At 38.7% G+C, this 1,153,433-nt stretch overlaps 4 protein-coding genes across 6 annotated transcripts; all 4 read right to left on the bottom strand.

Moving 5' to 3' along the window:
• Window positions 1-170,965: 170,965 nt before the first annotated feature.
• LOC145990455 (major facilitator superfamily domain-containing protein 6-like) lies at window positions 170,966-251,875 on the bottom strand. Its single transcript, XM_083126147.1, has 11 exons — window positions 251,644-251,875; window positions 229,071-229,177; window positions 221,939-222,162; window positions 221,570-221,675; window positions 220,947-221,137; window positions 219,362-219,498; window positions 214,897-215,003; window positions 204,355-204,600; window positions 201,144-201,296; window positions 188,248-188,423; window positions 170,966-170,980 (listed from the first exon to the last, which is right to left on the bottom strand). The coding sequence occupies exons 2-11, from the start codon at window positions 229,129-229,131 to the stop codon at window positions 170,966-170,968; spliced, it is 1,416 nt and encodes a 471-aa protein (XP_082982273.1). The 5' UTR covers window positions 229,132-229,177; window positions 251,644-251,875.
• Window positions 251,876-268,116: 16,241 nt separating this feature from the next.
• On the bottom strand, window positions 268,117-789,389 carry Pgant2 (polypeptide N-acetylgalactosaminyltransferase 2). The gene is made up of 12 exons (XM_083125241.1): window positions 789,218-789,389; window positions 488,264-488,499; window positions 379,585-379,683; window positions 317,262-317,329; window positions 313,830-313,895; window positions 307,920-308,041; window positions 304,047-304,222; window positions 300,246-300,349; window positions 292,041-292,260; window positions 285,898-286,108; window positions 280,831-280,947; window positions 268,117-277,246 (listed from the first exon to the last, which is right to left on the bottom strand). The coding sequence occupies exons 1-12, from the start codon at window positions 789,308-789,310 to the stop codon at window positions 277,091-277,093; spliced, it is 1,668 nt and encodes a 555-aa protein (XP_082981367.1). The 5' UTR covers window positions 789,311-789,389; the 3' UTR covers window positions 268,117-277,090.
• Window positions 789,390-841,546: 52,157 nt separating this feature from the next.
• LOC145989838 (zinc transporter 6-like) lies at window positions 841,547-914,077 on the bottom strand. Its single transcript, XM_083125240.1, has 10 exons — window positions 913,751-914,077; window positions 909,639-909,691; window positions 899,355-899,529; window positions 891,578-891,620; window positions 887,213-887,395; window positions 874,940-875,083; window positions 870,513-870,632; window positions 855,661-855,763; window positions 849,138-849,254; window positions 841,547-845,191 (listed from the first exon to the last, which is right to left on the bottom strand). The coding sequence occupies exons 1-10, from the start codon at window positions 913,818-913,820 to the stop codon at window positions 844,673-844,675; spliced, it is 1,527 nt and encodes a 508-aa protein (XP_082981366.1). The 5' UTR covers window positions 913,821-914,077; the 3' UTR covers window positions 841,547-844,672.
• Window positions 914,078-1,068,602: 154,525 nt separating this feature from the next.
• Window positions 1,068,603-1,097,065, bottom strand: LOC145990219 (uncharacterized). 3 transcript variants are annotated; one of them, XM_083125890.1, is made up of 3 exons: window positions 1,096,728-1,097,065; window positions 1,078,828-1,079,276; window positions 1,068,603-1,070,880 (listed from the first exon to the last, which is right to left on the bottom strand). In XM_083125890.1, exons 2-3 carry the CDS (start codon window positions 1,079,244-1,079,246, stop codon window positions 1,068,990-1,068,992), a joined length of 2,310 nt encoding a protein of 769 aa, XP_082982016.1. In that variant the 5' UTR covers window positions 1,079,247-1,079,276; window positions 1,096,728-1,097,065; the 3' UTR covers window positions 1,068,603-1,068,989. The 3 variants fall into 3 exon arrangements, with proteins under 3 accessions (XP_082982016.1, XP_082982017.1, XP_082982019.1); XM_083125891.1 differs by having other exon boundaries at window positions 1,096,823-1,097,065; XM_083125893.1 differs by lacking the exon at window positions 1,096,728-1,097,065 and adding an exon at window positions 1,096,236-1,096,484.
• Window positions 1,097,066-1,153,433: the final 56,368 nt, after the last annotated feature.

Here is a 1,153,433-nt window from a genome sequence, read left to right as displayed (position 1 = left end):
GTCGTCAAAAACAGACTGACGCACTGGCGTACCGAAGAATGAGGGGAAATGTGGGGCTTTTCCACGCAATAAATTAACGTAATACTTTTTTTTATTACAGTTTGCGGGGAAAAACGTCACAAACTCGCCCCTCTAGCACAAAAAGAATCTCCCATGCAAGGCACTGAATCAATCAATATAGTATAAGCACCCGTAGCACCATAATTATAATGAACCCGTAACAAATAAATAGATATAAAAATATGAGAGCATTTCATGACCCCTTATTTTTGTGTTAGAGAACTCAATAAACATTGAAATAGATAAGCCAAATACCACACAAAGTCATGTTGCAAATTAAACACCATGAAAAATATTTCGCCCAAGAAACCTGTTACCTTGTATAAGTCAATAGCCAATATCATAATAAATATACGTAAAACATCCCATAAAAATGGAAAAATAGCAAATAGGATTAATTAATAATTACAATTAATGTGATGTTAAAAAAATGGACATGAATGAAGCGATTGCAATCTGAAATGAAATGAACAAGAAAATATGAAAACACTTAACGATTATAAGATATGAAAAATACATAACATTACTTTCCAAAATTACCCGTATACGCCATATAAAGAGTCTATAATATTCCTTGGTTGGTGCGTATGAATTATATTGCACTGAATAATATGATAACATACTTGGTTGCGTTGCACTTAGTTTTTTATTTTGTGCGGGGGAGGGGACTAACAATTGAGAAAGGCACTCGGGATGTACACTAATATGTAGAAGGATTCCAGAGAACACGTAAGACCACTATTTTTATACTTAGAGGATAGGGTGGCCATTCCAGTAGATGCCTCATTCCAGAATTCCGAGATGGTACGTAAATTTTGTAGGTTTCCTCGTAAACCATGAAAAATAAAGAAAACGACAAATTAGAAGGAAAAATAGAAGAAAAAATAGGAAAGAAAGGAGGAAACATAAAAGGAAGGGAATAGAAAAGGAAATAAGAGCATCAATTACAATTTGTTTTGTTTAAACAGCCAAATATAGACATATCCTCAAGAATATACCCCAAGTGAGATCAAAGTTACCAAATGAATTCAAAATGAGTTATGCAAATTATAATCCATCTTGAAATAAGCATGTTTTAACAAATGGTTATAAGTTAAACAGTGTTCCAACAATAAACATAAGGGAACACATTTACATAATGAAAGACACACATTATCAAAAATCCATAATAAAACCCTTACTATACTAAGATACACATAACAGTATTAATACGGACCAACATTCTTATTGCTAAATGAACCTGTCACTGCTCATAACTCAAGGGACCCGAGGATTGTGGTTGTTCGAAGAGGGACGACGTCGGCAGTGCTGTGAGGAGTGTCCAGTTCGTCGGCAAAAATTGCAGTATAGCGCTGGAAAATGACGCTGTGGACGAGTATAAGTCTGTCCCCGTGTGGTGACATTAGGTGGTGGAAAGGGTACACATTGATTAACCTGGCCCAATTGTTGTTGAGTGTACGCTTTTTGCATTTCTAGCGGCGTAATAGATTGTGCCAATGCCACTAATTCATTCATAGACTGCGGACGAGTCTGGAATAAAAGGCAATTGGTGGAGGTGTTATTGAGATGTTGGAGAATAAAAGTTACCAAAACGGCAGGATCCCATCCCAATTCCAAAGCCTCTGCCGAATCTCTGACGTCCGACACGTAAGTATGGAGCGTCTCTGTTTCTTTTTGAGGGCGTGTAACATGTGTATTTACCAAAACGGTATATAAGGACATCGGAACGGAATGGCGCCAAATATAAACTTTCATGTCCTGCCAGGACATCATCGAAGCCATGGCGGTCATCCAAAGAGTTTGCAAAACTCCCGCGGTACGGCGAGTAGCATTTTGCAGGAGCCAATGTAAAGGATATTGGTGGGATATCACTAAACGTTGTAAGGCCAACATAAATGTAAACAAGGCGGTATGACGTTGGCCATCACATATGACAAGGGCATCAATATGGGTATTTAAATTCCTCAACAGTATCTTATTTGAAATAGAAGTATCACTGCTATGGTGAGAAGACATAACCGAAATCGGGGATGTCGGGACCGTTACCGTCGCGGCGGATGTGGCCGGCGAAGGTGATGAAAAGGTTAAGGAGGCCGTAGAAGTTGTAGCCACATTTTCTGGAATTAAGGTTGCCTGGGAGGTAGCATTAACTGGATGTGAAGAATGAGGACCAGTTAAAGACGGAGGTGGTGGTATAACAAATGGGGAGGACTGCTGCTGTATATGTACCAATTCTCCAACACTACTAAATTCAGGTGGAGCCATGATAACAAAAGGTCAGTAATGTGTGTGTGTGTGTAAGGGGGGGATCTGCTGTGGTGCTAACCAAATTGCCAAAATGAGGGGAAAAAAAATTTCCAAAATTAAGCCCGATAAATTCTTCCTTTTGCAAAAAATAAACAATAAGATAAGGTACTACCAAACGTCCGGGAAAGGGGAGAAAGAAAAAGGTTCTAATTGGGGGGGGGGAAATTTTTTATTAAAAAAAGAAATGAATCCAAGTTTTTCTTACTTTTCTTTCTTTTAAGACGTAACGCGGAGAAAAAAAAATGGAAGTATGTAGAACCAGATCTGCTACCAAAACTTTGTAACCTTTTTAGGTGGGTGCTCAATTAATTAGCAAAAAACTGTAAGAAGACGTGCAAAGAGGCCGTGAATGCGAATTATGCATACCCAACCTAATAGTTACAAAATGTTGTTGTTTGAGGTTAATGGAGCGTATTTTGTACGACCACCTCAGTCTCAAGCGAGAACCAAATTAAAGTAGTACAATGAGGCACGTTAAACAAACGACTTCTTCGTGCTGACGACAAAACTTGTCCCCCTTCCTCTTTCACTCTTAAGATCACCTGAACCTAAAATTAGAACGTAAATTTAGCCATGACTCCATATTCGAACAACCACGAGTTCATTTTTGTGCAATTTATAATCTAAGGTACAGTTCTTTTAGTATGGCAAACAAAGACGTACTACAAAATTAGTTTGCGACGCGAGGTCAATTTTTATTATATTAACCTCGCAACGGAGTATGGTTAATATTTCTTTTCATTCAAATAACAAATACATCCATGTAACTACAACAATTCTTTCTTAGATGAATTGGACAAATGTTCAAAAGTTGGATATTCACTCGTAACAATATAATAAATTAGTTGAACGAATAACACATGCATATAAACGTACAACGGGTACAAAATTACCGTTAAAAGTTACAACATCAATTCTTGGCTTGTAAGACCATAACTTTTCTTGGGAAAAATAACCCCCGATTCTTTTGATGCTCTTATTCTTTTCGTCGAAATACGTAAGGTGCTTACTCATTTACTCGAATGCCAACAAAAATAGCTTAATTGCATTTCCGTTTCTTTTTTTTTTTTTATTTAATCAAAGTCAGTGCTTGCCTTGCGAGAAAATGAATAGGACAAGATCATGTCATTACCAATTAGTACAACCACGACGACGCGATGCAAATAAGGGAGGAAACGACGATGAACTTCTCATTTGAGTTTTTTTTCTTTTCCGACATTTCGGCGAGATATCACAACTCGAGGTTAGTTGCCGAGTGACACGTTCATTTGTCGGAGAAAAAACACTTCACTGTTCACAGAGTTAATGCTTGCAAAAGTACATACCTCAAAACCAGACCAATGGGACTGCGTGGCTCATCGGAGACGGTTACTAGAGAACAGAACTGGACCTTCCAATAGTACTATCCACAATCATCCACGGTATCTTGTCCTGTCGTCTCTATGCTTCCTTCTCGTAATTGCCAAATTACGTCTTCTAAATTCGGGCTTCTATTTCCAACACGGGAGAAACGACGATCAAAACGGCCAATTGTCAAAACTGATCCACATGGTCGTATCCACTGCTTACTGTAATTTCTCCAAAAAAACCAACAGTAACATCCACGTATCGTTCGTAACTCAATTGCGAAAACAAGGGACAACTCCACGACGTGTTTGAATGAAAAAATGTGGTCCCCTTCTTCCGTAGATCATCGAAAGCCCAACTGAGGCATGTCTAGCGATACGAGTTGCACATCGCTCCCACCATTCGAGGTCGTGGCTTTCTGTCTTCCGTGCAACTGCTGAACACTGTTTTTCTCCTTTCGATCCAGGTCGCACAAAAGGAATTTGCACTGAGGGCCTCTAGCGGTCAATCGACCAACTAGTCGTCAAAAACAGACTGACGCACTGGCGTACCGAAGAATGAGGGGAAATGTGGGGCTTTTCCACGCAATAAATTAACGTAATACTTTTTTTTATTACAGTTTGCGGGGAAAAACGTCACTGGTTCTCAGCATAGCTTGGAAATCGATCTCAACCATGCATGTTAACCCGATGCAAAAATTCGCCTACTTGGCTTAATTGTCCGCCGCCTGCAAAACTTGACTTGGCCAACTGACGAAGAGAAATTATCTACTCCCCAGCTACTTAAGAATTCACAGGAACATTCCTTTAGGAACAATATTTTTCAGCCAATGAACTTCGAATACCAGGTTGACATACTCATCAGCTATGTCCATGTTTACATTTTTTCAACCCACTAAACGGCAAGAAAATCGATCGCACACTATTATCTAGCCCACCGCAAAATTTCGCCCACTTCATATTCTTATCCACAGATTGGAATACTTTACTTCTCTCTCGTACGAAGTCAAGGATTCTACTTCCTGAGCACCTTACAGCTAACATTAGCATTCCTCATGGAGCTACCACATTTACAAACATTATAAATAGATGTTTGATACTTTCAATATCCTTGTTTTCCTGATCTTATCCACTTATAGAATAGGTGGTCCAAAACTACTCATGTCAGGGTTATTAACAACATACACCATTGACCATGGTGCATTGATCACATATTTACATGTGACTTGTTATATCTTTAAGAATGATCTTTTGAAGAAACTTTTGTCATAATGCTGTTCACTCCACTTCCCTACTGTACAATTATATTTACTTTCTTGTTATGTTTGCATGAATATTCCCTCATACTCTATTACACAAATTGCACAATTAGGTGTCACGATTTCTAAAACTCCCAAGATTATGAGCTAAATCACACCTCCTCTCTTCACTACTTCTTTCTCTATACCAGCAACTTCCACCTCCTATTCACCTATCTGATTCGTACAATCTATAATCTATCCTTTATAAAGATTCTCTCTTTCCGCATCAAGCATCGTTGACAGCAAATCATACTTTTGTTCTACTCCCTCAGCCCTATTCATTCACTCGAATCTGCATTGAGAAACGCTGAATATAATATCTTCATTACACGCACGAAATTCCAAAATGTTTCCGTTGGTATCTCATTGAAGGACATGTAAATCTGATTTCAGCTCTTCTTTCATCCTCAAGCATGTTTTCTCAACACAATCTTCGAGGTCATTTTTTGCCTCACTACTTTCATCTTTGCATACTATAAGTTCCGCTTTGAGCAACTCTTTACTTTCAATAAGCTCCGATTCCAGCAGTTGATGGCTTTTCTCTTGAGAGACGCTAAGAGCCTGTAGCTCTTCTTTCAATTCAAGAAACACCGAATTTCAGATGCCACATTTCATTTCGACATTAGGTGTCGACTCTTTGTTACACTGTTATATGAAGATTAACAAAGTATCTAAAGTTACTCGTTCCTATTCTGAACCCATTTTGTATAACAACAGGGAGAAAAATGCAATTTTCTTTGTTAGTTTTTACAAGTGGCAGACTATGGATTCTCAAACCTGAGTGTCTTCTGTGTTTTACCATTGTACGCCAAAGTCGCCTACGTCCCCAAACCATCCAAGTAACAAAACCCCATCTCCATACTCATGATTTCTCCAAAAATTGATTATGTAACTCCCGTCCGGTAACGCACGAAACGCAATTTGTAGGGTCACAGATGTTCAGAATTAGAAAAAGGAAAAGATAATTACAAACATTTTACTCCCATCTCTTATCCAAGGACAGTATCGATAAATCTCTCCCTATATTTAGTTTGAACTTTTGTTATTCGTCCAATTTCTTCATGGGCAACCCACGCACTACTTCACCAATTTGAAGACAGAGAATATTTGATTGTGATTACTCTTATTTATATTTGGAACTTTTGCATGTCTATCAACACTCGCACAATCGATAATTAAAGGCACACATTTGTTATGCACAGTGAAATCTCCATCAAGAAGGAGAACGATTGTAATGAATGCACAAAAACAAATAACACTTGTTGTGACCTTTGTAAATTATAGGATAAATTTGAACAAATTCAAATTTTGGATATTATGTTCATTATATTAATAACTTTGTATGAAAAGTTGAATAGACCAGTTATCAATAGATATTAGGATGTTACTCAAAAGGTTTTAAGGTTTTATCTTTACGAACGTATTTTATGCTACGAACCTAATGATTCAGAATAAAAACGAACGTGCTTTGCTTTGAAATAACATTTTCCTCAGTAAGCTGAACATTACTTTCACATTCAACATACATATAGAAAATCAATCACCATGAATAAACTATCAAAATAAAAATAAAATTATACTCGTCTTAATACAGATATCTCAACCAACTCTTAACTTAACCTCTTAACCTAATTTAGATCTAACATAACTCCGGATCCGATAGGCATCCCATTTTAAAGAGTTGTACTGTCACTCAGCTCTAGTACATGTAAGACATACGTTTTTCGAAAAATAATAATAGACCCGATTTTGAGGACGTTGTTACCAACATATCTTTTCCACCATTGTCAGTTGTTCTTTACTTAAATATAGTCTTGTAATTTGTACAGAGACTGGCATACAATTATATAATATTCTATTTCCGAATGTTACGTAAATTATAATTTAATCTATTGATGAAAATAAACGACAAACGAGACCAACCAACCAACCAATGGCCCACCCACCCGCCACTCCAACCAACCAACCACTTGCCCACCCGCCCGCCATCACCATCCAACCAACCACTAACCCACCCACCCGCCACTCCAACCAACCAACACAGAGCCCTCCCACCTTCCGAACCCACCCACCAACCAACTGTACAACAACCCGACCACCAACCACAAACAACCAGCGTTCGCTTACTGGACGACTATTGAAATCACTAATATATAATGTAACTTACAGGTGATATTACGTCGGAAAACCACAGGCGCGGTGGTCCCCAAACCGATTAATTAACAAAACCGCAGCTCCATAACAATTGTGTCGCTTACAATATCTATGAATAAAAATGTAAACTCCTTAAACATTAACATGCGCATATGACAACATGTCATAATTGGGTACCCTGCAGGGGCTCAATTCAACATTAAGATCTGAAATAATATTGTATATCCGCACCATACATGACATTTAAGTTCATTTTGCATCACCTCAAATCACACAATTCATTTTTACACATAGTTCCGGTATTCACAAATATGAAGAGATATCTATCCTTACGAAATTATCAAACCATATTTACAAACATTGCATATATATATATATATATATATATATATATATATGATCACATACGAATGTTTAAATTTCAGAATCAAGTATGAATATATCCCTCCAAATCAAACTGAAGAATATTGCTCTTTGAAATGGTTCTCAGCATAGCTTGGAAATCGATCTCAACCATGCATGCTAACCCGATGCAAAAATTCGCCTACTTGGCTTAATTGTCCGCCGCCTGCGAAACTTGACTTGGCCAACTGACGAAGAGAAATTATCTACTCCCCAGCTACTTAAGAATTCACAGGAACATTCCTTTAGGAACAATATTTTTCAGCCAATGAACTTCGAATACCAGGTTGACATACTCATCAGCTATGTCCATATTTACATTTTTTCAACCCACTAAACGGCAAGAAAATCGATCGCACACTATTATCTAGCCCACCGCAAAATTTCGCCCACTTCATATTCTTATCCACAGATTGGAATACTTTACTTCTCTCTCGTACGAAGTCAAGGATTCTACTTCCTGAGCACCTTACAGCTAACATTAGCATTCCTCATGGAGCTACCACATTTACAAACATTATAAATAGATGTTTGATACTTTCAATATCCTTGTTTTCCTGATCTTATCCACTTATAGAATAGGTGGTCCAAAACTACTCATGTCAGGGTTATTAACAACATACACCATTGACCATGGTGCATTGATCACATATTTACATGTGACTTGTTATATCTTTAAGAATGATCTTTTGAAGAAACTGCCGTCATAATGCTGTTCACTCCACTTCCCTACTGTACAATTATATTTACTTTCTTGTTATCTTTGCATGAATATTCCCTCATACTCTATTACACAAATTGCACAATTAGGTGTCACGATTTCTAAAACTCCCAAGATTATGAGCTAAATCACACCTCCTCTCTTCACTACTTCTTTCTCTATACCAGCAACTTCCACCTCCTATTCACCTATCTGATTCGTACAATCTATAATCCATGCTTTATAAAGATTCTCTCTTTCCGCATCAAGCATCGTTGACAGCAAATCATACTTTTGTTCTACTCCCTCAGCCCTATTCATTCACTCGAATCTGCATTGAGAAACGCTGAATATAATATCTTCATTACACGCACGAAATTCCAAAATGTTTCCGTTGGTATCTCATTGAAGGACATGTAAATCAGATTTCAGCTCTTCTTTCATCCTCAAGCATGTTTTCTCAACACAATCTTCGAGGTCATTTTTTGCCTCACTACTTTCATCTTTGCATACTATAAGTTCCGCTTTGAGCAACTCTTTACTTTCAATAAGCTCCGATTCCAGCAGTTGATGGCTTTTCTCTTGAGAGACGCTAAGAGCCTGTAGCTCTTCTTTCAATTCGTAACAATCCCTAAGATTGTATGTTTATTTTATTAAGTCTCTCTGAACGCTTCATGTTGACCAGGGCATTCACTTGTTTTTCTCAGCTGTCTCAAGCCTCTTAGGCATGTTTACAATGCATTGTGTTGTGCCATGCAAACCTCCTGAGCATTCAGGAAACAGGTAACACTTCTGGGTTTGGTGTCAGCGGTTTGCATGGTAGCAATTATAATAAACACGATTCGGCGATTCGGCATCGAGGAAGAGCTCGATGGCCAGGGAATATAGAGGTGAGACAAGCTGGGAAGTGACTGGACTTTGGGAATTGAGTTGGTAGAGAGAGGAGGTCAGCAAGACAGGAGGTCGATAGTGGAAGCACGCTTTGGTCAACACTTAGAGAGAAGCTTACAGAGGACTTCGCTATTTTCGATTCAGCTAAAGACTTCAGTTAGACAGGTAATTATCCTACACCCAGCCATGATACAGGTTCAACGGTTCACAAAATCCAACGAGTTGCCATTGTCTTTTCAGTAGTTTAATTCCTTTGTGTTATTTGTACCTTTCGCATGCCAAGCAATAACTCGTCATGTCAATGACGAGTGGTCTCATCAAGAGGATGAATGATGAGTAGTTTACATCACCCCATCAGTTAACTGGTTCAGATCCCTTCATTCTAAAGAATGACACGAATTCAAGAAACACCGAATTTCAGATGCCACATTTCATTTCGACATTAGGTGTCGACTCTTTGTTGCACTGTTATATGAAGATTAACAAAGTATCTAAAGTTACTCGTTTCTATTCTGAACCCACTTTGTATAACAACAGGGAGAAAAATGCAATTTTCTTTGTTAGTTTTTACAAGTGGCAGACTATGGATTCTCAAACCTGAGTGTCTTCTGTGTTTTACCATTGTACGCCAAAGTCGCCTACGTCCCCAAACCATCCAAGTAACAAAACCCCATCTCCATACTCATGATTTCTCCAAAAATTGATTATGTAACTCCCGTCCGGTAACGCACGAAACGCAATTTGTAGGTTCACAGATGTGCAGAATTAGAAAAAGGAAAAGATAATTACAAACATTTTACTCCCATCTCTTATCCAAGGACAGTATCGATAAATCTCTCCCTATATTTAGTTTGAACTTTTGTTATTCGTCCAATTTCTTCATGGGCAACCCACGCACTACTTCACCAATTTGAAGACAGAGAATATTTGATTGTGATTACTCTTATTTATATTTGGAACTTTTGCATTTCTGTCAACACTCGCACAATTGATAATTAAACGCACACTTTTGTTATGCACAGGGAAATCTCCATCAAGAAGGAGAACGATTGTAAAGAATGCACAAAAACAAATAACACTGGTTGTGACCTTTGTAAATTATAGGATAAATTTGAACAAATTCAAATTTTGGATATTATGTTCATTATATTAATAACTTTGTATGAAAAGTTGAGTAGACCAGTTATCAATAGATATTAGGATGTTACTCAAAAGGTTTTAAGGTTTTATCTTTACGAACGTATTTTATGCTACGAACCTAATGATTCAGAATAAAAACGAACGTGTTTCGCTTTGAAATAACACTTTCCTCAGTAAGCTGAACATTACTTTCACACTCAACATACATATAGAAAATCAATCACCATGAATAAACTATCCTAATAAAAATAAAATTATACTCGTCTTAATACAGATATCTCAACCAACTCTTAAGTTAACCTCTTAACCTAATTTAGATCTAACATAACTGCGGATCCGATAGGCATCCCATTTTAAAGAGTTGTTCTGTCACTCAGCTCTAGTACATGTAAGACATACGTTTTTCGAAAAATAATAATAGACCCTATTTTGAGGACGTTGTTACCAACATATCTTTTCCACCATTGTCAGTTGTTCTTTACTTAAATATAGTCTTGTAATTTCTACAGAGACTGGCATACAATTATATAATATTCTATTTCCGATTGTTACGTAAATTATAATTTAATCTATTGATGAAAATAAACGACAAACGAGACCAACCAACCAACCAATGGCCCACCCACCCGCCACTCCATCCAACCAACCACTAACCCACCCACCCGCCACTCCAACCAACCAACACAGAGCCCTCCCACCTTCCGCACCCACCCACCAACCAACTGTACAACAACCCGACCACCAACCACAAACAACCAGCGTTCGCTTACTGGACGACTTTTCAAATCACTAATATATAATGTAACTTACAGGTGATATTACGTCGGAAAACCACAGGCGCTGTGGTCCCCAAACCGATTAATTAACAAAACCCCAGCTCCATAACAATTGTGTCGCTTACAATATCTATGAATAAAAATGTAAACTCCTTAAAGATTAACATGCGCATATGACAACATGTCATAATTGGGTACCCTGCAGGGGCTCAATTCAACATTAAGATCTGAAATAATATTGTATATCCGCACCATACATGACATTTAAGTTCATTTTGCATCACCTCAAATCACACAATTCATTTTTACACATAGTTCCGGTATTCACAAATATGAAGAGATATCTATCCTTACGAAATTATCAAACCATATTTACAAACATTGCATATATATATATATATATATATATATATATGATCACATACGAATATTTAAATATCAGAATCAAGTATGAATATATCCCTCCAAATCAAACTGAAGAATATTGCTCTTTGAAATGTTTCTCAGCATAGCTTGGAAATCGATCTCAAAGATGCATGATAACCCAATGCAAAAATTCGCGTACTTGGCTTAATTGTCCGCCGCCTGCAAAACTTGACTTGGCCAACTGACGAAGAGAAATTATCTACTCCCCAGCTACTTAAGAATTCACAGGAACATTCCTTTAGGAACAATATTTTTCAGCCAATGAACTTCGAATACCAGGTTGACATACTCATCAGCTATGTCCATGTTTACATTTTTTCAACCCACTAAACGGCAAGAAAATCGATCGCACACTATTATCTAGCCCACCGCAAAATTTCGCCCACTTCATATTCCTATCCACCGCTTGCAATACTTAAATTCACCCTCGTACGAAGTCAAGGAATCTACTTCCTGAGCACCTCACAGCTAACATTAGCATTCCTCATGGAGCCACCACATTTACAAACATTATAGATAGATGTTTGATACTTTCAATATCCTTGTTTTCCTGATCTTATCCACTTATAGAATAGGTGGTCCAAAATTACTCATGTCAGGGTTATTAACAATATACCCCATTGACCATCGTGCATTGATCACATATTTACATATGACTTGTTATATCTTTAAGAACGATCTTTTGAAGAAACTGTTGTCAAAATGATGTTCACTCCACTTCCCTACTGTACAATTATATTTACTTTCTTGTTATGTTTGCATGAATATTCCCTCATACTCTATTACACAAATGGCACAATTAGGTGTCACGATTTCTAAAACTCTCAAGATTATGAGCTAAATCACACCTTCTTTCCTCACTACTTCTTTCTCTATACCAGCAACTTCCACCTCCTATTCACCTATCTGATTCGCACAATCTATAATCCATCCTTTATAAAGATTCTCTCTTTCCGCATCAAGCATCGTTGACAGCAAATCATACTTTTGTTCTACTCCCTCAGCCCTATTCATTCACTCGAATCTGCATTGAGAAACGCTGAATATAATATCTTCATTACACGCACGCAATTCCAAAATGTTTCCGTTGGTATCTCATTGAAGGACATGTAAATCAGATTTCAGCTCTTCTTTCAGCCTCAAGCATGTTTTCTCAACACAATCTTCGAGGTCATTTTTGCCTCACTACTTTCATCTTTGCATACTATAAGTTCCGCTTTGAGCAACTCTTTACTTTCAATAAGCTCCGATTCCAGCAGTTGATTGCTTTTCTCTTGAGAGACGCTAAGAGCCTGTAGCTCTTCTTTCAATTCAAGAAACACCGAATTTCAGATGCCACATTTCATTTCGACATTAGGTGTCGACTCTTTGTTGCACTGTTATATGAAGGTTAACAAAGTATCTAAAGTTACTCGTCCCTATTCTGAACCCATTTTGTATAACAACAGGGAGAAAAATGCAATTTTCTTTGTTAGTTTTTACAAGTGGCAGACTATGGATTCTCAAACCTGAGTGTCTTCTGTATTTTACCATTGTACGCCAAAGTCGCCTACGTCCCCAAACCATCCAAGTAACAAAACCCCATCTCCATACTCATGATTTCTCCAAAAATTGATTATGTAACTCCCGTCCGGTAACGCACGAAACGAAATTTTTAGGTTCACAGATGTGCAGAATTAGAAAAAGGAAAAGATAATTACAAACATTTTACTCCCATCTCTTATCGAAGGACAGTATCGATAAATCTCTCCCTATATTTAGTTTGAACTTTTGTTATTCGTCCAATTTCTTCATGGGCAACCCACGCACTACTTCACCAATTTGAAGACAGAGAATATTTGATTGTGATTACTCTTATTTATATTTGGAACTTTTGCATTTCTATCAACACTCGCACAATCGATAATTAAACGCACACTTTTGTTATGCACAGGGAAATCTCCATCAAGAAGGAGAACGATTGTAATAAATGCACAAAAACAAATAACACTTGTTGTGACCTTTGTAAATTATAGGATAAATTTGAACAAATTCAAATTTTGGATATTATGTTCATTATATTAATAACTTTGTATGAAAAGTTGAATAGACCAGTTATCAATAGATATTAGGATGTTACTCAAAAGGTTTTAAGGTTTTATCTTTACGAACGTATTTTATGCTACGAACCTAATGATTCAGAATAAAAACGAACGTGTTTCGCTTTGAAATAACACTTTCCTCAGTAAGCTGAACATTACTTTCACACTCAACATACATATAGAAAATCAATCACCATGAATAAACTATCCTAATAAAAATAAAATTATACTCGTCTTAATACAGATATCTCAACCAACTCTTAACTTAACCTCTTAACCTAATTTAGATCTAACATAACTCCGGATCCGATAGGCATCCCATTTTAAAGAGTTGTACTGTCACTCAGCTCTAGTACATGTAAGACATACGTTTTTCGAAAAATAATAATAGACCCTATTTTGAGGACGTTGTTACCAACATATCATTTCCACCATTGTCAGTTGTTCTTTACTTAAATATAGTCTTGTAATTTCTACAGAGACTGGCATACAATTATATAATATTCTATTTCCGATTGTTACGTAAATTATAATTTAATCTATTGATGAAAATAAACGACAAACGAGACCAACCAACCAACCAATGGCCCACCCACCCGCCACTCCAACCAACCAACCACTTGCCCACCCGCCCGCCATCACCATCCAACCAACCACTAACCCACCCACCCGCCACTCCAACCAACCAACACAGAGCCCTCCCACCTTCCGCACCCACCCACCAACCAACTGTACAACAACCCGACCACCAACCACAAACAACCAGCGTTCGCTTACTGGACGACTTTTCAAATCACTAGTATATAATGTAACTTACAGGTGATATTACGTCGGAAAACCACAGGCGCGGTGGTCCCCAAACCGATTAATTAACAAAACCCCAGCTCCATAACAATTGTGTCGCTTACAATATCTATGAATAAAAATGTAAACTCCTTAAAGATTAACATGCGCATATGACAACATGTCATAATTGGGTACCCTGCAGGGGCTCAATTCAACATTAAGATCTGAAATAATATTGTATATCCGCACCATACATGACATTTAAGTTCATTTTGCATCACCTCAAATCACACAATTCATTTTTACACATAGTTCCGGTATTCACAAATATGAAGAGATATCTATCCTTACGAAATTATCAAACCATATTTACAAACATTGCATATATATATATATGATCACATACGAATATTTAAATATCAGAATCAAGTATGAATATATCCCTCCAAATCAAACTGAAGAATATTGCTCTTTGAAATGTTTCTCAGCATAGCTTGGAAATCGATCTCAAAGATGCATGATAACCCAATGCAAAAATTCTCGTACTTGGCTTAATTGTCCGCCGCCTGCAAAACTTGACTTGGCCAACTGACGAAGAGAAATTATCTACTCCCCAGCTACTTAAGAATTCACAGGAACATTCCTTTAGGAACAATATTTTTCAGCCAATGAACTTCGAATACCAGGTTGACATACTCATCAGCGATGTCCATGTTTACATTTTTTCAACCCACTAAACGGCAAGAAAATCGATCGCACACTATTATCTAGCCCACCGCAAAATTTCGCCCACTTCATATTCCTATCCACCGCTTGCAATACTTAAATTCACCCTCGTACGAAGTCAAGGAATCTACTTCCTGAGCACCTCACAGCTAACATTAGCATTCCTCATGGAGCAACCACATTTACAAACATTATAGATAGATGTTTGATACTTTCAATATCCTTGTTTTCCTGATCTTATCCACTTATAGAATAGGTGGTCCAAAATTACTCATGTCAGGGTTATTAACAATATACCCCATTGACCATCGTGCATTGATCACATATTTACATATGACTTGTTATATCTTTAAGAACGATGTTTTGAAGAAACTGTTGTCAAAATGATGTTCACTCCACTTCCCTACTGTACAATTATATTTACTTTCTTGTTATGTTTGCATGAATATTCCCTCATACTCTATTACACAAATTGCACAATTAGGTGTCACGATTTCTAAAACTCTCAAGATTATGAGCTAAATCACACCTTCTTTCCTCACTACTTCTTTCTCTATACCAGCAACTTCCACCTCCTATTCACCTATCTGATTCGCACAATCTATAATCCATCCTTTATAAAGATTCTCTCTTTCCGCATCAAGCATCGTTGACAGCAAATCATACTTTTGTTCTACTCCCTCAGCCCTATTCATTCACTCGAATCTGCATTGAGAAACGCTGAATATAATATCTTCATTACACGCACGAAATTCCAAAATGTTTCCGTTGGTATCTCATTGAAGGTCATGTAAATCAGATTTCAGCTCTTCTTTCAGCCTCAAGCATGTTTTGTCAACACAATCTTCGAGGTCATTTTTTGCCTCACTACTTTCATCTTTGCATACTATAAGTTCCGCTTTGAGCAACTCTTTACTTTCAATAAGCTCCGATTCCAGCAGTTGATTGCTTTTCTCTTGAGAGACGCTAAGAGCCTGTAGCTCTTCTTTCAATTCAAGAAACACCGAATTTCAGATGCCACATTTCATTTCGACATTAGGTGTCGACTCTTTGTTGCACTGTTATATGAAGGTTAACAAAGTATCTAAAGTTACTCGTTCCTATTCTGAACCCATTTTGTATAACAACAGGGAGAAAAATGCAATTTTCTTTGTTAGTTTTTACAAGTGGCAGACTATGGATTCTCAAACCTGAGTGTCTTCTGTGTTTTACCATTGTACGCCAAAGTCGCCTACGTCCCCAAACCATCCAAGTAACAAAACCCCATCTCCATACTCATGATTTCTCCAAAAATTGATTATGTAACTCCCGTCCGGTAACGCACGAAACGAAATTTTTAGGTTCACAGATGTGCAGAATTAGAAAAAGGAAAAGATAATTACAAACATTTTACTCCCATCTCTTATCGAAGGACAGTATCGATAAATCTCTCCCTATATTTAGTTTGAACTTTTGTTATTCGTCCAATTTCTTCATGGGCAACCCACGCACTACTTCACCAATTTGAAGACAGAGAATATTTGATTGTGATTACTCTTATTTATATTTGGAACTTTTGCATTTCTATCAACACTCGCACAATCGATAATTAAACGCACACTTTTGTTATGCACAGGGAAATCTCCATCAAGAAGGAGAACGATTGTAATAAATGCACAAAAACAAATAACACTTGTTGTGACCTTTGTAAATTATAGGATAAATTTGAACAAATTCAAATTTTGGATATTATGTTCATTATATTAATAACTTTGTATGAAAAGTTGAATAGACCAGTTATCAATAGATATTAGGATGTTACTCAAAAGGTTTTAAGGTTTTATCTTTACGAACGTATTTTATGCTACGAACCTAATGATTCAGAATAAAAACGAACGTGTTTCGCTTTGAAATAACACTTTCCTCAGTAAGCTGAACATTACTTTCACACTCAACATACATATAGAAAATCAATCACCATGAATAAACTATCCTAATAAAAATAAAATTATACTCGTCTTAATACAGATATCTCAACCAACTCTTAACTTAACCTCTTAACCTAATTTAGATCTAGCATAACTCCGGATCCGATAGGCATCCCATTTTAAAGAGTTGTACTGTCACTCAGCTCTAGTACATGTAAGACATACGTTTTTCGAAAAATAATAATAGACCCTATTTTGAGGACGTTGTTACCAACATATCTTTTCCACCATTGTCAGTTGTTCTTTACTTAAATATAGTCTTGTAATTTCTACAGAGACTGGCATACAATTATATAATATTCTATTTCCGATTGTTACGTAAATTATAATTTAATCTATTGATGAAAATAAACGACAAACGAGACCAACCAATGGCCCACCCACCCGCCACTCCATCCAACCAACCACTAACCCACCCACCCGCCACTCCAACCAACCAACACAGAGCCCTCCCACCTTCCGCACCCACCCACAAACCAACTGTACAACAACCCGACCACCAACCACAAACAACCAGCGTTCGCTTACTGGACGACTTTTCAAATCACTAATATATAATGTAACTTACAGGTGATATTACGTCGGAAAGCCACAGGCGCGGTGGTCCCCAAACCGATTAATTAACAAAACCCCAGCTCCATAACAATTGTGTCGCTTACAATATCTATGAATAAAAATGTAAACTCCTTAAACATTAACATGCGCATATGACAAGATGTCATAATTGGGTACCCTGCAGGGGCTCAATTCAACATTAAGATCTGAAATAATATTCTATATCCGCACCATACATGACATTTAAGTTCATTTTGCATCACCTCAAATCACACAATTCATTTTTACACATAGTTCCGGTATTCACAAATATGAAGAGATATCTATCCTTACGAAATTATCAAACCATATTTACAAACATTGCATATATATATATATATATATATATATATGATCACATACGAATATTTAAATATCAGAATCAAGTATGAATATATCCCTCCAAATCAAACTGAAGAATATTGCTCTTTGAAATGTTTCTCAGCATAGCTTGGAAATCGATCTCAAAGATGCATGATAACCCAATTCAAAAATTCGCCTACTTGGCTTAATTGTCCGCCGCCTGCAAAACTTGACTTGGCCAACTGACGAAGAGAAATTATCTACTCCCCAGCTACTTAAGAATTCACAGGAACATTCCTTTAGGAACAATATTTTTCAGCCAATGAACTTCGAATACCAGGTTGACATACTCATCAGCTATGTCCATGTTTACATTTTTTCAACCCACTAAACGGCAAGAAAATCGATCGCACACTATTATCTAGTCCACCGCAAAATTTCGCCCACTTCATATTCCTATCCACCGCTTGCAATACTTAAATTCACCCTCGTACGAAGTCAAGGAATCTACTTCCTGAGCACCTCACAGCTAACATTAGCATTCCTCATGGAGCCACCACATTTACAAACATTATAGATAGATGTTTGATACTTTCAATATCCTTGTTTTCCTGATCTTATCCACTTATAGAATAGGTGGTCCAAAATTACTCATGTCAGGGTTATTAACAATATACCCCATTGACCATCGTGCATTGATCACATATTTACATATGACTTGTTATATCTTTAAGAACGATCTTTTGAAGAAACTGTTGTCAAAATGATGTTCACTCCACTTCCCTACAGTAGTGCCAAATGGACAGTTGAACGCCCTCAAGTGAGGAGCTGAAGTGAGGAGCCCCTTATGGATTTCTGTCGTAAGGCATGATCTTTACTTGATGGTGCAGTGTTGCCAGCTTCTTACTCGAAAAAATCACCAAGGTTTTTGGTCTAACCTAACCTAAAGCAAGGAGCTGGCAACCTTTTTCTTGCAGTGTTGCCAGCTCCTCACTCGAAAAAATCACCAAGGTTTTTGGTCTAACCTAACCTAAAGCAAGGGGCTGGCAACTTTTTTCTTGCAGTGTTGCCAACACTACACCCAAAAGTAAAGCTTGGTGGGGCTTGCTTTAATGGTTTGCTCTTTTAAGGCATAAACCACCCCCCCTATTTTCGGACACAGTATTACCAACATCTTACTCGAAAAAAATCACCAAGGTTTTTGGTCTAACCTAACCTAAAGCAAGAAGCTGGCAACCTTGCTTGAGGTTTGCCTTACAGTGCATAAAGCAAGGTTGCCAACCTACTGGTACTTTTGCCATAGCTTTTTACAAAAAAAAAGAGAGGGGAGAGAGGGAGGGAAGAGTTAAACAGCCGACAGCCTACCTACAGCTTTTTTTTGTCTAACGTAACCTAAAGCAAGGGGCTGGCAACTTTGCTTGAGGTTTGCTTTACAGTGCATAAAGCAATTTTTGCCAACCTACATATACTAAACAAGGAGAGCCGGCACTGCCGTAAAAGAGAGAGAGAGATGGATGGATGGGAACACTACACGGGTTCAACGTCATCAAATAAAAATCGCCTTAATGATTTTTTTCTTGTAAGGCATGATCTCTATTTTCTCGCAGTGCTACCAACTCCTACCTACACCTTTTTTTTAGTTGGCAAGGGCTAGAGAGAGAGAAAAACTTATAGCTGGGAACAGTAATGAGCGAATGCGCCATATCGTAATTTTCCAACTCCGGCAATGTTTGTATATCGTGACTTTTGTAAACCTCTCTCGGGGGAACGATGTGCCACACACACACACGCACACACACACACGCACGCACGCGCGCGCGGGGGCCAAAATTTTTGTATTTACGGTTGGAAAAATGTTTTTCTATGACATGTTTTCGTTCGAGGCAAATTCGTAGGTAGATATTGTTAAATAAATATTAATATTGTAAATATATATATACTTATTGTATTTAGTTTTTCGGTATCGAAAAGCGACTGTCATATTGTATTTGAAAAAAATATTATGCTTTTGCCTGTGGATATCTAGAAAAACGACAATTTCGTTCCCTCTCTCTGTATATGCTATCAACGTTGACACAATGACACAAATTCAACAAATACGTAGTCAACCGTACATCTCTTTTTTTTCCTTACAATTTCGTTATCTGACTAGGACGGAAATGGGTTTTCCGGTGACAGGAAATACGTTGCTCCGTTTCTATACAAATAACCAGAAATCACCACATGCACTTCGCAACTATGCTTGGTGGCAGAGAAAAAATACAATTCCGGTTATTTATTTCATAGCCCTATGTAAATCCAATTTCAATGAGCATCTATTGAAGATAGATTCAAAACAGTATTCAGCCGGCGAAATGAAAACACGAAGTAGCGTCCGCTCTCGTGGGTGCAGAGGCGGGGTCAGGGGCTACGAAATAAATAACCGGAATTGTATTTTTTCTCTGCCACCAAGCATAGTTGCAAAATAATGTGGCTGAAATGTAGGGGGGAGAATGTTCTAGAGAATTTGGTTCTTGGATTTCTATTGGTCCACGTTGCGTTGGCTAACATATCATTTTTGACGTTATTAGAAAACCGTATAAAACTTAAAGCGCTGGTGTATAAAGTTCTGTTTTATTTTCAACGTTAGTGAAGAGCATTTCCGCAGAATTTCTAAAAGTAAGTAATTTTGTTTCTTAGCTCGCATGAGTTGGTTTTGATTTATAAGTATGGTTTTTGTGGAAGAAAATATACTCGCAAAACATGTAAAAAGAGAGAGAATATAGAAGGTGTTTCATGTCTCTCTCTGCTTTTATATATTTGAAGCATGCATCTTGGTAGCTGGAATATTTTTTTTCTTCCGTGTGCCGTTGTTGGTAGGTAGGAAATATGTGTGCGGGGCATATTTCAAAAAAATAAATGTGTTAAATTGTTAGAGGAAGACAGGAAAAATATAGGAGAGTTGCGTGTTTTTTGATATCTAGTGGAAGTACTGATTGATTGATTGAGTTGGCGTTTTTTTTTTAAGTCTATTTTATGCACAGTAAGGCTAATCTGGACTGGACCTACAGTTTCAAGAACCACTTATGTCCCCACCGGGTATCGAACCCTTGATTACAAGACAACGACGTTATCGCTACGTCATCGCAGAGGTTAGTGGAAGTACTGATTGATTTGATGTTTTAAGTCTATTTTATGCACAGTAAGGCTAATCTGGACTGGACCTACAGTTTCAAGAACCACTTATGCGGGTATCGAACCCTTGATTACAAGGCTATCGCTGTACTAATGCAGAGGCTAGTGGAAGTACTGATTGATTTGATGTTTTAAGTCCACTTTATGCACAGTAAGACTAATCGGGACTGGACCTACAGTTTCAAGAACCACTTATGCGGGTATCGAACCCTTGATTACAAGGCTATCGCTGTACTAACGCAGAGGCTAGTGGAAGTACTGATTGATTTGATGTTTTAAGTCTATTTTATGCACAGTAAAACTAATCGGGACTGGACCTACAGTTTCAAGAACCACTTGTGCGGGTATCGAACCCTTGAATACAAGCCTACCGCTGCGCCATCGCAAAGGCTAGTGGAAGTACATAGTTATTCGAATCTTATTTATTTAAAATATTTAGTTTTTTTTTATGCACGCTTATTGATTTTAAACCTAAAATTAAATAAAATCCGGCAATTATATCCAATTATACTTATGGCTACAACGAGCATTTGCAAAAAAAAATAGCTTGAGATTTTTTTACCACGTAAACAAAATGGCTGACATGCCAAATATGAACAGGCTATATAGATTTGAGAGAGAGATGGATAAAAAAAAAAGTTAATTAAAATTTAATTTCATGATTGCAACACGGAACTTAATGATTGATTTAGTTTATTTTATTTTACGTTTTGTACCTCTTGGCTAATTTGCGAAGATTGGGGGTGAGTGATGAAATGGACATTCACAAACAACCAAGCCCGACCAGGATTCGAACCCGGGACCCTTGGCGTCGCAGCGCGATGTGCTAACCACTCGGCCACAGGGTCGGGCAAGTGCTGGTATATACATAGATCAAAGTTACATGGTTCTAGGCCCCATAGGAGCCGAGAAAATCAATGTCTTGGAAAACGTCTTAAGACAAATATCTCAATCTTTAAGAAAGTCGACTTCCGGTATCTCAAGATGTTACTTCCGGTCTGTCAAGAAAATTTTCTTAAGACAAAAATCTTAAGACGTTTTCCAAGACATTGATTTTCTCGGCTCCTAATTGAGCTAGGATGATGATTTTAGGTTTGTTGGATAGGATTCGACGAGAACTATTCGACTGGCAAATAAAATCGATTCTACCCCCTCAAGTTTCGGAAATACAGACAATTTTTTATTTTTTTGAGAAACTTGATTTGCCGGCTTAGTTTTTCCTCTAATTCGAAAATTTTAATAGCATTCGATACAAAATTAGAAGTACTCTACAACTTATTGGAGGGGTGATGACTACTACCTGCTGTTTTCGAGTTATTTTGGATTAAAATTTCAAGATGTAATTTCTAAGATGTTTTGTAATTCATCAACTATGGGTTGTAGGAAAACGATTCTTGCTCTATCTGCTATCGCTCGACGAATACTATAAACATAAATAATGCTTATGGTTTTGATTTTTAAAATGGCGAGCGGAAAATAACTATGTTTTCTGAAATTATGATTTATACTTCATACGCCAAGAGGGTTGAGGGTTAGAAAAAAAAGATTGTTTGGTAGAATTATGCACACATAATATTTTTGTGTTTTCTATACACAAGCTTAATTATTTTTTTTCAATTATTTACAGGATTTATTTAGAAGCAAGAAGTAGCATAAATAACACACTCCCACCAAACCCAACACTATTGTGAATTATTGCACAGTATTTATTTTGTGGCACTCCACTATATATATATAATAACATACCCACAAATATTTTCAACAAGATGCAATCTGAGAAAAGTTGCCCTGTGTGCAAGATAACCATATCAAGCCAAAATTTTGCAAGACATCGTCGCACCTGCGCACCTGGTAAGCGTGTAACCGCTAAAAAATCATGTCCCAGGTGCGGTATACATATTACTATTAATAATTTAAAGAGGCATATAACATCATGCAAAGTTGTTGTTGGAGCACCTGTTCCACAACCGTCGACCAGCTCGACCAAGAGGAAAGCGGAAGCCGACTCGCCACCATCCGCCAAACGCGTCAAGCCTGTGGCGAAAGCGAACCAGACTGTTTTCGAGCAGTTGTTAGAGGACTTTGTCCTCACTTCGGAGGGCTCATGCGACGTGCGTAGCTTTTTGGAGAACGTGCAAGCCAAAATCATTTCCATCCTCGGCGATGCACTGGCTACGTACTCCACCAAATTCTACGCATCGCTACGTTGCCAGTACAAGAAACCGTCTGATGAAATTTACAGCTTCTGCCACAACACCAAGGCGAAGACGCTGCATCTGGCGGATGTCGACAACCTCGAGGTCATCTACAACCAGTTTGCCGAGGAGCTGGTGGCGAAACAAGAAGAACATGAAGCTAAAGGCTCGGGGGGTTCGCAAACCTCAAACTTTGTAAGTTCGTGCCTCTCTCCGCCTCCAGCTACGTCCCCTTACCACCTACTATTGCGGCAAAGAAGGCTGTCCTGAACATTCAGAACAGTGACGCCAAGTGCTTCGTATGGTGTGTTCTGGCAGCATTACACCCTGTCCACTGGAAAAACCATCCACACCGAGTTAACCACTACCTACCCTACGAGGCAGAGCTGGAAGTTGCGATGGCTGGGATTGACTACCCGGTGGCGCTTTCGGACATTCGAAAGTTTGAGGTTCGTGCGCGGTTGGCTATCAACGTTTACGGTCTCACTGACAAAAATGCGGTGTACCCTATTTGCGTGAGCGAGGTAGACAACAATGATGCTCGAGAAATCCATCTCCTACTTATCAAGGACGAGACCCATCACCACTACACCCTCATTCGCTCGCTCTCCCGGTTGGTGTCGAGCCAAAAAAGCAAGCATGATGGTAGCATAGAAGTTTGTCGAAGGTGCTTGTCAACTTTTGATAATCGAGAACAGCAGGATTATCAGCACATCAGAGGTCCCAACATCGCTGCAGAGAAGCTCGCTCGCCACAAGTTCTACTGTAGTAACAACGAGCCGGGTGTGGCAGTCTTGCCCAAACCTGGCACCGTGGAGCGTTTCCACATGCACGGTGCCATGGTGGAGCACCCCGCTATCATCATCGCGGATTTCGAGGCCTTCCTCAAACCCCTGTCCACTTGCGATCCTGACCCTGAAGTTTCTTCCACCACCCCTTACCAACTCCACGAGGCTTCGAGTTATGCATACGTTGTGGTGCGACGAGACCAGCACATCGCCCCCGAGCCCTACGTGTACCGTGGTCCCGACGCAGCCAAACACTTCCTCGAGAGGATGGTTGTCGAGGCCAATGAGATAGGGAAGGTACTGTTGGCCCCCAAGTCTATGCTCCCACTGTCCCCCGACGATCAACGTAGACACGACGAGGCTATTGCTTGCCCTGTCTGCGTCAAGGAGTACACCGCCAACAACCGTAAAGTCCAACACCACGATCACTTTAACGGTAGGTATGTTGGTCCTTGGTGCAACGGATGCAACCTCATGGCCCGGGACCCGCGATTTATCCCTGTGTTTTTTCACAATGGCTCGGGATACGACTTCCACCACCTCGTCAAGCATCTTGGGTACGACGACATGCGAATCAACGTCCTGGCGCAGAACGAGGAGCGTTACATTAGCTTGAGCAAGTGGGTGCGAATCTCAGGATCACACTCTACCGTCGAGCTTCGCTTCCTCGACTCCCTGAGGTTCCTCCCGGCCAGCCTCGATGCTCTCGCAGGGAAGCTTAGCGACGAGCAAATGCTCATTACCTCCGGAAACTTTCCGAACTTGGACGCCGGCCTCTTCAAGCGTAAGGGGGTCTATCCCTACGAATACATCACAGACCCTTCCAAGGTTGCAGAGACGTCGTTACCTCCCCAGGCGAAGTTCTACAGTCAGCTGCGAGGCTCGAACATCACCGACGAGGAATATCACCACGCCCAGTCCATGTGGCGCGAGCTGGGCTGTCGAACTCTCGGGGACTACCACGACGCCTACCTCAGACTTGATGTGACGCTCCTCGCCGACGTGTTCCAGACGTTCCGTGCGACCGCAATAAAGATCTACCAGCTGGACCCTGCCTACTTCTACAGTCTCCCCGGACTGGCGTGGTCAGCCATGTTTCTGGTGACGAAGATCGAGCTGGAGCTTCTTTCGGACGTGAACATGGTGCTGTTTGTGGAACGTGCCGTGCGGGGTGGAATGGTCCAGGTGTCGCAGCGACACTCGCGCGCCAACAATCACCACATGGCCACCGGCTACGAGCCCTCACAACCGTCCAGCTACATCATGTACACGGACGTCAATAACCTCTACGGGCACTCCATGATGCAGCCACTCCCCTTTAGAGGCTTCGAGTGGGCTGACCCCTCCAACTTTGACGTTGAAGGTTTCGACGATTCGGAACATGGGTTCTTCGCCGAGGTGGACCTTGAGTTCTCCGAGAAGCTGCAGGATTTGTTCAGCGATCTTCCCCCTGCACCCGAGTTCAAGTGTCCACCGGATTCCAACCAGAAGAAGCTCGTCATGGATTTCGAGCCCAAGAAGAATTACGTCCTACACTACCAGAATCTCCGGTGGTTGATGCAGCGAGGGGTCGCGGTCCACGCAGTTCACCGCATCCTCAAGTTCGAGCATTCTCCGTGGTTGCGTCCATATATTGAAGTCAACACGAAACACCGCACCGCAGCCACGTCCGAGCTTGATAAGGATTTCTTCAAGCTTATGAACAATGCGGTGTTCGGGAAAACCATGGAGAATGTACGGAATCGTGTAGATGTGAGGCTAATATCAAACAAAGCACAATGTCGCAGGCTCGTAGCAAACCCGTTATTCAAATCGAGGACCATTTATAACGAACAGCTTGCTCTGGTGCATATGAGGAAGAGCGAGGTGAAGCTCAACAAGCCAATTTATGTTGGCGCCTCAGTATTAGACCTGAGCAAGCTGCACATGTTTCAAATATATTATGGGAAACTACGCCAGCACTATAACGACAATATTAGCCTACTCTACACGGACACGGACAGCTTGGTGTACCACGTTCGCACGGACGATGCGTACGGGGATATAGCCACAGTTCCATCTTTGGTTAACCTCTTCGACACCTCAGGCTATCCCCAGCAAAACAAGTACGGTATCCTGCCCCGCAACAAGAAGGTGCCTGGCAAACTCAAAGACGAGAAGGACGGTGATGTAATTCTCGAGTTTGCAGCCCTTCGCGCCAAGGCCTATGCCATCAAAGCCGAGGGCAGCGTTACCAAGAAGGCCAAGGGTGTCGGCAGACAGGTGGTTCGGGAGCATCTCACATTCGAGGACTTTGTCGATTGCCTCAAGACCAGGTCGTCGGTTCTAAGAGTAGAACAGCGCATCCAGAGCGTCGACCATGTGTTGACCACAAACAAAGTTAGAAAAATTGCGCTGGATCCCGATGACGATAAGAGGTCCGTCCTCGAGTGTGGTATTCACACATTGCCGTGGGGGCACTATCGCTTAGCAGAAAGCAAAACCTGCAACATATGTCCATCTTCAACAGAAGATTCATAAAAACAAAACAAAACAAAAAAAAACACTTTGACTGTTATTACAAAAAAAAACTTTGACCGTATTCTTAAATAACCAGCATGCCTATGAATTTGTTCGGTTTCAAAAAACAGATCATTATGGAAACCATACCAGATCATGAAGTCTTACCTTCTGTGTTACCTAAACTCAAAGGTCTGTTGATCATTCACCTCAACAGCATTTGGACGAAATTGGATGACGATGTGGGCAAGATGTTTTATGTTTTTAATAACAATTTACATTTTTACGAAATTCCGATCGACGGGAAACTTCAAATCACCGTGAATCCGGAAAACGTAGGCGAAATCAAAATTTCTACCGGCAAGAACATTTTTCGAATCAAGCACGACAAGATGCTTTCTAACATTACGTACGATGTGTCTGCAGGAACTCCTCGGAGATTACGACAAACTTATTCCTCTCTTCGTAGAATTACGAATCGTCTATCCTATTATAAATAACCGTTAACCAAAAATGCCTAACGACATTTTCGGCAACACCAAGCGTGTAGACCATGCAGAAGAGATTCTCATGTTGGACATTCGAGTTAAGAAGTTGAGGACCGATTTGATCGCTTTGCAGGAAACCTTAAACAAAAGTTTAGAGTCGGAAATCGCTACGCTCCAAACGCAATGTCTCGACCCCATTCTGAAAATCGATTCCGAACTGAAGACGCTGATAAAAAATTATGTCGACGTACCTTCTTACGACAACGTTCAAAATATACAGTTGAGCGTGGATTCGCTTCAAAATGATTTGGCCAAATTACAGCAATTTCAATCGAAAAATGAAGATTTGGAAAAATTGAAACTCGAAATCGAAGAACGAACTTCCGCAATAGAAAAGAATTTCTCAGAACTTCAAACCGTCGTGAACGATATAGACGCAGAACGCTTGCATGTCGTCGTTTCCAAATTACAAGAAGAATTCACCAGCACGTTGGAAGAAATTAAATCCAAGTTGCAGACTTTGGAAGATACAATGACGAACCTACCATCGTCGGACGAACTGCAGGTTATCGGTAAAAGCATCGCGAACATAAAAATTCAATTGGAGGCCTATCAAGATTTCGAACATATTCAAACCACCATCGCCACGCTTCAGGCGTCCTTGGAATTGATCAACGAAGAAATTAAAAATATTCACGCTGAAGCGAGCGCGCTGACGAGCATTCAAGACACGTTGAGCACGGTTCAGCATAAAATCGAATATTTAGAAAATTTAAACGTCGAAACGAATCTTGCTCATTTTCATCACGTACTGGACAACATACAGGGTGACTTGGAATCGTTACGGACAAGCGTACCTTCGAGCGAAGATTTGGAAAAATTGAAAACGGCGGTGACGGCACTATCCGAATCGAGCGACATCAAAAGTTCATTGAGCGATCTCGAGAGTAGGGTGGCCAATCTCCCCACCTCCAAAGAATTGCACGCTTTGAAAAGAAACATATCTCGAATGCTGAAACGACTAGAAACGGAAACGGCGAACGTGGAACAGATTCGAGACGAAATTAGTTCGCTGGTGTCGACGCTGCCCACTTCGCAGAGCGTCGCCGACCTTCACACGCAGTTTACAGAGATGCGAAGCATCGTGAACGATCTTACCGAGAAGAGCTCGAAATTGAATCAAGTCGAGAACCTTCAGAACATCGTCGTCAACATCAGAGATCAAGTCGGAGTGCTGGAATCCACGCAGGAATCAACGCTGGCTTCTTTCGGCGCCAAGTTGCAAGAACTCAACGAAAACTACAAGCAGTTGAACGTGGAAGTGAAAATCAAACCGTCGTTTTCTGCCGTAACGGATACCATAGTCGAGCATTTGCTGCACATCGAAAATAAACTCGGACAAGTTCACAGTAATCTGCTCGGCGTCGACACTAAATTCGCTAAACTGCATTCTCTGCAAGCCATCGAAATCAACAGCGTACCCAATCAACAGAGAATCTCCACGTTCGTCGAAGGTAACAAACTGTACATGTTGCATCCTTATCATCCGTACTACAAGTTTCTCCTCGATGGCACGATTCAGATAAACGAATTTTCGTACTGGTCTCACGGTAGAAAAGCTAGCGTTCCCACCATGACTTTGATATCGAATCGTGGTGTCCAGAAAGCAGGAAACATTCCTCTGGCACGTTGGAACGAAACGCGCAACATATATGAAATACACGAAGACGAAGATCTTACCGTTTTCGACGTGAGTGCCGGCGATAAGCTGATCATTCAAAACACGAGCGAAATGCCACCCTCTTTGAATCCCATCACGCTTGTGCTTCTCTTGAAACGTAATCTCTAAAAAAATGTCTAGGAAAGCCATCGTCGAAGAATTGCATAAACCTGCACGCCGTAACTACGAACGTTTGGCTGTGGTAACCAAGGGCATCGACGACCTCTGGCAAAGTGACCTCGTGGAGATGAGTAGCGGTAATTTGAAAAACGTGCATAAATTGAACAAGGGCAACAAGTACCTTCTCACCGTCATAGACACGTTTTCGAAATTCGCATGGGCTCTACCTTTGAAGGCGAAAACGGGAACGTGCGTCACGGAAGCATTCAAATTAATTTTTCGCGAAAGCGGTGGCAGACGACCACGGTTTCTGCAAACGGACAACGGTAACGAATTTTACAACGCCGTATTCCAAAAATTTATTCAAAAACACAAGATTCGACATTATTCGAGCTTCAGTCACATCAAAGCCAGCATCGTGGAAAGATTCAATCGAACCTTGAAAACACACATGTGGAAACGATTCACGCTTCGGGGGAATTACAAATGGGTCGACATCCTGCCGGAACTCGTCGACACCTATAATGATACGGTACACAGAACGATAGGCATGAAGCCAGTTGACGTTACCAAGTCTGACGAGCAGCGTTTAATTTCTACCGTTTACTGTCCAAAGTACACACCCACGACAAAAAAAGCTAAATACAAAATTGGAGACCAGGTGAGGATCAGCAAATTCAAACGCACCTTCGAGAAGGGATTCACAAAAAATTGGAGCACGGAACTCTTTACGGTGGTTCGAGTTCTACCCGGAAACCGACACACGTATATAATAAAAGATAGTAGCGGCGAGATTTTGAAAGGAAGATTTTACGAAGAGGAAATCTCTAAAACAAAACACCCCGACACGTACCTCATCGAGAAAGTATTGCGTAGGAAAGGTGACAAACTGTTTGTCAAATGGCTGGGACTTCCAGAAAAGAGTTGGATCGACGCGAACGAAGTGATCTTGTGAGTACGTGGAACGTGGTGAAGCGTCTACCTGATCCGGAAAGTCAAACGAAGAAAAAGAACGGCAAGTTGCTTCCCGACAGCATCCGCTGTCTGATCGTAGGTCCTTCGGGGTGTGGGAAAACGACACTGCTCGTGGACAATTTTCTCCTCGCACCGAATTGGTTCGATTGGAAGAACAGGCACCTGTACGTGTTCTCGAAAAGTTTGGAGCAATCCAAATACCAGCAACTGATGAAACTGTACGATGGTCTGGACATTGCAACGTTCGCCTCGGAAATAAAACCACTCGACGATTGTCGTGAAAATTCAGTCGTTGTGTTCGACGACGCCATCCTGGAAAATCAAAATGAAATTCGCAACTTTTTCACGCAAGGTCGTCACAAAGGAATGGATTGTTTTTACCTAGCTCAAACGTTTTCCAAAATTCCAAAACAGTTAGTACGCGACAACGCTAATTTCATATGTTTGTTTCGTCAAGATCACACCAACCTCAAGCACGCGTGCGATGACTACGTAGGCGGAGACATGAACTACAATCAATTTTCGGAACGCTGCTGCTCTACTTGCTGGAACGGTGACAATTTTGGATTCGCGACGATCGACATGACGAGGAAACCCAACGACGGAAAATACAGAAACAAAATCAACGACTTTCTAAACGTTGCAACGTTGTGAGAAACGACGTGTATAAATAACGTCATGACGAAACGAAAAATCGAAGACGAAAATCTCAAGCTTCGCGATTACCTCGCGAAACGCTTCAAAGGTTGGAAATCCGAGAATCGCGGATTCTACGAAGAGAAGAAACGTCAGGATCAACCCGTGATCGATGCCATCAGCGGTCTAGGTAAAGAAATTAAAAGTGTCACGGAACAAAATAAAAATTTGATTAATGAACTTGTACCGCTCGCAGCTAAAAGTTACGCCGTACCCACGCCTATTTCGAGCATTCCTTCGACGCCGTTCGAACTGAAGGATGCACCGGCACGACGTCGAGCCATAGGTAGCACGTCGTCTTCGGATAAAATCGAGTTGGGACCTTTGGCACGAGACTACCTGAGCACGGGGAAATTCGACAAGGATGAAGTGTTCGGATTGTATCCCAGCATGGAAACCAGCGAAGGCGGCGGTGTGGTGTGGAAGATTGGGAAATCGAAGGTGACCTTCGAAGGCAACGACATTAAAGTCAATTTAGGCGACAAGGATAGTTGGAACAGGTATCCCGGTACGGTGGGACTGTGGGAACTCGTCGCCAAAAAGCAGCCGAAAGATTACACCGACGAAGATTACCAGAGTTACAAGGAAATTCTGATCATGACGGATGCCTTGTACCAGAACAACGACGCCTCGCAGAATAGGGTGAAATCGAGCAGCGGCGAGAAGTACAGGAATCTCATCAAACCGATTTGGAACCAGGTCAAAACAGGCAGCGGCGTCAAACGCTACAACACGTTACCCAAAGAATTCGTTTGGGTGGACGACGTGAGGAAGCTCGTGGACCGATTGTTGGTGATAGCCGGCGAAGAGAATGCAGGCAATCGTAATTTCTACAACGAGAAGGTTGGCATCGTGGACATGATCAGCACGAAACTTTCCAACTTCATCGTGAACGACGACAAGGGCATAGGTTACCTGATCAAAATCATCAACACGCTGCCTCCGAGATTCTGGAACGTGGCTGAAGGAAAGGGACTCGTGAACGACATCATCAACAAGTTACCTTTCGAGATGCATTTACCTGGCTACCAGTACTGCGGACCGGGTACCAAACTCGAGAAAAGATTGGAGAGAGGAGACAAGGGTGTGAATCCGTTGGATGCCGCATGCAAAGATCACGACATCGCCTACAACACCACGCAGACGGATCTGGATGCACGTCACGAAGCAGACAAAAAATTGGAACATGCAGCTTTCGAAAGGTTTGTGAGCAGAGACGCATCGTTGGGTGAACGGGTCGCCGCACTAGGCACCACCATCGCCATGAACACGAAACAAAAATTGGGGTGGGGTATATAAATAACATAGAGTAAAAAATAATAATAATAACAACATGTCTCGCATAACTGATTTGCCACACGAACTACTATCTAAAATATTCAAAAAGGTAGTTAACAGAGATGTTAATAAACTTGTGATCATAGCAAGAACAACGCCGGAATTTCGCATCCCTTGTGAAATGGTTCTCAAGGACCATCTTCGGGAGATCAGCGGCCTGAGGTGCGGTGATCTCAACATTCTGCTTTCGGCTGCAGGGGAAAAATTAAACGAAAGGTTAGATGAATTGCACGAGGCAAGGCAGGGAAGAAGACGGTACACAGTAGATTGGTGCAAGTCTAAGCAGGAGACGGAAGATATCATTACGCACATCATCGCGTTTTCCGAAGCACGGACTTTCTTCCTCTGTTAAAAAAAAATAATAATATATATACGTGTCAAAAAAAAAACTTGATATATAAATAAATAATCTTCGGTATATATAAATAACACACATCGTGAAAAAAACAATTAAATTTCTCTCTAACACTTTGAAATTTTTCTTTGATATGGCGACTGAAAAAATAAGTGATCTCCAAGCATTAAAACAAATGCTAAATTTGTCAGTCGAGTATGTAAAAATTCAGGAATTGGAAGTCGACAAACCTTACACGATAACTTCCGGTTCAATCGTTTCTACCCAGTATGGTCCCAAGGTACGCCTGTTGCTCAACGCACAATACAGTCTATTTTTACCAGATCGATACGCTAACATGTTATCTGACGAGAAGCTATCTATTTTAATCGAGAACAAAACTCGAATTGTGTACAAGGGGACAAAGGAACTTCTTGGCAAGAAAACGAAGCACGTAATAGAATTTGTGTAACGACTGCGAGGCCTTGAAAATATATAAATAACATACCGTAAAAAACTACACAAGAAAAAATCTCAGAATATATATATAAATAACATACCGTGAAAATAACACATAGAGCATCAACATGAAGCCCAAGGGTGTCGTGTACCAGATACCATACTCCAATCTTAAAAATCTAGGTGCCCTCGATGGGTTACTCACCAAGAAACAACGCGAGAAGAAACGTTCTTGCTTGTCGAAAGGACACGGAATGAAATTGCTGCTCAGTACACCTCAATTGAAAAGATTGCAGCGTTCGCGGAAACAGCAAAAGATCGGAGGTTTCATATTCAGCATCCCGGCCATCCTAGCAGCATTGGGGGCCGTTGGAAGTTTGGCCGGCGGAAGTGCCGCCATCGCGAAAACCGTCATCGACTCGAAGAAGAACAAGGCGGAGTTGGAAGAACAGAAACGTCACAACCTGGCCATGGAGAAGAAAGGGGGGAAGGGCGTGATGAGAAAGTTTAAAAAAAAGAAACAGAAGCACTCACCAACCGAGACATTGAATCTCTGATCGGACCGTTACAAATCAAACACTTCAGAGGAGTTTTCATGTCCGACTCGTTACCTTCAAGCGTCAAAAAAAGAGAATGCGGAGTAGTCAACTTGGACGGTCAAGAAAATCCAGGCACGCATTGGATATGTTACCACAAAAACGACAATGATAAAGCATTCGTTTTCGATTCTTTCGGAGGTGTTCCACCTACAAATTTAATTCATTATCTGAAAACGAACAAAACCTCTATATACTACAACGACGAACGCATTCAAAATTTCGGAGACGTGAACTGCGGTCATCTCTGCCTCTCCGTACTCGCGTTTCTCTCTAAAATAAATAACCCTACGATCGAGGATTTCCAGAAAGCATTGTGGAACCTCAAACAGCATCACTAGGATGGGCGTGTTCCATCTCACGAGCGAATCTTCAATCTTGAAACTCACGCTGCACGACGACATCGTCTATCCTAAATCCGTGGCTCTGCGTGCATTCTACAGCATGTACCTCATACCTAACGTCACGCAGCACAACAACAAAATTAGCGTCGGAAGCGAACACATCGTCGTCACGCCAGGACAATACAATCTTTCCACTTTGCAAGCTCAATTACCCAAAGGCACATACCTTTCTCAAAATTCGGTCACTCACAGAGTGGAAATCCTATCCGCGACGGAGACCGTGGACCTGGGCACCATGGGAGAACTTTTAGGTTTCGAGAACAACCACCCAAAACTCGAAGCTGGCATCAAGCACGTAGCAACCAACATTCCTAAATTCTTGGCCATAGAGACTCTGAACGTACACTGTAACGTGGCCGAAGGTATGATCACGAAATCTTCGGACGGATTGTTAGGAAGTCACAAGCAGACGGGAATCATAGCCACTTTCAAACCAAGTTCCGAGTTCATGGAACCGATCATCTACACGCCCTCTTCGCCGATCTATTTTCCAGTATGTCGCAACCGCATAGACGACATAGAGTTGGTGGTGACGAACGAGAAAGGAGACGTGGTGGATTTCGCAGGTGCCACTACGACGGCCATCGTGGAGATCAACGTATAATAAATAACCATACATGTAAAATGGAGCAAATCGAAAGTTACGAATTGCAATCTTTCCCTCCCAACCGTCGCACGTTCGCCAATCTCAACGAGGCGAACAGGGAGATCGAATACGACGTGGACGTAGGCGACGGGTTCATTCATCCTCACAGAGCGGACCTCTACCTTCAATTCGACGTGGTGAAGAAAGAAAGCGGAGACGCGTTTCCCGCAGCAGCAAACTTGATACTCGTGGACAACTTCGTGCCTCACCTGTTCTCGCAGGTGGAGGTGAGGAAACACAACACCGTCATCGACAGAATAGATTATCCAGGCATCACGTCGACGGCGGTGGGAACGTTGAAATTATCCAAAACGGATGCAGCGTACTACCAGGCCGGGGGATTCGAAGCCGGGACCAAAATATCGACGAGAAGTCACACGGTGCTCTTTCCCATGCGTCTGCTGCCTGGTTTCTTCTCGGACTACAAGGAGATCATGTGGAAGGGAGGACTGAGGATCACGTTTCGAAGAGCGGCCAACGACAACGACGTACTGATGCGATACGCTACTTTGGGTCCGGACGGCACCACGCCGATAGCCAACACTTTACCCGAAGCAGCCAAGTGCGTCATCCGGAGCATGGAATTGAGAATGCCGGTGGTGGAATACGAAACGAACTACGCCCTCAAGTACAAAGCGGAGATCTTGAAAAGTCCGCAGGTGCCGATTCACTTTCACGGTTACCAGTGCGTGCAGAAGATGGCGTCGGGAAGTCACATGGAATTCGACGTGACGACGCAGTTCAACAACATACAGTTCGACATGCCAGATTTCGTCGTAGTGCTTTTTCAGACCGGGAGGGACAAGAATCAGGAAAAAGATTCCAGCAAGTTCGACGACTGCAAGATCAAGAACGTTTATCTGAAGAATGGACGCAACGAAGTGTTCCCGCGCGAGAATTACAACCTCGACGTGACCAAAAACGATTACCTCAAACTTTACGAAGCGTTCTCGGCTTACAAACGCGTGACCGAGGGAAGCGTGGACATGTACTACACGCCCAGCGAGTTCAAAGCACGGAGACCCATGACCGTCATCAACACATCTAAGAGAAAGAAGGTTGTGGTCAACGATCGAACCAACATCAAGGTCGTCTGCGAGTTCCACGATGCCTTGCCCGAGGATACCCTATGCAGCGTCATCCTGATTGCAGAGAAGTCCTTCGCCTACGACGTGAAGAACGAGAGGGTCACAGAGCAGTTTTAACAGGCTTTTTTACATCTTTTCTTGCACAATAAGGAATTTTTTGTACTAGCACAATCAGTTACAATAGCACAATACAAATTTCACTAGTTCAGATCAGTTACAAATGTCAATTTCATTAGTTATCAGTTACAATATCTTTTTTTGCACTATAGCACGAGACAATCAGAAAATTTGCACAAAAAAATTTGTTGTTGTATTTTACACGTGAAAATTAACAATAAAATTTCTTTTTTTATCGTTTCAGATGCTGTCGAAACATCAAAAACACATACACACACACTAGAAAAAAAAAAGCATGCAACTTTATTTGTAACACACACATATTCTCCATCTTCATCAAGAAAATATTATAATAAACATAATTATTTTTATCTATATCTCACAATAAAACTCTATATCCAAAAATATCACAACATCAAATAACACTAGAGTCGTTAGTACACGTTGCATGCATTACGGAGGTCCTCTGTAGAGTTTCATGGAAGTTTGAGAAAAAAAATAAAACACGTGAAACTCTACAGAGGTGCGGTTGTAGATAACCGCAGCCGTTAGAAAACCTTTACTTCTTGGCTGGGCACCACGCACCCTGGCGAGGTTATAGGGGCCAGGCATCCTAAAAAAACAACAATTATTATTTTGTTTGTTTGTTTGTGTTACAATACATACGCGCGCGCGCGCGCGTGTGTGTGTGTGCGTGTGTGTGTGTGGCACATCGTTCCCCCGAGAGAGGTTTACAAAAGTCACGATATACAAACATTGCCAGAGTTGGAAAATTACGATATGGCGCATTCGCTCATTACTGTTCCCAGCTATAAGTTTTTCTCTCTCTCTAGCCCTTGCCAACTAAAAAAAAGGTGTAGGTAGGAGTTGGTAGCACTGCGAGAAAATAGAGATCATGCCTTACAACAAAAAAACCATTAAGGCGATTTTTATTTGATGACGTTGAACCCGTGTAGTGTTCCCATCCATCCTTCTCTCTCTCTTTTACGGCAGTGCCGGCTCTCCTTGTTTAGTATATGTAGGTTGGCAAAAATTGCTTTATGCACTGTAAAGCAAACCTCAAGCAAAGTTGCCAGCCCCTTGCTTTAGGTTAGGTTAGACAAAAAAAAGCTGTAGGTAGGCTGTCGGCTGTTTAACTCTTCCCTCCCTCTCTCCCCTCTCTTTTTTTTTGTAAAAGGCTATGGCAAAAGTACCAGTAGGTTGGCAACCTTGCTTTATGCACTGTAAGGCAAGCCTCAAGCAAGGTTGCCAGCTTCTTGCTTTAGGTTAGGTTAGACCAAAAACCTTGGTGATTTTTTTCGAGTAAGATGTTGGTAATACTGTGTCCGAAAATAGGGGGGGTTTATGCCTTACAAGAGCAAACCATTAAAGCAAGCCCCACCAAGCTTTACTTTTGGGTGTAGTGTTGGCAACACTGCAAGAAAAAAGTTGCCAGCCCCTTGCTTTAGGTTAGGTTAGACCAAAAACCTTGGTGATTTTTTCGAGTGAGGAGCTGGCAACACTGCAAGAAAAAAGGTTGCCAGCTCCTTGCTTTAGGTTAGGTTAGACCAAAAACCTTGGTGATTTTTTCGAGTAAGAAGCTGGCAACACTGCACCATCAAGTAAAAATCATGCCTTACGACAGAAATCCATAAGGGGCTCCTCACTTCAGCTCCTCACTTGAGGGCGTTCAACTGTCCATTTGGCCCTACTCCCTACTGTAAAATTATATTTACTTTCTTGTTATGTTTGCATGAATATTCCCTCATACTCTATTACACAAATGGCACAATTAGGTGTCACGATTTCTAAAACTCTCAAGATTATGAGCTAAATCACACCTTCTTTCCTCACTACTTCTTTCTCTATACCAGCAACTTCCACCTCCTATTCACCTATCTGATTCGCACAATCTATAATCCATCCTTTATAAAGATTCTCTCTTTCCGCATCAAGCATCGTTGACAGCAAATCATACTTTTGTTCTACTCCCTCAGCCCTATTCATTCACTCGAATCTGCATTGAGAAACGCTGAATATAATATCTTCATTACACGCACGAAATTCCAAAATGTTTCCGTTCGTATCTCATTGAAGGACATGTAAATCAGATTTCAGCTCTTCTTTCATCCTCAAGCATGTTTTCTCAACACAATCTTCGAGGTCATTTTTTGCCTCACTACTTTCATCTTTGCATACTATAAGTTCCGCTTTGAGCAACTCTTTACTTTCAATAAGCTCCGATTCCAGCAGTTGATTGCTTTTCTCTTGAGAGACGCTAAGAGCCTGTAGCTCTTCTTTCAATTCAAGAAACACCGAATTTCAGATGCCACATTTCATTTCGACATTAGGTGTCGACTCTTTGTTGCACTGTTATATGAAGGTTAACAAAGTATCTAAAGTTACTCGTTCCTATTCTGAACCCATTTTGTATAACAACAGGGAGAAAAATGCAATTTTCTTTGTTAGTTTTTACAAGTGGCAGACTATGGATTCTCAAACCTGAGTGTCTTCTGTGTTTTACCATTGTACGCCAAAGTCGCCTACGTCCCCAAACCATCCAAGTAACAAAACCCCATCTCCATACTCATGATTTCTCCAAAAATTGATTATGTAACTCCCGTCCGGTAACGCACGAAACGAAATTTTTAGGTTCACAGATGTGCAGAATTAGAAAAAGGAAAAGATAATTACAAACATTTTACTCCCATCTCTTATCGAAGGACAGTATCGATAAATCTCTCCCTATATTTAGTTTGAACTTTTGTTATTCGTCCAATTTCTTCATGGGCAACGCACGCACTACTTCACCAATTTGAAGACAGAGAATATTTGATTGTGATTACTCTTATTTATATTTGGAACTTTTGCATTTCTATCAACACTCGCACAATCGATAATTAAACGCACACTTTTGTTATGCACAGGGAAATCTCCATCAAGAAGGAGAACGATTGTAATGAATGCACAAAAACAAATAACACTTGTTGTGACCTTTGTAAATTATAGGATAAATTTGAACAAATTCAAATTTTGGATATTATGTTCATTATATTAATAACTTTGTATGAAAAGTTGAATAGACCAGTTATCAATAGATATTAGGATGTTACTCAAAAGGTTTTAAGGTTTTATCTTTACGAACGTATTTTATGCTACGAACCTAATGATTCAGAATAAAAACGAACGTGTTTCGCTTTGAAATAACACTTTCCTCAGTAAGCTGAACATTACTTTCACACTCAACATACATATAGAAAATCAATCACCATGAATAAACTATCAAAATAAAAATAAAATTATACTCGTCTTAATACAGATATCTCAACCAACTCTTAACTTAACCTCTTAACCTAATTTAGATCTAACATAACTCCAAATCCGATAGGCATCCCATTTTAAAGAGTTGTACTGTCACTCAGCTCTAGTACATGTAAGACATACGTTTTTCGAAAAATAATAATAGACCCTATTTTGAGGACGTTGTTACTAACATATCTTTTCCACCATTGTCAGTTGTTCTTTACTTAAATATAGTCTTGTAATTTCTACAGAGACTGGCATACAATTATATAATATTCAATTTCCGATTGTTACGTAAATTATAATTTAATCTATTGATGAAAATAAACGACAAACGAGACCAACCAACCAACCAATGGCCCACCCACCCGCCACTCCAACCAACCAACCACTTGCCCACCCGCCCGCCATCACCATCCAACCAACCACTAACCCACCCACCCGCCACTCCAACCAACCAACACAGAGCCCTCCCACCTTCCGCACCCACCCACCAACCAACTGTGCAACAACCCGACCACCAACCACAAACAACTAGCGTTCGCTTACTGGACGACTTTTCAAATCACTAATATATAATGTAACTTACAGGTGATATTACGTCGGAAAACCACAGGCGCGGTGGTCCCCAAACCGATTAATTAACAAAACCCCAGCTCCATAACAATTGTGTCGCTTACAATATCTATGAATAAAAATGTAAACTCCTTAAAGATTAACATGCTCATATGACAACATGTCATAATTGGGTACCCTGCAGGAGCTCAATTCAACATTAAGATCTGAAATAATATTGTATATCCGCACCATACATGACATTTAAGTTCATTTTGCATCACCTCAAATCACACAATTCATTTTTACACATAGTTCCGGTATTCACAAATATGAAGAGATATCTATCCTTACGAAATTATCAAACCATATTTACAAACATTGCATATATATATATATATATATATATATATATATATATATATATATATATATATATGATCACATACGAATATTTAAATATCAGAATCAAGTATGAATATATCCCTGCAAATCAAACTGAAGAATATTGCTCTTTGAAATGTTTCTCAGCATAGCTTGGAAATCGATCTCAAAGATGCATGATAACCCAATTCAAAAATTCGCCTACTTGGCTTAATTGTCAGCCGCCTGCAAAACTTGACTTGGCCAACTGACGAAGAGAAATTATCTACTCCCCAGCTACTTAAGAATTCACAGGAACATTCCTTTAGGAACAATATTTTTCAGCCAATGAACTTCGAATACCAGGTTGACATACTCATCAGCTATGTCCATGTTTACATTTTTTCAACCCACTAAACGGCAAGAAAATCGATCGCACACTATTATCTAGCCCACCGCAAAATTTCGCCCACTTCATATTCCTATCCACAGCTTGGAATTCTTTACTTCTCTCTCGTACGAAGTCAAGGATTCTACTTCCTGAGCACCTTACAGCTAACATTAACATTCCTCATGGAGCTACCACATTTACAAACATTATAAATAGATGTTTGATACTTTCAATATCCTTGTTTTCCTGATCTTATCCACTTATAGAATAGGTGGTCCAAAACTACTCATGTCAGGGTTATTAACAACATACACCATTGACCATGGTGCATTGATCACATATTTACATGTGACTTGTTATATCTTTAAGAATGATCTTTTGAAGAAACTGCCGTCATAATGCTGTTCACTCCACTTCCCTACTGTACAATTATATTTACTTTCTTGTTATGTTTGCATGAATATTCCCTTATACTCTATTACACAAATTGCACAATTAGGTGTCACGATTTCTAAAACTCCCAAGATTATGAGCTAAATCACACCTCCTCTCTTCACTACTTCTTTCTCTATACCAGCAACTTCCACCTCCTATTCACCTATCTGATTCGCACAATCTATAATCCATCCTTTATAAAGATTCCTTCTTTCCGCCTCAAGCATCGTTGACAGCAAATCATACTTTTGTTCTACTCCCTCAGCCCTATTCATTCACTCGAATCTGCATTGAGAAACGCTGAATATAATATCTTCATTACACGGACGAAATTCCAAAATGTTTCCGTTGGTATCTCATTGAAGGACATGTAAATCAGATTTCAGCTCTTCTTTCAGCCTCAAGCATGTTTTCTCAACACAATCTTCGAGGTCATTTTTTGCCTCACTACTTTCATCTTTGCATACTATAAGTTCCGCTTTGAGCAACTCTTTACTTTCAATAAGCTCCGATTCCAGCAGTTGATGGCTTTTCTCTTGAGAGACGCTACGAGCCTGTAGCTCTTCTTTCAATTCAAGAAACACCGAATTTCAGATGCCACATTTCATTTCGACATTAGGTGTCGACTCTTTGTTGCACTGTTATATGAAGATTAACAAAGTATCTAAAGTTACTCGTTCCTATTCTGAACCCATTTTGTATAACAACAGGGAGAAAAATGCAATTTTCTTTGTTAGTTTTTACAAGTGGCAGACTATGGATTCTCAAACCTGAGTGTCTTCTGTGTTTTACCATTGTACGCCAAAGTCGCCTACGTCCCCAAACCATCCAAGTAACAAAACCCCATCTCCATACTCATGATTTCTCCAAAAATTGATTATGTAACTCCCGTCCAGTAACGCACGAAACGCAATTTGTAGGGTCACAGATGTGCAGAATTTGAAAAAGGAAAAGATAATTACAAACATTTTACTCCCATCTCTTATCCAAGGACAGTATCGATAAATCTCTCCCTATATTTAGTTTGAACTTTTGTTATTCGTCCAATTTCTTCATGGGCAACGCACGCACTACTTCACCAATTTGAAGACAGAGAATATTTGATTGTGATTACTCTTATTTATATTTGGAACTTTTGCATTTCTATCAACACTCGCACAATCGATAATTAAACGCACACTTTTGTTATGCACAGGGAAATCTCCATCAAGAAGGAGAACGATTGTAATGAATGCACAAAAACAAATAACACTTGTTGTGACCTTTGTAAATTATAGGATAAATTTGAACAAATTCAAATTTTGGATATTATGTTCATTATATTAATAACTTTGTATGAAAAGTTGAATAGACCAGTTATCAATAGATATTAGGATGTTACTCAAAAGGTTTTAAGGTTTTATCTTTACGAACGTATTTTATGCTACGAACCTAATGATTCAGAATAAAAACGAACGTGTTACGCTTTGAAATAACACTTTCCTCAGTAAGCTGAACATTACTTTCACACTCAACATACATATAGAAAATCAATCACCATGAATAAAACTATCAAAATAAAAATAAAATTATACTCGTCTTAATACAGATATCTCAACCAACTCTTAACTTAACCTCTTAACCTAATTTAGATCTAACATAACTCCGGATCCGATAGGCATTCCATTTTAAAGAGTTGTACTGTCAATCAGCTCTAGTACATGTAAGACATACGTTTTTCGAAAAATAATAATAGACCCGATTTTGAGGACGTTGTTACCAACATATTCATCACCATCCAACCAACCACTAACCCACCCACCCGCCACTCCAACCAACCAACACAGAGCCCTCCCACCTTCCGCACCCACCCACCAGCCAACTGTACAAAAACCCGACCACCAACCACAAACAACCAACGTTCGCTTACTGGACGACTATTCAAATCACTAATATGTAATGTAACTTACAGGTGATATTACTTCGGAAAGCCACAGGCGCGGTGGTGCCCAAAAAGATTAATAAACAAAACCCGAGCTCCATAACAATTGTGTCGCTTACAATATCTATGAATAAAAATGTAAACTCCTTAAACATTAAAATGCGCATATGACAACATGTCATAATTGGGTACCCTGCAGGGGCTCAATTCAACATTAAGATCTGAAATAATGTTGTATATCCGCACCATACATGACATTTAAGTTCATTTTGCATCACCTCAAATCACACAATTCATTTTTACACATAGTTCCGGTATTCACAAATATGAAGAGATAATCCTTACGGAATTATCAAACCATATTTACAAACATTGCATATATATATATATATATATATATATATATATATGATCACATACGAATATTTAAATTTCAGAATCAAGTATGAATATATCCCTCCAAATCAAACTGAAGAATATTGCTCTTTGAAATGGTGTAACCTTTTTAGGTGGGTGCTCAATTAATTAGCAAAAAACTGTAAGAAGACGTGCAAAGAGTCCGTGAATGCGAATTATGCATACCCAACCTAATAGTTACAAAATGTTGTTGTTTGTGGTTAATGGAGCGTATTTTGTACGACCACCTCAGTCTCAAGCGAGAACCAAATTAAAGTAGTACAATGAGGCACGTTAAACAAACGACTTCTTCGTGCTGACGACAAAACTTGTCCCCCTTCCTCTTTCACTCTTAAGATCACCTGAACCTAAAATTAGAACGTAAATTTAGCCACGACTCCATATTCGAACAACCACGAGTTCATTTTTGTGCAATTTATAATCTAAGGTACAGTTCTTTTAGTATGGCAAACAAAGACGTACTACAAAATTAGTTTGCGAAGCGAGGTCAATTTTTATTATATTAACCTCGCAACGGAGTATGGTTAATATTTCTTTTCATTCAAATAACAAATACATCCATGTAACTACAACAATTCTTTCTTAGATGAATTGGACAAATGTTCAAAAGTTGGATATTCACTCATAACAATATAATAAATTAGTTGAACAAATAACACATGCATATAAACGTACAACGGGTACAAAAATACCGTTAAAAGTTACAACATCAATTTTTGGCTTGTAAGACCATAACTTTTCTTGGGAAAAATAACCCCCGATTCTTTTGATGCTCTTATTCTTTTCGTGGAAATACGTAAGGTGCTTACTCATTTACTCGAATGCCAACAAAAATAGCTTAATTGCATTTCCGTTTCTTTTTTTTTTTTTTATTTAATCAAAGTCAGTGCTTGCCTTGCGAGAAAATGAATAGGACAAGATCATGTCATTACCAATTAGTACAACCACGACGACGCGATGCAAATAAGGGAGGAAACGACGATGAACTTCTCATTTGAGTTTTTTTTCTTTTCTGACATTTCGGCGAGATATCACAACTCGAGGTTAGTTGCCGAGTGACACGTTCATTTGTCGGAGAAAAAACACTTCACTGTTCACAGAGTTAATGCTTGCAAAAGTACATACCTCAAAACCAGACCAATGGGACTGCGTGGCTCATCGGAGACGGTTACTAGAGAACAGAACTGGACCTTCCAATAGTACTATCCACAATCATCCACGGTATCTTGTCCTGTCGTCTCTATGCTTCCTTCTCGTAATTGCCAAATTACGTCTTCTAAATTCGGGCTTCTATTTCCAACACGGGAGAAACGACGATCAAAACGGCCAATTGTCAAAACTGATCCACATGGTCGTATCCACTGCTTACTGTAATTTCTCCAAAAAAAACAACAGTAACTTCCACGTATCGTTCGTAACTCAATTGCGAAAACAAGGGACAACTCCACGACGTGTTTGAATGAAAAAATGTGGTCCCCTTCTTCCGCAGATCATCGAAAGCCCAACTGAGGCATGTCTAGCGATACGAGTTGCACATCGCTCCCACCATTCGAGGTCGTGGCTTCCTGTCTTCCGTGCAACTGCTGAACACTGTTTTTTTCCTTTCGATCGAGGTCGCACAAAAGGAATTTGCACTGAGGGCCTCTAGCGGTCAATCGACCAACTAGTCGTCAAAAACAGACTGACGCACTGGCGTACCGAAGAATGAGGGGAAATGTGGGGCTTTTCCACGCAATAAATTAACGTAATACTTTTTTTTATTACAGTTTGCGGGGAAAAACGTCACAAACTCCCCCCTCTAGCACAAAAAGAATCTCCCATGCAAGGCACTGAATCAATCAATATAGTATAAGCACCCGTAGCACCATAATTATAATGAACCCGTAACAAATAAATAGATATAAATATATGAGAGCATTTCATGACCCCTTATTTTTGTTTTATAGAACTCAATAAACATTGAAATAGATAAGCCAAATACCACACAAAGTCATGTTGCAAATTAAACACCATGAAAAATATTTCGCCCAAGAAACCTGTTACCTTGTATAAGTCAATAGCCAATATCATAATAAATATACGTAAAACATCCCATAAAAATGGAAAAATAGCAAATAGGATTAATTAATAATTACAATTAATGTGATGTTAAAAAAATGGACATGAATGAAGCGATTGCAATCTGAAATGAAATGAACAAGAAAATATGAAAACACTTAACGATTATAAGATATGAAAAATACATAACATTACTTTCCAAAATTACCCGTATACGCCATATAAAGAGTCTATAATATTCCTTGGTTGGTGCGTATGAATTATATTGCACTGAATAATATGATAACATACTTGGTTGCGTTGCACTTAGTTTTTTATTTTGTGCGGGGGAGGGGACTAACAATTGAGAAAGGCACTCGGGATGTACACTAATATGTAGAAGGATTCCAGAGAACACGTAAGACCACTATTTTTATACTTAGAGGATAGGGTGGCCATTCCAGTAGATGCCTCATTCCAGAATTCCGAGATGGTACGTAAATTTTGTAGGTTTCCTCGTAAACCATGAAAAATAAAGAAAACGACAAATTAGAAGGAAAAATAGAAGAAAAAATAGGAAAGAAAGGAGGAAACATAAAAGGAAGGGAATAGAAAAGGAAATAAGAGCATCAATTACAATTTGTTTTGTTTAAACAGCCAAATATAGACATATCCTCAAGAATATACCCCAAGTGAGATCAAAGTTACCAAATGAATTCAAAATGAGTTATGCAAATTATAATCCATCTTGAAATAAGCATGTTTTAACAAATGGTTATAAGTTAAACAGTGTTCCAACAATAAACATAAGGGAACACATTTACATAATGAAAGACACACATTATCAAAAATCCATAATAAAACCCTTACTATACTAAGATACACATAACAGTATTAATACGGACCAACATTCTTATTGCTAAATGAACCTGTCACTGCTCATAACTCAAGGGACCCGAGGATTGTGGTTGTTCGAAGAGGGACGACGTCGGCAGTGCTGTGAGGAGTGTCCAGTTCGTCGGCAAAAATTGCAGTATAGCGCTGGAAAATGACGCTGTGGACGAGTATAAGTCTGTCCCCGTGTGGTGACATTAGGTGGTGGAAAGGGTACACATTGATTAACCTGGCCCAATTGTTGTTGAGTGTACGCTTTTTGCATTTCTAGCGGCGTAATAGATTGTGCCAATGCCACTAATTCATTCATAGACTGCGGACGAGTCTGGAATAAAAGGCAATTGGTGGAGGTGTTATTGAGATGTTGGAGAATAAAAGTTACCAAAACGGCAGGATCCCATCCCAATTCCAAAGCCTCTGCCGAATCTCTGACGTCCGACACGTAAGTATGGAGCGTCTCTGTTTCTTTTTGAGGGCGTGTAACATGTGTATTTACCAAAACGGTATATAAGGACATCGGAACGGAATGGCGCCAAATATAAACTTTCATGTCCTGCCAGGACATCATCGAAGCCATGGCGGTCATCCAAAGAGTTTGCAAAACTCCCGCGGTACGGCGAGTAGCATTTTGCAGGAGCCAATGTAAAGGATATTGGTGGGATATCACTAAACGTTGTAAGGCCAACATAAATGTAAACAAGGCGGTATGACGTTGGCCATCACATATGACAAGGGCATCAATATGGGTATTTAAATTCCTCAACAGTATCTTATTTGAAATAGAAGTATCACTACTATGGTGAGAAGACATAACCGAAATCGGGGATGTCGGGACCGTTACCGTCGCGGCGGATGTGGCCGGCGAAGGTGATGAAAAGGTTAAGGAGGCCGTAGAAGTTGTAGCCACATTTTCTGGAATTAAGGTTGCCTGGGAGGTAGCATTAACTGGATGTGAAGAATGAGGACCAGTTAAAGACGGAGGTGGTGGTATAACAAATGGGGAGGACTGCTGCTGTATATGTACCAATTCTCCAACACTACTAAATTCAGGTGGAGCCATGATAACAAAAGGTCAGTAATGTGTGTGTGTGTAAGGGGGGGGATCTGCTGTGGTGCTAACCAAATTGCCAAAATGAGGGGAAAAAAAATTTCCAAAATTAAGCCCGATAAATTCTTCCTTTTGCAAAAAATAAACAATAAGATAAGGTACTACCAAACGTCCGGGAAAGGGGAGAAAGAAAAAGGTTCTAATGGCGGGGGGGGAATTTTTTATTAAAAAAAGAAATGAATCCAAGTTTTTCTTACTTTTCTTTCTTTTAAGACGTAACGCGGAGAAAAAAAAATGGAAGTATGTAGAACCAGATCTGCTACCAAAACTTTGTAACCTTTTTAGGTGGGTGCTCAATTAATTAGCAAAAAACTGTAAGAAGACGTGCAAAGAGGCCGTGAATGCGAATTATGCATACCCAACCTAATAGTTACAAAATGTTGTTGTTTGAGGTTAATGGAGCGTATTTTGTACGACCACCTCAGTCTCAAGCGAGAACCAAATTAAAGTAGTACAATGAGGCACGTTAAACAAACGACTTCTTCGTGCTGACGACAAAACTTGTCCCCCTTCCTCTTTCACTCTTAAGATCACCTGAACCTAAAATTAGAACGTAAATTTAGCCATGACTCCATATTCGAACAACCACGAGTTCATTTTTGTGCAATTTATAATCTAAGGTACAGTTCTTTTAGTATGGCAAACAAAGACGTACTACAAAATTAGTTTGCGACGCGAGGTCAATTTTTATTATATTAACCTCGCAACGGAGTATGGTTAATATTTCTTTTCATTCAAATAACAAATACATCCATGTAACTACAACAATTCTTTCTTAGATGAATTGGACAAATGTTCAAAAGTTGGATATTCACTCGTAACAATATAATAATTTAGTTGAACGAATAACACATGCATATAAACGTACAACGGGTACAAAATTACCGTTAAAAGTTACAACATCAATTCTTGGCTTGTAAGACCATAACTTTTCTTGGGAAAAATAACCCCCGATTCTTTTGATGCTCTTATTCTTTTCGTCGAAATACGTAAGGTGCTTACTCATTTACTCGAATGCCAACAAAAATAGCTTAATTGCATTTCCGTTTCTTTTTTTTCTTTTATTTAATCAAAGTCAGTGCTTGCCTTGCGAGAAAATGAATAGGACAAGATCATTTCATTACCAATTAGTACAACCACGACGACGCGATGCAAATAAGGGAGGAAACGACGATGATCTTCTCATTTGAGTTTTTTTTCTTTTCCGACATTTCGGCGAGATATCACAACTCGAGGTTAGTTGCCGAGTGACACGTTCATTTGTCGGAGAAAAAACACTTCACTGTTCACAGAGTTAATGCTTGCAAAAGTACATACCTCAAAACCAGACCAATGGGACTGCGTGGCTCATCGGAGACGGTTACTAGAGAACAGAACTGGACCTTCCAATAGTACTATCCACAATCATCCACGGTATCTTGTCCTGTCGTCTCTATGCTTCCTTCTCGTAATTGCCAAATTACGTCTTCTAAATTCGGGCTTCTATTTCCAACACGGGAGAAACGACGATCAAAACGGCCAATTGTCAAAACTGATCCACATGGTCGTATCCACTGCTTACTGTAATTTCTCCAAAAAAACAACAGTAACTTCCACGTATCGTTCGTAACTCAATTGCGAAAACAAGGGACAACTCCACGACGTGTTTGGATGAAAAAATGTGGTCCCCTTCTTCCGTAGATCATCGAAAGCCCAACTGAGGCATGTCTAGCGATACGAGTTGCACATCGCTCCCACCATTCGAGGTCGTGGCTTCCTGTCTTCCGTGCAACTGCTGAACACTGTTTTTTTCCTTTCGATCCAGGTCGCACAAAAGGAATTTGCACTGAGGGCCTCTAGCGGTCAATCGACCAACTAGTCGTCAAAAACAGACTGACGCACTGGCGTACCGAAAAATGAGGGGAAATGTGGGGCTTTTCCACGCAATAAATTAACGTAATACTTTTTTTATTACAGTTTGCGGGGAAAAACGTCACAATGGTTCTCAGCATAGCTTGGAAATCGATCTCAACCATGCATGTTAACCCGATGCAAAAATTCGCCTACTTGGCTTAATTATCCGCCGCCTGCGAAACTAGACTTGGCCAACTGACGAAGAGAAATTATCTACTCCCCAGCTACTTAAGAATTCACAGGAACATTCCTTTAGGAACAATATTTTTCAGCCAATGAACTTCGAATACCAGGTTGACATACTCATCAGCTATGTCCATGTTTACATTTTTTCAACCCACTAAACGGCAAGAAAATCGATCGCACACTATTATCTAGCCCACCGCAAAATTTCGCCCACTTCATATTCTTATCCACAGATTGGAATACTTTACTTCTCTCTCGTACGAAGTCAAGGATTCTACTTCCTGAGCACCTTACAGCTAACATTAGCATTCCTCATGGAGCTACCACATTTACAAACATTATAAATAGATGTTTGATACTTTCAATATCCTTGTTTTCCTGATCTTATCCACTTATAGAATAGGTGGTCCAAAACTACTCATGTCAGGGTTATTAACAACATACACCATTGACCATTGTGCATTGATCACATATTTACATGTGACTTGTTATATCTTTAAGAATGATCTTTTGAAGAAACTGTTGTCATAATGCTGTTCACTCCACTTCCCTACTGTACAATTATATTTACTTTCTTGTTATGTTTGCATGAATATTCCCTCATACTCTATTACACAAATTGCACAATTAGGTGTCACGATTTCTAAAACTCCCAAGATTATGAGCTAAATCACACCTCCTCTCTTCACTACTTCTTTCTCTATACCAGCAACTTCCACCTCCTATTCACCTATCTGATTCGTACAATCTATAATCTATCCTTTATAAAGATTCTCTCTTTCCGCATCAAGCATCGTTGACAGCAAATCATACTTTTGTTCTACTCCCTCAGCCCTATTCATTCACTCGAATCTGCATTGAGAAACGCTGAATATAATATCTTCATTACACGCACGAAATTCCAAAATGTTTCCGTTGGTATCTCATTGAAGGACATGTAAATCAGATTTCAGCTCTTCTTTCATCCTCAAGCATGTTTTCTCAACACAATCTTCGGGGTCATTTTTTGCCTCACTACTTTCATCTTTGCATACTATAAGTTCCGCTTTGAGCAACTCTTTACTTTCAATAAGCTCCGATTCCAGCAGTTGATTGCTTTTCTCTTGAGAGACGCTAAGAGCCTGTAGCTCTTCTTTCAATTCAAGAAACACCGAATTTCAGATGCCACATTTCATTTCGACATTAGGTGTCGACTCTTTGTTGCACTGTTATATGAAGATTAACAAAGTATCTAAAGTTACTCGTTCCTATTCTGAACCCATTTTGTATAACAACAGGGGGAAAAATGCAATTTTCTTTGTTAGTTTTTACAAGTGGCAGACTATGGATTCTCAAACCTGAGGGTCTTCTGTGTTTTACCATTGTACGCCAAAGTCGCCTACGTCCCCAAACCATCCAAGTAACAAAACCCCATCTCCATACTCATGATTTCTCCAAAAGTTGATTATGTAACTCCCGTCCGGTAACGCACGAAACGCAATTTGTAGGGTCACAGATGTGCAGAATTAGAAAAAGGAAAAGATAATTACAAACATTTTACTCCCATCTCTTATCCAAGGACAGTATCGATAAATCTCTCCCTATATTTAGTTTGAACTTTTGTTATTCGTCCAATTTCTTCATGGGCAACCCACGCACTACTTCACCAATTTGAAGACAGAGAATATTTGATTGTGATTACTCTTATTTATATTTGGAACTTTTGCATTTCTATCAACACTCGCACAATCGATAATTAAACGCACACTTTTGTTATGCACAGGGAAATCTCCATCAAGAAGGAGAACGATTGTAATGAATGCACAAAAACAAATAACACTTGTTGTGACCTTTGTAAATTATAGGATAAATTTGAACAAATTCAAATTTTGGATATTATGTTCATTATATTAATAACTTTGTATGAAAAGTTGAATAGACCAGTTATCAATACATATTAGGATGTTACTCAAAAGGTTTTAAGGTTTTATCTTTACGAACGTATTTTATGCTACGAACCTAATGATTCAGAATAAAAACGAACGTGTTTCGCTTTGAAATAACACTTTCCTCAGTAAGCTGAACATTACTTTTACACTCAACATACATATAGAAAATCAATCACCATGAATAAACTATCAAAATAGAAATAAAATTATACTCGTCTTAATACAGATATCTCAACCAACTCTTAACTTAACCACTTAACCTAATTTAGATCTAACATAACTCCGGATCCGAAAGGCATCCCATTTTAAAGAGTTGTACTGTCACTCAGCTCTAGTACATGTAAGACATACGTTTTTCGAAAAATAATAATAGACCCGATTTTGAGGACGTTGTTACCAACATATCTTTTCCACCATTGTCAGTTGTTCTTTACTTAAATATAGTCTTGTAATTTGTATAGAGACTGGCATACAATTATATAATATTCTATTTCCGATTTTTACGTAAATTATAATTTAATCTATTGATGAAAATAAACGACAAACGAGACCAACCAACCAACCAATGGCCCACCCACCCGCCACTCCAACCAACCAACCACTTGCCCACCCGCCCGCCATCACCATCCAACCAACCACTAACTCACCCACCCGCCACTCCAACCAACCAACACAGAGCCCTCCCACCTTCCGCACCCACCCACCAACCAACTGTACAACAACCCGACCACCAACCACAAACAACCAGCGTTCGCTTACTGGACGACTTTTCAAATCACTAATATATAATGTAACTTACAGGTGATATTACGTCGGAAAACCACAGGCGCGGTGGTCCCCAAACCGATTAATTAACAAAACCCCAGCTCCATAACAATTGTGTCGCTTACAATATCTATGAATAGAAATGTAAACTCCTTAAACATTAACATGCGCATATGACAAGATGTCATAATTGGGTACCCTGCATGGGCTCAATTCAACATTAAGATCTGAAATAATATTGTATATCCGCACCATACATGACATTTAAGTTCATTTTGCATCACCTCAAATCACACAATTCATTTTTACACATAGTTCCGGTATTCACAAATATGAAGAGATATCTATCCTTACGAAATTATCAAACCATATTTACAAATATAGCATATATATATATATATATATATATATGATCACATACGAATATTTAAATATCAGAATCAAGTATGAATATATCCCTCCAAATCAAACTGAAGAATATTGCTCATTGAAATGGTTCTCAACATAGCTTGGAAATCGATCTCTACCATGCATGCTAACCCGATGCAAAAATTCGCCTACTTGGTTAATTGTCCGCCGCCTGCGAAACTTGACTTGGCCAACTGACGAAGAGAAATTATCTACTCCCCAGCTACTTAAGAATTCACAGGAACATTCCTTTAGGAACAATATTTTTCAGCCAATGAACTTCGAATACCAGGTTGACATACTCATCAGCTATGTCCATGTTTACATTTTTCAACCACTAAACGGCAAGAAAATCGATCGCACACTATTATCTAGCCCACCGCAAAATTTCGCCCACTTCATATTCTTATCCACAGCTTGGAATACTTTACTTCTCTCTCGTACGAAGTCAAGGATTCTACTTACTGAGCACCTTACAGCTAACATTAGCATTCCTCATGGAGCTACCACATTTACAAACATTATAAATAGATGTTTGATACTTTCAATATCCTTGTTTTCCTGATCTTATCCACTTATAGAATAGGTGGTCCAAAGCTACTCATGTCAGGGTTATTAACAACATACACCATTGACCATGGTGCATTGATCACATATTTACATGTGACTTGTTATATCTTTAAGAATGATCTTTTGAAGAAACTGCCGTCATAATGCTGTTCACTCCACTTCCCTACTGTACAATTATATTTACTTTCTTGTTATGTTTGCATGAATATTCCCTCATACTCTATTACACAAATTGCACAATTAGGTGTCACGATTTCTAAAACTCACAAGATTATGAGCTAAATCACACCTCCTCTCTTCACTACTTCTTTCTCTATACCAGCAACTTCCACCTCCTATTCACCTATCTGATTCGTACAATCTATAATCCATCCTTTATAAAGTTTCCCTCTTTCCGCATCAAGCATCGTTGACAGCAAATCACACTTTTGTTCTACTCCCTCAGCCCTATTCATTCACTCGAATCTGCATTGAGAAACGCTGAATATAATATCTTCATTACACGCACGAAATTCCAAAATGTTTCCGTTGGTATCTCATTGAAGGACATGTAAATGAGATTTCAGCTCGTCTTTCAGCCTCAAGCATGTTTTCTCAACACAATCTTCGAGGTCATTTTTTGCCTCACTACTTTCATCTTTGCATACTATAAGTTCCGCTTTGAGCAACTCTTTACTTTCAATAAGCTCCGATTCCAGCAGTTGATTGCTTTTCTCTTGAGAGACGCTAAGAGCCTGTAGCTCTTCTTTCAATTCAAGAAACACCGAATTTCAGATGCCACATTTCATTTCGACATTAGGTGTCGACTCTTTGTTGCACTGTTATATGAAGATTAACAAAGTATCTAAAGTTACTCGTTCCTATTCTGAACCCATATTGTATAACAACAGGGAGAAAAATGCAATTTTCTTTGTTAGTTTTACAAGTGGCAGACTATGGATTCTCAAACCTGAGGGTCTTCTGTGTTTTACCATTGTACGCCAAAGTCGCCTACGTCCCCAAACCATCCAAGTAACAAAACCCCATCTCCATACTCATGATTTCTCCAAAAATTGATTATGTAACTCCCGTCCGGTAACGCACGAAACGCAATTTGTAGGGTCACAGATGTGCAGAATTAGAAAAAGGAAAAGATAATTACAAATATTTTACTCCCATCTCTTATCCAAGGACAGTATCGATAAATCTCTCCCTATATTTAGTTTGAACTTTTGTTATTCGTCCAATTTCTTCATGGACAACCCACGCACTACTTCACCAATTTGAAGACAGAGAATATTTGATTGTGATTACTCTTATTTATATTTGGAACTTTTGCATTTCTATCAACACTCGCACAATCGATAATTAAACGCACACTTTTGTTATGCACAGGGAAATCTCCATCAAGAAGGAGAACGATTGTAATGAATACACAAAAACAAATAACACTGGTTGTGACCTTTGTAAATTATAGGATAAATTTGAACAAATTCAAATTTTGGATATTATGTTCATTATATTAATAACTTTGTATGAAAAGTTGAATAGACCAGTTATCAATAGATATTAGGATGTTACTCAAAAGGTTTTAAGGTTTTATCTTTACGAACGTATTTTATGCTACGAACCTAATGATTCAGAATAAAAACGAACGTGTTTCGCTTTGAAATAACACTTTCCTCAGTAAGCTGAACATTACTTTCACACTCAACATACATATAGAAAATCAATCACCATGAATAAACTATCAAAATAAAAATAAAATTATACTCGTCTTAATACAGATATCTCAACCAACTCTTAACTTAACCTCTTAACCTAATTTAGATCTAACATAACTGCGGATCCGATAGGCATCCCATTTTAAAAAGTTGTACTGTCACTCAACTATAGTACATGTAAGACATACGTTTTTCGAAAAATAATAATAGACCCGATTTTGAGGACGTTGTTACCAACATGTCTTTTCCACCATTGTCAGTTGTTCTTTACTTAAATATAGTCTTGTAATTTGTACAGAGACTGGCATACAATTATATAATATTCTATTTCCGATTGTTACGTAAATTATAATTTAATCTATTGATGAAAATAAACGACAAACGAGACCAACCAACCAACCAATGGCCCACCCACCCGCCACTCCAACCAACCAATTACTTGCCCACCCGCCCACCATCACCATCCAACCAACCACTAACCCACCCACCCGCCACTCCAACCAACCAACACAGAGCCATCCCACCTTCCGCACCCACCCACCAACCAACTGTAGAACAACCCGACCACCAACCACAAACAACCAGCGTTCGCTTACTGGACGACTTTTCAAATCACTAATATATAATGTAACTTACAGGTCATATTACGTCGGAAAACCACAGGCGCGGTGGTGCCCAAACCGATTAATGAACAAAACCCCAGCTCCATAACAATTGTGTCGCTTACAATATCTATGAATAAAAATGTAAACTCCTTAAACATTAACATGCGCATATGACAAGATGTCATAATTGGGTACCCTGCATGGGCTCAATTCAACATTAAGATCTGAAATAATATTGTATATCCGCACCATACATGACATTTAAGTTCATTTTGCATCACCTCAAATCACACAATTCATTTTTACACATAGTTCCGGTATTCACAAATATGAAGAGATATCTATCCTTACGAAATTATCAAACCATATTTACAAACATTGCATATATATATATATATATATGATCACATACGAATATTTAAAAATCAGAATCAAGTATGAATATATCCCTCCAAATCAAACTGTAGAATATTGCTCTTTGAAATGGTTCTCAGCATAGCTTGGAAATCGATCTGAAAGATGCATGATAACCCGATGCAAAAATTCGCCTACTTGGCTTAATTGTCCGCCGCCTGCAAAACTTGACTTGGCCAACTGACGAAGAGAAATTATCTACTCCCCAGCTACTTAAGAATTTACAGGAACATTCCTTTAGGAACAATATTTTTCAGCCAATGAACTTCGAATACCAGGTTGACATACTCATCAGCTATGTCCATGTTTACATTTTTTCAACCCACTAAACGGCAAGAAAATCGATCGCACACTATTATCTAGCCCACCGCAAAATTTCGCCCACTTCATATTCTTATCCACAGCTTGGAATACTTTACTTCTCTCTCGTACGAAGTCATGGATTCTACTTCCTGAGCACCTTACAGCTAACATTAGCATTCCTCATGGAGCTACCACATTTACAAACATTATAAATAGATGTTTGATACTTTCAATATCCTTGTTTTCCTGATCTTATCCACTTATAGAATAGGTGGTCCAAAACTACTCATGTCAGGGTTATTAACAACATACACCATTGACCATGGTGCATTGATCACATATTTACATGTGACTTGTTATATCTTTAAGAATGATCTTTTGAAGAAACTGCCGTCATAATGCTGTTCACTCCATTTCCCTAGTGTACAATTATATTTACTTTCTTGTTATGTTTGCATGAATATTCCCTCATACTCTATTACACAAATTGCACAATTAGGTGTCACGATTTCTAAAACTCCCAAGATTATGAGGTAAATCACACCTCCTCTCTTCACTACTTCTTTCTCTATACCAGCAACTTCCACCTCCTATTCACCTATCTGATTCGTACAATCTATAATCCATCCTTTATAAAGATTCTCTCTTTCCGCATCAAGCATCGTTGACAGCAAATCATACTTTTGTTCTACTCCCTCAGCCCTATTCATTCACTCGAATCTGCATTGAGAAACGCTGAATATAATATCTTCATTACACGCACGAAATTCCAAAATGTTTCCGTTGGTATCTCATTGAAGGACATGTAAATGAGATTTCACCTCGTCTTTCAGCCTCAAGCATGTTTTCTCAACACAATCTTCGAGGTCATTTTTTGCCTCACTACTTTCATCTTTGCATACTATAAGTTCCGCTTTGAGCAACTCTTTACTTTCAATAAGCTCCGATTCCAGCAGTTGATTGCTTTTCTCTTGAGAGACGCTAAGAGCCTGTAGCTCTTCTTTCAATTCAACAAACACCGAATTTCAGATGCCACATTTCATTTCGACATTAGGTGTCGACTCTTTGTTGCACTGTTATATGAAGATTAACAAAGTATCTAAAGTTACTCGTTCCTATTCTGAACCCATTTTGTATAACAACAGGGAGAAAAATGCAATTTTCTTTGTTAGTTTTTACAAGTGGCAGACTATGGATTCTCAAACCTGAGTGTCTTCTGTGTTTTACCATTGTACGCCAAAGTCGCCTACGTCCCCAAACCATCCAAGTAACAAAACCCCATCTCCATACTCATGATTTCTCCAAAAATTGATTATGTAACTCCCGTCCGGTAACGCACGAAACGCAATTTGTAGGTTCACAGATGTGCAGAATTAGAAAAAGGAAAAGATAATTACAAACATTTTACTCCCATCTCTTATCGAAGGACAGTATCGATAAATCTCTCCCTATATTTAGTTTGAACTTTTGTTATTCGTCCAATTTCTTCATGGGCAACCCACGCACTACTTCACCAATTTGAAGACAGAGAATATTTGATTGTGATTACTCTTATTTATATTTGGAACTTTTGCATTTCTATCAACACTCGCACAATCGATAATTAAACGCACACTTTTGTTATGCACAGGGAAATCTCCATCAAGAAGGAGAACGATTATAATGAATGCACAAAAACAAAAAACACTTGTTGTGACCTTTGTAAATTATAGGATAAATTTGAACAAATTCAAATTTTGGATATTATGTTCATTATATTAATAACTTTGTATGAAAAGTTGAAAGACCAGTTATCAATATATATTAGGATGCTACTCAAAAGGTTTTAAGGTTTTATCTTTACGAACGTATTTTATGCTACGAACCTAATGATTCAGAATAAAAACGAACGTGTTTCGCTTTGAAATAACACTTTCCTCAGTAAGCTGAACATTACTTTCACACTCAACATACATATAGAAAATCAATCACCATGAATAAACTATCAAAATAAAAATAAAATTATACTCGTCTTAATACAGATATCTCAACCAACTCTTAACTTAACCTCATAACCTAATTTACATCTAACATATCTCCGGATCCGATAGGCATCCCATTTTAAAGAGTTGTACTGTCACTCAGCTCTAGTACATGTAAGACATACGTTTTTCGAAAAATAATAATAGACCCGATTTTGAGGACGTTGTTACCAACATATCTTTTCCACCATTGTCAGTTGTTCTTTACTTAAATATAGTCTTGTAATTTGTACAGAGACTGGCATACAATTATATAATATTCTATTTCCGATTGTTACGTAAATTATAATTTAATCTATTGATGAAAATAAACGACAAACGAGACCAACCAACCAACCAATGGCCCACCCATCCGCCACTCCAACCAACCAACCACTTGCCCACCCGCCCGCCATCACCATCCAACCAACCACTAACCCACCCACCCGCCACCCCAACCAACCAACACAGAGCCCTCCCACCTTCCGCACCCACCCACCAACCAACTGTAGAACAACCCGACCACCAACCACAAACAACCAGCGTTCACTTACTGGACGACTTTTCAAATCACTAATATATAATGTAACTTACAGGTGATATTACGTCGGAAAACCACAGGCGCGGTGGTCCCCAAACCGATTAATTAACAAAACCCCAGCTCCATAACAATTGTGTCGCTTACAATATCTATGAATAAAAATGTAAACTCCTTAAACATTAACATGCGCATATGACAAGATGTCATAATTGGGTACCCTGCATGGGCTCAATTCAACATTAAGATCTGAAATAATATTCTATATCCGCACCATACATGACATTTAAGTTCATTTTGCATCACCTCAAATCACACAATTCATTTTTACACATAGTTCCGGTATTCACAAATATGAAGAGATATCTATCCTTACGAAATTATCAAACCATATTTACAAACATTGCATATATATATATATATATATATATATATATATATTTATATATACATATGATCACATACGAATATTTAAATATCAGAATCAAGTATGAATATATCCCTCCAAATCAAACTGAAGAATATTGCTCTTTGAAATGGTTCTCAGCATAGCTTGGAAATCGATCTGAAAGATGCATGATAACCCGATGCAAAAAGTCGCCTACTTGTCTTAATTGTCCGCCGCCTGCAAAACTTGACTTGGCCAACTGACGAAGAGAAATTATCTACTCCCCAGCTACTTAAGAATTCACAGGAACATTCCTTTAGGAACAATATTTTTCAGCCAATGAACTTCGAATACCAGGTTGACATACTCATCAGCTATGTCCATGTTTACATTTTTTCAACCCACTAAACGGCAAGAAAATCGATCGCACACTATTATCTAGCCCACCGCAAAATTTCGCCCACTTCATATTCTTATCCACAGCTTGGAATACTTTACTTCTCTCTCGTACGAAGTCAAGGATTCTACTTCCTCAGCACCTTACAGCTAACATTAGCATTCCTCATGGAGCTACCACATTTACAAACATTATAAATAGATGTTTGATACTTTCAATATCGTTGTTTTCCTGATCTTATCCACTTATAGAATAGGTGGTCCAAAACTACTCATGTCAGGGTTATAAACAACATACACCTTTGACCATGGTGCATTGATCACATATTTACATGTGACTTGTTATATCTTTAAGAATGATCTTTTGAAGAAACTGCCGTCATAATGCTGTTCACTCAATTTCCCTACTGTACAATTATATTTACTTTCTTGTTATGTTTGCATGAATATTCCCTCATACTCTATTACACAAATTGCACAATTGGGTGTCACGATTTCTAAAACTCCCAAGATTATGAGCTAAATCACACCTCCTCTCTTCACTACTTCTTTCTCTATACCAGCAACTTCCACCTCCTATTCACCTATCTGATTCGTACAATCTATAATCCATCCTTTATAAAGATTCCCTCTTTCCGCATCAAGCATCGTTGACAGCAAATCATACTTTTGTTCTACTCCCTCAGCCCTATTCATTCACTCGAATCTGCATTGAGAAACGCTGAATATAATATCTTCATTACACGCACGAAATTCCAAAATGTTTCCGTTGGTATCTCATTGAAGGACATGTAAATCATTTGATTTGATTTGATTTAGTTTATTTTACTTCGCGTTTTGTGCCTCTTGGCTAATTTGCGAAGATGGGGATGAGTGATGAAATGATGAAATTGATGAATGGACATTCACAAACAACCAAGCCCGACCGGGATTCGAACCCGGGGCCCTTGGCGTCGCAGCGCGATGTGCTAACCACTCGGCCACAGGGTCGGGCGACATGTAAATCAGATTTCAGCTCTTTTTTCAGCCTCAAGCATGTTTTCTCAACACAATCTTCGAGGTCATTTTCTGCCTCACTACTTTCATCTTTGCATACTATAAGTTCCGCTTTGAGCAACTCTTTACTTTCAATAAGCTCCGATTTCAGCAGTTGATTGCTTTTCTCTTGAGAGACGCTAAGAGCCTGTAGCTCTTCTTTCAATTCAAGAAACACCGAATTTCAGATGCCACATTTCATTTCGACATTAGGTGTCGACTCTTTGTTGGACTGTTATATGAAGATTAACAAAATATCTAAATTTACTCGTTCCTATTCTGAACCCATTTTGAATAACAACAGGGAGAAAAATGCAATTTTCTTTGTTAGTTTTTACAAGTGGCAGACTATGGATTCTCAAACCTGAGTGTCTTCTGTGTTTTACCATTGTACGCCAAAGTCGCCTACGTCCCCAAACCATCCAAGTAACAAAACCCCATCTCCATACTCATGATTTCTCGAAAAATTGATTATGTAACTCCCGTCCGGTAACGCACGAAACGCAATTTGTATGTTCACACATGTGCAGAATTAGAAAAAGGAAAAGATAATTACAAACATTTTACTCCCATCTCTTATCGAAGGACAGTATCGATAAATCTCTCCCTATAATTAGTTTGAACTTTTGTTATTCGTCCAATTTCTTCATGGGCAACCCACGCACTACTTCACCAATTTGAAGACAGAGAATATTTGATTGTGATTACTCTTATTTATATTTGGAACTTTTGCATTTCTATCAACACTCGCACAATCGATAATTAAACGCACACTTTTGTTATGCACAGGGAAATCTCCATCAAGAAAGAGAACGATTGTAATGAATGCACAAAAACAAAAAACACTTGTTGTGACCTTTGTAAATTATAGGATAAATTTGAACAAATTCAAATTTTGGATATTATGTTCATTATATTAATAACTTTGTATGAAAAGTTGAATAGACCAGTTATCAATAGATATTAGGATGTTACTCAAAAGGTTTTAAGGTTTTATCTTTACGAACGTATTTAATGCTACGAACCTAATGATTCAGAATAAAAACGAACGTGTTTCGCTTTGAAATAACACTTTCCTCAGTAAGCTGAACATTACTTTCACACTCAACATACATATAGAAAATCAATCACCATGAATAAACTATCCTAATAAAAATAAAATTATACTCGTCTTAATACAGATATCTCAACCAACTCTTAACTTAACCTCTTAACCTAATTTAGATCTAACATAACTCCGGATCCGATAGGCATCCCATTTTAAAGAGTTGTACTGTCACTCAGCTCTAGTACATGTAAGACATACGTTTTTCGAAAAATAATAATAGACCCGATTTTGAGGACGTTGTTAGCAACATATCTTTTCCACCATTGTCAGTTGTTCTTTACTTAAATATAGTCTTGTAATTTGCACAGAGACTGGCATACAATTATATAATATTCTATTTCCGATTGTTACGTAAATTATAATTTAATCTATTGATGAAAATAAACGACAAACGAGACCAACCAACCAACCAATGGCCCACCCACCCGCCACTCCAACCAACCAACCACTTGCCCACCCGCCCGCCATCACCATCCAACCAACCACTAACCCACCCACCCGCCATCACCATCCAACCAACCACTAACCCACCCACCCGCCACTCCAACCAACCAACACAGAGCCCTCCCACCTTCCGCACCCACCCACCAACCAACAGTAGAACAACCCGACCACCAACCACAAACAACCAGCGTTCGCTTACCGGACGACTTTTCAAATCAATAATATATAATGTAACTTACAGGTCATATTACGTCGGAAAACCACAGGCGCGGTGGTGCCCAAACCGATTAATGAACAAAACCCCAGCTCCATAACAATTGTGTCGCTTACAATATCTATGAATAAAAATGTAAACTCCTTAAACATTAACATGCGCATATGACAAGATGTCATAATTGGGTACACTGCATGGGCTCAATTCAACATTAAGATCTGAAATAATATTGTATATCCGCACCATGCATGACATTTAAGTTCATTTTGCATCACCTCAAATCACACAATTCATTTTTACACATAGTTCCGGTATTCACAAATATGAAGAGATATCTATCCTTACGAAATTATCAAACCATATTTACAAACATTGCATATATATATATATATATATATATATATATATATATATATATATGATCACATACGAATATTTAAATATCAGAATCAAGTATGAATATATCCCTCCAAATCAAACTGAAGAATATTGCTCTTTGAAATGGTTCTCAGCATAGCTTGGAAATCGATCTGAAAGATGCATGATAACCCGATGCAAAAATTCGCCTACTTGTCTTAATTGTCCGCCGCCTGCAAAACTTGACTTGGCCAACTGACGAAGAGAAATTATCTACTCTCCAGCTACTTAAGAATTCACAGGAACATTCCTTTAGGAACAATATTTTTCAGCCAATGAACTTCGAATACCAGGTTGACATACTCATCAGCTATGTCCATGTTTACATTTTTTCAACCCACTAAACGGCAAGAAAATCGATCGCACACTATTATCTAGCCCACCGCAAAATTTCGCCCACTTCATATTCTTATCCACAGCTTGGAATACTTTACTTCTCTCTCGTACGAAGTCAAGGATTCTACTTCCTGAGCACCTAACAGCTAACATTAGCATTCCTCATGGAGCTACCACATTTACAAACATTATAAATAGATGTTTGATACTTTCAATATCCTTGTTTTCCTGATCTTATCCACTTATAGAATAGGTGGTCCAAAACTACTCATGTCAGGGTTATTAACAACATACACCATTGACCATGGTGCATTGATCACATATTTACATGTGACTTGTTATATCTTTAAGAATGATCTTTTGAAGAAACTGCCGTCATAATGCTGTTCACTCCATTTCCCTACTGTACAATTATATTTACTTTCTTGTTATGTTTGCATGAATATTCCCTCATACTCTATTACACAAATTGCACAATTAGGTGTCACGATTTCTAAAACTCCCAAGATTATGAGCTAAATCACACCTCCTCTCTTCACTACTTCTTTCTCTATACCAGCAACTTTCACCTCCTATTCACCTATCTGATTCGTACAATCTATAATCCATCCTTTATAAAGATTCTCTCTTTCCGCATCAAGCATCGTTGACAGCAAATCATACTTTTGTTCTACTCCCTCAGCCCTATTCATTCACTCGAATCTGCATTGAGAAACGCTGAAAATAATATCTTCATTACACGCACGAAATTCCAAAATGTTTCCGTTGGTATCTCATTGAAGGACATGTAAATCAGATTTCAGCTCTTCTTTCAGCCTCAAGCATGTTTTCTCAACACAATCTTCGAGGTCATTTTTTGCCTCACTACTTTCATCTTTGCATACTATAAGTTCCGCTTTGAGCAACTCTTTACTTTCAATAAGCTCCGATTCCAGCAGTTGATGGCTTTTCTCTTGAGAGACGCTAAGAGCCTGTAGCTCTTCTTTCAATTCAAGAAACACCGTATTTCAGATGCCACATTTCATTTCGACATTAGGTGTCGACTCTTTGTTGCACTGTTATATGAAGATTAACAAAGTATCTAAAGTTACTCGTTCCTATTCTGAACCCATTTTGTATAACAACAGGGAGAAAAATGCAATTTTCTTTGTTAGTTTTTACAAGTGGCAGACTATGGATTCTCAAACCTGAGTGTCTTCTGTGTTTTACCATTGTACGCCAAAGTCGCCTACGTCCCCAAACCATCCAAGTAACAAAACCCCATCTCCATACTCATGATTTCTCGAAAAATTGATTATGTAACTCCCGTCCGGTAAGGCACGAAACGCAATTTGTAGGTTCACACATGTGCAGAATTAGAAAAAGGAAAAGATATTTACAAACATTTTACTCCCATCTCTTATCGAAGGACAGTATCGATAAATCTCTCCCTATATTTGTTTGAACTTTTGTTATTCGTCCAATTTCTTCATGGGCAACCCACGCACTACTTCACCAATTTGAAGACAGAGAATATTTGATTGTGATTACTCTTATTTATATTTGGAACTTTTGCATTTCTATCAACACTCGCACAATCGATAATTAAACGCACACTTTTGTTATGCACAGGGAAATCTCCATCAAGAAGGAGAACGATTGTAATGAATGCACAAAAACAAAAAACACTTGTTGTGACCTTTGTAAATTATAGGATAAATTTGAACAAATTCAAATTTTGGATATTATGTTCATTATATTAATAACTTTGTATGAAAAGTTGAATAGACCAGTTATCAATAGATATTAGGATGTTACTCAAAAGGTTTTAAGGTTTTATCTTTACGAACGTATTTAATGCTACGAACCTAATGATTCAGAATAAAAACGAACGTGTTTCGCTTTGAAATAACACTTTCCTCAGTAAGCTGAACATTACTTTCACACTCAACATACATATAGAAAATCAATCACCATGAATAAACTATCCTAATAAAAATAAAATTATACTCGTCTTAATACAGATATCTCAACCAACTCTTAACTTAACCTCTTAACCTAATTTAGATCTAACATAACTCCGGATCCGATAGGCATCCCATTTTAAAGAGTTGTACTGTCACTCAGCTCTAGTACATGTAAGACATACGTTTTTCGAAAAATAATAATAGACCCGATTTTGAGGACGTTGTTACCAACATATCTTTTCCACCATTGTCAGTTGTTCTTTACTTAAATATAGTCTTGTAATTTGCACAGAGACTGGCATACAATTATATAATATTCTATTTCCGATTGTTACGTAAATTATAATTTAATCTATTGATGAAAATAAACGACAAACGAGACCAACCAACCAACCAATGGCCCACCCACCCGCCACTCCAACCAACCAACCACTTGCCCACCCGCCCGCCATCACCATCCAACCAACCACTAACCCACCCACCCGCCATCACCATCCAACCAACCACTAACCCACCCACCCGCCACTCCAACCAACCAACACAGAGCCCTCCCACCTTCCGCACCCACCCACCAACCAACAGTAGAACAACCCGACCACCAACCACAAACAACCAGCGTTCGCTTACCGGACGACTTTTCAAATCAATAATATATAATGTAACTTACAGGTCATATTACGTCGGAAAACCACAGGCGCGGTGGTGCCCAAACCGATTAATGAACAAAACCCCAGCTCCATAACAATTGTGTCGCTTACAATATCTATGAATAAAAATGTAAACTCCTTAAACATTAACATGCGCATATGACAAGATGTCATAATTGGGTACCCTGCATGGGCTCAATTCAACATTAAGATCTGAAATAATATTGTATATCCGCACCATGCATGACATTTAAGTTCATTTTGCATCACCTCAAATCACACAATTCATTTTTACACATAGTTCCGGTATTCACAAATATGAAGAGATATCTATCCTTACGAAATTATCAAACCATATTTACAAACATTGCATATATATATATATATATATATATATATATATGATCACATACGAATATTTAAATATCAGAATCAAGTATGAATATATCCCTCCAAATCAAACTGAAGAATATTGCTCTTTGAAATGGTTCTCAGCATAGCTTGGAAATCGATCTGAAAGATGCATGATAACCCGATGCAAAAATTCGCCTACTTGTCTTAATTGTCCGCCGCCTGCAAAACTTGACATGGCCAACTGACGAAGAGAAATTATCTACTCCCCAGCTACTTAAGAATTCACAGGAACATTCCTTTAGGAACAATATTTTTCAGCCAATGAACTTCGAATACCAGGTTGACATACTCATCAGCTATGTCCATGTTTACATTTTTTCAACCCACTAAACGGCAAGAAAATCGATCGCACACTATTATCTAGCCCACCGCAAAATTTCGCCCACTTCATATTCTTATCCACAGCTTGGAATACTTTACTTCTCTCTCGTACGAAGTCAAGGATTCTACTTCCTGAGCACCTAACAGCTAACATTAGCATTCCTCATGGAGCTACCACATTTACAAACATTATAAATAGATGTTTGATACTTTCAATATCCTTGTTCTCCTGATCTTATCCACTTATAGAATAGGTGGTCCAAAACTACTCATGTCAGGGTTATTAACAACATACACCATTGACCATGGTTCATTGATCACATATTTACATGTGACTTGTTATATCTTTAAGAATGATCTTTTGAAGAAACTGCCGTCATAATGCTGTTCACTCCATTTCCCTACTGTACAATTATATTTACTTTCTTGTTATGTTTGCATGAATATTCCCTCATACTCTATTACACAAATTGCACAATTAGGTGTCACGATTTCTAAAACTCCCAAGATTATGAGCTAAATCACACCTCCTCTCTTCACTACTTCTTTCTCTATACCAGCAACTTCCACCTCCTATTTACCTATCTGATTCGTACAATCTATAATCCATCCTTTATAAAGATTCTCTCTTTCCGCATCAAGCATCGTTGACAGCAAATCATACTTTTGTTCTACTCCCTCAGCCCTATTCATTCACTCGAATCTGCATTGAGAAACGCTGAATATAATATCTTCATTACACGCACGAAATTCCAAAATGTTTCCGTTGGTATCTCATTGAAGGACATGTAAATCAGATTTCAGCTCTTCTTTCAGCCTCAAGCATGTTTTCTCAACACAATCTTCGAGGTCATTTTTTGCCTCACTACTTTCATCTTTGCATACTATAAGTTCCGCTTTGAGCAACTCTTTACTTTCAATAAGCTCCGATTCCAGCAGTTGATGGCTTTTCTCTTGAGAGACGCTAAGAGCCTGTAGCTCTTCTTTCAATTCAAGAAACACCGTATTTCAGATGCCACATTTCATTTCGACATTAGGTGTCGACTCTTTGTTGCACTGTTATATGAAGATTAACAAAGTATCTAAAGTTACTCGTTCCTATTCTGAACCCATTTTGTATAACAACAGGGAGAAAAATGCAATTTTCTTTGTTAGTTTTTACAAGTGGCAGACTATGGATTCTCAAACCTGAGTGTCTTCTGTGTTTTACCATTGTACGCCAAAGTCGCCTACGTCCCCAAACCATCCAAGTAACAAAACCCCATCTCCATACTCAACATTTCTCGAAAAATTGATTATGTAACTCCCGTCCGGTAACGCACGAAACGCAATTTGTAGGTTCACAGATGTGCAGAATTAGAAAAAGGAAAAGATAATTACAAACATTTTACTCCCATCTCTTATCGAAGGACAGTATCGATAAATCTCTCCCTATAATTAGTTTGAACTTTTGTTATTCGTCCAATTTCTTCATGGGCAACCCACGCACTACTTCACCAATTTGAAGACAGAGAATATTTGATTGTGATTACTCTTATTTATATTTGGAACTTTTGCATTTCTATCAACACTCGCACAATCGATAATTAAACGCACACTTTTGTTATGCACAGGGAAATCTCCATCAAGAAGGAGAACGATTGTAATGAATGCACAAAAACAAAAAACACTTGTTGTGACCTTTGTAAATTATAGGATAAATTTGAACAAATTCAAATTTTGGATATTATGTTCATTATATTAATAACTTTGTATGAAAAGTTGAATAGACCAGTTATCAATAGATATTAGGATGCTACTCCAAAGGTTTTAAGGTTTTATCTTTACGAACGTATTTTGTGCTACGAACCTAATGATTCAGAATAAAAACGAACGTGTTTCGCTTTGAAATAACACTTTCCTCAGTAAGCTGAACATTACTTTCACACTCAACATACATATAGAAAATCAATCACCATGAATAAACTATCCTAATAAAAATAAAATTATACTCGTCTTAATACAGATATCTCAACCAACTCTTAACTTAACCTCTTAACCTAATTTAGATCTAACATAACTCCGGATCCGATAGGCATCCCATTTTAAAGAGTTGTACTGTCACTCAGCTCTAGTACATGTAAGACATACGTTTTTCGAAAAATAATAATAGACCCGATTTTGAGGACGTTGTTACCAACATATCTTTTCCACCATTGTCAGTTGTTCTTTACTTAAATATAGTCTTGTAATTTGTACAGAGACTGGCATACAATTATATAATATTCTATTTCCGATTGTTACGTAAATTATAATTTAATCTATTGATGAAAATAAACGACAAACGAGACCAACCAACCAACCAATGGCCCACCCACCCGCCACTCCAACCAACCAACCACTTGCCCACCCGCCCGCCATCACCATCCAACCAACCACTAACCCACCCACCCGCCACTCCAACCAACCAACACAGAGCTCTCCCACCTTCCGCACCCACCCACCAACCAACTGTAGAACAACCCGACCACCAAACACAAACAACCAGCGTTCGCTTACTGGACGACTTTTCAAATCACTAATATATAATGTAACTTACAGGTGATATTACGTCGGAAAACCACAGGCGCGGTGGTCCCCAAACCGATTAATTAACAAAACCCCAGCTCCATAACAATTGTGTCGCTTACAATATCTATGAATAAAAATGTAAACTCCTTAAACATTAACATGCGCATATGACAAGATGTCATAATTGGGTACCCTGCAGGGGCTCAATTCAACATTAAGATCTGAAATAATATTCTATATCCGCACCATACATGACATTTAAGTTCATTTTGCATCACCTCAAATCACACAATTCATTTTTACACATAGTTCCGGTATTCACAAATATGAAGAGATATCTATCCTTACGAAATTATCAAACCATATTTACAAACATTGCATATATATATATATATGATCACATACGAATATTTAAATATCAGAATCAAGTATGAATATATCCCTCCAAATCAAACTGAAGAATATTGCTCTTTGAAATGGTTCTCAGCATAGCTTGGAAATCGATCTAAAAGATGCATGATAACCCGATGCAAAAATTCGCCTACTTGGCTTAATTGTCCGCCGCCTGCAAAACTTGACTTGGCCAACTGACGAAGAGAAATTATCTACTCCCCAGCTACTTAAGAATTCACAGGAGCATTCCTTTGGGAACAATATTTTTCAGCCAATGAACTTCGAATACCAGGTTGACATACTCATCAGCTATGTCCATGTTTACATTTTTCAACCCACTAAACGGCAAGAAAATCGATCGCACACTATTATCTAGCCCACCGCAAAATTTCGCCCACTTCATATTCTTATCCACAGCTTGGAATACTTTACTTCTCTCTCGTACGAAGTCAAGGATTCTACTTCCTCAGCACCTTACAGCTAACATTAGCATTCCTCATGGAGCTACCACATTTACAAACATTATAAATAGATGTTTGATACTTTCAATATCCTTGTTTTCCTGATCTTATCCACTTATAGAATAGGTGGTCCAAAACTACTCATGTCAGGGTTATTAACAACATACACCATTGACCATGGTGCATTGATCACATATTTACATGTGAATTGTTATATCTTTAAGAATGATCTTTTGAAGAAACTGCCGTCATAATGCTGTTCACTCCATTTCCCTACTGTACAATTATATTTACTTTCTTGTTATGTTTGCATGAATATTCCCTCATACTCTATTACACAAATTGCACAATTAGGTGTCACGATTTCTAAAACTCCCAAGATTATGAGCTAAATCACACCTCCTCTCTTCACTACTTCTTTCTCTATACCAGCAACTTCCACCTCCTATTCACCTATCTGATTCGTACAATCTATAATCCATCCTTTATAAAGATTCTCTCTTTCCGCTTCAAGCATCGTTGACAGCAAATCATACTTTTGTTCTACTCCCTCAGCCCTATTCATTCACTCGAATCTGCATTGAGAAACGCTGAATATAATATCTTCATTACACGCACGAAATTCCAAAATGTTTCCGTTGGTATCTCATTGAAGGACATGTAAATCAGATTTCAGCTCTTCTTTCATCCTCAAGCATGTTTTCTCAACACAATCTTCGAGGTCATTTTTTGCCTCACTACTTTCATCTTTGCATACTATAAGTTCCGCTTTGAGGAACTCTTTACTTTCAATAAGCTCTGATTCCAGCAGTTGATGGCTCTTCTCTTGAGAGACGCTAAGAGCCTGTAGCTCTTCTTTCAATTCAAGAAACACCGAATTTCAGATGCCACATTTCATTTCGACATTAGGTGTCGACTCTTTGTTGCACTGTTATATGAAGATTAACAAAGTATCTAAAGTTACTCGTTCCTATTCTGAACCCATTTTGTATAACAACAGGGAGAAAAATGCAATTTTCTTTGTTAGTTTTTACAAGTGGCAGACTATGGATTCTCAAACCTGAGTGTCTTCTGTGTTTTACCATTGTACGCCAAAGTCGCCTACGTCCCCAAACCATCCAAGTAACAAAACCCCATCTCCATACTCATGATTTCTCCAAAAATTGATTATGTAACTCCCGTCCGGTAACGCACGAAACGCAATTTGTAGGTTCACAGATGTCAAGAATTAGAAAAAGGAAAAGATAATTACAAACATTTTACTCCCATCTCTTATCCAAGGACAGTATCGATAAATCTCTCCCTATATTTAGTTTGAACTTTTGTTATTCGTCCAATGTCTTCATGGGCAACCCACGCACTGCTTCACCAATTTGAAGACAGAGAATATTTCATTGTGATTACTCTTATTTATATTTGGAACTTTTGCATTTCTATCAACACTCGCACAATCGATAATTAAACGCACACTTTTGTTATGCACAGGGAAATCTCCATCAAGAAGGAGAACGATTGTAATGAATGCACAAAAACAAATAACACTGGTTGTGACCTTTGTAAATTATAGGATAAATTTGAACAAATTCAAATTTTGGATATTATGTTCATTATATTAATAACATTGTATGAAAAGTTGAGTAGACCAGGTATCAATAGATATTATGATGTTACTCAAAAGGTTTTAAGGTTTTATCTTTACGAACGTATTTTATGCTACGAACCTAATGATTCAGAATAAAAACGAACGTGTTTCGCTTTGAAATAACACTTTCCTCAGTAAGCTGAACATTACTTTCACACTCAACATACATATAGAAAATCAATCACCATGAATAAACTATCAAAATAAAAATAAAATTATACTCGTCTTAATACAGATATCTCAACCAACTCTTAACTTAACCTCTTAACCTAATTTAGATCTAACATAACTCCGGATCCGATAGGCATCCCATTTTAAAGAGTTGTACTGTCACTCAGCTCTAGTACATGTAAGACATACGTTTTTCGAAAAATAATAATAGACCCGATTTTGAGGACGTTGTTACCAACATATCTTTTCCACCATTGTCAGTTGTTCTTTACTTAAATATATTCTTGTAATTTGTACAGAGACTGGCATACAATTATATAATATTCTATTTCCGATTGTTACGTAAATTATAATTTAATCTATTGATGAAAATAAACGACAAACGAGACCAACCAACCAACCAATGGCCCACCCACCCGCCACTCCAACCAACCAACCACTTGCCCACCCGCCCGCCATCACCATCCAACCAACCACTAACCCACCCACCCGCCACTCCAACCAACCAACACAGAGCCCTCCCACCTTCCGCACCCACCCACCAACCAAATGTAGAACAACCCGACCACCAACCACAAACAACCAGCGTTCGCTTACTGGACGACTTTTCAAATCACTAATATATAATGTAACTTACAGGTGATATTACGTCGGAAAACCACAGGCGCGGTGGTCCCCAAACCGATTAATTAACAAAACCCCAGCTCCATAACAATTGTGTCGCTTACAATATCTATGAATAAAAATGTAAACTCCTTAAACATTAACATGCGCATATGACAAGATGTCATAATTGGGTACCCTGCAGGGACTCAATTCAACATTAAGATCTGAAATAATATTCTATATCCGCACCATACATGACATTTAAGTTCATTTTGCATCACCTCAAATCACACAATTCATTTTTACACATAGTTCCGGTATTCACAAATATGAAGAGATATCTATCCTTACGAAATTATCAAACCATATTTACAAACATTGCATATATATATATATATATATATATATATATATATATATATGATCACATACGAATATTTAAATATCAGAATCAAGTATGAATATATCCCTCCAAATCAAACTGAAGAATATTGCTCTTTGAAATGGTTCTCAGCATAGCTTGGAAATCGATCTAAAAGATGCATGATAACCCGATGCAAAAATTCGCCTACTTGGCTTAATTGTCCGCCGCCTTCAAAACTTGACTTGGCCAACTGACGAAGAGAAATTATCTACTCCCCAGCTACTTAAGAATTCACAGGAGCATTCCTTTGGGAACAATATTTTTCAGCCAATGAACTTCGAATACCAGGTTGACATACTCATCAGCTATGTCCATGTTTACATTTTTCAACCCACTAAACGGCAAGAAAATCGATCGCACACTATTATCTAGCCCACCGCAAAATTTCGCCCACTTCATATTCTTATCCACAGCTTGGAATACTTTACTTCTCTCTCGTACGAAGTCAAGGATTCTACTTCCTCAGCACCTTACAGCTAACATTAGCATTCCTCATGGAGCTACCACATTTACAAACATTATAAATAGATGTTTGATACTTTCAATATCCTTGTTTTCCTGATCTTATCCACTTATAGAATAGGTGGTCCAAAACTACTCATGTCAGGGTTATTAACAACATACACCATTGACCATGGTGCATTGATCACATATTTACATGTGAATTGTTATATCTTTAAGAATGATCTTTTGAAGAAACTGCCGTCATAATGCTGTTCACTCCATTTCCCTACTGTACAATTATATTTACTTTCTTGTTATGTTTGCATGAATATTCCCTCATACTCTATTACACAAATTGCACAATTAGGTGTCACGATTTCTAAAACTCCCAAGATTATGAGCTAAATCACACCTCCTCTCTTCACTACTTCTTTCTCTATACCAGCAACTTCCACCTCCTATTCACCTATCTGATTCGTACAATCTATAATCCATCCTTTATAAAGATTCTCTCTTTCCGCTTCAAGCATCGTTGACAGCAAATCATACTTTTGTTCTACTCCCTCAGCCCTATTCATTCACTCGAATCTGCATTGAGAAACGCTGAATATAATATCTTCATTACACGCACGAAATTCCAAAATGTTTCCGTTGGTATCTCATTGAAGGACATGTAAATCAGATTTCAGCTCTTCTTTCATCCTCAAGCATGTTTTCTCAACACAATCTTCGAGGTCATTTTTTGCCTCACTACTTTCATCTTTGCATACTATAAGTTCCGCTTTGAGGAACTCTTTACTTTCAATAAGCTCTGATTCCAGCAGTTGATGGCTCTTCTCTTGAGAGACGCTAAGAGCCTGTAGCTCTTCTTTCAATTCAAGAAACACCGAATTTCAGATGCCACATTTCATTTCGACATTAGGTGTCGACTCTTTGTTGCACTGTTATATGAAGATTAACAAAGTATCTAAAGTTACTCGTTCCTATTCTGAACCCATTTTGTATAACAACAGGGAGAAAAATGCAATTTTCTTTGTTAGTTTTTACAAGTGGCAGACTATGGATTCTCAAACCTGAGTGTCTTCTGTGTTTTACCATTGTACGCCAAAGTCGCCTACGTCCCCAAACCATCCAAGTAACAAAACCCCATCTCCATACTCATGATTTCTCCAAAAATTGATTATGTAACTCCCGTCCGGTAACGCACGAAACGCAATTTGTAGGTTCACAGATGTCAAGAATTAGAAAAAGGAAAAGATAATTACAAACATTTTACTCCCATCTCTTATCCAAGGACAGTATCGATAAATCTCTCCCTATATTTAGTTTGAACTTTTGTTATTCGTCCAATGTCTTCATGGGCAACCCACGCACTGCTTCACCAATTTGAAGACAGAGAATATTTGATTGTGATTACTCTTATTTATATTTGGAACTTTTGCATTTCTATCAACACTCGCACAATCGATAATTAAACGCACACTTTTGTTATGCACAGGGAAATCTCCATCAAGAAGGAGAACGATTGTAATGAATGCACAAAAACAAATAACACTGGTTGTGACCTTTGTAAATTATAGGATAAATTTGAACAAATTCAAATTTTGGATATTATGTTCATTATATTAATAACATTGTATGAAAAGTTGAGTAGACCAGGTATCAATAGATATTATGATGTTACTCAAAAGGTTTTAAGGTTTTATCTTTACGAACGTATTTTATGCTACGAACCTAATGATTCAGAATAAAAACGAACGTGTTTCGCTTTGAAATAACACTTTCCTCAGTAAGCTGAACATTACTTTCACACTCAACATACATATAGAAAATCAATCACCATGAATAAACTATCCTAATAAAAATAAAATTATACTCGTCTTAATACAGATATCTCAACCAACTCTTAACTTAACCTCTTAACCTAATTTAGATCTAACATAACTCCGGATCCGATAGGCATCCCATTTTAAAGAGTTGTACTGTCACTCAGCTCTAGTACATGTAAGACATACGTTTTTCGAAAAATAATAATAGACCCGATTTTGAGGACGTTGTTACCAACATATCTTTTCCACCATTGTCAGTTGTTCTTTACTTAAATATAGTCTTGTAATTTGTACAGAGACTGGCATACAATTATATAATATTCTATTTCCGATTGTTACGTAAATTATAATTTAATCTATTGATGAAAATAAACGACAAACGAGACCAACCAACCAACCAATGGCCCACCCACCCGCCACTCCAACCAACCAACCACTTGCCCACCCGCCCGCCATCACCATCCAACCAACCACTAACCCACCCACCCGCCACTCCAACCAACCAACACAGAGCTCTCCCACCTTCCGCACCCACCCACCAACCAACTGTAGAACAACCCGACCACCAAACACAAACAACCAGCGTTCGCTTACTGGACGACTTTTCAAATCACTAATATATAATGTAACTTACAGGTGATATTACGTCGGAAAACCACAGGCGCGGTGGTCCCCAAACCGATTAATTAACAAAACCCCAGCTCCATAACAATTGTGTCGCTTACAATATCTATGAATAAAAATGTAAACTCCTTAAACATTAACATGCGCATATGACAAGATGTCATAATTGGGTACCCTGCAGGGGCTCAATTCAACATTAAGATCTGAAATAATATTCTATATCCGCACCATACATGACATTTAAGTTCATTTTGCATCACCTCAAATCACACAATTCATTTTTACACATAGTTCCGGTATTCACAAATATGAAGAGATATCTATCCTTACGAAATTATCAAACCATATTTACAAACATTGCATATATATATATATATATATATATATATATATATATATGATCACATACGAATATTTAAATATCAGAATCAAGTATGAATATATCCCTCCAAATCAAACTGAAGAATATTGCTCTTTGAAATGGTTCTCAGCATAGCTTGGAAATCGATCTAAAAGATGCATGATAACCCGATGCAAAAATTCGCCTACTTGGCTTAATTGTCCGCCGCCTGCAAAACTTGACTTGGCCAACTGACGAAGAGAAATTATCTACTCCCCAGCTACTTAAGAATTCACAGGAGCATTCCTTTGGGAACAATATTTTTCAGCCAATGAACTTCGAATACCAGGTTGACATACTCATCAGCTATGTCCATGTTTACATTTTTCAACCCACTAAACGGCAAGAAAATCGATCGCACACTATTATCTAGCCCACCGCAAAATTTCGCCCACTTCATATTCTTATCCACAGCTTGGAATACTTTACTTCTCTCTCGTACGAAGTCAAGGATTCTACTTCCTCAGCACCTTACAGCTAACATTAGCATTCCTCATGGAGCTACCACATTTACAAACATTATAAATAGATGTTTGATACTTTCAATATCCTTGTTTTCCTGATCTTATCCACTTATAGAATAGGTGGTCCAAAACTACTCATGTCAGGGTTATTAACAACATACACCATTGACCATGGTGCATTGATCACATATTTACATGTGAATTGTTATATCTTTAAGAATGATCTTTTGAAGAAACTGCCGTCATAATGCTGTTCACTCCATTTCCCTACTGTACAATTATATTTACTTTCTTGTTATGTTTGCATGAATATTCCCTCATACTCTATTACACAAATTGCACAATTAGGTGTCACGATTTCTAAAACTCCCAAGATTATGAGCTAAATCACACCTCCTCTCTTCACTACTTCTTTCTCTATACCAGCAACTTCCACCTCCTATTCACCTATCTGATTCGTACAATCTATAATCCATCCTTTATAAAGATTCTCTCTTTCCGCTTCAAGCATCGTTGACAGCAAATCATACTTTTGTTCTACTCCCTCAGCCCTATTCATTCACTCGAATCTGCATTGAGAAACGCTGAATATAATATCTTCATTACACGCACGAAATTCCAAAATGTTTCCGTTGGTATCTCATTGAAGGACATGTAAATCAGATTTCAGCTCTTCTTTCATCCTCAAGCATGTTTTCTCAACACAATCTTCGAGGTCATTTTTTGCCTCACTACTTTCATCTTTGCATACTATAAGTTCCGCTTTGAGGAACTCTTTACTTTCAATAAGCTCTGATTCCAGCAGTTGATGGCTCTTCTCTTGAGAGACGCTAAGAGCCTGTAGCTCTTCTTTCAATTCAAGAAACACCGAATTTCAGATGCCACATTTCATTTCGACATTAGGTGTCGACTCTTTGTTGCACTGTTATATGAAGATTAACAAAGTATCTAAAGTTACTCGTTCCTATTCTGAACCCATTTTGTATAACAACAGGGAGAAAAATGCAATTTTCTTTGTTAGTTTTTACAAGTGGCAGACTATGGATTCTCAAACCTGAGTGTCTTCTGTGTTTTACCATTGTACGCCAAAGTCGCCTACGTCCCCAAACCATCCAAGTAACAAAACCCCATCTCCATACTCATGATTTCTCCAAAAATTGATTATGTAACTCCCGTCCGGTAACGCACGAAACGCAATTTGTAGGTTCACAGATGTCAAGAATTAGAAAAAGGAAAAGATAATTACAAACATTTTACTCCCATCTCTTATCCAAGGACAGTATCGATAAATCTCTCCCTATATTTAGTTTGAACTTTTGTTATTCGTCCAATGTCTTCATGGGCAACCCACGCACTGCTTCACCAATTTGAAGACAGAGAATATTTCATTGTGATTACTCTTATTTATATTTGGAACTTTTGCATTTCTATCAACACTCGCACAATCGATAATTAAACGCACACTTTTGTTATGCACAGGGAAATCTCCATCAAGAAGGAGAACGATTGTAATGAATGCACAAAAACAAATAACACTGGTTGTGACCTTTGTAAATTATAGGATAAATTTGAACAAATTCAAATTTTGGATATTATGTTCATTATATTAATAACATTGTATGAAAAGTTGAGTAGACCAGGTATCAATAGATATTATGATGTTACTCAAAAGGTTTTAAGGTTTTATCTTTACGAACGTATTTTATGCTACGAACCTAATGATTCAGAATAAAAACGAACGTGTTTCGCTTTGAAATAACACTTTCCTCAGTAAGCTGAACATTACTTTCACACTCAACATACATATAGAAAATCAATCACCATGAATAAACTATCAAAATAAAAATAAAATTATACTCGTCTTAATACAGATATCTCAACCAACTCTTAACTTAACCTCTTAACCTAATTTAGATCTAACATAACTCCGGATCCGATAGGCATCCCATTTTAAAGAGTTGTACTGTCACTCAGCTCTAGTACATGTAAGACATACGTTTTTCGAAAAATAATAATAGACCCGATTTTGAGGACGTTGTTACCAACATATCTTTTCCACCATTGTCAGTTGTTCTTTACTTAAATATATTCTTGTAATTTGTACAGAGACTGGCATACAATTATATAATATTCTATTTCCGATTGTTACGTAAATTATAATTTAATCTATTGATGAAAATAAACGACAAACGAGACCAACCAACCAACCAATGGCCCACCCACCCGCCACTCCAACCAACCAACCACTTGCCCACCCGCCCGCCATCACCATCCAACCAACCACTAACCCACCCACCCGCCACTCCAACCAACCAACACAGAGCCCTCCCACCTTCCGCACCCACCCACCAACCAACTGTAGAACAACCCGACCACCAACCACAAACAACCAGCGTTCGCTTACTGGACGACTTTTCAAATCACTAATATATAATGTAACTTACAGGTGATATTACGTCGGAAAACCACAGGCGCGGTGGTCCCCAAACCGATTAATTAACAAAACCCCAGCTCCATAACAATTGTGTCGCTTACAATATCTATGAATAAAAATGTAAACTCCTTAAACATTAACATGCGCATATGACAAGATGTCATAATTGGGTACCCTGCAGGGGCTCAATTCAACATTAAGATCTGAAATAATATTCTATATCCGCACCATACATGACATTTAAGTTCATTTTGCATCACCTCAAATCACACAATTCATTTTTACACATAGTTCCGGTATTCACAAATATGAAGAGATATCTATCCTTACGAAATTATCAAACCATATTTACAAACATTGCATATATATATATATATATATATATATATATATATATATATATGATCACATACGAATATTTAAATATCAGAATCAAGTATGAATATATCCCTCCAAATCAAACTGAAGAATATTGCTCTTTGAAATGGTTCTCAGCATAGCTTGGAAATCGATCTAAAAGATGCATGATAACCCGATGCAAAAATTCGCCTACTTGGCTTAATTGTCCGCCGCCTGCAAAACTTGACTTGGCCAACTGACGAAGAGAAATTATCTACTCCCCAGCTACTTAAGAATTCACAGGAACATTCCTTTAGGAACAATATTTTTCAGCCAATGAACTTCGAATACCAGGTTGACATACTCATCAGCTATGTCCATGTTTACATTTTTCAACCCACTAAACGGCAAGAAAATCGATCGCACACTATTATCTAGCCCACCGCAAAATTTCGCCCACTTCATATTCTTATCCACAGCTTGGAATACTTTACTTCTCTCTCGTACGAAGTCAAGGATTCTACTTCCTGAGCACCTTACAGCTAACATTAGCATTCCTCATGGAGCTACCACATTTACAAACATTATAAATAGATGTTTGATACTTTCAATATCGTTGTTTTCCTGATCTTATCCACTTATAGAATAGGTGGTCCAAAACTACTCATGTCAGGGTTATTAACAACATACACCTTTGACCATGGTGCATTGATCACATATTTACATGTGACTTGTTATATCTTTAAGAATGATCTTTTGAAGAAACTGCCGTCATAATGCTGTTCACTCAATTTCCCTACTGTACAATTATATTTACTTTCTTGTTATGTTTGCATGAATATTCCCTCATACTCTATTACACAAATTGCACAATTGGGTGTCACGATTTCTAAAACTCCCAAGATTATGAGCTAAATCACACCTCCTCTCTTCACTACTTCTTTCTCTATACCAGCAACTTCCACCTCCTTTTCACCTATCTGATTCGTAGAATCTATAATCCATCCTTTATAAAGATTCCCTCTTTCCGCATCAAGCATCGTTGACAGCAAATCATACTTTTGTTCTACTCCCTCAGCCCTATTCATTCACTCGAATCTGCATTGAGAAACGCTGAATATAATATCTTCATTACACGCACGAAATTCCAAAATGTTTCCGCTGGTATCTCATTGAAGGACTTGTAAATCATTTGATTTGATTTGATTTAGTTTATTTTACTTCGCGTTTTGTGCCTCTTGGCTAATTTGCGAAGATGGGGATGAGTGATGAAATGATGAAATTGATCAATGGACATTCACAAACAACCAAGCCCGACCGGGATTCGAACCCGGGACCCTTGGCGTCCCAGCGCGATGTGCTAACCACTCGGCCACAGGGTCGGGCCACATGTAAATCAGATTTCAGCTCTTTTTTCAGCCTCAAGCATGTTTTCTCAACACAATCTTCGAGGTCATTTTCTGCCTCACTACTTTCATCTTTGCATACTATAAGTTCCGCTTTGAGCAACTCTTTACTTTCAATAAGCTCCGATTCCAGCAGTTGATTGCTTTTCTCTTGAGAGACGCTAAGAGCCTGTAGCTCTTCTTTCAATTCAAGAAACACCGAATTTCAGATGCCACATTTCATTTCGACATTAGGTGTCGACTCTTTGTTGCACTGTTATATGAAGATTAACAAAGTATCTAAAGTTACTCGTTCCTATTCTGAACCCATTTTGTATAACAACAGGGAGAAAAATGCAATTTTCTTTGTTAGTTTTTACAAGTGGCAGACTATGGATTCTCAAACCTGAGTGTCTTCTGTGTTTTACCATTGTACGCCAAAGTCGCCTACGTCCCCAAACCATCCAAGTAACAAAACCCCATCTCCATACTCATGATTTCTCGAAAAATTGATTATGTAACTCCCGTCCGGTAACGCACGAAACGCAATTTGTAGGTTCACACATGTGCAGAATTAGAAAAAGGAAAAGATAATTACAAACATTTTACTCCCATCTCTTATCGAAGGACAGTATCGATAAATCTCTCCCTATATTTAGTTTGAACTTTTGTTATTCGTCCAATTTCTTCATGGGCAACCCACGCACTACTTCACCAATTTGAAGACAGAGAATATTTGATTGTGATTACTCTTATTTATATTTGGAACTTTTGCATTTCTATCAACACTCGCACAATCGATAATTAAACGCACACTTTTGTTATGCACAGGGAAATCTCCATCAAGAAGGAGAACGATTGTAATGAATGCACAAAAACAAAAAACACTTGTTGTGACCTTTGTAAATTATAGGATAAATTTGAACAAATTCAAATTTTGGATATTATGTTCATTATATTAATAACTTTGTATGAAAAGTTGAATAGACCAGTTATCAATAGATATTAGGATGTTACTCAAAAGGTTTTAAGGTTTTATCTTTACGAACGTATTTAATGCTACGAACCTAATGATTCAGAATAAAAACGAACGTGTTTCGCTTTGAAATAACACTTTCCTCAGTAAGCTGAACATTACTTTCACACTCAACATACATATAGAAAATCAATCACCATGAATAAACTATCCTAATAAAAATAAAATTATACTCGTCTTAATACAGATATCTCAACCAACTCTTAACTTAACCTCTTAACCTAATTTAGATCTAACATAACTCCGGATCCGATAGGCATCCCATTTTAAAGAGTTGTACTGTCACTCAGCTCTAGTACATGTAAGACATACGTTTTTCGAAAAATAATAATAGACCCGATTTTGAGGACGTTGTTACCAACATATCTTTTACACCATTGTCAGTTGTTCTTTACTTAAATATAGTCTTGTAATTTGCACAGAGACTGGCATACAATTATATAATATTCTATTTCCGATTGTTACGTAAATTATAATTTAATCTATTGATGAAAATAAACGACAAACGAGACAAACCAACCAACCAATGGCCCACCCACCCGCCACTCCAACCAACCAACCACTTGCCCACCCGCCCGCCATCACCATCCAACCAACCACTAACCCACCCACCCGCCATCACCATCCAACCAACCACTAACCCACCCACCCGCCACTCCAACCAACCAACACAGAGCCCTCCCACCTTCCGCACCCACCCACCAACCAACTGTAGAACAACCCGACCACCAACCACAAACAACCAGCGTTCGCTTACCGGACGACTTTTCAAATCACTAATATATAATGTAACTTACAGGTGATATTACTTCGGAAAACCACAGGCGCGGTGGTGCCCAAACCGATTAATTAACAAAACCCCAGCTCCATAACAATTGTGTCGCTTACAATATCTATGAATAAAAATGTAAACTCCTTAAACATTAACATGCGCATATGACAAGATGTCATAATTGGGTACCCTGCATGGGCTCAATTCAACATTAAGATCTGAAATAATATTGTATATCCGCACCATACATGACATTTAAGTTCATTTTGCATCACCTCAAATCACACAATTCATTTTTACACATAGTTCCGGTATTCACAAATATGAAGAGATATCTATCCTTACGAAATTATCAAACCATATTTACAAACATTGCATATATATATATATATATATATATATATATATATATATATATATATATATATGATCACATACGAATATTTAAATATCAGAATCAAGTATGAATATATCCCTCCAATTCAAACTGAAGAATATTGCTCTTTGAAATGGTTCTCAGCATAGCTTGGATATCGATCTGAAAGATGCATGATAACCCGATGCAAAATTCGCCTACTTGTCTTAATTGTCCGCCGCCTGCAAAACTTGACTTGGCCAACTGACGAAGAGAAATTATCTACTCCCCAGCTACTTAAGAATTCACAGGAACATTCCTTTAGGAACAATATTTTTCAGCCAATGAACTTCGAATACCAGGTTAACATACTCATCAGCTATGTCCATGTTTACATTTTTTCAACCCACTAAACGGCAAGAAAATCGATCGCACACTATTATCTAGCCCACCGCAAAATTTCGCCCACTTCATATTCTTATCCACAGCTTGGAATACTTTACTTCTCTCTCGTACGAAGTCATGGATTCTACTTCCTGAGCACCTTACAGCTAACATTAGCATTCCTCATGGAGCTACCACATTTACAAACATTATAAATAGATGTTTGATACTTTCAATATCCTTGTTTTCCTGATCTTATCCACTTATTGAATAGGTGGTCCAAAACTACTCATGTCAGGGTTATTAACAACATACACCATTGACCATGGTGCATTGATCACATATTTACATGTGACTTGTTATATCTTTAAGAATGATCTTTTGAAGAAACTGCCGTCATAATGCTGTTCACTCCATTTCCCTACTGTACAATTATATTTACTTTCTTGTTATGTTTGCATGAATATTCCCTCATACTCTATTACACAAATTGCACAATTAGGTGTCACGATTTCTAAAACTCCCAAGATTATGAGCTAAATCACACCTCCTCTCTTCACTACTTCTTTCTCTATACCAGCAACTTCCACCTCCTATTCACCTATCTGATTCGCACAATCTATAATCCATCCTTTATAAAGATTCCCTCTTTCCGCATCAAGCATCGTTGACAGCAAATCATACTTTTGTTCTACTCCCTCAGCCCTATTCATTCACTCGAATCTGCATTGAGAAACGCTGAATATAATATCTTCATTACACGCACGCAATTCCAAAATGTTTCCGTTGGTATCTCATTGAAAGACATGTAAATCAGATTTCAGCTCTTCTTTCAGCCTCAAGCATGTTTTCTCAACACAATCTTCGAGGTCATTTTTTGCCTCACTACTTTCATCTTTGTATACTATAAGTTCCGCTTTGAGCAACTCTTTACTTTCAATAAGCTCCGATTTCAGCAGTTGATTGCTTTTCTCTTGAGAGACGCTAAGAGCCTGTAGCTCTTCTTTCAATTCAAGAAACACCGAATTTCAGATGCCACATTTCATTTCGACATTAGGTGTCGACTCTTTGTTGCACTGTTATATGAAGATTAACAAAGTATCTAAAATTACTCGTTCCTATTCTGAACCCATTTTGTATAACAACAGGGAGAAAAATGCAATTTTCTTTGTTAGTTTTTACAAGTGGCAGACTATGGATTCTCAAACCTGAGTGTCTTCTGTGTTTTACCATTGTACGCCAAAGTCGCCTACGTCCCCAAACCATCCAAGTAACAAAACTCCATCTCCATACTCATGATTTCTCCAAAAATTGATTATGTAACTACCGTCCGGTAACGCACGAAACGCAATTTTTTGGTTCATAGATGTGCAGAATTAGAAAAAGGAAAAGATAATTACAAACATTTTACTCCCATATCTTGTCCAAGGACAGTATCGATAAATCTCTCCCTATATTTAGTTTGAACTTTTGTTATTCGTCCAATTTCTTCATGGGCAACTCACGCACTACTTCACCAATTTGAAGACAGAGAATATTTGATTGTGATTACTCTTATTTATATTTGGAACTTTTGCATTTCTATCAACACTCGCACAATCGATAATTAAACGCACACTTTTGTTATGCACAGGGAAATCTCCATCAAGAAGGAGAACGATTGTAATGAATGCACAAAAACAAATAACACTTGTTGTGACCTTTGTAAATTATAGGATAAATTTGAACAAATTCAAATTTTGGATATTATGTTCATTATATTAATAACATTGTATGAAAAGTTGAATAGACCAGTTATCAATAGATATTAGGATGTTACTCAAAAGGTTTTAAGGTTTTATCTTTACGAACGTATTTTATGCTACGAACCTAATGATTCAGAATAAAAACGAACGTGTTTCGCTTTGAAATAACACTTTCCTCAGTAAGCTGAACATTACTTTCACACTCAACATACATATAGAAAATCAATCACCATGAATAAACTATCAAAATAAAAATAAAATTATACTCGTCTTAATACAGATATCTTAACCAACTCTTAACTTAACCTCTTAACCTAATTAAATCTAACATAACTCCGCATCCGATAGGCATCCCATTTTAAAGAGTTGTACTGTCACTCAGCTCTAGTACATGTAAGACATACGTTTTTCGAAAAATAATAATAGACCCGATTTTGAGGACGTTGTTACCAACATATTTTTTCCACCATTGTCAGTTGTTCTTTACTTAAATATAGTCTTGTAATTTGTACAGAGACTGGCATACAATTATATAATATTCTATTTCCGATTGTTACGTAAATTATAATTTAATCTATTGATGAAAATAAACGACAAACGAGACCAACCAACCAACCAATGGCCCACCCACCCGCCACTCCAACCAACCAACCACTTGCCCACCCGCCCGCCATCACCATCCAACCAACCACTAACCCACACACCCGCCATCACCATCCACCCAACCACTAACCCACCCACCCGCCACTCCAACCAACCAACACAGAGCCCTCCCACCTTCCGCACCCACCCACCAACCAACTGTAGAACAACTCGACCACCAACCACAAACAACCAGCGTTCGCTTACCGGACGACTTTTAAAATCACTAATATATAATGTAACTTACAGGTCATATTACGTCGGAAAACCACAAGCGCGGTGGTACCCAAACCGATTAATTAACAAAACCCCAGCTCCATAACAATTGTGTCGCTTACAATATCTATGAATAAAAATGTAAACTCCTTAAACATTAACATGCGCATATGACAAGATGTCATAATTGGGTACCCTGCATGGGCTCAATTCAACATTAAGATCTGAAATAATATTGTATATCCGCACCATACATGACATTTAAGTTCATTTTGCATCACCTCAAATCACACAATTCATTTTTACACATAGTTCCGGTATTCACAAATATGAAGAGATATCTATCCTTACGAAATTATCAAACCATATTTACAAACATTGCATATATATATATATATATATATATATATGATCACGTACGAATATTTAAATATCAGAATCAAGTATGAATATATCCCTCCAAATCAAACTGAAGAATATTGCTCTTTGAAATGGTTCTCAGCATAGCTTGGAAATCGATCTGAAAGATGCATGATAACCCGATGCAAAAATTCGCCTACTTGTCTTAATTGTCCGCCGCCTGCAAAACTTGACTTGGCCAACTGACGAAGAGAAATTATCTACTCCCCAGCTACTTAAGAATTCACAGGAACATTCCTTTAGGAACAATATTTTTCAGCCAATGAACTTCGAATACCAGGTTGACATACTCATCAGCTATGTCCATGTTTACATTTTTTCAACCCACTAAACGGCAAGAAAATCGATCGCACACTATTATCTAGCCCACCGCAAAATTTCGCCCACTTCATATTCTTATCCACAGCTTGGAATACTTTACTTCTCTCTCGTACGAAGTCATGGATTCTACTTCCTGAGCACCTTACAGCTAACATTAGCATTCCTCATGGAGCTACCACATTTACAAACATTATAAATAGATGTTTGATACTTTCAATATCCTTGTTTTCCTGATCTTATCCACTTATTGAATAGGTGGTCCAAAACTACTCATGTCAGGGTTATTAACAACATACACCATTGACCATGGTGCATTGATCACATATTTACATGTGACTTGTTATATCTTTAAGAATGATCTTTTGAAGAAACTGCCGTCATAATGCTGTTCACTCCATTTCCCTACTGTACAATTATATTTACTTTCTTGTTATGTTTGCATGAATATTCCCTCATACTCTATTACACAAATTGCACAATTAGGTGTCACGATTTCTAAAACTCCCAAGATTATGAGCTAAATCACACCTCCTCTCTTCACTACTTCTTTCCCTATACCAGCAACTTCCACCTCCTATTCACCTATCTGATTCGCACAATCTATAATCCATCCTTTATAAAGATTCCCTCTTTCCGCATCAAGCATCGTTGACAGCAAATCATACTTTTGTTCTACTCCCTCAGCCCTATTCATTCACTCGAATCTGCATTGAGAAACGCTGAATATAATATCTTCATTACACGCACGCAATTCCAAAATGTTTCCGTTGGTATCTCATTGAAAGACATGTAAATCAGATTTCAGCTCTTCTTTCAGCCTCAAGCATGTTTTCTCAACACAATCTTCGAGGTCATTTTTTGCCTCACTACTTTCATCTTTGTATACTATAAGTTCCGCTTTGAGCAACTCTTTACTTTCAATAAGCTCCGATTTCAGCAGTTGATTGTTTTTCTCTTGAGAGACGCTAAGAGCCTGTAGCTCTTCTTTCAATTCAAGAAACACCGAATTTCAGATGCCACATTTCATTTCGACATTAGGTGTCGACTCTTTGTTGCACTGTTATATGAAGATTAACAAAGTATCTAAAGTTACTCGTTCCTATTCTGAACCCATTTTGTATAACAACAGGGAGAAAAATGCAATTTTCTTTGTTAGTTTTTACAAGTGGCAGACTATGGATTCTCAAACCTGAGTGTCTTCTGTGTTTTACCATTGTACGCCAAAGTCGCCTACGTCCCCAAACCATCCAAATAACAAAACTCCATCTCCATACTCATGATTTCTCCAAAAATTGATTATGTAACTACCGTCCGGTAACGCACGAAACGCAATTTTTAGGTTCATAGATGTGCAGAATTAGAAAAAGGAAAAGATAATCACAAACATTTTACTCCCATATCTTGTCCAAGGACAGTATCGATAAATCTCTCCCTATATTTAGTTTGAACTTTTGTTATTCGTCCAATTTCTTCATGGGCAACTCACGCACTACTTCACCAATTTGAAGACAGAGAATATTTGATTGTGATTACTCTTATTTATATTTGGAACTTTTGCATTTCTATCAACACTCGCACAATCGATAATTAAACGCACACTTTTGTTATGCACAGGGAAATCTCCATCAAGAAGGAGAACGATTGTAATGAATGCACAAAAACAAATAACACTTGTTGTGACCTTTGTAAATTATAGGATAAATTTGAACAAATTCAAATTTTGGATATTATGTTCATTATATTAATAACATTGTATGAAAAGTTGAATAGACCAGTTATCAATAGATATTAGGATGTTACTCAAAAGGTTTTAAGGTTTTATCTTTACGAACGTATTTTATGCTACGAACCTAATGATTCAGAATAAAAACGAACGTGTTTCGCTTTGAAATAACACTTTCCTCAGTAAGCTGAACATTACTTTCACACTCAACATACATATAGAAAATCAATCACCATGAATAAACTATCAAAATAAAAATAAAATTATACTCGTCTTAATACAGATATCTTAACCAACTCTTAACTTAACCTCTTAACCTAATTTAGATCTAACATAACTCCGCATCCGATAGGCATCCCATTTTAAAGAGTTGTACTGTCACTCAGCTCTAGTACATGTAAGACATACGTTTTTCGAAAAATAATAATAGACCCGATTTTGAGGACGTTGTTACCAACATATTTTTTCCACCATTGTCAGTTGTTCTTTACTTAAATATAGTCTTGTAATTTGTACAGAGACTGGCATACAATTATATAATATTCTATTTCCGATTGTTACGTAAATTATAATTTAATCTATTGATGAAAATAAACGACAAACGAGACCAACCAACCAACCAATGGCCCACCCACCCGCCACTCCAACCAACCAACCACTTGCCCACCCGCCCGCCATCACCATCCAACCAACCACTAACCCACACACCCGCCATCACCATCCACCCAACCACTAACCCACCCACCCGCCACTCCAACCAACCAACACAGAGCCCTCCCACCTTCCGCACCCACCCACCAACCAACTGTAGAACAACTCGACCACCAACCACAAACAACCAGCGTTCGCTTACCGGACGACTTTTAAAATCACTAATATATAATGTAACTTACAGGTCATATTACGTCGGAAAACCACAGGCGCGGTGGTGCCCAAACCGATTAATTAACAAAACCCCAGCTCCATAACAATTGTGTCGCTTACAATATCTATGAATAAAAATGTAAACTCCTTAAACATTAACATGCGCATATGACAAGATGTCATAATTGGGTACCCTGCATGGGCTCAATTCAACATTAAGATCTGAAATAATATTGTATATCCGCACCATACATGACATTTAAGTTCATTTTGCATCACCTCAAATCACACAATTCATTTTTACACATAGTTCCGGTATTCACAAATATGAAGAGATATCTATCCTTACGAAATTATCAAACCATATTTACAAACATTGCATATATATATATATATATATATATATATGATCACATACGAATATTTAAATATCAGAATCAAGTATGAATATATCCCTCCAAATCAAACTGAAGAATATTGCTCTTTGAAATGGTTCTCAGCATAGCTTGGAAATCGATCTGAAAGATGCATGATAACCCGATGCAAAAATTCGCCTACTTGTCTTAATTGTCCGCCGCCTGCAAAACTTGACTTGGCCAACTGACGAAGAGAAATTATCTACTCCCCAGCTACTTAAGAATTCACAGGAACATTCCTTTAGGAACAATATTTTTCAGCCAATGAACTTCGAATACCAGGTTGACATACTCATCAGCTATGTCCATGTTTACATTTTTCAACCCACTAAACGGCAAGAAAATCGATCGCACACTATTATCTAGCCCACCGCAAAATTTCGCCCACTTCATATTCTTATCCACAGCTTGGAATACTTTACTTCTCTCTCGTACGAAGTCATGGATTCTACTTCCTGAGCACCTTACAGCTAACATTAGCATTCCTCATGGAGCTACCACATTTACAAACATTATAAATAGATGTTTGATACTTTCAATATCCTTGTTTTCCTGATCTTATCCACTTATTGAATAGGTGGTCCAAAACTACTCATGTCAGGGTTATTAACAACATACACCATTGACCATGGTGCATTGATCACATATTTACATGTGACTTGTTATATCTTTAAGAATGATCTTTTGAAGAAACTGCCGTCATAATGCTGTTCACTCCATTTCCCTACTGTACAATTATATTTACTTTCTTGTTATGTTTGCATGAATATTCCCTCATACTCTATTACACAAATTGCACAATTAGGTGTCACGATTTCTAAAACTCCCAAGATTATGAGCTAAATCACACCTCCTCTCTTCACTACTTCTTTCCCTATACCAGCAACTTCCACCTCCTATTCACCTATCTGATTCGCACAATCTATAATCCATCCTTTATAAAGATTCCCTCTTTCCGCATCAAGCATCGTTGACAGCAAATCATACTTTTGTTCTACTCCCTCAGCCCTATTCATTCACTCGAATATGCATTGAGAAACGCTGAATATAATATCTTCATTACACGCACGCAATTCCAAAATGTTTCCGTTGGTATCTCATTGAAAGACATGTAAATCAGATTTCAGCTCTTCTTTCAGCCTCAAGCATGTTTTCTCAACACAATCTTCGAGGTCATTTTTTGCCTCACTACTTTCATCTTTGTATACTATAAGTTCCGCTTTGAGCAACTCTTTACTTTCAATAAGCTCCGATTTCAGCAGTTGATTGCTTTTCTCTTGAGAGACGCTAAGAGCCTGTAGCTCTTCTTTCAATTCAAGAAACACCGAATTTCAGATGCCACAATTCATTTCCACATTAGGTGTCGACTCTTTGTTGCACTGTTATATGAAGATTAACAAAGTATCTAAAATTACTCGTTCCTATTCTGAACCCATTTTGTATAACAACAGGGAGAAAAATGTAATTTTCTTTGTTAGTTTTTACAAGTGGCAGACTATGGATTCTCAAACCTGAGTGTCTTCTGTGTTTTACCATTGTACGCCAAAGTCGCCTACGTCCCCAAACCATCCAAGTAACAAAACTCCATCTCCATACTCATGATTTCTCGAAAAATTGATTATGTAACTACCGTCCGGTAACGCACGAAACGCAATTTTTAGGTTCATAGATGTGCAGAATTAGAAAAAGGAAAAGATAATTACAAACATTTTACTCCCATCTCTTGTCCAAGGACAGTATCGATAAATCTCTCCCTATATTTAGTTTGAACTTTTGTTATTCGTCCAATTTCTTCATGGGCAACTCACGCACTACTTCACCAATTTGAAGACAGAGAATATTTGATTGTGATTACTCTTATTTATATTTGGAACTTTTGCATTTCTATCAACACTCGCACAATCGATAATTAAACGCACACTTTTGTTATGCACAGGGAAATCTCCATCAAGAAGGAGAACGATTGTAATGAATGCACAAAAAAAATAACACTTGTTGTGACCTTTGTAAATTATAGGATAAATTTGAACAAATTCAAATTTTGGATATTATGTTCATTATATTAATAACTTTGTATGAAAAGTTGAATAGACCAGTTATCAATAGATATTAGGATGTTACTCAAAAGGTTTTAAGGTTTTATCTTTACGAACGTATTTTATGCTACGAACCTAATGATTCAGAATAAAAACGAACGTGTTTCGCTTTGAAATAACACTTTCCTCAGTAAGCTGAACATTACTTTCACACTCAACATACATATAGAAAATCAATCACCATGAATAAACTATCAAAATAAAAATAAAATTATACTCGTCTTAATACAGATATCTTAACCAACTCTTAACTTAACCTCTTAACCTAATTTAGATCTAACATAACTCCGCATCCGATAGGCATCCCATTTTAAAGAGTTGTACTGTCACTCAGCTCTAGTACATGTAAGACATACGTTTTTCGAAAAATAATAATAGACCCGATTTTGAGGACGTTGTTACCAACATATCTTTTCCACCATTGTCAGTTGTTCTTTACTTAAATATAGTCTTGTAATTTGTACAGAGACTGGCATACAATTATATAATATTCTATTTCCGATTGTTACGTAAATTATAATTTAATCTATTGATGAAAATAAACGACAAACGAGACCAACCAACCAACCAATGGCCCACCCACCCGCCACTCCAACCAACCAACAACTTGCCCACCCGCCCACCATCACCATCCAAGCAACCACTAACCCACCCACCCGCCACTCCAACCAACCAACACAGAGCCCTCCCACCTTCCGCACCCACCCACCAACCAACTGTAGAACAACCCGACCACCAACCACAAACAACCAGCGTTCGCTTACCGGACGACTTTTCAAATCACTAATATATAATGTAACTTACAGGTCATATTACGTCGGAAAACCACAGGCGCGGTGTGCCCAAACCGATTAATTAACAAAACCCCAGCTCCATAACAATTGTGTCGCTTACAATATCTATGAATAAAAATGTAAACTCCTTAAACATGAACATGCGCATATGACAAGATGTCATAATTGGGTACCCTGCAGGGGCTCAATTCAACATTAAGATCTGAAATAATATTGTATATCCGCACCATACATGACATTTAAGTTCATTTTGCATCACCTCAAATCACACAATTCATTTTTACACATAGTTCCGGTATTCACAAATATGAAGAGATATCTATCCTTACGAAATTATCAAACCATATTTACAAACATTGCATATATATATATATATATATATATATATATATATATATATGATCACATACGAATATTTGAATATCAGAATCAAGTATGAATATATCCCTCCAAATCAAACTGAAGAATATTGCTCTTTGAAATGGTTCTCAGCATAGCTTGGAAATCGATCTGAAAGATGCATGATAACCCGATGCAAAAATTCGCCTACTTGGCTTAATTGTCCGCCGCCTGCAAAACTTGACTTGGCCAACTGACGAAGAGAAATTATCTACTCCCCAGCTACTTAAGAATTCACAGGAACATTCCTTTAGGAACAATATTTTTCAGCCAATGAACTTCGAATACCAGGTTGACATACTCATCAGCTATGTCCATGTTTACATTTTTTCAACCCACTAAACGGCAAGAAAATCGATCGCACACTATTATCTAGCCCACCGCAAAATTTCGCCCACTTCATATTCTTATCCACAGCTTGGAATACTTTACTTCTCTCTCGTACGAAGTTATGGATTCTACTTCCTGAGCACCTTACAGCTAACATTAGCATTCCTCATGGAGCTACCACATTTACAAACATTATAAATAGATGTTTGATACTTTCAATATCCTTGTTTTCCTGATCTTATCCACTTATAGAATAGGTGGTCCAAAACTACTCATGTCAGGGTTATTAACAACATACACCATTGACCATGGTGCATTGATCACATATTTACATGTGACTTGTTATATCTTTAAGAATGATCTTTTGAAGAAACTGCCGTCATAATGCTGTTCACTCAATTTCCCTACTATATTTACTTTCTTGTTATGTTTGCATGAATATTCCCTCATACTCTATTACACAAATTGCACAATTAGGTGTCACGATTTCTAAAACTCCCAAGATTATGAGCTAAATCACACCTCCTCTCTTCACTACTTCTTTCCCTATACCAGCAACTTCCACCTCCTATTCACCTATCTGATTCGCACAATCTATAATCCATCCTTTATAAAGATTCCCTCTTTCCGCATCAAGCATCGTTGACAGCAAATCATACTTTTGTTCTACTCCCTCAGCCCTATTCATTCACTCGAATCTGCATTGAGAAACGCTGAATATAATATCTTCATTACACGCACGCAATTCCAAAATGTTTCCGTTGGTATCTCATTGAAAGACATGTAAATCAGATTTCAGCTCTTCTTTCAGCCTCAAGCATGTTTTCTCAACACAATCTTCGAGGTCATTTTTTGCCTCACTACTTTCATCTTTGTATACTATAAGTTCCGCTTTGAGCAACTCTTTACTTTCAATAAGCTCCGATTTCAGCAGTTGATTGTTTTTCTCTTGAGAGACGCTAAGAGCCTGTAGCTCTTCTTTCAATTCAAGAAACACCGAATTTCAGATGCCACATTTCATTTCGACATTAGGTGTCGACTCTTTGTTGCACTGTTATATGAAGATTAACAAAGTATCTAAAGTTACTCGTTCCTATTCTGAACCCATTTTGTATAACAACAGGGAGAAAAATGCAATTTTCTTTGTTAGTTTTTACAAGTGGCAGACTATGGATTCTCAAACCTGAGTGTCTTCTGTGTTTTACCATTGTACGCCAAAGTCGCCTACGTCCCCAAACCATCCAAGTAACAAAACCCCATCTCCATACTCATGATTTCTCCAAAAATTGATTATGTAACTACCGTCCGGTAACGCACGAAACGCAATTTTTAGGTTCATAGATGTGCAGAATTAGAAAAAGGAAAAGATAATTACAAACATTTTACTCCCATCTCTTGTCCAAGGACAGTATCGATAAATCTCTCCCTATATTAATTTGAACTTTTGTTATTTGTCCAATTTCTTCATGGGCAACCCACGCACTGCTTCACCAATTTGAAGACAGAGAATATTTGATTGTGATTACTCTTATTTATATTTGGAACTTTTGCATTTCTATCAACACTCGCACAATCGATAATTAAACGCACACTTTTGTTATGCACAGGGAAATCTCCATCAAGAAGGAGAACGATTGTAATGAATGCACAAAAACAAATAACACTTGTTGTGACCTTTGTAATTTATAGGATAAATTTGAACAAATTCAAATTTTGGATATTATGTTCATTATATTAATAACTTTGTATGAAAAGTTGAATAGACCAGTTATCAATAGATATTAGGATGTTACTCAAAAGGTTTTAAGGTTTTATCTTTACGAACGTATTTTATGCTACGAACCTAATGATTCAGAATAAAAACGAACGTGTTTCGCTTTGAAATAACACTTTCCTCAGTAAGCTGAACATTACTTTCACACTCAACATACATATAGAAAATCAATCACCATGAATAAACTATCAAAATAAAAATAAAATTATACTCGTCTTAATACAGATATCTCAACCAACTCTTAACTTAACCTCTTAACCTAATTTAGATCTAACATAACTCCGGATCCGATAGGCATCCCATTTTAAAGAGTTGTACTGTCACTCAGCTCTAGTGCATGTAAGACATATGTTTTTCGAAAAATAATAATAGACCCGAATTTGAGGACGTTGTTACCGACATATCTTTTCCACCATTGTCAGTTGTTCTTTACTTAAATATAGTCTTGTAATTTGTACAGAGACTGGCATACAATTATATAATATTCTATTTCCGATTGTTACGTAAATTATAATTTAATCTATTGATGAAAATAAACGACAAACGAGACCAACCAACCAACCAATGGCCCACCCACCCGCCACTCCAACAAACCAACCACTTGCCCACCCGCCCACCATCATCATCCAACCAACCACTAACCCACCCACCCGCCACTCCAACCAACCAACACAGAGCCCTCCCACCTTCCGCACCCACCCACCAACCAACTGTAGAACAACCCGACCACCAACCACAAACAACCAGCGTTCGCTTACTGGACGACTTTTCAAATCACTAATATATAATCTAACTTACAGGTCATATTACGTCGGAAAACCACAGGCGCGGTGTGCCCAAACCGATTAATTAACAAAACCCCAGCTCCATAACAATTGTGTCGCTTACAATATCTATGAATAAAAATGTAAACTCCTTAAACATTAACATGCGCATATGACAAGATGTCATAATTGGGTACCCTGCATGGGCTCAATTCAACATTAAGATCTGAAATAATATTGTATATCCGCACCATACATGACATTTAAGTTCATTTTGCATCACCTCAAATCACACAATTCATTTTTACACATAGTTCCGGTATTCACAAATATGAAGAGATATCTATCCTTACGAAATTATCAAACCATATTTACAAACATTGCATATATATATATATATATATATATATATGATCACATACGAATATTTAAATATCAGAATCAAGTATGAATATATCCCTCCAAATCAAACTGAAGAATATTGCTCTTTGAAATGGTTCTCAGCATAGCTTGGAAATCGATCTGAAAGATGCATGATAACCCGATGCAAAAATTCGCCTACTTGTCTTAATTGTCCGCCGCCTGCAAAACTTGACTTGGCCAACTGACGAAGAGAAATTATCTACTCCCCAGCTACTTAAGAATTCACAGGAACATTCCTTTAGGAACAATATTTTTCAGCCAATGAACTTCGAATACCAGGTTGACATACTCATCAGCTATGTCCATGTTTACATTTTTTCAACCCACTAAACGGCAAGAAAATCGATCGCACACTATTATCTAGCCCACCGCAAAATTTCGCCCACTTCATATTCTTATCCACAGCTTGGAATACTTTACTTCTCTCTCGTACGAAGTTATGGATTCTACTTCCTGAGCACCTTACAGCTAACATTAGCATTCCTCATGGAGCTACCACATTTACAAACATTATAAATAGATGTTTGATACTTTCAATATCCTTGTTTTCCTGATCTTATCCACTTATAGAATAGGTGGTCCAAAACTACTCATGTCAGGGTTATTAACAACATACACCATTGACCATGGTGCATTGATCACATATTTACATGTGACTTGTTATATCTTTAAGAATGTTCTTTTGAAGAAACTGCCGTCATAAAGCTGTTCACTCCATTTCCCTACTGTACAATTATATTTACTTTCTTGTTATGTTTGCATGAATATTCCCTCATACTCTATTACACAAATTGCACAATTAGGTGTCACGATTTCTAAAACTCCCAAGATTATGAGCTAAATCACACCTCCTCTCTTCACTACTTCTTTCTCTATACCAGCAACTTCCACCTCCTATTCACCTATCTGATTCGTACAATCTATAATCCATCCTTTATAAAGATTCTCTCTTTCCGCATCAAGCATCGTTGACAGCAAATCATACTTTTGTTCTACTCCCTCAGCCCTATTCATTCACTCGAATCTGCATTGAGAAACGCTGAATATAATATCTTCATTACACGCACGAAATTCCAAAATGTTTCCGTTGGTATCTCATTGAAGGACATGTAAATCAGATTTCAGCTCTTCTTTCAGCCTCAAGCATGTTTTCTCAACACAATCTTCGAGGTCATTTTTTGCCTCACTACTTTCATCTTTTTATACTACACGTTCCGCTTTAAGCAACTCTTTACTTTCAATAAGCTCCGATTCCAGCAGTTGATTGTTTTTCTCTTGAGAGACGCTAAGAGCCTGTAGCTCTTCTTTCAATTCAAGAAACACCGAATTTCAGATGCCACATTTCATTTCGACATTAGGTGTCGACTCTTTGTTGCACTGTTATATGAAGATTAACAAAGTATCTAAAGTTACTCGTTCCTATTCTGAACCCATTTTGTATAACAACAGGGAGAAAAATGCAATTTTCTTTGTTAGTTTTTACAAGTGGCAGACTATGGATTCTCAAACCTGAGTGTCTTCTGTGTTTTACCATTGTACGCCAAAGTCGCCTACGTCCCCAAACCATCCAAGTAACAAAACCCCATCTCCATACTCATGATTTCTCGAAAAATTGATTATGTAACTCCCGTCCGGTAACGCACGAAACGCAATTTGTAGGTTCACAGATGTGCAGAATTAGAAAAAGGAAAAGATAATTACAAACATTTTACTCCCATCTCTTATCGAAGGACAGTATCGATAAATCTCTCCCTATAATTAGTTTGAACTTTTGTTATTCGTCCAATTTCTTCATGGGCAACCCACGCACTACTTCACCAATTTGAAGACAGAGAATATTTGATTGTGATTACTCTTATTTATATTTGGAAGTTTTGCATTTCTATCAACACTCGCACAATCGATAATTAAACGCACACTTTTGTTATGCACAGGGAAATCTCCATCAAGAAGGAGAACGATTGTAATGAATGCACAAAAACAAATAACACTTGTTGTGACCTTTGTAAATTATAGGATAAATTTGAACAAATTCAAATTTTGGATATTATGTTCATTATATTAATAACTTTGTATGAAAAGTTGAATAGACCAGTTATCAATAGATATTAGGATGTTACTCAAAAGGTTTTAAGGTTTTATCTTTACGAACGTATTTTATGCTACGAACCTAATGATTCAGAATAAAAACGAACGTGTTTCGCTTTGAAATAACACTTTCCTCAGTAAGCTGAACATTACTTTCACACTCAACATACATATAGAAAATCAATCACCATGAATAAACTATCCTAATAAAAATAAAATTATACTCGTCTTAATACAGATATCTCAACCAACTCTTAACTTAACCTCTTAACCTAATTTAGATCTAACATAACTCCGGATCCGATAGGCATCCCATTTTAAAGAGTTGTACTGTCACTCAGCTCTAATACATGTAAGACATACGTTTTTCGAAAAATAATAATAGACCCTATTTTGAGGACGTTGTTACCAACATATCTTTTCCACCATTGTCAGTTGTTCTTTACTTAAATATAGTCTTGTAATTTGTACAGAGACTGGCATACAATTATATAATATTCTATTTCCGATTGTTACGTAAATTATAATTTAATCTATTGATGAAAATAAACGACAAACGAGACCAACCAACCAACCAATGGCCCACCCACCCGCCACTCCAACCAACCAACCACTTGCCCACCCGCCCGCCATCACCATCCAACCAACCACTAACCCACCCACCCGCCACTCCAACCAACCAACACAGAGCCCTCCCACCTTCCGCACCCACCCACCAACCAACTGTAGAACAACCCGACCACCAACCACAAACAACCAGCGTTCGCTTACTGGACGACTTTTCAAATCACTAATATATAATGTAACTTACAGGTGATATTACGTCGGAAAACCACAGGCGCGGTGGTCCCCAAACCGATTAATTAACAAAACCCCAGCTCCATAACAATTGTGTCGCTTACAATATCTATGAATAAAAATGTAAACTCCTTAAACATTAACATGCGCATATGACAAGATGTCATAATTGGGTACCCTGCAGGGGCTCAATTCAACATTAAGATCTGAAATAATATTGTATATCCGCACCATACATGACATTTAAGTTCATTTTGCATCACCTCAAATCACACAATTCATTTTTACACATAGTTCCGGTATTCACAAATATGAAGAGATATCTATCCTTACGAAATTATCAAACCATATTTACAAACATTGCATATATATATATATATATATATATATATATATATATATATATATATATATGATCACATACGAATATTTAAATATCAGAATCAAGTATGAATATATCCCTCCAAATCAAACTGAAGAATATTGCTCTTTGAAATGGTTCTCAGCATAGCTTGGAAATCGATCTGAAAGATGCATGATAACCCGATGCAAAAATTCGCCTACTTGGCTTAATTGTCCGCCGCCTGCAAAACTTGACTTGGCCAACTGACGAAGAGAAATTATCTACTCCCCAGCTACTTAAGAATTCACAGGAACATTCCTTTAGGAACAATATTTTTCAGCCAATGAACTTCGAATACCAGGTTGACATACTCATCAGCTGTGTCCATGTTTACATTTTTCAACCCACTAAACGGCAAGAAAATCGATCGCACACTATTATCTAGCCCACCGCAAAATTTCGCCCACTTCATATTCTTATCCACAGCTTGGAATACTTTACTTCTCTCTCGTACGAAGTCAAGGATTCTACTTCCTGAGCACCTTACAGCTAACATTAGCATTCCTCATGGAGCTACCACATTTACAAACATTATAAATAGATGTTTGATACTTTCAATATCGTTGTTTTCCTGATCTTATCCACTTATAGAATAGGTGGTCCAAAACTACTCATGTCAGGGTTATTAACAACATACACCATTGACCATGGTGCATTGATCACATATTTACATGTGACTTGTTATATCTTTAAGAATGATCTTTTGAAGAAACTGCCGTCATAATGCTGTTCACTCCATTTCCCTACTGTACAATTATATTTACTTTCTTGTTATGTTTGCATGAATATTCCCTGATACTCTATTACACAAATTGCACAATTAGGTGTCACGATTTCTAAAACTCCCAAGATTATGAGCTAAATCACACCTCCTCTCTTCACTACTTCTTTCTCTATACCAGCAACTTCCACCTCCTATTCACCTATCTGATTCGTACAATCTATAATCCATCCTTTATAAAGATTCCCTCTTTCCGCATCAAGCATCGTTGACAGCAAATCATACTTTTGTTCTCCTCCCTCAGCCCTATTCATTCACTCGAATCTGCATTGAGAAACGCTGAATATAATATCTTCATTACACGCACGAAATTCCAAAATGTTTCCGTTGGTATCTCATTGAAGGACATGTAAATCATTTGATTTGATTTGATTTAGTTTATTTTACTTCGCGTTTTGTGCCTCTTGGCTAATTTGCGAAGATGGGGATGAGTGATGAAATGATGAAATTGATGAATGGACATTCACAAACAACCAAGCCCGACCGGGAATCGAACCCGGGACCCTTGGCGTCGCAGCGCGATGTGCTAACCACTCGGCCACAGGGTCGGGCGACATGTAAATCAGATTTCAGCTCTTTTTTCAGCCTCAAGCATGTTTTCTCAACACAATCTTCGAGGTCATTTTCTGCCTCACTACTTTCATCTTTGCATACTATAAGTTCCGCTTTGAGCAACTCTTTACTTTCAATAAGCTCCGATTTCAGCAGTTGATTGCTTTTCTCTTGAGAGACGCTAAGAGCCTGTAGCTCTTCTTTCAATTCAAGAAACACCGAATTTCAGATGCCACATTTCATTTCGACATTAGGTGTCGACTCTTTGTTGCACTGTTATATGAAGATTAACAAAGTATCTAAAGTTACTCGTTCCTATTCTGAACCCATTTTGTATAACAACAGGGAGAAAAATGCAATTTTCTTTGTTAGTTTTTACAAGTGGCAGACTATGGATTCTCAAACCTGAGTGTCTTCTGTGTTTTACCATTGTACGCCAAAGTCGCCTACGTCCCCAAACCACCCAAGTAACAAAACCCCATCTCCATACTCATGATTTCTCGAAAAATTGATTATGTAACTCCCGTCCGGTAACGCACGAAACGCAATTTGTAGGTTCACACATGTGCAGAATTAGAAAAAGGAAAAGATAATTACAAACATTTTACTCCCATCTCTTATCCAAGGACAGTATCGATAAATCTCTCCCTATATTTAGTTTGAACTTTTGTTATTCGTCCAATTTCTTCATGGGCAACCCACGCACTACTTCACCAATTTGAAGACAGAGAATGTTTGATTGTGATTACTGTTATTTATATTTGGAACTTTTGCATTTCTATCAACACTCGCACAATCGATAATTAAACGCACACTTTTGTTATGCACAGGGAAATCTCCATCAAGAAAGAGAACGATTGTAATGAATGCACAAAAACAAAAAACACTTGTTGTGACCTTTGTAAATTATAGGATAAATTTGAACAAATTCTAATTTTGGATATTATGTTCATTATATTAATAACTTTGTATGAAAAGTTGAATAGACCAGTTATCAATAGATATTAGGATGTTACTCAAAAGGTTTTAAGGTTTTATCTTTACGAACGTATTTTATGCTACGAACCTAATGATTCAGAATAAAAACGAACGTGTTTCGCTTTGAAATAACACTTTCCTCAGTAAGCTGAACATTACTTTCACACTCAACATACATATAGAAAATCAATCACCATGAATAAACTATCCTAATAAACATAAAATTATACTCGTCTTAATACAGATATCTCAACCAACTCTTAACTTAACCTCTTAACCTAATTTAGATCTAACATAACTCCGGATCCGATAGGCATCCCATTTTAAAGAGTTGTACTGTCACTCAGCTCTAGTACATGTAAGACATACGTTTTTCGAAAAATATTAATAGACCCGATTTTGAGGACGTTGTTACCAACATATCTTTTCCACCATTGTCAGTTGTTCTTTACTTAAATATAGTCTTGTAATTTGTACAGAGACTGGCATACAATTATATAATATTCTATTTCCGATTGTTACGTAAATTATAATTTAATCTATTGATGAAAATAAACGACAAACGAGACCAACCAACCAACCAATGGCCCACCCACCCGCCACTCCAACCAACCAACCACTTGCCCACCCGCCCGCCATCACCATCCAACCAACCACTAACCCACCCACCCGCCATCACCATCCAACCAACCACTAACCCACCCACCCGCCACTCCAACCAACCAACACAGAGCCCTCCCACCTTCCGCACCCACCCACCAACCAAATGTAGAACAACCCGACCACCAACCACAAACAACCAGCGTTCGCTTACTGGACGACTTTTCAAATCACTAATATATAATGTAACTTACAGGTGATATTAAGTCGGAAAACCACAGGCGCGGTGGTCCCCAAACCGATTAATTAACAAAACCCCAGCTCCATAACAATTGTGTCGCTTACAATATCTATGAATAAAAATGTAAACTCCTTAAACATTAACATGCGCATATGACAAGATGTCATAATTGGGTACCCTGCAGGGGCTCAATTCAACATTAAGATCTGAAATAATATTGTATATCCGCACCATACATGACATTTAAGTTCATTTTGCATCACCTCAAATCACACAATTCATTTTTACACATAGTTCCGGTATTCACAAATATGAAGAGATATCTATCCTTACGAAATTATCAAACCATATTTACAAACATTGCATATATATATATATATATATATATATATATATATATATATATGATCACATACGAATATTTAAATATCAGAATCAAGTATGAATATATCCCTCCAAATCAAACTGAAGAATATTGCTCTTTGAAATGTTTCTCAGCATAGCTTGGAAATCGATCTCAAAGATGCATGATAACCCGATGCAAAAATTCGCCTACTTGGCTTAATTGTCCGCCGCCTGCAAAACTTGACTTGGCCAACTGACGAAGAGAAATTATCTACTCCCCAGCTACTTAAGAATTCACAGGAACATTCCTTTAGGAACAATATTTTTCAGCCAATGAACTTCGAATACCAGGTTGACATACTCATCAGCTATGTCCATGTTTACATTTTTCAACCCACTAAACGGCAAGAAAATCGATCGCACACTATTATCTAGCCCACCGCAAAATTTCGCCCACTTCATATTCTTATCCACCGCTTGCAATACTTAACTTCACCCTCGTACGAAGTCAAGGAATCTACTTCCTGAGCACCTTACAGCTAACATTAGCATTCCTCATGGAGCCACCACATTTACAAACATTATAAATAGATGTTTGATACTTTCAATATCCTTGTTTTCCTGATCTTATCCACTTATAGAATAGGTGGTCCAAAATTACTCATGTCAGGGTTATTAACAATATACCCCATTGACCATCGTGCATTGATCACATATTTACATATGACTTGTTATATCTTTAAGAACGATCTTTTGAAGAAACTGTTGTCAAAATGCTGTTCACTCCACTTCGCTACTGTACAATTATATTTACTTTCTTGTTATGTTTGCATGAATATTCCCTCATACTCTATTACACAAATTGCACAATTAGGTGTCAAGATTTCTAAAACTCTCAAGATTATGAGCTAAATCACACCTTCTTTCCTCACTACTTCTTTCTCTATACCAGCAACTTCCACCTCCTATTCACCTATCTGATTCGCACAATCTATAATCCATCCTCTACAAAGATTCTCTCTTTCCGCGTCAAGCATCGTTGACAGCAAATCATACTTTTGTTCTACTCCCTCAGCCCTATTCATTCACTGGAATCTGCATTGAGAAACGCTGAATATAATATCTTCATTACACGCACGAAATTCCAAAATGTTTCCGTTGGTACCTCATTGAAGGACATGTAAATCAGATTTCAGCTCTTCTTTCAGCCTCAAGCATGTTTTCTCAACACAATCTTCGAGGTCATTTTTTGCCTCACTACTTTCATCTTTGCATACTATAAGTTCCGCTTTGAGCAACTCTTTACTTTCAATAATCTCCGATTCCAGCAGTTGATGGCTTTTCTCTTGAGAGACGCTAAGAGCCTGTAGCTCTTCTTTCAATTCAAGAAACACCGAATTTCAGATCCCACATTTCATTTCGACATTAGGTGTCGACTCTTTGTTGCACTGTTATATGAAGATTAACAAAGTATCTAAAGTTACTCGTTCCTATTCTGAACCCATTTTGTATAACAACAGGGAGAAAAATGCAATTTTCTTTGTTAGTTTTTACAAGTGGCAGACTATGGATTCTCAAACCTGAGTGTCTTCTGTGTTTTACCATTGTACGCCAAAGTCGCCTACGTCCCCAAACCATCCAAGTAACAAAACCCCATCTCCATACTCAACATTTCTCGAAAAATTGATTATGTAACTCCCGTCTGGTAACGCACGAAACGCAATTTGTAGGTTCACAGATGTGCAGAATTAGAAAAAGGAAAAGATAATTACAAACATTTTACTCCCATCTCTTATCGAAGGACAGTATCGATAAATCTCTCCCTATAATTAGTTTGAACTTTTGTTATTCGTCCAATTTCTTCATGGGCAACCCACGCACTACTTCACCAATTTGAAGACAGAGAATATTTGATTGTGATTACTCTTATTTATATTTGGAACTTTTGCATTTCTATCAACACTCGCACAATCGATAATTAAACGCACACTTTTGTTATGCACAGGGAAATCTCCATCAAGAAGGAGAACGATTGTAATGAATGCACAAAAACAAATAACACTTGTTGTGACCTTTGTAAATTATAGGATAAATTTGAACAAATTCAAATTTTGGATATTATGTTCATTATATTAATAACTTTGTATGAAAAGTTGAATAGACCAGTTATCAATAGATATTAGGATGTTACTCAAAAGGTTTTAAGGTTTTATCTTTACGAACGTATTTTATGCTACGAACCTAATGATTCAGAATAAAAACGAACGTGTTTCGCTTTGAAATAACACTTTCCTCAGTAAGCTGAACATTACTTTCACACTCAACATACATATAGAAAATCAATCACCATGAATAAACTATCAAAATAAAAATAAAATTATACTCGTCTTAATACAGATATTTCAACCAACTCTTAATTTAACCTCTTAACCTAATTTAGATCTAACATAACTCCGGATCCGATAGGCATTCCATTTTAAAGAGTTGTACTGTCACTCAGCTCTAGTACATGTAAGACATACGTTTTTCGAAAAATAATAATAGACCCGATTTTGAGGACGTTGTTACCAACATATTTTTTCCACCATTGTCAGTTGTTCTTTACTTAAATATAGTCTTGTAATTTGTACAGAGACTGGCATACAATTATATAATATTCTATTTCCGATTGTTACGTAAATTATAATTTAATCTATTGATGAAAATAAACGACAAACGTGACCAACCAACCAACCAATGGCCCACCCACCCGCCACTCCAACCAACCAACCACTTGCCCACCCGCCCGCCATCACCATCCAACCAACCACTAACCCACCCACCCGCCACTCCAACCAACCAACACAGAGCCCTCCCACCTTCCGCACCCACCCACCAACCAAATGTAGAACAACCCGACCACCAACCACAAACAACCAGCGTTCGCTTACTGGACGACTTTTCAAATCACTAATATATAATGTAACTTACAGGTGATATTACGTCGGAAAACCACAGGCGCGGTGGTCCCCAAACCGATTAATTAACAAAACCCCAGCTCCATAACAATTGTGTCGCTTACAATATCTATGAATAAAAATGTAAACTCCTTAAACATTAACATGCGCATATGACAAGATGTCATAATTGGGTTCCCTGCATGGGCTCAATTCAACATTAAGATCTGAAATAATATTGTATATCCGCACCATACATGACATTTAAGTTCATTTTGCATCACCTCAAATCACACAATTCATTTTTACACATAGTTCCGGTATTCACAAATATGAAGAGATATCTATCCTTACGAAATTATCAAACCATATTTACAAATATTGCATATATATATATATATATATATATATATATATATATATGATCACATACGAATATTTAAAAATCAGAATCAAGTATGAATATATCCCTCCAAATCAAACTGAAGAATATTGCTCTTTGAAATGGTTCTCAGCATAGCTTGGAAATCGATCTCAAATATGCATGATAACCCGATGCAAAAATTCGCCTACTTGGCTTAATTGTCCGCCGCCTGCAAAACTTGACTTGGCCAACTGACGAAGAGAAATTATCTACTCCCCAGCTACTTAAGAATTCACAGGAACATTCCTTTAGGAACAATATTTTTCAGCCAATGAACTTCGAATACCAGGTTGACATACTCATCAGCTATGTCCATGTTTACATTTTTCAACCCACTAAACGGCAAGAAAATCGATCGCACACTATTATCTAACCCACCGCAAAATTTCGCCCACTTCATATTCTTATCCACAGCTTGGAATACTTTACTTCTCTCTCGTACGAAGTCAAGGATTCTACTTCCTGAGCACCTTACAGCTAACATTAGCATTCCTCATGGAGCTACCACATTTACAAACATTATAAATAGATGTTTGATACTTTCAATATCCTTGTTTTCCTGATCTTATCCACTTATTGAATAGGTGGTCCAAAACTACTCATTTCAGGGTTATTAACAACATACACCATTGACCATGGTGCATTGATCACATATTTACATGTGACTTGTTATATCTTTAAGAATGATCTTTTGAAGAAACTGCCGTCATAATGCTGTTCACTCCATTTCCCTACTGTACAATTATATTTACTTTCTTGTTATGTTTGCATGAATATTCCCTCATACTCTATTACACAAATTGCACAATTAGGTGTCACGATTTCTAAAACTCCCAAGATTATGAGCTAAATCACACCTCCTCTCTTCACTTCTTCTTTCTCTATACCAGCAACTTCCACCTACTATTCACCTATCTGATTCGCACAATCTATAATCCATCCTTTATAAAGATTCCCTCTTTCCGCATCAAGCATCGTTGACAGCAAATCATACTTTTGTTCTATTCCCTCAGCCCTATTCATTCACTCGAATCTGCATTGAGAAACGCTGAATATAATATCTTCATTACACTCACGAAATTCCAAAATGTTTCCGTTGGTATCTCATTGAAGGACATGTAAATCATTTGATTTGATTTGATTTAGTTTATTTTACTTCGCGTTTTGTGCCTCTTGGCTAATTTGCGAAGATGGGGATGAGTGATGAAATGATGAAATTGATGAATGGACATTCACAAACAACCAAGCCCGACCGGGATTCGAACCCGGGATCCTTGGCGTCGCAGCGCGATGTGCTAACCACTCGGCCACAGGGTCGGGCGACATGTAAATCAGATTTCAGCTCTTTTTTCATCCTCAAGCATGTTTTCTCAACACAATCTTCGAGGTCATTTTCTGCCTCACTACTTTCATCTTTGCATACTATAAGTTCCGCTTTGAGCAACTCTTTACTTTCAATAAGCTCCGATTTCAGCAGTTGATTGCTTTTCTCTTGAGAGACGCTAAGAGCCTGTAGCTCTTCTTTCAATTCAAGAAACACCGAATTTCAGATGCCACATTTCATTTCGACATTAGGTGTCGACTCTTTGTTGCACTGTTATATGAAGATTAACAAAGTATCTCAAGTTACTCGTTCCTATTCTGAACCCATTTTGTATAACAACAGGGAGAAAAATGCAATTTTCTTTGTTAGTTTTTACAAGTGGCAGACTATGGATTCTCAAACCTGAGTGTCTTCTGTGTTTTACCATTGTACGCCAAAGTCGCCTACGTCCCCAAACCATCCAAGTAACAAAACCCCATCTCCATACTCAACATTTCTCGAAAAATTGATTATGTAACTCCCGTCCGGTAACGCACGAAACGCAATTTGTAGGTTCACACATGTGCAGAATTAGAAAAAGGAAAAGATAATTACAAACATTTTACTCCCATCTCTTATCCAAGGACAGTATCGATAAATCTCTCCCTATATTTAGTTTGAACTTTTGTTATTCGTCCAATTTCTTCATGGGCAACCCACGCACTACTTCACCAATTTGAAGACAGAGAATATTTGATTGTGATTACTCTTATTTATATTTGGAACTTTTGCATTTCTATCAACACTCGCACAATCGATAATTAAACGCACACTTTTGTTATGCACAGGGAAATCTCCATCAAGAAGGAGAACGATTGTAATGAATGCACAAAAACAAAAAACACTTGTTGTGACCTTTGTAAATTATAGGATAAATTTGAACAAATTCAAATTTTGGATATTATGTTCATTATATTAATAACTTTGTATGAAAAGTTGAATAGACCAGTTATCAATAGATATTAGGATGTTACTCAAAAGGTTTTAAGGTTTTATCTTTACGAACGTATTTAATGCTACGAACCTAATGATTCAGAATGAAAACGAACGTGTTTCGCTTTGAAATAACACTTTCCTCAGTAAGCTGAACATTACTTTCACACTCAACATACATATAGAAAATCAATCACCATGAATAAACTCTCCTAATAAAAATAAAATTATACTCGTCTTAATACAGATATCTCAACCAACTCTTAACTTAACCTCTTAACCTAATGTAGATCTAAAATAACTCCGGATCCGATAGGCATCCCATTTTAAAGAGTTGTACTGTCACTCAGCTCTAGTACATGTAAGACATACGTTTTTCGAAAAATAATAATAGACCCGATTTTGAGGACGTTGTTACCAACATATCTTTTCCACCATTGTCAGTTGTTCTTTACTTAAATATAGTCTTGTAATTTGCACAGAGACTGGCATACAATTATATAATATTCTATTTCCGATTGTTACGTAAATTATAATTTAATCTATTGATGAAAATAAACGACAAACGAGACCAACCAACCAACCAATGGCCCACCCACCCGCCACTCCAACCAACCAACCACTTGCCCACCCGCCCGCCATCACCATCCAACCAACCACTAACCCACCCACCCGCCATCACCATCCAACCAACCACTAACCCACCCACCCGCCACTCCAACCAACCAACACAGAGCCCTCCCACCTTCCGCACCCACCCACCAACCAACTGTAGAACAACCCGACCACCAACCACAAACAACCAGCGTTCGCTTACCGGACGACTTTTCAAATCACTAATATATAATGTAACTTACAGGTCATATTACGTCGGAAAACCACAGGCGCGGTGTGCCCAAACCGATTAATTAACAAAACCCCAGCTCCATAACAATTGTGTCGCTTACAATATCTATGAATAAAAATGTAAACTCCTTAAACATTAACATGCGCATATGACAAGATGTCATAATTGGGTACCCTGCATGGGCTCAATTCAACATTAAGATCTGAAATAATATTGTATATCCGCACCATACATGACATTTAAGTTCATTTTGCATCACCTCAAATCACACAATTCATTTTTACACATAGTTCCGGTATTTACAAATATGAAGAGATATCTATCCTTACGAAATTATCAAACCATATTTACAAACATTGCATATATATATATATATATATATATATATATATATATGATCACATACGAATATTTAAATATCAGAATCAAGTATGAATATATCCCTCCAAATCAAACTGAAGAATATTGCTCTTTGAAATGGTTCTCAGCATAGCTTGGAAATCGATCTCAAAGATGCATGATAACCCGATGCAAAAATTCGCCTACTTGTCTTAATTGTCCGCCGCCTGCAAAACTTGACTTGGCCAACTGACGAAGAGATATTATCTACTCCCCAGCTACTTAAGAATTCACAGGAACATTCCTTTAGGAACAATATTTTTCAGCCAATGAACTTCGAATACCAGGTTGACATACTCATCAGCTATATCCATGTTTACATTTTTTCAACCCACTAAACGGCAAGAAAATCGATCGCACACTATTATCTAGCCCACCGCAAAATTTCGCCCACTTCATATTCTTATCCACAGCTTGGAATACTTTATTTCTCTCTCGTACGAAGTCATGGATTCTACTTCCTGAGCACCTTACAGCTAACATTAGCATTCCTCATGGAGCTACCACATTTACAAACATTATAAATAGATGTTTGATACTTTCAATATCGTTGTTTTCCTGATCTTATCCACTTATAGAATAGGTGGTCCAAAACTACTCATGTCAGGGTTATTAACAACATACACCATTGACCATGGTGCATTGATCACATATTTACATGTGACTTGTTATATCTTTAAGAATGATCTTTTGAAGAAACTGCCGTCATAATGCTGTTCACTCCATTTCCCTACTGTACAATTATATTTACTTTCTTGTTATGTTTGCATGAATATTCCCTCATACTCTATTACACAAATTGCACAATTAGGTGTCACGATTTCTAAAACTCCCAAGATTATGAGCTAAATCACACCTCCTCTCTTCACTACTTCTTTCTCTATACCAGCAACTTCCACCTCCTATTCACCTATCTGATTCGCTCAATCTATAATCCATCCTTTATAAAGATTCTCTCTTTCCGCATCAAGCATCGTTGACAGCAAATCATACTTTTGTTCTACTCCCTCAGCCCTATTCATTCACTCGAATCTGCATTGAGAAACGCTGAATATAATATCTTCATTACACGCACGAAATTCCAAAATGTTTCCGTTGGTATCTCATTGAAGGACATGTAAATCAGATTTCAGCTCTTCTTTCAGCCTCAAGCATGTTTTCTCAACACAATCTTCGAGGTCATTTTTAGCCTCACTACTTTCATCTTTGCATACTATAAGTTCCGCTTTGAGCAACTATTTACTTTCAATAAGCTCCGATTCCAGCAGTTGATTGTTTTTCTCTTGAGAGACGCTAAGAGCCTGTAGCTCTTCTTTCAATTCAAGAAACACCGAATTTCAGATGCCACATTTCATTTCGACATTAGGTGTCGACTCCTTGTTTCACTGTTATATGAAGATTAACAAAGTATCTAAAGTTACTCGTTCCTATTCTGAACCCATTTTGTATAACAACAGGGAGAAAAATGCAATTTTCTTTGTTAGTTTTTTACAAGTGGCAGACTATGGATTCTCAAACCTGAGTGTCTTCTGTGTTTTACCATTGTACGCCAAAGTCGCCTACGTCCCCAAACCATCCAAGTAACAAAACCCCATCTCCATACTCAACATTTCTCGAAAAATTGATTATGTAACTCCCGTCCGGTAACGCACGAAACGCAATTTGTAGGTTCACAGATGTGCAGAATTAGAAAAAGGAAAAGATAATTACAAACATTTTACTCCCATCTCTTATCGAAGGACAGTATCGATAAATCTCTCCCTATAATTAGTTTGAACTTTTGTTATTCGTCCAATTTCTTCATGGGCAACCCACGCACTACTTCACCAATTTGAAGACAGATAATATTTGATTGTGATTACTCTTATTTATATTTGGAACTTTTGCATTTCTATCAACACTCGCACAATCGATAATTAAACGCACACTTTTGTTATACACAGGGAAATCTCCATCAAGAAGGAGAACGATTGTAATGAATGCACAAAAACAAATAACACTTGTTGTGACCTTTGTAGATTATAGGATAAATTTGAAAAAATTCAAATTTTGGATATTATGTTCATTATATTAATAACTTTGTATGAAAAGTTGAATAGACCAGTTATCAATAGATATTAGGATGTTACTCAAAAGCTTTTAAGGTTTTATCTTTACGAACGTATTTTATGCTACGAACCTAATGATTCAGAATAAAAACGAACGTGTTTCGCTTTGAAATAACACTTTCCTCAGTAAGCTGAACATTACTTTCACACTCAACATACATATAGAAAATCAATCACCATGAATAAACTATCAAAATAAAAATAAAATTATACTCGTCTTAATACAGATATCTCAACCAACTCTTAACTTAACCTCTTAACCTAATTTAGATCTAACATAACTCCGGATCCGATAGGCATCCCATTTTAAAGAGTTGTGCTGTGACTCAGCTCTAATACATGTAAGACATACGTTTTTCGAAAAATAATAATAGACCCTATTTTGAGGACGTTGTTACCAACATATCTTTTCCACCATTGTCAGTTGTTCTTTACTTAAATATAGTCTTGTAATTTGTACAGAGACTGGCATACAATTATATAATATTCTATTTCCGATTGTTACGTAAATTATAATTTAATCTATTGATGAAAATAAACGACAAACGAGACCAACCAACCAACCAATGGCCCACCCACCCGCCACTCCAACCAACCAACCACTTGCCCACCCGCCCGCCATCACCATCCAACCAACCACTAACCCACCCACCCGCCACTCCAACCAACCAACACAGAGCCCTCCCACCTTCCGCACCCACCCACCAACCAACTGTAGAACAACCCGACCACCAACCACAAACAACCAGCGTTCGCTTACTGGACGACTTTTCAAATCACTAATATATAATGTAACTTACAGGTGATATTACGTCGGAAAACCACAGGCGCGGTGGTCCCCAAACCGATTAATTAACAAAACCCCAGCTCCATAACAATTGTGTCGCTTACAATATCTATGAATAAAAATGTAAACTCCTTAAACATTAACATGCGCATATGACAAGATGTCATAATTGGGTACACTGCAGGGGCTCAATTCAACATTAAGATCTGAAATAATATTGTATATCCGCACCATACATGACATTTAATTTCATTTTGCATCACCTCAAATCACACAATTCATTTTTACACATAGTTCCGTTATTCACAAATATGAAGAGATATCTATCCTTACGAAATTATCAAACCATATTTACAAACATTGCATATATATATATATATATATATATATATATATGATCACATACGAATATTTAAATATCAGAATCAAGTATGAATATATCCCTCCAAATCAAACTGAAGAATATTGCTCTTTGAAATGGTTCTCAGCATAGCTTGGAAATCGATCTAAAAGATGCATGATAACCCGATGCAAAAATTCGCCTACTTGGCTTAATTGTCCGCCGCCTGCAAAACTTGACTTGGCCAACTGACGAAGAGAAATTATCTACTCCCCAGCTACTTAAGAATTCACAGGAACATTCCTTTAGGAACAATATTTTTCAGCCAATGAACTTCGAATACCAGGTTGACATACTCATCAGCTATGTCCATGTTTACATTTTTCAACCCACTAAACGGCAAGAAAATCGATCGCACACTATTATCTAGCCCACCGCAAAATTTCGCCCACTTCATATTCTTATCCACAGCTTGGAATACTTTACTTCTCTCTCGTACGAAGTCAAGGATTCTACTTCCTGAGCACCTTACAGCTAACATTAGCATTCCTCATGGAGCTACCACATTTACAAACATTATAAATAGATGTTTGATACTTTCAATATCGTTGTTTTCCTGATCTTATCCACTTATAGAATAGGTGGTCCAAAACTACTCATGTCAGGGTTATTAACAACATACACCATTGACCATGGTGCATTGATCACATATTTACATGTGACTTGTTATATCTTTAAGAATGATCTTTTGAAGAAACTGCCGTCATAATGCTGTTCACTCCATTTCCCTACTGTACAATTATATTTACTTTCTTGTTATGTTTGCATGAATATTCCCTCATACTCTATTACACAAATTGCACAATTAGGTGTCACGATTTCTAAAACTCCCAAGATTATGAGCTAAATCACACCTCCTCTCTTCACTACTTCTTTCTCTATACCAGCAACTTCCACCTCCTATTCACCTATCTGATTCGTAGAATCTATAATCCATCCTTTATAAAGATTCCCTCTTTCCGCATCAAGCATCGTTGACAGCAAATCATACATTTGTTCTACTCCCTCAGCCCTATTCATTCACTCGAATCTGCATTGAGAAACGCTGAATATAATATATTCATTACACGCACGAAATTCCAAAATGTTTCCGTTGGTATCTCATTGAAGGACATGTAAATCATTTGATTTGATTTGATTTAGTTTATTTTACTTCGCGTTTTGTGCCTCTTGGCTAATTTGCGATGATGGGGATGAGTGATGAAATGATGAAATTGATGAATGGACATTCACAAACAACCAAGCCCGACCGGGATTCGAACCCGGGACCCTTGGCGTCGCAGCGCGATGTGCTAACCACTCGGCCACAGGGTCGGGCGACATGTACATCAGATTTCAGCTCTTTTTTCAGCCTCAAGCATGTTTTCTCAACACAATCTTCGAGGTCATTTTCTGCCTCACTACTTTCATCTTTGCATACTATAAGTTCCGCTTTGAGCAACTCTTTACTTTCAATAAGCTCCGATTTTAGCAGTTGATTGCTTTTCTCTTGAGAGACGCTAAGAGCCTGTAGCTCTTCTTTCAATTCAAGAAACACCGAATTTCAGATGCCACATTTCATTTCGACATTAGGTGTCGACTCTTTGTTGCACTGTTATATGAAGATTAACAAAGTATCTAAAGTTACTCGTTCCTATTCTGAACCCATTTTGTATAACAACAGGGAGAAAAATGCAATTTTCTTTGTTAGTTTTTACAAGTGGCAGACTATGGATTCTCAAACCTGAGTGTCTTCTGTGTTTTACCATTGTACGCCAAAGTCGCCTACGTCCCCAAACCATCCAAGTAACAAAACTCCATCTCCATACTCATGATTTCTCGAAAAATTGATTATGTAACTCCCGTCCGGTAACGCACGAAACGCAATTTGTAGGTTCACACATGTGCAGAATTAGAAAAAGGAAAAGATAATTACAAACATTTTACTCCCATCTCTTATCCAAGGACAGTATCGATAAATCTCTCCCTATATTTAGTTTGAACTTTTGTTATTCGTCCAATTTCTTCATGGGCAACCCACGCACTACTTCACCAATTTGAAGACAGAGAATATTTGATTGTGATTACTCTTATTTATATTTGGAACTTTTGCATTTCTATCAACACTCGCACAATCGATAATTAAACGCACACTTTTGTTATGCACAGGGAAATCTCCATCAAGAAGGAGAACGATTGTAATGAATGCACAAAAACAAAAAACACTTGTTGTGACCTTTGTAAATTATAGGATAAATTTGAAAAAATTCAAATTTTGGATATTATGTTCATTATATTAATAACTTTGTATGAAAAGTTGAATAGACCAGTTATCAATAGATATTAGGATGTTACTCAAAAGGTTTTAAGGTTTTATCTTTACGAACGTATTTTATGCTACGAACCTAATGATTCAGAATAAAAACGAACGTGTTTCGCTTTGAAATAACACTTTCCTCAGTAAGCTGAACATTACTTTCACACTCAACATACATATAGAAAATTAATAACCATGAATAAACTATCCTAATAAACATAAAATTATACTCGTCTTAATACAGATATCTCAACCAACTCTTAACTTAACCTCTTAACCTAATTTAGATCTAACATAACTCCGGATCCGATAGGCATCCCATTTTAAAGAGTTGTACTGTCACTCAGCTCTAGTACATGTAAGACATACGTTTTTCGAAAAATATTAATAGACCCGATTTTGAGGACGTTGTTACCAACATATCTTTTCCACCATTGTCAGTTGTTCTTTACTTAAATATAGTCTTGTAATTTGTACAGAGACTGGCATACAATTATATAATATTCTATTTCCGATTGTTACGTAAATTATAATTTAATCTATTGATGAAAATAAACGACAAACGAGACCAACCAACCAACCAATGGCCCACCCACCCGCCACTCCAACCAACCAACCACTTGCCCACCCGCCCGCCATCACCATCCAACCAACCACTAACCCACCCACCCGCCATCACCATCCAACCAACCACTAACCCACCCACCCGCCACTCCAACCAACCAACACAGAGCCCTCCCACCTTCCGCACCCACCCACCAACCAACTGTAGAACAACCCGACCACCAACCACAAACAACCAGCGTTCGCTTACTGGACGACTTTTCAAATCACTAATATATAATGTAACTTACAGGTGATATTACGTCGGAAAACCACAGGCGCGGTGGTCCCCAAACCGATTAATTAACAAAACCCCAGCTCCATAACAATTGTGTCGCTTACAATATCTATGAATAAAAATGTAAACTCCTTAAACATTAACATGCGCATATGACAAGATGTCATAATTGGGTACCCTGCATGGGCTCAATTCAACATTAAGATCTGAAATAATATTGTATATCCGCACCATACATGACATTTAAGTTCATTTTGCATCACCTCAAATCACACAATTCATTTTTACACATAGTTCCGGTATTCACAAATATGAAGAGATATCTATCCTTACGAAATTATCAAACCATATTTACAAACATTTATATATATATATATATATATATATATATATATATATAGATATATGATCACATACGAATATTTAAATATCAGAATCAAGTATGAATATATCCCTCCAAATCAAACTGAAGAATATTGCTCTTTGAAATGGTTCTCAGCATAGCTTGGAAATCGATCTCAAAGATGCATGATAACCCGATGCAAAAATTCGCCTACTTGGCTTAATTGTCCGCCGCCTGCAAAACTTGACTTGGCCAACTGACGAAGAGAAATTATCTACTCCCCAGCTACTTAAGAATTCACAGGAACATTCCTTTAGGAACAATATTTTTCAGCCAATGAACTTCGAATACCAGGTTGACATACTCATCAGCTATGTCCATGTTTACATTTTTCAACCCACTAAACGGCATGAAAATCGATCGCACACTATTATCTAGCCCACCGCAAAATTTCGCCCACTTCATATTCTTATCCACCGCTTGCAATACTTAACTTCACCCTCGTACGAAGTCAAGGAATCTACTTCCTGAGCACCTTACAGCTAACATTAGCATTCCTCATGGAGCCACCACATTTACAAACATTATAAATAGATGTTTGATACTTTCAATATCCTTGTTTTCCTGATCTTATCCACTTATAGAATAGGTGGTCCAAAATTACTCATGTCAGGGTTATTAACAATATACCCCATTGACCATCGTGCATTGATCACATATTTACATATGACTTGTTATATCTTTAAGAACGATCTTTTGAAGAAACTGTTGTCAAAATGCTGTTCACTCCACTTCGCTACTGTACAATTATATTTACTTTCTTGTTATGTTTGCATGAATATTCCCTCATACTCTATTACACAAATTGCACAATTAGGTGTCAAGATTTCTAAAACTCTCAAGATTATGAGCTAAATCACACCTTCTTTCCTCACTACTTCTTTCTCTATACCAGCAACTTCCACCTCCTATTCACCTATCTGATTCGCACAATCTATAATCCATCCTCTACAAAGATTCTCTCTTTCCGCGTCAAGCATCGTTGACAGCAAATCATACTTTTGTTCTACTCCCTCAGCCCTATTCATTCACTCGAATCTGCATTGAGAAACGCTGAATATAATATCTTCATTACACGCACGAAATTCCAAAATGTTTCCGTTGGTATCTCATTGAAGGACATGTAAATCAGATTTCAGCTCTTCTTTCAGCCTCAAGCATGTTTTCTCAACACAATCTTCGAGGTCATTTTTTGCCTCACTACTTTCATCTTTGCATACTATAAGTTCCGCTTTGAGCAACTCTTTACTTTCAATAAGCTCCGATTCCAGCAGTTGATGGCTTTTCTCTTGAGAGACGCTAAGAGCCTGTAGCTCTTCTTTCAATTCAAGAAACACCGAATTTCAGATGCCACATTTCATTTCGACATTAGGTGTCGACTCTTTGTTGCACTGTTATATGAAGATTAACAAAGTATCTAAAGTTACTCGTTCCTATTCTGAACCCATTTTGTATAACAACAGGGAGAAAAATGCAATTTTCTTTGTTAGTTTTTACAAGTGGCAGACTATGGATTCTCAAACCTGAGTGTCTTCTGTGTTTTACCATTGTACGCCAAAGTCGCCTACGTCCCCAAACCATCCAAGTAACAAAACCCCATCTCCATACTCAACATTTCTCGAAAAATTGATTATGTAACTCCCGTCCGGTAACGCACGAAACGCAATTTGTAGGTTCACAGATGTGCAGAATTAGAAAAAGGAAAAGATAATTACAAACATTTTACTCCCATCTCTTATCGAAGGACAGTATCGATAAATCTCTCCCTATAATTAGTTTGAACTTTTGTTATTCGTCCAATTTCTTCATGGGCAACCCACGCACTACTTCACCAATTTGAAGACAGAGAATATTTGATTGTGATTACTCTTATTTATATTTGGAACTTTTGCATTTCTATCAACACTCGCACAATCGATAATTAAACGCACACTTTTGTTATGCAAAGGGAAATCTCCATCAAGAAGGAGAACGATTGTAATGAATGCACAAAAACAAATAACACTTGTTGTGACCTTTGTAAATTATAGGATAAATTTGAACAAATTCAAATTTTGGATATTATGTTCATTATATTAATAACTTTGTATGAAAAGTTGAATAGACCAGTTATCAATAGATATTAGGATGTTACTCAAAAGGTTTTAAGGTTTTATCTTTACGAACGTATTTTATGCTACGAACCTAATGATTCAGAATAAAAACGAACGTGTTTCGCTTTGAAATAACACTTTCCTCAGTAAGTTGAACATTACTTTCACACTCAACATACATATAGAAAATCAATCACCATGAATAAACTATCAAAATAAAAATAAAATTATACTCGTCTTAATACAGATATCTCAACCAACTCTTAACTTAACCTCTTAACCTAATTTAGATCTAACATAACTCCGGATCCGATAGGCATCCCATTTTAAAGAGTTGTACTGTCACTCAGCTCTAGTACATGTAAGACATACGTTTTTCGAAAAATATTAATAGACCCGATTTTGAGGACGTTGTTACCAACATATCTTTTCCACCATTGTCAGTTGTTCTTTACTTAAATATAGTCTTGTAATTTGTACAGAGACTGGCATACAATTATATAATATTCTATTTCCGATTGTTACGTAAATTATAATTTAATCTATTGATGAAAATAAACGACAAACGAGACCAACCAACCAACCAATGGCCCACCCACCCGCCACTCCAACCAACCAACCACTTGCCCCCCCGCCCGCTATCACCATCCAACCAACCACTAACCCACCCACCCGCCATCACCATCCAACCAACCACTAACCCACCCACCCGCCACTCCAACCAACCAACACAGAGCCCTCCCACCTTCCGCACCCACCCACCAACCAACTGTAGAACAACCCGACCACCAACCACAAACAACCAGCGTTCGCTTACTGGACGACTTTTCAAATCACTAATATATAATGTAACTTACAGGTGATATTACGTCGGAAAACCACAGGCGCGGTGGTCCCCAAACCGATTAATTAACAAAACCCCAGCTCCATAACAATTGTGTCGCTTACAATATCTATGAATAAAAATGTAAACTCCTTAAACATTAACATGCGCATATGACAAGATGTCATAATTGGGTACCCTGCATGGGCTCAATTCAACATTAAGATCTGAAATAATATTGTATATCCGCACCATACATGACATTTAAGTTCATTTTGCATCACCTCAAATCACACAATTCATTTTTACACATAGTTCCGGTATTCACAAATATGAAGAGATATCTATCCTTACGAAATTATCAAACCATATTTACAAACATTGCATATATATATATATATATATATATATATATATATATATATAGATATATGATCACATACGAATATTTAAATATCAGAATCAAGTATGAATATATCCCTCCAAATCAAACTGAAGAATATTGCTCTTTGAAATGGTTCTCAGCATAGTTTGGAAATCGATCTCAAAGATGCATGATAACCCGATGCAAAAATTCGCCTACTTGGCTTAATTGTCCGCCGCCTGCAAAACTTGACTTGGCCAACTGACGAAGAGAAATTATCTACTCCCCAGCTACTTAAGAATTCACAGGAACATTCCTTTAGGAACAATATTTTTCAGCCAATGAACTTCGAATACCAGGTTGACATACTCATCAGCGATGTCCATGTTTACATTTTTCAACCCACTAAACGGCAAGAAAATCGATCGCACACTATTATCTACCCCACCGCAAAATTTCGCCCACTTCATATTCTTATCCACCGCTTGCAATACTTAACTTCACCCTCGTACGAAGTCAAGGAATCTACTTCCTGAGCACCTTACAGCTAACATTAGCATTCCTCATGGAGCCACCACATTTACAAACATTATAAATAGATGTTTGATACTTTCAATATCCTTGTTTTCCTGATCTTATCCACTTATAGAATAGGTGGTCCAAAATTACTCATGTCAGGGTTATTAACAATATACCCCATTGACCATCGTGCATTGATCACATATTTACATATGACTTGTTATATCTTTAAGAACGATCTTTTGAAGAAACTGTTGTCAAAATGCTGTTCACTCCACTTCGCTACTGTACAATTATATTTACTTTCTTGTTATGTTTGCATGAATATTCCCTCATACTCTATTACACAAATTGCACAATTAGGTGTCAAGATTTCTAAAACTCTCAAGATTATGAGCTAAATCACACCTTCTTTCCTCACTACTTCTTTCTCTATACCAGCAACTTCCACCTCCTATTCACCTATCTGATTCGCACAATCTATAATCCATCCTCTACAAAGATTCTCTCTTTCCGCGTCAAGCATCGTTGACAGCAAATCATACTTTTGTTCTACTCCCTCAGCCCTATTCATTCACTGGAATCTGCATTGAGAAACGCTGAATATAATATCTTCATTACACGCACGAAATTCCAAAATGTTTCCGTTGGTATCTCATTGAAGGACATGTAAATCAGATTTCAGCTCTTCTTTCAGCCTCAAGCATGTTTTCTCAACACAATCTTCGAGGTCATTTTTTGCCTCACTACTTTCATCTTTGCATACTATAAGTTCCGCTTTGAGCAACTCTTTACTTTCAATAAGCTCCGATTCCAGCAGTTGATGGCTTTTCTCTTGAGAGACGCTAAGAGCCTGTAGCTCTTCTTTCAATTCAAGAAACACCGAATTTCAGATGCCACATTTCATTTCGACATTAGGTGTCGACTCTTTGTTGCACTGTTATATGAAGATTAACAAAGTATCTAAAGTTACTCGTTCCTATTCTGAACCCATTTTGTATAACAACAGGGAGAAAAATGCAATTTTCTTTGTTAGTTTTTACAAGTGGCAGACTATGGATTCTCAAACCTGAGTGTCTTCTTTGTTTTACCATTGTACGCCAAAGTCGCCTACGTCCCCAAACCATCCAAGTAACAAAACCCCATCTCCATACTCAACATTTCTCGAAAAATTGATTATGTAACTCCCGTCCGGTAACGCACGAAACGCAATTTGTAGGTTCACAGATGTGCAGAATTAGAAAAAGGAAAAGATAATTACAAACATTTTACTCCCATCTCTTATCGAAGGACAGTATCGATAAATCTCTCCCTATAATTAGTTTGAACTTTTGTTATTCGTCCAATTTCTTCATGGGCAACCCACGCACTACTTCACCAATTTGAAGACAGAGAATATTTGATTGTGATTACTCTTATTTATATTTGGAACTTTTGCATTTCTATCAACACTCGCACAATCGATAATTAAACGCACACTTTTGTTATGCACAGGGAAATCTCCATCAAGAAGGAGAACGATTGTAATGAATGCACAAAAACAAATAACACTTGTTGTGACCTTTGTAAATTATAGGATAAATTTGAACAAATTCAAATTTTGGATATTATGTTCATTATATTAATAACTTTGTATGAAAAGTTGAATAGACCAGTTATCAATAGATATTAGGATGTTACTCAAAAGGTTTTAAGGTTTTATCTTTACGAACGTATTTTATGCTACGAACCTAATGATTCAGAATAAAAACGAACGTGTTTCGCTTTGAAATAACACTTTCCTCAGTAAGTTGAACATTACTTTCACACTCAACATACATATAGAAAATCAATCACCATGAATAAACTATCAAAATAAAAATAAAATTATACTCGTCTTAATACAGATATCTCAACCAACTCTTAATTTAACCTCTTAACCTAATTTAGATCTAACATAACTCCGGATCCGATAGGCATCCCATTTTAAAGTGTTGTACTGTCACTCAGCTCTAGTACATGTAAGACATACGTTTTTCGAAAAATAATAATAGACCCGATTTTGAGGACGTTGTTACCGACATATCTTTTCCACCATTGTCAGTTGTTCTTTACTTAAATATAGTCTTGTAATTTGTACAGAGACTGGCATACAATTATATAATATTCTATTTCCGATTGTTACGTAAATTATAATTTAGTCTATTGATGAAAATAAACGACAAACGAGACCAACCAACCAACCAATGGCCCACCCACCCGCCACTCCAACCAACCAACCACTTGCCCACCCGCCCGCCATCACCATCCAACCAACCACTAACCCACCCACCCGCCACTCCAACCAACCAACACAGAGCCCTCCCACCTTTCGCACCCACCCACCAACCAACTGTAGAACAACCCGACCACCAACCACAAACAACCAGCGTTCGCTTACTGGACGACTTTTCAAATCACTAATATATAATGTAACTTACAGGTGATATTACGTCGGAAAACCACAGGCGCGGTGGTCCCCAAACCGATTAATTAACAAAACCCCAGCTCCATAACAATTGTGTCGCTTACAATATCTATGAATAAAAATGTAAACTCCTTAAACATTAACATGCGCATATGACAAGATGTCATAATTGGGTACCCTGCATGGGCTCAATTCAACATTAAGATCTGAAATAATATTGTATATCCGCACCATACATGACATTTAAGTTCATTTTGCATCACCTCAAATCACACAATTCATTTTTACACATAGTTCCGGTATTCACAAATATGAAGAGATATCTATCCTTACGAAATTATCAAACCATATTTACAAATATTGCATATATATATATATATATATATATAGATATATGATCACGTACGAATATTTAAATATCAGAATCAAGTATGAATATATCCCTCCAAATCAAACTGAAGAATATTGCTCTTTGAAATGGTTCTCAGCATAGCTTGGAAATCGATCTCAAAGATGCATGATAACCCGATGCAAAAATTCGCCTACCTGGCTTAATTGTCCGCCGCCTGCAAAACTTGACTTGGCCAACTGACGAAGAGAAATTATCTACTCCCCAGCTACTTAAGAATTCACAGGAACATTCCTTTAGGAACAATATTTTTCAGCCAATGAACTTCGAATACCAGGTTGACATACTCATCAGCTATGTCCATGTTTACATTTTTCAACCCACTAAATGGCAAGAAAATCGATCGCACACTATTATCTAGCCCACCGCAAAATTTCGCCCACTTCATATTCTTATCCACAGCTTGGAATACTTTACTTCTCTCTCTCGTACGAAGTCAAGGATTCTACTTCCTGATCACCTTACAGCTAACATTAGCATTCCTCATGGAGCTACCACATTTACAAACATTATAAATAGATGTTTGATACTTTCAATATCCTTGTTTTCCTGATCTTATCCACTTATAGAATAGGTGGTCCAAAACTACTCATGTCAGGGTTATTAACAACATACACCATTGACCATGGTGCATTGATCACATATTTACATGTGACTTGTTATATCTTTAAGAATGATCTTTTGAAGAAACTGCCGTCATAATGCTGTTCACTCAATTTCCCTACTATATTTACTTTCTTGTTATGTTTGCATGAATATTCCCTCATACTCTATTACACAAATTGCACAATTAGGTGTCACGATTTCTAAAACTCCCAAGATTATGAGCTAAATCACACCTCCTCTCTTCACTACTTCTTTCTCTATACCAGCAACTTCCACCTCCTATTCACCTATCTGATTCGTACAATCTATAATCCATCCTTTATAAAGATTCCCTCTTTCCGCATCAAGCATCGTTGACAGCAAATCATACTTTTGTTCTACTCCCTCAGCCCTATTCATTCACTCGAATCTGCATTGAGAAACGCTGAATATAATATCTTCATTACACGCACGAAATTCCAAAATGTTTCCGTTGGTAACTCATTGAAGGACATGTAAATCAGATTTCAGCTCTTTTTTCAGCCTCAAGCATGTTTTCTCAACACAATCTTCGAGGTCATTTTTTGCCTCACTACTTTCATCTTTTTATACTACACGTTCCGCTTTGAGCAACTCTTTACTTTCAATAAGCTCCGATTCCAGCAGTTGATTGTTTTTCTCTTGAGAGACGCTAAGAGCCTGTAGCTCTTCTTTCAATTCAAGAAACACCGAATTTCAGATGCCACATTTCATTTCGACATTAGGTGTCGACTCTTTGTTGCACTGTTATATGAAGATTAACAAAGTATCTAAAGTTACTCGTTCCTATTCTGAACCCATTTTGTATAACAACAGGGAGAAAAATGCAATTTTCTTTGTTAGTTTTTACAAGTGGCAGACTATGGATTCTCAAACCTGAGTGTCTTCAGTGTTTTACCATTGTACGCCAAAGTCGCCTACGTCCCCAAACCATCCAAGTAACAAAACCCCATCTCCATACTCATGATTTCTCGAAAAATTGATTATGTAACTCCCGTCCGGTAACGCACGAAACGCAATTTGTAGGTTCACACATGTGCAGAATTAGAAAAAGGAAAAGATAATTACAAACATTTTACTCCCATCTCTTATCGAAGGACAGTATCGATAAATCTCTCCCTATAATTAGTTTGAACTTTTGTTATTCGTCCAATTTCTTCATGGGCAACCCACGCACTACTTCACCAATTTGAAGACAGAGAATATTTGATTGTGATTACTCTTATTTATATTTGGAACTTTTGCATTTCTATCAACACTCGCACAATCGATAATTAAACGCACACTTTTGTTATGCACAGGGAAATCTCCATCAAGAAGGAGAACGATTGTAATGAATGCACAAAAACAAATAACACTTGTTGTGACCTTTGTAAATTATAGGATAAATTTGAACAAATTCAAATTTTGGATATTATGTTCATTATATTAATAACTTTGTATGAAAAGTTGAATAGACCAGTTATCAATAGATATTAGGATGTTACTCAAAAGGTTTTAAGGTTTTATCTTTACGAACGTATTTTATGCTACGAACCTAATGATTCAGAATAAAAACGAACGTGTTTCGCTTTGAAATAACACTTTCCTCAGTAAGCTGAACATTACTTTCACACTCAACATACATATAGAAAATCAATCACCATGAATAAACTATCCTAATAAACATAAAATTATACTCGTCTTAATACAGATATCTCAACCAACTCTTAACTTAACCTCTTAACCTAATTTAGATCTAACATAACTCCGGATCCGATAGGCATCCCATTTTAAAGAGTTGTACTGTCACTCAGCTCTAGTACATGTAAGACATACGTTTTTCGAAAAATATTAATAGACCCGATTTTGAGGACGTTGTTACCAACATATCTTTTCCACCATTGTCAGTTGTTCTTTACTTAAATATAGTCTTGTAATTTGTACAGAGACTGGCATACAATTATATAATATTCTATTTCCGATTGTTACGTAAATTATAATTTAATCTATTGATGAAAATAAACGACAAACGAGACCAACCAACCAACCAATGGCCCACCCACCCGCCACTCCAACTAACCAACCACTTGCCCACCCGCCCGCCATCACCATCCAACCAACCACTAACCCACCCACCCGCCATCACCATCCAACCAACCACTAACCCACCCACCCGCCACTCCAACCAACCAACACAGAGCCCTCCCACCTTCCGCACCCACCCACCAACCAACTGTAGAACAACCCGACCACCAACCACAAACAACCAGCGTTCGCTTACTGGACGACTTTTCAAATCACTAATATATAATGTAACTTACAGGTGATATTACGTCGGAAAACCACAGGCGCGGTGGTCCCCAAACCGATTAATTAACAAAACCCCAGCTCCATAACAATTGTGTCGCTTACAATATCTATGAATAAAAATGTAAACTCCTTAAACATTAACATGCGCATATGACAAGATGTCATAATTGGGTACCCTGCATGGGCTCAATTCAACATTAAGATCTGAAATAATATTGTATATCCGCACCATACATGACATTTAAGTTCATTTTGCATCACCTCAAATCACACAATTCATTTTTACACATAGTTCCGGTATTCACAAATATGAAGAGATATCTATCCTTACGAAATTATCAAACCATATTTACAAACATTGCATATATATATATATATATATATATATATATATATATAGATATATGATCACATACGAATATTTAAATATCAGAATCAAGTATGAATATATCCCTCCAAATCAAACTGAAGAATATTGCTCTTTGAAATGGTTCTCAGCATAGTTTGGAAATCGATCTCAAAGATGCATGATAACCCGATGCAAAAATTCGCCTACTTGGCTTAATTGTCCGCCGCCTGCAAAACTTGACTTGGCCAACTGACGAAGAGAAATTATCTACTCCCCAGCTACTTAAGAATTCACAGGAACATTCCTTTAGGAACAATATTTTTCAGCCAATGAACTTCGAATACCAGGTTGACATACTCATCAGCGATGTCCATGTTTACATTTTTCAACCCACTAAACGGCAAGAAAATCGATCGCACACTATTATCTACCCCACCGCAAAATTTCGCCCACTTCATATTCTTATCCACCGCTTGCAATACTTAACTTCACCCTCGTACGAAGTCAAGGAATCTACTTCCTGAGCACCTTACAGCTAACATTAGCATTCCTCATGGAGCCACCACATTTACAAACATTATAAATAGATGTTTGATACTTTCAATATCCTTGTTTTCCTGATCTTATCCACTTATAGAATAGGTGGTCCAAAATTACTCATGTCAGGGTTATTAACAATATACCCCATTGACCATCGTGCATTGATCACATATTTACATATGACTTGTTATATCTTTAAGAACGATCTTTTGAAGAAACTGTTGTCAAAATGCTGTTCACTCCACTTCGCTACTGTACAATTATATTTACTTTCTTGTTATGTTTGCATGAATATTCCCTCATACTCTATTACACAAATTGCACAATTAGGTGTCAAGATTTCTAAAACTCTCAAGATTATGAGCTAAATCACACCTTCTTTCCTCACTACTTCTTTCTCTATACCAGCAACTTCCACCTCCTATTCACCTATCTGATTCGCACAATCTATAATCCATCCTCTACAAAGATTCTCTCTTTCCGCGTCAAGCATCGTTGACAGCAAATCATACTTTTGTTCTACTCCCTCAGCCCTATTCATTCACTGGAATCTGCATTGAGAAACGCTGAATATAATATCTTCATTACACGCACGAAATTCCAAAATGTTTCCGTTGGTATCTCATTGAAGGACATGTAAATCAGATTTCAGCTCTTCTTTCAGCCTCAAGCATGTTTTCTCAACACAATCTTCGAGGTCATTTTTTGCCTCACTACTTTCATCTTTGCATACTATAAGTTCCGCTTTGAGCAACTCTTTACTTTCAATAAGCTCCGATTCCAGCAGTTGATGGCTTTTCTCTTGAGAGACGCTAAGAGCCTGTAGCTCTTCTTTCAATTCAAGAAACACCGAATTTCAGATGCCACATTTCATTTCGACATTAGGTGTCGACTCTTTGTTGCACTGTTATATGAAGATTAACAAAGTATCTAAAGTTACTCGTTCCTATTCTGAACCCATTTTGTATAACAACAGGGAGAAAAATGCAATTTTCTTTGTTAGTTTTTACAAGTGGCAGACTATGGATTCTCAAACCTGAGTGTCTTCTTTGTTTTACCATTGTACGCCAAAGTCGCCTACGTCCCCAAACCATCCAAGTAACAAAACCCCATCTCCATACTCAACATTTCTCGAAAAATTGATTATGTAACTCCCGTCCGGTAACGCACGAAACGCAATTTGTAGGTTCACAGATGTGCAGAATTAGAAAAAGGAAAAGATAATTACAAACATTTTACTCCCATCTCTTATCGAAGGACAGTATCGATAAATCTCTCCCTATAATTAGTTTGAACTTTTGTTATTCGTCCAATTTCTTCATGGGCAACCCACGCACTACTTCACCAATTTGAAGACAGAGAATATTTGATTGTGATTACTCTTATTTATATTTGGAACTTTTGCATTTCTATCAACACTCGCACAATCGATAATTAAACGCACACTTTTGTTATGCACAGGGAAATCTCCATCAAGAAGGAGAACGATTGTAATGAATGCACAAAAACAAATAACACTTGTTGTGACCTTTGTAAATTATAGGATAAATTTGAACAAATTCAAATTTTGGATATTATGTTCATTATATTAATAACTTTGTATGAAAAGTTGAATAGACCAGTTATCAATAGATATTAGGATGTTACTCAAAAGGTTTTAAGGTTTTATCTTTACGAACGTATTTTATGCTACGAACCTAATGATTCAGAATAAAAACGAACGTGTTTCGCTTTGAAATAACACTTTCCTCAGTAAGTTGAACATTACTTTCACACTCAACATACATATAGAAAATCAATCACCATGAATAAACTATCAAAATAAAAATAAAATTATACTCGTCTTAATACAGATATCTCAACCAACTCTTAATTTAACCTCTTAACCTAATTTAGATCTAACATAACTCCGGATCCGATAGGCATCCCATTTTAAAGTGTTGTACTGTCACTCAGCTCTAGTACATGTAAGACATACGTTTTTCGAAAAATAATAATAGACCCGATTTTGAGGACGTTGTTACCGACATATCTTTTCCACCATTGTCAGTTGTTCTTTACTTAAATATAGTCTTGTAATTTGTACAGAGACTGGCATACAATTATATAATATTCTATTTCCGATTGTTACGTAAATTATAATTTAGTCTATTGATGAAAATAAACGACAAACGAGACCAACCAACCAACCAATGGCCCACCCACCCGCCACTCCAACCAACCAACCACTTGCCCACCCGCCCGCCATCACCATCCAACCAACCACTAACCCACCCACCCGCCACTCCAACCAACAAACACAGAGCCCTCCCACCTTTCGCACCCACCCACCAACCAACTGTAGAACAACCCGACCACCAACCACAAACAACCAGCGTTCGCTTACTGGACGACTTTTCAAATCACTAATATATAATGTAACTTACAGGTGATATTACGTCGGAAAACCACAGGCGCGGTGGTCCCCAAACCGATTAATTAACAAAACCCCAGCTCCATAACAATTGTGTCGCTTACAATATCTATGAATAAAAATGTAAACTCCTTAAACATTAACATGCGCATATGACAAGATGTCATAATTGGGTACCCTGCATGGGCTCAATTCAACATTAAGATCTGAAATAATATTGTATATCCGCACCATACATGACATTTAAGTTCATTTTGCATCACCTCAAATCACACAATTCATTTTTACACATAGTTCCGGTATTCACAAATATGAAGAGATATCTATCCTTACGAAATTATCAAACCATATTTACAAATATTGCATATATATATATATATATATATAGATATATGATCACGTACGAATATTTAAATATCAGAATCAAGTATGAATATATCCCTCCAAATCAAACTGAAGAATATTGCTCTTTGAAATGGTTCTCAGCATAGCTTGGAAATCGATCTCAAAGATGCATGATAACCCGATGCAAAAATTCGCCTACCTGGCTTAATTGTCCGCCGCCTGCAAAACTTGACTTGGCCAACTGACGAAGAGAAATTATCTACTCCCCAGCTACTTAAGAATTCACAGGAACATTCCTTTAGGAACAATATTTTTCAGCCAATGAACTTCGAATACCAGGTTGACATACTCATCAGCTATGTCCATGTTTACATTTTTCAACCCACTAAATGGCAAGAAAATCGATCGCACACTATTATCTAGCCCACCGCAAAATTTCGCCCACTTCATATTCTTATCCACAGCTTGGAATACTTTACTTCTCTCTCTCGTACGAAGTCAAGGATTCTACTTCCTGATCACCTTACAGCTAACATTAGCATTCCTCATGGAGCTACCACATTTACAAACATTATAAATAGATGTTTGATACTTTCAATATCCTTGTTTTCCTGATCTTATCCACTTATAGAATAGGTGGTCCAAAACTACTCATGTCAGGGTTATTAACAACATACACCATTGACCATGGTGCATTGATCACATATTTACATGTGACTTGTTATATCTTTAAGAATGATCTTTTGAAGAAACTGCCGTCATAATGCTGTTCACTCAATTTCCCTACTATATTTACTTTCTTGTTATGTTTGCATGAATATTCCCTCATACTCTATTACACAAATTGCACAATTAGGTGTCACGATTTCTAAAACTCCCAAGATTATGAGCTAAATCACACCTCCTCTCTTCACTACTTCTTTCTCTATACCAGCAACTTCCACCTCCTATTCACCTATCTGATTCGTACAATCTATAATCCATCCTTTATAAAGATTCCCTCTTTCCGCATCAAGCATCGTTGACAGCAAATCATACTTTTGTTCTACTCCCTCAGCCCTATTCATTCACTCGAATCTGCATTGAGAAACGCTGAATATAATATCTTCATTACACGCACGAAATTCCAAAATGTTTCCGTTGGTAACTCATTGAAGGACATGTAAATCAGATTTCAGCTCTTTTTTCAGCCTCAAGCATGTTTTCTCAACACAATCTTCGAGGTCATTTTTTGCCTCACTACTTTCATCTTTTTATACTACACGTTCCGCTTTGAGCAACTCTTTACTTTCAATAAGCTCCGATTCCAGCAGTTGATTGTTTTTCTCTTGAGAGACGCTAAGAGCCTGTAGCTCTTCTTTCAATTCAAGAAACACCGAATTTCAGATGCCACATTTCATTTCGACATTAGGTGTCGACTCTTTGTTGCACTGTTATATGAAGATTAACAAAGTATCTAAAGTTACTCGTTCCTATTCTGAACCCATTTTGTATAACAACAGGGAGAAAAATGCAATTTTCTTTGTTAGTTTTTACAAGTGGCAGACTATGGATTCTCAAACCTGAGTGTCTTCAGTGTTTTACCATTGTACGCCAAAGTCGCCTACGTCCCCAAACCATCCAAGTAACAAAACCCCATCTCCATACTCATGATTTCTCGAAAAATTGATTATGTAACTCCCGTCCGGTAACGCACGAAACGCAATTTGTAGGTTCACACATGTGCAGAATTAGAAAAAGGAAAAGATAATTACAAACATTTTACTCCCATCTCTTATCGAAGGACAGTATCGATAAATCTCTCCCTATAATTAGTTTGAACTTTTGTTATTCGTCCAATTTCTTCATGGGCAACCCACGCACTACTTCACCAATTTGAAGACAGAGAATATTTGATTGTGATTACTCTTATTTATATTTGGAACTTTTGCATTTCTATCAACACTCGCACAATCGATAATTAAACGCACACTTTTGTTATGCACAGGGAAATCTCCATCAAGAAGGAGAACGATTGTAATGAATGCACAAAAACAAATAACACTTGTTGTGACCTTTGTAAATTATAGGATAAATTTGAACAAATTCAAATTTTGGATATTATGTTCATTATATTAATAACTTTGTATGAAAAGTTGAATAGACCAGTTATCAATAGATATTAGGATGTTACTCAAAAGGTTTTAAGGTTTTATCTTTACGAACGTATTTTATGCTACGAACCTAATGATTCAGAATAAAAACGAACGTGTTTCGCTTTGAAATAACACTTTCCTCAGTAAGCTGAACATTACTTTCACACTCAACATACATATAGAAAATCAATCACCATGAATAAACTATCCTAATAAACATAAAATTATACTCGTCTTAATACAGATATCTCAACCAACTCTTAACTTAACCTCTTAACCTAATTTAGATCTAACATAACTCCGGATCCGATAGGCATCCCATTTTAAAGAGTTGTACTGTCACTCAGCTCTAGTACATGTAAGACATACGTTTTTCGAAAAATAATAATAGACCCGATTTTGAGGACGTTGTTACCGACATATCTTTTCCACCATTGTCAGTTGTTCTTTACTTAAATATAGTCTTGTAATTTGTACAGAGACTGGCATACAATTATATAATATTCTATTTCCGATTGTTACGTAAATTATAATTTAATCTATTGATGAAAATAAACGACAAACGAGACCAACCAACCAACAAATGGCCCACCCACCCGCCACTCCAACCAACCAACCACTTGCCCACCCGCCCGCCATCACCATCCAACCAACCACTAACCCACCCACCCGCCACTCCAACCAACCAACACAGAGCCCTCCCACCTTCCGCACCCACCCACCAACCAACTGTAGAACAACCCGACCACCAACCACAAACAACCAGCGTTCGCTTACCGGACGACTTTTCAAATCACTAATATATAATGTAACTTACAGGTCATATTACGTCGGAAAACCACAGGCGCGGTGGTCCCCAAACCGATTAATTAACAAAACCCCAGCTCCATAACAATTGTGTCGCTTACAATATCTATGAATAAAAATGTAAACTCCTTAAACATTAACATGCGCATATGACAAGATGTCATAATTGGGTACCCTGCATGGGCTCAATTCAACATTAAGATCTGAAATAATATTGTATATCCGCACCATACATGACATTTAAGTTCATTTTGCATCACCTCAAATCACACAATTCATTTTTACACATAGTTCCGGTATTCACAAATATGAAGAGATATCTATCCTTACGAAATTATCAAACCATATTTACAAACATTGCATATATATATATATATATATGATCACATACGAATATTTAAATATCAGAATCAAGTATGAATATATCCCTCCAAATCAAACTGAAGAATATTGCTCTTTGAAATGGTTCTCAGCATAGCTTGGAAATCGATCTCAAAGATGCATGATAACCCGATGCAAAAGTTCGCCTACTTGGTTTAATTGTCCGCCGCCTGCAAAACTTGACTTGGCCAACTGACGAAGAGAAATTATCTACTCCCCAGCTACTTAAGAATTCACAGGAACATTCCTTTAGGAACAATATTTTTCAGCCAATGAACTTCGAATACCAGGTTGACATACTCATCAGCTATGTCCATGTTTACATTTTTCAACCCACTAAACGGCAAGAAAATCGATCGCACACTATTATCTAGCCCACCGCAAAATTTCGCCCACTTCATATTCTTATCCACAGCTTGGAATACTTTACTTCTCTCTCGTACGAAGTCAAGGATTCTACTTCCTGAGCACCTTACAGCTAACATTAGCATTCCTCATGGAGCTACCACATTTACAAACATTATAAATAGATGTTTGATACTTTCAATATCCTTGTTTTCCTGATCTTATCCACTTATAGAATAGGTGGTCCAAAACTACTCATGTCAGGGTTATTAACAACATACACCATTGACCATGGTGCATTGATCACATATTTACATGTGACTTGTTATATCTTTAAGAATGATCTTTTGAAGAAACTGCCGTCATAATGCTGTTCACTCAATTTCCCTACTGTACAATTATATTTACTTTCTTGTTATGTTTGCATGAATATTCCCTCATACTCTATTACACAAATTGCACAATTAGGTGTCACGATTTCTAAAACTCCCAAGATTATGAGCTAAATCACACCTCCTCTCTTCACTACTTCTTTCTCTATACCAGCAACTTCCACCTCCTATTCACCTATCTGATTCGTACAATCTATAATCCATCCTTTATAAAGATTCCCTCTTTCCGCATCAAGCATCGTTGACAGCAAATCATACTTTTGTTCTACTCCCTCAGCCCTATTCATTCACTCGAATCTGCATTGAGAAACGCTGAATATAATATCTTCATTACACGCACGAAATTCCAAAATGTTTCCGTTGGTATCTCATTGAAAGACATGTAAATCATTTGATTTGATTTGATTTAGTTTATTTTACTTCGCGTTTTGTGCCTCTTGGCTAATTTGCGAAGATGATGATGAGTGATGAAATGATGAAATTGATGAATGGACATTCACAAACAACCAAGCCCGACCGGGATTCGAACCCGGGACCCTTGGCGTCGCAGCGCGATGTGCTAACCACTCGGCCACAGGGTCGGGCGACATGTAAATCAGATTTCAGCTCTTTTTTCAGCCTCAAGCATGTTTTCTCAACACAATCTTCGAGGTCATTTTCTGCCTCACTACTTTCATCTTTGCATACTATAAGTTCCGCTTTGACCAACTCTTTACTTTCAATAAGCTCCGATTTCAGCAGTTGATTGCTTTTCTCTTGAGAGACGCTAAGAGCCTGTAGCTCTTCTTTCAATTCAAGAAACACCGAATTTCAGATGCCACATTTCATTTCGACATTAGGTGTCGACTCTTTGTTGCACTGTTATATGAAGATTAACAAAGTATCTAAAGTTACTCGTTCCTATTCTGAACCCATTTTGTATAACAACAGGGAGAAAAATGCAATTTTCTTTGTTACTTTTTACAAGTGGCAGTCTATGGATTCTCAAACCTGAGTGTCTTCAGTGTTTTACCATTGTACGCCAAAGTCGCCTACGTCCCCAAACCATCCAAGTAACAAAACCCCATCTCCATACTCATGATTTCTCGAAAAATTGATTATGTAACTCCCGTCCGGTAACACACGAAACGCAATTTGTAGGTTCACACATGTGCAGAATTAGAAAAAGGAAAAGATAATTACAAACATTTTACTCCCATCTCTTATCGAAGGACAGTATCGATAAATCTCTCCCTATATTTAGTTTGAACTTTTGTTATTCGTCCAATTTCTTAATGGGCAACCCACGCACTACTTCACCAATTTGAAGACAGAGAATATTTGATTGTGATTACTCTTATTTATATTTGGAACTTTTGCATTTCTATCAACACTCGCACAATCGATAATTAAACGCACACTTTTGTTATGCACAGGGAAATCTCCATCAAGAAGGAGAACGATTGTAATGAATGCACAAAAACAAAAAACACTTGTTGTGACCTTTGTAAATTATAGGATAAATTTGAACAAATTCAAATTTTGGATATTATGTTCATTATATTAATAACTTTGTATGAAAAGTTGAATAGACCAGTTATCAATAGATATTAGGATGTTACTCAAAAGGTTTTAAGGTTTTATCTTTACGAACGTATTTTATGCTACGAACCTAATGATTCAGAATAAAAACGAACGTGTTTCGCTTTGAAATAACACTTTCCTCAGTAAGCTGAACATTACTTTCACACTCAACATACATATAGAAAATCAATCACCATGAATAAACTATCCTAATAAACATAAAATTATACTCGTCTTAATACAGATATCTCAACCAACTCTTAACTTAACCTCTTAACCTAATTTAGATCTAACATAACACCGGATCCGATAGGCATCCCATTTTAAAGAGTTGTACTGTCACTCAGCTCTAGTACATGTAAGACATACGTTTTTCGAAAAATATTAATAGACCCGATTTTGAGGACGTTGTTACCAACATATCTTTTCCACCATTGTCAGTTGTTCTTTACTTAAATATAGTCTTGTAATTTGTACAGAGACTGGCATACAATTATATAATATTCTATTTCCGATTGTTACGTAAATTATAATTTAATCTATTGATGAAAATAAACGACAAACGAGACCAACCAACCAACCAATGGCCCACCCACCCGCCACTCCAACCAACCAACCACTTGCCCACCCGCCCGCCATCACCATCCAACCAACCACTAACCCACCCACCCGCCATCACCATCCAACCAACCACTAACCCACCCACCCGCCACTCCAACCAACCAACACAGAGCCCTCCCACCTTCCGCACCCACCCACCAACCAACTGTAGAACAACCCGACCACCAACCACAAACAACCAGCGTTCGCTTACTGGACGACTTTTCAAATCACTAATATATAATGTAACTTACAGGTGATATTACGTCGGAAAACCACAGGCGCGGTGGTCCCCAAACCGATTAATTAACAAAACCCCAGCTCCATAACAATTGTGTCGCTTACAATATCTATGAATAAAAATGTAAACTCCTTAAACATTAACATGCGCATATGACAAGATGTCATAATTGGGTACCCTGCAGGGGCTCAATTCAACATTAAGATCTGAAATAATATTGTATATCCGCACCATACATGACATTTAAGTTCATTTTGCATCACCTCAAATCACACAATTCATTTTTACACATAGTTCCGGTATTCACAAATATGAAGAGATATCTATCCTTACGAAATTATCAAACCATATTTACAAACATTGCATATATATATATATATATATATAGATATATGATCACATACGAATATTTAAATATCAGAATCAAGTATGAATATATCCCTCCAAATCAAACTGAAGAATATTGCTCTTTGAAATGGTTCTCAGCATAGCTTGGAAATCGATCTCAAAGATGCATGATAACCCGATGCAAAAATTCGCCTACTTGGCTTAATTGTCCGCCGCCTGCAAAACTTGACTTGGCCAACTGACGAAGAGAAATTATCTACTCCCCAGCTACTTAAGAATTCACAGGAACATTCCTTTAGGAACAATATTTTTCAGCCAATGAACTTCGAATACCAGGTTGACATACTCATCAGCTATGTCCATGTTTACATTTTTCAACCCACTAAACGGCAAGAAAATCGATCGCACACTATTATCTAGCCCATCGCAAAATTTCGCCCACTTCATATTCTTATCCACCGCTTGCAATACTTAACTTCACCCTCGTACGAAGTCAAGGAATCTACTTCCTGAGCACCTTACAGCTAACATTAGCATTCCTCATGGAGCCACCACATTTACAAACATTATAAATAGATGTTTGATACTTTCAATATCCTTGTTTTCCTGATCTTATCCACTTATAGAATAGGTGGTCCAAAATTACTCATGTCAGGGTTATTAACAATATACCCCATTGACCATCGTGCATTGATCACATATTTACATATGACTTGTTATATCTTTAAGAACGATCTTTTGAAGAAACTGTTGTCAAAATGCTGTTCACTCCACTTCCCTACTGTACAATTATATTTACTTTCTTGTTATGTTTGCATGAATATTCCCTCATACTCTATTACACAAATTGCACAATTAGGTGTCAAGATTTCTAAAACTCTCAAGATTATGAGCTAAATCACACCTTCTTTCCTCACTACTTCTTTCTCTATACCAGCAACTTCCACCTCCTATTCACCTATCTGATTCGCACAATCTATAATCCATCCTTTACAAAGATTCTCTCTTTCCGCGTCAAGCATCGTTGGCAGCAAATCATACTTTTGTTCTACTCCCTCAGCCCTATTCATTCACTGGAATCTGCATTGAGAAACGCTGAATATAATATCTTCATTACACGCACGAAATTCCAATATGTTTCCGTTGGTATCTCATTGAAGGACATGTAAATCAGATTTCAGCTCTTCTTTCAGCCTCAAGCATGTTTTCTCAACACAATCTTCGAGGTCATTTTTTGCCTCACTACTTTCATCTTTGCATACTATAAGTTCCGCTTTGAGCAACTCTTTACTTTCAATAAGCTCCGATTCCAGCAGTTGATTGCTTTTCTCTTGAGAGACGCTAAGAGCCTGTAGCTCTTCTTTCAATTCAAGAAACACCGAATTTCAGTTGCCACATTTCATTTCGACATTAGGTGTCGACTCTTTGTTGCACTGTTATATGAAGATTAACAAAGTATCTAAAGTTACTCGTTCCTATTCTGAACCCATTTTGTATAACAACAGGGAGAAAAATGCAATTTTCGTTGTTAGTTTTTACAAGTGGCAGACTATGGATTCTCAAACCTGAGTGTCTTCTGTGTTTTTCCATTGTACGCCAAAGTCGCCTACGTCCCCAAACCATCCAAGTAACAAAACCCCATCTCCATACTCAACATTTCTCGAAAAATTGATTATGTAACTCCCGTCCGGTAACGCACGAAACGCAATTTGTAGGTTCACAGATGTGCAGAATTAGAAAAAGGAAAAGATAATTACAAACATTTTACTCCCATCTCTTATCGAAGGACAGTATCGATAAATCTCTCCCTATAATTAGTTTGAACTTTTGTTATTCGTCCAATTTCTTCATGGGCAACTCACGCACTACTTCACCAATTTGAAGACAGAGAATATTTGATTGTGATTACTCTTATTTATATTTGGAACTTTTGCATTTCTATCAACACTCGCACAATCGATAATTAAACGCACACTTTTGTTATGCACAGGGAAATCTCCATCAAGAAGGAGAACGATTGTAATGAATGCACAAAAACAAATAACACTTGTTGTGACCTTTGTAAATTATAGGATAAATTTGAACAAATTCAAATTTTGGATATTATGTTCATTATATTAATAACTTTGTATGAAAAGTTGAATAGACCAGTTATCAATAGATATTAGGATGTTACTCAAAAGGTTTTAAGGTTTTATCTTTACGAACGTATTTTATGCTACGAACCTAATGATTCAGAATAAAAACGAACGTGTTTCGTTTTGAAATAACACTTTCCTCAGTAAGCTGAACATTACTTTCACACTCAACATACATATAGAAAATCAATCACCATGAATAAACTATCCTAATAAACATAAAATTATACTCGTCTTAATACAGATATCTCAACCAACTCTTAACTTAACCTCTTAACCTAATTTAGATCTAACATAACACCGGATCCGATAGGCATCCCATTTTAAAGAGTTGTACTGTCACTCAGCTCTAGTACATGTAAGACATACGTTTTTCGAAAAATATTAATAGACCCGATTTTGAGGACGTTGTTACCAACATATCTTTTCCACCATTGTCAGTTGTTCTTTACTTAAATATAGTCTTGTAATTTGTACAGAGACTGGCATACAATTATATAATATTCTATTTCCGATTGTTACGTAAATTATAATTTAATCTATTGATGAAAATAAACGACAAACGAGACCAACCAACCAACCAATGGCCCAACCACCCGCCACTCCAACCAACCAACCACTTGCCCACCCGCCCGCCATCACCATCCAACCAACCACTAACCCACCCACCCGCCATCACCATCCAACCAACCACTAACCCACCCACCCGCCACTCCAACCAACCAACACAGAGCCCTCCCACCTTCCGCACCCACCCACCAACCAACTGTAGAACAACCCGACCACCAACCACAAACAACCAGCGTTCGCTTACTGGACGACTTTTCAAATCACTAATATATAATGTAACTTACAGGTGATATTACGTCGGAAAACCACAGGCGCGGTGGTCCCCAAACCGATTAATTAACAAAACCCCAGCTCCATAACAATTGTGTCGCTTACAATATCTATGAATAAAAATGTAAACTCCTTAAACATTAACATGCGCATATGACAAGATGTCATAATTGGGTACCCTGCAGGGGCTCAATTCAACATTAAGATCTGAAATAATATTGTATATCCGCACCATACATGACATTTAAGTTCATTTTGCATCACCTCAAATCACACAATTCATTTTTACACATAGTTCCGGTATTCACAAATATGAAGAGATATCTATCCTTACGAAATTATCAAACCATATTTACAAACATTGCATATATATATATATATATATATATATATATATATATATATAGATAGATATATGATCACATACGAATATTTAAATATCAGAATCAAGTATGAATATATCCCTCCAAATCAAACTGAAGAATATTGCTCTTTGAAATGGTTCTCAGCATAGCTTGGAAATCGATCTCAAAGATGCATGATAACCCGATGCAAAAATTCGCCTACTTGGCTTAATTGTCCGCCGCCTGCAAAACTTGACTTGGCCAACTGACGAAGAGAAATTATCTACTCCCCAGCTACTTAAGAATTCACAGGAACATTCCTTTAGGAACAATATTTTTCAGCCAATGAACTTCGAATACCAGGTTGACATACTCATCAGCTATGTCCATGTTTACATTTTTCAACCCACTAAACGGCAAGAAAATCGATCGCACACTATTATCTAGCCCATCGCAAAATTTCGCCCACTTCATATTCTTATCCACCGCTTGCAATACTTAACTTCACCCTCGTACGAAGTCAAGGAATCTACTTCCTGAGCACCTTACAGCTAACATTAGCATTCCTCATGGAGCCACCACATTTACAAACATTATAAATAGATGTTTGATACTTTCAATATCGTTGTTTTCCTGATCTTATCCACTTATAGAATAGGTGGTCCAAAACTACTCATGACAGGGTTATTAACAACATACACCATTGACCATGGTGCATTGATCACATATTTACATGTGACTTGTTATATCTTTAAGAATGATCTTTTGAAGAAACTGCCGTCATAATGCTGTTCACTCCATTTCCCTACTGTACAATTATATTTACTTTCTTGTTATGTTTGCATGAATATTCCCTCATACTCTATTACACAAATTGCACAATTAGGTGTCACGATTTCTAAAACTCCCAAGATTATGAGCTAAATCACACCTCCTCTCTTCACTACTTCTTTCTCTATACCAGCAACTTCCACCTCCTATTCACCTATCTGATTCGTACAATCTATAATCCATCCTTTATAAAGATTCCCTCTTTCCGCATCAAGCATCGTTGACAGCAAATCATACTTTTGTTCTACTCCCTCAGCCCTATTCATTCACTCGAATCTGCATTGAGAAACGCTGAATATAATATCTTCATTACACGCACGAAATTCCAAAATGTTTCCGTTGGTATCTCATTGAAGGACATGTAAATCAGATTTCAGCTCTTCTTTCAGCCTCAAGCATGTTTTCTCAACACAATCTTCGAGGTCATTTTTTGCCTCACTACTTTCATCTTTTTATACTACACGTTCCGCTTTGAGCAACTCTTTACTTTCAATAAGCTCCGATTCCAGCAGTTGATTGTTTTTCTCTTGAGAGACGCTAAGAGCCTGTAGCTCTTCTTTCAATTCAAGAAACACCGAATTTCAGATGCCACATTTCATTTCCACATTAGGTGTCGACTCTTTGTTGCACTGTTATATGAAGATTAACAAAGTATCTAAAGTTACTCGTTCCTATTCTGAACCCATTTTGTATAACAACAGGGAGAAAAATGCAATTTTCTTTGTTAGTTTTTACAAGTGGCAGACTATGGATTCTCAAACCTGAGTGTCTTCTGTGTTTTACCATTGTACGCCAAAGTCGCCTACGTCCCCAAACCATCCAAGTAACAAAACCCCATCTCCATACTCATGATTTCTCGAAAAATTGATTATGTAACTCCCGTCCGGTAACGCACGAAACGCAATTTGTAGGTTCACAGATGTGCAGAATTAGAAAAAGGAAAAGATAATTACAAACATTTTACTCCCATCTCTTATCGAAGGACAGTATCGATAAATCTCTCCCTATATTTAGTTTGAACTTTTGTTATTCGTCCAATTTCTTCATGGGCAACCCACGCACTACTTCACCAATTTGAAGACAGAGAATATTTGATTGTGATTACTCTTATTTATATTTGGAACTTTTGCATTTCTATCAACACTCGCACAATCGATAATTAAACGCACACTTTTGTTATGCACAGGGAAATCTCCATCAAGAAGGAGAACGATTGTAATGAATGCACAAAAACAAATAACACTTGTTGTGACCTTTGTAAATTATAGGATAAATTTGAACAAATTCAAATTTTGGATATTATGTTCATTATATTAATAACTTTGTATGAAAAGTTGAATTGACCAGTTATCAATAGATATTAGGATGTTACTCAAAAGGTTTTAAGGTTTTATCTTTACGAACGTATTTTATGCTACGAACCTAATGATTCAGAATAAAAACGAACGTGTTTCGCTTTGAAATAACACTTTCCTCAGTAAGCTGAACATTACTTTCACACTCAACATACATATAGAAAATCAATCACCATGAATAAACTATCCTAATAAACATAAAATTATACTCGTCTTAATACAGATATCTCAACCAACTCTTAACTTAACCTCTTAACCTAATTTAGATCTAACATAACACCGGATCCGATATGCATCCCATTTTAAAGAGTTGTACTGTCACTCAGCTCTAGTACATGTAAGACATACGTTTTTCGAAAAATATTAATAGACCCGATTTTGAGGACGTTGTTACCAACATATCTTTTCCACCATTGTCAGTTGTTCTTTACTTAAATATAGTCTTGTAATTTGTACAGAGACTGGCATACAATTATATAATATTCTATTTCCGATTGTTACGTAAATTATAATTTAATCTATTGATGAAAATAAACGACAAACGAGACCAACCAACCAACCAATGGCCCACACACCCGCCACTCCAACCAACCAACCACTTGCCCACCCGCCCGCCATCACCATCCAACCAACCACTAACCCACACACCCGCCATCACTATCCAACCAACCACTAACCCACCCACCCACCACTCCAACCAACCAACACAGAGCCCTCCCACCTTCCGCACCCACCCACCAACCAACTGTAGAACAACCCGACCACCAACCACAAACAACCAGCGTTCGCTTACTGGACGACTTTTCAAATCACTAATATATAATGTAACTTACAGATGATATTACGTCGGAAAACCACAGGCGCGGTGGTCCCCAAACCGATTAATTAACAAAACCCCAGCTCCATAACAATTGTGTCGCTTACAATATCTATGAATAAAAATGTAAACTCCTTAAACATTAACATGCGCATATGACAAGATGTCATAATTGGGTACCCTGCAGGGGCTCAATTCAACATTAAGATCTGAAATAATATTGTATATCCGCACCATACATGACATTTAAGTTCATTTTGCATCACCTCAAATCACACAATTCATTTTTACACATAGTTCCGGTATTCACAAATATGAAGAGATATCTATCCTTACGAAATTATCAAACCATATTTACAAACATTGAATATATATATATATATATATATATATAGATATATGATCACATACGAATATTTAAATATCAGAATCAAGTATGAATATATCCCTCCAAATCAAACTGAAGAATATTGCTCTTTGAAATGGTTCTCAGCATAGCTTGGAAATCGATCTCAAAGATGCATGATAACCCGATGCAAAAATTCGCCTACTTGGCTTAATTGTCCGCCGCCTGCAAAACTTGACTTGGCCAACTGACGAAGAGAAATTATCTACTCCCCAGCTACTTAAGAATTCACAGGAACATTCCTTTAGGAACAATATTTTTCAGCCAATGAACTTCGAATACCAGGTTGACATACTCATCAGCTATGTCCATGTTTACATTTTTCAACCCACTAAACGGCAAGAAAATCGATCGCACACTATTATCTAGCCCACCGCAAAATTTCGCCCACTTCATATTCTTATCCACAGCTTGGAATACTTTACTTCTCTTTCGTACGAAGTCAAGGAATCTACTTCCTGAGCACCTTACAGCTAACATTAGCATTCCTCATGGAGCCACCACATTTACAAACATTATAAATAGATGTTTGATACTTTCAATATCGTTGTTTTCCTGATCTTATCCACTTATAGAATAGGTGGTCCAAAATTACTCATGTCAGGGTTATTAACAATATACCCCATTGACCATGGTGCATTGATCACATATTTACATATGACTTGTTATATCTTTAAGAACGATCTTTTGAAGAAACTGTTGTCAAAATGCTGTTCACTCCACTTCCCTACTGTACAATTATATTTACTTTCTTGTTATGTTTGCATGAATATTCCCTCATACTCTATTACACAAATTGCACAATTAGGTGTCAAGATTTCTAAAACTCTCAAGATTATGAGCTAAATCACACCTTCTTTCCTCACTACTTCTTTCTCTATACCAGCAACTTCCACCTCCTATTCACCTATCTGATTCGCACAATCTATAATCCATCCTTTACAAAGATTCTCTCTTTCCGCGTCAAGCATCGTTGGCAGCAAATCATACTTTTGTTCTACTCCCTCAACCCTATTCATTCACTGGAATCTGCATTGAGAAACGCTGAATATAATATCTTCATTACACGCACGAAATTCCAAAATGTTTCCGTTGGTATCTCATTGAAGGACATGTAAATCAGATTTCAGCTCTTCTTTCAGCCTCAAGCATGTTTTCTCAACACAATCTTCGAGGTCATTTTTTGCCTCACTACTTTCATCTTTTTATACTACACGTTCCGCTTTGAGCAACTCTTTACTTTCAATAAGCTCCGATTCCAGCAGTTGATTGTTTTTCTCTTGAGAGACGCTAAGAGCCTGTAGCTCTTCTTTCAATTCAAGAAACACCGAATTTCAGATGCCACATTTCATTTCCACATTAGGTGTCGACTCTTTGTTGCACTGTTATATGAAGATTAACAAAATATCTAAAGTTACTCGTTCCTATTCTGAACCCATTTTGTATAACTTATAGAATAGGTGGTCCAAAACTACTCATGTCAGGGTTATTAACAACATACACCTTTGACCATGGTGCATTGATCACATATTTACATGTGACTTGTTATATCTTTTAGAATGATCTTTTGAAGAAACTGCCGTCATAATGCTGTTCACTCAATTTCCCTACTGTACAATTATATTTACTTTCTTGTTATGTTTGCATGAATATTCCCTCATACTCTATTACACAAATTGCACAATTGGGTGTCACGATTTCTAAAACTCCCAAGATTATGAGCTAAATCACACCTCCTCTCTTCACTACTTCTTTCTCTATACCAGCAACTTCCACCTCCTATTCACCTATCTGATTCGTACAATCTATAATCCATCCTTTATAAAGATTCCCTCTTTCCGCATCAAGCATCGTTGACAGCAAATCATACTTTTGTTCTACTCCCTCAGCCCTATTCATTCACTCGAATCTGCATTGAGAAACGCTGAATATAATATCTTCATTACACGCACGAAATTCCAAAATGTTTCCGTTGGTATCTCATTGAAGGACATGTAAATCAGATTTCAGCTCTTCTTTCAGCCTCAAGCATGTTTTCTCAACACAATCTTCGAGGTCATTTTTTGCCTCACTACTTTCATCTTTGCATACTATAAGTTCCGCTTTGAGCAACTCTTTACTTTCAATAAGCTCCGATTCCAGCAGTTGATTGCTTTTCTTTTGAGAGACGCTAAGAGCCTGTAGCTCTTCTTTCAATTCAAGAAACACCGAATTTCAGATGCCACATTTCATTTCCACATTAGGTGTCGACTCTTTGTTGCACTGTTATATGAAGATTAACAAAGTATCTAAAGTTACTCGTTCCTATTCTGAACCCATTTTGTATAACAACAGGGAGAAAAATGCAATTTTCTTTGTTAGTTTTTACAAGTGGCAGACTATGGATTCTCAAACCTGAATGTCTTCTGTGTTTTACCATTGTACGCCAAAGTCGCCTACGTCCCCAAACCATCCAAGTAACAAAACCCCATCTCCATACTCATGATTTCTCGAAAAATTGATTATGTAACTCCCGTCCGGTAACGCACGAAACGCAATTTGTAGGTTCACAGATGTGCAGAATTAGAAAAAGGAAAAGATAATTACAAACATTTTACTCCCATCTCTTATCGAAGGACAGTATCGATAAATCTCTCCCTATATTTAGTTTGAACTTTTGTTATTCGTCCAATTTCTTCATGGGCAACCCACGCACTACTTCACCAATTTGAAGACAGAGAATATTTGATTGTGATTACTCTTATTTATATTTGGAAGTTTTGCATTTCTATCAACACTCGCACAATCGATAATTAAACACACACTTTTGTTATGCACAGGGAAATCTCCATCAAGAAGGAGAACGATTGTAATGAATGCACAAAAACAAAAAACACTTGTTGTGACCTTTCTAAATTATAGGATAAATTTGAACAAATTCAAATTTTGGATATTATGTTCATTATATTAATAACTTTGTATGAAAAGTTGAATAGACCAGTTATCAATAGATATTAGGATGTTACTCAAAAGGTTTTAAGGTTTTATCTTTACCAACGTATTTTATGCTACGAACCTAATGATTCAGAATAAAAACGAACGTGTTTCGCTTTGAAATAACACTTTCCTCAGTAAGCTGAACATTACTTTCACACTCAACATACATATAGAAAATCAATCACCATGAATAAACTATCCTAATAAAAATAAAATTATACTCGTCTTAATACAGATATCTCAACCAACTCTTAAGTTAACCTCTTAACCTAATTTAGATCTAACATAACTCCGGATCCGATAGGCATCCCATTTTAAAGAGTTGTACTGTCACTCAGCTCTAGTACATGTAAGACATACGTTTTTCGAAAAATAATAATAGACCCGATTTTGAGGACGTTGTTACCAACATATCTTTTCCACCATTGTCAGTTGTTCTTTACTTAAATATAGTCTTGTAATTTGTACAAAGACTGGCATACAATTATATAATATTCTATTTCCGATTGTTACGTAAATTATAATTTAATCTATTGATGAAAATAAACGACAAACGAGACCATCCAAACAACCACTAACCCACCCACCCGCCACTCCAACCAACCAACACAGAGCTCTCCCACCTTCCGCACCCACCCACCAACCAACTGTAGAACAACCCGACCACCAACCACAAACAACCAGCGTTCGCTTACTGGACGACTTTTCAAATCACTAATATATAATGTAACTTACAGGTGATATTACGTCGGAAAACCACAGGCGCGGTGGTCCCCAAACCGATTAATTAACAAAACCCCAGCTCCATAACAATTGTGTCGCTTACAATATCTATGAATAAAAATGTAAACTCCTTAAACATTAACATGCGCATATGACAAGATGTCATAATTGGGTACCCTGCAGGGGCTCAATTCAACATTAAGATCTGAAATAATATTGTATATCCGCACCATACATGACATTTAAGTTCATTTTGCATCACCTCAAATCACACAATTCATTTTTACACATAGTTCCGGTATTCACAAATATGAAGAGATATCTATCCTTACGAAATTATCAAACCATATTTACAAACATTGCATATATATATATATATATATATATATATATATGATCACATACGAATATTTAAATATCAGAATCAAGTATGAATATATCCCTCCAAATCAAACTAAATGATATTGCTCTTTGAAATGATCCTCAGCATAGCTTGGAAATCGATCTCAACCATGCATGCTAACCCGATGCAAAAATTCGCCTACTTGGCTTAATTGTCCGCCGCCTGCAAAACTTGACTTGGCCTACTGACGAAGAGAAATTATCTACTCCCCAGCTACTTAAGAATTCACAGGAACATTCCTTTAGGAACAATATTTTTCAGCCAATGAACTTCGAATACCAGGTTGACATACTCATCAGCTATGTCTATGTTTACATTTTTTCAACCCACTAAACGGCAAGAAAATCGATCGCACACTATTATCTAGCCCACCGCAAAATTTCGCCCACTTCATATTCTTATCCACAGCTTGCAATATTTTACTTCACCCTCGTACGAAGTCAAAGAATCTACTTCCTGATCACCTTACAGCTAACATTAGCATTCCTCATGGAGCCACCACATTTACAAACATTATAAATAGATGTTTGATACTTTCAATATCCTTATTTTCCTGATCTTATCCACTTATAGAATAGGTGGTCCAAAACTACTCATGTCACGGTTATTAACAACATACACCATTGACCATGGTGCATTGATCACATATTTACATGTGACTTGTTATATCTGTAAGAATGATCTTTTGAAGAAACTGTTGTCATAATGCTGTTCACTCCACTTCCCTTCTGTACAATTATATTTACTTTCTTGTTATGTTTGCATGAATATTCCCTCATACTCTATTACACAAATTGCACAATTAGGTGTCACGATTTCTAAAACTCCCAAGATTATGAGCTAAATCACACCTCCTCTCTTCACTACTTCTTTCTCTATACCAGCAACTTCTACCTCCTATTCACCTATCTGATTCGCTCAATCTATAATCCATCCTTTATAAAGATTCTCTCTTTCCGCATCAAGCATCATTGACAGCAAATCATACTTTTGTTCTACTCCCTCAGCCCTATTCATTCACTCGAATCTGCATTGAGAAACGCTGAATATAATATCTTCATTACACGCACGAAATTCCAAAATGTTTCCGTTGGTATCTCATTGAAAGACATGTAAATCAGATTTCAGCTCCTCTTTCAGCCTCAAGCATGTTTTCTCAACACAATCTTCGAGGTCATTTTTTGCCTCACTACTTTCATCTTTGCATACTATAAGTTCCGCTTTGAGCAACTCTTTACTTTCAATAAGTTCCGATTTCAGCAGTTGATTGCTTTTCTCTTGAGGGACGCTAAGAGCCTGTAGCTCTATTTTCAATTCAAGAAACACCGAATTTCAGATGCCACATTTCATTTCCACATTAGGTTTCGACTCTTTGTTGCACTGTTATATGAAGATTAACAAAGTATCTAAAGTTACTCGTTCCTATTCTGAACCCATTTTGTATAACAACAGGGAGAAAAATGCAATTTTCTTTGTTAGTTTTTACAAGTGGCAGACTATGGATTCTCAAACCTGAGTGTCTTCTGTGTTTTACCATTGTACGCCAAAGTCGCCTACGTCCCCAAACCATCCAAGTAACAAAACCCCATCTCCATACTCATGATTTTCAAATTGCAAGACTCGTAAAATTGCTCACACCAAAAATCGTATGATGTAGCCCTCCCCAAAATTTCGCCACTTCATATTCTTATCCGCCGCCTGCAATACTTTAATACTTTGCTTCACTTTCATACGAAGTCAAGGGATCTACTATCTGAACACCTTAGAGCTAGCATTAGCATTCCTCATGAAGCCACTCATTTAGAATCTTTATAAATAGATGTTTTATACTTTCGGCAAAGACTTTAAACAAAGAGCTGCCTACTCCAATCAACTCACTCTCACACCCTGGCCAATAGCGAGATCGCACCAACGGTTTTCCGAATCATTACAATGTTTAATTTCCACAGCCCATTCTTCATAAACATGTATACTAGGCCCAACAACAACCTGTGAACTGTGAATCGCCTCTCGACAACCTAACGTTTTGAAAACGCCTCTCTATCGAAGAAAATACAATACTTGAATCAATCCGTTCATGTGAATTATGTCAAATCTACCCTTTCAGTTAATACTCATGACCTCTCCAAACAAGTTCAACCTAAATTTGCCCAGTAGCGGCTTCTGCCTATTCGCACATTTGAACGTGCATACCCAAATAAATCTGCAATGCAATTAATTTTTTTATACTTATTCACTGGACATTATCTCCTTTAAAATATCAAACGTTCCGAATCCCAATCGCCCCATCAGGTTTGCATTATAAGCGCCTGCCGCTCAGATACGTTAGCTCGGAACACAAGTCGCCCTGTGCTCGTTTGCTGCTGTTTGCAGCACGTAAGAAAAGAGAAGAAATTCCCTCTTCTAAATCGCGGTATTATGGGCTTCACGCTAATGGCTTGCGTTGTGTTCACGAGACAGCAATGTTGTAATCCCGTTCCATTTGAAATCGTGTAGCGGAGTAGAGGCAGCCCACACATCGTCGTAAATCGAGGGCATTTTTTTGGAAAAGGTAATTTCTATGGTATCTTCGCCCACACTGTTCCGAGCATGATAGGGAAAACGTGCTTTAAACAATGTATTTCATTGTCTTTGCTTAGTGCAGCTTGGTCAAAATAAACTGCCCTTGTGGCGATGTAGTCGAATTATAATATCAACCCGCGCAGAGGAACTGTGGATCAGTCAGCTGTGCCTGTTCGTGCGTTGCAACATTGTTGCACTGCCAAAAGCTTTTCCTGTTTCAGTGGAACGTGTTTGCTTTCATAATGAAAGGAAAACTTACATAGCGAAAGCAGAGACGTAATATTTAGCATTGTTGAATTTTTGGAGGGAAGTTAGCTACAAAGCGTGTAGCGACTGCAGTAATAATACGGATACGGTGGAAGATAAAGGAAAAGTTTGAACTACGAAGAGGGCAATGTGAAGTGGACTGAGTGAGTACTGTTATTTCCCTTAATATGTGTTATTATCTTGATTTTGCTTGCTTCTGTCGGTTCTTAGAAGTAAACTACTGCTAGATAGATAACAACTGAATTTGTGCATGTGGTCGTTGGATCGACTACCTTGTTTGAAGGAGTGGCTGGAGATAAAATTTTCACCCATGCGAGGCGGAATTTTGGCGCCCACTACTTTCCACCTTCCTCCATTATAAATCATAACTATGTTATATATTTACGGTTGTAATGACGAAAAATAATAGCCTTACTTTAAAAATACAATGTTTGTGCGTGTGCCAAGCAGACTTCTTCATGCGTCAAAGTGTTCCGTAAAAATCGACAAAATATGTGGTAATTAGTGAGTGTTAGTGTAAGTGAGGATGCATGCGGTAGTGTAAGGTGTGCCTTAGGTCGCAGGACACCCCTACAATCTGTTCCGGTAAGTACTTTCTCAAACACTGCCAAAATAGTAATCGTGTGCACTCTCCATATATTTCTTATGGAGAATACTGTTGCCCGCAGATGAACGCAAAAGACACCCCCTGCAGCTCACCCAAGGAGTAGTTTGCTTTGCTCACCCCCAAACGCTCACGTAAGAAGGACCAATCTTGATCTGAAAATAAACTAAAACTGAATTCACCCTTAAGCAAAATAACTGTTGTGAAACAAACATCCCCATGCTATCCTTACGGAGCCACGTCAGTTAAGCGTAACGGATGTCAGTGGTATAAATAACAACCAGACACAGACAACCCGAACTGAGTTAGCTTTGTTAATAAACATAGTAGTTTTATGAGAAGCCTGATTGACATTCTGAGACCCCCAGAACCGAATTCAATACAGTAGTTCCAGTTTTATTTGACAAATACAACTGCCACGACACGGCGTAATTCTCGGCTAGAGGGGTCTGTGTATTGCCGGGGCGCGACGTCATTGTCACTCACTCAGCTGTTACAAAGGACATTCACATAGTGTGACGTCACTCGAGAGTATGAAGTCCATTCCAATACTATACAATACGCGTCAGTTCTCGTAGCACCGGGCAACCTGTGTTTGCGACCGTGCGATTGCAGTCAATGGCCACTCTCCGTCTATTAGCTTCTTTAATCCAGATTTCATCAGTGCGCACAACTTGGACTACTGTTGGTGTTCCTCATGGCTCCTACCGGTGGCGACACACCCAAAAACAAAAATTCTACCCCCAAGCAAAACACTCACTTTGGTTTCGGACAGGGAGGCCCTGTCCGTCATTCCCCCCCCCCCACCTTCACCTCTGACAAAAAGGAAGCCAGATTCGCCCCTACAACAGCCCCAGGACCACTGGAAAAAGTCATTCAACCCGTCACCTACAAACCCCTTCAGCCCCTCAGCCACCCCTTCCTCCCAGACACCAGGCACCAACGTTCAGACATGAAACTCCAATGTTACTGGCGTATCTTCAATAGACAGTGTTCCCGTTTCTCAGACTATCAAGCTAGAGATGCACAGAAAACTGGTATTAGAAATTACTACCCTCGTCGCTAAAGATAATAACATATCAGAAGAAAGAAAATCCATCCTCTTAGAACTGATGAGCAAATTAGAACAAGTACATGAAGAAACAGTGTTGGAGAACAAATCACTCAACGCCGTAAATAAAATCCTTCAAGAAAGAAATCACCATGTCCAATCTGCAACCCCTAGAGAAGACGTATTATACTCCCATTTTGTATCAACAAAAAAACCGACAAACAACAACAAATACAGAAAGCCACATCTACCGTAAAGCACACTGTCTTTATGTCAGACAAAGATAAGAAAATGAGTGCTAAGAAGATACAGGAAATTTTGACCACCACAGTAAATCCAGTGAGGGAAAATATCAAAATCAAAAGCATAAGAACCACAAATCAAATGGTGATAGTGGAAACAGCTTCCAGAGAAGGAGCCGAGAAATTAATTAATAATAAAGATCTTCCTAAACATAACATCAAAGTAGAAAACCCTCGAAAAAAGGATCCACTCCTGATCATATATGACGTTCCGGCCAATAAAGACCCAGAGGAATTTTACACAGAATTTTACAGCCTTAATCTCCAAGAATCAATTCCATATGAAGAATACACAAATGATTTCAATGTGAGATTTAAAACAGGACCCCGTAACAGCAACACAGTACATCTAGTTGTACAAACCACAAGTAAAATTAGAAAAATCCTTCTTCGCACAGAAAATGTATATTTACCGTTCCTATCTCTTTTCATCAAAGATTATATCGTGGTTGCACGTTGCCTGAAATGTGGAGATCTGGCCAACGTAGCAAAATACTGCAAAAACAAACCCTTGTGCACCCATTGTGGCAATGAGAATCATGAACGCCAAAACTGTGATAAAAAAACCCAACCGAAAACATGCATTCCATGTAAAAACAGGAACAAAACATGTAATAGTAAAGACAACAAAGACTGCCCAACTTACACCCTCATGTGGCAAAGACTAGTGGACAAGACAGACTATGGAGAACACCCCTAAAACAAAAAGGAAAAGAAATCCACCAAGTAGAAGAAAAAGAAACGCTAAAAGAGCGGCAGCATACCGACTAAAAAAAGCTATCGATTTAGTAAACTCTTCCACGCTAAACCCAGAAACTCCCCCCTTCATGTACCCATATAGCACATACTTCAATCCCCCAACCCTTCTCGACCTCTCTGCTGTACCGTCCAACCCATCGGAGAATATAAAATCCACTACAAACACCCATTCCATCCTCAACGACCCTTTTCCAACTCCTCCTGCCCCAATTGAGGTAATAAAACCCGCTCTGACACGAACACCTACATCTGACACATCATCTCACACACCTCTCACATTCAAGAAAATTGAACTCACTGCAGAAGACACACTTGACTTATATGACACCAATCTCGATACTGATTCGGAACCTCCATCACCCTCGCCAGAACATTCATCCCATCCCTCGGATCCGTACCTAATATATAGAAACTTCGAACACAACTTGAAACTTTCACGCCTAGAAGAGAGAGATATTCTCATTACTGCACTGAGACTACTAGTCAGGAAGAAGCATAGCAAGGGCAAAACTATTACCTTCCCCATACCAAAAGCAGTGGACAGGATAACGTTAAAAACTTACAACCTTCCTACCGACACAGAGGAGCTGCTCCGGCTAACCGAGACAGCTTTCGCGGAGAGTCCCTGGTACTTGACGATGTTTACGCGGACTTTGTAAGGGCACACGGGAGGATGGAGTTCATAGCAACAAACGAATGGCCCCGATGCCACCAATTAGTACGGCACTCATAGATAACGACAAGATACGCGTTGCACAGATCAACACCAGAAGAAGCAAGCTTGCAACACTTGAAACAATCAATTACTGCAAAGAGCAATACATTGACATAATTCTCATGCAAGAACCATACACATCCAAAAACAAAATTCCCTACATACCACTCAACGTTCACACAATTCAGGACCGCAATCAAACCATGGCAGCAATAATTAACCTAAACAGAAATCTAACAATCACCAAAATAGCACAATTTTGTGACACACACATAAATTGCGCTCAAATATCTTCCGAGCATGGTTCTTGGATCCTAATAAATAGTTATTTCCAATTCAGCCATGACATAGACCCATATCTGGAAAAAATCGATCTGATCTGCAATGCGTACAAAAACTACAAGATCATAATCACAGCTGACACGAACTCCTCCTCTCCGTGGTGGTACAGCCAAGAAACCGACACCAAGGGGGTAGCCATGGAGGAATTCATTTCTGAGCACAACCTACAAGTCGAAAATCAGCCAGATAATCCCCCCACCTACAGGGGAAGGGCGGGCGCCTCAAGCAACATTGATCTAACACTCACGAATGCAAGGGCCTTGGGCGATGTCCAAAACTGGAAAGTTATAGATCTCGCCACAACAAGAGATCACAACTTAATACTATTCGACTTAATCTACAGGCAACATCAGCTTGAACAGACAGACCAGGAGAACATATTGAACTGGAGAAAAATCGATCATCAAAAATTCCTAGAAAAACTCATTATCCCTGAACAATTGGACCAACAAAAATCACTCAACACGCTCGCAGAGGAACTCTCTGCAAACATCACACAAGCTATTGAAAATTCAACACCCAGAAATAACCAAAGGAAAATGAAGAGGAAGCCATGGCCAAAGAAACTAACCAACCTTAAGAAACAAATGCAAAAAGCGAGGAAACTATATCAAAAATCCATCATCGCACAATACAGAACTGCCAACCTCCAGATTTACCGTGCCAAAAAAAAGCAATACGAAACCGAGCTACTAAATTATAAGACACAACAATGGAATATCTTAATCGAAAAACGTCTGGAAATAAATAAATGGGGCACCCCGTATAAAATCGCTACCGGCAAAATAAAAAAACCGCAAACCATTTCCACCTTAATTAATGACGAGAACAACACGAATATGACAAAGGACTTGGAAGAAACCATCAACTTCTTAATGAAGAATCTCATACCAGATGACAAACCTGAAAATGACAGCGATGAAAATAAGGATACAAGAAAAATCTATCACCAGCCATATCCAGCATCACCAATATTACCTTTCACTACCCAGGAAGTAGAAAACGAAATAAGCAGCATGAAAATGAAGAAGTCCACGGGACCAGACGGAATTCCTGTGGAAATAATACAAGAAATCACCCCAGTACTTACGCCTTACATTACTCAACTATTTAATGAGTGCCTTATTCAGAAGATATTCCCAGAAACCTGGAAGGAAGCAAACTTAATAATCATCAAGAAACATCCAAATAAAGATGAAACCAGGGTCAATTCATACAGATCAATATGCCTTCTCAACATTTTGGGAAAACTCTTCGAGAAACTTATCCTAAAAAGACTCAAAGAATTTCGCCTGCTCAAACCCATATCAGGGATACAATTTGGGTTCACGAAAGGTAAATGCACTGACGATGCATTACGCCTGCTATCGTCTACAACACAAAACACTCCAAACAAGTACATGGTTGGAATTATGGTGGACATCGCCGGGGCATTTGACAACTTGTGGTGGCCCAGCCTTTTTCAAACACTTAAAAATATGAACTGCCCAGGTACACTCTTCCTACTTCTGAAAAGTTATTTCTCTAACAGAAAAGTTAGCATGAAATATCCGGATCTACAAATGAGTAAGATCACGTCAAAAGGTTGTCCTCAGGGTTCCATTCTGGGACCCGAGCTTTGGAATACTAACTTGGAGCCTGCGCTTATGAAACTACAAGACCATCCAGACATAGACCAGATCATAGCTTATGCGGATGACATTATCATGCTCACTTCCGGTAACTCAAGAAGGGAAATCGAAGATAAAGCATCTACTGCAATCAATATGCTATCCAATTGGTGTGATCATGCTAAACTCAAAATAGCTTCCGAAAAGACTCATTATATTATCCTTAAGGGGAAATTACAAAGAAACCCTCAAATCAAAATCAGAGAAAGAAACATAAAAAGAGTAAGAGAAGCTAAATACCTTGGTATAACTCTTCAAGAGAAGATGCTTTTTAACCGACACATAGCCCTGGCAACAGCCCAGGCCGAAACAACTAAAACAGTCTAGCCACATTGAGTTCCGCAAACTACAACCTTCCACTATCACACATAAAAACATATCTCATTACCATATATAATTCTATTATTTCCTATGGCTCACCCCTGTGGGCCATGGAAACCAGTAAACAGTACATTAAAAACAGATTGAGATCTTCACAACGCAAAGTGATACTTCGCCTCACGGGTGCATTCAGAACAACCTCAACCCTGGCTCTTCTCATGATTGCGGGCCTACAGCCTATTGAAATCGTTATTAAAACTAGAGCATCAAAATATTACTTTAGAAATGGACAAGAGAACGAAATCTATAAACTAATTGGAATACGCCCTGCCACGGTACCAGAAATTTACAACCACTTGTTTAGCGTCTGGCAACAGGAATGGACACAAGCTACGCAAGGAAGGAGACTTCATAGCTTCCTTCCAAACATAAAAGAACGACTTTCGATGGACCATTTCCATCCCACGAGAGGTCTCATACATTTCCTAATGGGACACGGTCCCTACGGTCAACACCTAAATAAGCACAACCTCAGACAGACTGATAAATGCCTGAAATGTAAAACCGAGACGGACACACCGGAACATAAAGCCTTCACACATCGAACAAACAAATCGAAGATTTAAGACAAAAGCTACCAAACTTCAACACGTACCAGTTAATAAGAAATCCCGAGTACTTTACGTTACTAAACGACTTAACAAACCTGGTGTCGAAAGAGGAACATTCCCTCTTCAAATCCGGCATCACTCACCTCCCCATTCAACCCCTACCTCCGGAATGTAATATACCCCCCAGAAGATCACAAAGAATCCACCTTCGACAAACTCAACAACAGGACATCCCTCCTTAGGACTAAGATCACCAAGAGGATAATGAAGCAGAACCTCCCACAGGAACATCAAGAAGGAGACACTAATACACAAGACAGTGATATGCCAAAACGAAGAAAAGGTTATGCCTCCCCGGAGAAAGGCAAAGGATAACACTGCAAGGACTCGACCCAGGAACCAACCGAATTTAACCCAGATTTTTCTTTTTCGTTTCTTTCTTAAATTGTAATCTTACACCCCCTTCTTTATTCTCGTTACTAAACACACTGCAAACTTCTCTCACTGATTCTTGACAATTCTCTATATTTCCACTACCGAACGTACTAAAGTACCCGATACTTCCCAGGAAATCCCTCCCTACTTCTTTCCTTCCTGATGATGTCCCGGGTACCAACTGTCGTACCGATGTTCATCCCAGTCCGACCAACTCTTGCTGGTCTCCCGCAAGTCTCCTTGCATCAGGTACCACTCGTTCTTACATATCTCTTCCTACTATTAATACGTACATCTCAAAGCCAATAATACTCTCACTATCTCAAACATAACATACTAGAACATAGACCCTGCTTAACATTCATAGAATCGTGTTTATGTCTATTCCTCATCTCATCCATCAACACTAATGCACACGACGCACAATAAAACTTATCCTAAGAAAACATTACCCACCCAATTACACACTTATGTAATTTCGTATCTGTGATCATATATAATATTAATGTTAAACACTAACACTTATTTACTTCCACTATTTCTAACCTTTATCTTAATCTTCTTACCTTGTAGAATGATGTGAAACCAACTTTGTTCAGGAAAACCGAACAGATTTGGTTCTTCACACTGGGACATTCTTGCCAATGTCACAGTGAATTATTGTAATTAAAAAAAATGGAAATCAAGGATGAATCAAAGAAAAGCGGGGGAATCCGTAAAAAATTCACGGAACTGACACCCTGGGTTAATTTTCAGGTACCAGGGCATAAGCACATACCTCCGAAAGTAGTTTGACTACTTTTATCCATATACATAAAATAATAATCGCTCTATGTATCCATATCTTGTATACTGTTTAGGAAAATAAAATTCTTTATTTAAAAATACTTTAATACTGTTCAAGAACACGTTTATTGTAGGTATATGTTTATTTAGTACCTACAGATCGGTATTTCTATGTTTATAGTCATTTTGTCAGGTTAATCGAATGTTGAATTATTTATACCCAATAACATCGCTCTTCTCGTGATCGACGGAAAGTTAACTGAAGTATTTCCCATTTATATATATTAATATTTTTGATATTTTTCATGAAAGAAAATTGTCCCGTAGCCTCATTTTCAGTAAAAGGTGGTCATAACTTGGGTTGCCAATACATTTAGCATCATAATGTACGCAAAAACGGGTGTGAGTATTTGAGAAGCATTCAATAACTCTTCTTCTGACAACGAGTCTGAAGTGTACACCCATAAAGTCAGACCACGAGCCACCACTGCCTTCACTTTGTTGCCATCACGAAGGAGACAATAAGCTCATTTTATTCCTTTCGAAATAGCAGGAATTGATGACCAATTTATTTCCTTAGTTAGATTTGTCAGCAGTTTCAATGTTACCCACAAATTTCTCTTAACATCTTCTAAAGAACTGAGCTCTATGATATCATTTGTGCCAATAATTATAATTACAATGTCAGACTATTTTGAACCTTTCATTCAGATTCTCGGAAGTCTGTTCATATACTGATAGGTCTATATTTCTATTGTCTTTTTCATCGAAAGTAACTGAGTAGTTGCCACATTCTTGCGCCAAACTAAACATTATGATGTTACCTATAAGTTGTTTGTGTTTCAACAACGTCTCGGTGATGCTCATATTACCCTGTCCCCTATTTCGAATTATTTTCAGTGCAACCCACAACACCCCCTACGACGTGAGTTGGATCTTCGTTTCCCGGCGACACTGCTTCTGGTCCCTTTAAGTTGGGTGAACGTCGCTCCGGCTTGAGACTCGAACGAAAATTTTTTCTTATCTAAAGAATTCAACACTACACTTCATTAGAGAACTTGTCGTTATGTGATACCCCATGAATGAAACCTTGAGCACCAGCTTCACATTAGTTCTGTACATTCGAAGGAACTTCCACCTTAAGAGAATGCCAATCAAGTTTCTGAGATAGAACTGCAAGGTTCCCAAGATTATGAGCTAAAACACACCTCCTATCTTCACTACTTCCTTTCTCTATACCCACAACTTCAACCTCCAATTCACCTATCTGATTCGCACAATCTATAATCCATCATTCCATTACTTTATAAAGATTCTCTTTTTCCGCATCAAGCATCGTTGACAGCAAATCATACTTTCGTTCTACTCCCTCAGCCCTATTCATTCACTCGAATCTGCATTGAGAAACGCTCAACTTAATATCTTCATTACACGCACGCAATTTTAAAATGTTCCTGTTGTTATCTCATTGAAAGACATGTAAATCAGATTTCAGCTCCTCTTTCAGCCTCAAGCATGTTTTCTCAACACAATCTTCGAGGTCATTTTTTGCCTCACTACTTTCATCTTTGTATACTATAAGTTCCGCTTTGAGCAACTCTTTACTTTCAATAAGCTCCGATTTCAGCAGTTGATTGCTTTTGTCTTGACAGACGCTAAGAGCTTGTAGCTCTTCCTTCAATTCAAGTAACATCGAAATTCACTTGCCATTACTTTCCTGTATCTCCGATTTGAGAATTTCCACATTTACTTTCGACTCTTCGTTGCTCTATTATATGAAACTAACAAAGTACCTAAAGTATCTGAACCCATTTTGTATAATAGCAGGGAGGTAAAAAAAAGGTAAAGTGCTCCCCTGTGCTTAGCACCACGCCATGAAGGCGTATAGAGGGTGTGGGGGTAACGCCCCACACTTTCTTGATCCGGTCGTGAGTGGGGGTGATGTGATCAGCATCACGCCCCTGACCGCCTTTACCCCCCAGGGTCTCCCCCAGGTACCCATGTTATTCGATGCTGGGTGGGCGCCGGGGCCGCTTCCAATGTTAGAAAAGTTCCCGGATTTTAACCGGCCGGGATCGAGCCCAGGACCTTTAGCATGGTAGTCAGACACATTACCGACTGAGCCACCACGGCCACACAATAGCATGGAGAGAATATGCAATTGTCTTTGTTAGTTTTTACAAGTGGCAGACTATGGATCCTCAAACCTGAGTGTCTTCTCTCTGTTACCACGGTACGCCACAGGCGTGGTGGTCCCCAAACCAACCAAGTTACAAAACCCCAGCTCCATACTCACGATTTTCAAATTGCCAAACTCGTAAAATTTCTCACACCGAAAATTGATTATGTTACTCCCATCCGGTAACACACGAAACGCAATTTGTATGTTCACAGATCTGCAGAATTAAAAAAAACAAAAGGAAAATTACAAACATTTTATTTCCTTCTCTTATCGAAACAGACGATCAATAAATCTCTCCCTATATTTATTTTGAACTATTGTTATTTGTCCTATTACTTCGTGGGCAACACTCGCACTACTTCACTTATTTGAAGCCAGAGAACATTAGATGTGTTTACTTTAATCTAAATTTGGCACTACTCGCACTCTCTCTCTCTCTCTCTCCATCTGACCATTTTCATTTCCTTATATTTTGTATTTTGTACATTGGCTAGACAGTTTTCATGTTCAAATTTATTTGGTATATCTAGGATTATTGGAAGATAAGCATCAACGTGGTAATAAAGTTTATTTGTCTCTTCCTTTTTTCTTTTTCGGCTATTATATATAGTAGTGGTAATGGCCAATGAAGGAGTCCCAGACTTCTTAGGCGTAACTTGGCGGGGGCACTTGCCCACCTAAAAATGTTTAAGGTTTAAAAGAATGAAAAAGGTAATGGAGCTTGTGTTAAGCTCCTGGGACAGGAGGAGCAGTTCATAAGTATTTTTTATGATTTCACAAAATTTCACAAAATTTATTTCCGTTTCAATTCGGAACAGTGTGGGCGAAGATACCATAGAAATTCCCTTTTCCAAACAAAATTCCCTTTTCCCTCGATTTACGACGATGTGTAGGTTGCCTCTACTCCGTTACACGATCTCAAATGGAATGGAATTGCAACACTGCTGTATCGGGAACACAACGCTAGCAGTGTGCGTGAAGCCCATAATAGTAGAAGAGTGAATTCATTCTATTTTCTTACGTGCTGCAAACAGCGGCAAACGAGCACAGGACGACTTGTGTTCCGAGCGAACGTATCTGAGCGGCAGGCGCTGGTAATGAGAACCCAATGGGGCGATTGGGCTTCGGAACGTTTGATATTGATATTGTTTGATAGTGTCCAGTGGATAAGTATTAAAAAAAATTAATTGCATTGCAGATTTATTTGGGTATGCACGTGCGAATGTGCGAATAGGCAGAAGCCGCTACTGGTTGAAGGTACACGATATCTTACCTCGAGCATTTGTTTTAATTCAATGATGTTGAAAGATTGTGTGTGTGTAACTTCATCAGATACATCAAGCGATGTATTTTCTATTTGTTAAATTTTTCACCCTTGAGGCCACATCTGTCTGTATTTGCCAAATAGAGCTTCCAGTTGTCTGACAGAGAAGTGTTGAAACTGAATGGCGAAGTGGGGGAAAAAGAAAATAAATTACCAATAATTTGTCGTTTTCCCCCCCAAATATCATTCCCCTCGAGGGATAAAATTTATCAAGCAAAGAGGGGGACACAAGTGTCCAGAGGAAGGAATTCCCCCTCATCCCCCTCATAAATACCACCCTGGTTACACTCATGATATTTAATATGAAACACGTATTTTCCATATTAAAAATACGCTACGGGCTATACTTTACTGTTAGCCTATACATAAATATTTTATCTCTAAGCCTAGATGCTAGGCTTCTTCTAGGCTCTAGAGTATACCACAATTTTCATTGGTTTATTCTTAACTACCTACCTACGAGATACACGTGGCTCCCCTGGATCGTTTGCCAACCAAGGAGCCAAGTGTGCAATTCCCCTCGTGCAATGCGACAGATATATATCTGCATTCTTCAAGGATACAAAAACCTTGGAATATGAATTATTCCTCATATAGTACTGTGGAGATGCCATCTATGCGTGCAAGTATATTTTCTCCAGAACAAAAATTGCAAATTAAATTGCAAGGATGCTAAATTTTTAACTACAGAATATTCTTAATTTTACGGTGACTTGTAACAGTTTCACTGGCCTGTGATGACTACATCTGTGGTCTTGATCAATCCTTGGAAAGTTACTACGTTCAGACCCAGGGATAAAGGCCGAATCACACGAAACTGGAAACCCAGTAGGAATACTCTAGTTGGCTCTCGACTGGCTACCCATCTGCTAGTTTTCACCTCACACGATACTTGTTACCGTACTTGTCGGTACACTTTTGTTCCCATAAGACATTGCGCAGAGCAGACAATCAAAGAAGATGGACCAGCGATTTGAAGAACGTTGTAGGAGAATTACTGTTGTTATTGAAAGTTAAAAAATAAAAGAATGGACTAGAACTTGGCTCGAATGAAAATATGGTAATCAATGCGTACTGAACAAGATATTTAATGAACTCGGGTATGCATATTCATTATTCATACATGAGATTCGCAGGATTCATTCATAAAGTTATTGTTAAATATATCAAACATTTAATACACTTGCAATAAGAGTTTTCATTATCGGCTAATCATATTTGTCAGATAGAAATCTCATCGCCTTGTATAAATACCTAAATATGAATGAACTGAACACGAATGCACATAATTTCTTTTATTGAGAAGGGAACAAGATCAATCAACACTCGGAAACCACAGACAAAAACTTTCCTTTGGCAAACTCACAGATTATCTTCACATGACCAAACTTCGCTCTGATTTGCTGTTTCACAGAATCCAGTCGAGGAAAGCAAATTGCACATGGACTATTCCTCAAAACCAGTCAAGCAGCCAGCCCGGCGGCCATGATTTCCAACCAGGTAGCCAGTTCAGCGTCAACTAGGTTATTCCTACTGAAAATCCAGTTCTGTTCAAGACCAAAGACTATTTACTGAAACACACATTCACATCCTCTGGATCTTTTGCCAGCCAAGGAAGCGCATGCGTTTGCTATCGTATTCACCGAATTAGATATATATCTGTATGAAAATGCCTCAAACCGATTGTTAGAAGCAAGAAATCTGCTTCATTAGAAAGTAAAAGTAGCACACACATCTACCACGCGATCATGTAGAGGATTTCAAAAATATTCGCAAAATTTTCAATTCTTCATCCTCCACATCAAATTTTAAGGTACCAGTCAGGAAAGCTGAAAATGTGCCCTTATATGCATTCATCTCTGTCTGGCCGTCAACTATGTACGAGATCTCAGAACATGGACGTCCAGGGGGCAAAGTGACAGAAAAGTGATTCAAAAATACAAAGCATCTTCATTAGAACAGGTCCATTGGGAATAGTTATTTCTGAAGAAATTGCGTATTTAAACAAATAGACTTGAAATATTTTCTTTGTTCCTACTATTAAAACAATGAAAACTATAATTGAATTGCGAAGCATTGTTAGGAAAATCATTCTACTACTTTCGGTACTCTTGACATCAAAAATAGGAAATTTTTGGAGTTGCCTATTTTCTACAATTTGAACACTAGAGAAATGTTTGCTACTACAAAACATAACGTCAGTGTGTCCTGTCATCCTAGACTGTCCAATTTTTTTATGACGATACTGAATTTTATACTACCTGCTTTACAAGTGGAAATACTTTACAGGGTTGTTAAAGGTCCAGGAATTTGAAATAAATTCAATTCCGGTCCAGGAGAGAAAATCAGTAAATGGGTTCTGGACGGTAAAGAACCTTTTTATCTGTATAGTATTTCATTTCGGTCCAGGAACCTTTTTTCCGGATCAATTTAAATACGGTCCAGGAACCTTTTCTCCGGATCAATTTAAATACTGTTCTGGAACATTTTTTCGGATCAATTTAAATACTTCCCAGGAACATTTTTTGCAGATAAGTTTAAATTGGGTCCAAGTTCCGTCCTGAAATGAAATAATACGAAATTTGTACCGAATTTAAATTGTGCGAGAAAATGTTTCCGGTCTTCTTACGGAAGCCAATAGAACCCATTAGAATTTATGGGTTCCTGGATCTTTTAGCAATCCCAGGGTTGTTAAAGATCCAGGAATTGTAAATAAATTCAATTCCCGTCTGGGAGAGAAAATCAGCAACTGTAAATAGGTTTTGGCCTCTAAAGAACCATTTTATGATTAAAGTATTTTAATTCGGTCCAGGAACCTTTTTTTCGGGATGAATTTAAATACGGTACAGGAACCTTTTTTTCGGATCAGTTTAAATACGGACCATTAAACTTTTTTCCGGATCAATTTAAATACGGTCCAGGAACCTTTTTATCCGGATCAATTTAAATACGAACCAGGAACCTATTTTCAATGAAACTATATGCAACTTGAACCAAATTTACATTGTGCTACAAAATAGGTTCCGGTCCTGTTGCTGAACCCATTAGAATTTAAGGGTTTTTGGACCTTTAACAACCCTGATATTTTATTTGGGCTTCAAATTTCTACCAAAGTGGCTTCATTTTTATGGCAGACTTTCTTGTCCTGCATGTCTATACTATCAAATTACTAAGGGCCTTTGGTTTAAATACTCTGTAAAACATGGATAAACATTGTGTTTATCATACCAAGCAATTCTGCGCTTAGTCAATCATGCTGCGATTAACACAGGAGGTGCAATCTCTCCCAACTTTCTCTGGAGCAAGCGAACGATAACCAGTCTTTGTGCAAGGGGTGACGCGAGACGGCTCCATCAATAAACACGCGAGAGGAAATGGGATTGCGTGGAGGGGGGAAAACTGCAATTACCAGCCCTTGGCAGCGTGTACTGCTTCGCTCTGCCCATTCGATTTCCCCCTCCCCTTCTATGCCGCTATGCACGGCCTTGCAACACAAGTTCCTGGGATAGAGTTTAGAAGGGCAATTTTCTAGAAAATTCTTTCAGTTTCCTCTCTACATGATCGCATGATTGTGTGCCCCAACCCCACCTGTGAAAGTAGTATGCACATGCTTCCCCTGGATCGTTAGCCAACCAAAGAAGCACTGCATACTTTATGTATATACACTCACTTGAACACACACTCACTCCCCCTGGATCATTAGCCAACCAAGGGAGCAAGTGTATAATTATCCTAGACTTGCCAAACTAGTATTTAATTTTGTAGAAAGTGGATAAAATTCGTGCAGCTCATTTTTGAGCAACCAGCTTGCACTTGTGGAGGCCAGCAAGTGCTCCTTGCAGTGCTAGATTGGAGCCTGCATGCTGCACCTCAAGGTCAGTAAACAGCAGAGCAAAAGTGATGGCGTCGCTTTTGATGAGAAGCAAAAAATACTACAGGGACATTTCCATTGGCATTTTTTAACACTTCTACCATGACCAAACTGCTGCTGTGTAAAGTGAAAAAAATATATCGCATTTCAGATACATGGCATATTTCATGGAATTTTCAAAGATAGCATTTTTTGTAGCAGATCCAATCAGAAATGAGCTCTAGATCAAGAGTGCAAATGTAATGGCGGCCACGTGAGAAGTAAACATTGTATCACTTCACATTTTTAAAGCACGATAACTATTTAACCAAGAGGAATAAGGTTTCCTATCAAATGGTTTTAGATACAAATCAATGGCGTTGCTTAAATACATGTTTTATCCCTGCTGGAGATGTCTACCGTTTACAGCAGACATATTCTACTTTTTTCAACTGTCTTCTACTGTAAACTATGAAATGTATTGAAACCCAATTGTACATGCTGTATGTTGAAGTACAATGTACAAACTGTACTTCAACAGCCATGGGTGCCCACAGGGGGTTTCATGATGCACCTGCGTCATGGGAATTTTAGGGGGAACAAAATTTTATACCAATTCTATATATCTTCACACAAAAATGGGGGGATCGTATCGTTTGATTGACTTGTTATTGAGTTTTAGTTTTGGTTATATGTGCTTTTCTACCTACCTGTGGGTGACACCGGCGATAGGGTTGAAATGAAACACCACCTTTTATGTCATTAGAATCGGTTTGGATGGCAGGGGTGTGGTATTCTCATTAATACAAGGTAAATCGAGCAGAGAAACTGTGCAGAATGGGGTTGACTAACAATGGCAGTGAGCCTAAAGTATCTAAAGTAAACATATTTTGCTTAAATATGTCTGTATTATACACAGGGGGGCAGGGGGTCATTGCCCCCCCCCCCCAACCTTTGACGGAGGTCACATTCTAGGGTAGCAATGGGGGACACACATTCATGGCCAAGGGCACCTGCAGGGGGGCACAGGGGAGCAATTACCCCTTTGATTTCAAACTTTATGCAAATAAAGTTTCTTTATGTAAAATTTTCTTGCTTGCTTGGCTCGCATTATCTGCTTTTCTCGTTTTCGTCAAGTTCAGAGCTGTAGCTCTGCCATGGGCACCGAATGATCTAGAAAATAGTTGTAAAAGAGAGAATGCCATGGCGTCCAGTGACATTATTTGCACCCTATTAAATCAATATTTTTTTTAATTGCAATAATTGGATCTAAAAATGTGCTTGCTTGCTTAGCTTGCATTATGCTTCTTTTCTGTAATGTAATGTATTTTAATAATATGTCTTGTGCATTTGTATTGAATAAGATTTGATTACGTACACAATTTAGTGTTAGTTTGTTGCATATGTATTTTCTTATTTTATGTCGCTCCATGTTGCATATGTGTAATCTTACTTGAAAGTTGGTTGGTTCGTTGATTTGTTGTTTTAAGTCCACTTTATGCACAGTAAGGCTAATTGGGACTGGACCTACAGTTTAAAGTGGGATCCGAACCACTTGTGCCTCCACTGGGTATCGAACCCGGGACCCCTTGATTACAAGGCGATGACGCTACCACTGCACCATCGGGGAGGCCCTTACTTGAAAGTTACACGTGTATCTTGGGAATGCATTTATCATTCATTTTCTGCCATTCAAAAATACAGTTTGTGTGCTTGATTTCCATTATTAGCTAATGTGAAATTGATGGTGTTGAAAAAATATTTCAAATCGTTTGTTCCAAACAAATGCTTTAGCACAGACTACCCCCTTTTCGAGTAATTTATGAGAATAATAGGTCTTTGATAGTAATAATAATAATAATGAAGCCATTATTAATGTTATTATTGTTGTTATTGGTTCGTTTATCCTGGTACTTGCCCCCCCCCCCCAGACAAGAATTCGTGGTTCTACCTCTGGTATTATATTTTACCACAAATTAGGTAAATGTAAAGTTCCCTGTGAATGTAGCACCATGTAATGGTCATCAATTGCTATGAAGACACATTTGAGTGATGTTCTTGTTCTCGGCAATTTTGGAGGTGATGTGATCAGCCCCATGCTCTGGCCACCTTTAACGCCCTAGTGTTACCCATTTATTTGAGGCTTGGTGAGCCCCGGAGCTGCTTCATGCAGGGACAAGGCCAGAAAAATTCCGACCTTAGATAACCTACCCACCCAAGGAATCGAACACAATTCTCCCACATGTCAGTCAGATGCCCAAACTGATTAGACCACCATGGCTCTTCGTTTAAACTATTATTTTTCTGTTCTTGCATGAATATAGGAAGAATAACATGCCAATTTATGACTAAAATAGTATGTTTTTCAATTTTCTATGTGTGTATTAAGCACGAATGAAGCCACAGACTTAAAAACGAAATCACTATATTTGAAATGATTTGTTGTGTGTGAAACAATTCCTAAGTAGCGAATTCCACATGCTTTACCAGGCAATTGCCCTTATTTTAGTTGTTTTACATGATTTTTCTATTGTATTTACATTGGTGAAGATAATAGTTTTGCATTGCTGCTAATATTACTCTTCTTATGTAGCAATAATATACTGTAAACAATGAAAAATGTTAGCTGTACAATTATGTTAGTTAAAACAGTAGCAGTACCATTCAGCTATTGAGAACATTAGGGGTTTCAAGACACCCATTGATCTACTGAAAACCATAGAAAATATTAAATATGTTTGAGCTACCAGAAAAGCATCAGCATTACAATTCAGCTACTGAAAACAGTAAACACAGTTGGACTACCAAAAACAGTAGAAATGTTAGCAGTACAGTTCATCAACTGAAAACAGTAGGTATTTCAAAACACCTATTGCTCTACTGAAAACACTAGACAAAATTTTCAGCAGGGTATAGCGTTTACTGTACACATATGAAAAAATAATTTAGATGTTTCAGTTGTAAACAACATTAACTCACTGTAGATGGTATAACTTGACATGACATTCATGCTGTTTATATTATACATTGTAATTGCAAAAGCTTACCGAAATTTTACATTAAGCTATATGATTTTTGGAAGCATTTACATAGCATTTATACTAGCAAAATGTAAAAGGAAATGAGTTCGTCTAAAGCAGGCATTACTTACAAATCAAATAGCCAGAGGTTTCCAACTGCATGAACATATCCTACCTAACCTCTCGCTCTTTTCTTTCCATGCCTCTTAAAATGCTACAGTGCCACTGCTCGTTCTGCAGTCTGCATGTGCATGCAAGAGCTCTCTTTCCTGGTGTAAATAATTCTGGCAATTTTGGCAAAGGAAAAAATCATCTAATAATTTTAAAAAAGTTAGTGAGTTGGAAATAATATGTTTCGAATGCCAAGGGTCCCAGGTTGAAATCCCAGCTTGGTCATGTGTGTTCTTTGAGATTGTCCTTTCATCATATCATCACTCATACTCATCTTTGCAATTAGTCAAAATGGCAGAAATGCAAAGTAAGATAAACCAAATCAACCAATGAATATATTTCGGTTTGGCAAGTCTATAAGTGAGTGTGTACATAAACTCATGTCTATATATATTCACTTCCTCTGGATCGTTAGCCAACCAAGGAAGGAAATATATGTAACACATATATGAAATATATACACTCACTTGTATATACACCCACTTCCCCTGGATCTTTAGCCAACCAAGGAAGGAAGTGCATATTCACATGAAGTGTATACATTGTATACATACACATATTTGTACATACACATAACACGTTTACTTCCCCTGGATCATTACCCAACCAAGGAAACACTTTTTTGTTAATATTTACAAATTTACAGAGTGCTGAATTCTGAACCTACATACTCCATGGGGCTTGGGGGGGCTCGAGCCCCACCAATGTTAATGATGTAGGGGCAGAGCCCCCAAAATAATTTTGCTTAAGAGGTTCTAATGTATTATTTTGCTTCTCTTGTAAAGTTTCTCTGAATTGTGCCACATGAACTTAACTTTAAATACACATTTGAAATGTTCTAGATCATCAAATTTGGCGGGCTGTGACCGCTAAACCATCAACTTTGGGGGGCTATGAACGGAGACAGAAAAACACATGTATATACTAAGTATATAATTATGAGTATTGTTAACATTTTTACTAAAAAGAGTTTCAAAATAACAAGGTGATATGACAATTATAACAGTATGTTGTTTAGTGAATTCTGAACAATTTGAGGTCGAAAACACGACTTTCAGGCAATATTGATATGTACGATATTTAGTTATCCTCGAAATCTCTTCCTCTAGTTCAAAGAATAAGTTAAGTACGCAAGGAAAGCTTATGAAAAGTCTGTATTGCGAAACCGGGAACGGCTATGATCAAAGGCATTATTGCTATAGCACGGCGTGCTATGTGTTTATTTATTATTGCAAAATTAAATTTAAAAAGTAAAATATTGTAGCAAGAACAAAAAAGTAAAACTATTTGCCTACGATTTGTGTTAGCATTTATGTAAATAATTAAATAAAACTGTTAAATATTTAAATATTCGCTATTTTTATGGGTACGTCAACACTAAGGTTCTTTGCACCCGTCACATGTACTTTCTTTACAAGTCTGTTGCGGACATTAAAACACACCCATGCCCTCGCCGGGACTCAAACCTGAGACCTCCGGATGAAAGCGATTTGAGCCGACCACCCAACACGCTCGGCTACCGAGGCCGGCATAAAACTGTTATGTTGGCCTTTTTATGTAAATACATAGCCTACTTTTAAATGAAAATGTTAATTGTTATCTAAAAAACAAATGAGCAGACACACGTTTTTCATGTTACATTTCATTTGCATGACGAATATAATAGCTGCTTAAGAACTGCTATACGAAGACATAATTTTTATTTTTAAAAAAGGGACGGAGTGGGTCATTCATTCATTTATTTCAGTGATCAGAGCCCCCCCCCCCAATAATTTTGACAAGTCGGTGCCCCTGGACATAGATACTTTTTACCCCAGTACTAACCTCAATGTTGGAGTTGTTATCAGCATGAAAATTGAAATTATGTCCTGGTAAAGTTTAAAACAAAATAGGAGTATGTTACAGTTATGGATTGCACTTGTTTTATTCATCATAGCTGAGTCTACAAGTCAGTGTTAATAGAGTAATGATTAATTCATTACAAGAAGAAGAAAGTACGAAAAACAAATTTGTCCTTTATTAAAGGTTGGTTGATTTGATTGATTGATTTGGTATTTTAAGTCCACTTTATGCACAGTAAGGCTAATCGGGATGGGACCTACAGTTTAAAGTGGGATCCGAACCACTATCCCAGATAACACGTAAGTTAACTGCAGTTAACTTATGTGCTCCACTGGGTATTGAACCTGAGACCCTTTGATTACAAGGTGATGACACTACCACTGTGTAATCGGGGAGCCCTTATTAAAGGTTGGAAACGATATGGTACTTAAATATTGGACGCTATATTTTGTACTGAGGAGATTTTTAAAGAAATGAAAATAAAAAAGAAAACATGTTCCACTTATTTTGGATGTCAGTATTCAAAACTACGTATATTTTGCCTGAACTATCGCTGTGCAATGTGTCAATATATTTCAACAGTTAGAGGGAGACTTTTTTTTTTTTTTTAGAAAAAGTTATTCTTTCATGAAAACGTAACCTTGTATCCCTCTTCCATGCCAGCAACTGATGGTTAGCAATGGTACAAATGGTTCACTCTTGAAAAAATAATTTGTAAAATGTAAGGAATGTAAAGGAATTCTTTAATTAAAAAATTTGCATCGTATATATTAGATAACAATATTCAATTTAATGTCTCAGAGATTAAGGACGGTAGAGTTGTGATTCATATCTCGTTTTATTCACCATACCTGAATTTCAAGATCATAGACTCATAAGTGCCTAATTAGAAGAAAATGTGAAGAAAGTACAGATTATTCTCGTAATGAAAAGAGTAATTGCTGTCATTTGCAAAGATGAACCTCTGAAATATTATCTGACCCACTGCATGTTCCCAAAGCCACTGACTGGCCCTATTTGGAATTGGAACAGCTTGACATTTAAGAATTAAATCTCCAAAAGAAAATTTATAATTTGCTACTTTTGAATATTTGTTGATTGCACAGAAACAGGACAGAAAAATTAAACCCGGACACAGGTAAATAAGTCATAATTCAGCACTCTGCAGGAAATAATGAACAACATATGCAATGATAAACATCAAACATATGCAAAAACTTATATACACAAACGTAAAAACTACAAAGTTTTAAAAACAACCATTAAAAATTATATATGAGGAAGAGTCAAATGAAAACCTTAAAAGTCTGACAAAAATTACAGGATGGCCTCTGAACAGCTCAAAATTACATAACGTATTTGACTGTTATTGACCAAAGGACCTCAAGATTGCAACACTGATCAAGTGAGTTTTACACCACCATTTTTGTTAATTTAAAGATGGCACCTCCTGCATAAACATGCTCCAGTGAAGAGCAGTGGTTTCTTGCCCTCAAGAAGCCCAGGGCCGGATTAAGGTGGGCGCTATTATGCTGCAGCATTAGGCCCATTTTATAAATAGCCCCAGCTGAAAACAGACTAGAATTTTCTGAAAAGCTGAACAGTTTTCTTTTGCTATATTAATCTGACAATAAATCTTAGAATGAAATTTGGAGGCCCGATTTCGGATGCCTAGACACAGCATTACTTATTATACAGTTACTATTATTCTTTGTGCTGTCACGTAACTATAACATCGTTGTGTTTATTGTTCACCAAAGATTTCAAGCATCAGGCCCAATTTAGTCTTAATCCGGCTCTGAAGAAGCCTAAAACTTATAGACATTGTACAGCAAATAAAAATTACCATGCAAGCAAGTTTACAAATAGAGAAGGAAGTTCGACAATGGCCTCAGATGGATGGAAAGACTTTCGCTGTGGCTCATAAGTTACTGCACATAGATTTCAAGTACTCTTCTTCTTAATATATAGGCACTAACTCAGACTTGAAAATATATTTGGATCAGCAATAGGTCTATGCTAAAATGCAGCAAACTTGTGCAATTTTACATCCAGAAATATACTGGATAAAAAACAAAAAAACATATTAAGGTTTTCGTTTGACTGTCCCTCGTACATTAAGCCTGAACTATTTGTCATTGTCATACAACATGCCATTGAATGATCCAAGTGATTTCTTTACAAACCTGATTTGTATGGGGGAAAATCTAACAGCGCCAATATTTTTGATTTGGAAGTCACGAAGCTTAAAAAGAATGTGATACAATGCGATTTGCACAAACTTACTAAAAGTGAAGGGTCCTCAGGTTTGATGTAATTCAGCCTAACTTCAGAAAGTCTACTTTCCAAAATCTGTTTGGCAAGGAATTTCCTATTTGTGTATGCTCCAGAGCCATAAAAAAGGGAAGGGGAATGGTTACACCATGGGTTGAGGCAAAGGGGACACTGAATTTGCAAAAATCAAAATTGGGAAAGAGATGAGGGAAATACTTAACACCCATGCCTTGCCTAGGATTTTAAGCCAAGACTCTAGTGCGATACACTAACCTTCAGATAGGGGAAGCTCAGGTATTTACAGAACGGTATTTGAGATTTCATGTCAACTTTATGCAAAGAAAGGCTAACTGGGCAGAATGAAGCTACAGTTTGAAGTGAGATCTGAACTACAATATGCTTTCACTGGGTATCGATACCAGGACCCATTGATTACAATGCAATGATGTTATCACTATGTCTTTGAGGAAGCTGGTTCCTTAAATTAAACAAAGTCGAGAAAGGTTTGCTTGGTCAGATTTCCAACTAGCCCCTCCCCCTGTCCTTCAACCTTAAAGGAAAATGTCATATCTGGATCGGTTGCTGTTTATACTTTAATATTTACAATGAATTTCAAGGTTTAGTTCTACCTTGAGATGTTTTCATTGCAGGCCTTCCAGAGTCATCATTCTCCTGGTAGCAGGACACATCAAGGAGTGTAGCATCATTGTGGCTCGAAGAAATGAACATGGCTCGAAGAAATGAACATGGCATTGGAGCTCATTGCAGTGGCTGAACTGTAATAATAAAAACCTTCATTGTGGCCTATCTGTAGTATGAGAAACCTTTGTATTGTTTCAGCAATACTGTGGTATATAGACATGCTAACTCTATTGTCATTTTGTGGTAGTGTTTGCAGTGTTCTGACAATTACTTTCTACAAGTAACTAAGTTACAGTTACTCATTTTAAAAGTTACTCAGTTACAGATCCTTCTACTCAGTGGCAGAATTGGGTTCCAAAACTGGAGGGACAAGGTGCCAAAACTGGGTGTAAATTAAAAGGTCAGTGCGAATGTGTGTGTGTGTGTGTAGGATTAGCTTAGTAAATGTGGATATTGCATTTAAATTAGTGGGGGTGTATGGTAAGGTAATGCCAAAAAGAATTATTAGGAGCCAGGAACACCATTAATAGGGACCAATGGATACTACCCTCCCCTAGAATGTCAACATGGCTATGGCATTTTTTCTGAATTTTACTAGAAATTTCACCTTGATGACAAATATTGCAAAATGATTCTTCAGTAAATTTTGTTTAGAGTTTGAAACACTCTTCTTGAATTTTCCATGGCAGGAACCCCAAGCAATACATTAGTTTCTACTTTTCACTTTCTTCTTGTCCAAAACAGTAACAGATGCATTGGCAGGAACTATCATTAATAGTTTTATTGCCTGCCCTATTCAGGAAAGTCAGAGACCTTTTGATTGATTGATTGATTTGGTGGTTTAAGTCTATTTTATGCACAGTAAAGCTAATTGGGACTGGACCTACAGTTTAAAGTGGGATCTGAACCACTATGTGTCTCCACCGGAGATTTTTCGAAAATGAATAGATAAGAATGAATAGTGGTAGATGATTGAAGAAGGAAGAAAAGAAGATAAAAATAAAATGAAGAAGGAAATTCAGGAAGGAAATAAAGACAAAAGGACTATGTTAAATAAAATTGAAGATGGAAAGGACAGGATGATGAAGAATATTGAAGAATGAATTATAAAGAAGATAGAAAGTGAAAACGTTGCCACGATAAAGGAAATTGAAAGGGGGAGAATAGAAGATGAGAATGAATTGCAGAAAATGATTGAAGAAGGAAGGAAATAAGATAAGAATGAATTGATGACAATAATCGAAAAAAGAAATAAATTAAACTAATGTTACTTTAAAAACATAGAAGTATGCAGAAATAATAAAAAGGAAATGATGATCAGAATGAAAGAAGACAGAGAAGCCCTGATAAAGAAGATAGGAGATGAAAAAACATGATAATAATGAATTGTTAGTGAAGAGAATAGAAGATGGCAGACAAGAGAGTAAAGAAGAATTGGAAGATATGTAAGATGATTTGTTTAAAAAGCTTATATTTCTCACATTGCATCTTACTCTGGGCACATCTATAGAATGTCAGACATTAATTATTAAGTAATTGTACTGGTCCATAGCAGTGGCCTCCCCGATGGTGCAGTGGTATCGTTGTCACCTTGCAATCAAGGGTTCGATACCCGGTGAAGGTACAAAGTGGTTCGGATCCCACTTTAAACTGTAGGTCCAGTTCCGATTAGCCTTACTGTGCATAAAGTGGACTTAAAACACCAAATCAATCAATTAATCATGGTCCATAGCAATGCGGTCTAAGCTTTGGGCTTCGAGATGGCTGCAGTTTCAAGTCTCCTGAGGGAAATTTAAAAACTATTCCTGAGGTTTAAGCCTGTCTATGGGACTGGTGGCCACCCACCAATATGAGGAAATTGGGGAGCTATGAACGAGTAGCATAACCAAGTCATAGTAAACCTACAACAATGACTGGGGGTTTGTTCACATGCTGACACACTGGTTGGATGGGAGAGAGGCAAGCAGTCAATAGGTAGGCACCGGCCCTCACAGTCTATTATACCATGGCCTATTATTCTTATTACCATATTAATTAATTGCTAACAAAAGATTATGGAAATCTTTAGAACAGTCTGTGCAGCTCCTAAGAAACAATATACCTCTGCAGAAGGAAATAAGAGGAAGATTCAGACTTTAAGAAACAGGAAATATTTCTGTTCCTCAGGTTCTTCTATGGAAGCCTTTGGCTGGAATGTCTACTGATCATACTGCAGCTTGGTCGACATGTGCAGCAATAAGTTTAATACTTTAATTATTAATCAGCTCCCATACAAAATTCAACAGCTAGTGTTAAAAAGGGACCATCATGATATTGACCAGCTGACCAACTTCTTAGGAAGGTTCAAAGCCTCAGAGCAGATAGAAGGGTGGAGAGATCACAGGCATAATGCAAAAAATAGAAGACCTAACCTTGGGTCTCTACTATCTCAACTATCTCTAGAAATCCTAAGGAATCCCACATGTAAGGGAGTGGAAATGAGAAGGATTATTCTTCTGGAGAAGGAAAGTGATTTTCCGGTGGAAGGTAAAAGAATAAAAATGACAAAGCAACAGGATTTTTTGGACTACTTTCATGAAAATAGTTGGAGAAAGAATCAAAGAAATCCAGCTTAAAAGGAATGTATGATACACATGCAAGCACTATGCCATAATCATTTAAAACCTGCAGCAACATCTCGGGAACTCAGCTGCAACAAAGATCTGGGTTTAGCCCAGCACCTGCTGTAAGAGGCACTCTCTTGTTTAAACTGAAAGGAACCAATGAAGAAGGAAGTGATGATAGTAAAGATCCATTAGTAGTAGTATTTTCAAATAAAGACACCACTCCTTTAAATTATTTTAAAATCAAAAATACGATAATTGAAGAAGATAGCGATAATGTTAATAAACCTGAAGTTTTAGTAGAAGTATTGCGAATCCAAATAAACTGCATTGTGAACATGGATAGTGAATGCACCCTTATGAATTATCATATTTGTCTTCAATTACAAGACAGGTTACCTGGTCTTAATTGCAGATGTAATTTTACATGATTTTTGTGGAAAAGAAAGATCCAAAATTGCTGGTTGTAGGTGGATACATTTTGAAATTGAAGGTTTTATATTTGAAAATCTATTATATGTGGTCAAGTATATAGAAACCAATCATTATTTGGCTATCTTTCCCTTTGAAAATACAAAGTCACTCTCGATGCAGTAGCAGGTGATTAATGGCGGTCACACTGTGCAGTAAAATTTCCTTCCTAACAATGAGGATAAATGAAGAGATAGGTGGGAGAAGACTGCCTTAATACAGTATACGAAAGTGGAGGAAGTATCAAATGCTGATGAGGGGACTACAACAGAATCAGAGATAAAGAAAAACAAAGCCTTTGCATCAGAGATTTTAGAAGTGGAAGGAGCAGCTATTTAATTTATTGCTGAACTGTAGAAGAATTTCGCCGACAAACCATTTACATCAATTCTTATTCTGTTTCATTGTCCAAGCAAAACAAGGCTACAAGTGGAAGAGGAAAAATGATTGGTTTCAAAGAAATTCATGCCAAATTTTACAAATAGACTTCGTTCGAGATGTAGGATATTGCAGAGGAAAGAAATGTTGGATCTATGGAGAACGAGAAAGAAGAAAAAAGGGAAAATATAGAAAATGGAAGAAGCAGCTTGAAAATTGTTTTATCAGCTAAGCTTATGTGAAATGTTTGTACCAAATGCACCTGAAGAATCTCTCCTTCCGTTATCTTGTGGACAAGAAGAATATATTCCACCATACGAAGAAATCATCAAAAATATTTAAGGGTTCTATAAAGGAAAAGTATAATGAAATTTTTGGAATGTCATTCAGAATGTTTAAACAATGTTCGGATTGTGTATCTGATCTTGATAAAACGTCAATTTCATTCCCTAAAGAGAAAGTAATTTAAGTTGAAAAAGGGTTAATATCAAGTGTAATTAACAGAAAAAAGGTCACGATATTCAGAACCAAAATCAAAAAATAGCAGTAACAATGTTTAGAAACTGCAAATGATAGTTGGTGTGAGCCAATAGTAATCAACAACAAAAAACAAGCATGCTTCATGTGGGAATGAACATTGTCAATCAACAAAACATATTTTCAAAGTGCATTAATGGCATGTAAAGAATTTAAGTACAATATTAAATGCTATCATATAAAAATCAGCACCTTTGTTTGCATGTGAATGAGCATACTTACATATATTGTGTGAAAAACCCATACTTACATGCATATGAACATCATCATAATATACAGAGTAAGTCAAAATGATGGACCCGATTACAAATTTATTCTGTTAAATCTAATAAACATATGTTATTGTGAGACATGCACTTCGAAAGGTTAACTTTCAACGTTTAGTTTCCATGCAGTGTTTCCACTTTCTACCGCTAGGAGTCAGCAGCTAGCAGCGAGCAGGAAAATGGCGTTAACTGGAGAACAGAGATCTTTCTGTGTGCTTGAAAAATAATGTGTACAAGTGTGTGATTAGTATGCAACAGCATTTCCGTACCAAATATCGAAGAGAACCACCTATGGGGAAGGCCGGCCATTCGTAAGTGGTATGAACATTTCAGAGATTCGGGCTGCATCTGTAAACGAAAATCGACTGGCCATCCGTTGACTGGGAAAGAGAGAGTGGAACAAGTGTGCATATATTTTGTGCAGAGTCCACATAAGTCCACCTACCAGGCAGCGAGAGAACTTCAACTCCCACAGAAAACTGTCTGGCGAGTTCTGCGGAGACATTTATAAATGAAACCCTACCGCTTGCAACTAGTTCAAGCCTTAATAGACACTGATTATGCTTTGCGCGCATCCTTCTGTGCTGATTTCCTCACATTAATGGAAATGGATGGGTTCTCAGAGAGGTTAATTTAAAGTGATGAAGCAACTTTTCACCTTGCAGGGAAAGTGAATAGACACAACGTAAGGATTCGGGGAACTGCTAACCCCCATGAATTTGTGGAACACGAATGCAATTCTCCCAAAGTAAATGCCTTTTGTGCCATTTCCAATGAAAAGATTTATGGGTCCTTTTTCTTCCATGAACATACTGTGACAGGAATTGTTTTGCTTGATATGCTGCAACTATGGCTCCTTCCACAGCTTGCAGAGGATAGTACAGATTTCATTCTTCAATGATAGGATGGTGCCGGTGCGCATTACCATGACAGCGTTCGGAACCATCTCAATGGGGCATTGAAACAACGTTGGATAGGCCGTGCATCTCTGGAGGATCGACCTCTCCTTCATTGGCCACCTCGTTCCCCCAACTTGACCCATGTGATTCCTTCATGTGGGGTTTTGTCAAGGATCATGTTTACGTAGCACCACTTCCAACAACATTGGATGACTTGCGTGCCCGCATCACAGCAGCCATTGCTAATATTGACCTCAACATGCTACACAAGATTTGGCAGGAGATGGACTATCGGCTTCATGTGTGCCGTGTTATGCGAGGTGCTCCCATAGAACACTTGTGATTTGTTTGAAAAAACTTTGACAATTTACCTTTCTTAGCACATGTCTCACAATAACATTTGTTTATTATACGAGGTGTGGCTAGAAAAAAACCGGACTGTTGCTACAAAATCTTTTATTGGTTATTTTGTACAATACAAACATTACTTCCTTCAAAGTACTCCCCTGAACTATCGATACACCGCTCCATACGAATCTTTCATTGCTGGAAGCAGTGCTGGAAATCCTTTTCTGAAACCATGTTCATGACCTCCGTCGCTTTTGTTTTCACAGATTCTACGGTCGTAAATCTGGTTCCTTTCAGTGCTGATTGGACCATTGGGAAGAAGAAAAGTCGCACGGAGCAAAATCCGGCCAATAGGATGGATGCTCTAACATTGGGATTCCATACTTGGCCAAAAAAGCCTTGACTGACAATGCCGTGTGGACAGGAGCATTGTCCTGATGAAGAATCCATGACTTGCTTTTCCACAAATCAGGTCGTCGTTGTCTTACTCGCTCATGGAGGCTCGTCAGCACCATAATGAAATAATGTTGGTTGACAGTTTAACCTTCTGGTACCTAATTCGAATCAATTCACTGACATTTGCAATGTTTGATTCCGTTTTTGACGTGCAAGGCTGTCCAGGATGCGAGTCGTCCGCTATCACTTCTCATCCCTCTTTAAACCTTTGAAACCACTCAAACAATTGAGAGCGTGATAAACACTCATCTCTGAATACTTCCTTCAATAAACCATAAGTTTCTGTGGCGGATTTTCCGAGTTTCATAAGAAACTTCACATTGATACGCTGTTCCACTTTCACACTTAACATTTTTCCGACGGAGCACAGATGTACGGTTCACTTCATCGACAAGCTACAGCGGAACTGAGCGCCGCGCACCCTGGGAAATCACACAGTCGATAGGCAGGATATCACGTTATACACTCATGCACCGCTTGACCTTGACGCGCTTGCAGTTTGTCGACAGCAACATCAATCCGGTTTTTTTTCTAGCCACACCTCGTATTTCACAGAATAAATGTCTGAAATCAGGTCCATCATTTTGACTTACCCTGTATACATGTACCTTTTCTAAAGGTACAAATTCAACACACTGAAGAATACTTTATATGTGTGTACATAAATATACATACTTACTTTGGATATGAAATTCAAAATAATATCACTCAATTTTTTTGTATGTATGCATATCCTTAATTGCTTATACATCCATAGAGGTTTACATCCATTTTTAGCATCAATTGATCTTACATCTTATATTTTTTGCAGCATGTTTTGTTAGCTCTTTTATTAATATTCATTGAGATTACATAGGGCACTTTCTGTTAAATAAGTCTTTATTAACCAAAGTTGCTTTGTAGGAGGGAAGGTTTCTCTTATGTAAGATGGAAGTCTGTTGAGTCCCGCACCATTGCAGTGCAGTCTAAGGTGTCATGCTTTGGGCTCCAGCTATGGGGTGGGATGTGAGCAGGTTCGAGTCTCCTGGGGAGAAGCATAACAACTTCTCTCCTGAGATTTTGACCAGTGTATGGGATCGGTGGCCACCAACCTTCATTGGGAAATTGGGGAGGTATGAATGAGTAGCATAACCCAGTCACAGAAACCTACGAATACTATAGGGGTTTGTCGTGTTGACCACACATCACCTCGTAGCTGATTGGATGATCTTCCATCTCGGCAGGTGGGAGGGAGGCTGGCAGTCGGTATGCGAAAATTATCTCTGCTACACTTTAGGAGTTGAAAGACATCAGAAATCACAAACACAAAAAAATATGAATAAAAATAAACAATTGAATACATAAGAGTTATCTACAACTTACAGTATGTAAGTTTCTATCTCCCCTTTCATGTTTGGATTAATTCATTGGAGCTAGGCGCTTCTTTCACAACAAACTGTTTTAAATAATGCTCTAACCAGCAGCTTAGATTGTATATGACAAATAGAGACATGATAGAGGCACTGCTAGCAGATTGTTTCCATATTTTCAACAACAATCAAGATACAACAATAAATTCAGAATTGTTACATTTAGCTTAACAGCTTTCAGTTATGGGGATGCAATATCTAGACTACTCTACAAAATAGATACCCTATAGAGAATGGCCAAAGTAGCAGATAAGTGACACAAAATAAAAATAAAATACAAATGCCATGATTACAAGCACAACTTTTCCTCACAGTTGCTTTAAGAGTATTACAGGCACTGAAATCCTTATATCCACAGTTATGTCAACAGTGTACACTTATAATCCTTATAAGCCACAGGTGTAAATTGCATATGAAATAAATTCAGATATTTCAAAGCAAAAAATATCAACAAGGGAAACAAACACATGGACATGCATGCCAAGCTCACCTGGGCAACAGAAACTCAGATCTATTCCCTCATGTAAAAATCCAAGTGATTCATCTGTGGGTCAATTGGTGGATTGAACAATTACAATAAACAAGTACACATTAGATAGCTAGCAGAACACATATGGGAAAAAAACATGTATTCTTTATTACATTTTATAATGGGTTGTCTTCATTTTTAATTTGGGTCTACACACTGGCCATGTTTGAAGAAATACACGCTTATCACCATAAAACAAGGATGATACGTGTAGAGAAAGAAATCCAAATGCAGAATGAATGGTCTATGCCTGCATCCACATGTGTGGCCATTTTGCACTCTTCTAAGTATATGGAGTAAACTCCACTTATCTAAAACCCTGACCTTAAAGTTTAAAAAATGGGTGAAAATGTGGCTAAAAGCATTTGCTAAAACACTGTCTTCATCTCTCAACATGGATAACAAATCATTGGGAATGTGAAAACTCTGCTTGAGAAAAATAAAATCGACACATTTAAGAAGAATATGCCAAACACTTAAAATAATATTACATACATGACACAGCAGAAAATTCGGCCATTGCAGCAAATGACCATGTGTAAGATGGCTGTGTCCATTTCAAAGTTAAGTTAAAATGACCTCCTCTCGACAGGTGGGACAGGAACAACATGCATCAATGAAGATGAATAATGGGCTGATTAAATTAGTGACAAACACAATAATACATCCACATCTGACCAGGTTTTAAGCCATCTGGTTTTGTAGGATGTTATGCTAAAACCCACAATGGAGGCTAGCTTCTTGACACTCTTCTTCGTTTGTTTCAAACCATGTGCTTTAAAAAGGCTAACTTGCACCTTAGATCTCAATGGAATGCCTCCAGAAAAAAAAAAAAGAATATGTGAGGATCTGGCTTTTGAGTTATATTTCTATTTCTTATTTGGATATTTTACATTTTTTTTTTTTTTTTGCTGGGGTAAATTCTCATGAATATTCTTGGTTCGATCTCTGTCTGGCCAATTTTTCAATTTTGTTGTTGAGATTGCATTGGGTAAGTGTGATGAAGGATATCTGGCATTTTAAATTGTGTTCGAATGAGTGAATAAATGTCGGGTGACATGACAGGCAACATATTATAACAAAGCTACAGGTTATGTGAATGTAAATGTAAGGTTATGGGAACTATTATGGTTTTCCTATTGCGGAGAGAAAGCCATACTACCTAGGTAGATTATATTTTACATATAAAGGGTGGGCCATCTGGTGGTTTCCTTTTAAAGTACATGTTATTTTGACACTGACAGCTCATTCGCGCTCAAAACCTTGGCAGAAACATGGTAGCATATCTCCACTGTACGAAATGAATCGTTTTACACTGGAACAACAGTGGGAAATATTGAAAACTTATTTCCAAAGTGAGTGCTGTGTTGACGAAACAGTGCGAATGTTGAAAAGAAATTTCGGACGAAATAATCCCCCAACCGCACCTGCTGTACGGAAGTTCATGAAGAAAGTTCGTTAAAGTGGCATGCTAAGTGATAACGTAAGGTATCCCTCATGTTCGTCCAGTGCACTCAGTCCAGAATATTGCTGCTGTTTTGCCGAAAGTGTGAGCCAAAACCCGAGAACATCAACTTGCCAAAAATCTCAGCAACTGAACATTAACTGCACTAGCATGAGGAGAATTCTGCATATAGACCTTGGATTATTTACTTACAAGGTGCAACTTACTGTGGAATTGAAGCAAAATGACCACCCGCTTTGTTATCGAGCAGGTCAAAAGTGACGTTGATTTTGCTCAAAAAATCATCTTTTCGGATGAGGCGCATTTCCATCTGGGTGGCTATGCCAAGAAGCAAAACTGCCGTATTCGGGGCTCAGAAAACCCACACGTCATTGTAGGGAGGCCACTGCATCCTGCACATGTGACTGTTTTGGTGTGGTTTGTAGAGTGGCAGCAATATCGGCCCATTTTTCTTTGAGTATGACGATGGCAACAATGTTACGATCAACGGCGAGCGCTACAGAGGCATGATAACAGATTTCTGTTTTCCAGCAATTGCTGATTAGATGTGGGCGAGCTTTGGTTCCAGCAGTATGTTGCTATATGCCACACAAGCCATCCAACAATTGCCCTTTTGTGCACTCAGTTCAACAAGCGTGTAATCAGCAATTTTGGTGATGTTGCCTTGCCTCCGCGAAGCTGCGATTTGATGCCGTTGGACTTTTTTTGTGGGGTGTCGTTGAGGATCGATGTTATGCTCACAATCCAGAAATGATTCAGGCACTTAAGCATAATATTGATTATGCTTTTCATGTAATAGAGCCACAAACCATCGATAATGTCCTGAAAAATTGGGTTTCCAGGATGGGCTACTGCCAAGTAAGCCGTGGCAGCCATTTGAATGAAATTATATTCCAAAACTAATCGGAAGGTGTACTCTTGTCAATAAAGCAACAAACTTTGAAAAATATTGCACAGTGTTTATTTTATATATTTTATATATATAACATACCCATCATCCATGGCAAGCCAGTTAGACTAATGTGCTGTGAAGGATGAGGTCCCAGGTTCAAAACTGATCAAGAATAGCTTCTTTTTATTGCTTCATTGCAATCTGTAGAATATTGTTTCAGAAGAGAAAGCTCATGTCAATAATTACATTTTGCTAAGATACTGAGGTATTGACAGTAGTAGAACAAGTAAGTTAAGAGCCATTATTTTGAAATTCCAACAATGTGAGATAGTTGTATTTTTTGATTGGGTTGATTTTTTTATATGTTGAAGTAGGTCATGAGAATTGAATATTGTGCAATTTTGAGACCTTGAAAAATTTTTCCCTCCCCTGTAGAAAATGTCAAATTTCAAGGTCACACCACCCCATTTTTCATGAAAAGTGAAACATGCTTAAGTTCATAGTGTATATACACTATCTGGCCATTCGTCACCGGACACCCCACCAAAGGCATGTGGAAGCATCATGGTGTGGTCATGCTTCTCCTGGTATGGTCTTGGTCCCCTTGTGTTAGTGCGTGGAAACATGAATGCAGATGCATACCTAACGATCCTGGACAATTCTGCGCTACCGACATTGTATGCACAATTCGGTAGTGGTCCTTATCTGTTTCAGCACGACAATGCCCCATGTCATACGGCAGGTGTGATCAACACGTGGTTCGAGGATATGGGTGTGCAAAAACTTGATTGGCCCGCCCAAAGTCCTGATCTCAACCTGAATGAGCATCTTTGGGACGAGTTGGAGCGCCGGTTGAGAGCCAGGCCACACCCCCCAAAAAACACTAAAGAGTTGTTCGCCGCTTTGCAAGAGGAATGGAGCAGGATTCCCGTCGAAACCTATCGCAATTTGGTGGACAGTCTTCCTCAGAGGGTTGTGGCTGTACTTGCTGCGAAAGGTGGCCCCACACTATACTGACGGACGCCTGAAACCGGATTAAAGTACTCGTTCCAGGTGTCCGGTGACGAATGGCCAGATAGTGTATGTACTAACACCAGGAAATAAAAAAACTTTGGGGCCTCGTCCCATTTTCGAGAAAATGTAAATTATCCGACTTCCTCCCCTATCAGAAAGTGGAACAGACCTTTCTTCTTCCTTTCTTTGTTCCAAATGGAACAGTCCATGTCTTGACAAGTTGTGGGACAGTTTTCATTTTCCTTTCTTTCATGGATAGCGTAGTGGACACCTTCTATTAAAGGTGTCCATGGTCCTGGTTTGATGCAAGGTTGAGGTACAAGTTATTCGGGTCCCACTTTGAAGTGCAGGTCCCAGTCCTGATTATCCTTTCTGTGCATATAGTGGGCTTAGAAACGATGCTGTGCCAACCTCTACATACGGTGGCGTACTAAGGACTTTCGAAAGGGAGGGGGGACTTATACATTTTTAGCAGTCAGCTAACTTTTTTCCATCTTTTCTTGCCTTTGACATTCTTCTTACTTGGCCAAAGAGGGGTTATGATCACCCCACTTTGGGCATGATTGTGATAAGAGTATATTTGTAAAATATTTTGTATTCTTTTACCAAAGAGAACATAACTTAGTTGTGAAAGTTTGTACTTGTAACACTATGCTGGTTGTGCGAGATTCCCAAAATAAACTAATTTCAGTTAAGGTAGGCCTAGGGGCGGACCTTTTGTGGTGGAGTGGTTACCACAGCATGCCACGATGCCAGGGGTCTCGGGTTTGAATCCCGGTCTGGGGACGATTGTTCTTTGTGAATGTCGCTTCAATAATTTCATATCATCATCACTCATTCTCATTGTCGCGATTAGCCAAAAGTGGTAGAAAAGCAATGTAAAATAACTTAATAGCAAGCAATCAATTTCAAATAGGCCTATAGGAAATAGCAGGCTTATGATATTTCCATCATATTTAATATTGTTATTGCAAATAACCAACGTGCTTTTGTTATCATCTTGGCAATTGTTTTAAAGCAATTTTAAAACATCAGACACAAATTTATATTTTCGGGAACTTCACCTTGCAAGCATAATGGGTTACTCCAAATGTGCTTGGTTTTCTTTGAATTGTGGTGCAGACAAGCCTTCAAAAGTGATCAGTTCTCCCGCCTGACAGAACTTGACGAGATTTACAATAAGCATTCCAAAAAAGCATGCAAAGTGAACATTGAAGCGGTGCTCTATGTGAAGGATGATGCAAGATGGAAAAAAGATGGCTGGCTGCTAAACAATGTATAGGTCCCCCCTCCCTTTCAAAAGTCCTTGTATATACAGGGTGTCTCATAAGTAATAGCACAAACTGACACAGGTGAAAGAACACGATAATAGAAGCAAAAAAGTCTCAGTAAACATGGGTCTGCAAACGAACCATTTTCAAGATAATTGTGAACGTGTGGTTACAGGCCGGCACTGACTTCATTGCTTGTAAATGTCGTCCCACTTGGTAAAATGCTAATAATGTGTGCGAATGTGTGCTTAGAAGCCATCACGGATTGCATTTTGTAAACACCGAGTGCTTTACTCCTTGTGCGTTCTGAGGTTTGCTTTTTGTTTACAAAACAGAACATTTACGAGAGGTGGCGTTGTAATCAAACAGGATGGATACAATCAGTATAGAGAATTGTACATGCTTGTGACCAATTCCAAAATTATCCGAGGGTGTTCAAAAAGAATTTGAAACTCAATGCAAAATCGCGTACAGTATTGCATCCAGATGGAAGGACGACACTTTGAACACCTCCTTTAACAGGTATGAGTGCACAGTAATTGTAACGTAGAACATACATACTAGTAAAGTAGTGCTGTATTCCTTGTTAAAGTAAGTAGAATGTTCAATAAAAGCAATGAGATCTCCTGATTTTCCATACTGTATTATTGGTAATTTACCAACTAGGATGACGTTTACAAACACTGAAGTCAGTGACGGCTTGTACCCACACATTCGCACACATTATTAGCATTTTACCAACTAGAAAGATGTTTACAAACAATGAAGTCACCTACACATTCGCGATTATCTCGAAAAGGGCTCCCTTGCAGACCCATGTTTACCTGAGACTTTTTTGCTTCTATTATTGTGTACTTTCACCTGTGTCAGATTGCGCTATTACTATTGAGACACCCTGTAGAGGTTGGTACAGCATCGTTTCTAAGCCCACTATATGCACAGAAAGGATAATTAGGACTGGGACCTGCACTTCAAAGTGGGACCCGAACAACTTGTACCTCAACCTTGCATCAAACCAGGACCATGGACACCTTTAATAGAAGGTGTCCACTACGCTATCCATGAAAGAAAGGAAAATGAGAAATGTCCCACAAACTTGTCAAGCCATGGACTGTTCCATTTGGAACAAAGAAAGGAAGGAGAAAGGTCTGTTCCACTTTCCGATATGGGAGGAAGTCTGATGACACAGTGCAACAAATTTGAACTTTGTGTCTTGCCGCGAGATGAAAGAAGGTGTTCTTTACTAAATCAAATATGCTGATTACAAAAATGAAATCAGAAATGTTCCATCACGTACCAATTTTTCTGGAAAAGATATGCCACATGTACCACTTAGCCCATATTTCATATAGTGAGCTATATATTGTAATTCATGAAAAACAAAGTAGCAACTTTCGCGAGTCTTTGAAACTACTTCATTACAGTACAGGAGGATCCTATAGCTGGATTAAATACCAGATCATGGAACAAAAATAATTGTTTGTATTACAAAACATAAAAGAAAGGTACAAGAAATCTGCAAAAAGCTTCAAATGTACCTACAAGTTAGAAACGTGTCCTGGAAACTTTCCGTTTGTGGGTGGATGGTGAAACTTCTTGTAGGAGTGTCTAGCAGTAATCTGCCAAATGGTTTGGTGACCACCTTCCCATATATCGTCATTCCATGTCAGCGATATCTTCGTGAAATCGCTCACCATGTTGGTCACTCATATCTCCAAGATTAGGCGGGAAAAATCCAAATGAGAATGCAGGAAATGTATTTTCAAAAACATGTTGCACCCCATAGCCTTGTAACAGTCCAGCATGTGTTCCGTCAGTTCCCTGTAATTGTCAGACCTGACGTTACCCAAGAAATTGTTGCATACATCTTTAAAGACAAGACAAGCTGCATTCTCAGTATCTGTCAGCAACTCTTCAAAGGTTATGTCTTTCATCAATCCAGGAATCTGAGGCCCATTGAAAATACCTTCTTTAATTTTTCAGTACTAGTCACAGGAAATTTGGATAGTAAAAATTGAAAACCCCTGCCAACTTTGGCCATTGCTTTCACAAAATTCTTCATGAAGCCCAATTTCAGATGGAGCGGTGGTTGCACCCCATAGCCTTGTAACAATCCAGCATGTGTTCCGTCAGTTCCCTGTAATTGTCAGACCTGACGTTACCCAACAAATTGTTGCATACATCTTTGAAGACAAGACAAGCTGCATTCTCAGTATCTGTCAGCAACTCTTCAAAGGTTATGTCTTTCATCAATCCAGGAATCTGAGGCCCATTGAAAATACCTTCTTTAATTTTTCAGTACTAGTCACAGGAAATTTGGACAGTAAAAATTGAAAACCCCTGCCAACTTTGGCCATTGCTTTCACAAAATTCTTCATGAAGCCCAATTTCAGATGGAGCGGTGGTAACAGCACACTGTGTTTGTCAACATGCGACACATTTTTTCACCCGGATTAAAGCTTTCAATAGCCACTGTTTAACTACATAATGGTCTTTCCTTGCCCTACTGTCCCAGTGACACAAAAAACAGCAATATTTTGTGTAACCAGTCTGCATTCCCAGCACAAGCCCCAGAACTTTCTGATCACCACAGATTTTCCATTTGTGGCTCGAATAGCCAATATACTTCAGAAGTAGTCTCATGTTCTCGTAGGTTTCTTTTAACTGAACGGAATGGGTCACTGGTATCGAAGATTTCTCGTTTCCGTTAAGCAAGAGAACAGCTTTGAGACTAGTTTTTGAGGAATCTATGAATAGGCTTTCATTTTTCCGGATTGTGAATCATTCCAAATTCTGTAAGCAGCCCATTTAAGTCATTACAATAACAGACTCTCTGCCATTGAGAAAAAAGTGGAATGACCAAGCTGTCGTTTACGGAATGATATACTAGTGTTTGGTTGTAGCAGGGTTTTTTTTTCTTGAAGACGAGACCCAAGTGATTTTGCTTCCCTTTTTGAAATATTTAGATCTCTTACAAGATCGTTCAATTCTACCTGTGACAATGGCTGTGGTTGGGGCTGTGATGTAGATGGTATGTAATCAAGATCTTCGTGATCACTACCATCGTCTGTTTCATATTCCGGTGTCCATTCCACTGGTGGTTTTGGAACTGGGAGAGAATCAGAATGCAGAACTGGGCGCATTGCAGATTCTAAATTGGGATATGAAATTGTGTGTTTTGATTTACTTGAGATTCCTGTTACTTTCGTTAAACAAAAGTAGCAATCCGTTATGTGGTCTCTAGGTTTCTTCCACAACTGTGGTACGGCAAATGGCATAGATGGGTGGTTTCGATGCAACCAACCTCTTAAATAGCGGGAGCAACGTGAGCAACAGTTCTGTGGTGCCCAACACTTACCCTCATCTACATTTAATTCAAAATACAACTCGTATGCCTTTTTGAGAGCGAGAAAATGGGATGTCTTTGGGACTTCGTCGTAAACTCACCACACACACAACAGAAAAGGTTTGGTGAATTAACACACATCCTAGACATCGCTGAACACAAGAAACACGCGAACACGCATAAACAGTATTCTTCACATTAGGGGATTTGCACAACACACACGGCAGGAACAGACACTGCTTGATCCCACTAGCAACTGACTGATGCAAATAACTGCAACTCCACTATACCTCAACCAAGTGGCTATCTATCCCTTCCCTCTCCACCCCTACTCCTATGCACTGTCGAGCCCTAGTAACAGACTGGGTTGATAAGCGCCGCGACAACAATAACATGCAGTCATGCGCTGATAAAATTGTGTTTCCAGAGAAATGTTTAGGTGATAGTGAAAAACGGTTTTCACTATCGTCATCAGGGCACTAAACTCCATAGGAATCACATGTTTTTGTTCTGCGGCAATTTTCATAGTCGCACAGTGTAATTTACATTGACATTTCTTAATATTTTAAAAATTATTTTCTCGAAAATGGGATGAGGCCCCAAATTTTTTTTCATTTCCTGGTGTTAGTACATGTGTTCACCTACAAGTTGGCATACATAGTGTATTTTTACCTTGATGTTGTTTTGAAATAGACTTAATTCTAAAGATGCAGATTTCACAATTTTTGAGTATTTGAAGAGTTATATCTGCTAACAGCATCAATATCCCAATAATGTGTTATATCAGTGATTAGTACTAGCACCACAGTACCAGTGAACAAAATTGACTGCCATTTCATTGATAGGGTTAAGAAAAGAAGAAGAAGAATTCATAACAGCACAAACAATTATGGCATAAATGTAAAGTAAAAAAGAGTAAAATGCGCCCCTGTGATTTGCACCATGCCATGAAGGCATGTAGAGGGTGTGGAGTTAGGACCCCACAATTTCTCTATCACGGCCAAAGGTAGGGGTGATGTGATCAGCATCACACCCCTGGCTGCCTTTACCCCCCAGAATTTCCTCCAGGTACCCACTTTATACAATGCTGGATGAGCGCCGGAGCCACTGGACCAGGTGAAAAAATTGCTGGTTCTCTACCGGGTCTCTCGCATGGTAGGCAGACGCCCTAATGACTGAACTACCATGGCTCATCATGGCATAAATGTAGAACCAATTTATATGTATACTCTGTTCCAGGAATCTGTGGAGCAAAGCCGTGCATGTTTGTAGAGAAATGGAAAACTGCAAATTGGTGGAGAGAAACAGTGCGTGCTTCACAAATGGCAGGTAGCTGCACTCACTCCCTCTCTTACAAGTTCGTTGGCTGAGCCCTCTTGAGTCAATACTCCTAAGACAGAATGTATAATTAATACCCCTTTCTGAATTGTTTGTTAAATATTTTTCTTTTTTATCTTGAATAAATAATTCTACATACCCAAAATTTAAATTATCAGTAAAGAATAAAATAAAACTAGAAAACTCAAACATATAACTTTATTTATAATATATAGACAATAAAATGCAATGAGTATGTAAAAATAGTTTTAAATATACTTCTGTCACAAAAAAAATAGATATTTCTGTCATCAATTTCTACAGAATATTTGTACTTGACAAATACATTATGACAAAATTTACACTTGCAGTAAATTTATTATCACTATTTACAAGGAATACATACCCAAAATTTTGAAGTTTCAGAAAACCTGGCATCTGCCACATATTGCAAATTCTTGCTGCAAAACTTTAACATATATAAACACAGCATATTAATTAAATATGTCAATAGAGCATCTGTACAGTTATTTCATTTGACTGTTATTAAAAACATCTGGATTCATTTTATATGAAGATTTCAAAAGTAAATCACTGTAGGATATAAAGTTTCATTACATAATACTGCAAAATCTTGCCTCAAAAATGTGAACATATAAGCACTGAAACATAATGTATTATGATAAAAATATTCTTATGAAATAAACAATTATATATTCAAATCAAATTTGAGAGATTATTGTAACTTGAATATTGAAAAGAATATGGGTATATTGTAATATATGTAGTATGCGATGGAATTTGGTACACTTAATGTATATGATCCAAAACAAAATATCTGTTTCATTGTAATCCACTGATGGTTCTAATGCCAAACACTCTGATTCAGTTTAACAGCACAGATTGCTTCAGAGCACATGGTACAGTGTTTGACTAATGCTTGCATTGATTATAATACTTCAAAAGTTAGCACATAGTTAGATAAATATTGTGTTCAAACATAACATCCGCTCGATTTCAGATTTTGTACTAAAAATATTGAAAATTACTTATAGTACATAACTGCACAATAATCGCCTTATAGCCCCTTCTAATATTCATTTTCTTTATGCCTAAAGAAGACTACATATTGTAACATGATTTTCAAAAGAATAAACATGTTTGCACATGTCAAACGAGATCCATACTCTGAAATAGAGTTTGTAATTTAATTCAAACTTATTGTTGCAAATATTTCCCAAGTAACCAAAAGTGGTTTGCCCAATGTTGAGCCAACTGTACAGAAAATGGTTGAATGTAAGAACATACTGCTGGACAACAATAATTTGGCCTTGGTTCCAACGTTGGCTCAACATGTGGTTTTTACTTTGGGTGAACATACTGAAAACTAAAGTATAGAAAGTATAGATAGATCTGTATTCTGATAGATATAATTATTGTGAGGCCAAACATAAACTCTAGTGCAAAGTATTTGTGCAAATTTAAAAAATACACAGCACTTTCTCACTCATTCAAGTTAACTTCAAGTGGTAGCACAAATAAAATTCCAGAGTTTACATTCCACCTTTCATGGAATTATTCTGCACATAACATTGTTTATTTTACATGTATAGATTTTGAACCACCTTCACAAGAATACCTGTAAGAATGTCCTTTTCTTTTCAGCTACAGCTAAACAGACAAACAATGAGAAATTCCCAGCATAGAGATATCTTTCATCCATGACAGCTGACAAAAGGACTTGTGAGTTACTACACGTTAAAAATAGCTTAACAAAATATTACGAGGGCCATCCGGAAAGTAGTACCCGTTCACGTCATGTGGAGCGCTAGTGATGCGAGTAGCCACTGGTCAAAGTCAAACGACTTCAATTGACTGTCTGCTCAGTATGTGCAAAGTTTCATAGCGCTGTCATTGTAGTTATTGTTTCTGTGAGTGTTTACAATGTTCAAAAGAATTGAATACGCTGCCACTTTTGAAGTTAGGGCTGTGATCAGATTTCTGAATGCCAGGAATGTGTGGCCACGTGATATTCACCGTCAATTAAAGGAGGTTTATGGATACAATGTTATTGATGAGTCGTCTGTTCAGCGCTGGTGTCAAAACTTTAACTCGGGGAAAGAGAAAGTCCATGATGATGAACGTCTGTCATTATGGACGAACAGGTGAGCGCAGTTGATGAATGATCAAGAATGATGGATGATTTTAAAAATGTTTAACCATCCACCCTACATCCCGGACCTGGCTCTTTCAGATTTTCATCTCTTCACAAAACTAAAGGACCTTTTGGGAGGAAAGACATTTCACAATGATGAGAAACTGAAAGAAGAGCGCTCCCGCCACCGGAGGAGTGAAGAAGTCAGGTTTTGTTGATGGGACGCACTTGCAGTAAATAAATATGGAGAAGCAAAAGCGCCACTCATACGATGCAGCATTTAACAGAAGTTATCGATGTTGCAAGGTAAAGTACCGTATATCGTATTTGTAAACAAATAAACATGTACACTATAGATGTTTAAATAAACAAAAAATTGTTAAAAACAGAAGTTACCAATGTTGCAAGGTAAAGTACCGTATAGGAATTTGTAAAGAAATAGACATGTACCCTATAAATGTTTAAATAAACACCGCAAAGGTTAAAATATGAATGTCTTTGTGCATATTCCTGCAACTTAAATTCGAAGATTTTTTTTTTCTGAAGAAATGAGGCGAAAATTCAGGTGCGCCTTAGATTTGATAGCGTCTTCAATTCGAAGAACTACAGTAATAATAATAAAACATTGATGCAAGTATGCAAGTAAAACAACAACAGAAGTCCAACAACTTCAATTTTCTGGTAATTTCTAAAATAGGAAAAATGATGGTTTACAAGCAGTAAACCAGTTAACATGGGACAATACACAATTGTCAGTCTGTTATCATGGAATAGAAGTCCCACTTTCTTTCACTCTGAATATATAACACACACTTGAACAATGTCCAGCCAATGTGACCAGGTTCTTGCATGGTGGGTAGGAAAGCAGATGAATCCTAGCATTTCTCCTGACAACCATGCCACTACTCTACCAACTTAGTTACTTCACTAATGCTGATTTTGCCCAGTTTTTTATTCTGCTGTGTGATAATTACAGAAAATCAGGCATAACCAGATTTGACTCTTTATTGAGCTTTAAAGTTTTTCATTGTCTTTATCGCTTTCATTATTATTCTAATGCAATCACCAGTTATAAGAAAATAAAAAAAAAATATCATGTTAATTGTGAAATATCAGTCTCATCCTGTATAAACTTGTGTTCGTGAAATTCGGGCCTCTCCCATGGCGCAGTGGTAGCGTCATTGCCTTGTAATCAAGGGGTCCCGGGTTCGATACCCGGTGGAGGCACAAGTGGTTCGGATCCCACTTTAAACTGTAGGTCCAGTCCCGATTAGCCTTACTGTGCATAAAGTGGACTTAAAACACCAACTCAAAACCAATTGTGTTCGTGAAGAATTTATGTATTCTCACTTCTAGAAGAATTGTGGTATATTATTCTCCTCAAAACTATATATCACTCTCAGAAAATTTAAAATAGAGATAAACCAGAAATACAGTATGTAACATTCTTATTCGTACACACGGATTTTCAAAGAAAATGCTTTAATATCTGAAAGGAACATAAAATCTTACCCAAATTCTGTATAACCAATGACAATAATAAATTAAATGAAACTAAAAGAGAAACATGCCATTTTTTGTACAACTTTTCTATTCGTACACTTAATAATATAAAAGAAAAAAGTATATTCAGAGCAAATTGACTGACAGTTCTAATACTTTGATGCTTATCCTTTGGCTTTAATTACTGCTTGACACCTGTTCTTCATAGAATTAACCAGTTTCCGACATGTTTCAGAGCTTATTTATTCCACTCGGCTTGCACAACAGTTTTCAACTCTTGTTTGGACTTGACGCCTGCTTTATGGACTCGCCTCTTCAAAATTGCCCATAAATGCTCAATGGGATTTAAGTCTGGACTTTGAGCTGGTGTTTGTAGTAGTTTGGGCACATTCCATATTAGCCAATTCATGTTAACTCGCACCTTATGCTTACTGTCATTGTCTTGTTGGATTCTGTAGATAGGCAGCATGTCCATTTTTTGGGAACTTTGCTTTACATTGTTCTTCAATATGTCCAAATAGACATCCATGATACCATCAATAAACTGGATGGTACCAACACCTTTGGACGACATACAGCCCCAAATCATTAATGACCCACCACCGTGTTTAACTGTTGGAACTATGTTAATGTGGTCATTGTCTTTATTTGATTTTCTCCAGACCCCCATTTATCCCATCTGGCCCGTATATATATTAATCTTGGACTCGTCTGACCAGATGACACTATCCCAAAATTCCTGGTCCTTGTGGATATGCTCTTTCGCGAATGAAAGTCTATTCCTGCAATACATGCAGCCTCTTTCGTGGTATTCTGCCATGATATCCATGCTTCCACAAGGCACGTCGGACAGTTTGATTGGACATCATCTTGCCAGAAACATTTTCTACTAACGGTCGTAACTGAGGAACACTTAGTCGGGGGTTTTCCCACACTCTTTTTTAAAAAAAGGGTTCATCACGTTTATTCAACTGTCTCTCTTTTGGTTTTCTCTGCACATTCTTTGTTGAACCTTCCTCTCAAAATTTGTTTACTATGTATTGAACTGTGGAGTGTGATTTATTGACTGTTTGTCCAATTTTCCTTAACGAATAACCTCTAAGGGCCAAATTTATAATAACATCCTTCAGATCGGAACTAAGTTCCTTCACCTTGCCCATTTTGAACACGCTGATAGATAGACGATAGGCATACAACAATACCTACACCAGCATTTTGCTTGACGGGGAGCGCGCCTGCATGTTCAAACTTGTTACGAAGTTGCAAACTACACGAAATCGCCTGAATAGAGGTGGTGCTGTATGTGAGGAAGATTGAAACTCTTGCCTGTACGAATAGCAGTGTTGCATGAAACAGCATGTTTTTCTCTTTTCACACAAATTATATGCTCTGTTTATACACTTTGAACATACATTTTTATTTACATTTGTTGGTGAAATCTTCATTAACATTAATTTCCAGGTACATATGAAAATGATTATATTAACTAGTAGATATGACATTTTTTCCTCGAAAATTCTATGTGTACGAATAACAATGTTACATACTGTATAATTAACACATTACTATATTTAACCCTCTGTCATCTGCACAAATGTCCCATGCATGGCACTCAGTGCGACCCTATGAAAACGAACATTATTTACATAGAATATTATCGATGCCAATCAATGATAAATTACACTAGCACTTACAGGAAATTAGGTTAAATATATATGAACGCAAATATGTTCATCTCGGAAATTTTTATTACCTATTAAAGGAAATAATTTTTAAAAAATGAGATAATTTCAATGATTCAACTCAACCCTCTCCCCTCCACTCCCTAAAATATCTTCTAAATAATGGTACCCAAAATAAAGCATGATAATTTATCTTTTTCTTCACCTCTTTGATATCACAATATTTAAATTTCTAAATTATCCATTTCTGGCCTTAAGATGGAATGGAAGTGTTACATATGCATCTAGCTGATTTCTGTTTTAGTGAAAACTGTATTGTACTTAAAGCCCACTCGTGTAATAGAAACATAGCTAGAACATCCATCATCTCTCATCAATGTACAATTGTACTCATTTTTTCCTGCGTGTCCATGGAGAATGTGTCATCGTATGTTTCAAGTTTTTGAAAGTCACCATGTGGACCTGAAGTTGAACAATTTTCAATCCACACTTTACATATATTTATTTCGCATCCCTGTTTATAGAGAAATGTGGTGAGATATACAGAGCATTCCCTGACATTCGCTACGAGACTCGGCAGCAAGCTTGTCTTTCCCGGTGAACGGGTCCACAACAGTCGCTAGAGTCAGCTATTAAAATTAGTTTTCATATTGTGTACTAACCTTGACTACAGAAGGTGTTGAAAATGATGTCCCTCTGCTGCAACACATTCCTGGCATCTCCAAAAGAAATTGGCATTTACACGTGCAAGTTTGTCTACTGTAATTCTCCCGATTTCTTGTACAATACTCTCTTTTAACTCATGGATGGTGTGTGAATTGTTTTTGTATACTTTATTTTTTAGATATCCCCATTTTTCTTTCCACTTTTATTCAGAACTGACCCTGTTACTCTAAACTTTTTTACGAGGTTTAATATAGTGGTCCTATGTGGAACGGGAACACCAGGAAATTTCATTGCAAAACGTCGTCGCACTTCTCCACAATTCCTCTTTCCGAAGTAACACTCAACAAGATAAATCCTTTGTTGTAATGTAAACTTTTGTGGTGTCATATTAAGCCACAATCTCCAACACACGGACACGACACAATTTCCTAGGGAGGATTATACTGGCATCAGTCTGCAATGTCAACAGAAAGGGAAAGAGAGCAAAGGCAGGGAGAGCAAAAAAAAAACAGACTGTAGCATGCGACTGTCATGAACCCCATTCACCGGGAAAGACAAGTGCTGACAGCGGGCTGCTTGCCACCGAGTCTCGTAGCGAATGTCAGGGAATGCTCTGTAGAATCATGATCAGAATAAGATTATGATAATTTGTTCGCCATGCTGCAACACAATCACATTTTATGTTTTAGAAACAAGAAAATTATTTCAGCACTAAGTGAATTCACCGTATACCGGGTGTTTCAGAAATAATTGAGGATTTACAAAAAAAATTTACGAGTAAAGTTTTGAATTTACGTTAATGAAACCAGTCCAGAACAAACAAGGAAAGAAAACAGTTTCCTTTTACACCTAAAAATGTTCAATGTGCACACTGTGGGTGACAGCACACACCCAGTGCCAGATCTATAACCTGCAAAATCCCTCAGTGCGGGGGGGAGACAAGTAAGCCTTTAGGGAACCTGCAGCCATTGACATAGTAGAGGGTTCGTATATGCATATGTAAAAAATAAATGTAGTTACTCAGGGGTGCAGAAACGAATACAACAGGAAAATGTAAAGTTAAAGTTTGCTATGCATATAGCACCGTGCCATGAAGGCACATTTAGGGTATGAGAGCCCTACATATTTTCGATGTCGGCCATCTTGGAGGTGATGTGATCAGGAACATGCTGCGACCACCTTTACCCCCGGGTACTATTTGATTTGAGGCTGAGTGGACCATAGAGCAGCTTTAAACTGCAACAAAGCCAGAAAAATTCCGACCTTAGATCACCCACCCCGGGTTCCCACATTGCAGTCAGACTACATTCAAATCAGGCTAGAATTTCACAAGAAATGCAGTGGTAGAGGTTTCTTCAACCTATCTTTAATCAGGAAAAAGTTAGGACTGCATTTTCTAGGTGTGAGAAAACAGTGTCATATATATATCACATCACCCTCTACATGTGTATGTGTGTGTGTGTGTGTGTGAGAGAGAGAGAGAGAGAGAGAGGGTAGGTAGAGGGGCCATTGGTAATATTTTGCAGGGGGGGGCAAGATTTGTAGATCCGGCACTGCACACACACCGATAATCTACTTTTTGTCACATGATAGACTACATCTTGTCACATTCACATCAACATGAGATTGTCGATAGTGTCTTATCACTGCAATGATATGCTCTCTTAGATCTAAGATATCACGTTTCATCGGTGGGATAAATACCCTCCCTGTCTTTGATGAAACCCCATGAAAAGAAGTTAAATAGTGTAAGTCCATTGATCTTGGGGACCAAAACACTGAACAAAACACTGTGAGTGATATGAGTGTCACCTAGTGCTGTGAGTGTCCCCTAGTGGAAGGAATGTGAACTCTCAGCTTAACAAAACATACACACACAAACTGTTTGTATTTCTCATTCATTCTGGACTGGTTTCATTAATGTAAGTTCAATACTTTACTTGCAATGAATTTTTGTAACCCCTCACCTGGTATAAGTGTGAAATTGTGTTAAACAGTTCTGAAATAATAATAAAAGGCTTACATACATAAAGCCATTTCCATTTATTTTTTCTTGGGCAAATTGAAAAAGGTCAGGTGGCACATGACACCAAGGCTGGATGTGAATAGGATTCCCTTGGGGAGGAAAATACATAATTAAATATTTTATGATAATTGCTTGAGAGTGATTGTGAATAACTTGGTGATAATTTTAACAGAGGTGTCGCCACCTGATGGGTGAGGGTGGGCTCAAGCCACCCATAAAATGGTACTAGCCCTTCATTCTGCACACTCAAATAAATGTGTTGGAAATTTTCAAATTGCAAAGAAAGGGGACAAGGGAATAATGTATAGAAAAGAGAAAGAATAAGAGGAAATGAATGGGAGTGGAACAAAGAGAATAACAGTGAGAAAAGAACTGGAGAGGATGTGAAAGGAAATGAGATAAAAAGAGATGGAGAGGAATATGGTGATGGAAAAGAAAGGGAAAAGAAGACAAGAAAATAGAGAGAGAGAGAAAGGCCTACCTGAAAATATTTTCTCCACCATTGAGCCAACTCAAATGAAATTTTCTAGCAATGCCACTGAACTACAAGCACTTCGCACCAAAATATATGAGGAGGATGGTAACTTGGTACAGATGGTACAAAACAGGAAAAATCAACGATGTGTTAATAGAGTCAACTCTGGATGTAGTTGTAGTAGACAGTCAGCTATAGTGAAACTAAATCACCACCCCTACCCCAAATGCATTTTAAATTGGAAGAAGGCAGACAGCATGGGACAAGGAGTGGGGTTGTGATGCATGGTGATGATGAAACACATGTTTGAGGTAAGATATACTGTGGCTGTCTACCCTGAGCTCGTCAGTTAAGTTTTGAAAAGTGAACATTAAGATGTTGAAGCATAAAGAGTTTTCTTTGGATGATAAGGTGAATATTACCAGTGACACTGATCATATTTTTCTAAAGCAGACATTGAAAGTATGGTTTACATAAATCAAGCACATACACATATTTGACTTTTTCAAGGTCCAGTAAACTACTAAGAAGTGATTTTATGTTTGATACTGTACCACATTTGCTATTATTTCATTGCAATATTCTGGGTCAATCATCAATACCTCGGTGGGGGCACACACAGTGGTTCGGATTCAACTTAAAGCTGCAAGCATCCATGGCAGAGTGGTTAGCACAGTACACTGCAATGCCAGGGGTCCAGAATTCAAATCCCAGCATGGATGTTCTTTGTGAGTGTCCCTTCATCAATTTCATCATATCATCGCTCATCCTCATCTTCATGATTAGCCAAATGTGGCAGAAAAGCTAAGTAAAATAAACTACATCAATCAAAATCACTTTAATAAACTGTATGGCAGTACCAATTAGCCTATCAATGCATAAAGTTAGCTTAAATCAAAAACTCTGTATCAATCAAACTACTTCTACCTTATGTGTTTCTATTTCCTCTGTCACTACTAACCTCAATTCAGATTAAGGCTGTCAGATATAACGAACCAACCAATTATCTGAATCAATAGCGGTCTGTTATAAGACAAGTTGACTGTTGATAAAATACATTCTTCTGATATAAAGCAAGAAGATAGCTTCTAAAGAGCAGACAGTACAGGGTATTTCACTCGCTCTCGGCCCCTGATTTTCACTTATAAAAATCAAACTATTGGTCATAAGGCAAATTGGAAATCCAACACACACACATATCCATCATTCTTTATGATACATTTTCAACATCAGATTGCGAGAATATCTTCCTCTTTTCCCAACCCTTTTCATGACTATCTGCTGTTTGTATTTTATATGGACTAAATTATAATGTAAACTACAGGGTGTTTCAAGACAGCATTTGGTGGGAAATTGATGCTGTGACTATCTTCTGTAACATGGAGAGGCATATGCAGGCTTCATTGATGCTAATGGCGACCACTTCCAACACTTGCTGTGACATTACCATGCTCCTCATACACTAAGGTATATCCATAGCAAATTTCATAACATTATGACAAATAGTTTGATATTTATAAGCTAAAATCAGGGGCTGAGAGCGAGTGAAACACCCTGTAATTTACATCATAATTTAGTCCATATAAAATATAAACAGCAGATAGTCATGTAAATGGTTGGGAAAAGGGGGAGATATTCCTGCAATCTGATGTTGAGAATATGTCATAAAGAATGATGGATATGTGTGTGTTGGATTTCCAATTTGCCTTATTCATTCATGATTATAGTCAAAATGTGACTAGCAACTTAAAAATTTCAGATATATATTACCAGTGCTAATATGTTTGTGTTGAAGTTGGGAAATATAAAAACAGTACTAATGAATTGATTTTTATTCATTTTCCCAGTAATTGTTTATTGTGGTTTTACTTTTAATTAATTATATCAGTTTTTCCCACCATGCAGTGTGGGAGAAAAATTGAAATGAGATATTTTGGTGGAATTATATTATATATTATATATTATATTATATATTATAGTTCTGTAAATGCACGGCCATGAAAACAGATGGCTGGGCAGAATTGCACTGGTGTCACATGTGAGAAAAGCAAAGCAAAAGAGGGAAACAAAAGTTGCTGGTCTCTATGCACTGTGAGGCAACAACAACCGGGCTGCATTGCCTTGTTCAAGCATCAGACTGAACTCTCTCCGGGCCACGTTTGTGACATCCCTGACCTTTCGATCAAGTACTATCTGTCAGTGTCACATGGATTACAAAGACCAACTCTACAACAAAGATCTTTCATTGTCTTAAACTTCCGAACACAAGGGATTGTGCTCCAACATGGCCACAGCTTGAACGTCTGCTACCTGCCTTACTTCATGGCCATGTGTTTAGTACAAAACATACCAAATAACTGGTACATTGATTTAATTAAATATTCGAAATAAATGTGATGAAATGAAAATTTTCGAAATAAACATGATGAAATGAACATTTTTGGAGCCTCATATCAAAAATGAAACGTAAAAGTATAAGCTTGTCCCATCCTTCAGTCTGTGATTTTAATTAATATTTCTGTTCCTTTGTCTTTGAAGTACATTATTATCATCTTTCTAATTCCATTAGAATGTGGTGTCCATTGTTCAAGGGTTAACCTAGTTTCCAATTAGCTACATTCAAATTATTATCACTATGATGTATATTTGAATTTCTAGTTAATTAAGGACTGCTAAGTTCAGGTAACTAGTAAGTACAAACCTGCTGGAATCATTGTCTTCTTGAAAAAACGTATGTACATGGCATGGTGTATCACAGCGCAAACAGCAGCTATTGCTCCAAACAACTGAAATGACAACTGATGACCAACATACTTGTAAGCTAAGCCACCTGTTAAACTTCCAATGGCATATCCTGCAAAAAAATTGCAGTAAGTTGCATTTTCAGAACTTATTTCATAGGGAAAATTATGGTACAAACATTTACCTTAAACATTCTGGTAACATTGCACATTACAGTTTCTAAGATACCTCTCTTGAATGGTAAGTGCATGGTAATAATAATAATAATAATAATACAGTTGAACCTGAGTTATATGCATGTCAGGTGAAGAGAAAATAATATGTATAACTGAGAATTACTTATAAAGCAGATTTAGATACCATGTCATATCATTATTAAAACACTGTAATTTTATCTATTTTGAGAAACAACATATATATGTTATACAGTTTATTTTTGTCATGAAGTGGTAAATTAACAAATCTAAAAGTTTGATTCTAAAGTTTTGTATTCCACTTCCTGCATAAATTTTACTTTCTGGTCAAGCATGTAAGTTTTTCTCTTTCTGTTCTCCATGGCCAACCAGTAGCAATTGAAACATTCACTGAAGGAACTGTTGTTCTGTTTTTATTATGGATCACGACAAAGGTCAGCTGTCAGCATCTTTTAAATGTGTGTACTTTCATATCGCGATTACATACAAAAGAAAATGCATCTCATGTTCTGAACAATGTTTCAAATGTTTCTCCTCTGATTTCATTCCACCTCTCCTTGCCTTCTCTGTGACACTACCGTGACACTCTCATCTGCAACTTCAGACTGACCACCGCCATGCCCGCCTATCCTGTTTTGTATTTGTTTTTGTAATGACAAGAAATGTATACTTCTGTGACATTGTTGTAGCTTGGTTACATGCAAATCAACTGTATTTTATGAAAATTAGTACATATAACACCGAATTATGTATAAATGCATTACGTACAAATAAGGATTAATTAACCTGTTTTCTTTTAATTTGAGTAAGTTAATTAAGTAATTAATTAAATTAATTAATTATATTTTGATGGGTCCTACAGTAATTTATGTATAAAACAGAAGTACGCAGAACTGAGTTATGCATAAAGCAGTCTCAACTGTAATAATAATAATAATAATAATAATAATAATAATATCAAGTCGAAACCCAAATAAGGCTTTCATTTGCTGTTATCACCTGAATCCATTAAAATTCTTTGCAATTTTCGATATTTCCACACTCATAAGATTGACTGAATCCAGTAATATATTGCAACCCTCTTCCTACTACCCAAAGTAAAAATTATAAATCACATACACACTGGATTAAATGTAAATCACATAGTATGCTTTCGAAGTATGATTCAAATTTAACAACAGGTGTAAACTGTTGCTGCTGGTAAGAAATTTCTACTTTGAATGATTAACACTGCACATTCACCTCTGGTATATCAAATAATGTACTTGTGTATGTGGCATATCTAAAGGGTAAAAATAAATTTCTGTAGATAAGAGAAATTTTGTCATGCTTTCTCATTGCTTTCTTTCAGCAATGCTACACTGAACTTTGCTCGATTGATTTGATTTGATTTAGTTTATTTTACTTCGCGTTTTGTGCCTCTTGGCTAATTTGCGAAGATGGGGATGAGTGATGAAATGATGAAATTGATCAATGGACATTCACAAACAACCAAGCCCGACCGGGATTCGAACCCGGGACCCTTGGCGTCACAGCGCGATGTGCTAACCACTCGGCCACAGGGTCGGGCGAACTTTGCTCGAGTAACACATGTTTGAAATTGCAACACCAATTCAAAATCCCGCCAAATGTGAGATGCATGCCATACAGTTTCTCAAAGCAAAAGATGAATGTCCAGAGGAAATTTACAGACAAATTGTTACTGTTTATGGGAACATTGCGAATGAACAAAATTCCACACAGTGGTGTCACACATTCTCAGGAGTCGGGACTGATGTCCACGACAAAGAAAGAGACAGCTGGCCAGTCATCTTTGTTTGATCTCTAACAACTTTCTTCTTAAAATTAAAGATGAAGTTTGTGCAAATTGATGTTTGACGATAAGAGAATTGCTTGACCTCATTCCCGAAGTGTCCAAGACCACCTTTTTATGAGGCTATGGCAATGATATTAGGATACAGAAAATTGTGTATGCACTGGGTGTCCAAAATATTAATGGATAAACACAAAATAGGTCACACGCCCAATTTCTCATGTGCAGAGGAGAACAGTTTTTTGGAATCCATTGTGACTGGCGATGAAATGTAAATTTACTGCCATGCACCTAAATTCAAGTAACAGTCACTTCAAACATACCATATGCATTCCCCCCCCCCCAAAAATCAAAACTTTGACTTAACCCCCACCAAAAAAAAATGACCACTTCTCTGGGACAGACACAGCATTCACCTGGTTAACTACATAACTACCACACAGCAAATAATGCTGCTGCCTATTGTCAGACATTGAATGGTGTCAAGTGGAAATTCAAAACAAAAGGAGAGAAATGTTGACATGTGGCATCTGCCTGCTTCACAACAATGCTTGCACTTCTAAAAAGATCAAGTGGGATGTTGTGGACCACCACAATATAATCTGGACATCGTGCGCAATAACTTTCACTTGTTTCTTCACCTATAGAAACATCCTGGTGGGAAACAGTCCGATGACAATGACAAGGTGAAAGAAATCATAACATGATTCAACAGGCAGGTAGCAGTATGACTCTGGGATACAAAACCTTGTTCCCAAACATTATAAATATTTGGATAATTAAATCCACATCCACTGTGAATTTTACCTATGGTACTATTAATGATAGGTTAATATTAATGTTATTATTGATTACAAATTCAGTGTGCAATGTACATTTTTTTCTTGTAATTAACTAACTTAGGTTCAGTTTAAGTATTACACTTTCATAATAAAATAAGATAAGATAAGATTTATTTCCATTGATTTGAAACATGTTCTAGATTGAATTGAAGTATTGTTTCACGTGAATGTAGTATCATACAAGGATTAGAAAATAAATTCACATTAGCCCTTCATTATATTAACTAAACTTAATCAATTTTTCCAGATCCTCTTTGTATCTACCTTGCTATTCAGCTTTGAATAAATAAATAAATAATAATAATAATAAAGATATCTTACCAAGCCCATCATCTACTCCTGCAACAAGTCCCTGCATCGTAGCCGAGGTTCCTGGTGGAGATACAGCACTTGCATAAGCCACAATGGTTGTGTAACACAGAGCATAAGTTGGTCCTTGCATGGACAGTTCAATAGGCAGCAGCCACCAAGGACTTGGAATCAATGAGATCAAAATCAAGTGAAGGGAGTAACTCAGGAAACATACTGTGAGAGAATGGCCATAGCCTATCTTCTTCAGGATCCTGCCTAGGTTTTAGCAGAGGAGAAAGTATGAACATGACATTAAAGGAAAAATATACTTTTCAAATTGTATACACATGTCAGTATAAGTAGCATTTCTGGTACACATTTTATTGTTTCTTCTTCACAATATTTCAAATGCATAAAGCAGCTATAATAATAATAATAATAACATATATTTATTCAGTGGGCAGGGTTCAAGATATATTGTTCTCCCATTTAACCTTGCCAGGATACAGATTACATATATCTACTGCAAATAGAGTATAAAAACTATTATGAAATATTTTTTTAAAAAAATCAAATAAAAATTAAAAGTCAAAAGAATATTCAGATAATCATCAAACTAAGGTGGAACCAAGAACTGTAAAAATATAAGCAAGAAATTATATATCTACTAGGGCTAAGCTGATACTGATGTACGGTACTTATATCGAGAAGTATAACTGAATTCTATTTACAAATACCAGCTGATAATTTTCCAGCATTTTGGTCTTTCCTGGAGCCTACAAAAATGGCACACAACACTTTTGTAGAGTCTGATTATCCTGGAAATTGTGCAAAATTGAAAGTGTTCATTTATTGTGCATCAGTATTGTGTGCAAATCAATTTTTGTGATTACATAAGAAGTATTTTGATCTTCTGATGTAATTCTTGAATATTTTGAAGCAAAACTCTGACAAATTGATGCTCGTTATTGGAATGCAATATTTACACATTACTAAAGCTGACTGCTCAGGAGAAGATCCCTGATGGAAGTGAAGAGATGTAGTGACAGACAAGATCCACTGTTAAGGTGGGGGTTGGGGGAGTACACCCTGAGTCACATACACATGCTGACCTTGCTCTAACAGGTGCAGCAATGCCAGTCCTTGCTGTATATTGTCTTTGGACTTCTTTGAAATAACGACAAGGGATTGAAAAATATTCTGGAAAATTTTAAAGAAACAAAATACAGCTACCTGCTATCACAGCTGCAGCACATATATATTCTTCATGCTCTATGTAATTGACACAAATCAACTCCCACACACTACCAAAAGGATGAGCAGAAACCACTAAAATCTGCAAATTGACTGGTCTTTCCCCTTACCCCTGCCCACATCTCGCCACATTTGGGCTGATAGCTGTATTAATCACTATTTGAACAACTTTTATTTATTACAATTTTCAAGCATTGGTATAAGTGAGAATCGTTAAGAGCATCGGCATGGGTATGGGCATCGGTTCAAGGTGGTATCAGATCAGCCCTAACATATGTGTGGTGTGTGGGGGAAAGGGGGGTGAAAGTGTAAGCATAGCTAAAATGAGGGGGGTGAAAGTGTAAGCATAGCTAACATAAGACATCAAAATTTTTTAAGAAGCAAGAATAGCATGGTAAATAACTGAATATAGTACACATGTAAGGAGTCAATAACTAGAATTTAGCAAAATCTCCAATGCTGATTCTTTGTGGGTTGTAATTTCATTCATGAATGCTTTTAGACATGTACTGCCTATGCTTTTGATTTGAAACATTGAAGTGCCGATTTATTAGTCATCGTTGTGTGCAGTTTATTTCAGGTTGAAATAGCATTTCCTGAAAATGATGGCTTAGGTGCTGACTTGAAAAATAATGTATCACCACATAAATAGAGATTATTGTCCATTGCTAAGCTAAACTGGGTCTTGCTAATTAAATAACAATTTAAGTTTAGAGAAATTAGTCACATTTCTTATGACCAATACAATAAAACCATTTAAAACAATGTTAAAACTTGCCACTCTTCATCAAGTAAATGAAAATGACAAAAGAAGCTCAAATAGTGAGACTTCACTGTACATACAAGTAAAGGTAGTAACCTGTGTTCTCCTTTCTTCAAATATGTTCTTTGCCTGAAAAAGCAAGTATGATATTCATGTGCCTTAATGAAAAAAGAAAGTAAAATGTGTGTATGTAACAGCATGTTTAATAAATGGAGGCATGCATATTTCGTTTTTGATAAAAATCTGAAATGTGAAATAACATGCTGTAATGTTCGTTTTTCATGTTTCTGAAAGATGTATGGTCATGTCAGCGCCAGGATTAATTATCTAGATCAGGCACAGATGAGATGTTTTGGTCACATGAAGAGTATGGATGCAGAAAGTCTGCCAGTAAAAGCTTACAATGGACAAGGAGTGGGAAAAAGGCCAAAGGGGAGACCCAAGATGTCGGTGGAAAGAGCAGATAGCGGAGAGTGTTAGGAGAAGAGGACAAAATTGGAACACTGTGGAAAGAGAGGAGTGATGGAAGACCAGGAAAAATGGAGAAGCTTGACTTCTATGCCAACCCAGCCAGAGGCAGGAAACAGCGAAGGATGATGATGATGATGATGATGTTGTAAAATGTGGGATTTTTCCACTTAGGGATATTTTGTACAACTGGAAATTCCCTACCATTTTAACTATGATATGTACAGGTGTTTGGAATATTCAGTTTCTTTGACATGACAACTACTGTGGAAATAACACTGCATATGCATAATACAAATAGGTTCATTCTTCTTGTTATAAACATTAAATGTTAAACAAATTCACTAACAAATATCATCAATCTCTTTCTTTAAGTTTTGGTTCAAGTCTCTACACACATGTTGTGTAACTTGCAGCCTCTAAACCTAAGAACACAAAATACCTTTTGTTACTTTATAAGTATAAAGTTACTTTACGTAAACACTCCAATAGCCATGAACAAAAACAAGAAAAGATAGAATTTCAAGAAATAAACAAGGAACGAACTTTCTTTTTCCAAAGTCTACATTTCCACTGTACATTGGAAACAAATATCTATGCAATGGCTTGTGCAAAACATTTTGTCTGAAAAGTTCATGACAAGTTCTGAGAAATTTTGTATCCATGCTATAAATATTTTTTTGTTTGACTCCACAGGCATTCAGAAGCATGGGAACAGATGGACGAAGCATTTTAGTAATTTACAATATATATGTTACTTATGTATAATGACTTGTCTCCACTGGTAAATGCACCTACAATTAAATTAATGTGAAATTCATCAGAAAATTCTCTCCTATGTTAAATAAATGGTTAATACGTTTAGTTTAACCCCATCATTTAATTTACACCCTTCAGTGTCGACACAATGAAGAAACCTTTATGACAATAACTAACAGAATTTTTTAACAAAGCAAATAAATTTCAAAACAAGGCAATGGAGAGCCCTATATGTTTTGGGGATCTGGTGTGACTGAAATAATTTGTGACACTGCACTAATGCTGAAATTTACTATAGGAATAGGTAAGAAACATGATCAAATTATTTGATATGAAATGCAAGAACTAGAAGAGAATGTGAAGAGAGCTGTGGAAGAAAATGGAAGAGTGAGATTGGAAAGAGTCAAAGTCCTACCACAGGGCAGGAAAGACTGGTGAACCATCTCGAGGGCTTTCATATCACAAGTTACAGGGTGTTCCAGTTAGCCCAGTTGCGATGAACAGTTACATGTCAAGGATCATGAAAAGAAATGAAGTGTGTGTGTGTACTTACTCATTACAGAAAATGTTGTAGCTTGCAGAATCATACACATATGGGTGTGCCTCAACATGTTCTGCTGCACCTTATTCAATATCACTCCAATATCACGGGTGGCACGTGTTTTCCCCCTACTTTCACATATACATTGCTTTTTCTGCAAGTCAGTACATTTTTGAAATGAGAATTTTGATACAAATAGGTCGTTTCTTACGCAATGTAAATTGTACAATTTCAATTTGTTTTGAAAAATTTTGTGAACAGTGGGTTTCTTTTTCAGTTCCTTCGTTATATGGTAAAATTTTTATTAATTTTTGGAATAATATTTTGGTGCATTTGCTTCAAGAGGCTAAGTTTGTTATTCTATGAGATACTTTGTCTGATTTGTTTTGTAATTTTTTCCTGTAATAGCTAATAAAAATATTTGAAATGAACATGTTTGCATTTGTACATATTTCACTTGATTTGCAGTAAGTGCATTTAACATCAATTTGTATTGAGGGTGCCCACGTGGGGCTGCACTGAGTGCTACTATAAGGACACGGATGACGGAGGGTTAATTTGGCCTTAGAAATGGTCAGGAGAATAGAAAAAACTAAGGTGTAAATACTTTAAGAATAATATTAAAAATACTTTTAGAAGTAAAAAAGGAGATAGATTTAGAAGTTACATGGAGAAAATCTATATTATATGCTTACAGGATGAAATAGGTAATAATCAAAATTTAATTACAGATTAAAAGTAATTTCAATTTCTAATTTCAAATGCTTAGGAGTAATACTAACAAATGGAAACAACATTAAAGAGGAAATTAAAGGCATCTGCAATTTGGGTAACATGTGTTAGAGGCCAACACACATAATTCTGCCGTGCAATGCGCGACACAACTCAAGAAGCAGTGTTGCTAATTGTGACTGTCTTCTACATTCACAAATTACTAATATTTACTTGATTTATATTGCATACAAGTTTATAAAATTAACAGGGAACTATTGAGATTAAGAACGCTGTATCAATGTCGATATTTGTTTCAAGTTGTTGATTTTGATTCGTTTTTGTTATATGTAAGAAGATTGACTTAAAAATGTCTTGTGTCAGAAATTAAAAATTAGTTTATATCAAATGTTATAAAGTGAAATAATATTTTGGAAATTGAGTTGTGTTGTTTAATTCTTGCAATGTAAGTATAATAACATTATGAAAACCAGTTGAGCACTGAGGGCTTGCAATTTAATTTTAAAATTGTGTTAGTCTGCTCATCCTTCGCGTACAATATATATTCAGTGTGAAGTATCGTTGCAAGAAATTGGTGGCCAGTGTGCGGGGATTTGGTTACACTGAAGAATTATAATTTGTAGACTTATTAGTGTTCCTTCCTTTGTGTACTTCATATTTTCATTCTGTTGTCGTGAATACAAAGTAGTGCAATGACAGCGAAGAATGTTCCTATCGTGCCATTACCTATGGGTACTTCAGATTTTAATGTTCAATTATTGGTCATGTTTCGGGAATTGAAGGAATCAAATGACAGCGTAAGACAAAAGTTGTCAGAACTTGAAAAATCTCAGAAAGAGCAGTTATCAGAGCTTGAAAAATCTCAGAAAGAGCAGTTGTCAGAGCTTGAAAAATCTCAGAAAGAGCAGTTTGCAGAACTTGAAGACAGAACGGTGAAGTGTATGGAAAATATGAACAACATTGTTAAGGAGTTGGGCAACTCACTCCGGATGGAGATTGGGCAGGTTGCTGAAGCTTGCAAAACAGCAAATGATCAAATAAAGGAACAAGTTAAAGTGTTGGATGAAAATTCCAACAGTTGAATATATCTGGTGAAGCGAATACCAACAGCATTCATAAGTTAGAAGATAGTGTTACAGGATTGGGTTTGCAGGTAAACGAGCAGTGGAATGTTATCAGCCAGATTAGGAAAAGTAAGAATGAAGGTTTAATTCAACGTGTTGAGATCTGTGAAGCACGATTAAGTGATGTAACAGCTAAACTGCTGATGACTAATACTTCAACAATCCATAAAGCTGCAGAGAACAATGGGAACATTACTGAAATTTCACGTAATCCAGAACATCCTGTATCTTTATCCTTGTCATCTTCCAGTGCTTCAGAAGATGAATCTTTTCCATTGCATATGTCAGGAAAATGCAAACCTACAGGAAATCCTAAATCTAATTTGTCAGCTCCTACTTCACCAGTTAATGTGCGAAATTCTCGATTAAAGAAGCCTCATAAAACTTCACATGTTAGTTATGTTGATCCAGCAAATAATGCTTCACAATCTAGCAATATAGACTCTGATATGTCTGAAGTATACAAAACTAGATATAATTTGCAAGCAACTTCTAGCAAACGATTTAAACCTAATTACAACACGAAGTACCATAAGCACGCTACTATCATTGATTCTGATATAAGTAAACCATCTACTTTTAAGGAACAACCACAAAAGTATCTACGGTTGAATGAGTTGAATATGTTGCCTAAATTTTCTGGAAATCCAGAGAAATCTAGCCCAAGGAAGTTTATTACAACCTTAACTTCACATTTGGATTTGCTTCAGATTCCAAACGTTCAGAGATTGGAATGTATTCGGAATTGTTTTCAAGGGCCAGCCGAGGGATGGTACAATACGCACGTGGATTCCTTTATGACATATAAACATTTTGTACATGAGTTTCTGAACCAGTACACTTCATACTCATTGACGCAGGCTCAGTTGTCAGAATTGAGGAACAGAAAGTATGATCAAAATAGCGTAGCGGCATGAGCATGGAGGCGTTTGCCACTCGTACTTATTCAACATATTATAATTTGGTAGAGCATCCTAAAGATGCAGAAGTCATAGACATTTTGATTAATCAGTTTCCATCGATTACGGCACAGGCGATATTAGGTGCTGGCTTAACGAAGGTTGACGACGTTATTAACTTACTGAAGAGACTGGATTTGATAAAGACCAGATCTGGTAAGAAGTGTGATTTACCTAGTGATTTTGAAGTGAGAACATCCAGGTTTACTAAGGATTCAAATGTGTCAGATTTCAGAGATAAACAAAAGTACAAAGTTCAGACAGTTAACACGCAACCAAGGAACAGCGAGCAAAATCCTAATCAAAGGAATAATAGACAGTTTTCTCGCAACAATAGAGATTCTAATTTTGGTTCTACATCTGGTGGTAGCTCATATAATAGAGGGCAAAATGTGAATGACAATTCTGATTGGCATCAGGACTTTACATTCAGAAGAAGGAATCAAAATAATTATGGCAATCAACAGTTCTTTAGAAGAAACTTAAATGCAAATGAAAGAAGTTATAACAATACCCAATTTTGACGAGACAGTGTGACACCACAGAATGATAGAAATTCGACGAGACAGTGCGACACCACAGAATGATAGACGTTCTAATACATAGCAAGGTTATCTACAAACGAGGTCCAATTCAGATCCTAATGTGGCCTGTTTTCCTAATTCACCGAACAATAGTACAATTTTCGACAATAATGTAAATTTATGTTCTAATTGTCGGCAGCCCTGTAATTGACCATTCGTTTCCCCTAACAGTAATGTCACTTTAAGTAATGGACTGAATGAAAATGCAGTGTCATTTGATCCAAGGGAGAGACAATTAAATCAAAGTATGTTGTCAGGAATGGAAGCATAATTAAAAACTGCTGTGAATCATCTCAATTACATTTATAAGTTACTATGTAATGTTTTATATATGGCATTATGCAAATTATGAATCTTTCCAGTTAAGTGTTAAGAAAATTTTGCCCTTGTACACAAAAGGTGATACATTACAGAATGTTTAATGTTTTAACTGTTACGAGGGAAAGAAATGATAGTTATTGACAGCATTTGAAATATAATTAATTGAAGTTAATAATGTTATTGTAGAAATGAAAGGTGAATTAATTTCACTGTGATCTGTAGAATGATATGTGGAAGTAAGTCATTATAGTTGTGAAATGTGCTACTTTGAGGAGAATGTTTATTAGTAAACTTATCGCATATTGTTGTATGTCTAAATATTCTGCAGGGATCAGGCATGGTTTAACCAAATCAAGGTTAATGAAAATATATATAGGGATCAAATAATGATAATTTGAGGCAAGTTGTTTATTGAATGTGTAATGTTTCAATAATGAATGTACTGAAGAGTTTTGTAATGACTCAGCATTTTGTATATTGTTTATATTAAGTAGTTTAGCCAACAAGAAGATTGGGTTGCGCAAGGCTACTACTAAGTATTGTTTCACGTATGTGTGAATTATATATGCCTCATAATTTGACACATAATTTTTATGTCTTGAGAAAACTCCTTGTGATCTACACATTTTAGATAACATACAGGGTGATCATAAAATGTTTGATCACTTGAGTAGTTTTCTATACAGAGTGGGGGGACTATGTGACTGTCTTCTACATTCACAAATAACTAATATTTACTTGATTTATATTGCATACAAGTTTATAAAATTAACAGGGAACTATTGAGAATAAGAACGCTGTATCAATGTCGATATTTGTTTCAAGTTGTTGATTTTGATTCGTTTTTGTTATATGTAAGAAGATTGACTTAAAAATGTCTTGTGTCAGAAATTAAAAATGAGTTTATATCAAATGTTATAAAGTGAAATAATATTTTGGAAGTTGAGTTGTGTTGTTTAATTCTTGCAATGTAAGTATAATAACATTTTGAAAACCAGTTGAGCACTGAGGGCTTGCAATTTAATTTTAAAATTGTGTTAGTCTGCTCATCCTTCACGTACAATATATATTCAGTGTGAAGTATCGTTGCATAATGGAGCAGATAGAAAAATCGCTGCAGTGCGCCAATGCACAGCTGTTACGCACAACAAGAAAATTAGAGAATTTACGTCTATCTAATGTTGAGTTTTAAACATCATGCATTATACCAGGACTAGGATTAATATGTACTAACAAGTGGCTTTGTATGTAGCTACATACATATGGACTAAAAATGCACAAAATATGGACTAACACATACGTAAAATTACCAAAAATGCTGCAAGGAAGACATCTTCATAGTGATTCCTTATTTGAGTGATTTCAAACAAAATAAACACTTTATGATTTTCCATTGCAATAATGCACTGGTGGCGTTCTAACTGTTCACTCCCAATACCAGTCTACACTGGTACGGAACTGCAACGACAGATAATATACAACCGACACTACCACTGCTTTGAGAACTAATAACGTGCGAACGTGTTAAACCGCGACAATTGGACCACAACACTCCTCAAGCAGTATTATTGCCTCTCTGTGATCAGCGACAGTCATTTGCCTTTGTTGTACATTTACAAATGATGCCGGCTTCCACACCAATAACAAGTACATATACTGCCCCTAGACGATAAGCTGTTTTTTTTTCGTTTTTTTTTTTTGCTATGAACTTGTCACCCATCAAAGCATGGCAATTTTATCACAGAAAACAATACATCGCATTAAGCAGCAAAAATGACAGCCTCCTCTATGCAATTTCTACAAGAACACGTGTCGGAGCCAAGAGTTGAAATGCTCATGAAGCCACATAATTTATTTCTTTTGAACAATTCCAAAATTATGAAATATGAACAATTTGTGAATTTCCCGAGCTTGGCTATGTAAGGTTTTTGATTTCAACATTGACAGAACTGGAGGCATTTTGGAATTTAACGTTCATTAACAAACACACACTTTCACATACACACACGAAATTAACGCACACAACGTCAAACCGGTCAAATACTTAGTATGAAATAAAAATATGGTGCTTCAAATCCAACAAAACTCACCGTCACTTTAACTGCCTTTCTCCTTCCGGGACAGAAATAGTGCTTCATTATTACAGTTACTAGCTAGCCAATGAACATGCACTGCATAAAAGAAGCAACCACTTCGTCATACTATATTGCCACATTATCGTCTCTGCAGAACAGTGTGAACTGTGAGCTGGAGCGATATTCAATTGTTTTCAATTATGTTTGTGCGACTGTGCCCAGGAATGGAATGACAATATGGCAACAATGGCGAAGGTTCGCGATCAGGGTAGAACACGTGATGCTGAGAGAGAGGGAGATGAAACGAAAATTGTTATGTGCGCAACGGCAAAGATATGTGTGATGCACTCTACTTCTCTATTCACAAACTTTTATCCTCTCATCTAATATCAGATAATCTAAAGAACATGCAAGAGAGGAATTATGCCAGTATTTTTGCATAGATGTGAAACGTGGTCCTTTACACTAAGAGAGGAATGTAAATTAAGAGTTATTGCAAATAAAATCTGAAAAAAAATATTGGGAACTAAAGGAGATGAAGCAAGGGTGTGGAGAAGGTTGTATAATACTGAAAAAGTTTACAGAGTTATTGGGAAATCTGAACGCAAGATATCTGTGTGAAGTTGGAATGCCAATATTAAAGATGGAAATCGGTAAGGATGGTCAAGATTAGATTGATTTTACCCTGGATAAGAACATATGGAAAATGATGTTCCAGTGGCAACAAACTTTTGGGCTTAGGAATGCCTTGAAGAGATTAACAAAACTATATATTTTGGCCACTTTTATAATCGTGAATATTTTTATGTCTTTATGGGTAAGAAAAGGTGTCGATTCTAGCTATGAGAACACCTCATTTCTCATATATTTTGACATATTTTAAGGTAGTGCACAAAATAAGATTTTCAATGTATACGCATATATATCTGTAGAGTATACTAAATAAGTGCATTATCTTAAAATAAAGAAAATTGTAGAAACATTAATTACACCAACCTGATAGAGAAAAGAAGATAATGTTTCTGCTGCTACAACCAAGCCTTCCAACAGTTTTATATATGTCATATGACCTGTTATATTTGCCAAGTCCTCTAAAAACCTGTGTAAAAATAGTGGAAAATAGTAGAAAATATAATGAATCGCAAGAAAATTAAGAAATTTAAAATATGTACACAAGCTACACATTAATGTCAGAAATATATGTGATAAAACAGGAAAGCTTGTACATATTAAATGTCCACACACATATAAATATTTATTCGAAAAAATCCTCCTTTGATGTTCGAGTATACCGCGTGAGGCACCTAAAAGTACCACCTGAAATAGCGAAGAATCTAGAAACAGTAGCGATGTGAGTTTTGCTGGAAACAATAATATCAAATGGGGCTCGTAAATCGGAGGTATGGGGTGGGTCGAAAAATATCGACAAATGGGGCATCTGGAGCAAAGTCATATTTTTTTTAAATGGAACGATATACAATAACATGCATAATATAAAAGAGCACACGCAGAGAAACACAACGCTGTTGGTCTCATGCATCTACTGCACATAGGAACGAAGATATGGCCATGTGATGGAGACAGAACGTGTTAAAGGAAGAAAAAGTACAGTAGACATCGTCAGCACCATGTATTTGACAGTGATACAGCATAACGAAAATGACCATGACAGTATGTGGAAGAACCACTGCGTAAGAAGCGAAAACCTGTCAAAGCGTGTGTTCAAAGTGGTGTTCGTCAGCTGCGATACAGGCAACGAGGCGCCAACACAAAGATCGTTGCACAGAATGTAGCATCTCGTAGGGAATGTCCCTACAGGCTGCAGTAATGCAGTGTTGCATATCCTCTGGAGTTGTTGGCACATCCCGGTAGACAATGTCCTTCAGCTTTCCCCACAGGAAAAAGTCTAACGGTGCCAAATCTGGGGAACGAGCTGGCCATTTGACAGGCCCTCCACGTCCAATCCAACGATTTGGAAATGTATTTTCCACACATGCTGTAGCGCTTCTTGCACTGCGAGCTGGGCACCCGTCATGTTGGTACCACATGTCCCTCTTTGTCTGAAGTGGTATGTCCTCCAATAGTACAGGCAGTTCATGTTGTAAAAACTGTATGTATCGGTCAGCATTCAGTGTCCCTTGTATAAAAAAAGGGCCAATGAGATGTTCATACCACACCACACGTTCACACTCCATGGGTGCTGGCGTTCCACTTAGCGAAGCCAATGTGGATTTGTCACCGACCAATAGTGCATGTTCCTTAGGTTGACATTTCCATGATTGGTAAAAGTTGCCTCGTCAGTGAAGAGGATACGTGACAAATCGGGTGTGTCGTGTCGTAACAACCATGTGCAAAACCGAACAAGGTCCACAAAATCATTCCCGTGAAGTTCCTGATGGAGGGAGATATGATATGGGTGAAACTTGTGTGTGTGCAGAATGCGCAATACACTTCGCTGACTCATCCCAGCATCCCTGGTAATTTCACGGGAGCTAACGTGCGAATTCACAGCAACAGCGGCGAGAACATTTGTTGCACCTGCCTCACCTGTAGTTGGCTTGTTCCGCACACGTGCTCGTGGTGTTACACTTCCGGTGTCTCTTAATTTAATAAATAACTTACCAAACAGACGTCGAGATGGCTGTCGTCTGTCCGGATATCTCTCTGCGTACACACGGTAGGCTTCTGAGGTATTCTTTCGGCATTCCCCATAAATCAGGATCATGTCCGCTTTTTCTGTTTGTGAACACCATAATCTTCACTCTTATCACTACGACTGCTTGCTATGAACTAACACGATCTCGTGGACGTGCTATCAAAACTTGCTCTGCGTAAAGGCAGTTCTGTCAGGCACCTGAGAAGTCTTACATGCCGTGGTACTGACGGTCAAGTGGGCCACTTGTTAATTTGTTTACATATTTTTACATGGCCATATCTTCGTTCCTATGTGCAGTAGATGCATGAGACCAACGGCATTGTGTTTCTCTGCGAGTGTTCTTTTATATTATGCATGTTATTGTATATCGTTCCATTTAAAAAAAATATGACTTTGCTCCAGATGCCCCACTTGTCGATACTTTTCGACCCACCTCATACCTCCGATTTACGAGCCTCATTTGATATTATTGTTTCCCGCAAACCTCACATCGCTACTGTTTCTGGTTTCTTCGCTATTTCAGGTGGTACTTTTAGGTGCCTCACGCGGTATACACACAATTTGCTCTGACACGACGTCTTTCACGTCTGATAACTTTTTAAGATAATTTGTTAACACTGACTACCAAGGTGTTCCATGGATTACATTGAACACAATTGCTGTGCATGTTGCATAGTATCTAAGGGGCTGTTGGCCACTATACCCCGAAAATGTTCACTGCGCTGTGCGAACATATGGTGGTGCGAGCGGCAATACTTCTTGCATTCGGCACCAGAGTGCAGCATATACAAGGCATGTCTAGGGGGACTTGAGACGGTCTGTGTTACATAGTTGCATAATGTAAAATTTAATTTTAATTATTTTTCTTGTTATCGTTATTAAGTGCATTGTGCGTCGGTGTGTAGCATTCAATTACTTGACCCACAGTGAGAATATTATTTTCTGTGTAATATCTAGAGCTCAATTATAGGCTTCAGCCGGTCATCCTTCAGGAGCGAGTTTGTGTGCAAATGTATCTATTGAAAATAAGACTACTTACTGATTTACCCGAATGAGTGGCTATAGAACACACACTAAAGATGAACTTTATTTAGCCACTTATTTGGGCAAATCAGTAAGTAGTCTTGTTTGGATTGTTATTCTTTTTTCATCGGACAGTTCTTGTAATTGATCAATTCACTCGAGTGCATTTGTTACCATTTGCACATGTACAAGTGACTCGCTTCCAAAAGACTGCTTCTGGAATGATTCGTTTCGTGCAATGCATAAGATCAAGGATGGTAAATATGTTTGATTGATTTGGTGTTTTAAGTCCACTTTATGCACAGTAAGACTAAACAGTTTTAAGTGGAATCCGAATCATTATGTGTCTCCCCCGGGTATTGAACCTGGGAATCCTTGATTAAAAGGCGACGACGGGTAAACATGTTAATGACAACAATGAACAGATGTTACTATACGCTTTAAATCAGTGGTTCCCAAAGTGTATGCCATGACACCCTGGGGCACCATGATTGACTTACAGGGGCACTGGTTGACTTACAGGGGCGCTGTAAAATGTTCCAATAATTTCACTGAATTGTTAGTCAGTACTATGAATGTTTCAAATATGTGCTTTTTTTGTACAATTTTACATATGAAATGTTTCTTAATTTGAAATATGTGTTTAATTTTTAACTTAACGCATGCAATCTTACAAGTAACTGAGCATTGCAAGTGTTAGATAGGGCTACATTCTGGGTGCCATGGAAAAATCTTGAAACACCAAATGTGCCGTGAAGCAAAGAAGTTTGGGAATGGGAACCCTTGCTTTAAATGGTCGAAAATCAATCTCTCTGAACCATGGCAAAATGATGCTAGGAGGAAAAATACGAAACACGAGGGAAGAAGGAATATGAGCAATGTCACATTGACTGACACTTCAATCATAAGCATCGCAACCGAGCTATTGTGAGCGGGGGAACATTCTGTATAATACCGAAATATCTTAATACAAAAAATACATTTTTTCTGGACTGGAAGCATCCTCCCCTCTCTCCTGCTAACGATGCAAGTGCTTTCAATGCTGAATGAATGTCATTGGTTAACATATGGTCGGTGTAATAGAAAGTAGATTGCGATTTTTGCGAAGTATGGTAGTCTTGCGTTGTACATACCTGAGATTATGTGTTATACTAATTAGTTTGCACTAGCCATTACTAATTGTGAATTATGTAATTAAAAGGGTGTTAACTGAATAAAAAAAAATCTTGTATTATTAATACTTCAAATATAGCTTGATTTTTGGGGGAAATTGTTGAAAATAAGTTGAACTGTTATTCTTACTTTTTCAATTGAAGATGAAGTTGAGGGCTCTGACCTACCCACCGACTGCCAGCCTCACTCCCATCTGATCCTACTCACTCTCTCACCCAAGGTGGGAGATTATCCAACCAGTTATGGGGTGATGTGTGGTCAGCAAGATGAACCCCCAGTCGTTGTTGTAACCCATGACTGGGTTACACCACTCATTCGTAGCCCCCCATTCCCTCAAGATGACCAGTGGCCACCGGTCCCATACACAGGCCAAAATCTTCCCCTGGGAGACTCAAACCTGCATGCATCCCATAGCTCGATAAAAATGCATTATTAGGTTCAAAACAATATCAAATACATTTATAATATGAAAGCCTATGCTGTACCTCAAAGGAATAAAATACACAAGTAGGGAAAAATTCACATTCTAATGATTAATGTTACTGCTTTGTAACCAAGAAGCCCCAGGATTGGATTCAATTTCATACGCTTATTCATATACTTACCAAAACATGTAATATATAAGAAATCCGTCCACTACACCAGCCAGTATTGCAAACATGAGGAATGCAGCAATGTGTGTATGTTTAATTAATGTTCCCACATCACGGATAATGTTCTCTGACTTAGGTAGTATTGGCAACTAGGAAAAAATATACAGATAATGACACTGTCCTTGAAAGCAATATTTAAATCTGTTTCAACTTATTTCATATAGTAATGTCTGTTACTCACTATTGATGTAGTGCAACATTAATTTTACATTCCCAGATTTTTACATTTTCCCACATTTTAAAGTATTACATCATGGTCCCCTAAAAAACCTAAATAATGAGCAATAATGAGTCAGCCGGAAAGGTGTCATGTCAGAATGTAATCAAATGTAGTTACAGGCAACTGGAACAAAGAACATTGAAACCATGAGGTAAGTTTCATTTATTGTCTTCCTAATGTAATATTTTTATTTCTTGAAAATTGTTTCATTGCAAGAAATAAACTTCAGTATATAATAGACCACATGCTTTAAGTATGGCGTGTGTCATAATGCATTAGATGTTTCAAATTATTTTCCATAAATGACAGCACCTGCTGGTAATGAAAAAATGGTGTTGTGGGTAAAAGTTGCAATATTACAGTGTGGCAAAAGTTCATGCGAAGAACTGTGCAAATTGTATTTGCATCTGTGCAAAATTTTTCAGATTCGGATTCAGATTCTGTGCCTGATTCATGAACTAGAGCATCAAAATCAGTCTTCCCTGCCAAAATCATCCCATTCCCCAAAAGAAAGATTTCTCAGAAGAAAAGGCCAAGCATTTGAAATCATAACCAGTTCACCTTTTAAGAATGTAATATTTCCCACACATTTCTACTTAATTTTAAATTAGTAACTTTTACAAATTATTTCAGTACAAATTTGAAACTGATTTTGCAGTCTAACATTCCTTCCTACATGTGAACTTTTATCAAAAGTACACTATCACCATTTATTAAAGAAATATATATTGCAACAAATGTATTAAAATTGTTAATCTGAGGCCCGAAGAAACTGAAAGTTGAATATTTGAGGTTTGATAGGTATAAATTTTAAGATCCTGAGTGCTTTGGTAGCTTAGATGTATGGAATCATAAGTGTGCACTCTTACCCCGCTATACTCTACTTGAGGCACATGCCTAGGTACAATGTCAATTTTGATTTTGATGATACAAGTACGTAATTATCCTCAAAATTGGATTAATCATCAAATCGCACTTTCTTTCAAGTGAAAAAGCATTTGGTTAGAGATACTGTGTAAATCTAGCTGAAGATAAATTTATTCCATGTGAAAATTAACTGTAGCAGTAAATCCATTTCATTAGTAGTTACTTGAACAAAGTAACCATCTCACAGAAAGTAATTAATACCTACAAGTAACTTGTTATTTATAAACACTAATAAAATTATTCATAAAAGCAATAAATGTAGCATAATGATGAGTTATCTGAACTCATGCTTTAAGAGTCAGTTTTGCCCTAATACCTTTCCTTTCAGGATCCTACAGATTCAGTGGGCACTGTAAATCTTCTCTCCGTCAATAGCAGTTCTCTTCTTACCTTCAACTTCACACAGCAAAGCAGGTCAAAGAATGTAAACACGGCAATGATTATGAAGGCAGGTGTGTAATCTTTGACAGCCATTCCATCAGACCACAAGTCCATGCCGAGACCTGCTAATGCTGCCGTCAATCCGAAACCAATTGTTCCCCATACACGTTGGTTTCCATACTTCATCTGTTGATGTTCACCTGTTAAGAAATAAGAGTTGATGCAGGACTCAAATTAAAATTTTAATTTGTATAAAAAGTAAGCTCAAATGTTATTAGGTAGGCCCAGCACCTAAAAACTATCATAATGTTGGAAAATAAATTTATGTTGTTCAATGTTTAGTAACACATTTTGTAAACTTATAATTTTTCTTTACAGTTATATATAATTTCGCTATTGATGCTACTGAAGCAAGATTTTGGCCTCCAATAACATATGGAACAGAATATATTATACCACTGAATTTTCATTTCTATTTTGTGTAGTATAAATATAGGTAAGAGAAAATGATAATCCACATTTGAGTCACTGGAGAATCAATGAGAAATATTCCAGCACTTACGAGTAAAACCAGAAGAAATGAACAAAGACGACCAATTAAAACAAGAAATGAATTTAAAATGCTCACTTACCTAGTACATCAAAGCATATTGCATCACTCATACTGTTGATAACATTGAATCCAATCGTTCCTATTGACATAAATATTACAAACAACCAGAAGTATGCCTTGCTATACTACACTCCTTGTAGTTCTGGTCACACATTGTCAGATTTACATCATACGGATAGAAGCAATATTTTCCACTATGGATAGACGATGTTGATCTCACATGAGAACTAAAGTTTGAATGGATAAGTTCACCATAATTCAGACACGTCCAGTTACAAGTAACAAAGCCTGAATCACATAACACCACATTACCACACAGAGCAACTTCCGTAGAATTATGTAAACCACAGTGCAAATCCACATCATAATTTTTTTAATTCCCTTTCACGAAAGGATCGAAGTACAATAACACATATGCTGTACACTGCACTCCGATTAACATCATAAATATAGCTTTTCGGTAATCTTGAAAGTAGTCCACTAATATCCCAAACAATGGTTTTGCTATTAGAAAAAGAATTGGTAGAACTGCAGTGACACTGCTCATCACAACTTCTGACACTCCAAGCTGCTTGCCAAATACATTGAGGAATGGAAGGATTGGACCAACAGCTGAAAGAGATAAAGAATTACAACCAAAAGAAAAAAAATACTCGCACAACATTATAATGAAAATCATTTTGTACAAAAGTAGAAATACACGCAACCCAAGAATGCCAGTTGTAATTTTATTTCAGAATTCTTCTTTTGTGTTTTGAATTTCTATCAATTCAACTTTTGGACTAATGCAAAAGATCTTTACAATACCCAATGAAACTAAAGAACTATGTATCTGCATTGGCTAATATAGGCATATTAGTTCACTAAAATTAATTACTTTAATTACCAATCAGATATATCTTCACGTAGCATGTAATTTAATGCAAAATTCTATGATTTTCTTCTTCTTTTTTTAATATGAAAGTATAATTCACATACTTGATTTTATAAAGTAAATGCTCAAATTCTAAAACAATACCTACTGCAGTCATCTGCTTACATGCATTAATTAATGAGGTAAAAAATATCACATTAATGCTTTTCAACCAACATTTGCAATTGTATATCAGATCGGTAGAACATCGGTTATCAGTATTGTTAAACAGTAGTGTATGCAGGATTTCATCAAAGGGGGGGGGGGGTATTTCTAAAGCTTTCTCCAAATTCATATTACCATTGTTTTATTATGCTTTAATTAAATAATAATAATAATAATAATTAATAATACTTATTATTTATTAATTAGTTGAATTACTACTAATAATACTAATACCACTACTACTATTAAGTAGTAGAGATCTACATAAATATAGTATTTATGAAAGCAATAGAACAAAATTTCTTTCTAAAGTGTAAATCACCAACCCTGAGACCTTCTGTAAACAAACCATCTCACCGATTTGATGGATCACTACGCGTCAGCTGATTCATGACCGCCGACTACCGCATAGAACTCGCCATGTTGAAAGTGGTACTACTTCCTTGCTGTTCACATAATCATTTTTAGAAAATAACCAATGTTATAAAATATTATTATGTACACAAATCTCTAAGCTCATTGAAAGTTACAATGCATATTCCTACAAATTGTTCACACTTATCTTGCCTTGTCATGTCACCAAGTTATTTTACAAAGTGCACTATATTTGGCAGAACAAAAATCGTTATTAGGATGCTTGTCAAAGTTTCCAACTGCAATAAATTTTCAAAACTTTCTTTGTCTTGTTTTGATCATCATCATCAATATATTTATTGGACTTAGAGCATTGCATATGGCTGTTTATGCCCATTATATATTTTATTTACATAAGATACAATTTACATAAAATCTACAAACAAATTTCAAATACACTCCTATCTATATCAAACCTTAGAAATATACAAGGTAACCAAAAAAGTTCTTCCCGTTTTTGATCATCAGAAACAAAAAGGTCTGCAAAGAATGTCACATACTGTTAGTCCTCAAAGTAATCCCCATCGGCATCCAGCACCTTTTGTCAACATGCCTCCAGCTGTGCAGTGCCCTGGCGATACATCTCAGGGTCTCGGAGGGAAAGAAGTTTGTGAATGCTTGCCGCAAGTCTGCCTCATTTGCGAAGGATTTCCCACGAAGGTGGTTGTCAAAGGAATGGAAGAGGTGATAATCTGCTGGATCAAGGTCTGGGAAGTACCGTGGATGGCACAGTGTCTCCCAGCCAAGCCACTGTATGGTATCCATGGTATCCGTGGCCACCCGCCACACATGCGGCTTGGCATTGTCATGAAGAAGCAGTACACACTTGCAATTAACCAATGCTGGCTCCTTATGCTTCAGTGCCTGTTGCGGACATTGCAACTGCTGTGAGTAGAGGTCCCAGTGATGGTTTGGCCCGTTGGTAGCAGCTCATAGTGCACCACTTGGTCACTAGTCCACCATACAGAGCATGATCTTGCATAGGTATGAAGGTGGTCTTGTGGCATGAGGCACAAAGTCCCATGAAGTGAAGTGAAGTGAAGTGTTCCCCTGTGCTTAGCACCATGCCATGAAGGCATATAGGGGGTGTGGGGGTAACGCCCCCCACACTTTCTTGATCCGGTCGGGAGTGGGGATGATGTGATCAGCACCACACCCCTGACTGCCTTTAACCCCCAGGGTTTCCCCCAGGTACCCATGTTATTCGACGCTGGGAGGGCGCCGGAGCCGCTTTCAATGTTAGAAAAGTTCCCGGATTTGAACCGGCCGGGGATCGAACCCGGGACCTTTAGCATGGTAGTCAGAACAAAGTCCCATGTTGACAACCAATGTCGGGCACACTTGGGAGTGTCATATAGAACCCACTTTTCGTAACTGGTGAGCACTCGACCAAATATGGGTGTGTTGCTGTGCCAAGAAAGCAACGAGAAACATGCTGTCACTCGTTGTTGCTTCTTGCCTTCTGACAGTATATGAGGTACTCTCTTGCTCAATTTGAACGTCTTTCCTATGTGATGCAGGTGCAGTGTGACTGTTTTATCGGAAACCTGGAAGTGGATGGCAAGCTCACCACACCTTAGGCTGCTGTCCTCCTATATGGCTGCCTTCAGGGCCTCGTTATCCAGGACCTTTGGTCGGCCACTGCTGGGTTCATCACAAAGTGACAGATCTCCCAACCTGAACTTCTGGAACCAATTCCTATTGGTGCGCTCATTCACAGCATTATCCTCAAAAGCTTGACATATTCGGAGACTTGATTCTGCACCAGACAAGCCCACCTTAAAGTCATAAAACAGACAACCCCAAACGAGCTGCTTCAACACTTCCATTTATCTTTGCCCCTGCTCAAGCTATGGCTGCTATGAGTGCATAATGTGTCTGTATTGGGCAAGACCAATGTCCACTACTCCCACCCTGACTACTTTTCCGGCACGTGGCACACACATTTTCCTATCAGTGATCAGTTCTTGCCATGTGATGTTAAAAACGGCAAGAACTTTTTTTGGTTACCTTGTACATTACCATGTTATATAATTTTGTCTAAAAAAATGCAAGTAAAATATATTCAATTCGCATGCAAGAAAGATGCCAAATGTATGGGAAATGATTACTGGTGGAAAGAGTTAACCATAAAGGTGAAGCAATAAGTACAAAAGAAAGAGCATTGGGTTTAAAGTGAGACGTCATTTGCGGCAGTGTATCCCATACTACAAATTGGCCATTGTTTTACCTTACGTAATGAATCCTGTAACATCGCTGGATTTTCGTGTGGATTATTTTACTTCTATGAGTTTGCAATGCTTTCTGCATGCACGTGGTTTTGTTTACAGAAGGTCTCAGGGTTGGTGATTTGAACTTTAGTCATTCGATTTTGAGAAATTCTAGGAGCATTTTTTGTTTCTTTATTACATAATAATTGTCTACTCAATGAGGTGAGACATTTTAAGTGTGAAGAAAATCCATAAAAACAAGAAAATATATTAAAATATATTGAAATAATCAAAGTCCAAGGAGCTGCGGTGGTCTGGTTGGTAGGGTGTCTGACAACCACGCAGGAGATCAGGTTTCAATTCTTGGAATTGGTTGGAATTTTTCAGCTCTTGTCCCCGCATAAATGTCCCCGATAATTCATATCTGGATTGTCTCGCTGTTCTTACCAACAAAACATTTTACGGTAGTTAAGCTAATTGTCGTTTGAATTCAGAAATTTAAATGTGCCAGTGTAAACAATGGGAAGGCGGACTGGTGGCTGTGTATTCTTGCCCGCCTAGCTTTTGTCAATACATTACCCACTTACAACGAACCAAGAACTTTCTTTAGTTAATGCTCATTGATCACACACACAAAAAATACATGTTCATTGAACATTCATGAAATACAAAACATCTTTTTTTTCTCTTTTAAATCATAGGTGCCCTAATATTATATTTTCAAGAATTCATGTTTATTTTCAAAGCATTCACTCTGAAAGACGAATGTGTTTGGAATGCTCTGTTTTTCTCCATGTTGCAATATTATTATTATTATCATCATCATCATCATCATTACCATCATCATCATCATCATCATCATCATCATTATTATTATTATTATTATTATTATTATTATTATTATTATTATTAGTAGTAGTAGTAGTAGTAGTAGTAGTAGTAGTAGTAGTAGTAGTAGTTTGTCGCAGATCTTTGACTGTGATAAATTGGCAATTTTTAATTTTCTCCACAGCATTTTTCATAATATTTCAAAAGCTCAGGGGGTGCTAAACCCAGTAACCCCACCCCCTTACGTACGCCACTGAATTTAAATGCCACTACTTTATTGGTTAGGTTAAATTTTCGTATTGGCCCATCCCTACTAAAAACTTAACTAAACTTTGAAGTGTAACAGCACATTGATGACCAATACCTATCAAGCAGATTTTCATTGGATGATGAGTGCACAGCATCATGGATACGAGACCAATATGTCTAGTCCCTCCAGAATTAATTTACCCCTCCCCCTCCTAGGCTTGCAACCCTCCCAGGATGACTGGGAGTCTACAGGAATTGAATTCACTCTCCTGGTCTCCTGGACAAATTCTGTTATCTCCCAGAATGATGAAGTTCAGTATTATTTAATTTTAATTTTCTTTTGATATGCATTTGCTAAGTCCCAGATTCAAAACCCAGTGTAAGGCTCAATATCAGAAAGCCTGGAGGTTGCAGTGAAAAAATTGCCTATTAAGGCTGAGAACAATGAATGAATAAAAAAAAATATACATATTATTTGTCAATTTTTCCTCATCTCCCACCAAAAAAATATCTGAGTGTTACTTTAAATCATTTTCTTTAAAAGTAGTCCATGTGTAAAATTCATCTTACATGTGTATGTTTGTTTAAGTGCAGCAACTATCATTGCTTGTGGCAAAGCAAATCTACCTTAAAAATTTTCTCTTTGTGAAGATAATTTATTACAAATCGTTATATTGAAAGAACGTTTGTGTATTAAAAACTGCGCACAAGGTTAAACAATAATTACACAAAATATAAAATCGTATCAAGTACACCACATATGCATGATGCGATAAACAACTTCATTTTCTTCCTATTGCAGAGAATGGGATAGATAAGAACCACCAGTCACATATCTGTTGCAAGACAATGCATTCACTGCTCACTGTTTAAGGTTTTGAATTATGAGGTGGGAAAAATTATAATGCAGTTATATTGAACACAACTGTTTCCAATATTAGCAAAAACACCAAGTACTTACAGGACAAATGCACTTTTTAGTAGGGCTGAGAAGATATCAGTTTGAACCAAAACTGATGCTGATGCCGATACTCTTACCAATTTCACCCAATACTGATACTGTTACTTGAAAATTGCAATAATTAAAATTTGTTCAAAATATTGATCAATATTGTAATAATTAAATGTCGACCAAAATATTGATTAACATATATGTGAAAGTATTCCACTCAAATTGTATGAATCAATTTACCAAGAGTTTTGCTTTAACATATTAATATTAAATAATTACACCACAATATTATATTCGATGTTATTTTATCAAAAAATTATTTTTTTCACTCAAAACTGGTGCAAGAGAAAAAGAAACTTTGAATTTTGCATAATTTTCAGGATGATTAGACCTGTGAAAGTGGAGTGCGGCATTATTGTGGATCCCATGAAAAACCAAAATGTCGGGAAAGTATCTGTCAATATCGGTAAATAAATTCCAATTGATATTTTCTGATACCGATACCACTGGTGTCAGCCGATACTGATACATTGGCATTGATATCGGCTCAGCTCTACTTTTTAGCCATTATCTTTCTTCCTGTCTAATAACAGTACAATGTTATTGACAATTTATGTGAATTAAAATGTTGAAGAGTTTTCTTAGCACAGATGACTAATGTGTCAGTTTAGATGAAATTCAGTGATGATTATTGATTATCTTGTACATTATTACAGTTGAATTCTGTATAATGAGTAGAGACTGGATTTCAAAGGGAATTCCTTTTTTAATTTTTCAACACGGATCATGGAATAAATAACAACAGTATTGATAATTATCTTCCACCAACAAGATTACATGGTTTTGACATCCCTTTTCTCCCATTTTCAGCCCACATTCCCTTTTTCCCCCTTTTTTAAAATAATTTCCTTTATGGTCCCTTTATTGACTAGTTTTTCAGCCTACATTCCTTTTCCCCCTTTTTAAGAAGCATCTTCCTTGGTTCCTTTATTGACGAGATATAAAATATTTTGTACACTGTATTTTCCCTGAACAAAATATTCAACAATTGTCTATTTGGTACAGTTTAAAGGAAGGAAAGAACATGAGCCTTAAAATACATTGTAAGCAGCATGCTTGTTGAATTGAAAGTGAACTTATCTGCTAGATTTAGACTTTATTATAAACTTTCTATTACAATAGTTTTAACTTTACTGTGTGACAGTGACGACAGTATTGAGTTTCAGTGAAATGGTGGCAGTAAGCTGTAGAACAAGGTAAGCTGTTTCAAGGAAGATTTCATCAAAATGGATGGTAAGATTATTCCCTGTACTTTACCTTCAAAAAATAAAATGAAAAAGGACCACAGTTTATTTTTGTACTCCACTAAAATATTATTTTAAATGAAAGCACAATATCTACCATTCATATGTAAAAGAGGATACATTATATTTCTTGCATTTTTTACTTTACTTCATATTAATTTAATGTATCCCGTATTTACATATCAATGGTATATATTGTGCTTTCATTTAAACTAATATTTTAGTTCAGTGCAAAAATTAACTATAGTCCTTTTTCATTCCCTTTTTTTTTGGTTCTTTTTAGAATACATTTTTTCCCCTTTAAAATCTGGTCTCTAATTATAACATTCTTCCATACATAGTGCTTTCAAATATAAGTTGTATACAGTTATGTCTATTTGCTTCATCAGTGATCATTACCCAGAAAAGAGGAAAGATACAAAAATTACTGCAATTGTTTCTTCTACTATCTTAATACATTATTATAGAAAAATAGCACTACTCACAGGCCATAAAACAGAAGAAGTGAGCCTTTACAGGCAATAGTCTTGTGTTGACTTTCTTCATCTTTCCTTCTTGCCAGTCAGTTGATTTTCAGGTAACAAGACACATTCTAGTAAGAAGCAATGGATACATTTACTATAGCATATTAAAATATAGCAAATTAGTCTATATTTATTTATCTTAAACTATACATTTCCTCTATACCTAAAAAAGTAAATAATCAGGGAAGAGGTTGTTCAAGTTATTACCCCTATCCCTTCCATTGGCACAGATTTTCTTTCAAAACAGTCAGATACCTGAAAATATTCATATACTTGGCACTAACTACTAAAAAAAAAGAAATGTATACCCCCTTTCCCTTAAAGTAATACACCTCATGAAATTTCTAGTCACATTACTTACTATAAATAACTCTGTGCTGCTTCATCCTTACTCATGTCACACCTGAGTTTTACCCAATAATGTATCTTGAATATGCGTTACACTTACCAAACCTACAACAGCTCTTTTCAATCTGCCTTGGTAAAATAGTTATCTTAATGTAAAAAGGAACACAATAGTGTCACACAAAAAAAAAAGTTCGAGAAAGAAACTCCACAGCAGAACAAAAACTTTCATGTGTGTGTTAAGGATTTCAAAATATTGAACTTATATACTTAAATCTTTTAATCTCATCTGCTATCTTTGTGATAACTGGAAAGTGTACTTCTTTTATGGTAACTACACTGGTCAAAAAAATTAGGGGAGCAAGCAAGAAATCCCAAAACCAAAGTTGGTAAGTCAAAAGTAGCAATGTATTTTGATTAGGTGAGTGTGTCCTCAACCAGTACAATACATGTCTATTGAGTCATTAGCACAACAGAGTTCTAGGGGTGATTTCTGCAAGGTACTGCACAAAATCAGGAGAACAGCACGGTGATAAGACAACAGAAATGGACAGATACGCAACAGATCCATACCTCTAATAAGGCGTGTGGTCGCCATGAACTGCTATGACAGCTGCACATCTGTTTTGCATGGAACCAATAAGGTTATCAACGACAGCCTGCGGGATATTCACCCATTCCTCCAGAAGGGCCATTTCCAACTGTTGCAGAGTTGTAGGCAGCGCTGGCCGAGCAGCAATGCGTCTTCCGAGTGTGTCCCACACATGTTCTATGGGATTCAAGTCTGGGGAGGATGCTGGCCATACCATTCGTTCGATACCCTCATCCCGTAGCATGGCATCAACCAGACGTGCTCAGTGAGGTCGGGCATTATCGTCCAAAAAATGAAACAATCACCGATATCTGCAGCCATTGGGACAAAATGAGGCCTGAGGATCTCATCCCGGTACCGTAAGGCTGTCAAAGTACCATTCCGGATAATGTGCAGGGGGGTACATCGACCAACACTGATCCCTGCCCATACCATTAAGCCACCGCCACCATACTGAGACACTTCGCGCACATGTGCGGGATAATTGCGAGTCCCATGTTCCCTCCAGATGAGAATGTGTCGATTATCTGACTGGAGACTGAAACGCGACTCATCCGAGAAGAGAACTGAACTCCACTCTCCATGTCCCCACTCACGATGTTCCACAGCCCACTGTCTGCGGGCCCTACGGTGTTGGTCATTCAGAGGGACACACACCATTGGTCTTCTTGCATAAATACCCCTTTCCCGCAGGCGATTTCGTACAGTTTGGCTCAAGACTCTTCGTCCTGTTTCCAAAACAAGGCCACGTTGCAAGTCAGTTGCAGTTTGCAGCCTATTCCTGCGAGCCGACAATGCTAAGTACCGGTCTTCCCTAACTGTTGTTGACCATGGGCGACCTTGCCCAGGCCACCTTCGTACTGTACCTGTCTGTTGAAATAGTGTCCACAACCTGGAAATGACACTGCGTGACACACCAAGGGCTGCAGCCACCTCACGTTGTGTTTGCCCTGCTTCCATCCTACCAATGGCTCTCCATGCGCTAGATTCCCCTAAATCGTGTTGTTCTGCCATCGTTCCTATTCAACACTACTCAACTGAATCCCACCTGCACTTACGGTCTGCCAGCACCACACAACCAGTGTTCCCAAGTGACCTCGTGATTGCTCCTCATATCACAAATTCTGCCACGTGCCTTATGGTGTCACTAGAGAGCTCTTCATGCTGATGATTCATCATAGATGAATTGCACTGGTTGAGGACACACTCACTTCATCAACATACATTGCTACTTTTGACTTTCCAACTTTGGTTTTGGGATTTCTTGATTGCTCCCCTAATTGTTTTGACCAGTGTATATGACAGTTTAGATAAGGAATCCCTTATCTGCCATTAACATTGATAAGAATGTAAATTTTTCATGGCCATGTTTGTTTTTATTAACTCCTTCCTGTAATGAACTCTTAATGCAACCGTAAAAAAAAAAACATATAACCATGAAAGAAACTCGAAACAAATTTACATCAGTTTGCCTTTGTCATGTATAGTGATGACACCAATACAAAATGAGTGGCAGGGCAGAGGGAGGTGGCAATATTTTCTGGGAGGCCAATCACATTTAACATAGCCCTAAAAACCATACAAAAACATGGAGCAGCATTTATTTATGTAGTTGTTCTTGCCTATGTGGGGACGGGGTAGACCATTTACTGAGGGAGGTATATGGTCATGTCCCCTTCTGACACTGGCATTGGTCATGCAATCTGACAGTCTTTTATTCCTCCCACAGGCATTTGTATGATAAGTAGCTGAGATAAATATCTATACAAATGTAAACAAATATTCTGGTATAGCCAAGAGCGTAAATTGACTGATGGATTGATTTGGTTTATTTTACTTTGCTTTTCTGCCACTTTTGGTAAAACGAGAAGATGGTGAGTGATGATATGAAGAGACTGATGAAGGGACACTCACAAAGATCACCCAAGCCCAGGCTTGGATTCGAATCTCAGACCTCTAGCTTTGTAGCATGCTGTGCTAACCAACCACCACAGAGGTCAGCAGTTGTCTGCATAAAGGTCAGGCACTCACTACCACAAGTTTGCAGCATAATGGATATTCATCCTGCCAAAACTTCCTTTCCCTGCTTCTGATATATTAATTGAAGGCAGAATTCCCTTTAAGTGCCACAAAACAAGCATTTCTAGGTGGTATTCTCAGCAGTTGGATGTGAGAGATCTTTGAAGGTCTGCTTAATGCTGATAATTGTGTCAGATACTGAAATGTTCATTGGTGGTAAAACATAGTTAAGATCTTTCCAAGGGATCGAGCACTATGTCATCAGGTTGACCACAGTGGAGTTCGTGCTGAGTTGCTTTTCTAAATGCCTCAAGGTGGGCTGAATGATGTAAGGTAAGATAATTTCTTGGTGTGTCTGTAGTTGATTGTTCATTTCTAGCTTCGTATGGTCTTTGGTAATAGTGTCTCCTCATTCAAAGTCTACTAACGATTAGGAGGATATTTCCAGTATGCTCCTATTGACAATGGCGTATGCAGAGTGGGGGCTGAAGGGGCTACAGTCCCCCAGAAAAATCTTAAAATGATCCCCGATAACCACTTTTGTGTTTGAATAAGTCGTTTTCAAATTGAAAGGGTGGTGCTGGACTTTCGTCTCACCCTGTAGTGCTGACATCTACTGCACTCATACATAAAATCTGAAAAGTCAAAAATAATGTTCTGAAGCCCCTCCCCCCCTCCTACTCCCTCTGTATTTTCTTCAATTCGAACACTGCTTTCACTCCAATCCTACTAACTTAGAAGAAAATTGAATCGCAATTCAGCATATTCGTGTCACAACTCTGTCTCACTTTTGCCGCATTTGCAACAATCCTAACATATTTTTCTTTTCATTCATCTTTGGAGAATCTCATTTTTCTGTTTACAATAAGGCTTTACACTTTTGATCAAAGCTTATCCTCAATCCTTCCTTTATTTGTTGAAGCCACCGCTACGTCATTTGAAATGCTAGTTTCTCGATCTTTGGGGCACTTTGTAGCTACGCAAATCTGTTAAACATTTTTCATTCGATATTCTTGTGTGATGAAAAGTGAAATATATTTTTTTCGTTTACCCTTTCATTTATTCTGGCACCTGCCCCCCACCTCCCAGGCCGTTAGCTATATGACAACACTCTTTCAAGCATCTTGCACCAACTTCACGTGCAGCTTAATTGTGAAGTCCTCTTTCATTAGTGGCGATACAGTCACCGTCAAAATCCACAGTCAGCATTCCCTGCCTGGAGGTTTCTCCAGCTCATAATTCCTGGCACTTTTGAGTCTTCCTCAACAAAGTCTATCCAAACCCTCTGTAATCTTCCAACATTCCTTCTACCATATATTGTTAATGTCAGCTTCTTGCATAATGAGCTCTCTAGTATTTCACAGATGTGTCCTAGGTATCTCAGTCTTAGCGAGCATGAGCGTAAGTTGGGGCCTGGTTTTGAGGGGGCAGAATCAGACTTAGGGCCTAATTTTGAGGGGGTAGAATCAGAGTTGGGGCCTAATTTTGAGGGAGCAGAATCAGACTTGGGGCCTAATTTTGAGGGGGTGGAATAAGACTTGCAACCTATTTTTGAGAAGGCAGAATCAGACTTAGGGCCTAATTTTGAGGGGGTAGAATCAGACTTGCAGCCTATTTTTGAGGAGGTAGAATCAGATTTAGGGCCTAATTTTGAAGGGGATCAGACTTGCGACCTATTTTTGAGGAGGTAGAATCAGACTTGGGGCCTAATTTTGAGGGGAAGTTACTCGAGAAATTTTCCATCTTATAAAAAATAGCGTCCAGGATTATTTACTAAATAACTGACGTTTGCGAAATCAGAAATATTGCTCTTTATTACTTTGCTCCTCAGGTCCCTTAATTTGTAAATTTCAATAAACCTGAAAGTTTTGGACGGTAAGTGCTCCGCCTGTGTTAGAGAGCCCTGAAAATCGGCACGAAGTGGGCGATTTTGTGCATCAGCTACAACTCAATCCCCTGTTAATTCAGAGCACTTGGCAATGCTGGAAAAGATGACTCAAGACGTCGCTCAACCATGTTGCAATCAGCTGCTGATCGTGGTTACGCAATACGTTGACACATGCGAACGAGACACGCTGGTGGATTTTGCTGAAGCCGTTGGAAAAAGAGAGCGCCCTGGCGTTGCCACATCTTGTTCGCCTGTTTACCGTGACGAAGACACAAGTTAACGAGGAAATTACCTTCAAGTGCATTCCTCTCGCTTTCCACTCAACAATGTTTCCCCACGCAGGAAGCTCAAGTAGGCTATAATGAATTCATAAACACACGCTTCAACATAATTATATGCACTTCGTAGGCTCAAACGATATTCGACAATCTTTCCAGAAAAGCTATTGAGTTATGGCAAAGGTTGTCGAAATGCCGCTTTATGCTCAGATGGGGTAATCGGGACTGGACTTATGGTAGCAAGGGACGTATTTAAAGGAGGATCCAGAGGGTCCATGCCCACTCCATCCAAAGACGTAAACTTACCAAGTACTAAAAATAAATATTCAAAACAGGGTTGTTAAAGTTCCAGGAAGCCATAAATTCTGATGGGTTCTATTGGGTTCCACTGCAGGACCGAAATCATTTTCCACGCACAATTTAAATTCGTTCCAAGTTGCGTATTGTGTCATTGAAAAAAGGTTCCAGGATCGTATTTTAATTGATACCGAAAAAAGGTTCCTGGACAGTATTTAAATGCTGAAAACAGGTTCCTGGACTGAATTTAAATTCATCCAGAAAAAAAATTCCTGGGCCACATTTAAATTGATCCGGAAAAAAGGTTCCTGATCCGATTTGAAATGCTTTACTGATAAAACGGTCCAGAATCCATTTACGCTTGCTGATTTTCTCTCCTGGACCGGATTTAACCTGATTCAAAATATACGTGTTTAGCATTTGTTGTATAATCGAGGTTATTTATTTCTGCCGACTTACGCGAAAAGGCAATTATTAGGTTGGGATTCAATATTTATGCACACTACTGTATCAATCCATAAGATTATATTTTGTTTAAAGCCTCTCTGATGCTTCATGTTGACCAGGGCATTCACTTGTTTATCTCAGTTGTCTCAACCTCTGTGGTATGTAAATAATGCACAGTGTTGTGCTTTGCAAACTTCCTGAGGTATTCAGGATATAGGAAGTTCCATCAGCCTATGGAGTCAGCTGTTTTCAATGGAGGCAGTAAAAATCACGATTCGGCATGGAGGGTGATATAGAGGTGAGACAGACTGAGAAGGGACTGACTTTTGATTTGGATTGAGGAGAGAGAGGAGCTGGGAGAAAGGAGTTGAGGGAAAGTGAGGCGAGGCCTGGTCAACCTGCAACGAAGCCTGGAGAGGACTTAGTTTATTTTATTCTTCGAAATTATCTTCATTCTTCAGATAGACAGGTAATTATCCTAACCCAGCCATGATTCAGGTTCAAAGGTTCATAAAACCCAATGAGTGACCATCATCTTTTCTAATTGTTAAGCTGTTTAGTTATAGTTGTGCCTTTCGCACTGCCAAGCGTTTAACTCGTCATGTTAATGACGAGTGCTCTCATCATCGAGGATGAAGGATGAATAAGTTACATTACCCATTGATTAATTGTGGAAGTAACTGATTCTGATACACATCATTCTGTGGAATGACACGCTACTACTTAGACTAATGTGTATAAAATATTACCACCAAGGATACTTTTCATTAACTAGAACTAACATCCTTTTTTGTTATTCAGTAAATATTCGATTTTTTAGTTTTCGACATCAATTCCTTCTGCTAGGAGCTAGGACAGTTGTTTTATGCATATTTTAGCGATCTTAACTGCACCTGTCCCTCTATCTCTGGAGTAAGCGAACGAAAACAAGTCGTGAGAGGACTCGACCAATGAACACGTGAGAGGGAATTGGATTGTGTGGAGGCGGGAAAGCGACTTCACTTACCAGCCTTCGCAGTGGCGTGTACTGCTTTGTATTGCCTTCTTGATTCCCCCATTCTCTGCCGCTATGCCCAGCAGCCTTGCTCCAGAGATGGATGGGACAAAGTGTACATGGAAGCTAGATAATGAATACTTGCTGTTAAACCTCTATCCTTATACTGCCTGTTACCTACTTATGTGATAATAACAATACTAATTAATTTACCTATTTTGATAATTATTACTATAAATGGACTGATTAATTAAAACATTGTTATATTATTATTATTGTTATTTGCGAGATACTTGATTTGGACCTCTCCCGAAATATATTTCTAGATACGTGCCTGGATGGTAGAAAGACAAGGTGGGTATGTGCAACGCGGTCCCGGAAACTCTCCTGACGCATGACATCAACTGAGTTGTAGAAACGAACTACAACACGACTCAGTTGAGTGGTGCCAACGGGCCCGTGGGCCCTGAGCCACCCAATAATTTACCTGTTATTTTATTTTATTTTAGAAATAAAGTTCCCGCGCTTAAGAAAACAAAATGTTTCATCATTACTAAAGAATTCTCACATAAAAATTGTTACATCTCCAGTATCCCATATCATTTACGCTACATCTTTACAGGGGTTTCTAATCAAGTGGTCAAAATTAAGGATTTAACTGACCAAAATAACAAAAATAAAAATAAAAAAAATGACCAAATACTCACCAATTACTGACCACTTTCTGACCTATTTATTTACATAATATTTCTAATAAATCGTAAGCCTAAAAGTTAAAGTGGGATTTCACAGCCAGCCATCACACATTCTTTTATTGATGATAAAACAATATTTTCATTACAGTACAAAATTATGTAAGGCAATTAATGAAATGCCAAACATATGTTGTCTTTAAGTTTGCCTTTGGTTTCTGCTGGAAAAGTATTATAAATAAACTCTTGTTTCTCTATAGTTTTCTGCACTTCATCGGAATGGATTCTTCTTTTCTTCTATTGTTTCCTCCATATAAAATAACATAGTAGGAAACGTGGCTCGAGGCAATAATATTAGAACTTTTCCGTAATTGAAAAAAGCTAAAACTCAAGAAATGCCTTCATCGCTGGTAGGAGCAATGGTACAAAATATGACTTACCTATAGTCGAATTGTTTAAAGAGAAAAAATCAGTGGAACATTTTTTTTTAAAAAAAAATCACAAATTGCATTCGCGCCAAGAGAAATTATCAAATTCACTGACCATTTTTAAAAATAATACTGACTTTACTGACTTTTTAATTTTTCAAAAATAGATTTATTGATATATTATGAAAGTTTACACTATTTGGAGCATTTCTGAAAAATCCTGAAGTTGACAGATGCCACCGTTCCCGAGATATATCAAATCAAAAATATCCAATATGGCGGACTCTTTTCAAGATGGCGGCCATCAACACGCAGATGGCGATTTGCTGCTCGACTGAACATGTCTTAAGTGGTATAACAATTGATTCTACCAAGTTTTATGCTTTTATCGAAAAGTCAATGATTTCGGACTTAACGGCCGGACTGTGATAAAGATACATTTTCTTGGTGCTGTCCTACATTTGGAGACACATTTTATGGTGCATCTTTCATTAAAATATATTAAAGCTGATATCGTTTTAAAGTTTCTAAATTAGGCTACAACTTTTATTCGAAACAAATTGTTGTCATTTAATTTGTTCAAAAGTTACAAGGCAAAAACGTCAGAAAGTACTAGAAAAATTCACTTTTTGAAGATTATTTTTTGAATTACAGCAAAACCAGAATGTTTTTTTTTGTAGCCCATCTAATGAGGATTAAGACTAAAAAAGATTACCTGCTTATGACCATTGGTTACGGAGATATAGGTCAATAACTGAGAGTCTATGAAATTGATGTTTGGAGAGGCGCTGGGAGGGAAGCACTGCAAGGAGGGGCGGGAACTTTCGGGATTTTGCACTACTAGTAGTGTTCTAACAACTGACCAAAATTCAGCTTTTACGGAATTATTCCCGACATTCGCCTTTTTTGTCCTTCAATGACTGGGCTACCAGTGACTTTCATTGTTTCTAACATTCTAAATATTTCAAAATTATTTTCTTCCGACGTCATATTTATTTTGCAAAAAAAATGAAACTCTTCGAAACATTTTACTTTATTTACTTATTATATTATTATCTTATAACATGAATATTTACATCACTAGTTTTGTCTCAAAAAAAGACAATGAATTATGACATTACAAATGGGGAAACTATTTTTAACCATTTTCCACCTGTCTCTTATTACTGAAATAGGCAACTAGAAACAATGCAACTTACAGCAGTTCCCACAAATAAAAATAACAAATACCTTTATTAAAACGAATCGAATGGAGATAAACTCGAAATCAAGAATTGATTTTAGGCAGTAAACACCCCCCCCCCCCACAGCAAAGAGAAGGTCAAACACAAAACAGCATCCATGAATAAATAATAATACATATTGTTGGGTTTTCAGGCGTTACATGATTGTACGCCTACATTAATACACATTGCAGGCTGCATAAGCTCGACAAGAGAAAGTTCACGTACATTGTGTGCAAGTAATATTTGCTCCCTACAAAATGTTCTTGGCCCATTCTCCCCCACCTATCCCCAACAGTCGCTCTCCATTGGAGTCGTCAGTGAATCCCTTAGCTTAAATTGCTATATGATTTTGCAACATATTTATCATGTTATGCACCAGTAACTTCAATTAATTCTTGTCTACACAAATTCAAACTCTTTTAATTCAAATGGCCAAGTATATAAGATTTGAAACAAGGTTTTGACGCTAGTCAGTTTGTTGCCCTCGGCCCTTTAGCTCCCCCTGCTATTCTTTGTGATTGCACTCTCATCAATTCGCATCTGATCATAACTCATGTTCATCGTCGCGATTAGTCAAAAGTGGCAGAAGAGCGACGTTAACATCAATATGATTGTCATCCACAGTGTTTCAACAGAGGCTAAAGTTCTCTATTATAAAGTACAAAAAAGTTGATCCATCACCATCAATCATAGACGTGACATTGAAGTAAAAGCCAAGTAATATAAATGGTCTGCTATCTGCAGCAAATTTATGATAAAAAGTTGCATTTGAAACAATACTCTTTCGCTCATTGAAGGATTTGGGGGATACGCGCCCTCCCCCCCCCCCCCCACTTCCCAAAGCCGCGACCAAGTATTATGAAAAGAGACGACATTGTTACATTGTTATATTCCAACGAACAAAAAGATGTTCGAGCAACAAAAAAATAAAATATACTTCCTGTACTGAAAAAGAATACAAAGAAAAAATTGCTCAAATAAACTAATAGTTACTGGATCTGTTTGAAATTGAAATATGCCATCACTGAAAATCGAATCCGAGACATCTATATTACAGACCGAGTGGCGGCGATTGGGTCCCAAAATCGGGTGGGGGGGGGGCAATGTGCCAAAACTGGGGTGGGGGGGGGCAAGTTGCCAAAACTGGAGAGGGGGCAAAGCCAGTACATTTCCCTTTGTAATTTAGATAAGATTTAGTATAGTGCGGGGGCAAAAGTGGCGAAAACTGGGGGACAACTGCCCCCACTAATCACCGCCACTTTGATAATATTAATTACAGGTTTTGTCCCCCCTTGCAGAAATTAATATCAATCGAGGTTCATAACTTTTCCCTGTATTTTCCAGTACGCTAGATTTCCACGCATAAAAAAAATAATGAGAATTCAAAACCATTTATGTGCAAGAAAAATCGAATAATTAAATTTAAAAATATTGTTACATTTTACCTACGCAAGGTAGAAACTTTTGGTACATCGCTAAAACATGGATGTCGGAATATACCTCGAACCTTATTTACTATAAATAGTGTAGTGTAGTGTATTATAGATAGTGTGCAGTGGCGGCGATTGGGTTCCAAAACTGGTGGGGGCAAGGAAAGTTTACTTTCCCTTGGTACATAAGGTTTAGCACAGTGCAGAAAGTGGGGGGCAACTGCCCCCTAATCGCCCCCACTGTGTACTGGTTACGTAAATCATTTTGCAAAATATTTTGTTTGGCATTCATTAAACAAATTGGAACCCCTTGAGTAATGAATGATTTCTTCGGTCAATGTTTGATATTAATTTTCAGAACTTTTTGTGCTCTTTCATTCCTTAAAAGTTCTTCCTTTACCTCCCCCACCCCCCTTCACCTCGGCACGCACCGCGGGATCAGCTGGGTCAGTATGATCACCACTTAGCAGGAGCCTGCAAAACCTTGTCTACTTTCCAAAACATCCGGGATCTTCTCTAACCGGTATCGATTCTTTACTCAACGCATGGCCATGAAATTAGGCGGGTGACAGAAGTTCGCGCTGTTGCCACGTCGCAACACAACCCTTTGTGTTCGGAGGTTTAAGTGCAGTCCGGCAAGTAGATATGGGACTCTATTTCTGGGGCCTGTAACGAACTATCAGTTCACACGATCAGCAGATTTGTATCGAATGGGACTCGAAAGTGCCCCGGAGAGAGGTCAGTCTGACGCTCGAACTAGGCAACGCAGCCTCACGTAAAGAAACTGAATTAGCAACGTCTCATTTACTCAAGGTAGACTTGACAACTACTGTCAGTCCCCTAAAATGGACGTTATTGATGGGAAAGCTTTGAGGGGAGGATTTACTGGGCTTAAAGGTGGACTTAGCATATGGTGCTCAGAGGGAAATTGATCTTTCGGGCCCTGTGGCCGAGTGGTTAGCACATCGTGCTGCGACGCCAAGGGTTCCGGGTTCGAATCCCGGTCGGGCTTGGTTGTTTGTGAATGTCCATTCATCAATTTCGTCATTTCATCACTCATCCCCATCTTCGCAAATTAGCCTAGAGGCACAAAACGCGAAGTAAAATAAACTAAATCAATCAATCAATCAATCAATCTTTCGGGACTTTCTTTGAAGTAAAGTGACGTTCGAATCAGGACTTCCACTTCATGCTATCCCACTGATAGCTTCGTGGTTGCTACTGTCATTTCCTTTCACTCTCAGATAAGACACTACAAAAGCGATAATGTGCTATGAAAACAATATCATGCCAGCAGAGGCACTGTCAGCAATATTCCCGTTTTCTTTCAGATAATGCATTTGTCACAGCACACACATGTGTTGCTTATTGTGTTTGATTTGTTTCCACAAAACAAAAAAATCATAACACTCCACAGGTTCTGTATCCGTATCTTATTACATTTTTTTCCACTTTTCAACAGAAAGAGTAAATATCAGTGGCAACCGTGAATCTATGTCACGTGGGTCGCATAGGCGCCGACATTAAGAGGGGGTGCACTTTCTGCCCTGTCCCCAAAATTCACGTTGAAAGACAGATATTATGTATGTATATTTACATACATAAAATGTCGTTTATGCCAATCTTGCATCCCCAAAATTTATTTTACGTTGCTGCCTCGTGCATACATATTGGATAGAAAATGCACTTTTTCGAGGATTCGTAAAATTGAAATTAGAAAAACAAAGCGTCAAAATTCTTTGTCAAAGTCAAAGTTTGTTTTACGTCGACTTTGATTTCAGATAGACTAATCAGCACTGGGCTTGCAATTTCAAGTGGGATCCAAACCACTGTGCAATGTGCCCTCTGATCCAACCCATTAACCATTCAAGAATGATGACATAATGTGTGATAAACCCCGACAATAGCGAATAAATATTTCTTGGTTTCGTCCATCATTCAAATGAATGATTTTGAATATACAACTTCAATAATGAGTTTTTACATGAAAAGAACACTGCTTCTTCGTTCAGGGTTAAAGAATGATTCTTTTACTTGGCTCATAGGGATGTTCCAAATTGATATGTGTAGCCGTCTGAATGAATCTTTGTATTTAATTAATGCCTCTTAGAAATGTTTTAAAGTAGTAAAAGTATTTAAAGCATACTTTTGTTCATTCACCATTGTGAATTTTCACACGAAATAAAACTAAAAATTGTAAAAATAAAGGAATATGTACAAAATGAACATTGAAAAAAGATGTCTTCACATGCTGAAGTAAATCGTGACCTGATTGATGCAGGAAAAAGAGATGCTCGATGTGGTTCAATAGAAATATACCTAAAGATTGAGAAAACAAACATGTTTATGTATCTTAAAACAGTTTCAGTTACTGACAATTGCCACACGAGCGAAGAAAAGTCAACCATTACCCAAAATGCTAGGTGAAAGAAGCCTAGTCATGAATCAAAGTTCTTTTGCATACGATATGGACGTAATGTGAAGAGTTTATTTTATTTATTTGTTTGGTTTTTCTAAATATTCATCCTGTATGGTTTTGTACTCCCACCTAGGGAAAACTGCACTTTGGCTATAAATAGATTTAGATATTGTAATACATACTTGTAGTCTCGTAAGTGTTAACTCGATCACAAGTCTTATGGCCATCCCACATGAGCGCTTCTTTGGAAAGTAAGAATGAGCTTATAACATATTGTTACCTGCTAATACACATATATATACGTATAATATACAAACATACATACATTGCATATATATAGTTAGAGAGAGAGAGTGCGCGACAGGTGTATAGAGAGCCCAAAGGAAGAAATACGTGTTTTTTTGTGTCGGCTAAAAAACAGTTTTAGGGGGAAACCCCCCTCAAATGTCAAGATGACGAATTGAAGTGGGAATCTGACCCCTGTGTCCACCTCCGATTTCCATGAAACTTGGCAGGTGTATAGAGGGGCTCAAAGAAGAAATACGTGTTTTTGTGTTTCATTTTTAAAAAAAAACTGTTTTAAGGGGCAAAACCCCCCACAAATGTCAAGATGAAGATAACTTGACGCGGGGATCTGACCCCTGTGTCCCACTCCGATTTCCATGAAACTTGGCAGGTGTATAGAGGGGCCCAAAGGAAGAAGTACGTGTTTTTTTCATGGAAATCGGAGGGGGACACACGGGTCAGATCCCCACTTCAATTTGTCCTCATCTTGACATTTGAGGTGGGTTTTGCCCCCTAAAACAGTTTTTTAGCTGAAACAAAAAAAACACGTATTTCTTCCTTTGGGCCCCTCTATACACCTGCCAAGTTTCATGGAAATCGGAAGGGACACAGGGGTCAGATCCTCATTTCAATTTGTCCTCATCTTGATATTTGAGGCGGGTTTTGCACCTAAAAGTTTTTTAGCTGAAACAAAAAAACACGTATTTCTTCCTTTGGGCCCCTCTATACACCTGCCAAGTTTCATGGAAATCGGAGTGGGACACAGGGGTCAGATCCCCGCGTCAAGTTATCTTCATCTTCACATTTGAAGGGAGTTTTGCCCACTAAAACAGATTTTTTTTAACTGAAACACAAAAACACGTATTTCTTCCTTTGAGCACCTCTATACACCTGCCAAGTTTCATGGAAATCGGAGGGGACACAGGGGTCAGATCCTCATTTCAATTTGTCCTCATCTTGATATTTCAGGCGGGGGGAAACCCCTAAAAGTTTTTTTAGCTGAAACAAAAAACCCGCATTTCTTCCTTTGGACCCCTCTATACACCTGTCAAGTTTCATGGAAATCGGAGGGGGACACAGGGGTTACATCCCCACTTCAATTTGTCCTCATCTTGACATTTGAGGCGGGTTTTGCCCCCTAAAACAGTTTTTTAGCTGAAACAAAAAAAAACATGCATTTCTTCCTTTGGGCCCCTCTATACACCTGCCAAGTTTCATGGAAATCGGAGGGGGACACTTAGATAACCTCCCTTGTCAGGGAATGCTCTGTAGTTTCTTGGGTCGTTTTCCACACTACGTTATTCAAGGCGCTGTATCGTGACCGTCAATTGCATTCGCCATTTCAGAACTGAGGAGGTGGTGACGCATTATAAACTACAGAGATTGTTCTACAATGGATTGCCCCATCGTAAGTGTTTGTTTAAACCGTGACTTTCTTGTTTCTTTAGACTGTTGCTTTGTGAGTAATATTTTGTGCAGAATCTGATTCATAGCATAATGAGTGAATGTGATGAAGGACCATGTGTATCTACACAACGTAGTAAAAAGAGAAAGAATTTTGTAAGGATAAAGGATGCTAACAAGAAACTTAGGGTCCAGACGCACGAGATCGGAGTTTCCTGTAATTGTAAACTGCAGTGTTTCAACATTGTTGATGTGAAACATAGAAATAAACTTATCAGTGACATTAATAATTTGCAGTGTTGGTAGAAACAAAGTTTCCATTTGAGTGGTTTAATTACATCACGTGATATCAAACAAAGGAGACCAAGAAAAGATGAAGATGCAAAACTACGAGATAAAAGTTTTATGTACAAGGTAAGACTTCTAGGTGAGACTAATGCAAGTGTAAAAGAAATACAAGAATATCAAAAAGCTTTCCGTTCACTCCACGGCATTTCTAAAAAAAGACTTGAAAATATACAAAGAGCCATAAAATGTAATAAAGATATAGGTAACAACATGCGAGGCAAGCATAGTAATAGGCACAATAAATTGTCCTCAGAAACTGAAAAGCTTGTTATGGATCACATATCATCATTTAAAGGCCGTGAAAGCCATTGCAGTAGAAAGAGAACAGAGAAGATATATTTACCAGAAGAGCTAAACTTTTCTAAAATATTTAATATGTACGCAGAAAAGAATCCTCACAACATGATGTCATATGAAACATACCGTACCATCTTTAATACCAAGTTTAGCATTGCCTTTGGTTATACAAGAAGCGATTTATGTAGTGCCTGTTATGAATTTTCTGCACACAAGAAATCACTCACTTCCCAATTAGTTTATGCAGACGAAGGGTTGAAGCATGACTTAGAGAAGAGAATCAAAGATATGGAAACTCAGCAACAGGTTCATATTAGGAAAGTAGAAACTTTCTATGAGCGCAAAAGACAGGCAATAATAAGAAGTAGGAAGCATCATAGGATGGAATCAATTTCCATGGATTTTCAAAAAAATCTCCCTTGTCCAACCATTTCTACAAACATGGTTTACTACAAACGACAATTAAGTGTTTTTTTTTCTTTCAGCATTCACCAATTGTCTGACAACAAGGCAATTTTCTACGTCTATCCTGAAACTATTGGCAGAAAAGGGCCAAATTAGGTAACATCATTCTAAGCTCAGACGTTCAACATTTACATATTTTCTGTGACTCTGCAGGAGGCCAAAATAAAAATTACACTGTTCTCCGATATTTACACTATGTTGTTCATGAGAAGAAACGTCTGCAGTCAGTTATTGTCACATTTCCAATACGAGGACATTCATACATGGAATGCGACAAGGATATGGGATTACTAAAAATAAAAACTGTAACTGAAGTTCCTAAGAACTGGGTTGCAGTGTTCCAAAGTGCACGAGTTAAACCATGATCATGTCCTACATGATTTTTTTCAAGTGTTGTTCCTAAAATACTTTGCTACACATCGGCTAACACACTCGTGCACAAAAATAATCTTACTTGTTTAACATAAAATGTCAGAGGTGATTTTGTAAATGCCATTGAAACGAATATGTATTCATTCGAATGTATTGGAAATGGAAAAACACATAAATGTGAGACATTCCATTCCAGGATGAAACCTTTAACACATTTAACAAGATAGAAATGTTATACAAAAATTATACAATTGTTCTACAGTTACAGTTTTAAAAATTAAAATAAAACATTATAATATATGCAGTGTTATATAATTACAAAGAGGAATTGTGGAGAAGTGTGACGACGTTTTGCAACGAAATTTCCTGGTGTTCCCGTTCCACATAGGACCACTATATTAAACCTCGTAAAAAAGTTTAGAGTAACAGGGTCAGTACTGAATAAAAGTGGAAAGAAAAATGGGGAAATATAAAAAATAAAGTATAAAGTATACAAAGACAATCCGCACACCATCCGTGAGTTAAATGAGAGTATTATACGAGAAATCGGGAGAATTACAGTAGACGAACTTGCACGTGTAAATGCCAATTTCCTTGGGAGATGCCAGGAATGTGTTGCAGCAGAGGGACATCATTTTCAACACCTTCTGTAGTCTAGGTTAGTACACAATATGAAAACTGTAATTTTAATAGCCGACTCTAGTGACTGTCGTGGACCCGTTCACCGGGAAAGACAAGAGCAGATGCCGAGTCTCGTAGCGAATGTCAGGGAATTCTCTGTAGTTCCCGAGACGGATGACAAGCTGCTTGCCGCCGAGTCTCATAGCGAATGTCAGGGAATGCTCTGTAGTTCCCGAGACGGATGACAACATAGATGGCAGTGCGATCAGTACGAGTGCTAATTTTCTTATGAAAGTAATGCGGCTTAGTTAGTTTTTGGAATATATTCCGTGGCGAAGCGTAGATTTCCTAGCAGGGTAGGCACAAAAGTGCGATAATTTCCATTAGTTGCTTAAAGATGTAAAAAGAAAGGGAGGGGGCTATGTCATGGAGAGTGGTTCAATGTCTCTCCAGACCGTTTCTTTACTTGCCCGTGGCGCGACGTTTTCAAAAGTGTTGTTACCGGCCATCAATACGATAATTATGTATTAGACGTTCTCCTCCCGCCCACCAGATGTCATCGATAGATTTTGTTCATTTCGTTTTTTTTATTTGTTTGTATTTTTTCAACACCTGATTTATGCACACACCTCCAGAAAGAACTACCAATCATGGGACATCGCGAAAATCCAACGAATAGTGCTCGAGCCCTGTTGTCAATTCTTCATCACTTTTTTCTAAATTTATTTTGCAATTGAGGTGAAAAGGGGTGGAACACCCCCCCCCCCCATAATTTTCGGGTCAGTCTGACGTTTGTGCCGTGAGCAGACGACAGAATTCCGTCTGTTGTCTAACTAAAGGAATGGTTGTAGTTAATTCCGGTCTTGGCTTTCTAGATAAATGAATTTCTGACACCTGTATGTGCAAGTAAACATAATTAAAGTTTTGAATATTTTCGTCTCATTTGTTCTGCTCTATGTTAATCGTGACGATGAGAATGTATGGAGAATGAATTAAAGATGATCAGGAAACATTGGCATGACCACAATTAGGTCACCTGGCTTCGTAACGTGTTAGGATGACCACCACGGGGCTTTAAAGAAAAAACATAAGTAAAGGTGACCTCTCTCATTCAGTGTGTATACTTCGCATCCTAGTTTGTTCTACCCCTTGTGTTAGTAGACATCTTTACGTGATAATAGAACATAGGATCCTTGTTTGGGACCCGGCAACACGACAGGTTACTATGTAACATATAAACAGGTTATAATAAATGTAGTTGCTTGAGAGAATAGAATCCCAATTTTTAGGCGCAATTCAGCTCTTTTCTGCCAATCCAATGTGACAACACTGGCCTGTTCCACCAAACCTGAAACAGACATGGCCCGCGCAATTACCCCATAACACAACACCCTTTGTCCTAAACCCAAAAAAAGTCTTCCCTTGCATTGTACTCTCATTGAACGCCCTCTTCTCTTGTTATCCCTTCAGGGTAAATGAAACTGCCTACCTCTTCGCTTGTGTCGGCTGCATAAAAGAAATGTCTGCTTGTAATATTTATTCAACGACAGTGTTAACGCATTAAATAACATTTCAACAACCTTGAATTTTTTAAAATATTTTGCTGTCACTTGCCACTGCTACTTGCAAAGGAAAATATAGTTGAAAACATTTTAGAAATGATTGTTATAAGAAGGAAACATGAAAGACCAAAAGTGGGTCCTACCTTACCGATGATTACATCTTCACTCAATTAAGAACTCGATTGTTCTTGCATTTCAGTCCGGCACTTCTTGCATAAATCTGATCGCTGCACAAGACACGAATCACAAACAAAGCTCTACCATCACGAAACTCGGGCTACGAGCCACGCTCCCTTTTAGCGTCCTGAGCAGGAGGCAAGTTTTCACAGAGAGGGAACGAGCGGGGAAATCCCCGTTCACGATAAAAGTAAATTATTCTATTTCCAGTGAAAGTAAAACTACTTTGTAAATATAAGGCGTAACTAGCAAATTAATTTACGTAATTTGGTATGAAGACTTACTTTACACATATAAGTTCTTTAGACTTTCTGTTTACGCTACGGTGTTGGGTGAATCGACAAGACCATCAGCACTCTGCCAAGAAAACGAAGTCAGAACTACACCTACTCCGTAATTTTCAATTTCACTTACACTTGTCGATGAAAGGAAGGAAAACCTAAGTTTCGTACAAAATATGGAGAATGTACAATGAAATAGAAATATCTCTGCACGAACACATGCTAATGTTTACAAAAAATGCCGGTACACCACAAATTTCCAACCCTGGCGGAAATGCAGTGTTGCTGATATTCTGTTCGTTCTAGTAGGTAACACCGCGAGGCCGGCCTCAGGAGCACGTTATAAGCATACGTACAGTACTCGTAAGATTAGGCTTCCCGCATATACGACCGTACGACAGAATGTCAAGAGAAGAGAACCCAGCAAATGTGCCTCACTCCGTGGGAAGTTCGTATACTGGACAGGGTTAGAATTTTTTTGTAATTATCATAAATGAAAATTCCAAACTTTTCCATTGCATTACATGTGTTTTGACGAAATAAGTAAATACACCTTTTCACATTAAAGCGACACGAGTCCTTCGGTCCAAGGCAACTTTCATACCGAAGCAACACATGTTGCTTGGAAACGAGCCAATCAAGGAGATTTTAGACCAAAGCAACACGCGACAAACGATAAGAGCAACATTTCACATCACAGCGGCATGACGGGAAGCACAGGCCATTGGTGAAATCCTCAAACGATAAGTGTCGCATGCCGCTTGTCGCTTTGGTGCGCAATCTCCCTAAAGCAAGACACTCATTGCATCGCGTAATGTGCGGTTTATCGTGTCGCATATCTGTTGTTCGCACAATAGCAGCGAACCCTTGCTAATAGACTGAAGGCACCATGTTGCTTGCCACTTATTTGGAAACTCCCCCTGTAGCGCATCCCTTCGATCTATCTGAGCACCCTTCCTTTAAGGAGCTTTCCAACCGAAGTGACAAGTAGCACATGAATACGCCATATGAACGTTTAGTTTGCTGTTTGGACCCTCATGTGCAGTGAATGCTATTTTACAGTCTGGAAGTGTGTGTCACTAGTGTGACAGTGTGAACATCCCGTGTCGCTTGTCCCATTGGTTTGAAAGTTTCCTTACACTCATGTCGATGGCACCTCTACACAGTTTCAGTTATAACTTCTCGCCAAGTTACATGGTGTGGTTTGTTATTATATTTTTACCACATCTGAAGTACCTAATTATATAATTATTTGGTACTTTTCAAAGCAGCCTTTCCCAGTGAAGGCCTGGAGCTGCAGCCCTCAAGTTTACCCTAAATTCTGATCTAATCTTGATCATACCCTGCATAATTTTGAGCCTCCTAAGTCTACTTGCTGCTTTTAATCATAGAAGTGTTAATTTGATCACAGTTTTTTTGTTACAATAGCTCAAGTAAATACTTTCACTTTCTAATGACAAAATTGGCTTTTTATGGGTTGATAATATCTAGCATTGATAATATTCACAAGTAAAATATACATGTTATGAACACCAGAATACACTTATTTATTCACATATCCTCAAGTACATGTACTTATTGAATTTGATTGGGTGGGCAGAGGAATTTTTGGGTGGGCGCTTGCCCACCCGTGCCCACCCCTGTCGCCGTCCCTGATTATCACATTCATAGAAATGCTTCATGTAAAAGAATCAGACGTTGCAGCGGAAACTCCATTTACTTCCATTATAAGCAAACGAATACCATGCAGGTGTACCGACACCAGCGCCTCTAGCGGTATCATATTCGAGTGGAACCAGCCAGAGATGCCAGAACAGTGCCGTTTTCCACACTACGTTATTCAAGGTGCTGTAGTCACGTGCACGTTTAATGTTGGCCGAGCGTCGGAAGAAAGCACAATTTAACAATGGAACGCAACATGCACAAAACAATGATATCCCTCACAAAACAAAACACAGCATGCAAAATTTCATACCAACAGTGTTGCGACATGCAGCGCGATTACAACAGCGGTGAAGTTACTTTCGTAAAATGACTTGCCTCCTTTTCTCCCTGTATTCAACTGACTTACCTTCTTCTTCTTCCCCTGTAGGCGAAATCTTTAATATTTAATTTCTCAGTGACTAACCTCCCTGTTGCTCTGACATGGCGTCCACATCAACTACATCATTCAAGCTACATGAATCTGCTGTTAACTCATTTTCGATTTCGACCATTTACTGACTTGCCTCCCTTTTCCCCTGTAGTCTTCAAATGTACATCTCAGTTCCACGTAGTACAGTCATCGGCAATAAAAATGGGACACCTAGTTCCTGGAATACTCTCTTCCCTGCAAGACGTTATGTGTGTTGCCTAACTCTATGGCGGAGGCAGAACTTGCCATTGAAAATTTGCTATTAAAATCCATTCGAATTGGCCTCTGGATTCAAAGCCTCTTTGTGGGGCCTGTGTTGTGGCCTGTCCATGTAGGTGTTGGTGTCGCTCCAACCTTTCAATGCTTGATCACCTGGTTCAGCTGAAAACGCATATTTAGAATGCTTTTGTCAACAAGGAACATTTAATTGCAGTCTTCTTCAGTAACATATTCTCAACTGCATAACTACTGAGAATTTGGAAAACATTGCAACAATTGTTGCAATCTTGTCCAGAGAATTTGAAACCCAAAAGCAGTACATTTTCTTTTACTTCCCTTTATCACGTTTGGCTAATCGCGAGAATGAGGATAAATGATGATATGATGAAATCGATGAAGGGACACTCACAAAGAATACCCATGCCCAGGCTGGGATTCAAACCCGGGACACCTGGCATCATACCCCACTGTTGTAAGTACTCCGCCACGGAAGATGGAAACAGTCACATTGCAACACACAGTTATATTATATATATTTGCTACATTAAAACAATGTATAGTATATAATTTTATGTTATAAGCATCGCTTTATTGCCACGGGGGTAATCGCGATGATGAGATATGATTGAATTGTTGTTTTAAGTCCACTTTATGCACAGATAGGCTAATCGGGACTGGACCTATGGTTTAAAGTGTGCACTGTGCCTTCACCGGGCTTTGAACCCTTGATTACAAGGCGACGACGTTACCTCTACGCCATCAGGGAGGCCTGTTGAATGATGATTAGATGAAATTGATGAAGGGACACTCACAAATAACACACACATCCAGGCTGGGACTCGAACCTCGAAACTTCGGTGCCAAGACCATACGTCGACCACTTAACGTCCTTGGCCACTGTAAACTTTTACGGGGCATGAAAAACATATTGTGGAATTACAGGACGTCGTGTAAAAATAGCATGTCTTGCAACGCTGATCATACTGAGTATATACATATAAAAACACTAGTATTTTTAAAAGTTTGCGAAGTAACCAACAGTATGACAAATTGACATTTTGCAGTATTTTTTACTTGTATTAAGAGTTTCAAAAAATTACAAATTGATCTGGATATTTCATGATCCCGTAACACCTGACACAGATTTCACTTGTTCCATGCATGCTTAACACGTTGCCATAATCAATCAATCATCTCGATTAATCAATGGTTTAAAGGATACGATAAATAACCGAAATACTGTACAGTACAGTAAACATGTAATCCTATGCAGATAAAGTGAAAACGTTTGATGAAGTGTGAATGTGAACTTACCTTCGGTAGCTCCGAACAACCCACAGGATCTCCTAAGCAGCAACCACGTGTGACATAACCAATGACAAAGGTTACATTCTCGGTTTCTTTCATGAAATGCTGTCGCGAAGTCTGTGAAGTGAAGAAAAACTTATATACGACAGTAACAGCTTTTGACGCTAGTTTAACGCACTCACGTTCACGCACGTGTTTTTCAAGAATAAAAAACCACTTTCTGTTCAACTGTCACCGATTCAGGGACGGCTCCCGAACCAAGTGAACACACAGCATCAGCTTAAGTGCCAGTGTTGCTAACTTACGACTAACAAAAGTTGCAGAATATCAGACACTTATTTCTTTCCATGCTCCCTGTTTGGATTATCTTCCCCAAGCTTTCTCCGGCTGATTCTTATGCATGGCATTTGCAGTGATGAGGATGGTGTACAGAAGCATAAGCGCACGGAAGGAGGGTTATGAGGACCTGACCCCCTTTTTAGATCTTTATATATCTTAAGAAAATAAAAAGACAAAGCATTATCCCTGATGTCATGAAGGCACAGAAAGAGGTGTAAAAATTAAGACTCCACACATTCACGATCTCGGCCATTGTAGAGGTGATATGATCAGCACCATGTTTTGGTGACCTTTGCTTCAAACATGTGTTCATTCATGAGATGCTGTCCAGTTATGGCGACATGGTGTGAAAAATTTCCCACCTTAAATCACCTGTTCCTGAAATCGAACCCTGGTCATCCCGTGCAACAGTTAGGCACCCTACCCACTTTTTAAAAAATAGTTATTATACTTTTCTTCAGTATTTTTCAATCATGTATGTGTCTCTTTTTCCAATTTCTCACATTTTTATTTAGTGTCGCAGAAAACTGTGATATTCACTACGCAACGGAGGTCGATGCAGAGTGGACGATGAATATGGGGCAACTTAATCATATCCTCCACTTCTTATGTATAATTACATTCAAAATGTTTGAATTGACACGAGTGATCCAAACATAGCTTACATGAATATGTGATTTTCAAAAATTACAACAAAATGTTCTTGTACTACGATTATAAGTTGGGAGGGACAGCCACTGCAGGAGTTAGGCAACACACATACTGCCTCGCAGGGAAACGAGTTTCAGGATCTAGGTGTCCCATTTTTATTGCCGGTGAGTGTACGTACATGTTACATTTTTTTTATTAAGATTGTTCGAGCACATGAATCTATTCACCTACTGATATCACATTGTGGAATATATTTCCTCTGGTTTAACCGTATGGTTAGATATATTCTCTCTCAAGATACTTTTCTTTATAGTTCAAATCAGATTATTAGTGCAGTCACTTTATTATTTTTTTCGAAATAAAGGAAATAATTCATAACAAGCAGAAATTTGGAATGTAACGTCTTTATAGCATTAATAACTACTTACCAAAAGTCCCCTGCGATCACCCGTACGCTAAGTCCACCATACAAGAAACACCTTGGTAAGGGGCACATAATCTGAAACATTTTAAACTTGCTTGCATTAAAGTGCATTCTCCATTACAGTTTTTGGTACATCCTTATGCAACTACAGAAGGTCGTTCGGGATCTCTGAGGACAATGTTGGAATTGTGATAAGTTCATGAAAACCCATGTCGCCACCTACGATCATGCTCAATTCGAAAACCAGCAGTCCGCGCTATAGGCCGACAACGTAATTTCCATTGCAACAGACTTTTCTGAGGAGTTATCATGTCCAACTTTTCCCACTCCTCCTGACAGGCTTTCCAAAGGCCATTGAGAGTGCGTGGACGTCTCTTTCCTAAGGCCCGTTTCAGGAGTCCATGTACAGAAGTCCATGGGTGACCCATCTGGCGCCTTCACCGGAATGTCGCTGTAAGGAATTGCACGGATGCCAGTTTCCACCTCCATTCGCTGTAAGAACAGACGAGTCGAACGGGAGGTATGGCTGGATGCTTTATCTGGGTGCACCCAGACCTGGTTTTTGGCCCCCCCATACAGTGTCAGGATATCTATGTTATAAATGGGTGTTAAAACCTCATCCTGATAGTACGTGGAGTTCACCTTCACATTATTAGCTACACAGCGAATTGCTAGCTTGCCATTATAGCAGTATCCAGCGATGATGATGAAATCCCGTGGAAAACATTCCTGGCATTCTCGATACAATGTTTGATAATTGATTTTGTCGCGAGGGCGTAAGTAAATCGCGCGGGGTTTGTGACAGTCACTAAGGTAGACATATGCTTCGTCTAATGTCACCACATTTTTCCATCTCTCTCCTGCAAGATAGGTCTCATAGAGCTTTCTAGCGTTTGTGCGACGTTCCGCAATGTGACGAGGCAACAGCTTGTGAACTCGCCGCTTATGCCGCATTTCTAGTTGCAGGTCCTTCTTGATTATGGTGTTCACTGTTGACACAGACATTCCCAACTTACGTGCGATACTCCTTTGGGGGGCAGGGTTACCACCTGACACAAGGGCCTTCACTTTTCTCACTATCTCCGGTGTACGACTCGTAGCTGCTCGTGGATTTGCCTGTTTCTTCCCCTGTGGAATTAGGCCCAGTCGGCCTTTACCTTTTTTGTTCAATACCGCACCAATCCCGTTCTTCGATATCACAAAACCACGCTTCTTGCACATTCCTTTGATTGCCGAATAGCTATATTTAGCATCGGAAAGGGCTGTTATGTAGCCCTCCCAGTATGGTTCAATTTCTTCGAAATCGTTGTAGGTAAATGGCACAACGCGTTCTCGGTACTGAAGTGACTCAGCATGCACCGTTTGGATGGACTGACGTTGATAACAGCGCCGCCAGCGGCTTTCAAAATCGTCACCAGAGATCCCGAACAACCTTCTGTAATGCAGTATATCGTTTGGTACAGGATTTCAATCTTGACTTCCTTTTTGATACAAACTCAGGGGTGGCGCCAGAAAATTTTGACCGGGTTGGCAGGATCCATATATTGAAAAATTAGGGTGGCAGATAAAAAGCATAGATGATTTTCACTAATACATTATCTCTCTCCCTCTACCCCCTTCTCCCCTATATTCATTTGTATTTCTTTCCCCATTTCCTTTTGCTGGTGTACATTTTCTTATATATCCTCTGCTTGTGTCTCCCCCCTTTCTCTATCTCTTTCTCACACACACATGCGTGTGCATATAATATTTTCATAAATTCTTCTAATGAAATTTCTCATCTGAATTCTCTCTAATCACTCCACACTACAAAAAGGTGGAGAAGGGACTCGATGCAGTCACCTATTGAAAAAACACTTGGCAGGTTTTGGTCCAGGCCCGTACCCAGGATTTTATTTCCAAGGGGAAACTAACCTCTTTTATTTGCAGGGACGGTGCTACAGGGAGGGCTAGGGGAGCCGAAGCCCCCAAAAGCTAGTCCCAACCACCCTTGTAACCCCCTAGATTTTTGTAAGATTGTATACGCATTTCGACCGAAAACTTAAAAAGTAGAAATTTATGTTTTTCATTCTAAAACTTCCATTGAGGCAAGTACAATGATCAACTGCATTTTCTAGTTCGGTTAGATCGCAAAGCAATTTTATTACGTGTTGTTCTAAAATGAAGAGGAGGGGGGCTAGCTGCATGTATATACCTGGATAACAATGGTCACTGATCATTTGATACTAAGTAATTGTCCAGCATGAGTCGCCAATCTTTCTACGAAATCTGCTGCCTGTCTGGTAGGTGGACGTATTCAGTGACTGTGAGATTGCTCTTTGATTGTTGGCATTACAGCTAAATGTGTACAATTATTAACCTCCATAAATCGTATCACTATACTTCGGAATAGGTCTAACAGGTGTGACAAATGAATTTGTATAAGTAAGACGACGTTCAAAATCTAAAGAAGCGTTTTTTTTTCTGTTTCCTTGTTCCTCAATTACCGACAATGACATGATGTTCTCTCATTGATTTCATTATTATATCTGGATCCCACTTTAAGCTGTAGGTCCAATCCCAACTAGCCTTAATGTGCATAAAGTAGACTTAAAACACCAATTCCTTGCAGGAAAAGCAGGACGGACGTGTTTTTCCTTAGCTCCACGTGCAGGGGTGAACAAAATGTGGTGAAGTGATTTTCTGAAGGGAGTGAACGTTGTGCTGCAGTGAACGTGATTTTTTTTGTTCATGCAAATCTTTGCAGGAGCAGCCATCGGTGTTTGAGTGTTTAAGTGTTTAAGTGTTTGTGCATTAATATTTTTCGCGCAACATGGGCATCACAAAAGGTGAATGGAACAGAATCGAGAGCACGATGGAAAGGGTTGTTGCCAAAGAACTGAACTCTCAACTGGGGGATCTGGACGAGAGGATAGCCCTGGCCTTTGTTAGCGACAAGGTTCAGTCGCTAATCAAGAGCTCCCTGACTCAAATGATAGCCGAGGCGGTGGAGGAAGCCATTTGTAAAACAACGGAGAAATACGATGCCGAAATCAAAGCTCTTAGGTCGACGGTGAGTACATTACAGTTGCATATAAACTCGATCGAACAATATGACAGAAGACTGAACCTCGTGATCCATGGCGTGGGTGAATCTGAGGGAGAGAACTGCGAGGTGAAGGTGCTGGACATCCTCCGGGACAAGGTGCAGGTTCCCGTCGATGCATCCCAGATCCAGAGATGCCACCGCCTGGGAGCGAAGCGGCACGACGGGAGGAGCAGGGTGCTGATCGTGCATTTCGTGTCCTACAGGACTCGTCGGTTGGTGCTTCAGAAGAAGAAGATCCTGAAGGATTCCGCACCCCACGTTTCCATCACGGAAAACCTCACCCGGCAAAACCTGCAGCTGTTTCACCAGGTAAGAAATAGTGGAACTTTTCAACGCGTGTGGACTTCGGATGGCAACATCCTGGCACTACACAACAACACCACAGTTAAAATAGACAGCCTGGATGACCTAAACAAGTATGGAAAATGACAAACTCTGCCCTCGGTTGGCACTCGTTGCATATATTAACCACCGTAATCATTCACTCACTTCAATCATGTGCTTCTGAATCTTATATTTTTTCGTTTTACCTTTCTTCTTTAAATAATTTAATTTTTGTCTCACATATATTATATTTTTTTTCAGTCATTTTATTAATAATGAGTTTCGTTGTTTCAAATGTAGGAAGGCAAGAGGTCAATGTGCAGTGTCAGTGCCAGATAGTTCGTTGGACACCCCTGAAAGATGTTCCCTGATATTTGCAAGAATGGTCACTCTCTCCCTTCCCCCCGAGGCCAAGGTCGAGACCACAATGCTGGGGCTGTAAATAGTTTTCCTCCCTCCCCGCCTGGCAATGAGCCGCCACCCCCCGTGACGTTACACAGGCTGAGCGTGGCAAACCGGAGATTCCTTGCAAACTTGTATCCGCACGTAGAAGACCTTGCTTTCCCCGAAAACGCACAAAATATCACGGTGGGCCACGTCAATATTAACCGCATAAAGAACAAAATAGATGAAATCGCAGCTTCCCATATAATAAACTTCACATGCGTTGCAATCACCGAGACTTGGCTCGATGATTCCATTCCAGACAAACACGTTGAAATTGAAGGGTTCAAAATGTACAGACTTGATCGAGACTATCCTAAGCAAGGGGGAGGTATTATTGTTTACGTAAAAACAGCTGTAATATCAGAACTTATATATTCTGTGTCAGATGTAGACATTGAAGGATTGTGGGTGTCTTTGAAACTCAAACAGAATGACAAACCTTTAATTCTAGGATGCGTATATAGACATCCCAAGGCCCCCGTCACTTGTAATGAAAAACTAGAAAATATTTTGCAGTCATTTCCGGCTTGCCACGCTTCGGTTCTCGTTGGGGATACAAATCATGACGTCATGAAACCAACTGCAGCGGACAATGCATTTTTCGATACGATGGAATCAGCGGGGTACAAGCAGCTCATTCGCCTGCCGACACGCGTCACCGACACGAGTGAGAGTCTCATAGATCACATTTTTACCAACAAGAAAGAATTGCATGATAAATCCGCCGTAGTAATGCATGATTTAAGCGATCATTTTCTGATATTCACCTCAATTAACCTAAGGTCACAAAGATCTCCAAGAATACTCGTAACTAACCGTTCTTTTAAAAATTTCCCTGAACAACAGTTCGTTGATCATTGTTCTTATCTACCCTTTCACAAAACAACAATGATGTCGGATATAAACGATAAGGTGACATATTTGCAGTCATTAATAACCGAAGCTCTGGATGTCTATGCGCCAATAAAAACGTTTCGTGTTAGGGGCAACAAGCGTCCCTGGATCACTGGCGGTCTTCTTAGATTGATATCTCTCAAGAACCGGATGTTTAAGCGCGCACGTAGTTCAAATAATAATAATAATTACACGTGGGAACAATATAAGTCCATAACGAACTATGTAACAAAAACAGTAAAAGATGCGAAAAGAAATTATATCCTTACGCAGATCTATTCCGATAAATATTCAGGCAATAACAAATTCAAGATTTTCAGGTTCTTAACTGGAAATGATAGCAAAAGCCAATCCATCGCATCTATTGAACATAACAATGAAACAATTACGGAAGATGCGAGGGTGTCGAACGTCCTCAATGACCACTTTGCTAACGTCGGTAAGTCAATATCCAACACATTCACTAACAATTTAAGGGCGAAGAAAAATGAAAGTAGCAAACAAAATGAAAAAGACGCTAAATATCAAGAAACCAGCTTCAGTTTTAAGCCCGTCTCAAGTGATGACGTTATGAAAATTCTTCAAAAACTTAACCTCAGAAAAGGTCCAGATTTCAATGAAATAAGTAATCGCATAATATATCTACTCGCCCCATGGATTGTCGAACCTCTCACAGATATAATTAATTCATCCTTAAAAAGCGGAATCTTTCCTAACACTTGGAAACACGCAAGGGTCACACCTATATTTAAAGGGGGGTCCCCGACGCAAGTTAATAATTATCGCCCCATATCAATTACTTCCTCATTAAGCAGGATTCTTGAAAAGGTAATAGACAAGCAATTAGAACAATACTTACATTCTAACAATCTACTGACAGATAGACAGTTTGCTTTTAGAAAAAATCGCTCGACAGAATTACTCGTGCACGAACTGATACATAACTGGAGAAATATATTAGATCGTAAAGGGAAGCAATACATTGGCATTATTTCTCTAGATATCAGTAAAGCATTCGACAGTGTTCAACCAAATTTATTAATACAGAAATTACATCAGCAATTTAATTTCTCTGCCCTTGCATGCAACTGGATCGAAAGTTATTTATGGAATAGGAGTATCGACACAAAAGTAGGCAACTCGATTTCAAACCGTGTAAATGTATCTTTCGGTGTACCACAGGGATCTATTCTAGGTCCTAAACTGTTTAACATGTTTGTGAATGACATCGCAGACAGGGAATTTGGGTTTGAATTATATTTGTACGCAGATGACTGCCTCCTGTACTGCGCGTCAAGCAAATTAGAAAAAGTAATTGCAAACATTGAGGAAAATATGCCCGAAGTTCTTGAGTGGTATCAATCTAACATGTTGAAAGTGAACGAGTCTAAGACGCAAGTATTAATACTATCCAGTGAAAATAATAACAATACGCTAATTGACAACATTAAAATAGGAAATTTCAATATAAAACCATGTGAATCTCTAAAATATCTCGGTATGCACCTAGATAAAAGTTTATCCTTTTCACAACATGTAAAAAGAATGTGTTCACGCGCAGCACCTAAAATCAAGCAGTTTCAATTTGTCTGCAAATATGTACACCTTGCCCACAAATTAGCATTCTACAAAGCATTTATTAGGCCGTTACTTGAATACTGTTCCTCTGTACTTTATGGGATTAATAGAAATCACACCACGAAACTAGAGAAAATGCAAATTTGGGCTATTCGTAGCATAAGAAATACAGCGCACACGACCTCACGTGCAAGCAGAGAAGAACTCCAATTACCCACGCTGGAATCCAGACGAAAATATGCATTTCTACTAAAAATTCACCAGGCAATTAACAAGCACCACCACTTATTAAAGGACAAAGTAATGATATCTAGTAATAGAAATTATCCCAATCTGCGATCCAACAACACCAACAGTATCCGAGTACCAAAATGTAACAAGGCAAGATACGGATCTAAATCCCTGTCATCACTGGCAAGTAAAGCATGGAATCAACTGCCTGTAAATTGCAGAAAGGAGAGAAATTTGGCCACATTTAAACAACAGATTAGGACATTAATTTATGAATACTGACACTGTGCCTATTCTACCTCATTTCTTCCTTCATAAAACGTAGCTGCAAAAAATGTTTATTTTAGTCTATTTCTTATATTTTTCAATTATATAAATTTATAATATTCCATTGTATGTATACTTATAAACAAATAGCATAACTGTATATTAATTCATGTAGGGCAAAAAGCTGTTTTTGTTGTTCGGAATCAATGTAAAAAAAAATGTAAGCTTAATTGTAACCCTACTTTAATAATAATAAATAATAATAATAATAATAATAACTCAATCAATCAATCATTATTATAGCTATCCTTATCGTTGATATTCGAGAGGGAGAAATACGATGTTAAAGAATCAAAGAGTACACAAACTCTAATTCTTAAATGCTAAGAATTGGAAATATTAAAATTGGGCTCCCAGCACCAATAGTCTAGCGATAAAACTGCTGCCTTCATATCAAGGGGTCGCGGGTTCGATCTCCGGTGGAGGTAATATTCCATTAAGTGGTTCGTATTCCGGTAGAAGCTGTAGCTCTCGTGCCGATTAGCCTCTGTGTATATAGTGAACCTTAATACAAATCCAATCAACTAATCATTGTAATAAGGTGTATGCTTGGGCAATTTTTGCTCTCACTCCTAGTCCTACATGTTAATTAATTATAATTTGTGAAGTTAGAAAATAATTTCTGCAGTGCCGTCATAGTGGCTAAACTTTATTGTGTGTAGGAGAAACACATCTAAAATTATTGATCCAATTCTGATCAATATTTATGCATAATATATTCTGAAATAAAATTATAATCTTCAGCAGTTATTTTCACTAATCAAAATGCCCAGTTCAAGAGTTACAAATACTTCATTGCTTCTACGTATATGTATTTGTCTCCTAGTAGAGGTAAATTTGTAGTGAAAATGAGCTTGTTCCTTGAGAGTGGCACCTCTAAAGTGGGCAGTATTTCTCGCATCGTCCCCACATTTAGCCCCAAGTTCTGAATTTCAGTCGTTGAACAAGGAAACATAATATATTTCATCATGGCAGAGAAAATGGTTTCATTAACACATTTTCTGTTCAAGGGTGGTATTGTTTATTTCATGCCTTCTTTAATAACTTAATGTCGCTTTTCTGAAGCACAAAAAGCTAAAATCTTTCGTGGATGCTTACGGCAGATCAAGTGTTACCTTCGTAATCGAATTGGTAACTAGAGGTTGAGTGCTCTGTCTATTCTGTCCTTTGAGATGGAGCTTGCAAATTTATTTGCATTTTAAACAAGGTTGTAGCTGCTCATAAAACATATGTATCTTATCGTAATTTCTTGCTATGGTTCATTCTCTCATTATAGCAAAAAAAAGAAAGTACTCACACTATTTACATAGACATAGTGTTACTTACAGTATTTATAGTATATCAAGCGAGTTGATTTTGAATGTAGTTTTATGGTATATTTTCTACTGTTCATGTGAATAGTGAATAGTGTGTATGACATTATTCAACTCAACGATGGCGTAGGAAAAGAAAACAACATTATTATTGCATTTTGTTTGACATAAAAAATCATGTCTAAAAGTACTTTTGTATATGATGGAAAAATATGCAACATCTCAGTGATTTATCTCTGGATTGGACTGTAAAATATGTCATTGATAATATTATACCGCAGTAATCTTATTAAGTAAATACATTTTACTTGGCATTAGGTAGCCCCCCGAGAATTTGACTCCGAAATCTGTAGCCCCCTCACTTATATCTTGTTAGCGGTGTCACTGTTTATTTGCCACCATTATTAACATCCTTTACAAAACGAAATATCTTGTTTCTTCTTTCGATACAAGACACAGTATGTGTACATTATATATGCATTTAAGGATGGCGACAGAAGGTATGTAAACACCAACAACAGTGAAGATTTGTTTTCTCCATAATTCAAATGAGTGACCTTGAATATCTAGTATAATATGGGTAGTTTTTAACTGGAAAGAGTGTTGGTTGCTGAATTATATTTTTACTTAGCTCACAGGAGTTTTCCAAATTGTTAAGTGCGTATGAATCTTTGCATTTAATTAATGCCTCGATGTGAAAGTTTTAAAACACACATGGAACGCACATTTTTTTCATTCTATATTAAAGATTCCCAGCATAAAAACGATAATTTTCACACAAGATATCACTGAAAAATGATAAAAATAAAGAAATATGCTCAAAATGAATATTGAAAAATCGATGCCATTACAGAAGCGACCACTTCCTGAAGTAAATCTTCATGTGGCCAAAAGGGGTCGTCGATAGGGTTCAATAGAAATATGTTTAGCGCTTGGGAAAACAGATACTTTTACATATTGTATTGTGGAAATTAATTTAGACCAAAAAATTCATCACATTTGATCATGATAGTTACGTAGCAATTCTTCTCTTGTTCATTGCGCTTTGAAACTACGATTGGAAAAAGTTTCATTTATTTACAATTATCACATCACCATAGGCGTCGACTTTAGGGAGAGAACACTTTCTGCCCTCCAAATTCCTCAAGAAGTAAACTATGTCCATTTTATATAAAAAAAATGTTCTTAATCTTTCGCCCTCCCCCCAAATGTTTATATGAAGTTGCCATTCTCTGATTATTATCATACTATCGAAGTAAAATACCCACTACCCAAAATACTAGGATAAGGAAGTCTCAAAGTTCTTTTTCATACCATTGCATTTATTTACGTGTTTGAAGATATTTGTTCCATTCTGTATGATTTTGTACTCTTTACCTCGGAAAACGCGCACTTTGGCTGTAGCCAGATATTGCACTACTTCTAGCCACAGAAGTATTAACTAGATCATGTTTCAAGTTTTAAATAACATATAAATTTGACAGGTATTATTCATGAACATATTTTCTAACGATTTTCATTTTCTTACTCAGTAATGTAAATCCAAAAACAGTGAATGAGCGACACTTCTTACAGGATAATGTGTGACTCTTTCTAGAGGGAACAATACTCATAAGAAAAATGTGCACGGAGTCAAGACAATAAATTACTTTTTCTTATTGAAACATTCATATTTGCCTAAACAATTATGTCTTGAATTTGTTTGGGTGGGCAATCGTGTGGGCAGAGGAATTTTTGGGTGGGTGCTTGCCTTGTTGGATTTCTATGTAGTAAGACCGTCTCACCTATTAACTCAAAAATGTACGTACAGTAGAATCTCTACTCCTAGTTCCACACCACACATCTAGGGAAGAATAGGGTTACCAGATGATAAATTTTAAAAAAGAGGACATGTTCATTAAAAAAGAGTACATAATTATATTGTCTACTTACAATTATTACAAGATAATATTACAGTAAATTTGAAAGAGATTTGTAAAGATAATGAAGATTACGTATATTGTGCTTGGCTAAGATAAGAAAAAATGGAAGGCTTGTGTTGCTGCAGTGATGAATATTTGGGTTCCTTAATGCCAATGAGTTAGCCAGATAAAAAAGAAACGTCAATGCATTTAGACTACACTGAAATAAACGTACCTTTATTAGCAACTGAAATAAATGTGCCTGGTGGACAGGTCTAAAATCGGGAAACAGTTTTGTAAGTCGTCACTAAAAACACATTTGCATTTCATTTAGTTCCAGAACCTAACTTGACTGAAGTTAAAGATGCTATTAAAAGGCTAAAGAATGACAAAGCAATTGGCATTGATTTAATACCAGCTGAGTTAATTAAATATCGTGGAAATTCATTAATATGTCAAATTCATAAATTAATTTGTTTAATATGGAATAAAGAAGAAATTCCTCAACAGTGGAAAGAATCCATAATTGTTCCTGTGTTTAAAAAAGGTGATAAAATGAACTGCAATAATTACCGTGGAATTTCCATACTCTCAACAACATATAAAATATTATCTAACATTCTCTTAACAAGACTAACCCCATATGCTAATGAAATTATAGGTGATTATCAATGTGGATCTAAACGTAACAGATCAACTACAGATCAATTTTTTCACATCAGACAGACACTTGAAAAAAAGTAGGAATATAATCAAAATGTCCATCAGCTATTCATTGATTTCAAAAAAGCATATGATTCGGTCAAAAGAGATAAATTATATAATATATTAGTAGAGTTTGGAATACCTAAGAAGCTTGTTAGTATGATAAAAATATGCACCAGTGAAACAGAAAGTAAAATTCGTGTGGGTATTAATATGTCTGACAAATTTACAATTCATGATGGGTTAAAACAAGGAGATGCATTATCTCCATTGCTCTTTAATTTTGCCTTAGAATATGCTGTTAGGAAGGTAAAAGAAACTAAAGAAGGACTAAAATTAAATGGTGTGACTCAGTTGTTAGCATATGCAGATGATGTAGACTTACTGTGGGGATGATGTGAATACAATTAAGAATAATGCTAAAATATTTTTCAAAACTGCTAAAGAGATAGGTTTGGAAGTTAACAAAGAGAAAACTAAATTTATGCTTATAGGCCAAAACCAAGTGTTAGGTAATAATCAAAATCTAATTATTGATAACAACTCGTTTGAACCAGTTTCCAAATTCAAATACTTAGGAGTAATATTAACAAATGAAAATTATATTAAAGAGGAAATAAAAAGTAGGCTTAATTCAGGAAATGCATGTTACTTCTCTCTTCAAAAACTTTTGTCTTCTCGTTTAATATCTAAGAAACTAAAAGTTAAAATATACAAAACAGTAATTTTGCCTGTAGTATTATATGGATGTGAAACTTGGTCCCTTACATTGAAAGAGGAACATAAATTGAGAGTATTTGAAAATAAGATCCTTAGGAAAATCTTTGGATCTAAAAGGGATGAGGAGACAGGTGAGTGGAGAAGGTTACATAATTTAGAACTACATAATTTGTATTCATATCCAGATATTATCAGAATAATTAAATCAAAAAGACTTAGGTGGGCAGGCCATGTGGCACGAATGGGAGAAGAAAGAGGAAGTTTACAGGATTCTTGTTGGGAAACCTGATGGTAAGAGACCTGTAGGAAGGCCAAGACGAAGATGGAGGGACAATGTTGAGATGGACCTAAGGGAAATCGGTAGGGATGGAAAAGAGTATATTGAACTTGCTCAAGATAGGGAGAGATGGAAGGCCTGTGTTGCTGCAGCCATGAACCTTCGGGTTTAAGAAGGCTAGAGAGTTAGTTGGTTAGTTAGTTAGTTAGCATTTCGGCATGGTTCGGTTCGCTGATTGACACTTCTCGACTACCATGTAACAACTAAGACTAGAACAGCCAAAAATTACTGTTTATTTCTGAATTCTGAAGTCATGAAACTCAAATCAAAGAAATCCGCGGAAGATGTCCCAAATGCTTTGAAATCAAAACCTCACGCGGCGCGGCGTCGACAACAGATTAGACACAAAAGTCCAACAATTTTTCTTTGTTGGAAGAAAAGTTTCTTATCTTGCAACTAAGAGTGTTGTATATTTGTAATTGTATATTATAAATAAAGAATGTAAAGAAAGGAAAAGTGGGGGAACCGATAAATTCATTGCAACTGACACAGTGGAGGATGGTAGCATCGCCGCCTTGTAATCAAGGGATCCCGGGATCGATACGCGGTGGAGGCTCACAGTGGTTCAGATCCCACTTTAAACTGTAGGTCCAGTCCCGATTAGCCTTACTGTGCATAAAGTGGACTTCAAACACAAACTCAATCAAACACAGTGGAGGCACCTTAACTTATGTAAGAAAGGTCCCTTAAACTCTTCCATAGATCTCTACAATAAACTACCACAAGATGTGAGGAAAGAACCAAAATTGATGATATTCAAGCACAAGATAAAATCAATGCTTCTGAAGCATGTTTTTTATTCTATAGCTGAATACATGGAAGCGACTTTTACATAAGACAAATGTACATAATGTAGTATAATCACATATTATTCTTGTAAAATTAAATGTCAAATGAAAGTGGATAATTAGTATCACCTAGAAGTAAGCTGCAATGTTCTATATCTTCTTGTTATATTTTTTTGTGATTTTGATATAATACCAGAGTAAGACCCAATTTTTTTTAAAATTTTTGGCTATATATTTTGTATTTGTAAAATCTATTAATGTAATATTGTATTGTAATGTAAGTATTGACATGTCCTATATTACCATGTACTGTAATTTGTACACACCGGTAGTCCTTGGACGCAAATAAACTAAACTAAAACTAAACTAAACTATCAGGTATTGCAAGAAATATTGGCGATTCGACCCCCGTGTGACAGGACGTGCACAGTTGTTTGTCGCCAAAATGGTGCCGCTTTGCACAGTGGTACAAAAAGTTACGATAGAAGGTGGAAAAACACCATGGAAGCAATTTTTAACAAAGCTTTTATGATAGTTTCCTGCAAACGTTGACAAACCTGTGGGAGAAATTTGTATTTACACCTGTTGATATATACATGTTATACAGAGTGCCCAGGAATAGCTTGTACCTGTTCCTGGAAATTTTTTCATTAGAAAAAAAAAGAAAAAAAATAATTATATTGCTTTGTGACAAGAGGTGCACAGCACACTCCATTGCTGCCAGAATGGTGGTGTTTTACTCGGTAACGCAAAATGTTCCTCTAGAAGAAATTTGTTATCGGTAATTGACTTTGTCACATCCCTAGCTGAAATATCCTCCTGTTGGTATTGATGGAACCATTGTAAACATTGATAATATTTCTAATAATAACATATGTGTAGTAGTGAGCCGTTGCAATCGCACACAATGACTGAGTGAAGACTATTTAATTTCATTCCATATCAACAGAATAGTTAAACTATCCAATTACATGCATCATTGCTTTTATCATGTTGTAGTCCAAGAAAAAAAACTATGGCCGAGTGAATATATGAAATGTTTTCAGATACCACTTTAAACTGTAGCAGTATTATCAGACTGATATAAACTTTTACTTTATTCTCTCTTTGTTGCTCTGTTACTATGTACTCTACAGGCTTTAAATTTGTGTATGAGTACAAAATATAACTTACAAAAATGCAATTTTTGTTTAATTGTCATGATCATGACAAAGTATTCAAAAATATCTAAAAAAAAATTTGTTCATTATATCTAATTTTTCTAAATATTCAATGAATGATATCATGTTCTACATTCCGTTCTTCATGATCAGATGCCGGATCCTGTGGCTGAGTGGTTAGCACATCGTGCTGCGACGCCAAGGGTCCCGGGGTTTGAATCCCGCTCGGGCTTGTTTGTGTGTGAATGTCCATTCATCACTTTCATCATTTCATCACGCATCCCCATCTTTGCAAATAAGCCAAGGGGCACAAAACGCGAAGTAAAATAAACTAAATCAAATCAAATTCATGATCAGATATGTCCTCCAGAGAATGCTTAATATCATCCTTGGAGAGTGTCTGCCGGAAACAACCTGGAACAACTTTTTCAGCCACTATGCCAAATGAGAAATGCACAGCACACATCCACAGTGAGTAATAGAGAAAGAACAAAGAAACAGCACTTGTGCTACCTTCAAGCAGGCAAGTTATGAACTGAAATATCAAACATTTGCACCAAAACATATGATGAAGGACATGGAAGCATGTACAAATTTCAATAAGCACTCATAAAACAAAGAACTAATACTGAGTCGATACCGATGTATCGGTTGGAATTCTTATGCTGATGTCTCTGTTGAAATTCTTATGCCAATGTATTGGTTGAAATTCTTATGCCGATGTATCGGTTGGAATTATTCTACAGATACCAGCTGATTTTTTTTCCAGCTTGTTGGTCTTTCACGGGGTCCGCAAAAACACAATGTGACATTTTCGCAGTCTAATTATGCTGGAGATTGAGCAAAATTCAAACATTCTTTTTATTTTGCATAATTTATTTTATTTTTTATTACATAACGTCTATTTTAATATTCTGATGTAATTCTTGAATATTCTAAACCAAATTTCTTGGTAAATGCATATAATTGGAGAAGAATATTCACACACCAATATTGGTCAATATTTTGAACAAATTTTAATTATTGTAATTTTCAAGTATTTGTATCAGTATCGGTAGGAATCTGTATTGGTGTCGGTTCAAAGTGGTATCGGCTCAGCCCTACAAAGAACATAATCTACGTTACATTCTGTGCCAAGAGAGTTAAAAAACCAGAATTAAATCTGTGGGGTGTGATTATTCTTACACAATACTGGAATATTTGACACTCTGGAGGTCAGATAAAATGAAGCAGCTGAAGTCATGTATAATTATTGATTTATTTATTCAGAATTTTTCAAATGCATCAACTGGTAGACATTTTACACGGAAATTTTTCAAGTTGCAACTAAAGAATGATATAAAAACAATAAAACATTTCCTTTTTTACAAATCAGCATGATCTATAAACCTCTTTAAGAAATGAAAATGTCTACGGAAGATTGTTCTTAATTATATTGATTAGAAAGCCAGCTTAATACAGTATGCTTGCATTTTTTAACACACCATTGCTGTAATTCACATTTTTAAATCTCATTTGTGACAAGTACTACAGAAGTTATTCGTAATTTGTCTTTTTATATCCACAATAATAACTGTTCAGTGGGCATTCAAACTATACTTTCACATATTCTAACACAGAATAATCATTTCCAGGTCGACAGTAACTATGTAACATTCCTGTACAACATTGTATTGGTCTGTGTTTTCAGGAGATCGAGTGTTGTTAGAGCTGGATTACACCCGTAACCTACGTTCGTGCCCACTGGCATTATTGCATTTCTATTTCTGTTGCAATCTTTTCTTTACATGTGCCTTGCTCTCAATATGCAAATTAAACTGATCTTTCAAAATATTCTCACAAAAAGCATATGTAAATTACAAGAAAAAAGAATAAATGCTTTTATCTTTTAATTCAATGCACATATCTTTATGCAAAAATAATTATAATTCTAATCCAGTCCACACATGCATCAATAAGAGTTAAAAAATTATGAGGTTGTGCTATGTCTTTTGAATTATTCATCAACATTGGTGATGGATGCTAGGTATAAATAAATTTTATTTAGTTTAAACTGTATCTCAGCTAATAACACTTTGAAGCAATTCTGATACCGTTAGGGATTTCTGTTGATAGCAAAGCCATGATTGAACATTTTAAATTTCTAATATCCTTCACAATTGTTAGAAGTGTTATATAACATGAGTATTAAATTGCAATTTTGGCATATCATTCCACCAGAATTGTGTTTCAAAGTGTCGGGTTAGCTGAATTGGCCTTATTTTTAATCATGCAGGATCCGGAAGGGAAATCTGACTGTTTTAGTTTGGCAACACTGCTGGTAGGTGGAGCCAGACTTCACGGGGGAAGTGGGATTTCGCTAGACATGTGATGCCATTTCAGACAGCATGGAGCAGTGGAATGCTGTACATCGTGCTTTTGTTATAGAAACATTTTTAAAAAATGGTGAATCTGTAGTTGGAACACAATGAGCGACTTTCTCTTGCCAGAACTTCGCAGATGACAAATCGACCCCACACAAATTTGGTTTCAACAAGATTGAGCGACTACAAATGTTTCCCAGGCACATCATCTCTCAACGAGGCAACATGCCATGGCCACCCTGCTCACCGAACCTATCGCCATGCGATTATTTTCTATGAGGTTACCTCAAAGGGAAACTTTTCATGAACAAACCACGCACTACATAAGAACTGAAAGCTGCAATTCCACAAGATTTAGTCCAACGTGCTGTGCAGAATGTCAATGACAGTTTGCAAGAGTGCATTCACAAGAATGGTTCTCATTTGCATGTAATTTTTAAAACGTATCTTTATCCAGTTTTTAGTTATGATTCATGAATGGCACTTCATTTGCTGTAAATAAAAAATAATAATTTGTTTTGTATCAAATTACAACCTTGTACTATGATTTCAAAAACCATCAGATTTTCCTGCCGGACTCTGTATCAATACGTCATTGTGCAGATGTAAGAAATTCATCCAGTAGTTTGGGACAATGGCAGCATTAATACACCAATTACATTATGGGTTCACCATATACCTTTATCAGATATTGCAAATTATCTTTGCAGCTGACTGTCTAATAAGTAACCTCTGAATTATTGTCAGTCTCTGAACTTCTTTATTACATAACTCTGTGATGTGTAGCCTAGGAACTAGAATGCTTGTGTGTTTCACGTAATGTGAAGGTAGTTGTTTGGTTAAGGTATACTTGACATAATAATTACAGAACAGGAAGAAGAAGATTTTCATATTCTTAAAATATTGTAATTTACAAAATTATGTAATGGCATTGTAGTAAAAGAAAGATCCCTGAACAGCCTAGTAGGTAGCTCTCTTACAGTGTCTTGAGTACAAATTCACTCGAATTTTCATTGTCTTTCAATAAATATTTCTCATTTACATTTTGCATAAAATATGTATACATATGAAGAGGTTTTCTTGGGCAATCAACCAGGTAATTTCTGGATAGGGTTCAGAGCTTTCGAGAGCTAACATCACTCTCATCTTCAGGGATTGAAGTGCAGATATATATCAGGGTAAGGTTATATGTATTTGGTGTGGAAGGGGTCTGGTACAGGTGGTGTGTCTAAGATGTCTGCGCTCCCAGTCGACTATCGCTAACCAGGTTGGGTCCAGTTCTAGAGTTTTCTAGGAAAACCTCAACAGGGACACATGACTAGAATTGGACTATGCCTGGTTAGTGTTAGTTGACTGGAAGCATGAATTTTGTAGAGATGCCACCTGTACCAGACCCCTCCCACACCAAATACATATAACTTTACCCTGATATATATCTGCACTTGAATCCCTGAAGATGAGAGTGATGTTAGCTCTCGAAAGCTCGGAACCCTATCCAGAAATTACCTGGTTGATTGCCCGAGAAAACCTCTTGATTATTTGCCACCAGGAAAGCTTCAAGAATTATTTAATGTATACATGTGGGTGTACCAAGAAGAGAAAGACTGTGGTGAACTTGGAAACTAGTAGACAGTCATTTGTTTACTCCTATCGAAGTCACCATACATGAAAATATTCCCCTTTGCTTGTTCCCCTAGTGTCTCTGTGTTGCCATATTTATAATGTTTTGTTGTAAAAAAAATTAACAATGTTAAACATTACATCTCTGCTTGCACTATGTACACTTCTCCCTTTCATGATGACAAAACACTTAGCACTGATGTGAAGAATGCCAGGATTACATGGCAAGTAGCTGATTGCATCACCACCTCCCTTTACTCACTTAGGGTAGGAAATTCAAATACGGTGCCTGACAGTTTTTCTCTTCTTGGCAGGGCAGTAACTAAAACTTCAACAGTGCAGAATCTCACATCTAATATGTAATGTGCACCTCTCGACTACAATGTGAGTCTGTGCAATAACAATAAAAACTCCTTTCATTTTATGGAATCAAATTCATAAATTAGTCTAGATCGCAAGGCTATCAGGAAGGCAGTCTGGCTTTACACTGCACCATGTTAAATGCTACATCATGGAAGTGGACCAAATCTGGTTCTAAGTGCAGACTTTTTGTTCAACATTGTTGAACCACAATGTGTATACATGCTATTTGATAAACCTTCATTTCAGCTTATGTTAACTTCTGTATTTCTTAACTGATAGTAACCAAACAGAATGGATATATTATACAGATCTTTGTGTGTTTTCTATAAATTGTGTGAATATTCTTCCAGTTTTCAGTAATCATGTTACAGGAAAATAGCACTTAGCTTGAGGAATTATGCCCATTATTATAATAGAAGAATTTGAAAATGAAATTTTCTAGTTTTTTTTTTTTTAGATATTGTTGTATCGTGACAACATTCTTGACATGTCGAAAAAATGAATGCTTTTACCATGAAGCAAGATCTCCAGAGGAACATGTGTGTCTAGTGTATCTCACAGGGTGCCTACTCACTGGGAATTCCTTGAATTCTGCTTTCACTTTTCTCCATAGACGTGAAAAATTGCAATTTTTATTAATCCAAATCCCATTGAATTTATTCATATTTATAAATGCCCTCAGGCAAGTTTATTTTTAATTTTTAACAAGAACTAAAAAAAAAAAGAAATATGCACGGAAAATAGAACAGAATTACATATCTCAATCCATTTACTTTGTTAGTGTCCTTTGCAGAACAATCTTTCTGCCAGACTGAAGATTATTGCAAGATATATTGAAGTTGATTAGGTAATTTGAGTTTGAAATTCTCATACAATACAATTTATTATTCGCAGTTTAGTACATATCCTGTAACATTTGTGGCTTGTGTTTGTAGATGTATTTCAAGTCTGAGTATGTGAAATAGCAAATGCAAATTCCTCACCTTAAATTATTTTAAATGTATATATACCATTTAATTGAATTGAATTAGAATAAGTTTGAATCGCATGGACTCTCTGTATTGTTAATATATTTGTGTGGGTATAGACAGGCGGTAATACGTAAGATTGAAATAGAGAAAACATCTTGTATAACCTTGCATTTTTGTAAAGCTCATCTTGAAAATCGGGAATTATACTTGAATTTTATCATGTGCCTAGAATAGCCACCCTGTCACAACACTGAGGTGTACCACAACAATATAACAAAAAGGGTTTGTAATTCTATTCTGAAACTTAACTCTATAATAATGATGATTGTGATAATGTCAACGTGTGTTGCAAACTTTGAGTAAAGTTTGTGACCATGATGCTGACATGGTAATCCTCAACGAGACATTACAGTTATTGCAAAATGGTGTCCTGCATTTGGCAATGGCATCTATGTATAGTCACATTATTTCCATAGAGGAGTGAAAGGAAGAGGTTTATGTATCGGAAGACCGTTATTCTTGTTGGAGCTTATTGCTTTTTAAAATTACCAATATTCAAGCAACATAAATAAGTAAAGACTATTTAAAGGGCAATGTGTTAGTTTTATTCACAAAGCATTCATTATTGTAAAAACATTTAGCATGATGAAAGCTTTTGTGGGTAAAACTGAAATATTGCTACTTTAACCTTTTTTGTTGTTGCTTTTTTTATTTGCATTGAATATTAGTAAGTATATTAATTAATTTAGCAATATATGCACGTTCTCTTGTACATTTGTCACAGTGCTCTCTGGCCTAGAAAAGTCTGGGAAATCAACTCATGAGTGAAAAAATCATGGAAAAGTCACAGAATTGTGAATAAACAAAGGAAAAGTGGAAAAGCCCGGGGAAAATTAAGCATTTTTTGTACTTGCCATTGTGGACATGTAAATAAATTTCCCATTTTGTCTGCTGGGATATATTCCATATTAAATATTTTTATAGTTTATTTTTGTTCATTTTCTTAACTGCTGAATAAATTTTCTTCATTTGAATAGCAAGAGCAGATTAACACTTAAAACTTTGTTATCAACATGTCAAAGCATGATAGAATGGTCTGAAAATTTGTTTTATAATTGTCTCAAAAACCTGTTTTGACAAAACGAGTGGAAACCCTATGTACAATATACATTCTCTATTAAAAAAAATTGGATAAGGAACACAGAAGTTACCAAAAGTCAAAATGTGTGAGAGAATTATTAAACACCCTGTATAACTTCTTTATGGTTCAGAGGCTTATACCCCTGGTTGCAATTTATCAAGGAGTTATATACAATTGGTCTCTCACAAACTTAAAACTGTTACATTTGTGGTGATTCAGGTTATGCTACATGCACAGGTTAGCTTATTGATGTAAATGAGTTAAATTACTATAGCAACTACATGGAAGACGAAAACAGCACAAATAGTTAATTATGTGTACATGCGCTTGGTTCATCTTAATACATACATATTTCATATGTTATCTCCAATTTTAGACGACCATCAAAAAACACAATAAAACTATTAAATAAAACAGCGTAACAAAATAGACTCACATAATTAATGTTGTGGTAGAGAGAGAGAGGAGGATATAACTGTCCACACAAATGCCATCAAAGTATTGATCATGATTAAAGACTGGATGTTAGGCAAAATGCCTATTCTTTCCTGTTAGAGATATGATTAAAATGAATATTGCGATGGCCAGGGGGGAGGGATTAGCTTCATTTAAAGGCAATTTAATTTTGCCTATTTCATACGATATTGCCTATCTTATTTCATAAATGCCAGATATTGCCTATTTCAGGCATTTTCTTTAAAATTGGGACAAGACTGAACTCTGTGCATACAATTTCCTGTTCCCAGGATTAGTTGCCGATGCTTCCAAGAAATTTAAAAATAACAGTTTACAGTAGAAAGCTGAATGGCCTGCTTACGGTCAAGCTCCACCCCGATTCATTTGAAGAATGTTGTCAAGGGGGTGATTGGCCTCTCCCCTTTGCACTTCCCTGGGCTGGCTATCTGAGTTGCATTCCACAGGTGCACATAGTCTGGAGAAAGCTCTTCAAAGGATCATAGTAGTTTTCTCTCTCGTGGTTTGTGGTGGAAATTTTGTGTGTATTTGTGCTTTTTACTCACAGAAATGTCCAAGGAAGCATCTTCTCTGAGAACCAAATAGAGCAACTATGTGAAAGAATTTAAATTATGTGAAAAGTCTGTGAATTGCACGAAAAAATATTACGTTATGCAACACTTAGAAACTGCTAAACACAAATCGGTTTCTATTGAGAAGCAAAAGTCATGCAAGGTAAAACCGTCAATAATTACATCATACGCTATTTCTCTTAGGCATTCTCAGTGTTCTGCAGATTTGTGTAAGGCATTCATAGAGGGAGACATTCCTTTGTGGAAATTGAAGAATGCCTCTTTAAGGAGATTCCTGTTGAAGTACACAGGTGAACATGTACCGAAGGAGTCAACACTGCATAAAAATTATGTCAAAGGATGTTACACGGGTGGTCATTGCAAGCATTAGGGAGGAAAACATTTGGGTGTCTATTGATGAAACAACCGATGCTATGGGAAGGTCTCTTGCTAATGTTGTAATTGGTACAATGGAACACAATGTAGAGCCCAAAATATTTCTTCTTGCACGTGAGCAACTGGAAAGAACTAATAGTACAGCAATTGCTCAGTTGTTCACTTCCTCACTAAATTTGCTTTGGCCAGATGGTGTTAAGCATGAAGATGTGCTTTTGTTTGTAACAGATGCAGCACCATATATGAAAAACCAGCAACAGCCCTTAAAGTTCTTTCCCCGCTATGCTGCACATGCTCTCCACCGAGTTGCAGAGGAAATTAGTGTTTCATTTCCCGAAGTTGACTTTAATTTTCAATGCTAAGAAAATATTCCTCAAAGCACCATCCCGGGTTCTTTTGTTTAAAGAAACAGCCCCTGAACTTGCTTTGCCTCCACAGTCAATACTAACTAGATGGGATACTTGGATATCTGCTGCAGTATATTATGCGACCAACTATCAGAAGGTGGCTGAAATTAATTCCCTATCTGAAGATGATGCAACATCAATTTGCATAACACAGCGTCTTTTGAACAATTCTGTTGTGCGAAACAACTTAGGATTCATCACAACCCATTATTCAAATTTGCCAGACACAAGAACATTACTGGAAGAGAGAAGTGAAACACTGATAAATTCTAATGGACCGTTTTCATTCTGCAGTTGATCAAATTTGTGCTGTACCAGATGCTAAAGGTCAGGCTGTTCATAAGAAATGTCAGCGAGTTATTGGAGCTAATAAGGACTTGGACAAATTAAGGGCAATACAACAAGTTCTGAAAGGTGAAAATATACAAACTGAGTTAGATCCACATGTTCTCGCATGCTTTAAGTATGATCCGGTAACATCTGTGGAAGTTGAAAGATCTTTTTCAGTTCTAAAAAATGTGTTGTCCGATCGCAGACATAACTTGGCGGTTGATTACCTGAAGAAATACCTTGTTGTGATGTGCAACCGCAATTAGTGCTTCTTATTCAGAGACTGCCAAACCGTACAGTACAAACTTGAAATGCATTTAAACAATTTCTTAGTTCGAACTGCTGTGTGGAATATATAGTGCAAATTTTTTAACTGAAATAACCCTGTGTGCAGTGATAAAGTGTATATTTAAATAATTTGCATACTGGTTGGAAGTAGCCAACAATTTCTTTTGTCAGACTATTGTGTGTAGCCATTATACAATGGAAAATTTTGGGCTGACGTGACTCCTGTTTGCAGTGATTTATTAAGTACAATATTAGACTGCTGTCTCTAATGATGAGCTACTGGTTTTTTTAAGCAACTATAAAGAATGTACAGGTATGTTTCTATATTTTTTAAACACCTATTTCTTTTTGTATGTCTATCTTCATTATTTTGGGTTAAATTTCATTGCCTATTTGTATTTTAATGCCTATTTTGAAAATTATAAGTGCTTATTTCCCTGCCTATTTTATATGTTTTTAGTGCCTAAACATCCGGTCTCTAATCATGATACTCCATTTGAAAACATGGAATTATACTAAACATTCGTCACAGCCTTGTGTGTATGAAGAAAACCCATTTGCAATATGAAGTCTGTAATCTCATTAAAATATTCACAAAAAAGAAAATTTACAAATCAAAAATGATGCTACAAGCTCCAAAAATCAGTTACAAAACTAAAATGTTTTAAAGCCATTAAGAAGTGATAGAACATGCCACGTAAAAAATGCTACACCTTATGACTTCTCGCACGATATCACTTAACGTACTGCAATTAGGAACAGCATCATCTATTTTTCATTTTCACTGCAGTGTATGTTATCTTACAACGTTGTATCGGTTTGTTAGAAATCAATCAATCGTTTCACTTGCACATCAAAGACAACATTCTGTGTGGTATAAACAAATGTTATAACTGGAATGTCTGTTGTTTCTAATGTGTATTTTGTGTTGCTACATTTTGCATTTAAAGAAAAAACTCCTTCCATACTTAAAAAAAAGCCACCAGAAGAATCCAGTCATTTTTTCTTCAGACATTATGCACTATATCACATATGAGATCATATGTTACACTCTTCACATGCATTCTACAAGTAGGTACAGGAACTATAAAAACATTTGGAAGCTCATATCATTAACTTCTCACACAATTCCCTTCCTGCTGCATCTGTTTAATCCACACAGAATTCTAGATCAGTTTTAGTTATAATACAATTATTTCACTAGTTCACCAGTGATTCACAACATACATCTTTAACGATGTAATCGTGACCACCCACTATGTCTTCTCCATGACCCGTTACTTGATCCAAGCAATTACAGTTGACTTATTGCCACTAAATTATCACAATCTGTTAAGAGAGAATTTCCACTTCTGAGTTACTGATGTCGAATCACACTTCTCTGCAGTCAATCCTTTTCTCTTTTCGTGTTTGGAGTCCACACACAAATCATGAGTTGAATGTTTTAACATACTGTTATTCTCTATGCGCTGCCATTTCTGTAAAAAAAAAAATATATATAATAAAAAAAATAAACAGAATTCTACTACAATCACTTTTACACCAATTACTACACAGTACACAGAACACACAGTACTTTATACTGAATCAATTAAGCTAGGTTTTTCTTCCACACTAATTCTTTACTCAAAATTCATTTTATAAGAGCCAGTCAGTGGAAAACAGGTCATCTCATATATATCTACATGTAGATTTCTTATTTTCCTGTAGTTTACGGTTATTACAAGCATAAGAAAACAGTTTTTCGTTGTGACGTTTCAGGAGAACACATGCTCCCTTCATCAGACATGTATTTTCATTTTGTCTAAAGATACAGTTACAACAATGGTTAGCAATTTTTTAAACAAAAAGAATCCCTTATATAATGGATGTTGTCAATATTACATTGTTGCAATGTAGCAACTTAACTGTGAAAAGAAGCAGTCTGTTTTATTTTTATTTCAGACAAAAAAAAATTGATCATTATTTTTTATTTAAAATTATGAATCCCAAATATCATCAGGTAATTCAAAGTCATCATTGTTTTCACAAAGTCTCTTTACGTTTTCTGTTACATTAAATTTTAAAGATGGTGGCTTACTCCATTTGTGAAGAAGAAAATTCCATACTGGATATGTGTCACCATTTACATTATTTAATTTATTCCAGCGTTCTTCTGCAATGAACGAAGCTTAATTACATATAATCTCCAATTGTTAATGAGATAGGTGCAGATATCATACTCTACATCAGATATGTAGATGATGTGCTAATTATTGCTAAAAATGAGAAAACCATCATGGACATATTTAAATTGTTAAATGAATCACATCGTCACATAAAATTCACTTGCGAACCCATGAATAACAATGTAATTTCTTTCCTTGATCTGCAAATTAAGACAACTGACACAACAATTCAAACATCAGTCCATAGGTAAAAATTAGCAGGGGAAAAATACATCCATGCCAATTCAGAACATTAACGTACAACAATGGATAATATATATTTTTTTTTCCTGAGAGCACAAAGACTGTGTTCTAATAACAAGTTTATCAAAAATGAAGAAGAAAGGCTTTTTAATATAGCAAAAGAAAATGGCTTTCACACTAACAGAATAAACCAAATCAAAAAATTAAGTCACAAGAAAACTAAAGGAAAAGAGAAACACAGACAAAGATCAAAAATCTGTTAAAAATAAATTTGTGTGCATTCCATTCCACAAGGGATTCTCACATAAAATTGACAATATTTTTAGAAGATTTAATTTCAAAATTGTTTTAGATCACCAAGAAGTTTGGAATGTACATTTAATGAATTCAAAATGAGAAACTCTCTACCAGATGTGGAAACCACAGGAATATATCATATAAGTTGTTCATGTTCAAAGGATTATGTAGGACAAACAGCAAGGAAAATGGCAATAAGATGGCATGAACACGATTTGGACATTATAAATCTAAACCCAAGAACAGGTTTGTCAGCTCACATCATCGAAGAAAAGCATTTGATTAAAAAGAGAAGGGTTTTGAAAAGATTGACGGGAAACATATAGTTGAATGTTTGTAAAGCTTCGTTCATTGCAGAAGAACACTGGAATAAATTAAATAATGAAAATGGTAACATAGATCCAGTATGGAGTTTTCTTTTTCACAAATGGAGTAAGCCACCATCTTTAAAATTTAATGTAACAGAAAACATCAAGAGACTTTGTGAAAACAATGATGACTTTGAATTACCTGATGATATTTTGGATTCATAATTTTAAATAAAAATGTGATCAAATTTTTTTTATCTGAAATAAAAATAAAACAGACTGCTTCTTTTCACAGTTAAGTTATATTGCAACAATGTAACATTACAACATCCATTATATAAGGGATTCTTTTTGTTTAAAAAATTGCTAACCATTGTTGTAACTGTATCTTTAGTCAAAATGAAAATAAATGTCTGATGAAGGGAGCGTGTGTTCTCCTGAAACATCACAATGAAAAACTGTTTTCTTATACTTGTAATAACTGTAAACTACAGGAAAGTAATTCTACAATGCAAGCAATGCGTACATAGAAGAAAAACTATGTAGATGTCGCGGCTTCACAAAACTCCTGCCACTGGAAGGGGGTTCCGTTGTAGCCTGGTAGATGGCAGTTGCGTTGCAGGCTTATGTCGTCCTGCATATCATGGAGGCCATCATGGAGAGCATTCATGCTCCACTGTACATCGTCGATCCTGTTGAATGATGTCATTCGCACATTGGATGAGGTCATCATCCTGGTGATGTTCTTCCTTCACAAAACCTCTGATTCCACTCCTTCACCCATGACAAAGATAAACACCACGTACTAGCACCTTCCGCCAACAGGAAACGCACGACTGCTCGCTTCTCTTCCTTACTGGCCTCCATGATATGCCGGACGTCAAGTCCCTGCACGTATGCACTTCACACAGCCCCACTCGCACTGCTTCACACAAGCCTGCAACATGACTGGCATCTACCAGGTAACAACGGAAACCCCATCCAGTGGCAGGAGTTTCATGGAGTTGCAGCATCTACATGTCGAGATACACGAAGTGACCTGTTCTCTGCTGACTGACCCTTATAGCTTAAAAATGATTACTTTAGAGATCATTTTTATTGATATAAGGAACATCATTTGTGGAGAAAAGCAATTATAACCTAAATAATAATCTTAATACTGAAAAATAATATTTTCAGGGTAAACTAAAATATTTAAGTATTAACAGAAAGGTTTATAATTTTTGGAATGAGCATTGGCCTCATTGGCATAAAATCCTGCTGGTCCACCTACCAGCCCACTGTGCCAATATGTAATTTTGTAAACCTATTAAGCAATACGAGGAAGGGAACCAATGAGCAATTTAAAGGTGTGCAACAATTGTTGATTCCACTATGTATGATTTTATTATTTGGCTTTGAACAAACTTTGCATATTATCAGAAATTGCAGCCACAATTCCAGCATTTAGTGTGCCTTGTCCCTTGAGATAGGAACTATTCTTGCCTGTTCCTCATCTCTGTAACTACCTCAGAAGCATCATCATTAATGAACATCTGAACAATTTTGCTTGATCATCCAAACAGGAGAAGTCTCCTGCACTAATAGTATAAGTTTTCAATAATTTTGAAATTCTGTATGTTAGTCTAAAAGTACTGTTTTAGTTTTTTTCTGTATGTCCCATTAATACGTTAATGTCAATTGGTTTATTATAATTTGTAATTATTACTACACCATGTGAAATTTAAACAAAACTAAAATTTAACACTTTGCAACATTTGAATTTGTACAATTTGTTTTTACTCCAATACTTAAACTTCTTATTGCTGGATATTTTCTTCACTCTCTGGCTTCTTTTAACTATTGTCGAAATAAATAAATCCTTGTTTTTATTACATAACAATAATGTGATTATCAAAATATATATATATATTTTTTAAAAGTAGCCATCCAAATCTTTAGCAGCCACCTAGTGGCCAGCACACCCTGGGGTTCATCAAGCCTCAAGTACCTATGGGCAACCCCTGGGTAACAGATTTATTTAACTAACATGCACCTGATTCTTACCTGATTTATTGAATTATTGCACAGCCGTAGTTTTAGGGATGAACCAGAAGCTGGTTTAATCACTGTGAGGCACATGTCATGATGTTTAATGAGTCCATCTTGGGTGAAGGCCCATTCCTGAAAGCACATAAAATGTAAATACTAGGATAGAAAAAAAAATCATATACAGTGTGTAAATAAATGACAGTCACTTCTTAGGGACTTACTGAAAAGGAAGCTCAACTACAACTAAACCCTATCTTGGAAAACAAACATTCTGGCAAAAATGAATATATATTATAATTATACAGGGTGGGCACTCTAGGACCATGATAAAATTCAAGTAAAATACCCAGTTTTAAAGGCGAACTTTCCAAAAATTCAAGGGTACATGCAGATGTTTTCTCTATTGGGTCAATCCATATGAAGTCATACAACCTGGTTGCTTGACCATTTTTAAAAGAATTTATTTTTTGTGTGGTGTGAGCCTTGCATGTTGACAGTTCAGAACCACTGTTATTTTATTTTTACTATCACCGATTTGAAGATGGCGGACATTTTTTTATCATGGCGCGCATCATTTTCTCCATTCGTAAGCATCAGCGCCAACTTTTCTTTCTCAGCTCTGGTAAGTCCTACGACAATGAGACAAAATCTGTGATGTTAAGCACATTATAGGCTACAATTATATTTCTGTGTAATTTTCTAAATATTATTCCTTCATAATAAATTTTAAGGTTAAAATTGTCTATTTTAATCGCTCAAAATGACATTTTCGGACATTTTGGGGGGGGGGAAGGCAGTTTGTTTGACACTTGAATTTTTTTGTGCAAGTACCTGTGTACCAATAGTGTGTGCCAAAATTATTTGAAGCTTGAGACTTTAATCCTTTATTTTCTACAGGGTCATAAACATGTACTTTTTGTTAAAAAAAATCCAAGTTCAGGATTAAATATCTCTGGTGGGCAGTTGTTTAAAAATCTGAAATTTGTACACAATACAGTACTCCATGATAAGTAACTTCAGTAAAAATTTTGAGTTTGAGATTTAATTGGTTTAAGAGATACAAAACTCGTGAAAAATTCAATATTTTGCATTAAATATGGCATGCCTAATTTCATTTCTTATTAACATTTTGTGTTAAAATTCTGCAAATTGTAATTTGGAATGTCAATCAACAACATTACAATCCTGAAATGGATCTACAATAAAGTATATATACGAGGGCGTGCGAGAAAATGACGCGCACCATGATAAAAAAATGTCCGCCATCTTGATAGTAAAAATAAAATAACAGTGGTTCTGAACTGTCAACATACGAGGCTCACACCACACAAAAAATAAACTCTTTTAAAAATGGTCAAGCAACCAGGTTGTATGACTTCATATGGATTGACCCTATTTCAACCTTGCGTATTACAACCTCCCCCACCCCCCAACATACACACACACAAAAATATTAACAATATAAAGGTTCCATGTGATTCCAATGTATCCAGAAAATCTAATTCAATTCAATTAAACTGTGTACATATTTAAAATATTTAATTTAAGGTGCGAGAGTTTAAATTTATCATTTACTCAAGACTCGAAATACATCTACAAACACAAGCCACAAATGTTACAAGATATACTAATCTACGAATTGTATAAGAATTTCAAACTCAATTTAACTAATCAACTTCAAGATATCTTATCTTGTAATAATCTTCCGTCTGTCTTTAGATTGTTCTGCAAAGGACACAAACAAAGTAAACGGATTGAGAGAATTCTGTTTTACTTTCCATGCAGCTTTCTCTTGCTTCCTCGATAAAAAGCTAAACTGAGAGAAACTTCCCTCAGGGCATTTTAAATATGTACAAATTCAATGGGATTTGGATTAATAAAAGTTGCAATATTTCACGTCTATGGAGAAAAATTCACGCAGAATTCACATATAATTCCCCGAGCCAATAATTCATGCAGAAATCAAGGAATTCCTGGTGAGTAGCCACTCTGTTACAGAAGGTTTAAGGTCTTCTGTCTGTACAATAAATAAGGATGGGAACAGAAATTTCTCAGAGAGTGAAGCTCCATTATTAAGGATTCCCTACATTTCATGGGAAATCCCACCTTCATCAGGCACTCTATGGCGAAACAGCCCTCTGACAGCCAGTGCCTGTCAAGCAACTTTTCATTCAGTGACACGTGGACAGTGCATCACGTTTCATCACCGCTGTTTTCTTGCATTTGAAACTTGAACCTGCTATTTCTTATTTTGAAGGAGCTCCCCCCTTCATGATGCTGGACAAACACCAACATTTTTGGGGCCCCATTGGGAATCGAACCTGGGACTTCTCTCACCAAAGGCAAGAGAGTTAACCATTTGGCTACGCAGAAGCCCACCAGGCATTCTTAATGACTAATGTTGTCACCTTGTCATCAATGGACCCCAGGTTCAATTCCTGATTAATGACTGTGGGGGTTACAAGGAAAAAACATGTTTTTGTTTGTACTGTAAACTATGCAAATTAAATAATTTGTCTGTAGGCAAGTACAACATGCTATATATTTACAAGTACAATAAATGTGAACAAAAAAATACATCAAATAATAGCATTTCAACATATATTTCATAAGTCAGAAATCACAGCGCAAATTTCTGATTTGCAATATTTTGTGTAAATATATTCTGAATACTTATATGTTGTACTAATCAATGCTTGAAGTGGAAAATAATTTTTATTTCAGCACCACATTTCAACCTGGTGGTGAAAATTTGAACTACTTTTTTTTCTCATTAGCATTCGCTTATCCATAGTCTCGATGCTTTGAATGGGCTCCAGAGGCCTCTGAGTAGAGCAACATTAATTGTGGCCTTCCAGTACATATTAAATATCGTAAATTTTCTTGCTATAGAAAACTCCTCATGCACTTTCCTTAAGACCCATGGATCTGTTTGCTGGACTACGTGCTGTTTCTACCAAAAGTGCACTGCATGATGACATCAAGATACAAGGGCATTCAAGTCAAACTGGGACTTTTAATTTTGCATGTATACCAATGTATGCTGGCATGGTGGTACTATATGCAGTACTAATGGAGTGTGTCCTATTAATGATAGGCAGTGCACATGTATCCCTGTGAACATTCAGTGTGTGGAATGTCTTATCCTGGATAATCGATGCATAACCTGTTGTGAAATTGCACAAGAGACGAATGTTTCTGTGGAAACTGTGAATGTGATCGATAATTCATGAACATTTTCATTTTCGAATAGTTGGCACACGCTGGATACCAAGACAGCTTTCAGCTTTTTACCAGCACACAATTGAAGTCTGCACTGAGTTGAAGGAGCATTTTAACAGGGAAGGCCAGGATTTTCTGGCTCACATCATTACATGTGATGAAACCTGGGTACATAATTTCACTCCGGAATCAAAACAAGCATCAAAGCAGTGGAAGCATATGGACTCACCACAGGCACGTATCTAGAAATATGTTTCAGGGTAGGGGGAGGGGTCCAAACCAAGTGTCTCAGGAATAATAATAATAATAGTAATAATAATATAATAATAATAATGTTTAATTTAAAAGAATTATATTAAATCAAATTACAAAACATAAATTAAAATTATATTATTATCACACGATTAGGTAAAAAGACTGTATAAGAATAGACATATAACAGCACATATTCATTACATAGCTTACCTGTAGTTATGATCGGAATAACTTACATAAAAGCAAGTGCCCTGGCAATGAAATTAATGTCAAATAAATAATTGAATATTTATCGAATAAGAAAAATGATGTTACATGTAGTTGGACAAAAGTAAGTTTCTGATTAAAATTTTATGCATATTATTTTGAGTAGTAGTGTACATAAATCTTCTTTGTAATGTAATTCAAAGCCTAACATAATCCTTGCCTTCTACAACACTCAGAGGAAATTAATAACCATCGATTATGCAACAAATGCTAATATTTTCATTACTTAATTTTAGTACTTGGTAAGCCTTTCGGGGAGTCCGGACCCCTGGACCCCCTAAATATATCCATCCTGTCCTTCAAAGCCGTATGATCCCAATATAATCCTTGTCTTCCAATAAGTTCAGAGGAAATTATACAACAAATGCTAAACGAGTATATTTCATTATTTAATTTTCATACTTAATAAGTCTATTGAAAGGGGGGGGGGTCCGGACCCCTGAAATACGTACTTCCTGTCCTTCAAAGCCATATGATCCCAATATAATCCTTGTCTTCCAATAAGTTCTGAGGAAATTATACAACAAATGCTAAACGAGTATGTTTTCATTATTTAATTTTCGTACTTAATAAGTCTATCGGGTGGGGGGAGGGACCCCGAAATACATCCTTCATGTCCTTCAAAGCCGTATGATCCCAATATAATCCTTGTCTTACAATAAGTTCAGAGGAATTTATATAACAACGACTAAACGAATAAATTTTTCATTATTTAATTTTAATTAGTACTTGATAAATCTATCGGGGGGGATGGGGGGAGGGGAGTCTGGACCCCTTCCCCTAAATACATCCTTGACTCACCACAATCAGAAAAATTTCCGAGTAATTGTGTCTGCAGGTAAAGTGATGGCAAGTTTTTTCTGGGATAAAAGTTATTCATGTGAATTTTCTATCGCCTATCTGATACCTACTGATTACTCAGAAACAACTACTAACACAAAGATGAAATTTGTTTTCTTAAAACCTATCAAGTTACAACAATATAATTATACTCATTGATCTGTTTGTTCAAATGCCATTGAACTGTCAGCTTGTGAGTAGTACCTATGGAGAATATCATAGTTACATAGTAAATGCAGTTATAAATTTATTTATGATAGTTATATTTTGCAGGCACAACTTATGTATGTCATAAATTCTTAACTTACTTGTACGAATAACCTGAACTCTTGTAAAAAGAAGCATTTGTACAAAAATGGTTAAAATTGAGTTCTTGTTTAAAGTAATAACAAGAATTTCATGCTAGTTGTAAAGAAAAAAATGATGAAATTTTAAACCACAAGTTCCACAAGCTTATGTTCATATCATAATTCACAATACTTTACATTAGACATTTACCTGATTTCCTCCACTATTGTGGCAAGTGTATAAACCTATTGTTCCATCTATGAGATGGCCCATTGTGTCCATACACATTACCCCTTGCTGTACAGAGCCAAATGCCACATCCATTGAATCTGGGATCCTCAGTTCCGGATACACATTTTCCAAGTACCATTTAAAGGGTTTGCACTTTAGCTTTTCCTTTAGTTCCATTCTGCTTTGAATACTGAAAAATAAAATACAAGGCACATTCAATAAATAACCAGAATGGTAGTATAAAAAATCTAAAATAAGACCGTGATTGTTATATGTCTGTTATTTTGTGAAGGCATCTGTAAGCTATTCATAGCTGGGGCTGGCACATCTGCCTCGTGCATAGCATGCTTTGAAACAGTTACACAAGATGGCGGCACCCTTACAGGAGTGCTCCAAACTGGAACAGCAAAGTGTCGTGAGATTTTTGTTGAGTGAAGGCATGAAACCGATAGAAATTCATCGCTGCATGACAGTTCAGTATGGAGACAACTGTATAAGTCGATCACAAGTGTACGAGTGGGCTGAGAAGACAACGATACAATAGTGACATCCTTCATTTCCCAGACCAAAGAAGGCACGTGCTCAACTGAGTGCCGGAATGGTCATGTTAACTTTGTTTTGGGACACAAAGTGGCCAATTCTTGAACATTACATGCCCAGAGCTCATAATGTAGACAGTACCACCTATTACAAACCAGCCATTCTTCAGAGACGACATGGTCTGGTATCCACTGGTGTGCTTTTGCTCCATGACAATACGAGACCACTCACTGCCAATGTCACATTGTCTACCATCCAGGACCTAAAGTTTCAGTGCTTACCCCACCCTCCATATTCACCCAATCTCGCACCTTCCGATTTCCACACCTTTGGCCCACTGAAAGTTGGACTAAGTGGATCGAGGTTCCAGAATGACGACGAAGTCAAGTCAGCGGTGTACGAGTGGTTACGCACGCATCAAAAAAGATTTTCCCCCCTGTGGAATCAGTGCCCTTATCAAGTGCTGGTGTAGGTGTATTGAACTAGGGGATACTACATTGAAATACCGTAGTTCTTTTGGTGCTTGTAACATATATTGTTTATATTTCCTGTTATATATTGAATGAGCCTTGTAAACTCATTAAAAATATATTATTGTGAACATGCATGAAAAGTTTAAGTATGTATGCAAGTTAAGATATGTTGTTAACAGAACCCACATATACAGAACCACTTAATGCATTTGCTGAAGGTGATGTATAAATGCATTGAACTTCCATATCCCTTCCAAATGCTTGCCCAGCCATGGCACTGTGCAACAGCCATTTCAGTTCTTCATGATACATTACAGAAAAGTTGTTGGAAGTAATGAAATAGCTTGTTTCTCTTTTATGCTTTTTTAAAATATTTTCTTGCATTGCTGACTGGAAGTACAATGTTGTTACCCATTTTGATACACACGTCTCATGTGGTGACTGCAAAAAATGTTTTTCCTGTTTTATAAATTTCAGTTCAGAATATTGCTTTCTTATGAATGTGTAGCATATGTTTTTGTAATTTTAATCACAACCAACAAAACAGAGGAAAGAAGCACAATCCTGTCAAAACATCAACATTGTTAGTAATATAAAAGCATCAGCATCAATATAACATTTGTGCATCAAGCAGAACAGGTTAACAAATATTTAGATGCTGGTGATACACATTTCCATCGATGTAAAATTTACATGAAAATTGTAGTTTTACAAAATACTTTATGTACAACAATATAGAGACAACCAGAAGTTTTTGAGGAGTAGCTAGATGCTGGAAAAGCATTTTGGATGCCATGTGGGCAGAAAATGGTCCAAAATAATTATACTGGCCTATTTCCTTCAAGAAAATTAGGTCCAAATGGGACAAGGGGGATCCTGACCTCCACACTACACCCTTCAGTGTGCATTGTACAACAATGTATTTCATCTTGCTATTACTAAGCAGAATCATGTAACAATATTAGCCAGCTTGGGATCAATATATATTTTTAGGTGGCAGAAAACATGTTAAGAACTTAATTTTCATCAATATAAATGTATATATTATAATAAAAATAATATATATTTATAATATTAGGCTCAGTCAATAAATAATGAGGCAGATGATATTTCACAGTACTTACGTAACGAACCTCAGAAGTATTGTCTGCCACTGTTTGGGCATTTATCCCATTGTGACACTAGTCGCAAAATTGCATGCTCGTAGAACTCCTTTGGCTGCTGTTGGAACTAATTGTACACGTACTCCTTGATGTCATAGCTCGATTTTTGAGCTCACCGAAGATGTGGAAGTCACACGGGGACAGATCTGGACTAAGGGGGAGGGGGGGACTCAGGACTTCCCACGACAGTCTGTCTTGATGAGCTCATCCACCTGCGCAACATGCTGATCTGTGACATGCTTTGGTGCTCCACTCCACGTGTCGTCCCCGAGCGACATGCGTCCTTCGCGAAAGCGTTTGTTCCACTCCTGCACTCTTGCCCGGAATATACAGTGACCCCATATATCCTTTCCATTCGTCGATGGATTTCACGACCCCCTACACCTTCCGCTGTCAATAAGTGCACAACACCCTGCTATTCCTCTTTCGATGCCTCCATTATGCATCACAGTCAAACACGGAATGACTGGACACAGCCGCTGCTCGGTTAGCAGCCTTTGCGCATACCTTGCCAGACACGTAACGCCATCTAGCGCGAGAATGCATGTGAATCAGTTTCATCACACCAGCACCTCCATTTCAGGCCCGTCAACCCATTTCTAACTATCAGTTTTGGTGTAATATCCTCTGCCTCATTATTTATTGACTGAGCCTCATATATATAAAAATTTAAATGAATGATAATTAGTTTGGAGAAACAAAACAATGTATAAATATTTGATCCTTTCATACTAACATACTTACAACACTAGAACAGTGGTTTCCAAACTGTGGTATGCATACTCCCAGGGGTACATGAATGACTTGAAGGGAGTATGTGATCAGCTTGGAAGGAGAAATGTCGAGAATACAAACACTCAACATTTCTTGCTGCAGGTGTGTAGAGTAGACTTCATTGTTCCAGACTTCTTAGCTTTAATGCTCAACAGGAAAATAAGGCTGATTTGTCACTGACAGTCTTCATTTCATATGTTTTGAAATAACATACCCGTTCAAAATCTCTACCCATTTCATTCTTCAACTAAAAAACCCACAAACATTTGTTAAGGGGAAGGGTGACAATTTTGCACCAGTTGTGTATTTATTTCAATATCGTCCAAATGGGCAATGCTACTGAGGAAAAAAGCTGGTGTTGAAAAGAGTTAGAATTTCTCCACATGTTGCAAGTGAAATTGTTTTTAAACGTTGATTATTAAGCTAGATACGATGTTTGAAAAACATGATGAATAAGAATTTTCAGAAATACATGTATTCCTTATGGGGAATCAACTTCAAGTTATGGCTAATCAAATGGAAGTTTTGACTTTTCTGCCTGTCAATTACTACTTCAGTCTGCCCCTTTTCCGTTGATATCTTTTTCTATATCATCAGAAGTTTGATATTCCCAAGAGAACAAATAAAATAATACTTCCATAAGCGCAATGCATTTCTCCTTGCCTTCTATGGCCATCCTGGCAGTGTTGCCAAACCAGATGAGCATAAAAGAGCTGAATTTCACCGTAAACGGAGCAAAAACTATCAAGGGGCTAGATTTATGAAACTGGATAAATGGCCTCCTAGGGTAAATTTAGGTGTCAAATGAGTGGGGGTGTGGGTGGGGAGGGGAGCGCTGTTAATACCGTCAGCTTTAGAGTGATGGTAATTTATTCTTAGTTTTCACCGTGTAGATCCGGTGGAATCACCCATCTCAATAATCCACCGATGGTCCTATGAAATCGAAAATAAGGTATTCCTGGATAACAATCTTACGCCCTCTTCACGTCAGCAAAGGCGCTATAAAGAAAAGTAGCTGGGGAGGTAAGAAGGAGTGAAGTGATGCAGCAAATATAACAATATCACGTGCAAAATGTATACTTATGCCAAAAGTTGTCTATGTAAGCTGGAGTCAGTGATGGCACCATAATGGCGCAGGATGATGTGCACCCCAGTTCACACCCAAACAAATGCACAAAAGGGCCAGACCTGGCTCAATAAGAGCTAAGTTGGCAACAGTGCCCCAGCCGCCACAGAGAGGATTACCACGTGGAAAATTCTTCCCTCATGCCCTTAAAGTGTAAAAACGTCACGGGTACGAGTGGAAACAGTACTGAGTAGATTAAATTTTGAGATGAATATCCACTTGAAACCTTCAAGTGCCCAACCAGACATCAAGAAACGGTGTCGGGCTATGCAGACACATCCTTCTCACTAGAAACTCTCAGGATTTACAACAAAACTCCAAAATTGTGCTCGACAGTTTGGTTACAAACTTATTTTTGTTCTTAATTTCTTTGAATAACTCCGGAAAAATAAAAAGTTTTTAAATATATTTCTTAGCATACATGTTTCACATTTTAAGTTTTGCAACTAAGCATAAAGATTGTAAATGTAGGAACACCCAATAAAATATTAAACATTGATTGTAATGTTTATTTGTTTCCCATCGTTGCACATCTTTCCGAATGCCATTTTGCTATATTGCAGATACACGTCTCCAACATATCAAAAACTCCCCACCAATCAGGCAGCCATAAAAATTCATGATATCTTAATCCAACATCAAGGTAGGAATATTATTTTTTTAGGGCTTGTAAGCATTAGAAAGAGAAGGGTTTATTATAACATTCATATGTCGGATATGAGCCGACTAGTTTAATTAGCTTATCTTTCTTATTTGTATTTTGGTGTATGATGTACTATGTGGTTTGACTCCCAAAACACCCATTCCCAGACTGTTGCTCAGAGACTGAATCACGAGTCAATCATTCAACATACTGAGCTGCTGGAAATTTCTATGGTTTACAGTAGACAAATCTACTGTTTTCAAATGTCTTCTACTGTGTACTATGATACTGAAATCCTATTGTAGATCTACGTACAGCTACTGCACTCTACAGTGGGCCACTGTACTGAAAAAAAATGTGAATAATAATGCATAAACTTGCTAGCATTTATATAAGCATTTATTGACTCCAAGAATAGACAAATTAATTCTTGACACCATATTTTCACTGATTTTGAAGCACATTGGAAAAACAGTACATGAACTGAATTTCTACTGTTTTTCTAATGAATACTACTGAAGTCAGATATAGCTTAATGAATAAATTACTACAACACTTTCTTAAGAAATAATTCAACCTTAAAGCAGCTAGTAGTTTGAATACATGATCATATCAGTTGATTTTTTTTTCAGCACGGAATTTCCATGGTTATTATTATATCTGTGTAATGCAGTTCCAGAAAGGAGCCTTCTTTTGATCAACGTAGTCAACAGTGTTTGCTTGTTTTGTTTTTTCAAGCACTGAGCATCAGGTCTTTGTTTAAACTAATCTTTTGCTGTTTATGTGTGAATATAGGAAGAACAATATATCCATTTATGTCCAAATTTGATTTTTTTGTTGTGTAAAAGTTGCAAATTGTTCATGCTTTATCATAAAAATATTTTAGTAGTTTTATATGATTTTCCATCCCATTTTTAGTTTTGTAGATAAGAAATTTTTCATTACTGATAATAGTACTGTTTTCATGTAGCAATATACTGAACACAATAAAAACGTTGGTTGTACAATTATGTTAATGAAAACTTAACTCAACACAATAAAAATGTCGGTTGTACAATTATGTTCATGAAAACATTAACAGTACTTAGCTACTTAAGACTGTTGGACCAAAAACAGTAGAAACCATTAACAGTACAGTTCAGCTACTGAAAACAGTAGACACAGTTAGGCTACTAAAACAGTAGAAAACATGAACAGTGGGTGTTTCAAAACACCTATAGATCTATTGAAAACAGTAGACAGAATTTTCAGCAGGGATGCTTTGATTGAGAATTGATCCATATAAATGTATACTTGCTGCTTCTAAAAGAATATATACATTTCTTGCAGTGCTCTGAGTACCATTGAATCAAGCTTTACCACAAGCAATTTAAACTCGAGAAACAAAACAGAATTAAACTTACTTTCCAAATGGAACATTCCTGGCAAGAGGAACTGCAGCATAATAGTATTGTTTGTAATCGTCCATCCACACTTCTGCCGCTCGACGAGTGTTGCGGGCAAACACATTACCGCTTCCTCCTGGAAACGAGTATGGATGCTGCTTTCTGAACACGTGGCCCACACGACTGCAAGGAATTATTTCGAGGCTTCCTCCACATTGCCACACTCTGAATGATATCTCTGAAAATGACAAGCATTTATTCTCAGTATAATATTTACAGCATACACAGTACAAATTCAATATATATATTAGCTAATATCTAGTGGTGAGCACGACTGAAATATTTACTCATTTTCTTTGTTTAATGGCCTCTAATATATAATGCTGATTGCTTTTATTAAGTTGATTGGAAAGGATGCTGCATAGAAAGAAACAGAATCCATCAATTAATTGGTAGTGTTGGCCAAACAGATACCATTTTTAAAAATTTATTTCTGCTGACACCAGAACCTCAATAATGTAGCAATTTGCCAGTTCTGCTTTATTCACAATGTCAAAAAAGGTTGTTATTTAATCGCAAATTCCTTTTTTGCCACATAATTCAGTAAAGAACAACAAATTTTGTATAATTTGAAGGTTATTTGGACTCCGCAGAAATGTCAATTTGCATTTTGCATACCCTACAGCACTGGTTTCCAAAGTGCGCACCGTGGCGCCCCGTGACTGGCTTACAGAGGCAGCACGAAATATATCAATATTTTCACTGAAACTCAATGAATGACATGATTGTTCCAAATATGTGCTTATTTAGTACTCTTTACATATAAAATGTTTCTGAATTTGAAGTATGTGTTTATTTTTTAAGTTAAGGCAAGCAACCTAACCACACTAAGTGAGCATTGCAAGTGTTAGATAGGCTAACATTCTGACTTGGGCACCGTGGAAAAATCTTTAAACACTAAGGGTGCCGTGAGACTAAAAAGTTTGGGAACCTTTGCCCTACGATATATCCAGACTTGAGAAAGTATCAAGAGGTAGTGATGATTAAATGCTACTGATGGAACAGTTGATAATTTCAGAGTCTACCAAATTGAAATGCATCAATTGATTTTGCTCAAAGGCAAATTTGGATCCATGATCCAAGCCATAGAACTGACATAAAAATTTAGCATCATATCTCTCAATCTGCAGCATTAATTTCACTTAAGTGGAATATCACACATTATCTCATATGTATTTAGCATCTACGTATAAAAATTGCATCTCAAAAGCTTTGTTCCATTACTGGGGACTGCCCCCTTTTGACCCCTCACCATAAATCACTCACTGTACTTTTAAAGTTTTTATTACAGAATTGTAGTCCTTCCTAATAATACTGAGGTTTAGTTGTATGAGTCCAAAAGGTAGGCTAAGCATAGTTTCATCTCTAAATTTATGACCGTTAGCTCAATCACAAAATCAGCAATTGTCCACTTTGATCTCTCGGCCTTCCTAAGCCACTTATTACATTTTAAAATCAAATCCTAAGAACATTTTGAATCACACATATATCTGCATTCTAAACGTTGAGAAGGTAAGGCCCTCACGGGCTGTTGCACTGTGGGTTATTATTAAACGTTGAGATTAGTGCATATCACATGGTCCCAGGCTTAGATTTCACCACAAGATTTTCCACGATAGTACAGGGTAATTCAAAATGAATGGTGCAACTTTACACAGTTATTATGACGTTACTATTTACGATAGAAAATCAGACAAGGCATAAAATATAAAGAAGGACTCTGGAAGTTTTACTCACGTGACTCACATTATAAAGATTCAACATGGGAACCACATGTAACGCGGAAAAGGTCCAAATGATAATCAAGTATGCTATGCACGAGACAGCAAGTCATTTTCAATGGGTTTGAAGGCACTAACATTTCACAGTTGTAACTTTGGCAAATCTTTTGGAAGGGTGAAACATAAGCATTACTACTGAACAGTGGCGTATGCAGGTTTTAACTAGTGGGTAATCTCCGACACTTGATTCATCCACCCACTCCTGAAGTATCCCTGCAAATTTATCTCAGCATCCATACAGGATTTGTATGTGTGGAAAATTTTACCTTATTGTTGCGACAACTGTCGATTAATTGTTCTGATTGCAGTTAATCTACATTTAGAATTTCAAATAAAACAAGAAAGTATAATAAACCTATAAAAAAAACAATCTGTAATATAGAATATGAAAAGAATGTGGTAGTGAAATAAAAACCCTCAATATTAATTGAAGTGTAAAATTCAAGTTACCCCAGTACCCTGTTTTGTACATTCCTGATTTTTGTTTTCATACACTGAAGTATAAGTTCAAGACCTGTGGTACAAGAGATGGTACTGACCTACATGCTTTAACGATTTGCAATTTCTCCGGAAAAGATCTCGATCCAAATATTTAACTTCAGTAAACACAGCACTAGCACGAATACTAAACCACTAACACCTAAACAAATAATACATTTTCGAATCGCCAATAGGAACAACAGCACAAAACCACCTACAACATGCATTCAATTCCCCCCTGCCAATAATCTATTTTGGTTGCTTCTTGCTTGACTCAAAATGAAATTCCCTATGGGTTCTGAAAAATTCCCTTTCCCAGCTTTAAATTCCCTACGATGCGCGAGGGTCTATAAGCTGGAATCATTGTGTTTGTTGTTTATATATTTTACATCCATACATCTTTCATCTTTGTGATCATTATAAATCTAAAGAGGGGGGGAAAAGCAACTTAAATGAACTAATATATATGTATGTATGTATGTATGTATGTATATATGTATGTATGTATGTATATATATATATATATATATATATAAATCAAATAAGGTAAAAGGAAACACTCACCGGACAGTAGGAAAATTCAAAATTTTCGCCAATTTACAGCATCATCGGTGTGAGAAGAAACAGAAGACGGAACCGGAAGTTGGGGTCCTGCAGAGTTGCCAGGTCCCCATTGAAGAAGAAGCGGTGCGTAGAACGAAAAAAACGCTGTTTCGTCACCAGGCTCGTCGTAAACTGTGAGTGTGTAGGATGAGTTGGGCGGGAGGGTGGGTGAGGGTTGGGCATTACTGGGTGGCCTTGTTCAGGCCAGGTGGAGAGGTTGCACTCATGGCCAATATATAGGCCCTCTCCCATCTTTTGCGAACAGAGGTGTTGGCTGGTTGGGGTAGGAGGTGGATGATCGCTACCCGGAAGCAGTCGTTGAAACTGATGTTGTGGTGGTTGGTGTGGATGGCGACAGTGAAGTCCAGGTTGTGGGTGGAGGAGCGGTGGTTATTGATGCGGAGGTTGAGGGCCGTTGATGTTTCCCCCAGGTAAAAATCACCACAGATGTTGCAGGTGAGGATGTAGATAAGGTTTGAGGCATGGCAGGTCCCTTTGGGATGGAGGGTAAATTTGCCAGTGGCCATGTGCACCTGGAGGGTGTGAGAAGTGATAAGGATGGGACAGGTCTTGCACCTGGGTCGGTTGCATTTATGGGCAGGGGGGTGTTGGATGTGTGGTGAAGGAGTGTTGTGGACCAGGATGTTTTGGAGGTTAGGGGGGCATTTGAAAACCACCCTGGGTTTGTCGGGAAATATGTTTTTGGTTTCGGGATCACTGTGGAGGATTGGGAGAAGAGAGTGCAGTGTGTGCCTGATTTTGTTGAGGTGGGGATGATATTGGGTGATGAGTGCAGGTGGGTTGGTGGCAGCAGGTTTCTTGGTGGTAGTGGTATGTGAGGCAGCTCGTGATATTTGCTTGGTGACCAGGATGGAGGGATATCCACGGTTAACCAGGGCCTGGTGTAGGCGGAGGTTATAATTCTGGCGGGAGGTGGGTGAAGTGTTCAGGTGCTGTCCCCTGAGGGCCAGAGAGAATGGAATTGCTTTTTTGGTGTGGAACGGGTGGGAGCTGGAGAAGTGTAGGTATTGCATGTGGTTGGTGGGTTTTATGTGGATGGAGGTAGTCAGGTGTCCTCCCTCGATGTGCACGTCCACATCCAGGAAGGTGATCTGGTGGGGGGAGTGTGTCCAGGTGAATTTTAGGGAACGGAAGTGGTTAAGTTGGTCCAGGAAGGCTGACAAGGATGGTTCTCCATGTGTCCAGAGCATGAAGATGTCATCGATGAAGCGGAGCCAGAGGAGGGGTTGGAGGGGTTGGGTAGCCAAAAACTCTTGCTCAAGTTGGCCCATGAAGAGGTTTGCATAGGATGGGGCCATTCTGCTACCCATGGCTGTACCTCGGATCTGTAGGAAATTTTGGTTTTCGAAGGTGAAGTTGTTACAAGTGAGGACAAGGTGGGCTAGGTGGGTCAGGAAGTTGGTGCTGGGGTTGTGAGGTTTGGGTCTGCTATTGAGATAGAATTCTATGGAGCGGAGGCCATGTACACCAACATACCTCACTCCCATGGCCTCCGCTCCATAGAATTCTATCTCAATAGCAGACCCAAACCTCACAACCCCAGCACCAACTTCCTGATCCACCTAGCCCACCTTGTCCTCACTTGTAACAACTTCACCTTCGAAAACCAAAATTTCCTACAGATCCGAGGTACAGCCATGGGTAGCAGAATGGCCCCATCCTATGCAAACCTCTTCATGGGCCAACTTGAGCAAGAGTTTTTGGCTACCCAACCCCTCCAACCCCTCCTCTGGCTCCGCTTCATCGATGACATCTTCATGCTCTGGACACATGGAGAACCATCCTTGTCAGCCTTCCTGGACCAACTTAACCACTTCCGTTCCCTAAAATTCACCTGGACACATTCCCCCCACCAGATCACCTTCCTGGATGTGGACGTGCACATCGAGGGAGGACACCTGACTACCTCCATCCACATAAAACCCACCAACCACATGCAATACCTACACTTCTCCAGCTCCCACCCGTTCCACACCAAAAAGGCAATTCCATTCTCTCTGGCCCTCAGGGGACAGCGCCTGAACACTTCACCCACCTCCCGCCAGAATTATAACCTCCGCCTACACCAGGCCCTGGTTAACCGTGGATATCCCTCCATCCTGGTCACCAAGCAAATATCACGAGCTGCCTCACATACCACTACCACCAAGAAACCTGCTGCCACCAACCCACCTGCACTCATCACCCAATATCATCCCCACCTCAACAAAATCAGGCACACACTGCACTCTCTTCTCCCAATCCTCCACAGTGATCCCGAAACCAAAAACATATTTCCCGACAAACCCAGGGTGGTTTTCAAACGCCCCCCTAACCTCCAAAACATCCTGGTCCACAACACTCCTTCACCACACATCCAACACCCCCCTGCCCATAAATGCAACCGACCCAGGTGCAAGACCTGTCCCATCCTTATCACTTCTCACACCCTCCAGGTGCACACGGCCACTGGCAAATTTACCCTCCATCCCAAAGGGACCTGCCATGCCTCAAACCTTATCTACATCCTCACCTGCAACATCTGTGGTGATTTTTACCTGGGGGAAACATCAATGGCCCTCAACCTCCGCATCAATAACCACCGCTCCTCCACCCACAACCTGGACTTCACTGTCGCCATCCACACCAACCACCACAACATCAGTTTCAACGACTGCTTCCGGGTAGCGATCATCCACCTCCTACCCCAACCAGCCAACACCTCTGTTCGCAAAAGATGGGAGAGGGCCTATATATTGGCCATGAGTGCAACCACTCCACCTGGCCTGAACAAGGCCACCCAGTAATGCCCAACCCTCACCCACCCTCCTGCCCAACTCATCCTACACACTCACAGTTTACGACGAGCCTGGTGACGAAACAGCGTTTTTTTCGTTCTACGCACCACTTCTTCTTCAATGGGGACCTGGCAACTCTGCAGGACCCCAACTTCCGGTTCAGTCTTCTGTTTCTTCTCACACCGATGATGCTGTAAATTGGCGAAAATTTTGAATTTTCCTACTGTCCGGTGAGTGTTTCCTTTTACCTTATTTGATTTTTACTTAGCCCTTTTGGCCCTCCTTGCTTTTATCCTATATTATATATATATATATATATATATAGACAGACACACACATATATATATATATAATTTATTTCTGATAGCTTTCCCTTTTTAAAAAATTATTCATTTCCATGGAAATACTCTGACTGGTTTTGAAGGCTACAAAACGAAAGTAATCGTGCATTTTAAAATAGCTATAAAAATGAAAAAAAGTAAGCATTTATATAGTTTAATTACTTCATTTATCGATTGATTAAATTGATATTTGACGTCGCTTCTCAGCCACTTTTGGGTAATCACGACGAGTGATGATATGAAATTGATGAAGGGACATTTACAAAGAACACCCTTGCTCAGGCCGGTATTCCAACCCTGGAGCTCTGGCATCGTAGGGAGCTGTGCTAACCACTCCGCCACAGAGGTCAGTGTAGTTTCTTGAATTTCTAGTTAAAATTTTAATTTATGTAATTACCTTCATATTCAAAATTTAAGCTTTTTTCCTTTGACAAATTCTGTTCAAATAGCAGAGATCAGGAAGCCAGAAGCAAAAGTAAAATGAGAATTAACATAGAATTCGTTCGCAAATGTTGTTCAGATTTCCCTGTTTCTCGTGCACATACACATGTATTTTCCCTACTTCCCTTTTCAGTATGTAATTTGTAAACCCAGAATTCCCATTCCTGAGAAATTTCCATCGTAAACAACACAGCTCTTACGATACAAAGGCATCGGGGAAGGGAAGAATGGCAGAAAAGGGTGCCAGCCAAGGAAATGGCAAAGGCTCTGGGGTGGAGAGTGTGACTGATGGACTCTCACCAGGAAGACGTTACCCTGGCCACAGAATCACCGTGCCTGAGAAGTAGTGTTTCCTTCCCCTCTCCCCTCCCTCCCATCAAGGGATTTAAAAGGAGGCGGTGGAATCTCACCCTGACCAGATTCCACCAGCTGGAGAAAGAAAGCCTCTTGGATATTCTGCGGAAAACGGTTGAAAACATTCACGTGCTGGAAGCAAAGAAATATGTGAGTCAAAGATTGGTTCGGAAGAATATTGCGAAAAAATAACAAACAACTTTTTTAAAATTATAGCCGGGTCATCTCCGATTACCTAGATGACTCAGAGTATATGCCGCTGCTACTGAAATGCATGTGGAAATGTCTTTGCATCATTGTGAGTGAATTCAGTTCTTGATAGCTCCAACACACAATACACCTTCTACTGGTCACTAGCCATTTTGCAACATTGGCGATCCTAGTGGAAGAGCGGCAAAGCAGCATAAGCCCACTTATTGAGAAGAAAACTTCCAGAGTTTTTTCTTCATATTGAGGCCTTGTCTGATTTTCTATTGCAAATAGTTACGTCATAATAACTGTGTAAAGTTGCACAATTCATTTTGAATTACCCTGTATATCAGGGTTCCCACTCATTTTCGTGAAACAAATTCCCCGACTTTCTCAGGTTTTACAGGCAGGTTTAAAATAAATGTTCAGACCATTTTGTGGTGTCTAGCATTCTAATAGGGCCTTCTCTATGGTGTAGTAGTAGTCACATTGTAATTTAGGGACCCCAGGTTCGGATCCTGCTTTGAACTTTAGGTCCAGTCCCGATTAGCCTATCTGAGCATAAAATGGGCTTAAAACAACAATTAAAAATAAAAGCATCCTAATAATCAAGTGTTAAACTTTACTTGATATCCAACAAAATAAAGCTTATTAAACACTGTTCAAAATAAATGAAGACAATAGTATAAAAACATTTGAATATAAAAAAAGAACACAAAAGGGGGTAGGGTTTGAAGGGAAAGTGAATGATACAGTCTACGAAGGTATCACAATATTTATTTTTTTATTGAGTGAAAAGTTCCGACACATTTTGTATGGGTAGTATTAAATAGGTGTTCCAGGTTTGATTCCCAGTTACAGCTGAGGAGTTCAGGTGTCATTTTAAATTGTAGATCCAATTTTGCTCAGCATGTGCTCTGCTAATGTGCATAAAATGGACTTCACATGTGTTGCAAAACATCCCTTTCACCATCAATTTGATAAGTGAGCTTTCCTACATTCAACAAAAGAGTAAAATGAAAATGACATAACTAATTTACAGACTGTTTACAGAAATATAGATTAAGAAATATTGGAAAATTGGTTTGATATACTAATTTATTTGTCTATGGAAATGCAGACAATCATAAAACAAAAACTTGGGAAAAAAAAGAAGAAACAGGAACAGTTTCTTACCCAAGTTTTCTCCACCCCACACATTCATCATCATGTCATATTTTCCGAGTTCTTCAAAATATGCTTTGTCTATGACAAACAATCCACCAGCTATCATTGGTGTCCTGGAAAACAAAACAATGCTTTATTGGTCAACTGGAAATATGCAATATCAATATCAAACTTTACAATGTTCTTCAGGCCTAGAAATATATGAGAGCTAGTCCATGAAGAAAGTCCGAAGACATGAGACAGGGTCCACGTAAACATGGTCCTTTTGAAATAGTCTCCATCCAAGTTGCACTTGGCCCAATGGGTCTGCCAAGGATGGTCTTTAGAACTGCCTCTGGGCTCTTCATGACAGCTTCAGTCGAGTCAAAATGTTTATCTCTTAGTTCCAATTTCAGGTGAGGGAACAAAAGGAAGTCACACAGAGCAGGTTCAGGTCTATATGGAGGGTGGGGTATTTGATATTTATCTGCCATGCCACATGCCATGAGACATGTGTAACATGTCTGCCAGGCTGTCAATAATTATCTGGCTATCTTCACAAACAATCATTACCTTGACCACGGCTGTAGGCTGAGTGCCTGGACATCCAACCTTTGAGTCAAAACACAGCCTTCCTTAGATTCTTTGAACATGCGGTTAATTGTGGAAGGGTATCTTTCCCGTAAGCCTAATGCAATCACTGGAAAGCTTGCATGGTGGATTTCTTCAGATGGACACAGAATTTCAAGGCTACATATTGCTCCTCCCCCACAGACTTCATAGTGAGCAATACTGCAGCCAGAAGGTAAACATTTTGTGCTAATTAGCCAATATTCTATTGTTGCCAGATTCATGCAGTGATCCACTTCAAATTTGCCTTGTTGATTTGTCCACACCCATATTAGTTACCTTACTCCTCACACTATTTAAGAGTAGTGAGTAGTGAATTCATTTTCATACTTTATTGACTGGCTCTTGTATAAAAATGGTTATCAAATGTTCACCAAATTGATTTTTGCACCTTAGTAGATTAATGATTTTAATAACATTAATGGTGAAGCTGTATTACAAACAGTCATGTTATGTGGAAGATATGAAGATCTACTAATCTGCTTTCATTTTCTGTTCCAGTCTTTTTCCAGGTAACGTGTGACTTCCACTACCTATGGAGGTTCAACTGAGTAAAGAATAATAACCTTCTTAAATTTAAGAGTGTATGTGTGCAGGAGGAATTAAATGCTCTGATTAGACTGAGATGAAAATAATTATTGTCTATCATACACATAGGTTGCAGAACCACCCACGTTGCTCACACAGTAACTCAGTAAATATTTTGAGAAAGAATAATAATAACTTATGGCTGTTTCCCATTATTTATGTTTAATCTTTATGAAATAAAACTTCAAGGATAACTACAAAGGTGAATATATTGAAGGAAGGGGAGGACTGGTATGGGTGTTAAAACCCTCTCCACATTTAAACTTGATTTGCCTGAAGAAAATAGGGTATTTTAAATATTTCACTCTATGTTGTACAAGGTGGTGCAGGGAAATGGGAAATTTTGAATCTAGGATTAGCAACACTGTAGCACAGACATTTGTTCCAGACCGATGCGACATCATTGAGAAGGCTTTGCATTTAGTAATGATGGTGCATTGGAGTGGTGCAGAACGTGCGTTCGCTGCGAAAGTGGTTTATAAGAATGGTGATAGTGTGATTGCAGCACAAAGGGTATTTCGGCAGCATTACCAGCTAGGACGTCATGGTCGTGTCCCATCGGCTCATGCAATTACAACCTGGGTGCGTAATTTCGAAGAAATCCTTGTCAGCTTCACGAGCATCCATTACATAGCACCAAGGTTACAGTATGGTGTGCAGTGTCATATCATGGTGGCATCAGCACTTATTTTCTTGAAAATGAGGAGGGCATTAAACGAGAAAGACATCGGCTTGGTATGTTGCTATGTTTGAAACATTCTTTGCACTGAAGTTGCACGATGCACATCTTGACATTGAAAACATGTGGTTTCAGCAGAACGGAGCCACATCACATACTGGTTGAGTCAATGGAGGCCATTCACAAATTGTTTGCAAGGTGGTTCATTTCATGTAATGGTGATATTCCATGGCCTCCGAGATCCCCTGATCTCAGTGTTTGCAATTTATTTTGCAAAATGTACAGTACACGTCCTGCAACCATCGCTGAAGTGAAACAGAAGATTGAAGAAGAAATCATTGGCATTCCTCGAGACATGATACACTGAGCATTCCAGAGTTTCCACAGCAGACTATCAGAATGTGTACTCCGAGATGGAACACATCTTTCCGATGTCTTCAAAAAGTAAAGTAAGTAAGTGCCATAGTTAATGACATTGTTAATGCATTTCAATCATACATACATACTCTGTACATGCATTTCTATGCATTAAATGTAATTTTTCCTGTTTAGTCGTGCATTTATATCAATTGAAATTTTCCCATTTGCCTGCACCACCCTGTATATGCCTGAAGAAACATGAATATGTTAGTAGTGGTTGATTACATCCCTCTACTCTCCTGCCCAAGTAATTTCCTTCAGTATTTTTCAGGAGTGAAAAAAAATGTGCATTTAATGTGGTGGTTGCAACGGGTGTGTTTAACAAGACAAAATACCCAGGGTTGCCAGGCATCTCAGATTTTAAGGGACAGTCACTTAAATATGTCCTGCATCCCGTGACAGCAATTATCCCATATTTTTCTCCACCGTATTCATGTTTCAGAATGCCTAGATAGTCAAAATTTTCTTTCACCAGTGGGGTGTATTGTGGGACAGATATTAATCCCCTACTGATTTGTGACTGCTCCCTCCTCTGCGCTCTTTCAAACTTTCTTCCCAGTGACAAAGAAGTGTATATTTTGCAAGCCATGGGTGGAGGAAGAAGATGTTCACCTGTAGTTGAAGGACAGTGGTAATGAATATAAAGCAGATTGCAAATACTACAACAAAGAATTTTCATAGCACATGGAATGCAGCATGTTTAAGGAAAACATTTTCAGCATCTATTAGTAGCTTCTCCATAAGAAATAACTCTTTTGAAGATAAAAGTTTATTGAGGCTACAAACTGCATTTTTACAATTTCATCCCTTATTTTCAACTTTGTGATTGTGAGTCTGTCCCTGAACTGTTTTTAAAATGTAGATTAAAACTACATATTTTCTTCCTGTTGCTATTTTCATGAAATATGGAATTCAATTATTTTTAGCCAATCAATTACATTATGACAGCATCAAAATGGTTCTGTAAAAGTCTCTGTGCCAATTGTGGTAAAGGTACCCCACCCCTGCACCCACGTGCATGTGAACACATGCCATGAAGGAATATGGAGTGATGTGGAGGTAGAACTCCACATATTCTTGATCTTGGCCATAGTTGAGATGATATGATCAGCATCACGCCCAACCACCTTTACCCCCCAGGTTTGCCCCCAGGTAAGTATTGATACAAGGCTGGGTGGGCCCCAGGGCCACACAGAAACAAGGGAAAATTCGTGTACAGATCACCTGCCCCTTAATTCAAACCAACCCGGATCTACCACATGGTAGCCAGATACTCCACCAACTGAGCTACTGCGGCCCATTGTAATTTTTACAATTTCAGTACTTATAATTTCCTAAAGTGTCTGGTACTTCTCTATGAACTGTAACTTTTCAAAATTTCGCTACCCTACTTCACAAAGTTCAATGACGATTTCACAGTCTGTAAAGGTGCCACTGTTTGAAAATAACCAACCTTTTGGTAATTGAAGTCAGGTAAAAACCTTCCAAAGCATCGGCCCTTCCTAGTTACAAACCTGATTGCCTGAGCTGGATCTTTCTGGCGCCTGTTCCTCTCTTCGTTGCTGAGGTACTCCCATTTGAAGACTAAATTCCAGTCAAAGCCACCTCTGAGGTCAGCTGAAGCACCGATATATTGAAAAGTATCCATGCTGATTACATCGATTATTGGGCATACTACTCTCGTCTTATCCTAAAAGAAATATTTTAATATTAATGTCTTATCCTAAAAGAATTTTTTTAATATTAATAAGAACATTTTGTGGAATGAAAGATAAATAAATGTAAATTTAAAATAAACCAGAAAATATGTTTTGTGTAATGGTGCATGACTAATTTAAACTGGAACTTCAAATGTTCAGTGTTTGTAATTTTCAGATGTGTTTGTCTAAATATTATATATTATATGTGTCCAGTGGCTTACGCAAGGGGGGGGTTATGGATTTAACCCCCCTTGAGCTTTAGAAATATTATGAAAAATGCTGTGAAGAAAATTAAAAATGGCCAATTTATCACAGTCAAAGATCTGTGAAAATACTACTACTACTACTACTACTAATAATAATAATAATAATAATTTGAATTGTTATTCCCATGCAGCATGGAGAAAAGCACAGCATTCCAAACACACACGTCTTTCAGAGTGATGCCTTGAAAATAAACATGTTGTTTTGTATCTCAGCTGCATCAATGTTCAATTAAACATGTATTTTATGTGTGTGAACAATGAGCTTTAACTAAAGAAAGTTCTTGGTTCGTTGTAAGCAGGTAATCTATATCTCCAGCTTGGTTGTCAGATGCCCTATCGACTAACAGACCACCGTGGCTCCTTGGATGAGTTCCATACTTTGATTATTTAAATTTATTTTAATGTATTTTCTTGTTTTTATGGATTTTCTTGTTTTTATGAATTTTCTTCAAACATAAAATGTCTCACCTCATTGACTAGACAATTATTTTGTATCAAAGAAACAAAAAAACGCTCCTACAATTTCTCAAAATCGAATAACTAGAAAGTTTTTTCGTTATATTCCTTTCGTAAATACTACATTTATGTAGATCTCTACTACTAAATAGTAGTAGTGGTATTAGTAGTATTATTAGTAGTAATTCAACGAATTAATAAATTATAAGTATTATTAATTAATTATGATTATTATTATTTAATTAAACTATAATAAAACAATGGTAATGTGAATTTGGATAAAGCTTTAGAAACAACCCCCTTACCTTGATGAAATCCTGCGTATGCTACTGTATGTGTGTCATTTCTTTCTTTCTTCATTGAAAATGCAGCCAGACCATGAAATGTAGAAACTTTTATTTCTTGCGGTAAATGTTCAATGTTTCGTTCCATTTATATATATATGTGTGTGTGTGTGTGTAAAACCAATATTCTAATATACATACGATATAAGTTGAAAATTCTATGAACTTCAGTGGCTGATTTACCTAATTAATTAATATATGTAAAGTAGTGACTGCAATGGGTTTTGTTGTGGAAAAAGAAACTACAAAATCTGAGTTTTCATAAAAAAAAATGTCAATAATTTTCACAGAGTTACAGTTTTTTTCTAGATCGATTAAATTTTTACCAATACAGTGCTGATTAATCTGTCCCATCCCTAATATTAATTTCCTTCAGTCTGGTGTTTCCTATTTCATTTCGTGTCTATACACACAAGAGGGAGACTTTTGGGGGTTCAGTTGGTGTAGTACTAAAATAAAATATAAAAATTAGCTTTCTTTGTTCACTTCTTATATATCACGATATTTCAACTGCAAAGCTCTCCATTTTTTGCCTACACATGGAGTGGAAGTGCTATGTGAACTAACAACATGATATATAACAGAGGTGTATTCTGAAAATTCCACAACAATTTTTATTTATTCCATATATTTATTTTATACCCCATCTAGATAATTATATATAATACAGGATGTCAACAAATGATTGAAGCGGTTTCATGAAGATGTTACTGTATGTATCATGAAGTAACTTTACAGTTTGGTAGAGAAACTGAACAAGTTTTGTGACACATTACAAGTTAAGGGGTTTTCTGTTCCCCATGGTATCATTGAGTATATTCGTGACTATCCAAAACTCAATTATATTGGTGCAATCTCAAAATTTAGAGTTTACTGTCCTTTCTTCTTCAGCAAACAACCTACAGAATACAGGTATCTTGACATGTTAGAAAACTGGCTCATGCCACAGTTGGAGACAGACAGTGAAAACATTATCTACCAGTTGGATGGTGCTCCACCCCACTTCCGTCACGATTTCGGTGAATTCTTAAACATCAGACTGTCAAACCAAACTGATGAATCAGTTGTTGTAAAAATGATGATCAACAACTGCTGTCATGGCCTCCATGCTTTCCTGACTCAACTTCATGTGACTTTCTTGTGTGAGATTATGAAGGATTTAGTGTTTGTACCTCCATTATGGAGTGATCTAACAGATCTGCAGGCTCTCATCATCAGTACTTTTGATCGAGTTGATAGGGACATGCTGCATCGTGTTTGGGAAGTACTTGATTATAAAGTTTATGTTTTCAGAATCATGAAGGGAGGGCATATCGAACACTTGTAATGTGTCACAAAACTTGTTGAGTATCTCTACAAAACTGTGAAGTTATTTCATGATACGCTCAATAATACACATGCAGTAACATCTTGAAACTGCTCCAATCATTTGTAGACACCCTGTATAAATAAAACACCAATGCAGACATGGAACTAAAACAAAAACAGAAATCCAACAACTTCAAATTTTCCAGCAATTTTTATGCACATGAAAAAAGTTAGTTTGCCGGCAGTAAACAACCACTGATATATAACAATTTATAGGCATTAACTGACATATGCACACAAATCTAATTTCTATCTCACAATTTCATGAGTTTTATTGGTAGAAGGGAATCACATCAACTTAAATTCAAAAAATGGAAAATAATAAAATATCTCAAAATTTGTTAATATCCCAAGTAACCACAACCGTTGGGCCAACGTCAGTTTTTACGTGGGAAAGGTTGGCTTTACATTGGTTGGCAAATTGATGTTGGGCCAACGGTGGTTGCCAACGCTTGCCCAACCATGGAAAAGTGAGTCAAAATCCGTTTTTAAAACAACTTTCCCATGCTAATACAACTTTCATGCTGTACATTCTAGTGTGAAATAAATGACATGCAACAGTGTTTCTTTTTGAATATTTCAGCCACAGCACATACTGGAAATATAATATATTTTTAATGAAAATAGAAGGTATTTTTAACTTGCAGTCATTCCCCAGTCCTCTATCAGCTGCCATGGATGAAAGATGTGTTGGGAATTTCTTATTGTTTGTCTCTTTAGCTGTAGTAGAACAAGAACAATCTTACAGGTATTATTGTGAAGGTGGTTAAACAATGTTATGTGCAGACTAAATTTGATGGAAGGTAACTAAGGAAACTCTAGAAATTTTTTGTGCTACTACTTAAATGTACAGTGCCTTGAAAACAATGATACCATGTGACTGAGAAAGTGCTGTGTATTTTATTTTTTTGCATAAATAATTTGTACTATTGTTTACATTTGGCCTCACAATAAATTATATATATATATCAGAACACAAACGTATCTATTCTTTAGTTTTCAGTATGTTGGTCCAATGCAAAACCATATGTTGGCCCAACGTTGGAACCACGGCCAAAATTACCATTGCCCATGTTCCACCAACAATTTTCAGTATGGTTGGCCCAACCACTTTTGGTTACTTGGGATGCAGGGAAGTAGAATGAATGGCTCCATTAGCTATTAGCTACTGCACAGCACTGTTAGCAGATCAAGTAGTTACCAATGTCTTTGTTCTGAACTTTCATTCTGCTGCTATCTACAAAGAACATTACCTCTGCTACTCTTTCCAGCAGTGGCTCCAACCAGTGGACATTGCATTCACAATGACTGTCCAGGAAAGTAAGGACTTTGGCTGATGCAGCATCAGCGCCTTTTACTCGAGATCTCATTAGGCCTGAAATCAAATATAATTAAGATGTTAATAATAGAAAAAATATCAGTTATATTTCAAAAGAGTATTATTTTTTTATGAACAACAGATACAATGTGCCACACTCGGTGGTGCAAACTAAAACATGGCTGAGCCAGAACAGTTCTTTTCTTTTAATTCTTTTTTATGTAACATTGCTCTAATAAAACTCTGTTTTTTTATATAAGGCATAACTTACACCACATGCCATCATTTCACTAAGTAATAAAGACCAGTTTTGGCATGTACTTACTTTGATCTCAAGCTTTCACCACATCATGTGGCTTCCTCAGGAGATAGGACAAGTAAGGTAAGTCTCTCTAAGTTTGCCACCTTAAGCAAATTTGTTTAAAAATCATGAAGAAATATTTTTTTCAAAATATAAAAAAGACTTTTGCAATATTAATTTTCAATAGAACAACATATAAATTTGTGAGAAGAAAAACGGTCCCCTTTCTCGAACAATGACCAAATGAAGGGGGGGGGGGGAGTTGCAACTGGCGAAGTTAAGACGCATGTGTTCCCTATCTTCGCCACTTGTGTACAAGCGGTAAACTCAATTGATATTTTAATAACAGTAGAGTCGATGTATTTATTTTCAACTTAACAAAGGCAATATTAATTATACAATATTCATGCATAAAACCAGTACAGATTGTAACTGAGAGAGTTAAACATTAAATTAAAAAGAAATTAAAAACAAGCACAATTTTAGTGCAAGACAATTTCACTTCACACTGGGAAGTATCAATTTTCGCACTCTGGACAAACGAAAATACATTTATAATTTTTCGTTAATCCTACACATTCTTCGTGAATGTAACAATGACATAAACTGCAGCATCTCATATCTAGGACACAATCTTCTTTGCAAAGGAAACAATAACAGCTGTCTGTAGATTTGCCTTCTCCAGGATTCTTTTTTGGATAAGGACGGGTTGTGTTTTTAGGTCTTACACATTTTGGGGATTGATGTGGCTGTTGGGTAACCAAGTGTGTTGGAACAGGAAGGACCAGGATCTGATGGACTGGAGAACAAACTTTTCTGAATTTGCACAGTGCAGCTGTTAATTGGTGGACGGTTCCTCTTCAGGAGTCTATTTTTGGGAGTCTATCTTACATGTTGTACACCCTTTAAGTTTTGGTGGCCCTCAACTTTGAAAATCTGCATGCAAAATAATGAATTCTTGTTTTTTTTAAAATAGAGCAAGTTTCACTGTCATAGCATCAGTTCTTAAGTTCGCCATGACGCATGATACAGTGGCAAACTTAAGAACACGTGCAGCTTTTATTAAGCACATCAGAAACTACAACATAACAATTATACATTTAATTAACAATACCCCTAGAAAGTACACAACATAGGCTTTGAAATGATATATTACACTCTCTAAATGCAATAGTTATTCTGTTGTATCAAACGGATACTTACGGAGTAAATGTTATATCAGCACTAACAGAATATGGCATCTATCTCCAAGTAAGCATACATTAACGGAAATCGACCTTGAGTGTTCAACATAGTTTCCAAGGCACCATGCACCTGGCAGAAGTAGCTTCTGCCATTTGTCAGCTAAATATAGAATCTGTCGGGTGGCGAACTTTGGGACAGTGGCGAACTTATGGCTACCTACCTTATAGTAAATATTTAAAACATGGGAAGGTAAGTTAAAGGTTAAAAATGGTAAAAAGATAAAAAGAGGATACAAGGAAAAGACAAAGCAGTACCCTGTCACTCCTTCCTACTCAGCCAGCCACAGTTGGAGTAGGAAGGAGTGACAGAGCACTGCTTTGTCTTTTACCTTTTATCGTCATTTTATCTTTTTTTAACCTTCAACTTACCTTCCCATGTCTTAAATACTTGTCCTATCTCCTGAGGAAGCCACATGATGAGGTGAAAGCTTGAGAATAAAGTAAGTACATGCCAAAACTGGTCTGTTTTTTTATGTTAGATGTCTTGAAGTGTTGTAATATAGAACAAACTCATCAAAAACTTTATTAGGAGCAAGGATCAATATCCACTCTTTTTGATAATTACGTGTCAGTGGTAAACACTTCATATTGCCTGGGGTATCATGCACTAACTATGTCTGGGCAGGTATCACCAAACTGTCAATCACAGGCTACAGGTAGCTTGCTGGGTCATTTCCTGTAGCTCGCAAGGGGTTGACTACAATACACTGTTGGGAGTTACCATCCCTTCACTTCGAGCAATGTGTACAATACACTGCACAGTTAAATACTGTATTTACTCATGTATAATGTGCACTTTTTTCTAAAACTTTTGCTCCCAAAAACTGTGGTGCGTATTATGCATGGAATTCGGACAGTCAACATGAAACCGTACAGGGTCGTTCCATGATTTTGGGACACTTGCATTGATTTTGCATGTTTACGGAACCCTATCAAGTAATACAACCTCTGACAATAAAGTTCGGTGAATGATCCTGAATATCGAAAGTAGACGAATTCTTAATGAAACCTACCTTTCTGTCCTTCGAAGTAGTCCCCTCCCATGGCTTTGCACCGTTGAGAACGGCTGTACATGTCCTGCAAACTTTTAGAAAAGTCTTCTTTCGGGATGGTGTTCAAGACCCTCGTCACGTTCAGTTAGATGTCTGGAATATCCCCAAATCTCTGACCTTTCAAAGGGATTTCGAGGTGTGGGAAGAGAAAGAAATCTGGAGGATTCAGATCCAAATTTCTTGCAATGCATTGCTACAGAGGATGAGAGCTGGTGTGTGAGGTACGACCCTGAAATGATACGCCAAAGAATGGAATGGCGTTCTCCAGCATCACCCAGTCGGAAGAAGGCCAAGGCGGAAAAATTGTTGTTCCCTCCGGCAGGAATTCCTTGTGGATCATGCCATCACTGTCAAATAAAGTGATAAGCATCGTCTTGATGCGTGATTTTTACGCCTTGACCTTCTTCCGACTGGGTGATGCAGGACAGTAAGGTAGGATTCATTAAGAATTCATCTACTTTAGATATTCAGGATCATTCACCGAACTTTATTGTCAGAGGTTGTATATCGTTGTAAAGCTTAAATCCTGCAGTTTCTGAATATGGCAACAGTATTCCATTCAAGATAACGACACTAATGTGAAATGCGGTTGAAATAAGTTCGTCACAAAATGAAGGAACGTTCAGATTTCTATGGTGCTTTGGATGAAAGAAAACAATAATTAAAATGTATTACTGGCCAAATAATAATATATATATGGAGTGTGTAAATTCCTTAATGGAAGAAATGTTGTGCTGCTAATTGCTAGTTTGAAGGTCCTGAATGTGCCTCATATAAATGTTACATTAGTCACAGAAAAGTATATATTTTGAAGTTCTTTTAGAAAAAAAAAGAATGAATGAGCAAAACTACATATAAAATTTGAAGGCAATTTCACACGATTTTTCACTTTGTAATGTAATGTTCTGCGACACCAAGAAAAGCAGTGCAACTCTGGCAGAATTCGAGCATGCACCTTCCGTCACATGGGATGCATGTCAGCAGTATTTGTTGGGTGAGAAATAATAGAAAATAACTTCCTGGGTACTGCAAATCCATAATGTAATTTTGATCTCCCTTTCTACTATTACAGAATAAATATGGTGGTTAAAGAGTGAAAGCTTTGGGATGCTAAACACAGCGGAGGGAGAAGGGAGAGGTGGCAAGGTGGCTTGGGTTGGAGACTCTGTATCGTTTACACAAGAGGATATTCTCCTCTTGGTCCACTCATTGAATAGGTATGATGTTATTCACTCTTAATCAGCATATCAAGAGCTTTGCGACCTACAACTAAGGAATCATTTCTTGAAACTGGATTGTACTGCACATTATATATGAGATATATTTTTTGTAACTTTTTATCCATCAAAAAACAGGGTGCGCATTATACACGCGTAAATACGCTAAATTGCAGCCTGCAGTCATGGATTTTTCTAATGAACTTTGTTAACCATATCCTCAAATTAAAATTCTCTCTGGTTACAGGATTACACAATCTTGCTGGGAATAACTGAAAAGCTGAACAAACACAATTGCCAACTGCATGGAAAGGTTAAGGACTTGATTTCCAACGTGCAGGCATTTTCAACTGATGTGAAATGCTTAATACTTTCCCTGTCAGAAAGACAATCTGGAGAAACAGTGGCCATACAGGCTTACCATACTAAACACCATGTTGCAAATTTTCAAGTGTGAGAGAGCAATTTCAGAAACTTTTTCAGAAAAATTGAGCTCTTGGTGCAGGCCATCGCATTGTCTTTTATGGGCACGTTGTGCAATATTTTGAAAACCTGCACTGGAAATGGAGCTCATATCTTTCCAAAGTGATTTGTTCCATCAATGGTGAGGTGTCTTTGCCAAACATAAGGGTGATTGAAAGGAAGTTCAGAAACAGACCGACAGATGACCATCTTGACAACTGCATTCGAATTAGTGTGACAACCTATTTGCCCAACCTGACAAAAATTGTAGATGAAAGTGAATGTCATCCTTCTCATTAATATGTTAGGAAGCAAGGTGACTGACTGATAATGAATAGATGGCCAATTTTCTGATTTTACTACGTTTGGTGCAAAAAGTATTTACATGTCTTCAACTCCCTTTACTAAATGACTCTCTCCATAGGTTATAGAGAAATTTGAAAAAAAAAAAAAAAATATTTTGATTGTACATCTCAAATTTTCATAAACCTAGAAATAATTATAAAAAATTCAATCCCTACTTGGTAGCTTACCAGGTATTTTCAAACGTATCTCAATGACTCAAGAGAGTTTGGAGACATCTGGTCTAGAGGGTTTGTGGTCAGCTGGTGAGTCAAGCAACCAATGCACTTACAATAGCTATTCCAATGAATAGTAGCAAATATTACATAAAAGTTGGTATATATGAATAAAAGAAAGGAGGACCAAAAGGGCTAAATAAAAAGCAAAGAAGGAGAAATGAAACACTCACCAGACAGTTCCATCTTTCTCCTAACTCTGAGGATGCAGCGATAGAGTCGGCAAAAATTCAATTTTTTTCACTGTTTGGTGAGTGTTTCCTTTCTACTTCTTTGCTTTATATATATATATATATATATATATATGTGTGTGGGGGGGGGGGGAGTGTGTAAAATTTTGGAGCCTGCACTACCCTACTCTAAAACTAAGTGTTCGCCACTGATACCTATTTATATTGAAGCATGTAATAACAACTTATCTTTAGTTTCTCAGCTTTATTCAAAGAAAAATCTGCATTTCAAAATTAAGATTTCTTGATAAAAGCAAATGGAAAACATTTTAAATTAATTTTTATTAATTTCACTTACTGATAAAAGTATCCAATATTTTTTTTTAAAAAAAATTGCCATTTTCATTCATGGCTAGTAAATTCAAAGCAAGGAATCCTGCCCCAAACTCTAGGGATGAAATAATAATTGAGTAACAATTGAAGGGCTCGGTTGTAAATCATGGTAAGTGACATTTTGGTCATTTCTGAATTCATTAAAAAAAAAAAAAAAGTTATTAGAAGCTATACTGTACGTAAATTGTTTTCATGTTGTGTTTGCCAATTTCACAAGGCTTCACTGAGCCCAATGCAAATTGTATGACATGCCATGGTGAGATGCAAGGTGTGGTGGTTATGCTCCAGTAGAACAGTATAGCAGGGTTGAAGGAAGGTTGAAGGATGTCACATTTTACTTTGTAACTCACTCAAAATTACCAAATGTCACTTACCATGTTTTACATCCGAACCCTTCAAATAGTCTATTTATATTTTTACATAATTACCTTCTCTCTTATCATTCCTGATGACTTTAACTTTTTGTATCTTGGCTAATTCCTGTCCATCAGAAGCTGAAAATGAATGGTGAAATAACTATTTACAGTAAATATTTAACAAGAAAGAATATCACATCCAAACAAAAAGTAACAGTTAAATAAAATATGTATATAGATAAAATAATTCTGAATAGGAGTTGACATGCGTTAAAGTTTAATTATAAAATGTGAAAAACTGTTACTTTTCTCCCAAGAAAGTACAGCTGTAACTCGTTTACTTTTAGAAGTGTTTGGAAAATTACTGTTAAGTAACAATTTATTATAATTTGTTCAAACCCAAAAATAAGCCAGTCAAGAATATGATAGGGGCAGATAACTTAAAGCATATTTAAAACAAATTAGTTAATTTTAGAGTTTGAAGTGGCATGGCGTTCTTGGTTGGGCTTTTATCAGCTTTTTTCCCCAAAGTGTTTCAAATTAATGAATATACATTACTTGGTTGCATTTTCCTTGTGCCATAGCTTTCATGTTATCTCTCTACTCTAAAGAGCCGCTCATATCTAAATTTAAAATATAATTTTCGACATGTAATTCATAGCTACACATAAGCAGTAGTTGCATAATGTTGGTTTTTTTGAATGGATGTTTTTTTTCTACGTGTTATCTTCATATTTCACTAGGCTTATAGCTAGAGTAGTTTTGTATATATTTAGTAAAGATAATCTAATAGTATAATATTTTCAATGTTTTAATTTGACACATGAACATGTCAGGAGCGGCTAGCTAGGCTATCTGCGAAGCCTGAAGCCTAGAGAGTAAGGCAAAGAATAACAAATTATTACAAATTGTGAATAAATTTACTCATTTCAATAAAATAATGTCGATTCTGAAGTTGGCAATCTGAATTCTTAGAAGTTGGCAATCTGAAATCTTAAGACTTTGGCAACCTGAATTATCTTCCTCCATAGACTAGAACCACATCATAGTGAGCTAGTCCAGGTTCTGGACCCATCATACACCACTGGAACATGCACACTAACCCCCCCTCCTAAAAATAGAAGATAAAGAAAAATATTGCTACATCTTTTAATACCTTATCAAATGTACGCTCAATGATACTGTTTTCACCTTGAACCATATACAAACATCGAAAATCTAGCATCAAACTCCTTTACATTTGTATTAAGTATAAAATATTTGTATTCTGGCTTTCAGACATATCATATAATTTGACTTAATGGCCGCTAAATCTGGTCATGGAGCAAGTCGTGATGTATTTTGGCTACCTAGTGTAGTGGTTCTCAGCTGTTGTGAGACCACAGCATGGTAAATTCATCTCATAAAGTGTGTGTCCTGCTCAAAACATTTACCCCTTTCTATTTTTTTAAACTTTATTCATTATTATGCACTCTTGAAATTAAATATTAATTAATAACTTTTGGTATATGTCTAGGCTTGTTGACAAATAAAATGGGTTTAAAATAGTTGGCAACCACTGGATCTAATGGACTCTTGCGGCCTGCTACAATTTATGCCAGGCAGTTGAGAAACACTGCTTTAGTGGATAGTGACCCTAAAACTGAGGATGAAACCACTGAAACTGAAATAGATTGGCCACAAATGGTACAAAAAAGGACATTTAAAAAAATCTGTCTTTCTCTCAGTAAAATTTTGTTTGCTAATTTGGGATTGGACCTACAGCTTTAAATGGAACCCGAGCCACTGTGCCTCCATTGGGAATTGAACATAAAACTTCTTGATTACAAGGTGACAACATCACCTTATGTCATCAGGGAGGCTCATTCTATTTTCTTTTTTTTTTCACCAGTACTCGCAATTATGATTTATGAGTAACTTTGGGCTCTAAATCTCCCTTGTAGTAGCATACTGAACGTAAGTATCAAATGGAGTGTATAAGCATGTAGTTCTGCATACGTATTATGAATAGCAAAGTTTTTGATTGTCCTGAAACATCTATTGTTTAATATTAACATTTGGTTAACTTTTTTTATGACATCAATGGTACGAACACGTGAAAGTTTGTTTTAAGTTCATTTTATACTCAATAGGCTAATCAGGACTGGGTCTACAGTTTTAAAATGGAAACCGAATCATTGGATTGGATTGATTTGGTGTTTTAAGTCCACTTGATGAACAGTAAGGCTAATCGGGACTGGACCTACAGTTTAAAGTAGGATCCGAACCACTATGTGCCTCCACCGGGTATCGAACCCGGGACCCCTTGATCACAAGGCAACGACGGGAAACCGAATCACTATGCAATATGATGATGATGACTATTTGTTGTTTGAAGTTCACTTTATGCACAGAAAGGCTAATTGGGACTGGACCTACAGTTTAAAGTGGGATCCGAACCAGTATGCCTCCGCCGGGTATCGAATCCGGCAACCCTTCATTACAAGGCGACGACGTTACCACTACGACGCCATCGTTGAGGCCCCCACTATGCAATATGTCTGCAGTGAGAATCAAAACTGGTACCCCTTGATTACAAGACCACACTGTTAGCGCTACTGTCATGTGAACATACACAATCTCACGTACGGCAAAAACAAATCAGTAACTTTTGATTGATTCACTGATTTGCTTTTATTTTACTTCGTTTTTTGTGCGACTTTTGGCTAATTTGCGAAGATGGAGATGAGTGATGATATGATGAAATTGATGAATGGACACTCACAAGCATCCATGCCCAGGCCGGGATTCGAAACCGGGCGTCGTAGCGCTGTGTGTTAAAGACTTCGCCACGGAGGCAAAAAAATTAGTAATTAGAAGAATGGCAAATGTGTGTCTTATCGCTGCTACATCATGCAAAATTATTTAGCTAGATCCAAAATATGTCATTATTACGAACCTCTGAACTCTTAAATGACACTGCAAGTGAAATACGTAAGGTAAAAGGTAAAGTTCCCCGTGCATAGCACCGTGCGATGAAGGCACATTTAGGAGATGTGGGGGTAGGGTCCCAAACATTCTCGATCTCTGCCATTTTGGAGGTGATGTGATCAACACCACGCTCCGTCCGCCTTCACCCACCAAGGTTGCTCCCAGGTACCCGTTGATTTGAGGCTGGGTGAGCCCCAGAGCCACTTAATGCGGAGACAAGGCCGGAAAACTTCCGCACCCAGGCTTCCCGCGTGGCAGTCAAGATTCCCCACCAACTAGACCACCGCGGATCTTCGTAAGTAAAATAGGTTAGCCGCAATATCGAAAAAAAAAAAAAATTCAAATAGCCGGTTTTATCGGGAAAAATATTCATTCAAAAAACATCCTTTTTTGCAATTCTAGTTAATATATTATTAAAGATGTCCATTAACAAATTATTGAAAATCTATTTTATGGATTATGTAGCAATTACAATAAAAAATAATTTACACTTTTCCTATTCAAATAATAACAACACAACTGCACACTACTTACGATCATCACTGAAATCATCTACTAGAATAATTTCCTTGATAAGATGTTCTGGACTTCGATTCAGTACACTGCAAATAAAACAAAAGAATTGGTTAGATATTATAGTATACTTATTGTTTCCAGCTAAAAATTAGCATATAAAAGAAAGATTATGTTAAATACAGGGTGACTATATTTCTGTGAGGCTCAACAAAACATCCAATCCAGGACGGATGCTTACCGAAAGGAACACTGGTAATTAGCAATTTATATGTTGTCTTTTTTACTCTTTCATTAAAACATATAACAATAAATGTTTTTTAAAACAAATACATTTTTATTGGACATGGAAAATAGTAACCTACATTTTTCGTTTCTTACTTTTTGCTACGTATTTTTTTTATGAAAAATAAACAATAATATTTAACATTGAAATGTAGAAAATCGTAAGAGAATTCTGTGAAACTGTATCGAAATATTTTCCTTTACTTCACTAGACAATTTCGACTTCTTGTTATCCCATCTACTCAGTATTTCTAGGCAATTTCTCTCATAGCATCAAGATTTTAAAAATATAGTATTTCTTTCGAGCATCAACCGTGGCAAGTGTATTTCCCAAAGTTTGGTTACCTCAAATTTTCCTTTCAAACGTAACTAATCATTTTTCTTATTTTACGTCACTTTTCTGCTTGTCTAGGCTAATCGCGACGATGGGGATGAGTGATGATTGGATAGGAGATAAGGGACACGCACAAAGGAACACAAATGTCAACGCCAGGATTCGAATCTGAGACCGTCAGTGGTGAAGTCGCTAGTTAAGCACATTACGCGCACCGCCACGCAGGTGTGTCGATCGCCTTCTCTCGAATGAGAATCCGGAATAGCACTCTCAGGCCAGGAAGCTGTCACAAGAGCTATAAAAAGTAAAGTAAAGTGCTCCCCTGTGCTTTGCACCACGCCATGAAGGCGTATAGGGGGTGTGGGGTTAGGGCCCCACACTTCCTTGATCTCGGCCGAGCTAGGAGTGATGGGATCAGCACCACGCCCCTGGCCGCCTTTACCCACCAGTTTCCTCCAGGTACCCACTTTATACGACGCTGGGTAAGTGCCGGAGCCGCTTGAACAGGTTGAAAAAGTCCCGGTTCTCCTCCGTCGGGGATCGAACCCGGGTCTCTCGCATGGCAGTCAGCTATAAAGACAATTATATTGGTGTGGTCACAATCACAACATTTTCGACTAGCCTAAGGATTCTATTATCAAATTATACCCCATGTAATGCCTTCAGACAGCTGAGCGTTTCGTTCCTTAAAACTCCAAAAAGTAGTCTACAGAGTTTTGAAAATATCAACATAAGTTGGGGAGCTTGAAACATGCGGAAAATAGGTCTTTCGTGCACTTCAAACGTCGTACAGTCACGCTCATAGATGTGTGGGCATAAATTAACCATCATTATTTGTAAACACTTCAATTTTACTTCATATAAGCTTATGTGTAGTGAATTTGCACTGGTTATGCTTGAGAGGGTAACTTTAAACTTGCTGAAGGTTTTGTTTCAATGATATTGCACATTCCCCATGCTCGGCCCGAAGAACGAAGGAACCATTATCTGACTTATCCGCCAAAAAGAAATATACAGGAATCTAGCACGAACTTCAGTGATTCCTGACTATGCACTTTGAACCTAACATCGTTTTTACAATAAAAACTAGAGCGTGCAGAAAGTTTGAAATGGCGCTTGTACATACAGGGTGGTCCAAACAAAACTATACCCAACGACGCGAAGAGTGTTAGTATGTTCGATCAAGTACATCTGTAACTTACACGTTAAAACTTGCGCAAATGCGGTCAAGAGTGCTACACGCTCCATTTCCCAGACCACATGTTGAAAGTGGCCTTGTCCGAATTGAGGCGCAACATGTCGGTTATTCTTAGAATGTTTTGGAATGTAGCTTGAAGCTACTGGTGTGTAATATCGCGACTGCAGCTGAGATTTTGAAACTCTTGACAAACTTTAAAGAATAAACCAAAACACGTAACTCAAGAAGTCTCTGACAACTACTACAAAAACATTCTGATGACTAAAAAACTAACTTATTACCACCTTTGTTTTGGGTATAATATTATTTGGATCACCCTGTACATACACTCGAACTGAGCAGCAATAGCGCAATGCTTGAGATTGACAGTACAGATCACGATTTGCTAAATAACTCGAGAAAGTTTTTTGGGGGGTGGGGATGGAGATGGGGGGGCGAGACGAACGTCACGATATAATATTTCAGATATTTCTCCACCTCGCCATATTGATTTTCATATTTTTAGATTTTTAGACGTTTGGAACCAATGAACCATGACAGTATTGTACTTCTAAATCAAGCATACTTCACGAAAATTACGAAGATTTCAGCTCATGATATACTGGTACAACTGAATAGTGGCATGTCCAGGGAGAGATTTATGGCGAGTCGCATAACCCCTTTACCTCACACATCGTAAAAATCCAGATGCGTGAATAGATGGGGAAATATAGCATTGTCAAACTACGGGGAATAGGTGATATCTCACCTTAAGAAATTCCCAGGCACGACATTGCAAAATAAGTTGTATAATGAAATAGGCGAGACGAAAAAAACTGCCTGACCCTAAAACGCTATTTTTATGACGTGAATCTTGCTCTATTCTTGGAACAATGTCTCCCTTCCCCGTACATAGAAGTGAAATCCCTGATAGAATCTTCGCTGTGAAACTGGAACACGCGAACCCCTCACTAATCACCTAATGACGGGATACGCTATTAGGCTATCAAAAGCATGTCCATCTCGCATTATCTCAAGAAAAGTAGTCATCAGTGAACACTTACAACCTTCAATGAGAAATTAATATCACGTTACAGTTCATGGAACAGATCTTAAAAACGATACTTTTGACAAGTAGATGACTTAAGTATGCTTCCCCTCAGGCGGTACCAACTACACTTCCTACTTGTACTTATTATTGGTCCATTTCACGTCATTTCAACCAAATTTCAATTAATTTGTCGCTTAATCATTATTAAAAATATTAAGAAATTCAACACTTATTTCTATATCCTCCAAGTGTTCAAAACCGACATTGTATATTTTTCAGGCTTGCGTTTGATATGGCGGCAATTTTCAGCAAAACTGTGATTTTACCATTTTTCAGACCTTTCTGAAAATCGCTGTAACTTCAGTTTTATAATTCCAAATGTATTGACTGAAAAATCTTTCTCTTTATTACTATTTATTGTTGTTATTACTATTGTTCTCAGATTAGTAGTTTCCGTGCTATCCTTTATTGAATCTGACAGATATCTTTTTCGTAACTTCTCATTTTTGGGGCACAAAGTAACCACGAAGGGGGCAAAATACCTTAACCATATTTCTTGTTTAGTGAGCGGTGCCAGGCAAGTCCGAAAAAACCGAATACAATGAAGGTTATAGAAATTGTGGGACACAGAAATGTAAATTAAATTAACGATTTTACCCAACTATGAGTATTCAATAAATATGCCACGTTCCTGCATCAAAATACAAGAAAAAGTGCACATTTCTGATATGTTGTAAGTACGTAGAGGCCGATTTTAAAGGGGGAAAATTTTCTCTAATAAAAAGGGGAAAATTCTTGCCAAAAAAGAAATGAAAAAGGACTATAGTTTATTTTTGCACCACTAAAAATATTATTTTCAAGCAAAGGACAATATATATCATTCATATATAAAAAGGGATACATTAAACTTCGTATGTAGTAAAGTAAAAAATGCAAGAAATTGAATGTATCCCTTTCTATATATGAATGGTTTATATTGTGCTTTCATTTAAGATAATATTTTTAGTGGAGTGCAAAAATGAACTATGGTCCTTCATCATTTCCTTTTTCTGAAGGTTCTACAGCGAATAATCTTACCATCCCTTTCGATGAAATCTTCCTTGCAACAGCTTACCGCATTCCATAGCTTGCTGCCACTTGTACCTGGTTTCGCCATTTCACTGACACTCAATATTGTCGTCGCTGTCACACAGTAAATTTAAAACTATTCTAAAAAAACTTCACAATAAGAGTCTAAATCTAGGATATAACTACACTTTCAACTGAACAAAGCGTTTGGTACTGCTTAAGCCCAGATCGCATTGTTACAACAATCGCTGCAACGTACTCCCAACACTCATGGAGGGAAGATAAGGTAGAAGGCGCTTGTTCTTTCTTTCCTCTAAGCTGCACAAAATATGCAATTGTTGAATGTTTTGTTTAGGGAAACAACAGTCGTAAAAAATATTTGATATCTTGCCAATAAAGGGAACAAGGAAGACGTTTTTTTAAAAAGGAAAAAAAGGGAATCTGGGCTGAAAAACTAGTCAGTAAAGGGACCAGGAGGGAAAATGTCTTTTAAAAAGGGAATATAGGGGGGGAAAGGGAAGTCAAAACAATGGAATCTTGTTGGTGGAAGATAACTATCAACACTGTTGTTATTTATTCCAGGATTCGTGATGTCGACAAGAGTGGCGGCTTAATACATTAACATACGGACTCAAAGTGGCATTTGCCATTTCCGACCGTTTAATTTGGAATATCGACTCTTCCTCTTTTCTCTTCCTTCCTCAATTCGTTTCTCTCTCCGAATCTTATCTTCTTTCTTTTTCTGTTCGTATTGTATGATATTTAGATTAACTAGATCAGGTTTGTGCATCTTGCTTGCACTTGTGAATGGCAGCGAGCGCTCCGTGCTGTGTGAACTTCCCGCCTGTACTCTGCACCTCGAGTCCAGAAAGCAGGAAGGGGGGAGGGGGTCGCTTCATTTGAGAAGAGAAAATTACTGCGCCTTCCTTTTCACGGAACTGTTTCTTTTGCCATCAGTACATTGCCACACTGCATTGTTACTCACAAATCAGATGACGAAAGCTTCCCCACTGCATGAGTGCGACCGACGAAGCCTCCTGCTTCACTCACTCCCTCCTTTCAATGCTTTTTACGTCACTGTACAGCTGACCGCTCTGTGGTCCATACATGCATAAGAGTTTGTTGAGTTTTGTTATAAGTCCACTTTATGCAAAGAAAGGTTAACCGGGACTGGATATACAGTTTAAAGTGCCTCCGCCGGTTATCGAAACTGTCCTCCACAATGGCCGAAAACGTGAATTATGGAGCTCCTACCTCCACACCTCCCCCATAAACCCCTAGGATGTAATGTTCAGGGAAATGTTTTTATAGGAAACTTAAAACCCGCCGAAATGAAGGCGTAAATACGCCACTGAATAGAATAAAAAGACGTTGCGCCATAATGAACTGATATGTATGGCAACCAGCTTTGGAGCAAACCGGGGGCCCACACCACGTGACAATTTGGAGCGTATCAAAAGGGCCAGACTGCATGACAGCACGCGCACATGCGCAGGTTTGGCTGGCCATTCTGCGAAACTATGTACACAGGCAATTTCTCTTGGATAATTCCAGCATTACTAACCTGTGAAAACAAAGCACCGGCAGTGTTCTGTGACTCCATTAGCAGTAGCAAGAAATTGGGCTCTTATTTATTAGCTATGAACGGGGACTAATGTCTACGAACGGTGTGTGTGTGTTATATTAGAACATACTAAAAGAATACTGGAAAACTAACGAAGCGCCATAGTCTAATTGAATATAGAACGCGTTAAGAAGTCGTGTGAAGTAAGAGCGGCTACAGACAACTTTTGCATCGTGGAATTATCAAGTCAATAGCGGATTTTCTCTGGGATAAAATCACTGGCGTACGCAGAGGGGAGCTGATGGGGCTACAAGCTTTTCCGAAATTTTGACAAAGTCAAAAGTTTGAAATGCAAGCAGTAAATAACTTGGTGAAAAACCAGTGGTAAATACAAATGCTCATTCAGTTGCGGGGAGGGGGGCACAAGGCTTTTCGCTTAAAACGCTCAATTTGGTGAGTTCAGTTGATTTTCAACAATCGCAGGTGGATTTCCCATGCCTCAAATTCGAACATTGCGTGTTTCCAGAAAGGTGAAATGTAGCCTCGTCCGTGAACCGTCCGTTTACCAAAAAACTTATCGCTCTCACTAATCAGTTCATAAATGTTCATGAAGAACAAATGTCGGAGATAGTTCGTCGTGGGTTTGAGAGCCTGAAGCGGGATTATGCGGTGCTGTTTGCAGTGAAGACGTCTCCTTAACAATACGCCACGCTGTTCTTTGTGGGATACCCAGTTGCCTTCAAGCTGTGGCAACGGAATCTTTCGGGCTCCGCATTTACCATTCTTGTAATTGTTACACGTTGTCCTCTGAAAGTGAGGGTCGGCCACTGCTTCACTTGGACAGTTTCCGAATGCATTGAAACGGCAATGTTAAGATTTTTTTAAAAAAAATAACACAGTATCAGTAATAAGTTCATAATGAATACATACTGATTTGGTTCATTTTACTTCGCTTTTCTGCGACTTTTGGCTAATCGCGAAGATGACGATGAGTAATGATATGATGAAATTGACGAAGACAGTAACGAAGTCCCTGCGTATGTTGGGATTCTAACCCGAGACCTCTGGAGTCGTAGCATGATGCAGTAACCACTCAGCCGCGGAGATCGGATACATAAGGTAACCAAATAAGATACAGGTTCCTAATACAGTAAAATCTCGTTAATCCGGACCCAGATAAGCCGGACTTCGATTAATCCGGACAGGGAAAAGGAAACAAAATATCAGAATGCAAGGTTTAAATGTGGCTAGAAGTCAACAAGAGAACTTCCCAAAGAAAAGACAGTCAACCACTGATGAAATTCTGTTTCCCGCAGACTTTGTACTCTACTGTATAGTGTATTTAGGCATATGCCCTTTAAATACACCATAATAAACATGTTTTGTTCCTATAAACGGAGTTTTAATGCACTTCCTACTGTTCTTTTAGGTTATTTCAGTTAATCCAGACTTTCGTTAAACCGGTCAAGTTATCCCCCCAATTAATCCGGATTAACGAGGTTTTACTGAAATAGACACGGGGCTAACATCTACAGTATAGTCTGCCATTATAGGTCTTTTATACTGTAAAGGCGGCCGGTCCTCATGCTGGAAAGGGAAGTGGGGAGCGGGGATTATGCCGCAGACCAACCAGACAACAGCGGTGGCGCCAAGAGTTACAACGTCGAGGGGAAGAACTAATATACGTGTACTTCGTTCTACAGGCTGCTGTGTTTCTTATCGTGCTGGATTGGTCGCCTCCCCGCCCCCCACTTCCCTCGTCAGCATATAGAGCGCCCGCCGTAAGATTGGAAAAGACCTAGAATCGACAACTACGGGGACTCAATACTTGTGCTTCGAAGCCGTTGTGGTCTTTGTTCGACGTCAGTTGAAAATGAACAACGAAGCTGAGAGCACGCCGAATTATTTTGTCACACTTTGAAATGTTGTAATGACTTTTAATGACTAAAAGAACATCACTGTAGGTAAGCTAACAAACGTATTATTAATAGTAATAAATTTATTATAAATAGTAACAAATTAATAACAAAAAATACGTATAATACCGTAAGATATACTAATGTCCAAAATTAAAGCAACAAAAGGAAATTCTTTCCCGTGTGTCCATTTGACCACATAATACGATCAGGTCATAGTAATATTTATGATGTCATAGACAACTGGTTTAAGATAGAAAATAAACTAACCTTAATGTGCCAGGACTCAGGGGTGCCCAACCCCCCGAAGGCCAATGGCGCATCCCCCCCCAAAATCATGTCATGCGTTTCCCCCCAAATCATATCATTCGCGCCCTTAAACCATATCGTAATCCCCACAAAATATTTAATTACGACAGCGTGTCTACCGAAAGTAACATTTTTCTTAGCTTTACTGAACATTATAATTGATCTGCCCCTCCTCCAAGGGTGCCATCACTCAAGACCACCCCTAAAATCGTTCATAATAATCGAGAATATCGCGTGGATCCCACTTTAAACTGTGGGTTCAGTCCCGATTAGCCTTAGAGTGCATGAAGTGGACTTAAAACACAAAATCAATAAATCAATCAGTACCCTTAACATTGAAGAATATTAATTTAATGGGGTGTCAATACTTTCTTAAGATCCCGACATATTTAGTCTTTTCCAGCTTTTCCTTTGGCACATTCGGGGTCGAAAACGTGTATGCCTTATCGCTAAATACAGTCTCCAAAATGTAATGCTCGAACTCTCTCTCCACTACAGAAATCCCTTGACAATCTAAGATTTAACACTTTATCAAGAGCTTTCTATCTCCCCCTTTAAATTCCATACGCAATCCTACCACCAAAATTTTCATGCCAATTTTAGACTTGCTGTTAATATTGAAGAGTAGATATTGCCTCTTCCAAAAAATTAATTCTCAGTCTCCACACCAGAATTTCCGCAACAGTCTAAGACAACAGGAATACACAAGAATTGGATATCCCCTTCAATTTAATGCTCAATCCCCCTCTAACTAAAGTACTCGCCATAATCTAAGACCTAGAGTTGGATACTGTCACCCCCCCCCCCCCGCCAAAGTTTAATTCAGAATCCCCCTCAGAACCCACGTGTCAATTAAGGCCTAATATATAGGAGTTCGATACCCCACCCCCTTTCGATAATGCCCTAAACACTTTCATTTCTTCATCTAATGGATTAAATATGATGTAAAATTTTTACATACAGGGTGTCGCAAAACTCTTTCAACAACGCTTGGGTGCTGGTAGATATCAGAAAAACAAGTAACTTTTCCCTATAAAGTTTACCTCGAAAGCGCTTAGTTTCTGCGCTATAAGCGCTTAAAGTCTACCCTGTACGTATGCAACCCAACACAGCAAACGCTTGCTCTCACATAACTAGCAGGGGCGCGTGGCAGGGTTGCCACTAGCGTTCCTCTTTAAGAGAGACGACTTAAAAACAACAACTTGGTAGTCTTCCCTGAGCAAAATCCAAAACATTAATGGTACTTGCGATGTTGTAAGAAGCATTGACAGTATTTATAAACTGACCAAGACAAATAATGGGCAGACTGAAATTCAAGATTACTCATTCTAAAATATCTCCATAATTGATTGATTGATTTGGTTTATTTTAATTCGCTTTTCTGCCACCTTTGGCTAATCGCGAAGATGAGGATGATATGATGAAATAACAAATGACACCAATGTCTAGACCAGGATTTAAACCCGAGACACCTGGCGCCGTAGCGAGCTATGCTAACCACATCACCACGGAGTGTTTCGTGTATCATGCAATATCAACAATTGCAAGGAACACGTGAGATAGAGGAAATCCACGAACGAACAAATGTAAGCATGATGTGTTTGCTGCTTCGTTTCGAACACGCAGACTGAAATGTAGAAATTTTCAGCGAAAAATGCAGGCTCGACCAGGACTCGAACCCGAGTTATTACAATTTATTTGAAAATTATTCCTATCTGTGCTAGCGTTATTGCTAATCGTGTTTGTCTCAAAAGGAAATAATTGCGAGGCTCTTTTAATTTAATGATTGATTGATTCATTGCTTGATTGATTTGCTTTATTTTACTTAGCTGTTTGTGCCACTTTTGGCTAATTTACGAAGATGGTGATGAGTGACGATGATATGAATAAATTGATGAATGGACACTCACAAACATACATGCCCAAGCCGGGATTCGAACCCAAGATCCCTAGCTTATTTTAGAAAACAGTGGCAACCTATAAATTTTACTGACAACTGATATGCATGTAAGAACAATTATGTGTTTTAAAAATTGGTATCAAGAAAATTCCAACGATTATTTGCAATAAAAGGAACATGCGAATTAACCCCCCCCCCTCTCGCTCTCGCTCTCTCTCTCTCTTTTTCTCTCCACTCAAACTGGTTAATCTTGAAAGCTCTATTAAATAAGTTGTAGGAAGAAATTAATATTTCATTGAAAGGAATTACATTGAGTTCGGTGCATACTTACTGCTTGTACTAGTTTGTTCTGCACTTCACGATATCGTTTGATATTGGTACATCAAGAGAAATCCTCGTGATTTACACTCTTCTCATGTGTGCGAATTAGTTTTCTCATTTTGTGTCTTTGCTTTGCATTCTTATCATGGAACGTGAAAAAAAATAATCAAAAGGAAACCATTGAGTACACGTCATAAATTGTACATATTTATCATTGATTGTAGTAAGTTGATATCAACATTGAAATGTAAGAGTAATATTTTCAGAAGGCACCAAAATGTCAACTTTTAGTTCACCCTGGAAATAACGTTTTGTAGCAAACGAGCGAGATTCTGACATCTAGATGAATTTCCGGAATAATTCTTGTGAATTTATATTATTCTCATTGTACGTAATTTTCCTGCACTTTCGGGCAAATAGTAAATACGAGGACAAAAGATCCGTTAACATTTTTGTCCCGGTCGGAACTCGTGTCCGGAACATTCGGTAGAGAGATCATGTGTTGATCACTAAATGTACTCAGTCACCGAAGTGGCTCAAGAATATTCATCTGCCCGAGATTTTTCTTTCTTTTCAGCCTGCTTTTTATAACGAACTCGATTGCAATAGCGCTAGTTCACAATTTTCTAATAAATAAATTGTAATAACATTACAGTCTGCTTGTTCGAAACGAGGCAGCAAACACATCATGCTTACATTTGTTCGTTCGTGGATTTCCTCTATCTCACGTGTTCCTTGCAATTGTTGATATTGCATGATACACGAAACACTCCGTGGTGATGTGGTTAGCATAGCTCGCTACGGCGCCAGGTGTCTCGGATTTAAATCCTGGTCTAGACATTGGTGTCATTTGTTATTTCATCATATCATCCTCATCTTCGCGATTAGCCAAAGGTGGCAGAAAAGCGAATTAAAATAAACCAAATCAATCAATCAATTATGGAGATATTTTAGAATGAGTAATCTTGAATTTCAGTCTGCCCATTATTTGTCTTGGTCAGTTTATAAATACTGTCAATGCTTCTTACAACATCGCAAGTACCATTAATGTTTTGGATTTTGCTCAGGGAAGACTACCAAGTTGTTGTTTTTAAGTCGTCTCTCTTAAAGAGGAACGCTAGTGGCAACCCTGCCACGCGCCCCTGCTAGTTATGTGAGAGCAAGCGTTTGCTGTGTTGGGTTGCATACGTACAGGGTAGACTTTAAGCGCTTATAGCGCAGAAACTAAGCGCTTTCGAGGTAAACTTTATAGGGAAAAGTTACTTGTTTTTCTGATATCTACCAGCACCCAAGCGTTGTTGAAAGAGTTTTGCGACACCCTGTATATTTTGGAAAAGATACAAATGTTGAATTTTATATTATTTGAAGGGAAAAATCCCCCCCCCCCAAATGTCAATGGCGCAACCTGCGTCATTAAGCCCCCCTGTGGACACCCCTGACAGGATTTATCAACAAAAAATCACAATAGCAACAGGTTAAACTTGGCAAATTTATCAACAAAAAAATCACACAAAGAAAGGATTTATGTTTGTTGCTTTAATTTTGGACACTAGTGTAGATTACTAATACAGAATATTAGAATTTTGACCTGGGGCATCCATTTTATTATTATTCATTGTGTTCCCTAATAAGAGATACCTAGGGTTCCTATTACGAGACAGTATCTCTTACTTAGCGATTTATTTTTGTATATATTTCAAACAAAAAACTTGGATAATAATTGCTAAAAATATTAAATTCAATTCAGTTTTCTATTAGTGCTACATTTCCAATGCAATTGTTAGTTACCTTCTGATGTAAAATGTAATTTAAACAATTATTCTAGACATGAAGAATGCGTCATTAACTTGGAATTAATTGATCCTATTGACTCGGAATATCGAGGAAATGCACTAGACTTTTTTTTTTCAGATGACACCAGGGTGAAAAAATGGGCATGATGTTCGAAACGTTGTCGTTAGGCACACGAAGACTGTGGCGCTGATGAATAACCTTTCATTTGCCCAACCTGCTCTGAACAGCGCAAATGTCAAATGAAGGGATCAACAAAATTCTGTATGTTAACATTAAAAGTTTTAGAAAAAAAAATTATTCCACACCTGGAAAATGTCAAGTAAACAATAATAATTTGCTATTGGTAGGAGTTAGGCCACTATTGGACTGACCTCTTCAGTTTTAAAAGGTTCCTAAATGTATTAAAGTGTATATAATATAACAGTGCTATGTGTTTCTTCAATTCTCAGCTCAGTAATTTCAGTTTCCTTGCTTTCTTAAGTAATTTTACGTAATAATAATTGTCTGAAAATGTTATTGTCACTTCTAAAAATAACAAAATGTTTTATGTATTCTGCCCATGCAGATTAAAAATATGCATTTCCACTTCCATTCCTAGGCAATTAACAAAAATTCTCTCTTATTTGGGTACTTTACTTTATATGGGTGTGTGTATCAGCACTGAGAATTTCATATTTGAATTTAAATATTTTATTTTGCATAAATACGGATAATAATTGCAGTTGTGTTCACAGTTAGCCGATAATACGAGGGTCATCCAGAAAAAAAGGAATGTTTTGGTGTAAAACAAACGACAAATGATGTGTGCAAACAATTTATGGTACAGAAACTACATACCTTACTCTACTTTTACACATATTCGCCATACCCATTCAAGCGTTTCAGCACTTACAACAAAGTTTGAACTTTGAAGTGCTTGGACGCTTGGCGAAGTGATTTACGCAGGCTTCTCTGAAATCCCGCTCGGATTTCTTCCACTTTCTCCTCCGAAACATGTCGACGAGAACCTCCAGATTGTTTATTAACACTTCCAGTAGCCAAACACTTCGCACACCATGCCTTAATGGTTTTCCCATCAGATGCTTCATCTGTATATTCTCTCCGGTAATTTCTTTGCACTGTGATGATTGACTTGGTCTCTCCATAACAGAATACAGATTGTGCGCTGCTGCGGAGTCGCCAATGTGCTTTATGCGATTGTGGCGCTGCATAGTGAGAGAACGGTGAACTTCGAGGTCATGCAATAAAATTGATTGGGTTTCTCTTTCGTCTAGTATCACTCGCCTTCAATTGTGTTTCATAACCTTTTAGCAATGATGAATTGAAATGTGGGAGGTTTGAACGGAACATGTTGTATTGTTGATGCAGTCATTGTACTCGGTTGCAGCCAATGTATTCAACCACGTAGTGACAGCGTCTTTGAGTTCATCAGTCGCGGCAAAGTGCTTTCCGGAATGAAGGAACATTCAGCTGTGGTACACAGCACGCTCCACCTACAGAAGCCTTAAAGACAAAGATCGATGAAGCAATCCAGGCTGTCCAGTGTTTCACATTAGACATTCTGCACGAATCTTTTCCTGCGATTTCACGATCTTATCTTTACGAAATCGTTACCTTCGGTACAAGAAAATCTCTGCCAGATGAGTCCCTCAACTGCTGACTAAGGAGCACACTGTTACACATGGTTGAATGCATTGGCGGCAAACGAGTACAACGACGGTATCAACGAACTGGTATCACGCTATGATAAGTGCTTGAATAGGTAAGGCGAATATGTGGAAAAGTAGAGTAAGGTATGTAGTTTATGTACCATTAATGCTTTTTCACACATGATTTCTTGTTTGTGTTTTATACCAAAAGGTTCCTTTTTTCTGGATGACCCTCGTAGTTTTAAAATGCTCACGGAAATTTTTACGGCATTTGAATGGTGTGGTAGAAAGATGCCGCAGAAACAGAATTTTAAGAACAAACTTAAAAACCATGCAGATCATTAAAGTAGTTCTACGCAAAATTACGAATAAACCTCCGCTTTCGATCAAGACCTGTTGTTGCTCTTGGCTGTGATTTTTCTTAATTATAAGATGAATACTTCCCTGCTGTGGAGCTATTGTATTCCTAATTAGCCAGACTGAAATGTCAGTGTAGGTGAAAAGACGAAATTTCATCAAGAGAGTCTTTTCCTACTGCCCCTTCCCTCGTCCCTCCAACGTCCTCCACAGGACTAAGAGTTCATCAGATCAACGGTCTGCAAAGACCTAACTTGGAGGTGATCAATACTCGAGAGAGGATGAATGGGCGAGCCAAGTTAAACTTCTTGTGTTGAAATTGCGTTAGTTAGAATCGGCGTGTTGATCATTTTACATCACTTTCTTTCAGCGCTTTATTACAGCTGTATGTTGGTCTAAAAGTTGCAACACGTTACAATTGGGAAACAAGTGCGGTATCATTATCTAGGGTTTTGCAATAAGAACGATATGATTTTACAATGAAAACTATTTCAGATACAACCCAAGTTTTTATATTATTTTGAAGCATAGTTTATTACATTATGTTTTGAATAACACATCATTTAAATGTCCACCTCGATTTCGTGCACACGAGTGAATTCGATGAACTCAATTTTCGATGACTTTGTGCAATAACTCGTGCCTAATGTCACGAATCAAGGGTTCGTGGTCTGTTTGCATAGACTATAGATTTCAAATAACCCCACAAAAAGCAATATAAACGAGTTAAATTACAACTTCTTGGAGGCGAACTAACAGTTGCATTTCTTGAAATTATCTTTTCACCAAACTTCTTGCAATACGTCGATAGTAGCATTAGCAGTGTGACATATGGCACCGTCTTGTTGGAACCACATTTCCTCCAAATCAGTTTCATCTAAATTTGGCCACAAAACATCTCTTAACATCAATCGGTACCGCTCACCAGTCACTGTAACTGCATCTCCTACCTCTTTTTGAAAAAAAAAAATGGTCCGATGATACCACCATGCCATAAACCGCACCATACAGTGACTTTTTGCGGATGCAAGGGCTTCTCGTGAATCTCTTGTGGATTGTTTTCACACCAAAAACGACAATTTTGTTTGTTAACATATCCACTTAATCAGAAATGAGCTTCATCTGAGAAAATAATTTTTTGCCCAAAATTATGATCCGTTTCAAGTTTCAAAAGAACGTCTATTTTCTTAAATTTTTGGGATAATAACCAAACGTTCTTGAAGCGTGTATTTAGCCATGATGAATTGTCACATTATACTAAACACAAATGACAACTAGTGAGAATTATAACATTTGAAGCATAGTTGCCAGTTCATTTCAAAATCATATCATTCTTATTGGAAAATCCTTCATAAGTAAAATTAATTTAATTCATTGGAAATTTTACCCTTATAACAACCAACGAACTACATAGTATAGGCTTAACTTTGCTATATTTATCTCCGTATTGTGCCGAAAATTCTTTGCTCAATTGGCACTATGAAAGTCAACACATGTCCGAAGATGGGGTTGTTAAAAAGCTCCTACATATTCCGAAATCACCTCAAATGCTGCATGTTGCAGGCACTAACGCAAGCCCTATTCACCATGGAAAACCACGTGGTCAAGCAACAGAATAACGACCACCATCCTTCCCCAGTGACGACGACGATCTGCATTTGATTTTGCCACTTATGCTGCAGTCATGAGCACCCACAGGAAATTCTCCGTGGAGAAGGGAAAAAGAGGGGGGGGGGTCGAAAAGTTGTACTGATTGATGAAATCAGGTTATTTTACGTCGCTTTTGGGTAATCGCGACAATGAGGAGATATGATGAAATTGATGAAAGGACGGCCACAGAGAACGCCCATACCCAGGTCGGGATTCGACACCGGGACTCCTGGCGTCGTCGTAGCGTGCTGTGCTAATCACTCTGCTACGGAGATTGACGAAAAATTGTCTTGAAGTGCGGTGTGTTGAAGTTTTGTGCATGCGTCATCAAGCGACAGAAACATTTTAGAACAGTGAAAAGAGAAGAACAAACGAAGCGACAGAGATTCATAGAAAGGAAGCGAATTAAAGAAGTCAGAGAAGAGAGGGAAGCGAGAAAAAAAGAGAGAGAGAGAAAAAGAGAGAGAGCATAATGAAGAGAAAACAGAGTAAATGAGATACTAAACTGAGTAAAGAAGAACAAAAGCTAAAAGGAGATATCAGAAAATGAGACAATAGGTCACAAATGAAAAGGAGAAGCAGACAATATTTCCTTATTTCAAGGGAATCAAATGACCCCGTTTCCTTTGACCCTCCCACCGGTGGGCTGCAGTTGGCATTATTGCGTTCAACGTCTGGCTGAATCCTTGATTAAAGGGCGACGAGAAGTCTGCGTCTATGTCGGGAAATTTCAATAATGCTCAGACTAAGCACTCCAACCTCATTAGCTTCTATTCCACTTCATTCTTCCGTCTGGCTGCTGGAATTTGTACCGAAAGTAGATTCGATGTCTTTAACGAACTCACTTGCCTTTCCTCTCACGTCTATGGCAGTACTTTGTTCATGTTCATCCAGGCTTCTCCACATCAGTACGGAGGGTGAAAAAAGGATACTGTATTAATATGGTCACTGTGTGAAGATTTGAAGTTCTGTTTGAAGCCTCTCGTACTTCACCTCTTCCGGCGGCATCTTCTAGAAGCTCGCTCTCTCTTGGTTGCTCATTTCAAAAACCACTCGCCCACGAAAATCACTTCAGGACAGGAAGAGTTCGTTCAACAGGCTGAGAGATCTGCTCGCGTGTACTGCGGAAGCCTCTTTGACTGGATGCTGAGGACGCTTCCTTCCTACTGCAATTACACTGATGAATCCTCTGTGGTGACTCTTGAAACGTAAAGGGCCACCCCGATGGCGTAATGGTAACGTCGTCGCCTTGTAATCAAGGGGTTCCGGGTTCGATAACCGGTGGAAGCACATAGTGGTTCGGATCCCTCTTTAAACTGCAGGTCCAGTCCCGATTAGCCTTCTGTGCATAAAATGGTATTCAAGCTCAAATCAAACCAAAAAACAAAATCTTGTGGTCACAAGTGGAGACGTATCAGCCATCTCACCCACGTCATAAATCCACGGTTGGTTCGGAAATTGCATTGAGTAACCGAAATTACATCAATAATTGAAACGATACTCGTTACTTTCTTACAGGTATTGCTGACTACTTTTCGTTACTTCAATTGCGTTACTTTGACGAGTTCAGAACTTCGGGATTCATTTGCAAGATCTCGAAATATGTTTTATTGCGGAAAAAGTATGCTCTTACATTTCTGAACGTTCGTAACAGGAAATTGTGACCTACAGTTTCTGTGACAATTATATTTTCCAAACGATTCATTTGCTTCTATTACATCCGAGATGCTGAAAGAGAAGATCCATAAAGTTTAACCAAACGAAAACATGAATTGTTTACATCAAGCTTAAATGCAATTTCGCCGAAATTAAAGTAAAGAATTAGAGGTTAATCGCGACGATGTCTTTCGATGACTTTTCACAGATGAAAGACAGAACAACACAGATTCGAACCCAGGACTCCTGGCTTCGAGGCATGTTACCTTAGTCAGTCGATGAGGTAATTTTAATATCTCATTTTCAAGTTTCATATTTAAGTTTCAATTACATCTGCAATATAAGCAGAAGGAACTTAGGACCTATTTATGTATACTAGAGTGTATTTGAGTTAATTCAGTGGCCCAATGCGTTAGGCAGTAGACTTACAATCTTACTAAACGTACGACCATGTAAATAGGCGGTTGGGCAGAATTGCGCTGGTGCCACATATGGAAAAAGCAAAGCGAGAGTTGGACAAAAGTCGCTGGTTCCAACGCACTGTGTGGCAACGTAAACCGGGCTGCGTTGCCTAGTTCGAGCGTCAGACAGACCTCTCTCCGGGGCACTTTTGTGTCATCCCAGACCTTTCGAGCAAATACTGTCAGTTTGTACCACATGGATTACAAGGACAACGAGATCTTTCATTCTCTTAATCCTCCGAACACACGGGATTGTGCTCCGACGTGGCAACAGCGCGAAATTCTGTCACCCGCCTAATTTCATGGCCGTGTGTTTAGGTTCTTGCTTCCAGTACTAGTCTGGACATGAGGTTCTTTGCGAGTGTTCGTTCATAAATTTCACCTGGTCATGATACTAAATTGTCATGATTATGAAACAGTGTCAGGGAAACTACGTTAAATAAAATAAATGAAAAGATCATCAGGTAAATGCCACCCACAATTTCGCCTCATACCTTTCTAGTTCAGAGTGATTTGCGGCCAAGGGGTGGGAGGTCAGTATTACTTACTTTTTAATTTACTTCATTCATCATCACTGTCGCGATTATCCTAAAGAGGCAGGGTTGCTAAAGGTCTAGGAATTTTAAATAAATTCAATTTCGGTCAGAGAAAATCACAACAAGCTTATATGGGTTCTGGACCGTAGTCAACCTTTTCATCTATAAAGTATTTCAATTCGGTCCAGGAACCTTTTTTAAAGATCGATTTAAGTACGGTCTAGGAACCTTTTTTCAGACTGAATTTAAATACGGTCCAGGAACCTTTTCTCCGGATGAATTTAAATCTGTCCAGGGAGCTTATTTCCGGATCAATTTAAATACGGTCCAGGAACCTATATTCAATTAAACAATTCGCAACTTGGACCGAATTTATATTGTGCGAGAAAAAAATACTCCGGTCCTGCAGCGGAACCCAATAGAAGTTATGGGTTCTTGGACCTTTAACAACCCTGTAAAGATCAGCGGGGTTCAACAACCAATACAGGTAAACGAAACACTACTCTCCCCTTATTTATAGTAAAAGTCTCTGCACACGCGCGCTGCGGGTCGCATAACCTCTGGCACTTTAGGGGCAAAGGGATGAAAGGTTGACTACCCTTCCCTACGGATTTCAGCAGTAAGTAACTCAATGGAAGACACTTTTCACCCACAATGCAACGCGTCCTCTCTCCTCCGAGTGAAATGTAGAGAGCTGGTTCGATCCAGCGGTTGCGTTTGTGCGGACGAGATAGCAAAACTTCGCCGTGGCTGCATTCCAACTGGCCTTTTTTTTACCCCCTCCCCTCCCCCCGCGGTGGGAGTCGGTCGTCCCAAGCAGACAATAAACGCAAAGCCCCCTCGCATCACCGTGCCCTCGCATGGGTCTCAGAGAAGAAATTTCAATACTGCTGCATCCTGCATGTTATGCAACCAACTCTACTTGAATGTGCAGCGGGTTGTCTAGGTCACACCGCAAGTGATGTTTTTTTGTCATTCCTATAGACAGAGAGTGCCTCAAGAGAGAGAAAGCGTCATTGCACTGCGTCGCTTCGTACACAGGTAAGATCATCGGAATAGTCTTTTAAAGTACAGCTCAAATGTGTCCCGACCGGAAATTCTTTCTAAGACCCTTCGTATTACAATCTTTCTAATATGTCAGCCTCTCTCCCACATAGAACAACTTGGAACCGAATTATTGCAGGCAAACGGGGCTCTGGCGCCAGGATCGACAGCCAGCACAATCTTCAACGGTGTTTCGTATTGGACCCGCCTGGTTCGCTGCACTTTTGACACTAGGTGTAGTGTAGGTGTATCCCGATGTCAGGCTGGTGCAAGGAAATGCTCACCCAAGCAGACGAGTAGCGGTGTTCAAGTTCAGAAGATCAACAAATGCCTGTTTGGTGCTTTAAATGTTCATTTCATTCGTTAGCATGCACCACACACCAAATGAACGAAGTAGACGAGTGGGTGCTGCACTGTGTAACCAACTAGACGCGAGAGTGCAAGAGAGAGTCAAAAAGTGCAGGGAACTAGACGAGGCTAGTCTGTGTTTCCGAAGTGTGCTCATTCCATACAACCACCATTCTACCTCATCGCCGAGTTTAGCCAAAAGCGTCAGAAAAGCGAAGTAAACTGAAACAAACCAATCAAATCTGCCCACGTTATAGTCGCTTTTAGACTTAGATTAATTGCAACAATGAAGCTACATTAATACCGCCGCCAGTAAACAAGAAATGTTCTTTTATCACAAATACTCATTTCAACCGCGGTGTATTAACAGAAGGTAATCGCAAGACTTTTCCTCGTATGAATACGTTACCCGTAAGCGGAACAATTCCGATTTACACGAACACTGAATCACTGCAACAGATCGCCTTCCTTCCTTTCGACTCGTAAAGCGTGGAATGCATTTCCTGAAAACTTTTTTTATGTTGGGTTGCAATCATGGATCTGGCAAACGGCTTTTGGAACGTTCGTAGCGCCGAAACGATGCAAAAACGACAAAAACGGTATTCACATAAGTCTCACATAAGTCTTTTGTTTTGATGTCCTCCACACATTACTGTGGTCCGCAGGAGCGATTTTATTGACATCCTGCGTGTGTGCATAAAATCGTGACGAGGCATGAAGGCGTGTTGCCAACTCTTGTAATGACACACACGAAGACATATGGTGGCCACAAACGCCTCTCCTCGCCTCGTCAACGATGGGAGAAAGATAAGGTTGGACTGCCTTTAAGTTTGTCCTGAAACTAGGAACTCTGGAACAAGGCCGCGCATACCGTCAGAGAAGGGGAGGAAATCGAGCGGGCAGAGCGAAGTAGTACACGCTGCACCAAAGGCTGGTAACTGCAGTCGCTTTCCTCTCCTTCACACAAACCTGTTCCCCTCTCACGTGTTCATTGGTGGAGCCGTCTCGCGTCACTACTTGCGCAGACTTGTTTTCGTTCGCCAGCTCCAAGATACATATGTGCGTCTTCCAACACACTATTTCAGTGTCTAAGTTTTTCTCAGAATTTCAGTTTTGGTCAAAGTATAAATCTTTCAATTTCCTCTAACCTTTTCCAGAAGACGTGGAAAAATTATAGTAGATTAAATGCTCCACTAACAGTATGTCCGATAAGTTTTGTACCTCTACTTGCAAGTATCATCTTGCGACTGTGTTGAAAATTGGCCAGTATTCTTTCATTTTCAACTTTACATTAGCTTTATTCTCACAGGACAATTTGTAGTGAACTGACTCAACCTGTTTATTACAAGCCCTAGGATGTTCATGGCTTTAGGTATTTAATATTAGTAGAAAGTCCAAGTATGCAGACATGGACTGAATCGCCATAATTAACTATTTATTGCTCATATTGTTATTGTCATGGTAACTTGTTGTTGATTTTGTAAGGATGTTATAATGTAAATAGATAAATACATCTGTTGTATTATCATATTTAGGGGTAATATGTACTATGTAATATGATCTAGGGGTACGGGGTCTTCTCGGACATTCTATACAGGAAGTTTCCATGACATTGAATCAAACTAGTAGGGTTGATGGGGACTGGCCGAAGTACCAATAAGAGACCAGGAACCCCGGACCGGAAATGCGTCATTAAAATGTTACAAGCCAATACTACGAGCTGCCTACGACAGTGGAATAAGACAACTGCGGCTTGTAGATTTAATACGGACATTACTACATTGCATCGTAGCACTCTTACGACGTAAACGTAACAGAAGGTGTTCAAAATGGCGACCCTCAGCATCGATGGAGGCAGGACAGCGTCGCAAGAAGCTTTGTCGGATCAGCATCACTGGAGCCGTTATGACGATATCCCAGGCAGCAAGGATTCTTGTCAGCAGGTCACTCTCCACCGGTGTCTCGTAGACAACACTTTTGACATGACCACTCTAGTCAGAGATCAGGCGAAAGAGCTGTCATAGGCAGCCCCAATTAGTCTTGGCTTTTTACCGATGCATTTTCGGACCGGGATTCCTAATCTCACGTTAGTGCTTGGGTCAGTTTCCATCAACCCTAAAAGTAAAGTAAAGTGCTCCCCTGTGCTTTGTACCCCGACATGAAGGCGTGGAGCACCTCGGCTCCATCAACCCTGCCAGTTTGATTCAAGGTAACGGAAACACCCTGTATAGTAGAGTACCAAATCCACAATGGAAAAATAATTCGTATGCGATTTTCTTATTTCTCCGACAGAATGCAAATTATCTCATTCTGAAAATGTAGGACGTAAGACTGTAATAGCAGCTATGTCTGGAAAATAGATGCCATCCGGTAATCCTAAGTGAATGTGCAACGAAGATTTCCCAGCATCAGCTGCGTCCTGAGTCGGCGAAGAAAAACCGCGGCTCCACCCGCTTCATTTTCCATCGATCGGTTGTTAAGAAACTGTCAACTTCCAAAAAAAGACGCTTGCTTGTTTCCGCGCCGGAGGGAAAAAAGAATTCGGAGAAATTCCTTCCGGATGCAGATGTGCTCGGCGGCGGTTGGCAATGAGCCGCGTCTAAGTAACAATTTTGGAGAAGGCCGTTCTCCGATATCGGCTGCCTGCGTCTTCCGCCTCTCCTGCTGCAAAGAACGATATCGTTCCCCGCCGTGATGGAATAGTTTGCCGGAGAAAGCATCCAAAGTACCGCAAGAAACAGCGGCGTATTCAAAGGATGGGATTTCGGGGCTCAGCTCCTCCTCCTGAAATGGCCAACCTCCCCATTTCTTTCCTTGAAATTTCTCATCCTGCACCCACAATGCAACTGAAGAGTGCGCGTACGGATGTTGAGAGAAATTTTCAAGAAAGGCTCGTACTGATCAAGAAATACTAATAATAATCAGGGGTAGACAAAACCAAAAATAATTCAGCCCCTTTTTCTCAGGAGACAGTTATTTTCTTTTTGCAAAGAAAGCCATGAATACAAATAAGATAAGCTATGGAATGTGATCTTAAAACATTTCATTTATTAAATTACAAAAGATTGATTAAAAGTAATTAATTCTTTGGCCTGAGGTGGCTTCCTAAAGAAGGAGGCTCTTGTAACAACGAATAACTATAAAATACATTCTAATATATTGCCGACTTTACCACATCGCAGCAGATTTTAAAATTCGGCTAACAACAGTGAGGAAAAATATAATTGTATGTTTATTATTCTGACTTAATGATGCACGTAACAGAAAACACACAAATATTTTAAAAAACGCGTACTGTACTGATATTTTTTTTTTAAAAAAAAGTAATTGAAATTTCCGAAAGAAAACTCGAAATATTTTTTTTCAACTGAATTTAAAAATTCTGGAGCCATGGTGACCAAGTATTTTTCCACTCCTGATAATAATAATATAATCAATAATGATTCTTAAAATATAATTATGATGTGAATATAATTAAGAATAATGCTAAAATATTTTTCAAAACTGCTAAAGAGATAGGTTTGGAAGTTAACAAAGAGAAAACTAAATATATGCTTACAGGCCAAAACCAAGTGTTAGGTAATAATCAAAATCTAATTATTGATAACAACTTGTTTGAACCAGTTTCCAAATTCAAATACTTAGGAGTAATATTAACAAATGAAAATTATATTAAAGAGGAAATAAAAAGTAGGCTTAATTCAGGAAATGCATGTTACTTCTCTCTTCATAAACTTTTGTCTTCTCGTTTAATATCTAAGAAACTAAAAGTTAAAATATACAAAACAGTAATTTTGCCTGTAGTATTATATGGATGTGAAACTTGGTCCCTTACATTGAAAGAGGAACATAAATTAAGAGTATTTGAAAATAAGATCCTTAGGAAAATCTTTGGACCTAAAAGGGATGAGGAGACAGGTGAGTGGAGAAGGTAACATAATTTAGAACTACATAATTTGTATTCATGTCCAGATATTATCAGAATAATTAAATCAAGAAGACTTAGGTGGGCAGGCCATGTGGCACGAATGGGAGAGGAAAGAGGAGTTTACAGGATTCTTGTTGGGAAACCTGATGGTAAGAGACCTGTAGGAAGGCCAAGACGAAGATGGAGGGACAAAGTTGAGATGGACCTAAGGAAAATCGGTAGGGATGGAAAAGAGTATATAGATCTTGCTCAAGATAGGGAAAGATGGAAGGCCTGTGTTGCTGCAGCCATGAACCTTCGGGTTTAAGAAGGCTAGGGAGTTAGTTAGTTAATGATTCTTAAAAACTTAACTCCGTGGACCTGCCAAAGAGCTTTTCACTGGATGACGCGTGGTAAGCGCGTCGAATCCCATCCCTGACTTCACGATGCAGGGTCAACTCCGAAATATTAAGATTTCCACCGGGGACCGAACCCGAAACCGCTGACAAAGACGAGAGAGTCTAACCCATTCAGCTAAGCGAGAACTCTTTCTTATAAACTAAGAATAGTAAACCTGTTATTGTTATTATGAACAATAGGCCTATCCTTGGGGAAATCCTTTCATTCAACCGGCCTTCGTGGCGGAGTGGTCAGGGCATCGCGCTAGGATTTGATTTGATTTGATTTTAAAATTTTGGGTGCGTCAGCACTAAGGCCATTTTGCACCCATCACACTATACGGGGTCCAGCCCCTTACCGTTTCACATAACAACTCTAACGTTGCTTAATTAAAATCATAAAATATTAAAATGTTCTGACTTTTGTTAAAAGCCGAGGCTGCAAAGAACACTCAGCACAAATAAGGACAAAACACAGGACAACACAAACAAAATTATACTGGGCATAGTGCCAGTCGCCAGAGCCTCGTTAGTCTCTTGTCCAGGGTGCACTACGTGGAAGTGAGGTTGACTTTTGGGCGCCTATGTGGAAGGTACCCCTTACACCCCGCATCGCGCTAGGAAGTCAGAGGTTAAAGGTTCGAACTCTGTCCAAGCAGGGTGTGTGTTCTTTGTATCGAAACATCTGATAAGCGAATACCTGAGACTACTGTGTTTGTATTTAGTTTTCTGAATTCAAACAGAAAAGCATAGTCATTCTCATATTTTATTGTAATTTTTACCTCAATCAAGTGATCATGAAAATATCATGGCATAGTTTCTCTGTAGGGAACATTATTCTGCAAACACATTTTGCTACAAAACCACCAAGTTTCAAGTTATAAACAAATGTGTTACTTTAATACGTAGGTGATTATTCTTTTCACTAAACAGATTTCGCATGGTTGAAAATATTAGAAATAACAAACCACTGGACATAACTTAACTTTCAACCTTGGATATTATTCTTTTTACAAATTAAGGTTATCCCCTTCAAAATAGTTCCCTTGGGCAGCTACACAGCGAGGGAGGCGTTGCTTCCTTTGTTCATAGGAGTGCTGGAAGGCTTCTGCTGGAATACCCTTCAGCTTGTCGGTTACGCTCTTCTGGATATTATCCAAAGTATCAAAATGGCGACCTTTCAAGTGGTTTTTGAGCCGGGGGAATAGAAAGAAGTCCCAGGGATTGAGATCAGGCGAATACGGGGCCTGAGGAACCATAGGAATGCTTTCTTCTGCCAAAGATACATTGATGGAGACTGCCGTGTGACATCGGGCATTGTCGTGGTGCAGCATTCAAGTGCTAACATTTGATGGACGGTAAACCGGTTCAATTTAACTCACTGCTGATCATTCTCAACGTCAATCGACGATCTGATCTAACAAGAGATCTCACTCTTTCCACATTGTCATCAGTTTTTTAGGTTGAAGGTCTTCCCGCACGAGGTTCGTCATCCACTTGCTCTCGGCCTTCTAAAAAGGACTTGTGCCCTGGATAGGGAATGCTCTCCATAAGCCCTTTGTAAGTTTTTATAAGTCACAGTAGCGGATTCGCCAATCTTTACACAAAATTTGATGGCAAAACGTTGCTCCAACTTTTTGCCAGTCCTTTTTCGTAACGCACCTCACAAACACACCTTTACTTCAGACACACTCAACAATCGCGTAGCAAACTGTAGCAAGTTCAACCATGTACTGAGTCAAGGGCAGGGGTTAACTTAACTGCCGTGTGAAGACGAAGGCAGCAGCGTCGTCGATTCGTGCACAGTGTTGCAAGTCTCATTACTTTTCAGCCACACTTTTTAAATAAGTTATGTACATATCTCGTACACACACACACACACAACCACACACACACACACACTCTCTCTCTCTCTCTCTCTCTCTATCTTATTTATATACACACACACATATATTATTCAAGTGACACGAACTTAAAAAGAGCAAGTTACATACAAATTCACTTCAAGCAAAATGTAAAACATAATGTGATGCGTTCAACAGGCCCTTTGCATTTCCAATCCACCGTGCTTATGAAATCTTTCACAATAATTAATCACTTTAAGAAGAAGAAAAAGTGGGGAAATTTCCCTTTCGGTAGGACCAGCCACCAGTGTCCCCCGCGAGAGGAGTCGGATGTATAATGAGGTTCCTGCGATCGCGTGCTCTGTTATCTCCAGGCGGAACCTTTCATGTTCCGTGGCGGGTAAACGCCGAGAGAATTACTGTTCTCCAAATTGCTGTTCCTTTTTCGGCGACAAGAACAATGGCCGAGGAACGAGCCGGTTGCATGTTCCTCCCACGACGTTCCGATCTCCTGTCGAATTTTTTTCAAGGACCACGAAAAAAATGGTTCTTATCGTCCTGAACAGCGGGGGCCTTTCCTCTTCCCCTCCTTAAGCCGGCTCGCGTGCTCCCAAGGATTCCGTAAAAGAGCAATTCGGTACAATCAAGATGTCCTTGAGAAGAAATGCCTGAAAGACCCGGTAGACCGGTAGTCTATATTTGCTCCATTTCCTTGTCTCTCACATGTTGCGCAATGTTTCTCAAAGTGCCGATGAATCTTCGAATTGTCTCTACACGCATATATAAAAATATCTTGACACATTTTTAAAAAAAAATATTAAATGAACATTAATCCCTCCTAATCTTTATAAAATGTTTCCTTTATCAAATGCGCGAAATAATGCTATTTATTGAATATTATAACAAACGTTAGTCATTTTTTGAAATCTTGTCTGATTTTCAGGCGAGATATAGTGCTATTTATTGAATATTATAATAAATGTTAGCGATTTTTTTAAAATGCTGTCTGATTTTCAGGCAAGATATAGTACTATTTATTGAATATTATAATAAACGTTAGCGATTTTTTTAAATGCTGTCTGATTTTCAGGCAAGATATAGTACTATTTATTGAATATTATAATAAACGTTAGCGATTTTTTTAAAAGCTGTCTGATTTTCAGGCAAGATATAGTACTATTTATTGAATATTATAATAAACGTTAGCGATTTTTTTAAATGCTGTCTGATTTTCAGATGAGATATAGTACTATTTATTGAATATTATAATAAACGTTAGCGATTTTTTTAAATGCTGTCTGATTTTCAGGCAAGATATAGTACTATTTATTGAATATTATAATAAACGTTAGCGATTTTTTTAAATGCTGTCTGATTTTCAGGTGAGATATAGTACTATTTATTGAATATTATAATAAACGTTAGCGATTTTTTTAAATGCTGTCTGATTTTCAGGCAAGATATAGTACTATTTATTGAATATTATAATAAACGTTAGCGATTTTTTTAAATGCTGTCTGATTTTCAGGCAAGATATAGTACTATTTATTGAATATTATAATAAACGTTAGCGATTTTTTTAAATGCTGTCTGATTTTCAGGCAAGATATAGTACTATTTATTGAATATTATAATAAACGTTAGCGATTTTTTTAAATGCTGTCTGATTTTCAGGTGAGATATAGTACTATTTATTGAATATTATAATAAACGTTAGCGATTTTTTTAAATGCTGTCTGATTTTCAGGCAAGATATAGTACTTACTATTTATTGAATATTATAATAAACGTTAGCGATTTTTTTAAATGCTGTCTGATTTTCAGGTGAGATATAGTACTATTTATTGAATACTAGCTGATTACCCGGCGTTGCCAGGAGTGTATTGGAGTTGAACGGCATTGGGAGTGTCAATATTCATCTTAGCAACCCCGACAACTATGGATTCCACAGTAATATCGGTCGTTTTCGATTATTTTTACATGTCACTTCCTTTCAACCCCCTACCCTGTATTTTTTTCCAGATTGTAAGTCATGTGTGTATCAAGTTTGGTTGAAATTGCTACAGGCGTTCGAGAGTTATAATAAACGTTAGTCATTTTTTAAAATGGGTCCGATTTTCAGATCGTTAGCAACATTAGCAGAAAAATATATGGAAAGCAAACGAACTATATGAACTAATGATGCAATGAAACACATAAATGCAAGAAAATGCATTAAATTTTGATTGAAGTACAAATATGTTTCTGGATTCATCTTATCACGTCATTTTCTCTGATGATACATATAAATATATCGGATCACACGATTCGATCGACCAAGAATCAAACGATTATATCAGCCGATCAATCTGAAGTGAGTGAAATACATTTGACGCATCGTATTTTCATATGTATGTTTCACAAGGACAAACAGGAATTAAGTTAATGGGAATGTAGACATTAGGATACCTGCGTTACCAAATGATTACAGCTCTCACTTTTGGTGTGAGCGATCCCGGGTTCGATTCTCGGTGTGATTGAAAAAAGTTCGTCGTTGACCCAGCATCGTGAGGATAATTGGGGAGCTCCTTGAAAAGAAGTATAAGCTCCGGTCTCCAAAGACAGAAACAGTGGCGATGGGACTCGATGCGCTGACCACCCGTCACCCAATGAAAGGGCGCTTGGTTGGTCTTGACTTTGAAAGGGCTGTTGCGTCACGCAGTCTAGTTTAGAGTGATAATAACAACGTATCTTTAGCTCCCCTCAAAAAGAAAACTGGACATACGACGATATGAGAACCAGAGGAACGCAACTCCAAAAATTCTGTTTTCGGTTTCGTTTAACGTATATCCTCTCAATGACTTTCGTTGTTGCCTTCTTGACACTGTAACTCGACTGCGTATTGGACACCCATGGTCAATTGCTGGAAGGGCTGGACCCTCTGATGTGCCGTGTTTGTGATGTTGTTTTGTATTCGGCATATTCTTGTTGAATGTGCCGGATTTGCTTTCCTCCGGCAGACTTTTAATCTTCCCAGCTGTTTTTCATCCCTGTTTTGTGATGACAACAGTGTTTTATCAAATGTTTTAGCTTTTTGAGAAGAGCTGGACTCTTTCTCTGTCTGTGAGGAAGCGTTTAGTATAATCTTACCTTGTAATGTGTTGTGTTTGTCTCGTGCGGGTTCCGTTACAACCTTGGACTCTTAAGTTTTCTCAAGGTTTTTTTTTTTTTTTACACCCCATGTTTTAAATTTGCCAGTAAGAATTCTAGATAAGGGGATATTTCCCCGCATACATTGAAGGGAGCAAAATAACCTAGTGTGCCGACGTACTCGAAAATTTTCAATCAATCAATCGTATGGCCCCTGAAGAGTCAGATTGACCGATCTCCACTTCTAATCCTTAGCAGCAAGGTTGAGTCAGGTATCTCAAGTTCACTGACTCTTTTTTTAAGAATACATTATTCCCACTCTCCTGTAAATTCGATAAATTGGAGTTACGTCCCTCTGGTTCTCACACGACATGTAGTTGTTCGAATCTAGGAGTCCTCGATTCGAATCCTGAGCAAGACACCGTTCTGTTTGTTCTTTTCATTCTCATTGTTGTGATCGTCGTCGCCTTGTAATCAAGGGGTCCCGGTTTCGATACCCGGTGGAGGCACATAGTAGTTCGGATCCCACTTTAAACTGTAGGTCCAGTCCCGATTAGCCTTACCGTGCACAAAGTGGACTTAAAACACCAAATCCAACAAATCAAAAGCAAATCATTGTTGTGATCACGGAAGAGGTAGAAAAGTGCGAAATAGCTATAATCATAACTGAGAATATACAATGCAGCAACTAAAAACAGATAGGAAGATTACTTTAAAAATATATGGTAGGGCCATGCAAGATACGTGCATTCACTATGAACGTTAAAAAGGTGATTTTGCGATAAAATGCGAAAGTTTGTGCAGAAAAGGGCCTTTCTCCTACAGGAAGCAAAATCAACTTTTATGACCCAGTGTTTTCTTACAGGACCAAGAGAAGATTGGAGAAGGGTTTCCATCCAAAGCAATGATTCTCGATAAGAGCGACTGTTCCGTGAAGCCGTAATCTGCATACGGCGGTTGGGAGTGAAATATGGAATAGCAACTTTGGGCTACGGCGCTTGATCAGCATTCAGCTAACGGCCCTCACTTCATTTATTGCCCCATGAATCGATCCCGCCAACACAGGCGGACGACCTCGACATTATGCTGGGGGGGGGGGGCCTCCGTGTTTCTTCCTCATGCATATCTCTTGCAGGGCGATCTTTCTATCTCTTATGCAAATTCTGTTTTCGCCGAAGAAGAGGCAGGAAAAAAGAAGGTCACCTGACGTGGGACCGTGGGGCCAATCTTTGTCGAAACCGTTTTTCTTTGTAGCAATAATTTTGAGATTATTTTATGGATTTTTATAGCTTTAGCGTATATACATGCATAGACGTTGGGAGAAGGGGTCAAACCGGTCCGGCGACCCCCCCTGGAAATCGATATCGTTTATTTCAAGTTAGACAAAAACATAAGAGCTTGCTATTTTTATTATCATTAAGAGAAATAACGTTTCTTTAGTATTCGAACAGAATAAACCAAAGTAAAAACTGCGTTAGAGTGAAAAAAAGCGTAAAATGCAAGAACCAGGTTATATTTTCATATTCTACCACGCCCGGCTTGGGCATGAGTGTTTGTGAGTGTCCATTCATCAATTTCATAATATCATCAATCATCCTCATCTTCGCAAATTAGTCAAAAGTGGCACAGAAAGCGAAGTAAAATAAACTAAATCAATCGATAATTTAATGTAAAGAATAAATGATTCCAGATTTTCAAAATTCCAAACATTGGAGTTTTTTGTCAGAGGTTACACAACGGAACAGACCTACATAAAAGTTACATATTTTCTTATTCCATTCTACGTTGATCTCTGGTAATCAAAATATTTTTCAAGTATGCCTTCGATTTTTTATCGTCGTGAGAACAAAAGAAGTGTTTTTTTTACAAACGTAAAAAAATGTTGATGTAACTTGTTCTTGCGTATGTCTATTGGTTATTTTTTTGATTGGAGTTCAAACTCGAGTATCCATAGGATTGGATTGGATTGATTTGGTGTTTTAAGTCCACTTTATGCACAGTAAGGCTATGACAGTCAGATTTACCGTCATTATTATTATCATTATTATTCATGTATGTAGCGGTAAAAAGACGTGTTGATTCAAAGTGTTAAGTGTTTTAATTTGTAAGATTACATATTTGATTTTTGCCAAGCCGACGGGAGGAACGAGACATTAGCTTGTGTTAAGGGTGAGCACCTGAAGGGTCACGCTATGCGTCCAAAGCTTAGGAAATTCGACCGTAATGACAAACATTTAAATATCTCGGTTTCCAACGGTCAGATTCATGTGAAACTTATACCAGCGCAGCGGCATGTGTGCAAGGACGGATATGTGGAGTTTCGTCACGATCAAGCGACAATTACGGACGCCAGATCAAATCGGTTCTAATTGATCAGTTTGTGGACAGCGATTGCAATTGAGCTATGGGCGACAGCCAGGCGGAAGCTTAATCCGCACAAGTCAACTTCGGACACGGTACGTCCTAGTTTGGAGACAATAGAGCAAAGTGGACTGACCCCTTCGGAAGCGTCACTCCAACGTGCGCATAGCGTCGTTTTTCAAAATCTAAATAAAACGAAGGACATGGTTTTTCGACACACAGTCTTACCGCGATCTTTGTAGGGAGAGCAGCTCCGTGCTACCTCTCCATATACAGTCTTACCGCGATCTTTGTAGGGAGAGCAGCTCCGTGCTACCTCTCCATATACAGTTTTGCCGCGATTCTTGGAACGAGAGCACTTTCGTGCTACCTTTCGTGTATAGTGGACTTTGTTGTGTTGTGCGAACACCAGTGTGTGTGATAGGCAGTAAGTCTACACGAGTGCGCCTACCTCAACCGCTGGAGGAAGTTGAAGCGAAACCGTGTTCCGTGATTGCCTTACGCCATTTATAATTTTTGAGAAACAAGGAACACCGGAAACTATGGCGGGCTAGAGGAAGAAAGGAGATGAGGGCGTTACGTCGATTCGCCCGACGTCAGAAGAAGCTACGCCGATAATGCCTATCCGCCGCCATGGAGAGAGAGAGAACGTCGAACGCCGCCCTATTGATACGCCGACGATGCTTACCATCCGCCACGTTGACGCTCCGACGACGCTTACCAGCCGCGACAGAGAGATGTAGAGAGAGATGTTGACGCTCCGACGACGCCGACGACGCCTACAACGACCGCTCAGATGCGACGTCCGAACCACGCCATACCACGGAGACCCACCGATCCCGAGAGGAAGAGGAGCCGGGGAACTAGGTGTTTGAATCCTTTTCGCATCTTCACCGTCGCGACCAAAGAAACCTTTCGCGTGGATACTATGTGTTTTCAATCGCCCATAACGACGCCAGGATGCACCTCGGAAGCTGAGAGTTGGTAAAGTATTCATCTGTGTGAACCTTAACACGTGACGGCCCGATTGATTTAGAGAACGCCCTTGAAATTCGTCGACATTTTGAAAACGCCCACTCAACTCGAACTTCATACCAAACTCCCGTCGCGCTTGTCATGTGTAATCTATCCGTCTCAGGTCAATTTTTCTTATTCCTTGTGATATTTTTTTTTTGATCTTAAATTCATTGTTGTTTGTGCTCCTTTGTATTTGTTTAAAGTGCGTACTATTAGAGTAAAACGCCGCCCACTTAATTGTTTAATCTACTGGAGGTTTGTTCATTTTTATGTGTCAATGCTAGCTATGTCCGGTCGCATATGTGATTATTTGTTAAAGTATTTGCCTGGTAATGTGAATTGCTCGTCGCGGCGAAGTGTTTAAGTCCCGCCTGCTAGAGAGTATATGTTTGCGTCACTCAACGGAGGTTATTTGTTATGTTTGGAACCACGTGAGGTCTTGTAAAAGGAAAACGTCCGCCCACGTGAATGTAATTGCCGTTGAGGCGCCTTTGTTTATACTGGTCAAGTAATGTATGGTCACCGCGCCGACTAGTTTCTTTTTTAAAAACAAAAGGTGAACTTAAGTAAGGGCTGGCTAGGATTTAAGTAGCACTGGAGCAAAATCACAAATGACCTGATTAGACAAAAAGTAAGATAAAAATTAATTGAGAATGCAATAATTAGGGCTTGTCGTCATAAAACCTGTACATGTCATGTATAATTTCTTGTGTCGATGACCCCATGAGGTTTGAATCTGAGAGAGAATGTGAGAGTGCAAGTGTGGGGACCTGTAATGATTCCATTTTTGTTGGTTATGAATAGAATATACTTTTTATTTTCATGTTAATTTTGGGCTATATCATTTTCGTATGTATGTCGCTACCCGTGATTTTCAGGTATGCAGCTAGCCGCTTCCCGGCTACAGGTAAAGAGGTGGTAATTTGAAAGTACATATGTCTTTGTTTTTATTCGATATGGCGTATCACTATGCACTGTTGGTCACCGGTTCCTACACACGAACTTAACCTGGACCGTAACGCTATTTCGCTTGTCCGAGGGAGATTTTGCCGCCTCTATTTAGGTAGTGGTAGCATTTGTTTTCCCGGGCAAGGGAGGGTGTTTCATTTCAATCACACATTTTTTGGCGCCGCGAACACAGGGACCGGTATATTTTAAATCGAAAGCACCCTCAGTGCAGGTGCATATGTCGTTTTTGTAAGGGCTACGTCAGGCGTATTTTGGTGTCATGTAACTGTGTTTCATTGTGAGATTTTATTGTGTTATTTTTGACGTGAGGTGGTAATTGAGATATTAGGCGTTTATTTTGTTAAGGTAGTAGGGCAGCTACTTAAGGCGTTAGGCATTTTAAAATTTTTGTTTGGCATATGGCATTAGGCGTTAAGTTGAGTTCTGGCAAAAGGGGAATCGACCGCCCTTATCTTTCTTCGTTTGTGATTTGTTTAAATATATATATTGGTATATATTGTGAGCGCTCACGTTTACGCTTGTCAGCGAGCATTGAAAGTCGACCGAGGGTTGAATTTTTGATTTCATGAGATTGCGCAACCGCCGCATCGAGAACTTGAACATGAGTGACGTAAGGGTGATTTGCGATGTCTGCAGCGAGGAGTTCCCAGAAAGCGAAAACGTCGGCACAGCTAGCCTCGTTTGCTCCCGGTGCGATGTCCCGTTAAGTCCGCTTGAAGAAACCAGTCTACCGAACAGCGGGGGGCAAGCCAAGGAGACCAGCGCGCAACAGGTTTCTCCGGGAGGTGCAGAACGGGTCGACGAAGCAGCTAGCCTCAGTGGTACCAGCTCCCAACAGATCATCGAGATGCTACTACGGATGGAAGCCAAGATGGAGGCCACGCGGAGCGGAATTGAAGCTAAGATGGAGGCCACGCGGAGCGGAATTGAAGCTAAGATGGAGGCCACGCGAAGCGGGATGGAAGCCACCCAAAGGAAGATAGAGGCCATCAGCACCCAGATGCAAGTGACGGAAGACCGCCTCCAGGAGACCATCCGTACTTCCGGTGAGGTGATAACGCAAGAACTCGTCGCGCGGGTACAGGAATGCGAATCCCGGGTCGAAGCCAAGATCGCCGACACCAACGCGCGGATCAACCGGCAAGAAAACCAGATGGCAACACTGTCTCAGAGCGTGCGCGACCAAGAGGAAGGCATGCAGCAGATGGCCCGACAATGCGTGCAGCTGGAAGCGACATGTGACCGTGGCATAGACGCCCTGGGGCGACAAGTGAGAGAAATTTCGGGTCGAGCCGAAGGAAACTCCGATCGAATTGAGGACCTCGAGAGGAAAGTGCGTCAACTGAGCGTGACTAGCAGCGGCACTTCACAATCGTCGCGGGAGCCCAGATTGACGTCACCACCGGCAGCCGACGTCGCCACTTGTTCGAACGGGGAAAGCGACCAGCGAGCTCCAGGAACGCCCCGCCCCCTTCGAAGAGAAGACGCTGCGTCACCACGGTTGAGTCCGCGCCGCGAGCAGGGGGAGGAAAATTTACACTTTGGCCCATCGTCCGCCAGGAGAGCTCTGTTTCCGCCCGAATACCGGAAGCACTTCAAAAAATTCTCGGGTGCTGACAGAATTCTTCCTTCCACGTATCTCGAGGAATTTAATTCTACCGCCCGTGAGTTAGGTCTGACAGACGAGGATAGGCTTCTGATTCTGAAAGGTTTAATGCAGGACCGGGCCAAGAACTGGATGGACAGGAACGAGGGGAACTTCAGTTCATATGAGGAGTTCAAGGAAGCGTTTCTCACTTATTTTCAACGTCCCCTGCAGGTCGAGAGGATGCTGATGCAGGTGCGAAACGAACGATACGACAGGGGCGGAGGACTCACGTATGCCCAGTACTTTTGGAAACGGTACAATGAGTTCAAGTCTCTGCAACCCCAAATGACTACGGCGGAGATAATAGCCGCTCTGGTGTACCATTTTCCGCACGAGATTCGTCGTCACCTCAATGGAGCATGCGTGTTTGACGCCGACGCGATGTCCCTCACACTGGAAAATCTGTTTCAGTGCGAGGAGGAGAGGCAGAGAACCAGGGGTGAGAAGTTTAACAAGCGGCGCCGACCGGAAGATGATTCGTCGCACCGGAATAAACACCCGCGCGTTCATCTGGTCCAGCAGGGATGGAGAGGACAGCACCACGCTCCAGGGGCTGAAAGGAACCGCCAGCGGCAAGATCCACCTTCACCGCAACGAAGACGCCCGTTCAGAGGCAGGAGACGGCGTGGAGGTCCGACTCGTGCGTCGCCAAGGAGAAACGACGGCTTTTTTCAGAACGGCCAAGTCCGAGATGGCTTTTATCAGCGCCACGCGGATAGCAGGTCGGTCAGCCCGGAGTCAGATCGGGGAGATGCAGGACGCCGTGGAGCAAGAATACCATGGAGCCCAGCGAGAGACCTGAACAGGCCAAATTCGAGACACGGTTCGCCCAGGTACGAGAGAGAGAGCGACGTAAGAATGCAAGCTGACACGTAAATGCTCACATCTTGTTCTTGTTTTGTATATATACTCTTCATATTATGATATATTCAGGGTGTTATTATATATGTTATGTACCTGGAAGGTCACAGTGTCCGTCCAGAGAGTAAATTTTTATATACAGGGTGTTCATGTATTTGCTTGTCAATTTTTATATACAGGGTGTTCATATATTTGTTTGCCAATTTTTATATACAGAGTGTTCAAGGATTTGTAACCAAAAAATTCTGTCCCTGTGTAGAGCGAATTTTTCACGCTTACGAAATCCTTGGAAGAAGGAGAGGGGCGAGGTTATGACAGTCAGATTTACCGTCATTATTATTATCATTATTATTCATGTATGTAGCGGTAAAAAGACGTGTTGATTCAAAGTGTTAAGTGTTTTAATTTGTAAGATTACATATTTGATTTTTGCCAAGCCGACGGGAGGAACGAGACATTAGCTTGTGTTAAGGGTGAGCACCTGAAGGGTCACGCTATGCGTCCAAAGCTTAGGAAATTCGACCGTAATGACAAACATTTAAATATCTCGGTTTCCAACGGTCAGATTCATGTGAAACTTATACCAGCGCAGCGGCATGTGTGCAAGGACGGATATGTGGAGTTTCGTCACGATCAAGCGACAATTACGGACGCCAGATCAAATCGGTTCTAATTGATCAGTTTGTGGACAGCGATTGCAATTGAGCTATGGGCGACAGCCAGGCGGAAGCTTAATCCGCACAAGTCAACTTCGGACACGGTACGTCCTAGTTTGGAGACAATAGAGCAAAGTGGACTGACCCCTTCGGAAGCGTCACTCCAACGTGCGCATAGCGTCGTTTTTCAAAATCTAAATAAAACGAAGGACATGGTTTTTCGACACACAGTCTTACCGCGATCTTTGTAGGGAGAGCAGCTCCGTGCTACCTCTCCATATACAGTCTTACCGCGATCTTTGTAGGGAGAGCAGCTCCGTGCTACCTCTCCATATACAGTTTTGCCGCGATTCTTGGAACGAGAGCACTTTCGTGCTACCTTTCGTGTATAGTGGACTTTGTTGTGTTGTGCGAACACCAGTGTGTGTGATAGGCAGTAAGTCTACACGAGTGCGCCTACCTCAACCGCTGGAGGAAGTTGAAGCGAAACCGTGTTCCGTGATTGCCTTACGCCATTTATAATTTTTGAGAAACAAGGAACACCGGAAACTATGGCGGGCTAGAGGAAGAAAGGAGATGAGGGCGTTACGTCGATTCGCCCGACGTCAGAAGAAGCTACGCCGATAATGCCTATCCGCCGCCATGGAGAGAGAGAGAACGTCGAACGCCGCCCTATTGATACGCCGACGATGCTTACCATCCGCCACGTTGACGCTCCGACGACGCTTACCAGCCGCGACAGAGAGATGTAGAGAGAGATGTTGACGCTCCGACGACGCCGACGACGCCTACAACGACCGCTCAGATGCGACGTCCGAACCACGCCATACCACGGAGACCCACCGATCCCGAGAGGAAGAGGAGCCGGGGAACTAGGTGTTTGAATCCTTTTCGCATCTTCACCGTCGCGACCAAAGAAACCTTTCGCGTGGATACTATGTGTTTTCAATCGCCCATAACGACGCCAGGATGCACCTCGGAAGCTGAGAGTTGGTAAAGTATTCATCTGTGTGAACCTTAACACGTGACGGCCCGATTGATTTAGAGAACGCCCTTGAAATTCGTCGACATTTTGAAAACGCCCACTCAACTCGAACTTCATACCAAACTCCCGTCGCGCTTGTCATGTGTAATCTATCCGTCTCAGGTCAATTTTTCTTATTCCTTGTGATATTTTTTTTTTGATCTTAAATTCATTGTTGTTTGTGCTCCTTTGTATTTGTTTAAAGTGCGTACTATTAGAGTAAAACGCCGCCCACTTAATTGTTTAATCTACTGGAGGTTTGTTCATTTTTATGTGTCAATGCTAGCTATGTCCGGTCGCATATGTGATTATTTGTTAAAGTATTTGCCTGGTAATGTGAATTGCTCGTCGCGGCGAAGTGTTTAAGTCCCGCCTGCTAGAGAGTATATGTTTGCGTCACTCAACGGAGGTTATTTGTTATGTTTGGAACCACGTGAGGTCTTGTAAAAGGAAAACGTCCGCCCACGTGAATGTAATTGCCGTTGAGGCGCCTTTGTTTATACTGGTCAAGTAATGTATGGTCACCGCGCCGACTAGTTTCTTTTTTAAAAACAAAAGGTGAACTTAAGTAAGGGCTGGCTAGGATTTAAGTAGCACTGGAGCAAAATCACAAATGACCTGATTAGACAAAAAGTAAGATAAAAATTAATTGAGAATGCAATAATTAGGGCTTGTCGTCATAAAACCTGTACATGTCATGTATAATTTCTTGTGTCGATGACCCCATGAGGTTTGAATCTGAGAGAGAATGTGAGAGTGCAAGTGTGGGGACCTGTAATGATTCCATTTTTGTTGGTTATGAATAGAATATACTTTTTATTTTCATGTTAATTTTGGGCTATATCATTTTCGTATGTATGTCGCTACCCGTGATTTTCAGGTATGCAGCTAGCCGCTTCCCGGCTACAGGTAAAGAGGTGGTAATTTGAAAGTACATATGTCTTTGTTTTTATTCGATATGGCGTATCACTATGCACTGTTGGTCACCGGTTCCTACACACGAACTTAACCTGGACCGTAACGCTATTTCGCTTGTCCGAGGGAGATTTTGCCGCCTCTATTTAGGTAGTGGTAGCATTTGTTTTCCCGGGCAAGGGAGGGTGTTTCATTTCAATCACACAAGGCTAATCGGGACTGGACCTACAGTTTAAAGTAGGATCCGAACCACTTGTGCCTCCACCGGGTATCCAACCCGGGACCCCTTGATTAGAGTATCCACAGGACTAATTTTAAATCCGATAGTGAAGTGATAAACGAAGTATTAGAAAGCGAAGATGTAGTCACACATACAAAGTCACAGAGAATAAGATGGACAGATCACGTGGAAATGGTGGAGGAGGAGAGGTCACCACTTTACGTGGAAGAGTGTATTCGGTTAGGAGAAAGGAAAGACTGAAACTGAGATGGTTAGACGAAGCGAGGAAGGATTTAGCAATCACGAGAATCAGAAGATGGCAGGAGAAGATAAACAAAGAAGAATGAAGGCTCTTTGAAGAAGAGGCCAAAACCCATACAACTACTGTTAAGCAAGCACCTACCTAAATGGCGTGGGGACTAAAGTAGTGATTAACACTATGAGAAATCTCATCAAGGCCTACGTAGTGACCAAAGTCGATCTTGGCACATAGTACTCTGATGCTTCACCATTCCACTGAAGAGCTTTAGTTTCAACATGCGCGATCGCTTAAACTAACTTGGAAAAAATGTTTCATAAATTGCAGCGATTTGGTCCCTTCTGCAGATTACACTTGGAAATACTCATCTAAATGCAATCTTGCGTCAGGAACAACAGGAGCGCATATGGCACGGCTGCAACAAGCTCTTGCAATTTTTCCACCACCGCAGAGATCGTGGATGCTAGAGATGCGCTGTATTCAAATATTGAGGTGCTGCCAACGCTCCGACGCTTTTCCGCCTCGTTCTTTCTGTTTGCATCCAAGTATCAAGAATGATATTGACAGGTGGTTGGGCTTCGGTCCCCGCCCATCGATTCCCTCCCGCGTCTAGTGTTGCCAGGCCTCTTGGATCACGTCGTTTTTCTTAACGTCTGCCATTTTTGTGTTCCTCTGTGGTAGGAAGAAATCTACAAAATAACGTTCTCTTGCTGGACGGTAGGCCACGCTCGGCAACGAATTCTCGGAAAATTTCTTCTGTTGCGGAAAAGACTGCTCGTACATACTGAAATAATCTGCTAAGTTTCACAGCATTCAGGAGATTTCAAGAACTTGTAATTGTTCCGTAAGGCAATGTACTCATTTTCCTCCTGCTATACGCCAATGACTCGTTGGCACCTCTATGTCCGTGACTGTGCAAAGTGCAGATTTGAAGTATAGTCTTGACGGAAGTGACGTCACCTAGTGCAGTTCGAAAGCGCCAAGTACAGAAACAATCGAGACCACAGCGCGGAGCGCGCATCGTTGCAGGCTTGAGCACGTGACTCGGTGCACTCGTTGTTCATTTGTTTGAAATCACGGAGGTAGAAAGCTAGCAAGTTGTTGGTTGAAGTACTTCTAATGTATGGAAATGTATGTATAAAAACATTTGAAAATGCTATGTAATTTCTATGGTGAAAAACAAGTGTTTAAAACGGGAAAAACAACGTGTCCTCAGTTTTATCTGGCGCTGCAGTCGAAGTGCAAATGGAAAAGAATGTCACTTCCACTCCAAGGCTTCAAGACTGAACTGGGATACCATTCTCGGAGGATGTTCGCATCAAGTACAGTCTTGCACCTTTCGGACATGGCTTCTGAAACATTTAGTTTGATTTTTCAATCTGAGGTTAAATGTGCTCAGTTGCGACAAATCCTTATCTGTGTACTTCGATATCACTCCCACAGGACCATCCCCTTTGCTGTTACAGAATGACTAGAGACCGGATTTTCATGCAAATGCATATTTTTTTATTGCAACCAAAAAGTATGCACACTTCGTTAAATGTTCGAATCAAGTCATTCCCCACCTTTTAGACATGAGTTTATGGTGCACATAAATCATATTTTTGTTGTTTTGTTAACGGGCATAATATTTGAAAGCTTTCCTTTTATACTGCATATTTTCCTCATAAAACTATTTTATTTTACATTTTCTAAATATTTGTGTGCAAATTTTAATCCTGGCGCCAACGGGCCATTTCAAAACTACCAACTCTAAACTAAATTCGGTTCCTCCTGGAAACGTTGGTGAAACAGTGAAGGAAAAAGTGCACAGCATACTTTAAAAAAAAAAAAAAAGGATATAAATAAATTTGTGACATTGAGGAAATTTTAGCTGGTAAACGCAGTGGACCCTTAGCGACAAAGTCCTTATCAGTGCAGCTTAATTGCTGCTTTTCAACATGCACCGGTAAGTTCCTGTGAGGTGGAAAGATGTTTCTCCCATTACAAGGACATCTTACAAGACAACAGAAGACGACCGACGCTGGAAAACCTAAATCATTTCCTAATTGTAAAGCGCAACAGAAAAGAATCCGAAGCCTTGGAAAATTGAATGTGAGCACCTCACATCCTTTTCCTAACGAGTAAAAGTACCTCTGCTGTATGTTTTGTAGTCTTTTTTTTTTTTTAGTCTTTTCATTAAAATTACATGTACGTAATGTAATTTGAACGTTTTATTTGTTAGTTAAAAAGTTGTGTGGAATCAGTTTTTACACCCTCAATGAAACTTTTGTGTGCATATTGTAATGCATATTTTGCAAGTTATTTTCTGCATAGATGCATGCATATTTTCACGTTTTCTAGTGCATAAAAATCCGGTCCCTAATAATGAACTAAACCAGGGGTGCTCCAAACTTCTAGGCCTTGCTAGAAGAAAAAAAAATTAAACAAAGAAAGCATTTCCTGGAAAAGATCGGAAACTGTCGGCAATTTTCCTCGGGGCGAGGCTTCAGCTGCCCCCTCCCTCTCACTTCCTGGGGAATGCCACTGCAGTGTTACCACAATCTGAGCGCATAATTTCCCTTTTTGCACTCAGTTTTTCCCTTCACTAAAAACATTAAAAAGTAATAGTAATAAATAGCGCATAATCTGTATACTATTTTTGAGTTTGGTGTCTGAAAATTTCCATGGAATTTGGTACTTTTCATCCGATTTCGTTTAAAATTTGGTTCGAATTTCCCTTCATAAAGGGAAATTTCCCTTCATGTGGCAGCACTGTGCCACTGCCCTCTCCACACGAGTGCCCTTACAAGAAATGGCACCATATGGACAAGGGACATGTGGTGACCACGCGCCTCTTCGTTTGTCCACTAATTTAAAGACAAACAAAAAGTAAATTAAATACGCAAGCACAGCTATAAAAGAGTAATTTTAGATATAGTAAACTAGTATTTTAGCCAAACAGAATGTAACACTGTCATCTGTCGGCAAGTAACAATTAGTAATCTAAGATTTGTGATTGACGTTTAGAGCATAAAAGTTCGATATCTGGCATAATTGTTGATAACAAAACACGCATATCATTTTCACTACTTACTGTGAATGTTATTGTTGTACACTAGGTGCATGGGCTTGGACCGAGTTAATGGCTAATAATAAGAATAAAATAATTAGTTATTTGCATCGTCCATTCAGCTAACTTTTCTGTAATGCTAATGAAATTACAGCGTTCTATTTGTGCTACCAGTCTAACCCTACTATGATCGTAGTTAGGAGACGGTGGCATGTTCTTGCACCACTACAATCTAATTGTAGCTCCTTGGAAGTCATTTCAGATTTTAGTTGCTTTGTAGGAAAAAGGTTTGGCAATCCTACCTTTAGGAACTTCCTCGCTAAGGCCCGCTTTAGACGGAAGCATTTCTTCTAGCATATTTGCTAGCATAAATGCTTCCGAAAATCTTAAGGAATGTTAAGGAAAATGCTTTCGTCTATATGGGCCCAAAACCCAGGTTTCTGAAACCTAGCGTCTTAGCAAATAAACCTGTTTTTACCGAGCGTGTACCAGCTAACAGAAAGTTTGCACTCGTAAGCCTCTCCTAATGATGCACCCACGCACGCACAATGTCACGACAGATTTTTACGGACCATAAAATGTGGCGCAGAAAAAAGTATGCTAATCCACAAGCATGTTAAGAATGAAAACATAAATGATCCATCGCCTTCACGGGCAATTTCACAGTGGAAACAAACATAATGGAGAAATTAGCGACAGATTCTCACTCTCGTCTTAACTGCATTGTTGTCTCCCAGGCGGCGCCGCGAACCGGTTGGCCGCCGCTGCGTACAATAGATTGGCTGCAACTTCCGAGATTGCGCGGCGCTGTCTTCGAGTGCACGAAGTTGCATAATGAACGTCTTTGTGGAGGTTTGTAGACTGGAACAAGACACGGAGTGGAAAAGGCGACGAGGGAATAAAGGCAAGACGGAAGCTGATAACGCCATGAAGTGTTGATAATTCCAATGGGAGCAAAGGAATGAATGCAGTGCTTCGGATCGTTATTTTATCTCTTTTCAAACAGCTGCAATGAACGGAATAATATCATCAAGTAAGACATATAACGTATCGCCTGATTCACTAAAGTGTGTTTCTTTTTTACTTTCACAACAATCAGTTTTATAGTCTAACGCCCGCTTTAGACGAAAGCATTTTCCTTAGCAGTTTTCTTATCATTTATGCCATGACCAAAAAGCTACCGTGGAAAGTGAGAAATGTTATGGCATTTCTCAAGAATAGAACCGGCTCTATTTCCATAGCATTTTTCGTAGCATAACCAATCAAAAGCGACCTCATGATCACGTAAATGTAATGGCGGTCGCGTGAGATGTAAACAACGTATCACTTCACACTTTTAAACGACGATAACTATTCAACCGAGAGGAATATCGCTTAGTATTAAATGGTTTTAAGTAGAGAAGAATGGCGCTGATGAAATACATACTTTACAACGTTTACTGTACACGTATGGAAGAATATTTTAGCTTTTTGAATTGTAAACATCTTGCACTCAGCATTGACAGTGTAACTCGACGTGCCTTTCGTGCTGCATGTATTGTACATTGTAATTGAAACAGCTAACCGAAATGTTCCATAAAATGCTTTCGTGTAAAGGTCTATCTGTTATTAGATTTTTGGAAGCATTTACGTAGCATTTATGCTAGCAAAAATGTTAAAGGAAATGCTTTCGTCTAAAGCCCGTTTAATGCATTTTTGTATATCGTTTGTAAAGGTAAAGCCAAAGTGCATCATATGATGCAAGTGAATATTTATTTTAAGTCGAGCAGTACTTTAATGCATCAACTGATTCGTTTTTTGATGCACCTTCCTACATCTCTCTCGATGATGCACTTAAACTGTATGCATTTTTTTGTTTCAACTAATGCATTTACTTTTCGTGTGAAGGCGGATCCATATTTTTTTCTTGGGAACGCATGTTATATTATTATGTATGCTATATTACATAAAGTGAGGAGAAACAAAAAAAAAAAATTGGGTGATCAGAAATGTAATATCGTCTATATCAAGTGTCTTCTAGGATTGTTAATTGTTGAAAGTCTTTTTATGTCTAGGTAAGAGAATATTGAAATCAGAACGAGGTCTGCAAACAGAGCAGGCGGTGGCGTGCGGGTGGAGAAAATTTGATTGAGTTTACAGCTTTTCTTTCTTTTAGTACAGTTTTCCTATGAACGTTGAGAATGAAAAAGGTATAGTAAGATTTTGTGGAGATCAAGGAAAGGAGTCGTATCTTTTCTTTAACGGCCATATCTTCCCATAAAACAATTTTGGTTTCAGAAGTGGAAGGCGATTCTCCGAGCGAGATGCAATTTGAAACTTTAATGATTCATTCGTTTTCAGATGGAAGGAAACCAGAGCAAGGGCCTTCTGGAAATCTAATCTGCAAAGGGTGGTCAGAAAAAAAAAAATAGGTTATTTGGAATCCAGCAAATGTCTTGCCGTGGAACCATTACTGTAATTAACAACTCAACTATTAGTACCTCGAAGTGAAAAATATCCTAGAAATGTGCTGATCAACAACAGCGAGTTTCGGGCATAATTCTACAATTGCTACCATCATGAAGAACGACGTATCGTATTTCAGAGCAGTTGCTGGTCCATGAGAGGATAATAAATAAAATATAAAAAAAACGAATGGCTTATCTTGGAACAATTGACTGTTACACATTTGGACTTATTTTATTTCTCGACGTAAACACTACCTACACTAATGCACTTATCCTAGGGTTTCGTTAGTGCTTGGTCACCAGCAGCTTAGAAGGATTTCTCAGTACGCCGGAGCCACGATCGGACTACTTACTTCACCTTTACGTCCCCGCTGAAATGCTTACCTTCAAGGAACTCCTTTAAGGATCCGAACAGATGAAAATCGCTTGGACCGTAACGGGTATGGCAGTAACTCCCAGCCGAGTACGTGTAGTGTGCAAATCGTGTGGCGGGCAGTATGGGAGCGTGCACTGTCTTGCAGAAACAGAACGCCTTTAGTGATTGAAACCAAGATCCTTTTTCTTGAGTGTTATGCACATCCTTAAGAACCTGTTTATGGTTACACCACTGGGCGACAGGCATTCCACTCGCAGAAAGTTCACGGGAACGACTGCTGTGGACTCCAAGCCACCTCGGCTAGAATCGTCTTGCACCGATGTACGGCCGTTCTTAAACCGTTTGCACCATTTGTCTGTTTTACTTCAGCTAAGAGTCCCAACATCGTACTGTGCTTGAAGTCTTCTGCGAATTTCACTCGCTTTTACGCCTTCATTCACAAGAAATTTCATCACAACACGTTTGTTCCATGTTTGCATTCAGAAGCTTGTCGGCCATCTTGTGTAACAAGTGGCTCACGTTGCCCGCGACGTTAGAGGGCAATATTAGACACTAGTCTCTTTTAGCAAAGTCTTTTGGACGTGTGAGTATTCCGTTATTCCCAAAAATCGAAAGCCCGGGTTTCACTTGAATGACCCTTGCAGTGTCTCCGTCGTAAAAACCTTCTGGTTGCGCCTAGGTACATGTATAGTATGGGGGAAATGGGAGGGGGTGAGCTTCTGAGAAGGCACCCAACAGTCAACCTCACATCCACCTACCACACCCCGGTAACTGCAATGTTACAGGTTAACGAGGCTCTTCGTCTGGACTTAAGGTCAGTATAGGTGTGTTTCACCTACGTCACAAATTGTTGCATTGTGAGTTCGAGCAGCCATGAGACCAGTTCTTGTTAGCATACAGAATTCAAGCCGGCGAGCAGAAGATCCTAACACAGACATTCGTGATTTAAAACAAACGCGCAGTTCGTGCGGACGTAACGAACGCCACGTGGTGGATATTTCCTTGCATGCGACAAATAAAATTGGCCGCAAACATGGCGGCTGTGCGCATCCTGATGTCACATGAAACCCACTGACCTGTGTTGTGTCCTTATATATGCTGAGTACCCTTTACAGTCTCAGCATTTTAGTAATCTAGGTAAGGATATTTTGGTCCTCAGTGACAGATATTGACTTTAGCTGTGGTAAGGGGTTTGTCCCCGCATAATTTGATGGACGCAAACAGCCTTAGTGCTGACGTACCCAAAATGTGTATTATGTATGTATGAATAGGGGATCACGTCACCATTCCTCTCCGACGGTACACTCACTCTACGAACCCCAGACGAAACGCCAACCTTTGCGGTGCATGCAGACGCGTTGGGAAAACCGTAGGAATAAGAACACATACGGAACAGGGACTCGCTAACAGTGTTTGCTGGAAAAGTAACCAAAGCCCTGCGGAAATCAACGGCCTCCGTACCCAAAGAGCATTCGAGAGTCTCCTCTTGATTAAGTCTTGCTTTCAAGAAGACGCATTCCAAGATCTCAATTTCCGGCTGGATCCCGACCCCTCCCCCTGCGATAAAAACAGCCCCTCGGCACGCAAAAAGGCCCCGCGACGGCCCCTCCGCTGAAATTCCGCCCGATGCTCTCTGTCCTGCGATGATGGATTAGCAAGTCACGTGATGGTTGTTTACTTGGCGCTGGGAATTTTGCCTGTGGATATCTGATGCCATTCTCCCATTATTTCCGAATAGTTTCGTGCACATCCACGAAGAAACCCCGATACACAAGCATTTACATGCATCGTGTTGGTAATCTTCTTTACGTATCATACAAATGAGGTTTTTATTCATGTTAGGCAAATTTGAACACACCTTAGGTCCAACTTTATGTTCACAGATAAAATGCAAATGGTAGGGAAAATGGATTCTTGGCTTCTGAACCAAAGCTCTTTGTCGCTTTGGTGTTCTTTTTCGGTCGTTGCTGAAAACATCAGAAGATGCTACCAAGATGAGCGCCCGCACAGAGCGCCGAGGAAGGTCACTCACTTCATACCCCCTTGGACAAAGAAAAAGAGCCCTGCCTTCCCTCTCCAGATATTATTAGAATAATTAAATCTTCTGTGAGTAGGCATGGGAGAGGACAGAAATTTGATTGATCTACAGGATCAGGAACCATAAGACTAATGTGTGTTTCAGGTCTGAGATGGTGCTGACCAAAGATGAACGTGTTGAAGTGGTACTGCTGGCTAGCAGTCGCAGTCCAGAAGATGTTGCTTCAAAATTCAAGCGTCTGCACAATGCCAGTATTCTTGAAGCGTTGGAGCAACTTCACGACTGCACTATGCGTGATTGGGTGCCTATCGGGGTGAAGACGATCGAATTCTGTAGCAACATCTCTTGCACTGCGACTGCTAGCAGTACCACTTCAACATGCTCGTCTTTGGTCAGCACCATCTCAGCAACTGCAACACACATTAGTCCTATGGTTCCTCACTTTTGACTCACCCTGTATATTAAAATTTTGAGAACGTCATCACGCAAGTGTGTTACACAATAAGGGAATAAGACCCTTAAAAGAGAGAGAGAGAGAGGACAGGACCTTAACAATAGAATGAAGTGACTGTTCTAAAACTTTTTAGCTGAATTTCTAAATGCTGGTTTACATTGGTCGAGTAAGCGGGAGAGTGACTGGGACGAGTTACTGGCCTGTCTGTTCGACTCGACCCTTCCATGGCGAGTAGCTGTTTACACAGTTTTTTTACTCGACTCCAGCAAAGTGCGATAGTAGCTGCAGCTGTTTGGTGTTCTTTTGACAGAATGAACCATCGACGTCATTGGCGATTTAAAAAAAAAAGTTCTGAAACGATTTACACACTTTTTTCACGAGAAATGAATACAATAATGCACGGAGACATGTCTAAAAAGAAAACAAATTTCCTTGATATTCTCGATCGTTTTGGTTATGTATAACGTAATTTTACCGTAGTATATTTTGTTTGTTCCTATAATCGACACAAATTCCATGGACATTGGATACTCACACAACACAGACTCTATACTGTCCTCAGAAAGCGTTTACATTGACAAGAGAGATCTGTCGAGTTTACGCGCGAGTGAAAAAATCGATGGGAGGGGAAGCAACTCGGTCGAATCGCTGTCCTCCGTGGACAGCCACTCGACTGTCCCGACTACTGGAGCGAATACTGGCTTCAGTACTCTCCCCAGTTGTTTACACGAGGAGAGTAGCTCGCTTGACCCTACTCACTCCAGCTACTCTCCCGTCTACTGGACCAATGTAAACCAGGCTTTAAACTTAAGACTCCTTACCAACAACTATAACCATACTATCTTCGTGGATAAAAGCTCCATGCTTAAGGGACACTCGGCACATGTAGGAACACCCATTTCTTTGTAAATGAAACAGTTCTCTAGAACCCACAATACTTGTATTGCATAGAAATTCAAGTATGCCATACATACATATCTTCTATATATATAAAAATGGATGTATGTGTGTGTGTGTGTGTGGGTGTGTATATTTGTTTGTTCCGGCATAACTCTCGAACGCCGGGGGCAATTTCAACCAAACTTGGTTCACGTATCACTTGCAATCTGAAAATAAATACTGTGGGGGTGAGACACCCCTGGCACCCTTAGAGGTGGGGTGGGGAAGGGGTGACATGTATAAATAATCGAGAACCAGAAATATTAAATTTCGCACAAACATACATCCGTGACTTTATGCAATCCGCACAACGATAGTTTTTCTCGGGTTGTCTCAGGCTGCGAATGGAATCCATTGTTTTCGTGACACTCCCAATGCGGTTCAACTTCAAAGTCATCACCTATCGGCATGGGAGTGAGAGGGGGTGAAAAATAAAATGCCACAATGACCTAGATTAGTGTCGAATCTATAGTTTTCGGAGTCGCTAAGCTAATTGGTGACACTATAGTTAGAATTCATTATTTTCCTGTCTAATACAAGATTGGGATAAATAAATACCCGGGCAACGCCGGTTAATCAACTAGTATGTATATAAATTAAAAATGAAACAGAAATGAAATCACAAGAAACTCATAGTCAAGTGTTGGCGTTCAAAGCTAAATTTTGATTTTCTTCTAAGATTCTTCTGAGAAATTTTCAACATATGGCAACTACACATATATTTACATAATCCTAAGGCAAAACACTATTGGAAGTTAAGATAATGACTCAAGATAGGAACAGATTTAGCAGATGACTGAAGGACCCCGACGCCTAACAGCACGAAAGGGAAGAAGAATGAAATGAATGAATATTTACATAATTAGAAGGTCTGACACAGATTATGTTCCGCTCGGTTATGCGTATTTTGACGTTGAAGTAAATGAACTCTACACTAGATATAAAAACCATTGTTCAAGTACCAGTAAGTGAAGTCAGTGGATGGATAATTGATCTTCGTGATATCAAGGAAAAAAAGCTTGTAGAACTGTATGTCTCAAACAAGGAAATATCATATTACGTATAAAGCGATCGCTACTATACAGGGTTAGCCTAAAAGAAATAGACACTTTCAAAGTTTTACAGAAAGAAGAGGTTTTATTAATAGGGCTGAAATACCTACATGGTTTGAAGAGCACGTCCTGAAGTATACATTGGTAAGTTACAAGTGTTCTACGTGTGACACTTTTGTAACACGACAGAGATCAATGCGATAGTCCAGTTCTCCCCAAACACGACTTTTCTCCTTGCACAGACAACCAGTTTCCTCAAATTTATTTTTCCAATCGTAGATGGATTGCCCTGTGGGTGGTTGTTTGCCATATCGCGTTCTAAAACGACGCAGTACAACCAATAACAGAATTTGTTTTTGCAAATTCAATCACGCAGAAAGCCTTATCTACCTGGCTAGGGGTCATATTGGTTGACTGACGTCAAGGGTCCTCATGTGATGCTGACGTCATGAAAATAAACAAAAAGTGGGAGTCGTAAACTTGAAGACTTTCTCTATACAACCGTACTAAATGCTTTCTGATGTAACAAACAAAATTTCAATTTACAAAGCGTTTAAACTGTCTATTTCTTTTAGGCTAACCCTGTACAATGGATATCAGGAAACAATAGATTAAGGCTGAATGTCAAAAGATAGCCTGTATGTACAGAAGAGAGCGTGCCTGGTTCCTACTTGGGGTTGGATACAATATAAACTTGAGGGCCTCGATGGTCGTGCCATTTGTGGTGCGGGGGTGCCGAGGAATCGTGATGACCGAAAAATTACCACCCGTTAAGCAACGAAAAGGGGGGGGGAGGTGCAAAGGATGTCATTGCCACGACAATGCTACCTGTAGCAACTGCGATCAGGCAGGGCTCAAGGGCAGAAGGCATGAATAACATGGACTCTCCTTTGCATACTATCTGGAAGTTGCGAAGGCGGGCACTGCAGGGTGTCAGCGAAAATTGCTCAGTGCCACAGCTACGAGGGCTGCTAGAAAAGTTTCTGCAAATCAATATGAAAACAGACGTGAAATTCTGGGAATGGCTTTATTGCTTTTCAAAGTATTCATCCTTAAGATCGATACACTTTTGCATACGCTCAAATCAATTTTGAAAGCATTTATTCCACTCTGAAGCTGATACCTCAGAAACCGCTGTTCGGAATGCATAAACAGCTGCCTCAGGCGACAGAAATCGCTCACCACGCATCTTATTTTTCATGTGTGGAAACAAAAAGAAGTCATTAGGTAATAAATCAGGTGAGTACGAAGTCATTCATTCGACATTTTTACTGGACAAAAAATCAAGAGTTTGGTGTGCTGAGTGGGAACTGGCATTGTCGTGGTGAAGAATAATCCGACGATTTGGGTTTGTTTGACACAATTCATTGATGACCTCTAGCAAACAAATGGGTTTGTTTTACGCAATTCATTGATGACCTCTGGCAAACAAATTGTTGTATACCACTCAGCACTTACAGTCCTTCGATCTCGTATAGGCAAAAAGGGGAAGGGAGCAGAGATGATGATTGTTAATAGCTCATCAGTCCGAAAGATACAAACAATTACAATTGTATTATTTTTTTATTCTTTGCTTTTATTATGCATTCTTCTCGTCAACTTACTTTTATTCATGTTTTGTCTTATCGTACACTTTGTAATCTAGCGTATGTACATTATAATATATATATATATATATATATATATATATATATATGGATGTGTGTGTGGGGGGGGTGGAGCGCCTGGAGCGATTTCAACCAAACTTGTTACACGTATCACTTGCAATCTCGAAAGAAATAATGTGGGGGTAAGACACCCCTGGCACCCATAGGGCTGGGGGTGGGAAGGGGGTGACATGTAAAAATAATCTAAAACGACCGATATTAGTGTGGAATCCATAGTTTTCGAGGCCGCTGAGATGAATACTGACACTCCCAATGCCGTTCAACTCCAAGTTCATTTTACACTATAGTTAGAATTCATTATTCCTGTCTAATAGAAGATTTGGATAAATAAATACCCGGGCAATGCCCACAGATTGCCCACAATTAAGCTTTGTATGATACGTACAACCTCTGGGCTTTTATCTGGAAGGAAATGAATATCACATACTGTACAAACACAGAAACATTTCTAAGTACATTCAGATGAAAATATGTTTCTAGGTATGAGAGGGAGGGACATGTGAAGTATTTCACTGACAGACAAGTCCACATAGGCAAAAACGGGGGAAGCGAAAAATCGGGCAAAACCAGGGCTGCTTCGGTTTCTTGAGCAATGTTAAGTGAACTGGGACTTTATGAGCAGCCTGTACTATAAAACTAATAATAAGAGGGGGAGACCCCCAAAATATGTCCTCCTCCACCCTCATACTTTCGGAGGTATGTGCTTATGCCCTGGTACCTGACAATTAACCCAGGGCGTTAGTTCCGCGACTTTTTTTTTAAGGGATTGCCCTGGTTTTCTTTGATTCATCCTTTATTTTCCTTCACTTTTGTGTACAGTAATTCACTGCGACATTGGCATGAACGTCCCAGTGTGAAGAAGCAAATTTCTTCGGTTTTCGTGAACAAAGTTGGTTTTATAGCATTCTACGAGGAGATAAGTAAGATTAAAATAAAGGTTAGTAATAATAGGAGGTAAATGTGTGTTAGTGGTTAACATTAATAATATTTATGAGTACAGATACAAAATTACATAAGTGGGTAATTGGTTGGGTAATGTTTTGTTATGATACGTTGTGTACATTAGTGTTTATGAATGAGATGAGGTATAGTCATTATCACTATTCTATGAATGTATGAATGTTAAGAAGGGTCTTTGTTAGAGTTCTGTACTTCGTACAGATTTTGGCATATTCTCATGTGCCCTGCAAAATCCGTGGCGTGACAACACGAATATTATACGTGAGGAACACTTTGTTCTTTACAAATGTACTGCAGTAATACCAAAGAAATTCCAAAATATTAGGGGGGAGGGGCAAATACGTCAGCATTTTCGTGACGAAGTTACCCCAGAAAATGTGGTTACTTCGTCATCTCTGTTTACGTTCCTATCAGGTTAAAATTACCCTCATGAAGAGGTGAGATCGTCACGCAAAATGGTATGAATTGCAAAATATATCCTCTTGTCAAAGTAGTGACGTTTATGGGTCTATTATTCTTATTTTAAATGGTCATGTAGGAGATAAATCAGAAGTAAATGAAGTACACACAGCAGAACCTTTAGTTCCAGAACCTAACTTGACTGAAGTTAAATATGCTATTAAAAGGCTAAAGAATAGCAAAGCACCTGGCATTGATTTAATACCAGCTGAGTTAATTAAATATGGTGGGAATTCGTTAATATGTCAAATTCATAAATTAATTTGTTTAATATGGAATAAAGAAGAATCCATAATTATTCCTGTTAAAAAAAATGTGATAAAATGAACTGCAATAATTACCATGGAATTCCTCTACTCTCAACAACGTATAAAATATTATCTAACATTATTTTAGCAAGACTAACCCCATATGCTAATGAAATTATAGGTGATTATCAATGTGGATCTAAACGTAACAGATCAAAATTTTCACATCAGACACACACGTGAGAAAAAGTGGGAATATAATCAAAATGTCCATCAGCTATTCATTGATTTTAAAAAAGCGTATGATTCAGTTAAAAGAGATAAATTATATAATATATTAGTAGAGTTTCGAATACCTAAGAAGCTTGTTAATATGATAAAAGTAAGCACCAGTGAAACAGAAAGTAATATTCGTGTGGGTATATTAATATGTCTGACAAATTTACAATTTATGATGGTTTAAAACAAGGAGATGCATTATCTCCATTGCTCTTTAATTTTGCCTTAGAATACGCTGTTAGGAAGTTAAAAGAAACTAACGAAGGACTAAAATGAAACGGTGTGACTCAGCTGTTAGCATATGCAGATGATGTAGACTTACTGGGGGATGATGTAAATACAATTAAGAATAATGCTAAAATATTTTTCAAAGCAGCTAAAGATATAGGTTTGGAAGTTAGCAAAGAGAAAACTAAATATATGATTACAGGCCGAAACCAAGAGTTAGGTAATAATCAAAATCTAATTATTGATAACAACTCGTTTGAACCAGTTTCCAAATTCAAGAACTTAGGAGTAATACTAACAGATGAAAATTATATTAAAGAGGAAATAAGCTTAATTCAGGAAATGCGTGTTACTTTTATAATCAAAAAACTTTTGTCTTCTCGTTTAATATCTAAGAAACTAAAGTTGAAAATGTACAAAACAGTAATTTTGCCTGAAATATTATATTGATGTGAAATTTGGTCCCTTACATTAAAAGAGGAACATAAATTGAGAGTATCTGAAAATAAGATCCTTAGGAAAATATTTGGGTCTGAAAGGGATGAGGAAACAGGTGAGTGGAGAAGGTTACATAATTTAGACGTACATAATTTAAATTCATGTCCAAATATTATTAGAATGATTAAATCAAGAAGACTTAAGTGGGCAGGCCATGTGGCACGAATGGGAGAGGAAAGAAGAGTTTACAGTATTCTTGTTGGGAGACCTGGTGGTAAGAGACCAGTAGAAAAACCAAGACGAAGATGGAAGGATAATGTTGAGATGGACCTAAAGAAAATTGGTAGGTATGGAATAAGAGTATATAGATGTTTCTCGGGATAGGGACATTTGGAAGGTTTGTTTTGCTGCAGCCATGAACCTTCGGGTTTAAGAAGGCTAGAGAGTTAGTTTGTTATTATTCTTATTTTATATTTTAATTTTTTATTGGTTTTTGAACATTGAAATCTTACAACGTGTTTGACAACAAAACAAGTTCAGCACATATATCATAAGCAGGGAGACAAATTTATGGTAAATAAAAACTGAGGAGAGCGGTAAATAAAATGTTAGATCAGCGGTATATACCAGCGGTGGAAAAAACCAGACTAATTTTATCGCTGCTACAGCTAGCAAGTTCAATGAAACTGGAAGTTGAGTAGATATTCGGGGGAAGAAAGGAATGCAGCTTGACAGGGAGCGAAGTTTTCGAACTGAGATTATGTCCATGGAAAATCCCAATTTGCAGCGTCTTCCTGATGTGATCGAAGATAAAACGTTCTTCAGCTGTAAGTGGTAGGAAACTTTAGGCAAACGTTTCGTTACAAATCGACCGTTTGCGCGCACAACCCTGATTGCCGGTTTTTGCGTGTTTTCTACTTAATTTGATGATATTTCACGGTTATTTCGCGAAAAAGCGTTCATTTCGTGGAAAAGCACACATTTCGCATTACTTCGCGAATAAAACTCATGCATATTTCATCATTGGGGGTGTAATTACGTCCAGAATATTCAAAATTGCATATTTTTTTTTCACATTTCGCGATTTCGCGCATCGCGAAAATTCAATGTCCCTAATCATAAGGAAACAAAGAGCAAGGTGTTTCGGTAAAAAAACACAGTCATCATCTTCACATGCCTCGCATCTATCTGTCTCATGACGAAGTTACCCTCAAAGACGAAGTTTGACGGTATGTAATGTTTTAGATAGTGAGGTATTATTAACTCTGACGTGTAAGTATTAATACCAATAATGGAATTAATACTATACTATAAAACACTCAGTATTCATGAGAAGTACACGATGTTACTAACACAATCGATGCATGGGGATCATATTTTAAATAGGTTACGCAGTCTCGATGGCCGAGCTTTTTGATTGATAAACTAACGATGGGTTCCAGGATGGAATCCTGGGCTGCGCATGGGTGTTCATTCTGCGAGTGTCCCTTATCAATTATATCTAATTTTCATTAATTCTCATCATGTTCATTAGCTAAAATTGGCAGAAAAATACAAACAAATTAGGTTCAATCTAATAGACAATACACACACATCAGAGGGCACATAACACACTCTCTTCAATTACTGGAAACAAAAACGTTCGCTGGTGGTTAAATATACATAAACTGGCGAGTTAATGAACTCGAAATGCTTTTACCTGGAATTGAAAATATGATATTCGTACCGTGGTATTCATTATTGCCAGTCATGTACATAATTATGTCCGCAATGTGATTAGACCGTGTGTATTTTGTTTCACGTTCAGCAGAGCAGACAACAGCATGTTCAGACGACATGACAGTTTGTGCACCGTGGTTCCCACGCATCATGCCATACGCTCAGGAAGGTCAGATTGGCATGATATGTTAAACCAGCATGCAAGATTGGCAAATGAGACGTGCCATTATGAAATGACCAAAATAATATTTCGTGTAAAGGATAAATAAATGTTTCAAATTGCAAGCACACGAGGACAAGATACAAAACACAATTGAATAATAATTTGTCCAGCACACACAGGAGATGTACAAGCAAAAGATGCAGCCGGGATCAGGATTTGAACCAAGGTATCTGGTATACCGTGCCATTGCTCTAAAAACAGAGATAACAAGCCAGCCCTGATTTTTTCCCGATTTTTACTGTTGCTGTTTTACTTGTGTGGATTTGTATCTGTCAGTACAGCGCCAGGGTGCGAAATCCTGGGGGGACAGGGGGGAATTCCAATCCAACAACCATCTTGTCCTAAAATTTCCTCCACACCAAACTTTTCCGGGGAGAGAGAGTTTTTGTTCTAACAACAAAGATAAACAATTATTCTTGAAGTTGCATAAACTTTACTGGAACATTATTGAAAACACACAAGAACAACGAACAACAAAAAGAGCATCATCTCTACGAACACAGAAATTAGTTCGGCTTGTCAATTCTTCTTCATTTCTCTTCACCTTTCGTCAGCTACCGCAAAGTATATAAATTTATAAATAAAAATGTAATAGCATTTAGATGTGAATTTTATATCGGAAACTATTATCTTCTTAATGTCTCTTAATTTTTGCCCCCCCCCCCCCCTTAGTCACTCAAAGTCACCGTTCAAAGCATTAGCAGAAAATTAAAATATTCAACTTGCAATAGAATTTTGAACGAACAGTGATTTCGCACCCTGGTACAACCGCACGGCGGGCGATAGTAGCAAGCGTTGACGGCATAGGTGTTTCAAATGCAACAGATTCCGCTGTAGTTTCACATTTTTTAAAGCCGATAACTGTTCAACCGAGAGGAATAAGGTTTCGTATTAAATGGTCTTAGGTACAAATCAATGACGCTGCTTAAATACATGCTTTATAGCATTTACTGTACACGTATGGAAGAATATTTTAGTTGTTTCAATTGTAAACATCGTGAACTCACCATAGATGGTGTAACTCGATGAGCGTTTCGTGCTGTATTACACATTGTAATCGCAAAAGGTTACCGAAATTTTACATGAAATGCTTCCGTGTAAAGTACTATCAAGATTTTTGGAAGAATTTACGTAGCATTCACGCTAGCAAAAATGTTACAGGAAATGCTTTCGTCTAAAGCGAGCCCAAGGAAAGTCTTAGTGCAAAAAGTGCGACATTTGCTGTGGTACGTTGTATCCACATTCGGACACTTAAGTCTGGTTCTTTCCCCTTCTTCTGTATGTTCAGAACCACTGTATGCTGCCAGTGGCGGCGATATGGGGGGACGAGGGGGGCGCCTGCCCCTCCTCCACGTTTTGCCACTTTTGCTCCCACACTATGCTAAACCTTATGTATCAATGGAAAGTAAACTGTTCTTGCCCCCCCCCCCCCCCAGTTTTGGCACATTGGCCCCTCAGTTTTGGAACCCAATCGTCGCCACTGTACGCTGCTGTGTAAAAAATAAACTCCTTGTCCCACGAGGATCACCCAACACTCACTTCAGATACTTTCACCCGTAATGGCATCGTTGTTCAATCACCGAGCTCAAACCAATGCACACATAATGCACATGACGTGTACGCCTACAATGCAGCCTGCACCTAACGGCGCTTCTGGCACTTTGCTACATATGTTGAAGTCGCCTCATGCGCGAAGAGACATGGAATTTACACACAAAGTACGTGAGTGAATGTGCTTCGCGGTTCGGAGCTCGGAAACATGGCCACTCGGCTCTTCTTTTCCACCAGCACAAACAAAAGACAATCTAAACACGGGAAGAATCATGGCGGAACAGTTTTCTTCACGCTTAATGGTTGGATGGGAACGACTGCGCGAAATCAAATACTCCAAGTGAGCAGCCAACACAAAAAGCTTCCTCTTTCCTGAAAATGCTATTCTACTTTCACTGGCAAAAGGATTGCACAAGTCATTCAAAACAAGTTTCCTTTCATTGACTATTTGTGCTGTTAATGACTCAAGATGACTTTCTTCAGATGGTCAAACTCCAAATCATCTAATAACAACGAGAGACTAGAAAGTGTTTGTGCAACATCAAGTTCCTCTTCAGTCTGCAAAAAAATAAGAGTTTCGAACGGTAACCACGTTTCACAAGTAACTGAAATTCTGTCACCTTTAACACCCTACGAGCTCGAGGGGCATTCCTCATGGTGTAATGGTAACGGTGCAGAAACATGATAACTTCAAACTGAAAGAGTGTTTTTTGTGTAGGCAACACTATTGTCAGAGAACATATGCCTCGTTTGTCCCCATAGAAAAAATCTTGTAACCGTCTTTGTTCCTTCAAGAAAATAATATCCCCGTCTAGTTTGCTGCACTTTTTGGTGTCAAGTAGTGTATTTTGTGTCTGCACCATTTTCACTACGTTCTCGAGCGGTGTAATTTGTGGTGCATGGTCAGTGGTGCGTGCTAACTAATCAAATGAACGTTTAAAGCAGCAGACAGGCATTTGTTGAATCTTCTGAACTTGAACACCGCTTTCGTCTACTTGGTTCAACGTCATTTCCATGCACCAGGCTGACACCGGGATACACCTGCATTACACCTAGTTTCAAAAAGTGCAGTGAACTAGACGGGGCTAATGTGAGACTTGGAAAACCTAACGTGCTACTTTCAGCCTGCATGGTATCTTATGAAAGCAAGGTCCGAACCACTCCAAAGGGCATCGGACATGGGACTCCTGGATTACAAGGCTACGATTACCTTCTAAAAATCAACATAAATTACTGTGGCTGAGAAAAAAATGATGTGTGTGAACATTAATTTTTCCAGGGGCCCCTGACTCCTTGCCCACTTCCGGACGTCCATGTGAGAGAAGTCTTTTATTTCACGAGTGGGTACAGTGTGAGGGATGATCAGAAACTACAGTCTCATTTTTGAGGAGGTCATTAATCCGTCAATTAATGGAAATGGAATGCAATAATGTGTTACATCGACGTGTATACATGGACATATATATAGCTCACGTAAAAGGGGGGGGGGGGGTTGAACTTTTGGTATCGTTCTACTGAATGATGGAATCGAAACCTACCACTCCCACAATAAATGAATGGGTGATGTAGCTTATTCATCATTCATCCTCATAAATGATGAGAGCACTTGTCATTAAGATGACAAGTCTAAATGCTTGGCTGCGAAAGGCAAATCTAAAATAGAATCTCTAAGCAACTAGAAAAGACAATGGTCACCGTCAGTCATTCGGTTTTATGAACCTTCAAACCTGAATCATGCATGTTGGTTGGATAAATACCTGTCTATCTGAAGAATGATAATGATGAATTTAAAAACGTAGAATACAATTTATCTAAACTCTCTTTGAACTTCGTTGCTTGTTGGCCAGCGACACTCTGACCTCTCCTGTCCTCTCTCAGCCTCTCCTCTCTTTCAAATCCAAATCAAAAGTCCGTTCTCTCCCAGCCTGTCTACCCTCTAAGAACCCAGGCCATGGAGCTCTTCCTCCATCCCGAATCGTGAGTTTTCTACCTGTTTATTGCAAACAGCTGGCCACCTATTTTCCTGATCAAACTAATGTTTCCTCAACACATCAGGAAGTTTTGCTTAACGCTTAACTGTGCAATATTGAAATACCACAGAAGGTAGACGACTGGTGTAAACAAGTAAATACCCTGGTCAATATGAAGCTTCCAGAGAAGGTTTAAATAAAATACAATCGATACGATATGATTAGGGTTGGTGTATTTCATAAGTGAAAATCCGGGACACTCCTGACCGGAAGCTTGTTGTGGAGCGAAGGGGGGGGGGGGAGTGCTGGACCGGACAAAGTTGCGTGTATGAGCATATTCATTATTATATTCTTTACACTTCTTTTTTTTTTTTAAAAAAAAAAAGAGAAATCCACTTCGAAGTATATCATTAATCTTGCAATTCCTTTTCGGTGCCCATCTCACAATGTCGAAACTTTATTTGAGGACTGCGGACTGAACAGTGCGGGCATCCAAGCACTGACTGTTTACAGTAAGCAGCTTACTATGCAATGGAAGAGATTTGCAACTGAAATTCAGTGCTGCTAGCGGCCGGCGGCGCTGTCGTGAAGTCAAATATCTTTGAAGCATTTTCTTGTAACTCAATAACTCTTGTATTATCGAGAGGGAGCGGTTCAATGTACAGTTAGATTGTTTAGTAAAATGAGCATTTTATTGATTGATTTTTGATTGACTTGGTGTTTTATGTCCACTTTATGCACAGTAAGGCTAATTGGGACTGGACCTACAGTTTAAAGTGGAATCCGAACCACTTGTGCCTCCACCGGGTATCGAACCCGGGACCCCTTGATTACAAGGAAGCGACGCTACCACTGCGCCATCGGGGTTAGGCCTAAATGAGCATTTTAATATTACGCATTTAAATTTAAATAAAGTTGAGGAAAGTATTGTTTTAATCATTTCTTCTTTGCCACCCGATTCCAGGACATTTGTGCATCACGAAGAAACTATTCGGGACACCAGGACAAATTATATCATTCCGGGATTGTCCCGGAAAATCCAAGACGTATAGCAGGCCTAAGTATGATGAGGCTATCAAAATCCAATCTATCAACCAGCCCATCCAACATTTTGACACACACTTCCAATGAATGAGGGATAGCCATTTCACATTTTTGGAATAAGTTGTAATTTTGCAATGTGTTGACTGTGTTCAGAGAAACGCGAATTCAATTCTACTATAGAATGGACAACGAAGGTTTACCTTGTAATATTCTCTTGTGCTCTCAGCTGGTGCATTGTTCCTTCAGATTTGACTGCTGAGTGTTCTAGGTCTCTTTGTTTCTTCATCATGGTCTCTAAGTTTCTCTGCTTTGGATTAAAGTTCTCAGAACTCTTAGTTTTTGTTATATATATATATATATATATATATATATATATATATATATATATATATATATAACTTTCACCTGTGTCAGTTTGCGTTATTACTTATGAGACACCTTGTATGTATGTGTGTGTGTATATATATATATATATATATATATTAGAATACTGACATCTTCACAGTACTGAACAGTCCACCTTTTGAGGTGCCCAACATAATCTTGCACTGCATGGAAACAATTTGGTTAGAACAAGTGGAGATGTTCAAACTCCCCATAGGCTACACAGTGAAGAAACTGAAGAGCTTGCTAAATATTTCTCTACATTTCCACAAGTTAGCTACTTAGTATTTATACTTTTCTGTTTATCTTGTGTCAAACAACTTGAGAATGTTACGGTGTTTCTCTGGTTTTCTTGCATTGCGTTTCTAAAAACCAAATTCCTTTAAGAAGACTCGAGGGAAAAAAATATATAACTGATTTGACAGTCCCAATGCAGTTTCTTATCTCAGACATTCCGAACCTATCAGACAATTTCCGTATCCCGTCCTATACATCTCGAATTTAGGAAGATAAGTCCGAAGAAATTTTTATGAACAAGCGGATGGAACAGGTAATCTGGTAATTTTACTGAACCATAATTTGGGGTTTGGACCCGTTAAACCCCCCCATTAAATACGCCCCTGTGTGTATTCACTGCTTATAAGCAATGACGAGCCCACGTTTTTCGGAGGGCGAAGGTTTCTTTTTTAAAAGTAAGTGCTTGTTACACTATTTTGTATTGTATCTAGCCAGACGCGTGTCCCAGAAAAAAAAACCTGATGAGTACTTCCATACACACGCGCTCATATCCACAAATTTACATCGCAGGATGCGCATTGCTTTAAGAATTGTGTCAGACAGACGAATGAAGGAAGACATTTTTTAATTATTTTATTTATTTATTTTTTTTTTTTTTACATAATTATTTATTAAACCTTCTAGTCTATTCTGTACGCATAATGGTATTTCTTTCCCCGCAAGCTGAACAGCTAAACAAGTACACGTGTATATCAAATGAGAAATTCAAACAATAAGGGAAAAAATGAAAACTGGAGTTCAGACTTACTCCATAGACGATCAGCGAATAGTTTTAAATGTGTGAAGATCTTTTGACAACCAGGTCCGAATCCAATTGGCTTTAAGAGTAGGAGCACTTTTCGAGTCATATTTGTATTATTTGAACTGGTTTAAGAAAGTTTTCAATATAACACATGTTCCTCATAAAATCCCATAATACATATGCAGGCAAAAAAGAGAACACTTTTGCTATGTAAATATTACTGGTAAGTGGACTGGACGATATATATTATACTTATATAGGGCTGCGGAAGGTTTACCTGGTACGGTTCCCGCCACTGTCAGGTCTGCTGTAATAGTCCTTCCAAAGAGCAAGTTAATACTTTCAAAACCCTTAGAGATTACATTATTTTCCTCTCGCCATCTGAAAAACAGTTTCCTACGTGCGGGTTGCTTTCTTCTTGCCTCCGTTATAAATGTGGCACACACAAGCACCCAATTCCCCTCGCAAAGGGAACGGCGAGCTCTGGTTGGAAGAGAACAAAGCACGTGCTGTCTCCAGGGCTCCTCTCAGTGGATGGAAGCACTCACGTGATAGCCACCAAGTTTTCTAGCAAACCTTCGAGTGGCGGGAACCGAACAATAAGAAACCTTCTCTGGCCTGTAGGAAAGATGAACCACAATACACCTACGGTCATGTCACTGTAAGTAAATGCTGAGTAGGGTGAAAAGAAACGACGCATATATATCACATATTACCACGCATATACGTAATTGCAGTCCACGGAGGTTCCTTAGCATGCTTTCACGTGTGTTGCAAAGTAGAAGTTGGTACGCCATGCTATTGTGCAGGTAATAAAGGTGACTGTGGGTATATTAATGGTGAAAAATATAGTTGGAATGAGAAGCTTTTTTTTCCTTCTAACCCCTGAAACTCTTCTTCCTACGTGCAAATTATCCCTCCATCTTGCCTGAGCCAAAGAAAGCGTGTCCATTACAGCCAGCAGAAGGTTCTGGTTGGAAAAACAAGATGGAAACCAGGCTCGGATCAGACATCGCGACAGCGACAAAACAAACCGGGTGGCAAAAACAGGAATCCGCGGCAGGAGACAAATTACGGTCTCGCTCCCGATGTAAGTAAGTCAGTTGTTCCAAAGATGGCAGGAAAAAAGAGCGGGAAATGAGCACCTACCTGACGACCGTGCGAAGGAGGGTGGATCTCGCTTCGTTGTGGAATGTGATGATGACGCTCGTTGCTGGAAGGTCCTGCCTCCATTCTTTCCTCCGACACCTGCGAGAAGAAAAGAAAATGCATACATTGTAAATACGCAAACTGTTTCTTTGCACGACAAAACACAGAACATTACAATATCACCATGCTTGTGAACTTCTAGGCAGGGGCGTGGCGAGATTTTTTTCGGTAGGGGCTAGCCGTTGATAAAAGACGAATGTGTTGGACATTTGGAAAAATAGTAATGAAATAATAACTTACAATGTACCTGTGGCTACGCTATTAATTGTAACTAATGCATTAAGAAAATTTACTTTTGAACCAGGGTGCGAAATCGTTGAAGACTAATAGCGGGAGGAAGATCTTAATTTATACACAAATATATATATAATCAACAGTTTTAAGTTTCATAATTCATTGCACAGAAACTGTAAGAAAAATGTTGCTTAACTATCAGTAGAATAGTTACTTTAATATAAAAAATGTAGTCTGCGTGTCCACCGGTGACATTGATTTTTTACAGTTTCTTAAAGTCATCACAAAGTCGATTCATATTGGTAATTGTAGGCCTGTACTGCGTGGTTGCATACTTTTTTCATGATTTCGTTCAGCTTTTCGATAGGCCGTAGCGTCGTAACGTCAAACAGTAAAACGTTATTTAAAAATAGTTCTTTGCCTTCATGATATCTAAACTCTATGATAATTTGTGCGCTGACACGCTCTTTCGTTTATACTATGCAAATATTTCGAAATTCGAGACGAAAACGAGACAAGCACTCAAAAACTTAGAGAGGACAGTCCTGACCAAGTCTGGTCTTATCTCGACTCGATACGAGTGGAAAACAGGCCTACCCATTGCCATTTAGTGTAGCATGGAAAGAACAAAGTAAGATACACGCAACTTAAGACCCTCTCACATTTCCGTCGTTTCTTTGGCCGAGGGCACGACGCAGTGCTGCACTCACGATGCCTGAACCGATGGACCCAGGTTTGAGTCCTGGCGGGACATGTTTTGTGTGTGTGTGTGTGTGTGTGTGTGTGTGTGTGTGTGTGTTTATCATCACGTCACGATTAGCCCATAAAGTGGCAGAAAAGCCATGCTAAATAAGAAATTACAATAAGACCTACATATAATACCGCTAATACCAAAATGCATATTCGGGATAAAATACAATTTATTTATGGATGTTGTCTTATATGAAGGCGGGCGTTACGAGTGGCGGAAGGTTCAACCGCCCCCCGCTTCTTCCCAACCTTCTGGCCTCGTCACTGCGTCGTACTAACGATGAAAATAGCTGCAGCACGCTTCCGTGTCTCACAGCTAATTATGTTATCAATGCAATTACCAACCCATCTGCATCGGAATGCACTCTGGTAAGTGCATTAATTAAAGGTTAACGGGGTTGCGTCGACAGAAACTGCAGCTACGACAGAAACTACGTTACAGCTGGGTGATCGCTTGCTGAGTCAGAATTTTTCTCACGTTGAAAAATTATTTATTCTCTCCAAATTCCATATTCCCTAGTTACTGACGAAGGACTTTCCCCGCACTGCATTTCACCAATGGCTGCCAGATATTGGTCAACTTATATCAGAGTAGTTGTGTCTAGGTGCTTTATGGAGTTATATGTGACTTTATAAATAACGGAATACAACAGGTATATCCATTTATTATTCGTTATAAAAATAAAAGAAGATAAAAACAACAAACAAAAATGATTTGGCACACACGGGAGATCTAATATGTAAAAATTCCAACGAAAAATGCATAACATACGTATAAATATTATTCTCAATAAAATGTTTTTTGGCTTAATTGTTTAGATAATTTAGATATTTAGATAAATAATAATAATAATTATCACTACTGTACTGCTAGTGCAGTAGATAACGTTTAGCATAGTGCGGTGGCAAAAGGTGGGGGTGCAACTGTCCCACCACACCCCTCCTCTCTAATCGCCGACACTGGCGGTAAGGCAATCCCCTATCACTGACTTTAGCAGAAATCAAACCCTTGTGAAGAATTTTATGGGGGGTGTTGGGCGTACGAGGATAAATCACAGCTCCTTATACGGACTGTTACTTAGAGGCGGCTCCCGCGATTGAAATATCTAGACCGCGGCTCATCCCCCCCTCCCCCTCCCCCCAGCGGGGCTTTGCAGAACGGCTTCCTCTGGCGACGGTAATTCTCTCACCTTGAGCGCGCATTCACCCTTTCATCCCTCTTCTGTTGACAAGGCTTATGGAGTGACTTGATTCGTGACGCGGCATAAGAGAATCTGTTTGCTCAGGCATTCAACCGGCGTCCTCCAAGGCCCGGATCGATGGACGCCACACAGGGGACTCGTCGCGGTGGCCGAACACTGATGTCGGGCGCAGACAGACCGTCGCTCCGGAGCAGGAGACGTGTGAGCGGATTAAATGCGCTGCTGGGCGTCAAATTGTAACCGAGAACCCAATCCGTCGGAGAAACTCCATTTGACACCAATCCGAGCACACCAGCTTCTCAGCCTCAAATTGATGATCGTTATGTTCCTCGGTTATAATTTCCATACGCACAATTACCAAAGCTACTGAAGGGAAGATTCCATTCACTTGTTGATTTTAAGACTTAGATGGGCAAGACATGTTGCATGAATGCGAGAGGAAAATAATTTACAGGATTCTTGTTGGGAAACCTGATGTTAAGAGACCTGTAGGAAGGCCAAGACGAGGAAGGATAACGTTGAGATGAACCCAAAGGAAATCGGTAAGGATGATAAAGATTGAATTGATCTTGCCCAGGAAAAGATAGATGGAAGGTGTGTGTTGCTACAGCCATAAACCATCGGGTTTTAAAATGCTAGAGAGTTGGTTAGTTTTTATTTATTTAATACTAGCTGATTACCCGGCGTTGCCCGGGTATTTATTTTTCCCAATCTTGTATTAGACAGGAAAATAATAAATTCTAACTATAGTGTAAAATGTAACTAATTTTAAATGTGATCGTGAATGTCACCAATTAGCTTAGCGACTCGAAAACTATGGATTCGACATTAATCTAGGTCATTTCTGGCATTTTTTTCACCCCCTCTCACCCCCATGCCGATAGGTGATAAACTTGGAGTTGAACCGCATTAGGAGTGTCACGAAAACTATGGATTCCATTCGCAACACAGCCTGAATGTTAGACAACCAGAGAAACACTATCGTTGTGCGGATTGCATAGAGTCACGGATGTCAGTCTGTGCGGAATTTAATTTGGGTGGTTCTCAATTATTTTTACATGTCCCCCTTCCCACCCCAACCCTAGGGGTGCCAGGGGTGTCTTATCCCTACAGTATTTATTTCCAGATTGCAAGTGATACGTGTACCAAGTTTGGTTGAAATTGGTCCAGGCGTTCGAGAATTATTCCGGAACAAACAAATATACACACCCACACACACATCCATTTTTATATAGTATATATAGGTAACTTACTTTCATAGTGCATGTAAAGTTATACACGAATACTAATAAAGCAGTATTGCAGTATGCACACATTTAATAAATATATCAGCCGGCCCCCGTGGCGGAGTGGTTAGCAAATCGCGCTACGCCACCAGCGGTCCCGGTTTCCAATCCCGGCTTGGGCATGGATGTTGGTGAGTGTCCATTCATCAATTTCATCATGCCATCACTCATCTCATCTTCGCAAATTAGCCAAAAAGTGGCACAAAAAGCGAAGTAAAATAAAGCAAATCGATCAATAAATAAATATAACAGTTATTCATTCACGTATCCAAAAGCATTATACATTTCCATATGGCATTTCAAACCTCGCTCCCACAATTAAGTCATGCGTATTTATACAAGTAAGTTAACCTGCGTTCATTTGCTACTGGGCTGTGTTCTAATATACGTACTCTGTACATCAGACGAATGAAAAAAGATCATATAAGACATTTCAAAATGTTGTGGTGCAATTTGGAATAACTTTAGACAAATATACAGAGTGGCTCAAAAAAACCTAACCGAACACACAATACAACGGTTCTACTTTCGGTTACCTTTTTTTCGGGCCACCTTGTACTTTCTCCAGTTATCTCTGGAGCAAGGAAACGAAAACAAGTCTCTGCGCAAGTAGTGACGCGAGACAGATCAATGAGCGCGTGAGAACGAACGGGATTTCGTGGAGAGAAAAAAGCGAATGCTGTTACCAGCCTTCCCAGCAGCGCGTACTGCTTCGCTCTACCCACTCGATGCTCCCCCTTCACTGGCGCTATGCGTGGCCTTACTCCACACATTACGGGGACCTTCATTCTTTAATATTTGCACATCTTAATTTGACATTCAATTTTTACAGGGATCACATACAACAATCTTATTAGACGAGACTTACAGTAAAATAATGAGAATTTCCAATGTATTATATTCCATATGGATGTGCCGTTCTCTGTATAAACTCGAATACGTTATACGAAGTGGTTTTTGTCAACATCGTTGTTCGAAACATTACTCGAGATTGAACGCAAGTGGGTAACGTGTACACTTCGTACACAATCTAACGTGAATAGAATGAAATTTAACAAATATTAACAAAATAATATGTTGTGAGACTAGTTGAAAGGCACATTTACACAATGTGGAATTATATCATTTGTGAACTCGCAGGAGTTTTACGTAAGCTGTGTCAGCAAAGAGAATAGTTAGGTGGGACTCATTAAAAATCGTGATTTTAGAATCTGAGAATTTCACTACGTAGTGAGTACAAGGAACAATGTATTTATTTGTTTGCTTTCAGCACACAAAATTTCTCCAATACTTACATATAAACAGAGGTATGAAAATATGAATAATTATAGACGAAATAATTATATCTAATTGTTTGTTTGAATTCTTGTTTTAAGTCCACTTCATGCACAGATAAGCGAATCGAGACTGAACCAACTACATTTAATTGTAGACTTGTTTGTTGTACACTCCTGTTCAGATAAAGTGGCACAAACTTCAATAACCTAACCTAATAAAATGTGCCACTTTAAGTGAACAGGAATGAACCTACGACAAACATCTAAAATACGACACCATAAGTAATTGTTATGTGCTCATTCTATATATTTAACAAACCATTATTTGTATGAATACTGTTGTATTCACATTACAAATGCTAGTTTTAATATTCATATATTGAATATTGTTGTGATCTTGAAAATCTGTTGTATGCAGTCTTCGAAATAGAAAACTTTTTCTTACGATTGAGTCATTCGTACTATTATTAAAATTTCAGTAGTTATCGATAAGTCGCTAGTGCGCTTCGAGCAATACAGCAGCAGCAGCAGCCATGTTGTTGGTAGAGCTTAAAGAGCGAAGCAAATCATTACAGTTCCCAGAGGTGCCGCAAACGGGCGTGGTAGGCTCTTTGGCTGCGACAGACAATTTATGGAAATGGAGCACGTCCTGGATGATGCAGTGGACGATGCACAATTCTGCAGAAGCTTCATCAATCACAGCCCAACGGTTTTCCCTCACGGAGCATTCATCATATTCAGTATCGTGCAGGAGCTTGGCTCTGCCGAGGAGCATCTGTCACCGAAGCCATTCAGCTCTAAGTATAGGCAAGGTCAGACATGCATCGAACTTATATTTGCCGAAGAATTTCTTTGGATTTGAGCCTTCAAAAACACGACACAAATAGAAAAACGTCGCTCCTCGCTCTTGCAAATTCACAGTAAAAAAAGTCACCTTTAAGCTGGTTTAATGACATTTTGCAGATGATACAATCAGTGTTATAGTCTGGATATAGTTTTGGAGATGACTCGCGCATCTCTCTCGTCCACCTTCTGCCAGCTAGGGACCTTCAGAATGCTTTTTGTTGTTCCATTCTTAACATGTGGCAAGCTGAGTGGGATGCGACAAGGGGGAACAAGCTTCGAGCTATCAAGCACGTCACTGGTGCTTGGCGTTCCTCGCGCCTAGAAGAAGTGATCTTAACGCGGCTCCGAATCGGACATAGCCGTCTAACGCATCGTCATTTGCTGCAAGGACTGTATCCTCCGTTGAGCCGTAGTTGTGACGTTTTAAGTGTTCGACACATTCTTCTTGATTGTGACAATTTTAATTACCCCAGAGAGGGTTTTTATCCATTCCAACGATTTGTCATCCATGTTGGATGACGATGTCAGTGTTTTAGCCAATGTTTTTAGATTTATGAGAAGAGCAGGTCTCTTCCACTGTTTTTCAGGTAGGTCTTAACTCTTCTTACTTTTTTTAAAGTGTTGTGTTTCTCCATGCATATCCTTTTATAACTTCCATTTTTTAACTTATTCAAGGATATCTTACCCCCTCTTTTATTTCAAGCTAAGGGTTTTAGATAAGGGGATCTATACTGAAGCCGCAGGCACGTATCTAGAAATATGTATCGGGGGGGGGGGGGTCTGAGGAATAATAATAATGTTTAAATTAAAATAATTATAAATCAAATTAATTAATATTATATTATTATTACACGATTAGGTAAAAAGACTGTAGCTATAAAACTAGAGATATAACAGCGCATATTCATTACGTAGCTTACCTTTAGTTAAGATCGGAATAATTTACATGAAAACAAGTGTTCTGGCAAAGAAATTAATGTCAAATAGATGAACAATTGAATATTTATCGAATAACAAAAATGATGTCCCATGTAGTTGGAGAAAAGTAAGTTTCTGATTAAATAAGTTCAGAGGAAATTAATAACCATCAATTATGCAACAAATGCTAATATTTTCATTACTTAATTTTAATACTTGGTAAGTCTTCCGAGGGGTCCGGACCTCTGAACCACTCCTAAATACGTCCTTCCTGTCCCTCAAAGCCCTATGATTCCAATATAATCCTTGTCTTCCAATACGTTCAGAAGAAATTATACAACAACGGCTAAACGAATATATTTTTCATTATTTAATTTTAGTACTTGATAAATCTTTCGGGGGGGTCCGGACTCCCTGGACCCACCCCCTAAATACGTCTGACTGAAGGGCGCAAAATGGCCTAAAGTGTCGACGCACCCTGCAGATTTAAATCACTCAATCAATCTCAACTGTACGCTGCTAGTCTATTAATTTTGTCTATCTTTTTTCAAGTTTTCACTTTCTCCCTTTCGTATATGTAACGAAATTGTTTCTTCCCAAAACATATGTTTTCATTAGGTTACCTTCATAAGTCTGTTTTGATTAATGGGAAACGAAGAGCTGTGTTCACACTCATACTTGATTCAAAATCTTCAAAAATGTAATAGAATGTCGTTAGCATTGTAGCAATGAAAAATAACGTGCTGAAAATATATTAAAGGCAGAACGCCAATGTCGCAACCTTAAGAAATTCGTTATTTTCTATAACTCTCTCAATTATTTACTCGTATTGTAATTCAATTCTGTTAACAACAGACTTACAGTCGAGATGGTGTGGCTTTCAACTAACAAGATCCAAATTTTGGTAAAACTGTATTCAGATTCAATCCTTGAAGCTTTCCTGGCGGAAAATAATGAAGTTGAAGAGATTCTTTGTGGACAAAATCCAGGTCAGTTTCGGATAAGCGTACGAGAATTAACGTCACTCTCATCTTCAGGGATTCTCTATCCAGATTATTTATCTGCACTTCAGAAATTTTGGATGTCGGATATTTATTCATCCGTTGTGCGGATATTCGAATAATCCGATACCAGATATTCGGCTATTTGATTTGATTAAATTTATTTCGCTTTTCTGCCACTTTTGGCTAATCGCGAAGGTAGAATATTTGGATATCCGGTGCTTTCATACAATATACCTGAAATTTTAATTTCATACTGCCATCGAGGTAGCATCTGAATGTGTTGCGCCGTTATTTTTGGAGGAAGTATACGACGTGATGGGTAGGTGCGTGGGTGGTGTGCTTTACCGATGGCAATTGGTGCTCGGAGCAGCCAATCGAATAAAATTATCCTATAAATCACTCCGCTGGTAATAGATTGGAGTTTTAGCGTACACCTGGTATATTTTAGTATTTGAAAGAAAATAATAATAAAAAAAGCGACAGAGTACGATTTGTCTCCTGAAAACACTTGGGACATTCGTTGAAATAAAAGCAATAGCTCCCCCACGCACCATCCACATTTAGTGTACTTTATAAATTTTAATTTGATTACTGCATCAAGAAAGTGCGTATTGTCTTTTATTGCTTAAAATTAATCACACCCAGCAAATACAGTCCGTACCACACGGAAATTTAATACAAGATCAACCCTACGAAGTCTCAAACCAGGGTTGTTTAAAGGTCCAGGTATTTTAAATAAATTCAATTCCGGTCCAGGAGAGAAAATGAGCAAGCGTAAGCGGGTTCTGGACCGTAAAGAACCTTTTTTCCGAACCAATTTAAATTCGGTCCGGGAACCTTTATTCCAGGTTCAATTTCAATACGGTCCAGGAACCTTTTTCCCGAATTAATTTAAATAGGGTCCAAGTTCCGTATTGAAATAAAACAATACGCAACTTGGATCGAATACGGAGCTGAGGATAAACAATTATCCATTGTGAGGGAGTTTTTGAACCTGGCCCACGAGAGAACAACAGCGTTATTATTTATTCCCTGTGCTACGCTTTCTACAACAGCAGCGTGACATTAGAATGTAAAACGTACTTGCGGACATTTTTAGAAGGCAATTTATAATCGGTCAACTGGCCCAGGAATTGTAAATAATTTCAATCCCGGACTGGGAGAGAAAATCAGCAAACGTAAATGAGTTCTAGACAGTGTATAACCTTTTCATATTTAAAGCATTTCAATTCGGTCAAGGAACCTTTTTCCGGATGAATTAAAATACTGTCCAGGAACCTTTTTTCAATGTAACAATACGCAACTTGGACCGAATTTAAATTGTGCGAGAAAAAAGGTTCCTGTCCTGCAGCGGAACCCAAGAGAACCTATTAGAATTTAAGGATTCCTGAACCTTTTTTTCAGGATCAATTTAAATACGGTCCAGGAACCTTTTTTCAATGAAACAATACGCAACTTGGACCGAATTTAAATTGTGAGAGAGAAAATGTTCCTGTCCTGCAGCGGAACCCAATAGAACCCATTAGAATTTAAGGATTCCTGAACCTTTTTTCCCGATCAATTTAAATACGGTCCAGGAACCTTTTTTCAATGAAACAATACGCAACTTGGACCGAATTTAAATTGTGCGAGAAAAAAGGTTCCTGTCCTGCAGCGGAACCCAATAGAACCCATTAGAATTTAAGGATTCCTGAACCTTTTTTTCAGGATCAATTTAAATACGGTCCAGGAACCTTTTTTCAATGAAACAATTCGCAACTTGGACCGAATTTAAATTGTGCGAGAAAAAAGGTTCCTGTCCTGCAGCGGAACCCAATAGAACCCATTAGAATTTAAGGATTCCTGAACCTTTTTTTCACGATCAATTTAAATACGGTCCAGGAACCTTTTTTCAATGAAACAATACGCAACTTGGACCGAATTTAAATTGTGCGAGAAAAAAGGTTCCTGTCCTGCAGCGGAACCCAATAGAACCCATTAGAATTTAAGGATTCCTGAACCTTTTTTCCCGATCAATTTAAATACGGTCCAGGAACCTTTTTTCAATGAAACAATACGCAACTTGGACCGAATTTAAATTGTGCGAGAAAAAAGGTTCCTGTCCTGCAGCGGAACCCAATAGAACCCATTAGAATTTAAGGATTCCTGAACCTTTTTTCCCGATCAATTTAAATACGGTCCAGGAACCTTTTTTCAATGAAACAATACGCAACTTGGACCGAATTTAAATTGTGCGAGAAAAAAGGTTCCTGTCCTGCAGCGGAACCCAATAGAACCCATTAGAATTTAAGGATTCCTGAACCTTTTTTCCCGATCAATTTAAATACGGTCCAGGAACCTTTTTTCAATGAAACAATACGCAACTTGGACCGAATTTAAATTGTGCGAGAAAAAAGGTTCCTGTCCTGCAGCGGAACCCAATAGAACCCATTAGAATTTAAGGATTCCTGAACCTTTTTTCCCGATCAATTTAAATACGGTCCAGGAACCTTTTTTCAATGAAACAATACGCAACTTGGACCGAATTTAAATTGTGCGAGAAAAAAGGTTCCTGTCCTGCAACGGAACCCAATAGAACCCATTAGAATTTAAGGATTCCTGAACCTTTTTTCCCGATCAATTTAAATACGGTCCAGGAACCTTTTTTCAATGAAACAATACGCAACTTGGACCGAATTTAAATTGTGAGAGAGAAAATGTTCCTGTCTTGCAGCGGAACCCAATAGAACCCATTAGAATTTAAGGATTCCTGAACCTTTTTTTCACGATCAATTTAAATACGGTCCAGGAACCTTTTTTCAATGAAACAATACGCAACTTGGACCGAATTTAAATTGTGCGAGAAAAAAGGTTCCTGTCCTGCAGCGGAACCCAAGAGAACCCAATAGAATTTAAGGATTCCTGAACCTTTTTTTCAGGATCAATTTAAATACGGTCCAGGAACCTTTTTTCAATGAAACAATACGCAACTTGGACCGAATTTAAATTGTGAGAGAGAAAATGTTCCTGTCCTGCAGCGGAACCCAATAGAACCCATTAGAATTTAAGGATTCCTGAACCTTTTTTTCACGATCAATTTAAATACGGTCCAGGAACCTTTTTTCAATGAAACAATACGCAACTTGGACCGAATTTAAATTGTGAGAGAAAAAATGTTCCTGTCCTGCAGCGGAACCCAATAGAACCCATTAGAATTTAAGGATTCCTGAACCTTTTTTCCCGATCAATTTAAATACGGTCCAGGAACCTTTTTTCAATGAAACAATACGCAACTTGGACCGAATTTAAATTGTGCGAGAAAAAAGGTTCCTGTCCTGCAGCGGAACCCAAGAGAACCCATTAGAATTTAAGGATTCCTGAACCTTTTTTTCAGGATCAATTTAAATACGGTCCAGGAACCTTTTTTCAATGAAACAATACGCAACTTGGACCGAATTTAAATTGTGAGAGAAAAAATGTTCCTGTCCTGCAGCGGAACCCAATAGAACCCATTAGAATTTAAGGATTCCTGAACCTTTTTTTCAGGATCAATTTAAATACGGTCCAGGAACCTTTTTTCAATGAAACAATACGCAACTTGGACCGAATTTAAATTGTGAGAGAGAAAATGTTCCTGTCCTGCAGCGGAACCCAATAGAACCCATTAAAATTTAAGGATTCCTGAACCTTTTTTTCACGATCAATTTAAATACGGTCCAGGAACCTTTTTTCAATGAAACAATACGCAACTTGGACCGAATTTAAATTGTGAGAGAAAAAATGTTCCTGTCCTGCAGCGGAACCCAATAGAACCCATTAGAATTTAAGGATTCCTGAACCTTTTTTCCCGATCAATTTAAATACGGTCCAGGAACCTTTTTTCAATGAAACAATACGCAACTTGGACCGAATTTAAATTGTGCGAGAAAAAAGGTTCCTGTCCTGCAGCGGAACCCAAGAGAACCCATTAGAATTTAAGGATTCCTGAACCTTTTTTTCAGGATCAATTTAAATACGGTCCAGGAACCTTTTTTCAATGAAACAATACGCAACTTGGACCGAATTTAAATTGTGAGAGAAAAAATGTTCCTGTCCTGCAGCGGAACCCAATAGAACCCATTAGAATTTAAGGATTCCTGAACCTTTTTTTCAGGATCAATTTAAATACGGTCCAGGAACCTTTTTTCAATGAAACAATACGCAACTTGGACCGAATTTAAATTGTGAGAGAGAAAATGTTCCTGTCCTGCAGCGGAACCCAATAGAACCCATTAGAATTTAAGGATTCCTGAACCTTTTTTTCACGATCAATTTAAATACGGTCCAGGAACCTTTTTTCAATGAAACAATACGCAACTTGGACCGAATTTAAATTGTGAGAGAAAAAAGGTTAATGTCCTGCAGCGGAACCCAATAGAACCCATTAGAATTTAAGGATTCCTGAACCTTTTTTCCCGATCAATTTAAATACGGTCCAGGAACCTTTTTGCAATGACACAATACGCAACTTGGACCGAATTTAAATTGTGCGAGAAAAAAGGTTCCTGTCCTGCAGCGGAACCCAATAGAACCCATTAGAATTTAAGGATTCCTGAACCTTTTTTCCCGATCAATTTAAATACGGTCCAGGAACCTTTTTTCACTGAAACAATACGCAACTTGGACCGAATTTAAATTGTGCGAGAAAAAAGGTTCCTGTCCTGCAGCGGAACCCAATAGAACCCATTAGAATTTAAGGATTCCTGAACCTTTTTTCCCGATCAATTTAAATACGGTCCAGGAACCTTTTTTCAATGAAACAATACGCAACTTGGACCGAATTTAAATTGTGAGAGAAAAAAGGTTCCTGTCCTGCAGCGGAACCCAATAGAACCCATTAGAATTTAAGGATTCCTGAACCTTTTTTCCCGATCAATTTAAATACGGTCCAGGAACCTTTTTTCAATGAAACAATACGCAACTTGGACCGAATTTAAATTGTGCGAGAAAAAAGGTTCCTGTCCTGCAGCGGAACCCAATAGAACCCATTAGAATTTAAGGATTCCTGAACCTTTTTTTCAGGATCAATTTAAATACGGTCCAGGAACCTTTTTTCAATGAAACAATACGCAACTTGGACCGAATTTAAATTGTGAGAGAGAAAATGTTCCTGTCCTGCAGCGGAACCCAATAGAACCCATTAGAATTTAAGGATTCCTGAACCTTTTTTCCCGATCAATTTAAATACGGTCCAGGAACCTTTTTTCAATGAAACAATACGCAACTTGGACCGAATTTAAATTGTGAGAGAAAAAAGGTTCCTGTCCTGCAGCGGAACCCAATAGAACCCATTAGAATTTAAGGATTCCTGAACCTTTTTTCCCGATCAATTTAAATACGGTCCAGGAACCTTTTTTCAATGAAACAATACGCAACTTGGACCGAATTTAAATTGTGAGAGAAAAAAGGTTCCTGTCCTGCAGCGGAACCCAATAGAACCCATTAGAATTTAAGGATTCCTGAACCTTTTTTCCCGATCAATTTAAATACGGTCCAGGAACCTTTTTTCAATGAAACAATACGCAACTTGGACCGAATTTAAATTGTGCGAGAAAAAAGGTTCCTGTCCTGCAGCGGAACCCAATAGAACCCATTAGAATTTAAGGATTCCTGAACCTTTTTTTCAGGATCAATTTAAATACGGTCCAGGAACCTTTTTTCAATGAAACAATACGCAACTTGGACCGAATTTAAATTGTGAGAGAGAAAATGTTCCTGTCCTGCAGCGGAACCCAATAGAACCCATTAGAATTTAAGGATTCCTGAACCTTTTTTCCCGATCAATTTAAATACGGTCCAGGAACCTTTTTTCAATGAAACAATACGCAACTTGGACCGAATTTAAATTGTGCGAGAAAAAAGGTTCCTGTCCTGCAGCGGAACCCAATAGAACCCATTAGAATTTAAGGATTCCTGAACCTTTTTTTCAGGATCAATTTAAATACGGTCCAGGAACCTTTTTTCAATGAAACAATACGCAACTTGGACCGAATTTAAATTGTGCGAGAAAAAAGGTTCCTGTCCTGCAGCGGAACCCAATAGAACCCATTAGAATTTAAGGATTCCTGAACCTTTTTTCCCGATCAATTTAAATACGGTCCAGGAACCTTTTTTCAATGAAACAATTCGCAACTTGGACCGAATTTAAATTGTGCGAGAAAAAAGGTTCCTGTCCTGCAGCGGAACCCAATAGAACCCATTAGAATTTAAGGATTCCTGAACCTTTTTTTCACGATCAATTTAAATACGGTCCAGGAACCTTTTTTCAATGAAACAATACGCAACTTGGATCGAATTTAAATTGTGCGAGAAAAAAGGTTCCTGTCCTGCAGCGGAACCCAATAGAACCCATTAGAATTTAAGGATTCCTGAACCTTTTTTCCCGATCAATTTAAATACGGTCCAGGAACCTTTTTTCAATGAAACAATTCGCAACTTGGACCGAATTTAAATTGTGCGAGAAAAAAGGTTCCTGTCCTGCAGCGGAACCCAATAGAACCCATTAGAATTTAAGGATTCCTGAACCTTTTTTTCACGATCAATTTAAATACGGTCCAGGAACCTTTTTTCAATGAAACAATACGCAACTTGGACCGAATTTAAATTGTGCGAGAAAAAAGGTTCCTGTCCTGCAGCGGAACCCAATAGAACCCATTAGAATTTAAGGATTCCTGAACCTTTTTTCCCGATCAATTTAAATACGGTCCAGGAACCTTTTTTCAATGAAACAATACGCAACTTGGACCGAATTTAAATTGTGAGAGAGAAAATGTTCCTGTCTTGCAGCGGAACCCAATAGAACCCATTAGAATTTAAGGATTCCTGAACCTTTTTTTCACGATCAATTTAAATACGGTCCAGGAACCTTTTTTCAATGAAACAATACGCAACTTGGACCGAATTTAAATTGTGCGAGAAAAAAGGTTCCTGTCCTGCAGCGGAACCCAAGAGAACCCAATAGAATTTAAGGATTCCTGAACCTTTTTTTCAGGATCAATTTAAATACGGTCCAGGAACCTTTTTTCAATGAAACAATACGCAACTTGGACCGAATTTAAATTGTGAGAGAGAAAATGTTCCTGTCCTGCAGCGGAACCCAATAGAACCCATTAGAATTTAAGGATTCCTGAACCTTTTTTTCACGATCAATTTAAATACGGTCCAGGAACCTTTTTTCAATGAAACAATACGCAACTTGGACCGAATTTAAATTGTGAGAGAAAAAATGTTCCTGTCCTGCAGCGGAACCCAATAGAACCCATTAGAATTTAAGGATTCCTGAACCTTTTTTCCCGATCAATTTAAATACGGTCCAGGAACCTTTTTTCAATGAAACAATACGCAACTTGGACCGAATTTAAATTGTGAGAGAAAAAAGGTTCCTGTCCTGCAGCGGAACCCAATAGAACCCATTAGAATTTAAGGATTCCTGAACCTTTTTTCCCGATCAATTTAAATACGGTCCAGGAACCTTTTTTCAATGAAACAATACGCAACTTGGACCGAATTTAAATTGTGCGAGAAAAAAGGTTCCTGTCCTGCAGCGGAACCCAATAGAACCCATTAGAATTTAAGGATTCCTGAACCTTTTTTTCAGGATCAATTTAAATACGGTCCAGGAACCTTTTTTCAATGAAACAATACGCAACTTGGACCGAATTTAAATTGTGAGAGAGAAAATGTTCCTGTCCTGCAGCGGAACCCAATAGAACCCATTAGAATTTAAGGATTCCTGAACCTTTTTTCCCGATCAATTTAAATACGGTCCAGGAACCTTTTTTCAATGAAACAATACGCAACTTGGACCGAATTTAAATTGTGAGAGAAAAAAGGTTCCTGTCCTGCAGCGGAACCCAATAGAACCCATTAGAATTTAAGGATTCCTGAACCTTTTTTCCCGATCAATTTTAATACGGTCCAGGAACCTTTTTTCAATGAAACAATACGCAACTTGGACCGAATTTAAATTGTGAGAGAAAAAAGGTTCCTGTCCTGCAGCGGAACCCAATAGAACCCATTAGAATTTAAGGATTCCTGAACCTTTTTTCCCGATCAATTTAAATACGGTCCAGGAACCTTTTTTCAATGAAACAATACGCAACTTGGACCGAATTTAAATTGTGCGAGAAAAAAGGTTCCTGTCCTGCAGCGGAACCCAATAGAACCCATTAGAATTTAAGGATTCCTGAACCTTTTTTTCAGGATCAATTTAAATACGGTCCAGGAACCTTTTTTCAATGAAACAATACGCAACTTGGACCGAATTTAAATTGTGAGAGAGAAAATGTTCCTGTCCTGCAGCGGAACCCAATAGAACCCATTAGAATTTAAGGATTCCTGAACCTTTTTTCCCGATCAATTTAAATACGGTCCAGGAACCTTTTTTCAATGAAACAATACGCAACTTGGACCGAATTTAAATTGTGCGAGAAAAAAGGTTCCTGTCCTGCAGCGGAACCCAATAGAACCCATTAGAATTTAAGGATTCCTGAACCTTTTTTTCAGGATCAATTTAAATACGGTCCAGGAAACTTTTTTCAATGAAACAATTCGCAACTTGGACCGAATTTAAATTGTGCGAGAAAAAAGGTTCCTGTCCTGCAGCGGAACCCAATAGAACCCATTAGAATTTAAGGATTCCTGAACCTTTTTTTCACGATCAATTTAAATACGGTCCAGGAACCTTTTTTCAATGAAACAATACGCAACTTGGACCGAATTTAAATTGTGCGAGAAAAAAGGTTCCTGTCCTGCAGCGGAACCCAATAGAACCCATTAGAATTTAAGGATTCCTGAACCTTTTTTCCCGATCAATTTAAATACGGTCCAGGAACCTTTTTTCAATGAAACAATACGCAACTTGGACCGAATTTAAATTGTGCGAGAAAAAAGGTTCCTGTCCTGCAGCGGAACCCAATAGAACCCATTAGAATTTAAGGATTCCTGAACCTTTTTTCCCGATCAATTTAAATACGGTCCAGGAACCTTTTTTCAATGAAACAATACGCAACTTGGACCGAATTTAAATTGTGCGAGAAAAAAGGTTCCTGTCCTGCAGCGGAACCCAATAGAACCCATTAGAATTTAAGGATTCCTGAACCTTTTTTCCCGATCAATTTAAATACGGTCCAGGAACCTTTTTTCAATGAAACAATACGCAACTTGGACCGAATTTAAATTGTGCGAGAAAAAAGGTTCCTGTCCTGCAGCGGAACCCAATAGAACCCATTAGAATTTAAGGATTCCTGAACCTTTTTTCCCGATCAATTTAAATACGGTCCAGGAACCTTTTTTCAATGAAACAATACGCAACTTGGACCGAATTTAAATTGTGCGAGAAAAAAGGTTCCTGTCCTGCAGCGGAACCCAATAGAACCCATTAGAATTTAAGGATTCCTGAACCTTTTTTCCCGATCAATTTAAATACCGTCCAGGAACCTTTTTTCAATGAAACAATACGCAACTTGGACCGAATTTAAATTGTGAGAGAGAAAATGTTCCTGTCTTGCAGCGGAACCCAATAGAACCCATTAGAATTTAAGGATTCCTGAACCTTTTTTTCACGATCAATTTAAATACGGTCCAGGAACCTTTTTTCAATGAAACAATACGCAACTTGGACCGAATTTAAATTGTGCGAGAAAAAAGGTTCCTGTCCTGCAGCGGAAACCAAGAGAACCCAATAGAATTTAAGGATTCCTGAACCTTTTTTTCAGGATCAATTTAAATACGGTCCAGGAACCTTTTTTCAATGAAACAATACGCAACTTGGACCGAATTTAAATTGTGAGAGAGAAAATGTTCCTGTCCTGCAGCGGAACCCAATAGAACCCATTAGAATTTAAGGATTCCTGAACCTTTTTTTCACGATCAATTTAAATACGGTCCAGGAACCTTTTTTCAATGAAACAATACGCAACTTGGACCGAATTTAAATTGTGAGAGAAAAAATGTTCCTGTCCTGCAGCGGAACCCAATAGAACCCATTAGAATTTAAGGATTCCTGAACCTTTTTTCCCGATCAATTTAAATACGGTCCAGGAACCTTTTTTCAATGAAACAATACGCAACTTGGACCGAATTTAAATTGTGCGAGAAAAAAGGTTCCTGTCCTGCAGCGGAACCCAATAGAACCCATTAGAATTTAAGGATTCCTGAACCTTTTTTCCCGATCAATTTAAATACCGTCCAGGAACCTTTTTTCAATGAAACAATACGCAACTTGGACCGAATTTAAATTGTGCGAGAAAAAAGGTTCCTGTCCTGCAGCGGAACCCAATAGAACCCATTAGAATTTAAGGATTCCTGAACCTTTTTTCCCGATCAATTTAAATACGGTCCAGGAACCTTTTTTCAATGAAACAATACGCAACTTGGACCGAATTTAAATTGTGCGAGAAAAAAGGTTCCTGTCCTGCAGCGGAACCCAATAGAACCCATCAGAATTTAAGGATTCCTGAACCTTTTTTCCCGATCAATTTAAATACGGTCCAGGAACCTTTTTTCAATGAAACAATACGCAACTTGGACCGAATTTAAATTGTGCGAGAAAAAAGGTTCCTGTCCTGCAGCGGAACCCAATAGAACCCATTAGAATTTAAGGATTCCTGAACCTTTTTTTCAGGATCAATTTAAATACGGTCCAGGAACCTTTTTTCAATGAAACAATACGCAACTTGGACCGAATTTAAATTGTGCGAGAAAAAAGGTTCCTGTCCTGCAGCGGAACCCAATAGAACCCATTAGAATTTAAGGATTCCTGAACCTTTTTTCCCGATCAATTTAAATACGGTCCAGGAACCTTTTTTCAATGAAACAATACGCAACTTGGACCGAATTTAAATTGTGCGAGAAAAAAGGTTCCTGTCCTGCAGCGGAACCCAATAGAACCCATTAGAATTTAAGGATTCCTGAACCTTTTTTCCCGATCAATTTAAATACGGTCCAGGAACCTTTTTTCAATGAAACAATACGCAACTTGGACCGAATTTAAATTGTGCGAGAAAAAAGGTTCCTGTCCTGCAGCGGAACCCAATAGAACCCATTAGAATTTAAGGATTCCTGAACCTTTTTTCCCGATCAATTTAAATACGGTCCAGGAACCTTTTTTCAATGAAACAATACGCAACTTGGACCGAATTTAAATTGTGCGAGAAAAAAGGTTCCTGTCCTGCAGCGGAACCCAATAGAACCCATTAGAATTTAAGGATTCCTGAACCTTTTTTTCAGGATCAATTTAAATACGGTCCAGGAACCTTTTTTCAATGAAACAATACGCAACTTGGACCGAATTTAAATTGTGCGAGAAAAAAGGTTCCTGTCCTGCAGCGGAACCCAATAGAACCCATTAGAATTTAAGGATTCCTGAACCTTTTTTCCCGATCAATTTAAATACGGTCCAGGAACCTTTTTTCAATGAAACAATTCGCAACTTGGACCGAATTTAAATTGTGCGAGAAAAAAGGTTCCTGTCCTGCAGCGGAACCCAATAGAACCCATTAGAATTTAAGGATTCCTGAACCTTTTTTTCACGATCAATTTAAATACGGTCCAGGAACCTTTTTTCAATGAAACAATACGCAACTTGGACCGAATTTAAATTGTGCGAGAAAAAAGGTTCCTGTCCTGCAGCGGAACCCAATAGAACCCATTAGAATTTAAGGATTCCTGAACCTTTTTTCCCGATCAATTTAAATACGGTCCAGGAACCTTTTTTCAATGAAACAATTCGCAACTTGGACCGAATTTAAATTGTGCGAGAAAAAAGGTTCCTGTCCTGCAGCGGAACCCAATAGAACCCATTAGAATTTAAGGATTCCTGAACCTTTTTTTCACGATCAATTTAAATACGGTCCAGGAACCTTTTTTCAATGAAACAATACGCAACTTGGACCGAATTTAAATTGTGCGAGAAAAAAGGTTCCTGTCCTGCAGCGGAACCCAATAGAACCCATTAGAATTTAAGGATTCCTGAACCTTTTTTCCCGATCAATTTAAATACGGTCCAGGAACCTTTTTTCAATGAAACAATACGCAACTTGGACCGAATTTAAATTGTGCGAGAAAAAAGGTTCCTGTCCTGCAGCGGAACCCAATAGAACCCATTAGAATTTAAGGATTCCTGAACCTTTTTTCCCGATCAATTTAAATACGGTCCAGGAACCTTTTTTCAATGAAACAATACGCAACTTGGACCGAATTTAAATTGTGCGAGAAAAAAGGTTCCTGTCCTGCAGCGGAACCCAATAGAACCCATTAGAATTTAAGGATTCCTGAACCTTTTTTCCCGATCAATTTAAATACGGTCCAGGAACCTTTTTTCAATGAAACAATACGCAACTTGGACCGAATTTAAATTGTGAGAGAGAAAATGTTCCTGTCTTGCAGCGGAACCCAATAGAACCCATTAGAATTTAAGGATTCCTGAACCTTTTTTTCACGATCAATTTAAATACGGTCCAGGAACCTTTTTTCAATGAAACAATACGCAACTTGGACCGAATTTAAATTGTGCGAGAAAAAAGGTTCCTGTCCTGCAGCGGAACCCAAGAGAACCCAATAGAATTTAAGGATTCCTGAACCTTTTTTTCAGGATCAATTTAAATACGGTCCAGGAACCTTTTTTCAATGAAACAATACGCAACTTGGACCGAATTTAAATTGTGAGAGAGAAAATGTTCCTGTCCTGCAGCGGAACCCAATAGAACCCATTAGAATTTAAGGATTCCTGAACCTTTTTTTCACGATCAATTTAAATACGGTCCAGGAACCTTTTTTCAATGAAACAATACGCAACTTGGACCGAATTTAAATTGTGAGAGAAAAAATGTTCCTGTCCTGCAGCGGAACCCAATAGAACCCATTAGAATTTAAGGATTCCTGAACCTTTTTTCCCGATCAATTTAAATACGGTCCAGGAACCTTTTTTCAATGAAACAATACGCAACTTGGACCGAATTTAAATTGTGAGAGAAAAAAGGTTCCTGTCCTGCAGCGGAACCCAATAGAACCCATTAGAATTTAAGGATTCCTGAACCTTTTTTCCCGATCAATTTAAATACGGTCCAGGAACCTTTTTTCAATGAAACAATACGCAACTTGGACCGAATTTAAATTGTGCGAGAAAAAAGGTTCCTGTCCTGCAGCGGAACCCAATAGAACCCATTAGAATTTAAGGATTCCTGAACCTTTTTTTCAGGATCAATTTAAATACGGTCCAGGAACCTTTTTTCAATGAAACAATACGCAACTTGGACCGAATTTAAATTGTGAGAGAGAAAATGTTCCTGTCCTGCAGCGGAACCCAATAGAACCCATTAGAATTTAAGGATTCCTGAACCTTTTTTCCCGATCAATTTAAATACGGTCCAGGAACCTTTTTTCAATGAAACAATACGCAACTTGGACCGAATTTAAATTGTGAGAGAAAAAAGGTTCCTGTCCTGCAGCGGAACCCAATAGAACCCATTAGAATTTAAGGATTCCTGAACCTTTTTTCCCGATCAATTTTAATACGGTCCAGGAACCTTTTTTCAATGAAACAATACGCAACTTGGACCGAATTTAAATTGTGAGAGAAAAAAGGTTCCTGTCCTGCAGCGGAACCCAATAGAACCCATTAGAATTTAAGGATTCCTGAACCTTTTTTCCCGATCAATTTAAATACGGTCCAGGAACCTTTTTTCAATGAAACAATACGCAACTTGGACCGAATTTAAATTGTGCGAGAAAAAAGGTTCCTGTCCTGCAGCGGAACCCAATAGAACCCATTAGAATTTAAGGATTCCTGAACCTTTTTTTCAGGATCAATTTAAATACGGTCCAGGAACCTTTTTTCAATGAAACAATACGCAACTTGGACCGAATTTAAATTGTGAGAGAGAAAATGTTCCTGTCCTGCAGCGGAACCCAATAGAACCCATTAGAATTTAAGGATTCCTGAACCTTTTTTCCCGATCAATTTAAATACGGTCCAGGAACCTTTTTTCAATGAAACAATACGCAACTTGGACCGAATTTAAATTGTGCGAGAAAAAAGGTTCCTGTCCTGCAGCGGAACCCAATAGAACCCATTAGAATTTAAGGATTCCTGAACCTTTTTTTCAGGATCAATTTAAATACGGTCCAGGAAACTTTTTTCAATGAAACAATTCGCAACTTGGACCGAATTTAAATTGTGCGAGAAAAAAGGTTCCTGTCCTGCAGCGGAACCCAATAGAACCCATTAGAATTTAAGGATTCCTGAACCTTTTTTTCACGATCAATTTAAATACGGTCCAGGAACCTTTTTTCAATGAAACAATACGCAACTTGGACCGAATTTAAATTGTGCGAGAAAAAAGGTTCCTGTCCTGCAGCGGAACCCAATAGAACCCATTAGAATTTAAGGATTCCTGAACCTTTTTTCCCGATCAATTTAAATACGGTCCAGGAACCTTTTTTCAATGAAACAATACGCAACTTGGACCGAATTTAAATTGTGCGAGAAAAAAGGTTCCTGTCCTGCAGCGGAACCCAATAGAACCCATTAGAATTTAAGGATTCCTGAACCTTTTTTCCCGATCAATTTAAATACGGTCCAGGAACCTTTTTTCAATGAAACAATACGCAACTTGGACCGAATTTAAATTGTGCGAGAAAAAAGGTTCCTGTCCTGCAGCGGAACCCAATAGAACCCATTAGAATTTAAGGATTCCTGAACCTTTTTTCCCGATCAATTTAAATACGGTCCAGGAACCTTTTTTCAATGAAACAATACGCAACTTGGACCGAATTTAAATTGTGCGAGAAAAAAGGTTCCTGTCCTGCAGCGGAACCCAATAGAACCCATTAGAATTTAAGGATTCCTGAACCTTTTTTCCCGATCAATTTAAATACGGTCCAGGAACCTTTTTTCAATGAAACAATACGCAACTTGGACCGAATTTAAATTGTGCGAGAAAAAAGGTTCCCGTCCTGCAGCGGAACCCAATAGAACCCATTAGAATTTAAGGATTCCTGAACCTTTTTTCCCGATCAATTTAAATACCGTCCAGGAACCTTTTTTCAATGAAACAATACGCAACTTGGACCGAATTTAAATTGTGAGAGAGAAAATGTTCCTGTCTTGCAGCGGAACCCAATAGAACCCATTAGAATTTAAGGATTCCTGAACCTTTTTTTCACGATCAATTTAAATACGGTCCAGGAACCTTTTTTCAATGAAACAATACGCAACTTGGACCGAATTTAAATTGTGCGAGAAAAAAGGTTCCTGTCCTGCAGCGGAAACCAAGAGAACCCAATAGAATTTAAGGATTCCTGAACCTTTTTTTCAGGATCAATTTAAATACGGTCCAGGAACCTTTTTTCAATGAAACAATACGCAACTTGGACCGAATTTAAATTGTGAGAGAGAAAATGTTCCTGTCCTGCAGCGGAACCCAATAGAACCCATTAGAATTTAAGGATTCCTGAACCTTTTTTTCACGATCAATTTAAATACGGTCCAGGAACCTTTTTTCAATGAAACAATACGCAACTTGGACCGAATTTAAATTGTGAGAGAAAAAATGTTCCTGTCCTGCAGCGGAACCCAATAGAACCCATTAGAATTTAAGGATTCCTGAACCTTTTTTCCCGATCAATTTAAATACGGTCCAGGAACCTTTTTTCAATGAAACAATACGCAACTTGGACCGAATTTAAATTGTGCGAGAAAAAAGGTTCCTGTCCTGCAGCGGAACCCAATAGAACCCATTAGAATTTAAGGATTCCTGAACCTTTTTTCCCGATCAATTTAAATACCGTCCAGGAACCTTTTTTCAATGAAACAATACGCAACTTGGACCGAATTTAAATTGTGCGAGAAAAAAGGTTCCTGTCCTGCAGCGGAACCCAATAGAACCCATTAGAATTTAAGGATTCCTGAACCTTTTTTCCCGATCAATTTAAATACGGTCCAGGAACCTTTTTTCAATGAAACAATACGCAACTTGGACCGAATTTAAATTGTGCGAGAAAAAAGGTTCCTGTCCTGCAGCGGAACCCAATAGAACCCATCAGAATTTAAGGATTCCTGAACCTTTTTTCCCGATCAATTTAAATACGGTCCAGGAACCTTTTTTCAATGAAACAATACGCAACTTGGACCGAATTTAAATTGTGCGAGAAAAAAGGTTCCTGTCCTGCAGCGGAACCCAATAGAACCCATTAGAATTTAAGGATTCCTGAACCTTTTTTTCAGGATCAATTTAAATACGGTCCAGGAACCTTTTTTCAATGAAACAATACGCAACTTGGACCGAATTTAAATTGTGCGAGAAAAAAGGTTCCTGTCCTGCAGCGGAACCCAATAGAACCCATTAGAATTTAAGGATTCCTGAACCTTTTTTCCCGATCAATTTAAATACGGTCCAGGAACCTTTTTTCAATGAAACAATACGCAACTTGGACCGAATTTAAATTGTGCGAGAAAAAAGGTTCCTGTCCTGCAGCGGAACCCAATAGAACCCATTAGAATTTAAGGATTCCTGAACCTTTTTTCCCGATCAATTTAAATACGGTCCAGGAACCTTTTTTCAATGAAACAATACGCAACTTGGACCGAATTTAAATTGTGCGAGAAAAAAGGTTCCTGTCCTGCAGCGGAACCCAATAGAACCCATTAGAATTTAAGGATTCCTGAACCTTTTTTCCCGATCAATTTAAATACGGTCCAGGAACCTTTTTTCAATGAAACAATACGCAACTTGGACCGAATTTAAATTGTGCGAGAAAAAAGGTTCCTGTCCTGCAGCGGAACCCAATAGAACCCATTAGAATTTAAGGATTCCTGAACCTTTTTTCCCGATCAATTTAAATACGGTCCAGGAACCTTTTTTCAATGAAACAATACGCAACTTGGACCGAATTTAAATTGTGCGAGAAAAAAGGTTCCTGTCCTGCAGCGGAACCCAATAGAACCCATTAGAATTTAAGGATTCCTGAACCTTTTTTCCCGATCAATTTAAATACGGTCCAGGAACCTTTTTTCAATGAAACAATACGCAACTTGGACCGAATTTAAATTGTGAGAGAGAAAATGTTCCTGTCCTGCAGCGGAACCCAATAGAACCCATTAGAATTTAAGGATTCCTGAACCTTTTTTTCACGATCAATTTAAATACGGTCCAGGAACCTTTTTTCAATGAAACAATACGCAACTTGGACCGAATTTAAATTGTGAGAGAAAAAATGTTCCTGTCCTGCAGCGGAACCCAATAGAACCCATTAGAATTTAAGGATTCCTGAACCTTTTTTCCCGATCAATTTAAATACGGTCCAGGAACCTTTTTTCAATGAAACAATACGCAACTTGGACCGAATTTAAATTGTGCGAGAAAAAAGGTTCCTGTCCTGCAGCGGAACCCAATAGAACCCATTAGAATTTAAGGATTCCTGAACCTTTTTTCCCGATCAATTTAAATACCGTCCAGGAACCTTTTTTCAATGAAACAATACGCAACTTGGACCGAATTTAAATTGTGCGAGAAAAAAGGTTCCTGTCCTGCAGCGGAACCCAATAGAACCCATTAGAATTTAAGGATTCCTGAACCTTTTTTCCCGATCAATTTAAATACGGTCCAGGAACCTTTTTTCAATGAAACAATACGCAACTTGGACCGAATTTAAATTGTGCGAGAAAAAAGGTTCCTGTCCTGCAGCGGAACCCAATAGAACCCATTAGAATTTAAGGATTCCTGAACCTTTTTTCCCGATCAATTTAAATACGGTCCAGGAACCTTTTTTCAATGAAACAATACGCAACTTGGACCGAATTTAAATTGTGCGAGAAAAAAGGTTCCTGTCCTGCAGCGGAACCCAATAGAACCCATTAGAATTTAAGGATTCCTGAACCTTTTTTCCCGATCAATTTAAATACGGTCCAGGAACCTTTTTTCAATGAAACAATACGCAACTTGGACCGAATTTAAATTGTGCGAGAAAAAAGGTTCCTGTCCTGCAGCGGAACCCAATAGAACCCATTAGAATTTAAGGATTCCTGAACCTTTTTTCCCGATCAATTTAAATACGGTCCAGGAACCTTTTTTCAATGAAACAATACGCAACTTGGACCGAATTTAAATTGTGCGAGAAAAAAGGTTCCTGTCCTGCAGCGGAACCCAATAGAACCCATTAGAATTTAAGGATTCCTGAACCTTTTTTCCCGATCAATTTAAATACGGTCCAGGAACCTTTTTTCAATGAAACAATACGCAACTTGGACCGAATTTAAATTGTGCGAGAAAAAAGGTTCCTGTCCTGCAGCGGAACCCAATAGAACCCATTAGAATTTAAGGATTCCTGAACCTTTTTTCCCGATCAATTTAAATACGGTCCAGGAACCTTTTTTCAATGAAACAATACGCAACTTGGACCGAATTTAAATTGTGCGAGAAAAAAGGTTCCTGTCCTGCAGCGGAACCCAATAGAACCCATTAGAATTTAAGGATTCCTGAACCTTTTTTCCCGATCAATTTAAATACGGTCCAGGAACCTTTTTTCAATGAAACAATACGCAACTTGGACCGAATTTAAATTGTGAGAGAGAAAATGTTCCTGTCCTGCAGCGGAACCCAATAGAACCCATTAGAATTTAAGGATTCCTGAACCTTTTTTTCACGATCAATTTAAATACGGTCCAGGAACCTTTTTTCAATGAAACAATACGCAACTTGGACCGAATTTAAATTGTGAGAGAAAAAATGTTCCTGTCCTGCAGCGGAACCCAATAGAACCCATTAGAATTTAAGGATTCCTGAACCTTTTTTCCCGATCAATTTAAATACGGTCCAGGAACCTTTTTTCAATGAAACAATACGCAACTTGGACCGAATTTAAATTGTGCGAGAAAAAAGGTTCCTGTCCTGCAGCGGAACCCAATAGAACCCATTAGAATTTAAGGATTCCTGAACCTTTTTTCCCGATCAATTTAAATACCGTCCAGGAACCTTTTTTCAATGAAACAATACGCAACTTGGACCGAATTTAAATTGTGCGAGAAAAAAGGTTCCTGTCCTGCAGCGGAACCCAATAGAACCCATTAGAATTTAAGGATTCCTGAACCTTTTTTCCCGATCAATTTAAATACGGTCCAGGAACCTTTTTTCAATGAAACAATACGCAACTTGGACCGAATTTAAATTGTGCGAGAAAAAAGGTTCCTGTCCTGCAGCGGAACCCAATAGAACCCATCAGAATTTAAGGATTCCTGAACCTTTTTTCCCGATCAATTTAAATACGGTCCAGGAACCTTTTTTCAATGAAACAATACGCAACTTGGACCGAATTTAAATTGTGCGAGAAAAAAGGTTCCTGTCCTGCAGCGGAACCCAATAGAACCCATTAGAATTTAAGGATTCCTGAACCTTTTTTCCCGATCAATTTAAATACGGTCCAGGAACCTTTTTTCAATGAAACAATACGCAACTTGGACCGAATTTAAATTGTGAGAGAGAAAATGTTCCTGTCCTGCAGCGGAACCCAATAGAACCCATTAGAATTTAAGGATTCCTGAACCTTTTTTTCACGATCAATTTAAATACGGTCCAGGAAACTTTTTTCAATGAAACAATACGCAACTTGGACCGAATTTAAATTGTGAGAGAAAAAATGTTCCTGTCCTGCAGCGGAACCCAATAGAACCCATTAGAATTTAAGGATTCCTGAACCTTTTTTCCCGATCAATTTAAATACGGTCCAGGAACCTTTTTTCAATGAAACAATACGCAACTTGGACCGAATTTAAATTGTGCGAGAAAAAAGGTTCCTGTCCTGCAGCGGAACCCAATAGAACCCATTAGAATTTAAGGATTCCTGAACCTTTTTTCCCGATCAATTTAAATACGGTCCAGGAACCTTTTTTCAATGAAACAATACGCAACTTGGACCGAATTTAAATTGTGCGAGAAAAAAGGTTCCTGTCCTGCAGCGGAACCCAATAGAACCCATTAGAATTTAAGGATTCCTGAACCTTTTTTCCCGATCAATTTAAATACGGTCCAGGAACCTTTTTTCAATGAAACAATACGCAACTTGGACCGAATTTAAATTGTGCGAGAAAAAAGGTTCCTGTCCTGCAGCGGAACCCAATAGAACCCATTAGAATTTAAGGATTCCTGAACCTTTTTTCCCGATCAATTTAAATACGGTCCAGGAACCTTTTTTCAATGAAACAATACGCAACTTGGACCGAATTTAAATTGTGCGAGAAAAAAGGTTCCTGTCCTGCAGCGGAACCCAATAGAACCCATTAGAATTTAAGGATTCCTGAACCTTTTTTCCCGATCAATTTAAATACGGTCCAGGAACCTTTTTTCAATGAAACAATACGCAACTTGGACCGAATTTAAATTGTGCGAGAAAAAAGGTTCCTGTCCTGCAGCGGAACCCAATAGAACCCATTAGAATTTAAGGATTCCTGAACCTTTTTTCCCGATCAATTTAAATACGGTCCAGGAACCTTTTTTCAATGAAACAATACGCAACTTGGACCGAATTTAAATTGTGCGAGAAAAAAGGTTCCTGTCCTGCAGCGGAACCCAATAGAACCCATTAGAATTTAAGGATTCCTGAACCTTTTTTCCCGATCAATTTAAATACGGTCCAGGAACCTTTTTTCAATGAAACAATACGCAACTTGGACCGAATTTAAATTGTGAGAGAGAAAATGTTCCTGTCTTGCAGCGGAACCCAATAGAACCCATTAGAATTTAAGGATTCCTGAACCTTTTTTTCACGATCAATTTAAATACGGTCCAGGAACCTTTTTTCAATGAAACAATACGCAACTTGGACCGAATTTAAATTGTGCGAGAAAAAAGGTTCCTGTCCTGCAGCGGAACCCAATAGAACCCATTAGAATTTAAGGATTCCTGAACCTTTTTTCCCGATCAATTTAAATACGGTCCAGGAACCTTTTTTCAATGAAACAATACGCAACTTGGACCGAATTTAAATTGTGCGAGAAAAAAGGTTCCTGTCCTGCAGCGGAACCCAATAGAACACATTAGAATTTAAGGATTCCTGAACCTTTTTTCCCGATCAATTTAAATACGGTCCAGGAACCTTTTTTCAATGAAACAATACGCAACTTGGACCGAATTTAAATTGTGCGAGAAAAAAGGTTCCTGTCCTGCAGCGGAACCCAATAGAACCCATTAGAATTTAAGGATTCCTGAACCTTTTTTCCCGATCAATTTAAATACGGTCCAACAATACGCAACTTGGACCGAATTTAAATTGTGCGAGAAAAAAGGTTCCTGTCCTGCAGCGGAACCCAATAGAACCCATTAGAATTCAAGGATTCCTGAACCTTTTTTCCCGATCAATTTAAATACGGTCCAACAATACGCAACTTGGACCGAATTTAAATTGTGCGAGAAAAAAGGTTCCTGTCCTGCAGCGGAACCCAATAGAACCCATTAGAATTCAAGGATTCCTGAACCTTTTTTCCCGATCAATTTAAATACGGTCCAGGAACCTTTTTTCAATGAAACAATACGCAACTTGGACCGAATTTAAATTGTGCGAGAAAAAAGGTTCCTGTCCTGCAGCGGAACCCAATAGAACCCATTAGAATTAAAGGATTCCTGAACCTTTTTTCCCGATCAATTTAAATACGGTCCAGGAACCTTTTTTCAATGAAACAATACGCAACTTGGACCGAATTTAAATTGTGCGAGAAAAAAGGTTCCTGTCCTGCAGCGGAACCCAATAGAACCCATTAGAATTTAAGGATTCCTGAACCTTTTTTCCCGATCAATTTAAATACGGTCCAGGAACCTTTTTTCAATGAAACAATACGCAACTTGGACCGAATTTAAATTGTGCGAGAAAAAAGGTTCCTGTCCTGCAGCGGAACCCAATAGAACCCATTAGAATTTAAAGATTCCTGAACCTTTTTTCCCGATCAATTTAAATACGGTCCAGGAACCTTTTTTCAATGAAACAATACGCAACTTGGACCGAATTTAAATTGTGCGAGAAAAAAGGTTCCTGTCCTGCAGCGGAACCCAATAGAACCCATTAGAATTTAAGGATTCCTGAACCTTTTTTCCCGATCAATTTAAATACGGTCCAGGAACCTTTTTTCAATGAAACAATACGCAACTTGGACCGAATTTAAATTGTGCGAGAAAAAAGGTTCCTGTCCTTCAGCGGAACCCAATAGAACCCATTAGAATTTAAGGATTCCTGAACCTTTTTTCCCGATCAATTTAAATACGGTCCAGGAACCTTTTCTCAATGAAACAATACGCAACTTGGACCGAATTTAAATTGTGCGAGAAAAAAGGTTCCTGTCCTGCAGCGGAACCCAATAGAACCCATTAGAATTTAAGGATTCCTGAACCTTTTTTCCCGATCAATTTAAATACGGTCCAGGAACCTTTTTTCAATGAAACAATACGCAACTTGGACCGAATTTAAATTGTGCGAGAAAAAAGGTTCCTGTCCTGCAGCGGAACCCAATAGAACCCATTAGAATTTAAGGATTCCTGAACCTTTTTTCCCGATCAATTTAAATACGGTCCAGGAACCTTTTTTCAATGAAACAATACGCAACTTGGACCGAATTTAAATTGTGCGAGAAAAAAGGTTTCTGTCCTGCAGCGGAACCCAATAGAACCCATTAGAATTTAAGGATTCCTGAACCTTTTTTCCCGATCAATTTAAATACGGTCCAGGAACCTTTTTTCAATGAAACAATACGCAACTTGGACCGAATTTAAATTGTGCGAGAAAAAAGGTTCCTGTCCTGCAGCGGAACCCAATAGAACCCATTAGAATTTAAGGATTCCTGAACCTTTTTTCCCGATCAATTTAAATACGGTCCAGGAACCTTTTTTCAATGAAACAATACGCAACTTGGACCGAATTTAAATTGTGCGAGAAAAAAGGTTCCTGTCCTGCAGCGGAACCCACTAGAACCCATTAGAATTTAAGGATTCCTGAACCTTTTTTCCCGATCAATTTAAATACGGTCCAGGAACCTTTTTTCAATGAAACAATACGCAACTTGGACCGAATTTAAATTGTGAGAGAGAAAATGTTCCTGTCTTGCAGCGGAACCCAATAGAACCCATTAGAATTTAAGGATTCCTGAACCTTTTTTTCACGATCAATTTAAATATGGTCCAGGAACCTTTTTTCAATGAAACAATACGCAACTTGGACCGAATTTAAATTGTGCGAGAAAAAATGTTCCTGTCCTGCAGCGGAACCCAAGAGAACCCAATAGAATTTAAGGATTCCTGAACCTTTTTTTCAGGATCAATTTAAATACGGTCCAGGAACCTTTTTTCAATGAAACAATACGCAACTTGGACCGAATTTAAATTGTGAGGGAGAAAATGTTCCTGTCCTGCAGCGGAACCCAATAGAACCCATTAGAATTTAAGGATTCCTGAACCTTTTTTTCACGATCAATTTAAATACGGTCCAGGAACCTCTTTTCAATGAAACAATACGCAACTTGGACCGAATTTAAATTGTGAGAGAGAAAATCTTCCTGTCCTGCAGCGGAACCCAATAGAACCCATTAGAATTTAAGGATTCCTGAACCTTTTTTCCCGATCAATTTAAATACGGTCCAGGAACCTTTTTTCAATGAAACAATACGCAACTTGGACCGAATTTAAATTGTGCGAGAAAAAAGGTTCCTGTCCTGCAGCGGAACCCAATAGAACCCATTAGAATTTAAGGATTCCTGAACCTTTTTTCCCGATCAATTTAAATACGGTCCAGGAACCTTTTTTCAATGAAACAATACGCAACTTGGACCGAATTTAAATTGTGAGAGAAAAAAGGTTCCTGTCCTGCAGCGGAACCCAATAGAACCCATTAGAATTTAAGAATTCCTGAACCTTTTTTCACGATCAATTTAAATACGGTCCAGGAACCTTTTTTCAATGAAACAATACGCAACTTGGACCGAATTTAAATTGTGCGAGAAAAAAGGTTCCTGTCCTTCAGCGGAACCCAATAGAACCCATTAGAATTTAAGGATTCCTGAACCTTTTTTCCCGATCAATTTAAATACGGTCCAGGAACCTTTTTTCAATGAAACAATACGCAACTTGGACCGAATTTAAATTGTGCGAGAAAAAAGGTTCCTGTCCTGCAGCGGAACCCAATAGAACCCATTAGAATTTAAGGATTCCTGAACCTTTTTTCCCGATCAATTTAAATACGGTCCAGGAACCTTTTTTCAATGAAACAATACGCAACTTGGACCGAATTTAAATTGTGCGAGAAAAAAGGTTCCTGTCCTGCAGCGGAACCCAATAGAACCCATTAGAATTTAAGGATTCCTGAACCTTTTTTCCCGATCAATTTAAATACGGTCCAGGAACCTTTTTTCAATGAAACAATACGCAACTTGGACCGAATTTAAATTGTGAGAGAGAAAATGTTCCTGTCTTGCAGCGGAACCCAATAGAACCCATTAGAATTTAAGGATTCCTGAACCTTTTTTTCACGATCAATTTAAATACGGTCCAGGAACCTTTTTTCAATGAAACAATACGCAACTTGGACCGAATTTAAATTGTGCGAGAAAAAAGGTTCCTGTCCTGCAGCGGAACCCAATAGAACCCATTAGAATTTAAGGATTCCTGAACCTTTTTTCCCGATCAATTTAAATACGGTCCAGGAAACTTTTTTCAATGAAACAATACGCAACTTGGACCGAATTTAAATTGTGCGAGAAAAAAGGTTCCTGTCCTGCAGCGGAACCCAATAGAACCCATTAGAATTTAAGGATTCCTGAACCTTTTTTCCCGATCAATTTAAATACGGTCCAGGAACCTTTTTTCAATGAAACAATACGCAACTTGGACCGAATTTAAATTGTGCGAGAAAAAAGGTTCCTGTCCTGCAGCGGAACCCAATAGAACCCATTAGAATTTAAGGATTCCTGAACCTTTTTTCCCGATCAATTTAAATACGGTCCAGGAACCTTTTTTCAATGAAACAATACGCAACTTGGACCGAATTTAAATTGTGCGAGAAAAAAGGTTCCTGTCCTGCAGCGGAACCCAATAGAACCCATTAGAATTTAAGGATTCCTGAACCTTTTTTCCCGATCAATTTAAATACGGTCCAGGAACCTTTTTTCAATGAAACAATACGCAACTTGGACCGAATTTAAATTGTGCGAGAAAAAAGGTTCCTGTCCTGCAGCGGAACCCAATAGAACCCATTAGAATTTAAGGATTCCTGAACCTTTTTTCCCGATCAATTTAAATACGGTCCAGGAACCTTTTTTCAATGAAACAATACGCAACTTGGACCGAATTTAAATTGTGCGAGAAAAAAGGTTCCTGTCCTGCAGCGGAACCCAATAGAACCCATTAGAATTTAAGGATTCCTGAACCTTTTTTCCCGATCAATTTAAATACGGTCCAGGAACCTTTTTTCAATGAAACAATACGCAACTTGGACCGAATTTAAATTGTGCGAGAAAAAAGGTTCCTGTCCTGCAGCGGAACCCAATAGAACCCATTAGAATTTAAGGATTCCTGAACCTTTTTTCCCGATCAATTTAAATACGGTCCAGGAACCTTTTTTCAATGAAACAATACGCAACTTGGACCGAATTTAAATTGTGCGAGAAAAAAGGTTCCTGTCCTGCAGCGGAACCCAATAGAACCCATTAGAATTTAAGGATTCCTGAACCTTTTTTCCCGATCAATTTAAATACGGTCCAGGAACCTTTTTTCAATGAAACAATACGCAACTTGGACCGAATTTAAATTGTGCGAGAAAAAAGGTTCCTGTCCTGCAGCGGAACCCAATAGAACCCATTAGAATTTAAGGATTCCTGAACCTTTTTTCCCGATCAATTTAAATACGGTCCAGGAACCTTTTTTCAATGAAACAATACGCAACTTGGACCGAATTTAAATTGTGCGAGAAAAAAGGTTCCTGTCCTGCAGCGGAACCCAATAGAACCCATTAGAATTTAAGGATTCCTGAACCTTTTTTCCCGATCAATTTAAATACGGTCCAGGAACCTTTTTTCAATGAAACAATACGCAACTTGGACCGAATTTAAATTGTGAGAGAGAAAATGTTCCTGTCTTGCAGCGGAACCCAATAGAACCCATTAGAATTTAAGGATTCCTGAACCTTTTTTCCCGATCAATTTAAATACGGTCCAGGAACCTTTTTTCAATGAAACAATACGCAACTTGGACCGAATTTAAATTGTGCGAGAAAAAAGGTTCCTGTCCTGCAGCGGAACCCAAGAGAACCCAATAGAATTTAAGGATTCCTGAACCTTTTTTTCAGGATCAATTTAAATACGGTCCAGGAACCTTTTTTCAATGAAACAATACGCAACTTGGACCGAATTTAAATTGTGAGAGAGAAAATGTTCCTGTCCTGCAGCGGAACCCAATAGAACCCATTAGAATTTAAGGATTCCTGAACCTTTTTATCACGATCAATTTAAATACGGTCCAGGAACCTTTTTTCAATGAAACAATACGCAACTTGTACCGAATTTAAATTGTGAGAGAAAAAATGTTCCTGTCCTGCAGCGGAACCCAATAGAACCCATTAGAATTTAAGGATTCCTGAACCTTTTTTCCCGATCAATTTAAATACGGTCCAGGAACCTTTTTTCAATGAAACAATACGCAACTTGGACCGAATTTAAATTGTGCGAGAAAAAAGGTTCCTGTCCTGCAGCGGAACCCAATAGAACCCATTAGAATTTAAGGATTCCTGAACCTTTTTTCCCGATCAATTTAAATACGGTCCAGGAACCTTTTTTCAATGAAACAATACGCAACTTGGACCGAATTTAAATTGTGCGAGAAAAAAGGTTCCTGTCCTGCAGCGGAACCCAATAGAACCCATTAGAATTTAAGGATTCCTGAACCTTTTTTCCCGATCAATTTAAATACGGTCCAGGAACCTTTTTTCAATGAAACAATACGCAACTTGGACCGAATTTAAATTGTGCGAGAAAAAAGGTTCCTGTCCTGCAGCGGAACCCAATAGAACCCATTAGAATTTAAGGATTCCTGAACCTTTTTTCCCGATCAATTTAAATACGGTCCAGGAACCTTTTTTCAATGAAACAATACGCAACTTGGACCGAATTTAAATTGTGCGAGAAAAAAGGTTCCTGTCCTGCAGCGGAACCCAATAGAACCCATTAGAATTTAAGGATTCCTGAACCTTTTTTCCCGATCAATTTAAATACGGTCCAGGAACCTTTTTTCAATGAAACAATACGCAACTTGGACCGAATTTAAATTGTGCGAGAAAAAAGGTTCCTGTCCTGCAGCGGAACCCAATAGAACCCATTAGAATTTAAGGATTCCTGAACCTTTTTTTCAGGATCAATTTAAATACGGTCCAGGAACCTTTTTTCAATGAAACAATACGCAACTTGGACCGAATTTAAATTGTGCGAGAAAAAAGGTTCCTGTCCTGCAGCGGAACCCAATAGAACCCATTAGAATTTAAGGATTCCTGAACCTTTTTTCCCGATCAATTTAAATACGGTCCAGGAACCTTTTTTCAACGAAACAATACGCAACTTGGACCGAATTTAAATTGTGCGAGAAAAAAGGTTCCTGTCCTGCAGTGGAACCCAATAGAACCCATTAGAATTTAAGGATTCCTGAACCTTTTTTCCCGATCAATTTAAATACGGTCCAGGAACCTTTTTTCAATGAAACAATACGCAACTTGGACCGAATTTAAATTGTGCGAGAAAAAAGGTTCCTGTCCTGCAGCGGAACCCAATAGAACCCATTAGAATTTAAGGATTCCTGAACCTTTTTTCCCGATCAATTTAAATACGGTCCAGGAACCTTTTTTCAATGAAACAATACGCAACTTGGACCGAATTTAAATTGTGCGAGAAAAAAGGTTCCTGTCCTGCAGCGGAACCCAATAGAACCCATTAGAATTTAAGGATTCCTGAACCTTTTTTCCCGATCAATTTAAATACGGTCCAGGAACCTTTTTTCAATGAAACAATACGCAACTTGGACCGAATTTAAATTGTGCGAGAAAAAAGGTTCCTGTCCTGCAGCGGAACCCAATAGAACCCATTAGAATTTAAGGATTCCTGAACCTTTTTTCCCGATCAATTTAAATACGGTCCAGGAACCTTTTTTCAATGAAACAATACGCAACTTGGACCGAATTTAAATTGTGCGAGAAAAAAGGTTCCTGTCCTGCAGCGGAACCCAATAGAACCCATTAGAATTTAAGGATTCCTGAACCTTTTTTCCCGATCAATTTAAATACGGTCCAGGAACCTTTTTTCAATGAAACAATACGCAACTTGGACCGAATTTAAATTGTGCGAGAAAAAAGGTTCCTGTCCTGCAGCGGAACCCAATAGAACCCATTAGAATTTAAGGATTCCTGAACCTTTTTTCCCGATCAATTTAAATACGGTCCAGGAACCTTTTTTCAATGAAACAATACGCAACTTGGACCGAATTTAAATTGTGCGAGAAAAAAGGTTCCTGTCCTGCAGCGGAACCCAATAGAACCCATTAGAATTTAAGGATTCCTGAACCTTTTTTCCCGATCAATTTAAATACGGTCCAGGAACCTTTTTTCAATGAAACAATACGCAACTTGGACCGAATTTAAATTGTGCGAGAAAAAAGGTTTCTGTCCTGCAGCGGAACCCAATAGAACCCATTAGAATTTAAGGATTCCTGAACCTTTTTTCCCGATCAATTTAAATACGGTCCAGGAACCTTTTTTCAATGAAACAATACGCAACTTGGACCGAATTTAAATTGTGCGAGAAAAAAGGTTCCTGTCCTGCAGCGGAACCCAATAGAACCCATTAGAATTTAAGGATTCCTGAACCTTTTTTCCCGATCAATTTAAATACGGTCCAGGAACCTTTTTTCAATGAAACAATACGCAACTTGGACCGAATTTAAATTGTGCGAGAAAAAAGGTTCCTGTCCTGCAGCGGAACCCACTAGAACCCATTAGAATTTAAGGATTCCTGAACCTTTTTTCCCGATCAATTTAAATACGGTCCAGGAACCTTTTTTCAATGAAACAATACGCAACTTGGACCGAATTTAAATTGTGAGAGAGAAAATGTTCCTGTCTTGCAGCGGAACCCAATAGAACCCATTAGAATTTAAGGATTCCTGAACCTTTTTTTCACGATCAATTTAAATACGGTCCAGGAACCTTTTTTCAATGAAACAATACGCAACTTGGACCGAATTTAAATTGTGCGAGAAAAAATGTTCCTGTCCTGCAGCGGAACCCAAGAGAACCCAATAGAATTTAAGGATTCCTGAACCTTTTTTTCAGGATCAATTTAAATACGGTCCAGGAACCTTTTTTCAATGAAACAATACGCAACTTGGACCGAATTTAAATTGTGAGAGAAAAAATGTTCCTGTCCTGCAGCGGAACCCAATAGAACCCATTAGAATTTAAGGATTCCTGAACCTTTTTTTCACGATCAATTTAAATACGGTCCAGGAACCTTTCTTCAATGAAACAATACGCAACTTGGACCGAATTTAAATTGTGAGAGAGAAAATGTTCCTGTCCTGCAGCGGAACCCAATAGAACCCATTAGAATTTAAGGATTCCTGAACCTTTTTTCCCGATCAATTTAAATACGGTCCAGGAACCTTTTTTCAATGAAACAATACGCAACTTGGACCGAATTTAAATTGTGCGAGAAAAAAGGTTCCTGTCCTGCAGCGGAACCCAATAGAACCCATTAGAATTTAAGGATTCCTGAACCTTTTTTCCCGATCAATTTAAATACGGTCCAGGAACCTTTTTTCAATGAAACAATACGCAACTTGGACCGAATTTAAATTGTGAGAGAGAAAAGGTTCCTGTCCTGCAGCGGAACCCAATAGAACCCATTAGAATTTAAGGATTCCTGAACCTTTTTTCCCGATCAATTTAAATACGGTCCAGGAACCTTTTTTCAATGAAACAATACGCAACTTGGACCGAATTTAAATTGTGAGAGAAAAAAGGTTCCTGTCCTGCAGCGGAACCCAATAGAACCCATTAGAATTTAAGGATTCCTGAACCTTTTTTCCCGATCAATTTAAATACGGTCCAGGAACCTTTTTTCAATGAAACAATACGCAACTTGGACCGAATTTAAATTGTGCGAGAAAAAAGGTTCCTGTCCTGCAGCGGAACCCAATAGAACCCATTAGAATTTAAGGATTCCTGAACCTTTTTTCCCGATCAATTTAAATACGGTCCAGGAACCTTTTTTCAATGAAACAATACGCAACTTGGACCGAATTTAAATTGTGCGAGAAAAAAGGTTCCTGTCCTGCAGCGGAACCCAATAGAACCCATTAGAATTTAAGGATTCCTGAACCTTTTTTCCCGATCAATTTAAATACGGTCCAGGAACCTTTTTTCAATGAAACAATACGCAACTTGGACCGAATTTAAATTGTGCGAGAAAAAAGGTTCCTGTCCTGCAGCGGAACCCAATAGAACCCATTAGAATTTAAGGATTCCTGAACCTTTTTTCCCGATCAATTTAAATACGGTCCAGGAACCTTTTTTCAATGAAACAATACGCAACTTGGACCGAATTTAAATTGTGCGAGAAAAAAGGTTCCTGTCCTGCAGCGGAACCCAATAGAACCCATTAGAATTTAAGGATTCCTGAACCTTTTTTCCCGATCAATTTAAATACGGTCCAGGAACCTTTTTTCAATGAAACAATACGCAACTTGGACCGAATTTAAATTGTGCGAGAAAAAAGGTTCCTGTCCTGCAGCGGAACCCAATAGAACCCATTAGAATTTAAGGATTCCTGAACCTTTTTTCCCGATCAATTTAAATACGGTCCAGGAACCTTTTTTCAATGAAACAATACGCAACTTGGACCGAATTTAAATTGTGCGAGAAAAAAGGTTCCTGTCCTGCAGCGGAACCCAATAGAACCCATTAGAATTTAAGGATTCCTGAACCTTTTTTCCCGATCAATTTAAATACGGTCCAGGAACCTTTTTTCAATGAAACAATACGCAACTTGGACCGAATTTAAATTGTGCGAGAAAAAAGGTTCCTGTCCTGCAGCGGAACCCAATAGAACCCATTAGAATTTAAGGATTCCTGAACCTTTTTTCCCGATCAATTTAAATACGGTCCAGGAACCTTTTTTCAATGAAACAATACGCAACTTGGACCGAATTTAAATTGTGAGAGAGAAAATGTTCCTGTCTTGCAGCGGAACCCAATAGAACCCATTAGAATTTAAGGATTCCTGAACCTTTTTTCCCGATCAATTTAAATACGGTCCAGGAACCTTTTTTCAATGAAACAATACGCAACTTGGACCGAATTTAAATTGTGCGAGAAAAAAGGTTCCTGTCCTGCAGCGGAACCCAAGAGAACCCAATAGAATTTAAGGATTCCTGAACCTTTTTTTCAGGATCAATTTAAATACGGTCCAGGAACCTTTTTTCAATGAAACAATACGCAACTTGGACCGAATTTAAATTGTGAGAGAGAAAATGTTCCTGTCCTGCAGCGGAACCCAATAGAACCCATTAGAATTTAAGGATTCCTGAACCTTTTTATCACGATCAATTTAAATACGGTCCAGGAACCTTTTTTCAATGAAACAATACGCAACTTGTACCGAATTTAAATTGTGAGAGAAAAAATGTTCCTGTCCTGCAGCGGAACCCAATAGAACCCATTAGAATTTAAGGATTCCTGAACCTTTTTTCCCGATCAATTTAAATACGGTCCAGGAACCTTTTTTCTATGAAACAATACGCAACTTGGACCGAATTTAAATTGTGCGAGAAAAAAGGTTCCTGTCCTGCAGCGGAACCCAATAGAACCCATTAGAATTTAAGGATTCCTGAACCTTTTTTCCCGATCAATTTAAATACGGTCCAGGAACCTTTTTTCAATGAAACAATACGCAACTTGGACCGAATTTAAATTGTGCGAGAAAAAAGGTTCCTGTCCTGCAGCGGAACCCAATAGAACCCATTAGAATTTAAGGATTCCTGAACCTTTTTTCCCGATCAATTTAAATACGGTCCAGGAACCTTTTTTCAATGAAACAATACGCAACTTGGACCGAATTTAAATTGTGCGAGAAAAAAGGTTCCTGTCCTGCAGCGGAACCCAATAGAACCCATTAGAATTTAAGGATTCCTGAACCTTTTTTCCCGATCAATTTAAATACGGTCCAGGAACCTTTTTTCAATGAAACAATACGCAACTTGGACCGAATTTAAATTGTGCGAGAAAAAAGGTTCCTGTCCTGCAGCGGAACCCAATAGAACCCATTAGAATTTATGGATTCCTGAACCTTTTTTCCCGATCAATTTAAATACGGTCCAGGAACCTTTTTTCAATGAAACAATACGCAACTTGGACCGAATTTAAATTGTGCGAGAAAAAAGGTTCCTGTCCTGCAGCGGAACCCAATAGAACCCATTAGAATTTAAGGATTCCTGAACCTTTTTTTCAGGATCAATTTAAATACGGTCCAGGAACCTTTTTTCAATGAAACAATACGCAACTTGGACCGAATTTAAATTGTGCGAGAAAAAAGGTTCCTGTCCTGCAGCGGAACCCAATAGAACCCATTAGAATTTAAGGATTCCTGAACCTTTTTTCCCGATCAATTTAAATACGGTCCAGGAACCTTTTTTCAATGAAACAATACGCAACTTGGACCGAATTTAAATTGTGCGAGAGAAAAGGTTCCTGTCCTGCAGCGGAACCCAATAGAACCCATTAGAATTTAAGGATTCCTGAACCTTTTTTCCCGATCAATTTAAATACGGTCCAGGAACCTTTTTTCAACGAAACAATACGCAACTTGGACCGAATTTAAATTGTGCGAGAAAAAAGGTTCCTGTCCTGCAGCGGAACCCAATAGAACCCATTAGAATTTAAGGATTCCTGAACCTTTTTTCCCGATCAATTTAAATACGGTCCAGGAACCTTTTTTCAATGAAACAATACGCAACTTGGACCGAATTTAAATTGTGCGAGAAAAAAGGTTCCTGTCCTGCAGCGGAACCCAATAGAACCCATTAGAATTTAAGGATTCCTGAACCTTTTTTCCCGATCAATTTAAATACGGTCCAGGAACCTTTTTTCAATGAAACAATACGCAACTTGGACCGAATTTAAATTGTGAGAAAGAAAATGTACCTGTCCTGCAGCGGAACCCAAGAGAACCCAATAGAATTTATGGGTTCCTGAACCTTTAACAACCCTGTCTCAAACAAAATTCAAATCTTAAAATTTACGCCAGTTAGAACATTACTATCTTGAAATGCTTGACCGAGTTCGCTCAAATGCAGTAATAGATCTACAGTCCTCTAAACTCCTAGGAGTAAGAACCCTCCGAGGGGCAATGACGTGTCACGCGGCTCTTTGTTGGGTGACTCGTGGTTAGTGCATCGTGTCCCATCGCCCCTATTTCCTGACCTTCGAGACAGGAGCCCGCTACAACAGCTTCCAAGTAGCTTCTCAATTGTCCTCATGATGCTGGGTCAACATATATTTTGGAGTTGCCACCGAGAATCGAACCTGGGACCGCTCACGCCAAAAGGCTACGCGGGAGGTATCTAAATTTACAGCACAGTGTCGCAAAATAAGTCATTGGCGAATTATTTCCCTTCAACCTTCTCTCCTAAACCACCATTTATATGTTAAATTTGCCTTACCCAATTGTAGCTCACATAATGGAATGTCCTAATATTCCTGAGATTCTCTTACACCTAATGTAGTCAGGGCAGAGTTTTGGAAATATCTAAAACAAATGAATGGAAAAAACGTCGGAAATATATATCTGTTCAGATTCCACGCTAAGGAAGAATGCAACAGTAGAATATTATCTGAAAGACCTGGAGCGACCGCCGTGGCAGAGTGGTTATCACAGTGCACTACGACGCCAGGGGTCTCTGGTACGAATCTCGGCCTGAGCATGGGTGCTCCTTTTAGAGTATGCCTGCATCACTTTCATCATATCATCACTCATCTTCCTCTTCGTAATTAGCCAAAAAGTGGGAGAAAAGCGAAGTAAAATAAACCAAATTAACAATCCCAAAGACTTGGATATGTAGTTCACGAACTCCCGATAGCCCCTAAGGTGGCTGAAATCATAGATCGCTCGTAACGATGCACACGTCACTACGAGCTTCAGGAATTCCCGCCTGGCCACCAAGTTTTATCTTTCTAGGCTTTGAAGTTTTTAGGAGTAACAGGACAGGATATTCCAGACCGGCATGAACACAACATGGCGCCGGCTCATGCAAACTCGCTCAACGAGACAAGTTAGCAGTCTGACGTCGTCATATTCAAAGAAAATTAAAATGTTCGTCCAAAGGGAAATCTGCTATCTTGAGTTCCGCTTCCAGCAGTGCGCCGTCCATCTTGTTCCGTTCCCCCGCCTGGAACGAGTAATTCCTTCCTGCGGAGGAAGCTGCAGCCGGAGTTTAACCAGAATTGCCTTCGGGCTCCTTCGCTCATCGTAAATGGAAACTGGAGAGCGGATTCCATTTCTGGAGTTCAACGGTGCGAGATGAACGGCGTCGAGATGAACAGAAGTTTCCACGCTCCATGTACATTATGCAACGTGCTCGGCTCCAGTGTATCTAGACCACTATCCACCTACGATTTCCTTTCAAATCATTAGCAATGCTAGCCTTTTCACTTTTTGAGAAAGCAGCCATTATCATATTCAACATCACACAATATGCTTGATTATGTAACGTTCCCTGACGCCACACACTCGAGTGGAGTTTGACACCCATGTTTCCTGTTCTCGATCATCAGTGGCGTGCCCAGGATTCTCGAAAAGGCGTTTATGGCTTATTGTTTAGTGGTCTGCTCTATATATTGCACTATTTTCCAGCATTTAAAGTTATTTCTTTTTGAGACATTGAGCCAAGGAGGAATTATAATACTCACCCCACCCGACACCCCACTGTCTATTATCATATTCCTTCATGGTTTAGAGTTCCTCTTTTCTCTTCCATGGTCATATTTTCCCTTATGCCTTCTCTCGTATTCTTTCTTCTTTGACAATAGAGACGAATGCGCGAACAAAAGAGAAAGTTAATGTTTTGTCCATGACTTTACAGCGCCCTATGAGAACAACTCTGATACAAATTGTGGCTAAGGGAAAAGGAGATGTATCAATACTAGGGATGGACGATATCGGAAATCTGATATCGCGATATGTCATCAAGAAAATATAGTCACAGACGATATGATACGATATTTCTTCCATATCGCGATATCGGCAATATATGGTCTCCACGATCGCCAAAATATCTTGACGATATACCGCCGACACGATATATATCGCCGATATATCGTCTAGTTAATATCGCCCAACACTAATCCATACTCTTGTGCCATGCCATACCAATTCGATACAAAAATGACAAATATTTTGTAAACAACCTGAATCATGTACACATCTCATAAGAAAAAAGCAAATCGCTGCATATGGCAATTACCGAATATCCGATCATACAAACGAGAAAATCGCAGCGGAATAAGTCGGCACACTTTGCTAAGTTCAGGTTTACACGTAACAAAATGTATACTTACATATGTAACTTTAAAAACACACATTTAAAACACATTCCCACGCATATTCTAAATATTTGATAGAACTGCAATATTTAACAAAAACACCGAATGGATATGACAAAGACGCGACAAAAATATTTTATATTTTACAAACATGAATGCATTTTGAAGAAATGACAACCACCTTGCTCATTTATGGAAAATGGAATAGTGGAACGTTAGATGATCTTTTTGTGACACAACGGTTGTCTAGCTGCTTAGGGTCTCATTACGTTTCTTCCTCAATCTTGCATTTTTACTTCTTATTGCAAATTTTGCTGATACTGCACTAGTTTCTACGTCATTCATTCACTTATTCAAGAGTCTCAAGCTCATCCGACACAAGTGATGCCAGAAATACAAGACTGAAATTAGGTAAACCTGGAAATATATATTTTTGTGGAAGCACTAAAATATATAGAACCGATTGAAAACCGTGAAAACATGTCAAATAAAATAATAAGTATGTTCTATTAGTGAAAGTAGTGGATATTTTAGACTTTTATAACAATACAAACGGTAGAGTATAATATGTATCTAATTACCATTTAAAAATCATGTATCTACTCACGGACACTTGTGGATTGGAATGATCCCATTGAAAGTAAATGGAGTTGTTACAACCCAGAAGTGTATGTGACTGTACAGTGTCTCTCAAAAGTTTTAGGACAACGACATTTTAAACTAGGCAACCCAATTTACACAAGGCCTTGGTGGGTTGCGTGTAGAGTTAAGCTCAATTTCAGGGTTGCCACATGCACAATAAATATTTATAAAATACGCGAAAGAAATAAAAAACAAGTATTAGTGTATAAAAGTATTAAAAATATCACTATTATATCGCAAGTGACAAAATTCTTTCTGAAAGAAAAATAATAGGTTTTCTAGTATTTCATCGCTGATGAGTCTACAGAAAGGAAAAGAGATGAGAGAAAACGAGAGGTGACAAAGGACAGGAGAAAGAGAAAGCGAAAGGAGAAGAGGAAAAGTAGAGGAGAGAAGAGAGAGAGAGGATAGACGAGGAGAGGAGATGTAGTGAGGAGAATGGAAAAAGATTCGAGGAGAGATGAGGAAAATGGAGTAAAGAAGAGAAAAGAGAAGGAAAACGAGATGAGAGAAGAGTGGAGAGTAGAGTAAAGGAGAGAAAAAGAGAAGAACGAAAAGAAGAGGAGAAGAGTGCAGTGGAGTCGGAAATCTAAGACAGAAAAGGAGATACGAGGAGTGGAGATGAGTGAGATGGAGATAATATGCGAGAAAAGTAGGGAAGGCGATATGAGATAAAAGCAGAGCAGAAGGAGGGGAGAGAAGAAGGAGGAGAGAAGAACAGAAGGGACTGCAGAGAAGAGGTAGTTGCAGAAAATATCGTCTCAGCGTCAAGAATTGATGCATTGGTCAAATTATCGGCATGAAACATTCAATAACATTTTGAAATGTATTGGAGTATTATTAAATCAGTGCGAAATGCCTTTTGGCTTAGTTCAGAGCAAGGTAAAAATCTTCCATGCAAGATCTTTGATTTGACCTGCGGTTATACCACTAAAAACATGAATGTAATTTTAATATTTATAAGAATTATCCAATTTTTGCCCACTTCTCGGTTCGTTGAAATGGAGATTTTGTAATTTAATATTTCCCGTCACCCCATCGTTAATTCCAAACTGAATCATTCCGTTTCACACGGGGTGAACAATGAACACAATGGGATAGGTCTAAAACTTACGAAAATTTTCTGCCACCGGAAGGGTTTGAACCTACGACCAACAGATTGACAGTCCTGAACGTTAAACACTATCCTACAAGCTTTCGCTCCTGACAGTAAGTAGAAGGAGCTGACCAATGTGAAATGTAGATGCAATTCTCCTCCTACATGTAATGTGAAAACAATACTTGTTTGTAACAAAGAAAACGAAGGTAGTACGACTCGGGGAAAACATTTAATGGAGAATTGCACATGATGAGAACTTTTCATTCGATATTTGCGGAGGTATCCTTGCATTGAACTCGAGTGGGAAAAGGGGTAAAATTAGAATGTCCTGAATTGCCACAAATATAAATAGTTATTTCATTAATATTTGTCAATGTCTTTGAAGCAGTACACAATTATCGTTAGAGTATCATAATTCACGATCTTATACATGAAAATATCCCTTTGAACGCGTGTCAATTCATTTTTTTTTTTTTTTTTATAAATTCCATTTGCAGAACAATGTAGCTACTATACACTGCTATTACAAATAATGTTACCATGCTCTTGTTTGTAATAAAAGGAGAATCTTCCGGTGGCAGAAAATTTTCGTAAGTTTTAGACCTATCCCATTGTGTTCATTGTTCACCCCGTGTGAAACGGAATGATTCAGTTTGGAATTAACGATGGGGTGACGGGAAATATTAAATTACAAAATCTCCATTTCAACGAACCGAGAAGTGGGAAAAAATTGGATAATTCTTATAAATATTAAAATTACATTCATGTTTTTAGTGGTATAATAGCAGGTAAAATCAAAGATCTTACATGGAAGATTTTTACCTTGCTCTGAACTAAGCCAAAAGGCATTTCGCACTGACTTAATAATACATTCTCCAATACATTTCAAAATGTTATTGAATGTTTCATGTCGATAATTTGACCAATGCAACAATTATTGATGCCGAGACGATATTTTCTGCACTACCTCTTCTCTTCAGTCCCTTCTGTTCTTCTCTTCTCCTTCTTCTCTCCCCTGCTTCTGCTCTGCTTTTATCTCATATCGCCTTCCCTACTTTTCTCGCATATTATCTCCATCCCACTCATCTCCACTCCTCGTATCATCTTCCTGTCTTAGATTTCCGACTCCACTGCACTCTTCTCCTCTTCTTTTCGTTCTTCTCTTTTTCTCTCCTTTACTCTACTCTCCACTCTTCTCTCATCTAGTTTTCCTTCTCTTTTCTCTTCTTTACTCCATTTTCCTCATCTCTCCTAGATGCCCGACCCTGTGGCCGAGTGGTTAGCACATCGCGCTGCGACGCCAAGGGTCCCGGGTTCGAATCCCGGTCGGGCTTGATTGTTTGTGAATGTCCATTCATCAATTTCATCATTCATCCCCATCTTCGCAAATTAGCCAAGAGGCACAAAACGCGAAGTAAAATAAACTAAATCAAATTAAAAAAAAATCAAGAAATCATCTCTCCTAGAATCTTTTTCCATTCTCCTCACTACATCTCCTCTCCTCGTCTATCCTCTCTCTCTCTTCTCTCCTCTACTTTTCCTCTTCTCCTTTCGCTTTCTCTTTCTCCTGTCCTTTGTCACCTCTCGTTTTCTCTCATCTCTTTTCCTTTCTGTAGACTCATCAGCGATGAAATACTAGAAAACCTATTATTTTTCTTTCAGAAAGAATTTTGTCACTTGCGATATAATAGTGATATTTTTAATACTTTTATACACTAATACTTGTTTTTTATTTGTTTCACGTATTTTATAAATATTTATTGTGCATGTGGCAACCCTGAAATTGAGCCTAACTCTACACGCAACCCACCAACGCCTTGTGTAAATTGGGTTGCCTAGTTTAAAATGTGGTTGTCCTAAAACTTTTGAGAGACACTGTACAATGAATGAGATGTGCCGTAAAAAACGCTCATGTGCTACTGCCGGCAGGAATGCATGTTCCCTCCAGGAAGTTATCACCTGCGACAATGAACGTAGTGACTGTTGCGACAAGAATGGTACATTTCACATTCTTTCCTCTCGTAGCGAGGAAGCCTACTGTCGGATTAAAAATTATAGGTACTCGAGTTTGGACTCCAATTAAAAATTAACCAGTAGACCTACATAAAAAAGAGTTACATCAAAATTTAGCTTATTCAATTATACGTTAATCTATGTTAACCATTTTTTTTCGAGTAGACCTTATATTTTTTATCGTCGTGAGAACAAAAAAGGGCCGTTTTTTATTAGTTTTGCAAACGATCACTCTCTTTGAAATTCTGTAAATCAAAAATGGTTTGTCCGATCGTTGTGAAATTTAAGTACACTGAAGGCAGAAAGGTTTCTAACACAATTCTTAATTTTCAAGTTTTCAAAATTTGTCAAAAAACAGTTTTCTTCAATTGTTCGAAACAACGTTTTCTTAGTATTGGGTAGCCCTATAAATACGTCTTGTTTTGAAGTTCTTGCATCTATTTTTAAAATCCATTGTCATTGTCATTTCACATTGCGAAACCGGTTTTATACAGATTTTTATTCAGCGGAGTAAACGTGTACGCGGAACGTGACAACACGGCACACAGCGATGCCCCTTTAACCGTGAAAACTACAGCCCCGCGCTGCGAGTCAACTTCTGAGATAGGTACATTGATCTTTTACGCTTAAAATTTATGACCGTGAATGTGGGTGTGCACATTTACGGAAAGGTCATGGAGGCTAACCCTCTCCCCACACGGATGAACAAGCATTACTTCTCATTTATTTTACTTCTAGATTTTCGCCTTCATTTATCGGTCTTAGAATATATTTCTTCTTGCTTTCTCTGGCGTTATATCCTTCTTACCACATTTTGCTCCTGTACTTTCTCTCTCAAAAGCTTACTTCAAGTCCATTTTATGCACAGATAGGCTAATCGAGACTGGACCTGGCCTACAGTTTAAAGTGGGATCCGAAATACAGTGAATGTGACTCCCAGTTATCGAACCTGAGACCCCTTTGATTACAAGACGACGACGTCCCCACTACGCCATCTTAGAAGCCCTCGGTATAACCTATACGTAAGTGTACAGTGGCGGCGATTAGGGGGGCGTGGGGGAACAGTTGCCCCCTCCCCACTTTTTGCCTTCGCACTATGCTAAACCTTATCTGCCAAGGGAAAATAAACTGTTCCTGCCCCACAGTTTTGGCATCTTGCCCCCCCCCCCCCCAGTTTTGGAATCCAATCGCCGCCACTGTATGTGTACACACATACATACATCTCACTTCAGAACATAATTTGTTCATTTTGACTAGTGGTCCCAGGTTAGAATCCTTTCCTCGGCATTGGTGTTTGCGCTTGTCCATTCATCAATTTCATCATGTCATCGTTCATCCCCATCTCCGCAAATTACGCAAAAAAAGTGACACAAAGGCGAAGTAAAATAAATCAAATCAATCAATTGACTAGTAGTGGCACCGTGTAAAATCACAGGGGGAGGGGATGAACAAAATTTCCCAGAATATTGTAGGCCTATATGATAATAATGATGCCGTTATAGCCAAAATGTCATTCTAACAACAGCGTTAGTCAAAGAGGGACTTCCTTCTTTAATGTGTTGTCCTGTACAGGTGTCTTTACAACTTGCATTTTTAACCTTTTTCAAGGGACTGACTTTTTACATCAATTTCTTAATTTTAAGGTAAAGGTTTTAGATAGGTGGATTTTCCCCCCGCATACACTGAAGGGTTCAAAATGGTAAAGATGTCGAATGAACCCTTCCTAATAGAAATATGTATCATCGTTGGAAAGGGTATGGATCAAGGATTCCAGAAATGTAGGATTTATGGTGAGGAAATAATTGGAAGTGGAAAAAAACGTAATATTAAAGGTCCAGGAATTTTAAATAAATTCAATTTTGGTCCAGGAGAGAAAATCAGTAAGCGTAAATGGGTTCTGGACCGTAAAGAACCTTTTTATCTGTAAAGTATTTCAATTCGGTCCAGGAACCTTTTTTCCGGATGAATTTAAATATAGTCCGGGAACCTTTTTTCGGAACCAATTTAAATTCTTTCGAGGGACCTTTATTTCAGGATCAATTTAAATACGGTCCAAGAACCTTTTTTCCGAATCAGTTTCAATAGGGTCCAAGTTCCGTATTGAAATGAAACAATACGCAACTTGGATCGAATACGGACCTGACGATAAACAATTATCCACTTGTGAGCATGAAAGACTGACTAATCCAGGTGAATCTCGAGAATCTAAGGTACAAGGTAGAAATGGGCGAAACGCAAACGCTGCAGTCACGTTACCACTCTCCATATAGTCCCATTCTCTCGCGCGCGTTCCTTCACTTGGTTGTAGCTGCACTGCCGTTCCCTGTTGTAATACCTGCTTCCAACACAGCAGCCTCACGTTACCTCATCAACGCTCCTATTGGCTGTGGTTCACGTTGCGCGATAAGGGAGACCTGTAAAGTCAAACTCGCCAAGAAATTCACGTTGCGCGATAAGGGAGACCTGTAAAGTCAAACTCGCCAAGAAACAAAAGAACACCAAAAGTATAATTACCAGACACACAACAGAAGCGACAATATTACAATAAAATAACGAGAACCCATATATTTCCATACAAATTGAAGAAAAACAACTTAAATGAATGAAAATAATTTGCAGTTATAAAGAAATAGAAACCTCACTATTCAAAAATAAAATGAAAATAATAAATACGGATTTGAATCCTAGTGGAAATTCCCATATATATCCACGTTGAAAACCAAAGTTCGACCTGGCAATATTGTGTGTTTACAACATGGATTTCGATAAAGGAAACCAGCTATGGCAAGCAATGTAGTAAAGTTTTTTATTATTTCATAGAACTAGAACTTCTAATTGAAAATGCACAGTGCAAATTCGAAGTGTGAATTACGTACTATTAGTGAACATTTTTTTTTTGCTTCCAAAAGGTAGAACACAAGGGTCGTTTGTGCAGTATAGCCTCCAAAATGGCGCACCTAAAAATTTACTCAATCTGAGGGAGACTGTGGCCCGTCCTGCCCCTCTTTAGTATTGCATATGACACCTAGGCTCAGCTTAGCTGACTTGGTTTAAGTTGCGTAAAGCAAGCAAAGGTTGACATGTACGTACAATGCATGAAGACCACCAAAAAGCAAACACGGTTATTGCACCATGGAGGAACGTGGATACGTGACATCGGCGAAAAGACCACAAACACGCTGAGCACGTGAGGCATGCATTGCAGTTGGGAAAAATCAGATCACACACAAGGCTTTGCTGAGTCAGGTGACTTGAAAGAAAACAGATGGGGAAAAAGAAACAAAAGACCAAAGCTTCGTTACCTTGGAAAGATTCCAAACAACCTGGAGCACCGAGCTTCTTACGAGGTGGGAAATTCTCGAATCACCAACTGCAGAAAGTAGGCACCGTGAGGACGGATTTGCGCGTTTTCGCATATTCTACCATGGCGAATTATTCTGAAAATTTGACCTGTTCAGGTGACAGGTTGAGTCACCTAAAATTACCACCGGAAATATTTTGTGAACAACAATAAGTATTGAGAAACTAATTTCGCAGATGTAAAGTTATGAGAGGGGCTCATGAAATTAGTGGACACAATACGTTCAACTACGTAAGGAAGTACGATTTTCAACCAAACTTACGTTTCTTTAAATGGAAATCCCATATTATTTCAATGCAATTGAAAGTAGGGGAAAATACATTAAGAATGGTGTTTGTTACTCTGTAATACGTCAATTAGTTCTCAAGTAATTGTAACGTGAAGTTGACGCTTGAAACAAACATCTCAGAAGTTGATACGTGTGTCGTAACAAACATATCGCCCTTTTGACGCCATTCGCTTGTCCTAACAAACATGTTTCCTCTATTGACGTCATTCGTGTGTCGTAAAACATGTTTCCCCCCTTTGACGTAATTCCTGTGTCGTATAAAACATGTTTCCCCTTTTGACTGTTCATTCGCCGAAGCCGCTTCCAACGTTAGAAAAGTTCCCGGATTTAAACCCGTGGACCCCTGTTACCTATATATTAAAACTATGTGCATAAAAATAGATTTAAAAAGTTGGTTTTGTGGTAAAGGAGGAGGTTACCTGGAGAATATATCACCGACTACCACACAAAACGCCTTAGCATGGTTCCCGCCATCACCATTTAACAAAAACAGCGCATGCGCTAGTGGTGGCGTCAGACTTTCTGATTGATTGATTGATTTGGTGTTTTAAGTCCACTTTATGCACAGTAAGGCTAATCGGGACTGGACCTACAGTTTAAAGTGGGATCCGAAACACTTGTGCCTCCACCAGGTATCAGACTTTCTGATATGGATGGGTGACTTGATAGCTGTCAGAGATTTTGGTGGGCTACACCTTCAAAGAGTTTTGAGTTTTTGTTTTAACTCCATTTAATGCACATAAGGATAATCGGGACTGGACTTCAAGTGTAAAATGGTACCCAAAACACTATGCACCTCCACCGGGAATCAAATCCAGGACTCCTTGATTCAAGGCGACGATGTTAACGTTACGGCACCGGAGAGGGCAGCATTCTCAAAGAAAAGTGTATTTTCATAATATTTTCAATTTCATTTTATTTTTATAGTGAAATTTGCATTTTGGCAGGGTGGGCCAACCCTTGGCTCCAACACTTGCATGCGCATAAGGGACGAAGGGTCCGGATAATGATGTATACTAACAAACAGTAAAATATGTAGAGTCACCGGCAATACCAATGGGACACCTAGATCTTGAAATACTCGCTTCCCTGCAACGTATCAAGTGTGTTGCCTAACTCTACGGCGGAGATAGAACTTGCCATTGAAAATTTGCTATTAGAATCCACTTATCGCCGTAGATTTAGGCATACATAACACCTTTGCAGTAAAGCGAGTATTTCGAGATATAAGTGTCCAATTTGTATTGCCGGTGACTGTACATATGTACGCTATGAATAAAAAATCCAAAAATATGTACGAAAGAATTGAAAAAGTAAGAAATATGTGACAACAAAAACGTCATATTACCATCGTCTTATCTTTTGTAAACAAATTCTGTAAACAAATTCCTCGTGTCAGACAAACCAACAGAAGCATATCTCAAATACTATATTCTATACGTGTATGTATATAAAAATGTATGTATGTTTGTTTGTTCTGGCATAACCCTCGAACACCTTGAGCGATTTCAACCAATCTTGGTACACGTATCACTTGCAATATGGAGAGAAATACTGTGGGGGTAAGACACCTCTGGCACCCCTAGGGGTTGGGGTGAGAAGGAGGTGACAAGTAAAAATAATCGAAAACGACCAATATTAGTGTTGAATCCATAGTTATCGGCGTCGCTAAGATGAATAGTGACACTACGAATGCCGTTGAACTCCAAGTTCATCACCTATCGGCATGGGGGGTAAATATATGTATTTTACAATGCACGTTCTTTAAGCTGCATTGGGCATAATTTGATCTGAAAATGTTAGCAGAAAAAACATTGAATTACACAATTATCCTGGCTCTACTGTTAACCTGGGGAGGGAACGAAATCGATGCATTATTTTATAGTCGCGCTGTACTTCAAATCCTTTCTTATATCATATTCCGCACCTACTTCTCAGGCTTGTCTAGATTTTTAAACTGTGACCGAGTTCATCTATTGAAAAACCAAAATTTTGTTCGTTTACAAATTAGAACCTTACAAGGACGAGTTGTGACGATATAGAAAGAGTAAAAAAACGCATGAACTTGCAGCCTGCCGAAATAAGCGAAGCTTCTTCAACAACTGATTTGCCTACGTTACATTAGGCGCGAATGCAAGGCACGTAATGTTGTTTATGGAAGTCCCCGAACACTTGGGGAAGCTGTTCCCGCGCACAATGCATACCAAGGAGGCCTTAAACTCCTTGAATTCACCCAATTCCGTCCAAGCACCATCAGAATCCAATTCAAAGTTCGTCCGCCACTCCTCTCGTGAGGAAGTTGGACGGAAACGACAAACAAGCGAGATTGTATTGACGGAATGACTACGTGTACTGGTGAAGCTAATAATTTTCTTTAGAGGACATATTGGAAATCCTAACTTAATCAATTCTCTGAATATTCAGTTCAAAAAATGCACTAAACCTTACACTGCAAAAAATTTCGTAACGTTACGGTGATGACACTGTAAAATCTGACCGTTCACTGTAAGTCCACATCGTAAATAAGAGAAACTTAAAAACACTAAATCCAAACTATTATTATTATTATTCCTCTCGCAGGTCTGGGTAACAAACACCCGTTATGCGCCTATAAAAATTGATCATTCCATCGGCCATATTGTCTTTCTAATTGATATTTTCTTTTGGCCTATACTTTAATAATTCTAGAGGCAAATGGCATCCTCAGAATAAATTCATTCCACTTTAACTGATATCTTTAAATTTCTTCCACCATTGTTTCGACCTTCCATTTATTTACGATTTCTAATTTTCTCTCGTAAGGTTATTCCACTTAAAAACCGCAAAAATCTCATTTGTGAACAATTTATTCTAGTTTTATCACGTTGACGAAGAGTCCAACATTCGCTACCATATAGAAGAGCCGGTTTTGAAATTATGTTATGGTATCTAATTTGAATTTGTTTCCTCGTTTGTTTTCCAAATTATATTTTCAAAATTCCACTTAATCTATTATATTTTATTAAATTTTTGTTCGAACTGTGAAAGACGGCTTCCCAAATATACAAAGTCTGTTACCTGTTTCATTATTATGTTTTATCACTATTTTCACACTCGGAAGTGTTTACCATTTATGGCCATTTACTTTGTTTTATCCTCTGAAATTTTCACGTTATAATTTGTAAGAAACGATTCAAGTTTGAAAACAGACCTTTGTACAGAGCATTCCCTGACATTCGCTACGAGACTCAGCAGCAAGCGGCCCGGCAGCAGCGCTTGTCTTTCCCGGTGAACGGGGTCCGCGACAGTCGGTAGAGTCGGCTATTAAAATTACAGTTTTCATATTGTGTACTAACCTTGACTACAGAAGGTGTTGAAAATGATGTCCCTCTGCAGCAACACATTCCTGGCATCTCCGAAGGAAATTGGCATTTAGACGTACAAGTTCGTCTACTGTAATTCTCCCGATTTCTCGTACAATACTCTATTTTAACTCACGGATGGTGTGCGGATTGTCTTTGTATACTTTATTTTTTTAGATTTCCCCATTTTTCATGGCACTTTTATTCAGAACTGACCCTGTTACTCTAAACGTTTTTACGAGGTTTAATATAGTGGTCCTATGTGGAACGGGAACACCAGGAAATTTCGTTGTAAAACGTCGTCGCAGTTCTCCACAATTCCTCTTTCCGAAGTAACACTCGACGAGATAAATACTTTGTTGTAATGTAAACTTTTGTGGCGCCATATTAAGCCGCAATCTTCAACACACGGACACGACACAACACAACTTCCGAGGGAGGATCATACTGGCGTCAGTCTGCAACGTCAACAGAAGGGGAAAGAGAGCGAAAGCAGGGAGAGCGAAAAAAAAAGCCTGTAGCGTGCGACTGTCGCGGACCCGTTCACTGGGAAAGACAAGCGCTGACGCCGGGCCGCTTGCCGCCGAGTCTCGTAGCGAATGTCAGGGAATGCTCTGTAGATCACCTTCACTTGCTGGAATCCAGATTCTAAATTACAAATACCGTACATGACGACAAATAATTTAAAATATATTGTGGAACTGTTGTAAAACGTTTATTGTTATCATGAGTGGTGCAGATTGATAGTGAAATGTAAAATAAGTACAAGTTTATTGTAGGATGCCGCATGCAAACAAATAAAAGGCGAAGAACGCTGAGGTGCAGCTTTTCTTGTGTTTACGGTGTCGTTTGTTGTCGATTCTGCAGTTAATGTTTGTTTTGTTTTTTTAACGGTGAAACCCATGAGCTACTGTAGTTGCAATTATGAGATCACGACGTCCTAGCTACTGGTGATTCCACTGTAAAATTGTGGTATATTCTTTACAGTTTAGATATTATCCAGCAACGAAAACTCTATTGGTAGTTGGAAACCCACAAGATTGATTTGTTTGGACAATTTCTAATATTTATGGCGATTTTAAGCAGTGTATTTCGATGAGAGAATAGTGTTTTTGTTTCAGAAACTACGCTGATCAAGTTCGACTGTGTTATCCCCATTACGAAAATATTTTACAGTGTAGAGTTATGTTCTAGGATTAAAAATAAAAAATATGTTAAGAGAAAAATGTAATTTCAATATTTTTAATCATTTAATTACGAATTTTCCCATTTGTTTTTCTAAAGACAAACAGCACAAAATTATTTACAACGCTGCATTCCTTATTTGGACAGAAAAAAATGAAGGTCCAGATCATACTTATTCAAGTTTTCATTGCAAATTTGCAGCTCAGCTGATGCCTTAGAAGTCTAATAATTTCGATCCAAGCTCTAAAATGGAAGTCTTGGTAGAGGTATGAAAATATATATACATTCACCTAAATAAATAAATAAATATATATATATATGTATGTACAGTCATGGAAAAAAGTTCTTCCCCATAAGGCTTTAATAGGAGCAAGTAATGCAGGAGGGTAGGCAACACATATTGCACCCTTCGATGATCGGGTGATTTTGCCTGTCTTAACACCGAGAAATGTGTTCCACGCGAAGGTCAACATGGCAGGAAAGCAAATAGGATCACGTGACTATTGGTTACGTGGAGTGTTGTGCTTCTCCACGTCCCCAGTTCTTGATCCACATTGCAGAAAAAGTAGAGCTGCATGCAATATATGAAAATAGGTTGTTTTCAACTACACTCTTAATTATGATTTTCCCAATTGTAAATCTATCAGACGTGTCTCCCTATTTAGTCGGGACAGTCTTTTACTTTGAATTCCTGTTTGTCATAGGCGTAACTTGACGGGAGCAGAAAGCGCATTTGTAACCCCCCCAAAAAATCAGGTTTCTTAAAGCTGCTAAAACAGGAATTAAATACTATGATTTGACGCGTCCAAGAAAAGTATTATATTGAAAGATTGTTCCCAAATACGTAGATAGCAATTTAATACTTTGAAAGTGTCTCAGATTTGTTTATTATGTCACATCTTAGTGTGGCACAGGTCTACTACAAAAGTGGAATTTCGTAACAGAAATATGAACCCACTCCTTTTATTTCGTAGCCGATTTCATCTTGAAACTGAAATTAAGAATATTAGTTAACAATGTCATTGGTAAACAATAAAAAAATGTGTTAGACCCAATTCTTTAATACCTTATCATAATCTTTATCGCAAGTTTAAATTTTGTTGTAAGTCCACTTTATGCAAAAAAAAAAAAAAAAAAAAAAAAGGTAAAGTTCTCACCTGTGCTTAGCGCTACGCCATGAAGTCGTATAGGGGGTGTGGGGGTAACGCCCCACACTTTCTTGATTCGTTCGTGAGTGGGGGTGATGTGATCAGCATCACGCCGCCCCACACTTTCTTGATTCGTTCGTGAGTGTGGGTGATGTGATCAGCATCACGCCCCTGACCGCCTTTACCCCCCAGGGTTTCCCCCAGGTACCCATGTCATTCGACGCTGGGTGGGCGCCGGGGTCGCTTCCAACGTTAGAAAAGTTCCCGGGCTTGAACCGGCCGGGGATCGAACCCGGGGCCTATAGCATGGTAGTCAGACGCGTTACCGACTGAGTCACCGGCACAGATAGACTAATCTGAAATGCATATAGTTTAAAGTGGGATCCGAACCACTATGTGCGATCACCTGGTATCGTACCCGAGACCCCTTGATTACAAGGCCTTACCACTACGCCATCAGTGAGGCGCACACAATCTTTGTATTTCGACCTTTTTAAACCTATATGTATCATATAAGAGGTTGTTTAACGTTGCTATGCCTCTATGGAATATATTTAGCCGGTATTCGAGCACATAGCGTCAGGTTTCATAGAATATAAGCTTCTCTTCCATGTTTATGGTTTCCTGTCTCCAGTAGAAAAACTGGCAGGTTCCCATTGCTTTTCTTTCAATAGTCTTCCAATGGTTGCATATCATATCACTCAAATTTGATTCATTCGTTGCGAACACAATCCCCGATGGCGGAGTGGGATCGTGGGCGCCTTGTAATTAAGGGATCCCGGGTTCGATACTCGGTGGAGGAACATAGTGGTTCGGATCCCCCTTTAAACTGTAGGTCCATTCACGATTAGCCTAACAGGACATAAAGTGGACTTAAGACACCAAATCAAGCAACCAACACAATCCCGTTATTGTCCAGATTATCGAATCCAGAACCTTCGTCGCGAATAACATAAGCAGGAAGACAACGTGAAATAACCGAACAGAAACAGAACCTAAAACCTACATCGGATAGATTGGATTAAGTCGACGATACAGCACGGGTTCTGAAATGAAAAAGAATACGAAAGTTGAAGGACCTCTATACGCACCCACTTTTCCTCCACTCAATGGGGAAGATATCCTTCTAGCTGAGAAGCCTTTACGTAGGAGTGCCCTGAGGGAACTTCAAGGCCACGACGATAAAGTGTTCTACGTGCAATGACGGGACCAAATCATACGTCAGATAGCTGTGTTCCTCCTTATTTCGTACGCCATTGATAACTGGAACACGTGACCTCGTCTTTGGTAGAGCAAAAGCCTGCTTGCTTGCCACCACCCTTTGGTTCAGTGACCTTCGCCCGTAGTCAGCAAAAGTGAATGACTCACCAGATACTTGTTGTCTGTGAGGCTACACAAGAATAGATATTTCGTTAGTGGCCGTAAGTATTGTTTCATCTGCAGTTATATCAGTTAACATTTCAATAGTTTCCTAATGGTTACGTTAGTGATACACATGTAAATTAGTTCTCGAGAGTGAACGTTTTATCTATTTGAACGGGGGATTTTTATACAGCCTGCATGTATTATTTTTTCCTGAAACAAGAAGAAATTCGAAGACGCAAAAAGAGTTGTATAAGAGTAGTTAACAAAAGGAAAAAAGAAGAAGAAAACGAAAATGTAAATGCTGAAATAAATTATGGTAGAGATCGAGTGAATAACATTTTGTCATGGGGCCTCCTCGATGGCGTAGTGATAACGTCGTCGCCTTGTAATCAGTGGATCCCGGGTTTGATACACGGTGGATGCACATAGTGGTTAGTATCCCACTTTAAACTGAAGGTCGAGTCCAGATTAGCATATCTGTGCACCAAACCAAAACTAAGAAAGAAATTGTCACAGTGTAAGAAAATTTCATGTTCAACCAGATACGAAACAAAAGGGAATAATATATTGCAGGTTGGAGTTCACATCTGTAGCATCTAACCAGCACAATTATGAATCGCAACATATCGTATCAGATCCATTTTTATTATACATGTATGATAATATAAGGGAAGTAGAGGAAAGAGAAAACCAAGCGAAACACGGACGCCTTCTCCAGAATTTCAAATCTCGTTACGTAAGGTTCTGGGTTGGAGTCCCGAACAGGCATGACTTTCTTGTTCTTGCCCTTTTATCTGCTTCATTTCATCATAATTCATCGTTATGGTTTACCTGCAGGGAAAGAATAATGACAATAATTGCCAATACAAAGCCAATGACAAACAGAACAACTCGATTACGGAGGTGCCAAGAAGAAACGAGACTTGACAGTTTCTCCGTCTCTCGGTTTGTCGAATTGAAAATTGCTCTCCCGTTCTCGGTCTCGATTAGTTAAATATAGAAATCGAAAATGTATGTGAATGAATATACATGTATTTTATATATTCCGGTTTTGTAGGAGATTTCGTGAGAGATGAAGTAAGTACTCTTCCATCGTATTTATTTTTATAATTTTTATTCCCTGTTCGATGATCGCGACGATAAGGACGAGTGACCATTACATGAAATTGATGACGAAATAGTCAAACACCCCCGACAAGGACGGTACTCAAACCCGGGAACTTTTGCGACGATATCGAATGTCAATCACTTAATGAGCTTGACCACCGAGCCTGCTTAATGTTGTTTCTGTCAGGTAATTCGTAATAACTATCATTTGCTTCATAATTTATCTTATTGTTGTGATTAACCTGAATTCAAAGAATTAGTTGAAAGGCAAAAATGCAAGATTGAATGTCTCTGATGTTACTTCGTGCCGAATAATATGACGTGGTATTATGATATGAATTTATTAATCATATAATATGCCTATTCATTCCATTGATTGATCCCAATTGAGCACACAAAATATGCTATAATGTCCACTCCATGGAGGAGTGGTTAGCACAGCGCGCTACGATGCCATGGGTCCCTGGTTAGAATCTCGACTTGGGCGTGGGTGTCCTTGGTAAGTGTCCCTTCATCAATTTTATCACAGCATCACTCATCTTCATCGTCGCTATTTGCCAAAAGTGAAAGAATAGCAAATCTAAATAACAAACATCCAATCAAATCGAACATCTCTACCGATTTAATTCTATACGGTACCGAATTCCCATTTTATTACTGCATCTTAAGTCATTTTACAGCATCTCAATTGTTTTCCGATTCGAAAACATTTGGAATGTTGTTTTGTGCAGTTGATTGTGCATTGTTTCGTTGTTTGGATTGTTTAATTAACGTCGCATTAATTAGTTCTAGACCAATCGTGACGGGAGAAGCAAGAGCACAAAGGAAGCGAAAAAGACAAGGAAGAGACCACGGCTTTCTTTAAAGATAGCATCCCGTGAATACAACTCAAGTGACTGCAGAATATTATGAATAAAATTTATTTCGCTTTTTCCTTCTATTTCTATTTCAGTTATTTTACTTCGCTTTTCTTCTACCACTCGCGTTACTCGTGTCGGTGAGGAAGAATTATAAACTCGTGAAATGGACGATGGTACAAAAAAATATATGCCTCTCTCACGGTTCGAAACTGTCAGTACAAAATATTGTCTTATTTTTAAAATTTACGGGCAAATATGGTTTGTCACGTAGCAATTTTCGCTTATCTCTTTCTCAAGGGGTTCCATTGCCTCTCTGATGTCGTAGTGGTAACGTCTTCGCCATGTAATGAAAGACTTCCGAATTCAATACCAAATAGAGAGGATTTGGTTCGGATCCCATTTTAATCTGTAGGTCCAGTGCATGAACTGGACTTAAACAATTAACGTGTGGCATGTGGTCTGTGATGAGAACCATCATTTCAGCGAACCTTCTTGACAATGACTCTAATATCACTTGAAAGAATAGTATTTCCTTACGAGTAGCTTCGTCAAGAAACAGTTCCTGAAATTTTCTTCTGGAGGCATCGTAGCACCCAGCTGTTTGTTGTGGCTGGGGCACGAGTCATGTGACTCATGCTATCAAAGCTCAATCCTTCCCGAGAACTCAGAATCACCAGGCAAACTTAAGCGAATATTTTGTTATTTGGGTTGCATAAACAACAGGCTTAAGACGTTACGAAATTCTACGTCCCGTGGCCCAGGTATTTTTTTCTAAGACTGTACACACACACACACACACAGAGACACACAGTGTGGTATTTGAAAAATATCCAAATGGAAATTCCGAAGACTACCTTTGAAACTCCAAGATATTGTAAATTGTACCTCCCACCAAAAGCAAAAAAAATTGGCTCCCTTGTCTCCCGCTAACCACCCTGTATGTGTGTACGTGCGTGTTCATATACATATATATTCATCTCTCTGTCTAGAAAGAGAGGGGGGAGAGGGCGAGAGAGGGGCGGGGAGACTGAACACTTCGAATGGCATGCAGGCCTGGAACTAACGCTATCGCGAGGAACGCCCCATGTATTACAATTTCAGTTGTAACTTTTAGGCCAAATGCTAAGTTGCATTTTTTAAATATTACTACCACATTTCAGAGAGAGACCCCTATGCAGATGGAGACTTGGGACTGTAGCCGCCACCCCAAGCCTAAATGTAAATCCGGTCTGGATTTAATGTTCGATGCATTTAACCTTGCATTTAACAACGAACCTCCTCCCCCATTTCCTTGTGGGCACGCAGGACTTAACTCGATTGTAAACCCGGTGGAGGCACACAGTGGTTCGGATCCCACTTTAAACTGTGAGTTCAGTCCCGATTAGTCTTACTGTGCATAAAGCGGACTTAAAACACCAACTCAATCAATCGATCAATATTGTTAAGTCCTCAAGTAGACTTAACGTTGCTAGTCAAGGGTCTTTTATTACAATTATGCAATACAATTTATTGCAATACTCGTTCTTTTATTAAAGTAATAACACTGAACAGAGTGGGTGATGGACTAAAATTTCATACTCAAAGTTTGCATTATAAATAATCTCTATTATTATTAATAACAATTCTTGTCATGTTGCCGGTCCCCGTGGCGGAATGGTTAGCACATCGCGCTACGACGCAAGGGGTCCCGGGTTCGAATCCTGGCCTGGGCATGGATGTTTGTGAGTGTCCATTCATCAATTTAATCATATCATCACTCATCCCCACCTTCGCAAATTATCCAAAAGTGGCACAAAAGGCGAAGTAAAATAAAGCAAATCAATCCAATCCAATCTTGTCGTGGTCTTTACCTCTAACAAGCTGTGGAACACATTTAATATTTAAATGTGTTTCTATAATAAATGGTACTCTCTTTCTCTCAACATTCTCAATTAGCATTTTGCTCGTAATATTTCAAAACGGTGTTGTGGACTCCCGGAATGGCATGGTGGTCCCCTAATGATCCGTGGACATCAAGCTAAGAACCACTTATGTAGGGCATTGAATCCATCATGACGGTGTAAGGTGTTTTCTTTCAGAAAGGACACTAAAAAAATGAACAGCTGCTCTCATTAATTCTTAAGAAAGAGCAATATACTGACGGAGAAAGTGAGAAACGTGCCATAAACCAACAGCGTTCACGACCGGAACAGCAGGAATCGAACTGCCCGCTGATGGCCCCGTTGGAATCGGAACACTTCCTGCTACCAATAAGAGTGAAAGAGAACGTAAACACTCGACTCCGAGTGAAAATATTTTCTAAATGTAACACAAACAGAGGCAACGGGAAGAAATCTTCGAGGAAAGTATTTGAAGCACATGTCCAACCTGATGAGAGGAAGGTTATGACGGAAGGAAGATGGGTATTGGTCAGCCAGTCACTGACCCCATTCAACAAGGCATCGGGGCAGTTTTTTTTTTTCGGAGCAAGAAAACTAACCTTCTCTCTCTTGAAATGCTAATGTAAACTGTAACTTTTAAGACAACATTGGATCTCTTTAATAGTCTTTCTTACAGCCATTTTTAGCCCGAGAACGACAACCAAATCATGGTTTGGCGAGTGGTGAAGAATTGCTATATGTTAAATAAATGTCAAAGTTATTTCTAGATATACCTATTTCTTTTAAACTAAAGTTATCTTTTAGATATTTGGCGATTACGGCAATATTTGTTTATAAGTAGTGATAGTATTTATATTTGAGAAATATTATCAACTTGAATATCCTTAAATTTATAAATATAAATTAAAATGTATTTGTTTAAGTGTTGTGAACACATTTACACCTTTATACAACACTGAGTGTTTAACATATATGCATAAAACTATTTTACATAAAATAGATACATAAAAGAGGGTTATAATAATATACATTCAATACATAAATCATAAATTATAAAAAAGAAGATATATAAAAGTTAAAACATAATTGTTCTTAAAATAGCCTACATTATTGTCGAATTTCATTTCCATACATTGGAACATTTACCTGTACTAACGATACCAATTTGTCCATCCAAGTGTTGGATTTCAAGACTGTAGTTGTAATTACATTTTCTGGTATTATAATGAGGCACTTTCACGCATAATTTTTCCAGATTTATTTTACTCTGTATTACGCCTGCTAAAATATTTTCTATAAACTGATGACAGAATATACACTGCTGGACAAAAAAAAACAAAAAAAACGGACACTTGCTTTTTTGTGATAACACATAAATTCTGATTCGAAGGCTAACTAAATTAGTGGAAATATATTCAACAGAAAACAAACTTGAAGGATGTTCTACATTAATAAGTTAAATTAGAACAAAAACGAAAATTACAGAAAACTACCAAACTGAGAGCGTAAGTCATAAGTAATTGCAATTCAGATGTTAAATATTAATGTGCCCGGTCTTTTTTGTCCAGCAGTATATTTCTTCTACATTCAAGGTTACATAATTTAAGTTTTTTTACTTAGATTACTGTATTCATAATAGACATTATACATTTCAAGTTATTATACAGAAATCTACAAAACGTACGTTGTTGAACATTTACAATTTGCGATGTATTACTTTTGAAATTTAATGGATGCCATATTAACAAGCATATTATAAGGACGGCCTATACATGATAGTATACATCAAGATGAAATGTCAAGATAAATGTTAAATGTCAAATCAATTCTCAGCAAGTACCTGCTGCCATCTTTGCTTCTTACCAAGTATAATGCAGTATTAACACTATGTCGGCCGGTAAGGTGGGCATGTGACAGAAAGTTTCCAGATCTGAGTCGCGACAAGGGCATAAGGGCCCTGTTTTCAATTTCATCTAATCATCACTCATCCTTATCGCCGTGATTGGCCAAAAGTGGCAGATAGCGACGTAAAATTACAAAAATACACATACAAATCATGCTTTGTAAATATGAATTTGCAGTGGTTTAGTCGGCAGGGTATCTGACTGCCTCACGGAGACCTAGGCTCGATTCACGGGATGGGTCATTTCAGGCGGGATGCATGGAGCTGCTCCGAGGTTCACTCAGCCTCTGATACCTGGTGCCTGGGAGGATATCAAATGCCTACCTATGTCGCAAACGACAACGAATGGAATAAAAGTCAGATCAGAACCTTTACATTGCTATCTGAATGTGGTTTATAGTTTACAATGCAGTCCTGTTGTCTCCCCATCAAACGTTCCGCAAATACATGAAAAAAGAAAATGCTATTGATTGAATGGTACATTTAATGCCCCTTTGTCTTCTCTTTACATTTATCACTTTCGATCTCCATAACACCTGCGGAGTCACCTCGTGTTTCTAATGTTTCTAGCTCAGCTGCAAATAGCAACTGCTTCCAGAGTCGTCAATGACAATTAGCTTTTCGTGTCAGGTGTTTTATGTACCAGCTTCACTGCAGATGGTTTGCGTCTTTGTCGCTCAGTACAAAGGAAAATACTCTGTTTTCAATGAGGATGCTAAGAGTGAAGACAAACGCATCTATATCGACATGAAGTCACGCTTCATTTTACCTTGTGAACGACATGACTGCTGTTAGGAATTTCACTGGCGGCAATTTACGTGTAGTACGTGCAATGGCACCTCACCACATATTAATGTCGAAAATATTTTAATTAAATTATCCTCATCAAGTACGTGATGTGAAGGAATTAGTTCATTTATTGTACTTCGCGTTTCTGCTACTTCTAGCTGATTGCGAAGATGAGGATGACTGACGATAAGATGACATAAACCCCGTACCAGCTAACTGTAGACCAGGCGAACGAGAACAAGTCTCCGCGCAAGTAGTGACACGAGACGGCTCCACCAATGAACAGTGAGAGAAACGGGAATGTGTAATGAGCGACGAGAGTTACACGATTTCCTCCTTCGCTATGCAGCGTTGCAAACATTTCAAAAGGACAATACCGAACGCACATGGCAAACGGACCGTATTTTTGTCTCCATGTTCGTACGATTGGTTTAAGAATATCTTAGGGAAATATTAGGGATAAAACTGCAAGAGCAAATTTTGACAAGCCGTGCATTTGGCGTACGGACTAAGGTACGGTTTGCAACGCTGAGCTTTCACCACTCGATTTTCCTCCTCGTCCTCTGCCGATATATGCGGCCCTGCTCTACAGTTAGCTGGGACAGGGTATAGATGAAGAGACAATCACAAACACAGAGGGACAACACAAAACACAAGGCCCACAGAGGATTACACTGGTCATGGGTACAGTCGCCAGAGCTTGCTTAGCCTGTACAATGTAGTCCAGGGTGTTCTACGTGGAAGTGAGGTTGACATTTGGGTGTCGTCAGAAATGGTCACCCCTAACACCCGTTTATTACGTACGTACCATAGGCTATTGCCAATAATGACTGGATATCCCTGAACTGTAAGGAGGGCCCATACATCATTAATATACGCCATGAGCCCCTACTATCGGATTATAAATTATAGATACTCGAGTTTAGACTGCAATTAGAAATTAACCAGTAGACCTACAAAAAAAACATCAAAATTTAGCTTATTGGATTCTGCGTTAATGTATGCCAACCAACATTTTTTTCGAGTATACTTTATATTTTTTGTCGTCGTGAGAACAAAAAAGGGGCCGGTTTTGGGGTTTTTGCAAACGATCGCTCTTGGAAATGCTATAAATCAAAAACGGTTCCGGGTTCGATTCCCGGTGGAGGCACATAGTGGTTCGGATGCCACTTTAAACTGTTGGTCCAGTCCGGATTAGCCTTACTGTACATAAAGTGGACTTAAAACACAATTCAAACCAATCCAAAAACGGGTTGTCCGATCGTGTGGAAATTTTAGTATGGTGCAGACAGAAATGTATTAAACACAACACTTAATTTTCAGATTTTTAAAATTTTTCAAAAAACCGTAATTCTCAATTTTGCTAAACAGCCTTTTCTTAGTATTGGGTAGACCTACAAATATAGGTTCTACCAATTTGAACGTCAGATCTTTAAAATTAGATAGAATGAAAACCACAAGTGATAATGACATTATATATATATATATATATATATATATATATATATATATATATATATATATATATCTTGAAGATCAAACAATGGCATTATGACTTGAACAATATATCGTTCAAATGTACTCCTCTGCTTCGGTGGGTGGAATGGATTCTGGATGTCCAATTTTCCAGCAATTTTCTGCACACATATTGAGCGGTATAGCCTCAATGGTTCGTTCGATGTTCCGTTTCAGGTCACGAACTGTGCGTGGCTTAGTCTCATAGATATTAGATTTGACATAACCCCATAGAAAATAATCCAGGAGGGATAGGTAACATGATCTTGGTGGCCAGTTCACATCACCCTTTCTGGACAGAACTCGTCCGGGGAACTTTTCCTGCAATAATTCCATTGTTTGGCGAGCTGTGTGGCAAGTTGCACCGCGCTGTTGGAAAAACACATTGTTGATGTCAAGATTTGCCAGTTTAAGCCACAAAAACTGCACCACCATACTCCTGTATCGATCCCCATTGACAGTCGCGTGATGCCAATGTTGTTGGCCTTCAAAAAAAATAAGGCCAGATCACGCCATTATTGGCCCAAAAACCACACCACACAGTCACTTTCTTAGGATGAAGGGGTACGTCCAGAATCACTTGCGGATTTTCATCTGCCCAAATTCTACACTTTTGTTTGTTCTGTCGGTCGATCATGTTGACCATAAATTCCTCTCAATGCATAAATTGTCTATCGAATTTGATATGATCTTCCAGAATCCTATCAAAGATTCGGTTATATTTAATATTATTCTTAATTATTTTGCTTTTTATATTCACTATAAACGTTACGAAAGTTAAGATATTTAATGGTTGACCTAATGACATAATTTTGTCATTCGAAAAGTTTCGTGTTTGTTATTTGCAAGCTTCATGAAAGCAAAATTTTTCATTGTTGACAATTAGTTAAAAATATGTTATTCTCAGTTTTAGAATTAAACTATTGTGAAAGCCATAAGAGCTAGATTTCAGTTGAAGTTGTTAGTAACATAAGCCTTATGGACATTGGAAAGCAGTTCTTTAAGAATGTGACAAGGTTTATGGTAGAGAATATTATAGAAACTTCAAGGGTCATAATTGTTGTTTTAGACATAGAAAAATGAACCTTATGGAACATACTGTTTAATCTTTAAAATATTGCCATTATACACAAATTAGTTCTACATATCTCAGCTGTATTTTTATCTTTTATGTCACGGGAGGCGTTCTGCTTGACATGTGGGGGTATAAATACAGCCTCGAAACCTAAATCTGGGGCATTTTCATCACCGACTCCGATGGGTTAACATCTTAAATACTCAGCTCCCTTTATGGGAGGGTTCAAGAACTCAGTCTTCGTTCTCAAATTAACTTAGAAACATAGTTATTCTGTAGTATGGGTAGGTTCGCCCTGTACACATGTTAACATGTCACCATACGAAAGTATAAGTTTATTTAAATTGTACTTTGAAGTTTTCTGATATTTTAAATTAAAACTTCTCATAATAATGTTAAATTTCGACACAAATCTGACGCATGGTTAGGTTCGCCCTGTGGACATGCTAATATGTCACCAAGCGTGAGAATAAGTTAATTTAAGATTTCTTTCAACTTTGTGATAATTCAGTTTGATTTCTTCGAAACTTATACGCAGTATACTCGTATTTTCCATTTTGCATAAAGCACTGGACTTAATGTTATTCTGCCGTATGAGTAAATTCGCCCTGTAGGCATGCTAACATGCCATCATACGGAAGAATATGTGTTCAGATTATTTCGTCTCCATGATTATTATTTATTTATCAGGTTATTCATTATTGATATCTGGCATCGTTAGGTTTCGCCCTGTGAACATGCTAACATGTTGCCATACCCGATATCAAGTCGATCTCTAATATTTTACGAATTATAGCAGTTTGTATTTCTTCACATACTTGAAGCCAGACCATAATGTACAATTTATATTAAATCGGAGTCAATACTCAAAACCTTCGACAGTCATGTCAAAGTTATACTTCATTATGTCCGGGAGCGTTCAGAAAGTTCCAAGCAAGCGCCTGGTCGTCTTTGTATGACACCTTGATCCACGTTCAGTAAATGTAATGTAAACTGCAAGAGTTGCATAGATTTGGTTATAAGAAGGAAATCTGTTCAGTACTATTTTTATGGAGATCTGTAACGAAGATGTACATTTATAAAAGTATCTTAAAAATAAACCATCTTCAGAAAAAGAATTGCCCGTAAAGAAGCTTACTGAAGTCGCAGACCTTTCTTCAGAATCAGATGTTGTTCATTTATCTAGTCTCCTTTCCCTACGTCAAAAATGATTTAGTATAGTTGAAGCCTCATACCTCCAGAGCCGTAGCTAGGGGGGGGGGGGGGGCAGCGGAGCTGTCGCCCCGGGCGCTGATGGAAGGGGGCGCCGAACGGCAAGAAGAAAAACATTGATAATTACTTGTAATAAAGGATGCCTGCGATCCCCTTGAAAGTATTGGCGCCCTGTTAAGACAATATCATTGCCAGTTTGCAAAGGTATTGATTTTTTTTTGCTCGCTGTGCTCGCATTACAAGCTTTTCTTTTAAACAAATAAAAGAAAATAAATAAATATCCAATTTATATACATATTATTTGTTTGTTAGTGAGGATGTGTTTTACAACTTCTTAGTAAATATTTCCAATAGTATACCTATGCAGCTGTAAAAATACTATTGGTGTAAACTGCAATCTGCATGTCATAACAAAAAATCATGTTCATATTAATGTGAAGAGTTAATCAGCAACTAGGTGGTCTTCAAAAGCAAACTGAGTACAATCTCTAAGTACTTTCTTGTGATCTTATTCTGCTGGGCTGATATCCTTCCAGTTATTAACGACGTTAACCTACGGCTACAAGAAAAGTCTGTTACAGTAGACTCAGGTGTTAGTCACTTACAGGGACTGCAAAGCTTTCTGTCTGCCAATCGGAAACAATTGTGACTAACGCTATTGAGAAAAGCAAACAGATCTGCGTCGATATAAACGTTGCAAGTAAAGAACAGCGTCCCAAAAAGAAAGCCAAGTTTCTCAATGAAGTTGCAGAAGATGAAAGTGTAGCCATAAATTAAGAACAAAAAATTAGGAAGAGCTTGTTTTGTCACAAATAAGCAATCGATTCAAGCTAATGAACTGAGTTTTGGAGTATTTTTCCGTAATTATTCCAAGCAATATGGCAGTTATGTCAGATGAAACGTTGAGAAAAAGAGTCTTTGATCTGGTTTTATTATACACCGAGGATATCAACGTAAGTGAGTTACTTCATAAACTGTTGTTCTTTAAACATCATGCGCAAGCATTTTTAGAAGACTTTCACTTGGAATGCTTGTCGGAATTGTCACCACTTGTTGCTCTCCCATTAATTTATAAAATATCATGTATTGAGTTGTACCCAAATTTTGTCACTGCATTGAAACTATTTTTAACTCTACCTTCGTCTGTTGCATCTTGTGAAAGGAGTTTTAGTAAGCTAAAGCTTATAAAGAATTACTTGCGTTCTTCCTTGAGTCAAGGAAAGCTGACTAAACTGGCTATTTTGTCTGTTGAGAAGTACAGAGATCAATCACTTGTGTTCGATGATGTTATTAATGACTTTGCTACTCGAAAGGCAAGAAAAGTAAAACTGTAGCTAGTATGTTCGCACAGGAGATTATTGTCAAATAATCATGTACTGATTGTAGTTCTTAATAAGTTTTTGTTTATATTGTTGTTGATTTCAGCTGATCACTATAACATTTTACAGTGTAAATAGGTTTTACTTTATAAACATTACATTAATACTGAATGATTTTAGTTAGTTTGTACAATGACTTTGCAAGGTATTTGAAAGGGTTTCATGTAAAAAACATTACATTACATTAATGATCTTCTTAGAGGTTTCTCTGCTGCCTAAGAAATATGCTATTCATATGGTAAGATATTTTTTTGTTGCATGGATTAGTTTCATTTCTACGATTTTTTATCATTGCACACCGAGAGGTGAATAATGATCCTTTATTCAGAAGAATATGTCTATACGTACAAACAACTCGATAGTTGTAATTGCTCAATTATTAGCAATTATTAGCATGAACGAACGACATTATTTAAGTAAGGCACAACAACAAATGCTTCTACCCCTCCCTTAAAAAAAACAATGGTAGAAGTTCAACAAGGTGAGTGTAGGAGGGCGCCCAAATTTATTCTCGCCCCGGGGTGCGGAAATCTCTAGCTACGGCTCTGCATACCTCATGCACTTCTCTTATTATACCCGTACCTGAGAGGGGTCAGAGCATCCCATTAGCCCACTGAGTTTAGCCGAGGTGAAGAAAAAGATGAAATTGAATATGAAAGGTGATCGAAGGAAATTGGAAGGTAAAAATGAGGATGGACGCTTTGTCTTTGTGAATTTGTTTATGGTATGGCTGCGATTGTATAAGTTTTCGAAGGCGATTTATGCTCGAGGACGCTGACAACACGAAGCTTAGTTCAGTATGAGAGCAGCCTAAAGTGTTGCGATGGATGTTTCCGCTCACTTTCTTCGTCTCCTTCGAAGTTTAGAGCTGGCGATCGAGCGCAGGTCTCTCCCCAGCCATGCAGCTAAGCTATGATGATTTTAAAAGGATGGTATTTGTTTTATTTTGATTTTGAGCGTTTTCCCTCATCAGCATCCCGCAAGTTTGTTATGTTTTCCTTCCTAATTTTGTGTAACGCTATGTGTCGCTCTTCCTAGTTATTCACCTGTTGATAAGAATGATAGAAAGTTGAAAGGACAAGGAAGGCACCTTTCAAACTGAACACGAATTTTGATAATAAATTCGAATAATTTATATGCGTTATTGCATTGTGTATCTCTCCATGATAACTTGCCACAGACTACTGCACACAGACGTCACAGTTCCATCTCGTCATTCCAGCCAGTGTTGCCACAACACTCTTTCAAAGTTCTGACGTTCAAATTCGTAGACCCTTACATGTTAGTCTTGCTTTGAAGCTCTTTGCATCTGTTTATGAAATCCATTATCATTGTCAATTCACATTGCGAAACCGATTTTATACATACTTTTATTCAGCGGAGTAAATCTGTACGTTGAACGTGGCAACACAATACACAGCGATATCCGTTGAAACGTGGAAACTGCGCGAGAGCACTGCGAGTGAATGTCTCCGTGTCGGAGTGATTGAAGGCTAGGACATCAGGGATCCTGGGGTCGAATCCCGACGTTGGCACGGATGCTCTTTGTGAGTGTCCAATCATGAATTTAATAATTTCATCACGCATATTCATTGTTGCAATTAGCCAAAATTGACAAAAAGGCGACGTTAAATAACAAAAATCAAATCAAGAAGAAGGCAGATTAAAGAGAAGTGTGTAAGTAATAAGTGTGTATTTCAGGAGGCACGTTAGCAGAATGACCTTTACTTTGCCAATGAGGGGGGTGGGGTGCATTTGACCATGTGGTCTTTTAGTTATAGCTGCAATAACCCCGCACGCATCCATGAATATCCTGCTTTTCGTTTCAGAAAATCTGGTCACCCTACCATGTAGCCTTCAAGAGGACGGTGAAGTGAAAGACTACAAAAGCGTTAAACGAAAGTCTGTGTGCATTTGATCTACGGAAAAGGGAAACAAAATAGTTTACTGGTATGCTATAACAATGTTTTGCAAAAGATTGTGATTGTAAATGACTCATACATGTAGTGTATTCAATTATTAATATCAGCTGTTTAGCGGATATTTAGGATTCCCCTATGAAAGTTCATATTTTATTCACTTTCTCATAATCATCATCTCAAAAGAATACGCACCAACAATAAAAAATGTAATATGTTGTAAACCACATTGTAGTGGTAGTGCAGTCAAGAAAGGCATGCCTGACTGTCTCAGCATCTTCTCAACAATGAGACGGAACTCCAGAAATTTCCTCATTGTTGACGAAAAAGGCTGAAGAAAATTCAATTTGGAATCCACAATTGGCTGGAACTTAACAATTGTTGAAGCCAGGACCTGATCTTCAAGTCAATTTCCAAACTGTCACTATACACATTCAAATGTTGTTTTCTCAGAAGTGGTGATTCAGCCAATCAGAACCGTATTTCCTCGAGTTGTGGACTTTCTCCGAGAGGTACGTTGAAGTCGTGTCCAGTGATACAAAAAGAAGAAAAAGTCACTTTCCCTGCAAACCGATGATCCAGTAAGTAACTAACACTCCTCCACACCAACGCAGATTCGAAGTAATCAAAATGGAAGAATGACACAGTCACCATACTTTCACTTTCCCCGAGAAATCTATTCCCAACCCACTGGTGAATTAACTAGGTGAGGTGTGTGGCGGCATGTAACGTTTATTGCATACCTTAAGAACCGTCCGATGGCGTAGTGGTAATGTCGTCGCCTTGTAATCAAGGGGTCCCGGGTTCGATACCCGGTGGAGGCACAGAGCACAGTGGTTCGGACCCCACTTCAACTGTAGGTCCTGTCCCGATTAGCCTATCTGTGTAAAAAATGAACTTAAACAACAATTCAATATTCAAGTTTCATATGCGTGATAATTCGTTTTTAATCTTTGGAAATAATGCAAAATAACGGGCGCCGTTGTAAATTTTACAACACCGACTTCTTTTGTTTTTAACAAACGCATTTGTTATCGTTTCAACGTGGCGCCCATGTCTATCCTTTTCTTTGACTTTTCTCCACCAATTCCATAAGTTCAAGCCAGGCCCGTACCCAGGATTTTTTTAGGGGGGGGAAGCCCGATACCTTGGTTATATATATAACTGTCATGAAATATATGTCAATTATTAAATAATATCATTTATTTATATTTATAAACTTATATAAACAAATTAATTTGCTACATTTATAAACTATCAAATTAATTCCTTTAAGGACAGGTTCAAAATGTCAAGAAATTGGAAGATAGGTGAAATGTTTTTAATAAGTGTTAGATATAATACAATTTTCATAATTTTATTGTGTTATGTTTTTATAATGGTGTAAATCTATTAATGGTCTCTCGAAAGGAAATATTTCCTTATCAGAGTTGTAGATAGAGAATTCAGCGCCCACGACGAGAATGATTTTCGCACCCCCTGCACCGAATTTGCACCCCACTACCTAGATGTAGCTGGCATACTTAGACATTGTAGGAATTTTATGTACTTGCTCTTTTCCGTTGAATCCGATGAAAAGAAAACTTAGCGTTCAAGAAATGTGGCTAATAAAAGGACAGTCGGTTGTGCATCCCACACCATCTTCATTAAAGCAGTGTGTGTTATTGTTCACATCTGCCAAATCGATTGCAAATTAAAGATAACTAGGTGGAGGGACAAAAAATGAGAAGCTTTAAGAAGACATTAGCTTCCTAATAAATTAACATGTAAGTGCTATGTTTTATTCTCGACAAAAGGAGGTGAGAAATAGAGGAAGAATGACAGGTCGGTCTAATTTCTATGTTCCTGGGACGTAGGGTGACAATGACAACCACAATGCAGCTAGCTACGGCTCCATTTCTTACTAGTCCAATTTGATATAATTTTAAAATCTCATCTATGACTGTAGAAGTACGTTTTTACCCCGTGCTGTTACCAGCCCTAAAAAGAGAGAGAGAGAGAGAGAACAAGAGATGTATGCAACATTCACACACGGGCTGACATCATTCTTTGTTATTCCTTCTTTGTATGTGTATATGATGTTATTCTTATTAAAGTATGTTTGAAGTCCAAACTAATTGCTTAGGCTATCTTTGTTGTTATAACACAAACTCTTACCCTAGGAAAATTTTAATGGGGGAAATTTTTTTAATGGAACAAGATTGTTGGTGGGAAGTTGGGAGATCCCCCTTCCGCCATGGGAATTCGTACCCTGAATGTAACCACCAACGCAATGGAATGAACGCTTTTCGCCACTTTTGCCCCCGCACTATACTAAATCTTATCTACAAAGGGAAATATACTGTCTTTGACCCCCCCCCCCCTAGTTTTGGCACCTTGCCCCCTCCCCGGTTTTGAAACCAAATAGCCGCCACTGTGTCTGAATGTTATTTATTTATTTATTTGTTTTATTTTACTTCGCTTCTTGTGCCACTTTTTGGCTAATTTGCGAAGATTGGGATGAGTGATGATATGGTGAAATTTATGAATGGACACTCACAAACATCCTTGCCCAGGCCAGGATTCGAACCCGGGACCCCTGGCGTCGTAGCGCGATGTGCTAACCACTCCGCCATGGGGGGCGGCTTGTCTGAATGTGAATTAACCGCAAAAAGAGGACATTTTCTCATCAAGACTGCAGCACGAAAATGTCAAAACAGGGAGTAAATATGGAACATTTAGTAGCTTCGCATAAATGGTTATAAAACTAAAATTTCTAAATATAGTAGACTGCATACTTCTGGAGTCTGCATCTCTCCAGAGAGAACCAATTAATTTATGCAAGAAGAAAATCTAAATTCTTGCAAAATCTTAAAAATTATCCATGTTATTTTTGTAGGCTTGCATTAATTTTTCCACGGCTCGGGGGGGGGGGGGGCATGGCCCCTTGTCCCCCCGGGTACGGGCCTGGTTCAAGCAACTCCCTAACGGTCTGTCAGTGGCAAATAAGGCTTCGAATAATGAGTGTCAGTGAATGTTGTACTTTTTACAAACGCCACTTGTGTAGTATTTTATTCTCGTTTTTCGTACTGTTTGTGAGTTATTTTGTTTTATTCAACATGTCACATAGATTAAATACAAGTGAAATGAAGCGATCACTTGAAGAATCTTCATTACTGATTTAAATGAAAGTGGCAGTGACCCGAGTGAAGAAAATATTGAGCAAATGACCATTCTGACGAGAATGAAATTGAAGGTGATTGTGAAAATTTAGACAATGGAAGTTTCAAGTTTTAAGAATGTGTTTATACAGAATTTGTGATTGTTAAAGAATTAGAAACTATTTGGTGCCCGACAGAATTTGGTCAGATTTCCAAGACAAGAATAAAAACATTCCTAAGAAGCAACAAGTCCAGAAACAAACCATCTGCTTACAGCGTGTTGATGGTAACCTAGAAGAATTCAATCATCTTTGCAACAGTTTTTACTTCTTATAATTTCATTGTTTGTGTAATTTTGCATTTGAATTTTATTTGTCTTCATGTAATTATAAAGTGGGAACCGAACCACTGTGCCTCCAAATTTATTAATATAATCTTACCCAGAAAAAATAAATAAATAACAATTAAAAATAAAATAAAATATAAATATGAAAACATAAAAAACATAGTCAAGAAGTTCAAAATAAATGAAGCTTGTGAAAGTAGCTAATTGTTATTTGTTGTAAAAAGTACAACACGCAATTGCTCACGAAAGTGAAATAAGCGCGCATCCCGAAAGGTTAAAAACAAAGACTTCGGAAACCCAAATATAAGCAAAAAATATTCCTCTGCATCTATTTTTTCAGAAGCGCAATGCGTAGATGAAATAAAACCAATTCAATTTCGTTTGCAACAGAGTTCTTCTTTTAGAAAAATAGCTACATATGCAAGTAAGTTGCTTTTAAAGAGTTTTCAAATACAAATGGAATACGGAAACAGATTTAATTATTCAAATCCATTATTTTCTTGCTTTTCCCATATTCTGAAACCATTTCTCGAGTAGCCACCGGCATCAAATGGGCATTTAAATATTTAATTCTTGGAAACACACAAAAAAATGACGTATGGTCGTGTTACTTTGATAGAATGGAGACAAATGGGTACAACGTGTGTATAACACGTGAAATTGACTATTTGCGTGAAATACGCTGACAGTCCAGCGGCCGTCATGTCGGCGATATACTAATTACTGGTTATAAAAAGAGAGAGAGAGAGAGAGAGAGAGAGGGAGACCTTTTTGCTCGGGAGCGTGATTCGATCAATACTCGTCCAACTTTTGAATGGGTCGGCTCCTCCATTAATTACAAGCAGAAACCTATGAAGTTAGGGCGCCTCGCTCTTCTCAGTTTAGACGCAACTGGTCGCGTGCTTGTTACTCGGATGGGAATTAAATTTGCACGTCAATTATGGAAGGCCTCTAACTTGGAGGAAGAAATTATTCGCGTCCATGGACAACGAGGGTAGCGACAGAAGCTCGCAAGCAATTTTCATGACCAAAATATCTTCCGGCATCTGGTTAACCGAAAGTTTGCACAGGGTGTCTATCAAAATAACAAATCCAAAATTCTCGATATTTTCATGACCTTTTCTTGACCTTTCCTTTTTCTTTACATTTTTCCTTTTTCTTGACATTTATCGCCCCCTACTTAGGTAAAGTTGGAAATTAAGAAAATATATCATTTTTATTCAATGAAAAACCCCTACCACAAGGCCTGTTAAGATGAAAGCTGAAACTGTACTTTAACAAGAGATTTAGATTTGCTTTAATTATAATTAATTATTTATTAATTATAATTAATAATTATTAACGCATGTAAAAATTAATGCTTCAGACTTCGTCCTGGATGGGGAATGGGCACACTTTTTTTTTTTTTTTTTTTTACACAACTTCAGCCATACAAGAAACAAAGTGAACAACTCTTAACCCCAACTCAATGCAATTTTATATTTCCAAATATTGAATTTTATCAAATCCCAGCACAGGTATATAACAATGAAATTCACTGTACTGTAAAAAAAATAGCAAAAATTCTTGAGCACAAGCATAATTTGTTTACTTTTTCTTGACTTTTTCTTGACATTCTTGACTGGTAGACACTCTGTTTCACTAAACATGGACAATAATTAAAACATCAACTAATCCGAAAGATAAGCAGTGTAAAACTTTCACTGCACTTGGACAATAAAGACAATGCCACTTAATCGAAAGATAAGAAGTCCAAAATTTTCACTACACACGGACAATAATTACAACACCCAGCTAACCGAAAGATAAGAAGTGCAAAACTTTCACTGTGCTTTGACAATAATTACTTAGCTGAAAGATAACAAGTGGAACACTTTTACTGTATTCGAACAGTAATTAGTTACAACGCCAGATGAACAGAAAGATCAAAAGTGCAAAACTTTCAGCGAACTTGAAGCACAATGACAAACAGACGTTTAACATAAAAGTAAAAAGTGCAAAACTTTCAGTAAGATGGATAATAATAACTTGCAACTTAGTTAACTGAAGTGCAAAACTTTTACTACATACTTTCTACACCGTTAGTAACAGAACGGTAAAAAATACAAAATTCGCAATATATGTTAGGGAAAAAATGATGCAACACCCGGTTAACTGAATGGTAAAAGGTGGAACTTTAACTTTCATAACGTTCCCCTGAACAAAACTAACCAGTCTCTGAACAGAAAATTCTGCATCTAGGGCCCAAGTGAGGTCTATACAGGGGAGAGACAATCCGAGTTATGGTAGGAACCACAAAAGAGGGCTAACCGAGGCATATTGGGGTCAGAGAATTGACTTAGATCATGTTTACTACTTGCCTAGTAACAATTTGTAGCTTTTAAAAAAAACTATTTCAAAACCTTAAGTTCAACTCAACTTTTTTATTAATTTGAGTGGAAGTTCAATACCTGTAACCAAGCGTATTGGTGAACGGAACAGCAAACGACAGCAATTACTAACTTACGATTAATTTTATTTCTTTTTATTTCATTTTACTACTTACTTCTTCATTGTTAGCACTATTTATATTATAATAGCTTTAATATCCGAGATGCGATCTTTTTGTATACCCTGTGCTTACTGGATGGGAAAAGGTTTTCAGCAGGTAGAAAATGCGTCAGACAGCCTGGCAGGGGTGCAGGAGCACAAACGTTGCAATCGCGGCAAAATTCCTCCCCTATAACTAGGTCTGCCAGTACATTTTCAATGGGAAACTTTGTACATGTGGCATCATTGTTCAGCTGATGAGCTCAAACCTTGCCATAGAGTTGCATAGAGAAGGTTTTCACGCCAGATCTTCACTCACCCTATGGTGGGGAAGAGACTCTGACCAAAACAGTTTTTTTTTGTTGTTGTTGTTTTTTTCAGTGTAGTGATGCCAAAGGTTAATTTCTTGAAACTTTTCCTGGATATCTAGTTGCAGAATTTATGCATTTTCTGACTGTCTAGCAGAATTACGAGAGAGAGAAAGAGACAGAGCGAGAGCGTAACTAATATTTCAGCAACTGGCGAATTCAGAACGATGAATTCGAACGATTGGACGCTCAGATTTAAATTTATGGTATGAAATCTTCAGTATCGATGTCAACGTCTGACGACTTAACACTATCTGCTATTCAAATGAAATGGCCGGATCTAAATATCAATGTACACGGATGAGAGCGATGTCTAGACGGCGTCTCACTCTGGCGACGCCACGGAGAGTCATGCATGTCAGGACATTGTCTTGGAGAAGTGTCCTGAGATGGTAATTTGCGTCAGGATCCCAAGCTCTTTCCTTTATTTCTGTTCCCGTTGTTTTACGTTGCTTTTCTACCTCTTAGGTTAATCTCGGCGATGAAGATGAATTATGGAGTGGGTGAAGATACAATATAATAATGCATCAGCCCCTTAACCAGAGTTCGAACCTAGGGAATCTGGATTCGTAGGGAGTGACCCTGGCCGCCAAGGAGGACTGTTGCATCCCAAGTTCCAAGCAATCCCTTGAACCAAGATGTTCAAGTATGAGGGGATAGCATCTAGGTAAAGGATACAATGCACAAACTTTGTATTTTATAACGCGATGCATTACTAACATATCCGTAAAGGCAGAAGAACTGATAAATGTGTACCGTAGTAACAACTGAATTTGGAATCAGCGTGGGTAGAAAGTACAAGTAAAGATGAAATACTGATTTAACATTGGTAGGAAATAAACATATTGAACGTTCTCTCTCTCTCTCTCTCTCTCTCTCTCTCCTTCTCTCTCTCTCTCTCTGATATAGCTTGTAGCTATATCTAAGATCATTGGCTAAACTCGATGACAAATGAAAGCAAACGCCTATTGCCTAGATGTGGCAGATATGGCGTTATGTATACAGGCTTCACGTTTATGGGAGATTGTCGTGTCCGATGCCGTCTTCATCTTTTTTGTGGATTGAAAATATGTTAATTTAATACTTATTTTAAACTTCCACTTACTTTTAGGTGGAAGTGAGAGTTTGCTAGTACAGAGCATCTTCAACAAATGTGCCGTACATTTCATACACGTATGAAATTGCTGTATGGAAAAAAAATCGTCGATACTCCTAAAATTCCCTGTAGCGGAATTGTGCATACCAAGATTTTTAAACCGGGTTTCAATTGCTGAAAAAATAATTTTTAATGCAATTATGACGAGGAAGATCGAGCGAAATAATTAATTATATTGTTGTATATTTTTTTTATGAAAAATTAGGCTAAGCTTCCCGGGAAGGGCCTATCAACATTCCTTCATCCATTTTTAGTTAAATTGTTCCATGTAAAGAACTCCAATAATTTTGTAAAATGAAAAAAAAAATAACGATTGCAAAATTGTAAAGTTTTGTATTACTTGCTTGTTACATTAGTTCATATTTCATGCCCAAAACCTAAAAAAAATTAATTAATGTTTTTTTTTTAAATTATTTTACGTAATAAATACAGAACATAATCCACCAGCTCCGGAAAGGTAATGGATGTCGAAATTCAGCTGTTTGCCGCCTTGTAATCAAGGTGTCCCGGGAGCGATACCCGGTGGAGGCACATGGTGGTTCGGATTCTACTTTAAACTGTAGGTCCAGTCCCGATTAGCCTTACTGTGCATAAAGTGGACTTAAAACATCAAACCAAACTCAGCTGTTTGCCAAAGTTAACTTTATACACATACCTTGACGGTTCTATAACTGTCAAATGCCAAATTTCATACTCGCTAGGGCGGGCGCTCGATGAATGGGGGGCGGCACCGTCCCCTCTGAGATATCTGGTAAAAGTTCATGTAATTCGAGTGGTGAAATTGTAGCGATAATTCACTACACGAAATATTGCTTTCTGCAATTTACAGGCTGTCAGTTACAGCAATGAACTGCCATGTCCAACAAAATAACGAGAGAATGTTTTCATAAGGGACATTAGAATCATGTTGACTGCCGTAACTAAGGGTGTGCGGGAGGGAAAAAAATTTGGTATTGGGAAGGAAATATTAATAATTCTGACGTTCGGGACTGAAAAAAAATCTCCATTTCCCAATCAGGTCGGGAATTTTTTACATTTCCCGCTGCGGAGAAAATTTCGAATTGTACACACTATTTCCCCTTCAAGTGATTGTTTTTGCACTTCTGAAATATAAACTGTCAATTTCAATAAATGTCATACCCTTGTAGTGCAGAAGATATCAAAAAGTAACCTCCTTTAAATAAGACTTTGGAATTTAAAAGCAGGTCGGGATTATGAAAAGTCGAGATTTAACCTTAATAATTTACACCCCGTCATTTTGAATTTTATATGTGTGTATATACACACACAGAATTATTCAGTACGGATAAACATGGATCAGATGTTTTTGATATCTGAGCACTGTGATTGATTGATTGGTTTGGTTGACTTTACTTCGCTTCTTCTGCCACTTTAGGCTAATCGCGAAGATGAGGATGAGTTATGATAAAATTGATGAAGGGACACTCACAAATAACACTCATGGCCAGGCCTGGATTCTAACCCGGGACACCTGGCTTCGTAGTGCGCTGTGCTAACCACTCAGCCACGGAAGACAGTTGTATATTGGGGAAAAAGTAACAAAAAAGACATAGAAGTGTTCATGAACAAAGTGAAAGATGTTTTTTGGAAAGGAAGGAAGGAAGGAGATCCAAGTTTGTTAATTCAATTTGAATTTTATGATTTGTAAAGTAATAATAATGATAATAATAATTTTTAAAAAGTTTCTATGACTCAAGGCCAAGATATGAAATCTTACTCTCCCGCCCATGAGAAAAAATTCTGCGTGCACCCTTGATACTGGCAAAGGCATATGAACTAGGATATTGTTGAATAAGCATTAGAATGACAAGAGGTTTAATCGCAGATTTTCAATATAAGAATAAAAGCGTGAGTATTTCAGGCAGAAGTGCTCTATCAGTTTGAAAGCACTACACCAGAGATACGAGACGAATGCGCTCCCACGGGGCAAGAGAAGAAATCCAGATCAGCGCAGCCGTATTTCAGAAACATCCACTTTTTATACGCCTTTTTCCACCTCCTTTCAAAAAAAAGTTTTGGCTTTGGTTCCGCGTCTTCGGAAACTTAAAGCCTCCTTGGAAAAGAGAAACGATGGGAGATGAAATCTCTCTCTTCCCCGTTGTCATGCAGAATTCATACGGAATCTATGAGCGTGGAAATATCGAGGAGATGCTTTGCTTTCCATTTCGCGAAACGGAATCTCTCGCTGAAGGAAAAGGTTCTTATCTATAATAAAAAGTACTTTCGAGGATATAAAGAATCTTCAACTTGTTCGTTTCAAGAAGGCTCATAGACTTTTCTTTTTCTTAAGGCTGAGATAGGAAAGGAGCGAGTGAGATAAGGTGAATCCCCCCTCCAAAAAAAAAAAAACACCGAGATAGTACAGTCGCATCTTTTGCGAAAGTAAGTTTAAGAAAGAGGAAGAACTTCGCAATGGTCTTCAACAATACTAAAAGTATCTGGCTGGTTAGAAGTTTCGAGAACTGCCATGCATTATTATATGATATCTCTGCTTACTTCACGTATTGCAAGATTCACGAATTGAGTTTACCTTCAGTGCAAGAGGGCTTCATCAATCATACACGAATAAATTTGGCGTCATTAGCGTCGCTTTCCTGCAACTTCTTGCCAATTGCGTTACACGCATAATTGAGGTAGATTCGAAATGATGGATTCTGCACACTGTGTTGAGCAGGTCCCAAGTTCAATACCGAGTGTTTCAACTGAACAAAAATTAGGTAAGTGGAAGTCAGATTTCTTTTTTTAGTGTTATCAACAGAGATAAGATTTTCGTAAGTGTTCATGTTTTCTTTTTTTGTAAATGTGATGGACTTTGTAATGATGAAATCAAGAAGACCTAGGTGGGCAGGCCATGTGGCACGAATGGGAAAGGAAAGAAGAGTTTGCAGGATTCTTGTTGGGAAACCTAATGGTAAGAGACCTGTAGGAAGCCAGGACGAAGATGGAGGGATAACGTTGAGATGGACCTATAGGAAATTGGTAGGGATGGAAAAGAGTATATCGATCTTGCTCAGGACAGGGACAGATGGAAGGCCGGTGTTGCTGCAGCCATGAACATTCGGGTTTAAGAAGGCTAGAGAGTTAGTTAGTTAGTTAGATGGACTTTGTTCCTGAATTATACAACAATTCGCGTTATGGAAAGGCTAATTAAATTAAGATGCATCGTTAAGCCATACCTATGTAATTCTTGAGACTGCTTACGTGGTAGAGCATATACCTTAACAATTTTTCGCTGATAGCGTATTTCCACCTTTTAAGAGAAGCCGCGGCGATTCAGTCGTTAAGGCGTCTGACCCGCGGGAGACCCGGTTCGATTGCCGGAACGGGTGAACTAAGGTCGGATCTTTTTCTGCCTTGTTCTGAATGTAACGGCTCTGGGGTTCAACCAGACTCAAATAAATGCGTACCTGGTGGCAACTCTGGTAGGGTAAAGATCGCCGTGGCGTACTGCTGATCACATTACCTCCAAAAATGGCAGAAATGTAGAGTGTGTGGGGGCTACTTCAACATCGCTCGTATGTGCTTTCATGGCACGGTGCTATAAACACGGGGAACGGCGAAAGATAAATGTATGCTACCGTAAACTTGCCGATAACCACCACATTCAAACACGAAGAAAATCTAGGGCAAGCTGGATGAAAGCGAGACTTTTTGAAATTCCTCAAAACTATGAAATTTCACGCGATTTGGGATATTTCTATAAAATCTTGGAGGGAGCATCGTATGAAACACAACATATCTCCAATCTCATGCTGATTTCTCATTTTTACCTTTCGTGGCGTTAGCACATCGCGCTACGACGCCAAGGGTCCCGGGTTCGAATCCCGGCCTGGGCGTGGATGTTTGTGAGTGTCCATTCATCAATTTCATCATGTCATCACTCGTCCCCATCTTCGCAAATTAGCCAAAAAGTGGCACAAAAAGCGAAGTAAAATAAAGCATATCAATCAAATCATTTTTGCCTTTGTGCAAAGGAATATCTCCTATCCTCTCCGCTCAGCCGTGTTGCCAAATCTAAGCCTGGGTAAAATGTGAAGGGAAGTAAAGGTAAAGGACACACAACTTAAATCCGGAATTTCCTGAATTTGCAAAAAAACAAGCACAAAAAATCCAGTTGGTGCAAGTGGCAGGACACGAAGACAGCACAGAGATGTAGCAGTAAAAGTGAAAGTGAAGTTACATTTGGAAACGTCTTGTAATCCGGCGGTAATAGAATGATAGGCAGGTGAGTAGAAGGGGGAGATCCTGGTTTCTTCTGGAAAACTCACGGTCTCCAAAACCTTCACTTGCCTGAACTGGTCTAACGCCGGCTTTGGACGAAAGCATTTTCCTTAGCATTTTCTTAACATTTACGCCATGACCAAAATGCTACCCTGTAAAGTGAACAATCTTATGCCATTTCAGATGCCGCGGCATGTTACATGGCATTTCTCAAGAATAGGATCGATCCTATTTCCGTAGCATTTTTCGTAGCATAACCAATCAGAAGCGATCTCTCGGTCACGTGTGCAGCTGTAATGGCGGTCGCGCGAGAAGTAAACAATGTATCACTTCACATTTTTAAAAGCCGGTAACTATTCAACTGAGAAGAATAAAGTTTCGTATAAACCGTTATTAGGTACAAAACAATGGCGCTGCTTAAATACATACTTTACAACGTTTACTGTACATGTATGAAAGAATATTTTAGTTTTTTCAAATGTAAACACCGTCCACTCAGCATATATGGTGTAACACGACGTGTCTTTCATGCTGTATATGTTATACATTGCAATCGCAATAGCTAGCCGAAAAATTACATGAAATGCTTGCGTGTAAAGTACTATCTGCTATGAGATTTTTGGAAGCATTTACATAGAATTTATGCTAGCAAAAATGTTAAATGCTTTCGTCTAAAGCCGGCTTAACACAGAACCATTGCCTAGGAAAAGAAAAGATGCAGAAAGTAATCGATCAGTAACAATATAGTAGTGAAATATGAATGAAAACTCAAAACACAAAATTGACGTCACAAGGGACGTACACATTTCCTGCACGAATTCATCTCTCTGAGCTGCCCCCCCCCCCCCCCCCCCCCCGATTGCTCAGTGCTAGCGTCGTCGCCTTGTAATAAAGGTGTCTGGAAAAATTTCATTTTTGGACTGGAAAACCTGGAAATGTCCTGGAAACTTCTTTTTAGCAAATTTCATTCTACACACACAAGAACACGTGAAAATTCGAAGAGTAATGTAAATTAAAATCGACATCAAATGTATTCGGTGCTACAATCACGTGCATCTAGCCTTCAGGCTAAGGTAACAGAGGTACATTATTGCACCATAACAGATCTCCACAATATAAAAACAACAGAAAAAAGTTCATAAACCATAAACAATTTTGCATTTTCTGGCGGATTTATAATGTCGTGGAAAATGCTGCTTCTTGCTTACATATATAAGTACACAGCATCTGGAGAAATTTTTGTTGCATATAGGAATTCCATAGGAAATGCCAACGAGACTAAGATATATAAAGTAATAGACGATAACCTAATCTTCACCAACCTTTTCGATAATTATGATTATATTGTCAATGTACTTTAGTTATCAATCAGATATCTTTCTAATATATAATATCATAAAAGTGAAAATTTATTACAGAAATTCGAAGGAACCATAATTTTGCACAAGACTGAGAATCATAAGAACGAAAGAAACAAGTTTCTAAGCTGAAGCTCTTTTTGGGAGTGGAATCACAAGAACCGAATCCAGAAGTGGAAGTGAACTGTTTGTTCATTTTGCAACTTTCTCTCTTGCAGACTCAAAAATGCACGTAAATTCCAGACGATCTGCAAAATTCCCCGACATTTCCCTGTTTTCCAGGTTTTCCAGACGCGTAGCAACCCTGATTTTGCATTTCAAGCTTCCTCGACAGCCAAGTTAATCCCCATCCTGGCTGAGAATATGAGTTCTTAATGGTGTTTAGTGTCTCCTTATAAATAAAAAAAAACATACCTAACAAAGCGAATTAGTCCTGCAATCTTGAATACAAGAGAAGGTTTGAAAGTGCAAGGAAGTTTGTGCTCGCAATGGTACTTTGTGGCCTAGCAAGGCTGTTGGCTGACTTCCAGCATTCCATCCAAGGTTCGATTTGATTCAATGCCTAAAAATGCAGTCTTGCCTTACAAATGCATTTGTTTACATAATTCTGGAACCGTTCCATCAAAAATAAACGGAAGGTGAAGCGGTACGAATGTTGGATGTAGCTTTGTTTTATTTCCATCTGCACATAAGAACAAGGTCAAGGAACAACCAGCCGACCTCCGTGGAGGAGTGGTTAGCACAGTGCGCTACGACGCCAGTGGTCCCGGATTCGAATCCCGGCCTGGACTTCAGTGTTCTTTGTTAGTGCCCTTTCATCAATTTCATCATATCATCACTTATCCTCATCTTCGCGATTAGCCAAGAGTGGCGGAAAAGCGAAGTAAAATAAACCAAATCAAATTAAAGTCAAGGAAGAACCAAAATGTCAAGAGCACCAGACTTGGCAAAGCTCAGTAAAACAATTTTTCAACATAACAGAGCTTACTTTATCTCGGTGAATAGCAGAAAACCATTTTAAATATATGTGAAAGGAATATATTTCATGAGATAATCTTTAAAAAAAAATTGGAACAGATTGAACATGTAACCGTCCTTTGAACTATTTTAATAATCGAGTCGAAAGATAGAATTATCCATAAAAAGACTTAGGTGGGAAGGCCATAAGGCACGAATGGGAGAGGAAAGATGAGTTTACAGGATTCTTGTTGTGAAACCTGATGGTAAGAGACCAGTAGGAATGCCAAAACGAAGATGGATAACGTTGAGATGGATCTAAAGGAAATTGGTAGGGATGGAAAAGAGTATATAGATCTTGCTCAGGATAGGAACAGAAGAAAGGCCTCTGTTGATGCAGCCATGAACCTTCGGGTTTAATAAGACTAGAGAGTTAGTTAATCCTCGTTTGAGCTATTTTAATAATCGAGTCGAAAGATAGAATTATCCACGAAAGTCAATCACGGCTGAAGAAAATTATTGTGTTGCAAAGCCTTTCCACAAAGGATAGGGCAGTGTCGGAAATATACTTTTCCATGTATTTCCAATGACGAAGTCCAGAGAGCAGAAGGGGGAATGCGCTTACTTACAGTCCAGGGGAAGTCGACAATCAATATCGAAGAGCTGTGTCGCATACGGACTACTACTCTCCTCCACATAGGCTAAAAGAAAAAGAACACGCTTGCTCTTGGAGAAAGCTTTTCGTTTGGAGCCTCTTGGCGCAAGTTTCCTGTGAAATGAAGGTCTTAACCCTAGAACACTACCGTGTTCCAATATTACAATGTAACTACCGCTACGTAAATTTTACGTACATGAAGGAATCTATTTTTAAAACAAACTCTACATCATGAAATCAAATTTCTATTCATTGTGAACATTATTTTGTTTATTTTTGCTTATATTGGAATTTTATTCTTCATTTTAAAATGTATAAACCTGGATCTATTAAACATAGAATATTTTAAGAGAAGGTCTTGCTTGACAAACCCATTTGTACATTAAGAATGAAAGCGAAAATTTCGAACAATGAAAAGCAAACAATAATAATATTCATAACGCTGTAAATAAGGAACAAATGTAATTTTTAAGTCTTGCAAGAAAATAGTGTATGCTTTTTAACTTTCGTTTTCAAAATCTAAGTATCCAAATCGAATTTACAAACGTCAAAATTACGTGAAATATATTTCTGGTTTTACATAGATACGTAAAATTGACGTACAGTGCACAACATAACAAAACAATTCAAGACGATGAGAGCTTGCACCCTCCTTATGTGTTGCCTTATGTCCGACAGACAACTTCAGGCACTGTTAGGCAGAAGGGTGAGTGGGTGCGAGGTGGGAGGTAGGGGAGGAATTTGAGCGCAAAGCATACGTAAATTTTACGTACGGTAGTGTTCCACAAATTGGCTTCCCACAGGAGCAGTACATAGTTGTCATCCTCCTTTTCTTGTAGTTGCAGAAACTGCAATACTTTCTGTTCCCTTGTGACGCGGCTGCTACTGTACTTGTCTCTTCCTTCCCCAGTACCTTCATAAAGCATGAACTGAATTCGTGAGAATAGTCTCTTTTCTGAGTTGCCCAGATTGTTGTAGAAGTTGTGAGTGTGAATAATGTATCCATTGATCGCTGCTATGTTGATCATATTATAGAAAAATGAGATATTATAGAAAAATTCACGCAAATCTTACATGAATACAAATGGCGTTATTACTACATGCACGTCAAAATTACGTGCAAGATTTTTCTTCTGTTACTATCGCTACGTATTTTTGACGTACAGAGTCCCACTTAACGCACAAACTAGACATTCACTGCTTCCGCCCTTCTTACGACAGTGCTGTCACGCACCTGACAGAATGATAGAGGAATACCATAGGCGGAGGGGTAGGTGGGTGCGATGTGGGAGGTAAGGGAGGGAAATGAGCGCGAAGCACACGTAAATTTTACGTACGGTAGTGTTCTAGGGTTAAGCAAATTCGATTTCAATTTTGCTTGAACAGTAGCAAGTATCAGCATATGCCACTTATGCAGTAGTAACATTAGAATTTTTATGGTCGCAGTCAGGGGTGCCCATCCCCCCTCCCAAGGGCGTGGACGCATCCCCCCAAACTCGCTCATCAACCCCCCCCCCCAAATTGTTCATCATTACCCCCGTATACACACACGAATATAGTTTGGATAATCACGCAGTTATTCATTTTTGTTTGAATGTGGATAATTTGATTTCATTTTTTTAAAAAATAAATTTTTAAGCTTTAGACAACAAAACCTGACAGTATTTTACAATTATCCAGCCAGTCGTAGCACAGGAACACATACCACCGAAAATAATCGTACCTGAAATCATCCAACACTAAAACTGAAAGAAAACAACAGGCATTGTTTACCACTGGCCGAACTGCCAACAATCGAAAGGCCTATGACATTCGAAACCTTTCGTTGTGGTTGAAATTAAAAGAGCAAAGAAAGAAAAAAGTACGGCTCACTTTCATGTTTGCTATAGAAAATAGTATTCTTGTGGAAGTTGTTATATCACGAAGTAGATGCTGAACATCTATAACCATAACTAAAAATCAATAACAAGACAATCAAACGAAACGATCCCCAATTTTTATATGAAGATATTTAGAATTTGTAGATAAACTATGAAATTTTAACCCCCCCCCCCAAAAAAAAAATCCCATAACGCGGGCGCGTCATGAGCCATCCCTGTGGGCGGGCACCGGTCGCAGTAGAGAAATGGTTTAGAGAAGCTGATCTAGCGAATAGAGACAATATTGAGACTAGGAAGAATCTCGTTCTCGTCTCAAGTTGAAAACGCGTCTCGTCCGTGGTATCAAAATATGTAAACAATATATACAATGTGTCACCTCCAAAACGTTCGAAGAGTATATAGGTAATTAAAACAAATTAATTTTCTTGATTAGTGATTTTTGTTCTTTTGATGGCGGCTCGTTTCGACGTTACAACCCTCGAAAAAATTACATACTGAATATATGGAACCAAGCAACACACAATTGCCACTAATGCACGTACATTGTAATTGCCATAAACAAATTATATTTCTATTTCTGTTATTTAGTGTCGTTTTTCTGTCAGTTTTGGCTAATCGTGACGATGACTGATAATCAGATGAAGCTGATGAAGATACGCTCACAAGGAACACCAATGTCCAGGCTGAGTTTCGAACCTGGATACTTTGGTGCCGAGGTCGAAAGTCGACCGACCACCAAGCCGGATCCACAGATTATATGCCACGGCTATCTATATATAGATAATGAGGTAGATAACTGCTTGGTACGTCCGAAAAAGTCGCATAGTAAATGTGGTTTAGGTAAATTTACACATATCATACCAAAGTCTGGAATAAGGCGGAGAGTCTTGGGCACTAAGTCTCGGTCTCGCGACGATTTTGCAGACGTTTGACTTTGTTCTCGATCTCCTTCGCGTCTCGATTTTCGACATGTCTTCTCGGTCTCGTCAGACATAGCATGCATCATGTTGCGGCTATGTTGAAAATTGGCCGGTATTACGTAATTTTCAACTTTACATTCGCCTTTTACTCACAGGAGAATTGTCAGCGAACTAACTCGACCTGTTGGCTACAAGCCCTAGGATGTCCATGACATTAGGTGTTTAACATTAGAAAGTTTAAGTATGCAGACATGGGCTCATTCGCCAAAATTCATTTTCTTCATATACGGTCATTGTAACTTCTTGCTCATTTTGTTTGCTCGCAAGTACAGTACGTTACACTGTAAACAGATAAATAAATATGTTATAATCAGGGCTCGGAAGTTGAAGACCTATAAATTGCCAAAAAAGGACCTATAAAAACACCTAAAAATATAAAAAAAGGACCTAAAAACGGAAAAAAGGACGTAAAAATGTGATCCAATTAATTAATAACTTCAGTTTTAATTACATATTTAATGAATAAAAAATAAAAAAGTCTGGTGGTATGGAACACACAGTGCGAAAAAATTATATGAATGAAATGCATCTTCTTCAAGACATTATATATATTTTTTACATTAACATAATTTGAAAAATCATATTTGCCTAACCACACTGGATTACAGAAATAGGACTTCGGATCCTATTTCAGTCGTCCAAAAATGTTTCGCTCTCGTTTCAGGGATGGTTCAAATATATTTCTTTACTACAGAAAGGACGTTTAAGAGGTGATGAATTGATGATGATTCGAATTGAGAATGGGCAGTAAAAACGTAGTCGAAAGAAGGTGAAGTTGCAAAAAAAAAGCCGTTAAGACCTAAAAAAATACTAAAACAAGACCAATAAGCCAAAAAAAACCGCCGAAAAAGACAAAAAAGGACAAATAAAGCCCACTTTTTTCTGGCCTACAATGACCCAAAATGAACATATATTATTTTGGGCCTCGTCTTAGGACACTAGGAAAAAAAAAGATTTTTCCTCAACTTCCGAGCTCTAGTAATAATAATCAAATATCATATACCTAGAGGTAATATGTACAGTAGGATCCGTAAGTATTGCTAGGCTAATTGTCCATGACTATATTCATTAACTTTTTCTTGTATCCTACGTGCTTTAAAACTGGATCTTTACGTATGCTGGTGCAGAGGTAATCAGCAGCTTGTGTGGATTTTTGTTGCAATTCTTGCATAAAGCAAAGAGAATAAACATGGTGATGGGCAATTTATTTGGTTATGCATCTCACTGTACTATGTACTAGAGGTACGGGAACTTCTCGGACACTCTGTAGAAAATTGATGCAACAAAGCAAGTAAACAAGAAAAAGAAAATGTACCAAGCTCAGTCTTCGTGACGTGGAACAGACGCCGACGGCAAAGACAAAACCCCGTAAACGAATTAAAGAAAAATCAACATAGATACCCGAGGCTATGCCTCTGCAGAATCAACTTGCACAAAGCCTATCAACTCCTAATGCCCTTCTTTGTTAAGGAACGCTCATTTACAATATCAAATTATTTGTTAGCCAGAGGAACGTCAGAGGCCCTCTCCGCCCATCTAATTCCGAACTGGGATTTCGTCCGTGCGTGCGGAAATGCAATTAGACTACAAAAGCGACCGAGTAGGATTCTCAAAGAGGAGGCAGACGAGGAATGTAAACAAAGATAGTCTGTGCACTTCCTTGACTTATTATCCACAGAGAGAAGGCGGCAATGTTCCTGTTATTATTTCCAATTACGCTGGGCTTGGCCCAAACGAAATGATATAATCTACTGTGGAGAGAGCGGGATGGTCCTGCACTCTAAGTACTTCTGAGGCACGAAAGGTAGGAGAACCTTGGAAATGTGGAGCGTTTCACTGCTTGCGTTAACGCCAAGAAGACCGGAAATACACTTTATTCCAAACAATAGGGATATCTTTATTAAAAAGTTTGCTTTAAAACACTGCACCAAACATGTTACGAATTCTCAAAAAGGTTACATTTCAATAAATACACTCCTACCCCTTGAGTTTTTGTGACGATGCCAGTGGCCAAGTCAGCAGGGTTGTTAAAGGGATTACGGCCCGTTTCGCCTTATTGCGTTTTCACCTCCCCCAATACAATTTCGCGTGATGTATGCGACACTAACTTTCTAAGGCGAAACGGGACATCCCATTTCGCCTTATCCTGTTTCGCCTTACACACAAAAAAATTTTCACCAAAGAATATTATCAACATGAAGGGTCATTATTATTAATGTATTATTAACCTAACTTAACCGAAATGGCAATGGAAGCCAAGGTAGGCAACATCACAAACTCTACGCTCCCATTATGAATTACCCTTCAAGTCTATAATATTCCCAGGTGGGAAATTTTTTGTGTGTAAGGCGAAACAGGATAAGGCGAAATGGGATGTCCCGTTTCGCCTTAGAAAGTTAGTGTCACATACATCACGCGAAATTGTATTGGGGGAGATGAAAACGCAATAAGGCGAAACGGGAGGACACGGTTAAAGGTCTAGGAATTTCAAATAAATTCAATTCCGGTCCAGGAGAGAAGGTGGGTTCTGGGCCGAAAAGAACCTTTTTATCAGTAAAGTATTTCCATTCGATCCAGGAACCTTTTTTCCAGTTCAATTTAAATACGGTCCAGTAACCATTTTTCAATGAAACAATACGCAACTGGAACCGAATTTAAATTGAGCGAGAAGAAAGATTCCAGTCCTGCAGCGGAGCCCAATACAACTCATTAGAATTTATGGCTTCCTGGAACTCGAACAACCCTACAAGTCAGTGCACCCGAATCTAACCCGTATAAGTGACGCAACAGCCCGTAAGGGCCAGGGCCTACCTACCGACCGTCGGCCTCACTCCCACCTGCCGAGAAGGGCGATCATCCAACCAGTTACGCGGTGGCGTGTGGTCAGTACGAGGAACCCCCAGTCGTTGTTGTAGGTTTCCGTGACCATACTCATTCGTAGCTCGTCAAATTTCCTCACGATGGTGGGTGGTCACCGGTTCCATACACAGGCCGAAATCTCAGGAGAAAAGTTGTTACGTTTCCCCCAGGAGACCTGAACCTGCGGGGGTCCCGTAGCCGGAGCCCAAAGCCACCAAAGCATGACGCCTTGCGCGACAGTGCACCCCGACTGCTTTCCATAAACAACTAAACCTTCTTAATTAAATCTTTAACGCAGGATGTAAAATAATATGTTACGTGATGTCCCTGACGCCGGATGTAACTATGTCACCTGGAAAGTATTCGACTTTTGGAACATGCTGTGGCTTAGACAATGTTCGGAGATACATTTTTAGCGCTACATGAGCCTTGAGGTATCTCATTACTAAACTTAATTTGATTCTGGCTATATTTGACGGGGAGGGGGTATTTTTAATTTCTCGCCGGAAACAGGCATAGCTTTTACATTAGAAACAATGTCTTTCTCCGAAAGTGTTAGCAGCAAATGTGCAATTCTTGTCACGAGAATAGAACGCATATCAGGCAATATGCAGGTATTGTTTTGAACCCTCACGTGGAAGCAGGACGACATAACACTTTCGTAAAAAAAAACAAAAAAAACTCGTCTTCCTCTTCTACTACTAATGACAATTGCCTTCTCGACCATAGGATCGATTCCCGGGACCGATTATCTCAGACACGATGTCCCTGCAGAAGCTGTTATGTAGCCTATCAATACGTAAAGGCTGCCTATAGTGGTCAGAGGTCAAGAATTCGCGTTCAATACTTAAGCTGGACACACGCAGGTGCGTGAATGTGCCATTGAAGCAGAAATATAGAATTTCTTTCTGAGAATTTTGTCAGAAAGGTTCCTGTGCCACGGGTGAGCACGTAAGCGTAGAAAAAGAATTTCTTTCGATATTGCAGTCGCAGTGCGACTGTGGCAGGCAGGACCGTACTGTGGAACCGAACGTGAAATAGTCATAATAAAAGAGGAAGGCACCGGACGACGGGAAAGAGTAATACAGAAAATTTGATTCCGAACTCCTTGGTTGCTATAGCAACATGAAGATTCCTACCCATCCCCTGACCCATTACATCTTTTTCCAATCGAAAGGGTTCTGGGTTTTTTCTCCTTCCGCCTGTTTCTTTTGTCACCTCTCCCTTGCCTTCCCGTTTTTTTGCCACTTCTCATGAACGAATACATTTCTCTCTGAAATTCAATTTTCTGCAAACTGCGAATCATGTTTTTTTGTCACCCCGCGAAGAGCGTGATTAAACGTCAGCTGTAAAAATACTGCTCGTACGTGATGAAGAATTTCTTGGAATTTACGCGACTGTGCATCAAGAGAGATTTGTCCGTCATAACACAGATTGGATTGGAACACATTATACTCGGTCAATAATGAAACTATGGTTTATCGGTTTGTGTGGAAATTTGAGACGTGAACTGGAAAATCTAGACGAGGCGAGATTCAGTGTCCGAGACTTTTGGTAAACTATTACTTATGCCAATTGAATAACGAAATTAAGTTTACTGTACTGTGGGATGCATAAATATTGCGAAGCAAATTTTCCATCACCATCTTTATTCTCTTTTATTTACGTAATGAGAGCTTTAAGAATTAAAGTAACACGCCAAGAAAGCTGCTGGCAACCTCTGAACAAGCATACGTAACATTCTATTCCGTAAAAACATGCAGAATGGAAGAGAAAATTTAATGAAAATGACAATGGACAATTTGTCAAGCAATACTTGTGTATCCACTGTACAAGTATTGTTCAGAAAATTGTCTAGGACTATTTTCATGGCACGAATGGGAGAGGAAAGAAGAGTTTACAAGATTCTTTTGGGGAAACCTGATGGTAAGAGACCTGTAGCAAGACCACGACGAAGATGGAGGGATAACGTTGAGATGGACCTGAAGGAAATCGGTAAGGATGGAAAAGATTGGATTGATTTTGCACAGGATAGGGACAAATGGGAGGCTTGTGTTGCTGCAGCTATAAACCTTCGGGTTTAAGAGGGCTAGAGTTAGTTTTCAATTCATTAATTTTTCTCTCACATCCGACGTGTTTCTAAGGAATGGATTTTAACGTATGCTGATGTAGAGATTGCCAGTAACTTGTCTAGCGTTTTGTTACATTTCGTGAAGCTCTAAATTCAATGCGTAAAACAAAGAGTATAAATAAGGTGATAGACAATTTGCTTGGTAATACTTATGCATCCCACTGAAACATACAAAGCGAAAATCTGCCTGATTATTTATATATAAATCGTACAATTTGCGTATCGCAATTGCAATTTTAGTGGTAGCAAAAGGGATTGTGTGCAGCGTGGTTGCATACATTCTGGATAAAGTATATACGGCGCTTTTGTGTCATTTCTGGCTGATCGTGAGGATGAGTGATGATTGGCTGAAATTGGTGAAGGGACATTCACAAAGAACACTCATTCCAGGCCGGTTGTCGAGATGAGAAGTTGAGTGTACGGCTCCACACTGCACATGCACCACTCCAAATGCATCAAATTTGAAATTGTCATGACAAATCTTCTAATTTGGAACATTTTAGTGCATCACACAGAACAGCGCCTGACAAAAGTGACCTCTGATGCATTTCTATATGTATTTATATGCATATTTATCCACTTGGATATGCTACTGGAGTCAACATGTTTGCATCAATTGACACGAAACGTTGTTACCAGTTGGGCAGAGGCCCACGTTCAGTCTCGTCTCCAGAGCGCCCTTTACACCGATATAAATAAATTGTAATTTAACGACGGCAATCCTCCATAAATACTGACTAGTGAGTACATTCAAAAGGTTTCAGGAATCGCATTATTATTGGAAGGAATGAGATATCACAACACTGCTTCGTTGAGTGGCGGAGTGCGATTATTTTCTTAACATCTCCGGCTGTTCTGCACTGGGAAGTTGAGAGCGAGTGACAACTCAAAAAGCCTAAATCACCTAATCCTAGCGAGGCGCTGACGTCATCTCCTCTCAGCACAAATCATGTTGCTGTTCCTCATGTTCTGCTTTAGTACTAGGCTCGCTAACTAAACTGGCGGAGTAAGCTGGAGAATTTACTACAATAATCTGACCCCGCCTGATAACATTGCTGCGCCTTTAATAAAGTCAATTTTATGCTCAGAAACTAATCGTAACCCGTGACCCCTTAGGTACCTCGTGGCTTGGCACGGCATAAACAGTTTCTAGTATATACGAGGGTTATTCAAATGAAAACCTTAAAAGTGCAATAAAAATTGTAGGACAGGTTGTATACAGCTGAAATTTACATGAGGTATCAACTGTTATTTACATAACCACCTCAAAGCTCCAACACTAATCAAGTGAGTCTCAAGACGCCATATTTGTCACTTTAAAGATGGCGCCTCCTCTACACACTTGCACCAGTGATGAGGGATAGTTTCTTACCCTTTGTCAGCCTAAAACTTACAGAAATGCAATATCATTCTGCATCCTTACCGCACCAACAAGTTCACTAATGGAGGAGAAAGTTCGACAAAAGCCTCACTTCGCAGGCAGATGGGCGGAAAGGCCTTCGCAGAGACCTGAATCAGGGAACAGCTATGAGTAAGAGAATGGGGGAAAGCGAAATATGTTGTGGGAAAAAATGAAAGAGTCGCGCTGGCATGGTTCAGATTAGGGGGATGGAAACAACTAAGAAAGAGAAACGAAGCAGGGGAAACGATATGTTCTTTGTGCGATGGGGAGGAGACGGACGAGCATATCCTACTGAACTGCCCTTCTATTGTACACGTGACCTAAGGGACAAATGGATGAAAAACTTAACAGGGAGGGAGGTGATAGAAGTGCTGGACGACAGAATAAAGATAAAGGAAGCGGGACAGCAAGTGGGGAAATACCTGGGAGAAGTAAGAGAACGGCGGGGGAAAGCTCTTAGAGAAGGCAGCGAAATGAGTGATCATGCTCCAGCCGAGCCATCTTTATAGAGTAGGTGTGTGTGAAGTAAAATTTATGCGTTTTTGATGAGAGTGCAGGAAAAGAGAAGTGGGGAGAGGAAGAAGGAAGAAAGACTGGAAGAAGAACTGTTGGGGGAGGGGAAGAATGTGTATATAGGGGACAAAGTAAGAGACAGCTTAAAAGAAAACTGAATGTAACAAAATATTGTAGAAAAAAAATCAAAACTATGTAGTGCGTACAGCCTATGGTTCGCACAAAAAGAAAATAAATAAATAAATTAAAAAAAAAAAAACAGGTTCATAAGTAACTGCACGAAGATCCCAAAGACTTATTCTTTTTAAGATATGCAAGCACTAACTCAAAGTTGAATATAAATCTACTAGATCAGCAATAGGTCTGTGCTAAAATATAGAAATCTACTAGATAAGAAACAAAAACGAATTAAAGTTTTCTTTTGAATCACCCTCGTATATCCGGGGACAATCAATGAACTCCGTCTGCAAAGGAGGAAATTATTGTAAAAAAACGTTCTATCTACAACACATATGTAAACGTTCTTGATGTTCACCCTTCCCTTCAGAAAATTTTCTGAGGGTCGTTGGAACTACAAAAAAAAAATGTTTGCCCTTTAGTGCCCTTAACTTCTCAAACACACAACGTACGCTCTACTCCCCCCCCCACCCAATCCCCAGCCTTTTTGGAAGAATTAGTAACTAAAACAGCAGGGGGAAGAGAAGGGGGCTGTTTTCGGAACCTCGCGCAGAGTCACGTAATTGTTTCGGAAGATCCAGCCTTTCTATGCAAAGCTCCGTTAAGCTCTTAAGCATGCGATTTAAATCAAGCCCCCGAAATCCCCTTTCGAAAGACGGATTGTTTCCTCCCCCCACAGGAATATATCCTCGTCAGCAGAACGGGAGGCAAGGTGCCACGTTACATCGATTAACGCAGGACTGCTCGAAGACAAGCTACTGGAAGCGACCGATAAAAAAGCTGGGTGGTCAACAACTTTTCCCAACAGTCCCAGCAAGTTTCCCCGCATCAAAAATAGTGCAACCCTAACTTTGAGCGCTCGTTACATGCAAATTGGGAGAGACCGGATTATCTGCATTACGATGCCTCTTCCCTTGAGATATATTTAAATGCTTTTAACTGCCAGCTTATTCCTTGTAGAACATTCTATAATTTATTTGATAGCTGAAGTCGAGGTAATTTTTTTCCGCCAGAATACTATACCACGTGACCGTACTTTGCAGCTTGTGACGGCCGCCATGCTAATCTGCGGTTTGAGATCAATAGAGATCTCACGATGCTATGTGCGAAGTGAAAAAGCGACATTTTAGGGGTATATAATCCTAGTTAGCAACACTTACAGTCCATAATTTTATCGGCAGATGATGTCAACATGAAAAATCGTTATTATACGCTGAAATTTATAGTAACTGCACACGTTAGCTTCGTTCTGAAAAGTCAGCGTATAGTAGGCTACAAACGTGCTACTTTTTTTAATTAATAATAAAGTATTTAGGCTATGTTATCGGTAATTTTCATATAGCATTATTTCAGTTTTGTTTTCTTCGTTTTTCAAACGGGCTTTTCGATATTTAATCAGGCCAAGATTTACTGGGAAGTAGGGGGCCTATGTGTGTAAGAGGGCCACCAATGGGAGGGAAACTGTTTTCCATAGGGCCACTTGAAAAAAAACCGAGATAATTGAAATGTGGTAAACACGTGAAAATATATAACCATCTGACATAATATGTGTAAAATTGATTGATTGATTTGCTTTATTTGGCTTCGCCTTATGTGCCACTTTTCGCTAATTTGCGAAGATGGGGATGAATGGACACTCACAAACATCCATGCCCAGGACAGGATTCGAACCCGAGACCCCTGGCGTCGTAGCGCGATGTGCTAACCACTCCGCCACGGGGCCCGGCCTGTTGTAAAAGTTATAACTGAAATTGTATATGGTGGGGGGGGGGCGGGGTCTGACCATTCTGTAAGGGTTGAATTTCCATGTCACGCCTCGCCACTGAACCCTTGGTAAACATCTGCAACTAGTCACTGTTGTGTTTGATCCCTCTTTTTCCCCATCCCTCCATAGCATCGCATAAAATTTACCAAACGTGAAAGAGGACCCCAACAATGATTTGACATGCCCTAACAATTCGACTCACCGTCGCCTTGACACAGCAGAAACACAACCAAGAGTTTCGTTCAACTGTTGCACCAAGAGTATAGGGTAAGCCATGTCACTCTGTGACTTCAGGGCTGATGCGAGCCAGACACACACACTTCAGCTCCTTTTTTTGGAAGGTGGCATTCATTTTTCTCCCATGCGGTTGTAAAAAGCGTATCAAGTTACGAAGGCAATTATTAATTTTCGGAAATACAAAAGATAATGAGAATGAACTCCACTGGGTAATAACTATCTTTTGTAAAAAGTCCAAATTAAATGGGTAATAGTTTAGGTTAGAACTGGCATATGTTATTACAAGAACATTAGCTCTCTGGAGAGATGAATTCCACTGCAGTCTTATTTTCGTCAAGCCACAGCAATGCTTTAGTTCTGAACTGCCACTTACAAAAATACAACGATTCTGGTAAACAATTTCTACCAGCTTCTCAAAATTTTGGAGTTCAGCACCAGAAAATATTCAAAAGATGAATATTCCATTTCTCGACAATCAAAAGGAAACTTGGATTAGTTGGAAATGATATTTTTTTTATAATTCAGTAAGTACAACTGTAATCATTAACATAATTGTTAAACAGCATTGATATAACCCACTGCAATTTTGCATTGTTCTTATACGTTATGAAGGAGCAGGGTCCCTTCATCTGTTTCATCTGGTCATAATTCATCATCGTCGCTCGCGATTAGTCTAAAAGGGGAAAAGCGACGTAAAATAAAAATAAAAACACACGGTCAGTATTTCTTATGAAAAACTTTGCATCAATATCGTATCACATCATCATATTGACTTATGAAGGGTATAGGAAACTGTGTGTTTCGTTCACATCAAACACTGCTTTACAGATATGATTTCTCATTGTTTCCGTTTGACCTATGTTCATAGTGGCAACGGTTCTTCATTAGTATGCAACGTTAACTGGAACATTAACAATTGTCTAGCGCTTCTACTCCTTGGGGTCTGTACCTAATCTAACACCACGTTTCGAGAGTGTCTTCTGCCGAGTGGTTAGCACATCGCGCTACGACACCAGGGGTCCGGGTTCGATTCCCGGCCTGGGCATGGAAGTTTGTGAGTGCCCATTCATGAATTTAATCATATCATCACTCATCCCCATCTTCGCAAATTAGCGAAAAGTGGCACAAAAAGCGAAGTAAAATAAAGCATACCAATCAATCAATCAATCAAAGCACTTCTCCTCTCGTGGTTTGCCTGTGGTGATCAAACCTACGATTGATTCATTGATTTGCTTTGTTTTACTTCGCTTTTCAGCCACTTTGGCTAGTCGCAAAGATGAGGATGAGTTGTGATATGATGAAATTTCATGAAGGGACACTCTCAAACGAAGAGCGTAGGCCTATACAACAAGAGACCTCAATCGGGCTCGAGAAGTATCGTACGTAAATGCCTGGTAGTTCGGCATTTACCCAACAGATGTCTTTCTTAGACAAAAGAAGCTTGCCGAGCAGGGCCTCAGAGACGGGCATCAATCTGCAATGCTAAAGAGGCTGGTCCTATGTTTTGGGGAAATGCACCTATCGAATGAGCTAGTTCGAAAAAAATATCCTGTAAATTTATTTATTTCAGAGCAAGAATCACGTAAATTTGTGCGTTCGTGTAAAATACTAAACTCAATTACATGTTAGTGAAGAAGTATTTGTGTTAACAAGTGCGAAGTACGAGAATTTGTGAACCCAGCTGATTGGTAATGTTGTATGTCGAACGTGGAACTGCTAATACTCCTTTATTTAAGACGAAAGAAAAATTGCGATTTGTATATATATACGCCAATCACAATCACATTTAAAAAGTTTGAGCCAATAAAAAACAGCCTCCCGTCCCGCGTACTGCTGGAAGTAGTTTGGCACTTGACCGAAGGTGGCAGGACTGCGCATGTGATACGCTTCGATGTATGGGGTTTTCGAAAATTGAGGTATCTTGCATCAAACCTACGACAGACATGCGATTTTACTACAAAACCAACTAATCCACACCGTATAAACTACTCACAACCTAACTGCAATGCATAACTACGCATCAAGCTAAGTACGTAAAGCTTGAAAGGTGCGTTCATTCTTCAAGTGCGTAACCATCTGTGGGAGCAACCAAAGCTGCAAAAGGCGTAAAATGCGGTGGAAGGCCGTTCTTCCTAATTGGAGAAGATTAACCGCGATGAACTTCCAAGAACTTTCGCTGGAAGAAAAGGAGACGCCGGCCTCGCAACTGGCCAAGCCGTGAGCACCGCCTCGCTTCCCACACTCGGAGGGAGTTAAGCGCGTAATCACCGTCATCAACATACTCCAGTGTATTCTGCACGGAGCTTTCTCCGTAATCGCTGGGCCTCCATGGGAAAACGCCGATACGCAAGCCCGCACGAACACTATACGGACGGCACAATTTGCGTGTGTGTGTGCCATTCGTACCATGCTCTCTTCAAACCCGGCTTCGCTCGCAAAATAACTCTTCGAGTCTCAATCGCTTTTAGCAAACAGATCTTGTCCTCCACTTAGCGCTGGAAAATCTATTTACTTTAATATGAAAATGTAAGGTTGAATTCTTCAAAAATGTTAATACATTGCTGACTTGTTTTATTTTGCTTTGCTTTTCTGCAAATCTTGGCTAATCGAGAATGAGGATGTAATGTTACAAGGAAATGGATAATCACAAACACACATGGAAATGACACAACACAATTTCCATATATTTGCGGAACTGAAGAAATGTTTGCCAGAACTATAGAGAGCTAACGATATCGTTAGGTTAAGGGTGGGCAACGAAAATTGGCTGGGTCAACTAAACCGAGTTCGTTTTTTTTTCGTCTATATAATCATATTTGAACATTATTTACAGTATTATTTAATGGGAATTAGTGTTAACTTTATATGATCGTAAATGAACAAAGAGCCTGATTGCGTTCACGCAGGTAACCCGCTCTACGAGTTATTGATAACTGTGAGAGACTTGCATTTGAAAATGGCGATACACATGTAAACGCACGGCCATGAAAACAGGCGGCTGGGCTGAATTGCGCTGGTGCCACATATGGGAAAAGCAAAACGAGAGCGGGACAAAAGTCGCTGCTTCCCGCGCACTGTGTGGCAACGTCAACCGGGCTGCGTTGCCTAGTTCGAGCGTCAGACCGACCTCTCTCCGGAGAACTTTTGTGTCATCCCTTGCATTTCGAGCAAATACTGTCAAATGGATTACAAAGATCAACTGTACAACGAGATCTTTCATTCCCTTAAAACACACGGGGTTGTGCTCCGACGTGGCAAGAGCGTGAACTTCCACCCGCCTAATGTCATGGCCGTGCGTTCAGTAATTAATTTTTAGCCGAGTTACTTTCTGAACTACTATAACGTAAGATTCGAAAGGCTGATTTGGGAATACAAAAGATAGCAACTCTGGTTTTAAACCATGCCTGACATTAAGAAATTTATCGAACACGCGCCAAGCGGCTGCTAGGTCCAAACGGGAACCCCCAAAACAGCGCTTCCTACGGACACCCGACACGTGCTGCTGACATTATGAACTTCCAACCCCCTTTCCGTTTGCTCGTAAGCCCCCCCGGAGGGCGGAGAAAATAATCCGGAGGCCCCGGGGTGGTTTAAAATGTGGGAGGAAGAGCTCGCGCGAGGGAGAAATTTTTTGATGGCCCTCCTCACCTCGGAGGAGCCACTTTAGCCGGATTTATGGCCGGAGCCAGCTTGCAACTGAGCCACCGAGGCATTAGGGCGCAGGTAAAACCGAGCACCTTTATGTCCCCAAGGCCTGCGACCCTTTTAACCGCGGCCTCCTTCCCTTCCGGCCCTCCGAGGCGAAAAATCCACGAAGAAAGACTCGTTCTCGCCAGGCTATATGTTGTTGCAAATTTACACAACAATTATCTACTTCATGCACAATAAATAACGGAGGCTTTCCCCAGAAGGATATCGATCGGGTGGTGTAATATACAAGAATCCAAAGACAAATTTCTTCTTTAAGGTCTTCAGTTGCGTTGGTTGTTCACATTGTATATTGTACAATACATTGTTTACCGAAAATATGTTTTCTGGATGATTAATTAAAAATTCAGCCAGGTACACGCGCGGATTAACTGGAAGGGCACTATTTATTTATTGTTTACATGACGAAGTTATGGCAGTGTAGCCTTTTCTTAACCAGGTTAACGAATACAAGCACAGATAAAGATATATAAGCAGATGTTCATCTAAGGCAGGAAAACCGGTGCACGGACCTCCCACTGGAAACGGCCCCTCGCAAGAAGTTTCGGAATAATACGTTGAGAGGCGCTGAGAGGCACCACTCGAAATCTTGATTCCACTTCTGTCACAAAAAGACAAGAGATGGCACTGCTAAATTTCAACAGCTGTCAAGCCTGACTACCGGAACCATTGCCCTGAAGCAATCTTTATCTGTGATACAACGTTATAGACACCCCCCCCCACACACACACACACACACGTGTATGTATATACAGTCACCGCCAATAAAAATGGGGCACCTAGATCCTGAAATAGTAAAGCTACCTTGAAAGGTGTTTTGTGTGTTGCCTAACTCTACGATGATAAGTGGATTTTAGTAGCAAATTTTCAATTGCAAATTTTACCACCGCCGTATAGTTAGCCAACACACATAGCGTCCTGCAGGAAAGCGAGTATTTCAAGATCTGTGTGTCCCATTTTTATTGTCTGTGTCTTTACACAGACTCCCCCCACACACATACATACCGTATCCCGCCGAAGGCGTGACTCGAACCCCGGACACCTGGCGTCGTAACTCAATAGGTTAATCACGTCGCCAAAAGGGTCCGGCCGAGATGCTGGAGGTAGCTTCTTAAAAGCAAACTACACCAGCAACCTTCAGTGAATCTGAAATATCCACTGAAACAAATCTACCGGAAATCGTATGGGAAATAAAGCGAACACATCTTTATGCTAAAAACACCGTTGGCGGCAGGAAGCAGCTCGGCAACGGTTCTAAGGATCAAAAGTTCGAATTCCACATAAATAGTTCGAGCGAACATTTCTCCCCGCAGTTGTTCTCAGAAATTTATAGCGTAGCCACAGAGTCGTTGACTCCGAATTCTCTGATTTGCAATTGATACGTAAAGATATACCGCGGAATTACGCTACGTAAAGAAGTTTATTTTCAGGACTGCGTCTTGTCTACAGAGTCAACGAGATCTTCAACTACAGGACATCAGAGGTAAACGAACATTCCTTTATCCCCTTTCTTACATTTACACAACCCTGCCAGAACATTCAATCGAAGTGTTAAAATCTAATGGTTAAGTGTTCTTATTTTACAGGGGCAATCAATCCCTTTTGCTTATTTGGGTATAGTGTATATTTAATTAGTTTGGAATACTAGATATATTTATGTAAAAGGTGTAACAAAAGAATTATAAAACCTTGTCGATAACATAGTGGTAGCATTGTCGCTTTGTAATCAAGGGGTCCCGGATCATATAGGCGATGGAGGTTCTTTGTGAATGTCCCTTCATCGATATCATCATATCATCACTCATCCTCATCGTCGTGATTAGCCAAAAGAGGAAGAAAAGCGACGCTAAATAACAAAAATCAAACAACTCGAGACGAGACAGAAAAACTGTCAAGTCTCTTACTCTGTTTCGTATGACCTGATAAGTACATAAAGTCATCAGCATTAATTTCAATAATCAAACCAATCCATTAATTAATTGACGCGTAACTATACGTTGTTCAACAAGGAAATAAAAATGTTGGTGAATTGAGTTGGCGTATTAAGTCCACTTTATGCACAGTAAGGCTAATCGGAACTGGAGCTACAGTTTAAAGTGGAATCCGAACCACTATGGGCCTCCTCCGGGTATCGAACCCGGGACCTTTTGATTACAAGGCGACGACGCTACTACCATTTGCGCCATCGGGGAGATGAAATGTTGGTCAGATAAATATGAAAATCGAGATATAGGTAGTCTGGCTCCCAAAGCAGGCACAGCCGTACATGAAGTTAAATCTCAGCGACAAGGATTAACTTTTCACCAATTTTAATGCTGGCTCGAGCAGATTTCAACATGTTGATATAACTTAAGAATGCATGGATACGATTATCGCATAAGAGTACTCTTTCAAATTTTCTACTTACCTACACTAAAAATGTAAAACGTGTGCATTTTATGTGTCTTTTTTTTTACTTTCGTTTCATATTTCTCCATTTCTATCTTTGAACGTGACGTATTACTTTCCCTTCGGTGATCAAAAGAAACTTGTTGAGTTTTCCTGTCCATGCATCCCGATGAACCTCGACTCCCATTAATTTCAGCTAAAACCTCTCTTTGAAGAAATTTGAACGAACTTATGCAAAGCTGAATTCATGAAAGTGTTCAGAAAGTTCGAGCTCTTGAAAGTGCACACGTCTCTTCCTTTTAACTCAGTGTACCGTGGCTGAATGGCAACAGTGACATAATGAAAAGTAGTATTACACAAAATTAAAATTATGAAAGAAAAATGATTTTCATTTCGGACGTCTTTCTGTCTTGAAGTAGAGGTTTGGAGGTTTAGTTTGGACTGTTACTTTGTTTCTTTGATTAGGTAGCCTACGGACTCTGAGAGAGCCTACTGCAGGCCTGGTCAACCAGCAGTATATGTGGAAAAGCGTTCTCCTATACACGTGCGTATTCAGGAAGACCACTCTAGGACCATGATAAAATTCAATTATAATTCCCGGCGAACTTTCCAAAAATTCAAGGGTACAAGCAGATGTTTTTTTACATTTCAACCCTCGCTTCTCACCCCCCACACACAAATAAACAGTAAAACCTCGTTAATCCGGACTAATGGGGAGGGGGTTAACGAAAGTCCGGATTAACTGAAATAACTTAAAAGAACAGTAGAAAGTGCATTAAAACTCAGTTTATAGCAACAAAACACGTTTATTATGGTGTATTTAAAGGGCATAGGCCGAAATACACTATACAGTACAGTAAAATGTAAAGCAATACGGCAATGCAGTACGTACATAAGCGATACCCATATTATGATGATGTGCCCGACGGACCTGGCTCTGCATCACTCGAAACTCTTGCTGTGGAAGTTGTTGACTTCTAGCCACATTTAAAACCTTGCATTCTGCTCCCCCCTTCGGATTAAGCGAAGTCCGGCTTATCGGGATCCGGATTAACGAGGTATTACTGTATTAACAATATGAAGGGTCTGTGTGATTCCAATGTATCCAAAACTTTTAATTTAATTCAATTAAACCGTATATGCATTTAAAATATTTCATTTGAGAAGTCATTTAACACACTCAGACTCGAAGTATTAGGCACATCCAGAAAGTAAGTTTCCCACTCGCCCACAGGTGGTAGGCCATGCGCATTGAAACCGGTTTTGCGCATGCGTGAGAGGCACATGCCCTGGCTAGTGAATGTCCTAGAAGACACCTCCCGAAGGTCCTCAGTAGCGTCGCGGCAGCGATGAAACATAGCGGCTCTCATTCCATCTCCAGCCGCGTGCGAGGTTCGTTCGGTGATCAAGTTCTTGTACGCACAAAACATAGAAATTCATCGCCAGCTGTGCCAGGTGTATGGGCCAGACGTCATGAGCAAGCAGATGGTGCGTCGTTGGTGCAGGACATTTCCTGAAGGCCGGCAAAATGTGCATGACGACGAGCGCAGTGGCCGGCCATCGGCCGTTATGGAAAAGCGGGAGATCCGATCAATTCGGAGCAACTAACGTTCTCGTTTATTTAAAGGCACCAGGACATAAACGCATTCCTTCGAATGTATGCGGGTTGAGGCGGGAGTACTTCAGGGGTCCCCCCACTTTAAAAAAATATAAAAAGATCTTGCTTTCTTTTACTTAAATGCTTGCCTTCCTTCCCCCCCCTAGAATTGATTTCCGTCTAAATTGGGGGGAGTCAATGTCCCCTTGCCACCCGCTGGTTGCGCCACTGTCCACAGATACGCTAACCACGGGGTATGGAATCCGGGACATTTTGATCACAATACAATGGCGTTACCGCTACCCCATCGCGGTGGCTCTTGACCCTGTCTGAGCGTGTATCGTATCAGAGCGCCAGAATTTGATAAGTGATAGGGCTGTGGTCTTTTGCCGAAACATATGGCCGGGGGTGGGGAGAAGTGGCGTCTGCGTCCTTTTAGGTATATACAGTGCCTTTCACGGTCGAGGTAGCCGTGGAGCGGCGGCTTGTGCGCCGAGAAGTAAGAGCGCAGATGCCGGCATTTAGACCCACAGCTGTACGCTGACCTTGGCACTGGACACGTCAGTCCTTCAGTATCCAGATACATTGTGTCCAGTTTGGACGGGTTTGTGAAGTGTTCATGTGTTAAAAAGTGTTTAAGATGGTTTGTTTTAGTTTACATATTACTGGTGCTTTTCTGCAGTCGAATAACGCCACGCTTTCGGTACAATTTAAAGCAACGAATTTTTATGTACGACACTTACGTCATTACGAATTCTTGAAGGGAAGTTAGAATGCGTTTTGCAGCAGAATTCCCAAATGTTCCTGTTTCACACAGAGACAGTGTTCGGATACGTGAGAACAAATTTAGGGAATCAGGGTCTGTTCTTGATAAGAAGCGAAAGGTGAAACGGCGCTTTGTGTAAGAAACATTCATTTTCATGACGTCACCAACCCGGACTGGTCAGAAATACACAGATAGTTAGGAAGAAAGACGTATTTGCTGCTGTCGTTGGTTCACAGAAAGTATGTTGTTCGAGGAGGTAATCGTATCTCTTTAAATTAATTATGTAACTTATTGTAGCTTAATCGTGGAAGAAATTAAAAACTGGCTTTATGTGGGCATCAATTTTTTCTCGTGGTTGAACAAAAGCAAGGTAATAATCGGTTCCAACATTCATTCCTTTATTTTGGACCTAACAGCTTTTATGCCGTATTCTGTAGGTACATATAAAATATACACAATAGGGCTTTAGTTATACGAAGCAACAATATATATGAATCCCATGCAACTTGTAAGATCTAACAATGCTGCTCGGTCAACAATTACCAAAGGTTTCTGTGGATAAAATCACAAATTTGACAGAGAAAACGGAAAGAGCGGTTAGGCAGGAAAAAAGTTAAATCAGAAAGAAAATGAAGGACAAGTCACAAGAAGTCACAAAGCGAGCAACTTCCAAGGCTCCTGCATTGCCCAGTGTTGAGGAAGAAGATGAGTTCGGTATCTACATTTCTTGTGAAGAATCTTCAGACTATGACGAATCCTCAAGCTAAGGCAACTACACTGATGATTCCATGTCGTCAGCGAGTGAGTCAGAACTTTCCGAATGTAGCTGTGCCACAGACTCAGACTGCCCACCTGTTCCAGCACGCGAGGCCAAGAAACGCCGAATCAAAGCAAGCAATGTCGTCGAGCAAGGCCCGAATGCAAAGATGTCCGAAATCGTCATCTCCACCGTGAAGTCCATGCAGAAGGCGAAGAAAGGTGTTTCGTTCAAGGCTGTAACAACTTCGATCGTTCAGACTCACTACAAGAACAAAGTAACGACTGAACTCCGTAGCCATATGAGGGAAGCTGTGAGAGCCGCCTTGGAGAACAACCAGTTGGTGCAAACCAGCGGAAAGGGCTGCAATGGCTCCTTCAAATTGGCACCAAAGGGAAAGTAAACGATCTGTCTGTTCACTGTCATAAGATCAGTGCCAAATCTTCAGAGTTGAATAATTTGTCATAATAAGTAATTTCATTTATTTATTTATTTTTTGACGAATATATACCACATACGCACAAAATAATTAGACTAATTGTTCAAAACTTGATATTCTTCCGATCAATGTATGTTCTCATATCTGTATATTGTGAATCATTCATTGTAATTCTTGATTTGTTTGCATCTTTGGTAATATTGTTCAAATATATATAAAACCATAACTTGTTGAGCACATTGATATAAATAAAATGTATTTACAGTAATAAGTATCTCATTGAATAGATCCATGTCAATAGAGCAAAATGCATGCACAGGCACGTATTCTGGGTTGTAACGGTTAATGGGCTTTCAATGGTGTCGTTACAACCGTGACTGTACGTGCAATATAGAATTAACATATTTCACGAACCAAAGACCATAGAACGAAAAAGATAGTTTAATTCTCGCTTAGCCTATAACTATGCATCAGAGCATCATGTGCGTATCTATTTCCAGCTAGAGCATAGGTCGCTTCCTCTGATTGGCTACTCATGTTTACCGCTACTCAGTGCATCCAATGACATTTAATTTGGAATTCTATAACTCGATCAACCTGTCTGGCCGAGGGAGACAATACACAAATTAAAGTAATTTGTCGACATCTTAGAGAAATTTAAGTATTATTTAAATATTCAAATATTTGGAGATCTTGCAAATGCAAGTTTAACGTGACATAAGTTATTTCAATTTTCCAGTGTGTCTATTAAAAGTAATAATTTCACTACATCTTAAAGTTTTCCTGAACTAGAAATTTTCATTTAAAAAAAAATCTATCCACTCTTAGGAATCTCTCAGAATTTTTTTGAAATCCAAATGTAGCTCCATGGCTCTGAGAGTTCGACGACCTCTGTCCTAACCCTTTACCAAATTTCTGTGAAATCCCAAACGAGATCGATCGACACAGGCACAGAATATCGAAAGACAGCGCGCAAAATCCGCCCAGAGACCCTCCGTCGTGCGAAATTACCATCCGCAAAATTGGCGCGGCAGGAGCCGGTGGTACTCACGTGGGATTCCGCGTGTCAGGGATGTCTCTGTTGCTGGCCATCTTGTCGCTTTCCGCTTGATTGAATTTGTTGCGGCGGTAGGGGTCCTCGCCCGAGAGCAGGCGGCCCCTCTCGATGTACGCCCGTTCGTCGAAGTAGTTCCACGTGAGCCTCGTGTCCATCGCCTGGGTGTCGCTCTGGTTCTCCTCCTTCGCTCCATCGTCCTTCAGTCGAAGGGCCTTGTTTGCCTCCGGGTTCTGGAAGAAACAACACGGAACAAGATCTCAATATTGTTATAGAATTCTCCTCACACAATTTACAATATTACAAGTAGTACACCATAAACGAGGAAAAATTGGAATATTCTCATAAAATTTTGTCCAATTTTTATTTTTTCTAAATATTACTAAAAGCAGGGTGGATAAAAATCAAGATTTATGAAATTATGTACATTATTATATAAATTATTTCTTTGAAGCGATTTAAATCAGTGACTTTTTAAAAAAACAACTGATTTCATGATTTAAATCAATTTACCTTGAAACTGATATTTTTTTCTTACCAAATGTACAGTAGCTATATCCATGGACGTCCGCAGGATTTTTTCCAGGGAGGGGAAAGGAAAGTATTTTTCATGGGGAGGGAGGCAAACAAGGCACATTTTCCCCAATAATAGTGTTCTTCCCTCAAAAAACATTCCTTAAATTTGAATTTATCATATTCATGCAATAATTAACACATATTATCGTGGCTGAAATTAAATTAAATGTGAAAAATATATATATATTGGTTGACTTTCATTTTCCAAAGAGGGCCATGGCCCCCTCCTTGACCCTCCCCTTCCGGACGCCCATGGATCTTGCTTAACTGGCAATTTTGCACTCGTCTCAGAGTAACATTGGCACCTCACATAAAAAAAAGCAGGCAGACAAAATTGTCATAACCTATAGTTATGTAAGAACCAAATTATTTAGTCTTCTTTAAAAAAAACGCACTATTTGTTGTTTGCTTGTCTTAAGTTCACTTTGAGATCAGGTAGGCTGATCGAAGCTGCAGCTATAGCTTAAAATGGGATCCGACACATTATGCAATGTGCTTCCACTGCAGATCGAACACGGGATCCTTTGATTCATAAGCACCGCTTTGTATAGTGTGGACCTCGTCGCGACCTTGTAACCAACAGGTTTTCGATTAAACCACACTGATTCGGATACCACATTAAACTGTAAGTATCGCGTTCCAAACCACGACGCTCCGAAACGCCGTAGGCAACATTTCGGATAGGGTACGTCCATGTAGCGCGCCGCGCCGAACCTCCCTGTGTTCGAAATCATAGCATTTGCCTTTTGTTGAATGCCGAAAACACACGAAGACATTCGGAATGACACGAAAGTGCATTCGATGGCGTAGCGAACGAAAAAAAATTCTTCTCTCGAAACTTCCGGACTTCTGGTATGGAAATTCCACAAGCAAGTTTAGGTGGGGCGTACTGTAATGCGACTTACACCGTTTCATTTCTCAAGAATCCGACATGTGGACCAGCGGTTCTCCAACTTTCTTCTCATTGTACCCTTTAGTCGTTAACTAAACGTCTAATATACCCCCACCATAGGTTTAGTGCGTTTTGGCGATTTTTTTTCGCTGCCTGATTTTTGATATGTTGGAGCAAAATGGCATTCGGTCTGTATGTAGAAAGATTATAAACAAATAAACATTAAAATCCTAAGTTTACTATTTTATTGGCTTTTCCTACGTTTGCAATCTTTACGATTACTTAAAAAAATGAAACATTGAAACACATGTATGCTAAGAAGTATATTAAAAACTTTTTTTGTCATGTATTTTTCCAGAGTTATTGAAAAAAAGTAAATAACAAAAATTAGTTTGTAAACAAAACAAGCACAATTTTGGAGATTTTATTGTAAATCGTCAGTTTCTAGTGAGAAGGATGTGGCTGCATAGTCTGACACAGTTTCTTGATGTCTGTTCTTGAAACTTTCAAGCTGAGATTCGGCAAAAATGTTGTCGTATGGGTATTCTCGACATTTCTCTTCCGAGCTGATCGCGTACCACCTTCAAGTCGTTCATGTGCCCCTGGGGTTACGCGTACCACAGTTTCAGAACCAATGATACGTTTTATATAAACCAGTGGTTTCCAACTTCAAAAGGTCCGAGGGCCAAAATTATATCCAGCAGTTGATTGGCAGGCCGCAATTATTTTTTTTGGGGGGGGGGGGATTAAAAATTACAAAAGTTGTAAGTACTGAGCTGAAAATGTACTTTCGCATGACCTAAATTTCTTAAATGAGGCAATAAAAACAATGGAATCACAAATCAAAATTGTATAATTACAATTTATTTCACAAAAACCCAATACTTATGGATGAATTGAAATAAATTAAAAACACACCAATACAAATAAGAATCCTTCGTAGTAAGTGTTCAATGTGAAAATTGAAGCCGATCTGCTTCTTTTATCAAAATTGGAATGCCCACTTCAATTTCTGTTATTTGAAAGGTGAAGCAGTGAAGAATCTGCCAGTCGGCTTCTGTAGCGGTTCTTGATGAACTTCATTGAAGAAAAAACACTTTCACACGTGTATGTGCTGCCGAACATCGATGTAATTCTTTGCCCAAAACTACGAAGGTTTGGAAAGCGTTCCTTTGAAAAACTCTGGCCCCTTTTCTTGCCTAGTTTGAAGGAACACATCGCCTTGCAAATACACAATTCAAGTTGGAGAGAAGCTTCTTGTTCTTCGATGTTAACGCCAAGAGGATTGCTGAATTGCTGGATGGTGCTCATTTCATATGGCTCATTTCGATTATTGCACAAACTTTAACGATCAGTCACAGTACAATCAGAGTTGGAACACTGGAAATATCTTCGTACTTCGTGCGTAGTAAAACAGACCTCTATAGTGCAGCGAAGAGGTGGGAAGTGGGAGAGTTCATTCCGCATAGCGAAGGGGTGGAATTCATGGTATGAAGAGAACGTTACGTCACTTTAGATTCTTCTGATGATCATTATTGACTGCAAAATCAATTCTACCTGTGATATTGTCTTCCTTCACAGACCTTCCGTTGCTTCAGTAAAAATAGAACGTATTTTAATAAACATACATAAAATTAATGTATTTAGCAAACTGGCTTTGCGGGCCGCAAGAAAAGGCATCGCGGGCCGCCAGTTGGAAACCCCTGATATAAACCATTGACTAGCCTCTTACATTAAAATTCTTTCAGATATTTGATATGAAATCAATAGATCGGAAACAAACAAAGGTCAAAAATGGTATTTACGCAGATGTGTAATGTCAACCTTGACAATTCCAGCCTCCTCCAAAACAAATTCCTGCGTACGTCAGTGCGTGGAGGGGGAATAGGAGCGGGTGTGTGACCAACTGCCGATTCTAAAGCAACATTTTTATTATTTAATAAGCGAACACGTATAAATGCGCTAAAATGCGAACAATAATTTCTTCATATAACGTCCTTCAAATAGGCGATTTATTTTAGGCGACTGTGAAAGTGTGGAAAGAACATAGGAGAATTACAATACACGACGGTTTGAATGGGAGAAGAACATGGTACGGGCAAGGGGAAGGAATAGAAAAAAAAGCATAAAGATAAGCGGAAGGTTGGTGAATACATGCCAAAGCTAATAAATAATGGGAGAATCTTAAAAAAAAATTGATCCATGCATCAAAGTTTCAATTATTAATATTCAAATCAGCACAAATCTCCAAGGGATATCCATAGGATATCCACAAATGTACAGATCAGATCAATGGACAGAAAACGTCCCGTCCCGTCCTGGATATCCATGAGATCTCCAGTGCTTGATATTCATGGAATATGCGGTGTATGTTCACGTGTTATTAAAAAATTGACATGCATGATTCGATATACGTGGAAAGGTTCATTCACAGTGTCCAGTCATTCACCATATGTCGGTACGCAAAATGCAGTATCAAATAACTCTCCTCGCTCCCAAACCATTTTGGACTTAGGACGTTAAAGTGCTTAAACGTCTTAGAGATGAATGAGCTCAAATTCTTATCAGGATATGCGTGTGAATGTATAACATCTTTAAATATGTAGATGTGTGTGCATGTGTTTGTGTGCGTACGTTCGTGTGTGTGTGTGTGTGTGTCTGTGCGAGATAGAGAAGTACTTGTTAGAGACGCATGAGATCTTTGATATGCGTAAATCTAGTTTAGAAATGTTCCTTTCGTATCCAAAATATGTGTGAAAAATATCAGGATAATGTCCAGATTAGGTCAAGTCTAGTCCAGAATATATTCATATGCACAATCAAAGAAAAACAACCAGATAACGTCCTGTTCACGTGAACAAAGTCGCACTGATGTCCGGAAAATATCCAAAAGTAGAATGTCCAAAATAAGTCCAAATATAATCCATGGAATGTCCAGAAAATGTACAAATATGATCCATAGAATGTCCAAAAATGATCAACAGAATCTCCAAAATGTATCCAAGAATGATCCACAGAATATCTAAAACGTATCCAAAATTGTGTCACAGAATGTACAAAACATGTGTGTGTCTAAAAAAATGTCTAAACAATATCATTTCTGGATATCCCATGGATGTCATCTGGACGGACATATGGATATTCAGGGGGTAACAAATGGATGTCTTCTGGAAATTCCTGGATATCCTATGGGTATGCAGAACTTCGACACGAATATCCAGTAGATATCCATAAGATGTTTTCTGGATATGTGTGTGGGATTATGGTGTAGCATTCGTAATGTATTGTAAACGTCTTATTAGAAAATACTATCCCTTTCCAAAAATCAAACAGCTAACTCAATTTTTGAACAAAGCTCTATTTGCAAATTTTCTTACAGTAACAACAAAGATATTTCTCGCCTTATTGCCCGGGTACGTTCTTCCGCATAAGGTGTCAAATGCAGTGCCGCATCCACAAGTTGCAAAAACCCGCAGTGCGAGGTGAGTGGGGCGGAGACAAGTGAGCCTTTAGGGAGCTCTCAGCCATTGACATGGTAGAGGGTTCCTATATGCATATGTAAGAAACAAACTTAGTTACTCAAGGGTACAGGAACGAATACAATATATACAGGTAGAAGAAAAGTTAAATTCCCTGTGCACATAGCACTGTGCCATGAAGGCACATTTAGGGAATGTAGGGGTAGTGCCCCACATATTGTCGATGTCGACCATCTTGGAGGTCATGTGGTCAGCACCAACCTGCAGCCGCCTTTACATCCCCCTCCGATACAATTTGATTTGAGGCTGGGTGAGCCTTAGAACCTCTTTATGCGGGAACAAAGCCGAGAAAATTCCGACCTTAGATCGCGCACCCTAGATTTCCCGCGTGGCAGTCGCACTAGAATCAAATCAGGCTAGAATTTCACGAGAAAAACAGGGGTGAAGATTTATTCGACCTATCTTTAATCAGGAAAACGTTATGACTGCATGATTGTAACAAATGTATCATTTTCCAGGTGTGAGGTAACAGTACTATATACTCGTATATCACATAACCCCTTTCCCATTTAAAAATTTTGAGTTGGATGTGTGTGTGTGTGTGGGAGTAGGTAGAGGGGGTATTTGGTAATATTTTGCCGGGGGGGGGGGGGCTTGTAGATCCGGCAGGTCAAATGACAATACTAGAGTTTCTATCAAGGTATTTGATATCAAAGTTGGGGATAGACGACCTCTGGCTTGACTTGTAGTTTATGGGACATGTAAGGCCCCTGCTTTACGAAATATCTGCAGTGACCTTACTGCGGTATTTCGCTCAAAGATCCTAGCCATTGCACCCAAGACGACGTCGTGTCATAAAGAGATTCTTGTTTACAGTCAACCGTTGTCAAATATTTACCAGCAAGGCAGGAGATTCCTTCCAGTAGACCCAAGACTTGGGCTGTGCACAAATTCCACAGTTCGCCAGCACGCAATGTCTCAACACCAGTCTCAAAACTAATGAATAAACAATATATTTCTCTCAGCTTGCATGATTCCTTTCTAAAAATAGCACGCATGATTTGAGTGCTAGTAGGTGTGTTGCTGTGATGTTTTCCTGAAGTTATGGTAGTAGAGGGTTGGAAAGCTCTGAGTTTCCCTAACAGCACGTCGCAGATAGATTTTTTTCTTCTCGGATGGAATGAAAATTCTGTAACTCTGCACTGTACAGCTATCACAAAACGATCATAGTAATTAGTAGAGACCGGATTTTATAGGGGAAAAATCCTCTGAAAAGAAATAAACGGAAAGTTATTGCCAGAAAAAGAGGGGGAAAAGAACTATATTTTTTTGCCCTCCACTAAAAATACTATACTTTAAATGAAAGCGCAATATATACCATTCACATATAAAAGGGATACATTAAATTTTGTATTAATGTATCCCTTTTTTATATGAATGGTATTGTGCTTTCATTTAAAATAGTATTTTTAGTGGAGTGCAAAAATAAACTATAGTCCTTTCTCATTTCCATTTTTTGAAAGTAAAGTACAGCGAATAATCTTGTCATCCGTTTCAATGAAATCTTCCTTGCAACAGCTTACCGCATTCCATAGCTTGCTGCCACTTGTACCTGGTTTCGCCATTTCACTGACGCTCAATAATGTCGTCTCTGTCACAAAGTAAAGTTAAAACTATTCTAAAAACTTCACAATAAAAGTCTAAATCTTTAACGGTGTATACCAAACAAACAAATTAAAAAAATCCTACAAAGAGTTATTTGAAAATAAAAGACCTGCCAAACGAAGTGTCACCTTGTTTATCATTTAGAATTTGTAAGTATCCCCGGGAATCCGCGGTAGTGTAGGATAACGCTAAGGGTTTGTAATCAAATGGCCCAGGGTTCGATGCATGGTGGTTTCATATCGATCGTTGGTTCGGGTGCCACTTTAAACAGTAGGACCAGTACAGATTGGCCTATCTGAGCATAAAGCAGACTTAAAACACACTTCTGAAAAAAGTAACAGGCGACTGTGTCTAATTTCCTTTTCCTTCTCTTCAGCACGACAACGATACTTTTAATATTCACGCCTCAGAAAAGTACATGTAATATTCTCAAAATTTTAAAAATTCCGTGTCCGTTTGAGAAGCATGAACTGCTTCGTGTTTCAATTATGAAAGAACAGAGTTAACTTTCATGTTAGGGAGCCAAAGAAAATAACACGCACAGCAGGCAAGGGCGTGCGAGGTGGAACGCTGCAACTATATTCTTCCTAAACCACTTGCTTTGATGTTAGGCAACTTTACCTGCAGAGGGACGTTGAAGAGTTCCATACCCGCTACGGATAGGAAGAGGACTTTTCCACCAGTCTCAAAAAAAAAAAAAAAAAAAAAAAAAAAAAAAAAAAAAAAAAAAAAAAAGCAAGCGTGGATTACTTTGAAAGGTAAGCAAACGGAATAACAAGCCGAAACGATATATGTAAAAGATAGATAAGTCCTGTTTTCTCTCGATAACCCAGAGATTTTAATACGTTCTCGTCACTCAAATTCCATGGTTCGAATTCCGGCCTGGTCTTGGATGTTCTGTGTGAGTGTCCCTTCGTCAGCTTCATCTAATCATCACACATCTTCATTGTCGCGATTAGCAAAAAATGTCGCAAAAGCGATGCTAAACAATAAAAATACTACATATGCATATCTATGATCAATATGATGATAAATATAAAACGGCTAAATATTTTTTAAAAAACTTAGCACGATGCTGATATACTTTTTTTTAGTTTTCTTTGGAGAAAAATAACAAAAAATAAAACATATACGATCATGGTCACGAGATTCGTTGGAAATTTAGGCACTATTTTTCGACTAATGCATAAGATTTAGATGCCAAAGTTGATAATTTAGTCGCCTAACTTCCATTCACGATACAAAAAAAACGGTCGTATATCGAAATTTGTGCATGACGGAAACGTACATTTCGACTATTTTTAGGGACAAATATGGAGGAAACTAAGCGACGCTTAGCCCTTTTTTGTACCGTATTAATTTACACAGATAATCACCATGAAGTTAGTGAAGTATAAATTTGATTAGCGAAAACTGAAAATATATGTAAAATAGTCCATAGTATATTGTACTATTATGACAATTTTCTACCATATTATAAGGATCGGAATTCTATAGTCGCCAAACTAGATAGATCCAGTGAGGTCACAAACTAAAAATTTGAGTTGCGACTTCCAACCGCTAAGTTCGAACAATGGTCACAAATTCAATTTATTTTTAAAACTAAAGAAGGAAGTACCAACAAGTTGCATCAGTATTGCACACTTTAGAATATAAGGAGATCTAAATTTTGTCGCCAATACGAAATATCACTTCACCAGAGGAAGAGGAAGTAGAGACTGAATGTAGGACTGGATAATACTTTTTGGTGTGATCTGAATGCCTTAAAAACTAGAGAACATTGTTTTTGTTATTGATTTGTTTTACTTTACTTCTCTTTTTGTGCCACTTTTGGCTAATTTGCGAAGATGGGGATGAGTGATGATATGATGAATAGACACTCACAGACATCCATGCCCAGGCCGGGAATCGAACCCGGACCCGTGGCGTAAAACCAGAGAATATTCTCATCACATCATGATATGCAGTAGGTGGATGGATACTGAAAATGAAACATAATTTTCTGACGCACCCTCGTATTTTCCTCATTCACGATTATCAAAGCTTTTTCTACATTTTAGTATATTTTTCCACATTCCTGGGTATCTATTTTAATCAATGAATACCAGGTTCGATTCCCGAAGGAGGAAACACTTTAAACTGTAGCTCCAGTCCCAATTAACCTATTTGAGCATACACACAGAAAACTAAATGCATCACATCGATTGATTTCCAAGAAAACAAATAAAATAATACTCCCATGCGCGCTATGCATTTCTCTTTGGCAATGTTGCCAAACCTGATGCGCATAAAAAAGCTAAATTTCAACTTATATGGAGTTAAAACTGAAGGAGCTCGATTTACGAAGGCTGAATAAAGTGCTTTCTAGGGTAATTTTAGGTGTCAGAGGTGTGGGGATGCTGCTGTTACCGCGAACTTTAAACTGATGACAATTTATTCTTAGTTTTCACCGACTAGATCCGGCGGCATCGCCCATATCAATAATCCGTGATGGTCATATGAAATCCAAAATTAAGTTTTCCCGGATAACAATATTAGGCTATCTTCACGTCATCCACGGCACTATAAAAAAGTAGCTGGGAGGTAAGAGGGGGTGGGGCGACGCAGCCAATATAACAATATCACGTCACATGCAAAATGTATACTCATGGCAAAAGTTAGTCTATGTGGGCTGGAGCCAGTGATAGCATCGTAGTGGAGCACGGGGGCGGGCGCCCCAGTTCACAGCCAAACGAGTGCACGAAATAGCCTGATCTGGCTTCAAAAGAGCCAAGTTGGCAACAGTGCAGCGGACGGAAGAGTGGGGAAGGACCTCGCGGAAACTGTTCCTCATACTCTTACTTTCATAACCTTTATACGCCGCTCAAATTTGTTCGGTGACACGCTGTAGGACTGTAGATTGTTTACGCTATTTATTTCGAAACTCGATATGGGGTGTAAGGAGTGGTCCGTTGCGTCGATACCCAAATTCCAAACTTCCATTCACGTAGTAAACCCTGGACTGTATTTTGCAGACTAGCGAGGCTCTGGCGTCTGGACCCACAGCCAGTATAATCCTCTGTGGGACTCGTGTTGTGTCGTCCGCATATATTTGTGATAGTCCCTTCATTCATCTCAAAACTATTCATCCTCATCTTCGCCATTAGCAAAAACTGGGAGCCAATCAATCAATCAATCTAGACTCGATGCGAACTGCACTTTGAGAGCGAGGCGAGAACTAGATATGCATTCAGATCTCGAGACGAGAACGAGCCAGGCATTTATACACTGTGAAAGTTAGGACGGTATATGTGCTGCTAATAGAGTGGAACCGAGACTGAGGCTTCTCTATCAAGTACGAGACAGGTGTTCGTGGATTGGGACGTGACCAAGAAACAAACATTTACATCTTGACACAAGACCGAGAATAAAGGGGGTGTGGGGTAAGGGCCCCACGCTTTCTTGGTCACAGTCGAAGGTGGATCAGGTAGGAAAAATCCCGGTTCTTCCCCGACGAGAATGGAACCCATGTGTCTAGCATGGTTGTCAGACGCCCTGACGACTTTTTTTTTCTTTCACAAAAAGGAATACCCCTACGCGGTAGTATCCCCCATTTTTTCAATGTTGTCTCAATGTTCACATTCATCAATTTTCTCTATAATCTTTGTATTCTCATTGGGACAAATACAAACATCTATGTCCGAACAGGTATTCGAACCCGCGACCCCTGGCATTGTAGCACACTGTGCTAACTAGGCCGACTAACGACTGAGCTACCGCGGCTCTAAAAGTGGCATAAACGGGAAGTAAATACGAAAAATCGATCAAGTCTCGTTTCGTCCTGATACCATCCCTAATGTCGACAAACGTTCAGAGCATACGTCTTTGCTGACTTGAACGAGAAAGCAAAGTAGTACGTCTGAGACGATTCTTATGGTCGCTGCACACGGTAGTAACCGAGAGCACGCTTCCTGACTCCGGTAGTCAGTCGCCGCTCCGGCGGGGGACATAACCGAGGTAATGGGTAAGAAATTAGGGAACGGCCCCCGCTGTTATGCAAGGGAGGCAAATTTATTCAAGACAATGACTCCGGATTTCATGCTCCAGAAGCGAATTTAATGCGATGCGGGTGGGGGGGGGGGGTCAGGGTCGGGCGAGAGGACAACGCCGCAATGGGCAACGCCCTCTAACGGTGCTGATTAAGTTGCCTGCATCTGGATGTAAATATTTGGTCTCCTCCAGTGACACTCTGGGCAGGGTCTGCACCTGCTCGCGTTTATTCTCTTAATTACACGGACATCTTTGGCATATTCGTTTTCCGAGGAAAGGAACGAAGTGAAATACTTCCCATTCCAGTTCACTTCTTCCTAAAATGGACTTGGTTTTGTCCTAGAAGATAGGAATGCATTCTAGTTTCGCTGGCTGCATAACAATAGAAACAGACAACACAATTTAATAATTTGAATGAGTTCTGGTTGAAAATCAGGTGCCTGCAGTCTCGTATCACTCCTTACTTTCGTTTTGAAGCCAGTGGGCGGAGCTTAAGTTTGTCTGCGTAAGATGGCCGCATCTACTTCAACCAATGACTTAACAGACAGAAGAACATCGCATCGGCTGCTGCAAGCTCAAGAAGGAGCATGGAAGTAGGCTCCAACTACAAACGCAAACTCGAGGTTTACTTTACACTTAAATACTACAAAACAAACTATAACTAGCTTTATTTGCTTATGGAATATTTTTCCTTCAGGTTTTCTGTCGCTTCCGTTAGTACAGCCGTGTGTTGAGCAGGCACCATTGCTTCCTAAATCTTATTCAAAAGTACACGAAATTAAATGCTTTCTTACGGCGTCTTCGAATCTTTTGGTCTTTCTTCTCCGGTTCTGTCACGTGACCCGACTTCAGGAAAATCGCGCTAGGCTAATTCTTCCCCTTCATACCTCCAATTTGAAAATGCTTATAAATGTAAGTTTCAGTACCCACATTCACTGCTACAAGGTATGCATATATGCTGTACATTTCAACACTGACAAGTGAAAATCCTATCCCCCCTTCTTTTACAGTTATTAGCACCTAAATTTGTGCTTGCGTTTGAGAATCCTCCTGGTGCCTTCCTGAACTAAGGATGCAAAACATATATGGGAGTCACAAGCAGATATTCAGTCTTCAATATTAAGGATTGAATTAAGGACCGTGTGAGAAACTGGCTTAAGCTTACCTACACATCTTTCCTATCTCCATGACTATTGTATTGGGTTTTAGTTTTGTTTAAGTTCATGCTATGCACAGATAGGCTAATCGGGACTGGATCTAAAGTTTAAAGTGGAACCCGAACAACTGCACACAGAACCCAAAGCATGTCAATTGATACATGTACGTATGTTGACTCCAATAACACACTAACGTGCATAAACTTCAAATGATGCACTTTTTGGTGTCTCAAAATACACACAGAAATGCATAAAAGGGTACTTACAGCTGATGTTCTGTGTGATGCATTAAAAATGCATCAATTGGGAAGATCAGACAAGATCATTTAAAAGATAACAAAATTTCACTTTTATCAATTGACACAGCTATAGCTAGTATGTATCTTTGAAATGATCTCGTCTGATCTTCCCCATTGATGCATTTTTAGTGCATCACATGGAAGGCCAGCTGATAAAAGTGCCCTTTTATGCATTTCTGTGTGTATTTTGAAACACCAAAAAGTGCATCATTTGCAGCTTATGCACGTTAATGTGTTATTGGAGTCAACATATTCCTATATATGTATTAATTGACACGCTTTGGGTTCTGTGTGCATTTGCATCGGTCGAGTATTGTACCCGGGACCCCTTGATTGCAAGGCCGACGACGTTGCAGTTGTGAAGTAAACCGGTACAAAAGCAGGAGTTCATGCTATATTCATGACAAGGCAGCGTAGTCTGTTTGTATCTTGTTGACCCTTGGACCCAACAACGGGGAGAGAGTTTCAATCACCCGAGCACTGACCTAGCTTCGCCAGCAAGCAGGCAGAAAGTTGGCAGCAGTCGAAGCCTTCTTTCATCCACGTCGGCTGACTCCTGCTGACCTTCTAGGTCACTCGGATGGACTTGTTTCTCTCCTAAGTGGGCTCGGAAGCTCCACATTCTTCCACCGAACAAAATAAACGAGTCCACTTTCTCTGCGGCCGAGCGCTTTTCCGCCGCGTGACAACAAACAAGACTCTTCAATGAGCTGGCAATCGGGTAACAAACATCAATTACTTAATGATTTCCTTTCAGTAACGACCATTTGCGTCAAGAAGGAAATGACTGGATAGAGTCCCTCTCTCTTAAGTAGCATTTACGTAGATCTATATACGCCAATTCACACATTTTGCAGTCAATGTCCATTCTATTTATTACTGATCTCAGTAGCAGTGAAGCATTATGGACCAAGACCAATGAATTTACTAGAGACTATCAAAAATTATCAAAAAAATTACCAAAATTTATTAAGAAATACCAAATATCAAGATGATAAATATAAGTAATTGAAATTTATTATTTGAATCCACATACATAAATATGTTAATACGTGGGAGGGTTATTTTTTTTAGAGAATCTCAAAAACAAGTTTTTCCCATTATTCCATCTTATGCACAATACAATTTCACACTAAAGCAGAGAAACTATTTATATTTTGATCATTATTTTTCGCTCACTAACTATAAAAATCATGGATGTGGCGTGTATGAAGTCGAAAAACAATAGATTTCTAATACAACAAATACGTATGTATCAGTGGCAAATGCTGAGCCTACGCCTGAACTAGCTCACTGACATCTGGTCCTAGCCTATGGAGCAAGGGAGAAGACTAGGCTCATTCTTACGGTCTTCAAGAAAGCCACGTTGCCATCCCAACGTTTGTCAGTTTGCAAACTTATAGAAATTCAGGTTGCCAACTCTTAAGAATTCAGGTTGCCAACTCCTAAGAATTCAGCTTGCCAACTCCTAAGAATTTAGGTTGCGAACATCAGAATCGCCATTATCTTCTTATTGAAAATTATGTAGGCCTATATTCAAATTTTCTAATAGATTTTTTTCAGAGTTTTTTTTTTTTTTAATTTCTAGGCTTCAGGCTTCGCAGATATTCTAGCTGGCCTCGAATATACGCTCCTGGTTTGTATGCAGGGTAGCTTCTATAAGACATTAAGTTTCATTCCAGATTTTCAAAGAATAAATTTCCACAGATTAAAGGTTATTATTATTTTTCTTTTTTAAAAAAATAATCGAATTAAACTTTCAATATTTCACCAATGCATTTCATGGGGCGTTCAATAAATTGTTAGTTGTATTCATTTGTTCGCAATAGCGAAACAGATAGGCTTAAAAAAATCAAGAACATTAAAATGTTTCAATAATCACAAAATGTAACATGGGCAACTTCCACAATATTTACCTAACCCGTTACTCTGTGACGTCCTCAGACATAGCAAGGGAATATCTACGTGATTACTTATACTGTAGACAAGTGGTAATATTTGCTCATAATAGTTATAAAATCAACCCTCTAGTGACAACTATAAGCTTTGATGGGTGGTTTCATTTTCATGTAGATTCCGGATAAAATTTCGTTTTCGAGGACTCGTAGTATCGAAACGAGCTGTCAAACAAAGTTTATTAAGAAAAGTTGATTGTCTAAATGGCCTCTATACATGGGCGTCCGGAAGGGGGGGCAAGGGGGGGCCGTGGCCCCCCCCCTGGAAAATGAAAGTCAACCAAAAATGATGTATTTCACGCATATAATTTCATTTTAGCCACAATAATATGTGTTAATTATTGCATGAACATCATAAATTCAAATTTAAGCAATGTTTTTTTTTTATAGAACAACATTTTTTGGAGAAAATGTGCCTTGTTTGGCCCCCCCTGGAAAAAATACCTTCCTTGCCCCTCCCTGGAAAAAATCCTGCGGACGTCCATGCCTCTATACGCTGTAAAAGTTCGCGCGTTGATAAGTTGCATATCTTATTTATACACTGAATGTAGCTAGTTGTTGCGTGAGAGGTAACGCATGACTACCGCCATCTTGCATCCCCTGCTTTACCATTCAGTTATTATAGAGACGTGGAAGAGGGCACAGCTCTCACTCACTGTCAAAGTGTATTACAAAAACAATAGTTACGGGTCCGCCCAGTCTTTTAGGTACGTCACACATCACATTACGAAGCATGGCCACAGGAATTTCAGCTACCTTTTCTCACATCATATCCTTACAATCAGTTTCCTCCAAGTTTTTAATCCATGTTTTGATGACATGGGCAGAAAACACAGGATGATGACGTGGAACATTAAAATATTTCCGAAATGCATGCTGAACCGCCACATACAGTCCCTATCACTGCTTTTGTAATACGATTTTACAGCAAATGTGTGCTGTGCGCGTTTCATGAATCCAACTGAATGATAAAGCAGGGCCTGTAAGGTAACGATAGTGACGTGTTAACTCTGACGCAACAACTAGCTATAACCAGTGTTGCCAAATTATTGCCGTACCCTTTATTCGAGAATCGAGACGAGAACGAGACGGGTGCTTATCAATCGAAACGAGACCGAGAAGCAGGCAAGCACTTACAATTCGAGGCGAGACCAAGACTGTTAGTTTAGATCAGGGTTTCTCAACCTGGGGGTCGCGAGAGGTTTTCATGTGGGTCGTGAATATAAATGTAATTAGGGTCTAGTAGCATGATTCAAAAATTATTTTGGATTTATTTTGATAGACATGGGTACCAGGGGGAAACCTTTGGGGGGGGGGGGGGTAAAGGCGGTCAGGGGCGTGATGCTGATCACATCAACCCCACTCACGACCGGATCAAGAAAGTGTGGGGCGTTACCCCCACACCCCCTATACGCCTTCATGGCGTGGTGCTAAGCACAGGTGAGTACTTTACTTTTTTTTTACATATTTTTATTTCTATACTTATGATTAAATTAAATATAGAAAAAAATATTAAACACTTTTTTAACAGATGTTCCAGAACTTCCAGGTCTTTGAAGGAACTTATCCATTTTAATTTTTCATTAATAGCACAGAATTCAAATCACGACGCTATAGTACACAATATCACAAGTCAACACTGCAACGCCCGTGTATTAGCTACGTTTGTGCACACAAAACTGGCAACGCAGACGGAAGAACTGACTGTACTCAATGATAGATGTCATTATATTTCAACTACAGTTGAAGAAACTTGCTTGAACAATAAAGAACCCGGAAAGGGAAGGGAAAAAGTCTGCAATTTCTAACAATGGTAAATCTTGACATTGTTTTGGAGAAGCGTTGAGGTTCCAGCAGCTATATATGTAAACAATTGACAATTGATTATTTTCTCGGCGGTACCAAGGTAACTACAAAGGCTAAGCACCAATTCGCAATAGTTGTCCTGTGTTTGTTAATAAATCGACAATGGAGAAATTATTTCGTGGACAATTGGAAAGGGATTGGTTTCGTTTGGGATCCTTCGTTGTTCCTCGCAGAGTTGCTTACACACATAAACGCTTATTACAAACCAGAAATTACTACATACGGGGGTCGCAGGCAAGAGGATGTGATAAAAGGGGGTCGTGATAGGAAATGGGTTGAGAACCACTGGTTTAGATTATAGGTGTTTATTTTGCATAATTTGGTAAGGTTTAGACCTTAAAAATCCTGGCCGTAATAAAAACACACAATTACGGACCCTACACACACCAAATCTCAGCTTGTGTGCATCTTCTTCGATGCCGCTATATACCGGAGCGTGTGTGGCGGGCTTAAGTGGAAAGCGCCAGATTATCTTTATAGTCTCGCCCGAGGCTGTTACCCGACGGGCATTTGCAACGTACATAATGTAATAGAGATGACGGACAGGGTTAATTTTAGGTAATTGAATTGGAAGTGGTCGGGAAAGTGGTGGAACAATGGCGTGAACAAGCGCCGCCCCGCACGCAGTCGCAGCTGCGGACGCTCGTTCACAAGGGACTCGAATGCTAATTCGCATCATGCGTACCCACGTCCGTCACGCACGGTCGCAATATCCCATGCGTAAAAGAGATGACCCCGGTACAACTTTATTAAGTGTTAGCTGGATCACGAACCCTTTTTGCAAAACTATTTTTAGTTCCGAACAATGGCACTGGAGCAGAGACGATGCAGCAACGTCATCACTGATAGGTCACAGATCGTAACGAGACATAAGCATCACAGTCGCCAATGTGTGTTGAACAGGTGAAAACTAACACTGTATAAGCAACATTCCGAGTAGATAAGTGTAATAATTGCAATATGACGCTATTGGGATGCTCATATCCTGTTACCTTACATGGCCTACCAATGATGACGTTGCGTGTAAAGAAAAAAGGGGTATCGTATCCCATTTCGCCTAACGGCTTATCAGCTCGTCAATCAGCTGCCTGCCATTTTAGACGAAGTGGGATATCCCGTTTTGCCTAAACTGGTTGGAAGGCAAATATTGCAAGTGAGGAAAATTTTTATGCTGATCGACGTAAACCCCAAACAATTAAGAACATGTGCCTGATTAGTCGGACTGACAACTTCAAGCAGCTTCATTGACGCTCCGCTCCATTTTCTGCTTGTTCTTGTTTTATCAGTTCAATAAAGCTGAATATGTTGAGATGATTACTTATATGTCGTGACATCTGTGGTCCTAACCTCACTATGTCATTTTTCTATTGGCTGGACCATATGTGCTAGCAGAGCTAAGGATGAATTAACACATCAAAATAGAGCACGTATCTCTCCATTGAGAGACAGTTACATTTCCTTCATTTCAAATGTAGCAACCCTTTCAACCAATTTAGGCGAAATGGGATTTGGCGAAAGCGATAAGGCGAAACGGGACTACATGATAAGGGACGATCCTTTCTCAAGACACCCAAATGTCAATCTCACTTCCACGTAGTAAATTTTGGACTGCATTTTGCAGATTAACGAGGCTGTAGCGTCTGAACCCATGGCCATTATAATCCTCCATGGGACTTGTGTTGCATGTTGTCCTGTCCATATGTATATGTGATCGTCCCTTAATCTATTTCATCTCATTACCATTCATCCTCATTTTCGTAATTGACAAAAGTGACAGACACGCGAATTAAAATAAATCAAATAATATAAAAGAACTGAGATGGGGAGGCCGCAGATTTCCCAAAAGGAATCGAGGTTGCATCCTCGAGTGAGCGGGACTATTGAAGTCAGTCATACTTATGAATAATAATCACTTGAATACTGTTGAATTTTTCCTCAGTAACTTCTAACAATACACAATAAAAGAAGGGATGAGAGCATCAAATTTAGCTAAACAAAATGAATTATGTTTATGGGAAAAGTGTTAAAAGAAGAGGAAAATAGACAGACTTTACAGGATGTAAAAGGAAAAAGTCGGTAAATAGGAACAAGAATAAATGAACAAGATAATGAGTATGGAAGAAGAGAGACACAATAAGAGAATGAGGAAGGAAGGTTAGAATGTAGATTAATAAGGGAAGAAAATAATAGATGAAGAGAAAATGAACGGGAGGAAAGAATAAAGAGAAAAATGGAAGAAAATGAACGGGAGAAACGAATAGAGAAGAATCTAAGAAAATAGACAATAAATGGAGAAAGTATAGAGTACATGATGAAAACAAGAAATAAGTTATACCTAATATTTGAGCAGAAATGAAATCTATACGATTCTTCCGCCGACATCGGTGGCGAAGTGGTTAGCACAGCGGGGTTCGAATCCCGGCCTGGGCATGTACTTCAAACTAAGGAACAATAATCTTTGATATTTTTAGACTTCTGAAATATTTTGGTTGTATGTTGTATGCTCCCACCAAGGGCTGGCCCTGGAAGAAGTTAAGATTTCTTTTACCAGCCTTTCCAAAAACCATGTGGCTATTAGAAATTTTGAAAAAAGAACATAGTTATAAAAGAGAATTAAGACTATTTTTAATGGATTGTATCATCCTTAAACTGTTTATTTGGAATAATTTAGTGACGGTTCCGAGAACAACTTAATATTACAAAAACTGGCTGTTTACCGTCGATAGCGTAGTGGTCAATGAAGCCGTCTTATCATCAAAGGGACAGGGTTTGATCCCTATGGAGAGGAGACAATTTCACCGCTTCGGAACTATATATACCGAGCTCCAAATAATATGTAATGTTGATTTCAATTGACAATATCTGTAAGTGACATTCTTGAAAATCCATGACAGTTTCGAAAAGTTTTTTCTAACGTCACTTCTTTATAAAATCAGATTAACCGCAACCCACTATTTTGTGGGTGGAGATTCGAATTTTATATAGCCTATATTCCTAAATAGCTATCACGTGCAAATTTCTCTATGCGGACGAAAGTTTATTAAACTACAAGGTTATTTACTACTGGAGTCTTCACTGTTGAAAAACCGGCAATGAAACAGGAGAGAAATGTCCCTGTCTATTAATTATTAATTATTAAAGTTGCAACATCAACGCAAAATATAACTGAACGGTCTGACATCTTTAATCACCCGAAAGCCTTAGGCAGCAATTTAAAACGATTGTACCACTATGGAATCTTATAACCTGCCACTCATGGAAGCATATACAATACCTGCAAGGTAAAAGGATATTCACATGCCTGCCAGTTACATTATATTCTCTTCCACATGTAATATCATGCAAAATGGAAACCAGACATTTTTTTTTAAATTTTAGTTCTTGCGTTTATGATTCGCAAAAATTACATAACAGTAGCCTAATTCCACTTCACATTTCTTGATTTTTAAGTAGTGTCGATAAGAAACTTCCTTAAGTTCAAACAGTATAGCTCTCATGAATTTCGAGCTTTGAAAATGCATTATTTTTATAAATGATTTGAACATTTAAATGCCTGTACACATAGCAAAATGTTTTCAAGGAACATGCTTTCAATGCCTGCAAACAAGAATTTGACTTCCCTTGCGCTCGCATCTGACATCTTGAAATCGGGGAGGGGAGGTTTTAGGTTCGAATCCTGGGCCAAGCATGACTGTGTTATTGTTGTTGTAGCGTTATCTACTTAATCTAATCATAATTCATTCTCAATATCGCGATTAACTCAATAAATAAAAATGCGACAAAAATGGAATAAAATGATAATTTTCCCTGGATGTCGACCAGGCTAAATAAATAGGCTTTTGAGAGCTAGCTCCATTCTTATCATCAGCCCCGAAAACTTGATAACATCCCCACAACGATATCTCGAGATAATCAACATCATTCAGCAGCATAAAACTTCAAATCGTATTTTACGTAATACTTTTCTTTGTACCGGATGTCCCCTACATTTTTTTTCTTTATTTTAATACGATAATCGAGAGTAATGCTACAGTATAAATTGGAATATTACAATACTTCTCACTGGCAAATTGTTTCACCTGCTGTTGAACCAGGGACCATTTAATTACAAGGTGTTATCTGTAGGGCGCCCGAAGGGAAGTCCAAAGTCACTTGATGGCCCTACAAGAAAAAAATACGGCTTACTTTTCCCAAGAAGAATCTGGCGCCTGGTCCCACAGCCATTATAATCCACTGTGGGGTTATGTGTTGTCCTTACGTGTGCTGAATACACCTTTTACAGCTTCAGCTTCTAGCAAAGATTTGGAGATTTTAAGAAAGTTTTATGGGTTTTAGTCTTGGTAGGGAGTTCATCTCCGATCGCCTATGTATGTATGTATGTATGAATGTGTGTGTGTGTGTGTGTGTGTGTGTGTGTGTGTGTGTGTATGTGTATATATATATATATATTTATATATATATATATATATATATATATATACATATATATAATATGTATGTATGTAGGAAAATAGATTGTAAAAATTGGTTTGTGGATTTAAGAACTTGCCCCCCCCCTCCGAAACAAGTTCCGACGTCCCTGCCTAGAATTAACACCTCTTGACAACGGGAGATCATATTTCATTTATTACATTTGATGGATCATTTACGTGATCCATACTATAATAATAATAACAACAATATGTTAATTAAAAAATTAAAAGATAAAGCACTCCCCTGTGCTTAGAATTACGCCATTAAGGCGTATAGGGTGTGTGGGGGTAACGCCCCACACTTTCTTGATCCGGTCGTGAGTGGGTGTGATGTCATCAGCATCACGCCCCTGACCGCCTTTAAAAATAGAAATAATTTTATAATTAGGCCTAACCGGTTTTTCACGGGTGGGGGGTAGGTTAAACTGACCCCCTTGGGATGTCCCGTTTTTGGGTCAAAATATCATGGTCACCCTATTTATTGGCGCCTCTTCTTCTTTACTTCTTTCGCTGTTGATGCAAACACGCACGGCTTCCAAAATGTAGTAGTCTAGAAATTTAGCCCATGACAATCATTGTCCAAATAACAAAGGCGGTGCTGGGGTAAAGGAAACTGACTGTAGTCTACTTGCATAAGAGCGTAAGGGTGTTCAAAAAGAGAGATTTCGCTGTTCAAGCTCTCTTAATCCTGTCGCCCACTATGAAGCCCCATGCTTGTTGGTAAATTGGAGCATTTGATTGTGCTTCTCTCTACAAGAAATGCTGAAATTATACACGAAGGCAGCCGAACAAATTCGGAAGCAGTGTGAAAGAGAGCACTCTTTAAGGAGTCCATGAATTCTCCAATGGGGTTAATAGGAACCGGACAACGAAAATCGCCCCCCCCCAAAAAAATATACCATAAAAATTTACATTGACACTAAATTATTTTCCCTGCTTACGTAATTTTCCTTTCTTCTCTTCTCTTTCATATTTAGGGAAGGCAATTTGGATACAGATTTAGATTCTTAGTTCACTGGCGTAAACAGATGGGCTGATGGAGCAACAGCCCCTCTAGAAATTTTGAGAAAAATCAAAATTTTCGAATGAAAGCAGCTAAAAACTCCGGGAAAAACCAAAGTGGTGACTGAAACCTCGCCCCAAAATGACCCCCCCATTACATTTTTTTTTTTTTGTCTGAACAACCTTGAAGACGAAAGGTTATATAAGTGGCAATTATGAAATATTTTGTAGGCACCACGGCCCCTAGAAAACAGCTATGTACTATCCACCTTTACAACTCCAGCCCCATCCGCAAAACAAAAAAATCTGCAGTGTCTTACATTGTTCCTATCCTCTGTGCAGATTTTCATTTCCCTGTTGTTTAACAACTATCTTGGTATTCTTCATTCTGGACCACAAGTGTTTTCTCTTTATTCCCTTCCAATATTTCCTCAAGTGTTACGTCATGTCATACATGTTTCTTTTTTTTTAGGGGCAATCGATTCTTACTATTGCTTCATGTGAGCCTTGGGTCATCTTTCTGTCCATTGATCTTCAACAATCTCAGGTATCGTCACATTTCGAAAGCTTCCAGCTTTTCCCTTTCACCTTCAACCACTGCCCTTGTTTGTTACAAACGTTCGCGTATCAGAACCCATCCGAAACGTGACGTCACAATTATGGTTGAACGTCCTGGAATGCCAACCAAGCGATGACCATCACAGCGTAAATGGGCGGGGGGAGGGGACGAACGTATTCACGCAACATTTCTTTGGACCGTGATTACGAATCTTGAAAAATTAGGCCTTTTAAACATTCCCAAAACTGAACTGTCTCTCTCGTAATCTATTGTTAAATTGGGTTATTTTAAGTCTCCTTCCTTCCATTTTCGTCAAATCGCGACGATGAGGATGAACAGTCATAAGATATTTGATAAGAGAACAATCACAAACATACATGGACAGGATGCAACCCAAACTTTTTAGAGGACTAGATTACCCGGCGTTGCCCGGGTATTTATTTATCCGAATCTTCTAATTTTAAATGTGATCGTGGATGTCACCAATTAGCTTAGCGACTCCTAAAACTATGGATTCGACATTAATCTAGGTCATTTGTGTCATTTTATTTTTCACCCCCTCACACCCCAATGCCGATATGTGATGAACTTGGAGTTGAACCGCATTTGGGAGTGTCACGAAAACTATCGATTCCATTCGCAACACAGCCTGAATGTTAGACAACCCGAGAAACACTATCGTTGTGCGGATTGCATAGAGTCACGGATGTCTGTACGTGCGGAATTTAATATCGGTGGTTCTCGATTATTTTTACATATCACCCCTTCCCACCTCACCCCTAGGGGTGTCTTACCCCAAAATATTATTTCCAGATTGCAAGTGATACGTGTACCAAGTTTGGTTGAAATCGCTCCAGGCATTCGAGAGTTATGCCGGAACAAACAAATATACACAACCACACACACACACACACATACAATCATTTTCATATATATAGAAGATAGAAGAAGATTGTACAGACTGTAAGTCCAGACGCCAAAGCCTTGTTAGTCTGTAAGAGTTAACATCAGGGAATGCTACGTAGAAATGAGGTTTTACACCTGACACTTCACTGCCTTACATTACGTACCTCTGGAAATCAAAATACTTTTCTAGAGTGAAGCATGGCGTTTTTACCAGTGGTGCCAGAAGCTGCGTTGCTACAGTGTTCTCTTTCTTGAAATTCCACACCCAATTGCTGAGAACATTAATCCTAGAAGAAGTATCCAAATGACAGCTGAGTACCGAGCTAAGCGGCAGAAAAGCGACGATAATGCATATGTATTATTCGTGTGTCTTCGTTTCCAAATGTTCATATTCCTTAGCAAGCATCGTGCTCATCGTTTAATGATTTCTGTTTTGTACCATCTATTCTACTTATGTCATGGCATACGTATTTGATAACATTCAACATCACCTGTGTACCACATCCACCATATATCTCAGACGAAGCCTCCTCTTGACTTTTTTCTGTTTCCTGCACCCAAGTCAAAGCTGCGGGGCCATCGTTTTGTGTTCCGTGTTCGATACCCGATGGAGGCACATAATGTTTCGGATTCCACTTTAAACTGTAGGTCCAGTTCCGATTAGCCTTGCTGTGCATAAGTGGACTTAAAACACCAAATCAATCAATCAATCAATCAAACCATCGTTTTCTGGACTCTCAAGCAGTGCTGAAGAAATGTGAGGCGATTCTCAAGGATCTCGCAAAGAATGGCTTACGTCAGGTGTTTGCGGATTAGCAAAAACGTTTGGACAAGTGCATTTAAGTCGGGGGAGGACTACTTTTAAAAAGATCATGTAGCCCTTCCACCAGTGTAACAAACATCGCTACAAAAAAATCAGTTTCACTCTTTGTTGATCAGCCCTCGTATAACCATATTAACATACACAACACACCCCTCCATCACTCCACACTGATATAAATGTGCTGGTGGCGTTTCTACTGTTGGGTTTTAAAAACGTATACAGTGGGATCCATGAGTATTACCGTGCAAATTGTACAACTTCTGCACCAGCACACATAAAAATTCATCGCTAAACAACACATAGGATGTGAGAGAAAAATTAATGAAAATAGTCATGGACAATTCGCACGGCAATACTCATGGATCCCACTGTACAATTCTACTTAAATTGTAGAAAACTCAAATTGCATATATTCAGATGTTCAATATTTATGTCTCGAAAAGGACAAACAAGAAAAAAATACCAAGTTTCTGTCTTACGATGGTATCACACAATGCGAGACAATATTGCACACATTATGTTTGCCAGAAATTGAACTTCAATGAGAAGCTGGTATCATAAATGACAACTTTATGTACCCGCGATTACTTTTATAAAATACGAATAACAACTTAATATTTTAAGGAAACTAAAATCGAAATGGACCAACAAAAGGATCAATTGTAATTGCTTCATAAATAATCTTGACATTTACAACTAGCAAACAGTATCCATAAAACTCGAAACCAAACTTAATGGCATCCCATTAAACTGAATGGTGTTTGGCGACCGCATCTACATCTCAAAATAACCACCAGCCCGATTAGAGAAATGGATATTTTCGGAATACTTCACGGAGGCATCATTGGGGGTATCGTCATTGTTCACAGGGTATTTTTTTTCCATTTTGTCCCTTTTTATTTAAGCACGACGATTAGGACATAAGGGTGCGCCTAGGCACCCCATAATGTGTACTCCAAAAATAAAAATAATGAATATAATAGCCATGTTTTTAAAAAGTAAGGAATTTCATTTGAAATACCTATGCCTATGCCTCTCTCTCTCTCTCTCTCTCTCTCTCTCTCTCTCTCTCTATCTCTCTCTCTCTCTCCAAACAACGTGATGTTGTTTCCTCTAACAATCAATAATCACGTAGCAAAGATGCTTTTCACTTTAAAATCGTCCAGAACTCTCTCACAAATCGGCCGGCACCTATCCCTCTCTCGAGCACAGGCTCTTTTTCTAACACAACCTTCTTCAACTCACAAACTTATTGGATTATTCACACGTACGCATAACAAGAAGAATGTTTACTTAGCTGTGCTAAACTGATAGCGAATACTCAGAGACTATGTTAGAATTTCAGCTTCATAGGACCTAATACAGATGTAGTTTCTGTGAAAAAGGAACATGAAATTGTAACAATTAGGCTAACATTGACCCGCTGGCAATCGAAATTCCAATATTTTGATTCATTTGGAATTTGGCCTACTGCGAGCCACCTGAGGTAGGAAAATATGCAAAGTTGCACGTTCATAATTTTTGTATTTCCGATATTACAGGGGTGCAAAATGTGCGATTTTGAACATTTTTTTCAACATCTTGTTAACTTTAAATTGCAATATTTCGGCAATCAGGATACCTACAGAAGTGATTCAGACGGCGTTGGACAGGTCTTGAAAGGCTCTTTCACACAACATATTGCATGCCTATATCTGGGTAAAAAAGAACAATTGAAAGTGGTGTAAAGAAAATTTTAGTGGCCATTTTATCAAAAACGGATCTTCTAATTTATTTAAAAAATTATGTCATATATACAATATTACTCAATAAGTTTACAAACTTTTAAAATGGGACGCCAGTCGGATCCGGAGTTATGATAGATTTAGTTAGGTTAGGGTAGGGTTGGATTTCATGTGTAAATAACACAATTGATATTTTTGCAATGGGTTTATAGAATTTTAAAAATACTATTATTGGAACAATGAATCTATTGTAGTAATATTATGTAATTAGAGCACTACAATTGGGCTCAGTCTGTTGAGCTCTATAAATAAATAAATAAATAATGCATGATCACTAGACCTCGGATTTTAGGTTTTAGCAATTTTTTCCTTTGCAGGTAAATAAGAAATAACAAGTTAAGTTTATGTTTCATAAAAAAACCTCAACAACTGATGAAGTTTTATGATGCCTAAAGTAACCTATTTTGCTTGATAGAACCTATTTTAGGTGTAATGAACCTAAATCAAACCTTTTTTTAGGTCTATTTCTTTGAGGATTATTTTTTTATTTCCCAGATGTATTTGCTCTGTTTGGTGATGAAAAATTTCTATGACTAACGTGTTAAACATATTCCCTGCCGATTTACTCCGTGTTGCCATTTATAAATATGTATAAATTCAATGGAATTAAGGACTAATAAAACTTGCAATTTTTCACATCTACGGAGAAACATTACTCATATTACCAAGAGCCAATAATTCACACATAATTCCCGGAATTCGCAGTGAGTAGCCACCCTGATATTGTGGAGCAAATTATACATACGTAATTCATTTTTCACATCAACATGTAACTTTCGCTAACAGCACAAGTATAGTATTCGAACGATTTGTGGATAATTTTGAAAATGAGGTATACAAATGAAAATTCGGTTGGAAAATTAATATTTGTTTGTTACGTATAGGCTACACCAATTAAAATTTCTTACAGTTCCTTTGAAATTTTGTTTTTAACGATTGTATCTAATCAGTTTTTTCAGGAATTTTGAACGATTCTAAGATTTTTGGAACCTACTTCAGGATATCTCGAGACTATATTTAAAGATTTTTTAGAACCTATTTTAAGATTTTTAGAACCTATTTTAGTAACCTAAAAGCACACTTTTCAAAACCTAAAAATCCGAGATCTACGAGTAATGACAACATAATAGTCAAATTCTTACAATTCAAAAGTAAAAGTCTAGCATAAATGAAAAACAATATTGTTTGAATTAACGTACATGAAGCTATGTTTACATTCCCAGTTCTTAGAAATACAGGGTGATTCAGAAGTCCGTTGCTATAGAAATTTCCGTTATTAGTGCACATAGGGAAAAATGGAAAGAGAGGGAAGTTGTTGGAAATACGTGAGTTTAAAATCTAAAGTGCTCGCACCGTTCAGGCTGTACACTGAAACGAGCCTCATTGATAACCGAAAATTTCACATGCTTGTCCCGGAATACTGTATGCCATCGCATATAAAAGGCCACAAACAACAAAACTAGAAGGCAGGGCAACAAATGTTGCCGAAACTACAACAAAAATGCAAAACCATCGTGATTACTCCTGTCCTGTCAGTTGGAAGTCCACTTCTGCCTACGTGCTCCTATACTAAGAATAACATGGGTCAATTCCTTTTTGGGGGGGGATTCGTATAAAACGTATCATGCATTACTCACTGCTTGGTGTTGTGTGGCCAATGTGGGGTGTTTAACGTCATTGGCATTTGACTTCGTACCACAATTAATCAAATGTTTTTAGGGCCTCCCCGATGGCGCAGTGGTAGCATCCTTGCCTTGTAATCAAGGGGTCCCGGGCTCGATACCCGGTGGAGGCACATAGTGGTTCGGATCCCACTTTAAACTGTAGGACCAGTCCCGATTAACCTTACTGTGCACAAAGTGGACTTAAACATCAACTCAATCCAATCCAAACTGAAATGCTTTTACAGCAATTACATTGCCCCATTTCATTTTCCATAAAATGATTTCTAAGTTAAAGTACAACAAATATTAAGATTGCTGCTTGCTACAGGAAAATAAAATTTAAAGCTCTACTAAAGTACAGTTACGGACACTTCTGGCTTCTAACGATACTATTGACTCTCGGACAGCAAGTCTCGTTCTCGTCTTATTCATCTGAAACTCTCGCCTTTTTGCTGAAATGGAGAAATTAGTTACGGTATCATAATCTCTAACGTGAAACAATAAAAGAGTATTCCGTTCTGCAGTCTTCTATTCCATCCCAAAGTGACAGCACCGAAGAAATGTTCTTGGAAGGAACCGAAATAGAACTGAAGCCGAAGATCGAAGCCTTCCTCACGTCCAGCTTCTCTCTTGATCTTCTGGAAGAACACTCGAGTTAGATCCTACGTGATTTCGCCCCAAAATTTTCTCCGACAACTTAGTTCTTTCAATTCTCTCCCCCACAGTCCGAAATCGTGACTTTGCTCCCTACTCTTCCCCAATTACAAGAATCCCACGTGACCTCTCCATGCACACAGTCAGTCACTTGGAATTTCTCAACTTTGTTACAAAAGGGAGACGTGGATAAGAGCTACAGAAATGTACTAAGATAAACCTTGCTTTTCATTGATTGGTTTCCTTAATTTTTCTTCGTTTTCTGTGCCACTTTTGGCTAATTTGCGAAGATGGAGATGAGTGATGAGATTATGAAATTGCGAATGGACACTCACAAACATCCATTATAATGACCTGGACATTACATTGTAATTCTTTGTTATTTAGTTGAAATGTGTTTGTTCGTTTTCTTTTAATGTGGCAACTATTTATAATGTCATAGACAACTAGTGTCAGATGGACAAATAGACTAAGCTTGATGTGCCATGACCTGACAACATTTAAAAAACTGATAGATTTATCAACAAGCAAAAAATACCATAGCAACGGGGGAATAGTGGTAAAAAATGTCGAGAATAATAGTAATATGTGGTTTAAAGTTTATACATTCCTGTTAAGAGATTTTATCTAAATATAAACCGTTTATAAAGGTGAAATAGCATGCCAAAGCCAGGATTCGAACCCGGGACCCCTGGCGCCATAGCGCGATGTGCTAACCACTCCACCATAGGGGTGGCAAGATAAACCTTGCAAAGATAAAAAAATCTTCAATTTTCCAGTCCGTTTCTATTTTTTACTTCTTAACCTGTAATAGAAGTGGCCTCCCACTAGTGACATGCAGGTAGGAAGTGTTTTAATGTGCTTTTATATATATACATATATATATTTTGTATTATCCCTCTCTATTTGGCTAATAGCAACACTGAGGATGAATAATGATTGTGTGATGATATTAATGAATGAATGCCTTTAGCCAAGACGGAACTGCGACTTTAGGTGGCAACATAGTCAGTCGCCCACTCAACTACTCGGCCGATTGATTGATTGAGTTGGTGTTTTAAGTCAACGTTATGCACAGTAAGGCTAATCGGGACTGGACCCACAGTTGTGGGATCAGAACCGCTATGTGCCTCCACCGGGTATCGAACCCGGGACCCCTTGATTACAGGACGACGACGCTACCACTGCGCCATCGGGGAGGCCCAACTACTCGGCCGAGAAAGACCCACTTGGGCATTACTTTGCAGCTTGAACAAACAGTTAAGTAACTAAAACACATTTACTTTTAACGGACTTGAAAGTTACTTTGACAGTACCCTTTCTACACATAAGCTACCCGAAACAAGACGCATGTGAGGTGAAAGGGGTGACCTTTTTTGAAAAGCACTCCGATGTTAATCTCTCTCTCTCTCTCTCCAACTTGTGCGTTCTGTTTTGCCTACGTGTGTTCGCGATTGTCCATTAATTCAACTCATCAAATGGCCATTCATCCTCATGGTCGCGATTAGCCAAACGTGGGAAAAAAGAGACGTTGAATAACTTAAATATACAAACAAAGAATAGGCATGAAATGCAAGATTTGTACATGTTATGCGGCAGTCAGTCAAATAAAAAGAATACAATCATATTTCCAAAAATGTCATTCTGTACTACTTCCTAGGGTGTCACTTGTCACCACATATTCGTCGACATCCGTGGCAGAGTGTTTATCACAGCGCGCTACAACGCCAGGGGTTGCGAGGTGGACTCCTGGCCTGGGCATGGATGTTGTTTGTGTGTCCTTTCATCAACTTCATCTTATCATCACTCATCCTCGTCTTCGCGATTAGCCAAAGTAGCAGAAAATATAAACAAAACCAATCGATCAATCATAACCAATTTGAAGAGTACGGAACCTTTCTCGCCCCCCACCTCCAAATGCAGTGTGTGTGTGTGTGTGTAAATGCATGTGTGCGTTTTATTTATAATATCAAATATTTTTACCACCTTATCCCAGCTTTCAAAGACGTAGATTGGTTCGACCTTTCCACTCGTCGCCGCTTCCACGCTCTTACAGCGCTCTACAAATAGTGCATTCAAGAGAACCCTCTTACCTACTTTCACGATTTCAACCCCAAAGCGCAGCACACACCTTTGCCACCCGTTCGGGGGGCAACTCTCTGCTGACCATCCCCTCCCACAAGACATTTTATGGAAATTCCTTCACGGTAACTGCTACCAGAGCGTGGAACGACCTCCCTAATGATATAAGAAACTCTTCTCTCGGCCAATTCAAATAAAAGTTAACAAATCATCTTCTCGAGTCAACTTACCAGTACTGAAAACAGAGAAGGACAATAAAATGAAATCTTTCTTGATGTAAATTTGTAGGACAAACACAGACTGATTTTTCTGTATTTTTGAGTATTTTTTGTTGTGTGTGTGTTCATGCTTTACGTGTATTTTTTACTTTTCTTGCAGCGTACATGTATTTTTTCTATTTCTTTTTTGTATTATTTTTTCTTTTCTTTTGTATTTTGATGTTTTTAGCCTTTCTGTATTTCGCAAACTGTTAGCTATTCAAATAATTTGTAAAATGTAAAGTAGAGATGGATAAGTGGAAGAAAAGGCTTGTGCCTTAACTTCGCCATCCAAAACAATAAATAAATAAATAAATACATACATACACAGCATGTAATATAAGTGACCGTGCTAGAACAACTCTGTTCACCCTTTCATTCAGCAAAAACATGTCGCTTAATCCTTTCGTGGAAGAAGAAAACTCTTGACATTTGACCTGAGCAAAATGGAACAAAGAGCATTGTCGGAGGAAAAGAAGGTTTATGCAGCGAAAGAAGAAACCCCTTTCGCTGCAACGACCGACTGCACGATGCTCCCAGCTGCAAGGTCACATTCACTCACGATCCGGAGGCTGGATGCACCGGCGACCGCCCTGCCCCGTCCGGCAAGAAATGGAAAATTATCTTGACATCGATTTCAAAATTTGCATCGAACCCGTCTGGTCAGTTTCAGCGGAGAAAGCTGCGCGAAACAGCTCAAAGGAGGGTCGTGAAAGCACTTATCCGTCTTGCGAGAAATCATCTTGGAGTTATCTCCCAGATCAACGGAAAGAAGTCCCTCGATGCCTTGGCAATTAGGAGTAAACGTTTCACCTCACGGGTCACACATTCTACACCACATTATTACAACCACGTTGTTTTTATAGGAAGGAAACTCTTGCAATAATAATACCTTAGTTTCAGTCAAACATTATAGCCACATGATTTTGTGGAGGATAACAAAACTTTCCAAATAACTCAAGACTTCGCTTCATGAAATGGGAAGTTCTCTTTTTAACGAGGAACTGAACAGTAAGTTGTTACAAAGTTGTCCCCTTCTCTCGCCTTATCAAATAATAGATCCTTCGGACTGAAAAACTTCCAAGGAAATTGATTAGTTCTTATTGAAGGGAAGATTTTTTTTTCTCTCTTCCACTTTTTGAACCATATTTCTTCCTTTCGTAGCAGAAATGACTCGGGCTACTAAGTTAGTGTTCATTTTTTACATTGTTATCTATTTTTGTCTGCCAACTGCATACCCGTTGCACTATTCTATGCCCGTTGTAAGAAGGCAGCTGTGCATGAATCTTGCGCGTAGAAATATAGGGCATGTGATAAAACCACATCACTCATACTCAGGGTGTCTTCAATTTCGTGAAAACAAAATTCCCTGACTTTTCAAGATTTTCCAAACCAAGAATCAAAATTTCACAGACTAAGTCATCAGGACGATTCATGAATTTGCATGTGTGTAAGAAGCAGGGTGGATAAAAATCATCATTTTTATTTTAAAAAAATATTTTCGTTGATTTTTTTATTTAAATCTGATTTTTTTTCACCATATACACAGATATATGTTCTTATAGAAAGGCTCTTTCTTGTAAAAGGCCCTGTAAAATATTTGAACAGTTTGATTAAAGCAAATATAAAATAGCTATACGTAAACATACATTTTTCTGTTTCTGATACTGTACCTACTATGGAAATATTGTTGAGTGTGTTAATGAAACTATAACAATTTCAGTAACTTTTCTTCCACTGAAAATAAAACATTCTGGATGTACTCCATAATTGTAACTTAAAACAATAACTTAAATAATTTTATACTCTTTGTGGCTGAATTTTGGAGACTTTTTTGATGATAGTTTCAAAAATACTAGCTACCATGTGTTTATTTACAGTTTAATGATAATGACACTATTTATGGTTTAACATGATTAGTATTTTGTATATTTTTCTACACAAAATGTTTGCTATTTTTGGCAATAAGAATTATTGAATTTTAAATCAAGAGAAATGTGTGTTTGCATTTCCTTTCGTATGAGATTCACACCGTCAGTAGGCCTACATATATTTTATTTCCTTTATTTTCATTTTAAAGCCGACCATTAAATGATTACGAGAGTAAAGTACTTTCACCAAAAGTGATTCTCATATCTATAAAATCCTTATGTATATTATTCTATAAATTATTTATTTAGAGTGATTTAAATCAGTCACTGCATTTTAGCTAAACACCACACGTAGAATCCCACGCATTCAAGTTAAGAGACTAAGAGAAACTGAACAGATATTGACTGTTGAATCAGGTGTGAACTAAAAGCGCACTTAATGACTAATGGTAAACAAAGAACACCCTTCCTTTTAAATCATAACAATTATAAGATAAATAATACATAATTATAGTAAAATGTTGTAACAACGGGTTTACACAAAGTGTCTGACACATTTCAATTATTAATAAATTTGAAACAAATGAAGATACAAATAAACTGGTGGAACACTTTTGCCTAAAAACAATGTCTGCAACATATCCGCAGAGGGGAAAAATCCAATGAGATTGTGCCGGGTAACCATCGGGACTAAGGAATCGGACCACCAATTCAAATCCATTTCTCCGGAAAGCGTTCGTTCAAAACACGACGAACAATGATGACGAACCTTATAAAGTGACGAACATTAACTGAAAGCCAGAAGAACGCGATAGCCACTGTGGATGTCGGCATGAGAAGAAATCTATTATCGTCTTGACATTCTCAGTGTGACAAAAGGAGCACATATATAGAAGTGTACTGATACAGGACATACATTATTTTCAGTTTATCTATCATTACTTGTATCTTTATTAGTTTCTAATTTATTAATAATTGAAATGTGTCAGACACTTTGTGAGCACCGTGCATATGTTGTAATACTAACATCAACCAAACACAACCCAAAAATTGCAACGAGATATTGGTAACTGCTAATAGTCACTTACTGTAGTATAGTAAATAGTACATAAATAGTTCAAAACATGACCTTTTCCCCCCTACATTATTTAATATTCAATTTTTACTGTAACTACTGGTAATACTAAGAATATCAAATTGAAGTATTGTTTGTCCATAACAAATTTAAAATGTCTCGCCTGTCTTTTTTCTCTTTGTTCAAAATCCAACTTTTAGTGCACTGTTACAAAAAAATGTTGATCTTTCCAGAAACACATTAAACTTCCCTGACATTTCCAAGACTTTTCCAGAAAAAGTAAATTTCTTGACTTTTGCAGAAAAAGTAAATTCCCCGACTTTTCCAGAAAAAGTAAATTCCTTGACTTTTCCAAAAAAAGTAAATTCCTCGACTTTTCCAAAAAAAGTAAATTCCTCGACTTTTCCAGGAAAAGTAAATTCCTTGACTTTTCCAGGAAAAGTAAATTCCTTGACTTTTCCAGGAAAAGTAAATTCCTTGACCTTTCCAAAAAAAGTAAATACCTTTACTTTTCAAGAAAAAGTAAATACCTTGACTTTTCAAGAAAAAGTAGATTCCTTGACTTTTCCAGAAAAAGTAGATTCCTTGACTTTTCCAAAAAAAAAAAGTAAATTCCTTGACTTTTCCAGAAAAAGTAAATTCCCGGCTTTTCCAGAAAAAGTAAATTCCCAAGGAAAGCGTACGAAATGAGAAGAAAAGGAAGAGCAGGAGAGAATGCATTATAAAAGGAGTGAAAAGATGACGAAAGAAGTGGGCAAATGTTAAGAAAGGTGATGGAGAGATAAAATGGAGCAGCTACACTTTGATGTCGATTTCACGAGAGAAAATGATGATAATGATATTCCACTTGTGCTATCTAATAAAAGGCAAACATGCTAAGGTTTTGCTGTAGCGTAAAGTACAACACAAGACAGAAACTTATGTTATTAGCCTCTTGTTGAGAAAGTTTCTCCGCATTCAACAATTACCCAGCCCTCTTTTATCCATGAACTACAGATTACTTTTTTTTTATTACAGGAAGTGTACCAAATGTTTGCCCCCCCCCCCATTTTGCTTTTGGCGAATATCAAGGAAACCATGGAGCCAAAATAGACGGTACTAAAGCCTGAAATAGTACGTTATGTACTTATTTAGTAAGTCTCCTGCTATAGCGAGAGAAAAATGGCTTCATTGTGAAAATCCTAATGCAATTTTTGAGATTACAAAAAGACGTTCCTACAGTGGGACCCCTTATATTTAGTACAATTAAAAGCAGCAACAGCATAAATTATAGTGATGTACATAAAAGGCTGTGGAATAAAATGAAACGATCTTCTGAAATGTTAGACAGTATTATAAGCTTTCTTTATGATCGTTTTCTTTCCCATAGAATCTATGGCCATCTTCTCTTGATTCCACGTTCTTAGTTTCTCTCCTGTTGTCATCATATATATTCTCTTGAAACCTGTACCAGAATTCCATGATTAGAATGTGGGCGAAACGCATTCCGTGCTTGTTGCACAACAACACAAGGGGCCCACTTTAGGACCACAAGGGGTTATTCTTTTCATGATAAATATTTCTCACGTATTCCCATCAATTGCATACAAAAATAGCTACTATACTTAGGATTAAGTATATAGAAGAGTTGACGCATTTGCCTCTCAATTGAACGTAGTAGTAATAAAATTTTCCACTTGGCCAAAATCACTCACGTGCTGATTGGAGAACAACAGACGCAGTGATCAACATGGGCGCAAGCACAGCATGCGGCAATAACGTAAACTACCAGCTCCATGTATTTCCGCCAGACTACAGCATCATCAAAAGCAGAATTGCAGGGGACCCTGCTTTAAGAACGGAGCCCGCATTTGGTACACTTTATCTATTATTATTTACATGAAGTAGGGTTACACTTATTTTTGCTAATTGTTTATAAATGTACATAATATAGAAAATTACAATTGTGTATAACTGCAAAACATAAGAGAGAAAAGTAAGTAAATAAAGTAAGTATAAACAGTTTTGTAAGTAGTACAGGGTAATTAAAAATGAATGGTGCAACTTTACACAGTTATTATGACGTTACTATTTATGATAGGAAATCAGACAAGGCATAAAATATAAAGAAGGACTCTGGAAGTTTTATTCCCACTTAGTGAGCTTATTCTGCTTAACCAATGCTCCACCAGGATCGCCAGTGTCGTAAAATGGCTAATTACCAGTAGAAGGCGTATTGTATGTTGGAGCTATCGAGAACTTATTATATCACAATTGTGCAAAAACATTTCCGCATGCGTTTCGGTAGTAATGCATATGTTTTCACTCTTCCGAAAGATTTGTCAAAGTTACAAATGCGAATTGTTAGTGTCTTCGAAACCGTTGACAACAACTTGCTGCCTCGTGCATAGCAAGTGCTTGATTATCGTTTGGACCTTTTCCGCGTTTCACGTGGTTCTTATGTTGAATCTTTATAATGTGAGTCATGTGAGTAAAGCTTCCAGTCCCCTTTATATTGATGCCTTGTCTGATTTTCTATCATAAATAGTAACGTCATAATAACTGTGTAAAGCCGGCCCCCCTGGCGGAATGGTTAGCACATCACGCTACGATTCCAGGGGTCCCGGGTTCGAATCCTGGCCTGGGCATGGATGTTTCTGTGTGTCCATTCATCAATTTCATCATATCATCACTCATCCCCATCTTCGCAAATTAGCCAAAAGTGGCACAAAGAGCGAAGTAAAATAAATCAAATCAAATAACTGTGTAAAGTTGCACCATTCATTTTGAATTACCCTGTATATGTGAAAGAGGTAATGAGGTAACTGAGGAGAAATGAAGTTTCGAATCTGAATCACTCCAGTAAAGTGAGATTCGAGTCGTGGATACACCGTCTCAATCTTCATTACCAGAATCTTGAAAGGGTCACGTCCGCTAGGTCGTCAACCGGAGACAAGCTCGGGTCCTCCCATATGCTCACGTCCTCGGCTGATCTCCCAACTGATAGCTCCCTTCAGAACGAAGACACCCGCGTGTGACGATGCTATCTTGCTTTCTCTGCCTTTCCCTGTTACTTGAGATGCAAAAATTCCCAACGAGATAATGATATACTTAATCGATTTCCCTCCAGCAGAAGAAAGTGCGGAATGCACCTCACTGCTGATGATAGATCACGAGGAGTACCCTATCGGGGAACGATCACTCGTACGAGACGGAATGGAAAGCAGTAGCCGAGGAACGAGGACGCACGGACCAGCAAAGTTCCGGAGACCGGTTGAGCTTCTTATGAGCTGAGACCGGATTTTAAAGGGAAGTCCTTTTTTATTTATCAACACGGATCATGGAATAAACAACAACAGTGTTGATAATTATCTTCCACCAACAAGATTACATTGTTTCGACTTCCCTTTTTTCTCTCTCTTTAAATACGTTTTCCTTTCCGGTTGGTCCCTTTATTGATTAGTTTTTCAGCCTATATTCTTTTTTAAAAAACATCTTCCTTGGTCCCTATCACTAGATTTTAGGGGGTCGTTACTTAAGGCTACGACAGCCTGAAGCAACTCGCTGGGCAAGCAAGCGGAACACAAAGGGTATTGGGTGACACCCCAGATAAATGATAAACCACTCACAACATTTAATATAAAACACTTCTACTGACTGGATAGGCATGGTGACATGACACGATATAGGAATATTCGTCCCTGTAGTTCTGTTGAAGTACTCTTCTCCGCTGGTCCTCGTTTCGATGTGGTCCTACCCAGAAATAAAACGTTCGAGGGAGCGCAACACCGTGCCCCTGGCACTAGCGTAGTCCCGGTATTCTAAACTAAAACTTTCGACGACAACTCCTTCCTTTTCTAACAACAACTACGGAGCTCTCTCGCAATACTGCATCGGAGGTAAAACTGAAAGCAACCGAGAGCGAGATATTCTCACGCGAACTATTTAACTGGAATTCGAACTTGCGATCGTTAAAACCGTTGACGAGACCGCGTCTCTCGCCAACGGTGATTTTTGTGGATAACGTTGATTTACTCTATTTCATATTCTTCCGGCCTAATGGCGTGTCAGCGGAGTTTTACAACTCCACTGAAGGTCGCTGGCGTGATTTGCTTTTAAGAAGCTCTTTTCCAGCGCTTCGGAGGGACCCCTTTTATGAAGTGATTAGCTTATCGATTTATGACGCCCGGGGTCTTCGGTTCGAGTCACGCCTTCGGCGTGATACGCTATATTGACAAGATTTCAAATATTTTTTACGACTGTATTTTCCCTTAAACAAAACATTCAACAATTGTCTATTTAGTGCAGCTTGGAGGAAAGAAAGATCAAGGGCTTTCTACCTTACCTTCCTCCATGAGTGTTTCGAGCATGTTACAGCGATTGTTGCAACAATGGGATTTGGGCTTAAGCAGTAACAAACGAATTAAATTTCTTTTATTATTTACTTTGCTTCATACAAAATTTAATATATGTGCACGTTGTATGCATAAATATGCCTTTGTTGAAAAAGAAATCATGAGTCAGCAAAGGAATATTTGTTCAGTATGAATAAAATGAATAATTACATTAATAGGCACCTATTATAGCACATATAATGAGTGATTATTTTTTATGTTGTAATCCAGTAAGAACTGGATGCTAAAATGTATCATAATTATTTGCTAATTAAATTGCCAGCATTAAATAATTTACTCAGGAAATGAGTTAGCATTATTGTGAAATCAAGAACAGAATCTAATTAATGAGAATGATAAAATTATGGGTCTAACCTACATCTAACAGACCGTTGCTCCCTTCTTGACAGTTGGCACCTATCAAGCCCACAATTGGTGCATGGTGTTGCTCGTACCGTCCCTGCCGCCGAGAAGAATTTATTCTAACTCAGCTGCGGATTGGACACAGCCGTCTAACCTATGGTCACTTGCTGCAAGGGCAATGTGCCGTGTCTGTTATGTAATTAAGTGTTCGGTATATTATTATTGAATGTGCCGATTTTACTTTCTCACACTTTTAATCTTCTCAACTGTTTACCATACCTTGTGGGAAATGACGGTGTTTTAAGAAGTGCTTTTAGCTTTTTGAGAAGAGCTAGTCTCTTCCATTGTCTCTGAGGAAGTATTTAGTGTATCCTTACCTCTTTAATGTGTTGTGTGTGTCCTGTGCAGCTTCCGTTACAACCTTGCACTTTTAACCTTCCCCTCAAGGGGCACTTTACACCCCTTTTTTAACTCTCAGGTAAGGATATTAGGTATGGGGATATTTAAGGGGGTAAAATGGCCGATGCATTCAAAAATTGTAAATCATGCATTCATTAATTCAAATAATAATACATTTAAATAACAAACAGTAACTTTAAGGAATAAGGCTCGCAAATTGATGAAAAATCATCTTCTTTATGAACCTTCAAAAAAATGCTATCTGTCCTTAGATAGAACCAAAAAACATTGTTCTTATTTGGCATTTCTCGGCTTTCGGTCATTTTCAGTATCTTTTGCGTTTCTGTAGCATTTTTCCTTATTTTTTTTTAGTTTTTTCCTCCCCTCTGTTTCTTGAATTTTAAAAGCATTTGCTAGCATAACTTTAATTTTTATTTAAATTATCCCTCATGGTCTTTTCAGCAAGTTCGCCATTAATCGAGAATATGGTTAATTGCTAAAACATAATATTATTTTTAACTGAAATGTTTGATCATGGATTATGTAATTAATTGTGGTCAATTTATTTTTCCTCCAGAATACCTCGTGGGATGCCTACTCTGAGGTTCCATTGTTGGCCCCTATTATCGCTTTAATCTGTGATTTTAAAGTAAAATTAGTCACAATGTAAAAAAAAAAAAAACCACGCAAAGTAGCTGTATTATCAGATGCTGACCGAGAACTGTATTGGCAAGTCAAACTCTGAAAGGCAGAAAAATCGTACGGTGTATTTTATGCAAGCCCTAAGTAAAACTAAAGAAAACCACATTAGCATTTAATGGCTCTTTTCCTTTTGTGCTGTAGTTTAAACCACCAAATAACGAATTTTATCGAAATATTCAACCACTCTCTTGTAATTTATATAAAAAAACAAGCTTTCATTTTTAAGAACGAAAATTATTTTTAGGCAAGGTGGATTGAGCTTAATCAAGTTTAAAATAAATAATTTATAGAATAATGTACATAAAGATTTTTTTTATATCAGAATCACTTTTGGTGACAGTACATTAAACTCGTAATCATTTAATATTGTTTATTAGGCTCTAAGAAAGGAAACAAAATATATGTACTGATGGGGTGAAGCTCATTCGAAAGGAAATGTAATATGTAAACTATAAACACATTTAAATATCTCGTGATTAAAAATTCAATGCTTTATAAAAAAAAAAAATAGGAAACATTTTGTGTAGACAAATTACAAAATAGTAATCATGTTAAACCGTAAAATGGTGTCATTATCATTAAACTGTAAATAAATATGGCAGCTGATATTTTGCAAACTATCATTAAAAAAAAAATTCAGCTGCAAGTATTTTAAAAAATATTTTAAGTTACAATATTATAGAGTACATCCAGAATGATTTATTTTCACTGGAAGAAAAGTTACTGAAATTATTATAGTTTCATTAATACACTCTACAAGCATTTCCATAGTAGTAGATACAGAAACAGAAAAATGTATACTTACATATATTATTTTTATTGGCTTTAATCAAAGTGTTCGAATATTTTCTAGGGCCGTTTACTAGAAAAAAGCATTCTATAAAAAACATATCTATATGTATGGTACCAAAAACCATACAAGCAATTTTAAGCGTCTTTTTTTAAAAAAAATCGATTTAAATAAAAAAAATCATCAAAATTTATTTTTTAAAATAAAAATCATGATTTTTATCCAGCCTGTTTTTAGTCCATATAATTTTAAGGTCTTTCTATAGGTCTTTTTAAAGTTTATTTTTAGGTCAGCCACTTCCCAGCCCTATTAATGAGAATGTTTATCTAATTTCCTTCTTGAACAGAATGGAGTTAGAGGCAGGTGTTATTTATTTCACTCAAGCCGCCTCACTCTTGAAAATCACTCCGATCTTGGAGTGATTCCAGTCCAGCCTTGCCCTGCCCAGAAGCGACTTCCACGTCAATCCCTGCTAAGCTCGTCTAGCTGTCGACAAGATAAAAACAACTGCAGCTCTATTTTTGTTTGGCACTTTCTCACGCAGTGGGTGAAGAGCGCTGTGCAAAAGAGAACTTCCGTCCTGTGATCCGATGCACCGGCGCTGCACTGGCCGCCGGCCAAGACCAAAAGTGCGCACGTGCGGCGAGAGACCACAGAGAATGTTCCTCGTTAAAGCTTTTTGCCAAAATATGGAAGGAACCAAAGATACTAAACTCATTTCCTACCGGCTTATCTGGTCTCCACTTGCCGCGACGCATCATCGACGGAGATAACGCCGATTTATGGCCTTCCGTGACAAGTGATTACCCCCCGAAAGTTATTTATTTTCGCGCTAATTTCCTGCGGTAGCCGGGGAAAAGCCACCGAGATGCTGGCATACATTGGACGCAAAACCACACTCGTCAGATTCGGATGAAATCTGAATGCAGGTTTAGGGTGTGATAGCCAAAGCTATAGTTCAGGCCAACCTTAAAGAAATTATGACCGTATCTTCCTCAACTACAGTGCAAGCGAAAAATTGCCAGACTTTCGATATACGATTCACAGAATATGTGGAATAGCTTCTTAAAAACGAAATGGTATGGGTACCACAATCTTGACATGGAGTGACCCTTCAATGATACCAATTTTTGTACGAACGCCCACGTGGTCAAGTGGTCTCTTCACACCTCATCAATAATGTGAGGAAGAGAAGTTTTCAAGCTTTTTAAGTTTGCCCGGAACTAATTAACTAACTATTTAGCCTTCTCAAACCCGAAGGTTTATGGCTGCAGAAGCAGAAGCCTTCCATCTGTGCCTACCCTGGGCAACATCAATCCAATATTTTCCATCCTTGCCGATTTCTTTTAGTTTCATCTCAAAGTTATCCTTCCATCTCCGACTTGGCTTTCCTACAGGTCTCTTACCATCAGGTTTCCCAACAAGAATCCTGTAAACCTTCCCATTCGTGACACATGTTCTGCCCACCTAAGTCTTCTTGATTTAATTATTCTAATAATATCTGGACAGGAATACAAATTACGTACTTTTAAATTATGTAACCTTCTCCACTCACCTGTCTCCCTTTTAGGCCCAAATGTTTTCCTAAGGATTTGATTTTCAAATATTCTTAATTTGTTCCTCTTTTAAATGTAAGGGATCAAGTTTCACATTCATATAATACTACAGGCAAAATTACTGCTTTGTATATTTTAACTTTTAGTTACTTAGATATTATACAAGAAGATAAAAGTTTATGAAGAGAAAAGTAACATATCATTTTCATTTGTTAGTATTACTCCTAAGTACTTGACTTTCGAAGCTGATTCAAACGAGTTGTTATCAATAACCTAACACTTGGTTTCAGCCTGTAAGCATATATTTAGTTTTCTCTTTGCTAACTTCAACCGCTTTGAACGTATACGTCGTAGAGTGCTACGATGCACTGCAGAAACCTCCATATTAAATTTACAAGCCGCATCTCTCAGTTGTCTTGTTCTACTGTCATAGGAAGTCCCAACTAGTATTGCATGGCCGAAACTTGGGACCTAATATTGAGGGGGCAGAATCAAACTGAGCTTCATTTTGAAGGGGCAGAATCAAACTTAGACCTACTTTTGAGGGGGCAGAATTAAACTGGGCCTAATTTTGAAGGGGTAGAATTAAACTTGGACCTAATTTTCAAGGGGTAGAATTAAACTTGGACCTAATTTTGAAGGGGTAGAATTAAACTTGGATCTAATTTTGAAGGGGTAGAATTAAACTTGGATCTAATTTTGAAGGGGTAGAATTAAACTGGGCCTAATTTTGAAGGGGTAGAATTAAACTTGGACCTAATTTAAAAGGGGTAGAATTAAACTTGGACCTAATTTTGAAGGGGTAGAATTAAACTTGGATCTAATTTTGAAGGGGTAAAATTAAACTGGGCCTAATTTTGAAGGGGTAGAATTAAACTTGGACCTAATTTTGAAGGGGTAGAATTAAACTTGGACCTAATTTTGAAGGGGTAGAATTAAAGTTGGGCCTAATTTTGAAGGGGTAGAATTAAACTTGGGCCTAATTTTGAAGGGGCAGAATTAAACTGGGCCTAATTTTGAAGGGGTAGAATTAAACTTTGACCTAATTTTGAGGCAATCAAACCTGGGCCTATCTTTGGGGGAAGAGACTCGAAAAGTTTTCCATCCCATAAAAATACCGTCCAGGATTATTTGCTAAATAACTGTGATGTTTGCGAAATCACAAATATTACTCTTTATTATTTTGCTCCTCAGGTCCCCTAACTTGAAAATTTTAATAAAACGAAAATTTTGGGGGGCAAGTGCGCCTTTTGCCTATGTAGTTTTGCCTTAGAACATTTTAACAAGGCGTTTTCGTATCGGGGTTCCTGATCTCATATTGGTGCTTGGGTCAGTCCATCCACCATGCCAGATTGATTCAAGGTCACGGAAACACCACGTATAAGCGTTTCCTACTCACATATCCAGCGCCGGAAATCGAACCCGGACCACTGAGACGTAAATTGTGTATCTTTCGTCCTCTCGTGAAAAATATAAATTAGTGTTCGGCGATATATCATCCATATATTGAAAAAAATATCGTCCAAGCGATATCACCTAGACGATATATCGTCAGAATATTTTTAGCGATACATATCTTGACGGCGATGTATCGTCACAATATTTGTCGATACATATCATGTCAGTGATGTATCGTCACGATATTTGGCGATATATATCGTAGAGACGATATATCGCCGATATCACGATACGGAAGAAATATCGTATCGTCTGTGACGATATATCGCGATATTAAATTTCCGATTTCGTCCATCCCTAATATAAATTACATGTGAAGTCTGCAAAATGGGTCGTCCCAGTGAACCATATGGCGTAATGAATCTCGTAGCGTAAAGTGGCAAGGTGCGACTCTCCAGAGCGTGCCAAACAGACGTCAATCGGAAACCATAACAAAATCCTAGAGTTTGAGCTACTCATTATCCGAACGCAGTCCCTGACCTGCATCGCTGAAAAAGCCCGACTTCTGTTGCCGGAGAAGAATACGTGTTTGCACGCCGAAGTGAAGCGCTTGTTGACAGCCACCTCCGTCCCATCCTTTCGAATCACGACCTTGAACCACGCGGCGCAACATTTCCACCGAAGTAGGTCGTTTCGGGGTTCACGAGTCGTGCGACGGATGCTCCACGAAGGTGAAAAAAAAACAAGCAAAACAAAGAAAGGAAGACGCTGCTTTGATATCCCAGCGCCACCTTTCCCCACAGGCGATAATTAAAAGAAGAAGCACGCTCTAGTTCCGTTTGAGCGTAGGGCTCGATGCCGGAGTCCTGTTTCTTGTTCGACTGAGCACCAGCAACCCTTGCTTCCGTTCTTTCATTTTATCAGGTTATCGCCTCGCCCTCCCCCTTTCTCCTGCGGTGACCCATCAATCGCCTGTAGCGAGGCTCGAAAAAATGTAGAAGGTTGGCCAGAAAGTTGGAAAACTAATAAACAATAGGTAATATTTACGAAATAAGATGGTTTTGGTTTGAGTTGGTGTTTTAAGTCCACTTTATGCACAGTAAGGCTAATCGGGACTGGACCTACAGTTTAAAGTGGGATCCACGAAATAAGATGGTCAGAATAGTTTTCAAAAAAAAACAAAATGGGGGTACACTTTTGGAGCGTGACTCACACTACCCTGCCCTGAGAAAGAGAGAAGGTGGAGCCCTCTGGTCCTCTTTAACGTTCATTCATTCATACTTTATTGGTTTTAGCTGTTATACCAGCTATACACCAAGTGTCCTAAAAATATGTCATGCATAACACTGTTACACAAATTACAAATTTTGAATATATACAGTTTTCTTATACATAATTTATCTACATCATTATCATACAAATTTAAAATTGATAATAAATACAATTGTTATATCTGGTGACTATATCAAGTTACACATTTTGAATATTTACAATTTTCATATGTCTATATTAATATCATGAAAAAATCTACAAATGATAAATACAATTGTTACCTCTGGTGACGATATTAAACAGGATAAAGAAGTTGGAAGAGGTATTCCTTTCTTTATTAGATTATTGAATAACATCTCCCTTTGAGTGGTATAAAGTGGACATTGAAATATAACATGATGAGCATCTTCCTGATCTAGATTGCACTTGCACATAGGTGAATTTACTAAATTAATTTTATATAAATGGTGATTTAAACGTATGTGACCTGATCTCAATCTTAGTATTAAAACTAAAAACTTTCTGGGTATATTAAATGTATAAAACCACGGAGTCTTATTGTTTAAATTTAGTACATTTTTATATGAATGACCCATATATGTAAATTTTTGTTTGACCCATATCTTCCAATCTTGTTGAATTTTGTTTTTAACTCTTGGTAACATATCTGTATATGATAATAATATATTCGTTCTGTGATCCATAATTCTTGCTTCTTTAGCATTTTTATCTGCCAGTTCATTATAATGAAACCCTGAATGTGCTGGTATATATACAAAATGAATTGTCCTTCCCTCTGTAGTTAACTTACCATACAATCTTATTATGTAAAGTACCAATGCTGATGCCTTATATAACTTTTTATATGAAGATTGCACACTGTACAAAACACTTTTAGCATCTGTTAATATTAATATCCTTTTATCTGGAATATTATTAATGTACATCAATGCACGATATATTCCATATGCTTCTGCCGAGAAAATAGAACACTCTCCAGGTAGTCTAAACTTTTTAATATTTCCATTTGAAGAGTCAATAAAAGCACATCCTACTTCTTCTTTATTTTTTGATGCATCTGTGTATATGAATCTATAATTCTCCCAATTTTGCAAATATAATTGAATATTTGCATAACTTGTTAATGAAACATTCCTTACCGGTATTTGATCATATGAAATTTCATAAATTGGATGTTTGCTATGCGTTATTATTGTAGAAAATAAATCTTGAAATTCTATTTTACATTGTAGGAAAGTTGAATATTGTCCCTTTATTTTGTTCTCTTGATATAAAATCCATTGGTCTTGCATAAGTTTATTTACTGGATGTTCTTGTGTTTCCCAGCACTTGAAAACGAATTTATTTGTAATCCATTTGCATCTATACTTAAAAGGTTTTTCTATGGATTCTAAATAAACTCCTACATTGGGAACTGAATTCATGAGACCCAATGATCTTCTCAAGACTATTCTTTCTAAACTATCTATCTTAGATAGAATTCTTTCTGTAGCATTTCCATATATGCTGCATCCGTATTCTAGCTTAGGCCTAAAAAAGTTTTTGTAAAATAAAAGCATTACTCTTGGGTGAGCACCCCAATTAGTATTTCCTAAAATTTTAAGCATGTTGAAATTTTTTTCACCTTTAGCTTGTAAATACCTTATATGATCCATCCACATTAATTTTCTATCAAAATTAATTCCTAAATATTTTATTTTATTTTGAAATGGAATACCAGCAATTTGTGTCAACGTATTTGGATATTTATGTTCACTTTTGTTATTAAAACATACAGCTCCTGACTTGTTCTGTGATATGATAAAGTTCATTCTCTCCAGCCAACATTTCACTTTATAAAAATTATTTTCTATTTTCTGAATACCTTCATATGGATTACAAAATGATCCTAATATACACAAGTCGTCTGCATACTGAATTATTTTTATTGTAGAATTATGAAATTGAAATATTCCTCTCATATATATATTAAATAATAATGGACTCAGTGGACTTCCCTGAGGTAATCCTTGTGAAGTGGTACGGGGCCCACTAAGTGTGTCCTGAAACCAAAATAATATTTTCCTATTTATCATCAAGTTCCATATTATCTTCATAATTATTTTCGGAGTATTTGTCTGATTTAACATATCAATTAATATATGAGAATCAACGCTATCATATGCACCTTGTATATCTATAAAGTGAGCAAATGTATATTGTTTCTTATACATTGCATTTTGAACATGCAATGTTAATGTTGATAATGCATCAATACAACCCTTGTTTAGCCTAAAACCGAACTGATAGGGATAAAAATATTGTTCTTTCTCAAAATACCACTCTAATCGTTTTAATAATAATCTTTCAAATATCTTCTCAATTGTAGGAGTCAACGTAATAGGTCGATATGATTCAGCTTCTTTCGGATCTTTAGTTGATTTAAGTATAGGTAGTATCAGATGTGTTTTCCAGTTTTGTGGCACATTTCCACTTCTCAGAATATTATTATAAATATTTACAAGTACTTTTAATGCATTGTCCGATTGATGTCCTATCATTTCATACGTTATTCCGTCGTATCCTGGAGCAGTTGATTTTATATTACTTAGAGTTTCTCTTAATTCTTGCAATGTTATTTTTGAATAAATGTCATCACTGGAACTTATATTATTTATAATCTCGGGTATTTTATTTCTTACATAACTAGGTGTAAACTTTTTTTCAAAATGTTCTTGCCAAATTGTTGTTATAGGTGAAACTCTAGTTTTATGTCCTTTTTTAAGAAAATTTATTTTTTTCCAAATTGTGTTTGTTTTAACAGATGGTGATAATGCTTCACAGAATTCTTCCCATGCTTGCCTTTTTGCTTTATTAAAGATACGTTTTGCTTTAGCAATTACTTGTTTTAAATTTATCCAATTATTTGGCAAAGGTTGTTCAGCAAATATTTCAGACAATTTTATTCTTTCTTCTTTTGCATCTTGACACTCATCATTCCACCAACTTATAGAAGGAAAGTTGTTTTTATTATTAATTTTCTTCCGTTTAGCTACAATATCCATTGAATATGTTATTAATTGTAAATAACGTTGACACGTTATGTTTTGTTCCTGTTTAATATCTTCCATTGAGATATAAGAGTCCAAAATTACAGAATATAATTCCCAATCGATGTTTTTAACCTGCCACCTTCTAATTGGTAATGAATATATTTTAGGTACTGAGTGTGCATCATTTAACAGTGTAATGAAAATTGGCAAATGATCACTACCCCTATTCACAAAATCTACTTCCCAAAACAATTTATTTATTATATTATTTGACACAATAGTTAAATCTATGGCTGTTGGTGATTTACCATTCCATGGATAATGAGTAGCTGACCCATCGTTCATGAAATGTAATGATCGATCACTAATCCAGTCCAAAATACTACATCCTAATGCATCTCTATAATTACAACCCCATGCTTCATGATGAGCATTCATATCACCTGTGATAATGACATTGTCGTGGACATAATATAATAATTCATTAAAGTGTGTTACTTTAATATGTTGAGATTTATAACTCGATGGAATATAAATTGAAACTATTGTACACTCTAATGTGTTCATCTTAATTTTCACTGCTATTAATTCTACATTAAATAATTTTATCAACCCTAATGATTCTGGTAATGTTACTCTCTTAAATTTTATACTTTCATGTATATATAAACCTACACCTCTTGTATCTTTAGTATGTAAATTAGATATTAACTCGTAATGAGGTATTTGATAATATTGATGCTGTCTACCACGAAATTCGGACAAACTCAATATACCTGGATGATGCTCATCTATAATTTGTAATACTTCTAATCTTCTAGCTGTAAATGAATTTATATTCCATTGCACTATAAAAGACATACCTATTGATCCTCTTCTACAAGTTTAACTTTCTGATAATATTGCAATTATCTTTCCTATAATTTGTTGCATTGAAATTAAAATCTTCTGTTTCTTCCTGGAATCATTTAAATCACGAACTGATTCAATCATGTCTGGTAAAAGGTCCAACAATGACTGATATATTTCCTTTTGTCTACAAGAAACTGATTTACGATCCGAATATCTTCTGCAATTTATATTGTCCATATCTTGTTCTTGCTTACTATAAGGGGATTCTCTCAAATATACTGGATATTTGTATTTTATTTGTTCTTTTTCTGTGTCTGATGAGGATGAAGAATCCACATTCACATCCTTTTTGTTTTCCCGTGGGAGTTGTACAATACGTCTTGTAGCCGTTTTCATAATCTTCTTTGGAGGTGATGTAACAACTTTGCTGTATTGTACTCTCATATTTTGACCACTATTCTCTTTTGATATTTTCTTTTGTTCCGCCATTTGAGTTACAAAACTCGCACAATAACTCTCTCTGCCCTCCTTGCAACTATCACTTGTTGGTGCATTCTTCTCATTCACATAACTCTTTTTGATGGGAGGGAATTCCAATCCGCTTCTTCGAACAGTTTCATGTTGAAATTGATCCCTAAATAATTTAATTTTTTGTTCACATGATATATTTTTTGAATTATTTCCCGTCACAATACCTTTTGCTTCATAGTATGAGATGTTTTTCTCGGCCATAATAATTTGAATTTGCTTTTCATCCTGATATTTTGAGCACATTTTGTTGCAAGCGTTATGATCTCCTTTGCAATTTATACATGTTTCACTCATTTCGCAGTTTCCTTCGTGATAATCTTGGTCACATTTAGAACACAATTTTTTACCCTTGCACTGTTGACCTGTGTGAGCAAATCTGAAACATCTATTACATTGCAACACTGGTTTCACACGTGGCACTACCTCAACTATTTGTTTGCCAACTGCTATGTATTGTGGTAAAACTGTCCCCTTAAAAGTTACACATAAGACTTGAGTAGGTTCAAGCTTAAATGACCCATCATTCCGCCATATTTTCTTCTTCATTATTTCCATCTTAGTCACTAGCACTGGGCTTTCTATACTGCTTTCCAAATACTGCATTTCAAATTCTGTGGGTATTCCAAACACAAGGCCTTCCTTCTCCACTAAAGATTTAGGAATTCTGGCATTTACTCCTAACTTGTCTAATAACACTTTATTTTTCACAAAGTTATTAGCTTCTTGTGACGTGTTGAATAATGCTCGAACTCTATTTCGTCCACTTTGATCTACATACTTTACTTTCACATTATTATCCATCAACATATATCCAACTTTAACTGGATGCAAATTTCCTAACTGTTGGTTTCTACTTTCTATTATCACTAAATAGGGTTCGTTGGCACCTATGTCATACTGGTATATTTTTTCTTCATGATTGGTAGTGTGTTCCATCCTATAACTTTTGTTACCCATTTCATTTTGTATTGTATTGTTCTTTCTTTTATTCGGCCCATTTACTTTGTGTGAAATGTCCATGACATCATTTACATCATTTTCTTCATGTTTTAAATCAGATGATATTATATCAATATTATCACTGGTTATAGTATTATTGCATATAGCACTATGTCCGTCCTCAACAATATTGCTTCCCTTTTGATCCATTATGATAAATAAACGAGACAGTTAAAGCACATCTCTAATACAATCCAAAGGGATATATTGAAAAGGTAAAGGTAAAGTGCTCCCCTGTGCATAGCACCACGCCATGAAGGCGTATAGGGGGTGTGGGGGTAACGCCCCACACTTTCTTGATCCGGTCGTGAGTGGGGGTGATGTGATTAGCATCACGCCCCTGACCGCCTTTACCCCCCAGGTACCCATGTTATTCGACGCTGGGTGGGCGCCGGGGCCGCTTCCAACCTTAGAAAAGTTCCCGGATTTGAACCGGCCGGGGATCGAACCCGGGACCTTGAGCATGGTAGTCAGACGCGTTACCGACTGAGCCACCGCGGCCATTAAAGGGATATTGAACGTCTTAAATTGTAATCGATTTGATTATTATCAATCAACTTTTGTCCTTTTCTATCACAATAGATAATAATCTAAACACTACTTAATCTTACTACACAAGTCCTTCAATTCCCTCTTTAACGGCCCTGTCAACACCAACACATCTTTCATAGCGTATTTCTGGTACGCCAAGAGATATGGATAACAGGCAAGTCAAAGAAAAACGTGGAGTAGACAGACATTGGCTGACAAAAATTATGTCATACATGCTGAGTGATTTGGAAGGGAGTTTTGAACTGTCATGGCATTTCCAACAGAGATTCCAGCATCAAATAGGAGCAATATTGTTGGCACAATCTTGATAAAGGTTCGATGATATTAATTTTACTAATATTGTTGGCACAATCTTGATAAAGGTTCGATGATATTAATTTTACTATGTGGAAGGAAAGGCGGAGTAAGGTAAAGGTGAAGTTCCCTGTTCATATAGCACCGTGAGGCTCATTTAGAGGATCTCGGACATTTTGGAGGTGATATGATCAGTACCACGCTCCGGCCGCGTATACCCCCCAGGATTGTCCCCAGGTACCCATTGATTTGTATTAGGTGATCCCCGGAGCCGCTTTATGCGCGGATAAGGCCGGAAGAATTCAGACCTTAGATCGCCCACCCAAGAATCGAGCCCGGATCTCCCGCGTGGCAGTCAGACGCCCTACTAGTGTTGCCCACGGGACGGGACAGGCTTTTAAAAATTCGAGACGAGACGAGATTGACCATGTGTCATGAGACAAACGAATATTTTCGAGACGAGACAGCATTTCCACGAGACGAGACAGGCCACAGGCCCTACCAACTTTCTTTACCACCGCAGGTCAGTAAAGGGCAAAGTATTGCAACAAAACGTACACATTCTGTTGTGAACTTTAACTGTTCTGATTGGTCTATCCTCTTACCAAGTGCTCAGCCCTGACGCTGGTTTGCTCAATCACCCCCCCCCCCCTCTTGAGAAATTTACAACCAGCACCCTCTGGATCGTTATTTCCCTGCTTATCTCTTTGTTTTCCGTGCGTTCCTTCATATTTACGCATATATGGCTTTCACAAGTCACATCCTTAGCCATATACTGATTTGCTTCATCCTCGGCATTCTAATGTGTTTTATTTTTTTACCTTTATTCTTAGTTTAATTTCTGTTTGCTTTCGTGGATCAGGATGTGGCCTATCATATTGCATTTTCTTTCAATGATTTCCACAATTTTATCTTGTTCTGCGCCTCTTTCATGTCGATTATCTTTATAATACATACACAAGACGTGCCACAGGACAACACCTCTAAAATTAAAAGGCATTGAATTTAATTTCCTTCTATTCCTGCTCTTTTACGTCGCTACCTCTTGAGTTAATTGTGACGATGAGGATGAAATGATGAAACACAATGATGCACCTGTTTCTTAATCAGGGTTCGAACCTTGGATCTCTGGCTTCGAAGACAACTCCGCCACTGAGATAGTCGTATCCTCAGTTTACTCCTGCACGACTTTATTTCCATTGTTGTTCACTGACACTCTTGGGTCCGTGCAACAGCTGGATCGTGAATTAGTTTGAACCACGACAGTCAATTAAGTATCGCAACAGCCATGTAAAAACATGAGTTGACAAGAGTACGAGCGTGTTAAACCGGTAAGGCTTTCTAGCAGCGTGTGCAGTTTCTTCGTACGAGGAAGTCGATTGAAATCATACCACGTACTTTATTCAAATAAAACAGCTTCCTGCTATCCTAACACGTTTCAAACACTCGTATGCTTATCTGAACTCGAACCGTTTCATTAGCTGCTCTGGTGAGCGAGAGGATGACTCTCCCCTTCTTCTCAAAAGATGGCAGCACATGAACACTCACTGGAATTGTGTAATTTTCTGTCCATCAAGCATGCAACATTTTCTCACATAGTCAATGAGTAACTGCGGAAAGTAATAAGAGCTCAGTAGCGTCGACAACACCTTAATCTGGGAGAGGGAGCGACAAGATTGACATGAACGTAATTTGATACATAGGGTGGTACAGAAGTAATGGGACAATAAAAACGTTTCATCTGCTTTTTGGTTGCTTATTACTTTTGCGCCCTCTAGAAGAATTTTGGGAGGCATGAAATTCCTTCCCCCAAATTCGGCGCCAATTGGCAGATTCACACTTACTTTGGAAACACAAATGTCCTTCGTTTTCCAAGTGCATTCATAAACAGAGCACTGTATAATGATTTGATAAATACTAATAAATGTCCTTAACTTCCCATGTTAAGAAAACGAATTAAGTTTATCAAACGTTGTTGAAAATCAATTACGAAGAATAAAATAATATTTTATGGTAGGGAAAAGTGAAATATATTTTCACATAAAAACTGCATTTTTTAACAAAATAATTTTGGTTACCCATTTTCTCAACCCTAAATAATAAATTTGGTAAGATTTACAAAATTTAGTAATTTTAGTAATTTTGACCAAATTTTTGGTAACATTAAACAAATGTGCACGATTACTAAAATATTGTTTTCTTGTGAACATTTACTTGTAAATAAATTTGTTGCCTATTTAAACAACATTTGGCTACCAGTAACAATTTTTGCGTTATTTAAAACAAAGTTTTCTTTTTCTGTGCACTTCCCAAACATGCCAAAAATAAAAAATACTGACTCCTCGAACTATCTGAACATTTTTTACAAATTCTCTGACTTTTAACTGCTAAGTTTATTATTATCACTTCTACAGATTTTCTAGGTCTCCGAGAGCCTTGTATTTGTCATATATGGGCACTAGATTGATGGTAGCAAGAGTATACGAGACCACGCAAAAGTCTTGTGTTCGTTATTTGTGTTCAGGTACGTCACTAAAAGGTGGATGAGGGTGGGCTCTGGCCCCGCCGAGAAATAGTCTTAGCCCGCTCTCCTGCACACACAATTAGGCTCCACGAGAAATTTTTAGATTCATAGAATCGCAGATGCACATAGGGATAGAGAGAAAGAATGACAGAAATAAATAGAGATGGAAAAGGAAGAAAGGGAGAGACGGCAGAAAGAAATAGAGAAAGAGAAGGCGGAAAGAAAGAGAAACACGAGAGAAGGAAAAGGAGGCACAAAGAAATAGACTGATTGAATAACTTCATTTACTTTTACTTCGGTTACTTTTAGCTAGTCATGAAGATGAATGGTGATAAGATGAGACTGATGAAATCATAATCGCACATGGACTGGACAACACACAGATTCCACTGACGATTATACTGAGTTCAGACGCCAGAGCCTCGCTAGTCTACAAATTGCAGTCTAATGTACCGCGGGGAAAGGTTGACATTTTAATGTCTTCATAACGAGTCACCGGAGAGAAGGAAGAGAAGGCAGAACGAAATAGAGAAAGCGGAGAGAAGGAAGAGAAGGCAGAACGAAATAGAGAAAGCGGAGAAGGAAGAGACGACAGAACGAAATAGAGAAAGCGGAGAGAAGGAAGAGAAGGCAGAACGAAATGAAAAAACGGAAGAGAAATGAGCAGACAAGGAAGAAGGGAAAAGAGGAATATAAGAATGACAGTGAAACAGAGAAAGAAATAGAAAAAGAAAGAGCTGGGGAAACCGAGGAAGAAGGCAAGAGAGAAAGAGATAAATGAAAAGACCAACAGAGTAGAGTTCACCCGAAATTCTCTCATCCACCTTTGAGACCATCAGAACAAAATTCTCTGTCCACGTCATTGCTTTCATTTTCAAATATTGAGAAAAATTGGACCATGAGATCAGTGTGACACAAGAGTGTCATACACACACGCGCGCGTATTTCTTTCTGGCATGTCAACTTCACTCTACAGAGAATAAAACTGTCGCCTTTTCCTTCTAAAAATAAAACACATAAACAAAAAGTAATTATCAAAAGAAAGGTACAAATAAAATCACGAGAATAATTGTAATTACCCACACAGTATTTGTTAAAAACTGATTCAGCAACGATTTTTTCTCCGAGCGAACAAATAAAATGATGTGTTATAACTATCAATATTCCACACAATTTTTATGCGAAAAAAAAAAAAAAGATTCAGCCGGCGTCCGTGACGGAGTGGTTAGCACAGCGCGATGCGACGCCAGGGGTCTTGGGTTCGTATCCAAGCATGGGCATGGTACAATCTTTATCTAATAAATTAATTACTGATTTTTACAATAAATACTTACATTCAGCTTTCCAAGTGTGTGTGTTTCCCTTCATCAATGTCATTGTATCATCACTAGATCTAGGATTTTAGGTTTTTACCTTATTTTTTTCCTTTACAGGTATGCAAGAAATAATAAGTTACGTCAGCGTTTCGTTAATAAACGCAACAACTGATGAAGTTTTATAGTGCCTAAAAACCTATTTTGCTTGTTAGAACCTATTTTAGGTCTATGCTCCTAAATAAAGCCTTTCTTTTAGGTTTTATATATTTTTAAAGGTTTTACAGGATCTGTATGTCCCACAGGAGGCATTTGCTTTGTTTGGTCACGAGAAAATTCAATGACGATCGTGTTTCAAACTTACTATCTGTCGATTTCCCTTCCTCCAAGTCCATGGTGATTTTTCAAAGCTCTCTAAACAAAGCGAAATGTCTGGTGCCACTGTTACCTGTACAGTGCAAAGTGCAAACTTCTGATCCGCGTGGTCTTGCTAACTTTCGCGTCACTTTGGTGCTTTATGGTATTCACCCCTTGCAAATTAACATTTCAGCATTGACGTTTGCACCACTGACTATGGTTTTGTTGAAAGATTATTTTCAGCATATAAGATGATCCTCACAGACAAAATTGCGGAGTTTGACTGTGGATAACATGGAAAAGGATTGTTGCCTAACTATAAGGCGAAGAGTGGATTTTAATAGCCATCGCCGTAGGGTTAGGCAACACACATAACGTTATGCAAGATAGTGCGTATTTCAGGATATAGGTATCCCATTTTCACAGTAATATTCACGAATTTTGAACTATTTTAAGATCTCTTGAATCTACTTCAGGATTATTCGAGCCTAACTTAAGATTTTTAGGACCTATTTTAGGTTTTTTAGAACCTATTTTAGGATTATTAAGACCAATTTTAGGATTTTTAGAGCCTATTTTAGGAACCTAAAAGCACACTCTTTAGGTCTAATCATCACTCATCATCATCTTCGCGGTTAGCCAAAAGTGGCAGAAAAGCGAAGTAAAATATATTAATCAATCAAAAAAACGATTCGTTCCTCCCTTCGCTAACCAGAGGGACGGAAACATCACATGAAATCGCTGATTAGTATCCTAAATGGCAGAAAGAACTTAACATTCGACACCTTAAGGAGCCATTGTTTGACTGACACTTTAACGAGAGAAAGAGGAGTACATATTGGAATTTTACGACACACTCTTGCTAACTGCCCACATCCAACGCTCCTATCCCCGCAGGCGGTTTGACCCGGGTGAAAGGAGTTGCATCAGACTTGACACATCGTTCACGGGAGCGGCAGTTTCTCCCGCGCATTCCAGGTCACCTCCAGGGCGCTGAAAGTGAATCCTGCGGCCTTGATATTACCATTTTTTGCCGTCCCACCAGATCAGTCGGTGGAGCGATCAAGCGAAAGGGGAGACAAGCAGTGTTGCTAACTTATGTTACTATTGCGTTCACTTTGACTTGGGGTTTGAGTTTTATGCCCACTATTTGCTAATCGTGACTGGACCTACAGTTTAAACTGCGATCGGAGCCACTATGTACCTACATCGGTTATCGAACCCAGAATTTCTTGATTGCAAGGTCACACACAGTACAAGTATTCCTACAGTCCAGTCAAGGAAGACACAACTAGCTGGAAAGGTCAGAGGAGAAGCAGGTAGAAGCACCACCAAAAATACCCCGTGATATTTCGTTTATATAGACTTGCTTGTTTTGATGATGAGTTTTCTCTGGATATCAGCTAGGTGATTTCCGGATAGGCTTCCGAGAGCTAACGTCACTCTCAACTTCAGGATTTAGAAATATGTTTCGGGGGAGGGGGGTCCGAACCAAGTGTCTCAATAATAATAATAATAATAATAATAATAATAATAATGTTTGAATTAAAATAATTGCATTAAATCAAATTAATACTAATTACAATATATTAATATTTATTATTAATACATGAATAGGTATAGAAATAAAGATATAACAGCGCACATTCATTATGTAGCTTACCTGTAGTTTCGCGGAATAATTTATGTAAAAACGAGTGCTCTGGCAATAAAATTAATGTCAAATACATGAAGAATTGAATATTTATTGAATAACAAAAACAATGTTAGATGCAGTTGGAGAAAAGTAAAGTTTCTGATTAATGTTTTATGAACATTATTATGAGTAGTAGTGTGTATAAATCTCTGTAGTGTCATTCAATATAATCCTTGACTTTCAATACGTTCAGAGGAAATTAAGAAGCATCGATTATACAACAAATGCTAAACGAGCATATTTTCATTATTTAATTTTAGTACTTGGTAAACTTTTCGGGGGGCTCCGGACCCCCTAAATACATCCTTGCTCGGAAGTCTATCCGGAAATCACCTGGCTGATATCCCGACAAAACTTCTTCATCATTCTCCGCCAGGAAAGCTTCAAGAGTTACTTGCTTGTTTTGGTTATTATTGCTCGCTGTGGTGTATTTGTCATTTATGATGAGACACTTACAATTCGTAACAAACCGTTTCGAAGAGGATCGAAGAAACCGGTGACGTTTTGATGCAAGTCTGATTGCTGCCATGATGTTGTCTGTAACAAAGAAGATTAGTCGTGAAGCAGATATTAGTGAATACTATCCAGATTAATGTTGTGTAAATTTGAGCTCATTATAATATTTGCTAAGGATATCAATTTAAATTGAATGATGCAAGTTCGAGTGAGAAGAATCATTCGGGGATACATCACCTGGGCCCAGGGTGATGTATCCCCTGTCTCACGGGGTGGCCTTCCTATTCCATCCTGAAAACCAGGACTTCCGGCCATGGATTCTGAAGTGTTTACGACATATTCGCTCTCGACCCTTACCACTAGCCTCACCATTTCACCCAGATCCCATAGTGGTGCACACAGATTCCACCACAACCTCGATGGCGGCAACAAATGAGGCAGAAGTGATTTTTCAGTTTTTGCAACTACCAGAACAGTACATTGTTTTTTATGAATTCCAGGAAGCTCTAGGAATCATCCTTGAGCAGTACATGTGCTCACAGACAAATTCTACACTCTACAGTTCTATATAATTTGTATCGTAAGGTGTGTCGTTACCTTGATTTAGTGCCTATGGCACATGTTGTATTTAACGTATGTAAATTTTCTGTATCTTTTGTATGTTCAGAGTTAAATAAAGTTTCTGGTTAACGAACAACTTAATCGACTAATGTGATATAATATATGAATGGCTTTTTGTTTTTTTCATTCTGAACTCTTTCAAAATTTGTAAACATATCTCTACTTATTTTGCCGACGATGTTAAGTTTGAAACTTCATTGTTGTTTCCACAGCAAACGATTTTCACGGAACCCCTTCCTTCCCAAAAATGCCATTGCTGCCACAGACCTCCAGATACCAGACCGGAAACGTGAGCCTTTTAACATGGGTCGACTTGAAGCCAAAAATTTCTAAGAGGGGGGGGGGGTACTATTACGGTGGCGAGCAGACCTTCATATTTCTATTTATAATAACTATTTAAACAAAATGAATCACTGCACAGCACAAGATTGCAATTTTTAAGTTTACTCAGAAGTATGTAACTCTACATATTACATTCCACAAGTGAATACCGCCATATTTCTACTCCCAGGACTATGCGCGGCTTCAAACAAAACCGCATCGTATCCAGTCTGTAATTAGACGTCTCTGATTGCTGCCGTCACCACGATTTTGACACTGAAGAAGTCCAGTTAGCGCATGCGCACTTCTGTCCATGGTTTCGTCTAAGGCAGCCGGACATTAAGTTGCCTTTTAATACAAATCAAGACAAGAGATTAAATCAAAACGGGAATAAGAATTCCAACTAGAGACGAGTTTACTCATGTCCAGTTAAATCTTATTCTCCATCTAAATTGTCGTTCTCCCCTGGAGTGAGTCTTTGTTTCGCGGCGAGCAAACCTCGTTCCCAACATCGGTAGGAAGAAACCCATTTGGCGATGAGAAAAAAAAAAGAGCACAGCTTGCAACACTTGCACGCTTTTCGTGGACGAGCAGAGAAAATAGAAAGTTTTCGCCACCTTATTTCGCAATTGTGTGAAGCGGTGGATGATATGATTTTTTTTCTTTATCACTTTCTGGCTGCTTCCCCGTCTTCTTGTGGAAGCCCCATTATACCCTGCTTCCTCTTCCAGACAATGTCGGAGCGTGAAATTCGCACGGGGCAGACTTTCACCGAGATCCTTCGCTTATTGTGTTCTTTACGGAAGAGCTCGCTTTTCACTTTCCGTGCTATTAAATCAGGAAATGCCTCCATCTGGGGTGGGAAGCGGCCGCCAAAGCGCGAAGAATTACGGCACGCTGCGAGTCGTATCGTAACGGAGGAATTTGCATCTTTCGACAACATTCGCCGCAGTTAATGAACAGGCAGAGGCCATTCTAATGGAGCCTTGTTACCGCACGTTGTTCCCAGCTCCATTTCCTTCCTAGCATTTATTTACTTCTAAGAGCATCAAAGAGGAATTACACAGTTTATGTCATTAATGCCGCATTGTAGTACGGTAAGCGGATGTAATACCAGAAATGTAGCAGGAAATCTTGGATTGTCAAGCCTCGTTTACACCGAATGTTACCAACAAAAGTTAATTTTTTGTTACCAACACGGTTAACAACAGATGTTGTCAACGAATGTTGGAAACCAGAACACTAGTTTGACTTAATTTTTGTTAATAACTTTTGTTAACATTTTGGCTGCATGACCTCAGTTGGCTGCAAGATGTCGGATGTGGAGGTAGTTGTACTCGCAGAGTCATTTTGGCGCAACAGAGAAGACCAAGATGATTCAGTGTGAGATCTTCACTGCGGGCAAGGGCTAATTGTAGCGGGAGTGACCTGTTGGTTTTTGTCTTTTAAATTGTGGATAAGTTTGATACCAAAGGACAGGTTTCTCGCGGAACACTTTAACTAAGTTCAGCACTTGATCCATTGACAATTCCATCTCACTCAAAAGATGTTCCATGATAAATAAATTACAAAACAAAACACACCTCGCACTCGCTGGCTGGCTGTCACTGGCGTGATGGTGGCGGGAGGAGAACCGGGGGAAATGTTGCTATTATCGAAAAGGCTTTGTCAACATGTGTTGGTAACAAATGTTGCAAACATTCTTTGATCTTTACCGGCTTCTTGTGGATAACAACATTTCTGTTGCAAACACGGGAAATCTGTTGCTAACATGAACATTCACAAACGTTTTTCGAAATGTTACCAACATTTGTAGGTAACATGTGTTACGCCGCTTTATGAACGGTGGCGTACTTAGACAAAGGGGGGCAGCCCCAGGAATGTCTTCGATTATACTTATTAAACTTACTACAGTACGTTCAAATTAACACAAGGCCGCACACTGACGAGTACGTAATTGTGCGCATATTTAGTTGTGATAGCCTGTATTCCTCCGTTGACAAAACGACGACGGATTATTTTACTGTAAAATATACTCTCATTCTGTTTCTACGACGGGTCTTGTATTAAATTGAACGCTCTGTACTCAATTAAAAGAGGAACATAATTTAAGAGTTCCTAAAAATAAAATCCTTAAGAGAAATATCTGGACACAAAAAGAAATGAAACTATTAACTGGAGAAGAATACATTAGATTGATTGATTTGTTGTTTTAAGTCCACTTTATGCACAGTAAGGCTACAGTTTAAAGTGGGATCCCAGCCACTTGTGCCTCCACCGGGTATCGAACCCTGGACCCCTTGATTACAAGGCAACGACGTTACCACTGCGCCATCGGGGAGGCCCCAAGAATACATTAGACGTGGTGAAATCGCTGTATTTGTGGAGGAGGGCTGTCGAATACACGTGTGGGCTGCTGAGCGAGCAGCGGTGCTGTAGTGTTCTAAGATGGGCGGCAAGGATGGACTAATCGAAGCAGCAGGTTTCCACCGTCAGGTTCGTGCAGTGTGGAACCTCTCATCATCAGATACGTGAGTAACAGTGCAATCACTGCAGTGTGGCAATCTAATAATGGCATTTCCGTGAAAAGGAGGGCGCTTCCTCAGCAGTATTTTTATATTCTCAAGATAAGCGCCTCCCCACTTTTGCTCTGATGCTTGCTGGCCTTGAGGTGCAGTCTGCAGATGGGAAGCTCGCACCACACGGAGCGCTACATGGCCTCTACTAGTGAAAGTAACCTATTTATATCATAATGTTATTTTGCTAGATATAAACTATAACAAGCGATCTTCTCCTTGAAACCAAGAACCAACAGACTCCTTTCTTGTCGTCTAAAATAAAGTGAACACCCCCACAGCACCCGCTAAACTAAGTGTCAAAAGTAATAATCTTCAATTAAGCTAGAGGGCGAGACAACAACAAATACCAAAGCAGTGCAAAAGTGCTAGGTATATCTTCAATCCAAGTCCCAGGAATTCCAGGTATTTAAGCAATTTCCGGTTAACAGACGCCCTGCATGTACGCCACTTGTCATTTCACCATCCTGGATCTGCGACTTGGCCACCGTCCAAAAGTAAAAGTCCACTTAAAATCTCAATTAGGTGCTAAAACAAACGATTCTCACACTAACACTTTCACATTAATTACCAGCATGAGAAGTTTTCGTCCGGCTAAAAAGATTTACACTTCTCCAAAGTACTCATCAACCTCACAACGTGTCTCCAGATTCTAATAACATGTTCTCATTGTTATGAGTTTCCTAATGCTGTGACCTAAATATACTGATACTGCTCCCCCCCCCAGAAAACACGCAATTCCACAAGCTTTCCAGTTGTAAACATAAAACAACGTTTTGGTATAAAAACCTTACCACATTACCAACCTTATCTTCAGGATTAGAGAGAAAAGAATGAAAAATGAGAGAGAGAGAGAAAAATTAAAGAAAGAAATATAGATTTAGTTTTCAACAACTTTGAAACAATCGCGACGATGAGGATGAGTGATGATATGATGAAATTGATGAAGGGAAAAACAGAAAGAAAACACAGGCCGGGATTCGAACCCAGGAAAGGAAGTGATAGAAAAATGAAAGAGATAAAGAAGAGATAGAAAAATGACAGAATTAGAGAAATAGGGACGAAAGAATAGATAGAAAAATTAGAACGAGCGAGAGAGAGAGACAGAGAGAAACAAAAAATATTACAGGCCATGACAGCCGGAGCAGAATCCATCCCAAAACATTTCGTCCGCACAAAAGAAATGTCTTGGCATCGCCACTGGGCCGAGAGACTGAACGAAACAAACAAAAGAGTATATATATATATATATATATATATATATATATATATATATATATATATATAATGGCAGTATTTAGAGAGGGGCTTTCTAGGGTTCAACCCGCCCCCCCCGAAACTTCTGACATGTTGGATTAATGGAAGTTCAGAAACCAAAATCTGTAACAAATTTTCAATTCTTTTTCGAAGCATCACAAAAATACATGGAGACAATGTTGAAATGATCGAGCTAGAATTTTCATACATTTGGAATTCTGAAACTTGAGTGAAACAGGATTTATTATCAGAATCGTAGCCCAACCGCGACCCCACCATGATCACTTCTGTTGTCATCTTTCCAGTGTTGCTCCCGCGTCACAAGGAATATAGACTGAAGATTCCCTTATGATTGTCCCAAAATTCCCTTTCCAGTTTTTAAATTCCCTGTCCGATAAAGTCAAAAATCCCCCTTGATAGGAGTTCAAACCTAGGATCTCCAGTTTTGTAGCGCATTTAGTTCGCGATTGAGGTTACAATCCATGCACCAGGCTAAGTTTTTAAAAAGAATAACTGGTTCCACACTTTTCAAAATTCCAAAAATTTAATTTTAAAGTCAAACAACAAAAGCTTTATGACTAAAATTTCCATCTAACTTTTAAAGCCTTCCTCTTGAAGGTATCTAAAGTTTAATGATGAAGTATAATAAGTTTGCATTTTAGTACACACTGTATGAAACGTAAAAAAAAAAAAAAAGAAACTTGTGCTGGATATTCACTCATCTGCTGGATTGAGTAAGCCCCCTCAAGGATATAACAAAGGTAAAGGTAAAGTGCTCCCCTGTGCTTAGCACCACGCCATGAAGGCGTATAGGGGGTGTGGGGGTAACGACCCACACTTTATTGATCCGGTCGTGAGTGGGGGTGATGTGATCAGCATCACGCCCCTGACCGCCTTTACCCCCCAGGGTTTCCCCCAGGTACCAATGTTATTCGACGCTGGGTGGGCGCCGGGGCCGCTTCCATCGTTAGAAAAGTTCCCGGATTTGAACCGGCCTATTATTATTATGTAATAAAATTCTTTTATTATTATGAAATTTTAATTATTATTGTACAATTATTGTTATTATTTCTATTATTCAAATTTCTGGCGACGCCCATGGGAACAATTATGGAATTTTTTTCCTGCCTACGGCCATGATATATATATAAGTGCAACAATTTAATTCGCACTCGCTACAAAGAGTAAAAGTTCACAATTCTTAATTATCCAAAACCAATAATAAATAAGCGTACATTATGTAATGAAGAAACAACCGGTTGCAAGTCATAAAGTAAATAGTTTATAGTACGTAAAATAATGAGTTTTCAGATGTTGTCTCTAATAAACATAGATAATAAATACCTTCATTTTCACTACGTGCCAAAAAGAGAAAAACAGAAAATGTTTAAAAAATAACCTTGCATTGGATTTGAACTTGCGATCTTATAAGCGAGTTCGCTCCTTACCATCTCGCCACATACGTGTATTCTATGTTGACATTCTGTCTTAAGAAGTAGTGATGAACATTGAAAAGACGGCTCGGTGAATCAGCTCTTTTCACACATTTCTATCTCCCTGGAAAATTGGTCAGCTTCAGCACAGCGCGCTACGATGCCAGGAGTAAGCCATGGATGTTTGGGTTTGTTCATAATGAAAACGTAGAGAATGAACAAGAATTGATGTGTCAAGATGAGGAAAAACTGTGGCTTAGCTGGATTCCTTTAATAATAATAATAATAAAAAGGTGTTCTCAATTTCCCATCTCGCCACTAAAGTTCCAGCCTAGGGATACGTTCTTGATGAGTATCCGTTCATCAATTTCATCATACCATTACTCATCCTCGTCGTCGCGATTAGCCAAAAGTGGCAGAAAAGCGAAGATAGATAACAAAAAAAAAAAAAGGAAAAGAAAATACGAACTTTGAAAACTTCACTAACGTAACTAAAGTGTTACAAAAGACTACGCGATCTACAACTCAAGCAGTGGCGTGCCCAAGGGGGGGTTGGTGGGGGTTATAACCCCCCCTTTGGCCTAGTATTCATAAAAAAAAGAACGTCAAATGTAGGAAAAGCTGGCAAAATAGGGATGACTACCAAAAATAATGTACATAACCCCTCCCTTTCGAAAATCCTGGGCACGCCACTGAACTCAAGCCTCGATTTTTGAGGCTATTGAAGGGCTCGGGTGAAAAACATGGTAAGTGACATTTTGCTCATTTCTGAGTTCATTAAGAAAAAACATGATCAGAAGCTATACTGTAGATAAAATGTTTTCGTGTTGTGTTTAACCATGCATAAGAGAGTTTGAAAACGAAGAACTGGAACAAGTTAAGAGTTTTAAATACCTCGGAATCACCATCAACAGCAATAGATGGAGAATTAAATACAAGAATACAAAACACAAATAATCTATATTTGCTATCAATCAGGGGTTTCTATGAAAGAAAGAAATAAGCCAGAAAACAAAAATGGCAATATATAAATCAACGTGTTTACCAACTATGCTATATGGAAGCGAATCGTGGGTATTGACAAGTAAGCAGATACAGACAGCGGAAATTAAATATTTAAGAAGAGTCGTTGAAAAAACAAGAGGAGATAGAATTAGGAATCAAACGATCAGGATAACGCTAAATTCAAAACCAGTGGAACAAAATGTCATCGAGGCACAACTGAGATGGTTTAGACATCTCTACTAGAATGAAGGATGGAAGAATACCAAAGGAAATATGGGAGGCAAAATCAAGAGGAATAGGAAAGAAGAGGCCTCAATGAAGACCACAACAAACATGGAACAAGAACATTGAGCACACCTTGACCAGAAGAGGCATTAAATGGGAAGAAGCAAGGAAGATAGCAGAGGATCGTAACCAATGGAGAGCTCTCTGCAAAACCTCGACACCTTTGGGTACAAGAGGATCCGAGTAAGTAAGTTGTGTTTAACAATTTCAGAAGGCTTCACTGAGTCCAATGCAAGTTGTATGACCTGGCAATTTCACTCGAAAATTGAAGGATGCAGCATTTTACTTTGTAACTCAAAAATTACCAAAATGTCACTTACCATGTTCTACACCCGAGCCATTCAATTATTCTCATCTATCTACTCCAGTGTGGCATAACGCATTGAAGCTTGGGCCGACCTCTGTGACGGAGTGGTTAGCACAGCGCGCTACGACGCCAGGGTGTTGTTTTGTGTGTCTTCAGTTCATTCTCATCTTCGCAATTAGTGGCATAAAAGCGAACCAAATCAATCATTCAAGCTGGAGGTCTCCCCGGTGACGTAGTGGTAGCGCCGTGATATTGTAATCAATTGGTCTTGGGTTCGGTACCCGGTGGAACACATAGACCACACTTTAAGTTGCAAGTCAGCCTGATTAGTCGATCTGGGCATAAAGTGCGTTTAAAACAACACCCTTCCCCCCCAAAAAAACTAATTCAAGCTGGAATTTCTATCAATTACCCCGAGTATATTTGAAATAAATGTGCGGGGCAAGCATGGTTACATTTTTAAAAAATATCCTGAGAGGATGACCTTTTTTTTTGTTCGTTAAATATCTGATATTCATTTTAAGTCAAATTATGACTATATCGTATATATGTATTAGAAGTAGTAGTAGTTTGAAGACTTGATTAAAAATCTATTTTTTCTCTTTCGATTACCTCTACCCTGTGCTCGAATTACTTTAGGATAATTTATTTATTTATTTATTGAAATTTCCAGTACAGCAGAAGCCATTATAAACCGGAAGGAAAAGGGCCTCCCCGATGGCGCAGTGGTAGCGTCGCCGCCTTGTACTTAAGGGGTCCCGGGTTCGATACCCGGTGGAGGCACAAGTGGTTCGGATCCCACTTTAAACTGTAGGTCTAGTCCCGATTAGCCTTACTGTGCATAAAGTGGACCTAAAACACCAACTCAACCAACCAAACCGGAAGGAAGCAACTGTAAAACAGTAGACTAGGGGGTTAAAAAACACAAAAAATAGGATTAAATAACATAAACCAGCCCAAAGGGTACCAAGGTAAACAGATCAGTTTCACAAAAGCATTACTTGTGTAAAATGTTTTCTATGCTGGTGATAAAAGACGAATATGAACTGAATATATCTGCTTGGTTTGAGATCATGTTGAATTGATTCGGTAGCCTATGGAATAATGAACGTTGTATGAGAGTCTGAGAGTTGCAGTGTGTTAAGTAAAAATACTCTCCAACACAAATGTTATGAGATCAACTTGTGATAATAATAGTAAGAATAACAATTAACACTAATAGCAATCATTGTCCTAATTTACGTGACGAAAATTTCTTTCTAAAAGATAACGCCATAGGTCCCTTGAGTCTATTAAAAGGAAGACTGATACTCCATCTTTAAGCTTGTGCAGTTAACTTTATTGCACCCAAGGGATTTAATGACGCGAAATGACATCATAATGAAATAACGCACTGGCGCCTTGACGGTAACTAGGTAAAAATTTGAGAAAGTGGTAGCGGTAAGCGAAAGCTTAGCCAAATAGTTAGCACCTTGGTGCAAGCTTATACACGTCAGTGAAAAATTCAATACAGTTAAATGCAGAAAAACACTGAAAACCATTATTCACATTAATATTTCAAATCCCTGACTATGGTCATGAATATGCAAGTGTGTGTGTTTGTGTGTCTTGTTGTATGCTTGTGAGTATAGGTTAGACTTTTATTCCCATATGCATTTTTTTTTCTTTTTTTTTGTAATTTTATATTTTCCTTTCATTGATTTCAATATTTAACTTTCTATGTATTGGTTTAATGCAGGGTTGTTAAAGGTCCAGGAACCCATAACGTCTAATGGGTTCCATTGTGTTCCGCTGCAGGACTGGAACCTTTTTTCTCGCACAATTTAAATCCGGTCAAAGTTGCGTTTTGTTTCATTTCAATACGGAACTTGGACCCTATTTAAACCGATCTGGAAAAAAGGTTCCTGGACTGTATTTAAATTGAGCTGGAAAACGGTTCCTGGACCGAATTGAAATACTTTACGGTCCAGAACCCATTTACGCTTGCTGAATTTTTCTCCTGGACCGGAATTGAATTTATTTAAAATGCCTGGACCTTTAACAGCCCTGGTTTAATGTTGTTCTCTAATTTTCATATGTTAAATTTCGCTGTAAACATAGTTAAGTGGTAGGAAAGGCTACAAAGCCTTAACTTCGCCATGATAAACAAGACGCAATAAATAAATAAAGATTAAGTGCGAACTGCCAGCATATGTGCTCCCAGCAAATTTCTAATTCCTATGCGTTAGTTCCAGACTTTCCACAGGTACCACAGATTTAGATACTGAAATAGTACATCAATCCAAATAATGAATAAATTGGTCTTTTCGGGGCAGGTTGCAGGTGTGATATGACCAGGGCGTTCGCAAGTGTAGGGTAAAGGGAAAGGGCCAACGGAATGTCGGTGGGAAACCGGGGATCGATCTGAGGTTTCTCTGGTGCCGGGAGTCCCCGCACAGACGATTTAATTGCAGGTCGAGGGCGGAATTTCTCAGACGTCGGAAAGCAAACAGAGATAAACCCTGGCCCTCATCGATGGGAAACGTCAAGGGCTCCCGGGTTCGATACCCAGTGGAGGCACATAGTGGTTCGGATCCATTTTAAACACTAGGTCCAGTCCCGATTAGCTGCATAACGAAACAACAAATCAATCAATCATTCCATCAACGATTGTTCTTGTAAAATCTACCAGTACAGAATGAATAGGTATAAGCAGCGTAGCCAACCGTTCGGTCCTAACGGTACACATTAGTGTTGATGGAATTTTTTGACATTTTCGGTTTTGAAGAAAACCGGTTTCTTCAAAACCGAAAACAGAAACTAACGATATTTTAAAACCGACACCAAAACCATTTTAGTAACTCAGTGGTACATCAATGACACGGAATGCCTGAGACCCGAGTTCGAGTCCTGGTCCTGGTCTACATAATACGAGACATCTCCTGTGCGTGCCAAATCTTAAGGAGAATTAGTGTACATGTCTGGGAGAAGGTCACTATATTTTAGCTAAACATTAAGCACGAATTCCAATTAATCAAGATATAGAATATTAACTCGCCATGTAAAGGCAATAACTGGATTTAAGATGATAGCAGAACTTATGGAGAGAGGAAACATATTTACGAAGTTATATTTCGAAACATTAAGCTTATCGCACTGTAAAACTCAACTTCTATGGCAATGTTTGGGCCAATCTTACCTGAAATTATTTTCACGTCATATGTAATGAGCAAATGTTATGAATTTTACAGTTTTTCAGACGAATATTTTTTCAGATATTTTTACAGACATTAAATGTAACCTAAAAACAAGCACAAACAAAAATGCGGTTTAAAGTATTTTCCCCCTCTTCGCTAGTCACTGGTGAGAAAGAAAATATTGTAGTAAAACGTCAAAGTTAAGGGTAATGTACAGTAATCTCCCCTCCGTATCATCTCCGCAATGTAAAAGTCGTTGAAGTATTGGTTTGACGTGAAGAGCAGGTAAAAAAAATGCCCACATAGCCTGACTTTTAACATCAAGGGACACGGTCCTTTCCTTACGCATCAAGGATGCGTACACGCATCAATCAATACACCTAACGTATCCGAAGTTTCCCCGTCGCCCTAGTCCTCAATGTGGGTCACGTCGCGGGTTTCCTTACGAAAGAAAAGGAGCAGGTGGCGCTGTGTCGTAACAGTTAAAAAATGTCTGGTGCGGTGTAGATATATCGCGTGAGGGTTAATTTTTCTCTCGTTCGTTCCCTCGCGTCGGTCGGTTAAGTCGAAACTGTCACAGAATACCAAATCGAGCTCCTCGGAGCCAGGAGGAGCCGTTTTAGTTCCGGAGGCAGGAGGATTGGAGCTGACTGGGACCAAATGGGAGAGGAAAGCAGCGGTGTCTTCCGTAGGGTTGTCTCTCCGGTGACCATATCGACTATTCCTTTCCATTTTCCATTTTTCTCATTCATCCTTCGTTTCTCCCTCTTTTTATCTTCCTATCTCTCTCTCTCTCTCTCTCACACACACACACAACCTTTCGTCTTTCGTTTATTTATCTCTTTCCCCGTTTGCATTCCCCTTCTCCTCTAATTCTCTCCTCATTCTTTCTCTTCATCTTTCTTCCTCGGTTTCTTTACATCTTTCTCCTCTGTTTTCTATCTTTTTTCTCCTGCTTTCTTTAATTCTTTCTCCTGTTTTCTTTCTTTCTCTTGTTTTCTGTTTCTCTTTATCCTCTGTTTTCTTTCAATTTTCTCCTCTGCTTCTTTCATTCCTTCTCTTGTTTTCTGTATTTTTTATCCTCTTTTCTTTCTTTCTTCCTCCTCTGTTTTCTTTCTTTTTCTTCTCTACTTTCTTTCATTCTTTCTCCTGTTTTCTGTCTTTCTTTCTCCTCTGTTTTCTTTCTTTCTTTTTCTCCTCTGCTTTCATTCTTTCTCCTGTTTTCTGTCTCTTTCTCCTCTGTCTCACTTTCTCCTCTCTTTCTCTCTCTCGCTCGATTTCTTCAACTGTTTCTTTCAATCTTTCTTCTTTATCGCTTTTCTATCTTTTCTGTTTCTCTCTCTCTCTCTCTCTCTCTCTCTCTCTCTCTCTCTCTCTCTCTCTCTCGCCCTTTGTTCCTCCGTTTTTCTTCTTTATCTGTGATGTCTTATTCTGTCTTTCTCATTCTTTCTCTTGTTTTCTATTTTTCTTTATGCTCTGTTTTCTTTCTATTTTCTCTGATTCTTTCATTCCTTCTCCTGTTTTCTGTCTTTTTCTCTTCTGTTTTCTTTCATTCTTTCTCCTGTTTTCTGTCTTTCTTTCTTCTGTTTTCTGTCTTTCTTTCTTCTCTGTTTTCTTTCTTTCTTTCACTTGTTTTCTTTCCTTTTCTCCTCTGCTTTCTTTCATTCTTTCTCCTGTTTTCTGTCTTTCCTTCTCCTCTGTCTCTCTTTCTTTCTCTTCTCCTTCTCTCTCGCTCGATTTCTTCAACTGTTTCTTTATTTTTTCTTCTCTATCGCTTTTCTATCTTTTCTGTTTCTCTCTCTCTCTCTCTCTCTCTCTCGCCCTTTGTGCCTCCGTTTCTCTTCTTTACCTGTGTTATCTTATTCTGTGTATTTCTATCTCTTATTTTTTCCTGCTTGTTTCATTCTTCGCTTGTATCCCTCTTTTCGAGGATGATACTTCCTCTATGGTTTCGAAAATTTATTTTTCGACTATTTGTGTGGATTATAACTATTTAATCATGAGCTAGAGCCCACCTTTGCCCATCGAATGGCGACACCCCTGAAGGGAAGAGCATTTTTTGTTGATAGAATGAAAGTCTTAAAATTTTAAGTTTAACGCCTTACTGAATCATTCAGAACTAGAATACAATTCTGATTTATGCAAACATAAAACATGAATGGTTTATACATAGACGGGAAGATGAAGAGGTTAGAGCATGAAAGGCTGGGAAGTTAATGAAAAGTTACCTTTATTTCCGAACAACAGTCGTATGTTTACTTCACTAACCCCTCATTTAAAATATTAAGGACGGGACAATCTTTTTGAATAGCCCCGGTGCATTCAATATGACAACTCCTAACAATCTTGTATAACGAGTTAAATCTGATGTGTTCAGAATAATTAAATCACGAAGACTAAGGTGGGTAGGCCAGGTAGCACGCATGGAGGGAATCGAAAAGTTTCCAAGATTCTTACTGGGAAACCTGATGGCAAGATATCTTAGGGAACGTCATATTAAGGATCGTCAAGAGTGGGCTGAGGTTGCCCAGGAGAGGAGTACATGGAAGTCTTACGTCGCTGAGGGAATAAAGCTTCGGTTCAGGTATGCCAGACAGTGAATGAGTTTTAGTTACGATGCATCGTACTTCATCGCGATGCACGCAGAAGAAACAGAGAAATTAAATTGAGCAAAATCCTAACTATTCCTTGCTGTAAGAAACAAATCAATAGAAACAAATACACGTGGGTTGTGAAAACTCCTATTGGTTATTCCGATCTTATATATATATATATATATAAATGGATGTATGTATGTGTGTGTGTGTGTGTGTGTGTTTGTTTGTTCCGGTATAACTCTCGAACGCCTGGAGCAATTTTAACCAAACTTGGTGCACGTATCACTTGCAATCTGGAAATAATAGTTTGGGGTAACACACCCCTGGCACCCATAGGGGTGAGGGGTGACATTTAAAATTAATCGAGAACCACAGATATTAAATTCCTGCCAAAGACATCAGTGACTGTATTCAATTTGCACAACGATAGTGTTTCTCTGGTTGTCTAACATTCAGGCTGTGTTGGGAATGGAATCCATAGTTTTCGTGACACTCCCAAATGCGGTTCAACACCAAGTTCATCACATATCGGCATGGGGGGTGAGAGGGGGTGAAAAATAAAATGCCACAAATTACCTAGATTAGTGTCGAATCCATAGTTTTCGGAGTAGCTAAGCTAACTGGTGCATTGAAGATCACATTTAAAATTAGTTACATTTTACACTATAGTTAGAATTCATTATTTTCCTATCTAATACAAGATTGCGATAAATAAATGGTAACACTTTACTATACAGGAGAAAGTACTTACGCAAATCATTTTCTGTAGCGTTGTTGATGTTCGGGAATGTAGTTTTGATCCATTTTAATGCGAATGCATGTGGTTTTCTGCGAAAATCTATTTCCGACGCGCGATTGCTGCTGCCGCCATTTGCTTTCTGCACGAGAGCACAATACGCGCTATTGCTGCTGCTACAACATGATGTGTCGAGGATGCGTCGTGAAGTTGTTGCCGGGTGTGGAAGATGCATTGGAATTTGTAATTCCGATGTTGTCCGTATATGCTAAATTGAACGAAAGGAGTGCTAATGGAACCTAACCTAACCTAGTAGGCATACCTCGTCCCCGTGATGGTTCGTGGGGCTATCGTATGTAAGAAATATACATTATTTTCGTTAGAAATCCATTATTTCACCTAAAGAAATGTTCTGCAAGGCAGAATAGTACGTTATCAATGTAAAAAATTGCGAAATAAATCATTGATAGGTGTCTCCGGTATAGTAAAGTAGTACCAAATAAATACTCGGGCAACGCCGGGTAATCAGCTAGTAGTAGATATGAAACGATTTTACTAGTATAAGGTGACAAGATCTTTAAAACAACAAATAAACGGGACATTTTTAATATTTTCCTGAATGAAGAACGGGACAAAACGGGACGGCAAAATGTGCACATTTTTACATAAAAACTTTCGTCATAAATACTTATGTTTGAAAACTAATTAAGGAAATAAATAAATAAATACAGTGTAACCAACTTATATAATATGATGATATGCACTGTACTCCAACCAAGCACTAGTTTAGAATTAGGAGTCACTCATTGATATTTCTTTTCAAATAACATTTTGTAAAAGGGGTCGGGTACCCTATTCTACACCCTCGAATTTTGAATTATTTTTTTTCATTATGAACATTATTTGATCCTATTTGTGAATAAAAAAATTGGAGCGCGGAAAGAAGTATTTACTACTGTACAGCCGTTTAAAGTTGAAATTTTGTCGTTTGAAATGGTTCGCAATTATTTCCAATTTCTAGATCGTGATACTAACACGACACCAAATTTTAACTATCGATCTCAACCTAACTGAACTAACCTATCCACGCGCCAATGGTTCGTGGGGCTAGCGTCAATGGTTCGTGGGGCTAGCGCCAATGGTTCGTGGGCCTAGCGTCAATGGTTCGTGGGCCTAGCGCCAATGGTTCGTGGGGATAGCGCCACTGGTTCGTGGGGCTAGCGTCAATGGTTCGTGGGGCTAGCGTCAATGGTTCGTGGGGCTAGCGCCAATGGTTCGTGAGGCTACCGCCAATGGTTCGTGAGGCTACCGCCAATGGTTCGTGGGCCTAGCGCCAATGGTTCGTGGGGCAGCAGGCCATCTCCCTGTAAGTCAATTACAATGTCCCGTATGCCTCGTCGAACAAAGTCCTCTATGTCCTTCATCCGTTGAACGTGTGTCAATCTCATATTTAGTCCTTTTGTCTTAATTCAATTTCACACAAATCAATTCCAATGTCTAAAGTCGCACAAAACAATTGCAATGTCTCAAATATCCAATCCGCCAATAAATTACATAAATAATATATTGAAATCGCAAATTATCCCATTGCACAAGTCATTCATAACAAGAAAAAATTGCAAATTATCCCATTGCACAAGTCAAAGATAAGAAGAAAAAGAAAATGTTCAGACGTGCGCCTGTGACATGAATCCAAGATGCAGAGGGGGCCACTCCGCGACTTGCACGTTATTGGCTAGAGCTTGTGACGTCACCAAGAGGACACGAGCGGAAGAAAGCTATGCGTAGAATGTAGAAGATGGCACATGAAACGCTGTGTTTTCATGCATCTTTTGATATTATACACCAAAGCTGTTAATTTAATTTCACAACAAGAGATCAAATACGCGATAGAAGAATACACTTATTCCGAAACAATGGTTTATTTTTCAGACATTATTTGCGTGATATCTTGTCCCTGTAGGCTGTAGTCCACTGCCGGCTTTTCTTTCCAGCTAACCTATTGCATTTATTTTAAATGTCTAATTCTAAGGAAAGTTCTTGTCCGGGCATATTCTGATATGATTTTTTTACTGAATGTCCTGCAATTTCCCTTTAATAATTTTACGCTACTTTTAAGATTCTCCAGTTGATCGCCACGATGAGGCTAAGTTTCTTTTCGTTATTTAGCGTCGAACAGGATGAGTGATGATTAGTTTAAATTGATGAAGGGACACTCGCAGCAGGCACGTATCCCAGGGGGTGCTTAGGGGGCTCGAGCCCCCCCGAAAGTTTGCGGTTTACAATAGATAAAATGAGGTATTTGGTTTCTTGTGGTGGGAAATAAAATAATGTGACGATAATTTAAGGAGAGAAATAATTATCGAGTCAAGCACGTACCCAAGGTGGGAATCAGGGGGCTCCAGCAACCCCTTCAGGAAATTACGCTACATAAAATTAGGTTCATGGCTTCTTGAATAATGTGATGATAATTTCAGAGAAATAATTATCGAGGTAAGACACAGAATGTTCTATAACCCTGTTATTGTTAATAGCGCGTATCCAAGGTGGGATCAGGGGGCTGGAGTCCCCCTTAATTTTTTTTCAGTTTACACTACATAAAATTAGATTTTTGTTTTCTTGAATAGTGTGCCGATAATATAAAGAGAGAAATACTTACCAAGGAAACACGGAGAATGTTCTGTAACCCTGTTGTTGATAATATTGCACTAAAACTTTTCTTGCGCTTTCGGTGTTGTCGCAGCACTATGTAAAGACTTGTCGTTGTCAGCATTTGGAAGCTGCAAACGTAGCGCCACACGTAGGGCTATTCATTGTAATTTTTTAATCTGTAGAAAGCGCGAGAGGGAACGTTCTTGAATAAGAGAAGGAGTCGAACTACTGGCAACATTAACGAATCGTTTTATCTGCAGAAAGTTCTAGAATATAATGAGGTTAAAATACGCGGCTTCAATTTCCAAGTTGATCTGTACAACAGAATCGGTTATTGAGAATTCAAAGGTAAGTGTGACAGTTCATACTGTCGATTAGTGATCAGTCAGTGTCCATTGGTGGCTTTATAAGATCTAGTGATTCGAAGATGAAAAGGACTAAATACCATAAAATAACGAAGTCTACTACTAGTTCCAGTTGGGGTCCAAAGCTGAAGACATTAACGACAGCGGAATTTCCGGAGCCTCAGTGTAGTGCTAGTTTGGGTCGAGGGCCGAAGGGATCAACAACAATCAACAACCAAAAATCTGTGTATTACTCTGTACTGTTTGTGATCCACATGGATTTGTGATCATACCTTCATCCATTTCATCTACTCACCATTTATTTTCATGTTTGCGATTAGCCAAGGGGTAAATTATACTTGAAATAAAACAAAAGCAATACAAATACAAAATAAAAATAATGGAACGATTATGCTGTTACGTTTTCCTGTATTTTAGGCACGTCGCATTTATCAGCCAACAGTCAGAAATTGCTTTTCGCTCGAATGATACTTCTAATAATCGGAGGTAAATGAAAGCTGAGAATTATAATTTGGACTCTTATCCACCTGGGTTGAGGATCTAAATTTTTAGATTTTATTTGTAACAATATTTACTACTGCGAGGAATTAAAAAGAAACTTACGGCTAATTTCGGAACTGGATTCCTATTCTGTAATAGTTACATTTGTTGTAAGAACATAATACGTACATTAATTTACTTTGTATAAATATTACATTATCCATCGCTTTTCCTAATTAAATCTCATACCATATCCAACACACACATAAAATGTGTTTTACTAATAATACAGTGCGCAATTAGAAAATAAGTCTTGTGAAGCAACACAAATATTGCTTCACCGATGGCCTAGTGGTAGCGCCGTCGCCTTGTAGTCAAGGGTCCCGGGTTCGATACCCGGTGTAGGCACATAGTGGATAGGATCCAACTTTAACCTGTAGGTCCAGTACCAATTAGCCTTTCTGTGCAAAAAGCGGACTTAAGACGCCAATTCAATCAAGCAACACAAATATGAAATATTAAATCTATTTCTTTTTATTTGGTTTATTTTTCTTCACTTTTCTGTCACTTTTGGATAATTGCGAAGATGGGGATGAGTCATGATGATGAAATTGATGAATGGACACTCAAAAACATCCATACCCAGGCCGGGATTCGAATCTGGGATCCTTGGCGTCGTAGCGGGATGTGCTAACCACTCTTCCACGGATGTCGGCTATTAGATCTACATGGAAAGAGTTTCTGCAGTATGTTTGAGTTGAGTCAAACAAATTTCATAATGTGTCAGTATTCTCGCGGCATGTATTCAAATATGTACTATACCGCGTTTGGTAGAACCTGTCCCGCTTCCCGCGCTAGGGAGCGCTCAACAGTTTCCGTGCTGGGGAAAGTCAAAGCCAGGCAGCCCATTAAAATACGCAACGTCGCAACAGCGTCTACGTAAACGCCTCTCTTCTGGCTTTCATTCGCTCCTCGCTGCCCAGCAGACGATTTTTTCCTCGTTTCTCATTGACACCGAAACTGTTGAGCGCTCCCTAGCGCGGGAAGCGGGACAGGTTCTACCAAACGCGGTATAATACAGAGCTAAGGCCTACCCACCGACTGCCGGCTTCACTTCCACCTACCGAGGCGGGAGATCATCGAACCTGTTACGAGATGGCGTGAGGTCAGCACGACGACCCCCAGTCATTTTTGTAAGTTTCCATGACCAGATTACGCTACTCATTCGTAGCTCTCCAATTTCCTCCCAATGGTGGGTGGCCACAGGTTCCATACACAGTCCTAAACCTCAGAAGGAAAATTGTTACGCTTCCCCTAGGAGACTCGAACCTGCGCGTTCCGTAGCCAGAGCCCAAAGCATGACGTCTTAGACCGAACGGCCACGGTGTGCGACTAAATATGCACTAAGTTTTAAAAGCAAAAGTACCTTCTGCGCGTTGTAACATGCCATGAATGAATATAGGGATTATGATTCACAATCCCGGCCATTTATGAAGGTGGTGTTAGCATCACGTTCCGGCCCCCAAAATACTATTTTTTAGACCCCTGGTGAACCTCAAAACAGTTCTCATGCAAGGACGTTGCTGAGAAAATCCCCCTCGAGACCAACCACCCTGGGAACAAAATCCTCGTCTTCAGCGTGACAGTCAGATTATTTACCGACTGATCCAACGAGGCTGTTTAAAGCACATATAAAATAAATTAAAGCCAGCAAAATAGTATTATATTTGTACGATATCTTTAAATTATATAATAGACGTGTATACAACACATTATATTGATAATACAAAAACTATTGATCAATTTTTCCTTGCTTTGATAAGTATGCTTTATATTGAATAGCTTTGGGCATTATTTACATGACAGCTCTTCTCATTGATTGACGAGAAGATTGAAAGGCTGTGCAGGGGAGAAACGTCTGTCCTGTAAGTCGTACATTATATTTTCAGCACAATTTCTCAACAAACGCACATAAAGTATAGTAACACAGTGCAATTGTTAATTAGTGTTGGCTACCTACGAGATGTTCAAAGTATTATTTTCGCGGGCGATGTTTCAACTTCAAAGCTAATAAATCTTATCTTGCACTCAATATTCAATGAAGCAATACTTAGAAACTGAGTTCAGATTGTGTAAAGGTTTTTGAAAATTGCAAACGTGATAATACGGTAGGCGAATGTGGAAGATAAGGCCGGAGGCGCAACCACACATTTTTATCTGGAGGGAGAAAGTACCAGGATAAACGTACCAATAATAATAATAGTAATAATAATAACATTAATAATGGCATTATTATTACTAGTGGTAGTAGTAGTACTATCAAAGACGTTATTATCCTCATAAATTACGCAAAAGGGAGGTAGATGTCTGTCCTAAAGCATTTATTTGGAACAAACTATTTGAAATATTTTTTTCAACACCAGAAATTGTACATTAGCTAATAATTGAAAACAAGCACACAAACTGTATTTTTGAATGGCAGAAAATGAATGTTAAATGAATGCCGAAGATATTTTTTTGTACATATAACATGTATAACTTTCATATGTTTTACACATATACAACATGGAGCGACATAAAATAAGAAAATACATACTTATGCAAGATGCTAACACTAAATTATGTACGTATTCAAAGTTTATTCATTACATATATACAAAACATATTATTTAAATACATCACATTACAGAAAACAATTATATTGCGAGCGAAGCGAGAAAGAAAATTTTTAGATCCAATTTTTGCAATTTAAAACAATATTGATTTAATCGGGAACAAATAATATCACATGGCGACAAGGCATTCTCTCTTTCAGAACTTTTTTTTTAATTTAGATTATTTGGCTCCCATGGCCGACTATCGCCGCCCCCTAGCTACGGCTCTGAACTTGACGAGACTGAGAAAAGCAGGCACTGCAAGCGAAGCGAGCAAGAAAATTTTACGAAATGTATTTTTATTTGTATAAAATTTGAAATAGAAGGGGGCAATTGCTCCTCTGTGCCCCCTGAAGGTGCCTTTGGCCATCAATGTTTGCCCCTCCTAGAATTGACTTCCGTCGAAGGTTGGGGGGCAATGCCCCTGCCCCCCCTTGTGGTTGCACCACTGAGTAAGTCCGAAATTTGGAGGAACAAATTGAATCAATCCTGCTGCAGCAACTTGTTTTTTGGGAAGCGATGATCACTTTATTCCAGGCGATTTCCTTCTATTATTCTTGCACGTGGCAAGAGCACAAACAGGGTGATTTGTTCCCATTCTACCGACATTCAAGAAAAGGTGTGTATAAGTAAATAATCGACCCATTTATCTCAAGCTTCCGTGTACGCTAACGAAGTAAGTTCCATTCTGTCCTCTTAATGACGTCATAGCGCGCAAAGAATCATGGGAAAAAATCTCGAAACCTCGGGAATGGCATACCTTATAAAGGTACCTTGTCCAAGATGCGTCATGATCAAATCCCTGCAAAACCGTTTCGACGTTACATAAGGAATCTAAATATTGAAAAACGTAAGTTTCCTAGCACGTAGATCTAAAAATATTACTTTCCGCGCTATTTAGAAACATCGTTTCTTATGAAGAACTAATTTTCGTAACGAGAATATTTGAAATGTGCGAAAAATCGAGGGTGTAGAAAAGGGTACCCGAGCCTGTAAAAGTTTACACACGTTTGATTGAAGGTCACCTTACTGATCAACAAAGCTTTCAAAGTTTGTACTTAAAGAGCGTTCTTGTGACTTGTCCACAAATCATTCATGTACGAAAACACTAGTTCAGCGGAGACATAAGAGGAAACTCGAATATTTTTAGACAATTGGGATATGCTGCACAATCGACCCTTAAGTTTTACCACTTTGGCGTAAAAATAAAATATGTTCACTCGTAATATTTAAATCGAGCTTCGATTTGGCACTGTGCATTCTTTAATTAGATGTTCCTGTTCTGTGAAATAATTCCAGCTTTCTTACATTACTTAACATACCTTCTTTCCTGTATCCACATTCATGTCGTAAACACACAGTATTGCCAAGTCAAACTTTGGTTTTTAACGTGGGTGTAGATGCTGATTTCCACTAGAATTCAACTTTCTTTATTTCGTGTTTTCATCCGTATTTATGGTTTTCATTTTATTTTTGGATATTGAAGTTTCTATTTTTTAACAGCTGTAAATTATTTTCGTTCTTTTAAATTGTTTTCCTTCAATTTGTTTGGGAAATATATGGTTTATGGTTATTTTATTGTTCAAGGTTGTCTGATCGTTGTGAGATAAGGGAGATCCTGTCTTCTTTATCGCACAACGTGAGGACAACCTTAGGTTGTGACGTTTCCCGAGGAATGCCTACGTCGTTAGGGTCCGTTAGGTTTGATTCTCTTAGCATAAATACATTGTAAATGTATTATATTTATGCTAGAATAACTAAACCCAAAAAACCCTTATATAAACAAATTATGCATTTAACTTACATCTTCACGCAAATTATGCTCATTATGTTTCATTTTTAATGGAGGTTCCTCAAACTAAGAAACTATGTTTTCTTCCACTTCCAATTGTTTGCTCACCATAAATCCTACATTTCTGGAATCCTTGATTCATATCCTTTCCAACGATGTATCATACATATTTGTATTAGGAAGGGTCGATTCGACATCCTTACTGAAAATTCGAATATGACATGTAGTTGACATTGAAATGTGAAATAATGCCACAGTTCATAACAATAGTAGAGAATAGTAGATTGTTGCAGTAATTATATGCCAATAAGTCAGCGTTCCGTTTTACGTTTTAAAAATCGAAACACTGACTTGCAAGGTCCCTCTAGAGCACTTCTTAAAATGTTATTTAACACGGCTATATCTTAATCTCAGGGGATAGGTTCTTTATTCGAGAATTCCAAATAAGAAATCGTTTTATAGCCAAGAGGATATAGTTAAATGCGGATCTATATTCTGGAAACTATACACAATACAGAGAAAATATATAGCGAAGATTGTATATAAATTGAAATATATATATATATATATATATATATATATATATATATATATATACTGATTCCAAATTTACGTTGGTTATATTCTTCTTATACATATATGAATAATTGAAAGGAAATCTTGTTCTTCTTTCTTCTCGTAATTTCTGGGAAAAGGCTACTTCTTCCTTGTTCTGGGAAAAGGCTACTTCTTCCTTGTTCTGGGAAAAGGCTACTTCTTTCTTGTTCTGGGAAAAGGCTACTTCTTTCTTGTTCTGGGAAAAGGCTACTTCTTTCTTGTTCTGGGAAAAGGCTACTTCTTCCTTGATCTGGGAAAAGGCTACTTCTTCCTTGATCTGGGAAAAGGCTACTTCTTCCTTGATCTGGGAAAAGGCTACTTCTTCCTTGATCTGGGAAAAGGCTACTTCTTCCTTGATCTGGGTAAAGGCTACTTCTTCCTTGATCTGGGTAAAGGCTACTTCTTCCTTGATCTGGGAAAAGTCTTCTTCTTCTTTTCTTCTTCCTATTTTTGAAAAAGACTACTTCTTCTTTTCTTCTTTCTATTTAGGAAAAGGCTTCTTCTTCTTTTCTTTCTTCTATTTTTGAAAAAAGACTTCATCTTCTTTTCTTCTTTCTATTTAGGAAAAGGCTTCTTCTTCTTTTCTTTCTTCTAATTTATTGTCTTTCCTTTTAAAGCATAATCTTATTTATTACATATATGCGCTCACTTTCCCCGTTTCTTTGTCAAACGATACAAGCTATACTTATAGAAAGAGTAGGGTCGACTAAACTGACAATAGCCTCCCCTCCAAAAGGGGAATAGCCCAGGATCGCTAACAGCAAGCGCTGCCTATGGGCCAGTGCGTCTAATAAGAAGCGCAACCGTAAGTGCTTCGGGCGTCTAATTGAACACAGCGCCACCGAGGGACGGAAAAATACAAAAGCTGACGATATTCTCCTCGTCAGAAGATCAAAATAGAGAGAGATACAATTTCTGAATTCATATGCTCACTTATTAACTTTCCTAATTGTTTCACATATGAGCATATTCTTAATTGTCTTAATTGGCTATATACAACATTTTATTCACTCCTTCTATAATTTTTATACTCTTTCTTTATATATATTTTGTATTTACTATAATATATATAATCGCTCTTCTCCGCTCCTAGTTTATACAATGAGCTCTGCTCTTTTTTATATAGCGTGCTGCCATCTATCGTCGCTCTCGGGAAACATTTCTTCCTTGCATTTTTCATTGTGTCGTCGGAACTGGCACGTGACAGACTTTAAAAAAATCTTATCCTAGTAGGACTATAATGCATCTGAAATAGCCATACTAATCAACGTGGTTACTACATTGAAATTTTGGTGGGACTTTATATTATGAGCTGTATAAGTAAGAGCAACATATTCATGCGCAAGGTAATACCAAAACTAACACATAGGAAGGAACTATTTTTCAAAAGTCACGTGGTTTCGTGTACAATAACTTCGCTTTTACAGCGAACGGAGAATAAGATGATATGTCAAATATCGATCCAAGTACGAACTCTCGAACGATCTTAACCAATGAAAGTAATGCATTCTGAATCCTGGAGTAAAGTCTTCCCTTCCATGCCCACTCAAGACCGGTCTGCTTAGCATTTACCCACCATTAATTCACTGACGCAGACTACTTCCATTACACCGGAATAACGGCTATTTCGCTTCCAGACAGTGTTGCCACATAAAGAGAAATTTACCTTTTTGAAAGGAAATTCGTACCGAATTTTTGGCAAAAAGGAAAAAGGGAAATTCGATGACAAATACCAAAATTTCAAGAAAGACATGAGACTCAATATTAGTTTAGATTATGTTAAGTTCCAGTTTCATATACAGTAAAACCTCGTTAATCTGGAGGCAGATAAGCCGCACTTCGCTTAATCCGGACAGGTAAAAGGAAAAAAAAGCAGAATGCAAGGTTTAAATGTGGCTAGAAGTCAACAAGAGAACTTCCCAAAGAAAAGGCAGTCAACCACTGATGAAATTCTGTTTCCCGCAGACTTTGTACTCTACTGTATAGTGTATGTAGGTATATGCCATTTAAATACACCATAATAAAAGTGTTTTGTTGCTATACACGGAGTTTTAATGCACTTTCTACTGTTCTTTTAGGTTAGTATTATAGTTAATCCGGACTTTCGTTAAAACGGTCAACTTATCCCCCATTAGTCCGGATTAACGAGGTTTTACTGTATACACTTTTCTTTGTTCTTTCATTATTTCTACTCCTTTTGAGTACAATTTATTTATTTATTTAGTTAGTTTATTTTACTTCGCGTTTTGTTCCTCTTGGCTAATTTTCGAAGATAGGGATGAGTGATGAAATGATGAAATTGATGAATGGACATTCACAAACAACAAAGCCCGAGCGGCATTCGAACCCGGGACCCTCGGCGTCGCAGCGCGATGTGCTAACCATTCGGCCACAGGGTCCTGCTCCTTTGAGTACAAGCCTATATATTTATTTTATATCGATTTTGGTTTTATTTCGTCACTTTTCCGCATCTTCGGATAACAGCAGCAATGAGGATGAACATTTAATGGATGCCTGGCCAGTGTTCAAACCTGGGACATCTTCCCAGCAAACGACGTATGTGATTAATTTGTTCAACATATTTCATTCATACGAATATGGACCAACGGGAATACTACTACTACTTATTATCATAATTGTTATTATTTGATTTCTTTAGGTGAAGGGAAACAATTATCCAAAAAGGGAAATTATGCCCTCAGTATATGGCAACACTGTTCCAGTTTTATGGTGGAAGGAGAACGGAACGGAAGTGGAGAGGAAGAAAGAGAAAAAGAAATCCGCAGAACAAAGCGAGCGCCCGTTACAACTCTTTAAGATCGTAAGGAACGAAACAAGCAGACACATCCGAGAATATATGCCCGAATGGTCTTTTAAGGAAATCCAACCGGAATGCTGACAAAATAAACACTGTTTCGTGGATTAATGTCCCAGACCCATGGAAGCTCAAACATCCTCTCAATGATTGGGAGGAGCGTGTCAGGAGGAAATAAATGAGCTGAACCATCAAAATACGTCCGTAGTTACAGATGCGGCGACGAGATCGAAGGGGCCATTTAAAAATCGAGACGAGAACGAGAGACTGCAAAAATACACTCCTTGACTACTAGACACGAGACCGAGTATTATGCAGATCATGTGAAATTGGCATATTATGGGATTCGAATCCCGGCTTGAACATGCGTGTTCTTTGTTAGTGTCCCATCAACGTTCCGATTAGCCAGAAGTGGCAAAATAGCAATGATAATTAACGAATACAAACATAATACAGTAAAACCTCGTTAATCCGGACTAATGGGGGAATAAGATGACCGGTTTAACTAAAGTCCCGATTAACTGAATTAACCTAAAAGAACAGTAGAAAGTGCGTTAAAACTCAGTTTATAGCAACAAAACACGTTTATTATGGTGTATTTAAAGGGCATAGGCATAAACACACTATACAGTAGAGTACAAAGTCTGCGGAAAACAGAATTTCATCATTGGTTGACTGCCTTTTCTTTGGGAAGTTCTCTTGTTGACTTCTAGCCACATTTAAAACTTTGCATTCTGCTTTTCTTTTTGCCTGTCCGGATTAACAAGGTTTTACTGTATATACGAATATATCTAGGTTGTTCGGGAAAAAACACAACTCAAAAAATGCATTTTTAGAGCAGACAACTATTTCTGTTTATTCCTTTAATAGCAAACATTGCAGACATTATACAGTGCGTTCGAAATGTCTCCGCACTCAAACTTTGAGAATTTTTTGCTTAAAATTAATTGAACTTTTCAACGTAATGAATACATACATTTGTTAACTATATCTTAAAATACACAAAACATTATTTGTTAACTAAATGTGAGTACTACTGGAATCTCTGAGGTCGGTAACACACTGACAAGACTGCAAACCACTTTCCGTGCGTTGAAATACACAAAAAGAATATTGAAACAATCATCTATTGCGGTTTTACTTGGTGCCGGATCATTGGGAAATACGCTTCTCCATTTTTCCACACATCTCTCACAATGACATACTCAAAAAATGCTTTCAACATAGCGATTCGCTGTGTGCGTGTAAAGCTTTAAGCCCAAGAAGATGCGGAGCAAGGCTTGTTTCCGGCGTATCAGTACGCAATAACCTTTAAGATAACCTGCAGATTTGTGGCATGGAAATTCCTTACTCGGTTTCGCGTGTTTCCCTGCAGTGGGCGTCACACCATTTGCTTTCAATAGAAGCAGACAGCAGAAGTTCTGTCTCAATAGGCGGCGTGCTTAAAAGGCATTGTTTACAAACTGTAAGTCTCACACCGAGGACTGTAACAGCGGCACTGCTCTAAAAATAAACTCGTTCTTCAAGGTCATACCAATCCCTACTGGCAGGCTTGCCAACTCATGCAGATGAATGTCTTCGTAGCTTCTTTCTAATGTGCGAGTGCGGGAACTTTTCGAAGGCACTGTACAATGCTGGATTACTACCATTTAGAACCATTACCCATGCACAATATGATATTATCCTTATGATATTTTATTTCATTAATTCAGTGTGACTTAAATGGAAGCAACAAAAATCGCAGTTTGTGATTGATGTGCCTTTTCCCAGACACCCTAGGTATATGAATCTTCAAAAATTTGTTCTGCAATGATCTGACATATTGACATTATTGAAGAAATGCATGTAACATACTGTTCCGCGACACTCCACCCTTACCGGGTCGCTTCCGGCAGGAAAAAATCCAAATAAACAACTAAATAGGCTCGTTAGTCCTGGGTTCCCATCCCGTTCCAGAGCGCTCGGAACCAAAGAATCAATCACAGGCAAGAACTTACTGAATTAATGTTGCAAGGTGATGGCTGAAACGTAACAGATCAACTACTGATCAAATTTTTCACATCAGACAGACACTTGAGAAAAAGTGGGAATATAATCAAAATGTCCATCAGCTATTCATTGATTTTAAAAAAGCATATGATTCAGTCAAAAGAGATAAACTATATAATATATTAGTAGAGTTTGGAATACCTAAGAAGCTTGTTAGCATGATAAAAGTATGCACCAGTGAAACAGAAAGTAAAATTCGTGTGGGTATTAATATGTCTGACAAATTTACAATTCATGATATGTTAAAACAAGGAGATGCATTATCTCCATTGCTCTTTAATTTTGCCTTAGAATATGCTGTTAGGAAGGTAAAAGAAACTAAAGAAGGACTAAAATTAAATGGTGTGACTCAGTTGTTAGCATATGCAGATGATGTAGACTTACTGGGGGATGATGTGAATACAATTAAGAATAATGCTAAAATATTTTTCAAAACTGCTAAAGAGGTTTGGAAGTTAACAAAGAGAAAACTAAATATATGCTTACAGGCCGAAACCAAGTGTTAGGTAATAATCAAAATCTAATTATTGATAACAACTCGTTTGAACCAGTTTCCAAATTCAAATACTTAGGAGTAATATTAACAAATGAAAATTATATTAAAGAGGAAATGAAAAGTAGGCTTAATTCAGGAAATGCATGTTACTTCTCTCTTCTCGTTTAATATCTAAGAAACTAAAAGTTAAAATATACAAAACAGTAATTTTGCCTATAGTGTTATATGGATGTGAAACTTGGTCCCTTACATTGAAAGAGGAACATAAATTGAGAGTATTTGAAAATAAGATCCTTAGGAAAATCTTTGGACCTAAAAGGGATGAGGAGACAGGTGAGTGGAGAAGGTTACATAATTTAGAACTACATAATTTGTATTCATGTCCAGATATTATTAGAATAATTAAATCAAGAAGACTTAGGTGGGCAGGCCATGTGGCACGAATGGGAGAGGAAAGAGGAGTTTACAGGATTCTTGTTGGGAAACCTGATGGTAAGAGACCTGTAGGAAGGCCAAGACGAAGATGGAGGGACAACGTTGAGATGGACCTAAGGGAAATCGGTAGGGATGGAAAAGAGTATATAGATCTTGCTCAAGATAGGGAAACATGGAAGGCCTGTGTTGCTGCAGCCATGAACCTTCGGGTTTAAGAAGGCTAGAGAGTTAGTTAGTTAGTTAGTTAGTTAGTTAGTTAGTTAGGTGATGGCTGAAAACTCACAGAAATGGGCTTTATACATTTACTTACAATTCAAGCAACAAGCTCGGATTCTTCCATTAGTTCGCTAATTTACATTATTTATATTTCTCTAATTTGAGCCCCACGGTGGAACAGCCTCGGGAATGCTTTTTCTAATGGGAGGCCGCTGAATACCGAAAGATCACTCTCTCTTCTGCTATCCGTTTCACACACATTGTCCGGTCCTCTGTCAGAGAGGCCATATTTATACTTCCTCCCTCGTCGCATGGGGGAGGGCTGAAAGTTCAAATCTTATTCGCTCCTTTAAACTACATTGAACCATGGAAAAAACCCAAGCATACAGAATTGTACCAAAAAAAAAAATGTTTGTAATGGTGTGACATATTGACATTATAACAAGCATACCTAACATTCTCACTGATATAAGATTAAAAGTTTTGTGTACATTACCACATCTTCCTACGCTAACGGGGGCGTTGGCAGCTTACCTTGAAATAAAACAAAAAAAAAATAATTTCCTTGTTAAAACAAGCAGCAATACATCTATCTATGTCTCCTTACATCAATCAAAATAATGCAAAATTTCGAATCAAATTAGGGCCACGCCCATGACGATCCATCAAACAGTCCGAAACCTCTCCCCCTGTATCGGGGGTGAGTGAATAATACATGGAGGACAACATTCACGCCGACAGAAATGGCAATTGTTATCAGTGCGTCCTCCTGGTAACCACGAAAACGAGTGGTTGTTACAGTTAATAAATAATGAGTCATAAATCATTTTTCATTGATTTCTTCTCTGAGGAGAAGGGGGGGGGCGATTTGGACCTGTGTGTACTTCCAGTGTAAGTACTATGTGCTAAGGTAACAACCAGTATGAAATATCGATCGATACCTGACATGCTGACAATTCTGGAACTGAAGACAAGGAATGATAAATAGCTTGGAACATGTACCTTGATCTTTTTAGAAAAGTCATCTACCAAATTGCAATATCATGCTATTTTCAATATTTGAAATAACAGTACATTAGGAGTTTGGTTATGAACTATTGAACGGGTTTTTACATTTCTGTGCTTCCTTAGCGCGGGCGGGAACTTCACTTCCTGTTTTCAATAGAATAACATGGAGTTCAAAGTGGTAAAGGCAGTGTGCAACAGTCTGTCCCCCCTCCGCGCAGAAACTACACACAGGGGCTACGCAGAGCCCTACACAAGGAGCTACACAGTACCTTACAAGCAGGGGGGAGGGCGGCAAGAGTCTACCCATAAATGCTAACTTCATTTCAGTCGGAGAACACAGATTCTGGATATCTCAGGGCTTGCTGGGTGTAACGTGAATAACAGTGAAGCTCGAAATGAAAAACATGAATATCCTTTTTGAGTGTGAGCAATGGTCATTTATATTTTACCGCAAAAAGTGAATACAAGGTATTTACAGAAATGTTGTGTTAAATGATAATCAGTTCGACCCCCGGGTAAAGCATTGACCCGTTAACAAACTTATTACATGACAAAATAATTTACCTTACATTTACTCTGGTGGTTGCATACAATTTTATCCCTGATAGATTAGAGTTAATTACAGTACCAGTTGGATCCAAATAGCCAAAGTTTATTTCAGTTAGGGACCTCCTGTTTTCATGCCACGTGACAATTTTATTCAACTTAGGCACCAATAATAATAATAAAATAATAATAATAATAATAATAATAATAATAATAATACAACCCTTAGCCCACATGGGAACAACACACTACTCTACTTTATCCCACTTGATACAAATACGCGAGTTCCGTAATGTACTAATAATTATCCGGGGCCACGTGACTAATTAACAAAAACCAATTAACAGTAAAAAGGGTCCCACGTGACCAAAAGAAACGCCCTCTATCAAAATTGCCAACTGAGGGGGGGGGGAGAAGAGAAATAGAAGTTAGAGAAACGGGATGCACAAGGTCCGCGGGTACCTCCATTTGGGCGTGAGCCAGGTGACAAGCGTCGGTACCTCCCAACGAATCAGGACGGACGGTGTGCGAGAACCTGGTCGGGGACTCGTCCGAGGTTTGAACCTGGAACCAGGATCTACGGGGAGAACCGGTCGGGGGCTGTCCAGGGCTTGCACCTAGGAACCGGTTCGTGAGGGACACATCCATTCCAGTTCCTTGGTCGGGGACCTTCCCGGGGTTTGCACCTGGGAACCAAAGTACTGTTGAAGAAGGGACACGGTCGGGGACTTGTCCGAGGTTTGAACCTGGAACCGGATCAGTAAGGGGGAAACATCAGTTAGGAAAGATCTGGCCGGGGACTTATCCTAGACCGAAGTCTTGGGGACCAGATCTTCCGATCCGTCAACTGAGCTCTCGGCCCGTCTGCGCTGCTTTTATAACGTTTGGGAGTGGCGCATGGGCGGCGAAAAACCCAACTATGAGTACGCGTTGCCAACTCACTTTAATCAGAGATACAAACCGTACGTTCAAAATTCCCTCTATCCTACTCGGTAAAAATCCCTAAACATAAAAATAACTAAAAGCACATTGCGTTGTACCGATTCTATACAGAAGAAATAGACAATTCTTTATCAGTTACAAACCAACAACAATGGGAAGAACACATTCTTTGACCGAAAGAGAGAGAACTTAAATCAATAGCGTCCTTCTTACAAAACTAACATGTGAGCCATCGACAGTGTGCCGGCAGAATGTTTCTAAATATATATACATCATTATACCAAACCATGCCACACTTTACCACACCACCATGTAACGGTGGGCACGTTACATATCCCCCTCTGTTTACGGAAATGTTTTGATGGCATAACATTTTCATAAGTTAGGCAGAAAAAGTTTTGAGCAGCAAACTTCAAATTGAAACCTTTTACCTTTCCATTTTCTTCACATAATGGGCACAGAATATAAATCACATGTGAACCAGTATGCATACCACCCTACATTAATCTTTTTTTTATTACATTAGCAAACCAGCTATTTGGATCTGCAATACCCTTCATATCTCCAGAGGAAGCTTTTCTAGCTTCGAGAGCTCCGCCGCTCTCCAGCACGCCCTTTCATTGGCCTATGTGCTTTATCAAAAGAGACTTTTTTTTTAGTACCCACAGATACAAAAAATCACGGCTCACTTCTGCCTTCATTAGAATCAACACATAAATGGCATACAAAATAATATCACAGGTAAAATTCACATCTGCACCTCGCAGGTGTTTACAATAACAACTTCTGTTGTTTCAGAAAGCGATATAAAGGGAAGGAGTGGGGCAACTTCAATTTGTGTTTTCCCAAAATCTTTCGCACATCGCGAAATTTGACTGGTTTCCCTATAAAAATGTCAATCAATATCTTTTCTACATTTTCAGTAGACAGTCGGCTGGACTTCACTGGTGGGGCATTAGTTGGCATCACTTCGGTGAAGGTTGTTACGGCAATTTCTTCGCTACACGATGGCGCAACCAATTCAGTCTCTAAGTAGTCGCTCTGGGAATTTTTCACTTCCGATGGCGCAACCAATTCAGTCTCTAAGTGGTCACTCTGGGAATTTTGCACTTCCGATGGCACAACCAAATCAGCCTCTAAGTAGTCACTCTGGGAATTTTGCACTTCCGATGGAGCAACCAAATCAGCCTCTAAGTGGTCACTCTGGGAATTTTGCACTTCAATATTATCCCAGGCATGATATGAATTTTCCAGAGTGGTTATGTCCCTTTGTAATTTCCGGTTCTGTGCTTCCAGCCTTCTAATTTTGGCGAGGAGTTCAAAGCGTTCACTGTCCCTCCAATCATCGTCCTTAGTCTGTTCTGGGGTGGGCTTCGGCTTAACGAATTGTTGCTTTGGCTGACTTTCCTTCTCTGATTCTTCAGGCTGTGGGGTTGAGTAGCTGTAGCAGCCTTATTCTGTTACACGGGGGAAGTCGGAAGTGAACTTGCCCTTCTTTTGCGTGCCTGGTCTGCAGGAGTTCCACTTGTAGGCGGGATATTAAGGCAAATATGGGGGCCGGTGGAAGTAGTCACCTTGGGAATTATCCTTTCTGGTTGCAAGAGGCCAGCGTCCAGAGCAGGCCTGGATGGAGAGTATGGCGTTTCACTGCATCCTTTCTCTAAGTTCCTAGCAATTTTCACCCGCAGCAAAGCCTTTCTGAACACGGAGGAAACTCCTTTCTTCTTTCCTTCTGCATTAACACTGGAAGGCGGGATCAACTTAGCCGTTTTGCCCTGGGTGTTCCTTCTTATAGCAGGCAGCAGCTTCCTAGGGAGGATTGGACACATCAAACTCCGCAATTTCAGGTTTTCAATCTCTGCTCTGGCCTTTAACCCTTTTACGTCTGGATAAGACTGCATTGTCGTAGAGCGGCTATTAACACGTCTTATCACGCTCAAGTTCCAGGTACACTGTTTCTAAGATAAGAGGACGTAGTTCATAAATCAAGTTCAACCCTAGCGCCACACATCGGAAATTTAAGGTACCAATACGTCAATTGTTTTGATTTTTTTTTTAAACTGTTTTCGCCAATTCGGTTTCACTTTTCCTGTCCGCCATTTCATAATTTTGGAAATTTCAACAACAATATTTTTAACTTTTAACATACAATCAAGCAACCTAAAAAGCACTGACAACAACCAAGCATTATCACTGTTTATTTATTATTTTTTTAACAATTGAACCTCAACAAAATGGGGAACTTATCAACATCCGAGCTTCACAACAATCTGGCCACGCTTCGTTAAACTTATGCCATAGTGCTCACACTACTTTTACAACAGGGATATCTCGGGCTCTGCCATTATTGGAACATTTCAATCAATCGGGCCTCGTTATATAAACAATCGAGCCCCGCGTTAAGGCGCCAAAACTTTATGCAACGTCCTACTACGCGTACACGCAATTACAACACTCTAAACACTTCAACTAGGAGGACGGTAAAAGTCTACCCATAAATGCTAACTTCATTCCAGTCGGAGAACACAGATTCTGGATATCTCAGGGCTTGCTGGGTGTAACGTGAATAACAGTGAAGCTCGAAATGAAAAACATGAATATCCTTTTTGAGTGTGAGCAATGGTCATTTATATTTTACCGCAAAAAGTGAATACAAGGTATTTACAGAAATGTTGTGTTAAATGATAATCAGTTCGACCCCCGGGTAAAGCATTGACCCGTTAACAAACTTATTACATGACAAAATAATTTACCTTACATTTACTCTGGTGGTTGCATACAATTTTATCCCTGATAGATTAGAGTTAATTACAGTACCAGTTGGATCCAAATAGCCAAAGTTTATTTCAGTTAGGGACCTCCTGTTTTCATGCCACGTGACAATTTTATTCAACTTAGGCACCAATAATAATAATAAAATAATAATAATAATAATAATACAACCCTTAGCCCACATGGGAACAACACACTACTCTACTTTATCCCACTTGATACAAATACGTGTGTCGCCCCTGTCAACACATGCTTTTTCAAGCAAAAGACTATTCAATCTGTATTATATTAATCTATGTTGGAATCTTTTCTTTAAGAATGTGTTATTGTTGATGTTACAATAGGTAATTAATTGTTTAACTTAAATCAGGAAAAAATGTTGAAACTATAGAAATATTAAACAACTATGTAATAACCATGGTAAATTGTAAACAACAATATGATATAAAAGAGCTAGACTTTTGTAAGCGTATGGGACATTCTCCTGGTTGCCGAAAGGTTGATGGTTCAGGGGACGTTGGGGAATATCTTGCTTCAATCTTCGGATTGGCTGGTGTACTTGTACTCCATTTTGGCGGATATTCTACAAACCCAACTCTGAATAAGGTGTTCTCCTGCATCATCAAAAGACCAGGGTTATAAACTTCGGTATAACTAATAGGTTTAGGCCTACAAGTTATACCGGGTGAATTGTCTGTTTGAAAAAGTGTTTGTATAACATGAGCAGTTTAAATAAATCTTCGAGTAAAAGGTCTTAATGATCTTTAATTTCAAACCTACATAGGTAATAATTAAAAATAAATCCTACACCACAGACCTCGCAAGGGCTTGGTCCTACTAACCCTTAGAAGCCTTTGAGAAGTCCGATACAAGGGTTATAACCAGACTAACATAAAGCCCTAAAGGCAGAAGGTGCGTGTCAGTGATTTTTGGCGACCGTGACCAGGACCATCGAAGCAACCACCTGTGGATCTTCGTGGCCCAGCAGAAGAAGAAGAAGCCTGTTCCAGAAACAGAAGAAGAAGCCTGTTCCAGAAACGGAAGCAGAAGCCTATTCCAGAAACAGAAGAAGCAAAGATGATAGGTTCCCAGAGACCTTTGACCAGGCAGCAAAAGGAGAGGCTCGTTTGCTGTACGAATGAAGAAAAGAAGGAGGAAACCTTGTTACCATGCTCCGGCTGCAACAGATACGTTCATGAAAGTTGCGCACATAAAACCCCAGGATCTGACGTAGCAGCGGAGGTAGACGTTAAATGTAGACAGTGTGTGGAAAAACAAGTTACGCCAACCCCAACAGATGATAGTTGGAGGGAAATGATGATCTCCTTTATGACTGATTTCAAGAAAGAGAAAGAAGCAGAAAAAGAGCAAAGATTAAAAGACAAGGAAGAAAATGACCAAAAGTTCGCACGTTTGGTTGAAACCTTGGGTGAAAGAGATGCTGAACAGAAAGCAGAAAGGGAAATGAGTGACCAAAAGTTCGCACGTTTGGTTGAAACCTTGGGTGAAAGAGATGCTGAACAGAAAGCAGAAAGGGAAATGAGTGACCAAAAGTTCGCACGTTTGGTTGAAACCTTGGGTGAAAGAGATGCTGAACAGAAAGCAGAAAGAGAAAGGGAACGAGAAATAAGTAAGAAAATGTTTGAAGATTTTAAATTAAATCTAGGAAAAGAAATATCCGAAGCGATAGCTGAAATCAGAAAAGAGAGAGACGAAAAATATGAAGAACTAGTGGAAAGAAGGAGAAAAGATCGGCAGATAGATGATGACCGTTTTAAACAGCTACAAGAAAGTCTGAACCAAGAAATAAAGAATCGAGAGGACAAGGATAATGAAAACTGCGGTTTACTAACCGAGCTGAAGGAAAGTCAGAGGGAAATATCCGTAAATTTGGAAAGTGAAATAAGAAAAACGAATGAGGTCCAAACACAACAAGTGGAAATTATAAAAACGATAAACTCAAAGTTGGAGACCTTACAGCTAGGCAAGGAGAATAGGAATGAAGAGATGGAAACTCTGCCAAAGAAGATATGTGTAAGAACCTCTTGCTCCTCTCATTCTTCCAGCTCCGAATCCCCCGAACATTCTGAACCATGCCAAAGAAAGAAACGAAAAAGGAGTGGCGGAACGAGACGAACTAGAGACTACGCTACGGAAAAAATGGTAGAAGATAATTCCTACTTAAACCATTCATCCAATCGAATTCTCCGAATGTCTGACGTTAATTCCCTCACAAAATTTAATGGAGAAATAAATTCAGTATCTGCTGAGAGGTGCCTGGAGGAGATAAATACTTATATGGATTTAATGAAAATGCCCATGATGTATCGACTAAAAGTCCTCCCTTCGCTAATGGTGGGTAAAGCCAAGGCTTGGTTTATGGCAAACGAAAAGAGATGGAAAACTTTTGAACATTTCCGCTCTGCATTTAGGAAGCAATACGCATCACCTGAAGCAAAACAAAGGGAAATGAATACCCTGAGGAATAAACATTATAGCAAAGGTGCAGGATTATCATTGGAGGAATATTGCTGGGAGGTATATGCAGCATACTGCAATCTGACGGAAACCATCAACCAATCAGAAGTGCTGAACTTAATCATTGGCCAGTTACCTTCACGAGTGCGACAACTGGTACTAACTCGAGATCCCGCCAACATAGACCAACTCACGAATTTCCTGGGAAAGTTCGAAGCGTCTGAACAAATGGAAAAATGGAAAGCCGATCACCAACGAACTGATGAACGGAGGAATCCTCAACCTCGAATCAGGAATCTAGAGCTATCCCGGAGGAATGTAGGAGAAGAAGATAAGAGACCCACACCCAGCAACCAAAGGTTTAATGAAAATCTAAGGTTCCAAAGGAAGGATGCCGATAGAAGGACATTCTGGAATAAGAACCAGAATCAAAGAAACTGGAACCAGTCTCGTAAGAAAGAATGTGGAATACAGACTGACGAAAGTCCACAAGACTGTGCTTTGAACCCTAGAGCACCTGTATGGGAAATTCGTTCCACTATTAAACCACCTTCTTGGGAAATTCCCTCTACCCATCGAGCAAATTTAAACCAGAGGTCGTTGTAGATGAAGCTCTCCCTTCTACAACGCGATACAATCTTGATGTTTGTGAGAGCGAAGAAGACCAACAATTTACTAATGAAAATTTAGATGTTTTATATCTAGAGCTAAATTCTTGTCCAAATACTAAAGAGGAGAAATTGTTTAATGTTTTCGAAGTAACTGGGAATTGCAGCAAAAAGCCAGAAATTCAAATAGAAGTTTTGGGATTAAAAATAAGATGTACTTTGGATACAGGAAGTGAATGCACAGTCATGAATTATAATGTTTGGGTAAAGCTCCGAGAAAGATTACCAGGCTTGAAACTGCAAAGATGTCCAGGAATAAGGTTAAAGGATTTTGTTGGACATGAGAGGTCCCGTATTGTAGGATGCCGAACCATTCTTTTTGAAATTGCAGGACACACGTTTGAAGATCAAGTCTACGTAATGAAGAATTTAGAGGCAGATTTGTTATTACATGACAAAATAATTTACCTTACATTTACTCTGGTGGTTGCATACAATTTTATCCCTGATAGATTAGAGTTAATTACAGTACCAGTTGGATCCAAATAGCCAAAGTTTATTTCAGTTAGGGACCTCCTGTTTTCATGCCACGTGACAATTTTATTCAACTTAGGCACCAATAATAATAATAAAATAATAATAATAATAATAATAATAATACAACCCTTAGCCCACATGGGAACAACACACTACTCTACTTTATCCCACTTGATACAAATACGTGTGTCGCCCCTGTCAACACATGCTTTTTCAAGCAAAAGACTATTCAATCTGTATTATATTAATCTATGTTGGAATCTTTTCTTTAAGAATGTGTTATTGTTGATGTTACAATAGGTAATTAATTGTTTAACTTAAATCAGGAAAAAATGTTGAAACTATAGAAATATTAAACAACTATGTAATAACCATGGTAAATTGTAAACAACAATATGATATAAAAGAGCTAGACTTTTGTAAGCGTATGGGACATTCTCCTGGTTGCCGAAAGGTTGATGGTTCAGGGGACGTTGGGGAATATCTTGCTTCAATCTTCGGATTGGCTGGTGTACTTGTACTCCATTTTGGCGGATATTCTACAAACCCAACTCTGAATAAGGTGTTCTCCTGCATCATCAAAAGACCAGGGTTATAAACTTCGGTATAACTAATAGGTTTAGGCCTACAAGTTATACCGGGTGAATTGTCTGTTTGAAAAAGTGTTTGTATAACATGAGCAGTTTAAATAAATCTTCGAGTAAAAGGTCTTAATGATCTTTAATTTCAAACCTACATAGGTAATAATTAAAAATAAATCCTACACCACAGACCTCGCAAGGGCTTGGTCCTACTAACCCTTAGAAGCCTTTGAGAAGTCCGATACAAGGGTTATAACCAGACTAACATAAAGCCCTAAAGGCAGAAGGTGCGTGTCATACGCGAGTTCCGTAATGTACTAATAATTATCCGGGGCCACGTGACTAATTAACAAAAACCAATTAACAGTAAAAAGGGTCCCACGTGACCAAAAGAAGCGCCCTCTATCAAAATCAACTGAGGGGGGGGGGGAGAAGAGAAATAGAAGTTAGAGAAACGGGATGCACAAGGTCCGCGGGTACCTCCATTTGGGCGTGAGCCAGGTGACAAGCGTCGGTACCTCCCAACGAATCAGGACGGACGGTGCGCGAGAACCTGGTCGGGGACTCGTCCGAGGTTTGAACCTGGAACCAGGATCTATGGGGAGAACCGGTCGGGGGCTGTCCAGGGCTTGCACCTAGGAACCGGTTCGTGAGGGACACATCCATTTCAGTTCCTTGGTCGGGGACCTTCCCGGGGTTTGCACCTGGGAACCAAAGTATTGTTGAAGAAGGGACACGGTCGGGGACTTGTCCGAGGTTTGAACCTGGAACCGGATCAGTAAGGGGGAAACATCAGTTAGGGAAGATCTGGCCGGGGACTTATCCTAGACCGAAGTCTTGGGGACCAGATCTTCCGATCCGTCAACTGAGCTCTCGGCCCGTCTGCGCTGCTTTTATAACGTTTGGGAGTGGCGCATGGGCGGCGAAAAACCCAACTATGAGTACGCGTTGCCAACTCACTTTAATCAGAGATACAAACCGTACGTTCAAAATTCCCTCTATCCTACTCGGTAAAAATCCCTAAACATAAAAATAACTAAAAGCACATTGCGTTGTACCGATTCTATACAGAAGAAATAGACATATAATTAAGCCTTGTTTCCATATTGAAACCAATAAGTTGCTGACCAAGGCAGTTTATTAAGGTAAAAACACTTAGCACGTAACGTTTCGACCCTGTATCAGGGTCTTCCTCAGACGAAGAACTAAACTAAAAATCTTTTTAGTTTAGTTCTTCGTCTGAGGAAGACCCTGATACAGGGTCGAAACGTTACGTGCTAAGTGTTTTTACCTTAATAAACTGCCTTGGTCAGCAACTTATTGGTTTCAAGAAATAGACAATTCTTTATCAGTTACAAACCAACAACAATGGGAAGAACACATTCTTTGACCGAAAGAGAGAGAACTTAAATCAATAGCGTCCTTCTTACAAAACTAACATGTGAGCCATCGACAGTGTGCCGGCTGAATGTTTCTAAATATATATACATTATACCAAACCATGCCACACTTTACCACACCACCATGTAACGGTGGGCACGTTACAAGTGTCTTAAGAAAAGGCGACAATCATTTGGCTACAAAATGAGGTTGGGAACTAATATTTTTTCTCTGGTATCTATACATAGTTTTCAGACAGATTCGATACGGAAAAATCGGTGAATTCAGGCAGTAAAGCGAAAAGACTGGACACAATCACGAGGGAATAGGCTCTATATTCGACACTACATCACTGGAGTAATTCAAATGAAAATATTTTACGTGTTTCGAAAATTATAATTGTTAATGCACATGTGTTGACTACATTTAAAATTTGGATCTGTTTATAATCATTCAGAATTTCTAAAGTTATGATTTTAAGTTAATTTAATGTCGTCAATGTAAACTTTTTTAGTAAAATTTTTAGTAACTTCTAAAGTCTTTTCTTGAACAACACTTGCAAAACTTAACATTAAAATACAATAACTGTGCATTTCAATATTGTAACTGTTGCGCTGGATATGCACTCTGCTTGTGTATCGAATAGCATTAATAAATAAATAATAATAAATTTCAAATAAAATTTGTTTATTTAATTAGTTTAGTAATTATTTATTGTATAACAACACTTATAACAGTTGTAATTATTATTATTATTATTACGATTCTACTTTTATTACTGGCCTTTACCCCCTACAAAAATTTCCGACTACGCTCTATCTAAGCCATATGATAAAATTAAAGGGGCTGTGTTTGACTACACAATGTCGAAAATTATACATTTTACTGTTGTAAAATTGAAGTATTTCAATATTTATAATTTATGTAAGCTTTATTTCAACCTGCAGAAGTCTTAACACGAAACTATTGGTAGAAGATCGACATTGTCTTGGAAAATATTAGTATTGTATCTATCTGCATCTAAAGCGTCCGGGAACTTCCCATTTTTTTCAGATACTTTTGTTTTTCTCTATCGCTTTCAAATTTCAAGCGGTCCAGTCTGTATGCGATCTCTTGTATCAAAAGAAGCTCGAAGGAAATCTGTCTCCCAAATGTTTACATTGGGAATTTGGTCAAACCGGAAGTTCATATTGTACCTGCGATAATCGAATTGACTGATCGATTATGTTTTTGTTTATCCAGGGATAATCCCCATATTTATACAGAATCGCATAGATGCCCCTGGCTGGCAACACTGCGGAGATATACATAGAATGACGAGAGAGGTGCAGCCTTGGGTAGAGAGAGAAAAAGGATTGACCTTGACCCACCGATTGTAGTTTAAATAGTATAGATGTCTAGCTGGCAACACTGCGAAGATACCGAAAGAAGGGAGAGCAGCAGCTCAGGGTGAGGAGTATATGCTTGACCTTGAACTGTTGATTCTGAAGTGATATAATATAGAAGCCTGACAAGCAACCCTGCGAAGAGAGAGAAACAGTCGAGGAAGGGTAGCAAATATTCTGTTGATTCTAGTTTAACAAAATAGTACAGATGACTGACTGACAACACTGCAAGAGGGGCAAAGAAGAGAAAAAGCTTGGTGGGTAACAAGGGCATAAGATTGAATTGTATATTTTGGTGTAACAGAGCATAATAGGGAAATTTTATCCAGGCACTGAAATTTCACGTCATATTATCTTGCATTATGCGAATTTGACATTTATTCATGCTATCAACCGGGTAGAGGGCAGCACCGAGACTTTACCTATCCTACCCTACCCTGACTTGTGTCAACGCCCTACCCAGCGCACGACGACCCCGCGCAACCTACGGGCCACATTTTAATCAACTCGGAATCCAATGCCAGAACAGCGAGCAGGACATTCGAAGACTATAAAAGCGGTCGTTACTTTCAGATTTTACGTTTCCAGTCTGAGTTTTAATTCCACCTATTCAGCACCGGGAGGACAATTTTGGTCTGGACGCAGTGTAATAAATGTCTTGGGCGAAACAATTTTGCACCTTTCTTAAAAACCCTCGAAAGGACAGGAAATTGCAAATCTGACAGAATGTGTACGACTGGCGTGATTAGGCGAAACAGAAAGTGAAAACAATGAAAACGGACCAAGGAGGAGTCGATGAATTATGTATGCGCCAGCAGTTCTGAAGGAAAACGAGCGTTAAACGAGGAACTTTCGTGTTATCCAAGCTCTAATGAGACGACACACGAACTGTGGAACTGCCTCTATCATTTTAAGTACAACTTCTTTTTCCTCCCTTTGTTTGTCCTCGCTCTGTGTTCTTTTCTTTCATTCGTATATCTTCATACTTAATCATTTCTAGCTCTCATCTATCTTTCTCTCCCCTCCGCTCCAATCTTTCCTTCTTTTGACTCATTCTAATCTTTCCATCCCTTTCGCTCATTTTCCTTTTTTTGGGCCACTCTCATCTTTACACTTTTAGGTTTTATCATATCATCTGCCTTTCTTCCTAGTTTGTTCTCATCTTGTCTTCTTTGTTCTCGTCATTCTTCTTCTCGCTAGATTTCATCTTTCCTTCAAATTCTACTTCCTCGTCATCATTGTTATTAGCCTCGAGAGGCAGAAAATTGACGAAAAAATATTTAATATACAGGGTGAGTCATAAATAAGGCTACACGTTTGAAGTAAATGTAGTGTGTTACTGTACAACGTAGAGGGAATTGTTGAATGGTATATTAAATTTGAAACATCATTGATTCATTTCAGATAAGTGTCACGCGCCCGAGCTTGCGTCATTAGCTAAGATGGCGTTCAACATGCAGCAGAGGTCCTGAATGTAGACCGTGTCTTCCCATTTTGCCGAATGGCCCAGAGACACATTATAGCTATCAGATTTCACACCTAAGTAAAATTTTCGGCAAAAGGGGAATTATCGTTTTGCCGAATTCCCTTTCGCCGAATATTTTGAATGAAGGATTTTCCCTCTACAGGGAAATTTCAGGTGTTTGAGGCCTAAGCGAACCTGTTTTAACTTTTGTAATCGTCATTTAAAGCCTCGGATTTTATCAGTGGTGTAGTGTCTTTGGTTTCTTATTGTTTTCCACAGGTATCATAGTTTCTATCAGGGGAGTACATATTTTATTTTCACCGTGTTTCATTGTGTTGTTCATAACGAGTTCACCCCCAAAATGTTTGGTCATATTTCAAATACTATGTTTTTGCTAAGGGATTGAAGTCTCTGTATTAAAAGAAGGGTGCGAATATCCTGAGAGCTGTAGCATCCATTGTAATGTTCCACAAAAACAAACAGTATCAACCATGTGCGTCCGCAGGATTTTACGCAAGTGGTAGGGGGCAAGAGTCGGGAGATTTGATATTTTTAAATCCAAGATACGCAGCCAATTACGTGCTTAGAAAATGTTTAATAATTGAAGAGGGGGTTATGGCCCCATTTTCTCCCCTTGTACGCTAATTTATGTTTCCCCATTTATTGAATGTTATCTTTAGTACATATTGACAATAAAGATTCAATTTATTGCAAACAGACAGTGCAATAATAGCAATTATTATATAACATTGAAAGTGGAATTTATTTCTATTTCTCTCTGGGGCATTTCGAGAAAGGGGATTAGGCGAAACGGGAGGAATCAATGGAGACACGAGACTGTGAAGTGATTAGGGTCCTTGTTTTGTATTGTGTGGTCTGTTTATTAGTCTGATAACTGTGAAGTGTTAGGATGCTTGTTACGAATTGTGTTTTTCTAGTGTATTCAACCGAAAAATGTGTGTTATGGCTCAGAAAATGTTTTCTACTGCACACGGTGTATTTATTTATGATTAATATGTGTTAACTCAATCGGCACGTGAAGTTCAAAGCGATTTGAAACAAGATTCCCGGCTGTAAAAGTTCAATGTCGACATCTACTCTCCGTATCTCTGGGGTAGATTAGAAAAGGCTGTAAATTATTCCAATCCGCACACCCTGGAAGAACTGAAACGTAACATCCGCCAAGAAACTACCAACAATAATCAACGGGAACTGCAGCGAGTTATGGCTAACTTCATCAAGAGGTGTCAAAAACGTGTGGACAACGAAGGCGGCCAGTTTCAGCACATTCTTTCATAAATAAATCACTCTTTAAACTAGTTACGGAAACTTGCGCGCTTGATTCACGGACAAGTGCCGACATACGCCTCGCTTGCCGATAGCACAAATACAGACGCGGCGGTCTACACTGCAATGGATCGCTCTGTGTGATCGAATATTTTATGCGACTTATTCAGATATACCGCGCTGATACCTACTATATTATTTGTAGATAGGATGAATGTGCTTTTTATCGTAATTGCAAAGTTAGTTCACGTAAAAGTGAATCTGTGCATTGGTGGTTGCTTACATTCAGGATAATATTCAGTTTTTTAGGGTTCAGAACGTCGACACTAGGCATCAAACAAAAAAGTATTTGAGAAAAGTTTCTTTCATTAATAATCTTTATACCCTGTGGAAGTTTGTACGGTAAAACAATGTATATGTTGCTTACACTACATTTCGAGATGAGACAGACTTTCCTTCCCTTCAAGAGAATCGATAACGAGTTGATGTTTATAATTCAGGATCAATCTCAGCAATGGCTGTAGTGGTAACAATGTATCATTATAATCAAGAGGTCCCGGATTCGATTCCAGGCAGAGGCACATCGCGCAGAGGTCCGGTCCCTGTTAGAATACTTCAGAATAAAACTGACTCTTAAAAAACAACATATTAATACATGCTTACAGCTGTTTCTAAAAGAACAGAGTTGTACTACAATCATGAAAGAACAGAAATACTGACAGAGTGAGTGAGAGAGAGAGAGAGAACAAAAAGACAGGGCAAAAACAGGGACGAGAAGGAAGAAAAGGAAACAGGGGAGAGAGGGGGTGACAAAGATAATAAAATATGTACGTTTTGAACTTTTATTGATAACACGAGAATTCGTCTCAGATATTGAGAAATATATCTGCGACAGATATTTACCAGATGCTGCAGCATTGTTTCTTCCTTCATTTCAACCGTCCTTTGTGAATCGTATTTACCATTCCCAGTGTAACCAACTCTACTCCCAGTGTAACCAACTCCACTCTCAAAGCGAGTAAATAAGAACGAAAGATCATTGTTTTGCTATGAAATCGAAACAATTCCAGTTCTATTTATTAGAAGTCGCCATACAAAAGGACTCGATCTATATCTACGATCAGATGCAGAAATAATTACTAGCTTTACGTTGAGAGAGAAAAGAAAAGTTTCATTTTCAATAAGCCGACGTCATCTGATTTCAATGGTGAGAAGGAAGATATCGAATTCCAATCGACTACGTCAGTTTGCTAGCAGCAATGCCAAATGAAGGGGAGGGGCTACCCCGACCTACTCGTTAATCCATCTTCTGGAATAGAATCCTCCCATAGGAGACCAAGGCTTTCAAGAGGAGCAATATCTATATTTAAGATGAAGATTAAATGGGAAGATATCTTTCCTTAATTATAACAGGAATCCTACAGGGTGATTCCTAAGGTAAATATGTATTTTTGTGAAACTGTAGATATAACTGCTTGACACGATTCATTTAGGTTCTTACCCGGGGGGGGGGGGGGGGCTTCAATGGCCACCACCTTTTGTTTTTCGATTTTTCAACTGAGAATATTTTTATTTAAAAAGTGAAAAAAAAAAAAGTTTTTTCCTAAGGTGTTCCTAATATTTTCTGTACTACTTTTGTTCATAAAATCATACAGGTAACTACATAGGGGACAAAATTCACATGGTTGGCCTATCAGATCCTCCCTTTGGAATGTGGTTCCGGCATGACACTCACAAGGGTAGCAGTGTACAATTGGTTTATAACGATGGATTTTTTTGTAATGATTATAATGACTAAATAACTGCGCGTATGTAAATATTATTTTTATTTATGCAACATTAATCGAGGTGTTTGATATCAGGTCTGAATTTTTCCGGCCTTGTCCCCGCATAAAGCAGCTCTGGAACTCACCCACCCTCAAATCAATGGATACCTGGAGTCAACCCTGTGGGGTAAAGGCGGCTGGAGCATGGTGCTGATCACATCACCTCCAAAGTGGACAAGATCGAGAATGTGTGGGAACTTTACATTTTATCTAAGATAATTGCGATGGCGGACAATTGCAATGAAGCCAAAATCACGGACAATTGGGATGATTTTGATGGTGAAGGTCATTTTACAAATGAATGGTAGGACAATTGCGACGATCAGGATGACTGATCCACAGGTGCACCATAATTGACAAGTCTTCAGTCCTACATTCCCCCCTTAAGTCTGAAATCACAGAAAGTTGAATCCAGGCGACTGCTAGCTAATCTGCCCTGCGGAATACAGGTTTTCTGTGCAGGTGTCACATATATCTGGCAGTGGAAGTTTGTTTGCTAAGGGGTGAAGCTTTCAAAAGCTGCAATTGCTGATCGACAATTGCTCTGGTGCACTTCCTTGGTAGTAATTCGGATAGCATACTTAATTATGGAAGTTATTCAAACGGAGAAAGGAAAACCTGACGAGCTGTACGATGGTCATTTTTATCGTCAAGTTGCTGCAAATAAAAAGAGTGGCGATGTTACGTGGCTGTGTCTGCAGGAGAAAGCTAAATATTCTAAGGAAAGGTTAGTGAGTAACAACAACCTAACCTTGCCAGTCTCAAGCCTGGAGAAAGTGTGAGAGGAATCACTGTTCTATTCGAAAATATCATCAATATTTCACATAATTCTCTTGTAAGAGGTATTGTATGGGGTATTAAGTTACCCTTCAATTTGATAGAAGACTTAAAATGTCATCGCAATTGTCCACTCGCCCTATCACTTCTGTGTTCATCGCAATTAATTGTCCGTCATCGCAATTGTCCGGCTACCCTTTACATTACCTTGATGCACCATTATTTTTGTCAGGTTTAGTGAATTATAATTTATGTGTGTGACATTCATGGAATAATTGGATCTTATTTTTTATTAATAATGGTAATTTTTGTAACTATTATAATTATTATATAACTGTAACTATGTAAACAAGAAAGAAGCAGTGATTCATTAACAAACTGGATCTTTGAATTTTAGTGATAAAAAATGTGTGGGGGTCGGGGCACGGATAATCTAGGGTTAATCAGCAAGAGCTGAAAAGGTACAGTGGTGCCAGACATTTCACAAACAATTTCGGCATGCAAAAGTCTAACCACATTCAACTCTCATTCCAAGAAAACGTTGCAACCTGGTTGCACAATCAACTTGTAAATCTTTCGTGGAACACACCATATGTTTTGCATACAATACACCAACAGTCGATTTAAATACAAAGACGTCGCCTACCCGGTTCTCGGAGAGTTTCAATAAAACATCTATTTCAAAGGACATGCCATAAAGTGGAAGTCTGGAGTGCAATGTGCCCAGCATGGTGGAATTCGACTTAAGAATTTGGGTTCTTGGGGATATGGTTGGTTTATACAATTAACGTCACTTGCTTGAACCGGTAGGTTAACGGTGACGTGAATGTGAGAGGGCAAAATGAGAAGAGAACTAGGAGGTGGATGGAATATCAGTGGCCTTCGCCGATGATGTGTTACGTTCCTTTCTTCAGCTGTTACCCTTTGCTCCTTTTGTCTGGAGCTAGGACTCCTCAGGCCTACACTGAAGCCATCTCTGGATCATGGAAACACTGACACAGATGTCTTGGTTTTACTGTTTATTGCAAGAGGTTATTACAGTTAATGGTTTTAGGGGAGAAGTAGGGAGTAAACCTCAAATTTGGTACCAAGTTCAAAAGGTACTGATTGTTTTATTTGTAGAATTTAGAAAGTCTGTCTAATACCTGTTCCACACAAGCGTCTCCTTCCTATTACACACAGGAAGGGTAAAACTCACTATCCCTGACTAACAGAAATCTGAGGCTTCTCTTCTTCTTCTTCTCTTTATTTTATGGCTCACACCGCGTTTGCAGTTTCTAGCCAAAGTTGCTGAGTTCAGGTTCTATTGTTAATATCTAAGTTCCAAACTGTTGTTGAATATCATTTACTTTCTTCGAAACACTAATGTCTTCCTGTTATTATGGTACAACAGTTTTGTGAGGTTATTAATTTAAATTGTAGGGTGAATCATCGTGGTTGTTTAAATAGTAAACCTATGTTTTCTAGCGAAACTATAAAGAATCCAAATAACTACAATGCGAGGTTCAGATATTAGTGTAGATAAGGATATCGGAAATGGTACCTGTGCATGTTGTAAGTTTTTATATAGAGAGTCTCGGTACTGTTGTCTTAAGGGACATTCAAAAAATAAATGATTAAGTATTTGATTAGCTTCTCCGCATTGGCAGGAAGTTGATGGCACAATCTTTAAACGAGCCAAATGTTGGTTTACTAATACATGACCTGTTCGCACTCTTAATATAAAAACAATCACTGCCCGAGGTAGATTCATGTTTTGGTACGTACCAAGGTCTATGATTTCTGACTTGAGCATGCCACTTATAGGATGTGGTATTTTGTAGCTCTATTTTGCACCACTCCTCCCACTGTTTTTGTAACTTATATTTTACTCTGGGTAAGAGATCTGTATAAGGTAGTCGAAAAGGTGTTACATAATCCTGGGTTCTCGATTTTTTTGCATTTGCATCTACTGTGTCATGATATTTATTTCGATTACTATGCGCACGGATGTAAGTGAAAACACTTTCTGTCCATTTTGTCGAAGATGTTTCAACGTGCATAAAATCAAATATTCAAATGTTGTTAACTTGTAAGCAGCACTGCTTGTTCTCGACAAAGCCTGCAAGACGCTCAATGCATCAGTGAGGATTAGGGAGTGATTACTTCTTCGTTCCACAACGTAGAGAAGCGCTTGATTTGGCATTACAATCAGCCGAAAATATTGGAGTATCTTGCGGTAATGTAAAGGTACCTTGTCTTGTGGTAATGTAATTTTTTTATAATCAGGCTTTTATACCTGAGGTTTTACAATCCAACCACCGTTGATTACATATTTTGCATATCATAATGAATTTACATTAATTTGAGTTCTTTATACATACGTTCATTACTCATTATACATTTTAAAAGTTGAGTTATTATACATTCATTTCTTTTATCTTGCTTCACTGAAAAAAGAAATTTTAATTTACAAATTACAGTTATCATTTGATTGCATCCGGTTACATTCAGGTTGATCGCTTCTTTTATCTAAGCGCTGCTTTGCGGAACAATAAATACGTAATATAATGATGTTACATTTCTCAACATCTTACTCAAAAACAAAGCCGTAACAGATATCATCCCAGCATTCATCTGGAGTGGCTGAAGGAAACAACGAAGAAATCGCAAATGAAATAGATTAAGAAGAGAAGAAAGGAATTTGCATCTTTTCCGCGCAATATTTGACAATGCAATCTCACAGAAAGCATAAATATAGATTAATAACGAGACGGTATACACACAAAAAACCGATTTCGTGTCGATTGACCAAAAATTTGCAGAATTTTTTTTATTCCAATGACAACTTTTAGTGCCTTAATTGCTAATGATGCATTTTTGGTTATTCAAAATACGCAGAGAAATGGACCGCAATCTTGAAATTTGTTGACCAATTTTGCTAGCATACAAAACTAGACGTATACTCCAAGGTATCTAAACTAAACTCCAGGCCAGCCAGGGTGGCTTATATTGTGTCATGCGTGATCAACGCATCGAGTCCCATCGCCGCTGTTCTTCTGGCTTTCGAGACTTCATCCGTTCAAGTAGCTTCCCAATATTGTCCTCACGAGGCTGGGTCAATGCCGAAATCTTTAGGTTTAGAATCACATCTCAAAAGCTTTAAATTTGTATCAGTTGTCTTTGTAACAATATCTGGGATCTGGCCTCATTTCCTTCTTAACATGTTTTTAGAAATGTTATCTCGTGCTTTTGTTCCAGTATGTCATAAGATTACTATGAGGTGAGTTCCCTGCACAATTTTGAACAAACGTTCACGTTAACTGGAGATCATCAAGACGAACAACGTTTTCTGGTAATTTTTATCGATGCTACGAACCCACGAAGGCAGTTATTTTTTTCTACACAGATGCACGAGTATGCTGTTGCCATTCACTGTTATGTGAGCTGCGATTCAAAAGTCTTTTGACATTTTCCTAATATCGCTAATGAATGGTTTTCAGGATGGGGTGAAAGAAACTGCTGTTTTCCAGCAAGATGGTGCACCACCCCATTTCACCAGATTCATTTGGAACTACCTCGCTGACACCTTCTCCGATACTAAGTGGTCGTGGCGGCTGCTTAATATGTGCTACCGTGCTATAGCACGTCACTCGATTTACTAAAATGAAAAGAAAAAGGGACAAATTTCGTAGATTTAAGAAGTTCAGTAAAACACTGAAGTGAAATTTGCAGCGCGCTAGGTTTTTTTCTGCACGCTGATAAGCTACAACAAATACCGGGCTATTAGCTTCATAGCACGTTTTCGCCACCTCGCAATGCGCCTGAATGCCCCTCGGTTCTTGCAGGGGAGGTAGCGTCTCAGCCAATCAGCTCGGGAAATCCGTCTGCTAGCGTGCTACACAGATCCAGTTGTCATCTCAGTATAAGAAGAAAGTTTGCGGATAGCTACAGATTTTGACACGATTATTTTTTTCGCGCAGTTCATTGTCAAGCAGTCATTGTGAAGGATCAGTTGTGCTTTGTTATTTCAACCAGTGGCGTACGGTAGGTTGGGGGCAGGGAGTTGATGGGGAATACATTCCATCTCCCAATTTTGAGTTTCGGATGAAAGCAGTAAAGAACTCGAAACACCCCTTAAAATGATCTCAGATTACGATTTTTGTCCTTGAATAGCTTTTAAAATGAAGATATAAAGCGGTGATTGCAAAATATTTTATAATTTATTTCGCCCCTACCTAGAAAGTATAGTTATGTGACACCGACTTTTACAATTACAGCCCACTCTAAAAAAAAAAATATCCTGCATACGCTAGCGGCTCCAAGTGGGTGCGTAGGCCTATGTGTGTGTGTGTGGTGGGGAGGTAATTGTAAGTGCAAGGAACAACATCTACCTGTAGCATGCATCTTTGAGAAGTCTAGAGCCGCCGCTGGGACCGGCCGTGACTCACCAACACTTTGCGCGGCTCGCTCTCCAGACATGAATTCTAGACTTTTTGTTTGTGGTTTCATTAAGTCTAGGGTGTACTAAATAAAGATAAACGCCATAGAGCAACTGACACAGCGAATAGCTGCAGCAACAGCGGAAATCACGCCACCCATGTTGGAGCATGTGTTCCAGTCTACGCAAGAGAGGTGGGCACTGTACCTAGACTTACAGACAAGGCCACCACATGAAATGTACTGAGTTTGTCTTCTATTCTAGAGTACTTTCAGTACTAATGTAAATTTTGTCAATAAAATACTTTTTGATGAAAATGTCAAGACACTACTGAATCACCCTGTATTTGGTTATTGATGGAGGAATCTGTATCCAGTGCTTAAGAGAAATCAAGTTGTCTCTTCAGTCAATCTACACGTTTTGACAGGTGGTAGAACAACTTTACATTCAGCTATTAGATGATGAAAAAATTGAATTTGAATCAGACAAGATAATCTTCTCAGTCCGGAGTCTTCGTAAATTATAATATTTTTCATTTCACTTGGGGAGAAAGTTTCGATGTTCCTAATCTCATGCGACCACATTCCAGAAGCAGTCATTAGTTTACCTAAGATCCACGTCGAACCCAGCCAGACGACCTTGATGTAGTTCTGCTTGCTTCACTCGTCCATAAAGAAATGAACCGTTAAATCAGTGTTGCCAACAGAGCAGGAATTTCTCCAAATGCAAGAAAATCTAACACTGTAGAAGGTCGCGGCGAGGGGGGGGGGGGTAGTGGCCCCTACTTTTTGCCACTTTTGACCCCGCACTATACCTTTTTAATGCTAAGCCTTGTCTACCAAGAGAAAGTAAACTTTCCTTCTCCCCATCCCCCCAATTCTGGAACCCATTGCCGCTACTGGAGATATCGATGACTGGAATAAAATTAAGAAAATTACCCGATACTTTAACCTTTACTGCAAATATTCTCATAACCCATAAAATAGAGTCTTCGAAGTTTACCGCCAAGCGTTAGCGTCGCCACTGGGCTATACACATCCTGGCCGTCTAGAGTGGAATCGCCGTACTAGCCGGTGTGCAATCACAGCGCAGAACGGTTATTTTGGCAAAATCCTGTTTTTCCTACTGGCTGCTTTGGGGGGGGGGGGTTAACGTTGTCAGTTCTCGCCCAAGCGGTGGGCGTAATTGGCTGTTTGACCGCGAGTTCCTTCGCAGCTAAATGCGGCAAAAGAGGGTCACTGCCATAAAGTGGTTCCCACACCGGATTTAAGAGCGGCGGGACTGTAAATAGAGAAATTGTATGAAACATTTGCAGCAGTGGCGTATGTTGGGTTCAAAGCCTGGGCTATCTCGCACAAATGGAGAAAAATGTGGTGGCGAGAATAGGTCGGCTCTTACTTGTTTTTTCGGATTTTGAAACAATGATAAATACTCGTAGTTCCATTTTCGACCATAAAATTACCTGTTTCCCAATCATTTACTCAACTATTGGAAAATACAGTCTCTTCCTATTCTATCTGGCAAGAAACCATTGTAACTGGACGCACTTAACCATTGGTGAAGGGGAGATGAGCATTTTTAGATGATTCTCCTTCTTTCCCTTACCTGTAATATTTTGGTTCAAAAATTCCCCGTTCCTGAGAAAATTCTATGCTGGCAACAACACTGGTATCAAAGACAAACGAAGGCTAACCCTCGGTCTAAATAGAACTTGCGGTTCTTGGCGACTTCTCGATGAAGCCTGGACGGGTTGCCAACTCCTAGCAAATCATGTTTCCAACTCCGAAAACAACAACGCCTTCTTATTGAAATGAACATATCATGCACATTTTCTTATCGATTTTTCTTGCATATTTCAGTATACAAGCTTCGAGCTTCGCAGATACCTAGCTAGCCTGGAATAGACGCTCCTGATTTGTAGTATGGCAACAATCAGTTAAATCAGAGAGAAAGAGAGAGAGGTGGGGATAGACAGAGGTAGAGGAACAAAGGAAGAAATAATGAAATAGAGAAATAGATATGAAAACAGAATAGATATCATAGAGAAGCACAGGAAGAAAGAAAGAGGGAGAAAGAGGAAAATAGAGAGAGAGAGAGAGAAGCGAATCTTAGCAGTACTAGAGGTTTTCGAACTTTTTCCTGTCGTAGTTCCCAGGCGCTGCCAAAATCCGCCTCCCTTCAGTATGTTTGTTCCGGTATAATTCTCGAACGCCTGGAGAAATTTCAACCAAACCTGGTACACATATGACTTACAATCTGGAAAGAAATAATGTGGGGGTAAGACACCCCCGGCACCCCTAGGGGTGTGGGTGCAGGGGGTGACATGTAAAAAATAATAAACGACCGATATTAGTGCAGAATCCATAGTTTTCGGGGTTGCTAAGATGAATAGTAACACACCGAATACCGTTAAACTTCAAATTCATCACCTATCGGCATGGGGGGTGAAAAATAAAATGTCAAAAATGACCCTACATTAGTGTCGAATCCATAGTTTTCGGAGTCGCTAAGCTAATTGATGACATTCACGATGACATTTGAGAAAAAGAGAGCGAGAGAGAGAGAGAGAGAGAGAGAGAGAGAGAGAGTTGCTTTCTCGATCACGATCAACAAGTCACAGGGGCAGTCTACTAAGTACGGCGGAGATGATTTAAGGTCGCCATGTTTCTCCCACGGACAACTTTAATAGAAGATTGGGATAAATAAATACCCGGGTAGTCAGCTAGTAGTAGATAAACTACTGACGTGACCATGAAAGATCAATACAAAATCTCTTCATTTGCTTATTTACATATACAAGTAATGAAATTATAATGTGTGTGCTTAATACAAGTGGTGTACAATTTTCTTAATGTTTATAAACGGATATCATTTCATCAGCAATACGATATTCATGAGATAAAAAGGATATTACAGACAGTAAGATCTGATTTTGTATTGTATCTGTCCCGAGTTGGCAACACTGCTGCGGTTGCGCTCTGATGTAAGCGGAACACCTTCCAGTTCCTTTCACTCGCTCATCATCGATGCTAATCGGGAGGCCGCTCAGTCGCGATGCTCTTTGGCATGTGGTACGCACGCACGTGAGAAGAATGGCCTGTCTCTAATTACTGCCAGTGTGTGTGGTGTGCTAGATTACAAGCACGGCCCCATTCGTTGTTTTTTGTATTCCATATCACGCTCGCCCCGCTACGTGTCTTACTTGCCGATGGTGTCCCCCTCGAGAGGGATTAATGGGCGGCCATTTTAAGCGGCGGCACGGATGGACTCGCAGGAATGCATCTGACACCAGACGTCCCGGTTTTCCATCCAGACAAATCATCGAGACTGTCTTTAACCTATTTTGCGTAGAAGTTGATTGAAATAAAATTTGTGGGTGCGTTAGCATTTAGGCTATTTGTACTAGTGTTGGGCTATATATCGTCCAGAATTGAAAATATATCGTCCAGGCGATATCCACTAGACGATATTTTAGCGATACATATCGTGTTGGCGAAATATCGTTACGATATTTGACGATATATATCGTGAACACGATATATCGCCGATATAACGATACGGAAAAATATCGTATTGTATCGTCTGTGACGATATTTTCTCGACGGTATTTCGCGATATTAAGTTTCCATCCCTACGGGGACCAGCCCCTTACCATAACAAAGAAAGCAGCACCTTTCTCTGCGGACTAAAAGCTTCTTGCCTAGTTAAAAGCTGACGATGTCGTGTCCATCTCACTCTGTTACATGTGATCCTATTCATTTCTTTCCAACTTCTCCCCTGTTGTCTTCCTTCCTCTTCAATAGCACGTCTCCATGGGCCTTCCCCTTTTTCTAGCACCTTGAGGTTTCCAATCAAGTCCTTGTTTCGATTGCATTGTCTGCTTGCCTAGTGTGTGTCCTATCCAGTTCCATTTTCATCTTTTAATTTGGTTTTTAATCGGGTCTTCTGATGCTCGTGTTCTTGATTTGCGATTACTTCTGGCCAATGTACATTTAATATTCTCCTGAGACATCTGCTGATGAAAACTTGTAATCTGTTTGTGACTTTCCAGGATTCTGCTCCATATAGGAACACTGATTTGACGTTGCTCCTAAAAGTCCTTCAATTTGTTTCTGTAGTTCTAGTTATATTCCTACCAGGCGCGGTTGGCTGTATAGCGCAAATGTGCAGTGAACCCCCAGTAATATACAAAATAAACAATAACTGAGAAGTTCATAAGCGTAGAGTGCCAAATTCTCTTAGTGAGAAGGAGAAACCGCGGGCCAGAGCCACTCAGCTCCCCTCTAGTTCCGTTTCGTGCAAAGCCTCCGCTGAACCTCCGCAAGCCAACCCCTACCATGCTAAAAGTTTAGGACGGCTAGCAGAAGCTCGACGCGTACATATGGCGAAAATACATGCAGTCTGAGACTGGAGGAAGGCCGTCTCGTCAAAACGGACATGCGCAGTTCCTAGGATCACCAGCGAGCTGGAGTGAATCACGCTCTTCTCTCTTCCAGTGTTGCACTATGTGTTTCAATTTGAATTCATTTGGCATTCTCTTTGTATTTTTATATTTTACAAGACTTATTAGATTAATGAAGAGGGTGTAATATAAATGTAGAGGTAACACCGAACGAAAGCTAGAAGTAAAGATGATGGGACAAATAAGATAAATATGATAGAAAACAACTTGCCTACACATTCAGAGTTTTCATCTTTAAGATGGAAACACTTCAGGTGGAAGGAGCCGAAAAGTCAAAAATAGCGCGAGGGTGAGGGGTTGCTTATCGGACAAGACTTAAACAACCTTTTGGTCTTCTTACGTCAGACTAAATGCTTTCGTTGACATGTTAGGCTTTTTAGGTTTAGTTGTCTTAGAATATATACACTCAATTTTCGGGGCTTACCGTGCTTGGCCAAAAATGTAATATTTTTCTATTTATTCAAGCCTAACCTAACAATGAAGGCATTTCGCACTTACGTCAGAAGACGACCAAAAAGTTGTTTGGGTTTCGTGCGATCAGTTATACTCTAGCGCGAGAGTGTTCGAAGGGACGCGCGCATTTAACTTTGTTACGTGTCATTGTCTCCATACGTGTTAGTTTGTTTTGAAGTGCATGGCTGGTGATTGAAATATATATGGCATAGTGATACGTTGAGTGAAGTGAGGTGGATTGTGTATTGGAAGGAGTGTAGTTGTTGCTGTGCGAGAAGTTAACATATTGCATAGAACAGAATCTAATCGCTTTGATTTAGCGATATACTTTCGAATAGTTATATAAGAATTATCTTGTAATCAAGGGGTCTTGGGTTCGATTACTGATACATACTCATTTTAGCAGGCAGAGATTTGTATTTTTTAACTGTAGGTTCAGGATCCAGTTCCAATAATATAGTCGATTTGCCAGTGGTGGGACCAGAAAAGAGTTGGCAAGAGTGGAAGAGGCAAAATTGAGGCGAGAATATTTTCTGAATTCTGAGATACCCCTAAATACAATACCATACGAAAATATTAAATTAAAATGATCGCCCCCTACACACACACACTCCTTGGTGCTGTCACTGTTATCTGAACATAAAGCAAATTAACTTTGCCAGTAATCTACCGGCCAAAATTTGATAATTTTCCCAGTACTATCTCTACGAACAAAAGCGTGTAGTGTCTCAAAAGGTTTAGATAAGTCCACTTTGCATAATTTTGGTGAACCCCCAGGAAAATTATGCACGAGCCGCGCCTGATTCCTACTCTTCTAAACTGGAGAAAGTTGCACAAAGGCCCCATTAGCTTTTTTGATGCATTGTTTTACATCATCTTCTGCCCCTCCATTTGTTGCAACTACACTTCCTAAGTAGGTAAAATTGTCAGTTTTCGTTTTCAAGTTGAATACGATCTTGAGTCCTTGCATTTAATCGCGTTGTTTTAGTCCTTGATTTATATAAAGTCAGTCCGAACTTATTAGCTTCTACAATCAGATCTTCCAATTTAGTTTTTGCATGTCCATAAGATTCTGGCAACAGACACTGAAATCGCACATATAATTACAAAACACAGGACAACATAGAGGATTATACTGACTGTATGTCCAGACGCCAGAGCCTCGTTGGTCTTCAAGAAGCAGTTCCCGGAGAGTACTACGTGGAAGTGAGATTTACTTTTGGTTGCCTTTTGTAAAGTTCACCCCCTTGTACCCTTTATACCCCGATAATAATAATAAAAAAGACGTTAGAAATTTAGAAAAACAAAAGTGAATCTATTATGTGTTATAAGTTTGAGTTTGGCTTTTAAGTCATCTTTATGCACAGTAAGGCTAATCGGGAATGGACTTACAGTTTAAAGTGGGATCGAAACTTCTTCTGTCTCCATCGGGTATCGGACTGTACGTATAACATATCATATATACATACAGGGTTGTTGCTAATTGTCCCACGTTGCCGAATAAAATTTGATCCGCAGTGTTCGACTTTTTGTAACGTCATGTAAGAAGAAGCATGGACAAAAATGAGCATCGCCATCAGAATTGCCAGTATCTTCATAGAAAATGATCAACAATGTTTCATGGATCAGCCACCAGCCACGTGGTTATACAGTAATATAAACAAAACGGAATAAAATCCTTCATCCATAGACTTTTGAAGGAAGGATACATAAAAAGCGGGAGCGGTTTGGATAAATTCGGGACAGCGGAACATTTTATCGAAAACTGAGACTGTCTAGGAAAACTCGGAAGGAATGGGAACCCTAGCGTAATGCAATCTTCTGTATTGAATCCTCTTATGACTTCCGCATCATCAAAATTATACTGTCCAATACGTTATAGATAAAGGGAGAGGGCAGTGGCGTGCTCAAGGTTTTCAAAAAGGGGGAGGGGGATTACGTATACTTCTTTTGGTAATCAGTCCTCATTTTGCCAACTTTTCCTACATTTGATGTTACTTTTTTTTAGGAATACGGGGCCAACTCTCCCTTGGGCACGTCACTGAGAGAACCACACGTTTCTTTTACACGGGCCTTCCAATTTATTGTCACGCCTCTGCAGAAAAAAGGCTGCAATGAACAGTTGAACTCTGGGAAACAAAAGAGAATTCTCCTATCCGCACCGATACAAATCTTGGGGAAATATTTTAAATTCCGGAAGGAACGAACATTACGTCTGCTTGATGTGGGGAAAACTCTTGCTTTTATCTCACGGAAACTGCTTCGAAGGCAGAGATACGCTGAGCACGATCTCCCATGTTGCTCGTTAAATGGTGAGGCTTCGGACAAGAATGGGAGAACGGAGTCAAATATGTCCTTCCTGATTGCATACGCGCAAACACAATGAGTCAAGGACATACATCTCTCATTAAGTGGAGATGAGATAACACAGTAGACGAAGCATGAAGCTAAATAACAAGAAGTGGTATTGTATAGGTATGTGCTAAGGGGGGGGGGGGGCGGACACCCCACCAGTTACAACACAATTTCTTGGCAATGCTCGAAATTGGTGGTCGCAAATAACAAAACCAATCGTGGTTTTTAGCTTGGAGTGTATGTCAATGTATTAGGTCGCGCCCCTTCTAGTCGTCTCAATTTCATCACTCTTCCTCATCTTCGCGATTAGCCAAAATTGGCAAAAAAGCGACACTAAATAACAAAAATCAAATCAAATTAAACTGTTCTTCTTTTGAAGAAAAATCTCCAACATTACATATTATCTACTCTCTTTACGAACAGATGCTCCATGCGTTCATTTCAAAGTTCAATAAAATAATCGATTTTCCTCATCTTTCAATATTTTAACCGTCCATATTAGAACTTGATGGTGTTTCTCCATAAAGGGAGAAAATGTATTTTGATATATATATATATATATATATATATATATATATATATGCTCTGCCGGCGGTTTTGAATTTTGAATAAACCAGACTGTGTTCCTTACATGCAACCATATATTCTGATGAAATGCAGTCTTGTATTGGATAATAATTTCCAAATAATTTCCGAGTGAATACAGCACCACTTCGTCTATGATCTCTTTCAAAGAAACATTAAGGAAAGAACAAAATTCATTAATATGCTTTTTTAGTTGTGTAAATGTAAAAGAATATCATAATTGATTTATCACATCCTCCCCAAAAAAACAATTTTTATAACACCCTCAGTGATTCCTACATACACCCTAAGCAGCCTACCATTTTACAGTAGAATTTTTATGCTCATCTTGCCCAAAATTAACTTTTCCAACTATTTAGAAGCATCATCACTTCCCAGAACGGAAATTCTGAATAAAACCATGCCCCATCCTACTTAGAAAGGGGCATTCTTTATTCAAAACTCTCGGTATCATTAGTGCTCTGATCTTGAAATATTAGGTTAGTCAAAAAGTAAATGCAATGTTTTTCTTTTCTTCCGTAGGTTGGCTGTACAGCTTTCTGCGCTCGTAAACCGATAGATAGTATCGTTGTCTTCGCCTGTGGCAGGGTACAGCGTCATCACTTCAGTTCGCTCTGCAGTGTTGCCAAGCAAACATGGCTGCGCCACTCTCCGTGTGAACCACAGAAGAACAGCGTTCTGTAATACGTTTTTTGTAGTCTGTAGGTGTACCAGGATCTGAAATCCATAGAAGACTTTCAGCATAATACGGTGACAATGTTTTACCGCTGCGAAGTGTTTACCAGTGGATTGAAATGTTCAAAAGCAGTTGAACAAGTTCGGAAAAAAAAAGTCAAGCATCAACATTCTGCAGGAAAGGTAATGCTCACACTTTTTTGGGACTCAGAAGGGGTAATTATGGAACATTTTGTGAAAAGGGAGACAACAATAAACAGTGAACGATACAGTGATATGCTTTCGAACAAGTTGAAGCTTGCAATCCGAAGCAAACGATGAGGTCGATTGTCGGAAGGCATTCTTTTGTTGCATGACAACGCGCGTCCCCATACCGCCGCCAACACCGCTCAAACTCTGCAGAATCTGCGCTTCGAGGTGTTAGAGCATCCTGCATATAGTCCCGATCTCGCCCCGTCGGATTACCATCTGTTCGGTCCACTTAAAGATGCTTTAAGAGGCCGTCGATTCGACACAGATCAACAGGTGAAGGACGCGGTGCATACGTGGCTTACTGCTCAACCGAAAACCTTTTTTTCTCAGGGTATTGGAAAGCTTGTGGAACGTTGGACCAAGTGAAGTGCAGGGGGACTATGTTGGAAAATGATATCATTGTAAGTTTTCTATTGTTGCTGTGAAAAATAAAAAAAATGATTGCATTTACTTTTTGACTGACCTAATATTACCTAAACCAAATTTATTTAACTGCGCGACTTCTTTCGATATAGCTGATTATTTATCGGTAAGTCACATATTTAGTTTGATTATAGTAATTACACAATCAATCCATCAATGGCAACCGTGAACCTGTGCAGCGTATTTGCATGCTTTCAGGAAAAATTCTGTTTTTAACAATTGTGAAAAAATATTAAAATCAATATTGACTAACGGTGGGACAGTTAACAATCAGGAAAGATATCTGTGTGATTTTAATGTTCTTATAGTTACTGTGAATAATAAGATATGAAAGTGAAAGGGGATTTACGTGTTCATTTCTACTTAATGTAACTGACAATGGTCGTCGTAGGTTCTATCTTTATCACCGGCGAAAAGAAATGTTTAATCTGAGAACTATGAAGTGCACTTTCGAAACGTGTGTTATAATACAGGACCAACTCTTATTAAATGAAAGGGAGTATAGATTGCAGCAATTGGTCAAGGTAGTGATATGATCCATATTTTTATGTGAAGTCGCAAGTTTGAAATATGTCACTAATATATTTATTTTGAGCAAAGAAAGCGTAATTTCCATGTTATTATATGTAATATTGCACCTTGTTTGTAATGTATATCTTTTGTCTAATATTTATTGTATTTTATGCTCTATTATGAGTAGTTCAATGTATCTTTAGATTTGCGAGAGTGCACTATGTGAATTTGTATTTCTAAACATGTATAGATGTCAGTTTTGTTGATAGCATCCTTTTGTAGATAGTGAGTGAGTGAGTGATTCATCTGTACTTGAATCTGTGGTCTCGAAAATAGTATAAAAGTGAGGATATCGCATTAAGAAATAACACACATTCGCCACAGATCGTCGGATTTTTAACTTAAAAAGAACTCCTCGGTGTTGTGCATACATCTTGGAATGGTAGTTCGGGGCGCAAGCTAAGTTTATGTGACCATAGGAATGCCGATGGCCATGAATTGATGCTATGCACAATACTGCAACCATTCTACGTTAAAGAATAAAGCTAGCCTAATGATTAATTTGGAATAAAAGGCTAAGAGCAAACATTGGCTCAGTTATTATTGCATATCACTTGGTGTGGTAGTTCGGGGCGCAAGCTAAGCCTATGTGCCATAGGCATGCCAATAGCCACGCATTGAGTTTATGCGTTTTGGTTGAGTCAAGTGATCGTCAAAGCGAAATCCTCACCTTCGTACTAAGCCTATTTGCATTATAATCGCAATATATAAAGAATAAATCCTTTCGTTTTGTCTACTGCAATAATGGGGTTTTATTCCTCTGTGCTATGAAGAATTGTCTATGCCTAACACTATCCCTGTATCTGAGAGGAGTCTGTGTACTTCGCCCAGTCTCATCGTTCACCGCCGAGTATTACTGAGTTATTAATAATAAGAATAATACAACGACATAATACCAAATCTAATAATAATACGTTTAATAATAAAACATTAGAACGTATCAGTAGTACAGTAAATCTCAGCCTAGGGGGAAACTTTTTGGAGCATGTCATGACAACGTCCATCCTGGTGACCGCCATCTTGGATCCAACTTCATTTCTTTAAATGGGAAGGGGGGCATGTGGGGTATCGTTTTGGGCTAGAATTTCACCAGGAATCAAGTGGTGAAGTCGAAATGATAGCACATCCCACTGAACAAAAACTTCAATTCGTACCCTGGAACACCCTGACAAGGGGCGTGTTTCATCACTCTCGTCTTAATATAATTCAACTACCAAGAAAGGTGCATTGTTGTGAATTGCCAAACGTTGCACAATTTGTAAAAGGCTTTTTTATTCTACGGTGCCCTTATATCTTCAGGAAATTTGCTCTTTTCATGGTACACTACTGTTCACATAAAGTGACAAATTTTTACAAGATTGGATAGTTAAGTTAAAGTATGTGACACTTTATCTGAACAGGAGTGTACGTTCCAATAACTTCAAATGCCGAATATTGATAAACGCATGAAGTTATCATTGTATAGAAATATAGCGTTTTCCACCAACCCATACTGTAGGAAGCAATGTTCTAAACTAAACATGCTCACTATGAAAAACACTAGTGAAAAATTGCGTATAAGTGAAATGTTTACGAGCAAGTAACGCGAAAATAGTTATGATATAGAGGTAAAAGTGTTCGATATCGATTTCCGACGCAGCTAGAATATCGATATTATCGTTATTAGTAGATGTCAATAATATGGATTGAGACATAGGTTGACCTTGTGTATTTCTAAATTTTTTGACACAGTTGAAGATCGTACGTCACATACTGCAGTGTTGGGAGTGTAGAAATCTCAGAGAAAAATCAATTTGTGCATTTGAGACGTTGTGACCTACTTGGCTCTTTTCCAGACACCACGTGTTCGATTCCCAGGAACTACCATTGAGTTCGGGCTTCTCTTCTAATCTGGACATCACGTTATTCCTGAGATGTGTACCGATGTAATCATGTACAACAAACATTAATTATAAAAGAAGAATATTAGCCGTTATAGTACAGTACAATGTACCAGTATGTTCTGTATTATTATTATATTAATTAAGGATTCGCGGTCGCGTTCGTGCAGTGGGAAATCTCTCGTCATTCAAATCGTGAGTTATAGTGCACTGTGGCATCGTAATCGTGGCATAAGGAACAGGAGGTGTTCTGTGAAAAGAAGGCCGCCTTTCCTCTCAAGGCAAGCGGCTCCCCATTCCTGCTCTGCTGCTCAGTGCCCTTGAGATGTATTGTGCAGACGGGAAGCACGCGCCACACGGAGGGCTCATTGGACTCTGTAAACGAGTAGGTTAAGCCTGTACTATACGCCTCCTCACATATAATGCCTGAATCACATTAGGCTAGGTTTCCTTCTGGATTTTCCAGTTGCACTAGTACTAAGTCACGTGAAGTTGGCACAACCACATAATCAAAACCAAAGAACAAGTACGCCAATATTTAGTGCATAATTTGTGCTAGTTTGTGCACGCTATCTCTGAATTTGTGCACGCATGGTTTAGCAGGAATTTGTAATTCAAAATGGATGGACCAACTTTACACTAGCCCAACCACTTGCTCGAAACGGATCAAAACCAGTGACAATATTTAGTGCATAATTTGTGCTAATTTGTGCACGCTCCTATAAGGAATTAGATAGTTATCTCAAATGCCCAACCACTTGATCAAAACTAGTGCCAATATTTAGTGCATCGTAATTTGTGCACGCTATCCCGGAATTTTTATTATCGGCTGCTGTTTCTTTCATCGAGCAGCGAACAAAAACAAAACAGCCAGCACTTGGAAACCACAGACACAAGACTTTCCCTTGCCCAACTCACAGATTATCTTCACATTGTCAAATTTTCGCTCTGATTGGCTGTTCCACAGAATCTAGCAGAGAAAGCCAATTGCAATTAGAACACGGTCTAGTCATCAAAACCAGTGAAACAGCCACCATTTCCAGCCAGGTAGCCAGTCCAGTGCCAATTAGGGCATTGCTGCTGGAATCCAGTTCCGTGTGATTCGGCCTTAAGACAATATTGCCAAGTCTCGTCGCGTCTAGATAACAATCTGAGGATAAAATGGGAACTGCTAAAAATAAAAATAAAAGTATGAAAACGCCAATCCTCGGAACTCGCTCAGCGGTCTCTCAATCAACAGAACTTGATGAACTCCAGACACAAGAAAATGGTTAATATTTTCATCTTGTAGTGAAGGGGACGTGAGTTCGATTCCCGGTTGCTACACATTTCAGGGGTTAGGATCTATATTTCCTGTAAACAATGTTCCAACCAGTTCACTGAGTAGGAAACTTTGGGAGTGGGAGACTGCAGCAAGAACAGTGGCTTATAATGGAAGTGACGACTACAATCCTAGTAAAATAGGACGTATCAGACACACAGATATCCCTTTCTACTTATCCGCAATCCCTAATACACAATTAATAGCATCAAAAACACAGCAATGCGATGTACCAGCTTGTAGGACCAGGTATCAAAGAGCGATTCTCGGAAAACTAATCAAAAATCAATATATGCTGTGTCGACACATTAAAGCAGCATTACGCCTGCTTCACAAATACTCAAATCCAGCAGACACTCCCATTTTCCGATGTAACGACCAGTGTTAAGCTCTGCATGTCCGACCGCAAATGAAATTCAAGACTTCGTACAGCTGAGGACATTACCAAAACAAACTGATATTAGCGCCGCCAAGTTCCTCTGCTTAACCCAGGGGCTTCAACTTCCGGCCCTCCCACCAGAATGGCTCGGGAAAACAGGTTCTCCGTCCACCGGCCCAATTAGCAATATTAATTTCTTAAAAGGTTCTCTTTTATGGACACTTCAGTGACCTCATCTGTAATGCGATTGCCTGCACCAGCTTGGCAACACACACAGAGTTTCAGGTAGGAGTGCAGCATTGGAAACGAGTCTCTGAGAGCTTGTATCAAGTTACTTATCTAAGTATAGAACACATCAGAACGCTACCGGTTGATGAAGAGAGGGGATTGGAGGTAACGTTCCGCTCAAGCACTGTCCAAAAGGTACTCTTGTTCTTATTGAACCAAGAGTTTTACCGTACCCAGACCCGATCTTTTGGTTATCGCTGTCGCATATAACAGATTCGATTCTTGGGGGGGGGGGGGGGGGGGCAAAATATCGGTGTTGATCCAGCATCGTGAGGACTAGCGGGACTTGAAAGCAATAGTAGCAGACTCCCATGTGGAAAGCTAGAAGACAGCTGCGATGGGACTCAATTGAGAGTTCTTATACAGGGTGAGTCAAAAGTCAGGAATCATAGGACTATTTACTATTGAATGAACAGAAAACAAATTACGTGCTATTTCACACTAAACAAAACAATAAAATTAAAGATGTAGTAAAGAATAGCCAGCCATCTTCCAGTAATATTAGCTAGCGAAACAAAATTTTCAGGAGTAACTATATATGAAAATCTAAATTGGTCAAACCATGTAAAATACTCGTTAAAAAAACTAAATTACAAAATATTTGCACCGAGGATATTAATACAAATTCACTAATTCAGGTATATTATGCAATTTTTCATTCACTAATAAATTATGCAATAGAATTCTGGGGGAACTCACTGACAAGTTTAGAAGCATTTAGAAAACAAAAGCAAGCCATTATTATTATAGCAGGTATAAAGACTAGGGAATAGTACAAAACGTTGTTTAAGAAATTGAAAATATTAACCCTCCGTTCACTGTACATATATGAAATGGCATTATATGCGAGGAAAAAATATTACGCTACGAAGTTCAATAGAACATACATATAACACCCGAAACAAACAGCTTCTAAAGCCATACTTCACCAGGCTAACATTAGTTCAAGAAGGACCCGAACAAATGGCAATTAAAATATTCAACCATTTACCAAATGATATAAAAGCAGAAAGTATGACAAGTTTCAAAAACAAATTTAAAAAACTATTAGTTATTAAGGGATATTATAGCATTAGTGAATATCTAGATTGTAAATTATAGAAATTTTGCAATTAAATTTTTTATATGAACTGTACTGAACCCTCCAAATACTAATGTATATGGTTTATATGGAGTAATAAATTCAAATTAATCGTATACGTCAGTGGATGGATGATCAGTTTTCAGGGAGGTTGATAGGTCGGCGAGACCCCGTTGAGTGGCCCACGAGGTAACCTGACATTACACCAACGGATTACTACCTATGGGGCCACCTGAAGGCAATGGTTTATTCCACCCAAATTCGCAACCTACAAGGGAGGATAATGCGAATATTGCCTGCCACAATCCTCAGTTTTTCGGAAGAACTGGGAGCGTCGTCTGAGCATGTGCTTTGCTGAAGAGGGTCAACAAATTGGGCATATCATATAGACAATATAAGCTGAAGTGAATAACACTATGGTTCCTGACTTTTGACTCATCCTGTATTTCCGCCAGAAAGATAATACGGAGATGAAGAAGCACATTCGGTCGTTCAACTTCAAGTTCTGCATATTGAACAAGTTTCAGGCAAAGAAAGGAGTAAAATGAAAAAAAAATGGTTATAATTTAAATGTTGTCGATGCTCGAAATTATTGACGTTTCACGCTTGTGTGACATCAGAAGGGCCAGCCAGGGAAGGCTCAAGATAATATTTTCACCCGGGCGAGCTTGATTTTTGCCCCCACACCCTGTTTTCCACCCTTCCCTTCCCCATCTTTCTACGCTATTACTTTCCACCGGACCCCAATACAAAAACATGACTATGTTGTACATTTACGGTTTTAATTAGGAAATATAATAGCTTTAATTTTAAAATACTTGATGTGTATCTGTTAACCAACTGTTTTCCTGTAGGTATGTTTTCATTTAATACCTACATAAAGACATCAAAATAACAGTAATCTCAACTTAAATTGCTACATGATTTCGCAATCTGTTTACATGTTATGCTGCAGTAACTTCAATTAATTCTTAAAAGAAAAAACCGTGCAGCCGGTGGAGGCACATAGTGGTTCGGATCGCACGTCCAATTCCGATTAGCCTTATGTGAATAAAGTGGACGTAAAAATGCACAAGAAACGTATTTGTTTGAATTAACAAAACACGTTTGGTTAGGTTTTTGGAACGAATAATAAAAAAAAAATAGCACCCTTTAATGAATTTGGTAATTTTGATTTTTCTTTTGTATCTTAAAAAAATAGCACGATTACTAAGATAACTTTTTTCCAATGAACAATAATTAGTTTGTAGTCTATTTAAATAAATGTTTGGTTACCAGACACTTTTTTTTTATTTTTATATCAAACCACCTTTTCTTCTCTGTAAATTTAAAGAAACAAACAAATAGCCACGCTTATGTAATCAGAAATAAGATTTTGGTACTAATGAAGGGGGACTGTCTGGTTTGGCCGTCTTAGGGCAAATGCCCCCGATCGCCCGGCCCATGAGCCGCCCTTAGGCTCATCTTCCCTTCTCGCAAACAAAAACTGGCCATTAAACTAACATTTAACCCCAAATATGTATTCCGCATGCAATTAAGTTAATATGATAATGAAGGAGATTGGGCAAATTTGTAGATCGTAGGGATATATCTTCTCCACACAGTATACTGACCTCATCGTGCAGACCAACACCATAGTATACCGCTGGCGAAGAAAGGAAACTATTTTGCCTCTGCAGGGTTCGTCTTCCAATTTGAAAACGGGAGATGGTGAATGAACAGCAGGGAAAGACGTGAGCATCAACGTGCGGGTCGGGAGCCAACCTTGAAGCTTTCGACAGAAAGCGTGCTGAACTGTCGAGCCGTCGACGGTAACGCAGTCGGGCTTCGAACCAGGGACGGCGCCATCAGCCACCAAGCGGTGATTTGGTCAGGCAAGCGTGGAAAGAGCTCACGGTCTGTGTTCCTCATTGTTTCTCACCATCGACACTCACAACCGCATTCTTGCAATCCTACGTCCCTTGCAGACTCCAACGATCACCAGTTCAAAGATGGAGCCTACACCCTCCCCTGCCCACAGATTATGCTATTGCTTCCCCATACTCAAAGTTTAAGTCCACTTTATGCACAGATAGGCTAATTGGGACTGCATCTACAGTATAGTGAGAAATGAACCACTATATGCCTCCGGCAAAGATCGAACTCGGGTCCCATTAATTACAAAGCGTAATCTGGGAGACTCACTCTGTGTATCAATATTGTTTCCCTATGGACCATATTAGTGTGACATCACGCTGCAAGGTTGGGTCCAAACAAATTTCTCACGTGGTTTTATCCTATGAGATAGCATTGGGTTTTCCATTGCAAGGGGTAACTTTAAGAATTCTGACAGCAGTTATTAAACAAAATTGCAATGTATATCGTATCAATGTGCAGATGACATTTCAGGGAGAATACGTAGATATATTACACATACCTTACAGGGAAGAATGTAAGGAATAAATGGAGTAGCAAATCGAGGAAAGCAAATGCTTCTGGCGGCGTCCAATCCGAAACCGCAGCCAATAGGCGGCGGCGCTACAGTCACGTGAGGCTGCTAGACTCCCATCGCCCAACACGGCAGCTCCGTTGCAGAATACATTCTGAACTGGAATCGCTCGGTTTTCTTTAAAAATGCATGATTTTCTTACTCGTTTCTTTACCTTATGCTCTGTCAGGTATGTATAATATATCGACTTATCTTCGAAATCTCATTTCTACATGGATGTACGATACACATCACTAGGGCTCGAATAGTTATGCACTAAAAAATTCACAATATGCATGCAAATATGCACTACAGAGTGTAAAATATGCACTTAAATATGCACTTCAAAAACCCGTTTAATTTATAAAAGCTGTACATTACAAACTATGAAAGATTACATGCCAGACAATGAATATGCATTATTCTGAATGCTCATTCGCTTCACATTCAATTAATATGATTTTGCGTTAAACGAAACACAATTCATTACAGATCAACATCATGATTGCATTTGATAACAACATGATGTCTCAAATTTTCGAACTTGAAACTACTCCTGTTTTCAGCTAGAATAGCCTCATATTCAGAAAACACACGTTCCACTTCGCGAGACACAAGTGGACTGTATTTTAGGGCAACAAAGTCAGACACATCAAGTTCCAGATCATCCACACGTTGTCCATTTGTATGCAGAATTTTGCAAACTTTCACCATTGTTGCATACCCACTGTTCTTTTTCAATACTGCATCCAATTTCTGTACATACACAGGATCTTCAACCTGGGCGAGGGCCTCTTTAACGTCTTCTATAATTTTGATGCTTGTTTGAAGTTGTTGTTGTTGTTGAAAGAAGAAAGACAAAGAAAAGATAAAGAAAAGAGAAGCGAGGAGAAGAAAAGCAAATACAGTATAGGCTCGGTGTTGGTTGTGGGTACAAAAATATGCACATCAACGTATTTTCATACAAATATGCATTTTTACCTAAAAATCCTTAAATATGCATTTGCATATGCAATATGCAAAATGCATAATTATCCGAGCCCTACACATCACAATTTTCTTTCGTAACTTCTGCCTCAATCCTAGCCCTTGCGATGGAAAATACAATGCTGTAGAATACGACGAAGCCACATGTCAACTCAGGCCCGTAACCAGGATTTTTTACGGAGGAGGGGGTAGATCCGAATATGTGGAACAGAAGAGATCAGAAATTATATGAGGTTGATTGAATAAGGTTATTTGCGTTGCTCTTCTGGCAAGTTTGTCTAATTTCGACGATCAGGATGACAGATAATATCATGAAATTGTTGAAAGACCACACTCGCAAAGAACACCTATGCGCAGGCTGCGATTCGAACCCGGAATCTATGGCGTCATAGCGCGCAGTACTAACCACTCTGCCACAGTGGTCGGCGAAATGCTGTTTGAGTATTAGACGTGGCCACAATGCTATGGTAGAGTTACCGCTAGAACTAAATGCACAATTGTAAAGTCGCAACGTTTTGGTCGAAACTCACCGACATCCCCCGTTCAAAACAATCAGCCGCACACTCACTTACAGACAAAGGTGTTACGATGTGCAGGTTAGTTCTTATTCTTTACATTCAATTCTCCAAAATATTCGAATTATTCTGTGTTCCGCTAATTACATGTTTTAAATTTCCCTTTCCTTTAATTTTCTTATAGCAGCACCATTTATTTATTTATTTATTAAACACTACAGACAAATGCCCAGTTACAGTGCTTTGAGGTTAAATTCTGAGTTAAGTTCACATACATGTTGACAAAAAAGTAATTAAGAATTGGGAATAGACAAGAAAAACAATAAGAGAAGAAACAGAATAATCGTTACAAAACAACAATATATAATACAGAGCATTCCCTGACATTCGCTACGAGACTCGGCGGCAAGCGGCCCGGCATCAGCGCTTGTCTTTCCCGGTGAACGGTGAAAAGTCGCACGCTACAGTCTGTTTTTTTCGCTCTGCCTGCATTCGTTCTCTTTCCCATTCTGTTGACGTTGCAGACTGACGCCAGTATAATCCTCCCTCAGAAGTTGTGTTGTGTCGTGTCCGTGTGTTGAAGATTGAAGATTGTGGCTTAATATGGGACCACAAAAGTTTACATTACAACAAACGATTTATCTTGTCAAGTGTTACTTCGGAAAGAGGAATTGTGGAGAAGTGCGACGACGTTTTGCAACGAAATTTCCTGGCGTTCCCGTTCCACATAGGACCACTATAATAAACCTCGTAAAAAAGTTTACAGTAACAGGGTCAGTTCTGAATAAAAGTTCAAAGAAAAACCCACGTGTACTTACTGAGGAAAAGCTCGATGAGATAGGACAAAACTTAGAACAGTCTCCTCGGAAATCTATCCGCCGCCTCTCACAAGAAACGGGTGTTTCAAAAACCACAGCATTTAGAGCCGCTAAAATTCTTAATCGGGAGAATTACAGTAGACGAACTTGCTAGTGTAAATGCCAATTTCCTTCAGAGACGGCAGGAATGTGTTGCAGCAGAGGGACACCTTCTGTAGTCAAGGTTAGTACACAATATGAAAACTGTAATTTTCATAGCCGACTCTAGCGACTGTCGCGGACCCTGTTCACCGGGAAAGACAAGCGCTGATGCCGGGCCGCTTGCCGCCGAGTCTCGTAGCGAATGTCAGGGAATGCTTTGTACAAGGGTGGTATATCATAAAGTACAACATATTTGGTTACAATGCTATTGTACAGGATTGACATAATATGTTTGCTTTCAGGTCTAAATAGTTCAAGGTCAGGGTCATTATTAGAGACTATATTGTACTCGTACAACACGCACATCCTCCTAATGGGATCCGTTTCGGCCATCCTGGTTCTACCGCGTGAAATTTGGAAGAGGTCATTTCTGGGTCTTAATTTTGAGTATGGAACATAAAAGTTTATTTTTGCGAGAAGTGCGGAGGAGTCTGTTTTTCCATTGTCAAGTTTGGAAAGGAAGGTTAACTGGTGCATCTGTCTTCTTTTTTAAAGGGACGGAACACTCAGCATGTTCCGTAAGATGTCCCTCGAAGTGAATTTTGGATAAATGCCATCTAATTTATATACTAAATACCTTAAGAATTTATTTTGGAGTTTCTCTAATTTTCCCTATTTTCTTTTTAAATAACGGGTCCCAAACAACTGAGGCATATTCAAATTTTGATCTGACAAATGTGTAGTAAAGTAGCAAAAAGGTTTCTTTTTCCTTAAACTGGCTACCCATTCTCATCACAAATCCTGGGTTCCTATGTGCTTCACTGAGGATGCGCGTAGTGTGTGTCTGGAAATTTAAAGCTTTGTCAAATGTGGCTCCAAGGTCAGTTACAGTATTCTCTCTTAGGATTTCTATGTCGGAAATGTTATACGAGTATTGGATGGGATGCTTGTTACGTGTGAATGATGCTACTTTTCATTCCTTGAGATTGAGATTAACCTTGTTGTTCTTGTACCAATCAAGTACTTCGTTAAGTTTGTCTTGTAATTTCGTGCAGTGCTACCTCCATTTGTGCAAAGGTATATAAATATTAATTTTAAACCTCAGCTAGGATATCTACAGGGCAGGGTTCTTTGTAGACAACGAAACCAGACAGGATGCCTTCCAATGGAGACGTTTAAACGAATATATTATTTAGACACAGGATACATGGAATAAGAATATTTACATGATAAGCTACGTTCTTCTGTATTTCTTGTTTACAATCAAGTTTTATCTTTATATGTCTTTTATTATTTCTTTTCTTGATTTTTATATCCTTCTATCTGTGCTTCCTTCTTAATGGACGATCTGGATCTGGACTTCCTTCTTAATGGACGATCTGGATCTGGACTTCCTTCTTAATGGACGATCTGGATCTGGACTTCCTTCTTAATGGACGATCTGGATCTGGACTTCCTTCTTAATGGACGATCTGGATCTGGACTTCCTTCTTAATGGACGATCTGGATCTGGACTTCCTTCTTAATGGACGATCTGGATCTGGACTTCCTTCTTAATGGACGATCTGGATCTGAACTTCCTTCTTACCGGACGATCTGGATCTGGACTTCCTTCTTACCGGACGATCTGGATCTGGACTTCCTTCTTACCGGACGATCTGGATCTGGACTTCCTTCTTACCGGACGATCTGGATCTGGACTTCCTTCTATTTCCGGTTTTCTACAATTTAGGAATTCCTTTATCCTTTTTCCACATTTTCTCTTAAGCTTTGGGAATTATACTAATCTCCTCCCTTGCGGCTGAGATTGAAACGCGCCAACACTAAACAGGTACAACCTAGTGTGTACTTGGTGCCAAACGACTGACACCACGCGCATCCAAGTAGGTGCCACGGCTGAAACGCGCAACCAAAAGTGCTGTGGGGCGTCGACTGGAACGCGCCGCCAATGGGGTAAACAAAATTTCCACTATTGGAATGGTAAATCAAATCAAACAGATTCAAGATCTGTTCAAAGACACAAATTTGTAGCAGTGCTTTGACTTCTTTAGTTTTCTGACCAATTTTCATATGATCACTAGTTTGATTTATCGAGTATATACATTAATTTATTTCTTTTATATTTCTACTTTGTCTTGTTATAATAGATTCTATTGTTTTTCATCTTTCCAATTTGTTTTGTTCTTAGTTATAAAGTTATTCACATATATTGTGCTAATTCTTAATCTTGTATGCCTGGTGCTGCCATCTCTATTCCTCTTTAGCAAACTATTTACATTACTGGGTCCTATTGGGTACGTAACAGAAGTCGTGATCGCTTTTAATTGTTTGAAAATTTTGACATCGTCAGCAAAGATTAACTTTTCGGAGGTTTTTTTAGTGATTAATGAAAATCAAGTTCAGCAGGGGCCCTAGGTTCGAACCTTGTGGGATACCAGAGCTGGCTATGCAATATGAGTAGTTTTATAAGTGATATCAGCACAGCAATATCCTGACTTTTACTAAACGTCAAAGAAGCGTCAGATAATAACTTATTTCTAGTAGCCTCGGAACGAATTCCCACTATCAACTGTTCAACTAAGGCTATTTCTAAATATTGCTCGTACGTACATTTTAGAGCCTGTTGTTTAAGTCTAACCATGAAACCTGTAACTGATTCACCAATCTCTTGCACACATTGCCTAAACTTAAATCTCTCAACATACTTATTCGTCTTAGGCTTAAAATGAGACAATAGCTTATCTTTCAGCACTGAATAAGGCTGTAACTGAACTTGCTCAGGAGCCAGCAGATTTTTCAATACTTTAAACGTGGTAGCTCCAATCACCGAAATCAATAACGGCCCTTTGTGCTCCTCAGGCAACTTTTGAACAACACATAGTTGTTCAAATCGAAGCAAATAATCGTCGATCTCTTCAGTTTCAGACCGAAACTCAACAAATGTTATAGGATTCGACATAATGACAATTAATATAAATTTTTACTCACATGAATATCAACAACCTTTGTAACATATGGTGTAAAGGGAAATTATGTCATTCCGAATTATACCCTTACTTAAAGTAATGCAATCCTGCAAATTAGTAAGTGTACACGAATTCGCCTAAAACCACATCATGGCCAATCTTACACAGTATTCCATCCTAAACGACTGCGCCATAAGTGATATCATCTCGCTCCCCGTTGCTTAGACTTACTTCATGATAAATGAAAGTCATTAAGAACAACACCGAACGATGATAACACCTGTTTATTTGTGAAAAACTAGCACATAATATATCACAATAAAAACGTATTCATGTATAGATTTACTCCATGTTCGTACCTCCATATATCACCAATCGTGTCCATGGTAACCCACACAGATTATAAACTTGGTTACCTTCTTTATAATTTATATCTATCAATAAGTTGCGGGGAGAGGCAAATATAGGCTAGTTTCTGAATTAAAGTATCGTGGTGTACCGTGTCGAAGGCCTTTGAGATCTCCGTGTATATTACATCGACTTGTTCTTTATCGTCAATAGTTGACACAACGTAATTTGTTAATTCTACAAGATTAGTCACAGTTGAACGGTTTTGTACAAATCCATGCTGGTGTGGAGAAAGGATAGGTTTGACATGCGAGTAAATGTGATTATAAATTATTTGCTCAAAGAGTTTAGCTGGAGCTGACAGTTTCGCGATTGGTTTGTAGCTACTTATGTCTGTCTTATCAGCTGCTTTGAGGATTGGACAAATCTCCGTCGTTTTCCAACTTGTGGGGAATTTTTCTGTTTTCAAGATTAAATTGAAGAGGGTGTGGAGAGGGAAAATGAGCACCTCTGAGCAAGCTTTAATAACGTGGGGGGGGGGGGTGAGGTCCGGTCCAGTTGCTCTTTTCGGTTTGAGTTTTTTGATGGCTTGTTTGATTTCTTTTAGGGAGATTTCCGGGATGCTTAAGAGACTAAGTTGGGATTAAAAAATTATGATAATTCTGTTTAGAAAATAATATATTTATAAATTAAATGGTACGTATTAGCAATTATTATTAAACAACATGTCTAAATGTGAGTTAAAAAAAAAGACATTTTCGCATGACGAGTGAAATTCGAAAAAAAATGTCGGGACAGGGATTAAAAGGTATGGACTGTCCCGACCAAATCAGTAAATCAGTCTGGTAGTCTCACATAAATGGTTATAAAACTAAAACTACCCAATATTGCAAACTGCAGACTTCTGAAGCATGCCTCTCTACACAACGAACACATTCATGCAAGGACAAAGTTGAAAAATCGTCGAAAAATCGTCGGTTATTTTCGTAACTTTTTGTAGGTTCACATTTAAATATTTCATAGTTCGAGGGGGGCCATGGCACCCTTGGTCCCTCCCCTGGGTACGGGCTTGTGTCAATTTCGTTTCGACTCAATCGTGCTCAGTTGTCTGCTGTTGACGACACCACTAACATGGTCCATTTCGCAAAACTCTGCTTCTCCCAAACAAATCGAAGAGTGCGAACTGGAAACTGCTTCAAGTTTAGTTATGGAGGTTGTTTATTATATCTTGTAGAGATATATATCTTTAAATATATCTTACAACTGAAAATAATATGAGTAGAAGCAATGCCCATTTGCTCTGAAGACTGTGTGAAAAGAACAGAGAAGGAACGTCAGACGTGTGCATGGATCGAGAAGTGTTTGTTTCCCAGCCTCCATCCGTCAGCTCAAATAGACAGCCTCCCCCTCTTCTAGTCCCAACACAGCACTCCGCCAGTTTCCTCCGGCCTCCGGGAATCGAAATTCGTCTGCTTCAAAGGAAGTGGAGGAAGGAGGAGTATCTGGATGGTTTTCTTTTGAGATCTTCGGTTGCCGACTTCGCACGAGAGAGAACCTCCAACCTCAAGCAAAGAATCCACTCCAACCTACAAAGATCCCAGGATTTAAAACAAGCATTCGCTCATGTGCGCCTGACCAATATATTGCGATACATTTTTTGTGTGTTTTCCCATGCAGTAAAAATTAAGCAAATATGATATTTTGCTATACGTGCAAAAAATCACGAAACGGGTCAGTGTGAAAAAAGATTTCTAATTCAGTAAAGTACACCATACTGATTCTGTGGCCGCGGTGGCTCAGTCGGTAACGCTTCCGACTACCATGCTAAAGGTCCCGGGTTCGAATCCGGGGACTTTTCTAACGTTGGAAGCGGCCCCGGCGCCCATCCAGCGTCGAATCACATGGGTACCTGGGGGAAACCCTGGGGGGTAAAGGCGGTTAGGGGCGTGATGCTGATCACATCACCCCCACTCACGACCGGATCAAGAAAGTGTGGGGCGTTACCCCCACATCCCCTATACGCCTTCACGGCGTTGTGCTAAGCACAGGGGAGCACTTTACCTTTATACTGATTCTAAACCATTACAGGAAAATATGTAATCCAAATATAAATAAGGATGTAATTTCTTAAGAGAAAAGATTCATGATCTAACAAATTACTTTAACTTGCTCAGATTTACAATGTGTGATGTGCTACAGTGTTCAGACGCGCTTTACAAGGATATGCTACGTTCATTGGTCGAACCCTCTCGAGTCACTACTTACGCAGAAACGTGTTTTCCCGGACAGAGTGTACATAACTATTTAACATAAATATTTAGCATTATACAAAACCTTCAAATTTACACATATTCACAGTGTAACTGAATTTACGGTAAGTTTTGTACCTTCGAATGTGATCTGGAGGATACGCACTCTGTTTTTTGATTTAATAAATCGTCAAATGCAAATATCAAATGCATTTTTGATTTCGACCTGAAAAACTCATAGCTAAACAAAGAGTCGAACCTATTTTCTTCCAGTCAGTCACCGAAGCCCGTAGATCGCAGTGGCCGACGCAGAATAAGAAATAAAAGCCACCGAGAGAACAAAAAAAGAAGCATCGCTCGCCAGAGAAGTGAATACTGATGCCAAGTCCGCTGTGCTGGACATTTTGCCAAGCGTCACGTGCCCATCCTCCCCCTCCGCACAGGGACATCTCGTAGCAACACGGAAGCGTCCTGAATTATGCCGTTTGCATTCACAGTCCAAGGAGCAGAAAAGCACGTGCAATGATTCCCCGCGACTTGGTGCTCTCCCCTCGGGATGTGGCACGACCTGTGACTGCTCAAGTCCCCGCACGAACGCCGGAGCATGCAACTGTCGCAGCCAAAAACTACGGACGATACAGTTGCAGTCCTTACGTTGCATACTTATCCATCAACGATTTTCAGTTCTCCATTAGTGTTGATATATCGCAATATTCAAAAAAATATCGTCCAGGCGAAATCAACTAGACGATATATCGTCACGATATTTTGACGATACAGTATATCGTGTTTATCGTCACGATATTTTGGCGATATTATATCGTGTCAGAGATATATCGTCACGTTATAATGGCGATATATATCGTGGAGACGATACATCGCCGATATCACGATACGGAAAAATATCGTATCTTCTGTGACGATATACCGCGATATAAAATTTCGGATATCGTCCATCCCTAGTCTCCGTCTTTCTACTCCTACCAACTAGCCAGGATTAACCATCTAGGGGTGCGAAATGGAATTTAGGGGGTGCGATAATGAAAATAAAGGAACAATGAAACATGCATGTTTGCTTTAGCCACTACATCAAATATTAATCAACATTTATTAGGCCTCTGTGAAAATATGCCAATGTCTTGAATCATTTTTGCTTACTTGCTTTGACTGCTACATGTTCGTTCTTCATACAATACTTCAATACTCAATATTATACGCTCATGACGACATAGTTTTCATCGTAAGTCATAAGGCGAATGACACTGCAAAGCATGAAAAAGTAATTAGGTTGAATTAACAAAACACGTTTCGTTAAGCTAATTATTTGGTAACTGTAAACAATAAACATTGTACTATTTACTAAAGTCGGTAATTTTGAACAATTTCTTTGATAACTATAAACACATGTGCTCAATTACTAAAGGGCATGTATTACTGGTGAATAATCATTTGATTGTTGCTTCTTTAAACAAGTGTTTGGTTGCCAGAAAACTACTTTTGGTTATTACAAACTTTTTCCTCCGTGAGGAATTAACAGTATTTTCGGCTGAAAATTGTTTTTGAAAAGGGGGTGCTGAAGGGGGTGTTCAAGCACCCCTTCATACTCCCCTTCTACCATTCCTTCAAAAAAGTCCCAGTCCTTTTGGCGGAGTGGATAGCGTACCGCGCTGCAAAGCCAGAGGTCCCGGATTAGAGCCTTAGGTATGTCATGGGTGTAGGAAAGCCTACAACCAACAACGAAGATAATAGAAAACGAATTGTCCAATATATGTTTTCCATAATCTGGTGATCATTAATTTATGTATTCATTTTACCAAATGACCAGTAACAGCAGGAAAATAACAACAACAATAAACAAATCAATAGCGTACAGGATGGCTGGCACAGAAAAAAATACACATTCATTGTTAACAATTTTCTGAAACTGTGCTCTGGTAAGAATATGTCAACATTTGGAGGCAGGTTATTACATGAGCGAGAAAGCCTGTACATTTCATTTTTCATGAATTCAAATAAAAACGAGAATAAGCATGGAAAAAGTTCTGCTTTGCATCTAAAGAATTACATTCTTTAAAACAACACAGCATAATGAACCAGGAGTTCCCATCCCCCCCTCCCCGCCAAGACCGTGGACGCATCTCTCCAAAGTCGTTCATCAAATTTTCCCCCAAAATAATTGTTCATCACAGCCCCACCACACACACACACACACACACACAAATATAGTTTGGATAAAAACACAGTAATTGATTTTTGTTTGAATGTCAATCATTTGATTTTATAAAATTAAATTTTTGAAATTCCTAAGTTTTACACCACAGGCGGCTACTTGAAATAAATTTTGGGGGGGAAGGTTGGCATGAAAAATATTTTATATGTAAATATACATAATATCTGTCACTCTCGGTGAATTTTGGGGGGCAGAAAGTGCCTTGCCAACCCCTTACAAATCGTGCCTGAAATCATCCAACACTAAAACTGAAGTCCGCATGTCGGAAGTTCCTAGGCGATTCGAAACTACCATAAAGAAAACTTCAGAATTGTTTACCGCTGACCGAGATGCAAACATCGAAACAATCCTCCCCCCCAAAAAAATATACATTACGCAAGCGCGCCATGAATCCCCTCCCCCCATCCCTGTGGGCACCCTTGTATTGAACAGAATAGAATGAAGTATCGAAGGACATTTTGCCTACTATTGCAGACTTCCGTGGCGAAGTGATTAGCACAGAGCGCTACGGTCCCGGGTTCGAATCCCGACCTGGGCATGGGTGTTCTTTGTTAGTGTCCCTTTGTCAATCTCACCATATCATCGCTCATCCTCATGTTCGCGATTACTTAAAAGTGGAAAAAGAGCGAAGTAAAATAAACCAAATCAGCCAATCAGCTTTGCCTACCATTATCTTTGTCGTTGGATGTTCGGACACAGTCTCGTCTCGAAATTCTAAACGTGTGGATACGAGACCGAGAACAAGACAGGACTCTGTAAAATTGAATGGGACCGAGACTCTCGGTCTCGTTCGGATCTTTGCTGAGACATTTGAAAAATATTACCTAAACAGATTTTCATTACTATGCGATTTCTTTAGATATACCCAATTATTATACGAGAGGTACAAAGTAATTAGTGCCAATTTTGAACTTAAGCTGCGTGGTAACATATATTCTGAAAAAAAATATTATTTTTAGAGAGTTCGTAGTGTCGAAACGAGGTGTTGAGCAAAATAACTGGTAAGAATTTATTTTTTTTTGTTAACCTTAATGCTCTCAATATTGTGTGAATAGGCCATATGATATCACAAAGCAGTAGAAAATAGAGAAAAAAGCACAAGCCTTTAAGCTTAATATAGCTGTATCTATTATTCCGCAATTACTGCAGGCAAACGCTCAAGGGACAGGACCATCATCACTGGGCTACTTTGTGACAATAATAATTATCATTACTAGGTTAGGAATAATTATAACAATAATATCCTCCCTTTAATTGAACTAAAAACGTGTCATCTTGCTAGGAAGTTGTCATGCATCTCCCAAAATACAATAATACGTAACAACAACACTATCACAAATTACAGTAAATAACCCTCCAAAAAACACTTGTTTTAGTAACCAATTTTTAGAAAAGCTGGCAAATTACAGACAAAGATCAAAAACTGATAATACTGATCATTTTTCCACCTTTGAATCTTTCTGGGAAAGGCCGCTGTCGATATTACAGTGAAACCTGGATTTTACGTCATTCAGGAACAAAGTTGAAAACCTTAAAAAGCAGGGTAAACGTAAAATGCGGGAAAATTCTTATATCTTGCTCTATTGAGACCATGAAAATTAAATGTACAATACATGAAAATGTAAAATCAGTGAACGTAAAATCGGGGCTGCACTGTACCTAATTAGCACATTTCCACAGCGCATTTTTTGAAATTTTCCCTATTTTCGGTGATCGTTGAAGTAATGATAATATTTCCTTGCCATGTAGATGAAAATATAACGTCCGTATTTGAGTAACAACCAAGTTGATTTCATGTGGTGACGGTATTATTATTGATTGGTTGATTTTATGTTTTAAGTCCACTTTATGCACAGTAAGGCTAATCGGGACCGGACCTACAGTTTAAATTGGGATCCTAACCATTATGTGCCTCAACTAGGTTTCGAACCCGGGACCCCTAGATTACAAGGCGATGACGGTACCACTGCCCAACGGGGAGACCCGCAGTATTATTATTGTTAGTAGTAGTATTTCGGGTGTTCATAGCTATACAGATCAAATAAATAGGCTCAAATGGCTTTAGATCCTCGCCTGTACTTCCATTTTCGTTTATGCATTGAATACCTTTCAGTTCCATTTTCAACCCCGATTTTCGCAGCCAACACTGAAATCCCACGTGGACCTGTCTTGTCCAAAGAAGATCCCCGGCCATCCCAGTGCCGAGAGGAAACTATAAACGAAGAGCGACCAGGATCCACTCCTCAGCACCAACTCTGGTGACAGGAAGTCACTTGCCCGAATCAGAAGCCTTGACACGGAGGCGTGGCGGTGACATTTGACCTTTATCCTAGCGAAATGTTCCGTCGCCTGTCGTAGAGGAGGAGCTACATACTTGTCATCCAACTCAACATTCTTAAAAGGGCAGAAGAAACTTCTGATAAAGTCCAACACGTCGAGGGTAAATTGAAGCAATGTTGCCAGTCATTTCTTTTCACGACCGTCCCTAAGGTAGAAGTAAATTTGCCCAAGTGTCGACAAAACGCCCAACGCCACAGAATCTCTAACACACTGACTATTTATTCCGAGAAAAAAGAATGCCAATTTACAAATATGAAGATGACCCTCTTCCGCAACTTGCAATGTGGCTGTAAAATCTTTTTGTGGTAAATCACAAAGCGGATAAAATTTCTTTGGGGAATACCTGTGGGAATTCATAAGAAATCCTAATTCCTACACAACTGCACAAAATAACGTCACACAACATGGCGGACTTCCACGTAGATATCTCGAGTTGTTTGATTGATTCGATTGATTGAGTTGGTGTTTTATAAGTCCACTTTATGCACAGAAAGGCTAATCGGAACTGGACCTACAGTTTAAAGTGGGATCCAAACCACTATGTGCCTCCAACGGGTATGGAACCCGGGACCCCTTGATTGCAAGGCGCCATTGGGGAGACCAAATCTAGTGTTGTGTAAATATAAATGCTTACTAATAGTGTAATGATGAATTTCACAAGAGCTTGCACATGACCTACAGACAGGGTATGCCTTTTTTTATTTTCAAATTATCATTTTTCTTAAGCATGTACCTTAATTCGTCATTACCTAATGTCTATTTTTCAAAGCAAGTCTCACACGGTACTTCTGAATTCAAGATCCAGCTTCTTTTTACCAGAATCGTGTGACAGCTTTCCTGTTTTGAAATGAGGGATGGCATTTTTTTCAACACGTGGGTGACAGGGGAAAATGCTTTTTACTGGTTGAAGAATCTGTTAATAAAAATGTTTTTTTACATAAATAGTCCACGTGCCTCAATTTCCTACGATCATATTAATGGCATATTCTCACAGTCGCATGTAAACATTTTGAACTGAACATATAGAGGAAATGAAGGTTATCCCGAACACAGAGGTAATGGCGAACACCAGGTTTTCTGCTTTCCTTCCTCGATTCGAGTGTTCCAATTGGTTCTGCCACCTAGCGACTCTCACGGATAATGCGTTAAACTCCAAGCGTCGTCATTATTATGTTACAGGGTGGATAAAAATCTTTATTTAAAAAATCATTTTTGAAGATTTTTTTATTTATATCGATTTTTTTAAAAAAAAGAAAACGCTTAAAATTGCTTGTATGGTTTTTGGCACCATACACAGTATATGCTTTTGTTTTTTTATAGAGAGGCTTTTTCTGGTAAACGGCCTTGTAAAATACTTGAACAGTTTGATTAAACAAATAAAAAAATACATGTAAATATACATTTTTCTGTTTCATACTGTATACATGAACCTATTATGGAAATGTTTGTTGAGTGTGTTAATGAAACTATATTAATTTCAGTAACTTTTCTTCCAGTGAAAATAAAACATTCTGGATGTAGCCTACTACATAATCGTAATTTTAAATATTTTTATGGTCTTTGTAGCTTAATTTTGGCATATTTTTAATGATAGTTTGCATAATATCAGCTGCAATGTTTATTTACAGTTTATTGATAATGACACTATTTACGGTTAAACATGATTAATATTTTAAAACCATTAAGCCTTGTTTCCATGATATGAAAAACTCAATATGCTGACCAAGGCAGAAATTTATTTTATTATAAAACATAAACTAAACGTAACGTTTCAACCTTCTATCAAGGGCTTCTTCAGACTCTGCACCAAGTAAAAAAAAACCCTTGGTGCACAGTCTGAAGAAGAGCTTGCTAGAAGGTTGAAACGTTACGTTTATTTTATGTTTTATAATAAAATAAATTTCTGCCTTGGTCAGCATATTGAGTTTTTCATATTAATATATTGTATATTATGCAACAGAAAATGTTTACTTTTGCCTATAAAAATTATTGAATTTCAAATCAAAAGAAATTTAAATGTCTTTATAGTTCATATATTAAGTTTCATTTCGTATGAGCTTCTCGCCATCAGTACATATATTTTTCCCCCTTTCCTTTCTTTCTTAGAGGCTAATAAACGGTAGCCGGACAATTGCGATGAATACAGTTCATCACAGTTAGAAGTGCAAGTGTGGGTGGACAATTGCGATGACATTTTAAGTCTACTATCAAATTGAAGGGTGATTTAAGACTCCGTAAAATACCTCTTACAAATGAATTATGTGAAATATTGATATTTCCAAATAGAACACTGTTTCCTCTCATACTTTCTCCAAGCTTGAAACTGGTAAGGTAGCTTGCAAACGTACTTGCATTAGCTTACAACCACATCATACCAGATATATGACAGAACTACGTGTATTTTTGGATGCGGTCTTCCAAGCCACCTATTTATTTTGATATTTCAACCTTCTACAGCATTATTAGTTCTGTGGCGCCTTTTGGTTAGTATAGGTTAGGCTAGGTCCTGATCGTCGAAATTGTCCTGTACCATTAATTGGTAAAATAACCTTAACCGTCTAAATCATTGCAATTGTCCGTGATTTTGCCTTCATCGCAATTGTCCGCCATTGCAATTGTCATAGGTTCCTAATAAACACCATTAGATGATTACGAGATTAATGCATTTTCACCAAAAATGATTCTGACATCTTCTATTTACATTATTCTATAAATTATTTCTTTAAAGTAAATCAATCCACTTTGTTCCGTGAGATATCGAAGCCAGAGAAGAAAAATTATATTCTTCAACTTTGCCTTTAATTTATATATTGTACTTGCTTCGAGATAAGTTGAGAATGTTATTTTTTTATATCGTTTACTCTTGTAGATTGTAGGTCATTTTCACACACACTAGAAAGCTCCTGTATTAAATACAGCACGTGTGGTGATTATGAAAACAACAGGGCGCAGAAAGGGGCTAATGGCGAACAGGTGAATCCTTCCGCAGTGGTGTGCGGTGCGTGGAGAGAATTTGGAAGATACAAAGAATTGAAATATGAATGCTCCAAAAAATGTATGAACAGGATCCTTAAAGACTGTAGTTTATGAGAAAGAAAATCAAAATAGATTTGTGTGGCTTCTGCTCAGAATATTGAAAAGAGAACACTTCACTACTTTGTGGCCTGAGAAATTGAATGTGTAACTCTTCATCTTCACTGATGTATCCACCACTCCATAATTTCCTCAAGATGGCCCTAATTTTTTTCACAAATGCTCAAGTTATGACCCGTTTGGCTGTGGGTAAATTCTGGATAAACTCGTGTACTGAGAAAACGGCCCAGTCTGAGTGACAAGTAAGCGACAAGCGATACGTCGTGCGTCGCTTGTCACTTCACTCTCTTAGAAAATAATCATAGTTCGAAAGGACCAGATCTTGCACCAAAGATCCAAGTTGGCACCAGTGCATCCACATGAGGATAGCCACACTGCCTCAATGTCCGCAAGCAGAAAGGAAAAGTGATACAATACTCGTCTCAAGTAAACCTCTCAACCCTGCGGCGGAAAATCTTGCTCCACTTAAGCGGGGGCACGTTACCAAATTAATTGGATGCCTTGAGCAAACCCACCAAGCAACAAACACCGAAACCTTGCGCTGGTTGGTGAAGACATGGCTATCAGATGGGGCATCACCAGATGGAAACCTCACATTGATTCCTTCCTTGTAATGACCAATTAACGCCCTCTTTACGCAATACGGAACGAGTTTATGGAGCAATCTTCGTCGACAACATCTTAGCATTATGACGATCCCATTAAGCGCCAGATGCATTGCATCGCAAGATGTATTACCACATCCTCCCATAACTCTTGATTAACTGAATCGAAGTTTCCACGCTGCTGCTTTATGCCTTAGGCTACACACTCCATAAAAGAGAAGACGCAAAGTAGAATTTAAGCTATCTAAAAATCGAAGGGTCGCAAACAAGGTATCTCAATCTTTCGAAAAGTGAGATTTTGTGAGGACAAAGGGTACAGATGGAATTGATTCTGTCCCCATTTTTCCCTACTAGGAATGGTATTGAGACGAGACGAGACTTTTACAGTCTCCGACTCGAGTTTTAAATATCTGTCTCGTTTGCGATCTCGTCTGGATTCTTTCTCCTTCTCGTATCGGTTTCGAAGGGCAAATCTTTGTCTCATCTGGGGGCTCAAAAACATATATATATATCAGCAATATACAGGGTGAGCATAAAGTCTTTCCCTGATTACAAAATTTTATTGCTAAAGACCTATGCTAGATACAGATATGCAGTTTGTTGGAAATGGTAGCTTAACTAATAATGTTTTGTTATCAGTACACTTCAGTACACTTCGACATGTGCTCCCTTTGTTGCCCTTAGAACGTCTAGGCGATACTCAATTTCTCTCCATGTCTTTGCCAACATATCTTCCGTCACCGTCTCTATAGCATCCCGTATTCGTGTCTGAAGAGTTTGCATATCAGGAACTGGTGAACTAAACACTGTGTCCTTAACGTAACCCCATAAAAAAGTCAAGAGGGGTTATGTCCGGCGAACGCGGTGGCCATGATATGGGAATCAGAATAAGAATCAAACAAAACAAAGAAATGGAAAATAACTTGATGTAACTTATTGCCATAGGTTGTATTTGCCTATCTACCGTGGAAGTTGAGATATAAATATTCATGATCAGGGAAAGACTTTATGCTCATCCTGTATATATCGTGTCGGCGCACAAGCTTTCACAGCATATGAAGGCAACCAAGACACACAACGTTTCCTAATAAAGTTTTTATGTTTGTTTCGAATCTACCGAGTCCTAGAAAAAAATAATTTTATACTGACTGAATGTATGCAACAACGAGGTTCATTGTTGCCACTATGACTTTAAATAATCAGAAATGTCTGAAGAAGACACATGGCAAAGTAAATTTGGTGTGCCAGGTTTCAAACATTAAGTCACTGAAATACGTTTAACCCTCCGGCGAGCGCACTATTATTTATAACACGAGCAGGCGGGCGGGAGACTTTGTCACCTCAGCCGTTTTTCGTTTAAAAAATTTGCTTGTTTTACATTTATAGTTGAATAACTTTATTTAGACATGTTCTTACATTGTTTATTTGTATTCTTGAATGTACAAATATTTATTTATTTGTATATTTATTTTCGCCGACACAATGAAAAGTTGTTGTTCTCACATAATATAGCCTATATGTATCTTTGAGTTTATACATATTTATGATATTTATTTATTTTCGCATGTAAAATAATAAGATTATTGCAAACTTTATTTGTGTCTTTGAGTTTACAAATGTATATAAATGTGTATTTTTTATTTATTTTCACGTATACAATAAGAAGTTGTTGTATATCCCATAAATGGCGTGATGAATCGATATAAATATTAAATAACAATCAAACTTTGTTGCTATAATAGTGATCGGAGATAAAACTAATAATACAAGATACAAATGCAAGCATAAATAATAATAATAATAATTACAATTTTAGTTACACAAGAAGCCGCGCAGGGTGACTCAGTCACCCCAAGAATGCAAAGATATGGAAAAACGCCTCTGGTATGTAGAGAAAGGTAGACAGAAGAACGGCGCCTTGCTCCGTCGGTAGCAGAAACTCCAATTGAAGAATACAAGAGCGGATGGCAGGGTGACGCCCGTCATGTCTCGACACGGCAAAAAAATGTGGTTGTGAGGTGACAAAGTCCCCCAGCGCGCCCGCCGGAGGGTTAATAATTCCCATAAATTTGTTATAACTCTGGAAGGTTAAAATTTTAGTAAATCAGTTTATCCTATGTAACTTTCCACATTAAAAATCTTATTTAACACTTTCTCATGGAAACCTTTATTTTTTGAATGAACTGGTAGACTGTGAAAACATAGGTTCTTGCCTGGTTTATGCATTTTACACTCTAGCTCTGGAACTAACTCATCACATACATTCTGCAATCAGTTGAACGATACCAATCTCGGGCGGGTCGACCGATTGGATTCGATTATGTGTTGCGAGGAATATCTCGATACACGTGTACTGTCTTGTGGAGTGAAATATCAATAGGTTGTGAAATACAGTATATACGAAACTACATGAAGATATATAATTTTCCGTCAAGTCTACAAACAACAAGTTTTGAATATGCAATGTTCTGATTAGTAGTACTTCATGCAACATCTCACGGTTACACAGCACAGGTAACTCCCACTTGCTTATTGCTATCCCCTTTTCTGTCTCTCGCATTGGCGTTCTCTCATGTCTCTCTCCCTTTCCCCTTCTTTGAAATAATTTATATTTTACGATTACCTGAAAATATGTAGTGTCGCATGAGCTTATACCATTAAAATTGCACAAAATGCATGATTTAAATTGACATTTTCGTTATCGGAAGGTTTTAGCAGCTTGTAGAAGGGCAAATTTTTGGCCGTACATGAGAAAATTTATTAGAAGTTGCTAAAGGATTGCTTAGAATGTGCACGAACCAAAATTGTTGGCCGGCTGTTTCGGAAAGGAGATTATCACGCCGTTTCGATTTCCTCTCTATTGATATAATCCACAAATTACCAAAATCACGAACATATGAATATCTTCTCACAATTGTAGACGTTATGTTCGTTACGATTTATCTATTCTTTATGAAAAGCGACAACCAGAGAAATTATCAATCGTTTGGAAGAACAATATTTTAAACATTAGATGTTAAGTTAGTAATATTTCCTTCACATGCTTCCACGCGCTCGTTATTTTGTTGTTCACAACGTCTTCAAGTCTTTGAACTTACCGAGACAACCCTGATACATTGCTTTATTCAGTTATCTGATTATTCAGTCCAGCAAGTTTAGCAAGTCCAACAAGTAGAGTTGACTTCCTCGATTATCTCTGTTATCCCTTGCACTTCCATTTCCATTTCTGAATATATACAACTTCCGAGCACAACTCCCATGATTTTAACCTACGCTAGTAAATATGTTACGTGCGCCTATGCTATTGGTCGATAAATTAAAGCACGAGTTAAAGGAAGACGAAGGATGTTGTCGATACGATATATCGTCCCCGCCTCGGTCTCGATAAATGGCTTATACAGGGCGACACTGCACAAACGTACCCAGCGTACAGAGGCACAAATAAAACAACCAAGTTTCCTTCATAATCCTTAAATTTTATCCCGAATATATTGGCAGCCACGAGGAAAAAGCTATGGACGACTAAAGATAATGGCTCTGCAATCACTGTAATCAAAATGCTTGACACTAACTCTCATGTCGATTGTAAAGAGGTCTCGTCCCCTACAAGTCTCCAAGAGCCTGGTCTTGTTCTCGTCTCGATTTTTACATGACCATACTCCTTTGCATTACGAGAAAGCTCTTTACAGGTGATCTAGCAGAAACCGTAAAAATCACTAGCCAAGAAGTAACATACAACTAAATAAAGGGTCCATTCTCACACTGCTTGTTAAAAAGACAGCGTATGATTGCAATCACTGAAAGTATTTACATTACAACGTGGGAATAAATAAGGAGTAATGCTCAAGGAAAACTGAAAGTACGGTAAAGGTTTACAATCCTAATGAAAGACAATTTTCTCTTTAGCATCAGTACCAAACGAAACATTAGTTTAATATGTTGTTCATATCGTCTTTATACAGACACATCCGACAAGTTTATCCACGGCGGAATGAGAAAAAGAACCAAAGTCCCACCTTGATGTATGATGGTGTAAACATTTTAATTACACGAAATTATACTTATATGCGTCTTCACGTGCAGCCGCTGAAAAGTGATGGGATCTCCACTGTTCTGAATACATCGTGAGAAATCTTTGTACAGAAAGCGAACCCACTGAAGGAACAATGCTCATGGCACAACACGATAAGTCGTGTGCTACTTTGAATGTTTTATTTGTTATTCCGTGAGAAACAGGATCCAAGTACCATTATTACAGCATGGAAATTAAATGCTATAAAGGTAAGGGAGCACGGACAAAAGGAAAAAAAAATAACGTGTCTTCACCTGCATTATAAAACTTTCGTTTGGAACTAACTAACTATATTAACCCTAGCTTACCCGAGGGGGCTGACAGGCTCACCAGTTCTCTTTCTTCCATTTTCCAAATGATATTTTTTTAAAAAAAAATTGAAAATAAATTACATTGTTCCCTAGGATGTTCCCAATATTTATGTACTACTTTTGTTCATAAAAATATAACAGTAATGCAAATAGAGAGTAAAATGCACTATGGGTGGGTCTATTAGGCGCCATCTTTGAATGTGTGTTATTCGAGACACCCATGTCAGTGAGAGTGCCAATTGGTTGGTAATTATGGTAATTTTGGCAATTATTATAGTTAATGAACAACTACACCTCTATAGCTAAACAAAAAAAAATAATGAAAAATGATTATGTTCTTTGTGAGTTTTAGTGAATGGTAAAATATATGTGACACTCATGCAATAATTGGTTATCATTTCTTACTAATGATAATAATTTTTATAATCAACAAAAGAAGTTACGGTTAATACCAATATTTCAATATCACTCGTTGCAACTAGTTTTGAATCCTGCACCTTCAAACTTTACAACACAGTAGTAGTAGTAAAATGACGTAAAATATAGTTTACTATTGCACTAATAGAGAGATATTTTTCGGAACATCTTCCGATGACCGCATGAGTCTTGCTAGCGAGCTTACCAACAGCTTAGATCGTGTGTAAGAAGGGTAGTGATTCGTCCTGGGTTGAGATGACGTGAGCGGTTCATTTGTTGACTGGACGCTTCGGGAGCTGTGACTCGCTTCGAAGCTCCAATGCAAAACAGACAGGGATCTTAGGAAAGTAATCTTACTCTACTCATTGTAATAAAGCGACCCGAGTTCGATTTTCGCTGGAGATAGACATGTCAAGTACAATTCATTTTAATGAAGCCTCTGACTATTCCCTTCATCCTATTTAGAAGGCATCCGATTGAATGCTGTTTTAAATAACAGGAATCAGATGAACGTACAATGTACTGTTACTGTACGCGGACGACCTGGTGGTAATTTCTAGCACAATAAAAGGGTTACAGGAAGGTTTAGATGGGCTGCATATGTACTGCGGGAAATGGGCTCTCCGTGTTAATATTAATAAAACTAAAGTTATGGTGTTTAAAAATGGGTATGTATCTTGTAGGGACGAACAATGGGAATATTGACTGACTGATTGATTTGATGTTTTAAGTCCACTTTATGCACAGTAAGGCTAATCGGGACGAACAACAATGCGACAAAACTAGAGGGTAAAACAGTACGATTAGTTGGGTATGGTAATGGCAATGTCGGGTAAGTGGACAAGACAGGCACAAAGAGTAAAGAAAGAGCTATGTACGCGTTGGATAAAACGAAAAAATTAAAGTACTACCAACCAGAACACTGGAGGGAGTATACGAGGCTACAGTCAAGGCCACATTATTCTATGGTCTCGAACTGTGGGTCTGGGAGGGGGGCAACAGAAATTGTAAACTGCGTACAATTAAACAAGTTTTAGGGATGGGAAGGGGTACGGCAACGGGTGCAGTCCACTAGCGCACAAAAATGTGAAAGTGTGCACTCGTGATATATGAGAGGTGCCACCAGCGCACAACATCCAATGCTGCGTTGCCACATCTATGATTGTGTAATGGCTGGCCTGTGTAGAGGATAATTCAATTGCATTAAAATCCAAATATCAAGAAGTATTACACATATATACGTACTACCAATTATATCTTCCTCTTTAGTGATCAACTCTGAGGTTAGGTTAGGTTAGGTTAGCTTCGACTATGTCTCTGGGGTCTGCTGGTGTCTCCCTCACATAATATATGATACATAATATGTCAACTTATAAGGACCCAGCCGGAGTTGTGTCCCTTGAAAGGCAAAAACAGTTGACACAACGTGGCAACATCGGCATTGAAATTGGGCGCTCGTGATATTCATTTTTAACCACGAGCGCACGCAGACTTTTGTTTGTGCGCTCCCGGCCTACGGCCACGGCAACGTGCGGGGGTCTTACAGAAATGGGGAAAGTATAGGGAGGAAGAAGATGAAAAAATGAGAGGCTTCAAATATTGGCAGGACTACTAAATATGGGAGATGGGAATTTCAAAAAACTTGCGTTTCAAGCGCAGAACCATGACCCAAAGAAACACCAATGGGTAACAATGATAAAGAAGGAACTATCAACGTCTAATTCGTGTATAACCTCTGTTCCACGCAGTGCATCTTAGAACTACATGATTGCTGTCTCACACGGCTTCGCGTCTGGACTTGGAGCCTTTATTATTTATAATCCTTAAACTATAATCTTCTTTGCTGTGTTCTACTTCCTGTCAATGTCTGTTTGAGATTCTCCCTTAGTCCATTTCATGTTTTCACCGTCCAGTCTTATTGTCGCGATTAGCCTAGGTGGCGGAAAAATCGGATTAACATCAAGCAAACCAAACATTCACACACATGTATATACATAACGACAGGTGCCCTGGGTTCGAATCCCGGCTTAGGCATGTGCGTTCTTTGTGATTGTCCGTTCATCAATTTCATCATATCATCGCTCATCATCGTCGTCGCGATTAGCCCAAAGTGGCTAATATAAAGGAATTGAAGACTAAAATTGGTAAACGCTGTAAGTGCCACAATAATTCAAACACCGTTTTCCACGTCAAACTGTGAAATGTGCCGGGCTTTATAATGTGGTAAACGTGAAATGTGGCTGGTAGCCCTCTAAGTAGTTCAAAGGGCGTGTAAAGAGGTCACTAGTGTGCACGTTCTTACGGGCTGATGTGCGGAACGATGCGATTTCCCAACACTTTCGCTTTTGGCACTTACAACGTTTACCACTTTTGTTCATAGAAACTTTAGACATCAGATTCTGGCACTGCAGAATGAATTCGGTAGTATTTAGTACTCTACTGCTAATGTCACTAAGACAGCATGAAGTATCACTATAATAAAGTAAACAGATTAAAAATTGCTCTTACTTAAAAATCGGTAAATTTTTATACATACATTTTTTTACATGCCCTAAGAGGTAACCTTGGACCTGGCAAATATATCGGGTTGTACTTATTTCCCCTTTGATTTTATCAATTTACGAAGTTCCTTTTAAAACTAACTAACTCTCTGGTCTTCTTAAACCCGAAGGTTCATGGTTGCAGCAACACAGGCATTCCATCTGTCCCTATCCTGAGGAAGATATATATACTCTTTTCCATCCCTACCAATTTCCTTTAGGTCCATCTCAAAATTATCCCTCCATCTTCGTCTTGGTCTTCCTACTGGTCTCTTACCATCAGGTTTCCGAACAAGAATCCTGTAAACTCTTCTTTCCTCTCCCATTCGTGCCACATGGCCTGCCTACCTAAGTCTTCTTGATTTAATCATTCTAATAATATCTGGACATGAATATAAATTAGGTACTTCTAAATTATGTAACCTTCTCCACTCACCTGTCTCCTCATCATTTTTAGGTCCAAAGATTTTCCTAAGGATCCTATTTTCAAATACTCTTAATTTATGTTCCTCTTTCAATGTAAGGGACCAAGTTTCATAAACAAAAGTTTATGAAGAGAAAAGTAACATGCATTTCCTGAATTAAGCCCGATTTTTATTTCCTTTTTAATATCATTTTCATTTGTTAGCTTTACTCCTAAGTACTTGAATTTGGAAACTGGTTCAAACGAGTTGTTATCAATAATTAGATTTTGATTATTACCTAACACTTGGTTTCGGCCTGTAAGCATATATTTAGTTTTCTCTTTGCTAACTTCCAAACCTATCTCTTTAGCTGCTTTGAAAATTTTAGCATTATTCTTAATTGTATTTACATCATCTCCCAGTAAGTCTACATCATCTGCATATGCTAACAGCTGAGTCACACCGTTTAATTTTAGCCCTTCGTTAGTTTCTTTTACCTTCTGAACAGCGTATTCTAAGGCCAAATTAAAGAGCAATGGTATTGTAATTATATTTTTGTTTTGTATATGGTATATTTCTCTAATATCAGCCTAGGTGTGGGGTCCTAGACTCATGCTTTGTAAATTCAAAGGGTCTAGGGTTCGGCTATTGGTCAGGGCTAGAGAGTTGGGCGATGTATCGTCCAGGCGATATCAACTAGACGATATATCGTCACGATATTTTGGCGATATATCGTCACAATATTTTAGCGATATATTGTCACGATATTTGACGATATTTCGCCGATATCACAATACGAAAAAAAATATTGTATCGTATTGTCTGTGACGATATTTTCTTGACGGTATATCGCAATATCAATTTTCCAATATCGTCCATCCCTAATCATGGCATGTGAGTTCTTCGGTCATTATTCCATGTAATTATTATTCATTCTCATTGCCTTGATTGATCTAAGGGGTAGATAGGCGACGTGAAATAAGAAACATTTAATGTAAATTATACTTTTTATTCGAGCAATGTTTTAATCAAACAGAACTGCTGCACCAACGTGCAATATGTAACTCACATCTGCACTGAAAGATACCTTTATACCTTAATTAACATTGTGCAGTTTGTATATATTCATGACGCTTATCACACACGAAGGAATGTTTACTAGATCGTTAAAATGCATTTGTTATGTAGGAAGAATTTCAAGGTCACAAAAGATAGATAATAAGGAAGGATTTAAGTTTTAATTACTGTATCTGATTGAATCTTGCATGCTGAGTTAGAATTCCGACCGACCGGAACGCATATTTCTGCAGGAACACTAATGCATGAACAGCACGTGCATGCGGAGTTCAAGATTGTTAAGGGCCCTCGTTCTACCACGCAACACAAAATGTCTCGCATACTTGCCACACGAATTTATGAAGAGTTTTATTGAACCATGAAGGCGATATTGATTCTACAACGTTGCACAAATGTATGGAATTGCAGCGATCATTAGTAGTATCAACATTCTGATTATTTCCAGGATATTCAGCTGTAAATGTACACTCACGGATATTTATATGTTGTAACGACAGCAATAGATTTGTTACAATTCAGAAACGTCTGCGATTGTACAATTGATATATATTCTTTGCTATTCTGCCACTTCTGGCTAATTGCGAACATGAGGACGTGTGATATGTCGAAATTGCTGAAGAACACCCATGCTCAAGCCGGGATTCGAACCCGGGACGCCTAGCGTAGTAGTGCGCTGTTATATCCACTCCGCCACGGAGGTTGGCGCGACAGTACTTTCAAATCTCACGGGCCTCTCCCATATCTATGTATATAAAGTTAACTTTAAAAACTTATTTAAAAAACAAAACTTCACAAACTGGTCGAGTATTTGTATCTTGAATTTATCTTATTTCACATCGTTATTCTACCGCATTAAGTTATTTGACGATGAAGGTGAATGGTGATGAGATGAACCTGATGAAAAGACAAAACAAAGGATTACCTAGACAGGGTCAGAACGTAGAATCTTCAGTGGCGAATTTTTGAGCCGAAAACGCAAACTCGGTGGGCCACCGAGACATGTACAGTAACAGTGATAATACAGTGTCATCAATATTAATAAATTCTTCCATATTTTTATATAAATATGCATTCAAGCAAGAAATAAAAAATAAAAATCATGCCCTTTCACAGAAGAAATGTAGAATCTCAAATGTTTCTTCAGAATTTTCTGTGTCCGTGTATCTTTCGTGATAAACACACACAAAAGAAAATCCTTCTGCGTTCAGCTTGAATTTCGAACAGTTCTCGGACACGTTGTAAATGATGGGATATGAACAATACGATTGTGAATTGTAATAGTTAAAAAACATGATTTTGATACAATATAACGCCAGTTAAACTCCTATGTCTAACTTTATAAGCTTTTAAACAACATAAATGTAAAGCAATTAAATTATTAAATAGGGGAAACGGAGGAATTCCCGAACACAGAGGTAATGGCAATCGCCAGGTTTTTGCTAGGTTTTGTAGCCACCTACCGCCTGCCACGGACAATGCGTTAAGCTCCTAGCGTTGTCAATATTCTGTGAGACATCGAACCCAGCGGAAAAAGATTGTTTTCTTCAACTTTACTTGTAATTTATGTGCCTATTTACTCGTACTTCGATATAATTGATTGATTTGCTTTATTTTACTTCGCTTTTGTGCCACTTTTTGGGTAATTTGCGAAAATGGGGATGAGTGATGATATGATGAAATTGATGGAATGGATACGGGAGCCGGCGTACTTCGAGACATGCGGAGAACGTATATTATTTTTTATCGTTTACTCTTGTAGATTCTTCATTTAGTTCGACAATTTTCAAACACACTAGAATGCTCCTATATTAAATACAGCACGTGTAGTGATAATGAAGACAAGAAGGCGCAGAAAGGAAAAATGGCGCTATTTTGTGGCCTTCAATGTGATATATACTTTGGTAAAAATGTACTTAAAAACAGGGACTATATTCCTTATGGTTAACTTCATTTTTCTTTATAGTAACAACTATTTTCATGAGGGGACATGGGGAACACTATGGTCGACATTATCCCCAAATTGTATATAGTGATGCTTCACGATATTGTTACTCCGAGCCTCCGCATACATAAATGCAGGCCTGCTAGCACTCACCCTTTTGGGAGAGATTCTTAAATCCGTCAATGACCTCGACACACTTGCTCTTGGTTATTTAGGTAAACTCGTAAAAGTTGCGGACTCCCTTGAGGAAACAGATGTAAAATGCGTAACTCATAAATTAAGAAGAAGTAAGCAGAGTTGTAGGATACACGCACCATGTAACAATGCCTTGTATCTCGGCGAGGTCTTGCGTGGATTGTACAATAGAACGTTGGAATCGTCTTCCCTGCTCTTTCTTCCCACCGAAAACAAGTGAATTTGTAGCCCTTTCGTAACAGAATTAATTCTCGCCTCTGAAGCACAAAGGCAAACAAACTTGGGAATCGTCCCATAAACCCAGACTGCATTTCCTCACGGGAACAAACCATGGGAACAACTCCTGAGGAATCACAACTTTCACCGTTGCAAATTCTAGCAAATCACGGGTTTTTTTGTCCTTTATAAATACTTTCACCTTCGTGCAGTCCTCTTTCTTGCATTTTCCGTTTCTCGCAAGCTTTCTTAAACACTGCAGAGGCGTCCACATTCCCATCCTGCAACAGGACAACCTGCAATTAATGTAAAGAAAGAAACAAAAGACGTGAGCTCAAATAACATGTAAACTAGCTTTCTCCGCTGACCACGACATCGAAACCGCACCCGTGATTAGCCAACCGCTGCCAAAAGCAATTAATTAATGAACAATGCCCAAATGTCTTGAGCTAAATACCACAAAGTGCATGTTATACCAACTGTGAGAGATGTGCTAAGTGCACATCCCAATTTCTTATTGCGGTACGACTTTTTACATTCGACCAAGTATATTGTTTCCCAATTGACATAACCATTAAGAAAGAGAAATAAAAATTCACGACCAACGTAGCTAAAAGCACCCGTTCCTTATCATTCAGTACAATAATTGCATTGACATTTTTTTTAAAGCGTAATGACAATATTGTTCTATTCGTTGTATGATTAATTTTCAATTGAATTTTCTGAATTTGACTGTATTGTTGAGTGACATTCGGCTCTATTTGTAATATCAAAACTAACACCTATAAATATAAAATTAATACAAGTGATAATCAAAATTCTAGTTGTAAGTATAAATAATGAAAGAAATGCTAGAAAGAAGTCACATTATGGATATCTAACTGTAACTTCAATAATTATAATTATTTTCTGTTCTGTGTTATTAATGTGATCTAACGTTTTAAGTGCATCTCGCTGTCTGTATGTTCGTAAATGCATACAATTTATAGTTTATGAATTAATTTATCAATTATATATAATTGTTTGTACATGCTTGAGTGGAAAGAAAAGACACTGCCTCACCTTAGGGAACTAAATATTAACTCTGATATTATCATTATACATGACAAAATGAAAATTACAAATCTGCATGTAAGATGTTATATTATGAAGTGAACTATTCAAACTTACCATTGAAATCAGTGACACATCTTATCTAAAAAATGATGATAAAATTATGACATTAGTTTTATTATTACTGTAATATAAATTACTTTTCATACTTTTATTGTTGAGAAAGATATATTTACTATTTCATCTCCAAAACGTACACATTTAAATAATTCAAAAGTTAACAAAAAATAGAGTAGAGCACTGTTTTTTTTACAAAGGTCACATTGTAATTAATTACGAAATAACAACTAACGAATTTCGGGGAATAATATCATGTTAATGAAACACTGACTGTTTCAAGAGTTGAGCAGCAACACAAATTTTGATGGCTTATAACATTAAAACTTTAAGATATGTATATATACACACCAGGTTTTCTGCATTATAAAGCCTCATCCATTGAGATACTTTTCAATGTTTAACATTATCAGTTTACTCTTTACATACAATTATATAAATTAATAAAATGGCGGAAGTCACAGTTAAAGTTTGTTGACTGAGTAAAATATGTAAGAAATTATCGACAGATCATAATTAGACGTCTGATGACTGATGCCATGTTAATCTGTCATTTGCGACCAATATTGGTCATGTGCAGCATTTATGGATTTGGGACTGGCGATTATACGTGTTAAGTGGAAAGTGCTATTTTAGAGGCATATCACCGTAGCTAGCAACACTAGCAGGTGGAAATTTTATCAACAGACACAACCATCATGTACCTAAATATTGGACCTACATCCTTATGAAAATTCATACTACGTGCGTACTTCCTACAGGCACAGGTTGAACCTAGCCCTTCAATAAAGAAAATTTGAATCTGTGTGTGCAAACTTAAAAGGTGATACAAAAAACAAAAAGTGATTTATTATCTGGTAAATAGAATCAATCCTTTTCCTCTCAGCCTGTTACCATATATGGCGCGACCACAGAGGGGCAGGGGAGCATTGCTCACCCCAACTTTGGACGGCAAAGAGTTCTGGGGGGGGGCAAACATTCACAGCCAAGTGTACCTGCAGGGGGCAATTACCGCCCACAACTTCAAACTTTATGCAAATAATGAAACTTGTCGTAAAATTTTCTTGTTCGCTTCACTCGCAATGCCTCCTGCTTTTCATAGTCTTATCAAGTTCAGAACCGTAGCTAGGGGGCGGCGGGAGTCGACCCTGGGCACCAAACGATCTAAATGAAAATAAGTTGTAAAATTGATTGATTAATTTACGCACAGAAAGGCTAATCGGTACTGGATCTACAGTTTAAAGTGGGATCCGAACCACTGTGTCATTTTCCCCTACCGGGTATCGAACTCGGGACACCTTGATCACAAGGCGACGATGTTACCACTACACCATCGGGGAGGCACAAAAGTTGTAAAAGAGAGAATGCATTGGCGTCCCGTGAAATTATTTGCACCCTATTAAATCTACAATCATTTCAGCCTGCAAAAAATGGGATCCAAAAATTTTCTTGCTCGCATCACTCGCAATATATCATTATTCTCTGTAATGCATTGTAAATTACCAGAGAAAGAAATAAGACTTGTTTTAATTGATTTTGTTTTAAATGAATTAATAATTGTTTTGAAGAAAGGGAGCGTTCGCATTTGAGAGACAATTTATGTAATTTTTGCTGTTGGTTTATTGTGAAATGGATGAATTGGTTGTGTTACGTACTTAAATAATATACGTATGTTGTATATAATATGTATTAAAGAAACTTTGAATACGTACACAATTTAGTTTCCACGTCGCTCCATGTTGCATATGTGTGAAACATATATCGTGCATGAAAGTTATACACGTTAATGTAAAAAATAATATTATTTGGAATGTATTTATCAAGCATTTTCTGTCTTTCAAAAATAGTTTGTGTGCGTGTTTTCCATTATTAATGTGAAATTGAACGTGTTGAAAACATAATTCAAATCATTTGTTCGAACACAAATGCTATGCCACCAACTTCTACCCCATTTTTGCATAATTTACGAGGGTAATAACGTCTTTGATACTAATACTACTGCCACTACTACTACTACTACTACTAATAATAATAATAATGTTGGTCCTGGGTTCGAATCTTGGCTTGGGTATGGGTGTTTGTGAGTATCCATTCATCAATTTCATCATGTCATCACTCGTCCCCATCTTCGCACATTAGCCAAAAGTGGCACAAAAGCGAAGTAAAATATAGAAAATCAATAATTACAATAACAAGAATAATGTTATAATAATTACATTATTATTATTATTAACATTATTGTTATTAAAATTATTATAATTTATTATTATTATTGGTACGTTTATCCTGGTACTTGCCCCCATACAAAAAAAAAATGTTGTTGCGCTTCTGTGTGTGCGTGTGTGTGTGTGTGTGTGTGTGTGTATATAGGGTAGGAATAAGCATTTACTGTTAATGCTCCCTTTGGGACCGACACACGCTGCTAATCCAAGCGATTATTATAAGCTGCTTGCCACAAAACTAGGGAGTTTTGGAACGATGTTGCCGAGAGGGGTTGCAGACGAGACTGACATCATCTCAGGAACAAGCGGCAGCTGTCATGCGGATGATACGCTACTCTGCTCTGTCGCCAACGTTTCTGCACTCGCGGCAGTTCGTTGTGGAATAGTAATGCTAGTTTCTAAAGAAAGGGAGCCAAGTAATTCTTATAAATTTTGTCTTTTATGTTTCCTTTTAAATCATTGTTCACAACATTTTCGTATATATATGTATACACATACACACACACACACCCACACACAGGGTGTCGCCGTACAACACCCACAAATTTTCACAGCGTGTAGATAACATCAAGAGGAAGAACTTTTTTTTATTACATGTTTGCTTGCTAAGGTCCCGTTTCGACTCTACGAGTCCCCACAAAAGAAGGCATTTCATCCTGTATGTATAGGCTACAGCCATGTTTCAAAGAGCCATTTTGTGCCTCCCCCAAGGCGCAGTGGTAGCGTCATTGCCTTGTAATCAAGGGGTCCCGGGTTCGATACCCGATGGAGGCACAAGTGGTTCGGATCCCACTTTAAACTGTAGGTCCAGTCCCGATTAGCCATACTGTGCATAAAGTGGACTTAAAACACCAACTCAAACCAAACCAAAGTGTCATGGTTGCCACTGTCAGTGACTATTTTCTGCCGAAAAGCGATAACATTTTTAACTTGTTATGGATAAACTGTGTCAATAATCAAGACAAAGGCCTGGCTTCTGAAATGTAAAGACTTCTAGACAACACGTGTGAGGACGTTTTAATGTAAAAGCATATGCAACGTATTACATAGATGGTGATACAAGAAAGATGTAAGGAAGGAGGGATGGGGGAGACGCAGCGACTTCACTCAGCCTGTTCTGGTGGCACGACACTGCTTCCACAGCTTGTTATCGCTTTTAGTGTGTTGTTTGACAGAAAAAGCAGATGCTGTGGCAACCTTGTATCTGTGACGCATGGCTGCATGCATACAGGATACAACATGTCCGTTTTTCCAGGCCTCGTAGTGTCGAAAAAGAGACCGCCGGTTCCCGTGGCGGAGTGGTTAGCACATCACTCATCCCCATCTTCGCAATTATCGGAAAGTGGCAAAAAAGCGACTTTACCTAATTCAATCAATCCAATAGCTTTTCGGAACTTCTCCTTGTTCCACATTTTCGGATCTGGCCCCCCTCCTCAAAAAATCTTGAGTATGAGCCTGTTGTAAAGAGACGCCCTGTACAGTTCACAGGCGTGTCCAACATGTAGAACGTGCACTGGAAATGTGGTTCGTGTTGGGCAATAACGTTTAACTAATAGGTCTGAAACGCCCCTTTATCAAGTTTACTAAAATTGTTCTTGTAGTAAGTAATAGCTTGCTATGATGATACAGAATCACAATGTATAAATTACGAAATTGTTTTAGAATTATGAATAACTGTAATGCTTAATTTGTGAATATTTATAGGTTTTGTATCATCTAATTTATACAACTTAACAGCTCAATTGTCGGCTATATCCCTTAAATAAAATAAAATAAACTTTCCTTCTTATTTTCAGCTAACTCTTACGTCACCAGTGCCGCTGTTGGTAAAGAAAACTATTATTAACATCACTTTCTCAATATTGTGTAGTCTCTCTCTCTCTAGCAGATTCTTACACGATGATATCCAATATCGAGAGGAGAGCGAAATGGGAACGTACATGTCGAGTTTCGGGACCATCTCTGTAGTGAGCCACAATGATGAGAGGAAAGGACCGCATGCAGTTGGCGGTTCACGATTACACCCGAAACTATCAAAACGTGCGCACAAGACTAAATCTTAGCACAGAGGTGTCAAGGATCTTCTATCAATCTGATCGAAAAAGATAACCCGAGAGAAATTCTCTTTCTCTTTTTCTTCGCCTGCAGACGAATATCTTTGGAACTTCCAGGAAACATTGGCAGGCTCAGATCGCCAATCGGGAGATGATCTCAAGGAAATAAGCTTAGAATTAGGTTAATTCACTTAAAAGTTTGAACAGCGGAGCAAAATTACTGCGGGTCTCTCCCATTAATCATTCCCAGCGGGGAGGGCTCATTTGCTTTCAGGAGACGCTAATTGGAGGAGGTCCTTGAACGAATCGGATTAAAGACATGAAGCCATCGGTAGTTAATCCAGTCTTGTTTCAGTCCTCTCGTCCGTGCGTTCCTTAAGGAAAGTTCGGCAGCGCCTGCCACTCCAAATATTAAAATTTCTTAAGGTTTTCAGTTTGAATGGAAACTGATTAGGTTGAATATTAATTGGACATTATCCGTTGCTTGTTTTTTTCAAGGTTTCCACTTACTTTGGGAAGAAAAATTCCCCGACTTTTACAGGCAATTTTAAAATAAATCTCCAGGCCATATCGTGTTGCTTTAGCATGCTAATAGTAAAGTTTCGTGTGTTAAACTACTACTGCTATTAAAGAGATCCAAAGTTATTCAACATTGTTCCAAATCAATTACCAAAAAAATATATTTTTATATAAATTATCTTCCATTAAGAGGTTTTTACTTTCTAGCAAAGGATTGGAATTTATTTTCATTCCCAAATCAAGTACTTAACAACTTTTGATTACCCAAGACTTTTGCAGGTCAGAGGTAACTCTGGCTTTTCCTATACTTAGGCGACGTCAGGAGGGGTGCGAAAACCCCACTGTTTTAGGCTCCGCACCACTTTCGCAATCCCCCAAATTAGTAACATTGCCAGTGGTAGCAGTAATAGTAGTAATGGTAATTTACGAATACAAGCGTGATAAAGTGATGCGCGTCGATTTTTGGCAAGTATCTATAGTCACTCGGGGGAATATGCCCATCGGGGTTAAATGCCCACCCCCTCGTATCTCGCGGAATGTTAATGTTATGGCAATTCTCCGACTCTTGTTTGAAAGCGCCCTCCGTAGTGAGACGAGGCAGCAGGTTTGGAGCTTGTGAGAAGAATCTGAAGCCATCCAGGATTAATTTCATGAGGTAAGAAGACAATTTTTGAGGTAATAATTTTTTGGACGTTGCTCTATTAACAGTGTGCAATAATATTCCCAAGAGAGAAATAAACTGAATTATGTTTGGTGTAAAGATCAAATCAGGGAAACACACCTGCAGAGTGAAACTGCCGCATGGTGCTCAGAGTTGCCAACCCAGTGATTCAATTTTCTGCTTGTAGCTGTGGGGTGATATGCCCACAGAAATTAAGTACAATATGCCCATGGGCATTATTATGAAAAGAAAGGACCACAATGTGACTGGATCCAGTGTATTCGTTTTAGTATGTGGATGTATGAAATATGTATCAAATTCACGTCCATGTGTCCAAAGTGCAATACAATTTCTAACAAATGTAAAAGTAAAAGAGGCTATGGTAAATTCAAAATAGGCTAGATGTTGTTAGAAACGTTATGTTTGTCTGTACAAATGATGTTCTGTTTACGAAACAAACGTTAATAATCTTCCAGTTAATGTTGTGTATTATTTTCCTTTAAATATGCCATGCCACGTATTACAAGAATTGTTTCTTGTATTGGGCATTTTACTCCTAATGGGTGGGCATTTTACCCTGGACACGGGATGATTTGCCCAAATTGACGTTCATCTGTTTATTTTTCTATGGTTCATTTGCTATAAGACTTACAGTAATACAACTTACAGGTAACAATAACAAAACATGTAGCTTTCATTTGCCATCCTTTTCATTGCGACACTACTTCATTTAGCGCAGCTATAAACCGCCAAAAAAAAAAAAAAAAAGTTGGGCGTATTCCCCCGAGTGACTCTACATGTTCCAACTGTATGTCTAGTCCCTATGTAATATAACTACGGTTCCTTAACTTATACTGTGTAGGTGTGGTGTATCTTCGCAGTAAGCACATAAAAACAATAAAGACTTAAATATAGCGTGCGTCAATAAGTGAAAAAGTGATAACTGAGGCCCCATTAGCATGAATAGTTCGTAACATTCATCCATAGTTTACATCTCGGCAGATGTGTTATATCTACGATGGAAGCCAGTTTCTCTAATGTCGCTCCAGGCGGTGAACAGCGCATACTACGTGCCTGCAAGAGACTTCTTGAGTTTATCTTTACAGCCGTATCGATTGTGGACATTTCGATTCCATTAAACGTGAGTGATATACAGAGTGGGGCAGAAAAACCTGTTGATTTTTAAAATGATATAATACAGTAAGTAAAAGAGTTCGTCTTTATTCATGTGCTAGCCTTACAGCCGTATGTATGCCATTATTATTGGGAAAAATATGATTTACACCAACTAAAGTGCGGAATATAACATTTTGCAAATGGCGCGCATTTTAGTCCACACACTGCTGGAGTCCATCGCTGAAACTTCTCTTTTCTGGGGGGAAAAAAAACCTGCCAATTGTTGATTTGTTTTTGCATCGCGTCGCGTGGTCCGGTCGTGGTAGGGGAGGTGGTGGGGATTCCACTCAATCACTACATTTCACTCACCATGGAGTCGTGGAACGCAACACGCCGCGCTATCGTTGTTGAAATGCCATTTGCAAGATGTTACCTTCCGCACTTAACGTTGGTGTGAAGTAATTTTTTTTTCTTTATCAATAATAATGGCATACATATACTATAAGGCTAGCACATGAATAAATCCTAACTTTTTCATTTCTTGTGTTATATCATTTTAAAAATCGTCAGGTCTTTTTGCCCACCCTGTAGGCTTCAAATACGAAACATCATTATGATAACCCTATAAAAGTTTGCTAAAAGAGTAAAAATACACTGAAATGCTTAAAGTGTATAAGTGTTCATAAATGAGACGGGGCATTCTTATTCAGAATTCCGCCCTTTGGTTATAAGCAAAATAGGCAGGCTACTTTATTGTATGAATGTTGCTCTGGAACTAAGGACGAAATAATAGAATGGCTACTACACCTTTAACATCTGTTGGAATAATATTACACCACGCTTCCTTACCTGCAAAGAAAAATTATATAATTAATTCCAGATAAAGTTAATTGTTGTTATAAACATAATTTCACAGCATTGTATACTGAATCAATGTAAACTATAGTAGCTATAAACAGATTATATATATATATATATATATATATATATATATATTACAGGCCGTGTGGACCAGGCCTACCTACCGACTGCCGGTATAATTCCCACATTCCTCAGCAGAGGTGGGAGATCATCCAACCGGATATGGGGTGACGTGTGGTCAGCATGACGAACCCCAGTCGTTGTAGGTTTTCTATGACTGGCTTACGCTACATATTCGTAGCTCCCCAATTTCCTCACGAATGGTGGGAGGCCACCGGTCCCATACACAGGCCGTAATCTCAGAAAAAGTTGTTACGCTTCCCCCAGGAGACTCGTACCTGTGCACGTCTTGTTGCCGTGTCCCGTGTCTACGATATGACAGTAGTAATTTTGGATATTTGGAAAATGAATGGCATTTGCAAGCACAAAGGAAACATTTGTCCTAAACTGTACACAGGTATTGTTCGGCAATTTGTCCGGGACCACTTTCATTAATTTTCCTCTTACACCCTACGTGTTTTTTTAAGGAATGGGTTTTTACGCTTGCTGTTGCAGAACTTGCCAACAGCTTATTTTGCATTTTATTTCAATTCTTGAAGCTCTCATGGGTAAAGCAAAGAGAATAAACATGGTGATGTTCACTTGTCTTGGTAATACTTATGCATTCCACTGTACAGTGGAATCCATGAGTATTACCGTGCAAATTGTCCATCACCATGTTCGTGCATTTTATTTGACCCACTAAGAGCTTCAAGAATTAAAAGAAAACTCAAAACAAGCTGTTGACAACATCTTCACCAGCATACATAAAAATGTCTCGCTTAAAAAACTCACAGGATGTAAGAGAAAAATTAATACATAGGATGAAAGAGAAAAATTAATGAAAATAGTCATGGACAATTTTGAACGGTAATACTCATGGATCCCACTGTACACAGAACGAACCGTGCCATTCCTCTCTCTCTCGAGATCTTACTGCAGTTGTCGGCCTCGTTTAATCTGAAATTATCTGAAAAGAAGGCTGAAAGTGCTGATCGCAGATGCAATTAACTTAAGCTCTGTTGGATCCGTTCCATGCTACGGATGAAGAAAGCGTTAATTTCTCTGGATCATATTTCTGGATTCTTCCGACGCTATGCCAACGGCGTGTCAGGGTTAAGTATGGTGGAAGACAATTTGACTATGCCAAGTAATCCAATCTTCTGAGCCACTTTCTAAATAAGAGATACTAATAACCAATCTCAAAATATGTGTCCGTCCATCTGAGTCAACAGTCCTTATCCTAGGATACAAAAAAAGCTCTCGCACTGACGTACGTGCGACGTACTGCATGATGATAACTTTAACAAAGATGCGTACTCAGTGTGAATGGTCAAATGAATCTGTACATGGTTTAAAATTATTTAGTACAACACAACAGCTGTAGGAATTGTTAGGTTGACTACTTTCCTAAATGGAGGATTGATTGATTGATTTGCTTTATTTTACTTCGCTTTTTTTGTGCCACTTTTGGCTAATTGCGGAGATGCAGATGAGTGATGATACCATGAATCGACACTCACAAACATCCGTGCCCAGGTGGGGATTCGAACGCGGGACCCCTGGCGTCGTAGCGCGATGTACTAACCACTCCGCCACGGGGGCCGGCTCCTGAATGGAGGATGTGATGGAATAAAAGTAGGCACCTGGTATCATGGGGCTAAGTTTGGTATGGACCATTTTATTCTGTGCCTGCCGTTTCATGTGTCTCATGATTAGGCTTCGGATAGTTATGCATTTTGCATATAGCATATGCAAATGCATATTTTCAGTTTCTTCAGGATATATTGCATATTTTACTGATTTTTCTTACAAATGCATATTCTGCTGTTTCTGTCTGAAAATTTGTAGTTTCCTTTCCTTTGGAGCAATTCAGAAACATGATTCAGTATGCGTTCGCGAAGAATTCTGGCTACAAGCTCCTAAAGGACATTTGCTCTATTCATGAAGGGAAACAAAATGCGGACGGTATTCCAAGTGAACTGCACGTTTCCGATTTGTTGAAATTACAACATGCGCCTCTTGTTGCTTGTGATGTATGATTGAGGCGTATGGAACAAAACGAGTATGTCCAACTAGCCACAAATAGCAAATATATTATGCATTGTATTATCTGAAGAAAATGTGAATTTATGAGGAAGGCAAGGTAAAGTTCCCCGTGCATATAACACCGTGCCATGAAGGCCCATTTAGGGGATGTGGGGGTAGGGCGCCACACATTCTCGATTTCGGTCATTGTGGATGTGATGTAATCAGCACCACGCTCCGGCAGCATTTATCCTCTAAGGTTGCCTCCAGGTACCCATTGATTTGAGGCTGGGTGAGCTCCAGATTCGCTTTATGCGGGGACAAGGTTGGACAAATTCCGACCTTAGATCATCCATTGAATTTATGAGGAGAAGGGAAAAAGTAAAAAGAAAACAGTGGATTTAAAGCTGAAAAGTTTATTTTATAACAATGTTGCATTTGAAATAGTTTATACAATACCTGGGGCATGTTCGAGCATTTTTAAACTATGTAATATCTTTCAATTTATCCTTTATGTTACCTCGCTTGCGGTACAACTGTGTTTGTACTACTCCTGAAAATAATGCGGCAAAAAGAGTCGCGTAGGAGGTTGATGTGGTCTTCGTTATTGTTCAATATCATTTATTCTTGATTATGTGAAATGAGGAGAAAATATTCGACTTCATACTCAGTTTTACAAAAGTTCTGGGTTCGTTACTGATGAAGATACCATCCACAATCTCAATATACTTGGGTCGTTCAAAAATTATTGGCAATAGAATATTTTTTTTTCACACCAACTATTTTAAACAAAGTGAATACACGTTACACTAAAGGTATTCCCCGCCAATGTCTATGCAGTTTTGTCATCGTTTCCATGGTTTTCGCACTGCCGCATTTAACCATTCTTTTGGGAAATCGCAGCACCATTCCTGGATAGCCGACCGAAGCTTGTCGTTGTAAGTGAACACTGTTCACCGCCTCTTTCATTGGACCGAACATAGCATTGTCGCGAGGTGCAAGATCTGGCAAATATGGAGCATGAAGCAGCATGGTGTACCCTTGAGAATCCAGGGTGGCAATGACGTGCTCACGCATGAAGTCCGACATCCAGCAAAACAGAGTTCTGCGACTCGGTGCTGTGTTCCCACACACCGCTGTTAACCTAGTGTTGATGTTCGAAGCGAACCAGTCACTCCTTCCCTCAAAAGAAACACTGCCCATCGCTGCTCATGATTACCTGCTTCCATGTTTTGTCGGTTTGTCCACAAACGCACCGGCACAGCTGCACGAATGACGCAGCACTGTTCTTCCTGTGTGATGCAGCAACGTCAACTGGTGTCACTGTAGCCCACCTTCATGCACGTATTTCAAACTGCTACGTTTCCGAAGCTGTGGGGAAGTGCCAATTTTTGAACGACCTAATTATAACCACAATTTTGCCATATAATCCACGGTGCCACCATGCCTACGAAGACGAAAATTTTACATGATTATTTTATTTGAGACCCCTGTATTAACGACGGAAGCCCCCAGTAACAGAAGAAGAGAAATACTTTAAGTCCCGGAGTACAGCAAAATGGCACTTGCAAGAAACTGGAGAAGCAATCACTGATTCGTTTGTTGCATGTTAAAGGCTTCGATGGGTGCATCCCACGTCCTCCTTACTATCCGCACTTAAGCCACTAGTGCCTCTTCAGACCTCAAACCTGATGAAGTAGTTCAAGAGGTGATACACTCCTCGCTCAAACAGCAACCAAATAGATTTTTTTCTCGAAGGGCATCGACTAACTTGTATCTCATTGGCAGAAATGCATAATAAACATGGGGATTGCACGGAAAAATACATATGAACTGTGATGAACGCTATTGCAAACTTCAGGTAATATATTGAACATGTTTCGATCTTCTAATATATTTGGTACACCCTTGTGTATATTTTAGACTTTTTTTTAGAAGAAATATGGTATCGCCAATGGTTCTTGTACTTTAGGGGCAGAAACAAATATCGTATGTGTTTGAATCTCATTATGATCGTCGTTTCTAGTGAGAGCATCTTCATTAATACTGATCCCATGAAGCATGTTACGCCTTGCTTAATTTGGTTACAGTAGTATAAGCCAAAGACACATTAAACTCGTTTCTTTTCAAATAAAAATCATTGCTACTTACCTCATATGCATAGCGGAAGATTTTTCAAGCTGGGGATAACTTTTTTCCCATGAAAAACACGTTATTTTTAACATTATGATTCTTTATTTGTCGTTCCTAATTCGGCGGCCAAATCTTGACTCACGTTGTCTGTCGTCAGCTGATATGCAGTATTGTCAGCTGATGTGCAGTGTTTCCAAACCTATGAACCTATAAATGCCGCACAAGCTATTCACAAAATGTTTTGAATCGAATATTGTTCCACAAAAAGCTATTCACAAAATGTTTTGAATCGAAACTTGTTCCACAAACCATTCACGTAAAGTTAGGTTAGGTTATTTAGAAAAATAAATTCGTATCAATCCCTAAGATTGTATGTTTATTTTATTAAGTCTCTCTGAACGCTTCATGTTGACCAGGGCATTCACTTGTTTTTCTCAGCTGTCTCAAGCCTCTTAGGCATGTTTACAATGCATTGTGTTGTGCCATGCAAACCTCCTGAGCATTCAGGAACAGGTAACACTTCTGGTTATGGTGTCAGCGGTTTGCATGGTAGCAATTATAATAAACACGATTCGGCGATTCGGCATCGAGGAAGAGCTCGATGGCCAGGGAATATAGAGGTGAGACAAGCTGGGAAGTGACTGGACTTTGGGAATTGAGTTGGTAGAGAGAGGAGGTCAGCAAGACAGGAGGTCGATAGTGGAAGCTCGCTTTGGTCAACACTTAGAGAGAAGCTCACAGAGGACTTCGCTATTTTCGATTCAGCTCAGAGACTTCAGTTAGACAGGTAATTATCCTACACCCAGCCATGATACAGGTTCAACGGTTCACAAAATCCAACGAGTTGCCATTGTTTTTTCAGTAGTTTAATTCCTTTGTGTTATTTGTACCTTTCGCATGCCAAGCAATAACTCGTCATGTCAATGACGAGTGGTCTCATCAAGAGGATGAATGATGAGTAGTTTACATCACCCCATCAGTAAACTGGTTCAGATCCCTTCATTCTATAGAATGACACGAATTTCACCAAACAAAAAAATTAACTTTCACAACACTTAAATGTATTGCATGCTACCGGCTTGCTTAAAAAATTCATGGACTCTTCTCTCCAGTGGGAAATTTTTCTTGAAGAGGTACACCGATAAGTAACCCGTGAAGTGATGTTTCTTGCGACCAAACATTGGGATGGAATGACGGACATTACGACAAGCTCTCTCGATGTTTTGAGAATGAACTTCTACATTGGCGCCTCTCATTCTTTGCAGGTTTTCATGATGGATATGTCCACTTGCAGGTGTGTCGATGCACTCCACACTGTGGTTAACTCTGAGGTGCGTGTACCCTAGTCCCTGCAAATTTATATATGCTTTCCAGCAATCTGAAATAATAATTTTTCCAGGAAGGATGAATTGCCGTATTACTTGCAGGAGAGTTTGTTCGTTGCGGTTTTCTACAGGAACCATGTTCTCTCTTTCAATTCCTCCAAACACCCACTGACCCCCAACTGGACGTGCCCTTCTATTCAAACATTTTTTTGTCTTTCCGAACTTTGCTTCATCAACTTCTACAACCACTCCCGGACCTCCAATTGGTCTCGAATTCGCAATCACCCAGTCTTCACACACTTGTCTGCAGTGGTTTGACCAATCCACAATTGTTACTGAACAGATGTTCAGTTCGATTTACAAAATTTCACGATATTCGGAACACTCAATTTACTTTGTCCTATAAATGTACCCTTCCTTGCAGAGATTTTGAATCCACATGGAAATCTTTTATACATTAATTTACCACGCTCCTGCACTCTTTTCGAACATATATACAGCCATTTCCCATCCCGTGCAATGTGCAGCTTACACATACTAGAACATTTCGGACATTCCATTTCTTCTTTCACGATTCCATGTTCAATAAGAAAATCTCTAGGATCTTCAATATCCGGGAACATTTTAACAACGCAACCTTGACACGTCATCTTGTCAAACTACCACGTGGTTGCTACACTGAGAGGGGGTTACATAACCGAACGCACGGAACATTTGATTCACGTAGTCGACGGTAATGGCGGCACGAGCCATCGTACAACGGAGATGTATGAATGACGAAAAATACCTTACTTACAGGCCAAATACGTTGCAGGATTCGAAAAAACAATTTCCCCGGCTTCAGAAAGTCCTCAAGAACGCAATTCCGTAAGTACTTTCTCGTCTTTTCTCCTGTAAATTTGAAGAAATCCGTCTCAGACTTATACAATCGTTACCCTTAATTTGATAAATTTGTTAAATCATTTATAAAGAAAGAAAGAGAAAATGTATAAGGTGCAAAGTTAAAAGTTGAAAACTAAAGGATGTTATGGCAAAAAGAGTGAAGTTGATTGTTCCGATAAACTAAATATTATGACGTAATCGAATTTTAAAATATTAAAATTCAAAATATGTTGATGTCTGTACTAACTTTTATGTTAAGAAACTAATGGCGGAAGTTTTTAATTTTATACTTATCGATGTACAAGTATTTGTTAACCGAAAAAGATGTATCTGATACGGTCCAGGTATTAAGCATATGGCTACAAGGTATGGTCTTCACGGCCAGAAGAAGATAAATCATAAGCAGATGTATTCTGTGTAATTCTTGCTATATCATGGGTTCAATGTATTTGAATCTTTCGAACATAACGTCCAGTTTATATTAAATATGTTAATTGTTCACCGTCTGGATTTTATCTTGTGCAACGTATATTAATCCACATTACCATGTCCTTCACTCCGAACCTATCAATTTGGCGCTGTGGAATCTCCGTTCAAGCCGAGGAAGTCAGCAAAGTTTCGGAACGACTATTCGTCGAAATATGGTACTTTCGCCATCAACTCAGCAGTTTGGGTTCAATCACCTAAGCACGGTACTCCAAATTACATCCCAGGAGTTGTCATTCGTCGAATTGGGGATAGCATCCTCTACGAGATAATGTTGGAAGATGGAATCAAACGAGTGGTACATCCCAGGTGGTTGAAGAGACGTGTTTCACGCGACACTACAGATGGCGACGACTTCAAATAGAAATTCAACAAACCCCGGTGGAACAGTACCAGAACCTACCCCAGGTAGAGCCGGATACCCAAAGCGGTCTACAGACTATCGCCTGCTCTTCTACCACCTTCAGTGAGACGGAGCGGAGATACTCCCAGGTAGAGAGAGAAGCTCTAGCCATAGTTCACGGTATCAAGCGATTTCACAAATTTTTACTCGGATCCAAGTTCGAGATTGTTACAGACGCACGTGCTGTAAAGTTTATATTTTCTCCGGATCGAGCCATTTCAAAACATTCATCCAATAGATTGATGAGATGGGCTCTACTTTTATCTTCATACCAATATAATATAATTCATTCCAGCAAGGTAGAAGTAGCTGACATGCTAAGCAGGTTGCCTACGCAAACACGTGACACAATACCAGCTGGGGAAGAAGAACTTCATGCATATTTCGGGTCCATTGAAGACGCTGTAGCTCCTCTTTCTCGAGACTCAATACAGAACGCCACTTCAGAAGACCGACCCACTGCTCTCATTAGTTGTGTCCTGTGTAGTAAATGGTTGGCCAGATCAACTCGACACGTCTACTGAACGGAAGAAGCTCGCACCTTTCTTCGAAAGAAGAGCTCACCTTACGTACGAGCAGGGAACGCTCATGTGGTCGGGTAGACTTATCATTCCCACAGTTAAACGGAATGAAGGTCTTAGAGCTTTACACGATGGACACATAGGTTCAACTCGTATGAAAGAGTTATGTCTATCCAGATTTTGGTGGCCAGGCATGTCAGCAGAGATTACGGATTTTGTAGCGAGCTGCAATACATGCCGAGCTAATTCTCCTAAGGTCCGCAACGGACCCGATTCTTCATGGCCTCTCGCTTCGTACGTGAACGAGAGATGGCATATAGACCATTTTTTCTTTGCAGGGCGTAAGTTCCTACTGATAGTAGACGCCTACAGCAAGTGGATAGAAGTATGGCCTGTACACACATTGGACACAAAGGAAACGATCCGCTGGCTTATGCAATCTTGCGCCACGCTAGGGATACCAAATACTATCGTATCCGACAACGGCCCAACATTCACTTCTCTCGAATTTCTTAACTTCTGCCTTAAAAATGGCATCAAACATGTTACTTCACCGCCTTATCACAGCCCTAGCAACGGCTTAGCCGAACGATACGTTCGTACTGTCAAAACCGCTCTTGTCAAGCTTATAACTGACAAACCCAATCTGAGCACGCTTGAACTTGATATGGGGATCGCCAACCTTCTTTTCATCCTTCGGAACACGCGACTGGGTGGAAAAGGAAGCCTACCAGCACTTTCGGTCTTGAAACACCAACCCAGATTTTGGTGGGAACCAAACAAAGTGCCTCTGTCGAGTGAATCTCCGTTCAAGCCGAGGAAGTCAGCAAAGTTTCGGAACGACTATTCGTCGAAATATGGTACTTTCGCCATCAACTCAGCAGTTTGGGTTCAATCACCTAAGCACGGTACTCCAAATTACATCCCAGGAGTTGTCATTCGTCGAATTGGGGATAGCATCCTCTACGAGATAATGTTGGAAGATGGAATCAAACGAGTGGTACATCCCAGGTGGTTGAAGAGACGTGTTTCACGCGACACTACAGATGGCGACGACTTCAAATAGAAATTCAACAAACCCCGGTGGAACAGTACCAGAACCTACCCCAGGTAGAGCCGGATACCCAGGACCAGGTCCTAGCACACCTCACTCGTCTCCGAGAAGGTATACCAGGATTCGCCGCCCGCCAGATCGATACGGTCATCAGCATACCTGATTTTTTTTTTATGGGACACCTGGAGGGATGATACGGTCCAGGTATTAAGCATATGGCTACAAGGTATGGTCTTCACGGCCAGAAGAAGATAAATCATAAGCAGATGTATTCTGTGTAATGCTTGCTATATCATGGGTCCAATGTATTTGAATGTTTCGGACATAACGTCCAGTTTCTATTAAATATGTTAATTGTTAACCGTCTGGTTTTTATCTTGTGCAACGTATATTAATCCACATTACCATGTCCTTCACTCCGAACCTATCAGTATCAGAACCTTTTGGATTATTTTATCAAATCCAACTTATGTAAAAACTGCACATTTTAATGTAATTTAAGAAATATTTTGTCATCGTAACTTGCTAGTCAGGGGTTCGAGAGTACAGAAATCGGGTATAAATACGCCGACATTTCATTGCAAAAGGAGCTGTTTCTTGGTATCCGCACCTGCGTGGGTCTGTTATCAAACCTAGTGTTGAGTCGCTCACACCCCGCAAATTTTGCTATACTGAGTAAAGTCCTTAAGAACGATTTCAGTCGGATATTTAAGAAGTTATCGCGTTTCTAAATCTAAAATGACCCGGTTTCTCAGTTTCGCGCTCCTAGTTTTCCCAATGTACACAAATTGACTTACCTTAATAAAACGAGATAAAACTTATATCCTGTGGTTCGAGTTTTTCTTCTGCTCACCTGAGATGGTTCCAGTGCGGGCCTTTGGAGTTCTCATGATGCTGACTACAGGAGCTGAGGATAATTGACTTTGTTCCTGCGACTGCGTGTGTCTGTTTACAGATACAGTGTCAAGTCTCTCACACCCCGCAGTTGTGGGAACGTAACACGCATGATTTCACTGGATGGATACGTTAATGCCTAGGATTCGCAGGTATGAGCCAGAATAAATGTTTCACGAACCATCTCTCCATTCGCAGAAAATTGATGTGGTCAGCGATGTCACGGTAAAGGATTTTCACGTCTTTGTTTCATGAAACGGTTTACAGTGAACGATACATTGCTAAGGTGGAACAATTTGTGACAACGTTTTCGGTAAAGACTTCAATGGGGCAGTTTCAACAAGACTATGCACCAGCCCATGTTGCCAGGCTGGTAATGGATTGCCTTGAAAGCGTGTCTCCAGAGCGACTAACATGTGTCTTGATAGATCCCTACACTTCTTCCTTTAGGGAGATCTCAAGAAAGTCGCAAATTACAATCCTCCGCAACAGCAGCTGCAAGTTGTAAGGAACAAATTATCAACTTTAATATTACAGAGGTTGCTTGCAAGCAACATTCGTCGTGAACATTTGTACGAAATGCATAATGGTGGATATTTTCAGCGCTTGTTATAAAACCTGTTTATTTCTCCACAGATTTCTATACTTTTGGAACACACTGTAGGATATTGAATAGTTCACTCTGTACTGCTGATTGAATCCATACACTGATCCGCCTTCGTGGACGAGAATCATAAGTGTTTACCCATCATATCGCCATGAAGGTTTCAGGTTTGAGTCTCGGGCTGGGCATGAATGTTACATTAATCACTATTTAATGCAAAAGTAGCGGAGAAGTGACATAAAATAAGAAAGAAACTAAACAAAACCGATACAACCGGGGAGTGGAGAAGGTTACACAATACTGAACTGCATAATCTGATTCATCACCTGATATTATCAGAATAATCAAATCAAGAAGGATTCGGTGTGCAGGTCACGTAGCACGAATGCAAAAGATAGAAATGTTTCCAAGATTATTGACGGGAAACTGATGGTAGGACCAACACGAAGATGGAATGACAATATTAAAATAAACCTGAAGGAAATTGGTAAGGTAGGTTGAGAATGGGTTTATCTCGCTCAAGATAGGGATAGGTGGAAAAGTAAACCTTCGAATTACGGAATTCCATGAAGTTACTTTAAGGTTCCATTGGGTATGGTTTCGGCCTAACTTTTACTCTGGGGCGTTCTATCGAGTTCGATGGTCTGGAGATGTGGTGGACACGTTGTATCAGCAAAAATAGTGTGCTGGGGAGAATGTGACGTGCAAAATGTAGCTATAGAAATGGTCCGACAAAATGGAAAACTCTTTATTGGAGAGGATTAATTACATTTTCGACAATTTTTGTTATTTGTGCGCAATAATTTTAGTTATTGCATCCCCTGTAATTTTAAGCATTGGTTTCCTGGCTTCCGATTGTGGTAGTTGTTGACTGGTGTGTGTCTAATTTCTAATAGTTTACGCCCGAAAATCAAGTCAATAAATTTTTTATTGCCCACTACTGTTACCCAAACAACGCAACAAGTCAAGTTTAAAAGTGTACGGACTATTCTTCTGGCAGCGTTATGTCTGGTCACTTCTTGGATGGGTGACCTCACGTGTACAGATTTAAACATAACAATTGTTGATCACTAAGACTTAAAAACAAAACACTCGCCATGTTCAAAGTAATAAATCAGGCCTATTTGCAATTATTAGTTGATCTCAAAGCAACAAGTGTCAACATAAATTAAACGTGTAGTGTTTTCAAGATTCATATGCCCAAGTACCAAGACAGCAGTGCGAAAGTGAGTGCCAAGACAATAACAAGAAATAAAACCAAAAACATGAAAATAAGGCAAAACTAACTAGAAGAAAGGGCAACGAAGTTGTGGAAACTTCGATTTACTGATAAACCGACAAGATAATGGTCACTGGTACCTTCTGGCTAAATCGGCGGTCGGTAAAACACAGCCCTGCACGCCAGAGTAGCGCGCCGTCAGTGTGACCGCCTACATTTATTTACATGTTTCTTCTGCGGTTTTCGGTCGTGTACGTCACTGTAAAATTTCTCCCAAAATCGGATCCAATGTCATCATGCCCTTTAGCAACTCGTCCAAAGTAATCTAGAGTCATCCAACAATACTCATAACATCGATGGCGACCAGAGACAATTGTTACAAACGCCAAGAGAGACAACGGCCTGCAAATGGACATAAAAGAAGGATCCCATTATCCATGCGGTTGATTAATGGTCTGACAATGAGAGTCAATTGATGACCACTTTGTGGTACAGGTGTTATGCGGTTCGAACAGTCTACAAGTTAATTAGCGACGAATGTTTCCGACTTCCTAACCTGACACTCCATGCTATGATGTGGATTAATGGTTCTGTCGCGAGATGCGCTTCTATCGGTGACCGTCGAACGCGATGGGATTGAACGTGCAGATTGGCAAATTGGGCTGTCAGCAATTTGCAAGTGCACGAAAGCTGCACGTATCGCATGTATGTCTCATCACATCATGCAGTAATCTGCGATTTGAGTGCGTGTATTGCGATTAACACCTGAGCTTGTGTTTGAAGCGTGTTATTGAAATTACTGCAGAAGCATCTGAAACGTGGAGTTTCAAAAAGGACGTTGCAAATACCTAGGACAGAAAGAATGAGGAAGTAAGATATAATGAAAGTTTTAACAAAAGCTCATGAACTGTAAGAGGAATGCGTAATATGTCCATTAAAATTACAGTTGATCTTACATTTGTTATGAGATAGACTGTCCACATATCCTATTACAGAGAACAACAAAATTTGTATTCATTTCGTTTTACATACAATTTAAAAACTCACAGGTAACTCTACAAAACTGATTTTTCTTTAGTTTTGGTAACAAAATATATATATCCTGCTGATATTTACAAATGTTTACCTCATAATTTGGCATTGTAAGTTCATATTTTAGCATGGAAGTGCATATTTTCGTGCAGTTTATTTGTGCATTTTGGCATTAAATTTCAATGTAGGTTTTTAAATATACATTTTATCGTTGTAAGATTATGAAAGTCCATATTTTAGTACTTTAAAGTTATATTTTAGTATCTTAAGTTCATATTTTAGCATTTTTTTTTAACTTTAAGGGTGTATTTTAGTTTAAGGGTGTATTTTAGTATCTTAAGTTTATATTTTAGCATTTTTTGGTACTTCAAGGGTGAATTTTAGTATCTTAAGTTCATATTTTAGCATTTTTCGGAACTTTAAGGGTGTATTTTATTATCTTAAGTTCATATTTTAGCATTTTTTGGAACTTTAAGGGCGTATTTTAGTAGATACCTTAAGTTCATATTTTAGCATTTGAATGCATATGCTATCTCTTTAAGTGAACATTATAGCCCTTTAATGTGTACGTACGAGTTTACTCTCTACTTACTTGTAACTTCCAAGGGCTAACCTGTGAATTCCGGCGTCGATGTTCCGTTATCAGCCCAGTCCAAAAGCCGGAATATGGCCTGACGTCGGGAGAGTACATTCTGCGGCACACATTAACAATTCAAGCGGCAAACCGAAGCGAGAGATAACACGTGTTATCAGCTATGGATGGACCCCACGCATTTACAGCTCAATACAATCCATTGCCCCGCGAGAAGACATGCACATTAGCTCGCGTGATCTTACACCCTCGATTAGATCGATGCGCACGCACATATCCTGACGGTTTGCTGTGTCGATTAAAAAAAGTACCTTTTATCGTGCGCAACCACAGAGAGAAATGCAATTCCAGACATTTTAGAGACTACTTTCAATTTAAAACACACTATCGCATTAGCAATTCACACTAGTGACGTAATTCAGTATATAACCCCTTGTTACAACAGTGCACAATCGGAGGCTAAGAGCAGGTAAATTTGTATTTTTCTTACGTAGCGTCCCATTTCTCATACTTCTGACTAAACACAACGATGTGGATTAGTGAAGATTGGATGAACTGATAGGGACATTCTCAAAGAACACAGATGTACAGTGGGATCCATCAGTATTACCGTGCAAATTCTCCATCACCATGTTCGTGCACTTTATTTGACCCAATAAGAGCTTCAAGAATTAAAAGAAAACTCAAAACAAGCTGTTGACAACTTCTGCACCAGCATACATAAAAATCCATCTCTTAAAAACACACAGGATGTAAGAGAAAAATTAATGAAAACAGTCATGGACAATTTGCCGAGCAATACTATTGACCCAACTGTACAGACCAGGACTCGAACCAGGACCGGCCCTAGGTGGGTGCGGGGACTGGGACATACCACATACAACAACATTTTTGTTCCTTAATCTGAAGTACAGGTGTCCTATATAATCACAATGCAAGCATTATTATAATTAATAAACAATTAATTTATATTTGGAATAATGACGTAAGACCAACGAGCAGAACATGTTTAAGGTTAAAACCAAGAATTATGGAAGGGGTAATAAAAGTTTCTAAATTAGTGTTTATTTTCATTTCTGATGTGCCACTGGTGTTACTCGTATATTTAATTACAGAACAGGATATGTTCAATATGAAATTATTATTTTACCTATGAAAGCGGAAATTTTTAATCATATCCAATAACGTAATTTATCACAATTCTATTCTGCTTACTTTTCACTGAATTATGACAAAACTTTCACAAAATAATATTTAGATTTCATAATTTCATTCTACAATTAAACGAATAGTGTTTATGAATATTTTCTTGAAATATTTGAAAACGATTTTTACGTAGAATTTTGTTTAGAGTAGTTTTTCGGTAATTTTGGATATTTTTAAGTTAGTATGTCAAAACAATCAAAGAAGCCAGATAAAATCAAATTAGTTCCTTAATTGCAAGCACCTGCGTCAAACAAAACTCGTAATAAACCCCACACAAACATTTTTATCTGGCGCTGGGGCCTAGAGCGAGTACCCGAGCTGCCCCCGACTCGAACCATGGAACTTCGGTGACGCGCTCGGTCAAAGAGTAGGATGCTTTATCACGGATAGTTTAGATTATCCACGGATAGTTTTGTTCTCTTTCTTCTACATTCTGTTTTTGTAATTATGTTGATTCTGCAGCTGAACTTGTCGTCTACTTGTTGCACTTATTATTTCAGTTCTTGGAGATCATGCTGGTGGAAAACTGAGTGAACAAATACAGTAACGGACTCTTTCCCGTCAACCACGGGCGACCGCAGGGAGGGGCAGGGGGGGGGGCATTTGCACCCCCTGAGATTTCTGGAAACGGTTAATGTAATTCGAATGGTGGAATTGTATACATATTTTATAACGAAAAGTAGATATATTTGTTTTCTGTGACTTATAGGCCGTAAGTTACAGCAACTATTATTATTATTATTAGTTATAATCAGTTATGATTTTATAATTTTGTATAACCAATCTTGACATAGTGATGTACCTGGTTGTTTAATCGTGATTATCACTTAAGTAAATATTATTATTATTAGAACAATACACAGTTAATTGCACAATGTTATATAACAATGAACAATTATTAGTATCAGAGATATAATAGATCTCGTTTGAAACTGTAACTTGAAGTGTTAATATGTTGCTCTCACTATGTCATTCTACAGCTTATGTATTTTATCCGTGCAACTTTGTACTTTTTACTTGACTTAATGTTGTATTACGTTTCATACTGTGCTCAACACTTAAAACAAACTATTATTATTATTATTATTATTTGAAATGGGGTTACATTTAAGCTTAGTCTATTTTACACTGATTATCTAACTAAAACAGCTATTTGTCCTACATGAATTAATATGCAAATTGTATATAGATATACAGGATATGGAAATTTTCAAATGTATGTAATTTTTTAAAAAAACATAACTAGTAGTAGTAGTAGTAATAATAGTAATGTAATAATAATAATGATAACAAAATAAAAATAGCAGTAATAATAGTAATAGTAATAATAATAATAAAAGTTTCTGTGACTGCTCCCTGAGAAAATATCCTGCGGGTGCTCTTGCCGTCAACCGTACTTTGCTATAATGTGCTTCGATAATATAGAGATGGTTATATTTTCGGGGCTTCTTTTATTTAACGCCGATATCCAGCATTGAATCCAAGCATCTATTGAACGGAGCTGATATATGTTTTTATTTCATTAGATCTGCTCCCACTGTTATGGAAATTGTTGGTAAGCAAGTGATTATGCCTACTGCGTGGTTCTGATGTGCGCCTGATCTATCACCCTGATCTCACAGCCTGTTTGCCCACTGTCTTTTGTGCTTCACCGCACTTCGTCTTACATTGATCGCGTAAGTCTTCGTATTCACGATTGCCTTAGTGAGTATAGTGCTTGAAGATGGAAAATTGGTTCTTCCCTTAGTGTGACAGCGTTGTATATTATTCTAGTAAGAACGTCCGAGTTAATAGCATCTGTCACGAAAATTTCTCTCTGATGAGATTAGAAATTCATGCGAGATTGGATTTAATCCCAAGCAGGGTTGTTAAAATTGCAGGAATTGTAAATAAATTCAATTTCAGTCCGGGAGAGAAAATCAACAAGCGTAAATGGGTTCTGAACTGTAAAGAACTTCTTTATTTTTTAAATATTTAAATTCCGTGCCGGAACCTTTTTTCCGGATCAATTTAAATACGGTCCAATTCGGTATTCAAATGAAACAATACGCAACTTGGACCGAATTTAAATTTTTGCGAACCCAATAGAATCCATCAGAATTTACGGGTTCATGGACTTTTAACAATCCCATGGCTGTTAAAGGTTCAGGAATTATAAATAAATTCAATTCCGGTCGGGGAGAGAATATCAGCAAACGTAAATGGGTTCTGGACCGTAAAGAACCTCTTTATCTGTAGAGTATTTCAATAACCTATTTTCGAGATCAATTTAAATACGGTCCAAGTTCGGTATTGAAATTAAACAATACCCACATCGGACCGAATTTAAATTGTGCGAAAAGAACGTTTTTGGTCCTGTTACAGAACCCAATAGAACATATTAGAATTTATAAGTACCACAACCTTTAGCAACCCTGAATCCAAGAAATTTACAAGTATATTATGTAATTTTACACCAGTAAATGAAAACTTTATCAGTGAGTGATATAAAATATGAAGCACGCAATTGATAAGATAACAAGTTTATTGCGAGTATAATGTAAAATGTGAACTGCCAGACACTTTTTAACTGCTCTGTGCTGCCCAGTACATCATACAAATGGAAATAATGCAGTCAACAATTCTCTCATTATATGGTATGCACGCATTTAAAAGCAGCAAACCGATAAGAACTTTTGACAGGTTACTTTCCGGGAAATTACATGACGAATTGCTCACATGCACACTAGTGCAATATTGAAAAATGTAGATATTGTTAATTTATGGCACGCTGAGCTTTAATTATGTGCCATATATTATGACGATACACAGATTTGCAAGAAATGGAAGCGATAAAAGTTATTGATAATTCACTTTATATATAATCACAAGCTCTTATACAAAGCACTTTTCTCGACCAAGCATTGATTAGATCGAAAAGAGAGAGATAAGAAACGCTTAAAACTTTTTAATACATGCTATCTTTGTTCCATATAATCACGATATCAATCCATATTTTCAGATCATTAAAAACTGCTAATTGAAGGTTTCTCACACCATATCAAACATAGCTATGCAGTTGAGTTGGATATGTGTGCGAGTCTTTGATGAGAAAAAAAATGACAATTGACAAAAAGTAATAGAGTGGAGTTCTCAAAATCGGATCACTTTCAAATGAAACACACATAAAATCGAAAGCAGTCATTTTTTCCGACACGAACTGAACAGCATCCGACAGGTACATCATTGCTACATATGTTCCCGAAACGCTGTTTTTTACATTTGCATATTAATAAAGTGACATATCGAAAACTAAAGGAACTACAAAATATATATATTTTTTTGTAAAAATGTCCTGCAAACCGGCTCACGTGTCCTTGAAAGCGGATCATAGTGTAGTAGCTGAAATATAACTGCAGTGACAAACATATTTGTCCAAAATTTCACTAACGCTTTTCACTACACAAAAGACCTTGCACTACTGAATGCACTATTCACTACACAAAACACTTTTCCCTATACAACACACTTCCCACAAATGAATGTATGTTTACCTTTTGCTCCAACACATTGTTCATGGTACCACGCTGAGCACCGCAAGAAAGAAATCCAATTGCCGATAAAACTGTAATTTAAATCTGAGTATAACCGCTCACAAAATCCACACTTGTCGTTACCTTGACTTTGCTCTAACGATTCGTCATCAGAACTGGTGGAGATATCAGTTGAAGAAATGCCGTCTCTCTTTTTCTATATAATGTGATGTTCTGTCGCTGCTTAGATTTTAGCAGAACTTCTAGACTTTTAGATGCTGTTGCAAGGTCTCGTAATTTTCTCACATTATTGGACAATGTGACATGGGCGTCTTTCTTCTCTTGTTGTTTTCTCTTTCGTGCTGGTGTTGGTGCTTTTTTGGTGAGGGTACGATGGTTATATATATATATATATGTATATATATATATAATGTGTGGGGGGTAGTGTTGCCCACGAGACGAGACACGAGACGGGACGAGACGGCTCCTGAAAAGTCTCGTCTCGTCTCGAAAGTCTCGAAAAAATATAAACAAAATAACTATTCAATTGCAAATATTTATTTATTCGGAATAAAGCATTCTCTTTAGAAACCCAAAACAGCTTCCATTACAGGAATAGAGATCTGTATGATTCCCCCTCGAAAAATCCTAATTCGTCACACGTTGTCCGTAACGAATTTGCCCAGACTTTAGCCTCGTGTCCCTGTATCTTCCTACTGAAATTTCCTCAGAATACCTTAAATCTGCCAACTATCTGCTACCCCAAGAGCTCTCTTCCATTCATCCTTGCGCAAAACGATCCGGAGGTAGTCACTGCCATTGTTTTCTACGGACCTGTTCCAGCCATACTGGCAACAATCGTCATAAAATTTCTCGCCCATACAGACCCTTCTTTCATTTGCGACCCTCTTCTCAAAATCCACAGCAGCCTCGAGTGCTGTTTCCAAACTTCAAAGATGTCGCACTAAAAACCTAGTTAAAGGTCAAGTTCCAAGTGCATATAACACAGTGCCATGAAGGCACATTTACGGGATGTAGGGGAAAGGTCATTTTGGAGGCGAAGTGATCAGCATCTCACTCCGGCCGCTTTTGCCCTCCAGGATTGCCCACATGCACCCATTGTTATGAGGCTGTTGAGCTCCGGAGCTACTTTATGCGGGGACAATGCGGAATAATTCCGACCTTTATTCACCCACTCCGGGATTCGAACCCGGGTCTCCCGCCTGGCAGTCAGAAGCCCTAACAACTACACCACCGAGGCTCTAAAAAGCTAGTGCAATTACGAGGTTTGGGGCAAAAGTCATTGCAACTATTTTTTTTCTTGCAGATACCAGCCCGGTTGGAAAATGCGACATATACAGATGAAAGGACGATTGGGGAACTACATGTGGGGACAGTTAAAACACGCGAACATTTTGCCTCACATATTTATTACGATAGTGTACAGGACAATACTGGTTTGATCGTGCAAGACAATTACATACCTGTTCTACAGTTGACAGAACAGAACTGGGGCTAAAGGCCCTCAAAGTAGTCACCTGCCATGTGCACCACACGCTGCCAACGATGTGGGAGACTCTGAATACCATCTGCGTCACCATTGGCCGCACCATGAGAATCGGGTATCTGTTGTTGGACAGCATTGGCAATGTCGTCTCGTGTCGCAAACCGCCTTCCACGTAGTGGTTCCTTAACCTTCGGTATGAGATGAAAGTCACAGGGCGAAATGTCAGGAGAGTATGGCGGGTGCTCCAATTCTTCCCATCCCCAGCGGTGCAGTTGCCGCCGTACACACTCTGCTTTATGTGGTCTAGCGTTGTCGTGCAGGATGATTGCACTGTCCAGAAGGTCCGGACGTGTGTCCCGAACGCCACGTCGTACCTGTCGCACGAGGAAGTTTCTGTAGTACTCTACTGTCACTGTTCTGCCATGTGGAACGAAGTGGCACACAATGACTCCTCTGACATCATACGCGACGATCACCAGGATTCTGACGGAACTTCTTCGGCCTTGGTGATCCGGCATGTCGCCACTCCGCGGACCGACGTTTGAGTTCCGGTTCGTATGACCTGGCCCAAAATTCATCGATGGCGATTATTCGTGACAGGAAGTGGTCGCCGTCCTGTTGCAAGCGTGCTAGGTGGTCGGAGCATGTTGCATATCGCATCCACCTTTGAATTTCCGTCAGTGCATGTGGTACCCACCGCGATGCGATTTTGCGCAGTTGCAGCTCTGTCCACAATATCCTATGGATGGTGCGTTTCTCGTAGCCACTTGCCCTCTCTAACTCCAGTAGCGTCCATCGTCTGTCTTCCTGCAGGAGCTGCTCGATGACGGCACGTGACACGTCAGTCCGCACACTGACAGGTCGTCCCGAGCGTTGCTGATCACCGCAACTTTCGTTCCCACCATGTTACTGTCCGGTATGGGAGAGCATTATCCCCAACGGCGTCCACCAATTCACTGTGACAATCTCTCGCATTTAACCCTCGGCGAACGGCTAGTTTGATGTACGAGCGCTGCTCAACACGGGTTACGTCCATCTCGCACGACGCTCGCCACACAACTGATTTCACTGCGCTCTCTGTGCAACTTCCTGAAATCACAGAGCCATCTGTTGTTGTGCATACGCACTATGCCTGCATGGCTTCCACGCGACACATAGCACTTTGTGCTGCGCTCACATATCTGCAAGAAAAAAAACAGTTGCAATGACTTTTGCCCCAACCCTCGTAGATACTCTGCTTTGACGTAACGAACATAAAATTGCCTGAAGTCATAGGAGTAATAAGCGACATGCGACAGCAACAAGTGTCGCTTGGAAATGAACCCACAGTAATAAATGCAACCTTCCGAATGGAAGCGACTAGACCGGCAAGCGGCACGTGTTGCTTTGTCGCTTGCGTGTCGTTCGGACTGGACCGTTTTTTAATAGCTTGCATTGTGTCGCCTCTGTCTGTTGGTAGTGAATTCACAGTGAAAGCTTGCTTATAGACTAAGAGAGATTTCCCATCGAAGCGACATGCGACCCGTAACACGTGTCGCTTCAGGATTTCACCAATCGAACGCAGGTTTGTGCTGCCTGCCATGCTCCTACGCCGTGAAACGTTGCTGTTGATTGGCTTGTTCCAAACAACATGTGTCGCTTGTCGCTCCGGTCTGAAATCTCCCTAAAGGAGCGTGTCGCTTGTTGCTTTAGTGTGAAAACCCTGTGTCGCCTGTCGCTTCAACCTGAAAGCTATCTTGTGGAAATTTTAGACCGAAGTGACAAGCGACACGTATAAATCACACCCAAGCGACAAGCGACACAATCCTCTTCAGTCTGAAGGAAAACATTCACCCCGCATCCGGGAACAAAGGACAGAGGCTACAAGAGACACGTGCAGCTTTTCGTGTGTCTTCTGTTCGAAAGGTTGCATTTACTACTGCAAGTTCGCTTCCAAGCGACTCGTGTCGCTTGTCGACTGTAACTTTGGTGTGAAGAAATCTTGCTCACAGCAAAACTCTTCGAACCGAAGCTGCATGTCTCGCTTGTCGCTTGCTTGTTGTTCTGCTTTGGCCGTTTTCTGGATACCGTATAGACAGTATAGTCGCGAGGGTTGTTATCCGCGCATGCGCGATGACTACTTGCTTATAAACTGAAGTGTCCCTGTCGTTCGTTCCTTCAGTGTGATACTTCCGTGTCGCTTGTCACATTCAAGTCACAGGAGAGAAGCGACAAGCAACATGTTTCGCTTGGATACGAACCCTCAGTAAACGTAACCTTCCGAACAGAAGCACCACGTGTCTCTTGTCGCTTGCGTGTCGCTCAAATTGGGTCGTTTTCTTAATATCAAGCGTAGAATCGCCTCGATCTGTTGGTACTGCCAGTGCGGTTAATACTTTTATCATAGACCGAATGGAAGGGTAGCTATCCTGTCGCTTGTAACTTCAGTGTAAACTTCCGTGTGGCTTGTCGCCTGTCGCGTGTTCCTTGTCTGAAAGCTCCCTGTGTACGATGGATAAAGAGTGGATGGGAGCTAGAAAAGCAAGGCAGATTCTATACATTATCTAGCTATTGATAATCAACAAACTTTATTTGATATACTCATGTTCTTATGATTAAGGAATCATATTTATTCTCACTATAGCTACAGTGAACAAAGTGATTACAGGTTTAACCAATTTTCGAGAATAATATTTGTGATGTCTCCCAGTTATAACTTTTGTTGGCATAATATCCTGGATTACTTTCACGAGACGAGACGAGACAAAACGAGACAGAACCCTTCGAGACGAGACGGGACAAACGAATATTTTCGAGACGAGACGAGACAGCATTTTCACGAGACGAGACAGACCAAAGTCTCGTCTCGTCTCGTGGGAAACACTAGTGGGGGGTGTTTGGGTTTTTGTGTGTGTGTTATATATCCATGTTTTCCTGTTTTCTAACATCTAATCATACATTCTGTTTACATATTGTGCTATTTTGTGGTGATCCGATTTGCACTAATTTTTACGATCCGATTTAAAGGATTAATATACGAACTGCGAAGTACCGCCTACACGAGCAACAGCAACAATGACCATGAAAAAGTCAATGACATCGTATTTGTGTAGTATTCCTCCTATTTATAACACACAAACATCAACACCTATTACAACAATTCTGACCTTATGAGCTTAACCAAGTACTGAAGAAATATTTCACAGCAGTAAACACACACAATGGCTCACGCCAACGGTATGTTTCGAATCGCTTTGTCACAATGAATACAGAGTGAACACTGTACCCGTCCGCTACTGTCTGCACGAGGCATGAGGTCACTCAGTTAGAATAGTAAAATACATCACCACACCATATGTTCAGCGCTGGAGACAGTAAACCTTAGGGCGATTTGGTTTGCAGGCCGATCCGATTTTGAGGACTCCACTCTATGTGTGAAAATATACAAAACGAGTGATGGGGGAAGCTACTGATTAGGAGCTTTCCTTTTTTTTTTTTTAGAAAAAAATTGTTGGCGCTCTCGCCTTTGGTGCGAGCGCTCCCGGGGTCGATTACCGGTGGCAGCCCCCAAAATGTCGACGTTGATCCAGCGTCATGAGGACAATTGGGAAGCTATTACTTGAAAAGAAGAAATAGCGGACTGCGGTCTCGAAAACCAGAAAACAGCGGCGATGGGACTATCAATGAACAAGCTGTTCTGGCAGGCCCCTGCCCTTAAAGGGCTATTGCACCATGCAGTCCAGTTTTAGGAGTTAGGAGATAGTATAGGACGGTTGTTGTGTAGTGACCTACATCGAGAAAAGAAAGATTGAAAAATGTTAAATTTGGACAGTACCAGGCATACCGTGGTACAAAATTCCATTCTATATTACACCACAGAAAGTCGTATATAAATATAATATAATATAATCTGTTTATTGAAATCCAAATTTTTAAAAGCTTGCGAGTAAAAATGGAAAGTATTAACTTCTATGTAAGTCATTCCAAAAGATTAAGCTACTCCAGGGTTCTAGAAAACACTAAGCAGGGTATTGTTGTAGCTATTCTGTCGATGAACGATAAGTACTGATGGGACACGAGTTCTTGGAATCTATCGTAAACATCAATCGGACGACCTAGTTTTACCAAGATTGAAATCAAAAGACAAGGTGGGAGCCTTCAGCTATATACTTTTCCGAGGTTGCCAACAATAGGAGCACTTGCTCCTAACGACCGGCGTTGGAAAAGACGCGCGCTCGGATAAGGGCAAACAAAGAGAAGGCAATTAAGAAAATGAAAAAAGGACGAAGGCGAGAAGGAAGGGTTCCCTAGATTGAACAAGCAGCTAATGATGGCCTCCTGCAATCACGACGTTCTGAGTGAAAATCGCACAACAAATGAGCATCTGCAGTGAATGAGAATGAGCAGGGGACGGGAGAAGTGCTGGTGAAGAAGGAAAGGGGGAAAGGAGAGCTTGACCAAAAGGTAACTGCGCTAGTCTCAGCGTGGCGCCTGCCAACGAAAACAAAGACGACGCCCACAGTGTCGGTTACCAGCCTCGCATTTTGCAGCACGACGATGCGCGTTCGCACTCAGTTCTAGGACGCAATACTTCCTTACTCAAGACATTCTGAAAGCATGGACATTTCGATGAAATTCAAAACCATGTAACGAGGAGCGTATATGCCATGTAGGGATGGTATCGAGAGGAGTCGAGACTTGGCAGGAGCTCGGTCTCGTCTCCAATTGTAAATGTATATATCGTTATCGGTCTCGTCTCGTCTCGATTTATAAATACAGTATTTTTCTCGTCTCAGTCTTGAAGGGCACGTTTCGACACGAGACGGCTCATGAGAAGCCTCTTCTCGTCTCGAAAGTCTCGTAAAAATTCAAACAAAATATGTCTCGAAAGTCTCGTAAAAATTCAAACAAAATATTTAATCAGTTACAAATACTTCCACTTGGGAAAAAAATAGTTTCCTTGGAAAACCCGACCAGCGTTTATTATAGACGTCTAAAGAAGGGTATCCTGCAAAGAGTAGTGAAAAAATGCATATCTTATTTTTAATGTTCTTTCCAAACCCAGCGTTACTTCCATATTTCTATTTATTCAAATTCCAGATACAAGTGCAATGCTAAAATACCGATTCATATAACTCCGTTTGTGCAAAATATTGGGATAGAGAATTGTCTTCGGAAAGTTCTTTAAATGGGCAGTACAAAAAAAAATTGTAAACTGTACGAAGAAAAATTGCGGGCTTGCTAATAATATTTTTTTTATTTGTTTATCCTCTTAACGTACTTATAGAAACACTTTATAAGATTTAAGAGATGTTTAACAATAGCAAGAACAAGAAATATTTTCATTTATGTAATGAGCTAAGTATTGAAGTTTTGGACAGGTTTTCGAGTTCGCTCTACACACATTTACAAAAACTAATAAACAAACATTTTTTTACAAAAAATCTCTTTTGTTACTCCCCAGCATCAAGCAAATTTAAAGAAACACTCCATTCTTCACAATGCCCAGAAGTTCGATACGGAAAGAAATTAGGTTCAAGGGTAAACATTTCAAAACTACAAAGAATTCGAGCAGTAATGAAAAATAGCACGCGGTCTGAAATCTCCCTTAACGGCGCATTCATACCGAAGCACGGAAGTTGCCGTCAATAAGCATGCACTCACCGCGTATGCGCAAACAACAGACCGATGCAACACGGCAATCAGAAAAAGGGCTCAGTCTGAGTGAGAGGTGTAGCTTGATTTTTGCATTCTATAAGAAAGCATTCACCACACATGCGCGAACAACAGACCGAGCGACACCGAAGCGACACGTGCAGCTTGTCATGTCGACTCGCTTCAAAAAACAGCGTTTATTTGTGAAGGTTGGTTTCCAAGAGACACGAGTTGTTCTTCAGATAGGCTAATCGGAATTGGGCCTACAGTTTAAAGTAAAAAACCGAACCACTATGTGCGAGACGGGGTTTGAACCAGGAACCTCTTGGTTACAAGTCAACGACGTTACCACTGCACCATCATGAACACAATTTACTGTTTGACACAATTCCCATTAGTTACCTCTATCTATATTATACAGAATTATTATTGTAATATTTCTCCCCTGCTGTAATAAATAAAACAAAAGATGCACTTTTTTATACAACGCAATATTGAAGATAATTAAATTTTCGCCGAGGAATTCGAGAAATGCGCGTGGAATGAAATATTCTTATCGATTATCATTATATCGACTGAATGAACTCCGCATATTTCCAATTCAGCAATTCATCCCCCCCCCCCCAATCCGACAAGAGCAAAAGGTCGGCGTTCATCCCCACAATTCCCTTGATTAAAAGGACATTTCTGCGCCTAGAATTCCGCTCTCGTGTTAATTTTGTCAGTGGCTGGAAATGGAGTCACTTCCATTTGTTACGCTCCAGATTTGTTTCCAGTCACATGAAACGATTTGTTCAGATTCCGTCTGAGTGTCAAGCTCTATGTCTGAATCATTTTCCATAAATATTATCGTCAAGGTTTGACTAGAAAGGCAGAAATGCGACGTAAAATAAGGAGCATAGTATTAAAATGCGTTAAAATAATAAAATAAATAAAATATATAATATATAGTAATAATATAATATATAATTATGTATAAAAAATATAATATACAATAATAGCATGCATCTTATGCTTGTAATGCAATGCGTAGCTTGCTGCCCGACGTGTGCGTTCTGAGGTAATCTATTTTATCTCGAAAGCTACATATTTTACGCTTTTCGGTATACTCTTTAAAATGCACATATTTAGCTCAAGCAATTACTCAAATTAAGCCTTAACCCTTAACTAGTAATATGGTTAATGCGGGTTCTGGCAAACCCTAATAAAATATATTTTTCTCCACGTGAAGTCATGAATTACCATTTTTAGGTAGTATCATCAAACTGTTTGGTGACACGTAAAGATGAAAATATTTTACTTAAACAAAGATATGTAACTTCATTTTTAATAAAGTCACATTTTTTACAATATGCAGCATTTTGGAAATGATTAAAATTTTTGAAAATATATCCTACCTGTTATATACACAAATTGAAAAACCAATGTTAAGTTGTTTTTATTAACTTAAAAGCTTGTTTTTTTTCCATAAATATTAAATAAATTCGAAATTTCCCCCGAATCTAAAATCACAAAATATTCGCACATATATTCAGGGGTAGAAAAATAAAGGGGGTCCAGTCGAGATGGCGCCAGAAAATTCTCTACTGGCGTCTGAATTTTCAAATTCAGTTCTAAAAATTACATATTTCTTTAATATTTCGAGTTCGCTTATGGATATTTCCATTACTTTCTCTTTTAAATAACGAGTACAGTATGTGTTTTTTAAATGTTTGTGTCTTTTCTGTATCACGTGTATCATTAAATCAGAATAATAAAAATGCCATTGCTGTACAATACCTACGTAAGGCCGAAATTGGAATAGGCGTCTATCGTCTGGTCCCCACAAAACCTAAATGAAACAACAGAATTGAGAATGTACAAAACAAGTTCCTTCGATTCCTAAAACTGGAAAAAGACGGCGTTTACCCCAAATTTACTCCTTATGACACCCTAAAAAAACGATTTCCACGTACAATCCCTATATGATAGAAGAAATATATATCAGTTGCTATTCTTACATAAACTACTGAACAACTCATTAGACTCCTCTCAGCTGCGCTCAGAAATTCCTTCTTATACCGTGCGTTCATTTCGATCTTCAGCCGAGAGATCGGGAGAAGCGTGGCGGGCGGCGCTGACGGAGATGCCGACATTTGCGGCCTGTAATGCCCGCTTATTTTTATGAACACATGCAGACATTTATATAAATATTGCAAAACGAGCACTAAACTGTGTTATAAGAGTACGGTTTTAATTTTAGTAGCTTAGTGGCTGTAAGTGCTGATGATTTTGACACGCCCATCTCCTGTTAAACACGGCGTAGAGGTTTGTTTGGAGAACGTTCTAACGCTGCACCAATTTCATCGAGTTTTGCTTCGGTTAGAATCCGTCGTTTTTGCTTAGGTATTTTAAAATTTAACGATCCAGTTTCTCTTAATTTAAGGACAAGATGTCTAACCGTATCTCTATGTGGAGGTGAAACGCCTGGGAATTTCTGTACAAATTGCCTACACACGTCTCGACACGAGTCTGTTTTCACGTAAGTGTCATACATAAAAATTCTTTGTTCTTACGTGAACCTTGCGGCTGGCATTCCAATCGTCTCTCTGACACAACATACATACACACTGCAATAACACAAACAAGTAACGGCAAGTAACCAAGAATAACACACTTGCGCACAGTACAAAATTAACACGCTCTTGGTTTACATCTGCTCGCCACTATATTCACAGCTCTGTCTTAATCTAATCGCGAAGGAACAAAGAACTCGAGCTCGGAGATTTCGGATTGCAAGGAAGCTCACGAAAACCATTGACGTTTAACGGTTTCGTCTGCAGCGTAATCTTGATACAGTGTTGCACATTCGAAATCTCCAAACGATCCCCATCGACACAAAACTCTTTCAAGGATATAAACTTAAGGAGGACGTTACTGGTCAAAACTATGATTAAAATGTTTTATTATCTGTGGCTCCTAACATCGTTTCTAAAGCGTATTTATTTGTGTATATAAGGGCAGAACTTGGATGAATTACAGAATAACTTTTGCGTGTTATAACACAGGTTAGTACTAGTCTTTTGCAATATTTATATAAATGTCTGCGTATGTCCATTAAAATAAGCGGGCATTACAGGCCGCAAAGCTCGACATCTCCGTCAGCGCCGCCCGCCACGTTTCTCGCGATCTCTCGGCTGCAGATCGAAATGAACGCACTGTATATACCATATAGTAAGGTATGACCGTGGAGAGAGCTGTTTCAACGTACCGAGAGCTCTAACAAAGTCAGCCAGTGCGGCACCCACTCGGAAAATGTGCAGGTTGTACACCCAACGGCGAAAGAAACAGTAGGCGAATTGTCCACCACCATTTTAATTCGGTCTGAATTACACGATATGATGACAATGAATTGAAATAATACCTTCAATAAGCAAAGAACAATGCCTGCTTGGAACCAACAGAGTTTCATCCCATTAAAACAACACAGGGTGTAGAATAAAGAAGTAATGAAAATAGCGGTGGACAATTTGCCTACCATTATCTTTGACGTTGACTGTACAACGAAATTGCAAAATCATATGATAAGGTGGACGGACATCTTCCAAAGCTTACCAAAGTCAAAAGGGAAATCAAAGCTTACTTTCAAAACAAGATTAGACGTTATTTAGCAGTTCAGTCATTTTCTATGTACATACTTGGTTTGTTCAGGTGTAAGAATTAATGTTAAGGACCAGCTTTTTTGCTATTTACTATCACTATTTCTATACCTCATCATTTATATGTAATGTGTGGCTCATACGTTTTTCTTTGGTTATTTTGTTTTTCTCTGTTTCCATTCTTGTCATATCATGTGTAAGATTTAACCTCACTTGTCAGGTTGCAATATTATCTTTAATTTTATTTAATTTTGTAAGTATCTGTATCTAACTTAAAGTAATTGCCTTACTAAATATGAATTTTAATGCTTATTGAGTTTAGAGAAAAAAGAAGTGAATATCTTTATATAGAACACAATTTTAGAAAAAAAAATGTGTTCTATATAATATGGGAGAGTGAGAAAAATTATAGAGGGGGAAATTTTCGTGACATTGTTTCTAATTATAATCTAATTGAATATAATTCATCTTATGTAGTAAGATGCACCTCTCTCTTTAATTTAAATTAAAGTTTTATTCTGGCTTAAATCTCCTTAATTAAATTTCACATATGTATTTATGAAATAGAGGTCAAATATTCCGCTAATTTCTGGGGGTTTAGTGGTTGAGGGTTAGTTTGATGGTTCGCAGTGCATAAATTTGTTTAGTTTAATATAATATAGATTCCAGGATTGCTAATATTTATTTTTCGTATTACTTTTTATATTAATTTTTATATTACTTTAACACATATTATCATATTATTGTACCTTATCGATTCTATTGATTGCATACTCTGTGTAACAAACAATGTAATACTCGTAATACAATACACTGTAAATGGACATTTGCCTGTAGTGTCATGTCTTTAAATAAAGAAATAAAGAAATTTTTGCAAAGTCTGCAGCGATATGGTAGAGTCGTCCACATATTAGAATAAGGTAAAAGGTAAAGATACCCTGTGTATGTGCACACATGGCACGAAGGCATATGGAGGTGATGTCAAGGTACAGCTCCACATATTCTTGATCTCGACCACAATTGGGATGATGTGATCAGGATAACGCCCGGCCGCCTATAACCCCCAGGTATCCAATTATACGAGGCTGGGTGGGTCTCAGAGCCGGGCAGAAACAGGGAAATGACTGCAAAATTTCCTAGTTCAGATCACCTTCCCCGGGATTCGAACCCGGGAATATACTGAACAATTATTCATGTTGTTACCAGTTGACTTTTCTATAGGAAGGCCACTCCGGAGCAAGAATGAATTGCTATTAATCCAATTTTACATTAAATAAATTAAATGTTGAAGGTAACATTTCAATATCCGTTTATCTTGGATTCATGGCTTTCTTAGACCGAATCTACAAAAAAAAAAAATGCTGTCCTCTGAGAAACATGAGCTGGCGCCTGAATTATCTTATAGGTTTTGCCAACCACTGATTTTCTTTGTACTAAATACTATTATATATTGAGAAATAATCTGGAAATCTGGAGCTGCATTTTTAAAATTGTCATTAGGTATACACAAGAAGTAACAATAAAAATATAATTCTTGAAAAAAAAACTATTAAAAGAAATACGATAAGGCAATTACTTTAGCTGACACCACCTCATAGAACAATAATAATCGCATAAACATGGAGTTTAGGCTAAATGCATAGGACCAAAAGTCATTTAAAAAAAGGAAAATAATATAAATTAATATTTTTCCAGTATTCCAATAATTCTGGGATCCATACTCTCTATACTTGGCCCAGTAAATTTGAATTTGCTGCTAATTCCTGAACGCAACTGGCAATGTTATGAGTCCACTTAGAACAGAATACATATATGAAGCAACTGTCATAGGTTAGACGGAAAGAAGAGCGCCGTGGCAGTTTGTATAACAAAATGGCCAATCAATGAAATTTCACTGAGGTCTGTCAGACGCCACATTACCTTGTGAGGGTCAACATGAGTAAAGCCATGCGCTAAGGCATTCATTTTGGGCAGGCCGCGAGCGAGTAATGAATGCTATTTGCAGACCTCTATTACTTTCTGGGCATCCCCAAGAAGCTTAGAAGCGACATTGAGCATAAGGAGGGAGTTAGCTATAGGTGCTGGACTGAGATGACGTCAGCGACTCATTTTGTTGGCTTCGGAAGTTAAGACTGCTATTGCTCTCTCCACGAAAACAGACCAGCCAAGGTCGGAGCTTCCCCTTGCCTCCTCCACACCCGTGGCCCTCCAGGGTTGCCACACTTCTTCTAATCTGCTCAGTCGACACTTCGCGCGTTGTACAGTCAAGGACACTGCCGGCTTGTAACGATTCCATTGAAAGTCAATGTATTCATTATAAGCCGGCAGTGTCAGTGACTGTACGTATGCGGTTGAGTTCGTCGGTTGAAATTGTTGCATATTGGCAACAATGAAGGTGAGCGACGTGACCTTGACTGGACTGTTTTCATGGCTTTAGCTTTACCAACCTGCAAATACAGAACAGTCAGAGATATTACGGAAATAATCGCTCTAAAAGCAAATCTGACGTCGTTACGGTGGGAAAACCGCGAAAGGTAAAATAAAAGCAAAAACAATCCACAACATTAAAACAAGCTGTATAGGCTGGGGGACCCAAGTACCGGAATAAGCTCAAAAAGAGAAACTGTGGACAAATTAAGCGACGAACCAAATTCTAGCACCGGAATAAGAGTGAAAGTAATAACCACGAAATAAATTACCGTATTTCCCGGCGTATATGCATTTTTGAGGAAAAAAATTATCATTGAAATTATAATTAATTTACAGTATTTCAAATATACAGTAATATGCTACTTTCAACAAATAACTTACCTAATCTAACTAGGAAAGAATACATTTTAATCTTCTTCGTCACACACCGCACGAAATGAAGAAGGTAACTCAGAACAGAGAACATTTCTAGAAATGAAGGTAATCGAAAACTGAGTATTGACGCATAACACGCACCCTGCTTTTCAGGCTTATTTTTAAAGGAAAAAATTAGTCTTATAGGCCGGCAAATACGATAAGTGCGATAGGATTGATTGGTTGATTGATTGATTCGCTTTATTTTACTTCGCTTTTTGTGCCACTTTTGGCTAATTTGCAAAGATGGGGATGAGTGATGATATGATGAAATTGATGAATGAACACTCACAAACATCCATGGCCAGGCCGGGATTCGAACGTGGGATCCTTGGCGTCGTAACGCGATGTGCTAACCACTCCGCCACTGAAGTGAGATATAGGAACGATCGGGAAAAAAAAGTCGTGAAGGGAATTAACAACGAAATTGGAATAACAGCTAACAAAACAACTGCGAACGATATTAAACGCGAAACCAAAAGGTTAGTTATGCTGTTGTCGCCTTGTAATCAAGGGATCTCGGGTTCGATCACCATTGTACAGTGGTACGGATTCCGCTTTAAACTATAGGTCCATTAGCCTATCTGAGCATAAAGTGGACGTAAAGCAAATTTTGAAACAAACATCTTTGCGAAGTCAAAATTCAGTACTGGGTAAAGCACGAAAGGATCTAATCTCTCTTTCCAGTTGTTCCATCCTGAAGCTTCGTTGCCTTTGTGTTATTGGAGTAGGGACGGTGCTGCATAATGTACCAATACTTACACATGCATAATACATGTTTCTGGGTTATGGAGGGAAAAGCGTCCCTCCCCTCCCCGCCCCACTAACAGCGTCTGTGGCCCACTTTTTTACTGGATCAGGTGGGAAGACGTGAAAATGTAATCACATACAAATTCTCGCATGTCTTCCTGTTACACTCAGGCTGTGGTCACGCTGGATCTAATTTCGACCGAACTTTTACACTGACATACACAGCAGTACCAGCGATCATACTGGCATGCATGGTCGGTTTCATCGAATTGACTCAGATCATTTTGAATCTATACTAATTTCATCATTCTATCGTATTACGTATATGTATAAGTTTACTGGTACGTTCCGGAACTAGGAAAAATATGGCTTCTTGTACTTTTTCACATTGAAAAGCTAGCGAGTCTAACTATTCAACAAATGCGCCTGCGTAGATTTGCAGGAAATTGCTTGAGCTCTGTATTCTGTTCTACTCCCAGGCAACAGATACGAGGTGATTCTTACTTCACTAGTAAGTAGTTCCAATAGGAAAACTTGGAGTATACTAATTCACTTTTTACTACTACAGAAGCTACACGAAAAAGAAGAGACTTCAACGTGCAATGAAATTTCGGAAAAGAATATCGCGCAATAAAGATTTCTTGTTCAACGATTTAAAAATATCCACATAGAAAAAGTTAATACCCAGTGTTACTTTTATGTCTCTATCGCCTTTTGTACAAAAGTTACGTACGTTCAAAATCTCTGTTTTGTGACTTTTCGGACACCCTGTATATGTTTGTGTGTCGGGGGGGGGGGGGGGTGACTAATAAACCGTAGGCTTAAAAATCTCCATAAATAATGTTTTACATTAACAACATACTCCCTAATCAAGATACTTACCAATTCAAGTTTTCCATTCATATTCTGTTTATGAAAAACTATCGTTCCGACGACATTAATTTTCTCTCAAGGCACCGAGGGAAGAGGTGTGAAAGGAGAGTCGATTAATAGAAAGGGGGCCATGACAAGGTTCATTCATCGAATCAGACAAACAACAAAAGTCTAAAGTGTACTGAATAGATGTGTCAGGTCTGACGGACGGTATTAATCGATATACGACAGGAACCGCATTTCGAAATCACAAGCAGAGAGTAAGCAGGGTTGACCTTACCTAATAAAAGGCGAACGATCCAAATCGAGAAAGAACCAACATACCTGCAGAGAAAGAAAAAATGTTATAATTCGACAATACAGAATGATTATATCAATAAAATAAAAAAAAATATTCAAAATCTTAATAAGAGAGTGAAGGAAATGAAGAACTATAAAAGTCCTACAACAGTCCTAAAACATTTATAGGGCACTGTATACATAAAAAAAAATTATATAATGAAGTACATGTTATGTGAGAACTGCGGAGGTCCACTCGCAACGGCATGTGACTGCCCCGCAGGAAACCCAGGTTCGATTCCCGGGGTGAGTGCTTTCAGGTGGGAAATTCTCAGTAATGCCCCTGCATGAATCGGTTCTGGGGTTCGCACAGCCTCTTATGAATGGGACAACCCTGGAGTAAAGTCGGCCATAGCGTTGTGCTGATTATTATCCCCACTAATGAACGAGATGGTGGATGTGAGGGACCCCATCTCCACTCTCCCCCCCCCCCCAAATATGCCTTCACGGCACGTTACAATGCTCGGGGGGGAAGCTTTGCCCTTTTTAGTGGATGTTAATTACAGAACGTAATGAAGGCTGCAACAGTGATCTAGTGAGCTTCAAAACGCCACATTGTCATTTGAAAGATGGAGGCTTCTCTACAAACTTGCGACTTGCACCAGTATAGAGCAGTGGTTCCTTGCTCTATGGAAGCATGAAAACTACGTTCGGCAAAGTTTATCAATGATGAACGACGTCACGTGGCGGCCAGGTAGGTGCAGTGGTAAGATTTCGTAGTGACGTGAATAGAATGTCGTCCTAATTGCGAACAGTCCTATTTGCGAACACTTCCTGCCTCAACAGGAATAACTTGGAAGGGTTGTGTCCGAATTGCGAACACATTTTTCTGCCTTGGCACCTACAATTTCTCACACTTTCTGCCTTTTTAACGATTTTTTGAAAAGTGATTCAGTTCCACACTTGAGATTGGTCAATGCCTTGTGGGTCACAGTTGGAACGTAGAAAATTCGACATGATTAAAGTCGTGGTTGAAGTATATATATTTTTCTGCCTGAGCCTTTAACCTTTTATAAGGTTTCCCACTCTCTGTTGATTCTCTGACTCCATCTCTCCATTGCATTATCTTTCCGGTGCCTCCTGTTGAAGCACTTCCACATCTCTTTTGGTACTAAGGGGTTTTCAAGAAATAAATACACGAATGAAAGTCTGATTCGACAAGCTGAAAGGGTGAAATGACCTTTGAGGGATTTACAAAATAGAAGTCAATCGGGTTGGCTATTGTTGTTAGTCAAACCGGCGGTTTCTCTAGTTGACTACCCTTATTGGTTTCGCAATTAGGACATGGAATTATTTCTAACTTTTACGTGTTCGCAAATAAGACCGTTTAGGAGTTGCTCGCAATTAGGACACAACCGCGTACAGTCCGTCTGTCTTAGTCTCAACTATAGACCCAAGTGCGCATGCGTTGACTGGATGGGTCCAGTGGCAAAAAGGGATGGAGCGGGTAATGGAAACGGATTCCGTGCAAATCGCCTGCTGCTGAAATACGTAACATTGAAGATGCACACAAAGTAACGTCGGCGGCAAAATACGTTAAGGGTGGTGTTAAAAGTTGTAACAGCCAACACAAACGCAACGAAGTGAGCGACAAATAACAACACAACCGAACGGAAACAAACGAAATGTACTGATCTGAAACCTACAGTGTTGTTTCGTGCATGTTTCTAACTACGTCCTCTTTCACATACATTCTTCCTCACCTGCTAGTCTCGCCTTCCGGGGTCGGACAGTAGGCGACTGCATGTGCATATCGATAATTATTTCTCCGAGGTAACCAGGCACTTTCTTAGCAGAAGGAAATATGTATGGACATACAACGAGTCAACTCAAAACAACCACTCTTTCAAAACGTAATCTGCAAGTGATCAATATGATGGGATGGGAACCTTTCTGGTTTGGATGCGTGACAACGATGCGAATATCAAAGTTTGTGTTTTACTTGAAGATGTGGCCCGCGCAACTGACGCTGGAACACGGCAAACTTGCGCAGAGCTACACACACACGTAAATCACCTAAATAAGAAACAAATTGAGGTTTTAATTTGAATCGTCCGCGTATTTTTAAAAATGGTTTTAAAAAGTGAAACCCACAGCAGGCTTTGGAAACCGAAACTGGCCAAAGCGATAACACAGAGGCTGCGCTACTGAAGCGATCAGCGCAGAACACCTTTTTCGATTTTGCCACACTATTCAGCACCGGAGCATAAAAAAAAGCAAAACCCTGGAGATAAGTTGGCAAGAATCCAGGCATGTCGCCTTTTGTAGTATTCTTCAGATCGTGCTTCTATGCGATATTCAAACGCGGAGAGAAAACACGACCCATCCACTGTCATCTTTCGTGGACTCCAATGATTCACGCATGTTTACGCCGATCTCATAGAAGCAGGATCGGCCGGACGCACGTGCAAGAATGGAGCGCTTTACGGGGGTCAGCTGACCAGCAGAAAGGAAAAGCACTGCAAGTAAAAGATAGGGAGGCAGAGTTGCCAGCCATCAAGAAATTTCACTACATATAAAAGGTACAATCAAGTTCAAAGATACATGGATGTCAGTGATTTAAGGGGTGATTACTATGTTTCCCATAAGAAATACATACAAATACACACACACACACACACACACACACACACATGGTTAATACACCTTCTAAACTTGGATATCCTCATCGTTTCGATTAGCCAAAATGGCAGAAAACCGACGCTAAATAACAAAAATCAAATCATAGGTTACATACAAATTATAATCGAAGAAATTTAAGGAAGAAAAGGTTAATTCAGTTGAAATAGTAAAGACTTTCTATATTGTTTAATCAAAAGTTGTAGTAATTTTGAGGGGGCAGAATCAAACTGGGCCTAATTTTAAGGGGGCAGAATCAAACTGGGCTTAATTTTGAGGGTGCAGAATCAGTCTTTGGGCATAATTTTGATGGGGCAGAATCAAACTGGGCCTAATTTTGAGGGGGTAGAATCAAACGGCCTAATATTGAGGGGGCAGAATTACAAGTGTCCTAATTTTGAGGGGGTAGAATTAAACTTGGGCCTAATTTTGAGGGGACAGAATCAAACTGGGCCTAATTTTTAGACAGAATCAGACTTGGGGGCTAATTTTGAGGGGATAGAATCAACTTGGGGGTTAAGTTTGGGGAAGAGATTCGAAAAGTTTTCCACCCGATGAAAACAGCATCATCCAGGTTAATTTGCTAAATAACTGTGATGTTTGCGAAATCACAAATATTGCTCTTTATTACTTTGCTCCTCAGGCCCCCTAACTTGTAAATTTTAATAAACCTGAAAATGTTGGGAGGGGAAAGCGCCCCCCTTGCTTCCCTCAAGTTACGCCTTTGTATACGAAAATGGTTATTGATTGATTGATTTATTCTACTTCGCGTTTTGTGCATCTTGGCTAATTTGCGAAGATGGCGATGAGTGATGAAATGATGAAATTGACGAATGGACATTCACAAACAACCAAACCCGAGCGGGATTCGAACCCGGGACCCTTGTGCTAACCGCAGCGCGATGTGCTTGCTAACCACTCGGCCACAGGATCCGGCTGCGAAAATGGTTAAAATGTGTTTAATCATGCAGAAAGAGCAATACCCTAAGGAAGCACCTTTATTTAATTACTTTTCATAACACGAATTGATATAAGGGGTCTCCTCGATATTGTAATGTAACGTGATCGTCTTGTAATCAAGGGGTCCCAGGTTCGATACAGGTGGAGGCGCAAGTGGTTCAGATTCCACTTTAAACTGTAGGTCCAGTCCCAATTAGACTTCCTGTACATAAAGTGGACTTAAAACCCAAGGACACTCCAGCCTCCGTTAGAGAGCCTACATTCAATCATTCATACCTCCCTTGCTATTAGAACCATCTAGGGCTAGATCTCACCATTCTCTCGATTTCCATTAATAAGTTGTTCGTTGACAATGGAAGATTGTCTAAAAATATCAAGCTTGTATTTGTCGTACATATATGGTTGCACAGAATCCTTAATGTTATTGAGTACAAAATTCACTGAAAACTAAAATGTTGGTGATTATTTTACACCTTTTTATACAAGTTAATGCATTTCTAAAAGATATATGAAAAGAACAATGTATATTTGATTTAGTAACAAAGCTTCACAGTTTAAATGCAACTGCAATATACAATTTCTTTATGCATATGTTCTGACGCAGAGAACGTTTCAGTAACCCATTCGGCTCAATTTTTCCTTAGAGAAGGGGTTATTTTACTCAAGGCGCGTTACTGATGAAATTCCACGGCCCTGTTGCTATGTCCTAGGCTAGACATTGAAAATGGGCCTCAGCGGAACGTACAGTCTCCACGAGAAGTGGCATTGCGACTTTTCAGGTTGGCAAAACTGAAAGAAGGTAAGAAAAAACAAGTCAGCGTCCAGTCATTTCTTTTTTTGTATATGTATGTGTGTGATCTTAATAGCACCTAATAACAACTTTCACCTCAGTCTGACGGCGCCAATAACAGGGTGCTCCTCCGCGTGGCCTCATCATGCTCAGCTTTCTTCCCATCCGTCCTCATAATGCCCATTTCACCCTTCCATCTCCCCCCGACGGAAAACAAGACGCGGCGGTGAAATCAGCATCCATTGAAAGACATGAAAAGTGTCCTCTCTCGTCCGTTTCCCCTTCCAAACCAAGAAAACTCGGCCGTTGCTGACCGGCGGCATCCCATTAATCTTTTCTCTGCAACGATCTCGCCGCCCAGAAAAATCTGCAGTCTTCCATATTGGCTCGGAGGGGAGAAATTTATAACGATCGCATCCCTTCACTGGGGAGACGGGAAAATAGGAAACAGTACTGTCTGGTTGAGAACAGTTATCCATTACTGGAAGATTAATCTCTAATTCCTAAGTGTCTCTGGTCTGGCGCCACTGGAGGGAAGTATAGATTTGTGTTCCCAAAAGAAATTTGGAACCAATGTCTTGATTGTAAGTTTACGTTGAGCTGGGCAGAAGCAAAATTTATATTCCATAATATTACCCTGCCTTTCAAAACCACGCCATGTCCAGTTCAATATTTCCTAGCCGGCCCCCGTGGCGGAATGGTTAGCACATCGCGTTACGACGCCAGGGGTGCCAGGTTCGATCCCGGCTTGGGTATGGATGTTTGTGAGTGTCCATTCATCAATTTCATCATATCGACACTCATCCCCATTTTCGCAAATTAGCCAAAGTGGCACAAAAAGCGAAGTAAAATAAAACAAATCAATCAATCAATATTTCCTACCTTAGTTCTAACATCCTTTTTGTTGTTGTCAAATATATATGTACGTATAACTATTTTGAAACTTAAACATTTAATCAATAAATGGCGTTTATTTTCCTGATTGAAGTTCGAAGAACACGGATAAACGACCAATCAAAATACATTTTAAGTCAATTTTATGCTCAGATAGACCAATCGAGACTGGACCAACAGTTTAAAGTGGAGTCCGAACCATTGTAAAATGTACCTCCATCAGTGTTCGAACCGTTGATTAGAAGGCGGCAGCGTTATCTACATTATGAACAATTGATTGATTGATTGATTTCTTGTTTTAAGTTCACTTTATGCATAGGAAGGCTAATCGGAACTGGACTTACAGTTTAAAGTGGGATCCGAACCACTGTGCCATGTGCCTCCACCGGGTATCGAACCCAGAACACCTTGATTACAAGGCGACGACGTTACCACTACTCCATCCGGGAGGCCCTCTACATTATGAACGACTAACGTAAAATATTTTAGAGGGACGCCCATTCTACAACGTTCAGGTTTGGAAAATTACTCGAGGGATACTGAACAAATATGACTACCGAACACCGCTGTATAATGCACTGTAATAATATTAATAATAATAATAATAATAATGCTGATGATGCTGCAGTAATTATATTGGTGTTTACAGTGAGGGAATAATTGTAAGACATATGACGAAACAAAGTACAGTGTTGGGCACGAAAAATCCGCCTCGTCTCACTTGTTCTGAAACTAAACTTTCTCCCAAAATTAATGTACTTGAGAAAGAAAAAGAGGTGCAGCTACGGAGGGAGGGGAAGATGGGGAGAGGGGTGGAATGGCCGAATGTAGAATTAATAGTTTGAGACCAAATGAGTTAGGCGGGCGAGTTATTCGTGCCCAACCGTGTAGAATCATTACCAATATTTATTTGTTCTTTCTACAGGTTATCATGGGCGTCCGGATGGGGGGTAAGGGGGGGCGTGCCCCCTCTGGAAAATGAAAGTCAACCAAAAATTATATATTTCTCACATATAATTTCATTTCAGCCACAATAATATGTGTCAATTATTGCATGAATATGATAAATTCAAATTTAAGCAATTATTTTGAGGGAACAACACTATTATTGGGGAAAATGTGCCTTGTTTGCTACCCCTGGAAAAAAATATCTTCCTTGCCCCTCCCTGGAAAAATCCTGCGGACGTCCATGCAGGTTATAGGTATTTTTGTTATTTAGAGTCGCTTTTCGGCTACTTTTGGTTAATCGCGAGGATGATGATGAGTGAAAATTAGATGAAATTGATGGCACTGTGAATGTCGATGCTCAGGGCGGGAGTCGAACACGAGATCCTGCGGTGCCAGAAGTCCCAGTCTCGAATCCCGGCCTGGGCATCGATGTGTGTGAGTGTCCATTCATCAATTTCATCATGTCATCACTAGACCTCGGATTTTTAGGTTCTAGAAAGTGTGCTTTTAGGTTCCTAAAATAGGCTCTAAAAATCCTAAAATAGGTTCTAGAAATCTTAAAATAGTTCAAAATTCCTGAAAAATGCTGATTAGGTATAGTCACCGGCAATGAAATCGGGACATCTATATCCTGAAATACGCACTATCTTGTATAACGTTATGTGTGTTGCCTAACGCTACGGCGATGGCAGAACTTACCATTGGAAATTTCGTATTAAAATCCACTCTTCGCCGCATAGTTAGGCAACAATCTCTTTTCATGTTATCCACAGTCAAATTCAGCAATTTTGTCTGTGAGGATCATCTTATATGACGAAAACAATATTTGAACAAAAACATAGTCAGTGGTGCAAACTTCAATGCAGAAATGTTAGTTTGCAAGGCATGAATGCCACAAAGCACCGAAGTGACTCGTGAGGAAGACCACACAGATCACAAGTTTGCACTTTGGACTGTACAGGTAACAGTGACACCAGACATTTTGCTTTGTTAAGAGCTTTGAAGGGAAATCAACAGAGAGTATGTTTCACAACAGGTTCGTTCTTGAACTTTTTCGTGACCAAACAAAGCAAATGCCTCTATGTGAAATAAAAATCCTGTAAAACCTTTAAAAAAATATAAAAACCTTACAAAAGGCTTGATTTAGGCGCATAAAAACAAAAAATGGTTCTAACAAGCAAAATAGATTTTTAGGCACTATAAAACTTCATCAGTTGTTGCGTTTTTTTAACGAAAAGCTGACATAATTTATTATTTCTTACATACCTGTAAAGGAAAAAAAATAGGTTAAAAACGTAAAATCCGAGGTCTGGTCATCACGCATCCCCATTTTCGCAAATTAGCAAACAGTGGCACAAAAAGCGAAGTAAAATAAAGCAAATCAATCAATCAAGAACACGAGATCGAACGACCACTTAACGCGTTCGGCACTTAAGAAGGCAGACCGCAGATATAATTGTAGTAGCTGTAGTTGCTATCTTACATGGCTTTTCTACCTCTGTGGGTTAATCGTGACCGCGGACCGGGAAACAGTGTTTTATATGTGCAGCGTCAATCCTAGCTCCGTTATCACCTAATCCAGTGCCTTATCGCATAACGCCCAAGCCTAGACTGGGAGTATAAAAAAAAATCCCATCGCGACGCTTGAACAAAATCCACACGTCCCTCGCCGCAATTACAATTGTCCATCATGGGGAAACGCGGCACGTCAAAGGATTCAACTTGGATTTAGTCCGGGAACACGAAAAAGACCTTTCGCCGAGTGACAAACGCCGTTCGGATTCATCTCCATCAGAGGGAAACCCTCCGATTGGACAAACCGAAACCCGCAATGCAATTTTGTGGCCTCCCGCAGGATTGGTTCAATTATTGATCTCCAACAGGTCCGCGCGCCAACATCTATCGCTTTCACGCTTTTAATTCACCTCCCCCCGCCGCAGGTTCATGTATTTGGAATAACAAACCAAGAAGGATTCCGAGAGGGGGGAAAAACAATCCTTGCCCCCGATCGAAATTCAATATGCGTCCGCCAGTCGATCCGCAAGTTTCGTTCAGGCGATGGGGTTGACGGAAAATAAAACGAGCAGGACGTGATAGAAACCCGCTTTGAAATGCTTCGCCAAAAGGATTAGAATTATCTGATTGAACAATGTAGCTGTTTAATAATCTCCTTTTAGCATGTTCGCACAGCAATCAGATTAAACTTCACCATTACCTTCTGCCTTTCCACTAATCAGCAAGAATAAACTCAATTTGATTGCACGCACACTCACGTACGTGCGATTTCCGAAACGGTTAATATTTTTGAGAGTTTAAAACCAAAGACATTGACTAACGAATTTATTAACCCTGTGTCGAACATTGGACACACACATATTATTGAGTGCTTCCAAAGTTCGACGAACGTGTCGAATACTGGAAACGCTAAATAAAACTACATAGTTCACATTACAGATGACCAGCATATAAGGAGTGAAAATGAGTCAGGTATAAAATTCATCTTCCTACGACACTCGGATCCAGTGTTCGACCACCCCCAGTCGATTACTTGTGCATTCTCTGTCGAAGATTGGTGAATGCGTTTAGATGTTGTTGCTGTTGTCTCGGCGTAATAAAGGCTAGCACTTAAAACTAAGAGATTTTTTTATTTGATTTTCTTTATTTTACTTAGCCTTTTGTGCCACTTTTGGCTAATTTGCGAAGATGGGGATGAGTGATGATATGATGAAATTGATGAATGGACGCTCACAAACATCCATGCTCAGGCCAGGATTCGAACCCGGGACCTAAAACTAAGAGATGTCGACCACTGTTTTCGAGTTTTGGTGTATTGTTCACGAAGTGATGGACAGCGGGATTATAGTTAACCGTCTGAAAAGTAACTACACGTCAAAAACTGAGTTTACAGAAAATGAAAATCATCTCTTTCGTAAATTTTAAGGACATCAGGAAGGCATTGTGAAAGTTAAATAAATTATGAAACAAGGGAAGAAAATTGTGTATAATTTTGAAAACACTATCCCAGTCAAGGAGTTTTAATTTTACTTAGAATTTTATGTATATGTTAAACTTGTTTTTTTGTAATTTTAGGAGTTTCGTCTTAGAAAATGTCATTTCTGGTATACAAGAACCTCAAAAGCTCAAAACATTAACGTGTGTTTCTGTTTGAAGCAATATTTTATATATTCATGCTTGTATTATTTTTCAAGAAAGTAGAAATGGTGTTCATTACTAGGATATGGTATGTCCATTACTAGAGCAGTCCATTTGTGGTGTCGAATACTGGTGCATTTTCTGCACATTAGAAACACAAAAGTTATGACCACAATTTGCAATGAAACAAGAAATAAATTATTTGAAATGTTAAAATAAGGTTTGATTTCTATTATATAATTTGATAATTAAGTAAGGTAATTTAAACATCCAACGTACAAAATAAAAACAGTGATTTTCGTCACTTAGCGGTCGAACACTGGTGCATTTACCTTAGATATGCTTCGTACAATTTGATTTTGTACGAGTTTTCATGTAATACGAAAAACTACTCAATTAATTTGAGACAACTTCCACTGCTTCACGTTATTTTTCTTTCACAAATTTGTTACGCAACAGTCCACCCTTACCAGGGTCGCTTCTGGCAGGTAAAACCCAAATAAAAAAACTAAATAGGCTCGTTAGTCCTGGGTTCCCATCCCGTTCCTCACCAGAGCGCTCGGAACCAAATAATCAATTCACAGGCAAGAACTTACTGAATTAATGTTGCAGGGTGATTGCTGAAAACTCGCAGAAATGTGATTTATCCATTTATTTACAATTCAACAAACGAGGCTCGGATTCTTCCATTAGTTCGATAATTTACATTATTTACATTTCTCTAATTTGAGCCCCACGGCGGAACCGCCTTGGGATGCTTTTCTGATGGGAGGCCGCTGAAGACCGAAAGATCACTCACCATTCTGCTATCCGTTTCGCACACACTGTCCTGTCCTCTGTCAGAGAGGGCATATTCCTCCCTCGTCGCATGGGGGAGGGCTGAAATTTCAAATCTTATTGGCTCTTTTAAACTACACTGAACCATGGTGGAAGAAACCCAAGCATACAGAATTATACACAAACACAAAAAAGAAACAAAACGAATACTGTTTGTAACAAATTTTATTAATTTATCATTCATCGTGATTACCAGAAATTGAAGAAGAACGTGTAAATTAAATCAAAGACAAAAATACACCCTAGTTGTTTCTTATGCAGAATGAATGGAATGTCTGTACTGATATGCCTTCTTAGTCATATTATTCATAGATTTCAAGTGAGTAATCGCGATTACATAATAGATGCCGCTTATGAATCTGCAACCACTTAACTGGATTCCAATTCCTATTTCATTACAAATTCTAAATTAACAGTTGGGCTGAAAAGTTCGTAGGCTGACTCATAGATGGCGTTACTAGAATTAAATCCATGTGATTTTTACTTAGTACTAACCTTCAAAAGATACGTGTATAAATTTCACAGCTGCCGGATAATTAGTTCGTGAGATATAGCATTGTGAGTGAAGCAGCTTTTGTTATTGTGAAAAAATGGATAAAAAAGAATTTCGTGTGTTAATAAAGCATTGCTTTTTGGCGAAAAAAAATACTGTTGAAGCCAAGGCTTGGCTTGATAAACATTATTCGGACTCTGCACCAGGAAAATCAACCATTGAGAAGTGGTTTGCTAAATTTAAACGAGGCGAAATGAGCATCGAAGACGATGCACGCAGTGGACGCCCCAAAGAGGCTGTTACCGACGAAAACATCAAAAAAGTCCACAAAATAATTTTAAATGATCGTAGAGTGAAGTTGATCGAGATAGCTGAGATTATCACATAGCGTTGTTGGAGCGTTTAAAGGATGAAATCACGAAAAAACGGCCCCATTTGAAGAAGAAAAAAGTGCTGTTTCATCAAGACAATGCACCGTGTCACAAATCAATGAAAACGATGGCAAAATTATATGAATTAGACTACGAATTGCTTCCCCATCCACCATATTCTCCAGATCTGGCCCCCAGTGACTTTTTCCTGTTTGCAGACCTTAAAAGAATGCTCGCTGGAAAGAAATTTAGCACTGATGAAGAGGTAATCGCCGAAACTGAGGCCTATTTTGAGGCTAAAGAGAAATCGTACTATAAAAATGGCATCGAAATATTGTATGACCGCTATAATCGTTGTATCGCCCTCAAAGGCAACTATATTGAATAATAAAATCGAATTTTGTCAAAAAAATATTTTTTACTATGTTAGCCTACGAACTTTTCAGCCCAACTGTTAGCATATCACATAGTTTTCCTACTCGTAATGTGCGCCACTTTGGTACATTTTGCGGATTGATACGTTACTTGGTTGTTTTAATTAACGTTACATTAATCAACATCAGGTTAATCGCAGCAGGGAAAGTGGAGGGAAAATGACAATGAAGCAAAACGAGGAGCCCTTGGTTCTCGATCAAAGAAATCCTCCTCCCTGTATGCAACTGAGTCGCTGGGTAAAATCACAGAAAATTTCATTTATTTTCTTCTTAATTTTGCTTATTTTATATTGTTTTTCTATAACTTGTGTCAACTGGGGCGATGAGGATGATTGATGTAGTTACGAAATGGATGATAGGGCATGATGATCCATTTCTTACACAAAATTCTAAGTTGGAAGTTCTGGGTTTGACAGCATGTGTGTGGCCGGTGGTGATGACTCGATGAAAACCATTTCAGTGAACTTTCTTGACAATGACTATAATATCAGTCAAGAGAACATTTCCTTACGAGTACCTCTTGTTAAGAAACCAATTCCTGAAACTTTTTCTGGAGGCCCCGTAGCTGCTTGTGGCTGCTATCAATATTCAGTCGTTTCCAAAAATCCAGATTCACCAGGCAAACCTAAGCGACAATTTTGTTATTTGAGTTGCATAGACAACAGACTTTAAGACGTTACGAAATCGTAGGTCACGTGGCCCACAAACTTCTTTCTCTGACTGTACGTAGATACGTTTTTCGACCACAACATTCAAGAGACCTCCACCTCCTGTACGTGCAAATGCCTGAAACATTCACTTAGATTTATCAAATGCAAAACAAAGTCCACTTCCCACAGAAAATGATGTTGTGGCCTTTAAAAATGTGCTAATCTCAAGATGAACAAAGGGGGGCAAAACAGTTACGAAAATTTTCAGCTTTTGCCCTTGCTTGAACCATCTCCAGTGCATTTCAAAATTTACGCGAGGCCACACAACTGTACGTCGCTGTTTTTTTTTCCTCGAGTCATTGTTGCGATACGACCTTGAACAGGAGAGGCAATTTGCGACACTCTTTTTACCTCCAAGGGATCGCAAGTGACCAGCAAACAGCATTTATCTTCTTTGTGGGTCTTTCAAGGAATGCGTTTCTTGGGAAATCGGGACAAGAACCCTAAACGGTGCCGGACAGGAGGGTACTTAGATGTGAAAAACACTATACTTTCTTCAAGTGCTAAAAATATTCAAAGCAGGTCGTCAACATTTAAAAATATTTAGTAATTTGTTATTCACTTTTCTTGTACATGTTTATATATTTAACATAACTTTGTGCCACCAAAGGCAAGGTCTTCGCACCCTTACTCATATCACCTTTCATTGTCAATAAGATTTTATTGATTTATTTGCACACGGGTATTTCATTTTTATTTTCCATGATAAATTATCTCGCTGTTGTAATTTGATATTCCTCTTTCCTATTTCATCTTTATCCTATTTCCATCTTTCTATATTTCCATTTCTTCTTTCTCTTATTCTTGTAACATCTACTATTAAGGTTTCCTTTTTAGAGGTCAATTCGGTACAGCGTATGAATGCCATGCGGAAGATCCGGGTTCGATTCCTGATGTACGAGATCTGATGGGATTTCTTTACATGTCCTTGCAGAAAGCGGCTCTGGGGCTCACCCTGTCTTTAATCAATGGTTACTTGTGGTGAACCCTGAGGAGTAAAGGGACCGGAGCGTGGTGCTCATTACATTACCTCCACTACGGCAGAGATAGATCGAGGATGTTTTCTTTCGATAAAGAAACCGGCCTTTATAAAAATACTGAAAATTGCTTTTTGCCATTTCCAATAATGGCAATTTTTTTCCATTTGTAATATTGGCAAAAATAACTACTTCCTGGCCTACAGCAAACAAAACTAGATAACTAATTTAAAATGCTTTTTCAGCTAAATTACACATTTTTATTCTATGGTATTTATGTTCATGTAAAGTAGGACTGTCCATCCACTCAGAAAATGTTACCATTTCCATCAACCTTGCTACTCATCTTTTTGAAATCTTCACAACATACAATATAAAAAAAATTGAAAACTCTTCTATCCACATCATCTCAACTATGCAAAAATATCATGAAGGTTCATAGTAGAGCTCCATACATTTTCGATCTCTACCATACTGCAGGCGACGCGATCCCTTTAGCACTCCTCCCCCCTCAGGTACCCATTGGAGACTGGGCGAACCCCAGAGTAGCTTTATGAAGGGACAATATATATGAACATCCCGGTGGAGGCACATCACCCACTTTAAACTGTAGGTCCAGTCCCGATTAGCCTTACTGTGCATACAGTGAACTTAAAACACCAAATCAATCAATCAATATTTATGAACAATTCCCACCTGGAAATGGAAACTGCGATTAAAAACGTAATTATTCTGTCAGTAGCATACGATTTTTCGCGACACCTACTTCTATGTTTGCGTTTCACTTGCAGCCGTTACCCTTATTTTGCCAGTTAGCGCATGCGCACTTGCGTCAATGGTCGCGACTGAAGCGAAAGGCCTATATATACTATATACATTGTGAAAGTTTGTCAGTGGAGTAAAGGCACACCAGGCTGTCATTCCTGGGAAATAAAAATCTTGTTTTCTCTACGTAGTAAAGGAAACGAAAAAGCCAGTAGACAATTTGCCAACTAATACTTTTCGCGACGGCACTGAACTATGAACCCTCGGTTGCGATTAGCCGACCCGTGCACAAAGTAAACCTACTGTCAAATTTCATCCACGTGTATTGAACCCTCTACCAAGATGCAATCCCTTCTCTGCACATTAATGTTTTTGAGTTTCACTTGTTTGTGTTTGACGAGGTCCGCACAAGGATCGAGCTCTCACATCGCTTTCCATTCTCGAGTTGACCAGTCACGCAAGGAATACGAGTGTCGGAAAACGAGGGCCCTGTCTCCCTTTCAATTGTTCTTTGGTTGCAACAAGGCGAACGAGAAAGCCAGACCCCTTTTTTATTATTTATTACAAAATCGAGACTCATCTTTCACTTTCTTCGCGGATCATGCAAAAAAGAGCACCTCACGATAATCTACCACCCATTCTTTTTTACCCTAATGGTGGCGTTGGATGCGGGCTGGACATGATTTCTGCATCGGTAACTCGATTCCATTGTTCATGATGATGGAGCCGTGAAGAACTCGTATGCTGAATGCGAAATGGCCAGCACAGGCATAGGAGGTCGAAACTGTACCTGGTTCGCCCTCCGAATATCCATCATTCGAATCTCAAATCCTAGATTAATCATCCAAATCTCAAACCCTAGATTAACCATCCGAATCTCCAACCCTAGATTAACCATCCGAATCTCCAACCCTAGATTAATCATCCGAATTTCCAACCCTAGATTAACCATCTGAATCTCCAACCTTATATTAACCATCTGAATCTCCAACCCTAGATTAATCATCCGAATTTCCAACCCTAGATTAACCATCTGAATCTCCAACCTTATATTAACCATCTGAATCTCCAACCCTAGATTAACCATCTGAATCTCCAACCCTAGATTAACCATCTGAATCTCCAACCCTAGATTAACCATCTGAATCTCCAACCCTAGATTAACCATCTGAATCTCCAATCCTAGTTTAGTCATCCGAATGTCCAACCCTAGATTAACCATCGGAATCTTCAACCCTAGATTAAACATCCGAAGAGGCGGCAGACACGGCGAGAGGAAAAGAATACAACCTCTAAGGGCCTCAAATACTTAGGAGTAATATTAACAAATGAAAATTATATTAAAGAGGAAATAAAAAGTAGGCTTAATTCAGGAAATGCATGTTACTTCTCTCTTCATAAACTTTTGTCTTCTCGTTTAATATCTAAGAAACTAAAAGTTAAAATATACAAAACAGTAATTTTGCCTGTAGTATTATATGGGTGTGAAACTTGGTCCCTTACATTGAAAGAGGAACATAAATTGAGAGTATTTGAAAATAAGATCCTTAGGAAAATATTTGGACCTAAAAGGGATGAGGAGACAGGTGAGTGGAGAAGGTTACATAATTCAGAACTACATAATTTGTATTCATGTCCAGATATTATTAGAATAATTAAATCAAGAAGACTTAGGTGGGCAGGCCATGTGGCACGAATGGGAGAGGAAAGAGGAGTTTACAGGATTCTTGTTGGGAAACCAGATGGTAAGACCTGTAGGAAGGCCAAGACGAAGATGGAGGGACAACGTTGAGATGGACCTAAAGGAAATCGGTAGGGATGGAAAAGAGTATATAGAACTTGCTCAAGATAGGAACAGATGGAAGGCCTGTGTTGCTGCAGCCATGAACCTTCGGGTTTAAGAAGGCTAGAGAGTTAGTTAGTTAGTTTAGGGCCTCGTGCAACAGCACGGTCAGTCATCATGTATATTTAGCAACAGCCCGCCACTGTTTCAGGATAAACAATCTGGCCTAATAAGGTGATATAAACGATCTCGTGATCTTAATGTATGTTTAACAACTTTAAGTTTATAGTTCCCGGAGAAATTAAAGCTACCACTTGTTAAAACACATTTTGTGTGTCCACTGGGGTGACAAGGACAGCATTTCTGGCAAATTCCTTGCTTGCACTTTTGTCAATGAAAACTAACAAACTTTACTGCACTACGGAAAGCGATTTACCATGTGAAGAGCGGAAAACATGAAAAAATATTGGCGCATCAAATGACAGCGTCTCGTTCGGTATTCCAAATGACCTGGCGATACTAATTGGAATATTTTCTTTTTCTTCCGAGTTTCAATTTGGAGCTTCACATGATCCAACGAACGCGACATGCAGACTCCGGTGCTTTCAACGCTTCAGCCCGCTCACAAGAACTTCAAAGGCAATAGGAAACAGGATAGATATCCGGTTGCGACATAAGGCATTGTTTGTTTACGCACCCTAGTAACCACCATGTTTCCAATGGAGGTGTACACACACTTATACCACGAACATTAATCTCAAGTTGAATCTCCACTGTAAAAAGTTGACTGCTTTGATTGATTTTGCTTTATTCTTCTTCGCTTTTTGTGCCACCTTTGGCTAATTTGTAAAGATGGCGATGAGTGGTCATGTGATGAAATTGATGAATGGATATTAACAAGAAACACCAATGCCCAGGCTAGGATTCGAACCAGAGACCCATGGCGTCGTAGCGCGATGTGCTAACCACTCCGCCACGGGGGGCGGCTAAAAGTTGACTGAAGAAATGACGTCTACAGCTGTAATTAACATGATTTTCATAGAATCAGTTTTATAAAAACATATTTAGTGTACACACCTGCAATTTGGCGACTTCCGTGGTTAACACAACGCGCAACGGCGCCAGGGGTCCCGAGTTCGAATCCCGGCCTGAGCAAGGTGTTCCTTGTTAGTGTCTCTTCATGTCACTCATTATCATCTTCGCGATTAGCCAAATGTGTCAGAAAAGCGAAATAAAATAAACGAAATCAATAAATCAAGCATAAAAAAGTGTCTAGCACTTCATTTTGGCTACTTAAACCACCTTCTGGAAACAACGATTTCTGGTGTTATCGCGATTGCGATTTATCAACTGCAAGAACGAAGTGAATGAATGTATGAGAAATACAATAGAGTTATGAGAAATAGTTTTTATCTCATGCGTTGGTTCTGATGTCGTTTTGACCATGAATATGTTGGTCGAAGCTGTACAGCTCATAATATAGATTCAACGAATGAGCTACGTTGATTAGTAGAGCTTTATCATGTGTACTATAGCCTATTTCTACGCGCAAGATTCCTGCGAAGCTACCGTTAGAATAACTAATGGGATTTTTTTAAACCACACGTATTTACGAGTATTTACATTGACTTCGTTCTTACAGCGGACAGAGAATAAATAGAAGCCATCGATGTTCGTGGTTCAAGAAATGCAATATTCTTACATTTGCACAATGTCTTACATTTGCAAAATGTTCTTTGTGCTCTCAGTGAAAGAGAACATGGGCTTGCACAATAAAAAGCCGGCATTTCACATCAACACCTGACATCTTCCAAGATCCTCCCTTTCTTTCCGCAAATAACTATCTAACTAACTCTCTAGCCTTCTTAAACCCGAAGGTTCATGGCTGCAGCAACACAGGCCTTCCATCTGTCCCTATCTTGAGCAAGATCTATATACTCTTTTACATCCCTACCGATTTCCCTTAGGTCCATCTCGACGTTGTCCCTCCATCTTCGTCTTGGCCTTCCTACAGGTCTCTTACCATCAGGTTTCCCAACAAGAATCCTGTAAACTCCTCTTTCCTCTCCCATTCGTGCCACATGGCCTGCCCACCTAAGTCTTCTTGATTTAATTATTCTAATAATGTCTGGACATGAATACAAATTATGTAGTTCTAAATTATGTAACCTTCTCCACTCACCTGTCTCCTCATCCCTTTTAGGTCCAAATATTTTCCTAAGGATCCTATTTTCAAATACTCTGAATTTATGTTCCTCTTTCAATGTAAGGGACCAAGTTTCACACCCATATAATACTACAGGCAAAATTACGGTTTTGTATATTTTAACTTTTAGTTTCTTAGATATTAAACGAGAAGACAAAAGTTTATGAAGAGAGAAGTAACATGCATTTCCTGAATTAAGCCTACTTTTTATTTCCTCTTTAATATAATTTTCATTTGTTAATATTACTCCTAAGTATTTGAATTTGGAAACTGGTTCAAACGAGTTGTTATCAATAATTAAATTTTGATTATTACCTAACACTTGTTTTCGGCCTGTAAGCATATATTTAGTTTTCTCTTTGTTAACTTCCAAACCTATCTCTTTAGCAGTTTTGAAAAATATTTCAGCATTATTCTTAATTGTATTCACATCATCCCCCAGTAAGTCTACATCATCTGCATATGCTAACAACTGAGTCACACCACTTAATTTTGTCCTTCTTTAGTTTCGTTTACCTTCCTAACAGCATATTCTAAGGCAAAATTAAAGAGCAATGGAGATAATGCATCTCCTTGTTTTAACCCATCATGAATTGTAAATTTGTCAGACATATTAATACCCACACGAATTTTACTTTCTGTTTCACTGGTGCATATTTTTATCATACTAACAAGCTTCTTAGGTATTCCAAACTCTACTAATATATTATATAATTTATCTTTCCGCAAATAACATTATGTAATGTGGGACTGATGACTTGAAGCAGTGATAGGAAGTATGGAAACATTACAAAAATATGAAGAGTATAAGTAAAAAGAAGGTAGGACAGGAATGTCGCCAAAGTGTAGGTTAGGGTGGATACAAGCCTACAGAAATAAGGAAAAAGTCAGTCCAGCCGCTTGAATTTGGTCTATTCGTGGTCAATCGCCAGTAAACATATTGAATAGAACAACCACACACACAGAAAAAAAATGATAAAGGGAATGACCAACAACAAAAGAGAGAAAGGAAGGAAGACAGAAAAGGCCAGAGAAAGAAAGGAGAGAAAGATAAATGCAGAAAGAAATAGAGAAAAGGTAAGATATTGAAGGAACAAAACAAAGAATGAACAATAAAATTGAGAGAGAACGAGAAGCCAGAGAAAGAGAAAACGAACGAAACATAGAAACATAAAGAAACGAAAAAAGAACGCGGAAGAGAGACAGAAATAAAAGGAAAGGAAGAAAATGAAATAAATGAGAAAGAGAAAGAAAAGAAGGAAAGAAAGGTAATAAATACTGAGAAAGGTAAAGAAAAGAAGGAAAGAAAGAAAATGAATAGTGAGAAATGAAAAGAAAAAGGAAAGAGAGGGAAATAAATAGTGGGTAAATTTCTCGTATCGGACAAACGGATTTCTTCAAATTTACAGGAGAAAGTACTTACCGAATGCAGTTTCTTTATACTTGTGGAAGTTCGGGTAAGTGTTTTCACGCATCGTTCATTGAATTTTGCCGGTTAATCATCTTTTTTCGATATAAATGTGTGACCGTTGCACGAGAGCTCTTGCATCCATTTACTTCCAGGTGGATGTAGCCTGTGCGTGATGACGTAATCCGGGCCAGTGTTTCCAAACATGCGTTTATGTAACTGGTCACACGTTTAAATTTGAACGTGATCAACGTGTTGAAAATTGCTCATTATTTACCGGTGAGGAGGAAAGTCGGGAATGTAGTTTTGATCCATTTTAATGCGAATGCATGTTGTTTTCTAATAAAATCTATTTCCGACGAGCTATTGCTGCTGCTAGAAGCCGATGTTGTCCGAATGTCGGAAACGTGTTCGGGAATGAAGTTTTGATCCATTTTAATGCGAATGCATGTTGTTTTCTACAAAAATCTATTTCCAAGGAGCTATTGCAGCTGCCGCTATTTGCTTTCTGCACGGGAGCACAATACACGCTATTGCTACTGCTAGAAGCCAATCTTGTCCGTATATGCTAAATTGAACGAAAGAAGTGCTAATGGAACCTAACCTAACAGGCCTAACCTAACCTAGTAGGCATACCTCGTCCCCGTGATGGTCCGTGGGGCTATCGTGAATTTTTGGGCTAACGTCAATGGTTTTTGGTGCTACCCGTGGATGGTTTCTGGGAAATAAGGATCAACAGTAATTACTCGTTAATGTAAGAAATATACATTATTTTGTATATGCTAAATTGAACGAAAGAAGTGCTAATGGAACCTAACCTAACCTAGTAGGCATAATTTTTGGGGCAAAAGTTTACGATAGCCCCACGGACCATCACGGGGACGAGGTATGCCTACTAGGTTAGGTTAGGCCTGTTAGGTTAGGTTCCATTAGCACTTCTTTCGTTCAATTTAGCATATACGGACAAGATTGGCTTCTAGCAGTAGCAATAGCGTGTATTGTGCTCCCGTGCAGAAAGCAAATAGCGGCAGCTGCAATAGCTCCTTGGAAATAGATTTTTTGTAGAAAACAACATGCATTCGCATTAAAATGGATCAAAACTTCATTCCGGAACACGTTTCCGACATTCGGACAACATCGGCTTCTAGCAGCATCAATAGAGTGTATTGTGCTCTCCTGCAGAAAGCAAATGGCGGCAGCAGCAATAGCTCGTCGGAAATAGATTTTAGTAGAAAACAACATGCATTCGCATTAAAATGGATCAAAACTACATTCCCGAACACGTTTCCGACTTTCCTCCTCACCGGTAAATAATGAGCAATTGTGCCGATCTTGCACTTTCTACGCTAGGTGGGGTGGAAACATTGCATATTGACTACGGTGGTGAAACTGTGACGGCCATTTCCCGTGTTACGGAAGGGAAGAAGCAAGCAAGAAAAATTACTCGATATGTCGCAAATAGAGCTATTTTCGGTGAAATAAGCGAAATGTCACCTTCAGCAATGTTCGTTAATGCAGAATACGTAAGTACGAATATCGAAATAAAGAAAATTAGGAAATTTAAGCTGTTTGTCCGATACGAGAAATTTACCTAAATAGTGAGAAAGAAAGAAAATGAAAGAAATCTTGAGAAAGGGAAAGAAAGAAAAGGAAATAAATAGTGAGAAAGAGAAAGAAAATACGGAAAAAGAAAAAGAAAATAAATAGTGAGAATGGTAAAGAAAAGAAGAAAAGAAAGAAAATAAATAGTGAGAAAGAAAAAGAAGGAAAGGGAGGGAAATAAATAGTGAGAAAAAGAAAAGGAAAGAAATATTGAGAAAGAAAGAAAAGAAGGGAAGAAAGAAAATAGTGAGAAAGGGAATGAAAAGAAGGAAAGAAAAAAATAAATAGTGAGAAAGAGAAAGATAAGAAGGAAAGAAAGAAAATAAATAGTGAGAAAGAAGAAAAGGAAAAAATAATGAGAAAGAAAAGAAGGAAAGAGAGAAAATAGTGAGAAAGAAGAAAAGGAAAAATAATGAGAAAGAAAAAGAAAAGAAGGGAAGAAAGAAAATAAAAGTGAGAAAGAGAAAGAAAAGAAGGGAAGAAAGAAAATAAAAGTGAGAAAGAGAAAGAAAAGAAAGAAAATAAATAGTGAGAAAGAGAAAGAAATAATGAGAAAGGAAAGAAAGATAAGGAAATAAATAATGAGAAAGGAAAGAAAGATAAGGAAATAATGAGAAAGGAAAGAAAGATAAGGAAATAGTGGGAAAGAGAAAGAAAGAAAAGGAAAGAAACTGTGAGAAAGAGAAAGAAAGAAAGAATCCCACTGCCATCGATGGACAGGCCACCTGAAAATACCCGGTCCAGCATTGAGCTCAAAACAAATAAACACATCTTCCACGTGACGACGCCACCAAGGTGTGAGAAACATCACTGCTTATGCAGAGTTGCATACCATTGTCTAAAGATAAATAAGCTGAAAGAAAGGCATTTTACATTGCTCGCTACGTTCACCGTGCAGGAAATTACAGCTACCTTGACACTGAAAAAGGAGATATTGGCTGTATTGCATAGTTTTGCTTAGCGAATAGCACTGTTAAGGGTGACAGCTACGCATTCAATTCAACATTTTTCCAGCATAGTAATGTCAGGAATGTGTCGTAACGTAGCGTGCGGTTGCAGCCACCCTGTGACGTTTAAGTCCGGTCCACCAATTTTCACCTACACCAACTGTAGCTTCTGACGTACTGGGTGCTATTTCGCGGAGATCGTACGAGCAAGCTTTGCCCACTAGAGACAGCCATAATATGTAATTTGTTGCCAGTTCAAGAGAGCACATGGGTCCATACTGACACCATAAATCTGAAGTCAGTGCAATTGCCCACGTCCAATTAAAAGAAACGCGGGATAACAGGCATGAATGGCGCATGCAGAGCGGACAATAGCCGCTTCACAACGGAAAGCGGAAATTCCGAATTACAAAGCTCCGATGCACACGCGCTGAGGTGTAACCCGCACGTCAACACATGCTGTCCGTACTCCACACGGGTCGTTTATCTGCAACGCTTTCATTCAGGCTACTGCTAAACGTCCCATCCGTCCGGAAGGCACAGGATGCGAGCGATAATGACGTCATCGAATCCGAAGAAACGGTGATCAGGAAGATGGTGTCACAATAGTGTGCTGTGACAAAAACAAAAGAGCATAAACATTTCTTGCGACATGCTTTTATACGCTCTGTATGTTACTATTTGTGTCAAAGTGTTGCCAACAGTAGGTAATTTCATGTCCACACGGACCAACGGACCGCACCATGTACAGTTGGATCCATGAGTATAACAGTGCAAATTGTCCATGACTATTTTCATTAATTTTTATCTTACATCCCATGTGTTTATACGCGGCGGATTTTTATGTATGCTGATGCAGGAGTTGTCAATAGCTTGTTTTAAGTTTTCTTTTAATTTTTGAAGCTCTTATTGGGTAAAATAAAATGCACGAACATGGTGATGGATAATTTGCACGGTAATATTCATGGATCGCACTGTACAGTCCTGAAGAAAATTTTAGATACATCAAAGAGAATTAGCAATCTTGTACCAATATTGAACTATAATGAGAAAATTCCGATTCCTCTACTATAAGGATATAAGGATCAAAATCCAACCAACGTCAATTTTTTTTTGGTAAAGAAGTTCTCTAAACACAAAAAACAACCAAAAAATAACTGAATAGTTATGCACACAAATGCAAGAAAACAGGAAATAAACCAAAGCAGAAGAAAATCATACTCTGCAAACTGTTTTGTGTGTGTGTGTGTGTGTGTGTGTGTGTGTATAAACACATATTATGAACTGAAGGCATAAACACACATATACCCCGGGTTCAAGTCATGGTCGACCCTCTATTTTCCCCTTAACGTTCTAAGATTGTTCTCGCATTTCTCAAATTTTTTAACCAAAAATATCCATTATTATTATTATATTTCTAATACTCGTATTGCATTCAGAGCCGCGGTGGTCCCGGCTGTAGGGCGTCTGAGTGCCAGCCGGAACACCCAGGTTAGGGTTACCAGACGTCCGGTTTTTCCCGGACATGTCCTACATTTTAGCCTTATGTCCGGTGTCCGGGAGGAATTTGAAAAATATGGTAAATGTCCTACATTTTGAGCGTCATATTATAAATTAGGAAAATACGTGTTTCAGTTGAACAAAGATTGATTGATTGATTGAATTGTTGCTTTAAGTCCATTTTATGCACAGAAAGGCTAATCGGGACTTGACCTACAGATTAAGGTGGGATCCGAACCACTATAGTATGTGCCTCCACCGGGTATCGAACCCAGGATCCCTTGACTACAAGGCGACGACGTTACCACTACGCCATCGGGGAGGCTCAGTTGAACAAAGAAAATCATTCAAGTTATAATATGGACTGCACTACCAAACTCAATAGTCCTGCTATAACAAAAACGGAAGCAATTTATGAATATTTTTTGGGGGGCAGATTCTGATGAAGTCACTGTTCGGTGCATGAGCGAAATTTCTTGCCTTGGGGTTTATACTGATGGAACAAGGTGTTTCTTATTCAATATTTTGATTGTAAAGCAGGGGTATAGAGAACAAAGTTATTGAACTAAAAACTTCTTGAACCATTTCAAGTTACGGTAATTGCTGAGTCACGATGCAAATGTTGAGAGAGCCCAACGGATTCATAAGAGAAATATTTTTTCATTAAAATCTGCAAAACCTTTGATACTGGTTTAATATATTTTGAAAGAGTTTGACTGTTCATCAGTTTCTCAGAAATATATTTTGAGAAATCTGAAAGTTTGAGAAAAATTGGTTCCTCTAAGAAGTACCAGTTAAAACGTAGTAAGAAGTGTGTTGTTTAGTTTTGATTACAAGTTTGGAAATTTTGCATTTAAGAATTCATTAAGAAATCAAATAAAAAAAAACAACCTGAAAGTGCCAATTTTAAATTACTTTCTAACTTGTTCTAGAAATGTATATTATTTGTTGCGAGTGTTTTGTGTCCGACAATTTGACTTAAAGTCCTACATTTTGGGACATTGTGTCCTACATTTCCCTTAGGCTATAGCGATCTGGTAACCCTAACCCAGGTTCGAGTCCCAGGGTGCGAAATATCAGGTGGGAAAGTTTGCAGCGGCTTTGGGGTTCACTCAGCCTTCATAAACGGGTACAGGTTCAACGAACATAGTGATACGGTGTGTTTTACACACATGTATATTGGTACGCTTATTATTTTTCACTCCTTATAGACACGGTTAGGAGCTATTTCATCTTCATTAATAAGAATGAATGTTATATTAAGGAAGGTATAGAAATTATAGCTTTATTGCAATCCAATCATGTAAGTCAAAATATATATTTTGCTAATATTCTGCATAAAAAAACAACTGCCAAAGTACTGAGACGGGTGTACCTAGGTACAACCTTGGGGAGTAAAGGTGGTGGGGGTGTGATGCTGACCTGTCTATATGATAACAAGGGACGTTGCAATCATGCAAAGGGTAGCTTTTAGGAATGGACGATATCGGAAATTTGATATCGCGATATATCGTCACAGACGATACGATATTTCTTTCGTATCGTGATATCGACGATATATCGTCTCCAAGATATATATCGCCAAATATCGTGACGATATATCGCCGACACGATATATATCGCCAAATATCGTGACGATATATCGTCTCGACGATATTTTTTTCAATATCGCGATATATCGTCTGGACGATATGTCACCCAACACTAGTAGCTTTACATTTCTAATGCTCTAGAGAGGGGTTTACCAGCACTTCAAATTTAATAATTAATTTTAAAAACATAACTTGATTGAAACGTTGCCTTCTCACAAGAGTCAGGGGTCCCGGGTTCCAATCCCGGCCTGGGCATGGGTGTTCTTTGTGTGACACTTCATCAATTTCATCCTATCATCACTCATCCTCATCTTCGCGATTAGCCAAAATTGGCATAAAAGTGAAGTAAAATTTTGAAAAAGAATCAATCAATTCTCTCGACAAGATTAATCCCTAGACTCCGTGGTTTTCTGTTTATTTACCCGACAGAACGCTTAATCAACACGAGACTGTCCAGCGACAATGACTACGCATTGAAGGAATGTGAAAATTCTAGGCCACAGACATTTTCCAGCATGAAATAAGCAAACTATTACACCGCTTTAAAAAGCCTCATACGAAGCGCATTTTGAAGCGAAAAAGTTCCTGCGTGAAACTTAAATTATACGCTGCATCGATCGAAAGTATCAAACTTTCAAAACAATTTCCACGTTTTTGAGCGATTATGAAATCCTTTTGCACAAAAACACGCTACACGGTGGCAAAGATCACGTCCGAAGCCAATTACATAACCAATGTTAAAATTCTTTACTAAAAATTACATAAGGTCTGCTCCAATCAATTGAAGAAGCCGCCTTACAAGAATTCCGATAATCCTACACCTTTCTCAAAGTACAATGGACAGAAAAACAGCTTAGTGTCACCGGTGTCCCCAGGGAAGATCAAGGGGGTCATTGACGCCCCCGGAATATGGAACAATATTTACTTCTTTCTCATTTTGCAATTAGGTGATAATATCGAGAGGGCCTTGAAAAACTGGATAGAGCTCTGTAGAATTGAGAGGGCTCCGAGATCCAGTGAAGACTTTAGTTTCAGATTTGTTATGTATCGTCGCTTTTCTGCCACTGTTGGAGAATAGCAAACATGAGGATGACTGATGATATAATGAAATTCATGAAGGAACACTCACATACAACATCCTAGCCCAGCCCGTGACCCCATCCCCGGGAAACTAATAATAATTTCAGTAACTTTTCTTCCAGTGAAAATATAACATAAGATGTACTATATAATTTTAACTTAAAATATAAACTTCAATATTTTTATAGTCTTTGTACCTGAATTTTGGAGATTTTTTTTAATGGTAGTTTGAAAAAATATCAGCTGCCTTGTTTATTTACAGTTTAATAATATTGACACTATTTATGATTTAACATGATTAGTATTTGAATATTTTTTACACAAAATGTTGGTTATTCTTGCCCATAAAATTGAATTTTAAGTCAAGAGAAATCCTGTGTTTACATTTCCTTTCGTATGAGCTTCACACCATGTATGAATAAATATATTTTCTTTTCTTTAGTTTCCTATCTTAGAACCTAATAATCACGATTAAATGATTACGAGATTAATGTACTTTCACCAAAAGTGTTTCTGATATCTACAAAATCCTTATGTACATTATTCTATAAATTATTTATTTAGAGTGATTTAAATCAATCCACCCTGCTAGTAACCCATTATTCGTCCAGCAACGAGACCCAGCGTAAAATCGAGAGAAATCTATACCGATTCGACGGATGTGTGTTTACATGCTACGACTTGTCTTCACTTTTGTTTGAAAACAAAGCTTCGAGAACTGAATTGTATTTAGTTAATTTTCAACGCTATTCCACATTATATGATCTCCTGTGACGAAAAGAAAGTGCAAGAAATGTCACGCAATTAAGTTTGAAGTCAGTTGCAGCTGCGTTAGCAAACGACTTCGCCCACTTTAGTTGGTTCGGATCCCACTCGAAACCGGAAGAGACCCCATTACTCTATCTGTGCACAAAGTGGACTCGAACGCTTTCGACAAAGAAGTTCCTTTTGTCCTCCATATTTTCGGATCAACATGTGGCATTTGAGAACATTACACATGACTATTGGTGATCAAAGTTACGACAATGCCTACCTGATGTAGGGTACTGGACAATGAGGTGTTCTCGTAATCGGGGTGTCCTGGGTTCAATTCCCGGTGGGAGTGATTCCATGTCTGCCAAAAAAGGTTAAAGTACGTTAAACATTACACAGAAGTGTGAAAATACGAGAAAAACTGGAAAGGAAATTTGTTTTCACGAAATGAATGGGAACCCGATAGGTAACATGTGCCTTGCAAAATTAAAGGCGGGTCACTTGAACCCATCCGCACTCTCCTTGACTTCTCTTATTTATTTGAAAGTATCTTCTGCCTCCTATTTCCTCTTTTTATACATCTTTCTACGATTCCGCCGTTTCATCTATTTCAGTATCTCACTTCAATTTTGTCTATTTTTTTATCTGTCTGTCTGTCTCTCACGCACAATATAAGGTAAACTGACATAATATCGGATACCATCATTTCTCGGCTCGTGGGTGCTGCCATCTGCAACAATCCACTGAACTACGTTCGTCGATTGCCGCCAATACTTCATTGTGAGTGGGAACGATGTTGATCACGCTGCGCGTGCACGATCAACGAAAACAGAAATTTTTAGTTTCTGAGTTTTTGGAAGCATTTCACCATCATAGGTTTTCACATTGAAGGTAAGGAGAAACTAAAGCTTACTTATATTTCATAGAAAGATAGAATAATATAGTATGTTGATATGCTAGTCGTGTTCCGGTAAATGTCTTTGTTTGATATTAACATTATGTTTCCCACGAGGCAGCGTTCGGCATAATATCGGATAGGGAGGCCTGCCAAATATCATATATCCGATAATATGCAGATTTCACAACGGGTTCTTTATTGTTCTGTTACAGATGTCGAAGAGAAAGCAATGGAACAAGGAGACGATGCTGAAGGCAGTGGAAGCTGTCAAAAATCATGAAATGGGTTTCCTGAAGGCTTCAAAAGCATTCAATGTACCGCGTTCGACACTTGAAAATTATGTTAATCATCCAACAAAAAAGTCTGTGGACCTTGTAGCAGTTCCTTTAGGAAGGAAACCAACTCTCGGCACAGACCTAGAAAATGAGCTAGGGAAGTATTGTGAAGAACTGGATAGACAGTTTTATGGATTAACGCTGCGAGATACTCTGACACTAGTTTGACACTGATGACGATGACAGCGCCGATGATTGTGACTGCATCTACTGTGGCAACGCTTAAAAGCATGAGAGCAGGGGTAAGGATTGGATTCGTTGCACCCGTTGCCTTCAGTTGGAACATGAATTATGTGCTGATAGTGACAACTGGAAGACATATATACTAGGGACGTTCAATATATAAGTTTCCCTGTGCTATAAAATATTGTATAAAGCAATGCCATTATAAAGAAGCACATGGTTGACAAGCGCCATCCTTCGTCTACAAGGAACAACAATCGATTCGTTATCAGACGTGAAGGCGCATGCGCTCAAGGGCGAAAAGTAAATGCTTGTTCGGAAAACGCGGGCTCGCGTCGTAAGGAGTTCAGAAGCATGGATTCTAAGGGCGTTCTGCTTATGGACCTTTTGGAACGAGGAAGAACAATTAACGCTGACTGTTATTGTCAAACATTGGATAAACTGAAAGACGCAATTCGACATAAGCGACCAGATCTCCTGTCAGCTGGTGTCATTCTTCTTGACGATAACGCTCGCCCCCACTCAGCAGTGCAAACACAACACAAAATTGAAGAATTGGGGGTGGGAACGGCTGCCCCAGCCTCCATACAGCCCCGATTTAACGCAGAGTGATTTCCATATTTTTCCGGTGTCAAAGTCTGAATTGGAAGGTTACAGTTTCGAAACAGATGAAGAAGTGAAGCGGAATGTGAGAATAGTGCTCAATAGCCAGAGCACTGATTTTCTTGCAAAGGGTATGGACAAATTGGTGCAACGGTGGGTCAAATGCCTGAATCTCTATGGGGATTATGTGGAGAAGTGAGGAAGGATCCTCCTACACATGTATGTATAGTTTTCTAAGGTATCTTAGAAATATATTTTTTTACAGCATACGGAAACTTATATATTGAACGACCCACGTATGTGATTTGTGTAAAGCATAGCAAGTCATTCAATTCTCTTTTGTACTAATCATACTTTTGTGATCCATGTTATATTTGAGCATTTGCATACTTCCAGTAAAATAAACAATACGTTCCTTCTATCATGAGATGTATTTTATTTAAGATATAATGTTAATATGTATATTATATAATGTTAAATTCCTATCCGATATTAGGTATACCCACTATCCGATATTCGGACGGCTTTTTTCGATTCCTCAAATTTGCATTGTTTTTTTTTATTTTGTACTGTACAACAAATAATTTAACAATAAGGGAGATAAACACATCACAAGACAAAAAGTAAGGTACCAATAGTTCATATTACCAAAAATTATGCATTTCTGATAAATTTTAGTGGGTTAATTATGGTGATTTCAAAAAGTATCCGATATTATGTCGGTTTACCCTATACGTACACTCAAAATCGAATGAAACGCCCCCCCTTACGGTTATGCAACCCGGAATTTTATATCATCTAGTTTCGCCAGGAATATCAGCTCGCGAGAAGAGTAGTGTTTCCAACTCTTGAATCTAGCCACAGATTCACGCGACCAGGTGGAGATCTTGCTTTCCTCTTGATTTGATTTTAACGGACAAGAAGTTTATTTTGAGAATGTCTCTGGTAATAATAACAAGTGTTATTAACATTTATGCTTGAGTTTTTTATTATTCTTTTACCACTTCCGAACGAATATGTGAAGATTTTTTTTTTCATTTTGCAATAACGCTTTCGGCATTTTTCCTTCAGAGTTATTCTTTTTGTTTTTAAAATTTTGGCGACATCTGATTTGGAAAAAGTTCCACGAAGTTTGTTTTAAGTGTAAATGCATCTGGACATACAGTGTAGAGTGGGATTCGAACAACAAATATGAGCTTCCGTCGCGAAACGAACCAGCGCTCCTTTCATTATGTTTTCTTTCCACGTTTATTAAAATTTGCTTCCTTCAGCCTACTTCCGATTGTCGTATATTTCAATTCGTATTCCCGTTTTTTTTTTCATTTGCATTTTTCGAGCAGTGATAACTTTCTCTCTTAATCTGGTTATTCGAATACTTTTATACTTAATTTTTTTTTCCTTTTCTCGATTTTCCCTTCGCACTCATTACAGATTTTGGTATCGCGCTTTTCCATATTTTCAGTAATTTAATTCTTTGACTATTTTTAATTTGCCCTTAGTCCGAATCAAGAAAATATGTTGGGAAATGTTTCCCGTGTAAATCTTATTGTATGGTGGTGTAAAATTGATGCCAGCTTTGTCTTGCGATAAGGGTTTTGAAAGTGCAAGGGTCTCATTTATTAACCATGGTGGGAAGGGGAGGGGGCGGAGGGGTGCCAGAAACCTTCCAGTCGGAATATGCCTGAAACGAAAAGTATAGATAGACCAAAACGAAAAAAATCCTTGGGACGAAAAGTACCCGCGCAGATCTCCCTTCTTCCCTTCAGTTCGGGCCATAAGGAAGCATGGTCCACTCTCCCCCGCCCCTCCTCGCGGGAGTACGGTGCACAGGAGTCGTGGGTCTGCGCAGGTTGTTTTGCTTGTGGTTCCACTCTTCCATCAGCAGGTGCGTGCTGAGTAGGCTATGCTATCTGCGAGTGAGGGGGAGGGGGTGACGAGCAACACTGCCACAGCGAGTCGCTGTAAATGATTTCATTGTCTGTGCTGGGTGAAACCGGTTCTTGGTGCTCCTACACTTTTCCGATACATTTCTGCCAGCCTTTCTAGCGAAGCGAGGTCATATGTTCCAGATTCGAACTCTGGTCAGGCATGAATGTATCACTGAGTTTGTCCCGTCACAATTTTATAAATTGATAATTCATCCGTATTATCGCGATTAACTCAAGAGGCAGAAGAGTGATGTAAAATAACCGAAATAGAAATTGATGCATTTGTGCCTGGTGCTAGTGTAACGACGAAGTTAACTCTTTATAAATGATGCAATAGGTAGCCCTTGCGCTCAAATACACTTATACCTTGCCACAAAAAAAAAATCTAACTTATCGCTGATCTCTTACTACATTTGGAATACAGCCAAGAGCAATGAAAAGCAATGCAATTACATTGTGAATGTTTCACATCCAATAGTCTTTCTTTTTCTCGTAGCGGGGGCGGGGGTTCATTCATTACAAATATCTAGGAATGGATTTAGCAGCAATCCGTGATATATTTAAATATCATAACATGCTGCGTAGCCAGGGTTCTTGGGTCCTAGCCTCTGATAATGAGTTTTTCTTTTTCGTTGTTTCTTCAATCTTCATCAATTTCCCTGAAGCATCATTCATCCTCTGTCGCCATTGGCTATATGTAAAAATTGACATAAAATTAGTAAATTTTGAAAAGAAAACACAAGGATCTGCTTTTCTCATAGCTCGCCAAACATGCACATTTCTGTATTTTATGCTTTCAGCGCTATCATTATTCTTGGCAGGCAATGGAATTGAAGCAACTCTCACAACTAACGTAAACTACATATCACTCAGGCATGACAATTCTCGCGGGCAAAGTGGATTTCTTTGGCACATGGTAGCGCAATATCTATCTTCTGGCCTAGATTTAAATCCGTACTTTTTATTCCAGTTGAGTGATTGACTCACAATTTTGCCATTGAAGGTTTGGGTTGTATTTGGGTTATACGTATTGTGTTTTTGGTGCGCTAGGAAAAAGCAATCCCAAAGGTTCGCACTGAACAGAAAATTGTGTGCTTTTCCTCTCTCTCTCTCTCTCTCTCTTCCAACTCCGTCCCTCTCTCTCACCCCAAGTCCCCACTATTTAGGTAAACTGTTGTTAGAAACATATTTTCCGAAGAATATCCACATTGAAAATAATATTCCCCAATTGTTTTGATAGGGCATTTCTATTGCTCCGAACGAATTATCTCCGTAAGAGGACTAGGGCCTCCCCTATGGCGCAATCGTAGAGTCGTCACCTTTAATCAAGGGGTCCCGGGTTCGATACCCGGTGGAGGAACATAGTGGTTCGGAACCCACTATAAACTGTAGGTCCAGTCCCAATTAGCCTTTCTGTGCATAAAGTGGACTTAAAAAAACAACAATTCAATTCAATTGAATTATCTTATCAATATTTTTAAATCTGCATGCACCTGCTTAATTTAATAGATTATACATTTATATTCATTGCGGGCAGAAATGTGCGGGAAAACTTCACGGTTGCCTTTTGCCACCACGCTTTGGCTTTAATTCGAGCCCCGGTGGGTGCTTCGTTTGAGATCTTGCAGCAGTTTTACTCGTATCTATGCCTTGAGCATGCCACTTGCAACGGAACCTATAAAATGAAACTTTCTGCACCGGAATGGGCGTGAAACTCTACATGCACCAATGATAAGGTGTTTTCAAGAGGCATGTGCCACGTGCAGCATGTCCCTTCGGTCCGAATGTTCCTTTACGATATCATTTCATCATGCCTTACTTTCGGAATTTACAAGAGAGAAGATAGTCAGCATGTTCTTGTGCGGCGGATCTGCTGCACTACATGCTACGACCCTTGGTGTGGACGATTCATGCGTCAGGCGTTGGATTCGGTGTTACGAGGAAGAAGGTGACCAAGGAATGAAGTGAAGACCCAACAAAGGCCGGCCGTGGAAGGCAACCAGGGAAGAAGATGCAGGCATCATTGAGATGAGCGAGGGCAATCCCTTCATGGCTACAACGAAGATTCGCCAAGAGTTGAAACTGGAGTGCCATGCTGCAACAGTTTGGCACCGTCGAGCGGCAAAGAATGAAGCAATGACGCATTTCCATCACGAAGCACGGATCAGTTTTCTTTACAATATTTACCAGCTCATCAAGAATTTTGGCAGAACGTAATTTTGAGCGACAAAAAAGTATTTTCGTCTGACGAAAATGGTCAGGTTTATGTTTGGAAGCGCAACAACACTCGCTACGGCCCCGAGAACATTTCTACCCATTCTAGGAGTGGCAGGATATCCGTGCCGGTGTGGGGATGGATCAGTTCGTCTGGAGTAGGTGGATTGGTGGAAGTGTCCTCGAGAATGAATTCGCAGGAATACATCGCAGTGCTGGAAAACCACACGCTTCCCAGCGTGCGAGAGAGACACCTTGAAGATGAGATTTCGCACGTGACTTTCGATCAAGACAACAGGAGCGTCCATACATCGAAAGCGAACACCACCTGGTTTAATCAGCACCCAGGAATTTCAAGAGTAGATTGGCCAGCGAAGTCTCCCAATCGAAAACATTTTCACGTGTTTGATGTTTGGGAGAGTTTAAGGAGAAGACCAAACATCTGCTCGTGGAATCCTTGCCTCGTCGACTAGATGCAGTGCTTGAATCCAACGGCGGGTGGACACAGTATTGAAACCCCGCACGGTTTAACCGATGTTCTTTGCTACATCCCAGAACAAAACTAATTACACACATCTCCATATGCAACTTATGTTTCGAATTCTTTTTTATTGATACCTTGGTGCTCATGGTTACTTTTTCACACACCTGCACCATTATATTATATTCTATAATATTAATATTCACATTATTGACAGATATGATTCACATAAAATTCAAATGCGCAGCACACATGCACCCATCCCTAACACTTAACTATTAGTTACATTACACCTATCACGTTGTCACAGTTCTAAATCAGTGGTGCCCAGGGGGAGGGGCATTATGGCACAGACTGTGATGGAAATTTGACTGAGTAAACAGGGAACAAGTTTAATTACGTTATCAATTAGCCATTGCTGTTATACAAATAGTAATTTGTAGATTGTCAGGGGAATTGTTACGGGTAATAAGTAATATTGGTGGGGGGGGGGCGATATCCAACTCTTACATATTAGGCCTTAGATTGATATGGACATTATGGTGGGTGATTAATGAAGTTAGTGGGATTTTCAGGTAGCTGGATTGATAATTATTTTGGGGGCAGGGAATCCCAACTCTTGTGTATTACTATTACGTCTTAGATTGCTTTTTTGGAGGGAGCAATATCAACAGGAAGTCTAAAATTGGCTTGGAAATTTGGTTGGGAAGATTGAGTATTAAATTTGAGGTGGAGGAGAGGTGAATAAAGTTTTGATAAAGTGTTATGTCTTAGATTGTGAAGGGACTCGAACCCGGAACATTCGGTGTCTGGATCGTTAGTCCATCACTAACTCTCTTTGGTGGCCAAGCGCGTTAAATAGTCCACTTCCGATACCACGAAATTTCCGGGTTCGAGTCACGGCTTCAGTATTGGTATCATGGTGTCAATTTAATCTAATCGTCACTCATCCTCATTAGCCGAAAGTGGCAGAAGAGCGACTTAAAATAACAAGAGGTACAAAAACAACTTTAACCCTCTAGTAATTTCTGATCAATAGATGCGTATTAGCTTTGATTGTTGACTCTTTAATGATAAGCTTACGATTATTATTGTTAATATGGATTGCCATCCATCAACAGAAGGACGGACCAATCGATCATTTAATTCATGACGTTTTTTTGGTATTTGTTGTCCCTTCGGATCAGCTTCGAAACCTAAGGAAATGATTAGATGTCTGTCTGAAGTTAGTGACAATGGTTCTTTAATTTTCCGTCGCTCTTTCAGCCGGCGCGGGAACCACCTTTATGGCAGTGATCCTCTGTTGCCGCGTTTACCTACGAAGGAACTCGTGGCCAAACAACGAATTAGGTCTACCGCTTGGGCAAGAAGCGGCAACTTCACAAAGCCCTCTTCTCCGAAGCAGCCAGCCGGGAAACAGAATTTTGTCAAAATAACCCTTCTGCTCTGTGAATGAACACCGGTTCTAACAGCGTTTCTATACTTAATTGGACATTATCCATTGTTTTTCTTTTTGATTGACTATATATTCTATCTATATATTTCGAGACATATCAAGAGATCACCTCTTCTCTCATCTTCAGGCGATCAATTTTTGCTATGTCTGTAGTGTGATTGGAACAATGACAGTCCGTGATTTTTTCCAAATCCGGTCCGCTAAGCAACCAGTCTTAGATGCCCATTCGAAATCGACAGCTATAGAGCAAAATATGTTTGAAGTGAAGAGTCTTATTGAATGAAACATAGCTCGACTCACCCTCACATTTGAATTTTTTTAGATAACTTGCTTGCACTTATTATAGAAAGCACCACGAGACTGAAAATTCACACTATTTGTCATGGCAAATAGACCTTATTCCAGCTTCGCTGAAAGTTCGATGTAGTTGTCAGTCATTAAGTTCAACGCTCTCTGCGCGTGTGTTGTGATGGGTTACCGTGTTCCAATTTTGTTTTAATTCCATTTCATGCTCAAAAAGGCTATCCGAAGTGGGACCTACAGTTGAAAGTGGGATCCGAACCACTAGGCAGTTGTGTCTCCACCAGGAATCGAACCTGGGACTCCGTGATTATAGGGGGTTAACTCGTTCATGGCTTTACAGTTTCGTGAATTCAAGGAAGCCAAGGTGAGAAAAATGTGAAGAACTATCTTCTACACGGAGCTAACTGTGTGTATGTATGTAAAACTTTCTAGCACATCCATTTTCCTACCTTCATTTTATCATCATTACGCTGAATTTTGCACCAGTGATTTTTCACTACGTTCTAGGTCACGTCACTTTGAGTCGTAAAGTATTGTCTGTAATTCAGTTTTAGTATAGTTTGTAGCCTCTCACCCAAAAATTTTTAAGGTGGGAGAAGGGAGGGGGAAAATAGTGCGAGTTCAATTGAGAATACGAAAATAGAGCGGAATGATTATATTGCTACAATATCTTCAGGAAAGTAAAGCGTAAAATTGAATTCTGCCTCTGAGTGAGTCCATGATATTGTTTATGCTTGAAGGTAATATATTAAACATGACTATCAGCATAACCGGACGCATATAATGAGATGATTTATTAGTGTTACCAGACTAAAGGTGTGGAGTGCGGCCTGTTGCCTCGTTCATTACGGAATTCCACATGTAAAAATTGATCAGCTCTTATTGCTAGTAACCATTATAGGCTTAGACCAAATTCTGGCGTTTATATTTCAATTCACTTCCTCAACAAATCCTTTCTCGATTGACTAGATTTTAAGCGGAGCGTCATTCAGTTGTTTGTGAGTGTTCTTTTTGCAGAAGCAACAGCAGCTCGCTCGCACCCACAGTGCCCCGCCCACTCGACGAGACGCGTGGTCTGTGCAGTGCAGAACAATGACAGTGTTGCCTCTCTATTCGATCTTTGTATTCTCTTTTGCCTGCCACTACACACACATTTCAGACAATTCTTCCCATACAACAAATGGAAAAGCAATCAGGCAACTGTTAAATGGCTCTTTTCTAGATTTTCTATTAACACTTTCCACGGCCAAGATATGTTAACTTGGTTCTGTTTCGTATTCCCACAATTTAGCTTCGTGCAGTAGGGCTTTATATTGCAAGCTAAAAAAAACAACGTAGGCAGGTATTTTAACATTTTAATTTTCATCCGTTTCATGATTGTGTGAAAGAATATGGTGGAAAAATACACTACTTGAGACAATATCACTAATAATAATTGGCCGCCGCTGTGCCCGAGCGTGGTAAGCCGTCGGTTTTTGATCTCGCTGCCGAAATTCCCGGGTTCGAGTCCCGGCCTGGGTATGATTGTTTATGAGTGTTCCTTCATGAATTTTATCATACACTAATCCTCATCGTTGCGACTAGCCAAAAGTAAAGTAAAAAAAGAGAAATATATTAGTAATAATAAAAATATGAATCTAGCTCCCCATGGTTCCTTTATGACTGTCCTTTTATCAATTCCATCGAGTCATCATTCATCCTCATTGTTGCGATTAGCCAATAAATGGTAGAGAAGCTGCGAAAAATAAGATGTAAAATAATAACAGAATTTTCTCCACAGAAGGAAAAATAAATGCTCCAGAAAACATGCAATACAGTAAAAGAGTGTCCTGTAATGTGAGTCTGTAAACCAAATGTAAATCACGAATGAAGAAGTTACGTGAAGGTTTCGTCTTCTACGAAGCAATACAGGCTTGGATGGCGTAGTGGTAGCGTCGTCGCCTTGTAATCAAGGGGTCCCGGTGGAGGCACAAAGTGGTTCGGATCCCACTTTAAACTGTAGGTCCAGTCCCGATTAGTCATACTGTTCATAATGGACTTAAAAACACCAAATCAACAGCCAACCAACCAATACGGGGTTGGAAACACTACGGTTATAGGTTTGGAAACACTGCTCCTCTCGGGAACTACTCTACCAGGCGAAACTAGACGATATAAAATACCGGGTTGCATAACCGTAAGGGAGGCATTTCTTTCGAATTCCTCTGTACATGCCAGGAAGGCATAGAGGGGGACGTGCAATTCCTCTCTCTCTCATTCTCTTTGTGTTTCTCAACCGGGCGGCCGCAGCCCGCTTCCAGGCCTCGACATCAATTATACCTGGCAGCGAGAAGTTTTGAAATTTGTGACTTTAGTTTGCTTAGCAACCATCAATGGTTATATTTATCAACAAGACTGGACATAATTGAATTATTACTCTTCATGATTACACTATAATTTATTTAGTTATTTCATTTCAAGGATGAAATTAATTAATGTATATTTTTTAAAAAATAATAGGTAGGTATTTACGAGTAAAATTGTTGGGATCGGAACATCGACATTTAAAAACAAAGAATTACCGGTCCGCGGTGTCAGTGCTATAGGTATCTCTTCTTTCATGTCTGCCCTTAACTTTTCATTATTTTGATGACACTTACACTTAAGGTCGCGCTTAAGGAAATAACATCGATCCGTTAGAAATTATTTGACTGAGATTGTCGTATGTGTCATTTCCCATAGATTTTTTTTACTCCTGGATGGATGCTATACGTCACCAATGGCTGGTGCAAGGTCGCATCTAATTTTCGCCCAAGACTTGACCCACTTTTATGTTCGGACGCGTGAAGTTATGCACAAGGTAGTATAGTACACCTAATACCTCATAAATATGCAACACCCGGAGTATTTCGTATGATGAGGCTCCCTTCTCGTAGGGAAGCAGCCCTTTGTGACGTTAATTGCCAACACGTCGAAAAAAGATATTAAAAAGGCTTCATTATCCTTTTGATGCAATGTTAATCATCCCACAAAAGCTTTATTACGATATTTGTGAGGTTAGAAAAGAGTTTCTCTTTTGCACAAAAGTGTCTCGTTAACAAAAAAAAAAAGGGAACTGCTATGCATTTTACAAATTAATGGAAAAGGGGGTTTATTTAACTTTTATACTCTTCGAATATTTCATCCTTAGAATTCACTTCCTTTTCTCCAAGTTGACATGTATGTTTTACCTAGATATAACTTATTTCCACAACTCTCGCTATACCCTTATTTAATCAAACTCTAGCTGTGATGGTCTAGTCGGTAGGAGGCGTCTGACTGCCACGCGGGAGCTCCGGGTTCGATTTCCGGGGTGGTGATCGAAGGTCGGAATCTTTTCTGCCTTGTCCCTGCATAAAGAGGCTCCGGGACTCACTCAGTCTCAAATCAATGGGTACCTGGGGGCAACCCTTGTGGGTAAAGGCGACCGGAGCGTGGTGCTGATCACATCACCTCCAAAATGGCGAGATCGATAATGTGTGGGGCCATACTCCCACATCCCCTAAATGTGCCTTCATGGCATGGTGTTATATGCACGGGGAACGTTACCTTACCTAGCTATACCAACAATAAAAATTGTAATTAGTTACAAGAAGCTATTGATATATGCATGGGTCTAACTTGGAACCTAATTCTATCCCATAAAAATATCATTCAGGACTAATTTGCTAAATAACATGCACATTACTCATTACTGTTCTTCTCAGGAACGAGGAAGTTAACAAAAGTACCATTCATCTATAAATTACAAGAAACGTGGAAGTCTTATTGGGGCAAGTGTCCCCCTTGAAACCGTCAAGTTACGCCTATGGTTATAGGAACGTTACGTGTTTAAGAATAGTGAAATAACCCAAAGGTCTTAAGAACTTCACGAAATAGTATTTAATCCATTTAGGCCTTCACTATCAGAATACTTACCACAAAGCATGACAATTAATGATAGATGTTTCAAGTTCTTCCAAGTTTCATGAAATTGTGTTTAATCCAACTCGGCTACTCGATTAGGCGATCGTTAATTCAATTTTTCGAACGTGTTAACGCAACTCAGGCACGAAATCTAATTACAAATCGTCCTTTCGTGCTGCTTATTCGCTCGAATCAGTTGTGTTTTTTCATTTATTTTGTTCGCGTTAAACTCTACTAGCCAAGTTGGAGATAACCACCATTTCTTAAACAAAAGTGTGATCGTGTGTGAAGTATACATATCTCGAACTACTTTAGATGCTATGATAAAATATGAGAATTTATGGCCTAATACTGGCTTCGTATGAAATAATTTATCTAGAGTTGCCGTGTGTATTTTTACGTGCAAGTGAAACGATACTTAGCGTTTCTCAAACACTGACGGAGCTGATAAAAATAAACTGAAAATCAGGAAAACAAAATTTTTATCTCAATATGCACTCCTCCTGTCCCCGCGCTATCTCTTCCTGCGAGACGACAACCTCAAAATGTGATATCTTTACATAAGTATGTTGGGAACTTGAGATTGATTGATATAAGCAGGGTTGTTAAAGGGTCCACAAACCAAGAAATTCTAATGGGTTCTATTGGGTTCCGCACGTTGAATACGGAACTTGGACCGGATTTAAATTGATCCGTAAAAAAACGTTCCTCAACCGTATTTAATGGATCCAGAAAAAAGGTTCCTGAACCGTATTTAAATTCATTCGGGATAAAAAGTTCCTGGACCGCATTCAAACTGATTCGGAAAAAAATCCTGGACCGAATTGAAATACATTACAGATAAAAAGTTTCTTTACACACATAAATGGGAGTGAAGGGCGATAAATGGCTATATAGGTATACATTTACATATTATACAGAATCACATATTGGTTTACTTATATCCAAATTGAGAACCAAGTTTTTCACTAATATTCCAGAAGGAAAAATTACTAAAGACTGGGTGAGAAGTACGATAATAAAATAAATACAAGTGGAAAGCACTCCTGGGAAAAGAATGGCACTTCGGCTTCAGTAACGTAATGGGAATTATCTTAAACTATTTACAGAAACTACTGCCTCTAAGGTTTCTGAACACCCCGCCCCCACCTTCCCATGTTCAGTACCTTAAGCTTTCTTGCCCAATGTCCTAATATCTTTGAAATTATGGCAATATAAGCGTTTAGCCTCCGTGAGAGAGTGGTTGGTGTCATGCTCTAAAAAGCTAGAAGTCACAGGTTCGAACTACGGGTAAGGGGTTCATAAAGATAAAAAGAGTGAAAGAGAAAGAAAGCGACACACAACAAAAAAGAAAAGAAGAAAGAGAGAGGATAGAAAAACATATTTAAGTAGAAAGAAAAAAGAAAAGAAAGATAGAGGGAGGGGAAAGAGAGAATGTAGAGAGAGAGAGCAAAGCAAAATAGAAAAAAACAATAGAAAAAGTTAGGAAGACAGAAAAGAAGAATGAGGAGAGGGGAAAGAAAGAAGATTGGTAGACTGGTTTGGTGTTTTAATTCAATTTTATGCTCATATAGGCTAATCGGGACGGTACCTACAGTTTAAAGTTGGATCCACTATGTGCCTCCACCGGGTATCGAACCCGGAACCCCTTGATTAGAAGGCGACGACGCTACCACTGTGCTTTCGGGGAGCCCACGAAAGAAAAGAAGAGAGAAAGAAAGAGGACAGGGAAAGAGAAGAGGAAATAAAAAAGAAAGAGGGGGAAAGAAAAAGAAAGAGGAGAAAGAAAAAGAAAGAGGGGAAAAGAAAATGGAGGAGGGGGAAAGAAAAAGAAAGAGGGGAAAGAGAAAATGAAAGAGCAGAGAGCGAAAGGAAAAGAGATATATTGTAAAAAGAAAAAGGAAAAAGACGAAAATTAAGAGGGTGAAAGAAACAAAGAAAGAGAGAGAGAAAGAAAAATATAACGTGGAGAAAAGTATACGACTAATGTTCTACCAATGATGGAGATATTTATATATTTTGGTGCAATAAGTAGGATCAATTGGCATGGAATGCTAATTACTTCACACCGAAGTTCATTGCACGCTATGAGAGTGTAGAGAAAATGCCTCAAGTACTTTCAGTAAAGGCATATTTTAGAGATCGACGCTACTCCCCCTTCCCCCAAATAAACCGGAAACCAGTCACTTGCAGGCTGCATGGCCCACTTTATGTCGCCGGACAGGTTTCTTTACACCTCTGAACAAGCGTAGCAAACGACGGGTAAATTACTGGATTCAAAATGAAGGGCAAAAAATACCTGATTTCCCAGCACTGCTCACAAAAGAGGACACGACAAGGCGTTAGATTCATAATTTCACTGGTCATCTGCCTCGACTCGCTTACCTGCAAAACAGAAAAGGAAAAGTGAAACTGGTAAGAAGAAATAACACGAAAGTGAATTGCCTCTCAATTATTTTTTTTAATGAAATCTTGCTATATCATACATTCTGAAAATAACCGAATTAGGCGAAATAATTTCCATTAATATTTTTGCTAGTATAAATGCTACGCAAATGTTTCCAAAAATTTTATAACATATAGTACTTTACTCGAAAGCATTTCATGTAACATTTCGGTAAACTTTTGCGATTACAATGTAGAGCACGAAACGCACATCGAGTTACACCATCTATGGTGAGTTCACGGTGTTTACAATTGAAACAACTAAAATATTCTTCCATACGTTTACAGTAAACGCTATAAAACACGCATTTAAGCAGCGTCATTGCATTGTATCTAAAACCGTTCAATACGAAACCTTATTCCTCTTGGTTGAATTGTTATCGTGTTTTAAAATTGTGAAGTGATACATTGTTTACATCTCACGCGACCAGCATTACATCTGCACTCGTGACCTAGAGGCCGTTTCTGATTGGTTATGCTACGAAAAATGCCACGGAAATATGATCAATCCTATCCTTGAGGAATGCCATGTAATATGCCATGGCATCTGAAATGCATTTTGGTCATGGCGTAAATGTTAAGAAAATGCTTGCGTCTAAAGCGGGCGTTAGACGCTTGGTACATCATTTCACATCAAATCGGTAAGCGACACGGACCATTCACTCTAACGCAAAATATTCACAGCGCATGCGCGAGCAACGGACCGAGGCGACACGATGCACGGTATTAAGAAAACGGCCAGTCCGAGCGACACGCAAGCGATAAGCGATACGTACATGAAGCTTGTCGCGTGTCGCTTCGGTCTGAACTCCCTAATATATTTGAAAACTTAATTTGTAAGATAAGTCATATATTCTGTTTATAGTAGTGATTATGTTGTGGGGATTGACAGCATGTGCAGAGTGGTTGCATAAATATTCATTACAAAACTTGCGTTCGAGGGTTCGTCAAATATACCGTACTCCATAAACTGGGATAGTTTGTACGGTGACATTTTGTATATGTCGTTTATATGTACTACAGTCTATCCCAGGGATTTGTGGAGCAACGCAACGGTACAGACGGAAAATATGCAAAGTATTACGCTCTGCTGCAAACGGCTGGTAGCTGCATCCGCGTTGCCCCCTCCATACAATCATCTCCCTCTCACGTGTTCACTGGTCGAGACCACTCGAGTCGCTACTAGCGCTGAGGAACTGTCTTCGTTCGCTTGTTCCCACACTCCTGGGACAGACTATTTCGAGACTCGATTCGAGTGTTTAAGTCGAGACGTGACAGTGAACGAGACGAACTCGAGAAGAGACAAGACACTGCTGTCTCCAGTTGAAAATGACTGCCTCGCAGGCACGTTACTAGAAATATATTTCGTGGGGGGGGGGGGTCCGAACTAAGAATCTCAGAAATAATAATACGTATAAATACGTAATGTATAAATTAAATTATTATTAAATTATTACTTAAAATATGCAAACTAATGAATACTGTATTATTATTGTATAAATAGGAAAAAGGACGGTATACGAATAGAGATGTAACAGCATGAGTTCATTATCTAGCTTATACGTGTAGTTAAGATCGCCAAACTTTGTAAAACAAAACCTGCCCCGGCAAGAAAATTAATGTCAAATAGATAAAGAATTGAATAAAAAAGTGTATTAAGTGTTGTGCGATGGAAACACATATGTTAACAAGATTAACTGCATTTATTACACAAACTCACAAACAAAGTAATACTTTACATTATAACGAAACTACGTTCACCATTCCCGGTTCTGTTTGCACAGACTCTTGTCTAGCAACAGTAGCTTGCTTCTTCTTCCTCTAGGAGGCAGCACTACATTCCTCCCAGAGTTACAAAAAAAAAATAATTAACAAGGGTACCCGTATCTGTCAGGGGGTACCTTAATCCTGGTGGATCTTCTAGGCACATGAGGAGTGGATGTTGGTCGTGAAGCAGCGTCTGCGTCTTGGGGTTGATGGTCATCAACGTCTGGTTGAGGTGGGGTAATTTTGGAATCTGAATCTGAATTTCGATTCTCCGCCGCGCCTTCTGGTCCGGGTGGACTATCATCATCCCAGGATTCTGGATTGTTTTGTTGTCTGTGTGTCCTGTGACGAATCCAACGTGAATGTACCACTCTTTGAGATCCATCTGTAAAGCGCACTTTGTAAAGGTGAGTGTCACCCAACCTTTCTACAATATCTGCCTCGTTGAAGTTAGGTGACAAGTGCTTCGGTGATTGAACCCATACGGTTTCGGTAGGTGAAAATGTCCTGTATGGTTTGCTGTCGTTGCTCCTAGGTTTCAAGAAAGGAGGAGCTTCTGTCCTCTCGGCATCTCGGTTATGATCAACACGTATACAGTTCCACCATGTTCTTGGACTGAAGGTGAGGACTGAGGCTGCAGGAAGACTACGTTCCTCTCCCAACCGGGAATTCCTCAAAAACAGCAGGTACTCCGCTAACTTTGCATCGAACTGTAAAGAAGTCAGATGTGGATGTTCATGCAACACCTTCAACATGCCAGTCTTCACCGTGCGTACGTACCTCTCTGCAAGCCCGTTGCTAGGACTGTGGTACGGCGGTATTGTGATGTGTTCGATTCCGAACTGCTGGCAAAAGGAACGGAACTTTAGGCTGATAAATGCCGGACCATTATCCGAAACTATTGTTTGTGGAATTCCGAGAGTCGAGCATGACTGAAGAATCCAGCGTATGGTCTCCGGTGTATCTAAGGAAGATACTGGCCAGACATCTACCCAGCGACTATAAGCATCCACAAGTAATAGGAACTTTCTCCCAGCCAAGAAGAAATGGTCTACGTGGAGTCTTTGTCCTACAAATCTAGCTTCCGGCCACCTATTATCTGGACCTTTCTTGATCCTGGAACGTGTGGATTGGCATGTTTCACAAGTCTGGATACAATGTTGTATATCCCTTGTCATCTTGGGCCACCATGCTTGTGATCGTAAGGTCTCCATCATTGTCCTTTCCCCAGGGTGGTTCAAATGGAAGAGTTCCACAACCTTCGAACGAAGCGATTGTGGGATGACTAACCTCCCCATCCACCACAGACATCCTGCCTCTAGCGAGAGAAGGTTTCGCCTTTCGTAGTAAGGGTAAATATTGGAATCCTTTATCCGTTGATTAAACCTTTTCGGCCAACCCCTTTCTACATATATTGCAACTTCGGTTATCACTGGATCAGCATTGGTGTGATCAGCGATCATCTGTAGAGAAATTGGCGCTCTGGTGCCTGTCATGCTGTAACACAATGTAGCTTCCTCATCTACTGGGTCTTCTGTGGGACAAGGTAACCTGCTGAGCATGTCCGCCACAGGTACACGTGATGATGTCACTACGTCGTAGTTGAATCCGGATAGAAAGAGAGACCAACGCAATAGTCTGTTCGAAGCGTGCTTGGAGATTGACTTTCCTGGTGAAAATATGAACTTAATGGCCTTAGCATCAGAGATTATTTCGAAATGAAGTCCTCTTAGGAATTTTTCAAATTTCCTCACGCCGAATACTACACTTAATGCTTCTCTTTCTACCTGTGCAAATCTTTTCTCCACATCACTAAGTGTAGAAGATGCACATGCCACCGTAGCGAGCTCGCCTTCTACACGATGGCATAATCGGGCGCCGCAACCGTATGGAGATCCATCGCATATCAGCACAATAGGTTTATTTGGATCGAATGGTATTGTGGGTTGCGCTTCCCGTAGTTCCTTTAGAATATTCCTAAATTCTTTGGATGTTTCAGTAGTCCATTTCCACGAAACATCTTTCTTCAAGAGAGAGCGAGATTGTGTATAAATCTTCGATGGAAGTTTAACATGCCGATAAAGGACCTACCGACTGCGCCATAATGTTGTGCGATGGAAACACATATGTTAACAAGATTAACTGCATTTATTACACAAACTCACAAACAAAGTAATACTTTACATTATAACGAAACTACGTTCACCATTCCCGGTTCTGTTTGCACAGACTCTTGTCTAGCAACAGTAGCTTGCTTCTTCTTCCTCTAGGAGGCAGCACTACATTAAGTCCTATTGATCAAGTAAAAATCTTGATTAATATTTTATGCATATTATCATACGTAGTAGTGTGCATAAATCTTCTTCGTAAGAGTAATTCAAAGCTGTATGATCCCGATATAATCCTTGCCTTCCAATAATTGATTGAGTTGGTGTTTTAAGTCCACTTTATGCACAGTAAGGCTAATCGGGAATGGACCTACAGTTTAAAGTGGGCTCCGAACCACTATTTGCCTCCACCGGGAATGTAACTCGTGACCCCTTGATTACAAAGCGACGACGCTACCTTGGCTTCTAAGTTCGCCGGAAATAACTATCGATAATATAACAAATGCTAAACAAGTGTACTTTCATTATTTAATTTTGGTGTCTGGTAAGGGGGGAAGTGTCCGGACCCCTGGACCCTCCCCTACCCCCTAAATACGCCCTTGCTGCCTCTTTCTCTGTCTTGTTTTGGAACATGCAAATAAGTGATCAAGACCCAACGTCTGTCCATACTGACTACAATAACTAGTTTAAACTTTGCGCATTGCATCGCTGTTAGCGCCTGCCCTTTCATTTGTCCCTCAAAGCCCTACGACGATCACCGGGGAGCCCTATACTAAGCAAATGGGCTCATCTGAAATATGACCGGAGCCCAGAGCCAGCAGACCAGCTAGCCGTTTGATTAACCAGTTAAAAATTAACGAGGGTTATCTCTCGACCTCTCTGTCCATTATTTTGTGCAAATGCAATTTTCCGGCGACACAGTTGACTAACCTTTTTGTCCCTCACGCCACGACTAAAAGCCCACACACACAATACTGCACACGGTGTTGGCCATTTGCCTGCAGAGTGATGTGATTAAAGAGGAAGCCAGTTAAGGAACTCTAGCTACTCACTTGGAAGTCTCTTCCAGATAGCCTAATTGGTAACGAGGTCTCATTAAAATTGGGGACGGTAAGAAACGAGATCGAGACGATCTTGTAAAATTCGAGACGAGAACGAGATATACCATTCGAGACGACGACTTACGTAGAACCTCTGTACAATCGAGACTTGGTGTCCGAGATTTTGATATATTGAAACTTTTAAGTATATCATAATTTACTCTATTCAGACATACCATTATTTATAGATAAGTAATATATATTGATTACAGTTAATACATAGCATTAGCGTTAGTTGTAAGTCTGCACTTCGTGGTTCTTAGGTCGTGTCCGAAAGGTGAAAGACCGTACTTGAACCGAGCATCCTCCGATTATGGTCTTGGAGTGCGGTCTTCAAGTCGTGGACTGGAAGTGAAAGTCTTTCGAATTGCACTTCGACTGCAGCGTCAAATACGATCAGTAGATAAAACTGAGTACTCGTTGTTTTCCCCGGATTTTGAACGCTTGTTTTTCACCATAGAAATCACATAGCATTTTCAAATGTTCGTACACATACTTCCACACATTAGAAGAACTTTAACCAACAACTTCTGGCCCATAACGTATATTTAGCCTGTGTTGCTGGCTTTCTACCTCCATGATTTTAAACAAATGAACAACGAGTGAGGAAATCACGTAACCTAGTCAGCATTCATCTGTACTGCGAGCTGCGCACTTGCGTACTTGTTCTTGGCGCTTTCGAACTGTAGGCTACTAGGTGACGTCACTTTCGTCAAGACCATACTTCAAGTCTGCACTTACATGGGAGGTTATCTAAGCGTCCCCCTCCGATTTCCATGAAACTTGGAAGGTGTATAGAAGCGCCCAAAGGAAGAAATACGTGTTTTTTTTGTTTCGGCTAAAAAACTGTTTCAGGGGGCAAAACCTCCCCTCTAATGTCAAGATGAGGACAAATTGAAATGGGGATCTGACCCCTGTGTCTTATAGAATTCTATAACATATTTTTTTAGAAATTAATATGAAAATTCAGGAGCTCTGTATTTCTCTACCCCTGCTCCGGACTCCTCACATAGAAATTCCACAAGCCTCTTTCGCGTGTTTCGGTGAGGCGCACCATAGTGGGCGTTGCGCCATTTGATTTCATAAGAAGCAGACAACGGAAATTTTCTTTTCGGCTGTGCGTCACGGTTCTCTATACTAGGCACCAGTACGGCAGCAATCGAGAATGTGTGGGCGTCTGCACTCTCATCCGCTACATGCTTTCATGGCACGGCGTAATACACAGGGGAGAACTTTACATGTCACTTTTATGTGTGCATTATACAGGGTGTCCCAGTTAAAATTGGCCCGGCTTCGACCAACAGTTAACATGCCAAGGATCAAGAAAAGAAATGAAGTTGTGTACTGATGGCCTTGGAGTACCTACCACGGTTCACGTTACAATGGACTATTCCATTTTACTGGTGGGGCCTCCCCGATTGCAGCGGGAGCGTCGTTGCCTTGTAATCAAGGGGTATCAGGTTGGATACCTGGTGGAGGCGCATAGTGGATCGATCCCACTTTAAACTGTAGGCCAAATCCCAATTAGCCTTACTGTGCATAAAGTGGACTTAACTCAAACAAACAAACTTCATTTTACTAGTGCAATGTAGCCGTCATTTGCCTCATAGGCAAATGTCTTTGATCCGGGCTAATTTTAACTACGACACCCTGTATTTGTTTTATTTGAAATCACGTTTTTGGCCAATTTGGGCTAATCACGACAATGAGAAAGCCTGATGATTGAGTGTAATTGATGAATGGACAATCACAAGGGCAAACCTCACTGCCTCTGGGTGCAGGTACGAGAGCCTCGTGTGCCTCCAAGAAAACAATTTTAATTTCCAGGGTGTATCATGTGAAACACAGGTTGACGTTTGAGCACCTTCCCATAGGGTTACCTTCTACACTCCAATATAAATTATGCATGCCGCGTGCAGAGCTCATAGAATTTTCATCCTTGGAGAAACAAGCCGTGAGTGTCTTTACAATATTAATGGGATACATGGTGTACGACCTGCAGCCCGTTCAATAAATCCAGGAACAAAGGGACGATAGGAATCGATGCACTGACCTCTGTGTCAAGAAAGGAGAGAAAACATTGTCGGGGGTTAGTTCTACGCAGGGTTGTTAAAGGTCCAGGAATTTTAAATACATTCAATTCCGGTCCAGGAGAGAAAATCAGCAAGCGTAAATGGGTTCTGGACCGTAAAGAACCTTTTTATCTGTAAAGTATTTCAATTCGGTGCAGGAACATTTTCCCGGATGCATTTAAATACGGTCCAGGAACATTTTTTACGGATCGGTTTAAAAAGGGTCTAAGTTCCATATTGAAATGATAAAAATGCGCAACTTGGACCGGATTTAAATTGTGCGAGAAAAAAGGTTCCGGATCCCATTAGAATTTATGGGTTCCTGGACTTTTAACAATTCTGGATCTACGAAGCTGTTACGTCAGATTTTTTTAATTACACTGTCTTTCAAATTGCATTCGAGTTAAAAGTTTAAAATTCTCCATTTTCTTACTCCATATGCTTCAGAAGTCTACAACGGCCGACGTTTATTTTCTTCTATTCTCTCTCAGCTGTAAGAACGAAGTCGGTATAAACATATTCACGTGGGTTGTGAGCATTCCTATTGGTTATTCAAGTGTGCAGGAATCTTGCGCGTACGAGTATAGTGCATGTGATAAAGCCATACCACTCAACATAAAGATAAAAAAAAGTGCTCCCCTGTGCTTAGCACCAGGCCATGAAGCTTATAGAATTTTCCATTACATTTTTTTTAAATAACGAGTACAGTATGTGTTTTTTAATTGTGAGTTTTCTGTATCACGTGTATCATTAAGTCAGAATAATAAACATTCCATTATAAATTTTTGGGAGTGTTGCTACCCGAATTTTAAAATATTCGGCGATATGACAGAGTCGGCCATATTATATTAGAATGTGTAATATAGTTAGTTATTCATGCTGTTTCCGGTAGAACCTGAAGGCCACTCCGGAGCAAGAATTAATTACTTTTCCAGGTCATAGGATGTTACCAAATTATCCTTAAGTTGTAAATTTTAACAAACCTTAAAATTTGGAGGGGCAAGCCTCCCCCCTTTCTCCCGGCAAGTTACGCCTATGAATGACGCAGTCACTTTAATTGCGTGTGCGATGTCAAGAACACCGAGAGCAATCGAAAACAATGTTGCCCCGTCTGGAAATAGCACTACTAAAGCTTAACGAAGAGGAGAAAACATCTGTGGCGCTGTTATCGAATTTTCAACTGCAAGCGAACAGAGGAAAAGTGGGCGATGCAATCAGATGTTTACTATGTGATCCTGGCCTTGAGTTACCTTTAGTCAGTGCCAAGTGTTTGTCTCATCATGAGGGGGAAAACCGTCCCCAGCGAAAGCACAGGCATAATATTTAACGTTGTTGAAGATTTTGACAACGAGGCAAGGGAGGAAAGTTATATATGTGGCAACACGGGCTCAAGCGAAGGGGAAGCAAGAGGGAAAACAACAAATGCCTGTCCATTTTAGTTGGCGACTTTCCAGGGGTGGTTGTCATCTTGGTTGAGTTGTACTTCTTCATATGTGCAAACTCGAGCGCAATCGACAGAACGAGATACGGTGAAAAGGTGAAGTAGTGTTTGGGTTTTCATTCGTTCGAACTAGGGATGGCCAAACGGATCCGGATCCGAAAAATCCGGATCCGTTTGGATCCGGATCCGGATCTCCTTGGATCCGGATCCGAGAAATCCGGATCCGAGAAATCCGGATCTGGATCCGGATCCGAGAGCTCCGGATCCGCGGATCCGGATCCGGGTCTGAAAGTTTCGGATCTGGATCCGGATCCGAGAGTTCCGGATCCGCGGATCCTGATCCGGGTCTGAAAGTTTGGGATCTGGATCCGGATCCGAAAATCCGGATCCGGATCCAAGAGTTTCGTATCTCAATCCCATTATAATATTACCACACCTTAGTCCTACAAGAATTTTTTTCAAGTGTTGTTCCTAAAATACTTTGCTACGCATCGGCTAACACACTCGTGCACAAATGTCCGAAGTGATTTTGTAAATGCCATTGAAACGAATATGTATTCATTCGAATGTATTGGAAATGAAAACACACATAAATGTGAGACATTCCATTCCAGGATGAAACCTTTAACACATATAACAAGATAGAAATGTTATAGAAAAATTATACAATTGTTCTACAGTTACAGTTTTACAAATTAAAATAAAACATTATAATATATGTAGTGTTAAATAATTACAAAGTGTAAGACTAACAAGGGAGGTTATCTAAAGGTCCCCCTCCGATTTCCATGAAACTTGGCAGTATAGTGGGGCCCAAAGGAAGAATTACGTGTTTTTTTGTTTCAGCTAAAAAACGGTTTTAGGGGGCAAAACCCCCTCAAATGTCAAGATGAGGACAAATTGAAGTGAGGATCTGACCCCTGTGTCTTTCCGATTTCCATGAAACTTGGCAGGTGTATAGTGGGGCCCAATGGAAGAAATACGTGTTTTTTTGTTTCAGATAAAAAAACGGTTTTAGGGGGCAAAACCCCCTCAAATGTCAAGATGAGGACAAATTGAAGTGAGGATCTGACCCTGTGTCCCCCTCCGATTTCCATGATACTTGGCAGGTGTGTGTATAAACGGGCCCAAATGAAGAAATACGTGTTTTTTTTTGTTTCAGCTAAAAAACGGTTTTAGGGGGCAAAACCCCCTCAAATGTCAAGATGAGGACAAATTGAAGTGAGGATCTGACCCCTGTGTCTTTCCGATTTCCATGAAACTTGGCAGGTGTATACTGTATAGTGGGGCCCAATGGAAGAAATACGTGTTTTTTTGTTTCAGATAAAAAACGGTTTTAGGGGGCAAAACCCCCTCAAATGTCAAGATGAGGACAAATTGAAGTGAGGATCTGACCCCTGTGTCTTTCCGATTTCCATGAAACTTGGCAGGTGTATAGTGGGGCCCAATGGAAGAAATACGTGTTTTTTTGTTTCAGATAAAAAAAAACGGTTTTAGGGGGCAAAACCCCCTCAAATGTCAAGATGAGGACAAATTGAAGTGAGGATCTGACCCTGTGTCCCCCTCCGATTTCCATGATACTTGGCAGGTGTGTGTATAAACGGGCCCAAATGAAGAAATACGTGTTTTTTTTTGTTTCAGCTAAAAAACGGTTTTAGGGGGCAAAACCCCCTCAAATGTCAAGATGAGGACAAATTGAAGTGAGGATCTGACACCTGTGTCTTTCCGATTTCCATGAAACTTGGCAGGTGTATACTGTATAGTGGGGCCCAATGGAAGAAATACGTGTTTTTTTGTTTCAGATAAAAAACGGTTTTAGGGGGCAAAACCCCCTCAAATGTCAAGATGAGGACAAATTGAAGTGAGGATCTGACCCCTGTGTCCCTCCCATTTCCATAAAACTTGGCAGGTGTATAGTGGGGCCCAATGGAAGAAATAAGTGCTTTTTTTGTTTCAGCTAAAAAACGGTTTTAGGGGGCACAACCCCCTCAAATGTCAAGATGAGGACAAATTGAAGTGAGGATCGGACCCCTGTGTCCCCCTCCGATTTCCATGATACTTGGTAGGTGTGTGTATAAAGGCCCAAATGAAGAAATACGTGTTTTTTTTGTTTCGGCTAAAAAACGATTTTAGGGGGCAACCCCCCTCAAATGTCAATATGAGGACAAATTTAAGTGGGCATTTGATTTGTGTGTCCCCCTCCGATTTCCATGAAACTTGGCAGGTGTATAGTGGGGCCCAAAGGAAGAAATACATGTTTTTTTTTTTGTTTCAGCTAAAAAACGGTTTTACAGGGCGAAACCCACTGAATTGTCAAGATGAGGACAAATTGAAGTGGGGATCTGACCCCTGTGTCCCCCTCAGATTTCCATGAAACTTGGCAGAAGAAATACGTGTTTTTTTGTTTCGGAAAAAAATTTGTTCTAGAGGGCAACCTCCTCTCAAATGTCAAGATGAGGACAAATTGAAGTGGGGATCTGACCCCTGAGTTCCCCTCCGATTTCCATTAAACGTGGCAGGTGTATAGAGGGGCCCGAAGGAAGAATTACGTGTTTTTTTGTTTGAGCTAAAAACTGTTTCAGGGGGCAAAATCCCCTCAAATGTCAAGATGAGGACAAATTGAAGTAAGGATCTGACCCCTGTGTTCCCCTCCGATTTTCATGAAACTTCGCAGGTGTATAGAGGGGCCCAAAGGAAGAAATACGTGTTTTTTTTGTTTCGGCTAAAATACTGTTTTAGGGGGCAAAACCCGCCTCAAATGTCAAGATTAGGACAAATTGCCGTGGGAATCATCTGACCCCTGTGTCCCCCTCCGATTCCCATGAAATTTGACAGGTGTATAGAGAGGCCGTATGCCCCCTGTTTCTTCCTATGCCATATTTACGTGGTTTCGGGGACTTCAATTTCTCCTCATCTTGACATTTGAGGGGGGGGGGGCTCTATACACCTGCCAAGTTTCATGGAAATCGGAGGGGGAGACTTAGACCTCCCTAGTAAGTAAGTGTATTAATTAATTACAAAACGCGCACGCGAGCACACACACTATATATATATATATGTGTGTGTATGTATATTATATATATATGTATATTAGCAGGTAACAATATGTTATAAGCACATTCTTACTTTCCAAAGAAGCGCATGTGGGATGGCAAAACGGATCCGGATCCGAAAATTCCGGATCCGGATCCAAAAGTACCGGATCCGGATCCGAAAGTACCTGATCCGGATCTGAAAGTACCGGATCCGAAAGTTTTGGATCCGGATCCGAAAATTCTGAATCCGGATCCGAAAGTTCTGAATCCGGATCCGAAAGTTCTGAATCCGGATCCGAAAGTTCTGGATCCGGATCCGAATCTGAAAATTCCGGATCCGCGGATCCGGATCCGAAAGTTCTGGATCCGGATCCGGATCTGAAAATTCCGGATCCGCGGATCCGGATCCGAAAAATTTTAGGATCCGGATCCTAAGGATCCGGAACCAACCGGATCCGGATTTCGGATCCGCCAGGATCCGGATCTGGCCACCCCTAGTTCGAACTCCACGCTAAAGAAATATGTGGCCAAAGGTTACAATGCCAGATAAATCAATACAACTATCTCGTCCTATCCAATTGCTATGGTTGCTATCATTAAACTGCTCTCGACTCACATTAATTAACATTAAGTCCATCGTAAAAACAATACAGTTTCCATTGCTTGCCTTATTATATAAAGGCAGTGGCGGCGAATAGGTTCCAAAACCGAGGGTGGGGGGGCAAGGTGCCAATACTGGGGGCAAATAAAGTGTATTTCCCTTTGTAGATAAGGTTTAGCATAGTGCGGGGGCAAAAGTGGCTAAAAGTGGGGAAGAGGCCCTCGCCCCCCCCCCCGCCAAATCCCCGCCACTGTATAAAGGTTACATGAAATCCCATTGACATTTTTGAACACTCCAATATGACCCAATACGTAATAATTATAGTTACCCGAGATAAAATGTTACTGTATATTCGGAAATTTGTTTGCTTCAAGGTCGGCATCGTGTATTCTCTCAAGCCATCGCTAGCACATTCGTGTCAACAATTGAGTTCTCCTACATCCAGTTCTTATTATGGTTGGTTATACATAAGAACCGTACATGTAATTTCAGAGAAATAACAATGGGGAGCTTCTATTTGTTGACCAACTGACAATTTTACAATGAACCATTGCGTTTAAATCACCAACGCTCTAAAATTAGGTCGCGTTTGTTTACCTAAAAGGCTCGCAATCATGGCGACTCCAGCCCATAATATACATTTCGATGACATCAATGTAGGCGGATTCTATCCGAAAAACGCGTGCAATGTCCCACATGGCGTTTCGGATCGTCAAAGTAGGTGACAAGCGCTGATGTGGTCACCACCATGCTCTGGCATATTTTACATACCAGCTGCCCACCACTGATTAGCACCTGGGTAAGCCCCACAGTTACTTAATAAACTTGAATTTAAATTTTGATACCTGGAGGGTTTAGTACAATTGAGACAAAAACTATAATTACAATTTTTTTATAATTTACAATTTAAGTGTTCACTAACGCTATAATGTTCTTCATCTAATAATAGTTTTATTTTTTCAATTTGTTTATCAACCTTGTCTGCTTTTTTATCATTTGGTAGGTTATTGAATATTTTCATTGCCATCTGTTCGGGCCCTTCTTGAACTAATGTTTGTCTGGTGAAGTATGGCTTTAGAAGCTGCTTATTACTGGTGTTATATGTGTGTTCTATTGAGCTTCGTGACGTAATATTATCTCGCATATAACGGCATTTCATATATGTACAGTGAAGGAAGAGTTAATATCTTGAATTTTTTAAAAAACGTTTTGCACGATTCCCTAGTATTTATTCCTGCTAAAATCCTACCAGTCAAGGAAGCCATGAAAGTTAAGAAAAAGTAAAGACATCAACAAGTAGATCAAGAACTCAATAAAAAGTCATGAACTTATACGTGTGCTCCAGAATTATTGCTATCACCATGACTGATTGATTGATTTAGTTTATTTTATTTCACTTTTCTGGCCCTTTTGGCTAATTGCGAAGATAAGGATGAATGGTGGTAAAATAAGGTGGATGAAGGGACAATCACAAATATATAAGGAGGACAACACAAGACCCACACAATAGCCCCGTCTAGTTGGCTGCACTTTTGGCTCGATTTGACTCTCTCTGCACCGAAGCGTCTAGTTGATTGCACGGTGCAACACCGAGTCGTCTAGTTCGTTCATTTCGAGTCAAGTAGTGTATTTGGTGTCTGCACTACCTTTCGGACCGGTGTATGTTTGGTATATAGTCACGTGGTGCGTGCTAACTAATCAAATGACCGTTTAAAGCAGCAGACAGGCATTTGTTGAATGTTCTGAACTTGAACACCGCTTTCCGTCTAGTTGGTTGAACGTAATTTCCTTGCACCACTCTGACACTGAATACACCTGCACTGCACCGAGTGTCACAAAGTGCAGCCAACTAGACGGGCCTAATATTATACTGACAAGAGTCCAAATGCCATAGCCTTGCTAGTAGCTTCAGTTTTCACCTTAACTGGCTTTCTGGTGGGGCTTTTTCAAGAAATAAATTTGTATTTTCTTAATTGGTAATTTCCAACTTTACTTTAGTAAGGTCGAATAAATAAAGGTTAAGAAAAACTAAAAAAGGTCAAGAAAAAGCCATGAAATAGTCAAGAATTTTGGATTTGTTATTTTGGTAGACACCGTGTAATCAAAATGCTTCTAAACTTGCCGGTGACTTCCCCCAAAATTCTATTGCATAATTTATCAGCAGGGAATGGTGAAATCGGTTGTATTTTGTATTATCTTTGCACATCATGGCATGTAGACTCGAAAATTCAGTTTTCATTCTGCATATTGTGCATATATTGGATTTTGGCTCATATTTTACATATTTTAATTATTTTCACATATAGTATATTATTTCCATAACATTTCTCAACATATACTCCATACTCGCGCAATAACTACATGTCCCCATGTGACCGAAAGAGTTGGGTGAATTTCTTGCGAATAACTGACACATCCGAAATACACTCCATTACTTCTTGCAATATTGAACGCAGTTTTGTCGATATAAATCCATTTTTTTGAGAGACAACAGAAGGAAATTCAAGTTTGAACACTTAGAACAAAATTGTTTTTTCATTGTTTTGGAAACAGAAAATTAAAACACACTTTGTGTTGATTTACAATTAATGTCAATGTAAGCGTACTGTATTTTATGTAACTCGTGTAGTAAAAAAAAAAAAAGGTAAAGTGCTCCCCTGTGCATAGCACCACGCCATGAAGGCGTATAGGGGGTGTGGGGGTAACGCCCCACACTTTCTTGATCCGGTCGTGAGTGGGGGTGATGTGATCAGCATCACGCCCCTGACCGCCTTTACCCCCCAGGGTTTCCCCCAGGTACCCATGTTATTCGACGCTGGGTATCTTATATTATTAAAAATGTAATTTTTTACAATTTTAAGACCATATTTAACCCCATATTTTGGTAAAAATAACAAAATATGTATTTACATATTTAGCATATTTTTGCTACATATAAATCTATTCTGTGTTTGTCATCCACCTGGAAATCGAACCCGGGTCTCCCTACCGACTAATCCACATACTGCTAGTTGTGCATTATTTGAAATTATGACTCGTTCATTCATTGAAAACAAGAAGCAAGGTTGAAATTTGTACCGACCGTCAAATGGTCACCTCGCATGCTCCCCGGCCATTTCCCCCGCTCCGGTTTCACTTAATCGGCCGTTCGTGAGAAGGTTCGCACGGAACAAGATAAGGTAATGACAGGCTATTTTCATCCATGCGGAATTTCCTCCTTTGCTTATTTCTTTATTTTCTCAAAAACGCGTTTCTCCTCACACGAGCAAAAACTAGAGCCGCAACTGAAATCGACATCCGCCTTATCCAACTCTCAACTTACTCTTGAAGTACAGGGGCTTGGGAAGATGAAAAATGTGTAGCCTACATTGGAGACACATACTATGTTGCACCTCTAACCTCTCTAGGTGCAACGGATGGCCGGAAGGGGTAAAACAGCCAATACTAAAATATTAACTACCTGAACGTATTTCCTATAGACTACGAAATTTATAAACTTTTTTCCTAATTTGACGTGATCGATGAAAATTCACGGGTGGCCGGTTCGCACCTCTCCCACAAACAGTTATTTGGCCTAGAGCAGGGATCGCAATATCGAGACTAAAGTTTTGAAATTTCCCCGAAATTTTTGTTTTCAACGAATCTTCTTGCAAAGAGGATAACCATGCGTCCCGTTTTGAACGGGACAGTCCCGTTTAGGAGACATGTGCCAGTCGTCCCGTCCATATTTTAAAAATTCTCAATATGTCCCGTTTTATTAAAGTTAGCTCGAAAATTAGATCTAATTTTGAGACATTTTATGCTAAAATAAAGTCGATGGCATTATTTTAACTAGTGTCATGGGAACACTGTTTTAAGTTATTCATAGAAATTTGTTATTATTCTTTTATATGTAACGAGTGCACTCACAGTCCCCGAAATGACGTGTCAATCATACCCCGGCACGGGGCCAAACGTCGTTATGTGTACGGGAGACCGGTCGTGACTCACGGTCCAGTTATCAAGTTCGGTACTGAGACGGTCGTTTATTGTCATACTATTGCGAGGCGGAGATTAATACCTTGAAAAGTTACACTGTTTTGTTTACCTTTGATATGTAGATTCGAACAATCATAAAACACTAATAGCATAATATCTGGTACCTGAAAAACGTCAAATAACAACACTGACGAACGGTAAAAAGTGAATATATATATTGTAACAACAAAAAAATATTGCAATCAACAACTGTTTACAAAGCCTCCTCACTCTCACAACATTCACTCTATCTCTCTTTCACACACATGAGGTATTTTTACATGTGAAGTATGGATACAAGTCATGGATCTCATTAACATATCATTCCTTTTAATTTTAAACCTTAATGTGAATTTAGGGCATTTGTCTGCCAGCTCCTGTGCTCTTTTAAATGAACTTAAGTGCCAGCCCTCGGAAAGCGGTTAACTAAGACAATTGGGTCGGCGTGGTTAAATCTTTCGTTCGAATGAACGTATGCATCGAGTCGTATTATACAAGTTTCTCGGACGGGGGTATTACACATAAGCCTCTCTCGTCCAATGAGAACAACTACACAATTACATAGGGATGCAAAAACTTAATTGGCTCCAGCTGCCGGAATACACTAATCAATCGTCGGCGCGAGCAAAAATTACATTAAAAACCACTATGCAACAAATAATACTACTTCATGCGCACGACCTTGCAATAAAAACAACTACGCTTTCCACAATTAAAAAGGACTCATCAGTCAAGTATTGACAAATTAAATGGCGCGACGGGGCGGTCGGTTACACAAAAAATGGAGCACACTTTGACAATTTACACTAAATATTAAAGAAATGAAATGGAGCTTCTAGCCCTGAATGCAGACAATTAAATTAGCACATCTGAACATGAAATAACCCTTTTTTACAACAATACCAAAAATTGTCAGAGACGGAAGTTAGGTTCGGGGTTTCCTGAGTAACTTTGCGAATAAGTGAGACTTCGGCGTTAACTGTACGGTGTTGATACTAACGACGCACGTTTACATGTACATGAGACCCTCTGAAGTATACTGTACCAGACTCTGCTACATGGCGTGGTCCTTCATCTCTCCTGGACGCGGGACTTGCACACGGTTCCTTTGTGGCGAAATTGTCCTCCGAGGTCGATCGCGACGAAGAATAATTGCGACGATATGGTGTACTTGCACCTCCTCAGAACCTCGGGCGTTCCTCTTGTCACTAGCGTCGGGTGTACGTGGTCACGCGCCGGTTCGGAATATCTCTAGTGTCGGGCATCAATTGGACGTCGATCTGCAATCATCTCTCTCTGGTGCCGGGCTTCGTTTGGGCGTCGTTCTGGTATCATCCTTCCCTCTCTTTCTCTGGTAACTAGCTTCGGTTGGAACGTCGATCTGGAAACGTCCTTCGGGCTTTGGTTGGGACGTCGATCTGAAATCATCTCTCTCTGGAAACGTCCTTCGGGCTTTGGTTGGGACGTCGATCTGAAAGCGTCCTTCGGGCTTTGGGCAGTGTTTGGTTTCGGCGTCGTCTGACTGGCTTCGGCGTCGTTGCAGGCGTCAGGGAAGCGACGGCCTCCCTTCTCTATCTTCTTTAGCCCTCCATCCTTACGTAGCCCACGCTTGGCAAAAACAAATCACCGCGTAATCTTCACCAAAATAAGGCGCACACTGGTAACTCTCTATCTGCAAGTTGCTCACAGTACGTAAGGAAACAAAGTTCACGGACACAAAGCAATGATCACGCGAGAGTGTAGCGCGGAGATGCTCTCTCTATGAAATCCGGGCAAAAACTGTGTCTGGAATCATAGTACTGCCTATATATAAGAGATTCGAATTCTTCCGTTGAACAGGACGCTCTAGTGGCTTGGCTTCTCTTTCAGAGGGGATGCGAATGACCTGTGTCCATTGTCTTGAAACGCGGTCAAGTGCGCGTCGTCGATCCTTGCAGGCTTGAGCTCCAGCTGATCTCTCTGGTCATCCGTGAACATGGGTTAGAACGCCCGCTGCGACTCGAGCCCGGTAGCGGCGAAAATAATCTTTCCTTATCTCCGCGTTGGTGCAAATATGTCATGTTCTAAGCGGCGGCTGTCACTCAAGAAAGACCCGTCCCCAGTTTCCGACGTCTGGCTCGGATACGAGTTTATTCACAAAATAAGATCAAACCTCACACTTTCATGTTTGTGCATAAAATGAATCAATAAACAAAAAATAATTTATATCGAACTGCGTTTCACATGTCACTAGATACCGTGATATATATACCTATTTAACGTCCCTTTTGTGCCACTTTCGGCTACTTGCGCATGACAATCCAAATGCTACAATTTCGTCGCGAAGATTCAAACAGGCAGCAGTTTACTGTTAAGTTAGCCCGCGTCGCGGTTTTTCAATTACTGTATTTCTAGAGCAGTGAATAAGTATGTTACAATACGGGCATGCATGATGAATTTAAATTCTGCGTATCGTCACAAACTCAAAAGAAAATTCCTAATGAAGTGGTGAATCCTAACATATTTTCTAGTTTAACTAATAATAATAATAAAAATAGTTTATGATTGCCGATTTTTCAGGAGGGGGTAAACTGACTTCCTTGTCCCGTTTTGGGGTCAAATATTATGGTCACTCTATTCATGTGGCAACATTGCCTATATACAATTGGCAAAACAACATCGATTACGAGCTACATTGGCCCCGTCTAGTTCGATGCATTTTTTGACACTAGGTGCAGTGCAGATGTATCCCAGTGTCAGGCTGGTGCAAGGAAATTACGTTCAACCAAGTAGACGAATAGCGGCAGAAAAGCAACGCTAAATACAGTTCTCCGAGCGGGGATAACGCACAGAGTAAAATATATATATATATATATATATATATATATATATATATATATATATATATATATATAAAGCTTGAATTATGTGCTTACATGTTACAATATTTAACTAGGACAACAAATAGCGAAACTGACTTTATAAAGCAATTCATATTTGCCCTTGCACATAAAATGAATAAAGAAAGATTTAGTATATGAATTTATAACGAAGATTAGAATACTTTGATCTTGTCTATTGTTGGACAAATATTGATATTAAGAAGAAATATATATAATATGCGCTTAAACAACAACATTTGTGTTAAAGTTAGAAATAATCCTAGCCATCTTGGATTTAATGAAAACGTTGCATATACTAATTAGGATCAATTAATGTTGCAAAAATACGCGAATAGTACGATAATAACATAAGATAAAACAAATATATACTTGAATTATGAAAACAATTAAATATAAATAATTTAATCCAAGTTCTTAACTTGAAAGTATACGAATAAGATAAATTCAAATACATATATGCCTAACATGGTGGTCGTTACAAACACCCTGCACTCAGCATAGATGGTGTAACTCGACCTGTCTTTCGTGCTGTATATGTTATACATTGTAATCGCAAAAGCTTACCGAAATTTTACATGAAATGCTTCCGTGCAAATAACTATCTGCTATAAGATTTTTGGAAACATTTACGTAGCATTTACACTAGGAAAAATGTTAAAGGAAATGCTTTCGTCTAATGTGTTGGAATGTGCACAAATGCAAAATAAAATAAATGTTTTCCCCCTAACTGAAAGGGAAAATATTGTGTCTCGACGGAAAATACTTCGACCTTGATCTAAGCCACGTATAACTGTTTCATTATAAAACCAAAAGCGCGCGCGCACACACACACACACACACATATATACACAAATTCAGAGAGGAGAAAGTCTCGCCGTCTAAAAACGGGCCTTGCTCTTTGGCGAGCTCAGTTCTGTGTGAAAACAGCGTGAAACGAACACGGGACGAACGGAGTGCAGAACTTCCCAATTCCTTCCCTCCCGCGCTTTATGGCCCCATCAGGAGGCGAAACCGCCGCCCGACGGGCTATCACTATCACATTTACGACCGTTCGGAGGTCGGATCATTACCAGCTCCACATTTCCTCAATCCTTTCTGGGAACAGAACGAACAAAAGATTCCCCTTAAATACCTCCCAGCGCAGGCAGTAATGGAGGCGATTGGTCGGAAAGAAAAGCACGGAAAATCACTTTCCAATAATGCATCCGTTTTTAAGATATTTTTTTTCAATATTCTCAACGGGTAGATAGGAACTAGATCCAACAGAAAAATACCTTCACATTTAATGTTAATTTAATGTGTTAACACGTAGGACGAGATCAAGATAATTTCGTGGCATATAGCCCAAGAAAATTAATACTTTTGACCGAAAGAAAAATGAAATTTGTTGTAAAGGTCCAGAGATGGATCTCGTATCATTAAAGTTCCAGAATATCACACTGATTGCATCCGCTATACTGGAAAATAGCCATCAGGGGCAAATCTGTGCATCCGTGAAACAAAAGGGAGAAAAATTACAAAGAAGTAAAGCTTCGTATAGAAATGTCTAGAAACACATGAGGGATAACATTAGGGGCTTTCAGACCGAGGAGACAAGCGACACAACCACAAACTGCACACACGCTGGGATATACACATATATTTACCCCTCCGTTATGTAGGGAAATATTCAATGGTCAGACGGACCTAACAGACCGAGGCGACACGAGGCACGCTATTGAGAAAAAGGTTCAGTTTGTGCGACACGTGACAATAAAATCTTCTAACAAACTTTCCTTAAGTTAACAATTTTAAAACAACTACAATTACTATCACTTTCAACTCACAGTTATTCTCAAAAATGTTACAAAAAGAGAGCTTTTTTTTCTACAACAAAACTACTACTTATTTGAAAACTTAACGTTATCGTTTTATTATAAAGGTTTACACCAATTGGAGCATATCTGTAGGTTGATACGTGACACCGTTCACCGTTCCCTATTATATAAACATGGCGGCCGTCAGCACGCAGATAGCTACAGGCTCTTCGACTGAAATTTGCTTAAATTATATAATAATTAATTCTATCAAGTTCCTTGCTTTCATCAAAAAGCGTGACCATGTTTCAGTTAGGACTATAGAAAGGTTGCAAATATTTTTGTACGTTCGTTTCCAAGTGTCGCTTGTCACTTTTATGTGAAACCTTTCTAAGAGTCCCCGAAACTACCGCTGGAGATTTGTACACCATCTTGGAAAATGGCCGCCATTTTTTTTCTTCGATCGAAATCTTTACAAACCTATCGTAATGGCAGAAATAAGAATAACGTACTAAAAGACCCAGGAAATTCCATTGAAGATTCGTCCTCCTTTTCACATAAATGTCGCCTGTGCAAACAATCTGCCACAAATTTCACTGACAACAAAAAATAATTCCAAACGATACTCTCGGTCTTTGCTTGTTCTCCAGATCGAAGATAGACATTAAAATATTTAAACCATATTCACTGAAACTATCATTTCCCAGGTATAGGCTATAATACCTAATAAAATCTAGTCTGTAGTGCTGCCTCCTAGAAGAAGAAGAAGAAGCAGCAAGCTACTGTTGCCGTGCAAGAGTCTGTGCATACAGAACGTAGTTTCGTTATAATGTAAAGTGTTACGTTGTTTTGTGAGATCCTTAATAAATTCAGTTAATCTTGTTAATATATTGGGTTGGTGCGAATGAAATGTCCGGCCCAGGTGCGTCATTGCCAAAGGCCAAAAACATCAAAACTACAATACCTGGTTAATCAAAATAGTCACCGTCTGCAGCCACACACTTTTGTCATCGCTCAGCCAACAATTGGATTCCATGGCGAAATAAGCCTGGAGTCTGCGACGCAAAGATCTCCTCAACGGCATGTTGCACCGCCCGATCATTAGCGAAGGTCTTCCCTGTCAGGAAGTGATCGAGATGCCGGAAGTGATGGTAGTCAATGGAAGAGAGATCGGGAGAATATGCTGGATGAGGAAGGGTTTCATATTGCAACTCATGGAGAGCCTGCACCGTCCTTTGTGCGACATGTGGGCGAGCATTGTCGTACAACACGAGGACACCATGTCTGTGAACCATTGCTGGATGCTTGTGGAGAAGCTTGTGGTGCATTTCATGGAGTTGAGCACTGTAACAATTTGCATTGATGGTTTCACCTCGCCTGAGAAAGACATGATGGATCAAACCCACCATAGGCCACCATACCAGCAACAACACCTTCCGTGGGTGGAGAGGTGGTTTCGGAAACCGCCCTGGACGTTAATCACGGTCCAACCATTGTCCTGATCGTTTATGATTGTCATAGCAGATCCATTTTTCATCTGAAGTGACAATCCGATGCAGGAAACCATCCCAGTTATTCCTTACACTCAGAGAACTGCACATCTCCAGACGGCGAGTCTTGTTGACCGGTGTCAAATCATGTGGTACCCATGCGTCCAACTTTTTCACTTTACTGATCGCACGGAGCCGCCAAACGACAGTGGTATGGTGTATGCCTAACTCGTCTGCAATGGCACGAACACTTTTCTGAGGGTCCGCTTCCACGGGGTTCCTGAGGAGCTCATCCGAACATGATGTTTGTCGATGGCCACTGGGTTCATTTTGCAATGTTGTGTCACCGGAACGAAATTTGACAAACCAGCGGCGAATAGTGCGTTCATTTACCATTCCTGGCCCAAATGCATTGTTAGTGTTTTTGGCGGCTTGCTGAGCAGAATGTCCCAGTTTGAATTCGTAAAGACAAATCACTTGCAATTGGGTGTTCTCCATGGTGCACTTTCAGACGACCCTGTTCAGCAACACACTACCTCCTGACTGTCTAGGTGCTCCAGCCTGTTTGCTGGACGTATACAGAGTTTATGACATTAGACCTGTGACCTCAGTCAATCCCTGTGCTGTGCTGTTGAGGTGAGTTTCCCACCAGACGTCAAAGCGGACATTTCATTCGCACCAACCCAATATGTGTTTTCCATCGCACAACAGTATCATTAATTGGTCCATGCCAAACGCTACATTAGCGTTATACTGCATGTATAAGTACGACCCATGTTGAATTACACTAAGATTAACTGGATCACAACTGAACATTGTTCAACGAGCCCCTTTTCGTTTCCCCACACACAACACTTTATTGCATAGAAAGTGATATTATTTCCTGGTGGCACAATCTTGAGAAAAATTAACAATTTTTTTGTGAAAAATATTAAGAAATATTTATTTAAGAACTTAGGAAAACGAGACACACCTCCGTAGAATATCGGTCTCGTTCGAGAATTTAATATAATACTGAAAAATTTACTTACCCTATACCAAATTTAATTGCGACTTCTTAAAAAGATACCAAGCGGATGGCTATATGATTATTTATAGATCGGTCATGCATTTTGTTAATAGTAAGTACACCCGCAGCGGAAAATATGAACGTGGTGCGTTGATTGCAAATACGTCAAACAGAAAAACGATATCAGGAAAAGTTGTTTACCTCTATACGCTGTGAAAGGCCACACATTTATACTTGCACTATATATTTCGAGACTCGAGACCGTGAATTACTCTTGGAGACCGAGACGAGAACGATGTTTATAAATAGACAAGAGACCGAGATAGGGATTTGCGACCCGAAACGAGACAGAGTCACTGCCAAATTTCGTCTCGTCTCGATAACTACCTCATTTTTATTAAGGCTGTCTCTCCGTAAATGTGCTTTCCCGACAATTATTTTAGAGCCTTGTGATTACCTTTACTATACATCAACCCAACATATTATTTAAACGCTACAGAACCTTTATGCAAAGCAGGATGTAATTTGTCTTCTATTCTTGAGAAAATGTATATGTATTAAAACTAAATATTCTTTACAATGTAGTCACAAAGGAATCCACAATGGTACGGTGTTTGAATCCAGAAAAAGTTGTGCACAAGCATCTTTGTTGCCTCACACCATCAGTGAATCCATACTCATCGTCGCTAGTAGCTTACAGCAATAGAAAAGCGACACAAAAAAAGTACAATATGAGAAGAAACCCCAATATATTGTAACCATGTTATAAGTAAGTGCTAGTCAGGGTTGGCAAGGTAATTTACTCGTTACGTTTTTCTCGTAAATTACGTGTAATTTACTAGTAATTTACTTCGCGTAGAAAACCAGTTTTTTACGCAGATGTAAAAAACTTAATTTTCTTTTGTAAATTAGTAATATACTTTAATTATATTACATTTTAAACTTTAATTTTCGTACATATTTCAAAACAAAATCATTATTTTTTGAAGATGGTTTATGCAGCCATCTCACAACCTCACCCTCGCTAACAGATTTTTAAAAATTAAGAAACCTGTTGATATATACGTCTTGCACATAACATAACGATTAACATCAATTTATTTGGATTGTATTTTAAAGTTTCAGTAACAGCTTCAAATTTCTTTACCATGCGTATTGTACACTTGCATAGGTTTATTATGATGTGAATGTGAATATGATAGTTTGTAAAATTCCAATATAAGAGAATTTACAAATTCGGAAGGAATTTTTTAAAGCCTTTTTTTCTTGTTTTCTGCCACTGCCATACATAACAATAACCATCCCAAACAAACATGTTCTCTTTTTATTTTTAGTTTCTATTCTAGTATTTTACGTTTTTTACGCGTAATTTACGTGTCATGTAGCAAAACCTTTTTACACGTAATTGCACAACCCTGGTAGTACGTACACGATAAATTTCCTCCACACAGGCCAGTTACTGCATGGAAAACTCCATGAATGAATCGCCAGATTGAAAGGAACACAATCACAAGATAGAAAGCAGGAGTTGGGTTGATCGATTCAAAAATTAATACAACCCTAAATTCTAGCCCCCTCCTTTTCTTCTCCGTATAATCCAGCCTTTATTCACATATTACATTCTCTAGGCCCTCCTTCTTACATGTACTGCCAGATTCAGATTTTTCACATACCCACTTTCTCAAACAGAGTTTGTTGCAAATTTTAGTGTTTTTCTCCCCCGCTGGAAACATTCCTGGCGTCGTTAAAGTTCTTGGCAGAGAGAGAGAGAGAGAGGAAGATAGGATCCACCCAGCATCCCTCCCCCCGCCACTCTGCAAACCAGCAACATCTGTGCCACCCGCAAACGAAGTTCCATGTCTTTCTATGAAGGGGGGTTTAGGACAAGACAAATTATACCAGCAAATATTTTCCCCCAAGAAAGTTTGCCCTGACTTACTGCCGCTTGTTGTGCGTGGCGTGGGGGGAGGGAGTGATCTGTTTAAATTAATCTCTCGGAAGGAAAGAAAACGATAGCAATTAACTACACCGCATATCGGGTAAGTAGTAAAATTTGCCCACATTTCAAGGATAATGCGTTGTAGGAAAAACATGTTTGTGCTTCATACAGTAAATCGAGTAAAGCTTCTACAGGGTCTTCACAAAAAAGATGCAACAGTTTTGAATGAGTACAATTTTTAACAATTACTCATACAGGAGAGTACAAAAAATGCAAACACAACAAAAGATCACTTCGATTTCTTGGATAAACGTTAGCACGATATAGAGCAACCACAAACAACACAACTTTCGGTAAGAACCCTTCGCGTATCTTCCCCTCCATCCGTTCAATTCGCGGCATAAGGAAGCCTGCTCCACTCTTGCACAGGTTCTTTTGCTTGTGGTTCCTCTCAGTAGCGTACGCAGGATTTCATCAAGGGGGGTGTTATTTAGAAAACTTTCTACAAATACACATTGCCATTGTTTTATTATACTTTAATTAATAATAATAAATTAATTAATAATTATTATAATTAATTAATTTAATTACTACTAGCAATTACTACTAATGCAACTGCTATTTATGAAAGAAATACAACAAAATTACATTTCTTTTGTTTCTTTGTTACAAAATAATTGTCTAGTCAACGGTTGTATATGATAAGTGAGACATTTTAAGTGTGAAGAAAATCCATAAAAACAAGCAAATATATTAAATTTATTGAAATAATCGAAATATGAAACTCATTCAAGGAGCCGCGCTGGTCTAGTCTGACAACTTCGTGGGATATCCGGGTTCGATTCCCGGAATTGGTTGGAATTTATCCAGCCTTGTCTCCGCACCCAGCCTCATAGCAATGGATACCTGAGAGCAACCCTGGGGGATGAAGGTTACCGGAGCATGGTGCTGATCACATCAAATGCAAAATAGTTCGAGATCGAGAATCTTCGGGGCCCACCACATGCATGGACGTCCGCAGGATTTTTTCCAGGGAGGGGCAAGGAAGGTATTTTTTTCCAGGGGGGGCAAACGAAGGGAAATTTTCCCCAAAAATAGTGTTGTTCCCTAAAAAACATTGCTTTAATTTGAATTTATGGTGTTAATGCAATAATTAACACATATTATTGTGACTAAAATGAAATTTTATGTGTGAAATACATATTTTTTGGTTGACTTTCATTTTCCAGGGGGGGGCCACGGCCCCCCTTGCCCCCCCTTCCGGACGCCCATGACCACATGGCACGGTGCTATATGCACGGGGGAATTTACATCACCTTTACCTATGTAACTCGCCCAGGATGATGATGATGATGAAGCGCGAGAATACATGTTGCCAAATTCCACTGAGTCTATGTTTTCCTTGAAAAGTAAGTTTATAGACATTCCAACACATTTATCACTTCTAGGTGATTCACAAAGCACTTCTTCAACATTATTTAATGATGTGGATGTAGACTCAGCATCACTTGAGAGTTCACAAGGGGATGTGAAATGAAGAACGTTTGCAATAAGGTCGGCACACTGCGAAGAAGCAAGGAATTTTCACAATTCTCGCGAGAGTCACTGCGCGACTTTTGGCAAAAAAAATTGCAAAATTGAACTTTGCGGCCGCTTAGATTGTGTTTGGAATGTTGTGTTTTTCTTCATGCTGCATGGGAATAATAATTCAAATTATTATTATTATTATTATTATTATTATTACTGTCGCAGATCTTTGACTGTGATAAATTAGCCATTTTTATTTTCTTCTACAGCATTTTCCATAATATTTCAAAAGCTCAAGGGGGGGGTTTAAACCCGGTAACCCCCCCCTTGCGTACGCCACTGGTTCCTCTATAGAGTAATATCGAATAGGGTGGAGCGGTCAGTACAATACGCTACGACGTGAAGGGATCCAGGTTCGAATCTCGGCCTGGGCATGGCGTTCTTTATGAGTGTCCCTTCATGAATCTCATCATATATACTCATATTCGCAATTAACCATAAGTGGCAGAGAAACGAAGGAAAATAAACTATATCAATCAATCAATATCGAATATGTGCCCACCAGTGACGTATGCTGGGTTAAGAACCTGGGCTATCGCACCATATCATAGTGCTCGAATGGACAAAAAATTGCTGGTGGAGGTGTTATTGTTTTTTAAACTCATTTGGGGTGGTGGGTTGAAGTGATGTGACTCTGATTAAAAATATATACCTCATAAATAAAACATGGAAATGTACACTGTCAGTAAGGAAAGGATTTCAAGAATTTCATTCTTATTTGCATACATAAGAGGCCCATATTGTGAAATATTATGTAGACCTATATACGAGAATAAAAATAAAATTTCAACCTACTTATTTTCATGATTTTAAGTTTGGGTACTCCTTGTTGGCGCAGTGGTTACGTAGTTTCCTTTAAACTAAGCGGTCCCGGGTTCGATAGATGGTGGTGGTAATTTTTAGATGCACTCATAAACCATTCCCGCTCAGCCCTCAATTTTCTACTCCCCACTGTATCTCTAGTTGTCTGAAGGTCAACGACCTCTTTTTCAACTCCTCTGCAAGCGTTCAATGATGTTCTTGTCCCTACATGTGACATACTTCCCCCTTGCTGCGATAATTTGGCTTCAAAATTCCCCATTCCTGGAAAAAATTGGTTTGCAACATTGACCCAGACTGTTGAGGAAGTTGGGAGGGTTTTTCCCCCGCCATATGCAACCCTTTTCTCTCTCCTGTAACGTTTGGCTCCACAAATTCCCCGATCCTTGGGAAATTACATGCTGGGAAAAATTGGTTTGCAACATTGATCGGGGTCCTGTCAAGCTTAACCACGGTGACCCCCGTGGAGTTGCCCGCCGGCGATGGGCCAGCCGTCTCGCGAATTCAAAGAAAGCAGGCAATGTTTCCAACTCCTCTAAGAAAACAGGTTCAATTTCTTATTGAAATGAACAATTTTATGTACATTTTGTGATAAATATTTTTTGTGCATTTTATTCACCGAGTCTTGGCTTCGGAGATAGCCTAGATAGTCCCGAATATACGCCTCTGGTGCCCACGACAAGTTTTTAGATTTGAATAGACATGGCCTGTCTATTCATCCGGCAGGTTTGAGCCAATAGCACCTCAAGCAGCAAACAGTAGAGTAGGAGTGGGGAACCACCCTCCTTTTCATGGTACCACTTTCTGGTCCTTCTGCCGCTCAGCACTGTCACTCATTATATAGATGACGAGAGGTTTCCCACTGCACAAACGCGACGACGAAGCCCCTTGCGTCCTCAATCCCTCCTTTCCGCCCTCTGTTACAACGCTACAGCACTGCTCCTCATTCTGCAATACAGACGTGCATACGAGAGCAATCTTTCACAAATACGGTGGGTTCACCAGGACTCTTTTGAGCAGACCTAGTGCAGGAGATTAATATTTGAAGGGCTCAGGTGTAAAACATGTTAAGTGACATTGTGGTCATTTCTGAGATTATTATGAAAAAAAAAGGTTATTAGAAGATACTGTAGATAAATTGTTTTCCTGTTGTGCTCACCAATTTCAGAAGGCTTCACTGAGTCTAATGCAAATTGTATGACATGGCAATTTCACTCGAAAATTGAAGGATGGCACATTTTATTTGGTAACTCAAAAACTATAAAAATGTCACCATGTTTTACACCAGAGCCCTTCATTATATATATATTAAGAAACCATAATCTTGTTTATTATTTTTGAAACATGAAGGGAAATACGCATCTAATCTTCTCATTGGTGCGAATGACTGAAGTACACAGAGTAGGGGGGCTGATGGGGCTACAGCCCCCTCCGAAATTTTGAAAAATCAACATTTTCAAATAAAAGCAGCGAAGTAGTAGGGATAAACCAGAGTGCTAAATGCATACCTCTCTTAAAATGACCCACGATTTCCATTTCTGAGAGTGGAAAGTTAAAAGAATACAAAATATCACACTGTGTATGCCACCTCCCCTAAAAAGCATCTATGTACTATCCACCTGTACAATTCCAGCACTCCCGAAAAAAAAAATCCTGGGTACGTCAGTGGTGCGAACATAACGCCCACTGGAAAAAGTTTAGAATATCTCACTAAGAATAATTCATAAATGTTCATATGAGGTAAATTCCCCGAGTCTTCGCAAGCTATAACTATAAAGTGCCAACAATACACTTATGAATTCATTATAATTTCTTTGCAATTCTTTTTCAGACACTGCATAACAAACTCTCCCTCTCCACGGTAAATTACAATTTAGAAATAACACACACTCGAACCACTAGATCATGTGCACAAAAACGATTTACATGTCCCCAAACCCAACAACAGCTGGTAGGCAAAAGAACATTTGGTTATCTGTCTGCTAGAAAATAGAATCACCTTCCTGGTAATATTAAAACATGTTCTAACAAGTCCAGATTTTTTTCCATCTTCTGTAAGCTCGCATCCTCCAGTACTGATCAGTTCTATTTTCATCTTTCTTGGATTTTCCAATTTTTATTAACGTTTGCTTGTTTGCTTTACTGCCTTTACTCAGACTTCGTCAATTCCTATTCGTTCTCGGTATAGTATTTCCATTGGGCACCTGTATGTGGAATATTAGTACAAAAAATTCATAATTGAATATTACTTGTTACCTTCTGTAGTTAATAATGTAATCAGCATTATTGTAGTCACCCTTAGAATATTTAAGCAATTTGTTTACCATTGCCATCTCACAGTATGTCTAACGTCGGGTGTCAAATCGATACTGTTCCTTTGGCGAAATATGAACACGGAACTATGGCTTTAAATGGTTAATCCCACTGCAACTAATAAATTAATAATAAAACGATAAATGTTTAGTTACTCCTTACCTGAAAAAAGTAACCATGTTACATTTACTCATTTCACAAAGTAACTAGTCAGAAATATCATTACCCGAAAGGATTGATTTATTGATTGATTGATTGATTTAGTTTATTTTACTTCGCGTTTTCGGCCTCTTGGCGAAGTTGCGAAGATTGGGATAAGTGATGAAATGGATGAATGGACATTCACAAACAACCACGCCCGAGTGGGATTCGAACCCGGGAACCTTGGCGTCGCAGCGCGATGTGCTAACCACTCGGCCACAGGGTCCGGCATTACCCGAAAAGAGTAACGGTTGCGTGTAACTGCATTACAAGTAACTTGACTTCCCAAAGTCTGGTTTACACAACAGTATATCTGTGTGTGCCAAGGCCAGAGTAATGTTTCAAGCTGTTATCCCATATCTCTGGACACGTCATTCCTCTCTGTGATTATAAATTTTTGGTCCTTGATGGGATGCTATATATAGGCCGATATAATTTGTATAATATCGTGACATTTCAAAAGAAGCTACTTGAATTCCACCACTGGACATTTTTTAAGTACCACACTGGCCACATTCTTGGGTTTAATGTATCGTTTCACCGAAATTAGTGAGATCTCAGCTCTCACCTTATACTTCAAGTCATTCATTTCCCCAATAATAGAATATGCTCCCCCGTCTGGTCCATGGCATGTCCCACGCAGCTCTCTATAATCGACTCAGCCTTCCACTTTTTCCTAGCTATAGTTCGCTATAGGGTTCCCTCATTACTAAATTTGTCAACACGGCATATCCTACCCTATCTACTCCTGCGGACTTCCCATCAGCGCCGTTTGCAGAATGACTTCAACTATCTTTACAAAATTGTCAATGTAAAAATTAGGTGCAACACACTCCTTCAGGAATTCCACTTTCGAGCGCCTATGCGCACAACACGTAACACAAACTTATTTTACACAGAAAAACCTAGACTGGAAATTCAAAAAAGATCTCTCTCCGACAGACTTTCCACGCAATATAATGACCTCCCATCAAGTGTTGACATATTCAATACAGAGTACGCTTTTCGGTCTTTCATCAGAAAAATATGTATGTAAGTAATATAATGTATAACAGCGCCATCTTGACTTACTTTTGTTAATATTTTTGTGTTATTTTGTGATTTTTAATCTCATTGTTGACAATATCAGCGTAAAATGGCCATTTTTGTTGCATCTGTAATTATCTCAATAAATAAATATGTTACAGTAACACAAACTTCAAATAAATGTTAGGCGATGAGATTGACAAAAACAATATTTTACATGTAAATATAATATCTGTTCCCTTCAGGAAAGGGTAGGGGTGGGTGACAGAGTATCTTTCCGCCACAAAGTTTTCACCTATGATAGATAATATACGTGTGGTGTATGAATGTGCATGCGTGTGAACCTGGAGAGTGTATGATTCGGTAAAATGCTTTTAGCGTATAATTGATACGCGTATTAATGCATGCGTTAATCAAGTTCTTTTTGCGATACTGAATTCGTGGATCGTTTCGCTTCTGCTCGCTTCTTCTATGTTGAGAAAATTGGTTCTAAATTTTAACAGAGCGTGTCAAAATCGACAGCAGCAAGTTTACATAATTTTCTCATGTCGTGCTTGTCCTAATGCTTATCAACATTTAATCGTCGGTGTGTCACACGAATGTATGCAATTTCTACTTTCCAATCACGTCCGTTAAATTTGGACGCACGGAAAGATACAATCGCGAAATATGTACAGTGGAAAAGTACTTAATAACCAATAACTCTTGTCCATTTTTGTTATTAATACGTTGCCAAGTAAACTAAGAGTGCATTTTTTATCACCACTTGTAAGTTTAGACCCACCCGTTACTTACATGTGATTGTTATTTGGGACAAACTTTTTTTTTCAACGAACCACTTATTTGTTAGCTATCAGAAAATGCTGAAATAAGTTCCATACAATGAGCAGTTTTTTCTCAATTCATCTTTTTATGTGGAAAATTGTCATTTTTTAAAAAAAACAATAGAAATTCGATTATCTCGAAAACTACTAATTTTCGGACGGGGTATCATATGGTCAAATTTATTGCAAATTGTCTCTACTTTAACCCTTTTCTGGGAATACATCTAATTACCAGTCACCCTGTATATATATATATATATATATATGAATTGTCATTACTCTATGTATAAACACCGACTGTAGTTGGAACCAGAGCTCTGTTATAGGTGGATAAAAATAAATAAATAAATAAACCCTTAACAGGAAGTATGATTTTTTATTACATAATTGGAAGTATGTGTCTGACAGACACGGAACGCCAAAACTTTTGTTTCCTTGCAAAGTATTATAGATTTATTCTTATAATCCAATATTATAAAATTTATTTCAAAATACATACACAACGCAAGTGCTACGTAAGAAAAAATAACTATTATTGAGAAAAACTTTTCTTTTTTTATGAAAATGCAACTTTGTTGGTCTCCTTCCGTGTTTCTCTTGTTTCAGAGTCGTCAAATCAGAGGCAGAGTAACAAAATTTAGAAACGCTTCACTGACATAGCTGATCTAAATATGGGTCTACCCATAGAATCAGTAGAAAATAGGGAAACCATATCCTCATGTCCAGACTTACAAATTGATGTAAGCATAAAAAGAGCTAAAAGTGCCTTTATTTCACACTTATGAGTTGGTCTGTAATTGCTCTTTTGATGCTCTTTGACTTTAATTCTTGTTTTCTCTAATTTTACATTTGTCCACAACAGAATATGATCAATAATGTCGTCATCAAAAAATAGAGACCAAATATCTTCCATTTGAGGATTTTCACCTAAATTTCTAACAATCTTTGTCAAGCTTGGAATTCCTCGTATTATATTTTGACGAGGAACACGTCTAGTCTTTGTTGGTTCTTTAGATTCCCAAGAATATCCGTCCTTACCTTGAAAGAAAGCTCGAACGTCATTCTCTTTATTTGTCCTGCAACTTACAGACGAAATATTAGCTTCGATATTACGACAATCTTCATCATCAGTGGAAGAACCATATGTCACAAGAATGAACATGGAGTCCACATCGGAATCATCATCAGAAAATAGATCTTCCATCTCCTCTTCTAGCCCGTCTTCTTCTTCCACTTCTTCCCACATTTTTGAAACCTTGGCGCAAAAATTGGGTTCACCCACTTTCGCTACATCGCTTAGTTTCCTTTTCCTAGATGTAGAAGGTCCTTCCTCCATTATAACTAAGTTCTAATCATCAACATCAATAATACTCGTGTGCAAGAAAACTCCACTACTGGAAGTATGTGTCCAAGGGACACGCAAAAAAACTTACGTTATTGGAAGTATGTGCCTCTCAGACACGGTAGGTTACAAAAAAGCTCTTATCAGCTAACACACAAGCGCGACCGACAACAATGAATAACACCACCAAACTAAGAAAAAAAAATTATGAAGGTATTGAGGAGCTCGCTTCACAGAAACTTACAGGGATGCCAGCACAACGAGAAAAAAAAACATGCGTGTCTGTCAGACACATACTTCCAGTAAAGGGTAAATGTCAACGTAACCTTAACGAATATGAATATAGTACAGTGTCCAAGTGGATGTAAACTTGACGAACATGAAGATATAGTGTCCACGAATATCAACGTAACCTTGACGATTTGTAGTTACGTAAATCAGAAAGTAAGGATAAGGCTCAAGACATGTTAACCTGACAAAATGAAGACAACTGGGATACAACGCATTGCAAACGAAGTGACAAGCTCTCGGGATTGGGGGGGGGGGGGGGGGGGCAACAACAGCAGTATGGTGAGTCAGGAGCACCGTCTGGACAAAATCCTATGTCCACAAAGTTTAAAGTGCATTATTTTCGGGTTATAAAACTTCAAAATGACTGCTACAAACCACATTTCTTCCAACAGATATCAATGAGATAAAGGCACAAGATACAGTGTAAAGAAGGCCATTATCGACAAAAACAATGGAATGTATAATACCGTAAGTGTTCATTCATATCGTACGGCGACAACGAGACGATTAAATGTATTGCTTCTATAATAAAGCTTTATCTCTGAAGATTAATAAAAAAAAATCGAATTGCCACTAGTTATTCGATCTATTGTTAGTAATGGACAATTGTCGATGATGACATACGCTATTACGTAGCAGCGTGGTTCTGTCAACGAGAAAGAAAAAAATTGCATATACATACGATGGTTACTCTATATAGTTTGCCACATATGACGGCCGTAGCCGCGTACGTAGAAGGACAAACCCTGAGAGAGGAACACCAACGACGTAGGCACACCTTTGCTAGGAGGAGCTTTAATACTATACCTGCCGCAAAATTAGTTTGGTATTGAGAGCTGAAGGAACAAGCGTGACGGTGTTGCCATATCATGCGGTACAGTACGCAATGCAGCCGTCTGACGCTGTGTCGAGGAAAACGTGTTATGAAAAGGAACAACAATGATGAAATGTGTTATTGTTTTTCGAGGAAAATGGAATAACAATGATGACAACAATGATGAATGTGTTATTGTTTTTTCTGTTCATTTCCATCTCCCTTACAACATGAACGAATTAATGAAACGAGAATTGTTTACAGGTTACCTTTTCAATCCATTCTGTATATACACTTTCAATAATCATTTCTTTCCGAAGTCGCCGTTAAAGTCTGCCCGTCTTTCAATTATACCGCAACTGAAGTGCACAAAGTCCAGTTGGTGGGGCGTCTGACTTTCACGCGTGAGACCCACGGTGGTTTGTGGAACTTTTTCAAATATCCCGAGCGGCTCCGGGGTCGACTCAGCCCAAGTGAGTACCTGGGGCAAACCTGTGGTAAAGGCGGTTGGTGAACCACATCACCTCCATAATATGGCCTAGGTCGAGAATGTGTGGAGATTTACCTCCACATCCCCATATGCCTCCATACTTTACTTTATTTTGCGTCCATTATTTTATTTTTTTTGTATGAGAATCCAAGATATTTTATGACTATCCTTAAAGATGTTTCCCCACCTTGAAAAAATGCCGAATCTTTCAACGAAACGCGCAGTTTCCCAACAGTGGGATGATCTTTCCTCCTATAATAAGAGTAAATATGGCGACGAATACCACCTTGCTGAAAGGTATCTAAATTTGTCACGCGTTTACTGATATTCCTCTTCTTTCCTGGGGTTTCCAATTTTGAAGCCTCGCATTAATGTATTTATTCATTTCTACCACATTATATTTTTCTTTCCCTGTGGTAACAATAGTGTTCTTAGACACGCCGAAAGCAGCAGCAGTCCTGTCCAGAACTTTGTTTACAGAAATGATTCGACCCCCATTGTTTTTCTCTTGCTCAAATTATTTGCGCTCAGAACAAACCATCTCTCGCGTTTGGCCTTTGAGAAGAATTCCTTTTTCTTTTAGTGCATGGCCTCTTTGGTACAAAAAATAACACACTAAACACGCTATATACAACAAAGAATACTCTAAATTACATAAACACTAAACAAACGGACTGGTTAAAATATCACAGTAACGCAACGCAACAAACAATCAACACGTCCTCTCCCAAAAACATGAAATCTGATCGCAGGAAGAATCGCCCGATAAGCGGCAACACCGAGAAAAACGTTTTCTGTTGCTAGGTAACCAGGGCCTGGGTGAAGCACTGGGAAGATTTTGATTGGCTCGCATGCCAGCAACCCACCCTCTCGCAGTGACGTAGACCCGATTTCAACACGTGGTTCACAAGTGTCACTACCAAACTAATTTTGCGGCAGGTATAGCGACGAATTGGCTGTCGCAGTCACACGACTCTCCACCATGTACCGCGTATACGAGTTCATCGGCCATCAAATATGGCTATGTGTATAGTGAAGGCCAAAATGTCAATAATTTTGAGAATAGAAAAGTACTTCGGAAATTTGTTCCTATTAGTTTAAAAAAAAATAATGAAAATCCAAAACGATGGGAAACTGCTAGTTCCATTTCAAAATTATACCATTAGAAAAAAAAATGGGATGTGGCCTAAAGGCGTAAGAATTCATTAATTCTGATTCCCCTTCGCTATGACATAGACACAAATAGCAAAATTACATAGTAATGCTTTGCATACTGTAAAACGACGTTAACTGGAGAAATGACGGTCTCAGATCATCAATTTCTGCAGATATCCAAGTACCACGAAAAATGACCAGGACTGTTGTTGCAAGGACAACTGTATTCTGAGGAAAATGCGACATGGTAGAGGGGGACATGTCCAGTAAGCAAGCCAACGGTAACCAAGTGGTGGAAAAACAAATAACGCATGCAATAAGAACAAGTGGAAGCTGGGGAAGGAGAGAACACTTGCACGTTCAGTTTCATGACAGGAAGCAATGTCACAGATGCGATCAAATGTCATGTTGGGTTGGGTTGCAAGCTTACAGGCGGAAAACGGCCTCTTTTGAACGTTCGTAGCGCCGAAACGATGCACCAACGAACAAAATTGGTACCAAGACCGGTTATTCGTTTTGATATCCTCTATATGTTTCCGTTGTCCGCGGGTGTCATTAAAATGACACCCTGTATAGGCACGTATCTAGAAATATACTTCGGAGGGAGGGGGGAGTTTGAACCAAGTGTCTCATAATAATAATAATAATGTTTAAATTTAAATAATTATAATTAATTAAAATAGTATGAGGAAAGTGATACAACAGCACGTATCCATTATCCAACTTAACGTGTAGTCAAGGCTGGCAAAATTTGTAAAACAAGAAGATAAATAAAGACAACGTGGCAAGAAAATTAATGCCAAATAGATAGATAATTGATTATTTATTGAATATCAAAAAAGAATGTTTGATCCAGTTGACGAAAAGTTAAGTTCCTGGTAATATTTTATGCACAGTGGGATATATATATATATATATATATATATATATATATATATATATATATATATAATTAAAGCTTACATAAATCATCTTTGATATTGTGATTCAAAGTCGTACAGCACAGATAGGTAACGACATGAATGCGCATGCCCTCACGAATGAAACGATTGTGTCACGTTTTTGAAAATTAGCAGATAGACTGATAAACGTTAAGGGTAGAATAAGTAAATCTTACGTTAGCTTCTAACAGCGTACTTTAAATGGAGGCGTCCGAACCAACCGACGGGGTGCTGAGGGGGTGCAAAATGAAATTTAGTGGGTGCGATGTTGAAAAACAAAGGAACAATGAAACATGCACGTTTGCTTTAGCCACTACGTCAAATATCAATCACTATTTAGTAGGCTTCTATGAAAATATGCCAATGGCTTCATTCATTTTTGCTTATTTGCATTGACTGCAACATGTTCGTTCTTCATACAATACTTCAATACTCAATATTATAAGCTCATGGCATGGTTTTCGTAACTCATAATGTAAATGACTCTGCAACACAGAAAAAAGTAATTTGGTTGAATTAACATAATACGTCTCGTTAAACTATTTGGTAAACATAGCACTGTTTACTAAAGTTGGTAATTTTGAACAGTTTATTTTGTAACTATAAACACATGCTCTCGATTACTAAAGAGCATTTAGTATTGTGAATAATCATTTGATTGTTGCTTCTTTAAACAAGTGTTTGGTTGCCAGAAAACTACTTTTGGTTATTCAAAAAAAAATTATCTGTGAAGAATTAACAGTATTTTCCGTTGAACATTAGTTTTGAAAAGGGGGTGCGGAAGAAAAATAGGGCGTGCACAAGCACCTCACACCCACCGGCGACGCGCATGGTCCGAAAACAGAACTCATAGTTTTACAGTTCTCCCATAAAATCGTTATTCCAAAGGTGCTGCACATGTCCCTCACTAATTGCAAGCCAAATATGAACAATAATAATGCCTTTTCAATCCAAAAATGGGTTATTCAGGGAAAAATTAGCCAGGCCCCGTAGCGGAGTGGTTGGCACATCGCGCTACGACGCCGGGTTCGAATCCCGGCCTGGGCATGGATGTTTGTGAGTGTTCATTAATGTCGTCATATCATCCATCATCCCCACCTTCGAAAATTAGCCAAAAGTGGAACAAAAAGCGAAGTAAAATAAAGCAAATAAATCAAATCAAGACCAATCAGGGAAAAATGACTGTGATTTGAGCCATTCATTAATTTCTAGAATTTCCTGTATGGAATAAATTAGCAATGAATAGTATCTTTATATAGTAATAACCGAGGTTTTACAACCTGTGATCACTAAATACGGTGAAAGATTGACTGATTGATTTCATGATTTATTTGCAGGAAAGGCGGTACATGTATGCAGGAATACAGCTTATTGTCCTTCAAAATAATCGCCTCCAATGGTAATGCACTTCTGAGAACACGTGTAGAGGTCTCGCATACCTTGGGCGAAGGCAGCCTGTGTGATGCGGTTGAGTTCAGCGTTCACATGGCATTGGATTTGATTTTATTGATGATGTCGGCAATGTCCGAAAACCGTTGTCCTTTTAAGTGTTTCTTCAAGCGAGGGAAAAGGAAATAATCGGCAGGGGCCAGATCTGGTGAATAAGGGGAGTGATGGAGTACAACAACCCCCTTACATGCCACGGTTGCACGGTTATGGCAGTATGGGGGCGTGCATTATTGTGCAGCAGATACCAGTTTGATGCATGATTTCACGTTCGTACGATGCACCATTTCACCCATAAAAGCGTCGCTGCACTGCACCTTACTTCCACAACGCGTACACACAAACTGCACGTCTGGACAACCACACGGCTTGGCGAACGATGACTGACAGACCTAGGGGTTCACTGACCTGACCGTCAACCAGTAGTACCAAATACACCGCACGCCAACAATTCATTAACCGTATTTATTGATCAAAGGTTGTATAAACCAGAAAACCCTGTGTTCATATCTCTCTCATAGTTTTCACGTTAGACGCACTCATGGGTGCGCGACGTTTTAAACATACTGTAGCACTAGCTGCAAAACATTTCAAAGCATGACCAAGTCGCACGCAGCACCATTCTGTCACGAAATTCAGTGCGGTGAAGCGGACAGCCGCGTGCTTCAATGCTCTGATTATCTATCTTATCCTGCGCATACAATGTGTGTAGAAGTGTGTGTGTGTGTGTGTGTGCGTGCGTTTGTCGATATTTTCGCACATGTACTGTAGTGACGCAACATTATTTTAGGGCTTTGCAGCCGGAGAAGGTGTGTAAACATGCGTAACACATGTTGCTGGAGGTGGGATTACCAGCAAAATAAAAATTGGATGTCATCTGCATTAAAGGCCTCTGTTTAATCAGATAAGCATATCAAAAGCCTGTTAATTCAACCATGTTATTCATTATACTTAATGTTAGCGAATTCCGATAGGATAATATAGTGTATAATTGTGTCGGTGCATTTTGTCTCGATTTTTTAAATTCCCTTACAAAATCTTTCAACGGTTGTATAACTTTGGACTCAGAACGAATAATATTGGAAATTTGATAGCACGATATAGACAGTAAGATATAATTTGGTACATGAATATCAACTCTTTCTCTCTGAGCCTAGATGGTCCAGTCGGTACGCGTCCGACTGCCACGCGGAAAACCTGCTTTCAATTCCCAATGTGGATGGTCTCTGGTTCTGGAACTGATGGAGCTACACCCCATCCAGAAATTTTGAGAAAATCAAAATTGTCAAATGAAAGCAGTAAAGAAGGAAAACACAAAGTGGTGAATTCACTCCTCTTCAAAATAACCCCTTATTTGCAATGTTTGCCCTTGAACAACTTTTAAAACGACAGTTCCAGCCATATCCTTAAAAAAATCCTGCGTATGCCAGTGGTCTCTAGTGGGAATTCCCCCCCCCCCCCATTGCCTTTATGAAAATGCAGTCCTGGATTCTTACAGCTGCTAATCAACCTGGGAGCCACCCTGGGGGATAAAGGGGCTAGAAGATCGAGAATGTGTGGGACCTTCGTCCGTCCAATGCACATGTGATCGTTTCAATATAGCCTACATCTATGCTACGGCATGGTTTAGGCACGACGTTAGAGATGAATGATGAACTGATTAAACGGATGATACCTTTCCCGGGGTTCAAACCTGGTACCTCTGGCTTTGTGTTGCGCTCACCACTTCATCTTTCTCTTTTTACAATTAGTAACAATTAAATTGAGTTGGGGTTTTAACTGCACTTTATGCACAGAGAAGATAATCGGGACTGGACCTACAGTTTAAGTGGGTTCCGAACCACTATGTGCCTCCACTGGGTATCAAACCCGGGACCCCTTGATTACAGGGCGACGACGGGGAGACCTTGTAACAATTAGAATTACAATTATAGACAGTAGCAATACGCAAAAACAAATATTTCCAAAGGTCTTAGAGGTTATATTATTTTCCTCTCAGTATATGAAATATCTATTTCCCATGTTTCTGTTTCCTTCCTCTTCCTTCGGCTGTGAATGTTACAATCGGAGTTAAAATAAATCACATACCGTGTCCATAGCACCTCGTACTGGATGGAATGAATCACTTGTCAGTGGCCAAAGTCTGCCCGCAGACGACGGGACACTTTGTGACGGCCAACTCCAACTGAAGGCAATAATAGGTGGAAATAATCTTCAGTTCCGCGAAGTTCGCCACTGTATAGGGTTCATACAATATTTACATAAATATAAATGCACGTTATAAAGTTCAATATTTGTAGTTCACGTTGACAGTAACTATGACGTCACCCGGGTTATAAGATATTCAATTTTAGGACAAAACTTTTTGATCTTGACCCCCTCCCAGGAAATTTCTGTAGGCAGTAGAAAACAATATGTAAATAAATGCAGCTAGTTCCTTTACTTCTTTTATTTGATAAAGCACTGAAAAATCCCGCAAGCTTTTGTGTAATTGCCAAGGACACTCCTAATTTGTGCGATTGTACCATCACTTCCATACGTCATGTCAATATAGTTGTTACAGAAATAGTCAAATTATGAAAAATGATTAGTTGTTAAAAAATGTTTTAAAGCAACTGAACTACCCGTTACATGATATCCTCTGCAAGAATTGCCGAATATTTATAAGGATAAAATGACAATGAACGCACACCGTTATGCACGATGTAGAAATACGTAACGTTAAATACTCTGAAACAACAAGTAATTAAGGTTTATCTGCTCTCGCTGACTGAAAAACGGAGCAGGTTTTTGCTGTTGTGTCTCGGCATGTGCACTTACATAAGATAGACTTTCTTATGTAATACGCACACTCTGATGATGGCAATGTTCAACATCTTGCTGATTGTGCAGGATATCTAACCGCTTCGAAAGCTAATGCGGGGAAAAGGAAACAAACAACGTATCGTGTTGTGCGATGGAACCAAGTATCACGGATTACTTGTTGACATATCTTGTCCTTTGTTCGTTTCTTTTATTGTGTCTGTAAAGCGATGTTTTGATACGGTTTATTGCCCGATAGCACCATTACAAAAATAAATCCAGCTTTCATTGTCGCCAGATTTGCTGATTCTACAGAATCTCTACCAGCGGCAAAGCGGGGTTTTACTCCCTACTCCCGCAAATAGGACTCTTGGTGAAAAAAAATCCTGGAACATACGTAGTGAGTGACGAATCAAAGCAGTGGGGATAGACAAGTTTAAATCATACTTTACACGACAGCACTTTATGTAACATTCCGATTATAATTTGCGATTGGGAACCGTGAAGAGAACATTAAAAAATGTATAGAACATGAAGCGACGCTAAATTCTAAAATCAAATCAAATAACCGAGTTACGCGGTTATAATTTAATAACCATTGTGCGAATTAAGCTTTTTGCTTTGGGGCTAATGCCTACCCAGTGGCACATTTGTGAATTAATTTCGGGAGGTAGGTTTTTACATGCATGCAAATTTGTATATGTTACCAGTCGGCTCTCAGTAAGTTAGAACATTGCTCCTAACCTAGGTCATTAAAACTTATGATAACATTTAAACGTCATTTAGTTTACAAACGCTTAGTATAATTCCATTCTAAGAAAACTCATACACAAAAAGAACTATCGAACTAAAAACCCCGAAAACTTGACTAAATTTATATTGTGAAGTTCAAACTTAAATGTCTATTTACCCTACCTACAAGTTTCTTGGGAACACTATAATACATGTAAAATATCAGTACTATGCATTGAAAATTTAAGTGGGAATGAGATGGACTGTTGTCTCGGCTCGGCGAGGTTGGTCAGTTGCAGAATGGTGTCTTAGCCTTTTCGGCAGGGAAATCTTTTGATGACTGATACCATCAATGGACAGGAATGATTTTTCAAATGTATTTGTTTTATGATTTCAATTCAATTTTATTTAAGATGGATAAAAACATCCCTGGCAGTGATAAAAATATTTATCCTTGCCTGGGATATATTTTGTGGGGGGAAAATCCCCGGCATACCCCCGTTATGCTAACCACTCCGCCAGGGGGTCGGCTTTTTAAAAATGTGAAGTGATACATTGTTTATATTGCACTCGACCGCCATTACATCTGCACTTGTGACTTAGAGTTCGCTTCTGACTGGGTATGCTACGGGAGATGCTAAGAAAATTAGGAACGTTTCTATTTGTGAAATAAGCCATGGCAACAAAATGCAACAAAATTTCTTCACTTAACCTGGGGGAAACCCTGGTGGGTAAAGGCGGTCAGGGGCGTGATGCTGATCACATCACCCCCACTCACGACCGGATCAAGAAAGTGTGGGGCGTTACCCCCACACCCCCTATACGCCTTCATGACGTGGTGCTATGCACAGGGGAACACTTTATCTTTACCTTTTTTAACACGGTAGAAGTCGATCGTAGCAGAATTGCCAAGGAAAATGCTGTCGTCTAAAGCGGATGTAATAAGCAGAAAATTTAAAAATCACTATTATAAAGCTCACATTTCCAGATCGTTAATAAAAGCCATCATGATTTTTTACTATTACAATAATATGAGTATTGTAATGAATAGTATAATTGAAACAAGAGAGACCACTGATAATAAATTTGAAATGAGGTCTATCTCATTCTCATCCATTAAAAAAAAAAAAAACGCTACCTTTGTTTTGGTTCCATTCCTAATTTAATGAACTTTAGGACTTCAAATATTAAGTTAAGTCCTGAGGGTCCAAAAAACAACAATATTTAAAGGGATTATGGTAACTGCAAGCTGAACCACTGATCTAGAACCAAACAGTAACAATGGTTCTCCCTTGAGCAAGTGACGCTACGTGATAGGCTCACTAGCAAGGCATAATCAAATATCCAAGAACATCACTTATGGAGCAAGAATTAAAGCGATATTTCAACGTCCGAATTAGACAATGTTAAAAATCAGGCCAAGCTCTAACCAGCAGCTCTAAATCAAGGAAAGTGAACTACACGAAGCATACTCACGGCTCAATTATTGTAAAATGTCTCCATTTCCATTCAGTTTCCCGGGCAAATTATCAATATCTTTGCGAACAGGCTGTGTTCCAACGAGGAACACAGCAGAGGCAAAAATAAATAACGAGGGTAAGGAAGTACTCGACAATGAACTCTAGGAAACACAACGGCTTAGGCTCGAAGTACAGACGCAACGAAGTTCCCAGCCATGACAACACGTCTACGGCAAATTTTAATTCACATTTCCACAGAACAGACATAGCTACTCTGAAATTGTACCAACTCTTTCTAGATTTTGGTGTTTAAAAAAGGAGTAGGCCATATAGGCCGAACAATGATTGAACTTGAAGACTTTATAATGCATTGTCTTCAGTCTTAACTCCATTCTATTTCTAATTACGGTTAGGCTACAAATGCGAATTATTTTGGATAGCAAGTTTGGTAATTTTATTTTTAAAGAAACAAGCAAAAACAGTTTTGTTTTAAACAGTGTTTTAATTAACAAAAAACACGTTTTAAACAAATAAAACGTTTATAACATAATGCCAAGAGGACTTATTTTTGAAGAATAATAATTAATAATGAATCTGTTAATCATCCAAGGAAACACTTATAAAGTAAACAATCGACTAATGATAACATTTTAAATACATATTTACGTTGCTCTTAAATCTGGCATGAGGGCTGTTCGAGAAGGTTGAACCTACTCTATTCACGTTGTAGTACTTTGTTTTCCGAACTACGACATTTTATTGCGAATGGAACAAAATATTGACATTTTATCGTGAATGCAAAAAATTATTACATTAACAACTATGTGCAGTATGTTTAGTGCGTGCGAAACAATGGTGTTTCATCCATATACTATTCAATTTTAAAAATGTTTTAAACATTTCCCAACGTACTAATTAAGCAAGGACGTATTTAGGAGAGGGGTCCAGGGGGTCCGGACCCCCCGCAAGACTTATCAAGTACTAAAATTAAATAATGAAAAATATATTCGTTTAGTCTTTGTTGAAATATTTCCTCTGAACTTATTGGAAGGCAAAGATTATATTGGGATCATACTGCGTTGAAGGACACGAAGGCCGTATTTAGGGAGTACGGACCCCCCTCCCCATGCACACACACACCCGAAAGACTTATTACGTACGAATATTAAATGTAAATATACTAGTTTAGCATTTGTTGTATAATTTCCTCTCAACAAGACAAGGATTATATTGGGATCATACGGCTTTGAAGGACAGGAAGGACGTATTTAGGGGGGTCCAGGGGTCCGGACCCCTTACCAAGTACTAAAATTAGTGAAAATATTAGCATTTGTTGCATAATCGATGGTTATTAATTTCCTCTGAACTTTTTAAAAGGCAAGGATTATATTGGGATCATAGGACTTTGAATGACATTACAAAAAAGATTTACGTACTCTACTACTAAAAATAATATGCATAAAATATTAATCATAAACTTAGTTTTCCCCAACTACATGTAACATCATTTTGGTTATTAAATAAATATTCAATTATTAATCTATTTGACATTAATTTCGTTGCCAGGGCACTTGTTTTTATGTAAATTATTCTGATCTTAATACAGGTAACCTACGTAATCAATATGTGCTGTTACATCTCTATTCTTATACAGTCTTTTTACCTATTGGTGTAATAATAATATAATATAAATTTATGTATTGTAATTAGTATTAATTTGATTTAATAAAATTACTTTAATTTAAACATTATTATTATAACTGAGACACTTGGTTCGCCCCCACCGCGAAACATATTTCTAGATACGTGCCTGTAATTAAGATATATGATTCTTTGTAAACTGAATATATAAATTTTCAGCCGCTGAACAGATTTCTGTGCAAAGTAAACAAAATTACACGGATTGAAGAATGAAACGAAAAAGTTACAAAACATGCAAATCACCACAGACTATCAAATATTAAGTATCAACATTTGTTTTAAAAAGTATGTATAAAACATTGTGTTTTAAATATGTGTAAAAAAAAACACGGTCGTGTCTTTTAAACATGTCAACCCTGCTGGATACCTCGATAATGTGTCTTCTCAAAAGGAACTAATACTGTACACTTGCTATAACGCTGATTGCACACAGGAGGTCGATAAGGCGCACTTAAAAGCCGATGTTTCTTCGTAGAGGTCTGACGGCGGCGTGGGGTTAGCGAACACATTTAGGGAAAATTGGGAGACACGTGAGGTTAGCGAAAATGTAGATATATCTGTCTTCGTCGTCCTTGAAACACCAACAGAGTTGTGTAGGTTAGATTATGTCACGTTTATATCATGTATACATGTTCGTCACTGCCCAGGTACCTGTCCTGTCTGTCCTAAATGTGTTCTCTAACCTCACGAGAAAGGTCGTGCTGGATAATCATGTGTGATCAGCCCCGACAACCTCTACGATGAGTTGAATTTCTCAAGTGAAACTGTAAGACACAGACCTAGTTCTTACAATAAGAAAAGAAGCAAAAAATCTTTATTAGATTTAAAGCTTCATTTTCTTTAAGCTGTTATTTCTTTCCAGCGTCACAAATGGGAACAATCCTCAAAAAAATCCGTACGGTCAGGTTAAGAGGTTAAGATCCATGCGTGAAGACGAAGATGTGAAATCCACCACTGCCTGACAGAACCCAGGGACCAAGTACTCCTCTTCGGAAACAAGGTGGATGTTTTCGGAAATGTAGCCACAGATGTTGTCGATAGCATATCGACCATTCCATGGTTGTGGTGTGCATCGTTAAATACAAACGCCAGAACGGTCACACATACAGAGACCTCAAAAATGACATCCTTGGCCATCCTCACAGATAGTTTACAAAGTCGCCGTTTTCATGAAGTGTCTTTGATAACATAATACTACAAGACTCTCGCTGCACTGACTGACTTTTCACCACTGTTGAACTTTTACTCTTATATTTCGGAGACTAGTCCTGTCTCCGCCTACGAATTCGATGTTAATCATCTGCAGGGGTAAAGAAATACAGGGCGCCTAAAAATGTTCACCTGGTGCCTGATTTTTTTAATTGAGTTCTAAATTTCAATATGTATATTTATTTCGAGTTCGCTTACCGAAATTTCCATTATCCTATTTTGTTAAAATTAGGAGTAAAGAATTGTTTTTTTTTTGTTTTTTTTAATGTTTGTGTGTTAACTTTATCACGTGTAGCATTAAATCGGAATAATAAACATGTCATTATAAATTTTGCATTGGTGCAAGCCGAATTTTAAATAAATGGCCGTGGATGAAATAAGTGTAGTTAAGAAACCTAAAACATTATTAAAATAGAATAAAAACCTGCCCAAGTACCGAAAAAAAGACCCATAATACTCAAAAGGGCAAAAAACTGAGACCTAAGAAAGTATTTTCTGGTTCTAACTGAAGAGAAACTGAATACTGTTAATGTTTGGTATTGTGTGTATGAAGGATGGCCACTATAGGATCATGATAAAATTCAAGTATAATTCCCATTCTCGTTTCTTTTTCTTTCTAGCGGTGTTGGAGAAATGGCTGCACTGCCAACCGATCGTAGCTGGTGTGTGATTGAATATGCATGCACGAACAGACAGTGTTGTTGCTGTTCGATGGGCATTTACACGGCAATTTGGACGTCGTGCCTCCCCACCCACATGGGTCGTCATCAATCCGTAGGTGGTTCGAACAATTTCGCGATAGAGGATGCATCTGTCATCAAGGAAAAGGACGCGCAGGGAGGCCAAGTGTAAGTGAAGAGACCGTCGACAGAGTGCATGAAAGTTTCACACGGAGCCCTCAGAAATCAGTGCGGAGAGCCAGTCAGCAGTTGCAGATACCAACATCAACAGAGAGGAAGATTCTACGGAAGCGATTGAAGTTGTTCCCGTACAAATTGCAACTGGTACAAAAACTGCAGCCTGATGATCCAGTAAAGAGGCTTGCGTTTTGTGAGAATTTGATGGCCAAGATCGAAGAGGATGAGGGTTTGTTGGAACGAATCATCATGAGTGATGAAGCGACATTTAATTTATCCGGAAAAGTCAATAGGCACAATGTCCGGATATGGGGATCCGAGAATCCCCGCACTGTGATTGAGGTAGAACGTGACAGCCCAAAAGTAAACGTGTTTTGTGCAGTTTCTAAGAGACGTGTGTTTGGCCTTTTTTTTTTTTTTTTTTTTTTGGCCGAGAACACTATCACGGGAAACGTGTACCTGGACATGTTGGAAAGTTGGTTAATGCCACAGCTCACGGAAGAGGAGGAACAGGGTTCATTTCCCTCCACATTGGCATACGGATGTCCGGGGGTACCTAAATCGACACCTGCAAGGTAGATGGATTGGTCGTGCAACGGCTGTAGACGACGCATTCTGCATATGGCCACCACGTTCACCGGACCTTACAGTGTGTGATTTCCTCCTGTGGGATTTCGTCAAAGACAATTTACATCCCTCCACTTCCAGCGCATTAACAGAGCCATCGAGAATGTCACACCAGACATGCTTGAGAGGGTTTGGCAAGAATGAGATCACCGCCTGGACGTCTGCCGTATTACACGTGAGGCTCACATCGAGTGGATCTAAAGTCAGTAAAAAAAAAAAAAAAAACTTCCCTCTTTCAAATGACACTAAGATAATGTATTTATCTTCAGTATTAGTGAAAACACAGCCTTATGAAATCATCCAATAATTTGTAACCACGCGGTATTGTTCCTGAAAGGACACTAACAAAGTAAATGGGTTGCGAGAATTCTGTCTTATTTTCCACGCAGCTTTCTTTACCTTCCTCGATAAAAGCTACACTGTGAAAAAATTGCCTCAATGGGATATTTGTATCAATAAAAGTTGCAATATCTCGCGTCTACGGAGAAAAATTCACGCATAACTCCCGGTTAGTAGCTGTACCTTGTTATGATTCGGAAAAAAAAATATACATGACTTTTCAGTACTTTCCGCTTCCTGGTAATCAGATAAAATAGAGCAAGTTGTAAGCTACTTAGAAAGTGAAGAAGCGACGCGACTGTACCTGTACAAATAGTACGGGGTTGCCAGTTCGATTTCGTTACTACTATTTATAGATTGATTGATTTGTTAAGATTATGGACACGTCAGCACATCGGTTATTTGCGCCATTCGCTAAATGCGGACAGCCTTGATAAGAAAAATATATTGTCATAACATTCACTCAATTATATTTTCTGAAACTAATAGATATAAAGGGTGTTCCGTATAGGACGCCGAATTTGAATCGAGTGCTATTGTTTTGTTTCGAAGTTGGCAGCTCTGTTTTTACCAATGTTGGCATCTGTTGTCATGCCGATTAATGTAGCCTCAATTGTTTTGACTCGTTTGTTGTGGTTTCCTTCCGAAAATCCTCGAATAATCCATCCATCCGCTGAAAACGACTGTGTGGTGTGGGTTTTGTCAGGTGGAGTGTGATCTTACACCCTGTGATTTCTTCTTATGGGGGTTTGTGAAATCACAGGTGTACGCCAAACCACGAACCCTTCTGGAAGGAAATTATACGGGCGATTGGAGGCATCAGGACAGACATCTGCGAGAGAGTTATCAATAGTTTTGTGAAGCGTATAAATGCATACAGTCTCAGTAGGGGTGGACATATGCCTGACAATGTCTGTCATACGTAAATGGGAGATGTTACTGCTTACATATATGTGAAATATAACTATTTTCATGATATTTTCCCTATTTTTATTCAATTTTCTAATTCGGCGTTCTATACGGAACACCCTGTATCAAATGTAAGGACTAAAACCTTTGATAAAAACTGAGGGTGGAATGGAGCTGACCAATCGAATGTAGGCTTGTGGAGCGTGTAGTGGTGGTATGGTGTAAATCCCTATTATTGATTGGCTGTTTCCCAAGTGACACTATCTTTCAAAGGATCACTCAGCACACACAAGGACGTGAAACAGACAACACACGACTGCACAGGGGATTACACTGTCTGTAGGCCCAGGCGACATAGCCTCGTTGGCCTGCAAGAATGCAGTTACTTGGGTGTACCAGAGGCGCAACCACGAATTTTTGTCTGGGGGCAAGTACCAGGAGGATAAACGTGCCAATAATAATAATAATAATAATTATTATTATTATTATTATTGTCATTTTTCCTCGTACTTTTTCAACACGTTCAATTTCACATTAGCTAATAATGGAAAATAAGCATACAAACTGTATTTTTGAAAGACAAAAATGACGAATATAATTATAGTAGAATATATATTTTACACATTTGCAACATGGTGCGACGTAAAATAAGAAAATACACATGCAACATGTTAACACTAAATTATTACTATTCAAACTTACATATACATATTATTTAAATATTATTACATAATCAATTCAACCACCTCATAACAAACCAACAGCAAAAATGATAGAAATTGTGTCTCACATGTGTGTGTGCTCCTTTTCATCAAAACAATTGTTCATTCATTTAAAACAAACCTGTTTAGCAGCAACAGTCTGAAATACATATTTGGTCTTACTTCTCTCTCTTGTAATCTACAATGCATTACAGGAAAGAATAAAACTGTGAGCGAAGCGAGCAAAAATATTTTTAGATCTATTTTTTGCAAACTGAAAAAAATATTGATTTAATAAGGCGCAAATAATTTCAAGGAGCGTAATGGCATTCTCTCTTTTACAACTTTTTTCATTTAGATCATTCGGTGCCCAGGTTCGACTCCTGCCGCCCTATAGCTACGGCTCTGAACTTGATGAGACTATAGAAAAGTAGGTATTGCGAGCGAAGCGAGCAAGACAATTTTACGAAACGTATTTTTACTTGCATAAAATTTCAAATCGAGGGGTACTAATTGCTCTTCTGTGCCCCCCCCCTCCCCTCTGCAGGTGCTCTTGGCCGTCTGGAAGAAAAATGCAAGAAATATATGAAAACTAATTCCATCTTGAGTATCATTTTTACTCTTACATTCTGCTAGCCTTGCTTTTCTTTACTTCAATGTTTGCACCCTTGCCCCCCTAGAATTGGTTTCCGTCCAAGGTTGGGGGGGGGGGCAATGCCCCCTGTGGTTGCGCCACTGGGGTATACTACATGAAAGACGTTCAACTGAGGGACAATTGTAAGTTCATTTTCAAGTCTTGGAAGAACATAATGAAATTGAAATAAAGGAAATCCAATCATACGCGACACAGTGGGCCAACTTTCGCATACAACTGAACAGTACTGTCGGGAGTGGCCTTCAGTGTCTGCTAAAAATCAGCAGACAATAGTGTTCAAGGTCGTTCACTTCTGACTCTGATCTCATTTGCGATAAATCCTGACCTAGTAACACCCTACGTAGACCACACCCTCCCAAAATGATCTGTTATACAATTCATAATTTTGCCTCACATGGAGTGAACTTCCAATTCATTTTATGTTCATACGCGTTGAGTGTTCGACTCACTATACTGCTCCCGAGGATTTTGTTTCTACTACCAGCACGGACACGGGCGTTCCAGGCAATCACTTTCGTACAATGGTCTCACACAGGCGAAATTACACACCAAACATATTTTTTTTTTTAAAAAAAATGGTCAGGAAAACATTTAGGTCGAAATCATAATTGGGCCAATTCGTATTGTTGCCAACAGGGCTACTATGAGCTTTCTGTATCTGGTATTGAATGAAGCCGGGGGAAAATATTGGCATTCACAATCTCATATTGATTGATTGCATTAGCTATTACGTAGCTTTCTGAAGTTTTTGGCTAATCGCGACGATGAGGATGAATGATGAGGCAATCACAAACATATGGACGAAACAACACGAGCCCCACAGAGGATTACCCTTGCTGCAGGTTCAGACGCCAGAGCCTAGTTAGTCTGCAAAAAGCAATCCACAGAGTGTACTTCGTGGAAGGTTGACATTTGAGTGTCTTCCCTTTCATGGAAACTGGATTAGGGAAAATTATCCACTCCTCACTAAACGTTTGGAATATTATGTTAGACACAACAAGTTTGGATTATTATTAATAGGGAAATGATTTAAAGGTGCAAAATTATGATCGGGAAAGGGGAAAAAAGGTTCTGAAAATGTTTTCAAAAAGGTGCAAAAAAAAGGCTGATAAAATGCCTTTATTCAATGCTCTCTTTTTCTGAGCATTCTTTATATAATGCGCGCGGACCGCATAGAGAACTGTGGTTCTGCCCAATAGGTTTTGTTGAAGTTTGTGTTTTCTCGCGGGTTTTACTACATTATCTTGGGAACTATTGGGGCTGCAGTACCATTTCATAGCTCTCGTTCTGCTCTTCAAAATGAGACTATATGTATGTAGCTGTTCACGAAGAGTGAAAGTTATTTATTTTTCTGTCCAATTTTTTTTTAACAAAACGTGAAAGAAAAGGAAGGAAAATAGTGCTGAAGCATCAAAGAGGGAGTAAAAAGAGGATAAATGTGCTAATCTCATGAAAAGGTGCAACAAGGTGCGTTCATTTTACTTGATTTCATGTCCTAAATTACATATCTCAAATGATCGGTATGAAAACAGCTATATTTTTGGAAAGATGCTGCACCTTAAAATCCGGTCCCTAATTACTATATTAGGCAAAATGTGATAGACTCGATGACATATGCCGGCGAAAAGTCGAGAACGTCTACCAGACAGATACCATGTGTTGTTGCATTCCAAGGCCGTGTCTATCACATATTGTCTAACATAACAATATTCCAAACTTTTTGTGAGGAGTGTAGAATAAAAACAACATCTTAGTTTTATACATTTTTGTCTAAAGTAACCATCTATATCTGCAGCGGCTAATGAGAAATGGGTAAACAATTAAAACTGGTTGCCATGTTTGTAGCACAGCTTCGAATTTAAAGTATATATGAATGGCTTATTGCAGAAAGGGACCTGAGTTACTTTTGCACAATTCTGAGAAAAACAAGAAAAATCGCCGTTGTTGGCTCAAATTTTCAGCATAATGAATAGTTAATATTGCAACCCTCAATGCGTCCCCCTGCAGTATGCTGCTAGAGACAGTGGAGATGAAAAGGTTGCGACTCCGGTACCTTTCTGCTATAAAAGTGGAAACTTTGAGAAATAAGACGAGAAATGTCCTACAAACGCCCCCGTTTGTCGTTGCCACATAAGCTAGGTTAGGTTATGTTATATATGAAAAAGAAAATTATTGATTCATCAATAAATGACAGTGTACTGCACTTTCTGGACTTTATTGTCGGTCTTTGAAGTACAATAATGTACGAGCTCATACATGCATGTGTTATTCTACATCTGAGTCTGTTTCATTGCCGTGTGTAGTGGGCCACTGAAGAATATTCATAAAATCCTTTGACGTCGTCTGGTACATACGACAAGACAGTTCGTATGTCCTTCAATTTAGTAAGCTTGATCGGCATACGTGCAACTGGGAACGTACGTGGCGTAGGAATTACAATTCTTGCACCTTTGGACAGATAGGTGTAAGACGTCAAACCTTTGATGAATTCGGAAACCTTGACAGTACCCTTATTTTCAACACAGTATTCAAAGTAATGATACTTGGAAATCTGAAAATACTGCCTATTCTTGTAGGAACACATGGTAGTTTTCACAGATGCCACATTTTTTTTCTAGACATGAGGCCACCACGTTGCGAAATCAATAATGTTACTGGTGTCAATAAGTTTGACAGTATTTTTACCGCCCCGAGCTGCATTACAGATTAGCGTACATAGTTCGTACAACGTATAAATACGGCTAAGTTTATTGCAGAAAAGGACCCGAGTCAGTAACTCAGGTACCTTTCTGCATTACAGTACACTTTTCACTGTGCATTTTCTTGGCTATAGCCTCATGTGACTGACGTCCTTTCTGCACTAAAAGATGTGTCTGTAACTAGGAAAATCAAGAATACCATTAACTCCGATACCTCAAAAATGTGACTCGGCTCTCTTTCTGCAATAAGCCATTCATATATACTCTGGAGGGGAGTGATTTTTGTGTGTGTATATATCTTCCTGTTTTGTACCTTACTTCATTTGTATTTGGTACAGAGTCTGAAGAAGACCATGCTAGAAGGTTGAAACGTAACGTTTAGTTTTATGTTTTAAAATAAAATAAATTCTGCCTTGGTCAGCATATTGAGTTTTTGACCCACCATCTTGCATAACGTTGTGTGTGTTGCCTAACCCTACGGCGATTGCAGAACTTACCATTGGAAATTTGCTATTGAAATCCACTCTTAGCCGTATAGTTAGGCACCAATCTGTTTTCATGTTATCCACAGTCGTCAAACTCCGCAATTTTGTCTGTGAGTATCATCTTATACGCAGAAAATAATCTTTCAACAAAAACATAGTCAGTGGTGCAAACTTCAATGCTGAAATGTTTAGTTTGCAAGCCGTGAATGCCACAAAGCACCGAAGTGACGCGAAAGTGAGCAAGACCACATAGATCAGACCACTTTGAATTATACAGGGTGTTTCTAAAGGTCGTTTACAACGCTTGGGAGGTGATTCCTCACACGAAAACAAGCAAAAAGTCTAAGTTCCATTTTTACGACTGAGGCTTCGTTTCCGAGATAGGAGCCTCGCAAAAGGTGACAAAGTGAACGTCACACCTAACTGGGACGAATACTATCACAGATAGAGAGGCGGTTCCAAGGGAATCATAAAGGAATCGTATGTGCTCAGTCCGGAAGTCACTATGAAAAGTTCACTGCACGCATGCGCAATGGAGTCCTCAAAGGAATTGGGGATTTCCAGCAACAACAATGCATGGAAAAGGTATGTAACGCAGCAAGAAGGACCGTGACAATGAGAAATGCTTTCAAGACAACACATCCCGACCTCAAACATCAAAACATGACCACCGAACACAAAATCCGAAAAGTTGAGCACGGTTGCATACCCCAGTTACACGCGAGGAATGAACGAATCATGTCATGTGGCATACGAGAGACAGGAGGAGGGAAAGAAAAACACAATATCAGATGATTGCGACAACGTGTATTTTTACACGCGACAACTACGTAATATCCCCCCCCACACACACACACAACAAACAACAAATGCTACAATATCTTACGCACAGACAGTCCGTGTCACTGTACACCAACTGAAGATGTCACTTTCACCACACAAAGGGGGTGGGGAGCAATACCAAAAGTGTTCGCACGCGATCATTGTGACGTAAAAGAGACCAGTTTTGGAAGCGCTGCACAGGCAAGTCTGGCTCTCGTAGTCTACGTTTGATCTTCATGACTGCTGTTCCCGCGAGAGGAGCTCGAAGGGTTGGTTCTCTCCGGCAGTCGTCCCAATCGTGTTGCAGGTGCTGGGATATGATCAGCAGTTCGCTCTAGGTTGTCATACGCATTGAAGAGTACTAGTATGTTGCATTGAAAGAAGTTGACGTGGTGGAGTGGGCAAGTCAAGTATCGCAACAATTGGTCTGTGGTGTTCGTACGGTGATACGGCCAATTTGTGCAGTGTGCCAGTGTTAAACAAAAACAATACTTTGCAGTTCCAGCTCCCTATTACACAGATGGCTGCGTATACGACCCAGCAGCTAGCAGACATGCATCTCATGTATGGGGAGGCACGTGGTAATAGCCGTGAGGCAAGGCGTCTTTATGGAGAACGCTTTCCACATAGACGTTTACCGTCTCACACCTTCTTTCAGGTAGTGGACAGTCGACTGCGTGAAACAGGGTCAGTGTTACCACCGCGACAAGAAGTTGGAAGACCCCGAAGTGTACGCACACATCAGTTTGCAGAAGATGTGTTAACAGCGGTCGCAGAACATCCTGGCACCAGTACGCGAGTGCTCGCTCGGGCACGAAACACGTCTCATGTGAATGTTTGGCGAGTGTTGTCAGATGAAGGAATGCACCCTTTTAAACTGCAGAAAGTACAAGAACTGTTACCTCGTGACTTTCGCCCTCGTATGGAGTTTTGCCAATGGTTGTTGCATCAGCTGGACACAAACCCTCACTTCGGGGCAAACGTATTGTGGACAGATGAAGCCATTTTCACCAGGATGGATGTCTTCAATAGTAGAAACAGTCATGTATGGGACTTTGACAACCCACATGCACTTTTTGTGGCCCATCACCAGCACAGGTTTTCAGTGAATGCGTGGTGCGGGATAGTACATGATCATTTAATTGGACCATACATTCTTCCTGTTCGCCTGAATGGTCGCACGTATCATGCATTTCTTAGTGAGGTTCTGCCTGAACTGTTCGAGACCGTACCTTTGGCACTGCGGCAAGAAATGTGGTACCAACACGATGGTGCACCAGCTCATTTCGATCGTAATGTACGACATTTCCTGCATGACGTGTTTCGCAATAGGTTCATTGGTAGGGATGAGCCTGTGCCTTGGCCACCGAGGTCGCCAGATCTCAACCCTCTCGATTTTTTCTTCTGGGGAGAAATGAAAACCCTCGTATACGACACACCTGTCACATCAGCTGAGGACCTCGTTGCTCGCATCAACGTCGCCGCCGCGACGGTAGCGGATACACCTGGCTTGTTTGCTCGTACTCGACAATCCTTGATTCGTCGCTGTCATCTCTGCGTAGAAGTAAACGGCAGACATTTTGAAAACCGTCTGTGATTATTGCCCTCGGCAAATACCAGTGAGAACACTTTTGGTATTGCTCCCCACCCCCTTTGTGTGGTGAAAGTGACATCTTCAGTTGGTGTACAGTGACACGGACTGTCTGTGCGTAAGATATTGTAGCATTTGTTGTTTGTTGTGTGTGTGTGGGGGGGGGGGATATTACGTAGTTGTCGCGTGTAAAAATACACGTTGTCGCAATCATCTGATATTGTGTTTTTCTTTCCCTCCTCCTGTCTCTCGTATGCCACATGACATGATTCGTTCATTCCTCGCGTGTAACTGGGGTATGCAACCGTGCTCAACTTTTCGGATTTTGTGTTCGGTGGTCATGTTTTGATGTTTGAGGTCGGGATGTGTTGTCTTGAAAGCATTTCTCATTGTCACGGTCCTTCTTGCTGCGTTACATACCTTTTCCATGCATTGTTGTTGCTGGAAATCCCCAATTCCTTTGAGGACTCCATTGCGCATGCGTGCAGTGAACTTTTCATAGTGACTTCCGGACTGAGCACATACGATTCCTTTATGATTCCCTTGGAACCGCCTCTCTATCTGTGATAGTATTCGTCCCAGTTAGGTGTGACGTTCACTTTGTCACCTTTTGCGAGGCTCCTATCTCGGAAACGAAGCCTCAGTCGTAAAAATGGAACTTAGACTTTTTGCTTGTTTTCGTGTGAGGAATCACCTCCCAAGCGTTGTAAACGACCTTTAGAAACACCCTGTATATTTAACAGTGGTACCAGATATTTTGCTTTGTTTCGAGCTTTCGGCATTCAGCGTCTCTCAGTGAAGAGAGTCTCACTGTGGATTCGATCAAATTTTACCCTGACTGTACAGTGGATTTTTCCATTTTGTTTGTTTTTGTAATCAGTTCTGTTCTGGGTCTGGCAAAGTATCGGCCTTTACTATGCAGCTATAGTTGTTTCGGTGCCTAATTTATTGGGTCATTTCACCTGCTTCCCTCCCGAAAACAAACGTCACGTCACGCCACGCCACGCCTTCGGAGAACACGCGGTTGTCTCTCGTCGAGAGTTGGATGGCGTCCAACTTGCATCTGACGCGTCATTAATGATATATAGTGCGGGACAAACGGCGAGAAATGTGGTTCCTGGTAAATACTTGTCTGTTTCTCCGGTAGAGGGCAAGAAGGGAGTTGCGGCTGAGATTTCCGAGTTGTCGCATTTGTGTGTGGTTTAGGGGTTACAGCAGCACGGTACAGGGTTGAAATTAAAGGGGGGGTAGGTAATTTCCCCTCATTAGATCCTGGTATGGTTTCTGCCAGGATGATTTATTATCTAGTTACAGTATAGTAATATATAATATGTTAAGGGCATGCGAGACATGCATGTGTGTCACATGACTCTCCGATTCAGTGTTGCCAACTTAACTCTCTTGGAGCCAGATCTGGCTCTTTCGTGCACTCGTTTCCCTGTGAACTAGGGCGCCAGCCCCGTGCCCCACTATGATACCATACCATCACTGGTTCCGGCCCACATAGACCAACTTTTGCCATGATTATACATTTTGTACGTGACGTGATATTGTTATATTGACTTCGTTGCCCCATCCCCTCTTATATTCCCAGTAACTTTTATTTTTATAGCGCCGTGTTGACGTGAAATTGGAATAATATTGTTATTAGGGAATCCCTTATTCGTACGACCATGAGATGGTGAAAACTGAGAATAAATTGTCATCAATTTAGAGTTAACGGTAATAGCAGCGCCCCACCCCTTTGACAACTAACATTACTCTAGGAAGCACTTCGTAAATCTAGCTCCTTGAAAGTCAGTTTTAACTCAATTTAAGGTGAAATTTAGCTCTTTTATGCACACCAGGTTTGGCAACACTGCCAGGAGGGCATATGGAAGTATTTTTTGATTTGTTATCTTGGGAATATCAAACTTCTGATGAAATAGAAAATAATAGCAACGGGAAGAGGGCCAGCAGAAAAGTCGAAACTCCCATTTGATTAGCTGTGACTTGATGTTGAAGTTCATACCCCATAAGGAATACATGGGATTCCGAAAATTCTTATTGGTCATATTTTTTACAGGTCGTATCTAGCTTAATAATCAACTTTGAAAAACGCTTCGACCTGCCACATGTGAAGAAATTCATACTCTCTTGTATCCCCACGTTTCTCTTCAGTAGCATTGCCATTCCGACGATATTCAAATAAATGCACACATCGTGAGTAACTGTATCGCCTCGCCTTAATACAACATAATGAATTTGTAACACAATATTTCCATCAGATTTTCAAATGTCAAAAAGGTCGGTATTGCTGCTCCAACCATTTTTCGTCGTTTTCTTCTTCCAAGAGAACCAAACCCAACTAGCCTAAACTAGCCACCATGGGTGTTCAAGTTAAGTGCGATAAGTGCGACAGACCCCTACAGCCAGTGGTAATGCTTGTAGCAGGAATCACTACTATGTCAAGATATCCTTATGTGGTGTATCCAGTAGGACGGTCTCATAAATGATATAACGATAATAACAAATTTTAGTTTATGCACAGATAGGCTAATCGGGACTGGGCGTACAGTTTAAATTGATATCCAAGCCACTACGTGCTTCCACTGGGTATCGAAGCCGGTACTACTTGATTACAAGGCGATGGCGATAGCACTACGCCATCGGGGAGGTCCATGACAATAACAACGATAAAAAAAATATTGCCAATAAAAATAAAAGTTTACAATAATTATTATTATTTCTACTGTTCAATTGCTCTGTGGCCGAACACGTTAAGCGGTCGACTTTCGGCTTGCCATCAAAGTCCTAGGGTTCGAACACTGGACTGGGCATGGATGTTATTTGTGAGTATATCCCCTCATCAAAATCATATAATCATCACTAGGGCTCGGAAGTTGAAGACCTATAAATTGCCAAAAAAGGACCTATAAAAAGACCTAAAAACGGAAGAAAGACGTATAAATGTGATCCAAATTAATTAATAACTTCAGTTTTAATTACATATTTAATGAATTAAAAAAATACAAAATTCTGGTGGTATGGAACACACAGTGCGAAAAAACTGAAAGCTTCAAAACAAGAGAAAGTTGGCACTTACAGCGCGACTTTCCAGACAAGTTACGTTTAAATGACCTTGTACCGTACCTGCTTCAGTCGTCCAAAAATTATTTTCTCTCGTTTCAGGGATGGTTCAAATATATATATATTTTTTATATCTTTACTACAGAAAGGATGTTTAAGAGGTGATGAACTGATGATGATTCGAATTGAGAATAGGCAATAAAAACGTAGTCTAAAGAAGATGAAGTTACAAAAAAAAAGCCGTTAAGACCTTAAAAAAGGCCAAAAAAGGACCCAAAAGCCAAAAACGCCGAAAAAGGCAAAAAAGGACAAATAAAGCCCACCTTTTTCTGGCCTACAATGACCCAAAATGAACATATATTATGTTGGGCCTCGTCTTGGGAACTAGGAAAAAAAAAGAATTTTTGCTCAACTTGCGAGCCCTAATCATCACTAATCCAAATAGTGATTAACCAGGAACGGAAGAAAAGTGGCGCTAAATAACAAAATACTATTCAATTTTATTTCGAAGACCTGACGGCCCCTACAAAAAATTCTAGCGACCCCTATGAATGCAACATCCTGATCGAGAATCGAACCCAGGACAATTGGAAGTGGTATCTTGATGGAGACCACTTCGTGCATTCGGCTACCAATGCGGCGCCTTTCTTATACGTTGTTACGATTGCCGCAAAGAGATGCCTCGAGATGTGGTTGTTTTTTACTAAGTACATTAGTGGAAATGAGTGCAAGGAATGAAAGTGCTGCCGAGTGTTTGAAAGTGCATTTTTAAGAGGAAAAAAGTCAACGACGACTTGTCAGCCAACTCAAGTAGAAAGAGCATTAACTGTTAATGTAGCCACACGGAAAAGCAATATTGAGGCCCAGGCCAATCGCGGGTTGATCTAAACTACTGCAACGTGCATAACTTGCACTTGCAACAGGGTGCGAAATCCTGGGGATATGGAGGGATTTCCCCTACACCAACAATCTTGGCCTCAAAAATCACCCCCACCAAAAAATTCCGGGGGGGAGAGTTTTTGTTACAACAAACAAAAGATAACCAATTACTTTTAATTTCAAATACACTGTACTAAGAATAATATCGAAAACACCCAAATTAGTGTAGTTGTGAGTGTTCAATGCTTTTTCACTCTCAAGAGATCATTAACAAATCTACATCAATATGCACAATAAAAGTAAAACAAGAATGCCAAACAATAACAACTATGACACCTGATTGATTTATATTAACATAAAGCAAAAAACTAAATAAAAACTTGCACATAACAAAACATTCAACTATTTCATAATTTATTAACATCTTTAACCAGTTAGTAAAGGACGTAGTTCGCTACTTTATAATATCTGATATATATATAATAGTAACAAATTTATTTATTTTTGTGTAATTAGTAATAATAACAATAATATAGTTTTAATTTAGTATTTATTTGTACTTGTAATAACATCATAAATATGTATATCGTATATGGGGAAGGGGAGGGGGTTTGTAGATTAATATATTTCTCCCCCCCACCAATCTAAAATGATTTCGCACCCTGGCTTGCAATATACAACGTTACAACCACTATGCTATATGGCAGATTATAAAATACAATCGAACTAAAACTATTCCAGATCGATTCTAAAAAAAAGAAAGAAAAAGGAATGTAACAAAACCACGTGACTTCTGAGAAATAGTTGCTGTCCTGTTAGTGATGGTATTATTTTCCACAGTGGCAGCGATTGGGATCCATAACTTTGGGGGGGGGGGGTAAGGACAGATTACTTTCCCTTGGCAGATCAGATTTAGCATAGTGCGGGAGCAAAAGCGGGGGGGGCAACTCTAGCTATATTTTTATTATTATTTTCCATATGACTATATATTGGTCGTAGCTGTACACTCGCCTCACTAAGTACTGCAGCAATTCGCTTTATTATACATTCGTGTCCAAGATGCAGTTCGACCAGCAATGCACAAAAATGCTGTATAAAGACGTGATTTTCGGCGCCACTAAGTGAGGCAAGTGTACAGCTTATGACATAAGGTTCCACAACTTCAATATAGCGAGGGGGGGCTCAACCCTTATCAGCAGACGCCATTTAAAGGCGAAAAAGTGTGGGGGTAGAAGATGAATGTTTGATTGAGTTGGTGTTTTACTTCCACTTTATGCACAGTAAGGCTAATCGGCACTAGACCTGGAGTTATTTTGAGCGTTCTCTCATCATTTGCATCTTTATCGTTGCGAGTAGCCTAAATAGAAAAAAAAGAGGCGTTAACAAGGAATATATGCTGTCCTCCATGCTGGAGTGCCAGTGTACCTTGATGACAAGCCAGACATCCCAGGTTCAAATTCAAATTCTTTATTTGCGTGGGCGACCCCTCTTTTTTTTATTCATCATCCATTCATTAGTTCATGATTCGTACTCATCGTCGCTATTAACGCAACCTGTAGAAAAGCGAAGTAAATAGCCAAAATAATAAAAGAGTGATGAAAAATACCTAATAGTCAGATACTAAGATTACAGACATGAATCAGGGCCTCCCCGATGGCGCAGTGGTAGCGTCGTCGCCTTGTAATCAAGGGGTCCCGGGTTCGATACCCGGTGGAGGCACAAGTGGTTCGGATCCCACTTTAAACTGTAGGTCCAGTCCCGATTAGCCTTACTGTGCATAAAGTGGACACTAAATCAATCAATCAATACAGACATGAATCAGTATTCTGTATGAAACGTCATTCATAAAAGAAAATCAAAAGTTCATACCTTTTTCTTACCGAACTTACGTCTCCTCGGCATTATTGACACAAGCTATTCCAACCTAACCTAACAAATGAAATTAACAAAATATAATCTAGTGTAGCAGAGAGCAGGTTGCCCCATCTTTCCACCAGACATGAAATATGGGCTGTTAAAGGAGTTGTTGTCTGAAACAGCGATTTATTCACACACATCCAACACTCCCCCTTATTTAAAAAAAACAACTAATTTATGGTAATTTACTCTCAATTTACCTTTACAGCCCCAGATAGAAAATTCTGGATATATCTGTTATCAAAATTCGGTCATAACAGCACACTCCGCTTTTGACCCAACTTTCCTTTTCAAAAAACCTCGAATGCAGAAAAACATGGCAAAATATACCGCTCATTGCTAAGAAAAAGGCAGGCCCCCCTTCACCTACTCACTGCCACATTAGTACTTGCACGAAAATCCTGGTGTTGTAACGTGGTCGCCTTGTAATCAAGTGGTCCCGGATTCGATACGCGGTGGAGGCAATAGCCTTTCTGTGCATAAAGTGAACCTCTAAACAAACTAAATTCCTGGCCTTGCCACTGGACATAATTACACATGACCCACAATTATGGCTAGAATTGGCCGTCGGGGAGAGGGAGGAGGTAGGGATCACGGGGTAGCAGGAACAGTATGTTTAAACTACGACAATTTTTCAAAAGTCCACAACCGAAACTAAAAGCGACTGCGTCTGTGCGTATATAAAGACACGCGCAACCCCTCCCTCCTCCTCGTACACATATTTACTTTTATAACATCGTCCAGCAACTCTTCGAACACCACATTTATGAATTTGAAATTAAAATTTTGGGTGCGTAAGCACTAAGGCTAACTTGCACCCGTCACACTATGCGGGGTCCAGCCTCTTATCATAACAAAAATAAAATCGTGTCTGAAAAATAAAAACCTTGGTTAAAAGCTGAGGCTGTAAAGAGGCACTCAGAACAGATAGCGACAAAACACAGGACAACACAGAATTATACTGGCCATAGTGCCAGTCGCCAGAGCCTCGTTCGTCAGATGCAGTCCAGGGTGTACTATGTGGAAGTGAGGTTGACTTTTGGGCGCCTTATCAAAAGTCTCCCCTTACCCCCCTCCCCACATTTATGACTATACAAATATGCATAGACTAGTAAAGCAATTAAGACTAAAAGTTAAATTAGTTAATGGACAAAACTGATTTCAATATATATATATATTAAGGAAGACGATTCTGGAAAAGGGGCGTTAACCCTTCCCTCCCCATTAATCGCTCTTGATTTAAATGCCACATTCCCATAATTCACTGTTCTGTATCAGTGGATTAAAAAGTTCAGTTCTTGAAAAGAAAAATTTAATACTATAAAAAGGGATATTTGGGGTTTCGTTCGTCTTCGGGGCTAGGAGGCCGAGCCCTCCGGCCCCTGCCTTCAGTGGATCCGAAGGGAGGTTGGTGGCGGCCATACCCCCCCCCCCCCACTCACCCCCTCTCTTTGGCCAAATATTCCTAAAATAAAAAGAACATGAAAGGCGAGAAAAGATGGCAAAATTAGGGCCGAGTGCTAAAAAAAAAAGTATACGTAAACCCCTTTCTTTCATAAATCCTGGGAACGCCACTGTCCATAGGCGCAGACTTGGGGGGGGGGGGGCAAGGCACTTTCTTCCCTCTCCCAAAATTCACGTAGAAGGACACACTTTATGTGTATTTACATATATAAAGTATTGTTTATGCTGATCTTGCCCCCCACCCCCAATGTATCTTAAGTTGACGCTTCTGCCACTGTCTGCCATACTGCGAGCCTAATATTCTAGAGTAGTAGACCTATGTGAAATTCCATGCACCCAATGAGTACTTCATGAATTTACAATGCTGTATATCACTTTAGAAATAATTAGGTGGAAACATCACCGTACATTTGACTATAAATTCACGGGTTAAATTGTATGAACTAATTTTTCTCCCCCATTACACAGTTCGTAAGATAGATCAAGTCAAACCTTAGGAAAACAGACAAATTTTATTTTCTGACGTACGAAACCAGTAGTTACAGATTTACCAGATTTGAGATGCATTTGTATTTTTTTGTTATTTCATGTAGCTTTCTGCAGCTTTTGGACCACGAGGATGAGAATGATGAAATGGCACAAAGAACGTCCATGACCTAGCTAGGATTCGAACCCAGGAACTTGAGGGGGGGGGGGGCGATCGAAAGTCGACAACCGAACTAGCTCTGGTCCCGATTGCACACTGTTGAGATTAAACATTTCGTGACTATTATTTAGTTCTTATCACCGCGGGTAATCTAGTTTAAAAAGTGACGTACGATTGTTCTACATAATTCACCAACGTGCCCCAGTCAACGAAATTCTTTAATCATTATTCCACAAATAACTGTTTTATTTGAGTAAAATTTTCAAATCAAAATACTGGTACAGTCGAATGATATTCCTCTGTTTACATAAATCAATTTGTTATTAATTAAAACGAACGAGAAGTTAAAGCTATGGCACACTGTCTGTATCGGTCGAAACATGACAAGTTTTTGACAGTTCATGCATACAGAAACTTTAATTCTAAGATTTATAAAATCAATTTTAAAAAATTAGTGATTACCACTATAGTTCCTTCATCCTTTACCAGTGGTCACACATTCCATGAAAACTGTAGGTCTATCTTCATGATTAGGACGTTGTGTCAAATAATAATTTATTAATTGGACACACATATTTGCAAACTTATCTTACACGTCGTAGAACAACTAAATTGTCTTGTTTTTCACAAAGTAATAATTAATAATATATGAATTAATTATATACGTTTGACGTTGGGTCAGGGGGGGGGGGGTGAACGGGAGACATCCCTGTACTTCTGTCACATGTGTGAACCATAAGTAAACCTAAAATTGGTTCACATTCACCTGTAACACTGCACCACACCCGTTAAATGAAGAACACATAAATAGACCTTTCTACACACATAATTTCTTCCCAAGACCACCATTCTAGTTGACGAAATCGAGAGTGGTCAGTGTCAGAACCTTGAAGCAACAAACACACATGCTACGACCCTGAACTACGGCGTGCAACTCACCTGCACTGCAATGCAAAAACACTTCATGAACAGCAACACATACATGTGATCGTGCACTCTATCTTATCCTTTCGCTTTCAATCCTTACCTTGCTGTTTTCCCTCGACACCTGCAGGTAGTACACAATAGCGAACATCCACGCCATGGAAAACAGTAACAGTAGTTTAACATTGCGTCTCATTTTTAACAATACAGCTACAAGCACAAACTATGTTTTCCGAGACACACACAACATTCACGCTGTCGCCTGCACGAGAGCAAACCGAATACTGACTTGAAACTTGAGTTGTTTCACAAAGCTACCGCCAGAGAGGGGCACCGTGCAAGGACGAAACAAATGTAATCTAGGTCGCGCGTGGAACAGCTGTGAGTGGCTTTCTGCCGCTCGCTTACAAGGGGAAGTAAACAGGCTATTTTTCATCGCCGTTTTACCTTGTTATCAGATTACAGGTGGATATTGGTACTTGTATTTTACAAGCGACAACGATTTGCACACAATTGATAAAAAGTATGACAATAATTCCATCATTATTTCCACGTTGAGAAAATATTAATTTATTTTTTTCAAAATGACGTAAGAAGGGAGCGTGATGTACAGTTTGGTTGGTATGTGAATCATGAGTCAGATGTGATTAGAAAGGAAATTCATAGTAACGATCAGTCAGAGTGTAGTCTTAAATTAATAGTACAGGGGCATTTTGCAAACCGTAGAACAGTGGTAGGGAAAACTAATAGTAAACATAGGCATAACTTGGCGGGGGCAAGGGGGCGGACTTACCACACTAAATTTTTTAGATTTATGGAAATTTACACGATAATGGTACTTTCGTTGAAGTCCTGGAGCCTCAGGAGCAAAGTAGCAAGTAATTTGTATGAACTTGTAAATGTAACAGTTACTTATCAAATTAGTCCTGCATGATAATTTTGTGGGTTGGAAAACTTTTTTAAGTCTCCCACCCCCACCAAGTTAAGCTTCGAGTTCGATTCCCCCTCCCCCCAAGTTAAGTTCTAACATTGTAGAATAATGTTTTAAAAATTTTATGACTAGGACACGCTGGTGAATTGTGTATGGCAATTTTATGTCAAACTACTTTACCATTTATTGGTAGCGTCGTCGCCTTGTAATCAAGGAGTTCCGGGTTCGATACCCGGTACGGTACATAGTGGTTCGGATCTCACTTTAAACTGTAGGTCCAGTCCCGATTAGTCTTACTGTGCATAAAGTGGACTTAGAACACCAACTCGAAGCAAACCAAACCTTTTGCACATTTGTAGAAAAATTAACGAAATTTAACATTATTTACTATTTCATTACCTAGTACTTTCAAATGCATTCCAGCATTATAGTTTGTTCATTACCATGAAGGTAGAACTACCCAATAATATTATATTCTATTAAAATTATGGTTCTCATTCTAAAGAAGATGTGTTATTTTATAAATTATAATTTATAATAGTGTATTTATTTCTTTTATAAAAGAGGCACTCGATATCAACACAATTCCACCAGTGATCACCTGTTTCCCAAAGATAATGCCTTTGATGAGTTTCGTCATGGATAAAAGCGTGAATATTGTTAGCCCCGCTTGGAGGACTTTCTTTTTATTTTTGTTATTTAGTGTCGCTTATCTGCCAATTTTGGCTAATAGTGACGATAAAGATGGGTAGTGATATGATGACCAGACATTCACAAAGAACACCCGTGCTCAGACTGGGATTTAAATCCGCGACCCAGGCAGGCTTTGTGATACGCAAAATACTTATATTCAGACACAAAACTGGAAACCATTCTCGACGTTGTTACTTTCATTCTGGACAAGAGGTGTCACTTCTCCTCCGAATTTATTTAATTTACCCGTGACTGTGCCCTCTGCAAAACTTAAGTAAATGAAATATCATTATCTGCGGAAGAGTACTTCTCAGCAAAGATCAAGAAACATACCAATTATGAACACTGAGTGCATGCAAACGGAACAGCTAAAGGTTGAACATTTTGTGAAGCAGTTTGCTATGCCAATGCACGCAAGCGAAATTTTAGTTTTCGCAAATAATTATTTTGTACTGATTTGGCTATTGTTACATTACTTATTGAATCATGCTCGTTCCATATGTGTTAAATGTACAGAGGGATGCACAAGTATTGATCGGCAATTGTCCATAACTATTTAAATTATTTTTTCTTGCATCTTACTTGTCTTCAAGGAAGACATTTTTAAGTATACTGATGCAGGGGTTGTTACAGTGGAGTGCCCAAGGGGTTTTGAGAGTTATACCCCTCCCCCCCAAAAAAAACCTTTTGAAAATCCTGGTCATGCCTCTTTGCTGTCATCAGCTTGTTTGGCGTTTTGTTTCAATTCGTGAAACTCTCATTGACTAAAATAAAGAGCATGAGCATGGGGACACACAATTACTTGTTTTGATGTAAAATGTAGTAACCTTCTTCAATAAACATCAACCACTCCATGTGAATTTTTACAATTATGGTTTCAATACAAAACGGCAAAGGGATGCTTGCAATGTTTTTAAAGTCCTTCTTGATGTCTAGAAAGAAGACTAAAACGCTGAAAATTTTACAAAATGCATTTTCATTTGCATAAAATTTGAAATCGACGGGGCAATTTCGCCTCAGTGCCCTTGGCTGTCAATGTTTGCCCCGCTTGCCCTTCCTAGAATTGATTTCCGTCCGAGGTTGGGAGGGGGCAATGCCTTTCTTGCCCCCCCCCCCCCTGTAGTTGCGTCACTGACTGTCTGTAGAATATGTGCCATCTGTTACGCATATGAAGTCCTTGAACTTAAGTGCTGGCGAAGTAATAAGAGCACCTTGGAAACATGGGCGTCGCCAGAAATTTTCCTAGGGAGGGTCGAGTCGAAGATGTCGAGGACACTTGCTCCCCTCAAAAATATTGTGATACAGACCAGTGGCATATGCAGAAGTTTGTCAAGGAGGGGTTCATTTTTATAATTATTGCATTATCGGTATTTTGAATTGTTATTATATTATTATTATTATTATTACTATGACTACTACTACTAGTAGTAGCAGTTTTAGTTCAGTTTATTTTAGCATCCCATAAGTTTATTATATGAATAATATAGTACTTCTTACAACCAAGATTACATAATAGTTACTTCTAACGTTAGTAGAAGTAGCAGCAGCAGCAGCAAACGCAGTGGTATAAGAAGCTTCGGAACGTGTGAAAGTTACAAATTAACAGAGTTTCAGTGTTGCAAATTATGAAAGTTTCGTACCAAATTCGATATCTCAAGACCATTTTTAAACAATGACGCAAAATGAGGTGAAATAAAGTGCTTCGTCTATGAATTGCCATAAATTGAAAAAAAGGAGATTTAGAGTTAGCAACAACTGCCAACAAAAGGCGACGACGTTGCTGCTGCAAAGCTGAAACAGCTGCAGACATTCCCAGTGTGGCGGCTCCTTTGTGACTATGTCAACACTTGAAAGCTTGACAATCTGCACATTATCTTTGTAATGATAATCATGCTAATAGCTTTAATTATACAGTTGATGAGACACGTTGCACATTAGGCAAAACTCAGAAAAATTAGTCTATTTAGCCAAATACAATTTTAATGGAATTAAGCACTTAACAAATAAAGAGGAAAGAAAGTTCCTTCCCTCAGAAAAAAAGGGGAAAATTTTCATCTTCAAGCGAAGAAAACAAGTAACTGCATACTTTAACCGTTTACGCCGAATTCTTTCTCTTTCCGCTACAGCATTTCTCTTTTATTCTCTGCTGTGTGTTGAAAAGCTAAAGGTAGTGGGGTAGTATAGTCGTCTCAAGTGTCTGCCAAAAAAACAATTATCTCGTTGTTACACATCAAAGGAGTTAGGCTTTGTTTAGATACAAATATAACCAATTAATATTCTATATAAAAATGGATGTGTGTGTGTATATGTGTATGTGTGTGTTCGTTTGTTCAGCAATAACTCTCGAACGCCTGGAGCGATTTCAACCAAACTTGGAACACGTATGACTTACAATCTGGAAAGAAATACTGTGGGAGTAAGATACCCCTAGCACTCCTAGGGGTGGGGGTAGGAGGGGTGACATGTAAAAATAATCGAAAACGACCGATATTAGTGTGGAATCCATAGTTTTCAGGGTCGCTAATGTGAATAGTGACACTTTCAATGCCATTCACCTCTAAGTTCATCACTTATCGGGATGGAGGGTGAGAGGGGGTGAAAAATAAAATGTCAAAAATGACCTAGATTAGTGTCGAATCCATAGTTTTCGGCGTCTCTAAGCTAATTGTTGACATTCACGATGACCAAACTTGGTACACATATAACTTACAATCTGGAAAGAAATACTGTGAGGATAAGACACCCCTGGCACTCTTAGGGGTGGGAGGGGGTGACACGTAAAATAATCGAAAACGACCGATATTAGTTTGTGTGGAATCCATAGTTTTCGGGGCCGCTGAGATGAATAGTGACACTCCCAATTAGTGTTGCCCACGGTACGAGACGGGACAGGCTTTTAAAAATTCGAGACGAGACGAGATTGACCATGTGCCCCGAGACAATATAATATTTTCGAGACGAGACAGCATTTCCACGAGACTTCCACGAGACGAGACAGGCCAAAGTCTCGTCTCGTGGGTAACACTACTCCCAATGCCGTTCAACTCCAAGTTCATTTTACACTATAGTTAAAATTCATTATTTTCCTGTCTAATAGACAATCAGCTAGTATTAAATAAATCAAATTTATAAACTAAGTATTTAATAGCTATGTATAAATTTCGGCGAAAATGCAGGATCCACCAAGACTAGAATCTGGGCCTCTGGCAAACCGAACCATTGCTCTAACAACTTTTTTTTAAAAAAGGAAACCCCTTTCCCCACATCAACCTCATATCGTTTAAACTCAATTTTATATTTTTTTCATTCATGACTGAGAAACACAAACCAGGATTCTATTACTGTTCCTACTCATTGCTAGGGTTCAGATTTTGAGTTAAAATATTCTTTCTGCATGCAATATGAGATCGCAACCGATTAAAAAATACTGAGTATAGTAACTAGGGTATGGCTACAGATTGTTTTTCATTTAAAGATGCATATTTTTTAAAGAAAATACATGTAAACACATATTTATAAATATTTGCTTAGTGTATACTACTACGTACAAAAAGTACCCTGAATTTGTGAATAAAACACAAAATACGTGGTTAATTATCAACACTTATTTTGTCGCCTTCAAAATAGGCCCCATCAGATGCAACACACATATGCCAACGCTTAACCCAGTCTTCAAAACACTTTTCAAACGCAGAACACGGTATCGCCCTGAGTTCCTTCTGAAAATTTTCCTTTAATGGATTCAATTGATTCAGAATGCCTTCCCCGAAGTGGTAACTTCAGTCGCGGAAAGAGAGAAAAATCACAAGGGGCCATATCTGGAGAATATGTGGCTTGGGCGAGGACATGTGTTGAGTTTTTGGTCAAAAACTCGCGAACAAGAGTCGACGTGTGCGACGACGCATTATCGTGGTGCAAAATCCAAGAATTGTTTTTCCATAACTCTGGTCTTTTCCGGCGAACATTCTCACGCAGACGCCTCATAACGGTCACATAAAACTCTTTATTCGCAGCTTGTTCCGCTGGAAGGAATTCTGAGTGCACAACACCACGATAATCAAAGAAAACAATGAGCATGACCTTAATTTTTGAGCAACTTTGGCGTGATTTTCTGGGTTTTGGTTAATTTTCGAAGCGCCATTCCGAAGATTGTTGACCTGTTTGCATGCCATACTCATACACCCATGTCTCCATGTTCCCGGAAGGGAAATGCAGAATAAGCAATGAAAGTAGTTTCCAAGTCCTTCAAATGCAGAGGATTTTTTGGGGCCACTTTTTAATCGTTAGACCGTATAATCCCATAGTAGTGACTGGACATGAAATGTTCAAAAAAAATCTTAGATTGCCGAGACACAAAACAAAATTTCTCAGAAACTTACATATAGGATAGTACTACAGAATAGGTTCAAAATTTAATTTTGAACAAGGAACAATGACTCATAATTCAACTCTATCTGCAATAATTCAGAATGTGCCTTTTCAAAAGTCGATTACTTTAACCAACTCTAAAGAGTTTAAAAGTGAAAGAAGTTTCATAAACTGTTGAAGGGGAATTTGTTTTGATGTAAACCAAGCCAGGCCTGTAAAGTTCGTCAAAATGAAAGTCAACAGTTGTGCCATTTGATGTGGTATAAATGTTCAATATGGCAGATTATGATTACTAGCCATTCAGTATATCGCGTTGGCGTAATAAACACAGCTACAAGTTCTGTCTAACTTTGACCACATTTGACACAATTAGAAAAACTAGGCTCTGTCCGGGGCCTCCGAGATACTTATACTTATGTACGGGCCTCACACCAGCTTTCGTGACGTCACAGGATTAGTAAAGTATAGTCCATTTACAACATTTAACAAAGTGCATTGTAAGAGTATAATATTTAGTTTTCTGAGTGAATAGTCCTCTCTTATTTGTTCAGAACGTTGCTTTCACGAGGAGAACGTTTTAAATGTTATATGACATTGGAAAATACGTAAATAATATTGATAAAAGTAAAATCCAATCTTTACCGTTCTGCATAGAGTATCTTTATTTTTCAAATTACCAATGGAAAAAAGGCGATATAGATAAAATTCTAAAAGTCTACAACTTGTCTACATTTCCAAATACCTTAAATGCTGGTAACACAAGTACACGTTTTTATATAATTAGTTCGTTAACTATTACATCGCAATAATCAAAAAGATCTTCCTGTCTTTGACATAAATAATCGACAAAGCGAAAATATAAGATCCATTACCGAGTACAAAGGTACAAAATTATCCACAATGTATTTGTGAAATATGCTAATAAAATTGAACAAAGACGTACAATTATTTTGCTTTGCTTTACTTTACTTGGCTTCTTGTGCCACTTTTGGCTAATTTGCGAAGATAGGGATAAGTGGTGATATGATGAAATTGATGAATAGACATCACAAACGTCAATGCCCAAGCCAGGACTCGAACCCGGGACCCCTGGTGTTGCAGCACGATGTGCTAACCACTCTTTTTTTTATATATAAAAGGAAATACCCCCTACACGGAGGTATTCCCCACCATTCACTCTTTTACTCACTTTTTTACACTTTTCAATTCTTGCATTTTTCTTTGTTTCTTATCAACTGGACGAATACAAATACCCATGCCTTACCCGGGACTCGGACCCAGAACCCCTGGCGTTGTAGCGCGCTCTGCTAACCACTTCGCCACGGAGGTCGATATGTCCACTCCGCAACGGGGCCGTCCGTAAAATTCTATTGATGTACATTGTATTTCATTCACGTCATGTATATCAAGCACACAATTCTTGTAAACTGGAACATAGCATGAAGAAATAAGTGAATATCCTTTACTGTGACTGGAAAGAAAATGTGTTAAAGACGTGACTCTTGCACTTTAAACTGCACAATTTCAGACAGCGTATGAGCAATAAAATGGACATATAAATAACAATCAACATTTTTATCGTGTTAAATAAAGTAATATAATATGTAGTTACAAAGTCGGCATTCATGTAATTAATATTACCATTCAGCTATGTTCACAAATTCCTAAATGTCGTACACATCGCACTGATTGAACACAGACTTTATTTTACTAACATCTAATTAAATGTTGTACTACATACAAACGCATAAATTTACTTGTAACTGATCAGGAGACAACTATGTTTAGTTTGCGATAACAATTATTGTTCTTACTCTAAAATGAATAGATTTACAGGAACTCTTTATCGTACAAATCGCTCATTCAAATACATGTATTTCGCCAAAACACACGACTAATCTTTTGACGTCATCAGTCCTTTGACATCATCAGGTTGCGGCCCGTATACGGAGTATACACGAAGTATACGGATCTCGGAGGCCCCGCTCTGTCCCGCGAATATCTGCAGCGAGCGATCGAGAAACGAGAGGGCTCGACCAATGAACGCATGAGAGGGAAAAGCGGGGCATGGAAAGGGAAACGCGACTACAGCTACCAGCAGTTACTGTCTGGCTGCCTTAGCCGAGACTACAGCGCCTTGAATAACGTACTGTGGAAAACGCGCACGGTTCTGCGCTCTCTGGCTGATTCCACTCGAAAATGATCCGCTAGAGGCGCTGGTGTTGAACCCGGTGCTTGGTATTCGACTGCTTACTCGTATAATGGAAGTAAATGGAGTTTTCACTGCAACGTCTGATTCTTTTACATGAAGCATTTCTATGAATGTGATAATTGCTATGATATTTGGTACAGTGGTCGCGAAGATATTAACGAACATTCTAGACAGTCGACCACGTCCTGTTATCGTCATACTTTCGTTAATAATACGGGAGAAAAAATACGCGTGGAATGCTCTTGCCAACTAAATTTTTGTGTATGAATTAGGTTCATTATTATTATCATCATCATCGTTTCTTTTAAAGATATACAAACAGAAGCATTTGTATTTTTGATATTTTCTGTCTCTTTTCTTCCGCTTTAAACTAATCGCGGCGATGATGATAATGATGATTGTATGAAACGACAAGGGGAACCCCACAAAACTTTCTTAGTGCCATCGACATGAGTGTAAGGTAACTTTCAAACCAATGGGACAAGCGACACGGGATGTTCACACTGTCACACTAGTGACACACACTTCTAGACTGTAAAATAGCATTCATTGCACATGAGGGTCCATGAGTATTCACTAATAATAGTGTTATTGTATATAGTATTATAAATATAAATGTAGTAACTGAATGGTTTGAAACATTTTCGAGTATAACGAGGGCTTTTTGTATAGTGATAACAGGGGACCAAAACGTCCCAATTTTCTTCATTTCACTTCGAAACGGTTTCTTGTGAATTCTAAGAGCCATCTCAAAACACAAACCCAACACAGCAAGCGGTAATAAACACAAGCAAAATACCACACGGTAGTTTGGCTAGTGCTTGCTTCTCCCTGCTTCCCCTCTCGTGTTTGAAATCGTCCTTTCGAGGAAGTTTCGTCTTCCTTGGCAGGACTGTAGCGCACAGCGTCGCTCCACCCACTCGCTTTCTCCCCTTCTTTACCTTTATGCGGGGCCTTGCTCCACAGATTCCTGTAACAGAGGATATATTGACTGCCAATCGCAGATTTACGTGGTAGGCACACGCCTTTTTAAGATTGTGAGGAATATTAGGTTAGACCGGAACTATACATCATAAAAGTAACAATCGTGTTAAACCCTAACGGGGTCCTTGGGGGATCGAAGTTAGGCTATGCCAGAGTAGCGTAATCGGGTACGTTCAAAATAATACTTGGTACGAGGCCTATTATTTTTATTAATTTAACTACAATGGTAAACCTATTTTGATGATGTTTTTTGTTGATTTTATACTATTGCAAATCTGTGATTTTTCATGTCATATTTCGTACGAGTGTTATAATTTCTTACGAGTTAAAGTACGTAACACCCACGCATACCTACGCATACCCACACCTACACCCACGCACACCTACACCTACACCTACACCCACGTACACCTATACCCACCCACGCACACCCACGCCCACCCACGTTATGCAACAAGTTATTACGCAATATTTACGAAACAAGTTATTACGCAGACCCGTATCTAGCGTGTTGTTGGTTATGACGTAATGGGTGTCTTCTGATTGACTTACTGTTTCGGATGTTTTCATCCGCGCTTAGGTTACTTAAAGGGTTTTCGCATTACAGATCAGTCAGTATGGTGAGAGTGTTTTGAAGAGTACGGATGTGTTGTTGCAGTGTTAAAAGTTAAGCATTTAATTTATTTTAAAGCTACATACTATTTTATTATTTTTAAGTTTAAAAAAAGTGTATCAAGTGATTTTTTTTTCATAGTAATTTCGATCAGATTGAGTTTTGGTGTATTTATTATTTTTTTATACTAAGTACAAATATATATTTTATATATAATAAAAAAAGCTAATATAAAATAAAACGTCATGAATATTTTTGGGTTTAACCCTTAGTACGCCGCGCGGTCTGACGAAAGTAAGCCCAGTGTCGCCGAGGCTTTGAGCGGGAAATTTGAATTCGTATACATAATGGAGAAAAATCGTAATAACTCTGGCACTATGGGACCAATCTACTTCGGATAACTTTTGTTTTGCAGGTAATACATTGGTGCATGCAACCATGTAAAATTTGGATGCCCCAACCGCGGGGGGGTTACGGGCGGGGGCTGCATCCCCCGAATTTCAATGAAAAAAGCATGAAAATGTGGAGTTTGCCCCCTCTTCTCCAGCTACTTTGGGGAGAAAACCGGAACTTTTGCTTTGTTTTTAAGAATGGACCTTCCGCAACAGAATGAAACTTGATTCATGTTCGTAGGTGCAATACAATTTGAATAATAAGGCAAAACGTAAAACTCTAGCGAATTTTAGCCAATTTGCATATTATTCATAAAATTGTTATAACTGACACTATGGGACCAATCTACTTCGGATAACTTTTCTTTTGCAGGTAATATATTGGTGCATGCAACCATGTAAAATTTGGATGCCCCAACCGCGGGGGGTTACGGGCGGGGGCTGCATCCCTCGAATTTCAATGAAAAAAGCATGAAAATGTGGAGTTTGCCCCCTCTTCTCCAGCTACTTTGGGGAGAAAGTCGGAACTTTTGCTTTTTTTTTTAAGAATGGACCTTCCGCAACAGAATGAAACTTGATTCATGTTCGTAGGTGCAATACAATTTGAATAATAAGGCAAAACGTAAAACTCTAGCGAATTTTAGCCAATTTGCATATTATTCATAAAATTGTTATAACTGACACTATGGGACCAATCTACTTCGGATAACTTTTCTTTTGCAGGTAATATATTGGTGCATGCAACCATGTAAAATTTGGATGCCCCAACCACGGGGGGTTACGGGCGGGGGCTGCATCCCTCGAATTTCAATGAAAAAAGCATGAAAATGTGGAGTTTGCCCCCTCTTCTCCAGCTACTTTGGAGAGAAAACCGGAACTTTTGCTTTTTTTTAAAGAATGGACCTTCCGCAACAGAATGAAACTTGATTCATGTTCGTGGATGCAATACAATTTGAATAATAAAGCTAAACGTAAAACTCTAGCGAATTTTAGCCAATTTGCATATTATTCATAAAATTGTTATAACTGACACTATGGGACCAATCTACTTCGGATAACTTTTGTTATTGGAATTTTCGTAAACACGATTGTAAAACATGTTCCCGAACGAACTGTCAGTGTTTCAACCTCAATATACAAATATAAGTGTGGCAAACCCTCGATAATTGTACCTAAAGCTGTTTGTAACATATGTGTTACAGAGGCTACAAGGGACATACTTTTTTGGTAACATAGTTATGTGTTACGGGGGCGGACTAAGGGTTAAAAAGCAACAACATAATCAGCCTGTAGAGAGAATTCCAGTAAACATGGATATATTTAGAGAAATTTATGATCAATTGAAAGGGTTACTTCTTGTTCACTTGAACAGTATTTGGTCTCATGTTGACGAGGATACTGGAAAGCACTTATTTGTATTTAATAATAACTTATCATCATATAAGTTACCTGTTAGTGGGAAAATTCAAATAAACGTTTGTCCACCGAATGCGGCAGCTTTGCACATAGGTCGAAATTTGTATAGAATTAAACATAATACATTACTTCCTGATACGTCTTATGATGTGGAAGCTGGTGAATTTTTGTACGCTGAGATAATTGGAGAGTATGATAAATTGATTCCTCTGTTTATCGAAATAAGAATAATCTATCCTCTTATTAATATATAAAATACCTAAAAACAAAAAAAACCATTGATATATTTGGTAATAGAAGGCCACAGGAGATTCCAGATAATTCCAGCGAGATTGCTAGTTTAGATGTACGTGTAAAGAAACTGAAATCAGATTTACTCATATTACAGAATTCGCTAAATCTAAATATTCAAGCAGAGATTACAAATCTTCAAACTCAACTGATTGATCCTATAGTAAAAATTGATGGAGAACTCAAATCTTTGCTCGAGAAATATACTAATTTAGCTTTAATAGATAATATTCAGAACTTAGAAGAGAATATTGCCAACTTGAAATAAGAACTTGATAAATTTAGACAAATCCAGAGAACGAATACCGAACAGCTGAAACAGCAATTAAATGACCAGGCAAATAGTATTCGTACCGAACTGCAAACCATCATCCAGAATATCAAACCTCAAGAAGTATATGAGCAGGAAAATGCTAGTATTGCTAAATTGCAAGAACAGTTTCAATCTTTCGAAGTTCCTACATTGCAAAGTATCAAATCTGAATTACAGACAGATGAACTGCATACAGCTATAACAGACGTTCAACCGAAACTGCAGACATTGGAAGATTTTATCAATAATTTACCTTCATCTTCTGAATTAAATGCTATTGCTCGGAGCATTGCCGGCATGAAATTACAGTTGGAGACTTATGAAGATTTTGGGAAGATACAAGGTACCATAGCTCACATAGAAGATACTATGGCAACTATGAGAAATGAGCTAACAAGTGTACAGGAAACTCTGGAATCGAAACTGCCTGGCATTACTGATATTCTAGCTATAGTTCAACAGCAAGTTACTAAGCTTGAAAGCTTGAATACTGAATCAGAATTATCGCATTTCCATCATCTTGTTGACGACATTCAGAGTAAATTAGAGACACTGCAACAGTCTACACCTACGCAGGATGACATAACGCAACTGCAAGAAATTTTGAAAAATGCAGCTGATGCAACAGAACTCGATGCTATAAAATTAACTCTCACCAAACTTCAGAATACTGTAGCTGCTTTGCCTACTTCTCAGGAAATCAGAACTATGAGGAGAGCAGTACATCGAATTTTAAAATCTGAGGATATCAAAAACATTCAAGCAGAAATTGCGCAAATCAGAGAAACTGTTGCTAGTCTCCCCAACAATCAAATAATTAACGAACTACATGCATTATTTACAGAAATCAGAAGTCAAGTACACGATCTTGCTACCCAGAGTTCTAAATTGAAACTTGTGGAAAATTTACAGGAGATTATTTCTAATATTACGTTACAAATTTCTACTCTTGAAGCAAGTCAAGAATCTGCTTTATCAGGTTTTGCTACTCAACTTCACGATCTCAAAGAGGAATATAAACAACTGTATGTTGATGTAAAAATCAAAGCTAGCTACGATGAGTTGGTTCGTACTATCAACGAACACTTGGAACCGGTATTAAGCAGACTAGATGACGTAGATACTCGTCAATTTTATTCTATGGAAATTGTTAGGTTACAAAGTGTTCCAAATGCTCGAGGCACTTTACGTACGCCAATGCTGGCAATGTTTACAAATTATATCCGTACACTCAGGTACATGAATTATGGTAGTTTACGATTTCTGAAGTTTAGTTTTCTAAAACATGGAAAACATATTGAAGTTTCTCAGTTTACTATAGTTTACTATAGGTTTGTGTAATTCATGAACTATATCTTGTCTTGACATCGAGTTCGAAGTGAGAATATCGCATAAAATGGATTGTCCTCAGGGTATAACCGCTTTATGTCAAATACTGGCTTGTCACCAATTTCAATATCAAAAACTGATAATTGTTCGTCGTCATGTACTTTATATTTATTGGTAGACTCATCCCAGTATGCAATAGGTATTTGAACTGCCTTGTGTATACCATCTTTTCGCACTATAGTAAACTGAGGAACTTCAATATGTTTTCCATGTGTTAGAAAACTAAACTTCAGAAATGGGTGTAGGTGTACGTGAGTGTAAGCGTTACGTACTTTAACTCGAAAGAAATTATGACACTCGTACGAAGTATGAGGTGAAAAAAACACAGATTTGCAATAGTATAAAATCAACAAAAACATCATCAAAATAGGTTTTCCATTGTGCTAAAATTAATAAAAATAATAGGCCTCGTACCAAGTATTATTTTGAACGTACCCGATTACACTACTTGCCAGCCTATAGCCACTCGCTTGCGAGATGCACTTTTATATATATAGCGGTAACACCCCTGAGGAAGGAAGATAACACGTACAACATTTACGCTTTAAAACACTTTCCATTCGATATTAACACTTCGGTTGACTGGTCAGGCAGGTCATGAGAACAATAGAAAGGGAATAAAGGAAAGTTCCTTTACCTCTGGTGTCTTGTAGAAATACGTCTGGCTGATCTAGTAGACAAGGCACGCTTCTCAAATGAAACTGCTTTCGGGAGAGCAACTCCCGTGGTAAATCCGTAATTAAATCAGAATATACTTTTATGGAAACTCCTGTACACTCGATAGCTTTCTGACCACGACTGGACAATCTGGTCTCGCGATCTATTTAAGGGGGATTCAAATTTCCGATCGTCAAGGCTGTTGGCGAGTCCGCGTCCTACTTAACGGTGCTTTTTGCATAAAGCTGAGTTTACTTATTATCGTATGGTTTCTGGCTGATTCCCGGGTCAGCGGAGTTTTTAGATCCGCTGAAGGTCGCCGGTGTTCTATGCTTGTAAGAAGCTACTTCCAGCGCTTCAGCCGCACCACTTGGCGAAGTGATTAGACTATTGTGCTATGACGCCAGGGGTGCCAGGTTTGAATCACGCCTTCGGCGTGATGCACAATAGGCAAAAATAAAATTGTCCGAGTGTGGTTATATACCCTTTATACAGATGACAGGTGAGCAAGAACCAGGTAACCGCTCACGAAGCTCTCTCCCGGCGATCGAGCATGCAACTCCTGATTATAATACAAGGTGGTTATAATTATAACCACCTTGTATAACTATTTTTTTTTTTTTGCATAATTCGCGAGCGCATTGCTTCATTATCATATCTACGAAGTTTAAGACTGCTACTCTCATTACAGCCCGTGCTGTACCACTCTGAACACCGTCACTTTAATTATAACCACCTGGTACAAGCAGATCATCGGTGGCCGATTACCATACCTGTTCTTACAATCAATGACATATAAAAGTAAGTCCTTGTATATTACAGGCATAGGCGCCGATTACTCTTCATTTCGGGGCGAAGAAAAAAAACTTGTCTAAGCAATATTGGAACAATTTCCTGTAGTATAACCTGGGTTATCACACACATTCATGTGTAATGTTGTTAGTACGTTGTATTATTCATATTATTGTTATAATTGCATTTGATAATGGTATTCGTGATTTTACAATGCTTTTCTACCTCTTTATATTAATCATCAGAGTCAGTTTAAAATGTGTGCGCCCTTAGGCCACACACACTATTTTCTGTAAGTTGTTTATTTATTATGGATATGTTAGTAATATAAATACACAATTATTGTCAAATGTACATGGATAAATTGACATTTGGGTGTTTACGGGAAACTCACCCCACTACATTATACACATAAATCAACAATGGACATTGTTCTTTTTCAACAATAAAAACCCTTCTCTTGTTACTATGACGAATTTGGAGTCAAATAAAAATTCTAGTGATTTTCAATGTATTTACGAATCGATAATTTATAGTGAACCGATAAAAAGATCAAATTCCATGGCCACAGTAAGTAATAGATTGTTTATAGCTTCACGTTTAAAAGTATCTACTGTTACCCTGCCCCCGTGTCAGGGCAACAGTGTTTTTTTTCTTATTGTAATATTTATTAATATGTTAATTAATTAGGTAATTACGTGTATAAACATATATATGTGTGTGATTAGTGTAAATCAATTTATTATGTAATTTTAGGTTCATATTATTCCATGTATAAATACCATGTAGCTCTCTGTTCTTGCTTCGTGTTTCGAACGTTCAAAAGAAAGGCGGGCAGTTTAGCTGTTAAAGATTAAAAATTTTGAAAGAAGGGCGGTTGGCAACAGACGCCAACCAAACGTATATAAACTCCCAGATGAGAGTAGGGGAGGTCGGCTGTTGGAACTGAGACTTGGAAGGGAGAGGCTGTTTTTGCTTCGGTTAGCTAGGACCAGAGGACAGATCTCCCGAAACGGATGCTGTAAGAGATTGGATTGCCGGGCAAGCTAGTGCCTTGGTGTCCAGTTTACAGGTAAAAAGGTAATTGTACTGGATGTTATTTTGAAGTAATTACGGTGCGCCGGGAAGCCTAGTGCCTTGTCACCGTGGAGGTTGAGAAATGTACACGTCGGGCGACCTAGCGCCTGTTAAGACGTTTCTTGGAGTAACGCGAGTCTACCTTGTGACAAGCGTACTTCAGATGTAATTCATGAAATGTAAAGCATCCAGGTACAAACAATAGAGATTCCGACATCAAAATTAGAGTTTTGGCCCGATAAATAATTAGAGAAATGAACGTTCGGATACGACTTGTATATACATCAAATTTTACGTTAATTAAACTTATAGAAAATACCAAAATTTTCCGTTTTTAATTTCACACATGCTGGACAAGGTAATTTATCCCCCTGATCATAAAGGTTTCGCAAAGGTTATCCGTTGTCTCTTGTAGTTAATTATATAATTATGTTGACTTGTAGCAACCCACGTGCATTGTCGTACAAAGAAAGATACCCCTAGACAAATCTGAGCCGGGTACGAAGTGCACCGAACCTTGAGTGCGGAGGTAAAGTGTGGGGGGGCAGGATAGTAACATATTTATTTGGGGGCTCGTCCGGGATTGAACTTACATATTTGGTGGCCAGTCGTGGGATTTTGAACGAGATTTTTGAATTGAAAGTTAAGGAGAGAAACGGACGAGGATCGAACCGATGATCTTGCGAAACAGAAAAGGGGAAGTTACAAGAATGTCGCTTGGTAACTCGAGCAGGTCCAGCCCGACCGCGACAGAACTTTCTGTTGTTGAGGAACAGAGGTGCGTTCCAAGAGTGACAATGGAGGAAATTCGTTTGCCGCTTCCGACATTTGAGGGAAATGTAGGGAAGGAAGATGCTTTTTCGTATCTGGATAGGATTCAAGATTACGCGAGAACGCTGAAAATTGCTGAAGATGATCTTCTGAAGCAGTTTATTCCTCTTTCGTTGCGAAATGAAGCGAGGGAGTGGTTTTTGTTCACGGAACCGTTCGGTGATTTTTCACAATTCAGGCATAAATTCTTGCAGGCTTTTCATGGATTGGATTATCAGAGAGAAGCAGAGTTGTTTTTGTCTGAAAGGTTTCAACTTGCTAACGAGGGATTGGCGGAATACGTTCGCAAAGTTGACAGGCATTTTAGTAGGATAAGGAATTCGGCTTCTGCGCAGGAGAGAATTGACTTTGTGAAGTCGCACTGCAATCCGGTATTTAGGGATTATTTGTACAACAAGGCATTCACTTCTATGAGAGAAATGAGCGAGTACGCCTTGGAATTACAAACGGAGTTTTTGGAAAGGCAGAGATTCAAATCTTTCGTTTCGGAAGACGAAATTCGCAGCTTGTCGATAAGAAAGTCATTTAACCAGGAATGCGAAGAGGAGAGGGGGAGAAAGAAATCTGATATTTTCTTGGACCCTGTGAGCATTGGTTTTGACCGCCCGAAAGTCGAGCGCTTGAGGGCTGAACATGTGGTTTCACGCCCTCCACCCTCGCGGCTTGCGGTGAGGGATGAAAACAAACAGAACCGCTTTTCGAAGGAAAATTGCCAGAGAAATAAATTATGCTACACTTGTGGACAGAAAGGTTGCAGAGCTTCAAATCACCTTAGGGAAAACAAGATTAATGAACGTGTGAAGGAAGTAGTAACAAAAAACTCGTAGAGTCGCCACGAATTTGTCAAGTTTGTGGCGTGGAAACAGCAAATTTTACAAAGGAGGAAAATTTTTCACCTCACAATGTAAATGTAAAAGACGTAAGGGAACCTATCGTTTTATACAACGTGGCTAATGTGGAAGTACACGCATGTATTGATACGGCGTCGTCCAATAACTTTGTGTCTTTGGAGGTCTTCGAGAAGATGAAGGCAAATGGAGTAAAATTGAAGGGTTGCAAAACAAAAGTAATACTTGCGGAAGGAAATGTGGAATCTCTAGGGAGTGCTTACGTGAATATTAAGTTTCACGGACACATGGCTCGGGATCAGATATTTGTGTTATCTAATGCTAATCATGAAATGTTAATGGGAAGGACATTAATGGCTAAGCTGGGACTTATACCCATGATTCATCGTAACGGGTGGGCAATTGAGCCTGATCTTTCGAAAATCGTGCCTTTTGATTCGCCGCCGACACGTGACAGCGTTGATGCTGTTGGTTCTAGGGGACTGGGTTCGACCACGGATGGAGTCGAAGGAGTCCGAGAGAACGTTTCTGCTTGCGGAGCGGAGACACGTAGCAGCGACATCAAAGAGGAGGGGGTTGACGAAGAGAGAAGGATTGCCATGCTTATGGAGGGTACCGATATCTCAGAGGAAAACAAGCCGAAATTGATTGCCATACTGAGACGGCATATTGATGTTTTTCAAGATAAACCGGGATTAGCAAAGGATTACGAGGTTCGTTTGGATGTGAATAACGAGAAGCCGTTCCGAGCGAAACCTAGGCCACTTTCTGAACAAAAGAAGAAATTAATGAATCAGGCTGTTGAGCAGATGCTCGAAGACGGGATCATTGAAAGGGGTGATACAGATTACCTTTCACCGCCTATCCTTCATGTGAAGAGAGATAACACATGTAAAGTGATCATCGACAGCAAAGGCTTGAATAAGAGATTGGAGGCTAGACGTAGAGAAATACCTGATATTAGGTCGACAATATGTAAGCTTTCTGGGGGAACTATATTTACAGTTCTTGATATTCCGTTTGCATTTGCAAATATGCAGATTTCTGAAGATACAAGAAAATATGCAGGTTTCTTGACAGAAATGGGAACGTTTAGATACAAAAGGTTATTTTATGGCTGTCGTAGTGGACCTTTTCACCTTGCGGAACTGATGCAGAAGACGCTAGGAGAGCATTATCAAACTGATGCAATATGTTATTATGATGACGTAGTGATTGCAAACGCTACCGAGGAAGAACAACTAAGAGTGTTGGATTCTGTCCTGGGAAAAATGAAAGACAAAGGACTGACGATTAGTTATCGAAAGTCACGTCTCTTCAGAAAGAAAATTGATTTTCTTGGGTTTACAATTTCAGAAAATACCATATCTTGTACGGAAAGTAAGAGGAAACAAGCAGAGCAATTGCAGCGCCCGAGAAATATCAAGCAGGTTAGGAGACTAGTAGGTTTCTTAAATTTTCTGTCAGATTTCATAAAGGACCAAGCAAAGATATCCAAACCGATCACAGACTTGTTACAAGGAAATAGGAAATTTTCTTGGGGAAAAGAACAAGAAGGGAGTTTACAGAAGTTGAAGGATGCAATTGTAAATAGTCCTGATCTCAAGATTCCTGACGTTTCGAAACCGTTTCACTTGTTTGTAGACTGCTCTGACATAGCGCTTGGCTATATCGTCGCTCAGGAGGACGATAATACCAGAAAATTGCAGACTGTTGCATTTGGGAGTAAGAAGCTGTCTGAAACTCAGCGTTCTTATTCTGTCACAGCGAAAGAGTTATTTGCGTTGACCATGGGTCTGGAGAAATTTGAATATTACTTTCTGCAAGCACCGGAAGTGATAGCTTACACTGACCATTCTGCGCTCGTGGACATCTTGAAATCTTCTCAGATTCCGAGCCACATAAACAGAATGATAAACAGGGTGACAAGGTTTCCAGTTACCGTGAAATACATTGCCGGTAGAAATAACACAGCGGTTGACTACTTGTCGAGGATCGAAGCGGGATTCTCTGAGAGGGAGAATTACATTGGATCTTCGGATGCAGAAGAGAATTATCCGATAGAGGACATCAAGCCTGAAGGATATTTCAGATTAGAGATGCCTGATGGGACGATAATGGAACACCACGAGATTCCTAAAGTCGAAGGCAAAGTGTGTCAGAAATTCGACCGGAAGCAGAAAAGGAAAACGGAAGCGATGTTTACAGATGCAGCTGGCAACACTGTCAATGGAAGACAGACGGACGGACAGAACGAAACTTCGCCGCCCGTAGATCTTAATGATAAAGATATGTGGAAAGGAGAACAACAGAGTGATCCTTCCTTGTCGAAATTAATTGGATGTTTGAATGGAGAAGAAGTTGAAATAAAGGATGCTCGAGAGAAGAGAAAATTTGACTTTTATCTGAAACATTCCTGTCTCGACGATGATGGACTGCTTTACCGTTTTGTTGACGAAAACACTGGACTTTATCCACCGTTTAGCTCCAGATTGAAGCTGTGGGTACCAGAGAAGTTAAAGAATGAAGTACTTAAATCTTCGCATGATGATTTATTATCTGCGCACTTAGGACATGGAAAGACATTGTTTAAGGTCCTAGAGAATTATACTTGGGACGGAGTAGTCAAAGATGTCAGTAACTATTGCAAAAGTTGTATCACTTGTCTTCAGTATAATCCTGACAACAGCAGAAAGATGGGATTTATGAACTCGAGGAAATCTACTGCGCCTGGATACAAAGTGTTTCTGGACATTTTTGGACCACTGCCTACAAGTACGAAGGGGAGATACAAGTACTGTTTAGTTATTCAAGATGAGTTCTCAAGGCACATTAGTTTGACACCGCTTAGAACTACAACGGCGAGGACGATCTCGCAAGCATTCTTGAAGTACTGTTTTCAATCAGGTTTCCCGAAATACGTTGTCAGTGACAACCAGAGTGTATTTCGAAGCAAACTGTATTCACAGGCGTTGCGTTCTGTAAATTGCAAGCCGGTCTATATTACGCCATATAGACCGAAGGGAAACAAATCAGAAGCAGCTATTAAGATAATAAAGCAAGCACTAGGGAAGTTCTGCAAGGAACACTCGTCGTGGGCTGAAAACTTGGACGCGATAAGTTTTGCCATTAATAATGCAACGAATTCGATGACTGGATTGAAGCCGTCATTCTTGTTCTTTGGACGTGATTTGTACACACCGCATGACACTCGGAAAATGGAGCTTCAGAGGGAAGATGGAACCCGGGAGGACGTCACGGCGGAGAGACAGATGGATTACGTCATACAGTTACAGGAAAGAATGGGCGCGGCTTTCGAATTTGCAAGAGAAAGAGAAGAAAAGACGGGGCAAAAGGCGTCAAGGGCCTACAATAGGGGCAGAAGAAGGGTTAATCTTCGTGTCGGAGATCGAGTACTGGTTCAGGAGCATAGGATTTCGTCTGCTTTTAATAAGCAAACTGCGTGCTTTTTCCCGAAATTCAAAGGGATCTACAGAATTCTGAATTTCACTACTCCAAATAATGTTGTTTTGGAAAAGGAAGGTGAGGGGAAGAGAGTTCTGGCTAACGTTGACCAGCTGAAGGTCATTCCGAGAAGAAATTTGAGAAGTGTGAAGGAAAGCACTCGTCCCTAAATTCTACCCTGAGAATCCATCTCAAGGAGGGGGTAGAAGGGCTGTGAAAAATGATGGAAAGTAAGCCGAGTGACCGACCTCTTGTTTGTACAGTAGTAATTAAGTTCCTGATTTATTGTCGCTACACATTTGAGTTCTGGTAAATTTATTTCTTGTGAATGTAAGATCTAATTACGGACTGTTGGATTTTATGTTATGTAAACCTTTTTCCGATAAAAGTAGATGAATATTCTGCACACGAGGACATGAGATTTTCATTGCTAAGAGAATGCTGAAGGATGGCAGTTCGATGCCCGGAAAAGGAAGGGAAAGTTTCCTTATAGATGAAAAATGGAAAAGCCATTTTAAAGTCGGGTAGTGTGATCGAACGATAGAACCTTGGAAAGCATTTGAAGCTGAAATTCGGCAGGAGTCGAACCGAGTACCGCAGATGTCCCAGACGCAAGGACTAGGGGACTAAGGAGCCAGGGGTTCTTCGGATGGACCGAGGAGAGGCTGAGTCGACCCTAGAGCGGGAGCCGGACATGTTCGATGGAAGGTGGAGGAGCTGAGTCCGTCTGCACCAAGGAGCAGTCCTGATGACCAGATGACCGAGATGTCCAGGTTTTCCAGGATTCCCGGAGGAAGAATCCGTGTGGAAATAGGATACTTAGTGCAGTGAAATCGAGACTCTTCTTTTCAGAGAGACGGTTGTGATGTGTAGTGAAAATGACGTTTCAGTGAACTTTTCTTTTTTTTCAGATACAGTGCTTAACTTTTCTCAGTGACTTTAAGACAATTCACACAGACTGAAATTTAAATTTCAGATTGAATTGTAACGCTGGGGAGGGGGAATCTGTTACCCTGCCCCCGTGTCAGGGCAACAGTGTTTTTTTTCTTATTGTAATATTTATTAATATGTTAATTAATTAGGTAATTACGTGTATAAACATATATATGTGTGTGATTAGTGTAAATCAATTTATTATGTAATTTTAGGTTCATATTATTCCATGTATAAATACCATGTAGCTCTCTGTTCTTGCTTCGTGTTTCGAACGTTCAAAAGAAAGGCGGGCAGTTTAGCTGTTAAAGATTAAAAATTTTGAAAGAAGGGCGGTTGGCAACAGACGCCAACCAAACGTATATAAACTCCCAGATGAGAGTAGGGGAGGTCGGCTGTTGGAACTGAGACTTGGAAGGGAGAGGCTGTTTTTGCTTCGGTTAGCTAGGACCGGAGGACAGATCTCCCGAAACGGATGCTGTAAGAGATTGGATTGCCGGGCAAGCTAGTGCCTTGGTGTCCAGTTTACAGGTAAAAAGGTAATTGTACTGGATGTTATTTTGAAGTAATTACGGTGCGCCGGGCAGCCTAGTGCCTTGTCACCGTGGAGGTTGAGAAATGTACACGTCGGGCGACCTAGCGCCTGTTAAGACGTTTCTTGGAGTAACGCGAGTCTACCTTGTGACAAGCGTACTTCAGATGTAATTCATGAAATGTAAAGCATCCAGGTACAAACAATAGAGATTCCGACATCAAAATTAGAGTTTTGGCCCGATAAATAATTAGAGAAATGAACGTTCGGATACGACTTGTATATACATCAAATTTTACGTTAATTAAACTTATAGAAAATACCAAAATTTTCCGTTTTTAATTTCACACATGCTGGACAAGGTAATTTATCCCCCTGATCATAAAGGTTTCGCAAAGGTTATCCGTTGTCTCTTGTAGTTAATTATATAATTATGTTGACTTGTAGCAACCCACGTGCATTGTCGTACAAAGAAAGATACCCCTAGACAAATCTGAGCCGGGTACGAAGTGCACCGAACCTCGAGTGCGGAGGTAAAGTGTGGGGGGGCAGGATAGTAACACTACTTTCGATTAGTCTTTATACGTACAATAATAACTGCATCCTCTGAGAGATTGCTTGAATATATCTTTTACATTTTATCCCGATCATGGTTTATTACACACATTTAAATAAAATTAAATTACAATTTACATTCCAAAAAATTGAAATATAATCTTCTGTTCATTAATATGAAAATGCATTGTTTGATATAGTGACACTTCATGAAACATATATCTTTGAGAATTCGGTGAAACAAAACCTAATTTGTTGAGTCTCGTTAAGGAATTTTTAATTATAAGACATTTTCGAATAATTGGCGCCAGGAGGTAGATGCAAGGAAAGATAAGCTTTTGTCGCAGAAGAAGCTTTAGGGTTACCCTAAAAAAAAGGAGGAAAAAAAGTGTTTTTTCCTTCTATCCAGTTGGAAACATATATTATGTGATGACAACTACGTGGGTGGAGTATTTATTTCGATATTGCAATATATGCACCCTTTATCTGAATTGAGAATACTTGGGATAGAAACTCACTAATAAGCAGAGATTTCCGTGAAGTTAGAGACAAGTTAATGACATTGTACAATATAGTTTGGCTTCGGCCTCTTCCTAAATCATCAGCCTGGGTGACTCACTTTGACTTTGGCCTCCGAGGGCATTAGCTTCTGAGATTAGATTGGCTTACGCCTCCCAAAATACAAGCCTCTGAGATCCTGTTTGGCTTTGGCCTCCATCAGCACCAGCCTCCGACATCCAATTTACCTTTTGGCCTCCCACAGCATCAGTCTTTCTGATCGACTTTCACTTTGGCCTCAGACATTATCATCAGCCTCCTGTGATCCAGTTTCGCTATAGTTTCCGAGAGATCCAATTTAGCTTTAATCTCAGATATCATCGGTTTCCCTGATCGAGTTTGACTTTGGTCTCCAAGAACTTCAGCCTCCGATATCGAGTTAAGATTTGACATCCGACAGCATCAGGTTCTTTGTTCCAGTTTGGCTTTGGTCTCTGAAAGCATCAGACCTCGGGTCAGTTTTTCTTTTGTCTCCGAAAGACTAACGCCTGAGATTAAGTTTGACTTTGATCTCCGGCGGTATCATTGATTGATTTGGCTTGCTTTACTTCACACATCCGCCACTTTTGGCTAATCGCGAAGATTGGGATGAGTGATGATATGATGAAATTGATGTGAATGGACACTCCGGCAGTATAAGCTTCCAAGAATTTGTTTCACTTTGGCCTCAAAGAGTATGAACGATTGTAATCAAATTTGGCTTTGGGCTTCAAGATGATGAGCCTCCGTGATCTATTTTGGCTTGAGCCTTCCGCAGCATCATCCTCCGAGATTCAATTTGGCGTTGGCCTCCGAGAGCAGTAACCTCTTTGCTCCAGTTTAGTTTTGATGTCCCACACCATCATCGTTTATTATCGAGCGTGGTATTGACATCCGAGAACATCAGCTTCTGTGATCCAGTATAGCTTTGGCTTCCGGCAACGTCAGCATTCCTGATACAATATACGTAGTTTGGATTTGTGTTCTTGAGAGCAGTTAGAGTCAGTTAGGCTTTGGTTTCAGAGAGCCAGTTCGCCATTGGCCTTCGGTAGCGTTAGTTTTACTTTTACGTCGGTCGCTCAGTTTATCTTTGGCCTCCGACATTCAGTTTGGCTTTGGCTTCCGAGAATATAAGACTCGGAAATAAATTTTGGGTTTGAACTCCGACAGCATAAGCCTCCCTGATCAAATTTTGGAGTGTTCTCCGAGATCAGCAGGTACCGTGACACAGTTCGGCTCTGATCTTCGAGCGCATCAGTCATTAAGGTCTGTTTGGATTTGGTCTCTCACAGCATCTCCTTCGTGGTCTCTGATTTCCGAGCGCAGCAGTCTCCGAGATCCAGCTTATATTTATTGTACGACAGCATCAGCTTTCTAGAGCCAGTTTGACTTCAGCCTTTGAGATCATTAAGCTTCGAGAGTTAGTTCGCCTTTTGCGTAGGTATTCAGTTTAATTTTGGACTCCGAAAGTACCGGCCTCCAGGAATCAGCTTTGCTTTGGCCTCCAAGATCCACCTTGCCTTTGGCCTCGGAGAACATCAGTCTCTGAGATACAGTTTGACTCTGACCTCTTGCAGCATAAGCCATAAGCCTCCCTCATCCAGTTTGGCTTTGGTCTCCCGAATCATCATCCTCAGAGACAGAGTTTGGTTTTGTCTTTCCACAGCATTAGCCTCCATAATACAGTTTGGTTTTTGTTTCCGCGAGTAAGTATCTGAGATTCAGCTTAGATATGCCCTTGGACAGTATTGCCTTTTTTCTCTCTGACCATCAGCCCCCCTGAAAGTCAGTTTCACTTTCTTCTCCGAGAGCACAAGACTCCCTGATTCAGTTCGGTATCAGTTCAAGACCATCATTCTTCTTGGTGTAGTTTCATGTTGGTCTCCTACTAATCATCCTCCGAGATGAAGTTTCACTCTCGCCTCTGAGAACATCAGCCTCAGTGATCTAGTTTGGCTTTTTCCTCCGAGATATTCAGCCATCAAGATCCACGTTTGCTTCGACCTTCCACATTATCTGCCTTAATGATCCAGCTCGGTTCTTGGTTTGGAGAGTAAAAGCCTTTAAGATGCAGTTTGACATTGGCCTTAGGCAGCACTATTATCTGAGACCTAGTTGACTCTCTCTTCTGAAAATATCAGCCTCCTTGATCTAGTGTTGCCTATGAGATGAAGTTTGGCAATTGAGCTTCGGCAGTCCTGGTCTCCAGCCTCTAAATAGCATCAGCCTGCGTGATCCAGATTTGTGTGGCCTCCGAGAACATCAGCATCACAGATGAAGTTCAGGTGAACTTCGACAGCATTCGCCTTCCTGATGCAGTTTAGTTTTGGTCTCGGAGATTATCAACCTACGCAATCCGCTTTGGGTCTGGTATCCGAAGCACAGACTTCCAGTTTGGCTATTTTCTTCGAGAGCATAAAGCTCTTCGACTCACTTTGGTTGATTTATTGATTTGGTGTTTTAAGTCCACTTTATGCACAGTAAGGATAATCGGGTACAGACATACGGTTTAAAGTGGGATAAGAACCACTATGTGCCTACACCGTGAATCGAAATCGGTACATCTTTATTACAGGGCAACGACGCAACCGGGGAGGACACTCACTTTGGCTTTGGCCTCAGACAGCATCAGCCAAAATTAATTTTTTTTCCTTGGTCTCCAGCAGACTCGGGCTTCGAAATCTAGTTTGATTGATTGATTTGGTATATTTTACTTCGCTTTTTGTCGCTTTTGTCTAATCGGGAAGGGATCCACTTTGACGTCGTCCTAGAGTACCAGTCTCTGAGATCAAGTTATGTTTTGGACTTTGATCGTACCAGCCTCTGAGATCTGGTTTGCTCTTGGTCTCCAAGAGTACCCTTCTCACAGATCTAACTAGTTTGGTTTATGCCTCCGAGAATATCAAACCCCGACACTTTGGTATTCGATAGCATGCGTGATTGAAATCCAGTTTGAGTGATCCGAGAATATCAGCCAATGAGATGCAGTTTGGTTTTGTTCTCCGACAGTACCAGCCTCTGAGTTCCAGTCTCTCTTTGGTCTCCGACAGTACCAGTCTCTGAGATCCAGTTCGAATTGCCTTTCAAGGGTACCAACGTCTGAGATCCAGTTTGCTTTTGTCTTCGGAGATTACCAGTTTCTGATATCCAGCTTGTTTTTGGCCTCGAAGAGTACCAGCCTCTATGATAAAGTTTGGCTTTGTCCTCCGTGAGTTAAAGCCTCTGAGTCGCAGCTTGACATTGGTATCCGACAGCGCTAGTTTCTGAGATCCATTTTGACACTCGCCTCTGAGAACATCAGCTTCAATGATCCAGTTTGGGTTTGACCTCCGATAACATCAGTCAGCCTCAAGTGGTCCTGTTTTTATTAGCTTCAGGCGGCACTAGTCTCCAAGATTCAATTTGATTCTTTCCTGTGGGAGCATCAGCCTCTGTGATCCAGTTTGGGTTTGGTCTCCGACAGCATTACATAAGTAGTCTAGTTTCGTTTGGCCTCAGTCAGCACTAGTTTCCAAGATCCAGTTTGACTCTTGCCTCTGAGAGCATCAGTTTACATGATCGAGTTTGGCCTCCGATAGCATCAGACTCAAGTGGTCCAGTTTTCTTTGGCCTCAGGCAGCACTAGTCTCCGAGATTCAATTTGATTCTCGCCTGTGGGAGCATCAGCCTCTGTGATCCAGTTTCGCTTTGACCTTCGAGAGTACAAGCCACTGAGATCCAGTTTGGCATTGGCGTACGGCATCACTAGTCCTCGATATTCAGTTTGACTCTCGTTACTGAGAGCATCAGCTTTCGATAGCTTCAGTCTAAAGTGGTCCGTTTTTGTTTGGCCTCAGTTAGCACTAGTCTCCGAGATCCAGTTTGACTTTGGTCTCTCAGAACATCAGCCTTTGTGATCCAGTTTCGCTTTGGCCTCTGAGAGTACAAGCCACTGAGATCCAGTTTGGCATTGGCGTACGGCATCACTAGTCCTCGAAATCCAGTTTGACTCTCGTTACTGAGAGCTCCAGCTTCTATGATCCAGTTTGGATTTGCCCTTCGATAGCATCAGCCTAAGTGGTCCAGTTTTGTTTGGCTTCAGTCAGCACTAGTTTCCGAGATCCAGTTTCATTTTCGCCTCTAAGAGCATCAGCTTCCATGATCCAGTTTGGTTTTGGCCTTCGATAGCTTCAGTTGTTACGGGCTGCTAATTTAATAACTAACTAATTAACTCAATTAACTCAACTGAACTGAGCTTAGCAACGCAACAACGAAGAATCGCTCGCCTCACCTGCTGGGCGAATTAAACATTACATGAATTATAATACGGTCAGGATAAGTGCCTAACAGTCGGAGTTACCAAGAATAAACCTACGAGGATTTGATTTTAAATACCTGAAATGACGTTACATAATACTACGGTGTTTCTGAATATACATATATATTAAAGCACAGATAAATACACATTACATCTTGCCCTCTTTCACTCGATCTCACATTCATTATCTCATTCTATGGCATATTGCGACAATATGACAAATACAAAGGTTAGATTATTTACTACTTTGACCATACTCTTGCTATGTCTTGGCTACATTGCCTTTTACAATTTATCGTTTAGGATTTTAAGTATAAAGTGAATAATTGTTCCTTGTGCGAACCCCTTCTATCCTTTCTGAAGGTATAAATATATTCAATGAACTATTGTTTGCAGTTAACATAAACTCTCATCTTTAAATTGTTTACTCCGCCGGAATACCGATGCCTAGGGATGCCATAGCACTGATTTAAGTTATGCAATGATTTGATTCACGCAGATACGCGGTAGATAGTCGTCATCTTTCTCACACACGCACATGGCTGGATCTTACCTTCGCTGCATTCCCTCTGACCTGGGTTGGGCGGAAGTGGTCCTACAGTTCTGGAAGACATCTGCACTCCAGTGTTGCACTTCACGGTTATCCTGGTTGGCGAAAGTGGATCAGTCGGCAGCTCCATCTGGCATCATCGGATCCTGGCTTCACTCGTTCACTTCGCAGGGACGTCCAGGACGGTACACGCCCACTGTCGACTCCATACGACACCTTGCGCAATAATAGGTCAGTTCTTCGCGGTTACTCGTAGGTACAGATACGTGACTTGGGCGATGAGACGAACATACGCGATTAGCCATTCGCGGTTTCACATGGATATCAAATGTTATTAACTTTTACTACTTAGGACGTTGTTTCGGACGATTGACACAGGTGGACGTGTCTGGCGTTATTCTCACATAACCACACGTATGTGCACGGATGCGTTGACGGCGAGGGGGAGAAGGACCCCCTGGTTCTATTCTGCTCTACTCCATGGCTCTGAAACACTCACTCGAGGAAAACAAATCCAGACCACGAGTCTGATTGCGGCTCGCAGCTTGGTCGGAGCGCAGCTCACACTCCGGTGGCGATTCTAGGCAAAACTGTGGCAAAACTGTGTCTCGCTATTCCAAATCATCCCTTTTATTCCAGATTTGAACGTAGTGACGCGCTACCCTCTATGATCAGGTGCTTGTTTATTGTTTCTGGTGCTTTGACCGTTGTCCTCCTATCCTGGTCAATGCTCACTCCGGTCCTTAACCCCTGGTAGCAGCCCCTCGCGCAGAGATTAGGCTAACTCTTCCTCCATTGTATTCGACACGTTCGAGGCCAACTCAGTAGGGTTCCGTCTTCTATTCAATCCAGCGATGAATCTTTAATAATTCATAACTCCCGTAGTTCTGTTCTGATTAGGCTCAAATCTTGGAATCAGTACTTTCATGATGTGGTCTTCCGCTGGTTAAAATCTCATCCAATTCGGTCCATTGGTTTAGAAGTTGCATTTTTCTTGATATTCCCATAAGAATGCATGTAAATCCGAATTCGGGTGAAAAACGGTGGTTGAGCAAGCTAGTGCTGGCTAAGACAGTTCGCTAGACACCTGTATTCGCGACGGATATTAATATTACCAATTGCAATTAATTCCTACTAACGGGCAATTAGATTAATTACTTGTCACTCAATATTTGACCGTTATACAGTCTAAAGTGGTCCGTTTTTGTTTGGCCTCAGGCAGCACTAGTCTCCGAGATCCAATTTGATTTTCGCCTCTGAGAGCGTCAGTCTCAGTGATCCAGTTTTGCTTTGGCCTCCGAGAGTACAAGCCACAGAGATCCAGTTTGGCATTGGCGTACAGCATCACTAGTCGTCGATATCCAGTTTGACTCTCGTTACTGAGAGCATTAGCATCCATGATCCAGTTTAGTTTTGGCCTCCAATAGCATCAGCCTAAATGGTCCAGTTTTGTTTGGCCTCAGTCAGCACTAGTCGTCGATATCCAGTTTGACACTCGTTCTTGAGAGCATCAGCTTCCATGATCATGTTTGGATTTGTCCTCCGACAGAAGCAGCCTCCGTGATCGAGTTTTGTTTGGCTTCTGGGAACATCGGCCTGTAAGATCGAATTTTGACTTTTCTGGCCACAGCATCAGCCTTCGTGATCCTGTTTGTCTTTGATCTCCTAAATACATCAGCCTCCGAGATTCATTTTGGCTTTGGCCTCCTAGAGTATAAATTTCTGAAATACAGTTTGGTTTTGGTCTCCTAGAGTGCCAGCCTCTTAGATCTAGTTTTGACTATGACCTCCGGCACCATATGACTTTGACCTCCAGCGCCATAAGCCTGCGAGATCCAGTTTGACTTTGGCCTCCGGTACCATCACCCTTTGAATCCAGGTTGGCTTTGGCTTTCGGTAGCATCAACCTCCGACATCTAGTTTTATTTCGCCTCTTGCAGCGTCAAGCTCCGAGATCCATTTTCTTTAGCCTCCGGCAGCATTTACCACCGAGATGAAGTTCGACTTTGGACTCCGAGATGACTTGTCTCTGATGCCTACTTTGGTTTGGGCCAGTACCAGCATCTTAGATGCAATTTAACTTTGGCTCCGCCAACATGAACCTTCGACAACTAATTTGACTTGGCCTGACATACAGCTTGGTGGGTTTTACTCCGAGAGTATCAGCTTCTGAGATACATTTTCTTTGACCTTCATCAGGATCGACCACCGAGATCGCGTTAGATATTAGTCTTCGAGAATAAAAGTCTCTGAGATCTACTTTGGTTATGGCCTCCTTGATTACTAGCCTCTTAGATACATTTTGCTTTGGCCTCCGGCAGCATGCGCCTCCGAGATCGAGCTTGTCCTTAGCCTTTCAGAGTACTGCCTCTTTGATCCAGTTTGGCTTTGGCTTCTGAGAGTGCCAGTCTCTGATTTCTATTTTGATTTTTGGTGTCCGAGAGCATCAGCATGTACCACCGAGACCCAGACTTTGGCTTCCGAGAGTACCAGTCTGAGATTCCGTTTGGCTTTTGCTTCCGGCGACAGCATGAGCTTCGATTATGAAATTTGACTTTGACTTCCGAGGGAATCAACCTCTATGTATTTTCATTTTGTCCTCCGAGGACCTCAACTTCCTGAGCTCCAATTGGTCTTCGTCGTCCGACGACATCTACTTCCGATTTCCTGTTGGGCATCCATCGGCTTCAAACTTCAAGATGAAGTAACTCTTAGACCTCCGACAGTAACATCCTCCGAGCTCCAGACGGGTCTCCTGTGGCATCACTAGCGGACCCCACTTGAGCCTCTCATGACGCAAGTTAAGTTGGAACTCAGCCTCCCATGTTTCTCTGAGATTCAGATCTCCCCGGATGAAAACCTTGCTCAAGAGGGTTGTGAGTGAAAAATCTGGGCCTTTTCCGGGAATATTATTTTTCAAACTGTTGCTGTACCATAAGTAATTAATCTGGATTTGCAACATTCCAGCTTAAGAAAATGTTTGAATGAGAACGAAACAGATAAATATTAAAAATGTAAATAAAAGAGTTTAAAGTTAATAAAACTCCAAAACACAAAGAGCTCGTTTCATAGCAAAGGCCTTCCAACTCGTTTGTCATTGGTTTACCAGTACTCAGCATATTCCAATTACGATTACATATCTGCTTTTCTTGACATAATCTACATGTATGTATTTCCAATACTTTCCCATTTGTCTACATAATTCAATATTGACATTTTTCTCGCTTCCGCCTAGATCGAATTGGGGATCGACTGAACTATCGGGAGAGTATTGTAAACATTTGGTTACATCAAAAGTTTTGTAAAAAGACAGATTGATTGATTGATTGATTTAGTTTATTTTACTTCGCGTTTTGTGCCTCTCGGCTAATTTGCGAAGATGGGGATGAGTGATGAATATATGAAAGTGATGAATGGACATTCACAAACAACCAAGCCCGACCGGGATTCGAACCCGGGACCCTTGGCGTCGCAGCGCGATGTGCTAACCACTCGGCCACAGGGCTGGGCGTAAAAAGACAGGTTTGGCAAAAAGTGGGCGGATGTTTTCTGGGTAACAAGTACACATTTTCACATATTTACGTTCTTTTTTCTTGTAGGAAATAGAGGCCAAAAGGGGATTATAACCTCTACCAATCATTCTCTGTTGACGCCAGTAAATATGATGATATAGAAAATGCCTTGGTTGAGACAATTAGGAACTCCATCAAATTCAAGCTACTTTAAATATATTATCGTATGTTTTGTAATTGTTTCTGCTAATTCCTTCAATGTACTATTGTTTATAAATAAATATATTAATAAATGATATTCAGCTACATGCCACTGTTTCCCTCTTCTTCCGACACCTATCACATGGAAAACAAAACCTAACTTACAAATGTAGTTTTACTTACAATTACAAAACTTGAATGTAATGACGAAAGGAGTTTGCCTTTACTACTTTTATTTTTCCCGAGATCTTTACTGTTTTCATTTGAAAATATTGATTTTATCAACATTTCTGGAAAGGCTGTAGCCCCATCAGCTCCCCAAGCGTACGCCAGTTATGTGAATTAGTTGTAGAATTAGTGACATAGAGCTGCATTTAGCCATTTCCATGCTCAGCATTAAGGAGTAATAAATAATAATTGTTGTTGTTGTTGTTGTTGTTGTTGTTACTATAGTACAACAAAGTTGAAAACATGGAGTAACTATTGTACAGCAGACAAAATTAATGCCGGACGGTAGTGAAAATGAGCATTTGCTTCACATAAAGAGGGTCGAAAATTCGAAAGCATTACAGTTGAAAACCTTAGCAGAGCAGGACAATGCTCTCACCTTCGGGCACTGTCAACACAATTTCTTCCACGTGGATTCTCACAAGAGATGAACCGTGCAGCACAGCCACTTTCATATCTCCTTTCTTTCAGAAAGACTGAAAAAATATCCCTTCACTGCCTTTCGCCTATTACCGGCTTCTGGTTTGAATCCTCACGAGTGGGGTGGAAGGTTAATTAGACAAATCCCGCAGGGGAACTTTCTTGCATAGTGACACAGGTGTGCATGATTATACTGCACCTTATCGCCAAGATCTGTAACAGTTTCCTGGAGAATCGCAGTGTTTTGCTTCCACTTCACTATTTCTTGCTTTGAGCACTTAGTGACGCCTATTGTTTCCTCTCAATTTACATCCACACAATTTCTATGCGTTGATTTCTTATGAATAGTATATTGCATAGAAACCGTGTTTGCGAACAATGATAGGGATTTTAAATTACAATTATTGTTACCTGTACACACATACAAGAAAGGTATGTATCAGGTGAGTCAATAGGAGATAGAGAACGGATATTGGATGATAAGATAAAGCATTACATTAATATACAAGGGTGAGTCAAATGAAAAACCTTTAATTGTTTTTGTTTTTTAACTATTAGGTTCCTGAAAGTAGGGTTGCACAAGTTTGCAGCATTCTTGCAGAGACCCCATTGCTCATCCACATATATTTTCAAGTCTGAGATAGTACCTCTATACCTCAAGAAGAAGAATATTTGGAATCTACGAGAATCGTATGTGCAGTCACTTATGAGCCGCGGCAGGGCTCCCCTAAGGCCGTGGACGCATCCCTCCCAAAGTCGTTCATCAAAATCCCCTCAAAAAGAATTGTTCATCATACCCCGCCCCCCAATACACACACGAATATAGTTTGGATAAACACACAGTTATTGATTTTTGTTTGAATGTGGATAATTTGATTTTTTTTAGGTAAAAATAAATTTTTGAAATATGTAAGCTTTAAACAACGAAAACTAACAGTATTTTACAATTATCCAGTCAATCATAGCAGAGGAACCCATACAACCGAAAATAATCGTGCCTGAAATCATACAACACTAAAACTGAAAGAAAACACCAGGTATTGTTTACCACTGGCCGAGATGCCAACAATCGAAAAGCGCATGACATTGGAAACCTTTCATTGCAGTTGAAATTAAAAGACTAAAGAAAGAAAAAGTAAGGCTCACTTTCATGTTTGCTACAGGAAATACCATTCTTGTGGAAGTTGTTAAATCATGAAGTAGATGCTGAACATTTAATAACCATAACTAAAAATCAATGACAAGTCAATCAAACGAAACAATCCCCCCATTTTTGTGTGAAGATATGTAGAATTGGAAGGTAAACTATGAAATAAGGACTAAAAGTGGTAAACGTTGTAAGTGCCAAAAGCGAAAGTGTTGGGAAATCGCATCGTTACGCACATCAGCCAGTAAGAACGTGCACACTAGTGACCTCTTTACATGCCCTTTGAGATACTTAGAGGGCTGCCAGGCACATTTCACGTTTACCACATTATAAAGCATGGCACATTTCACACTTTAACGTGGAAAACGGTGTTTGAATTATTGTGGCACTTACAGCGTTTATCAATTTTAGTCTTCAAATCTTGTTCCCCCAAAATTCCCATGACCCCTGAGCCACGGCAAAGGTCTTTCCACCCATCTGCGTGCGGACTGGTGCCATTGGCGAACTTGCTTCTCTATTTGTAAACTTGCTGGCGTGGTAAGCATGCATAGAGACATTGAATTATCATTTGCCGTAGAATATCTATACGTTTTAGGTTTCCAGAGGGCAAGAAACTACTGCTCTTCGCTGGTGCATGTGTGTGCCGAAGGCGCCATCTTTAAAATGACGAAATGGTGTTGTGAAGCTCACTTGATCAGTGTTGCAGCCTTGAGGTAGTTTTGTAAATAACAATCGATACAGTCTGTCCTGTAATTTTTGTCGGCCTTTTAAGGTTTTCACTTGACTCAAAAAAAGCACACGTGATTCTACAACATGGACTTTTCCGTTGAAGTAGAGGTTTTGCTGCCGCCTTTTAATGATGTATCCTGGGTTCGATTCCAGGAGGAGGTACACTGTGGAGTTGTTCTGACTCCATTATACTCATTTAGTCTATCTGATCACAATATTGAGTCCAAACCAACTTTGAGAAATATACACATGGTTTTACGACTGTGAAAAGATAAATTTACAACACAGCTTACTTTTTTATATTTCGGTTACTTTACGTCCCTGTACTACTCTAGGTTAATCGCCACGTCGAAGGTGAATGATGAACTGATGATGAGAGAAACACAATTATAGACCAATGCCTTGCGCAGAGTTCGAACATGGGACCTCTGAATTCGTAGCGCTTATGCAGATTTCTCCATCACGGGGACTGACCAATTTACTAGACAATGGATTTAATAGTCACTCCAAACTGCCCAAACAAGTAGGCAAATGGCGCTAAAGTATGGGTAATATCAGCATTTAACAGGGACGTCGTTAGGGGGGGGGCACGCGGGGGTACTGGATCCGGCAAACGTCCACGTGGCCCAGGGAGACTGTTCTGTATTTGCTGGAAATTTTACTTTGATGACAAATATTGCAAAATAATTCTTCAGTATAATTTGCTTGCAGTTTGAAACACTTCTTCAATTTTCAGTAGCATGAAGCCAAGCAAGACATTTCTTTCTTATTTCCCTGTTTCTTGCTTGTTGAACACAAACAGATGTATTGGGAGGTGATGCAGTTAATGGTTTTGTGGTCCGCCCCGGTCAGGGAAGTCTGAGACCTATAGAAAATGCACTTTTCCTCCCTGCTGCACACCAGATCCAGGATCCCCCCCTAAAATCCGCACTTTCTCTTCATCTGGCCCTGCACTGGCTCCATGGGCGCCGAAAGGACGACACAAACGGGAAGATTTAGCTACGGGTGGCTAGAACTTTCTGCGTTAATTATTTTATGGTTCAGAAAAGATATCCCCATGCGTTTCAAATTACAAGAACAGAATTCTATTGTTTGTCCCTTTTTCGGCGCGGGAATGAATGACATAGCGGTTCTTCTCACATGCACTCAACCCTTCTGCTAATGACCTGCCCTGCAAGGAGGGAAAGGCCACTTTCTGAAAATTCGGAGAAACATCGAAGCGGTCGGTTCATCTGTTGAATTGGTGGACAGTTGATATCTGTCAGTTAGTTTGAAGTAGGATTTGTTGTCCGAGCAGTGGTACACTTCTGTAAACGCGAGAAGTTAGCATCACGAAGTGTTTGTGATCTCGTTTTCTTACATCGCGAGTAAAATGTCGAATGAGAAGCTGCCAGATTGTCTTCCTCTGGAAACAATGGATCAGGATCGACTGATCGATCAGTCACATATGAAATAAACAGAATTGAACTCATTACTTGTTCTGTCACTTTCCATAATCATTGCCCAACTATTTCATGTGGTAGATTGCAATCTGTGAGCGTTGAACATACTATTGGATTAAAGATCTTAACAGCTTTGATTACTGAATAAATCTTGGTTTCATTTCGAAATTTGATCTTAGTGACATTTTCCTTGCTGAATGTATGAGCCAACCATTATCGTACACTGATCAACGTAGAGAATGCTAATACAGGTGTTCTTGCATCGTATTTCGTAAAAACCCTAACCCCAATTATTCGGCAGCCATTTATTCTACAACAACAAAATATATCGAACTCAGATATACCAAAGCTATAAAGTTTAATGTTTGACGGTGAAAGTTCACTGCGTAGAGTCAGAATCTCAAACATTAATATGAATAAATAAATAAAAGGATAATTGCCGTCTCGACACATTTTGAATCTCGGTCATTGTGGTCAGAGGCGCAACCACGAATTTTTGTCTTGGGGAGGCAAGCACCAGGATAAAGGTAAAATAATAATAATAATAATAATAATAATAATAATAATAATAATGTTAATAATAATAATGTTATTATTAAAACATCATTATTATTATTGATTTGCTTTATTTTATTTCGCTTCTTGTGCCACTTTTGGCTAATTTGCGAAGATGGGGATGAGTGATGATATGATGAAATTGATGAATGGACACTCACAAACATACATACCCAAGTCGGAATTAGAACCAGGGACCAACATTATCATTCTTAGTAGTAGTAGTAGTAGTAGCGGTAGTAGTAGTAGTATCAAAAGGGGGTAACATTTGTGTTCGAACAAACGATTTGAATTATTTTTTCAACACGTTTAATTTGACATTAATAGTGGAAAACAAGCACATAAACTATATTTCAAAGACAGAAAATGCTTGATAAATGCATTCCAAATATATATTTTTTTTACATTCACATGTATAACTTTCATGCACGATATATGTCTCACACATATGCAACATGAAGCAACGTGGACTCTAAATTTTGTACGTATTCAAAGTTTCTTTAATACATACCAGAGCATTCCCTGACATTCGTTACGAGACTCTGCGGCAAGCGTCCCGGCGTCAGGGCTTGTCTTTCCGCGACAGTCGCTAGAGTCGGCTATTAAAATTACAGTTTTCATATTGTGTACTAACCTTGACTACAGAAGGTGTTGAAAATGATGTCCCTCTGCTGCAACACATTCCTGGCATCTCCGAAGGAAATTGGCATTTACACGTGCAAGTTCGTCTACTGTAATTCTCCCGATTTCTCGTACAATACTCTCTTTTAACTCACGGATGGTGTGCGGATTGTCTTTGTATACTTTACTTTTTAATTTTTTTAATTCAATTTCTTATTTTTAGATTTAAGAATTTTAGCGGCTCTAAATGCCGTGATTTTTGAAACACCCATTTCTTGTGAGAGGCAGCGGGTAGATTTCTGAGGAGACTGTTCTAACCTTTGTCCTATCTCATCGAGTTTTTCCTCAGTAAGTACACGTGGGTTTTTCTTTCCACTTTTATTCAGAACTGACCCTGTTACTCTAAACTTTTTTACGAGGTTTAATAATGTGGTCCTATGTGGAACGGGAACACCAGGAAATTTCGCTGTAAAACGTCGTCGCACTTCTCCACAATTTCTCTTTCCGAAGTAACACTCGACAAAATAAATCCTTTGTTGTAATGTAAACTTTTGTGGTGCCATATTAAGCCACAATCTTCAACACACGGACACGACACAACACAACTTCCGAGGGAGAATTATGCTGGCGTCAGTCTGCAACGTCAACAGAAAGGGAAAGAGAGCGAAGGCAGGTAGAGCGAAAAAAACAGACTCTAGCGTGCGACTGTCGCGGACCCGTTCACCGGGTAAGACAAGCGCTGACGCCGAGCCGCTTGCTGCCGAGTCTCGTAGCGAATGTCAGATAATGCTCTGTATATACAACATATATTGTTTAAATACATTACACATCCAATTCATCCATCTCACAATAAACCAACAGCAAAAATTACATAAATTGTCTCTCAAATGTGCACGCTCCCTTTCATCCAAACAATTGTTCATGCATTTAAAACAAAATCAATTAAGACAAGTCTTATTTCTCTTCCTGAAAATTTACAATGCATTACACAGAGAACAATGAAATATTGCGAGCGAAGTAAGCAAGAAAATTTTTGGATCCAATTTTTTTGCAGACTAATATATATTGATTTAATAGGGCGCAAATAATTTCACGGGACGCCAATGCATTCTCTCTTTTACAACTTTTGTACCTCCTTGATGGTGTAGTGGTAACATCGTCACATTGTGATCAAGTTGTCCCAGATTCGATACCCGGTGGAGGCACATGGCACAGTAGTTCGGATCCCACTTTAAACTGTAGGTCCAGTTCCGATTAACCTTTCTGTGCGTAAAGTGGACTTAAAACCAAAAATAAATAAATCAATCTTACAACTTATTTTCATTTAGATCGTTCGGCGCCCAGGGCCGACTCCCGCCGCCCCCTAGCTGCGTTTATGAACTTAATAAGACTAAGAAAAGGAGGCTTTGCGAACGAAGCAAGCAAGAAAATTTTACGAAAAGTATTTTTATTTGCATAAAATTTGAAGTTCTGGGCGGTAATTGCCCCCTACAGGTACACTTGGACGTCAATGTTTGCCGCCCCTAGAACTCATTTCAGTCCAAGGTTGGGGGGGGGATGCCCCCTGTGGTTACGTCACTGAGTGTGCGATCAGCATCACGCTTCGGCAGCCTTTACCCTTCAGGGTTACCTCCAGGTACCCAGGTAATGAGTGAATCCCAGAACCGCCTTATGAGGCTCGTATTAAGGGGAGGGTCCATGAGAGCCATTCCCCCCCACCCCCAATGGAGCTGTGAAATATTATAACATGACCCTATAAAATCCTACGAAAAGAACGATTTTTCAGATTTTGCAAGAATTTCGATTTCGTGCTTACATAAAGGAATGAATTTGCTGCGGAGAGAGGCAGGCTCCAGAAGTCTGCAGTCTGTAATATTGAGTAATTTTAGTTGTATAACCATTAATGCAAGGCTACCAGACGTCCAGATTTAGTCGGGACAGTCCATTCTCTTTAATCCCAGTCCCGTCTTTTTCGATCTGCAGTCGTGTTTCGAAAGTGTCTCTCTTTTTGTTGTTAATTCACATTTATATATTTATTTTAATAATCATTGCAAATACGTAACATTTAATTTATAGTTATCCTAATAGTTAACACGCTAACCCAATTCAATATTCACAGTTTAATTTTGCTCAACAGATGGGGCTCGTTAGTTTCTCTTGTATTACGCACAGGGCCGTATCAAGGTTTGTGGAGGCCCCTGGGCAAAATGTTTTGTGCCCCCCCATTTATTTCTTATTTTTTACTAGGAGCTTTATTAGCTCAATATGGTAACCAACAATTTTCAGCAGTTGAAATGGTAAACCTGATTTTAGAATCAGTAGTCATTCACAATCGAACTTATCGCAGATAGGTTTGCAGGGAGAATAGCGCAGTAAAATAAAGTTACAGGACGAAAATTGTAGCGCTATAGCAGCAGTAAAATTCTGCATCTAAATGTCTACAGTATATTATGAAGAGTGAACACCGTAACTACAATATATAGTAAATGTTAAGGGGGTTCAGACGGAAACAGAGAACTGAGCAGTAGATGTACTTACGTACATAATTTATTATAAATGATATTATTTACAAATAAGAGTAAATATGTCACTACATATGCACGGTCCATCTACTGGACAATTACCGACAGGTTCATTGTGGAAATTGTAGTAACTACACTTTCTTCAAGAAAATTCCCAAAGGCTTAACACTTATAGTAGACACACTTTTCTTGCCCTTTTCGCCGAAAATTCATCTACTATATCATCGAAGTCCAATTCACGAAGACGATCATGTTCAATGCTTAATAAACAAAGACTGGATAAGCGATCCTGTCCCATGGCAGCACGAAGCCTGTTTTTAACTAATTTCATTTATGAGAAAGCGCTAGACTCTCCATAACTTTTTTCCCTAGGAAAACTCACAGTTCTAATACGATGTTATTAACGAAAGAAAGTTATGTACTTCGTAGGATTATTATTATCTTAATCGTATCTGAGAATTAATTGATTGAATAAGTGTGCCTTATTTCCACACCACAGCTAAATCAATGCATGGCATAAAGTATACTGAGCTTCAGATATCTACAAACAGATCGACTGAGATATGTGAAACAATTTGATCAAGAAGAGTGTAAACATACGACAACATTGAAGTTTTTTTGATGTTTAAAATAAAACTTCTGTAATATTTCACAAGCATAGCCAGCTGGTTAAAATATATTTTTGGTGGAGGCCCTTCACAGCTTCCTTATGGTGGGGGCCCCTGGCCAATTGCCCCAGTTGCCCATAGGTTAATCCGACCCTGATTACGCGTATAATGTATTTTGGGCGCGTTTGATAAGATTTTAGTTCATTACAGCATATCTTCGTTGGGAGAAATGTGCATGACGTTTTCTATGTGTTGTTTTAGAAATGTTAAAATGACATTTGAAATGTTCTTGATTCACAAGATTCTCTCTTGGTTTAAAAGGAAGGTACAATATTAAAATTTGCAGTATTAAAAATGTACATGCATATGGTTCATTTTAATTTTCATTATTTTTTGTAGGGAGCAACTCGTGGTTTTCTTTATAACCGCAGCTCTCAAAAACGCAATATTACCAATAGCAAAACAGATGAGCTACATAAATCGTCTGCAAAAGAAGACGTGTATGTTGTTATTTTTCTTGGATGGGGTGAGCGTGGTTGTAAAGCCTATCGAGTCGAACTTTTACCTCCTAAAGTTGTTGGATGTCGTGATGATACAGGGAAACCTAGGGATGCTTTGGTAGACAAGCGGTGGCTCCACTCAGGAGCGGCTCAAGAGAGAATTTTCATTCGCGCAAAGTGGATTTTTGGTGCCCTCTTCCCACCCTGTCCCCCTCCTCATGTTTCTACCCTCGTCCCCTTACTTTCTTCCTTTCTCCAATAAAAAACACGTCAACGTTAGATATTTACTGTTCTAATGACGAAAAATGATAGCCTTATTTTGAAGTTACTGTTAAAGAATAAGTTTATTGTAGGTATGTGTTTATTTAATACCTACATAATTACATCAAAATACAGTAGTCGTAATATCTACATGATTTTGCAATATACGTACATACTACGTTATGCAGCAGTAACTTTAATTAATTATTGTACAGAAAAATCCAACTCTTTTGAAAACAAGTAGCCACAAATAAGGCACTGACGCTACTCAAGGGGGTCGTCCCGGTTTGGTATCAGGGTCGCTTGGTCCTTGATCCGTCCCTGTTAGTGCTGCGGTCACGAGAAAGGTAACGTTGATTGTCCTAAAGTAGCAAAAAGTTATCAAGGAAAGTTATTTGTCTTGATGTCTTCTACACGCTGCCAAATTTCGTTGGTGGTTCACGCAGTGCCGGATCAACAAGCCCGGGGGGGGGGGGGGGCGGAGGCAAGCAAGCCTTTAGGGGGCCCTCAGCCATTGTCATAGTAGAGGGTTCGTATATGCGTATGTAAAAAATAAACTTAGTTACTCAGCAGTACAGAAACGAATACAATATACAGGGTGGCTCAATAAGTCACTTAACACCCTCAGTACAAGGCCACTGCGGCATGGAATTTGAAATTGGCGATGACCAATCGTTATCTGGCCAAGGGGAAACCACATTGACGCCACCCACACGGTCGGCGGCCATCTTGATGTCCGCCATCTTGAATTCAACTTCAGAATTTTAAATGGGAAGGGGGTCGTGCGACATATCAAAATGGGCTGGAATTTCACGAGAAATGCAACGGTGAAGGTTTTTTCGACGTATCTTTAACCAGTAAAAAGTTATGACTGAATTCTTGTACCAATTTGCTCCTTTTCGAGGTGTTAGAAAAATGCCTTAAAATTTGTTTAGCGCTTCGGTAATGCATCGAGATCAAAGTGACGTCTATGGAGAGACGCTCGCATGCCATTGCACATTATTTTAATCGGATACATCCACGAAGAGCTGCGCATTATGAATGGTTGTCGCGAACAATTTACAGTGTGACGCTTCCATTGAATTAAAAGTCCTTCACAGTGACAAGGCTAATGTTTATGTTCATAAGGAAGTTCATAAACTGAATATTCGATGATTTTTATCTGATAACTAACTTTGGACAAAAACTGGTTCATAACGTTCCCATAAGTGTTCTGGTGTTCCTCACTATTGAAAAACAAATCTGTAAAAAGTACCTTCTTCCATAAGCAAGGATGAAGAAACCTGTTTATTTAACAAATCCAAGTAGCCCTAAGCATTTAAGGTTCCGTTGATGGAAAATTGACTAATCAATCGTGTTCCACACAGCACGCCACACCATTAACTTACCAACACTAACCATTCAGCTTTGATCTGTCGAAAATGGGTTATCAGATAAAAATCATCGAATATTCTGTTTATGAACTTCCTTATGAACATAAACATTAGCCTTGTCACTGTGAAGGACATTTAATTCAATGGAAGCGTCACACTGTAAATTGTTCGCGACAACCATTCATAATGCACAGCTCTTCGTGGATGTATCAGATTAAAATAATGTGCAATGGCATGCGAACGTCTCTCCATAGACGTCACTTTGATCTCGATGCATTACCGAAGCGCTAAACAAATTTTAAGGCATTTTTCTAACACCTCGAAAAGGAGCAAATTGGTACAAGAATTCAGTCATAACTTTTTACTGGTTAAAGATACGTCGAAAAAACCTTCACCGTTGTATTTCTCGTGAAATTCCAGCCCATTTTGATATGTCGCACGACCCCCTTCCCATTTATAATTCTGAAGTTGAATTCAAGATGGCGGACATCAAGATGGCCGCCGACCGTGTGGGTGGCGTCAATGTGGTTTCCCATTGGCCAGATAACGATTGGTCATCGCCAATTTCAAATTCCATGCCGCAGTGGCCTTGTACTGAGGGTGTTAAGTGACTTATTGAGCCACCCTGTATACAGGTAAAGTTCCCTGTGCATATAGCACCGTACCATGAAGGCACATTTAGGGTATGTGGGCCCCACATATTTTCAAGGTCGGCCATCTTGGAGGTGATGTCATCAGCACCACGCTGCGACCGCCTTTACCGCCCCCCGCCCTAGAGCATCTTTATACGAGGACAAAGCCGGAAAAAATCCGACCTTAGATCATTCACCCCGGGTTTCCCGCATGGCAGTCAGACTAGAATCAAATCAGGCTAGAATTTCAGGAGAAGTGCAGGGGTGAAGGTTTCTTCAACCTGTCTTTAATCAGGAAAAAGTTACGACTGCATGGTTGTAACAATGTATCATTTTTCAGGTGTGAGAAAATAGTGTCATATGTATCACATCACCCTCTTCTCATATAAAAATTTTGAGTTGCATTCAACATGGCAGCCACGAATATGACGAACGTTCGCTTGGAACACTCCAATGTAGTTCCCCCTAAACCTAACCTGTTTATATCATGACCAATTGTACCCAGCCTAAAGAACGAATCACACGGAACTGGATTACAGTAGGAACGCCCTAGTTGGCACTGGACTGGCTCCCCATCTGCTAGTTTTCGCCTCACACGATACTTGTTACCGTACTTGTTGGTATACTTTTGTTCCCATAAGACATTGCGCAGAGCAGACAAGATAAAAAGATGGACGAGTGATTTGAAGAACGTTATAGGAGAATTAAAAAATTAGAAAAGAAAATTATGGACTAGAAATTGGCTGGACAGAAAATATGGTAATCAATGCGTAATGAACAAGCTTTTTAATGAACTCGGGTATGCATATTCATGCACGAGATTCGTAGGTTTCATTCATAAAAATATATTTTGTTCAACTAAATATATCAAATAATTAATGCACTTGTAATTATAATGATTTTCATTATCGGCTAACCTTATTTGTCACGAAAAAATCTCATCGTCTTGCATAAATACCTAATATTAATGAACTGAACACGAATGGACATCTTTTATTGAAGATGAACAAAAACAATCAACACTCGGAAACCACAGACAAAAACGTCCCTTGCGCAAACTCGCACATTATCTTCACATGTTAAAACTTAGCTCTGATTGGCTGTTCCACAGATACAGTCAAGAAAAGCCAGTTGCAATTAGAACATAGCCTATTCCTCAAAACCAGTCAAGCAGCCAGCTCGGCGGCCATGATTTCCACCCAGGTAGCCAGTTCAGCACCAACTAGGGCATTCCTACTGGAAATCCAGTTCCGCGTGATTTGGCTTTAAGTCCTTAGCTTTTATAGCGGGAGTTTAGGTACTTTTGAATCACCCTGTAGGCCCATGTATGTAATTTTGTCAACATTTAAACACACACATACATATATATATATATATATATATATATATATATATATATATATATATATATATATATGTGTGTGTGTGTGTGTGTGTGTGTGTGTGTGTGTGTGTGTGTGTGTATGTGTGTGTGTGTGTGTGTGTGTGTGTATATATATATAATATAAAAGGAAGGAGGGCCACAAGGGCTAAATAAAAAGTGAAAGAGAAGAGAGGAAACACTCACCGGACAAAGAAAAAATTCAAATTTTCGTGGTGGTATGTCAAATCTTCAGGAGTAGAGACACGTTGTAGAACTAAGTGACTAGAGGGAAGAGTAAGCATGACCTGCAGTGTTGCCAGGTCACGAAGGGAAAAAAAAGTGTTGACAGTACCACAATATATATATAGCTGGTTCTTTCGCCTGGCTTGTCGAAAACTGTGAGTGGTGGGGGGGGGGGAAAGGTGGTGGTGAGGGTGAGGGTAGGGGATGAGGGGCATTACTGGGTGGCCTTGTTCAGGCCTGGAGGTGTGGTTGCATTCATGGTCGATATGTAGGCCCTCTCCCATCTTCTACGTATTGAGGTGTTGGTGGATTGGGGCAAGGAGTGGACGATCGCTACCTGGAAGCAGTCATTAAAAGGAATATTGTGGTGATTGGTGTGAATGGCAACAGTTAAAGTCCAGGTTTTGGGTAAAGGAGCGGTGGTTGTTGATGCAGAGGTTCAGGGCTGTGGATGTTTCCCCAAACGCCCTCCCAATCTCCAAAACATCCTGGTCCACCACAATCCACATACTCACAATCAACTCGCACCTGCCCACAAATGCAACCGCCCAAGGTGCAAAACCTGCCCCATATTTGTCACTTCCCGCACCCTCCAGATCCACACTGCCACCGGCAAATTCACCCTCTACCCCAAAGGAACCTGCAACAGCTCTAACCTAATTTATATCCTCACGTGCAACATCTGTGGGAGCTTCTACCAATCCCAGCTTAATCACGCCCAGGAACTGTCCTTATCCATCCAATCTCTCACAAAAATCCTTCTGTTGACCCCAGGTGAATGCTACCAAAAAATTGAATCTTTCTGGCATGCAGCCCATTCTATCTCAAACGACCTTAGCAACAAACACCTACACAAACTGTCCAACCTCTGCCGCCAGGCTTTTCAGGCTGGCTGCACTCTCCTCCTTCCACTCTCACCACAATGCACTCCCAAATCCTCATGCCCTCTACTGCCTGACCCTCCCTTGCCACTACCCCCTCCTCCAGCACCACTAATAGAACCGCACAAACACCAAAGCTGCACCCACAATTCTCGCACCTTGGTAAACAACCAGTCCACGGACAAACCCACCCCCACCAGACCTATGGTCACCAACGACCCTAACCTACCCAAACACAACCAAAGTGTACTAAATTTGTCCAATCACAATCTCACCCCTACCGAAATTGATATTCTATCCAAAGGCCTCACCTTCTCCCCCACAACTCCCCACAACCAATTCCGTCTCCTCTTCGATATCCACACCTTTGCCAGACACCTCAGATGGCAACACTTCTGGGCAAAAAACCCTTCCCCCCAGACCACAGCCAGTGAAACCCACTCAAGCCTCCTCCAATTTTGCCCACCATCCTCCCAAGACCCACCCCCCTGCCCACCAACCACCCCCTGGAAAGATACATCACTGCCATAATCTCCACTATCACTGACAGCTCATTTCTTGACAACCTCCACAACAAACCCAACTTGAATCCCTCTCAAGATAAAGCCCTTCAAGATCTCCACCAGAACCACCACATCAAAATCCTCCCAGCTGACAAGGGATCCACCACGGTGATCTTGAACTCTCAAGATTACCTGGCGGAAGCCACTCGCCAGCTGGCCGACTCCTCCACCTACAAAACCACCACGGTCGACCTTTCAGCCACACACCTCAACAGAATCCAGGACTTTATCCACATCCGAGGTCCCCCAGAGGGCCTGACATCCTCCACCATATCCATGCTCATCCCAGACAACCCCCACACCCCCACTTTTTACCTGCTGCCCAAGATCCATAAACCTGGCAACCCTGGCAGACCCATCGTGTCCAGTTACAATTCACCTTCTGAAAGAATCTGCCTTTGTCGACTCCCACCTCCAGCCTCTTGTTAAAGCTCTGCCCTCCTACCTCCAGGACACCAGCCATTTCCTTCAGAAAATTAACACTCTCCCACCATTACCTGCCAACACTATCCTTGCCACCATCGATGTTACTTCTCTCTACATGAACATACCTCACTCCCATGGCCTCTGCTCCATAGAATTCTTCCTCAACAACAGACCAAAACCCCACAACCCCAGCACTAATTTCCTGACCCATCTAGCTCACCTTGTCCTCATGTGCAACAACTTCACCTTCGAGGACAAGCACTATCTCCAAATCCAGGGAACAGCCATGGGTACCAGAATGGCCCCATCCTATGCCAACCTGTTCATGGGCAAAGTTGAAAAAGAGTTCCTGGAGACCCAATCTCTCAAACCTCTCCTCTGGCTCCATTTCACCGATGACATCTTCATGCTTTGGACGCATGGAGAACCTTCCCTGACCACCTTCCTAGACAAACTTAACCACTTCAGCTCCATCAATTTCACCTGGACTCACTCCACCAACCAAATCACCTTCCTGGATGTGGACGTGCACATGAAGGAAGGACATTTGGAAACCTCCATCCACATCAAACCTACCAACCATATGCAATACCTACACTTCTCCAGCTCCCATCCGTTCCACACCAAGAAAGCCATCCCATTCTCCCTGGCCCTCAGAGGTCAACGCCTCAACACCACAGCCACCTGCCGACAGAACTATAACCTCCGCTTACACCAAGCCTTGACCAACCGTGGATATCCTTCCACCCTGGTCACCAAACATCCCAAGCTGCTTCATACACTCCCACCAAGAAACCTGACACCAATCCCCCTGCACTTGTCACCTAATATCACCCCCACCTCAACAAAATCACACACACTCTACGTTCCCATCCTGCACAGTGATCCTGACACCAGAAATATCTTCCCTGACAAGCCCAGAGTTGTCTTCAAACGCCCTCCCAATCTCCAAAACATCCTGGTCCACCACAATCCACCTACTCACAATCAACTCACACCTGCCCACAAATGCAACCGCCCAAGGTGCAAAACCTGCCCCATATTTGTCACTTCCCGCACCCTCCAGATCCACACTGCCACTGGCAAATTCACTCTCTACCCCAAAGGAACCTGCAACAGCTCTAACCTAATTTATATCCTCACGTGCAACATCTGTGGGAGCTTCTATGTGGGGGAAACATCCACAGCCCTGAACCTCCGCATCAACAACCACCGCTCCTCTACCCAAAACCTGGACTTTGCTGTTGCCATTCACACCAATCACCACAATATTCCTTTTAATGACTGTTTCCAGGTAGCGATCGTCCACTCCTTGCCCCAATCCACCAACACCTCAATACGTAGAAGATGGGAGAGGGCCTACATATCGACCATGAATGCAACCACACCTCCAGGCCTGAATAAGGCCACCCAGTAACGCCCCTCATCCCCTATCCTCACCATCATCTTTTCCCAACCAACCCCCGCCCCCACTCACAGTTTTTGACAAGCCAGGCGAAAGAACCATCTATCTATCTATCTATCTATCTCTCTCTCTCTCTCTCTCTCTCTCTATATATATATATATATATATATATATATATATATATCCCGCAAGACATCCATGGAATAACCCCTGGATATCCAGTAGACATCTATGGAATGTCCCTGGATATTAATATGTCCCTTCAGAGGATATCCAGGATGGATGTCTCCTGGATCAATTTTTTAGACATAGTGTTCATGTTTTCTGATTATTTCCTAGATATCCAATGGACGTTTGCTAGACATCGTATGGGTGTTTTCTGACAACTGATAAACATTTTGGTTGAAGTCAGAAGTAGCATCCCAGAAGTTAAGAGCCAAGCAGTAACTTTCCTACCTTGACTGTTCACTGGGGAAGGTACAGCAAGGCTGCTGTCTGAATACAGCTAACACCTTAGTTTACCCAGACCTCATCCTAATCAAGCAATTGCTTCGCAGGGGCACCAAGTAGCTACCACAGGGTAGCCACTCTAGGACCATGATAAAATTCAAGTATACGAGGGTCACTATTTATATTTTGAGCCTTGGCAACACTGATTGAAGTTAGGCGTGATTTGACGTTTGCACGGAATCGTCTGGCATTATTGACCATAACGTACTTCAAATGTTTTGTCAATAGCTTCATTTGTGTTGTTTATGTTGCCTTGGAGATTGCGCGACAACAATAAAATTGAATTAACTCGTGAACATTTTTGTGCGATGATTTTTTACGATTTTCGACGTGGATTATCAACACAAGAGTGCATCGATCAACTTACTTCCACATTTGGCGATGAAGCCCCATCCTTTGCCACTGTGAAACGCTGGTATAACGAATTTAATTGTGGCCGCCATTCGCTCACCGACGAGATTCGCGAAGGTCATCCAAAATCAGTTCTTGTTCAAGAAAACATTGATGCTGTGCAAAACCTAATACTGCAAGATCGTCATGTGACATACTGTGAGATTGAGGCAACCATAGGCATTAGTTCCACCAGCATATATAAAATATTACATGATCATTTAGCTGTGAGAAAGGTATGTTCTCGTTGGATCCCACACAATTTGACAAAAACTCAAAAAGACACTCGCGTCAATTGGTGCAAACAAATGCTCAATAAATACAATCGTGGTGCTTCAAAAGACGTATATAAGATTGTAATAGGTGACGAATCATGGATATATGCATATGAGCCGGAACGTAAACAGCAGTCGACTGTATGGGTGTTTCAAGATGAACCCAATCCAACAAAAGTTGTTCGCGCTCGAAGCACATCCAAACAAATGGTCGCCTGTTTTTTCGGGAAAACTGGTCAAGTGGCAACTGTGCCTTTAGAGAAACGTAGAACGGTCAACTCTGAATGGTACACAACAATTTGTTTGCCAGAGGTCTTCGGTCAAATACGGAAAACAAACAAACGCCGTCTGATCATTCTTCATCAAGACAATGCCAGCTGTCACACATCTCGTCCATCAACCGACTTTATGAACAGTCAAAAAATCGAATTCATGGGTCATCCGCCATACAGTCTTGATTTGGCACCCAATGACTTCTTCTTGTTCCTGAATGTCAAGAATAAATTGCGCGGACAACGATTTTCGTCGTCGGAAGATGCCGTTGATACGTTCAAAAACCATATTATGGAGGTGTCTCTAGAAGATTGGAAAAACTGCTTTGACAAATGGTTCGAACGAATGCACAAGTGTATTGACCATAAAGGAGAATACTTCGAAAAACAATAAAGCAGTTTTCAATGCCAAATTCCTGTTTTTTCATTGTTAGGCTCAAAATATAAATAGTGACCCTCGTAATTCCTGGTTTTCCAGGTGAATATTCCAAAAATTCAAGGATACAAGTAGATGTTTTTCCATTTCAACTTTACGATATTACCGCCTCTCAACACACACACACACACACAACAAATATATTAACAATATAAAGGATGTGTGTGATAATGCACCCAAAAAATTTAGTTCTATTCAATTAAACTGTATATATATAATTTAAGGCGAGGAGTTCACATTTGCCAATTCACATACTAAGAGTCGAAATACATCTACAAACACAAGTCACAAATGTTATGGGATATATAGTAATCTACGAAAAATTGTTAATTGTGTAAGAACTTCAAATTCAAATTTACCTAATAAAATCCAAATTATCTTATCTTACAATAATCTACCATCTGTCAGATATGTTGTTTTGCAAAGGATACTTACAAAGTATATGGATTGAGAGAATTCTGTCTTATTTTCTATGCAGCTTTCATTTTCTTCTTCGATAATAATAGTATAAGCTGGACTTGTTTCAGGACATTTATAAATATGTATACAGGGTGCTCGGAAATCACCCTTATAACTCCTAGGGCTAGTAGAGGGAACTGAGTAGACACTATTGGAATAGGAACCCATGTCCGGAAACATACAGTTTCCGTGCTACAACCATAACAGTGTGTCGGATGTGGCTGTGTTGGTATGCAACCGGGTAGGCAGTACATGACATCAGAAGATCACCTGATGACCTAAAGTGTAATCATTTATTACAACCATGTCAAATGAGGTGTTACGTAAGGTACAGAAGTGAATGACGTGTGACTCAGTCCATAATACAAACAAATTTATTTGGTAACAATGCCAAGGGAACAAAAAAGAAACATAGTATTCATTGATCACAATAACACCTGTGTCGACAGTGGAACGCAACAATTTGTTTCTGTTTTCTGCACGGATATGTCGCATACGGCACTGCTCAACTACTTCAGTGGCTCGATGTGACGACCACCAACGTTGTTGCACATTGTACCGACGAATCATATTCTGGTGCACTCACTCAATCACACCTGGTGTCCAGTCAATCTCTTGTGCAGCGACCATAACTCGGGCCAGCAGTTCGTCCTCTGTCTCTACAGAAGTCTCGTACACCATACTCTTCACAAAACCCCACAAGACATAGTCCAATGGCATTAAATCTGGCGATCGTGGGGGGCACGCGGTTCGACCACCTCGGCCTATCCATCTTTGCCCGAGGGCCTCCCTGATGGTGCAGTGGTAGCGTCGTCGCCTTGCAATCAAGGGGTTCCGGGTTCAATACCCGGTGGAGGCACAAGTGGTTCGGATCCCACTTTAAACTGTAGGCCCAGTCCCGATTAGCATTACTGTGCATAAAGTGGACTTAAAACACCAAATCAACTCAACTCAACCATCTTTGCTCGAATCTTCGGTTAAGATGTCTCCGAACGTCACATGTAAAGTGAGGCGGTGCGACATCGTGCTGAAACCACAGTTCCTGATGGACGTTCAATGTCACAGCATCCAAGAACAGGGCCAATACTTCCTGTAGGAAGATCAAGTATGTGGCACCCGTTAGCCTGGCTGGAAGAAGGTACGGCCCGATCAGATGACCGTTCAGAATACCTGCCCACACACTGATAGGAAACCACCAGGGCAGGACGTATGAGACAGGCATCATTAACCTCGTGTAGAGCTGGGAAGGGATTATGTTGAGAAGTAGTGTATGATCTATCCTTTCACACAGTCCGTTTGTATTTGTCTAATAAATACCTACTGAAATTTGTAAGCGTTGTATTATTTTTTTCCGATCATTCCTAGTACCATCCATGAAGAAGCACATGGTGTTAATAGAGGTTTGGGATTGGTTACAAGATGATACTCTAAATAAAAGTTGGTTCCTTTACCCCTCCCCCTTTCCAGCACCTCACTGCAAGGAAAGAAATAGATGGTCCCTGCACTCCCAAATCCTCCAAACCTGGAGTGGAATGATGTCATACAGTAGATAATTACAGCATATGTGCTAATAGCTTCTTAAATCTGATGTAAAAAAGCTAGTGTTTTGTGCCTATGGCTGGTTAAGTTAGAACACACAGGTTAACTCTTCCCATGCACCTACTCATAGCATGTAGCAGCACAAGGCATAGCATGCATGTAGTCTGTGCCGAAGTGTAGCCGGTACTTAAGAAAAACAGCAAATTAATATCACAATTTTTTAATATATTTGATTCTGTACATATCAGAAAAATGAAGTATCACACATTATTGTTAAATAGTATAGTAACAAGAAGATATTATCAAGTATATAAAAATACAATGCATTTTTCACTAACTTCCTAGAAAAATTACTGAAAATGTTTCCACATATAAACATTAGTTGAATCACACACTCTCAGAAAAAATAATTACAAATCACCCTTTAAGAATAATAAAAATAACCCAATATTGTTATGCTTTCGCAATGCAAATTACTTTGAAGCATTATACATAGGCAAAGATAAAGATAACATGAAAGATGAGATTACCATTGAAATAAATATTCTTTGAAAATTTTCATTTACAAAGGTTCAGACAGAAGGTCAGTTTACTGGCAGGAGTGGATGAAGTGCTGAGTCCCTGTGCATCTTTTCCAAGTGGGGATTTGATAAGAAAGAATTCAAGACTTAAGGCTCGGCTGGACCTTTGGCAGCCGTAAGGGGGAACTTTTTCAAATTTTCCTCTTCATTTTAAAATTTGTTGTGATATTTCAAAAGTTTTGCAATTACGTAAGTCTATTAAACTATTGATAATATCTAGATAACAGCGGAAAAAAAACTACACGAAAATTCACGTCAATGCTTTAGAAGGAATTCTAAGCATATGTAAAAAGTAAAAGTAAAGTGCTCCCCTGTGCTTTTGCACCACACCATTAAGGCGTATAGGGGTGCAGAGTTAGGGCCCCTCAGCTCCTGGCTGCCTTAACCCCCCAGTGTTTCCTCCAGGCACCCACTTTACACGATGCTCGGAGGACGTCGGAGCTGCTTGAATAGGTGGTAAAAATTCTGGTTCTCCCCCACCGGGGATCGAACCTGGGTCTCTCACATGGAAGTCAGATGTGTAAGCGTGTGTAATTTTTCATATTTTGGAACATCAAAGAGGTTTTTTGAATGGATAGGGAAGTTTGAAAAAAATCGCCCTTTCGGCTGCCAAAGGTGCAGCACAGCCTTAAGATGACTTGAAAATAGCATACATACATACATAAGACTGAATGTTTATACTTTAAAACCTTGTGCCTTTTTCATAGGGCTGATCCGATACCGATGTATCGGTATTGGGAAGTATTGGTTGGAATTTATTTACTGATACCTGCCGATACTTTCCTGGCATTTTGGTTTTCTCGAGCCCCGCAAAGATGCCATCTGATACTTTGGCGGAGTCCAATTTTCCTAGAAATTATGCAAAATTCGAAGTTTCTCTTAATCTACACCTGTTTTATGTTAAAAACTTAATTTTGTGATAACATAATATGTAGTTTAATATTCTGAGGTAGTTCTAGAATATATCAAAGCAAAAAATCTTGATTAATCGATGCATATAATTGGAGTGGAATAGTTTACAAAGAAGTATTTATCAATATTTTAAACAAAAAATCTTGATTAATCGATGCATATAATTGGAGTGGAATAGTTTACAAAGAAGTATTTATCAATATTTTAAAACAACTTTTAATTATTACAATTTTCAAGTATATGTATCGATATTAGTGAAAGTATCGGTAACAATTGAAAGTGGTATCAGCTCAGCAATACTTTTTTGTGTATACATTTGTATTTTTATGTATTTCTGATTAAGGAACATGCGTGTGTACCACATGTATTTTTATGCACTGCACATCAAATAATATTCATTTGGGGGTATGAATCTTACTTTTTCAATGTTTGAAATCAAACCTTCATTCAGTTATTTACAAGTAAATGACAAAAAAGGAACAACCATTAATTTTCACCAAGTGGCTTTTGGTTTAATCTTCTCAAAATAACAATAGTAAACAATAGTTTCTAATATATCACTAATTAGTAACTCTGTACTTTTTATGCATCTTTCAAATATTTTTGACTTCAGATAATAACTTCAATTTATTTGTATTTTTTGTAGTGTCAATTTTCTGCCTCTTTTGCTTATCACAATGATGATAAGTTAAAGTTCCCCGTGCATATAATACCGTGCCATGAAGGCATACTTAAGAGATGTGGGAGTAGGGGCCCACACATACTTGATCTCGGCTATTTTGGTGGCAATGTGATCAGCACCATGCTCCAACCACCTTTATTCCCCAGGGTTACCACCAGATACCCATTGATTTGAGGCTGGATGAGGATGAGTAATGATTTGATGATGGAACACTCAACTCATGCCCATGCCATGATTTGAACCTTGGAACTTCAGATCACCACTTTACATGCTCTGCCACTGAGCCAGCCTAAACAATGGAACACAGATAGCTTTACAAAAATTCAACAAAAACTTTAGTACAATTCCAAAAAGCATTACATTCTTTGCAAGCTATCAGTCTTAAAGAACTGATACAACTTCAATGCAGTGATAACAGTTACAGAATTTTTACATGGTGCCAGAAAAAAAAAAATGTTGAGTTAATGTTAAATTTGCTCAAAGCGATGTGTACCTTTATCTAACAGAATACAATGACGCTCATGCTCACTTGGGTAGATAAGCATATGTGTGTTTCTTATGTATAGTTCTTGTTTGTTAGAAGATACACTGTAAATGCAACAGCAGCAGCAAGATACTGAACATTCTTTTTTCATGCTGTTGCAACAATTCACAGTTATCTGCCGAATATACACTGTTCCATTTTGGCTTGTTTTAAATAGCTGTAAACACAGTTTTAAAAAAATGTTTCCCAGAATGCATGGATACATTCACACTGCATATTAGAGGTGATCATTGCTACAGTTGGTTGCTATGAGATCAATAGGCAAACTGTCAAATGCAACGTAAAAAGAAGCTTCCTGCAATTTAAAACTGACTAGCATAGGAATTAATATTTGGTGTGACTTACAACTATCATATCTCTTGTGGATCAAATCAGGAATTTTTTTCTTAGAAGGGAAATACCTTATTACTTTGGCACAATAATATTTTTTCTTGACCACTACAATATCCTAAAAAAAATCTGATCAAGTCTAACGCTCAAACTCTTACCTGTATCAATTAAACCAAAAGCCTTTTGGCATTTTCACAATTCTAACAATAACAAGAGCTAAATTGCTTGATATAAAAATCATTTTTCATCATGCACTCTCAGCATTTTTCACTAGTTCATTTTTATGTATAAAAAATTTACACTTATACAACTAACTTATGTCATCGAGGTTGATAAGCAAATTTTTCTGCATCTAAAGTCCGTACACCAGATATCAGCAAATTATTAGTCTGTGCTGGTGACGGAAGAGAAAAATTTGGTAGGAACGGATTTCGTCTTCCAGGGGAACCTGGTGTACCAACTTGATTTACGAGTGGTGCCGACCTGTATCCTTGTTTAACACCACCATAAAAACCACCGTTGTACAAAGATGGTGATGCACTTTCTGCCGTGAGACCTGCTTGCATGGAATTGGGTGAATATGGATAACTAACATTAGGACTCATGCCGCTTGCATAATTCACTTGTGTGCTTCCTGCTGTACCATGGGAACTATGGGGAGACATGTTGAAAAGGAATGATGTATCGTTTGGAATCTGTAGTGAGGTGCTCCTCGACCAGTTGTCTTTGAACACTTGCACCGAAAGCACTGATACAAGGTTTGACAAACGATCCACTATGTGAGCAAGGACCAGCTGTTCGTTAGCATCGCGACGAACTCTTACATGCAAGGATCCTGCCTGTAAAAAATTCAAAGAATTAGCCAACTTCCACATTTCATTTAGAATACATCATTACGTGAATGTTTACTGCAATACATTAGTACCATTACAGTTGTTGTCCACAACACTATTGTTGCAAACCATAAATACCAAACACGCACACAATGAGTGAGACTAAGCTTGGAATCTACAATGGGAAGGGGAAGAAAAAAGAAAACTATGTACATTTAATAAAGTTTTGTTTGTGAAATAATTTTTGGTTAATATAATATTACCAAGCTGAAAAAAAAATTTGATCTTAATGATGAGAGGTACACAGTATCCTTACAAAATACTATGAATTTATGGTAATAACTTAATGGTGGTAATGCAGACATTTACAAGAATCTTCATGGAAATGATCAACTTTTCCTAAAGCCTGTTGGGTACTCCCTCTTAACAGTTTCTGCATACGATTGAAGCTGCTTCTTAATATGGTTGTAAAATAATTTATGCATACATAGGAGTGAAATGCCTGTATACGTAACCTTTACTGTCCAATTTGTCTCTCTTGTATATACAACGTATGATGAAAATGAGAAAAAAGTAAACATATTCATTAAGTCAACAAAAATATACAGTGACCAGAACATATATGTATTTATACATCTGATGTTGCCTGCAAGCAACATGCTTCCAGCTGCTACATGAGCAGTGTTCTAGCAAAATAATAACCAAATGAAGGCATGTATATATTTAAACATTTAATATTATAAACATATAATTTGAATGCCGTCATTTTGTAAAGTAAATGTCTAAATACCAGCGGCGGCACCAAGATTATTCATCTAGGGGTGCTGAGGGGGTGCGGAAAGAAATTTATGGGGTGCAATTCTAAAAATAAGGAAAACATGAAACACGCATGCAATCTTTCAAAACTGAGGAGCAAGGTGACAAACTTGGGGAAGCGGGGGGGGGGGGGGGCAAGGACAGTTTACTTCCCCTTGGTAGATAAGGTTTAGCATAGTACGGGGGCAAAAATAACAAAAAGCGTTGCCCTTGCAACTGCATCTCTAATCGCTGCGACTGATTAACATAAATTACTGACAAATTAAAATGTATGTGTGAAATATATGACTTTAGATTGACATTCATTTTCCAGGAATGCTGCCCCCTTTCCCTTGCCCTCCCCTGGACATCCATGATGATATGTATTAAGTCTTCTACTCCAAGAAAGTGGTCATACAGTGTGAACATTCAGATACACGTTGCAGTCTTATTGAACTATGTAGTGAAATACAAAATAAAATCATCCTGACTTGCCCTTAAAAACACAATTTTTGAACATTTTCAATGTAACCAATGGAGGTACAAAATACATAGTACATTGTACCTTCCATCTGCCACAAGACAAAACGCGAAGAGCACAGCAGATGTGTCATCTTTAAAATTCCTTCTGCCGCACTATCCCCAAATTTCTTCATGAACATTGGGCCTCTTCATAACAGTTTTTGAAAAAGCTTGAAATGGTGCGTTTACTAGACATGTTACGTGGAACAAATACATAGAACATATTAAGAAGAAAACTACCCTTCATATTACAACTCGCATTAAATAATTTCCTGAGCACGACCTGGTGATACCTTAAAAGCAGCTGAAATTTTTGCTCCAGTGTAAGGAAGAACAAGAAGGCAGAAAATAAACCGTTCATCAACAATGCAAAAAAGGAAAAAGCAGAACTCACATTAAGCTATAGGCAATTATCAAAAACCACGAACTGACCACTTGAAGTAACAAAAGAATAAAAAATTCATAACAACAATGCTGACGAAAAAAAAAAAAAAGTCCGCTGATCTTTACAGAGGCTGCCACCCATACAGAAAAGTATCGGCATCTCTTTCACTGCTTGCCTGCTGCATACAATAATAATGGTCTTACTTCAGTACCTATCATTCGGCACTCAATATGGCAACATGACATAATATTACATATTAATGTTAGTGTTTTCAGTTGAACGTAGGGGTGCAGAAGGTGGTAAGGAAGAAAATTAAGGGGTGCACAAGCACCCCCTCATGGGCCCCCTGGCGCTGTACCTGCTAAATACAGTTTCTTTTCCAAAGCAAAACCCACTACAGTTATCTAGTATTATATATTAATTAACAAGATTAATTAACAATCTGCATTCTGTATGGAAAATTTATAACTTTATATTGAGTTCATAGAATATTAGTCACCAGTATCAGTGTTTTTTTATATTGATACTTAATTGGTATTCATCAATATTTCATATCAGTTCAATCCTAGCTTTTTTTATATTTTCATAAACTAAAAAGTTATATTTTTTAGATTATATTCTTATGCTACATCAATCAAGATCCTGAAGTATCTTGAATAAAAAAAACCATGAAAATCCTTCAACAATGTGTAAAATTGATATTTGAAGGGTGTGACTGTCTTCTACATTCATAAATAACAATATATACTTTATTTCTATTGTACACAAGCTTATAAAATTAACAGAGACCATTTGAGATTAAGAATGCTGTATCAATGACGATGTACTTTTAAGTTGTGGATTTCAATTCATCTTTTGTTATGTGAGAAGATTGATTTAAAACGTTTTGTGCCAAAAAGTTGCAAATTAATTTATATCAAATGATTTAAGATGAAATAATATTTAAGAAGTTTAATTGTGCTCTTTTAATTCATGCAATATAAGTAATGTAACATTACAAAAACCCAGTTGAGCACTGAGGACTTGCAATTTTAATTTTAAATTGCATAATAGTCTGCTCATCCTCCTCGTACTGTATGAACCATTATATTCAGTGTAAAGTATAGTTGCAAGGGATCAGGGTAAAACATGTAAGTGGCATTTTGGTCATTACTGAGGTTATTAAGTAGAAAGGTTATTAGAAGCTACACTGAAGATAAATTGTTTTTTCTGTTGTGTTTACCAATTTCAGAAGGGATTAACCTTTACTCGTATTTTGGTCGATATATCGACCATGCAGCTGATTACAAAATTCCTGTTTTTTAATTATCTTGATATTTTTCTTTTAGGTCGGAAAACACTTAGTGGGATAAACGAAGCTTTGGCATGTAATGTGAATGCACCCCTTCCCTCCCCCCCGACTCCAAACTTACGTATGGAAGCTGGCGGTAATTTTAAATTCATACACTTATTTGACAAAAAATGTTATAACTCGTAGACTATTTGACCAATCTACCTCGGATAACTTTTGTTTTGTAGCTAAAACATCAGGGCATGCAACCGTGCAGAAATCAAAACACCAAAGCCAATAAGAGGGGTTGGGTGGGCCACGGCACCCAACTTTCAATGAAAAAATCATAAAAATGGTGAGTTTGCCACCTGTTCCCATGCTATTTTGGGAACGGGAAGCAAATTTAACCTTATTTTCAAAGAATAGTCCTTTCTCAACTGAATCAAAGTCATTTCATGTTCCTGGGTGCATTACATTATCAAATATGTGAAACAAACTCGCCACTTTGATGATTTTTTTTATTGAAAGTTGGGGACCGCGGCCCACCCAACCCCTCTTATTGGCTTTGGCGTTTTGATTTCTGCACGGTTGCATGCCCTGATGTTTTAGCTGCAAAGCAAAAGTTATCCGAAGTAGATTGGTCAAATAGTCTACGAGTTATAACATTTTTTGTCAAATAAGTGTATGAATATAAAATTCGCGCCAAAGGCCTCAGCGAAACCGGGGTATCTTTTTGACAACCCCCTCTGTAGAGTAAAAGTTAATGAGTCCAATGCAAATTACATGACATTGTCATTGCACACGAAAGTGGACACTTGACATGCTTTACTTTGTAACTCAATAATGACCAAAAAGTTACTATATTTTACTCCCCGAGCCCTTTCTTTTATCTCTAATCCTCAAAACTGTACCCAAAACTCATCAAGTCTGAAGGTTGTAATGCACTATCAATGGACAAGAAATATGTAATAAAAATTTACCAGTCTGCCAAATGAAAGGGTCCAAAAATGTTCATTCTTGAATTCCAAAACACCATCAATGGTTAATGTTTCTCTTAAACACTTATCAAGCTGTCCTACGACATGGGCTGGTGTTGTCTGTGAATATGAAGATATAAAGTGATATTTCAAAAGACATTTTATCAAACAAAATTCTATACAAGTCATTTTATCAAAAAAACAAATTCTATACAAGTATCAATAATGCAGTATTACCACTACCAACATTTTTTTACTACAAACTAATGTTTTATTGATTTACTTAAAATCTCCATATTTCAAGTTTGTTGATAAAGAAGATTAAGATTGCTTGAGGCTGAAAAAAAATAATTCTAACGTTATTTTCTGCAATCATTCTACACAATAGCACAACTGGTCATGATAAAAAAAAATATTTAGACTTTTCCCTTTTAGAACAAGTTTCTTAATGATAAGATATACACAAATAATAAAGGGGTCATCCAGGAAATAAGTTCTGCTTGCCAATTAAAAAATCACAAAATGTATGGAACAAAAACCTTTATTGCACACTGATGTAAATACCTTGGATTAATTATCAACATAGTTGCAAGCACTGTTCAAACACTTATCATAACGAGACACCGTGTTATGTATCCTTGGATCGTAGAACGATGCTGCCTGTGATGATAAGCAAGTGGCAACGGTGTGTTGGACCGCATCATCATCAAAGCTCTGTCGACCAAGGAAAGAGTTCAGGAGCAGAAAGAGATGAAAAGCAGATGGAGCGAGGTCTGGAATATAGGGGGGATGATGAAATTGTTGCCTGCCAAAAGTTGTAAGGAGGTGTGTTGCAACCAACGTACAAGAATGAGCATTCTCATGATTGAAAGCAACACCTTAGTGCAACATACTGCATCCCTTGTTTTGGATTTTGTAATGCTATCTCCTCAGCATTTTAGTAATAGTTGATGGTGTCCCTGTGCAGCAAAAAGTCCACAAGCAAAACATCTTGTCTGTCCCAAAACACTGTGCACAGGATCTTCCGAGTGGACCACTCCTGTTTGACTTTGGTCTTTCGTGGCGCTGGCATGTCACTCCAACTCCATGGACTGTTGTTGTTTCAAGGGTCTTATGCAACACTCGTGTCTTGTCCCCAGTCACGATACGACTCAAACAGTCATCACCCTCTTCACAGTACTGTGTCCAAAACTGTAATGAACTGCCCAATGCTTCATTTTGCGGTCTTCTGCAAGCAAGTGTGGTAGTCAGCAGACACATAATTTACAGAACTTCAGTTTGTCAGACACATTTTCATGAAGCAGTGACTGGGAAAAATGTGTGGAAATACAATGAAAGTGCCAACAGGGTGAATCATCTGTTCTCTGTAATTTTCTCTTCCACTGCACAGACAAAGTTGTCAGCCACCACAGATGGTCGCCTACTGCGTTCTCAGCTGCTGGCACATTCTGCATATTCAAATATTGGATCCCATACTGCACTTCACACATGGTGGGTGTCTCGATATTACATGATCCTTTTTTCTATTAGTTTTTATGCATGTTAAATATGATGTTTTTTTTATACCAATATATTTTTTTATATCCCTTTCTTTATCCAGTTTTAAAGTTAACGTACTAGTGGCTTGGCCTACGTGACTGGAAGCAGGGTTGAGGAAGGCAGTTCCTCCATGTCATTAAGGGTAGAAATTTCCAGTTTACTGGTCATTCTTCGGAGGGCCTATATAAAGGATCCGACGGTATAGCTGGGATCGGCATTCTAACATTTCTTGGACAAGAGGGGATATAGAGTAGCTGTGGCTAGCTTCATGGCTAGCTACCAATCATGCATAAGCAGTCCACGTAATTATTTTTGAATCGTTTGGCAACAAGCCAATGATGTTCAGTTCCTAGAGAATATAGATATTTTCGTTTAGTGGCTGTGGCTAGCAGCCGATAATGTATTGAGAGTTCACGTATTTATTCTGAATCGTTTGGTAACAAGCCAACGTTCAGTTACTGGAATATATCATTATTGTTTTAAAAGAAACTTGTTTTCGAGCCACTGAAAGAAACCACTTCTTTTTTACCTCGGATAGAGTATTTAATTAATTGGATCATGTCATTTTTTTAATGTGGGGGTTATTTTCTATATATATTAAACCCACGAAATAAATAAGTTTTTTATATATATTTTTAAACTGAACGTCTGGGTATCATTGAGATAAAGGAACTGAGTTTTTCTCCTAATATCCATGGTAATGAATATGGTAGTTATTCTATGCCTTTAATTCGATCGAACCGATTTGTTAGTTTTGATTGTGTATGCAAATTATTTGCCTGGGAAGTAACGAAAATACGTAACAGGCCGAGCCAAGGCAGGTTACTCTCGCCAGAGCAAGCAAGGCAGAACACAATTTTCATGAACATTATCACAACCCACTGTGAAGCATCAGCACTACTATCTTTGCTCCAACTAATGCCTGTTCCTGCTCACCTTCACAATCGCAGTGCTGCTGCAGCAGAAATTGCAAATGAAACTTAATTTCTGCATGTACTACAGGGGTTATATACTAAAAATCTGAGTATCAAATAAATCACCATGTCTATACTAAAAACAGAGACTGCAAAAAAGAACATTCAACATAAATAAAGACTTTGCACTGGGTACTTCCTTTGTCTATATGGATATTTTTTAAATATTAAAAACGAAAATCATGCTGTAACATGAATGTTCAGTATGCGTAAAAAGTTACAAACTGCAAAAAAAAAAGTTTTTATATGAATAGGGTTACCAGATCACTATAAGGAAAATGTAGGACATTAAGTTAAAATGTAGAGTTAAAATGTAGGACACAAAAGATTTGCAATAAATAATACATATTTCTATAGAACATGTCAGAAAATTAAAATTGACACTTTTCAGTTTTTTTAAAAAATATTTCTTAAATTCTTAAATGCAAAATTTCCGAACTTGTAATCATAGTAAACAATGAACCTCTTACTACATGTTTTAACAGGTATTTCTCAGAGGAGCCAATTTTTCTCAAAATATCGGGTTTAGTCAAAATATATTGATGACTTTTTACAGACTTTATGAAAAAATTATTTCTCTCCTGCATTATGACCTGTAATGGCACGCAAATATTCAGCAACTAGCATAATTTTAAAAGGTTCCAGAAGTTTCATCTTACGTAGTTTTTAGTTCAATAAACAAGCCTACCAAAATAACAAATTCAAAATTCTTGACTTTTCCAGGTTTTTCTCCTTGACCTTTTTTTCCATTGTTCTTACCTTTATTTATTCGACCTTTTCTTAGGTTAACTTGGAAATTAGCAATAACGAAAATAAATATCTATTTAATGAAAAACCCATACCAAAAGGCCAGTTAAGATGAAAACTGAGGCTGTATTTAACAAGAGAATTAGACTTGCTTTATCTATTAATGCATCCTGGCAGACTAGTGCGGATCTGGCATCTGGAATCAAAACCAGATGTGGGACTTATGTCGTCGTTCCTATATGTTTGTGATTGTTCCTTCATCTATCTTATCTTACCACCACTCATCCTCATCTTTGCGATTAGCCAAAGGGGCAGAAAAGTGAAGTAAAATAAACTAAATCAACCAATCAGTCATTGTGATAGCAAAAATTCTTGACCTTAAGGATAATTTCTTGACATTTTATTGACTTCTTGCCCTACTTGTTGATTTATTTACTTTTCTTTGCTTTTGTAGACATCCTAAATAGCTTTGTTGTCTATACCCCCTGCTTTACAATCAAAATATTGAATAAGAATGGAAAACGTCTTATTACATCAGTATAAACCCCAAAGTGAGAAATTCCACCCAGTAACATCATCAGAATATGGCCCCAAAACTTTGTTCATTAATGGCCTCCATTTTTTCCACTTGTCCTCTAGCAGGACAAACTTTCATTTTCTTGTTTGGCAATGACTGAATGAAAATAAATTTCACTTGGAGCACAGTCCATAGACCTGTAACATGATTTCTCTTTGTTCAACTGAAACAAGAATTTTCCTAATTATTATGTGACGCTCAAAATTTACGACATGTGTACGGATGATCTGTGTGGCTTTTTATCGAATCGATAAAATAATGTTTTTTTCTTTCTTTTCAAAATTACAAGGTGTACTGGCAACATTGGTTGTGTAAGAGGGCAAGTACCAGGTCCGTGCAACATCTGACTACGTTATTTAATCAATACCCAATGTAGGGCCTCCCCGATGGCACAGTGGTAGTGTAATCAAGGGGTCCCGGGTTTGATATCATAGTGGTTCAGATCCCACTTTAAACTGTAGGGCCAGTCCAAATTAGTCATACTGTGTACAAAGTGGACTTAAAAACACCAAATCAACCAACCACATCAACCAATACCCAATGTTTCTTTCTTATTTGTACAAAAAAAATACTCTTTAGTAACTTTTCCCCATACTGAACATCCATATTTCTTGTTTAATATTAAAAAAAAAAATATCCACATAGACAAAGGAAATACTCAGTCCAAGGTTCATGTTTCTATCGCTTGTACAAAAGTTATGTACATTAATAATTTCGGTTGCATGACTTTTTGGACACACTGCAGGATAACAGAAAACGTTAACCTGCAATCACTAGGGCTAGGATTTTCATGACTTAGCATATTTTTTTGGATAAGGGTGGTGTGGTCCCTAAAAATGTAGAAATTCATATTATGAAGAAACTAATTAAATTAAGGTGCTTTTTACGGGCATATTTTGCCATTTCTGTGTGATAGAGCATATTTTGATAGATTTTCGGTCATATTCAACATATTTTTGCATTTTCAAGAAATATACAGTCATTTTCTTACTCCCATTTTTACTAGTTTTTTTTTGTGCTGTAACAAAATCTTTTTCATTTTTATTTGAAAATTTAGAGAAAGTATTCATTGTGCATTGCAGCTCAGGACCCATAAAGTGAACTAAAAATAGTACGTACGTGAAAATATCTCAGCATTTAGATATTGATACTATTATATGGATGTGAAACTTGGTCCCTTACATTGAAAGAAGAACATAAATTGAGAGTATTGGAAAATAAGATCCTTAGGAAAATATTTGGACCTAAAAGGGATGAGCAGACAGGTGAGTAGAGAAAGTTACATAATTTAGAACTGCATAATTTGTATTCATGTCCAGACATTCTTAGAATGATTAAATCAAGAAGACTTAGGTGGGCAGGCCATGTGGCACGAATGGGAGAGGAAAGAAGAGTTTACATGATTCTTGTTGGGAAACCTGATGGTAAGAGACCAGTAGGAAGACCAAGACGAAGATGGAGGGATAATGTTGAGATGAACCTAAAGGAAATTGGTAGGGATGGAAAAGAGTATATAGATCTTGCTCAGGATAGGGACAGATGGAAGGCCTGTGTTGCTGCAGCCATGAACCTTCGGGTTTAAGAAGGCTAGAGACTTAGTTAATTAGATATTGATGTTTAAAACAGTCCAGTTGAAAGGGCATATTTTTCAAATTATAGGGCTTATTTTTCAAATTATAGGGCTTATTCTTCAAATTATAGTGCACATTTTGTAAAATTTTAGGTCATAAGAGCATATTTAATTTGGCATATTTTGGTGATTTTTAAGTCATAAAAATCCTAGCCCTAGTGATCAGCATTTGAATGATGCAACCATTGAGGCAAGTGTGCCTGTACTGTAAACCTGTAAACATCAGTCTGCAACTGTTTGTGAGATAATTGGGAATGTTAGAATATACTGTTAGGATACTCCACTAATTTGGTTTATGCATGATGGTGCACCACCATATTTTGCTATAACTGTGCAATGGCATTTAGCTCGAAGATATGATCAATAATGGATCTTGGCCTTCCAGATCACCTAACTTGCACATTTTCTTTTTTATATTTGGTTCTTCACTACCTAGGTAGTACTAGTGGTATTACTACAGGACCTAGTGTACAAGTGTGCAAGGAATATAACACATGGTTTGAGTGGCAGACTCATGTTTACAGAGACTTTCTTTGCTTCTAGTGCATACTTTTTACCCTCACAATTATGACCATCACTGTGTGGAAGGGGAACAGGGGGAGTGAGGGTGCACTGAGGTCTAGTAGTTAGCAGAGCTTCTCCTTTCCATTCAGGAGACCTGAGTTTCATTCCCAGAGCAGTCACTGCATGGAGGGACAACTAAAGCATGGTACTGATCACACCACCTCCACAAATAGTCAAGATCGTCTCCACATCCCTCTCCTCTGTATGAATTCACCCCATGTTGCAATGTGCAGATAGTAACTTTTTGTTTAATTTAAATAAATACCTTACGAGCTCCACCGACAACCACTGGGCATGCCACTGCCCACATACCTGCAAGAACTGAAAGAATTTCGATGACCTGTGTAGATGACTATTATAATATATCTATATCAAAATTATTACACTCCTATTATCTGAAGCTAGACTTGGTTTTCAGTTAACTGTAGATCATAAACTCTCTCTATCTACTATACCACCCCCGAGTTATGTAAAAAGCATTAATTATGTACTTACCTGTAACAGTACCTTTCCACTATATATACACATTGGAAGCATTGTTGCACAGATCATTAAGGCTATGGAAATTGCAGTTAAAGTGTCAATTACATAGTAATTCCTGTAAAGAAAAGTATTTACAATAAAGAACAAAAAATAGCACTGCATAGCACTCTAAAATTAATCATGGAAGTTGAAAAACATGAACAAACAAAAACAAAGATGACTGCTTAATTAATAAAATAGATTTTTCAATACTAATGAAGTCTTATGCCATTACTTGAACTCAGAATAACCATTTCATCAGTTATTCAAGTTATATAATAGTGAAAAAGCATCAGTATTGGGATATTGCTATCATTTCAGTTTAATTTTCACGAGAACTTACGTAACTCACCATCTTTCTTTCAGGATGCAGTCGCTTAGGTTGGGTTTTGAATTATTACAGACTGAATACATCCTAAAAAGTCACAATGCTATAGAAAGTTCACAACTCGATTAACAGAAAAATAATGGACTAACAAGAGATCAAACATGGGTCCACCCTAGGGTGACCATAATGACCATAATGTTGTGACCCAAGGAAGTCAGTTTATCCCATACTGAAAAATCGGCAATCATAAAACTATTATTATTATTTGTTTCAGTATGGATCACATAAATGGTGCAGTAGAAACAACAAATAATATTTGATCTCCCATTATCTAAAGGATAATTGAAAGCTCAGTATGACTTACATAGTGTCTAGCCTTTCTCCTGATCAGCCATTGATGTTAGGCCTACAATGCTGAAGTTGAAGAATACCAGAATTGTTCATAACCTCCCCCCCAACCCCACCAACTCTCTGTAAAGACAGAGTTCACTGTTGAGACATGTAAGCAAGATTTGTCATCTGTACGCATATTGTTCAGGGGCATGTACTATGGGGCAAAAGGTTTAACGTGGCACGGTTCCCGCCAAAACCTTCTCTGGCATCTGCAGGACATTGTTGTCACTGATTTCGGGGGAAAGCGAGCAAACATGGCAACAAGCCTGCCTGGCTGCTAGCAGTCATTTGGGGTTTCCAGCACAGATGTCTCCACAACCAAAACATTTAAAGTCCTTGACAATGTGGCAACAAAGGACATGCAAAGGAAGTGGCAACCCCTGATAGGCACAGGACAAAGCACGTGTTGTCTCCAAGGCTTCAGCCAATGGTTAAAAACATTGCCCGGGAAAGTTGGCTAGCAGAAGAAAATTTACGGTTTGGTGCAAACTGTGCCAGGTTAAACCTTCTGCCCTATAGGTAAATGTAACACCATTTCCACCACTTTCACAAAGACGTCATACTTTTTGTGGTCCATTTCAAGTTACTAAAAAATCTGTACCCATTTATCTGACAAATAAACCTTACTTTCTTTCCAGTATTTTTGAAGTTGTGTTATGATTGTGCTTGTAAATTGCCACTTCTTAACTAGAAAATATATTAGAAGTTAGCATTCACTAATTTATTAGGAATTGTCTTGTGTTTGTCCGAGATGCAGGAATTTAAATTCTTGGTGCAGGCTTGCATTGAAACTAAATGCTTATTTACTGGTCTAGAAATAACAAATCCACACAAAACAATATAAATCATGATGCAAGCTAACCTAAATAGTAAATTCCTGTCAGCTCGAATCTACTCGACGACAATTTAGCACTTTTGATTGTTTAGCACAATTAGCCAAAAGTGGCAGAAAAACGACGCTAAATAACAAACTTCTATGAAGTTGAAGCAGTGATGTCATGACACTAGTTATTCCATCGACTTTTTTTTTTTTAGTATAAAATGCTTCAAATTTAGTTTTCAAGCTAACTTCTAGACTTTCATAAAATGGGGATTTCTTAAAAATATGTCTAAATGGGACTGTCCTGGTCAAAACGTATGGTCACCCTAGTCCAACCTAACTTACCTACAAAGGCTGGTTTATCACAACTTCCACAATTTAGACATTTCTCTTAGTAAATGGGAGTGGATAGTCCAGTCGGAAGGGTGCAACATTTGTTATGTTTATCCCAAGAATGCTGAATATTCCGGTTGTAAAATAATAATACAAGTTCAACTTCTGGTTAATCTACAATTTTCAAGGATTTTTATGCTCATTACTTCAACTCTCTTGTGCACCAAATGTTATAGTTTTAGGAACACAACAAGCAGAGGCAGCGCTAGGGGGTGCTTGCGCACTGCCTATTTTTCTTCTGCACCCCCTTTCAAAACTAATTTTCAACCGAAAATACTGGTAACACAGTTAAGCCTTGCTTCCATGTTAATAAAACATTAAAATACTGACCAAGGCAGAATTTATTGTATAGAAAATATATACACTAAAAAGGTAACGTTTCCACCCTCTAACAGGGTCTTCTTCAGACGAATATTCATGCTAGAATGATGATAATTACAAAACACCATCTATATATACACACACTCCCAGACAGGGTCAATACACAAAACAACATGAAGGCACCAGCCCTTATCTTAGAACATTTCCTGTCAGGAATTCCTGAGTGTGGAATCTTCTGACAGGTAATTGACACTCCTGACAGGTGATTGACAGGTACCTGGTGAGAGTCTGTGCCTTATCAATTCCTTCATGTTCTAAGATAAGGACCGGTACCTTCATGTTGTTGTGTGTATTGACCCTGTCTGGGAGTGTGTATATATATATAGATGATGTATTGTAATTTTCATCATTCTAGCGTGAATATTCGTCTGAAGAAGACCCAGTTAGAGGGTGGAAACGTTACCTTTTTAGTGTATATATTTTCTATACAATAAATTCTGCCTTGGTCAGTATCTTAATGTTTTATTAACATGGAAGCAAGGTTTAACAGTGTTACCATTGGACATTTTCCGAGGCTGATAAGGAAAATCAAAGACTGGAAGGACTTGAAGAGGAAGGAAGTACACAAGCAGGAACAAGAACGATTTTTGAGAGAATGTTTGGAGAAGGGAACAACACCAAGAGGATTGAAGATAAATAAGAAGGGAGTAAATTGCCACACCAGGAGATGGAATAGACTAGTGCAGAAAATGGAAAAGGAACTGATATGGAATGAAATAAGAGCGAGAAGAAGGAGATACAAAGATTAAAGGAGGACCTGACAAGAATAGAGGAAACCATAGAAGATGGGATGTCCATATTTACCAGGGAATATACGTTCCAAGAAATGAGAAGTAGGTAGGGAAAGTTTAGAGAGAAGATAAGGATGAAGATGAAGAAGAAAGGAAAGAGACTAGGATGGAGTGAGGAAAGAAGAGAATGGGAAGAGGAGGAGGACAGAAGAAGAGTGCTGGTAATCGGGAAGATGGAAATTTCGGAAGAAGAGGAAGCCTTTTTGAAACTAGGTCGAGGTTTCAAAGTGAAGGAGAGAAAGGTGGACTATGAAGAAGTTATATATGACATCGAGGAAGCAGTGCTCCAGATAAAAGAAGAGGCAGAAGGGACAAGATTAGAAGGAAGACAGCAGCTATATTGAAGAAAGAAATGGAAAAGTAGAGAATATTAGATAATTTATGTCAGAAAGAAAGAGAAGGCATGAAGAAAATCAAGGCAAGAAATGACATTGTAGTGGAGCAGGCAGATACGGGAGGAGCCATGGTAGTTATGGAAAAATAATGGTACAAGATGAAGTATGAAAATCTAAAAGAGGACAGCTATGAGGAGATTCGTGGATCAGAAGAAGAACAAAATATTAGAGAGATCATAAAAGACTGTGGGAGGAGAGGATTTAGTGCATAAAGGAGGCAGGAAGATTACCAAGTTTGAAAGGCTTTCCCAAGATAAACAAAGAGAAGATAAAATTGAGACCAGTAATGGATTGCAGGAACAATGTTTTGGAACCCTTGGAGAAGAAGTTAAAGAAGATAATTGGAGTGTTAGTGAAAGAGCAAGAAAGCAGAGCAGTTAGGAACAGTGAGCAGGTGGTGGAACTTATAAAAGAACTGGAGGTGAGTGGGGACAAGACGACAATGTTTTGCTTAGATGTAAAATGCATGTTCCCGAGCATCAAGAGGGGACACATAGTGGAAATTGTTAGGAAGAGGATGGGACAAGAAATAATAGGAGAACGTGTTGTGAAAGCTCTGCAAACTGTTTGGGATATTGGTTACTGCAAAGTGGGGGATAGAATACTGAAAATGAGTGAAGGCCTAAATATAGGCTCTTGTTAGCAGAATTGGAAATGAACGAGTGGGAAAAGAAGGTGATCGAAAAAGGAGGGGACAAAATAATTCTGTTCTGCAGATATGTGGACGATTGTTTCGGCATATGGAGGGGAACAAGGAGGCAACAGGACATATTTGTCAAAGAAATAGAAGATGAAGAAGCACGGGGGATATTACTGGAGCTTGAAATAGAATAGGAAAAGATGATAATTTTCCTAGATATAATGATGAAAAGGGAGAGAGGAAAGAAGATTGAGACTACTTGGCATCAGAAAAGAAAAAGTGTGCAGCTGGAGTCTTCTGTCACAAAAGAAGTGATGAGAGTGAAGGGACAAAAATAAATATTGTAAAGAATATGAAAGACAGAATCAGGAAAATATGCATGAAATAAGAAGGAAAAGAGAGCAAAATAGAGAGCATATGGGAGCAGCTAGAACAGAATGGTTGCAAAAAGGAAGACAGACTTGACGTAAACAGAAGTAGAAGGAAGAAAGAAGATAAAGAAACAGGAGAGGGGGAAGAGAAGGAAAAAGAGAGGTGGGTTGGTATAAGGAGTATGGGGAAAGCCACAGAGACAATAGGCAAAGTGCTTAGAAAAGCAGGCATAAAAACATACAGAAAAGGAGGCCGCAGCATTTTAAGGATTACGAACAAGAAGAAGGAAGAAAACAGAGAGGAGGGGATTATATATGAGGTTCAGTGCAAGGAATGTGATAGTGTGTACATAGGGGAAACAAGAAAGAGACTGAAACAAGGTTATGGCAACATAAGGATGACGTAAGATTAAAGAGGGAGAAAAATGCTATATTCAAGCGCACAAAAGAAACAGGACATGACATAGAATGGGAAAAGGCTAGGAGGATAGGGAGGGAGAAGAGAGGAAAAGAAAGTGGAAAGAGGCAAAGGAAATAGAGAAAATAGGAGAAGAAATAATGAACTGGAATGGGGGACTGTAAAATCAACAAGGAATGGGAGGAGTGTTAGAAAGAGTGGAAAGGATGAGAGAAAGAAAGGAGGAAAGAAGAAGGAAGAATAAAGAAGAAAGAAGAGAGTAGGGAAGGAGTACAGGAGATAAGGAATCTGTCTAGGTCCATTAGTGAAGGAATTTATAAGGCAGCACAGACTCTCACCAAGTACCTGTCAATCACCTGTCAGGAGTGTCAATTACCTGTCAGGAGATTCAACACTCAGGAATTCCTGACAGGAAATGTTCTAAGATAAGGGCTGGTGCCTTCATGTTGTTTTGTGTATTGACCCTGTCTGGGAGTGTGTATATATAGATGATGTTTTGTAATTATCATCATTGTAGTGTGAATAAGACCCTGTTAGAGGGTGGAAACGTTACCTTTTTAGTGCTTATGTTTTCTATACAATAAATTCTGCCTTGGTCAGTATTTTAATGTTTTACGAAAATACTGTTAATTCTTCACAGAGGAAAGAGTTTGGAATAACCAAAAGTAGTTTTCTGGCGACCAAACACTTGTTTAAAGAAGCAACAATCAAATGTTTATTTGCCAGTAATAAATGCTCTTAAGCAATCGAGCACATGTGCTTACAGTTACTAAAGAAATTGTTCAAAATGACCAACTTTAGTAAACAGAGATATGTTTATTGTTTACAGTTACCAAATAGCTTAACCAAACATGCTTTGTTAATTCAACCAAATTACTTTTTTCTGTGTTGGAGAATCATTTACATTATGAGTTACGAAAACCATGTCATGAGCTTATAATATTGAGTATTGAAGAACGTGTATTGTATGAAGAACATGTTGCAGTCAAAGCAAGTAAGCAAAAATGAATCAAGCTATTGGCATATTTTCATAGAAGCCTACTAAATGTTGATTGGTATTTGATGTAGTGGCTAAAGCAAACATGTATGTTTCATTTTTCCTTTATTTTCACCATAGCACGCCCTAAATTTCATTTTGCACCCCCAGATGGTTAATTCTGGCACCACTGTTGACAACAAGTACCTACATGCAGAATTTCACTGACAATTACATGAATATTTTAAAAGAGTAATTAACAGACAATTGCTCCCAGGAAGTATTGTGTGCGAGTTTCTTGTAGTGTAGCAGCACCCCACCAGATGTCTCTGTCTTAGAATTTCGACATCTTTCCCTCAATGATGGAATGCATCCCTAATGTAACTTATCTTGTGGTTATAACAGAGAGAGATGGAAATTCTGAACTTCTTAAAGATAAAACATACAAATGCTAAATTGGTGTCATTTCTAAACAAAACATGGAAAGCATCTTTCCACGAGTTTGAATTGCAAAAAGTACATATTAGAATGCAAGTTAATGTCACTGGAGTCATTGCAGAATGTGCAAATAGGAGCCAATCAGATAATGTATATTGGGCTCTAACTGGGAATAGTTTTGTGCTTTAACACAGATGGAATCAGTGCAAATATGATACATTTGGATATTGTAGGTAAAACAAAATTGAGTAGTCTTACTCCTTCTACTGTTCTTGGTAAAGAACAACTCCACACCCCCTATATGCCTTCATGGCATGGTGCAAAGCACAGGGGAGCACTTTAACTTTTACTGATTTTGGTGCAATTTCGATGTGAGTCTCAATTTTTTTTTTAATTGGGCTGATTTATTTATTTATTTTATTTAATAGAAGATTCCAAATACAGCGTTAGTCATTTTACATTGGAACGATTGGAACAGAAAAATTACATGTGGTTAAGAGACTTACATACTTTTAGCTAACTTACTTCTAAAATGGTCCAGATTTTCAAAAATGTCTATTTCGCTTCCTAGATTATTGTATTCACTGGGCAGTCTATGGAACAGGGAGCGCTGGATGAGGCACAATCTCGGCTTCTGAGAAGCAAAAAGTAGAGTGCTTCTTGTTGAGCGGGCAGGCACACGAAAGTGAATTTCCTGAAGAAGGCGGTCACTTCTGATGTTGCCATTCACTATTTTGTGTAGAAATATATGGTCAGCCAGTCTCTTGAGGAGTTTGGATATTTACCATTTGCAGGAGGATGGACTTTTGCAAGTGTTTTGTGGACGGAATTCGGTGTCGAACAATGGCCAGGAAGAAATTTAGGACGGAATTTAGTCTATCTGAATTTGAGGGGCATGCCATAGACCAGATCGGAGAACAGTATTCAATTTTAGGTGACACAAAAGATTTGTAAAAGGTGCTGAGGGCAGTCAAGTTGTTTATTTCCGTGAAACGATAGAGAAGACCCAGCATACACATTGAACCCCTTGTGAGTGTAGAGATGTGCTCAGAAAAGGAAAGTTTCTTGTCAAAAATGACGCCCAGGTCCTTTTGTGCGGCAACTCTTTGAACACAATTATTTTTTATGAAATATTTAGTATTAAATGTGTTTTTCTTCAAGGAGAAGGTCATGATGGTACATTTTTGAGGGTTGAGTTTTAAGTTCCATAATTCACACCACTTTATTAGAGAATCTAAATTCTTTTGCAGAAGTGTCATGTCACTGAAATTGGAGATTTTACTATATATTTTGCAATCGTCAGCGAACAAGAGAAGGTTTTTGCATGAATGGGAAAGATATTCTGGAAGATCATCAAGGTACAGGATGAAGAGAAGAGGTCCAAGAACACTGCCTTGAGGTACACCAGAAGATACAGCTTGATAAGAAGAAGACATTCCGGAAACAACTTTTTGTTGTCTGTTTTGGAGGTAGTGCTTGAGCAGAGAGAGAAAGTTTCCATGAATATTGAAATGGTGGGATAATTTATGAAGCAGGAAATTGTGGTTTATAGAGTCAAAAGCTTTCGAAAAATCCAGATATATTACATCCAGTTGAGAGTTTTCAGGTATAGAGTTGATAGCGTCAGATAATAAACTGCTTAAGTTGGTTAAGCAGGAGCTGCCTGGTAAGAAGCCGTGCTGTGCTGTATTTATATATGGAGAGGTAAATTTGTAGAGTCAGTCCTTTATTATCTTTTCACAGGCGATAGAAAGTGGTGAAAGAAGGGAAATAGGCCTATAAGAAGAAACGGCACACTTGTCTCCAGATTTATATAATGGCACCACGTTAGCATTTGTCCATGAATCTGGAAATGTACCCTCATTGAAGCATCTGTTTAATAAAATAGAGAAGGGAATAGCGAGAGAAGAAGCAGCGTTTTTTAGGAAAATAGAAGGGATTTCATCAGGACCATTGGCGCGATTTTGAGGCATTGAAGATAGGATGTGTTGCACTTCTTCTGGAGACGTGGAGAGAGACGTTAGAGAGTGACAGCAACCTGGACGGAAATTAGGAAGGGATGAAGTCGGTGAATTCGAGGTTGTATTTATGGAGAAAAAAAGAGTTAAAAAGATTAGCTTTGTCAGGGCCCTCTGCGCATACTGAGTCATGTTTTACTTTCAAAGGTATTCAGGAATTTTGCCTCCTTGAGTTGATTAGTGACCAAAAACGTTTGGGATTTGATTTGATATTGTTCGTGATAGCACCGATGTGTTCCCTGTATTTGGTCTTCTGCAATTGTTTAGAGTGACGTCGTAAGTCGGTGAAAGTTTTCCGTGTGTATTCATTAGGAAAATATTTCCAGAGATCCCAGGCCTTTTTTCGGTTTCCAAGGGCAACTAAGAGCTCAGAGTCGAACCAGGAAGGGTATTTCCTTGATTTAGTTCTTTTGAGTGGCACGTAATCCTTCATCACTGCATGAATCACATCAGTCAGCACGTCACACGCTTCATCGACACTTCCACTCTCCAGGATTGTCCAGGGAATGGAGTCCAGCGCCGAACGGATGTCACCCCAGGGTGCTTTGCTCCAAACAAGGTATTGACGTCGAGGGGTGGGAGGTCGTTGACTCTTCAGGTGGTCCGGGAGCCAGAATACAGCGTCCAGCGATTCGTGGTCCGAAGGGATGAGGTTTCTCGAAGGGGTGATGTGCGCTGAAGGGAGTGTGATGAGAGAATGTAGTCCAGGTTATTGTCTTTTCGTGTATTGAACATATTGTGCTGTTGAAGTCTGAGGCCATGTATGAAGTGATCCATGAAGTACGTGTCGTTCTTGTCTTTTGTAAAGCCATGCGTGGGGTCTATCCATGAAACTGAGAGATTGAAGTCTCCGAAAAGAATTACGTCGCCCATAGAGGATGCCGACAGCACAGAATCGTAGCAAGCCTCCAGAACTGCTACGGGGCAAGTTTTGTGTGGCCTGTAAAAACAACCGATGAAAAGTTTGTTTTTCTTGCCAAGAAGCACCTCAACCCACAGAATTTCACAGTCACGATCCAGGTCACTTCGCAACACACTATTCCATTTGTTATTTATGCAAAGCATCACTCCCCCACCCCTTGAGCCTCGGTCTTTCCTGTACATATTGAAATGTTTTGAAAAAGGCAGTTCGGAATCCAGTACATTGTCATTGATCCACGTTTCGGTTATTGCAATACAGTCCTGCTCCATAAATTCTCCCAGTTCCGAAGTGCAGTCAGAAAGTTTATTTTTTATGCTCTGGGCATTATGATAGTATGCACTGAATTTGTTTTCCATTGGCCTCGGGCCTGGATTTAACTTAATGTCTCCACACAGCAGCACAAGGAAAAGAAAGTTCAAGAGCCGGTGAGGCGGGGGCTTACCTTGGCCGCTGTCTGTTGCACGTGTCTCACTCGGCGAAGCAGAGAAAAGCGTCGGGAGGACGCCTGCCGCTGGAACAATAAAACACCTCTCACTGCATTTCCACTCACTCGGGTTAATGTTTTTTTCCGTTGGCACTGTTCAATAGCAATACCTTAACACCCGTGCAAAGTACCACAATAGAGAAATAAACTGAGAACACATACAATTTCTTTCCATGTGCAGTAGGGCTAAATAGTTATACATTTTGCATATGCAAATGTATGTATGAATCATATATGTAAACTTCTTCCATATTTCAGAGCCAATAACTATACTAAAATTACACTTTACATCTATGTACTGTCTTCTTAACAAAAGAACTTCCTATTTCCCTTCCGCCAACTTCCATGGTGGAGTGGTTAGCACAGCATGCTGCAACACCAGGGTACGAGGTTCGATTCTAGATCCCTTAGAAAAAAAACAGCTGCTATGCAATAGTGAAAATGTATGAGATTCTACATAGCAATGGCCCGACCCTGTGGCCGAGTGGTTAGCACATCGCGCTGCGACGCCAAGGGTCCCGGGTTCGAATCCCGGTCGGGCTTGGTTGTTTGTGAATGTCCATTCATCAATTTCATAATTTCATCACTCATCCCCATCTTCGCAAATTAGCCAAGAGGCACAAAACACGAAGTAAAATAAAGTAAATCAAATAAAAAAAAAAAAAACCTACATAGCAATGGACAGTTTATAGATGATCTTGAACTTGACGTGCAGATACTGTTGCCTTAATACATTACCCAATTGTATCTTGTGAAGTAGAACTATTTCTTTTTTAGTATAATTTTTTTTTCTTCCAAAAACAAGGATTTTCAAGATTGAAAATTTGAGATATACTGTAAGAGTAAACATGATCTGAAAGTAATGAGATTTTTCTGTCAAAATTTATAAAACAATATTTTAAGGTAAACAAGACTGTGGAAGAATTCAGAAATGCCACTTTTACACTTATTACATGCTAAATTGTATGATCTGGGGAAAGAACTCTGCTTACATGTAGGTTTTCTTAGGTACTGAAAGAAAACATTTTTTTAAAAAGTGAAGTGTTTTTCTGAAGTCCACATTTTAATTATTTTAAGTGCATAACTATCTGGGCCCTAGTAATTAACAATATTAAAATAATAGTATTAAGCACATTTTCCCCTGACATGGAAAACCACTGTAATGTCAATTCTTTTATTAAATGGGAAATCATCGATACCCGGAGGAGGCACATGGCACAGTGGTTCGGATCCCACTTTAAACTGTAAGTCCAGTCCCAATTAGCCTTACTGTGCATAAAATGGACTTCAAACACCAACTCAATCAATAAAAAAATGGGAAATCAGAGCAATGTCAATTCTTTTATTTACAGATGAACAAGGACAATTATCTTGTAAATTGAATACACTACAGTCCCATTTAACCGAATCCCGATTAAACAAATCACTAAAAAAAGCAGTTACTCGTGCGCGACCGTGTTTTACGCAGGAGCACCGACGAAGCACTTTTGCCTTTGTTTTGGTCTAACAGTTATTTATTAAAGAGAAAGTTCATTGTTATGATGCCTTGGCTGTACTCACCCACTCCCCCATCCCCATTTATTTTTAGCATGCGTACTAGGACAAGAGACGCCTCCTCATAGATAATTCCCAAACCTACCCAAGGGCAGAGGAGTTGAAAAGCGGTGACATACGAGTGCATTTTTTACCTCGAAACGTCACAGCCCTCATACAGCCGATGGATCAAGGGACAACTGAAACTTTGAAGAGGCGCTACAGGAGGAAACTCCTTGGTAAAATCTTCGACAACGATGAAGAGCCTAAGGACATCATATCCATATTGAAACAAGTGACAATCGAGCTGCTAAGAAGTAAAGTAAAAGTAAAGTGTTCCCCTGTGCATAGCACCACGCCATGAAGGCGTATAGGGGGTGTGGGGGTAACGCCCCACACTTTCTTGATCCGGTCGTGAGTGGGGGTGATGTGATCAGCATCACGCCCCTGACCGCCTTTACCCCCCAGGGTTTCCCCCAGGTACCCATGTTATTCGACGCTGGGTAGGCGCCGGGGCCGCTTACACCGTTAGAAAAGTTCCCGGATTTGAACCGGCCGGGGATCGAACCCGGGACCTTTAGCATGGTAGTCAGACGCGTTACCGACTGAGCCACCGCGGCCACGTTAAGAAGCGTTAATCTAATCTTAAGCAAAAGAAAATATCATTTCTTTTCATAAGCTGAATTAAACTTTATTGTTTTAGTCGTACAGCTTTTTGTACCAGAGCCTTAACCCTAGAACACTACCATACGTACACAGTTTTGCAAAATTCGACATATTTGCCAAAGAAATACAATATGAAGAAAGAGGGATATTACTGGAACTCGAAATAGAAGAAGACGACAAGATAAGCGACCTAGATATATTGATGAAAAGGAAGAGAGGACAAGAAATTGAAACCGCTTGGCATCAGAAGAAGTGTGCAGCAGGGGTATTCTGCCACAAAAGAAGTGATATAAGTGAGGTGACAAAAATAAATTTTTATAAAGAAAATGGAGGACAGAATCAAGAAAATATGCACAAACGAATGTGAAAAAGAAGGCAAAATAAATAGCCTATGGAAACAGCTGGAAAAGAATGGCTATGAGAAGGAGGATAGACTGGACATAAACAGAAGAAGGAAGAAAAGTGGCAGGGGAGAATTGGAAGAGAAAGAAAAAGAGGAAGAAAAAGAAAAAGAGAGGAGGTTTGGAATAAGGAGTATGGGGAAGACCACAGAAAAGATATGCAAAGTGCTTAGAAAGCAGGCATTAAAACTTACAGGAAGGGAGGGAGAAACATCTTAAGAATAGCGAAGAATGCAAAGAAGAAGAAAAAGGAAAACAGAGAAGAGGAAGGAATTATCTACGAAGTGAAATGTAAAGAATGTCAGAGTGTGTACATAGGAGAAACGAAAGAGAGGGTGAAAGACAGGTTGAAACAACATAGGAATGATGTATGACTTAAGAGAGAGAGAAACAGGACATGACATAGAGTGGGATGAGGCGAAGCAGATAGGAAGGGAGAAGAGAATACTAGTGAGAAAATGGAAGGAGGCCATGGAAATAGAGAAGAAAGGGGAAGAAGACACAATGAACTGAAATGGGGGACTGAAGATAAACAAAGAATGGAAGAAGGTGTTTAGAAAGAGTGGGAAGGACAAGAGAGAAAGAGGAGAGAAGAAGGAAGAAGAATGAAGAAAAAAGAGCATGAGATAAAGAGTCCAACCACATTCTAGATGGAAGAAAATATGTTTAGCCTTTTAGGTGAAAGTACAGTTGTCAAGGGAAAGCCACCTGCTAGAATGTTCCAGAACAACTTTCTAATAATCTGGAGGGGAGTAATGTTTGTGTATATATATCGTCCTGTTATGTACCTTGTTACATTTGTACTTGGTGCAGAGTCTGAAGAAGACCTTGCTAGAAGGTTGAAACATTACGTTTAGTTTATGTTTTATAATAAAATAAATTTCTGCCTTGGTCAGCATATTGAGTTTATTGTAAAATTTACGTATGCTTCGCGTTTAATTCCCTCCCCTGCCTCCAACATCGCACCCACCTACCCCTCTGCCTATGGTAAGGAGGGCGGAAGCAGTGAACGTCTTTAGTTTGTACGTTATGTGGGACTCTGTACATCAATAATATGTAGCGATAGTAACAGAAGAAAAATCTTGCACGTAATTTTGATGTGCATGTAGTAATAACGTCATTTGTATTCACGTAAGATTTGCGTGAATTTTTCTATATCATCTCATTTTTCTATAATATGATCAACATCGCAGCAATCAATGGATACATTATTCACACTCACAACTTCTACAACAATCTGGGCAACTCAGAAAAGAGACCATTCTCACGAATTCAGTTCATGCTTCACCTACATGAGAACTTGACCAAGATCTGGCAGGAGCAAAGGATAATAAATCCGGGACTGTCACAGGAGTTAAGAAAGTCAATTTTGAAGGTACTGGGGAAGGAAGAGACAAGTACAGTAGCAGCCGCATCACAAGGGAACAGAAAGTATTGCAGTTTCTGCAACTACAAGAAAAGGAGGATGACAACTATGTACTGCTCCTGTGGGAAGCCAATTTGTGGAACACTACCGTACGTAAAATTTGCGTATGCTTTGCGCTCAAATCTCTCCCCTACCTGCCACCTCGTACCCACTCACACCTCTGCCTAGCAGTGCCTCAAGTTGTCTGTTGGACATAAGGCAGCACTGTGGTAAGGAGGGTGCAAGCGCTGATCATCTTGATTTGGTTTGTTATGTTGTGCACTGTACGTCAATTTTACGTAGCTGTGTAAAACGAGAAATATCTTTCACGTAATTTTGACACTTGTAAATTAGATTTGGATACTTAGATTTTGAAAACGAAAGTTTAGAAGCATGCACTATTTTCTTGTAAGACTTTAAAATTACATTTGTTCCCTATTTACAGCGTTATGAATATTATTATTGTTTGCTTTTCATTGTTCAAACTTCTCGCCTTCATTCTTAATGTACGAACGTGCTTTTCAAGCAAGACCTTCTCTTAAAATATTCTATGTTTAATAAAACCATGTTTATACATTTTAAAATGAAGAATAAAATTCCAATATAAGGAAAAATAAAGAAAATAATGTTCATAATTAAGAGAAATTTTTCATGATGTAGAGGTTGTTTTAAAAATAGATTCCTTCATGTATGTAAAATTTACGTAGCGGTAGTTACACTAATATTGGAAAAGCTTTTTGTTTATGCCTACACGCTGAAATACATATGCACTGTACATCAAAATACTGTACGTACTGTATATCAAAAAAACCTTTATTCCGGTTTAACCGAATTTTCGTTCAACCCAAGCACCATCAGTCCAATCAAATTTGGTTAAACGGGACTGTAGTGTATTCAAACACAACATGACATCTTAACCATGTTTGTGTCATGAATATAAATTATGTATCTTGGTACTTTCTTTTGCAACTACAAGGAGATGCTGTACACAAACATATTGGTGTTTCTGTTGGTGAAAAACAAAATTTACAAATACAATATCAGTTACTTACTTCATATCTATTAGAAGATTAGTTATAAAAAGAGCAAGAGCTCCTGCACATGCTATAAGTAACATTGGATTTACTCTTGGTAGAAGTAGTCTACTTAGTGGGGGAATAACCGAACACAAGCTGAAATAAAGAGAGAACAAAAAATTAGTATTTGGCATGATGTCTTTTAGCATGTAAATAAAAAATGTTATGCTGATTTTTATTCTAGTATTTTTACACACACACATTTATTAAATTTTCATTCACAGCTTTCTGTGTACCATCTAATACAATATTTTTCTTCTATTAACCCTTAGATATAAGGCCAATTTCTCTCATTTTGCCTTAATGCCGGGAGCATTTTAAAGTGGGAAATTTGAAATTTGTCAACATTTTAATAATATTTTTTATCTTGGAAACTACGAATGCTAGAGTTACAAATGATACCTCGTTTTGTTCAGTTAAGATTAGGCTATAACCCTATTAACCAAAAACCCTAATTTTCCTTTACCAAATAGAAAAAAGTAAAATAATTTTTATTTTTTATGAAATCTCAATTTTCTTGACGTGAGGGTTCAAAACTGTGCCTTGAGTATTACCCGATATGTGTTTCATTCTTGTGGCAAGAATTGCACACTTGCTGCTGATACTTTCGGAGAAAAAAAAATCTAATGTAAATGTCATGTTTCTATTTTGGCAGGAAATTGACCCCATCTCCCTCCAAATATAGTCAGAATGTAATTGCTAATGACATATGTTATGTCACATATCATGTGATGCTCAAAACATGTATCTCCAAATTATCTGATGCATAGGGTGCTCCCAAGGCCACACAACACTTCTTGGGGGTAAATTGTTGATGTATAAAATAAAGACAAAAATAAATATTTCTGTACATATAAGGAAAGCTATAAATTGTAAGTGTGTGATTTTTAATTTAGCATCAAGTATGCGAGTGTGTGTGTGCATGCCACACATTTTGTTGTATTAGTCAGAGGTTCTAAAAAATGTGTAACTAAGGTTCCTCTGTGTGTGGTGGGAGAGGATTTTTACAATATGAGTCATGAAAAAGGAGCCTGCAACTTGCAAAAAGCCTGGAAGAGCACTGGACTGAACTCGTGAAGAATTTCCAGACAAACAGATTTTCAGCACAGATTTGTGGCCTCCACATTCTCTGAGCATGTTTATACATGACTAGGGCTCGGAAAAAGAAAAGAAGGAAAAAAAAAAAAAAACCTCAAAATAATTTTTGCTCCTAAAATGAAAGCTTGATTTTCATAGATTACAAGAGAGTAGTTTAATGCTTAGATAAAACCCATTGTTTGGTGGTTTTAACTACCGAATAACAATAAATAGCCCGTGGTGCAACTGCCCTCGATGGCGAAAGCCTACTTCTCGACTATGGACCTCACTCCCACATGCCTCAGCAGAGTTGGGTGATGATCCAACCAGTACGGGGTGGCATGTGGTCAGCACGACGAAACCCTCAGTCATTGTTGTAGGTTTCCGTGACCAGCTTAAACTACCGAAGCAAAGGAAAAAAGCAATTAAGTGCTAATGTAATTCTCTTTATTTTTACTTTCAAGTTTCTGTATAAGTCATTCTCCTTTGTTCAGAGAGGGCCTAGAACGATACAGTAGTCTGTCAACATCTGAAAATACAGTTGTGTTGTGTTTCATATAAATCAGATTATTTTCTTAATATTGTGACTAAAACCACAGATTAAAGCGATTATAGTGGCTAGGGAAGTAGGCTTCACACAAAGCATTTAAAATTTAGCTGGAGGAAAATAAATGCACAACAATTTAATTATTTAGTCCCTTGCCAAACATTTCAGTTAAAAATAATATAGAGATTTCCCATTGACCATATTTTCAATTAATGGCAAACTGGCTAAAAGATTATGTCAGGAAATTTAAATATATAGCAAATGCATTTGAAATTTACGAAACAACAGAGGAGAAGAAAAATAAACATGAAAAATGTAGAAAAATGCAATAAAAACTGCAAAAAATACTGAAAAAAGAACAATAAAAACAGTGTTTTCAGGTTCTATCTCAAGGGAAACGGACTGATATCAGGTTTAGCATTTATTTCAAGGCTCACAAAAAAAAAAAAAGATGATTTGTCATCAACTTCTGAGCCCTTTGGGGTTACCTAAAGAGGAAAATTTATGAGATGAACCTGTGCTCTCTCCAGGAGTTATATTCATAATTCTATTGTAAGTATTGAGGATCCAGAATTGTAGAGATTTTAGTAAATCATGTTGGCATGGATTCAGAAGCATTTTAAGGCCCAAGGAAGCCATTCACAATCTCTCCTTTAACCCGTTCCCTGCAACAACGTTGAAGGGAAGTGCATCCAGAAAGAAATAGATCCAAACAGCAAATTCGTTTCACATATAACTATATAAAAACTTGCTGCAAAATGAAGCTAAGTAAAACAACCTATATATATAGACTCTGCCGCAAATAAACATTCCATATTAGGTAAGGTAAAAGGTAAAGTTCTCTCTGGATACAGCACCATGCCATGAGGCACACTTAGGAAATAGGAGATGTGGGGGTAGGTTCCCACACCATATTCTCGATCTCGGCCAATTTGGAGGTGATGTGATCAGCACCATACTCTGGCCACCTTTACCCTCCAGGGTTGCCCACAGGTACCTTTTTTTGAGACATGATGAGCCCCAGAGCCACTTTACACAGGGACAAGGTCAGAAAAGTTCCGACTTTAGAACACGCACCCCAGGAATCGAACCTGAGCCTCCTGCATGGCAGTCAGACACCTTACCTACTATACCACCATGGCTCTAATTCCATATTGCAAAAAAATATTTTTTTAGGAACTGACAAAACATCAACAATGGAATATTTGATGGCCGATAGCTCACATAGACTAATAATAGCAAAAGAAGTGGTGTCAATAAAAATGACTTTCAGCAATACAAGAACAGTTAACTTTTTAAATACCGTCTATATATAGACACTCCGCAAAAAAGGGTCAACTTTATGGAGTCTATATATAGCTCCACCGCAGTTAATGGCACATAATGCATTGAAACACATTTCTCTCTTCCTTGCTGTACATTTTCTAAAATACACATGTGTGTATTTTCACAACTCTCACTGCAGAACAATCATGAATAGGCTGAAACAAATCACCAAGATAAAGCATTTACCTTAATTCAGTATTGAACATTATTTACACGGTTTAAAAATTTTGTGAAAGCACCTTTCTGAACATTTACAAACACAACTTTTTGTTATATTTTTAGCCATTTAGAATCCTGATTCAAATTTACATTGGAAGCAAGCCCCCTGTGTGGAGGCATGTGTTGCACGCACCAACCGTGACCCTGACCACTATCCTCACCTAACCACAATCCCTCTGTTCCCACCTCAGGTGTGAAGGGGTGAAGGGTTGGTTCTAGAAAAAGTGGTTTTTATTGTGCTTGAAATTAAGACATTGTCGTTATCCCTGATTATGGGCCCTGGGTTCAGTAAAACACAGGCCATGCCATTTTCCCCAACACCACTTTCACCAATTTTGCCATGGTCCCCTAAGGTTGAAAATTGTAGATCTCCTGCAGTGTTACAACACAAAGCATTTTGTCACTTTGAGTGAATGCTCTGGATTATTCTGATTTCTGGTGGTAGAAAGAAATAATGACTAGGTTAGAGAAGAAATGACACACTTCTTCCACTTTTGTGCCAGCTAATGATATTTTCATCAATACTCATATGAAATAATAAATGAATCGCACTGTTAAAATGTTGATAATGTAGGTGGCAACACTGTCATATTGTCTGCAAGGCATCTGGTTTAAGCTGCAAATAGAAATTCTCTTCTGCCAATGGGGAAATTAAAAGGCTTTTCATGTTAGGGGGAATAAAAAACGTGGTTGATAATAAGAAGACGTGAGTCACTAAATTATTTCCACAAAAATTACTTGTAAATGTTCGATTAATTTCGGTGGCCTCTGCCATCATCCACTTGGGAACTCGATACTTCACTGTCAGGTTGACTTTCGGTTCCTGTTGTTTCCTCGCTTACTGCTAGGAGTGCTGGTGTAGCCAGTTCATCAGCTACGTATGATAGGTTTAAGTTGTTGCAATAGCAGGAGCCAAACATGATGTGCCTGACCACTGCCGATATTCAGATTGTGTGGAAAGTACATAATTGTGTGTCTCTTTGATTTTTCGCGAAAATAATTTAGCAACTCACTTACATCTTCTTATAAAAGGCTATGTTGAGAAGAATTAAAGACATCTTCTTGCTTATGTGTATGTAATACAACATTTCTGATTTGAAGAGCTACGTATCTTAATCATTGTAGATATGAGTTTTTTATGATGTGTATGTAAACACAGACAACTGGGAACAATTTTAAATTTTACCACGTTCAGTAAATTCAATAATTTGTAAATGAAAGAAGATAAACATACCTTTGACTAATATCTGACATATGCTCCTGCAACCAACTTGAAGATGAAGCTGCTGTCACATGATCAAGGGCAGTGTTGCAGCTTCCGTATATTACTACTAAGTGGCTGAAGAATGCAACTAGTGTTCCGAGTAGAAGACGGCCACTGCAAACATTTTTAAAAAATACAAACTGAAGCAAAAACATTCAATCTAACCATGCTACTGTGGTGTTAATATATAATCCTATGGAGGGATTTAAATTCCCACAACCTTTATTCACGTTAATAAAAACATGGAAACCATAAATATATTCATGCTATTCAAAAACTCATTCCTTCCCTTTTTCTTTCTTATTACTGATCTTCTTCCTATCTCTTCCCCATTTACATCTATGTCTTCTTATTCAGTTATCTCTAGCATTCTTTTTCCCCTTGTGTTATTCCCCCCTCCTTCAAAAACCTTTCTCTCATTCTGTTCTCTTCCAAACTGCATTCTCTCTATTTCTCTATCTTTTCCTCTAATATCCCTATTTCTATCATAAGTATGTTTCTCTTCCTTCCTTTTTTCACCCAGTCTCCCTGTCTTCCTACTACTCCATACATACTTTTTCTTCCTCCGTATCATGACGATTTTTAGTTTCAACAATAGCTGTATTTTATTAAGTTAATGAAGCAGTTTTAAGTATTTCATATTTTTGTTATGTTGCTTCTCAGCCATGATTGGCTAATTGCAATGATTAGGAGAGTAATTATTAGGTGAAATTAATATAGGGACACTCACAAAGAATATGTATGCCCAAAGTGGAGCTTGAACCAAAGAATTTTTGTGGCCAGATAACTTAAAACTCTCAGCAATCAAGTTGGCTGAAACTGTTTTATTACTGTAAAAAACATGGAACAAATGATTTACTTTTGAAAAAGAGTTTGAAAATTACTAGTATACAAGAAACCTTTTATGCCATGTGCAGCAATATATTAAAATCACTGCTACATACATACGATATCACAAAATAAATGTAAATTTTACTTAAGTTTGTGTGTAGAGTTTGCATCAAGAGAGCAAAAATACAGTTCAAATTGGACTTCAACATACAAAATGAAATACCAAAGGGGTTACGGATTCGATACCCGGTGGAGACACATTGCACAGTGGTTCAGATCCCACTTAAAACTGTCCAGTCGCGATTAGCCTTGATGTGCAAAAAGTGAACTTAAAACCCAACTGAAACAAAGTTCTGAGCTTTTTAGCTTTTTTTACCCTAATGTATGGAATATTTGCATTGTGTACATACGAGGTGTGGCTAGGAAAAAAAATGGATTGATGTTGCTGTCGACAAACGGCAAGCGCATCAAGGTCAAGTGGTGCACGAGTGTATAACGTGATATCCTGCCTATCGACTATGTGATTGCCCAGGCTACGCAGCGCTCAGTTCCACTGTAGCTTGTGGATGAAGTGAACCGTACATCCGTGCTCCTTCGGAAAAATGTTAAGTGTGAAAGTTGAACAGCATATCCAGGGTGGCTACAAACAAGCAGAAATGAAATTCCCTGAATTTTCCAGGTTTTCCAGGACAAAATTTACATTTTTCCCTGACAATTACAAACTAATCTAAATCGATGTTTTTGCAAATGGAAATAATAAACTCATACAGATCCAGGTATGGTTTTGTTAAGTACCAATATTATCTTCTATGAAATTGATCTAATTTCTCTATTCTCTATGATTTGAATTCAAACTGCAAAATAGTGAATTTTACAATTCACAAGCTAGGGAATGATTATGGAATTTTGTCATACGCAGTAACTTTAAAATAAAATACTTGATTATTTTTAAAGTTACGACTAAATGAGATAAGAGTGAAGAGTGATTGATTAAGAAATACAATTTGTAATATATCAGTCTCCTTATACATTCTCGGCATTATATGTTGATATTTCCACTGAGGTTTGGAACCCTCTGCTTGCAAGAAACATGAGTGCGGACTCATTTTTCAATGCATAAAGCTACTTCTCTCTTCTCTGTAAAGCAAACAACTTAACTCTTCCATATAAGTGAAACAATTGAATCGAACAAAATAAAGTGTCATATTTCCTTACATTATCAATGGGATTTCTGCTTTAGTACAGTATATCCAAGTGAAGTACTGTGAAACTGACAACATGCAGTTATACCATTAATACTGACCAATAGGGCATGTAGGTATTAGAAATTGAACGCAAGGAATTTATAGAATTGCATTGTACAGTGTGGCCAGAAAGTCCCTTTACACACGAACTAAATGTGTGTAACAATGTAAGATGGTAAGATATTTAAGATTTTTACCTCCCATCCTGATCATTGATATGGCAACAGTGCTCTTCACGTGAATTGCCACGTGACTGCCCGCAGAGGGAGAATAAAATCTGTGCGTTGGCCAGTTCATTGTCGCGTCTTTCCGTGTTTGGTGAACAACAATGGCAGATACCAGTGACTCCACTTTGGAGGAGTGCACATAAGGATGTTTTGGACAACTAACTGTAAATATTATTAATGTAGGGATGAAATAAGTGGAGGTGTAAAGGGACTTTCTGGCCACCCTGTATAAGTACCTGATTTAGATAACCACACATTAAAACAGGAAAACACTAATAATAAAAGCTTCTGAAAGTTCATATACGAAGGGCATCCTGAAAAAAGCTCCAATGGTGCCTATACGCAGCACTAGTGGTCGGAGAGCAACACACACACACATGCAGGCAGGAAGAAGTGGCATGTAGCTGTACAGTTGCAATGCAGCCGTTTTAGGACAGTTCTAGGTTAAAGATTCCAGCTCTCTTACAGTCTCCCAGCGACTGTGATGTAGCCTTCATTGCACGCTCAGAATTTGGCACTGAGCCACCAGCAATCGTGTGAGGTGTGCAGACCGTACGTCGTGTGAGAGTAAGGTCAGACGATGGTGCAGACAATTCACGGAAGGCCAATCGAATGTGCACAATCCCATACACCTGAGTACAGACGGGTCCTTTGCATCACTTCGGGTGAGATATCTTGGACCACTCCCTGTACAGCCCTGGCCTTGAATGTACCGACTTTCATCTCTTTGTTTAACTGAAGAGGTTTCTGGCAGGGCAAGGATTTGACAGCTACACTGCGGTAGAGATAGTTCCAGTCTTTGCTGTCAGACACATATACCATGGGCATACAAAATTTAGTGCCATGCTACGACAAATGTCAGAACAACGGTGGTGATTAAGCTGAAAATTAGGTTAGAACTCACTGTTACTAATGCAATAAATTACAACTGATATTCTTGTTTTATTTATGCCTAATCGGTAGGGACCTTGATATTTTGTTATTCTTTTTAAATTGGTGTATTTTCTTTTTTTTAATTTTTTTAATAGGGGTGTTATTGTCCCCAAAATTCACATTTTCATTTTAACGCATTTTCTGGCAAATATCTGAAATTATACCTTCATGGTGTTTTTAAACTACTGTTTCAAATTGTAAGTCACATGGCTTACGCCTCTTCGTGCGAGTTTGATATCTTGAAAGTTATTTCGGGAAAGTTATTTTCCATACCGCTTTTTTTAATTTTAAGGTAAGGAATTTAGATAATGGAATTTTCCCTGTATATACTGACGGGTGCATAATGACCATAAGTGGCGACGCACCCAAAAAATTTAAATCAATCAATCTCACGTGACAGATACCGATATATTATGGAACCAAAAATTGGCATTATCTTTTTTTGACTTGTTAGTGTTACGTTTCCCAAAATTCGCATTTTTGTTTTAGAACATTTATCTGTCAAATATACCGAAAGGTCACATGGTCTACGTATTTTCGTGAGAGTTTGATATGTTGGAACAGATTTTTGAGGAAGTAAAAGTAAAGTGCTCCCCTGCACTTTTCCATGAAGGTGTATAGTAGGGGTGTGGAGTTAGGGTCCCACACTTTCTTGATCACGGCTGAAGGTAGGGGCGATGTAATCAGCACTACGCTCCTGGCTACCTTTATCCCTCAAAGTTTCCTCAAGGTACCAGCTTCATGTGATGCTGCGTGGGCACCGGAGCAGTTTGAATAGGTGGAAAACATCCCGGTTCTCTACCGCAGGGGATCGAGCCCGGGTCTCTCGCATAGTAGTCACACGCCCTAACGACTGAGCTCCATTATTACTCGCTCGACAAATGCCGATGGTGCGCACTTAGCTTGGTAATTCAAAACATATCTCGTGCGACAAATACGAAGATGTGGCTCCCGTGTGACTGTAGATACGCACTCGATCTCCTGTTAGAAACCTGCCACTTTGCTCTGTGATGCAAATGGTTTTGATGGAAGTTGAAAAAATCGTGGGAAATACATGATTTAATGCGGCTGTCGGAATTATTCCATGTACGTATAAATCTATAGTTAACTCTTGAGTAAAATGTTGGAAAACTTGCATGTTCTAAGTACACAAACATGGCCTAGAAAATACAAGAATGTTGGATTTCATGGAATTTTTCGTTGTTTTAGAACATTTCTTTAAGAAAAATCGCTAATAACGCCAACAATTCGCATTTTATGCCAAATTCGCATTATTTCTATATTTCGAACGGGCGAAAAATGTGTCCAGACATCAATGCACATTCCTAAACCCCTTCCTCGGTTCGGCGTTCAAAATTGTACACGGTTGCATGCTCTGATGTTCTAGCTGCAAAACAAAAGTTATCCGAAATACAAGGGTCGTTCAAGGTTGACCGGGACTTTTATTTCTGCAGAGGAAATAGGTAGCAGAAGAAACACCAAACTATGTTAGTTTTTCAAAGTATTCTCCGTGCGCGCCGAGGCACCGTTGCCATCGTTCTGGCAGCTCCCGAATTCCTTTGGCGTAGAAAGAACTTGGTTGATGTCCTAGCCACTGGAGGACATCGCTCCGCAGTGCTTCGTCTGTCGTGAATTTCTTCCCTCCCAGATGGTCTTTAAGGGGTGCAAACAAATGATAATTACTGGGGGCTAAATTCGGACTGTAGGGGGATGGGGCAGAACTTCCCAGCGCATGTCGGCCAGAGTTGTTGTTGTCACATTGGCCGTGTGAGGGCGGGCATTGTCATGGAAAAGAATGACATTTCCAGACAACATCCCAGGTCTTTTCTTGCGAATGGACTTTTGTACAGCACCACTCAACAATGTGGAGTAATACTGGGCATTAATCGTGCTCCCTTTGTCCAGAAAATCCACATGGATAATGCCCTTCGTGTCCCAGAAGACACTTGCCATGATCTTTCCAGCGGACGGCTGCGTTTTGCTTTTCTTGGGGGGGCGGGGAACCTTTATGCCGCCACTCCATGCTGCGTCTTTTGGTCTCTGGGGTTGAATTGTGCAACCATGTTTCATCACACGTGATGATGGATTGCAACAATTCATCACCTTCTGCTCGAAACCGATTCAGAAGCTGTTCACAGACCGTCCTGCGTGTCCACTTCTGATCGAATGTCAGCTGGCGGGGAACCCACCTTGCACAGATTTTGCGGAAGCGTAAGTGGTCGTGAATGATTGTCTCAACATGCTCGACACTGATATTCACCTCGGCAGCAATATCCCGCACTGTTACTCGCCGGTTCTCAAGAATCATTTGCTCAACACGTGCGATATTCACTGGTGTGACTGCAGTCGGGCGAATGTGTCCATGCGCTTCATTTGTCACCAGCTCCCGTCCTTCGCGAAACTGCTCACACCATTCGTACACTCTTGTCCGCGACATCGTTTGTTCACCATACTGTGCTTGCAATCGTCTGAAAATCTCAGCTGGTTTCACTTTCTCCTTCACGAGAAATTTGATTACACACCTCTGCTCCACAGCCACAGACACACTGCTCTCCGCCATGTTTGCTGCAACTGCTGCGCATGCACGAAATACGTCATGCCGGGCGCTAGTTACTCGCGAAGGAATACATTACGTCACCCGCACGTTTCATCATGATCCGGCTATTCATCGATTTTTTACGTACGAAAATCCCGGTGAACCTTGAACGACCCTTGTAGATTGCTCACATAGCGCCCGAGTTAAAACAATTTTCCTCCAAAGAGTGTTTGAATTTAAAATTCCCGCCGAGAAGCGCTAGCGAGAAAAATTTCTCTCTCTCTCTCTCTCTCCTGCCATCACTAGTTTCTGGCGCCGTGGTTGTGTTGCGCATAAAAGGGGCCTAAAACTTGAGGCCGAAACTTACGAACAAGATTTTCTGTTCCCCTGCAGAGTTCCATAACGATATCTTTAAATAAATAAATAAAAAGTCAATGAAGACGAAATTTCCTGACATTTCCCTGACTTTTTTTGACACCTCAAATTCCCTGACTTTTCCCGGTTTTCCAGGTCTGTCGCCACCCTGATATCAATTTAAAGTTTCTTATGAAACTCGGAAAATCCTCCACAGAAACTTATGGTTTGTTGAAGGAAGTGTACGGAGATGAGTGTTTATCATGCACACAAGTGTTTGAGTGGCTTCAAAGGTTTAAAGAGGGACGAGAAGTGATCGCGGATGACTTGCGTCCTGGATGGCCTTGCATTGCATTGCAATTTAAAATAACAAAGGCTAGTTATTACTAATTTTATATATATATATATATATACAGGAATAGGATCAGAAAAGGTGCCAGAAGGGTGGATAAATAGAAATGATGAAGGAGACAGTAAACACTTACCACACAAAGAGAAATAATTCTATATTTTGCGATCTGAGTCGCATTTTCAAGGTAGAAGAGAGAAAGATTGGTGTCACCTGGAGTAGAGGCACAGAATACTGACCGTAGCATCTCTATGATCAGTGTTGCCCGAAACAGTTGATAGATAACAAAAAGTACTTTAACCAGTGTTTACTGTAAGGTGGGTGGGTAGTTTCGGGGACGAGAGGAAAGGGTTACTGGTTGAGTCCGGGGGGTATAGTTGTATGCATGCCTGCTATATGCCCTTTCCCATCACCTGTGGAAAGATGTCAGAGCGGGGGGGGGGGGGGGGGGGTAAAAGATGGATGATGACAACACGGAAGCAGTTATTGAAGGTTGTGTTATGGCTGTTGGTGTGGATGGCAACTGTGAAATCGAAGTTTTGGGTGGAGGAATGGTGATTATTGATCCTTAGGTTCAAGGGGGTGGAGGTTTCGCCTAAGTAGAAGTTGCCGCAGATTTGGCAGATGAGGGTGTAAATTATGTTGGATGAGTGGCAGGTGCCCTTAGGTTGGATAAGTGGCAGGTGCCCTTAGTGTGAAGGGTGAACTCACCTGCCGCTGTGGGGATCAGGAGGGTGGGGGAGGTGATAAGTATGGGGCAGGTCTTGCATCTGGGTTTGTTGCACCTGTGAGCTGGGGGAAGTGGTGTGGAAGGGGTGGGAGTGTTTCAGACCAAGATGTTTTGGAGGTTGGGGGGGGGGCGATGGAAGACGACCCTTGGTTTATCCCGAAAGATGTCCCTGGTGTTAGGATCACTGTGCAGGATGGGGAGGAAGGAGTGGAGGGTATGTCTGATTTTCGTAATGTGGGGGTGGTATTGGGTGATCAGATACACACACACACACACACACACACACACACACACGCACACACACACACATACGTACATAATGTATGAGTATAATTATCATCATTACATTTTATAGATATGTACGTATTTCTGACAAGCTGCACTGAATAAATTAACCTACGAAACGATGCTCTGTTGCAACGCTGCATCTCAGCTTTACAGTATTTTTTAGATCAGTGACAATCGATCAGACGTTTCAAATATGAGAGAAATATTATGAGAAGCTAAGAGCGTGGCGATCGTCTCCTGCCCCCCATGTTGAAAAATGAGATCATGCCCCTTCAACTTTCTTTAAAACTAAAGGATCACTCTCTCCAAACTAACATTAAAGCATCCGTGGATACAAGACTAATTGGCGATTTACCAGCTCCGGACACAACATCTGAAAGTAACAGTAACACTGCAATGTAAAACCTACCTCGCCTCTTTTATGTACTTTAACAAAGGGAATAATAAATGAAATGTTAGGAGAGAATGAAAGCTTACCAGTCTCTTGCTTCTATATCAGGCAATTGACTTTGGTACAGTGATATTCTGAGGTTACTTTACTTTAGACATATATGCTTTTGGCAAATGATTTCTAAAAAAAAAAAAAAGAATGCATAGTTCTATAACTTGGCGTGGAAGGAAATCCAAACCCATCACTACAATTTCCAGAACGTAAGTGCAATCAACTGTTGTTCAAAGAAAATTATTCCCTTGCCATGTTCCCTGTGTCGAAACATGCCTGTTGAAACCCAGTTATACAGGTCAGGACAAACAGAAGTCTAAAGTTGAAAAGGAAAAGAAGAATTAGCCCAGGTATTTGAATTTCCAGGAATATGCTATGTACTATGTGTGAGACACGTCCACCACTCACATGGCCGATTACCATTTTGACTGCAGGGGATCATAAAGAGAGAGATGTCCACAATACACCAGGTGCCTCGTTGGCTGCAGGGACCTCATTGGGATTATTGTTACAAGAGGCCACAGTAAGAGGCCACATCTGTAGGATCAAAGCCTGGTAGACTTCAAAGGAACTGTAAAATGACAATTATAACTTCTTTTTTGTAGCTGATCAGTGGTGATTTATTCATTCTTAGATTTGGACTTTTAACCACTGCGTTATTTTTAAAATTACCAACGTTAGCCTGTTCACCAACGTACCAATAAATGAAACATTGTAAATCATACAGGGGAAACTCCTAGAACATGACACCACACTAGGAAATCTAAAACCCAAACAAATAATAAAAATGCTCAACCTCTGCCTGACCCCACATACTTCCAAATAGACGACATATTCTACAAACAGAAAGAAGGCATGGCCATGGGATCCCTCCCCTCTACCTCCAATAGTCAGCAATATCTATATGGAACATTTCGAAGAAATAGCTTTAAGAACACACCACCTCAAACCATCCACCTGGTTCAGGTACGTGGACGACACTTTTGTAGTCTGGCCACATGGGGAACACACGTTGCCCATCTCCCAGCAACACCTAAACAGCAAGACCCACAATCCAATTCACCATGGAAGTGAAAAAAAAAAAACCATACCCTTCCTAGATGTACTAGTTACAAGGCAAGACCACACCCTTTCCACAAAAGTGTACAGAAAACCTACCCATACAGGACATTATCTTAAACTTCCTCTCCAACTACCCCAAGTCCATAAAAACCGGTATAGTAAAAACACTTGAACACCGAGCAAAAACCATATGTAAAACCGAACAGGACCTTACCAATGGAAGGAAATCACTCTACAAAGATCTACCAATACCTATCCACACAAAATAATAAACCCCATAATATGGACAGAAGAAACCCACTTCCAAAAGAAAAACCACTGGCCACGATCCACACACCATACATAAAAGGCATATCCGAAAGAATCCAAAAAAAAACAAAAAACAAAGAAATACATCAGAACTACATTTCACTCCAGGAACATACTTCGATCCAACCTGGTCCACACTACACCACACACACCCAATATAAAAACAAAAAACGTAATCTACAGCATCCCATGTGATTGCAGGAGAGAATACACTGGGGAAACATGCAGAACACTTTAAGCGAGGGTGGGGAACACCAGTGGCAGCACCAGGATTAATCATCTAGGGGTGCTGAGGGGGTGCGATGCTGAAAATAAGGAAAACATGAAAGAAGTATGCAACCTTTCAAAACTGGGGGAACAAGGTGCCAAACAGGGGGGGGGGGGGAGGGCAAGGACAGTTTACTTCCCCTTGGTAGATAAGGTTTAGCATAGTGTCGGGCCAAAAATAGCAAAAAGCGGGGGTTAACTGCACCCTAATCACCACCACTAATTAACATAAATTACTGACTGAAATGAAATTTTGTGAAATATAATAACTTTAGATTGACATTCATTTTCCAGGGAGGCTGTGCCCCCCTTGCCCACCCCCTGACGTCCATGATGATATGTATTAAGTCTTAATACTCCAAGAAAGTGGTTGTACAGTGTAAATATTCAGATACACATTGCAGTCTTATTGAACTATAGAGTGGAAGTTATCCTTGTCTTTAAAAACACAATTTTTGAACCTTTTCAATGTAACCCATGAAGGTACAAAATATATAGACACTTCAGGACAAAATGGAAAGTGCACAGCAATTTCATCTTCGTTAATATCCCTTCTACCGCACTATCCCCAACAACGAACTGTAAAATTTCTTCGTGAACATTGGGCCTCTTCCTAACGGGTTTTGAAAAAGCCTGAAATGGTACGGAACAAATACACAGAATGTATTAACAAGAAAACTACCCCTCACGTTAAAACTCACAATAAATAACTTCCCGAGAACGACTTGTTGATACCTTGAAAGCAGCTAAAATTCGTGCTCCAGTGTGAGGAAGAACAAGTAGGTGGAAAATAAACCGTTTATCAAAAAAGGAGTTGAGTTGAGTTGGTGTTTTAAGTCCACTTTATGTACAGTAAGACTAATCGGGACTGGATCCGAACCACTTCTGCCTCCACCGGGTATGGAACCTGGGACCCCTTGATTACAAGGTGACGATGTTACCACTGCGCCATCGGGGAGGCCCGAAAAGAAAAAGGAATTACTAAGATTAAGCTGTAGGCTGTTGCATACAATAATAACGGTCTTGCTGCAGTACTTAACATTCGGCGCTCAATATGACAATATGACATAATATGACACTCTAAGGGTTAGTGTTTTCAGTTGAACGTAGGGGATGCGGAAGAAAATTAAGGGGTTCACAAGCACCCCCTCGTGCCCCCCTGACGCTGCCTCTGGGGGAACACAAAACAAACCTCAGGCTGGGATACTTTGAAAGATCCAAACTAGCGGCCCACGCCTGGGAAAACAGCCACAGAATGCAATGGGACAAAACACATATACTAAACAGGGAAGAAAAATAGCTACAACAGAAAATTCAAGGAAACGTCACATATGACTGCAACAACAGAACCGATAAGCCATACCAGCCTGGAGATCAGACCAATATGGACACCATTAGTCAGAAACTTTTTCAAAAAACAATAGATGGCAGCACTACACCAAATGCATCCACATGTCATACATTTATCCACAGAACGCAACATAGACACTAAAAAATAGTGCACAAAAATCATAAACAACAACGGGACCAGAGTACACAATTCGGACATTATCTCTCCATACACCTAAGATCTCACGCACAGTCTCTATAGAATATTCATATAAATTGCACACCAACTCCCCTCCCGTTTACCTCCTTTACCAGTGCGTAGTTAGAGATCGGTTAGTTCATTGAACTCTCCAGCCTAATTATTGCCTATTTTTGTGGGAGCAGGAAAAAGTTTATTATTCATTTTGCCTTGACTCGTCTCACTCAACAGGTCGGTAGGTGCCGTGGCTTGCCGCGAGTTGATAGCTTCCTGGAGATGAGGCCTTGCTCGAAAATGTTTATTATTATCCTTTACCTCCTTCAAAGATACATCTCCAACCCTGCTTTGGCCAGTCAGCATACAAACGAGGATCAGTGTAGCACACACACTGGGAGAACTGTATGTTCCCAATCATTCAGGGTCTGACAGTTGCAGGTAAGCAGCACTGAAGGAGCATTATAATTTTGGGGGTTGATTTCCAACGGTATCAACCTTTGGCAAGGTGAAACCTGGGCCACCGCAAATTAATCCTACCTGGCAACCTATATAGAAAAACAGTCTTGAAGTGACCACCAGACGAAGTAGAGCCTGGGCCACTCATAACTCTCCCTGGCAACTTGGTGTACAAGAGGTCCTTGTAACCGACAGACAAGGTGGAGCCTTGGCCACCGAGAATAATCCTACAAGGCAACAATTTATTATCCATATAGACACCATCCTCAAGCACATCATGTGTCCAGAGATTGCAATATGATTAAGTAGATAACTCGCTACCCTGAAGACAGAGTCAGAATCAGCCTCCGAAACGTTGGTAATTTTAAAAATAACACAGTGGTTAAAAGTCCAAATCTAAGAATGGACAATTATAACCATCATAATAATTATTATTGTCATTATCATTTCTACTAATTAAGTTTTATGAATGGTCTGCCACCTCTACAAATATTTTTGATTACACCTCAGCTGATAAGGGATGAGCCCCTCATTCCGAAATAAAATCCTGGCTACGGGCCTGATCTTAGTTCAAAGTGGTTTTGACTCAGGCCTAAATAGTACCATTAGACAATAAAAATGACACACTAAAATTAGAAAGAGATAACACAGCTGAGAGAATGATGTAAGTGCAATTTTAAAATTACTTACGTATGGATATCTGGTTGGTCGATAAGTCTTTCTATACTCTCCTTTATAATAAAAAATGCACCCAACTGGGCTAATATCGTACTAGCAAAAACTGCAACAACTTCAAATCTTTCATATCCCAATGTAAAAGAGGTTGTGGGCTTTTGCTTAACTATCCACGTTGATAATAAACATGTTAAAAGACTGAAAAGAAGAAAATAAAATTCAATCAATACATATATACTGGAACCTATGAGAGTCATCCAGTACAAAAAGGAATGTTTTGGTGTAAAACAAACGACAAATGATGTGTGCAAAAAAATTATGGTACAAAAATTGTCCAGTCATAGATCTAACTTGGACAAATTCACTTTTTGTCTCCAGATGGGGGAGGTTCAAAACGTCAAAAAGCGGTGTTGTCAAATGCCTGATTTTTGCTCAGCCATAAATGACACCTTCTGCTGTCAACATGCACCCTTTGCTCCCAGTTTAGGGGGAGAGAGAGAATTGGAGACCCATTTGTTTGTCTACCCAGTGGTGACCATTAAGCTTAGCCGCACGTTGGCATTGCTGAGGATGCCTTTGCCACCTGTTGTGCTGTCACACATGAGTTTGGCATAGCAGAATACCTTGAGAATTTTCCCTCCCCATGGCAACTAAACCAAGGACCAAGCCAATTGGTTCAAGGGTTCATGTGACCCTACCTGCCTTTGGATGGAAAAAACAAAAATAGAATTTCAAGTAGGTTCTTTGGCCACTCGTGGAATACACACCTTACTCTACTTTTCCATATATTCGCCTTACCCATTCAAGCACATATCATACCATGATAGCAGTTTGTTGATACAGTCAGAAAATTTTTTGCAGACATCTTTTGTCGTTTGTGTTTTACACCAAAACATTTTCTTCTTCAATTTTTTTTATGACTATCGTAATTTTAAAAAGTAAGTGACACAATTATGTTTGATATTCCTGTACAAATAAATGTATGTACACATAAATGTATATTTATAATACATATGCTCCAATGTATTTATTAACGTAATGCTTATATTAATCTATGAGCACTCTGATGCTATTTTTATTCAGTACAGGAAGAAAACTTACATCCAAAAATATCTTACCTAACTGATACAAAGTTGGTTAGGATCAGAGTAACCTTGACTACAAAAATTTGGTGGAAAATTTAGGAGCACATAAAACGTGGTTTGAAAACTAGATGTTGATACCATCTGTTGTATAATATAGAGCAAGGACGCACTGTTAAGAAATGTTTATCTATGCCATTCTTCTTTGTGGATGAGAGGGATGGATGCTAATGTAAATGTGGCTGAATTCAATAGGAAACATCCAAGGGAAGAGAATTCAAGGGAACTAGTTGAATTGTTTAAGCAAGTGTGCTGTGAACGTGTGGAGCCAATTTTGCAAAGGAAATGTGTTGTTTATCAGTTCTCCCATTAGTTTCAGACTTTATGGTCACCTTGTAGTGTCTCACTAAACCTAGGGACATGACGTGATCCAGAGATAACTTACAAGTTACAAAATTATTTAGAGCAGTATGGAATTCCAAATTTCATGCTGAAAACAGCTTTGGGCATTGAGGCTAATACCATGGAAAACAGGTGGGTGTCTATGGGTTTTAAAAACACACATATGTAAAAGTCATGGATTTCCAGGGGTCTTCAATCCATGGCCTACAGAGCCCTTTGCCATGGCCCATGCCCATTTGAAAAATTAAGCACTTAACATAAAAACCAGATTAAGTAAATGGTAGATGACAGCATCTTACAGTTCTCAATACCATAGTGTAACTTCATTGCCCACGAGCATCATTGAAATTGTTAATGTGGCCCGCACTGTCTTACGAGTTGGAGACCCCTGCCTTAAATCATAGCTACTTTTCTGTATAGTCACCATTGCCACTTGTCAGACTGGGAAGCAAGCTTTGTATACCCTTATTGTACAAATTGGTTGTATGATTCTTTGTTGCAAGTACTGGATTCCGTTCATCTCGTTTCATTAATCATACACAGATACACAGTGGTCAAGTTCAAGATGCCATTATAGTGTATATAAAACGTCGATTGCCGCCCTCTGTGGCAGTGGTCAGCAAAATGCGTTACAAAATCAAGAGAGATGCCAGGTTCGAACACTGGTCAGGCATGGGTGTATCATTGTGGTTGTCTTATTTCATCAATTCATCCTTCAGCCTCATCATCGTGAATAACCCAAGAGATAGAAAAGCAACATAAAATAAGAGAAATAGTACAAGGTCGATTGTGTGATGGTGCTCCGTGTGTGGCTCTTAGCCATGAGGATGATAAAAGAATGTTGATATGGAGTGACAGTTCACAATTTCTGTTACCTCCTTACAGTTTCCCAGAACTTGATGGACTTTATTGGATAACCATATTCGGCAGCACATAAGATGCACTTTTTACCTTTAAAAATAGGTCTGAAAAACAGGGTGCATCTCATGTGTCAATACTCAGTTTTTGAATACCTTCATATCTGGAAATTTTCTCTGTTTTGAGTTGGACAATTTCTTTCTTGCTTCCTTGAGGCGTGTGAGAGCATTCCAGTCACATAGAGTTCATACAGATGGATGCACATGCACTGCAAATGACGATCACAGCTGTGTTGTTGTATGACTCGGATCCTGATTTAGAAGAGGTTTCAAGGGACTCTTCATCTAGCTCTGGAGATGAATGACTGGGTTTTGACGAAGAAGATTAAAATATATTCTATCCTAGGTAGATTACATAAGTTATTTGTTGAAAATTGACCTACATATTATTTTATATTTGAAATACTGTAAAATTATAATATTCAGTGATAAAGCTTTTTTCTCAAAAATGTGCACAAAAAGTGCAAAAATGTATATGCTGGCAAATACGGTTATTGCCACCAATAGGTTGCAGTATAGGTGCTGTGTAACTGTGCAAGGAAAGGTGTGTGAAGATTGGTAGCTCCTCATGCGTTCATTATATGTCATTGGAATACAAACATAAAATTGACCCATATTGATAACAGATAAAGTCTACAGGTATACACAACACTCTTCATGGCGAACCTGAACTAACCCATTCCTGTATGTGATGATTTTTACCTTAGAAAAATAAAATGTATTTTTCAAAAACAGGAATTTGTATTCAAGAGAACAATTTTTTCTTTTCAGAAATATTGGTCAACTAATTTATCCCATCCCAGCTATAAAGATTTTACAATACACAAATAATCATGAAACCAAACTAGAGAAGCATGATAAATTTGTCTACACTAACAAGAAAAAATACACTAAAGAAATTAGTAATGTTTTTTTTTTACATTTACATGGAAGCTTTTGCAAGGTTCTCATCTATTAGTACTACCCTCTCCCTTAAATATTGTAAAAATCAAACCCTTCTCGTACTGGATTTGCATTATCCTTCAAGAAAACAAATACATGCTCAAAACATTGATATGTCAGGATTTTTTCTAGGATGGGTCAAGCAAGAGAATTTGGAGTAAACAAGGCATATTTTAAACTATAAAAATATTGCCCCTTCAAGGAACACTCATTCAGTTTGCAGTTATCATGTTCATGCAATGTGCTCCTAACAAATAACATAAATTTCTGTGACAAACTAAATTATACTTGTGAAATTTATAATTTTAGGTTGACATTCATTTTCCAGGGAGGAGTGGCTCTCCCTTGTCCCCCTTCTTCCGGATGTCCATGTCTTTAAATTATAAGTAGAAGCATGGGTTTAATTTTTAAAATTATATTTTATCATTTTCCAGATAATTTAGCATTGTAATAAATTTGAAATATATTACTGTGTAAATACTTTCATAAAAAAAAAGGTAAAGTGCTCCCCTGTGCTTAGCACCATGCCATGAAGGCATATAGGGGGTGTGGTTTTAACGCCCCAAACTTTCTTGATCCGGTCATGAGTGGGGGTGATGTGATCAGCATCACACCCCTGACAACCTTTACCCCCCAGGGTTTCCCCCAGGTACCCATGTCATTCGATGCTCGGTGGGTGCCGGGGCCGCTTCCAACATTAGAAAAGTTCCCGGATTTGAACCGGCCACGGATTGAACCTGGGACCTTTGGCATGGCAGTCAGACACGTTACCGACTGAGCCACTTTCATACAAGAGTAAAATATACGTTTAGAATATTTTTCTTAGCATCTCAGGTGGACAAAAAGAGGGATCAGTAAAATGTACCTAAAATTATGGGAGGGGATTGTTTTAAAGTGTAATGATTTGCTGAAATTCATTGTAGAACAAAGAAATAAAAACATCAATAGAAGCTAAATTATTTTTTAAAAAGCTGAAAATTATACCTCTAATGTAAAAGGATATTTATGAAAAATCTTTTAAATGATCCGAGGCTTACCTTAATAAATTAAACCACATTGTATACATGTAGGCCCGTAGTGCTGAAAGAAAGTAAATTTACTGTAATTCTATATTTTATGTTACTTCATTTTGCTAAAACTATGCACATTATATTTAGAGTACAGAATTTTAGTTCTATGTATACATAATAAAAGAAAGAGGTAAGAAAACAGGCAATCATTACCAGTTTGAAGTATATGTACCCTGACAGTGTATTGAGGGTAAAAAGAGGTATACTGTAAATTATGAGAGGTATATTAACTATGTTTATGCTGATTTAATTGTTCATTACATTGAAATTTAATGTGTAAAAAATTTCCAAAATAAAATAGTAGCTCCTCTTCTGACATTGAATATTCATTACAGCTGCTATTGCATCGGTACCAAATTGATTGACTAATATGGGAGCAACATCACTGAGAAGGAGATGGCACAGCTTGGGATGGGACTTCATGTAGTGGTAGGGTAGCCTATAGGCATTGATATGCCAACGTACTAGTGTGCACTAGCCAGCCATTTAAGAGAAAAAGCATTCAAAGTTTCGAAATTAGGTGAAGATATTGTCCGACTGCAAAGTGGCTCAGTAGCCAGATGGTAGCATACCAGTTTCACATGCCGAAGATTTTTGGTTTGAATGGCCTTATTTTTTTAACACATTGGGGTCTCACGACGGGCATAGCCCGCAGTGCACTTCAAGTCAATGTGGACGAACAACAGGCTCAGCCCGTCCCGCAGTATGCAATTGCTTTGCTGATTGAACTATGGGCTATATTCGTACTTCGTCTCATGTGTGTGTTCATTCAAGTCTCTTTGTTGAAATTCCGACCGCTAGGTGACTCATGTGCTATTTTTATCTTGCACCTGCAACTGTTTGTTGTCAGGTTGATGTACGTTGCATTGTTTAGAATGGCCTCGTTAGATCCAGACCGCATAGCGGAAATTCTGCACGAGGATTCCGCCTCAGAGTTTGAAGTTAGCGACGATTTTGATGATGCAGATAAATTTAAAGATTTGGAAGGTAGGTTACATTCATAATAATTAATTGTTGACAATATAAACAGTGTTGCAAACAGTGTTGTTAATTTTTTTGGGTCTATTCATCTTGCCTCTTTCTTGATTCTCCTATGTACATGCACTGATGTATTTTTAGTTTTTCCATTTATTATTTTGTATAGTGTATGTCAAATGAAAATTTATTTTATTTATTTAAAAATATTCAAAAATGTCTGAAAATGAAAAGAAAATTTAACAAATTTTTGTTAATTGAAAAGAGGAAGTTTTGTAGATTTAAGAAATGTGTGGTAAAAAAAACACAAATTAAAAATATTTTTTCTATGATTTTTTGAAAAACTACCAAAAACCGCAGACCAGAGGTAAAAATGCTGTATTATGAGGCCAGACCCGAATGTGTTAACTTGGGCTAATATTTATTGCAAAAATGTATCTTTATTTCCTGAAATTGTAAAGAAATATTTTGTTTTAGATTATTTTATGATAATTATCACTCTGGATCGTGTACAAAAAATGTAAATAAAGCATTTGTTTGTGAATAGCATTCTTGTGTTTTGTTTCTTGAACATTTTCTCAAAACGTACTTTTCACTATTCATGATATTTTGTAGAAAATGACACTTGGATAATTTAACATGCAGATGTTTGTAAAATGATTAAAAAGGAGTATCCCCCCCCCCCAATTAAACTTTTATTTCATATTTATTTCAATAAGTTATTACATCAAATGTAATAAACAGTTGCTCGAGGTAATGAAAAAGCACAGGCAACTGAACGGGAATCGAACCAGGAACCTTTGGCACTTGAAACTGATATGCACAACCTGGTCACTTAGCAGTCGGACAATACATTCGAATCTTTGAAGTCAGTGGCAGCTTGTGATTGGTGGTTGCAGTCAGTGGCATGCTCAGGATTTTCGAAGGTGGAGGGAGGATGTTACGTATGCTTATGTATTAGTCAGCCCATATTTTGCCATCATTTCTACATGGGGCATGATTTGGCGAAATATGTTGAGTCAAAAGACGAAGCTGTTGCTGGTTAGTATTTTTATATGGTATCGGTGTTCCTAATTTCCTCCCCTTTCAAAACAGCCTCCAGGCACTCTATTATTTCCTTCCTCTATTGTTGACGCTTCTTGAGTGAAAGTTCCACCTTGTGGGGACAGATCGAGGCAAACGCTTTTTCACAATTTCATCCAGCATTGGTTCGCTGTGGATTGTTTAAAAAAAATTTACATATTCCTTTGCAAAAAATATGCGAGCATTTCTATTGCTGGATGCATTCATCGTTATCAATTTCAGCTGATGTACACGACAACAGGGGTGGCTGCTCCTCAGGTGGCAAAGCGTCATCTCAACTCCCTCCTCAGCCAAATTTCCAATACGTATTTTGAAGTGCATTTGAATTATTTAGTTATTTATTTTTAGATTTTTGGTTTTTTATTAATATTAAACATTTTCATCATATTCGGTCGATCCTCTGCAGATAAACACAAACTTAATTTCATGAATAATAAAAATCTTATATGGATATAATATATAAATTACACCTAAAATTACAGTATGGGATTTTTCCATGGACACTATGTACGCCCCTTTTTAATACCATAATTACTCATGTATAATGTCCACTTTTTTCCAAAATTTTTGCCCCCAAAAACTGTGGTGCGTATTATGCACGGAATAATTCAGACAGCCAACATGAAATCGTACACGGTCGTTCTATGATTTTGGGGCACTTGCATTGATTTTTCATGTTTACGGAACCCTATCATGTTATATATCATTGTAAAGCTTGAAACCTGCAGTTTCTGAATATGGAAACAGTATTCCATACAAGATAACGACACTAATGTGAAATTCGGTTGAAATAAGTTCATCAAAAAAATGAAGAAACTTTCTGAACTTTATGCTACTTTGGATGAAAGAAAACATAAGGAGAAAGATAATAAAAATTAAAATGTATTACTAACCAAATAATGACATACATGGAGTGTGTAAATTCCTTAATGGAAGAAATCTTGTGCTGCTAACTGCTATTTGGAAGGTCCTGAATGTGCCTCGTATAAATGTTACATTAGTCACAGAAAGAAAAAGTATATATTTTGAAAGAGAAGGAATGAGCAGTTGAATAGGTATGACGTCATTCACTCTTGTTCACCATAGCAACAGCTTTACAACCTACAACTAAGAAAGCCATTTCTTGAAACTGTATTGTACTGAGCATTATATACGAGATATATTTCTTTGTCACTTTTACCCATCAAAAACCAGGGTGCACATTATACACGCCTGCACACTATACACAAGTAAATATGGTAATACCCATCAATACAATAAAACAGTGTCTCATCAAGGCTTTTGCCCCCCCCCCCCCAAATATGAGAGGGTCTGTGCATGAGTAATGTATTTCCTTTAAAAAATAGTTTAAAAATGATAGAAATATTTCTAAGATTGAGAAACGATTGTTCGTTTGCACACAAACACGAAATACAAACTACAACGTTCGGCAAAGAAACCAAAGCTATCAGAAAACATCGAACCATACTCCAATATATTAAATTTATTTATTTATTTTTCTGACAGCAGTTGAAAGGTTAATAGTGTACGTACATCACGCTACGAATTTATATATTCTGGGGCTCAAGCTCGATAATACTGCGATGATGAAGTCAAATGATGAACAGATGAAATGGATGCCTTCACCAGCATTCAAACCTAGGATCTCCGGTTTCCCAGCGGTTTACGCTATCTAGTGATATACTTATTATTTATACATATAGCCTACGCATGGATGCCACAGGATTTTTCCAGGGAGGGATGAGCAAGGTAATTTTTTCCAGGAAGACAAAGGAGGCATAAATAATTATCATAAATTACTGTGACTGAAATGAAATAATGTGTGAAATATCCAATTTTTAGGTGGACATTCATTTTACAGAAGAGGCTCGGGACCCCCATTGCACCCACCTTCCGTACGTCCCTGCAAATATGTACCGAATCGTTAAGTGCAAATGCATGGCCCGTCCAGAAGATAAAAATACGGTTCCTGTGCTATGCGTGTTTGGTTGCGTCAAGCTGAGGAGTTGCCAACACTGGTAGGTGGTGGCATTCTGCTTGCAACCTCCTGGCTCCCATACACAGAGATAGGGGAGAGGCAGGTATAGTGCTCAAAATGCGTGTAAGAGGATAGGGAGGCCTCCAATGCCCTCTTGAAGTGGCAGAAGCAGAGTACACCACTTAGCTGAAAGACTGAGATTTCCATTCCGCGCAAAGGCAAACAACAGAAAATGCCCGGGAAGAAGTTTGCTTTAAGATTGAATTGTATAACTGTTATTCACTACCAAGTAAGTTTAATAATTACACTGTCCAACAATGGTTTTGTTAAAAGTAAAATTTCAACGGTTCTTTATGTTTTGCCACCTGCTGATTCCGAAAATGAAGTCAGAAATGGTCAATCACCCACCATTTTTTTGTAACAATAAAAATGTAATTCTGCATTATTATTGCAGCATGCAGTCCATAATAAGCTGATTGGTAGGTAATATTTTTTTTATGTCTTTGCTCCAACAATACACTAGTAACTTTAGGCCATTGATGTCTGCATGAATGACAACAATTAAACTTGTTAAACAATCCAACGCTTTTGAGTGGTTGGCTGAAAGGATCTCGTCATATGCCTTTTGGAGTTCCTATGATATTGAGGGAACCTAAGGATCATATAACAGACTGCTATTTTTTCTTGACAAATACATCTAGTATAAATTTCAAATCAAGGCATACAGTGAAATATCCATCACTAGAATCAGCAACTTGACCGCTGCCTCATGGACCTGGAGTTCCCATACCTGCTCCACCAGATGACATAAGTGTAATGGAAGAAAGTGAAAGTGTTCCTAACAAATTTAGTGAATTGCATAATGATCCTGATTTTGTGGGGAGTGTTTCAACAGCTGAACCTCACTTAATAACTCAAGAGGATCTTAACGATTTAGTTCGAGATCTAGAGTTAAGTAAGGGTAAAGCAGAACTGCTTACATAGCGATTAAAAGGATGGCATTTGTTGAAGAGTGACACTCGAGTTACTTTTTTGCGGCAACGCCAAAAATACTTTGTAGATATGTATGCTGAAGATAAGGACCTTGTTTTCTGTTGTAACATCGATGGTCTATTAGTGTCACTAGGTGTTGCCCATAAAAGTGAAGAATGGCGTTTGTTTTTAGACTCTTCGAAAACAAGTTTCAAAGGAGTGCTACTGCACAATGGAAATAAATATCCAAGCATTCCCGTAGCATATTCCTGGGGCATGAAGGAACGTTACGAAAACATGCAACTATTATTAACAAATATCCAGTACTGTAAATACTCTTGGCAGATAGGTGGAGATTTATAAGTTATTGCTTTCCTCTTAGGATTGCAACTAGGTTACACCAAATTTTGCTGTTTCCTGTGTAAATGGGACAGCAGAGATAGAAAAAATCATTATGTTAAAAGGAACTGCCCGAAGAGAGAGTCACTCATCGCAGGACAGGAGAATTTTGATCATCCACCACTTGTAAGTTCAGACAAAATCTTACTGACTCCTCTCCACATAAAGCTTGGTCTGATGAAGAATTTTGTAAAAGGAATGGACCGTGAGGGTAGTGGATTTATGTTCCTCAAAGAGAAGTTTCCGCGAATTACTGAGGCGAAACTAAAAGAGGGAATATTTGTTGGCCCTCAAATCAAGAGACTAATGAAAGACAATGATTTTGAAAAGAGCCTAAATGAGCTGGAATTGGCTGCTTGGCAATCTTTCAAGGAAGTTTGCATAAATTTCCTCGGAAACTTAAGGAAACTTGTCACTAATTTGATTCAGAACTATCATGCTCTGGGGTGTAATATGTCTCTGAAGATACACTTTTTAGACTCCCACCTCGATTTCTTCCCACAAAACGTTGGGAAAATGAGCGATGAACATGGAGAACATTTCCACCAGGAAATTGGTGAAATGGGAAGGCGCTACCAGGGAAAATGGACTCCAAATATGTTGGCAGATTATTGCTGGACACTAAAAAGAGATGTTCCTCAAGCAAAGTAAAGCCGAAAATCAAGTTCGAAGACATTCTAGATATGCCATTTTAAATAATATTGCATCGTATCACTATGAGGCTATATGAGATTTGTATGTACCTGATATTTTGTATGTACCCTGTTACTCAAACTTCATGGGTGATGGAAAAATTCTGTAATTAGATTTGAAATCAGCACATCAAATTCAATTAGAATCACCCCCAACTTTTATTTTAACAGACAAGAACTTCAATTTTGTTAGACAGTGTTATCTTTGTAAGTCCAAAAATATATGGTGGTTGCGCAACTTTGCCATCTAAGCAGCAGCCGCCCCTGTTTGAAGTGCTTTTTCCCAGAGATGGCTGGCTAGTGCATGCTAGTATCTTGTCATATCAATACATGTACGGTACCCTACCATTATGTGAAGCCCTGTCCCAAACTCAATTTCCCCAAGCCGTGCCTTCTCCTTGTGAGACTGCTTGCACACGTCACCTAGTAAGCAGTGTGGAAGAACCAGAACAATTTGACTCCAAAAAATGCAACATTCAGTTTTATTAAGATATCTACTCACTTTGAAGAGCTCTATTTTGAGTATGATCGACGTATCTCCATCTCATCTTAGCACAAAAAATTGCACATAGCCTAATAAATTTTCCGTAATGGATGAAGAACAAATTACACAAAGCAACATTGGGATAAAGGAGAATAGACAGAAAACTCTTACTCAAACAGTATAATACTGTTTTAAAACTAGCCCCTTCAACTAATAAACACACGATTTTCTTACTTTACAAATATTTTCTTTTAGTTTGGATTTCAACTCCATGAGATTGTCTATAAACTATGGCTCACAATGCAACCAAATAACTAATAAATAGGGAGTGGATTTTGAGGTAAAAACATGTTTTTTCTGTTCTTTGGAAGTCAAGCAAACTCGGTGGGAGAGTCAACCAGATGGTTGCAATGTAGTGTGCGAAGTCTTAATTCACATAAAAATGCGTAATTTTACCTTTAGAACATAAAACACATATTTATAGGGAAAGGACATAAAATGTACATACAGTATTTACTCATGTATAATGTGCACTTTTTTCCAAAATTTTTGCTCCCAAAAATGTGGTGCGTATTATGAATGGAATAATTCGGACTGGCAACATGAAACCGTACACGGCATTCCATGATTTTGTGACACTTGCATTGACTTTTCATGTTTACGCTACCCTATCATGTTATATATCATTGTAAAGCTTAGTTTTGTGATAACATGGCAGTAGTTCAGTGTCTAAATCGTCCCATTTTCCATGTATGTTGCTCATATTGTATACAAACATTTTAAATTTTCATGTACCTTTGAATGTTCTAAAATAATACAGAATATGCGGCTAGTCGCCTCCATCTGATTCTGATTCCACTTACATCTAGACTAGCCTTCAGGTTAAGGTAACAGAGGTACATTAATTCACCAAAACACATATCCATGATCTAAGAACAACAGAAAACATTCATAAACAACATAATCATCTTCATAAACCATAAAAAAAATTTAGCTTTCTAGCGGATTTACTATATTTCCTTCTATAATAATCAACATAATACTGGAATGTACATTTACAGTCCTAAAAACACTTACAATAAAAAGTACTTATAATTAAATTAATTTTTATTCCTAAAAAAATAGACAATTTATAATTGTGATCTATTGAGAGTAACTTACCCATGCTCTGAGTGCTGGCACAACAAGACAGTACAAAAAAGCATGATAGTACATTAAATGCAATTAGGAAACACACTCTTCTAGCTCGTCTCTCTGATAGTAGACATTTTACTTCATTAATAAATGTGGATGTTCTGAATTTACAGGAACCTCCAGAAGCAGGTGCAAACCATACCTGTAAAACAATAGGAATTGTAGCTTTCCTGGTGACGTGATTCGAACAGGTGTTCTCAGGTTACCAACGAGGTTAAATTGGAGTTAGCTTCTAACGTTTCGAGCAGTTACATTGCTCTCATCATCAGGGAATATATTCATGTATGCGCTCAAAACAATGGAAGCTAACTCCTATTTAACCTGGTTGGTAACCCGAGAACACCTGTTTGGACTATAAAACAATGTTTAAAAATATTAATTCAAGAAAGTACAACTTTGCACTGCAAGGTATCAGAAAGTTAAACATAGTCTGAATACTGAAACTTGTGAATCTCAATACAAAGTAAGATAATTTGCAAATTCAATCACTGATAAGTTTTTAGAACTACCTTGCAAGCAGCAAAATTAGATTAATGTGTATCATTTACATCAAATTATTTCTAAAAATTCTCATGTTATCTAATATGGCCATAAAGGTATTTTAATAGACCATATTCAATTCATCATTTCACACTTGAAATTTGGTTCTGTAATATGTACTGGTGTTCATCAAATTTTAAAATATAAGGTAGGCTTTCATTTTCTTGTTATAGTTTCTACATTCATAAAAAAAACTTTCAGATGTAATGAAGTTATTCTTTCCTTTAGATAGGCAGAAGGGGGAATAAATAAAAATTTGTCGTGTTAAACTTAAAATGATTGACTGGCATGTTTTATTTTACTTTGCTTTTCTGTAGGGTGACCATACGTCCCATTTTGACTGGGACAGTCCCATTTGGGAAATGTGTCCAATCCATATTTTTAAAATCGTCAATATCTCCCGTTTTATGAGAATCTAGAAGTTAGCTCGAAAATTAGATATAAATTTCATGAAAAAAAAGGTCTATGGCATTTTTTAAACAAGTGTCATGGAAACACTGTTTGAAGTTATTGATAGAAATCGTTATTGTTTATTTGTTTGTTATTTTTTAAATTTAGCATCGCTTTTCTGCCACTTTTGGCTAATTGCGTATAACAATCCAAATGCTACAATATCATTGAGAAGATTCGAGCAGGCAGCAGTTAACTGTTTAAACTAGAAGCTGACAATCCATTGTTGAAAATCTTAGAAGCTGACGAGGGATATTGCGAGTTGAAAAAACTCTGTGAAGTCCTTCTAACAATTCCCGTAACGACAGCTATCTTTCAGTGCTATGAATAGGATACTAACTAGAACAAGAAGTAGAATGCTACCAGGAATAATAAGCATTGAGGGACCTAAGATTCCAACTCATGATTTTCTGGAGAAAGCAGTAGATTTAGATGCCACGAAGAAATCTCGCAGGCACAATTGTGGAATTTGTTCTGGATGATAAAATGTAAAAGTAGGTGATGTTTTGTAATTTACTATTTACTATTGTAATGCTAATTGCACAAGATAATTTTTCTAAATGATAGACAACAGACTAATAAAAGGAAAAAAGAGACAAATAAAAAGAAAGATCTATGTCTTTTCACATTGAATTACTAAGTATACTTAGGTCACCGCATCCTACTTTATTTTTGTTACTGTACGTCATTTCCCACCTGTAACGCTCAGCACCAAGTTCATTGACGAATCACGAACGACCACTGACTGATAATTCTCAATGTTAAATGCACATATGTTGTATTTTGCAGATGAGATTCACAACACCCTCCCGGTTTTCTGGAATGCCCCCCCCCCCCCCCCGAGCAAATTTTCTGAAACACTGCTTTGTTGTACATTTACAAATGATGCCAGCTTTCGCAACAATAACAAGAATAAGAAGTTCATATATTGCCACGAGACAATAAGCCGCATGGCTTATTCCTTTGTTATAAACTTGTCACCCATCAAAGCATGCCAATTTTAACAAAGAAAGCAATATGCATTGCATTAGTAGCAAAAATAACAGCTTCTGTCATACAATTTGTACAAGAACACGTGCTGGAGCCGGAGTTTTGAAATTCTTAAGCATCCACATAATTATTTCGTTTAAGCAATTCTAAAGTGATGAAATATGAACAATAGTAGTGGAGGCATTATTTATTATTATTATTATTTATTATTATTATTAGGGTTACAATTAAGCTTACATTTTTTTTTACATTGAATCCGAACTACAAAAACAGCTTTTTGCCCTACATGAATTAATATACAGTTATGCTATTTGTTTATAAGTATACATAAAATGGAATAATATAAATTTATATAATTGAAAATATAAGAAATAGACTAAAATAAACATTTTTTGCAGCTACGTTTTATGAAGGAGGAAATGAGGTAGAATAGGCACAGTGTCAGTATTCATAGAGTAATGTCCTAATCTGTTGTTTATTTGGCCAAATTTCTCTCCTTTCTGCAATTTACAGGTAGTTGATTCCATGCTTTACTTGCCAGAGATGACAGGGATTTTGATCCGTATCTTGCCTTGTTACATTTTGGTACTCGGATACTGTTGGTGTTGTTGGATCGCAGATTGGGATAATGTATATTACTAGACATCATTACTTTGTCCTTTAATAAGTGGTGGTGCTTGTTAATTGCCTGGTGAATTTTTAGTAGAAATGCATATTTTCATCTGGATTCCAGCATGGGTAATTGGAGTACTTCTCTGCTTGCACGTGAGGTCGTGTGCGCTGTATTTCTTATGCTACAAATAGCCCAAATTTGCATTTTCTCTAGTTTTGTGGTGTTATTTCTATTAATCCCATAAAGTACAGAGGAACAGTATTCAAGTAACGGCCTAATAAATGCTTTGTAGAATGCTAATTTGTGGGCAAGGTGTACATATTTGCAGACAAATTGAAACTGCTTGATTCTAGGTGCTGCGCGTGAACACATTCTTTTTACATGTTGTGAAAAGGATAAACTTTTATATAGGTGCATACCGAGATATTTTAGAGATTCACATGGTTTTGTATTGAAATTTCCTATTTTAATGTTGTCAATTAGCGTATTGTTATTATTTTCACTGGATAGTATTAATACTTGCGTCTTAGACTCGTTCACTTTCAACATGTTAGACTGATACCACTCAAGAACTTCGGGCATTTTTCCTCAATATTTGCAATTACTTTTTCTAATTTGCTTGACGTGCAGTACAGGAGACAGTCATCTGCGTACAAATATAATTCAAACAAAAATTACCTGTCTGCGATGTCATTCACAAACATGTTAAACAGTTTAGGACCTAGAATAGATACCTGTGGTACACCGAAAGATACATTTAAACTGTTTGAAATCGAGTTGCCTACTTTTGTGTCAATACTCCTATTCCATAAATAACTTTCGATCCAGTTGCATGCAAGGGCAGAGAAATTAAATTGCTGATGTAATTTCTGTATTAATAAATTTGGTTGAACACTGTCGAACGCTTTACTGATGTCTAGAGAAATAATGCCAATGTATTGTTTTCCTTTACGATCTAATATATTTCTCCAGTTATGTATCAGTTCATGCATGAGTAATTCTGTCGAGCGATTTTTTCTAAAAGCAAACTGTCTATCTGTCAGTAGATTGTTAGAATGTAAGTATTGTTCTAATTGCTTGCCTATTACCTTTTCAAGAATCCTGCTTAATGAGGAAGTTATTGATATGGGGTGATAATTATTTACTTGCGTCGGGGACCCCCCTTTAAATATACGTGTGACCCTTGCGTGTTTCCAAGTGTTAGGAAAGATTCCACTTTTTAAGGATGAATTAATTATATCTGTGAGAGGTTCGACAATCCATGGGGCGAGTAGATATATTATGCAATTACTTATTTCATTGAAATCTGGACCTTTTCTGAGGTTAAGTTTTTGAAGAATTTTCATAACGTCATCACTTGAGATGGGCTTAAAACTGAAGCTGGTTTCTTGATATTTAGCGTCTTTTTCATTTTGTATGTTACTTTCATTTTTCTTCGCCCTTAAATTGTTAGTGAATGTGTTGGATATTGACGAGCCGACGTTAGCAAAGTGGTCATTGAGGACGTTCGACACCCTCGCATCTTCCGTAATTGTTTCATTGTTATGTTCAATAGATGCGATGGATTGGCTTTTGCTATCATTTCCAGTTATGAACCTGAAAATCTAGAATTTGTTATTGCCTGAATATTTATCGGAATAGATCTGCGTAAGGACATAATTTCTTTTTGCATCTTTAACTGTTTTTGTTACGTAGTTCCTTAAGGTCTTGTATTGTTCCCACGTGTAATTATTATTATTTGGACTACATGCACTCTTGAACATCCGGTTCTTGAGTGATATCAATCTAAGAAGACCGCCAGTGATCCAGGGACGCTTGTTGCCCCTAACACGAAACGTTTTTATTGGCGCATAGACATCCAGAGCTTCAGTTATTAATGACTGCAAATATGTCACCTTATCGTTTATATCCGGCATCATTGTTGTTTTGTGAAAGGGTAGATAAGAACAATTATCAACGAACTGTTGTTCAGGGAATTTTTTAAAAGAACGCTTAGTTACGAGTATTCTTGGAGATCTTTGTGGCCTTAGGTTAATTGAGGTATATATCAGAAAATGATCGCTTAAATCATGCATTACTACGGCGGATTTATCATGCAATTCTTTCTTGTTGGTAAAAATGTGGTCTATGAGACTTTCACTCGTGTCGGTGATGCGTGTCGGCAGGCGAACGAGCTGCTTGTACCCCCCTGATTCCATCGTATCGAAAAATGCATTGTCCGCTGCAGTTGGTTTCATGACGTCATGATTTGTATCCCCGACGAGAACCGAAGCGTGGCAAGCTGGAAATGACTGCAAAATATTTTCTAGTTTTTCATTCTGTTTGAGTTTTAAAGACACCCACAATCCTTCAATATCTACATCTGACACAGAATATATAAGTTCCGATATTACAGCTGTTTTTATGTAAACAATAATACCTCCCCTTTGCTTAGGAATAGTCTCGATCAAGTCTGTACATTTTGAACCCTTCAATTTCAACATGTCTGTCTGGAATGGAATCATCGAGCCAAGTCTCGGTGATTGAAACACATGTGAAGTTTATTATAAGTGAAGCTGCGATTTCATCTATTTTGTTCTTTATGCGGTTAATATTGACGTGGCCCACCGTGATATTTTCTGCGTTTTCGGGGAAAGCAAGGTCTTCTACGTGCGGATACAAGTTTGCAAGGAATCTCCGGTTTGCCACGCTCAGCCTGTGTAACGTCATGGGGGGGGGTGGCGGCTCATTGCCAAACGGAGAGGGAGGAAAACTATTTACAACCCCAGCATTGTGGTCTCCGCCTTGGCCTCGGGGGGAAGGAAGAGAGTGGCCATTCTTGCAAATATCAGGGAACAACTTTCAGGGGTGTCCAACGAACTATCAGGAACTGACACTGCACATTGACCTCTTGCCTTCCTACATTTGAAACAACGAAACTCATTATTAATAAAATGACTGAAAAAAATTAATATATGTGAGATAAAATTAAATTATTTAAAGAAGAAAGGTAAAACTAAAAAATATAAGATTCAGAAGCACATGATTGAAGTGAGTGAATGATTACGGTGGTTAATATATGCAATGAGTGCCAACCGAGGGCAGAGTTTGTCATTTTCATTACTTGTTTAGGTCATCCAGGCTCTCTACTTTAACTGTGGCATTGTTGTGAAGTGCCAGGATGTTGCCATCGGAAGTCCACACGCGTTGAAAAGTTCCTCTATTTCTTACCTGGTGAAACAGCTGCAGGTTTTGCAGGGTGAGGTTTTCCATGATGGAAACGTGGGGGGCGGAATCCTTCAGAATCTTCTACTTCTGAAGCACCAACCGACGAGTCCTGTAGGATACGAAATGCACGATAAGCGCCCTACTCCTCCCATCGCGTCGCTCCCAGGCGGTGACACCTCTGGATCTGGGATGCATCGACGGGAACCTGCACCTTGTCCCGGAGGATGTCCAGCACCTTCTCCTCGCACTTCTCCCCCTCAGATTCTCCCACGCCATGGATCACGAGGTTCAGTCTTCTGTCATATTGTTCGATAGAGTTTATATGCAACTGTAATGTACTCACCGTCGACCTAAGAGCCTTGATTTCGGCATCATATTTCTCCGTTGTTTTACAAACGGCTTCCTCCACCGCCTCGGCTATCATTTGTCAGGGAGCTCTTGATTAGCGACTGAACCTTGTCGCTAACAAAGGCCAGGGCTATTCTCTCGTCCAGATCCCCCAGTTGAGAGTTCAGTTCTTTTGCAACAACCCTTTCCATCGTGCTCTCGATTCTGTTCCATTCACATTTTGTGATGCCCATGTTGCAAGAAAAATATTAATGCACAAACACTTAAACACTCAAACACCGATGGCTGCTCCTGCAAAGATTTGCATGCACAAAAAAAATCACGTTCACTGCAGCACAACGTTCACTCCCTTCAGAAAATCACTCCACCACATTTTGTTCACCCCTGCACGCGGAGCTAAGGAAAAACACGTCCGTCCTCTACGAACTCTGTGCATTAAAATTTAATGTTCACTAACCAAACACATACACTTTCACATACACACAAGCAATAAATGCACACAACGTGAAACTAGTCAAATACTTAAAATAAAAATATGGTGCTTCCAATCCAACAAAACTCACCGCCACTTTGCCTTTCTTCTTCTGTGATATAATTAGTGCTTCATTAATACAGTTAGCAACACTAGTTACTAGCTAGCCAATGAACGTGCACTGCATAAAAGAAACAACCACTACGACATGCTATATTGCCACATTACAGTCCCAGTTGAACGCTGTGAACCACTATTCAATTGTCTTCAATGATGTTTGCGCGAGTGTGTCCAGTAATGGAATGACAATTGGCAACAATGGCAAAGGTTGGCGAGCAGGGTAGAACACGTGATGCTGAGAAAGAGGGAGATTCTTCGATTGCCGAATTTTCAGGAGGGGTTAAACTGACTGCATTGAGACCCATTTTTGGGTCAAAATATTATGGTCACCCTACTTTTCTGCTACGTTTGGCTAATTGTGAAGATGAGGGAGCCTGTTGGTTAAGGCTGGGGGAGGGGGAGGGTGACTAAACCCAACAAAGTAGTATGCACAAATATTATGGATGGTTTTCTTATAATTTTCTTTACACATCTTAATAAACAGAAATTCACTTCCTATCTCACAATGTCAGGAAAACTGCAGACTGAACAGATAAGTACCCAAACACTGACAGCTCCCAGTAAACAGTTTACTACGCAATGAAAAAGAAAACTAACATTGAGCTTTGCAAACAGAAGTAGCAATATTACTAATTGTTTACAATGCAATTCAGCAGCATCCTCATGAATGTCAAAAGACCTCTGCACCACTTTCTTGTAGCTCGATAACTCATGTAATAGGAGTGCTGGTAACGGTTTCGATTGTGTTATGCTCTTTTTCAAAATCTCGTAGCAGAAACACTACCTATCGTAGGACATTGGCAATCATTGTCACATGAAATTTGAACCTTTCTTTAAGTATTTAGCAGTGCTTCGATTTCGTAAAAGTATTTGTTAGTGTTGAAAAAAATACTTTAAAAATACCTTACACAACAATGTCTCCTCCCGATATGCAGGGCATTCTCCGTTCATGGAAGCAAAAGGAAGCATCGTGAAGTACTGTTGAGGTAATTTAAAACGTTACGGAAGCTAATTAGCACAGTTATCTCCTGAAGGAAGCACAAATTATGTGAAAAATAAGAGGTTAAAAGTACCTTGCCAAAAACTCACCATTTTGCAAACTTCATGCATGACACTAGCTGTTCCTCTCTCCCTGGATGTTCGCAGGAGGTCCGAAGGGGTTTCGTGTTTGAGAGAAGCAGTAGCGACATCTAGTAGTAATTAGGGGTGTGCGGGATGGGAAATTTTTAAAATCCCGACAATCGGAACGGTAAAAATTCGCAAATTCCCGACAAAGCTAGGAAATTTTCGAGACGGGAAACATTGAAAATTTCTCAGCAGCCACCCCTACCCGTACCGATGGATATATAACAGTCATTTTTTCAGGGCTAAACAAAAAAAAACATAAAAATTGACCCAATTGCGCACCGATTCCGGGCTCCACCCCTGGGGTAATTGACCTACCGCCCCTACCACTACCGTGGCCCCGCCTCCGATCTGCTCCGCTCCGGCTACCTGCCTTTTTCTATAGATTCCCTATTCGGGCTTCCTGAATAGCAGTTTCGCAGCACTCATCGTTCGTGAAACTATACATCAGACTAAACACAGTTATTAGATCACATTTTCGAGCCATGTTCCCTTGGCCCTGGAAAAATATCTGTAGCCCCACCTGGATGTTTCCTTTGGCATACAAAGGAATCCTCGATTCGATATGGGATTGTATAACTTCATCGGTGTTTTGTGGTGTGGACAAGAATGACATTTGTGCAGGAAACCATTGTCGACACACCACTGAAAAGCTGTAGAGTTGTTTGAAATAATTTCGTGAAGCCTGTAGCGGTTCCATGTATCTAACATTTTCCCTGCCGGACGAAAGTACACATTCAAACACTGCACGTAAACGATTAGAATCAGTGAACCGATGCCGAAAACCCCTTCGTACATCTCGGAAGCGAAAGTTCGTCCGAAAGACGATAGTAAACAAATGGCTGTTGTCAATGGTAGGATAACATAGGAGTATATGGAAGTGGAAAACCTGTGTCAACAAAACACCCAGTAAGTTATCGCTAAAACTCGGCAGTATGTTTTAACAGAAGTAAATTGAAATCGAACCATGTAAAAATTGCATTCGTAGCATGATGAAATCGTAATAAAACGAAAGGAACTTGGTCCAGAGTGCTTCCATGTAGTTAAACTGCTTTGTAAAAATGAGCATTTGAAAATTAGGTTCACACATTTAAATAGAAGTAATGTTTATTATGGCCTCCCCAATGGCACAGTGGTAGCATCATTGCCTTGTCATCAAGGGGTTCGGGCTTCGATACCCGGTGGAGGCACATAGTGGTTCAGATCCCACTTTAAAATGTAGGTCTAGTCCCGATTAGCCTTACTGTGCATAAAGTGGATTTAAAACACCAAATCAACCAACCAACCAAGTAATGTTTATTGAATTATAGGCTTAATCATTTCTGCTCTCCTACCCGATTCAGAGACATTAATGTATCCCGAAGAAACATTTAGTGACACCGGGACAAATGGTACCATTCTGAGATTATCCCGGAAATTTCAGGACGTATAGCAACCCTAATGAAGAAGCAATCACAAACACATGTGGGCAACTATAACACAACTCCCCCTGTCTGCAGGTTGAGAGAGTCTCATTAGTCTGCACGAATGCAGAATGTTTGACGATTGGGTGTCTTCCAAAATGGTTGCCCTTACAACCCACTGTACACTTGAGTCTGCAACATGCCACTTTAGACTGTTAGAAATTAGATAAATGTAAGCATATTAAGGCTCGGCTGGATCTTTGGTATGCGAATGGGCGAATTTTTTCAAATTTTCCTCTCCATTCGAAAAACCTCTTGGATATTTCAAAATAGCAAAAATTACATACGCTTAGAATTCCTTCTAAAATATTGACGTGAATTTTCGTGTAGTTTTGTTTCACTGTTGTCTCGTTATTATCAATAGTTTCATGATTATGTAAGTCTATTGAACTATTCATAATATCTGGACAACAGTAAAAGAAAACTACCCGAAAATTCACGTCAATGCTCTACAAGGAATTCTAAGCGTATGCAATTTCTCCTATTTTAAAATATCCAAGAGGTTTTTCAAATGGAGAGAAAAATTTGAAAAAAAATCGTACATTCGAATGCCAAAGGTCCAGCCGAGCCTTAAGGAGGATAATTGTAATGCTAAAACTAACAAACCTGAGTTTTCTTACTTACTCACATAAGCATATAGTGGACTAAAACCATCAGAACTTGGGCTAGAACAAAAATATAGCTCTCATTGCTTTCATCACTAGTACACTCCTTAATCTGAATTCCATCGCATGTACAAAGTATAACGTACCTGGCTTAATGCAGTCATGGCCAAGAAATGTTCCAATTTTTTAAATACTGAATGGTCTTTAATTTTTTAATGTTACTGAACTGAGAAGCAATTACAATACAGAGATAAGACCAATAAGCACCACCTGCTATGAAATGTAATACTAAAAATGAACGAGGAAAAAAATTCTCACCTGCTTATGTGAACTACTGGCTGCTGGTGATACACTACCAGTGTTCCAAGAACCTTAAAAAAAACAAAAAAACAATATGATCTTTACTCAATTGTTTGCTCAAAAAAAATTCAATTTTAAAACTTAAACCCTGTCAATACTCTCACTTACCATTGCCATTATATAATTCTCCATAGTTAACAAAATACGGATTTTACAATATATTATCATCATACTGAAGTTAGTTTTGGTTGCACAAGCCACCATTTAGACTAACTTTTATGCTCATGTACAGTAATATTGGAGAAATGTGATCCTGTAAACTACGAAACAGAAGTACCATGACCACACATTCCCAGCTATTAAAACTTTGGTAAATGTCTGTTATATTGGAGACACATTTCTTCATTTTTACAGAAGAAACTACTTACGGAAATGAGTTTCTGTAGAATTTTGAAAATTCATGGAGATATTTTCTCACCGTAGAATGCTGTACAACAAGAAATAAGCACTTTTGATATAATAAACTTGCATTTTGTGCAAAGCGACAACATTAGATGCAGATGGCACGAGCATCGAAAGTTACACGGTCTCGCCAGTGTTTCCAAACATGCCATTTTAAGAGAATTTTCTTTTAACTATGCTTACCTAACCTAACCCAACCTTGCCGGAAATAGTCCGTGGAGCTATCGTGAATGGTTTTTGGGGCATGGCACCTTCAACCATGTTCCGCAATACACAATTGGTAAGTACGAACCATCCGAAACACAAAATATCCGATTTTAATGTGTCTCCGATATAACAGACATTTACCAAAACTTTTTATTCTTCATGTTAAAAGACATGTGGTAAGTGAATACATAAAAGGAAGAAGGGCCTCCCCGATGTCGCAGTGGTAGCGTCGTCGCCTTGTAACGAAGTGGTCCCGGGTTCGATACCCGGTGGAGGCACAAGTGGTTCGGATCCCACTTAAAACTGTAGGTCCAGTCCCGATTAGCCTTACTCTGCATAAAGTGGACTTCAAACACCAACTCAACTTAACATAAAAGGAAGACAATTGTAAATACTCATCAACCTAACCCACTCACAAAAATATAAAAGGGTGGAACAATTTTTTTCAGATGCAAAAGTGCTAAGAACACCTAACTTGAATCTAACTGGATTAACCTACTTACGGAAACATAAGGGAGTGGGAATATATAGTCACACTTAAAATACATGTAATTTAAGTTATATTTAAATTCCACAAAACATTGCAGATAGCAGCATTATTCTCTATCCTAGGTTACAGTCAACAAATGGTGGCATTCTGTAAACATGTATATGGAAGCATAGGAAAAATATTATTTTATACAAAAGACAAAATTAAGTATTCAGTACATTTTTCCCAGATGAGCACATAGGCATGTTATGAATTCATATTATGTAGAAAAGATGTGTGACTAATGAAAATTTCATTATCCAGGAAATGAAGATTGGGTAACAGTTTTAGGTAACACTTCACTATACCGGACACGGATTTCTTCAAATTTACAGGAGAAAGTACTTACGCAAATCATTTTCTGTAGCGTTGTTGATGTTCGGGAATGTAGTTTTGATCCATTTTAATGCGAATGCATGTGGTTTTCTACGAAAATCTATTTCCGACGGGCTATTGCTGCTGCCACCATTTGCTTTCTGCACGAAAGCACAATATGCTCTCGTATTGTCCGTATATGCTAAATTGAACGAAAGGAGTGCTAATGGAACCTAACCTAACCTAGTAGCCATACCTCGTCCTCGTGATGGTTCGTGGGGCTATCGTGAATTTCTGGGCTAGCGTCAATGGTTTTTGGGGCTACCCGTGGATGGTTTGTTGGAAATAAGGAACAACAGTAAGTACTCGTTAATGTAAGAAATAGATATTATTTTCGTTAGAAATTCATTATTTCACCTAAAGAAATGTTCCCAAATGCAGAATAGTACGTTAGCAATGTAAAATATTGCGAAATAAATCATTGATAGGTGTCTCCGGTATAGTAAAGTAGTACCCAGTTTTATGCATCGGAGACACATTTCTTCAGTTTTACTAACAAAAGCATTTACAGAAACTCGTTTCTGCAGACTACGAAATGCTGCAGAAACTGAAAACTTCACCGTAGAATGCTGCAGAACAAGAAATAATCACTTTTGATGTAATGATCTTGCCTGTAAAGCGACAACATTATGCTGTTGTTTCCATCATGTACCTGCAGATGGTGCGAGCGTCGAAAGTCACGTGGTCTCACCAGTGGAAGAAGGGTTTCCAAATGTGCCCCTTTTTTTACGAGGAAATTTCTACTATGTTAACCTAACCTAACCTGCCTAGCTGTATATGTTTCATGACTTGAAAGTAAATTTCAAAAACCCAATAACTCATGGAACATAGCCATTTTCTTGCATAATAGAGTTGGAAACACTGATATTCGAAAACAAAAGAAGCGATATCATTCGCAAAGCAAGCAATATCGCACCGTGACGTGCGATCGGTAACACTTAGAAAAATGGCTTATTTTAGTAGCAAAAGTGTTTGTTTTCGTGTAAAAAGCATAACGGCACCTTGAACTATGTTCTGCAATACACAATTGGTAAGTACGAACCATGCAAAACACAAAATATCCGATTTTAATGCATCTCCGATCCATGAAACTGGTAATGAAAATTGATATTTTTCATTTAAAACAAAATGCATGTAAAACTTGTCTCCAATATCTAACTACATTGCCTATCGAATCACACCACACACAGTGCTGTTATTTCATTATTTTTTTAAAAAAATTGGACATTGATGGTGTATTGAAGTACCCATTACAAATTCAACAGGAATAATGCTTACGTACTGTGTTTACACACAGAATATACTGTACCTAAATTTCCTGCTCATTATTTAATCCATTTAGTGATTTTTTTTTTTAGTCATTTTGCTGTTACTTTATTGCAGTGATTTATCAACACAACCTCGACACCCTCTCAAATCTTACCAAAACATCCACCCGAAGTTTTTCACGAAAATCCCATTCATTTTAACTCTAAACATATTTTGGTAAATGTCTGTTATATCGGAGACACTTTCCTTCAAATTTACAGGAGAAACTACTTACGGAAATGAGTTTCTGTTGCATTTATCAAACTTCGTGGAGATATTTTGTCATTGTGGAATGCTGCACAACAGAAAATAAGCACTTTTGATGTATAAAAGTAGCCTTTTGTGCGAAGCGACAACATTATGCCGTTGTTTCCATTATGAACCAGCAGATGGCGCGAGTGTTGAAAGTCGCGCGGTCTCGCGAGAGGAAGAAGTGTTTCCAAACGTGCCTTTTTTTACCAGAATTTTTTTTTTATTTCTTTTAACTATGCTTACCTAACCCAACCTTGCCGAAAATGGTTCGTGGGGCTAACCTGAATGGTTTTTGGGGCTATCCGTCAATGGTTTTTGGCGTTATCGTGAATGGTTTTTGGGGCTATCGGGAACGGTTTTTGGAGCTATCCGTCAATGGTTTGTGATGACATAATGAACACGAAAGTAGGTATTTTTCAGTTAAGAAGGTTGCAACACTGCATGCCCACTCCAAATCGACAAAACACAAGCACGACGCGTGATGATCCACAGCTGTGCGCGAAATATTCTATGCTCCGCAACGGAAGAAAGGTCCCAAAAGAATTACTCGTAATGTGAAAAATCGAAGTTATTTTCATGTAAAAAGCATAATGGCACCTTCAACTATGTTTCGCAATACACAATTGGTAAGTACGAACCATTTAAAACTGAAAATATCCGATAGAAATGTGTCTCCGATATAACAGACATTTACCCATATTTTTAAATAACACTCTCGCATATGCTAAACTATTGCTTCTTACACACAGAAACATCATATACTGTTATTTGGATCAGATGTTTGATACTTCACATAGTATATCAAAGATAACTTGAAAATAAACATATTGTAACGTGTGTTAATTTATTGTTAAAAGAACTATTTATGAATTAACAACTTCCCTCATTTCCTAGCTTCACTAATGTAAATATCGTGTTATTAACTTATTTCTTTATTTTTATTTAGCTTCACTAATGTAAATAATGTGTTATCATCAAATTTTGAATCGTAACATACCTATCAAAACTTTGTGACCATTTTGAGACACTGGATCAACACAAATGTTCTGAGAACTCGAAGTTATCATTATTATTCCAGTCTTAGTAAAGAGAACATAAACAACACTTTCATTTAAAAATCATTGCTAATACAAATTACTTCTGCATTCTGCAGACGTCAACTTTCTTGACCAATCCGGCATGTTGGACAAAAGCATACCGAAATACACCCGACATAATAGCCAGGCCATAAAACTAAATTCGGTATATTGATGGTTGTGGAATTTTTCTCACACGCTTGCTCCAGATTTTCCCATTCCCGCTATTCTTGTAAGATTGTCACAACAGATAAAAGAACAGCAGAACCGGCAAGGCTGCAGCAAAAATATTTTTAAGGAAGGGTACCATGGACGTCGGGAGAGGGATGTCGAACCCATCTGTCCACCGACTCCACCCAGACATTTCCACTTTGACATGAAAAACGTTTAAAATCCATTCATTTTACGGATAGTGACACAAACATGAGATGTGCAAAATACATCGGCGGTATTTGTTTCGGTTCTCGAGAAATACGCCTTCAAACACCGCTGAAATTCACCTCCTACGTCACTGATTTGAAAACGTCCTCTGCGCAGACTAGGGGTTCTCTGACGTCATCACTTAGATATGCGTGCAGGCAGTGCTTCTGCTCGTCCCGCGCCATCCGCGAATTTTTTTTCCAGTCAACTTGTAAATGCGGGTTCATTTCTTGCTCTCTGATTGGCTGTTGGAAAGTTACGGTGCTCTGATTGTGACAATATCTTATTTCCTATTTTCAGCGCAAATTTGCTGCTTTCTAATCTAATCTAACCTAACCTAACCTAACGTATAGCGCAAATAAGATATTCTCACAATCAGGGCACCGTAACTTTCCAACAGCCAATCAGAGAACAAGAAATGAACCCGTATTCACAAGTTGACTGGAAAAAGAAAAAGCGCGCCCCCGTCAACTTAGCATGAGCCGTGAAAGCGAAAGCAAAGTCACTTCTTACTGTGTAAAACAAGTATCTTATAACTTCCAGTGCAAAAATGTGTGCTCCGTTTCTTGGAGATTAATTATGACCTAAAAGTATAGCAGTATTTACTATAATTCACCAACTCGGTACAGGGTTTTCTCATTAGGCTGAAAAAGCAAAACTTGTAACAGTCAATGGCTGAACACGTGAACAGCTTTGTTCATTGCGAATACATAGGTTGGTTCTGACTGGCAAGAACATATTGTTATAGGAATGCCTTTTCTGGAATTACAATTATTTTCGTCATAATATTTTCTTCGCAAATTTTAAAATAACAATACGTTTAGAACACGTCAATTTCTGCAATATAAGAGGTGATACGGTTTAAAAAGGTACGGGAAGTTTTTAAATTTCCTGTAATAAACGACAGTTTTATTCAATTATTAATATATATATTGCAAAATTTGTATTTATCCTACGTCGCTTTTCCGTCAAATTGTTTAACCGCAACGATGACAACTCATGGTTAATTTAGTATGTGTCTTCTCTAATAACATATTTATTCCCACTTTTGGATAATCGCAACAATGAAGATTAATGACTACAAGCAGTATTCGAAGTAGCGGTTCAGGAGACCCCTCCCCCCACACACACTACCACCAACAACAACCAGTACAATCTAAGTATCACTCAACCTGTCCACGATACGAGATGAAACTTTTGGTCTGTCCCGTCTCATTTCGAAAGCATTCGCTTGTGCAGTCTCCTTTTCTGAGATGAGACGGAAAATGTCTCGTCTCGTGAGCAACACTAACATTAACAATAGAAGCATCCCTTAGCTGTCCCCAAAGTCTCGAGCAAACATCCCCTCATCTTACAAATTCCAGTTCAATGAAATGTCACTCACAAGGAAACACTCATGCCCAGGTCGAGAGTCAAACCTGGAACACGCGACGTCCTCAGAGAAATCATGAATTTTGTGTATAATAATTACAACGCCAGTTCATTCGTGGTAATTCTGAATCTACGGTTTGATTTGCATATATAAGCAGAATAATATCCAGTTTTCGAGGAGTCAAGCAAACAAACAAACAAAAAAAAATCATTAAGAAAAGTTTTTTTTTTTTTGTATTTATAATCTGTATGCACTGTGAAAGTTTGTACGATAAGCCTTTGCATACGTTGTTAATTTTATATTTTTCGAGACTTGAGACGAGAACGAGAATTGCCCTCCGAAACCGAGACGGATGTTATAAATCGAGACGAGACTGTCAATGAGACATTTACAAATAAACACGAGACAAACATTTAGAACTCTCAACGAGATCGAGACCAATGCTGCCATGTCTCGTCTCGATAGGGTCCTTAGTGGTGAGGTTGTGAACCAACCAATTAATGCGTTCGGGGTAAAGAGATGAGGCGGCTTTTTTCGCAGTACAAAATTCAAAATATATTGAACCATTTCAGTATGGGATATAATGTTATACACATGGGCGCATATATAGTTCACGTAAGAGGGGGTTTGAACTTTTGGTATGATTAGGGTTGCTTTATTTCGTAAGTGAAAATCCAGGACACTACTGGCCGGAAGCTTGTTGGGAAGCAGGGGGTGCTGGACCCGACAAAATTGTGTGTATGTAGTCACGATATTTAGTATTGATACTTTTCTGTTCATCTTGTGTCACTACGTTCTTAAGAACAAAATTTCTTTATTATGACTCGAGGGGGGAAAATTACTGATTTGACAGTCTCAATGCAGTTTCTTTTCGAAGAAATTCCGAAACTATCAGGAAATTGCAGACGTTGGTCTGCAGTTCCATCTGGTGTGTGGAATTACGAAATTTCCTTCCCATCCGTATCCCGTCCTATATGTCTCTAATTCAAGAGAATGAAATAAGTCCGAAGAATTTTTTTATGAACAAGCGGATAGAACAGGTAAACTTGTAATTTTACTGAACCAAAAAAAGATGGGGGATGGACCAGTTGAATCCCCCTTAAATACGCCCATGGTTATACACATTATTTCCTTGTAATAATTATGCATAAACTAAGTATAGATATGTACTGTGCAACTAATGTAATCTTCTCAGTGTATTTTCTCTTATCTGCACAAAAATATTTGATCATAATTTGCGCAACAGAAATGGAACACAAACTGAAATGGCTTTATGGAAAAGAAAGTTAAATAGGCTTTATAAATAAAGTGAAGAATGTGAAAATTCTTATTTTGCACTACATAGGTTACGGTAAATATCGATAAATATAAGTTTAAAAAATATTTTTGAATGTCTGGTCAGCAACCAATTTTATAAGCAATATTTTTCGCATGACCTGACAACACACACACAGCTGAACCCTTTTATTTATCTTGCACCTGAGCAGCACGGATATTTCATAGAAGAATGATCATTACAAAGCATAGCTTTCCTTTATCCTATCGCTTCTTCCATTATTTAAATCGGTACAGATTTGTAAAACTGCTGCACGTGTTCGCTCACCGTGGGCTACCCATCTGGTAAACTGTACGCTCGAAGCAGACGACAAACGAGCTCTCTCTCTGAGTAGTGACGTATTAACATGGCGGCGGCGTGTTTTCAGCGCAACGCTAGCCTCGCAACTTTGGAAGTCTCGTTTTTGCGTTAAACTGAACGCAGAGAAACGCGAGAACTTGCAGGGGTAATTTTTCCAGGGTGTAGTTTTTAAAATTGTTGTAAAAAAGTTGTGTGGAAACGTGGTGTAAAAACTGTAAAATAATATGGCGCCAAAAATCCATCTCGCGTGGGCGAATTTTTTATCTTCATTCGTTCCTGTGAAAAGCAATGGGATTTAGTGTTTGCGAAAACAGCATTGTGAAGCTATACACCCTCGTGCAAATTAATTGAAACAAAGCATGTTTTCTACATTACTCATAATGGTGTACTCAAAACAAACACGAAAAGTCAGTTAGATCATTTGTTTTGTTGACTGATGCAATCATTACGTTAGGTTACTGTAGTGCATCATATTTGAGAATTCTGTCCGATCGCCGTAGTGTTCATTGACTGATGCAATAATGACGTAAGCAGCTGCAGTATCGCATCAGATTTTAGAAACCTTACCAGATGTGATTCGACCGCAGGTCCAGATGGATGTGATACCTAGAAAACGCACGAAGATAGTAAATTTGCACAAAAATACAGGTAAAACGTATAGAGAGATCGTGTCAGTGGTTGGTGTGAGTTTGGCAACTGTCAGTCGTGTCACCAAGTTGCAGGAGGAAACTGGATCGGTTTCTCCTAACCCCACAGCGCGACAGCCCTTGAAAGCCTTGGCTTACCTACCGACTGCTGGTCTCCCTCCCACACTGTTCCTCCGTCACCTGTTATAGCGTGGAGATCTTGGACCAGTATTGGGGTGACGGGTGGTCAGCCCGACGAACCGCCAGCCGTTGTAGGTCTTATCGACCGGGTTACCGTTCACTCATTCGGAGCTCCCCAATTTCCTCACGATGGTGGGTTGCCACCGGCCCTATACGTAGGCCGAATAAATTGCGACCAGAGCCGGATTCGAACCTACGCCGTCCCGCAGCGAAACGTAAGGGAAAGTGTTGGCGTAAGAAGAAAACAACTCTTAGAGATGATGTTTACTTGCTTCGACAAAGCAAAAAGGATCCCCGCAAAACGAGTGACGCACTGAAAACTGATTTGCAGGAGAAAGGAATCAAAATTAGTTCCTCTACAGTTCGCAGGTGCCTTATTGGGGTCGGACGAAATGCCAGAAGACCTGTCAAGAAACAGCTTTTAACGACAACAATGAAACGAAATCGGTATAAATGGGCAAAAAAAGTATAAGGAATGGACGAAAGACCAGTGGCAAGAAGTCCTATTCACCGACGAAAGCCATTTCTTTGGACAGGGTCAGCAAAGTCAGCATGTTCGAAGGTAACAGGGAGAGAAGCTTCGTGATTGCCACATCGATCAGTCTGTCAAGCACCCAGAAAATACGATGTTTTGGGGATTTTTCAGTTATTATGGTGTCGGAAGCCTGCATCCAATAGAAGGAATGATGCGCTCGCACCAATATATTGAGGTTCTACGAAAGTGTGCTATTCCAGAGCTGAAAACTAGGTATCCTGACGGTACTGGGATATTGTTACAGCAGGACCTAGCCCCCTGTCACACATTAAAAGTGGTGAACAAATTCATGACAGAGCAGCAAATACAGGTACTTGATTGGCCAGGGAATTCTCCGGACGTAAATCCCATTGAGAATTTGTGGGCTATATGCAAAAGTCGCCTCCGTGCTGTACACTGTACGACTATGGAGAAGCTCATTTAGGAGCTCATTCAAGTGTGGTACAGGGATCCAAAAATCAACAGTGACTGTTCGAAACTAGTAGACTCCATGCCAAACCGTGTTCAAATGCTGCTTAAAAATAGAGGAAGTCATATCCGTTACTAATGTACGTGTAGGTGAGTTTTGTACATGTATATGTGAATCTTATACAATAAATTACATGAGATAGACACGCCAGAACATAGGGTATTCTTCTGTCCTACGTCCGCCGAGAGAATCGTGCAGGCTAGGCGAGCTCTGCCGGGCACCGACACTTTCCGATTGCTGCGAGGTCAGCATAAACAAAAGTTAAACGAACTCGCCGACTTGGTTTCCGAAGCGGAACTAGAACGATACAGACGGGAGCCGAGGATACAAGAGATGCCGCCACACCTCCACCTCAAGTACCCATACCCAGAAGATCGACAAGACGTAAGAGCCAGATCTTTCCCGGGAGCCATCTCCAACCTCGCAAGAACAAGGATCGGAAGAGGAGGAAGAAGTACCCGAGGGAGCATCGAGACCACAGAACTGCCTGGTGTCGACTGGGAGACGGAAGTCGACCGCCCGACGGAGGATACTTCAACCACGCATGCCAGGAGAGGCGCACGAAGATTATGTAAACAGGATTCAACCCAGGCAAAATTAATAAATACACCAACCAAACTTAATACAACAAATACGTGACGATTCGCGTCTCCTGGGACTTAATATATAAAACAGGCATAATTAATAACTATAAAATACCTACAAAATTCTCACTTCTAAAGTAGGCAGTTTCTTGCTAAACTCTTGAAAAATCAGAAATTGTAAATGAAGAAATATCGAACTGACAGTATACACTGTCAGACTAGTACCGCTGGATACCAGTGGCTCCCCAGGAGGCCTGAATGAGATCGGGTTATGACATTTTTAAATAAAAACACGAAACTAGAACAAATTAAATCTACGAATTTGGGTTAAATAAATAAAACCAAAATCATTATAATTCTTGTTGCATTTAACACTTTCATTCTCATTTTCAATTCAAGTCTCACTTTCAATTTAATTTTCATTCTAATCCTAATCATGATAATGTCAATCGACTTAGTTCTATTTCCACCTTATTGGATTCCATTAATATTATTAGTAACAATTAGGTAGGTAGGGTAGATATATTTTATATCAAACAGCCAAAAATGAAGTTAATTCCACAATTATATTAATTCTATAAGTTTACATTGTATGTTAACATGTATGTATCTATCATATTATACTGGGTGAGTCTGTTAAAAGAGGCCCCGTGGAAAATGTTCTCCTTGCATGTAGGCAACCCTGGTACACCTAAGAGAAGTGCGGGATAGAGAACAGTCCAGGATATCGGTGCCAAACAGTTTAGACAACTTGACATAAACGTAAATGAATGAAACATCTCTTCTGTAAATACAGTACAGTGTGACAACAACCTACCTAGAGGAGGTGCTGGAAATGTCCTCCGTTGATCTTGAGGCACGTGTGCAGACGATACCACATGTTCTAAAAAGCACGGGCGAGGACATCCTGCTGGATGGCCTGGATAGCTGTGATAATGTTGTTCTGGAGTTCTTCGAGTGTGTGAGGATTGTTGCTATACACCTGTTCCTTTAGAGCTCCCCACAAGAAGAAATCACAGGGTGATAAATCTGGAGAACGAGGTGACCAAGGTTGGTTCGTGCCACGGCAGATGACGCAATGAGGCGGGAACACTGACTCAATGCGCGTGATCGTTGCACATGCTGTATGCGCCGTGGATCCATCCTGCTGAAAGTAAGCGTTCCTTCGCTCATCCTCAGTCAGTTGTTCAACAAACACGTTGAATATGTTACTGATGTAATGAGCCTAGTTCACAGTCTCATGGATGTCTCAGATGATGCGCGTGACGACACGGTACACCGGACACCGAGTTTCTGGGCGTGCAGTGGAACCTCCATGAATACGTGTGGATTGTCACCTGACCAGTGTCGCGTGTTCTGGAAGTGTATGTAGCCTGACAGATGGAACCATGCTTCATCAGAAATGAACAAGTAACCATCCTGCAGCACTTCCAGACCAATATTGGACAGAAACCACTCACAAAACTGCACGCGAGATACCTTGTACACATCCCGCACCTGATGCATCACGGTAAATTTGAATGCGTGCAAGTTCAAGTTCTGCTTCTGGATCCGCATAGCGGTTGACTGGGACACCTGCAACTGTTGTGCGAAACGCCGAGATTATTTTCGTGGACTGTGTATCGTTAGCTGCGCTGCGTCGCCCACCTTTGCCTCAGTACGAACAGTCTTTGGACGCACTTTTGGCCTATTCAGCACAGATCCCGTTTCCCGCCATTTTGCAATCAGTTTTTGCATTAGTGATTTGGTTGGGGCCTTCGCTGGAACTCCATTCACCGCGAACTCCGTCGTAAACAAATCTACACACTGTTTCCAAGAACCGAGGCGTGCATACGTCTCGACAACAAAGATACGCTGCTGCACCGTTAACACCATGCTGACCCACCGAACCACACTCACAACTTTCCTCGCCGCTCAACTGCACTCAACTGACCTGCACGCTGCCTGCCTCAAGGACACTTTCTTTTCAGTCCCCCTCTATGTGATTTCGAAACTGCTTGGCACCGATATCCTGGACTGTTCTCTACCTCGCTCTTCTTTTCGTTGTACCAGGGTTGCCTACATACAAGGAGCACATTTTCCACGGGGCCTCCTTTAACAGTCTCACCCAGTATATGTATCCTTACATTTGTGTTCTTGTATATCCACAAAACTCATCTCCATGTAAATAAAATAAATAAACAAACACGCAATACTAGAAATATGACCTACTCTGGAAACCAGAGTGGATCAAACACCCTTTTGTAAAGTGTCAACCCATCAAATCTCTATTCACACAACCCAACTAATAAAACAATTACCTCATCACCGGACCTAGTACCTATATATTCATTCACAACATATTTACAACTGTTCTGGATCCCTGAATGGTTTATTTCACTGACTTACTCGCAACCCTCAAGGAATAAAATATAGAAACATAACATAAAATAACTTACATAAAAAAATTAACAAAATTCCAAACTATCCATATGCTAACAAAGACGACTTGTTCTGGGTACCAAAATAAGTCTTAATATTAATACACATTTAACTATTATAACATAAAACATATCGTAACCAAATTATGTGTGTAACATTGTTTTATTTCTTTTCTTTTCTATTGTAGTATATATGTAATTGCATATTATAAATAAAGAATTTAAAGAAAGGAAAAGCGGGGGAACCGATAAATTCAGAGCAAAAGACGTCCTGGTTTATTTAACAGCACCACGGCATAAGCGTATACCCTCGAATGTATGCGGGTGGAGGCGGGCCTACTTCGGAGGTTTCCCCCCTTATCAATTCTTTATTATTCAGATATATTCATATATTATTCTAAAGACCATGTATATTGGAAATAAAGTATTGTATTAATATGTTCTGATGGCGTACATGGTGAATGATTAACCTCTCTTCGACTCATGTTCTGATGGCGTACACGGTGAATGAGTAAACCTCTCTTCGACTGACATGTTCTGAAGGCGTGCACGGTGAATGAATAAACCTATATTCGCCTGGCGTGTTCTGATGGCGCACACGGTGAATGTGTAAAACCTCTGTCTGCCTTGGATGTTCTGATGGCGTAAACGGTGAGTGAGTAAACCTATGTTCGACTGACATGTTCTGATGGCGCACACGGTGAATGAGTAAACCTCTCTTCGACTGACATGTTCTGAAGGCGTACACGGTGAATGAGTAAACCTATCTTCGACTGACATGTTCTGATGGCGCACACGGTGAATGTGTAAAACCTCTGTCTCCCTTGGATGTTCTGATGGCGTAAACGGTGAGTGAGTAAACCTATGTTCGACTGACAAGTTCTGATGGCGCACACGGTGAATGAGTAAACCTCTCTTCGACTGACATGTTCTGATGGCGCATATGGTGAATGAGTAAACCTATCTTTGAATGACATGTTCTGATGGCGTACACGGTGAATGAGTAAACCTATGTTCGACTGACATGTTCTGATGGCGCACACGGTGAATGAGTAAACCTATGTTCGACTGACATGTTCTGATGGCGTACACGGTGAATGAGTAAACCTATCTTCGACTGACATGTTCTGATGGCGCACACGGTGAATGAGTAAACCTATGTTCGACTAACATGTTCTGATGACGTACACGGTGAATGAGTAAACCTATCTTCGAATGACATGTTCTGATGGCGCACACGGTGAATATGTAAACCTATCTTCGACTGACATGTTCTGAAGGCGTACACGGTGAATGAGTAAACCTATCTTCGACTGACATGTTCTCATGGCGGACACGGTGAATGTGTAAAACCTCTGTCTGCCTTGGATGTTCTGATGGCGTAAACGGTGAGTGAGTAAACCTATGTTCGATGACATGTTCTGATGGCGCACACGGTGAATGAGTAAACCTCTCTTCGACTGACATGTTCTGATGGCGCACACGGTGAATGAGTAAACCTATGTTCGACTGACATGTTCTGATGGCGCTCACGGTTAATGTGTAAACCTATGATCGACTGACATGTTCTGAAGGCGTACACGGTGAATGAGTAAACCTATCTTCGACTGACATGTTCTGATGGCGCACACGGTGAATGTGTAAAACCTCTGTCTGCCTTGCATGTTCTGATGGCGTAAACGGTGAGTGAGTAAACCTATGTTCGACTGACATGTTCTGATGGCGCACACGGTGAATGAGTAAACATCTCTTCGACTGACATGTTCTGATGGCGCACACGGTGAATGAGTAAACCTATCTTCGAATGACATGTTCTGATGGCGTAAACGGTGAATGAGTAAACCTATGTTCGACTGACATGTTCTGATGGCGCACACGGTGAATGAGTAAACCTATGTTCGACTGACATGTTCTGATGGCGCACAAGGTGAATGTGTAAAACCTCTGTCTGCCTTGGATGTTCTGATGGCGTAAACGGTGAGTGAGTAAACCTATGTTCGACTGACATGTTCTGAAGGCGTACACGGTGAATGAGTAAACCTATGTTCGACTGACATGTTCTGAAGGCGTACACGTTGAATGTGTAAACCTATGTTCGACTGACATGTTCTGATGGCGTACACGGAGAATGAGTAAACCTCTCTTCGACTGACATGTTCTGATGGCGCACACGGTGAATGAGTAAACCTATCTTCGACTGACATGTTTTGAAGGCGCTCACGGTGAATGAGTAAACCTTAGTTCGACTGACATGTTCTGATGGCGCACACGGTGAATGAGTAAACCTCTCTTCGAATGACATGTTCTGATGGCGTACACGGTGAATGAGTAAACCTATGTTCGACTGACATGTTCTGATGGCGCACACGGTGAATGAGTAAACCTATGTTCGACTGACATGTTCTGATGGCGCACAAGGTGAATGTGTAAAACCTCTGTCTGCCTTGGATGTTCTGATGGCGTAAACGGTGAGTGAGTAAACCTATGTTCGACTGACATGTTCTGAAGGCGTACACGGTGAATGAGTAAACCTATGTTCGACTGACATGTTCTGAAGGCGTACACGTTGAATGTGTAAACCTATGTTCGACTGACATGTTCTGATGGCGTACACGGTGAATGAGTAAACCTCTCTTCGACTGACATGTTCTGATGGCGCACACGGTGAATGAGTAAACCTATCTTCGACTGACATGTTTTGAAGGCGCTCACGGTGAATGAGTAAACCTTAGTTCGACTGACATGTTCTGATGGCGTACACGGTGAATGAGTAAACCTCTCTTCGAATGACATGTTCTGATGGCGTACACGGTGAATGAGTAAACCTATATTCGCCTGACGTGTTCTGATGGCGCACACGGTGAATGTGTAAAACCTCTGTCTGCCTTGGCTGTTCTGATGGCGTAAACGGTGAGTGAGTAAACCTATGTTCGACTGACATGTTCTGATGGCGCACACGGTGAATGAGTAAACCTATGTTCGACTGACATGTTCTGATGGCGCACATGGTGAATGTGTAAAACCTCTATCTGCCTTGGCTGTTCCGATGGCGTAAACGGTGAGTGAGTAAACAAATCTTCGACTGACATGTTCTGATGGCGCACACGGTGAATGAGTAAACATATATTCGCCTGGCGTGTTCTGATGGCGCACACGGTGAATGTGTAAAACCTCTGTCTGCCTTGGCTGTTCTGATGGCGTAAACGGTGAGTGAGTAAACCTATGTTCGACTGACATGTTCTGATGGCGCACACGGTGAATGAGTAAACCTATCTTCGACTGACATGTTGTGATGGCGTACACGGTGAATGAGAAAACCTATGTACGACTGACATGTTCTGATGGTGTACACGGTGAATGAGTAAACCTATCTTCGACTCATGTTCTGATGGCGTGCACGGTGAATGAGTAAAATTCGACTGACATGTTCTGATGGCGTACACGGTGAATGAGTAAACCTATCTTCGACTGACATGTTCTGATGGCGTACACGGTGAATGAGTAAACCTATCTTCGACTGACATGTTCTGATGGCGTACACGGTGAATGAGAAAACCTATTTTCTACTGACATGTTATGATGGCGCACACGGTGAATGAGTAAACCTATGTTCGACTGACATGTTCTGATGGCGTACACGGTGAATGAGTAAACATATGTTCGCCTGGCATGTTCTGATTGCGCACACGGTGAATGTGTAAAACCTCTGTCTGCCTTGGATGTTCTGATGGCGTAAACGGTGAGTGAGTAAACCTATGTTCGACTGACATGTTCTGATGGCGGACACGGTGAATGAGTAAATCTATCTTCGACTGACACATTCTGATGGCGTACACGGTGAATGAGAAAACCAATGCTCGACTGACATTTTCTGATGGCGCACACGGTGAATGATGATCCTATCTTCGACTGACATGTTCTGATGGCGTACACGGTGAATGAGTAAACCTATATTCGCCTGGCGTGTTCTGATGGCGCACACGGTGAATGTGTAAAACCTCTGTCTGCCTTGGATGTTCTGATGGCGTAAACGGTGAGTGAGTAAACCTTAGTTCGACTGACATGTTCTGATGGCGCACACGGTGAATGAATAAACCTATCTTCGATTGACATGTTGTGATGGCGTACACGGTGAATGAGAAAACCTATGTTCGACTGACATGTTCTGATGGCGCACACGGTGAATGAGTAAACCTATCTTCGACTGACATGTTCTGATGGCGTAAACGGTGAATGAGTAAACCTATATTCGCCTGGCGTGTTCTGATGGCGCACACGGTGAATGTGTAAAACCTCTGTCTGCCTTGGATGTTCTGATGGCTTAAACGGTGAATGAGTAAACCGATGTTCGACTGACATGTTCTGATGGCGCACACGGTGAATGAGTAAACCTATCTTCGAATGACATGTTGTGATGGCGTAAACGGTGAATGAGAAAACCTATGTTCGACTAACATGTTCTGATGGTGCCCACGGTAAATAAGTAAACCTCTCTTCGATTGACATGTTCTGATGGCGTAAACGGTGAGTGAGTAAACCTATGTTCGACTGACATGTTCTGATGGTGCACACGGTGAATGAGTAAACCTATCTTCGATTGACATGTTGTGATGGCGTACACGGTGAATGAGAAAACCTATGTTCTGATGGCGCACACGGTGAATGAGTAAACCTATCTTCGACTGACATGTTCTGATGGCGTACACGGTGAATGAGTAAACCTATATTCGCCTGGCGTGTTCTGTTGGCGCACACGGTGAATGTGTAAAACCTCTGTCTGCCTTGGATGTTCTGATGGCGTAAACGGTGAATGAGTAAACCTATGTTCGACTGACATGTTCTGATGGCGCACACGGTGAATGAGTAAACCTATCTTCGACTGACATGTTGTGATGGCGTACACGGTGAATGAATACACATCTATCCAACTGACATGTTCTTATGGCGTACACGGTGAATGAGTAAAGCTGTCTTCGACTGACATGTTCTGATGGCGTAAACGGTGAATGAGAAAAACTATGTTCGACTGACATGTTCTGATGGCGTACACGGTGAATGAGTAAACCTAGGTTGGCCTGGCATGTTCTGATTGTGCACACGGTGAATGAGTAAACCTCTCTTCGACTGACATGCTCTGATAGCGTACACGGTGAATGAGTAAACATATGTTCGCCTGGCATGTTCTGATTGCGCACACGGTGAATGTGTAAAACCTCTGTTTGCCTTGGATGTTCTGATAGCGTAAACGGTGAGTGTGTAAACGTATGTTCGACTGACATGTTCTGAAGGCGCACACGGTGAATGAGTAAACCTCTCTTCGATTGACATGTTCTCTTGGCGTAAACGGTGAACGAGTAAACCTCTTTTTGCGTTGCATGTTCTGATGGCGCACACGGTGAATGGGTAAACCTGTATTCGACTGACATATTCTGATGGCGTACACGGGGAATCAATAAACATCTCTCCAACTGACATGTTCTTATGGCGCACACGGTGAATTAGTAAACCTGCTTCGACTGACATGTTCTGATGGCGCACACGGTGAATGAGTAAACCTCTCTTTGATTGACATGTTCTATTGGCGTAAACGGTGAACGAATAAACCTGCCTTCGACTGACATGTTCTGATGGCTTACATGGTTCATGAGTAAACCTATGTTCACCTGGCATGTTCTTATAGCGCACACAGTGAATAAGTAAACCTTTGTTCGCCTTGGATGTTCTGATGGCGCATACGTTGAATGAGTAAACCTGTCTTCGACTGACATGTTCTGATGGCGTAAACGGTGAATGAGAAAACCTATGTTCGACTGACATGTTCTGATGGCGTACACGGTGAATGAGTAAACCTAGGTTGGCCTGGTATGTTCTGATTGCGCACACGGTGAATGAGTAAACCTCTCTTCGACTGACATGTTCTGATGGCGTACACGGTGAATGAGTATACCTATGTTCGCCTGGCATGCTCTGATGGCGTAAACGGTGACCTATGTTCGACTGACATGTTCTGATGGCAGTAGAACACCACCGCGTTCAGCGGGTTTTGTACCCTGGGGGCATATTTGTTTTGCGTGTTTTTGGTGACGTAATTGGGGGGAATTTCCGTGTTTCCGGTGACGTTAATTAGTTGAAATTCTCGGAATTTTGTGTGAGTATGGTTTCTTGGGTGAGGGATGCGAAAAACGTGTTTAATGTGTAAAACGTTGTTCTTTTTTTAATTTTTAGTAGTTCCTGAAAACCGTGAGAGTTTTGTCGGTCGTTAATTGAAAAGAAGATGACGGTCGAAAAGCTAAGGGAAATGTTATGAAATTCTCGGAACCGTTGAGCGGTATGTTTGAAATGGGTAGAGGTTAAATTGCTTAAATATGCTTAACGGAAAACGTGACATAGAAAGAAGAAGGTATAAAAAGAAGGGATACAAGATAATATTAACATGTGAGGATGGATGTGCTTTAACCATTTTATATTTAGACTATTATCTATATCGTCCTCCTCTTTGTGCACAAAAGCTAAGCGGGACTTTTAAACAAATTGAATTAACTATCCAAAAAATGGGCGGGGTTTATTTTGTGTGGAGGATTTTGAGTGGGATTCCAACCTGGAACCCTTTGAATACACAACAACATTGTCAGCCATCTTGTTTTGCTTTTTAAATATCTGTTTGTGCATAAATGCTAATCGGGACCGATAACACACTTCTTTTTTTAAAAAAAAAAAAGAGAAAATAATTATTAGGCAATTTGATAACATTGGGAATGAAACCTGGGATCTCTTGATTTCAGCATTAACTTTTACACCCTATTTCCTCTTTGTTCACAAAAAATAATCGGTACTTTTAAACAAATAGAATTAAGTATCCAATTTTGCCAACATTGGGGATCAAACCCGGAACCATTTGATTAAGAACTTCAGCTTTAACAATTTTATATTTAAACTATTTTCTACATCGCCCCGTCGTCACTGCACACAAAACACAGCCGCTATAATGTTTTATAAAGATACTATTTTCCCACAGATGGACTAATCGGGACCTATGTTTGGGGGACCAATAGCAATTGTTTCCATTTGAGGGGTAAGGATGCGGAAAACATGTTTAATGCGTAAAACGTTGTTCTTTTTTCTCATTTTTAGTAGTTCCTGGAAACCGTGAGAGTTTTGTCGCTCGTTAATTGAAAAGAAACGAACCTGGAACCTTTTGAATACACAACAACATTTTCAGCCATCTTGTTTTGCTTTTTGAATATCTGTATGTGCATAAAAGCTAATCGAGAACGATAACACACTTCTTTTTTTTATGACATGGGGACCGGCATCTTGACTGCCATGTTGGTTTTTGTTATTTTGACTATAGACCCCCTTCCATATACTCTGTGGAAAGGTCTTGACGTACAGATTCCGAATCTACAATTGCCTTCACCCTAGTTCAATTAGGGCCGGCTGGACAGCTCTTTAAAATTTTCCGAACAGGTTTTTCACGTTTTCAAATTTACCTACAACAACTAGCTGACAATAAACATCACCCACGATTACTATGTAATATTATACAATTAATTGTCGTCTCAGGTCGTCATGACAATGTTGTTGTTTTTAATTTTGGCCGTAGACCCCCCTTTCATATATTCTATTGAAAGGTCTTGTTATGTAGATTCCGAATATTAGAATTAAATATCCAATTTTGCAAATATAGGGAATCGAACCCGGAACAGTTTGATTAAAAACATCAGCATTAACCATTTTCTATTCAAACTATTATCTATATTGTCCTTCTCTCTGTGTACAAAAGCTAATCGTGACTCTTAAACAGATGGAATTAAATATCCAATTTTGACAACCTCGGGAATCGAAACTGGAACCATTTAATTAAAAACATCAGCTTTAACCATTTTATATTTAAACTATTATCTATATTCCACACAACCGCGCCGCCGCCTCCACCACTACACATAAGACACAGCCGTCATAATGTTTTATAAAGATACCATTTTTCCACAGATGGACTAATCGCAGGGTGGCTACAAACAAGCAGAAATGAAATTCCCTGACTTTTCCAGGTTCTCCAGGACAAAATTTACATTTTTCCCTGACAATTACAAACTAAAATAAATCGATGTTTTTGCAAATGAAATAATAAACTCATACAGATCCAGGCATGGATTTGTTAAGTACCAATATTATCTTCTATGAAATTGACTTAATTTCTCTATTCTCTAAGATTTTAATTCGAACAGCAAAATAGTGAATTTGGAAAATTAGCTACAATTCACAAGCTAGGGAAGGATTACGGAATTTTATCATACTCAATACGTTTAAAATAAAATAGTTGATCATTTTTAAAGTTACGACTAAATTAGATAAGAGTGAAGAGTGATTAAGAAATACAATTTGTAATTTTCAGCCTGCTTATACATTCTCGGTATTATATGTTGATATTTCCACTGAGATTTGGAACCCTCTGCTTGCAACAACCATAAGTGCGGACTCATTTCTCGATGCGTAAAGCAACTTCTCTCTTCTGTGTAAAGCAAACAACTTAACTCTTGCATATAACTGAAAGAATTGAATTGTACAAAAGAAAGTGTCATACTTCCTTACATTATCAATGGGATTTCTTCTTCAGTACCGTATATCCAAGTGAAGTACTGTGTAACTGACAACATGCAGTTATACCATTATTGCTGATGAAAAGGGTTTGTAGGTATCAGAAATTTAACGCAAGGAATTGATAGAATTGCATTGTATAGGTACTTGATTTAGCTAACCACACATTAAAACAGGAACACTCTGTTAATAACAGCTTCTGAAAGTTCATATACGAGGAGCGTCCTGAAAAAAAGCTCCAATGGTGCCTATACGCAGCACTAGTGGTCGGAGAGCGACACACACATGCAGGCAGGAAGAAGTGGCATGTAGCAGTAATCTGGTACAGTTGCAATGCAGCCGTTTTAGGACAGTTCTAGGTTAAAGATTGCAGCTCTCATACAGTTTCCCACCGACTGTGATGTAGCCTACGTGTAGTAATCAGATTTTTGCACGCTCAGAATTTTTCACAGAGCCACCAGCAACGTGTGAGGTGTGCAGACCGGACGTCGTGATTGATAGTATGGTCAGACGATGGTACAGACAATTCACAGAAGGCCAGTCGAATGTGCACAATCTCATACAGCTGAGCCCTTTGCATCACTTCATGTGAGAGATATTGGACCACTCCCTGTACAGCCATCGCCTTGCATGCAGGCCCGTAGCCATGAGCCCCCCCTGGCACCGCCTTGAGCCCCCTTGATATTAGACAAAACTATTTCTGTAATTTCTTTGCAGTGAAGAGTAAAAAATGTAGACAGCAGATATTTTGCTCAAAACTTTCGTGAAGTATAAATTCACAGAACATGAACAACAGCTAATACATTTGGTTTCATCTTATTTATAAGAAGAAGTATAAGTAGCGGCAAGTATTTAGAAGATTGTTTTCTCTAGACTCTAAAAGGTTCTTTGACAGGGCAGCTTCTTTATCTGTACGTTCGCTGCCACCCCTGTTTCGACTTCCCGTTTAGACAGAAATCTGTGACTTTGATGTCATAATGCAAATTCCCTCCTTATCTGCGTCAAAGGTCAACAGCTCCCAAGTTTTGGAAACGAAGGGGAGTTTCATTGCTTCCGCCTGGTGTGGAATGTGTTGTAGGCAATACGATTGAATATTGTGCATTTTTCTTGTGTGATATAAATATCTGTATCATCAAAAGTAGTATGGGGTGTGTAGTGAGGGATGATGTCAGTGGCAGTCAACACTTAAAAAAAAAAACATGTCTTAAAAGATATAGAAAAATGTAGTATTTGTATGATATTTCCAAAATTCATATAACTTAATGACCCCCATACACATAATTTACCTTCATTTAATAATGTTAAACTTTTGAAAATTGAACTTGGTTTACAAAGCCCCCCCCTGATAAGCCGTGAGCCCTCTTTCCCTGGAGATCGAGTTCTAGCTACGGGCCTGCTTGCATGTACCGACTTTCAACTCTTTGTTCAACTGAAGAGGTTTCTGACAGGACAAGGATTTGACAGCTACACTGCGGTAGAGATAGTTCCAGTCTTTGCTGTCAGACACATATGCCATAGGAATACAAAATTTAATGTCATGCTACGAGAAATGCCAGAACAACGGTAGTGATTATGCCGAAAATTAGGATAGGACTCACTGTTGCTAATGCAATAAATTACAACTGATATTCTTGTTTCATTTGTGCCTAATCGGTAGAGACCTTATTTTTTTGTTATTTTTTTCAAATTGGTGTATTTTTTATTTTTTACTATTGGATTTCATGGAATTTTTCATTGTTTTAGGACATTTTTTAAAAAAAATCGCTAAAAACGCCAACAATTCGTATTTTATGCCAAATTCGGATTATTTCGATATTTCGAACGGGCGTAAGATGTGTCCAGACATCACTGCACATTCATGAACACAACTTCGCAGCAATTACCATTTTCACGGTTTTCGCGTTTGTTAGCGCTACGACGCAAGCAGTGGCGTAGCGTTATAGTACGCCCGGCGTTCCCCGATTTAAAATTGCGTAAATGCTGTAAATATAAAGTAAAACTTGACTAATTTCATATATGTTTGACCTTCATGGCATTAAAATAGCTATTTTTCGCGATCCGCTTGCAACTCTCCACTAACAACACTCGTTCTAGCATTTTTTTCAATGCCTTCCCTGGCCGGACGACGGGCAGGTTCGGCGTAAAGTACTCTATATTTCTTGCTGCCTTTCTGGAGGAAAAGCTTGGATCTCTACAGCACGGGCGCAAATGCTCTTTCGTACGCCAGCGTACGGAGCAGAGGGCTACGTGATTCGTTCATGTGACCCTTCCTGCCTTCTGAAGCAGACGACAGCAATAGAATTTCTACCCGGTTCTTCGCGCTCATGCCACTCGTGCTATGTGATGCTACAATACGCAATATTGACTGACGTAACTTTACCAAACTCAAATATACCACTTCTTAATGGACACTGCATTGTATAATTTATCGCACGAACAGCGATGTGCATTAAAAACTAAAAGATCAACACAGTTTTTGTCAAGTAAGTTGGTGAAGTCCTCGTGGTAGACATTCAGCCTGTGGCTTCTCTACCACTAAACCCGCAAAACTATTATTTTTTTAACATTATTATTTTTTCGTTATTATCTAACAGCTTTATATTGTGTCAATGGAAATGTTTAGCATTCAACTGAAAACTCTTAACATCGAATGTTCTCTGGAGAAAATTATTTTAAAATGTTTATCAGCATTCTCAAGATGTAATAAACAGTGGTCTGAATTACTAATCGGCACTGTTACGTCAGTAGAGTATACGATAGTTGGATCATCAGCTCACCTCCGTGTCAGAGTGTTTTTCACAGCGTGCCAAGACGACGGAGGCCCCTGATTCGAATCCCGGCGTGAGCACGGGTGTTCTTTGTGAGTGTCCCTTCATCAATATCATTACTCATATTCATATTCGCGATTAACCAAAAGTGGTAGAAAAGCGAAGTAAAATAAACCAAATCAATCAGTAGTTGGATCATCCACAACAATGACGTCTACTGTTGTGCAGAGCCGCTTGTGATTCAGGTAGGTTTTATAATGATTTGCGTCATGCCGAAAGGTATAAAAAAACAGAGTTCAAAACATTTGTGGTATAGTGAGGCATCTAATTTTCTAGCTAAAACATGCATCGATGATGTTTTATTGATAACCCAGCTGACTTCAGGCAAATAAACAATGCCTGTGGCGACTAATACCATAAGTAAATTATTAAGCAAAAAAGGGCCGACCCTTCCTTCGGACTTGGCGTTTCCACCCCTTAAATGTCCATGCTACTCCACTGGACGCAAGGGTCCCTGATTTCAATCCTGGCCTGGGCATGGATATTTGTGAGTGTCCATTAGTCAATATCATCACATTATCACTCATCCCCGTCTTCACAAATTAGCCAAAAGTGGCACAAAAGCGAAGAAAAATAAAAGCAAAACAAACAATCGATGTTTAAGGAGACGAAGAGGAGGATGATGAAATTCGCCACGGAGGCCGGCTGTTAGATTCGTGGAAAAATCAAATTGATACACACACTCATACTCACACATAAGTATTTAACTTCCCAACCTGCTAATAGTTTTGAAATAGAGAATAAACTGCTCATATAAATGTCATCTCCTCTCTAAAACGTATTCGGCGAATCGAATAGCGGTATTTTAAAGGTAAGTCGTGTTGTGCATCATCAGATCCTACGTTGAAAACATGACGGGTAAGCATTGTGCCTTTGCAGAAGTGATTCACGGCATGATTATCGAGACACGGTTTCTTGATGTCTGGTTGAGCACTTGAAACTTTCAAGTTATCGGCTTCAAATTTGGCAAAAATGTTGTCGTGTGGGTATACTCGACATTTCCCCTCCGAGCTGATCGCGTACCCCCTTTATGTCGTTCATATACCCCTGGGACTGGGGATACGCTTACCACAGTTTGAGAACCACTGTTCTGAAGCATTCGTGTAAATTTTCATGTTGCTTTCTTTCGCTGTTGTCCAGGTATTCGCAATAGTTTAATAGGCTTACGTGGACAGGACACTAAAGCGAAAGAAAATCCATCAACATTCACGTGAATGCTCTGCAAGAAATCCTAAGCAGATGCAATTTTTCAGAATTTGGAATATCTAGAAAGGGGAGGAAATTTCGAAAACGGCTTCGCTGGCCTCGGGTCAAGGTCCAAAGCGGCCTTAACTAGAGGCTGGGTTAGCCGCAGAGCCGCTATATACGGTACAAGGACATCGTCAGAGAAATTCCCCCTAGAAATTACCCACTCCGATAATCGAACTCGGGTCTCCAACGTGGCGATCATTCTTTTCGTAGAATATTTAACTTTAAAATTATGATTAATAACGCCTCTTGGTGCTGAAACAAGAGGACGTATTTCCAAATCATTTAATAATTTTTGCTATGAATTGAATAGTTTATTGAAATAGTTCTTATGCACTGATGCACATGATGTATTTGTTTCAGTTCATAATTCGTTGAAGAATTAACGAAAATCAGTTCTGTCTTTGTCAGCACATCTCCAAGGGTATAAAATAAACCACCGCGGTCAACGAAAGCATTGAGTTGTCTGGATTCGAGTCCCGGTCAGGTCATAAGTATTTTCTCTCAATTGTTCTTTGATGATGACGACGATGATGATAATATAATAATAATAATAATTTCTGATCTTACAGTGTCCCCTGTACTTGCTCCCTCTGATTATCATGTTTAGAACCCCTTAAAATGCTTTGACAAGGTCAAAGAAGCTGTACAAATTGGATTAAGACACAACCAAAAACATTTTTTCCCCTGATGAAATAAAGAAGTTGGCGCAACGACGTAAGTGGTGAATTCATAAGAACGGTGCTGTAGTAAACAAAACTAAAAAAAACATGTTACTTTTGAAAACACCATTGTATTATACATTATAACCTCGATCAACCCCCCCTTGGGCACGCCACTGACTATACATATCCTGTATCAAGACGCAGGAACTTTAAATCCTTTTTGCAATTCCGTAAAGAAACTGCGTGTTTATTTTGCCCTACAAATAACGGAACACATACAAAACAATGCAACTTTTTAGCACGAAATGTGTCTCAAATTTAGACTTGGTTGGTTGGTTGATTTAGTGTTTTAAGTCCACTTTATGCACAGTAAGGCTAATCGGGACTGGACCTACAGTTTTTAAAGTGGAATCCGAACCACTATGTGACTCCACCGGGTATCGAACACGGGACCCCGTGATTACAAGGCGACGATGCTACCACTGCGCCATCGGGGAGGCCTAGACTTGGTTTTCAAGATAAATCATAGACTTTTATAAAACGGGACTTCTTAATCTTTTTTAAACGTAAACTAATTTATCAGTTCTATTATATGGAATTTTAAAGATATTTGTGTTTGCATACTTTGCGGAAAGGTTTAAAAATGTAACATACGTAAAAATGCTTAGTAAGAATTCATGTAAACAATAAGGCCATTTTCATAGTTTTTGTCAACAGCTCAGATGATATAAAAAGGACTTCATATGCTATTCAGATAAACATTTCACATATGCTTTCTTTCTCTGGGGTTATAGTTCAGTGATAGGGTAACTTCCAAAGGCTAGATCAGCTGTCAAAAGACATTGACCTAAGATACTTCCTTATTGCTTTCTGAGCAACGAAGTTGTTATGAGCTTGCATATCCACCTAATCAGGAAGGTCTAATTATCTGAATTGTACCAAGGAAGACGATAAGAAATACAGAAGTTAGTATTTTAATTAAAAATCTATTTTTTCAGATAAGTTACAATTAATTAAAACTCCACGCCAGACCGGCAGAGGGCAGGGTTACTTGCTACACTAGCCACTGAAGAGTCAGAGTTTAGCCCTAACCTAAGACATACCAAGAGGCCCGAGGAGCGTGACAACTTTAGACTGCATCTAAAAAAAATATCGATTAACAACAACGAAAAGTACATGCCCTAGTGAACAACACAGTCTCATCAAATTATTATAATAATGCCGCACCCTTTTAACTAGTTCAATATTATGATCACACCCTTTTAATTAGTTTATATAACGACTACAAGCTTTTAAAATTTAGATCAATACTGTGACTACACCCTTCTAATTAAATTGATATTACGTAATACCAGGTTGGATAGGACTGGAAAAGTACAACCTACAGAGCACAGAAAGAGGAACCGCCAGCAAAAACACAACACGGTTTATCAGAAAGGTTTTCACCATCTGATGATCATAATTCAACATCCTTCCAGGGATTGGTAAGTCTGTGGGTACCATGGCGATAAAACCCCACCGATTTGAGCACTGCTCGCACTCGGTAAACATTACCGAAGGCCAGAGGCGCCTTCTTGGCGCATGCGTCAATTGTGGGAAAATAATTGTTACTTTCTTTCACTTCAGATCCAAGAAATGTAATATAAGCTTAGTTGAGCGCTCTCGTGTAAAATAAATACTTCTCCTATACGAAGAAATTAGAATGTAGAAATGCTCATTAATGTCGTCGCAGAGCAAGCTGCCCCTTTCCCACAATGTGGAGTCCAATAGTGTGACGTTACAGCAGACGACGCGCTGAGACTGAGTCTAAACAAAAAAAAAAAAAAAACAGGTGCTTTTCTTCCTATCCAATTCAATGCTATTTTCCTTTGGAAGGGGTGGCTTTAATTATTGTGACAGCAGTTACGAAACAAAATTGTGATGTGCATCGTACACCATGATATACAGGGTGGTGCAAAATTCCGTTTACAACGCGGAGGAGGTGAATCGCCAAGTGAAATGAAGACGAAAATGTAAATGGAATTTTGTCGAATGACGCACCGTGTCAGAGCTAGAGGATGCCGAAATCGTGTGAAAATGGACTTCACACCTCCATATGCCGACAAATAATACTCATAAAGAAGATGCGGCACGATATCCCCAAAGAAAACACACCTGGGCTAGCGAATGATGCACAAATCGCGTGTCGAAAATGAATTCGGCAGGGATTCCCCACAAGAAGTGAGGGGTTCTAGGGAATATGTCCGACATGGAAGGCAGGTATCGAATTGGGGTACAAAGGGAAATGACGAAGGTCACAGCACATGAAGAACATTTCGCCAGGAAGTGTCCGAACAGCAGGCTGCATAAGGGGATTCCCCATAGAAGAGGGGACACAGACAACATGTGCAAGAGGTGTATGATGACACACACGTACACAAGTAGTATTCTTTATTGGCTGTGGAAATGACATACGATACATATCACAGACGTTGTTAAAAATGTCCGCCAACCACATCTACACACAGACGGCATCGGTGTAGCAGGGACGCTCTGGTATGCTCAAATTTGGGCATGTCAGTGATCATCCCAGCAGCGACGGTAACTCGAGCAACGAGGTCCTCCACACTTTTCACCTGGGTTTTATAGACCAGCCTCTTCATTTCGCCCCACAAGAAGAAATCTAGCATTGTGAGGTCGGGTGACCGAGGTGGACACAGAACAGGTCCACGAATACCAATCCATCTATCACCGTATGTATTGTTGAGTACAGCTCTGGCTCGGCGGTCAAAATGTGCAGGGGCACCGTTGTTTTGATTTCATACATCTTGCCTAATTGCAATGGGTGCATTTTCCAACAGTTCAGATAGAACTTCCCGGAGGAACACACAATAGTTCCCACCGGACAAAGTATTGGGCAACACGTACGGACCTATCAGGTTGTCCCCGACAATGCCACACCACACATTCACTGAGAACCGTCGCTGAAAATTACGCTCAATGATTGCATGCGGGTTTTGCACATCCCACACGTGACTATTATGGGTATTGAAGACGCCTTCTCTGGTGAATAGTGCCTCGTCGGTCCACAACACTGCATTTGGAAGATTGGGGTTTGCAAGGGTTTGTTGCAAATACCAATGACAAAAATCAAGTCGCAGGGGAAAGTCCGTCGGCTGCAGGTGTTGCAGCCTTTGCACTTTATATGGGTGCATACCTTCATCGTGCAGCACGCGTAACACATTGGTATGGTGCGTGTGTCGCACATGGGTAATGGCACGGGTGCTGGTGCCTGGCGTCTCCCGTATCCTGTCCAACATTCCTCCTCAAATTGGACACTGCGCACACTGCGCGGTCTGCCACGATCCCACACCCTATAGGTCGTACAGATTCAGTTTCACGTAAACGAGCATCCACCTGTTGAAACAGGACATGTGATGGTAGGCGCCGATTTGGAAATCGTTCGCGATACACACGCCTTGCCTGATGGCTGTTTTGGTGTGTCTCACCGTAAACGAGATGCATATCGGCAAGCTTGTTGGTGGTGTATGTCGTTATTGTCAGGCTCACAAAGGAGCACACGAATACGTACGAAACTAACTTGTGATGTACCGTTCACGACTACAGCACTGAACACTCCACACAGGTGTCCACCTCGTACAGACAACACACATGGTACGCACTACGTACTTCCTAACGGTCACTTTAGCAATGTGCTCAATTTCACCACACGCCTCAGGATGAACACCTTGCGACAACACGCGTCACTGACAGGCAGATCGCTAGTCGCGTACACCAACGCGTTGTTTGTACGTACGTATACCAGCGATAGCGGGCCGTGACAGGTAGCATCCCGCTGAGCGTTTCTAGCGGAGCTTTATGTACTATTACGTCTTCCGTCGTAGTATTTGGAGCCGATATCAGTACGTGCTGGTCGTTCTCACGTGTACGTACGTATTTCGTTTCTACGTACAGCCTTGGATACTACTTGTGTACGTGTGTGTCATCATAGTACACATCTTGCACATGTTGTCTGTGTCCCCTCTTCTATAGGGCAGCCCCTTATGCAGCCTGCTGTTCGGACACTTTCTGGCGAAATGTTCTTCATGTGCTGTGATCTTCGTCATTTCCCTTTGTACCCCAATTCGATACCTGCCTTCCATGTCGGACATATTCCCTAGAATCCCTCACTTCTTGTGGGGAATCCCTGCCGAATTCATTTTCGACACGCGATTTGTGCATCATTCGCTAGCCCAGGTGTGTTTTCCTTGGGGATATCGTGCCGCATCTTCTTTATGAGTATTATTTGTCGGCATATGGAGGTGTGAAGTCCATTTTCACACTATTTCGGCATCCTCTAGCTCTGACACGGTGCGTCATTCGACAAAATTCCATTTACATTTTCGTCTTCATTTCACTTGGCGATTCACCTCCTCCGCGTTGTAAACGGAATTTTGCACCACCCTGTATATAAGGTAGATAACTAACTCCGCCTCTCCGTAACGGTCGTGTGTGAAGCCACTCATGCGCGCAGCGATGTACAGTCACGGACACTTCTGGGTTGTAACGACCCTATTGAAGAAGCACTGAAGCAAGCCATCCATTTCAGACCACCAAGCGCCTTGTGACTAGACAACCCAACCAGCATTGAAATTCTGCGGCTTGTTTACCAGTCACGGGTATACATCTCTGTAAATTGAGTAGTGATGCCAAAGAGAAATACGAGATGAAGATTGTCGATCGTAATGTCTCGTGTTCTCGACATGGAATAATACTCAGTCCACGTTACGTTCCATTATTTAATGTTGTTTGGGAACGAACCTGACGGACGGGGTTTATATTTTCACTGCTTGGATTACAGTAAATTCAATATTTTACAATTATATTAATGCTTTGAACGAAAATAATACCCAGAAAAACATCGAACACACGTGCACACCACTCTTCTCGCACACATGCACGTGAAAACAAACACACAAAGCTAAGTTTTAACTTCCAAGTGAACGTCCAAATAACAGTAAATGGAGAAGCACGATGTGCGAAACATGGGATTTTTTCACAGAAAGAATGCGTCTATTTTTGACATACGTGGTTTCTATTAATAGGCAATGAAACAATTATTGAGGGAAATTAAGATGCATTTTCGTCTTCAGGTGTTGAGGAAGGAAACAGACTGACTGGAAAAAAATAGTGGTGTTATTGATAGTGTGTTGATTAGCGTACAGAGCTTTCATCAGTGATATCTAGGTTCGATCCCCACCGAGGACAATTTTCTTATTCTTTTCTATTAGTGAAGAAGTGTGTAATATTGTTTTCTAGGCATTTTGACGAAAGGATACACATCAAATTTGTTAGTTTAATCTGTATTTTCATTCTTCTAATAAGTTCTCTATCACAAGGGGATATAGAGATTCTCTATCTAGGCGATGGATATATTTTCAATGGTTCCGTAGCTACGATTCTCCAGTCCCTTCCACCCATTTGTCTTATTTATTTACTTTATTCATATCAACTCACGAAATACCATGAATCTAACGAAAACACACAGATATAGTTAGAACAAGAAACACACCTCTCGTCGAAGGTTCCAGACTCGAGTTGTCGCTTTCTTGCGAGGGTGATTATTCCTGTGTGTTTGTTTATTATCTTTGTCTAAAAAATATTCCTCATTATTGCCGTGATTAACCTAGGGCGAGATCAAAGCGACTGAAATAACAAAAGTACAGAAAATGCAAGACACACCTACCTAGGCATGTTATACCTTGGGAATTAGCAATCTGAAAATTAACTGGTTTCAGTCGACTACTAGCGAAAGAGCTTCGTGTTGTCTCGTTTGGAGTGTTGGTTATCGTGTCGGACAAGCATGCGGGCAACTCGAGTTCGAGTCCAGTGTAAGGTAAGTTTTTTTTTCTTTTTGTATAATTTCATCCAACATTATTATACACTAAAGTGTACGAAGGTGTTTTACGTGATTTATAAGCTGGAACAAAACATGCCACGGTTTACAACAGACAGAAAAACGGGGGATACTATTATTTTTGAAAATAGTCTTTCAGTTAGTGTAATGTGCCTGATATTGAATGCCCTATTTTTGACCGTGAACGTGTTTTGTTTCTTCAATTAAAACTTTTAGATTACAATGTAGTAAATAACACCAACCTGTTTCCATCTCCTTTGTTTATTTATAGTTATAAATAAAATCCCCATTGGAGCATAGAAAAACCTTTCACTGTTCATTAGTCAGTCTCTGCAGTTTTCAATGCAACATTCAGGCTCTCTGATTGTGCATCGTACGTTTCACATCAGGTATCTACATAATTTAATATATTCATAAGTTGTTTTAAGCGAAATTCTCCATTTTTATTATTTCCATATATGATATCAATAGCACATTGCAAACGGTTATTAATGGTTTCAATGTCATTTGCTGGGGAAAACAAGTTTCGTATTACTTTAGATTCGAACATGCGAACGCAAGTATCAAAGTATTGCTTTAGACAGCACTCATGATTTTGAAACGTGGAAAGGTAAACATTTTACGGGGAACGTGAAAGTTGGTGTGTGTTGACAGAATGTACGTAGCTACTGCCATATTAGCACTGACAACTAGGAAGCGTTCTCAATGATCACGTTGCTGCATTTTTTCGCTAATAAATAACTGCGTTTTTTCAACACATACACAAATACATCGTCGCTTCGGAACATCAAATATTCATCTTTGCTGCTTTCAAATTACTAACATACGAAGTGGCATGCAATTCAAAAGGCTTTGCAGAAAAACCTAAGTTTTATAAATAAGGTTGGATGAAATTATACAAAAAGAAAAAAACTTACCTTACACTGGGCTCGAACTCGGGTTGCCCGCATGCTAGTCCGACACGATAACCAACACTCCAAACGAGACAACACGAAGCTCTTTTGCAAGTAGTCGACTGAAACCAGTTAATTTTCAGATTGCTAATTCCCAAGGTGTAACATGCCTAGGTGGATGTGTCTTGCATTTTCTGTACTTTTGTTATTTCAGTCGCTTTGGTCTCGCCCTAGGTTAATCACGGCAATAATGAGGAATATTTTTTAGACAAAGATGATAAACAAACACACAGGAATAATCACCCTCGCAAGAAAGCGACAACTCGAGTCTGGAACCTTCGACGCGAGGTGTGTTTCTTGTTCTAACTATATCTGTGTGTTTTCGTTAGATTCGTGGTATTTCGTCAAAATGCCTAGAAAACAATATTACATACTTCTTCACTAATAGAAAAGAATAAGAAAATTGTCCTCGGTGGGGATCGAACCTAGATATCACTGATGAAAGCTCTGTACGCTAACCAACACATTATCAATAACACCACTATTTTTTTCCAGTCAGTCTGTTTCCTTCCTCAACACCTGAAGACGAAAATGCATCTTAATTTCTCTCAATAATTGTTTCATTGCCTATTAATAGAAACCACGTATGTCAAAAATAGACGCATTCTTTCTGTGAAAAAATCCCATGTTTCGCACATCGTGCTTCTCCATTTAATGTTATTTGGACATTCACTTGGAAGTTAAAACTTAGCTTTGTGTGTTTGTTTTCACGTGCATGTGTGCGAGAAGAGTGGTGTGCACGTGTGTTCGATGTTTTTCTGGGTATTATTTTCGTTCAAAGCATTAATATAATTGTAAAATATTGAATTTACTGTAATCCAAGCAGTGAAAATATAAACCCCGTCCGTCAGGTTCGTTCCCAAACAACATTAAATAATGGAACGTAACGTGGACTGAGTATTATTCCATGTCGAGAACACGAGACATTACGATCGACAATCTTCATCTCGTATTTCTCTTTGGCATCACTACTCAATTTACAGAGATGTATACCCGTGAGTGGTAAACAAGCCGCAGAATTTCAATGCTGGTTGGGTTGTCTAGTCACAAGGCGCTTGGTGGTCAGAAATGGATGGCTTGCTTCAGTGCTTCTTCAATAAGGTCGTTACAACCCAGAAGTGTCCGTGACTGTACGTCAGGAAGAGCTGAACACTCCATTAGTAGCTATGTTTACGAATGTTAATTTCGATGGTTTTTTTACATGTTTTGTGTTTAGAAGAATGTTGTAACGATGGAGAATGAATTTGTAACAGATTGTGAGTTACTTCTATGCAATAAAATTCATTCACTGCTATTAAATTAATGGAAAGTCAGACAAAAATAATTCGTGTACCATGTAAAGTGTTGTTTTTTTTTACAGAAAGATTATAATTAATAGGCTAAACGAACCACTGCCTTAATGCAACATAAACAAGGACGTATTCAAGGTCGTCCAGTGGGTCCGGACCCTCAAAAGACTTAGCAAGTACTAAAAATAGTGAAAATGTGCTTGTTTACCACTTGTTTATTTATTTCCACCGAACTTACTGGAAGGCAAGGTTTATATTGCGATCATACGACTTTGTATGGCAGTGCCAAAGAAGATTTATGCACACTACTATTTATAATAATGTGCATAAGATATTATTCACGAATTTTACTTTTCGTTAAGTGAATCTACCATAGTTTTTTGCTTTTCAATGAACATTCCTTTCCGTATCCTTTTAAAAAATATTCCATTCTTTAATTCTTTGTTCCTTGCCAGAAAAGTTGTTTTAACATAAATTTCGTCGATCTTAACTATGCGCAAGCTAGATAATGAATACAACGTGTTATATTCCTATTCTTAAATCTGTTATTTTTATCCATGTAATAGCAACAATACAATATGTAACGATTTGTTGCAAGTAAAATTAGCAAAAATCTTACAACTTCCAACTTCGTTGAAAAAATAAATGCTCCGCTCAAAATTACGCGATGTACAATCGCTCATGATTTAATTCTCATGAGTTACGACAGATGGCTCCTATAATCACTCTCCAGTTATCGAATCGTAAAAAACCACGCCCCCTAAATCAACGGAAGGCAAGAGCGATAGACATGTGCAGCTAGAGGCAAACAGTCGTGTATTGCGTTTGGTTCCGTCGACTACCTTTTTTGATATGCTGCAGAATGCATCATCGGTAACGACACTTTGAACTTTGACGTTCTGTACCATGTTACTTATAACACGCGATGAATTGCAAGTGCTTCTTTAAATACATTTCCGGAACATTTGTTGTAAAGGTGCTAAGCACTATTTCTTAAATTACGTTACGCGTTGGAATATGGACACGCGGATTGCGAAAAAGGTCATTTTGACAGTCTGCAATTATGAGTAATTTTTGGCAATGGAAAATGTATTACGTCGGAATCCAAGCAAGGCGTACGCTGGTCAACGAGGATTTGACGATCAAAAAGTGAAGGAAGTTGTGCACCCCCTTTTTCCAGGACTACGAGAGTGGCAACATCCAAAATCAAGGTAGGAAACAGTGGATTTGTTATATTAGTGGTGAATAGAAGTGCGACAGACAAAAAAAGCACGAGTTTAATATTTTAGCCCGATACGTGTGAGTTTCTTACGAAGTGCGCCATATTACAGAAATAAACCTTCCTTGTGCAAAAAAGGTAAAAGTTCACGTAATTGAGAACTGAATACGGTTTGTCGTAAAATAAACTATTTACTTCGATACTGCGTCATCTGACCCTCAGTTTAAATAGATAAAATAAAATTGCAAAATATGCGGATGCAAAATTGGGTAGCATATTAGCTATTCTGCAATGTGCTTACATCAACATTTATATTAACGAGAACAATGGTTGGCATTTTTTTGTAAGACACGTCGCAAAAGCATACATCAGATAATCGCGACGAAGTTTCGCTAACGTAACTTCCCCTCACATTTCTCCCTTTTGGTCGTTTAGACTTGGTTAAAACTTTGTTTGTAATTGAATGAGGCAATGAAACACGTAATTTGGGAATGAGCATCTAAGTGGGTGGAACTTTTCTTATATGTACCAATAAGATTTTTTGTAATTTCTTGAAGACGTTTGTCTTTTCAAAAAAAAAAAAGGTGGTTCTTCCACATTTTTATGAACCTGTGATCACGAACAATCGGTGGTTGCTTATTATTGAAGGTGTAAGAAGCGTTCTTTGATTAAGGTAATGTAAAATGAAAGACACTTAAAACTTGGACATAAACGCAAGTTAAAAATAAATTGTACACTTTTGACTTAGTTGATGCGTTGACCTTTTTGAATTTGTTGTTGAGTTCATTGATTATTACTGGAAAAATTACGCTTAAAACCGTTGTAAATTGTTAGAATATCAAAAGGAGTTACACTACTGTTATTAAATTGTTAAATTGAATCTTTGAGTTTTTGTTGATACAATTTACTCTAACTACCTTCCTGATTCGTCGTATGCTCATACTTACTAGTATGCAAGAGTGTGTGTGATATAGTAGTTAGTGATTGGTGGATTTGTAGAAAGTTGTGTAGTAATAGTTTAGTGACAATTTATTTTGCAGGGATTGCGCAACGCATTTTTGAAAACTTTATTGGGAATACGTTCTCCTCCCTTTGGATACTTTGTATAAATAATTGTTTGTGGATATCCTTGTAAAGACTGTTACACCCCCCTTTATAATCACTACCCCCCATTTAGATTTTGTGACGTATGCCGAGGTGCACATAATTTAGATCCAGGACTCTAGGGAATTGTTTGTAACAAAAGGGGCCCAGTTTACCCAAAAGATAAAAGCACCCGGCAACTTAAACGTTACAAAATTTCTGGCAGTAGAGCTTTGGTTGGAAAATTTTTTTCGGGACAGACATAAAATTTTTTTTTTGGAAAGTTGTCCGATATTCATTTTTTTTTAAAAATCAATCCTAAACGATAAAGTTTTGGGGATTTTGTAATTGATTTCATACCTTTGAAATTTTGTAACGTATTATTAATTGCCCTTTTTCCTTATTATTTTCATTTGGCTAAATCTCAAAATTATAGTACCCCTTTAGAGTTCCTCTTTGACTTTTAACATGTCTCTTCCAGCCAATCTACAACAAGTTAATTATCTTCCCTCCACGCATTATGTTACCACTCCTCCTACTCCATTTATTAATCCACCTCCCATTCATAATTTTAATGAATTGGTATTACCTCCAAATGAAACTTTTCTTACCAACCAGATTCGTTATAATACTGCAATGGATTTATTACAGCATTTACCTTTCACGGATGGCTCCAATCCTGAATTACTTTTTCAGTTTATGCTTATTATCCATAGAACTCTTAACTTACAGCTTCTGGATATTGAATCCTTACTCTTTATTGCTTTTGCTAAAACTTTGGGCCCATTTAAGGAAATTTGGTATGAGGCCTTATTGGAAAAATTTCCATGGCCTATGTTTCTTCGGATTGTTTGGCATAGATTGGTTCCTCCTTCTTCTGTAAGAGTCTTAATTGACAAATATCTGTTACGATGTCAACACCCAAAAGAATTTCTTTCTTCTTATCTGCGTAACGTTTACGAAGCCTTTCATATTTTACCGATTGATTGGTCGGAGGACAACTTATTATATTCTATTACGATAGGTTTACAATCATCGACTCGTCTCCATTTGGTCGGGTATCAACGTCCCAGATCGGTTCAGGAGTTTATGCAGATGGCGAGAGAAATTTGGTCGATGGAACTACGTGCCCATAGTGACTTCCATCCCACAGTAGCAATGACAGGTATTACAAAGAATGAAGAAACATCCCAATCTACTTACCAGTCAAATATTGACGTTTCACCTTCTGATTTACCGCTAACAAAATCTTCGGATGTACAATCACCTTCCTTTTCTTCAGGTTTGAAGGACACCCATCCATCGCCTCAAGTTTTGTCCTCTTCTTTCCCTGATATAACATCACTTCCTCAATGCCATTCAAATTCCGACATTATCCATTTGGATCATCCGTTTTATATAAATGAAAAGTCGGTGCCAGTGATACAAGCTTTGATAAATTCTACTCCTTCCCGTGTACTACTCGATTCGGGTAGTTCTGTTTCCTTAATTGCTAGTGGCTTTTTATCCACTCTTCAGGTTCATCCCACTATCCTTCAAGATGGTAACAAAACGCTTCATACTGTGGATAGTAAACCTTTAAATTTGACTTCTCGTGTTTGCCTCTCTGTCAAAATCAATACTTTATCTTGGAAATGGTATTTTTGGATTTCGGATGCTCTTCCGTTTCCACTTATCATGGGTGCTGACATTTTATCCCATTCACATGCTAGTATTTCTTTTGCAACCTCGACCCTTACTTTTCCCTTTTTTCGGGAACCTATTTCCTTTACTGGGAAACATCAAGTGAAGGAGATTAATAATATTTCTCCTCCACTTCCTTCGGAGTCTTCTCTTGTTACTACACTTGAAGCTGTTCATTTATTGTTAACGGAATTTCAGGATGTGGTTACAGAAAGTGTTGGAGAATGCAAATTGGACCCAGTTTCCATTCCTATTATAACTGATGTACCATTCCGTACAAAACCTTTTCAGTTGAATCCTGCGCAAACAGCCATATTACGTGCTCAAATTGCTGATCTTTTATCACAAAACATTATTGAAGAATGTTCAAGTGCTTATGCATCGCCATGTTTTCTGGTGGCTAAGAAGGATGGGGGACACCGCCTAGTTTGCTCTTATAAGCAATTAAATCGTTTAATAGCTTATGACAATTTTCCCCAGCCTAAGATTGAGTTAATTTTTCAGCACTTACGATCTGCGAGGGTTTTTTCATGCCTTGATTTATGTAAAAGCTTTCATCAAATTCGTTTGGGTGAACCAAGCAAAAATCTAACATCTTTTGTTACCTCATTTGGACAATATCGCTACACTAGAGTTCCTTTTGGAATAAATTTGGGCACACAGCTGTTAACACGGGCTTTAGATAAGATTTTGGGCAAATTCAAATACAAGTTCTTAATAAATTATGCTGATGATTTGCTAATTTACAGCCCTGACGAAAATACTCATCTTCAGCATCTTAGATTGGAATTACAAGCCTTACGTGAAGCGGGTCTAACAGTAAACCCGTCCAAATCCAAATGGTTGCAGACAGAAGTTAAATACCTAGGATATATTCCAGCTTGTTTTGGACCCTGAACGTATTTCTGCGATTCAAGACCTCCCCTCCCCTAAGAACTTGAAAGCTCTTCAACGTATTCTAGGATTATTGGCATATTACGCTAAGTTCATACCTTCGTACGCAGACATTACTAGTTTTTTGACCGATAAAAAGAAAAAGGGGACCACCTTTCTTTGGACACATGATGATCAAATTCAATTTGACAAGCTAAAACAGGTGTTCTTGGATCATACGGTGTTGGCATTACCCGATTTCTTTCGTGAGTTTGTGTTACAGTGTGATGCTTCTAGTTTGGCGCTCGGGGCTACCCTCAATCAACGAGAGCCTGATGGTTCCTTGCGTCCCATTGCCTTCGCTTCTCGTAAGCGCACTGATTTGGAACGGCGCCAGTCAATTTATGAGGCTGAATGTTGCGCCATTGTTTTTGGTCTAAAGAAATTTGAAACATACCTAACGGCAAAGCCCTTTACACTACAGACCGACAATCAGGCCTTATCCTGGCTCCTTCGTCACCCGGAACAATATGGAAAATTCGGTCGATGGTTATTATATTTGTCCCGTTTTTCTTACCTTGTTGAACACATTCCTTCCCGTCTCAATCCTGTTGCTGATTGCCTCTCCCGTATGTTTTGTCCAGAGGAATTTCGATCATCTCAAATACCTATAACTTCTTTGGCTTGTGTAGCTCCAAAACTTCAAATTATTCCTTTCAGCAAGAGTGATATTATTGATTTGCAACAAAAGGACACCCAGTTATTTCCTATTATTCAAGCACTTAAGTCAGGAAAACCGGATAAATATTATGCCTTATACCAAGATCTTTTGGTGTGGCAACCGCCTCGTACACATTCTTCATTGGTGGTTGTTCCTCAGTCTTTACAGCATTTAATATGTCGCTATTATCACGACACACCTTGTGGTGGTTCACACCTGGGCGTCAATAAATGTACCAAGAAGATAAATTCTATATATTGGTGGCCTACATGTCGACAGGACATTAAGCAATATATTCGTACCTGTGATGTTTGTCAGAAGGCTAAATTGGCGATTCGTAAGCCTCCGGGCTTTTTGTCTTCAGAAGTTATTCGACACCCTTGGCGTCGCCTATATATAGACCTTGTCGGACCTTTAGTTCGTTCTTCCAGGGGAAATAATTTTATCTTGGTAGTAGTGGATGCATTTTACCAAATCGATCCTTGGCATATTTTGGGACAACATACGATTATGACTCCATTTGCATCATTTTCTGGTCATCGTGTATGCAACACCTTTGTTATTATGAAGATTCTATAATCGAAGTATTTAAACAATGTATATTCTATGTCTTTTCTTTTTTTTTCAGAACCAACAAATCATATTTCTTTATATATATATATATTTATATTATTACAATGCAATTGTGTGATTTTCCATTTATATACAGGTTTATATAATCAATGTCTAATATTTGCATCTAATCATTTTTGAAAGTGTAATTACTTGTTTAGTGCATTTTGTGTATAGGTCATTAATTTTTCATTATATATATATGTAAGTGTTCTTATATTCATGTTAGTTGATAATTCCTAGGTTTTATCTATATTTACTATTTATCATTTTATTACTATTATATATTTGATCGTAAACAATTCTAATGCTTGAATATTTAAAATTCATCGTGTATGATTGATTGATACAAACAAGTTAGAGGTTCAAGTTTGTAAAGATGCTCAAGTGGGGGATTTTTTTGTCATTGCCAGTGGGGGGAGAATTTGTAACGATTTGTTGCAAGTAAAATTAGCAAAAATCTTACAACTTCCAACTTCGTTGAAAAAATAAATGCTCCGCTCAAAATTACGCGATGTACAATCGCTCATGATTTAATTCTCATGAGTTACGACAGATGGCTCCTATAATCACTCTCCAGTTATCGAATCGTAAAAAACCACGCCCCCTAAATCAACGGAAGGCAAGAGCGATAGACATGTGCAGCTAGAGGCAAACAGTCGTGTATTGCGTTTGGTTCCGTCGACTACCTTTTTTGATATGCTGCAGAATGCATCATCGGTAACGACACTTTGAACTTTGACGTTCTGTACCATGTTACTTATAACACGCGATGAATTGCAAGTGCTTCTTTAAATACATTTCCGGAACATTTGTTGTAAAGGTGCTAAGCACTATTTCTTAAATTACGTTACGCGTTGGAATATGGACACGCGGATTGCGAAAAAGGTCATTTTGACAGTCTGCAATTATGAGTAATTTTTGGCAATGGAAAATGTATTACGTCGGAATCCAAGCAAGGCGTACGCTGGTCAACGAGGATTTGACGATCAAAAAGTGAAGGAAGTTGTGCACCCCCTTTTTCCAGGACTACGAGAGTGGCAACATCCAAAATCAAGGTAGGAAACAGTGGATTTGTTATATTAGTGGTGAATAGAAGTGCGACAGACAAAAAAAGCACGAGTTTAATATTTTAGCCCGATACGTGTGAGTTTCTTACGAAGTGCGCCATATTACAGAAATAAACCTTCCTTGTGCAAAAAAGGTAAAAGTTCACGTAATTGAGAACTGAATACGGTTTGTCGTAAAATAAACTATTCACTTCGATACTGCGTCATCTGACCCTCAGTTTAAATAGATAAAATAAAATTGCAAAATATGCGGATGCAAAATTGGGTAGCATATTAGCTATTCTGCAATGTGCTTACATCAACATTTATATTAACGAGAACAATGGTTGGCATTTTTTTGTAAGACACGTCGCAAAAGCATACATCAGGTAATCGCGACGAAGTTTCGCTAACGTAACTTCCCCTCACATTTCTCCCTTTTGGTCGTTTAGACTTGGTTAAAACTTTGTTTGTAATTGAATGAGGCAATGAAACACGTAATTTGGGAATGAGCATCTAAGTGGGTGGAACTTTTCTTATATGTACCAATAAGATTTTTTGTAATTTCTTGAAGACGTTTGTCTTTTCAAAAAAAAAAGGTGGTTCTTCCACATTTTTATGAACCTGTGATCACGAACAATCGGTGGTTGCTTATTATTGAAGGTGTAAGAAGCGTTCTTTGATTAAGGTAATGTAAAATGAAAGACACTTAAAACTTGGACATAAACGCAAGTTAAAATAAATTGTACACTTTTGACTTAGTTGATGCGTTGACCTTTTTGAATTTGTTGTTGAGTTCATTGATTATTACTGGAAAAATTACGCTTAAAACCGTTGTAAATTGTTAGAATACCAAAAGGAGTTACACTACTGTTATTAAATTGTTAAATTGAATCTTTGAGTTTTTGTTGATACAATTTACTCTAACTACCTTCCTGATTCGTCGTATGCTCATACTTACTAGTATGCAAGAGTGTGTGTGATATAGTAGTTAGTGATTGGTGGATTTGTAGAAAGTTGTGTAGTAATAGTTTAGTGACATAATTTATTTTGCAGGGATTGCGCAACGCATTTTTGAAAACTTTATTGGGAATACGTTCTCCTCCCTTTGGATACTTTGTATAAATAATTGTTTGTGGATATCCTTGTAAAGACTGTTACACCCCCCTTTATAATCACTACCCCCCATTTAGATTTTGTGACGTATGCCGAGGTGCACATAATTTAGATCCAGGACTCTAGGGAATTGTTTGTAACAAAAGGGGCCCAGTTTACCCAAAAGATAAAAGCACCCGGCAACTTGAACGTTACAAATATTAATTTATTTACACATAATTATGAGTAAACCTATAAATTATATTAACGTATAATTTTAAACATTATTGTTATTATTTGGTTCCTCAGGTTTTGAAATATATTTCTTGATACGTGCCTGAACATAATATATTCCGCTCAGTTCGCTTAATTTATTAGTAAATAATTATAGAAACGTTTGTAATGTTAACAGGTTTTGTACATCTGAAATTCATTGAAATCGCACAAAACCCATGTTAATTGGACATTTTCCAAGGAAAATAACCTCCCTTGCCTCTTTTAAAGAAGTTTTAACCGACAATTACAGGGGTTTTTCAAACTGCGCAGAAGCTTTGAAAAATGTTGCCACATTTATTCCTCTAAAAATAAATAATTACCTAAGTTGCATTTTTTTTGTCAAGTTAACCGACTAATCCAGGGGCTATTAAACTGCGTAGCAGTTAGTTACAAAAAAAAAAAATTGTCGCCATGAAAAAATGCCATGCCATGAATAAAAAGAAATACTTGTGTTGTCGTCTTTGCCTTTTTCTATAAGAAGTTTTCAAACAGTGTTCATTCAGGCTACACACAAATAAAACTTCGATCTCAAGTGTAGGGTCTTGGGAAATATTAAGACCTCCATAACATAAAGCTATATTATTATTATTATATACGTGGTTTGTCCCCAGAAGCCTTAACTTCATATAAATATTTGGTTTGGGGGGGGTCAAGATTGACAATATTTTTTATGCATAATGTATATACTTCTTGAGAAATTGAGGGGACAGAAAGTCAGCGGCTATTCTTGTTCCACAATATAAAAGTATACAAATATGTAGAGCGAAAGACGAACTGGTTTCCTTTCACGCATTCTCACATTTCTAGTAACGTATACATAAAATAGTTACGTATTTCACAGTAGAAATGTAGGTACACAATTGATAAATACATATCTATGAAAGGAAACATCCGACCCTGGCTTTTTCAGGGTTATGCAGTGATATGCACTGCAAGAAATAACCATTATTACGGCTACCGAACATACGGCTACCGAACATACAGCCAACGGGTTCTTGCCGTACACGGAGCCCTCCTGTGTGGCTTCACTCGTCCGCGGCAAATCAGCTATCTACCCATATATTTATATATATATCATTGATCGTACATCAACGTAAAGATGAGATTTTTGGAGAATACGTCTATATATAACATATACCTTACAGATGCGAATGTAAAGAATGAATGGAGTAGGAAATCGAGTAAAGCGAATGCTCCAAAAGAAATCTCAGCCAATGGGCGCCGTCGGTTCAATCGCCTAAGGCTGCTGGTTTCCCATGATCCATAGACCGTGTTAAAAATGTAAACATAAACATTGGTGAGGTCTTGCCCGGCTCCCCCGGAACTTCCGGTTTAGGCCAGTCCCCGTTGTTGCCAGTGCAGATTCACCGGCATACGAAGTAAGAAATGGGCGCTTGTTTTCATCAGTTGTGCGACGATAGTCAAGAAAGGTATTTGTTAAAGTTCCACTATGAAGGAGTGGACGTCTAGAATCCTACGGATGATCAACTGCAGAGCAGATTATTAAAATATGACGTGTCTTTGTGGCCGCCAGTTGTATAGCACACTAAGTATCTCTACGTACATACAAGTATCTCATGTACAAGCACGACGAACGTTTATATATATTTAATTATTTTGTAAATGGAAAAGTGAGGGAAAGATAATTCTATAAAACTAGTAATATTATTATATTATAAAGTATGCTTAAGTTAATCTTTGCCAACAAATCTGCAGAAGTAATGACACAACAAATGCTAGTAGGCTAAATATTTGTGATTTCAACGTCGCCTTTCCGCCTGAGGGATTTAGGGAAAACCTATGATGCGGCATGCTACTTTCACTTGCACGAATTTACTTCAAGCAACAAGGGAGTTTTCAGACTGAAGCGACAAGCGATATCGGGATTTCTCACATGCTTGTGCAAAATAACAGGCCCGGGGCAACACAATGATAAATGATAAAACGGCCCAGTCCAAGCGACACCTGCAATTTGTCGTTTGGAAGGTGGTGTTTATTTTTTAATGTTGGTTTCCAAGATAGACCTATCGCTGCAGTCTGAAAGCTTCCTTTCGAACCAATTCACCACGAGAAAATGCACGTGTCGCTTGGACTGGACTGTTGTTTTCTCAGTACCATGGCATCGTGTTGCCTCGCTCTCTTGTACTCGTATGCAAGGTGAATTGTTTCCTTTAGAGTAAAGGGGCTGTTGCTTGTCGCTTCGGTGTGTAATCTCCGTGCCACTTAAAATAAAGTGAATCCTCAGTGATCAATGAAATTTTTCGAACCGAAGCGACAAGACAAGCTGCACGTGTCGCTCAGATTCCCAATGGCGTGTATTGTGCCGCCTGAGACTTGATTTCTCTTGAGCGGTAAATGCTTATTTATAGACTAAATGGGCCTGTGTCACTTTTTACTTCTGTACAAACCACTGCTTTCGCGTGTCGCTTCGGTTTGAAACCTCCCTAAGAGGCGTGATTTTCATCACAACACAATACGCAGATAAACGATCAACATGCTTGTAACAATATGCAAGTCGTAAAAATCCTTTCCGCGTACCAATCCTTTCTCGTTCTGCTTGTATCAACAGGTTTCGTCTCTCTACGTCCTTCGGAAACCTACGAAGTGATACTTTACTCAATAAATTTGTTCCCGATTGAACTGTGCAACCATATGCTACACAGCTGACACCATATTTCCTTGTAAAAGAATCTCCATTTTGCCCTTTCATATTAACGTCCATAGCATCGTAAGCGTAACCGGATGTTCGAGGGGGACCAGACGAGTGAGCATGCTCCGCTGTAGTTCCGCCTTTAACACCGTCTATGGCGGCAGCGTATCCAACTTGAGATCAGGGCCGCGTCCGAATCGGCAGCAGATGTCGCCTAGAGCACGGTCCCATCAGGGGACTCGGCCTACATCCGTTGTCCGAATTGGCGGCAGACGTGGAGTCGGAGGGGAGAGGTGCTAAGGAGCGACAGGTGCACGCTCCAACTCGCTGTGACCCTGCGCTTGGCAGCCATATTGCAACTTCCGCTTTGCGGAGACAACTTTTACTGAATAGACAATGTAAAACGCAGAGATTGTATAAGAAGAAATCATATGCCACATTTTTTATATGAGCAGTAAATAGGTGGAAATCATCGTAATGTGTGGTTGGCGTCTGCTTTCTGCTTCTGCACTGTGCGCCTGCGCCCCAGACCGCGGTGAGAAAAGTGACAACCGTACTACAGCGCCTAGAATAACGTAGTGTGGAAAACGGCATGGTTTTGCCAAAAAGTATACACGGAAAGAGCGCCGAGTCCGCCTAAAAATGGAAATTACGCCGCGCATGCGCACTTCATCTCTCGAGGTCTGCGACGCTAGCGACGTCGCACCTTAGGTACAGTGAACTAACATGCGCTCTACTGTTAACAAATGAATGCAGCATCGCGTGAGTGTATTCGAATTTGAAATAACGATTGTCTGGTTTCGTTGAGCTACTACCGTTGACGTCGAACTAGAGTATCATAGTTCGTTCTAGTTCGGGTTAATGTTGTCAAAAATTGAAACTATGAAGATTGATAATTATTTGAAGCAGTTTGTAATGATGTTTGACCGAATATGCTGGAAAAAAGCGATGGATATACATACTATATAAGAGAGAGGTACGTATTTGTGTGTGTAGTTGCTTCTTCACGTGTATTTTAGTTCCTATGTAACAACAAATTAAGCAAATATATGATATGGGGATATATATACTTTCATGGGTGGAAAATTAAATTGCAATGCTTGGTGTGTGCACAGACAAGTGAGACCAAATTTATCATTGAAAGAAATGGGAAACCAAATAAACATTACAACGCACACGCGGTATTTAGATAAATTGACCACATATTTATACTAAAATTAAAAGTGCTGGTATTATTTTGAATCTTTCTATATCTTTAATTTTTGTTTTGCCTTTATTTCCCAAATTATTATTTTTTTAAAGTTCAAGCTTGTGAAAGAGTGGTTGTCATTCACTAAATACATAGAGATATAAAATGTTATTTAATTTATATTATAGTATATACTGTGATTGTAAATGTATTTTTCTTTTTATTAAAATACTAAAATTTCGTGTTTTTTTATTACAGATATTCACAGGTGTTGAATGGAATGGAAAGTCTGGACTGCAAGGACACATTTCGCTTTATCTGTGAAAAGAATACCCTGCCTGTTTTCTGCAACAATAATACTGAAAAATGTTTCAGTGTGGTCGATTTTTATCTTGTTAGTGAATCTCCATTGAGGTGAAAGGGGTCAATTCTGTTTATACGTACCGTACAGTGTTAGTGAATGAAGAAATTTTTATATAAAGATGATATATGATTTCATTGAAGATTGTGTTTCCAGACAGTGTATAGTGTTAGTAGTAATAGTATGTACATCAAAAGGGAGTGAAGACAATAGCATACTTTTTATGGTGGTTATGTGAATCTACACAAATGCAGGGAGCATGGTGATGATCTGTTTTGATTAGTGTTTATTTGTGGCTGCTTTGTGGTTTCATGTAGTGTGCTAAGATACGTGGTTCTAGTGTATACATGGATGGAATAATGAATTCTAAGAGAGTAATTCTATTTGGTTTGTTCTTTTTCCTTACTAAGGTGTAGGCATTAAACAGGAGAATATATTGGGGTGGAAATAACACAGGAAATATATTTAAAAGCACAACCATATATTATAATGGAGGGACTTGCTTCATCGCTGTGAAGCTAGCTTTCGGGCTATTTTCACCAGGTTTTAAAACTCTGCATGTGTATGATCTATGACCTGGCTTGGTCTTTTACATGGATATAATTGTTGATGTGAATCAAACTTACGTTAGTGTGCATTTATATTCATGGAGTTTGAAAAAATACCACCAGGTATTCTGATATGGACTGCTGCTGCTATGTCAGTGAATGCTAATGTTGTTAGGTTAGGCAGCACAGGGTCTCACTACAGAACATGGGCTGCTTTTTGCCTCTAAATAGATTAACAAAATTACGTACCTTCTACTTCCATTTTCCGGTGTTACTTTTCCGATTACTATTAGCCTATATTATTGCATGTAAAAAATGTTTTTACTGCTGCTAAAAGCAATGCATTTCTCCATTCGTTTGCGTCCATATTGTTTACACACAGTTGCTGTCATTTGTTTTGTTTTTCCTGCTACTAAAATATTGCATTTCTCTTATTCGTTCGCGTCCATATTATTTATGCAGTTACTTTATTTCGACGAGGAATGCCTACAAGGTTAGGTCTGTTAGGTTGGGTTCCAATAGCATAAACACAATGAAAAATGTTTTTCCTGCTACTATACCTGCCGCAAAATTAGTTTGGTATTGACGCTTGGGAAGCACGTGTTGAAATCGGGTCTACGGCACTGCGGGAGGGTGGGTTGCTGGCATGCGAGCCAATCAAAATCTTCCCAGTGCTTCACCCAAGCCCTGGTTACCTAGCAACAGACAACGTTTATCTCGGTGTTGCCGCTTATCTGGCGATTCTTCCTGCGATCAGATTTCATGTTGTTGGGAGAGGACGTGTTGTTTGTTTGTTGCGTTGCTGTGATATTTTAACCGGTCCGTTGTTTAGTGTTTATTGAATTTAGAGTATTCTTTGTTATATATAGCGTGTTGTTTTAGTTGTTATTTTTTGTACATAATTTTCTGTGTTCTTGAGTGTGTCGTGAGCTTGTGTGAAGAATGTCAAGCACAGGAGGCAATACTCGAGATGACAATGTACCAAAGAGGCCATGCACTAAAAGAAAAAGGAATTCTTCTCAAAGGACAAACGCGGGAGATGGTTTGTTCTGAGCGCAAATAATTTGAGCAAGAGAAAAACAATGGGGCCCCAGGAAAGAAGAGGAATATCAATAAACGCGTGACAAATTTAGATACCTTTCAGCAAGATGCTATTTGTCGCCATATTTACTCTCATTATAGGAGGAAAGAATATCCCACAGTTGGGAAACTGCGAGTTTCGTTGAAAGATTCGGCATTTTTTCAAGGTGGGGAAACATCTTTAAGGACAGTCATAAAATATCTGGGATTCTCATACAAAAAAAATAATGGACGCAAAATAAAGTAAAGTACTATGTAGGCATATGGGGATGTGGAGGTAAAGCTCCACACATTCTCGACCTCGACCTAGGCCATATTATGGAGGTGATGTGGTTCACCAACCGCCTTTACCGCAGGTTTGCCCCAGGTACTCACTTGGGCTGAGTCGACCCCGGAGCCGCTCGGGATATTTGAAAAAGTTCCACAAACCACCGCGGGTCTCACACGTGAAAGTCAGACGCCCCACCAACTCAGTTGCGGTATAATTGAAAGATGGGCAGACTTTAACGGGGACTTCGGAAAGAAATGATTATTGAAAGTGTATATACAGAATGGATTGAAAAGGTAACCTGTAAACAATGCTCGTTTCGTTAATTCGTTCATGTTGTAAGGGAGATGGAAATGAAGAGAGAAAACAATAACACATTCATCATTGTTGTCATCATTGTTATTCCGTTTTCCTCGAAAAACAATAACACATTTCATCATTGTTCCTTTTCATAACACGTTTTCCTCGACACAGCGTCAGACGGCTGCACTGCGTACCGTACTGTACCGCATGATATGGCAACACCGTGACGCGTGTTCCTTCAGCTCTCAATACCAAACTAATTTTGCGGCAGGTATAAAATAATGCATTTCTCTATTCGTTCCCGTCCATATTGTTTACGAAAAGCTACTTTAATTATTTCGACGAGGAATGCAAGAATGAGAGCAAGGTTAGGTTAGGTCGGGTTCCAATAGCATAATTACAATGAAAAATGTTTTTCCTGCTACTAAAATAATGCATTTCTCTATTCGTTCGCGTCAATATTGTTTACGGACAGCTACTTTAATTATTTCGATGAGGAATGCCTACAAGGTTAGGTTAGACCTGTTAGGTTGGGTTCCAATAGCATAAACACAATGAAAAATGTTTTTCCTGCTGCTAAAATAATGCATTTCTCTATTCCTTCGCGTCCATATTGTTTATGAACAGCTACTTTAATTATTTCGATGAGGAATGCCTACAAGGTTAGGTTTTATTAGCATAAATGCAATGACAAATTATTATTCAGGCTAAGAGAACTAAACCTAGCTACCTAACAACGTAGGAATTTTTTGCTTTCATTAAATTTGTGCAGGAATGTGCACCACCATGTCACTTTTTCCTCCCAAGAGCACCCAACCTGCATGGGTATTTCTAGTTTTTCCAAGGAAATAAAATTTTCCGTACCTTCAAACTTACTTTTCCCAATTACTAACTACAAAACATTACCAAAAAATTATGAACCACGTTCCTCCTAAGCAGCCCATATTCTGCAGTCTTATGCAGCTCAGGTTTATGGCTGTTAGCATTAAAATTTCTTCCATAAATACTTTCAATACCTGATTGTGTAATTTCTGATCTTCAACATCTGGTGAAAATAGCCCAGATGCTCGCCTCGGTGGTGGAAATAATTCTCCATATCGAATATTGAAGACTTTTTTTTTAGCAGTATAGTTCACATGTTGTGGTGAAGACACTTCTGACTTTACCAAGATATTCCATAGAAAACTTACATTTGGGGGTGGGGGTGAAAACTAACTAAAACAGCTTCAGGGTAAGTACCTCCATGTGTTTCAGCAAGTTTTAACAGGAGTGGCACATAATGCAAAGTGCACATCCAAGAGCTGTTGTGAAAAGTGAGTTCCAGTGTCTACTTATATTTATTTGGATTTTTCCATATTGTTAGCCACCAATTTGCTACAACAGGTAGCTGCATGTAAGATTTTTTTCTTAAAAAAATAGGAGCCAACGATTAAGTATTTCCGAGAGGTCTTCCTTCTCGCAGATGGCGATACCAACCTTGTGTTATGACGTCAGACGTGATATGCCTACGTTGTCAAGTTTGGTTCTCTTAGCATAAATACACTGCAAATGTATTATTTATGCTCAGAGAGCTAATACTAATAAGCCTAACCTAACAACTTATGCATTTAGCCTAACAATGAAACCATCCCACAGTGACTTCAGAACGCAAGGTTGGTATCATTAAAAACTTACCGAAATGTAAGTAAAAGAAATAGAACCATTACAGAATGTCCTGGAAATAATTGTTAAAATGTGGAAATGTGAAAATAAGTTTTAATAAAGTGAGCAGGGGATCTTCCGTGAGTTGGCATTTTGATGGTGGTGTCATCAGATTTGAACCTACATGTACTTCACATGTGGCCTCTTTTTTACTCTGAATTTACATGATTTTTAGTGAATTACACTTGTTTCACTTAATGAAAGGAGAGGAAGGAATGATTGCTGTTATTTAGGTATTATATAGACACTCCCATGTTCATTACCATGGTAGATTCTAAAAAAAATAATTTTTGCATTAAAAAATCTAGTGATTTTTTTGTTACACAAAAGAATTGTTACACCTTTCACTTGTTTAATGAATATACAAAGTAACACAATATGGGGACATAATACAGTAAGTACACTGTTCATGTAATGCAAATAAGATAACAAAATCATTATTTGTGCAGTCTCTGCAATGCATATGTTCAAGTAAAATACGTGCATACTTTTAGTAAGAATTAGCAGAATCTTACTGAGGAATATGTAACATTCGATAAGTTTTCATAGCTATTTATTTAATTTCTTATGTTCATTTATGTAATGAAGGGGCCACCAAAGTAAACTTTTTTTAAAACAAAGGGAGCCTCCTCCTTGTGGGCAAATAGCCTGTAAATGAAAATGGCCAGTCTATGTATTTGGACTGCTTGACATCTTTATTGTTGCATGATAGTGGTGAAGTCAGTTTCTGCATTAATTTATTCTTGGGCACTTACTCCTTTGATGATTTTTTTTCATTGAACAGTAGAAACACCTGTAAGCGAACTGAATTTATGGTTTGTGTGTTTTTAGTTCCACTTATGCTAATCAGGACTGAAACTACAGTTTAGTAGGATTTGAACCACTGCTTCAACCAGGTATTGAAGTCAGGTCTAATGCACAGGTTTGGCCTTGATTACACTTTTAGGTTGTGAGGATGGGAGAGAGATTTAGCACCAGGTATGTTTTTAAGATGTATGAAAAATTCATGCATTCTTTATCTGCGCTACTCCTGCATGCATATCGTAGTCAACCATCGTTTTTTGTGTGTGTTAGAAAGAGAGCACCCTGTGTTGCTGCATCTCCTCTTCCCTCCCGACCAGCAGCAGACATGATTAACTAACATTCAAAGATGGAAGTGTATGGGACCGTTTTACAACTTGGTTCCAGTATGTTCCAAACAATGTTTGTTAACTACGTAAATATTTTCAAAATACAAAATAAGGGGGATTTTTTACGTAAAAGTCGGTAAGTATGAAAGTTTTAAAAATAAATTTGATTCATAATGACACTATGAAGTTGATAAGTAACTATCTGAATTATGATTATAGCTCAAATTAATTATCCAGAGTACTAGATTTTCTTCATATAGGATGAGTAGCAGGCTAAAAATTTCCATTTCTTGTTACCAAAAATGGACATTTTGCCAGTGCAATTTTCAGTATCTTGAAGACATTGTGCATACTATTATTGCTTTAAAAAATATTTATAAGTGTGAAGAAACAACCTTTTTTCCCCTGTATACACCAGGGTACTTCAAGATTTTCATGTGTACTGCCAATGAGGCCGATGGAACAGTTGGTTGCAGGTCTTGTTGCATTTTTCTTTCAGCGAAGATAATACCTCAGAATAAAAATAATGAGGTTTCATAAGTACTAAAGTAACTTTAGCAAGCCAGAAGCAACTCTCAGGCTGCATTTTGGACAATCCTCCTATGTACTGAATGGTTGTCATTTATATGTTTTATTTGTTTATTTACTTGTGCTTTTCTACTGTTAAACAAGTAAATAAGGAAATACTGGTTTTAGTTTGTAGGAACGATAGGAGAGCATGGTTTCATGCACTAATTGTGCTTTTTCCCCACTCTCAAGAACATTCTCGACTTCGAATTTATATAGGTTTACAATTTTATTGCAGCTGCATGAAGTGTCCAAAATTGTGCCTAAAATTATGAAAAGACAATTTTTCGGGGAGCAACAAAAAAATACATAATAAAACTGATCTCATGGGTACAAATTAATTTACTCATATCATAGTGATAACTAGGGCTAGGATTTTTATGACCTAAAAATCACCAAAATATAAAAAATAAAATATGCTCTTATGACCCAAAATTTTACAAAATATGCCCTTATAACTGGACTGTTTCAAACATCAACATCTAAATGCAGACATATTTGCACGTATGTACTATTTTAGTTCACTTTATGGACCCGAGTTGCAATACACAATGAATACTTTCTCTAAATTTTCAAAGAAAAATGCAAAAGATCTTAATACAGTGGAAAAAAACTCAAGTAAAAATGGGAGTAAGAGCGAATCCACTTCAAAAATGACTATATTTGTTGAAAATTTAAAAATATGCTGAATATGACCGAAAATTCATCAAAATATGCTTGTCACGTAGAAATGGCCAAATATGCCCTTAATAAGCACCTTAATTTAATTAGTTTCTTCATAATATGAATGTCTACATGTTCAGGGAACATATCACCCTTACCCTAAAAAAATATTCTGTCATGAAAATGATCCTAGCCCTAGTGATAACTATTATCAAAATAGATAAGTATATCCTTCTTAAAGTATAGACAATTAATTGATTTTAATAATCGAACAACATATTTCAGTCCTTTAATGTTTTGCGCAACACGAAACTACTAAATTCAATATCCAATTGACTGTAGTGTTGAATCTGAAAGACGTCTGCATATAGCGTGCTTGCTGCGTTGCTATGGCAACCAACGTAGTTCGGTACCTAGACGGCGGCGGCAGCACCAGTCCACCTGCCTGTTCCTCATTGGCCAGTTTGTTTCAAAATTTCTGACGTCATCTCAATCGGTCTGCTAAAATGTTTCCATTGTAGGGATAGGGAGTAATTTCTCTCCCCTAATCTTATTCTCTTTGGGTTTTGCTCTCTCTCGCTGGTTCCACTCGAAAATGAAATCCGCTAGAGGCGCTGGTGTTGACACCGGGGTACAGCGCTCGACTGCTTATGATGGAAGTAAATGGGTTTTTTGCTGCAACGTCTGATTCTTTTCTTTGTAACATTTCTTTGCATCAGAAAATTGTTATGATATTTGGTACAGTAGTCGCGAAAATATTAAAGAATATTATGAACCGTCTATCATGACCTGTCCTTGAGTTTTTTATTAACAATACGGAAGAAAACATAGGTATGGATTGTAACACGTAACATGACAATTGATGCGAGAATTAGTATTGTGTATGCATTATGCGTTATTCAAGGCGCTGTAACCGTACTACTAGGAAAGTGATCAGACTGTTGAAGACATTTATTATCCAATGGAGCCATGTTGGAAGAGTATGGAGGGGAAGCAAGAAGTTCCAAACCAGGTTCATAAATTTTCTGTTGAATTTGTAACAACACATGAGATCCCGCATTATCTTGACGCACAATTTACACCTCACCTCGCCGGTTCACCAAGGCTGGGTTCTTTTCCCGTAAAGCAGCTGAAGTTGCTGACAGTATGTGGTTGAATTAAATTAACGGTCACTACTGTTTCTCGATAATCTCAGATAATGTGTGCTTCAGCTTAAGAGGACGCTTTGCTGACGTGGCCGATCAGATAATTCAGGGTAATTCAAAATTATACGTCCGATTATAATTGACTGTATTTTTGTGTTTATGAAGATACAGATATTACCCAGAGCACTAAGAATGTTTGATTGATTGGTTGATTTGGTGTTTTAAGTCCACTTTATGCACAGTAAGGCTAATCGGGACTGGACCTACAGTTTAAAGTGGGATCCGAACCACAATGTGCCTCCACCGGGTATCGAACCCGGGACCCCTTGATTACAAGGCGACGACGCTACCACTACCACAAAGGGGGAAAGACAGGCCATAATTAGGAAAAGGTTCACGATAGAACAAAACTGTTTGCGGCATTGAACTCCTGACGAAAAACAATTGGAAATTATATGTCACATGCTTATGGTTCCATTTAAGAAACCTAAGTTACGTTCAAGATGGCGAATTCCAAGATGGCGGCCGGGGTGGTCAAATGTGTCCTTGGGTTTGACCCCCCAAACATCATATGTGGCCAAAGTGGACCTCCAACACACCCGCCTTTCCTATGACAATGCTGTCATCTGACTGACCCTGTATGTTTAAAATCCGAAAGGTTAAAGGTCAATTGCAACTGCCACAACTAACTGTTTGGTGTGTTTTGAGACGAACCTTAAGATGATTGATTAAATTGTTTTAAGTCCACTTTATGTACAGAAAGGCTAATGGGGACTGGACCTACAGTTAATAGTGGGATTCGAACCACTATGTGCCTCCACCTGGTATCGCACTCGGGACCCCTTGATTACAAGGCGACGACGCTACCACTGCGCCATCGGGGAGGCTCCACTAAGAATGTGAACCTTGGGTTCGTGTAGCGTTGTGGATAATGGAGGCACATACAGTATATCCGTAACATACTTCCATAAGAAAAAGTTGCAAGGGGTTATGTCCGGAGACCTTGTGGTCCACTAGCAGAACATATTATCATGAAGCCCACAGCAATCAATCCAAGGGTTCGGAAAAATATCGTTCAAAACCGGAGGTGTTCCATCTTGCTGAAAGATGTAGTCGCGTGAATCATCATTTACTTAAGGAGAGAGCCTTAGCTCCAACGTATCTAAGGAAGTGTTCCCTGTTGGTTCCTGGAAAAGGGCAGAGCCATAGACCTTCGCACTAGAAAGTGCACAAGACACATTGGTATTCAGTGAGTCATGCTCATTTTCAATTACTGTTTTTGAGTTTCCCGTGTCCCATATGCGAATGTTGTAACGTCGTCTTGGATGGCATCTAGTGTGAACTGAGCGAAGCTCGTGCGCTGCAATTTGTGTTCCGGCTTTAGAACCCCCAACCGTTGTAACATATATGGTTTCATCTTCAGGTTTTTTTGGGCCTCTCCGATGGCGTAATGCTAGCGTCGTCGCCTTATAATCAAGGGGTCCCGAGTGCGATATCCGGTGAAGGCACATAGTGGTTCGGATCCCACTATAAACTGTAGGTCCAGTCCCCATTAGCCTTTCTGTACATAAAGTGAACTTAAAACAATTTAATCAATCCTTTTAAAGTTCGTCTCAGAACACACCAAACAGTTAGTTGTGGCAGTTGCAATTGACTTTTAACCTCTCGGATTTTAAAAATACAGGGTCAGTCAGATGACAGCATTGTCATAGGAAAGGCGGGTGTGTTGGAAGTGCACTTTGGCCACATATGATGTTTGGGGGGGGGGGGGGCAAACCCAAGGACACATGTGACCACCCCGGCCGCCATCTTGGAATTCGCCATCTTGAATGCAACTAAGGTTTCCAAAATGGAACCATAGGTATGTGACATATCATTTCCAATTGTTTTTCGTCAGGAGTTCAATGCCGCAAACAGTTTTGTCCTATCGTGAACCTTTTCCTAATTATGGCCTGTCTTTCCCCCTTTGTGTCTCCTCACAACACATGCTCGAAATGACCACCCTCGTGCACAATGGTTTGTGCCACACGCCTCTTCCAGTCCTCATGCACAGCCAGCAATGTCTCCGGACGCACAGCAGCTCAGGCATTCACAATCCGATGCACCAGATGCTGTAAATTCTGGATTTTCACGGCGTAAACCATGGCCTTGAAGTGGTCCCACAGGTAGAAGTCGAGAGGCGTGAGGTTCGGTGACCGTGGTGGCCATTCTACCGGTCCCCTATGCCCGATCCACTTCCCAGGGAACTGCTGGTCCAGGTAGTCCCGTACACAATGTCCGTAGTGGGAAGGGGCTCCACCCTGCTGGAAGAACGTTGGGTATGAACCATCTTCCGACAAACCGACGGCAAAATCTCCTCATCCAGCAGTCGTTGGTACAGTACAAGAGGTGAGACAAGAAACTATCCCACCGGTGTGCTGGGTCGGAAACGCGGCAAGCGCATGCGCGAACTTCCCTTATCGTGTGCACAGGCAGGGTTGTCGAACGTCATAAATGTTGTGTGAGCACCGAGAAACAACGCGATCGACTTCCTTGTCTTCATTTAAAGTGTGTGTTTGTTTTGTGTGTGATTTTGTGTGCAGTGTACTTGCTAGCATGGAAGCTTGCAGTTCAGAGAAAGCAAGTAAACTCGGTGGACGGAAAATAATCCACAGCCAAGGGCGAGAAATTGTATATATTGTATATATGCATTTATGAAAGACGAGGTGGGAGTTTGTATGTCCGAAAACCAGTTGCAAAGGAGGGTGGCTCGCGCGTGTGGTGTTTCATTCGTCAGTGTGAGAAGAATTGTACTAATAGAAAGTAAAGCATGCTCTACTTTTAAGAAACACTTTCATACGCCCCATAAAACACGACGTCGCCGAAAAATCAAGTGATATAGACGAGTTCGATAAGTGTGTTGTGCACGAATTTCACCTTACGGACGGGGAAGGTATCCGAAGGGTTTTGAAACAAACAATAGAGTTCCAAGGCAGTGTCTGGTGTGTGCGCAAGATAATACGTGACCTAGAGTTTAAGTGGGAAAAAGCAAAAAATAATAGACAATTGCTTATAGAAAAGGACGTAATAAGAAGTTTACGTTCATTGTACCTCAAAGCCATAAAAATCTTTCGTCGACAAGGGCGACCCATTGTTTACGTTGACGAGACTTATTTTCACAGCTCGACAATAAAAAAAGAAGCTTGGGTGGATGGAACCGCGGCTGCCGTCAAAGCACCGGTGTCTAAAGGGCAACGTGTAATTGTTGTACATGCTGGCGGTTAATGTTCAAATCTGGAAAATCTTTTGGCGATTACCACCATGATATGAATGCCCAAAATTTTGATTTGATTTTTTTTATTTGATATATTTTATTTTACTTCGCGTTTAGTGCCTCTTGGCTAATTTGCGAAGATGGGGATGAGTGATGAAATTATGAAATTGATGAATGGACATTCACAAACAACCATGCCCGAGCGGGATTCGAACCCGGGATCCTTGGCGTCGCAGCGCGATGTGCTAACCACTCAGCCACAGGGTCCGGCCCCAAAATTTTTGAGAAGTGGCTACGAGAGAAGTTGATCCCAAATTTTACACCAAACAGTGTGGTTGTTGTTGACAACGCCTCATGCCATAACGTACAAATAAATCCTACGCCTTCTTTCTCCTCCCGAAAAGACATTATGATTCAGTGGCTCGTTCAAAACAACACCCCCTTTGTGCTTACTTTTCTTGTGTTCTCGTTCTGCATAGACAGTTTGGCCCGTATGCACTGCCAACCCTGCTTCTGTGCGTCCTTCCCCTACGTATGGCTTGGGCGTGAGGCCGCGAGGAGTTTCTTGTCTTGCCTATTCTACTGTAGTGGTCGGCGTTCAGCGTCCCGAAGAGGAAAAATGGGCCAATGATCCTCGTGCCAAAAATTCCACACAACACCCTTCTCGGAACCAACCATCCGCGATGCATCAATCCAGTTTGGGTTGTTGTCACTCCAGTAACGGTGGTTTTGTTTGTTCACTTTTTCGTTTACGTAAAAAAAGTGCCTCATCGCAGAACAACACCTGCAAGGGGAGATCCGGGTTGGTCTCCAGTTCCTACTCGCCCATTCGGCAAACTGTACCCGATGGTCAGGATCGTCCTCTGTCAGATGCTGGTGCATCTGAATTTTGATGGGTGCCACTTGTTAAAGGCAAGTGTCCTCCGTATGGACGTTCGGCTAACTCCAGATTCAAGGGCGATACGTCTGGTGCTACGTTGGGGGCTTTTTGGAGAAGGATGCGAGGACAGCGACAGTGGTTGCCTCATCTGTTGACGTTTTCGGGCGACCACTGCGTGCTTTATCGGCCACAGATCTCGTCTCTCGGTTCTGCTTATGAGTTTGGCCACACCATTACGGGAAATGGGCTCCCTATCGGGGTGTAATGTTTACTCTGCAGCCACCACAAGCGAGCTCCTGATTTCCACACATGAGGATGATCTCCACACGTTCTTCGGTCGTCAGCACCATTATTCAGTCAGTGATACCTGCAAAGATAAAACAGGCCATAATTAGGAACAGGTTCACGATAGGACAAAATTGTTTGTGGCATTGAACTCCTGACGAAAAAACAATTGGAAATGATATGTCACATGCCTATGGTTCCATTTAAGAAACCTATGTTGCGTTCAAGATGGCGGATTCCAAGATGGCGGCCGGGGTGGTCACATGTGTCCTTGGGTTTGTCCCACCCCCCAAACATCATATGTTGCGAAAGTGGACCTCCAACACACCAGCCTTTCTTATGACAATGCTGTCACCTGACATTTGGCTCACTCTGTATTTTGATGAGGAGGCGACGTCCATAATTACAAACGTTTTTGTACAAATATAAAATTTGCCTAATTTTTAGAGTTGAAATAAAAAATGCGTATATACCACACCTGGTATTTTCCAAATTCACGTATCTCGGGAACGAATCAAGCTAGAAATATTAAACCTGCCTTATTTTGAAGACAGAGTCATTAATACATACTATATGGTTAACTGAGTATTCCAAACAGTTCTTGACAAAGTGTTCTAAATGTTCAGTGTTTAAAGTTGAATACCAAAAACATCTCCAATTGATTTTGCTCATTTTGGATAATTTGAACTTCTTCATTTTCTACATCGTATGGAATTTGGCATTTGCCATATAAGGGAGAAAATGTGTTTTGACATTTGCGTTGTGAATTGACCGCACTGTTTCCCGTGCTACATATAGCCAATCATTCTGAAATGCTCCTTTTGTGTTGGATAACAAGTTACAACTAACTTCATTCCGAAGTTGTTTTCTATATCAATTTAAATAGCAGTAAAGGACAATTTGAGGGCTCGAACATAGGCGTAACTTGGCGGGAGCAAGGAAGACACTTCTTCCCCCCCCCCAAAAAAAAAATTCAGGTTGATTAAGATTACAAGTTATGGTTATTTTTGTTGACCTCCTGAGGAACAAAGAAAAAAAAGAGTAATTTTTATGATTTCACAAATGTAGAAAATCAGTAGGCTACTGGATGCTATTTTTACGGGATGCAAAATGTTTCGATTGTACACCTCGAAGTTATGCCCTGTGTTCGATTTTGCCCCTCCAAAGTTTGGCCCCAAGTTACGTCCATTGATTCGAACTAGAATTTTCATCATTCAGATTATTCTGTGCCATAGAGTAGATCAAAGTGTTTGACTTTTCAACTTACTTCATAAAAATTATTTGGCTGTAAAACAATGGAAATAGTTTTGAGGAAAGCGCTTCTTTATAATTTCACGGGGATCATTTCAAATCGAAGTGACGAAGCTACAGGCATCTAAAATTCAAGTTTATGAAAAAATAAAATTTTAAAACACAATTTCCCATGAATTTTATTAATTTCTGGACACATACTAAAATATTTTTTTATGAAGAACCAAAAAAGAGGACATTTCAACGATTGCATGAAATGCTAAGAGTGAATTCAGGCATCACTCATTACGAAATGTTGAGCAACATTTTTTCACAATGTTGAAAAATGTCGACTATAAATGCGTCTAAGGGTCTCAAAAGTAAATTTAATTTTCCATTTATCTTAAGAAATATAAAACTTTAAATAGATATGTTGTTTTATTTTCAGCTGATTAGAGAGTATGGAAAAAACTCTACAACGTGCATCCTTTGTGGCATTTTTCTTCACGCTCTCATCGGCTAAATTTCTTCAATTGGATTATAAATCATCTGAAGTAATTTTCCATATCCTAGAGGTGGCTTGCAGCGAATTCCACAGCATCTGTTTAATGGGCGACACTAGCGACTTAGCAGTTGAAGTAGCAAGTGCAGCATTCAGAATATTTGGCTCCAATGTTATTTATGTCAGTAATTATGCAACAAGTGCTAACATTTTTTCACTGCTTCGTGATTTTAAAACCTGTAAAGAGTATGTCTTTGCTTTGTCAAATATGAGTACGGTATTACTAAACGACAAGCTCATGTCACTTCCTACAACTTCTAAATATGTTATACTTGTTGAACAATTTGAGAAGAATGAAGAAATGATAAAACGTTCCATAATTCCATCAGACTTGATCATTATTGTTTATTTAATGCAAGTTGACACACACGAGTTGATATATTTGAATAATTGGTCGTCACTGAAGTCCTATGATTTATTTACAAGACCGCCATTGTTGAACACCACAACGCCGAAGTTGAAATACAAATCACTCATCGCAAGTTCTTTTCACTGTCCGCCTTACGTTCTGGAGGAGATAGTTGGAAACGAGGTTACTTATGACGGCATTGAGATGCGGATTCTTAAAGAAGTTGCCTCGCGTATGGGTGTAGGTTGGACAGTATCGCGACCAAAAGACGGTGTTAGATGGGGTTCTAAAACCGGCAATGGAAGTTTTACAGGAATTCTTGGAGATCTCTTCTACAAGAGAGCAAATATAGGATTCTGCTCACTGTGGTTATCGTATGACAGCTTCACCACTTTTGATATGACGAGGCCGTGGACAAGTCAGTGCATCTCTTTCCTCGTCCCCAAACCCCATCAAGTCCCAAATGCTGGAATACTGTACACTTCCATAGACGGATGGACATGGTTATGTTTAACATTTTGCATACTAGCAGTAGCTATTATAATCGTTGGCTTTACCCACTTGGAAGCAAGATGTGTTCCGGCTTACTTATCGAGGAAGATATATTTTTCTCATGCTATTTTTGAGTCAATTCGTGCAATTGCGTTAGTGAGTCCACCTTCAAATGTTCCCTCACAATCTGTTCGGCATCTTATAACTTGGTGGTACTTGACTTGCGTTCTAATAACAACAGCATACTGTACTGGATATAGTTCTTTCTTGACAGCTCCAGAGTTTTCACCTTCTATAGATGATATTGAAGATCTACTAACCTCTGGTTGTTATTGGGGGGAACCCGCTCCTCCCAACCGTAATTATTTTTGGAAATCAGATAGTAGAAAGCTGGGAGAGCTATCAAAGAGATTTCGACAAGAAAAAAATCCCAATGAAAGAAACGAGAGGTTACGACAGGGTAAGTATGCTGTGTTTGTGAAAGTTCTTAGTAACCATTACGTAACTGAAACCGAAACCATGGACGATTATAGTAAGGTTACCTTACGTATCATGAAAGAGTGCATTACTAACGTCTACGTATCGTTAGGTCTTCAGAAACACTCGCCGTACAAGTACCATTTTGACATTATTATCGGTAGGCTCATACACTCTGGAATCATTGGATATTGGGAGAGAGACATAATCAGGAAACTGAATTACCACTACATGGAAAATTTCTTCAGAGTATCTACATCAACTGGAAATGAGCCTGTTACATTGAGGTTGTATCATATTCAAGGATGTTTCATTTTATTGTTCACAGGTTACCTCATTGCATTTTCTGCGCTTCTAATTGAATTGCTGGTTGCTCATTTGGGTCTTTCAAATAATAAATTCACTTGTTAAAGTTTTAACAATGGGTAGATAAATGTTTCTTTTACTATTTGAATTGTTGGTCTTGCTTCTTTAATTGTCTTAATTTTGTACAATATATATTACTTGTTTAAAATAAAAAAAATTTGTACCTCGTAAAGCCGTATCATGTATAACTTATGCAATATTATGCTCAGCTTATTGGCAAACTACTTCAAATTGTACAAAACATGAAGCAGTGATTGATTTAAATTCCCTGAAGTAAAGTTTATTTTTTCTTTCGAAAAATGGAATTACGGTATGTCTGAAATAATTAGTTGTTTCGCCTAATGACTGATCAGCACAAGAGTATATAATCGAAAGAGTAATTAGGGAAATATGCAATGTCCTTAACATGTTCACTAGCTTATATAGGTTTTGTGTGTGGGATGTGTGTTCACAAAATTTCTCATCAAATATGACGCCCAAATTGATAAGTAGCTGAGTAAGCCCCAGAGCTACTTATGCATAACAAATATAGCCTATCAAGATGTAGCGATGTAGCATAACAGTCATTCCATGCCAAATCAATACAGATATGTGCAATTTCCAACCTGTCCATCTCCGATTTTCATGAAATTTGGGGAGTTGAAACTATGCATGGAACTTAGTAACTATTAAAATTTTGAGTCTCGTGCGTCTTGTAATTGTTAAATTATTGAAGGTCAAAGTTCACATTAATTGCCCTTTTTGAGCCCGCTTAGCTATACTAAATGTGCTGTAACTCTGCCCCTATTTCACCTATGAAGCGCAAATAAAGCTTATTGTACAGCGAATTGATCAAGCTTTCCAGTGATATAAAACAGACCTACCTCTGGATAAAAATATAATTTTGTCACCTGACCTTGACTTTGACCTTGAATATCTCAAAATATGTCATCACCAAAAATCGTGAAAAAATATATTTGGTCCCTCATGTCATACTCTAAAACATATCAAAAAATCATTTTGGGACTGCAATGGGATCAGAAGATACAAAATAATATGTTAACTATGTGACTGATAAAAACCTCATTACTTGAACTATGACGAGTCAAAAGTCCTTTAACACCCCCTACAAAATGTAAAGGAGTTATCCTGGTCATGAAAGAAATATGTTAAGCAGAGGGAGATCCCTAGCTGTGTGTGTCAAGCACAGGTCTGGCATATTGTTGACGGCCATATTGAATTCAACGCAAAAATTTCAAAGGATAGGGGGTGATGTGGTAGTATATCAAAACAGGCTAGAATTTCACGAGAAATGAAGCAGCGAAGGTTTTCCAACATATATTTATCCAGCAAAAGTTATTACTGCATGCTTGTAACAATTTTCTCCTTTTCGAGGTGTTAAAAACAAAGCATTGGAATGCTCCTAACGCATTAGGAACTCATCGAGATCACGCTGAAATCTCGAGAGAGAAAGAAGTATACGCACCATATTACTTTAATCAGCGCCATTCACCAAATAGTTGAATAGTGAAGAATATTGGGAAAAGTATCTCAAACAATTACGTGAGACTTCCTTCGGAATGAAAAATTCTTCAGTGACGAGGCTAATTTTTATGTTCATGGTGAAGTTAATAAAAATAATATGCAATACCTGTGATTTGATAATCTACAGTAGACAGATCCCAGCCGAATGGTTGTTGCTGGTAAGCTAATGATGTGGTATTGATACGAGTCCCACGTTGTGGATGCCACTTGATACGTTCTTGTAATAGACGCTTTGTATTATTATACTATTAATATTAACTTAATAATACTCAGCGGTGAACGATGAGATTCGATGAAGTACACAGACTCCTCTCAGGTACAGGGATAGTGTTAGGCAAAGATAATATTCACAGCACAGAGAAATAAGACCACATTACTGCAGTATGTATAAACAGAAAGGTTTTATTCTTTATTTATTGCAATTATAATGCAAATATACTTGAGACGAAGGCGAGGATTTCGCTTTGTCGATAAATTGACTCAACTAAAACGCATAAACTCAATGCGTGGCTATCGGCATGCCTATGATGACATAGACCTAGCTTGCGCCCCGAGCTACCACACCAAGAGATATGCAATGATAACTGAGCCAATATTTGCTCTTTAGCCTTTTATTTCCAAATTAATCCTTAGGCTAGCTTTATTATTTAACGTAGAATGGTTGCAGTATTGTGCATAGCATCAATGCATGGCTATCGGCGTACCTATGATCACATAGGCCTAGCTTGCGCCCCGAACTACCATACCAAGATGTATGCACAACAGTGAGGAGTTCCTTTTAAGTTTAAAAGCTTCGTCGATCCGTGGCGAAAGTGTGTGATATTTCTTACGCGATATCCTCGCTTTTATACTATTTTCGAGAACACAGATTCAAGTACAGATGAATCACTCACTATCTACAAAAGGATACTGTCAACAAAACTGACATCTACACATGTATAGAAATACAAATTCACATAGTGCACTCTCGCAAACATGAAGATACATTAAACTACTCATAATAGAGCATAAAATACAATAAACATTAAACAAAAGATATACATTACAAACAGGGTGCAATATTACATATAATAACACAACATTTAAGTGTCCTTTCATAAAAGTATATTATATCAGTAACATATTTTAAAGTTGTGACGTCACATAAAAATATGGATCATATCAGTATAGTGTATGGAGAATGGGAATGCTTGGTCCATATTCAACAACGGAACCATAAATGGTGTGGGCTTCTTGGATTTGTTAAGGCGAGGAGGGACAATTTCCCCTACATCTTGCTCGCTGGGGCAGCTGCCGATCACTGATGCCAACTTCGCTCTTTTGGAGCCAGATCTGCCTCTTTCGTGCACTCGTTTGACTGTGAACTGTGGCACCCGCCCTCTTCCCCACCATGATGTCACCACTGGCTCCGGCCCATAAAGACCAACCTTTGCACGTGACGTGATATTCATATATAGGCTGCGTCACCCACCCCCGTCTTTCCTCCCCAGGTATTTTTATATATAGCGCTGTGGCTAAGGTGAAGATGAAAATATTGTTATCCGGGAATCCTTATTTTCGATTTCATATGAATATCATTGGATTATTGAGATGGGTGATGCCGCCAAATCTAGGCGGTGAAAACTAAGAAAAAATTGAGATCACTTTAAAGCTAACGGTAATAGCAGCGCCCCCACCCCTCTGACACCTAAAATTACCCTAGGAGGCACTTTATGCAGCCTTCGTTAATCTAACTCCTTGAAAGTCACATTTAGCTCTATTATTGGTGAAATTTAGCTCATTTATGCAAATGAGGTTTCGCAACACTGCTAGGATGGCCGTATGAGGCAAGGAGAAATGCATTAGGTTTATGGGAGCATTATTTTATTTGTTCTCTTGGGAGTATCAAACAATCAATGTCGAAGAAAAATACATGGACGGAAAAGGACACGTTGAACTATGTCATAGTAGAAGGAAAAGTCGAAACTCCCATTTGATTAGCCGTAATTTGATGTTGAAGTTGATTTCCTATAAGGAATACATAGGATTCTGTAAATACTTATTAATCATATTTTTCAAACATCGTGTCTAGCTTATTAATCAACTTGAGAAACAGTTTCCATTTGTAACATGGAGAGAAATTCATACTCTCTCGCATACTAAACCCTTTTTTTAAGTAGCAGTGCCCAATCCGACGATACTGAAATGAATGCACAACTAGTGCGTAATTGTCCCTCCTCGCCAACAGGTTTTTCATCCTTGCTTACGGGATATGGCACTTTTCTAGAGTTTTGAAACAGGACAGAGTGTGACCACACTATGTGGACATGTCTTCACGGTAAATTTCTAGGTAGATTGATGGGCAGACGGGGATCTATTAAAAGGTCTGCACATTCCTCAGATCTAACATCTTAGGAGCACTTTTACCTTCAGAAACATTTGAAGAGAATGGTACATGCACTAAAAGTCCGTGATATTGACCACCTGAGAGAAGACATAGTTGCTGCTTGTGATGATGTTGCAGCTGCTACATTGCCAAATGTGGTGAGTGTGAGAGACGTCAACGTGTGTGCTTACAGAAACATTGACATTATAATGTGCATATATCGTAAGTGAAAGATATGCGTATAACTTTTTGCTGGTTACATATATATGATTTGATATATCACATCACCCCCTTTCCTTTGAATTTTTTGCGTTGAATTCAATATGGCGGTCAACAATATGCCGGACCTGTGCTTGACACACACAGCTAGGGAACTCCCTCTGCTTAACATATCTCTTTCATGACCAGGATAACTCCTTTACATTTTGTAGGGGGTGTTAAGGGACTTTTGACTCGTCATAGTACATGTAATGAGGCATTGATCAGTTACATAGTTAAACATATTATTTTGTATCTTCTGAGCCCATTGCAGTCCCAGAATGATTTTTTGATATGTTTTAGAGTATGACATGAGTGACCAAATATATTTTTTTCACGATTTTTGGTGATGACATGTTTTGAGATATTCAAGGTCAAAGTCAAGGTCAGGTGACAAAATTATATTTTTATCCAGAGGTATATATCATTGGAAAGCTTGATCAATTCGCTGTACAATAAGCTTTATTTGCGCTTCCTAGGCGAAATAGGGACGGAGTTACAGCACATTTAGTATAGCTAAGCGGGCTCAAAAAGGGCAATTAATGCGAACTTTGGCCTTCAATAATTTAACAATTACAAGACGCACGAGACTCAAAATTTTCGTAGTTACTAACTTCCATGCATAGTTTCAACTCTCCAAATTTGATGAAAATCGGAGTTGGTCAGGTTGTGGGCTGTGTTGATTTCATATGGAATGACTCATAAGACAATTGAATATACCATAAACACAGATTAAAACACATTTTCTTCTGGTTTTCGTTGCATTTTGTAACCAACTAGACACGAGAGTATCAAATACACAAACACTAGTCAACTGGCTACATGAAAGTAGGTAGGGTAACTCCTGGCGGAACGGGATACTTAATGTTTAACAATTTTTGTAAAATTAGGGAACACAAGAAAACACTTCCTAAGGGTATAAAACACCACTTTATAGTATAATCTAACATATCTGACATGAAATTTACGTAAAACTACATATTTTGTATTTGTTATATTTGTTTAAAAAATGCTTGCATATTTCCCGTTCTGCCCCACCCACGGAGCAGTATGGGATAGGGTATTTTTTTTGTGAAATTATTGCAAAAACGTTGAAAACTATTAGGAATATCATCCTAAAACTAAGATACAAAATTGTTTAATAACCTATTGAGTTAAAAAAATATGAAATCGGAAAAAATATCAGTAAGCAAAAAAAAAAAAAATATTTGTATGTCATTTTGAAAAATAGGCAATGACTCTTAATATTGCTTAATAACCATCTAACTAAAAACTAGTAGGCTTAGGCCTCCTGGTAAAGTTCACAAATCAAAATTTCTTCTTTGTTCTCACTGTCTATGCCAGCACATGAGTTGTGTGCCCACTTGAAACACTTCTGGCATGCGACCCAGCCCTCATTAGAAATGGAGTAGAAGTACCCGCAGTACAGACACTCAGCTTCCTCTTCATCTGATTCACTCACCGCCATCATCTTCTTCTTCTTAATTGTTTTAAGGCCTTTGGTCTCTTCTCGCTTAGGTTTGTTTGACTTGTTAAGTCTCCATTGACTTGAGCTATGCTACCAGCTCGTCTTCTTGTTCTGGAGTGAAAACCTTTGTAAATTTCCCATCTGATTTGTTAACTTTGTAATCAGGATTCTTCTTAGCTTTATTAACATATCTTTCCAGCGTTGATTTCGGTACGTTAAACTGCTCAGATGCCTTTCAAAAAAACATTTCAGATGATAAAACAGCTTCAACTGCCATTTCCAATGAGTTCACATCCCATTGCTGTCTATCAGTCTTTCTAACGCAAGCTCGCACCATCTCAAATTGGGGAAAAAAATGTTTAATACCTCATTGCTTCAAAAATGATACTATCCCGTTCTGTCCCGTCTCGTTTCGCCCCGAGAGCACATTCAGGTTACGAATTTTTACCAAGCCTAAAAACCGACGGATTTAAACCTATTATATGACTAACTTATAACTACTTACATGCACTTTAAGATTACATGTCATTTAACCCGGGAGAGGTCGCGCGGGTCACCATGACCAGCACCTAAGTTTCCTTTCTTTACAATTCCGTTAGGGTCCGCGATTTGTGCTTGTAGTATCTTCCTACCTTCTGTTGTCCTTTACCCCCCTGCAGACGATCTTTAGTTTGCGTTCAGGTGTCTGCAGGAAAGTGTGTGTGCGGGTCACAGTGACCCGCAGCGACCATTAACGTTTGCGCAAATAGTCAACGCTCAGTTTGTTGCAGTAGCTTGGCATTGTTGCATCGTGCATTGTTTGAATTTCGGTATGATGGATCCAAAAGCTATAGATCGAATTCGTCGTATGCTGAACGAAGTGGTGTCAGAAGACGAAGAATTTCACATAAAAATGTACTGTACATCTTTACTTATTGTATTACTATTCAAAAAATTGTAATTCTTTGTTTTTTCTAAAGCTCTCTAGTGATTACTTGAGACAATCACAGAAATGTTGCATTTATTCAATATGTAATTCCAAATAACATTAGAAATAAAAAATTAGGAAACATAAATTTATAAATATATATATTTATATTTATTAATTTGTCAAATAGGTTAAAACATAATATCCGAAGAACAAAACAAAGAAAAATATTTACATGTTAAAAATAGAAAAGTTTATAATTGCGGGTCACACAGTGACCCACCACGACCGCATTAAGTTGTGAAATGGGCCCGACCTCTCCCGGGTTAAGTGTGGTAGCGTCATCGGCTTGTAATCAGGGGGTCCCGGGTTCGATACCCGGTGGAGGCACATAATGATTCGGATCCCACTTTAAGCTGTAGGTCCACTCCCTATTAGCCTTACTGTGCATAAAGTGGACTTAATACACCAAAAATCAATCAATCAATGTAATGAAATTAAATTAAGTGTAAATTTCGATAATACTGCACGAACACATGGCCACCATTCCACAGCAAACTGTTTACTGGCTAACCGTTAAAATATTGGCAATGTCGGAATTTGTTCCAACAATAGAAGCTTATTAAACCAGTCTTGCCGCTCTACATGTGCCCATTGTTGAGTTTCACAAGGGCGTAACGAGGATGGAGCAGCCGGGGCTCCCGTGGTAAAGAGTAAAGAGGCCTCAAATGGCAGGAAGACTGTAATGCACTTTTACACTAATTCTAAAAAATAAGTAAATAATTGGAGCTGTCTAATTTAATTAGAATTCAAAGTAGCTATATCAAACAAAAAAAATAATTTAGCAAATTTTTTGCTCTTTCGTTTTGGTTATCTTCATGTTTTGTGTACAATCTTATTTAGAGAACTTACTTTTATTTAAATTCGTCACATTTTTTACTTACAGGCAGTTGGTTTCATTTCTGTTAAAATTAGTTCCCCATACGACATTACTAGACTGTAGGGGGTTTTACTGAATCTGTACTATCAGATATTTTTTTCTGTTAATAAATCCATCCCAAAATGAAACTTACACCAAACAGAGATTACATTTAACTGTATAACATACACAAAAATTGAAGGTACATTTCTTTAGGTATTCATGGGGACTGTTTGCCGAAAAGATTTGACCAAAGTGTACAGTGTCTCTCAAAAGTTTTAAGACAACGACATTTTAAACTAGGCAACCCAATTTACACAAGGCGTTGGTGGGTTGCGTGTAGAGCTAGGCTCAATTTCAGGGTTGCCACATGCTCAATAGATATTTATAAAATACGCGAAAGAAATAAAAACAAGTATTATTGTATAAAGTATTAAAAATATCACTATAATATCTCGTGTGACAAAATTCCTTCGCGAATAAAAAAAATAGGTTTTCTGGTATTTCATCGCTGATGATATATACAGAAAGGAAAAGAGATGAGAGAAAACGAGAGATGAAAGGACAGGAGAAAGAGTAAGCAAAAGGAGAAGACGAAAAGTAGAGGAGAGAAGAAAGAGAGGATAGACGAGGAGAGGAGATGTAGTGAGGAGAATGGAAAAAGATTCTAGGAGAGATGATCAAAGAAGAAAAAGGAGAAGAAAAACGAGATGAGAGAAGAGGAGACGAGAAGAGGGGAGTGGAGAGTAGAGTAAAGGAGGGAAAAAGAGAAGAACGAAAAGAGGAGGAGAAAAGTGCAGTCGGGTCGGAAATCTAAGACTGGAGAGGAGATACGAGGAGTGGAGATGAGTGGGATGGAGATAAGATGCGAGAAAAGTAGGGAAGGCGATATGAGATAAAAGCAGAGCAGAAGGAGGGGAGAGAAGAAGGAGAAGGAGAAGAGAAGAACAGGAGAGACTGAAGAGAAGAGGTAGTTGCAGAAAATATCGTCTCAGCGTCAAGAATTGATGCATTGGTGAAATTGTCGACATGAAACATTCAATAACATTTTGAAATGTATCGGAGAATGTATTAGATCGGTTCTAAATGCCTTTTGGCTTAGTTCAGAGCAAGATAAAATCTTCCATGTAAGATCTTTGATTTTACCTGCGATTATACCACTAAAAGCATGAATGTAATTTTAATATTTATAAGAATTATCCAATTTTTGTCCACTTCTCGGTTCGTTGAAATGGAGATTTTGTAATTTAATATTTCCCCTCCCCCATCGTTAATTCCAAACTGAATTATTCCGTTTCACACGGCGTGGACAATGAACACAATGGGATAGGTCTAAAACTTACGAAAATTTTCTGCCAACGGAAGGGTTTGAACGTACGACCATCAGATTGACAGTCCTGAACGTTAAACACTACTCTACAAGCTTTCGCTCTTGAAAGTAAGTAGAAGGAGCTGACCAATGTGAAATGTAGATGCAACTCTCCTCCTACATGTAATGTTTGTAACAAAGAAAACGAAGGTAGTACGACTTGGCGAAAACACTTAATGGAGAATTGCACATGATGAGAACTTTTCATTCGATATTTGCGGATGTATCCTTGCATTGAACTCGAGTGGGAAAAAGGGTAAAATTAGTACGTTCTAAATTGCTTCAATGTCTTTGAAGCAGTACACAGTTATCGTTAGAGTATCATAATTCACGATGTGATACATGAAAATATCCCTTTGAACGTGTCAAATCATTTATTTGTTTATTTTTTTATAAATTCCATATGCAGAACAATGTAGCCACTATACACTGCTATTACAAATAATGTTACCATGCTCTTGTTTAATAGAAGGGGATTTAAAAAAAAAGAAAAAGAGCACCTAGTATGGAGGATCGAACCTGGGACCGCAATCAATGCTTTCAAGAACTCTAACCGATACACCACGCCCTTTGTTTCCCTTGGAGCAAGAGTTTTTTATTATTCTGTCGCATCAATATTGTAAATGTTATCCTGCAAAAAGAAGTCCAATACTCTGATATAGCTCTGTACTTCTAGAATTACTCTATACACATGCATTTGAAATTTTACTCTGAATTTATTTCTTCGTTGTTAGTATATCTAAGCTTGTGAATATATTTTACATGAACATCTACGAAATAGTCAGTGGCGTAGCGTTATAGTACGCCCGTACGCCCGGTGTTCCCAGATTTAAAATTTCAAAAATGCTAAAATGCTGTGATTATAAAGTAAAACGTGACTAATTTCAAATATGTTTGACCTTCATGGCATTATAATAGCTATTTTTCGCGATCCGCTTGCAACGCTTCACTCTCAACACTCGTTCTAGCATCTCTTTTCAATGCCTTTCCCGGCCGGACGCCGAGCAGGTTCGGCGTACAGGACTCCTATATTCCTTGCTGCCTTTATTGAGGGAAAGCTTCCATTTCTACAGCACGCGCGTAAATGGGCGCTCTTACGCTGGCGTACGAGAGGTATATACCGTGATAGGTTCATGTGACCCTTCCTGCCTTCTGAAGCAGACGACAGCGGTAGCATTCCTACCCGGTTCTTCGCTCTCATGCAACTCGTGCTATGTGATGCTACGCAATATTGACTGACGTAACTTTACCAATCTCAAATATACTGCTTCTTAATGGTCACTGCATTGTATGATTTATCGCACGAACAGCGATGTGCATTAGAAACTAAAAGATCAACACAGTTTTTGTGAAGTAAGTTGGTGAAGTCCTCGTGGTAGAAATTCAGCGTGTTGCTGCTCTACCAATTAACCCGCAAAACTATTAATTTTTTTTATTGTATTTTTTCGTTATTATCTAACTGCTTTATATTGTGTCAATGGAAATGTTTAGCATTCATTTGAAAACTCTTAACATCGAATGGTCTCTGGAGAAAATTATTTTAAAATGTTTATCAGCATTCTCAAGATTAATAGACAGTGGTCTGAATTACTAATCGGCACTGTTACGTCAGTAGAGTGTACGATATTTGGATCATCCACTCTGCTTTGCACAGTGCGCCAAGACGACAGAGGTCCCTGGTTCAAATCCCAGCGTGAGCACGGGTGTTCTTTGTCAGTGTCCCTTCATCAATATCATCACTCATATTCAAAAGTGGTAGAAAAGCGAAGTAAAATAAACCAAATCAATGAGTAGTTGGATCAACCACAACAATGACGTCTGCTGTTGTTCAAAGGCGCTTGTGATTCAGGTAGGTTTTCTAATGACTTGCATCATGCAGAAAGGTATAAAACACCAGAGTTCAAAACATTTGTGGCATAGTGAGGCATCTAATTGTCTAGCTAAAACATGCATGGATGATGATTTATTGAAAACCCAGCTGACTTCAGGCAAATAAACAATACCTGTGGCGACTAATGCTGTAAGTAAGTTATTAAGCAAGAAAGGGCCGACCCTTCCTTCGGACTTGGCGTTTCCACCCGAAATGTCCATGCTACGCCACTGGAAATAGTTCCTTATAATTACCTCCGGTTGACCAAGTTGCCAATATAAACAAATGGAATACAGATTGTCTTTGAGATTACATTGTTAAAAAGGAGCGGATACACGTATTACTATCCCAATACTTATTCAATAAGGTTTCTTGTTTGTCAGAAATTACCACTTAAACTATTGCATGTTGAGCTAGTGCCCACCTAGCCGCCTCTGATGAAATCTATCATTCTTCAGATTCTCTTTAAAATTCGACTCTGGTCACTTGTAACTTGCTGGGTGCAGACACTGTGCATCGACGGTCAGTGTTTTGCGATAAGAAGCGGCCTTGAATAGCGTGAGTCACTTTGAACGCGAGCAAGCTACGCTACCAAGCTTGTTTGTCTTTGAAAACCAAGTCATTTTTTCTCCGTTTCCGAACGCGATTGCTATTGTAGAAGTATATATTCTCTCAAAAAGAGGAAGAAAGGAAATTAGACCAATGTTCTCCAGTCGTTTAAAACCAAATATTGTCTATTAAACGAAAAGTTCACGATTGTCAATAAACCTATCTGAGCATAAATTGGAATAATTTAATAGAAAGATTCTCCAAAATTTCTCTCCCACTGTCTACGTCTGGCCAGTACCCAGGAGGGCATGGGGGCCATTGCCCCCTCGAACCCTGAAATATTTAAATGTTGATTTTAGAAATGTGTAAAACTTTCAATTTTGTTTATACATAAATGAATCTGTTTCTTGCGCAAAAGTCTTCAGGCTGCAATATTGGATGGTTTTAGTTTTATAATGCAAGACTAGCAGACGTCAGATTCACCGATTTAGTCAGGACAGTGCGTTAGTTTCAATCCCTCTGCCGACTTTTTCGAACTGCAATCGTGATGCGAGAATGTCTCTTTAATATTGTTTTTTTTTCTTAACACACAATTAGACTTGTTCTTTATTGTAATAATAATTCCTAGTACGCAAAATTAAATTTATAAATATATTATTTTCTAAACATAGAATTATCATGACTTTTCAATGGCGCTCGCACTATTTGAACTATTTTGTAATATCTGTCTCTCTCTCTCTCTCTCTCTCTTTTATATATATATATATATATATAGGTTGGCCCCTCCCTCAAAGAAATCCTCGTACGGGCCTGGTCTACGTCAATGACAGAAATGCAAGCAATATTTTTATTTATTTTGAACCCAATTAAAGGAATGTGGAAGAATTTAAAAGAAAGAGCAGAACGACTGTTGCTCTACATTAAAAATTGTTGTTTTTCGAGGAAGAAAAATAAGAAGGATTTACTCCAGCACCTTAACACAGTGTCCCACGAGACTCTCTTGACTAATACTGTCAAATGTGAAGTGATTTTATGAATAAAATTTTCCGCCTGTTTACGTCTAACGTTGCGCAGATTTGGTAGTTCGCAAAAGGTGTAATTATTTCGTGTTACCTTATGGAACAGCAAATACATTTCATAAGACTGTTCTGAACACGAGACTTGCGTCAGTAAACAAGCATTTCGTCCGTTGCAGTATCACAGGAAAAGAATATCGTCCTGCAATGTTCAAGCCTCTAGATATTTTCTATTAATAATTATTAATATAATTAATAATGTATAAACACAATAATAAGTTAGAAGAAATAACTCGCATTTTACAACTATCAATATTCTCGTTTTTCTTCATCACTTCGAAAATTATTTCTCGAAGATATGTGCTATACTACAAGAAAGCAATTCAAAATCAAAGTAAAAGTTCAACTACATGTATACCCAACGACATTTACAATATTGGAGGGACAGAATACTTAAAAATTGTTGTTTCAGTCGAAGGTAAGGGCGTGGTGTAGTGGTTAGAGTTGTCAATTGGGTTGCTAGCGGTCCCACGTTCGATCCTCCTTGGGAGGTATTTTCTTTTTAATACTCCTTTTATTATAAACAAGAGCATGGTAACATTATTTGTAATAGCAGTGTATAGGGCTACATTGTTCTGCATATTTAATTTATAAACAAATAAACAAATAAATGATTTAACACACGTTCAAAGGGATATTTTCATGTATGAGATCGTGAATTATGATACTCTAACGATAACTGTGTACTGCTTCAAAGACATTGAAAAATATTAATGAAATAACTATTTATATATGTGCAATTTAGGACGTACTAATTTTACCCCTTTTCCCACTCGAGTTCAATGCAAGGATACATCCGCAAATATCGAATGAAAAGTTTTCATCATGTGCAATTCTCCATTAAATGTTTTCGCCGAGTCGTACTACCTTCGTTTTCTTTGTTACAAACAAGTATTGTTTGCACATTACATGTAGGAGGAGAGTTGCATCTACATTTCACATTGGTCAGCTCCTTCTACTTACTTTCAGGAGCGAAAGCTTGTAGGGTAGTGTTTACCGTTCAGGACTGCCAATCTGATGGTCGTACGTTCAAACCCTTCCTTTGGCAGAAAATTTTCGTAAGTTTTAGACCTATCCCATTGTGTTCATTGTCCACGCCGTGTGAAACGGAATAATTCAGTTTGGAATTAACGATGGGGGGAGGGGAAATATTAAATTACAAAATCTCCATTTCAACGAACCGAGAAGTGGACAAAAATTGGATAATTCTTATAAATATTAAAATTACATTCATGCTTTTGGTGGTATAATCGCAGGTAAAATCAAAGATCTTACATGGAAGATTTTATCTTGCTCTGAACTAAGCCAAAAGGCATTTAGAACCGATCTAATACATTCTCCGATACATTTCAAAATGTTATTGAATGTTTCATGTCGACAATTTCACCAATGCATCAATTCTTGACGCTGAGACGATATTTTCTGCAACTACCTCTTCTCTTCAGTCTCTTCTGTTCTTCTCTTCTCCTTCTCCTTCTTCTCTCCTCTCCTTCTGCTCTGCTTTTATCTCATATTGCCTTCCCTACTTTTCTCGCATCTTATCTCCATCCCACTCATCTCCACTCCTCGTATCTCCTCTCCAGTCTTAGATTTCCGACCCGACTGCACTTTTCTCCTCCTCTTTTCGTTCTTCTCTTTTTCTCTCCTTTACTCTACTCTCCACTCCCCTCTTCTCGTCTCCTCTTCTCTCATCTCGTTTTTCTTCTCTTTTTTCTTCTTTGATTATCTCTCCTAGAATCTTTTTCCATTCTTCTCACTACATCTCCTCTCCTCGTCTATCCTCTCTTTCTTCTCTCCTCTACTTTTCGTCTTCTCCTTTCGCTTACTCTTTCTCCTGTCCTTTGTCACCTCTCGTTTTCTCTCACCTCTTTTCCTTTCTGTATATATCATCAGCGATGAAATACTAGAAAACCTATTTTTTTTATTCGCGAAGGAATTTTGTCACACGAGATATTATAGTGATATTTTTAATACTTTATACAATAATACTTGTTTTTATTTCTTTCGCGTATTTTATAAATATCTATTGTGCATGTGGCAACCCTGAAATTGAGCCTAACTCTACACGCAACCCACCAACGCCTTGTGTAAATTGGGTTGCCTAGTTTAAAATGTCGTTGTCCTAAAACTTTTGAGAGACACTGTACAAACCAATCAGTTCGTTCTGGCGCTGGGGACGTTGATGTTTACAACTCAATGTTAAGGTATTTTCATTTATTAAGATTTTTGACTGATCAAGAAACTACGAAAGAGTACGAATTATATTCTGCCTTTCCAGGCTAATCGCAGCGATAAGATTGAATGTTGATTTTATTGAACAGATGTCGCCATGTAATCAAGGTGCCCAGAGTTCAATCTTGGGGTAGAGGCACATTAAAAAGTGGTTCGAATTCCACTTTAAATTATAGGTCCAGCCCGGATTAGCCTATCTTAGTGTCTGTGGCAGAGTGGTTATCACATTGCGCTATGACGGCAGAGGTCCCAGGTTCGAATATCGATCTGGGCATGTGTGTTGTGAGTGTTCGTCAATTTGATCATATATCACCCATCCGCATCTTCGCAATTAGCCAAAAATATCGAAGTAAAATAAGCCAAACCACAAATGGTAACAAGGTGGTACTTTTTTCAACCCCGCAGGAAGTGTGTTTTAATAACTTACCTTACCTTATCCCCATGGCAATACTGTCAGAGTAATGCTCTAGAAAGCCAGATGCCCCAAGTTCGAACCATAGTCATGTACGTGTATATCACTATGTTCGTCCCATCACCATTTAATCACTTCGTCATTCATTCCCATCGTCGCGATTAATCCAAGAGGTAAAAGAGCGGCATGAAGTAATGAAAATATAAATAACTTTGTAATTAATGTATTATTTATAATGGAAATATTTTTAAGCAAACTGAATTATAAATACATTTTTCATAAGAGAATCATCAAGAAAGGGTATTATGTTAACTTTTGATTTTTGAACATTGAAAAGTATTCTGTGGAATTAGGACAACTAATCGTAGTAAACTATTGGAATAGTATTTTAGGTACTGCTAATATAATATTATACGTCTACGATGAAGGTTTATTTATTCACATATTTATAAGAGGACATGGTGATAAGTAAATAACAATGTTTCTCACCACGCAATTCACGAATTAAAGTCATGTGAGAAAATTGGTGCATTTTCAGTAGCCAGTGCCTGTACCATTCTGAACGTCTCGAGCCGGCCCCGTGACGGAGTAGTTAGTACATCGCGCTACGACGCCAGGGGTCCCGGGTTCGAATCCTGGCCTGGGCATGGATGTTTGTGAGTGTCCATTCATCAATTTCATCACATCATCAATCATTCCCATCTTCGCAAATTAGCCAAAAGTGGCACAAGAAGCCGAAGTAAAATAAATCAAATCAACTCAACTCAACTGAACGTCCCGTGCTCTTAAGACATTTAATTTGCCTTCTTTTTGGAAGACAAAATGCGAAAATTGACCAGAATAGCACTTCCTCCTTGATGGACAGCGCGCAACTGAGAAAGAAAAAATATACAGCAAGACGTAGCGTGTGGAAGCGCCAGAACTGCAACATCTCTTCCTGTACAGTTTTGAACTGCGCAAGCAAGACGTACTTGAAGACGTAGCGTGTGAACCAGAAAACAGCACTATTGTTCCATAAAGCTTCATCCAAAAGTTCCTGGAACTTGCCAATTGCTTCGAGGTGCATTTGTTTCTCTATGTCACTCAAAATGGTTCAAGTGATCCATTTTGTATCCGATCTTTTGTAACAAAATACACTCGAAGGCAATCAATCAGTATTCCATTTGATTGTATGGAAAATTTGGTAAAACCGGAAGTTAGTTTTTCGCCTACGATAATCGAATTGTCTGATCGATTGTTTTTTGTTTACCCAGGAATATCCCCCATCAAAGAAATTGTTCAAAATTATCAACTTTAGGGTATAGTGCAGTGTTCAGAAAGTTACTTTTAAAAAGGTAACTAGTTACAGTTACTTGCTTAAAAAAGTTACAGTTACTCATTTTCAAAAGTAATTCAGTTACAGTTACATGTCCTTCAAAAGTAACTGTAAGTTACTTTTACAGTTACTTTCTGCTGAAAATTTTCTTGCAACCAAATTACACAAATCGATCATTAATTGTAATAAAATATTTTGTGAAGACTAACATGTGTTTTACTTATGTTACTGGCACATAATATAAGTCTTCGTATATTTGTATTTATTACAAAATAAAGTGTTCTCCTGAGCTTTGCGCGACGCCATAGTGTGGAGTTAGAGCCCCACACTTTCTTGATCATGGCCGAAGGTGGGGGTGATGTGATGAGTACCACGTCCCTGGCATCCTTTACCCCCCAAAATTTTCTCCAGATACCCACTTTATACGACGCTGGGTGGGCGCTGGAGCCCCTTCAACAGGTGGAAAGAAATCTCGGTTCTCCCCCACCGAGGATCGAACCCAGGGTCTCTTGCATGGTAGTCAGGCACCCAAACGACTTTTTTTCTTTTTTGTTTTAAGGAATACCCCCCTATGTGGTAGTATCCCCGTTATTAACATTTTCTCAATTTTCTGTTTTCTGTATTCTCATTGGAACAAACACAAACATCCATGTCCGAAACGAACTAGAATCCGGGACTCCTGACATATAGTGTGTTGTGCTAAACACTCCGCCACGGAGGTTGACCTGAGCTACTGCGACTTAAACATTTGTATTTATTATCATTGTTGTTGTTAAGGAATGTCCATTGGAGTTGGGGGAGGGGGGGAATTCTAGAAACTGTATAGAAAGAAAGAAAGAGAGAGAGAGGGAGAGAGAGAGAGAGAGGTATCACACGTAGAAAATATTCTAAGACGGGAGGTCTGTTTCGCATAAAGGGAGTGTCAGAGAGAAATAAATTTGTTGTACAATTTCAAGTGTTTATGAACCAGAAAATAATAAAAATTATAATGTAGTAGCCTATAATTGTGCGTTATCAATGAAGGTGAAAATGGCATTTTAAACTTACTTACTAAACTTCTCTCTGAGACGATTAGGCTACATAAACAAGCGAGAATGATCGTTAGGGTCTTCCTGATTCTTTCGTTTGCCACTTGAGTGTTGTAATTCACTGCTGTATCATTAATAATGGTGAGATCTGTCGTATCTGTTATTTCAAGAAAATGGGTTCTCATTTAAATCTTAAACGAATAGCACTTACCAAAATATATCACTTTTTTTCAAAATGTCCAGAAATGCTGAAAAATCATAAATAAGCGAATTCTAACCAGAAATATTTTACTTCCATTTTTAAATTATCAGAAACTGAGTTAAATGAAATCACGTGGAAACAATTGCATTGTTTTCCATTCATATGCGCATTTGCTAGCTCTCGTCTTCTTCAGTTTCGTTCATACTACCAGTATTGTTCAATTCTTTCGTAAAAACACTGAAATATTGCAGTACGTACCTCTTCAGCTTAATCCGATATTATAGCAAAGGAAAAAAAACAACTATCGGATGCTGCTTACAGAAGCGGGAAGTAATAAGGTCACAGAGGAACACCACAGAGGAACAAACTACAGAAACAAGAATCACAGCACACAACTGACAATTGCAAATTGTCAGCATAAGGAAGGAATTCTCCTCCTAGAGACTTATCTTCCCGCTACTGGGAAATCCACCTCTCTTCCGAAGTGTGTATATTGCTTTGGAATTCAGGTCTATCAAACGAAAGATGAAACATACGATAAACCTTGAAATTCCTGGCACCTGGCTGAAGCCTACAGACTGACCCCCGCCAGGAGATAAATTTAGTACAACAACTTTCTCTTTTCCTCTTCATCTATTGTTTGCAAGAATTAATGTATCAAAGGATGGGCTTTTATATCACAGCAGATACTAAATTCCGGCTCACTTTGAGTCCAAAATCGCCAATAATTTATGACACTTACATAACAATTGAACTGTCGCAAAGTAACTGTCAAAATAACTGTAAAAGTAACTGTAAAACGTTACTTCCATCGTAAAAAAGTAACTCAGTTACAGTTACTCACTTTCAAAAGTAACTAGTTACAGTTACATTTTCTCAAGAAAAGTAACTGTTACTTGTAACTAGTTACTTCCAAACACTGGTATAGTACTATATTTATTGTTTACAGTTAGCAAATAGCTTAACAAAACGTGGATTGTTAATTTAACCCAATTACTTTCTTAAAAGATAGACAAGCAATTTGAAGAACGTTGTAGGAGAATTACTGCTGTATTAAAAATTAAAAAAGAAAAGTATGGACTAGAAATTGGCTCGAAAGAAAACATGGTAATCAATGCTTACTAAACAAGCTTTTTAATGAACTCGGGTATGCATATTCAATATTCATACGGGGTATTCCCAGGTTATTCATAAAAAAAATATTTTGTTCAACTAAATATATCAAACATTCAATACACTTGTAATTATAAGTATTTTCATTGTCGGCTAATCATATTTGTTACATGCAAATCTCATCGCTTTGCTTGCATAAATACCTAACAAACTGAATACGAATGCGAATCATCTCTGTTACTTCTTCTTTTCTATTATCGAGAAGCGAACAAAACAAACCAACACTTGGAATCCACAAACAAAAAACTTTCCTTCGGAAAACTCACCTCGTATTATCTTCATATCATTCCTTAAGACAACACAGGATGTAGAATATAAAGTAATGAAAATTGCGTTGGACAATTTGCCTACCATTATCTTTGCCGTTGACTGTACACTAGGGGACCTGTACACCGTACTGGCTGTTCACTAGTAAAATATGACAGTGGCCACTGGCGCACGCAGAAGGGGAGGAGCTGATGGGGCTACAGCCCATCACGAAATGTTTAGAAAATCGAAATTTTCAAATGATACAAAGTGGTATCTACAAACACCGCTTAAAAATACCCCATCACCATTTTTATCTTTGAACAATTTACAAAAGGAAGGTTAAAAATGGCAATTGTGAAAAATGTTATTGTGTGTACCGTCCCTACCTCCCATGATGCAGATATGTAAAATCCACCTTTACAATTCCAGACTCCTCCGAAACAAAATCCTGCGTACGCCATTGGAAGTGGCGGATTCAGACCCGTAGCAAGGGGTCGGCCAAGTGGGAGACCACCCAGGGCCTCGCGTCTCATGGTTTGAGTGATTTACTTTATTTTACTTCGCTTTTTTGTGCCACTTTTGGCTAATTTGCGAAAATGAGGATGGAGTGAAGATATGTTGAAATTGATGAATGGACAATCACAAACATGGATGCCCAGGCCAGGATTCGAACCCGTGACTCCTGGCGTCGTAGCGCGATGTAAAGTCCCATGGGATTGATACGAAAAATATGAGTGGCAAATCCGAAATCAGCATGCCGAAATTAGTTAAGAACACATACGATACAAAATGGCTATTCCCCAGTGTCATAGACATAGCAGATCGGGGAAATTGTCGGTTAGGCAGTGGCGTCTCGTGGCCTCAAATTTGGCCGGGGCTTATTTTTTAAAGAATTTAAAATATAATGACAATTCACATGAATTACAAAAAATAGGTATTTTTCTTCTTCTAGACTACAAAACTGGACTTATTTTTTTAAGTATTTAAAAGGTAATAACAATTCATATGAATTACAAAAAAACAGGTATTTATCTTCCTCTAAACTACAAAATTGGACTTATTTTTTTTAAAGAATTTAAAATATAATGACCATTCACATGAATTACAAAAGAAACAGGTATTGCTGTGAAACGTACCTTTCTACGAACGTTGGTTCTCATTTAAACAAGAACTGTGCTTTCCTGTTTTTCTGATAAGCAAATTTTGTAATTCTTTTTACATTGAAGTCCTCTATGTTTGCAATGTATTCTTTCTCTATTGTAAGCACTGCCAAGGCATTGAGTCTGTCTTGTCCCATTGCATTTCTTAAGCAGGTTTTAATACGCTTCAACGTGCTGAAACATCGTTCAGATTCAGCTGTTGCCACTGGAGTTGATAAAACTATGTTTGTAATTTTTACTGTTTCTGAAAAGGTATCCTCTAAATCATTTTCACGAATGCAATGTACTGATAGAGTTTATGTTTTTAAACTCTTCACTACAATAAAGAACACGAAGTTCACTCTTTAGTTTTCCCTCTTCTATGAAGGGATAATATTTGGCACAATTCTTACACGAATCGTCGAGAAATAGCGCATGCTGTTTTGTTAACACTGCTTTTTCTTTTCTTCGAGATGTTACACAGAACAGAACAACAAGTTTTTCTTGGTCACTCAATGTCTGAAATGGTGTTGCCAACAAGAAATCCACTTTGTTCACAGCGAATAAAAGCCACCACAAAGCTACACTACAACACGCGGGATCGAACGAACGCGACGCGACGGAACTAGCCCCGAATCAACACCCAAACCCATTGCACTCCCCCTTCGCTCTCTCTGCTAGCACGTGACCTTCACTGTAGCGTGTAGCGTAGACCACACCTTCCTCTGCAACGAGCCCCGAGACCGATAACTGACATCAATGCCGCTAGGAGCGCTGTCGTATCCATTGTAGCAGACGATGAACTTACGTGGGTAAAAATCGCCTTTTAGAAGATTGTGTGATAGTTATGTATTATGGTGATTGAAAATTACGTCAATACGTCCGTTTTTCTTTAGGGGCTAAGGCCCGGAAGCCCCAAGGGACGAGACGCCACTGCGGATAGGATATTTATTCAATCCTACGTAACCAGACGCTGTCAATGGCTAGCAGGCTTAACATCTTTAAAGATCGAAACCTACTTACTTATGCACGTGCAGTGTGGATGCACAGTGCTCTAAGTTAACTAACCAGACTCCAGTCAGTGAAAAACAAAGTACTGCGAATAATAACAGATACAAAGATACACACCAAATGCAATGATACGAAATTTCATGGTGAGGGCAAGAATGAAGTTCTTGGCAACACAACCAAGCCATCCAAACCCAACGATCAATATCATTGGACCCACCAACCTCAGACTTCATGTATACAAGCTTTCTCGATTACAGGACAGTCTCGTCTTGGCAATCTGCTGACACCGATCATATGCTGTGCCGCCTCCATCGTCATGGTCATCATTGAAGTTGCCGTCGTCGTCGCTGTTACTGCCGTAAACATCGTCTTTCACGAGAAAGAAATTCAGAAAGAACGAACATCATCATACTGATCACGACAACCTGGCCAGCGACTCCTGTCATACAAGAAAACCGTGACAGTTGTGGGAAGGACATTTACAGATGGTTGAGATCTATCCCAACACAGTGACTTGCGGTGACGTTGACACTTGGGGTAACAATCAGTGGCGTGCCCAAGGGGGGGTTGATGGGGGTCAACCCCTCCCCTTTAGGACTCAGTATTCTTAAAAAAAGAACGTCCAAGGTGGGAAAAGTCGCGATGATGATATGATAAAATTGATGAAGGGACACACAAAGAACACCCATGCCCAGGTCGAGGTTCGAACCCGGAACCCGTACTGTCATAGTGCGCTGTGATAACCACTCCCCCACGGACGTCTGCTGACAACAAAGACAAGAGAAAAGCGATAACCATTCGGATACGTGGGTATCGGTAAAGCAAACTGCATTTTTCCTCAGTGGTATTTTTCAATAGTAAATGTTTTATGCTCTTTGGGGGGGGGGGGAATGCATTGCTTGATTTCTCTAATTCCTCCATCTCATGATGTCGTTACTGAACTGAAGGATCTGGGTTCGAGCCCTGGCCTGTGCATGAGTGTTTCTCTTGTATCCAACCTTCACCCGTTTAATTGAATATACGGTCACCGTCATGGCAGAAATTAGATAAAGTGATGGAAGAGAAACGTTAAAAAATATTTTTTTAAAAATTCTTTCCAGTGCATCTGCAGGGCACTACAAAATCAGGAGTCCAGAGTTCTCTGTTCACGATTGTCCCTCATGACTTCCAAGCTCATTAGCTACTATCTATACAGCTAGAAAAAAGTGATGGGAGGTGGATAAAAACCACTATAATAAAGGGGGTTAAACTTGTATCAAAATACACCTTTTTTGTAGTTTCTTCAATAATATTTACTTGGTCTCTTATGTTCTGGGATACATTTTTCATTCCAAATTATTTCATTATTCACTGCAGAGTACAACACACATGAACAAGAATTCGCCTTTGTCATGGATTCGAATCCTGGCCTGGACATGAATGTTCTTTGTGAGGCCCCTTCATCAATTTTTTAATATCATCACTCATCCTCATTTCAGCGATAACCAAATGTGGCAGAAAAGCGAAGTAAAATAAACCAACCCAACAACAAGAACGCGCGTTCTCTTGTCCAAATAAATACATCCGTATTTGTGACCGTTTAGCTAACCAGTTGCTTTTTTTTATTGGGGGCCAAGAGATTACTATATTTAAATAAAACTCTACTAAGACGAGAGCGAGAAAGAGCGTAAGCAAATATTTGTTATATCCTCCGTATTTGAAAAAAAATAAAAGAAAGCATAACATTTCCAAGTATTTTTGTCTGCACATAATACGTTCCCATGTCATAAACAATAAAACTATATTTGCACATCCCACATTATGCATACATATTATACAACGTGTATAAATTTGTGGTGTAAATACAGAGAACATAAGTACTGTACTGCAGAAATGTCTCCCCCGAGTTCTTCAGAGGATTTATAAAGGAATCAAAGGGAAAATAATCCCCCATATGTTCCTATAGGGGCTATCCACCGGAAGGAAGTGCCTTCGCGCGGATGCCATACTTGTAGAACAACAACTTCCGGTTCATAGGCTCACAACATGCCGCTGAAGGGAGCTGAGATTGTGTCATTTATGAAAGGAACGAATGGGTGTGTACGAGGAGGATGTAAACTACGATCAGGGCTAAATAATCTTTCACGGATCTCTCTTCATCCATTTCCTCGAGATCTAGGCGCCAAAATTATTGCATTCAAGCTGTCAGGCGTGAAAATTGGAAGCCCAGGAGTAGACTCCGCAGTAATGACAACGGAAGTGCAGGAACCCAAATAGTCGGGATCTGGAAAAAAAAGCCCGTCCCGTTCCGATCCAGAATTCGGAAAAAATGATAGAGTTTAAAAGTAGTTTATTCCCTACATATTTTTTTTGGTACTAAATGTCCGAAATTTATTGAAATTAGCAGGTTTTTTTTTTCCAGAAATACAAAATAAATCATCACGCGAGGGTGAAATTGTGTGTATAATTAACATTTGTTTTAGTATCGGGTAATGTTGAATATTTTCCGCTCCTATAATCTCCAAATTTAGTCGGGAAATAACATTATTTTTCCCGTTTTGAACGTCAGGACTTTAAAAATGCCCCGTCCTGTTTCCTTCTCAACCAAAAATTTTGCGTCCCGCACACCTTGCACTTTATTAAAGGTAGAAGAGAAATCATTCAAATCTCAATTTTCTCTCTGTTTTAGTGATATGAGCAAAAATATTACTTTTCCTTTCAAAAAATGCTCGGCCATAGTCAGATAGGTTATACGTTACGTTCTTGAAGTATACACGAACTGTATTAAATTTTTGTGTAACCAGATTTTCTTTGTGTGTAACCAGGGGATTTTTTTTGTGTAGCCAGAAAATTAAGTGCGGGTACTATTATTAATTTTCGTCTTTTGCAATGGAAATCTTTTCAACATTGATAGATAGAGTGCCTCCCCGATGGCGCATGTAGCGTCGTCGCCTTGTAATCAAGGGGTCTCGGGTTCGATTCCCGGTGGAAGCATATAGTGGTTCGGATCCCACTTTAAACTGTAGGTCCAGTCCCGATTATCCTTACAGTGCACAAAGTGGACTTAAACCACCAACTCAATCAATCAAATCAACATTGATAGAGAAGAGGTCCTAGGTTTGAACACCATGGTCAGGCAATGGTGTGTCATTGTGTTTGTCCCATCATTAATTTTTCCAGTTTATTATTCATCTTCATCCTCATGTTTAACACAAATAGCAGAAAATTGACTTAAAATAACATTGAGCGTTTTGTATTTCTGCGTTCAAACGGGAACGAAACCAGCAAGTGTGCATTACCGCATCCCTCTGACTCGCCCTGACTGAAGAAAGAAGAAAAGAAGCTCCTTTTTCCGTTTTTTATATGTCCGTACATCTCGCACTTTTTCACTTAAAACATAAATGTATGTATCCAAAGATTTACATCCTTTAAGCGCTCTCGCTCTGTAGGAAAAATTGCTTTCTATTAAATATGTAGGCTACAAATATCGCCAATGAAACGACGATCAGCAAATGGATCTCATCTTGGAATAATGCCGTATTACTTCCTAGTTGCTCGTCCAATTGATATGCAAATGCCTCTACTTTGCCCTGATATCTGTTATTCTCCTCGTCGTCAAGTGCTTTTATATGATCCATTTCATCCGGTATACAAAACGAGAAGAAATGCCACAAGTACGCGCTTGAATTACCCGGCCGCCGTGAACCGGAAGTTGTTGTGCTACAGTTCCACAATCGATTGTGCCTTTCGATATGTTTTTGTTTACTCGTGGATAGCCCCTATAGCAGCTAAACCGGGGTACCATAAGTAGTGCTATTGGGGCGCTTCAAAATAGTACTTAGTAGGTATGGTCTTTTTTTACCAATTGAATATCACTTTTTGACATACTTTGACAATTTTTTGTCGATGTTTTAGCGTTTAGCGATGTTTTAGTACAAATTTTCACCATACTCATTTTTTCCCCACTCGTACTTGGTAGGTATATCATGATGTTACGTGATACAACTTAACCTATCCTTTTTTTACGATTATCAATCGAATATAAGTTTTTGGCATACTTTTGACAATTTTTTGTCGATGTTATAGCGTTTAGCGATGTTTTAGTACAAATTTTCACTGCACTCATTTTTTTTCCCTACTCGTACTTGGTAGGTATATCACGATGTTACGTGATACAACTTAACCTATCTTTTTTTTTACGATTTTTTAATTTTCTTACGATCCTAAGTGATATAACTTAACCTATCATTTTTTTTATTTATGCACCGAACTAACCTACAGGGGGGACTCTGTTTGTTTTAATATTTCAGTATTATAAGGTTTTCACAAATTTTATATAACCTAAAATGTGTTGGATGTTGATTTTTAGTATGTGGCAATTTTTTATGAATTTAAAACTGTTCCGTCACCCTCTCGTTCTTCACGTCGTGGACGAAGGACTTCTCTGCAATTAGGATGACGCTGCATAGAGTATCGGCAGGCAGCGCGTCGTGGAACTCGCAAACACCCACTCTACAAAAATTCTACTATATGATCTTTCACTGGCTAAACTAACCTACAAATAGGAATTGGCAGCACTGACTTATAAACCCACTGGGTCTTCTTGGCATGTTTTTTCATGATGTGTTGCCAGGCTATTGGGCATCTTGGCGTATACAATGTATATATTTTTGAGGGGGAGGGGTTATAGCTTTTTATGCTGTACGAATACTAAAAACTTGACAGTGACAACCAACAGAGTAAATAAACCTACATGCAGAAACTAACAACACTAGTTTCTGACAGTGAATTTGAAATAAAATATTAAACAAAATACATGAGTAAGCACTGTGATTACAAATAATACCAGTGTTATTACACATTCATTCTTATTTTTCGAAGTTGAATGGAAGCACGTGTTTTTTACGCTCTCGTAATACTGACCTTGCCCCAGTGATTTTAAATTGCTTCCATCCGGTTTTTTTTTCTGTGTTATTTCCGCATGCACGCAACATTCGCTTTCAATAGTTTAATGAAATACAGAAGGAGTGTTAGTTTAGCAGGTTTTGAGTTTACAATTTATTAAATTAAACAATAATTTATGTAAGAATATACTTGTACTTACCGAACACAAAATAATAAAAGCACATGTGAATCTTTGCGTGTGTTCATGTTATATGACGACTGAGTAAAAAATAATGTTAACTCCCCGAAAGATAAAAGTTCCTGGTTCGACATTAGATGCATGCAAATTTTATGTTTTGCTCTCCAAAATCTTGATTTTTATGTTTGTGCTATTTGTCATACAGCAGAGGAGAAGAGGGGAGAGGGCAGGGGAGGGGGTACTATTAGCGCCATCTATTAGCAAACAATAGAAATAAAAAGTAGCGTCAAACTTTTTCAACACCCAAAAATTTTAAACGTCCTCGCGTAGTAATACGATCTAGCTGAAGATGTTTGAAGGAGTACTCTTAGTCGACGAAGCTAATTGCTAGGGCCCATATATTGCTAAAATGTTCTTTGATTTGCATATTTCTCATACCGCCATATGTTGTTCTAGTTGACTTCTTCCAAAAAAATGCTAATTAGCGAGAGTTAATTAAGCCAGGCAAGTAAAAGAAGCAAATAGGACAATATGTGGCGGCGTGGAAATATGTAAAAATTCGATAAAATTCGAATTAAAATTGGAGGATATTTTGCATTTTTTCCCTATAATGTACAAAACATTTACCGTACATAATCTTTTCTATTTACAACAGTATAAAATAAGAGAAATGTGTGACAATATCCATATTAATTAGGAAAGTATGTTGTATGCTAGGTTAGCTAATTGTGTCTTCTACAGCTTTATTGTATAGACGGTGTTAAAGGCGGAGCTACTGCGGAGCATGCGCACTCGTCTGCCCCCCCCCCTCGAACATCCGGTTATGCTTACAATATTATGGATGTTAATATGAAAGGACAAAGTGGAGATTCTTTTACAAGGAAATAGGGTGTCAGCTGCGTAGCATATGGTTGTACAGTTTGATTGGGAACAAATTTATTGAATCAAGTATCACTTCGTAGGTTTCCGAAGGACGTAGACAGACGAAACCTGTTGATACAAGCAAAACGAGAAAGGATTGGTACCCGGGAAAGAATATTTGCGATTTGCATTTTGTTACAAGCATGTTGATCGTTTATCTGCGTATTGTGTTGTGGTGAAAAGCACGCCTTTTAGTGAGGCTTCAAACCGAAGCGACACAGGCCTATTTAGTCTATAAATAAGCATTTACCACTCATGGTAAATCAAGTCTTAGGCGGCACAATACATGCCATTGGGAATCTGAGCGACACGTGCAGCTTGTCGTGCTTCGATTACACACAGAAGCGACAAGCAACAGCCTTTTTACTCTAAATGAAACAATTCATCTTGCATACGAGTACAACAGAGCGAGGCGACACGATGTATTGTACTGAGAAAACAACAGTCCAGTCCAAGCGACACGTGCATTTTCTCGTGGTGAATTGGTTCGAAAGGAAGCTTTCAGACTGTAGCGATACGTCTCTCTTGGAAACCAACATTAAAAAATAAACAACACCTTCCGAACGACAAATTGCAGGTGTCGCTTGTTGCTCGGACTAGACCGTTTTATCAATACCTTGCATTGTGTTGCCCCGGCCTGTTATTTGTGCAAGCGTGACTGATGAATTGTTTGCTTTAGATCGAATGCTTCTGTGCGAAATTCTGATATCACTTGTCGCTTCAGTCTGAAAACTCCCTTGTTGCTTGAAGTAAATTCGTGCGGGTGAAAGTGGCATGCCATATCATAGATTTTTCCTAAATTCCTTATGCAGAAAGGAGACGTTGAAAGCATATATATTTACTAGCATTTGTTATGTGTCATTACAGCTGCAGATTTGTTGGCAAAGATTCACTTAAGCATATTTTATATCATATAATAGTATCATTAGTTTTATAGAATTATTTTTCCCTCACTTTTCTATTTATAAAATAATTTAATATACTGTATAAATGTTCGTCGTACATGATATATTTGTATGTACGTAGTGTGTTATAGAATTGGCGGCCACAAAGATAAGTCATATTTTAATAATCTGTTCTGCAGTTGATCATTCGATGGATTCTAGACGTCCATTTCTTCATAGTAGAATTTTAACAAATGCCTTTCTTGATTATCGTCGCACAATTGATTAAAATAAGCGCCCATTTCTTACTTCGTATGCCGGTGAATTTGCACTGGCAATAATAGGGATTGACTTAAACCGGAAGTTACGGGAGGACCGGGTAAGACCTCACCAATGTTTATGTTTACATTTTTAATACGGTTTATAGAGGGAAGATGGAAAAAGAGAACTCTACGGAAATTGACGCTCTTAACAATATTGTACGCCCGTGAAAATTATATATATAAATAAGATTTAAGCGTATTATCTGCTTTTATGTCAGATTTTCCCAACTTGTGAGCTGTAGTGTTTAGGTGATAAGCGACCTGCTCAAATATGATATTGTTGATAATATTGTACGCCTGTGAAAATTACATATAAATAAGATTTAAGCGTATTATTTGCTTTCATGTCAGATTTTCCCAACCTGTGAGTTGTAGTGTTTAGGTGATAAGCGACTTGTTCAAATATGATATTGTTGACAATATTGTATGCCTGTGAAAATTACATATAAATAAGATTTAAGCGTATTATCTGCTTTCATGTCAGATTTTACCAATTTGTAAGCTGTAGTGTTTAGGTGATAAGCGACCTGCTCAAATATGATATTGTTGACAATATTGTACGTCCGTGAAAATTATATATATAAATAAGATTTAAGCGTATTATTTGCTTTCATGTCAGATTTTGCCAACTTGTGAGTTGTAGTGTTTAGGTGATAAGCGATCTGTTCAAATATGATATTGTTGATAAATATTGTATGCCTGTGAAAATTATATATAAATAAGGCATAAGCGTATTATCTGCTTTCATGTCAGATTTTCCCAACCTGTGAGCTGTAGTGTTTAGGTGACAAGCGACCTGCTCAAATATGATACCCCACCGTTCGGTAGGGACGCTAATGTGGCAATATAGCACGGCGTAGTGCTTGCTTCTTTTATGCAGTGCATGAAGCACTATTTCTGTCATGGAAGGGGAAAAGGCAGGTAAAGTGGCGGTGAGTTTTGTTGGATTGGAAGCACCATATTTTTATTTTATACTAAGTATTTGACCGGTTTGACGTTGTGTGCGTGTATTGCGTGTGTGTATGTAAAAGTGTGTGTTTGCTAATGAACGTTAAATTCCATAATGCCTCCAGTTCTGTCGAAGTTGAAATCAAAAACCTTGCATAGCCAAGCTCGGGAAATTTTAAGCAACGTGCACGAGTTCATGAAAAAGGAAGCCAGTCATGGTGTTAGCATCCCAATAAAGCATTTTGGCAAGAGAGCAGCGAACAGCAGCAACAAATTGTTCATATTTCATAATTTTGGAATTATTCAAAATAAATAAATTATGTAGCTCCAACATTATTTCAACTCTGGCTCCGCCACGTGTTCTTATAGAAATTGCATAGAGGAGGCTGTTATTTTTGCTGCTTAATACGATACATATTGTTTTCTGTGTTAAAATTGCCATGTTTTGATGGGTGATAAGCCTATTGAAAACTGTGATCGAGCGAGATATTTTTTTGCGCTGAATAGTATTGAAATAGCATAAGAAGTCTTATTATTTATTTTATATTTTGATGTTTTAGTTAGGAATATATTGATTTTCAATTTTCTGTTGCTGCGTAATGACCGGGGGGGGTCGAAATAGAGCGGCATCTGCCGCTACCTCCCAGGGAGGCAAAATGACTAGCGCCGGCCCTGGTTCATAACAAAAGAAAAAGCCGCGCAGCTTATCGTCTAGTGGCAGTATATGTACTTGTTATTGTTGTGGAAGCCGGCATTTTTTGTAAATGTACAACAAAGGCAACCGACTGTCGCCGATCTCAGAGAGGAAATAATAATACTGCTTCAGGAGGAGTGTTATGGTGCAATTGTAGCGGTTTAACACGTTGGCATGTTATTATCTGCCGTTGCAGTTCCATACCAGTGTATACGGGTTTTGGAAGTGAAAAGTTAGAACGCCACCAGTGCATTAATGCAATGAAAAATAATATATATATTTTTTTATTTTGTTTGAAATCACTCAAATAAGGAATCGTATGAAGAAGTCTTCTTTGCAGCATTTTTGGTAATTTTACTTATGTGTTAGTTTATATTTTGCGAATTTTTAGTCCATATGTATGTAGCTACATACAAAGTTACTTGTTAGTACATATTAATCCTAGTCCTGGTATAATGCATGACGTTTAAAACTCAACGTTAGATAGACCTGAATTCTCTAATTTTATTGTTGTACGTAACAGCTGTGCATCGGCGCACTGCAGCGATTTTTCTATCTGCTCCATTAGCAACACTGCTTCTTTAGTTGTTTCGCGCATCGCACGGCAGAATTATCTGCGCTGGACTCTACCCAGTGCGGCGACCTGTTCACCCAGCGATGCGTCTCTGCTCACGAACTTTTCGAAAGCTGCGTGCTCTAACTTTCTGTCTGCTTCGTGACGTGCATCCAGATCCGTCTGCGTGGTGTTGTAAGCGATGTCGTGATTTTTGCATGCGGCGTCCAACGGATTCACACCCTTGCCCCCTCTCTCCAATTTTTTCTCGAGTTTGGTACCCGGTCCGCAGTACTGGTAGCCAGGTAAATGCATCTGAAAAGATAACTTGTCACTTTTTGAGAACAGGCGCCTGTACGTGTTCTCGAAAAGTTTGGAGCAATCCAAATACCAGCAACTGATGAAACTGTACGATGGTCTGGACATTGCAACGTTCCCCCCTCGGAAATAAAACCACTCGACGATTGTCGTGAAAATTCAGTCGTTGTGTTCGACGACGCCATCCTGGAAAATCAAAATGAAATTCGCAACTTTTTCACGCAAGGTCGTCACAAAAAAAATGGATTGTTTCTACCTAGCTCAAACGTTTTCCAAAATTCCAAAACAGTTACTACGCGACAACGCTAATTTCATATGTTTGTTTCGTCAAGATCATACCAACCTCAAGCACGCGTACGATGACTACGTAGGTGGAGACATGAACTACAATCAATTTTCGGAACGCTGCTGCTCTACTTGCTGGAACGGTGACGATTTCGGATTCGCGACGATCGACATGACGAGGAAATCCAACGACGGAAAATATAGAAACAAAATCAACGACTTTCTAAACGTTGCAACGTTGTGAGAAACGACGTATATAAATAAACGACTTTCTAAACGTTGCAACGTTTAGAAAGTCGTTTATTTATATACGTCGTTTCTCACAACGTTGCAACGTTTAGAAAGTCGTTGATTTTGTTTCTATATTTTCCGTCGTTGGATTTCCTCGTCATGTCGATCGTCGCGAATCCGAAATCGTCACCGTTCCAGCAAGTAGAGCAGCAGCGTTCCGAAAATTGATTGTAGTTCATGTCTCCACCTACGTAGTCATCGTACGCGTGCTTGAGGTTGGTATGATCTTGACGAAACAAACATATGAAATTAGCGTTGTCGCGTAGTAACTGTTTTGGAATTTTGGAAAACGTTTGAGCTAGGTAGAAACAATCCATTTTTTTTGTGACGACCTTGCGTGAAAAAGTTGCGAATTTCATTTTGATTTTCCAGGATGGCGTCGTCGAACACAACGACTGAATTTTCACGACAATCGTCGAGTGGTTTTATTTCCGAGGGGGGAACGTTGCAATGTCCAGACCATCGTACAGTTTCATCAGTTGCTGGTATTTGGATTGCTCCAAACTTTTCGAGAACACGTACAGGCGCCTGTTCTCAAAAAGTGACAAGTTATCTTTTCAGATGCATTTACCTGGCTACCAGTACTGCGGACCGGGTACCAAACTCGAGAAAAAATTGGAGAGAGGGGGCAAGGGTGTGAATCCGTTGGACGCCGCATGCAAAAATCACGACATCGCTTACAACACCACGCAGACGGATCTGGATGCACGTCACGAAGCAGACAGAAAGTTAGAGCACGCAGCTTTCGAAAAGTTCGTGAGCAGAGACGCATCGCTGGGTGAACAGGTCGCCGCACTGGGTAGAGTCCAGCGCAGATAATTCTGCCGTGCGATGCGCGAAACAACTAAAGAAGCAGTGTTGCTAATGGAGCAGATAGAAAAATCGCTGCAGTGCGCCGATGCACAGCTGTTACGTACAACAATAAAATTAGAGAATTCAGGTCTATCTAACGTTGAGTTTTAAACGTCATGCATTATACCAGGACTAGGATTAATATGTACTAACAAGTAACTTTGTATGTAGCTACATACATATGGACTAAAAATTCGCAAAATATAAACTAACACATAAGTAAAATTACCAAAAATGCTGCAAAGAAGACTTCTTCATACGATTCCTTATTTGAGTGATTTCAAACAAAATAAAAAAATATATATATTATTTTTCATTGCATTAATGCACTGGTGGCGTTCTAACTTTTCACTTCCAAAACCCGTATACACTGGTATGGAACTGCAACGGCAGATAATAACATGCCAACGTGTTAAACCGCTACAATTGCACCATAACACTCCTCCTGAAGCAGTATTATTATTTCCTCTCTGAGATCGGCGACAGTCGGTTGCCTTTGTTGTACATTTACAAAAAATGCCGGCTTCCACAACAATAACAAGTACATATACTGCCACTAGACGATAAGCTGCGCGGCTTTTTCTTTTGTTATGAACCAGGGCCGGCGCTAGTCATTTTGCCTCCCTGGGAGGTAGCGGCAGATGCCGCTCTATTTCGACCCCCCCCCCGGTCATTACGCAGCAACAGAAAATTGAAAATCAATATATTCCTAACTAAAACATCAAAATATAAAATAAATAATAAGACTTCTTATGCTATTTCAATACTATTCAGCGCAAAAAAATATCTCGCTCGATCACAGTTTTCAATAGGCTTATCACCCATCAAAACATGGCAATTTTAACACAGAAAACAATATGTATCGTATTAAGCAGCAAAAATAACAGCCTCCTCTATGCAATTTCTATAAGAACACGTGGCGGAGCCAGAGTTGAAATAATGTTGGAGCTACATAATTTATTTATTTTGAATAATTCCAAAATTATGAAATATGAACAATTTGTTGCTGCTGTTCGCTGCTCTCTTGCCAAAATGCTTTATTGGGATGCTAACACCATGACTGGCTTCCTTTTTCATGAACTCGTGCACGTTGCTTAAAATTTCCCGAGCTTGGCTATGCAAGGTTTTTGATTTCAACTTCGACAGAACTGGAGGCATTATGGAATTTAACGTTCATTAGCAAACACACACTTTTACATACACACACGCAATACACGCACACAACGTCAAACCGGTCAAATACTTAGTATAAAATAAAAATATGGTGCTTCCAATCCAACAAAACTCACCGCCACTTTACCTGCCTTTTCCCCTTCCATGACAGAAATAGTGCTTCATGCACTGCATAAAAGAAGCAAGCACTACGCCGTGCTATATTGCCACATTAGCGTCCCTACCGAACGGTGGGGTATCATATTTGAGCAGGTCGCTTGTCACCTAAACACTACAGCTCACAGGTTGGGAAAATCTGACATGAAAGCAGATAATACGCTTATGCCTTATTTATATATAATTTTCACAGGCATACAATATTTATCAACAATATCATATTTGAACAGATCGCTTATCACCTAAACACTACAACTCACAAGTTGGCAAAATCTGACATGAAAGCAAATAATACGCTTAAATCTTATTTATATATATAATTTTCACGGACGTACAATATTGTCAACAATATCATATTTGAGCAGGTCGCTTATCACCTAAACACTACAGCTTACAAATTGGTAAAATCTGACATGAAAGCAGATAATACGCTTAAATCTTATTTATATGTAATTTTCACAGGCATACAATATTGTCAACAATATCATATTTGAACAAGTCGCTTATCACCTAAACACTACAACTCACAGGTTGGGAAAATCTGACATGAAAGCAAATAATACGCTTAAATCTTATTTATATGTAATTTTCACAGGCGTACAATATTATCAACAATATCATATTTGAGCAGGTCGCTTATCACCTAAACACTACAGCTCACAAGTTGGGAAAATCTGACATAAAAGCAGATAATACGCTTAAATCTTATTTATATATATAATTTTCACGGGCGTACAATATTGTTAAGAGCGTCAATTTCCGTAGAGTTCTCTTTTTCCATCTTCCCTCTATAAACCGTATTAAAAATGTAAACATAAACATTGGTGAGGTCTTACCCGGTCCTCCCGTAACTTCCGGTTTAAGTCAATCCCTATTATTGCCAGTGCAAATTCACCGGCATACGAAGTAAGAAATGGGCGCTTATTTTAATCAATTGTGCGACGATAATCAAGAAAGGCATTTGTTAAAATTCTACTATGAAGAAATGGACGTCTAGAATCCATCGAATGATCAACTGCAGAACAGATTATTAAAATATGACTTATCTTTGTGGCCGCCAATTCTATAACACACTACGTACATACAAATATATCATGTACGACGAACATTTATACAGTATATTAAATTATTTTATAAATAGAAAAGTGAGGGAAAAATAATTCTATAAAACTAATGATACTATTATATGATATAAAATATGCTTAAGTGAATCTTTGCCAACAAATCTGCAGCTGTAATGACACATAACAAATGCTAGTAAATATATATGCTTTCAACGTCTCCTTTCTGCATAAGGAATTTAGGAAAAATCTATGATATGGCATGCCACTTTCACCCGCACGAATTTACTTCAAGCAACAAGGGAGTTTTCAGACTGAAGCGACAAGTGATATCAGAATTTCGCACAGAAGCATTCGATCTAAAGCAAACAATTCATCAGTCACGCTTGCACAAATAACAGGCCGGGGCAACACAATGCAAGGTATTGATAAAACGGTCTAGTCCGAGCAACAAGCGACACCTGCAATTTGTCGTTCGGAAGGTGTTGTTTATTTTTTAATGTTGGTTTCCAAGAGAGACGTATCGCTACAGTCTGAAAGCTTCCTTTCGAACCAATTCACCACGAGAAAATGCACGTGTCGCTTGGACTGGACTGTTGTTTTCTCAGTACAATACATCGTGTCGCCTCGCTCTGTTGTACTCGTATGCAAGATGAATTGTTTCATTTAGAGTAAAAAGGCTGTTGCTTGTCGCTTCTGTGTGTAATCGAAGCACGACAAGCTGCACGTGTCGCTCAGATTCCCAATGGCATGTATTGTGCCGCCTAAGACTTGATTTACCATGAGTGGTAAATGCTTATTTATAGACTAAATAGGCCTGTGTCGCTTCGGTTTGAAGCCTCACTAAAAGGCGTGCTTTTCACCACAACACAATACGCAGATAAACGATCAACATGCTTGTAACAAAATGCAAATCGCAAATATTCTTTCCCGGGTACCAATCCTTTCTCGTTTTGCTTGTATCAACAGGTTTCGTCTGTCTACGTCCTTCGGAAACCTACGAAGTGATACTTGATTCAATAAATTTGTTCCCAATCAAACTGTACAACCATATGCTACGCAGCTGACACCCTATTTCCTTGTAAAAGAATCTCCACTTTGTCCTTTCATATTAACATCCATAATATTGTAAGCATAACCGGATGTTCGAGGGGGGGGGGCAGACGAGTGCGCATGCTCCGCAGTAGCTCCGCCTTTAACACCGTCTATACAATAAAGCTGTAGAAGACACAATTAGCTAACCTAGCATACAACATACTTTCCTAATTAATATGGATATTGTCACACATTTCTCTTATTTTATACTGTTGTAAATAGAAAAGATTATGTACGGTAAATGTTTTGTACATTATAGGGAAAAAATGCAAAATATCCTCCAATTTTAATTCGAATTTTATCGAATTTTTACATATTTCCACGCCGCCACATATTGTCCTATTTGCTTCTTTTACTTGCCTGGCTTAATTAACTCTCGCTAATTAGCATTTTTTTGGAAGAAGTCAACTAGAACAACATATGGCGGTATGAGAAATATGCAAATCAAAGAACATTTTAGTAATATATGGGCCCTAGCAATTAGCTTTCTCGACTAAGAGTACTCTTTCAAACGTCTTCTGCTGATCGTATTACTACGCGAGGACGTTTAAAATTTTTGGGTGTTGAAAAAGTTTGACGCTACTTTTTATTTCTATTGTTTGCTAATAGATGGCGCTAATAGTACCCCCTCCCCTCCCCTCTCCCCTCTTCTCCTCTGCAAATAGCACAAACATAAAAATCAAGATTTTGGAGAGCAAAACATAAAATTTGCATGCATCTGATGTCGAACCAGGAACTTTTATCTTTCGGGGAGTTAACATTATTTTTTACTCAGTCGTCATATAACATGAACACACGCAAAGATTCACATGTGCTTTTATTATTTTGTGTTCGGTAAGTACAAGTATATTCTTACATAAATTATTGTTTAATTTAATAAATTGTAAACTCAAAACCTGCTAAACTAACACTCCTTCTGTGTTTCATTAAACTATTGAAAGCGAATGTTGCGTGCGCGCGGAAATAACACAGAAAAAAAAACCGGATGGAAGCAATTTAAAATCACTGGGGCAAGGTCAGTATTACGAGAGCGTAAAAAACACGTGCTTCCATTCAACTTCGAAAAATAAGAATGAATGTGTAATAACACTGGTATTATTTGTAATCACAGTGCTTACTCATGTATTTTGTTTAATATTTTATTTCAAATTCACTGTCAGAAACTAGTGTTGTTAGTTTCTGCATGTAGGTTTATTTACTCTGTTGGTTGTCACTGTCAAGTTTTTAGTATTCGTACAGCATAAAAAGCTATAACCCCCCTCTCAAAATATATACACTGTATACGCCAAGATGCGCAATAGCCTGGCAACACATCATGAAAAAACATGCCAAGAAGACCCAGTGGGTTTATAAGTCAGTGCTGCCAATTCCTATTTGTAGGTTAGCTTAGCCAGTGAAAGATCATATAGTAGAATTTTTGTAGAGTGGGTGTTTGCGAGTTCCACGACGCGCTGCCTGTCGATACTCTATGCAGCGTCATCCTGATTGCAGAGAAGTCCTTCGTCCACGACGTGAAGAACGAGAGGGTGACGGAACAGTTTTAAATTCATAAAAAATTGCCACATACTAAAAATCAACATCCAACACATTTTAGGTTATATAAAATTTGTGAAAACCTTATAATACTGAAATATTAAAACAAACGGAGTCCCCCTTGTAGGTTAGTTCGGTGCGTAAATAAAAAAAATGATAGGTTAAGTTATATCACTTAGGATCGTAAGAAAATTAAAAAATCGTAAAAAAAAAGATAGGTTAAGTTGTATCACGTAACATCGTGATATACCTACCAAGTACGAGTAGGGAAAAAAAATGAGTGCAGTGAAAATTTGTACTAAAACATCGCTAAACGCTATAACATCGACAAAAAATTGTCAAAAGTATGCCAAAAACTTATATTCGATTGATAATCGTAAAAAAAGGATAGGTTAAGTTGTATCACGTAACATCATGATATACCTACCAAGTACGAGTGGGGAAAAAATGAGTATGGTGAAAATTTGTACTAAAACATCGCTAAACGCTAAAACATCGACAAAAAATTGTCAAAGTATGTCAAAAAGTGATATTCAATTGGTAAAAAAAGACCATACCTACTAAGTACTATTTTGAAGCGCCCCAATAGCACTACTACCATAAACCACGACCACGTCACTGTCCCAACATGCCATTCAAAAACAATTGACAACTCTGAGTGAGAGACCCAAAAATTGAGTGACACTCACTAATAGACAAAAACCGACATGATAAGACCTTGACCTTGGAACAGGCCCATAGCCAGGAATTCCTAGTAAGGGGGGGGGGCAAAGTTAAGCCTCAGCTGGATGTTGAAAGAAATCCAAATTTCGAGGGTGTCGTTAGTTCCGTTTTAACAACAGTACCAAGGAAACACGAGGGAGGCGCTGACGTCGCTTTCAAGAAATTCTTCTTTTTTCCAGCCAAAAACTCCCATATTCTTACCATCGTTATAGTTTCAGCAACCCGACTTCGCTGCTTTTACGATCTGGCAGGGAGAGGGGGAGAATGGAATAGTCGGTCCCACTGGCCATTGACAGATGTGCCGAAATCCTGAAGAATAACTGTTTTCTTTTCCTAAGTTGAAAAAAAGCTTACACATCGTCCTTTGAGATCACCAGCCTATGCACTGTGAAGCTGCAGGTTTCTTTTTGTTTCCGTCGGTACATTCATTCATTTCGTTACAGTAAAAAGGCTAAATAACATAGATTATGTAGTAAAATACCTAAAATATAAATTCTCCGCTTTGGAATCAGGATTCTGTTGTTACTCTTCTCGTACAAGAAGCTACACACTTTGTGTTATCAGAGCCTCTCCGATGGCGTAGTGGTGACGTTGTCGCCTTGTAATCAAGGGACCCCGGATTCAATACTCGGTGGAGGCGTAGTGGCTCCAGTGGCGTAGCAGCCGCCCCCGCAATCCCCGCAATGCGGAGGGCGAGGTGTAGGAGCCCCACAATGTGCTCTTGAATTTTTTATATAATCGCAGAAATTCCACATATAGTGTCGCTTATAAAAAAATCGATTTACGAAACAGAAATCTGGTTCCCAGTAACATCATATACGACGTCTGCGATAACAAGCAGTGGATGATTCTGGACACTTCCAAGATGCAGGTGAGGGAACTTTCTCTTTAGTCCAAAATGTGGAACGCTCTGTCAACGACCCCAGATTGCGAATCCTAACCTGGAATATCGAGGGTCTGGAGAAGAGGGTGCGTGACGAGAGTTTTATGGAATTTGTCCAGCAATTTGACATTCAGTGTTATAAGGAAACTTGGGGAAGGTCTAATAGTGTTCCAGAGTCACTGGGGGATGGGTTCTCGAAAGTCACGTGTAGAAGGGCTAATAGGGGTAGGCATCCGGGTGGGATAGAAATCATATTTAAACAAAAATGGAAAAGTTCATAAAACCACTAGATATTAATTATGAGGGTATGCTGGGGATTCAATTTTCAGGGGGTCTCTGAACTTCATGCTAATAGCAGTATACAGGCAACCACCGGGGTCAAAATTCTACTCAGAACAGTTTTTCGATAACCTTGGAAACTATTTGCTGCGTTTGGGGGAGGATCACCCGGGAATCAGCATCGTAGTCACGGGCGACCTGAATGCTCGCATAGGGGGGGAGGAAGTTCCATAGGACACTTACCGAGAGATCGATGGGGACCAAATGACGGATGACAGAATGTATTTGGGACACAGGCGAGAAAGCAGGGACAAAACTTTAAACGCGGGGGGGAGGGCGCTGTTGGATCTCTGTGCGATACATAGGATGCAGATATTAAACGGCAAATTTTTCGATGATCAACCAGGACACTTTACGTACGTGGGTGAGGGGGGAAGCAGCAAAATTGACTATACCATATGCTCACTCGATATGCTGAAAGAAATCAGGGATTTTCGTGTACATGCCCAAACGCAATCGCATCATATGCCTCTCGAATTCTCCCTCCAGTACAAAATAAACGGGAAGGCAGTTTTCAATAACAGTAATACGAAACTCAAGACAGAGCCGGGGAAAAATATACGTAAATACATATGGACAAAGGAGGGGGAGGAACGATACGTGGGTTTTATGGGGGATGACATAACAAAAATGATGCGTGAACGCATGTGCGCAGCCTTAGACGAATCCAATATAATCGAAGCGGTCCAGCTGGGATATCATATCTTTGAACGTGTAGGAAGAAATATGGTAAAGGGAGGGGGGAAGGGGAACAGGCCTGCAAAGACAGGGTGGTACAACGGGAAGTGTAAAGTGATGAAAAAGAAACTAGATCACGCGTTAAAAGGGTATAGATACGTAAATAGCATGGAAACCAGAAACAATTATATATCTAGCAGAAAGGCTTATAATAACATTTTAACGGAAGAAAAGGAGAAATGGGAACAGGGAAATTTTGAAGATATAAAAAAGGCCGTAGCAGAAAAGAATAACACCGCTTTGTGGGGCATATTACGGAAATTACGGGGACAAAATAGCAACTGGGCACATATTGAACCTTACATTTGGGAAGCACACTGTCGTCGTGTCGTCGGCGGGGAAGGGGGGCCACCACGCCTAGAAGTTACGCGGGAAATATACTTTTTAGGGGATTTCGTTCCGATTCTCGACGAAGATATAGGGGTCGATGAGATAAAAATGGCGATAAGGAAACTGAAAAAGGGGAAAGCGGCAGGACTTGACTCCATTGGGGCGGAATTTTTCAAAGCCAACGAAACTGACATTCATCACAAAGCAAACTAATGGACAAGATTTTTAAAGAGGGGTACTTTCCGAAGGACTGGGCAAGCTCCATAATCTGTCCTATTTATAAAGGGAAAGGTGACAGAAATGACGCAAACAATTTCAGGGGCATTTCTTTATTACCTATATGGAGTAAAATTTACACACACATCTTAAACCGTAGGATCCAGAAATGGACAGAAATATTCGACAAAATTTCACCACTACAAGCGGGCTTCAGGAAAGGGTACAGCACGTTAGACAACATATTCATATTACAAACTCTCGTACAGAGGAAAATAAAACAGAAGCGGGGGAAATTATACGCATGTTTCATTGATTTTGAAAAAGCATTCGACAAAGTTCATAGGGATATTTTGTGGGGAAAATTGTATGAGAAGGGAATGTCCGCGTGCATGATCAGAGCACTGCAAGCAATATATGAGAGGGTCGAATTCGGAGTAAGATGCGAAGGAAACCAAGTCTCGGCACTGCAGCCTTCGTTCAGGGGACTCAAACAAGGATGCATCCTTTCACCAGTGCTATTTTCACTGTTCATAGATTGGGTAGCGCATGAAACTAAAATGGACCAGGATTCTATCCCATGTATAGGAGTGCAAAGTATACCAGTCCTTATGTATGCTGATGACATAGTCATCTTGTCCGAGACAATAGAGGGTCTTCAAAGGGGCATAGATAGCATATATGAGGGGTGCATCAAATATAAAATGAAGGTAAACATTAAAAAAACAAAAATTATTGCTTTCAAAAATGGCTACATATTTAGCAGACAAGAGACATGGACATACGGGGGAGAGTTAATCGAGCGGGTTAAAAACTTCACATACCTGGGGGCAACACTCTCCATGACAGGGAGTTGGACACACTACATAAGGGCAAGAAAAACTAAAACAAAATTTGCAATAGAACAAGTCATAAGGACAATAAATAAGGCACCTCAAATGCCTTTCCCGATCATTCAAAACCTCTATTCATCAATAGTGTTAGGTACATTAAACTATGGAATAGAACTGTGGGGGTTAAGGGGGGACAACACAATAATTGGCATACAAACAGAATTTTATAAGAGAGTAATGGGCGTAAGCAGAGGCACGGCCAACTGTGGGATTCTTAAGGAATTGGGACTGAACAGAGACGCGGTACAAGCACGGATGAGGGTTGTTAAATATTGGATGCGATTATCACAAGAGGGCCAAACTACGCTGAGGGGACAATGTTTGGAAATACAGACAAGAGAGGATAACGTTTACAGCTGGGGCCTGGAAGTGAAAAATCTCTTATATAATAGCGGAATGGGTTGGGTATGGGAAGAGGGAGGAAGGGGGGCATCTCAACAGAAAATCAAATCAGGGACAGGTTACTCGACATAGACAGACAAGAAATAATAGCAGACTGCCAAACAAAGACCTCAATCAGGGAACAGCTAAGAGTAAGAGAATGGGGGAAAGCGAAATATATCCAGGTGGTGGGAAAAAATGAAAGAGGTGCGCTGGCATGGTTCAGATTAGGGGGATGGAAACAACTAAGAAAGAGAAACGAAGCAGGGGAAACGATATGTCCTTTGTGCGATGGGGAGGAGACGGACAAGCATATCCTACTGAACTGCCCTTCTACACGTGACCTAAGGGACAAATGGATGACAAACTTAACAGGCAGGGAGATGATAGAAGTGGTAGACGACAGAATAAAGATAAAAGAAGCGGGGCAGCAAGTGAGAAAATACCTGGGGCAAGTAAGAGAACGGCGGGGGAAAGCTATTAGAGAAGGCAACGAAATGAGTGATCATGCTCCAGACGAGCCATCTTTATAGTGTAAGTGTGTGTAAAGCAAAATGTATGCGTGTTTTGGTGAGAGTGCAGGAAAAGAGAAGTGAGGAGAAAGACTGGAAGAAGAACTTTCGAGGGAGGGGAAGAATGTGTATATAGGGAACAAAGTAAGAGACAGCTTAAACGAAAACTAAATGTAACAAAATAGTGTAGAAAAATAAAAAATATGTAGTGCGTACAGCCTATGGCTCGCACAAAAAGAAAATAAATCTAATCTAATCTAACAAGCAGTGACGTATTATCTCAGCCAGAGGGGCCCCAGTAACTTATCATATGGGTCCCCCTCCGAAATGCAGAATTAACTTGTTTGCTCGCAGGTGTCCATCGATAGGAAAATATCCCTCATCTCATACCTTTGTATCTCTACGCAGTTTGTCGTAAACGTAGTGTAGCGTGTCAATTGTCTACAGTTATGAATCCAGTAGAAATATTCAGTTGCTCAACCAGTCGATCCTTATTTTACAATAAACATCAAAATTGTAAATTCGTAACCTTTTAGTTTTACACGTGATATTTAAAATGTAACTTCCCACCTAATATTTTCAAGGGGAGTCCCAATTCTTTTCATATTGAAATAAGAGCTAAAATGAATTTCCCATATTGTCTACACTTGTTACGTTTTACTTCAAAGGGGCCGAAAACTTCAGTTAAAGGTGGGACCCATAGTAAATTGTCCCCTTGCTGTAAAGACCATTATCCCATCCTCTGCCACGCAGGGTATACAACGTATGAGTTAAATGTGACCATTATTTTGTGTAATTTTGTAAGTTCATTTTTCTTAGAATTTGGCATTTTCTGGACATTTCTGTCGAACTATGTAGTTCTAATTTTCCAATGTGTTACGATTTTTTGATCTGCAGTGTTCGAAGGGAAAATTCCTCGCTGCAAATTTCCGTGTTCGCGTTGGGGATAGAAGGAAGGATCCTTGTGTGGAACAACTTGAAGATAATGCAGTAGATGAAGGAGAATGATTATGCAAATTCGAGCACTGATGGTCTATTAATAAAAAGGTTCTTGTTTCATGAAAAAGTATCTATGAAAGTATGATCACTGGTCTATCGAAAAAAGAATGGCAGCATTAAAATTATGAATAATGATGTTGAGGTCTACTAACCTGTGGCAACCTTATTTTATTTTCTGAGGGGGGGGGGGGGTGTTCAGTCCTTCCAAGCTGCATTTCATGGAGTGACAAATTTTCAGTGAATAGATTTCCTTCGCAGCTTTATCATCTATCACTCAAGACTAAAGTCCGCAGTTATTTCTTCGTAGCAGATTGAAATTTACTTTGTGATAGGTTACTACCGACAATCTAGATATCCGGTTCAAACCCCTTTACTGAAGGATAAGTTTGTTGCTTGAGTATATTACTCACTCAGTATGAGAAGGCTAATATGAACGACTCTTACGTTGAATCTTGGCCTGGAGGAACCAGGGGATGGCTTAGGGGCTGAAGGCACATCCACCTCAAAGTCCAAAAGAGGAGTGTTTACTATGTTTTTACAATTCCACCAAAACAGTATTTTTTAATATCTGTGTAATATATGTAACTTCATTAACAAATATTTCAAGCAAAAATACAAAGCATCAGGAACAAAATATTTGGCAGCGGGAAGCTTCCCCGTCCTCCAAAAGTGATTCCTGGCTGTGTCTCTGCGTTGAAGTAGAGAAAATATTTCCAGATTCTTCTTCCAGTTATTTTTCAGAGATTCAGACCATCCTGATTTAGTTTCAAGAAGGTACTTCAGTGATATAAGTCGATAACAAAAAAAATGGGAAGGCATAATATTTGAGGTAAAAGTTAATTTCTTGTACAACGAAGGGGGGAGGGCAGATAACTAGCTAACTATTGTACCTCCATCCCACTGTGGCATCATTTTTTTTGACACTAAGGGGGCCTCTCAATATTTTACTTGCAGGGGGGGAGGGCAAAGATCTGCGCTACCACACTGAGTGGCTCGGATCACACTTTAAACTATACGTCCAGTCCCGATTTGCCTTTCTGTGCATAAATTGGTCTTAAAACAAGTTTAACAAACAAACCTTTTGCTATCAGTTCACAATCATACTTGGCTGTGGTCTAATAGTTGGAGATATTGATAAGTGTCCAAAATGGATAAATGCACGTAAAGAGTGAGGTATTTGCAAAATTTACGGCAACTACTTTTGAAGCATCGATATAGCTATTATAAATTGTACATATATAGTCTCCCCACAATAACAAAATATTAGCAAGCAGATGGAGGACTTCCCCTTTCCTTTCAAATACCATTCTGTACATAACCGCCGAACTCGGGACCTCTATTACTCAAGATTAGTCTGTCCGATACCAGGTGTAGGCAAATGGCACAGCGGTTCGGATCCCACTTTCAACTGTAGGTCCAGTCCCGATTAGACTTCCTCTGCATATAGTGGACTTAAAACAACAAACCAATCAATCAATCAAGATTAGTCAAAAGCAGGCACGTATCAAGAAATATATTTCGGGGGGGAATCCGAACGAAGTCTCAGAAATAATAATAATATAAATGATGAAATTAAAGTATTCACATTAGATTAATGACATTAATTAAATATGTAAATTAATTAATAATGTATTATTATTATTACTTGAATAGGCAAATAGACTGTGTAAGAACAGGGATATAACAACACATATTCTTTATCTAGCTTAGGTGTAGTTAATATCTTAAGAAAATGAAATGGGAAATGAATGTCAATCAAATAGATCAAGGATCGAATATTTATTGCATAACAAAAAAGAAGGTTGGATCCAGTAGACGAAAAGTAAATTTCTTGGTTAGTTCCAGTGTGCATAAATCTTCTTTGACACTGGCCTTCACAACTGTATGTTCCCAATATAATCGTTGCCTTCCAATAAGTTCGACAGAAATAAATAACCTTCGATTATACAACAAATACTAAAAACGTATATTTTTATTATTTAATTTCAGTACTTGATACCCTCTGGCACTGGCGTATGAAGAATTAGAGATTATAATTACAAGGGTTGGATAAAAAGTAATGGCAACACTGGTATAATTGGTACTTGACTGTATTGGCAGAGGAGCATGTGTTATATTCCTTCAATGTAATCGCCCCCCATCTCTACGACCTTCTGCCACACGTATGGAAGGCGTCGTACACCGTCAGCGCATCCATCTTTGTCGATGTCCCACAGTGACCGCCCTATAGCACGTATGATGGCTTCGCGCGTGTCGTAGTGCTTCACGCCCAATGGTTCCTTCATTTTGGCAAAAAGGTCGTAATCACACGGTATCGTATACCGGTGAATACTGCGGATGTTCCAATACCTCCCACTACCAGTTATGCAGGAGCACCGTTACAGTGTTAGCAGTGTGACACCTTGCATTGTCAAGCATGATGATGGGACACCGTGCCAGAACTTGCTGTCGCTTCCTTCTTAATGCGAGACGAATGTGGTGTTACAAGAAGGTGCAGTAGTAGGCTGCGTTGACCGTCTGCCTGAGAGACGATGTTCTTCTTGCCTAAACAAATTGTTAGGGCGCTTGCACTCTCGTCCTCTGCTTCAGAGCACTGCTGTTTTTGACTGAATAACATACGATCGCTCCCACTCACTATACTTCCTCATCTGACATTCCTTTATCATCCACGAAACATTTGTGGCGCTGTGACTCACCCCTTTCACGGGACAGCAGTGTTGCCATTACTTTTTATCTATATTTTCCTATATATTTTCTTTTGGAAGGCTGAACTTGTGAACTTGGATGGTGCATAAACAGTAGCGCAGGAACATCTTTCATCTACAAGGTACAAAATTCGTCCTCCATATTTTTATATATATATATATATGTTATACACACACGCACATAAAGTTAGGGCATTGAAAATTCCATTTTAGAAGAGCACACACAGATTTCCTGTTTTTTTTAAAAATAAATATATTCTATTTATTTATTTATTTATTATTTTTTTTTTTTTAGAATTTATGGTTATTTTAAAAACAGATAATTTCGAAACATATAGAGCTCGTTTTGTGCTCATTTGGAAGAGGATGAAACTGAAAATCAAAATTTTGTCATTTGAAAGTAGCGAATATCTATTAATTTTAATGCAGGGTGTCATTTGAAGGGACAATACGAGGGATTTTCGCCCGTCTTGTTTTGAAACATCAAATTTCTAGTTATGAGTGACACATCTCAACCGCGGATCATTATTTCCAACCCACTTGTAAACTATATCGTACTTATAGTGTTCCATTTGGATTCAATTAAGTTTACCACACCATAGCTACATACAAAAAAATCTCGTTATGCAATTTATGGTGACTGTGTACAGTGACACCAATTTATACGGGTGTCACCCAATAATTTATGTGATTTGTGAATTCAAATTTTTGAGCCCACCCAGTGTTTTTGAAAAATTGGCACCCCTGGCTGTCTCTTTTAAATGCCATGTATTCGGTATTTTTCAGACTTCTGGTGATTCACAAGTACTCTTGTATCGAACACTAAAACTGGACGGCGTTTCTGACGTATGTTGAGTCGCTTGGTCATTTAATCTTCTTCGAGAGCTTGTTGAGATCTGTAGTATTTTCTTGTGTTTTATAAAAATAAGTCGAGGAAAACCATACGTTTGAAAGCATTGTTTTCAATCTTAATTTCACAGTATGAATGGCCACTTTGAAGACAGGTTTATTTTTGCATATGGTCCTATTAAATGCACACACATGGCATATAGACGATTAAGAACGCGTGTTTTATGGAATCATGTCAGCCAAGACACATTTTCACCTCACTCAAGGATTATGTGAATTCAATTGAAATTGTACCAATATCTACAACTGAATGTGAATGCGGGTTCCGTGTCATGAATCTAACCTTTACTGAACAGAGGAAGATTAAATATTTGGTTGAATCATAGAATACATTGCCGTAAATCAATTTCAGTGTTGGTGTTTTATTTTCATTTGGTATGGGCTCAAATTACCATTTTAAACCTTCGTTTTAAAAGTAATTCAAACACAAAAATGGTTATTACTACCTTCATTTGAATTTTTTATTTTCTAAAAATTTCGGGGGGGCTGTAGCTCTTTTAGCACCCCCTCTGCGTGTGCCAGTGCCCTCTCGATCTCCCTCCCCTAAATAGTCCTCGGCTCAAAAGTGACAGAAAAGCCAAGGTGAATTCCTTTTTATAATCTCTAATTCACCGAAACTACTCTTTTTGGACTGAGAAAATAGAGATTAAAGTTGATTTGCAAAAAAAAAAAAAAAGTATTGAAGGACAATAACAGGAAAGTTTTCCCTTTGTAAAGTCAGCTGGGCGTCTCACTGGCCTGCTGGAAACTAAGATTAGATTCCTGGGCGTGTTTTGTGAGGTCGGATTTTTGCGGCCTTCTCTCTTCATAAAGCGGCTCTGGGGTTCACCCATTCTCAAATAAATAGGTACCAGTGGAGGACGACACCCCTAGGGGCGGGGGGAGGCAAAAGGAGGCTGGAGTGTGATGCTTAAAAACCAAAGGATAGAGAATGAAAGTGAAAATAAAGATTGATTGATTGATTTGTGGTTTTAAGTCCAGTTTATGCACAGAAAAAGACTAATCGGGAGTGGACCTACAGTTTAAAGTGGGATCCGAACCACTGTGCCATGTGCCTCCAGTGGAAATAAAGAGGCACAACAGACTGAAAGAGAGGAAAAGGAAGAGGAAAACCAACCAAAACAGACTATAATAACAGAGGGAGGGGTGGATGGAGAGAAATGAAGATAAACATCTCACGATGGATTGAGAAAAGGAACAAAGAAAAGAAACAGTACAGAACGATAAAGAGATAAAGGAAGGAAGAGAAACAAAAAGAGAGGCATACAGAGAAATCTATAGAAAGAGAGAATGAGAAACAGAAGCAAAAGGGAGAAAGCGAAATAGAGAACGAGCAAGTGGAGGGAGAAAGAGAAGGACAAGAAATGAAGGAAGCTCTATATCTAAAGAGCCAAGGAGAGAGAGAGCAAAGAACGCAGGAGGGAAAATGGAACAAGACCTAATCGTGAAAAAGATACTATGGTTTTACACACAGAGAGAGATAAAAGAGTTATAAATAAAAGTTAGTTTTCTGTATTACAAGTTCTAGACTCTCCCAAATCTCATTCCAGCTCAAATGAGGCGAAAAAAAGTCGCTCTAGTTTCGAGTGTAAGCGAAATTTTAAAATTTTACTCGCTAAACTGCTGGAAAAGGAATACAATTCAATTGTATTCAAATATTATGCATCACTAAGGAGGGCTTACCAGGTGGCTTAATGATAACACCTTGTAATCAGAGGGCCCGAGGTTCAATAGCCGGTGAAGGAACGCCGCTCCCGAAGGAGTGGTTTGGATCCCTCTTGAAACTAAATATTAAGAATTCACCAGATTTCTGACTGTGATGCACCGCAAGGTCATAAGTCCTATAGGCTCGAATGTCAGTTAATGAATGAATGCTTCCTTAGTTAATCTTACCAATGTCAAGTGACTGTTCAAATTTAAGGAGGATTCCAGGAAAGTGTCTCCTGTCTCATTTTCCCCAGCCTCTACATCTTACAACCAGTAACATAAATTTTCCCGTTCGTAAATTTTCTGTTATTTTTGTATAATTTGTCTTTTAATTTTTAGGTTCATTTAATGCGGACACGTCAGTCAAAATTATCAATTTTTACATAATCTTACATTAATTTTTGTATTAAGTCCGATGTTATGCACAGATAGGCTAATTGGGATTGGACCTACAGTTTAAAGTGGGACCCTAAACCGGAACCCTTGATTACAAGGTGATGACGTTACCACTATGCGATCGGGGAAATCATTAATTTCAGATGAAATTCATGGTTTGGAAATAAATTTATTAAAATTTTGTTACTCCACACCAAACTCACACAGAGCATTGTCGTCCTATTAAATTTTGCGCTTTACGTTTCATAATAATAATATGATGATGATGATGAACGTTAATTTAAATTTTTATTTTATTATTTACTTTGAGCATCAATAAATTAAAATAAGTCAGTTCTTGGGTCTCACCGCGGCGCAAAAGATTCAGTATAAGTATAATTATTGTATTAGGTAAAAACAAAAGTCAAAATGCGAAAATGGGAATCTCTGAACAACTCTCTTCCATCCTACATTTTCTTCAATTCCCATTATGATGCATGACCTAAATATGTAAAAAAAAATCGGAGAGCATCCAGAGTAAGTCAACGAAGTAACAGGCTTTCTTGTTTTGGATCAGACTTGTACGAACCGACGTAATTTGTGTAAACTTAGTGATGGCGATTCACTTCCTCGACTTGCAAGACTTGTCTTGTATTTTAAAAGTAGCCACCCACTGAAGGAAAAGGAATGAATGCACTTCCCTGAGTTTCCAAGGTCTTTGTGGGGACAAAACATAAACCAGATGTCAAAGCAAGATAAGTTTACAAATTGCGGTGTGAAACCCTCCCAACCCCTCCCCCTAATCCGCTCCGAGCGGCACATGACCAGTGCCGCAGATGGGAGAATACACATTCAGAGGATTGCTTGCCCAGAAGCGACAGCAGCGCCATAAGCGGAAAATCCTCGAACTTGCAGAAGGCGTGGGAACTAAATACTTGTCTTTTTTTTTTAATAAAATTATGTAATTTCTGTTGAAGATATCGTGCAAACGCTTGGAATTATCTATATAAATTCACGACACTAAGATGCACAATATTGAACTTAAATGGTAAAATGGTTTAAAACTCTTCAAACGCCCCATTTAAAGCTGCTTTCAGATCCAATTAATGTTGAATTTCCAATTTTTTGTACGCCAAACTAGAATCCCAAATTGATTTTTTATTCATTACATCACTCCGTGTATCCTTCTAGAAGAGCCTTGCGGAGTATCACCGAAATTGAAAGCATATGTTAGGAGATTTTGTCAATAGAAGGAGAAGCAGTTTTCAGCTGTTGACAGAAACATCCAGCCGAGGCTTAATCCAAGAAGGGGCAAATTTTTAACATGTGGTGTTGCATTGGTGGATGTGGATATGTGACCATCCCCCTCCCCCCCTGCCCAGTGCTATAGTCCCAAAATTTTCATAGAGTATACGCTAAGTTTCGTGAAACGCTAAAGCAAGAAAAATGCTATTGATGATGGAATACTAATGATGATATACCCATAATTGTCCTCAATGAGGAGTATTACGAAAGAGAAGTCATTTTAAAAATACGAAAAGCGTATTTCAATGATTGCATTTGAATGTAAGCACTGGTGTACGCAGATATTTCTTTCGGAGGGGGCTGCTTTCTAGAGAGAACGGAACACACAATGAAATGTACCGTAATTAACATTTTTAACCTTCGATTTGAAAGTTATTCAATGACAGAAATGGCAATCTGGGGTCATTTATGGAGAGTTTGCTTTTACCACTTAGGTTTTTGCTCAAGTTCTTTAGCTACTGCTTTCATTTGGAAATGTCGATCTCTCAAAATTTTGGAGGGGTGAACGTAAGGGATGCAGTGCAGCATGTTAATGTATTTTATATTCTTGTTGATATTGCTTTTGTGAACTGTCAGTTTGTATACTGTTAATAACTTTAATTATACTTCTAACAACACAAAAAAGCCGGTCCCGTGGCGGAGTGGTTAGCACATCGTGCTACAATGCCAGGGATCCCGGGTTTGAATCCCGGCATAGGCATGGATGTTTCTGACTGTCCATTCATCAATTTCATCATATCATCACTCATCCCCATATCCGAAAATTAGCCAAAAGTGGTACAAAAAGCGAAGTAAAATATAGCAAATCAATAAAAACAGCACTAAAAAAATAAAAACTTTGGAAAAAATCATATGAAGACTGCATTAGCTACATTACGCAACAAAGTGTTCTGCTAGAGCTGTTTCTACCTCAAAAATGTCTCTCTTGATACATCACAACATTGGTTACTAACGTTTTGCACAAACTCTTGACTTGAATTAGCCATATCCTCATTTATTTCTGAACTTTAGATAAGGTGATATTTCCCCATACATTGAAGGTTGCAAAATGGCCTAATGTGCCGACGCACCCAAAAAAATTTAATTCAATCAATCAAACATTTATTTCTGAGGCTAAAACTGATAAATGCTTGGCTTTCTGGACTTCATGTTCATGATCAGGAGTAAGCAGAAGTATTTGACAGTCAAAATCTCACTGAGGGTGGAGTAATGGCCAAATTACATAAATAAATAAATGAAATGAAAGTAGAAGAAATATGTATTGTAGCAAAGGTAGACCCTAATGAATAAAGTATATCCTCAAATGAAATTCTATAGTGCCACCCCCCTCCACCCAAGTGACAAGTAACCAGAAAGGGGTGCGTGAAACTCCAGCAAACAAAATAGTTCAAACAAGATCTAACAAAAATGGTTTGATATTAACATTTTTTTGGACTGCCAAAGAATACAAAGAAAAATTTTAACATAAGTAGGCTAATCGGTACAGGTTCTATTTTGAAATTAAATGTGTTTCCACTGAAAATCGAATCTCAATCTGAGGCATCTTGATTGCAGGTCGATAATGTTAATACACATCAGCAGTTTTGCACATAACCAATTATAACATTTATAAATCGTTTTTCATAATTTTCCCCCTCTAGTTTTCAGTACAACCTTTGGATCCGAAGTCCGACGCCATATCCATTAGGCCACATGGTCACCGGAAAGAAGAGGAAAATGAAGAGGAGGAGGAGGAGAAGAGAAGAGAAGGCCTGAAGAACCAGATGTCCTAGATGTAGAACAAGAAGTAATTACACGGGAAGAGTTAAAGAAAGCTATTAGTAGAATGAAACTAGGAAAGGCAGCTGGTCATGATGGCATTGCACCAGAAATGATCAAGTATATGGGAAAGGAAGGAGAAGATCTGTTGCTCAGAATAATAAATGTGGCATGGATGGAAAAGAAGATAGTGAAGGATTGGGAAACACCAATACTAATACCAATATATAAGAAAGGAGATAACAGGAAATGCGGAAATCACAGAGGTATTTCACTACTCAGTGTGCCTGGTAAAGTCTATTCAAGAATTTTGGAAACTAGACTAAGACAAGAAATAGAGGATAAATTAGAGGAGACACAAAGTGGATTCAGGCCAGGTAGAGGTGTCCAAGATCACATATTTACAACAATAAGGCAAATAATAGAGAAAGTTATAGAATACATAAACCTATGCTTTATAGACTTGGAAAAGGCTTTCAATAGGATGGCCATGGCAAGAGCTATGGAAAATCCTAAAGAAAAACAATGTAAACAAGAAATTAGTAGAAGCAATACAAAGTTTCTACAAAACAAATAGATGCTATGTCAGAACTGGCAATAACAGATCAGAGGAATTCATAACAACAACAGGAGTAAGACAAGGTGATATTTTGTATATACTTGTTTATCATTCTGATGGATGATGTTCTGAAAAAAATAAAACCAAAGATGAGAAAATTCAAAGTAGGAAATTGGAAACTGAAAACTGTAACTGTATCTGAACTTTTATATGCAGATGATATTGTATTGTTTGCAAATTCACAAGCAAACCTACAAAGAAATTTAGAAATAATAAATGGTAATATGTCAAAGAAATATATGAAAATAAACAAAGATAAAACAACTGTGTTAAGGATAGGGAGAATATAAAAACCCTGCATAATAAGTCTTGAAGATTCAGAGCTAAAACAAGTACAAAGTTTTAAGTATCTAGGGGTTACAATCAATAGTAATGGAAAAGTAGATGAAGAATTAAACACTCGAATAAAGAATACAAACAGATTATATTATGCCATAAACAAAGGATTTTTAGGGAAAAAGGAAATAAGCCAAAAAACAAAAATGATCGTGTACAAATCAACTTATGTACCAACATTGACATATGGAAGTGAATCCTGGATAATTAATGAAAAACAAAGACAAAACTTACAAACAGTAGAAATGAAATATTTGAGGAGAACAGTGGAAAAGACCAGAAGGGACAAAATCAGAAATCAAACAATCAGATTAACATTACAACACAAAACCAATATATCAGGATGTTGAGCAAGCACAACTCAGATGGTTTGGACACCACAGCAGAATGCCTGAACATCGAAAACCTAAACAGGTATCGGAAGCAAGAATGGGAGGATTGGATGCAAAGAGACCGAAAGGAAGACCACGTAGGACATGGAATGAGGGAATAAAGGATATCCTGAGCAGGAGGAACATCTCGTGGAGTGAAGGAAGGAAGTTGGCAGAAGATCATGACAGATGGTGAGCTCTCTGTAAAACCTCGACACCAATGGGTAGAAGAGGATTGGAATAAGCTAAAGTTTTCAGTACGTAATATTTTTACACATAAGCAAATCTAATGAGAACATGATAGATTGCAATTAAAATTGTGATTGCGTCAGCACTTAGGCTATTTACTCCCATTACATTATATGGGGTCTAGCCCCTTACCGTAGTCTCTGAGAATTAAAATCTTTTTCTGGGCCCTGTATGGTGTGACGGGTGCAAAATAGCCTAAGTGCTGATGCACCAAAAAATTATATTTCAAATTTTAAAAAAATCAGTGGCTCAGTCGGTAACGCGTCTGACTACCGGTTCAAATCCGGGAACTTTTCTAACGATGGAAGCGGCTCCGGCGCCCACCCAGCGTCGAATATAATGGGTACCTGGGGGAAACCCTGGTGGGTAAAGGCGGTCAGGGGCGTGATGCTGATCACATCACCCCCACTCACGACCGGATCAAGAAAGTGTGGGGCGTTACCCCCACACCCCCTATACGCCTTCATGGCGTGGTGCTAAGCACAGGGAACACTTTACTTTTTTTTTAAACTAAAATCCTCTTACCTAGTTAAAAGCTGGGGCTGTAAAGAGGTACATATATGGACAAATCACAGAACAACACACCCACACTGATGATTATACTTGCCATAGGTCCAGACAACAGAGCCTCGTTGGCCTACAACATTACAGTTACCGGGGTGTAGAGTCATGGAAAAAATTACTTCCCCCATATGGCGGAAGAATTTATTTCCACGACTGTACTACATGAAAGTGAGGCTGACTCAAAAGATCACCCTTTACACCCCAAATCTAATTAGAATACAATAACACCATCTTGTTGTATTATACAAGAAAAATAGAATAGGGGAAGGAAGGGTAAAGTGGCCATGTGAGTGTTCTTCGCTGTATAGCGCTTCCACCACACGGGAGACGGGTGAAACAGTCGCCACGGATGCTGTCAGTGTTGTCTGTGACTTTGAAGCGGGAGGCTGCACTTTTCTAGATGTAAACTCATTTTATTGTTTTTTCGCAAGTCTGATTTTAGCTAAGTGGTACAAATGGTTGATTATACCTAAATAATAGTAAGTGTTATAATTATATGCTCTTGTGCTGTTTGATCAGCGTGAAATAACCTTTTAAATGATGTGTGTTTGAAAATGCTAAGTCATGTAGGTTAGACGTCAGACCACAGATCTTGTAATGGTGTCATTCCGGGCAAAGTGGCCACGAAACAGACAGACTCGAAAGGCAATTAAGGATGGATTAGATGTTTAAAATGTAAGAAGTTAGCACATGAAGAGTGCGCCAGTTGAAGATGATGAGTTTGAATGTGAATTTTGCAAATAGGCCTATGCCTAATCCTTTATTGATAAGAGTATCGATTAAGAATTACTATTTACTTTATCTTGTAAAGATTTCATAGTTAAGATAATACTTTAAAAACATAATACTTATTCTTAATGTGTATTATTTCAGCTTGTGTTGATTAAATACACACTCTGAATCATTTCCAGGTAAAATGGGAAGGGGCTGGCCACTTTGCCCAACCTAGATGGGCAAAATGGCCACTTCGTACCTTTTTTAAAAAATAGTAACGTGTACATTTCTAAACAACAAAAATTAAAAAAATAAAATAGAAATTGGAAGTAAAGTTATTATACTTACTATTGGTCTATGTTTCTATAACTTTGCTGATTATGATTGATTGATTGATTTAGTTTATTTTACTTCACGTTTTGTGCCTCTTGGCTAATTTGCGAAGATGGGGATGAGTGATGAAATGATGACATTGATGAATGGACATTCACAAACAACCAAGCCCGACCGGGATTCGAACCCGGGACCCTTGGCGTCGCAGCGCAATGTGCTAACCACTCGGCCACAGGGTCGGGCCAACTTTGCTGATTAAAAAGTTATGATAAGAATTCATCAAACCTTAAGAGTGGCCACTTTACCCTTCCTTCCCCTAATTAAATAACAATGGTTACATATTACTTACACTTAACTGAATACATTTTTTCTGTGCTCCCTAAAATATGGATCTCTTAATTCAGATCCTTTTTGCTGCAAAGGGAGACTCTTGCATCAGTACATCAATGTAGGCCTGCTGGTTATGTTAATCATTTTGCAAAATATTGTGTACATTATTAGAATTCTATTGTTTTATTGTTGAAATACATTTGTGTGACATATGACAAACAAATAGGAACACCAATGGTTTCATATTAAGTTTAATGGAAATTTTGTATGCCTTTACATTATGAAAAAAAAAAGTTCCTTAACAGGCCCGTACCCAGGGTACATTCTAAACATACAATTATCATGGCTGTTCAACGGTTCTGCTATAAGAAAATTTAAGGAAATTTGAAAAACATTGATAATTTGCGGAACATAGTACTATTCGAATACTTCTGAGAATTGAATCCAATCAGAAAAAGACCATTAAAAATGACCCAACTGAGGTACCAAAGATCAGGAAACCATTCCCGAAGTCTGGATCTGGATGGATCTTTCCCCCCAACTCTGGTATGGTATTACATCACACACATCCTTATAAATCATGAAATCACTGACCAGCTGCACACCGGATCTGACATGATGAGTCACAATGCTACGCACTGTGACAAGGCATGAGGAGTCATGATGCGACGCAACACAACATGACAGGACAAGTTACTTTCCTTCCGACAAAACGAAACAAATATTAATTATTGTAATCAGTGCTTTTTTCTGGAAATAAAGGTTTTGGTACCAGTTGGTTTGTTGTTATTATTTGTTATTGTTTTTATCATAAGAACTGCTCTAAATATTGTGGTAAATAAATGATCATGCATACATGTACTCATGCACAAACACATATACTTCATTCATTAAAATAAAATCCTCTTAGTTTCATTCTCACATATAAAGGTTACCGGTACGGCATACTGTTGCATACCGCCTGAAGAAAGCACTGATTATTATTATTATTGCATCCAAAGTAAATGTATAAACACAAGATCGATCACATCTGTCATTTCAGGAAATTAGGCTCTCATTTGCATCTTGAATGATACACAGCACTTTCTTAGTCATATAGTATAATTGTTTTTGAGGCACCATACCTTCATGTGGTAGCTTAAAAACCTTCTAGAGTTTACTTAGTTTTCCACCTTTCATGGAATTTAGTCTGCACATAACATTCCTTAACCACCATCACAATATTACCTGTAAGAATGTTCTTGTTCTACTACAGCAAAAGAGATAAACAATAAGCAATTCCCAACACATCTTTCATCCATGGCAGCCGACAAAGGACTGGTGAGTGACTGCAACTTAAAATTAGCTTCTACTTTCATTAAAAATATATCATATTTCCAGTATGTGCTGTGACTGAAATATTCGAAAAGAAACACTGTTACATGTCACTTATTTTACACTCTAGAATTTTCAGCATTCTCCTGAAAGTTATCTTAGCATTAAAAAGTTGTTTTTTATAGCTAATTTTGATAGCTGAAAGTTGTCTTAGCATTAAAAAGTTGTTTTTTATAGCTGATTTTGACCTACGTTTAGATGGTTGGGCAAACGTTGGCAACCACTGTTGGCCCAACATAAGACCAACGTCAATTTGTCAACCAACATAAAGCCAACCTTTCCCATGTAAAACTGACGTTGGCCCAACAGTGGTGGCTACTTGGGGTACTGCAACCACATACTTATTGGAGCAATAAATATCAAACTGACCTGAAGATTGTTTTTCTTGTACAATTTACGATATGTTTTGTACATTACAAGGTAATTTCTAATAAGCTTTTTTTTTTTTTTATGTAATGTAATTCATCTCCTGTGCCACTTCATTCCATAGCGCATTAATTTTGTCCATATTATTGTGCTCAGTCGATGAATAATAGTACAGCGGAGGCTTCGCTTGCACAAGAACGATTAGTTCTGGATCAAGCTCTATTTTTAACCTTGACTGCACTGTCAAACTTACATATGATATGTGCTGTCAAACAATACAGTGATGAGTCACATGTAGGTGGTGCACTGAGAAGAAAGGATTCGCATATGTGCAGAGCGTTTTGTTGCATCGTGCTCCTCAGAGACCAAATTCCCAGGACCTTCACTGTTTTGTTGCAACATGACTTGAGTCAAATGTTTTGTCCAGTGTGCGGCGGCTCGTAAGAGCCCCATGTTAAATGTTCCCCAATTTGGTTTGCAAGAAAAATGCCTCGTCGTGTCGGATCCGGTGTGTGGCTGGCAAGTGTCTTTGTTACATTGCTAGAGCAATCTAGGATAAAATTGCAAATATCTGTGAGAAATCATAGTAGGAATGTATTCGATATTTATCACAAGGGGGGGGGGGGGGCAAAGCAGGTTCTGCCTTGGAAAGGGGCGAGATTAGAAAAGAGCAGATTGAGAGGAGAAAGAGTTTCGAGACTCTACATGCATGGGCAGGGTAAGTTCCATCTTCCCTTCTGCACGTTGTAGAGATAGCTGATGCTCTTTGTCTGTTTCACTTTGAATTGAGATGAAGAATGAGATGTTAATCATCTATCAGAATGAGTAGGGCTAGGATTTTGATGACTTTAAAATTGCCAAAAAATGACCTTTAAAAAATGCATTTATGATTTAATACATGCAAGGAAATGCCCTATAAACTTAGAGAAATTACCTAAAAATTCTTGAAGATTTGTAGAACAAATTTATAAATTACCAAGAGAAATTCAAAATACAAATTACTCGTTACAGTATCTCACATGTTCATTGCGTATGGTAGTATGAGGGCTGCTGGAAAAGTTTCTGCAATCAATATGAAAAATGACATGTGAAATTCTGGGAATGGCTTTATTGTTTTTCAAAGTATTCACTCTTAAGATCGATACACATTTTTGCATATGCTCAAACAAATTTTGAAAGCATTTTTTCCACTCTGAAGCTGATACCTCAGAAACCGGTGTTCGGAATGAGTCAACAGCTGCTTCAGCTGCTTCAACTTTTCACAGCACTAATTAACATCAGAGAAATGGCTTTCCACCTCCTCAGAGACTCTGTGGAGAGCGTGAGCAAGGCATGTGACATGCACCATTTTTGAGTGAAGCACACAGGGAGAATTAGCAGCCTTGATCACGTACGGTGCAGCATCAGTCACAAGTAAAAGCACGTTGTCATGTTGAACACCCTCATGCCACAACAAATTCATCGATCAATCAAAGAACTAACTGATTGTAGAGAAATTAACTTTCTGCAATTGCTCACAGTTGAGAGAATAAAAATCACCAGGGTCACTTTCTTCCATCGTGCCAACTACAATATTCACAACATAGCATCCCTGAGAATCGCTGGTTTCGTCCATGGACACCCAGATTTTCTTTCCTCACACTTTTTTTCTGGTTTCCTCCATAGTGTTTTCATACAGACGTTTTACATAGTTTCTCTTAGTGTAGAAGAATCTGGTATTGATTTTCCCGTATACTTCTCTAAAAACGCACGTAACTTTGAATTGCTAATCTTGTATAGAGGAATTTCAGCACAAACAAAAGCTTCACACAAATTTTGAAAAAAACTGTGAATGATTTACTCTGTCCAAGAAGCATTTGATGGTACGTTTTTACCCTCGCTGCGTCTAGCAAGTCCATGTTTGTGATTTTCCCTGTTCACATGCCTTTCCTCAGTAAATTTTTATCTGCAGCCACTTTCACGTCACAGATTTTACAATATAGAATTGTTCCATCAGTAGTGAACAAACTGTCACCATACTAAGTAACAAAGTGTTGTAATTTTTGTGTAACACTTTCTTTGATTTTCGGCATAATGAAGAAAGTAGATAAAGTCAATGATAAAATGCAATACACAAGAAAACTATGTGCAGGAAACAAACTCAATGAACCTACATGTGCACTGGTGTTGCTGTCCACTACAATTTTAAAAGAATATGTTCTATCCCCGTGCTCTCTAAGTATACATGCACGTGCAACAACGCTACAATACCGGCCTTCAAAGGCATGGCAACTAAAGGGGAATTTTGAAGAATAATCCGTTCAGCGACAATGTATTTACTGATAGAGGGGGAAATCACATTGCTTGAGCTGAATTGTTACACAACAGCTAGTATCAACAATATTACTGCACAGAATTTCTGTTTCTTCAAACACAGTCCTTCAGAACTGCGCTGAAAGCAATGAGACGAGAGCCAGGACCTCTCTCTTTCAACGGGTTACATTTGCATGAAAAATGCCCCTTCTTTCAACAAAATGTAGAAAAATGCATAAGATGACTTTTAAAAGGACGAAAAATGACTTAAACAGTTTAAAAAATGACCTTTACTCCAAAAAGGGTCAAAAATGCAAAAAATGCCCTAACAAAGGCATCCCAATTTATTCACTTACGTATAAATCACGTTACTATCTACTTATGCAACATTTCTTCCTTACCAAAAAAAAAAAGAAAAAAGATGTATTTACATCAAAATCCTAGCCCTAAGAATGAGTATCACATCCAATTCTGGGGGGGGGGGAATTTAAAATCAATCGCTGTAAGTAATATTGTACGTTGATGCTCAACATTGAAACTGAATTATTGTCGGGATGCGCTAGCAAGCGGCGTGGAACCACCCATTCTGGTAGCGACGCGCTGTTGCCGGATTGACCTACGTCAGGATTTTTGCCAGCCCACAGAAACACGTGTAGGATTAAACATCTGGTTAAACAGTAAACAACGGGACACTTCCATTGATCTCATCCCGACTCTGTTCGTATTTGAAGAAACACATTTGTGTGCGTGTGCCAAGCAGACTTCTTCATGCGTAAAAGTGCTCTGTAAAAATCGACAAAATATGTGGTAATTAGTGAGTGTTAGTGTAAGTGAGGGAGCATGCGGTAGTGTAAGGTGTGCCTTGGGTCGCAGGACACCCCCACAATCTGTTCCGGTAAGTACTTTCTCAAACACTGCCAAAATAGTAATCGTGTGCACTCTCCATATATTTCTTATGGAGAATACTGTTGCCCGCAGATGAACGCAAAAGACACCCCCTGCAGCTCACCCAAGGAGTAGTTTGCTTTGCTCACCCCCAAACGCTCACGTAAGAAGGACCAATCTTGATCTGAAAATAAACTAAAAGTGAATTCACCCTTAAGCAAAATAACTGTTGCGAAACAAACATCCCCATGCTATCCTTACGGAGCCACGTCAGTTAAGCCTAACGGATGTCAGTGGTATAAATAACAACCAGACACAGACAACCCGAACTCAGTTAGCTTGGTTAATAAACATAGTAGTTTTATGAGAAGCCTGATTGACATTCTGAGACCCCCAGAACCGAATTCAATACAGTAGTTCCAGTTTTATTTGACAAATACAACTGCCACGACACGGCTTAATTCTCGGCTAGAGGGGTCTGTGCATTGCCGGGGCGCGACGTCATTCTCACTCACTCAGCTGTTACAAAGGACATTCACATAGCGTGACGTCACTCGAGAGTATGAAGTCCATTCCAATACTATACAATACGCGTCAGTTCTCGTAGCACCGGGCAACCTGTGTTTGCGACCGTGCGATTGCAGTTAACGGCCGCTCTCCGTCAATTGGCTTCTTTAATCCAGATTTCATCAGTGCGCACAACTTGGACTACTGTTGGTGTTCCTCATGGCTCCTACTGGTGGCGCCACACCCAAAAACAAACATTCTACCCCCAAGCAAAACACTCACTTTGGTTTCGAACAGGGTGGCCCTGTCCGCCATCCCCCCCCCCCTTCACCTCTGACAAAAAGGAAGCCTGATTCGCCCCTACAACAGCCCCAGGACCACTGGAAAAAGTCATTCAACCCGTCACCTGCAAATCCCTTCAGCCCCTCAGCCACCCCTTCCTCCCAGACACCAGGCACCAACGTTCAGACATCAAACTCCAATGCGACTGGCATATCTTCAATAGACAGTGTTCCCGTTTCTCAGACTATCAAGCTAGAGATGCACAGAAAACTGGTATTAGAAATTACTACCCTCGTCGCTAAAGATAAAAACATATCAGAAGAAAGAAAATCCATCCTCTTAGAACTGATGTGCAAATTAGAACAAGTACATGAAGAATCAGTGATGGAGAACAAATCACTCAACGCCGTAAATAAAATCCTTCAAGATAGAAATCACCATGTCCAATCTGCAACCCCTAGAGAAGACGTATTATACTCCCAGGTTGTATCAACAAAAAAAACCGACAAACAACAACAAATACAGAAAGCCACATCTACCGTAAAGCACACTGTCTTTATGTCCGACAAAGATAGGAAAATGAGTGCTAAGAAGATACAGGAAATTTTGACCACCACAGTAAATCCAGTGAGGGAAAATATCAAAATCAAAAGCATAAGAACCACAAATCAAATGGTGATAGTGGAAACAGCTTCCAGAGAAGGAGCAGAGAAATTAATTAATAATAAAGATCTTCCTAAACACAACATCAAAGTAGAAAACCCTCGAAAAAAGGATCCACTTCTGATCATATATGACGTTCCGGCCAATAAAGACCCAGAGGAATTTTACACAGAATTTTACAGCCTTAATCTCCAAGAATCAATTCCATATGAAGAATACACAAATGATTTCAATGTGAGATTTAAAACAGGACCCCGTAACAGCAACACAGTACATCTAGTTGTACAAACCACAAGTAAAATTAGAAAAATCTTTCTTCGCACAGAAAACGTATATTTACCGTTCCTATCTCTCTTCATCAAAGATTATATCGTGGTTGCATGTTGCCTGAAATGTGGAGATCTGGGCCACGTAGCAAAATACTGCAAAAACAAACCCTTGTGCACCCATTGTGGAAATGAGAATCATGAACGCCAACACTGTGATAAAAAAAAACAACCGAAAACATGCATTCCATGTAAAAACAGGAACAAAACATGCAATAGTAAAGACAACAAAGACTGCCCAACATACACCCTCATGTGGCAAAGACTAGTGGACAAGACAGACTATGGAGAACACCCCTAAAACAAAACGGAAAAGAAATCCACCAAGTAGAAGAAAAAGAAGCGCTAAAAGAGCGGCAGCATACCGACTAAAAAAAGCAATCGATTTAGTAAACTCTTCCACGCTAAACCCAGAAGCTCCCCCCTTCATGTACCCATATAGCACATACTTCAATCCCCCAACCCTTCTCGACCTCTCTACTGAACCGTCCAACCTATCGGAGAATATAAAATCCACTACAAACACCCATTCCATCCTCAACGACCCTTTTCCAACACCTTCCGCCCCAATTGAGGTAATATAACCCGCTCTGACACGAACACCTACATCTGACACATCATCTCACACCCCTCTCACATTCAAGAAAATTGAACTCACTGCAGAAGACACACTGGGCTTATATGACACCGATCTCGATACTGACTCGGAACCTCCATCACCCTCGCCAGAACACTCATCCCATCCCTCGGATCCATACCTAATATATAGAAACTTCGAACACAACTTGAAACTTTCATGCCTAGAAGAGAGAGATATTCTCATTACTGAACTGAGACTACTAGTCAGGAAGAAGCATAGCAAGGGCAAAACTATTACCTTCCCCATACCAGAAGCAGTGGACAGGATAACGTTAAAAACTTACAACCTTCCTACCGACACAGAGGAGCTGCTCCGGCTAACCGAGACAGCTTTCGGACGTCGCGGAGAGTCCCTGGTACTTGACGATGTTTACGCGGACTTTGTAAGGGCACACGGGAGAATGGAGTTCATAGCAACAAACGAATGGCCCCGATGCCACCAATTAGTATGGCACTCATAGATAACGACAAGATACGTGTTGCACAGATCAACACCAGAAGAAGCAAGCTTGCAACACTTGAAACAATCAATTACTGCAAAGAGCAATACATTGACATAATTCTCATGCAAGAATCATACACATCCAAAAACAAAATTCCCTACATACCACTCAACGTTCACACAATTCAGGACCGCAATCAAACCATGGCAGCAATAATTAACCTAAACAGAAATCTAACAATCACCAAAATAGCACAATTTTGTGACACACACATAAATTGAGCTCAAATATCTTCCGAGGATGGTTCTTGGATCCTAATAAATAGTTATTTTCAATTCAGCCATGACATAGACCCATATTTGGAAAAAATCGATCTGATCTGCAATGCGTACAAAAACTACAAGATCATAATCACAGCTGACACGAACTCCTCCTCTCCGTGGTGGTACAGCCAAGAAACCTACACCAAGGGGGTAGCCATGGAGGAATTCATTTCTGAGCACAACCTACAAGTCGATAATCAGCCAGATAATCCCCCCACCTACAGGGGAAGGGCGGGCGCCTCAAGCAACATTGATCTAACACTCACGAATGCAAGGGCCTTGGGCGATGTCCAAAACTGGAAAGTTATAGATCTCGCCACAACATGCGACCACAACTTAATACTATTCGACTTAATCTACAGGCAACATCAGCTTGAACAGACAAACCAGGAGAACATATTGAACTGGAGAAAAATCGATCATCAAAAATTCCTAGAAAAGCTCATTATCCCTGAACAATTGGACCAACAAAAATCACTCAACACGCTCGCAGAGGAACTCTCTGCAAACATCACACAAGCAATTCAAAATTCAACACCCAGAAATAACCAAAGGAAAATGAAGAGGAAGCCATGGCCAAAGAAACTAACCAACCTTAAGAAACAAGTGCAAAAAGCCAGGAAATTATATCAAAAATCCATCATCGCACAATACAGAAATGCCAACCTCCAGATTTACCGTGCCAAAAAAAAGCAATACGAAACCGAGCTACTAAATTATAAGACACAACAATGGAATATCTTCATCGAAAAACGTCTGGAAATAAATGAATGGGGCACCCCGTATAAAATCGCTACCGGCAAAATAAAAAAAACCGCAAACCATTTCCACCTTAATTAATGATGATAACAACACGAATATGACAAAGGACTTGGAAGAAACCATCAACTTCTTAATGAAGAATCTCATACCAGACGACAAACCTGAAAACGACAGCAATGAAAATAAGGATACAAGAAAAATCTATCACCAGCCATATCCAGAATCACCAATATTACCTTTCACTACCCAGGAAGTAGAAAACGAAATAAGCAGCATGAAAATGAAGAAGTCCCCGGGACCAGACGGAATTCCTGTGGAAATAATACAAGAAATCACCCCAGTACTTACGCCTTACATTACTCAACTATTTAATGAGTGCCTTGTTCAGAAGATATTCCCAGAAACCTGGAAGGAAGCAAACTTAATAATCATCAAGAAACATCCAAATAAAGATGAAACCAGGGTCAATTCATACAGACCAATATGCCTTCTCAACGTTTTGGAAAAATTCTCTTCGAGAAACTTATCCTAAAAAGACTCAAAGAATTTCGCCTGCTCAAACCCATATCAGGGATACAATTTGGGTTCACGAAAGGTAAATGCACTGACGATGCATTACGCCTGCTATCGTCTACAACACAAAACACTCCAAACAAGTACATGGTTGGAATTATGGTGGACATCGCCGGGGCATTTGACAACTTGTGGTGGCCCAGCCTTTTTCAAACACTTAAAAATATGAACTTCCCAGGTACACTCTTCCTACTCCTGAAAAGTTATTTCTCTAACAGAAAAGTTAGCATCAAATATCCGGATCTACAAATGAGTAAGATCAAGTCAAAAGGTTGTCCTCAGGGTTCCATTCTGGGACCTGAGCTTTGGAATACTAACTTTGAGCCTGCGCTTATGAAACTACAAGATCATCCAGACATAGACCAGATCATAGCTTATGCGGATGACATTATCATGCTCACTTCCGGTAACTCAAGAAGGGAAATCGAAGATAAAGCATCTACTGCAATCAATATGCTATCCAATTGGTGTGATCATGCTAAACTCAAAATAGCTTCGGAAAAGACTCATTATCCTTAAGGGGAAGTTACAAAGAAACCCTCAAATCAAACTCAGAGAAAGAAACTTAAAAAGAGTAAGAGAAGCTAAATACCTTGGTATTACTCTTCAAGAGAAAATGTTTTTTAACAGACACATAACCCTGGCAACAACCCAGGCCGAAACAACTATAAATAGTCTAGCCACATTGAGTTCAGCAAACTACAACCTTCCACTATCACACATAAAAACATATCTCATTACCATATATAATTCTATTATTTCCTATGGCTCGCCCCTGTGGGCCATGGAAACCAGTAAACAGTACATTAAAAACAGATTGAGATCTTCACAACGCAAAGTGATACTTCGCCTCATGGGTGCATTCAGAACAACCTCAACCCTGGCTCTTCTCATGATTGCGGGCCTACAGCCTATTGAAATCGTTATTAAAACTAGAGCATCAAAGTATTACTTTAGAAATGGACAAGAGGACGAAATCTATAAACTAATTGGAATACGCCCTGCCACGGTAACAGAAATTTACAACCACTTGTTTAGCATCTGGCAACAGGAATGGACACAAGTTACGCAAGGAAGGAGACTTCACAGCTTCCTTCCAAACATAAAAGAACGACTTTCGATGGACCATTTCCATCCCACGAGAGGTCTCATACATTTCCTAACGGGACACGGTCCCTACGGTCAACACCTAAATAAGCACAACCCCAGACAGACTGATAAATGCCTGAAATGTAAAACCGAGACGGACACACCGGAACATAAAGCCTTCTTTTGCCAGACATCAAACAAACAAATCGAAGATTTAAGACAAAAGCTACCAAACTTCAACACGTACCAGTTAATAAGAAATCCCGAGCACTTTACGTCACTAAACGACTTAACAAACCTGGTGTCGAAAGAGGAACATTCCCTCTTCAAATCCGGCATCACTCACCTCCCCATTCAACCCCTACCTCCGGAATGTAATATACCCCCAGAAGATCACAAAGAATCCACCTTCGACAAACTCAACAACAGGACATCCCTCCTTAGGACTAAGATCACCAAGAGGATAATGAAGCAGAACCTCCCACAGGAACATCAAGAAGGAGACACTAATACGCCAAAACGAAAAAAGGTTACGCCTCCCCGGAGAAAGGCAAAGGATAACACTGCAAGGACTCGACCCAGGAACCAACCGAATTTAACCCAGATTTTTCTTTTTCGTTTCTTTCTTAAATTGTAATCTTACACCCCCTTCTTTATTCTCGTTACTAAACACACTGCAAACTTCTCTGACTGATTCTTGACAATTCTCTATATTTCCACTACCGAACGTACTAATGTAACCGATACTTTCCAGGAAATCCCTCCCTACTTCTTCCCTTCCTGATGATGTCCTGGGTACCAACCGTCGTACCGATGTTCATCCCAGTCCGACCAACTCTTGCTGGTCTCCCGCAAGTCTCCTTGCATCAGGTACCACTCGTTCTTTCATATCTCTTCCTACTATTAATATGTACATCTCAAAGCCAATAATACTCTCACTATCTCAAACATAACATACTAGAACATAGACCCTGCTTAACATTCATAGAATCGTGTTAATGTCCATTCCTCGTCTCATCCATCAACACTAATGCACACGACACACAATAAAACTTAAGAAAACATTACCCACCCAATTACACACTTATGTAATTTCGTATCTGTGATCATAAATAATATTAATGTTAAACACTAACACTTATTTACTTCCTACTATTTCTAACCTTTATCTTAATCTTCTTACCTTGTAGAATGATGTGAAACCAACTTTGTTCAGGAAAACCGAACAAATTTGGTTCTTCACACTGGGACGTTCTTGCCAATGTCACAGTGAATTATTGGAATTAAAAAAATAATGGAAATCAAGGATGAATCAAAGAAAAGCGGGGGAATCCGTAAAGAATTCACGGAACTGACGCCCTGGGTTAATTTTCAGGTACCAGGGCATAAGCACATACCTCCGAAAGTAGCTTGACTACTTTTATCCGTATACATAAAATAATAATCGTTCTATGTAACCATATCTTGTATACTGTTTAGGAAATAAAATTCTTTGTTTTATAAAAAAAAACATTTGAAGAAACAACGTTAACTTCTGTGCGTGAGCGGGCGTTCGTGTGTGTGTTTGTAAGTAAGAGTTGTTTGGATAAATTGTACTGCAATGTCGGAAAGAAGAAAGAAAGTAATTGGTACACAGGGAAGAGAAATTATTTTGAACGTACGGGAGTATTATTGTGTGTCATGCTGACTCGGTTCACGGGTTTGTGGAAGGAGCTTTGTGGGCGTTTCAATCCAGGAAAAGCGGTGACTACCACGAAGAAATGGACGCTGAGGGTTACATTTCTTGGTTTGTAGACAAACTGCTGCCAAATATTCCTCCTGGTCAGACAATAATCATTGACAATGCGCCATACCATTCAACACAAGTCGACAAGCCCCCCACGATGTCATCCCGCAAAGCTGATATCATAACCTGGCTCGAACGCCATAACGTAGCATGTGATATGAGCATGAGGAAGGCTGAACTACTGCAGCTCCTTATGTTACACAAACCCCAGTTCCCCATATATCGAATAGACAAGCTTGCAGAAGAAGCGGGACATACGGTGGTCCGTCTCCCGCCTTATCATTGTATGTACAATGCAATCAAACTTATTTGGGCACAGGTCAAAGGGTTGGTAGCACAGAGGAACACTTTGCGACCTTTTACACCATCTAAAATTTTGCAATTGATAGAACAGGCTATCAGGGATGTGACACCAGATAGGTGGCGTTCGGCTATAGAACACACAAGGAAGATTATTTCCGAAGCATGGGAAAAGGAGGGAGTTGAAGAGCAGCAAATGAAGGATTTTGTAATTTCACTTGGGCGGGAAGACAGCAGTGACAGTAGTAGCTCAGACGAAGATGTTCCTTTACCAACCAACAATGAAGATGATCGTGGGATAGCGCCACTGCAATGGTAGCCAGTAAGCAAAAACAACTGATTCTTTAACTACTACTTCTGTTCTTTCATTCATTTTTTATGTTTTTACATACAGGTAGCTCAAAGCATTAATAACACATGTACCAAATGTATCATTAATGTTAAGGAAATCGAGCAATTGCCAAGCGTTTCGTTGTAATTTATTGAACTCTGTATTTCCAGAGCCTGTATTCTCATATAGCTTCCCAAATTATCTCACTTCACACACCCACATGTGCCTCCCCGATGGCACAGTGGTAGGGTAAGTGTTGTCGCCTTGTAATCAAGTAGTCCTGGGTTTGATACCCTGTCGAGGCACATAGTGGATCGGATCCCACTTCCAACTGTAGGTCCATTCCAGATTAGCCGTAGTGTGCATAAAGTGGACTTTAAAACACCAACTCAATCAATCAATTCACACACAATTGATTTGTTCTTGATAAATTCTTCTCCGTAATACAGTAACTCAGTTCTGTAAAATTCTGTTTTAGAGGTGAATTTTTGTAGGTTCCTCAAAATATAATTTAAAAACGTGTTAACGAAACGAAGTTGTACGTAATTTGTATAGCAGTGGGTTAAGAAAATTATTTATTTTACTTTTATTTTTATGATTAATAAGTAGATCCTATTTGTTTATACGTAATTTGCCCTAATTTTCAAGAAATACATTTCATTTTTAAGTTCTGAAGGTTCAACAATCGCGGCGTGACAAAGAAGGCAAAGAGAGGCGGTATGAAATCAAAGGAGAACGATTTGCCACAGTTGTTCATAACACAAGATGCATTTTCTTTTGTTGGTAATTGTGATACGATACAACATTAAGTAAAAAGATGCCGGTAGCTGATGCTTGCAATGTACCATAATAAAAACACGACAAAGGTTCTTTCATTAAGGATTTTCGGTTGCTGTGCAGAGCAGGAAGATAAAATGTTTCATGCTTGCCAGAATGTAAAATTCACACTGGAAGATAACGTCAACCTACAAGAAACTTCAGATTCAAACTTCTAGATTCGTTAAATTATCACTTTACAATTGAAATAACATATATTAGCATACTGATACGTACGTTCTTAATTTCGCTTGATGCTTTTTTACCGAGCTTGCCAACAGCTGACTAGCCTGTCCGTGTGTTTGTGCAAACGTCGCAACGTAGAAACCCCCCAGCAACATGGCAGCCAACGAGGAGACAGAATTTGGTCACGTTCTGCTGTTCTGCGTTCTGATTGCACGCCGCTTCTTATCGCGTCCGTACAGTAAATTCAAATCTGGATAGATTAAGGGAAGTGGCTGAGAATGTTGTCTTGCCTCCAGTGAAGGAGGGCCCTGTGCCATGTCCACCGCCTACCACAGAAGTGTGATGACACACAGTCAGGCCAGGCTATTGCAAAAATCAGGTACCACCAGCAATAGCGCAGTACAAACAACATTGGACGCGATGGTTCAAACACTGTTTGTACACCCTCTTCTGTTCAAGAGTATCTAATTTCAGGGTACCTCGGAGGAAGATGTGTTCAAGTGGAGAAGATTGAAAGTGTCGCAATTTTTAATGACTGGGACGAGACTAGGAAAACGCTTATGTTCCCAGCCTAATTCAGTGGGCAAGTGTTCACCCAATCAGAAGGAAATAGGCACATAAACTATAAAAATTTGAAAATGCAGCTAGTTGAAGAGTTCACTGGATCTCTCGATCAGCTCCAAATAGAGGAAATAAATAAATTTAGATACAGGTTCAAGGGAAGACAAGCCTATTTCCTCAAATGTGAGGGAAAACAAAACTCTTCTCCCAAAATTAGACCCTGCAATGAGCATTAAAAAACAGCTCAAATCAATTTGTTCTGGACTGCTGCCAGAATATATTCCAAGTTATACAGTCTGTAACAAAATAACTGCACCACCGCTAAAAATGAGGGGAATATTGAAATATGATTAAATTGCCATTGTAATAATGTGCAAAACAATGGCAAATTGCACCTGGGATTGTTCCTTGATTCTTTTTTGTTATTTTGCACTGCTGTCTTTCATTCCACTCTCTGCCAACAGGTGTCTCTGATGTCTGTGTGCAAATGGCTGCCACCTGTTACTGACATGCAGCCGTGTTTACTGGTGGAAATCATGTGAATAGTGGGTGGAAAATCTGTGTAATGGATTTCACTCTATCGCTAGATTACTAAAGTGTGTTCCAGCCGTGTCTGAGAGGTAGTCTGGACTATTCTCAATTACTAAAGTGCAGTAACTATGACCAGTGTACAGGCATGGTGAAAATCCTAAGTGACACTTCACCACGCAAACAAGGCAAGATTATGGCCCTGAAATCAGCTGGTTTTTCATATAAAAAACACAAAACAAGGTCCAGGATTAATCTAAAGTAAAATATGAGCGGTATAATTGTCTACATATGACCTAAAACACAGTTTGTGTTCCATTGTGTTAAGTGGTGCAGTTATTTTGTTACAGACTGTATATATAAGAAACAGTACAACTCATATGAATGGTATAGTAAGCCTGTTATTAGCTATTATGAACATGTGTGTAAGGTAGAGCTCTGTTTGAACAGGTTAACATATGCAAGCAGAGTAACATTAGTGGAGAGCTTCAAGGTGTTAAGTGTGAAATCTTCATTCCCCTCCCTCTCGTGCAAGTGTCCTTTCTCTCTCTTTTAAAGATCCTCTATATGTAAGACAAAATCATGTATCCAGAAGAAACACAATTTGTTTGTTTTCAAAGTGATGTTTTTCCTTACAAAAAGAATAAAGATAAACAATGTGAATAATTGAAAAGAGAACCAACCCCCTTTCTCTTTCACAACACCACATCACAGGTGTGGGATTGTCGCTTGCTTTCCAACCTGCGGAACATGGACATCTTGAATAATGATGTCAAAGTCTGGTGGCGTGCTACTGATACTGAAGGTGTTGCAGCTTTCCACGAATGTTACTCTGCTTGCATGTCTTAACATGTTCAAACAAACGTCTCCTTTACATACCTCTTAATTCATAATAGTACTAACATTGTTACTATGTTGGCCGTATGAGTAATTAATAAATACAGTAATTTTAATTGCATGATAGTTAATTGAAAGTCAATAATAATTTATAACTGATAACGTATACTTGTCTATTTTTACCCATCTTTCCCCTGTTCTAACATAGTTATCCCTGGAATATCAATCTCATTTCTATGCAGGTACCTCTCAAAAATAACTTTTTATGCTGTAAGTACAAAATATATATTAGATCTCACACCAAAGATATTGGGGAACAAACTTATAATAATAATAAAAATAATAAAAAAGGACCATTTTTAAAGAGCTATAACTCAAAAATGAAACCACTAACAGAGCTGTACATGTTTCCTCTATAAAAATATTATAGCTCTGATATTATATTGCCTCCCTACTACAAAAATCCTAAACTTTGATTTTTCTTCAAAAAGGAGTTTCAATTTTGGCCATAACTTTCAGCCATTTGCATTAGAGACTGTGAGAAAAGGTACAGAACATAAAATGTAGATTGAAATGTACTGAAACAATGTATTTTTTTTTTTACCGTAACTTAGTCATCTTCTCAGCTGAGTTATCATAATTATGATAACTGTCTTTAAAGGCCAAAAACGCCACAAGTAAAGTAATAAATAAGTAATAAAAATTGCCGCGATAACGGTTTGAACTACCCTTGCACAGGGTTACAACAACAACACAATGGACATTTTTAAAAATGATTGAGCAAATCGTTATTGTCTCTTTGGACCTTTTGGTACGGTTTGGCCCACAAATGGTTTCTCTCTACTATGGATTCTTAAATGTGTTCTAAGATTTTCTGTGCAAATGTTTAGCTACACGCTGAACACTCTTAGGGTTTCTCTCCACTATGAATTCTTGAATATCTCTTAAGATGTTCCTTGCATGCATATGCTTTGTTACATGCTGAACACACATAGGGCATCTCTCCGTTATGAATTCTTGAATGTCTCCACAGATTTCATTTGCATGCAAATGCTTGGTACATTCTGAACAATTATACGTATGGCTTGTCTCCAGTATGAATTTTTGTATGTCCTCTAAGAGTTCTCTTGTCTGCAAATGCTTTGTTACACGTTGAACATGCATAGAGTTTCTCTCCAGTATGAATTCTTGAATGTTCTCTAAGAAATTTCTTTCGAACAAATGATTTGTTGCATGTTGAACAAACAAAGGGGGGTCATTCTACGTCAATTCATCCAGGCCAAGTCACTCACCATCCCTGATTTTGATGAAATTCGGTATACTTTTATACTTTTTTTTAATGCTGATTACAAAAATGACATTTTTTTTTAGATTCGTCAAGGGGTTCAGAAGTTACACGCTTCTTAAAATATCTGTGTATGTAATGACACACATTAGGTTATAAATGATGGTATCTTTCCTCAGGTTTGCCATAGAAACTTCAAGTTCTTCTTCTTTTGTTCAAAATAGTGTAAACTTTCATTTAAATAAGGTTTCAGATGATTGTATTAATAACCATGTATTTTTATGTATAGTTTCATGTATTTTTTTTTAAAAGAATAAATGACTAACTTCAAGAGCGAATTTCATGCAATGCCCCCCCTTCAATTTCCCCCCTATTTTATATGTAGGTAGCTCAAAGTGTGTACTAATGCCTGATGAAAAAATTGGGATGGGCGGTTCAGAGACAGGGTGATAAAAAAATAATTTGCATCAAATGACATTAAAAGTCAATCTTATTAAAAATGCTTATGTATTTAGCACAAAGCCTGAAGTACAATATGTTTTAAGGTATAACATTCAAAATTTCTGTTCACTATGTGTGAAGGTAAGCATAGGCGTAACCTGGCGGGGACAAAGGGAAGCATTTGACCCCTCCAAAATTCATAGATTAATTAAAATTTACACATAATAATTGGGAAACCTGATGGTAAGAGACCAGTAGGAAGGCCAAGAAGAAGATGGAGGGACAACGTCGAGATGGACCTAAGGGAAATCGGTAGGGATGGAAAAGAGTATATAGATCTTGCTCAAGATAGGGACAGATGGAAGGCCTGTGTTGCTGCAGCCATGAACCTTCGGGTTTAAGAAGGCTAGAGAGTTAGTTAGTTTTACATAATAATTGCAGTGGAGTCCCGATTTCAAGTACCTTGATTTTACATTGTCCTGCATTTTATATTCAATCTTGGTAGTCCCAACATAGCAAATTCCTAAGAAATTTTCCTCATTTTCACATTTTCTCGCATTCTAAGTTTTTGCAGCTTGGTCGCCTGAATAACATAAAATCGAGGTTCCACTGTAAGTCAGTTTCAACTGTCTTCAATTTGTTAAGAAATATAATCATCATTATTAGCATTTTCAAGTTTAGCAAATTATCTTTGAGAACATTCTTTTTGTGCATTTTATCTCAATATGGAAGTTCTTTTTTTGGTTACTCTTCACGGGGATATGTAATATGAAGTTAGAATTAATAATACATATTTGGGTTGATTAAAGTTTTTCCAAGGAGATTTTGCCATATACCACAGAAACTCTTGTGACGGGCTGGATGGAACAGTTAAAACACTTGTATAGACTTCTACAGTATCAAGTGCGGCAATGATGTATGTACCAATAGTATTCAAGGCATAAATTTCTTATCAATTATGTAAGGTGAAATGACGAAATGCGCAGAACGATGTGTCAGCGATAATCACGAAAATTAAGTATGCACTATTTTGAACTTAGGCTACAGGTTCGGTAAGTTACTTTTTACAAGTAACAGAGTTTCTCACTCCCCTGAACTTCGTAAACAGTATAATGCTTTCATGACTGAGTGTAGAGAACTTGGGCATATGGAACTTATCCCCACTGAAGAAATACATAAGGTGCCTAGTGAAAGCTATTATTTTCATCATCATCCTGTATTTAAAGACAGTACGACTTCACCTATTCATGTAGTTTTTGATGGCAGTTGTAAAACGTCTACAGGTGTTTCTCTTAATGGCACTTTAATGATTGGCCCTAAGTTACAAAGTGATATCATTAGTGTGATATTACAATTCAGAATACATCAAGTAGCCCTAACTTCTGACATCTCAAAAATGTATAGACAAGTGAAAATTAATCGAAAGGATACAGACTTTCAGAGAATTGTGTGGAGAGAGGATCCTAGTGAACCATTTCAAGACTTCAGATTATTGACTGTCACTTATGGTACTGCTTGTGCACCATACTTAGCTACGAGGTGTCTGCAACAATTACGTGAAGATGAAGGTGCAAATTTCCCCCTTGCTTCAAATGTGTTACTTAATCATGTGTACATAGACGATTTCGTAAGTGGGAGTGATTCTACAGAGGGTGATATAGAACTGTACCATCAACTAACCCAACTCCTGCTTAAAGGTGGTTTTGCACTTCGCAAATGGTCCTCAAATGATCCTAAGGTGTTAGACAGTATTCCAAGCCAGTTGCTTGAAAGAAACGTGCCGCTTCAATTTAATGACAGTGACTGTAAGAAAACATTGGGGATTCAGTGGTGTCCTTCCTTGGATCATTTCTCCTTTAATGTAGTGAGTCCAATTGTGCATTCTGTGTTGACCAAGTCACTTCTCCTCTCGGAGATATCTAAGTTGTTTGATCCTTTGGGCTGGCTATCACCTACCACAGTGAAAATTATTGATACAAGAACTGTGGAAATTAGAACTTGACTGAGATGATGAACTTCCAACTAATGTAGTTGATAAGTGGGTTAGTTACTGCAGTGATTTACCAAATTTGCAAACTATTAGAATTGAACGTTGCATCATTCCAAAAGACTGTATCGAGCTTCATTTAGTTGGGTTTTGTGATGCATCTGAAGCAGCCTATGCAGCGGTTGTTTACCTTAGGTGTGTGTGTGCTGATGAACAAGTCCAGGTTAAACTTGTTGCCTCAAAAACAAGAGTGGCTCCTCTGAAAAAGATAACACTTCCACGACTGGAACTTTGTGCTGCATTATTGTTGGTTCGCCTCATTACTTATGTGCGAAAAGCATTGCCAGTTAACTTCACAACTGTTACCTTCTATTTGGATTCCAAAATAGTTTTAGTGTGGATAGCTTCATGTCCTAGTCGTTGGAAAACTTTTGTGGCGAATAGGGTCTCTAAAATACAAGAGGAAGGTGATATAAAGTGGTGTCATGTCAGCAGTAAAGACAATCCTGCTGACTGTGCAAGTCGTGGGATTCGCCCTTCCAGCTTAGTGAGACATTATTCATGGTGGCAAGGGCCTCCATTTTTACAAGAGCTACAATTGCTTGAAAACAAATGTGACATACAAGAATGTAGTGAAGTGAGTGTAGAACAAAAGCAGTCTGTTGTAAGCCTTGTGTCAACACAAGACAACCCATTATTTGAGAGGTATTCTTCTCTAAATAAACTGCAACGTGTAGTGGCCTGGTGTAAGCGGTTCATTTTCAATGCCTGCAACAAAACTAACAAACTGCATGGTCCATTGAGCACTAAAGAGTTGTGGGACACACTTCTGGTGTTAGTGAAAATTGTGCAACAGAGTGAATTTGCCAGTGAAATTAATGCTCTTAACAATGGTTTACCCATATCTTCAGGGAGTACCTTGCATAGTTTAAATCCATTTTTTTATGAACTAGGTGTTCTTAGGGTGGGCGGCAGATTGAAACACAGTAAAATTCCATACAGTGCCAAACATCCTATTTTGCTGCCGAAGAAGCATAGATTAACAGACTTAATTATTGCATACGAGCACATTATTCTTTTGCATGCAGAGCCACAACTGGTTCTTGCAACACTACGCCAGAAATTTTGGATAATTCATGGTCGTGACAGAGTGCGTCAATTAGTGAAAAAATGTGTGACGTGCCATAGATATAATCCCACCCCATCAAAACAACTAATGGGAAACTTGCCATCACCAAGAGTAACAGTTAATAGGCCATTCTTACAATGTGGAGTGGATTACGCTGGACCAGTAATTCTTAAGGAAATGTGTGGTTGTTCTCGTCGAAGTTACAAAGGCTTCACATTGTTTATTTGCTTTTCCTCTAAGGCTATTCATCTTGAAGTAGTGAGTAGTGCAACCACAGCAGCCTTTTTAGCTGCTCTTACAAGATTTGTCTCTCGACGAGGAAAGCCACGTGACATGTACAGTGACTGTGGTACTACGTTTGTTGGTGCAAACAAACAGCTAAAATACATCTTAAAAACTGTGAACAATTGCAAGCACAATGAAGAAATAGCTAATAATCTGAGCAGTTTGGGAATACAATGGCATTTCAACACACCTCTAAATCCTCATGCAGGAGGATTATGGGAAAGTGGAATAAAATCAGTGAAATTCCATCTTAAAAGAATTGTGGGAAATACGTTGCTCACATTTGAAGAATTGTGCACTGTGTTAGCACAGATTGAGGCGTGTTTAAATTCGAGACCACTCACAGCCATTTCCAGTGACCCAAATGATATGCAAGCTCTTACTCCAGGACACTTTCTGATAGGAGATGTATTGGTGTCAGCTCCGGAAAGAGATCTTACCACATATAAACTTAACAGACTTCTACGGTGGCAACTTACACAAAATTTGATGCAACATTTCTGGAAACGTTGGTCTCAAGACTATCTCACCCAGCTGCAACAACGTTCGAAGTGGAGAACACAACAGAAAAATCTTCAAGTTGGTGATTTGGTTCTCATCAGCTTCCTCCACAGCAATGGAAACTTGGAAGAATATGTGAGGTTCATCCAGGTACTGATGGACTCGTAAGGACTGCTACAGTGAAAACCAATACCGGCAGTTACAAAAGACCAATTGTAAAGCTATGTCTTCTGCCATTTAATAATGATTGTGAAAATTGAAAAATTGAACATTTGCATTCAATAATTTCAAATAGTTCTAGTGTACAATATGTGTAAAATTGTTTTTCATATTTTTTGTCTGCTGTATACCATTTTATTTTTATTTTTTGAAATTATATATTTCAAGGTGGGCGGTATGTTGGCCCCCACTATGTACCTATGTCCTTGGATCCAACATGGCGGCCAAGACATTTTTCTTTATATTTGCCAAATAGGTGTTGGCAACACTTGTCTTCGAGTGCGCAGCAAGTATGGCCGCATGACTTCGTTTTGTGTCTACAGTTTTATCTCTTGTCATATGTGTGACAGGGAATGTGTAATGTATGTAAACATATGTGTGTGTCATTAAACATGTAGTTTACGTAAGATGAGTGTCCTTTGCAAATTCACCTACCCAGCCACCGAAAGTTTTTGGATACAAATCGGAACGGGGCTCGCTCCCCGACAAAATCAATGATCATGAAGACTTGAGTGTTTTATTTATGTTTCTATAATATGCCTTCATAACAGTTGGGCTGAAAAGTTCGTAGGCTAACATAGTAAAAAATATTTTTTTGACAAAATTCGATTTTATTATTCAATATAGTTGCCTTCGAGGGCGATACAACGATTATAGCGGTCATACAATTTTTCGATGCCATTTTTATAGTACGATTTCTCTTTAGTCTCAAAATAGGCCTCAGTTTCGGCGATTACCTCTTCATCAGTGCTAAATTTCTTTCCAGCGAGCATTCTTTTAAGGTCTGCAAACAGGAAAAAGTCACTGGGGGCCAGATCTGGAGAATATGGTGGATGGGGAAGCAATTCGTAGTCTAATTCATATAATTTTGCCATCGTTTTCATTGATTTGTGACACGGTGCATTGTCTTGATGAAACAGCACTTTTTTCTTCTTCAAATGGGGCCGTTTTTTCGTGATTTCATCCTTTAAACGCTCCAACAACGCTATGTAATAATCGCTGTTGATGGTCTGGCCCTTTTTGAGGTAATCGATTAATATAATACCATGCGCATCCCAGAATACTGATGCCATAACCTTGCCAGCCGACTGTTGCGTCTTTCCACGCTTTGGATTCGGTTCATCACGTGCAGTCCACTCGGCTGACTGTCGATTGGACTCTGGAGTGTAGTTATGGAGCCATGTTTCATCCATTGTAATATATCGACGGAAAAATTCGTGTTTATTACGGTTGAATATCGCTAAACATTGCTCCGAATCATCAAAACGTTGTTGCTTTTGATCGATTGTGAGCACGCGCGGCACCCATTTTGCACACAGCTTTCGCATGTTCAAATATTCATGCACAATATGTCCAACACGTTCCTTTGATATTTTTAAAGTCTCAGCTATCTCGATCAACTTCACTTTACGATAATTTAAAATTATTTTGTGGACTTTTTTGATGTTTTCGTCGGTAACAGCCTCTTTGGGGCGTCCACTGCGTGCATCGTCTTCGATGCTCATTTTGCCTCGTTTAAATTTAGCAAACCACTTCTCAACGGTTGATTTTCCTGGTGCAGAGTCCGAATAATGTTTATCAAGCCAAGCCTTGGCTTCAACAGTATTTTTTTTCGCCAAAAAGCAATGCTTTATTAACACACGCCATTATTTTTTATCCATTTTTTCACAATAACAAAAGCTGCTTCACTCACAATGCTATATCTCACGAACAATTATCCGGCAGCTGTGAATTTTATACACGTATCTTTTGAAGGTTAGTACTAAGTAAAAATCACATGGATTTAATTCTAGTAACGCCATCTATGAGTCAGCCTATTAACTTTTCAGCCCAACTGTTATATTTACATTACTACTGCAAATAAATGATGGAACACAGAGTCAGCTTTGCTTGAACGATTTTATTTAAGAAATCATTAGTATGCTAACCACGGTATTTTGAATATGGTGTCATTGATTCCACTTGCACCTATTTCTTTCTCCTCTATTCCAAGATCAACAAGGTCCACTCCTTTGACAATGATTTTTTCCTAGCTTGAGAACCACATTCCAAACGAACGCAGCAGAAATTTCAAAAATTCCTCTCTCTGCTGACACAATCAGCCGCCGAGTTAGTGACATGTCCAGTGACATTGAAGATATTATGAAGAAGAAAATAAAGAGCAGTCGAAAGTTCTCACTTCAGATCGACGAGTCCACCGATATTGGCGGTCACGCACAACTTCTTTCCTACATAAAGTATATTGATGGGGATGTAATTGCAAGTAATTTCTTTTTTCTTTGCAAAGAACTACCCAAGCGAGCAACCAGTGAAGAAATATTTCGTACGACTAATGAATATGTGGTCCGTAATGAATTAACATGGGAGCACTGCGTTATTGTTTGTACACTTCTATGACAGGCCGAGTGAAAGGATTCATGGGTAAAGTACGCGAAGTAAATCCTATCTTAGGAACCGACCATTGTCTCATTCACCGCAAAGCCATTGTTGCTAAGTCTTTGCCATCTCCTATGAAAATTGTGATGGACGAAGTAGTAAAAGTCGTGAACTTCATCAAATCGCGGCCCCTAAATATGCGGCTTTTTAACGTTTTGTGTCAAGAAATGGGATCAGAGCACACTACACTTCTGCTACATACAGAAGTACGATAGTTATCTCAAGGTAAAGTGTTAACGTGAATGTTTGAACTTAAAGATGAGGTACTTTTATTTTTTACTATTGAGGGACATGAGTATGGGGATTTATTTTCAGATGATGAATGGGTATCTAAGTTGGCATATCTTTCTGATATTTTCGTACACTTGAACTAAACAGAAAAATGCAAGGTAGAAACGAAAATATTCTGACTAGTATGGATAAGATTCAAGGATTTATTAATAAGTTGAACATTTAGCACTCTTGCAGCAGACTTTCAAAAAATATTTTGGAGAGAGCATTGAAGATTTTGACTGGGTTCATGATCCATTCAGTATGGATTCGAAATATCTTCTGAAAAATTTACGCTTACAAGAGGAACTGGCAGATTTAAAAGCAGACAGAACATTGAAATTTAAATTTTTCGAAGTGCCTTTGGATACATTTTGGTTGTCAATAAGCAGTGAATACCCGGCTATCTCTGAGATGGCAGTTAATGTGTTATTACCATTTTCAACTACTTATTTGTGTGAACTGGGCTTCTAGACGTTGACTGCAATTAAAACATCAAAGAGAGAGAGACTCAAATCCATCGATGAAGAAATGAGGCTTGCTTTGTCAACGATTCCGCCACGAATCAGTCGTCTGTGTGCAGCTAAGCAGGCTCAAGTATCACATTGAAGGTATGAGTAGAGTTATTTACTTTAAAATTCGTATTAGAAATGTGTATTTTCTACAGTGAATTAAAGTTAATAAATTTTTAATAAATGCAAAAGTCTATTCATGTTTTATAATAATAATAATAATAATAATAACAACAATGATAATAATAATAATTGATTACATAATGATGCAATATTTTGTAATTATATTAAGATTTATATGATTTTGAGGGGACAGACATTTTGGTGTGCCGTGTTGAGTCTACGCCCGTCTGGGGTGTGCCATGAGTAAAAAAAGGTTGCGGAACACTGTTCTAAGAGTGCAAATGCACGTTGAACATGCATACGGCTTCTCTCCAGTATGAATTTTTGTATGTTTTCTAAGATTTCCCTTTTGTGCAAATGTTCTGCTACATGCTGAACATACATAAGCATTGTTTCCAGTATGAAATGTTGAATGTGCTCTAAGAAGTTCCTTGGTAACAAATTCTTGGTTCCACACTGAACACAGATAGAGCTTCTCTCCTGTATGAATTCTTGAATGTTCTTTAAGATGTTTCTTGCATGCAAATGATTTGTTACATGTTGTACACACAAAAGGTTTTTCTCCAGTATGAATTATTTAATGTCTTCTAAGATATTCCTTGCGTACAAAAGCTTTGTTACATGTGGAACAAACAAAATATTTATTTCTAGTATAATTTCGCACATCAACCACATTATCATATTTCTCATCAAACAAATTACTGCCATTCTTGCAATTTGTGCAACTCTCCAAGTTTGTAGACTTTGTATTTCCTGTTTTCCTTATAGATTCCAAATTACTTCAACCATTCTTTGTGCGACAGCAGGATGTTGTTAACAGTATTGAGCTGCAGGAAGGGAATTCCAATGGAGTTAATTTAGGCTTCAAGTTTTTGCTTGTAACTGAGCAAGTCTCTCCAATATATGAATGTATATCACAATTTGTGTATTCTTGTTGAAAGGCACTTCTAGTCAATGTGCACTCCAGTGATAACTTGAAAGCAGAGATATGTCGTTAAAGACAATTTATGACAGGATATTTAAGAAAAAGTGCATTTGTAGTTTTAAACTACTTTCTACCATTTTTTCAATGAAAATTACCAAGTACTTAAAAATTGTGGATACTCGAGTTTGGACTCCAATTAAATATTAACCCTTCGTAAACTGCACGGTGGCACTGAGTGCTGCCTTTTTTCAAAGTTTTGAATTATTTTACTTACCAGCGTAATATGGTCTTGAAAACACTAAGTAACCTATCTACACTATTTCCACAAAAACACAGAGGCGTTCGAGCCTTTTTTCTGGTGTTCTTTTAGTTTACATGCCCCTGAAGTGACTGGTCCCCCTTAGGCAGCACTCAGTAACGCCTACATTTCCTAACTTAAGCCATAGCATGCCAGCCATAAAGTGATGGTACGTTGTTCGGAATGCAAATTATTTGTATGCAGAAACTATTGTAGTACCCATTCGAAATGTCAGAGTTGTCAAAATAACAATATTGAAAAGTGACAACAATTGGTTCCTTTTATTTGAGACAGTATATCTTTTTTATGTATATGTAAAAGCAGGAGAAACATATTGAGATTTGAACATTATGAAACTATTTTGTATCTTTCATCGAGTTGTGTTTTACATATTTGATTGCTTTTTCTGCGAGTCAGTAAGATTTTGACCCAGAATTTTTTAACAAATATAGTTCCTTTCTAAGCTCATATAAGTTGAACAATTTCAATTCGTTCTGAAAAATACATTGAATTTTTTTTAAAAATACGCTGAAAATTTTGCGAATGGCGAGTTCATTTTTTAGTTCCCTCATTATATGGAAACGTTTTAATTATTTTTAGAATAATATTTTGGTGCATTTTTTTCAAAGGGCTAAGCGTGTAAATCTACAAGATACTTTCTCTATTTTTTTAAAAAAATTTATTTCCTTTAATAGCTAATAAAAATGTCTGAAATGGATGTGCTTTCGTTCATTTATATTTCGTTTGATTTGAAGTAAGTGCTAGTGTAATTCAACATGGATTTGCATCAATAATTCATGCAAATAATGCTCGTTTCGATGAGGTGGCACTATGGGGATGCGGATGATAGAGGGTTAACCATCAGACTTACATAAATAAAAGAATTACATCAAAATTTAGCATATTCAATTTTGTGTTAAGATATTGTAACTAATGCATTTTAGTATGCTTTCCATTCTTTAGCAATCATGAGAATAAAAAAAAGTGGCAGTTTTTTGGTGGTTTCAAAATGAACCCTCTCTTTGAAAATTTATAAATAATGAGCCTATGGTCCGATTGTGATGAAATTTAAATACAGTGCAGGTAGAAAATTTTAAACACTATTCTTAATTTTCTGGTTTCATAAATGGCCAAAAACGGTTATTATCAATTTTGTAAATCAACTCTTTCTTGTTTTGTTTGTAGGACTGCCCAAAACTAAATTGGGTAGTCAAACAAAGACAATCTTGATTTTTTTTTTTTTTTTTAGCTCTTTGCAACTGTTTGTGAAACTCATTATAAGTGCCAATTCATATTGCTAAGCCGATTTAATAGACTTTTAATAAACGGAATAAAGATCTGTGATGAATGTGGTGACACCCCACACACTGACTTGAAGTGTTGTAATATTCAACACACATCTTTCCTCCGTTTAATATAAACCTGTATAAAATCAGTTTTACAATGTGAAATGAGAATTAATATGGATTTTAAAAACTGTTACACAAAGCTTCAAACCATGACTTAGATTGTATTTGAAGGACTACCCAAAACTAAGTAAAAGTTGTACACAAAATTGATGAGAAACGTTTTTGGCAAATATATATATACAGGGTCCTGCATAATGAATAGTAGGATATAAAAAGGACAGAACGTCGAAACAAATCGAATAATTTATTGAAACACACATTGAAAACAAAGAATAATAGATGCCATTACATACCATATATGCCGTTTTACTTGGTTTTGAAGATAACGCCAGACAGATGGTCGCCATCACGTTCAGCGCATTCTTCCAGGCGGCGAACGAAAGCTCGCATCACCCGCTCCAGCATGTCCAATGGCATTGCCTTCAAAGCTGTACGTATCCTTGCCTTCAGTTCAGCCACGGTATGAGAACGTGTAGCGTACACTTGACTTTTCAGGTAGCCCCACAAGAAGAAGTCAGGGGCATTCAAATCGGGCGACCGTGATGGCCAATGAATGTCCCCAAATCGGGAAATCAATCGACGAGGAAAATGAAGCCGCAAGACAGTCATGGACCGGCGGGCCATGTGGGCTGTTGCCCCGTCCTGTTGGAACCATATGTCTCTGTTCACCCTTGGAAGGAGAAAGTCACGTAACATTTGGACATAGCGATCGCTATTAACCGTTACCGCACGTCCATAAAGATCCTCAAGAAAATATAGACCGATTATGCCAAGCGATGGCACACCGCACCACACCGTCACACATTCACTGTGCAGGGGTTGCTCATGCAGTCAACGAGGATTAAATAGCGCCCAGTATCTGTAATTCTGTTTATTGACACCACCGTGCAGATCAAAATGAGCCTCATCCGACATCAGTATGTTGTTTCGCATCTGCGGTTCGGCTGCTAAAAGTTCCAAGCAACGCAACGCAAAGGTTCGTCGGGCATGTTTATCTTGTTCGGTTAGTTTCTGTGCGACCTGCATTTTGTAGGGGTGGAAGTGGAGGTCTTCATGGATGATGCGCCACAGGGAACGATCTGATATTCCTAGCGCAAGGCATGCCTGGCAGCAGAACGCTGAGGACTTCGGATCAGTGCTTGACGGGCCTCCTCCACTCGCTCCTGGGTCCATTGTGTCTTTGGTCGCCCCGGGCTTTTCTTTTTTGCACACGATGCAGTAGTCCTGAATTGTTGCGGCCACCGTACAATCATCCTATGATCCGGGACGTTCTGATGTCGGCCCACATGGAAATGGCGACGAAAGAACCGATGCACGGTGACTGGAGACTCGTTATTTTTTAAATACGCCTCAACGGCGAATGCTCGATGTTCCGAACGCCACAAGGCCATACTTACAAATGGCAGTCCTTCCTCAATGCAGCGCGGACACACGTCGTTGCGCAGGCGCAACAGCGACGCCGTACTACGTGACTCAAATCAGGCTATTCATTCCGCCGGACCCTGTATAAAAAAAAATAAAAAAAATAAAAAAAAATAAAATAAAAAATAAGAATTGTATTTAGAACCTGCACTATTTTAAAATTCCATCACGAACGAGATACAAGTTTTCTTTATTTATAGAATTTCAAAGAGAGCCGTCATTTTGGAAAACAAAAAATGCCACTAAAAATAAAACTCACAATGATAAAAACTGGGAAGAATACTCAAAAAGAAAAATATTGACAAACGTTAATACAGAATTGAATCAGTTAGATTTTGACATAGCTCATTTTTAAGTAGGTCTACTGGCTAATTTAATTTGGAGTCCGAATTCGAGTATTTATTATCTGTAATTCAATAGTGGTAAGTATAAAACAATAATTCGAGATTTCTGAATGGTACAATAATGATGAATGAAGTATAATTTTAATGCAAAAATACTATTTGTGAAAGTCTAAAAGTATCTTCACGTACCATGGAATACCCGACAGAAATATGCCATGTTTTCTCAACAGACAAGGAGCTATTTAAGAAAGCAACATTAGTATTTTAATTGACAGACCATTTTGATTTATTTTACTTCACTTTTTGGACACTTTTGGATAATCATAAAGATGAGAATGAGTGATGAAATTGATGAAGGAACACACAAAGAACACCCATGACAAGACTGCTATAATAGCACACTACCCATAGAGGTCGGCTATTTTTAGTATTTAATTTATACTTAATATTCATATGTGGTGACACACACCTACTGGCTTTGGTTCTAAGTTTGAAAACAGTTTAGGTCTCTCCCCTTATTTGGGTTTCTCCTCTTTTTTGGGCAGGGGTATAATAACACCTTAATATGCACGACCTCCTATACATGTAGGAAAACAGATTGGTTCGACATTCACCAGTTCATGTTGAATTCCAATGCACATGTGGCAAGATGCAACAATATGGATTTCAAATAAAACACTTCAAACACATTTGCTATTTTAAACATCCTGTATTCAGAGAAACCAACAAACACATACACACAATTAACAATACATTTAACTCGTATTATATTAAACATAGCAAGAGCAAAAGGAATCATCAACAAACTTAAAATTTGTTACGTCCATATCAACGTATGTATCAACCAACATTCTACATAACTTTACCCATAACTTTAACATCATACAGAACCTTTCTAAGAGTTCAATGTGCATATTAGTAGTTAACCGTGTGGTCTTACAATTCCATCATACAATATTGTACTCTATTCATACTGGCATGTTTGTTACATGGTGACCTTCACTTAACTCGAAGAAAATTTAAGGAACAAAGAGAAATAAGATTTTCTTTGAAACATCTGATATCTCTAAGATGAGCAGCAACAATTAAACTTCCTCTTATTCTCAGGATGATATCCTTCCTTCAGTGTTGATTACATTTCTCCAGGTACAATGGTTTTCAAACTTCTGTAGCAACTGGTCATCTTCAATATGTAGCCTCAATTCAACAATTACAAGTCTGCTTTCCAATTACAGGTTTCCAGGAGAACAATAAAGTGCACAAATTACTTTACTCTGAAATTCTGAGATGGTATGCCACTGGTGAAGTTGCCCCCAGAACAAGTAACAGCACACAAAACCTCAACACTTGACATTAGACTTCCAAAATTCAAGGAACCCCAAATATTTTTCCTTTCCACTGGTTTCATGTGACCCATCCGTAATGCTATAAGCGCAGGCTGGAGGGAGACAGACTTGTAAATTGACTATTTAACGAATTACCAAATGACATTAAAATGCACTTCCATGAATGATGTCAAAACACAAATCTATTAAATCATTGCACAATACCAGTGTGAGAAGTCTATGAACATCCCACACCTAACTGACGTTAGTCATGAATACAAATTGTTTATTCACCCTTCGCTTCATTAACAATGATGAATATAGAGTGACCACAAGGAAAAGAACCTTTGGTCAAAAGTCTCTGCACACCTTCCCTTCCATCGGTTCAACTTGGGCCATAAGGAAGCATGCTTCACTCTGCCCCTCCCCTCCATGTGGAAGTACGATGCACATGAAGCTGTGCAATATCGAATTTTTTATATCAATGGGATATCGAGTATTGAAAATATTGACGTTGATATTGATAATATCGATCATACCAATATTCATCCTGATCGCAGAGAAGACATTCTGTTCATGATGTAAAGAACGAACAAGTCACTGGGCAGTTTCAGTGCTGTTTCATCGTAGAGTTACCAGCTCAAACCCCCACCCTTAATGCCAAGTTGGGGAGGCTCGAGACTAATCCTTCTCTCCCGCAACTGAAAACTACACCATGTCACGCACAGCACAGCAGCTACAACAAAATTGCATTACATTAATTTTTGCAAAGAGGGAGCCCTCGGGGATTTGCTTAGTCTCTAACATGCTATGCCCCTTTTCCCGTACATGGGGGAAGGGTCCACAATAATAATAAAAAAAAAAAGGCTGGTAAAAGCTTAAAGCTAGGCCCACCCTCATAGGAGAGTGTACCGCAAATAGGACCTGAGCCTCATCATCGAGAGAGGATGAGGCCCATCACGATACACTTAATCAATGGTAAAGCCTGTTTGCAAATGCCCCGTACACCACTACTATACTCACAATATACTAGGTGAAATGTGTTTGTGGATTATGAACGCATGTCTGAATATACGTTGAACACACATGGTTTCAGTTTCGACACTTTCAAAATTTGTACATCAAACCAGCATAGTCTCGAATTTGAACTTTTCAAAATGGCTACCGACACAGAGACACATGGATGTAATGTGTCTGCGAATTTCAGAAACATAACCTCTCAGAATATGTGACATTGTGTGAAATGTTCCCATCTCTCACTCTCCTGGACATTTTATTTTTCAGCGAATCAGTGTTTTATGGCTGCCTCTGTGACAAACCAGGACGCCACACTCAATGTCATCCACAACCTCCCCTTGACGTACTTTTCGGCCAATCAGGGTGTTTTATGTCATCATGAGACCCACCTGCATACAATTAAACATGGCCCTTGGCCAAATTTTCAGCCAATCAGAATTCATAGTTTTCGGGGCTGCCAATTGAATGCCGTTCAACTCCAAGTTCATTTTACACTATAGTTAGAATTCATCATTTTCCTGTCTAATAGAAGATTGGAATAAATCAATACCTGGGCAACGCTGGGTAATCAGATAGTCTAATATATAAAAATGGATGTGTGTGTGTATATGTTTGTTCCGGCATAACTCTCAAATGAATGGAGCAATTTCAACCAAACTTGGAACTCTTATCACTTGCAATCTCAAAAGAAATACTGTAGGGGTAAGACATCCCTGGCACACCTAGGGGTGGGGGTGGGAGGGGTGACATGTAAAAATAATCGAAAACGACCAATATTAAAGTGGAATCCATAGTTTATGGGGTCGCTAACATGAATAGCGACACTCCTAATGCCATTCAACTACAGGTTCATCACCTATCGGGATGGGGGTTGAGAGGGGGTGAAAACTAAAATGTCAAAATTACACAAGATTAGTGTCGAATCCATAGTTTGAGTCGCTAAGCTAATTGGTGACATTCACGATGATCAAACTTGGTACACATAAGACTTACAATGTGGAAAGAAATACTGCAGGGGTAAGACACCCTTGGCACCTCTAGGGGTGGTGGTGGGAAGGGGTGACATGTAAAAATAATAAAAAATGACCAATATTAGTGTGGAATCCATAGTTTTCGGGGTCGATAAAATGAATAGGCACACACTCAATGCCGTTCAACCCCAAGACACCCCTGGGGGTGGGAGTGGGATGGGGGTGACATGTGAAACCACTGATATTAGTGTGGAATCCATAGTTTTTGGGGTCGCTAAGATGAATAGTGACACTCCCAATGCCGTTCGACTCCAAGACACCCCTGGGGGTGGGAATGGGAAGGGGGTTACATGTAAAACGAATTATATTAGTGTGGAATCCATAGTTTTCGGGGTCGCTAAGATGAAAAGTGACACTCCCAATGCCGTTCAACTCCAAGACACCTCTGGAACTCCTAGGGGTGGGGGTGCAACATGTAAAACGACCGATATTAGTGTAGAGTCCATAGTTTTCAGGGTCGCTAAGGTGAATAGTGACACTGCCAATGCCGTTCAACTCCAAGATACCACTGGGGGTGGGAGAGGGATGGGGTGACATGTAAAATGTCCGATATTAGTGTGGAATCCATAGTTTTCAGGGTCGCCAAAATAAATAGTGACACTCCCAATGTAGCTCAACTCCAAGACACCTCTGGACCTCCTAGGTGTGGGGGTGTGAAGGGGGTGACATGTAAAATGACCGATATTAGTGTGGAGTCCATAGTTTTCAGGGTCGCTAAGATGAATAGTGGCACTCCTAATGTCGTTCAACTCCAAGACACCCCTCTGGGTGGGGGTGAAATGTAAAACGACCGATATTAGTGTGGAATCCATAGTTTTCGAGGTCGCTAAGATGAATAGTGCACTCCCAATGCCGTTCAACTCCAAGACACCCCTGGGGTGGGGTGGGAAGGAAGTGACATGTAAAACGACCGATATTAGTGGGAAATCCATAGTTTTCGTGGTCGCTAAGAAGGATAATGACACTCCCAATGCCGTTCAACTCCAAGACACAACTCTGGCACCCCTAGCAGTGAGGTTGGAAGGGGGTGACATGTAAAAATAATCAAAATGGACCGATATTAGTGTGGAATCAATAGTTTTCGGGGTCACTAAGATAAATAGTGTCAATCCCAATGCCGTTCAACTCCAAGACACCACTGGGGGGTGGGAGAGGGATGGGGTGACATGTAAAATGTCCGATATTAGTGTGGAATCCATAGTTTTTGGGGTCGCTAAAATGAATAGGGACACACTCAATGCCGTTCAACCCCAAGACACCCCTGGGTGTGGGAGTGGGATGGGGTGACATGTAAAACCACTTTTATTAGTGTGGAGTCCATAGTTTTCACGGTCGCTAATATGAATAGTGACACTCCCAATGCCGTTCAACTCCAAGTCACCCCTCTGGGTGGGGGGTGACATGTAAAACTACCGATATTAGTGTGGAATCCATAGTTTTCGGGGTCACTAACATGCTGTTCAATTTATTTATTCTTGCTCTTGGAGGTGGAACTAAAAATGTTGTTGATAAATTGTTGTTAAATTTATATTATAGTGAATTTGTAAAAGGTATTACTTTATAATTTGTATACCGTACTTATACTTTTAAATACCTGTAAATAAAATTAGTTACATTTTACGCTATAGTTAGAATTCATTGAGCACCTGGGCAACACCAGGTAATCAGCTAGTATACGATATATATAAAAGTAACAAATTTATTTCTTTTTTGTAATTAATAATAATAATAATAAAATATTTTTAATTTAGTAGTTTATTTTTACTTTTAATAACATTATAAGTAGAATAAGTTGATTGTTTCTATGGACGACCTCGTTTGATACCATAGCCTATTTGGACTAAAATTAAGCTACATTTTTGTATTTTCTGGTGAATTTAGCTAATTCATAGGTGTAGCAAATTTTCTAATCATGCTACGAATTTTAAATCCTCGTACTATGATGACTAACATTCTTGAATGTCTGTCTTGGGAACATTCTACTCCTTTTAAGTTATGCTCCAAACAGCATTACTGTCAGGTGGTTAGTCTTGTTTGAGAATGATGCCAAGGTAGTTCTTCAGATATGAAAAAAACTACTGACTACATGATTACTAGTATTAGATATTATTTTTGGGGTATTCTGTTTTGCTTCTACCTAAGGTAGTTTTCTTAGATATGCATAAAAAGTAAAGCTAACTTTTACTTATATTTGCTCAGATCTAGTAAATACTACAAGTGTGTTGCTTAGTAAAAACTCTCCTAAAAAGTACTGTTAAAAGTTTTTTGAATTTACTTCTATTAGATTTTAAATACTTAGCTTCAAGATTAAGAAAGTTGGATAATTAAAATTGTTCTGTGAGACTCTCATTCTTCACATCATATACAAAAGTTTTCTCTGCAATAAGAAAAACACTACATAAAGTGTTGTCAGGCAGAGGCTCATGGAATTCACATACAATTTTGATATTTGTTCTATCATTGACTACCACTTGTTTTCTTTTTGATGTGTTGATGACAAACCTAGGTCTGTGGGCCTTGAATTCGCTGGGAGTATAGTATACATTTATGTTTCCCGCAGTCACTCTTTTGTAAGCAGTGTATGCTTTATATAATTTGAGATAGTCATCTTGTGCTATGTCGACATTATAGTTTTCACGAGGGAAAATCTCATTACGTCCATTTTTCAGATAAATATTTTTTATATTGCAATTATCAAATTTGCTAGAATCTTTTTCCTGTGTGTTCTCTCCCAATCTGGAACAAAATTACAAAATCTGGCATATCATACTGTATACTACTGAATTGATTAGTAGCATCAAATTCGTAATGTCCACCAGAGGCTGGTTTTTGGACACACTGGTAAGTGTAAAATCCAATAGGAACTTGTGGATTTTTCAGAATATTTGCTTTGTATTTGAGAGCATAATTAGTCTCGTATTCCACTACTGGTATTCTCAGCTCCATGGCCTTGATGATACACTTGTCTGCTTCAGATAAGATATTGGGGAATGTTGTACCATCTGCATTCATCTGTAACGCATCAGAGCATCATTATCATTGGCTGCCCTGTGAAAAGTGATCCTCAAACCACCTTTCCACATGTTCTCCTTGTAGTCTGAGAAGAAACCTGGCAGCAGACGCATGGGGAACAGTACTGTGTGGCTTTTTGTCAAGATTTTGGTTCCCGATTCAAATCCCCCTGCCTGGTAATAGGTTGCATCTACTTTGGAAAATGTAAGTGTTCCTATGGCAGTAGAAGTTACACCTGGATAGTCTACTCTATCTATCACAGTACCATGTTTTCTGATTTCTACTTGGGAGAACAAGTGTGGTACAAAATTATCTACTAGTTTTATATTTGCACCAGAAGGAAATGCCTCACCATTCTCATTTTTTACTACTTCAAATTTGATATACAAATCAGCCCTGTGAAGGTGTACAAAACTGTCCTCAACGTCCAAATCTATCTCAATCTCACGATTTGGTTCATTGAGATTAGCAAAAGTAAGACGATTGGGAGGGAAAGACTGTAATTTGTAACTCTCAATATCCTCCATGTTAATGGTTATTTTATATATTAATTTCTAGGATTGCTGTTGTAGAAGCACCTGCAAAATCTACTACTTCACCTTTTTCGTTGGTTACTACTAACTCTATGTGGTCTATACGATTGTGGGATACTGGAAAATAAATTGGTGAGGAGGGTGTGTAGATGATTGGCTCCATACACTCAAAATTTGGTTTGAAAGTTGCTATTATTCCAGTTCGTTTGTGACTGCCTATGTTGCCATCAGAATTAGTAATCATATCTTCTGCTACATTACAATGGTTATTCAGAGTCTCTATGGCCAAGAATTTAGGAATATTGTCACCTATGTGTTTGATGGCAGGCTCAAGTTTTGTATTATTCTCAAAACCCAATAGTTTACCAAGTGTACCCAGATCAAATGTTTCAGTTGCACAAAACTAATTCCACCCTATGTGTAACAGAGTTTTGTGATAGTAACACTCCTCTAGGCAGATGAGCTTGTAATGTTGATAGATTAAGTGATATTTTTTTAAATTTCCTACTGCAACCCTATTATTGTTTTCTGTGATATTGGGAATAGGATACATACTATAGAAAACACGAAGAGCTATAGATTTAGGATAGATAATATCATTGTGTAAGCTGAGTTTCAATACTGAAGTCTCACTGGTAAGATGAAACACTCCCATGATGCTTTAGATGCCACAATGCTTTCTGGAAATCTTCAATTTATGGTTTATTTATTCCAGATAAGAAGGCTAACATTGAAACACATAGGTGGCCACAATTTACATCCTCAAAACCCTGGATATGCTCGTCACTATAATTGACATTAGGAGTATTGATATAACTAACTAAACCTGATGGTGGAATACCACCAAAAGAATCAAAAACAAAAGCAATGTTAGCTTGTTTGTAATAACAGATCCAGTGGGTGCCTTGATTTTTGAAACTATCCAAATTGACTACTCCACACTCTTTTCTTATATGGTCCCTTAATAGGTAGAGAATCTGACATGAAAACACCTCTGAAGTGTGGAGTGTGTTTCTATTTTTTTAAATATTTTCTCAAAGCATTAATACCCTTGCCTCTCTTCTCCATTGCCAAATTATGACGTTTTTGCTCTTCTAGTTCAGCTTTGTTCTTCCTTGCGTCAATAATGGTTTTTGCTATAGCAGCACTACCTCCTGTTAGATTCCCCACAACACCTAGAGCTGCTAAAATAGCTGGAATACTGAATATGGAACCACCAGTGTGTTTCTTTTTTCTGGAACTCTGTAATCTTTTCAACTGAGGTGTACTAAGAGTTAATTTCATTCCATGACCCATACTCAAACAAGATTTTTTTCTTCTCCTGTTGTTTTCTGGTGAGGAGACTGTCTAAGGATCCTAGAGATTTCAGAACTGAATAAGATACTTGGTATACAATACCTTTAGGTTTCATAATGATAGGTATTTATATATATATATTTAAGATTATAGTCCCCACCCTATTTTTTGTTTTCTATTCATGACAATGGTTGTACCTAATGCTCCTATTTTTTCACCTAATGAAGCATCTTTGCTGATTGGTCTTCCAAATTCTGCTTGCTTCAATTTTTGATCAGCCTCATGACGAGCACTAAGATTAGTATGAGTATTGTAGGCAATGTCATGGTCTTTATAACTATTAGTTGTAATTTGGAATTTGTCATTAGATAGTTTGCTGGAAAGAGCATCCAGGCCAGCAGAGAGAAATCGCATGGAGTCCAAAAATCTCATCTTAATAGTACTGTTCTCAGAAATCTTTATTGTTTTGCTAAGACTAATGTAGCTCTCTTGATTTTCTGCTAGAACATCTATGTGTTCTGCATCATAACTTAGATGCCTAATTAAATAGTGGAAATCATAACCACTGAAAGAATATGGGAATAAATTTGTCTCTCTGTATTTTGAGATTACAGCTGTTGCACAAAATCCCCAAATTTTCTCCCGTGAAATGACAATGGTGATAAACTTTCTTATTATCATCTGTAAAATATGAATCACACTGTGGGCAGATCTCAGCTGTATCATATAATTACTCTTCAGCAGCAGATAATGGTACTCTTGGTTTTGACACAGATAATACTTTACCAATTTTCCTTACTACTTCTTTCATTTTTTGGAAAAAGTGTTTGACAGCATTAGGTCCTCTGTATACATAAGGCTTATTAGGTTTTAATAAATTACGCCACACAACTACATATCCACAACTACAGATTTCATGGAGCTGATAAGGTGTAGTACAAGAGATTTCAGGATCGGGGTCTGAATAGTTGAATGGTTTGAGAAATGCCTCAAAATCTGCTATTATTATAGCTGGATGCTCCAACAGGGCCTTGTGTTGTTTAAATTTCTCAACCTCTTTTGGTTTGGGCATAATCATACGCACAGGCTTGTTCTCACCACAGTATTGTTTGTGCTCTTCAAGTTTCTTGTTAGCAATTTCTGGATTATTAAATTTGACATAGTTCTGTTGAATACGATTATCAAATGTAGTCAAACACCTATGACGAATCTTGATTTTCCTGGGATATTTAGTTATTTGGCTTCTAACCAGACGAGAGAGATTGCGAATAAAACAGTAATGGAAATTCTTGTCATCTGAAATAAGTAACAAATTGATGACATGAGCATTATCATCATTGACAGTACTTATTCTAAAAGGATATACAAAATTATTCTTTGTATAAGCATACACATTGATTGCCAAGGATTCTTGTAGCTGTTTTTGAAATTTTGTTGTATCAAATATAGCAACAGGATATTGGATACCTGAAATAGCATGCTTAAACTTTGTTTAATGAACTAGCTCTGGATTGTCTTTCCCAGGAACTGGGTAAAGTTGTGCCAAAACACACCACAGAAAACACTTATCTATATTTTTTTTATATTGACCACTGTTTCTTATTTTCAATATTCACTGGAAGAGGGACATAAGTAGAAGCAGAAAGAGGTGAAAATTGAGTTATTTTCAGTTTCAGTTTGTGTGGACTTCCACATAATTTCAAACTAGATCTTTTAGCCTCAAATTCCTCATGTTTTCTGAGTAATGTGTCCATAAGCTGGGCATAGATTTGTTCCAAATTATCTATATCACTCAAATATAGAATCTGAGTCTTGGAACAATGGTGATGTATACAACATGTTCCATCAGGTTTCTCATATTCAGATGGTAGGATAATATAGAACTTAATAGATTTATTTTTTTAAGTTTATTTTTCAGGAGTTCTATTATTGAAGATTTTATGTTCTTCAAGAAATTGTTGATATCACAATGTGGCTCTGATTCAAAAGGGTAATCATTGAGACGACCACCAAAAGCTGTTGCACTAGGTGTGGTCGAAAATCTACTTTGTTTTGGTTCAGGACCATCAGTTGGAGATATATCTGCTTTTCTTTTTCTAGGATTAGTCTGGTTAGTTGATGGTTGAGATTCACACCTCTTCTTATGTCTGTTTAGATTAGGTATGCTAATAAGATTTCAAACAATAGGGACAGGGTTGTGTTGGTAATTTAGGATCGTCTGGTTGACAAGTACATATTGCCAAGTGTTTTGACAAATCTGTTCTAGATATGAATTTAGCACAAATGTAGCATTTAGTTTTACAAGTAGGATTTACCATTGTTTTTTATTTGGTATTTATATATAAATGTTTTCTGGATATATCACAACTCTAGATGGTGTCAATATTTCAATTTCACTTGGAGATAATATATTTAGCACAAACACTTTCAGAAAATTGAAGAGAAACTAGTCTATGCTTAAGTATATCAAAAATAGTAAAATATTTTGGATTTTGCTAGAGACAATAGTCTATGCTTAAGTATATCAAAACTAGTAAAATATTTTATGTATTGGTTATTATATATAGATTTTGCTAGAGACACTAGTCTATGCTTAAGTATATCAAAAATAGTAAAATATTTTGGGTATTGGTTATTATATATAGATTTTGCTAGACACACTAGTCTATGCTTAAGTATATACCAAAAATATTTTTTGGTATTTATATATATATATATATATATATATATATATATATATATAAAGACCATACAGACCAATCTTGGCAATACTGGCATAACCAGAAGTAGGCAAAACCGGAAGTGGGCATGGTCAGATAATTCATGAGCTCATAAAATCTGTAAGTGTAGAGGAGAGGAGAAGGAAGAAGCATACTAATATATATACACACACCCAACTAATCAACAGTGTCACGTGACCCTGAGAGTAGAATATTTCCAAGCCAGACATTCAAGAATGTTAGTCATCATAGTACGAGGATTTAGAATTCGTAGCACGATTAGAAAATTTGCTACACCTATCAATTAGCTAAATCCACCACAAGATATGAAAATATAGCTTAATTTTAGTCCAAATAGGCTATGGTATCAAACAAGGTTGTCCGTAGAAACAATCAACTTATTCTACTATTATAAATATGTATATCGTATAATTTATATGTATGATGTTTGTGGGGGAGGGGGGTTGTAGATTAAGATCTTTCTCCACCCCCACCAATCTTAAATGATTACACACCCTGTACTCTTCGAACAATTCACATTGAGCTGAAGACTGGCTACTGAAGTAGTTGCAGCTTTCCACAAATATTACTCTGCTTGAATGTCTTAACCTGTTCAAACAATCGTTTGTTTAAACACCTCTTAATTCATAATGGTACTAACATTGTTACTATGTTGGTCGCATGATGTACTTAATAAATACAGTAACTTTAATTGCATGATAGTTCATTAAAAGTAAATAACTATTTATAACTGATAACGTACACTTGTCTATTTTTACCCAACTTCCCCCTGTTCTAACATAGTTATTCCTGGAATAACAATCTCATTTCTTTGCAGGTACCTCTCAAAGAGTAGTGTTTATGCTGTAAATACAAAACATATATTAGGTCTCACACCAAAGATATTGGAGAACAAACTTAAAAAAATAATAGCAAAAAAAAAAAGGACCATTCTCAAAGAGCTATAACTCAAAGACGAAACCACTAACAGAGCTCCAATATTTTATGCTAAAACGTTGGATGTACATGTTTCTAAAAAATATACAGCTCTGATATTATATTGCCTCCCTACTACAAAAATCCTAAACTTGGATTTTTATTTGAAATGGAGTATCAATCTTGGCCCTAAATTTCAGCCATTTGCATTAGAGACTGTGAGAAAAGGTACAGAACATAAAATGTAGTTTGAAATGTACTGAAACAATGTATTTTTTTAACAGCAACTTAGTCATTCTTCTTAGCTGAGTTATAATTATAACTGTCCTCAATGGCCAAAAATGCAGTAAGTTATGAAATAAAAATTGTCGCCATTCAAACGGTTAACTTTTAGAAAAATAATGCCTGTTCTGAACTATCCTTGCACAGGTTACAAGAACAACAAAATGGAAATTTTTAAAAATGTTTGAGCAAACAATTATTATTTTTTTGGACCCTGTGGTATGGTTTGGCCCACAAATGGTTTCTCTCTACTATGGATTCTTGAATGTGTTCTAAGATTTGACTTTTGTGCAAATGTTTTGCTACACTCTAAACACTTATAGGGTTTTTCTCCAGTATGAATTCTTGAATGTACTGTAAGAAGTTCCTTGCGAGCAAATGATTTTTCACACGTTGTACACATATAAAGTTTCTCTCCACTATGAATCCTTGAATGTCTCGTAAGATGTTGCTTGTTTGCATATGCTTTGTTACACACTAAACACACATAGGGCTTCTCTCCACTATGAATTCTTGAATGTGTCCACAGCTGTTGCTTGCGTGCAAATGCTTTGTTACACTCTGAACATATATAGGGCTTGTCTCCAGTATGAATTATTGTATGTAACCTAAGATGTTCCTTGTATACAAATGCTTTGTTACATGTTGAACATACATAGGGCTTCTCACCAGTATGAATTTTTGTATGTGTTCTAAGACTATCCTTGTGTGCAAATGCTTTGTTACATTCTGAACATATATAGAGTTTCTTCTCTCCAGTATGAATTCTTGAATGTTTTCTAAGAATTTTGTTTTGCACAAATGATTTGTTGCACGTTGAACAAACAAAGGGCTTTTCAACAACATGAGTTCTTGAATGTTCTTTAAGATATGCCAACTCTTTAAATGATCTGCCGCACGATGAACACAGAAATGGTTCCTCTCCACTATGAGTTCTTGAATGTCTTCTAAGATTGCTTTTTTGTGCAAATGTTTTGCTACATACTGAACACACATAGGGCATCTCTCCGTTATGAATTCTTAAATGTACTCTAAGACTTGCTCTGCGTGGAAATGCTTTGTTACATGCTGAACATACATAGGGCTTCTCTCCAGTATGAATTCTTGAATGTACTTTAAGACTTTCCCTGTGTAGAAATGCTTTGTTACATGCTGAACATACATAAGGCTTCTGTCCAGTGTGAATTCTTGAATGTCCACTAAGAAGTTCCTTGTAAGCAAATGATTTGTTACATGTTGAACACAAATAGGGTTTCCCTCCATTATGAATTCTTGAATGCAGTTTAAGATTTTGCTTGCGTGAAAATCCTTTCTTACATGCTAAACATACATAGGGCTTTTCTCCAGTATGAATTCTTGAATGTTCTATAAGAAATTTCTTGAGTGCAAATGATTTGTTACACAATGAGCACACAAAGGGTTTTTCAACAATGTGAATCTTTGTATGTTCTTTAAGATATCCCAACTCTCTAAATGATTTGCTGCACATTGAACACACAAATGGTTTCTCTCCATTATGAATTCTTAAATGTCTCCTAAAATTTCCCTTGTGTGCAAATGTTTTGCTACACACTGAACATACATGGATGTTCTCTCCAGCATGAATTCTTGAATGTCCTCTAAAATGTTTCTTGCACGAAAATGATTTGTTACATGTTGTACACACAAAATGCCTTTCTCGAGAATGAATTATTGAATGTCTTCTAAGATATTTGTTGCATGCAAATGCTTTGTTACACGTTGAACAAACAAAAGATTTTTTTCTAGTATCATTTCGCACATTAACCACAAGATCACATTTGTCATGAAACAAATTACTGTCATCCTTGCAAATGGTATAACTCTCCAAGTTTGTATACTTTGTATATCCTGTTCCCCTTGTATATTCCAAATTACTTCCACTATTCTTTGTCCCGGAGCAAGATGTTGTCGGTAGCATTGAGCTGCAGGGAGAAGATTCCAATGGAAGTAGTATCAATTTGAAGTTTTTGCTTGAAACTGAGTCAGTCTCTCCAAGATATGAATGTATATCACAATTCATGTATTCTTCTTGAAAGGTACTTCTATTCAATATGCATTCCAGTGATAATCTGAAAGTAGATATATGTTATTAAAAACAATTTTTGAAATGATCTTTCAGAAAAAGTGTGTTGGTACCTTACTCACTTTGAAACTATGTTCTACTATTTTTTCAGTGCAAATTGCCAACTACTGTTCGATTGAAAATTATGGATACTCGAGTTTGAACTCCAATATAAAAGTAACCAGCAGACCTACAAAAAACAAATTACAGGTGGTGGACATTGAAACCGGTGATTATAGAACATGCCACTGGAAGGCTTGCCTGCACCAGTTGTTGGTCATGCATAGTGTATCAGGCATTCAAGCACATAGAGATGTGCCTGCCAGTCACATTGGCACAGTAGTAGCTGGACTGCACATCGAATATTCGGTTTCACGCATTAGAATGGGGGACATTCAGAGTTTTTTTGTTTTTTTTTTACAACGGAAAGTAATCTTATTTTCCTAAACAATATACAAAATATGGTTACATAGAAATATGATTATTTTATGTATACGGATGGATCAGAAAGTAGTCAAACTACTTTCGGAGGTATGTGCTTATGCCCTGGTACCTGATAATTAAGCCAGGGCGTCAATTCTGCAATTTTTTACGGATTCCCCCGCTTTTCATTGATTCATCCTTTATTTTCCATTTTTCATTACAATAATTCACTGTGACGTTGGCATGAATGCCCCAGTGTGAAAAAACAAATTTGTTCGGTTTTCCTGAACAAAGTTGGTTTTACATCATTCTACAAGGTAAGAAGATTAAGATAAAGGTTAGTAATAGTAGGAAGTAAATATGTGTTAGTGTATAACATTAATATTATTTATGAATACAGATACGAAGTTACATAAGTGTGTAGTTGGGTGGGTAATGTTTTGTTAGGATAAGATTTATTGTGTGTTGTGTACATTAGTGTTGATGAATGAGATGAGGGATGGACATTAACACGATTCTATGAATGTTAAGCAGGATCTAGTATGTTATGTTTGAGATAGTGAGAGTATTATTGGCTTTGAGATCTAAGTATTAATACTAGAAAGGGATATGAAAGAACGAGTGGTGCTTGATGCAGGGAGACTTGTGGGAAACCAGCAAGAGTTGGTCGGACTGGGATGAACATCGGTACGACGGTTGGTACCTGGCACATCATCAGGAAGGAAAGAGGTAGGGAGGGATTTCCTGGGAAGTATTGGGTACTTTAGTATGTTTGGTAGTGGAAATATGGAGAATTGTCCAGAATCAGTAAGAGAAGTTTGCAGAGTGTTTAGTAACGAAAATAAAGAAGGGAGTGTAAGATTACAGTTTAAGAAAGAAACAAAAGGAAAAATCTGGGTTAAATTTGGTTGGTTCCTGGGTCGAATCCTTGCAGTGTTATCCTTTGCCTTTCTCCGGGGAGGAGTATCCTTTTTTTATTTCTGCCGTATCACTGTCTTGTCCTTCCATATGTTCCTGTGGGAGGTTCTGCTTCATTATCTTCTTGGTGATCTTAGTCCGAAGGAGGGATGTCCTGTTGTTGTTGTTGAGTTTGTCGAAGATGGATTCTTTGTGATCTTCTGGGGGGTATATTACATTCCGGAGGTAGGGGTTGAATGGGAAGGTGAGTGATGCCGGATTTGAAGAGGAAAAGTTCCTCTTTCGACACCAGGTTTGTTAAGTCGTTTAGTAATGTAAAGTGCTCGGGATTTCTTATTAACTGGTAAGTGTTGAAGTTTGGTAGCTTTTGTCTTAAATCTTCAATTTGTTTGTTAGATGTGTGGCAAAAGAAGGCTTTATGTTCCGGTGTGTCCTTCTTGGTATTACATTTCAGGCATTTATCAGTCTGTCTGAGGTTGTGCTTATTTAGGTGCTGACCATAGGGACCATGTCCCGTTAGGAAATGTATGAGACCTCTCTTGGGGTGGAAATGGTCCATCGATAGTTGCTCTTTTATGTTTGGAAGGAAGCTGTGAAATCTCCTTCCTTGCATTGCTTCTTCCTGTTGCCAGACGCTAAACAAATGGTGGTGAAATGGCAGGGCGTATTCCAATTAGATTATAGAATTCGTCCTCTTGTCCATTTCTAAAGTAATATTTTGATGCTCTAGTTTTAATGACACTTACAATAGGCTGTATGCCCGCAATCATGATAGGGGCAAGGGTTGAGGTTGTTCTGAATGCACCCATGAGGCGAAGTATCACTTTGCATTGTGAAGATCTCAATCTATTTTTAATGTACTGTTTACTGGTTTCCATGGCCCACAGGGGCGAGCCGTAGGAAATAATAGCATTATATATGGTAATGAGATATGTTTTTATGCGTGTTAGTGGAAGGTTGTAGTTTGCGGAACTCAATGTGGCTAGACTGTTTATAGTGGTTTCTGCATGGGTTGTTGCCAGGGTTATGTGTCTGTTAAAAAACATCTTCTCTTGAAGAGTAATACCAAGGTATTTAGCTTCTTTTACTCTCTTTAAGTTTTTTCCCTCAGAGTTTGATTTGAGGGTTTCTTTGTAACTTCCCCTTAAGGATAATATAATGTGTCTTTTCAGCAACTAGTTTGAGTTTAGCATGATCATACCAATCGGATAGCATATTGATTGCAGTAGATGCTTTATCTTCGATTCCCTTCTTGAGTTACTGAAAGTGAGCATGATAATGTCATCCGCATAAGCTATGATCTGTTCTATGTCTGGATGGTCTTGTAGTTTCATAAGCGGAGGCTCCAAGTTAATATTCCAAAGCTCGGGTCCCAGAATGGAACCCTGAGGACAACCTTTTGACGTAATCTTACTCATTTGTAGATCTGGATATTTGATGCTAACTTTTCTGTTAGAGAAATAACTTTTCAGAAGTAGAAAGAGTGTACCTGGGCAGTTCATGTTTTTGAGTGTTTGAAAGAGGCTGGGCCACCACAAGTTGTCAAATGCCCCGGCAATGTCCACCATAATTCCCACCATGTACTTCTTTGGAGTGTTTTGTGTTGTAGATGATAGCAGGCGTAATGCATCGTCAGTGCATTTACCTTTCGTGAACACAAATTGTATCCCTGATATGGGCTTGAGCAGGCGGAGTTCTTTGAGTCTTTTTAAAATAAGTTTCTCGAAGAGTTTTTCCAAAACGTTGAGAAGGCATATTGGTCTGTATGAATTTATCCTGGTTTCATCTTTACTTGGATGTTTCTTGATGATTATTAAGTTTGCTTCCTTCCAGGTTTCTGGGAATGTCTTCTGGATAAGGAACTCATTAAATAGTTGAGTAATGTAAGGCGTAAGTACTGGGGTGATTTCTTGTATTATTTCCACAGGAATTCCGTCTGGTCACGGGGACTTCTTCCTCTTCATACTGCTTATTTCATTTTCTACTTCCTGAGTAGTGAAAGATAATATCGGTGATTCTGGATATGGCTGGTGATAGATTTTTCTTGTATCCTTATTTTCATCGCTGTCATTTTCAGGTTTGTCGTCTGGTATGAGATTCTTCAGTAGGAAGTTGATGGTTTCTTCCGAGTCCTTTGTCATATTTGTGTTGTTATCGTCATTAATTAAGGTGGAAATGGTTTCCATTTTTTTATTTTGCCGGTAGCAATTTTATACGGGGTTCCTCATTTATTTATTTCCAGACGTTTTTCGATGAAGATATTCCATTGTTGTGTCTTAAAATTTAGTAGCTCGGTTTCGTATTGCCTTTTTTGGCATGGTAAATCTGGAGGTTGGCAGTTTTGTATTGTGCGATGATGGATTTTTGATATAGTTTCCTGGCTTTTTGCATTTGTTTCTTAAGGTTGGTTAGTTTCTTTGGCCATGGCCTCCTCTTCATTTTCCTTTTGTTATTTCTGGGTGTTGAATTTTGAATGGCTTGTCTGATGTTTGCAGAGAGTTCCTCTGCGAGCGTGTTGAGTGATTTTTGTTGCTCCAATTGTTCACGGATAATGAGTTCTTCTAGGAATTTTTGATGATCAATTTTTCTCCAGTTTAATATGCTCTTCTGGTCTGTCAGTTCAAGCTGATGTTGCCTGTAGATTAAGTCGAATAGTATTAAGTTGTGATCGCTTGTTGTGGCGAGATCTATAACTTTCCAGTTTTGGACATCGCCCCAGACCCTTGCATTCGTGAGTGTTAGATCAATGTTGCTTGAGGCGCCCCCCCTTCCCCTGTAGGTGGGGGGATTATCTGGCTAATTTTTGACTTGTAAGTTGTGCTCTGAAATGAATTCCTCCATGGCTACTCCCTTGGAGTCGGTTTCTTGGCTGCACCATCACGGAGAGGAGGAGTTCGTGTCAGCTGTGATTATGATCTTGTAGTTTTTTGCATGCATTGCAGATCAGATTGTTTTTTTCCAGATATGGGTCTATGTCATGGCTGAATTGAAAATAACTATTTATTAAGATCCAAGAACCATCCTCGGAAGATATTTGAGCGCAATTTATGTGTGTGTGTCACAGAATTGTGTTATTTTGGTGACGGTTAGATTTCTGTTTAGGTTAATTACTGCTGCCATGGTTTGATTGCGGTCCTGAATTGTGTGTATGTTGAGTGGTATGTAGGGAATTTTGTTTCTGGATGTGTATGGTTCTTGCATGAGAATTATGTCAATGTATTGCTCTTTGCAGTAACTGATTGTTCCATGTGTTGCAAGCTTGCTTCTCTTGGTGTTATCTGTGCAATGCGTATCTTGTCATTCCTTATGAGTGCCGTACTAATTGGTGGCACCGGGGCCATTCGTTTGTTGCTATGAACTCCATCCTCCCGTGTGCCCTTACAAAGTCTGTGTAAACATTGTCAAGTACCAGGGACTCTCCACGATGTCCGAAAAATGTCTCGGTTAGACAGAGCAGCTCCTCTGTGTCAGTAGGAAGGTTGTAAGTTTTTAACATTATCCTGTCCACTGCTTCTGGTATGGGGAAGGTAATAGTTTTGCCCTTGCGATGCTTCTTCCTGACTAGTAGTCTCAGTGCGGTAATGAGAATGTCTCTCTCTTTGATATATATAAAATATATTATTATATATGGTGAACTAGCAGTTATGGCCAATGTACATAGTCTGTGCATAGCAACGATTATGCATCATGTTTATGTGTCTTATGGATGATTTAAGTTTTAATAATGTAATCCACCTTCTACAAATTTTAATATATTTAATTATGAAATTCCAATCTTGAGATGTTTATTTCTGTTTATGTCATAAATATTAGGACATAACAAAATGGTGATGAGGATTAAAGAAGATAAATAATTACTACTGTAAGTAGAATTATAGTACATAAATCGTTTAAAAGTTGCTGCAAAAACTTGAGAGTTTACAACAGATGAATTAGACACTCGTCTTAGAGAAAAACTCGTGTTCGGACTACCCGATAGTATACTAAAAGACAGATTATTGTCAGACATGCCCAGCACATTGACAAGGTTTGTGATGTAGTACTCCAACATGAGATAATACGCACAAATAAAAATAAAGTCAACCAAAATGCATTTTTGGTAGGTAAAAATAAACAAATAATCAAACTCGGAACCTAAAATGGAGAGATTTGGGTATACATTTCATAAATCTTGCCAAGCAGCTGGTTCATAATTACTTGTAATTGCTGAGGAGTATTTTTCTTATCATGGCTCATATCTGTTTTCTGGACAATTATTTCCTGAGTGACATGAGATCTGAAATTCATTCTGAGGTCATGTCTCAGAAAACATCATGGCTCATACTGAGGCTTGGCTAGACCTCGGCCACCACCAGGCATTTTTTTATTTTTTTTTGCTAATTTTGCTCTCCTTTTGACAAACTGCTATGATATTCCTTTCCCATGTCTAAATTACTGTTTCCCAAAAGTCATTTGTCACGGATAGATATTGTCAAGTAAACCAAAGACAAGCATATTTGTATGTGTTGTTCTTAGCTGGTGTTTGGTGCCATATTATCACAGCATGTAGATGTCTTTGTATGCTATTAGTTAAACACTGTGTTTGTGTGTGTGTGGAGGATGTAAATGTCTGGAAACTCTGATGGGTGGATAAAATGGATCAGAGTATTCTAGAATAGCAGCATCCTGTTCTGTTGATTTTAGTGATATGCACCCTGTTTTCCTCCTTGTTTCAAACCTTCCTCTCCTAAATGTTGGAAACAGTCTATCTTGTAACAAACAATATTTTGATGCCTTCCAATGGCAATAACAATACCGGAAATAGAGCTACTAGATTTAACTATGACAATCATATGATCGTGAGTAGCTTCAAATGTGCAGGGCATTTTAATTCAGTCGCTCCAGTGACCAAATGATCATCCTAGTGAGATCCCAACTTTAACGCCTTGAATAATTTACATTCCCTTCAATTAGAGGTTGCTAACCGTATTTTGAAAAAAAAAAATCATTGATATGCCTTGAAAATATCAATCGAAAGGATAGTATGATCCAACATTTGAAATTGAGATTTGTCAAGTTTTGCGAAAGTTGCCATACATTTCAGTTATTCTAATTTCTACTGAAGAAATTTCATTCCCATTTCTTGTTATACGAGGGTGTAACATCTATTTGTTTCAAAAAACATAGAGTTGTAGATTATCTTCCCCGTTAGTAATCAGATCATACCAGGTGTGGCTAGAAAAAAAAAGGATTGATGTTGCTGTCGACAAACGACAAGCACGTCAAGGTCAAGCAGTGCATGAATGTATAACGTGATATCCTGCCTATCGACTATGTGATTTTCCAGGGTGTGCAACGATCAGTTCCGCTGTAGCTTATGGACGAAGTAAACCGTACATCTTTGCTCCATCGGAAAAATGTTAAGTGTGAAAGTGGAACAGCATATGAATTTGAAGTTTCTTATGAAACTCGGAAAACTTATGGTTTGTGAAGGAAGTATACAGAGATGAGTGTTTATCACGCACGCAAGTGTTTGAGTGGTTTCAATGGTTTAAAGAGGGACGAGAGTGATCACGGACGACTTGCATATTGGATGGCCTTGCACGTCAAAAACGGAATCAAACATTGCAAATGTCGGTGAATTGATTCGAAAAGATCGTCCTTGAGTATTCGAGCTATTGCAAAATAACCAACATTATAAAATTATGGTGCTGACGACCCTTCGTGAGTGAGTAAGAAGACAACGACCTGATTTGTGGAAAAACAAGTCATGGATTCTTCATCAGGGCAATGCTTCTGTCCACACGGCATTGTCAGTCAAGGCTTTTTTGGCCAAGCATGGGATCCCAGTGTTAGAACATCCACCCTATTCGATGGATATCACTCCGTGCGACTTTTTTTACTCCCAAAGGTCAAATCAGCACTGAAAGGAACCAGATTTATGACCGTAGAATCTGTAAAAACAAAAGCGACAGAGGTCATGAACATGGTTTCAGATAACGATTTCCAGCACTGCTTCCAAAAATGGAAGATTCGTATGGAGCGGTGTATCAATAGTGCAGGGGATAATGTTCGTATTGTACAAAGTAACCAATAAAAGATTTTGTAGCAACAGTCCATTTTTTTTCTAGCCACACCTCGTAGATCACGATAATTGTCATGATTACCTAAATTTCAATCAACGATGTGACACATTATCCCACTGTCAAGAATCATAACCAATATGAACACTCACATTCTAAGTCGATATCTGTAGATGAAGTCACAAAGTTCTAAGTGGTTCAATCGCAACAGTGAAAGACATGTGATTACCATAAACAGATAGTTGAGACATTCCAATGCACAAGTTTCGCATGAAATTAGATTGTGCAACCCAACATTTGAATTGCAAAATAATTATTCCTAAAGGACAAATAATATTTTGTTGAATGTCGCAGGGGACATTGGGTGTTTCTGTTTTCAAATTCGTTTTCCTCTCGGAGAATTTTTATCTTTCTGGTCCTGATGGAATGTTACCATAAAGTCTGTAAATAAGTTAATCTGTACAGATCACCATAGATTGATTTTAAATTAATTTCGCAAATGGAACACATTTGCACCACAGGGAATCAGCACAAATACTTCATGTACTCACCTTTCTGTGTCTGCAGCTGGACCTTCATCTTCAATTGTAAGTTCACTCTTTATCACACATTCAGGTTCTACTTTAACATTGTCGCTCTCTTCACTTTTGAATGCAACAGAACAAAACTGTGCAATGTCATCACTCGTATCCAAATATTTACTATCCTCGTGTAAAAATTCATTCATTCCAGCACCAGAGTGCAAGTATACGTGAAAGGAGGTATCAGCAACAACCACTGGCTCTTCCACTTTCATTTGTTCCTTCTGTGGTTCAGATTTAATAACTTGTGACGATGATGCTGGCTGCCAAATGTTTTCAAATGGCCCTTCACGAGGAGGAAGATCTTGGGGTTCACTCTTCAATGAGGAACTGATAAATTGAGCCTCTGCATTCAGTACAGGGAGTGATGAGTGTTCATCTAAATCCATCTGTGATGATGAGGGTGAGGCACTTGAAATCTGAAAAGACAATTTACAAACAAACATCAACTTGTGCTCAAATTCAAGACAAAATACAAAGTATATGTGTAATAGGGACGACACTCCTTGCTTTCGAAAGACAATATGTAAACTGGCGATGAAACAGGATGTTTATCTCATCTTGGATTTTAGTTCAGTAATTGTTGTAATTGCATTGTTGTATTCTTTGTGTTTGTACAACTAAGCCCTGTGTAGCTTATTCTTTATTGTCATGCCTTAATTTAAGTATTGAATTTGTAACAACATCAGCTTCTACTGATTTTTCTGCTACTTATTTTTTGTACGAGGGTGGATCATTAAGTATCACACATTTTTTTTAAAAAAGAAGTTTAATAGGTAACACAGCATAAATTATACATAATGAAACCACATATTTTAGCTACTTTTCGACATAGGAGCCAAGTCTTCGAACACATTTTTCTCATCGTGGCACTAGTCTCAATATACCCTGTTCATAGAAATCCGTCATTTGGGAATACAGCAATCTACACACAACAGATTGCACATCTTTATCAGAATTGAAGCATTGGCCACCTAGGAATATCACATACTGTACCGTAAGAAATGTTGAACCACTCTGACAAGGTTCTCAGATGGAACCGCCGGTCATTGAGAACTGCCTGCTCAATGGCTGTAGCATTCAGTTCCGTTGCAGCTGTGACTGGTTCCCGGAACATGACGAGTCAACAAGGTGCACACGGCTTCCTTGAAAGAATGTGCACCACCTGGAGATGTTGATATGGTCCGAACAGTATTCCCCATACACACCCAACATTTCCCTGTGATTTTCACTAGGGTATTGTCCTTTCACCCCCCCCCCCCCCAAATGAACTACAGCTCTTTGCTCTTCACACGTTGATGACAATAACTTGTGTGCCATGTTTGCTTAGTAGTTCACGCTTCTGCCGCAAGTGTTTACCTGATCGAACAATTGACGTCTGTAGCGCAAACTTCAAACTATACGTCTGTAAAATTTCAACATCCCAGCCACAATAACATTGCAGGAAAAAAATTGTTCTGCGATACTTAATGATCCACCCTTGTACATAAAAACATGATAATTCTCGGTGCTGAGGTTGGCTCCCAAATGTCAACTGGCAAACATCTTGGTTAATCCAGCCAGCAGCCATCCCAGAAGGAAGGAAGTAGAAGAAGAAGAACTCGGCTGCATCCTACCAACTTGGTCCACTGCCCAGCTAACACTTGGGCAGTACCGGACCTCCCTTCCAAACCAACCATCACTGCTGCATAAATGCACTGATTGACAGGAGTGTTGTGGTATCTTTAGATCAAACTGGCTATTGACCAGGATTGCCACATAACCTGCATCCCATCTATCGGGGGCAGGGTGGATGAAAATCATATTAAAAAAATCATTTTTCATATATTTTTTTAATCAAATCGTTTTTTTAATTTTCTTTAAAAACATGCTTAAAATTGCTTGTATGGTTTTTGGGACCATATACATAGATACATGCTTTTTCCATGAAAAGGCTTTTTTCTGGTAAAGGGCCCTGTAACAGTTTCATTAAAGCAAATAAAGAATTATATAAATATGTATTTTTCTGTTTCTGATACAGTATACACAGTGTGTCTACAAAGTTTTAAGACTGATTTAATAAAAAATGTATATACGTGAGACTGGCCTTAAGCCTTGGTTAGTTTTCAATGCACATCCCTCCTAAGTCTACACACTTAGTGACATAGCTGTACAATTGCTGCATTCCCCTGCGGATATCTTCTTTTGGGATTGTGTTTAGATACCTCGTCACAGCTTCTTCAATTTCCAAAATGGTGTCAAAACGTTGGCCCGTCAGGTGGGATTTGAATTCGGGGAATAAAAAGTAGTCAGCCAATGCCAATTCTGGCTAATAAAGTGAATTGTTTTACACAATCACTTGTTTCCGTGCCAAAAACTGTTGGACAATAATTGTCTTGTGGCATCGTCGTGCTGCAGGAACCAACCACCAGATTCAACCAGCTCTGGTTTCACTCGTCGTAATCTCTCTCGCATGTGCTCCACAATGGATCTACAGACAGCAGCAATCATCATCAGTGACTGTGCCCATTTTTCATTCAGTTTTTGTCGAACTTTATTGACATTGCTGCCAGTTCAACTGGTGGAGAGACATGTTGCCAGTCTTAAAACTTTGTACACACACCATGTATATGAACCCACCATGGAAATTTCTGTTGGGTGTATTAATTAAACTATAATAATTTCAGTAACTTTTCATCCAGTGAAAATAAAATTTTATTAACCCTTAAGTAGGTGCACAGGGGTAAATTTGACCCCCACGTAGGATTTTTTTTAAATATCCACACACTTGTTGGTTGACCACACTGCTAGTTTCCCCAGTACCCTCCTAAAACAGTCTGATTCAAATGTCAACGCCATTTCTTTCAGTGTGTAAATAACTACAGCAAGGTGAAGCTGTCCTAAAGTTGCTGGGGGTCAAATATACCCCCACGTATCTGGTAACAGATGTGATTTTCTGTTGTTCAGTTTTTTAAACTTTGGCTTACTGTGCTTTATGACTGAAATATTTTAGCACTTTTTGCTTGCTCAGGGGGTGTGTGATTAGATTTTTAAGTGGATATTTCTATTTTTTTAAAAAAATAGTTGAAAAACATGTAGTATAAAGACAGCATGGGCGTGTACAGTGGATGTTGCAGGATGTTTCATTCGAGAGCGACATTAGTTCATCTGAAATGTTTCGAGATGAAGAATTGATTCAAGAAGCAGATCATAATGATCATGTAAGTGAGTCAGAACATGGTACTAATTCTGAGACAAGTGACGATTATCCTAAGGAAATATCTAATATCCCAGATGAAGATGGAAATTATTTCCTGGGGAAAAAATGAGATAGAAAATAGTTGCCGGTTCACGTCCAAATATTTGCACAAGAATTATGAATAACTTTTATGCCTTCCTGTACAATATGCAGCTCCAAACCAATGCTAAATCTTCTATAGACATGTTTATAGATCACACTACTGTGAGGATAATTGTGGAAATTATTAACAATAGGTACATAGATATAATACAGTGATAACCACTTCGCTACAACGGCCAGCTGTGTGAATTCTTCTTACATGGTATGTTACCATTGACGAGAACTGACATCATTGGTAAGTGTTTACATCTATTTCATTATATTTTCTTCATCTCTCGTATTTACAACAGTGTTCATTTTAAAAACTAATATTTGCACATTTTTGAAAGTCACTCCAGTTTCGAAACGTTGTGGAAAATATTGACACTGAAGCTAACACTTGTGCTGGGAGGGAGAGGCAAGTGCTGGTGAATAGAAAGTGGCCACCGCATGCATTAATACAAATTTCAGTAACTTATTGGCCACACCTACTTCGTTCTAAAGCTGGAAACAGAATAGTGACGTATTTTGACTGCTTGTTGCAGTGGTTGTGAGACCACAGCCCAGTACATTTATTTCTTACAAGTCGATGCCCTGATCCCATCAATTTCACTCATACATTTCTGATCTTTAGAGTTTATATGGAAATTAATATGCACCCTTAATTAATATTAATATATCAACTATGGCATAATCATAAAGGGTAATAAATAGTACAATTATGTATAGACTTGCTGTCAAATATAAAATTAGATTTAAAATAGTCGTCAACCCTTGGGTGCAATGGAACTTTTGCGGCCCGGTGGTTGAGAAACACTGGCACTAAAACTGAAGCAGAAAGCAAATAAGATTGGCTGCAAATGGCAAAAAAAAATCTATTTAAGAAATCTGGACTGGACCTACAGTTTGAAAATCTCAGGATGGAACCTCAGCAACTAGGCAACAACATTACTTTATTCCATTCCAGAGTCGCATTCATGATTATAAAAGGAACCTTTTGTCAAAAAGCCGGCCTTCTTCCAACAACAGTACTTGCATTTTGTTCTCTGTGATTTACAGGTCTAAATCAAATCTTAATCTCTGATAAAATAGCTAACAATCTTGTTAATATAGAGAAAATTCTGAACAAAGCAACACATGACAAGGGGGGGGGGTTGTCACACTTAAGTGACAAGGGTCATTCCATGTCAAATCAACCAATTTTAAAATATTTGGTTGCATGACCATTTTTAGAAAAAAATCATTTTTAGTACATAGGTTTGTACATGTTTCTAGATATCAAAACCAATGTTCAAAAAAAATGTTGTCTTTAGTTCTCCTGGGTCAGCCATTTTTCCAACATGATGCATGGCTTTTTTTGCTCATGTAGAAGTATACAGAGACCTTAATATCTCAAAAACCATTAAAGCTAGAGACCTGAAACAAAATTCATTTTGTAGCTAATGAAGTATACTTCCTATGATATTCAGGTATGTTTTGCTTGAAATTGCTTCGTTAAGTACGAAAATTATGGTGGAAAATGGGGAAACAATAGTTAAAAAATTGCATTTTTAAGCACGACTTTTTTAATGAAGGGGTTTAGTCTAAGGCTTGATTTTTTTTCATGTGTAGACCTACCTGCAGGGTGTCTGTAAATAAAATATCAGTGCTTAGAAATGGAACCCTTTTTTACAGCATGGGCTCAAACATGGCTTTTCATTGAATTTTGACAGTTTTCGGGGATAAATATCTCAGATGGGTCCCCTTTAAAAATTCTGAAATTTGGCACATAGAAAGCCCTTCATTAACCTAACTCACAGTAAAAATCTCAACTTTTAGATTCAACTCGTTTTGGTCAATATGAGGTAATGTATGTCACCTAATTTCTGACGTTGCAAAGTAAGGTTAAACTACATTCCATACTTAGAATAATGAAGTCTTTTCTTTTTCTTTTTTTAAATTTGGGTTAAATAAAGGCTCAGAAAATATAGTAACATAAGGTTTTAATACTTGACTTACCACAAATTGAAATGGTAAATGTCTGTTATATCGGAGACACTTTTCTTCAAATTTACAGGAGAAACTACTTACGGAAATGAGTTTCTGTTGCATTTATCAAACTTCGTGGAGGTATTTTGTCACTATGGAATGCTGCACAACAGAAAATAAGCACTTTTGATGTAATAAAGTAGCATTTTGTGCGAAGCGACAACATTATGCCCTTGTTTCCAATATGAACCTGCAGATGGCGCGAGTGTCGAAAGTCACGCGGTCTCGCGAGAGGAAGAAGTGTTTCCAAACGTTCCTTTTTTTTTACCAGAATTTTTTTATTTTTATTTTTCTTAATTATGCTTACCTAACCTAACCCAACCTAACCTAACCTTGCCGCAAATGGTTCGTGCGGCTAACGTGAATGGTTTTTGGGGCTATCGTGAATGGTTTTTGGGGCTATCGTGAATGGTTTTTGGGGCTATCCATCAATGGTTTTCGGGGCTATCGTGAATGGTTTTTGGGGCTATCGGGAATGGTTTTTGGGGCTATCGGGAATGGTTTTTGGAGCTATCCGTCAATGGTTTGTGATGACATAATGAACACGAAAGTAGGTATTTTTCGGTTAAGAAGGTTGCACACTGCATGCCCACTCCAAATCGACAAAACACAAGCACGACGCGTGATGATCCTCAGCTGTGCGCGAAATATTCTATGTTCCGCAACGGAAGAAAGGACCCAAAAGAATTACTCGTAATGTGAAAAATCGAAGTTATTTTCGTGTAGAAAGCATAATGGCACCTTCAACTATGTTCCGCAATACACAATTGGTAAGTACGAACCATTTAAAACTGAAAATATTCGATAGAAATGTGTCTCCGATATAACAGACAATTACCATTGAAATTACAAGATATGACAATTGAAAATCTGCGAAATTTCATTGCAAAAGGTTTGATTTATTAGGTACCCATGACCAGTTGGTATTGTCAGCTCCAAAACTGAGCTGCTGTACATGCAGCTTAAGATAGGCAGTGGCATGCCCAGGAATTTTGAAAGGGAGGGGAGGGGGTTACATATACTTTTTTAGTATACAGCCCTGTATTTGCCACATTATCCTGTCTTTGACGTAATTGTTTATGGAATACTAGGCCAAAGGTATTGGGTTATGACCCCCACAAACCCCTCCTTGGGCACTCCACTGAAAGTAGGCTATTTTTTTTTTCAGAAAAGACATTCGTTGAAATAGATGTGAGTCATGCACAGCAGAAGATTCAGAGACATGTTTTCATAGGATGTGAGGCAAGCCTGGAATTGATCTGTGCATGCACAATCTCTGCTGTCATTCTTCCTTTGCCTAATGTGCCGAGAATAGTGACTTGTGAATGTTCGTTATCTGTGACAGGAAATGGAGTGTTCTGTAATATTTTTAACTGGAGAGGACTGTCATAAATACCCTTTTGGTAAGGTTACCAAAGACCTAACTAATCTTAACAAAGTCAGTGAAAATGAAAACACTTCTTAGGTCAAGACTACAGGCATATGGCTTAGAGACAATATGCAAATACCATTAAATATAGCTTTTTATATGGTAAAGTATGTTGAGATCTTCAGAAGTACCACTTAAATAAAAGGTTAAGTAAGGTAAGGTAAAGGAAAGTGTCAAGAAAGCCTTATACCAGTTAAATCAATATGCCTGATATGTTGGGGTAAAAGTTTCATATGTGGAGAAAGTGACTCACTTAAATGCCAGAATTGAAATCATGTCTTTGTGCCAAGCCAAGGAAAACTAAAGGAAATGCATGAAGTCTGTTCTGTTTTTTATGCATCTCCCGTTTCAAAACTGAGGAGGCTGATTGCAGAAAAACAATAAAGTGATCTTGTTCGAAAACTATTCACATCCTACAAGGAGTGCAAAGGAAACTGGAAAGTTGCTTTTCACTAAGTATTAAAACTGAAGAAAAGGAAGGCAAGTGTGGCTAGTACAATCATACGAGGTGCATCCAGAAAGTAAGTTTCCCTATTTTTTTCCGTGAAAGTAAACATAATGAGCCGTGTAAATTGCGCATGCGCAGCAGAGCTAAGACGTATCAATCATATGCCAGGCGGACAGATGCCGCCCGGCGCCAGTGGTCCGAAGTGGAAGCTCGTATCCCTTCTCCCGCCGCATGCGAGGTTCGGTCGGTGATAAAGTTCCTGAATGCACAAAGCATTGCGCCAATTGACATTCATCGTCAGCTCTGTGAGGTCTATGGGCCGAACATTATGAGTAAGCAGATGGTGCGTCGCTGGTGTCGGCAGTTTTCGGAAGGTCGTCAAAGTGTCCATGATGAAGAGCGCAGTGGGCGTCTGTCCCTCATCACTGATGACCTGGTTGAGCTGGTGCGGCAGCGCATCGTAGAGAACCGTTGCTTCACGATTAGGGAGTTGAGTAGCCTTTTTCCACAGATATCGTGATCCTTGTTGCATGAGATTGTCACGCAGCGCCTGCTCTTCAAAAAATTGTGTGCCAGGTGGGTGCCAAAAAACCTGACACCCAAACACAAAATGAAACGTTCAGGAGCAGCACTGACATTCCTGCAACGGTACCATGATGACGGCGATGATTTCCTCAACAGGATCGTCACGGGTAATGAGACGTGGATTTCGCACTTCACCCCGGAAACCAAGCAGCAGTCAATGAATTGGTGGCATAGTGGATCTCCGGTCAAGAAGAAATTCAAACAGACGCACAGCAGCTGTTTTGACGGAATTTGGCTGGGAGTTGTTTGATCATCCACATTACAGTCCTGGTCTGGCTCCCAGCAATTTTCACGTTTTCTTGCACCTCAAGAAATTCTTGTCCTCCGGTGAACGTTTTGGCAACGACGAAGAGCTGAAGACGTCTGTCACATGCTGGTTTCATTCACAGGTGGCAGAGTTCTACGACAGTGGGATCCAAAAGTTGATACCACGATACGACAAGAGTCTCAATTCTGGTGGTTGCTATGTTAAAAAATAGCTGAACCTTTGCTGTACCTGTTGCCAATAAATGGTTTCCTGAAACTGTGTTGTTTTTTTTTTAAAAAAAAAATAGGGAAACTTACTTTCTGGGTGCACCTCGTATAATTGAAATTATAAGAAAAATGTAAATGAGCAAAAAAACTAATGTTGAAAAGGTCAGAATCATCAGTTTGATTGCTACCACTTAGTCAAGAAAAAATATGTGATGAACTGAAGGTTTCTGATAATTTACTTAGGTTTTGGTTTGAGTTACTGTTTTTAAGTCCACTTTGTGCACAGTAAGGCTAATCTGGACTGGACCTACAGTTTAAAGTGGGACCACTTGTGCCTCCACCGGGTATCGAACCCGGGACCCCTTGATTACAAGGCAATGACGCAACCACTGCGCCATGGGGGAGGCCTATAATAATTTACTTAGGAACTTAGTGAAGAACAAAGAATCTACCTGATTTAACAAAGAGAATGAACAGGAAACTGGAGCTGACAACACCAACTGGTCATGGGTACCTAATAAATGTAAAAATAATCGAAACCAACTGACATTAGTGTGGAATCCATAGTTTTCAGGATCGCTAAGATGAATAGTGACACTCCCAGTGCCGTTTAACTCCAAGACACCCATGCACTCCGAGGGATGCATGTGGGAAGGGGTTGACATGTAAAAATAATCGAAAACGACCGATATTAGTGTGGAATCAATAGTTTTCGGGGTCGCTAAGATGAATAGTGACACTCCCGAAGCCATTCAACTCCAAGTTCATTTTGCACTATAGTTAGAATTCATAATTTTCCTATCTAATAGAAGATTAGAATAAATAAATACCCGGGCAACGCCTGGCAATCTGCTAGTAAATAATAAAGGTAAAAAAAAAAGGTAAAGTGTTCCCCTGTGCATAGCACAACGCCATGAAGGCGTATAGGGGGTGTGGGGGTAACGCCCCACACTTTCTTGATCCGATCGTGAGTGGGGGTGATGTGATCAGTATCACGCCCCTGACCGCCTTTACCCCCCAGGGTTTCCCCCAGGTACCCATGTTATTCGACGCTGGGTGTGCGCCGGGGCCGCTTCCACCGTTAGAAAAGTTCCCGGATTTGAACCGGCCGGGGATCGAACCCGGGACCTTTAGCATGGTAGTCAGACGCGTTACCGACTGAGCCACCATGGTTATTGAATATATGAATATCCAAAGTGACGAAGCACCATAAGAGAAGGCTCAGAGACCTCTATTACGGAATATTTAATTACTTATAATTCCATTAAATGGCGCATAATACATGAAAATTTAAATTTTAGGTCTGAAAGGTTTCCAACATTCATCAAGGTATTTTCTTTCATCGTGGAACATATTTGACTGGGAAATCATGTATTTGTGAAGAGAAATATCTCACCAATGCACAATTGAAATTGCTTTCACTACGTGAACTGATGACGTAAGCCCCTGTCAGTGTTTCCAACCCCTATTTTTTTAACTATGCTTGCGCAACCGAACATAACATAACCTTATCGGAAATGGTTCGTGGGGCTATCCGTGAATGGTTTGTCGGGTTATCTGTCAGCTACCATGCATAATGTACAATTTTCACCGGTGACGAACACAATAGTAGGTATTTTTCGGTGAAGAGAGTTGGAAACACTGCATACCCACAACTTGAGTCAAGATGTGGCCGCCATATTGTGTGTTAAGAAAGCGAAGAAAGGAATCAAAAAAATCAATCTGTATGTGAAAAATTGTGTTTGTTTTCGTGTAAAAAGCATAATGGCACCTTGAACTATGTTCTGCAATACACAATTGGGAGTGAATTGACAATATAGAGAAAGTCTCCAATTTTGTTAATTTTCGGTATACTAACTAATTTTGCCCTCCTAATAACAAATCTGTTGTAAAAAACCTGGGGGGTTACGTCGGAAAATTTGAAAAAAAAAAGCAGATTGATTTTTTATATATATATAAAGGTTCGAAAAAAACCTTTTCTTGAAATTGGCTTACGGCTAGTGCTAATTTCTGGCCAAATTGGCTCAATAATACATGTGCAAAATTTCAGCTTGATCGGTGCATGTCTTCAGGTGCCACATCGTACCTAAAGTTTGAAAGAAATTGAAAAAAGTAAGTTTTGGTGAAAAAAAAAAATCAAAATATTTTATTTTGCCTAGTGATGGTATTTTGCATGTAGATCAACTCTTAATGATGTAAACAATTCTAGATATAATAATAATGGGCATTACCGGACCTGTTTAGGTGTACTTAAGGCCTAAACTTAAACCAAAATTTGTGAAAAATAGGCAAAATGTGTGTGTGTTTCTTTATTGTGTTTGTGTCAGTTGTGAAGAGATCGAGGCATATTTATTTTTGACAACAACTTACATCTTTTATAATGTGTTGTCTGCAGCTCTCCACCTATTTTCTTAAAGATTTTTTTTCTCTTCAGAAAATAGCCCAGAACTCACCACGAGGAGGTGGCTGAAGTTCGAGTTTCGCCCAACCTCCCCCCTCCATGCATATATTGGTTTAGTACGTTATGCAATGATCAGGCGGTTCCTGTATTCCTATGTAGTAGTTTAGTACTCTGTCTTAGTGGAAAACTTCGTAATATGGTCCCGAGACTTCAACGTTGCCAAAATAAACTTATGGCGCTCCTCTTTGCCACACACTGACGCTGCCGCCTCCATCACAAGCTTCACATGTCTTTCGACTGCTTGCGTATGAGCTGGAAAACAGGTGATATCTTCTCCCGGATAAGAAGCTGAGTTTATGTGGTCTTGAAGTTGTTCCAAGCTCAAGTGTCGTGTCAACGGTGGTTCAGTAAATCATGTCGACGTAGTTTTCTGCATCGACCTTCATCTCAGGCACTGTGAATTCTCGGGTGACTTTCGGAGATGAAGATGTGGTTACTTTTAGGATTCTCCTCCAACTAAGTACCCTTATGTCTGGGTTGTCGTCTGAAATAATTGCCAGAAGATGGTTTTCCAGGTGGGCAAACCAGGCTTTTCGCTGTAGGTCAGGATCTATTATTTTTCTGTACTTAACGTGCATGCAGCGGGAAGCTGATAAAAGTCTCCTTCAACGCACGATGGCTTTTTCTTGATGGAAAACCAAATAGGAGCATACACGTTCGTAATGTACTGGACGAATGCCTGCAGCGTTTCCGAAGGATTCTTCGTTGCAATGTAGAGACATAGTATTCTATTGGCAGCTGTCAGCCACCTGTCATGATGCAACTTCCCAGGAAGTCTCTCAGTCAATCCAGCGCCGAAATGGCCGGTCGAAACCGATTTACAGATTCACCGGAGATATCTTTGGTCGGAGGTTAGGTTCTCTCTTCTGTTAAGTTGTCAGTCCAAGACACTGGCACAGACTGAAAGCGATGCACCAGGATATTCTCGCAATATTGTAGTGCCATTCCAATTGGTACTGCAAATGTAGTAGGTGCAGTACTTTTCCTGTCAATTTCTTCAATGAAGTGCCGCAAAGAAAGTTGATTTGTGTGAAGACAAACAAATATTTGAAGAGGCTTCTTGATAGTATTTAAGTTGAGCCATTGCACCGTTCTTCCATCCTGTATTAATGGGCGTTCCATCGCAGCCTATTACGACGAGTTCCGAAGTGTCAATGTAATCTTCTGAAAGAAAATTTCGGATGGCTTCGGCAATGCTGTTTCCTCTTCCGGATGTTTGTGTTAGATGACCGATGTATTTGGATTCTGGGTCCTTTATAAGAACAACGTGCTGCTCCCTCTCTACAGTCAGATAGGCTTTATCGTCTTTTTTCTGAATCATCATTGTTTCATCCTGTCTTCTGTCAAAATAAAGCCCTTTCACTTTACTTGACTTAAGTGATGATGCAGCCTCCTATGCAATGGATTCACCTAATTTATTTTTCACTTTAAGAACCTTATTTGAGTCAATCACTTTCTCCTTATGATTACCAGTAACAAGGTCTACGTTTTCCAAAAGAGATGAAGCTAGAAGAGCGGTTTCCGTTTAGAAATTTGGGTCCTGTAAACCGCACTGGCAAAGTTAGGAAGTTTCAGTCACATTTGCTGGAAAGGTTCTGTCGAAGTTTTTGTCTTTTAGAAGGGTTGAACTCCTTGCCTCAATCCGAAGCTCCCTCCATATCAGTTTCATTTGTGAGAACTGCAGGGGTAGAACTTGAGTCACCTCCATGATTTTCATTTGGTTTACATCTCTCTCCTTTACGACGAATCTGTTTTAGTCGAGGTACAGTCTCTTTTATGTCTAAGCTTCCAATAAACATCTTCCTTTCAGTGTGCTGATCAATCAAGAAGGGTATTTCCAAGGAAGGAACTGATTTCCTTTTTCCACAACTGCAATGAACAAGTGGGTTGATGCACTTACACATTGCTATATATAAAAAAAAATGGAATCAGCAGTCTTCTGAAATTCAGCCACTTTAGAAGCATTCGATGGTCTCTTTAATGACTTCTGAAGCTGATGGATTAGTGAATAATATTCAATATTCGGGCTATGATCCTCAGTTCACTTAAGACAGCTTCTCCGCTAATCAAAACTGAAAACAAACAATGCGCTTCCGAATGCAAGGAACTAACCACAAAGAGATCACGGAATCACTCTGGCAGCACTGAGAACAATACTAATCTGTTGTTAACGTGTACAAATTGGGTGAGTCCATTATGCATTGCAGCGGTGGAGTAGGGTTGATTCACCCACCTCCCTCGTAGCTCAGATTTTGCAGCAAAGTAGACTGGTCCTTTGTTTTTCTTTCTGATAACACTTTTTTAGCAATAACATGGTGACGTAGTTATTAAGGAATATTGTGATAGGCGTGAAAAGAAAAGGTGTTCAGATAATTTATTTAGCCGGTGAGTAATTAGCTAAACTCGGGAATTTTCAATGTAAAACATTCTTGCTTCGCACACTTGAAAAACAAAATATATCTTTAAAAAAAATTTGGCTGATAAAAAACAATAAAAAACTAATATATCTGTACAAAAAAGCTCTTGTATCCAATTCAAACCATGTACAATAAAAGTCCATTAAGTCTATCTTTCGCAAATTTTGGTTTAAGTTTAGGCCTTAAGTACGCCTAAAGAATTCCGCCAATGCCCATTATTATTATTTCTAGGGTTGGATACATCATTTAGAGTTGATCTACATGCAAAATACTGTCACTAGGGAAAATAAAATATTTTTAAAAATTTTCACCAAAACTTACTTTTTTTCAAACTTTATGTGCGATGCTGCACCTCAAGACATGCATCGATCGAGCTGAAATTTTGCACACGTATTATTGAGCCAATTTGGCCAAAAATTAGCACCAGCCCTAAGCCAATTTCCAAAAAAAAGTGTTTTTTCGAACCACCCTAGTGTATATGCGTAGTTTTACAAACGAAATGTTATAACTATGCTTGACTAACCTAACTGAACGTAACCTAACCTTCCATGAATTGTTAGTGGGCCAATGATCATTTTCAATAAGGAATTCCTAGTTTTGTATCACGTAACCGATCAACAATGTCTCATCAGTAAGGAACATGCCATTTTTCCTGAAATCAACGGTGAATCACTGTTGCCAAACTTACCTGTAATTGAAACCCGCTATCCTCTCCCGCCTAACCTCAATCACTTTCCACGATCAATGCTCTGAACAGTGTGGCAATGCTGCCGACAGCCCAACGAATTTTGAACATAATTTGTTATTATATGAAAGATGGTTTGGAGGGAATGTAGAATATAGAGAATGTCTCTAATTTCATTAATATTTGGTATACTCACTAAATTTGGCCTTCTAATCACGAATCTGTTGTTAAAATGCCACGGACACGTCTGGAAATTGTGAAAAAAGCTGATGTAAGTTGATTTTCTTTTTTAAAAAAAGTTTTTTTGCGTTGTTTCATGAACAAAATTTTAACTATGCTTGCCTAACCTAACCGAACCTAACGTTGCCGGAAATGGTTCGTGGGGCTATCCGTGAATGGTTTTTGGGGCTATCCTTCAATGGTTTGTGGGGCTTGCCGTGAATTTTGACACGCGTCCACTGCAGTTTAACAACAGATTTGCGATTAGAATGCCAAATTTAGTTAGTATACTAAATATTAACGTAATTAGAAACATTCTCTATATTCTTCATTCATACCGATGGTTTCTGTGTTTCTTTATGGGTAATTATCGCGGGAAATAACGTTATTTTACAACTTCTACACTTAAATGTACAATTTTAACATGCGAGCCCCCAATCGTAACTCCAGATACGTCACCAGGAGGGCATAAGAAGTGAGTATAAGAAGTAGGAAGTGAATTACAGACTTTCTCTATATTGTCAATTCTTACCCACAAGGGGTAAGTACAAACCATGCGAAACACAAAATATCTGATTTTAATGTGTTTCCGATATACCGAACTGGTACCCTTTATTATAAATAATAATTTATATTTGGGAGTTAAATTTACCCCCACGTGCCTAGTTAAAGTGAAAGAGGTCAAGGGTTAAAAACCGCAAAGACACATCAGTAGCCAAAATGTAAGTGATGAAACTCGCTATTCTCATATCGGTACCAGTTATATATACCGGAAACACATTTAACTAGTATATTTTGAAATAAAATTCATTTCTACTTACCTCATATGCATAGCGGAACATTTTTCAACTAGGGATTACTTTTCTTTCAATGAAAAAAAGCTTTATTTTGGTAACGATCAGATAAACCGGAAACACATTTCTTGAAATTTACAGGAGAAAAGACGAGAAATTACTTGCGGTTAGTGTTTTTTCGAATTGTGCAAGTTAATCGGCCTGTAAATAAGGTATTTTTCGACATTCATGTAACTCCGTTGCACGATAGCTCGTGCCACCATTGCTCTCGACTACATGAATCAAATGTTCCGTGTGTTCCATTACGTAACACCCTGTCAGTGTAGCAACCACGCGGTAGTTTTACAAGATGACGTGTGAGCGGGATATCTTTTTCCAATTTAATTTTCTGTTTGCCTAACCTAACTGAACCTAACCTAACCTTCCGTGAATGGTATATTTTTAACATTATAAGTATTTATTGGTCGTTGCTAATTGGCATCCAAATTTTGACTCACATTGTCTATAGTCAGCTGATATGCTGTGTCGTCAGCTGATATGCAGTGTTTCCAAACTTATGAACCGATAAATGCTGCACAAACAATTCACAAAAGGTTTTTAAGCGAAAATTGATCTGCAAACCATTCACGGAAGGTTAGGTTAGGTTAGGCAAACATAGAAAATTGAATTGAAAAAAAAAACCGCTCACACGTCATCTTGTAAAACTAACACGTAGTTGTTACACTAACACTTATTAACCGAAAAATGATTGTTTTTAATCCACAAACCATTCACGGAAGGTTACGTTAGGTTAGACAAACATAGAAAATTAAATTGGAAAAAGAAATCCCGCTCACAAGTCATCCTGTAAAACTACCGCGTTGTTGCTACACTGACAGGGTTTACATAATCGAACGCACGGAACATTTGATTCACGTAGTCGACGGTAATGGTGGCACGAGCTATCATGTAACGGAGATACATGAATGGGTAACGATTAGATAAGCCGGAGACACATTTCTTGAAATTCACAGGAGAAAAGAGGAGAAAGTACTTACGGAATTGAGTTCTTGTGTACTTTCTGAAGCCGCGGAAATTGTTTTTTCGAATCGTGCAACTTATTTGGCCTGTAAGTAAGGTATTTTTTGTCATTCATGCTTCTCCGTTGCATGATAGCTCGTGCCACCATTACCGTCGACTATGTGAATCAATTGTTCCGTGCGTTCGATTACGTAACCTCCTGTCAGTGCAGCAACTGCAGCAACCACGCGGTAGTTTTACAAGATGTGTGAGCGGGATATTTTTTTCCAATTTAATTTGCTATGTTTGTCTAACCTAACGTAACCTTCCGTGAATGGGTTGTGGATCAATTTTCGCTTAAAAACCTTTTGTGAATAGTTTGTGTGGCATTTATCGGTTCATAAGTTTGGAAACACTGCACATCAGCTGATGATAGACAACGTGAGTCAAGATTTGCCCGCCGAATTAGGAACGACCAATAAATAATTATACTGTTAAAAATAATGCTTTTTTCATGGGGGAAAAAAAGTGAACCAAAGTTGAAAAATGTTCCGCTATGCATATGAAGTAAGTAGAAATGAATTTTAATGAAAATAAACAAGTCAAATGTGTCTCCGACTTACCTAACTGGTACCTAAAATTCATTTCTACCGAATTGTATTTGAAAATAAACGAGTTAAATGTGTCTCCGGCTTATCTAACTGGTACCAGAAAGTCCACAAGAATTAAATTCCTTAAGTACTTTCTCGTCTTTTCTCCTGTAAATTTCAAGAAATATGTTTCCGGTATATCTGATCGTTACCCTCATATCAAATCTTGGTAAATGTCTGTTATATCGGAGACACATTTCTAACACATATTTTCAGTTTCAAATGGTTCGTACTTAACAATTGTGTATTGCGGAACCTATTTCAAGGTGCCATTATGCTTTTTACATGAAAATTACTTTGAATTTTCACATTACATGTAATACTTTTGGGTCCTTTCTTCCATTGCGGAACATAGAATATTTCGCGCACAGATGTGGATCATCATGCATCGTGCTTGTGTTTTGTCGATTTGGAATGGGCATGCAGTGTTGCAACCTTCTTAACCGAAAAACACTTACTTTCGTGTTCATTATGTCATCACAAACCATTGACGGATAGCTCCAAAAACCATTCCCGATAGCCCCAAAAACCATTGACGGATAGCCCCAAAAACCATTCACGGTAGCCCCAAAAACCATTCACGTTAGCCCCACGAACCATTTCCGGCAAGGTTAGGTTAGGTAAGCATAGTTAAAAAAATAAAAATAAAAAAAATCTCATAAAAAAAGGCACGTTTGGAAACACTTCTTCCTCTCGCGAGACCGCGTGACTTTAGACACTCGCGCCATCTGCAGGTTCATAATGAAAACAACGGCATAATGTTGTCGCTTCGCACAAAATGCTACTTTATTACATAAAAAGTGCTTATTTTGGTACTTGTTTACTATCCTTCGGACACATTTATTTATTTTTACAGAAGAAACTACTTACCGTAATACGTTCCTGTAGCATTGTCGAAAATCGGGAAGGTGTTTTACGTGATGTGGGAATGTTTCATAGCTGAAATTCATGTTGTTCGTTGAAAATTAATTCTCCGACGGAGAATAGCTAGCCCCACGAACCATTGGCGCGTGGATAGGTTAGTTCTGTTATGTTAGGAAACATAGTTAAAATTTGGTGTCGTGTTAGTATCAGGATCTAGAAATTGGAAATAATTGCGAACCATTGGCGCTAGCCCCACGAACCATTGGCGCGTGGTTAGGTTAGTTCTGTTAGGTTAGGAAACATAGTTTAAATTTCATCAAAACAACGTTGATACACCTTCAGGAATGTTCCGCGAAGCAGATAGGTAAGTACGAATGTTAAAAATTGTCGAAATGAAAAAATTAGAGGTATCCGAAGGATACTAAATTTTTACCCAAACATTAGTTCACATCCCTTGGGAAATTTTCGAACGCTTTTGTCGTCTCCTGATACACCTACCAAATATCACGAAACATACAGAAATAACACCACTGTTTTTCATTCTCAATATTCAAAGTATTATTGCTCTACCCGGGAATACTTGGTAATATTACTTGCAATTGGCGACTGAAAATTCAGTATTTCTTTAAATGTCTATTCATGGGTTTCAATTTCTAAACTTGTCTTCTTGAGCATTTTCCTACACGTTATTGACGTTGCCTTCTCAATAATTGAATTCTTTTTCCAGGGTAGACTGAGCTGTGAGTACATTTGAATGTCATTCCTCCAATCAAAGTGAGAAAACAATTATTTTTCCTCCTTGGAAATGTAAAGCAAGTGATTTGTTTATGATGTTATTGTCGATACGGTACAGGAAATATACACAGATCCCCTCCGCTCCGCTTTCTATCTTCAGTGCGTGTTTCGCTAAATGTCCTTTACCATAGGTCAAATCCATAAATATCCATATACGTATTTGGTAGTGTCTACTGCCACGTTCTTTTTCTGCTGGAATCTCAAAAACGATGCGCGTGGCAGCAGATTCGGTCTTTGTCTTATCGTTATTTCATCATGCTATGTATGCAATTACGTCTGTAACACATACTGTGAAGTTATAGCGATTACTTTCACAATAATGTTCTAAGATTATGTCCCTTAGCATTTCTAATAATTAGAGCCCGGAAGTTCAGGCATTTATTTTCGTTAAAATAGGCAGGCAAAAAGGCATCTATAATGTGGTAAATAGGCACTAAAAATGAAAAAAGGCAAAATAAACCGAAAAAAGGCACATTTAGAAGTCGCTTACTTTTATCTATAATTTCTGGCAAAATGTTAAAAATCTAAATTGGGAAGAGCATTTCAATTTTCTCCGTCTTGATTGCACATAACTACAAGGTGCTTTTTAAGTTCCCAACATTCATTGATAGTCGTCTGTCAGAGAGAATGTTTTTCATAATAGAAAATGATATTTCTACTTCGACAGAAGTTATGGGAGCATACATATAACAAGCTAATCTAGCTGGACTCATTTTGGTAACAGCATTTTCACCTTTTAGAATATCACAAATTGTTTTCAATTGTTTCAAGTCCTCATTTGCACTCACTACCCGTTAGCACTTTTCCGCAACAGCTCACCCTTTTTCTCCTGGCACTTCCATCATCTGCTGCATAGATTCCTCGAAGATTTTCATGGATGCTATAATTGTAATTGTCTCTGGCAATTTACCATAATGTGCAAAAGTAAACTTGAATAGCACAGGAGATTTTCACTTCACGAATTGAAGCCGCTTCATTTTCTGGAAGAGGATCGATCACCTCACTGATTTTTTTAAGGTTGTTAGCATAATATATCGCTGCTGATATCCAGGTTCCCCATCTCGTCAAGACTGGTTGCTGAAGTAAACTAAGCTCAATCGCAACTTCCTGAAATTTTCGGGTTCGAGAGGGAGATTTCAGAAATATTTTCTTTGTGTTCGAAATCAACCTGTCCACTTCAGCAGTCAATCATGCACAAGAAATGTTAACCGAAAGGCAATATCCTGACTCAGCATGAAATACTTTTTTCAATATTAAGCCCCTATCACACGGAACTGGATTTCTAGTTGGAATGCCCTAGTTGGCGATGAACTGACTTTCTGGGTAGTAAAGCCCCTATCACACGGAACTGGATTTCTATTTGGAATGCTCTAGTTGACGCTGGACTGGCTACCCATTTGCTAGTTTTCGCCTCACACGGTACTTGTTATACCACAGAGTACTTACGGCTGTTCCTTATTTCCCACAAACCATCCACGGGTAGCCCCAAAAACCATTGATGTTAGCCCAAAAAATCACGATAGCCCACGAACCATCACGGGGACGAAGTATGCCTACTAGGTTAGGTTAGGCCTGTTAGGTTAGGTTCTATTAGCACTCCTTTCGTTCAATTTAGCATATACGGACAACATCATGGCGGCAGCAGCAATAGCGCATCGGAAATAGATTTTCGTAGAAAACCACATGCATTCGCATTAAAATGGATCAAAACTATATTCCCGAACATCAACAACACTACAGAAAATGATTTGCGTAAGTGTGCAAGAAAGACGTAAACGAGCAAGAATGAATGGGCAAGAAGGACGTAAACTAGAGTCTAGCCAACTTTAACCACTGTGATATCACTTACAATTAGTGACTGACAATTCACTACCTTTCTTGGAATCTCCCTGTGCAGTCCTCCCCCATCATCATGGCCGTAGACAGGAAATGTTTTCAGGGGGGGTTCATCCATAATTGTTCCCATGGGCGTCGCGAGAAATTTGAATAATAGTAATAATAACAATAATTATACAATAATAATTAAAATTTCATAATAATAAAACAATTTTATTCCATAATAATAATAGGCCTAATAATAATATTAATTATTATTATTATTATTGTTGTAACCGCCCTGTTATTGTTATATCCTTGATGGGGCTTACTCAATCTAGCAGACGAGTGAATATCCAGCACAAGTTTTTTTTTTTTACGTTTCATACAGTGTGTACTGAAATCCACAATTATTATAGTTTGTTATTAAATTTTAGATACCTTCAAGAAAAAGCTTTAAAAGTCTGATGAAAATTTTAGTCACAATGTTTTTGTTGTTTGACCTTAAAACTTAATTTTTGGAATTTTGAAAAGTGTGGAACCAGTTATTATTTTTAAAAAACTTAGCCTGGTGCATGGATTGTCTCAATCGCGAATGTAATGCGCTACGAAATTGGAGATCCTAGGTTTGAACTCCTATCAAGGGGATTTTCAACTTTATCGAACAGGGAATTACAAATTTGGAAAGGGAACTTTGGGACAATCATAAGTGAATTTTCAGTCTATATTCCTTGTGAAGCAGGAACAAGACTGGAAAGAGGACAGCAGAAGTGAAAATGGAGGGGTCGCGGGCGAGTTGCGATTCCGGGAATAAATCCTGTTTCACTCAAGTTTCAGAATTCCAAATGTATGAAAATTCTACCTTGATCGTTTCAACCTTGTCCCCTTGTATTTTGTGATGCTTCGAAAAAAAAAAATTAGAAAATGAGTTACAGATTTTGGTTTCTGAACTTCCATTAATCCAACATGTCAGAAGTTTCGGGGGGGGGGGTTTGAACCCTAGAAACCCCCCCTCTAAATACGGCCATGCTCATCATGGGCTTCACTTTCTGAACTCTTCTTTAGCGTCTCCATAATGTACAGTAACTTTCCCACACTTTATTCACGTTACTTTGTTAATTCTTCCTCCAGACGTAGATTAAGCTGTATGCATATCTGAATGTCGTTCCTCTCATTTAAGTGTGAACAAACATTTTTTTCCCCCTTGGGAAAATAAACATGTGATTTGTTTATATTGTCATTGTCGGTTAACAAAATATTCACAGATCCCCCGCTCTCTATCTTCGGTGAGTGTTTCACTAAATGTCCCTTACCATAGATTAAGACCATAAATTTTAAGTATCATTCATTTTAATTTTGGTTTAAATTAGAGTCCGTTTAATTATTTTCTATTTTTAACAACGAAATTATTTATATGTAACTTCTTTGATGAAATGTAATGAAAATAGTTATGGACAATTTGCACGGTAACACTCATGGATCACACAACAGTGAACAAACTCCCATACGAGAAACCATACTGAAACCACGACTCTTTCAATGTGGAATTTATCATTATTCATCAAGGAAGTTACTGGCACAACGTATAAGGCCAATTTTTCGCAAACTATTTCGAATTAACACAAACTATTTAATTTAATACTTACAAATCTTAAGAACAGATAAAGACGAGAAAAATGTAAGTTTATGAATAGTGGGAATAAATGTACAGGTAATTTAGAACTTTTTTTTTGGAATGCATTTAGCGATATTATTTTAATGCTAACACAACCTAACCTAACTACGAGAACAGTTAGGTTTATTATTAGAGGAATGCTAAGGGACCTAATCTTAAAACATTTTTTCGTACGCAATCGCTAAACTTCGCAGTAGCCTATTTGTTAGAGACGTAATTGCATACATAGCATGATGAAATCACGATAAAACAAAGACCGAGTCTGGTGCCACGCACGTGTCAGCAGTAAGAATAAGCTTCAAATTTGCTCCTGCCACGTAATTCCTCTGCTAAGAGGATGTTACAAATCTTAAGAACAGATTAGACGAGAGAAATGCAAGTTTATGATTAGTGGGAATGAATGTACAGGTAATTTAGAACCTTTTTCTTTAGAAAGCATTTAGCGATATTATGTTAATGCTAACAGAACCTAACCTAACTACGAGAGCATTTAGGTTTAGTATTAGTAGAGCCCGGAAGTTTGGCAAAATTCCTCTTTTTATCTACTGCATATATTGATAATTTTTTCCGGATATACGTTTCTTATGTTGTTTCGAATGTTTTGGAAGCCTTTTCATTTTGCCTATTTTGCCTATTTGGGACCCCACTGCCTATTTTTAATTATAATGCCTCTTTTTGCCTTTTTCAATGAAATTTGACATTTTTTTTAAAAAAATGTGTATATAAATTATATTTCTCCCAAAAAACGTTGTTGGCATTTATTTTCCTTCCGTTTATTAAGTGAATAATTTTCGCCTTATTTAAATAAAGCCCCTATGACACGGAACTGGATTTCTAGTAGGAACGCTCTAGTTGACGCTGGACTGGCTACCCATTTGCTTGTTTTCGCCTCACACGGTACTTGTTATACCCAAGGTTAAGCCCCTATCACACGGAACTGGATTTCTAGTAGGAACGCTCTAATTGACGCTGGACTGGCTACCCATTTGCTTGTTTTCGCCTCACACGGTACTTGTTATACCCAAAGTTATTAGAAGTTATACCGTACTTGTCGATGGTCTTTCGTTCCCGTAATGGCGGCCGCGCGAGATGTAAACAACGTATCACTTCACACTTTTAAAATACGATAACTATCCAACCGAGAGGAATATCGCATCGCATTAAATCGTTTTAGGTAGAGAAGAACGGCGCTGATAAAATACGTACTTTACAACGTTTACTATACACGTATGGAAGAATATTTTAGCTTTTTCAATTGTAAACATGCCTTTCGTGTTGTATGCACTCGGAAGCCACAGACAAAAAAGGTTACTTTACAAACTCACAGAATATCTTCACATGGCCAAACTTTGCTCTGATTGGCTATTCTACAGAATCTAGTCGAAGAAGTTAGTAGCAATTAGAACATGTTCTATTCCTCAAAACCAGTCAAGCAGTCAGCCAGGCGGCCATGATTAAGCCCCTATCACACGGAACTCGATTGCTAGTTGGAATGCCCTATTGTCGGGACGCGCTAGCAAGCGGCGTGGGACCACCCACTCTGGTAGCGACGCGCTGTTGCCGGATTGACCTACTTCAGGAATCTCGCGAGCCCACAGAAACATGAGGAAGGCTGAACTACTGCAGCTCCTTATGTTACACAAACCCCAGTTCCCCATATATCGAATAGAGAAGCTTGCAGAAGAAGCGGGACATACGGTGGTCCGTCTCCCGCCTTATCATTGTATGTACAATGCAATCGAACTTATTTGGGCACAGGTCAAAGGGCTGGTAGCACAGAGGAACACGTTGCCACCTTTTACACCGTCTAAAATTTTGCAATTGACAGAACAGGCTATCGGGGATGTGACAGCAGATAGGTGGCGTTCGGCTATAGAACACACAAGGAAGATTATTTCCGAAGCATGGGAAAAGGAGAGAGTTGAAGAGCAGCAAATGGAGGATTTTGTAATTTCACTTGGGCGGGAAGACAGCAGTGACAGTAGTAGCTCAGATGAAGATGTTCCTTTACCAACCAACAATGAAGATGATCTTGGGATAGCGTCACTGCAATGGTAGCCGGTAAGCAAAAACAACTGATTCTTTAACTACTACTTCTGTTCTTTCATTCATTTTTTTATGTTTTTACATACAGGTAGCTCAAAGCATTAATAACACATGTACCAAATGTATCATTAATGTTAAGGAAATCGAGCAATTGCCAAGCGTTTCGTTGTAATTTATTGAACTATGTATTGCCAGAGCCTGTATTCTCATATAGCTCCCAAATTATCTCACTTCACACCCACATGTGCCTCCCCGATGGCACAGTGGTAGGGTAAGTGTTGTCGCCTTGTAATCAAGTAGTCCTGGGTTTGATACCCTGTCGATGCACATACTGGTTCGGATCCCACTTCCATCTGTATGTCCATTCCAGATTAGCCGTAGTGTGCATAAAGTGGACTTTAAAACACCAACTCAATCAATCAATTCACACACAATTGATTTGTTCTTGATAAATTCTTCTCCGTAATACAGTAACTCAGTTCTGTAAAATTCTGTTTTGGAGGTGAATTTTTGTAGGTTCCTCAAAATATAATATAAAAACGTTAACGAAACGAAGTTGTACGTAATTTGTTTATACATAATTTGCCATAATTTTCAAGAAATACATTTCATTTGTAAGTTCTGAAGCTTCAACAATCGCGGTGTGACAAAGAGGCGGCATGATATCAAAGGAGAACGATTTGCCACAGTTGTACATAACAGAAGACGCATTTTCTTTTGTTGGTAGTTGTGATACGATACAACATAAGTAAAAAGATGTCGGTTGCTGATGCTTGCAATGTACCATAATAAAAACACAACAAAGGTTCTTTAAGTGAAGGTTTTCGGTTGCTGTGTAGAGCAGGAAGATAAAATGTTTCATGCTTGCCAGAATGCCCGAGCTTGCCAACAGCTGACTAGCCTGTCCGTGTGTTTGTGCGAACGTGGCAACGTAGAAACCCCCCAGCCACATGGCAGCCAACGAGGAGACAGAATTTGGTCACGTTCTGCCGTTCTGCGTTCTGATTGCACGCCGCTTCTTATCGCGTCCGTACAGTAGTTGGCGATGAACTGACTTTCTGGGTAGTAATCATGGCCGCCTGGCTGACTGCTTGACTGGTTTTGAGGAATAGGACATGTTCTAAGGGCCGTATTCATAGTTAAATCTCAAGACACTGTGTAAGAGATTCTTAGCCAAGACGATCTTGGGAAGGTAATCTCGTCTTGAGACAGTGTCGTTTCATAGTCGTATCTTGGGAAACTCTTGGCTAAGAGCCGCTCTTCCCAAGGAAAGAAACTTTCTCTTCGCCAAGACGACGATCCTGAGATACGATTGCCTGAAGTGATACCAACTTAAAAGAACTGCAAGAGAAATTGTCAAAAGAAACAACAAAACACATTTTGAAATACATTAATAAATTACGTGAAGTTATGAACAGAGTCGTAAAAGCACATTTATTTCGATAAGTGATGATTTTGTTACAGAAGATGAATTACTTTCCTGGCTTTGTATGTTTTTCTTGGGTTAGCGATAGGGTTGTATGTTGGTAGTAAAACAAAAGAAAATCACGCAGCGGTGTGCAGTCAAGACGTAAATTCACTACAGGCGCTGTGCTGTAGCTTCATGTTTTGTTGTTCATATACGTTGATGAAAGAGAAACAAGAACAACAAAATAATTATCTACTCACGGATTAAAACTTATAGATACTAGAGTTTGGATTCAAATTAAAAATTAACCAGTAATTAGTCTACATAGAAACGAGTTACATCAAAACTCAGCGTACTCAATTCTGCGTTAATCTATGCTACGCAATTTTTTTTGTCTTGAGAAAAAAGTGTCCCCCCCCCTTTTTTTTGCATACGATCGCTCTCTTTGAAATTCTATAAAAAAGAAATGGGTGGTCTGATTCTAATGAAATTTTATTACGGTGCAACCAGGAAGGTTTTAAACAATTCTTAATTTTCAGATTTTTAAAATTTGTCAAAAAACTATTGTTATCAATTTTTGCGAAACTACTTCTCTTATAGTATTGTAGTCCTACAAATACAATTTTGGTCTTGCTTTGAAGGTCTTTGCATCTGTTTTTCAAATCCATTATTATTGTCAATTCACGTTGCAAAACAGATTTTTAATCAACGGAGTACAGGGTGTCTACCAAAATAACAAATCCAAAATTCTTGATCTTTCTTCCCTTTTTCTTAACCTTATTTAATCGTTCACTAATTAGGCATAGTTGCAAACTTAGATATTTTTATTCAATGAAAAACCCTTACCAGAAGGCCAGTGAAGATGAAAACTGAAGCTGTGCTTGACTTGCTTTAATTATTAATGCATGTAAAAATTAATGCTCCAGATATCATCTTAGATGGGGAATGGCCACATTACGTTATGTAATATTTTTACAAAACTTTATGCATACAAAAATGTAATTCTTAAGAACCAAAGTAAACAAATTTTAAACAAAACTCAATATAATTTAAATTTTCAAATATTCAATATTATTAAATCCCAGGACAGGTATATAACAATTTAACTCGCTACACTGCAAAAAAAAAAAATAGCAAACATTCTTGACCACAAGCATGATTTCTTGACTATCTCGACTGGTAGACAGCCTGGAGTAAATATGTACATGGAACGTGTCCAACACTGTTAGCACTAAGAGCCTGCAGTTTCTATGGTTCAATGGACATCGCTGCATTTATATGTGCGAGAACCATTTCAATTCAACTTTTTTGGGACACAAATTTGATACATTATATATTAGAAAAATCAATTCATTTGTGAATATATATCCATAAGCATAAGATAAAAAAAAGTTTTAGTTGAGCAAAATGGGCATTTACAGCTGCAGGCATGCATTTGAGGAATCTTATGAACTTGAAGGTTACCAACCTTACCACTCTTTCACTGTAGCATCAATATGTTTGAACATAATTTCCTTACATCAGTCTAATACTGGGATGCTTCTCCATTTTCTACCCAAGTATCAATTTGCAACAAATGAGAAAGGGCTATCTAGTCCAAACTTACCTGCACATTGTCATGTTCTTTTCAGAAAACCATAGAACAGATGTTGTTCACTTTCGGAACATTCTTTAATTCATTCACGTTTTTTTTATCAAAGTAATTGTAATTTTTTTTAATAAAAGTGTTTTTGTAACTGAAGAACGTACGTTTCCGCAAATGGTTTGTGGGGCTGTGTCGATGGTTCGTGGGGCTATGCGAGAATGGTGTGTGGGGCTACGCATATTTCTTTCGAAACCAATTTTTAACTATTTTAACCTAAACGTGACCCTACCTAACCTAACCTTACCAGGAATCGTTCATGGGGCTATGTGTCAATGGTTGAATTTCCGCTATGAAACATTCCCACATCACACAAAACACCTTCCAGATGTTAAACAATGCTACAGGAACTTATTACCGTTAAGTAGTTTCTTCTGTAAAAATGAAAAAATCTGTCCGGGGAATATCAGATTAGTACCAAAACTACTTCTATGGATTCGAAATCCCAAGCGGAATACTCATAATGAATTTCCACAATGTGCATATAAATTGTTCACTCCTCTCAAGAGTATAAGCGAAATGCAATGACATAATTCGACACAAGTACAAGTAAAATTCATCAACGAAGAAAGCGTAACATTGAGAAGTTGGAATTTCAAATGGGTGGTTACAATACACGTGAACAAGATATGCGGAGCGATTATAGCCTGGCATTTATGCACAAAATGAGTGTATAGCAAAGGACATCAAATATTCAGAATATGTTAAGAGCTAAACTTTTGACAGAAGACAAAATAAATTTACTGTCATTTAATGAATATCTGAGATGTATCAAAGTTTAATGCAAAAGTGTATAACAATACACTGGGTGTGTTTTTTATTCCATCATAAAACAGAAGGTACAAGATTATGGGATTCTCACATATGAGGAGATGCACAAACATTACCAAACTAATTTATCCCACTCCCTAATCACAGCCTCTCTGCCTTTGCTCATTTACGCTGTACCATAGGCTATAGAAACAAAGTGAGAGTCCATGGTCACAATAAAATGTTCCAGCGAGCTATGATCAATTGAAGGGCTTGGGTGAAAAACATGGTAAGTGACATTTTGGTATTTTTGAGTTACAAAGTAAAATGTGCCATCCTTCAATTTTAGAGTGAAATTGCCATGTCATACAATTTGCATTGGACTCGGTGAAGCCTTCTGAAATTGGTAAACACAACACAAAAACAATTTATGTACAGTATAGCTTCTAATAATTTTTTTTCATAATGAACTCTGAAATGACCAAGGTGTCACTTAGCATGTTTTACACACACAGACCTTCAATTGCTTCCTATGAACATTTCTCTTGCATAAGTTACTCATTATTTTTCAAATCGTATAAGGAGTATATATTTTTTTACCCAGTCAATTAGAGTAACATTAGCTTGATGGTACACTATCATCAGGCCTTTTCCCATTAATGAATGATATCAAGAGAATTTGATGCACTTACTTACCTGAGTAACTCTCAACTGTACCAGGCTATACTGAATAGTTGAAAGCATATAATTCCTGTTGTAAATAATTTTTGGTTTGATACCACAGATTTTTATGTTACTTTTTTATCGATTGTCTGTGCATGTGTGCACATGGTGCATACATACTCCCTCCCATGGCTTCCAAGAATATCCACATGTTACAAATTCATAAAATTGATTGATTGATTTAGTTTACTTTACTTCGCGTTTTGTGCCTCTTGGCTAATTTGCGAAGATGGGGATGAGTGATGAAATTGATGAATGGACATTCACAAATAACCGAGCCCGAGCGGGATTCGAACCCGGGACCCTTGGCGTCGCAGCGCAATGTGCTAACCACTCAGCCACAGGGTCCGGCACAAATTCATAAAAGAAACAAAGGAATTAAGATAGTTAATTTTCCTAGACACATGGACATCACTGAGAAGTTAATTTTACTAGACACATGGACATCACTGAGAAACATTAAACTGTGTAATAAATAAAAATCAAAACTATTTACAGGTAAAGCACTAATTTATTTTGAGAATAATCTTGTTCACTGGTCATACATAAAGGAAGGTCACATTTCATTATTTTCTTTGACTCTAAAAAAAAAGGGGAAAGAACATAAGTTAAATGAAATTATGTTGTCCACGTATACAAAATACACATGTTTTTGGTGACATTAAAACCATGTAGTAAAATGCATGGTTTTAAGGAAAATACAGTTTTGCAGCATAACTTTTTGATATTCTTAGTATCAATCAATAGTATCAATGCACACAGCACTTGGATGAATACGAATTTAACGTCATGGAAAATGCTAAAACAGCGTTCACAATAAAAATCAAACGAATCTCATAAAACTAGGATTCCTACCACTATAATTCACAGTCACACACACATGCTGATGCAGAAAATTGTGTGCGAGAGAAAAAGAGAACCATTGAAAACTGAGTGAATAGTCTTTGACAAAGTATAAGCTGACCACATTGTTATATTCATATGAACAGTCTATTCACAAGAAGCTCCTTTGCAGCTCACCATTGTTACGATGCACATGTGTAGGCTCTATTTCTACAGACATGATATCTGAGGTTCCTTGAAAATTTCAACATCGCCACTGTATATGATACCCATATTGTGGAAAACTGCACACGCGATAACAATGTCTCGAACTGTTTCCAAGTCTTCTGGACAAACGTGGAAAACGTCGCTTCCATATCCCAAAGGTACTCTCCACAACATTCCTCTGCCGAGCATGGGCATAGTTGTACCTCTTTCAGGATCAGTTGGTGGGTCTTGGAATGGACTGTAGAGGTATGGTCGAGCTGAGCTGAATATCCCTTGCCATGAAGAATTGCATCTTGTCCTTTGGAATATCGAATTATCATAAATACTTCCTGCCCATCTAGCCACGAAGTCAAGAACTCACTTTTTGGACCTGCACTACCTGAAAAAATAACAACAAAATATCCTTAAGACTGATCTCACAATTTAAAATAAGAACATGGAAAGTTGTAACGAAAATTCATTCCACATAAATTAATGCCTGACCACAAATTAACCCAATACACATACCTGATTATTAAAATGTCCATATCTTGTGCATTTTGAAATGCAGAAAATACTCATTTCTGAAGTTAATAACATGAAAATAACTGTGTTTGTAAAAGTTTTTCAGTATTATTCAAATCTAAACAATTTCTACATACCTGCCTAAACTACTTGCATAAGTGCACACGAGCAGGATGGTAAAATTATTCTCATCAGAAAACCTGTTCAGTATTTGCTTATAGGCACATGTAGAATATGATTTATGTAAACGCATGTGTGTACTATGAGAATATCGAAATTACAAAAGCAGAGTTTGGACCTATATTAATTTATGTCAAATAAAAATTATCTGAAGGGATACAGCCTCTTCTGTGTACACCTTTGGAATGAAAAATAGAAGAGAAATATTCATGATTTCACAATTATGCTTGTTCAAATATGTTCATGTTAAATCATATATTTTTGTGTAATCATATATACTGTAGTAATAAAATAAAATCAGCGACTACCTTCATTCACCAGGTGATGAACCAAGCTTTGGGGCTATTTTCACCAGGTCTCGTGATTTGTCACTGTGGAAATTTATTTTTAAGACACAAATATTTTCTTGTATTCTATCTTTTGCACTGCATGTTAGGGAGGGCAGTTAGGTATTCCATTTGTGTGTCTAAAAATAATCAGAAACTTCCATAGTGCACAGGTTAGGTAGTTTGATTAACTGTTATTGTCTTGTTTATTTTCCCAAGTTAGTGTGAGTAATTTGACATACATACATTGAAAATGTGTGAAAGATATATCTGGTCTCACCACATTGTGCCAGTAGTTGCCCAAAATATAAATACTAGGTACCCTTAACAATCTGTACTCCCTCAAGAAAGTAAATGCCTTGCATGGTTTATGTTAAATGTTGAGGTTTTTCACTATTTTTAGCTCGCACAGATGTGTCATTGTGAAATAAAGTACGTCTGTTACCTTATTGTGAAACAGCCTGAGGGCTTCTTGCAAGTGAATATAGCACCCAGCACGACATTCCACAACAGGAGCTAAAATTTTTCGTCGTTAAGTTAGGAGTGTTAGGTTTGGAGTTGACGTGTTCTTTCGCTCTTTTTGTGTGCACATAAACGGTTTTTTTTACTAATAAAAGGCGGCGAAAGTAACCGTAGATGGAAGGTTTTAACTTACGCCGGTCATACTTTGGAATCAAATACATCCGTTATTTGTGTTTTCCGCGAGTTGGAACCAATTTAATATTACGTAAAACATCGAAATCTGTCCATTAAAAAGAAAACAAAACAATTCTCGAGGGAGTACATTGGATTAACGGCACCGAAATTCTATTGTATTCCATTATTTTGCTACACAACTGAGTAACAAATCGATGCACTACTTCAGAATCAAATAATGTTCATGCAGAAGCAATATTATTATAATACAGGATTACACTTTTCTTTATGAATCAATAAACCGAAGAAAGAGAGGCAGTACAACCAATTAACAAGGTTTATGTTTCCTCAAACTAAGATAATTACGTAGAGAGTAGTTCAATTTACATACCTGGTGCAAAACTGAGGCATAAAAACTGGACAAAACAGCTGTTGCAATGAGAAAATCTTCAAAATATGCATCCTCTTTATCATAGTTTCTAACTGCAACGTCCATTTTTATTTTCTCAAGAGAACATTCGTTATCTCAAGAGACCTGTTTCGTTCTCTTGGCGAATACAGGATCTTAAGAGACCGAATATCGCTCTTACGCTGCCAAGAAGTGTCTATGAAACAGCGAATCTTAAGATGGATCTTGAGAGAGAACTATGAAACGCCAAAAGTGTCTCTTGGCACAGACTGTTCTTATCCAAGATGGTGAAGCAAACCGTCTCTTGGCTAGTATCTTGAGATACGTTTATGAAACAGCATGGCGTCTTAAGAGAGGTCTCAAGACGCTTTCCTTTCTTGAGAAACGACTATGAATACGGGCCTAATTGCTACTAACTTCTTCGACTAGATTCTGTGGAACAGCCAATCAGAGCAAAGTTTGGCCATGTGAAGATATTCTGTGAGTTTGTAAAGTAGCCTTTTTTTTGTCTGTGGCTTCCGAGTGCATGCAACACGAAAGGCATGTTTACAATTGAAAAAGCTAAAATATTCTTCCATACGTGTATAGTAAACGTTGTAAAGTACGTATTTTATCAGCGCCGTTCTTCTCTACCTAAAACGATTTAATGCGATGCGATATTCCTCTCGGTTGGATAGTTATCGTATTTTAAAAGTGTGAAGTGATACGTTGTTTACATCTCGCGCGGCCGCCATTATGGGAACGAAAGACTATCGACAAGTACGGTATAACCACAGAGTAAGTAATTTTATATCCAGAGCAATCCCGCTTATGGCCGCCACCCTTCACCACGCTTGACTGAGCACCGGTAGTTTTCTGAGCACTCTTGGTAGTTCTGATACTCCTCGTTAGGGAGAGCGCACAGCGCCTTACCTTCAGTTTCTCTCCAGGAGGTCCGCAAGTCCCCACCAGGAGATGGCGTTGAAAAATTTTAAGGGTTTTCTTCGAATTAACGCGAGCTAAGATCACAGCAGATGGCTAATGTAAAGAAAATTAAAATAAAATAACCAAAAATACAAGACAAATGGGGACTCGAGTTTAACTAGAATGTAGGGTGTCTAACTTATTTTATGGTTTAACAAGGTTGCATCGTATGGTGCAGTGGTTGCATCGTAACCTTGTAATCAAGGGGTCCCGGGTTCGATACCCGGTGATATTCTCTATGCCATTGATAAACAGCAAGTCACTATTTTAGTACTTCTGGATCTCAGTAAGGCTTTTGACACTGTGCAGCATGATTTAATATTAGCCAAACTTAAATATTACAAGTTTTCTCCTTCAACATTAAACTGGTTTGTAACATATCTATTTAACAGACGTCAAAGGGTCGTATTACATAATTCACCATCTCACGTGTCTCAATCTATAACGCTGAAAGCAGGCGTGCCGCAAGGATCGATATTAGGCCCCCTCCTCTTTACCCTTTACACTGCAGATTTGCAGCAAGTCATAAGATTTTTCACTCCACATTTTTACGCAGACGATACCCAGTTATATTTCTCAGATCATTACGCTTCGTTGGAACATAATCTTCAGTCACTAAATTCTGACTTGAACATCGTCAGTAACTGGTGTGTATCTAACGGTCTTAAAATAAATCCAGAAAAATCCACTTTCATGATCATTGGTTCTAATTATTCAAGGTCGTTAATTAAAAATATTAAGATCGAGCTCAAAATAAACAATTTGCCCATTGTCAGGAATAACACTGCTAAAAATTTTGGTCTGATTTTTGACGAAATTTTTGATTTGACAGAACATGTAAAGACGCAATGTAGGAAAGCTTATGGGACACTTAGGAATCTGAATCGTTTCCGTGACTTCCTCCCTGCGGAATGCAAGCTAAGACTCATCCAAGCATTAATCTACCCATTGTTCGACTATTGTGATAATGTTTACGGCCCTCAACTCTCGCAAAAACTCAGTAAAAAAATACAAATGGTGCAAAATGCGTGCTTCCGATACATTTTTCAAGCCAAAAGATCCGATCATATTCTTCCATTCTTAAATAGTAATCATGTTCTTACCATGGCAAACAGAAGGAAGTTGCACTATCTCTGTTTCATACGCCGCATACTGACAGAAGGTAAACCGCAGTACCTGTTTGAGAAGATGCATTCCCGTAGGGAAATCCATCAGTATGCTACCCGTAAGCGGAACAACTTCGATTTACCCCATCACTCTACCACGGCCTACAAATCATCTTTCTCCTTTTTGGCTCCCAAAGCATGGAATGCATTGCCTGCAAATATCGCTAGTGTAAACAACCAATTACATTTCAAAGGTAAAATAAAAGATCTGCTGTTAATGGAACAATGGCAGAGTCGGGGCACATACTGAAGGTATCATGTCACTCACTATAAGGAATTGTATTATTATTACTATTGTCTTTTGTATTTCTATTTACACACATTTTTTTGTATGCAACTAATTCCTATGTATTTTTTTCTCTTTCTTCATTTTTTAATTTATTATTATTATTATTTTTACGTTTAACTTACTGCTCCATAAGTTATATCATCTCATATGTATTCTCATATTGACAAGGGTTAGGTGGCAGAGCAGCCCTTGGCTGAACCTCGCCCGCTGAATAAAGAAAATTTATTATTATTAATATTATTATTATAGTGGTTCGGATCCCACTTTAAACTCTAGGTCCAGTCCCGATTAACCTTACTCTGCATAAAGTGGACTTATAACAGCAAATAAATCAATCAACCATCCTTTATCTCGGCTCTTATTTGAATATGAAAGGGAAAGGGACTTTCTTGGCGTCGGCTTTCTGTAAAAAGTTCATAAAAGGCTTTCCCATCCTATTGATTGGCAATTTGCCAAAGCCTGCTTATTATTGAATACGTCGTCTTGACATGTCACTGGGAAATCACTCTAGCACCTCCTACATAATAAAATAATAGTAATCAACACCGAGTCGGGAATTTATTTTCGGTATTCTTAACTCACACACCACAGTACACATTTCTAGTCTGTGCCCTGGACTATATTTGGCAGACAAACGAGGCTCTGGAATCTGAACCTGTGGCCGTATAATCCTTGTAGGGCTGTGTGTGTGTGTAGTCCTTGTGTGTTCTGATAGCCCCTTTACAGACTCAGGTTTTAACCCAAGTAAGAATATTTTAGTCGTTCGACATTACAATTATGTCTATAGATATGGTAAGCCGCTGGATCCCGAATAATGTGACGGTTGCAAGATAGCTAATTGCTGGCGTTTGTCCATTCATTCACAGCTCATCGACATTAAAAAAAAAAATTAAGAGTGTTTTCTTAATTCAGAGCTCGTGTCAAAGAGTTTCCAGTTCGAATTTTTTCAATGTTGGTACACATCTCTTGATTTTTAATCCGTATAAACAACGCTATATGAATACTGGTTTCACACAAAATTTCAGGATACCGGAGAGAACATTGTTGAGCCCTTACATACACCTCCTATTGCATTGAGGGGGCATCCTCTACACCCAGTGGCGTACCCAAGGAGGGGGGCTTATATACTCCCTTTAGCCAAATATTCCTAAAGAAAAGATCGTCAAATGGAAAATATGGCAAAATAAGAGCTGACTACCAGAAAAAGTGTACGTAACACCTCCCTTTTGAAAATCCTGGGCACGCCACTGATGTGATGATTAGGCTGAGACGAAAGAAGTAAGTCACAAATTAATGAGATATCGAATATATGGTGATAATATAATAAATGTAACTAATCGTCAGACATAACTTAAAAGTTGCAATGGAGATTGTAAATTAGGGAACCAGATTGGTGGCCAAGCTATTCAGTGGTTGACTTTCGATCTCCTCACCAATGTTCCCGGGTTTGAGTCTCGATCTGGGAATTATTTTTCTTTGGTTCATCTATTTTGAACTCATCTCCAATCATCCCCACCATTACAATTAGCCAAAATGAGCAGAAATTGACACTAAATGGCAAACTTGTAAATGCAGTACGTGAAGATGGATAAAAGATATTGTGCGCCCCAGGCTTTCACATACATTGTTTTGGGAGGGTTAAATGGGTTTATACAAAAAAGGATTTCCTGCTTCCTTTGAGTTGTGAGAAATTCCCCTCCCCTCTCCGGACTGACTAGACTCCCAAGATACAAAACAATCTGCCCTGTCCTTGTAGCTCCCTTGACCAGCTTGCCACCCTCGGGGTAAAATAGCTGTCGGCGGATATTGGGGATGGAAGACTTGCAGAGAAAGCTTGGCGGTGCCTGCGTGTGTCCGACTGCGGGCCATCCATTTGCAAGCAAACATGTGCTCTTTTCTGCCGCTCAAGTAGTGATGGGTCGTTCGTGAACGAGTCGTTCAAAAGTAACGACTCTCTCTTGTGAGCGGTGAACGACTCGTTCACCAGAATTGAACGACACGTTCAAAGAGTCGTATGTGTGCCACGACTCCTCCGCCCGCCAAGCAACTATTATTCCATTATTCCCTCTCCTTTCCACGAATTTTGCGAGGAAGGCGCATGCGCAAGTGTATACTCGCCTGGCGGCCGGAATTTTTGAAAGAAAGCAAGTCGATTCTGCGGGCAGCAAATGGGGACTGGAGAGGAGAGGGAGGGGGGTCCTCTCTGTTCCTTTTCCCTACCCCTAGTTGAGTAAAGCTGGCTGAAATGTGCCGTGTACGATGAGAGGGGAAGGAGCATGCTCGCGAGTCGACTCTTTCCTTCGTTCAAAGAGTCGTGGCACACTTTAGCGACTCTTTGAACGAAGGAGTGTTGTTTGCAGAGAGAGAGCGCGCAACCTCAGCCCATGACGGGCAGCGAAGAACAGCCAACAAATTTGTCCTGTAGTTTCAAGTTCGGCCAAACCATTAGCGCTAAAATTACAAGAAATTAAATGTTAGTAAATATATTAGGGGAGTCTTGAAAAAATTTTGGGAAGGTGTTAGGCACAGACCTCTTGATTACAATATTCCGATTAGCCTATTTTGAGTTGTTATTGTTTAAGTCCACTTTATGTGCAGATAGGATAGTCGGGACTGGACCTACAGTTTAAAGTGGGATCCGAACCTCCACTTTGTATTGAACACGGTACCCCTTGATTACCGGCGACCTTATCACCACGCCATCGGGGAGACCCGCTTAGCCTATTGGAGCATAAAAGTGGACTTATAACAATTTTTGCCAAGCAGACCAATTTAATACATGACAGCGTTAACCACTATGCTATTAGGGTGAATCAGAAAAGGGGGGCAGTAATTTATAATTTGCAACACAAAATACTTAGTGTGGAAAGCTATTGTTGCTTTTAATTATTTTCTAAAGCGCCGGCCTCCATGGTGGAGTGGTTAGTACACCTCATTACTCATCCTGATCTTCGCGATTACCCAAAAAAAAGTGACAGAAAATCGAAGTAAAATAAACGAAATCAATCAACCAATCATTATTTTCTAAAGCAAGATCAAACAATAAACACCTTTGTTTTCTGTTACTCCAAATCCAAAAATGACGTAATACAAGCAGCAAGCACAAGTTCAAATGATAAACCTTTAGTGAAAATAACAAACGTATTAAAACAAAAATTATAACTTACAATTTTTTATATTCAGTTAAGAATTACCTAATAGAACAAACCACATGATAATGAATTAATTATAAGTGGACTCGTGAAATGAAGGTCTTCTTATATTTGAATACTACATTATGTTCTGTTTTTCTGATTTTTTTAATAAAGAACCTGAGAGACAAACACACGCTCACACACGCAGTTATACACAATTTCTTATAATCCGATCTATAATGGATATTCAATTTGTTATAACATTAATTTAATATATTTTGTGTAATACAAGGAACAAATTTGAAATTATGCGGGGAACGGTGGGGATTTCCCCTCTAACGATCATATCATGCAATTTCCCAATACAATCGCTCTCTCTTTCTCTCTGTATGCATGTGTACATACATATACTTACATATTATACACGTGAGATTAGAAGATTAAAATTTAAATCACATTGGAATGATAACGTTATTAGAGACGAATCACAAATTTACACCAATAGAAACACAGCATTATATACAAAATAAAAGTAAAACACAAATGAAAAGCAAAGATAAATATGAAAATTCAGTGCGCAAAATCATTGCAAAACAAAAATGCAATCAATAAACTTAATATTGACAAAACTAACTCAAGTATTCTATAATGTATGCCGGCGTGGTTAGCACATCAAGGGTCTCGAGAAATATAGTTTAAGGGATGTAAGGGATGATCCTTCCACGTAGTACACCCAATTGTCAACCTCACTTCCATGTAGTACACCCTGGACTGCATTTTGCAGACTAACGAGGCTCTGGCGTCTATACCTACGGCCAGTATAATTTTCGTAGGAATGTGTGTGTGTGTGTGTTGTCCTGTGTTTTGTCCTTATGTGTGCTGAGTGCCTTTACAGCCTCAGCTTTTAACCGGTCAGATTATTTTAATATTTTAGTTACTACAGGACATTACAGTTATGTTATTTTAGTTCTGGTAAGGGGCTGGATCCCGTATAAAGTGAAGGGTGCAAAATAGCCTAAGTGACGCACACAAAATTTTAAATTCATATTCAATCATAGCCTTTAGTATAAAACAGAGATGTGATGGGGAGGGCCGGCCCCCGTGGCGGAGTGGTTAGCACATCGCGGCACGAGGGCAGGGAGTCCTGAGGCCGATATTCGGTGGAAACACATAGCGGCTCGGGATACCACTTTTGCCCAGGCTTTGCTATTCTGCCACTTTGGCTAATCGCGAACATGAAAATCAGTGATGATATAATGAAATTGATGAAGTGACACTCAATTCCGAGATTCCTCTTAGCGCACTGTTCTAACCACTCCTCCACAGAGGCGACTGAAATTGTTGGAAGTGAATCAGTTTCACAAGTAGCAGGACATTACAAAATCGCAATGAAAACAGGGCCAACCCTTCCAAAGTTGGTGAGATGATGAGAGACACTCTGTGTAAAATGTACTGTCCGAGAATCTCGTCTCATTGGAGTAACGATACCGATTTATGCTTTGAAATCGATAAGCGAACAAGACCAGACAGGTGTTTTTAACTTGAAATCAAATCGCGAACAAGATATGCATTCTCATTCACGAGTTGAAACGATGTGCCAAGTCATCTTGTCTCACCACGATACTCGATCGAGTTGCTCTTCCGCTTCGTGCACATGTAAACCTTTTAATTTACACGTTCAATTTTATTTATCCAAGAAAACAAATCTGTTAACATGAGAATGAACAGAAGAAATAAGCTACTAGTTATTTTCCCATTAAGGAACAAACAAATTTTAAAATGCTATAATTTCTTATAAATTAGCATGGAGTAATTATATTTTATAATGTATTAATTCAATTTTAATATTTTAACTGCCTAACACGCTTTGTTGTATTTTATGCATCTTTTATACCTAATTACTTAGTATTGACAGCGAGGATGAATGAATTTTACGTACAGATAAGCTAATCGGGACTGGATCTACAGTTTAAAGTGGGATCCACCAGGTATCGTTACAAGGCAACGACGGAGGATGGATGGTGATTAGAGTAATTGACAAGAGGTTAAATACAGATTACCACTCATCTCTGGGCTGGGGTTCGAACCCGGAACTTTCGGTGTCAATAGGCTTACTTTGAGGAGGGCGACACCACTTATCTGTCACTCCAAGATTATTTCAAGCTGGCCAACATAGAAACCAAGAAACAAAGAACATGCACCATGGAGTATGTTTTATTTATGTTATTCAGCCATCCTTTCATTCCTTGTTAAATCCTGGTAAGGAAATCGCATCCTGTCTCGGATTCGATCCTCGGTGGAGGCACCTTGCCCAGTGATTTAGACCCCAGTTTAAAATGTAGCTTCAATCCCGATTAGACTATCTGAGCATAAAGTGAACTTTAAACATTGTCTGACAAAATCGTTTTCATATGACGTGAAATATTTCATTAACATTAACGTGTAAATATTTTACTAATGAAAACAGCATTAAAGAATAAATATAGAAGTTTAATCATAAATCTCATCGTACATGATACTGCAAAAAAGCTTTTATTGAATGACTGCAGAATTAGGAACAACTACGTAAGATGGACATGGGTCATGTTCACGAGTGATATAAACAGCTGTTGGCCATCTGCGGTGAGCCTACGTGTTAAGGTGTTTTACTAGTAAGACACTATTATGTATTCCGTTTTTGACCTAAGCTAACCTTTTGTTGTATATTATATATGCGTTTCTGCCGGATATGAGTCACAGATGATTTATACTGACGTTGGAGTTTGGAATTAATGGTTTCTCCATTAAGGTACAAAAGACACTATTATGGAGTTCGTTTTCGGACTATTCTAACACTATTGTTGTATTTTATTAATGCGTTTCTGCCGGATATGAGTCATGGGTGCTTTAGGCACACGTGGGAACTTGGAATTAATGGTTTTTCCATTAATGTACAAAAGACACTTTCGGCCTATTCCGGCCATTTTGGCGTCGGTGGTGAGTCATATTTGGTATAATTAAGGATCCGAATTTACCCGTATTCAATCGGTGTCGACGCGTTCGATCGGAGGTAGAAGATATTATAACACATGTTCGCTTTAAAGGCGAAGAAATTGAACGATGTATCCTATATGAAAACGAAGTATGCGAGCAGAATCCATGTTATTAATATTAACCTGTTACGGAAGAACCTGTTATGTGGTTGCATTCATCGGCACCCCCAAACCGCGTGCGTTCATGGACACGGGAGGAGAAGAAAGGTTCTCTATTGTTACGGCCCCCATCGCTGGGTCTTCTTCCGAAGTTGAATGGAAGTCAAGTGTCGCCAAATTTTTACACACGAGTATTGATTTTCTTTGAGGTTCCAATTTTATTTGGTGGAAGTAATCTACGCGGTATTTCTGTCGCCTTTCGTAACATTGCAAAGACTATTTAACCTAAGGCGTAACGAATTTGGTTGAACTAGGAACATTCAGTTCCAGTATCTACAAGTTAAAGTGGTTGGCCTCCACTATTTGCCCTTATTTCGGGGTTGCGAACCACAGTCCATTTGATTATTGCCTTATAAACATCAGGATTCACGTAAAATTGACCAGATGTTTTTACTGTTAGAGACAATATTTCGCATTTTTTGTGTATTTTTACTCAGAAAACGCTATTTGAACGATTCAAGCAAGAGTTCGCATGGGAATTTAGACACACAAACTGTGTTTCTTCAACTTTAGCTGAAATTTAGGTTTATTTTTTTACTCTAATATCACAATTTCTTCTATTCAGGCAACATTTTTTATTAAATTTTGGACTCACAAAGACATTTTTCAACTTTTAACTTGCTATTTTAAAAGTTTATTTCCATTTTTTACTCTAATATCACAATTTCATCTATTCTTGCAGAAGTGTTTATTGCAATTTTGACTTGCAAAGATAATTTTTTCAACTTCTTTTATTATTTTTTCTATTTATTGCCTTTTGTATCTTATATTTTTAATTTTTAACTTTGAGTTTTGTTCTTTATTTAAAAAATTTCTCTAATCACTAAGGAAGAAGTACTTTTAAGTAAAACTGTACCCACAAAGTTTATTATTACTATTATTATTATTAGTATTATTATTATTAGTATTATTATTATTATTGTTGTTTTTGTTTTGATGTAGTTGTTGAATCTTGTTGTTGTTGTTAGGGTTTATTGACTTCCACTACGCTATTTTTGGTTTGCTTCGTAGGAAAGTTTGTTTATTTTAGAGTTTTCTCGGTATTTTCTTACTGATAGGGTAGGTAAAGTTTCCTAAATATATGAGTAGGGTTCCATATATTCTTGTTCTTGCATGTTTTTCATATGATGTGATCACCACAACTCTCCAAGTGCTTTTACTGCATGTTTCCATTTTTATTGAGGCTTAGTGATTCCTAGAGCCACTTTATGCATGAGAGAAAGCTTGAAAATTTTGATCTCAGATAGCCGTCAACCTTATGTCAGAGTATTTTCGAGTATATTTTAGTCTTATTATGGCCCACTAGAATATCATGGCTTGCTTATTTTTTAAGTATGTTGCGCAGTTATTGTATTTTTGCTTTTGCTTTCTAGATAAACTGTATGAAATGTTTAATATTTGTACTTTTTTGCATTTATAAGAGGCCAAACTTTTACTGTAACTAAAATTATTATGTCTCTAAGCACTAAAACCCCTTTACCAAGAGTACTATAACTGAATGTTTATTAATATTGTTTCTTTCATCCCTTAAATATAACAATTTAACAATATAATGACAAATCACAGGACAAGTCGATGTTAGCAGATGACTACGTGGCTCTTAAGTCCACCTGCCAAACTTTTCTTACCATGCTATTTACCTTTATAGTCTTTTATTCGGGTACGTTTCAAGTACTATTGACTTTTTGAGTGTTTGATTAATACCAGGGGTTATTTGTATCTGTTATGCTGTATTATTCGAGGCTTCTATTTTTTATTCTACATTCACTATATGTCCCTGAGAACTAAATTCCACTGACTGAAGCTTAAAGCTTAGGCTCTACAGCATGTTGAATGGTTAAGCACTGGTCAATATGAATTTTACAGAGGCTAGTAGGAGGCATAGGAACACACGCCAGAGCCTTATTAGCGTGCAAGAAGCACTTTCAGGGAGTACTACGAGGAAACGAAGTTGATTTTTTGAGGGCTTTACCAGTTACACAGCCAATATTTGCTATTTCAAGTAACTACATGTACCAGAACATTTTACAGCCCAACACTAACTAGACTTCAATTTATACTTTATTAGGTGCTAAATGTAGCAAGAACACTGATTGTACATACTTTTGAGAATCCAACTATTTCAGGATTTTTTCTATGTAAGCATATTTTTATTGATTACTAACTTTAACAGACCAATCAGGAAGACGCCAAAATTCACTAAACTTAGTACTATAGTGTATGTGATTGCATGAAAAGTAGAAATTATAACATCCACAAGATTTCGCTTTTTTTGCTTTTGTGACTAATCGTGACGCTGAGGATGAATGGATGGCCAAAAATCTTAAGGACTGGATGTATTTTACCACTACAGACGCCTATGTAGAAACACTAGAGTACTGTTAGCTTTCAAAATTGAGGTTATACTGTACTGTTTTTTAAATATTTCGTATTTGGCACGTTACAGTTATATCCATTTCAGGACAAATATTGCTAAAACTCTCAAATTTACTGGTACAAGTTGATATTTCTGCTATCAGAGGAATTAACAACCCTATTTTACAAACAAATGGTATTGTTTACACTTTATTTACTTCAATCTGAGACTAATATTTTACAGTAATTGAATCATTCAGCCCTAGTCAATATTTTACTGCATCAGAAAGTTTGTTATTAATCTAATAAGTATGCTATTTTGTGATATTCTAATGCAAACGTTGTTTAATTCACTGGTTATAATGCAAACTTTTGCACAAATTCGATATATTCACTACCTTCAAACCAAACAATTGTACTTATTTAGCGCATTTCATTTATATTTCTTGTAATTAACTTATGTTTCTTATAATTAACAAACTAAACTAATTACTTTGGCATGTTAAAAACCTTATTTTTTACTATTTCCTATTCTATCAGGTTCTATATTGCTGTTTTTATCAATTATGTAAGACCACACTCTGGTAAATGCACATATATTCTCTTTTATACATACGCACGCCACACACACACACACACACATTTACACACTTATACGAACATACATCTGACGTTTTTCAATATTTTGCTATGAAGTTTGCATCCACGCTATTCAAACAAGGGCAGGCAATGTAGTATTTATGAGTATTAGTAATCCCAAAGTGGTGTTTTTGGTGTCCAAGTTCAGATGAGAAGCTGTTATGTGCCTTTTGCAGGGGATTGCATGTGAAGTGTATGCATATTGAGCATTATTGAGTGTGTAGGCTTCCAAGTTTTGCTGTTATTTTCCTATAATTCTGTGAGACTGTAGAGAGTTCTCCCTTTTCAACCAGTTTTCTTTAATTGATTGGATACTTTTTGGGAACTTAGCAGTTTTTTATGTTATGAAGCAGATTGTTGTAGAATATTTTGCATGGTCTTTTGTGATATTGAGTGCCTGCTGTAACGGAAGTAAGTATCTTTCCTTCTTGTGTTGATGTTCTCGTGTAGGTTTCCTATTTTCGGTCAAGTTGCAGTAGGGAACTTAGCAGTTTTTATGTTATGAAGCAGATTGTTGTAGAATATTTTGCATGGTCTTTTGTGGTATTGAGTGGGTGCTGTAATGGTAGTAAGTATCTTTCCTTTTTGTGTTGATGTTCTTGTGTAGGTTTCCTATTTTCTGTCAAGTTGCAGTACTTAGAATAATCGCTACTGTCTTATTGATCTACGAAGCTCCTTTGAATAATCATTTGCATGTGACCCTATACTCCACGCTGTACTTTGTTCTGGGAGCTATCTTTTGAAGCCTTGGCATTCTGCTAGTACAGTATTATTATCGTAGAGGTAAATTAGTTCGTGAAAATATGTATTTTTCTGATTAACTATAGTCGCTTAGTTGTTCTAGCAGGTATAAGTAGTTACTGCTGATGTTGTTAATTTTCTATTCGCAGGGGCTATGTATGATGTAGCGTATTTGTGTTGGCTGTCCCTTTTATTCCTATGTTGTTGAGTTTCTCCATAAGCATGTCCTGTTTTACTCTATTCTATGCCTTGTTGCTGCTAGATATCTGACGTATGTTGCTGGTTCATATCTGAGGTAGCTTGTTTGACTATCTATTATTTTTGCTATGGCTGTGGCTATTGATGTCCCTTTCTGAATTCCATGTTGGTTTCTGTTTATCCTTGTTGCTGCTTGTTATCTGAGTTAGGTTGTTTGACTTCAGGATTATCCTTTTTTAACTTTATTGTTGATTGCTGTTTTGTTTATTTCCTTATTTGTTTTTATTTGTTTACTGAATCTATTTGTTTTGTGTCTTGTAATATTATTTACTATTATTAGTAGTTGCACCGCTAAGGTGCTTAATGACTCTTCGTGCCGACTCGCGAGTCGTGAACGAATGATGGGGAAAGAGTCGTGGGACTGTGCTGTGACTCTTCGTGCTGTTTCAAGAGTCGTGAACGAGCGATGCTCGTGGAAATGCAAGCATGTGTCGCAGCGCAGATCTGGAGTGCATTTTGTTGCGATATTAAAACCAGTGATCGAATGCAAAAAAGGAAGAATATGTAAATGCACGTTATTACTAATAAAAGGTTGATATAATTATATAGCATTTCTGTGTATGCTATCGTACTGCATAATTTGCATTATCCGCAGTATGAAATGTAAACTGAAACAAGATACAAATATAGAAAATCTCACTCATGAGACAGAGTAATGAAAACAAGTATGTGCAATAAATTTTGCTTGTGTGTGTGTGTTTACTGTTTACACATATATGTATATCCACACATATCCGAATCGTATTTGTATTTTTCTTATTTTATGCCGCTTTTCTTCAAATTTTAAGTAATCGCGACGATGAGGATGATGCGTGATGATATAGATGAAGGGACACTCGTAAAGAATATCCTTGCCCAGACCGGGACTAGAACCCGGGAACTTCTGTGGCAAGATCAAATGTCGATTACTTCAGAATCTTGGCCATCTAGTCGGCTACACGCACACACACATGCACAAAAATGCAATACAATTTATTAATCTTGAAGGACGTACGTTGTTTTCGTTTACTTAAATACAATCATCTGCTTCAATACCTCCTACCCCCTTCCCCCTCTTCAGCCATGTGTTTCGAGAAAAAAGAAGCTTGGCGACTCTTTTGAACGACTCATTTGAACGACTCTTCTCAGTGAGCGAGCGCTCATGAGTCGCACAGAGCATGAAAACGGTTCATTGCTGCCCCAACCAGATGTGAAAGTGGATGGGGGTGGGGTCAGGTTCCAAAAGAATTTCGTTCGTCATCTGGCTGCCCTAAGCTTTGCATTGGAGAGCGATAGGATGGCAATTGAAACGTTTTTTTTTTCAACGATGGTAAGAATTTCTCGTGAAAATCGATATAAAAAATGCGCTTAGCAAACCTTTAACATTGTTTTCCGAAAATTACATTTTCCTGAACCTAAGAATTAATATATTAAAGCGCCACGCAGGGTAGCTCAGACGGGCCTAAAAATGGTATGTTTATCACAAAGAGCACTAAACTTGACGTAATTTTGGTAGTCCCTAGCTGCCATGGGTCTATAATACAAAATTTTAAAATTTTTACACTACGCTTTTATGTTTCCTCTTCTTGCGACTTGCGAATATGTAAAATTCAACAGAGAAACTCACCATATTACAAAGAAAAATGTATTAAGTGAGAAAGCGCATGGTATTTATTATAATACACTATGCCCTTTCCGATAACTTATTAACATGTGCTTTCTTTGTATTGAGCAAACATTTTCCTCTCGTATTTTCGTGGTTGAGTGGAATTGTTATGTATTATTCTTTACCAGATTCACAAGAATGAAGCACGTAAATTATGAAAATTGCAAGTGACGTAAACAAATGCTGCGCAAATTTTAAGGCTTTTTCGAGTTCCGATATATTTTCTGTTGTTGACGATCGTCTTATTTAAATTGTTAGTTTCACAGCACTGATTATTTATCTGTCATGCTCCGACATAATTTCGGAGATTAAGATTTAATAAAACTTGCAATAACAGCACCTTCGGCATGAAATTCCTCATGTATTTAAATGGGAGAACAATTGCCCATCAAAAGCGTGAGGACACAACAGGGGTACTGCCACCTACAATAGTTTGCTCTGACCAGGCCCATTCAGGCATTCCAAATATTTGGAAGTTTTGCACCAGACTGGCCAAATCGCGTGTTTACTTACCTGGTTGAAAATGAGACGTATTTGCCTATGCCTTTGTCTGTGGAAGGTCAAAAGCGATGAATACAGTGACAGACATAAGCGTACTCAGTGCTATGAACAAACAGCTCATTGATATGTGGCATGTTAACAGCCATTTTTAATAAATGATAGTGTTACTGAACGCGTTTATTTAATACCGTCTTTCCATATCTGATGAATACTCTGAATTAGACAAACTTGATACGCCATATTTTGACATATGTGACCAATTTGGCGTTTTTACAACACATTCTCCAATTTCCCTGTAAAAGGACATATTTCGTAATTGTCTTGCATATAATCTGTTATTTTATAATTTATTATTCGTATAGCGCATCTGATAGTTAATATTATTAGTATTTGAAGAGATCTTTAGTATTGCAGAATTTAGACACGCCGAAACATCAAATTCTGCCTAAAAAAGTTGATTGTGAATGGATTGTATAGATTTACCAGAGATGTAGCGAGCTGCCAATCATGATTTAGTTTCCAGGACAATGTAAATCTGAGATAATAGAGATTGAAACTTAGGATACATGCAGTGAACCTCATAATATATTCAGTATTTTCCCACTATATTCTTTGTAAAGGGATTCTGCCTTAATTTAAAACCTCACCCCCATTTCACCCTAGTAGATCTTCCCTGGAAGATGCTGACATACCGTATGGTGAGAAATTTGAAAGTACTGTTGTGCAAATTTGTGGCTTGTTATTAGACGAAAATAATAGTGAACACTCAGCAAGAAAACTCATGCCCAAGTCAGGATTCCCTTCCCGTCACTCTTTTGATGGCCTTTTTATTTCCAAACCCCTCAGCAAGTTATTTAAAGCGTCTTGATGATCGAATGTGATCTTGGATATTCGAAGAAAGTCCAACTTCAAGAAATACGTAGATTTCTTCAAGAATCACTAACTTGGGCCTCTCGTCCATTAAGAATCACACCGAAATTTGTTTGGAAAAACATTTCTAAAAATTGAAATTACACCCATTGATATCCATATTATATAACAGTTTGCCTGTCACTTCGACGATGTTGTCTGTGTGGGCACCTGCCTTCATCCGTAAGTAGAAATATAAAATGAAGAGATAACTTTAGTAACTTCTTCCTATGTTAATAGAAAATAATAATATGTTGCGCACTATTGCGTTTTCCGTTCCACGTTTAACTTTGATGTAATGCACACGTTACTTTCTATGGCAGGAGTAACATTTACAACACAGAGTATGAGGTGGCCAAACGCCCCAAATTTTCCTCGACATCTGCTTCACAATTTCCACACAGGTTCAATTCAGGGTCTACTTTGGCTCATCCTCCCTCCTCCCCGCTTCCGACGAAAAAAAATTGGGCAAATCCCAAGGTTGTGGGAAATACGACGTAACAGGTAGACATGAAGGGTGAGGGCCTGGGAGAGAAATAAAGCGAATGAAATAAAGAGATGGAAGTATGGAGATATGAGAAAGCGATAGAAATAGTGATGGAAGGGAGAAAGGTAGTAAGGAAGAAAAAGGGAACAATACGAATCCACATAAGAAACAGAAGAAAAAGAGAGAAAGTAAGCGATAGCTTTAAAGAAAATGGAGCGTGGAAACAGAGACAGATAGAAAAGGGGAAAACAAGAGAGCAAAATCTACTACGGACAGGGAATGCTGAGTTTTCGGCGAGTCCATTTCAGAGTTTCTTGTGCGTGCACACCAATGGATGGTTTCTCTGGCAGAAGGATTCGGATTCCTTCCTCTACACAGCAGGTGGGATAGTTGTCCTCCGGCAGTGACAATTATGGACTCGCTGGAACGTGGAAGCCGGGCCACGACACAAAGGGAAGGGGGTAGCTTTTAAAATGCTTCCTGCCCGTTGATGCGTGAAGGACCTAATCTTCAGTATCTCTAAACTGTGTGTGGCTGGAAAGTGGCCGGTGAAGTAAGAACAGGAATCTGTCAATGTAATCAAAACGTAAGGGAATAGAAAATAAATTAACAGCAATTACGTTACATATTGGTTCCAACTTTTGTAACTTTTTTGTAAGGTAACAAACAGACGTAAAAGTGCCGAAAATTCCTTCCACCCAAACACAAAAAAAATTAGGAAACGATGTATAATTAATTCCCCTTACGATGTTTACAGTTCTCCACGTTAAATACACGAAAACGATGATAACCGAAAAGTATTTTGGCGGTGCATTTCGTAGTGCATACATAGTAGGAAACAGAAGCTGGAGTGAAAGAACAGGCATTAATATTAATTACAATGTCGTGTACACCCAGGTATTATGAAGCAGCATACATCAGTTTCCCCATTCTTAAAATACATAACTCCCAAGGATGTATTGAGGACATTCCCCGAAAGACTTACCAAGCACATATATTAAATAATGAAAATATGCGTTGTTTGACATTTGTTGTGTAATCGAGGATTTTTTATTTCAACTAATTTGAAGGCAGTAAATATTGAGTTTTTCTATAATTGCTTTATTTAACGTTAAATTGATGTGTGTGTGTATCTAAGTAAAAGCTAACGTACAATGACTCCATTGTTGCATAACAAAAACAAAATGATTTTATTGGGAGAAGCTTGAGACTAAACTATCCTACCTCACTGTAAAGAACGTATGTAGGGGTGAGGCCAAAGGATCTTTACCCCCTCCTCCCCGATAGACTTTAAAAGTACTACATTAAAGAATGAAAATGTATAGTTGTTTAGAATTTGCTGTATAATCGATAGTTATTTATTCCATCTAACCTTGAGTGACACTACCAAAGATATTAATCTCAAACTTTAATTTTCCTGAACTGGATCTAACATTTTTTCTTGACATTTAATAAATATTCAATTCTTGATATATTTGGCACTGATTTCCTTGCCAGGGCAGTTGATTTCATACAAGTTTCAGTGATCTTAACTGTACACTAGATAATGAATTCATGCTTTTATTATACGTATTCTTATATTGTTTTACCTAGTAATGTGTTTTAATATTTATTGATATTATTTTAATTGAATATTAGTATAATATAATTAATTTAAGTGTTTATATTATTATTATTATTATTATTTCTGAGAAACTTGGTTTTGACCCCCCTAAATTAATTTCTAAACACGTGCCTAAATTAGCTCCTACTAAATTTATAACTTTAGTTTTCTTCCTGTCTTCTTTTTTCTCATGAAAAGAGGAATAGGTAAGAGCAGACCCTAGCCCCAAATTTTACTTGTCCATCTCTACTTAGTCACAGCGCTCCCTGCCTACCTCCGTGGCAGGGGAAGTGGTTAACGTCAAAGGTCCCGGGTTTGAATCCCTACCTGGTATATGTACTCCTTCTGAGAGTCTCTAAGTTAATTTCATCACATAATGACTCATCCTCATCTTCGCAAATTTGCCAAAAGCTGAAAAAATGCGACGCTAAATACCAAATCACCACCTCTCCCCAAACACTTACATAAACAGAAGAATAAAGATGTGGAGAAATAATTAATTACTGATGTATACAAAACTTACTTTTCTCATAAGGTGATCTGATTTATCTTGAGATCTTTCGTCTTCTATTTCGACGACGATAAGTTAGAACCAAACCAGCGAGCTCTCTCACATGTGTAACCATTTCATTGCGAGCTTACATATCAATAATGCACATTCTTATAAGACGCAGAAAATGAGACTGTGTTGCTGCAAATTGCGAGCTCATAGTTTGCAACCACTAAATAAAGTACGCATCAATTAAACAATACCACTCTTAAACAGGAGCCTGTTGTTATTGATTCATTATTCTCTGCTAAGATGAAGTATCTTCCTTGCCTTCTTCAGCGACTGGAATTAAGGTATTTTGGCTAGAAAATGGGGAGGATCCAACCGTCCCATACAGTAGCATTTATGAAGAAAGGAGGAGGTGACATCCAAAGAAGAAGCATATTTTCACTAGAAAGACACTTCCGCTATAGAAGATAAATACATTGACTATATGTCAGCAATGAACACAATTGTAACTCTCGTACTGGTATGTAATTAGTGAAAATATCTGGCTGAAGATTATATGTTTTATTACAACAAAATAAATGCATTTCGAAAGCGAACATGTGTAATTGTCCTCTTTATGGAAGTAGTAATATTTTTTAAAAAAAAGTAGAAGGAAACAAATAGCAATTGGGGTTTATCTTCCTATGTGAGGTTTAAGGCTAAAACGCAAAGAAAAAACTGTAATAAATAACAATCTACCACCCCCAACGTACAATGTAGTTCTACCACAGATAAAGATATATATATCTCTGTGGATCTACCTGATGAAGGGAAGCAGTCAGTGGCCTGCCATTGCCAAGGATTTTCCAAAAGGGACGGGGGTTCCTTCCGTCACTTTGCCATCTTTTCTTGCCTTTGATGTTCTTTTCTATAGGATTACTGGATCAAAAGGGGGAGGGATGACCCCCTACAATCCCCCTTGAGCCCACAACTGGAAAAATAATTTTGTTTCTGAGTTCTAAGGTAGTGAGTTACTACGCTATTGAATGCAATGACAGTTTCTCCTTCGCGTTTGCAGTTTCATCATAACTATATCAGTTTTTTTTTATTTTATAGACATTAATATTAGTAGTAGTGTAAAATACAATATTATAAACTCGAGAAAGTATGAGCCCCCCTCTGGCAGATTTGCCTACACTTAAAACTTGCTCAACATGCCCATATGAGCTTTTTGCTCAAGTGTGGAACCCCGTCTAATCCAAGATTTTTGTAAAAATGCCCTCGGGAATTTCCTGAGAAAGTATGACCCCCCTCAGATTGATTTGCCTACACTTATAAAAGGCACTTCTGTGAGATTGTTGTCCATAATTCTGTCAAAAATATGTTTTTTTTTATATTGTATGATATCTTAAGTATAGTAACTGCTATAGTGCCCTAGCATGTATAGATTTCAAAATATTAACAAAATTGTTAATATTGCACTTTTCAGAAAATTAGGCATTTAGAGCTTAAATATTGCATATATCAGGAAAATTATAGAGACAAAAAATGTAGAGAATCATGCCTAGAATATGCCTACAAAATTTCAAGTCTCCAGTACTGATAGTTTTTGTAAAATCTCAAATTCAAAAAATTATCGATTTTACAGTAGATGGAAAATAGCGGAGCTGAAACAATCCGGAAGATTTATAGCCTTTTATGCTGTATATTTTAAGGTACCTTCACGATAAAGAGATTTTGCATTACATATCAGCTAGTATTGTGAGAGTGGCTGAAAAGTGTGGGTATGTTGTTGCAGTGCTCCTCATATTTTTTTTAAAAAAACACAAAAATATAGCAGATTTGCATAAATTGAATTATAGGTTTCTTTGATTTAATATACAGAATTTTTTAATATTCATATCAAACATATTTACATACACACATACACACACACCCACACACACACACACACACACACACACACACACACACACAAAGCACATTTTTGAACCCAACTGATATTTTTTATTAAGTATAGAGTTTTGATTTGAACCCCAAGAAATTTTATATAAATACCAAAGCCAAAAAATATTAACACACATACACACACACACACTAAATATACAAAACACACTGCTGAACCCAACTGATATTTTTTATTAAGCATAGAATTTTGATTTGAATCCCAAGAAATTGTATATAATAAACAACAACAAAAATGCCAAATCAAAAATATTGTAATCAATGCAATAAGAATATATCCAGCCCCAATTGGGCTAAGCATCAAAAGATTTGTAATCCAGACAAATGCAGAACTCCCACAAAAATTTGCCCTAAATGCCATAGAAAATATAATCTGGAATATTTCACATATAAACATAAAGGTACTTGCTCTGCTCAGTCATCAACATTGCCCCCACAACCATCTACATCTGCTCTAAAAAGGAAGCATGAAACACCTGTTAATGCTGGACCAGCAAAGCAGCCACGCTATGAACCCATCCATAGCAGTTTTAACAGCCAATTAAGGGATTACCTGTTTGTATCAGAGCCAAGATGTGGTATTAAGACTTTTTTGAACAGTATAAATCCTGATGTGCAGGCAATTCTAAATGCACAAAATGGGTCTTATAAGCTGTCCCTCAAATTGTTTACACAATATAAGAAGCCAAATGGCACAAAATTTACACAGCCCCACATAACAGAAACTGTACCTGTATACTCAAATACAAATTCAGACAAAATAATAAGCAATTTGATAGATCAATTGAATATTAAACACTCTGAATTTGCTGCAAAAGAATCAGGATGGAGCCTATGCGGATCTCTACACAAGCTATATGTTAATATTTCTGAATTCAACCCATTACAAGGATCTACATATCTGCCTTTACCTGCCAATATTAAAAACAAAAGAGCCGTGGTTAATATTGAAAATAATGATGAGAAATGCTTTTTGTGGTGTATTTTAGCTGCTTTGTTTCCAGTTTCAAGGAATCCTCAGAGAATAAATTATTACAAACAACATGAACATGATTTTGATGATGCAATGGAGGGTTTAGAATATCCAATGTCTGTCCAGAATATTGACAAATTTGAAAAAAAGGCCAGGAATATCAATGATAAACAATTATCTATTAATGTATTTATTTGTTCCACTGGCCGTGGCAATTGCTTGATAGCACCTCTCAGAATCAGTATATTTGATGATGATTCTGCTGTTCCGATTGATCTGCTCTTAATTGAAGGGGATGGCACAAATCATTACACTCTGATACATAATCTTAAAGCTTTAGTGAGAACACAATTAGACAAATCCAATACAATATTCAAGTTGTGTAGAAGATGTTTAAGTGTATTTGATGGTCAAAAAATAATAAATGGGGTTCGGGAAGTGAGTGCAGAAATTGCTAAAAACAAGTTAATTGAGCATCTGAAATACTGTGGCAACCATAAACCTGTTCATATGGTGATGCCAAAGCCAAGTGAAAATGCAAAATTCAAAACATTTGAAGCCCTGTTGGAACACCCAGCATATATAGTCTGTGATTTTGAATCAAATCTCAAACCTCTTGCATTCTGTAGCCCAGATCCTGATGAACCTTCAATTACACAATACCAGTTACATGAACCTTCCAGTTTTTATTATGTGGTTGTACAGGGTGGTGTTGTTTGTAAAGAATATTTATACATGGGACCAGATGCCATCAAAGAATTTGCACATAGAATAGAAAATGAGTGCCATGACATAGCATCTAATATTTTATTAAAATCAAAACCTATGTTGCCTTTAACAGAGAAACAGATTGAAGATTTCAACAAAGCAGAAAAATGCCCGGTATGTGATTCTGAATTTTCAGATGCAAATATCAAGGTTCATCACCATTCTCATACAGATGGTAAATTCTTAATGGCCCTGTGTAAAAGCTGTAATATTGAGATCCAGAGACCAAAATTTGTCCCCATATTTTGCCATGGAGCATCCAATTATGATTTTCATCATTTGATCAGGTACGAGGGGTTTAACAAGCAGAATTTAAATATTGTAGCAGAAAATGATGAGAAATATATTGCCATTACCAAATAATTAAAGTTAATGGTGTTCATATTCACATAAGATTTCTTGATTCTTACAGAATTTTATCGGCTAGCCTGGCTACACTGGCCACTCAATTATCTGATGAACAATTAAAAATCACATGTGCCTTGTTTCCAAATCAGGACCTGAAATTAATTAGGCGAAAGGGTGTATATCCATATGACTATGTTACAGATTTTTCTAAATTTGATGAGTGTGCTCTGCCACCACAACAAGAGTTTTACAGCAAAATCAGAGGATCTGGAATCACTGATGAAGATTATTACCATGCCCAATTGATGTGGAACAATTTAAAATGCCAGACATTTGGTGATTATCACAGGGCATATTTAAAACTTGATGTGACCCTCTTAGCTGATATACTGCAGGCATTCAGAAAATCTTCCATGCAAAATTATGAACTAGATCCAATATATTTTTACAGTGCCCCGGGCCTAGCATGGTCTGCAATGTTTTTAAACACTAAAATGCAATTGGATCTGATCCAAGATCAAGATATGTATCTGTTTATGGAACAATGTATAAGAGGAGGCATGGTGCAATGTTCTCAGAGATATGCCAGAGCAAATAACAAATATATTCCTGATTATGATCCAGCACTGCCATCAAATTATATACTGTATGTAGATGCAAACAGCCTCTATGGTTATGCCATGATGGATAAACTGCCATATGCAGGGCTTGAATGGGTCGAAGATTTTAATATTGAGAATCTTAAGGATTTTGATGACAGAGATTATGGCCTCTTCTTAGAGGTTGATCTGACAATTCCAGATAATTTACACAACAAATTTTCTGATCTGCCCCCAATTCCCGAGGTTCAGTGCTCACCTGGCTCTAAACAGAAGAAGCTCATGATGACATTGGAGCCAAAACAGGGTTATGTTATATATTACAAAAACCTCCAGTTCCTGATGCATCATGGTGTTCAAGTGACCAAAGTTGGAAAAGTTTTGAGGTTCAGGCACTTAAAATGGTTGAAGCCATATATTGATACAAACACAGAGCTTCGAACATCTGCATTGAGCCAATTTGATAAATCTTTGTTTAAATTGATGGTCAATTCTGTATATGGCAAAACTATTGAAAATGTCAGAAAACATACCGATGTTAAAATAATTACTGACCCCAGCCTGAGCAAAAAATTGGTTGCAAAGCCTAATTTCAATTATAGAAGAATTTATGATAAAAATATGGCACTTTTCAACATGAAAAAAACAAAAATTAAGTTTGATAAACCTATTTATGTAGGGGCTGTAATATTGGAATTGGCCAAATTACACATGTTAAAATTGTATTATGATGTGTTTAAAAACCTTTTTATGGTGATTGTGTAAAATTGATGTACATGGATACAGATAGTTTTGTTCTTGATATTAAAACAGAAGATGTTTATAAAGATATGGCACAGCCTGAATTGCTTGAATATTTTGATACCAGTGAACATACAAGAATTCAACCCCACAACAAAAAGGTACCTGGCAAGTTAAAAGATGAGACACTTGGTGATGTTATTGTGGCATTTGCTGGGTTAAGGGCCAAGATGTACAGTTTTGAAACATGTAGTGGTGTTGTTGCCAAAAAGGCCAAGGGCATTGGCAAAGTAACTGTTGACAAAGAGCTCCAATTTAAAGATTATAAAAATTGCCTCAAGACCCAGAATTTATTAAGAACAACAGAATCCAGAATTCAGAGTGTGGATCACTTATTGACTAGCAATAATGTAAGAAAAGTGGCTCTGGACCCACATGATGATAAGAGATGCATTTTATCATGTGGCATACATACTCTACCATGGGGGCATTGTGATTTGAAAAATGGCAATCAATGCCCAAGCACAGAGCATGATTTGAAATAAATAAACATGCCTATGAACTTATTTGGGTTTAAAAAACAAGGTATTATGGACCTGCCGACACCACAACCCTCTTCTGATATGATATCTAAACTGAGTGGTTTGTTAATTATTCATCTGAACAGCATACTTACAGATGTTGATGATGAAACAGTCAAAATATTGTACATATTTAACAATAATTTAAATCATTACCAATTACCTGTAGGTGGGCAATTGCAATTTATTACAACCCCTGAGGGTAATGTCAAGATTTCAATAGGGAGAAATATTTATAGAATTAAGCACTCAAACATGATTTCTGGCACTGTATATACTGTTTCTGCTGGTGACTGCTTATATATTGAGGTCCCTGGATCATATGACAAGCTTATACCTTCTTTTATAGAATTAAGATTTAGATATTCAATAATAAATAACCACTAAAACAAAAATGCCTAATGATATATTTGGCCATACAAGGCATGAAGATCACAGTGATGAGATTCTGATGCTTGATGTCAGAGTCAAGAAATTAAGAAGTGATTTACAAGCTTTACAAACCACACTCAATGCCAGTCTTCAATTAGAAATTACAAATTTACAATCACAATGCATGGACCCTCTTCTTAAAATTGATTCTGAACTCAAATTGTTGCTTCAAAAATATACTGATTTGGCAACATTGGATAGTTTTCAAAGTTTAGAAGAAGCTGTAGCAGCTCTTCAAGCCAAATTTAAGACCCAGGCCACCAACTCTGAGCAATTGAAACAGCAATTGGAAGAGCAGATAAATAATGTCCAGACACAGCTCCAAACAATTGTCAAAAGCATAAAATCACAAGAAGATTTTGATCTAGTGATTTCCACTCTAAAAGAACAGATTCAATCACTCCAAATACCTAATCTGGATCCTCTGCACAATGCCATAGCCGAGGTTAAAGAAAAAATTGAGACACTTGAAAATTTTATGAACAATTTGCCATCTTCTGATGCTTTGAGTGCAATAACTCGGAGTGTAGCAAATATTAAGCTGCAACTTGAAACATATGAAGATTTTGGAAAAATTCAAAGTACCATAACCCATCTTGAAGGTACAATAGCAGCAGTGCAAAGTGATTTGGCAAATGTACAAGAAACTCTAGAATCTCGCCTGCCCGGTATTGTAGATACTCTTGTTAGTGTCCAGCACCAAATCACAAAGCTTGAAAACCTCAACACTGAATCTGAACTATCTCATTTTCATCATTTGATTGATGATATTCAAACAAAACTTGAAATTTTACAACAATCCACACCCACTCAGGCAGATATAGCCCTGCTCCAAAATGCTATGCAAAATGTGGCTGATGCTTCTGAATTAAACAATGTAAAATTGGCACTTGAATTTTTGCAAAATACAGTATCAAATCTTCCTACATCACAGGAACTTAAAAATATTAAGAGGGCAGTGAATAGGATATTGAAATCAGAAGATATCAAGAATATCCAAGCAGAGATCAAACATCTCACTCAGACAGTGGCCACTCTACCAACCAATCAACATATTAATGAACTGCATGCCCTGTTTGAGGATATCAGAAGACAGGTCCATGATCTTACTGCTCAAAATTCAAAATTGGCAGTTGTGTAAAATTTGCAACAAATTGTAGCTAATATCAAGCAACAGCTAGGGACCATGGAATCTAATCAAGCAAATGCTCTGTCTGTTTTTGCCACCCAGCTTCAAGAAATTGTGCAACAATACAAGAAACTTATTGTGGACATAAAAATCAAGCCAGGCCATGATGATGTTGTTAGGACCATCAATGAGCACCTTGAATCTGTAACAAGCAGATTGCTTACAGCAGAAAAGGAAATAACAGGCATAATCGAGAATCCAAAACATACAGTAATTCTTGAATTGTACAGCATCCCCAACAAAGAATATGATTCTCCATTTACACCAGGTGGCAAAATATATATGCTGTCCCCTGCACAATTTTATTACCAGTTTTTTGTTGGGGGCACATTGAGACCAATCAAGATCAAATATTGGCTACAACCACAGGCACACCACTACCCCACCTTATCAATAACAAATGCTGATAACAAAGCAAAAATCACCAGTGTAGAATTGGAGGATTTTACAGATCCCAATTCATTAGAAACAGCATATGTTGAAGATGATGGCTCTCTGGAATTTAAAATACAAATAGGAGACAAATTATATTTAGAAAATCCGGTAGTATCAGCTGCTGAACACCCCCTAGTTGCAATATTCTTGTTTTCATATTATGTCTAGACAAATTATTGTTGATGAATTACACAGACAAGCCAGACATAATTTTAAGAGACTCCCAGTAGTTACAAAAGGCATAGATGATTTATGGCAGAGCGACTTGATTGAAATGGCAAGTGGACAGCTGAAAAACTTAGACAAAATCAACAAGGGCTACAAGTATCTGCTCACTGTAATAGACACATTTTCAAAATTTGCCTGGGCTGTGCCACTCAAATCCAAGACTGGAAAATGTGTTACAGAAGCCATCAGGACAATCATCAATCAGAGTGGAAGATCTCCGCGCTATTTGCAAACAGATAATGGCAAAGAATTTTATAATTCTGTGTTCCAACAATTTATTAAAAGCCAGTCAATAAAACATTATTCGAGTTACAGTGATCTCAAAGCCTCAATTGTAGAGAGATTCAACAAAACTCTAAAAAATCTTATGTATAAACAATTTACACTTCAAGGTAATTATAAATGGATTAATATTCTTCCAGAACTTCTACATAAATATAACAACTCGGTCCATTCTACAATCAACATGAAACCCTCTGAAGTAACTTCATCTGATGAGCAAAAATTGATCAGGACTGTTTATTATCCTAAATATCGGCCAACAACAAGAAAGGCCAAATACAGGGTGGGTGATCAAGTAAGAATCAGTAAATATAAGCACTTATTCAAAAGAGGCTTTACAAGAAACTGGAGCTCTGAATTATTTACAGTGGTTCAAATTAAACCTGGGACCCTTAACACATATATAATAAAAGACCACCGAGGAGAAATTCTCAAAGGCAGGTTCTATGAAGAAGAGCTCAGCAAAACTAAACAGCCTGACACATATCTCATAGAAAAAATTATCCGCAGAAAAGGCAACAAGTTATTTGTCAAATGGCTAGGACTCCCAGAACACAGCTGGATCGATGCAAACAAAATAATAATATGAACACCTGGGATGTTATAAAGAGGCTGCCAGAACCTGAACAGCAGATTAAGAGAAATGGCAACTTGCTGCCTGATAATATTAGATGTCTTATTGTTGGGCCATCGGCTTGTGGTAAAACTACACTAATGGTTGATAATTTTTTATTGGCACCCAACTGGTTAGACTGGAAAAACAGGCACTTGTATGTTTTTTCTAAGAGCTTGGAACAATTAAAATATCAGCAGCTGATGAAGCTATATGATGGATTGGATATAGCCACTTTTGAACCAGATGTTAAGCCACTTCATGACTGTCTCGATAATTCTGTTGTTGTGTTTGATGACATTATACTGGATAATCAAAACAAGGTTAGAAATTTCTTTACACAGGGCCGGCACAAAAACATTGATTGCTTCTACCTGGCACAGACTTTTTCAAAAATACCGAAGCAGCTGATCCGAGACAACAGCAATTTTATATGTGTGTTTCATCAAGATCATACCAACCTCAAACACATACATGATGAATATGTAGGTGGGGACTTGAGCTACAATGATTTTTCCAAGTTTTGCAGTAGGTGCTGGAACCAGGACAGTTATGGGTTTGTCACAATTGATATGACAAGAACACCCAATAGTGGCAAATATAGAAATAAAATCAACAATTTTCTAGACATTGAAACATATATAAATAAACATGAAAAGGCCAATTATTGATGATCTTAAATTAAGAGATTATCTTGTAAAAAGATTTAAGGGATGGAAATCAGAGAACCGAGGAATTTATGAAAAATACAAACAAACAGAACAGCCTGTAATTGATGCTATTAGTGAATTAGGTAAAAATATTAAAACTGTTACAGAGCAAAATCAAAATTTGATCACAGAGCTTGTACCTGTAGCTGCAAGGAACATATTAGATTATCCATTCACCCCACTTTCCAGTATTCATACACCTAGTCCTATTGCTCCTAGAAGAATTGAAGCTACTCAGGATCCTATTGAATTGGGTCTTCTTGCTCAAAAATATTTAACCACACCTAAAGACAATAAAGATGAGGTGTTTGGCTTATATGCTGACACAGAGCTTGATGGTAGCATCATACATAGAATTGGCAATTTCAGAGTAACATTTATGGGGGATGATCTGATTGTTTATTCAGAATCTCGTCTCGGAGAAAAAGGTGCTTTTGTTAAGTACCCCGGAACACCTGGATTGTGGGAACTGATGACTAGGAAGAGACCTGGCAGCTATACAGATCAAGATTATGAATATTACAAAGAAATATTAATAAAATCAGATGCTCTATACCAGAACAATGATCCCACACAAAAAAGAGTCAAGTCAAGCAGTGGGGCAAAATACAATAATTTAATCAAGCCCATATGGTCACAGATCAAGACTGGCAGTGGAATCAAACAATACAACACCCTGCCTAAAGAATTTGTGTGGGTTGATGATGTCAGGAAACTTGTAGATAGGTTATTGGTGATAGCTGGGGAGGAAAATGCTGGGAACCACAATTTTTACAATGAAAAGGTTGGAATTATGGACATGATAAGCACCAAATTATCTAATTTTATAGTGAATGACACTAAGGGGATTGGATATCTCATAAAAATTATTAATACTCTACCACCTAAATTTTGGAATATTTCTGAGGGTCGGGGCCTGGTTAATGACATTATAAACAAGCTGCCATTTGAACTACATATTCCAGGCTATCAGTATTGTGGTCCCGGTACAAAATTGGACCATAGATTAAACAGAGTGGATCCTGGTGTTAATCCCCTAGATGCTGCTTGTAGAGACCATGACCAGAGACCTGCACAAAACCCGGAGAAAACCCGTCTGCGAGGAGGCGCGCCTACAATAATATGCAACACGCACATCAAGCCCAGGTGTTCGACATCGCGCAATCGAGCTTCACGTCACAGCTGTGCACAGGCATCGATGCCTGCCAGGCTTTTCTATTACCCGGGTCTTAAGAAGACCCGTGAGACTCGATGTAGTTCTTGCAGGTAGACGGCGAGCACTACTGTCAGTGTTGCCAACGGCCATTATATTTCGCTACGCATGGAAATATTTGAATTTCTGCTAGGCGCAGGTGCCTTGAGGTTGTAGAATCATTGGCGTAGCAAGGGGTGAGCGAAGTGGGCGACCACCCTGGGCCTCGCGCATATAGGGGCCTCGCGTCCTATGAGGTTGATACGAAAAACGTAATAAATGGAAGTGAGAAAGATAGAAAATGCTAATTTTTGTGGGCAATAAAATTAAGACCTTTTTAACTGGCTTTATATTCTAGTTTAACGTTATAATTTGAATGAATACGTCAAATCAGAGGCGGGCGGGAGCTCTAAGCCTAAGGGGCCCCGAAAAAGTCAAAATAATTCTCATTTCTCATGTGAAACATCAACGCAAAAATTGCTTGGACAATTTTATCCATTTTTCTTCTGTGTCGTGACCTTGCATAGCCTACCCGATTTTTATATGTTAATGGTAAAGTACCTCAAACTGCCACGGAGCAAAGTATGGGGCATTTAAATGCTTCTGGTATTTTAAACTCAAGAAAGGTATGGATAATATTAGCAGTTCTTCCTTCGTTCCTACAACTTCAGACGCAGCTATTGCCCTCTGTAACGGACACGAAGATGATTTATCTTCCGAATTTCCTGATCAAGTTCTATGTTTCAGGAATGTGCTTAAATCTGAAATCAAGTGCTTTAGGAAAGTTTCTTCTCCTTGATAGCTCTACACTAACTTCCAGTGTTCTCTGTATCCTGTAGCGCCTTCTGTTTGGGGGAAGGTATAAGTAAGTATTTGTATTTTCTTCTTTTGAATACATAAATGTCAAAGAAAGATATGTTGTAATATGTGAAAATTCAGAGTTAGAGCATCGATTTGTATAGTTATTAATGTAAGTGCAGGCACAACCAGCCATTCTAAGTAATTACGTAAATTTCCTGGAAGAAGCTGACTGTACTTGAGGGACCCAAGTTTATTTCTTGCGGACGCGTACTTTACGATTTTATTACGCCACTGCGTCAAATATTTAATATTACAAGAACATTAAGACGTAACAACAAAATGAGATTCACAGTTATTATTATCATCTAAGTCCTAAAATTCAAAGTTAACTGGTACAATTTATGTGCAACAAAGTCAAAATTGCTAATTTAAAAAAAAGTCAAATTAGCTGTATCAGTTGATTACACCAAACATTTCACATTTATTGTGCAAATGACTATCGTTTTAAGATTTGCTGATGTTGAAACCGATTGTGTAGAAGAGCTTGTAGGTAGATACATTGGGTCCCTAGACAGGATTGTGATTTAGCGCACTCCCTTCCCCCCGCTCTATCAAGCACTGACATTTTATGTGCGTCCTTCCATATTTTCTACTTAAGCCATGGTTTGTGACATTTACAGCCTACAAACTTCGAAATGAGGAAACAAAGAACGACTCATTAAATAATATATACGTTATATTTCAAGATTCTTACTTTGTATATCTGATTTTTTTAAAAAACGTTTAGCACACTTAAGGATATTTCAGTTATCTTACTGCCTAAAGAACATCTTAAAAAACTTACTATTACTACTACTTTGGTTAATGAAAATTCCAGCAGCGTGTTACTGTAGCTCTGCCAAGTGTAAATTTCTCTGCCGCGTACTATTAAATATAATTTTCGTCAGAAATTAATTATTATTGTAGGCTATTATATAAATATGATAATTTGCTGACGTTTCATTGTATCGATTTACATTGATATTTCAAACTTAAAGAACGATGGGGCCTTGCATTCAAATCTCGCCCAGGACCTCGCGATATGTTGCTAAGCCACTGCACCTAAGATTTTGTAACTTCTCAAATTAGTGTCATTATTATGTCAAATTTTCTAAATTTGCTTCGATGGTCTTGAAATAGGTTTGTGTGTCTTGTTCATTTTATGTCACCTTTCTGGTCTTGAAATGGTAAATCTTCTGTCGGTTTCATTTTCACGTTGTTTGTTTGTTGAAATGTGTAAATAGCATTGCCTGTTATTTGCACCCGTATGAAAATACAAGCTAACAATTATATTTTGTATCGTATTACTATCAATGCGGTCTGAGAACAAGATAACTAGCAACAACACTAGCGAACGACGATTTGTTCAAAGAGATGACAATATTCAAAAACCTTTTATAATGCAAATTCTGATTTCATGTTCCATTTTATGGACCATCGTGCCTTAGTGTTCGGGGGGGGGGGGGATCTTGAGCAACTAATTCGGATATTGAATTGGCAAAATTACACCAGAGAGAAAATCTGTTTGATTGATTGATTCATTTATTTGGTCAATTTATGCACAATAAGGCTAATCGGGACTGGACCTATAGTTTAAAGTGGGATCCGAACCATCATGTGCTTCCACCGGGTATCGAACCTGGTACCCTTTGATTACAAGGCGACGACACTACCACTGCGCCATAGGGGAGCACCCCCAAAAAAGTATAATGTAGAACAACCACCAGTCACACAAAGTTCCAAAGTATTTACGATGGCACTTTTTGCGAAACTTGGTTCGTACTCCTGTACAGGTGTCAGCAGTGGCAGCAATTAGGGGCGGGGCCGAGAGAGTGCAGTTGCCCCCCCCCCTACTTTTTGCTACTTTTGCACCACGCTAACCTCATGTACCAAGGGAAATTAAATTATCCTTGCCCCCCCCGTACATTTGCACTTTGGCCTTCTAGTTTTGGAACCCAATCGCCGCCACTGGGTGTGAGCGATACAAATGTTTTCTAGCAAGGAATAAATGTCTGCAATTTCAAATTGATAAAAGTGATGAACATTTTAAGTGCTCCTAGAACAGTTTAGAATCTAAAAGTTTGCAACGGTGACTGCGTGACTCATGTATCTGGAGACGGTGCAAAACTGGAATGAGCGTACGCTGAAGATAAGCGAGCTTCGTCTAGCAAGGCCTTCCAGTTACCCGTGGGCTTTCGATGCTTGACGGGTCAAAACCCAGGTATATAGTTTTACTCGCCCGCCCGACCAACCAGGCGGGCCTAGTAAGCGATTCTGGCCGTTGTGCAGCCCTCTGACCATGACATAGCATACAACACACATTCTGATCTTGACAAGAGACATGTTGCAGACAAAAAATTAGAAGAGGCTGCATTTGGCAGATTTGTAAGCAAAAATGCTTCTTTAAGTGAAAAATAGCAGCATTGGGAACCACCATAGCTATGAACACCAAACAAAAACTGGGGTGGGGGTTGTGAATATGTATATAATAAACCTACAATGAAGGCCAAGGGTGTTATGTATCAAATACCTTATGCAGGTCTCAAATCTCTTGGGCCTATTGATAGCCTTTTGACCAAAAAGCAGCGCAAGAAAAAAAATTCTTGTATTGCCAAGGGCCATGGTATGAAATTGTTGCTTAGTACACCCCAATTAAAAAAATTACAACAATCCAGGAAAAAATCACATGTGGGGGGTTTCATATTTACTATCCCGGCGATCTTAGCAGCACTTGGGGCTGTTGGGAGCTTGGCTGGGGGATCAGCTGCCATAGCAAAAACAGTAATAGATGCCAAGAAAAATAAGGCAGAATTAGATGAGCAGAGGCGCCATAACCTGGCCATGGAGAAAAAGGCAAAGGTGTTAAGAGAGCCATGAATAAGTTTAAAAAAAACAAGAGCCGCTTACAAACCAAGATATTGAAGCTTTAATCAAGCCACTGGGCATCAAAAATTTTAGAGGCGTGTACATGTCTGATTCTTTACCAGAACAACCACTCAACAAAGAGTGTGGCATTGTTAATTTGGATAAATACAAAAATCAGGGCACTCACTGGATTTGTTATCTTAAATATTTAAAAAATGAGGCATTTGTGTTTGATTCATTTGGAGGTGTTCCACCTGAAAATTTAATAAAATATTTAAAATCAGCTAATCTTTATTACAATAATGCCCGTGTACAAAATTTCAAAGATGTTAATTGTGGACATTTGTGTTTATCTGTTCTTAGATATATGTCTCAAATAAATAAACCATCAATTGAAAATTTTCAAAAAGCCTTGTGGTATTTAAAACATCATGGGGGTATTCCATCTCACCAGCCAAAATTCAATATTGAAACTCAAATTGCATGATGACATAGTGTATCCCAAAACAATAGCTCTCAGAGCATTTTATGGCATGTACTTAATCCCTAATATTACACACCACAACAACAAAATTGCAGTTGGTGATCAAAAAATTGTCATCACTCCAGGGCAGTATAATCTGTCCACTCTAAATGCTCAATTACCCAGAGGTGTAGTATTAACTCAAAATTCTGTCACTCACAGAGTAGAGATTGTATCTGCTACAGAAACAGTGGATCTGGGTACTATAGGAGAGCTGTTAGGCTTTGAGAACAACACAAAACTTGAAGCGGCCATCAAACACACTGCTATTGATATACCTAAATTCTTAGCCATAGAGACTCTGAATATTCACTGTAATGTGGCTGAGGGTATGATCACCAAATCAAATGGCATAGGCACTCACAAACAAACTGGCATCATTGCAACATTCAAACCTAATTCTGAATTTATGGAGCCAATCATCTACACTCCATCCCCAACATTATATTTTCCTGTGTGCCATAATAGAATAGATTACATTGAGTTGATGGTCACTAATGAAAAAGAAGAATTAGTTGATTTTGCTGGAGCCACAACAATTGCAATCATAGAGATTAATATTTAAATAAAAATACATACAAAAAAAATGGAAAATATTGAGAGTTATGAGCTACAATCATTCCCCCCAAACAGGAGGACATTTGCAAATTTAAATCAACCCAACACAGAGATTGAGGTTGATCTTGATGTAGGGGATGGCTTTATACACCCCCACAGAGCAGATCTATACATCAAATTTGATGTTGTAAAGCTCGATGGAACAGATTATCCGGCAAATTCAAATATAAGATTGGTGGATAATTTTGTGCCGCATCTGTTCTCTGAAATTGAGATCAGAAAGCATGGTGTTGTTATAACCAGAGTGGATTATCCCGGCATTACCTCCACAGCTTTGGCCACATTAAAATTATCCAAAACCGAGGCTTCTTACTACAAAATAGGTGGATTTGAGGCTGGTGATAAAATATTATCAAAGAGCCACACAGTGCTGTTCCCTATGCGCCTGTTGCCAGGATTCTTCTCAGATTACAAAGATATTATGTGGAAGGGTGGTTTAAGAATCACATTTAGAAGAGCTGCCAATGATAATAATGCCTTGATGAGGTACAGTGCAATAAACTCCACAGGGGAAGCTCTGCCTAATACCCTACCTGATGAGGGCAAGTGCATTATTCAGACTATGGAGCTAAGAATCCCGGTTGTTGAGTATGAAGCCAGTTATGCTCTTAAATACAAAGCAGATATAATAAAAAGTCCACAAGTACCTTTACAATTTTATACATATCAATGTGTACAGAAGCCCGCAACTGGTACTTATTATGAGTTTGATGCTACAAATTCATTCTCCAGTATACAATATGACATGCCGGATTTTGTGGTGGTTCTGTTTCAGACTGGAAGACACAATAATCAGGAAAAAAATTCAAGTAGATTTGATAACTGCAACATCAAGAACATATATTTTAAAAATGGCAGAAATGAGGTATTCCCTAGAGAAAATTATAATTTAGACATTTCCAAGGATGATTTCCTTAAATTATATGAAGCATTTACAGCATACAAAAGGGTCACTACTGGCAATACTGACATGTATTACACACCAGATGAATTCAAAACACAGAGACCCATGTTTGTCATCAACACTTCAAAAAGGAAACAAGTTGTGGTTAATGACAGGACAAACATTAAAATTATCTGTGAATTCCATGAGGCATTACCTGATGACACCATATGTAGTGTTATTCTCATAGGTGAAAAATCATATGTTTATGATGTAAGAAATGAGAGAGTCACAGAGCAATTCTAGAAAAATTATATTATCTTAATACTAGATATACAAGTTGAGCCTGGTGCCCAATTGAACTTAAACCGGAAGTAAATATGTATATGTGTGTGTGTGTGAGTGGGTGTGTGTGTATGTGTGTATGTAAATATGTTTGATATGAATATTAAAAAATTCTGTATATTAAATCAAACAAACCTATAATTCAATTTATGCAAATCTGCTATATTTTTGTGTTTTTTTAAAAAAAATATGAGGAGCACTGCAACAACATACCCACACTTTTCAGCCACTCTCACAATACTAGCTGATATGTAATGCAAAATCTCTTTATCGTGAAGGTACCTTAAAATATACAGCATAAAAGGCTATAAATCTTCCGGATTGTTTCAGCTCCGCTATTTTCCATCTACTGTAAAATCGATAATTTTTTGAATTTGAGATTTTACAAAAACTATCAGTACTGGAGACTTGAAATTTTGTAGGCATATTCTAGGCATGATTCTCTACATTTTTTGTCTCTATAATTTTCCTGATATATGCAATATTTAAGCTCTAAATGCCTAATTTTCTGAAAAGTGCAATATTAACAATTTTGTTAATATTTTGAAATCTATACATGCTAGGGCACTATAGCAGTTACTATACTTAAGATATCATACAATATAAAAAAAAAAATATTTTTGACAGAATTATGGACAACAATCTCACAGAAGTGCCTTTTATAAGTGTAGGCAAATCAATCTGAGGGGGGTCATACTTTCTCAGGAAATTCCCGAGGGCATTTTTACAAAAATCTTGGATTAGACGGGGTTCCACACTTGAGCAAAAAGCTCATATGGGCATGTTGAGCAAGTTTTAAGTGTAGGCAAATCTGCCAGAGGGGGGCTCATACTTTCTCGAGTTTATAATATTGTATTTTACACTACTAATATTCCTCATTTGATTTATCACAAAATACGAATGTAATTTGTTTCACAGTAGTAACGAATATATCTCCCTCATTTTTTAGTAAAACACAATTGTTCTTGTTTGTATGCAATATTATTTTTAACTTTGTGCATTTCAAATAATTTGTTCTATAATTTATTTCATCTATACAATCTTCGTCCCGATTACCTGAAAGTTAGAAAAGTGACCTTATAGAACAAAAAAAATTAAAGAAATATTAAGTGTACAAATATTTTCGTAATAACTACAATATTAATAACAATTCAAGTCGCTTGCTTAATGAGTATTAGCTTTTGTTTAGTTAGTCTTTAAGTCCACTTTCTTCACATGAAGGCCAATCGGGACTGGACGTACAGTTTAAAGTAAGACCCGAACAACTATGTGCCTCCACCTTATGTCGAACTACACCCAACTGGTCGTCTTTTCACCAAGAGGCCAGTCAATCTACAGGAAACTTAATGCATTTGTGTTTCCAAATACACTCTTCCCAAGAATGAATTAATATCATTTGTGTACTTCAATAAAAATGAAGATGCAGAACCACTTTTCTCGGACACCTTTTACAAAGGTGACCTCAAACCGTTGTCCTAAAGATCTTGGCAATTGGGTTCATACAGGCCCCCCGCTACCTTTCTTTGCAAGCTCTTCACCCTTCAGTCGAAGGTCACACCAGGGGAGGTATTTCTGACAACTTTCACTTTTCCTTTCCCTTCACCAAGGAGCAGGAAATCCTTCTTGCATTCTGTTTTGCAAAGGTAAATGTGCTTCGCATACAAAACAGATTCATATTATACGTTAAGGCCTAGGGCAACAATATCTTGTAACCCCCTTCATATATGTGGAGCATTTATATTTTTGTCATATAGCGTTACTTTTCTGATGCTTTTGGCTAATTGTAACGGTATGGATGAGTGAAGATGTGTTCAAATTGATGAACGAAAGAAAAACAATTCCAGGTCGGGTCTCGAACGGAGGAACGTTGGTAAGGAAATTAAATGTCACCCACTGAATGGCTCAGCCATCGATCCAGTCACACCTATTTAAAATTTCCTTTGCAACTTTTAGGCTAAATTATGTCTGACGGTTAGTTGCATTTATTATATTATCATCATATTATCGTTATCTCATACATTTGTGACCTACCCTCAGAACAAATAATCGGATTGATCAAAGGTAGCCAAGTGGCACTAGCAACATTTCTACGTTGTAACAATTCCATGGAAAGTTAATGGGATTGTTACAATCTAGAAGTGTCCGCGACTGTACCTTTATACACCATTCGTTATAAACTGGTAAAGTGTAAATTGCATAGAGTTAGGAATATTCTGTTGTTGAGCCGGTCTGTCTCGTATTGCCACACGATAATCAAACTTGATAATTTATGAACTTTTTACAGAACAGCCGACGCCAAGAAGGCCAACATTGTGCACATCTGTTATGCATTACACGTGATTCTCAACTCTTACCTGTACTGTGTTAAGGTAGCTGATTATTCTTTTAAGTGTTAAATACTTGAAAGGGGCTCCAAAACTCAAGTAGGAGATGAAGCCCAATGCCCTAGAAACCAATAATAAGTTGTATGCCCCCCTTCTGTCTTACAGGTTGGTCAATTGGTTGATTTGGTGTTTTAAATCCACTTTATGCAGAGTAAGGCTAATCGGGACTGGACCTAGAGTTTAAAGTGGGATCCGAACCACTATGTGCCTCCACCGGGTATCGAACCCGGGACACCTTGATTACACAGTGATATATGGGGGAAAAATATCATCGTTAAAATTATGTTTAAGAGTATCGACGTGCACCAACATAATTCCGCGCTCCTGTGACAACTTTCGAGGTTCAGGTCTTTCAAATAGACTTCCTTGTTGGGTGACACGTGAACAGCGAATCGAGTCCCATCGCCGTTCTATTTCCTTCTGTAGATTATAATTGACGTTGTGATGCTGAGACAGCACGGGCAATCCAATCTGAAGCGTTGAAGTCACAAGATTGCTGTCGTATATTTGTTACTATTAGTATTAGTTGACGAATGTGGCTTCTTCTTTGAATATTGGACTTTCTAAGCGATGGGAAGGTTTTTGGTGCTGAATCGCTTCGCACCTCGAAGCTCAAAATAGTAGTCTTTAATATCTTTTAAATAATCCTCCAAAATTGTATTTTTTTTCAATGCATGAATCTGTAGGCTAATTGTTTTTGTTTAGAATTGTATGAAGCACAAAAATACAAAAGATCGTGTATTATATATTTTTCCGCATGAAGAATCCTCCCTTCCCCAAGAAAGAACCATGACTTCGCCACTGCGTGAAGCAAAATAAAATATCCCGAATGTCCTCATACAGTTATTTCGATATGTATTTTAATTCTTGTGCAAGTTTGTGTGTGTTGGGGTCGGAGTCTAACTATTGTGCGTCCGTTTGTCCTATCTACTATCAACAATGATATGTACAATATGGGATTCTCAATAAATTTCTTCTTTTCTCTAAGGGGCTTCACAATATTTTACTTGCGCGGAATGGGGGGGGGGGAGTGGGACACAGAAACTTACTATAAGCACAGAGCTGTGTGCTATAAGTCACTGAAGCATAATTCATCCGATTGATAACGGTAGCGATACCGGGAATTTTCGTCTAATCATATCCTGATTCTAGTCTGACGAGATGGCTAAATTATTCTCATCTGTCGAATGAAATTATTAACTGAAATTATCTGAGATCAGAATTTCCTGTGAGTTAGACAGCAAATGATGCCTGTGAATGGAACCAACAACTATATATAAACCATGCTTGATTCATTGAATTGTTTTAAGTCCACTTTATGCAGAGTAAGGCTAATCGTGACTGGACCTAGAGTTTAAAGTGGGATCTGAACCACTATTTGCGTCCACCGGGTATCGAACCCGGGACCCCTTGATTACAAGGTTACGATGCAACCACTGCACCATACGATGCAACCTTGTTAAACCATAAAATAAGTTAGACACCCTACATTCTAGTTAAACTCGAGTCCCCATTTGTCTTGTATTTTTGGTTATTTTATTTTAATTTTCTTTACATTATCCATCTGCTGTGATCTTAGCTCGCGTTAATTCGAAGAAAACCCTTAAAATTTTTCAACGCCATCTCCTGGTGGGGACTTGCGGACCTCCTGGAGAGAAACTGAAGGTAAGGCGCTGTGCGCTCTCCCTAACGAGGAGTATCAGAACTACCAAGAGTGCTCAGAAAACTACCGGTGCTCAGTCAAGCGTGGTGAAGGGTGGCGGCCATAAGCGGGATTGCTCTGGATATAAAATTACTTACTCTGTGGTTATACCGTACTTGTCGATAGTCTTTCGTTCCCATAATGGCGGCCGCGCGAGATGAAAACAACGTATCACTTCACACTTTTAAAATACGATAACTATCCAACCGAGAGGAATATCGCATCGCATTAAATCGTTTTAGGTAGAGAAGAACGGCGCTGATAAAATACGTACTTTACAACGTTTACTATACACGTATGGAAGAATATTTTAGCTTTTTCAATTGTAAACATGCCTTTCGTGTTGTATGCACTCGGAAGCCACAGACAAAAAAAAGGCTACTTTACAAACTCACAGAATATCTTCACATGGCCAAACTTTGCTCTGATTGGCTGTTCCACAGAATCTAGTCGAAGAAGTTAGTAGCAATTAGAACATGTCCTATTCCTCAAAACCAGTCAAGCAGTCAGCCAGGCGGCCATGATTACTACCCAGAAAGTCAGTTCATCGCCAACTACTGTACGGACGCGATAAGAAGCGGCGTGCAATCAGAACGCAGAACGGCAGAACGTGACCAAATTCTGTCTCCTCGTTGGCTGCCATGTGGCTGGGGGGTTTCTACGTTGCCACGTTCGCACAAACACACGGACAGGCTAGTCAGCTGTTGGCAAGCTCGGGCATTCTGGCAAGCATGAAACATTTTATCTTCCTGCTCTACACAGCAACCGAAAACCTTCACTTAAAGAACCTTTGTTGTGTTTTTATTATGGTACATTGCAAGCATCAGCAACCGACATCTTTTTACTTATGTTGTATCGTATCACAACTACCAACAAAAGAAAATGCGTCTTCTGTTATGTACAACTGTGGCAAATCGTTCTCCTTTGATATCATGCCGCCTCTTTGTCACACCGCGATTGTTGAAGCTTCAGAACTTACAAATGAAATGTATTTCTTGAAAATTATGGCAAATTATGTATAAACAAATTACGTACAACTTCGTTTCGTTAACGTTTTTATATTATATTTTGAGGAACCTACAAAAATTCACCTCCAAAACAGAATTTTACAGAACTGAGTTACTGTATTACGGAGAAGAATTTATCAAGAACAAATCAATTGTGTGTGAATTGATTGATTGAGTTGGTGTTTTAAAGTCCACTTTATGCACACTACGGCTAATCTGGAATGGACATACAGATGGAAGTGGGATCCGAACCAGTATGTGCATCGACAGGGTATCAAACCCAGGACTACTTGATTACAAGGCGACAACACTTACCCTACCACTGTGCCATCGGGGAGGCACATGTGGGTGTGAAGTGAGATAATTTGGGAGCTATATGAGAATACAGGCTCTGGCAATACATAGTTCAATAAATTACAACGAAACGCTTGGCAATTGCTCGATTTCCTTAACATTAATGATACATTTGGTACATGTGTTATTAATGCTTTGAGCTACCTGTATGTAAAAACATAAAAAAATGAATGAAAGAACAGAAGTAGTAGTTAAAGAATCAGTTGTTTTTGCTTACCGGCTACCATTGCAGTGACGCTATCCCAAGATCATCTTCATTGTTGGTTGGTAAAGGAACATCTTCATCTGAGCTACTACTGTCACTGCTGTCTTCCCGCCCAAGTGAAATTACAAAATCCTCCATTTGCTGCTCTTCAACTCTCTCCTTTTCCCATGCTTCGGAAATAATCTTCCTTGTGTGTTCTATAGCCGAACGCCACCTATCTGCTGTCACATCCCCGATAGCCTGTTCTGTCAATTGCAAAATTTTAGACGGTGTAAAAGGTGGCAACGTGTTCCTCTGTGCTACCAGCCCTTTGACCTGTGCCCAAATAAGTTCGATTGCATTGTACATACAATGATAAGGCGGGAGACGGACCACCGTATGTCCCGCTTCTTCTGCAAGCTTCTCTATTCGATATATGGGGAACTGGGGTTTGTGTAACATAAGGAGCTGCAGTAGTTCAGCCTTCCTCATGTTTCTGTGGGCTCGCGAGATTCCTGAAGTAGGTCAATCCGGCAACAGCGCGTCGCTACCAGAGTGGGTGGTCCCACGCCGCTTGCTAGCGCGTCCCGACAATAGGGCATTCCAACTAGCAATCGAGTTCCGTGTGATAGGGGCTTAATCATGGCCGCCTGGCTGACTGCTTGACTGGTTTTGAGGAATAGAACATGTTCTAATTGCTACTAACTTCTTCGACTAGATTCTGTAGAATAGCCAATCAGAGCAAAGTTTGGCCATGTGAAGATATTCTGTGAGTTTGTAAAGTAACCTTTTTTGTCTGTGGCTTCCGAGTGCATACAACACGAAAGGCATGTTTACAATTGAAAAAGCTAAAATATTCTTCCATACGTGTATAGTAAACGTTGTAAAGTACGTATTTTATCAGCGCCGTTCTTCTCTACCTAAAACGATTTAATGCGATGCGATATTCCTCTCGGTTGGATAGTTATCGTATTTTAAAAGTGTGAAGTGATACGTTGTTTACATCTCGCGCGGCCGCCATTACGGGAACGAAAGACCATCGACAAGTACGGTATAACTTCTAATAACCTTGGGTATAACAAGTACCGTGTGAGGCGAAAACAAGCAAATGGGTAGCCAGTCCAGCGTCAATTAGAGCGTTCCTACTAGAAATCCAGTTCCGTGTGATAGGGGCTTAACCTTGGGTATAACAAGTACCGTGTGAGGCGAAAACAAGCAAATGGGTAGCCAGTCCAGCGTCAACTAGAGCGTTCCTACTAGAAATCCAGTTCCGTGTCATAGGGGCTTTATTTAAATAAGGCGAAAATTATTCACATAATAAACGGAAGGAAAATAAATGCCAACAACGTTTTTTGGGAGAAATATAATTTATATACACATTTTTTTTAAAAAAAAATGTCAAATTTCATTGAAAAAGGCAAAAAGAGGCATTATAATTAAAAATAGGCAGTGGGGTCCCAAATAGGCAAAATGAAAAGGCTTCCAAAACATTCGAAACAACATAAGAAACGTATATCCGGAAAAAATTATCAATATATGCAATAGATAAAAAGAGGAATTTTGCCAAACTTCCGGGCTCTACTAATACTAAACCTAAATGCTCTCGTAGTTAGGTTAGGTTCTGTTAGCATTAACATAATATCGCTAAATGCTTTCTAAAGAAAAAGGTTCTAAATTACCTGTACATTCATTCCCACTAATCATAAACTTGCATTTCTCTCGTCTAATCTGTTCTTAAGATTTGTAACATCCTCTTAGCAGAGGAATTACGTGGCAGGAGCAAATTTGAAGCTTATTCTTACTGCTGACACGTGCGTGGCACCAGACTCGGTCTTTGTTTTATCGTGATTTCATCATGCTATGTATGCAATTACGTCTCTAACAAATAGGCTACTGCGAAGTTTAGCGATTGCGTACGAAAAAATGTTTTAAGATTAGGTCCCTTAGCATTCCTCTAATAATAAACCTAACTGTTCTCGTAGTTAGGTTAGGTTGTGTTAGCATTAAAATAATATCGCTAAATGCATTCCAAAAAAAAAGTTCTAAATTACCTGTACATTTATTCCCACTATTCATAAACTTACATTTTTCTCGTCTTTATCTGTTCTTAAGATTTGTAAGTATT

Source organism: Lepisma saccharinum, chromosome 7 (assembly GCF_977018435.1).
Source record: "Lepisma saccharinum chromosome 7, izLepSacc3.1, whole genome shotgun sequence".
Taxonomy (NCBI): Eukaryota; Metazoa; Arthropoda; class Insecta; order Zygentoma; family Lepismatidae; genus Lepisma; species Lepisma saccharinum.
Note: the sequence above shows the minus strand (reverse complement) of the source record. Positions and strands in the feature narration are given on the sequence as shown.

Excerpts from the sequence above, each read along its gene's own strand:
- LOC145990219 (XM_083125893.1), bottom strand. The coding sequence starts at position 1,096,256 with ATGCTACAGGAACGTATTACG. Across the intron at positions 1,079,277-1,096,235 it reads TGCTACAGGAACGTATTACG|ATTTCAAGTGCCTCACCCTC; the intron begins GTAAGTAGTTTC and ends TTGTCTTTTCAG. Across the intron at positions 1,070,881-1,078,827 it reads CCAGCTGCAGACACAGAAAG|ATTATCACTGGAATGCATAT; the intron begins GTGAGTACATGA and ends ATCTACTTTCAG.
- LOC145989838 (XM_083125240.1), bottom strand. The coding sequence starts at position 913,820 with ATGATAACTTCGAGTTCTCAGAACATTTGTGTTGATCCAGTGTCTCAA. Across the intron at positions 875,084-887,212 it reads GACCAACCAGATATCCATAC|TGGCCGTCTTCTACTCGGAA; the intron begins GTAAGTAATTTT and ends AAATGTTTGCAG. Across the intron at positions 845,192-849,137 it reads CCCTTTCATTTGGCAGACTG|GCAGGATCCTTGCATGTAAG; the intron begins GTAAATTTTTAT and ends AATTTTTTACAG.
- Pgant2 (XM_083125241.1), bottom strand. The coding sequence starts at position 789,310 with ATGAGACGCAATGTTAAACTACTGTTACTGTTTTCCATGGCGTGGATG. Across the intron at positions 317,330-379,584 it reads CTCCTTCGCACGGTCGTCAG|TGTACTGAATCGAAGTCCAG; the intron begins GTAGGTGCTCAT and ends TTTTATTTGCAG. Across the intron at positions 277,247-280,830 it reads GCAATAATTCAATAAATCAG|AAATGGCAGCGCATAGAGAA; the intron begins GTAAGAATCAGG and ends TTTTTTTTACAG.
- LOC145990455 (XM_083126147.1), bottom strand. The coding sequence starts at position 229,131 with ATGAAGAAAGTCAACACAAGACTATTGCCTGTAAAGGCTCACTTCTTC. Across the intron at positions 222,163-229,070 it reads CTTCTTCTGTTTTATGGCCT|CTGTTGGTCCAATCCTTCCA; the intron begins GTGAGTAGTGCT and ends TATCTCTTTCAG. Across the intron at positions 201,297-204,354 it reads AGGAGTAGATGATGGGCTTG|GATATGCCATTGGAAGTTTA; the intron begins GTAAGATATCTT and ends ATTTTTTTGCAG.